This window comes from Schistocerca nitens, chromosome 5, assembly GCF_023898315.1.
Source record: "Schistocerca nitens isolate TAMUIC-IGC-003100 chromosome 5, iqSchNite1.1, whole genome shotgun sequence".
Lineage (NCBI taxonomy): Eukaryota > Metazoa > Arthropoda > Insecta > Orthoptera > Acrididae > Schistocerca > Schistocerca nitens.
Genome location: NC_064618.1, coordinates 16085807 through 17239239, shown reverse-complemented (window position 1 = coordinate 17239239; position 1153433 = coordinate 16085807). Strand labels below are relative to the sequence as shown.

Below are 1153433 nucleotides of genomic sequence, written 5' to 3'. Positions count from 1 at the left end.
GACGAGGCCCACGCCCCATGCGCCAGCTTACCGGCGCCTGCGGCTGCGTTAGATAGCCCGCACCTGTTCATCCATCGCTGTTGTCTTTCATGGTTTTCAGCGACTCACCGTCGACGCCCTCGGCTGGTCGGCCAGAGTCTCATGGCTGTGTCCAATTTCGGTTACTGTACATAGTGTTATGTTTGTCTACGGAAATGAGGTCAAAGTAAGAAGATGAATAGGAAAATTAAGAATGATTCTCATGAATTGTTGCTCACCAAACACAAGAGAGCGGTAGCCTACAGCTATGAGAAAAATATTTTTGAAAACTATATTTCTGGAAAAACAAAATTCAAGAATTTTTGACACTCACTTTCCATCCACCTTATTTTTTCTTTTGTTTGCAACAACGTAAGACAGTTACCACAGCAGCAGTGCCTTTATTGTCCCGTATTTCGAACCAGGATAAATACTGCACAATATTATTGCATATCTTTGTTGAATGGCCTATGTAGAACGTCAGTAATATTCATCATCTATGGGATGCACTAGTGATATGATTGTGAAATCCAAACGTCAAAAAGGCACTAAGCTTCACTATTATAGTGGTAGGCCTAAGGAAGACCGATAGGAACCATCCAAGTCTACTTTATAAAAGAACTCCCAGATATCGTTTTAGCTACTACAGAGGTCTTTCATTGAAGTTCATACAGAACAGAGACAGTATGAGCTGTCAGCAGCTTTTAGGATTTGGTATTCATATTCCTCTTACAGCGAAGCAGTAGCAGACTACTAGAACAAGTGGATCAAATCACTTAGTGTTAAAGTTAACACTAACATTTTTCTGTGGAGCAGTGGAAAGAGATTTTATGGGGTGAGAAAATTTTTGGCGCTACATGCAACTCAGATAGATGTTTATGTACCTGGTGTATACCTGGTTATTTTGATTTGACTGATTTTGGATTGACAATATCGAAATTCTGTCGAAAGTGTCAGATGTCTGCAATAATTTTGCAATTAGGACACAACTCATACCACAATCTCCAATAAAAAGGCATTTAAAGCACAATAAAAATACTGAAAATGCCATTACAAAAACGTTTCTCATTTTCAGTACTGAGGAATCACACACCTTGATGAAATAAATAACAGCGGCCCTTCTAATCAAAACATTTCTAATCAAAGCACTATGTTGAATCCTTGCCACAATGCATATGGTTTTTTGTGCAGTCACCCATCTTTATTGCAAGAAACACTGAAACCAAGTAAATCACAAAATTTTCAAAATGATTCTATCACCCTTCTTTGCAAAGAGTGATCGATAGATCTTTTAGTCTGTGATAAAATAATATCAAAAAGATAAGGGTGTAAAATTGACTTGTCCTTAAGAATTGTACATTAATTTGCTACTAACAAACATTGTCATTTCGTATTTGGGTAATTTCACTATGCCTACTTATTTCCATTAAGCCTTAACCATATTCAACTGTCCTAGCGTATAAGCTTCCAGTACCAGATGAATAAAACAGCAAAGTAAAAAACATCAGTTTACCAACATTTTAATCTATAATAACTGAAATCTTTAACGAACATATCAGAAGACTTTCATAAAATGCTAAGAAGCTATATGGCAAACTGTCTGAGTAAGCAAAGACATTACACTTTGAAGGCACATACTCCCAAAAATACACTTTTATGTCAGGTGATAGTAGAGATTAACATTATTTTCCATAATCCATTATTTTCACTTGTGATTTCTGCATTTATTTTAATAACTTTCAGTTTTCATCACAAAACATTTACTGTTTTACTGTTTGTAAAGTGTAATGTTGAAGTGCATATATACTGAGTTAGGTTGCTGAATATTTTAAATGTGATTGGAATGGAACTGAATGACATAATTTTTATGAGAGTAAAGAAATCGTGCTTTAAACTTTTCTTCATTGTACTGTCAGGTCTTGGTGGTAATACTGCACTATCTTTCTATGGTATGAATGCTTTCTATGGCTATTGCCAATTACATCTGTTCATCTCATTAAGTGTCCGCCCCGATAGCTGAATGGTCAGCGTGACGGACTGCCATCCTAACGGGGCCGGGTTCGATTCCCGGCTGGGTTGGGGATTTTCTCCGCTCAGGGACTAGGTATTGTGCGGTCTTTATAACATCGCCATCCGGCGCGTAGGTCGCCCTATGTGGCGTCGAATGTAATAAGACCTGCACCAAGGCGGCCGGACCTGCCCCGGCCAATAACGCCAAACGCTCATTTCCATTTTCCATCTCATTAAGTGGGACACTTTTTCAAGTATCAAGATACCTCATGTTCCTCCGGGATAGATCTTTAGCATATGTTATTTTGTGTACAGGTAAACAATTACTGCTCAAAAGCATTGCAGTGCTGATGTTCACAGGTGGATCCCAATCCATAGCCATATATGGCTCTGTAATTAGCTTGATGCTGGTGTACATTAATGCCAGGTAGCGACCATGAACTTAATCTTCTTTTTTCAATAATTTGGCGGTCTTCACAATTGCCCTTCCAGCTTTGTAATTGCCTATAATACAGAGAATGTTCGATCTCATTTTATTTCAAGTGAGTAACCCCAAGTCCCTTTAGCAGTATTAGTGTCTGCAGTGCACCTAAGTTGTAAAGCTGAAGACACAAAAACAAAATCTTAAAATTTAAATAAGTTTTCCTATTGGGTTACTGTAAGGAATACTATAATACAGCTTATTGATATATCCAGAATGGAGGATTTCCCACATGGGGAACATTTAATATGGCTGAAATAAATCCCCGGTACTTCTTCAAATACCTCTTACAGGTAAACAACAAAGGCACTCGTTGGTATATGAAAGCATGCCAAGCGTAAACGAACACAAAATCCCAAAGATTGCCGATCTTTTACAGAAGCTCGAAACTTAGTGCAGCCTTTAGTAATGCGAGATGCTTACAATAGTTTCCACAACGAAATTTTATCTCGAAACGTGGCAGAAAATCCAAAAATATTCTGGTTGTATGTTGAGCATGCTAGCGAAAAGACACAATCAATGCCTTCTCTGTGCGATAGCAATGGAAATATTATCAATGACAGCGTTGCTAAAGCAGTTACTAAACACAGCCTACCGAAATTCCATCACCAATGACGACGAAGTAAATATTCCAGAAAGCTGTCCGTCTGAAAATGCGGTCTGGAAAGTTCTCTGGAATTTCACTTCCGTTGTTGTTCCAGGGGGGATTCAGTCTTTGCGTTTAACAGATTGCAGGAGGCATTCATCAGTGACCCAGTTTTGGAGACTGGAGACTGTACATCATCGTCACCAGATGTATATCTTTGTGGACCACCAGTGACAAGATATAACAGGCCCGTATCCCTACCTACGGTGCGGAGGAGGAGGAATGAGGTATGGTATGGGCGAGGAAAGACTGTTTCTAGGGTGGTTAGTTCGTGACAGCTGCTAACAACTTAGAATTAGATATCATCGGAGTAGTGAAGCAACTTAAATCACTTAACAAAAAGCAAGACTTCCAAATCAAATTTTACACCAATTAGGTTTCTTTCGGAGTATGCTGATGGAATAGCTTCATGCTTAACAATCATATACAATGGCTCACTTGGCGTACGTAGACTGGAAAGTTGCACAGGTCACACTAATATTCAAGAAAGGCAGTAAGAGTAAATCACTAAATTACAGGCCCATATCATCAACGTCGATATGTAGCTCGATTCTGGAACATATATTGTGTTCGAACATTACGAATTACCTTGAAAAGAACGGTCTACTGACACAGTCAGCACGGAGTTAGAAAACATCGTTCTTGTGAAATACAACTAGCTCCTTACTCACACAAAGTGTTGAGTGATATTGAAAGGGATTTCAAATTGATTTCGTATTTCTATATTTCCAGAAGGTTTTCGACAAAATACCTCACAAGCGGATTGTAATCAAATTGTGTGCTTATGGAATATCATCTCAGTTATGGAAAGAACATTTATTGGAAAAAACACACGGAAAATATTCTGGGGAAGGTGAACCAAAGGCTACGTTTCATTGGCAGAACACTCAGATCTTAGAACACGCAACAGATCCACTAAAGAGACTGCCTACACTACACTTGTCTGTCCTCTTTTGGATTGCTGATGTGCCGTGTGCGATCCTTACCAGATAGGATTAACAGAGTACGTCGAGAAAGCTTATATTATTCAAATTAGGGGAGAGAGTGTCACGGACATGACACAGGATTTTGGGTGGAAATCATTAAAGAAAAGGAGTTTTTCGTAGTGGCAGGATCTTCTCATGAAATTTCAATCACCAACTTTTTCCTCTGAATCCGAAAATATTGTCTTGACGCCAATCTGTATAGAGCATAACGGACATTATAATAAAATAAAGGAAATCAGAGCATGCAAAGAAAAACATGCTGTTTGATAGTGGAATAATAGGAATTAGTGTGAAGGTCTTTTGATGAACCCTCTGCCATGCACTGAACTGTGTTTTTCAGAGTAGCCATGTAAATGTAGATGTTCACCTTTATTGCTTTGATTAACTTGTATTTATTTGGCCAAGACAATCACCTTGCCATCATCACTGCTGAAGTCTGTGGGAGTAGTTCCATAAACATTCCACTTAGGTGTTCTTGGCCTACATTGTCCCCTGGCATCATTCTTAATGAGAACAAGTGAAAATCTGTCCTCAGGAACCTGCTTCAACCGGTCTTTATCTCCTGTGCACAGCTGTAGAACAATCCGTCATCTTATGCAGTCCCTTCCGCTCTTAGTCACTACTGTCGTCACATTTTACTGGGAAAATTTTCCAGGTCATTATGTTCATTAGCGAGAAACACAGTTGTTCACATTTTTTATTTATTTACTTAAAATGACCAGATTAGAGCCTTTAGGCCTTCTCTTAAATCACATCAGGGTATCACAGACGCAATATTTTTTCGCGTCACAGTTACCAAAGAAATAACAATAATTTTAATATGATAAGTTGTAATGGAATAGCATAAACAGAATTACTAATGATCAGAAGGTAAGTAGAGAGAATGTAAATAAATAGTAATGAGTAAGGATTAAGGACTGACAGTACCACTACTCCTGCTTCTGCTACCACTGTTGTCATTATAATACTACTAATAATGATAATAATAATGACAGATACAAAAAATACTTATGGGTGTACAAACTTGATATTTTCTGACATAGCGACTTTTGGGGGAAGAAATTTAGGTAGACTGCACTAGCTAAGAGCATCGGGAAATGAGGAACATCTGGCTGGAAAGGAAAATGTACTGCAGTAATAAGTGTGTAGAGGGACAAAGATAGACACTACTGATGCTTCAGCAGGTATGTCAGTAACTCTCACTAAAATTAAAAGTTGTTATTCAGTTCTCTGTTATAAATGTTATGAAAGAAAACAGCACTCGTAAACAATGGGTCATAACACAGCACATGTACTGGGGAATGGGAAAAATCTTCGTCGCAAAAGATTGCACCAGCACAAAAGAGCGGTAGTTGCATGTATATACTCCTCGATATGCGGTAACAAACTAACCAGGCTAGAAACAGTCTTTCCTCGCCCATACCACGCCTCATCCCTCCTTCTCCTCACCGCAGGTAAGGATACATGCCTGTTCTATCTTGTCACTGATGGTCCACAAAGAGATTCATCTGGTGACAATGATATACTGTCTCCAGTCTCCAAAACTGAGTCACTGATAAACACCTCCTGCAATCTGTTAAATGTATTTCTCAGAAACACTGGATCCCCCTGGAACAACGAAATTGCAGAGAACTCTCCAGACCACGTTTTCAAACGGACAGCTGCTACCACTTCTGGGAGCCTCCAGTACCTGCCCCAGCAAATAGGAGTGGCAGCCCATAGCCGAAGGTCTAGGCGGTCAGGAAACGCTAACTATGCCAACGTACACAATAGGCTGCAACGACGGTTATCCACAGAACACAGTGAGATACATATAGGCTACCATGACTGCGAGCTGTTCCGTCTTAACTGCAGCTGCACGCCTTCCAGTTGGTGACCTGCATACCATCCCCACAAGCACTTGCCGTTCTACAAGGAAAACACTTCACTCTGACAATTGTATTTAACGTCAACGCATCTATTACAAGCGAGCATCTATTTAAAAAAGGAAACACCATCGCGAAGACAATAAATGTCCTTTTTCCACGAAAATAGGCAAAGTCCATTTTCTTTTACTTTTATTAGAAAACTCGATACAGTTTACATTCGACTGGAGGGTACAGTTCACATATCTCCTCCCCCCCCCCCCCCTGCCAATCATTATTTTGTGAGATCAATGACACGAAAAAAAAAAAAAAACTACAGCACTGCGGCCGATTATAGATGACCAAACTGCAGAATTCGATGCTACATATCTGACAGACGTATTAAGTTATAACACATCTCCTACACAAGCCCACACAGCGTAAAATAAAAAAAAGACACTTCCACTGTTTTGCTGCGACAACTACAAATCACTGCAGAATGTTCTTGATACTTCGAAACTGTCATCGGAGTAAAGAAAAAGCGAGAATATAAACGCCGAAAAAAATCCATCTATGTTAAGCGATTTCTTTCAGTTTGATGGACAAAATTATGTGGTTGAGAGCGTCCCTGGCGTTCAACTCATTGTCTGTAAATAAACTGTCATGCACATGTGTATTAAAAACACTTCAGACGCATGAAATAACATTACAGAATACAACATTTTACATCATTTGCTGACATGACGGAAAAAACAATCACTCTACTATGTTCGACAACAACAAGCTATAATTCAAGAGGACATTGTACACTACGGCAGGTCCCGTATTACCAGTGCATTGCTATTTTACGAAAAGTAAAAAACAAATCGTGAGAGCATGCCTGGTAATAGAACCTCCTAATGTCACCAAGTAGAGATTCCTATAAGATTCCACCAATACATCGAAAAACAAATACTGTGTGTGTGTGTCGACATCTGACAGTTTTTGCTCTTAACTCGCTCTAGCGACCTTAAGATTCCAGCAATAAATCGAAAACAAATACTGTATGTGTGCTGACATCTGACATTTTTTGCCTCAAAACTCGCCTCTAGCGACCTGCATGTAAAGTTTCCGTCAGCCACTAGACCATCATTGGCAGTAGCAGCACATTCTTGTGTTGTAGTTTTGTGAGCAATTTGGTTATCACAGAACAGCCTATTTCACGTAATGTAGTCACATTTCGGGAAAAACACTATCATTTATAGGTTCCACAACGAGCTATAATTCAAGTGGCGTCTACTTTATAATTAGAGGCTATGAACTATGAAATAACAGAGGACTTGTGGCAATGCATATGTTTAGACACACAATCGGTACGATAATAATAAAAAATCGTCACGATTCCATGAGAACACATGCAATCGAGTTCTGTTAGTTTTATGAGCGAAATCAATGCAGTTTGAGAGCATTCCACATCTTGAAATTACAAATTACCCTGCACGAGGGCATTACATTCTTTTCAGATGCATGAAACACTGATACAGATCAGCATCTATACAGTCACTTACCACATTCGAGAGAACTCCCCATCGTTATTTTGTAACATCCAGAGTGGGTAAATAAAAAATAAAAACTAGGAACTTTCTGCATCCAGACTTGTATCAGTCATAACAATTCTTGCGATATAACCTCCTACAAGATTTTACTGCACCACTCTCTTCTGATATATCGAAAAACAAATACTCTCTCCGTGTTGACATCGGGAATACTGCATATACACGTATTACTTCACTGGAACAGGTAGCCAGGAATCGAAGTCATTTGCACAGACCTGTGTTTAGGTTTGTTGCCTGTACTGGAGGAAGACCAGTCTCAAAGACCACCAATCGCAACGGAGGGTTCTTATGTTGTTCTTTCATAAGCTATTTAATACATTGTGTTTCACCTGTAACACATCCAAGCGGTGTATAGCTACAGATTTATACACCACCATACATTTTGTTTTTCTACTATGCCGTTGAGGTCTGTGTCAAGTGCTAAACTAACGCTAACACATCTTGATCCATTGGCTCTCACAGAAAGCTGGACATTGCATGGTATAAACTATGCTGCTTCCACAACACACAGTATGGTAGAAATGAAACACAAAGGCGATATTTGTTATTGGCAAAATGTGGAAGACATTGCATTATATGAAAACTCGAAGTATTATTGCAGCGTGGAACGTTTCCAAACACCCATACAGTTAATCTCATCTTCCACAGCTACATAGCTGATGTCTTGGTGTCTGTTTCGAAAGAGAGTTGTTTCCTATTTTTGCAGTTGTGTACATCATTACTGCTCTGGTGTTGACCATCGCCAGAAGGAGCTGTTCACATGTGCATGATAGTAGAAATAAAAAGAGGTGCTGTTATCCTATTGGTGAAATAAATGCACAGGGCATCGCAGCATATGGAAACATGATAAGTCCGGGGCACTGAGAAACACTTACAAACAACAAACAACTATCTTAAGGTGATGACCTCTAGACCTCTATATTTAATCCCATGTTTCTCAGTGACCAGTAGCAGATGTCCAGTGTTTCACCAAGACTCTCTCCATCTCAAACAAGTGGTGTCAGTCAGTTATTATGTGGTAGTCCGCCTCGATAGCTGAGTGGTCAGCATGACGGAATGCCATTCAAAGGGGCCCATGTTCGATTCCTGGCTGGGTTGGAGATTCTCTCCATTCAGGGACTGGGTGTTATGTTGTCTTCATCGTCATCATATCATCCTCATTGCATTGCCAGTCGCTGAAGTAGTGTCAACTCAAAAGACTTGCACCAGGTGACAGGCCTACCCGATGGGATGCCCTAGCCACACAGCATGTCATTTCATTTTTCATTATGTGTTAATCAACAGCATACCAGTATACGGATTGGATGTAAAAGACAACGCCGATACGGGACGATAAGCACCATCATTGATGGCATGATCAATTTAAGCAATTTTACCAGTTCTATAATTTCAATGCCAGCCAATGAGACAGCAGAATGCGTCCCAATTTCTGTATCATCGCTAAACCATCATTCCACTACCCTACGAGTACCATGATGCCAATGCAGATCGATGACTGTACAGTACATCCATTTGGTCATATACACCAAAGTATACCAGACAGCATCCTATTCTGATGCAGTTAGGTTATCTGTACTGTATATTTCTAGCCCATCGATCATAGTGCAGAATTTACAATTACTGGCCTTCTTTCCCTGTGTGGAGGGGAGTCAAGTGTTCTCGCATTCATGGGATAAAATCAGAGGTTGATAGATCCCCTGCATTGTCCTTGACCAACCTGCCCTACAACACAGGCGCGGATTAATCTGCAACTGCCCAGAAGTAGGAGGGTATCATAGCCACTACATTCCAGGTCTCATCAAGGAACAGAGCGAGCTTTGTCCATAACTGCTGTTTACTGAAGACTGTTCCACACCTATCTTACTCCGAGTGCACAAGATCTCTCCAGATGCCTGCCTTATTGACGTATAGTAGACGTGAGAGTGTTGTGGTGATATAACAGATGGTTAAGAAGAAATGTCTGGTTTATACATGATGGAGCTGCAGGTGATGGAGTTTGAAACACTTTATGTAAATCAATGGTGCTATCAACTCTGGAGTAATATGCCAGTGTCTAGAGTCAGTACCATGCAGGTACCAGCACGAGAGAAATGATTGTTGAGCATAAACACACACTCCTATGGCTACACAGTTCTGCACGTAAAAACATGGTACTGTTAGTGCCATATGGTTTCCAAAGTATTAGTCATGCACAGTGCAACGCTCTTAATACTCTAATCAAGGACATATATGTCAAACATCTGAAGTACAACCACCTTGCAAGTTTTCTACCCCAGACATTACAATGATAAAACTACTCCCTTCTCGTGTCCCAGGAAACGACCAAACTGTTCCTCACTACGAAGGCATCATTGGTGTATATCCTTTGCTCAAGCTGCTTATAAACCAAACAGAATGAAGTCAGGAGGCTGTGTTCTGTCATTGATGGATTTTATATGTCTTTTAAAGTCGGAAGTGTACATACCCTCAATCACATTTCCTGTGTCAGTCGTGCTTAGTATTAGTTTTGACAGTATGCATCACTAGGAAATAGAGCGAGGAAAAAATTACATGAATATTTTCAGTAGTTGATACTCTGAGTTATCACCCACACCCTGCTGCGCGAAAATGCACACAATGAAACAGCGACTTCTTACGAGGAATAAGCACCACAGTCAATAGCCATAAGAGATGTAACAGGCTTATTGTTGTTTACAGTAGCATCACCGCGGCCCTGGTAGCATTCCTCTTGGACACAGAAGTCTTGATCTGATGTTAGGTAGTTTGTACTCATGTGTAGGATAATACAGCAATTTCGTCCTATTACCATGTCTCTATAGTGCACCCTCCTCACACCATTAAGGCTGATCTATGTTGCATCAGTCCACTCTCCTATAGAACATGGGGAACGGCTGAAGCTAACAAACACATTCTTCTCCTTAACACTGCTTGTGAGAAGCAGCCGTAATTCGGTAACAGCTATATTCAACTGCATGTGTGGGAACACAGTCCTGGTTTGGGATACATACGTCTCGCTTGCTTTAATGTAGCGCTTATGTGTAATACTTACATCGCCTTCATTGAAGTGTGTGTTATGAAAACCCACGTAGTTTGCAGGGGGAGGGTTAAAACTGTATGCAGACAGAGCATCATTTTAAGCTTTTCTTCGTCTTTTGTGTAGGGGTTCTTGCAACCCACCTCAATTCCCACCATTTCATGGTAGTTGTTCTCTAATTTTGTGTATTCTCAGTCAGTTCACATACTTTTGCAATTTTTCCGCTATTTCACACACTCCGTCGTATTTCCCATCAATTTTACGTATTGCCCGTCAATTTGTCGTAATTGTAGCAGGTTTCCCTCGATTTTTATCGATTTTATTTCATTTTTTACGTTTTTTCGATACTTTTCCGTATGTGTATGGTCATATTGCTGGCATACCCATGCGTTGTTTGATTTTGTATGAGGATATTTGGTTGTCTTATACACCAAGCTACTATAAAATCCTAAGAATTCCCCTCTTCCCGGTTATCTCGATTTTTATCGATTTTATGTCATTTTTTACGTTTTTTCGATACTTTTCCGTATGTGTATGGTCATATTGCTGGCATACCCATGCGTTGTTTGATTTTGTATGAGGATATTTGGTTGTCTTATACACCAAGCTACTATAAAATCCTAAGAATTCCCCTCTTCCTGGTTATCTAAATGCATGCATTTTGGGTAGGAAGATCATGAAAATTATAACAACACTGACTTCATACCTAGATTATGCTCACCGAGTGGTGGAGAATGGAAACTCAAAGTCTGGAAACAATTCCGTGTACTGCTGTGACACATCAGAGGGCTTGTCTGCAGACTCATGCAGCGATGAACCTGATTGAAACTCAAAGTCTACATGTCCATTTGACTTCCACTCTACCATGTAGGAATCTGCAACAGGCAGTTGATAAGTGTAGAGAACTACCTATCACGAAGTCTCGATTTCAACCACTTCTACATCATTTTCGATAATGCTACAGCCCTGTATAGAGCAAAAAACTCTTCGAAAACGATTCTGTGGGTGATGTAAGCACAATTCAATTCCTTCCGGTAAAGAGCGTTACATCTTCAATGCAAGTTGTATTACCGATGTTTTGTAACAATATTTTTTTGATTCTCCAGTAATAATAACAAAACCAAGGCATCCTGCTGTGCCTATCACACCTCTTAAGGGTACTACGACGATGGAACATGATCATCCCAATTCCGCTGTGTTGTGTGCTATATGTCTGTTGGATATGCCAGAGGCCGTGCCACAGTGGTAACACTGGTTCCCGTCAGATCACCGAAGTTGACCACTGTAGGGCTGAGCTAGCACTTGGATAGGTGACCATCTGGTCTGTCGAGCACTGTTGGCAAGTTGGGTCCACTCAGCCCTTGTGAGGCAAATTGAGGTGCTACTTGATTGAGAAGTAGTGGCTCCTGTCTCATAAACTGACAAACTGACAAACTGAAAAACTGAGCGCCAGGAGAGTGGTGTGCTGACCATGTGCCCTTCCATATCTGCATCCAGTGATGCCTGTGGGTTGAGGACGACAGGGCGGCTGGTCGGTACCGTTGGGCCTTAATGGCATATTCGGGCAGAGTTTTGTAGAGTTGGATGGAGGGAGACAGCCCTTCATAAGTATTATTCTAATGTACAAGATAGAACACCACATTAGTCAGTTGGTATAAGACAGTACTCAAATGCACGCAGTCACTCACACTCATATATTTTACAGATGCAGTCCATTTGCTCTATTTCCAGAGCCAGTCCTTTATGCTATCCCAGATGTACCGCATTGCAGATCTTCCTCTGGACACCGTTACGGATACAATGCATGGTGAACACAGGTGCCGACTCCATGGGGCCTGAGGGGGCCCGAGCCAAGTGAAAAATTCGTTATTATTAGTTATATTATTATTAGTTAATTATTACTTATATTATTAGTTATTATTATTTTATTAGTTATATTATGCTTTATAAAATCACAAAATTATGTTGGAATTTTTTATTTTCCTTGTTTGACGATAGTTACCTTTTGAAAGACATTCAGTAATGAGTTAAAACAAATAATTATTACGTTAGTAAGCAGGTTAACTGAAAGCGAGTGGTGTGAATTATGATAGTGCTACGGCGCTGCGGGCACACACAATTTGTCCCGGTGCGCGAACCTTCGGGTAAAGTCTGGCGCCGGCGGGCCAGCGCTGCGGTCACGGTGACGTCAAAAGGACTGGAGCAGAAGCACCTGGAACCCTCTGCCTTGCGTGGCCTTGAAGATTCGTGACATTACGACGCCGTGGCTATATAAAGCCCACGCTGCTGTCGGTCATTCAGTGTGGATAGTTTCGTTCAGTGCATGCTGCAGACGTGTTAAGTGTTCCGACATTAGTGTCTAGTGGACTATTTTATATGACTATATTTTATTCGTTTACTTTAGTCTCTTAGTGTATTGTGAACTAGGTTTGCAATGGATAAATTTGTTACCAAAAAGCCGCGCTTAGAAGCTGATGATACTGCAAGTCAACCTCCAACAATTATTGTGTCATCAGCTACTTCGTCGTCTTCAGGCGAGAACCGTTCACAGCCGAAACATGGACAATCCGGTAAGGGAAGATCATATCAGAAGCTCCGGTTGCTCATATATACACGGCTAGAATAGGAAGCATCTACCGAAAAAGTTTTTTGCAAAACCTGCAAAGAGGCAGATGTCGGCAAGGACTATCAATTAGAGGGCACGAAGATATAAACTCAAATTTTTTTTCAATTGTTGAACTCCAAAAGAATGACATACCTCAGTTTAAAGATTGGTTAGGGCATTCTGGGTGTAAGTGGACGTCCCACGATATTAAAACGAGATCATTGATCTACTAGGAAAGTTTGTGTTGAGAAAGGTATTGGATTCAATTAAAAAAACTGAACATTTTTCTATTATGATTGATGAAACACGTGAGTCTTCGATTCACGAACAAGTGTCATTTTGTATTCGTACTGTTGATGATTCCTTAATCATCAATGAAAACTTTATTGGCTTATACGAGACCCCCAACACTGAATCACAAACTCTGTTTAGTATTTTAAAAGACTTTTTTGCTCGTCTTGATTTGTCAGTGAATAACTTAAGAGGACAGTGCATTGAATATGAGAGGTAAGTTCAAAGGACTAAAAAATTTAGCTTCGGATATACAACCAAAAGCACTTTATGTGCACTGCACTGCTCACAGTTTAGACTTAGCAGCTGTAGAGTCACCGCCATCTTACGTCTATGAGGGAAATTATGGCTTTAACCAAGGACTTAATAAACACCGTAAGGGAATCCAACAAAAGGGTAGGACTTTTCAGAAGAATGCACTGTGAGGGCGCCAGCGACCAAGCTTGTCTACGACCCCTTTGCCAGACTCGGTGGACTATGCAAGCTTCTAGTATCTTGAGAATATAGAAAAACTTTGAAGAACTTCTAGAGTTTTTTGAAACATTTTCTGCAGAGGACAAAACAGAAGCAAGTGACAAATGTGAAGGCTACCTTGAGTCAATGTTAAAATTCAAGACATATTTGTATGCCTTTATTGCCACGCAATGAACCAAGTACAGGATGTCAATGAAAAAATTCAATGCCCTCATCTAAGTGTTGCTGATCTGGAAAAAAATATATGATAGCTTGTTCTGTATATTGAATGGAAGCCGTGATAGATCTAAACACTTTTGGGAATTGTGTTTAAAAGAAAAACCTTCACAAGTTGATAAAAATTTCCCTTCCTCGGAACTGAAGTGTACCAAAGAAGTATGAAAAGGACGATGCCAGCTCACTTCACACTTTCAAAACCCCAAAGGAATACTACAAAGCTATTTACATTGAAGTTTGAGAAACGGTGCAGTCTTGCATTACTGAGCAATTTTCTTCAACTGGACTGACATAGGTAATTGCAGTTGAACAAGAGTGCTTCCTTTTAGCAAAGAGAGGCGAAACAAATGTGGAAAAATCAACTGAGTTTTTCAAAAATGACCTAGACATTGAGAGACTGTGCTTACACATGAATATGTTAGCCGATATTGCTAATAAAAAACAACGGTCTTAAAAAACATGCGTGATGTAAGAAAGTACATTACGCAAGAGCCTGCAGTTGGAGAAATGTTATGTGAAGTAGTGAAGTGCATTAAGCTTCTCCAAGTAGTTCCAATCACGACAGCAACAGCAGAACGGTCATTTAGCGCCCTTAGACGTCTGAAGTCATATCTCCGATCAACAGTTGGACAGAAGCGATTGAACAACTTGGCTGTTCTTCATGCCCGCCGAGATGTTTTGGATGAATTGGATATCTGACCAGTCATCAACGACTTCATATTCAGTAAACCAGTCAGACGGTCGACATTTCTAAAGACACTGTAGCCCTAATAATGGCATTTAGAGCAATATTAAAAATCTTTATAAAATAGAGAATTAAATACATACATAATGTTAAATTTTCAGTTTCGAAATATTAGTACTAGTTTAGTACTGTATTAATATAATTCTATGGTACTGCATTAGCTATTTTCAACTACTTCAGCATTTTTTAAGTGTAAGACCCAATTAAAACCCACTATTTACATACTTTTTGACTGAAAGTATTAGACATACTGTATTAACTTTATTAACTGTATTAAAACATTAACTTTGAGATATTGTTTTTATTTAATGAACCCTGAACCTTATTCAAAGTAAGCTTAAATTAGCTATTTCACTTATTAATCAAAGTGCTATTACAGTGCGACAGCAATATTTTATGTATTATTCTTTTAATGATATTTTAGGATTTATTTAAATATAATTTCAGTCTTTTCAGAGCCTTATATTCACTGCTCTGTAATAGTCTGTAAGCATGTTTATTAATGCTACCCCATCACCATGGAAGATGAGATTAACTTTGTAGGTCATAACCTTTGGACAGCTGTTTGGTAACACTCCACAATGCTTCAAACTCTTCCAGTTTGCATATGCTGTGATGCCTCCCACATTTTTGTCAATAAGAAAAATCCCCTCTGTGTTTTATTTCTACCATCCTGCCTGTTTGGGGGCAGAATAGCATACACCACGCAACGTCCGACTTTCTGTAAGAGCCAGTGGATCAAAATGTGTTAATGTTAGTTTAGCGCCTGACACAGACCTCGCAGTTACGGTAGAAAAAGAATGTGTATGGCAGTGCACAAACCTATAGTCATGTGTCACAGCTGAAAAACAATCTATTAGTTTGGTTTGGTTTGGTTTTTTGGGGAAGGAGACCAGACAGCGTGGTCATCGGTCTCTTCGGATTAGGGACGGATGGGGAAGGAATTCGGCCGTGCCCTTTCAGAGGAACCATCCCGGCATTTGCCTGGAGTGATTTAGGGAAATCACGGAAAACCTAAATCAGGATGGCCGGACGCGGGATTGAACCGGCGTCCTCCCGAATGCGAGTCCAGTGTCTAACCACTGCGTCACCTCGCTCGGTCAAACAATCTATTAAACTGCTTATGAATGAACAACACAGGTATCCTCTGTTGTCACTGATAGTCACATGCAGATGGTGTTTTTGTTTTTGCTATATATCAGAAGAACAGATGTGGTAAAATCTGATAGAAGGTTCTATTACAAGGAGTGATACAACTGGTTAAAGTCTGGATGCAGATAGTTCGTAATGGTTTTTTTTTTTTTTTACCTACTCTGAATGTTACAAAATAACAATGAGAAGTGCTCTCGAATATAATAAATGACTATATAAATGCTGATCAGTATCAGTATTTCATAAATCTAAAATGAATGTCGTCGTATCCTGCACCTCGTCTAATATAGGGTGCGTACGGAGCTGTTTTCCTGGGTAGCTACACAACAGTTCAAGCAAATCTTATTAATGGAGTCTATTACAGTAAGTTGAACTGACAATACTTTGCATATTTACAAGGATGGGTCGCAAGCAAATGGCGAGATGCAAATGATCAATGTCATTCGATACACACAATTTCCATGAAAGCAAATAATACAGTTCACAAATCACAGCTAAAGCGTTTGGATGATGGCTCGTCTTCTAGTGTGGCCGCAGCTAGGGAGAGCGGCGCTGGTATTCTCTGCGTATGGGGGCCGCTCCTGTCGTGGTGTCGTCCTAGTTAGCGTACTATTGGCTGACGTCGTCTCACAGCCCTCTCTCCTGCAACGTTCCAGGCCGACGTGCCGGCGCTTGTTACATCGGAACAAATTTAATTCCCTCATGCATGACAATTTGTAATTTGAAGAGCAGAATGCCTTCAAACTACACCGATTTCGATCGTAAAACTAACAGAAACAGATTGCATCTATTCTCATGGAATCATGGCAGTTTTTATTGTTGTCGTAACGATTGTGAGTCTAAAAACATGCATTACCGCAAATCCTGTGTTATACTTCATAAGCTCTCATTATAAAGTAACCATTACTTGAATTATAGCTCACTGTGGAACCTATAAATAATAGTGTTTTCCCCAACACGTGAGGAGATTGTGTGAAGCCGTCTGTTCTGTGATAACCAAATTGATTACGAAATTACAGCACAATAATCTGCTGCTATTGCGAATGATGCTCTGGTGGCTGACAGAAACTTTATACGCAGGTCGCTAGAGGTGCAAAAACTGTCAGATGTCAGCACACTTACAGTAATTGTTTTCGAAGTGCTGGTGGAATCTTATAGGGTTCCCTACTCACAGACATTAGGAGTTTCTATTACAAGGCATGCTCTCACGATTTGTTTTTTACTTTTAGTAAACGACAGGGCGATATAGCAATGCACTGGTAATACGGGACCTGCCGTAGTGTACAACAGAACAATGTCCACTTGAATTGTAGCTTGTTTTTGCCGAACGTTGTTTTTTTCTGACATGACAGCAATGATGTGAAAGGCTGTATTCGATAATATTATGTGACGTGTTTTTAATACACATGTGCGTGACAGTTTATTTACAGACAATGATTTGAATGCTGAGGACACACTCAACCATATAATTTTGTCCGTCAAACTGAAAGAAATTGCTCAACATAGATGGCTTTTTTTTCGGCGTTTAATTTCTCGCTTTTTCTTTACTCCGATGACAGTTTCGAAATAACGAGGACATTCTGCAGTGATCGGTAGCTGTCGCAGCAAAACAGTGGAAGTGTTATTTTTTTTTATTTTACGCTGTGTGGGCTTGTGTAGGAGATGTGTTATAACTTAATATATCTGACGGATATGTAGCACCGAACTTTGCAATTTGCTCATCTGTAATCAACGGCAGTGCTGCAGTATTTTTTTTTCGTGTCATTGATCTCTCAAAATAATGGGAGGCAGAGGGAGAGAGATATGCGAACTGCACCCTCTAGTCGAACGCAAAAACTATACCGATTTTGCTCAGAAAACTAAAAGAAAATAGACAGTGCCTATTTTCGTGGAAACAGGACATTTATCATCCTCGCGATAGTGTTTTCTTTTTTTAACAGATGCTCGCTTATAAGAGGTGCACTGACGCTCAATACAATTGTGACAGTGAATCATTTTCCGCCGGCCGGAGTGGCCGAGCGGTTATAGGCGCTACAGTCTGGAACTGCGCGACAGCTACGGTCGCAGGCTCGAATCCTGCCTCGGGCATGGATGTATGTGTTGTCCTTAGGTTAGTTAGGTTTAAGTAGTTCTAAGTTCTAGGGGACTGATGACCTCAGAAGTTAAGTCCCATAGCGTTCAGAGCCATTTGAACCATTTTTGATGAGGGGTGATAAGGGGAGGTAAGCTTGACTAAGTCAGTTAGTTCGTGACCTCAGCTGTATGCTTACAATTAATACACTTATTAACCTTCTCTCTGTCCAATACCAGCATCTTGTCAGTTGAACACAATTCCCGCCAAAACTAAGGTTAGTACCTTCGACTCCAGCCTTTTTCCCGCCAGCTTGTAGGTGAAGGGATCATACTATGTAGACGGAGTACGACTGCCACTAGTTCCGAGTGCTATTGTGAAATTTTTTCCCATCACGATAACACCAGTTGTATGACACCCTCAATTTTTGAGCCATTGTGTAATTTTAGGTACTCCTTTTATAGTACCACGTATATAGTTCAGTAATTAGAACCAATCTTTATGATTAATTTCGTAATCAGACCTAATCTTTACTTCAGTCCCCCAACCAAAATAAATAAAGCACATTAACTTAACCCTTCTCTCCTGCATCTGGATAATTTCCATGTGTTAGGGAGAGGGGGAGGGGTGCACTTCCGCTTTCTGCCCAGAAGGACTACAGCTCGAATGCCAAAAAGGGCACCGCCATTTTGAATTTCAAGGCCAATTCCACGATAGGGGGTGGCATGGGATGTTGGCACAGGTTTGAGACAAATAAATTCCCGCCATTTTTGAATTTCCCAACAAAATTCGAAATTCCTGTCAACAGGGTAGGTGGGAGGTGGTGGGGGAGAGAAGGGGGAGGAGCTGGGGACCCATGTGCTGGGTTGGGGAAAACTCAACGTCGTCTAGGGGTGGGGTGGGGGTAATTAATTGATCAATTTAATTAATTTGAATACCAGTTTGATATAAAAAGTGCACCCATACTGCCATTATCCCACTACTAGTAATTCCTTGTTATTTAGATTACCAAAACCTATCTATTTATCCTGTTTGTTGGAACAACAGTACATGGAGTGAATTTAAGACGAAATATGAGTGGATAGTGTGTAGGGAAGACAAATTGTGTTGCTCATTGTGTAAAGATGTGCAGAACACTGGAGTGAGTAGATCACAGGGAGTGCATATTTCTAAAGAATGGAATGCCTCGCAAAGTGGCCACGTGGTTTGATGGTTTGATGTGCAATGTCATGGATTGCATGGCCTCTCCCGCCGGAGGTTCGAGTCCTCCCTCGGGCGTGGCTGTGTGTGTTGTTCTTAGCATAAGTTAGTTTAAGTAGCGTGTAACTCTAGGGACCAATGACCTCATCAGTTTGGTCCCTTAGGAATTCAAACACATTTGAACATTCTAAACAATTTCGGTGGGTCCAGTTTGTGGAAGTAAACAAGCTCAGTTAACATCATTGCGAAAAAAAATTCATAAACATAGGGACTCCGAAGCCCACAGCATGCAGACACTGAAAAGAAAGACAAGACAGTGTTCTAGGAAAATCTTGTAGTTGAACAGCAGAAAGACATTTTTGAAAATACAAGAAAAGTGTTTTGGGATAGCATATTTTGTTGCAAAAAATAATAAACCATATTTAGACTTTCAGAGTTTGTGGATCTGCAAATTCAAAATGGTCTCCTAGTGGTCAAAACATTGCATAGTTAAAACATCATAGACTGCATTGCGGACACTTTGAGGAAGCAGCTCTGTTCTTCCAAAATATCTAAGAATTCCAAGGTCTCTGTACTCATTTATGAGTCTATATCTGTTGCTTCACAGTTACTTTTGATAGTGTGTTTAAGGTCTGAAATCAGTGATGGTTGTGTGAATACCTTCTTCTTAGATATTATTGAACTTAAAGGAACAGATGCAGAAACAGTAGAAGCAGAGTTTCTAAAATGCCTCTTGAAGCATGGTTTTTCTTCAAGTTAATGATTGGAGCTTGCAGTGATGGGGCTAGTGTGATATTAGCACCAATTCAGGTATTTAGAACGACTTAAGAACAAGTACAACAAACTATTCAAATGGCATTGTTTGTGCCACCTAATTGATTTAGGGATTGCCAATGCATTCAAAGAGGTTCCTGATCCGAATCATATAATTCTTTTTAACGAGCTGTATGCGTTGTATCACCAGTCTCCAAAGAACCAGCGTGAACTGTCAGCTGTTGCACAAGGGTCAAGCGCAGAACTTAAGAAGATATCTAAAGTAATCTCAGTGCATTGGTTGGCCACAAGCTTTACAGCATTGCAAGCAGTAGGGAAGTCCTACCAGGCTCTGAATGCTCATTTCAATAGATGTTCGAATGACATGAATAGAAAACAATGTAAGGGAAGAGTTTGAGGAATTGCAGAAAACATTATCAAGCCCTAAGTTCGTGAGCAACATTGCTGTGTTTCCTAATGTTCTTGAAGAGATTAGTCTCCTCTCACAGTACCTCCAAAAGGACAGTGTTAATATTTCCTCATCATATATGGCAACTTCAAGGTCAATAACAACCACTGAACAACTGACGGAAATACCAGGTGCTTGCTTGAAGGAAGCAGAGAAAACTATTTCAGAAGGGTGCTTCAAAGATGTTCCATTGGTTCCCAGAAAAGAATCGAGCAGAATAACCACGCAAATTAAAGGAAACGGTTCTGACAGAACTTTAGCGACAATTTGAGGCAAAGGCCAATTTCGAATGATAACGCAAGATTCAAATCCTTCATGGAAGAGGTAGAGTTTTGGATGGTAAAAAAGGGCCCTATGATATTGTGAGCCCATGGCTAGAAGGGGAAGAAAATCTAAGGAAAGTGTGTGACCATTTTCTTCTTTCTCATCCAAATCTACGAGACGGCTTCAGAGATTATACAGACAACAGTGGTGAGAACATTTCTGAAAACGTGAAACTAGTTTTTGTTTGTGTTGATATACTCCCTGTGAGCACATCGGACTGTGAAAGAGGCTTCAGCACAATGAACTTAGTTATGACAACACTGCCGAATTCGTTTGCCACCTCTCAGCGTTAATGTTTGTTTCAATTGTGGAGCCTCTGCTACATCTCTGGAAACCCAAGGATTACATCAACGTATGGATCAAAACTCATAGGCATGCTGAGGACAATCTATGCAAGAAGGCTAATCTATATACGTAGCAGTCTGACTGATACTCCGGCATACGGCATTTTCTTTTTTCTTTAGGTGAGCCCACCCACTATTGTTGTTACGAATGCAGCACTAGTTATGAGATACCATACGTGATGGAATACAGTATTGGCTTTAAGTAACTTGGCGCAACAAAGTTTATTAATGGCAAAAGCAATCTTCATAAGGGATGTTTTTGATCAGTTTTGTGTGGGGGAATGCTGAAAATTAAAACGCCGTTTATTTGCTAGCAAAAATATATACATACAAACGTTTACCTTATCCATTTTTCCCTACACAGAAAATAACTTCATAAACAGGTGTTTTTTCTCTTTCAATAAAGCTGACATTTTCACTTAATAAAAGGTTATTTAATGAAAATTGTTTATAAATTAATATTCTCTTTTACTCACAATGTTGGCATCAGTTCTGTTACGTTATTGTGAGGGCCAGTTCGCATTGGCCGGCACTTCACGTCTCGTCAAAACATTCTGCAATGCATTTCAAATGGCGAAATCCACACTGGCCGTCCCCTCACATCACCTCATGTTACAGCACTGTCAAGGTACCTCGAAAAGAAAGTTTGGACAGCTGACATCATCTGCCCAAGGTTCATTATTTATTTACCTATTTACTTATTTATTTATTATTAGTCCTGAAGATCACATATTTTGTACAGTAAAAGCACATCAGGATATAGGACAAGACAACTAAAATTTATGGTAGGATGGTGTATGAGACAGGACGTTGTGGGTGTACATACATCACAAAGCAGAATACATATAAGAGGTGTAGACAAAACACGAAGGTATGAGATACAATGTGGCCCCCAAGCTCATTTCTTCCCAATACAGGGTCATACACAGATCTCCATTTTTCGTTTCATCGTGGTTTTCATGTTACACCTTGGGATGATGGTGCTGTGACATGAAAGTGCTGTGTCAGCCAGGGTGAATTGGCTTAAAGCTCAAACCATTTTTCACTGTCAGATGCCTGGTGTCACTTATCAAGAAAACTCGACAGAAAAAATATCCAAGTTGTAATAGAACATTTGCAATCTGTCGTGAAAACAAAGCATAATAATAAAATAAAGACTAAGAGGATGCAAAAGTGCGAAATTCACTTCTGTAACATGAATGAGTGGGGGCGAAAATGGGATAATATCCGATGTTAATATACTATAGTTTCCCACACCACCATCAACCTCAAAACTTTCTTCCTGAGAATCCTTGAATGTGCCGTCCCTTTCCATTCCTTTCTTGCCCACTCAGTACCGTTGACGGCCTGTGTCAATATCGCCATTTAAAATATATTGTTTATTATTCTGACGTGACGTTTCGTCTAGCTCTGTTCCGTCAAGTGTGAATCGGCCTTAATTCGCAATGTTCTATTCACATTAATCACTTCACGGATCGGGTAGAAGCACTCTGCTGTTTGCACAATACATATATTCCAGCAAAACATTAAAACAAACCAGAATGTCAGAGGTTTCACCAGCGTCGAGAGACTAAGTTGTCAATCTCATGTTAATGCGTAATAATTCGATGACTAGATCAGCAATTTAGCATTAGAATGGAATGGCCTACCTGGTTCGTCACTCGAAAACGTATCATCTATTCCAGAATTATTTAGGATTTTGGGTGAACAGAAACAGGGTGAAAGAAAAAAGAATCTTTTTTCCAAACAAAATAAAAATAAATATCGTGTACTTTTCCATGAATACAGAAGATAATAGCAAACACCTGATTCTTTAAAGAGTCAAACAGCTAATTAAAAACAGCTTCAATGTCTGATTACTTTACAAATGAGTTTACGTGTTAAATATTTGCCTTCAAGCAAGTAAATGAGCAAAAGTTTAAGGAAGGTTTGAAATTACACTTAAATTTTGTTGTAAGTCACAAAATGCTCTCATAACGAAACACTGGAGAAATAGAAACTGGGTAATTTGCGCTCCATTTTAAGGAAAAGTTAGTTTTTCACGTATCTAAATGTTTATGACCACATATTTTCTGAAATATGCATCGTACAATGGTATAATTTTGCAGCTACATTCAGTGACACATGTAGACATTGTTGGCAAAGCGTGTTTACCAACAAAGTTAGTACTGAAGGAGTAATAAACTACCACGTTTGTGTCACTCGCCGTCCAAGGCTGGATGGATTTCGTCAAAGTTACAAGAATTATATGGACAAATAATATGTAAAAATACAAATATTACTGTATACTATTATAAATACTTTACTGTAGATACGACGGTTGGAACTTAAATAGTGGCAACTATTTATTCACAACCGATACAAAAGAGTTACATGTTTGCACAGAGCCTACTGTGTTGATGGTGCGAATGGAGCGGTCTAATGTTATGGTGATTCTCGTATGCGGCTGTGATGGTGTTATCCTAACGCATTACGTACCTCCACGGCAGACCGTGAATGCACATTATTACTGTTCATTTTTGGAGCATCACCTGAGACCAGTTTTACGAAAGAAGCGGCGACACTTTCTGCGCAACCCACCCATCACTTTGCACGACAATGCGCGAGCGCATACAGCGAAAGCTGTGGCTGCTGTGTTCGTTCGATGGGACTGGGAAATACTGCACCATCCACCATTCTCCCCGGACTTAAGTCCTTGTGACTTTGATTTGATCCCGAAGATGAAGGAACCACTTCGTGGCATTCGCTTCAGAACTGTTCCAGAGATTCTACAGGCAGCAGACCGCTCCATTCCCACCATCAATAGAACAGGCTCTGCTAACGGCATACTACGCCTTCCACATCGCTGGCAACGGGTTCTACACACCGCTGGTGACTACTTTGAAGGACAGTAACAGATGCAAACATGTATCTCTTTTGTATCGGTTTTGAATAAATAATTGCCACTATTTAAGTTCCAACCCTCGTATACTGAATCTGGTATTGACGTTTGCGTTCTCTGAACGAGCTGAAAATAACAGTTCTGATTTCCTCAACCAAATAGCCAACGACATAGCGATACAAAAGGTTACGGTTCAAATGCAAGTAGGAAACAATTCAACGAAATTAAAACAAATTTGTACAGTGACACAATATGTACAAATACGTTTCAGCTAAACAAAAACACGCCGTTACTGTGATATACGCACCAGACGCAAATAGCAAATAATCGAATGAAACTTAAATAAATCAAATGTTACGATGTATATAGTCCAAACAATCTTGCAGACATCACAAATGAAAATTTTGCAAAAACTTCAGAGACAGCTTTCCAAGAAGTACACGGGAAAATCAAAAGAAACGTACATTTTGGAAATGAAGCAAAAACGTTTGAGAGTACTGAAGGGAAAAAACGTGTTGTGACTGTAGCTCAAGGACACAAACATCTGTACAAGAGTGCACTACTAAGAACCTATTGGAATGTAGGCTCATTACCTCAGAATTATGTTACACATGGAAATGTCAGATCTAAAAGGAGGATCAAAAACAATAGTTGGTATAAGAGAATGACCCATATTCCTGTGAAATAAGAGCAACTAACTTTAAAGGGATCACAAACTGCACAAAATGTCACTCCCATAGTCATAAGCAGTGCCCATGTACAGTGTCTTAGAATTCAATTGTGTGTGTTATCATTTTCTACAGAAGATGTGAAGTCAGATAACTGTATCTGTGTGAACATTAGTTATCAGCACAAGAAGCTGAGTACTACAACTGCATTGAATACCTAAATCTGGTAAGTGCTTGGTACAGAACAGCTGATTCCTTTGCTGGTTATTTACCACGCCAATGTCACAGAAATTGACTTCAATTTGGACCTAGATTTAGAATTGGCTTCTTCGGAATTATTAGATCGTAATGTAATTGTCGTATCAGTACTCAATTTTCCAAATGGCAACTTCGAAAATTTTCTCATACAAATGCAATCTCGCCTGTGCTACTTACTGTGCTTCGAAGCAGAAATTACATTGTTTGGTGGTTTCAGTGATCACTTTGGTAAAGATAGTACTAAGGAGAGAGAATTTATGAACCTTTTGGAGGAAACCATTTACTAAGCAGAGGCGATGCCTGCCTTGACACTGTGATTACAAATCTAAATACTTGGGACTATGCCGGCCGGAGTGGCCGAGCGATTCTAGGCAGTTCAGTCTGGAACCGCGTGACCGCTACGGTCGCAGGTTCGAACCCTGCCTCTGGCATGGATGTGTGTGATGTCCTCAGGTTAGTTAGGTTTAAGTAGTTCTAAGTTCTAGAGGACTGATGACCTCAGCTGTTAAGTCCCATAGTGCTCAAAGCCATTTGAACCGTTTGAATTTGGGACTATGAGATGACTTCAGTTGACCCAATGCTCTCTGACCAGGATCACTGATCATGGAAATGTATACATCTGTTTCCTGGCATTCTAATTAGATCATAAAGGGTCATAATCAAGGAAACATTAGGTGCTTTTCAGACAGCACTGTCTGCAGTAGAGTAGCTGCCTGGATTACAGGAAACGGCAGTAATTGACGCATTTAAAGAGTTATTTCAGACCATCACAACCAAATTTCACTATACTGAAGACCAGAAAATGTACTGTGAACATAACACTGCACAGGAAAAAGTATACTAGTGAACTGAAAAAATAAAAATGCATTGTGCTGCTACTACATGATCACTTCAAAACAGCGACAGATGCCAGTGCAAGGGAAATGTTTCACAGCGAATATTTACTGGCAAAAATACTTTTTAGAAACGATGTAGAAGAAGCCAAAGAGAAAAGCAATTACCTCTATTTCTTCATATCTCCTGAACTATGAGTCATACAATGATATAATTTTTCAGATACACTTAGTGGTACATGAGGATACTGTGCGAACAGAGTTAGCAGTAAAGAAGTGTGGTATGCGTACTGTAAGACTTTCGGTACACACCCCATCAGGTTATTTGACTTGTGGCTCTAACGAATTAGGCGAGTGTCAGCAATATGTCTCATGGTCTTATTGTGGCGTGTTTATCTTCTGCATTTAGGTCAGACGATAGAAACGCCACTTACACGTTTAGAGTAGCAGATTGACGGTGACCAACTTTAAACAGAACTTGATTAATTTTCACACACATTTATTAAAATAATAAAAAGCATAGACATTACGTAACTTGATTCTGGATGCTGTTTATGATTGACAATCTGAAGTTCCTTTGGTCTTGGTGCGTTAATCTTATTCTCTCATATCTCTGATACTTGACAAAGTGCCTATACATTTCTCTTCATGGCTATGTACAGGAATATGATAATCTTATTAGGTGCAGACTGAAACTTGACTATAGGCTGGTATAGACAAATGCAGACTGGTACAGACTGGTGCAGACAAATGCAGACTCATACAGACTAATGCAGACTGACTAACCAGAGGTCTGTACACTCGTTATAATACCTCGCGCGTTCAGGTATCACTGCGCGTGTGTGATCCGCGAGGAGAAAAGGTTCTACGTTAGCAGCAATCTCATTGGCTGCGTTACATATTAATACGCGGATCGGCGGAAGCAGAATTTGGTCCGTCTCTAAGGCAGCGCCATCTCATAGTGCGGAGACCGACGAGTGCTGCGCCTGCGCTGTTGTGCTTAGCGGGGCGCACTCAAGTGGGAAAGTTGTGTATGTGCTGACTATGCGGAACTATGTACACAACAAGAAGCAATAAATTAAAACGTCATGCCTGATGATGCCGTTTTACAGTATGATCGGGGGAAATGTGGTAAGCGATAAACTTTTTTCCTGTCATTATTTCGCGGTGGGGAGGGGGTGTCAATGAGACAAAGTTTCAGAAAGATTTGAAATTATGTCTAAGGTTAGTTTGAAGTCGCTAATATGTGCTCTCATTCTCAAATACTGGCTGAATAATGTCAGAGCATTTGCGCACCATCAGTTCTGTTGACTGAGACAAACACAGAGTTTCCAACTTTAAACCTTGCCTTCTTGTGTTGAATTTTTAACGTAAGATTATGCCTGTTATTAAGTATATTGTGGCGGAATTTTTAAGTTTGGGCAATAATTACGCGAAGTACTGAAAACAATTTTTATATCTGATGATGGTATCTGTTCTTTCAGACATGTCCGAAAGAACAGATACCATCGGTGACCATGCAGCTCATTAGAATGAAATTAATACAATTAAATGAATACCCTTAGCTGCATACAGGCGTTGATATACGTCAACAGGGACAGTTGAAAATCTGTGCCCCGACCGGGACTCGAACCCGGGACCTCCTGCTTACATGGCAGACGCTCTATCCATCTGAGCCACCGAGGACACAGAGGATAGTGTGACTGCAGAGATTTATCTCTGGTACGCCTCCCGTGAGACCCACATTCCCAACTTATTGTCCTGCACTATATTCGTAGTGCCCCTGCCCATTACACTCATTGCTCGCGACTTTACCGATTCCCGTAAGAGTTTAGGCTCACCGGCCATTTGGCCATCTTCTGTGCAGATGCACACACATTGCCCAAACTCTTATGGGAATCGGTAAAGCCGCGAGTAATGAGTGTAATGGGCAGAGACACTACGAATATAGTGCGGGACAATAAGTTGGGAATGTGGGTCTCATGGGAGGCATGCCAGAGATAAGCCCCTGCAGTTGCACTATCCTCTGTGACCTCGGTGGCTCAGATGGGGCCGGCATGGTGGCTCAGCGTGTTCGGTCAGAGAGCAGGCTGGTCTCTGTAATAAAAAAACTGAGTGAAGAGATCAACAACGAACTTCAACGGATGTCATGTGACGTCCGCTACGATGAAACACAACGAACAACAAGGAACAAACTGGAAAAAAAAGATGGATAGAGCGTCTGCCATGTAGGCAGGAGATCCCGGGTTCGAGTCCCGGTCGGGGCATACATTTTCAACTGTTCCCGTTGACCTATATCAACGCCTGTATGCAGCTAAGGGTATTCATTTAATTGCATTGATTTCATTGTAAAACCAATTTTTGTTGCTTCCTGTTAGGCGTTAAGGCCCCTGTAAGCGATCAAACGTTTTGTCAAACCTAATTATTCTTGCCAAATATTTAATCATGTGCTGTTCGACGTATTTGTCGGGTATCGATCGTGTTTGACGAGTTTGTGATTCACGGTAAGTTTTGGCGGAAGTTGCCTGTGTCATGTTCCGCCGCAAACGTTTAATGAAAAATTGTTTTATTACAATTTATCTCACTGTATGGCGAGTTTCCACAACTATGGAAACTACGATCAAGTATGAAAACAGAATACCACAGAGCGTTACCAAAATGGTAGAGGAATCGCATCTTTCCCAACCATATTTTACATATGAAGAAGTTATGAACAAAATACAAACATCAAAAAAAGTTTTGCATCACCTCAGTTCAGAGAGTTCCGGAACCTGTACAGAAAATTGGAATAGAGATCAACATAATCATTAATTCCGCCCTTTTTATTGCTCATGAAAACTACACATTGCATGTTGTACCACCGTACAGCGAGACCTCCAGAGGTGGTGGTCCAGATTGCTGTACACATCCAGTACCTCTAATACCCAGTAGTACGTCCTCTTGCATTATTGCATGCCTGTATTCGTTGTAGCATACTTTCCACAAGTTCATCAAGGCACTGTTCATCCACATTGTACCACTCTTCAACGGCGATTCAGCATAGATCCCTCAGAGTGGTTGGTGGGTCACGTCGTCCATAAACAGCCCTTTTCAGTCTATCACAGGCATGTTCGATAACGTTCGTGTCTGGAAAACATGCTGGCCACTCTAGTCGAGCGATGTCGTTATTATGAAGGAAATCATTTACAAGATGTGCACGAAGGGGGGGGGGGGGGGGGGCGAATTGTCGTCCATGAAGAGAAATGCGTTGCCGATATTCTGCCGATATGGTTGCACTATCGGTCTGAGGATGGCATTCACATAGCGTACAGCCGTTACGGCGCCTTCCATGACCACCAGCGGCGTACGTCGGCCCCATATAATACCACCCCAAAACAACAGGGAACCTCCACCTTGTTGCACTCGCTCCACGGTGTGTATAAGGCGTTTAGCCTGACCGGGTTGCCACCAAACACGTCTCCGACGATTGTCTGGTTGAAGGCATACGCGACACTCATCGGTGAAGAGAACATGATGCCAATCCTGAGCGGTCCATTCGGCATGTCGTTGGGCACATCTGAACCGCGCTGCATGGTGTGGTTGCCATGGACGTCGGGAGTGACGTTGCGCATCATGCAGCCTATTGCGCACAGTTTGAGTCGTAACACGACGTCCTGTGGCTGCACGGAAAGCATTATTCAAAATGGTGGCGTTGCTTTCAGGGTTCCACCAGGCTATAATCTGTAGGTAGTAGAGACGGGCAAAGTCGTTCATCCTTGGGAACTAGTTCGCTGGTGATCGCTCTTTTTTTGGGAACCGTTCATTTTTACTCGTTCACCGTTCATTGTGTTTGGTGTATGATTTTCATGAAAAATTGAAAATTATTAGCATAGGTGTCTGAAGTTGGAAGGCGTCAAGAGGGGGCTCTTGCCTCCCCCCTGGGGTACAGAGTTTTTATTCATAACAGTATTCTCACACACATGTAATTTTCGTGGCTCTGCAAAACATCTCATTTAGCCAACTGTAGCGTTATGTGGCTGATCGCAGTGAAATAATATAAGGTGGCGCACGAAAAACTGGCCCCGAGTACAAACTGCTCGCCAATTACGCACGATTTATTGACCGCTACGACCAGAATAGATAAATATGTAATAATAAGGCAGTGAAGAAATAACAAATAAGCTAATGCAAATAACTTCGAAATAACAGATGACGATTGGTAAGCGACAATGAGCAGCCTGCTACTCGGGGCCGATTTTTCGTGCGCCACCCTGTACCACTGAAATAATATCGTAGGAGTTATCACATTCTCTTTACAAAATGTGACACCATGCACTTGATTACGAAGCGCGGGCTTCATTTGGTTTTAAGTCGGTCTGCCTTCCATAACAATGAACATGCTGTTTTACCGTGGATCAAAAAAAGACGGAAAATGGCAAATCTTGTGCGCCATGCCGACGTCCTTTGAATGTGTAATAACAAAAAAATCCTGCCTTTTTACAAGTATTTCTTCTGCTGTTTATCAAAATAGTGAAGTAAGCTGATACGCCATTTTGTTACCTGAAAAGATGTATGTATTACATGCCACGTAACTTTTATGTAATTTTCGTAATTATAGAATACATTTTAACTAGCGGTCGTGGACGCTGAATAGAATATGAAAGTTAAAAAAAAAGTTTTGAAACAGATCTAGAATGGACGCGTGAAACGAACGAAACGAACAACTCGATACTGAACTAACTATGAGCAGTCGGCAGTGGAACTGCAACGAGTGGCCACGCGAAAGACGAGTCCGGCGGAGCGAGACCGAGACAGGGGGGAAAGGGACCGACGCTGGAACGAGACCGGCCGACATGTCATTCGGGAACGAGACCGACCGTTTCCCGTTCACGAGAACTATAAGTAGAAAGCCGCGACCGATGTGAACCATGAAAGACCGTTCCTTAGAATTCTTTCCTCGCTCGTTCCGTTCATCTTGAAGAACGGTTTCTTTGGACCCGTTAGTTCACGAACGACCCATCTCTAATAGGTAGCGGTCATCCACTGCAGTAGCAGCCCTTGGGCGGCCTGAGCGAGGCATGTCATCGACAGTTCCTGTCTCTCTGCACCTCCTCTATGCCCGAACAACATCGCTTTGGTTCACTCCTAGACGCCTGGACACTCCCCTTGTTGAGAGCCCTTCCTGGCACAAAGTAGCAATGCGAACGCGATCGAACCGAGGTATTGACCGTCTAGGCATAGTTGAACTACAGACAACACGAGCCGTGTACCTCCTTCCTGCTGGAATGACTGGAACTGATCGGCTGTCGGACGCACTCCATCTAATAGGCGCTGCTGATGTATGCTTGTTTACATCTTTGGGTAGGTTTAGTGACACCTCTGAACAATCAGAAGGACTGTGTCATACAATATCCACAGTCATCGTCTATCTTCGGGAGTTCTGGGAACCGGGGTGATGCAAAACTTTTTTTGATGTGTATATTTTACGCATACACTAACACGCAAGAGGAAGTGGAATGAAATAAAAGAAATCGAAGTTCTCCTGTTCTTCACTGCACGGTGTGGACTATATGTTCCCAAGTTGTGGTATTTTAATGAACTGTCATTAGAGGATCAAGTAGAAGAGAATATACCGGGTGATCAAAAAGTCAGTATACATTTGAAAACTTAATAAACCACGGAATAATGTAGATAGAGAGGTAAAAATTGACACACATGCTTGGTATGACATTGGGGTTTTATTAGGACCAAAAAAAAAGTATTGCTAGACGCGTGAAAGATCTCTTGCGCGCGTCGTGTGGTGATGATCGTGCGCTCAGCCGCCACTTTCGCCATGCTTGGCCTCCCAGGTCCCCAGACCTCAGTCCGTGCAATTAATGGCTTTGGGGTTACCTGTATCGTGTATCGTGATCGACCGACATCTCTAGGGATGCTGAAAGACAACATCCGACGCCAATGCCTCACCATAACTCCGGACATTTTTACAATGCTGTTCACAACATTATTCCTCGACTACAGCTATTGTTGAGGAATGATGGTGGACATATTGAGCATTTCCTGTAAAGAACATCATCTTTCGTTTGTCTTACATTGTTATGCTAATTATTGCTGTTCTGGCCAGATGAAGCGCCATCTGTCGGACATTTTTTGAACTTCTGTACTTTTTTGGTTCTAATAAAACCCCATGTCATTCCAAGCATGTGTGTCAATTTGTACCTCTATATCTACATGATTCCGTGATTTATTCAGTTTTCAGATTTATACTGTCTTTTTGATCACCTGGTATTTTTGCATACTTGTGTCTTCTTTTTCAATGTGAGGGCGAAGTATCACTAAAACATTTCCATTAACTGGTTTTCAGGTGTATATTGTTGTCACTGTAAATTATTCCCTGGACCAGCATCTTGTTTGCTTCTTTAAGCACAGTGCCAGGGTCAATGTTGTCGTGGTCTTCAATCGGATTAATACAGCTCTCCATGCTACTAGAAATGCTTTATCTGCATTTGTAGCCATTCCCACTAATGCAAAAATACAGCACATACATAAAGGATAAGAATTCATGGTATTTGTACAGGCTTGTTTCGATACATCCTTGGCTGGATAAGAGCGAACTTGGCAGACAAGTTTGCTCTTTTAGGAAAGCCTAAACAAGTTTTTAAAAGTTTCATTGTCCATTCAAAAGCGTTGTAATCAATGGGTTCCGAGCAGCAGCGGCTCGTGAGTATACTGGGTGTTTGCAAATTTTTAGATTCAGATAAATTTGTGAGAGAGAAATTAATAGCATCTGCTGTATAACAGTTATTCTTATCAGCATATTTATACGACCACAGCCACTGCCAATAACATCATTAATAATAATCATAAACCCCGTGGAGGCCCGGGAAAAGAATAGGCCTCTGGTATGTTCTGCCAGTCGTAAAAGGCGACGAATAGAACAAACCACTAATAGGGCTAACCCCCCTTTTAGTGTGATTAGTTGGTTCGGGACAGAACTAATTAACCCTCGGACAAGCGCTGTCATGGTCGGGGCCGACGCTTGAACCCTATGCCCGTCCACAATGGTAACGACACTGCTAGCCACACGGAAAATGATTTAATTCCAAATAGAGGTGTTTTGCAGGACATGTTTCCTGCAACCACTCTAGAAGGAAAACAAAGACAGAGGATGAGATGGTCAGATGAAGTTAACCAACGCCTCATGTTCTGTTATTACCAAGCAACAAACTTAGGAACCAACACAACTGGATACAGATCACAAGCATACACAACATTTATTACCAGATACCCAGAATTAAAATTTTTAACAGAACAATGACTAGCTGATCAGATCCGTGTAATAATCAAAAATAACAGGATACCCCAGTCAGAATTAGAAAACATCAAACAAAAAGTACAACAAATACTGGAACAAAATAATGTGCAATCAGAAGAAGAAGAAAATACAGTAATGGACTCAAACATCCCAGAGCAAACAAACAAAGAACAACATGCATCAATTAAATGATCAGAGGAAAACGAAATCTTAAGACAGCCACCAGAACAAGCACAAATAGAACACGAAGTGACACACATGTTAGATATAGAAAAAAATTTCAGCTGACATATATAGAATACAAAGACACAAATACAGACATTAGACCATTCTTGCATAGACCACCAAATAACCCACAAGTCGAAACAACAATAACTATCAACACAATCATACACAATAAAATAAATGAAAATACAACTATGGAAGAGTTACAACTACTGGTTTATATAGGAGCACTCACTACACTAAATATACACACTAGGCAGAGATCAGAACAAACCAACACACAGAAGAAACCCACAAAACCAGCATGGCAACACAGGCTACAGATCAGAATAGAAAAACTGAGAAAAGCCATTGGACAGCTAACACAATTTATAAGAAATGAAATATCAGACAAAAAACGAAAAAGGTTAGGTAAAATCTCACAACAAGAAGTGATAGAGCAATTAGATGAAAAGAAGCAGAAATTACAAGCATTGGCCAAACGACTTAGAAGATACAAAAAAGTGAAAATAGAAGGAAACAAAACCAAACATTCAAAACAAACCAAAAGAAATTTTACCACACAATAGATAACACACACATTAAAATAGACAATCCAGCAAACATAACAGACATGGAACACTTCTGGAGCAACATATGGTCAAACCCAGTACAACATAAGAGACACACCGAGCGAGGTGGCGCAGTGGTTAGACACTGGACTCACATTCGGAAGGACGACGGTTCAATCCCGCGTCCGGCCATCCTGATTTAGGTTTTCCGTGATTTCCCTAAATCACTCCAGGCAAATGCTGGGATGGTTCCTCTGAAAGGGCACGGCCGACTTCCTTCCCCATCCTTCCCTAATCCGATGAGACCGATGACCAAGCTGTCTGGTCTTCCCCAAACCAACCAACCAACATAAGAGACATGCACGGTGGATACAAGCAGAAACAGACACATACAAGATGATACCACAAATGCCTGAAGTGATAATTTTGCAACATGAAGTCACCCAAGCAATTAATTCTACTCACAACTGGAAAGCCCTTGGAAATGATAAAATAGCAAATTTCTGGTTAAAGAAGTTCACCTCAACACATTCACATCTAACTAAATTATTTAACAGTTACATTGCAGACCCATACACATTCCCTGATACACTTACACATGGAATAACTTATCTGAAACCTAAAGATCAAGCAGACACGGCGAACCCAGCTAAATATCGCCCCATAACATGCCTACCAACAATATACAAAATATTAACTTCAATCATTAAACAGAAATTAATGACACATACAACACAGAACAAAATTATAAATGAAGAACAAAAAGGCTGTTGCAAAGGAGCACGAGGATGTAAAGAGCAACTGATAATAGATGCAGAGGTGACATATCAAGCTAAAACTAAACAAAGGTCGCTACACTACGCATACATTGATTACCAAAAAGCTTTTGATAGTGTACCCCACTCATGGTTACTACAAATATTGGAAATATACAAAGTAGATCCTAAATTGATACGGTTCCTAAACATAGTAATGAAAAATTGGAAAACCACACTTAATATCCAAACAAATTCAAATAATATCACATCACAGCCAATACAGATTAAGCGTGGAATATACCAAGGAGACTCATTAAGTCCTTTCTGGTTCTGCCTTGCTCTGAACCCACTATCCAACATGCTAAATAATACAAATTATGGATATAATATTACTGGAACATACCAACACAAAATCACATATTTGCTATACATGGATGATCTAAAACTACTGGCAGCAACAAATCAACAACTCAACCAATTACTAAAGATAACAGAAGTATTCAGCAATGATATAGGGTCATTCCATATCAAATCACCCAATAAAAAATAAATTTTACACCCACCTCCTTAGATTTTCATGAAATTTGGCTCAAATGGTTCTAATACCATCCTGACAACACCAGCAATTTGTTTTTGCTGTATCTCTTAGAGTTTTTTTAATAAATTTTTAAAGTTTTTATGTTTTGCATTTTCCGAACCTTCGGAAATGGTAAATTTAATTTGTATTCAAAACTTTAAAATTGCTTATCTTAAAAACTCTTTTACATAAGATCATGAATTTTTGCAGCAAGTTTATTTATTATACATATTTGAAGATAAAAATGATACTATTAAAATATATTTATATTTTCTATGAAAAAATATATATATGTATTTTTTCTTTTTTTTAATGGATGTTATGTTTTATAAGTATTGCAATATCTAGAGTCTCAGGCCTGATAGAATGCTCAAATTTGTTTTAATTTACTCTTAAACATATAGGCTACTTGATAAAACAAAAATAATGATGGCTTTTTAACATGTTTATTAATTATAGTATATTACATTAGAATTATGTACAAAGATAGTGTACTTACGACACTTATGTATAACCCAACTGATTGCTTGAAACATTGAATTTTTTGAGTAACTTTGTCTTTTTAATAAACATTAATGCTGATTCAAACTGTTTTTCCACTTCATCCAAGAGCTTTCAGTTCTTTTGATACAGTCTTTTTTGAAGTAATACATTCTTCCAGTGCCGCTTGATTGAGGTGCGTCTACTAAACCGACTATGTGCTCCAAAGGCACTATGCAAGAATCTTCTCTTTCAGGCCAACAAAATGATGCAACTGGTACTGAAAGATGTAGAAATAGAATTTCTGCATCTTCTTCATCATTGAATACTGTTTTTACCAGTCCAAAGTACCAGTTACCATCATAATTTGCAGCCACATAGCTATTTATGGATGGTTCAACACGAACCAAATCAGAAGAAGAATGGAAAGAAAAGACTAAGGAGGGTTTTACACTATCTGCAGTCCTTCTAATTTCAAGGTTGTTTGTTGGAAGTGGTTTGAAGTTCCAAAAACTTTTTGTTCCAGGAATGGTTCAGGTTGCTGAAAAATGTTTTTCTAGTTTTAACCATAGCAAATCAGCTTCTTTTTTGTCAATAAAGTGAAAATGAATGTTTTCAATATTTTTTTCACAAAACTTGTACACATCGATTGCTGTCATTATTTGTTCTTCGTCTGAAAGCTGTAGACTGACTTTCCTTAAAATTCTTTTAATAGTTCCTCTAGGCCATTACAAATTGACTTCCCATGACTTGTTGCAAAAAAAGAGTGTTGGGCCTTCAAATTAAAGTCTCTCAAGTGTTCAGTCAAATTTTTAAAACTGCTTCTATTTTTGTACTGCCCAGCATAACCATCTGTAAAGTAGTGAATCGAGTCAATGTCAGTATGATGTAATGACAGCCACTTTGTAATTTCTTTTTGTACAAAGTTAACAAAACCAGTGTCATGTTCTTGGTCATCATTAATAAAACAGTGGTTAGAAACAAAAACATTGTTTTCCTCATTTCTTAGAAAAACTCCAACTGGGTGTAGAGTACAACCACCTCTATTCCAGTGGTAACTTTGGATCTCATTTTGTATAACAAAGGAATAATTTTCACTGAAATCCATCACAATAATTGCTGTTTTGGGTGGTGGGTCTTCTTTTAATCTTTTAAAGGCTACTGATTGGGATTTTGCTATAAACGAGTGTGGGGTGAGCTTTTCCAGTGACCTAACCAATAAAGAAATGTAGTCTTCAACACTGATAGACTGTTTGATCATTTCTGCCCTGTCTGTGTTAACCCACTGACTGATTACAATTTCTTCTTCTAAATCATTATCTTCACTTAGTTTTTCAGTTAAGTACTCAGTTAGTGCAGTATTTGCAGGACAGCTGTCGCAATGATGTAGAATGCAGTTTTGTTTTCCGTGTTGCACACAAGCATCTTAATTAGGTCTTTATAAGATTCTTCAATTTTCACAGCATCCAGTAATAGTTAAACATTCTGGTGGATACTGCATACACATACAGTGTGTGTGCCTGAAGCACCAGCAAGGATACACCATTTAGGTCTCAAGAAAGAAAATTTTGAAAATCCTACTTCTACCTTGGGATTCTCCCATTTGAAAGAATAATAGAGTTCTCTCAAGTTACACAAAATGAGTCTTTTTTGCATGTACACATTTTTATGAACACTTACTTTGTCTTTTGTTCCAGGTAGCACTCTGGAACTTTCATCCTTTTCATAAAAATCTGTTACAAGTCTTACTGTATTTTCAGAAAGAGTTTTACCTTTTTTTGGACCAGGAGTTTCCAAAATACCATTTCCAGATTTTAGCTTTCTAGCTTGTCGCACCATGTACTCACATTAAATTCTTTCATCACTTTATTTCGACTCCAAGAATCTGGAGCCAAGGTCAGAATCTGGATTTTTCTAGACCTCCCAACAGATGAAATCTTCTCTTTCATAAGAGAAATCATTACATCAAAATCCTTTGCTTTCTCAACCACACTTGTATCTTCTTCGTCATCATCAGAACTTGGTGCATCATATTTTAATGCTTTTGAAACCACCTTTTTTGCAGTCTTTTCAATACTGCTAACCTTCATTTTAAAATAAGACCCTTTACTTTGTTCTGACAAGCCATGAAGCTTCATCGGTGTTAAACCTAAATTATCAAGAGCAATGTCTGTTTGTACAAGGGATTCATTTCTGGATTCCAATGATTCTAATTCAACCATGACTTCATCATCTGTTTCACTTTCATTGACTTCAACTCTTTAATTTTTCCTCACAAAAGTTATGGCATGTTGAGCAAAGCTTTTGTCCGGATTTTATCCTAATATTTTTTGTCAGTAATTGTTTAGAAAGGTCCCAGCCTTCACTTCAAAGATTTTTTGATGGGCTTTTTGTGTTTTTTTAGTGGGTCTACACATGTTGTTCGATACTTTTGAAAAACATTTAAAAAGTAGTTGCTGTGGTGTGAACATATATTCTTAAATTCACACAGATTAATTCCAGATCGTAAGTGGATAAAATCTTTTTCTTCCTCACTCAATTCAGATACCGGTTGTCACTTTTTTGAAGGTGTGTAGGTTGTTTGGAAACAGTCAGATTTTTTTTAAATAACCCTGTGCTACAGGTTTGAATATCTGACATACTGATTTCACTTTTGGTCTGATTACTGTTCTGGTTACTTTTATAGGATATTGGAAAAGAATCTCTGTAAACTAAGTAACACACTACTTACTGAAAGTTCGAATAAACTTAATAAAATACTATCCAAGCACTATTTAACACTGTAATAATGTTTTACTTTAAAACACAGGATAACAAAACAAAATCCAAGCGTACATTGTTACTCCAAGAAGACAAAAACTTATTATTGGTGTCTAAGTCATGTGTTACTTTTTATTTTTAAAATATAATTAATATTATTTTAAAAATTAGATAACTATTAAACAGGTTAAAAAGCCAACATAATTTTTCTTTTATCTAATAGCCTATACAATTAAGAGTATTTTAAAACAAATTTAAGCTGTCTATCAGGTCTAAGACTCTAGATATTGCAGTTTTTGTAAAACTATACATCTGTTAGCTAAAAAAAATAAAAAACTTGTAAATTTTTTTTCATTTGGAAGATTTTAATATATCTTTATGGTAATTTTTTAACATTTAGATATAATACACAAACTTATTCCAATATTTCATACTGATATCTTGAGTATTCTTTAATATACCAATTTTTGCGGTTGTGAGGACACGTTTAAGTTACGATTTCCGACTGCTGAAACAACGCCAAATCTAAAAACTTTAAAAATTTATTAAAAAAACTATAAGAGATAGAGCAAAATAAATTTTACAAGTACTTTCAGGATGATAAAAGAAGTAATTGTACCAAGTTTCATCAAAATCTGACATGGTTGGTGTCAAGGCCTGGGTGACTTGACATGGAATGACCCTATAAATATGGCTTTTGGAACAGACAAATGTAAGAAAAATAGCATAGTCAAGGGAAAACACACTAAACAAGAAGATTACATATTGGATAATCACAGCAACTGCATAGAAACGATGGAAAAAACAGATGCCTATAAATATCTAGGATACAGACAAAAAATAGGAATAGATAAAATAAATATTAAAGAAGAACTAAAAGAAAAATATAGACAAAGACTAACAAACATGCTGAAAACAGAATTGACAGCAAGAAACAAGACACAAGCTATAAATAAATACTTATGCTATGCCAATATTGACCTACTCATTTGGAGTAGTGAAATGGAGTAACACAGACCTAGAAGCACTCAATACACTTACACGATCACAATGCCACAAATATAGAATACATCACATACTTTCAGCAACAGAAATATTCACATTAAGCAGAAAGGAAGGAGGAAGGAGATTTATTGACATAAAAAACCTACATTATGGACAGGTAGACAATTAAGAAATTTCTTTATAGAACGAGCAGAAACTAGCAAAATACAAAAAGCAATAACTCATATAAATACATCGGCTACATCATTGCAATTTCATAACCACTTCTACAACTCTTTAGATCATATAACATCAACAGATACGAAGATAGTAAATTGGAAAAAGAAAACACTACATGGCAAGCACTCGTATCATCTAACACAGCCACACATCGATCAAGACGCATCCAACACATGGCTAAGAAAAGGCAATATATACAGTGAGATGGAAGGATTCATGTTTGCAATACAGAATCAAACAATAAACACCAGATATTACAGCAAGTGTATTATTAAAGATCCCAATACCACAACAGATAAATGCAGACTTTGCAAACAACAAACAGAAACACTAGATCACATCACAAGCGGATGTACAATACTAGCAAATACTGATTACTGTTCTGGTTACTTTTATAGGATATTGGAAAAGAATCTCTGTAAACTAAGTAACACAGTACTTACTGAAAGTTCGAATAAACTTCACTCCAGAAGACATGACAATGCAGCAAAAATAATACATCAACAACTTGCCATACAACATAAACTAATAAAACAACACGTTCCCACATACAAGTATGCACCACAAAATGTACTGGAGAATGATGAATACAAATTATACTGGAACAGAACCATTATAACAGATAAAACAACGCCACATAACAAACCTAACATCATGCTCACCAATAAAAAGAAGAAATTAACACAACTAATCGAAATATCCATACCCAATATAACAAATATACAGAAGAGCACAGGAGAAAAAATTGAAAAATACATCCAACTGGCTGAGGAAGTCAAGGCCATGTGGCATCAGGATAAAGTTGACATTATACCAATTATACTATCAACTACAGGAGTCATACCACACAATATCCACCAGTACATCAACGCAATACAGCTACATCCAAACGTATATATACAACTACAGAAATCTGTAATTATTGATACATGTTCAATTTCCAAAAAAAGTTCCTAAATGCAATGTAACATATACCGTACAGTTAAAAGGAAGTCACACTTGATCAAGGTCAGCGTCACTTTCTATTTCTAACCAGACATAACGTCTGAGAAAGGAAAGAAATAATGATGATAATAATAATAATAATAATAATAATAATATGCTTATCTGACAAGCGAAGTTATTGTTTTGTGGAATTTTGTTATTTTGTACATCATTAAGTACAGTTTAGAGCAAAAACGAGACAATGTGTAAGCTTTCGCAACTCTCCATTTGGCATTTTTGTGTAAGTGGTAGTTTTCGTGCTTTTCCATTTTTTCGGAGAAATGTACAAGATTCCTAAGAGATTCTTGTTAAATGTTCACTTGTTGTCACGCTTATTTGATATCGTCACTCTCTCAATCGTAGGATCTGTTCTCGTAGGCCCTATATCCTTTGCGGGTAACTTTTCCTGGTAGTTTACGTTTCTGTTCCCAAAATGAGATTTTCAGTGTGCAGCAGAGTGTGCAGTGACTTGAAACTTCATGGCAAATTAAAGCTGTGTGCCGGACTGAGATTCGAACTCGAGACTTTTGCCTTTACCAGGCAAGTGCTCTAGCGACTGAGCTACTGAAGCACGACTTACGACCCGTCCTCTCAGCTTTACTTTTCTGTTAGAATTTAAAATAGATTCAACGTAGTTAATGTTTACACTGCGCACGAAAGCCGATTCCAGCCCAGTAAACAACCAACTCTAAACGCAAAGTGTTGTTTGTGGAAATGATTAAACTCAAGCCAATTGGCTAGAATACAAATGAGGCGCACCCATAAGACCCTAAAGCACACCGCCGTAAATCCCACATTTCAGTGAATATCAGAGAAACCAGTGCTACAACTCTTTGTAAATTTTCATATACGTAATGTGGGCCTACAGCACAGATAAACCTGACTCGCCATAGAATCAGTAAATTTCACGAGCATGAATAAATACTACAGTCTCACAATCGACGGTCATGTGTTTTAGGTCCTTATGACTCTCAGCGTCTTCAATGGTTTACTATATGATAAAGTTCATAACTCATTCAGAAACTCACAAAATAGGTTTACTGTAAGTACAACTTTAACAAATACTAACGTCCAATCTAATTTCGGTACAGTATATAGTGAGCGAATTAGCATATCCGAGGAGTGCGCTATCATATACCGAACGAACGGGGATAAACGTCTGCCACAGTATCCCACCATCTGGCGGCACTGACGGAAACTTCTAGATGAGTGGCAAGGACTAGCTGTGAAGTCGTGAACCGAGCACGTTGTTTACAACTCTGTATGTATTTGCCCGTAAGGCAATTACATCACGCGAGTTGCGCATGAGCAAAAGGTCATTACAATGTGCACAATTGGAGGTGTGTTCGTAACTCTGTTGCCGAATTTCACTGAGTCTAAAGGACAACTAGTGCGATACATGTAAGTGCCGTTATATTTCAGCATCTATCTTACGTTTAACACCGTTCGAAGAAAAATAACGAATAGCCGGCCGCTGGTGGCCGAGCGGTTCTGGCGCTACAGTCTGGAACCGCGCGACCGCTACGGTCGCAGGTTCGAATCCTGCCTCGGGCATGGATGTGTGTGTTGTCCTTAGGTTAGTTAGGTTTAAGTAGTTCTAAGTTCTAGGGGACTTATGACCTCAGCAGTTGAGTCCCATAGTGCTCACAGCCATTTGAACCATTTTTGAAAAATAACGAATAAATCCGCAAGGTGTCGAAACGTTAACGTGCCCTTACAAAGCAGCCGCCACTGGTTCCGAGAGTAATATTTCCTTTGGCAGATTTTCATCTAAATTTTTTTCTAAATCTTTCATTTTGAGCCATTCCCTGGAACACAGTCTTTTCTTCTTGAAACATAGTGCCACAGTCAATATCAGCACTGCCTAGTCTGTGTCTAAGATCGTTCTCACTACTGGGACTAGAATAAGGCCCAGGTCATAGCAATCTATAAAAAAGGGTAGAAAATCGGATGCACACAATTACCGGCCATTTCACTGACATCGATTTGTTGTAGAATCATGGAATATATTTTGTGTTGAGACATAATTACATCTCTAGACTCTGAGAAGCTCATCTGCAGAAACCAACACGGTTTTAGGAAACAGCGGTCATGCGAGACACAGCTGGCTCTCTTTGTGCATGATACACAACAGGCTCTAGATACCGGCTCCAAGGTTGATGCCATATTTCTCGACTTTCGAAAGGCGTTCGACTCAGTTCCGCACTGTCGCTTGCTCCAGAAAGTGCGCGCTTATTGTCTATCCGATGACATAAGCGGTTGGATAGAAAGTTTTCTAACAGACAGGGAGCATTATGTCGTCCTGAACGGGGTGACTTCAACAGACACAAGCGAAACTTCAGGTGTGCCCCAGGGCAACATAATAAGTCCGCTGCTTTTTACGATTTACATAAACGATCTGGTTGATGGTATTGACAGCGGCATTATACTATTTGCCGATGATGCTGTAGTCTACAGGAAAGTAGTATCACACGAAAGTTGTGAACAAATCAATGAGGATTTGCAAAAAATAAATGCGTGGTGTAATGACTCTCAATATTACTAAGTGTAGCCTACTGCATAAAACAAGTCGAAAATCCCCATTAATGTACGAGCACAAAATAAATGCCCAGTCTTTGGAAGCGGTAACATCCCTCAAGTATCTGGGTGCGACCATTCGAAACGATCTCAAATGGAATGATCAGATTACACAAGTAACGGGTGAGGCAAACTCTAGATTGCGGTTTATTGGTAGAATCCTGAAGCGATGCAGTCCTTCAACAAAGGAAATAGCTTAAAATACGTTAGTTCGTCCAAATGGTTCAAATGGCTCTAAGCACTATGGGACTTACATCTGAGGTCATCAGTCCCCTAGACTTAGAACTACTTAAACCTAACTAACCTAAGGACCTCACGCACATCCATGCCCAAGGCAGGATTCTAACCTGCGACCGTAGCAGCAGCGCGGTTGCGGACTGATGCGCCTAGAACCGCTCGGCCACAACGACCGGCTTAGCTCGTCCAGTCTTAAAGAGTATTGTTCGTCTGTAAGGGACCCTTCCCATTGGGGTCTGATTCCAGAGACTGAGAAGGTCCAAAGAAGAACGGCAAGATTCGTGACTGGAAAATTTATGCATCGCAAGAGCGTTACAAATCTCAAAGTTTGAAGTGGGTTACACTTGCAGATAGACGCGCTAAGCGGAAGGGGCTGCTCGCTAAATTCCAAAATCCGATCTTCACGGAGGATGTAGAGCCTATACTACCACCAACTTTCAAATCGCGCAATGATCACCATTCAAAGATAAGGGAAATTAGAGCTCGTACTGAGACATTCAGACAGTCGTTTTAACCTCGCGCGATCCACGAGTGAAACAGAGGGGGGGGGGGGGGAATATGACTTTGGCGCGAATTGTGCCCTTCGCCACACACCGCTTTTGATGGCTATCGGAGTATGTATGTAGGCCTAGATGTAGATTGATGCTACAGTAGTAGGTAAAGGTATGACTCGTTTTACTGCTTGACTGATTGATTAGAGAGGTATTTAGGAAGCAATAATATTCTGTGCGTCATATTGTTCTATTTGTGGAAAATTAAACATAACAATAAATGGAATTTAATAGGCCGACATCAGCAGTAATTATTTGGTTTCCCACTAGCGTTCATCGAAAGAATATTAACTGCATTCCATCGACAAGTTATGTAAACATCACTGTTTTCTCGAAAGAATGTAGTATTTTACTAGCACTTTTAGTATCGGGGGTAATTTAGTGAGACTGTTGTTTACAAGTTAGAAGCAAAGGTGTCTTTAGTGTAAGCCACAAGTCCTCTATTATCCAGGATATGAAATATACACACATTAAGGAATTAACTGCTTTACGTGTTCAAGAAGAATCGGCAAGCATCTGCCTAAAAGTATGGGCGCAGACGTAATGGGAAGTGAAGTGCGAAAATCTCCAAGATTTGCTGCCGACACATCGTGTATTACCTAGATGCGAAATCTTTGGCTGTATCACAAAAACATCCAATACTTACAGGAATAGGATATCAGACGGCAGATTTTGTAACCAGAAATTTTGTGTTGATCACAACTAACGATACTTCCAAAGATCACATTGCCACTTGAAGGAAAACGACAAGGAATATTAACGTCTGCAAGAAATTTATATTCTATTGTCCCATTTGTTACTCGTGTTTTCTTTGATGTTCTGTTATTGATAACAAATGCAGTAACGGTCGACATTTTTCAGACGTTTCAATTGTATGTTCAGTCGACTTTAAGACTATACAAGGTCTTAAACTTACACTAAATTTTGAAAAACGTAATGCTGTTGTAAATGGAACATTAATCGCACAAAATTATCATAGTTCATATTGGAGTTGTGACAACCTGTTCCACCATACAGCAGACGTACCTTTGCAGTATCAGATTGTAGAAAGTCGAAGCAATTAATAAAATAATGATTAGTAGCAAATTCGGCATGAAATCACAAAACTATATTGGTATTCATTGCGAAACTAGTAAAAGGTCCTCCCCTTAAAAAAAAAATTAGAACCTAGATACGCCCTTAAACCACACGAATTATTAAGCCACTTGTACGCTTTATAACTGCAATAAATTAGTTCACTAAATGTGTGCACTCCATAGGCGAATCAATAATGGCATTGTTTACGCGTCGTAAATACATCAATTTGGTTGAATGACAAACTGAAATCAAACAAATAAAATTTCTGACTTTAGGTCTATGACCACGGTACCATATATATATCAATTGTAAACACAGTATACAAAAATATAAGCACTTCATCGAATACAGGGTTAATTTTCCACCAAATATGTTATTGACCCTATAAAAGTGGCCAAAACTACACATAAAACAGGAGTTCTTCTCAACTGAAAAATTCCTGAACTCTCTAAAACCATTGCATGCTCGACACTCGGCGCGGTGGCTGATTGGAGCGACCGTAAAGGTATTTCCCATTGCCAGTAGCTCCCGTCAGCCACCGCGCCGAGTGTCAACTTTGTTTTCCCGAGTAATACACAGTGCCTTTAATCTTTCACAATCAGTAACTGAAACTGCAAACAATAATGAGACATAAGCCCCATCATGCTCTTTATTTATTTATTTATTTATTTCTTACACCATGGCAATATCCCATGAATTTATCACTTCCCATACCTTCACTTGGCATATGCAGTACTATATGGAGCTTTCTATGGTATCACCACCAAGGATTTAAGAAAATCTCGTGATAACTTAAAACAACTACAACTGAGTACAAATCATAACCTCTTCTACTTAAAAATTACCTTACTAGTTACTTTCTGCTGGAATCACGATTTCTTCGTTTTAGTTTTTAGGGGATAAGTAGGTCAAACGACAAGGGCTAGTAGAAATCCTTGGGTAACACAAGAGATATTGAATTTAACTGATGAAAGGAGAAAATATAAAAATGTAGCAGACGAAAAGGAATACAAACGTCTCAAAAATGGGATTGACAGGAAGTGCAAAATGGGTAAGTGGGTATGGCTAGAGGACAAATGTAAGGACATGGAGCATAGGGGTAAGATAGATGCTGCCACAGGAAAATTAAAGAGACCTTTGGAGAAAAGAAAACCACCTGTATGAATATCAAGAGCTAATGGAAAACCAGTCCTATGCAAAGAAAGGAAAGCAGAAAGATGGAAGGAGTATACAGAGGGTCTATACAAGGGCAATGTACTTGAGAGCAATGTTATGGAATTGAAGGAGGACGTAGATGAAGATGAGGTGGGAGATATGATATGCACGAAGAATTCAACACAGCACTGAAAGACTTAAGTTGAAATAAGGCCCCGAAAGTAGACTACATTCCGTTAGAATTACTGATAGCCTTGGGAGAACCAGCCATGACAAAACTCTACCATCTGGTGAGCACGGTGTGTGAGACAGGTGAAATACCCTCAGATTTCAAGAAGAATATAATAAGTCCAATCCCAAAGAAAGCAGGCACTGACAGGTGCAAAAATTACCGAACTATCAGTCATGGCTGCAAAATACTAACACGAATTCTTCACATACAAATGGAAAAACTGGTAGAGGCCGACCTTGGTGATGGTCAGTTTGGATTCTGTAGAAATGCTGGAACACGTGAGGCAATACTGACCCTACGACTTATCTTAGAAGACGGGTTACGGAAAGGCAAACCTATGTTTCTAGCATTTGTAGACCAAGAGAAAGCTTATGACAATGTTGACTGGAATACTCCCTTTCAAATTCTGAAGGTGGCAGGGGTAAAATACAGGGCAGTTACAAGAGTCGAGGGGCATGAAAGGGAAGCAGTGGTTGCATAGGAAGTGAGACTGTGTTGTAGCCTATCCCCAATGTTATTCAATTTGTATATTGAGCAAGCAGTAAAGGAAACAAGAAAAATATGGAGTAGGAATTAAAATCCATGGAGAACAAATAAAACCTTGAGGTTCACACATGACATTGCAATTCTGTCAAGAGACAGCAAAGGACTTGGAAGAACAGTTGAACAGAATGGATTGCATCCCAAGGAGGATATAAGATGATCATCAACAAAAGCAAAACAAGGATAATGGAATGTAGTCAAATTAAATCGGGTGATGCTGAGGGAATTAGATTAGGAAATGAGACACTTAAAGCAGTAAAGGAGTTTTGCTATTTGGGGAGCAAAATAACTGATGATGTTCGAAGTGGAGAGGATATAAAATGTAGACTGGTGATGGCAATGAAAGGATTTCTGAAGAAGTGAAATTTGTTAACATCGAGTATATATTTAAATGTCAGGAAGTCTTTTCTGAAAGTAATTGTATTGAGTGTACCCATGTATGTAAGTGAAACATGGTAAATAAACAGTGTAGATAAGAAAGGAATAGAAGCTTTTGAAATGTGGTGCTACAGAAGAATGCTGAACATTAGATGGGTAGATTACATAACTAATGAGGAGGTACTGAATAGAATTGTGAGAAGAGGAATTTGTGGCACAACTTGACTAGAAGAAGGGATCAGTTGGTAGAACACATTCTGGTGCATGAAGGTATCTCCAATTTAGTACTGGAGGAAAGTGTGGAGGGTAAAAATCATAGAGGGAGGCCAAGAGATGAATATGCTGAACAGATTCAGTAGGATGTAGGTTCCATTAGTTACTCAGAGATGAAGATACTTGCACAAGATAGAGTAGCATGCAGAGTAACGTGAAACCAGTTTCTGCACTGAAGACAGCAACAACAGTTTGAAACCTGTAAACACAAGCCAAATGAATGCACAGTCTGCATCAACCACAGATGCCACTAGTGTACCTACTACTGAAATAAATGAATATTACTCAGTTCTGCTGTTAACACAGTAAGTACCAAAACATTCTCTCTTCCTATTCTTCAGTTACACAACTACCACTGCATAAAACTCTTGCATGTGAATATACCAATTTCTGATTATTGCATTATAATTTAGGTAAAATTTAGAGACTTTATCATTAAAATCAAAGTTCTGTCTGTTGCGGAACTGGCCTGTGTTGTACAGTGAACTGTTCTGCAGGGTGTCATATATGAAGTTACGCTCAGTGTTTGTGGTATTTAGTTCAAGTACTACATCTAAATCCATGCTCTACAAACTGATGTGAAGTGCTTGGCAGAGAGTAGTTCCCACTGTCTCCTACATAATTAGTATTTCTTCTCATTCCATTAACATATGAAATATGGGAAGAATAATTGCTTTCCTGCTGCTGTGTTTGCTGTAATTAGTCTTATTTTGTCCTCACACTTCCTACAGGCTGGTTTGTATGTGGGCTTTAAAGGAACAGCTGGTGTATATCTGTAAATGTTTATCAGTTCTGATTTTTTAGCATTAACATCAATTTCATTCCCCGTTAAGACCTATTTTCTGTGGGTCCCACATACATAAGCAATATTCTAGGATGGACTGCAAAAATGTTATGTAACCAATCTCCTTTGTAGACACATGGCAGTTTCCTAATATCCTACCAATGAACTGAAGTGGACCACCTGGTTTCCCTGTGCCTGGGCCTGTATGACCCTTCAATTTCATATCCCCGCAAATTGTTACATGTTACGAGTTGAGTGAGGAACACAAATATTTACTTCTAGGTGGGAGGTGTAGAGAAATGTGGCTCAAATTTACAAGTTTACTGAGCCCTGGGTAGGTAACAAATGTAAGAGAACAGTTGACAATGGGACAAGGTATTCGTTGTATACAGTCCTTCTGAACAAATTTCTATAGAAACAGTGATTACTGCATAATAGGAGTGAAACAGATTATAGAGCCTTAGACAGATGCTTAGTGAAACATGTTTGGCTGTCAAAAGGGCCATAAGTGACGCCCCCAATGACTACTTTACCAGAATCTCATCGAAACATTTATCACAGAACTCAAAGAAATTCTGATTATGTGAAAACATTGTCAGTGGCAAGATAGCTAGTGCCCAGACATTCATGGATGACACATAGCAAAACTCAGGATAGGAAAGCAAAAGCAAAAGTACTGAACTCAGTTCTCAAATCTTCATTTAGAAAGGCAGATGCTGAAGTACCACCACTGCAAACACAAGTGATCTACAAATTAGTGTCAGAGGCACTGAGAAAGATCTGAAATTGCCAAATTAAACAAGGCTCTAAAACCTGATGGTATCCCTGTCAGACTCTATGCAAAATTTGCAGCAGTGTTAGCTCCCATTTGATCCTTAATATACTGTATATCCCTTGAACAAAAAGCAATGTCTATTCAATGGAAGAAAGCACAGGTGACACCCATGAATAGAAAGCATGCCAGAAGTTGACCAAAAAAAAAAAAAACCTACTCTGTCCTGTCCATCCTTCCTGCCACTGGGTACAGTTTTTTGTTCAAGGTAATTATAATATTTAATAGGGATTTCACTGAGCTACAGAACTCTGATCAATTTTATTACTTTCAGACATTTCTCAATACCATGGATACTATATTAGTCATTTCTGCAGTGGTGTGAGAAACTGGGCAATACTGGATTTTCCTATACAAAGAAAAATTTGAAATCATAGTTCAGCATTAGAAACTGCAGCCCAAGTTGAAGGGAAATACAAGAAACATTATATTTGGTACAGTAATGTACTGAGTAGATTGAGTGATCAAACAGAAGGGCGCACACTTCTCATATGGAGCAGTACATTCAAACAGTTTTGGTTTGTGATAGTTTTACCTTGTCAAATTTCTCCTTAGGCAGAGTGGGAAGCATACGAGATGCGATAACTGAAAATGTTTCTGTATTCTGTGTAAGAATGAGTGTGACTCATTAAATCTGCTTTGTCAACCTTACATTGGAAAGTTAGGTGGCTGTGACTCAGTATGCGAACACTGCAATCATAAGAATGAAAGGTATCCAATGGCACAAAAGGATTGCAATGTGAAGTATAATAATTTTAGCAGCATTCTATTTTAAGAAGTATTCTTCTTTGCACACATTTTCTAAACAATTTTGCATTTCCTATTTTATTACTTTTCCTACAGCTTCAACAGTTTCTAGTGAAGTGTCATTGTGTCTATGCGTTTTCCCTGTCTTCGTAACTCTAATGACTTTGTAGCCTTCCAGAACGTCCCTGTCAGGCATATCTGATTCATCTCATTAACTACTCAAACATTTAACATCTTTGGAGCATGGATAGACATCTTTATTCAATAATGATTCTTTCATATATATATATACAGGGTGAGTCACCTAACATTACCACTGGATATATTTCGTAAACCACATCACATACTGACGAATCGATTCCACAGACCGAACATGAGGAGAGGGGCTAGTGTAATTGGTTAATACAAACCATAAAAAAATGTACGAAAGTATGTTTTTTAACACAAACCTACGTTTTTTTAAATGGAACCCCGTTAGTTTTGTTAGCACATCTGAACATATAAACAAATACGTAATCAGTGCCGTTTGTTGCATTGTAAAATGTTAATTACATCCGGAGATATTGTAACCTAAACTTGACGCTTGAGTACCACTCTTCCACTGTTCGATCGTGTGTATCGCAGAGCACCGAATTACGTAGGGATCCAAAGGGAACGGTGATGGACCTTAGGTACAGAAGAGACTGGAACGGCACATTACGTCCACATGCTAACACCTTGTTATTGGTCTTTTTCACTGACGCACATGTACATTACCATGAGGGGTGAGGTACACGTACACACGTGATTTCCGTTTTCAATTACGGAGTGGAATAGAGTGTGTCCCGACATGTCAGGCCAATAGATGTTCAATGTGGTGGCCATCATTTCCTGCACACAATTGCAATCTCTAGCGTAATGAATGTCATACACGCCGCAGTACATCTGGTGTAACGTCACCGCAGGCTTCCACAATACGTTGTTTCATATCCTCTGGGGTTGTAGGCACATCACAGTACACATTCTCCTTTAACGTAGCCCACAGAAAGAAGTCCAGAGGTGTAAGATCAGGAGAACAGGCTGGTCAATTTATGCGTCCTGCACGTCCTATGAAACGCCCGTCGAACATCCTGTCAAGGGTCAGCCTAGTGTTAGTTGCGAAATGTGCAGGTGCACCATCATGCTGATGCCACATACGTCGACACGTTTCCAGTGGGACATTTTCGAGCAACGTTGGCAGATCATTCTGTAGCAACGCGATGTATGTTGCAGCTGTTTGGACCCCTGCAATGAAGTGACGACCAATGAGGTGGTCGCCAATGATTCCGCACCATACATTTACAGTCCACGGTCGCTGTCGCTCTACCTGTCTGAGCCAGCGAGGATTGTCCACCGACCAGTAATGCATGTTCCGTAGATTCACTGCCCCGTGGTTTGTGAAACCCGCTTCATCGGTAAACACGTAGAACTGCAACGCATTCTCTGTTAATGCCCATTGACAGAATTGCACTCGATGATTAAAGTCATCACCATGTAATTGCTGATGTAGCGACACATGAAACAGGTGAAAGCGGTGACGATGCAGTATGCGCGTGGCACTACTTTGACTCAGCCCACCGGCTCTCGCAATGTCCCGTGTACTCATGTGTGGGTTTATGGCAACAGCAGCTAACACACCAACTGCACCCGCTTCTCCTGTGATGGGCCTGTTACGGACCCGTTTACGTGCTACGACCATATCTGTTGCATACAGTTGGCGGTAGATGTTTTGCAATGTGCGGCACGTTGGATGCTCTCTGTCCGGGTACCGTTCTGCATACACCCTGCAGGCTTCAGCTGCATTTCGTCGACACTCGCCACAGATGAGTATCATCTCCGCCTTTTCAGAGATCGAATACACCATGATCACAGTTCCTACAACACTACACTATCACAGACGTCTGGTAACAGGGTGTACTACAGTTGGTCTGCATGCGGAGACGAATGCAGAATAACAATAGCAGCTTAGCGCTACATGCGGACACTGCGACAGCTAGACCAAACCACAACAGTGCACTACTGCCACACTCGTAAACATGGTCGTCATCGTAAACATGTCCCTGCAGATGCTGCTTGCCGACCGTGGCCCGTGTTTGTTACAACACGCAACTGAACGTTGGAGGTTTCAAGCGTCAACTTTAGGTTACAATATCTCCGGATGTAATTAACATTTTACAATGCAACAAACGGCACTGATTACGTATTTGTTTATATGTTCAGATGTGCTAACAAAACTATCGTGGTTCCATTTAAAAAAACGTAGGTTTGTGTTAAAAAACATACTTCCGTGCATTTTTGTATGGTTTGTATCAAACAATTACACTAGCCCCTCACCTCACGTTTGGTCTGTGGAATCGGTTTGTCAGTATTTGATGTGGTTTACGAAATATATCCAGCGGTAACGTTAGGTGACTCACCCTGTGTGTGTATATATATATATATATATATATATATATATATATATATATATATATATAAAGATGATGTGACTTACCGAACGAAAGTGCTGGCAGGTCGACAGACACACAAACAAACACAAACATACACACAAAATTCAAGCTTTCGCAACAAACTGTTGCTTCATCGGGAAAGAGGAAAGGAGAGGGAAAGATGAAAGGATGTGGGTTTTAAGGGAGACAGTAAGGAGTCATTCCAATCCCGGGAGCGGAAAGACTTACCTTGGGGGAAAAAAGGACAGGTGTACACTCGCACACACACACATCCATCCGCACATATATATATATATATATATATGTATATGTGTGTGTGTGTGTGTGTGGATGGATATGTGTGTGTGTGCGAGTGTATACCCGTCCTTTTTTCCCCCTAAGGTAAGTCTTTCCGCTCCCGGGATTGGAATGACTCCTTACCCTCTCCCTTAAAACCCACATCCTGTCATCTTTCCCTCTCCTTCCCTCTTTCCTGACGAAGCAACCGTTGGTTGCGAAAGCTAGAATTTTGTGTGTATGTTTGTGTTTGTTTGTGTGTCTGTCGACCTGCCAGCACTTTCATTTGGTAAGTCACATCATCTTTGTTTTTAGATATATTTTTCCTACATAGAATGTTTGTGTGTGTGTGTGTGTGAGAGAGAGATGCTGGCATTCAGCAATGCTTAAATTTTTGCATATATGACTCAGGTATACATCCTCATCTTAAATAAATAATCAATTTACATTTTCATGTCCTGGATGATGAGTGTTTCTTTCTAGCATTGTACGTAGCTTTTATTTCAAAGAACATTTGAAAATGGAGTAAGATCATCCCAACACCTCCTGAGGATGGACTTTGGTCTGGAATATTCAGTTAGAGAAACACATTCATAATGTAGTCATGTTTGTTAGAAGCTGGTATCAGTCACACTGTATTTTCTGAAATGTATGTGTCCTACAAACCTCCTGTACAATTACATTACTTTCATTTTTATTTCTATTTTGTCCTAGCCAAGTTAATGTGTTATGGATGAACTTTTTGTTGTTGGCTAATATATTCACTGGGATTTCTGCTATTATATTACTGCTCACCAAAAATGTCCATTAGTACTGGTGCTACATTCATATTAAAATCCATTTCAATCTTATGCTGAAGTTCACTGTCATTCATCAACTTGCTTAACTCTTCATATGTTGTCACAGACTTGAAATGATTTCCCATCTTTTGTTCAATAGCAAAACCTCCCAGGTATAAAGTTGACTAGACTGCCACTTTTGCCACGACTTGAGTGTGCTGTGCCATGCAGTGCTTGTGTAATACTAACATTTTGGTTGCAAGGTTGCAGGGTGCCAAGAGCTGTCACCCCCACCTGAGGAATTTGTTCTTAACAAGGTGCCTTGCTACATTGTTTTGGTATCAACTCTGTCATAAGTCAGAATTACAGCTTGTCTTCAGATTTAAATTAAGTTTCACATAATTTAAAGTTTTTCTGATCAGTGCATCCGATTTATCTTTGTCAATGTTTTAATTAATTAACAGTAATTACAATGTAGTCTTTTAAGTAACACTGTTTATCAGAATTGAAGTATTTGGCCTCTTGCTTCGACTGAAATACCTTAATTGCTTCAAAAAGTTATGGAGAAGTCCAGAAGACACCCAGGTTTCAGATATGCAGTCAGTTCCACAATAAAGTTTACGCAATAATTTTAAATGTAACGTCCACAGCGACATCTCTGGTAGTGGCCTCGAATCTGTAATCAATGCACTTTTGCATCATGTACAGATAAATATTGTGAGAAACTTCCTGGGAGTTGAATCTTTTGTTTTGTCGATTGCAGTTTGCCTTGTGATGTTTCATATATTTTGCACTCATTGTAGTGTTCCTTGTAAATCATCTGAAGGGACTAAAGCTTTCATTTGGAGCTGCTGCTAAAATTCTTAGAAAGTTGTGAAGTCAGTCAAATGATATTTGGAGGTTGGAAAAGTGGATGATTTACTGGAGAGAGGGCTAAGATTCCCACCTATAATCAGTAATGGGGGCAAGTGAATTAACTATTAGGTACTTGTGCCATTACAACAACATTTATTTTCATGTAAACATTACGACGTACAGTTTCTTTGGGAATTGACTGTCTAATATAATACTGCTACATGAAACCAGCCTTTGGACTGAAGACCACAACAACGTGTAATAGTAAAACAGATTTTACACTATTAAACATTTCCAGGAACAGATATAAACTCATACCATGATCAATTTTTTATGAAGTGCAAATTAAAACTGCAGAAATTTCAGAAAGGTAAGAAATTAAGGATATGAGACCTGCATAAAATGAAAGATTCAGAGGTTGTTAAGAGTTTCAAATGGAGCATTAGGCAATGATTAACGGAAACTGTGAAGTAATACGAGGGTGGTTGGAAAAGCTCTCAGAATCACCATGAGAGGTCAGCACTAGTGCAACAAGTTGTTCATGTGATATTCATTGGACTGTTGCCTGTTCACATGTGCCACATCAAAACACTTGGAATAGAACTGTGGTGGTGATGTGGCTCTGTTGTTGTTCTCACATAGTGATTTGCAAAGACGGGAAAAAATAATCGAGATTCAAGCAGTGATCAAATACTTCGCAAAGAAAGGTATGAAAGCAAAGGACATTCATGCCCATTTCCAGAATACATTGCTCCTTCATATTCAACTGTTGCCAAGTGGGCAAATGAATTTAAATTTGTTCGAGAGAGCTTACCTGATGACCCATGCAGTGCTCGGCCAAGATGTGTCACTACTCCAAAAAACATTGCAAACGTTCACAAAATCATCATGGAGGATCACCGACTGAAAGTGCATGAAATTGCTCACGCTTACCAGATGTCATCTGAAGAATTAGAAATGAAAAAATTATCTGCACGATGGATGCCACAGCTCTTGACACTGGATCAAAAATGCATGAGAATGGATAAATTGCAACAATGTTTAGCCCGCTTTAGGAGAAACGAACAAGATTTTTTGCACCACTTTGTGACCACAGATGAAACTTGGGTGCACTATCATACCCCAGACACAAAACAACAGTCAAAGCAGTAGAAACATGCTGATTCTCTGCCACCAAAGAAAGCAAAGACAATTCCTTTGGTGGGAAAGGCCATGGTATCAGTGGTCTGGGAAGTGAAGGGGATTCTGTTTGTAGATTATCTCTCCAATGGGCAAATAATTACTGGAGAATATTATGCTAACTCCCTGGACACACTGCAACAAAAGATAAGTGAAAAAAGGCCAGGTATAGCAAGGAAGACCAGTTTGATGCAACTTTCCATGCTAGTCTATCCTTCAGAACCATTGCCATTCACATCCAGTTGAACCTGCTTACCAAATTCAAGCCTCTACACTTTTTATCTCATCCCCTCACTTCCTTCTATTACCAAACTGACAATTCCTTTGTGTGTCATGATGTGTCCTGTCCTATTCCTCTTAAGGTCATCGAAATTACTGATTATTTTACCCATATTATAGGTGCAAAAAATTCAAAGAATGGAGTTCTAAAGAAATGATCATTGCATAAATCACTCTAAATCTGATTGGAAAGAAGCTCTCTTTTTGCAAACAGATGGAGCAATTCCTTGGCACTGCAAAGGATAAGGATAAGCCGGTTGTGTTCAATAACTAAGTAGCAGCCACTGGATTTTTCCTAAAAATATTATAAAAAAGTACCTTGCAAATCATTCTGACTGAGTTAGAGAAACTTCAAGTGGCTTCTCTTTTCGCACAGGCCTACAACTATGCAGCAAATAGCACTGAAAGAGATTAGTGGCTTCCGTAAGACTAGAATTTCTCCTTTCTCAATATAAACATTTATAGACACAGAGTAATCAACAAGCAATGCTAACAATGAATCAGAGGAAAACAACCGTTCCAATAGGAACAACCTCCTGAGCAAACAGCATCAGACAACACTAACCAAAAAACTCTTCTCACAGTGACTGAATCCAGTCATCCAGCTGTTAGTCACAAAGATATCAGGAAGTTCCTGGTGTTACCGACTTAACTGGTGGGACAAAACGTGATTCAGCATCTAAGCACAGGCTCGTTACATAAGAATGAGATTATGGAACAGAAGGAAAGCAAGTCAACATGCAAACTCTTATGACTAGTGATACTGATACAGTCATACTGTATCTTATACAAAAAATACAAAAATCCAGCTGTTGTTCTCTCTTTATCAGTATATATACAAATACTCATCTATCTAAATTGTCATGTCCCCTTACAAACAAAAAGTGTAGGCAGGAACAGAAAACCCTCCAACTTGATCACTCTATGAATCATCGGGTCCTCCCAAAGGAAAAGATAACTAACTCTCTATTAGCAAAACTGAACTAGGCAGCAGAGAAGAATTTAAGAAATTCTTTAGTTCATATAGAAAGATATTTAGGAATAAAATACAAGCAAATACGTGTGGCAAATCATTAATACGAACACTGCTAGAGAAAACAATAAACAAGTGACGTTAATCTAAAAGTAAAAGGAAAATCGTTCTTCAGAAAAAAAAAGAACAGCAGACAAATTCAGCTACACAAAAAACCGTTGAAAACCTGAATGACTACCTCAAGAATAACTGTCTCCTAACATTAGTGGCAAATTTATGCCCCAATAATTTATTCTTAATGTAATCATCAAAAACAGGTCTAGAAACAATAATTCAGAGTAAAAAGCAAGAAAGCGTTACAGAGATGGTCAACAAACTTAACTGGCAGACACTGCAAGAGAGGCATTGTGCATCACAGTGAGATTTACTATTGAAATTTCAAGAGGGCACTTTCTGGGAAGAGTCAGACAACATGTTACTTCCCCCACATACCTCTCATGTAATGACCATGAGGAGAAAATTTGAAAAATCAGAGCCACTACATAAGCTTACTGACTATGGTTCTTACCATGTGCTACTCTGCCACACACCATTAGGTGGCTTGCGGAGTATGATATAGATGTAAATGTAAATGAAAACGCGATTTTTTGTGTGCAATATGTAACTAGAAATAAGACTACATGCAGTTTTCCTAAAAATAACAATGAGATGCAATAATTAGTAGATATTTGATGAATTTCATATTTAAATGACGTACGCATTTGCACTGAAAAAAAAAGAGATGACCTGAAATGAAACTGAAACCAGCCATTTATAGTCTCCAACTCTGCAGATTTTTTCCATTTTTATGTAATTCACGCTTCACAGACATTATAGAACATGTACTACTTCTTAAAAATTTGTATCGGCCAGAAATCCCAAGAATCCTACATGACAGGTGAGCATTCCACCAGGGAACTACACAGCTTCGAGAAGACTGACTTAACTTTAGGGTATTAAAGACAGTCAGAAAATTCAAAGTCAAATTTCTCAAGAATTTTTTAAGAGTTCGATTGAACTGCTTTGAGATATTGATACATGATTTCTGAACTTCACATACCATAAAAAAATTATGAAAATCCAACTACTGCTTAGTCTCCTCGTGAGATGATGAAGCATGGAACAAAATGTTAGCTTCAAATAGGAAAGACAGCAGATATTACAAATAAACTTGTTACTAGGTCTAAAATATTAATCAGGGTACCCTTAAACGAAACTCTTGCAAGAAAAAGTACCTTGTAACAGCCTTCAAACGAGTCTGAAGATTACATTTCCTATGTGTCAACATACACAGATTGTAATGAGCAGGTGGAGTGTCATATCTGTGGAACGTGGATCACAAATAATACCAAAGAAAAGAAATAGTGTAAATGAACTTCTTGTTTCAATTGGTGTCGAGAGGTCTGTAAATGCAACTTCATCAGAAAAGCATTGTGTTTGTATTTTCACTGGTATGTAGATAATGGTTAATATTTCGAATTACCTCCTTTAATAAGTACAATGAAGTAGTTATGATATACAGGTTTGGACAAAAATAGGGAAAAGCAACACATTACCATGCCTAATATGATGTAGATAACCCATTGGCATTCAAAACAGATTACAGTTATCTTGGAATGGATAAATACAGGTCCTGTATGGTTTTCAGGGAAAACTTTTACCATTCTTCCTGCAAAACACGACAAGTTCAAACAGTTATGATGGAGATGGATAGCAATCACACACCCATCTTTCCAAAGTAGACAACAGGGGCCTAGTAATATTAAGACCTGGTGACCAATGGTCAGCGGCAATTGTCACAATTTATCCTCGTGCTCAGAAAAAGCAGTCCTGCATGATGTGAGCTCTGTGAAGAGGGCCCCGTTATCTACAAACATAGCATCTCTCATGGATAACAATAATTGTACCCTGGGATGGACCTGATCAGCCAAAATGGTAGCACAATGCTTGGCAGTAGTATGATATAGCTGGCAAGATCACTGAACCTCAGCTATGTCACTCTTGGGATGTAAACTCTACCAGAATTTGAAAACAGTGCAAAGCAAGACTCACCCAACCAAATGACTTTCTTCCATTGCTCTGTAGTCCAAGTTTTGTGGCATCAGCACCACATTTTCCTGTAATAGGCATTTTCATCACTGAAAAGTGGTTTTGAAATTCCAGCTTGTCTTGCCATTTCTTTTTCATGTTGTTTTGGTGCTGATAGGGTTCATGAGTGTGGCATTCAGGTCTGCAGTGACTTCTGTAGCTGTCCTCCTCTCATTTTTTGTCACAATTCTCTTGAATGACTGACTGTCACAATCACTCAACACACATTTTCATCCACTTTGTGACTTTGCAGATGATATTTTTCCGCTTTCCCTGTATGCGGTATAAATCTTTGATCAAGTGTCTCTTGAACACCAAATACATCTGCTCCCTTGATTACAGAAGCATCCACCGTATCAGCACCAACAATTTTCCCACATTGGAATTCAGTTAGCTCTGACAAAGCACTCCCAGCTACACAGAACACTGTTCTGGACACAACTGATACTTGCAATGTATTGAATACATTGCACAGGTGCTGTTCATGGTCAAATACAACAGTGCAACCTGCAGGCTCTGCATTTATATTCAAGCATGCATTTCTCATGGTATTTCCATATTTTTGTCCAATTTCTGTAATGTTTCCTAGATCAAGTAAGGAAAGCTAAACGTATGAGTCAGTATTTTATGTCTGTAATCTAATCAAAGGCAAACATAGAGTAGTTTATAGGGGGTGAAGGGAGAGGGGTACTAGACCTTAGGGTTACGGAGTGTTTTTAGTACTTTGGAAGATGAAAGGAGAATAAGAAGCCATACTGCAAGAAACATCCAGTTCTGGCTGTTAAAAACCTTTGTAATACTGACTTTTAAATCATTTTCTTGAAAGAAAAACACTTGAATAAAGTTTCTTCCCCTTTCCCTGCGAGCTTGGGGGGCAAGGGGAGGCAAGGCCTCACTTCATCCCTGGGCATGAGCACCTTTTACCCTAATAACCATCTAAAATTGAAAGAAATATAAGAATCTTATTGAACAAATAAATATTACAATATAACCAAACAATTGGAGTAACGGTTACTCAAACACAAAAACTAGTAATGACAGTTGCTAAACACACTTGCTCAAAAACTGTCATTTTGAAACAATTCATGATGCAAAAATTGCACTGAATATGTGGCTTTCAATGTTTACATGTATAGTGCTTCATTTCATTGCAGTTCCTTCTTTAAATTTCTCTGGGCCTGAATGGTCTGGGAATATACTGTACTGCCTCTTGTAGACTCACAAGATTACAAGGGCTGCTATGTGAAACATTTGCTTCGAGACCAGAATAAGAATTAACTTTTGATCAAGTGGCAAAGATAATTTGATTTCCTCACAATCTACCCAGTCAACAATTAAAAGCTGTCTTCAACCTGAAGGCAGAATCACTGGAAAAAAAATAAATCCTTAATTGAATCACTAATAAGCTTGATCTGGAACAGGATGATAATGATTTTTATGAGATGCTTGGAAACAAAGAATGAAATTGTCCTCACACTGAAGTGTGGCCACAGAATAGTCTCAAGGAGAGAAGTTACCACTAACCAGTGCTACTCATGGCAAAGCATCCAGAAACATACAATCTTTTCGTTTGTTGGATGTGCAGAACAGTTCAAAAATTTGGCTGCCTTGCAACATGATATACACTACAGTATTGTTCTCCAGATAGCCTCCACATTGTTGCAACAAACTGACTCCACCTGCAAGCACAATTTTCCCCATAAATGTATCTTCCAAGTCTTCTGGCAATGGTGATACATGCTTCCAGTCTGATATGGAACGAATGCTGTTAGCATTGCGGTGGAGATGCCCAAGCAGGCTGCAGTTTATGTCATTGCATATAATTGGGTGTAGTTGATATGTCTTTGTAGACAGTGTCTTTCAGCTTTCCCCACAGAAAAAAGTATACAGGCATCAAACCTGTGGAAGAGGCCAGCCAAGGTACAGGTCCCCTGCATACAATCTTACAATTTCGAAGCAATTCATGATGACACGCTGTAGTACTTCGTGTGCTATGGGCTGGACAGCCATTGTGTTTGTACAGCAGGTGCCTAATAATCTGCAGAGGAACATCTTCTAGCAACCATTGAAGACAGACAGTTAGGAGGGTGTGATACTTGTCCACATTCAGTGTTCCATCTGTGAAACAAGGGCCTATGATCTGATGGCTCACTATCCCAAACCAAATGTTTACACTCCATACATACTGACGTTCCACCAGACGAAAGCAAAGGGGATTGTCAACAGACCAGTTGTCTAGCCACGGCTGGTAAATGTGGCTTCCTCTCTAAACAAGATACACCTGGAGTATCCTCTGTTAATGGCCATCTACCGAAGTTAACACAATTCTCATAATCGTTTCCATGCAGCTTTTGATGGGCGAGAGACGTGATAGGTATGGAAGCTACATTGATGGAGAATGTGTAGGATACTTGCCTGACTTGTGCCACTTCCTCATGCAACTAACAGGAGGATCAAATGCAATAGCAGCAAAAATGTTAATTTCCCCCTCTTCTGTTGTCATTTGTTTCCTTCTGTTAGGTTGACTACGTATTACATTACCACTTCCACGTAACTGGTTGGAGAGGTTGATAACTGCCAAGATGGTTGACACCTATTGGGATATCGTTCTGCATACAACGTACAAGAATGAACTGCTTTCTTCCTACACTCTCCATGCACCTTGGGCATACTGGCTTTTTCTGCATTGGTAAATCCCACTGTCCATACACGACCTACTGCTTGGACTGTCAAACACTGACTGACTAGCCACAAAGCACTCACGGAACACACAAGCACGCTGCAAGCAAACATAACATCGTATCTAGCAACTACACAGGTTGAATGGCACAAACAAGTGTTGGTATAGGAACTACTCAAAACACGATATCTCATAGACGACTCTCACTACAATCCTGCAACAAATATCACCAACATTCTAATTTACCCTAGTTTTAGTTTGTTAATGTCAAAGGCAATGTTCCATTTAAAAAAGTGTATGTTTGCACAAAAATACACTTTATAAGTATTATTACAATCTGTTTATTCACTAAAAATACAAGTCCCTCAGTACCAATCCATTCTATGAAAACCACACATCCACAACACCTTCCATTTCCGCGATATTTCCATTGCAAGTTTTAGGTGATTGACTCTGTAAATGAACATCAACTCCTCAGAGCAGACAGATCGATGTAGAGAAGGAAATTTTTGCAACTACATAGTCTGCAGGCCACAGTATGATGTATGATGGAGAACATCATGTACCAATACTAGTCAATTTCTTGCTGCACTTCCAAACTGAGTGAGAGAAAAAACAAGAGTCTATAAGCATCCGTACAAGTGCTTCTTTCTCTAATCTTGTCTTCGAGAACCCTTATGCGCAACATACATTGTTAGCAGTTGAATCTTTCTGCAATCAACTGCAGATGCCTATTCTTTAAATTCTCTCAATGGTGTTTCACAAAAAGAATGTAGTCTTCCTTCCAGGGGTTCCCAATGATTTCACGAAGCATCTGTGCAACAATAGTGAGTTGACTGAATCTATCAATAACAAATATAGCCTACACTTCTGAATTACTTCGATCTCCTCCTCTAATATGAACAGATGGTGCCTCAAACACTCTAGCAGTACCAACAAATGGTTTGCACAAGTGGTCCATATGCGGTCTCTTTAGATGAGCAACACTTTTCTACAACTATTCCAATACATAAAACTCCATCATTTGCCTTCCCTATTACCATTCTTACACAGTCATTCCATTCCATTCCATGTTGTTTTGCTACTTTACACCTAGATAAGTAATCGACGTGACCTTAATTAACAAGCACACACGGATACTGTGTTCAAACAGTATAGCATTGTTTTTCCTCCTCATTTGCATTAACATACATTTCTCTACATTTCGAGCAAATTATCACTTGTCACATCAAATAATTCTGTCTAAGTCATTTTGTATCATAGTCCTCAACAAAACTATACTACCGTATTTTATGGACTATAGGAAGCACCTTTTCTCCAAAAATATTGCCTCCAAAATTCAGGTGCATCTTATACTCGAAATTAATACAAAAATGTTCAGTGTTTCATTTAAAATTCCCGCCAGTATTAAAAATGGCCATACATTTGATTCTGTGGGAAACTATCTATATTTAGCAACACTGGATTCAACTGGCAGCAGCAGTGCACCGATGAGATGAACACGAGTTGTGGGGATTCACAAGATTGCTAACACTGTCTCCCTCCCACCTGGACATAATAAATCCAAAACACTGTCTAGCTTATGACACGTCACTGCCGTCACCGGTGCCAGGGAACTTTAATTGAAAGTGATTTGTTTTATCGGTAACAGTACAATATTTTTGTTAATAGCTAGTTTCTTAATGGAAAAAAATAAAAGGTATTCATATGACATGAGCTATAAATTGAAAGTAATAGCATATGCAGAAGAACATGGAAACAGAGCAGCACTTCAGACCTCTACCAACAGAAAAAATCATCAGCAATTGGTGGGCTAGTAAAGAATTGAAAAAAATTAAGACTAAATGTGCAAATAGAGGACTGAATACAAACTGACCTAAACTAAAAGATGACATATTGAAATGGGTTCTCGGACACAGCATGGCACTGGAATTAATACAAAAATGATTCAAATACATGATCATAAGCTAGTGCTACAGTGGAACTTAACAGACTAAGGATTGGTGCCACTGGTTTATGAAGCATCATGAACTTAGCATGCAAACCAAAATATTTCAGAAAATACCACACAGTACGAAGAGAAAATATTATCTTTCCAGTACTTTATTATTCAACATCAAAAGAAAACTGGTGTGAAACTAACACAAATAGCAAACATGAATGAAACTCCTCTGACATTTGATATGCTGAATGACAAACTGTTGACATGACAGGTGCTAAAACTATAGCTATAAAAATTGGACATGGAAAAATACACAAACTGTTGTCTTTCATGTTGTGCTAATGGTACTAACTTAACCCAATGATGACCATTTTCAAGCACAAAATGATGCCAAAACTTTCTGAAATACTGCCAAGTGGTGGTGGTGGTGGTGGTGGTGGTGGTTGTTGTCATACATGACAAGGATTGGATGGATGATGCTGGTATGAAATTACTGATTAACTGAGTGTGGGAGAGAAGGAAAGATGCTTTATTGAAGAAGAGTTCACTTCTTGTTCTGGATCACTTAAGTAATAATTTGAAAAATTGTGAAAGAGAAAAAGTATTATGGAAAGGGTAGCTGCTACCCACCATACACTGAAGATGCTGAGTTGTGGATAGGCACAATACCCAGCCTTTTTACTTCACTCATTTTCCGCTAACCCCCTATCCTTCATCTTTACTCCTGGCTTTACCTAGCTGCCATACGCTGCCCTACACTTGTACCCCTCCCCAACCCAGCCTGCTCCTTATTTCACCCAGTTGCCTATCCCAGCATGTGCTGCTGCTCGTAGTCTGGCTTCAGCTGCCAGAGACTGTGATCGTGTGTGTGTGTGCGCATTTTTCAACAAATGCCTTTTCGGCCGAAACCTCATTTTGTGACAGTCTTTTTGTTGTGTGTATCTGCGACTCAGCACCTCTGCTATATAAAAGTAGCAATTATCCTTTTCACAATATTGTTACATTCCATACTGTATTTTCCATTGTGGAAGAGAAACTGAGACAGGGAAACAAATAGCTTGCTGTTATTCTGGGAGCTTACTTCATAACTGCAACGTCTTCATGTCTTGATAAATAAACCATTTAAAGTATATATGAGAGAGGAGTGGAACAACTGGATGATGGATGAAACCCAACATGAATTCACATTGAAGGGAGCTTTAAAATGACCTACAATGAAACCAGTGTGTCAGTGGATAAAACTGTTGTGGTCTAGAGTGTGAAGATATTGTTGCAAACTCTTTTCAAGAGTTACAGCATAAGTAATGCTCTCAAATTGTCTTGTTTTCTGCTACAAAAACAACTAAGGTCATATATGCCCACCTCCATACTGTGAAACACAGAGACAAAAAAGGAGTCAAAAGCAACTACACTTTAAGCCCAAACGATGTAAGGAAAGGCAGCTAAGAACGGAGGCTTTCTCTTGGAGAAAGGCCATAAAATATGCCATAAAGACAACAAAAGTCCTGAACTGAGAATTAAATGTCCTTTGCCATATTGATATAACAAATAAAAAATAAACTGTGTTCGACATTCCATGCGTCGTTTGCTGAAACAGCCAATAATGCAGACAGCAAACATAAAATAGAACGTAGGTCATTAAAAAAAGGGGCAATCAGTTAGGAAATGGAAAACCATCAAAGTGCCCAATACACAACCTAGCTAAAATGATCTCCTCGTGCCAAGAGGGCCGAGAGGTGGTCAGCCAAGCCGCTGCTGTTCCCATGGAGGGTAGACCAATGGTGATGCTAAAGTGACACCAACTGCTGATGCATGACAACACAGAGATCATCAAAGGGAATGGAAGAACCAGCGGGCTGAGGTACAAGGCCTGCAGTCTTGGCAGTAGCATCAGCGACCTTGTTGCCTTTCAGATCGACGTGACCAGGGACCCACATAAACATCACACTGGCTCCATCAAGAGTGAGCATGTGAAAGCTTTCCCGGACTAAGGGATGGATGGTGTACAGTACACAGGGGACAGTATCACAGCAGATGAAAATTGGAAAGCCTGTGTCCCTGAATGTACTGCGTGGCCTGATAGAGACCGAAGAGCTCTACTGTAAATACTGAGCAGTGTTTCAGAACTCATACCAAAAATCGTTGGTGCTGATAACGAAGGCACATCCAACACCGCAGTCAGTCCGAGGGCCATCAGCGTACAGAAAGGTACTTTTGCGAAGTTCCGACAAGGTGTCAGAAAAGGCGGAACCCACGCGTACCTTGAAAACTTGGTATTTTAAAAATTCCTGAAGGAAACGGGGCATATGGCCTCGGAAGCCTCACATATAGACAGTATGGAGGATACCAGTCCTCCAGCAGATGTCGGAGGCTTTTTACAAATCAACAAACATGGCAACAGTCTGGTATTTCCACAGAAAACCATTCATGACATGTCTGTTGGTCCACCATCACGTGGTAAGTAATTTTCAACATCAATAAAATTCACTGACAGCCATATACTTTACGGCATTTTATTATGAAATCAACCAGTTTAGGCATTTCATTTTGTCATCTTCAGGGCCCATATGCTTCAATTCAAATAAACAAATTTGTTGTATAGTGCCATAAATCACTGGATATCATTAATTCCAATCATTATACAATTGCTTCATATGACGTCTTCATATGGTGCTATACAACAAGTTCGTTTATTTTGATAGAAGTAGATGAGGCCTGAAGATGACAAAATGAAACACCAAAACTGGCTGCTTTCAGAATAAAATAAAATATCTTAAAAGTATACGGCTGTCAGCGAATTTCATTGACATTGAAAATTCATGACATGGGTTGACAAAGTGAAAAGATGGTAACTGCAATACGGTGCACTCTACATCCACACTGTGCACTGGTTAGTAAATTGCAAGACTCAAGCGACTATAGCAGCTGAGCATAAATCATACATTCCATCACCTTAAAAACACAGCTGGTGAAACAGGGCAACAGCTAGATGGAAAGTTTGTCCTTACCGGGCTTATATATGGGTATAACAGTAGCTTCACACCAGCATCTAAGAAACATGTCCTCTGCCTAATGCGATTGTAGGTATGAAGGAGGAAGTACTTGACTGCCTGAGAAAGGTTCTGCTACATCTGAATGAACATCATCTGGCCCTGGGGTGGAAGACCAGGTTGGAGTGAGGGGATGATCTCTCTCCCTCATAGTAGAGGCGGCACTGTAGTATCCATGATAATGAGAAGAGAAGGATATTGCCCAAGCCACCTCCAGACGTTTCCTATGGAAGAAGACAGGGTGATAGTGGATGGAGCTCGAAATTTCAGCAAAATAGCGGCCCAAGGTTTCGTAGGAAGCAATAGGGGCCACTATGACATTTGCTATGGTCACACCATAAATTGGGGAATGGACCTTGATCCCAGGGAGCCGTCGGAGGTTGGCCCACATGATGGAAGAGGAAGTGGAACTCTGAAAATAGTTAGTAAATGAAATTCAGCTACCTTTTTTTCTATTCTGAAGAACGCAACCAAACTGTACATGCAACTCTTTATAACAAATGCAGTTTGACATTGTAGTATAATGGTTTAAAACAAAGAGAGTACATCTCCGCACGTGAATTGCATCATGGCACACCTCAGTCTGCCAAGGAACTGAAACACAGCACGGTAAAGATGAAGTGCAAGGAATGGAACATTCTGCAGCCCTAAGAACTATAATGTTGGTAAGATATTCCACCTGGTCATCATAAATGGGGAAAAGTCGTTTGTCAAAGGTTGCCAGGGAGCAGTAAAGCCTCCAGTCAGACTTAGAAAGCTGCCATTTCAGTTTGCACATATGTGGAGGAGGCAGCAAACAAATAGCACACGGGAAATGGTCAATCGAGTACGTGTCATAGAAAAAGGGACCACTTGAGACGTGCAAGCTGGGCAGTGCATAATGAGTGGTCCAAATAGGAATAGGTGTGTGTGTGTGTGTGTGTGTGTGTGTGTGTGTGTGTGTGTGTGGAGCAGATTGAGGTCAGCCAAGAGGGCACCTCCCTGACAGGGTCTGGGAGAAGCCCAAAGAGGGGTGAGGGAGTTGCCCAATAAGCTGGAGGAAGTCTCCCCCAGTAACACCGAATGACAGACGGATGTAAACGATACAAAGAGAAAAGGGGACGGAAGGAAAGAAGGAAGGAAGGAAGGAAGATGCTGACTGCAAAAGCTTGCACCCGGGTGTTGAGGGGAAGTGTGACTATGGACGTCATCCCGGATGAGCAGCGTGATTCCCCCATGAGAGGGAATGCCACCTTTGGGGGTTGGGGGGAGGGTAGGAGGTCGAAACAGACAGGAAAGAAATGTGAGAGGTCAAGGCAGTCGTGAATAGAAATGAGAGAGGTCAAAGTGGTTGTGAGGATGCAATTTTCTTTCATGGAGGCAGAGAACAAGTGGACTCTGCAATACCAAGAGCAGCCGTAATTCCTCCTTATTGGATCTAACACTGGGTATGTTCCATTGGAGGACAGTCAATACAAGGAAAGGGGAGCAAGGAAAAAATGAAAGGGTGTCACCTCGGCAGCCACCAAGACCAGCCTTCAAAGACACTCTGCTACAGGGTGCAGGGGCTGGAAGATCCTGCTCCACAAGGACTACAGAAGCATCTGCTTTCTTCCTCAGTCGATCTGCGAGTCCAGGGCAGATAAACAATTGATGGTGTGCACCAGCGACACAGAGGTTGGCCGGGTGAGGATATCATGTGGCAACACTGTTGAGGATCTCAAGAGTTGTCAAAGAAGACCATTTGCCTTTGTTTGATTTCTTGGAGTCTTTGTGGTTGGCAGATGATTCAATTTTTTTTTTTTTTTTTTTTGGCTGGAGGGATGTAAAAAGCCTTCATGCAAGTCTGTCTTCTGTCCTTTTGAGCCTTCTGGTTGTGCAGCAGATAATTTCGCTGCATGATGCGAAAATTTAGTGACTTGTTGTACAGCTGCAGGAGACAGGGACACTACTGTGACAGTGGCTGATTTTACAACCACGTTCTGAATTTGAGGTCGCACGTCTGCGTGGACATGTCCTTCATGAAGCGAGAGGTAGCAAAAACAGTACTGTAAGCACCAGATAGTAAAACGCAGGGTTTCCAAAAAGTGAACAACTTGCAACCAACAGGATAAGGCACTTTTTCCTTCGCCCAGATCTCCTGGATGGCCCACTCATCAAGATGCATGGGACAATCTTGGGAGGAGGCTGCATGGTCACCAATGCAACTGATACAGCAGGCAGGAGGTGGACAATCCCGCTCATGAGCATCCCTACCACAGGTTACACATTTGGCTAGGTATCAACAGGACATTCGAGTGTAGTTGTAACAATGTCACTGGTACTAACGCATCAGATTCGGAATGTACGGTATGACCATGATAACTTCATAGCTTGCGTTGATCTTGGAGGGAAGGACTGCCCCATCAAACATGAGAAAAAGAGTGCATGTAGGCACTGAGGATGCATCTACCTTCATCACCCAACAGATTGCAATGACGACCTGATCAGAGAGGTACGTTTGGATTTATGCCCCAGTCACACAACCGAGTAGCATAGTGTAAACAACACCACATGAAGAATTCAGCATGCGATGGGCCTCAACATGAGCAGGATAGCCATGGAGGGGCAAAGTTGCAAGTGGCTGTGCTTAAGAATCACAAGTAGTCTCCAAAAGCAAAGTACCACTGCATAAAAGAGAGCAGGATTTCAAAGGGCTGATAATTGCACCAACACTTTAGTGAATAATAAACGGATTTACCATAGCATAGGACTAACCGTCTCCACTATGCGAAACCATGAGGAATTGAGGTGTAGCTGGAGGGTCTTTTGATTCATAAGCCCCATTCTGTTTACATTTGGTAGACACAGACTGAGGAGATGTTTGGCTCACAGCAAGAATATTCCCCATGATTGCCAGCGTCTGTGATGGTGCGCTCCTTCCAATTGGGGGTTCCCCCCTCAGAGGGGGCTTACCTGCCTTAGGTGATTGTTCATGCGTCCCAAACCTGACAGAGGGATCATATGGTAAATTGGGAAGGTAGGGCCGTACCTATCGACCCAAGCCCGCGAATTACTCAGTCACCTGTTATGCGTCGGAATGTGGGCTAGCCTTCAGGAGCACACGAAGAGGAAAAAGAAAGAGAAAACTCACATGGCGAAGTGGAGGAAGGATAAGTGGAGGGAGTGTTCCAATGTCAGGCTACTGAAATTGCAGAACACATTTCCAAAATCATCCCACATGTGTTCCCACGGGAGGGGAAAAATAGCAGAAGGATAGACCTGAAGCCTGGAAAGGAAAAGATGCTGCAAGCGCTGGGGACCTGTCGGGCGTGGCCTCTCGATGGCAGTGATGACCATTCTCCTATACGAAGAGGATAATGGCGACAACGAAGAAGAAGAAGAAGAAGAAGTTCAAATGATGATTTTCAGTGATTTTAAAGGTCAGTTCGGTTTTATAAACAGATTATTTTTAGTCTGGCTTTGCAATCTAACAATAAAAATAATGAAAATGTTTTTAATTGCTTTAAAATTAAGGTGCATTTTACAGCCTGTAGTGTCACAGTCCGTAAAATACAGTACATATTACAGTGTCATCATCAATCAATTGCAGATTGCTGTACATCATATCCATCTGCTGATGTATGTAGAGAACAAGAGTGGTCCTGTCAAAATTCCCTGACGCACTCCCCACTATACCTTTGTCTCTAATGAACACACTGTCGAGGACAATGTATTGGGTACTGTTACTTAAGAAGTCTCTCATATTTGGAAACCTCTTCCATATGCTCATACCTTCATTAACAGTCAACAGTGGGGCACCATGTCAAATGCTTTATGGAAATCTTTGAATATGGAATCTGCCTGTTGCCCTTCATCCATAGTTTGCAAGACATTGTACAAGAAAAGAGCCACTGACTTTCGCAACAGCTATGCCTTCTAAATCTGGACTGCTTGTGGGCTGAAGCTTTTGTCTTCAGGAAATTTATTGTATTCGAGAATTCTGCAGAATACTGATGTTAAGCATATGGGTCTGTAATTCTGCAGTAAATAAATGAAATACAGACGCTCCCCTGTAGCTGAAAAGAGACTTATTTGAAAGAAAGAATTTTAATAATACATCCCTCACTTGGGAAGAAGGTAACAGGAAATTTAGACAGAAATGTCCCAGAAGGAAGGGATCTGAGAGGATGTTCAATCCGATACAGTGTTAACAGCTACTAACAAAGCATGTATTCTGGAAAGTTAGTGAAGTAAACTAATTCCTGTAAACAGGTAACTAGTATGATGAAACTACTATTTTCATTTTTCTTTGTGGCAGAATATCTTGGAATGAAGTACAGAAAGCAGCGTAATGTCTCTGACAACTGGAGCGTTACAGGGATTCACTTAAACCTGCAAATATATGCTGCATTGCTGCTATGCATGTGCGTCCGTGTTACCTGTACAGCACACTTCATGACACAGCTAATAGTGAATAATGGGTGTCAAATTTTGTCATGTTTACCATTTTTTCATTTCATATTCTGAAATATTATCTGAAACGAACAACTTCATGGAGTGAGTATGTGATATGCTGATGCTAGTTAAAAGTGCCATCCAAAATGATTCCCCCTCCCCCAATTACACATATTACAGCTACCAACGAAATGTCACTGTGAAAAGTCTTGGGACACTGGAAAGACACTAACAGTTGCTGTCACAGTTCATCAATACCAAAGGAAGAGATCTCAAGACTTCATGACAAATTGACAGGAACATACAGAAGACTGGGAAGTATTGATTGACGCTTAGCATGCTGCTGATGTAAAGTTATAGTGATTGCAGGCAGTAGGAACATGTGGCTGATGTAATATTACATCACGCCGGCTGAAAAGTTATTCATCAGTATCAAACATAGGTTTGTGACTCCCATAAACAACTGAGGTCTGCAGACTTCATAGCTTCTACTGTGACCACCAAATAGCAGTAGCAGCATCACTGAAAAAATTTGTAATTTTTTTGAACCTTTGTTATGGTCTCTTGGTTTGTGTGTGTTAGCTGATGTCCGAGTTCTCTGTTTTGTGTGCAAAATGAGAACAGGAGGAGATTTGAAGCAAATGATACACAAAGTCCTTAACAAGTTTACAGAAGTTTTTACAGTCATTCAGATTACACGTCATCTGAAAATAGTAGTTCTAGATGAATTACTGTACACACTAATTTTATTTTCACTGATTATGTTACGAATGATTCTCCTGCACATATATGAGTAAATCCTAGCATGTATGTCCAGTGAACCTATTTTTTATTATATATATATATATATATGTGTGTGTGTCTGTATATGTGTGGATGGATGGATATGTGCGTGTGTATACCTGTCCTTTTCCCCCCCTAAGGTAAGTCTTTCCGCTCCCGGGATTGGAATGACTCCTTACCCTCTCCCTTAAAACCCACATCCTTTCGTCTTTCCCTCTCCTTCCTGATGAGGCAACAGTTTGTTGTGAAAGCTTGAATTTTGTGTGTGTGTTTGTGTTTGTTTGTGTGTCTATCGACCTGCCAGCGCTTTCGTTCAGTAAGTCACATCATCTTTGTTTTTAGATATATTATTCCCACGTGGAATGTTTCCCTATATATATATATATATATATATATATATATATATATATATATATATCTAAAAAGAAAGATGATGAGACTTACCAAACAAAAGCGCTGGCAGGTCGATAGACACACAAACAAACACAAATATACACACAAAATTCAAGCTTTCGCAACAAACTGTTGCCTCATCAGGAAAGAGGGAAGGAGAAGGAAAGACGAAAGGATGTGGGTTTTAAGGGGGAGGGTAAGGAGTCATTCCAATCCCGGGAGCGGAAAGACTTACCTTAGGGGGAAAAAAGGACAGGTATACACTCGCACACACACACACATATCCATCCACACATACAGACACAAGCAGACATATATATATATATATATATATATATATATATATATATATATATATATATATATATATATATATATATATAAAATAGAGGGAAACATCCACGTGGGAAAAATATATCCAAAAACAAAGATGATGTAACTTACCGAATGAAAGCGCTGGCAGGTCGATAGACACACAAACAAACACAAACACACAGACAAAATTCAAGCTTTCGCAACAAACTGTTGCCTCATCAGGAAAGAGGGAAGGAGAGGGAAAGACGAAAGGATGTGGGTTTTAAAGGAGAGGGTAAGGAGTCATTCCAATCCTGGGAGCGGAAAGACTTACCTTAGGGGGAAAAAAGGACAGGTATACACTCGCACACACACATATCCATCCACACATATACAGACACAAGCAGACATATTTAAAGACCAAATATGTCTGCTTATGTCTGTATATGTGTGGATGGATATGTGTGTGTGTGTGTGCGAGTGTATACCTGTCCTTTTTTCCCCCTAAGGTAAGTCTTTCCGCTCCCGGGACTGGAATGACTCCTTACCCTCTCCCTTAAAACCCACATCCTTTCGTCTTTCCCTCTCCTTCCCTCTTTCCTGATGAGGCAACAGTTTGTTGCGAAACATTCCAGGTGGGAAAAATATATCTAAAAACAAAGATGATGTGACTTACCGAACGAAAGCGCTGGCAGGTCGATAGACACACAAACAAACACAAACACACACACAAAATTCAAGCTTTCGCAACCAACGGTTGCTTCATCAGGAAAGAGGGAAGGAGAGGGAAAGACGAAAGGATGTGGGTTTTAAGGGAGAGGGTAAGGAGTCATTCCAATCCCGGGAGCGGAAAGACTTACCTTAGGGGGAAAAAAGGACAGGTATACACACACACACACACACACACACACACACACACACACACACACACACACACACACATATATATATATCCATCCGCACATACACAGACACAAGCAGACATTTTCTTCAGACATCTTCTGCTTGTGTCTGTGTATGTGCGGATGGATATGTGTGTGTGTGCGCGCGAGTGTATACCTGTCCTTTTTTCCCCCTAAGGTTAGTCTTTCCGCTCCTGGGATTGGAATGAGTCCTTACCCTCTCCCTTAAAACCCACATCCTTTCATTTTTCCCTCTCCTTCCCTCTTTCCTGATGAAACAACCGTTGGTTGCGAAAGCTTGAATTTTGTGTGTATGTTTGTGTTTGTTTGTGTGTATATCGACCTGCCAGCGCTTTCGTTTGGTAAGTTACATCATCTTTGTTTTTAGATACATTTTTCCAACATGGAATGTTTGTTTCCGTCTATATATATACATAAGTTTGAAATTTGTATGTGTGTTTGTGTGTTTTTTATTGTGTCTATCAACATACCAGCACGAAAGGGTTTTAAGGGAGAGGGTAAGGAGTCATTCCAATCCCGGGAGCGGAAAGACTTACCTTAGGAGGAAAAAAAGGACAGATATACACTCACACACACAAAACATATCCATCCGGACATATACAGACACAGATAAATCCCCATTGTAGCTGGTTATCAAGCCCCCACAGAACGTATCAACAACTTCAACCCATTACATGCAGTCTCCCATCCTTCATCAAAGACACCAACCAATTTCTCAAACACCTGGAATCCTTACCCAATCTGTTACCCCTATAACCATCCTTGTAACCATTGATGCCACTTCCAAATACACAAATATCCCACACGTCCAGGGCCTTGCTGCGATGGAGCACTTCCTTTCACGCCGATCACCCACTACCCTACATAAAACCTCTTTCCTCATTACGTTAGCCAGCTTCATCCTAACCCACAACTTCTTCACTTTTGAAGGTCAGACGTACCAACAATTAAAGGGAATAGTAATGGGTACCAGGATGGCTGCCTCGTACGCCAACCTATTTATGGGTCACTTAGAGAAAGCCTTCTTGGTTACCCAAGCCTGCCAACCCAAAGTTTGGTACAGATTTATTGATGACATCTTCATGATCTGGACTCACAGTGAATGAAAACTCCAGAATTTCCTCTCCATACTCAACCCTTTTGGTTCCATCAGATTCACCTGGTCCTGCTCCAAATCCCATGCCACTTTCCTCGACGCTGACCTCCATCTGTCCAATGGCCAGCTTCACACATCCGTCCACATCAAACCCACTAACAAGCAACAGTACCTCCATTATAACAGCTGCAACCCATTCCATATCAAACGGTCCCTTCCCTACAGCTTAGGTCTTCCTGGCAAAAGAATCTGCTCCAGTCCGGAATCCCTGAACCATTACACCAATAACCTGAAAACAGCTTTCGCATCCAGCAACTACCCTCCCGACCTGGTACAGAAGCAAATAGCAGTAGAGCCACTTCCTCATCCCCTCAAACCCAGAACCTCCCATAGAAGAACCACAAAAGTGCCCCACTTGTGACAGGATACTTTCCGGGACTGGATCAGACTCTGAATGTAGCTCTCCAGCAGGGATACGACTTCCTCAAATCCTGCCCTGAAATGAGAGCCATCCTTCATGAAATCCTCCCCACTCCACCAAGAGTGTCTTTCCGCCGTCCACCTAACCTTCGTAACCTCTTGGTTCATCCCTATGAAATACCCAAACCACCTTCCCTACCATCTGGCTCCTACCCTTGTAACTGCCCCCAGTGTAAAACCTGTCCCATGCACCCTCCCACCACCACCTACTCCAGTCCTGTAACTCGGAAGCTGTACATGATCAAAGGCAGAGCCATGTGTGAAAGCACCCATGTTATTTGCCTACTGACGTGCCTACACTGTGAAGCCTTCCATGTGGGAATGACCAGCAACAAACTGTCCATTCGCATGAACGGACACAGGCAGACAGTGTTTGTTGGTAATGAGGATCACCCTGTGACTAAACATGCCTTGGAGCACAGCCAGCACATCTTGGCACAGTGTTACACCGTCCGGGTTATCTGGATACTTCCCACTGACACCAACCTATCAGAACTCCGGAGATGGGAACTTGCCCTTCAATATATTCTCTCTTCCCGTTACCCACCAGGCCTCAACCTCCGCTAATTTCAAGTTGCCGCCCCTCGTACCTCACCTGTCATTCAACAACATCTTTGCCTCTGTACTTCTGCCTAGACTGACATCTATGCCCAACCTCTGTGCATTTACATATGTCTGCCTGTGTGTGTGCGTGTACGTGCGTGCGTGTATATCTGTCCTTTTTTTCCCCCTAAGGTAAGTCTTTCAGTTCCAGGGTTCTCCTTCCCTCTTTCCTGATGAAGCAACCTTGGGTTGCGAAAGCTTGAAATTTGTGTGTGTGTGTGTGTGTGTGTGTGTGTGTGTGTGTGTGTGTGTGTGTGTGGTTTTTTTTATTTTTTATTTTTTATTATTATTATTATTGTGTCTATCAACATACCAGCACTTTCTCATTTGGTAAGTTACTGCATCTTTGTTTTTTATATATATTTTTCCCACGTGGAATGTTTCCCTCTATTTTATATATATATATCCCAAGTCATACCACAGTGTTCACTATGGATGCTAAATTTTCCTTTGGATCTTGTGCATTTCTTTGTGATGTAGAAAGAAGGTAAAAGAAATGTAAGCAGGAAGATCACATTTGTTTATGTATTTGAATACTAGAATTCCCTTTCAATTTTCAATAAATACTATTAAGAACCTTCATCCATGTTATCAGATTTAACACTAGCAATACCAAAACGTGTATTTAACATATAAATAACAATAAATGTAAAAACGTTTTGAATTACCTACTATATATTTATATGTACAAGTTACAATTTAAAAAAGTTGCTAATCTACCGTTAATGGCACATATCTACAAGAGTAGCAATGGAAGTGTTAAAGGCATATTTTTGGAAGGGAGTTCCGTTTCTTCTATGATTTAATTGTTTTCTTGGATAAACCTACAGAAACACGACACTATTAACAAAATTATGCAACAAAATATATGTACCACCAAGGCAAAATGTTGGAATGACAAATTTAGATTTGAAACTTGCCACAAGTGAAAGTAAGAAAAGGAACAGGTACAAGCAGAACCTCTAAAAAGAATATTTGATACCACAGCATATATTCTGAGAATAGTGGAGGAACAAGTTTTTTTGTGACAACAGGTTAGGCAATGAAGCAAAACTATAAATACTCCCACAATTTGCTTTTCCCCCCAGATAGAAGCTGCAGTTTATTTTGGGGAGGAAAAAAAAAAAAATGTAAGGTTTTGATCCCAAGGAAAATGGAACACACACTTTTCAAACTCAGAAGTGATGGATATGGTCCACAAAGCTAATCTTAAATTGAATATTTAATAAAACCACCACAAACCTTAGGCATGTTAGGCATATTTTAAGTGCCTGAAATGGTATAACAAATGAATTTTAGAAAATTTGTCAAAGGAGGTTTTACTCCATTTGTGAATAAGTATTGACTACTTTTGCAAATCAGAATTTAATATAACCTAAAAACTTTAATTTTTGTAGTTAGCCCGTGGTGTGCAAATCAATGGTAGGTGGGTTAACTTTGTATTTATCAGACAAAAAGATGGTCAGTGTCTGCAAATTGCAGAGTAACAGACAACTTCAAAAATATTTCTCACTTAAATATGTGCCTCTACTGAGAAATTTTCTTAATATATTAATGTAGACGCCATGTACATTTAATCTAAATATATTTGTTTGGGATTACTGTCAACAATGTAGTCAAAGAACCTGAGTAGTGTCTCAGTCACTAGCACTTATGGCATTTAATTTGATGTTTAAGAAAAACTTTTTCTAAACTGAGTTGACAAACGTCACATGACAGCAAAATGCACACAAACAGGCAGTAGTAGTATCACATACACAAGCTACAAAAGGGCAGTGAACTGACAGACGTCATTTGTACTCAAGTGATATTGTCGCAGAAGAAGCCGAGTAGCACAGTCACCGTGATGTAGTGGTTATGATTATACTAGACTATTGCATGGAGGGTAGCGAGTTCAAAACTCACATGAACTGTAAAATTTTACACACACACGATGCAGTGGCTCCCATCAGGCCACGACAGACCTGCCGTTTACGTGGCGAGAAACCTGAGTTCGAGCCATATTCAACAGATCGCAATCTATCCGAGGCAGAAGAAGAAGAGGGCGTCACAATGACAGCAACTGTGTGCCAACACACGAAACATGCTTCCAGGTTCTCTGGTGACAATGGCCAAGACCCAAACAAGTGGCTGAAGGTATAAGAGCGTATAGTCAAATTTAACAAATGGGATGACACCGTGTGTTCGGCTAACGTATTTTTCTACTTGGAGGGCACTGCCAAGCAATGGTATGAGAACGAGGACAAGTTCACAAGCTGGGAAGTATTCCAGGTGGAACTGCGCAAGTATTTCGGTGAAACACAACGGCAGAAGCACATGGCTGAAGATAAATTTAAGTGCAGGGCACAGTGTCCAGGAGAAACTACAGCATCCTACGTCTTGGAGCTGCGTAAAATAGTGCATCCTCGAATGAAAGAGGAAGATAAGGTTGCACATCTCATGAAGGGTGTTGATGAGGACATGTATCAAGCCCTACTCCTGAAGGAGGTTTCGACAGCAGACGACGTCATAAAATGGTGCCAGTATATCGAGACAATGCATCAAAAAAGAATTAATTACACGCAAGAAATTTGAACAGCTTCCAAACATCGTACTGATGTCTGTGATGTAGGAAGGAACTGATTTCATAAGTATTCTTCGTCAGATAGTGAGCAAGGAAATTCAGAAGGCAGTTGGATTGCACAGCAAGCAAAAAACCGAGGCACTTCAAGAAGTCATAAGGGAGGAAGTGGAACAGACATTGAACCCAATCTCTCGTCCTTCATTTCTCTTTAAAATGGTGAAAAAGTCGAGACCCAGGCGAAGTTACGTTCCAACAATGCCGCATGAGGAACCTGTCTGGCACCAAGGAAGACTGACATCTGGTGGACCCATGATAACCAACCAGTATGTTTCCACTGCGGACGACCAGGACATGTGGTGCGCTATTGTAGATAAAGGCGGCAGATATTTGATGACGCCTGCGCCAGAAGACAGCAGACCGATCTTAGCTGACGCCAACTCCGGGACGATGACAATGAACAAGATGTTGGTGCTGGACGTCATAGGTCACCATCGCCGCAAGCTAGCCGCTTGGAGAGGACGCTCCCCAACACACCGATTAAGGTCTACATCACCGTTTAGAAGCTCCAGCCGATCACCTAGCCGCCGCAACCTGGAAAACTAAAGGGTGCGACCTTCCTTGGAGGTGAGGCCGCCAAAGAAAAAAAATCCTCCACTGTCGATCACTACAGAAACAATTGGAAACTACGTCGATATCCTCATGGATGGCTGACCAGCCCAAGCTCTTTGGGAATCTGGAACATCATATTCAGTCATTACGGAGAAGTACCGTCGCCAGTTGCAGAAAACCGTGTTCGTCGACAGCAAAACATCTCTGCTGAAGATGGCTAATGGGAAATATGTAAAACCTACAGGAACATGTGTCATTCGTGTGGGTATCAGCGGCCATACACAGCCCTTAGAATTTATCGTCTTACAAGAGTGTAGTCATGACGCATGACGTCATTCTGGGATGGGACTTTTTTGAAAGCTTCTCAGGCAATTATAGACTGTGGTTATTGGAAGATTATGCTAGCCAAGATGAGATACTGTGGACAGGAAGATGCGCATCCGAGTGGAGACCAGGGCTTAATTTCGGCCGGAACGCGTTCTCAGAGACCCCTCTTTTTTCTTTTACCTGTTCAGCACGGGAGATTCGAAATAGTACACATGTATTAAATCACAACGTAACTATAATTTGCCGCTGCGCCAGCACAAGTGAACGTGACAATGGGTCGCCAAATGTGCGTATGGAGCAAGCATGACTTAAGTTGGCAGCCTTTCGAGCCGATACGTCTTTTTGTCCACGGCACTCTTGACCTTTCAATCTTTATCTGCCCACACCCTTGTTGCAACATGGTTGACGCTATACAATAGAGGGGAGCTCCCACTGGGAGCAAATTTGAACTGCCAATGCAGAACGGAGGTGTATATGTTTGACCCTAAGTCAGTCTGCCCCAGCATAGTTCTCGAACGAAAGTTCCAATTTTATTGCCGTTTTTTTATTTGAAAGCTGGTTTAATCGGGTCAGTTCTTAGCTATATTTCTGAACGTCTGTCCAGCCATTTAAATTTCATCAGCTATATGAAGTAAAAATGTTTTCCGCCAGCATGCCCTCTTGAAATACGTTACATAGTCCATAAGAACCACGTCACGTTACGTAGTACCAGAATGTAGATCTCAAGATGATGTACCTAAATAAAAGATTACGGTTGAACGAAGTCGCCTGTTTCAGCACCTACAAAGCAGAAAAAGCGTGTTTGTGACTCAACTGTGAAAGACAAACATATGCTCTCGCCGACTTTTTGTGGTTCTTTTTGAGGTCTACAATTCATTACTAAATCAATTGCTCTAATAGTTTAAGCAGCGTACTGCAGGAGAACACGACGGCAGCCCACTTTCTTGCGACTTGAGATACAATTATAGCCACAGCTTATTTCTTGTGCTACCTGAAGTAGCTAAATATATACTAATAGATAGTAAATGAATATATCTGAGAGTTAAAGAAAGAAACATGTAAATCGCATAAGTGGTTCTCGAGTTATATTTGCCTCTCTGTATGTCTGTCTGTGAATTCAGTCTTTGTAGTCCACGATTCAGACAGGTCGTGTCTACGGCTTTTTTCAATTTGAATCAGTTTACCTTGTTAGCCATCGCTGCCTCACAGAGAAGCCAACAAACAATCCAACAGGCACTTTCGGAATTCACAGTCAATAATATTACTCACTCACTATGTACGTCAGTCGCTTGCAGTTCAGTTGTTCTGCTCAGAATCGACAGCATTGTTTCGGTTTGTTCGTAGTGTTTATTTACGTATTATGACTGAGTGGACACTTGAGTTTAGTAGTTATGTATACCTCTACAAAAATTAGTGACTTCTTTAATCCTAAAAGACAAAAAAGTTACTGAGAGTAATGAAAACCGCAGTTTAGTTGTAGAATCCACGACTTCTACTGTGGCTGGAGAAGAAGATGTAAACGACAAAGCAGACGATCTTTCTCCTACGTCGTCGCTAAATAAAAATTTCTGTAAGATGGTGGATATGAATATGGACAAAACATCTATAGACAGTAATGATATTTGTAATGACGAAAAGCCAGATTGTTAGTCGGTTTAGTGACAAAATCCAGACTAACGAAGAAAAACATCACATTCAGAAATCAGTTGCTTCCATGGTAAAAGAGCAACAATTTATTACTGAGCGTGTATTTCTCATAGCTTATAAGCAAGCAAAGTTAAATAGACCGTTTTATGAGTTTGAGACAGAAATTGATCTCCAAATTAAAAATGGTTTGGATATGGACCGAATACTACATTCAAATGTTGCTTGCTCTAATATAGTGCTTCATATTTCTGACCAGATGACGTCAGATCTAATAAATAATTTAATAAAGAGTGACTCCAAATTATCACTTCTTTTGGATGGCGCTACTTCTCTTACAAACAAAACCGCTTTGGTTGTATACTTTAGAACCTTGTTAAAAGGAATGGTAAACCCCGTGACAATTTTTGATGCTTTTTGAGCTAAATGACAACAGCATCTGGTACCCTGAAAGAATTTTTAAAGCAGTTAGAATCACTAGGTCTAGGCTATGACTTTTTGAAAGACCATTTAATCACTGTGACTTGCGACAACTATCATGTTAGGAAAATAGTCTGGCCTCGCAAAGCAGGAGATGGAAATGTTTCCAAACTTATTCATCTGGCATTGTTTGAATCATCGTTTAGAACTCGTTAGAAGAAGTGGCAGGAATTCATCACTTTAAAATATTCATGGATAAAGTTATAAACATCTTCAGCTGCTCTCCGAAAAACAGCATGGAGCTGGCAGTTGTTGCTAAAGGTTTGGAGCAAGAAATTTTAAAAATCGGTCGTGTGCTTGACACTTGTTGGGTGACCTCCAGTTTATTGGCAGTAAAAGCTGTATGAAAAGATTACAGGGCTCTGTACAATCATATTTTAGAAGCATCAGAGGACACAAAACGGGACCCAAGACAACGGTCTACCTATATAAAGGGCTTTGTAATACATTGTCATCTACATCTTTCATCTCCAACATAGCTGTGATGTATGATGCCTTAGACGAGTTGGTCGATCTATCCCTACAGCTTCAAAGATCAAGTGTAAACCTTGTTCAAGCTCACAACGACATTACACTTTCAATAAAATTGTTTGAAAGTCGGCTTTATGCAATGGGCAACATGCAACTGTAGCTAACATTGCACTGGCACATATGAACTTTCAATGCCTCCATCTTTCTGAAAGAACAAATATTTCTAAGATTTCTGATAAACAGTTTTATCGCAGCTTAGCAAATAATTTGTCATCCAGGCTCTTATCAACAGTGAATGCATCTGAAAGCTATGATGTTGTAATGAATGACATGGTCATTCATCCCAAATTCTGGCCTAAAAACATGATCACTTACGGAGAAAATGAGATTTTTTGAATGTGTGAAAGATTTAAGATTAATAGCTCTCATGAAACAATGAAGTTGGAAATAAAGTAATTTTAACAGAGCTATAATGGAACTCAAGAAGCTTTGATATTTTTGTAAAATATTTGCCAAAGATGGATGATTGTTATTAGTGCGACCTTGAATGAAATGGTCGACTTCGCTGTGAAGCTGATTTTAATTTAATTGCAGGTTTATTTTTGTAATAATTCTCTCCCAATGTCAAATGCGTTGATTGCAGCAAATGTGTTAGCATTTATAACGAGTCTCTTTGTTTGTGTTTTAATAAATAATCAGTTTGCAGCGGCTCCTCATGAAATGTTTTTCTCAGTTAAAAGAGAGTATGGGCATATAGCAAAGAACAAATCTGTCATGACGAGTTTATCATTTTCTGATTATTATTACGTAATGTATAGCGTCACAGAATTTCCCAGTTTAAGGGTTAGTTCTGAATAAAATTGGGCAATTTTTTTATCAGATCTCTCTTTAATTGCTGTTGCTAACAAAATCCCACAATCCTTGAGTTTTCATAATTGTTTTCCAGCAATTTCTGTATATATTTGAGTAAATTATTTTTGTGTGAATCTGTGCTATAGACAGAGAAAGCATTTCTTTGGTTATGCTGACCGCGGGAAGCAAGATATTGAAATATTTAAATTATACGGCATTTTCCACAACTATTGTTTTCGTTTAGACACAATACCCGTTGGCGCCTATTTTATGGTCAGGCTTATTGTCACTTAACTGCATTACAGTTTTGTTATAGTAGTAGTTTTATTTAAACTAATTTCTGTGTTTACAATAATGTATATTCAATAGCGCAAGCAGAACAAAAGGTAATGTTTATTGAGCGATTTGGTAGACAGTACTGACAATAGTTGAATACAATGTTTTGGCGTCGCACAGTGCCACAACAGCAGTTAGGCCTACACTCCGTATAGATTCAGTATTACTTTCCAAATTACAATGCTTTTCAAGTTTCACTGGCATTTTCAAGCGTGCTTCATGTTTTAGTTTGATTACAGAGAAATAATCAGTAGATGCAGAAAGAAGGGATGGAAATGAGTTTTTGAGGTAAGAAAAAAAGGCCTCTCCACACGACACCACCGAGAATCGGTTCTCTGCGCGCCCGAGCATTCAAAAGGCACGGATCACCATGCCACCACTGTGGCAACGTGTGCTGCTGTTCCTGTGAGCAGTTTTAATGCTGCCACGACCAGCTATGATGCTGACGCCATTTTTACTACTATGCTGAAGTTACGTGTCGATTGTTCATATGCGGCGACCCGCTGTTTGGCCCGGTCTTCGGCACCACGGCAGACGAGTTGTGTCACGGCCGCCAAAAATTACGAACAACAATTGTGGTTTTTCAGTTCAATTTTTACACGTAGTCTCATGTTAATTGAATTGTAAAGATCTTTTTCTTTGGCTAGTAACATAGAAACTACTTAATTATTTTATGAGTGTAAAAGTAAGTCATAGATATTTTTTATTCTATTAGTTACATTTTACATTTAGAAGCGAATTTATTTATTACCTGCATAAATAAAACTTGTGATTTCTTTTTCTCTCACTATCGTGAAAGTTTCAAATGACAAAATCTGACTGAAGAACATTACATATAGTCTTTCCCCATGGAAGTGTAACATGATGTGGGGAGAAGAGAGGAGGAAGACTACAGCAGCCTCAGGGTGAGGTGGGGAGAATATTTTATCTTTATCTTGCAACTCAGGCGCGACGCAACGATCAGCTGCTATGGTACAAAATGCACACGGAATTAACGTTTTGTGAAGACGTGGGAAATTTGAATTGTACGAGACCCAGAAAGAACAGGAATATCTTCATCGTCACTAACCGCTAAATGCCTTGTTGATTAATACGGAACACACGTTCATAGAGCAGGTACAAAGCAACTGTTTGAACGCTGCGGCTGGCAGCATTTGAAAACATGTCATAGTCACGAAGACTACCGACTTCTGCCAATACGTATGCAGGGTGTATACATGGACAAGGGAAAAAAAATTCCCGGATTTCTCGGTTGAAAATACACTTTCTCCCGGGTGAAAATACATTTCCCCGCGTTTGTGAGATTCCTCGGCACTGTAAAACTTAGTCTTTTGAATGTTTTATGGTTTTATAAGCTGACGTAGAATTTCCCGGCACTTTAGAAAACGAAACTCCGTCATGGGGAGGGGGGGTCACGTTTTGGAAAGATCTTTGATGTGCAGCAGCAACATGTACGCTGCATATTTTCGTGCTAGGAAGATATAAATTCGAATTCCACCAAACACCGCATGCTACTTTCCAAGGCATTGATATCTAGATTGCGACGCGCTTATGTAAGCCAGTCATAGTTCATGCAGGGTGTGTACGACCCGGGAGATCCGGGAATTTTCTCATCCGGGAGAAAACTGGGAAAAACCCAGGAAATTTTTATAATTCCCGGAATATTTCATTGTTTTAGTTTTCTATTAAATTTTTGTAATTTTGACTGGTAAGAACCGATGCTCTAACAAAGGATATTACTGTATCCTGATACTGCAGATTAACATTTCAACAATAAAACAAACGAGAGAGAAAAAAAGAAAATAACTTAAATTGCAAAGGAAATGCGCCATGTACGACGACGACACACAGTGCTCATGCAAGCATGTGCCAACAGCAGAATGTGTCAAAGGCTTTAGGAAGACTACGCAGTGCTTCATAACAACAAATTGCCTCCGATGAGCATGGAAGTCACAACTGTTTACATTTGATTCGTTTTAGCAGTTACGAGCGGGCTCATGCGCATGCCCAGTTGAGTCGCGTTTGAGTAGTAGATTCCCCCATCTTCTAGCTACAGGAATGTGGCTGTTGGCTGTGCAAGCTGTCGCAGCAAGCAGCTAGATGCTACCGGGAAAAGGGGGTGCCAAATTCATATTCTAGGGGGAAAAAAAACTTGTTTCACAACGCGCTTAGGACAAAAGGGGACGGGGCTATACGAGCTGAGCGGAGTAAAGCCGAACAGATGAATGCCAATTGTTGTCTGATTATGTGGTTGATTGGGTTTTCGAATGATCAGCGTTGGTATAATTAACATAGATTAACTACCAGAATGGAAATAAACGACTAACAGGAATAACAGGTGAGGAAGGTTACATATTATCTTCTCAGTGTATCCAAGAAAAAGAAATTTTGACAGTAAATTTTTGGCGCGATCGCTACACTAGTAAGGACCAGTTGTACAGTCCCCGGCTAGCTGCTGCTTAAGCTCTATTCAGGAAGTAACGCGGAAAACGTGTTGTACCAACATGTAACAACGCCTAACAGGAGAATAATCGCGGGATAACTAAACCTGTGATTCTGGCAGGGTTAGTGAATTTAATCGGCGAACAAATTTTGACAATGGCAGGAATAGCTGTAGAATTGGTGATGACAAGATTGATTGTTAGAACGAGGAAGGTGAAGAAACGGGGACATCATACAAATTATGGAAGAATAAGATGATTCCAAATTTATATAAAAATTTCATATTACGAAGTAGTATTACTACTTTTCGATCTCATGCTTGTATGAATGAAATGTGAAACTATTTCCTAACAAAGCTTTTTGCTTGTTGTAGGCCTAATAGGCATTTGATATTCGTACTTCATGAATTATATTGTCTTGTTATAAAAATGGCCATTTGTGCCAAAAGAGTCTCGATTATTTAGTGTGTGCTGCAATATTAGAAAGGCCTGTTTAATCTAGCAGACAATGATAAAAGAGACGTAATCAGCTCGATAAAGCACACCAGACTTGGGTATTATTTGTATTAACAGCTTTTTCAGTATTAGATAACGACATTTCAATTTTTCATGTAGCAGAACGTCTGACGAACTTCGATGAGGTAATAGATTCTTTCGCAGAAAGGAAAACACGCCATATAAAGCTGTAGCATGATTAGAGAGAAAAAATGCTAGGAGCTAAGGATTGAAGAAATGTGTACTTTCTTGCTCGCCTCATGTCTTTATTGGTTTTATGTATCCTATATTTAATTTGTCACACAAAACAGGAAGTTATTAGGTAATAGGCAATAAAGAGTGCAAATTTTCTGAAGAGTACTTTTTCTCCCGATTACAAATAATCCCATTCGCTATAAATTGCGAGTTTTTTTTTTAAAGAGGGTCAAGGCTGTCAAACTGGCTGACTGGGAGCAGGAGAGGCACTACAGGACATTTCAATTTCCACTGTCCTGAATATATATTGATGGCACCCATTACAAAATATACACGTTTCAATACCACAGAGCGAAATACAGTGACGTGCAATAGAAGAATTCTGTAAGAAGAAGCGTGGCACTGCACTTTGCAACACTTAAGGCCAAACTACATGTCTTAACATTTCCTCGAAAACATATGTTTTATGTTTCCGGCTTTTGAAAAAGACGTGCGCTACAAGATGAACATATTTTTGAAAATTCGATTTTTTTTTAGTATTGACCCGGTTAGCAAATATCGTAGATCCGGTGCCGATGCGCAGAGCAGTCTGAGTTATAGTGGGTATTCACCACGTCACCCCTGTTTACATTTAGTGATTTTGCAGTTTCTTCTTCAAATGAAAACAAAACGGATATCTGTGGCCGGGAGCTATAAAGTGCATTACAATACATTCACATAATTACGGAAGGCTAAAATATGTTATTAGTTTCAGATTTTATTTTATTTCCACATTTCTGACAGTCAAGCCCGTTTAATTTCACACTGTTGGCTAGTTTCAACTGTTCGCTGCATTTCAAGTGCACGTTTTCCATCTTCTAGCTCGAATGGCACTATGCCATAATAAAGAACTAAACATGAGATACTACAGTACTGGTACTCAAGAACATTTACATCCGAATCTGGACATACGAATGTGCACTTTAAGCCCAATTATACATTTTAGTATGGTTTACGAAATTCCGATGAAGTGTCCTCTGATGTCTTGTTTCTTTTGTGACATAGTGAAAGATCTTATAATGTTTCACAAGTACGAACATACGGGCTTCCTGTGTCATCGCAGCTGCGCGAGAGCGATGGCGCCTGTTATCCGGCGCTCTCTGGCAACTGCTGAAACGAATCAGTTTTCTAACAGGTCACGGGAAAACATTGTGGATGGTGGTTTGGTTTCAAAGTAAATTTCCTTTTACACAAGATGAACTATATGCGAGAATGTACGATCAATTTCTTAAATCACAGAGCTTTTGACTCTCAATTAAAAATCAACTCTGAGGACGACCATCTAGAAGAATTTCGAGCCCAGAAGATCAGACATTTACGGCGCTATTAAAAATTTTCCTGGGACATGTGTGTTATATTTTAAAGTATAACACGCGCAAAAAAGATATGTGTAAGCTTAGCTTCTCTTGCAGCTTATTAATCTTAGAGACTACGATTATAAGTGAAACCTCCGTTTTTCTTGTAGCAACACTGTTGTTGTTGTTGTTGTTGTTGTTGTTGGGTGGTCTTCAGTCCAGAGACTGGTTTGATGCAACTCTCCATGCTACTCTATCCAGTGCAAGCTACTTTATCTCCCAGTACGTACTGCAACCTACATCCTTCTAAATCTGCTTAGTGTATTCATGTCTTGGACTCCCTCTACGATTTTTACCCTCCACGCTGCCCTCCAATACTAAATTGGTGATCCCTTGATGCCTCAGAACATGTCCTACCAACAGATCCCTTCTTCTAGTTAAGTTGTGTCACAAACTCCTCCCCAATTCTATTCAATACCTCATTAGTTATGTGATCTACCCATCTAATCTTCAGCATTCTTCTGTAGCACCATATTTCGAAAGCTTCTATTCTCTTCTTGTCTGAACTATTTATCATCCATGTTTCACTTCCATACATGGCTACACTCCGTACAAATACTTTCAGAAACGACTTCCTGACACTTAAATCTACACTCGATGTTAACAAATTTCTCTTCTTCAGAAATGTTTTCCTTGCCATTGCCAATCTACATTTTATATCCTCCCTACTTCGACCATCATCAGTTATTTTGCTCGCCAAATAGCAAAACTCCTTTACTACTTTAAGTGCAACACTAAGCAGATTAATTTAAACCATCAACTTTACTTATTTGGTTGTTCGTGCTACCTAAGAGTGATCTTGCTATTGGCTGACTACATCACGTGTCCTATGCTGTCATCAGTTGACGAGATGACATGACAGGGTGTATACAAGGAAAAAAAAAATTTCCCTGATTTTCCGGTTAAAAATACACTTTCTGCCAGGTGAAATCACACTTCTTCCGTGTTAAGTGACAGTATATTTTCCGTACAAAACTGATCAATCCTTTGAATGGTTATGGGTTTATACACGGGCGTTGAATTTCCCAGCACTTTAGAAAACAAAACTCAGGGAAAAGGACACGTTTTGGAAATATCCTTGACATGCAGCAACATGTACGCTGTGTATTTTCGTATTACGAAAGTATACATTGTAATTCCAACAAACACCGCATGTTACTTTCCGAATCATTGAAATCGAGATTGCGATGCGCTTTTGTAAGCCAGTCACGTGATCTCGCCAGCCGATGACAGCGGATATTCAGAGCATAGGACACGTGATGCAGTCAGCCAACCATAACTTCACCGTTAAGTAGCACGAACACACAAACAGAGAAAGTTAATAGTTTAAATTAATATACATAGTGTTGCTACAAGAAAAGAAAAGCTTTCACATATAATATTGGTCTCTAGAGTTAATAAAGCTTCAAGAGAAGCTAAGCTTTCGCATATAAAGTTTTCGCGCAAAATACACTTTAAGATACATCACACAAATGTGGCAGTAAAATTTTTAATAATCACATAAATGTCTGATCTTCAGGGTTCGAAATTCTGAATGGCACGTCATCAAAAAGAGTTGAGTTTTAAATGAGAGTCAAACGCTGTGTGATTTAAGAAATTCATGGTACATTCTTGCACATAGTTCAACTTATGTAAAAGGATATTTACTTTGAAAGTAACACTTTTTAAACCACCATTCGCAATATTTTCCCGCGACCTGTTAGAAATAGGTTTCAGCAGTTGCCAGGGAGCGCAGATTCAGGTGACACCGCGCTTGCACAGCTACCATGGCGTAGGAAGCCCGTATGTACGTACGTGTAAAACACTGAAAGATCATACATTTATGTCATAAAAGAAACAAAACAGAGGATACTCCAAGAGCATCGGAATTTCGTGAAATATACTAAAATGCATAGTTAAAGTGCACATTCGTGTGTTCAGATTACCAATGAAGTAGACCTCGACCTGATATTAAGCTTTTCAGTGTGGTTTTCGGGATGTAAATTTTCTTGGAGCACCAGTATCATGTTTGGTTCTTTATTATGACAATGTCATACGTGTTGGAAGATGAAAACGTGCACTTGAAATGCAGCGAACAGTTGAAACTAGCCAGTACTATGGAATTGAACATTTCGTTTCAAATACATTGACTGCCTCTGCGGAAAAGGTTAGTAAAAGTCAAATTTCTTTAGCACACAGACAAAAATAACTTCACTGTTCAGCAAAGTGATTAATGCTTGACTGTCAGAAAGGTGGAAATAAAACCTGAAAACAATAACATAATTTAGCCTTCCGTAATCATGGGAACGTAATTCATTTGATAGCTCCCGGCCACAGAAATCCATTTTGTATTCATTTGATGTGAGAGTAATAAATGAAGACGAAACAGCAAAATCACTAAACGTAAACACAGGTGACGTGGAGACTACCCACCTCCCACAACTCAGACTGCACTGTGCATCAGCCCCGGATCTACGATATTTCCGAACTGGGGCAATACTAGATAGTGGCGCCCAGCCACACATCCGTAGCCAGAAGCGGGAGAAGGTACTACCCATACGCGACAACTGCGCATGCACAAGAGAGCGCCCGCAACTGCTCAAACGAATCTAATGTCAACAGCTTTCACGTCATGCTCATTATAGTTATGAATCACTGCATAGTCTTTCTAAAGCCTTTGACACACATTGCTGTTGGCAGACCCTTGTATGATCACTGTTTTGTTGTTGTATATGGCGGATTTCCTTTGCGACCTAAGTTTTATTTTCGTTTATTCTTCCTCTTGTTAATGTTTTGTTGCTGCAGTATTATCCTGCAGACGCGGGATACAGTAATATCCTTTGTTGGAGTACTGGTTCTTACCAGTCAAAATCACAAAAATTTAACTGAAAACTACAACAACGAAACATTCCCGGAGTTCTACAAAATTCCCAGGTTGTTCCCAGATCGTATACACCCTGGTATGAAGCAGAACTATGAAGCTAAGTGACACTGGTACGGTGGCAGCTGTTTATATTGGAAACTTATGGTGTTATGTTTTTGGTAAGATATTATGGTTTAAAAAAGTGAATTTCAAAACACTATTTTCTAAAAAATGATTTCTCATTGTAAGTAAGTGTTTCTCTCTCTGGCCGTGGGGGAAGTGGTAGAAGGGGGTGTGTTCCAGCACTTAAGAACTGGTGGAGACTGTGCTGGATGAAGTGATCATTCCTGCCGTCAGCACTAGAAAGGTAACTGTCCTGTGTCATGCCATGCATCAACCCATGGATGTTTTAGTGGAATGTAAGAGAAGCATACCACTGAAGAATAACTTGGTCATCCCTGCCTCTGTCGTCTTGTTTTAAGAACAGATTCGGTGAATTGTGGATAGTTAACTGTCGCCGAGAACCGCAGATCCTTCCAAGATACATGTGCATAGCAAACGCTGAGCTGTTAATTGCATAACAGCTGAGTGTCATAGAAACCTCCCATGCTGAGTCTGAGGGCAAAATTTGCGCTACCGCTACGAGACAAGATCTTCGAGCTCGACTATCACCAGACCTCACTTAGGAACAACAGAAGAAGCTACTTGCCATTTTTCAAGAGTTCCCTGAATGCTTCAATCCACAGGTGAAGAGCAAATTAGACAAATCATGGTGAAGCACCAGATTAGCACTGGAGACCATCAACCAATAAACCAGACAGCATACCGTGTGTCAGCAACGGAAAGTTGAATAATTTGCAATGAGGTAGAGAAAATGATAATGAATGGCATCATTCAGCGTTCGCAGAGCCCATGGTCGTCACCAGCGGTTGCCGTCAGGAAGAAGGATGGCAGTTGGCACTTTTGTGTCGACTTCAGGAATGTTAATAAGATAACTATAAAGGATGTTTACCCTCTACCATGAACTTACAATCAATAGATTGTCTCAAGGGTGCTAAGTTTTTCTCAACCATGGACATGTACTTGGGATACTGACAAATCGAAGTAGATGAGGCTGATCGTGAGAAAACTGCATTCGTCACCCCTGAGGGCCTGTATGAGTTTAAGGTTATGCTGTTTGGTTTGTGTAATGCACTATTTGATAACACACAAAGACTGAGGGCTATTCTTATGTGTTTCCAACAACCTGGACTGAAAGTTAATCCAAAAAAGTGTCTCTCTGGAGCAAAAGAAATCAAAATACTTGGGCATCTTGTGTCGTCGTAACTGCCGTCTGCTTCACGTCTGCTGTGCAGCGAGCTACCTTAATTTACGTATTAACTGTATTTTTCTTACTTGTCACTTCTCCTTCCGTGTGTTTTTGCTTTTAGGAAGCTTTAATTGCCGAGTGCTAGTAATAGTGTTCCATAGATTTCGCATTTGTTTTGAATACACTGTGCCAGTAGTACTAGTGTGTTTTCAATACAGTCCAGAGACAGGTAGTGCTATTTTCATTGTTTTCTACAAGAAGTGGCTAGCAATCACAGTTTAGTCATCAGCCGCCTTTAGTGAATTAGCAGTCTAGTTAAAAGTTGATTAACTCTCTATAGTAAATTGATCCCTTAGGATGGATAGGATGTGTGACTGCTGTGTACGGACGCAGGAGGAGCTGGCCACTGTTCACGAACAGCTGAGCGTGTTGATGGCCACGGTCAGCCGTCTTCAGGCTGCTGCCTCCGAGTGTAGCGGCAGTGGGGAGTCTGGTGCATCGCATGGTACACCCCAGGTGTTACATGCTTCACCCACTGTCCCTGCTGTCGAGACCTCTTCGCGGGTACCGGGCGCGGTTGGGCCACCCTCTCCCCCACGGTTCAGCGGCGTTCGCGGCGCACGAGGCGGAGGGTAAATGTGGAGGCTGGCCGTGTGGCATCGCCCGCTCTGCCTGTGAGTGGACATGTGGCTGCGCCTTCAGCAAGGTCCGAGCAGGCACACGAGGGGAGGGGTTTATTAGTTATTGGGAGCTCCAACGTTAGGCGGGTGATGGAGCCCCCTTAGGGAAATGGCGGAAAGGTCGGGGAAGAACGCCAGTGTTCACTGTCTGCTTGCCAGGGGGTCTCATCCAAGATGTGGAGGAGGCCCTGCCAGCGGTAATAGAGAGCACTGGGTGCACCCGACCACAAATTGTTGCTCAGAATGACTCCTGCCGTCTGGGTTCAGAGGTCATCCTCAGTTCGTACAGGTGGTTGGCGGAATTGGTGAAGGCAGAAAGCCTCGCTCGCGGGGTGGAATCTGAGCTAACTATTTGTAGTATCGTTCCCAGAACCGATCGCGGTCCTCTGGTTTGGAGCCGAGTGGAAGGCTTAAACTAGAGGTTCAGACGATTCTGCGGAGATCTGGGGTGCTATCGGGTGGAGAAATGTAGGGTCCCCCTGAATAGGTCAGGCGTGTACTACATGCCGGAAGCGGCTACAAGGGTAGCGGAGTACGTGTAGAGTGCACACGGGGGTCTTTTAGGTTAGAGAATTCCCTCTCTAGGCCTGACAAGACACCTCCTGAGACGCGGCAAAGTCGGAGTAGGCAAAATGCAACAGGGAATAACAATATTAATGTGCTAATAGTAAACTGCAGGAGCGTCTATAGAAAGGTCTCAGAACTGCTCTCATTAATAAACGGTCACAACGCCCAAATAGTACTAGGGACAGATGAAGGGGGAGGCGTGTTTATAGCGATAAGAAGTGCAATAGTATCGAAGGAAATTGACGGAGATCCGAAATGTGAAATGATCTGGGTGAAGGTCACGGTTAAAGCAAGCTCAGACATGGTAATTGGATGTCTCTATAGGCCCCCTGGCTCAGCAGCTATTGTGGCTGAGCACCTGAAGGATAATTTGGAAAATATTTCCAGTAGATTTCCCCACCATGTTATAGTTCTGGGTTGTTGTTGTTGTGGTCTTCAGTCCTGAGACTGGTTTGATGCAGCTCTCCATGCTACTCTATCCTGTGCAAGCTTCTTCATCTCCCAGTACCTACTGCAACCTACATCCTTCTGAATCTGCTTAGTGTATTCATCTCTTGGTCTCCCTCTACGATTTTTACCCTCCACGCTGCCCTCCAATGCTAAATTTGTGATCCCTTGATGCCTCAAAACATGTCCTACCAACCGATCCCTTCTTCTAGTCAAGTTGTGCCACAAACTTCTCTTCTCCCCAATCCTATTCAATACCTCCTCATTAGTTACGTGATCTACCCACCTTATCTTCAGCATTCTTCTGTAGCACCACATTTCGAAAGCTTCTATTCTCTTCTTGTCCAAACTGGTTATCGTCCATGTTTCACTTCCATACATGGCTACACTCCATACAAATACTTTCAGAAACGACTTCCTGACACTTAAATCTATACTCGATGTTAACAAATTTCTCTTCTTCAGAAACGATTTCCTTGCCATTGCCAGTCTACATTTTATATCCTCTCTACTTCGACCATCATCAGTTATTTTACTCCCTAAATAGCAAAACTCCTTTACTACTTTAAGTGTCTCATTTCCTAATCTAATCCCCTCAGCATCACCCGATTTAATTTGACTACATTCCATTATCCTCGTTTTGCTTTTGTTGATGTTCATCTTATATCCTCCTTTCAAGACACTGTCCATTCCGTTCAACTGCTCTTCCAAGTCCTTTGCTGTGTCTGACAGAATTACAATGTCATCGGCGAACCTCAAAGTTTTTACTTCTTCTCCATGAATTTTAATACCTACTCCGAATTTTTCTTTTGTTTCCTTTACTGCTTGCTCAATATACAGATTGAATAACATCGGGGAGAGGCTACAACCCTGTCTCACTCCTTTCCCAACCACTGCTTCCCTTTCATTCCCCTCGACTCTTATAACTGCCATCTGGTTTCTGTACAAATTGTAAATAGCCTTTCGCTCCCTGTATTTTACTCCTGCCACCTTCAGAATTTGAAAGAGAGTATTCCAGTTAACGTTGTCAAAAGCTTTCTCTAAGTCTACAAATGCTAGAAACGTAGGTTTGCCTTTTCTTAATCTTTCTTCTAAGATAAGTCGTAAGGTTAGTATTGCCTCACGTGTTCCAACATTTCTACGGAATCCAAACTGATCTTCCCCGAGGTCCGCTTCTACCAGTTTTTCCATTCGTCTGTAAAGAATTCGCGTTAGTATTTTGCAGCTGTGACTTATTAAACTGATAGTTCGGTAATTTTCACATCTGTCAACACCTGCTTTCTTTGGTATTGGAATTATTATATTCTTCTTGAAGTCTGTGGGTATTTCGCCAGTCTCATACATCTTGCTCACCAGACGGTAGAGTTTTGTCATGACTGGCTCTCCCAAGGCCATCAGTAGTTCTAATGGAATGTTGTCTACTCCCGGGGCCTTGTTTCGACTCAGGTCTTTCAGTGCTATGTCAAACTCTTCACGCAGTATCTTATCTCCCATTTCATCTTCATCTACATCCTCTTCCACTTCCATAATACTGTCCTCAAGTACATCGCCCTTGTATAAACCCTCTATATACTCTTTCCACCTTTCTGCCTTCCCTTCTTTGCTTAGAACTGGGTTGCCATCTGAGCTCTTGATATTCATACAAGTGGCTCTCTTCTCTCCAAAGGTCTCTTTAATTTTCCTGTAGGCAGTATCTATCTTACCCCTAGTGAGACAAGCCTCTACATCCTTACATTTGTCCTCTAGCCATCCCTGCTTAGCCATTTTGCACTTTCTGTCGATCTCATTTTTGAGACGTTTGTATTCCCTTTGGCCTGCTTCATTTACTGCATTTTTATATTTTCTCCTTTCATCAATTAAATTCAATATTTCTTCTGTTACCCAAGGATTTCTATTAGCCCTCGTCTTTTTACCTACTTGATCGTCTGCTGCCTTCACTACTTCATCCCTCAGAGCTACCCATTCTTCTTCTACTGTATTTCTTTCCCCCATTCCTGTCAATTGTTCCCTTATGCTCTCCCTGAAACTCTCTACAACCTCTGGTTCTTTCAGTTTATCCAGGTCCCATCTCCTTAAATTCCCACCTTTTTGCAGTTTCTTCAGTTTCAATCTGCAGTTCATAACCAATAGATTGTGGTCAGAATCCACATCTGCCCCTGGAAATGTCTTACAATTTAAAACCTGGTTCCTAAATCTCTGTCTTACCATTATATAATCTATCTGATACCTATTAGTATCTCCAGGATTCTTCCAGGTATACAACCTTCTTTTATGATTCTTGAACCAAGTGTTAGCTATGATTAAGTTATGCTCTGTGCAAAATTCTACAAGGCGGCTTCCTCTTTCATTTCTTCCCCCCAATCCATATTCACCTACTATGTTTCCTTCTCTCCCTTTTCCTACTGACGAATTCCAGTCACCCATGACTATTAAATTTTCATCTCCCTACACTACCTGAATAATTTCTTTTATCTCGTCATACATTTCATCAATTTCTTCATCATCTGCAGAGCTAGTTGGCATATAAATTTGTACTACTGTAGTAGGCATGGGCTTTGTGTCTATCTTGGCCACAATAATGCGTTCACTATGCTGTTTGTAGTAGCTAACCCGCACTCCTATTTTTTTATTCATTATTAAACCTACTCCTGCATTACCCCTATTTAATTTTGTATTTATAACCCTGTAATCACCTGACCAAAAGTCTTGTTCCTCCTGCCACCGAACTTCACTAATTCCCACTATATCTAACTTTAACCTATCCATTTCCCTTTTTAAATTTTCTAACCTACCTGCCCGATTAAGGGATCTGACATTCCACGCTCCGATCCGTAGAATGCCAGTTTTCTTTCTCCTGATAACGACGTCCTCTTGAGTAGTCCCCGCCCGGAGATCCGAATGGGGGACTATTTTACCTCCGGAATATTTTACCCAAGAGGACGCCATCATCATTTAATCATACAGTAAAGCTGCATGTCCTGTTCTGGGTGGAGATTTTAATTTGCCGGATATAGACTGGGAGGCTCAAATGTTCAAAACGGGTGGCAGGGACAAAGAATCCAGTGAAATTTTTTTAAGTGCTTTATCTGAAAACTACCTTGAGCAGTTAAACAGAGAACCGACTCGTGGCGATAACATATTAAACCTTCTGGTGACTGACAGACCCGAACTATTTGAAACAGTTAATGCAGAACAGGGAATCAGCGATCATAAAGCGGTTACGGCATCGATGATTTCAGCCGTAAATAGAAATATTAAAAAGGTAGGAAAATTTTTCTGTTTAGCAAAAGTGACAAAAAGCAGATTACAGAGTACCTGACGGCTCAACACAAAAGTTTTGTCTCAAGTACAGATAGTGCTGAGGATCAGTGGACAAAGTTCAAAACCATCGTACAATATGCGTTAGATGAGTATGTGCCAAGCAAGATCGTAAGAGATGGAAAAGAGCCACCATGGTAAAACAACAGAGTTAGAAAACTGCTGTGGAAGCAAAGGGAACTTCACAGCAAACATAAACATAGCCGAAGCCTTGCAGACAAACAAAAATTACGCGAAGCGAAATGTAGTGTGAGGAGGGCTATGTGAGAGGCGTTCAATGAATTCGAAAGTAAAGTTCTATGTACTGACTTGGCAGAAATATCCTAAGAAATTTTGGTCTTATGTCAAAGCGGTAGGTGGATCAAAACAAAATGTCCAGACACTCTGTGACCAAAATGGTACTGAAACCGAGGATGACAGACTAAAGGCCGAAATACTAAATGTGTTTTTCCAAAGCTGTTTCACAGAGGAAGACTGCACTGTAGTTCCTTCTCTAGATTGTCGAACAGATGACAAAATGGTAGATATCGAAATATACGACAGAGGGATAGAGAAAATCGCTCAAAAGAGGAAAGGCCGCTGGACCTGATGTGATACGAGTTGGATTTTACACAGAGTACGCGAAGGAACTTGTGCCCCTTCTTGCAGCGGTGTACCGTAGGTCTCTAGAAGAGCGTAGCGCTCCAAAGGATGGGAAAAGGGCACAGGTCATCCCCGTTTTCAAGAAGGGACGTCGAACAGATGTGCAGAACTATAGACCTATATCTCTAACATTGATCAGTTGTAGAATTTTGGAACACGTATTATGTTAGAGTACAATGACTTTTCTGGAGACTAGAAATCTACTCTGTAGGAATCAGCATGGGTTTCGAAAAAGACGGTCTTGTGAAACCCAGCTCACGCTATTCGTCCACGAGACTCAGAGGGCCATTGACACGGGTTCACAGGTAGATGCTGTGTTTCTTGACTTCCGCAAGGCGTTCGATACAGTTCCCCACAGTCGTTTAATGAACAAAGTAAGAGCATATGGACTATCAGAACAATTGTGTGATTGGATTGAGGAGTTCCTAGATAACAGAACACAGCATGTCATTCTCAATGGAGAGAAGTCTTCCGAAGTAAGAGTGATTTCAGGTGTGCCGCAGGGGAGTGTCATAGAACCGTTGCTATTCACAATATACATAAATGACCTTGTGGATGACATCGGAAGTTCACTGAGGCCTCTTTGCAGATGATGCTGTGGTGTATCGAGACGTTGTAACAATGGAAAATTGTAATGAAATGCAGGATGATCTGCAGCAAATTGACGCATGGTGCAGGGAATGGCAATTTAATCTCAATGTAGACAAGTGTAATGTGCTGCGAATACATAGAAAGATAAGATACCTTATCATTTAGCTACAAAATAGCAGGTCAGCAACTGGAAGCAGTTAATTCCATAAATTATCTGGGAGTACGCGTTAGGAGTGATTTAAAATGGAATGATCATATATAGTTGATTGTCGGTAAAGCAGATGCCAGACAGATTCATTGGAAGAATCCTAAGGAAATGCAATCTGAAAACAAAGGAAGTAGGTTACAGTACGCTTGTTCGATCCGTACCAGACAGGGTTTATAGAAGACAGAGAAGATCCAACAGAGAGCAGCGCCCTTCGTTACAGGATCATTTAGTAATCGAAAAGTGTTACGGAGATGATAGATAAACTCCAGTGGAAGACTCTGCAGGAGAGACGCTCAATAGCTCGATACGGGCTTTTGTTCAAGTTTCGAGAACATACCTTCACCGAAGAGTCAAGCAGTATATTGCTCCCTCCTACGTATATCTCGCGAAGAGACCAGGAGGATAAAATCAGAGGATTAAAGCCCACACAGAAGCATACCGACAATCCTTCTTTCCACGAACAATACGAGACTGGAATGGAAGGGAGAACCGATAGAGGTACTCAGGGTACCCTCCACCACACACCGTCAGGTGGCTTGCTGAGTATGGATGTAGAATTAGATGTAGAAACGAACGTGTGTGGCCAGACCCAGAAAAGGTGAGATCTACAACGGAATTTCCAATTCCTAAAAGTATTAGAGATGTGAGAAGCTTCCTCGGATTATGTTCTTATTACCATTGTTATATCAAAATACAGGGTGATTCAAAAAGAATACCACAACTTTAGGAATTTAAAACTCTGCAACGACAAAAGGCAGAGCTAAGTACTATCTGTTGGCGAATTAAAGGAGCTATAAAGTTTCATTTAGTTGTACATTTGTTCGCTTGAGGCGCTGTTGACTAGGCGTCAGCGTCAGTTGATGCTAAGATGGCGACCGCTCAACAGAAAGCTTTTTGTGTTGTTGAGTACGGCAGAAGTGAATCGACGACAGTTGTTCAGCGTGCATTTCGAACGAAGTATGGTGTTAAACCTCCTGATAGGTGGTGTATTAAATGTTGGTATAAACAGTTTACAGAGAATGGGTGTTTGTGCAAAGGGAAAAGTTCTGGACGGCCGAGAATGAGTGATGAAAATGTAGCACGCATCCAGCAAGCATTTGTTCGCAGCCCAGGAAAATCGACTCGCAGAGCTAGCAGAGAGCTGCAAATTCCACAATCAACTGTATGGAGAGTCCTACGAAAAAGGTTAGTTATGAAACCTTATCGTCTGAAATTGGTTCAAGCACTGTCTGCAGCTGATAAGATTAAAAGAATCTATTTCTGTGATTTTATCCTTGCTCAAATGGAAACAGATGAATCTTTCGTTTCAAAGAGTGTGTTTAGTGATGAAGCAACTTTCCACACTAACGGGAAAGTCAACCGTCACAATGTCTGTATATGGGGCACTGAGAATCCGCGGGGAAACAACTCAGTATGAACGTGACTCGCATAAGGTGAACGTTTTCTGTGCGATTTCAGCCAATAAAGCTTTTGGTCCCTTTTTCTTCGAAGGTGCTACTGTAACTGGACTACAGTATCTGGAGATGTTAGAGAATTGGCCGTTCCCTCAGCTCGAACAAGAAGCACAATAATTCATATTTCAGCAGGATGGAGCGCCACCACATTGGCACTTATCTGTCCGTAACTACCTGAACGTCAACTACCCGAGGCGATGGATCGGCTGCCAGGCAGCCCGTGACAGAGCACTTCATCACTGGCCTCCAAGAAGCCCTGATCTTACCCCCTGCAATTTTTTCTTATGGGGGTATGTTAAGGATATGGTGTTTCGGCCACCTCTCCCAGCCACCATTGATGATTTGAAACGAGAAATAACAGCAGCTATCCAAACTGTTACGCCTGATATGCTACAGAGAGTGTGGAACGAGTTGGAGTATCGGGTTGATATTGCTCGTGTGTCTGGAGGGGGCCATATTGAACATCTCTGAACTTGTTTTTGAGTGAAAAAAAAAACCTTTTTAAATACTCTTTGTAATGATGTATAACAGAAGGTTATATTATGTTTCTTTCATTAAATACACATTTTTAAAGTTGTATTCTTTTTGAATCACCCTGTACTTTTCTTTTGTATCAAAGCCAGGCTATTCCAAGAGTTGTTAAAAGCCAATGCTAAATTTATCTGGGGGTGGTGCTCAACAAGATTCTTTCGATGTGCTGCGAAAAGCTCTTATGACTGACCCTCTACTTGGTCTGTATGATAAGAGCATCTACAGAACTACACAGATGCCAGTGGGTATGGGATCGGTGTTGTTCCGGTGCAAATTTCAGATGGAAAACAGAAGGTTACAGCCTATGCTTCTAGGACACTTGCGAAAGCCGAGAGAAACTACTCAACTACAGAAAGAAAATGTCTTGCTGTGATCTGGGCCATGTGCAAATGTTGACAGTATCTCTATGGAAGGCCATTCACAGTTGTTACAGACCATCATTCACTTTGGTGGTTGACAGGTCTTAAGGATCCAACAGGACAACTTGCCAGATGGGCACTACATCTTCAAGAGTATGACATTATTATGCTTGAATTAAACCAGTCAGAGGATGTGAAAGGAAAATGTAAGGTAGTTAATGGATTACTTTGCAAGAAAAACTTTGATCCATTTGGAAAGAGGTGGCTACCAGTGATTCCTAAACATGCGCTTAGATGTTCTACAGAGATTTATTAAAACTTACTATAGGATCCGCAAGAGATTTTTCTGGCCAGGTTTATTTAGGAGTGTCCATCACTGTGTGTCACACTGTCTAGAGTGCCAGAGGAGAAAGGCAGCTCCTCAGAAACCACCCGGTCGAGTCATACCAATTCCCATGTTTTGGTATTGACCTTCTCGGACGATTTCCAATGTCTTGTAGTGGCAATAGGTGGATTATTAAGTGCACTGATTATCTGACATGCTAGGCCATTATAAAAGCCATGAAAACAGCTGAAGCATTCGAGGTAGCCAAATTCATCATGGAAGACATTCTATTAAAACATGGTGCCCCAAGGTCGTTAATTATGGATCGAGGGAAAGTTTTTCAATCTAATCCCGTGACAGAGATAAACCGTCGGTGCAACACTACTCATCACATGACGACTGCCTACCATCCGCAAATTAACGGGCTTACTGAACGCCGTAAGAAGACCTTGGCCGACGTGTCGTCAATGTTGGGCAGAGCAACTGGGATGAGATGCTACCTTTCGTGACGTTGCCTAACAACACAGCCAAACAAGACACCACGGTATTTACACCATTTTTTCCTGGTGCATGGGTGTGAAGAGACTACAACGATGGACACAGTGTTTCTGTTACATCCTGATGATGTGGACGATAACTACATGGGCCAGCTGAGGAAGCTCGGCAGTTAGCTCAACTCCGCCTGCTGCAGGCTCAAGAAAACGATCGCCAAGGGTATTACGCGAGCCGCTGCCCTGTTGTCTACCAGCCCTGTGACCTCGTCTGGATCTTCACTCATGTTCGGAAGGTTGGTCTCTCCGAGAAGCTCCTCAGGTGCTACTCTGGACCTTACAAGGTTGTAAGACAGTTGTCTGATGTTACTTATGAAGTTGAAGATTTCGACCCCAACACAGGACAACGAAAGATCAGAGATATGGTCAATGTCCTTCGAATAGAGCCCTATAAGGATCCTCCAACCCAGGGTAAAATCGAAGCTCCAGCGACAGGCAGAAAGGTGAAGGAAGTTCTAAGATCACCGCCAGGGGAAACATCAGTCATCGTGAGTCGGAGTATTCAGGACCAATGACTTGTTCCCGGACTAGGAGGACGTAACAGCAAGACGCTGTTCTCTTAACGAGAGAGCAATGTTGCAGAAGAAGCTGAGTAGCACAGTCACTGTGGTGTAGGGGTTGTGATACTAGATTGTTGGATGGAGGGTCGGGAGTTCAAAACTCACCTGAACTGTAACATTTTAATTTCTATATTCAGTTCGAGTACATTCATCCACAAATGTCAAGAATCACTGTACTAAAATGTTCTGTAACTGTATATATACCATATGTGTTCTGACCGGAGGAAGTTCACTCTGTGCTCATAAATGTGCAAGTGCTGAATAAACCTTCGTAAAGTGAAGTTAGTATTTGTCATTTATTTAATTCTACGTGCCAATATGTGAAACAGATTCCAATGTGATAATGGCTGCATCACAGGACATTACATTTTGGAAGTTGTTAGGGAGTTCAACATTTCGAGATCCACAGTGTCAGAAGTGCATCAAGAACACCAAATTTCAGGCATTACCTCTCAACACAAACAACAAAGTGGTTGACAACCTTCACTTAACTATGGAGGGCAGCAGCACCCGCGTGAGTTGTCGGCACCAACAGATACACACCAATTCATGAAATAACTACAGAAATCAATGTCGGTTGTACAACAAGTAATAATCAAGAGGATTTCTCAAATGTACATCCTGGCACAGGCATTAAAATTCAGTACATCACACAATGGAAAACAGTTTACATAAAACTTGACAAGTGGGAAAATGGAGATAGCAAAACTAAAGACGTTATGTCCAGTCAGTTTCGTTGGAGATTAAGCTTGGATTTGACTACAGTGTGTAAGGGATTCGTTAATGCCCTTTAAAAGCAACAATCTTAGTACTTTGATTAAAGTACCTGGTTCCTGTCGAGGATATTAATAGGGGGGATTTCACAAGGCAAGGCCTACACCTCAATAGGAAAGGGAAGGGTAAACTGGCAGGGTTGTTAGCGAAATCCATAAAGGGATAAAGGGGGGAGGGGGGGGGGGGAGGGAATAGTGTTCATGGATGTACCTCTTTTTGACTAATATCAGTGTCCAATGAGAAGTTCAAGAAGGCACGTGCTAAAGAGGTCCAAAACTCACAAAATTCTCACAAAAGTAAACTAAAAAATAATTTCACCATTTTTCACCTAAATATTCCGGGATTGAAGAATAAAGTAGATGAGCTCCTGGTTTGTTTAGATTACATTGAATCTGATAATGTAATAGATATACTATGTCTAAGCAACACATTGTGTCTGATATGGAAAAGGTAAGTAACAGTGGTTATAAACTAGCTGCACATATGAGTAGATAGAATAAGGTGGGAGGAGGAGTTGCCATATACAGGGTGAGTCACCTAACGTTACCGCTGGATATATTTCGTAAACCACATCAAATACTGATGAACCGATTCCACAGACCGAACGTGAGGAGAGTGGCTAGTGCAATTGTTTAATACAAGCCATACAAAAATGCACAGAAGTATGTTTTTTAACACAAACCTATGTTTTTTAAATGGTACCACGTTAGTTTTGTTAGCACATCTGAACATATAAACAAATACGTGATCAGTGCCGTTTGTTGCATTGTAAAATGTTAATTACATAAGGAGATATTGTAACCTACAGTTGACACTTGAAACCTCCAACGTTCAGTTGCGTGTTGTAACAAACACGGGCCACGGTCGGCGAGCAGCATCTGCAGGGACATGTTTACGATGACGACCGTGTTTACGAGTGTAGCTGTAGTGCACTGTTGTGGTTGGGTCTAGCTGTCGCAGTGGCCGCATGTAGCGCTTGCTGCTATTGTTATCCTGCATTCGTCTCCGCACGCAGACCAACTGTAGTACACCCTGTTACCAGACGTCTGTGAGAGTGTAGTGTTGTAGGAACTGTGACCATGGTGTATTCGAACTCTGAAAAGGTGGAGATGATACTCATCTATGGCGAGTGTCGACAAAATGCAGCTGAAGCCTGCAGGGTGTATGCAGAACTGTACCCGGACAGAGAGCATCCAACGCAAATTGCAAAACATCTACCGCCAACTGTATGCAACAGGTATGGTCGTAGCACGCAAACGGGTCCGTAACAGGCCCGTCACAGGAGAAGGGGGTGCAGTTGGTGTGTTAGCTACTGTTGCCATGAACCCACACATGAGTACACGGGACATTGCGAGAGCCGGTGGACTGAGTCAAAGTAGTGTCATGCGCATACTGCATCGTCACCGCTTTCACCCGTTTCATGTGTCGCTACATCAGCAATTACATGGCGATGACTTTAATCATCGAGTGCAATTCTGTCAATGGGCATTGACAAGAGTGTGTTGCAGTTCTACCTGTTTACCGATGAAACGGGTTTCACAAACCATGGGGCAGTGAATCTACGGAACATGCATTACTGGTCGGTGGACAATCCTCGCTGGCTCAGACAGGTAGAGCGACAGCGACTGTGGACTGTAAATGTATGGTGCGGAATCATTGGCGACCACCTCATTGGTCGTCACTTCATTGCAGGGGTCCAAACAGCTGCAACATACATCGCGTTGCTACAGAATGATCTGACAACATTGCTCGAAAATGTCCCACTGGAAACAAGTCGACGTATGTGGTATCAGCATGATGGTGCACCTGCACGTTCCGCAATTAACAGTAGGCTGACCCTTGACAGGATGTTCGACGGGCGTTTCATAGGACGTGGAGGACATATAAATTGGCCAGCCCGTTCTCCTGATCTTACACCCCTGGACTTCTTTCTGTGGGGTATGTTAAAGGAGAATGTGTACCGTGATGTGCCTACAACCCCAGACGATATGAAACAACATATTGTGGCAGCCTGCGGCGACATTACACCAGAGATTGCAATTGTGTGCAGCAAATGATGGCCACCACATAGAACATCTATTGGCCTGACATGTCGGGACACACTCTATTCCACTCCGTAACTGAAAACGGAAACCATGTGTGTACGTGTACCTCACCCCTCATGGTAATGTACATGTGCGTCAGTGAAAAAGACCAATAAAAAGGTGTTGGCATGTGGACGTAATGTGCTGTTCCAGTCTCTTCTGTACCTAAGGTCCATCACCGTTCCCTTTGGATCCCTACGTAATTCGGTGCTCTCCGATACACACTATCGAACAGCAGAGGAGTGGTACTCAAGCGTCAACTTTAGATTACAATATCTCCGGATGTAATTAACATTTTACAATGCAACAAATGGCACTGATCATGTATTTGTTTATATGTTCAGATGTGCTAACAAAACTAACGTGGTTCCATTTTAAAAAAACGTAGGTTTGTTTTAAAAAACATACTTCCGTGCATTTTTTTATGGTTTGCATTAACCAATTACACTAGCCCCTCTCCTCACGTTCGGTCTATGGAATCGATTCGTCAGTATTTGATGTGGTTTACGAAATATATCCAGCGGTAATGTTAGGTGACTCACCCTGTATATGTCAAAAGTTATCACTGTGTAGAATGCTTTGATACAAAATTTTTTTGTCTAGAGCAACATATAGAGGCATGTGCCTGTCAACTTAAACTTAAGGAGGGCTCTTTTATAATTGTAACAGTATATAGGTCCCCTTCAGGAAACTTTCATTTATTCCTGGAAAACTTGGATGCCTTGTTGTGCTATCTGTCAGATAAGGGGAAAGCAAATTATTATTTGTGGGGACTTCAATGTTGATTCACTGAAAGAATGTAATAGGAAGAATGACCTGGAAGTCTTGCTCGGTTCTTTCAATTTGACATCTGTCAATTTTCCTACTCTGATAGTAAAGGACAGCAGCACATTGATAGATAAAACTTTTATAAACTAAGATAGGTTTAAAAACAAATTCTTGTCCTGTTGTGAATGGCCTTTTTGATCATGATGTTCAGGTAGTTACAGTATATGACATGGCTCCATTCAGTAATTCAAAACTACCCGCCAAAGTTGTGCGTTCAATTAATGACTCAAGAATTAGAAATTTCCGAGAAAACTTCAGCAGTTAGACTGGGCTGAGGTGTACAAGGAAACCAACGCTAATTTAAAATATAACTTATTTCATGATACACTTTTAAGAGAAAGAACAAAAGCTCACATGGAATTGATGGCATTTCCAGCAGGATAATAAAAGCTTGTTCCCAAGAGATAAGTGAGATTCTTAGCCACTACCCTAGCTCTCTGGAGCAGGGTATTTTCCCAGATAGACTGAAGTATGCCATTGTTAAACCACTGCATAAAAAAAGAGGATACGTCTGATGTCAACAACTACCGCCCAATCTCTCTTCTGACTACCTTATCCAAAATTCTTGAAAAGTAATGCATTGTAGAGTAGCTTCACACCTTTGTAAAAATAAAATTTTAACAAAATGTCAGCTTGATTTCCAGATGGGTTTTTCAATGGAAAATGCTATATATACTTCCACTAATGAAATATTAAATGCTCTGAGTAACTGGAAATCACCCATTGGGATTTTTTGTGATCTATCAAAGGCTTTTGATTGTGTAAATCATGGAATACTTCTAGATAAGCTCAAGTACTGTGGTATGAATGGTACTGTGCTCAAATGGTTTCAATCTTACCTAACTGGAAGAGTGCAGGAAGTTGAAATAACCAGTTCACATAATATGCAAAAAACTGGTGATTTCTCAAACTGGGGAACAATAATGGGGTGCCGCAAGGCTCCGTCTTGGGTCCTCTGCTGTTCTTAACACTTACCATGTGGCTGCCATAATATTACATCGCGGGCGGGAACGAAGAAAATGCAGCCGCCGTAATATGACGTCCCGCCGCATTCCACACTGTTTTAGTGTTTCAAATGCATTGTTAGCATTCCCGCTACAACCTGTAGCTCCTGTAATGCTTGTAGTTTATCATATTAGCGCTAGATCACAGCACCTAGTGAGGTAATGCGATATATCCGTATATATTTTCGAACGAGTTCAGATGTGTTTTTCACGCGTATGTTACATGTTCTGTGGTGTTCTGTCGTTTGTTTACCGTTGATTTTGGCGCTAGTATTTTGGCTTTAGCTTGTTTATCTTCTTTTCTACTCACAATGGCGAGTGATCATGACGCAAAACTTCGAAAAATGATTGAAGAAGTACTTGCTGAACCTACTGATTATGATTTTTCGGATTTCGATAGTGACAGTGATTACGAAATGCCGGAAAATAACGATAGTCCAGGTAAGTCTAACATCTTACTAAATCGATGCAGAACAAGACAGTTCAGGTTGCAATTTGTTCTGTTACGTTCTGTATTATTTCACACACAGATTTGTCGTCAGATGAAGGTGAGCCACCGCCTGTGTTCCCCCCACTCACCATTGAAAGAGGCCAAGATTGAGTGACATTTCACAGGATGACTGGACTATAGTGTATCAAACACGAAACATTTTGTTATTTCGGGGTCTCATGGTGTGCTAAATAATGTAGGACTGTCAGTCTAGTGAATATTTATATTTTTTTCCTCATTTTATAAATGACAGGGTTATTTCAATTATAAAGGAACAAACAAACATATATGCTAGACAGAAGCTGGTCACACAGAGCACAAAACAAATTAGGGCCCAATTCTAGATTCAAGCAGTGGAGGACGCTAACAATTGCTGAAACAAAGACGTTTCTGGCTATTATCCTTCACATGTCAATCAGCGAGAGGCCAAGTATGGCCAGTCACTGGTGTAGTGACCCAGTGGTTAGCTGCAATTTTTGCCCCAATATTATGCCAAGGCACAGATTTCTGACTATTTTGTCTATGTTCGACATAAATGACAATTCAAAGCAAAAAAAGAAAGGTGAAGTAGACTTTGATGCCTTTCATAAGGTCAGGCCTCTTCTGGATGATTTGGTAAGGAATTTCAAAGAAAGTTATCAGCCAGGTGAAGCGCTAACCATTGATGAAGGTATGTGTCCTTTTAGAGGGCGTGTAGGTTTCAAAGTTTACATGGCTAATAAGCCAAACAAATATGGCATTAAGCTATACATTCTTGCAGAATCCAAAATTGGGTAAATATACAACTTTGCAGTTTACCACGGAAGGGATGATAAACTGGACAACAGTGCTTCTGCAGTGGTAAAGCGATTGCTCGGCTCACTCCAAGGTAAGGGCGACACTGTATATGTTGAAAGGTTTTACACCAGTGTTCAGCTAGCCGAAGAACTGGCTAGAGCCAACACTGGTCTTGTAGGGACTGTAATGCCAAACAGAAAAGGATTGCCCAAGGATCTCAAAGAGGGTAAACTCAAAAAGGGTGAACAAATATTTCGCCGCAAGAACAATGTGCTAGCATTGCGATGGAAAGACAAGAGGGATGTGTGGATGATAAGTACCAGGCACACATCCTCAATGTTGCCTGCTGCTACAAGAGAAGGCAATGAGAAGTTGAAACCAGTGGCAGTGCTGGATTACAACAAACAAAGATGGTTTGGACCTTTTCGATCAGCGTCTTTCATATGGAGCACATGATCACAAAACATGAAGTGGTGGAGAAAGCTTGCCTTCCACTGTATAATTATGGCAGTTTCCAATGGTTGTATTTTGCACAATTGCATCAATGAGAAGAAACTGAGCACTCCGAAGTTTATAGAGGAGGTCTGCACTGCATTAGTGTTACAGAGAGGAGAGAGAATTGAGGATTCTCATGGATCTGCAACGATTGCTCGATTGTCGCAGAAACATTTTCCGAACCGTGTGGAAATGGCAGAAGAGGAGAAGAAAACACAAGGACGTTGTGTAGTGGAAAACTAAAGAACATTACTGGGAAAACTGGGAGGGAAGATACTTATGAGTGCAGAGAGTGTAATGTAGGTTTGTGTGTTACCCCGTGCTTCAAGCTTTATCACACTGTGATTCACTACGCAAAATAGCTTATGTGTATGTAGCTATGCTTTATGTGCAAATGGTATAACAAATGTCTTTTCAGTGTCAAATGATCACTTTCCAAAATTTATTTCTTCTTTAAATTGAATAAAGTAGTAAAAATAAATTGACAAAAATTTATTTTCACAAAATCGAGGAGAAATCCGCGTCACTTCTTGGAAACAGTATATGCCCGATACACATGACTGTTAACCCATGTAAAGTTGAAACATTAAAGTTTTAAACCATACCTGTAGTTTTTATGTATCTAACTAAACGTCCTTTACATCTAAAAACACAGATGTGACTTACCGAACGAAAGTGCTGGCAGGTCGATAGACACACAAACATACACACGAAATTCAAGCTTTCGCAACAAACTGTTGCCTCATCAAGAAAGAGGCAACAGTTTGTTGCAAAAGCTTGAATTTCATGTGTATGTTTGTGTTTGTTTGTGTGTCTATCGACCTGCCAGCACTTTCGTTCGGTAAGTCACATCATCTGTGTTTTTAGATATATTTTTCCCACGTGGAATGTTTCCCTCTATTATAAACGTCCTTTACAGCTATTTAAAGTCTGTTGAAAATAGAAAAAAATCAGCCAGCACACAGGGAGTGGCATGCAGTTAAGGGCTCAGCATTGTAAGTGTTAATATATTAATGACTTGCTATTCTATATTCATGAAGATGCAGAGCTGGTTCTTTATGCCGATGATACAAGTATAGCTATAACACCCAACAGACAAGAATTAACTGATGAATTGTAAACGATGTTTTTCAGAAAACCATTAAGTGGTTCTCTACAAATGGGCTCTCATTAAACTTTTACAAAACACAATATATACAGTTCCACACAGTAAATGGAATGACACCATTAATAAATATAAACTTCAATCAGAAATCAGTAGCTAAGGTAGAATATTCAAAATTTCTAGGTGTATGCATTGATGAGGAGTTGCACTGAGGGGAGGGGGGGCACGGACTGAAGATCTGCTGAAAAGTGAGTTCAGCTACTTATGCTATTAGGGCCATTGCAAATTTTGGCAATATACATTCCAGTAAATTAGCTTACCACGCCTATTTTCATTCTCTGCTTTCATGTGGCATCATTTTCTGGGGTAACTCATCATTGAGTAAAAGAGTGTTCATTGCACAGAAGTGTGTAATCAAATAATTGCTGGAGCTCATCCAAGATCATCCTGCAGACATTTAAAGAGCTAAAGATCTTCACTGTAGCCTCACAATATATATATTCACTTATGAAATTTGTTATTAACAACCCGAATGAATTCGAAAGTAATAGCAGTGTACAAGGCTACAACACTAGGAGGAAAGATGATCTTCACTACTCAAGGTTAAATCTAACTTTGGCTCAGAAGGGGGTAAATTATGCTGCCACAAAAGTCTTTGATCACTTACCTAATAGCATCAAAAGTCTGACAGATAGCCACATAATATTTAAAAGGAAATTAAAAGAATTTCTTAATGGCAACTCCTCCTACTCATTAGATGAATTTTTGGATATAGTAAGTGGGTAATTTCCCCAACCCCCACAAAAAAATTATTTTTAAGTGTCATGTAATATATCTTGTATAGACGCCTTTTATTAACCCGACATGTTCCACATCATTACGAAGTGTCATATTCATGATCTATAGAACAAGTACTAATCTAATCTAAAAGAAACTACAAAAACCCTACATACTTATCAATAGATAAGTATTGAGCTGTGCTATCTTGAATAAAGAGTTCAGTGTATCAGCTAATGCATCACCTGACACAGTATTTCACAAATGGAATGCAATAGGGGTACACACATTAAAAGTGTGTATTAGGCTTTTTTTTTTATATAGCATCCAAGTACTCTATAATAATGACACCAAGAACACTTCTGAACTGTCAACCTGGATTCATCAACAATGAAACTTTTTGTGAACTTCAATCACAATAAGATTTGCAAGATAATAATTAAATCACAACAAATGACAAAACTAGTAGGTCAAAAATAAAAGTTCCAACAAAAAAATAAAAATTATGTAATTTTTGATGAAAACACCACTAAACAAATTATATGAGTTTTTATTATCACTTGAATGTACACTTAAATGTATCAGGTTTATGCTGGAGGGTCATCTCCTTTGGTTGTCCTTGTGTAGATGACCTGGGCATGGTGCTTTATAACCTGCTTTATCAGACCTGGAAAAAAAAAATTGACAAGATTGTTATATCACAAAACTACTACAAAAATGTGTATTTTTACTGCACACTGAAAGGCAAGTGAACATTTCCAGGAAACCTATCACTACCCAGAAAATAAAGTTCTTCATTGCCAGTTGTGACAGTATCAGTTTCATGAATATTAGAATCTACTACCATCAAAAAAAATTTTCCATTTCTTTTTTTTTAAATATTATGACTGACTTCACTGATCACTGTCAGCTGCTATGACAATTCTTTGTATCAGTTTCAACTGTTAGAAATTAGAAATTTATATAATTTTATAGATTTCTGCAAAAATTACTACATACTACATGTGTCGTGTGATTCACATATTACTTGGTTATGTTCAAGAGAAGTTTAATTTATAATCTATACTTTTAAAGTTTATGACTTTGCAACTACAGAAGTTATGCTAGTTAGCTTCTATTGATATAACTTAGACAGAAATCAATGGAGATAGATAAAGTCTCTGACTTCTTTATAAACAAATAAAACTGTTTAGGTGCTTTCAGTTGAGTTTCACGTATGCTACAATTACATCTTAACAGCTGTAGTTCTAGACGTCTCACACAGAATACTATTATTGGCACACTGGATCCTCTGTGCAATGTTTAAATTTTTGTGGGAAGGAAAATATATTCACATATATGTACCCAGCAAACTTCATGTAATTATAATAAGAATGAAGTTTCCCTGATCTACTAATTGTAGAAAATTATCTCGGGCAAAATAATGTCTGATGTGAAATACCCAACATTACAACAACATAACTGATACACATCTTTATGAGCGAAAGAAACAATGCTGAGCTCGACTGCAGCCTACTATTTAAGACAGTCAAAATGAAAACATACAAGCATGAAGATACCAAATTCCGTAATAAACAGTGAAGCATTGCTGATAAGCTGAGGGGAAGAGTACTATGCAACATGTCCGTAATGATGAACCGAGAGACTGGCACACGGACAAAGCCTATTGTTCCACTGGTCAGGTATCCATAACTTAACATATTAGTAACATATACGTTGGTTGCTTGGTTTAAAAGAGGGGGAAGGGACCAAAGTGTAAGGTCATCGGTCCCTTGGTCCTAATAAAACAATGCCACAAGTGTGAAAATAAAATGGACGAAACATATAACAAAAAGGAAAGAAAGGAAAAACCACAAGAAAGAAAGAAAGGCAACAAGCACTAAAAGGAATAAAAGAGGACAAGAAAACACCAGAGACACGCTAGAAACAGAAGGGTAAAACAAGAAGGGAGACTGCAGTGGCTGGCCGACCACGAGAACAAAAACGAAACGCCAGCCACTCTGCAACACATTAAAATTTCCACCCTAAAAGCACTAGGGTGGAGGACACACAGGGACAAAGGACACGCGCTAAAACCTACATGGAAGTAATAAACCCACTAACGGATAAAATGTAAAACTAAAGCTGCTGCCGAGGCATCTTTGCCCAACGCCGAAGGTAGGGAGCTGGGAAAGTTAAAAGTCCACCAAAGAGAGGCTAAAAGTGGGCAGTCCAGCAAGAGGTGGACGACAGATGTGGATCCTCATGACGTTGTAGGTAATCATGTGTTAGCCATGTATGGCCAATGCGAAGCCAGCAGAGGATAACAGATTCCCTGTGAGAGGACCGCATGGTAGACTTCCACACATTCGTCGTCTCCTTAATAAGACGCAGCTTGTTGTGTGTACTGTTATGCCATTCCGTCTCCTAAAGCCTGAAAACTGTGGCGTAAGACAGAACACAAGTCAGCTTCGGAGATGCCAATCTCCAGAAGCGGTTTCCGCGTCACCTGTTGGGCCAGCCTGTCACCAAGTTTGTTGCCTGGGATTCAGATGTGTCCTGGGGTCCACAAAAACCACGGGTCTGACATGGCTGCTTGTCCTGTTCCAGAGGTTGCCCCTCAGTCTGCAAGATCCGGGCGGTCGCAGAGGGTGGGCTTACTGGTAGTTGGGAGCTCCAACGTCAGGCGCGTAATGGGGCCCCTTAGGGATATGGCAGAAAGAGAGGGGAAGGAAACCAATGTGCACTCCGTGTGCATACCGGGAGGAGTCATTCCAGATGTGGAAAGGGTCCTTCCGGATGCCATGAAGGGTACAGGGAGCACCCATCTGCAGGTGGTCGCTCATGTCGGCACCAATGATGTGTGTCACTATGGATCGGAGGAAATCCTCTCTGGCTTCCAGCGGCTATCTGATTTGGTGAAGACTGCCAGTCTCGCTAGCGGGATGAAAGCAGAGCTCACCATCTGCAGCATCGTCGACAGGACAGACTGCGGACCTTTGGTACAGAGCCGAGTGGAGGGTCTGAATCAGAGGCTGAGACGGTTCTGCGACCATGTGGGCTGCAGATTCCTCGACTTGCGCCATAGGGTGGTGGGGTTTCGGGTTCCGCTGGATAGGTCAGCTGGATAGGTCAGGATTCCACTACACGCAACAAGCGGCTACACGGGTAGCAGGGGTTGTATGGTGTGGGCTGGACGGTTTTTTAGGTTAGATGGCCTTGGGCAAGTACAGAAAGGGCAACAGCCTCAACGGCTGCGGGGCAAAGTCAGGACATGCGGGGACCAAGCAGCAATCGGTATTGTAATTGTCAACTGTCGAAGCTGCGTTGGTAAAGTACCGGAACTTCAAGCGCTGATAGAAAGCACCGAAGCTGAAATCGTTATAGGTACAGAAAGCTGGCTGAAGCCAGAGAAATTCTGCCGAAATTTTTACAAAGGTACAGACGGTGTTTAGAAAGGATAGATTGTATGCAACCGGTGGTGGAGTGTTCGTCGCTGTTAGTAGTAGTTTATCCTGTAGTGAAGTAGAAGTGGATAGTTCCTGTGAATTATTATGGGTGGAGGTTACACTCAACAACCGAGGTAGGTTAATAATTGGCTCCTTTTACCGACCTCCCGACTCAGCAGCATTAGTGGCAGAGCAACTGAGAGAAAATTTGGAATACATTTCACATAAATTTTCTCAGCATGTTATAGTCTTAGGTGGAGATTTCAATTTACCAGATATAGACTGGGACACTCATATGTTTAGGACGGGTGGTAGGGACAGAGCATCGAGTGACATTATACTGAGTGCACTATCCGAAAATTACCTCGAGCAATTAACAGAGAACCGACTTGTGGAGATAACATCTTGGACCTACTGATAACAAACAGACCCGAACTTTTCGACTCTGTATGTGCAGAACAGGGAATCAGTGATCATAAGGCCGTTGCAGCATCCCTGAATATGGAAGTTTATAGGAATATAAAATAAAGGAAGGAAGGTTTATCTGTTTCGCAAGAGTAATAGAAGGCAGATTTCAGACTACCTAACAGATCAAAACGAAAATATCTGTTCCGACACTGACAATGTTGAGTGTTTATGGAAAAAGTTCAAGGCAATCGTAAAATGCGTTTTAGATAGGTACGTGCCAAGTAAAACTGTGAGGGACGGGAAAAACCCACCGTGGTACAACAACAAAGTTAGGAAACTACTGCGAAAGCAAAGAGAGCTTCACTCAAAGTTTAAACGCAGCCAAAACCTCTCAGACAAACAGAAGCTAAACGATGTCAAAGTTAGCGTAAGGAGGGCTATGCGTGAAGCATTCAGTGAATTCGAAAGTAAAATTCTATGCACCGACTTGACAGAAAATCCTAGGAAGTTCTGGTCTTACGTTAAATCAGTAAGTGGCTCGAAACAGCATATCCAGACACTCCGGGATGATGATGGCATTGAAACAGAGGATGACACGCATAAAGCTGAAATACTAAACACCTTTTTCCAAAGCTGTTTCACAGAGGAAGACCGCACTGCAGTTCCTTCTCTAAATCTTCGCACAAACGAAAAAATGGCTGACATCGAAATAAGTGCCCAAGGAATAGAAAAGCAACTGGAATCACTCAACAGAGGAAAGTCCACTGGACCTGACGGGATACCAATTCGATTCTACACAGAGTACGCGAAAGAACTTGCCCCCCTTCTAACAGCCGTGTACCGCAAGTCTCTAGAGGAACAGAGGGTTCCAAATGATCGGAAAAGAGCACAAGTAGTCCCAGTCTTCAAGAAGGGTCATCGAGCAGATGCGCATAACTATAGAACTATATCTCTGACGTCAATCTGTTGTAGAATTTTAGAACATGTTTTTTGCTCGAGTATCATGTCGTTTTTGGGAACCCAGAATCTACTATGTAGGAATCAACATGGATTCCGGAAACAGCGATCGTGTGAGACCCAACTCGCTTTATTTGTTCATGAGACCCAGAAAATATTAGATACAGGCTCCCAGGTAGATGCTATTTTTCTTGACTTCCGGAAGGCGTTCGATACAGTTCCGCACTGTCGCCTGATAAAGTAAGAGCCTACAGAATATCAGACCAGTTGTGTGGCTGGATTGAAGAGTTTTTAGCAAACAGAACGCAGCATGTTGTTATCAATGGAGAGACGTCTACAGACGTTAAAGTAACCCCTGGCGTGCCACAGGGGAGTGTTATGGGACCATTGCTTTTCACAATATATATAAATGACCTAGTAGATAGTGTCTGAAGTTCCATGCGGCTTTTCGCGGATGATGCTGTAGCATTAGCAGCATTAGAAAATTGTAGCGAAATGCAGGAAGATCTGCAGCGGATAGGCACTTGGTGCAGGGAGTGGCAACTGTCCCTTAACATAGACAGATGTAATGTATTGCGAATACATAGAAAGAAGGATCCTTTATTGTATGATTATATGATAGCGGAACAAACACTGGAAGCAGTTACTTCTGTAAAATCTCTGGGAGTATGTGTGCGGAACAATTTGAAGTGGAATGATCATATAAAATTAAATTGTTGGTAAGGCGGGTACCAGGTTGAGATTCATTGGGAGAGTGCTTAGAAAATGTAGTCCATCAAAAAAGGAGGTGGCTTACAAAACACTCGTTCGACCTATACTCTAGTATTGCTCATCAGTGTGGGATCCGTACCAGATCGGGTTGACGGAGGAGGTAGAGAAGATCCAAAGAAGAGTGGCGCGTTTCGTCACAGGGTTATTCGGTTACCGTGATAGCATTACGGAGATGTTTAATAAACTCAAGTGGCAGACTGCAAGAGAGGCGCTCTGCATCGCGGTGTAGCTTGCTCGCCAGGTTTCGAGCGGGTGCGTTTCTGGATGAGGTATCAAATATATTGCTTTCCCCTACCTATACCTCCAGAGGAGATCACGAATGTAAAATTAGAGAGATTATAGCGTGCACGGAGGCTTTCAGACAGTCGTTCTTCCCGCGAACCATATGCGACGAACAGGAAAGGGAGGTAATGACAAGTGGCACATATAGTGCCCTCCACCACACACCGTTGGGTGGCTTGTGGAGTATAAATGTAGATGTAGATGGATGCTACCAGAGAATGGCAAGGGTAGCACTGGTCAATAACTTTTAGGCTGCTCAATGAGTCAGTACACAGGAGAAATGACACGCCAGGGCATCAGTGGATGTGCTGAAGAGTATGAGATATGGCTGCCAGCTCTGCAGTGAAAGTAGTGCAACCATCTGGCAAGGAGTGTCATTCAATATGTCCTTAATGAACATACGCAAAGCCTACATGACCATCAGCCATTGGTGTAAACCACGTAAGAGTCCCAAACACGTTAAGAATCGGGTGGAAGTGACTGGAGAGCGGCAAAGTTAACCAAGCCCTTAGGGCCATGCAAAAGGTTCAGACGAAGCTGCAGCCGAGGCGTACACCATGGAGACATTTGTGAATGGACTGCAAGTAGAGGTGGTAAAGGGAAGGACTCCAGTTTGGAGAGAAGGGACCACACGCAAACCACAATCATTAGCCTCGAACTGGGCCGCCGATGCGAGAGATGGACAGCCGCAGACAGGAAAAGAAGGCGGTAATTCAGATGCTCTGGAGAACTACGAATGTGTGCAACGTAACTGGCGAGCAGTTGTGCACGTCTGGTCTGCAATTGAGGGACCCAAGTCTCCACCAGTAACGCTGGTCACCAGACTCGTCTTAAAAGCTCCTGTCACTAGTCAAACCCTGCAGTGGTGCACAGGGTCAAGTAAATGCAACACTGAGGGCTCTGTTGAACCATAAATCACACTCCAATAGTCAACTCAGCTCTGTAGAGCTGCAGCAGTGTAGAGTGATCTGCACCCCAATTAGTGTTGCTCAGGCGATGGAGGGCATTGAGGTGCCGCCAGCATTTTTGCTTAAGCTGATGAAGATGAGTGAGTCAAGTCAATCAAGCATCAAAAACCAGTCCTAGGAATTGATATGTCTCCACTACAGTGAGTAGATGGTCGGTAAAGTTCTGGCTCCGGATGAATGGTAAGACACCTACAGAAGTGCATGACACATGACTTTGCATCTGAAAACTGGAAGCTGTGGGCTAGCGCCCTTGACCACATCTTGTGGATACCTCCCCGTAGGTGCCACTCAGCAACACCAGTACTGGAGTAGCAATACGTAATGCAGAAGTCATCTGCATACAAAGAAGGTGAGACCGAGGGTCCGACAGCTGCTGCTCGACAGTTAATGGCCACTAAAAATAGACACTCAATACATATCCCTGCGGGACTCCATTCTCCTGGATATGGACGGAACTATGGGAGTCACCAACTTGGACACGTTAAGTACAGAGCGACAGTAAGTTTTGGACAAAAATCAAGAGCGGGCCCCAGAGACCCCACTCATACAATGTGGCAAGGATATGATGATGTCAGGTTGTGTCGTATGCTTTACACAAGTCAAAAATGACAGCAACCAGGTGTTGGCATCTGGAAAAGGCTTTTCAGATGGCAGACTCTAGGGACACAATATTATCAGTGATAGAGCGACCCTGGCAGAAGCCGCCCTGACATGGAGCCAGTAGGCCACGTGACTCCAGGACCCCAACTCAACCACTGACATACCCATACGTTCCAGCAGCTTACAAAGATCGTTGGTGAGGCTGACGGGATGATAGCTACCCACATCAAGCAGGCTTTTACTGGGTTTGTGCACTGGAATGGTGGTGCTCTTCCGCCATTGCGATAGACGCCATCGCACCACATCCAGTTGAAGATGACAAGGATATGTCGCGTGTAGTCAGATGAGAGATGTTTAACCATCTGACCATGGATCCAATCTGGCCCAGGAGCTGTGTCGGGGCAATGTGCAAGGGCACTGACGAGCTCCCACTCTGTATATGGGACGTTATAGGATTCACTGTGGCATGTAATGAATGAGAGGACTTTTCCTTCCTGCCACCTTTTGATAGTGCGAAAGGCTGAGGGTTAATTCTCCGACGCAGAGGCTTGAACATAGTACTCAGCAACTGCGTTTCCGTCGGTAGATAGCACGCCATAGATGGTAACACCGAGAACACGTGTTCGGTTCTGGTACCCAAAAAGACGTTTGCCCAGACTTGGAAAGGTGATGTAGGACAGCCAATGGTCGAGACATATCTCTCCCAACACTCCTGCTTCCATCGTTTGATAAGTTGGCGAACGCAAGCACGGAGCCATTTAAAGGCTATGAGGTACACCAGGGAAGTGTGCCGCTTATGCCGCTGCAGAGCTTGCCGATGCTCCTTAATTGCTTCAGCGACTTCCGGCAACCACCTTACACTGGAGGCACCCTAAAGAGCGAGGGATCACATTTTCTGCTGCAGAAACAGTTTTGGTAGTCACCTGCTCAACCATGACATCTGACAAGAAGTTGGGGAAATGGTCACTACCACACAGGTCGTCATGTGCTCTCCAGTGGATAGATGGGAGAAGTCCTGTGCTGCAAATTGATAAACCAATGGCTGAGTAACTACCATGAGCCACACTGAAATGTGTGGCGGCCCCAGTATTTAAGAGGCAGAGGTCGAATTGCGACAGTAAAGTTTCGACATCTCTGCCTCTGCCAGTAAGCACAGTGCCACCCCACAAGGGGTTATGGGCATTACAATCTCCCAAAAGTAGGAAAGGTTTAGGGAGTTGATCAAACAGTGCAGCTAATACATTCAGGGGCACTGCAACATCTGGATGAAGATATACAGACAGTTATACAAAATTGTTGAGGCTTTCGTGGCCACTTGTTGACAAACTGCCTATTGGCTTCTGTCTCGGGTTCTTCGGCCGACGTTCATCTAATGATTTTTCTGACGTTTCGCCAGCACGAGTGGCTGGCATTATCAAAGTTTCACCCTCCATTGCCGGCAATGGAGGGTGAAACTTTGATAATGCCAGCCACTCGTGCTGGCGAAACGTCAGAAAAATCATTAGATGAACGTCGGCCGAAGAACCCGAGACAGAAGCCAATAGGCAGTTTGTCATACAGACAGTTATTTCCTGTGTCATCCTTATTCTGACAGCCACAGCTTCAAGAGGGTTTGAAGGGGCACAGTGTCACTACAGACTACGGTACCTGTAATATCCCTTATACCCTTGGAGGTTAGGGATCCACATTGCTGGGAACCAGGTTTCCTGGAGGGCAATGTAAATAGCAGGTGTAAAGCCTTTAACAGTTGCCATAGCTCAGCCAGGCAGTGAAAAAAACCACCACAATTCCACTGGAGGATGACATCATGAGACTGGGATAGCATGGAACATACAATGAGACAGTTTATGCCTCAGTCACCTGCTGCCACCGACTTTTTGCTTGAGCAGTCTACATCCATTGTGTCTGAGATTCCAGCAAGATCTAGGTCCTCAGCAGACACCAGAATCTCCACCCCATCCTCAGACGCAGAGCTTGTAGACAGCGGTGGTGTGGGTTCCATCGCAATTTCCTTGATCTTAGGGGTCTTCTTTTTGGATTTCTCTTGCTGCTCCTTGGGTTTCCCTGGCCGGGAGGACTTCACTGGCTCACACTCCGGGACTGAGGGTGAGAGTGAAGCCCTACGACCAGCTGCTTTTGAGATTTTCAGACACTCTTGAGGGTCATCTTTCCCACTAGTGTCATCTCTCCCACAAAGAGAAACGTCAGAATGGAGTGACCCCAAGAGATCCCTTCCCAGCGAGAGAGGAGGAAGAAGACTTACGCATCTCCGGCTTAGAAGTGGGGACGGACTTCCCCGATAGTTGGGGGGAGGGGAGGGGGGGTTGCTCCTGAAGTGGGTGCGAGAGCAACAGGGAGGGAAATGCCACCCCCCCACCCACCACCAACAGGGCAGATATAGTCTTCCGGCTCTGAGAGGCAACTGGGGTTGGCGGAGCGGATGGTGCCAAAACTGTAGTGGCGGCGTAAGACAATGTCAAACGTACAGGTTGCAGGCATTCAAATTCTCTCTTAGCCTCAGTGTAGCTCAGTTTTTCAGGGTCTTGTACTCCCTAATTTTCCTTTCTTTCTGGAGAATCCTGCAGTCTGGCGAGCAAGGCGAATGGTGCCCTCTGCAGTTGACACAGATGGGAGGTGGGGCACATGGAGTATTGGCATGTGACGGACATCCACAATCTCAGAATTTGATACTGGAAGTACAGTGAAGAGACATATTGCCAAACTTCCAACACTTAAGGCGCCGCATCGGGGGAGGGATGTAGGGCTTTACATCACACCGGTAGACCATCACCTTGAACTTCTCGAGCAATGTATCATCCTTGAAGGACACGATAAAGGCACCAGTGGCAACCTTATTATACCTCTGTGGAAACGCCACACAAATTGTAAACCTTGCCACTCAAAATTGGCACGCAGCTCATTGACTGCAAAAGAAGGTCCCTGTGAAATATGATACCCTCTACCGCATTTAAGCCTCTTATGGGGTGTGATGGTTACAGAAACATCCCCCAGCTTGTCACAACAGGGTGTATACGTGGACAAGGAAAAAAATTCCCCGATTTCCCGGTTAAAAATATACTTTTTCCATGTTAAGTGACAGTATACTCTTCCTCGGCACTGTAAAACTCATCAATTCTTAGAATGTTTATGGCTTTATATACCGACGTAGAATTTCCCGGCACTTTAGGAAACTAAATTCAGGGGGAAAAAAACACGTTTTGAAAGACCTTTGATATGCAGCAACATGTACGCAGGTATAAATTTGAATTCCACCAAACACCGCATGTCACTTTCCAAAGCACTGAAATCGAGATTGGGATGCGCTTTTGTAAGCCATTCATAGCTCATGTTACGTGATCTCGCCAGCTGACAGCATAGGACGCATGATGTAGTCAGCCAATAGCAAGATCAAGCAGCGCGGACACACAAATAAGTAAAGTTAATGGTTTAAATTAATGTACATAGCATTCACATATAATATTGGCGTCTAAGATTAATAAGCTGGAAGAGAAGCTAAGCTTCCACATATAATGTTTATCTTTTTTGCACATGTTACACTTCAAGATACATCACACTAACGCGCAAGTAAAATTTTAATAACAACGTAAATGTCTGATCTGGGCTTGAAATTCTTCTAAATGGTCGTCCTCCAAGAGTTGATATTTAAATGAGAATCAAACGCTTTGTGATTTAAGAAATTCATCGTACATTCTTGCACATAGTGCATCTTGCGTAAAAGGAAATTTGGTTTGAATGTAACACTTTTCATACCACCATCCGCAATATTTTCCTGCGACCTGTTAGAAATAGGTATGTTTCAGCAGTCGGAAGAGTGCCAGATAATAGGCGTCACCACACTTATGCCAGATAATAGGCATCACCACGCTTACGCAGCTACGATGACGCAGGAAGCCCATATGTTTGTACATGTAAAACATTGAAAGATCTTCCATTATGTCATAAAAGAAACAAGACATCAGAGAATACTTCAAGATCATCGGAATTTCGTGAACCATACTAAAATGCATAATTCGGCTTAAAATGCACATTCATATGTCCAGATTCGTAAGTAAATTTTCTTGGAGTACCAGTACTGTATTATCCATGTTTGGCTCTTTATTATAACATATTGCCATACGTGCACTTGAAATGCAGCGAAAAGTTGAAACTAGCCAATAGTGTGAAATTCAACACTTCGTTTCAAATAAAGCAGAAATGATTAATGAAAGCCAAATCTCTTTAGCAAACTGACAGAAATAACTTCATTGTTCTGCAAGGCGATTGATGCTTGACTGCGAGGAAGGTGCAAATAATTTCTAAAACTAATACCATATTTTAGCCTTCCGTAATTATGCAAACGTATTTTAATTCATTTGATAATTCCCGGCCGCAAAAATCAGTTTGTTATCATTTAACGTGAGAGCAATAAACGAAGAGGAAACAACCAAATCACTGAACGTAAACACAGGTCACGTGGAGACGACCCATCTTTCCGCCACAACTCAGACTGCTCTGGGCATCAGCGCCAGGTTTACTGTATTTCCTAACCGGGGCAATATTAAGTAGTGGCGTCCAGCCATACTTCTGTAACCAGAAGCGAAAGAAGGTACTACTCATATGCGACTCAACTGCGCATGCGCAAGAGCCCGCCCACAACTGCTCAAACGAATCTAATTTAAACAGTTGTCACGTCATTCTCATAGGAGGCAATTTGTTGTTATGACGCATTGCAGTCTTCCTAAAGCCTTGGACACACTTTGCTGTTGGCAGACGCTTGTATGAGCACTGTGTTTTGTTGTTGTATACGGCGCATTTCCTTTGCAACTTTTATTTTCGTCTTTTCTCCTCTCGTTCATGTTTTGTTGCTGCAGTATTATTCTGCAATAGCGGGATACAGTAATGTCCTTTGTTAAGAGTATTGGTTCTTACCAGTCAAAAATCACAAAAATTTAACTGAAAACTGAAACAACAAAAAATTTCCGGAATTCTAAACAATTCCTGGGTTTTTCCCGGTTTTCTCCCGGATGAAAAAATTCCCGGGTTTTTCCCGGATCTCCCAGTTGTCCCGGGTTGTATACACCCGGCACAAGTGAGTAACATCTGTGACTGGGCAGAGGATGCTGTTTTGATCAAGACTGACCCAGATCTCATTTTGGACAATCCCTCCACCTCCCCAAACTTGTCCTCTAAATGTTCAACAAAAAACTGAGGGTTCATCGTCATGAAAGATTCCCCATCAGCTCTCGAACATACAAGGTACCGCGGTGAATACGATCCGCTGCCATCCTTAGCCTGACGTTCCTCCCATGGTGTGGCCAGGGAGGGGAACGATTTAGGGTCATACTTCTGTGCACTGAATTGAGCTCGTGATCGCTTAGAGACTGCTGGTGGTTCACCACCAGCAAGTGATGATGAACTAAACTACATCGCGTGTCATCTGCCCTGATGCCACCCACTCCGACCAGGGGCCCTCCCCACAGGCACCACCCAGCCACAGCAAAGGCCACCTGGCAGGATGACCATTGTCGGGAGTCCCCGATGCCCAAGGGAGATGGGCATCTACCCCTTGGCATACATGGAGAGTTAATGGCGCAGGCATTAGCAGAGAAATCCGTGTAGTCAGTGGGGCTACAACCAACAGGGTACATGGCGGCCCCACCACAACGGGCTGGCTACCATGCTGGATATCGGATGCAAATAAGTCCGTGGTCACTGCCAATGGACAAAGATGTCGAACCCTAGAGGGGACCATCACAAAGGCCGAAATGTGTGAGACTCCTTTTAGCCGCAACTTACGACAGGCAGGAATACCTCGGGGCCTCTTCATAACCCCAGACCTGCTGGGGGGGGGGGGGGGGGGGGATGTTATACGGGACCCATTATGAATTTAACTGTTTTGTTATGCATTCCACTTCAGTAGTACTGTTGTCCTGCAGTAACGGAATGAACAATATTGGGTAACATAAAAGGAATAATAGTATTGGAATAGCATTATTGGTTGAAACATTAAGCCATGTAACGTTATAGCAGCAACAACATTAATTCTGGTACATAAAGAATGCAGTGTGTTAACACAAAATGAGTAACATTATTGGCCTCAATAATGTTACTATCCTGTGGAAAAGGGAGAATGGTAACAACATTACTTGGGACCTGTAACGAATTAATATTTTTTTATGTTCCACCTGGGTTGAACACTGTTGAAAACCTAAACAACAACAATTTTAAGGAAATTTCTGATCTTCTTATAGTTACATTATAACGGGAGTGACTAGTGGCAAAATCTTTCTACTGTTTGTTCATATTTAGATAACTAGTATTGTAATGAACTTAAAATTGTTTTATTTGATGTTAAGAACAATTTGTTGTAAATTTGGAGGATGTTGTGAAAAACTGAGCCTTTTCTAGGATATTGACTTAGAATATTGTTTTGAAAATATCAAATTTTGAAACAGTAAATATATTTGAAAATTTTTATTTAAATAAAGATGCTATTTTATTAAACTGAATTACAAAAGAAACCTTCCACGCAAGTCATAATCAATATGGTACAAACACTGAAAATGTTTCAAACTTTTATTTCCTCAAGAACTAACATTGCAATACAAACTGGATCATATCAACCATTATTGTAATCTCTTTTGCTACTAAAAAGCAAAAGGTTGTTCTGGTTTTGTCAACTTTACACAACCGAAACAAACTGGATGATGAAACTGGTAAGCAGATTCAAATTATGGATTACAGTGCCACGAAAGGGGGTGTGGACACAGATGACCTTGTGCATTCAAGCATTTCATCTTCTAGAACTAAAAGATGGCCAATGACAATTTTCTTCAGATATCTGGATATTGTCGGAATAAACTCCATGCAAATTTACCAGATGTACAAGCCCTTGGAATCCTTAGTGAGGCAGATATATCTTTCAGACCTGCCATGGAACTAATGAGTGAAAATTTGAGAGAATGAGTAAAAATCCCTAAGATTTGAGCATTTTTCTTGGTGTCTAACGTGAAGAAGAAAGAAGATGATGAAATCAGCCTGAGTTGACCATTTTGCTATATTTGTGGTTCAAGAAAAAACATAACAGTGTAACTCTTGTAACAACAGTGTTTACCAAAAAAACTGAGTTCCTACTTGTAGTAATTACCGTAATAAGGTGGCTGACACAGACGAAGTCTGATAATTTTGTTAAAAGTTTTTATTTTTCCTTTCATTGCTTGTAATTTTTAAATTGTGTTCCTTATCTACCTATTTTGTTGTAATCTACCTAATTCTTAGACTTTATTGCAGTAGGATATTTTATAGTATTTACAAATTTATGATGTGAAAATCACTTTTTATGCATTGGCCAATTATTCTATATGTGAATGTCTTTAAAATGAGAATATTACCAGTTCAGGTAATTTTAGATCAATAATTGAGTAAAACAGATGAAAAAACAGCAATGCGGAAAATAACTGTCACACGCCTGTCCATACCAAGGTAGGGGGTGCACCCTGATGAAAGTTTAGGAACAATAGCAGCAGACCAACCAGATGTTAAATGAACAGCTGCTGGCGCTAGAAAACTGAAAAACAGTTTACTGAGGTTTCAGCTAATTTTAATTTGTAGCTTACTTCCCAAGTAGTACATTTAATTCTAATGAACTGATACACTGCTTCAACGGAATTTTTATTTTGACAATGATAACTGCACTTTATCTCTTAAATTATTTGAAACTGCATATTTATAAAGCAGATTCTTTCTTTGAAAGTTATAATTTGGCAATTAAAAACATTCTATTACTCCCACATGACATACTCAATTTGAATTCAAACGATTCTGCAAAGGAGGATGGCTGATTGCATCTGATATGCACCCTACATAACTGGAGTGTAAAATTAAACGCTTCTCGCTATGCTTACTCAAACCAGCAGTTGGCCATTCACTCAAGTTATCTTCAAATAACATTTCCAAAATTGACACCAAAGTGAACATTTGACTCTTGTAAAGAAGAAGCCATATCCTTCGGAGTATAGGAATGACAGGCCAACTACATTCATGAGTATTTTTAATGAATGTTATGATGAAAGATTTATTTGTAGCAAACCTAAAGGTGTAAACTAGTCTGGAAGGTGATAGCTTGATTGGGAGATGGTATAACCAACATACAGGGTGATCAATCCTCAATGCAACAGCTTTCGTGGCATGCGGCTGCTGTGCCTGCAGCATGAGTAACAGGAGGTCCACAGCAAAAACTGTACTATCCGTTGCATCAGTTATTTCTTACATACAGAACAAACATTTAAAAAGAAAAGTAAATTGCTCAAGTATCTTTCTTCAAGCATTTCCGACATGCTTCGGAAATTGTTCATAACATTCTGCAGTTCCCTCTGAGAAATGGCAGCAATTTCTTGTCAGTTTTAAGTTCATTTTAAGTGTGTGGATTTGATTTGTACACTTTCTCTTTTAATGCCACAAGAGGAATGGAATAGAATGGAGGAGGCCATAGGTTGTGCATGGTAACCATCCTAAAACGCGCCATGAATTTCCAGTAATGGTATGTTGGCTTCACATGCTGTCACAGTTCTGCTGAAGTCATAAAAGCTTGTTCTCTCCCCATGACTGAAAAAAAAAGCCACAAAATGTTGTCCACATATGTCTGAAATGTTAACTGTTTCCTGGAGGGAAAAATAATTATTCCCTCACCACTAATAGCACACCACTTTTTTTACCATGTGAAAGTGATTCATTCTTATGTTAGGTTTCTCAGAACTACAATGACAGTTATTTTGTGATTTAACGTCTTCACTTACGTGGAACCACGATTTGTCGAAAAAGAAAATTAGGCTAGGGCCATTTCTCTGTCACACATACTATTCAAAATCCATTCGCTAAACTGCATCATTTTCACAGAGTCACCCAGTTACTGCACTGCTGTTATTTTACATGTCTTCTAACTTTAGTGACTTTGTAGCCATTTCAACAGAGCCACAGGGAATTTCCAGATGAGAAAGAAATCAACTGATTTCTAGGAAACCTTTCCAGAGCATGTCCAATGTTATCCAGAGTTTCTTCTGAGTACTGCATTTCCTGCAAAGGACACTTCCTGGTTCACAAAATTTATTTATCAATCTATGTATTGTACCCCAATTAGGAACTTTAACATCATGAAATACCCATTGAAATACTCTCCTTACTGCATGCGCAGATTTTGTATGCACATATGAATCATACACGAATACTCTTTGGTGAATAGAATATTTGTGTTTCACCATTCTACTTTTGAACACTTTCACTCAATACAGAGTATTGTGTCGCCTGACAAGTGCTACACGTGCAAACAAAGGCCTCGCAATGGAGGGGAACACTCACTCCGCTGGGATTGATCACTTTCTATAATGGCATGAATTTTTTTAAAAAACATACTTTATAATCACTTATATTTACACCACAATGGAAAATCCAGTATGGAATGTAATATTTACATCCCCACTGAAAACACAGATTTTTCCCACAGTAGTCTGATATTTACAAGTTTTTAACCAGTTTGAATATGTTTGTAACTGTATGTCACGTACCACAAACATTACAGTATCCTGATGAATAGTAGCATGGTTGACAGAATACTGATAAAATCTTACTGGCTGCATCATATAGTTAAATACTCACAAAATCAATTCGATATTGATTTTGGTAACATACAGGCACTTAGGTCACAATTTCAGCCATAAATTTACAACTTATAGAGCTATACTATAACTAGAGGTCTGCACGGATGCGGATATCCGCGATATTTGTTACTTGGCGGATAAAATCGCGACGGGTATCTGTGTGTTTCATCTGCGGATAATGAGCAAAGCATCTGCCCAGTACGTATGTTGCAATGTTAGTTGAAAACTTCAAGTCTGTTGACATTCTTGGAATCTTGCAGGGCCCTGGTAGAGTGGATGTCTGTTGTCCTCAGCCCCTGGCTACGAGCAACGTAACTCTACCCAAGAGACCTGTGCCTAATCAGTTTCCGCGACCGTGTCTTGTGTGGCCTGTGAAGTGCTCTCTGTGGGGCAAACCTGCCCACTGTCTACCAGACAGGTGCCCGTTGCAATTTTCTGTTCTTTCTTTTACAGAATTTGAATCAGAAGCAAGCAGAAGATGAAAATATTTAATCTGAAGCCTGTGAGTTTTTATTGTAATATTTATAGTAAAGAATTTCCACGACATATTGTTAGTATTTCTACAATTCCCAACAAGAACAGTTACCGTATTTACTCGAACCTAAACCGCACTCGAATCTAAGCCGCACCTGAAAAATGAGGCTCGAAATAAAGGAAAAAAAAAAATTCCCGAATCTAAGCCGCACCTGAAATTTGAGACTCGAAATTCAAGGGGAGAGAAAAGTTTTAGGCCGCACCTTCAAATCAAAACAAAGTTCGTCCATTGTAATATAAGACACAATTTAGGTCGAATGAATGACGATACAGCTACAGTAGTTTGGTTCGAGTCTTAAGCTTAGCAGTAAAGCTTTACCAGGTAGCCATTGCTATGCGTCAGGCGCTCTGTCCGTATTTATACAGGTACCCTTCCTTTTTCACATGCTTCGTCTGGTTTGAATCGATTTCTTATTTTGCTTTGATCTGATAAGTGCTGTTTTCTTTGTTATAGGTGTTTACGTCACTATAAGCTGAAAATGCATTACTGTACTGTGTCATGCATTGTTTGTCACATTGTGTTTACGGCCTGTCGCCGCTCGCGGCATGGCTTGCTTTTGCGCGCGCTACCGCTGCTTACAATAAAAAAAAAAAAAAAGAGTGGAATCGTCTCATCAGCGAAACAATGGCAAGAGACTGCTATTTGTTGTTACTTACACTGCTGCTTTCTTTGATAATGATCAACAAGAACCAAATAATAGGCTGCCTATGATAGAACATGTTCTGAACGAGAGTTAGGCGAAAATTTTTGCGGCCGCTTCTTTAGTACATCAAATTCTGCACAGAAATTAGAGTCATCTTAGATTTAAAAATCTAGTCAGTTGCCTTGCTTCATTTCTGACTGTATCACTATCAGGCATAAGAATAATACGAATATAAACATGACACATTACGTATATTCTTCCGCGTTTGCTGTTGCCTCACTCTAGTTTCGTAGTTTATTAGGCAGACAGGATTTAAATGAGATAGCAGCAAACACGAAAGAATGCATGGCAAAATGTTTATATTAGTATTATTCTTATGGTGAAGAGAATACTACATATGATTCATATTTCATCAGGTTCCTATTAGCAACCATCTCTTCCCACAGGTAGGAAAAAATTCAGAAAGTAGATTTGGCCATTTCTGCTACATTCGAAGATGAACAATACGGAATTTGTATTTACTTTGTTGGATAATGTAATAAAATGCAGTGGTCGAAACTCAGGGCGGAGAAAAAAAGCTCGTCTTCCATCTTTTTTTTTAATTTATTTACTGACGCAGAGGTTTTAGCACCAGTATTTATCTTTGTGCCTACAAAGCATGCCTGTGTAGCGCTACATATATTCGACGGCAGAAGTTAGTTGTGGCGGCACCTACCAACATTTATCAGAACTTCCGCTTGCTTTGCACTCGATTCTAAGCCGCAGGCGGTTTTTTGGATTACGAAAACCGGAAAAAAAGTGTGGCTTAGATTTGAGTAAATACGGTAAGTAGCATTAGGTAAAAGAAGGAAATATTTAACAAGCAATTTATTTTGTTGCAATTTTCATATTAAAGAGCTCAATTTTTAAGTTTTTACTCTTTGCAACAAGAATATTTAACAGCTAACACGTCAATATTATTAAACTAGGTAATGATGATGTCATAAGTGCCTACCTAAATTTTAGCGTGCACTACAGTAACATTTGCAGCCGCCGAGCACTATCGCTTTTTGTGAACAGTGAAAAAGCCCGGCCGGAGTGGTGGCACGGCGGGCCTAGTAATTAATTGTAAGTGGGACTTCAAACTACGGCTCACGACCACCAACAAGCTGTGACTGTGATAGCCCGTGGAAGATTATTCTGATCACATTGAAAACCTACAAAATATTCAAATCATCCAAAATAATGTGTCTTAATTTACCAGCCAATTAGTAAAGATAAGGGCTGAAATTCGTAACAAAATTGAACATTTTAACTGTAACTCGGTATTGCTTAACAGGGAAAAGTGCCTAACATTTAAAGTTATGGGACAGTGGTTTTTATATGGACATCTTAAAATCATTTGCAGTTCCATTAAACTCTGAAAAAATTATTTTTTAACACTGAAAGTATTAACTGCAAAATCTACTGCAAATTTTGTCTTAGTAATTTAGACTAATATTGAGGATGTTTTAAAGTGTGAATAACTTTGTTTAGTTGAGAATGAAACAGAAATTTCATTTATCGCTAGGTCTTAATTCGATAAATCGGCCAAAAGGTGAGGTTCGAGATTTCAATCTTATTTTTAGCTAAAGCTAAATGAATTCCTAATTTCTAAAACCACTGATTTTGTTGTCACTCTTCGGAACATGAGTTATTTCTTCCAGACAACGTCAATTATTGCTGGCAGTTTAACTTTTTCATAGGTGCGCCAGCGTTTTGCAGTGTAGGCCTAATACTGTAAATATTTTCACCTGGAAATGACGAGGACTGAACGCGTAAGCTACAATATAATCAACAGCTGACATGAATGGCTTCAAAATTTGACACATCCAAGCAGTGAGTCCAAAAAACCGTCGGTAAATAATGCAATGTGCTAGTAACAGTTTAAAACCATCATCATTTTCAGCTGCCTTGGCACAAGAGCAGCGAAATATAATTGTTTCTATACACGTATTTTCATCATTTAATACTATTACATTGAATTTTATTTTTTTAAATAGCGTTTCCAATCTCACGAGATCCGAGCCGCTACTGTGTGTGCTCCGGAGCGCCAATGCTTTCCTGTTTGGAATGGTCTGTTTCAGAGTAGGTATAGAGCATTTCCTGTGATTTAAGAAGTCAAAAGTAGTTAAGTTGGGGCAGAAATGGCACCCTAACAATAACTATGTCATTACATACCATAATTCTAAGTACTACTGTCTATTACTATTAATTACTCATTCAAAACTTAAATATATGCGAATGCAGATAAGGAACGTGCGGATGCGGATTAATTGCTGTGGATGCGGTGCGGATTGCACTTTTCTTATCCGCACAGACCTCTAACTATAACCATATGGTATCAGGCATGGAGGACCTTGTGTATCACCATCAGTTCACCCTTTCTTGTCCAGTCGCAAATTGCACACAGGAAGAATGACTGTTGGTATGCCCCTTGTGAGCTCTAAACAATAAGCTTACTTTCATTCACTTCTCACGAGATACTTTGAGGAGGAAGCAATGTATTGGTTGACTATTCTTAAAAAGTACACTGGACAAAAATTATTAAACCATGAACATATAAACAATAAATGTATAAATTACATTCCAAATTCACCATATATGACGCGTGCGCGTTTTTTGAGTATATTATTTGATGGGTCTCAGAGTAAACTGAAATCAAAGTTTTAATTTTTTTCGATAAACCCCATCATGAAAATAATTTTTTTCTCTGAAAATATGTTTTTTGACAATGTGTATTGCACATAGTACTGTTGCCAGCAGCATTCCCTAAAAATTAAAAAACATTACATTCCTTTATGCATTAGTTTAGATTTCATTGCAAGTATGGCAGAGGTCTGCACATTACTGTAAAATTGCATGGCACTTTTAACATGATATTTTGAGAAAACGTCTGGCACTAAAAGGGTTAATGGCCGGAAGCTTTATTTGTGACAAGTCTTTATAGTGCGTACCTGCAACTCACCGTCTCCGCTACATGGTGAGTAAGTAACTTTCCTTTTCAATATTGTTGCATTCCATCCTGGATTTTCCATTGTTTGACATCACATCAATCAACACTCAACTGTGACTAAGCACATTCACAGTTTGCAAAATTAACTATAGGATTATTTTATGTTAAACAGCTACTGCAGACAGTTTAGAAGATGTTTCAAAGCCCCTGGGCATTGGAGAAGAACACTTTAAGCCTAGGTGGCAGTGAGGCATCTTGCAGCTCCCCCGTTTCAAGTTGCCATGGAACCACAAGCAGGAGGCCACCTTTCAACTATGGATATTACATTCGTAGCAGAAAATTTGGCATTTATACACACAATTCCTGTAATTAGCCCACATTAAAAAATAATCAATAGTAACTATTTATGTGTGTGGTCATGCCAAATCAATATCAGCTGGCATCAGGTACCAATAAATAAATTTGAATTATACGTAGACTACATATTATTGCAATCTGGAGCAAATTGCGAAAATAACAGCTTGCAACTGATTTTGGTTACTGTCAAAGTCTGCGACAAGAGGTACGCATGACAATTTGTTACAAGAGGTATGACATGCTGAGTTGTTAAGGGCTATGCCAGGCAAACAGGTCTGAAGTTCATTGGTGAGATTTATTATACATTATCTCTCACACTGAAGAACCTTCACACACTGCCTTTTTGTCATATTACTCTATTTCCTTATCAGTCTTATTTGGTAAGAGTTCCAGAGCAATAAGTAATCCACATACCCTACCAAAGTACGACAACTTGCATGTCTCGGATACGAATAGCTGTACCACATGTGGAATCACAGTGGAAGGCTACCTGTGGAGAGGCCTGACAAATCTGCAGTTGCTGATGATGGGCAACAGCCAGGATGACTGATTCCAGGGGGCTAATCAAACTTACATTTCCCTGAGAATTCCACGTATGGAGAGCAAGATGGCAACAAGAAGTTCCTGACAAAGAGAAGGGAGGAGAGGGGAGGGGCAATCTCACAATAACTTTTCTTTCCTCTTGGTTGAGATAGTTTGACCACAGTTTTTAACATTGGTAATTAATATGGAACAATATTCACATAATTAAAATATTTCAAAATATTAAGTATTTTAAAATTTTGACATATAAAACTAAACATAATTAAATTCCAATGCTAGGTTAAAAAGAGAATTCCCAATATTCTCCTAAGTTTTCCAATGTAAAATGTAATTCCCAGAAAAAGATTTTTCAGAAGAATCATCAACCTGTATTTGTCATTTTAACATATAGCCAATAAGGCCTTCCTACATTAGTACAGCACATGGCAGAAAGTAAAGGGAAGCTACAGCCACTATATTTCCCGAGAAAATGTAGCTTAATGATGATGGGCCGCCTCTCAGGTAAAATAATCCACAGGTCAAATAGTTCCCCCATTTATATCTCCAGACAGGGAAGATAACATTTGGAAAAACAAAAAGTGTCGGGTGTACAGAATGTTAGATCCCTTTACCAGGTAGGTAGGTTGGAGAATTTAACAAGGAAAATGGACAGCCTGAAGTGAAATACAGAGGAATTAGCGGAGTCCAGTTACAAGAAGTGCTCTGCTTCTGATCAGGCCTACACGGTTATAAACACAATTCCAACAATGAGAGTGCACACGACGTAACTTGGTGGGTGACGGAGACTGCTGTGTAGACAGTAGTTAGTAATGTAGGGGACCCATCGGTTGGAATGTAGTCAGACTGTTCATTAGCTGCACTCCATTCGGTAGTCAGCTACTGACTGACAGTTATGTATGCATACAGGAAAGGTGGCAAGAGCAGCAATTTACACCTTTGTGAGGAACACAGAGCCATCAAACTGTGCACCTTAAAATACAGGGCTTTATGAAATATGTAACATGGAAAAATAATAACACAACATAAATGGATGAAAAGTGACAACAATAATAGATCTGCACTGTGTCATTTCCTCCATAAATGCAAGAGTAATTGGCAAAAACTACGGTGCATTTATTTATCTTTCCCATTCAAACTCTGAAAATATGTTCATCTTGGGATGTCTTGCAAAATAAAATTTAAAAAGGAGAACACAAATACAGTGAAAAATATGTATTTACTGACACATCCTGCATCAGCAGTGCCTTTTGACCATCCTCAAATACAATAAATAAAATATTGTGGCTATTATGCTGTGGTCAAATGGATTTCATATAAAAAACAAATGTTTGAGGACATTTCTGGGGAGGGCATTTTCAAGGGGTGATCGGAGCTTTGTTGAGTGTCTGATTCACACCCTGGCTCTAGTGCAACTGGCCACTGCCGGTTGATGTTGTCCATTGTTGCTTCCATGATGGAAGACACTGCATCTTCAGCACAGGGACCCAGATGTCATTCAATTTCATGCCCTCCTCCTTCCTATTGAAATTCCTAGGGTGTTTAACAATCTCTATGGCCTCTATGTATAGCATGTCACAGCTGCCAGTAGTTTAGTCCTATCAAAATGAATGTGTGTTCCCTCACATTTTTGTCTTGTTCCAAAGCAGTGTTATTCCGAAATTTTTGAGAATTAAGTGCCTATGCAGCTCAGCTGAGGTGCAGTTGATTATCAATTGACAGAAGAGGTCTAATGAGAGCAGATTTAACTGACCTGCCATGACCTGGACAGCAAGGATTGCAAATCAAAGTCTCTACATTACTATCAGTAAGAAATTCTGTAGTGGCAACTACAATAGAAGTGAGACTATTGCACAAGACTATTAGGAAGTGTATGTTTACAGCATCTAGCAGACAGATGAAGAAATTTGATAATTTTCAGCCTAATCTGATAATCTGCCATTTAGAAATTTCCCGCATAGTTATCAATTTATCCAGACATTTATCTGATGAGAGATACATGCTTGCTAGGGGTGGAAATTATGCTACTTGTCGGCAAATTGTACTCAGAGGAAATAACAAGCAGTGCAGAAGCAGGTATTCTTAGTGTGGACACACAAATCCATATAAAAGCTGTAAGTGTATTGGTGGACACCAAACGTGTAAAAAGAAATTTAAGTGTGGGTCAGAGTAATGCCTTAAAACACCTAAATGATGACATCACTTATTCTCCTTACGCAACAGTTGTTCTGAATCTGACCGACTATCATAGTAAGATTAATGACTTACTAGACTCACAGACCTGTAGAAAATTTAGTACAGACCACACTGACAAATTTCTTATGACTTCTATGAGGTTAGTAAAAAAAGTCGTACTGAACATTGAGAAAAATTTGAACATTTTTATAGCTGTGGACCAATCTGATTCAAACATCAAAAATTTGGCACATTTTATCAGTAAATTAAACAGCACAGTGGTCCAGACAGAGGAAATATTAAGTTAGTTTTGATGTTGTATCACTATATACTACGGTTGCACTCAATGAGGTGTTGCAACCGCTTAATGAGATTTTTCTTCCCGATATTGCATAACTTTTTAAATGTTGCCTCGCAAACATATATTTCAAGTGGAACAAGAGTTCTATGAACAGACTGGGAGCCCCTTAACCTCATTTATAACTAATTTCTTTGTGGAAAAATTTCAGAAGCATGCACTGGAAACTGCAGTAATGTAGTACTAAGCAGTTCTGACACAGGCAAAATCATCAATACTCTCACTGTCTAACTCACATAAATCAATCATGAAAATTAATTATGAGAGGTTCCATTACAGAGTCTTTACCTGTTTCCTTTTTAAAATCTTCTACCTGTAGTGTTTCTCTATGTCTATCGCAGATGGTTACTTTGTTCACTGCTTCATGTGTGGATCTTTAGGCATCAGCAATCCAGAAGGTGCTGTTTCTTCATGTGATATGGCTTTAACTTGCACCCATACCAGCTCAATAGGATTGTAGTGGCAGCGATATGTTGGTATCATGATTACTCGGTGACAATGCTGTACTCCTAGATAATCATCTTACAAGTGCAGTATTTGAGCTTGTATCCATTTACGAGCACAAGTAACTCTGCTCTTGTTTGTAATGCAGTGTGAAGAATTCCATACAACAGCCATGAAATAATTTCATCCTTTCTGACATTTGAAGTAGGAGCCTTATTCATTTGCACGAAGTACATGCCTGCACTGTCCATTACAATAATACAACTCTCCACTGGGTACGGAAGTAGCTGTTGTACAAACCACCACTTTGAGATAGCATTAAGTCATTTCAGAGAGGCAGTCATCTGAATGCTTTGACTTTGATGCTTTAAATATTAATTTACCTTTTGGTATTAAGCCTGTCTGCATGAACAGCATGTAGCACAGTAAGGCACCTCCCTTTGCCCGCACAAACCTTCAGGCCTCCGAGATCCTCATTTCTCTTCCAGCACATTGATCTCCAACACTCTCGGTTCACAAGTTTCATCAGAGTAATAAATGTTATTTTCCAGCTTGTTTTATCTCTTGCGTTTTTCTCAAGAACACAGTTCTTGCTGCTACAATGTCATTTCTCTTCAGTCACTGGTCCTTCTGTATTTGAATCCCATTTCTCTTAATGTTCTGAGCAAAGCATATTTGCTTCCATTGAAACTGTCGGCTTCTTTAAAATACGAACATAATTTATCTACTGTAGGATTTCACCTATTTTGCACCGTAATACATTCTCTCTGAAATCATTGAGCTCACTTGTGAATTTCTATTTCAGCACTTACCTGGCAACTTAAAAATAGGTGATCCGTTCTTCAGCAGAAGTGTTTGCTTCACCTGCAATCTGACTAAACAGTTCCCAACCTGATGTTGCAGCACTCAGCTGTTCATTCATGGCACTTGGCAAGACCGGGAGACAGTTTGTTACCAGACTTGGATGGCACTTTTAAATCTCATCCAAAGAACTGACACATGAAAGACTATCTCCCTCCTTTGTGTAATACAGGGTGAGATCTGCTTTTGCCACTCATTGATCAGGTTGCTTCAAAATAACTTTCAAAATGACACCACATAGAGTGCTAAAACCAATCACAAACTTGCTCCGCACGGAACAAAGGAACTCTGTTGCATGCTATGGCTGACTGGCTGCTATTTGTCAGCAGGTCACATGACATATCCATACTTCTGCAAATCCAAATCTTACCCACCAAGTCAGGTAACGAACACCAATGCAGGCATAGCTCCAATAAAGTAACAATGTGGGTGTAAGCTACTATAGGCAACAGTGAATATTTTAACCAAAGTGAAAATGAACCCAACACTCACAGCCACAGAACAATTTTATATGCTAACTATAAGAGTTGGCAAAAAAAGGTCCCTGGTAGATGCACTGGGCTTGGCATTAGTATTTCAGCTGTCTACCTCAACTAATTGCATAATACTATTTTCTATACACCTATGTTGTCACAGCTCTACTTATAACTACCCTTTTTGCTTGCTGGAGTCTGCTTCAAAGCTGAAAGCTGGCAACAATGCTGCTGGTTATCAAGGATCATCTTTCATCAACTCTACTATAGCTCCCTCCAGGGATGAAGAAATTGGAACACTGCATTATGATTTAAAAAATTATTCAGATGTTTAAGGGAGGCAAAAATTAATTGTGCTGGGAGCCCATAAATCAATAGTGGGAAAAAGATGAGAAGGAAAAATAGCAAGACATGAAATGGGGAAAAGGAATGAGAGAGGAAGCTACTTGGTAGAATTTTGTACAGAGCATAATTTAATCATTTGAAACAGTTTAAGAACCATGAAAGGATGTTGTACACATGGATCAGACCTGGAGAAACCAAATGTTTCAGATGCATTATAAAATGGTACAACAGATTTCAAAACCAGATTTTACACTGCTAAACATTTCTAGAAGTCCTCAAATCAGATGGGAAGAGAATTTGATTAGGAAGCAATACCAAAATTAGACAAGTTTTTCTATTTCAAGCAAAATAACCGAGTATGACTAAAATAAAGATGATATAACACAGATGCTTCAAATTGCAGCAAGAAAAGTCCTGAAAAGGAAACTGTTTCAAAACACGCACACGCACACACAGTGACACACAGACAGAGAGAGAAAACCACCACCTACTCCACCACTGGACCGATTTCAAGCAAACTTTGTATACATATTGCTTACTGTCAGGCAACAATTGCTCCGGGGGAAAGAAACACTTCTAATAGTTCAAGAGAGACGATTTAGTAAACAACGAGATGTGAAAAACTGCATTATCATGCATGATGTTTGAATGTAATACTTCTGTGCTACTAACTATGTTCATAATAAATTTCACAGGCTGTATCCCGAAGTGCTGTTGAATGCTCCTACAAAACTATATCATGGTACCACATACAGTTCAGCATATATGAAAAATATTGAGATGTGTGAAAAACTGCTGCATTGTGCACGACGTTTAACTTATTACTTCTTTCCTACTAACTCAATTCGCAATACAGGTTGCTTACAGTATCTAAATATGCCACTGAATATACCTTCAAAATTATACCACTGTATGAAACATGCATCAGGAGATGTGACATCAAACACAGAGATCGTGAAAACCTGGCACATCATGCGTGATGTTTAAATGTATTACTTCTTTGCTGCTAACTCCATTTGCAGCACACTTCACTGACAGTCTCCACTGATGTCACTGAATGTACATACATAAATAGATCATTGTGTGACACACAGTTCAAGAGATGTGATAAACACTGAGATAAATGAAAAATCCTGCACCAATGCAATAAGTTTTAATACATCTATTCTTTACAACTACGACACCCCTACAGTCAGTCAACTTAAAGAAATCCCAGATACCTGGCAGAATTTCAGACAGCTTTCAACTGCGGAGCACGAACGACTGTCGGCGAAAATGATAGCCAGCTATAGAGCTATGAAGGAGTGTTGCCATAAAGATGTACAAAGTCATGTTGCAGACATGCAAGGCAGCTGCTTCCTGAGTGCAGAAACTTGTCTGGGATCAAATTTCTTAATTTGGATAATGGAAAATCCAGAATGGAATGCAACAATATTATGAAAAGGAAAATTGCTATTCACCATATAGCAGAGATGCTGAGGCACAGGACCGCCCCAAATAAAGCTTTCAGCCATTAAGGCCTTCGTCAACAACACACACACACACACACACACACACACACACACACACACACACACACACACTGAAGCCTCAGGCAACTGTGGTGTGTGTGGCTTCAACTATCAGATTGCAGTCATGTGTGCGAGTTGCGTTGGTGTGTTTTTTTAAGGGCGCGAAACTGCTATGGTCATTAGCGCCCGGTCCGTGACTTAGGAAACAGTAAAAAACCGAAAATGGAACCCAGCAGCAATGGGAACGAAAGTCATAAAATTGGAGAAACTAAAAGCAGAAGGAAGGCTTAAAAATCCACTACAGAAAGGGGTTGGTTGTCCCCAAAAAAAGCTTCAAATGACTGACGTCAGTTCACTGGCACTAATAAACTCGAGAACACGATCGGCCGAGCGCGTGTCATCTGCTAAAATGGACGATGTATCAGGCGACAGCTGTAGACGGGCGCGTAACGGAGTAAAATAGGGGCGCTCAATTAAAAGGTGTCTTACCATCCACAGCTGAGAGCAGTGGGGACAGAGTGGGGGAGGATCACCGCTTAAAAGATGTCGATGGCTAAAAAGATAGTGCCCTATCCGGAGTCTAGTTACAATTACCTCCTCCCGGCGACGCGTTCGGGAGGAAGAGATCCAAGCACAAGGAAGAGCTTTCACGTCCCGCAATTTATTATGGGGAAGTGTCGACCAATGTGCGTGCCATAAAAAACCAACACGACGACATAAAACGCTCCGTAGATCGGCGAAGGGAATCGATTGAATAGCTGGCCGAAGAAGAGAGACGGCAGCCTTGGCTGCTATATCGGCCGCCTCATTTCCACAGATACCAACGTGTCCCGGGAGCCAGAGGAACGCCACCGAGATGCCCCCCAGGTGGAGCAAGTGCAGACAGTCCTGAATCCGGTGGACCAGAGGGTGCACAGGGTAAAGAGCTTGGAGACTGAGGAGAGAGCTGAGAGAATCCGAGCAGATAACATACTGTATCCGCTGATGGCGGCGGATGTAGTGGACAGCCTGGAGAACAGCGTAAAGCTCCGCAGTATAAACCGAACACTGGTCGGGAAGCCGAAAGTGATTTGGGGTGTCGCCAACAATATAGGCACTCCCTACACCTAACGATGTTTTCGAGCCATCGGTGTAAATAAATGTGGCTTCCGTCATTTGTGCACATAGAGCAGCAAATGCCCGACGATAAACAAGTGAAGGGGTACCATCCTTGGGAAATCGACAAAGGTCACGGAGCAGGCAGATCCGGGGACGGAGCCAAGGCGGTGCTGTACCCCAAGTTGTCAAGAAGGTTTTAGGAAAGCGGAAGGAAAGAGAATGGAGCAGTTGACGGAAGCGGACTCCCGGTGGTAGTAGGGAGGAAGGGTGGCCTGCATACCCTACATCCAACGAGGCGTCGAAAAAAATGTCATGGGCCGGATTAGCAGGCATGGAAGACAGATGGCTAGCATAACGACTCAGAAGGACTGCTCGCCGATTGGACAGCGGAGGTTCAGCAGTCTCAGCATAAAGGCTTTCCACAGGGCTGGTGTAAAAAGCTCCAGACACTAAACGTAATCCACGGTGGTGGATAGAGTCGAGACGCCGAAGAATAGACGGCCGAGCAGAGGAGTAGACTATGCTTCCATAGTCCAATTTCGAGCGCACTAAGGCGCGATAGAGGCGGAGAAGGAACACTCGGTCCGCTCCCCAGGAGGTACCATTCAGGACACGGAGGGTGTTGAGGGATCGCAGACAGCGAGCCGAAAGATAGGAAACGTGGGAGGACCAGCACAGTTTTCTGTCAAACATACAACCCAAGAATTTAGCGACATCTGAAAACGGAAGGTTGGCAGGTCCTAGATGTAAGGAGGGTGGAAGAAACTCCTTACGTCGCCAAAAATTAACACAAACGGTCTTACTGGGAGAAAAACGGAAGCCGGTTTCGATGCTCCAAGAGTGGAGGCGATCGAGACATCCTTGAAGACGTCGTTCAAGAAGGCTGGTCCGTTGAGAGCTGTAGTAGATCGCAAAATCGTCCACAAAGAGGGAGCCCGAGACATCAGGAAGGAGACAATCCATAATTGGATTTATGGCAATGGCAAACAGTACAACACTCAGCACGGAGCCCTGGGGTACCCCGTTTTCTTGGGAGAAGGTACGGGAGAGAGTAGTGTTCACCCGCACCCTAAATGTGCGCTCTGCCATAAATTCGCGAAGAAAAAGGGGCAGCCGACCTCGAAAGCCCCAAGAGAACAGTGTGCGGAGGATGCCTGTCCTCCGACAGGTATCGTATGCTCTCTCCAGATCAAAAAATATTGCTATCGTTTGGCGTTTCCGGAGAAAATTGTTCATGATATAAGTGGAGAGAGCAACAAGATGGTCAATTGCAGAACGATGCTTTCGGAATCCACAATGGGCAGGTGTTAAAAAGACTGCGGGATTCCAGCCACCAAACTAAACGGTAATTCACCATACGCTCCAAAACCTTACAGACACTACTCGTGAGAGAAATGGGGCGATAGCTAGAGGGGAGATGTTTGTCCATTCCAGGTTTCGGAACAGGAACGACGATAGCTTCCCGCCATCGTCTGGGAAAAGTACTGTCGGTCCAAATTCGATTATAAAGGCGAAGGAGGTAACGCAGACTATGGGTTGATAAATGCAGCAACATTTGGACGTGGATACCATCCGGTCCTGGGGCGGAGGAGCGAGAAGAAGAGAGTGCATGTTGGAGTTCCCGCATGGAGAAAACAGTATTGTAGCTTTCGCGATTTTGAGAGGAGAAAGCAAGATGTCGCACTTCCACTGCACGTTTCTTCGGGAGAAACGCTGACGGGTAATTTGAAGAGCTCGAAATCTCAGCAAAGTGCTGACCCAATGAGTTAGAAATTGCGACGGGGTCCACTAATGTAAATGTATCATGCACGACAGTGAGCCCAGAGACCGGGAAGAAACTAGGCGCGCCTGAGAACCGTCGAAGCAGACTCCAAACTTCCGAGGAGGGAGTGAAGGTGTTAAATGAGCTAATAAAGAATTTCCAGCTTGCTTTCTTGCTATCGCGGATGACACGATGGCATCGCGCACGGAACTGCTTATAGCGGATACAGTTGGCGAAAGTAGGATGGTGGCGGAAAACGCAAAGAGCACGTCGCCGCTCACGTACTGCGTCAAGGCATGCCTCGTCCCACCAAGGAACTGGGGGGCACCGGGGCAATTCGGAGGTGCGTGGTATTGAACGTTCTGCAGCTGTAAGAATAACGTCGGTAATATGTGTGAACTCATCGTCGACGCTGGGAAAGTGACGGTCATCGAATGTCGCTAGAGACGAAAAGTGTCCAATCGGCTTGGACAAACTTCCAGCGTCGCGGGTGCTTGAGGCTCCAGTCTAAGGACACATGGAAAGTTGTCACTCGAGTGTGTATCATCAAGGGCAAACCATTCTAAGCGCCGAGCTAGCGGAACAGTACCGACCGCAACGTCCAAATGAGATAAATTTGTCGTGGAGGCAGACAAAAATGTGGGGACCCCAGTGTTGAGGCAAACTAGATCCGCTTGGTGGAAGACGTCTAGCAATAGTGAGCCACGTGGACAAGGATGTGGAGATCCCCAAAGCGGGTGGTGGGCATTGAAGTCCCCAACCAGCAAAGGGGGGTGGAAGCTGACCAAGAATATGAAGGAGATCAGCTCGTGCCATTGGTGTGGACGATGGAATGTATACAGTACAAAGAGAGAACGTGTATCCAGAAAGGGAAAGACGGATGGCGACAGCTTGGAAGGAAGTGTTTAAGTGGATTGGGTGATAATGGAGAGCATCATGGAGAAGAATCGTGAGTCCTCCATGGGCTGGAGTGACTTCAACAGTGGGGAGATCATATAGGACGGACTGAAATTGAGGGAGAACAAAGTAGTCATGGGGACGCGGCTTTGTTTCCAGAAGACAGAAGATGACCGGCAAGTAGGATCTTAAGAGGATCGACAATTCATCCCGATTGGCTCGAATGCCGCTGATATTCCAGTGGATAATGGACATAGGGTGAACAGAAAATGGAGGAATGTGACCAAAGTTGCTGTCAACTCAACGACTGCTCAGAGTTTGCAACCGACAGCATGGAACGGCATTCAGCCGAAGGCAGAAGATCCTGATCCATAGGTTGTTCAGGAGCAGCTCCTGCGACCAGAGATTGGCCGGTTGATCGGCCGCCAGCAGTGCGCCTTGGCGACACAGAAGACGGCCGAGGGCGATTTCCGCCAGGTGGTCCTGTAGATGGGACACACCTTGGCGGAGGAGATGAACTGGGTTTCTTTGTAGCCTTCTTGGAAATATGATGTTTAGAAGAAGGAGGAACCGATGGTTGTGAAGTTGGGGTATGTAAAAAATCTTCACAAGTATGCTCTTTTTTCGAATTCTTGGTGTCTGACTTTTGGGCTCGAGATTTAGCAGAACCCGATGAAGGGTGAGCCATAGAGTGGGCAGGCGAAAGTGGTGAGGTTGAACGGGCAATCTTTGTGCTGGCCGATCTGACGATCGTGGCACTAAAGGTGAGGTCACAAGTCTGCGTGGCCGCCTCCTTTGTTGGCCGAGGAGAAGCAAGGACAGTGCTGTATTTTCCTGTCTGAGGCACGGTGGGCTGTCGACTGGCAAATAATTTTCGAGCAGCAAAGGTCGACACCTTTTCCTTCACTCTGATTTCCTGGATGAGCTTTTCGTCCTTAAAAACGGAGCAATCACGAGAGGAAGCAGCGTGGTCACCCATACAGTTGATGCAGCGAGGGGATGGAGGGGGACAAGCACCCTCATGGGCATCCTTGCCACACGTAACACATTTGGCCGGATTGGAACAGGACTGGCTGGTGTAATTGAACCGCTGACACCAATAGCAACGCGTAGGGTTTGGGACGTAAGGGCGAACGGAAATTATCTCATAGCCTGCTTTGATTTTCGATGGGAGTTGAACTTTGTCAAATGTCAAGAAGACAGTGCGGGTTGGAATGATGTTCGTGTCAACCCTTTTCATAGCTATGAACAGCAGTTACACCCTGGTCAGACAGGTAGTGCTGAATTTCGTCAGACAATGCATCGAGGGAGCGTGTATAAACGACTCCACGCGAGGAATTTAAAGTGTGGTGCGCTTCAACCCGGACAGGGAAGGTGTGGATCAGTGAAGTACGCAGCAATTTGTGTGCCCGGAGGGCACTGACTGTCTCTAACAACAAGGTGCCATTCCGTAATCTGGAACAAGACTTTACAGGACCTGCAATTGCGGTAACACCTTTCTGAATAATGAAAGGGTTGACCTTCGTCAAACCGAGAAACAACAAGGAACTGTGGCAATGATGGAAGAACTGTCTGTGGCTGAGACTCAGTGAACTTAACGCTTGTGAGCAGACATAGTGGAAGGTGAGGAAACCATTGCGGAAGAATCCCCCCGGCGTCTCCGATGGCGCACTCCTCCCTTGTGGGGGCCCTCTCTGAGGGCACTCCCGCCTTAGGTGATTGTTCACACCTCATGTCACACCTCCCGACAAACGGACGGAGGGACCAATCGGCACTTTCGGAAGGTATCAGCTCGGGTAATCACCCCTCCCTGGGCCTGGCCGTTACCAGGGGGTACGGCCGTGTCCTACCTGTCTACCCGGGGCGGTGAATTACGCATTACCCCGTCACCGGCTACGCACAAAAATGCGTGGGTCGGCCTTCAGACACGCACAGGGAGGAAGAAAGAGAAAGGGAAAAACAAAGAAAGAGGAAGGAAAGAGGAGAGGTCTCGAACGCCGCAGCGGAGAAAAGGGTAAAGAGAAGAGGTAAGGAAAAGAGAAGGACAAAGGAAGGATGAAGACATACACAAGCAGAGAAGGCGAAGAATGCGGTACATTTACGAGTGTCTGTCTCCGGATGTAGGCACAAACCATACTCCCCCTAAACCATACTCCCAGAGGGGGAGAAAGGGAAGGAAAGAGCCAGAGGTGAGGGGAGGAGGGGCGAAGATGGGGGAGAGGGAAGGATGCAGAAAAGGAAGGTATGCAGCCCAGAAAGGAAGGAGGGCCACATTAGCTCGGGGTCCCGTGCTTGCTACGCACGTGTGTGTGTGTGTGTGTGTGTGTGTGTGTGTGTGTGTGTGTGTGCGCGCGCGCGCACGCGCTCTATTGTTGACAAAGGCCTTAATGACTGAAAGCTTTATTTGTGACAGTCTTTTTGTTGTTCCTATCTGCAACCCATCACCTCCGCTATATGGTGAGTAGCAGCTTTCTGTTCCGTAATTTCAAAGGTGTTTTCACAAACGCACATACATGAAATTTTTTTGATACTTCACAACAAAAAGTTTATTCTTTTGTTTTGTTTAATAAAACTTTGGCAAAATGAATATCTGGACAATGCTAGGCTTGTCAGCTAATTGAATATAAAGTTTTATGAATTCTTTCCTGAAAGTATGTCTGGAGTGTAGCCTTGTAGGGAGAAGTGAGATGTGAATGATAAAAAACACAAAATGCAACATCACAGAAGAATGCTGAAAGATGGGTAAAATTAAAACTATTGAAAAGGATTGAAGTGAAAAGGAAAAAGGAAGAAGTGAAATTTAAGGCACAACCTAACCTATGTTTCAGTAGTTTTGCACGTATCAAGAGGCTTGCACAGCACAGACTAGCATGGAGAGCTCCCTTTAACCAGTCTTAAGAATGAAAACCACAACTGGTCAAACAAGGGTTTCGTCTGCTATTTCCTCTGTGGGTGAACTATACTTTCTGAGGACTTTTACGGAGTAACAGTCTCTAGCATCCACTTGAGCATTTGAGTCTATCGCAGTGTAATTGGCACAGTATTTCTCTACTAAGTCTGGGACTGTAACAAATATTTTACACGCACACATTGGGGCCAAAACTGAAAAGTTGTCAGCTATGCAGTTCAGCACCCAAGCAGTAAAAGTGATATTATAAAGGGACAATTCTCAAAGTGTGAATATAGTAACATAACCAAGAAACTAGCACTAACGTTTATTAATGATCTTATTTTCTTTCTACTGGCCAATAAACAATGAAAATGATCTATCTTGTTAAGTCAATCTTTTACTAGTTGTTGAATGACAAACCAGCCCCTTTGTTTCAATGTCATAACGAGTTTCAGGCTACCATGCCCATCTTCATATTGCTAATATTTTGAATTACAAGGTGTTTTGAACAACAGCTTATCTGTCTCAATATTCAATTAATCTTTTTAAAATATTTTATTCGTATCCACAAACATACTCTGTATTGTTTTTTATGACTGTACTGCTCGCCAAATTCTGCTACTAGTGCTTTGTGATGGAATTCAAGCCACACTGGAATACTTATTCCATGTTAAAAAACATTAAGTGAAAAAATTAATTTTGCATATCTTACAGTCTGATATCTTCTCTCCATAAACAACAATTTCTTTTCCTTATTCGTCATAGTTACTGCACCACACCAAATTAAATAAAACATTGTACCATATTCCAAAAAGTTTACAGAGGTAAAAACACACAGCATCAACTGTGCATATGGCTGATTTTAGCTCATACCCTGCCGTATATGAAATGCATGTAAGACACCAAACTTGTTTTAATTTTTTTGTTGAAAATATTTCAGTGTTCAGTTATTGGTTGTTATATCGGACTAATGGTCACTTGGGACACATTTCCACCTCTGAGCATTGCAAATCATGTCCTAACAAGTCATACTTCATACATGGTTCAAGGTATCGGAATGAGGTTTTTTGCAAATGATAGCATGCAAAGAGACGCAAACATTGTATGATAAACATCCACAATTTATTACCAGATATGAAAGTAACTTGCCTGCAGCAGTGAGAGGTTGGTGCAATAGGACACAAAGACATCAACAGCGCTTCAGTAAAAGAGGCAGTACATTAAAAAAGTCTTTAGCACCTGGGAAGCAGCAGAGCACGAGGTAACTCTTCCACTGCAGTTAAAGGATTAAAAAGACCACTGCTCATGAGATTTTAGCAAAATTCAGTACACATTCTGTAAAATTGCTCGTTTTTTTAAAGACAAGTTAATATAGAAAAATCACAGACTAGTTCTGCCAAAAAAGCTTAAGCCTAAAACAGATGGCACTGGTCAAATTTACGAAAAGAAAAATCGGGAACCAATGTAGAGGCTTGGAAATACACCAACAAATGAAACAGCAGAAAAATTGCCAATACTGTACATAACCTGTAAATGTCTCAAAAGAAGTACTCCCCACTCAAATAAAACCAAAAGCACTTTGCTTTTTTTTTTAAACCACCTCTTACTGCAATCAGAACTGCTATCTGGTAGAGCATGAGCACAAGGACATCTCAAACAGAAAGAAAGGCTACGGCAAGAAGGTGGTAGGAAACCCACCCAAACAAGTGAAGTGAAGCAGATTCTCAGTCGGCAACTAATGGTAATATGCAATTAACTGCAAGTTTCAATACCACTAGAGTGGAGAGCAGTTACGAAGGTGGGCGAGGGTCAAATGCGCAGAAATGCGGAAGTGTACCACGTGGCTCACAGCCTGTTTATTTCAGTCATTGTGTTCCGTGCTGAGTGCTGACTGCATTCATAGTGTTCACTATGAGTGACGGTATGCAACCATGCCAAGTGCTACACAAACAGGCAAGAGGAATAGTGTTCCACGTGTGAAAATACTTTAAGAGACAAACTTCTGCTGAATTCACACTAGCACAAGGTGCGGGTCGCACCATTGCCAGATGCCAGGAGCAGACAGCTGAAGCCTGTGGTGCTGCTTTGAAGATCGTTCAGAGAATATCCAGCAAAGCTAAGACGTCAATGCAAACCTACAGCTCAGCTGTTTTCAAATTACCAGGGAAGCAACACAACCACAAAAAACAAGTGAATGAACTAGACGATTTCGCAAAAAATGTTTTTCAGCGCATAGTGTTCAGCAGGTATGCTGAAGGCGAGTATCCAACAGCGGAGAAACTAGTTTTGCGTATGAAAGAAGTTCATTTTAATGGTAGCAAATGGACCATGTTGAGGATACTGAAAAACATGGGGTTCGGCTATCAGAAAACAAACAATAGTAGGAAATTATTAATGGAATGAAGTGATATTGTAGCTGCAAGGACTGTTTTTGATAACAATGCAGAAGACCAGAGAAGATGGCGCATCTCAAATTTATTACTTAGATGAAACTTTTGTTAATTAGAACCACACAAGAGCTCTGTGCTGGAAAATGAGTGATGGGTACAGTGGATTAGAAGTTCCTGTTTGTAAGGGTAAGAGAATTATAGTGCTTTATGTCGGATCAAGAAATCTGGCTTTATTTCCCAGAGTAAGCCGATTTTTAAGGCGTCTACAGCTAAGAATTCTGAAGATTACCACTCTGAAATGTACAGTGCCTTCAAAAGGAGGTTTACACAACTATTATTGCCAAATATTCTGGAGTCTTCAGTTATTGTCATCGACAATGTGAGCATCCACTCAGTGCAAGTGAACACAGCTCCAAATACGAACTCCAAAAAGGCACATATTATTGCATGGCTGTCATCTAACAGAGTACCTCATAACTCGTCGCATACCAGAGCAGAATTGCTGGTTCTTGTCAATCAACACAAGCCTGCATACAGAGTTTATGAGATAGGCGAAATTGTAAAGCAGTATAGACACCGTATCGTTAGATTACCCCCATACCATTGCCATTACAATCCTATCGAGCTGGTAGGGGCTCAGGTGAAAGCATATATTGTAGAAATTCAAAGCTGCAGATGTTGAGAGACTTACATATGAGTCAATTGACAGCATCTCAACATCTGTATGAGCAGCTTGCATAAGACATGCAGAAAAACTGCAAGATGAAGATTACAACAGGGAAATTGGCAGGGACATTGTTATGGAACCTTTCATCATAAATCCTGCCGAATCTGATTTATCTACTTCGGACAGCAAAGACGACGGCGCGAATTTCTTGCTGTGAAGTATTGAAGTACCAATTACTGTTACTTATGGCTGTGTGACTGTGCCTGCAGCAGCATAAAAAATTATTAGTAGCTCAAGTTTCATCTTAGTTCTTACAAATCTGCAAACAGGGTAAGTTTTGCACATATACCTTGTTACCACATGCAGTGGTTTTCCTTTTCTTGTTTTTCTTTACAGCTGTTTTACTTTCAAAGTCTGTCGTCTTGAATCATAAAGAACTTAATGTACAGAAATTATTTATCTCAATATTTCATACGACTGGGAATGTTGTAATTGAGTTAAACATTAATTAATTCTATGTGGAAGGTTGCGTGTGCACAAGTGTAAGGATTCTCGTTACTAAGAATTCAGTTCTTCAAGTTCACTGTGTAATGATGTTTACGCTAGAGCACCGTCAGTTGCCTCAGTGTGTGAGCTGACGGAAGGAAATTGGCAGCGTCACAACGTATCTTCCCCCTTTCTCTGCGCAGAACATGCGACGCACCTGCCTTTGTAGCTGCTCTCCATTCTAGTTGGCTTTGGCCAATAATGTCATCAATGATTGACTGAATGCCTTTGTTCATGCAGTAATTATTCTAATCATATCCTCAAAATCCCTGTATGAGTGATAAGTAGGGGATCGTTTTATATACCTAGAGTGATCATTTAGAGCTGGTTCCTGAATCTTTGTTAATAGGCTTTCTAAAGATAATTTACATCTACCTACAAGAGTCTGCCATTTCAGTTCCATCAGTATCTATGTGACACACTCCCATGGATTAGACAAACCAGTGACCATTTGTGCTGCCCTTCTCTGGAATGTTCAATATCCCCTGCTAGTGCTACCCGGTACAGGTGCCACATACTCTAGCAATATTGTAGGATGGGTTGCACAAGTGATAAGCAATCTCCCTTGTAGAATGACTGCACTTCCACAGTATTCTACCAATAAACCAAAGTCTACCATCTGCTTCACCCACAACTGAAATCGGTGTAATCATTCCATTTCATACCCCTACACAGTGTTACACCCAGGAAGTTGTGCAAGTTGGCAGATTCCAATAGTGACTCACTGATATTACGGTCATAGGATACGTTTTTCATTTTGTGAAGTGCAATAGCGACATTGTTCTCCATGAAATGGTGTTACATTTCGGTCTATGCCAATTCTATCTGATTTAGATCCCAGTTTTAGGGCAGTTGACTCACTACTTTGTGGCTGCTCTCAGCAATTTTATCCACAACATACACTTTCACAGCTGGTTTCTTTTCCTTTATTGTAGATAACAAATCAGCCTTCCCCTTTGAGTCATTGCAGTTTATTTTCCCATCTTGCAACCACTCTCACATCGTAATCCTGAAATCATGTTTATGAAGCATTCTGTCAGACTTCCTGCTGTGGTATGGCACATTATCCCTACAATCATAGAACTGAATATTACGAACGACCATATCTGCAATCCCCCCCCAGTTTCATCAAATTCAAGAAGTTCCCAAGTTAGTAAAAACAATTTCTTGCATAAAACTTCCTAGCAAATTAAAACTGTGCGCCACATCAGGTTCCCAGGTTCGAGTCTCAGCCCAACACAGTTCTAAAGTGCAAGGAAGTTTGAAAGCAGTGCACACTCCACTATGGGGGGAGAATTCATTCTAGTTTCTTGCATCTTCTACTTGTCAAATTTGTATTTTCGTTAAGTTCTGCTCAAACTTCCAGAAGCTGTTTGTGTTCAGTACCAGTGCGAAAGTACCGTTGTGAAAAGGAGAACGGCACAAAGACAAATGGGCCAAAACAAATGTGTCATTGGAAACCCCCCCCCCCACACACACACACAACTGGCATTATCAGTCTAAGAACTGCAAGATGTGTTCACTAATCAATTTGTTTCACTAGAAGTCACAAGTAGAACAGTGGTACAAGCATCTTTAAATTTTAGCTGATTTTTTAATACTACCATAAACATAAATACATTACATTTGTGATAGTAATAGTAAGTACTGCTGGCAAATATCGAAGGTTTCCTTTTATTGAATCCTTTTTATACAATAGACAAGAATTCGAAATTTTCATACTACATCCTCAACGTTTTTAACTTAAGTGGAGTTCTCTAACTGTAGTTATGTGAATAGTGTCACTTGGTAACAACGGGGACTCGTCTGGTTTACAAGATTAATTGCACTTCTGTAACAAGTACTTGCAGCGAGTTCCTGACAAACTTGCTCCACTGACTTCACGAAGCAAGCTTGAGCAAGTTTTTGTTCTTATGTAAACACCTCAGGAAATGCTTACAGAAGTTACTTGCTATTAGATGCAAGCCTTTTGTAATACTTCACATCTAGGGGCAGCTTGACAATGGCAGCGCTCTGAGAATATCTTTCAGGTAGTGTCGATTTTCTCTGCTTCTATCAGCACTAGCGAAATAGTCAAGTTATTGTTGCCAAACAGTAGGTGCCTGCGTAACAACTGAGTCGATCAATATTATTAAATCACAGAAGAAGGTAGGCAGGTAAGTATCAGTATATTAGAAGTGCTACTATTATTAATGAACACTGATCCACCTACCTTCTCCCATAATTTAATTAAAAACATAGATTCACTTATAATGTCCATCAAACTATTTTCTTTCTCATGGGTTCTCCAGTCTTGTCCTGTTTGACTGCTTACTCATGTTCAGTTCCCATCACTCACCGCACATACAATTACCAACTGCAACACGCAATAGGAAAGCCACAGACACCATAACCAAACTTTTATCCTAGGACTGAGCTATATAGGTGAACTGGAAAGTGTGATACCAGCTTTGTGTGTGTGTGTGTGTGTGTGTGTGTGTGTGTGTGTGTGTGTGTGTAATTTCACTGGGTTTAGTCAGCACTGGTTATCGTGAAATTTGAGGGTGCTATAACCAATGTTTTAGCCGCCATGTTAGATATACTCAAAATAGGTGTTTTCGACATGATGTCATGGGTCAAAGCAGATAGGCGATCTGTCTCCAGTAACCCCAAAATCATCTTGCCACAAAACTAAAAAATACAGCTGACCACCCCCCCTCCTGAAGCAGCAGCTCCCAAACCCCCTAGAACTGTGTCCCACCCCCAAATATACATTTTTTAAACACAGTTCAATATTTCTAACAACCCTGCATGCCCCTACAGTCCTACTTAATGAACTTCACTGCAAAGCAAGGACCAATCAACCACAGGGGAAGTAAGATATGTAACAACACTATAGATTAACAGAATGGCTGGAACAGTATTGCTTTCTCAAGCATGTCATTTTAAATAAACCACCAGATGTTTTCAGAAGCACCTCCACAGGCATTCACAAGATCAACTGCATATCATCACAAATACATCAATCCACAATATACAGCAACCTCACAAAGTTTTGCAGTAAATTTGTGGTCACTGCCATATTTACCATCCTCTCCCACAACATGCTGATACTTGTCTCCACTCTAATCCACAACCAAATAACACTGTAGTCTATTACCATCAGCAAAAGACACATGTAAACTGAAGTTGAAACATAACACTGCCACACATCACAACTGTAAGTGTCCTCTACCTACATACACACACACACACACACACACACACACACACACACACACACACACACACACACACAGTCTCAAGAACTCACCTTTCTGAAGCAGTTCATCCAAGGCGCGCCTAGCCAAAGATCCTCGTACTTTTAACCTTTCACTAACAACAGAAGGTGTGATAAGTTTGTAAGCAGGTACTTCTTTCAACAGTTTTTCGTATGTTGCCTTGTCAAAGAGCACCTGGTTGTTCAGCTTATCACGAACTTTTCCTTTTGACCACTTCTGCAATAAACATGGGAATATGTTAGAGCTACTAAATACCTCTGAACATCTGAACAAAAGAAATTACTCACTCAGACTCATTAAATCAGCTTTTGCCATCACAGCATTCTGGAGTTAGTGAATTCATCACATATGTAGACATGAATGAAAATTCTACCACCACATAAAAGTATGACTTTTGGGCACTTAAAACACTAAATGTTATATATGTTAACTTGTGCGAATGTGTGTGCCACTAGTAGTATCACACTATCAGTTTACCTGTATATACATGACAACTATAACTTTGAGGATTAAATTGCAAAATTAATACACACTTAAAACAGCGAATTAATACAATAACAGACATTACATTTTCTTTCTTACAAATCCAGTGCCACTTCAGAACTAACTTTTGTCAGTAGAACACATTACGACCAATATTTTTTAGAAATGATAAGCACCAGAGTGCAGCTTTTCAAACTGCACACAGAATCCCCCATTCCGAAGTTAATACAACAAAAATTGTCTTTGCTTTGAAAATGAGAATGAAAGCTGCATAAGTAATAAAATGGAGAACAATGGGATCACAAAAGTTCTGAATAAATGATATCTGCTTTAAAGGGGGTGCTACATGAAAATCAACCAAAACTGAAACACCTCAAGGTTATTTGTAGTGCATTGCTTAACATTAGGAGACGGCAGCTAACCTATTTACAAACCTTCTTCTTAGCTTTGCCTCCAGATCCTCCTTCCTTTTTTTTCTGGGTTTTCTGAGGTTGCTTTGAAGAACCCCCTTTTGAATCCTTTTTGGGCGGCTATAACATAAAAATTAGTATTACACCACTCACATTCGTCACAGTAAGTTAAAATAATTGCACCCATTTCAAAGGTAAGATTTACGCTCATTTTATCCGATTTACAAAATACTACACAACATCTGATTGATTCAATTAGTGTAATTCAGTTCCATAAAATTCTGGTAGATTACAACCTACTTAACAATCATAACGCATAATTAAAACGCTCCACACGAGAGCATAGTTCCAGCAGTTCGGTCCATGTGGCCACGTTAACATCAAATTTAACCTCATCACAAATGCATTTGGAAAAAAACTATAACTAAAGACTTATCTCGGCATCTACATCGGCACATTAACTCAATAAATAAACCCAAATAACAAATACGTTTCAATCTATATTTTAAACACAAAAACTCAAATCATCTCACACTCACCATGGCTGCAACACGAACAGGAACAGGAAACACTAGCAAAGCAACGAACCTGGGTTTACATCAGTGGAACAAAGTCATAGAACATCTTACCCAGCCAAGTGGAGTATGTTTCTAACTGCATTGGAAAAAAGCTATGAAATCGGAATTCTCTCAACCCGTATATTCCACCAGAAAATAAGGATTCGAATTCATATGACAAGCGATAATTTGAGTACGTAAGGACAGCGTACTTTGCCTTTTTTCAATCTGTTTTAAGGTATGGGTTAATACTCTGAGGAAACAGCAGAAAAATAAATGAAATTATGGTGATCCAGAAGAAAGCAACCAGAGTAATGGCTAAGGTAGATAATAGGGCACATTGTAAACCATTGTTCATTAAATATATAATTTTAACAGTTATTAATTTATATATTCTTGACAGCGTTAACTACATACTTGCTGAACTACCTAAAGAAAGTGTAACAAATCAAAGGCATGACTACTATACAAGAAACTGTACGTCTTTCCTGTTGGCACAAAATAGATTAGCTAAAACTGACAATAGTCACAAGTATATGGCAATTAAAATATATAACAAATTGTCTAAGAATGCGTCAATCAAGCTTGACAAATTATTTAAAGAAAATGTACATAACTTCTTGTTAACTAATCCATTCTAGTCATTAGAAGAATTTTTAGAAATGCCCAATGTCAACTTAAATATGTAAAAATTTATTTTGTAAACTTAATAGGCTAAGTGAACTGACGAGGTCTATTGCATTTAATAATGCTGAATGACCAATACAGAATCTGAATCTTCTACAATAGCACTGGGTATAATCTAAGAAATATAGCAAAGAGCAAATGAAGTGAGCATTAGAAACACCAGTACGAGGAACGTCGAGTAATGATCGATTCATGTTTGACGAAAACCAATACCAAATAAAAGTGCGACATCGCCACAGACCTTCGACAGCAAGGAACAAAGTGTCAACGTCATTCTTTCAGGGAAGAACTTTTAAGCGTAGGTGGGAGACCTAATTCGACTTCTGCTATAAAGACAGATTCACACTAAAAGTCAACGGACTGTTACGTCATGTCACAGTCACGTTAAGGTGTATTCACAATATATGTCACATCACGTCAATACACTTACGCACACTTAAGAACGGTTAAAGTGAAGTTATGACATGACATTGGTGATACAGAAAGTGAGAGTATAGAATTGGCCTTGAGGAACTAACTATGATAATGTTTATTAATGGTCAAAGCACAATCGAAAGTTCTTCATCTATTTTATGTGGTAAGTTTGCTAAGATATAAATCAACATTTCAAAATATCGATATTCATTTGCTATCGAAAATTTACATATACAAACTCTTCACACAGTCGTTATAAAGGAATTTATAGAGCCTTTTTAGTTTATGCATTATCTTTTTTCCTTACGTAATTAAAAACGTAATATACAACTATATTTTTCTAGTTCGTTAGAACTGACTTTTTTACTTAATGAGTTTACTTAATGAAACTTGTTTTATCAACTTATGTTCTTATTTAGTCGCAATGTAGGCTTCTTCTCTGTTCACTTATTGTATAATCTAAATGCTTTGAGGCTTCAAATATCTGAACTCGCTTGTGGAAGAGCTCCCAACGGGAAAAAATGTGAAAGTCCTTGTGGACCATACAAAATATAGTTTGTCGTGTAAGCAATCAGCAGTGACAGCTGCGGTGGAAGAGGACAACAGCACGTGAAATCCCTAACTTTCGATACCTTACAGATTTATTGATTATTTTTCTTTGAATGCTGTTAAACGTAAGATAGTCGCTGTAATCTGAATGATACAGCACTTATATCTACAGTGCTACTGCTTCTTTATACTCTGTGAAATTTGGCAACAGGTTCGTGAACATACCTCCAGTTGTGCACATTTTATGGAGCTTTTCGCATCCTCAACGCGCGAGACTTAATTGCCTTGCGGGCCAAATACATAGGATTTTGATAAATATCCGTCCACGACGTGCAAAATTAGCCCTTGCCACTCAACCAGAAGTTTTCGTCAGTGCCACCAGGTGGTAGCATGCTGTGGCAGACTTCTATCCCTGTTCACTCGGCATAAACGTCGCTCGATGGTAACACACTCCTCAGATATGCTAACTCACTCACTAATCACTATATACTGTAGTGAAATCAGATCAAACGTCAGTATATGTTAAAGCTGTACTGACAGTAAACTTATTTTGTGAGTTTCTGAATGAGTTACAGTATATTAAATTATGAACTTTATCATACAGTAATCGTTGGGAGACACTGGGAATCAAAAGGGATTAAAGCACATCTCCATCGATTGTGAGACTTTAATATTTGTTCATTGTTGTTGTTGTTGTTGTTGTTGTGGTCTTCAGTCCTGAGACTGATTTGATGCAGCTCTCCATGCTACTCTATCCTGTGCAAGCTTCTTCATTTCCCAGTACGTACTGCAGCCTACATCCTTCTGAATCTACTTAGTGTATTCATCTCTTGGTATCCCTCTACGATTTTTACACTCCACTCTGCCCTCCAATACTAAATTGCTGATCCCTTGATGCCTCAGAACATGTCCTACCAACCGATCCCTTCTTCTAGTCAAGTTGTGCCACAAACTCCTCTTCTCCCCAATTATTCAGTACCTCCTCATTAGTTATGTGATCTATCCATCTAATCTTCAGCATTCTTCTGTAGCACCACATTTCGAAAGCTTCTATTCTCTTCTTGTCTAAACTATTTATTGTCCATGTTTCACTTCCATACATGCCTACACCCCATACAAATACTTTCAGAAACGACTTCCTGACATTTAAATCTATACTTGATGTTAACAAATTTCTCTTCTTCAGAAACGCTTTCCTTGCCATTGCCAGTCTACATTTTATATCCTCTCTACTTCGACCATCATCAGTTATTTTGCTCCCAAAATAGCAAAACTCTTTACTTCTTTAAGTGTCTCATTTCCCAATCTAATTCCCTCAGCATCACCTGACTTAATTCGACTACATTCCATTATCCTCGTTTTGCTTTTGTTGATGTTCATGTTATATCCTCCTTTCAAGACACTGTCCATTCCGTTTAACTGCTCTTCCAAGTCCTTTGCTGTCTCTGACAGAATTACAATGTCATCGGTGAACCTTAAAGTTTTTATTTCTTATCCATGGATTTTAATACCTACTCCGAATTTTTCTTTTGTTTCTTTTACTGCTTGCTCAGTATACAGATTGAACAACATTGGGGAGAGGCTACAACCCTGTTTTATTTATATTTTATATTTATTTTATATTTTATATTTATTTATATTTATATTTATTCATGCTTCTGAAATCTGTTGATCTTATGGTGAGCCAGGTTTTTCTGTGCTGTAGGCCCACACTGCATAAATGAAAATTCATGAAAAGCTGTTTCACTGGTTTCTTTGACATTCACTTAAATGTAGGATTAAAAGCGATGTGCTTTAGGCTCAGCGCCTCATTTATATTCTAATCAAGTGGTCATGTTGGTATGCATTACTACTTGAGTTTAATCATCTCCACAAGTGGCACTATGTGTTTCGAATTGGTTGTTTACTGCACAGGAATCGGCTCTTGTGTGCAGTGTAAAAATTAACTATGTTGAATCTGTTTTAAATTCTAACAGAAAAGTAAAGCTGTGAGGACTGGTCATAAGTCGTGCTTCGATAGCTCCGTTGCTAGAGCACTTGCCCGTGAATCGCAAAGGTCCTGATTTAGAGTCTCAGTCCATCAGACAGCTTTAATCTGTTAGGAAGTTTCATATCGGCGCACACTCCACTGCACATTGAAAATCTCATTCTGAAAACACAAACGTAAATTACCAGGAAAAGTTAACTGCAAAGGAACTATGGCCTCCGAGAACAGATTCTTTGACTGAGAGAGGATGCAATCAAATAAGCGTGACTGCAGGTGAACATTTATCAAGGGTACAGTCAGCACAAATTGTTGTGTGGGTGCAGTATAAAAGTATCTGATTTTCAGGCTGGAAGTAAATTCATGAACTAATACATCTCTTAGGGACCTTGTACATTCGTCCAAAAAAATGGAAAAATATAAAAACTCCTACTTACACAAAAATGCGAAATGGAGAGTTGAAAATGTGTACACATTATTTCATTAGTTCCTTAAACCATACTTAATTATGCACAAAACGACAAAATTCCTCCAAAAAAATTCCTTCGTTTGTCAGATACGTAATGCATATTATTATTATTATTATTATTATTATTATTATTATTATTATTATTATTATTATTATTATTATTGCTACTATTATTATTTATTTATTTATTTATTATTCATAGGGGCCATCTAGGACCACATTAAGTATTGTTGCACTTAGCACTGAGACTGGCTTTTTTCTGAGCCAACATTTCCCTCATTCATTGTCATTGTGAGTGGGCCTAATTGCACTCTTCTGTCCAAAGGACACAACGTCTATTTTTTTTTAATTGCTCGTCTCAGGTTATTCTGTTTGTCACTATCTTTTTTCGGAAAAGAACTATCTCAAAAGGATATTTGGGTTTGATATGTTGCTTCTGGAGGTCTTCTTTGATGATTTTAAGCTGTGGCATCATAGTTTTTGGTTTTGAATAATAAAAGAGAAATATACTTTTGATTAACCTATTTCTGTCCATTCGTTTGAGGTGACCATAAAGTCGTGCCCATCTTTCACGGATTGTACCTGTAATTTTTTCTATTTTACTGTAGACTTCCTTGTTGGATTTGTTTTGATGGATGCCATTCTTGTACTTGGATCCTAGGATTTTTCTAATGATTTTGCGCTCTTTTTTCTCCAGTTCTTCAGGGAGGTCTTTTATCAGCATTTAGGGATAATGTTTTGGCCAGATAAAAAACTACTGGCCTCAGAACTGTTTCGTAGTGACGTATCTTGGTGTTCTGGGAAAAGGATTTCTTGTTGTAGACTGTGCGGGATGTTTGGTAACCTGTTTCTGGTCTTCATATCCGTTCCATAAGTTCTTCCTTGTCCAGTCCATTTTCCATGCTGATCTCACCCAGTTACTTGTATTTGTCTACCTTGGTGATGTCCCAATATTTCGTACAGCGTTTTGGTGGGGCATCTTTAGTGTTAGTTATGACTTCCGTTTCCTTAAATGATATTTGCAGGCCAGTTTGTTCACCGATTTCTTTTAACATTTCGATTTGAACTCTAGTGGTGTCTATGTCGTTCGACAGAATGTCAATGTCATCGGCAAAAGCCAAGCAATCTATCTCGATCACCTTCTATTTGGTTCCAATTCATAATGGGCTATAGTTGTCTTCCATTAATCTTTCACTCCAGGTTCTGATGATCTTTTAAGGACGCATTTGAAAAGCATTGCAGACAGGCCATCGCCTTGCCTGACCCATGTTTTGACATCAAAGGAGTCCGAGAGGCACCCGAGGAACTTTACGTTGGATTTTGTATCTGTTGGGGTAGCTCTAATGCCTGCAGTTTAAGGTCGACTCCAAACTCATTTAGGATGTTCAGCAGGACCTCCCAGTCTATGGAGTCGTATGCCTTCTGATGTCGACGAAGACTGACACATAATGTTTGGACCTTAGAGAATAATATCTGATTATTGTTTTGAGGTTGTGGATCTGTTTAGCTGTTGAGCGACTTTTTATGAAGCCCTCTAGATATTCACCTATTTGATGTGCGACTTGGGCTTCTAAGCGCTCCATAATGGCGAGTGAGAGAATTTTATAGGTTACGAGTAGCAGGTATATTCCTCAGTAGTCGTTAATGTCATACATGCTGCCTTTCTTGTGCAAGAGATAGATCAGGGCCGTTTTTCAATCTTTGGGCAGTGTTTCCTCATTCCAAATTTTTTCTCTTTGTTTTTGTAAGATTTCGAGTGATTTCCTTCGGGCGGATTTGCACAGTTCTGCTACGACTTCGTCTTCTCCAGGTGCTTTGTTGTTTTGAGATGGGCGATGCGCTTGATTTCGTCTTTGTCAGGTGGTCTGGACTCTGGGCACTGGAGCAGTGGTTCTTTGGTCTCAGTGAGGTTTGGGGGTTTATCACAGTTCAGTAGGTCTCGAAAGTAGTCTAGTAGACTCTGACAATTTTCTTCATTTGAAGTCGCCACTGTACTGTCCTTACGCTGAAAGCATAGTGACGACGGTTTGTAACCAGTCAGTTTGTGTTTGAAAGCTCTGTAGTACTCCCTGGTTTCATTCTTCCTAAAAGTTTGTTCTATCTTTTCAATGAGTGATTTTTTGTGCGTTTCTCAGTTCTGATTGCCCTGGCTGTTTGGGCACACTGGATTTTGTAGGTTTCCCAGTCAGTTTCCAATTTAGTTGCGTAGTATTGTTTCCATGCACTGAGCCTTTCCTTGAGGATTATTATATATCATTATTAATGTGTTATTGGCAGTGGCTGCAGTTGCATAAATTTGTTGATAAGTATAACTGTTATACAGCAGATGCTATTAATTTCGCGCTCACAAATTCATATGAATCTAAAAATTTGTGAACATCTAAGATGTATACTCATGAGCCACCACTGGCAACCAGCGAAAAAATGACACTGAAAATGTAGGACATTGTACCAGCGCTGTGAACGTGAACCAATATCTGGTGATTAAGAACCCCCTAATCACACGACTGTCGCTGTCTGAGGTGAAGAGACTTGAAAAACTATTTTGCACCAAAGAGTCGGGCAACTGCATGCCATCACAGCTGTTGTGCTGATTATGTATATTGGCAATCAACGCAGTAAGCGACGACATTCTGCCAAACCTTTGGATATCACGCCTACCGCCTGACGCACAGAAGATTTTAATTGTGTGGCCTGGCGATCTAGATGCACTAGCGCAAACCGCCGGTAGAATATCTGAAATGTATCCATTTGTGTGTGTTGCAGCAGTTAGCCCACACCTGCAGACAGACAGCAACTTTGCTGCACTACAAGGTCAGATCATCAAACTTACCACAGAAGTCTCTGCACTGCAGACTCAGAACAAGAGTCATTATCACTCACTCAGGAAATGTAGCTGCTCACCTTCAGCTACAAAAGTACACTATGTGATCAAATGTATCCAGAGACCCCCAAAAACATACGTTTTTCATATTAGGTGCATTGTGCTCCCACCTACTCGCAAGTACTCCATATCAGCTACCTCAGTAGTCATTAGACATCGTCAGAGAGCAGAATGGGGCGCTCCGCAGAACTCACGGACTTCGAACGTGGTCAGGTGATTGGATGTCACTTGTGTCATACGCCTGTATGCGAGATTTCCACTCTCCTAAACGTCCCTAGGTCCACTGTCTCCGATGTGGTAGTGAAGTAGAAACGTGAAGGACACGTACAGCACAAAACTATACAGGCTGAACTCGTCTGTTGACTGACAGAGACCGCCGACAGTTGAAGAGGGTCGTAATGTGTAATAGGCAGACAGCTATCCAGACCATCACACAGGAATTCCAAACTGCATCAGGATCCACTACATGTACTACGACAGTTATGCAGGAGGTGATAAAATGGACTTCATGGTTGAGCAGCTACTCATAAGGCACACATCACGCCGGTAAACACCAAACCGTGCATCTCTTGATGTAAGAAGCGACGACACTGGGCGACTGAACAGCGGAAAAACATTGTGTAGAGTGACGAATCACGGTGCACAATATGGCGATCCAATGGCAAGGTGTGGGTACGGCGAATGCCTGATGAACGTCATCTGCAAGCGTGTGTAGTGCCAATAGTAATATTCAGAGGCGGTGGTGTCATGGTGTGGTCGTGTTTTTCATGGAGGGGGCTTGTACCCCTTGTTGTTTTGCGTGGCACTATCGCAGCACAGGCCTATATTGTGTTTTAAGCACTTTCTTGCTTCTCACTGTTGAAGAGCAATTCGGGGATGGATATTGCATCTTTCAACACGATCGAGCACCTGTTCAAACCGCACGGCCTGTGGCGGAGTGCTTACATAACAAAAACATCCCTGTAATGGACAGGCCTGCACCGTCCTGACCTGAATCCTATAGAACACCTTTGGGATGTTTTGGAACGCCGACTTCGTGCCAGGCCTCACCGACCGACATCGATACCTGTACTCAGTTCAGCACTCTGTGAAGAATGGGCTGACATTCCCCAAGAAACCTTCCAGCACCTGACTGAACGTATGCCTACGAGAGAGGAAGCTGTCATCAAGGCTAAGGGTGGGCCAACACCATACTGAATTCCAGCATTACCGATAGAGGGCGCCACGAACTTATAAGTCATTCTCAGCCAGGTGTCCAGATACTTTTGATCACATAGTGTATGTTGGTACCATCGCCGATTTGTGTCTGCGGCACGGAAGTGTAGCCCACCTTGAGATCAGGGAAACACAACAGCAGCTGAGTGATGACAGCAATTGACACTCTGAACGACAACCATCGACTGTTTATCACAGGCCAAGATACGAAATTACAGTTCTCAGTAGGCACAGGTGGACATATACCAGTTTACACATCCGCCCCTCTGCCACCTCGTAAACATGATGGTTACCATATCTTTGCAGTAAGTGACTCTACAATAGCTACATATGGTTGTATCACATTAGTGTTAAACCTAGGCATACGACACAAGCTTGAGTGGCAGTTTGTGGGAGACATCACACAGCCTATACTGGGAACAGATTTTCTATCATTTTATGGACTTGCGACCTACCTCGGGCATCAATACCTGCTGGGCACTAGCAATAACTTAACTAGTAGAGGACTAATATGTCATATGAAAGATGCTGGCGTCCAGGTGATAATTGGAGCTTCTCTTTTTATCGAACTTTTGAAGCAGTTCACTGACATCAAGTGTCAAGTTCCCATGCTACTCCCATGCAGCATTCCACGCATTAAATTTTGGTCATACTAGTGCCAAGTCTTCATGATCGATCACATCGCTTAACACCACAGAATGAAATTGGTTAAACAGGAATTGACATCTATGCTAGTGCACGGGATCTGCCTCTGTCAAGTTGAGCATCTCCCCTCCATGTGGTACCGAAAAAGAACATCAGATGGCGTCCCTGTGGAAACTATCGACAGTTAAACGTAAGAACGATTTCAGTCCAGTATCCTATACCACACATCGAAAATTTCACGTCCAGTATATACGGTAAGAGCGTATTTTCTCGATACAGCTTCTTACCAGATACCTGCATGCCTTTTTAGCTATGTAACGCTGCTCAGACGTTCCAAAGATTTATGGACGACGTTACATGCGACTTGGATTATTGGTGTGTGTATATATAGACAATGTTTTAGTCATGTCACATTCAGAAGTCAAGCATCTGTCACGCTTGCAACAACTGTTTACCTATCTACGCGAGCATGGCCTCATTAGTAATCAGTCCAAATGTGTCTTTGGGACAGCAGATGTTCAATTTCTTGGCTATATCATTAATTATCAAGGAATTCGACCATCACAAGAGAAGGTAGATGCAATACTTGACTTTCGTGATCTACAGCAATCGAGGAACTATGACACTCCCTTAATGTCATGAACTTGTGTCGTCATTTCGCCTGTAGCCACACCCTCCTAGCTGCATGACTGAACAAATTCATACAAGATAAACCAAGACTACAGAATAAACTTCAGTGGAATCCAGAAGCTGAAACGGCATTTTCTGGTCTGAAGACTACCATCGCTGAAGCAAAACTCTTGGAGCACCCAGTACCACAGGAACAACATGCACTGATGCATCTGCCTCTACAATCGGTGCTGCGCTACAACAACGTGTGAATGGACGCTGGCAATCAGTAACCTTCTTCAGCAAAAAGTCATCCCGTCACAGCAAACTAGATCACAATATGACAGTGAGTTGCATGCATCCATCAATAAGTTGTGACAGATGTTGGAGGGATAGCAGTTTGTTTTGGTAACAGATCACAAGCCACTAATATACTCGACAGTGCACAGAGAAAGCTTCACCACGACAGTTTTGACTCCTTAATTTCATCTGGCAATTTACTACCAGAATCATCTATGTTGACAGTGAACTGACTGTGCCAGCTGATACATTCTCGCACATAGAATCTATTTCTGAAGCAACTGACGTTTGAAACTCTCATGGTGGCACAACAACTGGACAATGAATTACATGATTTGTTGACACAGCCATCAGGCATGCAACTCACCTGCGTCACGCTACCACCATCAGCCCAGCTACACTCCTGGAAATGGAAAAAAGAACACATTGACACCGGTGTGTCAGACGCACCATACTTGCTCCGGACACTGCGAGAGGGCTGTACAAGCAATGATCACACGCACGGCAAAGCGGACACACCAGGAACCGCGGTGTTGGCCGTCGAATGGCGCTAGCTGCGCAGCATTTGTGCACCGCCGCCGTCAGTGTCAGCCAGTTTGCCGTGGCATACGGAGCTCCATCGCAGTCTTTAACACTGGTAGCATGCCGCGACAGCTTGGACGTGAACCGTATGTGCAGTTGACGGACTTTGAGCGAGGGCGTATAGTGGGCATGCGGGAGGCCGGGTGGACGTACCGCCGAATTGCTCAACACGTGGGGCGTGAGGTCTCCACAGTACATCGATGTTGTCGCCAGTGGTCGGCGGAAGGTGCACGTGCCCGTCGACCTGGGACCGGACCGCAGCGACGCACGGATGCACGCCAAGTCCGTAGGATCCTACGCAGTGCCGTAGGGGACCGCACCGCCACTTCCCAGCAAATTAGGGACACTGTTGCTCCTGGGGTATCGGCGAGGACCATTCGCAACCGTCTCCATGAAGCTGGGCTACGGTCCCGCACACCGTTAGGCCGTCTTCCGCTCACGCCCCAACATCGTGCAGCCCGCCTCCAGTGGTGTCGCGACAGGCGTGAATGGAGGGACGAATGGAGACGTGTCGTCTTCAGCGATGAGAGTCGCTTCTGCCTTGGTGCCAATGATGGTCGTATGCGTGTTTGGCGCCGTGCAGGTGAGCGCCACAATCAGGACTGCATACGACCGAGGCAAACAGGGCCAACACCCGGCATCATGGTGTGGGGAGCGATCTCCTACACTGGCCGTACACCACTGGTGATCGTCGAGGGGTACTGAATAGTGCACGGTACATCCAAACCATCATCGAACCCATCGTTCTACCATTCCTAGACCGGCAAGGGAACTTGCTGTTCCAACAGGACAATGCACGTCCGCATGTATCCCGTGCCACCCAACGTGCTCTAGAAGGTGTAAGTCAACTACCCTGGCCAGCAAGATCTCCGGATCTATCCCCCATTGAGCATGTTTGGGACTGGATGAAGCGTCGTCTCACGCGGTCTGCACGTCCAGCACGAACGCTGGTCCAACTGAGGCGCCAGGTGGAAATGGCATGGCAAGCCGTTCCACAGGACTACATCCAGCATCTCTACGATCGTCTCCATGGGAGAATAGCAGCCTGCATTGCTGCGAAAGGTGGATATACACCGTACTAGTGCCGACATTGTGCATGCTCTGTTGCCTGTGTCTATGTGCCTGTGGTTCTGTCAGTGTGATCATGTGATGTATCTGACCCCAGGAATGTGTCAATAAAGTTTCCCCTTCCTGGGACAATGAATTCACGGTGTTCTTATTTCAATTTCCAGGAGTGTATATTGTGACGGCCAGTAACAGACCACTACCATTCATGACTGCCAAGTAATGCCAACAGGCAATCGCCTGACTGCACAACATATCGCAGCCAGGCTGTAGAACCACAACAACTGGAGCAAAGCGAGTCTTCATCTGACCGCATGTGGGACAGGAATTGTAATCAATCTGTAGGAAAATGCGTGGCCTGTGAAACGCAATAAAATTAGTAGACATGTGAGGACACTCTGAGAAGCTTCATTCCTCTGAATCTATGATTCGAACAAGTCCATATAGATCTCATAGGACCTCTCCCGCCATTGGAAGGAAGCACTTACTGTCTCACAGTTATAGACCATTACACACGCTCGTCTGAAGTACCCCCCCCCCCATCCCAAACCGATATAACCGTGGAAACTGTCGCAACTGTATCCTTTCGTGGGTCGATCGCCCATTTCGATGTACCCTGTGGACCATAACTAACTGACTAGGGGAGACAGTTGGAATACTATCTCCCCAAAGCAGTCGCCATCTTACTTGGCATGAAACAATCAGTGCTACACTGCCCCCACCAGCGGCAAACGGTTTAGTTGAGGGTACACACTGCCAAGTCCAAGTGTCGCCGAGATGCCACGATTAGCGATGGTGGACAGAGACACTATCTATCGTTCTCTTAGGTCCAAACACGTCCCTGAAAGAATATCTTCAAGAAACTACTGCAGAGCTTCTGTGTGTTCAACCTATATGGTTTCCTGGCAAGTTCTTCACCAGTGTACACAATGAATCCATTGAATAATCAGAGTTTATTAATCTGCACACAGATATATGACAGCTATGTCCAGTGGTGCCAAGGGATCAACCAAACTGCTGTCCAGTTGTGTTGAGAGGGCGATGTTATTGTAATTAGATTTTCATCCGACACACTGCAGCCACCTTATTATGGGCCATACCATGTATTTAGCAGGCATGACAAAACATTAACTTCAACGAAATGGGCACACCAACAGCTATCAATGTCGACAGACTTGAGCCAGCCTTTCGCGTAACCACCAGAAACCACTGCAGATCGTGACCTAGCTGCACACACCGCACACATGACAACCATATCTGCTGCTCCACCACACACTATGGAGCAGCCGTGACGATTGTCAGAGCCCATCACCAGGAAACCAGCAGCAATCAGTACATGACTTGTTGTCACCCGATACAGATGACGTGTCAACTTCAACGAGAAATATCAGTGCACAAAGGCTGTGGGTGGGGGAAGGGGGGGAGCAGGGTAGTAGCAAAGTTATTACGGTATATTGATAATTTTTATTTTTTGGACTGTCTGACTACAACTGACTCATTCAGTTGTAGTCAGGCGGTCCAAAAAGTAAGTATTATCAATGTACCGTAATATTACATGCAGCTGAGGAAGACAGGACTACAAAAGTTGAAGGTGTTAGTAGCAAAGTGTACACAATCTAGTGTACTGTGAGTGTGCATGGCGTAGTACTGCTCGCAAGTGAAGGTTCTGTGCGAGATCATCTTTGGCACAGCTTATGATCTATGTTTGCTCTTTGATTTTCCTGATATATTATTCTGTTGTTTTGTTCATTCTATCACTTGAATGTAATTTAGTGTTATGGGTTATTTTAAAGCTAATAAAGCGAGATTTGCCAACCTGCAACATTACAATATGCTAGCAGAAAATGCCAAAAAAATGGTTCAAATGGCTCTGAGCACTATGGGACTTAACTTCTGAGTCATCAGCCCCCTAGACCTTGGAACTACTTAAACATAACTAACCTAAGGACATCACACATCCATGCCTGAGGCAGGATTCGAACCTGCGACCATAGCGGTCGCGCAGTTCCAGACTGTAGCACCTAGGACTGCTCGGCCACTCCAACCAGCAGAGAATGACAGCTACAGTCCTAGTGGCCTGGCAGTTGATCTTTGAATACGAGAAAATCTGGCGCGAAACACGGTATTTCTAATTCAAAGCATGAGATTTACTAAAATATTTCTCATTTATACTTTATGAGTGGGCCTAGTAGTCTAGTAGCAAAGTGCATGTCTGGAACTTTTTTTGTGAAATTGAGAAGTAATATAACAGATATAACTCAATCACAAACTAAGAAACTCTTCTTTTAGCTGTGGGTCACTGTCATGTAAAATTTTATGAATGCATCGTGGTCATATTTTGACTATGAAGTTATTTATTTGGGATTAGCACACTATAAGAATTTGAATCTTTCATGCTAGTTGGCATGTTCTTCATTATAAACAGCTATGTTTGAAATTATATTTTGTGCTTGATTATATGAGTCCACTGGACTTACTCTTGTACTGAAGATGATCACTCTGTAATTCAAATCAGTATGCAGTAATAAAAAAATGGTTTCAAATTTATACTACCAAGACTGGAGCTGCCCTTGTTTGCAGTACTTGATGTGTGGTGGTGGTGCACAATGTTCCTAATGGAATACAATCTCAAAAAACGTAAGTAGTGCATAAAATGTTGTAGTCACTTAGTGAAATTAAGCTAATGGGACAACCGCTGGAATTTGGGGGTTCTAGGTGGGGAGTACTATGATAAGACTAATATTATTCCGAGACATTCCAAAAAAAAATGCACACAAATTCCTCCAAAATAAGCTGAACAAAATAATATGAGAAACACACAACTACAATAGAATATTTCACTAGAGCTGTATAGCTCAAACAAAGACAGCGATGCCAGACAGACTGAACAAAACCATAATAATTAGTATCACAAATTTCGCTTGTCCTACATAGATATCTCAAAAAAGGATACTGACATGAGACACCTCTGCAAAACCATAATTATCATATGGCAAATTTTATTTGACCCATATAGCTTAGACAAGTCAGAAATACTGAATGTCACTCTCTGCCCCAATCAAAACTGCCTTAATACAAATTTGAAAACCCTCATTTCAAAGAAATTTCCTTTCTGTTTACAAACTACAATCTCATACTGAATTAAAAAGATTAGAAAAATATACTTACCAATCATAGACAACTCAAAATTACTTAAGGGCGACCAAAAAACATACTACAAACCACACACATACACACATACACACACACACACACACACACACACATGCAAACACACACACACACATATATATATATAAATGTAGTGTAAACAATGAGATTAATGTTGAAGTAAAATATGATTATAAATTAACAAGAAAAACAACAAACACTCATCATTCAGGCTAAAAGGCAACAAACTGCAACCAAAAACCAATAGCTCAAAGTCTACCATGAATATATTACTCACATTCTGCTTTATTTTGACATGCATCTATAGTATTGGGTGGAATGAGGGACTACATATTTGTTTTATACAAAAAAGAAGCTGGTTTCATTTCATAGTGTTCTGTAGTCTTATGTATATTTATTCTTGATTACATATCCTTGAGTGAATGGCTCAGTTTAAATATGGTTTAAGTACATTTTTCATATTCTACTTTATTTTAGTTTCAGTCTTCCATACTTTCTTGCATTTAATGGAGAATTCTATGTCAGCAGCTTTTGACGGAATTCATATTCAACTTTATCACATTTTGTCAGAGAATGCATATGTATTTCAGCTGTGAATGACATTGCTTGTTATCACTGAGTATGCTTTGTAGTCTTGGTGACTAGTGCATTCTTCCTTGTGTATGCTAAAAATGCAACAGTTGTTAGACCAATGTTTTCACACATCGTTAACAGATACTACAAACAATACGTTTTAACAGAAATCAAGGTCCTACAGTCATCCTACAACTACAATGAAAGTTTAAAAGCAAATGATACACACTCTCACACTAGAGTGTTCTGTATACCCAGAGTTTTCTAAATGCAGTAACATTCATTATGGTGGAATAACATGGAGTTCCCCATTAAATGCAATAAAAAAGAAGCTAACTAAAAAAAAGCAGAATATGCTGTCGAGCACCTGTAAACCATATGCATATGATGAAAAACGTACTTACAACACATGTAAATCAAGCGGTTCATGTATGCATTCATAAGCAGGCAAAATGTACATGAATCCACAGTGCACTGTGCGATGGAAACAGCTTGTTTTTACTATAACACGAAAACAAATATGGAAGTCTTTATATCACCCAATAAGAAACCAAGAAGATTCATTGATAAACTTGCAGTGTGCCCAGTGGGCTGGCAGCAAACCAAGGTTCTGTTACTGAAAGTCACTAAATGAGTTTCATCCACCTGGTTTACTCTTTATAATTTGGCCTATGCAAACATGTTTATTTTGGTATTGAATATTGAGGTTAATAAAGTGCTATAATTTCATTCAGTCATCCGCCAGTGTTATTTTGTATACCCATTTTTATGGGTCACGCTGGTGGCTCATGACAAGCCTATGGATTTTCGTGTGAAATCACAACACAAAGACAACGCCTATTTGCATTCCACTGAACTATCACATGAAAACAAAACAGACAACTCTATTTCTTTCCTCGTATGGCAACTGGCTGGCTGGGTCACACGAAAAGAATTCCATTTTTTCCTGTGCTACACTTAATAAATGGATTTCTGTATGCTGACACCCTCCCATCATATAATGTTGGGCCACGTGGACACAATTTTTGCGATGATGCTACTCTATATTATTGGTCAGCTACACTGCTTCAGTTTCAATCAGACCATCCACAGACTCAGTTTGCTATTGCGGAGACTATTCTGGCTGCCCGTGATGTCGTCCATGGTGCCTCAAAGTTTTCCGCATTGTGAGGCAATGTTGGTGATGATGTATTTCTCATCAGTGACACTATTGAATCACCTCCAGTCACATGGATATTTGACACAACAAATGTGGCCTAACTACAATGTTCACCTAAACTGCTGGAGCAACAAATAAAAGAGGTGACTTATTCAGCAATGCTTGATGGCAGAACATCTTCCCAGTTCTACAGGCATATATGTGAATTAGTAGACACTAATATCTGATGATGCATTATGGGCTACATACTCAAATAAATTAGTTCCTCAGATATAAGTTTCCTTGATTTTGCTTGAGGGTGATACGCAAGAGGACAAACTGCAACTGACGGACTGGATTTTTGCGCTTCCATGATGACGACATTCCTGCAAGGTTAAAAAGGTTCAAATGGCTCTAAGCACTATGGGACTCAACATCTGAGGTCATCAGTCCCCTAGACTTAGAACTACTTAAACCTAAGTAACCTAAGAACATCACACACATCCATGCCCGAGGCATGATTCAAACCTGCAACCATTGCAGCAGCGCAGTTCCAGACTGAAGTGCCTAGAACCGCTCGACCACAGCGGCCGGCATTTCTGCAGGGGTACCAACAGCGATTTGCAGTGGTGTCAGCCATTAAACCCCACGGTGATTGCAGTGGTGTCAACCATTAACCCCATGATGATAGGCAGGTGACGTGAGCCCAATGTATACAGAGTGGCATGGCGGTATGTAAACAACAGCCATCTCACAGGAAACTTAGCTAACAGCTGTTGTCAGAGAACTATCCGTCGACAGGCAAGAGACCACACTTACAAAACAGCCGACGGAGGGCATGTTGTGGTTACGTTCTCGTTTCAGAGCCAGTCCGCGAAAACACTTTACACCTTGCCCAAACTCAAATGCCAGTCGTGGTTACCACTTGGCGTAACAGGTCAGGGTAGAATTCGAGAATGCCAATGTCTGAAGTGGGTGAGCCATAACATTTTTGCATGGTTTTCCAAGAACAGTTGCAAATTATATGAGTAGGGAAACAAAGTGATCATGGGTGCATTTAGTTAGTGCAGGTTGCCTACATCAGGTGCAGGTGTGCACTCTGGGGCAAACCTATTGTTCTCCTTTGATTGACAGGTACGTAACTTATTTTTCTCCTTTGATTGGCAGGTACTTAACCTATTGTTCTGCTAAAAGGATCCTTCCTTCTGATTAACAGGTACTTAACCTATTGCTCCCCCACCTCCTACCACTCCCCTCCCTCCTGAGGAAACCTCACCCCTCACTGCTACAGCTACACTTTCAGGTCTGAGTTATTGGAATGGCCCCTCTCACTCTTATCTATTTGATTGACTACTTAATTAAATTGATCGATTAATTAAGTTCTCCCAATTGGTAAAAACCCCTCTCTTGCCACCCCCTCCCAGAAATTGGCAGTAAAAAGACTCAGTTGATCGGTCATTTGGAGGGAATTAATGTAGTGTATGGAATATTGTTTACACACTTAAGGCAATGTATAGAATATTGATTAGTTATTTATGGCAGTGTATGGAATATAGTTTATTTATTATATAGTTAATGAATTTGTAAGCAAATCTATTGCAGTGTATGGAATATTATTTAAACAATTTAGGCAATGTGTGGTATATTGTTTATTTAAACAATTTATGGGGTTCAAGGTAGTGTATGGAGTATAAGAAAATTGGTAGCTCTGCAGTGGAGAGGAAGGATCTCATAACACGAAATTCATGGGTATATTGTTTATTTATAAAAGATTTAGTTTGTGTGGGGTTGGATTTCTCTTGCTCATCATTCTCTGCTGTTTGGAAAGATGTAGGTCTTGTAAGAAGCAATTACATGTGGCAAACATGTTGCATAACCTAATGTTCGGCCTTGTACTCTGGGTGACTTAACCTAATGTTTGGCTCTTTGTCAGCACTTAGCCATTGTTCTATTAAGTGGTTTTCCTTGTTACCCCCATTTCCTTAAACTATTGTTCCGCCTTTGATACCAAATTAAATAGTTATGTTCTTCCACGATTTTCTGGTACACTTTTCGAATTTCACATGCCTTTGAACGCCATTTCTTGCGTATTCTTCTTTGCCATGCACCCCCTTAAACTATTGTACTCTGTTTTACTTAAAATTATGCAAATTAACCTAGTGATCTGCACTTAACCTGCTGTTCTGCTCTATGTCACCCACTCACACACACCCTCCCCTTAATTATTGTACCACTAACACCACGTTGATATAAAAATTTGTGCAAATTAATTAAATCGATATCTTTCACATGCATGGGCTTGTTTTTTCCTATTGGTCAGTGTAATCTATGGAATTTAGTTTAAGCAAAAGATTGGAAGTAAAAAACACATCCCACCATCCGATGCCCGACACTGACGCCGCCAACTCTGCATGAGCTCCCAGGAGTCGGGGTGCACCAGCGGCCCCACGAAGTGACGACGCGGTGGTCAGCTGCCGAGCCACACACAGGTGTCTGTTCGGGTCCTGCAAGCATGAGGCAGTGGCATCCCTTTCATACTTGACACCTGAGAAATTCCTGTTGAAATACGAGTTCACCTGGGCACCATTGCTGGGGCAATGATGCAGATCTGCGGGTCCAGCATTATAGAAATCTGTTCCAATGCCTCCCAGTATAGCACAGCCTGCTTTCTCCCTAGTGTTTCTAACGGAACATGTGAGCTGCATGTAGCCGTGCACATGTGCTTACCTGCCCAGCGTGGCTGATGCATTGCCACAAAATGCGCGCATGGTGACTCACCATCTAAGAGGTTCTCAATGTTATACTGATGTTATATGTCTATGTAAAATAAGAGCCAAGTCGACCTCTCGGAAACTGTATAGTGTCGCCAGAAATAGTTAACAGTCGCTTTTGTGAGAGCTTTCGTGATGTCTTAGCTTGCCTGCATCGAAATTCTTGCCCTAACAGAACCTGTTTACGAGAAAATAGCGCAGAATAACGCCGAATGCTTTCATGCTCACAGTCCTAAAGTGGCACCCATCCATTACATGTTACCCTTAGTGCTTTCAACATATGCAAGCATTCTCACCACTATGTAGAGATTCCTATGTCCTGGCACAAAGAATGTCTTGTGAATGAATGGAGCATTATGATTGGCTACTATTGAATTTACCTGCCGAATTACTGATGCCGCCGGTGTGGAAGCACCATCCGCCTTTTTTTCTTTCTGCAGACGAAACTTTCAGCGGCAAAAAAAACTATTTTGTACAGATCACCACACTGCACCGACAAAGTGGCCTACAGAATGTCAAATACAGAAAGACTCTTACTGAATTACACCGCTCTGCCACTGAGGGCTGGAACTTAAATATTAGAGCGTGAAACCAATCTCCAACCAGGCAATATATCATCGCATACCATAGCGACATAGTAAACACACAATATGTATACTTACAATTAAATGTTACAATTGCTGTCTCAGTTGAATGATATTCGGCAGTGAGCAAAGTATCGGAAATACACTGTGGTGACGGCTGTGGCTCTGGAAATAGAAATATCTGTACCATTCTTATGACTTGACATGCTCTCCCCTTTGCTGTCACAGTATTCCACGTCAAATTCATACCTTCCCTACGACTGGACATAGTCATTTCCTTTGCATGTGTCGGAACACAAACACATACTTTATAAGCCTGATGCTCAAGGTGAACCTATCACACACCGCCTACTACTAAGTTTAATGCTTCATTAATAACTGATTGCAGGTGATACGAAATAATACTGGCCGAGAATCAATGATGGGTAGTCATGTCTCATAAGTTTTCTTGCAAGTTGTACCACTGTGATTTAGAAAGAGAGGTGTAATCGTCTTACAAACCACCAGACGTTAAAAAACACAAACATATTATCATCACAAGCAGTCTTGGTTTTACAAGTGCGTACAAGTATCCATGTTAAAATCTAAACTATCTTTATAAATCTACATATGGCGTTAGCTCTGAATGAAGTGATTTTTTTCTAGACAAATACCGTGACAGTGATAGCCAGAGTGTATAGTATCAGACCAACACGTCGCTGACGGTCAGCCTCGTAATAAAATTACCGAATTTTGAAAGTGATTCGGCTAAGGAGCATGATATGAAACCGAAATTTGCAACTCCCTCATGCCGCCGCTAGATATTTCTCCAGTATTTGTAACACATTCTGTCTCGATGCCATGTCAGAGGTTAGGTGACATATCGACTGTGTTATAGTTGATGATTGATTGAGAAGGATCACAAACAGTAGTAGATGGTGTACTGATTGTGATCGTAAGAAATGTACGCTAGTTTTTCAAATCTCTAGTGCTACGCTTTCAGTAGAAATGATGTCTGGGATTTGGAATCAAGTCTTTCCATTCAACACATACCTGCATTGGATCCTATGGAGGAGTCCTTTAATGATTGCAGCCACTAGTGATTCATATTTCTGGCACTCTCACATCTCGAAACGAATCACATTTCTCGAACCTATCCGCTACAGTAAAATTCCAACGTGGTTTTAGGTAGTCCCTATGCATCTTGCAACTGCCCCTCAGACTCTGCGCTACCATCCCCGCAGCTTTGTGCGTGTGATACTTCCAATGTAAGTCGGAACTGAGTAGAGTCGGAGAAAGCTATATCTACTACCTTCTGCAACCCATGTAGAAACAGGCTGAGCTGAGTTACTGGGATGGGACAGTGTTTTGACGTTTCGATGGAAACCGGAACTGGGAGAAAGACGACAATTTTGCTACTGTACTGTGATGCGTTCCCCAAACTGCATACAAGTAATACAGATCTGCGTCCCTCAGGGCCCATTCATGCCTAACACCCCAACATGCTATCTTCGTTATTCTGTAACATCCAACAGAGAAAAGTACGAACTATAAAAGCTCCACTAACTTCATCTAATAGAGAACTCTATAAGATTTTTACTGCATCTCTCTCCTCCCATATATCGAAAACAAATACCTCATGTGTGCCGACATCGAGCACATGTGACGATCCTATTAAGTATACAGGTATTGATCAACTGTACAGACCACTTCAAAGATTCACCGCCTGTACTGTAGGGGGATGATCGTGTCCCACAGACTACGCTGTAAGTCGCAAGAGACGCCCCCTGTGACCCTGTGTCGTTGTTTGAAACGTTTTTTTGCTGCTGTAACACGCTTTATACACTGCTATACATTTTGTTTTTCCGCCACGATTTCGAGGTCTGTGTCAGGTTCTAAAGTGAAATCAACACGTTCTGATCCATTGCCTCTCGCAGAAAACTAGACGTCGCAAGGTGAAAATCATGTTGTTAGTGCTGCTACCATAACACACCACACACACTGGATGATTTTAAATAAAAGACAGTTGCAACATAATGAAACTGGAAGAGTTTAGCGGCATTGTGAAGAGCAGTCCGAAGATAAATGACAATGAATGAATTTAAACTCATCTGTCACAGTGACGAAATAGGTGATGGCTCTGCATTCTGTTTCAACTTATTCCTTATATTGCAGTTATGTACGCGATCACTGTTTCGGTTCTGGCTATCCCCAGAAGGTGTTGCCCCTCCACCAAAACTCTTTCTCCAACTCAAACAAGTGATGGCAGTCAATCATTATGTGGTAACCAACAGCATCCCAGTGGACAGATGGGAGAGAAAAGACGCCGTCGATGTGCTGTGATAACAAGCATCACAGTTCACAGCGCGAACAATTTTAGCAATTTTGCAGTCATTTCAGCACCGACCAGTGATGCGACAGCATGTTTCCCAATTTCACTATCATAGCTACACCGCCCCTTCTCTACTTTGTGAGTATCATTGGAAATGTAGATAGATGACTGTGCAGTAAATCCATTCATTGTTAATTTTCGAACATATACATGGTCAAAGTATATCAGACAGTGCTCTACATATTTTTAACACTTAGAGCATAGTGATTAATTTACGATCTATCTCTATACGGATGGGAGTCACAGAGCATTCTCGCAGTCTTAGGACAAAATTAGAGGCTGAAAGACCCCCTCGCACTGTCCCTGATCAGCCTGCCGTGCAGCACCATTACCGATGTAATCTGTAGCTGACCAGAAGTAGACTTCTACATTCCACGTCTCGTGAATGAATGGAGCTTGCCGAGTCCTCGCCCGTCCAAGTGCACAAAATTTCTCCAGTCGCGCTCACGTCGAGGAGGTTAGCACCCCTTATCGGTGTATAGTAACAGATTTGAAAGTGTTGTGATGTAATAGCAGATCGTTAAGAAGAACACGAAACGGACGATTTTTATGCATGATGGAGCTCCAGACAGATGTATTTTAGTAGCATTTTATGTTAATTACGTTAACAATTTTAAAGTATTGTTCTGGTCTCTGGGATCAGTTCCAGGAGGGTATTGGTAAGAGAGAACATAAACACATGCAGTTCTCAGGCTACACAGTTCCGCACTTAAAACGGGCTATAATGGTAGATCGCTTGAGTTTTGGACCTATCAGTCATGTGGAATGCAGCGCTATTAATATTCCAATGCAAGAAATATATCTCCACCCCATGACATAATCCTTCTTGCAGGTTTCTCTATGATAAAGTATGGTAATTTGCATAGCGTCCATTGTTCACATCCGATCACGGTTCGGAAATTATACTATGCTCGCATCAGTCCTATATAAAATGATCGTTAGTAAAGGAGAATACCTCCTACAAGGAAACAGATAAACGCATAGCAGTGGCGTCTGACATGTGAAATTACTCGTCATGCCGCCACTAACTCTGTAAACAGGGCCTCTGTCAAGCAGATGTATACATGGGGACTGCAGTGTCTCACAAACACCTATCGCTAACTTAGAATCATTTTAGTTATGAAACTGAAGCCTCGATTTTATATCCAAGATGCGACAAAGGAATGGAGTACATGGCATAAATCTTTGTTCGTTTAGAAGAATGTGTTGGAACAGGATGGTCACGTTTCATCACACATGAGATGGGAGTCCTCTAATGATGGAGAGGTTTGCTGTTAACGATCGCAAGGAGACAGTGCTCTAAGTCAAATACAGAACACGTGATTGTATATGAGTCAAACGCAGGCTATGTCACGCGACTGATGCATCCTGACAGAACAACGGAAAAAATGGTCAAATGATCTGAGCCAACATCTCCCCCCATCTCTAGAATGTACCGTCAGTCTACCATTAAATCGTACCTCGTTACAGCTCCATCTCAATCGATAACCCAATCCACTCTCTCTTATCCTTTAACGCAGATGCATGTACGTTTAGAGGCAGATGATTCTCTGTTTTCCTTAAAAGCGTCAAATACAGTAGTCAACTCGCGTGTATCACTGTTACCTCAATAGACATAGAGTAGAATTCTGCCTCGACGGAAAAAAGTAACTGTTTCCCTGGTCCCCTTTGCTTCCATATCGACATTTTCTCGGATTCCTCTTTCTGTCTCGTACTTGCCCCCATATACAAGTATTGTTCTGCGCCAAACAGAAGACACGTAATTACTTCCTCAACTTCTCCGCATTACAGCGTATTTCCCCTCAATTCATATAAATTTTCCATTATTTTTCGCAATTATATCGATTTTTTATGTCACTTCTACCCACGCGATCATGGCAGAACCTGTCGTTCCGTGTTCTAAAACTGTAAATGTAGTACAGCTGCCAACACATAGCGCAAATTCACTATTTTTTCTGATCGGGAGGCGTAGTATAGCACTGTACTCGACTGCATCCAGTCGCCTCCAACCACATATTCCACGTTTGCAGTGCATTTGCTCTGTTTTCTGTATTTCTGTGTATGTGCATGTGTCGTGGATGGCTCCCAGGACCTGCAGTAGATCCAAGTTAGCTATCGAGTGTGGATCCACCGCACATTATATCCAGAGCAATTTTGGATGCAAATCCACAATATGCCACTTCCGGGATAGGATTTGAAGGTGGATCCGCCATACACAATGTATGGAGGGATGTTGGGATACAGATCCACAATATATCACATACGAGTTTGCATTCAAGTGTGGATCTGCCACACACTATATATCCAGACCAATGTTCAGAGGTGGATGCACAACACATCACATCTGGGATAGGGCTTGAAGGTGGACCAACCACACATTACATTCGAAGATGTGTTCTGTTTTCGATGTTAGGTCCACCAGCGGGAGGACTGGGTCCTGGGAGCGAAAGTGGTATGATATTCTGGCAAACCGTGCGAAATTACATACGTTCTTGTAATCCCAGATTCAGGAGATGTGTGTAGAAAACAGGCATGCAAGCAGGTCTGGACCAGAAACAGTAATGCATTTGTGCCAAGACGAAACGAGCCCATCTTTGCACAACAGTTCTGAGAGTGACTTCGGTCCACTGAGGGCACTCTGGTCATGTGTAAGGGAGTGAATGACCGCCCAACCTTAGTGCAGCGAGAGTATACCTACGGTGCATGAGCTTATGCTGTCGGTCTTTGCAGCACATGTATGAGTGTCTGGCGGCCAATAACTATACAAATGATGTAAAAGGGGACATTTTTGTTCAGCACAGGGTATGTATTGTATGGTTACTACATCGCCATGATACGAGGTGATATATTTCCGGGTTGAAGACTGGTTTCACGTTCTAATATTCAACCTTCAGCCCTCAGTGGCAGAGCAGTGTAACTGAGTAGGGGTCTTTCCATATTTGACGATCTGAAGGCCACTTCGTCGGTGCAATATGGTGATCTGTATAAAATAGTTTTTTTTGCCGCTAAAAGTCTCGTCTGCAGAAAGAAAAAAAAGGCGGATGGTGCTTCCACACCGGCGGCATCAATAATTCGGCGGTTAAATTCAATAGTAGCCAATCATAATGCTCCATTCATTCACAAGACAATCTTTGTGTTCTCTACATAGTGGTGAGAACGTTTGCATATGTTAAAAGCAGTAAGAGTAACATGTGATAGATGGGTGCCACTTTAGGACCGTGAGCAAGAATGCATTCGGTGTTATTCTGCGCTATTTTCTCGTAAACAGGTTCTGTTAGGGCAAGAATTTCGATGCAGGCAAGCTAAGACATCACGAAAGCTCTCACAAAAGCGACCGTTAACTATTTCTGGCGACACTATACAATTTCCGAGAGGTCGACTTGGCTCTTATTTTTTTGGCTCTTTATTTTGTGGCAATGCATCAGCCACGCTGGGCAGGTAAGCACACGTGCACAGCAGGATGCAGCTCGCATGTTCCGTTAGAAACGCTAGGGAGAAAGCAGGCTGTGCTATTCTGGGAAGCATTGGAACAGATTTCTATAATGCTGGACTCGCAGGTCTGCATCATCGCCCCAGCAATGGTGCCCAGGTGAACTCGTATATAAACAGGAATTTCTCAGGTGTCAAGTATGAAAGGGATGCCACCGCCCCATGCTTCCGGGACCCGAACAGACACCTGTGCGTGACTCGGCAGCTAACGGCCGCGTCGTCACTTCGTGGAGAGTCAGCGGCGTTGGCGTCGGGCGTCGGGTGGGGAGTGTGTTTTTTATTAGTGATCTTTTGTTTAAACTATATTCCAATGATTTCATCGACCATTATGATGCTTCAAATTAAAAAAAAACTACCATATGCATTTGAAGAATATCAGTTTAATTAATTTGCACAAATTTTATATCAATGTGGTCTTAGTGGTACAGTAATTAAGGGGAGGGTGTGCGTGAATGGGTGACATACAGCGGGACAGCAGGTTCAGTGCAGTACACTAGGTTAATTTGCATAATTTTAAGTGAAAAGCAGTACCATACTTTAAGGGGGTGGGTGACAAAGAAGAATGCGCCAGAAATGGCGTTAAAAAGCATGTGAAATTCAAAAAGTGAACCACAAAATGGTGGGAGGATATAACTAATAACTTAATTTGGTATCAAAGGCGGAACAATAGTTTAAGAAAATGGGGGTGACAACGAAAACTACTTAATAGAACAATAGGTTAAGTGTCCACAAAGGGCCGATCATTAGGTTAAGCCACCAAGAGTACAAGGCCGAACATTAGGTTGTACAACAGGTTTGGCACATGAAATTGCTTCTTACAAGGTCTGTATTTTTCCAAACAGCAGAGAATGATGAGCAAGAGAAATCCAAGCCCTCACAAACTACATCTTTTATAAATAAACAATATAGCCATGAATTTCAAGTTATGAGATCCTTCCTCTCCACTGCAGAGCTACCAATTTCCGTATACTCCATACACTGCCTTGAACCCCATAAATTGTTTAAATGAACAATATTCCACACATTGCCTAATTTGTTTAAATAATATTCCATACACTGCAATCGATTTGCTTACAAATTCTTTAACTAAATAATAAATAAACTATATTCCATACACTGCCATAAATAACTAATCAATATTCTATACATTGTCTTAAGTGTGTAATCAATATTCCATACACTACATTAATTCCCTCCAAATGACCGATCAACTGAGTCTTTTTACTGCCAATTTCTGGGAGGGGGTGGCAAGAGAGGGGTTTTTACCAATTGGGAGAGCTTAATTAATTGATCAATTTAATTAAGTAGTCAATCAAATAGATAAGAGTGAGAGGGGCCATTCCAATAACTCAGACCTGAAAGTGTACCTGTAGCAGTGAGGGGTGAGGTTTCCTCAGGAGGGAGGGGAGTGGGAGGAGGTGGGGGAACAATAGGTTAAGTACCTGTTAATCAGAAGGAAGGATCCTTTTAGCAGAACAATAGGTTAAGGACCTGCCAATCAAAGGAGAAAAATAAGTTACGTACCTGTCAATCAAAGGAGAACAATAGGTTTGCCCCAGAGTGCACACCTGCACTTGATGTAGGCAACCTGCACTAACTAAATGGGCTCACACGAAGTTTGCCCTGCTACTTACAAAGTGCACTTGTTGGAGGAGTACAACGAGATGCTATTGTCTATCCCAGTCATTGATTTAGACACACAGCAAGCCTGTGTGGGGGGCCCTACATGACACTGTGTGTGCCATACTGAACTGTGACACATGCACCATCCCAGATCAATCTGGTGTTACTACAAGCACAGAGTGCTGATGTGGATGCAAAGATGCTGTTTTGCCTGTGCTCTACTGCTTTTCACTTCAGCTTATAATTTAACAGCTAGTGGTTCAAAGCGCTTAAATACCAGTATAGAAGCGTCAGTGGACATTTATTGGTGTGTTGCATTAGAGATTGAAAATGCATCAAGAAGTGTTAACGTGCTGTTTACAGAACTGGAATGGAATGAAGTGTGTCATGCAGAACATTACATTAATGAACTGATGACCTCTGAGTATTCTCCATCTCTGGACATTTAGTGTGTGGGTCTAATGCTTTCTGTAACATCACTGCATGATGGCATGACACTCATGGTGATATGTGGTGATCGATCCATTTATCTGTAACACTCCACCATTACAAACTTCTTTGGTCTACAGACAGTGCTATCCCTTGAGCAGGAAAGACTGAACCATGGGCTGCCTTGTTTTCAAACTGTGTATAAGGACATTCTGAACTATCTCCGTATGTGTAGGGCCTGAGTTCTTTGGGGTAAGAGACCAAACAGTGAGGTCATTGGTCTCATCAGATTAGGGAAGGATGGGGAAGGAAGTTGGCTGTGCCCTTTGAACGGAACCATCCTGTCATTTGCCTGGAGCAATTTAGGGAAATCACAGAAAACCTAAATCAGGACACAGGATTGAACCGTCATCCTCCTGAATGTGAGTCCAGTGTGCTAGCCACTGTGCTACCTTGCTCGGTCCATATGTATAGTGTGCGTGCAGATGATGTAGAACAGTATATCAATAAAGTGAAAAAAGGAGAAGCTAAAGAAACTCCCATCAGTTTGAGAGAAATACATGCTGAACGTACTGCAAACAAGAAACAGTTATTCAGGAAATACTGTACAAAATGAACCAGTACTTTTTGTTGTTGTTGATATAATGCAGTCTATGTATCATTGCTGAAATATAAATAAAATAGATATAATCGCAAATCTTTGTGGTTCCTCCTATTCAACTACCTTGTCATTATATAATGTAAGATGTGGCGATTGTAGTTCACTTGGTAAGATGGTAGTGGCTACATATATTATTATTATTATTTCTTTACTTTCTCAGACGTTAAGTCTGGTTAAGAATGGAAAGTGACGCGGACCTTGATCAAGCGTCACTTCCTATTAACTGTACGGTATGTGTTATATTGCATTTAGGAACTTTCGGGTAATTGAACATGTATCAATAATTACGGATTTCTGTAGTTGTATATATACATTTGGATTTAGCTGTATTGCATTGATGTACTGGTGGATATTGTGTGGTATGACTCCTGTAGTTGATAGTATAATTGGTATGATATCAACTTTATCCTGATGCCACATGTCTTTGACTTCCTCAGCCAGTTGGATGTATTTTTCAATTTTTTCTCCTGTTTTCTTTTGTATATTTGTTGTATTGGGTATGGATATTTCGATTAGGTGTGTTAATTTCTTCTTTTTATTGGTGAGTATGATATCAGGTTTGTTATGTGGCGTTGTTTTATCTGTTATAATGGTTCTGTTCCAGTATAATTTGTATTCATCATTCTCCAGTACATTTTGTGGTGCATACTTGTATGTAGGAACTTGTTGTTTTAAAAGTTTATGTTGTAAGGCAAGCTGTTGATGTATTATTTTTGTGACATTGTCATGTCTTCTGGGGTATTCTGTATTTGCTAGTATTGTACATCCGCTTGTGATGTGATCTACTGTTTCTATTTGTTGTTTACAAAGTCTGCATTTATCTGTTGTGGTATTAGGATCTTTAATAATATGCTTGCTGTAATACCTGGTGTTTATTGTTTGATCCTGTATTGCAATCATGAATCCTTCTGTCTCACTGTATATATTGCCTTTTCTTAGCCATGTGTTGGATGTGTCTTGATCGATGTGTGGCTGTGTTAGATGATACGGGTGCTTGCCATGAAGTGTTTTCTTTTTCCAATTTACTTTCTTCGTATCTGTTGATGTTATGTGATCTAAAGGGTTATAGAAGTGGTTATGAAATTGCAGTGGTGTAGCCGATGTATTTATATGAGTGATTGCCTTGTGTATTTTGCTAGTTTCTGCTCGTTCTAGAAAGAAGTTTCTTAAATTGTCTACCTGTCCATAATGTAGGTTTTTTATGTCGATAAATCCCCTTCCTCCTTCCTTTCTGCTTAATGTGAATCTTTCTGTTGCTGAATGTATGTGATGTATTCTATATTTGTGGCATTGTGATCGTGTATATGTATTGAGTGCTTCTAGGTCTATGTTACTCCATTTCACTACTCCAAATGAGTAGGTCAATATTGGTATGGCATAAGTATTTATAGCTTGTGTCTTGTTTCTTGCTGTCAATTCTGTTTTCAGTATTTTTGTTAGTCTTTGTCTATATTTTTCTTTTAGTTCTTCTTTAATATTTGTATTATCTATTCCTATTTTTTGTCTGTATCCTAGATATTTGTAGGCATCCGTTTTTTCCATCGCTTCTATGCAGTCGCTGTGGTTATCCAATATGTCATCTTCTTGTTAAGTGTGTTTTCCCTTGACTATGCTATTTTTCTTACATTTGTCTGTTCCAAAAGCCATACTTATATCATTGCTGAATCCTTCTGTTATCTTTAGTAATTGGTTGAGTTGTTGATTTGTTGCTGCCAGCAGTTTTAGATCATCCATGTATAGCAAATGTGTGATTTTGTGTGGGTATGTTCCAGTAATATTGTATCCATAATTTGTATTATTTAGCATGTTGGATAGCGGGTTCAGAGCAAGGCAGAACCAGAAAGGACTTAATGAGTCTCCTTGGTATATTCCACGCTTAATCTGTATTGGCTGTGATGTGATATTATTTGAATTTGTTTGGATATTAAGTGTGATTTTCCAATTTTTCATTACTATGTTTAGGAACTGTATCAATTTAGGATCTACTTTGTATATTTCCAATATTTGTAGTAACCATGAGTGGGGTACACTATCAAAAGCTTTTTGGTAATCAATGTATGCGTAGTGTAGCGACCTTTGTTTAGTTTTAGCTTGATATCTCACCTCTGCATCTATTATGAGTTGCTCTTTACATCCTCGTGCTCCTTTGCAACAGCCTTTTTGTTCTTCATTTATAATTTTGTTCTGTGTTGTATGTGTCATTAATTTCTGTTTAATGACTGAAGTTAATATTTTGTATATTGTTGGTAGGCATGTTATGGGGCGATATTTAGCTGGGTCCGCTGTGTCTGCTTGATCTTTAGGTTTCAGATAAGTTATTCCATGTGTAAGTGTATCAGGGAATGTGTATGGGTCTGCAATGTAACTGTTAAATAATTTAGTTAGATGTGAATGTGTTGAGGTGAACTTCTTTAACCAGAAATTTGCTATTTTATCATTTCCAGGGGCTTTCCAATTGTGAGTAGAATTAATTGCTTGGGTGACTTCATGTTGCAAAATTATCGCTTCAGGCATTTGTGGTATCATCTTGTATGTTCTCGCGTCCATCGGCCATCGTAATTTAATACATATATTATTATTGTTATTATTATTATTTGATTGTTGCCGACTTACGTGGTGGGCCTTAATAAAAATGATATTCCACTTAATTTTGATTTTACGATTAAATGCTTTCCTGAAGTTCTCCTTTTTACCAACATTAATTTCAAATTATTCGTTACGTTAATGAATGTTAGACTCGCTGCATCTTAAAACATGAGCATATAAGTTGTACAATGTAATAAACTTTTCATATTAATTTTCTCGGCTAGTCAGTTCACCTTAAAGCATAAGATCTTTAGTTATTAATTACAATTGCGGCCCACACACGCGCGAGAGTATTTTTCTTACCTCCGTTAACCATTGTATTGTAGTCAGAGTCCTGGCTCTGGGTCTCGGCTATGGTACTGAAAATAAGAATCTTAAAGCTAAGTATTTTCTGCAACGTCGGGCGGCTGTGGAGAAAAATTAATACTATGTTAATAGCGGGCGAGTTTTCCGCTTCCGCTAATTTTTCATAAGTTAATATCGCCTCGTAATGGCGTCGTTGGCTGCATCGGCTGCTGCAATTGTTGTACTGTAAATTACTTGAATGCAGGTTAATTCAAGGAAGGCGGACATGAAATCGGGATCACCTCTTACAAATTAAAAGTGCACAATAATATTAAATCAGTATATTATATGCTTAACTCATATAAATATGCTTACATTTGCCAGCACTCGCAAGATGTCCCTCTAAACACATTCAAGACAAAAAAGGAAGTCCAGACGACTAAAAATTAACAAAAGAGCGTATCTTGTCGTCTCTTTAGATCATTTTGTCATAAATTATTTCTTTGCATTTGAAACTTGGACAGAGAGATTATTATTTTACGGCTACATGATAAAAATATATTATTCAATTTATAAATACTGTTTTTTAAGTCTTTTCATTATATAGCACTGGGGACGCTATATTGCCCCCCAAAATGTTTATGTCATAAAAAATGTTCGTGTTTTTTGACATAAATATTTCCTCTTTCATGTCCACAGTGTCCACACGCAGATTTTTCTTTCACAGTTTACATATGTCACATCGTATGTTGTAATTACTCAGGTGTGTTGCACACGAAGTGTAATACAGATGAAGTTATCTACGTAACAATATAATATACAATTGGTTACGTATACAGTCATGTACAAAAGGACATACAATTTGTTTTATTTTGGCTGCTTCTTCTTAGGGTTGCAACTTTTGCAGTGTTCAAGGTATACAATCACTAGTTAGTCTGTAGAACTTGAAGTCCCAGGGGTGTCAACTGTTCGCTCCCCATTTGGCGCGGCCGTAGGGAAACCTGGGGAAAACCTCGGCGGAGCGACAGACTAACTGCTTGGGTCACTTTCACTTAAACGTTTCTGGGATGTCATTGGAGTACAGGATGTGCATACATTACAAATAATGTTTTGTTGCACTACGCAAAGAAATGAGGTCATTGTAACAATTGATTGTGGTGTCGTTGATGATCTACGCCGCGGCGTTTAGCTCGCGACGGCGTCGGTTGGTGTGTTCGGTGCTCGGCGGTCGCGGCGGCTGCGGAGAGGTCAACGCCCGCTCGACGCCAGCGTGTCTCTCGCCGTCGCGGAACGTTAGAATCAGCTGATCGGCTGCACCGTTGGCGATGCGCTTCTGTCTCGCCCGGGCGTAGCGGAGTGGGATGATATTGGCCCCCCGCTCTTGTTGGCAGGAGTCAGCTCTGCTACGCATCTCCGACGTAGTACATGAAACATACACACAACCAACGTAATATTTGTTTCCCGCTGCAGATGGTTACGCTAGTGGGAAAGAAGCATTTATTAGTGTGGCAGTTGTTGTTAAGCTTTCGCCAGTTTCCGAGTGTCAAGCCAGCACTGTCTTGCAGAATACATGACATGGATCTTCTCCCGTGAATGCAGTTTTGATGGAATACTGTTTCCATTACACGTCAGTTTTTGTCTTGACAAAATTATTTGTTTTCGCCGCACTCGCAGGCACTAGTGAGTGTCCCAATACGAGCTTAGCACAAACATTCGCCGTTTCTGCGGTCGCTGTTTTGCAACAGTCCACGCATCGCATTCCAATCTCGCATTGTTGTACTCACTGAAACTACAGTCTGTCCCAAAAAATATTTACTGTGGGTTCACTTCACGTTAACAGTTCACATTTATAAGCAAATTCACAGTTTTTCGTGCGTAATATTGGCGTTTGGCGTCCTTACCGCTGTTGAACGTTCAATACTAGCACTTCACTGTCCATATCACAGTTTCACTTTCACAGTTTTTCACACTGCTTAAAGTAACTGTATCGATTACTTCACAAACACTAATGTATTTCATTCAGTCTGAACTGGATTTTGGCTCGTGCTGGATTTTACCAGTCTCTCGCACTAATTATCTCTTTTCATTTTCCACTTAGAGTCGTACTTGCCTTCAGATTTTTTGACTATACAATCGTATTTCCGTCTCATCTGAGGTAAGTCCCCATGTCATGTCTGCCCATTCATTGCGTACTTGCCCTCCAGAGCCAGGCTCGACTTTACAAAACTTTGCCTCTCGCATTTTTGTACACATTTTATAATCTAGGCTTAGCGTGCAAGTTCCTAGATTAATGTTAGATTTGTGACTTTTGTTTACACTACAAATTCGTCCAAATCTCTGCCTTAGCATATGGCAATATATTTTAACAGTGCTTAGCGGTAGTCGCGTTTACTGATTTGCTTTGTACCTTGTCCACAACACATGAGGTACCTTGGGTGATGTACACCCTGCACTGATATTGTTAAGTAAATTATGATTGAGCATATTTCAAGATCGGTATAGACAGAAATACATGAAACGACATATACACTATAATATTGAATTTCATAAGTTGCATTACTACTACAGTTCAAAAATATTCATGACACACTAATGAAAAATTCTTTGATCATTACATGCTGTTGAACTTTTTTTTAAAATATTTTTTAAAGCATTTTTTTTAAATGAAATTTGTAAAATATTCTTAAACCTACATTCATTTTTTTTTGTAATTACTTTAAACTTACTGTTATTCCTTAACATCTGCAAAATTGAATCGCACTAATCTTGTGCGCCTCATTGTCTTTTAATGTTACCCTAAAATCTGAACATTTACACACAGAAAAAAAATACACTATACACTTAACCTAATACTCATATATGTAAACGTTACTCTACTGAGCGAAAGTCTTTTTATTTTTCTTTGTTTCTTTCGTAATTGCCTCCTTCTTTGACCACGGGATGGTGTAGTTTGCGTGACAGACAGTAACGTGAGGTACCACTTCGGTGTTATAGGTGTAGCCCTCGATAACATCGGGTTTTTCCGAAAACACATTCTCCTAATCTGTAAGTAGCTGAGTCAATTCGTTTTGTTGTACTTCAGTCAAATGTTCTGACTCCCTAACTTTCATGGCTATCAGTTTCCTTTTTTCCTCTTTGTCTTCAGTAATAAAATCTTTAAAATATACTTGTCTTGTACTTAAGTCAGAATATAAATTCATTACCTGTATTCCTTCGAATCTCGACTGAAAGCTCCGGCAATATTTACCGTGCACTCCCCGTGTCCTCAACAACGGCAAAACTACACGTGTACCCTCATTCATAAGGCTTACTTCCCCGCACAAGAGGTCGATTTTTGCGTCCCTCTGGCGTAAAAATTCTATCCCCAGGATGCAAGCAACACCTAATCCCTTAACTACTAGGAACGAGCTTTTCATTGCTTCATTTCCTACCATAAACTCGACTTGCACCTGGTGCCTTATGATATGAGATTGTGCACCTATTGCACCTGTTACACGACAATTCTTCTCTGGCAATACTGGTATTCTATTATTTTGACTCAAGTACTTGTAAAAATTGGCACTCATGACATTGGTTGACGCACCGGTATCGACTATTATGTGTACTGGTGCTCCATACATATCTGCTTGCAATATAGCCTGCACAACACTTTTGTCGGTTCGGTTACAAAAAAATGGTTCAAATGGCTCTGAGCACTATGGGACTCAACTGCTGAGGTCATTAGTCCCCTAGAACTTAGAACTAGTTAAACCTAACTAACCTAAGGACATCACAAACATCCATGCCCGAGGCAGGATTCGAACCTGCGACCGTAGCGGTCTTGCGGTTCCAGACTGCAGCGCCTTTAACCGCACGGCCACTTCGGCCGGCGGTTCGGTTACATTTCTGCGGTATGTCTACAAGTTCCTTTTCTATTTTTGTTCCTTCATTGTATCTCAGCATACAAAGTTTATGGCTGTTATCCGTGAATGTGCCCTCACTACACCATCCTGCAGCCAACAACGGAGAGCGTATTGTGGCTGTCTTTAGTTTAACGGATGAGCATTAGTGGGTTGACAGTTGTCTGTCACTTCCACTAACCTCACATTGTGGTTCTGGTTGTTGTTGTTGCTACTGTTGGATTGGCCACCCTGCCTCCCCGATGGTGTAATTTGATATTGTGTATGGCTCTGGTTTTGCGGTGGTCGGTTGTAACTCCCTGACATGTTCTGTAACGGACCTGGGTTGGCGTTCCATTGTGGCGCTGCGTTTTGTTGCCACTGTGGTGTTGGTTCATTACAACCACGCCACTGGTTTCGGTTGTTCCGCCATTGCGGATTGCCGTTACCATTATATCCATTACTCATGCGTCCATCATGATGTCTCTTTCGATTTTGATGATTATAACTGTTGCCGTTACAACCATTGCCATTGTTTGTACCTCGATTCTGTTGCCGGTGCTCTTGCTTATTTCCGTTGTTGCTACCGTTACTGTGGCTGCTATTGTAATCGGCTTTTTGTTGATTACAGCCTGCATGGTTCCACTTGTTTTCGGTTTTCATATCTTCGATCAATAAGTCAACAGAATCCACTATTTCCATGAATTGTTCTATATCGTATTCCGGCACATTGATGAAATATCTTTTAATTTCACTGGGCAACTTCATTTTTATCAATCTGATTATGTCACGATCGGACATTGCCTCGTCCCAGTACCTGGTTTTGTTTATATACTTTTCGAAATATTTGCGTAACGTTCCCATCTTAGGATTGTACATTTCTGGACTGTACAACTCCTTTCGTAGTCTTTCTTGGACGCTATCGGACCAGAATTTTTGCAAGAAAGCACCTTCAAACTGTTGCATCGTTAGACATTTTTCGGACACGTCGGTGGCCCACAGTGCCGCGTCACCTTGAATAAAGGAGACCACGAACTGTATTCTTTGTCTTTCCATCCATGTCCTGGGAAACACATTCCTGAAGCTTTTAATAAATACCACAGGGTGGACATTTCGTTTTTCGCTATTGAAGGGTTGGAATGTCCTGTGTTTATTACATTGTCCTCTTTTTTGCACATCTGATTGCTACATTCTGGGACATTCATTACTTCGTGATGTGCGCAGCACGGTATCGCATGTTGTTCGTGCTCATAATTCGCATTAGGTTGCGGTTGCGCACTCGCATCCTGCCTACCGTCAGCGTTATTATAGTAATCAGTACGCGGAGTCGGATTCATTATCTGTCCGCCACTGTTTACATTGCTTTCCAATGCAGAGAGTCTCCGCGCGACCTCCTGTTGCCAATTTGGCAACTCCACTGTCACACGGGACTTGATCTGTGTTAATTCGGCATTTAGTGCGGCAGCGCTAGCGTCAATATTTACACTCGCGGCCGCAGTCGCTTGTTCTACAGCTGTTTTTACGTCGCTTTCAATCTTTGCAGATATCTCGCGATCCTTTACTTCTAGCCATTCATTTAATTCTTTTTCTACTTTTTGAGCTTGCACTTCCAAATATGCGTCAATACTTTTCCGTGCATCTATCTTCACATTATCTACGTGGTTGATTAAAGTCTGGACATTATCTTCAAGCCTAGCCTGCGATATCTGTAGTTTTTGCATCTCGCCGACTAAGCTTTGCACAAGATCGGGTATTTCTTTGCACGCGTCCCGCATCTCGGCAAGTTCGCTTTGTATACGGTCTAGTTTCGCTTCGCTGCGCTGCTCTTGCTCACTGAGCTTTTGCGTAAATTCTTTCCCTTGGTCATGTAGCATTTGCGTTAATTTTTTCTCCTGCTCATGTAGCATCTGAGCCAGTTTTTGATCTCTCTCCCTATCTCTTTCTTCTAACCTTCGCAGAAATTCTGCAAATGGGTCTGCAATTGGTGAGCATACTGGTGTCCCGCTTAATCTAGCACTCGATTGGCCCCCCTGCCCAGGCAGTGGAGTTGTTACTCTATTCCCATTCTGCTGTGGAGCGTCATTCACCGTCCACAGATCCTCGCCCCCCGCTCCGGAAATTATGTTATCCGAGGCGGTGGCTTGGGATTCGTTTGCGTATTGCAAATGACCCTCACTTTCCATATTAACAAAGTTTTGTTCGTCTGGTACGGATGCTTTAGCTTGTCCTATCTTACCCATAATAAATTCACTTTAAGCCACTGACGAATCTTTAACACCGATAAACACACGAATAATTATCCCCTCCAAAAATAAACATATAAATACACAAAACGAATAATTATCCCCTCCAAAAACAAACACATAAATACACAAAACACCGAAGGTATCTCATGTGCACATGGGTTCGATATTCCGCACAGAGCTACACAGGATGCTTGCACAATAGGCCTTACCTTACTTATTTTTCTTTCTCGCAATCCTTTTTCTTTTCTACACTTTTTTCTCTCCAGATCTCCTCAGGGTGTGGTTTTGTTGTTGTACATGTAAAAGAATTCATACAAGCATTAATATTTTACAACATTTACACACATACATAATTACATTCATTACAATAGAGTCAGATTTCGTAAATTTCGTATTTTCTTTAATCGGGCCCCAAAGTTGCGGCGCCAATCTCGCGTCCGTCGGCCGTCGTAATTTAATATATATATTATTATTATTTGATTGTTGCCGACTTACGTGGTGGGCCTTAATAAAAATGATATTCCATTTAATTTTGATTTTACGATTAAATGCTTTCCTGAAGTTCTCCTTTTTACCAACATTAATTTCAAATTATTCGTTACGTTAATGAATGTTAGACTCGCTGCATCTTAAAACATGAGCATATAAGTTGTACAATGTAATAAACTTTTCATATTAATTTCCTCGGCTAGTCAGTTCACCTTAAAGCATAAGATCTTTAGTTATTAATTACAATTGCGGCCCACACACGCGCGAGAGTATTTTTCTTACCTCCGTTAACCATTGTATTGTAGTCAGAGTCCTAGCTCTGGGTCTCGGCTATGGTACTGAAAATAAGAATCTTAAAGCTAAGTATTTTCTGCAACGTCGGGCGGCTGTGGAGAAAAATTAATACTATGTTAATAGCGGGCGAGTTTTCCGCTTCCGCTAATTTTTCATAAGTTAATATCACCACGTAATGGCGTCGTTGGCTGCATCGGCCGCTGCGATTGTTGAACTGTAAATTACTTGAATGCAGGTTAATTCAAGGAAGGCGGACATGAAATCGGGATCACCTCTTACAAATTAAAAGTGCACAATAATATTAAATCAGTATATTATATGCTTAACTCATACAAATATGCTTACATTTGCCAGCACTCGCAAGATGTCCCTCTAAACACATTCAAGACAAAAAAGGAAGTCCAGACGACTAAAAATTAACAAAAGAGCGTATCTTGTCGTCTCTTTAGATCATTTTGTCATAAATTATTTCTTTGCATTTGAAACTCGGACAGAGAGATTATTATTTTACGGCTACATGATAAAAATATATTACTCAATTTATAAGTACTGTTTTTTAAGTCATTTCATAATATAGCACTGGGGACGCTATAATGTGTCTGTTTCTGCTTGTATCCACCGTGCATGCCTGTTATGTTGTACCGGGTTTGACCATATGTTGCTCCAGAAGTGTTCCATGTCTGTTATGTTTGGTGGATTGTTTATTTTAATGTGTGTGTTATCTATTGTCTGGTAAAATTTTTTTTTTGGTTTGTGTTGAATGTTTGGTTTTGTTTCCTTCTATTTTAACTTTTTTGTATCTTCTGAGTCGTTTGGCTAATGCTTGTAATTTCTGCTTCTTTTCGTCTAATTGCTCTGTCGCTTCTTGTTGTGAGATTTTACCTAACCTTTTTCGTTTTTTTTCCGAGATTTCATTTCTTATAAATTGTGTAAGCTGTTCGATGTCTTTTCTCAGTTTTTCTATTTTGATCTGTAGCCTTTGTTGCCATGCTGGTTTTGTGGGTTTCTTCTGTGTGTTGGTTGGTTCTCATCTCTGCCTAGTGTGTATATTTAGTGTAGTGAGTGCTCCTCTATAAACCAGTAGTTGTAACTCTTCCATAGTTGTGTTTTCATTTATTTTGTTGTGTATGATTGTGTTGATAGTTTTTATTGTTGTTTCGACTTGTGGGTTATTTGGTGGTCTATGCAAGAATGGTCTAATGTCTGTATTTGTGTCTTTGTATTCTATACATGTTAGCTGAAATTTTTCTTCTATATCTAACATCTGTGTCACTTCGTGTTCTATTTGTGCTTGTTCTGGTGGCTGTCTTAAGATTTCGTTTTCCTCTGATTGTTTAATTGGTGCATGTTGTTCTTTGTTTGTTTGCTCTGGGATGTTTGAGTCCATTACTGTATTTTCTTCTTCTTCTGATTGCACATTATTTTGTTCCAGTATTTGTTGTACTTGTTGTTTGATGTTTTCTAATTCTGACTGGGGTATCCTGTTATTTTTGATTATTACACGGATCTGATCAGCTAGTCGTTGTTCTGTTAAAAATTTTAATTCTGGGTATCTGGTAATAAATATTGTGTATACTTGTGATCTGTATCCAGTTGTGTTGGTTCCTAGGTTTGTTGCTTGGTAATAACAGAACATGAGGTGTCGATTAACTTCATCTGACCATCTCATCCTCTGTCTTTGTTTTCCTTCTAGGATGGTTGCAGGAAGCATATCCTGCAAAACACCTCTATTTGGATTTAAATCATTTTCCAGTTGGCTAGCAATGTCGTTACCATTGTGGGCGGGCATAGGGTTCAAGCGTCGTCCCTGACCATGACGGCGCTTGTCCGAGGCTTCTTTAGTTCTGTCCTGAACCAACTAATCACACTAAAAGGGGGGTTAGCCCTATTAGTGGTTTGTTCTTTTCGTCGCCTTTTACAACTGGCAGAACATACCGGAGGCCTATTCTTTTCCCGGGCCTCCACGGTCTAGCGTTAAAAGGTTTTTTTTTTTTTTTGCCTTTTCCCATTTAACCAAATATAACATTGATGGTGATAATTTATGGCAATGTTTGCCGACAAGATAAAGAATGCAACCTTTAACACTAGATTGCGTACTCACGGCAGTTCTCCTTGGCCGTTTTTTGGTACGACTTGGAAAGAGAGAAAAGTTAATGAATGATCGACGATGCGTCGGTTCTCGATCGTGTTCAGGAGACGTACAGATTGATTGCGTGAAAATAGTTTCTCAAATGACCTCTTAACCCGGATTGCTTTCACGCAATCAGACTCTTCAATGAAATTACCTAAGGGACCTATTTGAATAATAATAAAAAATGCAAAACAGTGAAATTTTTGTAAAAAAAGTTGTCAGATCGGAAACTGAACACATTAATGGTCCCCCAAATACAATCGAGACACCGGGATAAAGAGCGAACCTGTAACAAAGTTCATTTAAACATAAACATTATTTGTGGTTAATTTAAAGAAAAGAATAAGCATAGATTTTCTGTACAGTGAAGCATCAATATATTCTTAAAGAACAAAGGCGTTAAACTATAAACATTAACAAATTTACAATGTATACAAAACTTACATTTTTATGTTTTCTCATACATGGAGCAGTCCAACAATCGCTGCTTTTGTGTGTGTGATATTTTGTAAAAATTAAATGTCCTGGCGTGCGCATAAGTATTTTTTATCGTCACAAGGTTTACAAAAGCGTCTTCTTTCTTGATGATAACGTGGTTTTTCACACTAAACGAAATATAACTTGTAGCGGTGCTACACAACACGTCTTAACAAGTCGGCGACCAAACATCAAAGGTAATGAAGTACATGTTCACATATCGGCGACCAGAAGTACAACTAACTATAAACACTCTAGAATTTTCTAACAAATGATAAATTGTTGTTTCTTCTGTTTCGCAGCTTCTTGCTATCAAGCGCTGCGGCAATGATTTTAAATATCTGCGCCCAGCGAGTCATAGTGTACCTTTTAAACGCTGGCCGCGCGTCTTGGTATAGGCGCACGTTATAAACAGATTTCATTTCTTTACTCTCGCGTTGTCATGCTTAGTATCATTACAAACTACAGCTCGGTGGCTATCCTTTTCTCATATGCAAAATGTCTGAAATCCAATAATATCACATTGCTTCCCGCGTGAGGAGCGATGACTCCGTCAGGATCATCGCGACTCACGCGTAGTCGTGATATTGCTTTCGTGAATCAAGTTAGTATTACTTGCAAAAATTCGTTACAATAGATTTTACACACTACATCAGGAAAAGTGGTTAACATGCAGAGTATCAGGTAAGTATATTCGTACGACTGAAATTGATAGTAATTTGTGCATAGGGTAACTACATGACAATTGAACTGTGCTCTTTCTAATGTATTGTACAAGGATAACAAATGTTCATTTCTCGGTAAAAGATAATGAAATTAAGATAAAGATACACACACATAGATACATTATACATGGCATAATAAATATTAAAAAATAACAAAGAACTAAATTACTTGACTTCGCAGTAAGTCTGGGTGCTGTGTGCACTCGTGCAAAAAATATGTTACAAAAAATTGACGTTCTTTTTTTACAATGACATATTACAGGAATATTTTTGTCGTTGTTTCGTCGAAGATTTCTTGCAGTAAATATGTAGCACTTTACTTATTTGTGGCTTTCATGACCTGCAAAAAAAATGTTTCACTACACTTGGGTAGGTATGAGTTGCACTGGGAGTGGTAGAACGTCGAGTACAAATGATAGCACTGCACTTGGGTGGGAAAATTGATTACACTTTCACAATGGAGGAAAAGTTGGGCACCACTTTCACTGTGGAAGTTGGAGTAGTTGTCGGGGTGTGATGTTGCGTTGGAAATACGTCGTGGGTCAGGAACTGGAAGATTGGTTCTGCAACATGTTGAGCCGTATGGTGGCGGTCTCTATTTCACTTGACACATGTCCGTGCTTCCATTTATGTTTTCGGACATGAAAAATACAGAAAAAAATCTGTATTAGAATGTGCTTACTTACTAATAACTTAGTCTAAAAGAAAATTGGATTAGGTAAGGATAACAATTGTTTATGTACATAGGGTCTCATTCTCTTAGGAACGCTTAGTTCTCACATTTATCTATTTTTCTGGTTTTATTTGATTCGACACGTTTTCGTCATTACTCGGCCTGGTCAGTAAATTCGGTAGCAATTGCCAAAATCGTGCTTAAGACTCTTCCCATTAGTGTCTTTATAATTTCACGAGGTACATGAGTGCTTAATTCATTGCTTTATCATATTTTATTTTGAATGAATTTCAAACACATTTGGCATCCGCGCTCGTTGTGCAAAGAAAAATTGATTGTTGAGCGCTCAGCGTACACAGTGTTACGTCCGTTGGTCACAATCACGTGATAATAACTTGACAGTTCCACAACGCTAGCAGCAGTATTCTGCGAGAAGCAGAGCGTTTGGTGTCTACTAGCCGTGGTGTGAGTTTTTACACAATTTTTCATCGACTCTGGACTACGGAAGCAGCCAGATGCGGCGACTCCCGCAGCTGTTTCGAAGCATGTGTCCTTGGAAAGGCGTACAATACCGTTTGTGGTAAGTACAACACTTATTCACTTTCACTCTTCGACTTTCTACATCGTGGTTTCGTGGTACAGGTACTTATAGCATTACTTCACATGCGGTGTTTCACACGTGTCCTTGGAGTTATCACCTTTTCAGTTCACACGTTATTATTAATTCGTGTTCACATTTATTTGGTCGTCATGTTAAGGTTCACACGCACCACTTTTATACGAGTCCATTAATTACTTGTCTATAGTCGGTTCACACGCAGCAGCATATACGTATCCATTTATTACTGACTGCATTATTACTACAAAGTACAGTTAACATTTAGTATACATATCATGTCTAAAAATTATTTACAAAGAAATATTTAGTCTGTGTGCCTACAAGGCCTGACGAAAAGCGTGTCTCTTGTTCGTAGTTTGTGCTTCCAAGGCACTTTAGATTTACACTTTGTTCGAAATCTTGCTATTCTTTTCTTTTTACAACAGTTACTCTTTTCTCTCAAGTTCAGCTCTTTTATTTTCTCTCTATTACGTCGTTAGTTTGAAGACATAGTCAATGTGGCTTCGTTTACGTGATGAAGAGTTCGTGTTCAAACTACCATTAGGGAAATTGGGAAGCTTGGTGTTCCCTACCGTGCAATTGCACATAACAAATCTTAATTGAACTCCCAATTTGCGGAGAATAAGCATAGCCCGTCGACAACCAATGTGTCACGACTATCCATTCGTATAGCCTGTATGTACCAATCATGCAACCAGCTCGTAAAATTCACTTCTCTACTGGATAAGGTAGGATGGTAAGGATACTGGTTAGAGGAAAACACAAAAGACTTCTATGGAGTGAAGAGATTTGAAGACAGTGTTAATGACGTATGAGATGATGAGCTTAACATAAATTATTATCACCTTAGTTTTTCATGACAAATAGTATAATTAAATCGATACAGTAGTTTCAGTGTCGTCTGATCCAGCTCTCTAAACAATTTTCTATACATATCTAAAATTACTTAAACCATGCATTAGCAGTGAACTGTGTCTGTTAACTATCTTCTGTTCCATGTATCGTAAAATTGGTTTCCTAAAAAAAATCGTCGTATCTCGAGGACCTGAAATGGATATTTCTAGTACTAAATTAGTTTATTTATAAATGATCTTTGTAGGTATTTCAGCTGCACTGTGCCGTAAAATTGTTATGAGCGTATACGGTTTTCTCCGTATTATAATAAAATAATTGAGTTGCGCACTTCTTTCCTGCTACCTGGATCGTTATTGACTTACTTGATTCTTATATGCTAAGCTGCTGCTTTTTGCCTGCTGCGTTTCATAGGTGGTCCCATAAAATTTGTTGTCACACACTCCTTATGCATAACATAACATTTACCTCATTAGAGTAAGCGACCTTAATAATTTTTTTTTTTACCTACTAGCAATCATTCTGGTCTGAATGATCATTTTAATTTATTTCATTCAAGAGGAGAGAGCTTTGCTATACTTAAAACTAGTAGCAGGTGGCACTTAGCACGTCCCTACTATAATATTTACTTGTCAGCTCTTTCGGCTGTGGCCGTTCATGGCTCAATTAACTTAAAACTAACTTACATCTAAGGCAAATCTTGCTCTCCTACAATAAATGTGTTTTACTTAAGGTGCTCATATAAATTACTTATCTTGTTGTGGCAGGTCAACAGGGTGTTAGTCCTGTGCATTACTCTTACATATGTTGGTACACATAGTATGACAACTTATAGTGTGTGTATATTTTATTTTAGCAGCTTAAATTACACATATTTTCAATGGTTGACTCTGTATTTCTTCAAGTCCGCGTGATGAAACAATCCTTTTATTCGTCCAGATAGAGGGTCAGCTAATAGATAGCAACCAATGTGCGGCTTCCTTAATGTAATATATGGTCCTTCATACAAGTGCTGCCACTTGCGATTCTTATGATGAATCGGAGATGGTTTGAAGTGGGTCTTTAACAGCACTCGTTCATTTATACGATACGATAAGACTTTGCTAATGTGTTTGTCATGCGCCTTTTTTCTAAGGTTGGCATGAGTGGTTAAAGATATGAGAGCTTGTCTTAACTTGTCGTCTAATGTTATTTCAGGGTGTTGTAATTTCGGTCCGCAGCTTCTCCGTGGAGGCATAAAGAAGCTACTAATGGTTTTCCGACTGGGGTGGAGCTGAAATGTCAGTTATTTTTACTTGATTAGTATTTTGCGAACTACCAGGTCGAAAGTTTTGCGTTCGTATCCCATACGACTTGTGCATCACTTGATTGCGTATTATTTGATATCGTGTTTGGTGTTTGGTTCGCCTGCGTGTAGAAAATGGTCGGATTTCCTTGGCTATTATGACCGGCGGTGTCAGGAAAAGCATCCGACGAATTGTCCTGACTATTGTTCCTGAACTGTTGGTTGGGTTGGTGAGAAAATGTCGCATTTTTCGGCTGTGAAAAATTTATTTGCTGAGAGAGAGTGAAGTTACTCGGCTGACTGTACTGTTGTGGTCCGTTATAATTGTTCCATTTCTTTCCCTTGTGACGATTTCCATTATTTGTCTTGTTGTTCTGGTACTGGTAATTACCGTTGTGATTTATCGGTGAATTACCGTATTGTTGCTGTGTGTTTTGATGAATCGGATTGTATCTATTCTGGTGTGGATATTTGTTATATTGTTTTCCATTACGTCGGTTGAAACTGTTATGATTGCCGTAAGGCGGAGCGTTTGGTTGTCCCGTGTTATGTTGGTACGACATTCCATTGACGCAATTTGTTATGTGCTGCTGCGGAGCGGGCGGTCCATTATTATAATTATTCCGCGCGCTCGCACGCACATCCTCATAGATCATATCCAAATTGTCAAGAACAGAAAGAAAGGCTTCTAGGTCTTCTTCACTCACATTAACTAGTTTCTCTCTTATTGACACAGGGAGTTTTGACTTTAAGATCATGATTACATCTTTGGTTGAAATGGGCGTGTCCCAATACTGAATTTTACGTAGATATTTGTCAAAATAACGTCTCAAACCTCCTCCTTTGGTGTTGAAAGGTTCGGCGTTGTAAACCTCCTTTCGGAGTCTTTGTTGTATACCTGAACTCCAGAATTTATTCAAAAAATGCTTTTCAAAATCTGCATAGGTGTGACATTTGTCTATTATTTCTGTACCCCAAATTGATCCTTCACCGTGTACATAACCTAAGATGAACTGTATCCGCTGCCTGTCGTTCCATGATTCTGGAAACGCGCCTGTGAATGATTTTAGAAATACCATTGGATGTATATTTCGTTTTTCAGGTATAAAAGGCTGAAAAACTCTGTGTTTTAGCACACTCTCGTCTCGCATTAGTTCAACGAGTGTTAGTTGATCGGCATGACTACGTGACGTAGAAGTTTCGCCACGCGTATTGTTTACTGTTGGTGAGAATTGTACATGACACTCGGGATATTGACGATTATCGTGTTCTGGCGGTAGCGAATACTCACTTTGATTGTCACCTTGCAATTCCGTAACTTGTCGTTTCAGTTGATCTATATCATTGCTTAGCTGACGTTTCCATTCCGGAAGATCGTGGCTAAATGCTCGTCTGATTTCACCTAATTCACTGGTTAAAGTGTCACCAGAAGTACCGGGAGCGGTTAAGATTTCTGCTGTAGCAGATTTAACCGTACCCTTTAGTTCAGCGTGTACCTTGCTGACAATGTACTGTTCTTTGGATTGCATCCACTCTTCAAATTCCCTATTAAGTGTATTGCTTATACCGGTGTTGACATCTGCGATCTTTTTGTCAATATTGACATCGGATATTTGCTGAGCAAGGTCTTCGACTCGCTCGCCAACGTAATTGACACTTTCTGTCAATTGGCTTACTCTCTTTGAAACATCACTGTAATGTTTCAACGAGTCACTCGCAGTTGATTTACACACATCTATTTGGGCCTGCATATCTATGAACTTGCTACCAATATTGGTCTCGGCGGATTCCACCATCGAAAGAACACTATCAATTTTTGCGTGTACGCTTGCGTTTAGCTCGCTTGCGTAAGCAGTGGTAATGGCTTTAATTTTTTCCTCCATGGTGTCATTCGAATTTTTGATTTGTGCTTGGATGTCGGTAATAACAGAATTTATATTGTTCATTCGCACTTGAGTGTCCTCTATCCTTGATTCTAAACTGTTGAACCTGCTGTCACTTTGATTTGCTAACTGACTGATTTGCGTTCCAAGATTACCCATGTGAGCTTCAATGTTATCACTCTTGTTTGTAAGCTGTGCCATTCGAGTGTCAAGATTACCCATGTTTGCTTCAAAACTGGTTTTCATATCAGCAAACAATTGTAGTATATCTGACAGCGAGCATTCACGTGACTGCGACGCGGTCTGTGGCGCCGACAGCTCACGTGTCGCTTCGTCGTCAGTTGTTCCCTCACCACGAGATTCAGGTTTGTTTACACCCTCGCGCGGTCTAAGTTGCCTTGGTTGCTCATCAGCCATCGTAAATTTAAAGTAGTTACACTGCACGAGCTAGAAAAGATATTTTTTTTTTAATTATGATTTTCACTTGTCAGGTGCACCAAGGATTTCGCGTCCTGATTTCTCAGATATTGCGTGCGCGTTATAAACAATTGAAACTCTGACACACGAAAATGCCAATATGGCAACGGGAGTGATAAAATAAATGAAAAACACTTATAGAGCACTGTAACTGGCACAGATAGCGGACATTGTGATTCACAAAAATGCACAACAATGGAAATTCTTGCTAACTATTTCTAACTATTGTAAGCGAAATGATGTGATAGAGGCGGATCTAATAGCAAAAGAAAACAGAAATTTTGAAATTAAATTGCTTGAGAAAAAGGAAAAAGCGTAGAGAGTGAATGTCACGAGCCGAGTGAATGATCGGTACGCAAAGCGTCAAACGTAATGAAAAATCGTACTCACATTAGTTGTCTTGCGCGCTGCTATTTATTGCTGTTGTGGATTCTTACTGCGATTTTCTGCATATGCGTCCTTTTTTTATCACTGTTTTAGGCTTCCAATTTTCTCCAGATGGTAGCATGAAAATAAAAAGAACAAATTAGTTTTTTTTAGTCAAGTCCCTGTTCGGGCGCCACATCTAGCGTTAAAAGGTTTTTCGGCTTTTCACATTTAACCAAATACGACATTGATGGTGATAATTTATGGCAATATTTGCCGACAAGATAAAGAATGCAACCTTTAACACTAGATTGCGTACTCACGGCAGTTCTCCTTGGCCGTTTTTTGGTACGACTTGGAAAGAGAGAAAAATTTATGAATGATCGACGATGCGTCGGTTCTCGATCGTGTTCAGGAGACGTACAGATTGATTGCGTGAAAATAGTTTCTCAAATGACCTCTTAACCCGGATTGCTTTCACGCAATCAGACTCTTCAATGAAATTACCTAAGGGACCTATTTGAATAATAATAAAAAAATGCAAAACAGTGAAATTTTGTAAAAAAAGTTGTCAGATCGGAAACTGAACACATTAATGGTCCCCCAAATACAATCGAGACACCGGGATAAAGGGCGAACCTGTAACAAAGTTCATTTAAACATAAACATTATTACAAAATTGTTGAGGCTTTCGTGGCCACTTGTTGACAAACTGCCTATTGGCTTCTGTCTCGGGTTCTTCGGCCGACGTTCATCTAATGATATTTCTGACGTTTCGCCAGCACGAGTGGCTGGCATTGTCAAAGCTTCACCCTCCATTGCCGGTGGTGAACTGGAGCCGAGCTCGCGGCCGCAGACTATATGTACCTGCCGCGCCAACGTCCGAGGGCTTCTCCGCGGTCATTTCCGGTGCGGTTCTCCTCTTGCTACCTGCGACGGTCGTTCGCTGCAGTACGGGAAGCCAGGATCCGTTTACCTTAAGGCTTTCGCGAACAGTTTGAACAAGAAAGAGGAAAGCCTTAAGGTAAACGGATCCTGGCTTCCCGTACTGCAGCGAACGACCGTCGCAGGTAGCAAGAGGAGAACCGCACCGGAAATGACCGCGGAGAAGCCCTCGGACGTTGGCGCGGCAGGTACATATAGTCTGCGGCCGCGAGCTCGGCTCCAGTTCACCACCGGCAATGGAGGGTGAAGCTTTGACAATGCCAGCCACTCGTGCTGGCGAAACGTCAGAAATATCATTAGATGAACGTCGGCCGAAGAACCCGAGACAGAAGCCAATAGGCAGTTTATAAACATTATTTGTGGTTAATTTAAAGAAAAGAATAAGCATAGATTTTCTGTACAGTGAAGCATCAATATATTCTTAAAGAACAAAGGCGTTAAACTATAAACATTAACAAATTTACAATGTATACAAAACTTACATTTTTATGTTTTTCTCATACATGGAGCAGTCCAACAATCGCTGCTTTTGTGTGTGTGATATTTTGTAAAAATTAAATGTCCTGGCGTGCGCATAAGTATTTTTTATCGTCACAAGGTTTACAAAAGCGTCTTCTTTCTTGATGATAACGTGGTTTTTCACACTAAACGAAATATAACTTGTAGCGGTGCTACACAACACGTCTTAACAAGTCGGCGACCAAACATCAAAGGTAATGAAGTACATGTTCACATATCGGCGACCAGAAGTACAACTAACTATAAACACTCTAGAATTTTCTAACAAATGATAAATTGTTGTTTCTTCTGTTTCGCAGCTTCTTGCTATCAAGCGCTGCGGCAATGATTTTAAATATCTGCGCCCAGCGAGTCATAGTGTACCTTTTAAACGCTGGCCGCGCGTCTTGGTATAGGCGCACGTTATAAACAGATTTCATTTCTTTACTCTCGCGTTGTCATGCTTAGTATCATTACAAACTACAGCTCGGTGGCTATCCTTTTCTCATATGCAAAATGTCTGAAATCCAATAATATCACAACGGGGATTATTATTATTATTATTATTATTATTATTTCTTTCCTTTCTCAGACGTTATGTCTGGTTAAAAATGGAAAGTGACGCGGACCTTGACCAAGCATGACTTCCTTTGAATTGAACGGTATATGTTACACTGCATTTAGTAACTTTCAGGTAATTGAACTAGTATCAATAATTACAGATTTCTGTAGTTCTATAAATACATATGGATGTAGCTGTATTGCGTTGATGTACTGGTGGATATTATGTGGTATGACTCCTGTAGTTGATAATATAATTGGTATAATGTCAACTTTATCCTGATGCTACATGTCCTTGACTTCCTCAGCCAGTTGGATGTATTTTTCAATTTTTTCTCCTGTTATCTTCTGTGTATTTGTTGTATTGGGTATGGATATTTCGATTAGTTGTGTTAATTTCTTCTTTTTATTGGTGAGTATATTGTCAGTTTTGTTATGTGGTGTTGTTTTATCTGTTATAATGGTTGAGTTCCAGTATAATTTGAATTCATCATTTTCCAGTACATTTTGTGGTGCATACTTGTATGTGGGAACGTGTTGTTCTATTAGTTTATGTTGTATGGCAAGTTGTTGATGTATTATTTTTGCTGCATTGTCATGTCTTCTGGAGTATTCTGTATTTGCTAGTATTGTACATCCGCTTGTGATGTGATCTAGTGTTTCTATTTGTTGTTTGCAAAGTCTGCATTTATCTGTTGTGGTATTGGGATCTTTAATAATACGCTTGCTGTAATATCTGGTGTTTATTGTTTGATCCTGTATTGCAAACATGAATCCTTCCGTCTCACTGTATATATTGCCTTTTCTTAGCCATGTGTTGTATGCGTTTTGATTGATGTGTCGCTGTGTTAGACAATACGGGTGCTTGCCATGTAGTGTTTTCTTTTTCCAATTTACTTTCTTCGTATCTGTTGATGTTATATAATCTAAAGGGTTGTAGAAGTGGTTATGAAATTACAGTGGTGTAGCCGAAGTATTTATATGAGTGATTGCTTTGTGTATTTTGCTAGTTTCTGCTCGTTCTATAAAGAATTTTTTAAAACTGGTTACCTGTCTATAATGTAGGCTTTTTTATGTCGATAAATCCCCTTCCTCCTACCTTTCTGCTTAATGTGAATCTTTCTGTTGCTGAAGGTATGTGATGTATTCTATATTTGTGGCATTGTGATCGTGTAAGTGTATTGAGTGCTTCTAGGTCTGTGTTACTCCATTTCACTACTCCAAATGAGTAGGTCAATATTGATATAGCATAAGTATTTATAGCTTTTGTCTTGTTTCTTGCTGTCAATTCTGTTTTCAGTATTTTTGTTATTATTGTTATTATTATTATTATTATTATTATTATTACAAGTGTTCATTTATTCAATAAAAGCCCGTTGCACACCAGAACCTGACATAGTCGGTATCATGGCTGGGTGGGTAAAGCATCAGGACTTTGTTGTCAGTGACTGGCCCTGTGAAGATGCAAAAGAAGAAGAAGAATCGAATAGTCCTTCCTGATAATATATTAGCAATTACTGTAGGTCTATCCAATTGTGGCAAGACTAATGTCCTCATGACGCTGCTAACTCATGTAGATGTAGTCCAATTTGTAGATGTTGTGTATTTTCAGAACACTTTTTCAGCCCAAGTATCAGCATTTACTGGAGATACTGCATGGTGTAAAAAGGCGTTACATACACTACATTCAGTAAGAACAGTGATATTCCCCAATCTGAAAAAGTAAAGCCAAACACTTCGTTCATATTTGACGACGTTGCTGTAGAAAACCAAGATTAAATTAAAAAATATTTCTGTTTCGGTTATCATATGGATTCTGATGTATTTTATCTAAGCCAAACTTATTCTAGGATCCCAAATCAGTTGGTTAGGGATAATACAAATCTAATTATAGCCTTTAAACAAGACAGTCTGAATTTAAAACACATTTACCAGGCACTTGTAGGATCTGATATGTTGTTCAGTGATTTTATAAAAATATGTGCCGATTGCAGAAACCATTCACAGTATGGATTTTTCGTTATTGATAAAGCAAGAAAACTGAATTATGGTAGGTGCAGGCGAAACTTCCAAGAGTTTCTGCATATATAGCCCCATAAGAGAGGTAAGTACATCAGTATACGCTGCACCATGGACAAATTCACGCACATATCTAGCTCTCAACCCAAGAGAATGGGTGTACATAGATAGAATATTCGCTTGTACATGAATACGAAAATTCTGGCTATCATGCATGAAGTTGTAGGTATTCGCAAGTAGCTAGAGATATATTACCGGAGTCTTCTGAGAATGATCAATGCATTAAATGAATTAGTTAATGAAATTAATAAGCAGATAATGGACTTAACTGAAAAAGTGGAGGCTATTGAGGGGAATATAGATGTTGGGGGCCTTGTTGTTGAGAAAGTGGATCAGGCACATAATAAGAGGAGGAAGAGTGGAAAGCCTCACGATGCAGAGACGTCTGATAAGTATATACCGAGATGCCAGAGAAGCAGAACGTCATTTAGGCGCGGAAAGCTGTTCAAGAGAAATTATGGTTGCTAAGGTTAGGACATATGAATTGACAGCAAACACTAAGAGAGACTTTCAGGCCCGTTACTGAATCTCTCAGGTAGCTCTCAGCAAAAACAAAACCACACGATAACGATGGTGTTGCCATTGACGAATTCATTATCCGTCACGCCCCTGGTCAGACAGATAGGACATTTTGTGTCAGCAGGAGAAGACTGTATATGCTGGGTATGCAGCCTATAAATGTAACTGATGACACAATACAGATTGGTAATAGGCGGTTTGAGAGAACATATGGCTTAATGATTCTTATTTTCCTAAGACCCACGAAAAAACCAGTATAATAATCAGTTAATGACGGGGAAATGTACTGTGAAGTACTGCATTTGACTAACGTACATAAGATTGCAAAAAGCCTGAACAACAAGAAATATAAAACCATTATTAAAACCAATATTTGATGGTGAAAACAACAACAACAGCAGTTGCATCAGTACCGATGGCGTTGACATTTAGCATAATGCAGTCAACAATCGAATCCTGCAGTATATATATTATGACGACCCCAGAAAGCTAATAGATCGACTACGTCTGCTCATGGCATCAGCTGCTGAAGGTAATACATCTTATTCGAATGAGGTTGTTTCAATAATCTCTGAGCATAGAGAGAGAACTGCACAAACCAGCACTCAAAACATACTCTCGTAGGCATATTATGATTAAAGGTTTGGATGACTTATGGCAGGCTGATCTTGTAGATATGAGGGAATATTCACATGAGAATAAGGGATTCAAGTATATTTTAATGATTCTTCATACATACTCCAAATTTGCCTGGGCAATACCTGTTAAAACAAAAACAGATAGAAATGTCGCGAATGTGTTTCAGCGTTTGCTGCAGACAACCTCCAAACCGGTATTTCAAGACCTTGATGCAGCGGTACTGAATACATCACTACCCAACATTCACTCACCTGGAAGTAAGTGTCGTGGAGCGTCTGAGCAGAACAATAAGAGGTTGACTGTTGATGCGTTTTAACCTTCGTGTCTCATAAAAATGGACAGATATACTCCCAAAAATAATTGCTCAGTATAATTGAAACAAACATGTTGTTGTTGTTGTGGTATTCAGTCCAGAGACTGGTTTGTTGCAGCTCTCCATGCTACTCTATCCTGTCGAAGCTGCTTCATCACCCAGTACCTACTGCAACCTACATCATTCTGAATCTGTTTAGTGTATTCATCTCTTGGTCTCCCTCTACAATTGTTACCCTCCACCCTAAATTGGTGATCCCTTGATGCCTCAGAACATGTCCTACCAACAAATCCCTTCTTCTAGTCAAGTAGTGCTACAAATTTCTCTAATCCCCAATTCTATTCAGTACCTCCTCATTAGTTATGTGATCTACCCATCTAATCTTCAGCATTCATCTGTAGCACCACATTTCGAAAGCTTCTATTCTCTTCTTGTCCAAACTATTTATTGCCCATGTTTCACTTCCATACATGGCTACACTCCATACAAATACTTTCAGAAACGGCTCCTGACACTTAAATCTATACTAGATGTTAACAAATTTCTCTACTTCATTAACGCTTTCCTTGTCATTGCCAGTCTACATTTTATATCTTCACTATTTCGACCATCATCAGTTATTTTGGTCCCCAAATAGCAAAACTCATTTACTACTTTAAGCATCTCATTTCCTAATCTAATTCTCTAAGCATCACCCGATTTAATTCGACTACATTCCATAATCCTCGTTTTGCTTTTGTTGATGTTCATAGCACAATAAAAATGAGACCAATCGACATTCGTGATAATGGACTCATGGATATGGTGTACTATTGCATTAAAATGCTTGATCCACGCAGACAGAAATTTGGTGTAGGTGATTTGGTACATATCTCAAAACACAAGACAGCATTTGAGAAATCATACTACCGACCTGGTCACCAGAGATATTTACAGTTTCAAAGGTGCAAAGAACGAATCCTAGAGCTTATATATTGAAGGATATTAAAGGTGAAGAAATTTCAGGTTGCTTCTACACCGAGGAAATGCAGAAGAGCTCTGAACTGGATGCGTTTCTTGTGGAGAGAGTCATAACATGTCGGGATAAAATAGCACCAATTAAATGGCTTGGTTTTCCTGCAGCACAAAACAGCTGTAATGACGCTGGTGATTTGCTATATAATGGGGTGCATAGAGCATAACCAGCACAGTAGCATAACATGCGTGCTAGGAGACGCATTAGAGGACATGGTGGTATTTTAGACAAATTACCAGTGCAGTTATACACTCCAGAATATAACTACATCTACATCTACATTTATACTCCGCAAGCCACCCAACGGTCCGTGGCGGAGGGCACTTTACGTGCCACTGTCATTACCTCTCTTTTCTGTTCCAGTCGCGTATGGTTCGCAGGAAGAACGACTGCCGGAAACCCTCCCTGCGCGCTCGAATCTCTCTAATTTTACATTCGTGCTCTCCTCAGGAGGTATAAGTAGGGGGAAGCAATATATTCGCTACCTCAACCAGAAACGCACCCTCTCGAAACCTGGACAACAAGCTACACCGCGATGCAGGTGCCACTCTTGCAGAGTCTGCCACTTGAGTTTGCTAAACATCTCCGTAACGCTATCACGCTTACCAAATAACACTGTGACGAAACGCGCCGCTCTTCTTTGGATCTTCTCTATCTCCTCTGTCAACCTGACCTGGTACGGATCCCACACTGATGAGCATTACTCAAGTATAGGTCGAACGAGTGTTTTGTAAGCCACCTCCTTTGTTGATGCACTATCTTTTCTAAGGACTCTCCCAATGAACCTGGCACCAACCTTACCAACAATTAATTTTATATGATCATTCCACTTCAAATTGTTCCGCACGCATACTCCCAGATATTTTACAGAAGTAACTGCTACCAGTGTTTGTTCCGCTATCATATAATCATACAATAAAGGATCCTTCTTTCTATGTATTCGCAATTCATTACATTTGTCTATGTTAAGGGTCAGTTGCCACTCCCAGCACCAAGTGCCTATCTGCTGCAGATCTTCCTGCATTTCACTGCAATTTTCTAATGCTGCAACTTCTCTGTATACTACAGCATCATCTGCGAAAAGCCGTATGGAACTTTCGATACTACCTACTAGGTCATTTATATATATTGTGAAAAGCAATGATCCCATAACACCCCCTGTGGCACGCCAGAGGTTACTTTAACGTCTGTAGACGTCTCTCCATTGATAACAACATGCTGTGTTCTGTTTGCTAAAAACTCTTCAATCGAGCCACACAGCTGGTCTGATATTCCGTAGGCTCTACTTTGTTTATCAGGCGATAGTGTGGAACTGTATCGAACGCCTTCCGGAAGTCAAGGAAAATGGCATCTACCTGGGAGCCTGTATCTAATATTTTCAGGGTCTCATGAACAAATAAAGCGAGTTGGGTCTCACACGATTGCTGTTTCCGGAATCCATATTGATTGCTACAGAGTAGATTCTGGGTTTCCAGAAATGACGATACGCGAGCAAAAAACATGTTCTAAAATTCTACTGTGGATGGAACGAAGCTTCAGAATCGCTAGGCACGAGGTGATGAGGAGGTTAATCTGCTCGACGTAGCGTGTATGGAACACGACATTGCATACACTGCAAATAAAGATCTCCAAAGTCGTCATATTGTTGATAGGATTTTAGCTGATAAGACTGAGGCGATACACAGAAGAAAGGCTGTTGATATAGGCCAACGCATTGCACCATTTGTAGTTGATAAAACCATTCGTAGAAAAATTAAGTTGGATTTAATAGTGATGAATTTCAAGCGAATTATGAATGCTGCACGTCATGCGCTAAAGAAGACAATGAGAAAGAAGAAGAAGGGGTGTTTAAAAAACTGTATCCTGACAGCGGTGTTGCAGCTAAAAGTGCTCTGAAGCAGAAGGGAGCGGGAAGAAGAAGAGGATCGGTTAAAGTACCTCGTGTCCTACCAACACTCAAGATGTCAAGTGGTTTTCTTCCATTCCTGATCCCATCCCTCTCCACTGTCTCAGCAGTGGGTTCACTGGCTAGTCGTGCTGTGGCTATTGCCAGAACAGTCAAGAACACGCAACTCCCAAGCACAGTTAGAAGAATCAAGAAAACATAACCGCATGATGGAAGCAGCGACCATCGGAAAAGGACTATACCTGAAACCATACAGGAAAGGGCTTGGTCTATTCATAAATTTAAAAAGTTCATTAGCAGTCCTACCAGGTCGGCCACTTACAAATACTGATCTTCTTAAGTTTGTTAGAAAAAAATTCAACATTCCAAGATTCAGTGGTGTGTTTATGAGAGATACTTTATCGAAGATTATGTGGAAAACTGGTGAATATGGTATTGTGAATTTAGGTGTTGCTGGAGGTCCTGGAATGCACTGGGTGCCATATGTTACGAAAAATTCGTATACGGTCTACTACCTCGACCCATTAGGTGACCCAAACCCGCCAGTGTAATTACGACAATACTTCACTCGCAGAGGACGTGTTTTCTACCATTTTCGGCGCTATCAAGACCTTAATACACACTTCTGCGGGTTAGCTGTACATCATGTTTCTCTTGACGTTTACAAAGAAGAAGAAGAAGAATATACAAGGAAGAGCTTTAAACATTCCTTCATCAGTTGATGTTCAGATGCAATGTCATACACCTTGACTTTAAAAGAATGATCATCTGTTTTAAGTGCAAATTACTTCCCATCAATTGGTTTGAAAATTGGTGAATTGAGTATTGCATTGATTGGACTAGAGTTGTACAACAGCATCCCAGAAATCACCGAGACGCCGCGACAGTCAGGCGCACGCTCGTACAAGTGAGAACTGAGAACTGACAAATTAACTCTATGAACGGTGTTATATCATTAATAATGCCACGGAGGACTGGTACCAAATATCTGTGTATGCGTGACGAGCGTAAGAACTTTCGTTCGATCATTTGGCTTCTGCATCATTAACCATCACCCGAATTGCGTCGGTTACGCGTACGCTCGTCCAAGTGATATTGTGGATAGATAATCATCAAGAATGTTAATTGGGATAAGCAGTTATGACTTAGAATGTAAACAGTGCAACCTGTGATTACTTATCGTCTCAGACTATAGATGGTCATACCAGACGTAGGACAGTGTTGTACTTAACATTGGGTGGCTCCCCTAAACCCGCTTGCATATTTAGATACATAATTTCAGGCAAGCCAGCAGCAGTGTGGAGCAGAACAGTACGACCGCCGCAGGAATACCTGGTACGTGGTGTGGACAGGGAGCACGGTCAAGAAGCGGTAATCGAGAAACCAGTTAAAGGGACTCCCCACCATTTGTACCCATGGGCGTGTTACATGGCGATGTGTTGCAGGACTTGCAATTTTAGGATAAGAAGTGCTGTATAATGAATTTGGTTCAAATGGCTCTGAGCACTGTAGGACTCAACTGCTGTGGTCATAAGTCCCCTAGAACTTAGAATTACTTAAACCTAACTAACCTAAGGACAGCACACAACACCCAGCCATCACGAGGCAGAGAAAATCCCTGACCCCGCCGGGAATCGAACCCGGGAACCCAGGCGTGGGAAGCGAGAACGCTACCGCACGTCCACGAGATGCGGGCAATGAATTTGGAGTGTGAACTATTTCTCTATAAACAGTGACTGTTAATTTGGATTGTTGAGTGACGTCACGCGAGCTGTAGAATGTGTACACCAAAGAACTTGTGACACAGTGAATACACTCGTCCGATTAGTGACAGTGCAAAGAACTGCTGCTGTGAAGTCAACATTCTCCATACTTACAACGATGCTAGTGGCACCTATTTGCGAAAGTGAGCACTTATTTGACAGCCATTACAGTAGACGATGCTAGTGGCACCTATGAGTAGAAGTGAAAACTTTTAGGCAGCTATCACCGTATACGACGTGAGCGTCGCCTAGGAGCGACGCTGCAAATATTACTACGCTATGCAGAGAGGGTGCAGTGCTTACAGCGGCACGGCATCACAATGTTACATCACACAACTGAAGCAATGGGAGTAATTAACTGGCAGTGCAGATTCCGTTCTATAATTACGTAATTACAAATAGTGACAGTTAATATACTTCTGTTTCACTAAATTAGGAGACTATTCTTACTTTGCCAATCTACATTAAAGTAAATGTCACTGCCAGACCCTGCTTACATGTTGTTGTTGTTGTGGTCTTCAGTCCTGAGACTGGTTTGATGCAGCTCTCCATGCTACTCTATCCCGTGCAAGCTTCTTCATCTCCCAGTACCTACTGCAACCTACATCCTTCTGAATCTGCTTAGTGTATTGATCTCTTGGTCTCCCTCTACGATTTTTACCCTCCACGCTGCCCTCCAATGCTAAATTTGTGATCCCTTGATGCCTCAAAACATGTCCTACCAACCGATCCCTTCTTCTAGTCAAGTTGTGCCACAAACTTCTCTTCTCCCCAATCCTATTCAATACCTCCTCATTAGTTACGTGATCTACCCACCTTATCTTCAGCATTCTTCTGTAGCACCACATTTCGAAAGCTTCTATTCTCTTCTTGTCCAAACTGGTTATCGTCCATGTTTCACTTCCATACATGGCTACACTCCATACAAATACTTTCAGAAACGACTTCCTGACACTTAAATCTATACTCGATGTTAACAAATTTCTCTTCTTCAGAAACGCTTTCCTTCCCATTGCCAGTCTACATTTTATATCCTCTCTACTTCGACCATCATCAGTTATTTTACTCCCTAAATAGCAAAACTCCTTTACTACTTTAAGTGTCTCATTTCCTAATCTAATCCCCTCAGCATCACCCGATTTAATCTGACTACATTCCATTATCCTCGTTTTGCTTTTGTTGATGTTCATCTTATATCCTCCTTTCAAGACACTGTCCATTCCGTTCAACTGCTCTTCCAAGTCCTTTTCTGTCTCTGACAGAATTACAATGTCATCGGCGAACCTCAAAGTTTTTATTTCTTCTTCCTGGATTTTAATACCTACTCCAAATTTTTCTTTTGTTTTTCAATCTGTATATTTAGCAAGCATTAATTGCTCAATATACAGATTGAAAAACATCGGGGAGAGGCAACAACCCTGTCTCACTCCCTTCCCAACCACTGCTTCCCTTTCATGCCCCTCGACTCTTATAACTGCCATCTCGTTTCTGTACAAATTGTAAATAGCCTTTCGCTCCCTTTATTTTACCCCTGCGACCTTTAGAATTTGAAAGAGAGTATTCCAGTCAACATTGTCAAAAGCTTTCTCTAAATCTACAAATGCTAGAAACGTAGGTTTGCCTTTTCTTAATCTTTCTTCTAAGATAAGTCGTAAGGTTAGTATTGCCTCACGTGTTCCAACATTTCTACGGAATCCAAACTGATCTTCCCCGAGGTCCGCTTCTACCAGTTTTTCCATTCGTCTGTAAAGAATTCGCGTTAGTATTTTGCAGCTGTGACTTATGAAACTGATAGTTCGGTAATTTTCACATCTGTCAACACCTGCTTTCTTTGGTATTGGAATTATTATATTCTTCTTGAAGTCTGTGGGTATTTCGCCTGTCTCATACATCTTGCTCACCAGATGGTAGAGTTTTGTCATGACTGGCTCTCCCAAGGCCATCAGTAGTTCTAATGGAATGTTGTCTACTCCTGGGGCCTTGTTTCGACTCAGGTCTTTCAGTGCTCTGTCAAACTCTTCACACAGTATCTTATCTCCCATTTCATCTTCATCTACATCCTCTTCCATTTCCATAATACTGTCCTCAAGTACATCGCCCTTGTATAAACCCTCTATATACTCCTTCCACCTTTCTGCCTTCCCTTCTTTGCTTAGAACTGGGTTGCCATCTGAGCTCTTGATATTCATACAAATGGTTCTCTTCTCTCCAAAGGTCTCTTTAATTTTCCTGTAGGCAGTATCTATCTTACCCCTAGTGAGACAAGCCTCTACATCCTTACATTTGTCCTCTAGCCATCCCTGCTTAGCCATTTTGCACTTCCTGTCGATCTCATTTTTGAGAAGTTTGTATTCCCTTTTGCCTGCTTCATTTACTGCATTTTTATATTTTCTCCTTTCATCAATTAAATTCAATATTTCTTCTGTTACCAAAGGATTTCTATTAGCCCTCGTCTTTTTACCTACTTGATCGTCTGCTGCCTTCACTACTTCATCCCTCAGAGCTACCCATTCTTCTTCTACTGTATTTCTTTCCCCCATTCCTGTCAATTGTTCCCTTATGCTCTCCCTGAAACTCTCTACAACCTCTGGTTCTCTTCAGTTTATCCAGGTCCCATCTCCTTAAATTCCCACCTTTTTGCAGTTTCTTCGGTTTCAATCTGCAGTTCATAACCAATAGTTTGTGGTCAGAATCCACATCTGCCCCTGGAAATGTCTTACAATTTAAAACCTGGTTCCTAAATCTCTGTCTTACCATTATATAATCTATCTGATACCTATTAGTATCTCCAGGATTCTTCCAGGTATACAACCTTCTTTTATGATTCTTGAACCAAGTGTTAGCTATGATTAAGTTATGCTCTGTGCAAAATTCTACAAGGCGGCTTCCTCTTTCATTTCTTCCCCCCACTCCATATTCACCTACTATGTTTCCTTCTCTCCCTTTTCCTACTGACGAATTCCAGTCACCCATGACTATTAAATTTTCGTCTCCCTTCACTACCTGAATAATTTCTTTTATCTCGTCATACATTTCATCAATTTCTTCATCATCTGCAGAGCTAGTTGGCATATAAACTTGTACTACTGTAGTAGGCATGGGCTTTGTGTCTATCTTGGCCACAATAATGCGTTCACTATGCTGTTTGTAGTAGCTAACCTGCACTCCTATTTTTTTATTCATTATTAAACCTACTCCTGCATTACCCCTATTTGATTTTGTATTTATAACCCTGTAATCACCTGACCAAAAGTCTTGTTCCTCCTGCCACCGAACTTCACTAATTCCCACTATATCTAACTTTAACCTATCCATTTCCCTTTTTAAATTTTCTAACCTACCTGCCCGATTAAGGGATCTGACATTCCACGCTCCGATCCGTAGAATGCCAGTTTTCTTTCTCCTGATAACGACGTCCTCTTGAGTAGTCCCCGCCCGGAGATCCGAATGGGGGACTATTTTACCTCCGGAATATTTTACCCAAGAGGACGCCATCATCATTTAATCATACAGTAAAGCTGCATGTCCTCGGGAAAAATTACGGCTGTAGTTTCCCCTTGCTTTCAGCCGTTCGCAGTACCAGCACAGCAAGGCCGTTTTGGTTAATGTTACAAGGCCAGATCAGTCAATCATCCAGACTGTTGCCCCTGTAACTACTGAAAAGGCTGCTGCCCCTCTTCAGGAACCACATGTTTGTCTGCTTACATAGTAGCCTAATTTTTTAACAACAGTTAATACGAGTGCAGAACTGTATTTACGTTAACTTACACTTCATTCTTTTTCTTCTGTTTCATGATGTTGTATGTTACGTGTGCTTCTGAGCACGAATTACAGCATTGAACGCACTTGACGATGTAGTTTGGTTTTGGTTGTTACCATCCATTCCGTGCTACGATTGTTATTGTGATTTGTTTATTTCTTGCTTGGGTTAGTTAGTTGGTTGTGTGTTGCATTGATCAATCCCATGGTACGGTAGCTGTTATGATGTGGCACATGTCAAGTGCACATATGAAACAAAATTTTTTAATGTGTGTATATATATATATATATATATATATATATATATATATATATATATATATATATATATATATTACAGAGTTAAAGATTAATATGTCTATTATTTATCCCATTACCTTAAATGGCACAAAATGCATGTACTATGTTTATAGATTTATTTATTTCTATTCAAGAATTCATCTATGGTATAGAAGGAGATGTCAAGGAGATATGATTTCAATTTATTTTTGAAGCTATTAGTGCTGTCTATCAGACACCTTATTTCATCTGGTAATTTGTGTAAATTTTTATAGCAGCATATTTTACCCCTTTCTGTGCCAAATATAGGTTTAGCAAAGGATAATGTAAGTCTTTCTTTTTTCTGGTATTATAATCATGAATATCATTGTTGTTTTTAAACTGGTTCGTGTTGTTGAGAACAAATTTCATTAGTGAGTAGATGTATTGTGAGGCTGTTGTAAGAATTCACAATCTTTTAAAAAGATGCCTACAAGATGTGTGACTATGAACTGCACACATTATTCTAACCACCTTCTTTTGAGTGGTGAATACTTTTTGTCTAAATGTTGAGTTACCCCAAAATATTAGTCTATATACATCAGAAAGTGAAAGTATGCAATGTTTGTTAGCTTACTAATTTCTATAGCCTCAAAATTGGCAACTATTCTGATCGCAAAAGTTGCTGAACCTAGTCGCTTTAGGAGATCCAAAATATGAGTTTTCCAATTAAGATTCTCATCTATATGTACACCCAAAAACTTAGTATGCGCTACCCTGTCTACTGACTTCTGTGATGTGTTATATTTATTGAAGGAACTGTACTTTTTGCAGCAGAAAATTGGATATACTGTGTTTTTTCGAAGTTTAGAGCAAGCCCATTTGCAGATAACCAATTAATGACTTTTCCAAAGACCTTATTTGTATAATTTTCAATTGGACTTTCTTTTACTGGATTATTAATGGTGCTTGTATTATCAGCAAACAGTGTCAGTTCAGATTCCTGTTTCAGATAGGAAGGGCAGTCGTTCACATATATCAAGAACAGAAGGTGACCCATGATTGAACCCTGTGGAACACCTAATGTAATTTCACTCCAGTTAGATGAAGTGGCAAACGTATTTAAATCACTTGATCCATATAGGGAAACGTTTTGCTTCCTGTTCTGTAGGTATGACTTAAACTAGTCATATGCTATTCCATTTATAACATAGAATTGTAATTTATGTAACATAATGTCATGGTTCACACAATCAAATGCTTTGGATGAATCACAGAAAATTCCTATTGGTGACATTTTACTATTTAAAGACTCTATCATGTGGACAGTGAAATTGTATATAGCTGTCTCAGTGGAACAGCATTTTTGAAATCCGATCTGTGATTTACTAAGTATCCCATTACTGTTGAGATGGCTAACCACTCTTGAGTACATTACTTTCTCAAAGATTTTTGTGAATGCTGTAGGCAAAGATACTGGCTGACAATTATTGACATCTGTGGTTTCCCCTTATTGTAGAGAGACCTGACAATAGCATATTTTAACCTGTCTGGGAAAATACCTTGAATTAGTGATGCATTACATATGTGACTCAGAATATCAGCTGTAATTGCTCCACATTGTTTTAATATCTTATTAGAGATGTCGTCTACTCCAACACAACATTTATTTTTCAGAGATTTAATAATTTTATTTCTTTCACAAGAGGTTGTTTGGTGAAATTTAATCTGACAAAATTTTTTCAAAACAGACTCTTCCATGCACTGCCTAACTTTTTCATTTGAACTGTTCTCACCAATTTTTTCTCCTACACTTAAGAAATTATTGTTAAATACATTAGCTACTTGTATACTGTTGGTTAGGATGGCCCCATTCTCTTTAACAGTAATACTACCTACCCCAGTGGTTACTTTTCCTGCCTCCCTTCTTACAACATTCCATATTGATTTGATTTTATTGCCGGAGTTGTTAATGTCTTCTCTATCATACATATTTCTTGATTTCCTTACAACTTTTCTCAGTGTGTTACAATAACTTTTATAGTGTAAAACTACTTCTGGATCTTTACTAGTTCTTGCTGTCTCATACAGTTTTCTTTTTCTTTCTGAAGACACTTTAATACCTGTAGTAATCCAAGGTTTCTTTGAAAAGTGTGTGGTGTTACACTTAGTAATTTTCTTTGGGAAATAATGTTCAAAGAGGGATATAAATTTGTCAAGAAATATGTAGCACTTATCATTAGCATTTGGCTCATTATATACATCTCCCCAATTAACATTTCTTTCTCTGAAGTGCTGTACATATACCGGGTTGAGCGACCTCACACTTTTACTTAATGGTTTCTGAACTGTATACCCTGTTATGTTTCGTAAGTTAATCAGTTGTGCATCATGATCTGACAATCCATTTACCACAGGGAAAGCAGGTGTTTGTTTTATATTCTCTTCCTGTGCAAATACATTACCTGTTAGAGTACTACTGTCTTGAGTTATATGTGTAGGGAAATTGACCGCTGATTCTAAGTTATATGTTGTTAATAACACTTCTAGTTCACTTTTCCTATCAGAATTATTTAGAAAGTTCACATTGAAATCACCACAGATTAATAACTTCTTGTTTTTGTCTGACAGACAGCATAATAGGGAGTCAAACTTTTTTATGACCAGCTCCCAGTCTCCTAATGGATACCTGTACACTGTTGCTAATATCAATACTACATTATCTAGCTGAAGCTCACACACACAAACCTCAAAGTGCTGATCAACACAAAATTCGCTTACTTCTACAGTTTTGCATTTATACCTTTGTTTTGTGAAAATGACAACTCCTCCTTTATCCATCCTAGATCTACAAGTGTAAGATGCTAAATTATACCCACTTTGACTGACACTATCCATGCCCACAGTTACATAGTGTTCAGACAGACAGAGTATGTCAATCTCATTCTTATTTTTGAGGTAATTTAAACACACTAATAGCTCATCTACTTTATATTTTATTCCCCTGATATTTTGATGATGATGATGCCCTTAGCTTTACCCCTATTAACTGTACGTGAAGTTTCTGTTATTCTATTTATCTTGATTGTCATCTGTCTGGACTTTGGCTTTAACCTAAAAAACCTTCTGCCTGGAACCATTAAACACAGGGATCACCCCTTGTGTGACTGTGGACCCCCTAACAGTTTCTGCTAATAGAGAAGCTAACTTACTTTTCCCCATCCTATTCAGATGCAGGCCATGTGTAGTGTATCCCCACCTACCAATTGCAGTTATTGGAACAACACTTATGTGATTTTTCTGTCCTATCTTCGGAACCTACACTGCCATGGAAGAGCCTAATTTTCTACCCTGGTTTCCTCGATGCTACATTCGCCCAAACGAAACCATAACTTACAGTCTACACAGAACACCCCCTCTTTCAAAATTCTACGGCAACCACCACATTTGTCACACATGGTTTGATAGACAAACTTAACACAAAAGCAGAGAATAAGTTGGCACAAGACCACAGTAGTTTCGTAACCTGTGGCCTACTAATCCATAAATAAACACTAATGTAAACAAACTTTTAAACTTACTTCTGAAAGTATTAACTACATAAACTCTGTATGACTGGCACGAATTAATTTGAGTTCGAAGCGATAACTCAAGTCAAAAAGGAAAATCTACACTCCCATGAAATATACACCTAAAAAACGTAAATAAAACTAACGACTACCGGCCTTTTATGAATTACTTCCTTTTCGATCTAAATACGGTCAGAAAAACGAAACCTTCAATAGATAGCCTACAGAAGAAGTATATACACTAGTCTATAATGTAATACTAACTAAATTAGCACTTTTTCAATATGAATCACTTAACTTAGCGAGAGCTTCGTATACGCGCGTCTGCCTACCTCCAGAGAGCTTGGTTCAATATGGCAAATAATAAGGTTGGTGCAGCTGCACTAGACAGGGATGTGAAAACAGATTCTTTAGGTGAAAGTAATCAGATGGAGACGAAAACAGCAGCAAGTAGTAGAGAAATGTCCAAGGATTCCGGTATAGGTGACAGTAGTTTATCAACAGAGATAGGAAGTCGAATGCAGTGTCGTCACCAATCATGGAGACGCCCAAACGAGACGAGTGTAAACTTTGATCTGATCTATCTATAGCTGACATGTTCAAAACATTATTGCATGATAATAAACAATCAAAGGAAGATATTAAGCGATCAGCAGAGCAGATAAACGAACGACTCAGTAAAAAAGATAGACAAGACTAATGAGGCTCTAAGGAAGCTGGCTGAGTCAAGTCATTAAAGGATAGATGCACTTACCATTCGGATTGAGGAGAACATTGCAGGCAGTGCTAAATGTTTTGAATGGGTATAATCGGATGTCAAAGAAGTGAAGGAAGAACTTACTAATATGGCTGAGGTTTACGATGAGTATTTCGAACAACTGAATATCAGCTGTTGTGCTAAATCAGGATGCTTATGCATGGCGAATGGAATAGGTGTATAGTGAGGTAGGAAAGACTAAGGAGCAGGTCGGTCAGCAGGTGGAGACCAGGTGAAATCGCTAATTACGTAATGGAAGCATTGCAGGAGGTAGCTTAAATGGTATACAAAATGATGAGGTCTTTCTTGGTATAGGGAATTTTAAGAACTCTGAACCAAATGGAAGATGGCATCCCAGAGATTTCCTAGATCAATTTAAGGGCGTGTTACATGAATTATGGGATGAGCAGAGAAAGGTACTCTTTGTTGCTGCAAGATTGGAAGGTGAAGCTGGTACCTGGGGTATGAGAATAGGACATAAGTGTACAACCTTTGCTGAATTTGAAAAGAAATTTTTGCAGAAACATTGGTTATGATGAAAGCAAAATGAGGTACGTAACAGTCTATACCAAGGTAGACGGTTTGAGGGAGGGCGAGACCAGAAATGAAAGAAAATTTGTCACGATCAAGATTATTATGAGAGGAACATGTATTTAGGTGAACCAATGACGACAGAAGCAATAGTGTCCCTGATCATAAGTAAACAACCAACTAGAGTTCAGGATACGTTGCTAGCAGTCCATAGAGATGACAAAGAGGCTATGAAGTCGGCCTCAGGACAATTAGACGTATGAGTCACGAGGAACAGGAGTAGGAGAAGATAATAGAAGAGTGAACCCAATACAGATATCCATTCAAACCATGACAATAAACATAGTGGATGCCATTGGAGTAATAATAACGACAGGAGACATGATAGTGGTTTCTGTGGCCGTGGTGGTCACAGAGGCGACCATGGCGGATACAGATATCAGAACTCAAGGCACGATGCATCAGATGGCCAGGCGCGAAACTGGAAACATAGCAAGTGGAAAGAGTATATAACGTATTTTGAAGATGTAATCAACAGCATACATCATGCCACGAGGGCAAACACCATGTGGAAAACTTAAACTATGCAATAGTGAGCAAGATTAATGACTGACTGATACATTGTGACATGCGTGAATCGGTATACATGTCAGCTGCTATTTTCCTTAAGTACAAACATTCATTTCTGATTATTTTAAGTTTTTATGAGGACACTCTAATTGAGTGAGATTTAACTGGGATGTGCTACTGCCATATGCAATTTTATATATATTTTTTTTCTTTTCACTTTCTGTCTGTTCGATCTAGATTATATGTATTACATTTCTTCTGGCCCTTACAGTGATATGGTTTGAGTGATTACTAGTGTCTGTAGGTTGTGCTATCCGAAAGGTTTTTAATTTAAAAATTTCTTACTACTCATGCTTAGTGATTGCTATTATTTTTGTACCATTCACTTAGTAACTAAATTTGACATAGAGGAGATCCATAGACTCTTTTGTTATGAGCCTTTGTGTTTATCATGTCATAAACAACATTGTAATGTCTACTGTAGTAGTAACAGACTATGAGTAAGTTGAAGAGGCATTGCTTGGACAACACTGAGAGCGTCATTAAACTGTTTCATGAACGCCAATGGACGGATTACCGCGACGCGAGAGTGGTCAGCAGATGACTATACTGCACATCTGCCGGTCCGCTGCATCAATGTTGCAGTCACTCCCCACCCTCTTTCAGTGCAAAGAATGCTCCCTTGTTACGCAGTGTTGTGAGCAGTGAAATAATTTTTTTGCTGGATTATTGACGGCCTAGTGTTGATGGAGGTTCTCTAGTTTATGCCTAATAGTGTCACCAGTGATACTGTCTACCAAGAGTAGCAGAAAACGCGTGTGTTTTTCTACTATTTTCTTTTATCTCTTTCTTTTAGGCACCTGTCTATCATATCTAACCTTTTGTATATGTAAACTTTTCTATTTCAGGGGCAATACTTTTGTGTCTTATTGTATTAGCTCTTCGTTGATCCACTTGAGGCGTAGCACCATATACCGATCCTGCCTTGGAGGTGGTTAAGTATATGTCTCAGAGTTGGATAGTGACAGATGGTGACACGAGACTGGACGCGCACGTAGTTTATGTATCAGCTGATAGAGGTTAATATTGGATAGGGGGACTGTGATTGTAGTTTCGATTGTGCCCACTAGAGTGCACTAAAGTAATAGAATGTTTTTCATAAACTGTTCTAGTATTTTCATAAAGTGTTATTATGTCTTTTTGTATATGTAAAATGGTATAAACGTGTTTTAGCAGTATGAATGATGCGTGAGTGTGGTTTGATGTTTGTTTGTTGTTGTAGTCTTCAGTCATGAGACTGGTTTGATGCAGCTCTCCATGCTACTCTATCCTGTGCAAGCTTCTTCATCTCCCAGTACCTACTGCAACCTACATCCTTCTGAATCTGCTTAGTGTATTGATCTCTTGGTCTCCCTCTACGATTTTTACCCTCCACGCTGCCCTCCAATGCTAAATTTGTGATCCCTTGATGCCTCAAAACATGTCCTACCAACCGATCCCTTCTTCTAGTCAAGTTGTGCCACAAACTTCTCTTCTCCCCAATCCTATTCAATACCTCCTCATTAGTTACGTGATCTACCCACCTTATCTTCAGCATTCTTCTGTAGCACCACATTTCGAAAGCTTCTATTCTCTTCTTGTCCAAACTGGTTATCGTCCATGTTTCACTTCCATACATGGCTACACTCCATACAAATACTTTCAGAAACGACTTCCTGACACTTAAATCTATACTCGATGTTAACAAATTTCTCTTCTTCAGAAACGATTTCCTTGCTATTGCCAGTCTACATTTTATATCCTCTCTACTTCGACCATCATCAGTTATTTTACTCCCTAAATAGCAAAACTCCTTTACTACTTTAAGTGTCTCACTTCCTAATTTAATCCCCTCAGCGTCACCCGATTTAATTAGACTACATTCCATTATCCTCGTTTTGCTTTTGTTGATGTTCATCTTATATCCTCCTTTCAAGACACTGTCCATTCCGTTCAACTGCTCTTCCAAGTCTTTTGCTGTCTCTGACAGAATTACAATGTCATCGGCGAACCTCAAAGTTTTTACTTCTTCTCCATGAATTTTAATACCTACTCCGAATTTTTCTTTTGTTTCCTTTACTGCTTGCTCAATATACAGATTGAATAACATCGGGGAGAGGCTACAACCCTGTCTCACTCCTTTCCCAACCACTGCTTCCCTTTCATGCCCCTCGACTCTTATAACTGCCATCTCGTTTCTGTACAAATTGTAAATAGCCTTTCGCTCCCTGTATTTTACCCCTGCCACCTTCAGAATTTGAAAGAGAGTATTCCAGTTAACGTTGTCAAAAGCTTTCTCTAAGTCTACAAATGCTAGAAACGTAGGTTTGCCTTTTCTTAATCTTTTTTCTAAGATAAGTCGTAAGGTTAGTATTGCCTCACGTGTTCCAACATTTCTACGGAATCCAAACTGATCTTCCCCGAGGTCCGCTTCTACCAGTTTTTCCATTCGTCTGTAAAGAATTCGCGTTAGTATTTTGCAGCTGTGACTTATTAAACTGATAGTTCGGTAATTTTCACATCTGTCAACACCTGCTTTCTTTGGTATTGGAATTATTATATTCTTCTTGAAGTCTGTGGGTATTTCGCCTGTCTCATACATCTTGCTCACCAGATGGTAGAGTTTTGTCATGACTGGCTCTCCCAAGGCCATCAGTAGTTCTAATGGAATGTTGTCTACTCCTGGGGCCTTGTTTCGACTCAGGTCTTTCAGTGCTCTGTCAAACTCTTCACGCAGTATCTTATCTCCCATTTCATCTTCATCTACATCCTCTTCCATTTCCATAATACTGTCCTCAAGTATATCGCCCTTGTATAAACCCTCTATATACTCCTTCCACCTTTCTGCCTTCCCTTCTTTGCTTAGAACTGGGTTGCCATCTGAGCTCTTGATATTCATACAAGTGGTTCTCTTCTCTCCAAAGGTCTCTTTAATTTTCCTGTAGGCAGTATCTATCTTACCCCTAGTGAGACAAGCCTCTACATCCTTACATTTGTCCACTAGCCATCCCTGCTTAGCCATTTTGCACTTCCTGTCGATCTCATTTTTGAGACGTTTGTATTCCTTTTTGCCTGCTTCATTTACTGCATTTTTATATTTTCTCCTTTCATCAATTAAATTCAATATTTCTTCTGTTACCCAAGGATTTCTATTAGCCCTCGTCTTTTTACCTACTTGATCCTCTGATGCCTTCACTACTTCATCCCTCAGAGCTACCCATTCTTCTTTTACTGTATTTCTTTCCCCCATTCCTGTCAATTGTTCCCTTACGCTCTCCCTGAAACTCTGTACAACCTCTGGTTCTTTCAGTTTATCCAGGTCCCATCTCCTTAAATTCCCACCTTTTTGCAGTTTCTTCAGTTTCAATCTGCAGTTCATAACCAATAGATTGTGGTCAGAAACCACATCTGCCCCTGGAAATGTCTTACAATTTAAAACCTGGTTCCTAAATCTCTGTCTTACCATTATATAATCTATCTGATACCTATTAGTATCTCCAGGATTCTTCCAGGTATACAACCTTCTTTTATGATTCTTGAACCAAGTGTTAGCTATGATTAAGTTATGCTCTGTGCAAAATTCTACAAGGCGGCTTCCTCTTTCATTTCTTCCCCCCAATCCATATTCACCTACTATGTTTCCTTCTCTCCCTTTTCCTACTGACGAATTCCAGTCACCCATGACTATTAAATTTTCGTCTCCCTTCACTACCTGAATAATTTCTTTTATCTCGTCATACATTTCATCAATTTCTTCATCATCTGCAGAGCTAGTTGGCATATAAACTTGTACTACTGTAGTAGGCATGGGCTTTGTGTCTATCTTGGCCACAATAATGCGTTCACTATGCTGTTTGTAGTAGCTAACCCGCACTCCTATTTTTTTATTCATTATTAAACCTACTCCTGCATTACCCCTATTTGATTTTGTATTTATAACCCTGTAATCACCTGACCAAAAGTCTTGTTCCTCCTGCCACCAAACTTCACTAATTCCCACTATATCTAACTTTAACCTATCCATTTCCCTTTTTAAATTTTCTAACCTACCTGCCCGATTAAGGGATCTGACATTCCACGCTCCGATCCGTAGAATGCCAGTTTTCTTTCTCCTGATAACGACGTCCTCTTGAGTAGTCCCCGCCCGGAGATCCGAATGGGGGACTATTTTACCTCCGGAATATTTTACCCAAGAGGACGCCATCATCATTTAATCATACAGTAAAGCTGCATGTCCTCGGGAAAAATTACAGCTGTAGTTTCCCCTTGCTTGCAGCCGATCGCAGTACCAGCACAGCAAGGCCGTTTTGGTTAATGTTACAAGGCCAGATCAGTCAATCATCCAGACTGTTGCCCCTGCAACTACTGAAAAGGCTGCTGCCCCTCTTCAGGAACCACATGTTTGTCTGGCCTCTCAACAGATACCCCTCCGTTGTGGTAGCACCTACGGTACGGCCATCTGTATCGCTGAGGCACGCAAGCCTCCCCACCAACGGCAAGGTCCATGGTTCATGGGGGAAGGGTTTGATGTTAATATGAAGATAATTGTTTAACGAGTTATGTATTAGGATTTAGTGTGGGAACATTTCGAAGAAGTATGGATATGAACAAAGGGGATTTTTGTAGAATAGATTTGTAAAGTAAGTTTATGGTAAAGGGAAAGTTAATTCAGGTATAAATAACAATAGTAAATAACTTTATGCATAAGCAAAACTTCAGCATATTCGATAATTACGTCGGTAAAAAGTGCAATCGTTAGGTTTACTATTTTGCGATTGGTTATTGATGAACAGCGCAGATTGACACGGGAGAATGTTGTTTTGCTATTGGCTGTTGAGTAAACTGACCAATGGTAAAGCAATATTCTTCGCGCACCTTTCTCTGCTGGTAGAGAAGACTTAGAGTATTCTAGAGAAAACGAAGCTCGTTTTGTCTGATATTACTACCTTCCCCTTACAGTCCCAGTCTGGTTACTATTAACACATACAAAAGGTTTTGCCAGCAGGCTGAAACTACTACTTCTCATCTGGTATTTAGTTTGACGGATTCTGTAATTTGGTATCATTTCTTACATTTACTCCTCTCTGCTGTTGCCTTTGCACAACATCATTCGATCGATAATCGTGCACCTGCTCCCCATTACTTCGACTATCATTTGCAGGATAGCGCCACCTCCCGGCATCTCTGCCCCTACCATTTCAACGGTACACGCCAATTCTGTTAATGTTTACATTATGTCGCAGTCCTGCATCAATTGGTGGTCTGACATTACGATTTGCATGTTCCTCCACATTCAATAACTTCTCAACCCTCTCCAAATGACTAATGAACTTATGTACATCATCCCTCAGTGCTGCAATAAGTTTGTTCCGCCAGTGCATAGCCAGTTTAGCTTCCAAACCCATAACAATATGCTCTGGCTCGATTTTGTTGTTTAAGTATGACAAATTAGTCATCCACTTTAACGCAAACTTTTTTACGCTTACCCTTCTGGGATTAAACTTTTCCCCAGCCTAGAAGTTATTTAATAACTCCATCTGTTTTGCTTACCCCAATATTCTTTCAAAAATGCCTTTTTAAATTTATCCAAAGTATAGTACCGTTCAGTAGCAACAACCCCCCAAGTTCTGGCCTCTCCTAAGAATTTTGACGTAATAAAACCTATTTTTGTTTGTCTGACCACAAACTAGGTAACACACCTTCAAAATCATTCCAAAATTCTTTTGGATGCACATTTACTGTTGGATCAAAACGTAAAAACTGTGTGTTAGTGACATATGAAATTTCAGATGATTCTACCACAAAACTATACCCACTACTGTTATTTCCATGTTTGAGGTTAGTTTCAACTTGGCATAGTCTACTTGTAACCTGCCCCTCGCTTATCGACCTTAATGACAGTGAAAAATTAAGCCATGTGTACCTAATGGAAATTTGGGAAAAGCAATCGTCACTGAAATTAATTTGTCGGTAAAGAGGGAGGAAAGGGTTACATCTAAATGTAAGGAAAAATGAAAATGAAATTGGTGAAAATTAATTTTGAGAAAAGGGTAAAATTAACAAAGAAAGTAAATGGGCTGTCATTATGTTAACAATTAATTGGCGTTAATTAGATATTTGAGATTTGGGGGAAATTACGGTCGCCAGTCCTATGGACAATTACTATAGTAACTGAAAAAGAAAGGTTATTAGACATATAATTAGCACTAGAAGCGTGGCAACTGAAGATTGACACGTGTAGTGTGAAAACTGAAAGTTTGTCAGAAGTAATAAATTTCGCTACACTCTGACTTAATTTAGCAAAAGAATTAATAAAACCGGATAATTGAAAGTTAATTTAGTGACTGAAATTAATAGTGAGCTTTGTTTCTGAAGCACATCGAAATTCAGTAAAATACGGTTAGTCTTGTGGAATCTCAACAATCATTTCAAAAGCTACTTAAATCTACGCAATTTAGAAACAAGAGATTTAACTTTGAACTTGAATTAAATGATTCTGAACAATTAGCAATAGTAAAATTTAGTACGTACCAAGCTGAGCTGCAGTCACAGGTAAGCTAAAATACGGTAACAAAACTCACACTCTTAATTTGTGCTTGTGTAATCTAAATATTGTAGCCAGCTATGAAGACCTTAACTGAACTTTGAAATTAAAGCAGTGAAATCGAATGATATTACTTTAATTCTGGCGTTTGTATTTCAACGACACTCGAGTTCATTCCGGAAAAGGAAGGGATCCTGCTTGGTAATGCAATTGGGACAATGAGCAACAAAGGTTCATGCTACGTTGCTGTAATTTAGTGAGAAAAATTTAACAGTTTGAAAAGCTGAGGTCTGCCATACAGTTCTAAAACTTTACGTGCTACCAGTCTTCCTTGTTGGTTGATGGAAGGTTTGAAGTCGTCGATCAGGGTTTAGAGGATTTTTTGGATAGGCATAAACAAGATAAGCACTGTTTTGTAGACGAGAGGGATGGTGTATTAGTGGAAGACGTGACACAATACGATTGCAAGAAAGTGGTTAGCAACCAAGTTGAAGCTGAGTCATGTTCTGAGGAAGGAGAAGGTACAGAGGCTGCAGAATTACAGGCAATTAGTGATGCCAGTGTGGAGGAAATATTAGCGTCTATAAATGACGACATTTGTGAGGCTATTAGGGAGAAGCAGGAGGATGGTGACCAAAGTGGGGGTCGACTAATTAATAGTGGAGAAAGGGAAGAGAGAGAGGCTATAGTGGAAAAAGGAGAAGCGCCAGAAGGGAGTTTTGAGTTGTCACTAGTGGACAGAATACTTAGTATTGGGGAGAAAAGTAGTGAAGGTGCTTCTGCAAAAATCTGTGTAATTTCCGGAAACAGGCAAGGCTTCGATAGAAGAGAGGTTGTGAACGACTTGTTGGAGGAGGGTGCTGATACTTGCAAGGAAAGGAAGTATTGAGTAAACCAATAATTAGTCTGCAAGTGTGTGATGAAAAGGTACAGTGTTTAGCAGATACAGGTAGTGATTTATCTGCTGTGAGTAAAGGTTGGTTAGAATCATTGCAAAAAGGGAATGATCTTGTAATTATGCCAGTAATGGGGGTACAGATTATTGTAGCTACTAGAAAAGTGAAAAAACCTGTTAAGACATGAAGTTCTGTTGCCAGTGAAAATAAATGGGGTAGAAATATTCCATAACTTCCTTATAATACCTGATCTGCGTATAAAAATGCTGATTGGAGTAGATTTCTTTAACTATTACAAAGGGAGATTAAATTTTAAAGAAAGTTTGATAATTTATGAAATAAATGGGAAAGATGTGGTTGTGCCATTTTTTCGAAAAGACTATGTGATCAATGAAGAAATAGCCAGTATACCAGTTAGGTATTGCAGAAGGACAAAGGATTTAGGGGACTTCAATGAGTATGGAGATGATGTGGGAGTGGACCCTGAGGCAGATGTGATTTAAGCTTGGAGGCCTCAGAGGGCATTGCAACCTATGCAATGCTAGGTGTTTGACGAACACCAGGTGCTCAAGTTACTGGCAATGCTATTTCATTTTCTTTTCGCATTGCCAGTCTTCCTCTTCTAATCATTCTGAGCTGAATCTATCTTTTGTAATATTCTTCTCTATCTGGAAAGGTGTGTTTGTAGGTGTAAGATGGATTCATGGGATTAACATGAAGTAAGTTTTATGGTGAGAGAGATGGGGGTCATTTTGTGATTGAAGACTGAGTGACATGTACAAATATGAGAGTAACCGGACATGACAAGGGCAGTTAGTAAAGGAGATTTAGGTGATGAACATTTTTTACGAGTGGAGTATGAATGAATGTGGAGAATATATGTATATTTTGTAAATATAATTCTTGATTTCTGTTACATAGTGGTGAAACTATGAGGAAGAGGTGATGAAAAGAGATACCACATAAAAAGTGGTAACTATGTACTATAAAAATGTTTGTAAATAATTGCTTTATACGAAATTTGTTTTTTACCATTAAATATTTTCAAGTTGATTGAAAGTTAAACAGAAAAAATTAATATAGCCTTTGCTTGCAATAGCAACTAGTTCTTTTAGATTCATTAAGTTTTTGGAAAAGAAGTAAATTTTAGAAAAGATTTTCGAATAGATTTGATCTTGCTGATTTGAGTAAGCAATACTCTAGTAATTTACTTTCATTTGAATTCCAGTTAAACTAAATGTTAAAAAATCCAAATAATCTCCTACACTATAAGTAATTGTATATTAGGCTGTATATAAAGAAACCATGGAGGGACCAATAAGTGGAGAATGTAGGTCTGTTATGGGCGCTACAATACAGGGTGCCATACTTAAGACTCACGGAAAAATGTGTGATAAAGAGGCGATAGTTATGTGCAGATTTTTTAAAAGGTAGGACAAAATACTATTATTAAATAGTAGAACACCAACTGCAGTACCTGAAAAAAGTCATTCAAAAAGTAATTGTAAAAAGGTATTAAAAAAGTTAGGAATGTTTTCAAGTAACTGGATTATTATAAAAGAAATTAAAGATTTTAGACTAGGTTAGTTATAGACTACCAAGTCCGAAATAAGAGATTTGTGATTTTAGTTTATGAGAATGAGAATATTTTTTGTGAAATATTTTGTAATTTTTAGTCAGGATCGATATTAGTATAAATTTAAAATATTTTGGAATAAAATTTTATAATCACAGGGAGTGTGAAGCGTAGCGCCATATACCGATACTGCCTTGGAGGTGGTTAAGTGGGAGATGTGTCTCAGAGTTGGATAGTGACAGATGGTGATGCGAGACTGGACGTACACGTAGTTTATGTATCAACTGATAGAGGTTAATATTGGATAGGGGGACTGTGATTGTAGTTTCGATTGTGCCCACTAGAGTGCACTAAAGTAATAGAATGTGTTTCATAAACTGTTCTAGTATTTTCATAAAGTGTTATTATGTCTTTTTGTGTATGTAGTATGAATGATGTGTGAGTGTGGTTTGAGGTAAATATGAAGATAATTGTTTAACGAGTTATGTATTAGGATTTAGTGTGGGAACATTTCGAAGAAGTATGGATATGAACAAAGGGGATTTTTGTAGAATAGATTTGTAAAGTAAATTTATGGTAAAGGGAAAGTTAATTCAGGTATAAATAACAATAGTAAATAACTTTATGCATAAGCAAAACTTCAGCATATTCGATAATTACGTCGGTAAAAAGTGCAGTCGTTAGGTTTACTATTTTGCGATTGGTTATTGATGAACAGCGCAGATTGACACGGGAGAATGTTGTTTTGCTATTGGCTGTTGAGTAAACTGACCAATGGTAAAGCAATATTCTTCGCGCGCCTTTCTCTGCTGGTAGAGAAGACTTAGTGTATTCTAGAGAAGAGTGGGAGCGTAGCCATGAAACAGTTCGGATGTGTGTAGTAGTAGTTCCGATGGAAACGCTAAGTTGCCGGATCTAGCAGTGTTTCATACATCAAAAGTGTGGTAAAGTGACAGAATAATTATTCCGATGGGCGTGTAGAAATTTCGGAGTTTTTAAGTGAATTTTGTGAAGAGAAAACACATAAATTCTGCTTGGTGTATTGAGCAGGTCGGTGGCTAAAAAAACTGTGACTGCATTTGGTACCGACTTACTTAATATTTGGCGAGAATTCTCAATCAAAAACAATCAGTAATTTTATAGCTATTACGTTTTCGGGAAAAGCAACACCATAAACTTGCTAACGTGAGTGAAAGGGATTATGAGTGACTGTGTTAAGACTAGCACAGGCTTGGCAGTGATACTTGTTCACCTAAGTTTCAGAATATATTAATTAAGGACAAAATTTCCAGCCTTTCATTTCGCGTGAAAATTTTCTCCCGAAACGTAGATTAGTGACTTTAATTGTAGCCTGGTTCATGTTTAAGTACAGTAGGTTTCGCTTGGCTTCCGTACTGATGATATACTGAGACAATGTTCACCGGTAGGTGCAGGTAGGTCGTAAAGGGACGGAAAGATCCGCGCCGCTGCACAATCTATTGTAACTGTTTTGCTATACAGGTTGCACTGTAGGTAGGGTTCTTTTATTATGTAAAATTTTGCGTATTTTACAACTGTCCTTCGTGTTTCCATGATTGTGAGTAACTTAGGTCTGGTCCACAATGTGGCAGTGGGTCTATACCCGTGATTTGGGGCAGTATACCCCCTCTCCCCTCACACCATCTCTTTAACCCCCTGCAGGAGGAAATTATCTAGATTTCGATATTCTCTTCGACAATTCGAAAACTTTTTTCATGCGGAAATGTAAGCGGATTGTCATATCGCTGGCTTAGTTGTAGAGTATAATGCGGGCAGAGCGTTTGCAGAGTCGAGCATGGGACACGGGGCTGTTATGTTGTGCTGTGCATAGTTCTACATGTGAAAGGCATTGTTATGGATGTTGGAGTCTTGTTACAAGTGCTGTTACGGTGAAGATGGACCACCCTGTACATACAGGGTGTTTCACTAAATGTGTTTGCCTCTGTAAGTTACGAAGTAATAGGCGACGGAAATATTTATTGTGGTAGCTCACCATAAGAAACGTTACACTGTCTGTGAAGCTATGAACGTAGTTTATTGTGTTATTATCCAAAGAGTTACAGCAAAAATATACATTTTTTTAAATGGAGCAATAGTTGTTTCTATCGTGCACTGGAGTCGGTAACACCAGTTGTGTATACATCAATGTAAATTACATTCCTATCACTTTTAGTTCGGGAGCTGCATTCATTCAAAGTTTCAGGGGCAGATATGATACACTGTACGTAATACATGACTGTGTGGTGGGTGGTGGATGTTCTGGCGGTGGGAAGTTGATTTAAATGAGATGTTCAAATGTGTGTCTCTGTTCCTGAATGCACAATTCAGTGCGCCTTCTAAAGGATCTGTGGACGAGATGTAACATCGCCAGTGTCACGGAGCAACATGCGTCCTCGATGCGCCATTTTAGATCATTTGGGGTTGTGGCTCAGTGACATAAACACGAGCCTTTAGATACCCCCCACAAAAAGAAATCTAATGGTGTTAAATCGAGCGACCTTGTGGGCCATGAATGAGAACCATGGCCCCCCAACCATCTTCCTGCAGACCTGTTGTTTAGTTCATCCACAACAGCCCGCGCAGAATAGGATGGGTGACCATTGTGCTGTATCCACATACGGACTCTCGTGTGTAGACACCCAAACTGTCGACTATAAATGCATGATATGACTTACCTGTCAGTGTACCTGGGAAATAGTGTGGACCGATGATTTCATCCCCAAGCATACCACACCATACATTAATAGACCACCTACATTGACAGTCGACAGGTCGTACCCACCGAGGATTGTCTGTGGCCCAGTTGTGCACGTTATGGCGATTCACTGCACCATAATTTGTGAACGTGGACTCATCAGCGAACGTAACACCTTGTAAAGACTCCAACGTGAAATTACGCATGGCCCATTCACAGAATTTAACTCTCGCACAGAAATCGTTTCCATGCAGCTCCTGGGTCAGTGACAGGCAGTACAGGTGAAACCTGTGGCTGTGTACTATATGCCACACAGATCTGAGACTGACACCAGCGACTGCAGCAATGGCTCGTAAACTGACATGAGGAATTTGGTGTATTGCAGCTAAAACAAAGACCTCCATCTCCTCACTTCTTGCTGTTCTTCATCTGTTACTGCAGCGCACTTCCAAGCTGCCTGTTTTCCGAAGTTGTTGTTTAGCACGTAAGAATGTAATGTCTGCCAGAGCTCTTCGCCTAGGATATCTCACGGCGTATGCCATGGCTGCTTCAGTGGCATCATGTTGGCACTCACCGAGCATCAGCAACTTGTCAACGTACTCGTGTATGCCATCTTCATCCGATGTCATTAACTGTGGTATATTGAGCCCCATTTGTTTGTGAGGCTCGAACTGTCGGGTATACGGCCGTGCACGGCGACAGTTGGCAGTCTAACAGCGCATTGAGGAAGTTTCTCACTCCGCGACACTGGCGATGTTACAACCCGGCTGCACCACATTTAGAAGGCGCATTGCGTTTGCGCAGTGTGTGTAGTATCTGCCCCTGAAATTTTGAAGGGTTGTAACTATGAAACTAAAAGTGATAGGAATGTAATTTAAATTTATGTTACACAGCTGGTGTTACTGATTCCAGTGCATGATAGAAACAACTATTGTTCCATTTAAAATTTGTGTCTTTTTACTGTAACTCTTTGGATAGTAACACAATAAATTATGTCCATAGCTCCGCAGACAGTGTAACTTTTCTTATGGTGACCTACCACAATAAATATTTCCGTCACCTATTACTTCGTAACTTACAGAGGCAAACTCATTTTGTGAAACACCCTGTATGTATATATCAGCTCACGCAAACATAATTCAGTTCTTGAGAGTACAATATAGTATTCTTGATGTACGATTTGACTCTGCTATTCCAATGCGGAGGTACTTTTAGCTTATACGTTACAACAGTAACACTGGTCGAGAATATTATTTACAATTTTTTTCAGTAGCACAGGAATTTGTTTTATAAAAATACCCTAAAAACTAATGCAGAGACACTTTCTTTATTAAAAATAAATACCACAGTCCCAATAGCATAGCTTTTACAATAATTCTGATGGACTGTGTACTCTTACAATCTAATTTTAACAGCCCCAATAGCAAAGGTTTTAACAATAACATTAATTCCGATGGACTTTATACACTTAAAAACTTATCTGTCTTGGATGGCTAGTGCCAGGTGAAAAACTTAAAAACTATTCTATTTACAAGACACACAGGGTGCGTAGATACATGTTTACAGGCTGCATGTACATTATGTGTGAATAAATAAATATACAAATATCTTTATTTGCTGTTTATGCTTTTTTAACTTTTTAAAACTTTTTCTTTCACACAAATGGTGTGCATATGTATGCGTTTTTTTCTTTTACTTTTTGCCTTTTCCTTTCTGCATATGGTCTGTGTGTGTACAACTACATAGTACACACAAATATTTACATAACACACGTGTGCGCGCGCGCCCACACACACACACACACACACACACACACACACACACACACATAAATTTAATTACACTATTATAAAAGGGTCATACTACTGCTCTGGAGATTCTCTCTCTCTCTCTCTCTCTCTCTCTCTCTCTCTATCTCTCTCTCTCAATCAGAGTCCCCCACCCCTTCTCTCGCTACAAGTGAGTAGTGTGAATACGGGAGAGTTTAAGTCCCATCAAGACAAATGACCTGTTTATCGGCATTAGGCGACAGGCCGATTTTAGACTGCAGCACAGTGTACACCTCATATCCTCTCGATCAAATATTAATTTGCTGCAGCATATGCAGCGGCTGCGGTGCAGCACAGTGGACACCAATGTACAGGCACTGCAAATATTCTTCATTAGAGATGGCTCTCGATGCTATACGATGCACACCCTTAGCCCGCTTCTAGGTGACACCTTCCAAGTTGCGATATACGTACATTTTTTATCACAGACCTATAAACTCCACAATCGGCAATCCATTCGCCTCGTCCTTCATTAGGCCGATAACCTTCTTGTTCTGTGGAAAAATATGGTAAGGATTATCGGCCGTGTATGAGACGTATCGAATTCATTACTGTTGTACCTCATTACTTCATACGGATCACAGCTCTTCATCGAATAGATGGAGCTATCTGTATCCATGTAAAGTAATTTAGGACCTGTGAAATGAGTTTTCGTAAACTCATAATGAAAGCAGCACATGAAGAGTTTGGATAGGTGTAATATGCACATTCCCACATAAATAGTTTTTGTAAACTCTACTGCAGTCTTCGCCATCTGCACAACAACAAAGTTCTTATTGGATATGGTGATCCACATAAAATTTGGTCTGGCAATGTATTTTCTTACGCCATAACGCCTATCCCATTCGGTTCTAATCAAAATGTCACGTCGCTCCCCCAAATTTTCCATTGTTTTACCAAAAATTGAATTATTCATTAATTTGTAAAAATCTTCCTCAAAGTCAACGTCGCAGATGCTCTCTGTCCCATATTCAGATCAGTATACTCCTACAACCAGGGGGCTGCTTGAACGAGATAGTCCATGTAATTCTACCCTCTCCATCCTCAAGCTGGGACACTGCTGCAGATAACGATAATGAAAAACATATGTCTACTTAATCCACAGCGTTGTCATTGGTTTTGGCATGGAGCCTCCCCACAGAACTACTTGCTCTGGACACAGCAGTAAATCGAGGGGCAAACTAGTAGGGGATGTGAGTTCTGCCTCCACTACGTGTCCTGCATTAGAATCAATACAATTTTGTATGCCGCCGCATATGGCACGTGTCTTTCCATAAAGATGGTATGCGAGGCTGGGGGATCACCGTCACAGGAGCGAGGAGGCATTCAAAGTCGGCATACACTACAAATGGGCACTGCTCCTGGTGGTGATCATTCTTATACTTTATGAATTTGTTTTCCTCAGTAGGCATAATAATATGTATGTGCTCCTTGGAAGCACAGTCTACAAGATGCGCCTCTAATAATTTGTCTAAGAAAAAGTAATTCAGGCGTCCTAAGCAAATATGCTGTGTACCCTTATATTTATTATCTGGGAGGCGAGAAGAAGGAACATAACTTTGATTCAAACACAGTGATAATTATCACCTTCAGAGAAGGGCAGTGTGTTTACATGGAACTCACAATCACCAGCAAACTTTGACAAATGAAGGGGGATTGTCCAACTTAAAATTTAGGTATGTTCTGGATCTTGACAGGGAACTCGATACCATCAGAGTTACAACAATCATGAATGTCAAGGTATCTACCAAATAGGGATGTGCCCTCTGGATTTTGTTTAGTATTTCTTTCCAAACCAGAACTGACCACGCAAAACAAGCCTGATGGGTTTTATTTTGGATATTAATACGCGCCTGCTTATTAACTATATCTTTAGGTAGCTTGATATAGTTAGACCCTCCATTTACTGTATCACAGAGATGTGTATGGATGTCCAGGTGCAGTATTTGGCTCAGTACTTTAGCTGACTCTCCCATTTCCATATTGGAAAACAGAGCCAGTATAGCACTCAAAGTGGATTTACGAAACCACTCGGCGATTGACGTGCTCTGCATTACCACGCCCCCCTAAGATAATGATGAATTGTCTTTTCAATACCAGAATCAACACTGGAGGGTGCGACAGTTTGATGCAGAGCACCGCACTGCATTTAATGGCGGGATACTGGGGTTCATTGACTACCTTGAGGCGATCCTTTCCCATGACAGGAAGGCATGCCTTAGTAAACGAACAGGGTCTCGATACCCTCCTGCTGGATTCTCAATCCTTATGAACGAGATTCGTTTCTCCAAAGCGTCTGCAATCACCGAGTATTCTAACTGCGGTATGGGGTCACTGACCTAATGTCCTCCACGAAAAGGATAGGAGAGGGAACTGTCACTAGCCATAGGATCTTTGCTATTGCTAATACTATAACTACTAGTTGATGAAGCTGATTGCAGTGATGTGTTGAGGGGTATGTGCTGTACCTCGCGAGATCGGCGAGGACATGACGACGGCGGAGGAGGAGATGCTGCGGAATCGGGTTGCTGCGAGCAGCCTGGTTGCTGCAGCCCTAACCCACTAGCCTCAGGGAGGGCAGTCCATGAACGCCAGTTCGGTGCTATGGTGGAGGTGCGGGCGGCGGCGTCGGCGGCTTCCTGCGCAGTGACTAACGGCGCTCTTCCGGCGAAGCACGCCGTATAGGACCTCATTTCGATGTTATAGTCTTAGCCGCCCCAGTACCCGAACCATGGCGTATTGTGAGAATTAATCCCATGATGCAGCCACTGTAGAAAAAAGAGGAAAAGTTAAGTACAACGTTCTAGACATCGCCTGATGTTGCTGCTGCTGCAGGGAAAGAATGAATACTGCTTATTTGTAAGCAGAGTGAGTATATATTACCTACTTCTCTCTGACTCCTTGGCATCTCACCCATTTCCTCACGACAATGAAGTTCTCTCCCTCTCCTCCACCCACTGCGGTATTTCCTCCTTGTTGTATTCTCGTACCCACTGTAGAGTCCTGTACCATAGCGATCAAGGGAGAGGATGTTATTTGGTGGCCGGAATCCTCTTCTACATCACAACTGCACATATGTATTAACAGGATTCTTTAATTACTTAAAGAGATAGCTGCTACTTAACTTTAACAGCGTCCATGTGTTGTGGTACAAGCTCTTCAATATTAGTCCACGTTGGTCTCATTGCTGGTTAAGTACAAGCCCCGCTATGCGACGAATGACAGACACGAAAATGGAGTTGTAGTGTTTGTGACTGAGCTAGTGACTGAGTGACTGCGCTAGGGACTGAGTTTGGAAATACTGACCTCATTAAAAACGATTTGGTAGTGAACAGACCATTCTTTAAATTTTTCATTAAATCTCGATCTAATTTCTTTAATCTCAAATAAATGCTATTTAGATGGCTCAGCCTCTTTTTCTTGCTCAAATAGTTTGCTACCGAATGGCTAAATTTGATGTAGTCTCACTATTTTTCTTGTCTCTGTGGTCGAAGTCTTTCAATAACATCATCATCAAATCTACATCTACATTTATACTCCGCAAGCCACCCAACGGTGTGTGGCAGAGGGCACTTTACACGCCACTGTCATTACTTCCCGTTCCTGTTCCAGTCACATATGATCCGTGGGAAGAACGACTGCTGGAAAGCCTCCCTGCGCGCTCGAATCTCTCTAATTTTACATTCGTGATCTCCTCAGGAGGTATAAGTAGGGGGAAGTAATACATTCAATACCTCATACAGAAACGCAACCTCTCAGAACCTGGACAGCAAGCTACACCGCGATGCAGAGCTCCTCTCTTGCAGAGTCTGCCACTTGAGTTTGCTAAACATCCCCATAACGCTATCACGCTTACCAAATAACACTGTGACGAAACGCGCCGCTCTTCTTTGGATCTTCTCTACCTCCTCTGTCAACCTGACCTGGTACGCATCCCACACTGATGAGCAATACTCAAATATAGGTCAAACGAGTGTTTTGTAAGCCACCTCCTTTGTGGATGGACTACATTTTCTAAGGACTCTCCCAATGAATCTCAACCTGGCACCTGCCTTACCAACAATTAATGTTATGTGATCATTCCATCCTAATATTTGGACACTGCAACTTTAAGAAGAAATAAAGGTCACTGCCTCGAATTTCTCAAACAAAATGATATTTCATGTACAGAGTGCTGTAGAGTTTTAATTTATCTACTATATTTTTATTCTAAATAAATGGAGACAATTCTATAGACATCAAGTTCATCCATGTTGAATATTTTTGAATTTATTCAAGAGAAGAAGTATGAATTAAGTTTAGGAACATGGTTTGAAGATATATGGTTTCCATTCTTTAACAAAATAGATATTTTGATTACGAATGATATTTTATGCTTTATTAAACTTGGAGTTTGAGTGGCCAGCATCACATCAACTGAAAAATTGACACAATATAAGAAGAATTTTATGGAATCTTTAAATACATATAATTTATATTATATTGAAATAAAACAATATTATCTGTTAGCTTTAGAATACAAATATATTCAAAATGAAATTAAAAATATAACACCAGATAATTTATGTACAAAAAATGGATTTTATTGTCGGTTAGAAACTTTAAAGAACTTGTAATGAGTTTGAGAACCAAAGTAGCTAAAGAAATTAAAGATTATATATTGCTCTTCAAGAAATATTTCGAGATTATGCCGACTGTGTAAAAGAATATAAATTTATTCAATCTCAAAAAATTATTGAACAACAATCTACAGAAATACAAACAAAACATCAAGAACTAAAGGAAAAGGAAAACGAATGCCTTCACTTAAAATATGTACTATTTGATGTCGTAGAGATGAAGAAAGAACAAATTATATACATTGCCACATCAAAACAGTATGCCAAGAAATATTATTTTAATGTTGCTGGTGTATTATCTCAAAATCATCTTTCAGCAAGATTATCCAGTTATAATAGTGGATCACGTGAAGATGATAAAATTTTTTACATCAGGAAATATACATGTACAGATTACAAATTAGTAGTGAATATGCTTAACACTTATTTCTGTATACGCAGAGTAGACAAAAGAAAAGAAATATACAACATGCACTTCAACAGTCTGACTTACTTTGTTGATACATTATGTGACCAGTCCAACGATATTGTTGATGAAATAAATGAGAAGAGAAAAAATCTTTATGACGAAATTATGAACGTGCCTACAATAGAATTTTAATGTATCTACTATATTTTTATTCTAAATTGTCGCAGAAGAAATCGAGTAGTGCAGCAGCCCTAGTGCAGTGGTTAGGATACTAGATTGTTGCATGGAGGGTCGTGAGTTCAAAACTCACCTGAACCGAAACATTTTAATTTCTATCTCCGGTTGGAGTACATTCTAGAAGTATCCACAAATGGCAAGAATCATTGTACTGGAATGTTCTGTAGCTGTATATGTACCATATGTGTTCTGGCCAGAGACAGTTTGCGTCACACTCTTGTATGTCCAAGTGATGAATAAATCTTCGTTAAGTGAAGTTAGTGTTCGTCATTTATCTGCTTACACCCTCCTCTACGTGTCATTATTCTGGTGGAGGCGCTGGGTATTGGAACTTGTGATACCGCACATTATCGACGACACAGAGCTCCCATCAGGCCCTGACAGACCCGCAGTTTACGTGGCGAGAAACACGAGTTCGAGCCATTTTCAACAGATCGCAATCAATCGGAGACAGAAGAAGAAGAGGACGTCACGATGACAGCAACTGTGTTCAACTACATGAGACATCCTTCAGGGTTCTCTGGTGACAATGGCCAGGTTCCAAGCAAGTGGCTGAAGGTAATGAGCGTATAGTCAAATTTTACAAATGGGATGACTCAGTATGTTTGGCTAACGTATTTTTTTATTTGGAGGACCTGCCCAGCAATGGTATGAGAACGAGGACAGGTTCACAAGCTGGGAAGTATTCCAGGCACAACTGCTCAAGTATTTCGGCGACACACAACGACAGAAGTGCAAGGCTGAAGATAAATTAAAGTGCAGGGCACAGCGTCCAGGAGAAACGTCAGCGTCCTATGTTCAAAACGTCTTGGAGCCGTGTAAAATAGTGCATCCTCGAATGAAAGAGGAAGATAAGGTTGCACATCTCATGAAGGGTGTTGCTGAGGACATGTATCAAGCCCTACTCCTGAAGGAGGTTTCGACGGCAGACGACTTCATAAAATGATGCCAGTATATCGAGACAATGCATCAAAAAAGCTTGCAAGAAGTTTGAACAGCTTCCAAATGTCATATCAATGTCTGTGATGGAGGAAGAAACTAATTTTACAAGTGGTCTTCGTCAGGTAGTGAGAGAGGAAGTTCAGAAGGTACTTGGATTGCACAGAGAACAAAAAACCGAGACACTTCAAGAGGTCATAAGGGAGGAAGTGGAACAAACATTGAACCCAATCTCTAATCCTTCATTTCCCTCTAAAATGGTTAAAAAGTCGAGATCCAGGTGAAGTTACGATCCGACAATGCCGCATCAGGAAACTTTTTGGGCACCAAGGAAGACTGACGTCTGGAGAACCCAGGATAACCAACCAGTATGTTTCCACTGCAGACGACCGGGACATGTGGGGCGCTATTGTCGAGAAAGGCCGCGGATATTTGATGACGCCTGCGCCAGAAGACGGCAGACCGATCTTAGCCGACGCCAATTCTGGGACGATGAAGATGAACACGAAGATGTGGGTGCACGACGTCATACCTAGCCGCTGGAGAGGACGCTCCCCAACACGCCAATCAAGGTCTCCATCGCCGTTTAGAAGCTCCAGCCGAACACCTAGCCGCCGCTACCTGGAAAACTAAAGGGTGCATCCTTCCTTGGAGGTGAGGCCGCTGAAGAGAAAAATCCTCCACCGTCGGTCACTACAAAAACGATAGGAAACTACGTCGATATCCTCATGAATGGCCGATCAGCCCAAGCTCTTTGGGAATCTGGAACATCATATTCAGTCATTACGGAGAAGTACCGTCGCCAGTTGCAGAAAACCGTGTTCGTCGACAGCAAAACATCTCTGCTGAAGATGGCTAATGGGAAATATGCAAACCTACAGGAAGATGTGTCATTCGTGTGTTCATAAGTGGTCATACACAGCTCTTAGAATTCATCGTCTTACAAGAGTGTAGTCATGTAGTCATTCTCGGATGGGATTTTTTGAAAGCTTCTCAAGCAATTATAGATTGTGGTCACTCAAAGATTGTGCTAGACAAGATGAGATACTGTGGACAGGAAGATGCGGATCCATGTGTGTGGAGACTATGTGTGCTGGATGAAGTGATCATTCCTGCAGTCAGCGCTAGAAAGGTAGCTGTCATGTGTCATGTCATGCATCAACCCATGGATCTCGTAGTGGAAAGTAAAAGAAGCATACCACTGAAGAATAACTTGTTCATCCCTGCTTCTGTCGTCTCGTTTAAGAACGAATTCGGTGGATTGTGGATAGTTAACTGTCGCCGAGAACTGCAGATCCTTGCAAGACGCATGTGCGTAGCAAATGCTGAGCCATTAATTGCAGAACAGCTGAGCATCATAGAATCCTCCCATGCCGAGTCAGTGGGCGAATTTAGCGCTACCACTACGAGACAACATCTTCGAGCACGAGTATCACCAGATCTCATTAAGGAACAATAGAAGAAGCCACCTTCCATTCTTCAAGAGTTCCCTGAATGCTTCAATCCACAGGTGAAGAGCAAAGTATGGTGAAGCACCAGATTAGCACTGGAGACCATCAACCAATAAGCCAGAGAGCATACTGTGTGTCAGCAACGGAACGTCGAAAAATTCTCGACGAGGTAGAGAAAATGATGAAGAATGACACCATTCAGCGTTCGCAGAGCCCATGGTCGTCACCAGTGTTTCTCGTTAGGAAGAAGGATGGCAGTTGGCGCTTTTGTGATGATTACGGGAAGCTTAATAAGATAACTAAAAAGGACGTTTACCCTCTTCCACGAATTGAGGATACACTAGATTGTCTGAAGGGGGCTAACTTTTCTCAACCATGGAGATGTATGCAGGATACTGGCAAATCGAAGTAGATGAGGCTGATCGCGAGAAAACAGCATTCATCACCCCTGAGGACCTGTATGAGTTTAAGGTAATGCCGTTTGGTTTGTGTAATGCACCAACAACTTTTGAACGAATGGTGGATAATTTTCTAAGGCACCTGAAGTGGACGATGTCTCTTTGTTATTTAGATGACACTATAGTGTTCTCAGAGACATTTGATGAACACAGAAAAAGACTGAGGGCCATTCTTAAGTGTCTCCAACAAGCCAGACTGAAACTTAATCCAAGAAAGTGTTTCTTTGGAGGAAAAGAAATCAAAATACTTGGGCACCTTGTGTCAAACGAAGGTGTGCGGCCAGATCCAGAAAATATGAGAGCTATAACGGAATTTCCTATTCCCATAAGTATTAGAGATGTGAGAAACTTCCTCGGATTGTGTTCTTATTACCATCGTTTTATCAAAGACTTTTGTATCAAAGCCAGGCTACTCCAAGAGTTGTTAAAAGCCAATGCTAAATTTATCTGGGGTGGTAGTCAACAAGATTCTTCCGATGTGCTGCGAAAAGCTCTGACCACTGACCCTGTACTTGGTGTGTATGATGAGAGAGCACCTACAGAGATGCCAGTGGGTATGGGATCGGTGCTGTCCTGGAGCAACTTTCGGATAGAAAAGAGTAGATTTTAGCCAATGCTTCTCGGGCACTTACAAAAGCCGAGAGAAACTACTCAACTGCAGAAAGAGAATGTCTTGCTGTGATCTGGGCCATGTGCAAATTTCGACAGTATCTCTATGGAAGGCCATGCATAGTTGTTACAGACCATCATTCACTTTGTTGGTTGACAGGTCTTAAGGATCCAACAGGACGACTAGCCAGGTGGGCACTACGTCTTCAAGAGTATGACATTACAAATGTGGGAGAAAACACCAAGATGCTGACTGTGTCTCAAGAAATCCTGTGCAAGACCATCAGGACATTGATGAAGATAGTCACTGTCTCGCTGCACTCCAGGATCTCTCTGCTGAGCAGAAGAAGGACGCCAAGATATCTCAAATTATGGTTGCCTGAAAGGACAGTTTAAGGTGGTTAATGGATTTCTTTGCAAGAAAAACTTTGATCCGTTAGGAAAGAGGTGGTTACCAGTGATTCCTAAACACGTGTGCTTAGATGTTCTACAGAAATTCCATGACACACCTGAGCTGGACATTTAGGTTTATTAAGACACAGGATCCGCAAGAGATTTTTCTGGCCAGGTTTATTTTGGAGTGTCCGTCACTATGAGTCGCACTGTCGAGAGTGCCAGAGGAGAAAGGCAGTTCCTCAGAAACCACCTGGCCGAGTCATACCAATTCCACCAGCCGAAACGCTTTTTCAGCGTGTTGGGATTGCCCTCCTTGGCCGATTTCCAACGTCTGCTAGTGGCAATAGACGGATTATTGTTTGCACTGATTATCTGACGCCCTATGCCATTACAAAAGCTGTGAAAACAGACGAAACATTCGTGGAAGCCAAATTCATAATACAAGAAATTGTATTAAAACACGATGCCCCAAGGTCATTGTTATGGATCGAGGGAAAGTTTTTTAATCGAATCCTGTGACAGAGATAAACCGTCGGTGCAACATTATTCATCACTGCATACCATCCGCAATCTAACAGGCTTCCTGAACGCCTTAATAAGACCTTGGCCGACATGCTATCAATGTTGTTCGTCAATGTTGAGCAGAACAACTGGGATGAGTTGCTACCTTTCGTGAGGTTTGCCCACAACACTGTCAAACAAGACAACACAGGATTTACGCCATTTTCCTGGTGCATTGGCTTGAGGCGACGACGACGATGGACACTGTGTTTCCGTTACATCCTGATGACGTGGACAAAACTACATCGGCCAGGTGTTAACCAGAGCTGAGGAAGCTCAGTAGTTAGCTCGACTCCACACGCTGCAGGCTCAAGAAAACGATCGCCGAAGGTATGATATGAGCCACCGCCCAGTTGTCTACAAGCCTGGTGACCTCATCTGGATCTTCACTCCTGTTCAGACGGTTGGTCGCCCTGAGGAAGCTCCTTAGGCACTACGTTGGACATTATAAGGTTGTAAGACAGTTATCTGATGGTAATTATGAAGTTGAAGATTTTGACTCTGACACAAGACGACGAAAGATCAGAGATACGGTTCACGTCCTTCGAATGAAGCCCTGTAAGGATGCTGGAACTGAGGGTAAATTCGAAGCTCCAGCGACAGGCAACAAGCGGAAAGATACTGAAGAATGTAGCAGCAAGGGAAGTTCTAAGAAGATCACCTCAGGGCGAACATCAGTCATCGGGAGTATGCAGGACTGATGACTTGTTTTTAGAGAATGGGTTACACATGTCTTACCATCAGTTAGAAAATATGGTCAATATAAACTGCAAAATAAAATCAATTATTTAGAAAATAAAGTTAAAAGTATGAGAAACAGTAATATAATTATGTTAAATGTCGCAAGAGATACAGTTCAAGAGAAAAATGATATTATTGACAATCATACAACTCCTCCAACCATTAATCGAGATAAGCATAGTGAATTTATTTTAATCAAGAAAAATCATATGTCGGAATATCCATATTATGTTATAAGAACCGAAAATTGTTCTGATTCAATTAATTACAAGCAGATTATCCAGAAATGGAAATAACTTTGACAATCAGAAATCCAAACTCAATAAATTTGTATAATTTATATGAGAAAGATTACCAATAATTTCTCGAGGAAATCATTTTGATACAAGCTTAAATGAAGGTATTCTTACAAGAGAGATAATGGATATTATAATAGATAATTAAATAATTATTGACTTCAGCTGATATGAGCGGGTCTACTCACTGAAAATTTTAACTTTTTTGCACAGAATTATAGAGTGGGAGAATTCTCCCTCCAGAGAAATCTGATTATACTCGTGAAGAATTAAATGTCACTTATGATTTATAAAATAACATCATTTTTATTTACCCAACTATTACGTGAATGATCAAAACCCAACCATTAACATAAATTTTATCTCCTTTCTTTCTCAAAACTTTCCCAGTGAGATAAACTGGAAAATTCGTTGCTGCAGTTCTTGCTCATGATTGGAATATAATGAATAACACCTTCAATTCCAAAAATTTCTGTTGACCAATTGGCAGTATATCCTTTTTAAAAAGGTCTTTAAGTTTACTAATTCTCACTTTATCTCCTTTTTTAAATATTGGAGATGCTAGAAGCGTCTCCCAGATGGGCCTCAAATTTTTTTCATTAACTTCTCAAAATTTTAAACATGGCTGCAGCAGCAACTGTTAAAATTCTTCACAATAAAGGATGACAGCCAAAAACAGTTGCAGGATAGAATTTGTTATTAAAATTCTTGACCAAGGTTTCGGTACATATAAATATACCTTCATGAGAAGTAAAAATTTCTAAAATTACATCATGCAATGGAGAATAATAAAACAATTATGCCAAAGGCGTCGTCAGTAATTTTTTGTTTATTGTCATATTTCTTCATCAATTCTTTAAAGTCTTTATTGTAGAATTCTTTGCCATTATCTGTTTGTAATTTTTTTGGATTTCATGCGATGGATATTTTTTGAAAAGCATGAACTATATTCTTGCCTGTTTTATCTTTAACTGGGATAGCACAAGAAAATTTAGAACAGACATCAATAACAGTCAATAAATATTTATATCCTTGATTTGACTTCGAAATTCCTTTCAATTTGCCGGAATCCATTTCGACTAGATCTGTGTCATATCATGAATACCTAGAGAAATTACATTTCTTCATTTAAAATTTTTCTCATCGGTTTATGTAATTCATTTATGATTCCTTCATGAATAAATTTTTTGACGAATTTACTCTTTTTTCTTTTACATACTGTGCAAAGACCTTAAATTCTCTGTTGTCCATTTTTAATGGTGAGTCTGTGAGGATTATGAATCTAAGTAAATTTTTTACACTTCAAACAGTAGATGTGATTATGATTATCCATTAACAAAGAATAAAAATTTAATAATATTTAAACTATGTCACCATATATAATTAACATTACATCAACTGGAACAGTTTTAACACATTCTTTTAATCTTATGGTTAGAAAATTTGATTTGTTTATGATAATTGATCATACTTTAAATCTTTGTTTATGTTCTTACCAACAACAATAATTCCTTTAAGCCTGAAAGCATATTCAAAATTGTGTATTTTTTTGTTTCCCTCCAGTCATAAAAGTAAAGTCAATAAATAGTTTATCACATACTTTTTCCTTAAGAGTACTTAAATCATTTAAATATGAAGTTAAATCTGTTTTTGAGAAATAATCTGAACAAGTTTTTCTGTTTCCTTTTTTGTAAAGTAATTAGTTAGATCAGTTTTACTGACATAATTGTTCAACTGTGTTAGAATACTTGTATATTCAGGTTTTGTGACAACATCTGATAACTCTTTCTGTAAATAATGTCTGTTCACTACATGCTTTGCATCAACTGGGTCATTTACATTCACAATTCTTCTACCTTTAACAATATAACCTTTAGTTACTTTAAAAGTAGCATTAAATTCTTTATAAAATTGTTTAATTAGATTATTTAGTTTTGTACCAGTTAATGATTTAAAATGTTTTATTTGTAATTGAAAATCTTCAAATTTTGAATTTAATTCATTATTAACTTTTGATTGAAAATTTAAATAGTTATTGATCTTATTTCCAAAAATGTCCATTTATTAAACTCAAAATATCGTTAAACTTGTAATTATCCGAGAGCAATTGTAACGCAAATACTTAGAAGTGACCACATATTACTTCATTAAAACTTTGTGCCCTCTCAGTATTGTAGTAAGGATCTTTTTCCCCAAATAATTAACTTGTTTAATTGGTATATTTCCGCCCAATGAATCAAATACCAGTTTTATATTTTTATTCTTATAATAACAAATACAATGAGAAACAACATGGTCAGATGTATCTGAATTAACTATTCCAGATTCATATTCTCTAGGATGATTCGATAATTCATCAATCATGAAAATGCCACAAAAATATTTAATTTTTAATTGTTTAACTAATTTTTCTATATCGAAATTACTTAATGCATTAGGATAGAAATCGATTATTTTTTTGAAATTTTTTTTAGATTGTGCATTTTTCATTGCCATTGCTTATGCATTTTCTCTTCTGCCAGTTCTGTATCAGCTTTTTCCTTGTTTATTACTGCATTTGCAATTGCTACTGATCCACCAGTAAGTGAACCAATAGTTGCTAGATATGTTAATGCGGCCAAAAGTAATGGTAAAAATCCACCTTTGTGTTTTGTTAATCCAGTTCCTTCTTTCTTTTCTGTTAGATATTCAATAGTCATTTGCACAACTGGAATACCTAGTGTAATGAGTAAATTACCGCCAGTTTTTTCCTCTTTTTTGGGCATCAGTTAAAAATTGTTCAATAGTATTTAATTGATCATTATTCAGTTTAAATGTAATTAATTTTGGTTTAGGTTTGCTTCTAGGAAGCAAAGTATGGTCAATTGAAAAGTTATTCCTTTATATAGATTAAAAAGTTTATAAGGATTAATACTTTTTTACACTCCTCAACCATTGTCATCCACGCCTGCACCCATTCCCAATTTTCTCTTTCTATATATAATTCCTCGAACTGCAGTCACTGCTAATTTTTCTCCTAATGGAGCATCACTTGCATGCATTCTTTCATTAGCAACTAATTGAAGTTCTTTATCTGCTTGATGTCTTTTTTTTAATCTTTATTATCTCTCTAGGCTTATTATGTTTTTCGCAATCTTCATCTAATGGATTAATTTCTTGATTTCCTCTAGCTAATCTTTCTTCAAGTTCAGTGAACGGTCTGCAGTAGATGGATCTCAGGCATTGGTATATTATTTAAAACCCAATTGACTAATCCTTTTCCACATTTTTCACTTTTCGAAAGTTTATGAGGAAGATTATTCAAAATTCTGATTAAATATGGTATTCTTTTTGGACTGTTGATGATAAAATCACTCAATTTATTTGTCAACATCTGCATTAGTCCCACTTTCTCATTGCGATAATTTTTTTCCAGCTAATTCTTCCCCATGTATCACAGCTAATCTATCAATTTACTGATGGACATCATTCATCCAGACATATTTTTTTACTAAGCCTTCACCAACTTTTCCTCCTTTAGTTTACAACAAATCATCTAAATTTTTTTGGCTCAGTGCTGGAAAAACATCACAACAATTTCCTTTATTATTTTACTAAGCCTTCACCAACTTTTCCTCCTTCAGTTTGCAAGAAATCATCTAAATTTTTTGTCTCAGTGCACGAAAAACGTCATCAACAACTTCCTCCATCAAATGTTTGTATTTTTTTCCTTTACTCGGTTTATTTTATTTTAATTGTTATAAGAATATAATGCTCCGGAATTTTATAATATATCTCTATAGTTTGATAAATCAGAACCTATAAATTATTTATTCATATCTTCTATAGTTATCTATTTTTTGTTAAAAGATTCATTAATCCATTTGTACCTTCATATGTCCTATCACCAATAGTTAATTTACCTCCACCAAATTTTACTGGTAATTTACCAACGAATTTAAATGAAACAACACGTCTTAATCAAAAAATTTTATATTCACTGTGATTAATATATTCTAACATTCTTTCACTTGTCTCTATTTTTTAACAAGTTTATCCTTTTTTCTCTTCTTCCTGCTTCATTAATAAGTCTGGTATTTCTGATTCATTTAAAGTACAGTCCAGTTGTGGACTTTGATATTGTTGAATTGGTGGTATATCATTGAGGATTCAGTGTCCTTATAAATGGTGGAAAAATTAAATTCTACAGTCTTTCCTGATTACATTGATATGTATATTATAGGGTTTCAATTGAAATATTTCCTATATAAACAAAATTTTTAATGTTACAGTCATGTTTGCCACCACCCTCTTTTATTTCTGGTACAGAAACCAATTTTATTTCGAAAAGAACTGTGAAATATCTGTTCCCAGCGATTATATGCATGATACATTGTATATGTTGGTAACAGTGCAGCTTTCTAGAGTCTGCAAATGATCATCTTTGCTAGTATTTACTTTTATTTCACTGAAGCAGTTTGTTCATGTGTTACCGAATGATTGTTGCCCAAGTGCTATGTATATTTGTGGAAGTACATACCCTTCCGTGTACAATAAATACGAACTATGCCACGGATCAATAAAAAGAAATTCTGTGGTAACCAGTTCACAAAAAAGCAAGCCACACTGTTGAACATAACCAATGTATCAGTTCTTCATGGAAGAAACTCGCACATGGTATGCCTCCAAATGGTTCAAATTTTCTTGTTATCAATGATGCTGTTTGTACTGGATTTGTTGTTGTTGATGGGGGCGTCTTATATTCTTTGAGAAAGGAAGTGACGAAATGTAAACAATGTGATGGTATAGGCTGTCTGGAAATATCTGAACAACAAAGTAGCAGAAAGGCTTTAGTGTCAAAATTAGTTGTTATGCGTATATCCTGCAATAAATCTACCCCGATAATGACTTGGAACATTGTACATAATTCACAGGATTTCAATTTGAAGTTAGTGTATGCAATGTGTGCAATAGGAAAACGGAAAAAACGGCTGCTCAAATGTTTTTTGGTATGATAGACCTTCCTCCTCCTCCCAGTAGGTTCACCAAGTACATAAAAATATTTTCAGGTGCCTTGACAGTTGTGTCTGAAGCATCTATGAAACATGCAGTAGAAGATACTGTAAATAAGAGTCGAACCAGCGACATTGCTGTTGCACTTGATGGGAAATGGCAACATGAAGGACATCGTCCCTTAAATAGTGTTGTAAGTGCTACATCTCTGGAGAATGGAAAAGTTGTTGATGTTGAGTGGTTATCTAAGTACTGACACACCTGCCATAGTAACACTGAAGGACATATTAACCATCAGTGTTCTAAGAATTATGATAGTTACAGTGGAGACATGGAGTGTGATGGAGCTCTAAAAATATCTCAGAGGTCGGTGCCTGTTTATTAACGTTACATATATAAAGTACCTAGGCAATGGGGACTTTAAAGCTTTCATTAAAATTAATGTGTTCAATGTTTATGTTGATACCTTGGCAACAAAACTGGAGTGTTGTGGACATGTACAAAAGAGGATGGGTGCTAGATTGAAGAAGCTACAAAGAGAAACGAAACGAAAGTTCTTGTCTGATGGAAAATCTCTGCCTGGCAGAGTCAGATTGACAGAAACTGAAAAAGACATTATTATGGACTGGCCATTAGACGAACTTCATCTATGAATGATGTTACAGCAATGAGAAAATCTGTATGGGCCACCTGCTCTCACACATTGTCCACAGATGACCAGCCTGTTCGTGGACTTAGCCCTAATGGAGCAGATTCTTGGTGTGGTTACCAAGAAGCAAAAGAAAGTGGTCAAATATACCATCATAAGCATTCTCTTCCTGTGCCTGTTATGAATGAAATAAAACCAATTTTTAGAGACCTGAGTGACCATGCTTTCCTTAGTAAATGTGTTCATGGGGTTACTCAGATTACAATATGAAAGTTTCAACCATTGCATATGGGAAAGATTACCCAAGAATGTTTTTGTAGGACTAAATGCAATAACAATTGGTGTACTGGATGAAGTGACATGTTTCAGTGATGGTGTGATAGGAAGATTGGAAGTTCTGAGAAATTTAGGCATACAATGCGGCTCTAATGTGGAAGATCAACTGCTTGTGTGTGACAGACAACAGGTACATGAAGTTGAAAGATTCGCTCTTCAAGTTGCCAAAGAAGCAAGAAGTGTTAAAAGGAATGCCAAGAGGAAGCATGAAGATGAAGAAACACTACAGGAAGAAGACATTGCTTCATGAGTGTTCTGAGGCACAGTTTAATTGGACTCATATTTTCATTCACAAATTCCGACAAGCTGTATTTTTTCAGAATTCAGGTAAAAATATTTCCTAAAGTTTATAAAGCATTGCTCTAATTTTTTTCTGTAACTAGCAATAGTCCATACTTATGTAGTAGACCTAAGTGTTATTGCAGAATCAAATAAATTATAGAAAGAATAACATTTAGCAAGGAAAAAATTTAAAATGTAAGATGTGATATTTTTTATCGTTGTAATGTAAATAATAGGTGAAGTTAAATAGGTCTAGTACCTCAGCCATCATTTCATGCATATCTGGTAAAAATTTGGTCTTCTTCAAATGTATAACATTGGATTAAATGGTACCTCAATTTGAGGTAGCATGTTGGAAAAAAATTGTATTAGTTTTTTTGTAAATTTTTAATAACTCTAAACAGGTCCAGAAATATTCAAAATACTTCTAATTTGTTTAGAAAGTGAGCTGTGTTACATGATATCAACAAAAAATCTGTGAAACATATACTTTATAAACAGTGCCTGAAAGAAATAAGTGTTGATTTTTACATAATATTGAGCCAGAAAAGTACCCAGATCCTCAAATTCTTCTACCTGATAATGAGAATAAGGAACCATTTGCTTTTCAACTTCGCTATTTTTCTTCAATAGCTTTCAGTTCATTATCACCAAATCCTTCAATACCTTGCTTAACTTTTTCAATTGCATCGATAACCAGTTGATCTTCTTTTTTATATTTTTCATACTCTGTTCTTGGTTGTTTCTTTCATTTTTAAACTCTTCTGTTAACTGTTCATTTACTCTTATATTTCGCCTAACTTTTTTTAACAACTTTTTCATCATATTTTGCGAATATTTATTAGAGATGAAAAACATTAATTAAATATTTTTAACGTTTATGTTTGACATTTATGTTGTTATGAAATGTTGTATTTTATTTCTGAACTTTCCATTTCTCGCTTTTCTTGTCATGTCTATCACAAAAAATCCAAATTGATCATTCCAACATTTACTGTACTTTCTTAAAATCATTAAACTTTAAATCGCCACTAACAAACCCATGATAAATATGATTTAATTTTTTGTAATCTTGTCTAATGAAATTTAAAAAATAAGCTTATCTCTGACTAATTGGTTGGTTATTTTTGAATATGTCTGAGCTAAATACGAACAGTCTAGTCCTTTGTGTTTTCCTCTAGTAAAATATTCTCTGACTATGTCTTGATTTTCAAGAATGAATTCATCAAATATTACTGCTGAATTTTATTGACATTGATCTAATGGAATAATTTCTTCATTATTTTCAATAAAAGTAGTAATTTTTTGTTACACTTATCACCAATTTTTCCACATCTATTTATAAATTCGCGATATTTTGGTTGATTTAAACTATTTGAAAAAATGTACACATGATTAATTTTATTCCAGTTCAACCATCCAGGTTCTAGAATACAATTATCGATCATTAATGTTGTTTTCCTGCAGCCACTTGGTCCTATGATTCATATCAAATAGGATTTGGTAAATGTTAACATGTTTATTTTATTATTTCTTCTCTGGAATTCTAATTTTTTGTTCCAATCAGTATTCATTTAATTAAATAAAAATTTTAATAGTAAATGAGCAGATTGTTTCAACTGAGTGACAAGTCATCTGTTCTCAAAAAGAGACTGACTGTACCTATATGAGACAGCTTTAGTAATGTTGCACTGGTTGGTTTTTATTCAAATTCTTTAACTCCAAATATTACATCTAAAAGTAATAAACTATATTGTGATGGAGAGACAATAGAACTTCCAACTGGTCAGTATAGTACTCACATTAAAGCAGACAAAGTTTTAAATAGAGTTGTCATTGAGAGTGATATAAAATTATATATGGATAGTATTGGAAGTGTGCTTGGTTTTAGTAACCAGATTGTAGAGGCTAATGAAAAGACTGTTGCTAACAATGTTCCTAAAATTATTCCAATTTAAATTAATAAATATAAATTTTAATTTGGCTGATGGTATGTTTCTAAAGTGTACTGATCATTTTCATGGACAAATTAATACTATTTCTTCATTCAAGCCTAATGCAGAATTTGGTGGACCAATAGTTCATGAACCACATTAGCCTCTACATTTTTCTATTTTTGAACCTATCCAAAATTTAGAAAAAACAATAACTGATGAAAATGACAATTTGATTGATTTCAATGGCACTTATGTAACAGTTGTTTTAGAAATGTCATAATAAATTTTATTCTTACTAAGTCATGAACAAAATCGAGATTTGTCAGTTTTACACATTCCCTGTGAATGACAGTACTAAAAATGTCCCCAATAAGAACACAGAGATTAATATAAATATTGGAGATGGATGGGTTAATGTATGAGTTTTAGTACTATTGTAGCTGATGATACACATTATCCATCATATGATGGAAAATCCAATAAAAAATTAGTTGGCAAATATGTGACAATGTTGTTCGAGGTGAGCACTATAAAGAAAGGAAACAATATTTTACCTAGAATAGAACATCCATTCATTTCTTCGTATGTCCATATGAGATTAACTTCGACTATAGCCTGTGAGTTAACTATAGAACATCATATCCTTAATAATGGTAAGATAAAAAGTAAGAAAAAAGAAGTACTTTTTCCACTAGATTTGTTTGGTGGAGTTTTCAGAGATTATAAAGAAGTGATGTGAGAAAGAGATTTAACAGTAATTTTTATTTGGAGTTCAAATGCTGGACATGCTATTCGTAGATGGGCTGATAAAACGATGCTGGAATTGAAATAGAAGATACACTTCCAAAAGAAGGTAAAACTGTAGTAGAATCTATGGAAATTCGTGTTCCTGTCGTAAAGTATGAACCAGAATATTCACTAGAGCTAGAAGAAAAAAGATTAAAAAATCTAAAAATTGCAATTTTTTTCTTTGAATCACAAACAGTTGAAATAGACAGATTAGAGGGAATAAGAAATTTTGAACTATATATTACTAATTATTAAACTTCTTCAGAATTTGATATGCCTTACTTTATTTTCGTTTTTTTTTCAAACTAATCGATAAAATAATCAACTAATTGATTCTTCTTCATTCGATCATGTTAAATTACAAAATATCTGTGTGGAAAATGGAAGAAGTGAAATTCTTTCTCAAGAATTTTGGAATCTTGATCCACCAAATAATTATCTGAAAGCATAAGATGCTTTCCTCGATTTTAATCGTCACTAGATTGAATGACAATGTCAATGTAAATCCCTTCAGTTTTATTGAAAATTATCCCATTTTTGCTATAAATATGTCTAGGAGAATGAATGTGTTAGCCACACAGAAACCTACAATGAAATTAGTTGGCACTTTTGATGATAAAATTCCGAAAGATACAGTTGCGTAGTTAGTCATTCATGGTAATAAAAATTTAACATATGATGCTCAGTATAGAATTTTGAGTGAAAATTTTTAATATAATCATTTTTTATTCTATATAAATGGATAATTTACTGAAGAAGCTAAATTATGCAAGCAATTGTAATGTGTTTAAAAAGATTAGAGAGCTAGAAGTAAATGAATTGCATTACACTGTGGGCTCTGAATATTTAGTACTAGATATGGAGAGAAAATTTGTATGGAGCTTGATAATAAATTTAAAATATTTTGCCAGATAGGTTTAATAAAATAATAACAAACTGGGACTTTCAATTTTTTAAAGGTGGTGATATTAAACTGCAGTACAAAGAAATGAAGAAATCTAAAAATAAAGATTACGAATTTTACGATCTAGAGTTCATTGTTTGATTAAATTCTTATTGATTTAATTTTTTATATCTTATCTTATTTTTTATATTTTATTTTTGTGGATGGGTTGGGTTTGCTCAGTAAATTATCCTCAAGTGCACCCAACCTGCCCAATTACTACTGGTACATTTTTCCTATGCAGGCGATGCAATGGAGCTGCGATCTGAGTAGCATTCGGTGTGAACTGAATGTAGTACATCAACTTTCCTAGTACGGACTGCAGTTCAGACACATTGCGAGGAGCAGGCAGTTCACTGATTGCAAGCAAATGGGATTGGAGGGGATGCACACTGTAACTGTTTATCACATGGCCTAAGTACTGTAGTTGAGTTTGAAAAAAGCCATACTTTTCGAGACGACCATTGAGTCCTGCTTCTGATAACACTCGAAAAAGAGTACGCAAATTGGCAATGTGTTCCTCTGATGTACGAAGAGAGACGTCAATATCGTCAAGGTAGTTTGAACAAAATGGCACATTGCAGTCAGCTGTTCCGAGTAACGTTGAAAAATGGCGGATGCGGAAGCACTGCCGAAGGGCAGATGCCAATACTTGAACAGTTCTGAGTGTGTGTTTACAACAAACACTTTCTGTGATTCTTCATGCAATGGAATTTGGAAGCCAAATCTATCTTAGAAAAGTAATGTCGTGCACTAAGCATGTCCATGAGTTCCTCAGGGCGAGGTAACGGATAAGTGTCAACTACTGTCTGTGGGTTCGCTGTCGACTTGAAGTCAACACAAGTGCGAATGCGACCAGAAGACTTAGGCAACAAAACGAGAGGATTTGCCCATTCAGTAGCTTGAATGGGAGCAACTGTATCTTTATCTTGTAATTTTTTCAATTCACTGGCTACTTTGCCTCTTAAAGCAATTGGGATGGGGCAGGCCCGGAAAAACTAAGGCTGTGCATTGCCTTTCAATGTAACATGCGCTACAAAGTTATTAGCTTTCCCATTTCCTCAGAAAATAGTTCAGAAAATTCTTTAAGCAAAATGGCGACACTGTCTTTTGGTGCAAAAGCCGCTACTGAAAGTACATTGTATTCGATGCTAAGGCCAAACAAAACAAAGGCATCTAAATCGAATATATTCTCATTGTCTCTTGATTTCAACACATTAAAATTCACCGTCCTGGTGCGTTACTTGTAAGTGCAGGCAGACTACACTGTCCAAGCACTGGAATTTCCTGTCCATTGTGAGCAGTGAGGAGCTTGCTAGATTTAGAAAGGCGTGGTGAGCGTAACCGTTTGTACGTGGTGCTATTAAGCAAAGTTACTGAGCCACCTGAGTTCACACGACGGCCAGCAATGCGTAATGAGACAAATAGTTTGTTAGAACGTCGTTGCACAGCACTAGGGAGAGAAGGAGGCACAACCTTCGTCTTACTTTTGTCAGAACCCATTGTAGGTTTGGAGAAAACAGCGTTCACTGCATGTGCACGAGCCTGTTTTTTCTGGGAGAGGGCAAAATTGGCGTTTTTGTGGCGTTGCAAGCAGACTACTTGGACATGGCCTTTTTTTTTCACACGTGTAATACACTGCGTTACGTGATAGGCACACCTGTATTTTATGGCAATCAAAACCTCTAGGGAAAGTCTTCACTAATTTCACAGGTCTGTTTACGTGTCCACGCGGCCGTCCGCGCGGCTGCGTACGAGCTCGTTGCCGTGGCTGCTTGGGGCGGTCGCGAGCAAGGGCCGACTCGACCCATCAAATCGAGGCCTAGTCAAACTTACCGGCCGCTGTGGCAACCGGATCATATTGCTCTAAGATTTGCAATTCTTGAGTAAGTGATGGATCAGAGAACTTTGAGAACTGTTCCCGTAATCTGTTTCCTGGTAATTGAATGTTACTTCATCCCTAATCATTAAATCACTGTAAAAGTTGCCACAACTACACCTAAATTTACACTTCCTAGTCATACCTGCTAATTCTGTGTGCCACTGGCGGTACGTCTGTTCCGGCTTTTTCTGCAAGCGGAAGAACTGATATCTAGCTGAAGCAACTTGAACTTGCTGGTCATAGTATTTAGTTAATGCAGCGATTACTTTGTCATAGCTGAGTTCGTTGGAAGACACGGGTGGGAATAGCTTTTGTATTTACCTGAACGCTGGGGATCCCGCAGTCGAAAGAAAGTATTGTAGCCGTACAGTACCTTCAACACGATGAACCTGATACTGTGCTTGGAACTGAGTCAGGTATTGGTATGCTGGTCGGCGGCACTTCTTGCGCCAGTTGGTTGGTTGTGCGGCCGACGCAGCTTCTGCAGCTAGTAGTTGTTGTACCGTCGTCAGTAGGGTAGCAATTTGTTGGTTCTGAAACTGAAAAACTTGTGTTAGATCCATGTCATTGGCCGTCTGCGACTGAGGTGCGGGGCTAGGGGGTGGAGGGGGTGGGTAGCCATGATTTACACAAATACTGAAAAGAGAAATTTGATTAGTTCTCCTCCTGGAATACATACAAGAACAAACAACAACAAATTAGCAGACACGATGACCCCTAAAAGCTAAAACGCAAGAGCATCAAGCAAAATCTTCGGCCAAGTTGATTAACTTCGATCGGCGCTGACTTATCCTCGTCGCCACTGCTGTATTCTCGTCGCCACTGTAGAATCTTGTACCATAGGGATCCAGGGAGAGGATGTTGTTTGGTAGCTGGTATCCTCTTTCTATAACACAACTGCACACATGTATTAACAGGATTCTTTATTTACCTAAACAAACAGCTGCTACTTTACTGTACCAGCGTCCATGTGCTGTGGTACAAGCTCTTCAATATTAGTCCACGAAAGCCTCACTGCTGGTGAATGCGATAAATGAGAGACACCGAACTGGAGTCCGAGTTGGCACGTCAGTGACTCGGCCAGTGACTGTGACCGAGACTGTGCGCTAGTGACTGGGGCTGAGCCCTCTGGTCTGCGGCGGTCGTCTAAATACAGGCTGTACATAAAGTCTGGGAACACTTTCATTTATTTATTGCATAAGAAATAAACATTGTACAGATGTCATTCATATTGCATTTTGAAGGGAAACTGAAAGTTTGTTTTACAAACATTCGATGTGCGAACCATGAGTGGCCCGGCATATGTCAATGTGGTAATCGAATTCTTGCCATACCCATCCCAGCATTGCATCGTCGACTGTGGTAGTCGCTTCCCGTATACTCTCCTGGAGCTCTGCAACACCACGTGCCAGAGGCGGTACATACAGCAGATCTTTAATGTGTCCCCACAGAAAAAAGTCACACTGAGTCAGATCTGGTGATCGGGGAGGCCATTTTATGAAACAGCTGTGCCCACAGCTGAACTCACCGTGTTTGCGACTAGTGCTGACTATCAGCAAATTACCAAACTACGCTGTGGCGGTATACATGAAAAAAAACTTTCAGGGTTTCTCTTCAAAATGACATCTGTATGCTATCTGTACAATGTTTGGTTCTTGTGCAATGAGTATTTGAAAGTGTTACCGGACTTTGTGTATTTTCAGACAAGAGGGCGTTGGCGGCGTGTTGCTTGTGAGTCTCTCTCTGGCCTCTCTCCAGGTAGGCACCCTTGACCTAGCGCCTACTATCGATGTTCCTGCTACCTCTTTGCCATCCGGTGTGGCGGCGACAGCTTATGTGTGCACAGTCCTCACCTGAACTGCGGAGGGCTCGTCGATTCGTCTCCCCTATATCCCCTACAACATAATGAACTAAGAATAATAAATATATACACATGCAACAACTACAAGAAACAAAAATATATTTATCTTTTTAGAATAGACACTCACATGAGATCTGCGATGGCTCCTACATATCTCCAGCACATACCACTCCCTGTACCCCTCCTTCATCTTCCAGGAAATCATCTACAACAACAACAAAGAATATAAACCATATTACATATACGATTGAATTTTATTGATTATACACAGTACTATGAAGATGAAAAAAAATTAATGGATATATATAATCAAACAATACGAAACTCTTAGTGAGATAAAAAAAAAGTAACGTTTATCGATTTTGATCAGGGAAATCATCTACAACATATTATGTAAATGATGAATATATATATATATATATATATATATATATATATATACTAACAATGACATTGATGCCACTGTTGGACCTCTGCCTGCAGCTCTTCCACAATTTGGTGTGTTTATCCTGAAGCAACAAGCAAAAATATTGACAACCAAATCTGAACTTGGTTTTGTGAAACTTTACAGAAATGTACGTTGCGAAATCCGACATCATGCTATGCAATCAAATATATGCTTATCTGGTAACTCCCATTACCTCGGGCGTTTGCCACTACTGGCGTTGAATTTTACCGCTTGTTACCGCTGATCGCTTCATTTCTTTTTCAAATAAAGCGGTAGCACATACACTCACATGAGCCAAAACAACATAGTCGAGCTGACCTCACCGCGGACCATAGCAGAAAGAGAGATACTGCACCATGACTAGGATTCGTATAACCTCCACTCCCTGCACCGCCATTTTACACAGGGAGTCAATAGGAGTGCGACATTTTACGCCATTTGCAAATAAGTGCTTGTTTGAGCTTGGGTGACAAGTTGGTGCTGGTCTCGCAGGCTGCAGTTTTCGTTCGTTCCTGGATCTGGTTGGAGAAGCCCTGCCTTCGATCTGCACAGAACTCTGTGGTGAGTTGCGGCCGATGGCGAATGCGCTGCCGTTTTGCGAGTCCCCAGTTACGACCGTACATCATGTAGCAAACTACTGTGATACTGTATTTAACACAATTTTGCAGGATCGTATCGAGAGTTTCGACGCTGTGTATTTGCGCTTATATATTTTAGCGATCTATTTTTTTTTCTAGTGTATTTTGCCCTAATGTATTTCCATTCCAAGTGTACCTGGAAAGACAGCGCAGTGTTTTGTTTAAAGCAACATTTGCAAATGTATTGAGACGTTAAGTACTTTACCTAGATTGTTTGCTACTGGTTTTGAGTAGTGGAGGAAGACAGAGTGGTTTCACAAGTGTGCCGCAACTTTTTTAGAGCCAGTGGCGGTGTACATCGCAAAATTGACGCAAGCTACCGTGCAGCGATCACTTTGAAAGTGTGCTTAGCGCCACGGTCAGTTGGATTTTGTGGCTCCTGAAGCAGCTCGTGGTCAAAGACAAGTGCATTTCCTGCAAAAGCGCGCTAAGTGTCTCAAGGACGGTGTCTGAAGCGTGTCGCCAACTTTTATTTTAGAGTATGTGTTCAAGTGTGGCGGTGGAGGTATTCCTTGGAATTATTTAAATATTCTCACGTCATCCGCTCTCTCTCTCTCTCTGTCTCTCTCTGTGCAGTGGTACATTTAATTCCCGTGGATATCGTCAAGTTATGTATGCGACGATGTTCCGCAACATCAGACGTAATAATTTCCGAAGCTGTTCGCGCAGTGCAACACAAGGAAGAGCGTCAGAAGGACCCGGGCAGTTTAGAGTCCATGGCTGAATCGATTCTCAGACTGACATTTGCGTTGGAAGAACGGAGTTCTCGCGTGTGTCGGTATTCACAGGCGTTTACCGGGAAACGTTGTTTTGTTTGCGGTTCCGTCCGACCGCGACCGACAGTGCGTGCAGGCCCAGCAGGACACGAAGAGAAACGGAGAAAGAGCACGAGTTTCGGCAGGAATTTCTCAGCTAATTTTGTTCCAGGATTAGCATGACACCCGGTCTGTCAGTGGAGCGACCGCGCTTTGCAGAACCCTCAGTGAGCTGTGTGTGCCTTGGGTGCAAGCCGGCAGACAGGGGACAGCGGAAGGCGTAGGTTCGCAGTCGAAGGATTTTTAACAGGGTAATTACGTGTGTTGTGGAAATAGAACCAGATGCATACGAAGTTTTAAAACGGTCTGGAAAAACATAAATACACTTAAACCTGAAGTAAAGACGAGTTCAATGATCGACTTCAACCAGAAAGGATTTTTAGGACGGCTACTGGGTTTCACAAAAGCACAAGTCTTGAAGAAGGATCCTAATAAATTCTACAGATCCGACCAGTCAGCAGATATACTCCTTGTCAGTACCATCAGAGTGTAACATCACAGCAAAGTCTTATCTCAACAACAGACTGATTCATACAATTTACGGATTCTCCCATCAGTGGGAACAGGGTATTATATCGTAGAGACCCCTACCAACGCTATTTACCTCATAGCAACAGTTCAGGCTTTGGACTATGTGGAACTGCATATTGTGGACCAGAATAGTCAACTTGTCAATTTCCGCGGTGAGGACATCATTGTGTGGCTACATTTAAACTGGAACCAGCATGCAGACATGCAGAGACCTAGAAGCTGTGGCCGTGAGTTTCAACCATTCAGGGACCGCAGCAGCCCCCGCTTTGTCAATGAAGAGAGGATGGGCGTAAAGTATAAAACCGAAGTACACAACACACAGAGCGGCACTTCACAACAGAACAGTAAGGTGATAACACGTCAAACTACGAGTTTCTTACATCAGTGGGTCTGAAGCTGTGCAATGACTTCGTTCAGTATAACTAGTCTGGTACAATACGACAAGAGTACTACACGCAAGGAATACTTCTTGCATAAACCTTATGCATCGACCACATTAACTGTAACTATGAAATTATGTTTGTCATCCAACACCAGGACGCTTTAACACTCCCATGCAAGAGATTCATATATCTTGATGGATCATTTACGAAATGAGGTAGTACTGCTACCGTGGCCCCGAATCTTATACACAATGCTTTAGCATTCCTGTTTCATGAGATACGATATGAACTTAACAGGGTCGAGATTGACCATATACACAATGCAGTCATACGACCAACTCTTTGCTTCTCCCACGGATTTGAATGATCTAGAAAATGCTGAATGGTTCACTGATGAGCCAGCGGGTAGAACAGCTGAAGAGTACAAGAGATTTACTGCATGTATAAGTTTAATATTGCTTATGGGATACTTTGAGAACAGGTGACGAATTGTTCTGAATGCTAAACAGGAAGTTATTCTGGTACAGAGCGCGAGGAATAACAACTCATACGTTCAAGGAGCTCACAAGGAGAGCAAGATCACAATCATTTAAATAATATCGAAAATGCCACACATCACAGTATCGGATGAACAGCGTTTGAAGCTTTTAAAAGTTTTGAATGCCGGTGTATTCTTTCCATTACCTTTACGTTCATAGGAGGTTTTCAAGTACCCAGTGCTACCGACTGCAAGCAGAGAAACGTGGTTTATGCAAACCTCCTCTCAGCTGTAAATGCCCAGGTTCGCCATACTTCCGTTTCAGACCCATAGAAGAGGGAATATAGAAAATTATTCTACCAAATTTGATAATTGTAAGTTAACTGATAACAGAGTCTACCTGAACACTGAATTCTACCCATATGAGAATTTAAACCTGCAGTGGGATGATAATGTATACAGTCTAGCATATGACACGTATACAAAAGGTACTGTACTTCATACTATAAGAGGAGGGATATCTACCCAGTCCACAAAAAATCAAGGAGCTGCCACCAGTAATAGTGATAGGTTGCTCGAAACAGAATGAGATAATTAAATCCTGACCTTTAGATGTACGAACTGAATTTGAATCTTTGGTAAATATCATGGAACACACTGCAGTGTATTCTCTAGTTCTACATGGCCGTGTGATCAACTGCTGCCCGCTCACTCTGTATAAATGAACAAGTGCTGTGCCATACCCAGAGCATTCCAAAATGGTATCTCACAGTGTAAATATCATTGCAGAGGCTCAGGGTTTCTATGATGATGTGCATAGACAGTTCATATTTAGAGCTGTTGCATTCAAGGCGTACACGGAAGGTGCTGGAATAATAAAGACATTCTCAGCAAACAATGTATCACCGAGGTCTTTCGAGGATGTAAAGTGTGCTATGACATGGTCTGACACTCCATTCCGTTTCACATTCGTCAGACATCAGCAAAAACACCCTGTGAGTGCATTAGCGTCATTAGAATCGATAACAGGGGTTAGGAGTGAACCCTTATTCTATGACAGAGCACATCGGTGTTACCTGTTAAATTTGTTTAATTTTTCTGTTGTTGTCAAAGAAGCACACAAGTTTACATAGATTGTGACATGACAATTTCAGGACAGTTGTCAAGATAACGTATTACGTCCTGTTTAGGAGAAAGAACACTGAACACTACAATATCAGTTTTAAACAGAAGGTTCTCTACAAGATTTTTCTTACTTCTAGATAACGAAGCACTCTCTGAGTTGATCAATATTACGAAAAATCATCCGATTCCTGTTCTAAGTTCGGTACTTTTCAGGATGCCAATCAAGTCTACAGAGGATGGTTAGTTTTTGTGACAAGATGAGTAAAAGGTTGCTCATTTTCGCAGTGGATACAAGCTGGTGGTCCAAAAAATTTTCGGCTCTGCCAGCGGCATTGACCTTTAGCTGCGACGTGCTGTCGGCTGCATGGTTGCTCTCGCTCTCTGAAAATCCTTTAAAAATCTAATCAAAATCTTTACTGATTTTATGAGCTGAAACTGTCCTACGTTTCTCGTTAGGCGAGAAAACATGCATTCATCCCTAGTCTGGAAATCATGGCGATATACAGGTGCAAAAATGGAGCAATCTGTATACTTCAGAGCCCTCTCAGTTCTCACAAGAATAATTACCTACGTGGCTGTTTCTTTTCTCTGCTATCAGAGCTCAACGACTCTTCAGCTAATTTCTAGCCGAATATTAGCCAAAGTGAACGCAGTGTTCACTCAAAAATTTGTCATTTGGTGTCGTATAGAGAGTGATGCTCCCTGTTCTACACTTGACGTTGGTTCAGAGGAAGTCCCTGAAGTTTTCGGTATTGTGTCTTTCGTAAGAAACTGTCCCCCACCTGTGTCCTTTCGTGCTCCACGTCACGGCTTTTTCAGACCAACGGGAGCGTTCCTTTCATCTTATGGAAGCTACCCCCGCGAACTGCAAAGAGCCTACCTGTAAACTGAGTCGAAATATCGCCCCTTTTACTCCTTTCGAGTTTATTTCAGCCAATCGGACATTTTGTGCCCGCCGTTGACATCTAAAAGTTACACGCTTACATCACGAGCTTACCACGGGCCTTTCATGTGATCATATGTGTCTCTGGCTTGTTTGTATTCTTCTCAATGCAGGTTTCTAAAGAATTTCTCCATCGCAGGCAACGCTGGGCCGCTACCTGCTCCCCTGGCTGTATTGCCCAGCATGTTCGTTGTTTGTCTCGCTACGGCCCTTTTCTCATTGACATGAAGGATTTGGGTTTGGTGTGTTAGTACCGTCAAATCAAGTGTCATCCCTTTGCATTACATACTGTACATTTTGATAGGCAAGTCTGCTCACTATTGCCAAAGTGTGTCAGGTGACATATCTATCTATTTGTTAGAATATATAAAATCCCATGTAAGGAGTGAAATTAACATTCATTCAAGCTGCCACCTCACAACGGAAAAGTGTGAAGTGGTTAACACATTTCTACTGTGGAATTCACTGGGATGATTCTGGGATACCCTATAAAGATATGGTGACTTTGCTTTGATTATTTGACCACACGGATACCATCATCTATGAGAAGGGGAAGGAGAAGATCTCATGGTTGCGTCGAATCTTCAAGTTTGCCTCTATTCAAGTCCTGGAATTCTACTCTCCATTGGCTCAAGAAGAAGAAGATGTATGAAAATAGTGTTGCGGTGTCTGCATTTGAAAATGTAAAATAAGTTTTAAGTTGGATGAGATATAAATGAACTTTTACCTCAGAACCTGTGTATGATTTCTCTTCACCCTGTTCCTGCTTCGATAGTGTACAGATGTTTTTCAAGTACAGGAGATATAATCTTAGGTGTGTGCTACATACCTTTGGAAGCAGACACGTCTTTGGAAGTAGATACAGTCAAGTGCCTCCTGCTCTCATAAACTAATTCGTGCTGCACAATAGGTGTAATCCTCTACAGCCATACTATATATTTTGTTACCTATCATCTTAATCTTCACCTCCTTAAGAGTACTCGTCTTAAGAAAAACTAATGTCATTTGTGTAATGTACATTAATGTATACACAATGCAATAGGGGAAAGCTTTTTTTGTAAGTAATAACAAAGACGATGGTATCGAATTTTTTCATTTACTTAATTCACACAGATACGATTTCATTTTTGAGATATTGTTCAGTTCTTGAGATATAATTCACTTATTGAGGTACAGTTCAGTTCTTCAGACACAATTTGACTCTTTTTTTTCTTTTCTTTTTTTTTTAAGCAGAGGTACTTCTAAATTACAAGCTACAACAGTAACACTGGTTGAGAATATTTTTTTATAAATCTATTTTAAAACCTAATGCAAGGATACATTTTTTACTATTACAACTAAATTCCACGGTCCCAATAGCATAGGTTGAACATTAATTTCTGATGGACTGTGTACACTTAGAAATTAATCAGTCTAGGAGAGGTAGTGGAAGGTGAAACTTTAAACTATATATATATGTTTGTTTATGCTTTTCTTCCCGTTTTTAAACTTTTTAACTTTTTTATTTTTTTAACATTTTTTACACACATGGTGGACTGCAGTTATGTGTGTGCTATGCATTTGTGTTAGTGTGTGTCTGTCATCTATTTTTCACGAAGGCCTTGCTGGCTGAAAGCTTATTTGTGACAGTCTTTTTGTTGTGCCTATCTGCAATCAGCATCTCCACTATATGGTGAGTGGCAACTTTCCTTTATATATATATATATAATGAAAAGGAAAGTTGAGGTGGCCCTGCTTTTAGGGTTGATATAAAAGCTAATGATAGCAAACACAGATGCACCTGAACCCATAATGGGTGGCTTTCTGGTCAGTGTCTGTTCCCCATGTTAGGGGCGACTGCAGCTATTGCTCCAGTAACTAACAATCCCTGGTTCTAATAACCCAGTGGAAACATTGGACAAACAATTATAAGCTATCATGATTCGTGAATGTAATAATAATATTACCCCAGCAACCAGCAACTGGGTCTTCAGAGTCTGTGGGACCTGGGCAGCCATGAGACCGAGAAAGTTGGAGTTCTCTGGCAGACCTCTATCCAAAACTATCACGTATATAGGCACATTTAATATCAACACTCTAATTCAAGCGGAAAAATTACACAACCTAGTACAGGAGTTAAATCGACAAAAAATTCAGATTTTAGCACTTGTTAACAGATGAAGACACAGTAGATTATGGAATGGGGATGGCTTTTGTCATACATAAAAATATAACAGACTCTATAAGAGATGTGTGTCTCATAAGCAACTCCCTTATGACAATGTGCATGCAGTGCACTAACAAGAAATATACTGTCGTTAATGTTCGTGTTCCCCCAACATTGCTAACAGAAAGAATCCACAGACTGTGGAGAAATTCTGGACCAGTCTTGAGAAACTAATGGCTAAAATTCCAAAGCAGGATATCAAAATCTTATTGGGTGATTTCAATGTTCAGATAGGCAAAGAAAAACAATACCGGGAAACTGTAGAAAAACATCATGCCCATAAATTCACCAACAAAAATGTAAAAAGACTTATCGAACTATGTCAACAAAAATCATGTTAACATCATCCCCAAAAAACCAAAACACCTGGAGAGCCCCAAAAAAGAGCTCAGTGAATATCAGACTGATCATGTTACCATCTTATCCTCTACAAAAGGACGACACACAAGTCCATGGAGGTGCAAACATAGATTCAGACCACTCTCTAACACAGATAAACAGGAAATTTACGCCATAGAGAGTTCACCGCAACAAAGTGCACCAACAGAAATTTGACGCCAGAAGAATCAAAGAATCTGAGCTTGGAGAAGTACTGGAAAAAGTCCAGGCAGATACTTGAGTAAAATTTCGCAGTAAAATAATCCAGAAGGCTAAAATTGTAGTCTCCCTGAAGAAAAACACAAAACATGCATTGTGGGATACAGAGTGTGATAAAGCTGTGGAAGAACAAAAAAGACTTTTCTTAACTACAACAGAAAGAAAACACTGGAAAATCTTCAATACCTTTATGAAACTAGGGAACAAGTGGCGAAAATCATTACGCAGACCAAAATAAAATACCTGAAAAACCAACTGAGCTAAACTGAAGAATACTTTCGCAACTAAAATGCACAAGATTTTTTAGAACTTCTGCAGAAAAAATTCGCGGATACAGCGCACAAAATTTATGTTTCAAAAAATCTGACATAATACTTACACTCACTAACCAGGAAAACTGCGAGGAACTGGTACATTATTTTTCAACATTCCTTAACTGTCCGTAACCACCTTCGACATTCTGCAAAGAAAGACCTAATTACACATGCCCTGAGTCATCCCTACCGACACAAGAAGAAATTCACAAACAGATTGTTAAATTAAAAAACAATAGAAGATCTGGTGAAGCTGCTGGAAACCTATACAGACGGGAAAAGTCAAGGATGTCAAGAATTTCCTGTTCAGCTTTTGCTGACGACTTAGTCTTACTAGCGGATGGCGAGATAACAGCAATCGAATAGGTAGAAAACCTTAAAGAATGTGCAGAGAATGTTGGTCTGCAATTAATGTCTTTCCTAAAGTCTGAGTTCATTGGCACAAAAACTGACATCCAAGACCTGACTACAAGATATGGTCGTATCAATAGAGTTCCGTATTTTAAATATTTAGGTGAAGTCCTTGAACCTACAGGGAGAGAGAAAATAGAACAAAACATTCCCTTCCAACAACTAAAGAACTATGGAAGAACCTACAAGCTGTTCAATAAAAAATGCTTGTCCAAAAACACTAAATTTAGGCACTATAATACAGTATTAAAACCTGGAGCCTTGTATGCCAGTGAAACCCTGACAGTTCACATAAAAGATGATCTACAAAACTTATTAAAGTAAGAGCATAAAATCATCAGAAAGATACTTGGGCCAAAGAAAACAGAGGAGGGCTATAGACTACAATCTCGTCAAACAACTGATAAATTGTCCAAGCTTACAGCAGACATCAGGAAAACTCGATTAAATATTATGGGCACATCTCTAGGCTTCCCAAATCAAGACTTACGCACAAAATTCTTAAATACATGGAAAGACTTCAAACTATACCCTGGTTACAAAAGGTCAAAAAGGCTCTACAAAAAGCTCAGGTAAATGATTCAGATATTTTGGACAGAAAGGTATTTAAGCAAAAATTTGACAGATAGGAAGTTAAGTCAGAGAACGAAGCTCTGAAGAAAGGAACAAAATGGACAGAGGAAGCGAGGAGAGCCTATGCTGAAAAAATGAGTGCGGTTTGGAAAAAAAGGAAAAAGAATCAAGAAACTTTGTGTGATCCAACAGGGTCTAATCGCATATATAAATATTTACACAACACACACACACACACACACACACACAATTACTTACACTATGTTAAAAGGATTATACTACTCTGCAGACTCTCTGTCTCTCTCTGCCTCTCTCTCTCTCTCACACACACACACACACACTTACTCAGTCACTCAATTTCTCCCTCTCACTCAGAGTACCCCTCTCTTCTCTTGTTCCTCCTCCAATGTGCGATGTGCATCAGTTTTTGATTGCTATCTACAAACTTCGTATCGGCAACCCATTCGCTTCGCCTTTCATAAGGCCGATAACTTTCTTGTTCTGTGGGACAATACCACAAGGATTATCGGCCATGTATGAGAACGTGTCGAATTCATTATCATGGTACCTTATTAATTCATGTGGATCACAGTTCTTCACCCAATAGTTGAAGATATCTGTATCCATAAAAAGTAAGTTAGGATCTGCGAAATGAGTTTTCGCAAACTCATAACGAGAGCAGTACACATGGAGTTTGGACATGCCTAGTATGCACCAGGGCCGTGCATCGCGCCACATTCACCAGCCCGAGCCCAACTGTGGCCGACCGCTCCGTCCTATTACCCTCACTGCAGTCAGACGAGCCCAAGTGTACCGAAACGGAGTGCACGAGCCGCGGAGGCCCGCAGATTGTCCGGTACCCGGTCGAGTCCGGGATCAGTGCAACTGGGAAACAGGCAGTGCCGGGAACGTGGAGCTGCTTTCCAAATCGTCAGCATTCCTTTGAGAATAGTGAAAGTTTGATGTGCTTTACAAATAAAAATAACGCGTAATATAACATAACACAATATAACATAACATTACACAGTATAACATAACACATTATAACATAACACAATATAACACAAAAAAGTATGCATTGTGATATGGAAGCAACTGAAATCGAAACAAATGGTTTAATAGCCCTAATCCTTTTATAATGCCTTACATTTAACTTGTACTCAATCCAAAGAACTCATGAAGCTTTTGCACAATGGGTAGTCTGATATCCAATATTAAAGCATTTAACACTTCTCTGTTAATCTAGAAGTTTTTCATTAAGGAATTGACTGGCTCAACCTTTCCTGCAAGTCGTTGAGGAGGAGCCACCTCCTTTGCATGTGACATAACTCTGAAATCAGGAACCACAGAAGGTAAAGACAGTTTCAAATTACTTTTGCTGTGAATTTTGTTTCTGGATTTATTTTTTATACATGTACAAAAAGGAAAAGTCTTTAAGCGCAGGTATGAGGACGAAACAGGTAATAGACTTTATTTGATAGCTTTGGAAACTCCGCCTTTAACCTTAACCAGAAACTTGTTGGTGATAAAGATTTATTTTTTGTAACTTAGTCACTGGAAGTTTCCAGTAGTTGATTGTTTCAATTTACACATTATGTGGATTCCAAAATTTTTGTCTTTTCCAACCATTTGTGAATCCAGTTGTCATTATTACATAGATCAGGGAAATAGTGTCTGAAATTTTTCCGAGTCTCTTAAAATGTTCCTTAAGTTTATTCTTGATATTTTCATTCGAAATAAGATGAATTTCTAGTAGGAAATAGTGAAAGGTATCGAAGCCCTCAATTTGATTGGAATTCAGACATTTCCCAAACGGCAAGACTTTTAATGAACGATTTATATGATCTCGCACATTACACAGGTTTTTGTTTGGTCTGTGAAATAATAAACTTCAAGTGTTGATTTTCCACAATATTTCTGTCAAATAAGCTTCAGCCAGAAGCCAGACTTTGCATAGGGAAAGGTGTACCTGGTGATAAAAAGATAAACGTCATACAATGTGAGAACAGTTCTGCTGTGATGTAATCATCTTACCTCCATGTTAGCCAATAAAAACTTAAATACTGAGGTTAGCATTACAAAATTCTGTTAATTAGTAGGATTACCAGTGATAAAATCAACTATTTTCACATCGTAAGGAAAAGTGATTTTTCACTTGCACTTAACAATGAACTGATTTAATAATTACAACAAAAGGTGGAGATTTGAGTAACAATATTTTTGCCAATGTTACAGCCATCAATTATTTTCATCTAAGACCAGAGGTGAAGTACTGTGTCAGAAAATACTGTGCGAAGTAAAAATCTGCTTGGAAACTGGCAACCAAGTTTTCGTTTCGTGTCCACAACAATGTGACCCCTAGGACCCTGTTCTGTATCTTTCCGCCATTTTACCGATCGGTTCGGTACTCTAGCACAACGAACGGTCTTGCTTTCGAAGGAGAGCCCCAAAATTATTCTGTAAGCATTTCGGAAACGATGCCGAACAGTCCTAGGGAACCGAAACGCTGTTGTCAGTTCTTCTCGGGCCAACCAATCAACAGCAATATGCCTCAGATCCGCGCATGCGCACTGCAGCGCCACAGCAGCACGAATCCGAAGCGGCTAGCAGCTGACACAGACACGCTATTCTTCACAGTACCAAAAACTTTCGTTAGAGCACATAATACTGTTCAAATTTCGCTGACCATGTGCTTCCATGAAATCATGATAGGGATAGAATATTGACTGTCTTCTGGAAACTATAATAAATGTCACATTAAGTCATTTTATTCTCATTCGCATCGATGCCTTGTTTTGGTTTTTACATTTCGGAATATGAGTTTGAAATAGAGTGTAGTACCACATTGTACAAATACATGTATAGAAACATCCGAAAAATTCGTCATTTTTTCTATTTACCATCGTTCCTTAGTTGCTTCAAAATTCATGGAGATACGTTCCTTCTGTGCAACTAATTTGAAGGCACATTCTTTATTGCTTCTTTTATTCTTGAAGACTTTACACAAATAACAGAAGCGAAACGCGTATGGCAATGAATAAACTGCTTTCAGCTAGTTGCATAGAAGGGAACACATCTCCATGAACCCGAAAAATTGTTTAAGATAGTGTCAAAGAATAAGAACATGCATAGAATGTGGTTGTACCCCGCTCTTAGAGACCCAAATGATGAAGTAGCCTACTTCCCTACATGATATATCAACGATCTGGTTCATAAAAACAAAATTTAAAAAAGTCTTTTCGAGAGCGTTGCGGCGTGGCACGTTACTTTTTTACCGCCCTACCAGTGTTCAGCAATGTTCGTTTGTCTAGCTAAAAGCTGTAGTAGAAAATACTATACTGCAGGTCGCAACATACATAGAATTGCCCGTTAAACGGGATGTGGCTAGTACTGAAATAAAAGTTTAAACTTGGCAATGTGTATTTTTACGATAAAGATGACAGTCAATACTGCCAAGTCCGTACTAAGTGGCTACACAATATAAAGTTCCCACGCACACCACAATCACACACGTAGTCAGTTTAAGGTATTTACACCCGTTACCGAAGTTAATAGAGTTCACTGGATCGTTTAGTTATGAAAATGCTCGCTCAAATGTTGTGCACTCTGCTCTACTCGTAATACCTGTTCCAGTCTTAGATCGCACAACACGCCACGCGGTTTTAACTAACAGTCAAAAGCAACAATTTTGATATTCCGTCCGAAATTCCACACGACTTCCACTATACCGGTGACTTAAATACGCTTTGTACTACTTCGTGAACTCGTAATTAGCATTTTTCCGCGATTTTATAGTACTTTCGTCGAAGCTGCTTTCGTATGAGATGTTACTAGTTCGAACCCTCAGCCCCGACTTGCTTGGATCACACCAAATGCTTTGTTCCCCGCATAGATTGACGTGAGCCTGCAATTTTCTGATTGGCTGATATCACAAACAGCCAATCAGGTTGCAGTATTATCCCGTGCTAGCCCACGCTTTACTTCACTGACCAATCATAGTAAAACATCTCTTTCTATGGCAACTGCTAAATAAATAAATTTAGAAAAGAATCAAATATAAAATTACTCCTTCTGAAATTACCAATTAATTTGTGTTCTATTCACGAGTTATTAGTACCATAAACTGACTGCTCATTTAATTATAGTAAATTCCCTGTATAGTTTAACTGGTAATACGTGCATAAACAAAACAATTTTCATTTACTTCTGTTCTTCACTCACACTGCTAATTACTACACATATAAAACAATTATAATTATGCAAATACGTTAAATATATATCAAACATAACTTTACAACATTATTTTGACTACGACTGCTAGCACTGTCCGTCAACTGCTGACCTCTGCCGCCTACTAGTACAGCTCTGTAACTCAGGTCCATGTCAGCTGGTGATATCTGTCGATGACTCATGCTTATAACGATATCGTCCTAACAAGTGACAGGAGCGATGCGAAGGTGCTACGCCAAAGACCTTGTAAAAAATAACTAGACTCACTGATGGCGCTGCAGTCGCGGGATAATTTGAACCTTCGGCTGGACGCCATTATAGTGGTGGTAGTCTGATGTGTTGTGTAGTACTGTTGTTTATGAAGACCCTGATTCAACGTTGCATATTTGTTGGGGCGTACATACAATATTTGTTAGTCGTAATTCTACTGTCTGTACGTTCCAATCAAAAGAAGTACAATGGTGAAGAGTTGTGCAGCGATTAATTGTACAAATAAATTCGAGAAAGGAACGAATATTACATTTCACAGGTATGGGATATTTTAAGTTGTTTTGTATGTCAGTGCACTTGCTTAGTAAATGTTTTTGTAACACGGTATTAGCATAATGTCTGTGCATATATTTGCAGGTTTCCTTTCTCAAAACCACAGCTGTTAAAAAACTGGTTACACGCTGTCAGGAGGCAAGATTTCCGACCGACAGAATACCATTTTATATGTTCCGATCATTTTGAAGAAAGCTGTTTCCTTGAAAATTACGTAAATCGCAGAAAGCTGAAAGATGATGCTGTTCCATCCATCTTTCGTTTTCCAGACCATATACAGGAGAAGATAAATTTTTCTTTGTGAACCACATTTTATTTTAACTATAAAAGTTGAGTTGCAAGCAACACGAAATTTGAGTTAGCAGGCTTTTTATCGTTATAAAATGCAACTGAGTGTGTGTAATTGTAATCTGATTTTACAACTTCTCTCGATGGAACAGTTGTTGACTTTTATTTATTATATGAAAAAACCACACATATAAACAGAAGTGTACATCTTCGAAAGTAAATATTGTGACTAATGCGATACTGGATACCTGCCTGAAGTCTTGTTTGTTGTAGCTGGCTGATAGGTAGTGTTTTCATGGTCTAGGTTAGGTTGAAACTTGATAATTTGGTCGTGAGTTGCCAAAGCACTACGCCATATATAACGCACTTTTCGTCATAAAACCTAAAGCAAGGTAGAGTCAGAAAATATCTATTAACATAGTGGGCAAATCTTCGAGTATTTTGATGCATTTTGCATACATCTATCGTAAATGAACTACGAAAAATGCTAGGGGTCCAGTGCATAACTTTTAGCTACGGCAGATTCCATGTACTACGTAACATAAATTCATAAACAGTGACTAATTGCTGTTTGTTCATAAATTAAAAACTATATTGTAGTAACGTATTTAAATGAGGCATTATGTTTGTGACCTAACTCTAGGGAAGGCATTTTATAACCAAAAGCGATGTATAAACATTTGAAATCCGCGCGTCAGTTTACCACTCTAACGGCCGCCGGCCAGCTATTCAATTTGTCCGCTCTTCACAGTCGACCACTCGTGCGGTTGTGGGGGCCTGCGCTACGCCTCAGCGTGTGGCGAGCGCAGCTATAGACATTCGTTGCAGTTTATAACATGCATCTGATGAATCAAAATGTTTCATGTATGGTGGCATAGTCTGAGAATATTGTGGCGGGAATCTTCCATCTCTGTCTACTATTATTAAGGATTCGATCGCAGATAAATACCTGTGACAAGCTATAGTATAAAGACGATTGCTGCTAGTTTCATTCGCAGCAATTTAAGCTGTATTCTAAGATTCCTGTCTGACCACACACTTGGAAATCGCTATGTATTCAGAAGAAAATGGTGAATTATTTGTGACAAGAAAAAGTATAACTGTCACTGTCAGTTCTTTCACGCACAAAAATTCCATCTTTCATTGCTTAAAGATATGGAATTCACGAAATCGAAAATGCTTAACTTCGTCGACAACGAAGCCTCAGATTGTGCTGCAAACACAAAGAAGAGAAAAATGCGAAACTTTGACCTTTGTTACAGCAGTTCGTTGCCTTACCCACTGAGTTCCCATAACTCGCACATCTGCACTGCTTTATGCTGTATAATACCAGTGAAGGGAGATGCAGGCTGACTTCGTTGCCGAGTGGTGCGGACGTAAGCCATAAATGCATGAAATTTTGGAAGGTTTCCTCTATCAAGTTTCACAAAATTCCCTCGCAATGTTACTTAAAAGTTTTAAATGCGTTTCGATTATTAATAAGTAAACCATTTGCGGAAAAAAGTACGCGAACTCACTAATAATTTCAGCTAACATTCATGTGATATACGTAAGCAGAGCCGACCTTTTGAATTTTAATGTTTTTTTAGAACCTTAATTACATAAAAATAACAGGTATTTTGTGAGAATATTAACCGAAACTGTTTTTTTATGTTATAATCATTCACAGTAACAACAATGCAAACCATATTTCTAACAAAGGAAAATAGTATAATATGAACTCACTTTCCATCCGGACACAACCTGGTGATCCTTCAGTAACACAGTCACTAAATCCGACGCTAAAACCGCTCAGTATGTTTAAAATAATAAATACTAGGTGTAAATAAACCACACCGTACTGAATGATATGGCCAGACTGAAATCAAAAACCTCTGAGTACAGTTGTCGAAAACTGGGCAGCAGGACAGATCGGTAACAGCTCTCATAGCCTTACCGAATAGGCACTTCAGATAAAGAGCCGAAAATGACGTCACTACTGAGGCTAAGCTACTGCACTGATCGCTGTGAACGATACAGAATAGGGCCTCTGCCAGGCGCGCGAATTGACGAGCTGCCGAGCCCCACAGGCGCCCGGGCGAACTCGGGCTGGTTGTGGAGGGGGGGGGGGGGGGCAGCACTGGGCGCTCTCCATTGTTCTCCATTGTTCTCACGGCTAGCCTGGCCGACGTTGCAGCGCTAGTGGAGTCTCATCCAGCAGCCAAGGCGTAGGTCCCGAGCGGACTGGACAGCCTTGGTGCGCGCCTCTGGTATGCACATCCCCACATAAATAGGTTCTGTCAGCTCTACTGCAGTCTTCGCCATCTCCACAGTAACGAAGTTCTTATTGAATATGGTCACTTGCTTAAAATTTTGTCTGGCAATGCATTTTCTTAAGTCATAACGCCCACTACAGTCAGTTCTAATCAAAATTTTAGGTCTTTCCCTCAAGTTCTCCATTGTTTTGCCAGAAATTGAATTACTTATTCGTGTATAAAAATCTTTCTCGAAGTCATGTGTTGCAGAAGCTCTCTGCCTGGTATTCAAATCAATATACTGCTTCAGCCAGGAGTATAGCCCGAGTGATTCTAACTGGCTCCATCCTCAAGCTGAGATGCTGCTGGAGATTTCGATAATGAATAACGTGTGTTCGCTTATACCCACCCCAGCATTGTCATCAGTTTTGGGATTGAGCCTCACCGTGGAACTAACTGCTGTGGACACAGCGGAAAATCTGTGTGCGCATTATGCAGGCTAATAACGTATGTGAGTTCTGCCGTTACCAAGTGCCCTAAATCAGATTTAGCCACTATACCCCCTCCCCCCCCCCAACACGATTTCTGGATCCAATTCCTTGCATTCGTTCTTTGGGCAACCATAAAAACTCACCAATCGGCATTGATTGCTGTATGGTGTGCCCTTATAAGTTATTTACATCCAGGTACATTATGTAACTCGAATCAAGGGATGGATTGAACCTGTCACCCATTCGTGGGTTATTTGACCTCGTTTGCCTAAGGATACATTGACAAAGTCCCTCATGGATCCCTCGCTCAAATAAATGAAGCATGTCAGCATCAGTCAATAATTTGATGCTGCACTTCGTTTTCTTGAGCAGTGCGTCCCAAGACACCCAAGGTGCCATGTAGTAATAGCCAGGATGCAGAGAATATGTGGTCATTCATGGACTCTGGAATTTCTCGAAAACGTCCGCAAGAAAGCGCGTGTCAATGTAAGGCTGCGTTTACTCTCCTAAAGTGAAAATACTGAATTTCTGCCAGACATTCACGGAATGCTCAAACTCAGCGTCTGTTATGGCATCGCCTGTAAGCTCGCTGAAGAGTGCAGTTATGTAGGGCAATGTGGTTTCGTTGAGTTTCGTCATACACTCCTGGAAATGGAAAAAAGAACACATTGACACCGGTGTGTCAGACCCACCATACTTGCTCCGGACACTGCGAGAGGGCTGTACAAGCAATGATCACACGCACGGCACAGCGGACACACCAGGAACCGCGGTGTTGGCCGTCGAATGGCGCTAGCTGCGCAGCATTTGTGCACCGCCGCCGTCAGTGTCAGCCAGTTTGCCGTGGCATACGGAGCTCCATCGCAGTCTTTATCACTGGTAGCATGCCGCGACAGCGTGGACGTGAACCGTATGTGCAGTTGATGGACTTTGAGCGAGGGCATATAGTGGGCATGCGGGAGGCCGGGTGGACGTACCGCCGAATTGCTCAACACGTGGGGCGTGAGGTCTCCACAGTACATCGATGTTGTCGCCAGTGGTCGGCGGAAGGTGCACGTGCCCGTCGACCTGGGACCGGACCGCAGCGACGCACGGATGCACGCCAAGACCGTAGGATCCTACGCAGTGCCGTAGGGGACCGCACCGCCACTTCCCAGCAAATTATGGACACTGTTGCTCCTGGGGTATCGGCGAGGACCATTCGCAACCGTCTCCATGAAGCTGGGCTACGGTCCCGCACACCGTTAGGCCGTCTTCCGCTCACGCCCCAACATTGTGCAGCCCGCCTCCAGTGGTGTCGCGACAGGCGTGAATGGAGGGACGAATGGAGACGTGTCGTCTTCAGCGATGAGAGTCGCTTCTGCCTTGGTGCCAATGATGGTCGTATGCGTGTTTGGCGCCGTGCAGGTGAGCGCCACAATCAGGACTGCATACGACCGAGGCACACAGGGCCAACACCCGGCATCATGGTGTGGGGAGCGATCTCCTACACTGGTCGTACACCACTGGTGATCGTCGAGGGGACACTGAATAGTGCACGGTACATCCAAACCGTCATCGAACCCATCGTTCTACCATTCCTAGACCGGCAAGGGAACTTGCTGTTCCAACAGGACAATGCACGTCCGCATGTATCCCGTGCCACCCAACGTGCTCTAGAAGGTGTAAGTCAACTACCCTGGCCAGCACGATCTCCGGATCTGTCCCCCATTGAGCATGTTTGGGACTGGATGAAGCGTCGTCTCACGCGGTCTGCACGTCCAGCACGAACGCTGGTCCAACTGAGGCGCCAGGTGGAAATGGCATGGCAAGCCGTTCCACAGGACTACATCCAGCATCTCTACGATCGTCTCCATGGGAGGATAGCAGCCTGCATTGCTGCGAAAGGTGGATATACACTGTACTAGTGCCAACATTGTGCATGCTCTGTTGCCTGTGTCTATGTGCCTGTGGTTCTGTCAGTGTGATCATGTGATGTATCTGACCCCAGGAATGTGTCAATAAAGTTTCCCCTTCCTGGGACAATGAATTCACGGTGTTCTTATTTCAATTTCCAGGAGTGTACTATCAAGATATTTGTGTGTGAAAACCCCTTCCTAGTCACAAGTTGAAACTTTACCTTGTCTTAAAACAAGTCTAAGATAGCTGCCGCCTCGGTTGTGGCTTGATGTCTGCTGTGTGTTGGGATGTAGTTTTCATGTGGTAGAAGTGGATTTCAACAACTGGAGTTTGTTCCCACAAGTGCTGGAAGTGATGTTCGTCATGGTGCGCAATATTTGAAACAGGAATCAGGTGCGAATTAGATAATCCAAGCGATAACAGATTTCAATTGCGAGTGGTAGCACCAGTGTCGAGGGAACGTTGGCCTACTGCAGTGTTTGGGGCGAGCCGGCTTGTGCTATGTCACACAAGTGGTAAGTGGATCAGTTAAGAGGACTAGGAGATAATTTAATGATGAAATCCAATCCACCCCCAGAAATAAAAATAAAAATTAAATCAATAAAAATAAATGTAAAAATTTACTCATATAATGAACTCTAGATAGTGAAATTTGGTATCACTATTTTTATTTCTCTTCAAGTTACTCATATAATGAACTCCAGATAGTGAAATTTTCTATCATTATTTTTATTTCTCTTCATTCCTTAACATCTTAGCTTTAATATTACCTCCTTCAAAAACCTGAAAATTTTTCATCTGTATAAATATGACTAATGGTGACATGAGTTTAAATTGATAGAAATAAAAAGCCAAGAGGGAACCAAGTTGAATGCAATGGTTGCAAGCAATATTTTAAAGCGTCTTTAATTATAGAGCATTTAAGAAATCCAGACCATACTGACAGTACTATGTACTAAAGCACATTGATAAATAAGAAGAATACATAATGAGATTTAATAGTTATAATGAAACTGATATATAAATATGGGAGAAAACAGAAAACTCAGATTTTCTTTTTTATGACTTTAAAAAGTAGGGAATTATAATACACCAATAAATAATTTATCAAAAATAATACAAAATAATACTAAGGCCTATTGATGTTTTAATACTTTCTCACTCAGTAATTAGAGATGTAGACAGTGGAGAGTACAATAAAAAAATCAACTAACAAATTTATACCACTGGTACAACAGATGTGGTATAGATTTTATTCTTACATTAGAAAGTACAAAAAAATTTTAATTTATTAAAATTTATTAAATAATAAAGAATGTTTAGTATCCATAAGGCATTATATCATAGAACTACTCTTTCATCATACTGAATTGAGAATTCTTACTTAACCTGTTTGTTGAATAGATTTTTGGTATTACCGTCTCTTGTGATCTGGCTGTATTTTAATTGTATCTTTTCCCTCACTTCACTCTCAAATTATTATAGAACTGTCTTTCAGGTACTGAACATTCTTATAATTTAATGTGAATGCATTTACCTTCACCTCCATTTTTTATGATTTCTCTCATAATTATAACGTTGTGGGCCAGTTGAAGCCCAATTTGTGATCCAGTTATTTACTAATTCATCAGTTCATTCACCTAACATGCAACTTCTTTTAATAGAGTTTCACCATTTTCAATATGTACTATACTATCTGTATCCAAATATATGACAGATTCTCCTAGTTTACCTAACATATGATACAAGCTAAGCCTTGCATTTGATGTAGTGAATGCAGCTATAAAAATATTTATAGCTGTATTATTTTCCACATAATAATCCTTAAAACTGAACTTCATCTGAACCATATTGTCATTAATAAAATTAATATCTATATTATCTAATCGATCATCCAATAGTGTCTCATAGAATTGTTATAACTCTATTAAATATTCTGTTTGACTAATATTTGCCTTTGCCCAAATTTCCATCATAATTAATTAAGATGTGTCATGGCAACAGCTCATTTTCCTGGATTTTCCATTATTCTATTAGGATCTAAGTCAATATCGAAATTCTCTTTAACTGTTTTGATATGCTCTTTATCAGTTTCAGAATCATGTGGACTGGTTTCTAATTTTATTTTCACAAAATCTTTCACATAATTTTAAACAACATATTACATTTATTTTAAAATCCCATACTTCATAGAAATGAAGTCCCATGCTTCTTGACAGACGATAGGGGAGCGATATAGGAGACCCGTGCCACCGTAACAGGCAAGGTCCTAATGGAAGTGGTTCTCTGTTGCCTTCCTCAGACCATTATGGGGATGAATGATGATGATGAAGACGACACAACAACACCCAGTCATCTCAGAGCAGGTAAAATCCCTGACCCTGCCAGGAATCGAACCTGGGACCCTGTGCTGGGGAAGCGAGAACGCTACTGCGAGTCCACAAGTGGTGGACCCATACTTCATAGACATCTAAAATTTGATATCCTTTTTCTACAGCTTACTTCACTTCTTCAGTTTTCAAGTTCCAATAAAACTTCTTTCCAGATCATTGTAATTGCATTTATTTATTTTTTCTTAAGCACATTTGACACACTAAGGATACAACAGTTTTTCATTTATTCTTACTGGTAGAACAGGTACTTTACATTTTATTAAACCTTACCAATTTTTAGAATAATATCTTGACCTGTATACATTTCTCGTATGTTATTCAGGATAAAACTCAGAACATTGCTCATTAGGATAAATGCTGCATATGTCAATATATATTATGTTTGTTCGAACACCAACTACTTTAGCTCTTAATTTTATTGCATTTGTTTAACCACCATAAAAAGCATCTCTTTGAGTCTATGGTTTGAGAACTTCTGGTAGCTGTTTTATTCTTTTAAGTTTGTTATACTCTGGGGAGATAAGCCAATCACATTCCCACATCTCGTTAAATTATATCCTGCATTTTGTATTTCTACACTTCTGGTAAAAGTCTTTTGATAAAACTTATCAATTGTTTCTTTATTTTTATTGTTAATCGTCTCACTTCTAAAACATTTTTACAACCATGCAAAAAACAACTTTGGTATTAATCAACAGTATTACTTTCTACATCAAATCCATCTACTTTTGCCCTGGATATTTTTACTTCTCCACCATTAAGAGCATGCGATTTATTATTATTGTTTAAACTGTTTAACCAGCCTATGGATTCTCCTCTATAATTTTCTTTTTTTATCCAATACAGCGGTTGTATTTTCAGGTAACTATTTACAGTTGTCAGTAGCCATATAAACACCAGAAATTGTGAAATAACAGAATGGATCAATATTAGCTATCTCTAGAAATAGTTTTCTTAATTCCAAATAACCCCTTCTTAATACATCTACATTAGAATTACAGTAATCATTAATTTCTTTCTTCATATTCAATTCATAATTTTCTTTAACTCTGGAGCTATAGCATTTGAGAAATGCTTCTCTATCTTTCGTTTTCATAGTGTCAACACAATAATATCGGGGATTGGGAATTGACCGTATGTAATTTTCATTTTCTGGTGTACTGAATAAATCTAGAAAGTATCCTTTTTTTCTATTTCTTCAAATAAAATGTTTTTGGAAAACTACAAAGTGGACCTTGTACAAAATTACTTCTATCTGTAATTTTTAAACCTAATTGTTTTATCTTCAATAACATTAGCTTAGTTCCTGTGTATATGGTATATGGCGTTATTGCATTTTCATCACAGTGCTTCAATTTAAATTGTAAATCATATCGAATAGGATAGTGAGCTACGAATGTATTATTCTTTTTTTAGATACCATCCACTTAAGAATTTATCATTTGTCTTAAATTTATAAACAGTATCTCCATTAAAATTGTGAGCTATTATGAGATTCGGAATAGGTATACATGTCTCTTATTGAGCTTCATATCAAACTACATGTATGTTTCTGTATAGGTAGAATTCTCTCTCATCGGGAATTCTTCTTCACTACACTCAAACGGCTTACCACCAACTATTTTACCACATTTTCTGTGTTGGAATATATAATAATCTTGAAATTCTCCATTAATATAATAACCATCTTTATTTCAATTTCGACAACCTTTGACTATAAAATCCTGACCAAATTTTCTTTTCAAATACTACCTTTTTGCAATCTGCATTGCTTGTATCATTTATGATTTTCTATTTTCTCTTCTTGATTACAGTTTCTACATAGTTCATAACCACATTTACATTCTTCCAATCTCAAACAATTTTCACATTCTTTACATTTATAAGCTGTATCACAGCCTCTTGGTGATTTTTTAAGCATTCTTCATTATAACACTATCTATTGCAGTTTTCACAGTATATCTTGTTTTCTGCACTTTTGTGTTGTGGACCATCGCATAGTGTACAGATCTTTCTTTCTGTTTTGCTATTATGTTTATCTTTGTTGTTATGTGGCTTATTACATTTATAACAAAAATATACTGATCCCAAGAAAGGCTTCATACTGTTAATTACAACCGAATGATTGTGATATTTAAACATATATATCATTATTTATTTCTGAGGACCATTAAAGATAGCTGAATTGAAATTCTTAGGATATTTGAACATCCAACAACTCTTCACATTTTTAATATCATGTAAAGTAAAGCCTTCTTCGTTATATCCACCCCACTGATTACATAATATTTCCATTGACTCTTTTTGTATTTTGTATTTATCTCCTCTAATTTTCTTAATCTCGTTTGTAATTAGCTTTCTAACTAAAATATTATTTGTGTGGTATGATAATGTCAGTATTATTCCTCTAGAACAACACACTTTATCACTAACATCAATTCTAGTAACACATTTTTTTAGTCTTTTTGTCTTCAGATAAATCTATTATTTTCTTATCTTTACTACCTCTGGCCCCCCAAGAACCATGGACCTTCCCATTGGTGGGGAGGCTTGCGTGCCTCAACGATACAGATAGCCACACCATAGGTGCAACCACAATGGAGGGGTATCTGTTGAGAGGCCAGACAAACGTGTGGTTCCTGAAGAGGGGCAGCAGCCTTTTCATTAGTTGCAGGGGCAACAGTCTGGATGATTGACTGATCTGGCCTTGTAACACCAACCAAAACGACCTTGCTGTGCTTGTACTGCGAACAGGTGAAAGGAAGGGGAAACTACAGCCGTAGGTTTTCCCGAGGGCATGCAGCTTTCTCTATGGTTAAATGATGATGATGTCCTCTTGGCTAAAATATACCAGAGCTAAAATAGTGCCCCATTCGGATCTCCGGTTGGGGACTACTCAGGAGGACGTCGTTATCAGGAGAAAGAGAACTGGCATTCTATGCATCGGAGTGTGGAATGTCAGATCCCTTAATCGGGCAGGTAGGTTAGAAAATTTAAAAAGGGAAATGTATAGGTTAAATTTAGATATAGTAGGAATTAGTGAAGTTCGGTGGCGGGAGGAACAAGACTTTTGGGCAGGTGAATACAGGGTTATAAATACAAAATCAAATAGGGGTAATGCAGGAATAGGTTTAATAATGAATAAAAAATAGGAGTGCGGGTAAGCTACTCCAAACAGCATAGTGAACGCATTATTGTGGCCAAGATAGACACGAAGCCCACGAGTACTACAGTAGTACATGTTTATATGCCAACTAGCTCTGCAGATGACGAAGAAATTGAAGAAATGTATGATGAAGTAAGCGAAATTATTCAGATAGTGAAAGGAGACGAAAATTTAATAGTCATGGGTGACTGGCATTCGGTAATAGGAAAAGGGAGAGAACGAAACGTAGTAGGTGAATATGGATTGGAGCTTAGAAATGAAAGAGGAAACCGCCTGGTAGAATTTTGCTCAGAGCACAACTTAATCATAGCTAACACTAGGTTCAAGAATCATAAAAGAAGGCTGTATACATGGAAGAAGCCTGGAGATACTGACAGGTTTCAGATAGATTATATAATGGTAAGACAGAGATTTAGAAACCAGGTCTTAAATTGTAAGACACTTCCAGGGGCAGATGTGGACTCTGACCACAATCTATTGGTTATGAACTGTAGATGAAAACTGAAGAAACTGAGAAAAGTTGGGAATTTTAGGTGATGGGACCTAGATAAACTGACAAAACCAGAGGTTATACAGAGTTTCAGGGGGATCATAAGGGAACAATTGACAGGAATGGGGGAAAGAAATACAGTAGAAGACGAATGGGTAGCTTTGAGAGATGAAATATTGAAGGCAGCAGAGGATCAAGTAGGTAAAAAGACGAGGGCTAGTAGAAATCCTTGGGTAACAGAAGACATACTGAATTTAATTGATGAAAGGAGAAAATATAAAAATGCAGTAAATGAAGCAGGCAAAAAGGAATACAAACGTCTCAAAACTGAGATCGATAGGAAGTGCAAAATGGCTAAGCAGGCATGGCTAGAGGGCAAATCTAAGGATGTAGAGGCTTATCTCACTAGGGGTAAGATAGATACTGCCTACAGGAAAATTAGAGAGACCGTTGGAGAAAAGAGAACCACTTGTATGAATATCAAGAGCTCAGATGGAAACCCAGTTCTAAGCAAAGAAGGGAAAGCAGAAAGGTGGAAGGAGTATATAGAGGGTCTATAGAAGGGCAATGTACTTGAGGAGAATATTATGGAAATGGAAGACGATGTAGATCAAGATGAAATGAGAGAAACGATACTGTGTGAAGAGTTTGACAGAGCACTGAAAGACCTGAGTCGAAACAAGGACCTGGGAGTAGACAACATTCCATTAGAACTACTGACAGCCTTGGGAGAGCCATTCCTAACAAAACTCTACCATCTGGTGAGCAAAGATGTATGAGACAGGCGAAATACCCTCAGACTTCAAGAAAAATATAATAATTCCAATCCCAAAGAAAGCAGGTGTTGACATATGTGAAAATTACCGAAGTATCAGTTTAATAAGTTATGGTTGCAAAATACTAACGCGAATTCTTTACAGACGAATGGAAAAACTGGTAGAAGCCTACCTTAGGGAAGATCAGTGTGGATTCAGTAACAAGGTTGGAACACGTGAGGCAATAGTGACCCTAAGTCTTATCTTAGAAGCTAGGTTAACGAAAGGCAAACCTACGTTTCTAGCATTTGTAGACTTAGACAAAGCTTTTGACAATGTTGACTGGAATACTCTCTTTCAAATTCTGAAGGCGGCAGGGGTAAAATACAGGGAGAGAAAGGCTATTTACAATTTGTACAGAAACCAGATGGCAGTTATAAGAGTCGAGGGCATGAAAGGGAAGCAATGGTTGGAGTGAGACAGGGTTGTAGCCTCTCCTCGATGTTATTCAATCTGTATACTGAGCAAGCAATAAAGGAAACAAAAGAAAAATTCGGAGTAGGTATTAAAATCCATGGAGAAGAAATAAAAATTTAAGGTTCGCCGATGACATTGTAATTCTGTCAGAGACAGGAAAGGACTTGGAACAGCAGTTGAATGGAATGGACAGTGTCTTGAAAGGAGTATATAAGATGACCATCAACAAAAGCAAAACGAGGATAATCGAATGTACTCGAATTAAGTTGGGTGATGCTGAGGGAATTAGATTAGGAAATGAGACACTTGAAGTAGTAAAGGAGTTTTGCTATTTGGTGAGCAAAATAACTGATGATGGTCGAAGTAGAGAGGATATAAAATGTAGACTGGCAATGACAAGGAAAGCGTTTCTGAAGAAGAAAAATTTGTTAACATCAAGTATAGATTTAGGTGTCAGGAAGTCGTTTCTGAAAGTATTTGTATGGAGTGTAGGCATGTATGGAAGTGAAACATGGACGATAACTAGTTTGGACAAGAAGAGAATAGAAGCTTTCGAAATGTGGTGCTACAGAAGAATGCTGAAGATTAGATGGGTAGATCATATAACTAATGAGGAGGTATTGAATAGGATTGGGGAGAAGAGTAATTTGTGGCACAACTTGACTAGAAGAAGGGATCGGTTGGTAGGAAATGTTCTGAGGCATCAAGGGATCACCAATTTAGTATTGGAGGGCAGCGTGGAGGGTAGAAATCGTAGAGGGAGTCCAAGAGATGAATACACTAAGCAGATTCAGAAGGATGTAGGTTCCAGTAGGTACTGGAAGATGAAGAAGCTTGCACGGAATAGAGTTGCATGGAGAGCTGCATCATACCAGTCTTAGGACTGAAGACCACAACAACAACAACATTATAATAATAATGAATACGGATCTTACATCTACTAGATAGTTTGCTTTTAGATGTAGGATTCACGGAAAACAATCAAAATGTTTAAAGTATTGATAATTTATACATTTCTTGGTGGAATTATGATCTGTATAACTTTTCATTAAAACAATAGTTTAGAATGTTCATCTTTGGAAACCCCTTTTAAATGCTTCTTGCAATCTTCAGATGAAAAACACTACGTGATCAATTGTATCCGGGCACCTGACTGAAAATAACCTACAAGTTAGAGGCATGCTCCATGGGTAATGGTGGAATTTAACATGGTATTGGCCCACTCTTAGCCTTGATGACAGCTTCCACTCTCGCAGGCAAACGTTCAAGCATGTCCTGGAAGGTGTTTTGGGGAATCGCAGCCCATTCTTCGCGGATTGCTGAACTGAGGAGAGATGTCGATGTCTGTCGGTAATGCCTGGCACGAAGTTGGCGGTCCAAAACATCCCAAAGGTGTTCTAAAGGATTCAGGTCAGGACTCTATGCAGGCTACTCCATTACAGGGATGTTATTGTTGTGCAAGCACTCCGCCACAGGCCGTGCATTATGAACAGGTGCTCGATAGTATTGAAAGATGCAATCGCCTTAGCCAAATTTTTCCCTATCTGAATAATTTCTTTTATCTCATCATACATTTCAATTTATTCGTCATAGGCAGAGCTAGTTGACATATAAACTTGTACTACTGTAGTACTCGTGGGCTTCGTGTCTATCTTGGCCACAATAATGTGTTCACTATGCTGTTTGGAGTAGCTTACCCACACTCCTATTTTTTAATCATTATTAAACTTACTCCTGTATTACCCCTATTTGATTTTGTATTTATGACCCTGTATTCACCTGACCAAAAGTCTTGTTCTTCCTGCCACCGAACTTCGCTAATTCCCACTATATCTAACTTTAGCCTATACATTTCCCTTTATAAATTTTCTAACCTATCTACCCGATTAAGGGATCTGACATTCCAAGCTCCGAACTGTAGATCGCCAGTTTTCTTTCTCCTGATAACAACGTTCTCCTGAGTAGTCCCCACCCAGAGATCTGAATGGGGGACTATTTCACCTCCAGAATATCTTACCCAAGAGGATGTCATCATTTAACCATACAGAAAGCTGCATGCCCTCAGGAAAAATTACGGCTGTAGTTTCCCCTTGCTTTCAACCGTTCGCAGTACCAGCACATCAAGTCCATTTTGACTAGTGTTACAAGGCCACACGGTCAATCATCCAGACTGTTGCCCCTGCAACTACTGTAAAGGCTGCTGCCCCTCTTCAGAAACCACACGTTTGTCTTGCCTCTCAACAGATACCCCTCAGTTGTGGTTGCACCTATGGTACCGCTATCTGTATCGCTGAGGCACGCAAGCCTCCCCACCAACGGCACGGTCTACGGTTCATGGGGGTTTTACTTTTTATCTTACCATTATTAAGAATATGACATTCCATGATTGACTCATGAGCTAGAGTCACACAAGTACAGATGAATGGATGTTCCATTCTAGACAAAATACTGTTCCCTTTCTTTATAGTGATGACCTCGAACAGTGACACTTTTTTGAATTCCTTTTTTACAAATCTAATAAAAGTTATTTCTAATAAATGGTGAGTCTAAACACTCTAGAATTAAATGAAATGGGAGCTAGAGCAAAACAATTAGGAGTCAAAAGTTATTCAAAACAGCAACTTATTGAACTTATTAACAATAACAGTAAAAATATTAACAATAACAGTTATAATAACAATCAGCTGAATTATCTAAAAGCTAGAGAAAAACACCTTATGTGTAAAAAATTAAATTTTGAATAATTATATGAGTTTTATTTAACAAATGAAACACAGAGATATACTTGTTGCTTATATTAGAAAGGAAAATCCATTTACTGAATGTGTATGGAAACTGTTAGTTTCGAAATGTAAAATATACCCGCAAAATTTTTGACGAAATTTTATGATAAATTTGATTGGAGGTATGTACTAAGAAGTCGTGAAATATCTGACGATTTTATAAGAGAATTTCAAGGTAAAGTAAATTGGGATGATATATTTGTGTTTGGAAAGAATTAACTGAAGATTTTATAAGATAGTTTTAGCATGAAGCAATATCGGATTCTACTACATTAAATCAAAAATTATCACAAGATTTAATGAGAGAATTTCAAGATAAATTGAGTTGGAATGATATAACACATAAACATGTATTGTCTGAAGAATTTATTAGAGGTTCCAAGATAAAGTAAATTGGCTAAGAAATATCATGTAATCAAAAATTAGTTGAAGACTTTATGAGAGATTTTCGAGAAATATTAGATTTTGAATAGATATCAGCTGATCAAAAACTGTCCAAATATTTTATGAGAGAATTTCAAAATAAACTAAACTGGGATAATATATCATATGCACAAGAACTGTCTCAAGTTTTTATGAGAGAATTTCAGTGTAAATTAAATTGCGAAGGTATATCAGGTGAAGTAGAAACATGAAAGGACACATAGAGCACAAAAGCGTACAGACCAACCTCGTCTGTTGACTGACAGACACTGCTGATAGTTGAAGAGGGTCATAATGCGTAATAAGCAGACATCTATCCAGATCTCTACACAGGAATTCCAAACAGCATCAGGACCCACTGCAATGTGACAGTTAGGTGGGGGGTGAGAAAACTTGGAAAGAAGGATATAAGATGAACATCACCAAAAGCAAAACGAGGATAATGGAATGTAGTCGAGTTAACTCAGGTGATGCTGAGGGAATTAGATTAGGGAATGAGACACTTAAAGTAGTAAAGGAGTTTTGCTATTTGGGGAACATAACAACTGATGATGGTCGAAGTAGATATGATATAAAATGTAGACTGGCAATGACAAGGAAAGCGTTTCTGAAGAAGAGTAATTTGTTAACATCGAGTATAGATTTAAGTGTTAGTAAGTCGGCTCTGAGAGTATTTGTACGGAGTGTAGCCATGTATGGAAGTGAAACATGGATGATAAATAGTTCAGACAAGAAGAGAATAGAAGCTTTCGAAATGTGGTACTACAGAAGAATGCTGAAGATTAGATAGGTAGATCACATAACTAATGAGGAGGTATTGAATAGAATTGGGGAGAAGAGGAGTTTGTGGCACAACTTGACTAGAAGAAGGGATCGGTTGGTAAGACATGTTCGGAGGCATCACGGAATCAACAATTTAGTATTGGAGGGCAGCGTGGAGGGTAACAGTCATAGAAGGAGACCAAGAGACCCCTGTGACAACCTTACTGACATATGCAACAAGAGCCGCTACATTACTGTTACAACACTGGCTAATAATTAAAGCATCCTTGTTCCAAATATTGTAATAAACATGCTACGTGAACTTGATAACCCAGAACAAACAAAAAAACACACTAACTATTCTAAACACATACGTTAATGAAATACAATTACACTTGCTGTCCCTTCAGGAATAAAACATATAAAAAAATGTACACAGTTACAAATACCTTATTCCCTGCCTTGCGAGTCACACAGAATCATTTCATTCTGTGATTTTCTTGGGGTCAAAAGGTTGCTGATAGTTTTCCTAGAAACACTGTCTCGGTGTCAAAGCTCTCCTATGGTTACCCGGACGAAAGTCTTTAGGTCACTCAAATCGGCATTTTGAACATGCACTGAACAGTAAAGTGTATCTCACATTAAACACAAATGTCATAGTCACTCTCAGAGTACCATCCACACGAATCTGGTCGTCCAGAAATGGCTCTGCAATTACTATTATCCACAGTCCTGCCCTTTCAGTTCATGGTGTAATTAAGTCTTTAAGTTCCAACAAACAGCACTTATTCCTGCACCAATTAAAGAAATGTCTGCTACTACAAATGCAAATGTCAATGTTCCACTTTAGTTTCTTGTGTTCATACAATAATTAGTCACCAAACAACAACTGTCCTCTTTAAGTATACCAAGCGTCCCACATGCATTTTACAAATCACACTTAACAAGTCACTGCCAAAAGTTTATGGATCCCACCGTTCAGCGGTCAAGACAAAACAAAACAATCGTCCTGTCTGCTAACGACAAAATCTTTTCCACCACTCACAATGTGGAAACACCAGTCCTTCACTTTCCACCTTATTGAGACATACGAGCAGTCATCTTGTTTCACGGCTCCACAGCCCAGTACTAGTTAATAGTTGCAGTTAAAAAATGCCCGCCGGAGTCTGCCGCACATCGTTCATTCTGCCGTCGCGCCGCCGCCGCGCGATCCGTTGAGCAGAAAAAACCACCTGCTGTTGCCTCCGCGGGATACTGTCTCCAGTCGTAAGGGTGGCGGAACTTATGAATGGAGAGTGGTAGGTGCGTGTCGCCCCAGGCCGTTGACCTGCTGTAGCGGGCGCATGGAGTGTACCTCGACTGGCAGTGGAATGGGGAGCGCAGGGGCTCTGTCGCCTCTCCCATGGCGACGTCAGTTTGGCCTTCTTCATTTTTATGTAGGTACGGGCGCGTTCTGAGTGGGCACCTCAGCGCTACGACACCCAATTAGTCAGACCCTTCGCGCATCTCGCAACATCACAGACAAAACGATATTCTTACAGTATTTAAATATTCATTGATTACCTGTATGATCTCTTAGATACATTGGTAATAAAAGAATCTTTGTTCTAAAAAACATAAAATCATACACCCTAGTTTTCTACACATACATTAACATTTATCCCTTTTCTATATACATCCCACACTTGTGCTGCTGATTGTACCTGTCGTCCCTCATACCAAACATGAAAGTGCTGAAAAAAAGATAATAAGAAACAATCTACACAGCTCATAATTACAATATCAAACTGTAGACTACTTTAACATCCTATCACAGTGAACATATTAGAAACTGTTGATTCTAAAACTACTATATACAACACACCTTTGTGCTAGTGACAGAGTGAAATAAATACCCATTGAAAGTGTTCTAACAAAAAAATAAGAAACAATTTATACAGCTCACAATTACAATATCAAATAGTAGACTGCTTTAAGATCCTATCACAGTGAACATATTAGAAACTGTTTATTCTAAAACTACAATATACAACGCACCTTTGTGCTTGTGACAGACTGAAATTAATACCCCTTGAAAGTGTTCTAATAAAAAAATAAGAAACAATCTATACAGTTCAGAATTACCTACCACATAATGTTAAATAGTAAACTACTTTAACATCCTAACACAATAAACTGATGGCTCTAAATCTACAACATACAATGCACCTTTGTGCTTGTGACAGACAGAAATTAGTATCTCTTTACATATTTTACCTTTTATTATATATAACAACGTTTTTTAGGGCATGTATGTACCATCCACACGATGTCATATCCTGACCTGCCATCGAGGTTCCCCCAAATCAAACAACAAAGCACAATAATGTTTTAGTTATGGATCGGTAGAATCCCCTTTACAGGAGTGTGCGCATTGATTACACTACTCTATGACTCTCACTCAGCTGACACCACATTTTCCTTCTCATTCAATCCATTAATACACCAACAGAATAGATCTAGAAGTCAGCTAACCTTAACACTACCACGCTCACGACAACATACCATACCTTTGCTCCCTTATACTCAACCACATAACACATGAAGTTGTTTCGGAGATAGCATTCCAGTCTCCGAATTCGTCCTTTCACTCTGGCATCTCTCTCCATCGGCTTACCTCTGCATTCACTTTACCGATTATTTATCCTGCTAAATATCAACTTAGAATTGCGACATTTCATCTAAGAGCAAAAAATACACAAATTATTCATCCCGCAAAATAACTGTACACATTCTTGGTACCGTTTTGATTAGTTATACTGGTACCAGGCTTCAACAACAACAACAAAAATTATTTTTGTTATATTGCATATGTTATGGTAAGAATTAGATTTACACTTATGTTACATCTTACGTCAGTATTCCACAACGTTCACCATCTGGAGCTCATACTCCCTTTATGTCCTTTCACGTTGTGCAGTTGTCCTCATCTCGTCATTCGTATTTTGGCTCTCCGTCCGTCCGTTACTCCATCATTTCCTGGTGGGTGGAGGGGATTGGATGCATTCGAGTTCAGTGCTATACTATGCCGCCCAACGAGAAAAATGGTACATTTGCGCTAGGTGTTGGCAGCTGTACTACATTTATAAGCAATTTTAGAACTCGGAACCAGAAGTGGTGTCATGTGGTATGGGTAGAAATGACATAAAATCGACATAATTACAAAAAATTATGGAAAATACGTATAAATTGAGGGAAAATACACCGAAATGCGAGGAAATTGAGGACATATTTGCATGTCTTCTGGTTGGCACAGAACAATTCTTGTACATGGACACGAGTAGGCGACAGCAAGAGGAATCCAAGAAAACATTGATATGGAACCGCCAGGAACCACGGAAACAGTCACTTTTTTCCGTTAAGGCAACATAGTACTCTAGGTCTATTCAGGCTGACAGAGAGTGGATGGAGTGACCGTTTGAGATGGAGCTGTAACGAGGTGCTATTTAATGGTAGACTGATGATGCATTCTAGGGAGGGGGGGGGGGGGGAGAAGTTGCTGCAGGGCATTTGACTATTTTTTCCATTGTTCTGCTGGAATGCATCAGTTGTGTGACATAGCATGCGTTCGACTTGTATACAAATGGGTGTTCTGTGTGTGGTTTAGAGCACTGTCTACTTGCGATCGTTAACAGCAAACCCCTCGGTCAGCAGAGGACTTCCATTTCATGTGTGATGAAACGTGACCATCCTATTTCGACACATTCCTCCACACGAACGAAGATTTACGTGACGTTCTCCACTCCCCTGTCGCATCTTGGGTGTAAAATCGAGACTTCAGTTTCGTAACTAAGGTGATTCTAAGTTAGCAACTGGTGTCTCTGAGGCACTGCTATCTCCATGTATACATCTGCTATACAAATTTTACAGAGTTAGTCGTGGCATGACGCGTCATTTCACATGTCAAACGCCTCTCCTATGCGTTTATCTGTTTCCTTGCAAGAGGTATTTTCCATTAGTAACGATCATTTTATATAGGACTGATGCGGGCATAGTATAATTTCTGGACCGTGATCGGATGTGAACAGTGGACGCTATACATCTATGGAAAGCTATATTGTCCATGTATCACACAGAATCGATGTTTTAAGGAAGTAGTTTTTTTTTTCATTTTACAGTTTGTTACCATTGTTTATCGTAGAGAACCCTGCAAGAAGGATGTACGTCATGCGCTGGAAATACACTCCTGGAAATGGAAAAAAGAACACATTGACACCGGTGTGTCAGACCCACCATACTTGCTCCGGACACTGCGAGAGGGCTGTACAAGCAATGATCACACGCACGGCACAGCGGACACACCAGGAACCGCGGTGTTGGCCGTCGAATGGCGCTAGCTGCGCAGCATTTGTGCACCGCCGCCGTCAGTGTCAGCCAGTTTGCCGTGGCATACGGAGCTCCATCGCAGTCTTTAACACTGGTAGCATGCCGCGACAGCGTGGACATGAACCGTATGTGCAGTTGACGGACTTTGAGCGAGGGCGTATAGTGGGCATGCGGGAGGCCGGGTGGACGTACCGCCGAATTGCTCAACACGTGGGGCGTGAGGTCTCCACAGTACATCGATGTTGTCGCCAGTGGTCGGCGGAAGGTGCACGTGCCCGTCGACCTGGGACCGGACCGCAGCGACGCACGGATGCACGCCAAGACCGTAGGATCCTACGCAGTGTCGTAGGGGACCGCACCGCCACTTCCCAGCAAATTAGGGACACTGTTGCTCCTGGGGTATCGGCGAGGACCATTCGCAACCGTCTCCAAGAAGCTGGGCTACGGTCCCGCACACCGTTAGGCCGTCTTCCGCTCACGCCCCAACATCGTGCAGCCCGCCTCCAGTGGTGTCGCGACAGGCGTGAATGGAGGGACGAATGGAGACGTGTCGTCTTCAGCGATGAGAGTCGCTTCTGCCTTGGTGCCAATGATGGTCGTATGCGTGTTTGGCGCCGTGCAGGTGAGCGCCACAATCAGGACTGCATACGACCGAGGCACACAGGGTCAACACCCGGCATCATGGTGTGGGGAGCGATCTCCTACACTGGTCGTACACCACTGGTGATCGTCGAGGGGACACTGAATAGTGCACGGTACATCCAAACCGTCATCGAACCCATCGTTCTACCATTCCTAGACCGGCAAGGGAACTTGCTGTTCCAACAGGACAATGCACGTCCGCATGTATCCCGTGCCACCCAACGTGCTCTAGAAGGTGTAAGTCAACTACCCTGGCCAGCACGATCTCCGGATCTGTCCCCCATTGAGCATGTTTGGGACTGGATGAAGCGTCGTCTCACGCGGTCTGCACGTCCAGCACGAACGCTGGTCCAACTGAGGCGCCAGGTGGAAATGGCATGGCAAGCCGTTCCACAGGACTACATCCAGCATCTCTACGATCGTCTCCATGGGAGAATAGCAGCCTGCATTGCTGCGAAAGGTGGATATACACTGTACTAGTGCCGACATTGTGCATGCTCTGTTGCCTGTGTCTATGTGCCTGTGGTTCTGTCAGTGTGATCATGTGATGTATCTGACCCCAGGAATGTGTCAATAAAGTTTCCCCTTCTTGGGACAATGAATTCACGGTGTTCTTATTTCAATTTCCAGGAGTGTATATTTCTTACATTGGAATACATTACTGGCCATTATATTGCTACACCACGAAGATGACGTGCTGCAGACGCGAAATTTAACCGACAGGAAGAAGATGCTGTGATATGCAAAAAAATTAGCTTTTCCGATCATTCAGACCAGGTTGGCGCCGGTGGCGACACCTACAACGTGCTGACAAGAGGAAAGTTTCCAACCGATTTCTCATACACAAACAGCAGTTGACCGGCGTTGCCTGGTGAAACGTTGTTGGGATGCCTCTTGTAAGGAGGAGAAATGCGTACCATCACGTTTCCGACTTTGATAAAGGTCGGATTGTAGCCTATGGCGATTGCGGTTTATCGTGTCGCGACATTGCTGCTCGCGTTGGTCGAGATCCATTGACTGTTGGCAGAATAAGAAATCAGTGGGTTCAGGAGGGTAATACGTAACGCCGTGCTGGATCCCAACGGCCTCGTATCACTAGCAGTGGAGATGACAGGCATTTTATCCGCATGGCTGTAACGGATCGTGCTGCCACGTCTCGATCCCTGAGTCAACAGAGGGGGACGTTTGCAAGACAACAACCGTCTGCACGAACAGTTCGACGACGTTTGCAGCAGCTCGGAGACCATGGCTGCGGTTACCCTTGACGCTGCATCACAGACAGGAGGGCCTGCGATGGTGTACTCAACGACGAACCTGGTGGCACGAATGGCAAAACGTCTTTTTTTCGGATGAATCCAGGTTCTGTTTACAGCATCATGATGGTCGCATCCATGTTTGGCGACATCGCGGTGAACTCACATTGCAAGCGTGTAATCGTCATCGCCATACTGGCCTATTACCCGGCGTGATGGTATGGGGTGCCATTGGTTACACGTCTCGGTCACGTCTTGTTCGCATTGACGGCACTTTGAACAGTGGACGTTACATTTCAGATTTGTTACGACCCGTGGCTCCACCCTTCATTCGATCTCTGCGAAACCCTACATTTCAGCAGGATAATGCACGACCACATGATGCAGGTCCTGTACGGGCCTTCCTGGACACACAAAATGTTCGACTGCTGCCCTGGCCAGCATATTCTCAAGATCTCTCACCAGTTGAAAACGTCTGGTCAATGGTGGCCGAGCAACTGGCTCGTCACAATACGCCAGTCACTACTCTTGATGAACTGTGGTATCGTGTTGAAGCTGCATGGCCAGCTGTACCTGTACTCGCCATGCAAGCTCTGTTTGACTCAACGCTCAGGCGTATCAAGGCCGTTCTTACGGCCAGAGGTGGTTGTTCTGGGTACTGATTTCTCAGGATCTATGCAACCAAATTGCGTGAAAATGTAATCACATGTCAGTTCTAGTATAATATATTTGTCCAATGAATACCCGTTTATCATCTGCATTTCTTCTTGGTGTAGCAATTTTAATGGCCAGTAGTGTATTAACAGCGTTGCATTGCACACGACTAATAGGTCGGAAACTGCAGCTATCTAACAATATAGCCTGTTTTAAGTGCAGAGCCATGTAGCCTTAGGAGTGCGTGTATTTGGATTCTCTGTTACCAATACATTCCTGGTGCTGATCCCAGAGACCAGAACAATACTTTCGAATTGATAGTGTAGTTGGTTTATATAAAATACTTCGCTGTCTGGAGCTTCATCATGCATGAAAGAAACCCGTTTCTTGTTCTTTTTAACCGTCTGCTATTACATCACAACTCTTTCAAATCTGTTACTGTACATCGGTAAGGGGTGCTAAGCTCCTCGACATGCGCAGATCTGGAAAAATATTGTGCACCTGGATGGAAGCGGCAAGCTCCATTCATTCATGAGATGCAAAATGTAGCTGTCTACTTCTGGGCAGCTGCAGATTAAATCGGTAACGGTGCTGCAGGGCAGGTTGGTCAAAGACAGTGCGACGGGATCTTTCAGTCTCTAACTTTATGCTAAGAATGCGAGGATTCCCTGTGACTCCCACCTGCATAGACAAAGATTGTAAATTACGCACTATGCTTGAGTTGCTGGAAATATGTAGATTGCTGTCTAGTATAATTTGATGATGTATATGTTCGAGAATTAACAATGAATGGACGTACTTCACAGTCATCTATCTATATTCGCAATAGTACTTGCAAAGTAGAGGGAGGTGCGGTTTAGCAATGATACTGAAATTGGGAAGCAAGCTGTCGCATCATTGGTCGGTGGTGAAATTACAGTAAAATTGCTATAATTGTTCGCACTATCAACTATGATGCTTATTATTACAGTACATCGACAGTGTCTTTTCCATCTCATCCATCCGCTGGTACACTGTTTATTACCACATAATGATTGACTGACATCAATTGTTTGAGATGGAGGAAGAGTCTTGGTGGAGGGGCAACACCCTCTGGGGATGGCTAGCACCAAAACAGTGATCACGTACATGACTGCAATATGAGATATCAGTCGAAATGGAACACTGAGCCATCAGCTATTCTGTCACTGTGACAGAGGAGTTTAGAGGCCGTCAATCACCTTTGAACAGCAGTTTGGAAACACTCCACAACGCCGCAAAACTCTTCCAGTTTCCTTTTGTTGTGACTGTATTTTATTTAAAATCATCCAGTGTGTGTGTGTGTGTGTGTGTGTGTTATGGCAACAGCAGCAACAATATGATTTACGCTATGTGACGTCTAGTTTTCTGTGAGAGGCGGCAATGGAACAGAACGTTTTAATGTCAGTTTAGAACCTGACACAGACCTCGAACTTGTGGTGGAAAAAATAAAATGTATGACAGTGTGCAAAGCCTGTTACAGCAGAAAAAAAACACTGTTACAAACAAAGACACGGGGGGGGGGGGGGGGGGGGGCTCTCTTGCGACTGATACTACAGTCTGTGGGATACGGTTATCCTCCGGCTGGTCTGTGCAGTGGCTCAACACCTGTGTGTATATTTAATAGGATTGCCACATGTGCTCGATGCCAGCATGCAGACGGTATTTGTTTTCGATATGTGGGAAGACACATCTGTGGTAAAAATCTTATCAAGTTCTCCATCGGATGCAGTTAGTGGAGCTTTTATAGTTCGTAATTTTTCTCTGTTGGAATGACGATGATAGAATTTTGGGGTGATAGACGTGAATGGACCCTGAGAGACACAGATCCGCTTCGGACTGCAGTACCTGTCTTCCTAATTTTCCCGATAAGAAACACCACCATAACTAGAATGAGATTTTCACTCTGCAGCGGAGTGTGCGCTGATATGAAACTTCCTGACAGATTAAAACTGTGTGCCCTACCGAGACTCGAACTCGGGACCTTTGCCTTTCGCGTGCAAGTGCTCTACCATCTGAGCTACCGAATCACGACTCACGCCCGGTACTCACAGCTTTACTTCTGCCAGTATCTCGTCTCCTACCTTCCAAACTTTACAGAAGCTCTCCTGCGAACCTTGCAGAACTAGCACTCCTGAAAGAAAGGATACAGCGGAGACAAGGCTTAGCCACAGCCTGCAGAGTGAAAATCTCATTCTGGAAACATCCCCCAGGCTGTGGCTAAGCCATGTCTCCGCTGTATCCTTTCTTTCAGGAGTGCTAGTTCTGCAAGGTTCGCAGGAGAGCTTCTGTAAAGTTTGGAAGGTAGGAGACGAGATACTGGCAGAAGTAAAGCTGTGAGTACCGGCCGTGAGTCGTGCTTCGGTAGCTCAGATGGTAGAGCACTTGCCCGCGAAAGGCAAAGGTCCCGAGTTCGAGTCTCGGTCGGGCACACAGTTTTAATCTGTCAGGAAGTTTCACCACCATAACTGTTCGTACTGTCTTTATACTACCTTGTGTTGCAGGAGCGCTAACCTTACGCATCGTACATGGTTGGCGGAGCTATGACAACATGCTCCCATTTCCATGGATGGTCAAAAGATGGTCCTGTCGCACTAACTCAGCTTTGCCTGTTTCTACGTGGGTTGCAGAATGTGGTAGAGATACCTATCTCTGACTTCCACTAAGTTCAGACTTAAATTGGAATGAATACATGCTCACAGCTGCATGGATGACAGAGCAGTTGCAAGATGCATAGGGACTGCCTTTTTAAAACCATATTGTAATTTTACTGTAACAGACAGTTTCGAAAAAGGTGACTCGTTTCGAGATATGAGAGCGCCAGAAATATGATTCGCTAGTGGATGTAATCATTAAAGGACTTCTCCATAGGATCCAACACAGGTATGTGCTTGAATGGAAATACTTTATTCCAAATCGCAGACAGCATTTCTACTGGAAAGCGTAACACTAGAGATCTTAAAAGCTAGTGTAAATTTCTTACGACCTCAATCAACACACCATCTACTGTATGTGATCATTTTTAAGCAACCATCACCTATAACGCAGTGGATACATCGCAGAACCTCTGATGTGGCATCAAGACAAAATGTGTTACAAATACTGGAGAAATATCTAGCGGCGGCGTGAGGGAGTTGTAAATATCGGTTTCATACCACGTTCCTTAGCTGAATCACTTTCAAAATTCGGTAATTTTATTACAAGGTTGCACCATTAGTGACGTCTAGCCACACTGCTGGTCTGATACTACACACTCCGGCGATCACCGTCTATATTCAGTGTCACGGCATCTGTCTGGAAAAAATCACTTCAGAGCTACTACAACAACAAAAACGGCAGTTAACTATTTCTGTGACACTTTACAACTGTTGAGAAGGGTTGATACGTAATCAATGGGCTATCCCATTAGGATCGCTAGGAAGAATTATACCCTGTGTTATTCTGGGAAGCATTGCAAAAGATTTCTATAGCGCGTCCAGCGAGAGACTTGGCTGTCATTTACCTTTTAGTTGTGCCTGTTACGGTGCGCCGAAAGTAAACATCTCACTGGATGCGCAGGTATGAAAGCTATGTGTCATCGAGTCAGCAATGGTGCCTAGTTAAAAACGTGTTTCGACAGCAATTTCTCAGGTGTTATGTATGAAAGGGATGCTGCCCCCTCATGCTTGTGAGACCCTAATGGACACCTGCATATGAGTCAGCATCTGACGGCCATGTCATCACTTTGTGGGGACCACCCCAACTCCTGGCAGTGTGAGCAGTGCCGTTCTGTGCGGTTCAGTGGACATGGGGCGGCGGGTGGTGTGTGCTTTGTGATAGAAACGTTTTTAACATTCTAATTATGTGTGATAAGTGTTTTGTGATGGTATTCCTTGTGCTATCGGAATAAAAGAAGGGCAATCGATTTAATTACTTCTTACAAGACCTGCATCTTTCCAAACAACAGTGAATGATGAGTAAGAGAAAGCCAACCCCCACAAACTGAATTTTTTATAAATAAACAATGTACCCTTGAATTTCCCTTTATGAGATGCTGACTCTCCACTGTAGATGTGCTAATGTCCAGGTGGAGGAAGGGAGGGGGGGAGATTGGAGGGGGGAAGGGGTGTTGGGTGGGGTCATCAATTTCCTGAAAAATTCTTTAAATAAATAAGTAAACTATATTCCATATACTGCCTTGAATTCCGTAAATTGTTTAAATAAAAAATATTCCACACATTGTCTAAATTGCTTAAACAATATTCCATACACTGCAATCGATTTCCTGACGAATTCTTTAACTAAATAAATAAACTATATTCCATACATTGCCATAAATAATTAAACAATATTCCATGTACTGTCTAAATTGTTTAAACAGTATTCCACACACTGCAATCGAATTCCCTCCAAATGGCAGATCAACTGGGTCATTTTCCCCCCAGTTTCCTAGAGGGGGGGTTACCAGTGGGGGAGGGGTTAATAAATTGATCAATTTAATTAAGTAGTCAATCAAATTGATAAGAGTGAGAGGGGCTATTCCAATAAGTCAGGCCTGAAAGTGTACTTGTAGCAGCGAGGGGGATGGGTGGGTTTGATGTTTCCTGAGGCGTGGGGGCAGGGGGAGGAGCAGGGATAACAATATGTTAATGACCTGTCAATCAAAGGAGAACAATAGCTATGCCCCTGAGTGCATACCTACCCCTGATGTAGGCAACCCACAGTAACAAAACGTGCTGATGCCTCTGTTACCAAATTACTACTTACATCTGGTGACAAATAGGAACACGGTGCTGCGAGGGCAGCGAAGTGCCCTGGTAAGGTTATCAGAAGCTTTCAACACCACGTCAGTGGTGTCACTCTGTGTGATAATTGGAACCTTCCCTGTCGACTTAACCATTCGGTTTCAGGTTACAATATACTGGTTGAGGAGGGGGAGACAGGATAAGGTAATCCAGATTACAGGACACGACTTCTCTGAGAAGCGCTATCTCGTTAAATTGGGGGTGGATATCTGGCAAAGGCAGTGGGAGTTAAGTGATAAAGGCCGTAGGGTATAGCTTTCTTCCCAGACTTCAGAGGACATCTGAGACAGCCATATCAATCCCAACCGAGGTATGGTTCACTTTCTGACAGATCGCAGCCCCTACCCTGCGCATTTACACAGCATAGGCCGCAGCCGGAGCGCTACTTGTACATGTGGGGAACATGTATCTCCAGAATACAACCTTTTTACTGTCACCAATACAGAGCAGCACACCACCAGCATGACAACAACATGATACGGACAGTAAGAGACAAACACGAGTGGGATATAATAAATAAAATCCCTGATGATGTCTCAAGAACTTTACATGATGAATACCGAAAGACACGGCCGTATAACAATACAATGCAACACAAACGAAGCATGTACGACTGCTGGCGTTAGGAACTTGCTTATTCTGTATAAGAAATGATAGTAAATAATAACAGTGATGCTGTAACTGCTGTTTGGTAATATTTACTGACAAATGCAACCTAACGATAGATTGCGTACTTATGGCTGTCCTGTGTGGCCGTTTTTTAGTACGACTTAAAAAGAGAGAGACATTGTTAATTGATCACCGATGCGTCGGTTCTCTATTGTGTTCAGGAGACGTACGGATTGATTACGCGAAGGTGTTTTCTTAATTGACCTTTTGACCCAGATTGCCTTCACGCAATCAGAATCTTCGATGAAAATACCTAAGGGACCTATTTGAATATAAAAATGGAAATGAGAGCAAATTAGTGGAATTTCTTAAGAGAAAGATTAACAGATCGGAAACTGAACACATTAGTGGTCTCCCAAATACAATCCAGACACCGCGATAAAGAGCGAACCTGTAACAAAGCTCATATACAATTTGAACATCATTTTTGGTTAGTGAAAGAAAAGAATAAGAAGAAAATTACTGCATCGTAAAATATTAATATATTTTGAACAAATTGGCTTTAAACTTCTAGACATTGACAAATACACAATAAATGCATGAGTTACGTCTGACATTTATTTTGTACATGGCGCAGTCCAATAATCGCTCCTTTGTCAGTCCGTTCCTTCTTAAAAATTAAATGTCCTTGCGTGTGCGTAAATACATTGTATCCTCACCCGAGTTACCGAAATGTTTGTTCGTCGTTTCACAGAGGTAGTTTTTACACAAAATAAAAATACGACTTGTAGCAATGCTATATAGTACGTCTTAACATGTCGGCCACCAAAAGTACAAGGGATAATGAAGCCTATAGAAGATTTCTTAACAAAAGATAGATTGTTCTTTCTTCTGTTTCGCAGCTTCTTGCTATCAAGTGCTGCGGCAATGATTTTAAATATCTGCGCCCAGTGGGTCATAGTGTTTATTTAGAGTATTTAAACGCTCAACGTGCGTCTTGGTATAGGCGCACATTACAAAAAAAAAAAAAAAAAAGTTTCATCTCTTTACTCTCGCGCTGTGATGCTTAGCATCTTTACGACCTACAGCTCGTTGGCTGTCCTTCTCTTTTATGAGAAATATCTCATATGCAAAGTATGTGAAATCCAATAATATTACAGACTGCAGTTCCAATTCGTACACCAACACAGTCAGCAGTGCTGAGACACACACTCAGTGAAACAGCAGACGCTTTCAGCAACACGTACCGCAGACAACCTTACACAACAACTAGAATAACTTAACTATATTAGAATTAACACTGTAATCCTGTTCTAGCTTAAGTATAAATAGCAGGCATACCCAACCCGTGGTCCTCATACAGCTGTCGGGATGTAACATCTGTAACTGAACACTTACAAGGGGAGGCCGCCAATTGTGAAATTCAGATTCGATTCATACTGCGCATAATAAAAGCTCATAGCCAGAGGTGTAATGTGGCAAAGCACCAAGATGCACTTCTCAGCCGTTGTCGAGAAAATCTGGATTCTCTTTAATTTTTCTTTCGCAAGCCTGGATTGACTATGCAAAACAAGTCTGACCCTTTTTTTTTACATTAATAAATGCCGTCTTATGAGCTATATCTTTAGGAAGCTCTATACAGCTAGACCCTCCAACTACCAGATCTAGAAATGTATATGGAGGTCCAAGTGTAGTATTCGGCTGAGTACTACACTTGACCTTCTCACTTCCATTCTAGAAATTCGGCCCAGTATAGCTCTTAAGGTGGATTTATGAAACCATTGGGTGATTGATGTGCTCCGTGTCATCACGCCATTTTCCCCCCAAAGATAATGAAGACTTCTCTCTTCAACGCCAGAATCCACTTTGAGGCAAGGTCTATATAGGGAAGGTCTGGACACCAATGTTCCTTATGGAGCCGCCATTTTGGGGCTAGAGCAGACGACCCAGTGTTATGTCGCCAGGGAAGAGAGCGGTTGCTTTCGTAAATTATTATCGTTCCGAAAAGAGTTTATCTGTCCTTTGTGTCGGAAATTATATATTTAAGTTTAAAAATAAAATGCTGACTATGTGTAAGTTCAATATTGTTCATTTCGTTTGAGTAAAACGGTATGCCTTCATAAGTGTCTGTATCTGCTCAATGTAAACACTTGACGCGGAAATCTGATGCAGTATTATTACAATCAAGCCGTGACTGTCACGTCGGCTACAGAAGTCGCTGGACAAATAGTTACATATGTTGTGCATTATTACTGGTGCTACCTTTATACAGAGAATATTGTGTAGGCATGGGAATATGAAAACAGCACCATTTGCAAAAGATTAGTTTTGAGGATATTAAAAATATGGAGTTTAATTTAGCGTTCATGACATTTATATCTGTACTGTATTCTGAGTGAACAAATGAGTCAGAGAAACTGTGTAATGTATCACAAGAAAATCACTAGTAACTCATTACCTGCGAAGTTGACCCATTCAATGTGCCTAGAAACAAGAAATGTATTGAAAATAATGCTAGCAGGCGAAACAAAGCTGGCCAGAATTAACAATCAAGAAAATTTCAATAATTTAGAAATATTTACTTTGATAATGAGGGAATGAGTATTATGTACATCCTAAAACTGGAAGAGTTTTTTTGTAAACTCAGATTTACACAGAATTTACACACAATCCTAAATAACACTATGATATCAGATTTACATTTCCTGGAAATCAGTAATGTAACTGCTGTTGTGTAACACTTTTAGTTTTAACAGTTGATCAGATAAAAATCCATTCGTTATGGCAAACTGATATGTTGTCTATCAGTGCACATCATTACCAGTTCACAATAACCCAATACTAGTTACTTGAGCAGTATTTTCAACAGTGAATGGTTTACCAAGTTCACGCAATACACGATAAATATAGTTACTTCTCGAAAATAATTTTCACATCACTGTGAACACAGTTCCTCTTTACAGAAAGTAAGAGACAATTTCAGTGGAAGGACAGAATAAAGGTCAAAGTGTCTTGTGCCAGGATATTTTAGAAAAAACAGTAACAGAAATGGACCATCAAAAGCAGAACCAGTGGATTTTCTTTGACAGGTATTACTAATCCACCAGTAGACATCAGTTTTGCCAACACAACTGTTAGAGATATTGCAAAAATCGTTAGGTCACCGAAAAGCAGTAACTTTTCTGGCTACGTTTCAGCCAGAGCAAGTGTATGAGAAACATGCTTACTTGATAGCAGTCTCCTTTAACTTTACGTACCAACCAGCTATGTTTCAAATCTGGAAATAGCTGAGCCTCGATGTACTATACTATATTGTACTGTGACATTACTGTCATATCAATTACAGAAAAATTATGATTATGGCCAAAAGTTTCAGTCATAAGAAGAAGAAACAGATGAAACAAATCAGTTTTCTGAAGGCAACTGCTACAAACAAAATATGTTCAATTGCAAAAAAATGAAAATTTGAGATCTGTTGATGGTTTGCTTAGCACAAAAAAGGAAATGTTCAGGTAGAACATAACGTTCTATTTACAGTAGCAAAACATTATTTCTGATCATCAGCACTCGTTTGCATAAACGAACTTTTACTGGCATAGTTTTTGATTTACTAGTGAAATGCATGTTTAAGTCTTTGGAAAAAATGTGTAGTCCCACAGAGAAAAAAGTCTTTAAAATCATGCTCAGGACAAAAAGAACCACTGACACATTCAATACATCTGCGACACATGATAAGCAAATGGCACATTCTCAACAGTTCGTAACTGCATTTTTGGAAGACCTCTTCACCATGGCATATAACATTAAATGCAGGCTCTATTGGATGCATCAGTGTCCCTTGATTCACTATTGATGTCCACTCATAGGGAAAGTTCTCTGAAGGTTGTGGAGAATACTCTATTGATTCAATACATGTGTCGGATGTAACTGACTTTGAAGTTCTGATAAGTTTATGCACCACCCACCCAGACAAGTAATACAGTCCTGCTAGCTGAACAGTGTTAATACTTACAGTGTCTGATGTTTGAGGCTCTAATTCAGTCTCAGCTTCTGGCTGTTTTGATTTGGAAAAAAGTGGAGGTAGTACTCATCATCCACTTTATATGATGATGACTATGGTATATGTGAATACTGTGGAATGCTTATCATCCTGATTATATGTCTTAGTTTTACTTGTGTAGGATGAATATCACCAGTTTCACGGACCTGGGAAAAGAAACTTTCTACAGAGTCTGTGGACATCCTACTAGTTAGTAGATAATCAGTTAACTGCTTGGAAGATAGTTCCTCAAACAATTCCATAGCAGTTGTAGTAGATAGCTGAAGCCCAGCTTGTATTGGTTTCCACTGTTTCTTGCTGCTTAAAATGTAAACCACTTCAGCATCTGTCTCAAATGCATCATCCTATTTGCATTGTTGTTAAAGAGTGATTCTGCTTTATTTCTACTTACCATTATTTCATACCACTTGTGGCGACTACCGACTCTACGAGTGAGATATCTCCGCCATAGCATTGTGCGCCGCCATATTGCTTGCCATTCTGTTGTGTGCTGCTGACTGTATAAGACGTTGTAAATCTTCTCGCATAATAAAGTCGTATTAATGCATGTTGGTGTGTTATTCAGTGATCGCCGCCGCTCCGCACATCAGGAATAACCACATTGGTGACCCCGATCTGTTTTAGTTCAATTCGCGAGTGCTATTAACAGTGATTTGTATTGTGCTACGAACAATGTTTCAACAACCGTTCAGTCCCTGTGATGCGACTTCTCAGACGCAGTTTTTCAAAGTGGAAAATGAATCCATTCTGGAAATCACGCCGCAGTTTCAGTGCCAAAGTGAACTCCGCTGTCAACCGGATTTTTACCTACGTGGCCCCGAGATAAACTCAACGGTTCCCGCTTGGCTGCCGCAGCACGTTCCCGCGCCTACGGCTGCCTCACGACCGTCGGACTGCATTCTGCTTATCGACGCCCCAGCACCTGCCGTTCCTGCTCATCTGCTGCACCCACACATGACGCCTGCTCCACAGCCGCAGACTACGCAACTCTCCACGGACATCTTACAACCGCTCAGGTATGATGCAGCCGCGTCTCCCGCGCCGCGCGCCATCCCGGCTCCTGTTCGTTTTCCGCACGTTTTCCCGACGGTATCGTCCGTCCCTGCCGCGTCGGTATCAACCGCGCCCGCTACACTCCCGAACCCGTTGTTAACAGCTCCGGCATGCCTACCGCCCGCGGCGGCACCGAACGCCCTCCCGCGCCGGCCCACAACGTTTTATCGACTTCCGCGCCGGGTTCTTTCGCTTGGCAAACACCGGTCGCGTGCTCACCAGTCCGAACTGCACCTGCTTCCACGGTACTGGAGAGTCTTCCGCACCCAACCGTGCCCCCTCCAGCCGGGGCCCCAGCAACTGTACCTGCCTACACTATGCAACCGAACTCACATGTCAAGACTGAACTCTCTTCTTGCACTCCTGCTGCTTGTAAATCGTGTGGTTTTGTCCCTAATAACCGGATTAGTACAGCTACTGTGTGCCAGTCTCCTGGTGCCTACAATCCCGATTTGGCACCACTCTACACTGCTGCACCGTCTGCACCTCCAAGTAGTGTATTCGCTGCACCGACCGTTCCTCAGTACCTCGCGCCTAGCAGATTCTCGAAACTGCCAGCCCTACAAACGGAGAACCCTAAGACATGGTTTGCATTAGTGCGTGCTAGACGACGGAGCCCAATTTGTGTGCCTTCTTAGTCACTTGCACGATCACACAGATCTTATTAGTGACCTGCTGCTTTCGCCTCCCATGCAGAATAAGTACGAATTTGCTAAAGCTTGTATCATTGAACGCGTATCCCATCCCCCTGCTGAGTCGATCCAACGCATCATCCATGGGGAACATATCGACGACCGTACCCAATCACAGCTGTGGCGCCACTTACGCGCCCTTGTGGACACAGACTTTCTACCAGACGTCGCACTTTGGACAATTTGGCTGCTTAAACTTCCTTCCGAGCTACAACTGCAGTTATTGTCCCATGTCTCAGAGCCCCTCGAAGCACGCCTGCGCATCGCTGACCGTGCCTATAGCATCATTCGACACCGGTACCTCCAGCATTCGAGTCCGGCATCTGCCGCCCCCACACATTATGCAGTAACTGAAGCCAAGCCTGGCCGCGGCAGGACACGCGCCACACTGTCAGCGCAAGCAACGGCCCCGCCACCCCGTGGTCGCCCGACTGCACCACCTACTTTTACGTTGCAGCCCCAAAGGTCATCGGAGACGGCAGAGCGAGCACCTGAGTACACTCCGGCCGCGCAGCTGTCCGCCTCACCGCCCAGCCATGCTCCTGCACCGCAAGCTGGCTCTCCTTATTGCTGGTTCCACGCTAAATTTGGTGATGCGGCTCGCAACTGCAAGCACCCGTGCGCTTTCCCAAACGCTTATGGTGGGCACGTCTAGGCGCCACGTCCCGCCACGCTGCCTCACGGCGCCTACCGGCATCTCGTCCGATGCCTGCTGCACTGCCTTCCACTTCGCGCCTCTTCGTCGAGGACACCAACACCGAACTTCGTTTTCTAGTGGACACTGAGCCGAAATTAGTGTTATCCCACCCTCCCTCGCCCCTAACATAGATCCCTTATGTACACCGCCACTGATAGCTGCTAACAATTCCCTGATTCCGGTGCTAGGTTCCTCACATCTCCTGCTTAAATTTGCCCCAGATCAGGTTTTCCCCTGGACATTTTACGTTGCGGAAGTTGATGCACCTGTACTGGGCCTCGATTTTCTTCATCACTATGCCCTCTCCCCTAATCTGCAAGCCGGCTGTCTGAGTCACGTCTCCGGTTCGAGTGTTCCTGGTGCATCACAACATTCTCCCCCTCAGCCCGAAGTTCCTACTGACTCGTCACACTCTGCCCTTCCAGAGTGTATGTCACTTGCTGCAAACCTTTCTTCTGCTCTCTCAGCTTTCTTGCGCAAGCGTTCAGACGTCGATGCATTGCGACTCAGAATGTCGACCTGTGTGTTCGCATTGACGAAGTCCATGCACAACTGTTGCAGACACAAGAGCAGCTTCTACAACTCCGCACATCCACTCTTGCAATCGTGGACAAGCCTCCACAGCCTGGTCATTGTGCCGCAGCTGTGATCCCATTAACGGTTTGGCCAGCCTCTGCCCCTACCCCCCCTGCCCCTACCCCCCCTGCCCCTTCCACCCCTGCCCCTACCCCCTCTGCTTCTCCCACGTTTTTGCGTGCGATTGCCAATGGCACGTGCCACAGAATAAACACAACTGAAGGACCCCCTGTGCGGCATAAGGCGCACCGCCTAAACACGCAGAAACTTCGCCACGCTAAAGACATTGTTAAAGATCTTTTGGATTCCAACATTCTCCGTCAATCTGATAGTAACTGGTCGTCACCAATCCATCTCGTGCCGAAGAAGGACGGTACTTTCGCCTCTGTGGTGACTACCGTGCTCTTAACGCACGCACTACCATCGTTAACTACCCTATCCCCCACATTCAAGATTTCACCCAGATGTTGCATGGTTCCCAGATCTTCTCCGTTCTCGATTGTAGCAAAGCATATCATCAGATTCCCATGTTCCCCGACGACATCCCCAAGACAGCCATAATCACTCCATTTGGCCTCTTTGAGTACTGTTCCATGCCATATGGTCTCAAAAACGCCGCACAGACATGGCAACGCTTCATCGATGCTCTGTTGTTTGACCTCCCTTTCGCCTATGCCTACTTAGACGGTATTCTGATTTTCTCTCCCTCACCTGAGGAACACACTCTCCATCTTTCCAGAGTGCTTGCACTGCTCGCTGCTAATGGAGTGGAGATCAACCACGAGAAGTCTCAGCTTAGCAGTCCTGAGGTCACCTTCTTAGGTCACACAGTCACGGCCAAGGGTGTCTGCCCTACCTCCTCTCGGGTTGAACTCATACTTAGCCTCCCTTCCCCAGAGGACTTCGCTGAACTTCGCCGTTTTCTAGGCATGGTGAACTTCTACAGGCGCCACCTGCCTCATGCTGTGTCTATCCAGATCCCTCTGACCGACGCTCTGGCGGGTAAGGATACTAAAGGCAAACGCAAACTCATTTGGACACTGGAGATGGCCGATTCATTCATAAATCTCAAAACCGCCCTCTCTAAAGCTGTCACACTCGCTCACCCCGCTCCCGACGCACCAATTTCTATTACAGCTGATGCGAGCGACACTGCAATTGGTGCGGTCCTTCAGCAACATGTATTGGATACCCCCCAACCCCTCCGTGTCTTCTCCAAGAAATTAATGAAATCCCAGTCCAAATGGTCCACTTTCGACCATGAACTCCTCGCCCTGTACGAGGCGGTCAAATATTTCAGAGCCGATGTCGAGGGTCGCCCGTTCACGATTTATACAGATCACAGACCCTTGGCAGATGCAATCCGTAACCCCTCACGCGATCTCCCCCCACGACACTTCCGCCATATGGATTTCATATCCCAATATTCCACTGATGCACAATATATCCAAGGCGCTGACAATGTAGTCGCTGACTACCTGTCTCGCGTCAACATCATCACTACCCCACTTGACCTTACCGACCTGGCCCGCCGGCAAACCGAAGACACTGATATTCGTGCCTTGCAACAAGACACAACCTCTTCCCTCAAACTGGAACAACGTGCATTCCCCGGCACCACAGAACTAGTCTGCTGTGATGTTTCCACTGGTAGCCCCCGCCCTCTCGTACCCGCAGCTCTCCGCCACTCTGTTTTTGATGCACTCCACAACCTAGCTCACCCAGGCATCAAAGCGTCCACCAGATTGGTCACGGAAAGGTACGTCTGGCCCGGTGTTAAACATGATTGTAGGATGTGGGCCCGTGCCTGCATACCATGTCAGAGAGCTAAAGTGGGCCGCCATACACTTCCTCCACCAGGCACTTTCGACATACCTAAAGGACGTCTGTGACATGCCCATATTGATATTGTAGGTCCCCTCCCTCCTTCCAAGGGCTTTCGATATATCCTGTCCGTTATTGATAGGGTCACTAGATGGGTCGAGGCAGTCCCTTTGGAAGATATTTCGGCTGAGTCTGTGGCTCGGGCCTTTATTGCTACTTGGATTTCCCGATTCGGAAGCCCTACCTCACTGACCACCGACCAAGGTAGGCAGTTTGAATCGCAGCTGTTCGCCTACCTCTGTTTGTACTGTGGCGTCGCAAAGTTCCACACAACTGCTTATCACCCCTAGGCCAATGGACTTGTGGAGCGCTGGCACCGCACGCTTAAAGCCACACTTATGTGCCACAGTGGCCAGTGGTCTGAATCTCTCCCCTGGGTTATGCTAGGCCTCCACACTGCATACAAAGAGGACTTGCAAGCCTCCCTCGCCGAGATCCTTTACGGGGAGCCTCTGGTTTTACCAGCCGAATTCGTCGAGGATACGCCACTACCAAGGTCTTCCGAGCTCCCAGCACTCGTCGATAGCGTGTGAGGGCTCATCGCGCTCATCAAACCTCCCTTGCCATCTGCCCACTGTAGGCCTTGTGTGTTCGTGCATAAGGAGCTGGCCACATGTGAATTTATCATGTTACGTGACGACACAGTACGGACAACCCTGCAGCCTCCCTACACTGGTCCGTTTAAAGTCCTGTCCCGAGGCCCTTCCACATTGTTGATACTTAACAACGGCAAACCAGTAACTGTTTCACTCCACCGGGTGAAACCTGCGTGGACCTTGCAGGACCACTCAGCAAGTGACCCCGACGTACACAACGCCTGCCCTCCTTCCCAGGAACCCCATCATGATTTGGACGGGCCTACCACCCCTCGCCCCCTTCCTCCCCCCTTGCAGCCTACATCACGGGCCGGACGACCCGTGGTTCCACCCCGTTGGCACAGGGATTATGTCCTAGCTTCAGTCGAGCTTGCTACACCTACCCCCAAGTGTTGTGCGTGTGATTTCACCATGGACAAGTGCTTTTGTGACCATCAAGTGTCCCACCCCCACCGGACTGGCACAGGACTTGGCGCACCACCGTGCTCCGCACTGCAAGGGGGGGGGGGGGGGGCTCTGTGGCGACTATCGACTCTACGAGTGAGATATCTCCGCCATAGTAGGCTCTCTGACCCATGTGGACTTATTGTGCGCCGCCATTTTGCTTGCCATTCTGTTGTGTGCTGCTGACTGTATAAGACGTTGTAAATATTCTCGGATAATAAAGTCGTATTAATGCATGTTGGTGTGTTATTCAATGATAGCCGCCGCTCCGCACATCAGGAATAACCACACACTTATTAACATTATTAATAAACCAGCTTGTTGTTACAGCTTCCTTTGAAAGAAGCCCTACTAATGCAGAAAACTGTAAAGCTGAAGCCACATTATCATTCAACAAATTCATGGCCACTGGAACTCCCATATTTTCAGATGTACCCAGATTAATCTCTGTAGCTGACAAATTTGGAACAGGTACAGGTCCACCCTCCCCTTGAAGTTTGACTTAAGATTCTACATGCTTCAGTGAAACTGTGTTGTGACTCAGTTTATTTGCTTTTACTTTGGCCACAGACAATATTATGTTTTGTGACAGCAAACAATTTCTAATGATCCTTAAAAAGTGAGGCACATCTGCAGCAAAATATAAGCTCTCATCACACAGGCATGTGAGCTTAATTTTACAGTTCACCTGACCACGAATTGAATGAATTCTTAGAATTCCCCACATGCCAACATTGATAGCAGCCATGTCACTTGAAATACACTTCACTATTGCATCTTGAGTATACAAACATTCAGTTGCCTTCTTGAGGGTGTTCCAAAGTTTGTTTGCGTTTGTAGAGTTCCCAGTTCAAAAAAATGCCGCAACCTGCTTCCAATACACTGTTAAACCTCGCACCACAAAAACTAAGGCATGGCTGGCAAGCTACGCCTCTGATGAACTGCTTAACTCTTCACTAACAAATCCTACATTCTTTATAAACCTTTGTTACATTCAATAAATGGCTGTAAGAACATTTCATCCAATCAAACGTCCCGAGTTCGAGTGTCGGTCCAGGACACAGTTTTAATCTTCCAGGAAGTTTCATATCAGCACACACTCTGCTGCAGAGTGAAAATCTCATTCTGGAAAGTACACACAGTTTTCCTTGCACATCTTTAGACTGCAGCTTCCCACTTAACCACTGAATAATATCATGCTGAATACCAGGTGCAAATTTGCAAGCTTCAATCCTCCTCCTCAGGGTCCTTGCTGATGGCACTGGGTAGTTGGTTCCTCAGATATTCAAAACCCTTTGTACCAACAGCACATTTCACTTTTAGGGCAAATCTTATTGTTTCATTTGACCGTTTTTAAGGGTTTGACTCAGAAACGTTTTCCAAGTACTGCATCTGGTCTGGGTGTAAAAATGTGCTAAGCTTGCTCTCCATTGGAGCAATCTGCTCATCCACTTTCTTCAGCTGCGGAGAGAGAAGAATATTTTATATGGGTCTACCATCAAAACATATGTAAATGATAATTATTATAACACCTTTCTCACTAGTATTAATTATTAATTTATTAATGATTTATTAATGATTAATGTATTAATGATAAAAGTGACATCACTATAAAGACTCACATCTGCTTTCAGTCTCTTGTTTTGCAACTGCAAGCTTACAACAGTATCTTCATCTGTACTGCATACTTCCTGATTCTGTTCATGTATTTCTTCCTCAACCGCTTCAGTAGCAGGAAATATAAATGCAAATCTCCATTATTTCACGGCTAAAAATGTTTAAATAAAGACAAAAGTTGAAACATCCTTTTCAGTAACCATCTTGCCAGCATTGCACCTTTAAACAAACACTGGTATGCACTGAACTATGAAACCAAGTTCTTGAACCCCAACATTGCATTTGCAGCTACAGTACTGGCATAACACAATCAGTGTGTCAGTTGCGACAATTGCTATCTCCTGATTTACGATTTATTCTTAATATGGAAGATTTCATGACCACATTACACAGTAACAAACTGTACAAACCCACGTTGTTGACAGAATGCATGCCTGCATAGTATTGCGAATCAACACAAGCTGCAGTAGGCCCAAAGCATCGTTGTAAACAGAAATGCTTCATATAAATTTATAAGCGTCTACAATTTAATTCTGGGCACAATTTGCTCGCCACTAATTTGGTCCCTTCATAAACCAGCAACATTTCAGGTTACACAAGTGATGGCAACTGATCATAGATTGGAAAGTTACGTTCATAAATCTAAAATAAAGTAAACAACTGCGTTCTGTCGGAAACATGGTTACATATGAAAACAGAAAAACGTTGATGAGTATCTAACCTTCATTGACATCTGATTTAATTACTGTCCTTGCTTTGGGATGTTTCCATTTAGAAGAAGCTAGTCTAGGTGGATTTGGGAGGTCAAATTTCGTTGGAATAGCATTCCGTTTTAGCAGTCTTCTTCTATCAGCTGTCCTTAACTAGAACTGTGAATCCTCAAAGTGAAGCTTTAAAAAAATTGTAAACATATAAATTATACAGAAAACGTAGGATATTTCAGCTGGAATTCTTTTATCGGTAATTCGCTTACCTCTGTTGTTGGCTTCCATTTATCTCTCCTACAGTTCTGTAAGTATTTAGCTCTCCGATCTTTGTCTGTAGGAAACCAGAATAATCTGTCTGATCCCTTTAAGCGACCTGGTGCTACAGTTCGGTGCAGCACTGTACCCAGTACAAAAACAATCTGCTACAGTTGTGTTATAGGATAAACCCAAAATGGCCGCGATCGCACAGGATCATGGTAGCGTGACCAGACCTGTCCTGTATAGACCTTGCTTTGAGGGGGTGCGACAGTTTGATGCAGAACACTGCACTCCATTTAATGGCGGGATACTGCATATCATTGACTACCCTGAGGAGATTTGCTCCTCAAAGACGTCTGCAATCACCGAGTATTCTTACTGGTGTATGGCGTCACTGATGTGATGTATTCATAAAAAGGATGAGAGAGGGAACTGTCGCTAGTCACAAGATCATCTCTGTTATTAATACTATAACTACTAGATGACGAAGCTGCTTGCAGGGAGGTGTTGAGGGGTACGTGTCGTACCCTGGGAGATCAGCGAGGACGAGATGGTGTCGGAGGAGGAGACCCTGCAGTATCTGGCCAGTGCAAGCAACCTAGTTGCTGCAGCCCTGACCTACTTGCCAGAGGGAGGGTGACCCATGGACACCAGAGCGATACTGGGGCTGCACTAGGGGCGGCGGTGGGGGCAGAAGCGGCGGCGGCGGCGGCGGCTGCTGGTTCCTAACCAGCCCCACTTTGATGAAGCAGGCTTCGTCTCCCCCAGTACCCAAGTGACAGCGTATTGCATGAAATGTTCCCTTGGCGTTGCCGCTATAGAAGAGAAGGAATGCAAAGAAAGGAGGAGCACTGCTTATCTGTAAGCAGAGTGACTATCTATTATATATTTCGCTCTGGATCCTCGGCATCACCCTCATGTCCTCACACCGACGAAGCTCTCCGTCCAACGCCTCCACCCGTGGTGGCATTTCGTCCTCGCCTGAATTGAAGACCTGTCTGTCCAGCTCCCCTACACTACCTGCAACGTAATGATCTACTAATAAAAACTTACAAGAAATTAGTGGAAAAAAATATACACTTACAGGAGATCTGCAATGTCTCTGACACATTCCCTCCCCGTTCAGAATACGTGACATATTTCATGTATATGATGGAATTTCCATCAAGCAGCAACACATTACATATACACAGCACTATGAACAAGAAGAAATGTGTGTATACTACTTACAGTGCTCCTGCTGCTGTTACTGGCTCTCAGCAACCAGCTCATCAGTTATCCGCTGGGCATTTACTGAAACAAAACGAAATTCGTAGTGAACAAAAAGAAGTAATGTTTTATCGATTTTGATCCTTGAAATAATCTACAACACCAACATATTATGTAGACGAAATTTTTAGAAAGAAATTACGCATACACAGTACTACAATGAAAAAAGAACAATAGAGATATATAAAAAAAGAAGTAAAGTTTACTGATTTTGATCTTCGAAATTCTTAGAAATAAATTACGTATACAGGACACAACGGTAAAAAAATAATTGATATACAGGGTGTCCCAGCTATCTTGTCCACCCAAAATATCTCTGGAACAATAACAGCTATTGGAAAACGACTTTCACCGGTATCAGTGTAGGGCTGGGGCCCATGAATGTACATACTTGGAAACATTCTAAAACGAAAGCATATGTGCTTTTTAACACAAACTTAAGTTTTTTTAAATGGACCTCCTATATTTTTTCTTCAGCAATCCATAGCATGACAAAGCACATACACAATGGCGTTGATTGCATCGCAATATTCCCATTACATCCCGAGATACTGAGACGCGAAGTTGACGCTTGAAACACTCGACATGCGCTGCTAGCGCACGTCCTGAGGCTCAGGCGTGAACGCCATGCTTCCCGTAATCGCGATGTGATTGCCATGTGTAATCACACCTCCATACTTATCAAGAGGTCCGAAACGAAAAATACGGTCTGCTGCCATCAACTCTCATAAGCACATAATGGTTTCCCTCTTGCACGTTTTACGTATCTACGTACACAATATGAACCAGTACCGATCGGTGTACACCCGTCAGGTTGTCTTATTTATCCTGCACACCCAAAATAACGTTTATCTAATGCGTTATATGACCCATTGTGCCTGTCGCGCAGGGCCTGGCTCTACCTAGTCAAGTGTCCAACGTAGTTCCCACTACTGCACAGTTACCACTTCGCCTTGTTTATGATTTGCGAGCCATGCAAACTCCTGCACTCCACCACCCTCCGAGCATCCCATTTGTTGTTGCTTTGGCGTGCAGTACACCGCTTGCCAGTGTAGTCGTGCATCAGAGTAATCTAGTGACGGCACGGAGGTAGTACACATTGTGAATAAACGTTGTGTTGTGGAACTTATACTGTACAGTATAATGTACACACATGAAGATATGGTAGAAATGCTGCTGATCTATGGAGAATGTACGTTGACGGGAAATACGTTATAAGATTGCTTGTTTGTTAATAGTACTGTTAGCGAACATTATGATTATTAAGTTAATATGTCTGTTTTCTACCCTCCTCTACATACCTGTACTGTACCCTGTTGTAGGTGGACGAAATGCTGTTCAGGCAGAACGACTGTACAGAAGACGATTCCCTGACAAGCCATCGCCTTCGCGCCGGATGTTTGGTCGTCTCTCATCTCGTCTACGTGAAACGGGAAGCTTAAATCCAAGACCTCGACATTGTCCTAGAACACGCACAGATGAACGTGCTGAAGTTGCTGTGCTCGCTACCATAGCTGTGAATCCTCAAATCAGCACACGTCAAATTGAAAGTGAAGTTGGTGTGTCGAAATCAGGTGCACAGCGTATTCTTAAACGTCATAAATTTCATCCTTACCATGTTCATTTACACCAGGATCTTCATGGAAATGACTTCCGCAATAGGGTAACATTTTGTCGGTGGGCTCAGCAAAAACTTCTGACTAATCCAAATTTTTTTGCAGATGTTCTCTTTACCGACGAGGCATCATTCTCCAGCAAAGGAATTGTCAATATGAGGAATATGCATTATTGGTCCGCAGACAATCCAAAATGGCTCCGTCAGGTAGAGCATCCAAAATGGCAGACAATACTCCAGATTTATAAGACACAATCTTCCTGTTCTCTTGGACACCGTACCTCTGAACCGGAGAATGGTCATGTGGTATCAGCATGACGAATGCCCTGCACATAACGCCTTACGAGCACGACGACTTCTGAACCGTAAGTTCTTTGGTAGGTGGATTGGACGAGGTGGCCCAGTTAGGTGGCCTGCCCGATCTCCGGACCTTACACCACTGGATTATTTTCTTTGGGGAGCAGTGAAGGATACTGTTTACCAACATGAACCAACAACACCAGAGGACATGAAGCAACGCATTATTGATGCTTGTACAGCCATCAAAGAGGAAACAGTAGCACGAAGTAGGGCAGCCTTCATCCGAAGAGTGACCCTATGTATGCAAGCCAATGGGCATCACTTTGTGCGTGAGATGTGAACGCTATGTTTAGTATGTAGTGCTGGTATCACAGTGGAAGTTTCTACAAAGGCCATTTTACCCAGTGATGTTAAGAAACATTTGTTTGCAACAATTTGTCATTTAACGCATTAGATAAACATAACATTGATAATTATGTGATAATAAAACTAATTGGTTAAACATGTTTACATTCGTCTTCTATGTCCTACCTGAACTTCCCAAATCAAAACATTTTTACCTAAACAACGGTAAAACTTTTAGTCCACTTGCTCGTTTCACTAAAACCATGAACATGAATTTTACTATTACGAGTGAATGATTAACTGTCACGTGCGCTAGATCTACAGTAAAGTAAAGTTTTAACATTGAACGGCATTACCTTTTTAGTAACGGATTAACGATAAGCGAAGTTAACTTTGTGACTAACGTTGCGGTACACAGATATGTTACAGAACCGCATCACCCTTAGCCTGTGGGATGAATACCTGCTGGAAGGTACGACGTTAATGCAGGATGGCAGCAGACCGTATTATTGGTTCCGGACCTCTCGATAAGTATGGAAGTGTGATTACACATGTCAATCACATCGCGATTACGGGCAGCATGGGGTTCACGCCTGAGCCTCAGGACGTGCGCTAGCAGCGCATGTCGGGTGTTTCAGCGTCAACTTCGCGTCTTAATATCTCGGGATGTAATGGGAATATTGCGATGCAATCAATGCCATTGTGTATGTGCTTTGTCATGCTATGGATTTCTGAAGAAAAAATATAGGAGGTCCATTTAAAAAAAACATAAGTTTGTGTTAAAAAGCACAAATGCTTTCGTTTTAGAATGTTTCTAAATATGTACATTCATGGGCCTCAGCCCTACATTGATACCGGTGAAAGTCGTTTTCCAATAGCTGTTATTGTTCCAGAGATATTTTGGGTGGACAAGATAGCTGGGACACCCTGTATACGAAATTCTTAGTGAAAAAGTAACATTTATCGATTTTGATTATGTACAGCAGCAAATACTCACTGCCTGACCACTAAATAATAGCAACATATTACATATACGAATATATATATATATATATATATATATATATAGTAATTAAAAAAGCTTCATAGCATGTGTGTTCAGATATGGGCGTTAATTTGTTTCTTGCTGTTTCAGCGTACATCCACCAAATGTTGAAAGAGTTAGAGGAGAAGACCAACAGCGTCAGCAGCAGCAGCAGTGTCATCGTAAGTAGTATATATGTATACATATGCGTATAAATAGGGTGAAGCGAGATTCGTGCACTTGGGCTTCGCAGCGTGACTCCTCACATGCCAGCTATAAGAAAATGTCACTCACAAAATTTCGTCCGACGAGTATATCTCGCAGAAAAAGGAAGTTAAAGAGTGGCAATCTGGCAACACTGTAACCACATGTATGGTAAGTATCTCTGTCAGCACGTATTACTTATGCTGTACAGTTGGTGCAGTGGGCAAAGTTTTTGGTTAGCATGCAGGAGATCAAAGGTTCGATCCTGGGTTGGGGCACTTTTTTTTTATTTGCTAATTTCCTACTGTAATGTGCACCATTTATTAGGTCAGATGTATACTAAATTTACAACATTTTGTAACGCTGAACACAACAAATACGTGATTAGACAAATAAGAAGTAGACAGTTGAAACAAATGACAGATCATAGGACAGAATAACCAGAAAAGCAATATGAATTTTGAGATACTAAAGATAATAGCACAGTACAACAACACAGCATCTACTTGTCATTTATACCACATGTAATATAAGCGCTCAGATGTCGCACATTAGCAACCATTGTCCATATTAATGACCCAATGACCTTCACAACAGAATACGGTGTCAGAACAACAGATGCTCAGAGCGACCTCGCTGCACGTCCAAACGTCGCGCAACTCGTTGGATCATACAGCTTTGGACCCTTCGTAGCAAAGCTGTGTCACAGTTACAATAGCAGCATGAACACGTGCTACCAATTCTTCAACATTTGTTGGCAGAGTAGAGTACACGTGCTCCTTCAGGTGTCCCCACAGGAAGAAATCCAGGGGATTTAGTTCAGGCGAATGCAGTGACCATACAACTGGACCTCCACATCCGAGCCATTTCCCTGGAAATGTTCTGTCCAAATAGTATCGCACATTAATTCCAGAGTGTGGAGGTGCACCATCACGTTGGAACCATATCCTCTGCCGAACATGTAGTGGTACATCTTCCAGCGCATCAGGCAGATAGTTTGAGAGGAGTGCATGATACCTTCATGCAGCCAACCGGTCAGGCAACATGAAGGGTCCCAAACATCTGTCGCCCAATATTCCAGCCCAGGCGTCGCCACCATAGCGAACTTCATATCCACGGTCACGAGTGACGTACGGGTTAACCTCACACCAGTGGTGGGCATTGTGCATATTGAAGACACCCTCGTGAGTGAATGCTGCTTCATCCAACCATATTACGGTGTTCATGAAGTCATCATTGGCTTCCTGTTGCTATTGGAACCATTCACAGAATTGCATCCACTGATGGCGATCTGCAAGATGCAAGTGTTGCACGAAAGCAGCACATTAATGAGCGTGTGTTGTGAGACACACAGCTGCCTTGCTACACTACGTGTACTTCGCTGAGGTTCTTGGTGTATGACCTCCAGAATAGCTTCCTCAGTAGCTGGAGCATGGCGAGACCGCGATGATGGAAGGGGAGAACCTGATTCGCAAAGGTGCTGCTCCAGACGAGCAAACACATTATTATCTGGGTAGCGCCGACAGGTATATCCAGCAGCATATTCGTGACTAGCAACAACAGCCTGGTTATCAGATGCACCAAGGACCAGAAGCATAATCACACATTCACTGTTTGTGTATGCCATACGTCTGCCACAGTGGTTTAGATGTTTACAATGAGAAAATTCGATACGTATACACATGCACATTGGAGTCTGTCACAGGCACGTTACTCTGCCCATAACTAGTCCCTGTCAGGTGGACAGCGCTTTCAGTATAAACACGCCGTCAGTCCTGCTCGTTGTTCCACCTAACGCACATTACCCCCCTGACAGATATTGTTCTGCATGATTTATCCCAACACCGGTAATTGTGAAATGCTCGGTTTCGAATTACACCATTTCCCTAACGGTAACAGACGTGAAGTTTCCACAATCTCATCGGTAGAATAATAATAATAATGCGTTTAGATACATACTAAATAGCATGTGGTGACCAGACTCAGTGTTGAAAGGCATAATTAGTGGGATCATTGTGATAACACCTCCAAATAGTAACCGAGTTTGGACATTAATCGAAAATCATGTTTGCTAGTCCTAATGGTAACGTAAGGCCCTAACAAAAAGTGATGGGCCTGAACGAGGGAAGAATAACAATTGGTACTAATCTATGGGACCACTGGCGGATGGTACAAAGAAAACAGGTTTCGCATCTGTGAGAATAAATTCACGCCCACAACATGTAAAGGGCTCTTTCCAACACTGACCAGTCTTCCATTTCTACGATTGTAGTATGTAACTGCAAATGTTTTCTAGAGGATCCACTGCAATCACTGTTGAAGATTAAGATGACAGATACCGTACCACCTGGACTCCATTTACCAAATAAAAAACATATGCCTCAAGCCAGGATAGAACCATTGCATATTAAACCAAAACTCTAGCCACTGCACCAACTGTACAGCGCAACTAACATATGCTGACAGAGATAGTTACCATACATGTGGTTACAGTGTTGCCAGATTGCCTCTCTTTAACGTCCTTTTTCTGCCACATGTACTTGCCGGACGAAATTTTCTGAGAGACATTTTTTTTTTTACTGCTGGCATGTGAGGAGTCGCACTGTGAAGCCCGAGTGCGCGAATTACGCTTACGACGACATTGCTGTTGCTGCTGCTGGTCCTCTGCCCATAACATAACTCTTTCACGATTCAATGGATGTATGCTGAACAGCAAGAAAAAAATTAATGCCTAAAAGTGAATACACGTGCTACAAAACTTTTTTTACTTTCGAAATCTGAGCACACAGTGATTTGATACTATGAAACTTTTTTGCAAAAATATACACTGCAAAATCCGACCTCATGCTACGAAATTACGTTTACCTCGTAATTCCTATTGGCGTTTGCCACAACTAGCATCGCCACTGCCGTCTGATGCCACTGATTGCTTCATTTTTTTCCCTTCAATTACACCGGTCGCGCGCGCTCACTCTCTCACACACACACACACACACACACACACACACACAACACACGAGCGAGTACCAACACACTTGAGCTGACCCCGCCATGGACGATAGCAGAATGGAAGCGACTGCACAACGACGAGGGTTTATATAACCTCTGCACCCTCCACCCATCATTTCACCCAGGGAGCCGCCAATAGGAGTGCGGCATTCCCCTCCCCCCACCGCCCCCTGCCACAAAGTGCAGATGAGTGCTGGTCTAAGCATGCAGGACAAGTTGGTGTTGGCCTGGTAGCCACAGAATTCACGCGCATCTGAAAATACCCATTTGTTCCACTGATCTGTTCTTTGTGCTGGATGCACTCTTCGATCCTACCAGAAAGCCCGCTTCCGGTCGCCGGTTTACTCTGTGACGAGCTGTAGCCACTGATCAATGCGTCGCTTCGCAGTGCACGAGGTGGCTGGTTGTGTGGCCGCCTTTGTTACAGTGGTCACAGGCCCCCCGAGCGGGCGTAGTGTGGTTTCTTGGACACCTGCGCACGGTGTTCCTGTCAGACGGCGGATAGCACATGCTTTGCGAGCAAAAGATTACGTGTGATGAGTGTTCTAAACGGTATTCCTTGACCAGAGTAAAAGCAAAAAGCGATAGAATGAATTACTTCTTTCCGATGCAGTTTACAAGACCAGCATCTTCCCAAACAGCAGAGAATGATGAGTAAGAGATAGTAATCAGTCGATCAAATTGACAGAGTGGGAGGGAGCTATTCGAATTATTCAGGCCTGAAAGGGTACTTGTATCAAGGGGGAGTGGGGAGGGTTGGAGTTTTCCAGAGAGGTGGGGGAGGGGTGAAGGGAGGTTTCCCAGTAGGACAGAGTATCCCCAGGGGCTCATAATCTACTTAGCAGAACAGTAGGTTAAGGACCTGTCAGTCAAAAGAAAGCCATAGGTTTGACCCTGAATGTGTACTTGCCCATGATGTAGGCAACTGGCACTAACAAAACACCCTGATGCTGCTGCTGCCCCACTACCACTAGTGGTGTCTAGCGACAGCTCACTGGACAGCAGGATAGAGGTCTGTTGTTTTCAAAGCTGTTTCCGCCTCAGTACCAGTGACAGCCGTGTGTTGATTATGAGGGAGGTTGAGGGCCTGCAACCAACCTGTCCGTGTGCTAGACACACTAGAACTACACCTGCAGTTATGGTCTGGGGTGTGATTTCGTATGGCAGCAGGACAGTCTCATTGTCATCCTGTGCACCCTGACTGCAAATCCGTACAGCAATCTGATTCGACCTCTTATGCTGCCATTCGTGAACAGCATTCCAGGGGGTGTTTTCCAACAGGATAACTATCGCCCACAAACCGCTGTTGCAACCCCACATGTACTACAGAGTTTCAACACGTTGCCTTGGCCTGTGTGATCACAAGATCCATCTGCAGTTGGGCACATATGGGATATCGTTGGACGACAACTCTATTGTTAGCCACAAACAGCATTAACCATCCCTGTACTGACCAACTAACTGCAACAGGCATGGAACTCGATCCCACAAATTGACGTCTGATACTTGTACAACACAATGCATGCATGTTTCCCTGCATGCACTCAACATTCTGACGGTTCTACTGGTTAGTTCAAATTTTCACTGTCTTACCTCTCGCTTACATTAACCTATGATCTTTTAACGTAACAGTTAAATACGTTGCCTAACCAATGTATTCTCGAAATTTCACTACTCCAAATTAATTATTTTTTGGTGCTGCGATTTTTTTCCATCAGTTTACATAGTAAATAGATTCATGAGCATGTTCAGCACCTAAGGGAAATTCTTTGTAGGTTAAGGGAGACAAGACTTACCGTTAATCCTCAAAAGGGTGTATTTGCTTGTTCTATCATGAAGATTTTAGGCCATATAGATTCTGGCAAAGGAATACCATCAATCCGGAAAATCTCCTCAACCAAGAAATATGAAGCAAGTAGCCAGATTCGTCTGGTTGGTAAATTTCTTTCGAAAATGTATCTGTGGGTTCATGGATAAGGCAGTACCTCACAGTCAACTTAGATGTCGACGGTGCTGAGCCACTGTCATGCTGTTTTCTTTGAAAGGACTCACCGCCATTCGACTGTACATTACTGTATTTTCCTTCTGTACGGTCTAGGTATCAGATTTCACGCCATTATCAAGCATAATGTTCTTAGACCATTATCATTTTGCTGTCTACTGTGCAGGATACCAGCGCATTATAGTACAAGCACTTCATGTCGGGTAAAATGAGCTCAAAACAGGTAAACATAAAACTAGCACATGTATTTAACGTGTAACTATTAAAGTGCCTTCAAATAATGAAGACTCTACCTTCCAGCTTATACAGAAGAAAAATACAGTAATATTCAGTCAAATGGCGGTTCTTTTAAAAAGAAATTAGGGAGAAGAAGTGCAGGTTTGAGTGGGGTCCTAACCTGAAAACTTCGTTTGTCGTGTTAAAGGAAACCTTGTAGTCAGCACCAGTACTAGCCTTGCCAGGAGATTATCTTGCATCAGTCCTGCTGCAAGAACAGGAAGAGGGCGAAAAAGTAATTGCCTATGCTTCCAGGGGTTTGAATGGTTTACAGAAACATTATTCGATCTACTAATTAGAAGCGTTGGCGGTATTATTCAGGATGGAGAAATTGAGGTACTACATTGAGCACAGGTGGCGAGGCCCCACAATACTGATCGCATAGCCCGATGGGCAACGTGAATATTTACATTCGAGCTTAAGGTGAAAAATATATGAGTATCAGAAAATTTTGTTGCAAATGGTTTAAACCGAATGTTCACGGAAGATGAAAGAAAGCGAGGAAATTAAGAACAGGAGGATGATCTGACGGCAATACTGGCCTCTATCCTAACAAAAATACCGTAGTTATTTCGCAACATTAAGGAATTTCAGGACGCTGTGAAAGTCTAAAGGAATTAAATTGAGTCTACTAAGAGGAGAGAATGTTATGACCTATATCTTGAAGGAAGGAGTGATACGTAGAGAGGTGAGACATGAGGGTGACCTGAAGACAGTTGTGCCTCACAAATTGATTCCATTACTATCTAAATACACTACTGGCCATTAAAATTGCTACACCACGAAGATGACGTGCCACAGACGCGAAATTTAACCGACAGGAAGAAGATGCTGTGACATGCAAATGATTAGCTTTTCAGAGCGTTCACACAAGGTTGGCGCCGGTGGTGACACCTACAACGTGCTGACAAGAGGAAAGTTTCCAACCGATTTCTCATACACAAACAGCAGTTGACCAGCGTTGCCTGGTGAAACGTTGTTGGGATGTCTCGTGTAAGGAGGAGAAATGCGTACCATCACGTTTCCGACTTTGATAAAGGTCGGATTGTAGCCTATGGCGATTGCGGTTTATCGTATCGCGACATTGCTGCTCGCGTTGGTCGAGATCCATTGACTGTTGGCAGAATAAGAAATCAGTGAGATCAGGAGAGTAATACGTAACGCCGTGCTGGATCCCAACGGCCTCCCCTAGTTATGTGCAGTGGAGATGACAGGCATCTTATCCGCATGGCTGTAACGGATCGTGCTGCCACGTCTCGATCCCTGAGTCAACAGATGGGGACGTTTGCAAGACAACAACCATCTGCACGAACAGTTCTACGACGTTTGCAGCAGCACGGAGAACATGGCTGCGGTTACCCTTGATGCTGCATCACAGACAGGAGCGCCTGCGATGGTGTACTCGGCGACGAACCTGGGTGCACGAATGGCAAAACGTCTTTTTTTCGGATGAATCCAGGTTCTGTTTACAGCATCATGATGGTCGCATCCATGTTTGGCGACATCGTGGTGAACGCACATTCGAAGCGTGTATTCGTCATCGCCATACTGGCGTATCACCCGGCGTGATGGTATGGGGTGCCATTGGTTACACGTCTCGGTCACGTCTTAGTCGCACTGACGGCACTTTGAACAGTGGACGTTACATTTCAGATGTGTTACGACTCGTGGCTCTACCCTTCATTCGATCCCTGCGAAACTCTACATTTCAGCAGGATAATGCACGACCGCATGTTGCAGGTCTTGTACGGGCCTTTCTGGACACAGAAAATGTTCGACTGCTGCCCTGGCCAGCACATTCTCCAGATCACTCACCAATTGAAAACGTCTGGTCAATGGTGGCCGAGCAACTGGCTCGTCACAATACGCCAGTCACTACTCTTGATGAACTGTGGTATCGTGTTGAAGCTACATGGGCAGGTGCATCTGTACACGCCACCCAAGCTGTGTTTGACTCAATGCCCAGGCGTATCAAGGCCGTGATTATGGCCAAAGGTGGTTGTTCTGGGTACTGATTTCTCAGGATCTATGCACCCAAATTGCGTGAACTGTAATCACATGTCAGTTCTAGTATGATATATTTGTCCAATGAATACCCGTTTATCATCTGCATTCCTTCTTGGTGTAGCAATTTTAATGGCCAGTAGTGTATTTGCGGTGGGCATTTGGGGGTATATAAAATAAGAGGAAGGATAAGAGAAAGGATCAGGTATCGATAAGGACGTTCGAAAGGGAATATGCTACTGTGAAGAATGTGTGATGAGAAAACCCAACCAAGATACTAGGGATGGATACTTAGCTTCCAAGACAGTAGACAGATCTTCCATTTCACGTATATTGATTTTGTCGACCATCTACCTCGATCCAAAGCCCGCAATAAATTCATTTTTGTGTGTATGGATGCGTTTACCAGGTTTGCAAGGTTTTTATTCAATACAGGAACAACTACACAAGTCGTTATTCAGAAGTTGCAAGGTATATTTTGCACCTTTTATCCCCCACAGTCAATAGTTACTGAGAATGCGAAGGCATTCACAGAATATCAGTTCTGTCTTGGGACGGGTATACGACACTTCACCACTACACCACATTACCCCACTCCTTCATATGCCGAAATGACTAACAGGAATCTTCGGTACGCCCTTGTAGCATATCATGTTAAAGACCAAAGTGAAGGGGATCGCTCGCTTCCTTAGCTGACCTTGGCATTTAGCACTGCACGTCACGAGAGTCATCAGTACTCACTCGGTAACTTGCTCCTTGGTTACTGAACTGCTACTCCATTGTACAATTTAAAGTCCACTGAGGACTTGTTGCCTGAAAGAAAATACACTCCTGGAAATGGAAAAAAGAACACATTGACACCGGTGTGTCAGACCCACCATACTTGCTCCGGACACTGCGAGAGGGCTGTACAAGCAATGAGCACACGCACGGCACAGCGGACACACCAGGAACCGCGGTGTTGGCCGTCGAATGGCGCTAGCTGCGCAGCATTTGTGCACCGCCGCCGCCAGTGTCAGCCAGTTTGCCGTGGCATACGGAGCTCCATCGCAGTCTTTAACACTGGTAGCATGCCGCGACAGCGTGGACGTGAACCGTATGTGCAGTTGACGGACTTTGAGCGAGGGCGTATAGTGGGCATGCGGGAGGCCGGGTGGACGTACCGCCGAATTGCTCAACACGTGGGGCGTGAGGTCTCCACAGTACATCGATGTTGTCGCCAGTGGTCGGCGGAAGGTGCACGTGCCCGTCGACCTGGGACCGGACCGCAGCGACGCACGGATGCACGCCAAGACCGTAGGATCCTACGCAGTGCCGTAGGGGACCGCACCGCCACTTCCCAGCAAATTAGGGACACTGTTGCTCCTGGGGTATCGGCGAGGACCATTCGCAACCGTCTCCATGAAGCTGGGCTACGGTCCCGCACACCGTTAGGCCGTCTTCCGCTCACGCCCCAACATCGTGCAGCCCGCCTCCAGTGGTGTCGCGACAGGCGTGAATGGAGGGACGAATGGAGACGTGTCGTCTTCAGCGATGAGAGTCGCAACTGCCTTGGTGCCAATGATGGTCGTATGCGTGTTTGGCGCCGTGCAGGTGAGCGCCACAAGCAGGACTGCATACGACCGAGGCACACAGGGCCAACACCCGGCATCATGGTGTGGGGAGCGATCTCCTACACTGGCCGTACACCACTGGTGATCGTCGAGGGGACACTGAATAGTGCACGGTACATCCAAACCGTCATCGAACCCATCGTTCTACCATTCCTAGACCGGCAAGGGAACTTGCTGTTCCAACAGGACAATGCACGTCCGCATGTATCCCGTGCCACCCAACGTGCTCTAGAAGGTGTAAGTCAACTACCCTGGCCAGCAAGATCTCCGGATCTGTCCCCCATTGAGCATGTTTGGGACTGGATGAAGCGTCGTCTCACGCGGTCTGCACGTCCAGCACGAACATTTGTCCAACTGAGGCGCCAGGTGGAAATGGCATGGCAAGCCGTTCCACAGGACTACATCCAGCATCTCTACGATCGTCTCCATGGGAGAATAGCAGCCTGCATTGCTGCGAAAGGTGGATATACACTGTACTAGTGCCGACATTGTGCATGCTCTGTTGCCTGTGTCTATGTGCCTGTGGTTCTGTCAGTGTGATCATGTGATGTATCTGACCCCAGGAATGTGTCAATAAAGTTTCCCCTTCCTGGGACAATGAATTCACGGTGTTCTTATTTCAATTTCCAGGAGTGTATGTTCAGCAGGGGATTGCAAAATGGAGGAGAGTGAAGAAGAAAATACAGAAGGCACATAGGAGGAAAGCTACACTGTATAATCAGAGACGGCGGCCAATCAGTTACGGACTTGAGGATCACAGTATTTGTCCAGATTTTCCAAGCTGTGAGTAAGACTTTGGAAAAAATTACCAAAATATTGTTGACCAGATTCCATGAGCCTTTTGAAATTAAAAAATTTCTGACACCACTCACCATCCATCTGAAGGAGCTTATGACAGAGAAGGAAATCACGGCGCATCTGACTCAGATAAAACTGGGCCCCCAGAGAGCTGATACCTGAGTTCCTCAGGCATGTTGCCTAATAGTAGGGGAGTGCGTGTGCCGTGTTCAACACTATAGACATGTTGGCTACACTCTCTGCCGATGCTGAGACGACCTTTCTGACTGAAGCGGTGCTTTGCCTGTGCCGGCGTAGCACGAGGAGGAGGAAGGAGACACCGATTCGTGCAACGCCAGTGCGGGGGGACTCGTTCACTCGGCTCTAGGCAGAAAGCGCTGTGCACTGTCTTAATGGATGTCATCATTGTGTATATTGGTTCAAATGGCTCGGAGCACTATGGGGCTTAACATCTGAGGTTATCAGTCCCCTAGAACTGAGAACTACTTAAACCTAACTAAGGACATCACACACATCCTTGCCCAAGGCAGGATTCGAACCTGCGACAGTAGCGGTCGCGCGGTTCCATACTGAAGTGCCTAGAACGGCTCGGCTTGGCCAGTGTATATTGGTCACGAGTGTACTGAGCACTGAAGTTTGTGAACGAATAATACGTGAGGAAATTGTCTTCCGTACTGTGTTGCAAACTTACAAGGGGAGGCCGCCAATTGTGAAATTCAGATTCGATTCATACTGCGCATAATAACAGCTCATGGCCAGAGGTGTAATGTGGCAAAGCACCAAGATGCACTTCTCAGCCGTTGTCGAGAAAATACACAGTTAAAAGAAACCGCTGCGGAGAAATACTCTTTACGATTAATAATTTCCTACAACGTCGTGGCGCAGCGGTAAGCGCTCGGGTTCGTAATCCGAAGATCGCCGGATCGAATCTCACGTCATCCAGCTTTTTTTTATTATTTGTTTTTTGAAATACAAATGTATACACACACACACACACACAAAGGCTGTCCTGGTAACACGACACGACATGAACAAGGTGACGCATTCGTATACGGCACAATATTCAATCACGATGTCTGGACGAGTCTTGCCACTTGTTTTCGTATGCCTCCAAGAGTCCACAGGTACATTTGGATCCAGAGTGCAGAAGACAGTCGACGAGTACGCCAAGAAGTATACCAAATCTGGTAAACTAACAACGGGTTTGTTCATGGACTTCTTGCGTAATGCTTTGCAACCATATGTACAAAAGAAAGAATTTCTCCTTCTGATCGACTCTTGGGGTTGGCAAACGAACCCGGCATATACGATGAGATGCCAGGAAGATAAGAAGTTACCAACGTGCACTATAAAAGTCATTCCTCCAAAGTGCACTCCTCTCTTCCAACCGTGTGACGTGTATTTTTACCGGCAGGCAAAAAATTTGATCAAGCGCCTTCAAAATTGTGCTTTTTTAATCGAGCGAAACCGTGACATCAACTCCAGAGACGATTGTATAAAAATCCAATCCATCGTCCACCATTTGTCTTCTCCGATTTTTGCCGATATGATACGATACGCGTGGTATGCATCAAACCTGACGATCGATGGAACAATTTTTCAGAATGTCAATCAGGTGTGTTTTCCAACAGATAATTTAAAAAACAATTGTTCTTGTAAAAACGCATCGTTTATCAGATGCGCTCGATGTGCTGTTTTCTGCTTTCCATGTTTCTATGATAACTATCACTCTGGTTCGTGCGATACTCCAGCTACTTCTGGTCACTAATTGTTAATTATGTGCGAGTGTATACCGAACTTTTCAATAAATTGTATCCACTTGAATATTATTTGTGATACTGTGTTTTACTTCAAGTATTATTTTTCCACGACAAACGACTTTCAACAACTTATTATATGCTTAATTGTTGCAACTGATTGCCGGGAATTATATATATATATATATATATATATATATATATATATATATATATATATATATACGAGGGCAGTTCAATAAGTAATGCAACACATTTTTTTTCTCGGCCAATTTTGGTTGAAAAAACCGGAAATTTCTTGTGAAATATTTTCAAACATTCCCGCTTCGTCTCGTATAGTTTCATTGACTTCCGACAGGTGGCAGCGCTGTACGGAGCTGTTAAAATGGCGTCTGTAACGGATGTGCGTTGCAAACAATGGGCAGTGATCGAGTTTCTTTTGGCGGAAAACCAGGGCATCTCAGATATTCATAGGCGCTTGCAGAATGTCTACGGTGATCTGGCAGTGGACAAAAGCACGGTGAGTCGTTGGGCAAAGCGTGTGTCATCATCGCCGCAAGGTCAAGCGAGACTGTCTGATCTCCCGCGTGCGGGCCGGCCGTGTACAGCTGTGACTCCTGCAATGGCGGAGCGTGCGAACACACTCGTTCGAGATGATCGACGGATCACCATCAAACAACTCAGTGCTCAACTTGACATCTCTGTTGGTAGCGCTGTCACAATTGTTCACCAGTTGGGATATTCAAAGGTTTGTTCCCGCTGGGTCCCTCGTTGTCTAACCGAACACCATAAAGAGCAAAGGAGAACCATCTGTGCGGAATTGCTTGCTCGTCATGTGGCTGAGGGTGACAATTTCTTGTCAAAGATTGTTACAGGCGATGAAACATGGGTTCATCACTTCGAACCTGAAACAAAACGGCAATCAATGGAGTGGCGCCACACCCACTCCCCTACCAAGAAAAAGTTTAAAGCCATACCCTCAGCCGGTAAAGTCACGGTTACAGTCTTCTGGGACGCTGAAGGGGTTATTCTGTTCGATGTCCTTCCCCATGGTCAAACGATCAACTCTGAAGTGTATTGTGCTACTCTTCAGAAATTCAAGAAACGACTTCAGCGTGTTCGTAGGCACAAAAATCAGAACGAACTTCTCCTTCTTCATGACAACGCAAGACCTCACACAAGTCTTCGCACCCGAGAGGAGCTCACAAAACTTCAGTGGACTGTTCTTCCTCATGCACCCTACAGCCCCGATCTCGCACCGTCGGATTTCCATATGTTTGGCCCAATGAAGGACGCAATCCGTGGGAGGCACTACGCGGATGATGAAGAAGTTATTGATGCAGTACGACGTTGGCTCCGACATCGACCAGTGGAATGGTACCGTGCAGGCATACAGGCCCTCATTTCAAGGTAGCGTAAGGCCGTAGCATTGAATGGAGATTACGTTGAAAAATAGTGTTGTGTAGCTAAAAGATTGGGGAATAACCTGGTGTATTTCAATGCTGAATAAAACAACCCCTGTTTCAGAAAAAAAATGTGTTGCATTACTTATTGAACTGCCCTCGTATATATATATGTGTGTGTGTGTGTGTATGTGTGTGTACACACATTTGAAATACAAAAAAAATAATAAAAAAAATTGCATGCCGCGAGATTCGATCCGGCGACCTTCGGATTACAAACCCGAGCGCTTACCGCTGCGCCACAATGCTGTAGGAAATTATTAATCGTAGAGAGTATTTCACCGAACGGTTTCTTTTATCTTTTAACTGTATTTTCTCGACAACGGCTGAGAAGTGCATCTTGGTGCTTTGCCACATTACACCTCTGGCCATGAGCTGTTATTACGCGCAGTATGAATCGAATCTGAATTTCACAATTGGCGGCCTCCCCTTGTTAGTGTTTTTAGGTACTGCATAATGATCGTTGTGTCTCATGTTATGGCTTCCTGCTATCAAGTGCTGTAAGGGAGCTGCTAGATTTGGTGCCCCAAACGAGACTTTGACGTACACTTGGACTGCAGACGATTCTTTTATTTGTTGTGCAGTAGTCATAACCAATCCCGTCGTCTGTTGCTAATCTTAGTCAAACAGATATACACTGTGTGAACTACTATTTGCATATGTCCGTTAAGATCACCTTCATTACTGTGGCATTTTATTCCCTGTTTATTTAGCGGTAGCCATAGCCAGTATTTCATTAAAAACATGGACAATGTTTCTACTTGATTCTGTTGATTTATGTTAAGCTTGCTCTGGGTGCATACATTAGCGAAATACTGTAGTGTCTTTTATAGTACTGCATTGTTTCAAATTTACTATGAGATAATTTGTATTCTGTATAAAGGACATGGAAGCCGATCAGACGAGTATTTGTATGTAACGAATGGCACCTGGAAATTTCAAAAGGGAAGGAAGCGTTTCTGACAATTGGGGTTGGTAATAAGAATTTATAAAGTTGATCTAGCTGCCAGATAAAGTAGGCAGAATTTGCTCAATATACGATTATACCCATTGCTGGTTAGTGTTCTGAGTCCAAATGGTGTAAGATACCGACGGTTAAAATCTATTTTTTGTACCACTGCCTATGTTTATAGTGGGGTTCTTCTTTTAAAATCGCAACCTCGGTAGAATCATCAACTGTGTAGTTACGTTACCCAAAGATTGGAACTTGTGAATATTCTGGTGTTTGTAGTGTAATTTCAATTCAGACGACTTGCTTGATTCTCTTGTGAATAACTGTTTATTGAATTCAATTTATTTTTAATTAGGCCAACTTCTTTACTGTTGAACCAATAATTGTTTAAAAAGTGGTTTAACAATCTTTAACTACTGCTCGTTTGAATATTTATCACATTCCAGGATAATTATTTCATTTTGTGAGACGTGTGATGACAAAAGGCAAGTGTCCCGTAGAAGAAAGAATTGTAATTTGCTGAGCTGTGACATTTTTCATAAATCTGTTTTATGTAGTGAATCTGTCACTCATTCTATTATTTCCACCGTTTCCTAATTTATGGGCCCCAATGCTTCTGCAGACAATGAACACGAAGGCGTAACTAAACGCATCCTAGCTGCGACATTGGATCCAGAAGAGCACCAACGCAAGACAGCCCCTTCTGATGGAGACACACATCGTTTAAATCGCTCAGACCAGCACTAAGACCAGACATACAAATGGACTCGCAAACCATCCACACACTACACAGACGGGTGACCAGAGTGAGCAGTCTGTAAAAATAACGACAGACGCACTAGAAAAACGGGATATGACATGACGAAAAGTTGTTGCGTCTCAGACTTGAGTGTTGTGTCTCAAACAAGTCTTAGGGAAGAAGGGAGATGTCTATTGACCTAAGTGAGAGAGAGTCTGGACTCGAATATGTTGTTAAAATTCACTTATTACGAAAGATTAGGCTGCGAAGAAGTACTAGAATGACGAACACTATGAGTGTCTTATAACTTTTGACTCTGTTCAGAAAACGGTATCAACTCCTAGTATACGAGGTCTGTTAGAAAAGTATTTGATCTTTTTTTGTGAACGCCTGATGGATTTGAATCCAGCGCGCTTACGTGAGCCTTCGAGCGCGTGTGTGAATCTTTCCCCGCCTGTCGATACGGTGAGTTGCTGGCAGGCAGCAGCTGGGCGAAGCGGAGTGTCGCAGCGCTCGCGCCCGTTCCTCACTGCGAGGGAGCTGACGCAGCGACTGGAGCAGCGCTGCCGCATCAGGTGTTGCCAGAGTCTGGCCGACAGCCAGGTGGAGACCATTCGGAAGATTCAGACGGCTCTCCGTGACGATGCTGGGGGCACCTCGGAGATTAAGGAGCGATACAACCAGTTTAAAGACGGCTGCACATCGGAGGAGACGAGCCACGCTCCAGTCGGCCCACAATATGCCCAAATGATCGGCTCATTACGAAAGTGAACGCTGTGCTGACGCGGAACCGTCGTGTGACTGTAGAGAAATTGCAGAATATGTGGGAATCAGCACTTTTTTGGCACAATCCATCGTGACCGAAGATATGGCCACGAAATTGGTGGCAAAGCTGCAGACGACCGAGCAAAAGCAACTAACAGGACTTGCTGGACTCTACAAACAGTGACCCTGACTTCGTTAACGCCATAATCGCTGGTGCACGGATACGGCCCAGAAATCAAATCCCAGTCTTCACAGTGGAAGCATTCCTTGTCACCGAGACCAAAGAGCGTCAGTGTCACCCAAAGAGCGTCACCCACGACACGACACCAGAAGTTCTAGCTAAACGATTAGGATTCCATCAGCTGCGCTTCAATTACTGCAGGTAACTCTGTGTAGCCACGCCTGGCTGCTCTCTTCGACTGCTCCTATTGATACTACTCCCGACATCCTACTCTGGCTGCAGTAGGCCCCTCGAAGCGTCCTGCTTCCGAGTTTTATTCAGTTTTCCTCTCCACCTCCGCCAGTACGTGGCCATATGCCTATATGCGACTATCGCCACCACGGTGCCTCGCGTCAGTGTTTTCACCCGATGCGTTTAGGAGCCTCTGACGCGTTGACCGTTTCCTGTGGGTACTGCAAAGTAGCCGATACTCCAAGCCAGGACACTTTCTATCGGGGGGCTACTCGTACGTTCGTAGCAAACAGCATACATAGGATAACAGTTTCCATAGCAGACCAGCAAAGCGGGTGGGGAGCGAGCACTTGACAACGATGATTGCACTCAACCAGATGCTGCACACCACAAAAGACAAACCACAAAATCAGACATCCACCAAACAGAAACGAAGAAGAAACTGATTGAAAACCACAAAGCTCAGAAACAGAACTAGTAGGCACTCATTAAATCCAACAAAACTGCTTCTATGACTATGAGACACTAGAGGAGACCTTGTGTATTAACAGACTGGAACAGCGCTCAGCATTTTATAAGACACAAAATGCGATGCACATGAAAGGGAGTGATCAATCGGACCGAACGATCGTAAAAGGTTGAAAATCTTCCGACTGATCCTCGTGTACTGCTTGAACACATAGGGAGACTGTGGGCGTGGAGATCGGAAGGGTTCAACCTGGACAGAGTGTTCACAGACCCTGTGACAGTGCATGGCCGCGTAGTCTTCAATCCACCCAGTAGGGGCATGAAATGCCTTGCTTCCATCGAGCATCCGTGGCGCAGTTATAACTAAACGCTATGCGCAGTACTGCCAACAATGCGGAGCTGGAAAAGGTCACGGACGAAGAGCCGAAAGCTGCAATCATATTACTCAATAGGCAATGGGCTGTGAAAAAGATGTCACAACTATACTCTCATCAATAATTACAGTACAAATATGTAAAGGAAACGGTGCATGGATAATTTCGTCAATTTTTCCTGACGAGATCCACCCCTCTGGAGAAAGGATAGTGAGAACTGCACAGCACACCCAACGTAACAAATTAAACACCACTGCCTGTATGAACGCATTTTCAACGCTATGGCCCTAGTGATGAACAGATACACGGTAACGCTACGTTAATGACAAGATACACGTGAAGAAACTATACATAGTTAACAGGTATGTCGACCCTATACATAAAGCAGCAGGGCTGGAACAAAATCAAACACTGACATCACAATAGCAAATACAAAATCCATCGGGGTTCATCACGTCATTTGGGGCTACACATCGTAATCGATAAGACTGCCACACAGAGGACACAAGAAACAAACAACAAGCGGATTCTGTTCATTACAGCAGACTGGCAGAAATTACAGCACTTTCTAGCAACGCACGACCTTTCACGGATTTAAGAAAGTACTGACTGAAAGATAAATGAGTGACGGAGATAGACTGACGGACATCTTGCAGGAGGCGCACGATAAAGCAATCCCAACAGAACAGATAAGAGTGAGAGGAAAATATCCTTGTTGGTTAATTGATGTGGGGCAGTGGACGAAATAACGAGGCCCTCGGTCCCATCGGATCAGGGAAGGATGGAGAAATGCTGTGCCCTTTCAAAGAAACGATCTCGGCATTCGCCTCGAGCGATTTACGGAAGTCACAGAAAACCTAAATCAATATGGCCGTACCCAGGATTGAACAGTCGCCTCCCGAATGCGAGCCCAGTGTGCTAACAACTACGCCACCTCGCTCGGTAGAAATACCCTGGTCGAACGAGCTTAGCATACCAATCACAATTACTACCAAAAGGCAGTGACAGCTAGAAAGAGAGAAATACCGTTGGAACAGTTTAGGGAGGCTAAGCGACAATACGACTTGCTACTGCAAAGACGCGCTGTTGGGACGGGCTAACACAATTAAGCGACAACTTATGGGGACTTTGTGCACACTGATGACCAAGAGGATGAAAACACCATTTGTGGTAGCCACAGGATTTTGAACCTCCACACAAGGATGGAGAAGTACTGCGAAATTTCTGTTTTACAGGCTCCTTCCTGATGACAACCAGAATACAGGTGATCCATACAACTTAAGAGGTCTATTATAAACAGAATGCACAGTACGAAAACTCGTCTATACAGACAGATCCGCGGTCTTTGTACGCCCAGGGGAAACATTTTATCAGACGTTGCACATCGTACAACAACTGAAATCAAAAAGATTACAATTGGTATTTCCCTGAATACAGCACTGCATCGGTAGAGGCCGCCTTCAGAAGTGTTGCCACTTGTCATGACTCTGCCTTGAGTAAATTCGGCTGTGGCTAATTTTGTGCATATGAAGTCTACACGGTAACGCGTTGTTAGCTGCAACAACCGGAAGGTGTGCTTCGTTGGTACTGCACATTTGCGCCTAGATAAACTCACGCTGCAGTGTTCTTCACGCCAGCGTAGAAGTGCGCACCAAAACAGCTAAGTGAAAAATCCATGCAAAATGCATGTTTATTTATACATTAAATCCGACTACAGCGTTATCCTTTGTGTGAAACTACGTGTACAAGATTCGTGTCATAATCTGAAGTTCTAGATTCGTATATTTAACTATTCACATAGATTCTGCATAATCTTTCGCTGATTGTATCAATACCCGTTTGTATTGTGATAAATTGCGAAATTTCGAACATTCGTGAGTGCTGTGATAAACTTGTACTGTTATTGCCAAACTTAAACTTAATTGTGCTCTTTTAAAATTTTTGAGAATAGTAGATCCATCGTAGTTCAAAATAATCGTTCTCTAATTTTATTGTATAATTACATGAGAAATACACTCCTGGAAATGGAAAAAAGAACACATTGACACCGGTGTGTCAGACCCACCATACTTGCTCCGGACACTGCGAGAGGGCTGTACAAGCAATGATCACACGCACGGCACAGCGGACACACCAGGAACCGCGGTGTTGGCCGTCGAATGGCGCTAGCTCGCAGCATTTGTTTGCCGTGGCATACGGAGCTCCATCGCAGTCTTTAACACTGGTAGCATGCCGCGACAGCGTGGACGTGAACCGTATGTGCAGTTGACGGACTTTGAGCGAGGGCGTATAGTGGGCATGCGGGAGGCCGGGTGGACGTACCGCCGAATTGCTCAACACGTGGGGCGTGAGGTCTCCACAGTACATCGATGTTGTCGCCAGTGGTCGGCGGAAGGTGCACGTGCCCGTCGACCTGGGACCGGACCGCAGCGACGCACGGATGCACGCCAAGACCGTAGGATCCTACGCAGTGCCGTAGGGGACCGCACCGCCACTTCCCAGCAAATTATGGACACTGTTGCTCCTGGGGTATCGGCGAGGACCATTCGCAACCGTCTCCATGAAGCTGGGCTACGGTCCCGCACACCGTTAGGCCGTCTTCCGCTCACGCCCCAACATCGTGCAGCCCGCCTCCAGTGGTGTCGCGACAGGCGTGAATGGAGGGACGAATGGAGACGTGTCGTCTTCAGCGATGAGAGCCGCAACTGCCTTGGTGCCAATGATGGTCGTATGCGTGTTTGGCGCCGTGCAGGTGAGCGCCACAAGCAGGACTGCATACGACCGAGGCACACAGGGCCAACACCCGGCATCATGGTGTGGGGAGCGATCTCCTACACTGGCCGTACACCACTGGTGATCGTCGAGGGGACACTGAATAGTGCACGGTACATCCAAACCGTCATCGAACCCATCGTTCTACCATTCCTAGACCGGCAAGGGAACTTGCTGTTCCAACAGGACAATGCACGTCCGCATGTATCCCGTGCCACCCAACGTGCTCTAGAAGGTGTAAGTCAACTACCCTGGCCAGCAAGATCTCCGGATCTGTCCCCCATTGAGCATGTTTGGGACTGGATGAAGCGTCGTCTCACGCGATCTGCACGTCCAGCACGAACATTTGTCCAACTGAGGCGCCAGGTGGAAATGGCATGGCAAGCCGTTCCACAGGACTACATCCAGCATCTCTACGATCGTCTCCATGGGAGAATAGCAGCCTGCATTGCTGCGAAAGGTGGATATACACTGTACTAGTGCCGACATTGTGCATGCTCTGTTGCCTGTGTCTATGTGCCTGTGGTTCTGTCAGTGTGATCATGTGATGTATCTGACCCCAGGAATGTGTCAATAAAGTTTCCCCTTCCTGGGACAATGAATTCACGGTGTTCTTATTTCAATTTCCAGGAGTGTAGTTTTTTTTGAGAATTTTCAGACGCTTACAAAACTATATTTCCGTAAGTTACTAGTACAAGTGTTTTCAATATGTAACTTATTTCACGGCAAGTCAGCGTTTGTGGTTCACAGTTACTGCCAAAGAATACATCACTCCTGAATTTCAATATATATCAACGCAAATAAACATGCGTTTTTGAGAATTTTGGAAGCTACTATTATCCTTTGCATAATCTAGAAGTAATTTGTAGTAAATCGGCGTTTGTAATTTAGCTACTGTAGCAGATACTGTAACATATTCTGTTAATCTAGTTTTGCCTTAAAGAGGAGCAGCCCATTATATTATACACATTCACCGCAAATTAACTCTTTTTTCCAGTTTGTTACCAATTGTAGGTAACCTGAAAACGCTTTAGAAAATTAGTATTTTTTACCAAATGCCTTTGCGTTGCCTCAATACAAATCTCATTTTGTGTATTTGCTTCAATTCTTATAGGAAATTAGCAACTTTTTAGCTCAGCAGATTAAAAGATAATCAATGAGCTTAATTTAAGGTTATTTGTTCACTACCCCGTAATACATTGCACCAGCCTCACTCTCAGTGGTATCCTTGAACATGGGATGAATTGATTGACGTTCGTAAGCAGCTGGAAATCACTCTGATTGCTGTCAAACGATTGGCAGCTGCTGTGAATCGGTGTGTTGGAAGAGATGTTGAGAGTCGTGTACCTGAGATACCTATACTGCAGATGCCTCAAGTACGGTTTTCTCCTGTGGATCCTGTCTTCTCTACAGGACGTACAGGATCTCTCATTACTCGTCCTCTTGACTGTAAGTGGTGCGTCAATGGTAGATCTAGGCGTCCTGTACAGGGTGGATGGGGACTAGGGAGGACTCAGGGTGTTGCACCGATCCCCTAACAATCAAATTTGAGGTGTTCAAATAACTTACGGGTTTGCTGCCGGATGACGTCGTCGAACACCGCCGATATTTCGACAGGAGCACACCCTGCCATTCTCAAGGCACAAATGCAAGGAAGAAAAAATGTGTATTATTTGCATTTGTGCCTTGAGAATGGCAGGGTGTGCTCCTGTCAAAATATCGGCGGTGTTCGACGACGTCACCCGGCAGCAAACCCGTAAGTTATTTGAACATTCGATTCGCAGAGGAAAACTGAAGGTCTCAAATTTGAGGTGCTGTCTTTCACTGAAACTGAACGGAACCAGTGGGACTCACTTCACTTGGTTTGAGGAAACCTGTTTTGTCTGAATTCAAGAGGAGGCAAATTCAAAAGCCTAGGGTATATTAATCATCGGCAGTTCAAATTTATGATGCTTCCCTTAGCCAAATGTCAACAATGAACAGAAAGGACACCAAGTGCACTCAGTGTGTATGCCTGGGGCCCTCACTCAACATACTGAAGAGGCTATGCCAGCAGCCGTTAAGGGAACAGGGCGCAACCAACTGAGGTCACACTTGGGTCATTCTAGTGACTGGCAGGAAGGTTGCGAATGGCGTTTCAACGAAGCTCGCAATTTGCAGCATTGTTGCCAGAACTGATGATGGCCTTTTGGTTCTGAGGTGAGAGTAAGGATTGAACAAGAGACTTTAGAGGTTCTGTGACAAGCTAAGCTGCAACTTCCTGGACTTGTGCCATAGGACTGAGAACTGTAGGATCCCCCTAAATGAGTCAGGTGTGCACACTACACGTCAGAGGCTGTCACTCAGGCAGCAGACTGTGTGTGGGATGCTCATAAGGTTTCTTTTAGATTAGGCGACTCTCTGTTCAATCCAGATAATGATAGCTGTAGCAGACCCAGAAATATCAGTGTAAGTCCACTAAAATCTCAATGATTAACTGTTGAAGCATTTGCATCAAAGTGCTCCTAAAAACAGTGAAGCTTAAATAATGCAAGGTACAGAACGATGGTTGAACCCTGAAATTGATAGCAGTGAGATTTTTGGGAAAATCTGAGTTTATATCGAAAGGATAGGAAAATGAGAAATGGAGGTGGTGTATTTGTCGCAGTAGACAAAAAACTCTAATCCACAGAGGCAGAAATTGAACCTGTATATGAGATTGTTTGGGCAAGACTACTGAGTGGTGGGCATAAATCGCCCACTAGACTCACCTCCTGATGTAACCGAAAACTTCAGAGAAAACCTCAGTTCACTTGGGCGTAGGTTCCGCAATCATACTGTAATCTACAGCAGAGACTTTAATCGTTCAACAGTCAACTGGGAAAATTACAGCTTTGTCAGTGGTGGGCCTGATAAGACATCCGGCGAAACATTATTAAATGTTTTCTCTGAAAACCACCTAGAACAGATGACGAGAATATGTTGGATCTAATGGCAACAAATAGACCTGACCTTTTCGAGGACGTCCACATCAAAACTAGCATCAGTGACCACGACACAGTTGTGGCAACAATGATTACCCAAGTACAAAGGACAACTAAAACAAGCAGTAAGATGTACACGGTTAGAAAACTAGATAAAAAATCAATAGTGTCATATATCAATGAGAAACTTGAAGCTTTCAGTATAGGGCAGGAGGATGTAGAGGAACTACGGCTGAAGATTGATAGAATATTTTATCATGCACTGGATAGGGATCTACATCTACATCTACATTTATACTCCGCAAGCCACCCAACGGTGTGTGGCGGAGGGACCCAGCAGAACAGTTCATAATTGGACAGAACCTCTATGGTAAAGAAAGGTCTAATGAAACAGAGATTACTCTGTAATAGGTGTAAAATAAAGCATATGGCCACAGATAGAGAGATGCTGAAAGAAATGCATTTGGCTGTCAAGAGTGCAATGCGTGATGCCTTCAATGATTACTGTAGCAGAATATTGTCAAAAAATGTTTCACAAAACACAAAGAAATTCTGATAGTATGTAAAGGCTGTTATTGTTTCCAAAGTTAGTGTCCAGTCCCTAGCGAGTAACACAGGAATTAAAACGGAGAGGACAGCAAAAAAAGCTGAAACGCTCAGCTCCATTTTCAAATGTTCTTTTACAAAGGAAAACTCATGATAATTGCCTCAATTTAATCCTTGTACTACTGAAATGATGTATGCAATAAATTGTCAGTGGTATTGAGGACCAGCTGAAATCGTTGAAACTGAGAAAAGCTCCAGGACCCGTTGGAATCACTATCAGATTCTATACTGAATTTGCGGTTGAGTTAGCCCCTCTTCTAAAAGTAATCTATCGTAGATCCCTCCAACAAAAAACGTGCTCAGTTCTTGGAAAAAAGCACAGACCACACCTGTCTACAAAAAGGGTAGTAGAAGTGATCTGCAAAACTACCATCCAGTGTCCTTGACATCGATTTGTTGTAGAATCTTAGAACTTCTCAGCTCAAATATAATGTGCTATCTTGCACAGTATCACCTCCTCAGTGGCAACAAGCATGAATTCTGAAAACATCGATCTTGTGAAATACGACTCACACTTTTCACGTATGACACACTGAAAGCTTTGGATCAAGGCATTCACGTAGGTGCAGTATTTCTTGATTTCCGAAAAGCACTTGACTCAGTACTGCACCAGTTCTTATTGTTAAAAGATAGATCATACGGGGTATCAAGTGATATTTCTGACTGGATTGAGGACTTTTTGGTAGAGAGGACACAGCATGTCAGACATAGAAGCAACTACAGGTGTGCGCCAAGGGAGTGTGTTGGGACTCTTGATGTTCATATTGTATATCAATGACCTTGTAGACAATAATAACGGCAAGCTCATAGTTTTTGCGGGTGATACAGTTATGTATGATGAAGTACTGTCTGGAAGAATCTGCATAAATATTCAGTCGGGTCTTGATAAGATTTCAAAGTGGTTCAAAAATTGGCAACTTGCTTTAAATGTACTGAAATGTAAAATACTATTGCAGGTCGAAAAAGAAAGGCAAAGTAGACGGGAATATTATCAAATGGGAAAGAGCAAATACAGGGCAAAAACTTTTGAATTCACAAATTGAGAACAAACATAGTCACATTAACCACTCAAAAGAAATAGCTAACTTTGTAAATGTGTACCTAAACAGTATTGCTAAGAAATTACAACAAAACTTTCCAGACATGTTGTCTTACCCACCCAGAACCACCCCCAAACTCAATAGCACTCTTATCTAGCAACTGAGAAAGTGGTTGTACAAGATAAACATCAATTAAAAAATAAAAAATCAACTGGTCTAGCTGAATTCCCAGATTGTGTCCTTAAAAATGTGCAAATTCCATAAAAGCTCCATAAATAAAAATAATGAATCATTCAAATCTGTCTGTTTTCCTGAGCACCTAAAACAAGTGAAAGTAATACCCATACTTAAAAATGGTAATGCTGAACATGTAGTAACCACATAAAAATCCGTCTACGGTCCACCATTTGCAAAATTATTAAAAAAGTAATGAAAAATAGGTTAATGCAGTATTTAAATAGTATTAACCTTCTTTGCTAAGAACAACTTCCAGGCCCAAAAGAGGTACAGAATCAGCTATTGCACAGCTTACAAAGCTCATTCGTGAGGCACAGGATAAAGGTGATCATGTGAATGGAATTTTCTTGGACTTATCAAAGGCATTTGATACAGTGGACCACATAATTTTATTACATAAATTAGAGTTACAAGGAATAAGAGATGTGGATAAGAAGTGATTTAAGTCCTACCTAGAAAACAAGATGCAGTATGTTGAGATTTCACATACATCAGAAGGATTTCTAGTAAAACACTTGTCAGATCCCTAAAGTAGTATATTAGGTCCAATCCTTTTTCTTATTTACATTAATGATTTTCTGCAGAGTATCGGATGTGGGGAAAATACTATATTCTGCTGACAACAACATAGTGACCACAGCCAAACCTCCAACACAGTTGACAGGAAAGGTTAATGCAGTCCTCAAAGATGTTCACAAGTGGTCACTGACAAATAAAGTAACTTTAAATGTGAAGAAAACTTATTGTATGTACTTCCAGTTGAATAAAAGATACAATGATGGTAAATTAATAATTAATGATGATGTCTTAGAATGTGTAATGGATACCAAATGTTTTGGGTGGAAGGCTGATTGTCAGTTGAATTGAACTGAACATGTACAAGATTTAACAAAGAGACTATCTTCGGTATGTTATACTCTATGAATACTTGCGCCAATGTGCAATTTTCATGCCTCAAAATGACATATTTTAGATACATACACTCAATCTGCAGTTATGGAACCATGTTTTGGGGAACAAGTGATGGGAATATTCAGCCTGTCTTCAAGGTACAGAAAAGCGCTGTACAGATAATAACAAATACCAGCAATAGGGCCCATTGTACTTATTTATTTTAAAAAAAACTAGACATCCAGACTGTCCCATGTGAATACATTTTCCAGACTGTAATGTATGCAAGGAAAAATATTCATCTGTATGCTACAAACAGCTCAATATATGAACATGAAACTAGATCCAGCCACTACTTATACCTAAACAGGAAAAACAAGTCCAAAACACAGAACAGTATGCTATATAATGGCCTAAAACTATACAACAGGCTGCCACAGGAAACAAAAGGTGTAAACCAACTTCACATATTTAGCCAAAATCTAAAAATTTATTTATTAAGGAAAATTTGTTATAAGGCAAACGAGTATTTAGAATAAATGAAGATAGCTACTTAGTAGACACAGATACCACATAGGCCTGTATAAAGCGACAGTATATGGCGTAAGTAATAGATACGGAGCCCATGCCTACCACAGTAGTACAAGTTTATATGCCAACTAGCTCTGCAGATGATGCAGAGATTGATGAAATGTATTATGAGATAAAAGAAATTATTCGGATAGTGAAGGGAGACGAAAATTTAATAGTCATGGATGACTGGAACTCGATAGTACGAAAAGGAAGAGAAGGAAACGTAGTAGGTGAATATGGAATGAGAGTAAGGAATGAAAGAGGAAGCTGCCTGGTAGACTTTTACACAGAGCATAACTTAATCGTAGCTAACAATTGGTTCAAGAATCATGAAAGTAGGTTGTATACATGGAAGAAGCCTGGAGATACTTAAAGGTCTCAGATAGATTATATAATGGTAAGACAGAGAGTCAGGAAGCAGGTTTTAAATTGTAAGACATTTCCATGGGCAGATGTGGACTCTGACCACAATCTATTGGTTATGAACTGTAGATAAAAACTGAAGAAACTGCAAAAAGGTGGGAATTTGAAGAGATAGGACCTGGATAAACTGACTAAACCAGAGGTTGTACAGAGTTTCAGTGAGAGCATTAGGGAACAATTGACAAGAATTGGGGAAAGAAATACAGTAGAAGAAGAATGGGTAGCTCTGAGGGATGAAGTAGTGAAGGCAGCACAGGATCAAGCAGGTAAAAAGACGAGGGCTAATAGAAAGCCTTGGGGAACAGAAGAGATATTGAATTTAATTGATGAAAGGAGAAAATACAAAAATGCTATAAATAAGCAGGCAAAAAGGAATACAAACGTCTCAAAAATGAGACCGATAGGAAGTGCAAAATGGCTAAGCAGGTATGGCTAGAGGACGAATGTAAGGATATAGAGGTGCATGTCACTAGGAGTAAGATAGATACTGCCTACAGGAAAATTAAAGGAACATTTGGAGAAAAGAGAACCACTTGCATGAATATCAAAACCTCAGATGGAAACCCAGTTCTAAGCAAAGAAGGGAAAGCAGAAATGTATTTCTTTATTTGTATTTCTTTGTTGGTCCTGTAAATCGTGTTTAGGTACATATTTTGCACAAACGATATAGGGCAAGTCAGGTTGGTACAGTATATAAATCATCATACACATTGTTATTTTGAAAGGATAAATAATTAAAAATTATTCAATACATGCTGAATATTGATGACAAATTTAATATAATAAAATAAAATGATATACTTATTAAGAATATTTTAGCAATTACACTACACTTTTCTGGTACTCTAAAAACTCAGAAACAGAATAGAAGCAGTTGTCAAGCAAGTACTCTTTTAGTTTCACTTAAAAGTTTTGTAAATTTTGCATATGTTTCAAACAGGATGGCATGTGATTGTACAGCATTATGCCAGTATGATACATTCCTCTCTTACAAATGTTTGTTCTTACTGTATTGACATGCAAGTAATGCCTCTGCCTAGTATCATGAGGGTGGTAATCACAGTTGTACTTGAAGATATTTCCATCTTTTAAAATACTTCCTTTTGTGAAATTTAATATTTCATATATATATATATATATATATATATATATATATATATATATATATATATATATATATATAAGCAAGGAAGAGGCAGTATACAGAGATTTTTACATATTGGTCTACAGGAGTCTCTGTACTTAGCATGGTTTATTATTCTAACAATCTTTTTCTGTAGCCTAAATGTTTTGTTTGTATCTAAGGAGTTCCCCCAAAATATAATGCCATACATCAGCAGTGACTGAATACCGCCATGGTACATTGTAATCACAGATGCACGGCTCGTATTTTGTGCAAGGATTCTTACTCCATAAGTAAGTGTGTTTAGCTTTTTATTTACATGGTTAAGATGTGTCTCCCATTTTAGGTTTTGCTGTATATGTATACCTAAAAATTTTGTGTTGCTCACAGATCAGACAGTTTTTCCATCAATTTTAAAAATTGGTCTTCCAGGATGTAGTTTCTGTGACTTGTAGAAATTGACTGTCACTGTTTTTTCATTATTTATTATTAGCTTGTTTGTTCTGAATCATTGTGTCAAATTTTGTATTATACCTGTAGCTGATTTTTGTAGGCTTTCCTCATCACGTGATTTGATTAGGATATTTGTGTCATCTGCAAAAAGTACTGTTGTCCCTTTAGTTATTTTTTCTGACAAATTATTAACATAAAGAATGAAAAGAATTGGCCCAAGGACTGACCCTTGAGGAACTCCATATGTAATGTTTTGTGCATTACTGTAAAAATTACAATTTTTTTGGTTTTTATGTCTTTGTATTTTATTTGAGTTATCTGTTGACGGTCATGAAGGTAGGAATGTATCCACTTGTTTGGCAGGCCTCGTATTCCATAATTACCTAGCTTCTGCAACAGAGTATTGTGATCAATTATATCGAAGGCTTTACTAAAGTCAAGAAATATGCCAGACACATGTTGCATATTAGCTACTGCAGTTAGACTTTCATTTAAGAAGGTATAAATAGCTGACTGTGTTGATCTGCCAGTTCTGAATCCGTGTTGCACATCACTTATTATGTTTTCTTTATTTAGAAAGGCTGTCAGCCTTCTAAGAAATAGTTTTTCAAGAATTTTACCAAAGCCTTACAATACTGATTCAGGTCTATAGTTTGCAGCTTCATGTTTGTCCCCTTTCTTAAACAGTGGTGTCACTTTTGCCATTTTCAAATTTTTCGGGAATATACACTCACGAATGATGAATTGAAAATATCCGTTAGTGGTTCTATGATAGATGTTACACTTGCTTTGATGATAATATCTGGTATTTCATCAGTACCTGCTGAATACTTATTGGGTAACCTTTTTATAATGGCAGATAATTTCTCAGGTGTTGTTGGAGACATGAATAGGGTTCTTGTAAGAATTTTTGTATCTGACTGGAGTGTATTGCTGTCTGGTTGTGAGGTGTAATGATTGGTAATCAGGTGGTGTGCAACATTAGAAAAGTAGTTGTTAAATTTACTAGCCACTACTGTGGGGTTGATTATTTTATTGTTGTTTTCATGAAGTTCTATATTTTTGTGGGCTAATGATGTAGTACCTGTTTCTCTTTTTATGATACTCCAGGTTGCTTTAGTCTTATTCCTGGAATTTTTTATTTGTTTATCATTTTCCATTTTCTTTTCTTTTGTTATAACTTGTCTAAGTATTTGTTTATATTGCTTAAAGTAGTTGATAAATACAGGATTTGTGGTTTGCTTTGAGTATTCATATAAGTTCCTTTTAATCTGGCATGATATTTTTATTCCTGTTGTGATCCATTTATTTGGTTTGTGCACAGAATTTATAAGTGACATTTGTTTAGGAAAGGCTATTTCAAAAAAATGTTTGTATGTGGCCATAAATTTATCAAACTTGACATCTGTGCTGTTTGAACCATAAACATCAGTCCAGATTTCTCTCCTCAAGAGAGAAAAAAAGTAATCTATATTTTCATTATTAAACTTTCTCACAATAGTTCTAGTTTTCTGGACTTTCGTGTTTCCTGGAATGGTGATTGTTAGTATTTGGGCATTGTGATCACTAAAACCAGTGTTTGCAGTCTGTGTGTTGCAGATATATTTATCTGTGTTTACAAACACCTGATCTATGGTTGTTGCAGAAGTAGTGGTTATACGAGTTGGGTTGGTTACAGTTGGTTTTAGGTTAAAGGACTTCAGTAAGTCTTTGATTTCATTTTTATATTTACTGGGTTTGGAGAAATCAACATTGAAATCTCCACATATGATACTATTTTTTTAAGGGTGTTGAAGTCCTCTAACATCTCTTCCATATGATTATAAAAAACTTTTTTATCGTCATCTGGTGACGTATATACACTGATGATTACAGAATTGCTAGTTGGCAGTTCTACTATTGAGATTTCTATGTCTCTTTCTTTAGATAAGCTGTCAAATTTGGTTATGTTCGTGAAGTCTATATCTTCTCAAACATATATGCAACTACCACCATTCCTGAGTACTTCTCTACAAAATGTGGCAGCTAATTTAAACTGAGGTAGGTATACTAATTCTATCATGTCTTTATTTAGCCAGTGCTCAGTAAAGCATAAAACAGAAATATCACTCATATCATTTAACAATATTTGTGTTTCATTCACTTTATTGGAAAGAGACTGAACATTATGATGGAATAATTTAAAGTATGAAGCAGGGACTATATTGTGTCTTGCTTGACCACTTACCTCTTTTTTACGTCTACTATTGTTAGCTGTAAAAAATCCTCCTTGATTTGAGGTGTGGGTGGTGTCTTCTTGCTAGCTGGTTCCCTGGGTTCTGGGCCCTGCCTTTTGTGTGCTGTGGTGCTTCTAATGGTAATCCACTTGACAAGTAGCATTTGTTTCATTTTAGGCACTTGTATTACACTGGTTTTCACATTGTATTTATTTTGGTGAAAAACTGATTTCTTCAGGTAGACTGGTCGATTCAGAGATACATGCATCTGGTCTGTACGATTGTTAATTTTAATTAATGAAGACAGTCTGTTGCATACTTGCTCCTTCCCCTGTCTGTTCAAGTGGAATCCGTGATATGTGAATTTTTCACGAGACAGTCTTTCCATTTCAAAGTTTATGGATATTCTACTTTTGTTGCAAGATTTTGAACAGTTCACTGTTTACACTAAATGATGATTAACCATGTCAATGTGGAAAGAGTATACAGAGGGTCTATACAAAGGCGATGTTCTTGAGGACAATATTATGGAAATGGAAGAGAATGTAGACAAAGATCAAATAGGAGATATGATACTGTGTGAAGAGTTTGACAGAGCACTAGAGAATGTAAACGAAAATGAAATAGGAAATATGATACTGTGTGAAGAGTTTGACAGAACACTGAAAGACCTGAGTCGAAACAAGGCCCAGGAGTAGACAACATTCCATTAGAACTACTGACAGCCTTGGGAGAGCCAGGCCTAACAAAACTCTACCATCTATTGAATGATGTATGAGACAGGCGAAATACCCTCTAACTTCAAGAAGAATATAATAATTCCAATCCCAAAGAAAGCAGGTGTTGACAGATGTGAAAATTACCGAACTATCAGTTTAATAAGTCATGGCTACAAAATACTAACGCGAATTCTTTACAGACGAATGGAAAAACTGATAGAAGCTGACCTCAGGGAAGATCAGTTTGGATTCCGCAGAAATGTTGAAACACGTGAGACAATACTGACCCTCCGACTTATCTTAGAAAATAGATTAAGGAAATGCAAACCTACGTTTCTAGCATTTGTAGACTTAGAGAAAGCTTTTGACAATGTTGACTGGAATAATCTCTTTCAAATTCTGAAGGTGGCAAGGGTAAAATACAGGGAGCAAAAGGCTATTTACAATTTGTACAGAAACCAGGTGGCAGTTATAAGAGTTGAGGGCATGAAAGGGAAGCAGTGGTTGGGAAAGGAGTGAGACAGGGTTCTAGCCTCTCCCCGATGTTATTCAATCTGTATATTGAGCAAGCAGTAAAGGAAACAAAAGAAAAATTGGGAGTAGGTATTAAAATCCAGGGAGAAGAAATAAAAACTTTGAGGTTTGCCGATGACATTGAAATTCTGTCAGAGGCAGCAAAGGACTTAGAAGAGCAGTTGAACGGAATGGATAGTGTCTTGAAAGGAGGATATAAGATGAACATCAACAAAAGCAAAACGAGGATAATGGAATGTAGTCGAATTAAATTGGGTGATGCTGCGGGAATTAGTTTAGGAAATGAGACACTTAAAGTAGTAAAGGAGTTTTGCTATTTGGGGAGCAAAATAACTGATGATGGTCAAAGTAGAGAGGATATAAAATGTAGACTGGCAATGGCAAGGAAAGCGTTTCTGAAGAAGAGAAATTTGTAAACATCGAGTATAGAGCAAAGTGTCAAGAAGTCGTTCCTGAAAGTATTTGTATGTAGTGTAGCCATGTATGGAAGTGAAATGTGGATGATAAATAGTTTAGACAAGAAGATAATAGAAGCTTTCGAAATGTGATGCTACAGAAGAATGCTGAAGATTAGATGGGTGGATCACATAACCAATGAGGAGGTACTGAATAGAACTGGAGAGAAGAGAAATTTGTGGCACAACTTGACTAGCAGAAGGGATTGGTTGGTAGTGTATATTCTGAGGCATCAAGGGATCACCAATTTAGTATTGGAGGGCAGCGTGAAGGGTAAAAATCGTAGAGGGACACCAAGAGATGAATACACTGAACAGATTCAGAAGGATGTAGGTTGCAGTAAGTGCTGGGAGATGAAGGAGCTTGCACAGGATAGAGTAGCATGGAGAGCTGCATCAAACCAGTCTCTGGACTGAAGACCACAACAACAACATGGCGTAATTATAAATATTGTAAGAACTGACCTATAAAAATTGTAACAAAATGAATTTTAAACATTGTAAGAACCCATGTATGTTTTAGTTCATGAGACAAAATTGACGACATCTGTAGAATCTGTACTGTTATACAGATGAATAAACATATCAATCAATCAATATGAAGAGTAATGGTGCTTTTTTGCCAGTGTCATAGCTCAGATTCCACTTTACCTACGTTTCTTCAGTAATGGGATAAGAAGTGATAGCCAACAGTATTTTTTAAAAGTTTTTTGTTGTACTTATCCATATTGTAGTATCTCTGCTCTATTTAATTACGTTACAGTGACACTGTAGGAAGGGCCGAAGAGTCACGAAAATAACACATTTGGAACTAGGAAATTGTTACACTAAATACAGTAAGAGATTTGGATCACTTTCTTGCACATTATTATTCACAATTTTTATTTATTTATCCTGCTGTTTTTTATAGCCAAGTAAAATATCTATAACATTACTTCAACAACTCGTCAGGAAAGTAATACCATACACTATGTACAAAATAAATAAAAAATACCAGATCAATGGTCGAATTCGGAAGTGACAAAAGGAGTAAGAGCCAATAATATATACTTTCGTTTTCATTTGCACAGATTCACATTGCCGAATCGTTACAGTGACAATGTATATAGGAAACTCTCTCATGCAGAACTACTTAAATACAAATCCGGGAATAAGAACCAACATAAATTGGAGGAAATTAATCATACTTTCGCGATCAAGTTTATCTGCATCTTAACATAGCACAAAAAATGTATACACTGACTGGCAGTTTACACAGACACATTTACAAATTTATGTAGCACTTGCCTCATAAACACATGGCTATAAGATCACAGAAATTATCTGTACAATACAAGGCTTTATAATATGGTGTCTCTATATTTTTCAACATATGAAATGCCTCATATCAATATGACATTTACAATTATACCTTTCTTGTACACACCTACGAAAAGCAACATGTCCTCCACTCACTCAGTCCTCTTCACACCCACAGCAATGACAATATTGCACTACTGTTACTAAAGCTAACATGTACATAAAAGTATATAAACCAAGAGGAATATGTGCAGTATTCAAGTTTTGCTGTTATTGCACATTTTAGACCTGCAGTATCATGCCGAAATCACGTGACTAGCCTGGTTTGACGTTGTGAACATGTGTAATAGACAACTCCACACACACACACACACACACACACACACACACACAGCATTGACCGACCCTGATACAGAGTTGGAAAAAGGAAAAAATCGTGCAGAAGATATATACAACATGTGATCAAAAGTATCCGGACACCTGGCTGAAAATGACCTACAAGTTCGTGGCGCTCTCCATCGGTAATGCTAGAATTCAATATGGTGTTGGGCCAGCCTTATCCTTGATGGCAACTTCCAATCTTGCAGTCATATGTTCAGTCAGGTGCTGGAAGGTTTCTTGGGGAATGGCAGCCCAATCTTCACTAAGTGCTGCACTGAGGAGAGGTATCAATGTTGGTCGGTGAGGCTGGCACGAAGTCGGCGTCCCAAAAATATTCCAAATGTGTTCTATAGGAATCAGGTCAGGACTGTGCAGGATAGTCCATTACAGTGATGTTATTGTCGTGTAACCACTCCGCCACAGTCTGTGCATTATGAACAGGTGATCGATCGTGTGAAAGATGCAGTCGCCATCCCTGAATTGCTCTTCAACAGTGGGAAGCAAGAAGGTGCTTAAAATATCAGTGTAGGTCTGTGCTGTGATGATGCTATGCAAAACAAAAAGGGTGCAAGCCTCCTCCATGAAAAACACGACCACAGCATAACACCACCGCCTCCGAATTTTACTGTTGGCACTGCACACACTGTCAGATGACGTTCGCTGGGCATTTGCCACACCCATATCAAGCCATCGGATCGCCGCATTGTGTACCGTGATTCGTCACTCCACACAATATTTTTCCACTGTTCAATTGTCCAAAGTTCACACTCCTTACACCAAGCGAGGCGTCGTCTGGCATTTACCGGCGTGATGTGTGGTTCATGAGCAGCCGCTCGACCATGAAATTCAATGTTCTCACCTCCCACCTAACTGTCATAGTACTTGCAGTGGATGCTGAGGCAGTTTGGAATTACTGTGTGATGGTCTGGATAGATGTTTGCGTATTACACATTACGACCATCTTCAACTGTCGGCAGTCTCTTGTCAGTCAACAGACGAGGTCGGCCTGTACGCTTTTGTGCTGTATGTGTCCCTTCACGTTTCTACTTCAGTATCATAAACAGTGGACCTAAGGATGTTTAGGAGAGTGGAAATCTCGCGTACAGACGTATGACACAAGTGACACCCAATCACTTGACTACGTTCGAAGTCTGTGAGATCCGCGGAGCGCCCTATTCTGCTCCCTGACGATGTCTAATTACTGCTGAGGTGGCTGATATGGAGTATCTGGCAGTAGGTGGCGCTGCACCTAGTATGAGAAACGTACGTTTTTGGGGGTGTTCTGATATTTTTGATCACATAGTGCTATGTTGTATAATAAATGCAGAAAATAAAATAAAAAACGTGTGGTAAAAACGAGTCAACTTTATGAGAACCAATTCAATTATGAACAAAGAAGCGTTTTCTGTGAGGGCGAACATATCTATTAAGGTGAAATTCAACGAAAATGTTACAACCCCGCAGGAGTTTCGATCAAAAGTTAATTAAAATCTGGTTACAAATTTTCTAATGTTGGTATCGTTTGAGGCAGTCATCGTTTTAACATGGCCCAGGTGGTGATGGATTTTGGCATCTGACGTTTACTTAGGAAACGGGGAAATAGTGTTCACCGTTAGAGATTATGAAAAACCAGCGAAATGGGCCGTGTTAATGAAAACAGAAGCCAAAATTCGTGTCCTGCTTCGTGAAGTGGTATGTTTTCTTTTTTTAAAGAAAAGAATCGTGGACTCTAACAGTATGTGATTGAGTTAAAGAAATAGCGGCTTTTTGGTTATGTGACAGGCTGTGAAGAATAATCCTGCGTTGTGGTAAGATGCGTTGTGCAAGGAGTTTATTGCTTGCCGGCGTTTTGCATGCCAAGGCCGATCAGCCTCAGTGACATCGAACACGTGGAACAGAGGGCAGATTAATTGTAACGAAAGTTGTTTATGTGCCATGTCAGCAGTTGGTTCTTAGAACGGTTCTATGTCAGTGCATAATAGCAGCGGTAGTGTGCATTGTGGTTGCGACACATTATTTATCGTCATAAATCCAGAAGCAAATAACTCTGTGACAATGACTGTGCAAATGAAAAAAAATTTAACACGGATTACCAGTGTGTGGAGTCAGTCTGTTTCTGCAGTACGGACTTATCCAATAGCCCTAAATAAATGAGAATATTATTATTATTATTATTATTATTATTATTATTATTATTATTATGTGTTTTGTATAAGGAGACGTCGGGTTTTTCTTGTGCTGCCTGTGAAATATGTGTATTTCAACCTGTTCCGTTGTAAAACTATCCAACTAATGAACTTGTAGATCGTGGGTGGGGTAAGGTATTTGAATGAAAAACCTGCAGTGCCGAACTCATATTCAGATTATGACGATTTTAATGAACTCTTTCCATATAATCCAGCGGTTTTTAAAATTAGGCCTACTATTTTTTCCAGTTGTCGAATGCTTTGTAACGTTTATTTAGAGTATCAGTTGATTGACAAATTTTGTATTTAGTCAGCTTAATCCATTGCCTTAAAATATTCAACCTATACTTCAAAATTTCAAACAAAAATCGGGCAAACATGATAGTGATTTTGTTCGCACACTTGCCTGGGTTTTAAAGTTATTAAAACCTATTCTTTAAATCACGTGACAACAGTACAGAAATGTAAAACACGTTATAGGATACTTACAAGAATTTACATTCAGCTGTAGTTTTATATTTAGGTAGGCATGATAAAAAGTATTCCCCACCATTTACATAGCTGGTCTTCTACATTTTATAATTATTTCTGAAACATGTCATATTGCTCCACAGGTTCTTAGACGCTTTGCCAGTTACGTACCTGAGGGTGAAGGGCGTTTTTCAGCAGCTGTTTCTCGTATTTCTCAGCTGGCCTTTATTTCTTGTGTTATGTGGACATCTGCATTGTTTTTGTGATCTAAGCCTATGCTATTTTGGTAGTGAAGCTTTTACTCTATATGTGTATAGATGGAAATGTCAGTGTTTTTAGATTTTGGAATGCACTTCTGCATGAGACACTTTTTTTATTCATAGTGGTTCTTTTTGGTCTCTTGTCTCCAATACTCTTCATTTTGCATTCATACTGTTGCATCTTTCTTCCTCACAGTAGCTCCATACTGTAAGTATGGTTCAAAACGGGCATGGTAGACCTACACTGTACATATAAGCTTTTTGTTGGCATAATGTGCAAGTGGTTTCATAATAAATAATATGGTGCTTAATTTACAGCAGACACTGTCTACATGTTGTCTCCATTGGAGTTCATTGTCTAACAAAGTGCTCAAAAAATTTACACAGGTAACTTCTTCCAGTTTTGTTTCATCTGTAGATATGGAGTGTGCAATTTATCTTGACCATCTCAAATAACTTTTTTCTCTAGGAAAAAAGTGTAAAGCAAATGTTTAGCTATGAAGGGGACATTAAGTGGCATGGTTGCCATTCTTATAACTGTATTTGTTATGATGCTGCAACCTTATTACTTAAGAGTACTGCAGTACTGTACTACAGGTACACATATTGTAAACAAGAAAACTATATTACAGTTACTATTCTGCTAACAAATATTCTCCATGGATAAGTAGCATTTCTACCTTCTCTTTGTTGGTATACATTATACTCTCAACCTGAAAATAATTGACTGAACTCTTGGTGTGTTCATTTTCCTTGTTGTTCCATTCCCTGCTGCCAACTTAGAGTTATGGTAACTGCACTGTGTGCTTAGTAGGGCCTACTGAAGAGTTAGTCAGTTTTGTGGTACTTGTTTTAATAGTGTCATGTTTATGAGAATGGTGTACTGTGATATGTTTCTGATTAATTCTTGAGGAGAGACTAGTTAAAATATAGGGTGCTATTCAAACACTACTTACTACACTTCATATCTTCATAACTAACAATGTTACAAGAAAGTTAATGATGCTGGTTAATGTCTCCCTGATAGCTACACATCATTTGCTTGATAGATTTTTTGTTTTTCTTCTGAGTGATTACGTATTTGGTCCATCCTTTATACATTTTTCTTTATTAGTGTAAATGATGAATATCGTCTTTTTTATACTTATAATTGCAGTTCTCTGAGCCACTGCTCCATGTTATTTTTTTAGAGTAAATGGGCTACTTTTAAGAATTTCCAGATTTTTTTCCATATGATTAATAGTGTCATGTCATCAATGTACAGTGATTTTATTTCCTTCTCGCTCATTTTGATATTGCTTCAAGAACCAGCGTTAAGTGATGAATCTAGGAATATAACACAGCCCCTTACATACCTTACATATTGCTCCGACAGGGGGTGTGAGAACGAGATGAGTCTAATTACAGCACGCACAGAAGCTTAGGCCATGATTTGTCAATCTGTCCATATGTGTGACCCAAGTTTCAGTAGAAATATTCATCTTTGAATTTTGAAAAGGGTGGATTGATGAGTTTCCCCAGTGAAAACAAGAGCATTTCATATAGTATACTATTTTGAACATCCTTCCTTTGCAAAACTGGATTTTCTGCATTGATTGCTCTGAAGACAAAATATAAATCACAACTAAATGCTGAAAAAGAATTCATGTCAACCTTCCTTCAAAAGACTTTACCCTGCACTCCAGACCCTAAGGAGTCGCTGGTAATTGCGAAACCGGTTTTTAATTTGGTACTGAAAAGTTACTAGTTAAGTACATTGTGCAGTGCTGATACAGTCCCATTTATAAGCATATTATGTTAGTGTAAATGTGAATTTTAATTTTTTATTGTGTTGGAATTATTTTTCTTTTCTTTCGGTAAATTTATCAATTTTTTTCTTTTTGATAAGCTCAAACCACCTTCCACATGGTGGTGCACCGCACAGGTTGAGAATTGCTGATTTAAGCGATAACTCTCCCCACACTTCATATGTAAAAGGAACAGTAAACATTTGCAGAGTATGAATGTAGGTTTTGTATAAAGAGGGTGAACAACAGTAGACTTGCCAAAGATCCCCTGAGACATACTATATTTAAATTTCAGATTTGCATTAAGAACTTATTGTTACTGGTTTTTGTTGCCAATATACAGATTTTATCTGTTGTGCTGCATATCCACATATGCCATAACTCTCCAGATTTCAAGTATACCTGTGTGGATGACTGTGTCAGAAGCTTTAGTCAAATCCAGAAATACAGCAGATAGCCTACATTTGTTCCTTTGTCTAATGAATCTGTAAGATTCTGTCGGGTTAGTGACACCTGTTCCTGCAGATTTCCCTTTTCTGTTTTGGTAGTATTTTTTTGTGCTGGAATCAGAATGTTATCTTCCTGTAGGAATTTAATTGATCTTCTGTGCATAAGCATCTCTAAGAAACCAGACATTAAAGGTTTGGAATTACTTTACTTCATCTTGTGAATGTTACAGTTTCTGTTTCCATGCTTTCGCAGAAGGAAAATAAACAAACCCACTGAAGATAGCACAAAAAGTGCTAAAACATATCTGGGTGAAAACAAAACTACAAAGGTGTCTTGCATAAGGCAGAATTCCACTCAAATTGCTTTGCTTATTTTTATTTTAATGCAAATAGCTAAGTCTCCTAGGAATGAGCAGCTTTCTGTATCAAAAAAGTGCTTCCGCACACTCACCTTCTACATGCTCCCCAAAATCCACAAACCTAACAATCCTGGGTGTCCCATAGTGGCTGGTTACAGTGCCCCCACTGAAAGAATCACGGCCCTTGTTGACGAACACCTGCAACCAATTGTCCAAAACCTAGCCTCCCACCCTAAAGATACTAACCACTTCTTGCACCGGCTCTCCACCGTTCCCACACCCTTACCTCCCAGGTCGCTACTCATCACTGTAGACACAACCTCCTTATACACCAACATCCCTCATGCGATTGAACACTACCCCTCCCAATGCCCTGCAGATTCCAAACTCACCACTTCATTCCTCATTCACCTAACCAACTACATCCCAACCCGTAACTACTTCACCTTTGAAGGGAAGGTACACAAACAAATTTGTGGCACAGCCATGGCCACCCACATGGCACCCTCCTATGCCAACCTCTTCATGGGCTACCTAGAGGAAACTTTCCTAGCTTCCCCAAACCCATGGTCTGGTTCAGGTTTATTTATGACAGCTTTATAATCTGGACCCAAACCTAGGACACCTTATCTTCATTTCTCCACGATCTCAACACCTTCCTTCCTAACCACTTCCCCTGGTCCTCCTCCAGCCATCTTGCCACCCACCTAGATGTCAATCTCCTCCTCTCAGATGGCTCCATTCACACCTCAGTCCCCATCAGCCAACAACAGTACCTGCACTTTGCAGCTGCCACCCCTTCCACACCAAAGAATCCCTCCCATACAGCCTGGCCACACATGGCAAATGCATCTGCAGTGATGAGAACTCTCACGCCGATTATGCTGAAGGCCTCACAAAGACCTTCACAGACAAGCAATTACCCCCCCCCCCCCCCCCGACCTAATACACACACAGATCTCCCATGCCACACGTGATCCTCACACCCATCCCAAGAACCAGCCACAAAGAAGCCCCTCCCTTGTCACCCAGTAGCCCCTGGGACTGGAATGACCAAACCATGTTTTTCGTTAGGGCTTTGATTATCTATCATCATGCTCTGAAATATGGGATACCCGACCAGAGATACTTCCATCCCCTCCCAAAGTGGTGTTCCACTGCCCATCCCACAACATCCTAGTCCATCCCTATGGAACTCCCACACCCAATCCCCTGTCACAGGGATCGTACCCTTGTGGGAGACCGAGATGCGAGACCTGCCCTATCCACTCACCCAGCACCACCTACTCCAGTCCCATCACAGGCTTATCCTACCTCATCAGAGGCCAGGCCACCTGTGAAAGCAGCCATGTTATATACCAGCTTTCCTGCAACCGCTGCACAGCATTTTACAATGGTACGATAACCAATCGGCTGTCAAGCAGAATGAACGGCCACCATCAAACTATCGCCAAAAACAAAGCAGATGGAAATATTAGTGTTTCTGCAACACTAATATATATGCTCAACTAATATATATGCTCAACTATGCCGACAATGTACATGAGGAGTACAGTGATGACGATGACTAACTGACAACCTCAGCTGCCGATTGGTGTTGTTGATAGACCTCGATGTGGACAGCTGAAAATGTGTGCCCCGACCGGGACTCGAACCCGGGATCCTGCTTACATGGCAGACGCTCTATCCATCTGAGACACCGAGGACACAGACGAATAGGGCGACAGCAGGGATTTATCCCTTGCACGCTTCCCGTGAGACTCACATTCCCAACTTACCACAATTCTACATATGTATTGTACCTTATAGACATTTGCCCAACCACTCATTACCCGCGCACGCTTTGGCGATTCCCGTAAGAGTTTGGGCAACCTGTGCGCATTCGCACAGACGAAGGTCAATGGCTGGGTAGCCTTTAACTGTATATACGAAGACAGTAACTTGTTCTCGAGGTATATCAACAACACCTGTCGGCAGCTGAGGTTATCAGTTAGTCATCGTTTATTCCAGGGAAAAGCTGCACGGTCATCAACAGTAACTGTTCTTTCGAGAACAATTTACTGTCTTCGTATGTACAGTGATGACAATACATGCTTCACAAGAGAAAGAGAGATTGAAACATGTGTTGAGCCATGTAGTTTGTCATTATTGTTGGACAGGGAGCCACAAATCCTGTGTCCATTGAAGTGTAATGAAGGACAATTGTTGTCCAGGGAGTGAGTACTAAACATAATTGTGTACATGGAAGATCATACACAGCATAGTGCAAAAACTATTATGACCAGATTTAGAATAAGTACACAGCATTATGACTGTAGCGCGTAAGAAAGACTACAGACACTCAACGAAGGTCAAGGTGCACCTGTTACAAGAACTGATGTTTGCACATTTCAAGGATGCTCGATACAATTTAGAATGTGCGTGATAGTGCCCTCCTACATGTTGTTGTTGTGGTCTTCAGTCCTGACACTGGTATGATGCAGCTCTCCATGCTAATCTATCCTGTGCAAGCTCCTTCATCTCCCAGTACCTACTGCAACCTACATCCTTCTGAATCTGCTTAGTGTATTAATCTCTTGGTCTCCCTCTACGATTTTTACCCTCCACGCTGCCCTCCAATGCTAAATTTGTGATCCCTTGATGCCTCAAAACATGTCCTACCAACCGGTCCCTTCTTTTTGTCAAGTTGTGCCACAAACTTCTCTTCTCCCCAATTCTATTCAATACCTCCTCATTAGTTATGTGATCTACCCATCTAATCTTCAGCATTCTTCTGTAGCACCACATTTCGAAAGCTATTCTCTTCTTGTCCAAACTATTTATTGTCCATGTTTCACTTCCATACATGGCTACACTCCATACAAATACTTTCAGAAACAACTTCCTGACACTTAAATCTATGCTCGATGTTAACAAATTTCTCTTCTTCAGAAACGATTTCCTTGCCATTGCCAGTCTACATTTTATATCCTCTCTACTTCGACCATCATCAGTTATTTTGCTCCCCAAATAGCAAAACTCCTTTACTACTTTAAGTATCTCATTTCCTAATCTAATTCCCTCAGCATCACCCTACTTAATTAGACTACATTCCATTATCCTTGTTTTGCTTTTGTTGACGTTCATCTATATCCTCCTTTCAAGACACTGTCCATTCCATTCAACTGCTCTTCCAAGTCCTTTTCTGTCTCTGACAGAATTACAATGTCATCGGCGAACCTCAAAGTTTTTATTTCTTCTTCCTGGATTTTAATACCTACTCCAAATTTTTCTTTTGTTTTTCAATCTATATTTAGCAAGCATTAATTGCTCAATATACAGATTGAAAAACATCGGGGAGAGGCTACAACCCTGTCTCACTCCCTTCCCAACCACTGCTTCCCTTTCATGCCCCTCGACTCTTATAACTGCCATCTGGTTTCTGTACAAATTGTAAATAGCCTTTCGCTCCCTTTATTTTACCCCTGCGACCTTTAGAATTTGAAAGAGAGTATTCCAGTCAACATTGTCAAAAGCTTTCTCTAAATCTACAAATGCTAGAAACATAGGTTTGCCTTTCCTTAATCTTTCTTCTAAGATAAGTCGTAAGGTCAGTATTGCCTCACGTGTTCCAACATTTCTACGGAATCCAAACTGATTTTCCCCGAGGTCGGCTTCTATCAGTTTTTCCATTCGTCTGTACAGAATTCGCGTTAGTATTTTGCAGCTGTGATACTACCTGTGCGACATGCCAATCGTTCAAGGCATCTCAAGTGTAAGGGGTTATCAAACATTTTTACCCGCACCGCCATCCCTACCGAACAGGTCGAGAAGAAAGCGAAACTGATAGTTCGGTAATTTTCACATCTGTCAACATCTGCTTTCTTTGGGATTGGAATTATTATATTCTTTTTGAAGTCTGTGGGTATTTCGCCTGTCTCATACATCTTGCTCACCAGATGGTAGAGTTTTGACAGGACTGGCTCTCCCAAGGCCGTCAGTAGTTCTAATGGAATGTTGTCTACTCCCGGGGCCTTGTTTTGACTCTGGTCTTCCAGTGCTCTGTCAAACTCTTCACGCAGTATCGTATCTCCCATTTCATCTTCATCTACATCCTCTTCCATTTCCATAATATTGTCCTCAAGTACATCGCCCTTGTATAGACCCTCTATATACTCCTTCCACCTTTCTGCTTTCCCCTCTTTACTTAGAACTGGGTTTCCATCTGAGGTCTTGATATTCATACAAGTGGCTCTCTTTTCTCCAAAGGTCTCTTTCATTTTCCTGTAGGCTGTATCTATCTTACCCTAGTGAGATAAGCTTCCACATCCTTACATTTGTCCTCTAGCCATCTCTGCTTAGCCATTCTGCACTTCCTGTCGATCTCATATTTGAGACATTTGTATTCCTTTTTGCCTGCTTCATTTACTGCATTTTTATATTTTCTCCTTTCATCAATTCAATTCAATATTTTTTCTGTTACCTAAGGATTTCTATTAGCCCTCGTCTTTTTACCTAATTGATCCTCTGCTGCCTTCACTACTTCATCCCTCAGAGCTACCCATTCGTCTTCTACTGTATTTCTTTCCCCCATTCCTGTCAGTTGTTCCCTTATGCTGTCCCTGAAACTCTGTACAACCTCTGGTTTAGTCAGTTTATCCAGGTCCCATCTCCTTAAATTCCCAGCTTTTTGCAATTTCTTCAGTTTTAATCTACAGTTCATAACCAATAGATTGTGGCCAGAGTCCACATCTGCCCCTGGAAATGGCCTACAATTTAAAACCTGGTTCCTAAATCTCTGTCTTACCATTATATAATCTATCTGATACCATACCTGATGATGGTCGAAGTAGAGAGGATATAAAATGTAGACTGGCAATGGCAAGGAAATCGTTTCTGAAGAAGAGAAATTTGTTAACATCGGGTGCAGATTTAAGTGTCAGGAAGTCGTTTCTGAAAGTATTTGTATGGAGTGTAGCCATGTATGGAAGTGAAACATGGACGATAACTAATTTGGACAAGAAGAGAATAGAAGCTTTCGAAATGTGGTGCTACAGAAGAATGCTGAAGATAAGGTGGGTAGATCACGTAACTAATGAGGAGGTATTGAATAGGATTGGGGAGAAGAGAAGTTTGTGGCACAACTTGACCAGAAGAACGGATCGGTTGGTAGGACATGTTTTGAGGCATCAAGGGATCACAAATTTAGCATTGGAGGGCAGTGTGGAGGGTAAAAATCGTAGAGGTAGACCAAGAGATGAATACACTAAGCAGATTCAGAAGGATGTAGGCTGCAGTAGGTACAGGGAGATGAAGAAGATTGCACAGGATAGAGTAGCATGGAGAGCTGCATCAAACCAGTCTCAGGACTGAAGACCGCAACAATAACACCACCTTTTAGTATCTCCAGGATTCCTCCTATTACGATTCTTGAACCAAGTGTTAGCTATGGTTAAGTTACGCTCTGTGCAAAATTCTAACAGACGGATTCCTCTTTCATTTCTTAGCCCCAATCCATATTCACCTACTACGTTTCCTTCTCTCCCTTTTCCTACTACTGAATTCCAGTCACCCATGACTATTAAATTTTCGTATCCCTTCACTACCTGAATAATTTCTTTTATCTCATCATACATTTCTTCAATTTCTTTGTCATCTGCAGAGCTGTTGTTGTTGTTGTTGTTGTGGTCTTCAGTCCTGAGACTGGTTTGATGCAGCTCTCCATGCTACTCTATCCTGTGCAAGCTTCTTCATCTCCCAGTACCTACTGCAACGCTAATTGGCATATAAACTTGTACTACTGTAGTAGGCATGGGCTTCGTGTCTATCTTGGCCACTATAATACGTTCACTATGCTGTTTGTAGTATCTTACCCTCACTCCTATTTTTTTTATTCATTATTAAACCTACTCCTGCATTACCCCTATTTGATTTTGTATTTATAACCCTGTATTATATAATGGTAAGACAGAGATTTAGGAACCAGGTTTTAAATTGTAAGACATTTCCAGGGGCAGATGTGGATTCTGACCACAATCTATTGGTTATGAACTGCAGATTGAAACTGAAGAAACTGCAAAAAGGTGGGAATTTAAGGAGATGGGACCTGGATAAACTGAAAGAACCAGAGGTTGTAGAGTGTTTCAGGGAGAGCATAAGGGAACAATTGACAGGAATGGGGGAAAGAAATACAGTAGAAGAAGAATGGGTAGCTCTGAGGGATGAAGTAGTGAAGGCAGCAGAGGATCAATTAGGTAAAAAGACGAGGGCTAATAGAAATCCTTGGGTAACAGAAGAAATATTGAATTGAATTGATGAAAGGAGAAAATATAAAAATGCAGTAAATGAAGCAGGCAAAAAGGAATACAAACGTCTCAAAAATGAGATCGACAGGAAGTTCAAAATGGCTAAGCAGGCATGGCTAGAGGACAAATGTAAGGATGTGGAGGCTTGTCTCACTAGGGGTAAGATAGATACTGCCTACAGGAAAATTAAAGTGACCTTTGGAGAGAAGAGAACCACTTGTATGAATATAAAGAGCTCAGATGGCAACCCAGTTCTAAGCAAAGAAGGGAAGGCAGAAGGGTGGAAGGAGTATATAGAGGGTTTATACAAGGGCGATGTACTTGAGGACAATATTATGGAAATGGAAGAGGATGTAGATGAAGATGAATTGGGAGATAAGATACTGCGTGAAGAGTTTGACAGAGCACTGAAAGACCTGTGTCGAAACAAGGCCCCGGGAGTAGACAACATTCCATTAGAACTACTGATGGCCTTGGGAGAGCCAGTCATGACAAAACTCTACCATCTGGTGAGCAAGATGTATGAGACAGGCGAAATACCCACAGACTTCAAGAAGAATATAATAATTCCGATCCCAAAGAAAGCAGGTGTTGACAGATGTGAAAATTACCGAACTATCAGTTTAATAAGTCACAGCTGCAAAATACTAACGCGAATTCTTTACAGACAAATGGAAAAACTGGTAGAAGCGGACCTCGGGGAAGATCAGTTTGGATTCCGTAGAAATGTTGGAACACGTGAGGCAATACTAACCTTATGACTTATCTTAGAAGAAAGATTAAGAAAAGGCAAACCTACGTTTCTAGCATTTGTAGACTCAGAGAAAGCTTTTGACAACGTTAACTGGAATACTCTCTTTCAAATTCTGAAGGTCGCAGGGGTAAAATGCAAGGAGCGAAAGGCTATTTACAATTTGTACAGAAACCAGATGGCAGTTATATGAGTCGAGGGGCATGAAAGGGAAGCAGTGGTTGGGAAAGGAGTGAGACAGGGTTGTAGCCTCTCCCCGATGTTATTCAATCTGTATATTGAGCAAGCAGTGAAGGAAACAAAAGAAAAATTCGGATTAGGTATTAAAGTCCATGGAGAAGAAATAAAAACATTGAGGTTCGCCAATGACATTGTAATTCTGTCAGAGACAGCAAAGGACTTGGAACAGCAGTTGAACGGAATGGACAGTGTCTTGAAAGGAGGATATAAGATGAACATCAACAAAAGCAAAACGAGGATAATGGAATGTAGTCAAATTAAATCGGGTGATGCTGAGGGGATTAGATTAGGAAATGAGACACCTAAAGTAGTAAAGGAGTTTTGCTATTTAGGGAGTAAAATAACTGATGATGGTCGAAGTAGAGAGGATATAAAATGTAGACTGGCAATGGCAAGGAAATCGTTTCTGAAGAAGAGAAATTTGTTAACATCGAGTATAGATTTAAGTGTCAGGAAGTCATTTCTGAAAGTATTTGTATGGAGTGTAGCCATGTATGGAAGTGAAACATGGACAATAAATAGTTTGGACAAGAAGAGAATAGAAGCTTTCGAAGTGTGGTGCTACAGAAGAATGCTGAAGATAAGGTGGGTAGATCACGTAACTAATGAGGCGGTATTGAATACGATTGGGGAGAAGAGAAGTTTGCGGCACAACTTGACTAGAAGAAGGGATCGGTTGGTAGGACACGTTTTGAGGCATCAAGGGATCACAAATTTAGCATTGGAGGGCAGTGTGGAGGGTAAAAATCGTAGAGGGAGACCAAGAGATCAATACACTAAGCAGATTCAGAAAGATGTAGGTTGCAGTAGGTACTGGGAGATGAAGAAGCTTGCACAGGATAGAGTAGCATGGAGAGCTGCATCAAACCAGTCTGAGGACTGAAGACCACAACAACAACAACAACAACAACAACAACAACCACCCTGTATTCACCTGACCAGAAGTCTTGTTCCTCCTGCCACCGAACTTCACTAATTCCCACTATATCTAACTTTAACCTATCCATTTCCTTTTTTAAATTTTCTAACCTACCTGCCCGATTAAGGGATCTGACATTCCACACTCCGATCCGTAGAATGCCAGTTTTCTTTCTCCTGATAATGACGTCCTCTTGAGTAGTGCCCGCTCGGAGATCCGAATGGGGGACTATTTTACCTCCGGAATATTTTACCCAAGAGGACGCCGTCATCATTTAACCATACACTAAAGGTGCATGCCCTCGGGAAAAATTACGGCTGTTGTTTCCTCTTGCTTTCAGCCGTTCGCAGTACCACAACAGCAAGGCCGTTTTGGTTAATGTTACAAGGCCAGATCAGTCAATCATCCAGACTGTTGCCCCTGCAACTACTGAAAAGGCTGCTGCCCCTCTTCAAGAACCACTTGTTTGTCTGGCTTCTCAACAGATACCCCTCCGTTGTGGTTGCACCTACTGTATCGTTGAGGCACGCAAGCCTCCCCACCAACGGCAAGGTCCATGGTTCCTCCTACATAATGCGCATGAAATAGGCTATGGTGATTTCAAAAAGCAGCAGATGGTTGCGTAACTTCAAACAGTGGTATAGAATTGGAGGACATACGATAAAGAAATTTCCAACGAGGGTGAGCTTGACGATTCACAGCAAACTGTGGAATCTACCTGAAAATTTGCGGATAAGATAAAAAACGTAGCCCACTGTTGAGTAAGGAATTTGTCAACTTCAGCCAGTGGGGACTTGAAGAGGAAACGTATATGGAAGGAACTCTGGAAATCAAAGGCACCAAGAGAGTGGTATCAAGATAAACGAACATTAATGCTTTAACACATTCATATACAATTGCGCTGACTGTTAATCTGGATGATTAACTGGGTAGAGAGTTATTTATTATGCTGTGAGAGGTTGGAGGTGCTCTGCCCCCCCCCCCCCCCCCCCCCCCCTATGATTTTTGTCATGTGCATGATCTTGTAAGGACAGTAGGGAATATTTATGTCGTAGCAAGCAAGAGTGGGAAAGCAGGCATAAGAGAACCACAACTGTGGAGTGAGCACTGCTTTTGGCCAATAGCTGGTCAAAATAACATGCTTTGGCTTGTCCTGGTGTGCCTATAAAACTCATACTCCTTTAGAGCAAACTGTCTCTCCTGAAAAGTGTGTGACATTGCAAGTCATACCACCTGGAGCTAATGTTCAAATTCAGTCTTTGTTGTTGTTGTTTTCCATTCCTATGAAGCATATCACACTACCTGCAGCTACGCCTTGCTGGGTAGTCAGTTTCACAACAAGCGTTATAACAGTGTGTTTCGCATTCAGTTGCATGCCATCTTCAATATTATTCCAAGAGTATATGCATTCATTAAGAATGGGTGCCTAACTGAACGTTTATAACTCTCAAGGTATTCTGCTTCAATATTGATGCTGTGAACCTTTGTGATCACTGTGGTGTGCTATTTATTTGGTGTTCATGGTGCGAGTTAATGGTTTGTTTTGAATGTATGTCAACGATGTCCGTTTTGTGAAGTGAAGATTGATCTCTACACCTGTCAGACACTCACTTTTTCGCCCTGCTGATGCACATGGTGAGTCATTAGCAGTTGATATTTTTCATGTCATAGTTGTTAACGCAACACTTTCAAATGAGCCTTACTAAAAATTGAATTTGTGATCTCGCACTCAGGGGGTTCTTTGTGACTATTTTCTGAGTTTCTATTTTATCACTGGTTCCAGAAACATTGAGTGAGATTGTTGCTCATGTGTTCTAGGATGTACTGGTTTCCTGTCCCTTTCAAGTTAAAATTTTACAGCATCTGTGGAATTTTTGTTCATGATAGTAGCAATTTTTATTCCATCTGTAGGGTAGTGTCTGCAGTTTTCATTGTCTTAATATTTCTGTTATTTGCACTCTTTTTACTACCATTTTCAGTGTTAATTATGTCACATGCTGTTTAACTTTCCTGTTTTGAATTTGTTATGGCTCTGTTTATTAAATGGCCTTTGCTTCTCTCATTGCCTACTTCCTTTTCTAATACTGTTTGTCAAATAGCCTGTAGTCTAGACATAAGGTCGATTATTTGTTTTGTAGATGATTAACTATGGTGAACATGCTTCTTCCAACAAAGTTAAGTTAAATATTTTTGTCATTCCAGGAATGAAGAACCACATTTGGAAACTTAACCTACAAGTACAACATGTTACCTGTAACACACAAGGATGCTTCCAGATCTCTGGGATCCCGACTGAAAGAGAAGGTCAGCGGATGGGCAAGGCTGATATTTTCAGACCGTAACTCAAGAAATCTTTTTCTCTTTTTATTGCTAAATCTTTCATTTGCATTCGTGGAATTAGCTTACGGAATATGGACCAACAGTTTAGGTCTCATATCGGATTCGTTTCACATGTTTTTTGACTGCACAGGCCTTCTAGCAGGTCTTGCTGCTTCAGTAATTACGAGGTGGCGAGCAAATGATAAATTTTCCTATGGTTATGTAAGAGCAGAAGTTTTGGCTGGCTTTGTGAATGGCTTGTTTTTGCTCTTCATTGCATTCTTTATTATGTCGGAAGCTGTTGAGAGAGCAATTGAACCGCCAGAAGTTAAGCATGAAAGGCTATTTGTAGTATCTGTTCTGGGACTTGTTGTCAATCTTGTTGGGATTTATGCATTCCAACATGGTCATGGGCATTCTCATGGAGGCAGTAGTGGCCATGGACATTCCCATGGCAATCATGGCCATACACATTCTCATTCTCATGGAAGTCATTCACATAGTCATGACCCTGAGTTGAGTGGCAGCAATTCTCAAATAATGAAAGGAGTATTTTTGCATATTTTAGCTGATACTTTAGGGAGTGTTGGAGTAATTATATCGGCCATCCTGATGCAGATGTTTGGATGGATGATAGCTGATCCTATATGTTCGATGTTCATAGCCATTCTAATTGCATTAAGTGTTTTGGCACTGATAAAGGATAATGTGTTAATATTAATGCAGAGACAGCCAGTAGCTTTGGATCATGTACTTCCTCAGTGTTATCAGAAAGTCAGTCAATTGGCTGGAGTTTACAGTGTGCAAGAACCACATTTTTGGACGTTGTGCAGTGATGTTTATGTAGGTGCTTTGAAACTGGAGGTTTCTAAGGCAGCAGATCCAAAATATATTGTGAGCCACACACACATGATATTTGCATCTGTTGGTGTCAGGCAGTTGTATGTACAATTGGACTATGCTTCTATGTGATTCAGACAATATAAGAATTGTGTAGGTACCATGTGGTTGTTTCGTTAATGGTTGTACTGTTGGTTATGTTCCAGTTGGAAGGCAGTTGAAGAGCCTTGCAACTGATACAAATTTTATTTGTTGACAGTATTATTGTTGTGTAGGTATATTTTATTCTTTAAAAATGATCCCATAATTTAATGCCTACACTTGCATTTAAAATCAGTGATTACCTGTTTGTATAAACAGAATGTTTTGTTCTGATAATATTAGTAGAGATACTCAGTGAAATTTTTATAATGAGAGAATGAAGAAGGCTGATGAAAATAGTGCCTCTTGTTGATTAAATTGATAACTGTAGCATTCAACATAGATATTGCACAAATACTGTGCTATCTGTGAACTGTGATTGAATCGTCTGTATTCCACCTGGAAATACCATAACTTACACTTAAAAATTTATGATATTAGATTATGTATTTTGCTGTTAATTGTTAAGCTCTTGAACAAGATGAGCTTTAATAAGTTTCTCCTGTCAGTTTGTGCATTCCAAGTGGAAAATTGCAGTTGTGTTGCAAGCAAAAAGCTGTGAAATAAACTGTTTGTTGTGAATTTATATTGTCACCTTTGTTGTTCAGTAACATTGTCTTCCTCTCTCTTTCAAGTAATTGTGCTGAAACTTTTAATTTCTGGTACTTGTTAAGTCTCTCTCTCTCTCTCTCTCTCTCTCTCTCTCTCTCTCTCTCTCTCTCTCTCTGTCTCTCTCTCTTGTTTGATATATTTTCTTGTAATCTCAGTTGTGACTGGGTCACTGCAAGATAAAAAAAAGCCTATCTTAGTAGTGAAATAGATTTTCCTGGTGTAACTTAATCATGCCATTGTTAAATGGGTTGACTTAAATGAGCATGTTAAAGCATTGCACACACAACACAAATGTGTGACTGTTAATAAAAAGGCAATATAATGTAAAGGATAGTTACTACTCACTATAGCGGAGATGCTGAGTCTCAGAAAGGCACAACAAAAAAACTGTCGGAAACTTAGCTTTCAGGCAACAAGGCCTTTGTCGAAAGTAGACAGCTTATACACACAGTCACACAAATGCAACTCATGCCCACATGACCACAGTCTCTGGCAGTTAGAACCAGACTGCGAGCAGTGGGGCTTTATGGGAGAGGCAGCTGGATGGGGTAAGGAGGAGGCTTGAGAGGAGAGGAGAGGGGTAGGGATAGCAGGGTAGGGGTTGGGGATGGTAAAGTGCTGCTGGGAGCAGGCAGGGACGAGATGGAGAGTGTGTTAGTTATGTGCAGTTGGGAGGGCCTCAGTCTAATCTCCGGCTGCACCCAACTGCCACACACTCCATCTCATCCTTGCACGCTCCCAGCAGCACTTCACTGTCCCCTGCTCTCTCTCTCTCTCTCTCTCTCTCTCTCTCTCCTCCTCCTCCTCCTCCTCCTCCTCCTCCCCTCCCCAGCCTCCTCCTTACCCACCACCCAGTTGCCTGTCCCATAGTGCCCTGCTGCTTGCAGTCTGACTCTAACTGCCAGAGACTGTAATGTTCTCTCTGTGTGTGTGTGTGTGTGTGCGTGCGTGCGTGCGTGCGCGTGTGCGTGTGGGCGCGCGCGCTTTTGACAAGGAAATTGTTGGCTTAAACATACCTTTCCATCAGTCTTTTTGTTGTGCCTTTCTACATTTCAGCATCTCCACCATATGGTGAGTAGCAACTATCCTTTTCATTATATTGTTACATTCCATTCTAGATTTTCCATTGTTTGATTTTGTTAATAAAAAGAAATATTTATATAGCACTGTTTTGTTTGTTTTCTCTTCTTGTTTTTCACTATATTAAGATCAATTGCATTATGGTTTGATTGGGACCATCTTTGTGGACCATTAATTAGCAGTGTGTTTGGTGGGATGATGTGAGTTTTGAATTTAAAGTTCAGTTCTTATTTTTTACTTCATTTCTTGTAAATAAGTGAATATGCAATACTTCAGCATTTGTTAAGTTTTGGGCACTTAAAGGATTTTCATCTCGCCATCTTTAATGGTCACGGAACATAGCATATTCCAATATTAATTTTCATTTTAAATTGCTGCCAGCTGGCCTATTGGGTGCCAGGAAAGAGGGGTGCAGGGGAAACAGCTCCCCTCTTTTTCACAGAACAACATTGTATTCAGTGTCCACTGCAGTGCAGTGGCATGTTGTTTTATTCAGTAGCTAAGGTTGCCAGAAGGCAGTAACATTCCTTGCCGGCCTGAAATTATGTGACTTCTGCCACTTCATTCTGCCCAGAAAATTGCCAAGCTAAATTGTGCATATCATAAGTAAAATTTATACCAACTAATCTGTAAACAAATGTATTCATTGTGACAGTAATGAATGTACTTTAATATTTTGTATGTTTACAATAATTAAAACAGTATAATAGATTTTTTAAATTTTGGGATAAAATTAAATTAGTTATATCAGCCGTGAAAGTAAACATTACTTCCATAACAGCAGACGCAGAATGTGACCAGTAATGTGGGTACAGCAATTTTGCTGTGTCCCCGTGAAAAATCTTTAAAAAATGAGTTTACTTGAAAGCAGGAAGACAGGCATTCACAGTTGCATGCAGAAAGTACACAAATTGCTGAGGCTGTATACAAAAAGATTTAAGAAATAAAGCGTGGCAACAAAGCTTCTCCTCTCACCTATTTTCTCCCTCATTCCACTTCTTGAACTTATATATGTATGAGAGAGAGAGAGAGAGGGAGAGAGAGACTTGGCCCACTGTTCATATAACATTGGAAAGAGCCCACAGAGGAAACTTAAAGAAGTGGAATGAGGGAGGAAAATAGGTGAGAGGAGAAGTTCGTTGCCGCACTGTATTTCTTAAATCATTTTGTATACAGCCTCAGCAATTTGTGTACTTTCTGCATGCAACTGTGAATGCCTGTCTTTCTGCTTTCAAGTGAACTCATGTTTTAAAAATATTTCATGGGGACACAGTAAAATTGCTGTACCCCCATTATCGGTCTCATTTTGCTACTGCTGTTACAGAAGTAATGTTTACTTTCACGGCTGATATAACTAGATAACAATTGCTGTTTCTTAATTGAAGAGTTTATTTCCTTGTCTCCCTGATTCAGAATTCCATCTCTGATGGCATTGATGTTAGTGACTGGATTCTTCTTCCTTGCCATGAAATTGTGGTGAGGGCTGGTTCTAATGTCTTAATAAGAATATTTTACAAAAAGTTCTCACTAATCTTATCAGTAATCTGGAATGTGGATAGGTATTAAGATAATTAAGCACATTAAATGTATATCCTCAATAAGGATCTGTTTCACTTACAAAATCGCTTTATTTGTTGGAAAATATATATGTTTGATGGTAGGTGGAGGGGGAGAGAAAGGAATGGTGGCATAGAACTAAACAAGTTATTTTAGGATGTATGTAATACATTATTGGGCTTTTGGAGAATTGCATTAGGTAAAATCTTCTGTTAAGCAGGCAAAGGGTGCCCTCTTATGCTTTTTTTTTTTTTTTGTATAGTACTGCTGTCCACTATCTCCTTTGCCATCGGAGGTCTACATGCTTGTTTGAAGAAATCTAAAGTTTCTCTACCATTTCATCACTGGATTTTGTACATGGGATAGCGATGGTTGGTGGTTCATTGTGAACATGATGTGAGACACATCCTGTGTATTCTCACTATTGTTTTGTATTTGGGCCAGTTTCTTTGTTACTGTTTGACTGTTAATATCTTAAGTTTGTGTGGTACATTTATGAGAAATATTTAGAGTAATAATATGTATGCTGATGATTTAAGGTTAGCAGAAATATTCTCCATACTCCCATTTTGTTACTAAATGAACTGGCAGTGTTTAAGGTGGATGACCACATTTGCGAGGAGTAGAGTTTGAATCTCTGTGCAGTCATCTGTAGCCAGTTTTGCAGTGGCTTTCATATTGGCTGCTTGGAAAAGGACATGTTTATTTTCTTTCCAAACCAGGGCTGACAATTTTTCAAAATTTTTAGGTAGGTTAGCTGAGTGGCTTGGTTCCAGGATCCTGTGGTCTCAAGTGCTCATCAATTAGTAATTTCATCTTAGTATAAGCTGGCATTCCTTTGGGTACCACAGCAGATGGATGTTGATATTAGAGAAAGATCCCTCAGACACTCCCTTTGTTCTCACAGTTATATTTCACAACATATTAATTACCTGATGAAACAAGTATTTGGCAGATTATGCCTGTCATCACCTGCGATTTGCATACATAATAATCTATGATGATTCAACAACTTGATCCGAGTGTCAAGTGGAGACTTGTAAAAGTAGGTCATAATAGTATTCCAGAAGTAACTAATCACTGTCATATCTGGTGCTGTACTGATAATGTACCTGGACCATTGCAACAAGTACATTATAGCTAAATCAATGTACATCTGCATCTACATCTACATTGATGCTCCAGAATCCACCATTTTTGCCAGTTGGTGGGGTACCCTGTATCAGTATTAGTCATTTACTGTCCTGTTCCACTCACAAATGGAGCGAGTGAAAAACAACTGTCTATATGCCCCGATATGAGCCCTAATTTCTCATATCCTATCTTCCCGGTCCCTATGTGCAATGTATATTGAAGGGAGTAGAATTCTGCAGTAAATGTCAAATGCCTGTGGTTCTCTAAATTTTCTCTGTAGTGTTCCGCAAAAAGTGTGTCACCTTCCCTCCAGCGATTCCCGATAGTGTTCCAGAAGCATCTCCGTAAAACTTGCATGTTGTTCGAACCCACCTGTAACAAATCTAGCAGCCCGCCTACGAATTGCTTTGCTTTGCTTTCTTTCTTTCTTTAATCCCACCTGTTACGGATCCCAAACACTCCGGCAGTACTTAGGAATAGGTCACACTAGCGTCCTATATGTGGTCATCCTTTACAGACAAACCCCACTTTCCCAGAATTCTCCCAATAAACTAAAGCCGACAATTCACCTTCCCTACCACAATCCCCACGCGCTCGTTCCGTTTCGTATCACTTTGCAGTGTTACGCCCAGATATTTAAATGACGGGACTATGTCGAGCAGGATACTACTGGTGCTTTAGCTGAACATTACGAGTTTCTTTTTCGTACACGTCCGCATCAACTTAAATTTTATGATTATAATAGAGGGAAAGATTCCACGTAGGAAAAATATATCTAAAAACAAAGATGATGTGACTTACCAAATGAAAGTGCTGGCAGGTCGACAGACAAACAAACAAACACAAACATACACATAAAATTCAAGCTTTCGCAACAAACTGTTGCCTCATCAGGAAAGAGGGAAGGAGAGGGAAAGACGAAAGGATGTGGGTTTTAAGGGAGAGGGTAAGGAGTCATTCCAATCCCGGGAGCGGAAAGACTTACCTTAGGGGGAAAAAAGGACGGGCACACACACACACACACACACACACACACACACACACACACACACACACATATATATATATATATATATATACAGAGACAAGCAGACATATTTAAAGACAAAGAGTTTGGGCAGAGATGTCAGTCGAGGCAGAAATGCAGAGGCAAAGATGTTGTTGAATGACAGGTATGAGTGGCGGCAACTTGAAATTAGCGGAGATTGAGGCCTGGTGGGTAACGGGAAGAGAGGATGTATTGAAGAGCAATATATCTCAATATATCTTCAATATATCCTCTCTTCCTGTTACCCACCAGGCCTCAATCTCCGCTAATTTCAAGTTGCCGCCACTCATACCTGTCATTCAACAACATCTTTGCCTCTGCACTTCTGCCTCGACTGACATCTCTGCCCAAACTCTTTGTCTTTAAATATGTCTGCTTGTCTCTCTCTCTGTGTGTGTGTGTGTGTGTGTGTGTGTGTGTGTGTGTGTGTGTGTGTGTGTGTGCGAGTGTATACCCGTCCTTTTTTCCCCCTAAGGTAAGTCTTTCCGCTCCCGGAATTGGAATGACTCCTTACCCTCTCCCTTAAAACCCACATCCTTTCGTCTTTCCCTCTCCTTCCCTCTTTCCTGATGAGGCAACAGTTTGTTGCGAAAGCTTGAATTTTGTGTGTGTGTTTGTGTTAGTTTGTGTGTCTGTCGACCTGCCAGCACTTTCATTTGGTAAGTCACATCATCTTTGTTTTTAGATATATCAACTTAAATTTTTACGCATTTAGAGCTAGCTGCCACCGTGCCGTCTAGAAATTTTGTCAGTCATCTCGTATCCTCCTACAGTCACCCAGCTCGCACACCGTACCGTACACCACGGCATTATCGGCAAACACCCGATCGCCGTCCTCTGTCATTTACGTACGTAGAAAATAAGAGTGGTCCTATCACTTTTCCTCGGGGCACTCCCGACGGTACCCTCGTCTCCGACGAATATTCACCGTCGAGGGCGACGTACGTGTGTCGAGCCGAGAGTGCCGGCACCGAATGTCGAAACGACATATACCTGTTGTCAGGGCTCGGTTAATTTATAAATAAACCTTCTCACTGGTTGTCTGCACAGAAGACTGCAAATATTCAACTTGTTGATAATTCTTCTTATGTCTTTTATGAGAGCTTAACATCCACTATAACCAGGCATCAACAGCTCTGATTTATAGGAAGTCTTCTACTTTGCCTTTAATCATACATTTTGGACAACCTCTCAGTACGTCAGTACTTACATTATTGTTATAGTCTTCTGGTTGTTGGTATGCCTTGACTCCACGGTACACACACGAGATTCTTTGCCACTTCTGACGATTCCTTTGCATGACGTGATGCCGAGTACAGCTGTAATATTCTTGGTACAGAACGGAGCTGATGTGGAATAACTCAGACAAACAATAAAACGTATGAAACGAGACTTGCTCCGTAATAAATCCTCTTACATAATAATTAAACTATTAAGTTTGGGATGATTTTTCTGGATAAACAAACAGACAGATCTTTTGTTAATAAAACTTGTTCATTTGTATTCACAGTTAGTAAGAGATTTCACCCTCAGTAAAATAAAGTTCTTTCTAAAAACTTTGGCTACAAAACGTCTGGAAAATCTTGTACCGTCACACTACTAACAGAGAATTGGCTCTCAGAATCCATCTGTATGCACTGTATTAATAAAAATACATTGGAAGGCTAGAAACATAATAGCTTTAATTTTGAAATAGGCTCCTGTTTTCGCAGTTTTATAACTACTTACTGTCTGCTTGTCCAGATTATTGATTTCATTAACACAAACCGGAAAAAAAGTAGAAATAAATCTGAGAAACTCCATTCGTAAAATAAATAAAGGAAACGTTATCGTACCTCAAAATTACACTGTGCTTCGTAAAATTGAAAGCAAAAAGGGTATATTTATTTTTCCGTAAATAATGATAAAATTTCATTTGTAGTGACTGTTGGAAAAATTTTTGCCATGACCAGGACTTGAACCTGGGTTTCCTGCTTTTTGTGGCCAGTGTCCTTTCGTTTAGGCTGTTTAATCACTCTTTGTGGCCTAAGCTAGGTTATCAAAGTCACTCGATGCTTCCTGCTGTGTGCCAACATTTATTTATATGTAAAATCAAACAATGGAAAATCCAGGATGGAATGTAATAGTAATATGAAAAGGATAGTTGCAACTTACCATATAGAGGAGATGCTGAGTTGCAGATAGGCACAAAAAAAAGAGAGTATCACAAAATTAGCTTACAGCCAAGTAGGCCTTTGTCAAAAATAGAAACGTGCCTCCCTCCCCCCTTATAAGTAAGTGGTTTCCCATCACACGGATAAGGACTGCTTTCAAAATGCAGGAAATCCAGGCTACTGGCACATATTTTCAGTTATCAGTTCAGAGCATTTCAGCACAAGTACTGTGTTAAGTAACTGTTGCAATGTAAATATTCAATTTGGAGATTGATGTCCTCTACTTACACAGAAGTTGTGCATGGTTTTAAATAGTGAACAGCTTTTTTGTTTCGAAATGCATGTAATCATTCCTGTCTATGATATGAAGTACATGGCTTTGAAATGTGAAAACACTTGGTGTGAAAAATTGGTTGTCAATTGTCACCACTAAATGCTCTTATTTCTGAGCATTGTTAGTTTTATATGCTTCTCCTCTGACTCTGGATTTGCTGTAATTTTTTATGTCCTCCAGCTAGAATCGAGAGTTTTGTGGAACATCAGTCACCAACTTTACTCCTGTTCTTGTTTATTTTCTTAGATATTAATAAAATGTTTGTGTGTACAGTGGTGAAGAAATGTACACTGAAGTTATTGATATAAAAGTGTGTGTGTGTGTGTGTGTGTGTGTGTGTGTGTGTGTGTGTGTGTGTGTGTGTGTAGTTTCCTGTCCTTTTCTGCAATTTTTTTTTTATTTTTTTGCATGAAATTGTTTATTTCTGCTTTTGTAACAGACATGAAATGTATGTGCTATACCTACTGTCCTCAACATTAGCAATCATTATGGAATCTGCTTACTGATTCACAGCAGTTCGGCAGAGTTGTTAGATGATTTTGCAGCCAGTACAGCGATAGGTTCTTTAGACTTAAATGTTCTTTTCCCTACCAATTGATAGCTATTGAAAGTTTGTTTTTTTAAATAAGTAAATGTTCTGCATTTTGGTACAATGGTATCAGCTACAGTTCTTCTGTATGTAACATTTGACTGCTGACAAAAATCCCAGTACTGGCAAAAGAAACATTTAAGACAAAAAATATTAATCCTAGCTTTCAGAACTCAATGTTAATTCATCAAGGAGGAAAGAGGGCTGGTTAGGGAAGATTGATAAAGGGCCATTCATCTTGTGTCCACTCATCCTTACAGCAGGTGAGTCCTGCCCAATGCTTTGCATAAGTGACAAAATTCAGCAATCAGGGGAAGTACTAACATAGAGTTCTGAATCCTAGGATTACTATTTTGTGCTATAAATCTTGCTGTTCAGCCTTTTTGTCTTATTGTACCATTTGTTAGTTTTCTGCTGTTTGATTCAGATATTTCATATTTGACATGACAATGTCTCTCCACTCTTTGTCTTATTTTTTAATTTTGTAGCCTTATGTGTGAGAGGAATAATATGATATGTCAGTAATTCTGGGCTCCCACACACTGCATCAGATTGACATAAAAATCAGTAGAAGTTTTTGTGCCCTGAAACCAGTACCAGAGCCCTGCCACATGGGTGTGAAGCCAAAGACGGATAGTTGTTTATTTTCTTTTATTGACTGTTGTGTTTATAGTAGATTTTAGCCAGTTTACTTTACCTCTGATGAAAATTTGGAAGCTTGAAACACACGTATTTAAGTACTAAGCTCTCAATTAATAAAATTCTGTTTTAAGAATCAAAATTTACAATGATATTCTGTTAATACATATTGCAGTAAGCAAAAACCCAAATCTTTGTAAAGCTACTACTGATTGGGAAATATTTATGTAGTGCAAGAATTGGGGCATATTATTCATTAATATTATTCCTTTACAGTACCAGCAACATATATGCTTTATAAATGAAATGAGTGATGAGATTTGTAAATAGTTGAATTTCTGGAATTCCAACTATTACCTGCCTTATATTTGTGGACTATTTCTTGAAAGACATAAAAGAAAAGACATGTGATCCAAATCTGTAACAAGTATTCAAAGACAAAATGGAATTATTGTTCTAAGTTGTGTTGTGATTGTTTGGGTCACAATTAATCTGAAGTGTAGAACAGTGAAAAGGGTAAAAGTGCAACCGGGGGAAATAAGAACTGCAAAGCTCTGGAAGTGTCTTCTACAAAATGCTTGGTTTTCAACAGTAAACTGTATTCTTTATTAGGAGTTCTTATAGACTAAATATTGATGGAATCTTGCTATTCTGTTGCAGTAGACTATATAAGTATTGAGAGATGTGAATTCTGTTTCTTAGTATCCTTTGTTTTTTGTATTGTGGGGCTCCATTTTACACAATTGCTTTGTGCTTGTTTGTTCAGAATAGTTATTCAATAAAGATTTTGTGACCATCTGGCAATAAGCAGAAAGGACTGATTACCACCTGTTTTACCTGTACTTTTTTTGGTAAGTTTGTTACGTGTTCAAATTGCCTTTTATGTCAGAATGTGTTCTTTTTAACTTTTATTTGCAGTAAATGAATAATCATTGACATAAGGGAAGCACACAAAAATGTCAGCTGTAATTTCATGAAGGCAAGGTTGTACAAAAAGGGCTTAAAATCTTCAATCTTTGTTGTGTAGATTTTATGCACTATTTTTGCACATTTATGTTGTTTAAGACAAGTGCAATTGTAATTTGGCTGATTTTGTGGGAAAATATATATAATTTGTAAGAAGGTGAAGGTATTGTGACCATTATTTGATGTGCAGTGATTAATTATGTTGCTCAGCAGTATGATAACATATGTAAATATACTGTAAAACATCATACCATACATCCAGTGTGTGTTGTACATGTTGGAAAAATTATGCTGTACAGAGAATTGTTGTGTGCAATAGAATCTTCCTGACTTGATTATGGACTAGTTAATTGCTTTATTCAATTCCGATAAAAAAGAAATGTTTAATTCAGGGACCATAGAATATTTTCTTCTGCTACATGTGTTTCATTCAGTGTTGTTCAGGAACAACCATTTACCCTGAAGGCCTAGGTACATCTTGATTCACTTGAATAACTACCTACTTTAGTTCATACTGGAATGTACTAAATACCTATAGGTACTCTTGTTAATTTTTTCAAATAAAAAGTATTATAACAAAATTAAAGTGTGTTTATAATATTTATGACATTGTAGATACTATGTAGATTTAATATTTATCACAAGGTATTAACGTCCCTTGCATTTCTTTCAAATCTTCAAATATGTACGTATTCAGTAAATTGATTGGCACTTTGTTTTGCCCCCCTTGGTGTTGAATGTGTCGGATAGAAATTATTACAAAGTATATAAGAATTGCTTTAACTAAAAACTTTGTGTGAAATGGGTTGCAGCTACATATCAGAACAAAAGGAGAATGAATGCTTTTTCATAGTGAGACACACACACACACACACACACACACACACACACACACACACACAATTACTATTATTATTATTATTATTATTATTATTATTAAAAGAAAAACCATTCCTTATGCCTGGATGTGCTAAAGAAGTCAGGGGGTAATGAATCTGACTACTGGGTTCAGACATAAAGGTACTGAAACTTGCAAGCTTTTGTAGCCAGTGACGCCTCGTCTTGGCAGAAGGGCTGAAGGGGAAGGAATAAGAGTAAAGGAAAAGGACTGGTGATGTATAGGGAATGGAGAGAGTTCTGAAAAGTCACCCAGAACTCCAGATCAGGGGAGATATACCTGATGTCTTTCCTTATCATTGTATCCTGTAAGTCTCCCTTGATCTGGGGTTCTGGGTGACTTTTCCAAAATCTCCCCATTTCCCTCACCAGTCCTTTTCCTTCACCCCTCTCCTTTTCCCTCCACACCCTCTGCCAGAAGAAGGAACCAGTGACTCATAAAGCTTGCAGATTTCAGTGCCTTTATATGTGAGTTCTGCTGCTGCCACTTGGTGAATAGGTTTTTTATCTGTCTAATTACATTATACTTAGCAATTTTTATTTATGTTCTCTGGATTTAAATTGAAAATTTGAGTGAGTTAGAAAAATGTGGTATGTCTTAATCATTTACAGATATAAGATGTTTTGTAATGTGGTTGATTATAGTGACATGCTTAATGCTTGCATGGTATTTGACTACATATTATATTGCTGTGTTCAGATGATTATTGTACACTTTGATACACATCTTTATCACTACCAGGTGTACCGGTAAGAAATGAGCATGTTTTTTTGTGAAAATGAAACACTAATTTTGAATTGAAAAGTAAAAACATTTTATTCAAAGTACTGACCAATGCTTTCTATACATTTTGACCACCCTTCTGGCAATTTGTGGACACCACGCCAATAGAAATGTTATCAGACACCCAATTTTCGACTTCTTCCTAGGAATCGGTGTTCCTCAGCCAATGCGTGTCCCATTGATGAAAACAAATGCTAGTCGGAAGGGGCCAAGTCTGGTGAATACAGCGGGTGGGGTAGCAGCTCCCAGCCAAGTGTTTTGACTGTATCCTGAACCAGTTTTGCTTTGTGAGCAGGTGCATTGTCGTGTAAAAAAATTACTTTGCCATGTCTTCTGGCCCATTCTGGTCTTTCTTCGATCAATGCATAGTTCAAATTGATCATTTGTTGTCTGTAGCGATTAGTATTCACAGTTTCACCGGGTTTTAGAAGCTCATGATACACCACACCTTTCTGATCCAGCCAAACACAGAGCATTGTCTTCTTGCCGAATCGATCTGGTTTTGCAGTCGATGTTGATGGTTGTCCCGGATTAACCCATGATTTTTCCCGTTTAGGATTCTTAAAATAAATCCATTTTTCATCGCTAGTAACAATATAATGCAAAACTGATTTTCTTTCGTGTCTTTGAAGCAAAATTTGGCAAATGGTTTTTCGGTTTTCCATCTGTCTTTCATTCAATTCATGTGGCACCCATTTTCCACACTTTTGGATCTTTCCCATAGCTTTCAAACGGTCAGAAATTGTTTGTTGTGCAACATTTAGCATTGCTGCTATTTGCTTCTGACTCAAAGTATCATCTTCATCCAATATTGCTTGCAATTTGGTGTCTTCGAACTTTTTTGGTGGTCTTCCACATTCTTCACTTCTTACATCAAAATCATTATTTCTGAACTGTTGAAACCATCTTTTGCATGTTGCTTCTGATAGAGCCTGATCACCATATGCCTCGACAAGTATTTGATGCGACTCTGCAGCACTTTTTTTCAAATGAAAACAAAAAATTAATGCTTTCCGTAAATCATCACTTTCTGGTACAAAATTCGACATTGCTAACACGATGAAAACATATGATGTTGTTTGTTCCATGACTTGATGTATACTAAATATCTTTGACAGATGTCATACCAGCCAAACAAAAAAAAAAAAAAAAAAAAAAATTAAGGCTCGTTCACAACAAATGTTCCCTATTGACACATTTGTATCTTAATGCTCATTTCATACTGGTACACCTGGTATGCCTACTTCTGCTGGATAGATATGAAATGCCAATGTACTTCATCATGAGAGGACAGTAAGAAATTCCTAACCACATTCTGTTGCTTAACACACAAAGCAGGAAATCTCTAAAACATGACACACGGGTTGTTTTTGTGTGTGTGTGTGTGTGTGTGTGTACTGTCATTTGACATTACAGTCAAGTCTTAAGCTTTTTTTGGGCTGCAATATGGTGAAAATGATGGCTGTATGGCCCCGCATTTGCACATTCTATTGATTTCCTGCTTAACTGCTTCACGTTTTGTCCCCGGTATAGGGTAAGACATAACACAAAATGTTTCGTGAGGGTAGGCATTAAGTTTATGTTCATAATCTTTGATTACTGCTGGATTCTTATACAAACATTTGTATATTTAAAAAGTTTGTCAGAAAGCTCTTGTCGTTGTGTAGCATCTAGAATATTTGCTTCATTCAATTTTTGTTCTACTAATTCCTGGTTAACTTCAGTGTCGGTCTCGTGTTCGTCGTCACATTTGTTCACAAAATACACCGTGGGATATGAATACTGTACAGCGACATGGAGTTCTGGGTTTACTTTGTCATACCTCTCCAGTGTGGTAATCAGGCTGATACAAAATCTTTGGTCCTTCACAAAGAAACGGCACTTACCATTACCTATGTCTATTTGAGTTTTGTAGGTTCTAAATATGTCCATACCTATCAAGCAGTTGACAGTAACTTTGTCTAATATTAAAAAATTACACTGCACAGAAAGTTGTTCAACGTGCACAGTGATAAGAGCTTGGTGTTTTACTAACTTGGTTTTGCCGCCGGTAGCGGATTGTACTTTGCAGTTTTGTACTGGCAGAACAGGAAATTTGTTCCGTCTTTTTAATTCAGTGAAAAATGCTTCAGACATTAAATTAGTCGTGGGCCCTGTATCAGGTATTAACTGTGTGTCTATACCAAAAATTTTCACTCTGATTACTGCTTGCACTTGTTCTTCCCGAGCATTTTTCACCGATTTTAGTTCATGTTGGTATAGATCGTCCTTTGTCTCCTTGTTCATCGAATCGTATGAAACATGTTTGAAAATTTGATTTGCCCCCATCGCTTACAAGGTCTGTAGTATGATGCTCAACTACGACCGATTGGGGTTTTCCTGCGGTGTAGTCTGATCTACTTCGGTACACGGGATAACTTCTGTCAGTTGTACTGAGTGATTGTTTCTCCAGTGTGTATCATTTCCAGTTCGCGACATTCTTTCTCGTTGTGGAATGGCTGTTGTGGAATGTTGCCATATTGCGATTTTTCTGCGCAAAGGTTGGCTGCGGTACGGCGTGTTCTACGTTATTGTTGTTGCTGCGCGCCGGCCACTGGCACGGTTGACTGTTTTTATTTACACGCGGTGCGTAATTTTTAGAGGAGGGATGTATATTAGCTTGTGAATGGTAATCATTCCTGTTATACGGAAAGTTTTGTTTAAATCTTTTGTTCCTACCATTTCCATTCCCATACCCATTACCACGGTTAATGTATTCTTGCTTTGCTGTGTGTTCGTGCCTGGCTTTTTCTAGTGACCATTCAAGTTACGTTGTTGTGGTGTTTGGCTGTCTGACGCCGTATTTGTTACTGCTTTCACTTCATATATTAAGTCGATCGAATCTAAAATGGATGGAAAATATTCTGTGTCGTGCTCAGGTGTAGTAATTAATTTTTCACGAATGTGTGATGGCAAACGACCTTTTAAAATTTTCAAAACAACAACATGAGAAATAGGATTTGTCCAATAACGTGTTTTATTGAGATTTCTCAAAATACCCTCGCAAGCTACCATATTTGCTATTAAAAGGGGCAGGGTTAAAAACCTCTCGCGTCAGTCTCTCCTGTACGGCTTCTGTCCAGTATTTGTCATGAAATGCCTGTTCAAATTGTAAGTACGTGGCACAACGCTCGGCTACCACGGTCGCCCACAAAAGTACATTGCCTTGCGTGTACCCAACAACAAACCTTACATTTTGCGCTCCCGTCTAATTTCTAGGAAACATGTCGAAAAGCACCAATAAATACAACAGAATTCATCTTCTTACCTTCACTCATAAATGTTGGAAATTAACGGTGTCTTAATAGACCTTCGTCAGCAAATATAGTGGACAAGCTGTTTGCACTTTGTGTTGTGTTTACATAACTGACATAATTGTTTACCTTTCTCGTAGTTACTGGTTCTGGTGTCATGCAACGTAAACTTACACTTTGTGGTCTGTCATAACTATTGGCATTGCCGGCCGGGGTGGCCTAGCGGTTCTAGGCGTTACAGTCTGGTACCGCGCGACAGATACGGTCGCAGGTTCGAATCCTGCCTGGGGCGTTGATGTGTGTGATGTCCTTAGGTTAGTTAGTTTTAGGTAGTTCTAAGTTCTAGGGGATGGATGACCTCAGAAGTTAAGTCGCATAGTGCTCTGAGCCATTTGAACCATATTGGCATTGTTTGTAGGGTTTGCAATGATCTGTGTGCATATATTACTTTGGTTTGCTGTGCCTGGCACTTTGTTTATGTGTACAGCTTACGTCTCTGTATCAGTTTCACCTAAGATGTTGCGTATACTGTGCTCTGTAGCCTGCAAATTGGTGTTCACTTTGTCGATAATGTCATTTTCCTTTTGTTGATAACCCTTTCAACTTCATCATTGATTAATTTACATTCATTCACTACCTTTTCCGCTGTGGTACTGGTTTTGTCTATAGTACCTGCTTCAGCAAATTACGTCCGATAAATTTTCTTTAATTTTCTCTCTTTCCTTTTTGGCACAGACTGATTCGATTTCAAGTGATACTATTTTTAAAGTGAGTTCATCAGTTTGGTATATTTTCGTAATCCTTGTGCAGTTTGTTTACTACGGTAGAGATTTATTGATCCAATTTCATCTACAGCTGCACAATGTGCACGAGATATTTGGATTTTTTGTTAATATTAACAGTTTTACATATAATATACATAATGTACATAATAACACACATTAATATATCAATTAATGATGGATACTTAAATAAATGTTGTTACGCTATATACAGAGAGATAAAATACAAATGTTCTTCTGAATGAGACTAAATTGGGTACACACACAAAAATTTAGTTTTGTAGGTATTCATTTACTGTGTAAAAGCAGTGATCAACCAAGTAAGACTTCAGTTTGGATTTGAAGTGGCCAATGTTTTGTATGTGTTTAATGGGATCTGGTAAGGCATTGTATAGTTTGATTCTAGGATGGATAAGGCTGTTTTGAAATAACTTTGTGTTGGGGCTTTGGACATGTACATCCAATTTTTGTCTTGTATCATAGCTGTGTGTTGTGTGTTTTTGAGTGATGAGTGGTCTTTCTGTATGCAAGTTTTACTTTAAATACATTATATTTTCAAGTATATATATGGAAGGAAGTTGCAGAATCATCCTTTTTTGAAACAATGGTCTACATGATTTGCGATTATCTACCCCTTCCATTATTCTTATATATATTTTTTTAATTTTGAATGTTTTGATGGCATCTCCAGAATTTCCCCAGAACATAATCCCATACTGGAGGCGAGAGTGTACAACTGCATAATATACACACTGTAGGGTGTTGTAGCTGGTACAACTTTTTAATGTACGCAGCACAAAACAAGATATTTAATTTTTTGTTCATTTGCTCAATATGTGCTTTCCATTTCAAGTTGTCTTGTAGATGAAGTCCAAGAAATTTGGTACAGGCTGTTTTGGCAATTGTCTTTCCGTATAGCTCTAGATTGGGTGATATCAAATTTTTTGTTTGTAATGTGTGTATATCCATAGCTACAGTTTTTTCAGTGTTTATTATTGAGTCATTGTCATCAAAGTGGCATCCTTTGTTTTTTTACAAGAGTTTCTTCTGAGTTTCCTGTAATTAGAACACTCGTATTATCAGCAAATTGAAATATTTTACTGCTGTCATTGCTTAGGTTTAGGTCATTTACATAGAGTAAGAACAGAACAGGACCCATTACTGATCCTTGTGGCACTCCATATTTAACAGTCAGTAGCTTGGAATTACATTTCATAATGACATTGTCCCTTTCTTGATCTATTTCCACATATTGTTCCCTGTTCTTGACATAAGAGCTGAGCCAGTTGTTAGCTGTTTCCCTAATGCCAAGAGTTTTTAGCTTGTGTAGCAATTTGTCATGATTTATGGTCTCAAATGCCTTTGACAAATCTAAAAATATGCCCATGGTACGTTTTTTGTTGCCTAATGCTATTAGTGCATCTAATAGAAAGGAGTGAACTGCAGATTCGGTTGAGTGATTTGCTCTAAATCCATGTTGAGATTCTAACAGAATCCCATTTACCTCTAAGAAGTCTGTTGGCCTCTTATTGAAAATCCTTTCTAATATTTTTCAGAAAACAGACAGAAGCGCCAATGGTCTGTCGTTGGAAATATCACCTTCGTTTCCTTTCTTGTATAATGGCTTTACTTTTGCTATTTTCAAACATGAAGGACAAAGTGCCTGTAGCAAAAGATAGGTTACATAGGTGGGTTAAAGGCTCAGTAATCAAGTCCCCACACTTCTTTATAATGAAATCAGTTATATCATTTACACCTGCAGAGTGTTTCATTTTGAGACTTTTTTATTGTAACCTGTACTTCTTCTACATTTGTTGGGTACAGAAACATTGATCTGCTTGAGACTTTTTCCCCTGTTTCTGTGTGCTGTTTTCTATTAGAAGTCTGTTGTAGTAGTTTCTCCGTTACATTTATAAAATATTTATTAAACATATTAGCTACTTCCTGTGGGTTATTAATGTTTCCCAAGCCAGCCTTTATACTATATTATTAACTCTACTTTTTTAAGATTTGGTTTCTTTTTTTACAACTTGCCAGATTGCTTTGGTTCTGTTTGAAGCACCTTCTATGTATTTGTCATTGTCTCATTTCTTTGCCTCCTTTGTTATTTTATTTAAGATAGATTTATATTTTTTAAAGTAACTATCAAACTCCTGAGTTGTGTTGTAGCTTCTTGCAATATTGTGAAGGTACCATTTTCTAGGACACAAGATTTCCTTAAACCACTAGTAATCCACTTGTTGCTTTTAGTGGTTTGCGTTGTTTTGGCTTTCAATCGAAAAGCAAAATCAAAATAATATTTAAAAATATTCATGAATGTCTGAAACTTATCAGAAATATTTTCTGTACTATACACTATCTCCCATGATTCTTGTTGGAGAGAATTCTGGATGTTTGTACTGCAGTATTACTGAAAGTTCTGCCCATGTGTGTAGTCTTCCTCATATAATTGTAGGATGGAATAGTGTTTACACAAAAGCTTATAGCCTGTGCATGATGGTCTGCCAGTCCAGCTTTAATTACAACTGATTTATATTTTGTTTTGGAGCTTATTATTACTTGGTCTATACAAGGGCGATGTACTTGAGGACAATATTATGGAAATGGAAGAGGATGTAGAAGAAGATGAAACGGGAGATACGATACTGCGTGAAGAGTTTGACAGAGCACTGAAAGACCTGAGTCGAAACAAGGCCCCAGGAGTAGACAACATTAGATTGGAACTACTGACAGCCTTGGCAGAGCCAGTCCTGACAAAACTCTACCATCTGGTGAGCAAGATGTGCGAGACAGGCGAAATACCCTCAGACTTCAAGAAGAATATAATAATTGCAATCCCAAAGAAAGCAGGTGTTGACAGATGTGAAAATTACCGAACTATCAGTTTAATAAGCCACGGCTGCAAAATACTAATGCGTATTCTTTACAGACAAATGGAAAAACTGATAGAATTTGACCTCGGCAAATATCAGTTTGGATTCCGCAGAAATGTTGGAACACGTAAGGCAAACCTACATTTCTAGCATCTGTAGACTTAGAGAAAACTTTTGACAATGTTGACTGGAATACTCTCTTTAAAATTCTGAAGGTGGCAGGGGTAAAATACAGGGAGCGAAAGGCTATTTACAATTTGTACAGAAACCAGATGGCAGTTATAATGGTCGAGGGGCATGAAAGGGAAGCAGTGGTTGGGAAGGGATTGAGACACGGTTGTAGCCTGTCCCCGATGTTATTCAATCTGTATATTGAGCAAGCAGTGAAGGAAACAAAAGAAAAATTCGGAGTAGGTATTAAAGTCCATGGAGAAGAAATAAAAACATTGAGGTTCGCCGATGACATTGTAATTCTGTCAGAGACAGCAAAGGACTTGGAACAGCAGTTGAACGGAATGGACAGTGTCTTGAAAGTAGGGTATAAGATGAACATCAACAAAAGCAAAACGAGGATAATGGAATGTAGTCGAATTAAGTCGGGTGATGCTGAGGGAATTAGATTAGGAAATGAGTCACTTAATGTAGTAAAGGAGTTTTGCTATTTGGGGAGCAAACTAACTGATGATGGTCGAAGTAGAGAGGATATAAAATGTAGACTGGCAATGGCAAGGAAAGCGTTTCTGAAGAAGAGAAATTTGTAAACATCGAGTATAGATTTAAGTGTCAGGAAGTCGTTTCTGAAAGTATTTGTATGGAAACATGGACGATAAATAGTTTGGACAAGAAGAGAATAGAAGCTTTCGAAATGTGGTGCTACAGAAGAATGCTGAAGATTAGATGGGTAGATCACATAACTAATGAGGAGGTATTGAATAGAATTTGGGAGAAAAGGAGTTTGTGGCACAACTTGACAAGAAGAAGGGACCGGTTGGTAGGACATGTTCTGAGGCATCAAGGGATCACAAATTTAGCATTGGAGGGCAGCGTGGAGGGTAAAAACCGTAGAGGGAGACCAAGAGATGAATACACTAAGCAGATTCAGAAGGATGTAGGTTAAGTACTGGGAGATGAAGAAGCTTGCACAGGATAGAGTAGCATGGAGAGCTGCATCGAACCAGTCTCAGGACTGAAGAAGACGACGACAACAACAACAACAACGTGGTACTGCTAGAATGATTCATTTCACGTGTAGGGGAGTGGATTGTAATCTCCAAATTATTGGCTGTTAATATGTTCCTCAGCTTAGATTTTCAATTGCTTCGCTTATTAAAGTCTACATTTAGGTCTCCACATAAAAGAACTGTTTTTCGATTTGTTGCTACTTTATTTAGTAAAGTATCAAGCTGATTATTGAATTTTTTTAGTTGGGTATCGAGAGATCTATATAAACATATTTCAGTTAATTTGAATGCTGGAATTTCTATGCCTGATATTTCAAAATATTTCTCAGTGTTTAAGGATTCATCATTGTCTACTTGTAAACTTATTTCTACAAATTTGTGCTGCTAACACATAATCTATTTTCACTGTCTTTAACTCATTTTCTTTCAGCTAATGTTCAGTTGAGCACAGTATATTAACGTTTCTAAATTCACTTGATCGCAAGATTTCAAGCTCTCTTACTTTATTCCTTAGTGACTGTATATTCTGATGAAGAAGAGTGACCTGGAGAGATTTTAGGTTTGTTCTGATTGTACTTGGTTGACCACTTACCCTTATTCCTGAATTTAAATTATGTGAGAAATCTTCATTCTCATCTATAAGCGTGAGTTGGTTTTTTCCATTGGTCATAAGAAAATGTCCTGATGGTGAAAAGGGGCAGTTCTCTGTCTCTCTGGACCTTTTACTTGTGTGATCGATGTTGAGGTGGTTTCTGTTTTTGCTGCAACGACTGCTATTGGAGGTGGTGTTGATAGGTGCACTGTTGTTGTTGTTGTTGTTGTTGTTGTTGTGGTCTTCAGTCCTGAGATTCGTTTGATGCAGCTCTCCATGCTACTCTATCCTGTGCAAGCTTCTTCATCCCCCAGTACCTACTGCAGCCTACATCCTTCTGAATTTGCTTAGTGTATTCATCTCTTGGTCTCCCTCTACGATTTTTACCCTGCACGCTGCCCTCCAATACTAAATTGGTGATCCCTCCATGTCTCAGAACATGTCCTACCAACCGATCCCTTCTTCTAGTCAAGTTGTGCCACAAGCTCCTCTTCTTCTCAATTCTATTCAATACCTCCTCATTAGTTATGTGATCTACCCATCTAATCTTCAGCATTCTTCTGTAGCACCACATTTCGAAAGCTTCTATTCTCTTCTTGTCCAAACTATTTATCGTCCATGTTTCCATACAAATACTTTCAGAAACGACTTCCTGACACTTAAATCTATACTCGATGTTTACAAATTTCTCTTCTTCAGAAACGCTTTCCTTGCCATTGCCAGTCTACATTTTATATCCTCTCTACTTCGACCATCATCAGTTAGTTTGCTCCACAAATAGCAAAACTCCTTTACTACATTAAGTGACTCATTTCCTAATCTAATTCCCTCAGCATCACCCGACTTAATTCGACTACATTCCATTATCCTCGTTTTGCTTTTGTTGATGTTCATCTTATACCCTACTTTCAAGACACTGTCCATTCCATTCAACTGCTCTTCCAAGTCCTTTGCTGTCTCTGACAGAAATACAATGTCATCGGCGAACCTCAAAGTTTTTATTTCTTCTCCATGGGTTTTAATACCTACTCCAAAATTTTCTTTTGTTTCCTTTATTGCTTGCTCAGTATACAGATTGAATAACATCATGCCAGCCAGAGTAGCCGAGCAGTTCTAGGAGCGCAGTCCGGAACCGTGTGACCGCTACGGTCGCAGGTTCGAATCCTGCCTCGGGCATGGATGTGTGTGGTGTCCTTAGGTTAGTTAGGTTTAAGTAGTTCTAAGTTCTAGGGGACTTATGACCACAGCAGTTGAGTCCCATAGTGCTCAGAGCCATTTGAACCTTTCATCAATTAAATTCAATATTTCTTCTGTTACCCAAGGGTTTCTACTAGCCCTCGTTTCTTACCTATTTGATCCTCTGATGACTTCACTTTTTCATCCCTCAAAGCTACCCATTTTTCTTCTACTGTATTTCTTTCCCCTGTTCCTGTCAATTGTTCCCTTATGCCCTCCCTGAAACTCTGTAAAACCTCTGGTTCTTTCAGTTTATCCAGGTCCTATCTGCTTAAATTCCCACCTTTTTGCAGTTTCTTCAGTTTTCATCTACAGTTCATAACCAATCGATTGTGGTCAGAGTCCACATCTGCCCCTGGAAATGTCTTACAATTTAAAACCTGGTTCCTAAATTTCTGTCTTACCATTATATAATCTATCTGATAACTTTTAGTATCTCCAGGGTTCTTCCATGTATACAATCTTCTTTCATGATTTTTGAACCAAGTGTTAGCTATGATTAAGTTACGCTCTGTGCAAAATTCTACCAGGCGGCTTCCTCTTTCATTTCTTAGCCCCAATCCATATTCACCTACTATTTTCCTTCTCTCCCTCTTCCTACTCTCGAATTCCAGTCACCCACGACTATTATATTTTCGTATCCCTTCACTACCTGAATAATTTCTTTTATCTCATCATACATTTCATTAATTTCTTCGTTGTCTGCAGAGCTAGTGGGCATATAAACTTGCACTACTGTAGTAGGCATGGGCTTCATGTCTATCTTGGCCACAATAGTGCATGTACTATGCTGTTTGTAGTAGCTTACACGCTCTCCTATTTTTTTATTCATTATTAAACCTACTCCTGCATTACCCCTATTTGATTTTGTATTTATAACCCTGTATTCACCTGACCAGAAGTCTTGTTCCTCCTGCCGCCGAACTTCAGAAATTCCCACTATATCTAAATTTAACCTATCCATTTCCCTTTTTAAATTTTCTAACCTACCTGCCCGATTAAGGGATCTGACATTCCACGCTCCGACCTGTAGAACGCCAGTTTTCTTTCTTCTGATAACGACGTCCCCTTGACTAGTCCCCGCCCAGAGATCCGAATGGGGAACTATTTTACCTCCGGAATATTTTACCCAAGAGGACGCCATCATCATTTAATCATACAGTAAAGGTGCATGCCCTCTGGTAAAATTATGACTGTAATTTCCCCTTGCTTTCAGCCGTTTGCAGTACCAGAACAGCAAGGCCATCTTGGTTAGTGTTACAAGGCAAGATCTCTCAATCATCCAGACTGTTGCCCCTGCAACTACTGAAAAGGCTGCTGCCCTCTTCAGGAACCACATGTTTGTCTGGCCTCTCAACAGATACCCCTCAGTTGTGGTTGCACCTACGGTACGGCTATCTGTATCGTTCAGGCACGCAAGCCTCCCCACCAATGGCAAGGTCCATGATTCATGGGGGGAGTATATGTGCACTAGTTATCCTAATTTGGTGTCGAGGCTTTTTGGGAATAAAAAATCTTGTAGATGACATGGTCGCCTTATATTTCTTCTCACTGGAATTGCTGAACTTCCTCCTGTTGCTGGGGTGGTAGTAGTTGATTGTTGGTGTTCACTGATGCATGTAAAATTAGATGTCCTTGGTGATACTTCTGAGACTGGATCTGCTGATGTCCTTAGTGGGTCACTTGTAGGTACTGCTTCTGGTTTCCAGTGCCTAGTTCTTCTTGTTGTATCTTGAATATCTTCGGGTGTGGAACTTGGTTCTGTTGCTTTTTTTGGGTTGGATGCTTTTGCCGGTATCACAGCTTGGTTTAGTCGATGGTAGTTTTGTTTCGCTGTGTCTTCTTTGAGAGATGAAGGTGTAGTACAGTTCTTTTTTGCGCCTCCTCGTTTATCTTTCATAACTATCGAGTTGGATAAGTCCGTTTCTGCTGCTGATTTTTCTTGTGTTTTCGTTGTCATATTTGCTGAAAGGTCGTCACATTGCATGTATGTTAGAGCCGGTATTTGCAGATTGGCACCTACTGCCAGTTGTAAATGTCTACCTAATTTCTCTTTGCCTTCCATTCGCAAGTGAAGTCCATGCTTTGTATAATTATATAATCGCTTCTACTGAGGAATGTATTGACGTCCACTACCATTACATGCTCATAATTTTTTGCTGTCGTCATTGAGAATTCGTTTGCAGCGTAGATTCTGTTGTTCAGTTTTGGTACATCGTATCTGTACGGAATTGTGCACAAGATAACTTCTGTGTGGATTGTCTTCTGAAGAGAATCTGTTAAGGCATATTTGAAATCCTGAAATTTCTTTAGAATGTCGTTTGTCCCACCTAGAATGATGACACTGTCATTTTTCGTATATTCTTTCGTCTTCCCGTCTATGTTACAAAGCACGTCCTTTAACTGTGCGTTAGGTTTTGTTACAGAAGAGATGTAGTGTTTTTGATTTTGAGAACTGTTCATAATTTTTGCACAGTTACGACCATGACTGTCAGAAAGAATTAATACGTTCTGTCTCTTGTTATCACTGTGTATTTCTTGGGACACTGGTCGATTGCTTTTTTTACAGTTTTCATTTGTACTAACGCTATTGGTTTTGTCAGGGCACTTCATAACACAAGCAGTTGTGTCCTTCGCTGTAGTATTTTTGCTTCTCATCCATTCATGCTGCTTTTCTTTCTCACTATTTACAGTTTTTGTCGGTTTTGTTTTGATTGGTGCACTCGATTTCAGATAACCTAACAGTTCGGTATTTTCATTTCGAAGTTTCGTTAAATCATCCTTTAAAGTGTTAATCGCTGTTTGCATGCTTATGATACACTCTTTTAAATGTTCAATATCTGTTACACATTCGTTACATGGAATATTTTCACTTTCAACGGCTGTATTTCCATGTGGTATTACATTGCGCACATCACACTCGTGAGCCATTTCATTTGACTTCATATGCGTACCAGTAGTTCAATATTTCTAGACCGAATTTCCGGATACTTGAGTTATAATATCACGCACAATGCATTTACGATTGCAGTATTCACTGATTTTTACGTATGTCGTACATTTTTTCGTTCAATTTACGTTTATATTTGTAGAGCTAACACACTCGCAGTTTACAATTTCTGCCATGTCTGTAATTTCCTTTACTGTGGACGTTAACTGTGTTTGTGTAGTTTCCAGGTTTGTGTGTCTTTCATAGCTTTTATTTGCTGCTATACTGTATCGTTATGTTCGTTAAGAGTGTGCGGAAAGTACAGGTTGTTTTAGCTGTTTTTCCATGCATTTAAAATTTACACTATCTCCTCGGGAAAATTCTTTGCCAAACCACTGATCTGTTGTGTGACTGTATCCTGAAAATCTTGTAAAACTTGTTTTTGCTCTTGTTTTATGTTGTTTGTGTCTTGTGTGACTATGGTAAGATTTTGTGACAGACTTTCAAATTTTGTATTTATGTATGCACGCACATTGGTGTTTATATTTTTTATTTCTGCACGCAAACTGGTGTTTGTATTTTGTATGTCTGCACGCAAATTGGTGTAATTGGTGTTCATACTATCCAGTTTTGAAAGTATTACGGCAAGTGCGTTATTTTGGTTGCTATTTAATGTTCTTTGCTTGTTGACTACTGTACTCCGCAACATCTATGGTCATCAGTCCCCTAGAACTTAGAACTACTTAAACCTAACTAACCTAAAGACATCACACAACACCCAGTCATCACGAGGCAGAGAAAATCCCTGACCCCGCCGGGAATCGAACCTGGGAACAAATCAATATTTGAACTTCGTGTGATGGGTGACGGTAAAGTGTCGTCAACAGTCATGCTCTTTCTGTTTTCCTGTGTGAACAGAATGTTGCTCGCAGAGATACGTGATGTAGTCTCATCTATTGTCATCAACGTGGCCTCAAAGTTAGAACTCTGGGCAAGCTCACTAAAGTGCGCGTCATTTATGTTGGCGGCCGAGATTAGGTTGGTTCTGCGCATCTGATGTCACAAAACACAGTCAGCCAATGAACAGAGAACGACGTTGCCAGAACTCTACTGCAGTGCAGAGCATGGACGAGTGTCTTCAGTTTTAGAAACGTTCAGTCGTAAATAAAGTAAATAGAACAAAAGCAGTGTCTTGATAGCAGACTTTCTTTTATAGAAAGTTTGGAAAAAGCATTCTTTATACCAATTGCTTCATATTATATTACTTAATTAAACCAAACAAGCAATAAGATTCCTAATTCAGGCGATAGCAAGGAAAGGTGTTTGTATCAATCTCACGAACTGCTTTTTCGCAATAAATAACAGCGGTAATTGTTTATTTCCTATTGTACTTCGACGAAGCGTGAGTAATTCATAGTCATACCAACAGTGTTTGTCAGTATTGCGTGTGTTTCGTAGCTGGACGAGCTGCGTTAGCGTAACGGTCAAGGCGTCAGAGGGCTAGCTGCCCTCTGTAATAAAAAAACTGAGTTGATGGATCAACAACGAACTGAAATGGGTGTCTTTCGACATCCGCCCCGAGCAGATACAACGAACAAATGAGATTAAAAAAAAAAAAAAAAAAAAAGGCGTCGGGTTTCTATGCGAAAGGTTATGAGTTCAAAGCTTATGCGGTGCTTAATATTTTGATTATTTAAAATCAATATCGAAGTGTCTTACTTAACGAATTATATTCGTTTGAATGCAATTTTTTGAAATTTCTAGTGCTTTGTCTCTTCATTAACCCTTTCGCTGCTGCAGACACGTGCTCCCCGCATTCCGCGCTGTGCGCTATTTTGTCATCACTGCACTGCTCGCCTGTGCAGACACATTGTGTTCCCACTGCTTTGACACACTTATCAATCGATTTCAGAAAAACTATTTGGCCCAAAAAATTTATTTTTACACGTCTTCTTGACTGATACCTTCCTCACATAAATGACTTAATTTTGTTTCGATGTTCAACGCAGTTATTATGCAGCATTAAATATAGTAAACCATTTCACGAAATTTTGAAGAGTTTGCAGAGGAAAAGTCCATAGAGTATACTTTCCGTATGGCCGATTTTAGTTGCCACAATGTTGAGAATGAAATGTGGACAAGATACCTAAATAAGATTTTTGGACCAAATAGTTTTTGTGGAACCGAATGATAAGAGTGTCAAAGCAGTCGGAATACGATGTGTCTGCAGAGGCGAGCAGTGCAGTGACAAAATCGCGCACAGCGCGGAATGCAGGGAGCACGTCTTTGTAGCAGCGAAAGGGTTAATGCGGCCGTGGTGGCTTTACTTCATGAACTGCGCGCTACCCCCTAAACGTAAGCTTGCCAACTATGCTATATGCTATACTAGTGGTGGGCAGGAAATCGCGTATCTGTTAGAAATCACAGTGATTGAGAAGTCACAGATATCACAATAACTACTTTACAAAATCTAACTGTGATTTCAGTCACAGTTAGCAGTCGCAAGTAGCATTTCACATTCAACGCCGTGAGCCATCTGTTGGCCGAATTCCATACTCCTTTCTGCGATTTCAGTGACAAGTCTCGGCTAGAAGTTGCAAGTAGCGACTAAAAAGCGCAGTTAGCACTGCCATCTGTTGAGCAAAGTTCATACTACGCTATTCGCTACCGAGTCAAATTACGATTTCCGTGACAAATCGCAAGAGTCGCAAGTAGCAACTAAAATGCGCAGTTAACATACTTTTCCTAGTGCCATCTGTTGACCGACGTACGTACTTCGTTATGAGAGCCTTGTGCCTCACGAGATCTGTGTGCTGTGTGTGCATATGAAGGGCTTATTTCAATAGTGGCACAAGTCCATTTTTGTTCATTTTGAGATACAGAGTCGTAAAGTTAAGTGAGCGCTGAAAAATCTGCAGTTGAGATACCAGAAATATTCAAGCATATGGCTTCTTGCTAGAGATGAACCTTTATTTATGTTTGTTTGGATCATTAATTTCAGAAGCATTATAGACAGAAAAGTGGAGGTAATGGACTTGTACCACTATTGAAATAAGCCCTTCATATTATATGATGACATGCACATTCAGCATCAGTTATGGTTGGTCAAATACTGCTGTGACTCTAAATGTATTATATTAATAAGAAGCAATATTGCCTTTTTCTCCTGAAAATATCAAGTAACGTAACAAATGTGTTTGATTCTGCTTCCAATATGACAGTTTTGGTTAATACTCCACATGCCTACAGGACTTTGCAATGTTAACACAGCACAACTCAGACATCTGTATAAGTGCAGTGAAATGAAAACAGTATTATTGAGTCATATGAATGCCTCACTTTTGTTCCGACACAGTTTAAGACTCGGGAGAAAAGTTTTACACCTGGTGTTCTACATGGAAACTTCACACACAAGAACTTTTTGCCGACACTACTACCACCTACATAAGTAAGCTTTTCCTGTGTTACTTTCAAGTAATGCACTTAAGCTATTCCTGATTTAACTGGAAGATCTGTACTTCCCACTTTCATATCAACAGCCTCAAAATGCACATTGTAGACTTCGGGATATGTTACAGATCAGTGCCACACCAAGATTGTGGAGAAAGGGGGGGGGGGGGGGGGCATGTCACTCTCCAACAAGTGTTTACCAATAAGTAAGTGGCGGAAAATTACGGGTATTGGACGGTTTAACATGTGGAAAATGAGATTTTTATTATTCACTCACTGTATATAACATTTATTATTCCTTTAAAATCGCACAACAACTTCAATAAAACACAGTTTAATCACTCAAACACTTATTTCACAATTATTTCACTTTTAAACTGCAAATCCTCTACGAGCTGTCTTGAATCTTCACGAGTCTCTCTCAATAGCCTTGATGTGGACGATACGTACAGCAACCAGTAATCAGTCAGAACTGCGTCTGCAAAAACACAAGGATTATTAAACAATTTTTGCTGTCACTAATTACTAGCAATATAATTGCCAGAGTAGATTGCTAATATTTGCTATAATGAATATCACATTTGCAAGAACGATCTCACTGAAGTAACTAAGTCCATCGAAACGCTTAGAAACTAACCTCTCGTCTGACGAAAACGGTCTAAAGACGCAGTGACAATTTCTTCAGAATCTGTTGACAATGATATTTTGAGTTATCACTTTACTGAGTGACTGAAATGTAGTTCAGGTACCTGTGAACATAACAATATGTTAGAATTCTTTTTCTAAACACGAACTATTACGGTACTGTACGGCTACTTACATATTAATTACACTATTAATATTTTCACAGTTGTTTCTTTAATACAAAATTAAAGCCAACGGAAGAAAAAACGTAAAACATACTTACCAATGACAGGTTTGTTGAGATGCAATTTTCTGTGTGGGCAGATGTAACTTTTTCATACGGTGGTAAGTCGCAGGAGTTGCAGAAATCGCAGGAGTCACAGAAATCGCAGAAGTAGCAGAAATAGCAGTGGCGGAGGGATACACGACCTATGTTCCTTAACTGCGACTCTTAACTGCGACAAATCACAGTTAAGAATAACAGATACTGAAAAGTAGCATTCACAGAAATCACTGATATCGGAAAATCGCAGTTTAGCCCATCACTAGCTATACTATGGCGCTGCTTCTATTGGCACGTGCGTCGTGTGCAACTGGCAACGCAGCATTCTCCCGCGTCTGGGCGGGCATGCGCGAGCCGCCAAGATAAAAGAATTGAACTATAGCACTTGTCATTTAGGTCATGTTCATCTCTGAACTATTAAATACGTCTAATTGTGGAAGACATGGCTGATACTTCAGATGTTCTTTCCTGCAATTCTACACCATCTTGGCTTATTACGTTTTCGCCATTGTTAATAATGGAAACTGATTTTTTGGGCCATATTTGACTGAATATTAAAATTAAAACTTTTGGAAAACAGAAAATTGAAATATATTATTTTGTGAATTTAAACATACGATTTACGTGTCGTCAGGCGTAATTTATCTACTTGTATGACGCACGAAATGTTGTAACACAAAAAACTCCGAACTTTTCTCTCGTTACTCGTTACGAAAAATGTCTGAAAATATTCACTACAATGCATTTAGGAACGGAAATTAAGGAGAGTTATATGTAATTATTAAGCAGGAGGCTTTACCAAGCATAGCTAACCAAGCGGTTGCGTAGCGGTCCTACCTTTACTGCGGTTCCAAAATGTTGCGTAAATTCCGGTTCCTTTTTGGATTGGTTTTCTTCACAAGAATTTTTGGTTCTGGTTATTTTGCTCCCAGTCGTGATGTTGCACATGGAAATTTAAAAAAATAATTAGTACATGCAAAAAATTTTCTACAATGTCGTAAATAATGTTGCATAATTTACACAACTGGTTTCATAGCCTTTTCAATGTCATGTCACCAGGTCGCCAGTTGTGCAAATTTTTTTAGTAATAATAAAAGGCCGGCCGAAGTGGCCGTGCGGTTAAAGGCGCTGCAGTCTGGAACCGCAAGACCGCTACGGTCGCAGGTTCGAATCCTGCCTCGGGCATGGATGTTTGTGATGTCCTTAGGTTAGTTAGGTTTAACTAGTTCTAAGTTCTAGGGGACTAATGACCTCAGCAGTTGAGTCCCATAGTGCTCAGAGCCATTTGAACCATAATAATAAAAATACCTAAATAAGGAAGTTAATTTTTGTGTAACCAGAAGTCAATTATCTTGTTTTACAATTAATGTCCAAATTCCGTAACTTTATATCTTCTCTCATTTGAGTCGGTATTAAGTTGAACTTACTTCCATGTTGTCGAGATCTAAACACTTCTGTTACGTGCCTCTTCTTCGGCGCCGCAAAAATTCTCAATCTTGACCGTGCAGGTAATGTAATTTTCATTTATCGGACTTATTCCTCTAATACAGGCAGCAGGTGTGACATGACATTTTTGTGGTGCGCGGGAGAAAATAAAACAGCTTCATATTTTTGCACTGAGAGAAATTATTATTCAGACACCGTGAAACCTACTACTCGCGTCTCGTATCTAAACAAGTCGTCGTTCCACGAGAACTCAAGACATACGGTGACAAAAAATTGAATGAGGTCCTTATAATTTGTTCTCGCCTTCCGGCGTAGCAAAATACATCTCTTGCGGGCGCTTACAGCGGTTATCCTTGGCTTTTCCTACGTACCAATACACTTACCATAAAAAAATTGTTCTTGTAAATTATTTCTGCAGATCAGAATATAGAGGTGGAGGAGTAGCAATATTTACCCAAACAGCAGAGAATTATGATAGTAGTATGAATGATACGTACAAAACCTTACCAAAATGCAAAGAAAAAGATTTTGAAATTACAGGTATGGTCTACAATGAGTTAAGAGTATTCTGTGTGTACCGATCACCAAGTGGCAATATAAATTCTTTCCTCAAAAAAATTTCCATTCTACTAGAAAAAAACAAAATGAAAGATTGTGTAATATGTGGTTATTTTAACATTGATATGGGAAGAGAGACGCAGAGAAAGCAAAAATTTGAGGAGCTGCTACTACAATACAACACGAAGGCTACTGTTATGGAACTAATAAGAGTGACTGTGGAAACTGAGTCAATTATTGACAATATTATCACTAATATAGATAGCAATGCATATACAACAAAGGTTCTGCAAACAGGAATTTCTGATCATTTTCGACAGCTTTGAGAAGTATATGGAAATCTGAACTCAAAAAAGGATGATAAAAGTGTAGAAAGAGCTGTTAGGCTTATCAGCCAACAAAATATCAGCATCTTCAAAGTGATGTTAAGAAAAGAACAATGGACGGACACACTTCAAGCCCAGGGAACAGATGAAAAATGCAATGTTTTCCAAGACACCCATAACATATTACTTCAATTTAGCATTTCAAAAAACCAAGAGGAAAAGAAAAAATGTACCAAAAAAGCAGTGGATCACAAAGGAAATAATAGAACAGAGTGCTACCTTAAGAGAAATGAAACAGAGAGAAAATATTGAAACCTACCGGCAGCACCAGAAGAAATACAGGCAGTTGATATGACAAGAAAAAGCAAAATCAATTAATGAGACTATTTCAAAATAAAAAAATTAAATGAGAGCAGCTTGGAATATAATTAAGTCTGAGAGGGGCAAGAAAAAATAAAGAAAAGAAATGAAATAGAAACTATGACAGTAAATTACAAAATCATCACAGATAAAACAAAAATTGCCAACATCCTGAATAATAACTACACAGAGGCAATGGAAAAACTAAAGCATGGGTATAATAGCCAAGGAATGCACCAAACTATTGTGACAGATAAGCCAAGCCACTCAATATTCCTGAAACCAGTGACTGAAAAGGAACTGACAAATGTTATGAAAAAGGTAAAAGCTGCTGGACATGATGAAGCGTCAAACTACCTAATCAAGCAGACGGCTGCAGAAATAATTACGCCACTAATGGATATTGCCAACTGCTCTTTCCAAGAATGGGAATTTCCAGGTAAACGCAAATTAGTTAAAATAGTACCTGTGTACAAAAAGGGAAAGGATGACGACCCTAACAACTACAGGCCAGTATGGTATCTTTGGTATCAGGCTTCTCCAAATTTTAGAAATTCTCATGGTAAACAGACTAACTACTTATTTGGAAAAACATAATGTAATAACTCCAGCACAGCACTGATATCAGAAAGGGAAATCAACGGAAACAGCAATTGAATCATTAAAAGAATCAATCGTACAGGCCATGGACAACAAGATGGTAGTGTCTGGAGTTTTTCTTGATCTATCCAAAGCATTTGATACAGTTGATCATACAGTCCTAGTAAAGAAACTAGAGAATACTGGTATTTGTGGACATGCAGCAAAGTGTATAACATCATATCCAAGTAACAGGAGGCCATTAATAACTTATACAGATCAGAAGTTAGAAGCATTAAGTATGATGTACCTCAAGGATCTGTAATGGGGCCTGTTCTCTTCAATTTATTTGTGAATAATATACAAACATGTGAAAATGAAATCAAAATACTTTATGCAGATGATATGACTGTGCTAAATGTTTCCAACAATTTGGAGGCACTTGGGCAAAATACATTCATATCAGTCAGTAGTACAGTACAATGCCTCTCTGAAAACGAGTTAATTATTAATCTTTAAAAAAAAAAAAAACTATATACATAAACAAAAAGAAGACCATATGGAAGGACTGGAAGAAGTAGCTTCAGTTAAGTTTTTGGGCATTACAATAGACAGTGAGCTAAATTGGAAACTGCAGATAAATACAGTTTCCAGTAAGCTTAGCTCAGCGATATTTATAATGAAACAACTGGCTCAGTATACTCACCGAGACCTCTTGTGCACTGTCTGTCATGGACTTTTTGAACCATACGTGCAATATGGAATCACAATATGCGGGAACTCAACTATCACAGGAATGAAGAGAATATTCACATTACAGAAGCAAGCTATTCAAATTATATTGAAAAAGAAACTAAAAGAATAGTGTAAAAGTTGTTTCAAAAAACTAAATATTCTAATGTTTCCATCATTTTATATATTCAAGACCATTGTGAGTGCATTACGTGAAGACACAAAACTGAAGACTAATGAGACTGTCATACACACAACACAAGGAACAGAAAACAACTGCGGTGCATTCCACATAGACTTAAGATTTTTGAAATAGGACCCAAATACTTTGGCATCAAGTTAATACAAGCAATGTCAAGGGAATTACAAGAGCTCAAAACTGAGAAAATGTTCCCCACAACTCTAAACAAGTTTCTGATACACGGAGAATTTTGTAGTGTAGCTGACTACATTAGGAAACAGTGATCAAAAGTTCATCCTGTGGGTGTTAAACCCCTGCATCATAAAAAGAACTAGCAACAGGAATCACTGATAGAGAAATTAACTATAATTAGGAACCACTAATGTATAATATAAGCTAATTATGTCTCAGAAAATTATTATTTTTTTTGTATGTATCATGTATCACAAGTCATTTGGTACCGTGTAATATTATGAATATACTGCATCATAAGTCACTGTGTATATAATATATATCACACACACACTGTGAAAGCTCCTACATATATTTAATGTGTAAGCTATTTTATATATTTTTACATTTCATATTTTTGCAAGCCTATTGACCTGTCTTTGTTACAAGTACACAGCTGTACAAAAGGTAATTTACGGGACCAATAAAAATCACAATCACCCTCGGTCGTTGAATCTGGTGTACCTTATGGGAATTACGCTGGGCTCCGTACCATTCGCATTCTTTATGTGCCACCACTTAATATCAAACAGTGACTCCTCATTTTGCAATAAGCCTGTTGAATAATATCCATGCTGCAGACAGTTGCTTACTTTACTGTTGTGCAAAACCAATCAGTGGAAAGAGTTTTCAACAATAGACTGAGCAGTGAGGCCCCGTAGAGATGCATGTAGTTGATTTCACGTCAAGGTAGGGGCACGTGTCCAACTTGTTTTTGTAAGAGGCTCAGAATTAATTACACTTGAACAGCTTTAATAAGGAATACACTCCAGGTTTTAACTTTACTGTTTTATTATATTCTAGTGGGGTAGCAAGGTTTTAATACAGTGTACACTGATGGTTCAAAGCATGAGGATACCCTTGGCTGATAAGTTGTTTTCCTCCTGAACTTTTCTTTGGACATCCCAATGAGTATCTTGTTTTTGGCACAGAATTGCAGCTGACCCTAAATGTAGTGGAGCATGAGGTGTCATGAAAGTAAAAAGTTTCTCATCTGCTCTGATTCCTTAAATGCCCTACAAGCACTGGAGCGAACGTACACAGCAGAGAAAAGAGAAACAGATGCAGGACACACTTGTCCTCCTTTGACAGCAGCAGTAACATGCATCGTTCTGCTGGGTGCCACAGCATGTAGGATTTTGTAAAAATGAGAAAGCAGGCTGTCATTCTTACAGTTGAGTCATAAAGATATGCAATTTTTGGAGAGGTGGTTTACAGGGGGGGGGGGGGGGGGAAGGGGGGAGGATGCTGTGATAAGCTGCAATTGGTGTAGCCAACTGTCCAGCCGTGACCTAAAACATACTGGTCTGTGGTGCTGGATGCCCACTATGGCTGTGAGGCACAAATTGCTGTATGACATATTTTAACTGACAAGGGGAGTGCACCTATTGTCATCTCAGATTCAGTCCTAATTTATTGTGTATGCAGGGCTTGGCCAGAAATGAAAGTGACAGGAGTGGAGTGACCCATTTATGGTAGTGTAACTTGCAGGTTGTACTTGGTGCAGGGGGAAGAATACAGAATGGTAATCAGAGTGTTGTGACCCAATGTGAAAACCTGTTTTTGTTTTATTTATTTACATCACCTATAATGCAAGTACAACGAACTAACAATCAGTATATTCTATTCGTTAAGATTTTCATGAAAGGCATGAAATGGAAAGGCACAGGAAAATTTGGAATTGTAAGTAAATTTCTAGGAAGCGATTGTAAGGCATCATGAGAACTTTGTGTATAAAATTAGATCATTTTATTATTTTATAGTTGATGATTTACATATGTTGGGGTGGTATTCATATTGAAAAAAAAGTTGCTTGAAGGTCAAAATGAAACTAATGGAAGTACTGTACATTTTAAACCTAAAGCACTAAAGAGAGGGAAAATGTTACATTACTATTAAACATTGTAAATTTTAATACTATAAATTTTATTCAAAGAAAGTCATAATTTACAGATTATGCACTAGTTAATTATAATTAGTAGATCTCCAGTGGTACGTTTCAGACAAAATAAATGCAAAATGCAACGTTTTGCAACCTATAATGACAATTTTACTGCTCTAACTGTTATGGGAAAAGATGCTATGCGCTAGTTACAAATTATTATGACTCCAAAAGTATTTTACTCACAAAATGAGTAGAGTGTTGTCTGCTTTCTTCCATGGTCACTCAGAGATTTTGCATCGTATTCCTCATTTGATGCACTTCAATATCAGTGTCTACATCACTGCCGTCTGTACACACAAAATTATCTTGATTAAGAAAATCTCCCTCTTCACTAAATTCTCCATTACCTTTATCAGGTTCTTGAAGCAAATCACCCAGTATGTTAGGGTCAGAATCAATCTCAGCACCACCCATAGTGTGTGAATTTCTTTATCAAAAGTCGAGATTAGCACTGAAGAGGACCAATGTGATACAAGCTATCACTCTTCAAACTGTGACTGCTCAATATTTCATATACAGTGCCAGACTGATATAAATTCTAAATGATGAAAGAAGTATGCTGACTATTAGAAAAAAGGCACACAATTACTAAACATTTGTAGTATTTACAACAAGAGCACCAGTGCCAGCGAACTGCTGGCGTCAGACAATAAATAAGTCAGCCATTGAAAACAACTATGTTGCTCAAACAGTCCATGGGTGTACTGCCAGTACATAGTGTCCAACAGGCACAATATTTCAGGATCAGACAGGTCACCATCATCAGGTGTGTTGACGAACTGAGCTCCTGAGGGCAGACAGCCATCTTAAATACCCTCCCTTTTACAGAACAGAAACTGCATGCTCAGTCAGCTCAATGTTCGTGAGATTCATGACTGTCTTGCATGGGGCCTCCAGCCATGGTTTGTCAGAGAGATGAGAGAAGTTAGGTACCAGATTTCCTCAGGCCTACTTATGTGCAGAATTGGCAGTCACCCAGGTAACACCATCAATCCAGTCCCAGGTCCCAGAATGAAAATGATTGGCTAGTTGTAAATGTAGTTTAAGTAGTTCCTGGGAGTTGTACTCAAGGCTGAGGCAGGTACAGTGCACCCTCTCACAAAGCAAGGTGAGGCTAGCATGCTTCTTAATTCTCTTAGCTGCTGCAGAATTGATGTGATGTGTGGCCTTGGCAAAGTTTGGCACAATCTGATCGGCATGACATCTCTTCAGAAAAGCAAGAGCACTCAGCAAACGGCTCCTTAGGTAGCGTAGCTTGTCAAATTTCTTCATGCTGCGATACATTCTAACGGTTTCTGATGATACAAGACAGTGTGGTACTGGGGTGCAAGACTCACATGTCTCTTGCAGTTGACTTACATATTGTGTGCAGCCGATCTTCTTCTCGGGTCAGATGGCTGCATCGATCTTCACAAACTCTTCTCCCCAAAGACTATACCTGGTTAAAGGAATTTCAAAATGACTTCTTTTCTACCTTGAAATCAATCTGTGCTCTCAGGATACTTTTTGTTCAACTCTGTTATATTTTCATGTCCACAATAAAACAACTTCACAAGTTTCACATAATCGTTCAACTCTTGCAAGTCAACCCCATCTTGCACCATTAGATACTAACAGATACAATTACCATATGTTTGGTTTAATAACCCCTATAAAACCAGTTCTTGATTCTAGCAAGTCCAACACCAGAAAATCAAATGTAAGTGTCTTTAGTTCAATACACAATTCATTTGTTCACAACAAATACAGTCGTTACACCATCAAGGAATAAAGCGTGCTTGCTCCTTGTACTGGACATTCAGCTTCTATGTCGCGAGTGGCAAACACTTGTCCATGCCAATCAACAGTCACTATTGCAGTATTCTCCCGATACACGTCCATACTGCACACACAGAAACTGGCGGTGAGGTAGACACATCTCCACTCTCTCACACTCGTGCTTAAAATATCGGGTGTTAGAGGCAGTGGAAAGCGGAGTGTCTCTAGTACTTACACCAAAATTCTCAAGAGAGTACATCATCTCCTCCCCATAGAGGTATATGATGTGATTCTTCAGTTTCTCCTGGTGTATTTCTTGCTCAAACAGTGGTGGAGAACAAGACTAGGGCTCTTCTCAAGTATGTGGATTTGCCAGAGGGTGTTGTGAAGAAAATGATATCTCAAGGACCTGTACTGCCAAGACTTTATGGACTCCCTGAAGTCCACAAAGAAGAGGTGCTGTTACGCCCAATTGTCAGCAATATTAGGGCACCTAAATATTTGTTGGCCAAATACCTGGCAGAATTACTAAGCCCTTATGTGGGTAAATGCCCTCATCATGTACATAATTCTGTGGATTTTGTAAAACGTCTCGACAATTTCAAGCTGAAAGACTCGGATATCCTGGTGAGTTTTGACGTTGTTTCATTATTCACCAGGGTGCCCCTTCAAAGAGCCAATTGAGCTCCTCTTCAAAGAGCCAATTGAGATTATTGCACAGAAATTTGACAAGAAGACGACCGACCTTTTCAGGCACAATCTGACCTCCATGTATTTTCTCTTTAATGGAGGATACTATGAACAAACAGAAGGAGTTGCAATGGGGATCCTACTCTCGCCTGTGGTCGCGAATTTCTATATGGAGTACTTCGAGGATGAAGCTTTGGCATCATTCAAATGGAAACCTACTTGTTTTCTCCGTTATGTGGATGACACAGTTGTGATCTGGCCCCATGGAAGAGACAAGCTCCTAGACTTTCTTACACACCTTAACTTCATATATCCGAACATCAAATTCAGTATGGAGACCGAAGCAGAAGGAAGATTACCATTCCTGGACATCATGATCAAAAGAAGAGCGAATGGCACCCAAGTCCATGGAGTATACAGGAAGAAAATGCACACCGACCTGTATTTGCATGAAGATAGCTGCGACCACCCTTTGAAGAGGAATGGGGTGCTAAAATACTGGCGCACAGGGCGCGCACCATCTCTGACGTAGTGTCTGCCCCATGAACTGGAACACCTCAAAACTGTATTCCAGAAAAACGGGTACTCGGAATGGCAGATCAGACGTACCCTCTGCCCCACCTCTACAGTACAGCATGTGGAGACGGAAGAAGTCACAGAGGATAAGAGAGCTGCTGCCTGTATACCGTACACTGGTGCACTATCGGCGAAAATAGGATGAATATTGAGGAAACACCAAGCAGGAACTGTCTTTTGCACACCCAATAAAACACAAACATTTTTGGGAAGTGTCAAAGGCCGACACATACCAGATTCCGTGTCAGTGTGGGAAGACTTATATTGGACAGACAGTGTGCACCATCGAAGATTGTTGCCGAGTACATCAGAGGCACACTCGACTTGCGTACCCCAACAAGTCGGCGGTCGCAGAGCACTGTTTGTCCGAAAATCACAAAATGGACTACCAACATACCAGGGTCTTGACACAGACATCTAAATATGGGGACAGCGTCATTAGAGAGGCTATCGAAATTTGTACCAGACATGGACTCATCAACTAAGATTGTGGCTGTAACCTCAGCAAGGCATGGGAACCAGCATCGAGTCTAATTAAAAGACGCTCAGCAAAGAAAACAAACAAGTGATCAGGGCGGACGAAGCAATTACACCGACGGCACCACAGATGCCAACACCAGCGTCTCAGCAACCGCCAGCCTGTGGCCACAGAGAGAACACCTCGCATGGTGAGGGGATTTAAGATGGCCGGCCGCCCTTTAAGTGAGCACCTCAGTCCATCAGTGCACCTTACGATGGCGACATGTCTGATCACCAAAATATTGTGCCTGCTGCACACTATGGACCGGCGGTACACCCATGGACTGTTTGAGCAAGAAATATGCTAGGAGAAACTGAAGAATCACAATAACTATGTTATCTGTGAATGTATTCATGAGCACATCTTGCTAATGCACACAGACTGGCAGGAACCACTTAGAGATACCAACTGCAATTGTAAATGTTCTGAGGGTTTAGTAATTTAAGATTAATTACAATGACTTCTTCAAAATTGATTTGCAGAGTCCTTGTCGAAGCTGTAAGTACAATTGTTGCTTGGAAGTTATTTGCAATTGCAGATTTCCTTTCCCTTTCCTCTTCATGTGTTTCACAAAAAATATTAATAAATGCAACATATTGAGCACTATTTCAGTTTATTTACAGTGTAATTAAAAAATGAAAATAAAAAACAAAATGTTAAGGCATAGGGACTCAACACTCAGATTACCATTCTGTACTCCTTCGTCAGTGCCAACCACTGTCTGCATACTGCACTAACATAAATGGCTTGTCTCGCACAACCTGCCCCCATTTGCTTTTTTTCTCCTAAATGCTTGGCAAACTGGAGCTTCCGCTTCAGTCACATTCGTTTCTGGCCATGTCCTGTACATCTCAAAATGTGGAAGAAATTGGTGACGGAAAGTAGGTGCAGTCCCCTTATGAATGAGTTTAATATTTTGCTGAGGGTCAAAAGCAAACTGATGTGAAAACATGCCCTCTACTTTAGCTGATGACGACATGAGCATGGTAAAATTCTGTTCCTTCCTTTGCAATTTAGGAATGCTGTTGATTAGAGGTAGGTCACACTACCACTTTTATTTCCGAGACATAACCAAAATTTTGTATTCTGAACTTTTTCATGCTGTTCACCATGTTTCTCCTTTTTTGTGGTGTGTCGTTATTCTTTGACCACTATATATAGCTATTTGTTCAAGCAGTGTGCTCTTAACAACTAAAATATTGTAGCTTCATTATGTGTTTCCTCCTCTTTGGCTTGTGTACCTGCATGTTCCAACCTAACGAAGTATATGTTTAAAACCAACTTCTATTCATGATGTTTATCAGTGTGAATAAGTTTGGAATACAATATTGTGCTTACGGTATGTGTCAGAAATAAAAGTGGTAGTGCAGCCTCCAGTCCAGACAAGAGGAAACAGGGACCACAGGAAAATGTAAGTAATTACTTATTTACATAAAAAATTCAAAGTGAACTGTTTGATAATCTAAAAATAACAAAACTGTACCGTTATAGATCCCACTTAATATGCCTTTAAGCAAGGAAAAGGTGAAACGTGTCTGGGAAAAATAAATTAAATTGCAGCAAGAAAAGGTGGTTTTTGTATCTCTGTGCTGCTGCAGAGTATGTCCACGCAAACAAACTTGCTTTCATGATCTGCCTATGTGGCTTCATCATCATTCCACAAAAAGAAAATAGTCATTCAACAGGAGCAGAACTTGGTAAAAAAAAGTATTATATTTAAGGAAAAAATTTGTTTTTCCACAGCTGGATATCTGGTCAGGGAATCTAAACTATTGTCATTATCTTTTAAATATTGTTTCCAGAGCTGCTGCAGTGAGTCTTTGTTTTTAACCAGAATGTTGCAAGTTCTTCCCATCTTCTTCTTGCTCCACCTTTTACACTTCTGAAATAAACCTCAATGCTTTTTTTTTTTTAATGGTGCAAGTGGGAATGTGGCACACTTTGTACACATGTAAAGAATAGCTGTCTTTATGCTACCAAGGGAAACAGGTATGAGAAAAATTGCAGTTTACTCTTAATTCAGCATCAAACAAACTTATATTATTTGAACTAAACCACTGTTTAATTGAACACCAATAAAATAAACTTACATTATATCACTCTGTTACTGCATCGAAGCGTTGTCCCACATCAATGACCCACTTGAAGCACTAAACCTCTCTGTTGCATCAGACCCCAGCCAACCACTTTTTTGATTACCAGTTGGTAGAGCACTTGCCCGCGAAAGGCAAAGGTCCCGAGTTCGAGTCTCGGTCGGGCACACAGTTTTAATCTGCCAGGAAGTTTCATGGAGCAGATTCGTTTGCCACGAAGACCTAGGCTGTAGGGAAGGGACCGTTTGATGTGGAATGGGTGTTCCACATCAAACGGTCCCTTCCCTACAGCCTAGGTCTTCGTGGCAAACGAATCTGCTCCAGTCCGGAATCCCTGAAGCATTACACCAACAACCTGACAACAGCTTTCGCATCCCGCAACTACCCTCCCGACCTGGTACAGAAGCAAGTAATCAGAGCCACTTCCTCATCCTCTCAAACCCAGAACCTCCCACAGAAGAACCACAAAAGTGCCCCACTTGTGACAGGATACTTTCCGGGATTGGATCAGATTCTGAATGTGGCTCTCCAGCAGGGATACGACTTCCTCAAATCCTGCCCTGAAATGAGATCCATCCTTCATGAAATCCTCCCCACTCCACCAAGAGTGTCTTTCCGCCGTCCACCTAACCTTCGTAACCTCTTAGTTCATCCCTATGAAATCCCCACACCACCTTCCCTACCCTCTGGCTCCTACCCTTGTAACCGCCCCTGGTGTAAAACCTGTCCCATGCACCCTCCCACCACCACCTACTCCAGTCCTGTAACCCGGAAGGTGTACACGATCAAAGGCAGAGCCACGTGTGAAAGCACCCACGTGATCTACCAACTGACCTGCCTACACTGTGACGCATTCTATGTGGGAATGACCAGCAACAAACTGTCCATTCGCATGAATGGACACAGGCAGACAGTGTTTGTTGGTAATGAGGATCACCCTGTGGCTAAACATGCCTTGGTGCACGGGCAGCACATCTTGGCGCAGTGTTACACCGTCCGGGTTATCTGGATACTTCCCACTAACACCAACCTGTCCGAGCTCCAGAGATGGGAACTTGCTCTTCAGTATATCCTCTCTTCCCGTTATCCACCAGGCCTCAATCTCCGCTAATTTCAAGTTGCCGCCACTCACACCTCACCTGTCATTCAACAACATCTTTGCCTCTGCACTTCTGCCTCGACTGACATCTCTGCCCAAACTCTTTGTCTTTAAATATGTCTGCTTGTGTCTGTATGTGTGGATGGATATGTGTGTGTGTGCGAGTGTATACCTGTCCTTTTTTCCCCCTAAGGTAAGTCTTTCCGCTCCCGGGATTGGAATGACTCCTTACCCTCTCCCTTAAAACCCACATCCTTTCGTCTTTCCCTCTCCTTCCCTCTTTCCTGATGAGGCAACAGTTTGTTGCGAAAGCTTGAATTTTGTGTGTATATTTGTGTTTGTTTGTGTGTCTATCGACCTGCCAGCGCTTTTGTTTGGTAAGTCTCATCATCTTTCTTTTTATATATATATATATATATATATATATATATATATATATATATATATATATATATATATATATATATAACAGAGGGAAACATTATAATATCTGTGTGTGTGTGTGTGTGCGCGCGCGCGCGCGCGTGCCCTTTTTCCCCCTAAGGTAAGTCTTTCCGCTCCCGGGATTGGAATGACTCCTTACCCTCTCCCTTAAAACCCACATACTTTCGTCTTTCCCTCTCCTTCCCTCTTTCCAGATGAACCAACTGTGGGTTGCGAAAGCCTGAAATTTGTGTGTGTGTGTGTGTGTGTGTGTGTGTGTTATTGTGTCTATCTACCAGCACTTTCTCGTTTGGTAAGTCACACCTTTTTTTTAATATATTTTTCCCATGTGGAATGTTTCTTTACAACAAAATTATCACACACCACTTTAAATATGAGCTATATCTCTTTCACTTTTTCCTGTACCCTTCATTACCTGTTCAGCTACTTTATCCTAACAGTGTACTCCCTTAAACCACCTGCAAGCCAGAGCTAAAGTTTTAAATTCAAATGTTACACAATCAAGCCAGTGAGCCATTACAACCAAAATAGTTCTCTTGGACGATGACTGAATACTAAATCAACCTTTTTCAAAGCTCCTTTTGTATTCTCTACACATTCTGTGTATTGTTCTACAATTTTATTACGTGTTTTCCAACTGATAATTTAAGGTGGGACTGATACGATTAGTATAGATAGTCTTTACCAACCATCAGTAATTTCGGCACTATTTATGTACTAAAAGTGTTTATCCAGGACCATTTATTGTGAAGTATAAGGACTGAGTGTGTATGGTATAACTGTCTATTGTTAATGTCTAACTTCTTTCATTCCACATCCCTGACAGTTCTACTTCTTGACAAAATCTACAGAACACGGCGAATGAATCCTCAATAAGGGCACAACAGAAGCTAGTCTAACCTAGTGATTGAGGACACTATTCAGATACTCTAGTCTCTTGCATAAGTCCCATTTGTGGCTGGTTAGTTAGTGTGTACTTGAAGAGTGAAGCATAACATAGTCAGAACACTAAGTACTACAGTAAAATGAAATTAAAATTATGAAGTATGACATGAATTTTTGTAACCTTGAGTAATCTGAAAAAGAAGTAGTAAAGGAAAGGAAAGTTGTGGAAAACCTGATCCTTGTGTGTTATACATTTCTCATCTATCAGGTAAGAATTTTACCATTTCAAACATCTGAATGTTATTTACTGAATCGAAATTACATGTAGCAAATATTTCTTAACATAGTGGAGCAGTGGATGGTTAAATTTCTTTTAATACCTATCTGCATAACATGATGCAATTACTAAACTGAAATACTGCATGATGTGTACTGGATAACATCTTTATAACAAAATAAGAGACTGTAAAATTCAAAAATTGCTTTACTTTCACATTAATGTGGTACATCACATTCCAGTGATCTCATATTACTTTGTGACTTTAAAAATATGATCTGAAAAACTGGTAGGAAATCAAACCAAATCTTATATAAATATCTCACTTATTTCTGGACAAAGGAGCACAATGTTGAGGCATCAATATTAAAACAAAACTATATCATAAAGATTTTTTTAAAAAAATATACATAAAACACAACATACACAATAGAACAATTATATTCTGTTACAAACAGTAGTATGGTCAGTTCCAGTAACTTGTCTGTACTTAAAAAGGGAAAGGAATGATGTTCTGGAGTAAGTACATTTATAGCACTAAGAAATATACATGTCAGTTGAAAATTATATTGAAGCAGGAATAAACTACCTCATCACATTATGGTCAATAGTATCCAGTCATTGAAGGTAATCTTCAACAATGTTAATATATAGAACATGGATTAAAAATTACATTATTCAATTTCTGTATAAATTTAAGCACCTTTGTAAACACTACAACCACTCCCATACAGTTATATAAATGTTCTTATTTGTGATCATGTACAAATTTAATCCAATCATATACACAAACTTCTTAATGTAATATCAATTCAGGTTCATAAGTCTTGTGTGGAACTTTTTCCCTTGTGGGTCTTGCACAAGTGATTACTATTTTCTCCCTGATCCACCCTGTAAAAATATGAAGAATCAAGTTGAATACTTGTAAATAAAGGGGAGAAACTGGAACACACAATAAATACACTCAACAACGAAAGAGAAATTGTGGACACCCACCAAAGCTACAGTACATTTAACTTGTGCATTATACAACGTACCATAAATTAGAGAAAGATTGCTTTAGTGGTACTTGACAATATTCCTAAGACTGAACATAAGCTTTGAAAGAGTAGTTGTACTCTACCTGATCAAGTTCTCTGTTGCAAATAAAGGAAGAAACATCAATCTTCTTGACATGTCATATTGGGAAATGACCCATAATACAGCAATAAACCACTATCTAGTGGGGATTTCTAGTTTGTTGATTCACAGTAACAGGAATGAGGAACTGCTGTAGTACATTTGAGATAACATCTATCCAGACAGTAAAGAAAGAATGGGCACTAAAAGTAGAATGTGTTAGTTCTGCAAGAAACCTCACAATGCTGTCGGGTTCATTTCATGATTATTCTCCATTTTACTATATGTGTATTTGTTCTCTTGGAAATGTGCTTCCCAGGGAGGAGAACATTGCAGTTGTTTTTATGTTTGGTAAGAGAGATATGGACTTTCTATATGCACCAGAAGGAAGTAAGATCTCTGGAAATGTTATTTCCTTTATTCATACTCATCTTATCTGTCTATAAACGCAACGAAAAGCTGTAAAAACCTCATGCCTAGCTTGATTAGCCTGTTAATTCAGCGAAATTTATATAATTTGTGTAGAACCTGCAATAAGCTCTGTGGTATTAACAAAAATTATAAAAGGCAAGGAAAGCTGGTTATACTTCAACTTGGCCTTCTCCAGAGCTCCAACCTTTCAGTAGAAGAAAGGACAGCCATACAGAGGCTCTAAACACATCCTGACCCAATCATCCTACCTGGAAACAAGGTTCCACCACTGTTGTTATGAATCGCAGTGACTACCTGGTGCAAGGCCTCTGCCAATTATCTGACTCCTCTACCTATAAACTCTGCCAGATTGATACCATCCCATAAGTCCAACACAACCACCCATCCCTGCTTAAAGCCTTAGGACCTTCCCAGAACCTTGTCCCTGAATCCATTTACCTCCTCACCTGTACGACACGGTGCACACCCACCTTCCACATGGATCCCCAAAATCCACAAACTCAACAACCCTGGACACCCCATTGTAGCTGGTTATTGTGCCCCCACTGAAAGAATTTCGGCTCTCAGTGACCAAAACCTACAACCAATTGCCCCTAATCTAGTCTCCCATATCTTCCTTAATCGACTTCTCTCCCATCTGCTTCACCTGGTCCTCCTCAGTCTTGTGTGCCACCTTTCTGGACGTTGACCAAAACCTCTGATGGCTCCATCCACACCTCTGTCCACATTAAACCCACTATCCAGCTGTCATCTCTTCTGCATCAAAAAGTCCCTCCCATACAGCCTGGCCACCCAGGGACGGCATATCTGCAGTGACAAGAACTTCCTTGCCCAGTATGCCAAGGATCTCACATAGTCTGCAAACAGATCTCCCATGCCATTTCCCATCACACCCCCAATCCTCCCAAGAACTATCTCGTCTTGAGATGAGGGAACATCCTACCCAACATACCTTCCCATGCTTCCTGAAGTTATACTCCATCTCCCACTCCACCTCCACAATATATTTGCCACTCCCAATGCCAACCCCTTGTCACAGAGATCATATCCGTGTGGAACACAGATCCTACTCCATCCAACCACCCAGAACTTCAGATTCCAGTCCTGTCACAGGCTTATCTTACCCCATAAGAGGCGAAGCCACCTGTGAAAATAGCAGTGTCGTATAATCTCTGCTGCAATCATTGCACAGTTTTTTTTATTTTGGTAAGACCACAAACCAGTTGTCCACCAGGATGAATGGGCATTGAAAAACTGTGCCCCAGAGAAAAGTAGACCACCCTGTGGCACAAAATGCTCGATTTCAAATGACTGCTTCACTACCCAAGCCATGTGGATCCTTCACTATCCAAACCATCTGGATCCTCCCCTCCACCAACAGCTTTTGTGAACTGCTCAATGCATTCTCTGCTCCTGAAATTATCCCGGCCTCAAAATGTAGTAACCACTGACCCCACACCCTCCACCCAACAGATTCCATCCCTTCTGTCCTATCACCTCCTCCTTATTCTCATCTACCACCCTACGCCAATGAACCGCCCATCCTTCCCGTTCCTTTCCTTTCTTGCTCTCCATTCCTTCCTACCCCTCCCCCACCCCCCCCCCCCCACCCCATCTCATTGCCCCACAGCCTCCTGATGCTGCACCTGTTGGCAGTCTAGACCCTGTATTCTCTACCAGACAGCACTCTTCTCTCCCCACACACATACCCTGCTGTCCCTTCCCCTTCTTCTGTTCTATGTGACAATTGCACGACAGTCCAAGCTGCCGGAGACGACAGTCACGAGAGTTCCGACGTGAGGGTTGGTTAGAGAGAGAGAGAGAGAGAGAGAGAGAGAGAGAGAGAGAGAGAGAGTGTGTGTGTGTGTGTGTGTGTGTGTGTGTTCCTTGAAGGCTTTGGTTGAAAGCTGATGTGAAAGTGTCTTTTCGTTGTGCTGGTCTGCAACTTAATGAGTTATATTTATGGTAAGTAGCGATCTATCTTTTACTTATATTGTTGATATTCTAACAGTGACAATCTTAAGACGTGATTATGCTGTATTCAACTTCTGTCCAGTCTTGAGAACTACCTGTCAGTGTCACAAACACATAAAAACACAATGGTATGATTTTGTTATAAAATGATGATGCATGTTGAAGAAATGGCTACGTCCAGTTCGAATGATCAATATGATTCATATTTTCATTAAAAATAACTACAGGAAAAAAGTGAGACTGGGGATTTCTTAGCACAAACAGAAATAGACATCTTGCAGGAAAAACCAAATAGAGTGCCTGCTTCATGCTCATATATTATATCTCTGATCGAATATGATAGAGAAACATTAAGTACTACCTCCAACTACAACTATCAACCAAGCTGTGAAGCTGTGTTTCTAAAAAACTAATACAGAAGGAACTGAGCAAAGAAGTGGCAAAGCTTTCTGTAATACTTTTGTTCACTGTTTAGTTCTGCATGCCATTAGAAATTGTTTCACATATGCAACAGCTACAATAGTGTGCAACCAAACAGAAAGAAGCTAAATACTCTAACCAGCTAAATCTGTTTCTATTTCTGTTACATATTAATTTATTGCTCAACTCTGCAAGAAAACCTAAGAAGTGGCAAATAACGCAACATAACAACATAACACAGTGCCAAAAGTACTACATTAATATATACAATTCTGTTACAAGATGGAACCTGATCCATACCTTCTTCCTTTTACTCTTCAGTTTTCGTTCTTTGTGTTCAGGTAAAGGCTGAGAATTTGTGGTTAGTGTCTGAAAGTTAGCATAAACATTTTGATTGTTTGTTGCAAACCAGTGAAACACTTTAAAAGCTAGTTAGATGAGGTTAGTGTACACACACACACACACACACACACACACACACACACACACAGAGAGAGAGAGAGAGAGAGAGAGAGAGAGAGAGAGAGAGAGAGAGAGAGAGACAGAGAGAGAGAGACCTGCCTCCTTTGGAAAAGCTAAAATCGGGGAACCACAAATGGAATTGTACTGCATACTATAAAATTATCCATCGTATTACTCTCTGGAATCTTCTATGATGATCATAACATGATGTCCATTCTGGTAGAGAATAAAGCTCTTATAATTCTATTTTCATGATTAACACTAAAATGTTTTATTCTCAAGAAGTTACAAGACAATTTGTAGATCTTACAAGTCAGTGCCATTTGATTGTTAAAATTAGCAAGTGTTTAAATGCTCAGAGCAATGATCAAGATAAATACACAAATTTCTGGAGGTACTGCACTCCCTGTATTTCTAATGCTCATTTTACACAAGTGACTTTCTTTTCTCAACTGACTTTGTGGCAAGTGAATTGGCTGCAGTGCCCTAGTATATTATCCCTATACTGAGACTGACTTGACATGAGTGATCATTTGTGTTGTCATGCTGGCATCATAATTGGATGTGTGTCAAATGCTGTCTGCTGTGCATTGTGACACTCCTTATTTTTAGTATTACAAATGATCTATATCAAACACTGGAAACTCCAGAATGGAATGCAACACTATTATGAGAAGGAAAGTTGCTACTCACCATACAACGGAGATGCTGAGTCGCAGATAGGCACAACAAAAAGACTCTCACAATTATAGATTTCGGCCTTCGTCAACAATAGACAGACATACGTGTTTGCTCCACCCCCCCACACGACGTATGTGTGTGTGTGTGTGTGTGTATGTGTGTGTGTGATGGCGCGTGCACACACACGCGTGCATGTCTGTTTGTTGTAAATGATCTATATCTACAGACACACTTTGCAAGCCACCGTACATTGTATGGTGGAGGATACCACATATCACTACTTGTCATTTCCTTTCCTGTTACAGTGGGTATCAATGGAACAGAAGAGATAGATTTTATTAATGATGAAAGCACAAGTCATAATGAATGTTCATGACAAAAGTAATATATTACTTATCCACAACATAGTTCTTGCTTACTTTAACCTTGATGTCTTGTTTTCTTTAAGTGCCAAGTAATTCGTTCAACAGAATTAACTTTTTCACTGTTGAAGCAATATTATTTGAAAACTTGTTTTTATATGTTTATGTTGTTAGATATGCTCAGTGTATGCCTTTCTGTTCAGAAATGGAAATTATAAATCATTGTTTGCTTGCAGATGTTTGGTGTCAGAGGCCACTCACAGGAAAAACATAACCAATAAAATATAGATTAAGAAGATGAAAAAGCACAAAATCCATTAACATAATGTGAGTGAGCACAGTCAGTATGATTTAACTTCCAATATTGGCAGAATACCCTCTCGTGAGACGGTCAGCAGGTGGCTCATGATGTATACCATTGGGAGTAGTCTATCTAGATACAGGAGTCTCTTGTGTAAATATGGCTTTAGAGCTTAATATTTGTCGATCTTTTCACTGGAAGACCATCTCACTTTTGACGTGCCCTCCACATTAAATAATAAAGTGTTATAGAGTGCAGAGTGTCTAATAGGAAGGAGAACACTATGGCAGCTTTAACCTTGCACATCCTAACTCAGCACTATTACAAGGAAGAAACAAAATGTGCCTTCATAAATAAATTTCTTTCACATATTTAACAACTCTTTGCAGAAAATTTATTACCACTGTAATACAGCTGCCTCTTCTTTCTCCCTTGATTTTGTAAACTCACAACTTGTATTAAACAGACTACCACCCCTACCTTTACATATTAATGTTTGGATGACTTGGGTATGTTTCCATCACCAAAAACCCAGACCTTGTTCAGAACTCTATTGAGTATGTAATAGCAAAGTTCTGATTACACTTTGAACTTTTTGTAGAGAACGAACTACAACCAAATGACAAGGCTGGTATACCTTACTGGATGTGGCATTAAAAATACACTAAAACCACCATTTTACACTCTTCAGTAGACTGCCGCAAAAAAAAAAAAAGGGTCAAATGCAGGAAAGTGCAAAACATGGGAAAGCATAGAAAAAACAACATGCCAAAATGAATAAATTACTCTTACTGTCATTCTCTTTATATTGTTCAAAATAAGAAATTAAAACAAATTAAATTTGGCTATTTGAAGAAATCTGAAACAATTGTTTTAACAGCAATTAGCTCTACTTGTCTGTCCACAGCATAAAAAGCATCAATTGCAAAGGCAGTGATCAACTGCTGACACACACACACACACACACACACACACACACACACACACACACACACACACACACACACATGGTTTTCCCTCTTGAATGTGTCCGATAGTAGAAATAAAAAACAGAAGGCAAAGTTTTTTGTGAAACCACACTAAAGATATTTTTGTTGTAATATGAGACCTGTTATTGATAATCATTATAATAAATATGGTAAATAAAACTAGAAACACAATATTGGTTAAAAAAACTAAAGTTGGCAGTCTTCTTAAACAGAGAACAACAGGAACAAAATCTACAGCTTGCTGCTGACAAGGTCGCTTGGTTCAGGGATGTCCTGGGCGAGAACAAGGGCAGAAATTATTGTCATGTCACAGAGCATCTTGAGGAGGAATGTTTACGTCTGACATCAGGTTATATTAACCGAAGATTGCACGGAAATAACGACAATTAATGAAAGCCTATTACAGAGACAGCAGTTTTCAAAAGCGGTGTTTATTTGTATAAATGTCTGTGAAATTAAACTAAAGCTATTGTGATACAACAAAATGAGCAAAAGGAAGGTTGCTACTAGAGTGACTATCATCACATCATGATTATCATTAAGGCAGTGACTTAACACACTTTCCCACAGTTACAAACACTGAACCTATAATACTGGCAGCCGTGACACAACACGCCAATAATGAAAATCTTGCACACTGCACTAATGCTACCTTACGGCAAGAATACAATGCATTGTTCCATAAAAACATGGGAGAACTGCCGGATATCAGTAACTTCCTGCCACGATATTTCGGCGCAGAGTCTTCTGGCCATCTTCAGGTGAATGCCACTGTGTAGTACTGGCGAGTACGTGGTGAGCTCTGCTATTTAAAGCCTTCTGAGGTGACATTGCGCATGCGCTGCTCAGCGTGCGCGTTCATAACGGCTCCGTGCGCTGCGCCTCGCGCCCTCCACTTTGAAAGCCTGGCGTATCGGTGTCAGGTCAATTTCCATCTTTATGCAGATAACTATGTCGACTACGAAGTTTCTCTATAACAGGATTCCAAGCAGAGTTCAGCTGATAACCGCTATCTCGATTGATGAGAGTCTCGTTGTCAGACAATCTTATTTCCACAGCTTCATTGATAATCGAGCTCCAAAAGTTTGATGTATGGGCCAAAATTTTTGTGTCGTCGTAATTCATGGAATGGTCTGTGGAAATACAATGTTCGGCGATTGCGGACTTGGTGGGTTGGAGAAGGCGAGTAAGCCGTTGGTGTTCCACAATGCGTTCCTGCACAGTTCGTGTTGTTTGCCCCATATATGATTTGCCGCATTCACACGGAATTTTGTAAACACCTGGTTTACGCAGGCCTAGGTCGTCTTTAACGGATCCCACCAGTGATGAAATTTTGGAAGGAGGGCGAAAGACGACTCTCACTTGATACTTTCTCAATATTCTGCCTATCTGTGAAGAAATATTCCCAATAAATGGTAGATAAACAGTCGACCTGAAGGCCTCTTCCTCTTCCTTGTTCCATCGTTTGTAGGTCTTCATCACTCTGTTCACTTGCCTAGGTGAAAAGCCATTCTTCAAAAATACTGTTTGCAGGTGTTCCAGTTCCGCTTGAAGACTGTCGGCGTCAGAGATAGTATGGGCATGGTGGACCAAGGTTTTGAGAACGCCCATTGTTTGTGCTGGATGGTGGCAACTAGTAGCTTGTAGATACAGGTCTGTATGAGTGGGCTTTCTGTACATTGACTGACCAAGTGTGCCATCACTCTTCCGTCGCACCAAGACGTCTAAAAATGGCAGACAACCATCTCTCTCTATCTCCATGGTAAACTTTATGTTTCCATGTATGGAGTTCATGTGACGTAGAAATTCTTGGAGACGGTCCAGACCATGAGGCCACACTATAAAAGTGTCGTCAACGTACCGCCAAAATACTCTCGGTTTAAAAGTGGCAGAGTCGAGTGCTCTCTACTCAAAATCCTCCATAAAAAGATTGGCCACCAGGGGAGACAAAGGACTCCCCATGGCAACACCATCAGATTGTTCGTAAAATTCGTTGTTAAATATAAAATATGTAGAGGAGAGAGTGTGCTCAAACAACGCTGTAATGTCTGCACCAAACTTATTGCCAATGAGGTGTAGTGAGTCCACCAGAGGCACCTTTGTGAACAGTGAAACCACATCAAAACTGACCAATAAATCACTACTTTGCAGTTGTAGTGACTGAAGTCGACTGATAAAATCACCAGAATTCTTTATGTGATGGGCACACTTGCCTATCATTGGTTTGAGCAAAGATGCCAAGAATTTTGCTAGGTCGTAGGTGGCTGCTCCAATGTTACTCACAATTGGACGTAATGGCACATTTTCCTTGTGGATCTTAGGCAGTCCATACAGCCTAGGTGGAACTGAACTGTTTGGTTTCAGTCTCTTGATGACCTCCTCCTGTAGAGAACTATTTGATAAAAATTCTGCTGTTTTTCGCACTACTCGACTCGTGGGATCCTTATCGATTTTGCGATACGTTGAATCACATAATAAAACATTGATCTTATTAATATAGTCATCCCTTGGTATGAGGACAGTAGCGTTTCCTTTGTCAGATTTTAGGACTACTGTATCCACATCTGCTCGTAAGTTACGAGGGCTATCCTCTCCACGAGCGAGATGTTATTCTTCATTGGTGCACCCCTGGTCAATACACGGCAAGACTCTCGACGAACTTCCTCCGCTTCATCTGTATCAAGATGGCGTACAGCTTCTTCAATGGCACTGATGAAATCCACTAGTGGCGGTGAAACAGTTGTGGGAGCAAAATTCAGTCCTTTTGCTAGCACAGACACAGTCGCGTCATCTAAAGTTTTCTCTGTCAGATTAACAACAGATCGTCGAGTTGGAACTTCCTGCTGCATCTGTTTAGAAAGTCTGTCAATCTTGGCAGTTTGCTTCGTCACAGCTTTATCATGGCTCCAGTTTGCTTTAGCCCATGTCACACCATCCACCCAGTCCCACGACAGAGAAGATAGTTTTGCTGCCAATTCCAAATGTATGTGGAACATGTCCTTTGACACAGAATCCAATTCACGCCGAGTAAAACGAATCCTTTCTCTCACCAAAGCCATGCTTGCTTTACGTTTGATGTTTGCAGCAGTGGTATTTATGAAATGCACAATTTTGGCAAATGTTGGAATAATGCCCTTGTCTCTGCAACTTAATAAGAATATCAACAAGCTCAGCAGCCTCGCTCTTCTTTCACGTAACTTGTCGAATCTTTGAATACATTCCATCACTTCCTCCCCGTAGAGTTGCTTGATGTGATGTTTCAAGCTTTCCCGGCATACTATTGTTCCATAAAAACACGGGAGAACTGCCGGATATCAGTAACTTCCTGCCACGATATTTCGGCGCAGAGTCTTCTGGCCATCTTCAGGTGAATGGCATTCACCTGAAGATGGCCATAAGACTCTGCGCCGAAATATCGTGGCAGGAAGTTACTGATATCCGGCAGTTCTCCCGTGTTTTTATGGAACAATCAGTACGCCGGGAAAGCTTTAAACATCACATACAATGCATTTTTTGTATAAATCTGCATAAAAATCAATATTGAAAGTCATGATAATGTCAAAGAAAACTTAAAACACAGAATTGTTAATGACGGGAAACTATTGTATAGAGAGAATAGGACCTGCGTCAGGACCAGCAAAAATGAATGGAAAACGTAAAATGCAGGTACATACAAACAGGGTTTTACTGTACATCAGTTTATGAAATAATGACCTTCATTCCCTGGTACTGCAACGAGGTACAAATAATGATACAATTCCTCAGAGTGGCATATATTGCTCATTTAAGAATATTTTGGCATACTCCTTGCCAGCAGGCTTGCCTCAGCATTCCTCTGACAACTGACTATGGCAAAAAAGGCTGCATATCCTAAGCTCTCAGCACTTATAAAAATAAGCAAAACACACACACACACACACACACACACACACATATACACGTGCCTAGCAATATTACCAGTCTCGTGTATGTGCCTGTGAAGTAATCAGTGTCTTGACTATATGGAGAGTTTCTATCTCTATTTCTTGTATTATTTATTCAAATACTAGTTCAATAGTTACTAATTTTTATTGCTTAGGTGCAGGACAAACTTATTTTGGTAATGAGAAAAACCATCTTTATAATTTGCACCATGTTCTCCAAACTACGTTCAATACTAAATGTGCCGTACAAGGTATGCAGACTTTTTGCCCAGCATTAAAAATTTGCAGTCAATATGGCAAGCATTTTTTGTAGGATCCACCAGGAGAAATTTATGTTAAGACTGTCCTGTTTGGTATAAAGCAGGCTAGAATGTCCTAATATAAGTGAACCTCTTGAAATGTCAGTTAATTTATACCTTTAGTACAGTGTTTTTAATTTTCTTCTTATTAATATTGTGTAAATAATTATACTAACCTCAGTAGACACAGTATCACTTGCTGGTCCATTACTTGATGAAGAATATTTTTCACTAATTCCCTGGAATGAAATTTTCACATATCAGTTTGTGTTTAATAGGCACTGCAAGAAAATTAAACATCTTAAAGAAAAATTAATTTGTATTACTTAGCTACAGGCAACACTTCTTTTAAATTTTATAAATTAATTATCTGAGACACAAGAAAGACAATATTTTCATTTTCATATTGGCAAAAAGTTATCATAGACTGACTTTTGCGAGAACATGATGAAAAGCTATTCTCCTGGCACAGAGATTGCCCTGATGTCTACCAAATTTTGTTTTGTGATGTTGACGCATTTTGTGCAGTTACTTCACTCTATTATAAACTTAGTTTGGTTTAGTAGTTTTGTAACTGCCTTTTTAAAATAGTCATTTTTAATTCAAATAGATAAACTAAAATACCATGTACTCATAAAATTCTTTGATCTAGATGATTTATCACTAATGGAAATCATTTCCACAAGGTAATGATGCTTTATAATGAGTTTGCAACTTTATTCTATACAGTTAAGAACCAGGTGGCTGGATCAAAGTGTGGCCGTATTTCTCTTTAAGAAGATCTTTATGGAGAATACCTCTCAATATTTCATGGTCACAAGTGTATGGATTAGTGAATTTATTAGAAACATTCGGAAGCTGTTCATAAACGAAAGTGAACACTTTTTTCTTAGCAGATTTTGGACAGTTCAGAAGAGATTTCAACTGATATTGTGTACCAATTTTTAACTGACAGAGAAAAAACAATCAACCACTGTAAACGTAATCAGAGACGAGGATACAAACTAATGACACTATATCAAAAACAGTTTGTCACACACATCTACATCCATTAAAAAGGAGTAATTGCTTAGAAACGTAATGAGAGGTAAATTTTTTCCTCTGCCCATGAATGTAAATCCACATCTTGTACCAGCATATTTATTCCTAATCACTGAGATTCCTCTCTTTAGCAACTCCAAATACACCTATTGCATTTCAGTTTCGTGCAAATAGTAGAGTGATTAATATGGAATCAATATCCAGCACAATTTTTCTTACATTAAGTTTCTCTGTCTTCTGTTTAAGATCTGCTACAATTTCATGTTCATGAAATGAGAAATCCTTTGCAGTCTTTGATAAACTTCTTGCATCAAGCAACTCTCTCGACAGTTCTTCTCGTCTCTGTCTTTCAGCCTCTAGTTCAGTTTCAAGCCAAGATTTTTCCTGGAACAAAAATTAAGACAATACAGTAGAAGGGGAATGAGAATGTGTGTGTGTGTGTGTGTGTGTGTGTGTAGCCAGTACCTGTTGCAATTTTTCTACTGCTGCTTTTAAATGTTCAGTTTCCTGAAGAGTGGTATGTAAGCTATTGTAATCACTGTATGCTGCATCCAGTGCTGAGCTTAGTTTTAGCTTTTCTTCTTGCTCCTTTTCCAGTTTCTCTTGGAAATCCTTTAACTTTGTCTGCATCTAAAATAAAATAAATGACAGTTATTTATAAAACTCTAGCCTGAATGACTGCAATAATCCAAAGGCAGATACTTCAACTGACATAAGTTGCACTTAGGTCAATAAAACTCAACTTCAGATGGTGGCCCGGCTAGTATTTTAATAGGACAAGTTTTCTCTGTCATCCACTTTCATTTAACTAACTCTTTGCAATATTTTTGTCCTATATGCCCTTAAATTGTACCACAATATTATTTGTGAACAAATGCACTATTTTACCCATACACTATATTTGTTCCCCACAAAACTTTTTTCTTGTCGGTGCTTTTCATCTGACTCATTTTTTCATGGAGGTAGAAGGAGACTGCCAAAACTTGCAGCAAGAACTTTAAACAGTTCTTGTAGAGTATGTGAATAAACCTGCAAGATCTCTCTTCAATTAACATTACTGCAGCAATTACAAAATAGTTACAAATCTTTTTCACTTCAATACTGGTAAATACTGGGTTCAATAATGAATAGAAAAAATAGGAACGCAGATAAGCTACTACGACAGCACAGTGAACGCATTATTGTAGCCAAGATAGACACAAAATCCACGCCTACCACAGTAGTGCAAGTTTATATGCCAACTAGCTCAGCAGATGATGAGGAGATTGAAGAAATGTATGATGTGATAAAAGAAATTATTCAGATAGTTAATGGAGATGAAAATTTAGTAGTCCTGGGGGACTAGTATGCGACTGCAGGAAAATAAGAGAAGGAAAAGTAGTAGGGGAATATGGACTGGGGGTAAGGAATGAAAGGGGAAACCGCCTGGCAGAATTTTACACAGAGGGTAACTGAATCATAGCTAACACTTGGTTTAAGAATCATGAAAGAAGGCTGTATACATGGAAGAGGCCTGGAGACACTGGAACGTTTCAGGAGATTTAGAAACCACGTTTTAAACTGTAAATCATTTCCAGGGGCAGATGTGGACTCTGACTGCAATTAATTTACAAACAAAAAAAAGGTAGGAATTTTAGGAGATGGGACATGGATAAACTGAAAGAACTAGAGGATATAGAGTGTTTGCGAGTATCAGACAACCATTGACAAGAACAGGGGAAAGAAATACAGTAGAAGAAAAATGGGAAACTCTGAGAGATGAAATTATGATGACAGCAGAGGAGCAAGTTGGTAAAAAGACGAGGCTAGTAGAAATCCTTGGGCAACAGAAGAGATACTAAATTTTATTGATGAAATGAGAAAACATAAAAATGCAGTAAATGAAGCAGGAGCAAAGGATCATAAATGTCTCAATACTGAGACTGACAAGAAGTGCAAAATGGCTAAGCAGGGATGGCTAAAGGACAAATGTAAGGATGTAGAAGCATATATCACTAGGAGGTAAGATAGATACTGCCTACAGGAAAATTAAAGACCTTTGGAGAAGAGAGACCCACCTGTATGAATATCAAGAGCTCAGATGGAAAACCCACCCTAAGCAAAGAAGGGAAAGCAGAAAGGTGTAAGGAGTATATAGAGGGTCCACAGTGATGTACTTGAGGGCAGTATTTTGGAAATGGAAAAGGACATAGATAAAGATGAAATGGGAGATATGATCCTGTGTGAAAAATTTGGCAGAGCACTGAAAGACTAAGTCGAAACAAGGCCCCAGGAGTAGACAAAATTCCATCAGAACTACTGATAGCCTTGGGAGAGCCAGTCATGACAAAACTCTTCCATCTGGTCAGCAAGATGTACGAGACAGGTGAAATATCCTCAGACTTCAAGAAGAATACAATAATTCCAATCCCAAGGAAAATAGGTGTTGACAGGTGTGAAAATTACCGAACTATCAGTTTAATAAGTCATGCTTGCAAAATACTAATATGAATTATTTACAAATGAATGGAAGAACTGGTAGAAACAGACCTCGAGGAAGGTTAGTTTGCATTCCGTAGAAATGTTGGTACATGTGAGGCAATACTGACCCTATGACTTACAAGGTTAAGGCAAGGCAAACCCATGTTTCTAGCATTTGTAGACTTAGAGAAAGCTTTTGACAATGTTGACTGGAATACTCCATTTCAGATTCTGAAGGTGGCAGGGGTAAAATACAGGGAGCGAAAGGCTATTTACAATTTGTACAGAAACCAGATGGCAGTTACAAGAGTCGAAGGGGCATGAAAGGGAAGCAGTGGTTGGGAAGGGAGTGAGACAGGGTTGTAGCCTATCCCTGATGTTATTCAATCTGTATACTGAGCAAGCAGTAAAGGAAACAAAAGAAAAGTTCGGAGTAGGTATTAAAATCAATGGAGAAGAAATAAAAACTTTGAGGTTTGCTGATGACATCGTAATTAAGTCAGAGACAGCAAAGGACCTGGAAGAGCAGCTGAATGGAATGGACAGTGTCTTCAAAGGAGGATATAAGATGAGCAATAAAAACAATATGAGGATAATGGAATGTAGTCTAATTAAATCGGGTGATGCTGAGGGAATTAGATTAGAAAATGAGGCACTTAAGTAGATGAGTTTTGCTATTTGGGGAGCAAAATAACTGATGATGGTCGAAGTAGAGAGGATATAAAATGTAGACTGGAAATGGCAAGGAAAGCGCTTATGAAGAAGAGAAATTTGTTAACATTGAGTATAGATTTAAATGACAGGAAGTCTTTTCCGAGAGTATTATTACTGAGTGTAGCCATATATGGATGTGAAACATGGACGATAAACAGTTTGGAGAAGAGAATTTTTGAAATGTGGAGCTACAGACGAATGCTAAAGATTAGATGGGTAGATCATGTAACTAATGAGGAGGTACTGAATAGAATTGGGGAGAAGAGGAATTTGTTGCACAACTTGACAAGAAGGGGTCAGTTGGTGGTACACATTCTGAGGCATCAAGGGACCACCAATTTAGTACTGGAGGGCAGCATGGATGGTAAAACTCGTAGAGGGAGAACAAGAGTTGAATAAGCTAAGCAGATTCAGAAGGATGCAAGTTGCAGTAGTTATTTGGACATGAAGAGGCTTGCACAGGAAAGAATACCATGGGGAGCTCCATCAAACCAGTCTCTGGACTGAAGACGATGATGACGCCGCCGCCGCTGCCGAACAAAAGAGAACAAGAAAACAACAGAGACGCTAGAAACAGAAAAGAGTAAAACATGAAAGCAGAGTACAGTGGCTGGCCAACCACGAGAATAAAAAGGGAAAGCCAGCCACTCTGCAATACATTAAAACCTCCACCCTAAAAGCACTAGGGTGGAGGACACAGAGTGACAAAGGACATGCGCTAAAACCTACATGGAAGTATAAAACCCACTCTCATGGACAAAACGTAAAACTGAAGCTGCCGTGGAGGCACTGTCGCCCAACACCGAAGGCAGGGTGCTGGGAAAGTTAGAAGTCTGCCGCAGAGTGGCTTAAAGTGGTAAGTCCAGCAAGAGGTGGACGACTGTCATTTGGGAGCCACAGCGACACTGAGGTGGGTCCTCGCGACGGGGTTGGTAACCATGCATTAGCCTCATATGGCCAATGTGGAGCCGGCAGAGGACAACTGATTCCCTGCGATAGGCCTGCATGGAAGAGTTCCACACATTGATAGTCTCCTTAATGACACACAGTTTGTTGTGCATGCTGTTATGCCATTCTGTCTCCCAAAGCTGAAGAAACCTGCGGTATAAGACAAAACACAGGTCAGCTTCGGAGATGCCTATCTCCAGAAGCAGTTTCCGCTTCGCCAGTTAGGCCAGCCTGTCAGCAAGTTCGTTTCCGGGGATTCCGACGTATCCCGGGGTCCACACAAACACCACAGAATGGCTGGACTGTTCCAGGGCATAGATGGACTCCTGAATGGACACTACCAGAGGGTGGCGAGGGTAGCACTGGTCGATAGCTTGTAGGCTACTCAATGAGTCAGCACACAGGAGAAATGACTCGCCAGGACATGAGCAGATGTATTCAAGAGCACAAGATATGACCGACAGATCTGCAGTGAAAACACTGCAGCCAACTGGCAAGGAGTGCTGCTCAGTATGTCCTCCATGAACATATGCTAAGCCTATATAACCATCAGCCATTGAGCAGTTGGTGTAAATCACTTCAGAGCCCCGGAACACGTCACGAGTCGAGAGGAAGTGAAGCTGAGAGTGGTGGGGTTAACGGAGTCCTTAGGGCCATGCAAAAAGTCCAGGTGAAGCTGCGGTCGAGGCGTACACCGTGGAGGCATACATGAACGGACTGCAAGTAGAGGTGGTAAAGGGAAGGACTCCAGTTCGGAGAGAAGGGACCGCACACGAACAGCAATCGTTAGCCCAGATCTGGGCCGCCGATGCGGGAGATTAACTGCCGCGGACGGAAAAAGGAGACTGTAATTCGGATGCTCAGGGAAACTATGAATGTTTGCTGCATAACTGGTGAGCAGTTGCGCATGTCTCATCTGCAGTGGAGGGACACCAGCCTCCACCAGTACGCTGGTCTCCTGACTCGTCCTAAAAGCTCCTGTCGCTAATCACACCCCACAGTGGTGCACAGGGTTGAATAAATGCAATGCTGTAAGCGCTGTCAAACCATAAACCACACTCCCATAGTCAATTCAGGATTGGACAAGGGCTCTGTAGAGGGAGCCAAATCAATCAAGTGTCGAAAACCAGTTCTAGGAATTGATATGTCTCCACTACAGTGAGAGGATCATCATTAAGGTACAGTGCGCACTACAGATGAGCAGTACAACGCCGACAGAAGTGCATGACACACGTCTTTGTGGCTGAAAACTGGAAGCTGTGGGCCAGAGCCCATGACTGCACCTTGTGGATGGCTCCCTAGAGGCACCGCTCAGCACCAACAGTACTGGAGCAGCAGTATGAAATGCTGAAGTCGTCTGCATACAGAGAAGGTGAGACGGAGGGCCCAACAGCTGCTGCTAGACCATTAATGGCCACTAAAAATAGAGAGAGACTCAATAGAGAGTCCTGCGGGGCTCCATTCTCCTGGATGTGGATAGAACTATGGGAGTCACCAACTTGGACACGGGAGGTACGGAGCATCACGAAGTTTTGGTTAAAAATCATGAGTGGTCCCCAGAGACCCAACTCATACAATGTGGCAAGGATATGATGTCACTAAGTCGTGTCTTATGCTTTACGTAAGTCAAAAAAGGCGGCAATCAGGTGCCATCTGGAAAAGGCTGCTCGGATGGCACACTCGATGGACACAAGATTATCAATGGTAGAGGAGGAGGAGGAAATTACTGTTTAACATCCCGTCGACAACGAGGTCATTAGAGATGGAGCACAAGCTCGGATTAGGGAAGGATGGGGAAGGAAATCGGCCGTGCCCTTTCTAAGGAACCATCCCGGCATTTGTCTGAAGTGATTTACGGAAATCACATTAATGGTAGAGTGACCCTGGCGGATGCCACACTGACATGGAGCCAGCAGGCCATGTGACTCCAGGACCCAACGCAACCCCCGACATACCACACATTCCAGCAGCTTACAAAGAATGTTTGTGAGGCTGATAGCTATCCACATCAAGCAGGTTTTTACCGGGTTTGAGCACCGGCGATCTGGCCCAGGAGCTGTGTCGGGGCAATGTGCAAGGGCACTGAGAAGCTCCCACTCTGTAAATGGGGCGTTATAGGATTCACTGCAGCATGTAGTGGATGACAGGATATTCCCTTCCAGCCTCCGTTTGAGTGTGCAAAAAGGCTCGTGGGTAATTCTCTGATGCAGAGGCTCGAGCAAAGTTCTCAGCAAAGTGCTCAGCAATCGCGTTTGTGTCAGTGCATAATTCGCCATTTATGGTAACACCGGGGACAGCTGTTGGGACCTGGTACCCGAAAAGATGTTTAATCTTTGCTCAGACTTAGGAAGGTGACGTGTGGCACCCAACGGTGCAGACGTATCGCTCCCAACACTCCTTCTTCCATTGTTTGATAAGGTAGTGAATACCCCCACGGAACCGTTTAAAGGCTATGAGATGCTCCATGGAAGGGTGCCGCTTATGCCACTGTAGAGCTCGCCGATGCTCCTTAATTGCTTCAGCGACTTCTGGCGACCACCAAGGGACTGCCTTATGCCTTGGGCACCCTAAAGAGCGAGGGATTGCTTTTTCTGCTGCAGAAACAATTGCGCTAGTCACCTGCTCAACCATCACATCGATGTTACCGTGTGGGGGAGATTCAGCTGTGACAGCAGAGGTGAAAGTTCCCCAGGCTGCCTTTTTCAAAGTCCATCTGGGCAGGCATCCACGTGCCTGACACTGGGGCAGTGAAAGGAAGATGGGGAAGTGATCACTACCACACAGGTCGTCATGTGCTCTCCAGTGGATAGGTGGGAGAAGCCCTGGGCTGCAAATTGATAAATCAATGGCCGAGTAACTACCATGAGCCACACTGAAATGTGTGGCAGCCCCAGTATTTAAGAAGCACAGGTCGAATGCGACAGTAAAGTTTCGACATCTCTGCCTCTGCCAGTAATCATGGTATCACCCCACAAGGGGTTATGGGCAATAAAATCTCCCAGAAGTAGATAAGGTTTAGGTAGTTGATCAATCAGTGCAGCTGATACATTCAGGGGTACTGCACCATCTGGAGAAAGATATACATTGCAGACATTGAGAGACTGGGAAGGCTTGGAACATTCAATAAGGCAGTTTATGCCGCAGTGTCACCTGCTGTCACCGATTTATTGCCTGGGCAGTTTATATCCATTGTGTCCGAGGGTCTGGCAAGATCTAGGTCCTCAGCGTACACCAAAATCTCCACCCCATCCTCAGCTGCAGAGCTTGTAGGTAGCGGTGATGTGGGTGCCACTGCAATTTCCTTGGTCTTAGGGGTTTTCTTTTTTATTTCTCTCACTGCTCGTTGGGTTTCCCTGGCTGGGAGGAGTTCATTGGCTCAGTCTCCAGGACTAGGGATGAGCTTGAAGCCCTACGTCCAGCTGCTTTTGGGCTCTTCAGCCACTGGCGGGTGTCGTCTTTCCCACTAGAAGAAACCGGGGAAGGAAGTGACCCAAGGGACCCCATCCTAGCGAGGGAAGCCGAAGATGACTTATGCCTCTCCGCAACCTGATTATCCTTCAGACCCCGGTGGACATGCCAGATGAAATGTACACCTCGCTGCTCTAAATTGGTGTGCAGCTCATCGTCACTCCGAAAGAAGGTCCCTGTGAAATATGACACCCTGGATCATATTTAAGTTCTTATGGGGTGTGATGGTTACAGAAACATCCCCCAGCTTGTCACAAGTGAGTATCTCCTGTGACTGGGCAGAGGATGCTGTTTTGATCAAGACTGACCTAGATCTCATTTTGGACAAGCCCTCCACCTCCCTGAACTTGTCCTCTAAATGCTCAGCAAAAAGCTGAGGCTTCATCGTCATGAAAGATTCCCCATCACCTCTCAAACATAAAAGGTACCAGGGTGAATAAGATCCACTGCCATCCTTAGCCTAACGTTCCTCCCAAGGTGTGGCCAGGGAGGGGAATGATTTGGGTCGTACTTCTGTGCGTTGAATTGAGCTTGTGAATGCTCAGAGACTGGTGGTTCACCACTATCAAGAGATGATGGACTACACTTCATCCCGTGTCATCCACCCTGATGCCACCCACTCTGACCAGGGGCCCTCCCCACGGGCGCCACCCAGCCACAGCAAAGGCCACTTGGTGGGATGGCCATTGCTGTGAGTCCCGATGCCCCAGGGGGATCGGCATCTACCCCTTGGCATATGTGGGAAGTTAATGATGCAGATGTCAGCAGAGCGATCTCTGTGTGGTCAGGGGGCTACAACGAACAGGGTACATGGCGGCCCCACTACAACGGACTGGCTACTGTGCTGGATATCAGGTGCAATGAAGTCCATAGTCATTGTCGACCCAGAAATCGACACTGCATAGTGTACGGCTGAAAATGCCCCAAGGAAGGTGTCCTTGCAAAAGAGATGGAGAATGGGCAGGACTGCAATGCGACGACGAGAAAGTGGGCTAAAGATCTCAATGCACGATGGACATGATGCACCTTGAAAGGTGTACGTCCCCAATTGGTTCCCTCTTCGGGAAAATTTTGAAGAATGGAGGTCAAACCATAAAGGGGACCATCACATAAAGGCCGAAACATGTGAAACTCCCTTTTAGTCGCCTCGTACGACAGGCAGGAATACCTCGGGTCTATTCTAACCCCCAGACCCACACAGTGAGGGGGAGGGGGGGGGGGGACAGGCAAAGGAATGGTGTACATGAACATGTGATCACAATCACACTTTTTTTATGTAACATTGTAATTGGGAAATGGTGTGATGGAGCACATCTTCATAAATTTTTGAGAAAAGGCTAAGGTATGGAACAAAAGAATGGTCTATGGCGGTGCTTGTTCCATTATGACAACACAGTCATTCAGAGGGTGGTCAAAGAGGATAAGCATTTTCCAAGAAGCCAAGATGAAACAGTTCAGTATCCAACTAATTAATGGCCCCATACTTAACTTTGCACTTCACTATGAATGACAACATTTGCGTAATTTACAAACATTTCTTTCAACACTGCAAAATAATCATTTACTACTAGAAGAAATGACTTTGAAGTAAAATTTTGAATAGTTCTACTCTTCTATAATTTGTGCACCAAGAGTATGTATATTGCAACTTTAGAAAATAAGCTACACATTTTGTAGATAAATGGAGAAAATTTGAACCCAACCTCCCAATCATTGATTATTTTCTGACATCTTGTAACAAGATACATTTTTATTAAAAGACATGTTCATTACACTATGAGCTGCCCTAGAATTGTTTTATTTGCCAAAACTGGTTTTCAGGTTTATAATCCATCAGATATATAAAGTAACGTGTAGAGATTACAATAAATTTTATAATGGGCAAACAGGAAGAAAGTTCAAAAGCAGATTTAGAGAACATACTAATCTTAGTAAAGCCAATTCCTCAGCATTCAAGTGCTCATTTAAGAGAGAACAAGCATACTGCTAATGGCACAAAAAAAATTTCTCCACAAAGCAGAAAAAGGTAGTTTATTAAATATTGTAGAAGAAATTGAAATATACACACACACATGACAAAACAACCAGACAGCATACTTTATGAACAAACAGAGTTACAGAATAGTATGTATATACAAAATTTCAACAGTTTTAAATGAACAATTTTAGTTTGGAGTCTGTGTCAAGCATGGAAGAATTGTCTAATTTGATGTGATATGTTGGATTAATTTTCAATCTTATACCTTTTGTATATTCTACCTTCATATGAAAATTGTCAAAAATTGTAATTTACTTAATTATTTGACTGTGTGTAACAGATATATACAAAGTCACTATGTGGTCGAAAGCATCTGGACACCTGGCTGAAAATGACTTACAAGTTAGTGTCGCCTTCCATCGGTAATGTCGGAATTCAATATGGTGTTGGCCCACCCTTAGCCTTGATGACAGCTTCCACTCTCGCAGGCATACGTTCAGTCAGGTGCTAGAAAGTTTTTTGGGAAATGGCAGCCCATTTTTCACAGAGTGCTGTACTGAGGAGAGGTATCTATGTTGGTCAGTGAGGCCTAGCACGAAGTCGGCGATCCAAAACATCCCTGAGGTGTTCTGTAGGATTCAGGTCAGGACTCTGTGCAGGTCAGTCCATTACAGAGGTGGTGGTGTTGTGTAACCACTCCACCACAGACCGCACATTATGAACAGATGCTATCACCATCTCCGAATTGCTCTTCAAAAGTGGGAAGTAAGAAGGTGCTTAAACATCAATGTAGGCCTGTGCTGTGATATTGCCACACAAAAAAGCAAGAGGTACAAGCCCCCTCCATGAAAAACACAAGCACACCGTAACACTACCACCTCCGAATTTTACTGTTAGCACTAAACAAGCTGGCAGATGATATTCACCGGGCATACACCATACCCACACCCTGCCATCGGATCGCCACATTGTGTACCGTGATTCATCACTCCACAAAATGGTTTTCCACTGTTCAATCGTCCAATGTTTACACTCCTTATACCAAGTGAGGCATTTTTTGGCATTTATTGGCATGATGTGTGGCCTATGAGCAGCCGCTTGACCATGAAATCCAAGTTTTCTCACCTCCTGCATAACTGTCATAGAACTTGCAGTGGGTCCTGATGCAGTCTGGAATTCCTGTGTGATGGTCTGGATGGATATCTGCCTATTACATGTTACAACCCTCTTCAACTGTCGACGGTCTGTCAGTCAACAGACGAGGTCAGCCTGTGTGCTTTTGTGCTGTATGTGTCCCTTCACGTTTCCACTTCACTATCACATCAGTAACAGCGGACTAGGGCTGTTTAGGAGTGTGGAAATGTCGCATACAGACATACGACACTAGTGACACCCAATCACCTGTCCACGTTCAAAGACCGTGAATTCTGCAGAGCACCCCATTTTGCTCTCTCACGGTGCTTAATGACTACTAAGGTCACTGATATGGAGTACCTGGCAGTAGGTGGCAGCACAATGCACCTAATATGAAAAACTTATGTTTTTTGGGGTGTCCCGATACTTTTGATCATGTAGTGTATGTTCTTAGAAATAACAAAAGACAACTAATGTAGACTCCTTGTCCTGTCAGTTCCATGTTTATGCTACATGACAATTATGTCAAACATTATCAAGAATATAATAAAATGGAACACCTATAGCCATCCTTACAATGTTGTTTATTGTATGGCTACCAGATTTGGTGCTCCAGTGCTCCATTGTCAGGTATTAACTGACACTGAGGGTGTTAACTCCAGTTGTATACACAATTCATCAGTGGCCACCACCTAAGAACTGGTTTTTGCGGACTACCGGTAAGAAAGATGCTGTGTCTGGTAGGAGACTATGGTCATCTGTGCAAGTTGTGTTTGCGTGCGTGTGCGTGTCTCTGTGACTTAGCTTCTCTGCTATATGGTGTGTAGCAACTATCCTTTTCATGAAATTGTTACATTCCATCCTGGATTTTCCAATGTTTGTTTATTTTGTAGAAATCAATGCACATACAGTTGTTTGTTCCTCTATATCAAATGCCACTGATGATGGGTTATAAACCAGAAAACCAGTTTTGGTAAATAAAACAATTTAGTGCAACTCATTGTGCATTGAAGATGTCTTTTAGCAAATGTATGAAAGCTGCGGAGCACCAAGCTTTCAAGAGTTTTAGAAGAGTAAATGTTTCTTCTATCTCTTGTTAATTTTCTTGTAATTTAGCTGTCTTAGAAACAGCTGTTGCCACAGTAATAGGTAACTGCACTGACATATAATGGCTCCATGACCAAAATTTTTATTGAATCTATAAACACTTGTCAAAAGTTTCTAATATTCCTTTCCTTGTGTTCTCTATGATTCGTATCTCCATTATTCTTTTGTTATCCATGTAAGATATTTTCAATACATAATTCTGCATCATTTCATTGTGTAGCTTATTTACACTCAACTATACACATTATTTGAACCATGAACATTTTTAGGTAATCTATATGAATGACTCTGCTGCAATCTGATTAAAATGTGTACAACATTTAGTCTTTTTCAGTTCATTGTTCATCACAGTTTTAAGATTTGTACCTTGTCGATGTGCTGTTTAGTACTTCTGTTAAGTTAATTCAACCGCTGTTCACCAAAAATTTAGTTATATCACAATACAGTTGTTTCCATTACCCACCCAACAGATAAAATAATTTTTTACATTAACTGCGTTTCAGATGAAAAGTAGGTTTTTTTTATGACCCTTATGAAATGAAACCCAATGGTGCCAGAATTAATATACAACTTACGTCTACAGCAAAAACAATGCAACACTACTACACTTACGAAAATCTAAGAACAGGAAGAAAAGATATTAAAGTTTTGGACTAGGCAACTTGATACTTACGAACATGTGAGGACAATACAACGTAAGCTTGGGGTTTTGAATGCATAAACACTGAGAATCACACAAAGTAGTGTTCGCTTTTAATATCTGTCACACATAACTTCACACTGTGAGCACTTCCTTATCATTAATGTTGTTGTTGTTGTGGTCTTCAGTCCTGAGACTGGTTTGATGCAGCTCTCCATGCTACTCTATCCTGTGCAAGCTTCTTCGTCTCCCAGTACTTATTGCAACCTACATCCTTCTGAATCTGCTTAGTGTATTCATCTCTTGGTCTCCCTCTACGATTTTTACCCTCCACGCTGCCCTCCAATGCTAAATTTGTGATCCCTTGATGCCTCAAAACATGTCCTACCAACCGGTCCCTTCTTTTTGTCAAGTTGTGCCACAAACTTCTCTTCTCCCCAATTCTATTCAATACCTCCTCATTAGTTATGTGATCTACCCATCTAATCTTCAGCATTCTTCTGTAGCACCACATTTCGAAAGCTTCTATTCTCTTCTTGTCCAAACTATTTATCGTCCATGTTTCACTTCCATACATGGCAACACTCCATACAAATACTTTCAGAAACGACTTCCTGACACTTAAATCTATACTCGATGTTAACAAATTTCTCTTCTTCAGAAACGCTTTCCTTGCTATTGCCAGGCTACATTTTATATCCTCTCTGCTTCGACCATCATCTGTTATTTTTCTCCCCAAATAGCAAAACTCATTTACTACTTTAAGTGTCTCATTTCCTAATCTAATTCCCTCAGCATCACCTGATTTAATTTGACTACATTCCATTAGCCTCGTTTTGCTTTTGTTGGTGGTCATCTTATATCCTCCTTTCAAGACACTGTCCATTCCGTTCAACTGCTCTTCCAAGTCTTTTGCTGTCTCTGACAGAATTACAATGTCATCGGCGAACCTCAAAGTTTTTATTTCTTCTCCATGAACTTTAATACCTACTCCGAATTTTTCTTTTGTTTCCTTTACTGCTTACTCAATATACAGATTGAATAACTTCGGGGAGAGGCTACAACCCTGTCTCACTCCTTTCCCAACCACTGCTTCCCTTTCATGCCCCTCGACTCATATAACTGCCATCTGGTTTCTGTACAAATTGTAAATAGCCTTTCGCTCCTTGTATTTTACCCCTGCCACCTTCAGAATTTGAAAGAGAGTATTCCAGTTAACATTGTCAAAAGCTTTCTCTAAGTCTACAAATGCTAGAAACGTAGGTTTGCCTTTTCTTAATCTTTCTTCTAAGATAAGTCGTAAGGTTAGTATTGCCTCACGTGTTCCAACATTTCTACGGAATCCAAACTGATCTTCCCCGAGGTCCGCTTCTACCAGTTTTTCCATTCGTCTGTAAAGAATTCGCGTTAGTATTTTGCAGCTGTGACTTATTAAACTGATAGTTCGGTAATTTTCACATCTGTCAACACCTGCTTTCTTTGGGATTGGAATTATTATATTCTTTTTGAAGTCTGAGGGTATTTCGCCTGTCTCATACATCTTGCTCACCAGATGGTAGAGTTTTGTCATGACTGGCTCTCCCAAGGCCATTAGTAGTTCTAATGGAATGTTGTCTACTCCCGGGGCCTTAATTCGACTCAGGTCTTTCAGTGCTCTGTCAAACTCTTCACGCAGTATCTTATCTCCTATTTCGTCTTCATCTACATCCTCTTCCATTTCCATAATATTCTCCTCAAGTACATCGCCCTTGTATAAACCCTCTATATACTCCTTCCACCTTACTGCCTTCCCTTCTTTGCTTAGAATTGGGTTTCCATCTGAGCTCTTGATATTCATACAAGTAATTCTCTTCTCTCCAAAGGTCTCTTTAATTTTCCTGTAGGCTGTATCTATCTTACCCCTCGTGAGATAAGCCTCCACATCCTTACATTTGTCCTCTAGCCATCCCTGCTTAGCCATTTTGCACTTCCTGTCGATCTCATTTTTGAGACGTTTGTATTCCTTTCTGCCTGCTTCATTTACTGCATTTTTATATTTTCTCCTTTCCCCAATTAAATTCAATATTTCTTCTGTTACCCAAGGATTTCTATTAGGCCTCGTCTTTTTACCTACTTGATCCTCTGCTGCCTTCACTACTTCATCTCTCAGAGCTACCCACTATTCTTCTACTGTATTTATTTCCCCCATTCCTGTCAATTGTTCCCTTATGCTCTCCCTGAAACTCTATACAACCTTTGGTTTAGTCAGTTTGTCCAGGTCCCATCTCCTTAAATTACCACCTTTTTGTAGTTTCTTCAGTTTTAATCTACAGTTCATAACCAATAGATTGTGGTCAGAGTCCACATCTGCCCCTGGAAGTGTCTTACAATTTAAAACCTGGTTCCTAAATCTGTCTTACCATTATATAATCTATCTGATACCTTTTAGTATCTCCAGGATTCTGCCATGTATACAACCTCCTTTTATGATTCTTGAACCAAGTGTTAGCTATGATTAAGTTATGCTCTGTGCAAAATTCAACCAGACGGCTTTCTCTTTCATTTCTTAGGCCCAATCCATATTCACCTACTATATTTCCTTCTCTCACTTTTCCTACTGTCAAATTCCAGTCACCCATGACTATATTAAATTTTCGTCTCCCTTCACTACCTGAATAATTTCCTTTATCTCATCATACATTTCTTCAATTTCTTTGTCATCTGCAGAGCTAGTTGGCATATAAACTTGTACTACTGTAGTAGGCATGGGCTTTGTGTCTATCTTGGCCACAATAATGCGTTCACTATGCTGTTTGTAGTAGCTAACCCGCACTCCTATTTTTTTATTCATTATTAAACCTACTCCTGCATTACCCCTATTTGATTTTGTATTTATAACCCTGTATTCACCTGACCAGAAGTCTTGTTCCTCCTGCCACCGAACTTCACTAATTCCCACTATATCTAACTTTAACCTATCCATTTCCCGTTTTAAATTTTCTAACCTACCTGCCCGATAAAGGGATCTGACATTCCACGCTCCGATCCATAGAATGCCAGTTTCCTTTCTCCTGATATCGACGTCCTCCTGAGTAGTCCCTGCCCAGAGATCCGAATGGGGGACTATTTTACCTCCGGAGTATTTTACCCAAGAGGACGCCATCATCATCATTTAACCATACAGTAAAGGTGCATGCCCTCGGGAAAAATTACGGCTGTAGTTTCCCCTTGCTTTCAGCTGTTCACAGTACCACAACAGCAAGGCCGTTTTGGTTAATGTTACAAGGCCACATCAGTCAATCATCCAGACTGTTGCCCCTGCAACTATTGAAAAGGCTGCTGCCTCTCTTCAGGAACCACACGTTTGTTTGGCCTCTCAACAGATACCCCTCCGTTGTGGTTGCACCTACGGTACGGCCATCTGTATCGCTGAGGCACGCAAGCCTCCCCACCAACGGCAAGGTCCATGGTTCAGGGCGAGGGGGGGGGGGGGGGTAATCATTAATAAGAGTTACATATAAGAAAGTAAACATAGCATTAAAAACAGAACTTTATGTACACAACTTACATGAAACAACAGATACAGGCACAGACTTACCAGGAGAGAGATCGCTGAGACTGCATACTAATCAGCCCATGTGTTGAATAAAATGAAAGGTGGTAGGCAAACAGAAAGAAAAAATAATTATAACCTACAAACTGAAAGCAACACTAGCAATAGTTATCAGCACTTGTTTTCAGAAATTTAAAAATTTCATTTATTAGTGCAGGACATGCATGTAACAAAACACTTACAGTGGAGGGAAGCTACCTACAAATATGCAAACAAAACTGTAGACGGAGAAAGTACAATAGCAAACAATACACTGACCACACCATAAACCTTCCGCATATTTAAAACAGAGTAATTCTAAGTTAGAGTCTTCATTTAACTGCAGCCTGAAGAGAAATATTCTTTAAATGAATTGGATAGCAGTAAAATATTAATATTCAGTATCATAGCATACTGTAATTTCCTTCCACGAAGGCCTCTCGCCACCAGTATGGATGTTCTGTATGAATATCTGAATGTGATTAAAAAGTTACTGTAATTAAATAATAAGAATCCTCTAGATTTATCAAGGGTAAAATTTCTGCAGGTGTCAGAGGATTCCACCAAATAAACATAGTTTCTTTTTCAGATTTAGTAGAAGTGTAGTTAATAGCATACTAAAACTTGTAAGAATTAGGCATGCAATTGAACAGTGAGACTTCAGAAAGGTTTCTTTGATTTGCCTCCACTGAGTTTTATGGTGAGTAGTCATCTGTACACAGTTAATTAAGTGTCCCATATTCTCATAGTATGGATCAAGCCTAGAGAAAAAGCCCTATAAATATATGTTTGGAAACAAATAATTGTTGAAATAGGGGCCATTCTATCCTATGATAGCCATCCATTTGTTGACACTACAGAGGAGGAGGAGGAGGAGGAGGAGGAGGAGGAGGAGGACAGGGAGTGAGTGGACCCACAGCACGTGTGTGCTCTCTGAGGAACTCCATTTCATAAATAATGTGTTCCTGTTCTTACTTACGTGGAAATCCAATGTTCAAACTATCCGCTATATAGCAACTGGTTACCATTACTTATCCCACTGTTTATATTGCACCTACGTTTTTCAGCACGATTCATGTGTGCACTCTGGAGGAACATCGTGTCAGATACTGGAGAGAGAATGAGGACAAAACTCACAATGTCATGAAATTTAACCACACAGCCTACAAAGAAAATTAACGAGGGCAGTGGTAAAAATCATTTGCAAGAGCTGCAGATTCTTATGTTTCCAGGCAGGCAAATTTACTGAAATGGTATGACATTTGGATGGGTATCTCGTCATCTTTCCCAGAACAACATCACACCATTTTGCTGAACTCCCCAAGATGGAAACCTGACAATTATACACTTGTTCAACTCACCAGGGAAGATGACAATACGAATCTTTTTCATCAAATAAAATAATGTTCTTATTATTGTTTTAAATACAGTCCAGAGGTAGGCCACGAAGAGTTACTGTTAAACAAAAGGCCTCAATCTCCTACAGAGCTTTAACCAACCCAAAAGCATTATGACAACTTCAGACAGAGCTTAATTTTAAAGCTCAAAGCTGCATGTGGCCATATCAGTTATAATTGTAATGACATTTTCCTTGTCTCCTCCTTTACAGCAAACATTACAGGCAGTCTGGGTGATGGAAATTATAAAATGCAGAAGTTATAGCAGGTACCACACAAATGATGCACAACATACCCAGTGCAGATTGCAGCCAAGTTAAGCAAGACCAATACATGCAACAACATCAATCCACTGAACCAACATCCAAGCATACCTCACTAATGATCACTGGAAGAGATTTTTCAATACAGCTAAAGGCAAACTCCACGCCACATACCTCACGTGCAGCCTGCAGGAGAAGAGAAAAAGACATGCAACTCTATTTCGAGAGAAATACGAACACACTGAGTTTAATAATGCTGTGTGTCACTGTTATAATTAATAATTCAACATTATTGATAAGTCCATGAAGAATTTAATTTGCAAAACATAATGGTAAATACTTAGAGCTCACCCATCTACTGACAGTTTTATTTTTGTTGCTTCTCCTTCCTTTTGGTCTTTAAACCAAGCTGAAATTTATGATATGCATATGATCAGTGATGTGACAAATCCTTATTACATAATTCTTTTTTAAGCTGTGTGTGAGCTTGACATGGTAAAGTGCTGCCAGAGGCAGAGGTGGGGCAGACGCAGCATCTGCACTCTGCCTTAGGCTGAGGGCACTTCTGGTAGCACTACATTTAACTCCTATCCTTTTCCATTTGTGAAAGTACAACATATGTCACACTGTTGTTAAGTTTAATGAAACAATATGTATCAACTGTTTGTGTCATACAATTTCACTCTGCAGTGGAGTGTGTACTGGTATGAAAGTTCCTGCCACAAAGTTTCACATTGTCATTGTCGTATGTATACTCCCATCAGTCACAGCATATGGTATTCACCATGATATAACTAGCATTAATAACAGTTCTTATATTTTACTGACACAAAACAGCTGCCATTGAACTGTTAATTATACAATTTTCTCTAATTTCATGGACTTATGAATACTGCTGTTTAATGTGCTAATATGGTAGGTTCAATAGTTACTTGTTCACTTACAAAAAGAATGTGATTGCAAACAAAAACAAATAGAATTAAAATGAGGAGTTAAGGTGGTCATGCACAACAATGAGAACAAATACTTTACACCATTTACAAAGTTCAAAAAAATTACATACAGGGAAAAAATTGTGACATGCCTTTCTAATGCCAGTTATCAACTCTCTGATTCAATGACAACCCACAAATATTTACATAATTATAATACAATACTGATAATAAACACTAACAGTTGACAATAAAAGAAATGCAACTGCAATCTACAGTGATTGGACAAAATAGAACCGTCCTTACAAAGTGAAAATGATTGATTTTCCTTCAGCTACACAATATATGGGATGTTTCATTATTAATACAATTATATTTCTTCTATATTCATATTATTGACTTTGCATGACAGTTTATGCTTGAATGCAGTAAAACTGTAAGTGTGAAGTTCTCAAAATGGCAGAATGTTCGTTCTGTGTTTAGTCGTGCTTACTGCCAATGGAATGACATGCTATTTACTATACTCTAGCAAAAATATATTATTATTATTATTCTTTACTTTCTCAGACGTTAAGTCTGGTTAAAAATTAAAAGTGACGCGGACCTTGATCAGGCGTCACTTCCTTTTAACTGTATGGTATGTGTTATATTGCATTTAGGAACTTTCGGGTAATTTAACATGTATCAATAATTACGGATTTCTGTAGTTGTATATATATGTTTGGATGTAGCTGTATTGCATTGATGTACTGGTGGATATTGTGTGGTATGACTCCTGTAGTTGATAGTATAATTGGTATGATGTCAACTTTATCCTGATGCCACATGTCTTTGACTTCCTCGGCCAGTTGGATGTATTTTTCAATTTTTTCTCCTGTTTTCTTTTGTATATTTGTTGTATTGGGTATGGATATTTCGATTAGTTGTGTTAATTTCTTCTTTTTATTGGTGAGTATGATGTCAGGTTTGTTATGTGGCGTTGTTTTATCTGTTATAATGGTTCTGTTCCAGTATAATTTGTATTCATCATTCTCCAGTACATTTTGTGGTGCATACTTGTATGTAGGAACTTGTTGTTTTAAAAGTTTATGTTGTAAGGCAAGCTGTTGATGTATTATTTTTGCGACATTGTCATGTCTTCTGGGGTATTCTGTATTTGCTAGTATTGTACATCCGCTTGTGATGTGATCTACTGTTTCTATTTGTTGTTTACAAAGTCTGCATTTATCTGTTGTGGTATTGGGATCTTTAATAATATGCTTGCTGTAATACCTGGTGTTTATTGTTTGATCCTGTATTGCAATCATGAATCCTTCTGTCTCACTGTATATATTGCCTTTTCTTAGCCATGTGTTGGATGCGTCTTGATCGATGTGTGGCTGTGTTAGATGATACGGGTGCTTGCCATGAAGTGTTTTCTTTTTCCAATTTACTTTCTTCGTATCTGTTGATGTTATGTGGTCTAAAGGGTTGTAGAGGTGGTTATGAAATTGTAGTGGTGTAGCCGATGTATTTATATGAGTGATTGCTTTGTGTATTTTGCTAGTTTCTGCTCGTTCTATAAAGAATTTTCTTAAATTGTCTACCTGTCCATAATGTAGGTTTTTTATATCGATAAATCCCCTTCCTCCTTCCTTTCTGCTTAATGTGAATCTTTCTGTTGCTGAATGTATGTGATGTATTCTATATTTATGGCATTGTGATCGTGTAAGTGTATTGAGTGCTTCTAGGTCTGTGTTACTCCATTTCACTACTCCAAATGAGTAGGTCAATATTGGTATAGCATAAGTATTTATAGCTTTGGTCTTGTTTCTTGCTGTCAATTCTGTTTTCAGTATTTTTGTTAGTCTTTGTCTATATTTTTCTTTTAGTTCTTCTTTAATATTTGTATTATCTATTCCTATTTTTTGTCTGTATCCTAGATATTTATAGGCATCCGTTTTTTCCATCGCTTCTATGCAGTCGCTGTGGTTATCCAATATGTAATCTTCTTGTTTAGTGTGTTTTCCCTTGACTATGCTATTTTTCTTACATTTGTCTGTTCCAAAAGCCATACTTATATCATTGCTGAATACTTCTGTTATCTTTAGTAATTGGTTGAGTTGTTGATTTGTTGCTGCCAGTAGTTTTAGATCATCCATGTATAGCAAATGTGTGATTTTGTGTGGGTATGTTCCAGTAATATTGTATCCATAATTTGTATTATTTAGCATGTTGGATAGTGGGTTCAGAGCAAGGCAGAACCAGAAAGGACTTAATGAGTCTCCTTGGTATATTCCACGCTTAATCTGTATTGGCTGTGATGTGATATTATTTGAATTTGTTTGGATATTAAGTGTGGTTTTCCAATTTTTCATTACTATGTTTAGGAACTGTATCAATTTAGGATCTACTTTGTATATTTCCAATATTTGTAGTAACCATGAGTGGGGTACACTATCAAAAGCTTTTTGGTAATCAATGTATGCGTAGTGTAGCGACCTTTGTTTAGTTTTAGCTTGATATGTCACCTCTGCATCTATTATCAGTTGCTCTTTACATCCTCGTGCTCCTTTGCAACAGCCTTTTTGTTCTTCATTTATAATTTTGTTCTGTGTTGTATGTGTCATTAATTTCTGTTTAATGATTGAAGTTAATATTTTGTATATTGTTGGTAGGCATGTTATGGGGCGATATTTAGCTGGGTTCGCTGTGTCTGCTTGATCTTTAGGTTTCAGATAAGTTATTCCATGTGTAAGTGTATCAGGGAATGTGTATGGGTCTGCAATGTAACTGTTAAATAATTTAGTTAGATGTGAATGTGTTGAGGTGAACTTCTTTAACCAGAAATTTGCTATTTTATCATTTCCAAGGGCTTTCCAGTTGTGAGTAGAATTAATTGCTTGGGTGACTTCATGTTGCAAAATTATCACTTCAGGCATTTGTGGTATCATCTTGTATGTGTCTGTTTCTGCTTGTATCCACCGTGCATGCCTGTTATGTTGTACCGGGTTAGACCATATGCTGCTCCAGAAGTGTTCCATGTCTGTTATGTTTGGTGGATTGTCTATTTTAATGTGTGTGTTATCTATTGTCTGGTAAAATTTCTTTTGGTTTGTGTTGAATGTTTGGTTTTGTTTCCTTCTATTTTCACTTTTTTTGTATCTTCTGAGTCGTTTGGCTAATGCTTGTAATTTCTGCTTCTTTTCGTCTAATTGCTCTGTCGCTTCTTGTTGTGAGATTTTACCTAACCTTTTTCGTTTTTTTTCCTAGATTTCATTTCTTATAAATTGTGTTAGCTGTCCGATGTCTTTTCTCAGTTTTTCTATTCTGATCTGTAGCCTGTGTTGCCATGCTGGTTTTGTGGGTTTCTTCTGTGTGTTGGTTGGTTCTGATCTCTGTCTAGTGTGTATATTTAGTGTAGTGAGTGCTCCTATATAAACCAGTAGTTGTAACTCTTCCATAGTTGTGTTTTCATTTATTTTGTTGTGTATGATTGTGTTGATAGTTTTTATTGTTGTTTCGACTTGTGGGTTATTTGGTGGTCTATGCAAGAATGGTCTTATGTCTGTATTTGTGTCTTTGTATTCTATATATGTCAGCTGAAATTTTTCTTCTATATCTAACATGTGTGTCACTTCGTGTTCTATTTGTGCTTGTTCTGGTGGCTGCCTTAAGATTTCGTTTTTCTCTGATTGTTTAATTGGTGCGTGTTGTTCTTTGTTTGTTTGCTCTGGGATGTTTGTGTCCATTACTGTATTTTCTTCTTCTTCTGATTGCACATTATTTTGTTCCAGTATTTGTTGTACTTGTTGTTTGATGTTTTCTAATTCTGACTGGGGTATCCTGTTATTTTTGATTATTACACGGATCTGATCAGCTAGTCTTTGTTCTGTTAAAAATTTTAATTCTGGGTATCTGGTAATAAATGTTGTGTATACTTGTGATCTGTATCCAGTTGTGTTGGTTCCTAGGTTTGTTGCTTGGTAATAACAGAACATGAGGTGTCGATTAACTTCATCTGACCATCTCATCCTCTGTCTTTGTTTTCCTTCTAGGGTGGTTGCAGGAAGCATATCCTGCAAAACACCTCTATTTGGATTTAAATCATTTTCCAGTTGGCTAGCAGTGTCGTTACCATTGTGGGCGGGCATAGGGTTCAAGCGTCGTCCCCGACCATGACGGCGCTTGTCCGAGGCTTCTTTAGTTCTGTCCTGAACCAACTAATCACACTAAAGGGGGGTTAGCCCTATTAGTGGTTTGTTCTTTTCGTCGCCTTTTACGACTGGCAGAACATACCGGAGGCCTATTCTTTTCCCGGGCCTCCACGGGTATTATTATTATTATTATTATTATGAAATTGCATATGAAGGACAGAAGCCAGTTATCGAAAATACATGTAATAATAAATGAAAAGCACCAGTTTGCTTTTGTTCTACAATATTATTTTTATTGCTAACCGGTTTTCGGCTTTCAAGGCCATCTTCAGACATTTACTGAGTATTATCACCAAAGAAGTTAAATGTTAGCAGATAACATTGGAAGAGAAGTAACATACCTAGAGTGAAGTAGAAACATACAGGGAGTAACATCTTTGCAATGAAATAGTAAAAACTGAACAGTACATAAAAACAATGGAGTTGACAGGAAATCCTTTAGCACAAAATAGGAATAGCATGCCTACATAACAGTTTCTATTAATAAACAAAGCTAATGAAATAAGATAAAATTAGTACTAGACAAGGCTGCATCAAGAGGTATGAAACATGGAGAGTGATACACAACCAATTAAAAAAGAAGAGACAGTTGTCAATGTAAATACAGAGTACACGAGGAACTTAAACAAATTGATATTGTAAATGTCTGAAGATGGCCTTGTAAGCCGAAAACCGGTTAGCAATAAAAATAATATTGTAGAACAAAAGCAAACTGGTGCTTTTCATTTATTATTATAATGTTGTTCTACCAAGAACCGACGGAAGATTCTGTTAATATGATAAAATGTGCCACAACAGCACAATTATCCGTCTTTTATAGTAGATTACTGAGACAAAAAGCTAAATCAACACAACAAATTTGGTTTAACAAACAGTGTTTGCAACGCAAAATTACGCCAAAATACATCTCGAAAAAGTCAAGAGGAATGTCTGCCGCAGCAAACAAAGCCGTTGACGTCGCAAGATACACGTGGATAAAGGAAGAAATGGTATCGTGTTCGTGACAACGTGTGTACACATCTAAAAGTGGTACATATGGCTATCACATCTAAGTTACACCCGTGTGAGTTCGATGTTTTCAATCGAGAAGTTCGTCAAAGTGTAAGTGATCTTATTCATGATGTATTTTTGCGGCAGAACAAGAAATTATCTATGTTTAGGAAGGTGAGTGAACCTCTAACCTCAAACTGTAAACAAAATTTTTCGCAACGTGTAATTAACTTATTGAACTTGGTTCTGTCCCCAAAGGAACAAAAAGTGCTTGAAAAAGGTTTTAAATATGCTCCTCCCCACCCTCCATCAGAAAAACAACTGGATGTTATGAAAGTTGATATTGAATATGCCTTAACGAAAGACACCACTGCAAAATATATAGTTGCCAATGCACTAAAGAACGAAACCAAATTCATGTGTAACATCCCACGGTCTATTGCCTTTCACACCCTCAAGTCCTTAAAACAGAAATTACAACACCAAGGTATCGTTGCCACAAAATCTGATAAAGGCAACAGTATTGTGCTTTTGAACAAATGTGATTATGTGGATAAAGTTAATGATTTTCTGAATAACACAGGCTTCCAAGTCCTTCCGAAAGACCCTACTAAATTGTTCAAAGAGGATGTTAAATATGCAATCATTTCATGCAAAAGCATATTCTCTGAATTTGAAGTAAAACTGTTAACTAATATGAACCCAGTGCCTCCTAGAATGTACGGGCTTCCTAAACTGCATAAACAAGATGTGCCTATTCGTCCAGTTATATCATCATTCACTGCTCCATCTTCCAAACTAGCCAGTAAACTTGATGTCCTAATTAACAGCAAGACTAAATTCGAACCAAAGCATGGTATTTCAAACTCTGTGGACCTGGTAAACAAGTTAAAAGGTATATCTGTCTCACACAGTGATAAATTAGTATCCTTTGATGTCAGCAGTTGGTTTTCTAACATACCAGTAGTAGAATGTATTGACATTCTGACAGAGCTGATGCACAAGTCTAATGTCAATCCTGTGGAATTGAATAACTTGAGACTGGCCACACAGACCTGCCTTGTACAGAACTATTTCCAGTTCCAAGGCACTCTTTATAAACAATTAGATGGCTTAGCTATGGGTTCCCCTCTTAGTCCACCGTTGGCTGTAATATTTATGGACCATTTTGAACAAAATTTTCTAAAAACAGAACCTTTGAGTGCAAACATCAAATACTGGTTTAGATATGTAGATGATGTCCTGTGTATGTGGACTGGTACTACAAGACAACTCAACACATTCTTGAAAAACCTAAACAGTCATAAAAATATCCAGTTCACTATGGAAATTGGCAACAAATCCATAAACTTCTTAGATCTCACCATTGACATCAGTACACACACACATTGTTTCAAAATTTACACAACAACAACAACTACAGACACAGTAATACCTTCTTGCTCACAACACCCCATAGCTCACAAACATGCAGCTTTCCACTCAATGGTACACCGTCTCGTATCTATCCCCATGTTCAGAGATGATTTTAAAGCAGAGTTAGATACAATAAAATTTATTGCCTCAGCCAAAAGCTACAATCCAGTTCTTATTGACCACATCTTGCACAGGAAACAAAAACAGAAAATTATACCCCTCCTCTATGCCCCACCTGCTTCCCCATCCACTTTCTGCAAAAAATGGTGTACTCTACCATTTCTAGGTCAGGTATCACAGACTATAGCCAAAGCACTGAAATCCTGCAAGTATAGGGTTTCCTACTATGTCAGGAACACTACAGCCCAGTGTGTTTTTAATAGCAAAGACAAGATCCAGTTATTAGCCAACAGTGGGGTATACAAAATCACCTGTTCTGATTGTGACAAATTTTACATTGGTCAGTCAGGCAGAGACATATCAACTAGGCTGGCTGAACATGAACGCAGCTGGAGGTTGCAGAATTCAGACTCTGCATTTGCTGAGCATGTACTGAGTGAGGGTCACAACTACCAGCCAGTGTCCCATGTACTTCACTTAGCAAACAAAGGCCATAAACTCAACCTGCTGGAAGCCCTGGAAATTAACAAACATCTTGCTCACAGTCCAGATCTCATCCTAAATGACCAGACACAACTCAACACTTCCCCTCTCCTAAACTTCATATAATCATCTTTGTTGTTCATTACTTCCCACACTCTCTCTTCCTACGTATTCCCATTTTCCTGTAGTCATTAAGTTGTTTTATTTGTTGCAGTTGTCTTTGTATTTCACATATGCTGTAGTTTCAATAGTTAAGGGTTTACTTTTAACTTGTACTTGTATTACTGTCCATGTTTAACTCCCCTTGTAGTTGTCTCATCAAATACTGTTCATATTTTACTTTGCTCATTTATTTAATGTAAGCTGGTATTCAGCCACTGCTTTGATTATAGTGTTAATGTTAAAATGCAGTACCACCACTCTCTCAAACTGTTGGTTCCCTCAAACACCTCAATTTTCCTGCATTTACTAATTTCTGTTTATCTTATTGATATTGTTTAAGTTCCTCGTGTACTCTGTATTTACATTGACAACTGTCTCTTCTTTTTTAATTGGTTGTGTATCACTCTCCATGTTTCATACCTCTTGATGCAGCCTTGTCTAGTACTAATTTTTTCTTATTTCATTAGTTTTGTTTATTAATAGGAACTGTTATGTAGGCACGCTATTCCTATTTTGTGCTAAAGGTTTTCCTGTCAACTCCATTGTTATTTATGTACTGTTCAGTTTTTACTATTTCATTGCAAAGATGTTACTCACTGTATGTTTCTACTTCACTCTAGATGTGTTACTTCTCTTCCAATGTTGTCTGCTAACATTTAACTTCTTTGGTGATAATAGTCAGTAAATGTCTGAAGATGGCCTTGTAAGCCGAAAACCGGTTAGCAATAAAAATAATATTGTAGAACAAAAGCAAACTGGTGCTTTTCATTTATTATTATAATGTTGTTCTACCAAGAACCGATGGAAGATTCCGTTAATATGAAAATACATGTAGTGTAATCTAAAAACCAAGATTAGTTTTGAGGACCAATTAACAGACTATTTAAAAGAATTACAGAAGTACACTAATAAAAGTCACAGTTACAGAAGAATGTTGCCACTAAGATGAGATCTGACCAAGTACAGAGTGGACAGAGACGTTTAAGCATTCTTGCTGCACTACGTATGCAAATGAAATTTAAAGAAACCCTAACATCTGGTACAACTGTATGTGCACTTCACAGTTATTTGTAGACTGCAGTTGTAGTGTGCTGGGGTAATCATCAGGACAAAGCACCTAATACTGTTAACACACGAAGTTAAAAACTCGTGTTCTGTGCAGAACTTTGGTAGTTGGCTTGTTCTGTTTTTAATTTTAGGAGTGTGTTTCTAATTTTATGCAATCATGTTCACTACAAGATTACATTTCCCAACAATAACGTCATTGTAAAGCTGTACACACACAATACCAGATTTAGCGCCAAACAAGTTTTATTCTGAAACTTCCTGGCAGATTAAAACTGTGTGCCCAACCGAGACTCGAACTCGGGACCTTTGCCTTTCGCCTTTCGCTGCAGAGTGAAAATCTCATTCTGGAAACATCCCCCAGGCTGTGGCTAAGCCATGTCTCCGCTATATCCTTTCCTTCAGGAGTGCTAGTTCTGCAAGGTTCGCAGGAGAGCTTCTGTAAAGTTTGGAAGGTAGGAGACGAGGTACTGGCAGAAGTAAAGCTGTGAGTACCGGGCGTGAGTCGTGCTTCGGTAGCTCAGTTGGTAGAGCACTTGCCCGCAAAAGGCAAAGGTCCCGAGTTCGAGTCTCGGTCGGGCACACAGTTTTAATCTGCCAGGAAGTTTCATATCAGCGCACACTCCGCTGCAGAGTGAAAATCTCATTCTGGAAGTTTTATTCTGCTTCCACACGAAAAGATTAACAATAATACTGAATTAAATACATACAGTACAGTCTCATAACTATAGAACACATCAATATACAGTCACGTAGGTGAGCATACAATAAACAAGCAAAAATAACTGAGCCCGAAGGCTCAGTATGCTGTCTATCCAGGTTGCGAGGGTCACCTCTCTACGCTAGGTTAGCTGTGGAGGCATTTCTACTGTGCACTCTTTGATTATGCATGCTCACACTGTAAGGTTACAACATTTATTCCCCCTTGGGGAAAAGTGTTCACTGTGGCGAAGCCCGTATCTTCACCAACAGGTGACAACTGCTGAAACAGGTGTCATGTGCTGACACAGGAGAATACGGTCTGAAATGGCACGAGCACAGACAGGCTTGGTTCCACTGCCATGCAAGAGGCCGTAAGGGAGCACTTGCGGTGAAGGTGCCACAGGAGCTGAACAAGGCACGGTCCTCACCGTGAGGGCTAGCGCAGACGATGGAGGTGCCCACGAGCCGGGAGCGCTCTCTGATGCGTGGTTGGCCAAGTGAAGATGGAGCTGGTCACAATGTCGTGTCCACGCCATCGGAGGCGATGACCTCAGCTGTGACGGATGACCACTGGTATCCACCTGGGGCCTGGCCAAACCCATGGGCCTAGACAGCACAGCCCAGATGGAATCATTGTGAAGTGGGGGCCAGTGAGTGACTGGGTGTCAGCCAGAGGAGATGAAGCTGTGTAGAGGGCTGGTGGCCATGAAACAGCTCCAACACGCTATGGTCACTAGTGGAGTTAACCTATATGAACTTGAGAACCTATGGAGGGGTTCCTCAGGAGAAGATTGAGTGACATATGTTTTCGTCTGGATTTCGAATGTGTGGACCAGCCGCTCCTCCTCTCCATTGGTCTGAGGATGTAAAGGAGGGGTGCCACTCTGTACAAAAAGCCTCAAAATCTTGGACTGAGAGTTGTCATCCATCACAAGCATATATGGCAATACTTCTAACAGAAAAATCATTGAGAACGTCACAACTGTAGTCCCCGTGGATGTCGATGGGTAACGAACCACTTACAGAAATGTTGAGAAAGTGTCAACTACTAGAAGCCAAAGTACGTTAAGAAACAAACTCTCAAAATCAGAATGAATACACTCCCATGGTCCGGAGGAGGAGGGTGTGAGGGGGGGTGGCGGGGGGGGTGGGTAGATAGGAGGGTGGGGGGCAGGGCTGCACATGTAAAGAGACACCAGTGGTGCCACTTGATGGATGGCGCACTATGCACATGTGTGATCTCGTTTTTAATATCCAGCCAAAACACGTGGTGGCAGGCCAGAAATTGAGCACAAAAAGACCCCCAACGGTCTAGATGGAGAAAGCGCAAGACGGCCTGCTGCAATGTGGGTGGGATCACAACCCTGGGTGTTGACTTCTCAGTAGCCAACAGTAAAACACAATCAGGAACTGAGAGGTGGTGGCAAAGAGCATAATAATTACGCAATGGATCCGATGCTCAGCCATGCTGGACATGCTAGACATACTGAACAACCTGACAGCAGACAAGATTGGCATTACAGCTGTTGAAATCACAGAACTGATAAAGGGAAAAACATCCACTGTGTTTTGGGCAGTTACGTCTAAATGGAAACACAACAGTTCATCATGATCGAATGCTGTTTCAGGGTCATTCCGCAATCAAGAAAGAGCATCTGCATTATTGTTGTGCTGTGAGTCGTATAATAATTTCATAATTATAGTGTGACAAAAACAGAGCCCAGCATTGCAAGTGATGGGTTGCTTTGTCTGGCGAAGATGCTGAAGGACTGAAAAGAGAAACCAGAGGTTTATCATCAGCAATCGAAAAACTTAGAACCATGTAGGAAAACATGACATTTTTGGAGATGCTTCTATTGCAGGAAGTGCTGTTGCACCTGAGAGAGATTTTGGAAACTGATGCAAAAGGGCGTTCGAAACTGACCGCACATTTGTATGCGAGATTGGCCCTAAGGCCATACTGGGAGGTATTTATGGTCAAAACAAGATCTTGGCTTGGCTGGAAAGTTATCAATAAAGGTGCCAAGTGTAAATTTGGCTATAATAAGGTGTAAGCATACTCACAGGAGGACAACCAGTAAAAAGGGAAATTTTTATGTAAGAGTGGCTGGGCCAATGTGACTGCACCAGGAAGAAATTTATAGTAGTGGGTAATCTTTCCGAGAAATGCTTGCAACCCTTTCACCCTGGTAGGATGTAGAAAACTGTAATGGCATCAACATGGTCGTGTAAAGGCCTGACACCAGCATGTGAGATTTCAGAACTGAGATAGACTACAGACTGCTGAAAAAAAAAAAAAAAAAAAAAAAAAAAAAAAAAAAAAAAAAAAAAAAAAACTGTGATTTGTCCAAGTTACCTGTCAAACTGGCAGCCCGTAGCACTGTGAATAAGGCATAGAGGGTCCACAAATGTTTATATGTTGAGGAACCTGAGACCACAATATCATCCAAGTAGTTAATGCACACCAGCACAAATGCCACGAGTTGCTCCAAAAATTGTTGGAAAATGGCAGGGGCATAAGCCATACCCAATGGCAGGTGCTGGTATTGATATAACCTGAAGGAGGTATTCACTGCAAGGACACACTGAGAATCATCATCTAGAGAGAGCTGTAAGTAGTCTTCTGACAAGTCTATTTGGAAACATATTAGCATTTGGAAAAGCATGCTAAGAGTTCATCCAGACGGGGTAAGGGATGGCATCAACAATAGACTGTGAATTTAGGAACACTTTAAAATCACCATAGAGCCAAAGATTGCCATGAGATTTTTTGACAATTACCAACGGAGTAGACTACTCACTAGACTAGACATGTGGTAACACCCAAGGCATAAGTCGATATAGTTTTAATTTGACTTGCTCCCAAAAAACCTATTGGGACTGGGCAGGCATGGGAAAAATGGTGGCACCCTGTCAATTTCATTGTGATGTGAGCCTTGAAATAGGTAGCACACCCTAAACCTTCCGAAAACAAAGAGGAATATTGTAAGCAAAGTGTGTTAAGACTGAATCCGATCGAAATAGAGAACCCAAACAGTTTGAAAGCTTCAATCCCAAATAAGTTTTCACTGTTCCCATCACCCACTACCAGAAAGGTTAAAGGCTGAACAATTGCTTTATATGCGGTGAAAGTAGGAAACTTTCCAAATATAGGTATTTGTGTCTGTTTTAGCTCCCCAATCAACAATGCCAGTGATCCAAGATGAACATAGGTCTGAGGATTTAATAAAGTCATTGCAGCACCCATGTTCACTTGCATTTTTAACATCTTTTCCATCATATATACTTCAATGTGGAGTTTGTCTGGGGCTACCATCACTTGGGAAATACTGTCCACATTCACGTTTGCGTCTACTGAAAGAAACTGAGAGGTGCACTCAGATGCAATATGTCCAGCCCCCCCCCCCCCCCCCCCCCCCGCCTCTTAAACACACAAACCCGAGTGGTTGCATGTTGTCCAAGGGCTGGGGCATACAGCCTGCTCATGTTGAACAAAACAATATGGGCATGATGGCAGACGAGCATGCAATGGTTGTGACGTTGACTGCTGCTGCTGCTGCTGCTGCTGCTGCTGCTGCTGCCCCATGCGGTATGGAGGCTGTAGTTGCACACCTGTGATGTCTTCCCTGTGAGTTAACCGACAGTGACTGTAGAGGAGAAGAAGTAAGTAACGGTGGCTACTTCACATCACGCTTCTATCTTATTTCCTGCTGCCCTAGATACTTCAAAAGACTGAGCAATGTTCAGAACATCTGTGAGAGAAGGAGCTTCACTCTGAAAGCATGTTCATAAAATTCCCTACCAGGGATATGGTGTCTTGCAGCATCATGAACCATCCTATCAGCATACAAGTCCCAATGGCCCTCAGTAACAAACTGGCAATGATGGGTAAGCCCACAAAGTTCCACTGACTGAGCTCTATACGACTGCTATGGCCACTTTTGATGACAGTAGAACTCAACACAAGCAACTACAATGCGAGTACATCTGCAATAATAATTACAGAGCAACTGACACTGTCTGTTAACAAAGAGACTGGCAGACGCAGGAAGAGGAGCTGGCTGGTACAAAAGGTGGTAAATACGAGGAGAAATTATGACAAAAATAAAGATTTACAAAAGTTGGTGTTGGCAACTCACAAAGCTCAAAAATGTTGCCAAATGTGTTTTTCATACGCATCCCAATGTTTCACAGAATCGTCATTCAGAGAAAAAGGCGTGGTTGTGCCAACTGCAGTGGAAGCTGGTGCATAAACAAGGCTGCCAAATTGTTTAGTGCCACAGCGAGAGCTCACTGTTGTTGAAGAAGAGATTGAAGAAATATTTCACTGAAATGTTGGTTGTGTAGTGAACAAAAAACATGGAGTAGAATACCACACTTGTCATCAAGCATGTTGAAACATTGCACAAACACAATGTCAGAAGTAACACCAATCAAGTTTTAATTGTGCTTCCACATTAAGAGAGTCACAATAACTTTGAATAAAGTATACAACAGTACAGAGTCTCTTAACTATAGAAAGCATCAATATACAATAAGCAAGTGAACATAAGCGAGGCAGAGGGCTAGTGTGAATACGCATAGCACTTCTTGTGCTGTCTCTCCAGGTTGAAAGTACGACTTCTCCAGACTAGCTGTAGAGGCACTCAAACAGCGCGCTGTTTGATTGTGCCCACTCACGCCATAGGATTACAAGAAACTTGATTTTAAGATGATCCTGAGGAAGTTAAATTCTTTCCCCAAATGAACACACCTTTTTTTCAACCTAACCAGCAGCAACTTTCCTGCTCCATAATTCTCATCTGCCTTTAATAATTTGTGAAGAATGAATCCCAATACTAGCAAGGACTTTTCTAGATGTATAAAACAATTTCAGAGGTTATTAGGGGATTGTCTTTCAAAAAATGTCAATACTTTGGTGATAAGGAATTGCTCTTTCTATCATGAAAGCATTTTCATTTCGTCCTATTTCTGCATATTTCAACTGATAACAACATGAAAATTAAAACAGGCAAGCAATGGAGAAATGGACCATTTTTTTTTACTATTAATTAATTTTACTTTTCTCCCACTGACAATACAAACAACAATGCACACAGTGAATGCCTGTGTATTTTGCAGGAAGTTCTACTTAACTTTCTCTATTTTCTGTGTGCTACTCAATATCTCATTTTTGGCAAGCAGGCTATGATTACTATGAAATACAATTAAATAACTATTGTGCAGTAAACAACTGACACTATGTGCGGGAATAACATATTATGAATGGATATATGCAAAAATTTTAACCCTCTAGAAAAGAAAGCTAACTCTTCTCTCACGAAAATATTGAATCAGAAGCTTTAAAAAAAAAATGGGGACGACATTACGTATGATTAATGTAGCTTATGTGAAGATCCTAAATTTTTATCGGTTACTGCACTATTTAAACCCTGCTAAAAGAACATTTAAGTAGGAAAAGGGATGATGATGATGAAGAAAGAGGACAATGATATTGACTGTGAGGATGATTGTTCGTTTTGTAGTCTGCCATTTCTGCAGCAAAAGTTGTTTTTTCCCCTGTCACCCTCCTTCTTCATAATGACTATACCAGTGACAAGCTGGATTCCAGATTTACTCCAAAACCAATAGCTTTTTCGCTATTCTCCATTTTCCCCTGGACATTTCAAAATGATAACTTTTTAAACTTCTGTTACACAGTCCAATTCCTTTCAGTGTTTAACAAGGCTAAAAGCGCACAGAGTACAGAAGTGGATAATCACCCTGTACTAAGCTTGACTGTTTTAATTGTTCATTGACAGAATGAGAGAGAGAGAGAGAGAAAAGAGAGAGAGAGAGAGAGAGAGAGAGAGAGAGAGAATTCCCGACATTGCAAAAATTCATGAAATTAAATTTGAGATGGTACCTCTTCTGGTCTGGAAGCATTTTCCTTGAATGCTAGTAACCTATCTCGTTCTTCACGAAGTTGGTCCAATTCAGTTTCTTTCTGCTGAATCTGCTGTCTCCACCGTGCTTCTTCTTGTTCTACATGCTTTTGAAGTTTGTTAAGCATTCCTTCCTATCAACAACAAGCAAAACATTGCAACAATTACAGAAGTATTGGAAATATTATGGGATGAAAATAAGGAAATATTAGCAATACAACACAACACAGCTGAAAATTGTGTCCAATGTACACTGATATTTACCACAAATGGAATACCAAGAAGGGTAGTACACATGGCTAGCATGCAAATTATATCACAGGTTAGATATACAATAACACAAAAAATGGTGATTACATAACTGCACATATTTGAAGATTGCTCATGGTCTGAAGTCTTAAGTGCTGTTTTAGAACTTCAAAATTGGTGCATGGAATAAAATAGGGTCGAATTATGTTTATGGGTCCAAAACAGTAGTTGGTGGAGACCCACAAATAACAAGTTGTCAACTGTCCCCAGCATGTTCAACGGATAACATCTTGAGTAAACATGCAGTCCAGGAAAGCAGTGGTTTCAGTGATACTTTGAAGAATACTCAAACCAACTCTCTGAGGCTGAGCAATGTCGTCCTTAAATTTGAGATGTTGAATTATCTAAAGGGTGAACAGCACCTAAGGCTTAAAAATCTCCACTATTTAGCAGTTGTCTTTCAGATTCCTATCGTTATTGTAAAGCTACATCCAACAATACTGCAAAAGTCATCACCCTTGGCATATTCTCACTATGTTTAATGATACGAGCTACCAGGCTGCACCTTAGAAATGTTTGGCCATGCCATTAAACAGTTTGAAACCAAACTTGCATATGCACATAAATGCCAACTTTCGAGCACTTATGTTGCTGTGGTAGATTGCGATCTTTACCTACGGTGAAAGTGGCTCCCAAAACAATAACTCTTGTACACAACTTTTAAGACAGTACCTTGCTACACAAAGACAAAACTCCTGTACCTACAGCCACTTACAGGAAGTTGGCATTGCACCAAGAAACTGCATTGCTGAATGTTATCCTATAGGGCTCAGATTAGAAACTCCTATGAACCCTTACAGAGATCCAATCTCCCCAAGATGCATTTTTCAGTCCTGTATATGCAAGCAACTTTTGTGCCTAGCTTTGCACACTGCTGAATCACATTATTATGAGCATCTAATAATATCCATGTCATCATTTCCAGTATATGCAGCACGTAAATGAATTGGGAGTCAATTAATTGGGTGTTGATAGAGCTCAATGGGAGTCTGAAGCAACCCTCCCTATAATACTCCTTTAAGTTGTTGTAAGGTGAATTGCAGAATATTCATGAAGTGCACATAACAGCACGCATCGTTCATGTTGAGGAGACAGAAAAGACACCCAAGTTAACTCATCAAGAGCACTGAAGGAAAAGCCATAGGCTGCACTTAAAGTATCTAGGGGGTGGCAGAACATGGTCAGTCTACTTGTCAACGGTACTCAAATCTTGAGGAAGAAACCTATATGCAAGTTTTCCTGCTTCTAGAAATCATCCCTTCTGCAATATAAAATACTGTGTCCCTTGTTCATAAAGTTCTACAAAGCAGAAATGTGTGTGTGTGTGTGTGTGTGTGTGTGTGTGTGTGTGTGTGTGTGTGTGTGTGAACATTAACATACATGAACTATGAACTACAATTACCTTACTGTCCTTCGAAATAGTCACCTCCCAAAACTTTGCACCACTGAGCTCTACGTTACATGTCCCGGAAACTTTGTATGAAGTCTTCCTTTAGGATGGCATTCAAAAGTTGCGTCACGTTTGGTTGGATGTCAGGAATATCGTAAAATCTCTTTCCTTTCAAAGTGAGCTTGAGTCAAGGGAATAGGAAGAAGTCTGGAGGATTGAGATCTGGGGAGTATGGTGGATATTCAAGTTGCACCATCCCCTTTTTAGCCAGAAACTGTTTGACGATATTGGCTGTGTGTGGGCAAGAGTTGTCGTGAAGAAAAACCAGGAACCTTGTTGTAGTACTGGGGTCCTATCCTGCGTGGAACGGGTCAAAATTTCAACATACCGAGCAGCGTACGACGTCGTTCCCTCAGGTAGAAATTCCTTGTGGACAATGCCTTAGCCTATCAAAAAAGGTGGTGAGCATTGTTTTGATGCGTGATTTTTTGGCTCTGACCTTGTTTCGTTGAGGTGATGTCTGAGAACACCATTCCATGCTTTGCCATTTTGTTTCAGGGTCATACTGGAAACACCAGGTTTCATCCTCAGTTCAAGAAATTGGGTGTCGCATCCACCATTTTGACAGAATGCTGTGAAACCTCTAAATGTGCCTGCTTCTGACGGTCAGTCAAGTGATGTGGCACAAGATGACAACACATTTCCCTCTTCCCTGACTCCTGGGTAAGGATTTGTCGCTTGGATTCACAGTTTATTTGCATTTCATCCTGGTCGTTTGTGATTAATGTACTCACTAACTCAATGTTTTTGTCACTGACAGCGATTGCCAATCATCCACTTCGGGGATTGTCAGAAATACTTTCCCGGCCTCCTTGAAAATGGGCGAATCACTCGTACACACACTTCATGGACAGTGCTCGATCCCCATAAACACATACCAGCATTGCAAGCTTTTCTTTCAGTGCCTTGCCAAGCTTAAAACAAAATTTTAAATTGATCCTTTGCTTGTTCATGGCCCTGTTCTCAGTTCAGAACTAGCGCACTAAACAAGCACTTCATCTAACAGGTCTAACACATGATGCTAAACTGAACTACGGTGGGGGGGGGGGGGGGGCAGTTGTCAACACTGGCCACTACGCAGGTGCAGCATTGTGAGTCGCCAGTGTTGCCTGATCGACTGTTCAGACTTCATTTACTGAACTTTATTGTCAAAGGTTGTATTTTCCAAGACAGTGTTTTTAATTGTGCCTCTCTGCCACCTAATGCATGCTAAATATGGTGAGTATAATACTGTTCTAATTCATATTGTTATTCTGTTTCAGATTTTTGATTGATTACAAATTCTGTGACAGTCACTAATGAGGACTCCGTTTTTTATCCTTCACAACATGTATTTCCCAGACATACAAGTAATCAGAAATGAACCACAAAAGTATTGAATGATATGCACATAATCCAAATAATTCACTACAGTTTTTGTAACACTTTAATACCAATTAATTAAGGCAATATTGAAAAAAAAAGAAGACATTGTCACTAGTATATCCTACCAACGTCACAGCCATCTTCGAGACTATTTCTATTTGGCAAAGTGAATGATTATTTATACTAAAGAAAGATGGGACAAGCTCATTAATATGAATATAAATTTGACTGTTTTCAGCATCTGTAACATACTACTAAATTCAGATACACACAGATAATTGTTGTAAATGATCTCAAATGGAATTAGCAATGAAATCAGTTCCAAGGTAAAATGATTTATGTTGCAAAGGTCAGTACTAATGATGCCAAAAGTGTCCATGAAACCATGGACCTAAAAATGGGAACACTTTCACAATTATGGATGGCATAGAGGCAGCAAGGCTTAATATATCTGCAGGGGACTTCCAATCGCTTGCTGAGCCCATGCCATGTGGAGTTTCTGAACTATACTGGGCAAAAGGGGGGTCTGACATGATGTTAGGAGGTATCCCATGACCTTTGTCACCTCAGTGTATACGTGATGTGATAGTGATCACTACTTGCTAGCAGCCTCAGATAACAGAACGGCTTCTGTCTTTCCACTATATATCTTTAGTTTAAGGACAATAAGACAAAACAAGAGAAATGGTACCCCCATGAAGGACATATTACAATGTAATGAAGAGTAACTTTATGAGCTAGTAAATGGGTTTACATACTGACACACACGGGTACTGACAGAAACATGAGAAGTTTTATGTGAGATGATGTGTGTAGATGCACACTTGTGCACCTTTTCTCTTATTCATGATATCATACTAGCAACAGGCCTGTAAACTCCGACTTAAAAGTATTTAACACCAGAACTAAAAATAAAATTAAAATTACACAACATAAATTACGCAACGTAACCAAGAAAAAAAGTGATCAACTGTGATTATTGTCGTCCCTGGAATAAGTTTACAAACTTACTGTATCATCAATTATGTTCTTGTAATGAGACACAAGGGCTGTCAATTGTGAGTTTTGTTTTTCTAATTCTATGAACATCGATGAATGGTTCCTCGATCCAAAATCGGGACCTAGATCTTGCTTTTGTGACTGTAATTTGGAAATAAGATTGTGTGCTTCCTTTTCAAACTTTTCTACCCATTTCTCATGCACCTGTAACAAATAAAATATAGCTGAATCCCAAATAAAAAGAAGAGTGTAGTACACAGCCATTAGAAAAAATAAAAATCTGTTACATGCAAGCACAAACTAATGTAAACTGCTGAATGAGATTAATAATTACAAAGATACCAAATGCTATTTTAAGAAAAGAATGACAAAAAATAAACATGCACATACTGAAACCGCACAAAATTAAAAATAACAATCTGTGTTGCAAAATTAATCTGACATCTTTCTGTAGAAGATATACTTCTTACATATGCAGTAAAAAGGATGAACATTGTGCATCAACTATAAGCATGATATAAAAACTCAAAGAAAAGAATTACAGGGACTCAAACATGTATATTGTGAGGATAAACTAAAAATTGTACAAAATGCTGCAAATCATGAGGACTGTTCAAACGAAACAAATGCAAGTCTCAAAATCTTCCTCATCACATAACTGTTTATCTCATTTGGAAAAAGATAATTACTATACAAAGCACTGTCTCAACCATACGTGAAAATCAAACAGTGGTGAGCACAGAGACTCAATGTTTTAAAATTTTTGCATGTCTAAAATGAATGTTTTCATATATATATTGATCTAGTTCTATCAACTGACCTTGTAGATTATTTTCTATGCATGAGTAGAACAATGTGTGATTAAGCACTTATTTGTGAGTATCCAACATGTTGGTAATGGCATATCAGTGACAGTCCCCTTAAACACTGAATGGTACCAAGTTCTGAATGGTGGGGAAAGTAAAACAGTTTACAACTTAGCAACATCTCTACACTTCTTTCAGACATACTTATTCCTACCCTTTAATCATCCTTTTCCCTAAATATTTCTGAAGTGTGTGTTCGTATAGGATCACATTCTATGTTAACTCACCTAGGCCTCCCTGCTCAGCCATCACGGACTTCAATGAAATTTTATGCGAACATTTGCATATGTCCCTGACGAAAAATAGGAAAGTTTAACATTCGTTGAACCAATACTGGCCAAGATGTAGTCAATTGGTTGCCTCCAGGTGCAACTTCGTGCAGAGTGAGTGTGAATTTCCAGTGATGGCGCTGTTATATCTCGGGCAATATTGTGTTGCTACATGGGTACTCTTTAGATTAATAACAAGAAGAATTTTACAAGCCATATTCAACCAGAAAATTTTAGGTGAAATCACTTGAAAATACTGACACCCAAAAAAATTTCAAAGTTTAGCTTCTTATATATCAAGAACTAAAGGTGTGTTGAACGTGAACTTTGATACATAGTAACTTAACAATACAAGGTTCTCAGATACAAAGTTTCAGTAAAATGCCACTTTCTAATACTGAATAAGTCACGTGGAAAGTCAATGATTTTGTAGGGGGAAGGGACCATGTTCTATAAAACTTCCCCACCTGAGGTTATTAAAAAGTCAATTTTAACCACAAAAAAATTAAATAAAATGCATTTCATTATCCAACATAGGCTAACAATGCTATTAGTTTGAATCAAAGTTGAGCACAAAAACTGCAGCATGAAAAAAAAGTAAATTTCGTATTCTTATATGTCATAGAATAAACACATGCTGAACATGAAACTTAATACACAATGGCTCAGTAGCACATGGATGTGGAATACAAAATTTCATTCACATACTATTTTCCAGTAGTATACAAATTTGTCAAAAAGATGATTTTGTGGAAAGGTAAAAATATTGTATATTTGACACTTCATTTAAAACTACAATTTTCTATTAAAGCTTCAAAAACTAGTGTCATTCAAAATGTGTTTTAACCCCCCCCCCCCCCCCCCCACACACACACACACACAGAAAGTGAGTTCAATTTCTAACAAGGGCTAACAACGCTACATAAATTGAGGCAAAGTAGCTACAAAAATTGCATTGCGGATAAAGTTTAACTTTCGCTGTTTTATATCTTATTGATTAAAGGCATGATAAACATGAAAGTTTGGATGTGACAACTTAGCAACATGAAGTTATCCAATATGAGATGTCATTCACACACTGCTTCCTAAATTTGTATTAAATCAGTTCAGTCATGATTGTTGTAAAAATTACAAAATAGATCACATTCAATTGTATTTTAGAAAATCTGTTTTCCATATCTGATTTCAAACTTACCACACTTGGAAAGAGCATGTTTTCAAGCATTCAGAAAACTGCTTTTGACTTTCCAATGTGTGCTTAGAATAGCTGAAGGTGACCGACAAGTTTGAAGGAACGTACCATGGCAACATGCTATCTTGCAGCCACCTGTTTGTATTCTGTTGCATGTGGTTTTTATTTTTAAACTGACAATACGTTACAATACATTTTTGGTGACTGGTGACACTGTCACTACCAGTTTGAGAACATGAACCATCAACCCCATTGCCACAGGGATCACGCCCGATAGCTACAATACCAGCTGTGGTTGGACTACTTCATCCAGGTCCCCAAGCCTTTAATTTGGTTTCATAATTTAGGTCTCAAGGTCTTGTGGTAGTACCTGTCTGCTTCCAAAGCCATGTGGTAAAGCACCCTATCTCCCACTCTCAAATCTATATGAGTATTTCACAATGGCAGCAAGCAAAAAGTAATATCAATTTAAAACTACTCAACATTGCACTTTACATTTCGTGAAACTCTTGAGCCACTTTCTTCCGTTCATTTTCTGAAATTGATAATGTTGGCCAGGCAACGGTATCGAAGGAACAGAGAAGGTGGAAATGAGGTGGTGTTCTAGTACCCAATAAGTATCCTGTCTTTTTGGCCAATAAAATGAATGAGCCAGGCCTTGGGTATGCATAAATTTTATCAGTGCTTCATTTTGTTCTGATGATATGTCAATTACGTTGTAATGTTGAGAAGTTTAAAATAAAAACAGCGCGCGCATGGCTGCCCCCCCCCCCCCCCCCACACCTGTGCACCCCAGCCAGCAGAATGTACGTGCACAGGTGTGTGTGTGAGTGTGTGTGTGTGTGTGTGTGTGTGTGTGTGTGTGTGGGCGTGCGCGCCAAGCTAATCACAGGATTTCTTCCAGGGGCTAGCAAAGTTTCTGTTCTCTTGTGTGTGAGTGTGTGTGTGTGTGTGTGTGTGTGTGTGTGTGTGTGTGTGCCCGTTATTGAATCAGTGCTTTGCTACTTGGTAAGCAATCTCATTTACTTCTAAATATTTACAATCTGCCACAACTTCCCTTACTGTCTTCATATTATTATTTCAGCCAGAATTTCCATTATTAGGCAACCTACAAAAGTACATACATTATGCTAGCTTCTGGAATTAATAGTTCCTTTCTTGGAGATGAGATAGGTACAGATTGTGGGAGGTTATCACTTTGAATCCTGGGTCCTTCACAACATGTTTGTCACATAATTCCACATATCTTGTGTCTCTCTTAAGTACTCATGGTTACATGCTTATTTGCAAATCTGGATACATTTTTTGGAGGTAGAAAGATTCTTCTTTAATCTAACTACAAAATAAAGTAAATTTCTGAAAATTTAGCACATAAATTTTATTTAAATTTCAATACATGCCGAGTTAAGAACATTCCATATAGATTCGTGTTACTGTAATTAACAAAAATTTGTTCCTGTATGGCAAAATGTGAAACACACTGAATGAAAATAAATAAGAAAAAGACTAAAGTGATGGTGAGTGGCGCCCTGAACTACAATGAACCCATACGAATAACAATAAAGGGAGAGAAACTAGGGCAGGTTACAGAATTTAACTACTTAGGTAGCAAAATAACAGCAGATGGAAGGAGCAAAAGTGACATTAAAAACAGAATACAACTTGCCAAAATAGCATTCAATGGAAAAAGAAACTTACTGACGAGTAGAAATGTTAGTTTAGACGTAAGAAAGAGAGTCATGAAAACCTATGTGTGGAGTACAGCCCTTTACGGATGTGAAACTTGGACTAGTGGAAAAGAAGAAAAGAGAAGATTAGAGGCATTCGAAATGTGGTGCTACCGGAGAATGGAAAAAATCAGCTGGCGAGACAAGGCTACAAACGAAGATGTCCTCAGAAGAGTGAAAGAAAACAGATCTCTTTGGCGAAATATACAGAAAAGAAGAATAACCTTCATAGGTCACATTTTACGGCATAACAATTTCATTAAGAGAATATTAGAAGGAATCATTGAAGGAAGAACTCGCCGAGGACGACCTAGATTAAGCTACATTCAACAAGTAATAAATGACATCGGGTGCCAGACCTATGCAGATATGAAGAAGAAAGTTGACAAAAGAACGGAATGGCGTGCTGCTGCCAACCAACCTGTGGGTTGATAACCGAAGAAGAAGAAGAAGAAGAAGACTGACATGCACAGTTGAGCCTACTGTTAGGGCAACACCATATTGTTTCTTTCCTTGAAGACTTTCCACTGGGCAGCTTTGTTTTGTGTGCAAACTCTAGATACTCTTGTGTGATGTACCTTCTTTCCTGAGGAGGGAATTTTGTCAGCCTTTCTAGAAGTCTGGGATGTAGTAGTATGTTTTGCTTTCCGAACCCCTCACCTAATTGAAGAAGAAAATTTTCCAAATAGCAACCTTTGCCCCAGTTATTTCTAGTTTTTCAGAAGAACACACCTACCAGTTAGCTTCAACTTCAATGCCATTTATTGTTGATTCCGGGGAAAAAAAAAAAAAAAAAAGGACTGCTGCTGTCATCCCCTTCTGCCACATCTCCATTTTCTTCTTTGAATTCAGTCAATGATGGTTGCTCATTTCATTTCATGTGGTCCATCCTAATTCTGCCTCTGAAGATTTTGCAACACTAGAACATTTTCTCTTGCGTGGCAGCTATAAAGGTGTCACTACATATCAAGTACTATCTTCATTATTAGGAAGTATATTATGCACTGTTAGAGGTGGTCTAAAAACACAATTAAATATAGCTTGCGTAACAGATTTCTCAAATAAAATGACATAAAAAAATGGAATGATAGTAATAAAATAATGCTATTTTCATACCTGGGTTTGATTCAGAAGCAAAATCTGCTGTATTCGTTTCCAAAAATGCCCCTTTTGGAAGGAGTGTCTTCAAACAGTCAATTGATTTGCTTCTCGATCTCAATACTTGTCAAAAACTTAAGACATTTTTATCAAAAAACCCACTCCTAGCACAACAAGAAATGCACAAAAACTGCAGTGTCACATGTTGGTGCACAATTTCATCCAAGTGAGGATTGTCCCAGAGAACATACAAATAATTTCATAAAAACCTACATAATGGCAGCACCAAACAGAGGTCAGTTCGCAATGCAAGAAACCGAAAAAGAACCTGTGAGAACAGTGAAAACAGTAGAAGATAAACAATGTTCAGGCACAGGGCACTCACAGTGTGCCTGCCACATCAGTCATTCTCGAGCTCAGAATTCAGTGTTAAAAAGGAAGACTGAATTACTTACACCCCAGGATGAAAGAGATGCACCTGTTGTTGTAAGGGTGAGGAAGAGGAAGGTCTAAGAGGCCTTCCTTCCCTTTTTAACTTTCCCCTCCTCTGCTTCCTGAAGGAGGACTTCTTAATTCCAAAAGTTACGACAGAGTCTGTACTTTCATGTGTGTATATGGGAGTACTGATTTTTAACTTTCACTGTGGAACACATCTGCTGAAAACTAAATTTTTATCTTTGGCTAAAATGCTTTTAATTGCTTTTCCCAATTCTTTTGTCATCACAGCATTTACTTTCCTCCACAATACACCCCAAAGGGTAACTCATTCCGTGTATAACACACTAGTGATGGTTCAGTTTCACTGAAAAGTGTTGAACCAGACTCCATCCTAATACATATATCAGAACTACTACCTGTCTCCCACACCTGTAGCTGACCCGCTCATCACGTGTATCTGTTTTTTCTGATTTAAGTTTCAAACATTTTCACACACTGATCTATCTATCTATCTATCTATCTATCTATGTCCGAATCCCGCTCCAGCTACTGCCGGGTCTGGGTGGTGATGAGTCCTCTCCATTTGGCTCGGTCCTCCCACCACTTTTCTTCCTCCTCTTGCTGCCAGGTCACACCTCTCCCTTCTACAGATATTCTCACTCCCATTTTCCACCGTGTTCTTGGGTGCCCTCTAGGTCTTTTCCCATCCATATTTAGTTCTTCCATAATTTTGGGGAGTCTCTGCCCATGCACCCTTTTAACATGCCCATACCATCTTAATCTTTTTTTTTTCTCTCTCTCATACTTTCTTGTTTAAGGTCCTTTCTAATCTCTACATTCCTTACTCTGTCCATTCTTGTTTTTCCCTTAACTGCTTCTGAGAAATTTCATTTCCCCTGCTTGCAGTCTGCTCCAGTCCCTTTCTGTCATTGTCCATGTTTCTCCACCATAGGTGACAATAGGGAAGGAATAATTCTTATAAATAAGGAGTTTTGCTTTTTCTGAAACTTCCATATTACAAATCAGGTGTTTTATTGTTTGGTAGAAATTGCCTCCCTTCTGTAACCTGCTATTAATTTCGTTAGTTATTCTTCCATCCCTAGAAATTTCACTCCCTAAATAAATAACTTTCTATCATTTTGAGGGGTTCTCCATTCAAGGTAATATTTCCGCTGATCCCTTTCTCTCTTCCAAATACCATTACTTCACTCTCATCTTTATTTATTTTTAATCCATATCTTTTCATTACTTCCTTCCACGCATCAAGCTGTAACTGTACATCTACCTCTTTATCACCCCATATTACCATATGATCTGCAAAAATCATCTTTTTGTCTTTTTCTTATACTATATCTTTAACTGCCCTGTTCATTCCCTCCATCATAACATTAAAAAGTGCAGGAGATAGAATACTTCCTTGCTTAAGTACTTGTCTTATTTCGAAGCATTCAGAGTTCCCCAATGGTGTTCTAATTCTACAATTGTGTCCTCTGTACATTGTCTTTATTACATTAATGTAACCATCTTCTATATCTATCATCTTCATTTCTTCCCAGAGACTTTACCTGTTAACTGAGTCATATGCCTTTTCTATAACTATAAAAACCATTATCACCCCTTTGTTATACTCCCAACTTCTTTCTATCAGTTGACGGATAGAAAATATCAGGTCGATACTGCTTCTTCCTTTCCTAAACGCATGCTGTTCTTCACTCAACTCCTTTTCTCTTTTCACTTATTCAATTTAGTAAAATTCTTTCAAAAATCTTGGCTGTATGACTCATAAGGGTTATTCCTCTGTCGTTTTTACAACGTCTTTTATTGCCTTTCTTGAAGATGGGAACAATGTCTCCTTTTCTCCAATAATCAGGTATTGTACTATTTCTCCACACGCTTGATAGTACTCTATACAGCCCCTGCATTCCCACTGGACATGCTGCTCTTAACATGTCCACTGATACTTCATCAGGTCCTGGGGCTTTCCCTCGATTCATCTTCTTCACAGCTTTTTCCATTTCTTCCCGTGTAATTTGTCCTAATTTTGCTTCCCAACTTCTCTCAATTTCTCCATTATTTGTTGTTTCCTCATGTACCTGCTCCTCAGCATTTAACAGTTTCTTAAAATGTTCTTTCCAGAGATCTTTTATATTCCCTGGATCTTCAATCACGGTACCGTCCTCTGTTTCCATCTTTACTGGTACTTCAGAAGCCTTCCTTTTATTTTTCACCATTTTATGGAACATTTTCTTACTGCTCTTCACATCTTCAAGTTTTTTTTTGTAAACTCTTCCCATGCCTTTTCTTTGCTGTTTCCACTATTTCTTTGCACTTTTTCTTTTCCTCTATATATTTTTTATGGTCTTCGTCATTTTTAGTTTTCCACCACTTTCTCCATGCTCCATTTTTTCTTCTAACTGCTTGGATTGTGGTATCATCCCACCAACTTATCTGTCTTACTTTTTCATTTCCAGATGTTCTACCACATACTTTTTGTGCTGCTCTGACTAAAGTGTCTTTGAATAAACTCCTTTCTTTTTCTACATTGCAGAAAACTTCTTTTGGAAATTTTTGTGTAATTAATTCTCTGTACTTCTCAGCACATTCACTCTCCTTCAGTTTCCAATCCCGTATCCTCATCACTTTCTTCTGTTTTCTATTTTTCACACACTGATTCAATTTCCATTGTCCCACCAGTAATCTACGGTCTCCATCTGCACTCACACTTGGAATTACCTTCACATTTGTTACTTTCTCTTCCCATTCCCTATCTACTGTAATATAATCAATTACACTCTTGATTCTTCCATCCCAACTGTATCTGGTGATAACATGACCTTCCTCTCTTCATAAACCAGCTGTTTGCGATTTTCATTCCATTCCTCTGGCACAAATCCAGGAGTCTTTCCCCTTCTTCATTTCTGCCTCCATATCCAAAACATCCCAATACTTGCTCAAATCCCTTTCTGTCTTTGCCTACCTGTGCATTAAAATCTCCCATCACTATATTAGCACTCTCTATATGGTTTTCTAACACATTTTCAAGTCCATCTTCTTTTCTTCGCTACATCCCACTTGAGGTGCATAAATCTGGATTACTTTTAGTGTTTCTTGGAATCTCAGGTTTAAGATTATGATCCTGTCTGATATATATCTCACATTTTCAATACAGCTTTGTACGTTCTTATTCACCATCACTGCCACACCATTCCTTCCAGACTTGTTATTCCCACTCCAGTACAGTTTTCCTCCTCCTCTGAAATTCTTCTCACCTTTTCCCTTCCACTTTGTTTCGCTTAATCCCAATATATCTAACTTTCTCTCTGTTAGTACCTCTGTCATTTCTTCCATTTTTCCATTGAGGGTTAATACATTAAGGGTGCCAATATTTAGGTTATTTTTTAGTCCAGTTGTTTTCATCTTCTTGTACTGATGAATATCATCAGGTCTCCCTTCATTTGCACCAGTACTTGAAGAAGCAGTGGGGTCAAATCCCGAGTGGTTCGTTCTGAGGCTTGTCTGCGTTTTGAAAGCAATATATGAAGACTTTTCTACTAGCTTGCTAGGCCTAACACAAGAAAGGATTTTCCATTGGGGTTGTCTCCCTTAGCCTTTGGAGTTTCTCCTCCACCACAAAGCAGTGGTTCCCTTATCATTTAATCCCCAGAAAGGAGGGTTGCCTCATCTGCCATCTACACCGTTGTGAAGTCTTCCTTCTCTGCCGTCGCTGCCATTAAGGTCTTCACCTGTAACCCTGGGCATGGGTTCTGTGTTATATCCCACAGGATTGGGTCCCTGCCTAACTCAGCCATCCTAGCACTCCGGCCTACTGAAGTGTAGGATGCCCACCCCTGCGACGTGGACGCGCCAGACAGGAATTACCCCAGTGGAGGAATAGGGAAGGGGACCCTATCTTCCTGGAGCCGGGTTAATGATTGTGTATGGTGCCACAATCACACTGATATATTAGCAAAACACTTCTCTAGGCCATTCTCAAGTAGTAAAGTGACAAATGTAACCGAACAGCACAAATACGATATTGCAGTACCTGTGCCATTCAGAAGTATGATGCGACAATTCTTTCATTGTCACCATTCCATTATACAGCTTACTGTCATCTGTATTTGTAACTGCGAATACTTTTCAATATTTTGTAATGGTTACAATCATCACAGTGCTGTTCCTTTGAACATGCACGCACATTCGAAGGAATGTTGCATCATACTTCTGAATGACACAGGCACTGCAATATCATATTTATCTGCTGACACTGGGCTGGTGGAAATTAACATGTCTCCCCTGTAGTGGAATATACATATTGGACATACGACTGCAGGCTGTACACAAACAATTAAACAACATACAGAAGTTAGGGTCCTGCTGCGAGTCATACTCAGATAGCCTAACACTACGGTTATCGCTCGCAATAAGTGGGAAATCTGGGATCAAGTCCTGGTCTGGCACAATTTTTTACTGTCATCATTCCATTATACAGCTGATAGTTGTCCATATTTGCAACTGTGAATACATTTTGTGTATGAAACTGCATCAATGTTATTACTGTATAAGCACATCCCTGTCATACAATGAACATGCAAACAGCTACACAAAGTGGAGCAGCACATGTGAAAAATTAAAGGCAACTATCAGCTGTAACCAATGGTCATCAGTATAAATGTGTACTGCATCCGAACATACTGTGTCTCGGTGGCAAAGTGCCAGATTACAAATACAGAGGTCACAGGTGCCATCTCCAGTCAGGCATAGGTATTAATGTGTCACTTATTATTTATTTCACACATTTGGCAATATCAATGTACAAAATAGCGAGCTGCATCGTGGTTTGGAATGCACGTCACATTGTAGGCCTCCTATGACTGGCTAGGTAAGTCATTTCATAGATCAGAGGACAGCAACAGCATACCGACTCTACCAGTACCCTGCCTAGTAAAACACTGTGGTGGTCGAACTGACCTTTGAGTTGATAACAGCTTTATTACTTTTTTCCTTATCCAAAGATACGCATGACACGAATTATGGTAAAATAAGTTAAAACTGTTTACCAATATACAAAGTCTGTTTTTACTAAAACTGAAGGAATGGGGAATGTAGAGAAAACACAATCTATACAGATACGTTGTTTTATATTTTCAAGCTGTACTGTATTGATCCCATGCCCCTGGCAGAGCTGCCAAAGCCACGACACCTTACATTAAACTGATATACTATTCACAATTTTAAACACTGCTGACAGCAGCAACAGAAAATAAATTTTCAATGTGTAAAGTATACAGCCAACTGGTTGCATAGGTTTAATGTAGAAACCTTGATCAGACTTCAATGCCACTTGTGGTATTTTCGTCAGAAGGAAGCCACACAAATTATATGACGTTAAAATCGTAAACTTAAGTGATGAGCTAAGGAGCTCAAGTCAAACCGTAGAAAATATGGAATTAAGTCCTCCACGGAAACAGTATTATTTGACTTTCTTCTGAAGATGATACTCGTAGTGGTATTGAAACCTGGTCAAGGTCTTTATATTGGACTTTTTCACCCAGTTGGTTGTATAATTTGCCTCAAAATTCACTGCCTCAGCAAAAAAGTGAAGCACTCAGAAGGCACGGTTAGATATCAATGTAACAGTGTACATGTACAAACTATAAGGGAGGGGGAAATGATTTATAGTTACAATTTACTGCGACACGTGGAATAGTCACCATGGTGCATTAGTGTTATTACCAGGTGTTTAAGGGTACAGGAGTAGTGAGAACAGTGTAAGATGTCAAGTGATCACTGTGAAGACCTGGCAATCCATGTGCTTGGGTGAGAAGCTGATATCAGTGCCTGGCAGAGTTTGAAAGAGGGCTGGCTCATTGTGGGTCTCCATTTGGCCATCTGGTCAAATCATGCAATATCCAGATTTATGAGGCATTCGGATGTGACAGTGTAACGATGTTTGACTGCATGGGAACACAAGGGCAGTATACTTGTCGTCCAGATTTCTATCGACAAGGATCATTGTATTGTGCATTGAGTGTATTGTTACCACTTCTCATCTGCATCTGTCGTTTGAGAACAAGTAATTTACTCCCTGCAACATTCTGTGTCATCCTACACCAATGGTCAGAGACTTAGGCAGCCATGCTAGGGAATTACCAAAAAATGGTTCAAATGGTTCTAAGCACTATGGGAATTAACATCTGAGGTCATCAGTCCCCTAGACTTAGAACTACTTAAACCTAACAAACCTAAGGACATCACACATAACCATGCCCGAGGCAGGATTCGAACCTGCGACCGTAGCAGCAGCATGGTTCTGGACTGAAACGCCTAGAACCACTCGGCCACAGCAGCTGGCTAGGGAATTACCAGCCAACACATAGCTTACTGTCAGCACCACAGCACAATTGACTGCATATGGAGTGATACTGTGGCTAGGAAGCATAAGCAGCTGAAGAATGGCATTGCACTGTGGTCAGCAACTAATTGTGATTCTGCACTAGCCCGGATATGCATTGTTGGCCAACATGGTGGCGACATGGGTTGGTTGGTTGGATGCTTGAAGGGACCAGATTACTAGGTCAACAGCCCCTTTTTCCTTGAACAGACAAGCAGGTCTATATGACTGTAGATCAGAGATAGCCTACCACACAAAACACAGAAATAAAATCCCAATGTCCGCAAAGATGAGGTAAAGGACAAAAAGAAGAAAGGGAGACAGAGGAAGAAAAGCAAGAAAGGTGCCAGGTGCCCATCTAGGGACCAGCCAGAAGCCCCGCCAAATACCAGAGGTACTCTATTGCCTTGGAAAGACTAGCAACACAGATAGGGCACGCAAGAGCTAGGAGGTAGGGGGGCAGAAGGTTGGTTGGTGGGTTGATTGGTTTGTTTGGGGTATAAAGGGACCAAACTACAGGGTCATCAGTCCCTTTTACCTCATGCAAACAAAGCTCAAGAAGAGCAAGCAGCCCTCCCTTAAAGAGAGTGGTAAAAGTGTGCTTCACAAATAAAACATAAAACTAAGTCAGCCACTGGGGCATCGTCTCCTAACATAAGTGGTAGCGAGTCAGGGAGATTAAGAGTCCGCCACATGGTAGCTAGGTTGGGTCAGTCTAACAACATGTGGACAACTACCAAATGGGAGCCACGACAATGTGGCATGGATCCTCTTGACAGAGGAGATGACCACGAGTCAGCCAAGTATGGCTGATGGAGCCCACAGGGGACAGTAGAATCCTTGCGAGAAACCTGCATGGAGGGTTTCCACGGATTCATAGTCTCTTTTATCACTCATAGTTAGTTTGGTGAAGCAAGAGTGAGCCATCCCATATTCCAGGCACCTAAAACTTGACAGTGTAATACCGATCAGAAGTATGTTTCCTGAATACTGATCACAAGAGTCAGTTTACTGGTAGTCAGTTTTTTGGCCAGGCTATCAGCGAGTCCATTCTCTGGGATCCCAATGTGGCCAGACGAAGGTCATGGAGCATCCACATAGTTCAAGGAAATCCTGGACAGCAATGACCAAGGGATGGCAAGGGTAGCATTGGTGGAGAGCTTGCAAACTGCTCAAGGACTCACTGCAGGTGAGAAATAACTCACCATTGCAGAAACGGGTATGCCCAAGACCACAAGAGATGGCTACCAACTCTGCAGTGAAAACACTACAACCATCTGGTAAGGAAAGCAGTTCAGTATGTCCAGCATGGGTATAAGCAAAGCCTACATGGCCAGCAACTATCAAGCTTTCAGTGTAGATGACTTCAACCTTGGGATGCACAAAGGATGGAGAAAACTTGGTGGCACAGGGCCTTGGGATGAATCGAATCAAAGATCTTGTGCTAGGTCAAAGCAAAGCTAAGGCCAAGGAATGCACCATGGGAGGTGTGTGAAAGTGGATCCGGAGGAGAGGTGGAAGCAGAAACAACTGAAATTCAGAGAGAGGATAGTCCCGAATGTGGATTGTGATCGTAATCCCTTATCAGGACGGTCACTGCAGGAGATGGATTACCATGTTTGGAAAGAGAAGACAAGACGTGACGAATGAAGCTGGGATAATTTTAATACCCCTCTTGTTTTGCCATCTGCCTCCATAAATTTGTTTTGTTACTTTCAACTATTTACCATTAGCATATGTGAATATAATCTGCATTTTCATAAAAGTGAAAGGTTGGCCCTCAGTTTTAAAGTATATAACACCAGATCTAATTTTGTGCTTAGTTTAATGTTCTAATTTATTTTGACCATTACTAGTTAGTATCTTCTGTTATAGGGTGAAATCAGTAATTGTTTCGTAACTTAAACTCTATTATTGACATATAAACAAATATAAATTCTTTACTAATTATAAACATTTGGAAAACAAAATGCTAGTATTCTTAAAGTATCTATGTGGTTCTAGTCAGAAACATGTTAGCAAAACCAGCCCTTCATTGTTTCAAAGTAATTCACAGTTTTGTCAAAAGTATTGTTTGCATAATGATATTTGTTAATTGCATCATTTAAACAAATAATTTGGCCTATCCCCTGTAGTAGACAAAACTGTTAAAAAGATGGAATTTTTTGATGTATTCAGGTAATTTAATGAGTTAAGTTTTAATTGTAATTTCTGTAATTTTAACTTCAAATAATGTGTAGTTTCAGTACTTATTATTGTTATGATATATAGGGGCTCGATTTTTGGTCACAAGACCGTCAGTCCAAGGCGATTTTCAGACAAGGAACCTGTATTGCTTAGAAGGACAACAATGTATCAATGTATGTGTTACACCAATAGGTCGTGTGTTATAGCAATGACAGTCACTGTTCAATTTATTTGAAGGACTGTGAACTATCTGGTTATGTTTTTACTGCTCGCAGATGTTCAACAGAAAACTACTGGAGCAGTATGTGGAGGTTCGCCTGGAAACTATTAATGAGGCTTATGAAAAATTTAAACAATAGTGCACTGGCCATACATATATATAAGTGTGTATTATTGGGGTGTCGTGCAAAGTGAAAGTAAATTATGGTGAAACACAAATGTGTACCTGTCGGCTACAGTATTTACAGTAGTTAGTGTCCAAATTGTAAACCCCATTTTACAGCCAGTGTAGCAACACAGTACATAGACACTGAGGACAACAAACGAAGAAATAAATAAAGCAGGCTGAACTGCTACATGTGGTGCCCTTGCGAGTGAGGAATATTGTACGTAACCACAATAAACTAGAACTCACGAAAATTTGACAGTGAACTGTGAACTCGAGTCATTTTAAATGGAAGAGGTGATACAGCCAATCAGCGAGTGGGTTCTATGGAAGCAGCCATCGAGTACATGAGCAGCCAATTAGCATGCAGGTGGACACAGCTGACCAGAGATAAACAGGACGCCTCACCGAGAGACTTACAACTTGCCACAGCTGTACAGCAGCAGACGATGGACTGAGATAACCACAACAGCAGCAGCAGCAGCAGCAGCAGCAGCAGCAGGGCAGCAGCCGGCAAGTGATTAAAAAACAATGTAATTCATTGAAAAAGCTGTTTTGTATTAAGTGATACATAATGAGTGACCTTAACGAACAAGACAGTGTGACTGAGAACAAAGCTGTAGAGGTTAAGTTTTTAAATGAGCAGAAAGACTTAAGTGTGACTGGTTCGGCAGGCGCTAATAGTTATAAATCACACATGAATGTAACTTCGAAGGATGGGGACGAAAGCAGGGAGCGAAATGGATGGAAACTGTTTTGAAGTGGATGAGGTTGTTAAGGTTGAGGAGGAAGAATCTAGAAGCAAAAGTCAATAACAGAAAAAGTTTATCACATACAGAGAAGTGGAAGCAACGTTAAGGCGAATTTTGAGTATTACCAATAGGATGGCAAGTAGTATGAATAGGATGGAAAATAGTATGAAGAAAATAGTACCTAATACGAGTGAGAAATTAACATCAAGTAGTAAATGTGCAGGGGGGGGGGGGAGAGAGAGAGAGAGAGAGAGAGAGAGAGAGAGAGAGAGAGAGAGAAACTTTGTGATGACAGTAGTAGGAAGGTGAACCTTTTCGAGAAACAATGTGCTGAAAACAGGGTGAAACTTGAGAACCGAATCGATCGCATTAAAAATGATTCAGAAACTGAGATAGAAACCAAGTGTGCAGTAGTGGTAGAGGAAAAACTGGACAAAGTAAACGAAATTGTACATTCATAATTGACTGAAATGGAGAAAAAGGTGGAAGAGGTACCAAATCTAAAGCATAGTGTAAGCGAGAGTGTGTGAGTCTGACTGTAGTTGTAATGATGATAGCAGTGACAAATCCAGTAGCGATGAGAATGGGATATTTGAATCTATAATTAATAAAGATGGCGATGTGTTAAGTAAAGAAAGAGAAAAGGAGGCTACCATGTTAGACCTAATGAAGGATTACATTTTGAGAGTGGTACTGAGGAAGAGGACCCTGCTATATGTCATTTGACTGGGTCTGATAATCATCATGATAGTTTGTCCAGAGAAAAGACTGAGGATTTGCTGTATGAAGAAGATCACATGGTAAGTAAAAAGGAAGTGTGTCAATCTGTAATAACAGTAAGTGTACAAGGTATACAGGGTACCGTATTTACTCGAATCTAAGCCGCACTCGAATCTAAGCCGCACTCGAATCTAAGCCGCACCTGAAATTTGAGACTCAAAATTCAAGGTGAGTCCAAGTTGGTCCATTGCAACGTGAAACACAATTGAGGTCGAATGGTTGAAGATACAGCTACAGTAGTTTGGTTCGAGTCTTAAGCTTGACAGTTAAGCTTTAGCAAGTAGCCATTGCTGTGTCAGGCGCTTCCTTTTTCGCGTGCTTCGTCTGGTTTGAATAGATTGCTTATTTTGCTTTGATCTGATAAGCGTCGTTCTCTTTGTTATAGGAGTTTATGTCACTCTAAGCTGAAAATGCATTATTGTACTGTGTCGTGCATTGTTTGTCGCATTCTGATAATGAGTGTTCACGACCTGTTGCCGCTCGCGGCATGGCTTGCTTATGTGCGCGCTACCGCGGCTTACAATAAAAAAAGAGAGGAATTGTCTCATAACTGAAACAATGGCATGATACTGCTATTTGTTGTTACTTACACTGCTGCTTTCTTTGATAATGATCAACAAGAACCAAATAATAGACTGCGTATGATAGAAGATGTTCTGAACAAGAGTTTAGCGAAAATTTTCCTCCGTTTGAAAATCTTTGCAGATGCCTCTTTAGTACATTACATTCTGCACAGAAATTAGAGTCATCTTATATTTAACAATCTAGTCAGTTGCCATGCTTCGTTTCTGACTGTATCACTATTCAACATAAGAATAATACAAATATAAACATGACATGATATGTATATTCTTCCGCGTTTGCTGTTGTCTCACTCTAGTTTCATAGTTTATTAGACAGACAGGATTTAAATGAGATAGCAGCAAACACGAAAGAATACATGGCATAATGTTTACATTCTTCTACCTTTTCTTCTAATTTATTTACTGACGCAGAGGTTTTGGTGCCAGTATTTATCTTTGTGCTTGCAAAGCATACCTGCGTTGCGCTACATGTATTTGATGGCAGAAGTTAGTTGTGGCGACACCTACCAACATTTTTCAGAACTTCCGCTTACTTTGCACTCGATTCTAAGCCGCAGGCGGTTTTTTGGATTACAAAAACCGGAAAAAAAGTGCGGCTTAGATTCGAGTAAATACGGTAAGTGTTTACTGGACAGCGGCAGTGATCTGAATGGTATTTCACAGACATTTTTTGACTCTATTAAGAACACAGAGGGTATAGTGGTGATGCATTTGTCTGGAACTAAAATTATTGGTGCTACTGGTAAGCTATTAAAGAATGTGAAACAAGAGATACTGTTAACTGTGAAATTGGCAGGACAGTTGTTGAGGTACAATTTGTTGGTGATTCAAAATCTGAGCACTGATGTAGTATATAGAACTAATTTCTTGTGCAGTTAGCAAGTAGGGGGGTTTACAATCCGTGTTATATTCATTATGTGGCGATAATGCTTACCCCAGCTGTCTGTCTCAATTTTCATGTTTCCTGAGGCAGCCAAACTCCTCCTATCCTATCTGTAGTTTACAAGTAAATCAGAAACACTATCTTCTACTTTCATGTGATTTTGTCCAATAGGATTCTTAAGTATATAAATACTTTAGAAAAAGTTTATCTGTGTGTGTGTGTGTGTGTGTGTGTGTGTGTGTGTGTGTGTTGTGTTAGTTATAAGTAATGCAATCATAAGAGGGAGGAAGAAAGTAAATTGGTACCATGGTGTCACAGAAAGAGGTAAGGCAAACAGACAATGAAAGGTGTAAGCATGTGTGGAGGACAATTAACATCTGAAGTAATCAGATCACTGGTGCAGCAGCAGAGGCAATATGTAGTAAAAAATCATCTTCAACAAGATATTAATATTAATTGTGGTATAATAGAAGTGTTTATGTTCTGCGCAGTCAGTATATGGAAATACCTATAGAAGTGTGTCATGGTACAGCCTTTTCTAACAGTAAGGAATTCCAACTTTAAACATGGTTGCCTGGAGTAATGTGTGGAAAGAATAAGCACAGTGAAGTAATAGTTCTTCTGAATGATAATTTTGGCTGATCAGTAAGGAGCGTTACGTTCGCCTTAGCATAAGGATCTGTTACTGTGGAGTGTTTCAGTAGAGGCAGTTTTACATTAGATAAGCAGAGCAGGTGTTTATTAGATAATGAAACAATAATGACATAATAAAATAGTGAATAATGTTAGGGTATTAATGGTTAGAGAGCCTGTCTCTGCTGTAGGGAAATTTTTTAAGAATGCACTCCACTAGCTAACAAGGTAAGAAATGTAAGTGTAACAATGAAGCTGACAGACATGATTAATGAAAAAGGTAACTGTATACAAACAATTGTGGTGTAACTGTTGTTAACTAGTCAACATTGGGTACTGTTTATATTGTGCAGTTCATGACACTGCAGCAGGGAATGGGAGCTTAACATAAACAGCTATGTTTTTGTGGGGCACAAATAATACAATGTTGCAACATTGGATCTACACGTTATCTGAAAACTTCTGTGTGTGCAATGAGTTTATGAGCCTAAAGTGGTAGTACTGGAAAAAAGAACAATAAGTTTGCTGATTGCCTAATAACTGTGTTGCTAGACTGATGTGAATATTCTGACAGGTCAACTATTTGGTCAACATTTTGTGATTTTGTGAAAAGTTAATTATCTGGTTGAATAAGAGTGGAGCTCAGAGTTGAGTACAGAAGTGGGACAGTGATTTAGTACAACTTCTATCCTCTTAATTTTGATCTGAATAGTAATTAAGCTATGTAATGGTGACTCTATTCTTTTTGCATAATGATTTGTAAATCTATGCTACTATACATCTTGAGTTATTACAGGAGGTAATGCAAATCTAGAGTTTTTGCTAATTTGCAAATGGGAGAGAAATAAATGTCTTTCAAGTTTAAGCAGTTTCAGATAGTTATGACTTTGTGTAATGTTTTGGTAGTGTAATGTGCACTTGATTTTAAAATTTTTCTAGTCACCACCTTTTATACTATAGTCAATTTTAGTGCCAATTATTGCAATGTTATGAGAACTATGCAATGTATTTATTTATGATGTAATGTCTATTGTTTGCCATTAGTGTTAAACTTTTTTTTAGACTTAAGCTAGAAGTGTACTAAAATAGGGTACTTTGTTTGATTTTTTCATGTAATGTAGCGGAGGAGAACTACCTCCAAGGGAACTGAAAGCAGTGCATTTCCTTTCTAACTGCCACTTGGACCTGAACGTTTGTAAAAGCTCATTAACAAAGTGAAAGTGCTTGTGAAAATTACTAAACACTGAGCAAGTGAAATTTTTTGTCTAAACGTGAACTGCAATCCTCAGTGTAATTTAACTTGTTGCTACCCATGAGGATTAATTTTTTGTTTAGCAAGACAGGACTTGTACAAAGTAATATGTATTTTAAAATTTAATCTTCACTTAACAAAATGGCTTCACTTATGATGAAGATGCAAAATTTTGTTAAAAGTATAACTTGTGGATCTTTTGTGACATTGTACAATAAATGTATGGCCAGTTCACTTAAGTGTAAATCTGAAGAAACAGGTCATGTGTTAAAGCAATGACAGTAACTGTTCAATTTATTTGAAGGGCTGTGAACTATGTGGTTATGTTTTTACTGCTTGTAATGTTCAACAGAAAATATTGTAGCAGTATGTGGAGCTTCACCTGAAAACCATTAATGAGGCTTATGAAAAGTTTAAACAATAGTGCAATGGCCATACATACACAACTGTGTATTGGGGAGTTGTGCAAAGTGAAAGTAAACTACGGTGAAACGCAAATGTGTACCTGTTGGATACAGTATTTACAGTAGTCAGTGTCCATATTACAAACCCCATTTTTCAGCCATTGTAGCAACGCAGTACGTTGACACGGAGGACGACAAGCAAAGAAATAAATAACGCAGGCCGAACCGCTACAAATAGTTTGGATGATTAGGAGAGCTGCAAACATGGCTATCATAACTGACAAGTTGTTGTTGGCACCTGATCTGCAATGGAGGAATCCCAGTCTCTATGAGTAAGATGTTTACAGGGTTAGTTCAAAATGCTCCTGTCGCAAGTTGAACCCGACAGTGGCATATCAGATCAAGTATCTGCAATACTGAAGGTGATGCCAAATCATATGCCGGATTTCCATCACCAAGGTGGGATTTTATCAGGGCTTTTTAAAACTGCAGAAGGGTAGTATAATCTGCACCCCAGCTGGTGTTAATCGGGCAGCGAGTGTATTAAGGTTCAGCCAGCACTTTCATTTAAGCTGGTGTATCCGTCTCAACCGAGAATCGGAGACTAGACCTAAAATGTCTCCACCACAATGAGTAGTTTGTCATTGAGGTAAACTTCTGGTTACGAGTGTTTGGTACAATGTTGATAGAAGTGCACAACTCAACTCTTGGCAGCCGAAAACTGAAAGCCACGGTTGAGGGACCACGCATGTGCCTTTCATACTAGAGGAGGAATAATAGAGGCGAAAGTCGTCAGCATACGAGGAGGGTGATACTGAGGACCCCACAGCTGCTGCTATACACCACTGATGGCTACTAGAAAGAGAGGGACACTCAGTAGAGGGCAATGCAGGACCCTATTCTCTTGGATATGGGGGATACTATAGGAAGCACCAACTCAAACCCAGAACATACAGTGCGACAGGGAGTTCTGGATGAAAATCAGGAGCAGATCCTAGAGACCCCACTCATGTAAGGTAACAAGAAGTGGTGTCACCATGTGGTATCGTAAGCCTTTTGTAGGTTGAAAAAGACAGCTATAAGGTGTTTACGTCAGGGAAAATTTGTTCGGATGGCAGACTCCAGGTAAACCAGATTATCAGTAGTGGAACACGTACAGCGAAAACCGCCGTGGGACGGAGCCAGAAGACCCCGAACTCGAGGAGCCGACACGTGCAATCGAGCACCTACAGAGAACATTGGTGAGACTTACTGGGTGATAACTGTCCATCTCTAGAGGGTGCTTACTCCGTTTCTGTACTGGGAGACTGATGCTTTCCTGCGATTGCGATGGGAATTGCCCTCGCTTCTGATGCGGCTAAAGATGGCACAGACATGGAGGTGCAATTCACTGGTACGTGCTTCATCATTTGGTTGTGGATGCTGTCTGGCTGTGGGGCTGTATCGGGACAATGGGCTTGGACATAGATGAATTCCCACTCACTGAATGGCACGTAGTAATAGATAATTGCTTTCGCTCCAACCACTGATTTAGAATACGAAATGCAGGTTGATAATTCTCAGATGCTGGCACTTGAGCACAGTGCAAATCAAAAAGTTCAGCGACGGTGTCTCGGTCGATGTAGACAATGCCGTTCTGAGGTAATACCAGATACACCTGCAGGTGTCTTGTATCCGTAGAGATGTTTGATCTTAGCCCAAACCTGTGAAGGAGAGGTATACGATCCGATAGTTGAGACATACCACTCCCAGCATTCTCACTTCCATCTTTTTATAAGGTTGTGGACTCAGGCACAGAGCCACTTAAAGGCAATGAGGTCCTCCATCAATGGGTGCCACTTATGATGTTGGGGAAACTGCCTGCAATCTCGAATGGCCTCTGTGATTTCCAAGGACCATTAAGGTATCATCTTTCATTGGGGCAGGCCTGAGGAACAGGAGAGCACTAAATTAGCTGCCAAAAGAATGGCTGTAGTTGTATTCTGGACTGCCTTATCGATATATTTATGCGACAGGGAGCCAAGTTCGACACAAAAGCATCCCATTCGGCACTGTTGAGAGCCCATCTGAGCAGGCATCAGGAGAGTGACACTGAGGAACGGACAGGAAGATCAGGATGTGGTCACTACCACACCAGTCATCGTGGACCCTCCAGTGGATGGATGGGAAACGACAAGGGCTGCAAATTGAAAGGTCTATGGTGGAGAAGGTTCTGTACACCACACCAATATTCAAGAGGCAAAGGTCAAGTTGTGCCAGTAAATTTTTGAGGTCTTCACCATGGCCAGTGACCATAATTCCAGACCACAAAGGATTGTGGATGTTGAAATCACCCAAGATTAGAAAAGGTGAGGGGAGCTAAGAGACCAATGCAAATAGTATGTTTTGAGACACTTCACCATTGGGAGGGAGGTAAATATGGCAAATGATAATATCCTGAAACGCATTAATGCCCTTACCCGAACAGCCACAGCCTCCAAAGATGTATTAATAGGCATGAATTCACTATATAGTGTGTCTAGATCATATGTGCAAGTTCTGCCCACCACCCTGTCATAGGCAGCACAATTCTTATAACATCCCCAGCATCCATTAATGGCTGGAAACCAAGTCTCCTGCAAGGCAGAGGAGGAGGCAGGAGATGTGCTTAAAAGATATCATAGCTCAGCCAGGTAGTGAAAAAAACTGCTACAATTCCACTGCAGAATAATTTTGTCCATGTGCAGTGATGCCAAGGGGGCAGGTTATGCCTTAGAGTCACCCACTGCCACTGGTTGAGGGGTTCCACAGTGTGTTGCAAACTGGAGCCTCAGGGGCCACCAGAATCTCTGGCTCGATCACAGGAGTGAACAGGCAGAGTCTGGTGGCATGGGGCCAACCGGAATGTCCTTCGAGGACTTTTTCTTGCCTTTTCCCTCCTTAGAGGATTTCAATAATTGCGAGGGCTTCTCCGAATTAGTTTCATGTGTAAAGAGAATGATTGCAAAGCCCTGTGAGCAGCAGCCTGTGGATCCTTCAGCTACTTGCTGGTGTCCAGTGGTAGACTGACAGAAATCTTGTAAGAAAATGTGCAGAGGGACCCCTTCCTGGTAATAGAAGCCAGAGAAAGGTGATTTGTCTCTAGCTGGGAGGTGGGGACCAATTTCCCTGATGGGTGGGATGCCACTGATCCCACAGTACGCGCGCGCGTGTGCGTGTGCGTGTGCATGAGGGGAGCCCCCGAACACTTCAAGGACAGGCCACGATTGAACAGCCATGAGGGCCCACTATAGGAGATGTAACAGGCAGGAGTACTGATGCCAAAGGGGGTGACGACGTCATAGCTGTAGCATATGACATTGTCTGACAGACTGGATGCAACCACTCAAACTACTACTTGGTCTCTTGGTAACTGAGTTTGTTTAGTCTTGTATTTTCTTTCCTCTGGAAAACAGTGCAATATAGTGAGGAAGGAGAATGATGCTTTCTACAGTTGACACAGATGAGTGGAGGTGCACAGGGAGCGTTCACATGCAGCACTCATCCACAATCTCTACAGGTGGGGGCTAGCATTGTAATGCTAAGACATGTGCCCAAATTTCAAGCACTTGAAGCATCGCACGACACAGACACATATTCATATATGGTTTCACATCCCACTGGTATACTGTCACCTTGACTTTTCAGGCAATGAATCACTCTCAAAGGCCAAGATGCAGGCAGCAGTAGCACCCCTTGGGCCCTGTATGTACACAATGGACAAAGTGTACACTCAGTCACTCCAAGTTAGCATGTAGCTCATCATCAGACCGTAACAGCAGGTCTCTGTTGAAAAATGTGCCCATAACTAAATTTAGACTGTTATGGGGAGCGATAGTCACCGGTGTGTCACCCAGCTCGTTACACACGAGCAGTGCCTGTAATGGCAGAACTAACACACTTTTCATTTCGGAGATGGCTGCCACTAGCCCTGTGTTCCTGCCACCGTGTAGCCAGGGAAGGGAACATTTTAGGGTTGTATCTCTCTGCACTGAAAGAGGACTGTCATTTCATAGGGACTGTCGGGACCGTACGGCCACCAGTGGGAGATAACTTCATCCGCTTCATTTGCACCTGATCGACGAAGGTGCCACCCACTCCCAATGGGGGTGTCCCCACGGGCACTACCTGGCCAGTAATCTGTCACTCAGAATCCCCATCCCCCAGTCACGACAAGCACGGAGAAATTTCAGCTCAGGCATTAACAGTGTGATCCTGTGTGCAAGAACTTTATGACACTTCCCCCCTCCCCCTACAACATAATTGCTGCTGTGCTGGGATTTGAGTGTGTTACTGCATTAAAGGGAAGGCACAAAGATGAGGGCACACACCACATTGGGTGACCTTACCTGCATGAGCTGCATTTCTGGAAAATTTTGAAAATTGGTGGCAGGTCAAACCCAACAATGTGGACCACGCGTTTATTTGATGGAAAGCTGTGGAATATGCTGGAAATGGAAACTTGAAGCTCAATCATAAGCCAGGTCCGAGCACGGTCAGCACCGAGAAAAACTTCTATTGGAGAGGCAGAGAGAGAAAGGGATAGTAGAAGTATAAGCATGCAGCACAGAGAGGAAGCAATGCTGCAAAGGCTGGGGCCCTGTGGGAGCCAAACATGTACTCACAAAAGAGTTGCGAGCCCATGGATAGACATGACCTGTATATTGGCACCATTCTTCAATGTTTTGTGGAGGCACAGTGGTGTTACTCCCAGTGTCAGCTGGTACTGACTGAGGGAACTCTAATGGCAGAAAAGTTTGTCACAGACTGATATCTCCACATGTTACCTTTCACTTAACATTATCACTGCACCATTTTTCAACAGGACAATGCTCTTTCACACATGACACACGATTGTGAAGAGAGACTTCTGTGGCCACCAAGATCTTTAGACCTGACCCCTACAGAATGTGTGGAAACAGCTCTGAAGTGAATTCCACCCCAGTGCCAGTATCCAGAATATCCAGCACCAGTTAACAGTATTTACCCGCTCACCCGAGGAGCCAAATCAGTTCACACACCAAGGCCGTAGGGGGGCGACGGCAAGCTGATAAGTGGGCTCCTACACCGAGTTATTTGTAAATTTGACTTTTGTAATCATCGAAATAACATCACATACCATATCAACAAATGAAGTTTCCACAATGAGATTTTCACTCTGCAGCGGAGTGTGCGCTGATATGAAACTTCCTGGCAGATTAAAACTGTGTGCCCGACCGAGACTCGAACTCGGGACCTTTGCCTTTTGCGGGCAAGTGCTCTACCATCTGAGCTACCGAAGCACGACTCAGCCCGGTCCTTGCAGGAGAGCTTCTGTAAAGTTTGGAAGGTAGGAGACGAGATACTAGCAGAAGTAAAGCTGTGAGGACCGGGCGTGAGTCGTGCTTCGGTAGCTCAGATGGTAGAGCACTTGCCCGCGAAAGGCAAAGGTCCTGAGTTTGAGTCTCTGTCGGGTACACAGTTTTAATCTGCCAGGAAGTTTCAAATTGAAGTTTCATTACACACAATATATTTTGTTGTTTACACTATACTACGAGACCTGTTCTGTATGTCGATAAATTTTTATACAACACTAGGTTTGATACCAATTCTGAATTAGTTTATTCCTTCATTTCTTTCAGTTTTTAAAAAAAGAGGTGGTTAGGAAAACTTTAGATTATTTGTGTGTTTCTAGTTACTGCTCTCCCTCAGACAAATTTCAGTTCCTAAGAGTAAGGTCTATAATTTGCACTCAAGAGAAAATATAAAAGAGATTACACAAACTTGCTGATTAAAATTTAATACGACGTTATGTACACTCTCTCTCCATTTCTTTTCCATTCCTTGCACAATATATCTGTATTGCTCTGCTTACTCGACTGTGACAGTTTCCATTTCCTCTTAAATTCTATTTTCTCTCTACCATTTTGTGTTACATAATCAATTTATAATACAATTTGACAAACCGGTCATCTGCCATTAATGCATTCCCTTTTCTGTCAGCTTCTATTAATCTCTCTCTCTCTCTCTCTCTTTTTTCTTTCTTTTTGTTTTTGCCTAGTGTAATTCTGATACTTTCTACCATCAAATCTTCATAACACATTATTGCCTAATACTCAATTATGCTCCAATTAGTATTACACAAAAAAGCAAAGAAGAAAAAAACAAACAAATTATTACTCAAGATATGGGGAAGACGGTGAGTGACCACTGTTGTCTCCAGGCACTGAGACCTTTTTAACTTTTTTTTTAATCCGCCTATCTGCCACTCAATGCCTTATATAAGTGTTTAGTAGCACTCTATCGATTTCATATCTCTCTAATTACAACCCTGATTTTCCACAGTATGAAAGGATAGGGAAAAATATTATCGAAGTGTTGAAGTGCAGTCCTGTATGGCTATGACAACTGGATACTATTGAAAACAAGACATAGAATGTTTAGAAGTAATGGGAACACAGCTTCCGTGAAGGCTAATGATAACCAGCTTGGTAACATAAAAAAATAAATAAATAAAATAAAACGAAGATGTTTTGAAAGAGATCAATGAACAAAGAAACCTCATCACAACTATTCAAAAAGTGAAATCTAAACACCTAGCATTTATTTCAAAATGATATGTTTTTAATAAACAGAATGGATGGAAAATATTCGGAAGAGGGTGCCAAGAGGATGGCAAGGAAGACAAGTGTAGAAGTTCTAGAGGGAGAAACTATCTGTCAAAATCATCAGCAAATTAGGAGGGGGTCTACACTGTGGATTTAGCTTCTCTAATTCTTACACTAATGTCTTTGTATTCTTCTGATTAACACACTCTCATATTCTTAATGCCTTTACAGTCTAGGTTCACATTCAACTATTATTACTTATGTTAATCACCTCTGCACGCCAATAAATATTTTTTGTTGCAGTGAATCTTATACATTTAATCGCGTCCTCTAAAAATAATTGCACTGTTGCATACACTGATCAGCCAGAACATTATGACCACCAACCTAAAAGCTGGTGTGTCCACTGTTGACACATAACAGTGGCGACACATCATGGCACGGAAGCAATGAGGCCTTGTTAGGTAGCTAGAAGGAGGCTACACGACATCAGCACACCCAAGTCACGTAATTCCTGTAAATTCCAAAGGGCGGGGAGGTGAGTGAGCTCTGACACCACGTTCATCCACATCCCAGACGTGTTTGATCAGGTACAGATCTGGCTAGTTGTGGGGACAGTACATCAATTGACCCACTCCATCACACTCCTGGCTTTGTACATAGCACATTGTCTTGATGAAAAGTGCCACTGCCATCAGGAAACATGCCTATCATGAAGGAGTGTACACAGTCTGCAACCTGTGTACAATACACTTTGGCCATCACGGTGCCTTCCACAAGCTCCACTGGATCCATGGATGCCTACGTGACTGTTCCCTAGAGCATAATGCACCCATTGTCAGCTTGTCTGCATCCCACAGTACAGGAGTCAAGGAGCCGTTGCCCTAGAAGATAACAGATTCGCACCCTCCCATCAGAATGATTTGTCACACCACACGACACTCTCCCACGGTGCTAATGTCCAGTGTCGATTGCCACATGCCCATTTCAGTCTCAGTTGCCAATGTCATGGTGCTAACATTGGCACATGCACGGCTCGGCAGCTGCAGAGGCCCATCGTTAGGGGTGTTCGGTACACTGTGTTCAGACACACTTGTACTCTGCCCAGCTTTAAAGTATGATGTTAGGTGTGTCGAAGACACCACAACACTGTTTGAACAACCAGCAAGTCGAGCAGTTTCCGAAAGGCTCATGCAGAGCCTCCAGGCCATCACAATGTGCACTCAAATCTGGCTCTGATAGATCACATGCCTTCCCCATTCTACACACAGACTGATACTACATGCACCATGTGGGTGTCTGACTAGTAATCATTACTCACCACATGACACTGGTACCACCTGTAGGGTTTATATGGACGATAAGTCAGTGGTCATAATGTTCTGGCTGATCACTGTGTGTCTCTCCCAACTTCCTCATTCTACACTACTACATTTAGGAATTACATTTCTACTTTTATCATACTGTTTATCCGCCAATACTAGTAATTTCAACCTGCCAGAACATCATAACAATTACCTTTCCCACTTTCTGTCCACATATTTGCAAATGCAAACTACCGATTTTGGACCGTTTGCCTTACTTTCTTTATAACATAGCTAGCTTGCCTTGAACACTGACTGGTAATGATTTGTTGAATCAACTGTAGGGCTTTCCTGGATATTGGACCTCTTCAGGCCCTTATAATCCCTTCATAACTTTACTACCCTCACTTCCTCTCACCTACGTCCTCCCTTTACCACTCTGCAAAAGGTTTTTGGATTGTGTGTTTTCAAATTGTTTCCTTTTCATATCAGTAATTTAAAATTTGAACTGAAAGTTCCTACAGGTGTATCTGAGGATGACGTATTCTGTCTCCTTCAATCACAATAGTTGTTTTCTTTTCAAAACCGAATCCCCTGAAAAATGTTACCTAGAAGCTTACCAGCTGTACTAAAGGTACTAGGAGCAAAGTATCAAGCTTCATTTATGTGAGCTGACAACAACTCTTCTGTCAGAAACTGCCTGGAATACGATGCCTTCAGATTCCATATTCACATCCAGAGACATAGCTTACGCAACTAACTGAGTGCACGGCTGCCGAAAATGTAAGAGAACTGATTACTTAACATGAAGAACAAACATTGAAATAATACACCAGTAAATGATATCACAACAAATAAATCATATTACATGCTTGACACTATTTTAGAAAAGGAAGCAGGCAACAACTACAACACAATGGAAAAGAAATTATTTTCACCTTTCTACAATCAAGATTGTGAGTTTTTCCATCTCCTGTACGACCTTATTGGAAACGATGTACAGACATATTTTGAGCAGCAGAAGTGATAAATGCAAAAGTTTGTGAACTCTAATGAGTTCTAATACTTGATTATATTTTATATGTATTTGGGAAGCAGAGAAATTTGCAGTATCAGTCTCCTCATTTATGTGTCAAGTCTCTCTCTCTTGTGCATATAATCACAGCTCTATCTTACAGAGGAAGCTCTGTACAAAATTTAACAACAGTACTCCAGACAATACAGCCCAGGCTTTTCCTTCTCTCTCCTTTTTGAAAATTTGGTTTAGCACTGTCCATAGACCTCGCCAAGATGATGCAGCTTGCACAGCTCAACCACACAGACAGCTGCCACAATGGAGGTGTATGTATAGACAGGCCAGATAGGCCTTTTCAGTGGTTGCAAGGCAACAGTCTGGTCTCTTAACATCTGCCTGCATGTCCTCGCTATGCTGGTACTGCAAACAGGTGAAAGTGAGGGGATACATTGGCCCATTTTTTTTCTGAGGGCATGTATAGCTTAATGGGTCCTTCTGAATAAACTATTCCAGAAGTGAAACTGTCCAACACAGGGCTCCAGCCACAGAGGATACTGCTGTCACAAGAAACAAAACTGGCGTTATATGGTTCAGAATATGGAATGGTAAATCCCTTAAAACCAGATAGGTAGGTTAGAGAATTCGACAAGGGAAGTGCATACGGCAAATTTAGATTTACTGGAAACTAGTGATGGCAGGAAGAATGATTATTACATCACATTTTTTTTATTTTATTTGAGAGAATACACCATTTTTTGGCTGTATATTTCTGTATATTTCCTGTGTACAATGAAGATTTTGGCTTTCATGCCATTATCAATTACAGTATCTTAGATTGCTGTGTACCATGACAGATGACATATTATTAGGGCTAGTTTTGTGTTTACTTGCTTTGGGCTGGGTTTCACAGATACAGTGTGCTTATATGACAATATGCCACATTCCTACAAGACATTTATTTTGTACGATTTACAGCATGTTAAGCAAATTTGGAGAACTGTGTAAACATCAGCCTGCACAGTACACAGTAGAACACATTAATAGTTCAAATGGCTCTGAGCACTATAGGACTTAACTTCTGAGGTCATCAGTCCCCTAGAACGTAGAACTACTTAAACCTAACTAGCCTAAGGACATCACACACATCCATGCCCGAGACAGGATTCGAACCTGCGACCATAGCAGTCACGTGGTTCCAGACTGTAGCGCTTAGAACCGCTCGGCCACCCCGGCCGGCACACATTAATGGTCTGAAATCACTGTACTGAATAATGGTGTGAAAGCTGAGATCTAGCTTGTACATGAGAAATATAGAGAAATATTTGGTCAAATGGCAGTGTATTCCTTCAAAAAATACTGTACTACTGTAGCTCGACACCACTGAAAACTTTTTCATTCGATTGTCAGGTGACCTGCAGTTGTGCAAAACAAAGATTAGGCCAAAAGCTAGATAAATATACATGTAACAAATGATATGAACAAAATGTCTGATCAGGTGAACATCCACACCTGAGGAACATATTTACAGAATAAAAATCCACTTCAGTTGCCACAGAAACTTGAGTGGATTTTTATTTTATAAAGTATATGACACACACACACACACTGAAAATTTATCAACAGTCTTCTTAATTAATTCTCACAAACCTGTGACCATATTACAACTCAAGAAGTGTAATCATCTTACCTAACATTAAAGGCACATTCTGGTATATGTGAAGCACACATTGATGACATTTTCCTAATCTAGATAAAGGGTTAGGGCACCCTATCCACATTTTCCAGAACAACACTTTCTCCCCCATATGCACTTCACCTGGTCCTCGTCAGTCCAACAAGTCACTTTCAAAGTCAACCACCTCTGTGATGGTCTGTCCACATCAAAGCTACCAACCACCAATTCCCCTACTTTGACAGCTGCCGACCATTCCACACTGACAGATCTGTTTATACAGCCTAGCTACCCACAGATGTCTCAACTGAAGTTGTGAGCAGCCCTCTCCAAATGTGCTGAATCTTTCGCCAAGGTCTTCACAGAGTGAAATTACTCTCCCCACCTTGCCCGGAAACTGATCTCCTACACTTTGTCTCCACAGTCACTTACCATCCTTCAAATACACACTGACTGCCACTAAGGAGCACACAAACTGGTGCCATGTAAGACTGGAGCAACCGAATCATATTCTCCATATACTTTCAACTACCTCAGTCATTCACTGAAACGAGAAAAAATGGCCCCCCTCCCCCCACTCCTGAAACATTATTTTGCCACCCACATAACTTATGCAACATCCTTGTCCATCTTCATTCCACCTCTGGTGGCCAAAACATGGCTGGACCAATCAGATGCTGTGCATGCTGTCTGATATGATGTATTAGACTTCAACAACTGCTTCACAGTCTGTGACATCTGGATTCTTCCCAAAAACATCAGCTATTCTGAATTGTGCAGGTGGAAACTCTCCCTGCAACATATACTTCATTCCTGTAGTCCCCTCTCTTCCACCTGCCTCATCCCTTTCCCTGCTCTCACTACAGCCCCACACACACCTTCTATCCCCTGCGGCATGTGGCGGGGACAGCACAGTGCCAAGCACCCCACCATTTTGTCCCTATAACATCCCTGCACACTCCCACAGAAAGCTCTACAGCAGCTCCCCACCCTAATCCGCCATCCTTCCCCTCCCCCTCTCCTCCCTACGCCTCTCCTTTACCGCCACTAAGGCTCACCGTAGTCAGGCCTCTGTGCCTGGAGATGACAGTAGCAGTGTTCATGAGAGCTACAAATATGTGAGAGTGTGAGTTTTGTCTTAATCTAACAAAGGACTTAGTATGACTCCTGATGACCTCTAGCAGTCTTCTTTCAATTTGCTTGTCTGCTACTCAACACCTCCTCTATGTGGTGAGTAGCAATTTGTTCTATTTCATAGTGTTTTCCTACATCCAAGGTTTATTTATAACTGTCTGAAAATATATGACATAAAAGTAACAATCAAAGGATAGTTGCTACTCACCATACTGCTGATAGGCACAACAAAGAGACAGTCACAAAATGAGCTTCTGGCCAACAAGGCCTTTGACAAAGATAGATGACACGAACGCGCGCGTGTCTGCACCTACCCCCCCACATGCAAAAAACCACAGTCTCTGGCAGCTGAATCCAGTGATTCTAAATTTTCTATTGTTTAATAACACAAAAGATATTATTCAGGCAGTTAAGGGAGATGAAAATTTCACTGTGGTGGGGGACTGGAATTCATTAGCAGGAAAAGGAAGTGGAGGAAAAATAGTAGGAGCACATGGATTGGGGGACAAGTGTGAAAGGGGGAAGCCACCTGATAGAATTATGCACCGGGCATAATGTAATCACTGCAAACACTGTTTAAGAATCATGTAAGCAATGTTGAATACATGAATAGACCTGAAGATACCAATAGGTTTCAGGTTACACAATGGTATGGCAGATTTCAGAAAGATTTCTCACTCAAAAAAATTCCCAGGGATAGATGTGGAATCCCACCATAATTTATCATTATGAGCTGCAGATTAAAACTGAAGAAAGTGCAGAAAAATGGAAAATTAAGGAAATAGGACCAAGATCAACTGAAATAACCACACAACAACGAGTATTTCAAAGGGAGCATTGGGCAACTAGTGAAGGAAAAAGGGAAAAGAAAGACAACAGAAGATGAATGGGTAATAGAGATTAAACAGTTAAGGCAACATAGGATCAGACAGGCAGAAAGATGCAGCCCAATAGAAATTTTCTGATGGCACACAAGATACTGTGTTTAAACAGTAGAAAAATCTAGGGTGGAACAATGACAATATGGATAGGACAAATTGCTTCTCGCCATTTAGAGGAAGAACTGAGTGGCAGACAGGCACATTAAAAGAAAGAGACTACTAGGCATCAGGCACAGAAGAAACACTCCTACTGCCTAGGAGTGGGGGGGGGGGGGGACTCTGATGTGGCAGTGACCTATGCTGGGATGGGTAGCGGGGTACATAAAGAGGCCTGTGGTGGGGAGAGGCAAGGATAGCAGGGTAGGGGTGGGGGAAGATGCTAGTGCCACCTATGACAATGTGCGGCATGTGGCGGGGACAGGACAGTGGGCTGCTAGGTGCAACTGTGCTGGGGTGCAGGAGAGGAGCAGTATGTGCACAGAGAAACCAAGATTTGAATACAGTAAGGAGGTTCAAACAGAAGTGGGTCGCAGTAGTTGTGTGGAGGTGAAGAGGATCACGAGGACAGAGTAGCGTGGAGAGCTGCGTCATACCAGTCTTTGGACTGGAGACAACAACAACATTCAAGGTAGCACTCCAACTCATGCCTAAATCAGAAACCTACATGCTTTGTACACTAGCTGTACAGTGAATGAATTGGTGGAGATTTTGGAGTGTATTCCTTCTAATTCTACAATGTCGTTAGGAAGGAGAGATGAGAACATACATACAGTGTGTGAGAGACAAGAATAAGCTTAAGTACAAAGCAATGGACTGTGAAAACAAGTTCATAAAAACTGTGCCCCCCCCCCCCTCTCTCTCTCTCTCTCTCTCTCTCTCTCTCTCTCTCTCTCTCTCACACACACACACACACACACACACACACACACACACACACACACACACACACACACACACACACACACTCACACACAGTATTCTGTTAATAACACATATGACTTATTACTGGTTTTGATGATACATAATGACCAACCTCAGACCTAAAAAGTAAAATAAAATATCAGCAAGTCTCATATAGTAAATATTAAAATGTTACACACATTGCGTATGGGGTATTTTATGAACACACTAAGAACTTGAGCTCTACGGTCTTCATCCGCAACAATCTGCTAAAACACTGAGCTACCCACTAAAATTACAATACCATAAAAGTTGCACATGGCAAACATAAAACTGGCATGAAGTTGCTACATGCTTGGATACGCATTTGAGTGCAACACAAGGTAGTAGTTACACCATCTACATTCAGTATATACAGAATGATTATGCAACAGGTTTCTCATTCAGAAATTGCACTTTAATGTTGTTCGGTTGTGAGACCATGTTACACTTTAAGTGAGGAGGACAAATGTCTAACAGTGCACATGGGAATTTGACACCAACAGGATTATGGCCCATCAAGACTGACATTTATCGTACCACAATATCACCACTAGCATCATTTGGGATCCTCTGGCTGAGGGGCAAAAATGGGATCTACGGGTTTAGGAGGACTGTACTTCTTACCATGCAGGATCTCTATGTCTCCTCATGACTGAAGCCTGAGAGGACAGATGCTGTTTTCTCAGCCACACAGGATTTTAGAACTGTATCTTGTACCATTGAATTGAGAAATGGGCTCGTTCGCAGGGAGATGAGTGCCAGCATGGATGGTGCGATGACGTCTCTAGCATCACGGACTGTTGGCACCGCAAACAAGATCATTGCTTCCATCGACAAGGTAGTGGAGATAGGACACTGACACAACGAGACTGGACACAGTAATGGCAACACATCATCTTTTTGGATGGATCCAGTTCTGAGTAAGGAATCATGATGGATGTGGTCATGTATGCAGGCTCTGAGGAGAATGAACGTTGCCCGATCACACCCGCCACTGTTGTACAGTCTCGGCACACAGTGTGGCAGTACGAGGTGCCTCTGGATATATCATATGATCATGTCCAGTTTCCATAGCCTGCAGTTTGGAATTCGGATGGCAGCTATTACATCACTGTCATGCTGAGACCAGTAGCCGTAGGATATCCCCGAGGACTCTGACATTATCTTCTGTCCTCACCTACCTCAATACATAGGGTACTTGACTGGTGCACTGCCCAGCACATTTTTCAGATTTTCCTTCCAACAAAAACATCTGGTTGTGTTTTGCTGATAGACTGACACACCACTGCTTTCCGACAACAGAAGCTTTCTGATAATTGAAATTGAGTGGAAGCAATGTGGAACAAAGTATTTACACCTGTCATCAAAGTTCAGTTCAAATCTATGGCCAGCCAGCTACCAAATTTCACAACCCGTTTATCCTCAGATCACCTACAGTTCCTTGTGCTGTACTGTGTACACGCAACATTTTTTATCCTTCCTGGTGACACAGTTTTAATGGTTGGCAGTGTACCTATGTTTCTAGTGCGATTTGAGAATTCTGCATAGTTTAAGAAAGTTAACAACACACATTGACGTCCCATCCACCTGTGACTCTCCACGTTTACGACAGCCTCACTAAATGTGACACAACTCCAACAGTGCACGCCCCATTTACAGGTAGCATGGCTGTGTGGGGACAGGACTTCTAGGTAGAACACGGGAAAAACACCCTGTATGCTCTCTAAAAAAGGAACATATTCTCAACGATTCAGGAACAGCTAATTCACGTCAGTCACAACTCATGTAATGTTGTTGTTGTCGTGGTCTTCAGTACAGAGACTGGTTTAATGCAGCTCTCCATGCTACTCTATCCTGTACAAGCTGCTTCATCTCCCAGTACCTACTGCAGCCTACATCCTCCTGAATCTGCTTAGTGTATTCATCTCTTGGTCTCCCTCTACGATTTTTACCCTCCACGCTGCCCTCCAATACTAAATTGGTGATCCCTTGATGCCTCAGAACATGTCCTACCAACCAATCCCTTCTTCTAGTCAAGTTGTGCCACAAATTCCTCTTCTCACCAATTCTATTCAATACCTCCTCATTAGTTATGTGATCTACCCACCTAATCTTCAGCATTCTTCTGTAGCACCACATTTTGAAAGCTTCTATTCTCTTTTTGTCCAAACTATTTATCGTCCATGTTTCACTTCCATACATGGCTACACTATACAAACACTTTCGGAAATGACTTCTTGACACTTAAATCTATACTCGATGTTAACAAATTTCTCTTCTTCAGAAACGCTTTCCTAGCCATTGCTACTCTACATTTTATAGCCTCTCTACTTCGATCATCATCAGTTATTTTGCTCTTCAAATAGCAAAACTCCTTTACTACTTTAAGTGTCTCATTTCCTAATCTAATACCCTCAGCATCACCCAACTTAATTCGACTATATTCCATTATCCTCCCTTTGCTTTTGTTGATGTTCATCTTATATCCTCCTTTCAAGACACTATCCAATCCGTTCAACTGCTCTTCCAAGTCCTTTGCTGTCTGACAGAATTACAATGTCATCGGCGAACCTCAAAGTTTTTATTTCTTCTCCATGGATTTTAATACCTACTCCGAATTTTTCTTTTGTTTCCTTCACTGCTTGCTCAATATACAGATTGAATAACATCGGGGAGAGGCTACAACCCTGTCTCACTTCCTTCCCAACCACTGTTTCCCTTTCGTCTCCCTGGACTCCTTATAACTGTCATCTGGTTTCTGTACAAATTGTAAATAGCCTTTCGCTTCTTTTATTTTACCCCTGCCACCTTCAGAATTTGAAAGAGAGTATTCCAGTTAACGTTGTCAAAAGCTTTCTCTAAGTCTACAAATGCTAGAAACGTAGGTTTGCCTTTTCTTAATCTAGCTTCTAAGATAAGCCGTAGGGTCAGTATTGCCTCACGTGTTCTGATATTTCTACGGAATCCAAACTAATCTTCCCCGACGTCGGCTTCTACCAGTTTTTCCATTCGTCTGTAAAGAATTCGTGTTAGTATTTTGCAGCTGTGACTTATTAAACTGATAGTTCGGTAATTTTCACATCTGTCAACACCTGCTTTCTTTGGGATTGGAATTATTATATTCTTCTTGAAGTCTGAGGGTATTTCGCCTGTCTCATATATCTTGGTCACCAGATGGTAGAGTTTTGTCAGGACTGGCTCTCCCAGGGCTGTCAGTAGTTCTAATGGAATGTTTTCTACTCCCAGGGCCTTGTTTCGACTCAGGTCTTTCAGTGCTCTATCAAACTCTTCACACAGTATCACATCTCCCATTTCATCTTCATCTACATCATCTTCCATTTCCATAATATTGCCCTCAAGAACATCACCCTTGTATAGACCCTCTATACACTCCTTCCACCTTTCTGCTTTCTGCTTTCCCTTCTTTGCTTAGAACTGGGTTTCCATTTGAGCTCCTGATATTCATACAAGTGGTTATCTTTTCTCCAAAGGTCTCTCTAATTTTCCTGTAGGCAGTATCTATCTTACCCCCTAGTGAGATAAGGCTCTACATCCTTACATTTGTCCTCTAGCCATCCCTGATTAGCCATTTTGCACTTCCTGCCGATCTCATATTTGAGACATTTGTATTCCTTTTTGTCTGCTTCATTTACTGCATTTTTGTATTTTCTCCTTTCATCAATTAAATTCAATATTTCTTCAGTTACCCAAGGATTTCTATTAGCCCTTGTCTTTTTACCTACTTGATCCTCTGCTGCCTTCACTACTTCATCCCTCGGAGCTAACCATTCCTCTTCTACTGTACTTCTTTCCCCCATTCCTGTCAATTGTTCCCTTATGCTCTCCCTGAAACTCTGTACAACCTCTGGTTTAGTCAGTTTATCCAGGCCCCATCTCCCTAAATTACCACCTTTTTTTGTAGTTTCTTCAGTTTTAATCTACAGTTCATAACCAATAGATTGTGGTCAGAGTCCACATCTGCCCCTGGAAATGTCTTACAATTTAAAACCTGGTTCCTAAATCTCTGTCTCACTATTATATAATATATCTGAAATCTGTCGATATCTCTAGGCTTCTTCCATGTATACAACCTTCTTTTATGATTCTTGAACCAAGTGTTAGCTATGATTAATTTATGCTCTGTGCAAAATTCTACCAGGCGGCTTCCTCTTTCACTTCTTACCCCCAATCCATATTCACCTACAATGTGTCCTCCTCTTCCTTTTCCTACTATCTATCGAATTCCAGTCACCCATGACTATTAAATTTCCGTCTCCCTTCATTATCTGAATAATTCCTTTTATTTCATCATACATTTCTTCAATTTCTTCGTCATCTGCAGAGTTAGTTGGCATATAAACTTGTACTTCTGTAGTAGGCCTGGGCTTTGTGTCTATTTTGGCCACAATAAGGTGTTTACTATGCTGTTTGTAGTAGCTTACCCGCACTCCTATTTTTTTTTTATTCATTATTAAACCTACTCCTGCATTACCCCTATTTGATTTTGTATTTATAACCCTGTATTCACCTGACCAAAAGTCTTGTTCCTCCTGCCAACGAAATTCGCTAATTCCCACTATATCTAACTTTAACCTATCCATTTCCCTTTTTAAATTTTCTAACCTACCTGCCCGATTAAGGGATCTGACATTCCACGCTCTGATCCATAGAACGCCAGTTTTCTTTCTCCTGATAATGACGTCCTCTTGAGTAGTCCCTGCCCGGAGATACGAATGGGGGACTATTTTACCTCCGGAATATTTTACCCAAGAGGACGTCATCATCATTTAACCATACAGTATAGCTGCATGCCCTCGGTAAAAATGTGATGTATGAATATCAATGTTTACTCACCAAAAATTAGAAGGTGTGTGTGTGTGTGTGTGTGTGTGTGTGTGTGTGTGTGTGTGTGTTTTATACTCTAGCTCATCAAAGGATAACTTCAAAAGCTAGCAAGTTCTCTTTATTATGCATATGTATATCAACAACTCAACATCTGCTTTTCAGCGAGTGTTCTCCTTTAAAGAATTTACATTCCACTAGAACTTTCGTACAACAAATATCAATGTTTACTTCTCAAAACTAGGCTAACTTTGGGACTAGCAAGTCACCACACTACCATTTAGGGTGAGCCCACAGCTAAATGAAGGCACCATGGATGTTCCTGACCTCACAAAATGACCACAGTTGGTCTTATTAGGTTTTTAACTCTGAACATAATTTTTATCGTCTCAGTCAAATACCCATAAACTTTTCTGCCATTTAGTACAATGCATTTATGTGCTCTCCTTTCTTCCACTTTCTCATATAATGCATTCCTCTCCTCCAACCCCATCTTCCTCCCACCCTATTTCCCACCTCTCTAAGTCAGCACATGTCTGCAATATGAACTGATTTTAGTAACATGCTATGTACCAACAGACTCTGTTACCATGAATTTTATACTGATATGCCAGAATTTTTCTATTGTATAGCTACAGGCTGAATATTTTTATCTCAAAAATTCTCGTCAGTTATCAACTGTGAACACTCAGTCAGGCGTTATTAGGCTGTCAAAATTCTGTAAATAGTTTAACCTATTGTTTATCTATTTTAACAAGTAATTATCATTCTTTTATTTTACTTTTTTAAATCTGAAGGAGATTACGCTCAGAACTAGTCATCAATTATTTTTGTCAAGCAACAGACTGTTAAACTTTTCATATGAATATTGTGTGTGTGTGTGTGTGTGTATTTCCATCTCAGTATTTGGAAAACATACATGGTGGTGAAGTACATCCTGAATATTGATACTTTTCAGGGAGAGACAGCTGCACATTATATTTATCGTTCTTAATTGCTGTAGTAGCATCCAACCTACAGTGAAGTGAAGGCTCTTCTTCGTAAAGGCAAATGTTATTTGAGCTAGAAAATAATTATTATGTGAAACAAATACTAACAAAGAGATAGAGGGGCTGGCCAGTACTTACCTCAGCTCAGTACAGCCGATAAAAACACAAAAAACAGAACCAAAAATTTACGTCCCTAGCTTTCGGAACAAATGTTCCTTCATCAGGGAGGACAGAGGGGAAAGAAAGGGAAGAAGGGAAAGTAGATTCAGTTATTCACAACCCAGGTTATGAAGCAACAGGGAAAGGAAAAAAGGGGGGGTAGCAAGGATGGAGGCATGGTTGTCAGAGGGAAGCCAAAGATATTCTACTGTAAGTACTGTGCCAGCTTCAAACCAAAGAGGATGCATACAGAAGTAAAGAGGTATATAGTATAAAGATAAACACAACTATGTAGGATGAAAAGATGCGTGAATGGCTAAAGAGGAAAGGGAAAGAGGAGAAGACTGAAGAGTAAATGGGAGTGAGGTTGTTTAACATAGGTTCAGTCCAGGGGGATGGCGGGATGAAAGGATGTGTTGGAGTGCAAGTTCCCATCTCTGCAGTTCAGAGGGACTGGTGTTGGGTGGGAGAAGCCAAATGGCACATACAGTGTAGCAGGTTCCTAGGTCCCTAGAATTATGCTGGAGGGCATGCTCCGCTACTGGGTATTGGACATCTCCTAGGCGGACAGTTCGTCTGTGTCCCTTCATGCGCTCAGCCAGTTTAGTTGTTGTCATACCGATGTAAAAGGCTCTGCAGTGCAGGCATGTCAGTTGATAAATGACGTGTAGTTTCACACGTGGCCCTGCCTTGAATTGTGTATGTTTTACCAGTAGCGGGGCTGGAGTAGGTGGTTGTGGGGGGATGCATGGGGCAGGTTTTGCAGCGGAGTCGGTTACAGGGGTAGAAACCGCTGGGTAGAGAAGGTAGTCTGGGAATATTGTAGGGTTTAACAAGGATGTTACGGAGGTTAGGGGGGCGACGAAAGGCAACTCTGGGTGGTGTGGGGAGAATTTTGTCAAGGGATGATCTCATTCCAGGGGTTGACTTGAGAAAGTCATATCCCTGGCGGAGTAATTTGTTGATGTTTTCGAGGCCAGGATAATATTGGGTGACAAGGGGGATGCTTCTGTGTGGTCTGGGGATAGGAACATTGTTGTTGGACGGGGAGGAATGTATTGCTCGGGAGATCTGTTTGTGGACAAGGTCTGCAGGATAGTTGCGGGAGAGGAAAGCACTGGTTAGGTTATTGGTGTAATTGTTGAGGGATTCGTCACTGGAGCAGATACGTTTGCCACGAATCCCTAGGCTGTAGGGAAGGGAGCGTTTGATGTGGAATGGATGGAAGCTATCAAAGTGAAGGTACTGTTGTTTGTTTGTGGGTTTGATATGGACACAGGTGTGGATGTGAGCTTCAACAAGATGAAGGTCAACATCCAGGAAGGTGGCTTGGGTTTTGGAGAAGGACCAGGTGAGCTGAGGTAAGTACTGGCCAGCCCCTCTATCTCTGTTAGTATTTGTTTCACATGTTTATATGAGATTTTCCATTAATCATTTAAAATAATTATTATAAAATGTAGTGTGGCATTTATGGTTTTAAATGTTAATGGAGAGAAACTGTAATAAAATCTGATGTGTATTTTTTACAGTAATATAAGTAGAAAACTTTGGTAATATTTCTACACAAGAAAACATGGTAAAATGCAATCCATACTTTTGAATATAGGCATTGTTACCATGCCACCACCCACTACAATGTAGCTACATCGGCAGGTGTTATAAAAACCTGTACAACAATGACAAACTGCAAACAACCATGAAGAAATGAATGGAATGGTGGTTTGAGTGGTCCGTGTTGTAAAGTTTAGGTATAAATTCAATAAATATAATGGGCAACTGGTTTTATCATCTAACTAACTTGATAACAAGCCGCCAGTTGCCTCTGAGAAACTGGATATTGTCAACTGGCTAAAAACAAACAAACAAATGACCAAATGACTGTAAAGGGACAGAATTATTAATAATAATGAAAGCTTGAGAGAACGAATGTGCAGTGAAAATTAACCATGATTAACGCATTATTTTGTACATTTTAATATAACTTCTAGTTACTCGAAGGACAGTAGTGAAATTGATTCATTGTCAGATTTAAGTGGTGTGCCTCTGTCCATGGCATGACCCACTGTCTAAAGTATTGTTTTCAAATGTTTCCTTCTTTTTGCTTTATTAGGTAATTTTTTATTTTGCAGTGCCAAGTGTGTATGGTGGAATACATTTCTTATGGGTGTAATTCATCATTAACTCTGTAACTACGATATCTATATATGCAGCACTGTCACTATTACTACAGCTGTCAACACCATCAACATCCCAGATCTTGCCATTAATGGCAGAAGGTGACATCATCAGTCTGTAAGACAAAACAGTCTGCAGAGCATGCACAACTGTAGGTTACACGAATTTGCAGAATAGTGCATTTGAGCCAGCAACACTATCCTTTTGCCATTATCAGTTATTTTAATTGGGTCACAGCTTTCGAGCATTTAGTCTTTCTCCAGCTTTAACTGTGTACATACTTGCAAATAATGTGTTTGTGAGTGGCCAACGAGCAGCCACGGGTAAAAATTATTGTAGCTTGCTTCACCTGAAGTTCTGTGAGCCATGTTACTCGCAAGTGCATACATTGTTGTGAACACATAACAGTGTCATCCACAGAGAGCCAGAGTACCCTTTCCGCTTTCCAAATAGACCAGCAGCAGGTGGTTTGTGTTGAGTGGCCTATACACCACACGTGGGAAATGGGCCCATGCCTTGTCTTTTTTAGCATTATACTTTTGTAGTAATAAGAGAATGGTATGTCTTCAAAAGACAGCCAATCAATGTTTATAAAAGATTTGATCTTGTTCAGATTAATAAGAGTATTTCTAATTACTCTGCTACTGCTAGATAATTAGTCTTTTCCTTTGTGAGAAACCACGTATCAGTTTCAGAAAGTTATTAAAGTATGTTATATTACCTCATCACCATCTATTTTTATGCTGGGAAAAATTCGTTGGAGAAGCAACCTAGTTGTTGTTTGCTGCTGCAGACGTATCTCAGAGGCCATTTCCTGAAACAGGTTTATCATTATAAATTAAACCTAAGGCTGAAGTTCGAATTATTAAACATAAATTACTACTTTTCATCAGCAACTGCACTCTAAAAAAGCAACAACATTTGTGTTGCAACACCTTAATTCTTGTCCTGAACCTCTGTCATACATAATTGAAAGACAGTATGATTTAATACAAAAATCACAACTGAAACTTCCCTGATTTTTGAAGACTTCACCATCAAATAATACAATGCAAATCACTACACACCTTTTAAGGAATTCCTGCAATGTCTACATGTCTCAATACATTTTTAAGGTGCTATCACTAATATATAAACTGCTACAATGTAATAATTTACTTGTACAGCTTATATACATAAAAACCATCACCATTAGTGTTGGAAGCATCTCAATGACAACTGAAGTACATGCTGTCCATGAAACAGATTACTGATATATTTAACTTGTGACTATGAAACACACTACACAAATGTTGCAGTTTGAAAGCTACTACGTAAAGAAAGAGTACATGCCTCATGCAAACTATACATGCGAACAATTCAATTTAGCAACTGATCACAAACAAATCATGCTAAATGAAACCACTTACATTGTCTAGATTTTGTGAGTCTTTCACTTTCGATTGCAGGGATTTTTCCATTGCTGAGAGGGCTTCCATTGCTTTCCAGTTCTTTTTTCGTAACTCCTACGATGACAAAAGGACAGCATATTAGGAGAATCCATAGGAATATAAAAATATCACTATAAACTTGTTAATTTGGTGACTGGACATCATTCCGCAGAAGGTCAATTAAATTTTGATTTTCTGAAGAAATGTAAGTAGAAAAATGAAAAGGGGCCATGGAAAGTGTTCGAGATCATTTTTAATACATATTAATTAAGTGAATTTATGGCTCTTTTTGGGTGGGATTTTGGAATGAATTTATAAGATAAATTGAAAATGACCTTTTTCATGACCAAATGTTGAGTACCTACTATGGATTCTCCTTTAGTTATACCTATGAAGTTAGTAGCAAGGCATGCAACAAGAAATAAACATTGAAAAAATCTAAGTAGTTTTAAATTTTTAGCTATAATACCACAGTTGTCATGCAATAACCTGGAAAGTAAAATAATGAATACACTAGGACCAACTGAAATGAGTAAGAGTGTTTTCACAGACACCAAAGACTACACCAATTTACCACAGAGATTTCAAAGTCTCTCCCCACAGGTCAGCACATCAAGTTGGCACCCAACTTTGAGCAATACACATTTCCTTTCAAATTTCTTGGTAGATTTGCTATAGTTCTAGAGTTCTCTGTATAAAATTTGAGTAGTTCTGCAGAATTTTGTGAAAAAACAATACTGCTTGACAAAAAGTCAAAATTGGGAACTAACAAATTTGAAAATAAATAAAAAAAATGAAACAAAAAATAAATGATTAAATGATCACAATTCTGAACAGCCCCCTAAGAGTACTACAGAAAGCCCAAGTGCCTTTTTTTCTGTAGATAAAATTTTATGAGATAAATGCAATAGTGGGGGACCCTTTTTCACTACTTGTTAAGTTTGTACACGACTTTCGAGAAATACACATTTTTTTTCCAGTTCTTGGCAGACAGGCTATGTTTCTACAGTTCACTGTACTAAATTTGAATAGTTCTGTAGAATTTCACAAGATAGAAGGATTGATATATTGGTATGTGTGCAAGACAGCAAGGTTTCAACACCCGCATGAAAACAGTCTGAGCCGAGAGTCGGTAAAATACACTACACATGAGTGTAAAACGGCACAGAAACTAAAAGTACCAAAATGCAGAAAGCTAAGTGTGTATCCACATGGAAGCATGAAATGACATATCATTCCAATATTAAAACATTAATTAAACATGAAGGAAGTGGTAGGAGGAGTCAAAACAATATAGCAGATGGATGTGGCTGGCTGGGGGGGAAAAAAAGAAGAAGAAGAAGAAGAAGAAGAAGAAGACCATTATGGATATGGATAGCTGAGGAGCTAAGAAGAAGAAGAAGACGACGACCATTATGGATATGGATAGCTGAGGAGCTATTATTAGAGATGGCCATATTAATTCATCTTTGGGAACTAGTTCACTGGTGATTATTCATTTTTCAGAGCTGTTCATTTTTACTTGTTTACCATGTGTGTTATATGGATTTAAGATAAATTTCCAGAAAAAATATTGAGTACACACAAATATTACTTCTGTATCTAAAAACAAAGATGCTGAAACTTACCAAAAGAAAGCATTGGTATGTTGATAGAGACAATAAAAAACACACAAACACACAAACACACACACACACACACACACACACACACACACACACACATATTTCAAGCTTTTGCAACCCAAGGTTGCTTCGTCAGGAAAGAGGGAATGAGAGGGAAAGACGAAAGGATGTGGGTTTTAAGGGAGAGGGTAAGGAGTCATTCCAATCCCGGGAGCGGAAAGACTTACCTTAGGGGGGAAAAAAGGACAGGTATACACTCGCACACACACTCATATCCTTCCGCACATATACAGACACAGGCAGACACATGTAAATGCAAAGAGGTTGGGCAGAGATGTCAGTCGAGGCGGAAGTCAGAGGCAAAGATGTTGTTGAATGACAGGTGAGGTACAAGCGGCGGCAACTTGAAATTAGCGGAGGTTGGGGCCTGGTGGGTAACGGGAAGAGAGAATATATTGAAGGGCAAGTTCCCATCTCTGGAGTTCTGATAGGTTCGTGTCAGTGGGAAGTGTCCAGATAACCCGGACGGTGTAACACTGTGCCAAGATGTGCTGGCTGTGCACCAAGGCATGTTTAGCCACAGGGTGATACTCATTACCAAAAACCACAGTCTGCCTGTGTCCGTTCATGCCGGTCATTCCCACATAGAAGGAGGGTGCTTTCACACGTGGCTCTGCCTTTGATCGGGTTACAGGACTACAGTAGGTGGAGGTGGGAGGGTGCATGGGACAGGTCTTACACAGGGGGCGATTACAAGGGTAGGAGCCAGAGGGTAGGGAAGGTGGTTTGGGGATTTCATAGGGATGAACCAAGAGGTTATGAAGGTTAGGTGGACGGCGGAAAGACACTCTTGGTGGAGTGGGGAGGATTTCATGAAGGATGGCTCTGATTTCAGGGCAGGATTTGAGGAAGTCAAATCCCTGCTGGAGAGCCACATCCAGAGTCTGATTCAGTCCCGGAAAGTATCGTGTCACAAGTGGGGCACTTTTGCTTCACACATGTGTCCACATCAAACCCACCAACAAGCAACAGTGCCTCCATTTTGACAGCTGCCACCCATTCCATATCAAACAGTCGCTTCCCTACAGCTTAGGTCTTCATGGCGAATGAATCTGCTCCAGTCCTGAATCCCTGAACCATTACACGAATAACCTGAAAACAGCTTTCACATTCCGCAACTACCCTCCCGACCTGATACAGAAGCAAATAGCTAGAGCCACTTCCTCATCCCCTCAAACCCAGAGCCTCCCACAGAAGAACCCCAAAACTGCCCCACTTGTGACAGGATACTTCCCAGCTTCAACTGTGAGTTGATTCTGGGGGAGACTATTTTGGATAAAACAGTAGTTTTTTGAACATAATCCATTATTTATTTTTCACAGCCACAGTCCTAATGGAACTGAGACACATTGTGTATGAGGGAAACAAATAGAGTACAATATTATAGAATGAGATGAAGCACACGGAGGTGAGATATGAGATACAATACTGCTATAAGAATTTGACGGAGCACTGAAAGACTCAAATTGAAGTGGAAGTGCCTGGCATATGGACAATGGAAGAAATGTGGGTTTTAAGGAGCTAATGTAGGAATTTTGTGTGTGACCATTTTGTAAACAGCCAAATACATCTGACAATGCTGGAGTACATTGCAATTGCATTTACCATGTAGCAGCACTTGTAGTGTATGCACAAGTCACATTATTTCTGAGCGCTCAGCAGCACATTGAACTCAGCACACTCAACATCGACATTCAAAAGCATGGTCCATGTGCCGAAGGCTTAAGTGTTAGGAAGTCTTTTCTGGAAGTATCTGTCTGCAGTGAAGCTTTGTATGGAAGTGAAACGTGGCCAATACACTGTTCAGACAAGAGGAGAGTAGAAGCACTTGAAATCTCTTGCTACAGAAAAATGCTTAACATTAGATGGGTAGATCAAGTACCTAATGGGGAGGTATTTAATCTGACTGGGCAAGAAAGTAATTTATGACACAGCTTGACACAAAGAAGGTATTGATTAATAGGATATATGCTGAGGCATCAAGGAATCCTCAGTTTGGTAATGGAAGATAGTGTGGGAGGAGAAACTTCTAAGGGAGACCATTGCTTGGCTACATTTAGCAATTAGTTACGCAGATATGAAGAGGCTCACACAGGATAAACTATAGTGGAGAGTTGCATCAAATCAGTCTTTGAACATCAACTTTAGTTTCAAAAAAATGTGTATGTATTTATTTCAAGCACACTGTTAGAACTGAACCACGCTGAAACTGTAAATTAATTTCTTTGTTTAATGTGGCAGCATAAATAATATTTTTACCCCCTTAAACCCCTTTTCAGACTAAAAAGAAAAGATTGATACAACAGTGCTACTAAACATACAATATCAGAAATTGAAATTTTTAATTATTTATATTGTTTTATCACTCTCAGGCAGTTTTAACTCTAGATATCACATCTGTAGGTGGTAGCTGGGAAAATGGTTGTCAGCAGCTACTGGCTGTTTAATCGTACGAGGGAAATTAAACACCTCCAGCAGACTGAAAAAACTGGAGAGAAAACAGACAGCAAATCCAGCTATGATAACCCTGGGAAGCAAGTAGTGGTTAAAATACATGGTTTCAAAATGGAATAAGTTCAGCACGAACAGAAGTAATGAAAAATGACCCAGCTATTTTAAGAACTAAGATTGAGTACACTGAATATACAGACATTTGGAGGGAAGGTGGAGTAAGTGGTGAACTTAATGAATATCTCTACAAAGTTATGAAAACACTCGTTGCCCTTGCAAAAGTCCAATCACACGTCCTGTTTCTAAAATATTATTTGGCATGTAGTATCCCATTTAAAGGGCTTACAACTAAAACTGATCTCTGAAGCTGTCAATCATATTACCCCAAGAACCTTCATGTTTTCCAATTCCATTAGTCCTCGACATCACCCATCTGGTCCTCCATAATAATATAATCCAACCTCAAACCATACGTGAAAGCCTCTACTCCTTTTGCAAAATCCTTTTACTCTGTAGCCACAATTTCCTGAATGCCATCACTGCAATAGAAACTCTCCAATTGGAACAGCATACCTGAGGAAAAGTGCTCCAGCTACTCCTGTCTTATGTCTGTGTGGGATAATCTACAGCTGAGATAAAGCCTATCACTATGATCCAATGCCTCATCAACCCCTCACAGCTTCCCGACTGTGCCTTGCTGACTCATTCCGCCTTCCACATTTCCAAAAACTTCCTCCACCTTGGTCCTCAACACCAATATCATAACACTATTGTCAATGTTCCTGCCAAAACACTGATCCTTATAGAAGTTTCAGTACTTTCTAAAGACATCACATTTAGCCCCAAACCGAAGTTTAACCATGCTGGACTTGAAAACAAGCTCATTTCCATTGCTCATTCTCTGCAGTGGAAAAATTTCTTCAACACACATTCCAGTGACAATAGCCAGCCACAGCTCCATACACAACATTGTTTAAAATAGGTCCAACCTCCTCCCTTTCCACTCAGCCACCACCTGGCAATCTTTCAGGAATTCCGTACTTCTAACCTGGCCTTTCCTAAATCCCTTCCCAGTGAGTCCAGCTCCTGTGGAATGCATAGCTGCCCATAACCTGAAAACCAATCCAGATTATATCATTGTTTCCAAAGACGAAGGCTCCACCACAGTGGTCACGAGTCACAGTCCGAAGAACCTGTCCCGCAAATCCAACATGAGCTCTAGCAACTCTTCAAGACCTTAGGTCTGTCCCTAAACCTGACACCTTAATCCATCTCCCCCTGAGCACCAGGAACTGCCACATCCTCCTACCTTCTTGCTACTCCTCAAACCTAACCCCATAGGTCCCCCTGTTGATTATCCCATTGTGGCTGGTCACAATGTTCCCACAGGTTTTGTCTGTTTGTTTTTCTTTTAGCAAGCACAAACAACTGGGGTCACACGTGCCCAAGTCAAAACTACAGAACACAAAGACAGAGAGCAGACTGACCTAAGAGAAGACATCTAAAAACAAGGACGTGAAGAAAGAAACCATACAGAAACAGAGGTCCACAACTAAAAATTAAATGGCCTTCGCCATATTGCTCAGAATGATAAAAAATAAAATGCACTCGACAGCCTGCGCATCGTTTGCTAAAACAGCCGATGACTCAGACAGCAAACCCAAGTGGGAACGTAAATGGTTTAAAAAAAAAAGAAAAAAAGAAAGGGCATTCCATCAGAAAGTGGCAGACAGTTAAAACTTGGGTGCAATGTGTACAAAGTGGTGGGGGAGCACCACTTAACACATGATGGTGCCTAAAAAGGCGGTGCCCAATACGAACCTAGTTAAAATGACCTCCTCCCCGCGGGAAGGCTGAGAGGAGGTCATCCAAGCCGATGTGAGAGGCTTAATAAGCCAAAGCTTAGCTACAAACAGGCGTTGATGTACTTCATTGGGGACATGTTGAAAATGTGTGCCCCGACCGGGACTCGAACCCGGGATCTCCTGCTTACATGGCAGACGCTCTATCCATCTGAGCCACCGCGGGCACAGATGATAGTGCGTCTGCAGGGACTTATCCCTAGCACGCTCCCCGTGAGATCCACATTCCCAACATGTCCACACCACTACATTCGTAGTGCGCCTAATAGATCTTTGCCCATCATACTCATTACTCGTGGCAGATTAATCTACCAAGTCCCGTACGAGTTCGGGCATAGCGTGTGCGTTCGCACAAGAAGGTCAATGGCCGGGAAGCCATGACCTGCATGGTCATCCAGGGTAACTGTTCTTTCAGGAAAAGATACTACCGTCATATATAGTTAAAATATGGCTTCCCGGCCATTGACCTTCTTGTGCGAACGCACACGCTATGCCCGAACTCGTACGGGACTTGGTAGATTAATCTGCCACGACTAATGAGTATGATGGGCAAAGATCTATTAGGCGCACTACGAATGTAGTGGTGTGGACATGTTGGGAATGTGGATCTCACGGGGAGCGTGCTAGGGATAAGTCCCTGCAGACGCACTATCATCTGTGCCCGCGGTGGCTCAGATGGACAGAGCGTCTGCCATGTAAGCAGGAGATCCCGGGTTTGAGTCCCGGTCGGGGCACACATTTTCAACATGTCCCCAATGAAGTACATCAATGCCTGTTTGTAGCTAGGGTGTCCATTTAATTATCAAGCCAAAGCTTATTCCCATCAAGGGAGGACCAATGGCAATGCCAAAGTGACACCACCTCCTGAAAGACGGCAACACAGAGATCACTGGAAGGAATATAGGAACTAGTGGGCTGCAGCCTTGGCAGCAGCCTCGTTTCCTGGCAGACCGACATGACCAGGAACCCACATGAACATCACAGTGGCTCCATCAAGAGTGAGCAAGTGACAGCTTTCCTGCACCCGTTGCACTAAGGGGTGGAGGGTGTAAAGCACACATAGACTTTGAAGGGTGCCAAGAGAGTCTGAGCAGATGACAAAACCGAAAAGCCTGTGTCGCCGGATGTACTCCGTGGCCCGATACAGGGCGAAGAGCTTGGCTGTAAATACCGTCAGTGTGCCAGAAGCTGATATCAAAAAAACTTTGGCACCAATGATGAAGGCACACCCGACGCCACTGTCAATCCGAGAGCCATCAGTGTACACAAAGGAACTATTGCAAAGTTCCATGTGAAGGTAGTGAAACTGAAGGCAATAGACCGAGGCTTGGGGTAGTGTCCTTAGGAAGCGAATGAAGGCAAAGATTAAAGCCAAGGTGGTGAAGGGTTCACACCCACCAGGAAAGATGCAGATAGTGTGAAGTTAAGCTGCCGGAGCAAGTGCCGAAAGTGGACTCCAGGAGGTAACAGCGAAGACGGACACGCCCCTTTCTGGCGATCAAAGGAATCATCGAAGAAGGAGATATAGGTGCGTGGCCAGGCACGGCAGACAAATGCCATGCATACCTGCTGAGGAGAAAGTCATGGCGGTAGGACAGTGGTAGTTCAGTAGCTTTAGCGTACAGACTCTCAACCAGGCAAGTATAAAAGGTGCAAGTGGCCAAACAGATGCCACGATGGTGGATAGTGTTGAGACGGCATGAAAAGGATGGACCTGCAGATGCATAAACAAAGCACCCATAGTCTAGTTTCGAAGAAAGTACCAATGAGGACATGTTGGACAATGAGGGACTGCGTATAGCTGGCTGACAGGTAAGACACATGGGAGGACCAAGAGTGTTTTCTATCGAGCATGAGCCCCAGGAATTTCACAGTTTCAACAACGCCCAAGATGTAAAGATGGTGGGAGAAACCAACTGCGCCACCAGAAATTCATACAGATGGTTTTGTCAGTGGAAAAATGAAGACGTCGCTCAGTGAGACAGGTCCATCGAGAACTGCAATAGATGGAAATATCGTCAACAAAAAGGGAGCCGGAGATGCACAGCAGGAGACAGGGCATTATAAGGTTAATGGCAATAGCAAAGAGGACAATGCTCAGGACGGAACCACATGTGTAAAAAGTACAGAGGATACCAGTTCTTCAGCAGGTGTCGTAGGCCTTCTCCAAATCGAAAAACATGGCACAGTCTGGGATTTCCGCAGAAAACCATTCATGGCATGGGTTGTCAAAGTGATGAGATGCTCAACTGCAGAACAGCGCGCACAAAATCCACACTGTGCAGTCGTTAGTAAACTGTGAGACTCTAGCCACCAGACCAGCTGGGCACGAATCATATGTTCCATCACCTTGCAAACACAGTTAGAGAGAGAAATGGGGCGGTACCTAGAAGGAAAGTTTCTGTCCTTACCAGCCTTAGGTATGGGTATGACTGTGGCTTCACGCCAACATCTACGAAATGTGCCCTCTGCCCAGATGCATTTGTACGTGTTAAGGACAAAGTGCTTGCCCACAAGAGAAAGGCGCTGCAACATCTGAATGTGAACAGCGTCTGGCCCTGGGGCGGAGGATCGGGATGAACTGAGAGCAAGATCTATCTCCCTCATAGTGAAGGCGGCATTGCAGCACTCACGATTCTGAGAAGAAAAGGGTATAGCCTGAGCCGCCTCCACTCATTTCCAATGGAGGAAGGCAGGGTCATAGTGGGAAGAGCTCAAAATTTCCACAAAATGGTGCCCCAAGGTGTTGGAGATAGCAATAGGGTCCACGATGACATTGTCTGCTACTGTCAGGCCGGAAATTTGTGAATGGATCAGAGAGCCATCGGAGGTTGACCCACACGACAGAGAAGGATGGAGCTGTTAAAAGAACTAGTGAATGAAATCCAGCTAGCTTTTTTGCTATTCCACAGAATGCCATGACACTCTGCATGCACCTGTTTATAACGAATGCAGTTTGCCATCGTAGGATGACAATTAAAAATGTGGAGAGCATATCTCCGCAAGCAAATTGTGTCACGGCATGCCTCAGTCCACCAAGGGACTGGGACACGACGTGGTAAAGAGGAAGTGCGAGGAATGGAACGTTTGTGAGATATTCCACCTGGTCATGACAATGGGAGAAAATCTGTTCTTTGAAGGCCACCAGGGAGGAGTAAAGCTGCCAGTCAGCCTTAGTAAGCTGCCATTTCGTTGTGCACACAGGTGAGTAGGAGTCAGCAAACAGATAGGACATGGGAAATGGTCACTTGAGTAGCTGTCAGGAAGAATGGACCACTTAAGATGATGAGCAAGCTGGGCAGTGCAGAAAGATAGTTCCAAATGGGACTAGGTATGTGAGGAGTCAGAAAGAAATGTGGGAACTTCAGTGTTAAGGAAGAAGAGGTTGAGCTGATTAAGAAGATCAGCCAAGAGGGCACCTCTCTGACAAGTTCTAGGAAACCCCCAAAGGGGATGGAGTGCATCAAAGCCACCGAGTAGCAGAAATGGAGGAGGTAGCTGCCCAATAAGCTGAAGGATATCTGCCCTGCTGACATCAAATGACGGAGGGACATAAATGATACAGTGGCATAAAGTCAGGTGAGGAAGGAAAAGACAAATTGCAACAGCTTGTGATGGGTAGTCAGGGAGATGGGCTGACTATGAACATCATGCCATATTTAGCAGCCTGATGCCCCAACGGGTGAAGGTCAAAACAAATCAGGAAGAAATGTGAAATCTCACAGCGGTCATGAGGACCCAACTTCGTTTCCTGAAGGCAGAGTACAAGGGGAAGTTGTGATGCTACAAGCAGCCATAAATCCTTTTTGTGGGATTGAAGGCCACGAACATTCCATTGGAGGAGAGTCATTATAAGGAAGAAAGGAAAGGATGGCAGCCAAGTGACAGCCAACAAAGATTCGCTGCTAACAGGGCACAGAAGCAGAAGGATCCTACTCCAAGTGATCCACAGAAGCATCAGCTTGCTTGTGGTGTTGCTCTGTGGAGTCCTAAGCAGAAAACCGGTTGGTGGTGCTCACCAGCAACTGGGAGGCCGGCTGGGCTAAGGTATCATGTGGCGACACTGTCGAAGAGGACCTTCGAGAAGTCAAAGGAGAAGACTGTTTCCCTTTGCTGGACTTCCTTGAGCCTTTCCAGTTAGCAGAGGAAGACTCTGATGTTTGTTGGCTGGAGGGACATAGAAGTCTCCAAGGGGGTACTCTTCCTGTCCTTTCCGGCCTACCGGTTGTGTAGCTGGTGGCTTGGCCCCTTGAGGTGTGAGTTTGATGCTTGTTGCACAGCTGGACGAGGGGATGGCAATGCTACCTTGACACTGGGCGATTTCATAACCTCAGAGCTGAATTTGAGGTCGCATGTCTGTGTGGCCATCTTCTTCATGGAGCGAGGGGTTACAAGAACAGAACTATAGTGCCAGATGGGAGGGGTAAGGCACTTTTTCATTTATCAGGATCTCTGGGACAGCCCACTCATCAAGGTACATGAGACAATCCTGAGAGGTGGTGGCATGGCCGCCACTGAAGTTGATACAGCGGGGAGAAGTAGGAGGACAATCGCCCTTGGGCGCATTCCTACCACAGGTTACACATTTGACTGGGTGTTGACAAGACGTTCTAGTGTGGTTGAAACGATGACACTGGAAGCAGTGCATAAGGTTCAGAACATACAGTCGAACTGTGATAATTTCATAGCCTGCTTTGATGTTGGATGGAAGTACCACTCTATCAAAGGTGAGGAAAAGAGTGCGGGTGGGCACCACGGAGGAATCTACCTTTTTCATTACATGATGGACAGCAATGATACCCTGATCAGATATGTCTGATTGGATTTCGGCCTTGGTCAGACATTCGAGCAACCTAGCGTAAATAACACCATGGCAAGAATTCAGAGTTCTACGGGCCTCAACAGGAACAGAATAGCCGTGAAGCGAGGCGGCAAGCAGTTGTTGTGCTTGAGAATCAGAAGTAGTCTCCAAAGGCAAAGTTCCACTGTGTAAACAAGCACACAATTTCACAGGACTGGCATTTGCATCAACACCTTTCTGAATAATAAACAGATTTACAAAAGTGGTTCTCTGAATCGTTAGCCTCATTTCGTTTACATTTTGTAGAGGTTGACTGTAAAGATGATTGGCTCATTGCAAGAATAGCCCCCATGAGTGCCAGCATATCCAATGGCATGCTGCTTCCAACTGGGGGCCCCCTTCATAAGGAGCCGAACCCACCTCAGGTGACTGTTCACACCTCCCAAACATATGACAGAGGGACCAATTGGCAATTTGGGAAGATAGCAGCTCAGACAATCACCCCTCCCTGGACCTGGCCTGTACCAGGGGGTGTGTGCGAATCCTACCTGTCGACCCAGGGCTGGCAGTTACGCGTTATCCAGTAACCTGTTTCACATCAGACACGTGGGCCGGCCGTCAGGAGCGCATAGGGAGGAAGAAGAAAAAGAGGAACCTCAAACACCAAAGTGGAGGAACGAGATGAGAAGGGAAATAAAGAAAGGAAAAGGGAACGAAAAACAATGGTGAGGCTGTTCTTATGTCAGCGACTGACAAAGTGGAACTTTCCCAGTAACACTCCAGACATGTTCCTCAATAGAGGGGAAAAAGAATATCAAGAGGATAGACATAGAGCACAGAAGGGAAAAGATGTTGGAAAGGCTGGGACTCTGTGGCAGCCAAGCTCCCTGGGGGCCACAGGCTTTGCTGACCAATACCTCCGAACTATTGTCCATAACCTCCCATCCTATGTTCAAGACACTGTTCACTTCCTTCACTCCTCCTCCACAATTCCTATACTGTTAGCACCAGACTCCTTATCAATCACTACAGATGCGACATCCTTGTACACCAACTTTCCCCATGATAATACCTTTCCCAATATCCTACTGGCACCAAAACCACCACCTCTTGCCTAAACCTTCAAGCCAACCACATACTGAACCACAATTATGTCACTATCAAAGGCCAAATCTATAAACAAATTCGTGGAATTGCCATGGCACCAACCTATGCCAACATATTTTTGAATCATCTGGTGGAATCCTTCCTACCTAATCAACACCTAAAACTGCTTGTCTGGCTCAGGGTCACTGATGACATTTTCATGATCTTTACCCATAGCAGTCGTGACCATTGCTCTTTCCCCCGTAACCTCAGTTCCTATTCCCAACTCCGCTTCACTTGGTCATTCTCAACTAAACGAGCCACCTTGCTAGATGTCTATCTCCCTCTCTCAGCTGCCTCCATGAATATGTCTGCTCATATCAATTGCACCAACCACCAACAGTACTTCCACTTCAACAGCTGTCACCCATTGCATGTCAAAAACTGTCTCCCTTACATCCTCTTCACCCTTGGACATCATATCTGCAGTGGAAAGAAGGTGGTGTTGAACTATATTGATAACCTCAGTAAAGCCTTTACTGAAAGAAAATTTCCTACCCAGCTCACCCATAAAAAATCTCCCATGCCATCTCCTCCTCTGACACCAATAACCTTGTTAACTAGCCACTGATCAGCTCTCTCTGACAACTCAATATCACCCTCACTATGAAAACCTGAATCACATACTTCACCAGGGCTTCAACTGCCACTCCCCCTGACCCAAGATGAGGGATCTCCTACCCAAATCCTACACACACCATCATATGAAGTAAAGTGTGTATCAAAAACAATCATCAAATTTAAAAAAAATCATAACTACTATGTCATTTGAAATGTGTGTGTGTGTGTGTGTGTGTGTGTGTGTGTGTGTGTGAACAATGTACTGTTATAAAGGGCCAACTCTGGAGTTTTAGATGGTTTGCACTAGATAACAGCAGTGTGTGCCCACTTCAGGTCTAGTAAAAATGGTGTTGGGTCAAAAGAAGGTGTTTTGTATTCTATGTTTTGAGCAGTGTAGGTCAGCAATAACTGTTCAGTGTGACTTTCATACTTGGAATGGCACAGATCTTCCTACAGCACAGAGCATTAGATGATGACATGAACAATTCTGAGAAACAGGTTGTTTGTGTAAAGGCAAATCGACAGGCCATCCCTCAGTGTCTTACACAGACACCGAACGCATCCGCCGTAGTTTCACAAGGAGTCCGCAGAAATCTGTTCGCTGCACAGATCGGCGTGCCCCTGATGTCCATCTGGCCCATGTTGCTTCGACATTTACATATGAAACCAACAAAATTCAGATACTGCAAACTCTTCATGAAGGTGACAAACACAACAATGTGTGGAGTTCTATGATTTCATTCTTGGCAAAATGGAGAATGAGAGTTTTCTTTCACGCTTAGTGTTTAATGACGAGGCAACATTCCATTTAAATGGAAAGATGAACTATCATAATGTGAGAATACAGTGTATGGAACAACCACATGAAGTTGTACAAAATGAGGGGGATTCTCCAAAATTTAATGTGTGTTGTGCAGTTTCACGGGAAAAGGTGTACGGTCCATTTCGCTTTGCCGGGAACATTGTTACAATAAAGCACATATCTCAATATGCTTGGGAACACAGTAGGAGACTGATTTGAATGACTTCAGTTACCAACAGGATGGGGCACCACCACACTGGCATCTGGAAGTGTGGGAAATTTTAAATCGAAGGACGGATCGGTTGCACTGGACCAAATGATTCACTCTTACATTACTGGCCTCCAAGGTCACCAGATATGACCGTAGGAGATTCATTCTTGCGAGGGTTTATAAAAGGCTCTGTATATGTGCCTCTGTTACCAGCAACAGTGAATGAACTAAGACATCGCATAACAGTGGCTGTGGAAGCTGTAACTCATGATATGCTCGCTGCAGTGTGGGAACAATTTGAACACCGCACTGACATATGCAGTGTATCTCAAGGGGGGGCGAACACCTATGGAAAGATATAAAAAGAAACTTTTTGAGTTTCCCGTTCATCAAAAAACAAACTTCATTGTTTATGTTTCTTAGTTTCAGGAATATAGTCTGGCTAAATCTGATGATTCTCTTTGATACACCCTTTAGTGTTCCACCACCCACCCTACCTACAGAATATCCTAGTCCATCCCTATTGCAATCCTGCACCCCATGGCTAATTCATCTATGATCAACCCAGGCACAAGACCAATCACATACAATCCACCTGCCTCCCCCCCCCCCCCCCCCACACACACACACCTCCACCACTGCCACCTCCTCCTCCTCCTCCTCCTCCTGTCCAATCACAGAAGTCTCCTACCAATAACAGATAGGGCTACATGTGAACGCATTCACCAGCTTCACTACGATTACTGTACAGCAATCTATGTGGTCAAAACCACACAGGTGGGAATTCTCACTCCATCATATCCTATAATCTCACAGTTTCCCTTGCCTGAATCTCCATTAGCACCACTTTATCTTACCTTTTCCCTTCTCTCTTCTGTCCACACCCCCTCCTTCCCTCTCCAGATGACTTACAGCCTTCTCCTCCCATCTTCATACCTTCCCATGCGGGCATTCCCCCTCACGGAACTCAGTATTGACCCACTAGAAACCACACGAACTGCACACAGACAGAAAATCAACTCTCAGAAGTTCACAACCAAAAACCCAACGGAAAAGAATCTGAAACTGAAAAACTCATGGACACAAGAAAGAAGACAGGTCCATAATGAAACAAGAAAGCTAAGAGGACCAGTAACAATTAATGGATCTGCGTGCTGCTCGGTGGCAAAACAAATAAATAATAATAATAATAATTTATGTAGAAGTGGTAAATGTGTCTTCTTTCTGGCTTTGGCTTCTGGTTGACATTTTGAAAGAATAATGTATATGGGCAGAAAAAATGAATTGGTAATGTTAAAATATCAAGCAGGACCAGCCAAATGCTACACACTGTGTAAAAGTGCGGAAGTGTGGCATAGATGCACACATCTCAGACAGTAGGCAAATTGGAACAGCGACATCTGTGACTAGACACATATACCAAATGAGTGGTGATTGTTCCACTTCCTTGTTTACACAGTACCAGTCTAGCTTTTCTCTGGTGACTGCAACCTTACGTGAGACATACTGAGAAATTGTGAGTATTTCAAAAAAAAAGCAAAGAACGGGAGATTGGCATTCTCAGTCATTTAAACACAACTGGGAACTGCAATTCTTCTTTACAGCAGCAGGAGATAGCTCACAGCATTTGCAGTGCAGCCAACTAATATACAGGCAGAGCAAGTTTGCCACTGAAAGACACTACAACTCATTTCATAAAAACAGATCTAGCATACTGTACAGAGAAGAACGTCTCACTGATGGTGTAGAATTTGTATGTCCCGTGAATGTTAGCAGGTTTTAAGCAATCGGCCTTTCCAAACAAACAGTGACATAAGTGTTATGGTCAGTGATGTGCACAAGCAGTTAATAAATAAGGCTAATGACTTTGCTGCTTTCTCTGTAGCATTGAATGAAGCAACAGATGTTACAGATACAGCTCTGGTAGTGATATATACACAAGATGATGTTAACACTCTGCCTTTAACAGAGAACGTTTTAGACTTTGCGACTTTGAAAGGCACTACGGCACGTGCAGACCAACTCAAAGCTGTTGAGCAAGCAGCTGATGGTGTCGGGATCACTGTAATCGCTTAATCTCAGTGACCGTGGATGGAGCATCAGCAATGCAAGGTTATCAGATACGACTCATAGCACTGATGTGTAAAAAGCTAGGATGCACAGAAGAGACACTTTGTGGAATTTACTGTAGTCTATATCAACAGGCACTTTGTGCAAAATCAGTAATGTTAGAAAACATCAAGCAAATTGTTGTGCATACTGTAAACTATCCGAAAACACATGGTTTTACACATCACTAATTTCAGCAGTTCTTGGAGGAATTACGAGAGGTGTATGGCGACATACCTTACTACAGTATACCGAAGTACGCTGACTCAGTCGAGGTGACATACTGAAAAAACCTTTTTATTTATGTTTGGCCATAGTTTCTTGCATTTCTTACATGAGAAGTGAACTGAAACTGGAAGTCCCTTGCTGGATATAAGACATCACATTTCTCAAGGACATTATGTCTCGCATAAACTGCCTGAACATCAGCTTGCAAGGCGAAAATAATTTAATTTCTTATGTCAGTTGGAAAAAGTAAATGTTTTTCAAAGCAAGCTTGTTCTGTGGTAGATCCAATTAATGTCTGAAAACACTGCACATTTACCTACCCTTGGTTGGCCCACAAGATTGTTAGATTTTGAAAATACATGTCAATAATTGTAAAAATTAAGGAGGAATTTTGAGTATGATTTAGAGATGTTACAAGTGTGTCTCCTATCATTTGTTGATTCCCACAGTTGTTTTCAGCATCAGTTGAAGATGCTCCAAATCATCTACAACTGGAACTGATTGGCCTGCAGTGCCATACACAGCTGAAGGACAAGTTCTCTGCAGTACAGAGTACAAAAAGAATTCTACAAAACCTTTCCACAAGCTGCAAGAGTTACATCCATGTTCACATCTACTTATGTGTGTGAAAAAGATTTTTGTCCATAATGGAAATGAATAAATCAAGGTTTCACTCGAGTATTAGTGACTGAAATCTTCATCACTGCTTGTGTTTATCAATGTGCCACGCTTTTATACCTGACATTAACTTTATTGTTTCTCATCACCAATGATAAACATGTTGTGGATTTCTTTCTTTTCCTAATTTAAAATTACTATGCCTCATCCTGCTCCATATTACGTATGTGAACATTGTTATCTGAAAAATTTGTATTAAACCGGTTGCTCACATACTTTAAAAACCCTTTAATTACTGAAAGACACATTTGAAACCCTTACCTTACCTTACATGGGTGTAAAACCAATCCAGCATATTTATGCACCATTTGTTTTTATCTTTCGTTCTAGAACCGTACATTTGTTGATAGGGCACTGGTATTACATGATACCTTCCCACGATTGCATTGTGCACTGAAAAAAAGCTGCGATTGCACCAGGTACAGTGTATTCCAGCTACTGGGTAAAGTGAAGCGGTGACATCTGTGCTCAGACACGTAAAGTAAATGAGCAGCGACAGTTTCGTTTCCCTGTTTACACGTATGGTAAGTGTGTGGTGATATCTGTGCTTAGAGATATGAACTATATGAGCAGTGCTGCTTTTGCTTTCCTGTTTGTGTGTCCATTAAGTGTGCACACTGTGACCAGGATGTTGCACATGTGCAGCGGCCCCGATATTAAGGAATTCCATGTGTCAGTGTGACTACAGTTTAATCTGATTATTTTTACTTCAATGAGAATAATTTATTGTTCTGTCTTTTGAATTATTAATGAATGTGTAATGACACGTTACCCTTTGTTTTAACAGACTGCACAAGCAAATTGAAATTTTATATTTTATGTATTTCTTTTAAGCCTGGAAGCAATAGTGTGTCCTCTATTACAAAAACTAGAGAAGAGCTAACTAGAGAAGAGCTATCTAAAATAGTAAGTATTAATCACAAAGAGTTTAAGATGCTGATATATTCTTTTCAGAACCATTCAACATAATACATTTTTGGCTGTGAGGAAAAATTTCATGAGTTCAGTCATATCGTTGCTCTGTGGCTGAACATATGAAGAAAAGTGTAGTAGCAGCAGCCGAGCTGAGAGGGTGCGCCGTAGCAGCAGCACCACTTGTCTGATAAACAGTAAATTAATTTAGTCTTTTTTGTTCACATGCTTCTGCAAAGAAGTGAACTATAGTGTGTATTTTACTGTATAGACTAGTGGTTAGAAAATTAATTGTAGTTTTTGTTTCTGGATAAGTCATAAATATCCTTGTGTAGGGTGGCTTCCTAGTGTAAATTTCCCCGTTGCCAGAAACTCCGGCATGCCAAAAAGTTTTAATTTTGTGCTAGTAGACAGCATACAGTTTAGATCAGTGCATTCTAGTCTGAATATTTATCTCGTTAACAGGATTTCTAATAACAGGTATCTGTGCATAAACCAACCTCAGTAGAGAATTTTATTTCTGTTTAATAGCCTGTGGTTTCAGAGTACAGTGAGAAATCTGCACAGCAACTTTTAGTGTTGCTTTATTCTCCTTTGGTATATTTTTTATACATTTCAAACTCAGTAGTGCCATTTGAGACCTTATATCTATTTTATACACAGTTCGATATGACTAGGGACTGTGTTTGTTGTGAGCCGACACAAGGAGAGCTGGCTGTTGTCCATAAACAGCTGGAAGCTGCATTGGCTACCGTTGACGCACTTCTAGTTGCGGTGATGTCGGGGGCACCAGTGCCGAGGTCCAACACCTTCGGTGCCACTGCAATCCCCTGGTGATCTGCACATCACTGCAGCTTCTGATACGCAACACCTGACTGGTCCATCCTCACTTCAGAGTGGGTGGCAGACAGTGGTGGGTTTGTGTGTCACTGGGTGGAAGGCAAAAGAGGGAGCAAGCTGTGCTGCTGGTTCCCTACGTCTTAGCGATAGGTATGAAGTACTACCCAGTGACTATGATAACTCTTAGCCAGCATGGGATACCTCTCCTGTTGGGCCGGCAGTCGATTTTCCTACCCAGTCTGGACAAGTATAGAGGTTGGGTATGCTAGTCATTGGGAGCTTCTATGTTAGGCTGATGATGGAGCCCCTCAGAGAGATAGCAGGCAAAGTGGGAGAGAATTCCAGTGTGCATTCAATATATTTGCCAGGACATATTGTAACGAATGATGCCTGCCGCTTGGGTTCTGAGGCCACCCACGGCTCCTTTCGGTGGCTGGCTGATTTGGTGAAGGGAACTGGCAAGTCACGCGGTGTGCAGGCTAAGCTGTCTATTTGTAGCACATTACCCAGGGTTAACCGCAGTCCTCTGGTCTGGAGCAGAGTGGAAGGTCTAAACCAGAGGCTCAGCCAACTCAGTGATGGTATCGGATGAGAATTTCTCGACCTCCTCTATCAGGTGCAGAATTGTAGGGTTCCCCTTAATAGGTCAGGCGTGCACTACATGGAGGAAGTGGCTACTAGGGTAGCAGAGTACGTGTGGCATACACATGGGGCTTTTTTAGGTCAGAGAACCCTTCCCTTGCGATCAAACGCGATCTGCCTGTTAAAACAGTTACAGTGACCTCAGAGAATCTTGCTCCTTGCAGATCAGAGATAGAAAGATCAATATGATTTTTGTAAACTGCAGGAGCATCCAAGGAAAGGTCACAGAATTAGTATTGCTTACTGAAGGTATAATGCCCAGAAAGCTGGTTGAAATAAGACATTAATGACAACAAAATCCTAAGTTCAGATCAGAATGTTTATCATAAGGATAGGTTAGTCACCAATGGTGGCGGCATGTTTATTGCCATAATTTTTTTTTATAAAATCTAGCAAGGTTATCATGGATGCTGAGTGCGAATTAATTTGGGTGAAATTGAGTATAAAAGAATGATCAAAAATGGTGTCAGATGCTTTTATAGACCACCTGGGTCAGGATCTAGGTTGTAGAGCACTTCAGACAGAATTTGCAGAATATCACTAGTAATTCTCCTGATCATGTCATTGTAATAGGGGGTGACTTCGACTTACCAGGTATAAATTGGGAAAGTTATGCCATCAAAACTGATGCCAGAGACAGGGATTCGTGTGGCACTGTTCTGGATGTCTTGTACAAGCAGATAGAGAACCAACTTGTCAGGGTAATGTCTTAGACCTCCTGACCTGAACTAATTGAATCAGTTAATGCAGAGGAAAGTATAAGTGATCATAAGGCTGTGACAGCATCTATGACAACGGGTCCTACAAGGAATGTTAAGAAAGGTAGGAAGATATATTTGCTCAGCAAGAGTGACAGGATATAAATTTCTGAATATCTCAGCAGTCATCATCAAATATTCGGTGATAAGGACCAAGATGTGGAGAAAAAAAGAAAAAAAATTCAGAGGCATCGTTCAATATGCCCCAGACAAGTATGTTCCGAGTAAGGTTTTAAGGGATGGGGTTTCACACCCATGTCATAAGAGCGCAACGTGAGCAAAGAGCACTTAATCTCAAATTCAAGAGAAGTAAAAACCAAGGTGAGTAATAAAAGCTGAACGAATTGAGAATGAGCGTAAGAAGAGCAATGAGAGAAGCATTCAATGATTTTGAAAGTAAGACATCCAATCAGTGACCACACTGGTACCAAAACGGAAGATAATGGAGAGAAGGATGAAATACTGAGTTTGGTCTTTCAAAGTTGTTTCACTGCAGAAAATCTTAACACTGTCCCTCCTTTCAATCATTGTACGAACGTCGAAATGGCAGACATTGAGATAACCGTTCGTGTAACTGAGAAGCAGCTACAATCGCTTAGTAATGGAAAGGTGTCAGGACCAGATGAGATACCTATAAGATTCTATGAAGATTATGCGAAAGAACTTTCTCCCCTTCTAGCAGTAATTTATCGTAGATCACCTGAGCAACAAAAGGAACCTAACGACTGGAAAAAAGCGAGAGTCATTCCTGTATTTAAGAAAGACCGTAAGACAGATCCACACAAGTATAGACCTATATCGTTGTCATCAATTTGTTGGAGAATTATGGAATGTTTCATGCTCAAGAATTATGATATGATTGGAAAAGGAGCATCTGTAGAACAACCAACATTAATTCCACAAACGGCACTCAGGTTGATGCTGTGTTCCTTGATTTCAGTAAGGTATTTGACACTGTCCCACATTGCCATGTAATGAAAAAAGTACAAGCTTACGGAGTATCGGAGCAGATATAATTGCTTCATAAGCAACAATGTAGGAAAAGACAGATTGACACACACACACACACACACACACACACACACACACACACACACACACACACACACACACGCACCACACACACCAAGCAAGCACATCTCATGCACACACGACTGGTAATGCCAGCATGTCGGGCTGGAATTGCTCATGAAGTCAGGTAAGCTAAAATTATTGTGTCTGATACATTTGTATAAAATGTAATCCTTAGCTGTTACAACTCAAACAGCTAAGGATTGTGTTTTATACAGCACTATCTTTGTATAATTTTAGTTCATCTGTGTTTATGGAGCAATTGTATAAACATCTGATTGGAGTTGATTTGAAGATCATATATACATGACTCATCATTGTACAAGCTTTCCCTCCTGTGAAGATGGTTCTCTCACTGAAACCGGTAGAGGATATAGGTGTATTTGTACAGATGATGGCTCAGACATGTGGAAAGGTAGTTGTGCAGAGCAGGTCCAACTGAAGTACAAAACTGATAAACAACTTTTCAGCTTTAACGAACATGAAACATTCAGATAAAAAGATACGATAAAGAAACAGGAAGTCAGTAAGGAAGTACCTTTTTTTCCTCTCCTGTGTTTGTGCTTATCTCCTCATGAAGTAGTCTCAGCTACTGAGTGCTAATATTTTCACCCGCTGTGTCAAATTATTCTTCATTCATCCTCATTAATCAGTAATTGTTAAGTAAATGGTTTGAAATTTTCACTTTTTCCACAGGCTTATAGCATGTAATGACACTTCACACGAAAAGTTACAGAACAGTAGGCATATTCTGCAACTTTTGTGTTGTAGACATAGAGCATACACAATAACATCCACACAACAGTTTGTGGTCTTTAAGAGCACCAATGAAAATGATCCACAGATCTTATTGTCTTCCTCCCATGCACTGATATATCTGCTTTTTTTTCATTACTGTTTAACTTTTGGCCTCTTTTTAATAAAAATTAATTATTTAAAAATCTTCATAATTACTGAATACGTGGTAAAAGTTTCTTATTTGAACAAACTTCAAGAGAGGGTATCTACAGTTAGAACATTTCTTTTTGGAAAATAGCTTTTACAACACAGCTTCTAATGACTGCTACGTTTGCTAAAACCATTCCATGAACATGACAGTGGATTTTCACCAAAACAAACTGATAATGCTGGTGCCCACCAAAAACAAAAAGTGTCAGCTAAACACTGATGATCATTTCATGCATCTATTTGTTTTAATAAAACATTGTGTGTAGAGTACTTACATCATTTTTACTTCTTTGATGTTCTAATTCATCTTTCAGTCTACTAACATCTGTTTTAAAATTAATAATTTCTAGATTTAACTTTTCCAGAAGTGAAGTTTTTTCTTTTAATTCACTGCTCAATTTAATGAGTTCTATGTTTTGGTATGATCTGAAACAAACAAATTATTAAAAGTTAAAATATTATTCATACGCGACTTGAATTTGAATCTAAAACACCAGTGTCTGTAATGTTCATCATTGGACTAAGTAACACAAAAGTGTTAAGTCTTCAACTCACTCAGATGACAGTTGTACAGCTCTTAGTCCAAATATCACCGAACTCTACAATACCAAGTTGTGTTTTCAAAATTACAATAATCAACCTGAACACCACTGAGATATAAGAACAAAACATTAAGCAGTGTGCATTTGGTTTCCAGTTGTTATTATCTTTAGCACTGAATTACATATGAACAACAACTTCACTGGAAACAAGTAGAGATGCATCCCCCTTCATAAACTGGAATCTGCAGTTTTTATTTGGTTTCTGTCGTTCTTTTTTCTTTTTCAAAACATAAGATGTCCAATACTGTACATTTCATTCTTTCCTAATCTACTAAACATATGTCCAACCAGCAAATGAGATACAAAATGTCAGTGGCCAATCACACCGAATGGGGAAATAAAAGATTAAAAATTGCAAATATTCTGTTTTTCTTGGAAGATCTCTGTTGCTGATGATCACTGAAACAATGGACTCCAAACACAAGCTTTTGAACAGCCATTGAAAAGAGTGGCACAATAGATAGCAACCGTTCCTTGGGTTATAATAGAAAACTATTTCTGTAGAGTCAGTGTGTGTGTGTGTGTGTGTGTGTGTGTGTGTGTGTGTGTGTGTGTGCGTACTTTTTTAAATTTATTTTTCTTAAGGCCACTCAATGATGTGGTTATCAGTGCAAATGCTCTAGCAGAAGGTTTTGCAATAATGTACAGAGCTTTCTGGGAGTATGTTGCAAATGCTGATAATCCAAATTAGGTATTCTTGTGCTGCTTCGAAGTTAAAGCTACAGGGTTCCCTCAATGTATACATTTACATATTGCTTGGAGATGGTAAACAATGGGAATGCACTGCCTAGGTAAGGCTCATGCCTCAGCAGTGAGCAGCCAGCCAGCTCATGGTGAGGAGTGATAAGGGAAGGGTACGGAAGCAAAGGGGAGGGGAATCAGAATCAGAACCAAACAGCTTGGCACGAGAAACAATTTTCGATAAGTCTATTCTATGGCCACTAATGTTAGTTCTTTGGAAACATCTACTTCGATATCTACGGATTCACTGCAGATAGCACGGTCACATTATCTGATGAAGTAGTTTTGAAAACATTTTCCAAGAAATGTGTCGTGAGCAGCTAGATCGACAGCCCACACACAATGGAAATAGTTTGGATCACATTGTTACAAACGGCCCTGACATTATCAACACTGATAGCAATGTCATCAAAGTGATGGATATGAAAGTTAATAAATCCAGCAAGGAGGCTAGGAGAGTATTTTCACAAAAAGAAAAGTTCTAAGCATCCTACTTAGACAATGAATGGAAATCATTTATCTTCAGTATGACAAATATAAATGAATTATAGGCAAAGTTTAAATTGAATGTAAATCATGCTCTGGGGAAGTATGTGCCAAGGAAGTGGATTAAGGATGGTAAAGACCCACCATGGTTCAATGATAAAATATGGAATATGCTGAGGAAGCAAAGGCTGTTAAAAAAGAACAGGCAAATAACAACAGGCAAAAGTTAGTAGAAATTCGTGCACGAGTAAAAAGATTGATGCACGAAACATACATCTTCCACTATCAAACTGTAGGAAGTGATTTCTGCAAGAACCTGAAAAAATCACGGTCCTACACAAAATCGGTAAGCAGATCGATGGCTTGCATACAGTCGATTGTTGGGCTGCCAAGGGAGGGGACAGCAGAAGAAAAGTTTTAAATTTAATATTTAAGAAATCATTCATGCCAGAGGATCATACAAACACAGTCATTCGACCATCACACAATAACAGGCATAGAGAAAAAGTTGAACAATTAAGTTGCCATATGTGGATGGAATCCCAGTTCAGTTTTATAGAGAGGACTCTGCGGCATTGGCTCTTAATTATCTTGTATTTATTGCAAATCTCTCACCCTGTGCAAAGTTCCAAACAACAGGAAAAAGGCACTAGTGACTGTATAAATGAAAGGTAAAAGGAGACCTACAAAATTACAAATCAATCTCCCTAACATCAGTTTGCTGCAGAATACATGAACATGTCCTCAGCTCAAATATAAAAATATTCGAGACAGAAAAGTTTCTGGCTATAAATCAGCACAGATTAGAAAGCACTGCTCGTGTGAATCTCAGCTAGGTTCCCAGATATGTGAGTGGCTCTCTTCAGAAATAGAATCCAGTATGTTGTCTTTGATGGTGAGTGTTCATCGAAAACAAGGGAATTGCCAGAAGTATACCAAGGAAGTGTGACAGGACTGCTATTATTTTCTATATACATAAATGATCCAGTGGCCAAGGTGAGCATCGTCATTGAGAATTGTATGTCCCCCTTAATGGGTCAGGTGTGCAATAGATACCAGAGCCAGCTACACACTGTGTGTGAAATGCACACAGGAGTTCCTTTAAATTAGGTGACTCTCCATCCACTCCATATAACAAGTATCTGTAGGAAACATGGCGGTGTCAATGTAAAAAAACCCACAGGTGAGGTGGTTAGCTGCCAAAATACTCGACATAAAAGTTTTCTGGGCATGGTACCATGTCGTAATGTTTAAAACTACCCCTTTTAAAACTACTACTGCTGCATAAAAACTAATGTTTTGGCCACGGTTGCAGTGGCCTTCTTCTGGGTCTACTGGTGCATTCTAGCTATGCAGTGTCCCTTATATTTTGTTTTTACTGTTCATTGCACATGCCATTATGTCACAATGTTAAAACATAGTTTGTTTCATTGGTCACTTAAAGAAGAAGAAGGAACTTTATTTTAATAGGTTATAGAGGAGGAGGGAGAACGTAACCTCTGTTGTCTATTGGCTGTTGTGTTATGTGGCACGATTGGTGGTCACCGTCGAATGAGAAGTTGGCTGCTGTTTACAAAATGCTAGACGTCCTTCAGGAGCATGTCCCGCCAGACATATGTGACCTGGTTGAGTTGTGCCCAACTTCAATGTACTTCAAATGGCAAGGAAAATACTACAAGCAGACAGACAGCGTAGCAATGGGGTCTCCCCTATCTCCACTGGCAGCTGACATATTCGTGGAAGCCTTCGAAGCAATGGCCCTCGGTTCAGCTCCTTTATGCCCACGTTGCTGGTTCAGAAATGTGGACGACATGTTCGCTATAGTACGTCGTGGTGAAATGGAGCTACAAAAGTTTCACGAATATTTGAACAACATACACGGGAAGATACAGTTCACACTCGAATTAGAGAAGAATGGTGCAATTCCACTTCTAGACGTCGAAGTATGCAGGACAGCAGAGGGCACACTGGGGCACAGAGTATATTGCAAGCCTACACATACAGACAGGTATCTGCACGCCCAATCCTACCAGCACCCAGCGCAAAACAACTCGGTCATCTGTTCTTTGGCAATCCGTGTGCAGCACCTAAGTGATACTCAAAGCAACACCAGAGCTTAAAAGGCTATGCACAACGTTTTTATCCAATGGCTACAGCTGTAAGTCGATTGACACAGCCTTGTCGATGAAACCAAGTAAGAAATACAAGCAAGAAATAGACAAACTGCAGCCAACATTGCGCTTACCTTACATGAACAATGTTACTGACTGAATAGGCAAACACCTTCACCAGGTGTGGGTGCAGCCTGTCTTTTATAGTAGTCGTAGGATCCAGGAAGTGCTAGGCTCCACTAAGGACAAGGTAGATGCATTAGACATTGCAGGCGTGTACAAGGTGGAATGCAAATGTGGAGGGACATACATCAGCGAGACTGGCAGGCCAATAGCAATGCACATTTGTGAACACAAGTGTTACATTCGTCTAGGGCAACACAGCAAATCTGCAGTGGCAGAACATTAGCGAGATTGTGGAAAATAAATAAAATTCAGCAAAGCCTGTGTGTTGGCCAAGCAGCCAGTTATGATGGAACGCAACATCAGAGAGGCCGTCGAAATACTGAAACGTCCTAATAACATGAATAGAGAGGATGGACTCAGGCTTGCCCCATCTTGGCTGCTAGGAATCAGAGCCCAAGAGATGGCTCTGTCAACACGAGGCATGAGAACTACCGGCGAGTAACTGCCGCCGTGTGGCTGACGTCTAGCATTTGGTAAACAGCAGCCAGCTTCTCATTCGACGGTGACCACCGTTCATGGCACATAACACAACAGCCAATAGACAACAGAGGTTAGGTTCTCCCTCCTCCTCCTCCTCCTCTATAACCTATTAAAAAAACTTCCTTCTTCTTCCTTAAGTGACCAATGAAACAAACTATCTTTTAACATTGTGTCATAATGGCATGTGCAATGAACAGTAAAAACAAAATATAAGGGACACTGCATACCTAGTATGCACCAATAGATCCAGAAGAGGGCCGCCGCAACTTTGGCCAAAATGTTGGTTTTTATCCAGAAAAAGTAGTTTTATACATTATGACACGGTACCATACTCAGACAACTTTTCTGTCGACTGACTGGGTGCGGAAGCCTACACAATTATATTGCCAAAATATTCACAATGATGCACCAGAGCTTACAGCGCTCCTGAAAAGCAGTGAAGCTCATGTAATATTATGTAGAGCAAGCTGGTTGAAACATGAAATTGATAGTAGTGAGATTTTTGGGGAAAATTTAAGTGTACATCAAAAAGATAGGCACATGGGAAATGGTGTAGTTGTTGCATTAGACAAGAAACTTAAATCCACTGAGTTAGAAACTGAAGCTGCATATTCAGTTTTATAGAGAGGACTCTGGGGCATTGGCCCCTTACTTATCTTGTATTTATTGCAAATCTCTCACCCTGTGCAAAGTTCCAAGTTGTTAAGCAAGCAAGTTGTTAAGCTAACTATATAAAATATCACTAGTGTCATATCTCAATGAGGAACTTGAAATTATCAGCACAGAGCAGGAGCATGTAAGGCACCTACAGCTCAAGTTTAAAAGAATAGTTGATCAAGCACCTGGATAGGTACGTACCCAGTACAACAGTTCATAATGGGAGGGAACCTAGATGGTATACAATCAATGTAAAGAAACTTCTAAAGAAACAGATTACTGCACAACAGGTGTAAAAGCATAGGGCTACAGATAGAGAGATGTTGAATGAAATGTGTGTGGTTGTCAAGAGTGGAATGAGGGCAGCCTGCAATGCCTACTGTTGCAGAACATTGTCAGATGAACTATCACAAAACCCAAAGAAATTCTGCTCATATGTATAGGTTGTTAGTGGCACCAAAGTTAATGTCCAGTCCCTAGCGAATGAGAAGGAACTCAAATTAAGGGTAGAAAAGCAAAAGCCCTTCAAATGTTCGTTTACAAACAATAGCTTATGAGTATTTCCCCAGTTTGATCCTTGTACTACTGAAAAGATGAACGATATAAATATAAACTAAAATCATTACAACTGAACAAAGTTACTGGACCAGTGGAATCCCTATAAGATTCTATACTGAATTTGCGGCTGAGTTAGCCCCTCTTCCAGCTATAATCAATCACAGATTCCTCGGGGAGGGGAGGAAACCACGTCCAATATTGGAAAAAAACTGTCTGCAAAAATGGTACTAGAAGTGAATCACAAAAACTGCCATCCAATATCCTTGACATTGATTTGTTGTAGAATCTTAGAACATGTTCTGAGCTCAAAGGTAGTGAGATATCTTGAATACAACGACCACCCTCAATGCCAACCAGTATGGATTCCGAAAACATCTACCATGTAAAACCCAACTTGCATTTTTCTCACATGACATACTGCAAGCTTTGAATCAAGGCAGTCAGGAAGATATAAGTATGTCTTTATTTTCAAAAAGCATTATACTCAGCACCACACTTGTGCTTACTGTCAAAAGTACAATCATATGAGGTATCAAGTGAAATTTGTGGCTGGATTGAGGACTTTTGCGCAGGGAGGACACAGCATGTTATCTTGGATGGAGAGTAATTGTCAAATGTAGAGGTAACTTCGGATGTGCCCATGTAAGTGTGTTGGGAACCTTGCTGTTCTTGTCATATATTAATGACGCTGCAGGCAATACTAACAGTACTGTCACGATTTTTGTAGACGATGCAGTTATCTAGAATGAAGTATGATCTGAAAGAAGCTGCATAAATATTCAATCTGGTCTTCGTAATATTTCAGAGTAGTGCAGAGATTAGCAGTTTACTTTAAATGTTCTGAAACCTAAAATTTTGCACTTCATGAAACGAAAGCATGTAGTATCCTACGACTATAATATTGCTGAATCACCATTAAAATTTACCAATTCATACAAATATCTGTGTGTAACAACTCATAGTGATATGAAATGGAATGATCACATACGCTCAATTGTGGGCAAAGCAGGTGGTAGACTTCAGTATATTGGTAAAATACTGGGGATGTACACTCAGTCTAAAAAAGAGATTGCTCACAAATCACTTGTGCAGTTGGTCTTATAACATAGACCGAGTGTGTCAGATCCATACCAAATATGATTAACAGGAGATATTGAACGCATACAGAGAAGGGCAACTCAAATGGTCACAGATTTGGTTGATCCATCAGATAATGCCACAGAGATACTAAAGAAACTTAACTGTAAGACAGACGTAAACTATCCTGAGAAAATCTATTAATGAAGTTTCATGAACTTGATTTAAATGATGACTCTAGGAATATACTACAACCCCCTACTTATCGCTCACATACAGATAGTAGTAGTAGTAGTAGTAGTAGTAGTAGTAGTAGCAGCAGTAGCTTTATTCATCCATAGATTTTTTACAAAGATATACGACATGTCAAAGTATTTACAAATTTAATAGAGGGAAACATTCCACGTGGGAAAAATATATCTAAAAACAAAAATTCTGTAACTTACCAAAAGAAAGCGTTGGTACATTGATAGAAACAATAACAAATACAAACACACACACAAATTTCAAGCTTTCGCAACCCACGGTTGCTTCATCAGGAAAGAGAGAAGGAAAGGGAAAGACAAAAGGATGTAGGTTTTAAGGGAGAGGGTAAGGAGTCATTCCAATCCCAGGAGCGTAAAGACTTACCTTAGGGGGAAAAAAGGACAGGTATACACTCGCGCACACTCACACATATACATCCGCACATATACAGACACAGGCAGACATATGTAAATGCAAAGAGATTGGGCAGAGATGTCAGTCGCGGCAGATGTACAGAGGCAAAGATGTTGTTTAATGACAGGTGAGGTATGAGTGGCAGCAACTTGAAATTAGTGGAGGTTGAGGCCTGGTGGGTAAACGGGAAGAGAGAATATATTGAAGGGCAAGTTCCCATCTCCGGAGTTCCTAATAGGTTGGTTGCAGTGGGAAGTATCCAGATAACCCGGGTGGTGTAACACTGTGCCAAGATGTGCTGGCCGTGCACCAAGGCATGTTTAGCCACAGGGTGATCCTCATTACCAACAAACACTGTCTGCCTGTGTCCGTTCATGCCTTCGCCCTAGCCAGATTATGCTCCCATATTTTATTTACTCAGGCTTGTCTGACATTTGGCATTATCGCCAAAGGCCTCACACTTAAAAGTTCCCATCTCTGGCTGTAACCCTTCTTTCCATCAATCCCTATATCAGTTACAAACTGAACAGTCCATAGCCCTCACCAGCCTAATCCTTCACCTACACATCAACTCAGCCAATGAACACACCCCTAATCAAAGTCCTCAATCTTTCCTCTCCCACATCCACACCGGCTGTTCAGAGCATCCTCCTACAGGCCAACCACAAATTAGAACAGCATGCCACCCTCCACCTCAAAAAACTATCCAATCTCATGGTTTCCCACCTCCAGAAAGGCAACTCACTCACCCTCCACAACCTTTCCAACAAACATCAACCTCCTCTCATTGAACACAGATCCTGTCTCTTCCATCTACTCAATCTCCCACTTCCAGCTCCACTCCCCCCAAAACCTCAAAATTCTATTCAACACAATCTGGAACGACAACACCCCAATACAGTAGTTAACCTTTCCTCCAAACCTCTCTCCCAATCCAAAACCTCTGTCCTATCCAAAGGCCTCACCTTCAGCCCTACTCCCAGATTCAACCAAACAGCCCCCTTCGAGTATTTACTGTCCTACACTCGTAGTCTCTGCTGGAAATATCACTTTGCCACGAAGCAAAATAATCCTAATCCTACTCCTAATGATCCAACTCCCCTAGACACTATGCAAATTGAACCCTGCCTGGAACAGTTCCGTCCTCTGTCACAGCAGGACCCTCCTCCTCTTCCTCAAAATCACCCTCTCCAAACCTTCCAGGAATTTCTCACTTCCAGCCTTGCCTCTCAATCTTTCTTGGAAAACTTAATCCTACTCCCAACATGACCACATCTGAAGCCCAGGCTATCCGTGATCTGAAAGCTGACTGATCCATCGTTATTCTTCCGGCTGACAAGGGTTCCACGACCGTGGTACTTGATTGTCGGGAGTATGTGGCTGAGGGACTGCGTCAGCTTTCAGACAACACTACATACAAAGTTTGCCAAGGTAATCCCATTCCTGATGTCCAGGCAGAGCTTCAAGGAATCCTCAGAACCTTAGGCCCCATACAAAACCTTTCACCTGACTCCATCAACCTCCTGACCCCACCGAAACTGCGTACCCCTACCTCCTACCCGTTGTTGTTGTTGTTGTTGTCTACTTCCTAAAATTCACAAACCCAAACGTCCCGGCCACCCCATTGTAGCTGGTTACCAAGCCCCCACAGAACGTATCTCTGCCTACGTAGATCAACACATTCAACCCATTACATGCAGTCTCCCATCCTTCATCAAAGGCACCAACCACTTTCTCGAACGCCTGGAATCCTTACCCAATCTGTTACCCCCAGAAACCATCCTTGTAACCATTGAAGCCACTTCCTTATATACAAATATCCCACATGTCCAGTGCCTCACTGCGATGGAGCACTTCCTTTCACGCCGATCACCTGCTACCCTACCTAAAACCTCTTCATCCTAACGCACAACTTCTTCACTTTTGAAGGCCAGGCATACTGACAATTACAGGGAACAGCCATTGGTACCAGGATGGCACCCTCGTATGCCAACCTATTTACGGGTCGCTTAGAGGAAGCCTTCTTGGTTACCCAAGCCTGCCAACCCAAAGTTTGGTACAGATTTATTGACGACATCTTCATGATCTGAACTCACAGTGAAGAAGAACTCCAGAATTTCCTCTCCAACCTCAACTCTTTTGGTTCCATCAGATTCACCTGGTCCTACTCCAAATCCCATGCCACTTTCCTCGACGTTGACCTCCATCTGTCCAATGGCCAGCTTCACACATCCGTCCACATCAAACCCTCTAACACGCAACAGTACCTCCATTATGACAGCTACCACCCATTCCATATCAAACAGTGCCTTCCCTACAGCTTAGGTCTTCGTGGCAAACGAATCTGCTCCAGTCCTGAGTCCCTGAACCATTACACCAATAACCTGAAAACAGCTTTCGCATCTCGCAACTACCTTCCCGACCTGGTACAGAAGCAAATACCTACAGCCACTTCCTCATCCCCTCAAACCCAGAACCTCCCACAGAAGAACCCCAAAAGTGCCGCACTTGTGACAGGATACTTTCTGGGACTGGATCAGACTCTGAATGTGGCTCTCCAGCAGGGATATGACTTCCTCAAATCCTGCCTGAAATTAGATCCATCCTTCATGAAATCCTCCCCACTCCACCAAGAGTGTCTTTCCACCGTCCACCTAACCTTCGTAACCTCTTGGTTCACCCCTATGAAATCCCCAAACCACCTTCCCTACCCTCTGGCTCCTACCCTTGTAACCGCCCCCTGCGTAAGACCTGTCCCATGCACCCTCCCACCACCACCTACTCCAGTCCTGTAACCTGGAAGGTGTACACGATCACGTGTGAAAGCACCCTCCTTCTATGTGGGAATGACCGGCAATAAACTGTCCATTCACATGAACGGACACAGGCAGACTGTGGTTTTTGGTAATGAGGATCACCCTGTGGCTAAACATGCCTTTGTGCACAGCCAGCACATCTTGGCACAGTGTTACACCGTCCGGGTTATCTGGATACTTCCCACTGCAACCAACCTATCAGAACTCCAGAGATGGGAACTTGCCCTTCAATATATTCTCTCTTCCCGTTACCCACCAGGCCTCAACCTCCACTAATTTCAAGTTGCTGCTGCGTGTACCTCACCTGTCATTCAACAACATCTTTGCCTCTGTACTTCCGCCTCGACTGATATCTCTGCCCAATCTCTTTGCATTTACATGTGTCTGTATATGTGCGGATGGATATGAGTGTGTGTGCGAGTGTATACCTGTCCTTTTTTCCCCCTAAGGTAAGTCTTTCCGCTCCCGGGATTGGAATGACTCCTTACCCTCTCCCTTAAAACCCACATCTTTTTGTCTTTCCCTTTCCTTCCCTCTTTCCTGATGAAGCAACCTTGGGTGGTGAAAGCATGAAATTTGTGTGTGTGTGTGTGTGTGTGTGTGTGTGTGTGGGACTGAAGACCACAACAACAACAACAACAACAACAACACATAAAATGTATTGCATAACAGGTACTTTTTAGCTGCCTTTTTAAATAAGTGTATTTTTGCAATTTCTTTAATCTCTTTTGGTAATTTATTGTACAGTTTTATTCTGTTTTATGTTTATTTTTTCTTGGTAAATTTAAGTTGAGTCTATCTCTAGTTGCATGGTCATGGACAGAGCTGTCTGTGCAGTAATTACCAATGTTATTTTTGATGGGTACAACTGACTGGTAAATGTATTCCTATAGAGCAGTTAAAATCTCCAGTGTTCTGAACAGATCTTTACAATGAGCTCGACTAGTATTTTTGGTTACTATTCTTATGGCTCTTTTCTGGAGTTTGAAAATTGTGTTCATATTTTGTGCATTTGTTCCTCATAAAAGAATGCCTTAGCTAAGAATTGAGTGTACATACGAATAATATTTAACTAAAAGACACTTCAAGATACACACTGATGATAGGATTCTAAGGGCATAACATGCTGAAGACATCCTGTTTGCAAGTACCTTTGTGTGCTCACACCACTTCAACTGAGAATCAATATTCATTCCAAGAAATTTTGCATTTGTTACACAGTCTACAGAGGTGCCATCTTCATTTAATTTAACATTGTCATTTTTTTCTCTTCAAACTGAAATTCATGGCATTAGTTTTCTTTATGTTCATTGTCACTTTATTACTTATTGACCAATCATAAACTTCCTTGAAAGTTTCATTTGCTTTCTCGGCAAGGAGTTCTCTTGTTTTCTCAGTGACTATAATACTGCTGTCATGAGCAAAGAGGATTTTTCACCATGAGTAACACTACTGGGAAGGTCATTAATGTATGTCAGGAACAGTATTGGTCCTCATATGCTACCTTGCGGAACCCCTATATTAACGTATTTTGGTTCTGATAAGTGTTCTACTAAATGTTTAGATCTATTTGAAGTACATGTTATCTCTAATCTTTGTACACTATCTGTTAGGTATGATCGAAACCAGTCATTAGCTACCCCTCTTATTCCTAATGCTTCTAATTTATTTAATAGAATCTTGTGGTCGACTGTATCAAACGCCTTACAAGGGAACCTCTCCATCGCACCCCCCTCAGATTTAGTTATAAGTTGGCACAGAGGATAGGCCATGAAAAACTGAACACAGATCAATCGAGAAAACAGGAAGTAGTTGTGTGGAACTATGAAAAAATAAGCAAAATATACAAACTGAATTGTCTATTTGCAATATATGCAATATCATGGAAAGCTTGAGCTCAGTAGCGCCATGGTCCTGTGGTTAGCGTGAGCAGCTGCGGAATGAAAGGTCCTTGGTTCAAGTCTACCCTCACGTGAAAAATTTAATTTTTTATTTTCAGATAATTATTGTCTGTCACCAGTGTTGTATAGAATATATCAGACGTGTTTTCCTATGGAGGAATCGGTTGACTTATGACCTTGCGATCAAATGTTTTCGGTTCGCATGGGAGAAGCACGTCCTTTCGTCTACTAATCGCACGGTCTTTCGGTGCGGTCGCAAAACACAGACACTAAACTAAACTTATTACAGTGAACAGAGACATCAATGAACGAACGGACAGATCATAACTTTGCGAAAATAAAGAAAGTAAAATTTTCCTCGGGGTAAGATTTGAACCAAGAACCTCTTGATTCGCAGCTGCTCACGCTAACCACGAGACCACGGCGCTCCTGAGCTCACAGTGTCCTTGATGTTGCTTATCTTACGCATGGACTACTCAGTTTGTATATTTTGCTTATTTTTTTCATAGTTCCACACAACTTCTTCCTGTTTTCTCAATTGATCTGTGTTCAGTTTTTCAAGGCCTATCCACTGTGCCAACTTATGACTAAATCTGAGGGGGGTGCGATGGAGAGGTTCCCTTGTTAGAAAGATCCAAAAATATGCCTCTGACACACTCATCTTTATCAAGAGCATCAAGTACAACTTTTGTGAATTCTACTATGACTCACTCCGTATTTTTACCACTTCAGAAACCAAACTGTGATTCACTTAAAAGATTGTATTTAGTCAGGTAATTCACTAATCTGTCTTTCATTATTGCTTCTATTATTTTTGAGAATGCTGACATCAGGGAAATAGGCTTTTAATTTTTATGGCTTGTAATTTTGTATGTCTTCTGAATTACCTTTCTTAAGCAAAGATACAACTCTTGCCTGTTTTAACTGCTCTGCAAATGTCCCTGATGTGAAGGATTCATTTATTATATTTGTTAAGGGGCCTTGTATAATCCCTATGCATTGTGTCAGTACTCACAATGGTACTTCATCTAAGCATACTGACTTTTTATTTTTTAGTTTTTGAATTGTTTTACCGACTTCATTCTCTGTGGTTGAAAGTAACATCATTGTATTTAGTGCAACATTATTTACAGGTGTTAAATTTGTTGGGGGGAATTTTTGCTGTAACTTTTCTGCAATACTTTAAAACTGGTCATTTACATAGTTTGCTAAGTGCTGTGGATCATTTATTACTTTATCCTCCTCCCTTAGCAGTATGTTATTCTGCGTTTTTTTTGCCTCTCTCCGTTTCATTTTTTCTAACATCCCAGACTGCTTTGCTTTTATTCTCTGCATTAATATTATTTTGTCATTAAAGGACTTTTTTGCAGCAATCAGCACCTTCTATAGATCTTTTTGTATCTATGATAGAAATTTAAGAATTCTGGATCACTGCGAATCTTTTTCATGGAACTGAAGTGTTTAAGTGTTTGGGAGGACTTCTTAATACCTGCTGTTATCCATCTGTTCTTGTGAGATGTTGATACAGACATGCATACTTTTGGAAATGCCTTTTCATAGTTCAATTTAAACAATGTGGAGAATTTAGAGAATTTCATATTCACATTGGTTTCCTTATACACTTCATCCCAGCTTTGTTTTTCTAGTTCTTTTGAAAAATCTTTTATTTTGATTTCTGATGGATGTCGTTTGTAGGCTTGTAGTTTAGGGAATGATTTGATGCCTGACTTTACTGTTGTTATTTGACAGAGATGGTCTGATAGTCCGAGATCTTTTACAGCTACATCACATTTATCCCTGTCCATATTTGTGGCAACATGGTCAATTACTGATAAAGTTGTTGTGTTAAACCTTGTTGCCCTATTGACCAATAGGGACATGCCAAAGCTTTGAAGAATGTTTATGAAGGTGCTGCTGGGTTCATTTACGATGTTAGTGTTGATGTTAATGTCTCCACACAGAATTATGTTGACCTTTGTACTTGAGACTTTATCTAGAACTTCTGTTAACTTATTGTAAAAAGTGTCCACACTACCACTGGGAGATCTATACGCACACAAAATGATTAATTTCTTGGTGATACCAAGCCCTGTTAATTCAATAGCTGATATTTCAAAGTGTTTCTGTTCACTTACAGTACTGAGGCCAGGTGTTGATTTGAACTGTGTTCCTTTTCTGATATAAATGCATGATCCTCCACCCCTTGAAGGAGTTCTGAAGTAAGAGTTTGCCTTTTTATACAATGATATTACTACACGTTGGATTTCTGTCTCTCTACACCAGTGCTCAGTAATACAAATTACTGTACAAGTCAAAGATTGGAGCTCAACTTCTAATAGTTGTATTTTATTTTTTATTGATTGAATGTTTTGATGGAGGATTGTTAAGTATGTGAAATGCCCTATGTTACTCTTTCCAAAGGTTTGTTTTTCTTTGTGACATCTGGTATATGTGATATTGGAGGTGTTAAAATCTGTCTTTTGAGTGATTGTTTCAGTATTTTTTAAAGTGCTGGAGATACTCTTTAGGCAGGGTAACCTGTTGTCTGGATTTATCCTAAAAAAAAGACCTACTTTTCCTACCTATGACAACAGGTATTTGACCATGTGTGGCCCGAGATCCACCCCCCTATACTTTCATGAATCAGCTGTACCAATCTTCCCTTCCCAGTCCTGTTTAGGTGTACGCTATGTCTAGCGAAACCACATCTGTTGATAGTCCCGACGGGCACCAGAGAAACACGACCAAACGTTGGCTGTCCTCAGAGCCATCCCTAACCCCACATTGATTCGCCTCACAGCTCCATGAAGGTGTAGTCGATCATGATGCTGAAAGAGAGATCATGAATATAAGATCAGAATAATTACAGCATGCACAGAGGGACACAATCAATCATTCTTCCCATATAACATACGTGAATGAAACAGGAAGAAACCCTTATAGCTGGTACAATGAGACGTACCCTCTGCCGTGCACTTCATGATGGTTTACAGAATATAGGTGTAGGTGTAGATGTAGATGAGTGGCTGTAGGAGCAAACAAGATGACTAAGACAAAATTTCTAACTGGTGTGATTAACGGCAGCTTGCTCTAAATGTGGGAAAATGTAAGTTAATGTAGAGCTGTAAGAAAAACATGAATCAAGGGATACAGTAACATTTTAACATTTGCTCTAAGGTTTCAGACTAGGAAAAAGCTGTATATCTCTGGTCCTCAATCTCACAGATTATTGAGGACATCTATGAAACACAAAAACTTACAGGATTAGTTTTTATTGAGCTGACAGCTGCTTATAAAATTGTCAACCATCTTGCTTTGCCATAGCTCTATGGGATGATAAAAGATTATAGCTTCAACAAACTTATTCAAAACTTACTCCAAAACAGGATTTTTTATGTGGACTTTTGAGATCTGTATAATTGGTGGAAGTGCCAAACAAATGACTTACCACATGGATGGATTCTTTCAACAGTGGTGTTTACATCCATACCAATGACCAAGCACTTCTGGTGAACACCAGGAGTTTTCTTTATGCTGATGTTCTGGCACTAGTTAGTCAAGGGAAATCTTTTGAAGATGTTGAAACTCATCTGACAGACACATTGAGGGAGCTAAGTGCCTATTATTCAAACAATCAGCTTTGCCCAAACCCAGCTAAAATACAACTGTGTGCCTCTCATAGCAAACACAGACATGCTGCATATGTGGCACCACATGGCAAAGGATATAATTAGTAAATAAAACCCATCTGAAATCTGGGAGTCACTCTGAGCCATACTCTGACCTACAAGCAGCAATGCTAGAATATGAAAATTTGCGAGATCATTGGTAGCATGTGGGGTTCTCTACCACAAACCTTGAGAATGATGACACTAGCTATACAGTGCAGCAGAGTATGTGTGCCAGTCTGGTACAAACACACCCATCCAAACCTAAAGCACAATGTGCTAAACAAAACACGTAGGCTTATTACAAGTTGTCTGAAATGTATGTCACTTTTAAGGGTCTACCAACTTGCTTGCATAGTACCACCAGACATCTGTCTGGAAGTAGCTCCCAATGCACAGAGAGTAAGTCAGGCTCATCAGGAAAACTATGCACTACATGGCCACATTCCAGCAGCCCCAAGATCGAGGTGCAAGTAGTAGTTTCCTGAAGACCACTTCATTCTTGCAAATAGCTACAGCTACAACAAGAAAACAACTGCAGATTTCTTGACTTGAAAATAACTCTACCTGGACTTCCCTTCTGGAAACCCTCCCACCTGGGCACAACAGAACTGGATTGTATGGAAGTAATTTAACTGTCTTCATTCTGGAATTGAAAGATATAGGAGCAACTTCCAGAAATGGCTCTTCTCTGTCAGTGCCACCAGCTGTAACAGCAGAGAACCACAGACCGTGGAGGATATACTGAATTGTCAACTAAGCCCAGAATCTTGCACAAAAGATGATATGCTTCCAGTACTATGTGCAGCTGTAGCTGGAAGGCTTCGGTTAACAGTAGTGTAGCTTGCTAGCTCTGTCTTTCATTTGTTTGTATTGGTTTATCTTGCATTGTATTTGTTTCTGACTCAAACGAAATAAGTAGGCAATACAAATACCCAAGGTTTGAATACAGCATTAGTACTGTGCTGATTGAGGCACAGACTCATTAATTAAATATCTAAGCATTATGTTGGAAATTGATATTAAATGGATCAAGCACATAAGGCTGATAGTTGGGAGGGTGAAGGAATGATTTCAGTTCATTGGGAGGAGACTGCAGCTTATCTGTGAAGGAGACCACATATAGAACACTATGGGACCCATTCAAGAGTACTGCTCAACTGCCTGGGATCCCCACCATGTCGGATTAAAGGAAGATGTCGACAGAGTTCCGAGATGGGCTGCTATGTTTATTACTGGTAGTTCAATCTACACAAGATTATTGTGGAGATGCTTTATGAACTCAGATGGGAAACCCTGGAGGGATGATGACATTATTCTTCAGAAACACTACTGGGAAAGTTTCGAGAACTAGCATTTGAAGCTGACTGCAGAATGATTCCACTGCTGCCAACACATATTTCACTTAAGGATCACAAAGATAAGAGAGATTAGGGCTTGTATGGAGGCATATAGATAGTCTTCTTTCCCTCACTCCAGTAGCAAATGGAACAGGATAGGAAATGACTAGTAGCGGTACAAGATACCCTCCGCCAAGCACCATTCGGTGGCTTACAGAGTATGTATGGAGATGCAAATCACCCCTCCTGATTTCTGGAGGGGAATTATTATGGGGTCCTTCCATGAATCTGTATCTGGGACCTAAGAGCATACACAGGAGAGAAGATCAATCAGACTCTATACAGCTGTCTCAACGTGTTGTCTTACTAGGAATATAGTGCAGCCCATGCATACGGATCCCATTGACAAAATTAGATAATTATGGTGCACACAAAATGGCACATAAGCAGACATTTTCCCTTTACTCCATATATGAATGTAACAGAAATAAGCAATAATATGTTGTGCAATGGAAAATATTCTCTGTTATCCACTTCACAGTGGTTTTTTTATTGTGCAAGTGCAGATATAGACAAAAATTGGATTAGGTGAACAGCAATATTATGTTTTTACCAGTAATCTATGCCAGGTAGACACTCATATTTCCATGAAAGAAAGAATATTTGCGGACCGCATCAAGTGAATAAATTAAATACCAAAGAGAATTAGTATTCTTCAAAGTTTAGCATCGGCTCTCATTTCATCTTGACTTACTTTAGCTTATTTTACACACCTAGTTTTGAAGGACCTAAGCTGCAAATATCCATAGCCCTGTAACATGTCAGTACATGGTACATGAAATTAACATCACACAAGTTAATAATATATAAAATGTACATGAATCCTTTTGAATCCTTTGCAGATGACAAACTGATAACGCTGGAAATTTCTTAACCCCCCCCCCCCTCCCCCGAGTAATGCACTAATACAATAGGAGTGAGCAATGAGGAAATTTTTCAGTTTAGATTTAAAACCACGTGGTTTATTGCCAAGGTTATTTATTTCTTGTGATAGCTTACTAAATATGGATACATCAGAATACTACACACCTTTCTGTACAAAAACAGTCAAGGAGATGTGATCCAAAGGCAGATGGGATTTCTATTTACTATTAACTGGATGAAAGCTGCTGAAGCACAGTGTTATGTGCTGCTAATGCTATGTGCAAGTGATAACGATTTTTAATTATTATCTTTGGTACAATCACTGACGTGTTTTCTCTTTGTTTTTTATACATTTTATTCTGTTGTTGAATGTGCTATTTAACAAAGTTGTATGAGTTACAGTTTAGTTTTTATGATCAAGTTAATTATCTAGCCGTACAACAATCAGTGACCCTAATGTGACCTCCAACAGTCAATGACATGAAACTTGATTATCACCAATGCTTCGTATCGTGTTGTGTTGCACTAAGTACGAACATCCGCATCAACTGCATCATGCAACTTCTGTGTCCCAGTTCACCATAACTCCACAATGTCAGATCTACCTCTAACTTTAGGCACATCTACTGGCACAGTAATTAATTATGTGACAGTAAAGCTGCAACCGTTTTGGTGACAGAATCCTCTGCTGTGGTTTGTGCAACTAGAAAGTAAGCTTGTACTAGGACACATAACTGCAGACAACGTGAGGTACAGTTACAGAGTCACTTCAATCAACAAATATATGGGCACAGAAGTGCAAGACATTTTGGTGTCAACAACAACCACTGATAGTTACATAACCATCAAGAACATCCTGACTACTGCCTCATGCAGTCTCAGGCAAAGAGACTGTAGAAACTACTTCACATAGAAGAGCTAGGCAATTGCACCCCATCGCAGCTACTACACCAACTGCATACATTAGCAAGCAACAGTCAGTGAAAATGTGCTGTGGAATATTTGGTTATTGTATCTGCCACACGACTCACAGAAGGTACTTACAGTGTGTGCAAGCGATCTAGATGCACTCGTGCAAGCCATGACGGAAATGTATCTGTTCATGTGTGTCACAACAATTTGCCCACAGCATCTCTCATGTAACACCCTCGCCGTGTTACAAGTAAAGGTTATCGAGCTCACCACACAAGTTGCTACACTACGGACCCAGACTACCAGTCGCCAATCTCTTTATCACCACTTGCCAGGAAAGCACAGCTGCTCACCTCCATCAGGAACAGTTTGCTGATACCACCGACAGTGTGGTTCCAAGGTGCAGACATGTGGCCTGCCATACGGACGCAGCAGGAAGTTGGTGATGACTGTCACTGACTCACCAGAAGGCAGGTGTTGACAGTTTGTAATGGATGACACAAAGTTACAGTTTTTGGTAGACGCGGGTGCTGCTGTGTCAGTCTATCCATTTGCCCATCTGCCCCATCTCAACTGAGATAAATGCTACCTTTTTGCTGCCAGTGGTTCTACAATTGCAGGGTATAGTTGTATCATATTAGTTCTGAACTTATGCCTACAGTGCAAATTTGAATGGCAGTTCGTTGTAGTGTATGTGGTGCAACCCATTTTCAGAGTGCACTTTTAATCATTTCATGGACTCCTTAACTCCTTCGCCAACACCTTTTGGCACTACCACCAACCTAGCATGCCAAGCTAGAGAGCACTGTATGGAAGACATGGCTGTACAGATGATTATTTGTGATTGTCCACTGACAGGAGCTCCTCAGACAGTTCCCAGAGATCACATGCCAGACTCCCATGCTAGCACCTGTGCATTACTTGACAGTGCACTATATTTTGCCAACACCTGGACCACCACTCCATGCGTGACTGGGCTGCTTGTCACCCCAGAAACCGAAAATACTTAAATAGGAATTCTCGTAAATGCTTGCACAAGGTATCAGCCACCCATCAAGCACTATACGTGGTTCCAATAAAGACTAGTGGATGGAGTACATGTGGCGATCAGGCAGCTCAATGCCAGAATCATTCTAGATTGATACCCAGTACCACATATCGAAGATCTTATGTTTGATGTCCACAGTAAGCACATCTTTTCTAAGTTGGACTAAATTCGTGAATTCTACCAAATACCTGTGACACCAAACAACATCGCTAAGACACCGTTTGGATTACTTGAATGTACCTGAATGCCTTTTGGATCTTGTAATGCTGATCAAACATTTCAATGGTTCACGGATGAAGTCTCACAACAGATTTCTGTTATGATTTTTATCAATGACATCCAGGTCACGTCAAACTCAAGAGGCACAACACCTGTCACACTTACGACAGATCTCCACTCGTCTATGTGCACATGGCCTGCTTTTTTCAACCCTTCAAAATGCGTCTTTGGAGCAGCTGAAGTACAGTTCCTACACTATACTATAAATGTACAAGGCATGTGGGCACCACAGGAGAAAGAAGAAGCTATCCTTTTCCACAGCCTACAACAGTTAAAGAATTACCACGATTTCTCAGTGTAACCAGTTTTTACCATCGGTTTGTTTGCAGTCATGCCCTCCAAGCTGTACCACAGAATAAATCCTTGCACGATCCACCAAAGCCAAAGACAAACTCCAGTGCAATAGTGAGGTTGAGTTGGCTTTTATCAAAATGAAAATTGCCATCACAAAAGCTACATGGTTAGCGCACCCAGTTCTGCAGCTGCCTCTCATCCTCGTGGTCAGCGCATCTGCCACTGCAATCTGTGCTGCACTGCAACAGCAAATGGATGAGCAGTGGCAGCCCTTAGCCTTTTTCAGTAAAATATTACTGCCATCTCAGGAGAACTGGTTCACTGATGATTGCAAACTGTATGTTGCCTATGCTGTTATTAAAAATTTTTGTTACATGGTGGAGGGACAGCAGCTCACTCTCACCACAAGCCACAAAAATATGTATTATGCCAGTGTCCTAAGAAAGTGTCACCTCGTCAGCTGTGACATCTCTACTATACATCTGACAGTTCACCACCAATATTGTTCACGTCGATGGAGAACTGAACGTGCCAGCTGATGCTCTATCTAGGATTGAAGCAATCACTAATGCAGTTGACTTTGAAGCTCTCGCTGCCACCCGACAATCAGATAGTGAGCTACGGAGCATACAACTCTGCTGTATTACACTGCCACTGTCAACTGCACTGCTGTATTGGGACACTGCCACTAACAAACCACGACTATTTGTGACTGTTGACTTTCGCCAACAGGCAATTGCCTCTTTATGTAACGTGTCACACCCTGGAGTACGAGCCACTACCAACACAGTGAAGCGAGCTTTTGTCTGGCCACACACGCACAAAGATTGCATGCAATATATGTGACAATGTGTGGCCTGTCAACCAAATAAAGTTAGCCGGAACATTAGGTCACTTTGTGGCGCATTTCTTCCTGCGAATAATATATTTAAATGTGTCCACCTAGACATCTAGGACACCTCCCACCATCAGAAGGATACATCTACTGCCTTACAACTGATCATTTTACACGCTGGCCTGAGGCATTCTCAGTTCCCGACATTACTGCCAAAACAATCGCAACTGTGTTCTTCTGAACATGGATCGTCCATTCTGGTGTGCCTACACGAATTGCAACAAACCAGCGAAGACAATTTGAGTCTACCTGCTTCAAGTGTTCACTGCCCTACTGGGTATGAAGCGGATTAGAGCTACAACTTACCACCTGGCAGCAAATGGTTCAGTTGGACGCACACACCACATACTGAAAGTCCCGCTACAATGTTATGACTCACAGCGGTGAACTAAGACAGCACCCATCATCCTACTATGATTCTGCATCACTGAAAGAAGAACTGAAAGCCACAACTACAGAACTTGTTTATGGCCAGTCAATACAACTACCAGGCATTTTCTTTGCCAATGTGCCCGATTTGATGCAAAAGCTGGATACACAAATCTGGCAACTATACCTCTATGTTTCAAGGGATCAGCAGACCCGATGAACTTTTGTTTTTGGCAAGCAGCGGGAGTACCACTACATTTTTGTATAGCATGATGCAGTATGTATACCATTGCAGTCACCCTGCGACTGGCCTCACTGTGTCATCAGTAGGGAGGACAAGGCATACAAAGTTTATGTGGTGGGTATGCCACCCGTCATCACCAGTGCCAGGTTTATACCAGCTTTCTGTGCACCCTACATTGGTACAGACTCACCTGCACACAACATGGAATGGACTCTACAAACACTCCAGCTGCTACATCACCCGTTGCAGATCAACCAGAATAGATGTTGGTGGCAACTTCTAATGTACCGTCAGCAGCCCATGCATGATCTGTTGTTACCTGGTCTGGACGACACATCCGATTCAGCAGAAAATATTCGTGACACTAACAGAGGAGTGGTGAAGTACAATGTTATGTGCAGTATCCTGGTGCAGTCATTGACTTGTGTGTTCTCTTTGTTTTTATATATATGTTTTATTCTGTTGTTGACTGTGTTATTTAATGATGCATCCGCGATCTAAACACTGGCACCTTCTGGATTATGTGATAGTACGGAAAAAAGATCTTGGTGACGTACTGGTCACACGTGCAATGAGAGGCGCTCAGGGATGGACAGACCATCGACTCGTGTGGTCCAAATTGAAGATAACTTTGAAGGCACCACGCCGACCTTCACACAAAATACCAACAAAATTGTCCTGCAAAATCTTGGCCAGTATTGAGATAAATAACACTATGAGAGCAAAACTGGATGAAAAATTTGGTGTAGATGGCCTTTTGATATCTGAATCTGCCCCTGTAGATGAACAGTGCAGTGCATACACTAGCAGACTGTGTGGCTGTGCTTCAGAAGTCTTGGGAAAGCCTCAGAAGAAGCACCAGGACTGGTTTGACGACTCAGATCCAGAGATCAGAAAGCTAATTAATGATTTCAGAACCTCTCTTCGCACCCCTGATGATAACAAGCATAGAGCAGCGCATTACAATCTGAAAGTGAAGGTACGTGCTCTCAAAGACAGTTGGTGAGCAAATAAAGCAAATGAAATAAAGTTATATGCCGACACACACCAAATGGGCAGATTCTTTGAGTCCCTGAAAACTATCTTTGGTCCAAGAGTTGGGAAGATAGCACCAGCCTATAACAAAGATAAAAGTTGTCGGCTGACGCAACAGAGTGACATCCTGTCTCGGTGGGCGGAACATTTTAATGACGTTCTTAATCCCGACCATCAGACAACCGATATTCCATACATAGAAGCACTTTAAGACCTGCCAGTTGAGGAACAACTTGCGGATGCCCCTTCCTACGATGAATTCATTTCAGCACTGGCTAAGCTGAAAAATGACAAAACAGCAGGATTAGATAACTTGCCATCAGAGCTATATAAATATGGGGGGCCAAACATCAAGAAACCATTGTTTGCTCTGATCTTAAGGATTTGGGAGTATGAAATGATTCCACAAGACTGGAAAGATGCTTGTATTTCCAAGATCTATAAAGGCAAGGGTGACATATCAGACTGCAGCTCCCACAGGGGCATTTCTCTTCTCTCAGCAGCAGGAAAAGTCCTTGCCCACATAATTAACACCCGGTTAACACACTTTGCAGAAAAACTGCTACCAGAGACCCAGTGTGGCTTTTGCCCAAACAGAGGCACAGTGGATGCCATATTTGTTGTCAAACAAATGCAAGAGAAAAGCTTAGCACAACATCAGCCTTTGTTCATGTGCTTTGTAGACCTGGAAAAAGCTTTTGATCGTGTCCCACGGGAAGCTCTCTGGATCATACTAAAGAAAACTGGGTGCCCTGACAAAATTGTCAGTTTGATTCGGCAGTTTCATGAAAACATGATGGCAAAAATCTGCCATGAGGACAAGCTCTCAGAACAGTTTCCCGTGACATGTGGTGTAAAACAAGGCTGTGTTCTGGCTCCAACACTCTTCTCAGTTTACTTCGCAGTTGTTCTGAGAGTCGCGACCAAAGCCTGTAGTAATCAAATTAGTCTCGACACAAGGACAGACAAAAGTGTCTTCAACATCTCTCGCCTCAGAACAAAAAGTCGCGTAACCAAACTATCCATCTTAGAGATTCTCTAGGCGGATGATGTATGCATGATGGCTAATTCTTGCGAAACTCTTCAGACTTACATAAATCTGCTAAATGCCTCCTGCAGAAGATTTGGCTTAGCCATTAGCATCACTAAGACGGAAGTTCTCAAACAGCCACTTAGAGGTCTTAATGCAGATGACTCCAGTATTGAGATAAATAACAAACCCTTGCAAAATGTGTCAAATTTCAAATACCTGGGAAGCCAAATTAGAAGTGACAACCGCCTGACAACGGAAATCGCAGCGCGTATAGCCAGCGCAGCCTCAGCCTTCGGTAAGCTTAATGACCGAGTATGGAAATCACATGATCTCAAACTACAAACAAAAATTGCAGTCTACAAAGCAGTAGTATTATCCACCTTACTCTATGCCTCGGAAACCTGGTGCTGTTACAAAGCTGACATTAAGAAGCTAGATAAATTTCATCTTCGATGTCTGCGATCAATTCTGCGCATCAAATGGGAAGACCGTGTCCCAAACACGGAGATTTTGTGCCGCGTGAAACTGGCTGGTATTGAAGCTTTAATAATGAAACATCAAATGAGATGGAGTGGTCACATAGTACGCATGGATGACAGTAGGCTACCTAAAGCGGTGTTCTACTCGCAGCTCTCGTGCGGGAAGAGGAGGAAAGGTGGTCAACACCTGCGATATAAAGACACCATTAAATGCCACCTTGCAGCCTGTGGCATTCCAAGCAACCGTTGGGAGGAGCTAGCATTGCGCCGATCGGAGTGGCGATCAACTGTACATAAGACCATCGAACAATTCGAGCAAAAGCGTCTAATGAACCTGGATGCTAAAAGAGAGCTCCGAAAATCTCAGCTCAAGCCTGTCTACACGTATACTTACAACTCTACTGGTCAACTTCACTGTGCTTCATGCAACAGGATATTCAAAGCGAAATTCGGATTCGCGAGCCACATCCGAGCCTACCACAACAAGGACAGAGAAGACTGACAGAGTCGCTGTCGCCGGACACGGCGAGGAGGACATCATCATCATCTATTTAATGGAGTCGTACGAGTTATGGTTTAGTTTTTATGTTGCAATGAAGTTAATTATATATATAACAGTGCTAATTACTGGAAATAAGTTTGAATTGTTAATTTAATGTATATTGAGAGGCCAATAGCACAATCCCACACTCTTCAACAGGGGTCAACAAGAGGTTTGCAAATGTACACCACACATTGCTTGGACTACCCACTTCTGAGCCAAAAATGTCATTTGTGAATGCGGGACAGTTATCACAGAATATAATGCCAATGTCATAATCTAATGAGATTAAGCAAAGCAGATTACTTTTCAAGTTGAACTGTCACTTATTGCAAGTACTTTTCTAATGGTTAATATAGCAAGATTCAATTTTTGAACAAGATACTAAACATGGGCATTCCCTGTGAGCTTATGATGTATATTCGAATGTCTAGGTATTTTGATTGTTTAGATTCACTAACCATATGGATATTCTGTGTTATCAAAATATCAGTTACAGTTGAAGTGTGTGCTAGAAATTGTAAACAGCAAGTCTTCTATGATTTAGCATCAATTTATTTTCTATAAGCCATAAACTTATGTCTTTAACTGCAGTATTTGATGCACTGCCTATGTTGTGCTCAACATCCTTCACTACCAAGTTGGTGTCAACAGCAAACAGAAATATTTCATAATCACTTGTCATATTAAAAGGCTTTTATCATTTATACATATAAGAAACACAGACTGCACATCACTGCTGTTCTCATTACTGTGGAAAATGACCTTTCTGCTGCCATCTTGAAGTATAAGCTGAACCAATTGTGAGCTACAATTCTTATTTCATAATGGCCCAACTTCTGCAGTAATATTTTGTGACCCTTTTCTGTTCTGAAATAAGAAATTATTCTACAAGGGCATTTTTTATAGGAAAGCCAAATTTCACTTTTTAAATAGTCTTTATAAACTATAATTTTACAATGCAGGTCATCATACAATAACTCTGCAATAAGTGGAGTGTTCAGCATCATACTTACTCTGGTTCTTTATTTAGCTCTTCAGCTTTGCTCACAGACTGCTTCTCTTCAATGCAGCCATTATCGCCGTTTTCCCGACCTTCAGCAGCTGGTCTTTCTGTCATGGCAGTCACATGTGCTGCAAGTGACTCATTTTCCTCTCTGAGCTGTTCTACTTCTTTCTGCAGCGCCACGAAATTTGAAAACTTTGAAAAAAATTAAATTTAGTGTTAAATAATACAATAAAATTGTCAATTTTGATTATTCAAGTGACAGCTTAGCTCACTAGTCAACTGACAAAAGACTGGCCAATAACTGAGGGAAGCTTTATATTATAACAACTTTTTTTAACATCAACTGAATTTTCTGTCAGTGTTCAGCAGAACATGACAATAATATTAAACTGAAAATACTTTCCTAATGTAAGTTATATTAATTTGGCCACAATGGCTTATTACGTCCATGTCAGGTGAATATCTGCTGTCACATACTTCCATTACAACCCAAATGTGCTAATTGTTCCAACAATCAATCTTAGCCTCTTCAGAAACAATACGTTAAAGCACTTAATAAATAAAAAGTTTCTGTTAACAATGTTATTTATTCTCAAAAAATAATTCAGCCTGTGCCATCTGGACACAGATTATTTAACTCTTAACTACTGTGATGCCGATGACGGGTGTGAGGCCCAATAAATAAGTTTTAAACATATCTAACTACGCAACTGATGTTGAAACTTCTGGTCACCTTTAAGTTCCTGGCTATATAATTACTATCTAGGTCTCATGCAACAGTTTGTTCACAAGTTCTGCTTCTTATTTAGTTTCCACATCACTAAGCATTTATAATGATGACTGTCCAAGAAAATACTTTTTATTGATGTCTTGCACATAACAATCAGCTCATACATATCAGAATTTTATTGTTTTGTTAAACTCTGAACTGCTAAATTTCAGTCATGTTAAGCTTATCTATCACAGGTGCTACAGGACACAGTGAGTGTATATTAAACGAAGCATAACTACAAATAGCTTTAACCAGTCATTTATTAAGTATTACATTACTTTTATGAAGTAGTTTTTGAACCGTATCAGTAAACTCAATAACACAATTTAAATTTATCAATGAAAGACTTTCAACATTAACCTTCAACTCAACAAACAAACTGTATACCATAGTAAATACACATGCACCAACAAATGAGAAAAACAGAACATGAAAAGAACGAACAGATTTTTTTTTGGCAGGAACTGTCAAACACCTTAGACCAGATTTCATCCAAAAACAAAATAATATTGCTGGAGACTTTAATGCTCAAATCCATAGCTGGCAAATTCCTTGCACATAAAAGAACCAATGCAAATGGAGAAAGACTTATTAGTTTATGCAAAGAACATGACATGGTTAACAATCTACATGGGTATCCCTGAATCCAGTTTGTGGGGAGAGACAACTAAACCATGTTGCTATAAGCAGACAGTCTACATCAGAGATGCTCAATGTAGAAGTTTTAAGAGTGCAGGTTTAGATTCAGATCACTATCTATCAATAATTAAATTCAAAATTAGGCCAATATATAAAAGAAAGAGTCAATATCAACCTGACACGTTTGCACTCAGAAATTAACTAAGGAAGATAATTTCAGGACTCTTTTGGAAAAGGGAACACTTAAAACATGGGAACAACTTCAAAATGACATAGTACAGACAGCAGAAGAAACCATTCTCCTTACCAAAACAGGGAAACATGCCTGGTGGAATGATGACTGTGACAAACAAACCCTAACAAGACAACGTGCTTGGAACATATGGAATGCAAATAAAAATAAGAACGCACTAAAAGAAGCCCGGAAGCAAGCATCAAAAGGCCTTAAAAAGATCAAAGTACAATACATGAAAGACCAACTAGCAACAATAGACTCCAACTTCAAACAGAACAATGCTAGGGACCTTTAAAAAACTTTCAAAAGTAGCTTAAAGAAATACAGTCCAAAGAAATGATTCAACTGACAGAAATACACTGCTTGATACCTTGAAAGAATTGGGACTCGATACTAAAACAACTGAAATAATTAAAAGTAATTTTGACAAATACAAAATGAAAAGTAAAATTTATGGGAGAGCTCTCAAAATCGTTTGAAATAAAGTCAGGTGTGTGACAGGGAGATGTTTTGCCACCTCTGCTTTTCAATTGTGTGTTAGAGAAGGTAGATCAAGAATTGAGGAAGGCCATAAATACTAAAGGGATTCAACTAGGAAGGAATCCAAACAAGACCACTGTTGACTGTTTAGCCTTCGCAGATGACATAGCATTGATTACAGATTCGCTAGATAATGACCAAAAACAAACAAGAGAACTGCAAAAAGAAGCAGCCAAAGTAGGACTACAAATATTCTTTGAAAAAAAAACAAAGTTAATGGCAAACATCTGTGATGCTCCTCAAAATATTGCATTTGACAACAATACAATACAGAAAACAGATTCCTTTAAATACCTAGGAGAATGGATTACATACAATGCAAAAGAAAAGACAGCTATAGAAACTAGAGAGCACAAAATGGATAGTGTGTTTCATATGACCAAAAATGTTTATAACAAAAAATCCTTGTCCTGGAACACGAAATTAAGACACTATCAAACAGTGGCCAGACCTGAAGCTCTGTATGTGGCAGAAACACTTAATCTAACAAGAAATGGAGAGCTTGAGAAACTAGAGAAAGTCGAAAGAAGAATTTTAAGGAAAATACTGGGAGCTAAAAGAAGCAATAATGCTGAATACAGGTTAAGACCAAACAAAGAGCTATACTTGGAAACTGAAAAACTAACTGATGTAATGAGGAAAAGAAGACTACAGTTTTTTGGGCATATATTCAGAATGGATAACAACAGACTAACCAAGCGGATATTCACATTACTCAACAGCTTCAAATCCAAGCCCGCATGGTTCATAGAGACTGGAAAGGACACGGAAAACAGTGGAATTACAACAGACACAATAGAAAACAGAACACATTTCAGAAGGAAGTTCAAGAGACAGAATTTCAGATTTCAGGAGAGAAAGAAAACAACTAGATGAAACTGGAATCAAGAAGAAGGGGAACAACACTAAGAGGATGAAGGAAATTTGGAAACTAAGGAGATCTAATACAATGAAGAGTAGCCAAAGTTGATTCATCGTACCCTTCAAATGGGTTATGTCGAAAGAAGAAGAAGAAGAACCGTATCAGTCACCTTCAGATGAGACTTACATAAATTGCTGTTGGTTTGTCATGACACACACACACACACACACACACACTACTTTACAAAGTAAATGGCAAAGGAAGCTGGAATTTTAACACCAGTAACTGCTACACATACATAAATTTCTACATGCCTCACCTGAAATGGATCAATAACTGGTTCATAGAAAGCTAGTAACATTCCATAGGTGATAGGTCATTCAATACTTGTTGATTCCAACTAAACCAAATGCAGCAAACACACATTTTCACCTCTTTTGTGACTTATTTGAATAATTAACTGGTTGGCTGGCTAGTTGGGGTTAAGGACCCAAACAGCAAGGTCATCAGTTTCTCATTCGTGTGACAGTCTATACAGAGTTAGTGACACCCGATAGCAATCTGGTCGAATGGAGATAGTTTGGCTGGTCTGCAACCCAAAAGGCCAGAGATCAGACGAGGGCCTCCCTCCAAGACTTATCTGCAGTAGAAGGAACTTCCCTGTGCCTGACTCACTCCCATCCAGGACAATGTGTAGGGCAAGACCGTAATGAAATAAACAATCCCTTCAAGTCGCATAAAGAGGAGATCAGTAATAACAAAAGTGAAAAGGCTAAATGCATAATCAACAGGGGTATGACCAAAAATTACAAAACAAGTTGCAAGAAATAATCATGCCAATAATTTGATTGACACAGTCAAGAGGTACCACGGTGCAGCGTGCAGCAGGAGATGTCCATCCCACAACTGTCTGACCCCAAACCGGATATAGTTAAAGTATTGGAGGTATGAATTAAGCAACACCTTCAGTCACAATTTTTTCATGTTTTATTAACTACATGATGCATTTCGGACACTGTGGGTCCATTGTCAGGTGTAATTTGTCTTAATACATGTTTTATTTCTTCTCCAGAATGATGTGAAATGCATATTTCTGTCATTAAAAGATTTACTGTTAGGTTATGAGTTTTGTAAGTCGAACACGGAAAATATGTGCAAAATAGTGGAAAATGAACAATGTAAACTTACCAAATCATCTATGGAAAGCATTTTTAACGTTTTAGTGCCAGCAAACATTCATTCTGTGGCTGATGTGGTAAGTTCATTTTCCTCTATTTTGCACATATTTTCTGCTTTCGACTTACGAAATTCATAACCTAACATTAAACCTTTTTGTGACAGGACTATCCATTTCGCCTCATTCAGGAGAAAAATAAAACATGTATTAAGACAAATTACACCTGACGATGGACCCAAAGGGTCTGAAATGCATCGTGTAGTTAATAAAACATGAAAAAGTTGTAACTGAAGGTGTTGTTTAATTCATACTGTCAATGTTTTGAATACAGTCACTTTCAAAGCTGCAAAATATGGAGAAAATTAAAATAAAAAAAAATACGACCACACTCGGCGAGAGCAAAAACAGCATCTTGAATACTGCGCACCAAAGGGTCCCGAGAAAAACACTGGTCAAGTGCTTGCAATCCACTGAGGGAGTCACTGCATATGACAAATGACTCCCCAGGGCAGGAGGAAAGGCGAGCGAGTGCACGATAAAGAGCAACCAGCTCCGCAGTGAAAACACTGCTCTCACAAGGCAGGGAATGCTGCTCAACGTAGTTGCCGTGGATGAAAGCAAACCCAGTGCGTCCATCGACCACAGAACCACCAGTGTAGACTACATCTGCATCGCGAAATGAGGCAAGGAGAGCCAGGAATTTTTGATGAAGACTGGCAGGTGGAATGGAGGACTTGGAGTCGCAGGACAAATCCAAGCAAAGCCGCAAGTGAGGGAGGGACCAAGGAGGGGTAGAAGAAGAGGGCCGTAAGGATGGAGGAAGGGGAAAGGACTCGAATGATGAGAGAAGGGAATGAACGTGGACCGCGATCAGGAGACCCAACATAGGCCGCCGTCATGGGGAGGGGAGTGTAGAAAATGGAAAAAGGAGCCTGCGGTTTGGGTAGTCGGACGAGGCATGGACGTGGGAGATGTAAGACGCAAGCAACTGTTGTCTGTGGAATCGTAGGGGAGGGATTCCAGCTTCTACAAGAAGGCTAGTCACCAGACTAGTGTGGAAGGCACCTGCCGCCAGTCCGACACCACAATGGAGAATAGGGTCGAGGATCTGCAACGCTGAAGGTGCTGCTGAGTCATACACCACGCTCCCATAGTCGAGACGGGACTGGACTAAGACCTTATAGAGCTGTAGGAGGGTTGTTTGCGCAGCCCCCCAAACTGTGTGGACGAGGCAGCAAAGGATGATGAGGTGCCGCCAGCACCGTTATTTAAGCTCTCGAAGATGAGGTGTCCAAGTGAGCTGAGTATCAAACAGCATGCCAAGGACGCGATGCGTCTCCTCAATATGAAGGAGTTCATTGGCAAGGTAGAGCTCTGGATGGAGGTGGACCGTGCGACGATCACAGAAATGCACCACTCGGGTCTTGGAGGCTGAGAACTGAAAGCCATGGTTGGATGCCCAAAAATGTGCCTTACAGATAGCTCCCTGCAGCTGCCGTTCAGCGACACTGATGCTTGGGGAACTGTAATAAAGACAAAAGTCATCGGCATATAGAGAGGAACAGACCGATGAGCCCACCGCAGCCGCAAGACCATTAATCGCCACCAAAAAGATGGGAACACTGAGAACTGAGCCATGCGGGACACCGTTCTCCTGAATATGAGCAGAGCTAAAATATGTGCCAACCCGAACCCGAAAGAAGCGATTGGAGAGGAAATTCCATAGAAAAATCAGAAGTGGACCCCGTAAGCCCCATTCGTGCAGCATAGCAAGGATATGATGGTGCCAGGTGGTATCGTACGCCTTCTGAAGATCAAAGAAAACAGCAGCTAGATGTCCTCGCCGAGTAAAAGCTGTACGAATAGTCGACTCTAGCGAGACTAAATTGTTGATCGCTGAGCAGCCCTGACGGAAGGCCCCCTGTTGATGGGCTAGGAGGCCCCAAGCTTTGATGATCCACATGAGCTGCCGACTCACCATCCGTTCCAGGAGTTTGCACATAACGTTGGTAAGGCTGATAGGGTGATAGCAACCAACCACCAGTGGATCTGCACCAGGTTTCAGCACCGGGATGGTAACGTTATCCTGTCAATGAGTTGGGAAAACACCCTCCATCCAGATGCGGTTAAACAGGGCGAGTAATTCACCCTGACAGTGCGCCAAGAGATGGCGAAGAAACTGGTTGCGAATTTGGTCTAGACCTGGAGAGGTATCGGGGCAAGCTGTAAGGGCACTTTGGAACTCCCATTCACTAAACAGGGCGTTGTATCGTTCCCAACGGTGCGTGCAAAACGACAACTGCGTACGCTCAGCCTGCTCTTTAATGGCGCGGAATTCTGCGCTGTAGCCTGCTGTCGCGGAAATACGAGCAAAGTACTCTGCCAGATGATCGGCGATGGCAATTGGGTCAGTACAAAGTGTACCCCGAAGAGAGAGGCAAGGGACAGATGCATGAGGGTGAAAGCCAAAAATGTGCCAAACCTGCGAGCACAACTGAGATGGGGAGGTGTGAGAACCTAAGGTGGCAATATATCGTTCCCAGCAGTCCTGTTTGCTCCGCCAGATTAACCGCCGAGCCCGGGCCTGCAGCCGTTTAAAGGCAACCAGATTCTCTAGGGAAGGATGACGCTGGTGTCGCAGGGATCGCCGACGGTCCCGGATAGCTTCTGCAATCTTTGGTGTCCACCAAAGGGACTGACTTACACCTTAGGGTACTTGACGAACAGGGGACAGTTGCCTCGCAGCAGAAACAATGGCCATAGTGACCTCGTCCACAGCCAAATCAATGTCACCAGGTTGCGGAGCAATGGCCATAGTAGCTGAGGTGTAGGCTGCCCAATCAGCACTACGAAGAGACCATCGTGGGAGCTGGTCAGGGTGTTGGGATTGAAAAAGAGAAACCAGGATAGGAAAGCGGTCGCTACAACAGAGGTCGTCGTGGACCCTCCAACTGAGGTGTGGAGGAAGACCTGGGCTACTAAGAGTATGTGCCATGAGTCAAGCTAAAATATGTGGGAGCACCAGTGTTAAGGAGGCAAATGTCCTGCTGTGCCAAGAGAGCCTCAACGTTCCTACCCTGGCCGGAGATCTGGGCATTTAAGTCCCCCAAAAGGAGGAATGGCGGGGGGAGCTGGGCAAACAAGGCCAGCTAGGTCAGCAAGAGGGACAACCTCATCCGGGGGAAGGTAGAGGGAACTGATGGTAAGTTCCACTCCTGCCCGGATTCTAACAGCCACAGCCTCAAAGAGCTGTGTGAAGTGGCAATGGGGCACTAGGAACAGTAGCAAGAACATAAACACAGACACCGCCAGACACCCTGTTGTATTCTACATGGTTCTTATAGTAACCCCGGTAGCCACAGAGGGAGGGGATCCGCTGAACAGGAAACCAGCTTTCCTGTAGGGCCAGACAAGCGGCAGGGAAGCGGCACAAAAGCTGTTTCAACTCAGCAAGGTGGTGGAAAAAAACCATGGCAATTCCAATGAAGGATAATGGTATCCGACTGTGAAGACATGAAAGAACCTGGGAAGGGGGATAGGTTATGCCTTAGAAGCGCTCGCCGCCACCGATTGCTAAGTAGCCTGATTAACTTCCACAGGAGCTGCGGGTCAAGCAACATCTAGCTCCTGAGGGGACGCTAGATGCTCCACATCATCTTCAGGTGCAGTGGTGAACTCCTTTTCTGTCTCTATGTCCTCCTCCTTTTGCTTTTTCTTCTTTTTGGTAGGGTCCCGTTTGTCCCTCGGTTTATCAGGCTGGGTGGGCTTTTCCCACCCAGTCTCATGGACTGAGGAAGACCTGGAAGCCCTATGGCCCTCAGGTGGTGGCTTTTTCAGCCACTGGCTGACATCTGGAGGGGCAGTAACCGTGGAAGGGAGGGCACCAAGTGATCCGTTCCGTGCGAGGGGAGCCGGAGGAGGCGGGCACTTCTCCGATGCAGATGTGGGGACTCAAGTCCCCAAAGGAGGAGGGGTTGTTACTCCCGATGTTGATAACATGGGAGCAATGGAAGAGGGTGTTCCCCCAACTACCTGGGGGGCAGGAATAGACGGCCGGGCTGGAGGGCCCACAAAAAGCGGCTGAGCTTGGGGGCTCGTCGCCAGGGACGGCGACATTGAAGCTGCTGCAGCAAACGTTGATGAAATGCGCACAGGGTGAAGTCAGTCGTACTTGCGTTTAGCCTCTGTGTAAGTGGGCCTGTCCTTGGTCTTATACACCACAATCTTCCGTTCTTTTTGATAAACCACGCAGTCTGACGAGAAAGGTGAATGTTTCTGTCCACAGTTTACACAAACAGGGGGCGGCAAACACGGGACGTTGGGGTGGGAGGCACGTCCACAATCCCGACAGGTAGGGTTGGCGTCACATCTCTATGACACATGCCCAAACCCCCAAAGCAGCGCATGGGAGGAGAGACGTAAGGCTTAACACCACATCGATATATCACCACCCTGACCTTCTCGGGCAGGGTGTCTCCCTCGAAAGCCAAGATGGAGCCGCCGGTGGGGACTCTACCATCTTTAGGTCCCCTGATGACACGTCATACAAAGTGGACACCGTGGCGTTCCAGATTTGCACAAAGCTCGTCGTCAGACTGCAACAACAGTTCACAAAGAAAAATTAGTCCCTCAACCATATTGAGGCTCTTATGAGGAATGGGGACTGCAACATCAGCGAGCTTGTCACAAGCAAGCAATGCCTGTGACTGTGCTGGGGATGCTGTCTGTATGAGGATTGCTCCAGACCTCATTTTAGACAGGCCTTCAACTTCTCCGAACTTGTCCAAAAATTTTTCCACAAAAAACTGAGGCTTTGTGGTCAGAAAAGAGTCCCCATCTGTTCAGCTGCAAACCAGAAATCGAGGAGAATATGTCTCACCAGGTAATTTAGATCGCTGTTCCTCCCCTGGTGTGGACAGGGAAGGGAACGATTGGAGGTCATACTGTAAACCATTGATCTTTCCTTTCTTAGAGACTCGTGCTTGCACACTATTTGTATTTCGTTTCATGGTGGTCCCACGAGCAGCTAGAGGAAGGAATGTCCACCCAGACAGAGCCGCACTTGCTTGGGTAAGCCTAATACAACCGGGGGGCGGCAGATTTCCCAGAGGTCACCCGTCAGCAACTGTTGTACCTCAACAGCCATGCGTCTCCTCGGCGTGCAGCACACCTTGAGATTGAGGTTTTTTTTTTATAGAGGTTTATACCAATCTCGCGACCCAGGCAGTTAAGCCAATATCCCCAGGCTCTGTACCGTACAACGTTCCACTGTCTTGCCTTACGGTGGTCGTTTAAGCACACTCAGAGCTTACGGTATGGAGGACTGGTGGCGCTTCCCAGTCCCCAGCTCAGGGACCCCGGGGTCGCCAAGCCTGTACCCAGCAACTTAATGCTGACCCCCCCTGAGGGAATTTATTTATAAGTCAACAACAGAATTTAAGTTACAAAACAATTACTAATTACACCATATAACAAAAGATATTAACTAGGAATAGTCAAAATAAACCAGGAAATTAATTACATACACAAAACTGAGTACAAAATTAGATCTGGTGTTATATTCTTTTTTGAAAATGCAAATTATACTTGTCTATGTTAATGGTAATTAGTTAAAAGTAAAAAAAAAAAAAATGAATTTTAAGGAGGCACATGGCAAAAAAGAGGGGGGGGGGGTAAAAATATCTCAGCTGGGGGGGGGGGGGGGGTTAAAATATCTCAGCTTGCTTTGACACAGGTCCTGCGAGTCTCAGTCTGGCACACAGTTTTAATCTGCCAAGAAGTTTCACAGCAGCACACGCTCCACTGCAGAGTGAAAATTTCATTCTGGGTTGTGAGGTTTTCATCAAGAACTGATGCACAGGTAGAAACACCACCACAAAGGGTATTATCTGGGATCAGGAGGCACATGCTGCTGAGGACGAGTGAGAAAGTGATTCCAGTATTCCTTCTTACTGCAGTTATACAGATAGTGAGACTGCATAGAGTTGCTTAAAAGTGAAGAAGGCAATCCGCAAATATTGGTGCCTAAGATTTAGCGCACCTATGCGCTGTATGCGTATGTGCACGTGCGTTCATGTAGCGTACGTGCACGTGCGTTCGTGTATCTGATGGGTGCCCAATGGCAAGGTCATCAGCGCCCTTACACTTATGAGAACAAACGAATGTGGAGATGAACTAAAAGTGTTGTGCATGCATGCACTCGAAATGACCACAGTCACTCTGTAACAGATGCACTCTCACATGCACTAAAATCAATCAGAAGGAAAGAGAGTTAATCAAGAAATTAAAACACAGAGAAAACAAAACACAGAAGAACTAAAAGATAAGCACAGGGACATACGACTGGCTGACCATTTACAAAAACTAGGGTGAGTCAGTCACCATTTGACACATTAAGAACATCTTGTTAAAAACAATGGACAATTCACAAAACTTTAAAACCCTAACCACATTCGTTTTATCATTACATAAAATAGACAGCAGATCCATGGCATATCAGCCACAGTCCACTGGTCGGCAAATAAAATGCAGTCCAATAAAATGTGGTGCACCGTGATCTGCACGCCAGAAGCACCACATATTGGAGGGTCCTCTCACTGGAGTAAGAATCCACGTTTCATAGGGCTGTGGCCTATGTGAAGATGAGTAAGAAGGACCTCGTCTCAAACGTGGCTAGAAGGAAGTTCTCCACGGCTGAGTTGTGGGCTTGATGACACAGTGCTTGTTATCTGTCACTGCCAGCCTCTCATCTTTCCATCAACACATGACTTTGTACAACAACAGTGAGGTGATAGCATGCAGGAGGATAGCACACAGAAATACCAGAGGATCACGACACGCCTCCTTGGCTGCTCGATCTGCCATTTCATTCTCTGCAATTTTAATGTGCCCAGGTACTCAGCAGAATGACCTCTCATTCCCCATTTGTAGTTGCAGTAGGGCATCCGGAATATTCTGGGCTACTGTACCTGCTGGGTACAAATGTTGGAGAGAGTAAAGGGTGCTCAGATAATCTGAGCAGATGAGAAATCTAACACTGGGAGAATGTCCCACCTGCTCCAGTGCTTGCAAGATTGCATATAGTTCTGTGTCAAAGACAGTAAATTTTGGAGACAGACTGTCCTTGAGGACACGATCTGGGAAAATGACAGAGCAACCACCAGAGCCCCCTGCTTAGACCCATCTGTAAAAACAGCTACAGGGTTGTGGTACTCAGATAAAATATCAGAGAATATTGCATTAAAAATGGAAGCAGGAGTGCTATCTCCCCTGTACTGCACCAAATCTAAAATCACTGTGGGCCTCTCCAGCAACCTGGGTGGCACACGGTCAAAACCCTGGATTTGGGGTCATAGTGGCACCACATTGAGTGACTCCAGCACATGCTGCACGTGGATCCCAAACACCATCGTGGCTCATGGACAGGTGTTCCAGAGGTGGACAAGAAACAGTATGTTGTGTGGGTGAATATGGAGCTGCAATGAACTTACAGGCGTGGCACACCATGAGAAGCTGGCACCGGATGGTAAGTGGCGGTTTCCCCTCCTCAGCACAAATGATAGGTATGGGACTGGTCTGATAAGCACCCATGGCCAAATGAATTCCCTCATGATGGACAGTGTCAATGATGCACAAGTAAGAGGGCCTCGCTGACCCATACACCGTGCAACCATAGTCCAGCTGCGAATGCACAAAAGCCCGATAAAACTGAAGGAGACATACCCTGCCTGCTCCCCAAGACCTGTGGCAAAGGCACTTTATGATGTTCAGTGCGTTCAGGGTTCTGGCTTTCAGGTCTTGCAGGTGTGGTAACCACGACAATCGGTAGTCAAAAATGAGGCCCAGAAACCGCACTGGGTCTCTAAAATGTGGGATGGTGTCCCCACATTCAAGGCAGGCAAATTAAAAAGATGAATGAGAATGATTAAAATGAACACACAAAGTTATCTGCAGAAAACTGGAAACCCATCTTTGCAGCCCACTCCTCTAACTGCAGCACTGTAACTTACAACTGATGGTTCGCCATTGCAACTCAGGAGGAGGAACAGAAAACAGCACAATCATCGAAAAATAAGGAGCACTGTACAGGACTCCTTACCATAGATGTGATACTGTAGATGGCTATGGCGAAGAGGGTAACACTTAAAACGCTGCCCTGAGAACACCAATCTCACGCTCAAATTGATAAGACAACGTGTCACCAACTCAGGTCCTAAAAACTGCTGAGGCAGGAAAGACCATATGAAGCTGGGGAGTTGGCCACGAAAGCCTCATTGATGCAGTTGTGTGAGAATACAGTGTCTCCAAGTAGTATCGTATTCCTTGCTTATATTGAAGAATATGTCAATACAGTGATGCTGAAGGATGAAAGCCTGCTTGAATAGCCGCCTCTAGGAGGGTCAGATTGTCGACAGTGGACCAAAATCTTCGGAATGCACACTGAGAATGGTTAAGGAATTGCCTGGTCTCTAACAACCAGACCAGACGACGGTCAACCATTTGTTCCACGGTCTTCCCTACACAGCTCGTTAAGGTGATACTCTGGTAACTACTGGGACATGTGCAGTCTCTTCCTGGTTTGAGGAGAGGGATCATAATTGCCTCCCACCAACAGTTAGGGAAGTTGCCTGTCTGCCATATTAGATAAAAACATTTGAGGAGGATGTCCCTTGATGCTGCTGGCAATTGTCAAAGCATGCAGCACTGGATTTGGTCACTACTGAGTGCAGTGTGACGAACCTCAGTCAGTGCTGATTCTAGCTCCCACATGGAGAAAGGGGAGTTGTAGGTCTCAGAACTGTTGGACCTGAAATCCAACTTTTCCCTCTAAACAGGCGCACAATAGTGACAAAATGCCGGATCCTGGCTTGCAGTGGCGGTAGTTTGTGCAAAATGTTCGGCCAGCATCTGAACAATGTCTCTGAGTACTGTTTGGAAGTGCCCCTGTTTCAGCACTGCTGTTATTGGTAAACAGCTGCATTGGCTTCCAATACTTTCACAGAAGAAGTGGAACAATTGATGTAGTCCAGGAACACTTGCCATGACATTGTCTTACTCTCCCTAATGATGCAGTGAGTCTTGGCCCTCGTGACTCGAAAGGCCCTGCTGTCGATTGGCATTTAAAATGTCGAAGAGCCACATGTCTTTCCTGGACCATGGAACAGCACTCATCTGGCCACCAAGGTACTGGTTGCCTCCTAAGATGACCTGAGGACTGTGGGATGGACAGGCCAATGGTGCGATGGATTACTCATGTGATGTGGTCCAGCCACCCTCGGATGCTGTTACAGTGTTCGAACACAGCCAGCTGGCTGAAATGCATCCAGTTAGCCCTGACGACCATCCATTTTGGGGGTTTAACTCCAGGTGGTGAGCCATTTAGTAGGTGAAGGAGGATTGGGAAATGGTGACTGGAATGAAGGTTGTCAATGACCTCCCACTGAACAGAGTCAGCGAGGGCGGGAGAACAGAAAGAGAAGTCGATGGCTGAGAACGACCCAGTAACAGTAAATAAATGTGTATGAGTACCTGTGTTGAGGATGCACAGCTTGTGAGACATCATGAGGCCCTCCAAAACCCAACCCCGAGGGCAAGTACTGGTCGGGCACCACAGGACATGAGGGGCATTGAAGTCTCCCAGGAGGAGGAACGGTCATAGGAGTTGTGCGATAAGATCTGTGAGAGCCTCAGAGTCTTGTGCATCTTGCAGAGGTAAATGCAGTGAGCAAACAGTGATCATTCGACACACATGAATTTGAACTGCAGCTGCTTGGCCCTTTCCCCCAATAGGTCATCCTTGTGGTATAGCGTATATCCATCCCTGTAGCACAGGGGCACCTGTATCTTTAAAATGCATTTATTGTAAGCAAAAGCACAAGGGACGTGCCTGTGCTAGGAGTTTCAGTTCCTCCACATGAGACCTGAACTCATTTTATGTTCCACTGTAGTATGGAAGCCATGTCATCAGTGTGGTTTTAATTTACTTTCTTTGCACCGGGGAGGTGTCGCACTTTAAGAGCGAGGGGGATTGGAAGGGCTGCCTGGATCCAAGGCATCTAACTCCACGATATCCTCCTCATCAGTCAGACGGCAAAGAATGACGTCTGACAGAGCTCAGGACAGCTTTTGACCCAAATGTCATGAGCCATTTCCTGCATCCTGTCAGTTTGAGGATGAAGGGGAAAGGGGGCGTTGAGAGGCACTCTGCTTTCCTTGTACCTTCTGGATGCTCGCTGTGGAACTGTTGCTGGTCTTTCTTGGTGTAGCTGCATGGATTGCTTTGTCCTTACTCTTTTACCCTTGACATGTACACGTGCAAGTACAGGTACTTGTGGTGGATACAAACATACTACACATTGTCTGTGTCAAAGCGTCCACCTTGGGAACAGGTTTCTGCACCTTGGATGAATATGAGGTGGCAAAGACAAGGGGGTTTCATTACCATATAGTTTTTTTTAGCTTCGGCATATGGGATTCACTTGGTCACTTATCTCCTGTATTTTGCGTTCTTCATCAAAAACAGGGCAGTCTCAGCTCCAGACTGGGTGGTTCCCAGAGCAGCTGATGCAGATCGCTGGAGACAGGTAGACAGTCCCAGCATCATGAGCAGCTTTTCTGCAGTTCCCACAGATCACTTCACCTCCACAACTCATGGGTGTATGGCCAAAATGCTAGCATTTATAGCACCGCATAGGGTATGGAACGTAAGGCCGAACATGAAGTTGAAGGAACCCCGCAATAAGACGTTTAGGTGGTGTCGGAGAATTGAATGTGACAATGAAAGTGGTAATCTTTTCAGTTGCTCCACTATTCTTGTGCATTCATTGCTCCACATTGACTATTCCCTGGGATGCCCATTCTTGTGTCCATGTCCATGTCCATGTCCATGTCCATGATACCTCTGCATGTGACAACAGTCTTACTGGAGTTGAGGAAGGTCTACCTGCTTTGACCTGTTAGTTTTGACCAACAATGAGCCATTATGCAATTGTTTTATAGATTTTAACGTTCCACCAAGGCCTTCCAAACCCTTATGGATATAAAAGGGGGACACTTTCAAATGTCCCCTCTTTCCTCTTTATCACCAAAAACATGTTGTTATTCATGACTCCATGAGCCCTGTTACTGCAGTCCAAAGTACTCTTATCAGGAGGACTAGCCTCTCTCATTCTTTTGAATAAATGGGTATGAATACTCCCAGGCAGTATACCATTCCTGCTGGGAGGAGAAGGTGGCGATTTCGAGGGTTCCATCTCAGTCCCACAAGCAGCTAGGGAAACAAGGGTCCACTCAGACAGAGCCCCATGTGCCTGAGTAAGCCTTATACAACTGAGGTGTGGCAAGTCGCTCAAAGGTTGCCTGCTAATGACTGTTCCACCTCAACAGCCATGCATCCCATCAGAATACAGCACACCTTGAGATTGAGAAGTTTTTTATTGAGGTTTATCCTGTTGTCATGATCCGGGCGGTCATGCCAAGATCCCCGTTCCCTGAGACACACAACATTCCACCACCGTACGGCACAGTGGTCGGTGAGGCATGCCCAGAGCTTACAGTGACAGGGGATTGGTGGCACTTACCAGTCCCCAGTTCAGGAAATCTGGGGTCACCAAGCCCGTACCCAGCAAATCAATGCTGAGCCCGTGAGGGCCTGAGAAGCTGCGGGACCCCACAACAATAGTGCATGTGTGTGTCGTTCACGGTACCAGCTGCCAGTGAAGGGGCCTGTAGAAAATAGGACAGCAGTTCCAGTGGTGGAGGTGATTGCAATGGAAGATGTCTCTGACAATATCGTCGAAACAATCTGATACTGATAAGATGAAGGTAATGGCAGGTTGATACAACTGCCAGTTTGCTCTTTGGAAAGCCCAATATGGCAATTGTTCCATCAGCTGGTGACAAGGAAGTGACAGGATCACCAGAACATGACAGCTGTCACAAATATTGCCCTAGGATGACCACTGCAGCAAGGCCTCGGAATTGAAGGAAGAGACCATTAGGTCATTGGAGGGGGAGTGTTTATTGCAGTTGACAAAAAATTGTTTCTACTGAAGTCAAAGTTGAGTGTGACAGTGAAGTTATCTGGTCACATATAACAGGTCTAAGTGAAACTAAGCTAATTGCTGGATGATTCTACCAGCCACCCAATTCTGCTGTGACAGTTCTAGAGTCGTTCAAAGAATGTCTATTATGGTCAGCAGCAAGTAAATACCCACATAATGTCTTACTAGTTGGAGGCAACTTTAAATCACTGACTATCTAGCTACAAACAGGCCGGACCTTACTGCCAATGTCAGTAAAGAAACAGGAATTAGTGATCATGATGTCATTATAGCAACTATGGTTATGATGGTTAATAAATCAGTTAAGAAGGCTACGAGAGTGCTTCTACTAGAAAGAGCAGATAAGCAGTCATTAGCACCTCACTGAGTTCTAGTTAGAGGAATTACGGGAAAAGTTTAAGCACATTGTAAAAGCGTGGTCTGAAGAATTATCTGCCTAGTAATTGGATGAAGGATGGGAAAAGACCCACCATGGTTTATTAGATTCAGATAACATCAAGGAAACAGAGGCTGATGCACTCCTGGTTCAAAGGAGAATGCAAAAATGATTACAAGCAAATGTTACTAGAGGTACATGTGTCCGTGAAAAGATCTATGGGTGAAGCACACAACTACTACCATCGTCATATCTTTGCAAAAGATCTGGCAGAGAACCCGAGACAATTCTGGTCCTATGTAAAATCACTAAGTGGGCCTCAGGCTCCCATCCAGTCACTTGTTGACCAGTTGGGTGTGGCAGTTGAAGATAGCAAAATGAAAGCCCAAGTTTCAAATTTAACATTCAAAAAATCATTCACATAGGAGAATCATACAAGCATACCATCGTTTGACCATCGAACAGGCTCCCATATGGACGACATAGTAATACGAATTCCTGGTGTAGAGAAACAATTGAAGAAGCTAAAACAAATAAGTCTCCAGGTCCACATGGAATCCTAATTTGGGTTTTCAAAGAGTACACTATGGCACTGGCCCCTTTTATTGTGAATCTCTATCCCAGCACCGAGTCTCAAGTGATTGGAGAGAAGCTCAGGTGACTCCTGTGTATAAGACGGGCAAAAGAATGGGCCCACACAATTACAGACCTGTATCCTTAACACTGGTTTGCTGCAGAATCCTTGTACATATTCTTAGTTCAAATACAATAAATCCTCTTGGGACCAAGAAGCCAGCCAAGAAACCAGCATGGTTTCAGAAACCATCACAAGTGTGAAACTCAACTTACCCATTCCATATTTCTAGATTTCCAAAAACTGTTTGACATGTTGCCCCACTGCAGGCTCTTAAAGAAGGTATGAGCATATGGAATAGGTTCACTGATATGTGAGTGGCTCAAAGACGGCAAGTGTTCATCAGAAATATCATCAGGAGTGCCCCAGGGAAGTGTGACAGGACTGTTATTATTCCCTATATACATAAATGATCTGGCAGAAAGGATGTGCAGCAAATCTGCAGTTGTGTTTGCTGATGATGCTGTGGTGTACAGTAAGGTGTTGAAGTTGAGTGACTCTAGGTGGATACAAGATGACTTAAACTAAATTTCTACTGGGTGTAGGAAAATTTAAGTTAATGCAGATGAGTAGGAAAAACAAACCTGTAAAGTTTGCATATAGCATTCGTAGTGTCCTGTTTGACATCGTCACATCATTTAAACATCTGGGCATAACACTACAAAGTGATATGAAATGGAACAAGCATGTGAGGGTAGTGGTAGAAGAGATGAATAAACGACTTCAGTTTATTGAGAGAATTCTAGGAAAGTGTCATTCTCATCTGGAGACCACATATAGAACGACAGTGAAACCTATTCTTGAGTATTGCTTGAGTGTTTGGGGTCTGTATCACGCCAGATTAAAGGAAGACATAGGAGATATTTAGAGGTGGGCTGATAGATTTGTTACTGGTAGGTTCAAACAACATGCAAATGTTACAGAGATGCTTCGAATGCAGATGGGAATCCCTGGAGAAAAGACGACATTCTTTACACTATTGAGAAAAGTTAGGGAACCAGATGTTGAAGCTGATTGCAGAACAATTCTGTTCCCTCCAACATACTTTGTGTGCAAGACCACGAAGACAAGGTACAAGAAATTGGTGCTCATATGGAGGCTTATAGACAATTATTTTCAGTCATTCTATTTGCGAGTGGAAGAGGAAAGCAAATTGACTAGTATTGGTATGGGGTCCTTCTGCCAGGTGCCTTAAGGTGGACTGCAGATTATCAATGTAGATCTAGATGTCAACAGATATAAAGGTGCCAGGGAGAGCAATAGCGACTAGGGGCACTGGAATTGAGAAGACACAGACCACAAGCATCAAGAAGTTGGTAAACCAGGACACCTATACCAGGCGATGGAGAGTAATCCACGGCACGGTGGCCTGCATTGAAATCTACGAGGAGGTGAAGGTAGGAAGAAGGGACAGGCAAGGTGGAGGGCAGGGACAGTGGCCAATTCTAGGTGCCTAAATGCCCTGTCTGGGGGTAAATATATGTTGTAAATAGTAATCACTACAGTTGTTTGCACTCACGTTACAACCTACTCCACTGTGGTGCAGAGAGGAAATCACAAACAACATTGGTGCAAACCAATGTAGAGACCTCTCATGAGGCTCTCTCAGGGCCAGTTAGGTTCCGACAGCAGGTACGATAACTTCTGAGGGTTGGAGAGTAACAAACAGGAGGAAATTGGTGGTTGTAATTATAACAGGTGACAATAACATTCATTGCAGTTCCACTGAATTAACACTTCTAAGAGCATTCTGGCTAGGTGTGAAAGGTCTGAGTGGACAGGACACATCACTTGCCTGTTACCGGAACAATATCGACGAACACAGGTTCTGGGTCCAACGGCTCAAGACTACTACTTTTTATTCTTAGCTACATAAAAGGGTCATGACTTTTGGAAGCTATTCTCCACTGTGAGTGTAGGAACTGAGGAGGAGCGAGCAGTGTCGAGACCCTCCGGTCGTGGCTCCTCCAGCCACTGGCTGGTTGTATGTCTCGTCGTGTCTGCAAAAAATTTCCATAAAGTGAGCACTTTCGCCAGTAGACAATGTAGTTTGACGCTGCTTCTCCAATTGAGTGTGAGGAGTTGAAGTCCCCAAAGAGAGTGCTGCAGGGATCACATGTTGAAACCACTTATCTCTTTCCTGAACCAATTCAACTTATGTAACTACCAGAGGTCAACGTCAAGGTAATAATGGGAATAAGTACTCGAGGTACTGCCGATGACCTGGGAATAGAAATGGCAAAGTTTGATATCATTAGGATGGCATATAAGTGACTGCAGGCTTAAAAATATGACAGGCAACTGGAGACATTAAGCTCCCACATATTATGTTCTACAAATAAGGCAGCACACTCTGGGACCAAGGAGGGGTTAGGTAGGTGATCATATCAGCAATTGACACAGGATGGTGGGTGCTCACATGAGTATTTTTCCATGAAGCGCCCGACCACAGTCTTCACAAACGCAGTTATTTGTACAATGGGTAGACTTCTGTCCAGAGTTACGGCATTTAATAGACTGCAACGGGGCTGAGAAATACAACTTCACATCACAATGGTATACAATTACAGGGTGTTTCAAAAAGAATTCACACATTTCAAATTCATATATTTATTAAACTTTAAGATATACGAATATGAAACTTTAATTCCATATTTACAAACCTATCAAGTTCACATTACAGATGTTCAATATGTCCTCCATCAGTGATACAAACAATATCACATTGATACTCAAATTCCTCCGATACTCAGGCAAGCATGTCCTTCGTCACTGATGTTATGGCAGGTTCTTCAACTCTTCCAGGTTCTGGGGGAGTGGTGGTACACAAACGTTCCCTTTAACGAAACCCCACAAGAAGTAGTCAGAGGGTGTCAAATCTGGTGACCGAGGAGCTCAGCTCAGACACACTAAGTCGCTGGCTCCTTGACGGCCAATGCAAAGGTTCAGTAGATTTCATTTAGATATTCACGCACTTGGCAATTCCAGTGAGAGGGTACCTTGTCTTCTTGAAAAATGAAGTTGTCTTCATGTAGCCTCGGAAACAACCACTTTTGTAACATAGAGAGATATTGCTGACCATTAACCGTGTTTGCATCAAAGAAGAATGGGCCATAAACAAATGATCGGGATATAGCACAAAACACACTGACTTTGGGCGGATCTCATATGTTCAATGGCTGCATGTGGGTTCCGTAGGCCCCAAATTTGAACATTGTGTTTGTTTACCTGACCACTAACGTGGAAAGTCACTGCATCACTGAACACGATGCATTGTGCAAAAGTGTTATTATTGTCAATAGCATCAAGAATCTCATTACAAAATGCCACACGTTTGCATTTGTCATCAGGGCGCAGATGTGTACCTGAATTAATCTTCATTATTTCAAATAATGGCTAACAATAAACAATAATAAATGACCAGCAGCTGCAGAATACCCACAATTGTATAATACACTCACCTGAGTCTGCAAAGCACCATTTTCTTCTTGTAACCTCTGGGCTTCAAGTCTTGCATCATTCAGTGATACCAGCTGCTCTGCAAGTTTTTCATTCTCACTTCTTAATTTGTTTACTTCATTGCTGATTTCCATGAGTGATGCATATTTGGTGTTTAGACACTCATAACTCTCCTTCGCTTTATTGTTTTCATACTGTAACTCTACTTCTCGCTGTTGTGCATGCTGGAGACGACGTTCCAATTCAGCATTGATTACTCTGGTTTCCTGTTATCAAACATGACGAGTGAAACAAAACACACAAGACAATTGTGTATAAATAAGGCAAGGACATAAAACATGGAATATTTACTACACAACTATCACAAAACCTTAAAACTACTCCATTACGGGTATCTTTGCAGGCCAGCACATACACAATACTGCAGTTATGTGAGAGAACTGTTGACCAATGCTGAACTCCAGAAGGTGAAACATTTGTGCCAAAAGCCACTTACAAAAACAGACCGCACCATCCTAGATTTTCGTGCTCGAGGAGGAGGAAAGGGGCAACGGGAGGAAGGAGGAGCAGGTCACTCAAACCTTAAGGTGAGAGGAACCCCCTGTCATTGGAAAGGGGGACAAAGTAGGGTGCAAGGGCAGGGAGCAGATCACAGAGAGCAGGAGATCAAAGGTAGTATGTTACGAAGCACTGTCAGCTTCAGTCCAGAGAAAAGGATAAAAAAATTGATTAATAGGAAGAAGCTGAGAAATGAATAATGCAATTAAGGATAAGAGGGAGAGCGAAGTGGAGATGGGGCAAATGTGGAAAAGTGAAGGGAAATAGTTAAAACAAAATAAGTAAATAAAATGTAATGAAAAGATGATTATATGATGAAAGGAAAGTTCCTATCTCACGACTCTAGATTTTGGGGAAACTGTTATTGGGGGAAGGGGGTGGGGGTGGGGGTGGGGGTGGAGAGATATAGATGGCTCTCATGATGTACAGGCATGAACTAGAGAAAGTAGTAACCTTGGTAATGTTGTGTGGACTAGAGAAAGTAATAACCTTGGTAAAGTTGTGTGTTATGACACTGGAGACCTAAGTAGATCTGTAGGGTAACTGAGGGGATGGAAGGTCTAAGAGATGGTTTATGTTGAGAAATTAAGTGGTGGAGCAGATACATCTGCTATGGATACCTAGTCTCTAGGGAAGGCAGCATTCAATGTTGAATGGCCAGCAACTGTCAAACTGTAGATACTGTTGCTTTCCGATCGGTTTTATATGGGCTGAATATCAGATGTAGGTCTCAGTGACGTAAAGGTCAATGCTGAGGAAGAGAACTGTGGATTCAGAACAGGACCAGGTACATTTGAGTTCAGGAAAGGAGTTAAAAGTCCTTCCTATTGTTACTGGTTTAAAGTTAATATAATCGCGACGTGGTGAGTTTTGCCTGCGTGAGCGAGATAGTTAGTCCTTGACTTAGCTTTGCTCCGTGCCGCGTGAAAAGTAAGAAAATCGGAATGTGAGAGGACTTTGTTAAGAGACAGGAAAACAAGAGGACATGTAGAAAGTGTGTGCAATGAAACAGTCAATGTTAGCCGCCATATTGTATAATTTGTGTTTTTTGAGATTCACAAGTGATATGTTATGTTAATGTGGAGTGTAGCAATGGCCTGAATACAGTCTATTGTATTTCAAAGGTAATTGTGCATATTTAATTTTGATCAAAGGATTCTGTGATGAACTAAAATGTACAACAAGCTTGTATAGGACTTCGAACATTTGGTGGTCGATGTTTGCTGTAGAACCTGCTTCAATAACACATCAAAAGCATAGAGAAAATTTTCTCCTAAAAAGAACTCATTTCACTCTAAGACAATCATCGAATGACCAAATGCGAATTTCAGTGTTCCAATTTGAGAAGATCCTATAGAAGTTTTCTTTCTCTTACGTTTCAAGAATTTTACAGGCAACCGTCGGAGTCGGCAGCTGTTCCTCCACCACACGCTGTGGGTATCGTCAATGCAGCTAGGGATATTGTCCTTCACAGACATACAAATGGAGACATTACACACACACTAGTCCAATAACAACAAGTTTAATATTACCAGCTTAAAACATTAATTTCTTTTTCTGAGCAGTAATATTATAAAAATGGCAATCGTGACAGGACCTACAAGGAGTGAAACATAGACACTGTCAAATATTTCGTGACCAAAAACAAATTAATACATTATCATTGAGTTATATGTACTGATGGTATCTATTGTGATTTGTAGTGATAAACGTGTATTTTATGTTATGTACATGTACTAATGTTGTGCTTTGTATAATTTCATGTACAAATGATGGAATCATTCTATATGAGCTACATCCGTCATCAGGCAGCCATGACAACACAGGTCCATCACATATGAACTTCATGCTGTTCTACTCTATAGTAAAGGCAAGCACAAAAATGACATGCTAACTCATTGCACACATTAGTCTCGTCTTTGTAGAGAATGACTGGGTTACGAATATTTGTAGATTTAGTTATTAGATTTTTTTTAGTATATATTAGTGATATATGTTTTTTGTTGTTGATGTGTTCACAATTGTGGAGAGATATTCTGGGGTATACTATCTGACGTGTATTTCTGTGAGAGTAAAGTAATTAAAAGAATAGTAAACAACTGAATTCTTATGGTTAAAACCAGATCACAGTTTAAAATGCAGAGGGAATAGGAATTGAATGTGCAGCCCAGTGGTGATGAACAAAATCCAGGGCAAATGGTAGATGCTGGCCAAGGAGAAACCAAAGATCCCATGGCTGAGCTCTTCAATCAAATGAAACTTTTGATGAATACTGTAGCTAGTTTAGCTGCAGAACAGTCTCACATGTCTGCTACAGAAGCAAATATATCAACAGCAGTTGAAAATTTAGCTTCGGAACAGTCTCGCATGACTGTTACTCAGACGAAACAGATTGCTGAGCAAGCGAATATGTCAGCTGCGCAGGTGGCTATTTCTGCAAATACAGAAACTATAGCTGTGGAACAGGCAAATACAGTGGCTAAAGTAACAAATCTGACTGCTACTGTGAGCAATTTAGTTACAGAACAGGCAGAATTAGCCAAGAAAGTAAAGGGTATAACAAATAAAGTGAACAAACCGCTCACAAAGGAAGATTTTGTTAAAGTATTAGCTGATATGAGTACTTTGACAATGAACATACAGAAATCAGGAGAGAAATAAACAGTATGAAGCAAACACATGAACAATTTAAAAAAAAAAAAAAAATAAAATAAAATAAAATAAAATAAAATAAAATAAAAATAAATAAATAAATAAATAGAATAAAATAAATGGAGTAAACAGTGAAATTGGAAACATGCGGAGGAGATAACAAACCGTAGAAATACAGGTACAAACCCTGGCCTCAACAGTACAGAAATTAACGTCTGGATATGAAGGGTGAATGGAACAAATTTTCCAAGAAAAAACTTAGCAGTTTAAGCAACAATCAGACAATTGCGTAGTGGATAAAGAACAGTAGGTGATACTATCTGTTAATAAAGGTATCAAGGAACTGGTAGAGAATGTAGTGAGTGAAGGCCTTCCATTACCTCGCCAAATAGATCAAGAGTTGAAGGAAGTTTGCGGGCATACAGGAACCGATTCCAAAGATGGAAAGGAGAAGTTGCACAAAATTTGTATACATGCACTTAAAGGAAGAAAAAATGTTAAAGCATAGGCAATTCCAAATATTTTTTCCAGAAAAGAAGACATCAAATCCTGTCGTATTTATCAGACAATTCAGAGGAGTGCTACCACGAGCTTGGTCTGATCAACTGAAAATCAAATATGTATCAGGATGCATCCAAGGCGATGGTAGTCTGTGGGTGACTGACATAATAGACAAGTGCCACACCTACGAAGAATTTGAGAAGCCATTCCTCAATAGATATTGGTCAAGAGGCATTCAGGAGAGATTGAAGAAGGAAGTACATAACCCGGAACCCTTCTCTTACCGAAAAGGGAACTTAAGGAAATACTTCGAAAAATATTTGAATAAAGCAAGATATTGGGATCAACCAATAGATCACAAAAGTTGTGCCTATCGCGACTCAGCATCTCCGCTATATGGTGAGTAGCAACTTTCCTTCATGGTATTGTTACATTCCATCCTGGATTTTCCATTGTTTAATAGATCACAAAAGTGTCATAATGATCATCAAAGCTCAGCTTCTGATAGAGATCAGGGAAAAACTGCTGCATATTTCTGAAGACAATTAGGAAGAATTCATGTCTGCAGTAGATTCAATTGATTTGCTACAGGAGGAACAAAGAGGAAGAAATAATTACAATATATCTTGTCAAATGGAAAATATGTGGATATGTTGTAACAGTATTAACAGAAGAATTAATGAAAGACAAATGTATAATTTTCATCGAACCAATATGAATAATGGTTACAACAATGAAGCAAACTGTAAGGAACAGCAGAATAACAGAAGAAATTATGAGCCAAACAGAAACAGAGGCAATCTGAAAGGAGGTCCAATCCTGTATATAATGACCATAGAAATCAAGGGCAAAGTAATCCAACTATATACGAGGCGAGCCCAAGGCCAACAAATAATCAGTCCTGGAAAGAACAACCACCAAGTCATAGTTGAAACAACTGATGACAACTACGGACCGGCTAGACAGTGCAATTTAAACTGAATCTGACTGGATTATTCCCCTGAGGTTCAGTCAATGAAAGAGTAATAGGAGCCAAGCAGTCACCTGTAAACTGTTTTAGATACAACGATGGAATGAGGATCATTGAGGAGTTAATGGAAGACATAAATCCTGGGGAACAAGTTTCTAATAAGTGCAAATACCAGCGATCCATGCCGAAATATTAGACATACCTATCAAAGTAATCTTGATTACCGGAGCTTCGATAAATGTGATCTCTAACAATTTATTTAAACGGCTATCCCAGAAGACTGAGTTACTGACATTGCTGATATGTAACTGTAAGGTCATTGGAGTCTTAGGTACCTGCTCGCAACCAGTCTGGATACAAACTTTGCTAGATGTAAGAATAGGAAATACAGCGATAAGATGCATGTTCTCAGTAATTGAAAAATTGATAGAAGATTGTATCATCGGATTAGGGACTGTGAGGGAGAAGGACTTAAAAATAGACTTCTTGCCCGGTAAAGTCAGTTTTTGTGGTAATGGGGAAATGGCACAAGTTGATCTGATCAGGGAAGAGGAGCATTGGAAATCACTGTCCTGGGCACGGTATTAAGCTCATTGGAAAAGGAAGGAGATGTAAACGTACAGAAGAGGTAAGGGAAAGCAAGATACTTGGAATAGCAGAACAAGTGGAAGAAAAGGCAAAGTAAGCTAATGGATTGGAAAACGAACAAAATAATCAGTTGATAGAGGTTTTGGAGAAATATATCCAGGTTTTTGAAGAAAGGGCAGGAATTATTAAGGGGTTTAAGTGCCATTTGGAGGTGTTTCCTCATGAGACATATTGTAATAAATCATATCCAATTCCATGGAGATTGAAGAAATCAGTATGTGAAGAAATGAACAGGATAACAACTTGGGACCTGATAGAACCATGTGTCAGTCCATATTGCAATCCGCTGTTAGTTGTACCCAAACCAGGCGGAAAAGTAGGAGTGGTGTTGGATGCAAGAGTCATCAATACAATTATTATTGTACCGGTGAGAACTCACCCAGAAAATATAGACGAACTCATTCAGAAGTTTCATGGAGCTAATTACTTTACCAGTATTGACCTCCAGATTCATATTGGCAGATCAAACTGGATGAACCATCAACACAATATACAGCCTCCATATATGCCGGAAGAAGTTATCAGTTTAAAGTATTGCCTTTCGGTTTGAATGTGAGTGCAGGGGTTTTTATAATGGCATTAGATGCAGTATTAGTACCAGAACAAAGAATTCAGCTCATCCTGTTTGTCAATGACATCTTAATTGCTACCGCAACATGATAACAGCACATCTGCTTATTAGAGAGATTACTTGAATCTTTTAGGAGATCTGGAATAATAGCAAACCTGCAAAAGTCTCACTTCGGGATGAATAAGATAAAATTTTTGGGTCATTTCATTGATGACAAAGTAATTTTGCCAGACAGTGCCAAGATAAGCACTATTAAGAATTTTCCTATGCCTAGGGATTTAAAAAAACAACTTAAGGCGTTTTTGGTTTAGCCTCATTTTTTCAATGGTTCATGGAGGACCAAGTCATGAATGCACAGCCATTAGTAAAATTTTTAAGAAAGAATGTTTCTTTGCAATGGACAAATGACTGTCAATATGCATTTGAGAAAATCAAATACGCTCTGGTAAATGCAAAATTGTTGCATCATCCATACATGGACTTAGATTTTTGCCTGATTACAAATTCTTCAAATGTTGGATTAGGATCTAGTCTTTTCCAAATTCAGACAGTTAATGGGCAACCTATGTTCTGCCCTATAGTTTTTGCAAGCAGAGTATTGTCGAGTTGTGGAAGGGCATACACCACAACTGAGCTGGAAGCATTAAGCTGTAGTTTGGGCTTTCAAGAAGTTCCAATATTATTTATATGAGGCACAAACAATAGTCTATTGTTGTCACTAAGCCCTCAGCTTCTTGCAAATGTGCAAGGTGCTCACACCGAGATTATTACAGTGGACAAGGAAGATACAGGAGTGTCGATTTCACGTATGATATATTAAAGGAAAAACTGCAGATGCCCTATCTAGGCTGCCAGAAGGATGAGGTCAGGAAGAACAATTAGGTGAGCGCAGAGAAGAATTTACTACCATACTAATGAAAGAGCCAAAGGCAAGGTATTATTTGGAATTATGCCAGGGGGATGGAGAAGTTACAGAAAAAGGATATATGCTGCTGTGGTGTCCAACAGAAAGTGGAACAACCTGGATATTCCAACCTGAAAGGCTATTTTAAGGTGATAAAGGGAGTTTTATTGTATCGGAGGAATACAAAAGGAGATAATTGGTGAGTATTCCTGAAAGATATGAAGTCAAGTTGATACAATATACACATCTGGCTTGGGGCTACTTTGGAGTGATTAAGTGTGCCAATAAGCTACGAACATATTGCTACTTTCCTAATTTGCGATGGAAAGTACAGAAAGTCATTAGAATGTGTGCAATATGTCAAAAAATGAAACCTAATAATAAAGGTAGCAGGGGTTTCCTCCATTCTATATTACTGGAGAAACGACTAGCTTTGGTATCCACAGATGTCTGCAGGGCATTACCTAGAGTGTGAGAAGGATGTAGATACACTGTAGGCTTCTTGGATGTATTTACAAAACAAGAAGTATTCTTAGGAGCAAGAAAGGAAGCAGCCTGAACAATTAAGATGGACCAGAAGACAGAAGATGAAGCAGGAACTGGACGAGATTGAAACCAACTTCAGGAAACACAACAGCAGACACTATTTCGAGAAATTCAAAAAGAGTCTGATTTGATACAAGAGTAGAGAACTGTTTATAAGAGATAAGAAAGGAGACCTGGCTGTTAGTGTGAAGGAGAACTGTAGGATTTTTGCAGAGTCTACCTGCTGAACTGAGAACCCACTGAAGACGAGCTGAAACTGGGGACTGACACAGAAGAGAGAGAGAGAGCCACGACCTCCAACCAGGGATGAAGTCACACATGCCATAAGCGATCTAAAGAATAATAGGGCAACTGGAGAAGATGGTATAGCAGCCAAGATGATAAAGTGGGGAGGCAACATAGCAATAGACAACATGACCAACATAATCCACCAGATCTGAAGAACAAAGAAGTTGCCAGAAGGCTGGAAGAATAGAAGGCTGGAAGAATGCAATTGTATTACCAATACATTAGAAGGGGGACAAGAGAGATGCAAACAAGTAGAGAGGAATAGCACTACTAGAGGTCAGATACAAGGTGCTGTCAAAACTATTGCTCAAGAGAGTAGAAGAACAGGTAGAAAGTACCGTTGGCAACTACCAAGTGGAGCAGAGGAACACTGTCAGAAAAATTTGAGGTCAAGACTGGTGTCAAACAGGGAGATGGATTGTCACCATTGTTGTTCAATATAGCACAGGACAAAGTGATCAGGCAGTGGAGAGCAATAAACGAAGAAATGGGAATACCAAAGACTCATGTGGGAGACGAAAAGGACAACAGGGCTCAAGTGGACTGCCTAGCCTTTGCAGACGACATAGCAATAGTAAGTGAGGCGGAAGAAGACGCAAAGACACAATTCAACAACTTTTGTAAGTTAGCCGAAAAGATGGGACTGAGGATCGCCTGCAGCAAGACAAAGACATTAAATACCACTGCAGGCTGGGAAACACCAGAAAGCACTGTGCAAATGGTGGACAATTTAAATACCTGGGAGAATTTATAACAGGAAGGAACAGGAGAAAGGAGGGAATAACAGAGAGGATAAACAAGATGAGGTCAGCCTTCTGTGTGATGAGAGGGAGATATACAATAAAAAGAATATATCCACAGAGGCAGAGATAAGTCACAACAAGGCAACTGTGAGGAATGCAGTATTATATGCTGCTGAGATGATGACACTAGGAAGAAATGGGGCAGAGAAGAACTGAGAAAAATACTAGGTCCCAAAAGAGGTGAAGAGAGATGGATGCAAAGACCTAGGGAAGAACTGTACCGGAATGTGAGAACAACATCCGGGGAAATCAGACTCAAAAGGACAAGGTTTGCTGGACATGTAATTAGGATGAGTATGGACAGAATTATGAAGAGAGTGTGGGAAACAACAGGGAGGACAAGAGGAAAGACAGGAACCAAGTGGGTTGTTGAACTTCGGAAGGACTGGTTGGAATTGGGGATCAAGGTACAATGAAAGGACGACAGAAGAATGCAGGTAAAGATTAGAGTGTCACCAGTGGAGCCGACAGGAGAAAAAGATACTGAAGATCTCAGAAGAAGAGCAGGAGAGAAGAAGAGAAAGAACAAAGAGGTTCTGGGAGAAGAAGAGGAAAATGCAGTCCACGAAGGGGCTACCCGTGGTCCTACAGAGGCCATAATGGAAGAAGAAGACGTGAAGTTATATCTGATGAAAACCTCTACGAGTAAAACCATCTTAAGGAAATTATTGCTGGAATATATACCACAAGTAGGGAAATCACAAGCTATTATATCAGATAATGACAGTAATTTTACCTCATATACCTGGAGGAATGCATTGGAACAAAAAAAAAAAAAATGGCTCTGAGCACTATGGGACTCAACTGCTGAGGTCATTAGTCCCCTAGAACTTAGAACTAGTTAAACCTAACTAACCTAAGGACATCACAAACATCCATGCCCGAGGCAGGATTCGAACCTGCGACCGTAGCGGTCTTGCGGTTCCAGACTGCAGCGCCTTTAACCGCACGGCCACTTCGGCCGGCACATGCATTGGAACAAAATGGAATTAAACAAATACTAATATCAAGATACAAGTGAGCCCGATTGAGAGGGTGTTCCATGAGCTAAATCGATTTATGAGGACATATTGTCCGAGTTGTCAAACACAGTGGATAGAATATGTGCAAGAGTTTAAAGACATTGTAAATAATTTACCGCATACTTCAACGAATTTCACTTCAGAGGAACTGATGTTTCAAAAGGAAGAAAGGAATGAGTGGGTGCCACATGATAAGCCCACTTGGGAAGAAAAGATTAAGTTGGCTTTAGTGATATGGCTGAAAAGGCCAGAAAGAGAAAGGTATAATATGACAATAAGTTAAAGAAAGTACAAACTTTTGCTGTAGGGGATAGAGTGTTGTTACGCACTCGTCCACAGGCATCTTTACTGAAGAAGAGGAACAAGAGATGGCAATGGTTATTTGTTGGGCTGTCAGAAATAATATGGATTCCACATTCTGCGGCATATCTATTGGCGTACCGGAGAAGGTGAAGGGACTATCCTCACCATGACGTTAAAAAGTTATTAAGGAGATTTTATTTCATTGAATTTTTAGGTGTAGGTAGATTTAGTTAGATAAGTGAGTGCATTGATATCTGTTCTCAGCAGAACCACATGAGAGCTGATGCTGATTGTATACTGTTATGTGTATATGAATAACTTTTGTGTTTATTTCCAGAATGAATTTTAATTTTGTATGTGTTCATGTTCTCAATTAAGTATAAAGAGTAATGTAGTTCATGAGTTATAGTGTCTGTACTTACTGGAAGCAAGTATTTTGATGGGAAATCAGTCTAACTAGCTCTGGACATTGAAATACGCGCACTTGTGTGAGAAGTATGCTAAGGCAGAAAAATTTTTCTGGCAATATTAGACAAAGAGCAGGGGTGTGCATGTCATCCTGTGGTTGGCTTTACTACAATTAGGTGGACCTTTGCTACATCACCAAATTTTCAGTGTCATGTGACAGGTAAACTAATAGTGGCTGAGCTACGTTAGATTCAGATGCTCACGAAATTACAATGTATTAGTGGTTAAATGTTTGTATTACTTGAGCAAATGGACTTCCAGTGAAGCAAGCTAAGTATTATGACATTGTAAATAAGGGAATATATGACTGATTAAATTATTTATGAAGTTATCGAAATATAAGTGCAGTGTAATTGTGCGTTCCCATGGACAACCGGTGACTGTTGATAGGGTACATGCACCGTAATTAGGAACATTATGAGAATTCATATCTTATTGAGACTGATCCATGGTGTAATTCAATGAAAAGAGGATTAAAACCAGGGTCATTTAACAGAAGTGTTAGAAATGTGAAAGAATGGTGAAAAGTGAACAAAGAAAAACTCAATCCAAATCTATCGTGCCAGTGCAGAAACATGTTAGCATACAAATCTACTAACAACTTCAGGGCCAAGAAGATATTCAGAGTAAGGGGTCAAAATGCACAGACTTTTCATGCTGTTTCATGTTCACCACATCCTACTCCTGATCCCGATATGAGCCCGTAACCGCCTGGTCCACCACGAGAGACAACCTGATCCATCGACTACACATCCTGGTCACAGTCGTGGGGAGAGTGTCACCATTAGAGACAGCCCACCCTGCAGCATCCAGCTTCCCTCTGAGATCGACTGATGTCACCCAGCTTTTCTGCAATAACTAATTGTGAAAAAACTGAACAAGAAGATTGTGATTTAAATTCAAAAATTTCAGTCCAAAGTACAAAAATGCAAAATGGGATTTGGAAACCAGGATGGCTGACCTCACTCCTGGTTTTCCATGGTTTCCTGTGGAGGCTTTGTCCAAATGGGGATGTCCAAAATCTGGAAAGGCCATGGCCCTACCAGTCGCCTATTGTTAATGGTATTTGGTAAGCACAGTCCAGCCTGAAGTAAGGATAGTTGCATAAAGCTAGTACAGAGTGGGTTCACGAAAAGTTGTAAACAAAATTTCGCTCCCACGGCGGGGCCATATAACATCCCTTGGCCCGCACTAGCTGATCAGTTCAACAACCTTCCTATTGTTATTGGTTTAATGTTAATATATTATTGCGAGGTGGTATGTTTTGCCTGAGCGAGCGATACAGTTATTCCTTCACTTAGCATTGTTCCGTGCCAAGCGAAGAAAAGTAAGAGAATCGGAATGTGAGAGGACCTTGTTACGAGACAGGATAACGAGAGGATGTGGATGAAGTGTATGTGTGCAATGAAACAGTCATTGTTAGCCGACATATTGCAAAATTTGTGTTTTTTGAGATTCACAGGCGATATGTAGTGTTACTGTAGAGTTTAGTAATGACCAGAATACAGTCTATTGCATTTCAAAGATAATTGAGTATATTTAATTTTGATCAAAGGATTCTGTGATGAACTATTGTGTACTACAAGCTTGTATAGGACTTTGAACATTTTGGAGGTTGATGTTTGCTGTAGAACCTGCTTTAATAACACATCAAAAGCATAGAGAAATTTCTCTCAGCTAAAAGGAACTCATTTCACTCACAGACAATCATCGAATGACCACATGCGAACTGCAGTGTTCCAATCTGAGACGATCCTATAGCTTCTCCACCACAAGAGTAGCTTGTCTGCATGTACAAAATTACGTAAGCTGTGGGAGTCATCGACACTGCTAGGGATATTGTATTTCACAGACATACAAACAGACCCACTACACACACTAGTTCAATAACAAAGAGTTTAATATTACCAGCTTAATACATTAATTTCTTCTTCTGAGCAGTAATATTGTAGTACCAAGTGAAAGGGCCCTAGTTTCTACATCTCAAGAAGTGCCTCTTCCGTACAGCCCCTGAGACTGGCACATGAAGCAGTTATGGGCCAGGTGAAGTCAGCTAGCATGACAATAAATGAGGTCTTAGGAAGGCTTCCAGGTGATTGATGGGAGAGGCACCACGTGTATGTGGGATACTGGTGTAAAGTAGGATCCTGTAAGGATCGTGAACATAAAATTAGATTAAGTACAGCATGCAAGAAGTATTTAAGCAGTCATTCTTCCCACATTCCATATGCGACTGGAATGGGAAGAAACTTTAATGGCCTAATCTGTTATCATGTTAGGTAGCCTCTACTATACATTTCCCACCAGTTTTCAGAGTGTGTGTATAGACGTAGGTGTAGATGGAGGAGGAGGGTTATAGGTGGGAAGAGAATGGATCCAAAAAGTGGTTTTATGTAGGATGGAGGGTCCTGTGCAACGGTACAGATGTGCTCATCAACCAGGGATGAGATGCATTCTGTGGATGCACAAAGCCACCTACTATGAGAGAGCTCAGATAATGGTGGTTGTGAATTTAGCCTATTGGCTGTTTTGTTTTTGTTTGGGTTAGGTTTAGGGTGCAAAAACAACTAGGATCGTAAGCGCCCAGGTCAGAACTGCAGAACATGAAAACAAAGAAAAGAGTTAATAATGACTACATGTTAGTCCCAATCGACAGAAGAGAGGACAGCAAAAACAGGGACATGGAGAAAGGTCTATAAAATACACTAGAGGTCTGTAAAATACACTGTAGTCCTGAACTAAACATTAAAAATTCTTTGCCATATTGCTACGCTGGATATAAGGTAAAACGAAGTCGACAGACCATGCGTCATTCGCTAAAACGGCCGATAGCTCAGATGGCAAATGTAAATGAGAAAGTAAGTGGTTAAAAGAAGGGCATTCCATCAGGAAATTGCAAACCGTCAGAGGTTGAGGTAAATGAGCACATAGTGCTGGGGAGCACCATTTAACAAATGGTGATGGTTAAAAAGACAATGCCCAACACGCAACCTAAGTGCAATTATCTCCTCGCTGTGAGAGGGCCAAGAGGTGGTCATCCAAGCCATTGGGAGAGGCTTAATAACCTGGAGCTTGTGCCAATGACGGCAGGACCAGTCGTGATGCCGAAGTGACACACCTGCTGACAGACGGCAACAGAGAGGTTATCAGAGGGAATGGAAGAACTAGCGGGCTGCGATACGAGGACTGCAGCCTTGGCAGCAGTGTCATCTGCCTCATTTCCTGCCAGATGGACATGACTTGGAACCCACAGAAGTTAGTGTGTGACAACATTCCTGAACCTGTTGCAGTAGGGGATGGATGACATAGAACACACAGAGACTTTGAAGGGCACAGAGAGTCAGGGCAGATGGTGCAATTGGAAACCCTGTTTCATTGGATGTACTGCATGGCCTGATACAAGGCAAAGAGCTCTGCTGTAAATACTGAGCAATATTCGGGAAGCGATACCGAAAAACATTGGTGCCAACAATGAAGGCACATCTGACACCACAGTCAGTCTGAGAGCCATCAGTGTACACAAATGTACTATCACGAAGTTTGTGAAAGTGAAGGCAATAGAGTGAGGCTGGAGCAGTGTCCTTAGGAAGTGAATGAAGGCCAAGATGAACACAGGCCACCACATGAAGTCAAGGTGGAGAATGTTTCACACCCATCAAGAAAGTGACAGGTAGCATCAAGTTCAACTGTCAGAGCATGAGCCGAAAGTAAACTCTAGGAGGTAACAGAGAAGAGAGATGTGCCCCATACAGGCGATCAAAGGAGTCACTGAAGGAGAAGACGTAGGATGGGTGGCCACACATGGCAGACGAACAGCATGCACATGACTCTTCAAGGTTTCCCGGTGGACATGTTGTAAATAGTCTTCATGGTTTCCCCGCTGGATGACAATGTGCAAATTCCACAATATTTCCTCAGAGCAACTGTTCAACATCTTCAGGTGGTTCAAGTTTGCTGATGGCTAGGTACCACTAATGGTATCCACATGTCGATGCCCCGTTTCTAGAACACACACGCAAAGAATGCACAGGTGTGGAAATCACGCATGCGCGATGATTTGCATATAGATAGTGCCATACTCAAACGCCCTCTGCAGAAAATCACAGAGCGGGTCTCCTGCGCGTGCACTGTATGCTGTGTTTACTAGTAGTGTGGTCAGACGTTACTCACTAAGAAACTATACTAGAACAATGTTATGTCAGGTATGTTATCGAAGAATCTTTATTTGCTCGTCGTGATTTAATAGAATCCAATGCAGGGTTTCAGGTTGTGCTCAGTTGAAATCCTGCATTCCTGTTCATGAGTTTATTGCCTCTACGGATGTGTATTGCTTCCTTAATGACGCAATCCCAGAAAGATGAGGCTGGGGATAAAACTTCTGTCTTTTCATAAATCATGCAATGTCCCGTGTTCAGACAGTGTTCTGCAATTGCCAACTTTTCCAGTTGACGTAGGCATGTACGACGCTGATGTTCATCGCAGCGTTCTTGTACTGTGCGACATGTCTGGCCTATATGCTGCCCCACATTGACAAGGAATCTTGTACAAACCACATTTCCTCAGGCCAAGATCATCCTTAACTGAACCCAACAGGTTCCTCAATTTTGCAGATGGTTGAAAAACACACTTAATGCCATATCTTCCAAAGACTCTTCCGATTCCATGGCACCAAAATACAACAAAAAGGCCAAAGTGGTGGGTGTCTTCATATCTTCATTCTGCTCCATAGGTTGAACTCACTTGGGTCTAAGTGCAACATGTATGTCTCTCTCAGAATAACTGTTTTGTTGGAACACTGTCTTCAAATGTAGTATTTCACTCAACAGGCTTCCAGGATCAGATACCACATGCACTACTCTATTAACTAATGTACGTAAGGCATTGCTGCACTGTGCAGGATGATGGCAGCTCGTGGCCAGCAGATATAGATCCGTGTGCATTGGCTTGCTGCAGATGCTGTGGCCCAAGGTTCCATCTGCTTTCCTTCATACGAAAACATCAAGAAAAGGCAAAGTACCATCTTTTTTCACTTCCACTGTGAAGTACATATTCAGATGGAGTAGATTTAAATGCTGAAGAAATGTAGGTAGGGTATCAAGTCCATGTGGCCACACCATAAATGTATCATCCACATACCACAGAAAATAAGGGGGCTTGAGGGTGGCTGACTGTAGTGCTTTTTCTTCAAAGTCCTCCATAAAATATTTGGCCACCACAGGAGACAGAGGGCTTCCCATGGCAACACGGTCCACTTGTTCAAAATATTGGTCATGAAATACGAAGTATGTTGACATAAGAAAGTGTTTAAATGATGCCACTATGTCCTCCTCAAAATTGTTGCTAATAAGCTCTAAAGTGTCCTGCAAGGGCACCTTTGCAAATAAGGACACAACATTGAAACTTACTAAGTGATAGGGTGATTGCAATCTAAGAGTTTTCAGGCGACCTATAAAATCTTCAGAGTTTCGAATATGATAGTCGCACCTGCCTATGATAGGTCCCAATAGTGATGTCAGATATCTTGCACCAAATTAAGTAGCTGCTCCTATGTTACTTACACTGGGATGGAGAGACACCCGATTCTTATGGATCTTGGTATGCCATAGCGTCTAGCAAGAAATGCAGACTGTTGATGCAAACCCTTAGCGACTTTTGCTGGAATCTAGCTCTTTCTCATGAGTTCTGGATCCTACCCATCTAATGAATCATGGACCTTGCCGTTGGTGGGGAGGCTTGCGTGCCTCAGCGATACAGATAGCCGTACCGTAGGTACAACCACAACGGAGGGGTATCTGTTGAGAGGCCAAACAAACGTGTGGTTCCTGAAGAGGGGCAGCAGCCTTTTCAGTAGTTGCAAGGGCAACAGTCTGGATGATGGACTGATCTGGCCTTGTAACAATAACCAAAACGGCCTTGCTGTGCTGGTACTGCGAACGGCTGAGAGCAAGGGGAAACTACGGCCGTAACTTTTCCCGAGGGCATGCAGCTTTACTGTATGATTAAATGATGATGGCGTCCTCTTGGGTAAAATATTCCGGAGGTAAAATAGTCCCCCATTCGGATCTCCGGGCGGGGACTACTCAAGAGGATGTCGTTATCAGGAGAAAGAAAGCTGGCATTCTACGGATCGGAGCGTGGAATGTCAGGTCCCTTAATCGGGCAGGTAGGTTAGAAAATTTGAAAAGGGAAATGGATAGGTTAAATTTAGATATAGTGGGAATTAGTGAAGTTCGGTGGCAGGAGGAACAAGACTTCTGGTCAGGTGACTACAGGGTTATAAACACAAAGTCAAATAGGGGTAATGCAGGAGTAGGTTTAATAATGAATAGGAAAATAGGAACGCGGGTAAGCTACTACAAACAGCTCAGTGAACGCATTATTGTGGCCAAGATAGATACAAAGCCCATGCCTACTACAGTAGTACAAGTTTATATGCCAACTAGCTCTGCAGATGAAGAAATTGATGAAATGTATGACGAGATAAAAGAAATTATTCAGATAGTGAAGGGAGACGAAAATTTAATAGTCATGGGTGACTGGAATTCGAGTGTAGGAAAAGGGAGAGAAGGAAACGTAGTAGGTGAATATGGATTGGGGCTAAGAAATGAAAGAGGAAGCCGTCTGGTAGAATTCTGCACAGAGTACAACTTAATCATAGCTAACACTTGGTTTAAGAATCATGATAGAAGGTTGTATACATGGAAGAACCCTGGAGATACTAAAAGGTATCAGATAGATTATATAATGGTAAGACAGAGATTTAGGAACCAGGTTTTAAATTGTAAGACATTTCCAGGGGCAGATGTGGACTCTGACCACAATCTATTGGTTATGACCTGTAGATTAAAACTGAAGAAACTGCAAAAAGGTGGTAATTTAAGGAGATGGGACCTGGATAAACTGAAAGAACCAGAGGTTGTACAGAGTTTCAGGGAGAGCATAAGGGAACAATTGACAGGAATGGGGGAAAGAAATACAGTAGAAGAAGAATGGGTAGCTTTGAGGGATGAAGTAGTGAAGGCAGCAGAAGATCAAGTAGGTAAAAAGACGAGGGCTAGTAGAAATCCTTGGGTAACAGAAGAAATACTGAATTTAATTGATGAAAGGAGAAAATATAAAAATGCAGTAAATGAAGCAGGCAAAAAGGAATACAAACGTCTCAAAAATGAGATCGACAGGAAGTGCAAAATGGCTAAGCAGGGATGGCTAGAGGACAAATGTAAGGATGTAGAGGCTTACCTTACTAGGGGTAAGATAGATACTTCCTACAGGAAAATTAAAGAGACATTTGGAGATAAGAGAACCACTTGTATGAACATCAAGAGCTCAGATGGAAACCCAGTTCTAAGCAAAGAAGGGAAAGCAGAAAGGTGGAAGGAGTATATAGAGGGTCTATACAAGGGCGATGTACTTGAGGACAATATTATGGAAATGGAAGAGGATGTAGATGAAGATGAAATGGGAGATACGGTACTGCGTGAAGAGTTTGACAGAGCACTGAAAGACCTGAGTCGAAACAAGGCCCCCGGAGTAGACAACATTCCATTGGAACTACTGGCGGCCTTGGGAGAGCCAGTCCTGACAAAACTCTACCATCTGGTGAGCAAGATGTATGAAACAGGCGAAATACCCTCAGACTTCAAGAAGAATATAATAATTCCAATCCCAAAGAAAGCAGGTGTTGACAGATGTGAGAATTACCGAACAATCAGTTTAATAAGCCACAGCTGCAAAATACTAACACGAATTCTTTACAGACGAATGGAAAAACTAGTAGAAGCCGACCTCGGGGAAGATCAGTTTGGATTCCGTAGAAATACTGGAACACGTGAGGCAATACTGACCTTACGACTTATCTTAGAAGAAAGATTAAGGAAAGGCAAACCTACGTTTCTAGCATTTGTAGACTTAGAGAAAGCTTTTGACAATGTTAACTGGAATACTCTCTTTCAAATTCTGAAGGTGGCAGGGGTAAAATACAGGGAGCGAAAGGCTATTTACAATTTGTACAGAAACCAGATGGCAGTTATAAGAGTCGAGGGACATGAAAGGGAAGCAGTGGTTGGGAAGGGAGTAAGACAGGGTTGTAGCCTCTCCCCGATGTTATTCAATCTGTATATTGAGCAAGCAGTAAAGGAAACAAAAGAAAAATTCGGAGTAGGTATTAAAATCCATGGAGAAGAAATAAAAACTTTGAGGTTCGCCGATGACATTGTAATTCTGTCAGAGACAGCAAAGGACTTGGAAGAGCAGTTGAACGGAATGGATGGTGTCTTGAAGGGAGGATATAAGATGAACATCAACAAAAGCAAAACGAGGATAATGGAATGTAGTCGAATTAAGTCGGGTGATGTTGAGGGTATTAGATTAGGAAATGAGACACTTAAAGTAGTAAAGGAGTTTTGCTATTTGGGGAGCAAAATAACTGATGATGGTCGAAGTAGAGAGGATATAAAATGTAGACTGGCAATGGCAAGGAAAGCGTTTCTGAAGAAGAGAAATTTGTTAACATCGAGTATAGATTTAAGTGTCAGGAAGTCATTTCTGAAAGTATTTGTATGGAGTGTAGCCATGTATGGAAGTGAAACATGGACGGTAAATAGTTTGGACAAGAAGAGAATAGAAGCTTTCGAAATGTGGTGCTACAGAAGAATGCTGAAGATTAGATGGGTAGATCACATAACTAATGAGGAGGTACTGAATAGGATTGGGGAGAAGAGGAGTTTGTGGCACAACTTGACCAGAAGAAGGGATCGGTTGGTAGGACATGTTCTGAGGCATCAAGGGATCACCAATTTAGTATTGGAGGGCAGCGTGGAGGGTAAAAATCGTAGGGGGAGACCAAGAGATGAATACACTAAGCAGATTCAGAAGGATGTAGGTTGCAGTAGGTACTGGGAGATGAAGAAGCTTGCACAGGATAGAGTAGCATGGAGAGCTGCATCAAACCAGTCTCAGGACTGAAGACCACAACAACAACACATGCAATATCATCGAGCAGTCTGTATCTCTTGCTACTATATTCTGTGCATGACAGAAGCACAGTAGCATTTCCTTTGTCACCAGGTAAGATGACGATGTCTTGGTCTCCTCTCAATTTTCATATAGCATTTCTTTCAGCTGAGGTGATGTTAAAATTGGACTCATTAGGTGAAGCTCGAATCAATATGTGGCATGTGTCATGCCTAATCTCTTCGGCACCTACAGGAAGTTTCGAAACATCCTGCTCTACTCCACTAATCACATCTCAGATGGGAATGGTCCCCATTGTAGGGCCAAAATTCAGACCCTTCTCTAGCACTGAAACTGCAGCAACGTCCAAAGTCTCTTCCATGAGATTAAACAAGGTACATCTTCTTGGCAAGTCATCTTGCATTCACGCTTCGAGTCCATCGTATTTTATCACTCAACAAACCTCAGCTTGTTGTTCAGTCCAATCAAACAGTGTCCAAGTAGTGCTGTCAACCCCGTTCCAGGATACCGCTGAAAGTTTTGCTGAAATCTTCAGATGGCATGATAGTAATTGTCTGGACACCAAGCACAATTCCTGACACATATAGTGCACCCTTTCTCTCACAAATGCCGCATTCACACATTGTTTTATTCTAATGGCAGTAGCAGAATTTATACAATGATTAAATTTAGCAACCGTAGGAATGGTTTGCTTGCTTGGTTGGTTGGTTTAAAAAGAGGACAGAACGGACCAAACTATGAGGTCATCGGTCCCTCGTTCCTAATAAAACAATGCCATAAGTGTGAGAAGAAAACAGATGAAACATAAAACACAAAACGGAAAGAAAGGAAAAGCCACAAGAACAAAGGGAAGGCAACGAACACTAAAAGGAACAAAAGAGGACAAGAAAACCACAGAACCATGCTAGAAACAGAAGGGAGTAAAACATGAAAGCAGATTATAGTGGCTGGCCAACCACAAGAATAAACCCAGCCACTCTGCAATACATTAAAACCTCCACCCTAAAAGCACTTGGGTGGAGGACACAGAGGGACAAAGGACATGCGCTAAAACCTACATAGAAGTATAAAACCCACTCTCACGGATAAAACATAAAACTAAAGCTGCTGTGGAGGCGTTGTCACCCAACACTGAAGGCAGGGAGCTGGGAAAATTAAAAGTGTCCCACAGAGCGGCTAAAAGGGGGCAATCCAGCAAGAGGTGGACGACTATCATTTGGAAGCCACAGCGACACTGAGGTGGGTCCTCGCGACAAGAGTAGGTAACCATGCGTTAGCCACGTATGCCCAATGCGGAGCTGGCAGAGGACAACTGATTCCCTGCAAGAAGCCTGCACGCCTTCCACACATTCATAGTTTCCTTAATGATACGCAGTTTGTTCTGTGTGTTGTTATGTGATTCCATCTCACAAAGCCGGAAAACCCTGCGGTATAAGACAGAACGCAAGTAAGCTTCAGAGATGCCTATCTCCAGAAGCAGTTTCCGCGTCGCCTGTTGGGCCAACCTGTCGGCAAGTTCAATGCTGGGAATTCCAACATGTCCTGGGGTCCACAAAAACATCATGGAACGGCAGGACTGTTCCAAGGCATAGATGGACTCCTAAATGGACACTACCAGAGGGTGGCGACGGTAGCACTGGTCGATAGCTTGTAGGCTGCTCAATGAGTCAGTACACAGGAGAAATGACTTGCCAGGGCATGAGCAGACGTACTCAAGAGCATGAGATATGGCTACCAGCTCTGCAGTGAAAACACTGCAGCCAACTGGCAAGGGGTGCTGCTCAATATGTCCTCCATGAACATATGTGAAGCCTATGTGATCATCAGCCATTGAGCCGTCGGTGTAAACCACTTCAGAGCCCCGGAACACGTCAAGAATCTAGAGGAAATAACAGCGGATAGCGGCGGGGTTAACGGAGTCCTTAGGGCCATGCAAAAGGTCAAAACGAAGCTGCGGTTGAGGCATACACCATGCAGGCGTATGTGAATGGACCGCAAGTAGAGGTGGTAGAGGGAAGGACTCCAGTTTGGAGATAAGGGACCACACGCGAACTGCAAGTGTTAGCCCCGATCTGGGCCGCCAATGCGGGAGATGGACTGCCACGGGCAGGAAAGGGAGACGGTAATTCGGAAAGGGAGACGGTAATTCGGATGCTCAGGGGAACAATGAATGAGTGCTACGTAACTGGTGTGCAGTTGCACACATCTGATCTTCAATGGAGGGACACCAGCCACCACCAGTATGTTGGTCACCACACTCGTCTTAAAAGCTCCTGTCGCTAATCGCACCCCACAGTGGTGCACAGGGATGAGTAAATGCAATGCTGAACACACTGCCGAACCATGAACCACACTCTCATAGTCTATTCGGGATTGGACAAGGGCTCTGTAGAGCTGCAGCAGCGTACAGCGATCTGCACCCAAATTGGTGTTGCTCAGGCAGCGGAGGGCATTGAGGTGCTGCCAGCACTTCTGCTAAAGCTGACGAAGATGAGGGAGCCAAGTCAATCGAGCATCGAAAACCAGTCCTAGGAACTGATAGGTCTCCTCTACAGTGAGTGCATCGTCATTAATGTAAAGCGTGGGTTCTGGATGAAAGGTACGATGCCGACAGATGGGCATGACACACAACTTAGCGGCTGAAAACTGGAAGCCGTGGGCTAGAGCTGTAGCGGGCCTTTGAATTTTGCCGCGCTACACTCGTTCCCTCAGACATAAATTATACCGTCGCAGCGGTATGAGCGCTCGACGGCAGAGAAAATACTAAAACTGTAAATTTTTTTTTTCAATCCGTTTCTCTATTGTGTCTCGAGAGGGGAAGCTTAATGCAGACGTGATCTGATGAAGACGTAAAAAACTTATTAGCTAGTCTTGATCTGATTTTAATGTGTAGACATATTGTGGAAGTTGTTATGACATTTGGAGGAGGGAAGCAACGTAAAATAAATTGTATTTAATATCAAGACGGTTTTGTATACATTACAAATTCCTGGACAATGAAACTTATTGCAAGATTTCGGAGCAGACTTTTCACGCAGAAATGAAGGAGGAGATTTTTGAAGACCTGGACACTGCACCAAAGAAGACATATTAACATGTTAAAGAATGAACTCTTATCTACGCCATTTCTCCCTGTTAGTCACATTTGTTATTCTCTGTCTTTTTTCAAATAATTTTTGTAGTGGAAATTGGTTTGACTTTTGCTCATAAAAGCCACAAGAACCACCCCAACAATAGCTTTTCCAAATCACGAAGTCCGATAACTTTTCTGTAATACGAAGTCCGATTTGTATTCCTTTCTTTCCCTATTTTCACGGTCATTTACGATTTTAAAACCCACTTTTATTCACGATTTCTTCCCACATTTTTTTTTTCTTTTCTTCTCTTTTTCTCTTTTATTAACCACTACAGAGCCCATGACTGCGCCTTGTGGATGGCTCCCTGGAGGTGCCACTCAGCAACAACAGTGCTGGAACAGCAGTATGAAATGCAAAAGTCGTCTGCATACAGAGGAGGTGAGACCGAGGGCCCGACAGCTGCTGCTAGACCATTAATGACCACTAAAAATAGAGAGACACTCAATACAGAGCCCTGCGGGACTCCATGCTCCTGGATATGGATGAAACTATGGGAGTCCCTAACTTGGTCATGGAAAGTACGGAGCAACAGGAAGTTTTGCGATAAAAATCAGGAGTGGTCCCCGGAGACCCCACTCATAGAATGTGGCAAGGATATGTTGTCGCCAAGTCATGTTGTATGCTTTACGTAAGTCAAAAAAGACGGTAATCAAGTGTTGCTGTCTAGAAAAGGCTGTTTGGATGGCTGACTTGATGGACACAAAATTATAAGTAGTAGAGCGAACCTGGCGGAAGCTGCCCTGACATGGTGCCAGCATGCTACGTGACTCCAGGACCCAACCCAACCACCCACACACCATACGTTCCAGCAGCTTACAAAGAACATTGGTGAGGCTGATGGGCCGATAGTTATCCACATCAAGCAGGTTTTTACCGGGTTTGAGCACCGGAATGATGGTGCTCTCCCGCCATTGTGATGGAAAGTCGCCATCGCACCAGAGGCGGTTGAAGATGACAAGAAGATGTCGCTTGTAGTCAGACGAGAGATGTTTAATCATCTGGCTGTGGATGCAATCAGGCCCAGGAACTGTGTCGAGGCAATGTGCAAGGGCACTGATGAGCTCCCACTCTGTAAATGGGACATTATAGGATTCACTGCAGCGTGTAGTGATTGAGAGGACGTTTCCTTCCAGCCGCCGTTTGAGTGTGCGAAAGGCTGGGGAATAATTCTCCGATGCAGAGGCTCACGCAAAGTGCTCAGCAATCGCGTTTGCATCGGTACATAACTCGGCATTTGTGTTAACACAGGGGACAGCTGTTGGTGCCTGGTACCCAGAAAGACTTTTGATCTTTGCCCACACTTGAGAAGGTAACTTGTAGCACCCAATGGTGGAGACGTATCTCTACCAACACTCCTTCTTCCGCTGTTTGATAAGGTAGCAAACACGGGCACAGAGCTGTTTAAAAGCTATGAGTTGCTTCAGGGAAGGGTGCCGCTTATGTCGCTGTAGAGCTCGCTGACGCTCCTTATTTGCATCAGCGACTTCCGGCAACTACCAAGAGACTGCCTAACACCTTGGGCACCCTAACGAGTGATGGATCGCATTTTCTGTCACAGAAACAATTGTGCTAGTCACCTGCTCAACAATCACATCGATGTTACCGTTTTGGGGAGATTCAGCGGTGACAGCAGAGGTGAAAGTTCCCCAGTCCGCCTCGTTCAAAGCCCATCTGGGCAGGTGCCCATGTACCTGACGCTGGGGCAGTGACAGGAAGATGGGGAAGTGGTCACTACCATACAGGTCATCATGCGCTCTCCAGTGCATAGATGGGAGAAGTCCTGGGCTGCAAATTGATGAATCAATGGCCAAGTAACTACCATGAGCCACACTGAAATGTGTGGCGGCCCTTGTATGTAAGAGGCAGAGGTCAAATTGCGACAGTAAATTTTCGACATCTCTGCCTCGGCCAGTAAGTGTGGTACGACCCCACAATGGGTTATGGGAATTAAAACCTCCCAGAAGTAGGAAAGGTTTAAGGAGTTGATCAATCAGTGCAGCTAATACACTCAGGGGTAAAGCACCATCTGAAGGAAGATATACATTGCAGATAGTTATTTCCTCCGTCATCCTTCATCCTTAGTCTGACAGCCACAGCTGCAAGAGGGGTTTGAAGGGGCACATGTTCACTACAGACCTAGTTTAGGACATAAACAGAAACTCCACCTGACACTCAATTATAGTTGCTACGGTTCCTATAATATCCCTTATAGCCACGGAGGCCAGGGGTCCGCATTGCTGGGAACCAGGTTTCCTGGAGGGCAATGCAGATACCGGGTGTGAAGCGTAACAGTTGCCGTAGCTCAGCCAGCCACTTAAAAAACCGCCGAAATTCTACTGGAGGACGACATCGTGAGACTTGGTAGGCATGGAACATTCTAAGAGGCAGTTTACCCCTCACAGTCAGCTGCTGCCACCGATTTATTGCCTGAGCAGTCTATATCAATTGTGTCTGAGGGTCTGGCGAGATCTAGGTCCTCAGCAGACGCCAAAATCTCAACCCCATTCTCACCCGCAGGGCTTGTAGGTAGCGGTGGTGTGTGTGCCACTGCAATTTGCTTGGTATTAGGGGTTTTCTTTTTGGATTTCTCTTGCTGCTCCTTGGGATTCCCTGGCTGGGAGGACTTCTCTGGTTCAGTCTCCGGGACTGAGGATGAGCGTGATGCCCCATCACCAGCTGCTTTTGAGCTCTTTAGCCACTGGCAGGTGTTGTAGCACCATAGCTCTAATGCTCTACTGATGCAAAGTAGTGTATCTGTCATTCTTTGTCCCATTTGGAGGGAACAAAACTTACTGTATGTAATTGTAATTTCTGTGTGAATAATTTTTTGTAGAAATGTCAATATGTGCAAATGTTCTGTTTTATTTAATGTATTTGGTTACTGTTATGTAAACTGCTGATCCTCACTTAGGGTTCTCAGTTAGTTTGTATGTAAAAGGTAGAGTGGTTCCCCTTGGGAACGGAACTGTGTAGTGCGCGCAAATTGTGGTTGGCCTAGGTACAAAAGGTGGAACAACAGTCAGTCGGAGACGAGCTACGAAACTGTGAACTGCCATGCAAAAGTTGCATAGTGCTGGTTCCGAGAGAGGTGTTTTCTACTACTTTCCAATGCCTCGGATGGATGGATAAATAGCTGGAACTATTCTGGAATTTGTATCTATCATCACCACCAAGAAATGACAGAGTCCAGCAATTCTGCCTGCAATTCCACCTACCAACATGCAGTTGCCACCACATTGCGCAATCATTGCATCGGAATGCTATAATGATGTACAGTGAAGGATCAGCTTAATGGATGTGTTATTGTGCTCAAATATAAGGTAATTTATATCTGAATTTATGTACCTACCTTGATTTTTCTCCTCATCATAACACCTCTCAGGCTCCTCTCCGTTTGAACTAAAGTGATTACCGAGTGTCCCTACTGAAATAACAATAAATCCCAGTGTTTTGCTAATCGATGCCTCTTGAACATAGTAAAAAGAAAGTTAAAGTTAATGTAGCTTTCTGGAAATAATTTTCCCAGTAAAACTGCTTATTAATGTGCTGATGCCAACTTCAAAATTAAAAGTTCTTAAGATTGAGGCTTATAAAGTTTTGCTTGGTGAATGATCACATTACTGCCTGTTGTAAATCGCAGAAGGTGAGTCAGTATCTTACACATATGTTAATTTTGTCTCTCAATGTAGTAAAAGTGGAAAACTGCAGTTGTGAAAAGTTATATACTCAGGTTTGCTAAGTGTGTGTCTCTCTTGTGTATTGGAAGTGCATATTAATAATATAACAGGATCCACAGTGTCTATTGTGTTAATCCTGGGTAACAAGTAATGGGAAGACTACTAATTATGAAAACTATAATTTCTTTATTCAAATGATAGTGAGAAGCAACCTGTTAGTGGATTCCAATTAACTTTCATTTTAAATAGTAAAGTATTTAACCGAGAGAGACTTAACCTATATCCAATTAATGATTCTGCAGTGAATAGTAATAATAACGTTATAAAGACCATTCAGTTTGTATAAGCCCTGAAAGTGATAGTGTTTTTCTGTACCTGTTATAATTTTGCAAATAGTTTGTGCTGCTCTGACTGTTAGTTTCAAACTTACCATAAACATATGTATGTGTCAGAGTTCACTGCACTCGCGTGTGACAAAGTATAGGGTGTATTTATCCATCAAAGTTACTAATAACTACTTTCTTAAATGAGAACGTTAATCTTTCTCTTGCCTAATTAGGCTGGCGACCGTTTTCCATTATCAGTTAAACAGTGCAGATAGGCAAAATTTTGTTTGTTACTGTTCAAACATTTACGTAATTCTGACTTTCATTTCCGATAAGCCACCTCCGTTAGGTACAACACGGTCAACATAACAAAATTCCTCTCAGAGGGTAACACTGCTCTGTTGCTATATACCATAACTACTTTAACAAAATAGTTTTATTTCACAACCTGTTTCCAGTTTTAAGGTTATGGTACAGTAGCGAGCAGACAGGAGTGTTATAGTGTCTTCTTTCCCACTAGCAGAAACCTGGGAAGGGAGTGACCCAAGGGACCCCTTCCTAGAGAGAGAAGCCGAAGAAGACTTCGCTTCTCCGGCTTAGAAGAGGGGATGGACATCCCCGATGGTTGAGGGGGTGTTGCTCCCGAGATAGGTGATGCAAGAGCAATAGGGAGGCAAATGCCCCCCACCATCATGTGGGCAGGTGTAGTCTTCTGGCTTTGAGAGGTGACCTACAAAAAACTGAGGTTTGATCGTCATAAAAGATTCCCCATCCGCTCTCGAACATACAAGGTACCGGGACGAATAAGATCCGCTGCCATCCTTAGCCTGACATTCCTGCCATGGTGTGGCCCGGGAGGGGAACAATTTGGTGTCGTACTTCTGTGCGTTGAATTGAGCTTGTGATGGCTTAGAGACTGCTGGTGTTTCACCACCAGCAAGAGATGATGGATTACGCTTCATCGCGTGTCATCTGCCCTGCTACCACCTACTCTGACCAGGGGCCCTCCTCACGGGCGCCACCCAGCCGCAGCAAAGGCCACCTGGCACGATGGCCATTGCCGGGAGTCCCGATGCCCCAGGGGGATGGACATCTACCCCTTGGCATACGTGGGGAGTTAACAGCGCAGGCATCAGCAGAGCGATCCCTGTGTGGTCATGAGGCTACAACCGACAGTGTACAGGGTGGCCCCAGCACAATGGACTGGCTACAGTGCTGTATATCAGGTGCAAAGAAATCCATGGTCATTGTCGATGCAGAAATCGACACTGCATAGTGCACGGTGGAAAAAGCACCCAGGAAGGTGTCCTCGCCCTAGAGATGGAGAATTGGCACGACTGCAATGCTAGGACAAGAAAATGAGCTAAAGATCTCAAGGCTCCATGGACACGATGCATCTTGTAAGGCGCACGTCCCCAATTGGCTCGCTCTTCGGGAAAATTTTGAAGATTGGAGGCCAAACCCTACAGGTGACCGACACAAAGTCCGAAACATGTGAAACTCCTTTTAGTCACCTCATACGACAGGCAGGAATACCTCGAGCCTATTCTAAACCCTGGACCCGCAGGGGGGGAATGGTTTGCTTGTCGCGGGGTATCAGTAAAAAATGCAAGGCTGCTTAAAATTCTACCTCTCGAGACGTAACTTGTCAAACTCTCATATGTTCTTCGCCATCTCCATCGTCTTTTATGAAAAGACAGAAGTTTTATCCCCTGCATCATCTTTCTGGAGTTGCATCATTACGGAAGCTATACACATCCCTACAGCCGATAATCTCATGAATAGGAATGTGGGATTTTAACTGAGCACAGCATGCAACCTTACATTGGCTGCTATTATATCACGACGAGAAAAATCAAGATTTTTTTATAACAGACCAGTCATAATATTGGTCTTGTACGGATTTTTAGTGAGTAACATCTGGCCACAGTGTTAGTAAACACAGCGTACGCGCACGAGAGCTGACCGCTCTGCAATTTTCGACACAGGGTGTTTAGGTATAGCACTGTCCATCTACAAATCACTGCGCATGTGTAATTTTTGCAACTGTGCATTCTTCGTGCGCTTGTTCTAGAAATGGGGTGTTGACATGTAGATACCGTCAGTTGTACCTAGCCACCAGCAAGGTTGAACAAACCTGTGAAGACTATTTAAAACAGCACGTATATCTTCTGAGGAGAAAGTTACTGCAGTAGGTAAGGGGTAGTTTGGCAGCTTCTGCATACATACTCTCAACCGGCTTAGCGTAAAAGGTGCCAGTGGCCTAACGAATGCCACGATGGTGGATAGTATTGCGACGGTGTAAGAGGGATGGACACGCGGATGCATAAATGAAACATCCACAGTCTAGATTAGAACAAATAGAGGAAGGTGGTTTGATCTGCACCCCAGAAGTACCACTGAGGACATGTAGAACATCAAGGGACAGCACACAGTGGGCTTCCACATAAGACACGTGGGATAGTTTCCTACGAAGCATTAGCCTCAGGAAATTTGTAGTTTCAACAAATGGATGAGCAACAGGCCCAAGATGTAAAGACAGTGGAAGAAACCAATTGCACCACCAGAAATTCATACAAATGGTTGTGGTCAGTGGAAAAGCGAAAGCCATTGTCGATGCTCCACGAGTAAAGACGATCAAGACATCGCTGAATATGCTGCTCAATGAGGCAAATCCATGGAGATCTGCTATAGATGGCAAAATCGTCAACTAGAAGGGACCAGGAGATGCCCAGCGGGAGACAGGCCATTATAGGGTTAATGGCGACAGCAAAGAGGATGGCGCTAAGGACGGAACCTTGAGGCACATTGTTTTACTGTATAAAGATGTGTGATAAGGCAGAACTCATGTGTACCTTGAAAACTCGGCCTTTTAAAAATTCTTGAAGGAAATGGGGCATGTGGCCACAGAAGGCCCACGTGTAGACAGTACAGAGGACATCAGTCCTCCAGCAGGTGGCGTAGGCTCTCTCCAAATCTAAAGACACGACCACAGTCTGGTATTTCCACAGAAAACCATTTATGACATGTGTGGACAAAGTGTTGACATGGTCAACTGCAGAATGGTGTGCTCAAAATCCACACTGTGCAATGGTTAGTAAATTGTGAGACTCGAGCCACCATACCAGCTGGGCATGAATCATACGTTCCATCACCTTGCAAACACATCTGGTGAGAGAAGTGGGGTGGTAGCTAGACAGAAGGCATCACTCCCTACTAGGCTTAGGTACGAGTATGACAGTGGCTTCATGCCAGCATCTGGGAAATGTGCCCTATGCCCAGATGCGGTTGTACGTATGAAGGAGAAAGTGCCTGTCCATAAGAGAAAAGTGCTGCAACATCCGAATGTGAACATCATTTGTCCCTGGGGCGGAGGATCAGGATGAAGTGAGAGCACGATCTAGCTCCCTTACGATTCTGAGAAGAGAAGGGTATCACTCGAGCCTAGATCCCAGAGAGCCTTCGGAGGTTGGCCCACATGATGAAAGAGGAAGTGGAATGGTTAAAAGAACTAGTAAATGAAATCTAGCTAGCTTTTTTTGCTATCCCGAAGAATGTGACGACACTGTACACACAACTACTTATAATGAATGCAGTTTGCCAATGTAGGATGACAGTTAAAAACAAGGAGAGGATGTCGCCCCGGGCGACTTGCTTCGTGGCATGTCTCAGTCCACCGAGGGACCGGGATACGGCATGGTAAAGAGGAAGTGCAAGGAATGGAATGTTCTGTGGCAGTAAGAGTAATGCCTGTAAGATATTCTACCTGCTTATCACAACTGGGGAAATGTTTGCCAAAGGTCGCCAGGAAGGAGTAAAGTCTCCAGTCTGCCTTAGAAAGCTGCCAGTTGGCTGTGCACATAGGTGGGGTAGGAGACACCAAATAGGTAACGCACAGGAAATAGTAGCTCGAATATGTGCCAGAGAGAACGGGCCACTCAAGATGACGGGCAAGCCGGGCAGTGCAGAAGGATAGGTCCAAATGGGAATAGATGTGCGTGGAATCTGAAAGGAACATGGGTGCTCCTGTGTTAAGGCAGATAAGGTTAAGCTGATTCAGATGGTCAGCCGAGATGGCACCTCTCGACAGGTTCTGGGAGATCCTTGAAGGGGACGGTGCACATTAAAGTCGTCTAGCAGCAGAGAGGGGTGAGGTAGCCGCACAATAAGCTGGAGGAAGTCTGCCCTGATGACATCCAATGAAGGAGGGATGTAAATGGTACAAAGGGAAAAGTCAAGTGAGGAAGGAAAATATGGACCACAACAGCTTGAAGCTGGTAGTCGGGGAGATGGGTTGACAATGATCATCATCCCTGGATGAGCAGCATGACTCCCCCATGAGGTAAAATGTCATCCTTGGGGTGTGCAGTGGTGATGGGGGGGGGGGGGGGGGCAAGGGGGGAGGGTGAGGGAAGGTCAAAGCGGACCATGAAGAAATGCAAGAGCTCAAAGCAATCACGAGAACGTAATTTTGTTTTCCTAGAGGCAGAGTACAAGCAGATGCTGCGATTCTAAGAACAGTACTGTAGGTGTCAGATGGTGGAACTAGCCAACAACTTGCAAGCTACAGGGTAAGGCACTTTTTCCTTCACTGATCTCTTGGACGGCCCACTTATCGAGATAAATGGGACAGCCTCGGGAGGAGGCAGCACGGTCGCCATTGCAGTCGATACAGCGGGAAGAAGAAGGTGGACAACTGCCCTTGTGAGCATTTGGCTGGGTGTCGAAAGGTATTTTGAGTGCGGTTGTAATGATGACACTGGTAGCAGCGCATCGAGTTTGGAAAGTACAGTCATAGAGCGATACATTCGTAGCCTGCTTTGATCTTGGGCAGAAGCACCACTCTATCAAAAGTGAGAAAAAGAGTGTGCGTGGGCACTAAGGATGCATCTACTTTTTTATTCACCTGATGGATTGCAATGACATACTGATCAGAGATGTACATTTCGACTTCTGCCTCAATCAGACCGTTGAATAGCCTAGTGTGAATAGCAACACGGGAAGAATTCAGCACACGACGGGCCTCGACACGAACAGGATAGCCGTGGAGGAGGGAAGGTGCAAGCACTTGTTGTGCTGGAGAATCAGAAATAGTCTCCAAAAGCAAAGTGCCATTTCATAAAAGAGAGCAGGATTTCACAGGACCAGCAACTGAATCAGCACCTTTCTGAATAATGAATGAATTTACCAAAGCACAGGACTTACTGTCTTCAGCAAGTGAAACCACGAGGAACCGTGGTGCAGCTGGGAGGTTTTTTTTTTTTATTTTTTTTTTTTGAATCGTTAGCCTCATTTTGTTTACATTTTGTAGAGGTTGATTGTGAAGATGATTGGCTCATTGCAAAAAATCACCCATGATTGCCAGCGTCTCCAATGGCGCGGTCCTTCCAACTGGGGGCCCCCTTCATAAGGAGGCGAGCCCACCTTAGGTGACTGTTCCCACCTCAGGTCACAGTTCCCAAACATATGACAGAGGGACCAATTGGCAATTTAGGAAGGTAGCAGCTCAGGCAATCACTCCTCCCCACACCTGACTTTTACCAGGGGGTACCTGCAAACGTTAACCTGTCAATCTGGGGCTGGGAATTAGTCAACATGGGGCTGGGAATTACACATTACCCAGTCACCTGTTACACGTCAGATGTGTGGGATGGCGTTCAGGAGTGCTCAGGGAGGAAGAAGAAAAGGAGGAACCCCAAACACTGAAGTAGAGGAAGGATAGGACGAGAGGAACGAAAAAAAGAAAGAAGGAACAGAAGACAGTGGAGAGACTGTTCTGACATCAGCAATTGAATATGCAGAACACCCCAGATATGTTCCCCAAGGGTGGGGAAAAAGAATAGCAAGAGGATAGCACAAAAGGGAAAAGATGCTGCAAAAGCTGCAAGAAAAAGAATAGCAAGAGGATAGCACAAAAGGGAAAAGATGCTGCAAGAGCTGGGACCCTGAGGTAGCCAAGCATAAACCCACCAAAGAGCGGCTAGCCTCCAGGGGGCCCTATTGGCTGTACCAGTACTTCACCTCCTGTAATTAAGTACTGGCTGGCAATTCTGCCAGAATTCTATAGTTTTCTTGAGGGAGTTTTCCTTTTCATACAACACTGTACTTAACATTGTAATCCTTGACGTAGAAAACACTTTCTGTCCACAGGCTCTGAAGAGTCCATAGGTACCGACTGACTGCAGGGTCATCCTTGCCAATGGCATCACTGGATATGGTATAGACAAGTGACGGAAGTCAGCATGCTGTTGTCAGTTTTCATGACCTGGAGCCACTACTACTAAATTGAGTAGCACCTCAACTGGACTTACAACACTTGAGTGCACCCTGTTCCTGTCTTTGCACTGAGGAAAAAAATCACTGGCAGCACTTAACAAAATAATGCTCTCACTGAAGGTGTGATACCACTACATTCAGTGTTAATTGTACCACGAAGAACTGCGTATTAGTATCAGCAGTCTGATCAAAAATGTTGCATACCACAGTACAGGGTATTTCAAAAAGAATATACGCATTACAAAGTATTATTTTGTCAAAACTATCAATCGCTGCATCTCGGATCGACTATTGGGGAAACGAATACATAGTCTAGTTTATACTAATAACCGGTAGATGTCAGCTGTCTTCTGTTTTGCTCGCTAACCACCATATGTTTAAAATGGTTACTCCGCAGCAGAAATCTTTTCGTGTTCTCAAGTTTGCGAAGTGCAATTCGGTGATTACAGTGCAAAGACAGTTCAAGTTGAGGTACCAAACTGATCCTCAGAGTTGGTGAACATTCGCAGATGGTATTGACAGTTTATATATACAGAATGTAAAGGAAAGAGTCCTGGCCGCCATCGTGTTCCTGAAGAAAATGTTGCATGAATTCAAACTGCTGCCCATCATAGTCCTTCAAAATCAACTCCTCATGCAAGTCGGGACTTACAACTGCCTACAACAACAATTTGGCGTGTTTTGAGACATCGGTCAGTTATGAAGCTGTACAAGTCACAGCTGCTACAAGCTTTGCGTCCTGATGCCAAACGCAAACATGCAGCATTTTGTAACGAGATTCTTGATGCTGCTGACAATAATAACACTTTCACACAATGCATCATGTTCAGCGATGTAGTACCTTTCTACGTTAGTAGTTAGGTAAACAATCACAGTGTTCGAATTTGGGGCCTACAGAACCGACATGCAGCCATTGAACATACACGAGATTCGCCCAAAGTCAGTGTGTTTTGTGCGATATCCTGATCATCTGTTTACGGCCCATTCTTCTTTGATGTAAATATGATTAACAGTCAGCAGTATCTCGCTATGTTACAAAAGTGGTTGTTTCTGAGGCTGTATGAAGATAACCTCATTTTTCGCTAAAATGGGGCATCCCCTCACTGGAGTCGCCAAATGCGTGAATATCTGAATGAAACTCTACCAAACCGTTGCATTTGACGTCAAGGAGCGGGCGTCTTAGTGTGTCTCACCTGGGGCTCCACAGCCACAGGATTTGACACCCTTTGATTTTTTCCTGTGGGGTTTTGTTAAAGACAACATTTACGTACCACCACTGCCACAGAACCTGCAAAAGTTGAACAACCGGTTCTGTACTGCCATAACATCAGTGGCAAAGGTCATGATTGCCTAAGTATGGGAGGAATTTGAGTATCGATGCAATATTGTTCATGTCACTGAAGGAGGATATACTGAACATCTGTAATGTTAACTTGTGAGGTTAGAAAATATTTGTGTAAAGTTTCATATTCATATGTCTTAAAGTTTAATAAATATATGCATTTGAAATATGAATATTCTTTTTGAAACACCCCCTATTTAGTATTTAGGCACCCTGCCTGAGACGAGACCTAGGATTTTTGTGAACCATAAATTTTTTATCAACAATATAGTTCTTGTTCTCTACATCGGAATATTGTAAGCACCTTGATAATGAATATCACACAATTGTTCTGAATTTTGTCAGATTCTTGCCCTCTCCACCAAATCTGTACTACATTTTCTCCCTTAATTATAGATTTCTGTAGTTGTATATATACATTTGGATTTAGCTGTATTGCATTGATGTACTGGTGGATATTGTGTGGTATGACTCCTGTAGTTGATAGTATAATTGGTATAATGTCAACTTTATCCTGATGCCACATGTCCTTGACTTCCTCAGCCAGTTGGATGTATTTATCAATTTTTTCCTGTTTTCTTCTGTATATTTGTTGTATTGGGTATGGATATTTCGATTCGTTGTGTTAATTTCTTCTTTTTATTGGTGAGTATGATGTCAGGTTTGTTATATGGTCTTGTTTTATCTGTTATAATGGTTCTGTTCCAGTATAATTTGTATTCATCATTCTCCAGTACATTTTGTGGTGCATACTTGTATGTGGGAACGTGTTGTTTTGTAAGTTTATGTTGTAAGGCAAGCTGCTGATGTATTATTTTTGCTACATTCTCATGTCTTCTGAGATATTCTGTATTTGCTAGTATTGTACATCCGCTTGTGATGTGATCTACTGTTTCTATTTGTTGTTTACAAAGTCTGCATTTATCTGTTGTGGTATTGGGATCTTTAATAATATGCTTGCTGTAATACCTGGTGTTTATTGTTTGATCCTGTATTGCAATCATGAGTCCGTCTCACTGTATATATTGCCTTTTCTTAGCCATGTGTTGGATGCGTCTTGATCGATGTGTGGCTGTGTTAGACGACACGGGTGCTTGCCATGTAGTGTTTTCTTTTTCCAATTTACTTTCTTCATATCTGTTGATGTTATGTGATCTAAAGGGTTGTAGAAGTGGTTATGAAATTGCAGTGGTGTAGCCGATGTATTTATACGAGTGACTGCTTTGTGTATTTTGCTAGTTTCTGCTCGTTCTAGAAAGAATTTTCTTAAATTGTCTACCTGTCCATAATGTAGGTTTTTTATGTTGATAAATCCCCTTCCTCCTTCCTTTCTGCTTAATGTGAATCTTCCTGTAGCTGAATGCATATGATGTATTCCATATTTGTGGCATTGTGATGGTGTAAGTGTATTGAGTGCTTCTAGGTCTGTGTTACTCCATTTCACTACTCCAAATGAGTAGGTCAATATTGGTATAGCATAAGTATTTATAGCTTTTGTCTTGTTTCTTGCTGTCAATTCTGTTTTCAGTATTTTTGTTAGTTTTTGTCTATATTTTTCTTTTAGTTCTTCTTTAATATTTGTATTATCTATTCCTATTTTTTGTCTGTATTCTAAATATTTATAGGCATCTGTTTTTTCCATCGCTTCTATGCAGTCGCTGTGGTTATCCAATATGTAATCTACTTGTTTAGTGTGTTTTCCCTTGACTATGCTATTTTCTTACATTTGTCTGTTCCAAAAGCCATATTTATATCATTGCTGAATACTTCTGTTATCTTTAGTAATTGGTTGAGTTGTTGATTTGTTGCTGCCAGTAGTTTTAGATCATCCGTGTATAGCAAATGTGTGATTTTGTGTTGGTATGTTCCACTAATATTGTATTCATAATTTGTAATATTTAGCATGTTGGATACTGTGTTCAGAACAAGGCAGAACCAGAAAGGACTTAATGGGTCTCCTTGGTGTATTCCACGCTTAATCTGTATTGGCTGCGATGTGATATTATTTGAATTTGTTTGGATATTAAGTGTGGTTTTCCAATTTTTCATTACTATGTTTAGGAACTGTATCAATTTAGGGTCTACTTTGTATATTTCCAATATTTGTAGTAACCATGAGTGGGGTTCACTATCAAAAGCATTTTGGTAATCAATGTATGCATAGTGTAGCGACCTTTGTTTAGTTTTAGCTTGATATGTCACCTCTGCATCTATTATCAGTTTCTCTTTACATCCTCGTGCTCCTTTGCAACAGGCTTTTGGTTCTTCATTTATGATTTTGTTCTGAGTTGTATGTGTCATTAATTTCTGTGTAATGACTGAAGTTAATATTTTGTATATTGTTGGTAGGCATGTTATGGGGTGATATTTAGCTGGGTTTGCTGTGTCTGCTTGATCTTTAGGTTTCAGATAAGTTATTCCATGTGTAAGTCTATCAGGGAATGTGTATGGGTCTGCAATGTAACTGTTAAATAATTTAGTTAGTTGTGAATGTGTTGAGGTGAACTTCTTTAGCCAGAAATTTGCTATTTTATCTTTTCCAGGGGCTTTCCAATTGTGAGTGGAATTAATAGCTTGGGTGACTTCATGTTGCAAACTTATCACTTCAGGCATTTGTGGTATCATCTTGTATGTGTCTGTATCTGCTTGTATCCACCGTGCATGCCTGTTATGTTGTACAGGGTTTGACCATATGTTGCTCCAGAAGTGTTCCATGTCTGTTATGTTTGGTGGATTGTCTATTTTAATGTGTGTGTTATCTATTGTCTTGTAAAATTTCTTTTGGTTTGTGTTGAATGTTTGGTTTTGTTTCCTTCTATTTTCACTTTTTTGTATCTCCTAAGTCATTTGGCCAATGCTTGTAATTTCTGCTTCTTTTCATCTATTGCTCTATCGCTTCTTGTTGTGATATTTTACCTAACCTGTTTCGTTTTTTTTTTCTGACATTTCATTTCTTATAAATTGTGTTAGCTGTCCGATGTCTTTTCTCAGTTTCTCTATTCTGATCTGTAGCCTATGTTGCCATGCTGGTTTTGTGGGTTTCTTCTGTGTGTTGGTTTGTTCTGATCTCTGCCTAGTGTGTATATTTAGTGTAGTGAGTGCTTCTATATAAACCAGTAGTTGTAACTCTTCCATAGTTGTATTTTCATTTATTTTATTGTGTACGATTGTGTTGATAGTTATTGTTGTTTCGACTTGTGGGTTATTTGGTGGTCTATGCAAGAATGGTCTTATGTCTGTATTCTATATATTTCAGCTGAAATTTTTTTCTATATCTGACATGTGTGTCACTTCGTGTTCTATTTGTGCTTGTTCTGCTGGCTGTCTTAAGATTTCATTTTCCTCTGATCGTTTAATTGATGCATGTTATTCTTTGTTTGTTTGCTCTGGGATGTTTGAGTCCATTACTGTATTTTCTTCTTCTTCTTCTGATTGCACATTATTTTGTTCCAATATTTGTTGTACTTGTTGTTTGATGTTTTCTAATTCTGACTGGGGTATCCTGTTATTTTTTATTATTTCACGGACTTGATTGGCTAGTCGTCGTTCTGTTAAAAATTTTAATTCTGGGTATCTGGTAATAAATGTTGTGTATACTTGTGATCTGTATCCAGTTGTGTTGGTTCCCAAGTTTGTTGCTTGGTAATAACAGAACATGATGTGTCTGTTAACTTCATCTGACCATCTCATCCTCTGTCTTTGTTTTCCTTCTAGAGTGGTTGCAGAAAGCATATCCTGCAAAACACCTCTATTTGGATTTAAATCATTTTCCGTGTGGCTAGCAGTGTCGTTACCACTGTGGACGGGCATAGGGTTCAAGCGTCATCCACGACCATGACAGGGCTTGTCCGAGGCTTCATTAGTTCTGTCCTGAACCAACTAATCACATTAAAAGGGGGGTTAGCCCTATTAGTGGTTTGTTCTTTTCGTTGCCTTTTACGACTGGCAGAACATACTGAAGGCCTATTCTTTTCCCGGGCCTCCACGGGGTTTATTATTATTATTATTTCTTTACTTTCTCAGACATTAAGTCTGGTTAAGAATGGAAAGTGACGCAGACCTTGATCAAGCGTCACTTCCTATTAACTGTACGGTATGTGTTATATTGCATTTAGGAACATTCGGGTAATTGAACATGTATCAATAATTACGGATTTCTGTAGTTGTATATATGTGTTTGGATGTAGCTGTATTGCATTGATGTACTGGTGGATATTGTGTGGTATGACTCCTGTAGTTGATAGTATAATTGGTATGATGTCAACTTTATCCTGATGCCATATGTCTTTGACTTCCTCAGCCAGTTGGATGTATTTTTCAGTTTTTTCTCCTGTTTTCTATTGTATATTTGTTGTATTGGGTATGGATATTTCGATTAGTTGTGTTAATTTCTTCTTTTTATTGGTGAGTATGATGTCAGGTTTGTTATGTGGCGTTGTTTTATCTGTTATAATGGTTCTGTTCCAGTATAATTTGTATTCATCATTCTCCAGTACATTTTGTGGTGCATACTTGTATGTAGGAACTTGTTGTTTTAAAAGTTTATGTTGTAAGGCAAGCTGTTGATGAATTATTTTTGCGACATTGTCATGTCTTCTGGGGTATTCTGTATTTGCTAGTATTGTACATCCGCTTGTGATGTGATCTACTGTTTCTATTTGTTGTTTACAAAGTCTGCATTTATCTGTTGTGGTATTGGGATCTTTAATAATATGCTTGCTGTAATACCTGGTGTTTATTGTTTGATCCTGTATTGCAATCATGAATCCTTCTGTCTCACTGTATATATTGCCTTTTCTTAGCCATGTGTTGGATGCGTCTTGATCGATGTGTGGCTGTGTTAGATGATACGGGTGCTTGCCATGAAGTGTTTTCTTTTTCCAATTTACTTTCTTCGTATCTGTTGATGTTATGTGATCTAAAGGGTTGTAGAAGTGGTTATGAAATTGCAGTGGTGTAGCCGATGTATTTATATGAGTGATTGCTTTGTGTATTTTGCTAGTTTCTGCTCGTTCTAGAAAGAATTTTCTTAAATTGTCTACCTGTCCATAATGTAGGTTTTTTATGTTGATAAATCCCCTTCCTCCTTCCTTTCTGCTTAATGTGAATCTTTCTGTTGCTGAATGTATGTGATGTATTCTATATTTGTGGCATTGTGATCGTGTAAGTGTATTGAGTACTTCTAGGTCTGTGTTACTCCATTTCACTACTCCAAATGAGTAGGTCAATATTGGTATGGCGTAAGTATTTATAGCTGTGGTCTTGTTTCTTGCCGTCAATTCTGTTTCCAGTATTTTTGTTAGTCTTTGTCTATATTTTTCTTTTAGTTCTTCATTAATATTTGTATTATCTATTCCTATTTTTTGTCTGTATCCTAGATATTTACAGGCATCCGTTTTTCCATCGCTTCTATGCAGTCGCTGTGGTTATCCAATATGTAATCTTCTTGTTTAGTGTGTTTTCCCTTGACTATGCTATTTTTCTTACATTTGTCTGTTCCAAAAGCCATATTTATATCATTGCTGAATACTTCTGTTATCTTTAGTAATTGGTTGAGTTGTTGATTTGTTGCTGCCAGTAGTTTCAGATCATCCATGTATAGCAAATGTGTGATTTTGTGTGGGTATGTTCCAGTAATATTGTATCCATAATTTAAAAACAAAGATGATGAGACTTACCAAACGAAAGTGCTAGCACGTCGATAGACACACAAACAAACACAAACATACACACAAAATTCAAGCTTTCGCAACAAACTGTTGCCTCATCAGGAAAGAGGGAAGGAGAGGGAAAGACGAAAGGATGTGGGTTTTAAGGGAGAGGGTAAGGAGTCATTCCAATCCCGGGAGCGGAAAGACTTACCTTAGGGGGAAAAAAGGATGGGTATACACTCGCGCGCACACACACACATATATCCATCCACACATATACAGACACAAGCAGACATATTTAAAGACAAAGAGTTTGGGCAGAGATGTCAGTCGAGGCTGAAGTGCAGAGGCAAAGATGTTGTTGAATGACAGGTGAGGTATGAGTGGCAGCAACTTGAAATTAGCGGAGATTGAGGCCTGGTGGATAACGGGAAGAGAGGATATATTGAAGAGCAAGTTCCCATCTCCGGAGTTCGGATAGGTTGGTGTTAGTGGGAAGTATCCAGATAACCCGGACGGTGTAACACTGCGCCAAGATGTGCTGCCCGTGCACCAAGGCATGTTTAGCCACAGGGTGATCCTCATTACCAACAAACACTGTCTGCCTGTGTCCATTCATGCGAATGGACAGTTTGTTGCTGGTCATTCCCACATAGAATGCATCACAGTGTAGGCAGGTCAGTTGGTAGATCACGTGGGTGCTTTCACACGTGGCTCTGCCTTTGATCGTGTACACCTTCCGGGTTACAGGACTGGAGTAGGTGGTGGTGGGAGGGTGCAAGGGACAGGTTTTACACCGGGGGCGGTTACAAGGGTAGGAGCCAGAGGGTAGGGAAGGTGGTTTGGGGATTTCATAGGGATGAACTAAGAGGTTACGAAGGTTAGGTGGACGGCGGAAAGACACTCTTGGTGGAGTGGGGAGGATTTCATGAAGGATGGATCTCATTTCAGGGCAGGATTTGAGGAAGTCGTATCCCTGCTGGAGAGCCACATTCAGAATCTGATCCAGTCCCGGAAAGTATCCTGTCACAAGTGGGGCACTTTTGTGGTTCTTCTGTGGGAGGTTCTGGGTTTGAGAGGATGAGGAAGTGGCTTTGGTTATTTGCTTCTGTACCAGGTCGGGAGGGTAGTTGCGGGATGCGAAAGCTGTTGTCAGGTTGTTGGTGTAATGCCTCAGGGATTCCGGACTGGAGCAGATTCGTTTGCCACGAAGACCTAGGCTGTAGGGAAGGGACCGTTTGATGTGAAATGGGTGGCAGCTGTCGTAATGGAGGTACTGCTGCTTGTTGGTGGGTTTGATGTGGATGGACGTGTGAAGCTGGCCATTGGACAGGTGGAGGTCAACATCAAGGAAAGTGACATGGGATTTGGAGTAGGACCAGGTGAATCTGATGGAACCAAAGGAGTTGAGGTCGGAGAGGAAATTCTGGAGTTCTTCTTCACTGTGAGTCCAGATCATGAAGATGTCATCAATAAATCTGTACCAAACTTTGGGTTGGCAGGCTTGGGTCACCAAGAAGGCTTCCTCTAAGCGACCCATGAATAGGTTGGCGTATGAGGGGGCCATCCTGGTACCCATGGCTGTTCCCTTTAATTGTTGGTATGTCTGGCCTTCAAAAATGAAGAAGTTGTGGGTCAGGATGAAGCTGGCTAAGGTAATGAGGAAAGAGGTTTTAGGTAGGGTGGCAGGTGATTGGCGTGAAAGGAAGTGCTCCATCGCAGCGAGGCCCTGGACGTGCGGGATATTTGTGTATATTCCCCGGAAACCATCCTTGTAACCATAACGCCGGAAACCATCCTTGTAACCATCAACCCAATCATCCCGGCCGCCCCATTGTAGCTGGTTACCAAGCCCCCACAGAACATATCTCCGCCTACGTAGATCAACACCTTCAACCCATTACATGCAGTCTCCCATCCTTCATCAAAGACACCAACCACTTCCTCGAACGCCTGGAATCCTTACCCAATCCGTTACCCCCGGAAACCATCCTTGTAACCATTCACTTCCTTAAACACCAATATTCCGCACGTCCAGGGCCTCGCTGCGATGGAGCACTTCCTTTCACGCCAATCACCTGCCACCCTACCTAAAACCTCTTTCCTCATTACCTTAGCCAGCTTCATCCTGACCCACAACTTCTTCACTCTTGAAGGCCAGACATACCAACAATTAAAGGGAACAGCCATGGGTACCAGGATGGCTCCCTCATACGCCAACCTATTCATGGGTCGCTTAGAGGAAGCCTTCTTGGTGACCCAAGCCTGCCAACCCAAAGTTTGGTACAGATTTATTGATGACATCCTCATGATCTGGACTCACAGTGAAGAAGAACTCCAGAATTTCCTCTCTGACCTCAACTCCTTTGGTTCCATCAGATTCACCTGGTCCTACTCCAAATCCCATGCCACTTTCCTTGATGTTGACCTCCACCTGTCCAATGGCCAGCTTCACATGTCCATCCACATCAAACCCACCAACAAGCAGCAGTACCTCCATTACGACAGCTGCCACCCATTTCACATCAAACGGTCCCTTCCCTACAGCCTAGGTCTTCGTGGCAAACGAATCTGCTCCAGTCCGGAATCCCTGAAGCATTACACCAACAACCTGACAACAGTTTTCGCATCCCGCAACTACCCTCCCGACCTGGTACAGAAGCAAATAACCAAAGCCACTTCCTCATCCTCTCAAACCCAGAACCTCCCACAGAAGAACCACAATAGTGCCCCACTTGTGACAGGATACTTTCCGGGACTGGATCAGATTCTGAATGTGGCTCTCCAGCAGGGATACGACTTCCTCAAATCCTGCCCTGAAATGAGATCCATCCTTCATGAAATCCTCCCCACTCCACCAAGAGTGTCTTTCTGCCGTCCACCTAATCTTCGTAACCTCTTAGTTCATCCCTATGAAATCCCCAAACCACCTTCCCTACCCTCTGGCTCCTACCCTTGTAACCGCCCCCGGTGTAAAACCTGTCCCTTGCACCCTCCCACCACCACCTACTCCAGTCCTGTAACCCGGAAGGTGTACACGATCAAAGGCAGAGCCACGTGTGAAAGCACCCACGTGATCTACCAACTGACCTGCCTACACTATGATGCATTCTATGTGGGAATGACCAGCAACAAACTGTCCATTCGCATGAATGGACACAGGCAGACAGTGTTTGTTGGTAATGAGGATCACCCTGTGGCTAAACATGCCTTGGTGCACGGGCAGCACATCTTGGCGCAGTGTTACACCGTCCGGGTTATCTGGATAATTCCCACTAACACCAACCTATCCGAACTCCGGAGATGGGAACTTGCTCTTCAATATATCCTCTCTTCCCGTTATCCACCAGGCGTCAATCTCCGCTAATTTCAAGTTGCCGCCACTCATACCTCACCTGTCATTCAACAACATCTTTGCCTCTGCACTTCTGCCTCGACTGACATCTCTGCCCAAACTCTTTGTCTTTAAATATGTCTGCTTGTGTCTGTATATGTGTGGATGGATATATGTGCGCGCGCGCGCGAGTGTATACCCGTCCTTTTTTCCCCCTAAGGTAAGTCTTTCCGCTCCCGGGATTGGAATGACTCCTTACCCTCTCCCTTAAAACCCACATCCTTTCGTCTTTCCCTCTCCTTCCCTCTTTCCTGATGAGGCAACAGTTTGTTGCGAAAGCTTGAATTTTGTGTGTATGTTTGTGTTTGTTTGTGTGTCTATCGACGTGCTAGCGCTTTCGTTTGGTAAGTCTCATCATCTTTGTTTTTAGATATATTTTTCCCACGTGGAATGTTTCCCTCTATTAATTTGTATCCATAATTTGTATTATTTAGCATTTTGGATAGTGGGTTCAGAGCAAGACAGAACCAGAAAGGACTTAATGAGTCTCCTTGGTATATTCCACGCTTAATCTGTATTGGCTGTGATGTGATATTATTATTATTATTATTATTTCTTTACTTTCTCAGACGTTAAGTCTGGTTGAGAATGGAAAGTGACGCGGACCTTGATCAAGCGTCACTTCCTATTAACTGTACGGTATGTGTTATATTGCATTTAGGAACTTTCGGGTAATTGAACATGTATCAATAATTACGGATTTCTGTAGTTGTATATATGTGTGGTATGACTCCTGTAGTTGATACTATAATTGGTATGATGTCAACTTTATCCTGATGCCAAATGTCCTTGACTTCCTCAGCCAGTTGGATGTATTTTTCAATTTTTTCTCCTGTTTTCTTTTGTATATTTGTTGTATTGGGTATGGATATTTCGATTAGTTGTGTTAATTTCTTCTTTTTATTGGTGAGTATGATGTCAGGTTTGTTATGTGGCGTTGTTTTATCTGTTATAATGGTTCTGTTCCAGTATAATTTGTATTCATCATTCTCCAGTACATTTTGTGGTGCATACTTGTATGTAGGAACTTGTTGTTTTAAAAGTTTATGTTGTAAGGCAAGCTGTTGATGTATTATTTTTGCGACATTGTCATGTCTTCTGGGGTATTCTGTATTTGCTAGTATTGTACATCCGCTTGTGATGTGATCTACTGTTTCTATTTGTTGTTTACAAAGTCTGCATTTATCTGTTGTGGTATTGGGATCTTTAATAATATGCTTGCTGTAATACCTGGTGTTTATTGTTTGATCCTGTATTGCAATCATGAATCCTTCTGTCTCACTGTATATATTGCCTTTTCTTAGCCATGTGTTGGATGCGTCTTGATCGATGTGTGGCTGTGTTAGATGATACGGGTGCTTGCCATGAAGTGTTTTCTTTTTCCAATTTACTTTCTTCGTATCTGTTGATGTTATGTGGTCTAAAGGGTTGTAGAGGTGGTTATGAAATTGTAGTGGTGTAGCCGATGTATTTATATGAGTGATTGCTTTGTGTATTTTGCTAGTTTCTGCTCGTTCTAGAAAGAATTTTCTTAAATTGTCTACCTGTCCATAATGTAGGTTTTTTATATCGATAAATCCCCTTCCTCCTTCCTTTCTGCTTAATGTGAATCTTTCTGTTGCTGAATGTATGTGATGTATTCTATATTTATGGCATTGTGATCGTGTAAGTGTATTGAGTGCTTCTAGGTCTGTGTTACTCCATTTCACTACTCCAAATGAGTAGGTCAATATTGGTATGGCATAAGTATTTATAGCTTTGGTCTTGTTTCTTGCTGTCAATTCTGTTTTCAGTATTTTTGTTAGTCTTTGTCTATATTTTTCTTTTAGTTCTTCTTTAATATTTGTATTATCTATTCCTATTTTTTGTCTGTATCCTAGATATTTATAGGCATCCGTTTTTTCCATCGCTTCTATGCAGTCGCTGTGGTTATCCAATATGTAATCTTCTTGTTTAGTGTGTTTTCCCTTGACTATGCTATTTTTCTTACATTTGTCTGTTCCAAAAGCCATACTTATATCATTGCTGAATACTTCTGTTATCTTTAGTAATTGGTTGAGTTGTTGATTTGTTGCTGCCAGTAGTTTTAGATCATCCATGTATAGCAAATGTGTGATTTTGTGTGGGTATGTTCCAGTAATATTGTATCCATAATTTGTATTATTTAGCATGTTGGATAGAGGGTTCAGAGCAAGGCAGAACCAGAAAGGACTTAATGAGTCTCCTTGGTATATTCCACGCTTAATCTGTATTGGCTGTGATGTGATATTATTTGAATTTGTTTGGATATTAAGTGTGGTTTTCCAATTTTTCATTATTATTATTATTATTATTATTTCCTCTATTCATTCCTACTCTACCTTCTGTATTTCTTTGATGCTTCTATCCAGTCACACACTACCATATTCTCTAAATCCGATAATGTAGAAGAGCCTTTCAGGTACATGGAAGGTGTATAGTATTGAGGCTACTTCTGTAAATCCTGCCTAATTTTTACAACAGGCTGTTACAGACTATTGCACCAGAGTTAAATTCATGCTGAACCCTAGATAGAGATGCAAAGTCTGCATGGAAATTTTTATTTCTTGTACTGTTACTATAAATTGCACGTTAACAGAATCTTCCGTCGGTTCTTGGTAGAACAACATTATAATAAATGAAAAGCACCAATATTTTAGAACAAAAGCAAACTGGTGCTTTTCATTTATTGTAAATTGCACAGTTTATCATAATTCACCCTTGCTATTAACCACAAATAGTGTCAGGGAACACATGCATTGGCATTTAGGTCTACGAATCCCTAGAGGTCAATGAGAAAGCCAGTGCAGAGTGTCTGGTTACCAACTTTACACCACATTCTTATTGCACACTTCTGCAAAGTAACTTTTTGATCTTGGTTGCACTGCTCGTGAATATTGCATGGTGCCATCAGTAAAAATTCGATGGTAGATTGGGAACAGGACTGCCACGAATGGCTGCAAATGGCCTCCAAGTAGCCGAACATAACCGTTTCCAGATAATGATCCGTTCAGCTGGTCCAGAGGATCAAGTCCATTCTACGTAAACACAGCCCACACGATTATGAAGTCACCACCAGCTTGCACGGTGCCTTGTTGACAACGTGGGTCCATGACTTCGTGGGGTCTGTGCCATGTTCTAACCCTACTATCAGCTCTTACCAACTGAAATCGGGTCTCAAATGTCCAGGCCGCAGTTTTCCAGTCTCCTGGCATACAACCAATATGGTCAGGAGCACAGGAGAGTCGCTGCAGGCTAAGTCGTGGTGTCAGCGTCAGTCATCTGCTGTCTTAGCCCATTAATACCAAATTTCACTGCACAGTCCTAAGAGATATGTTTGTCATATGTCTCACACTGATTTCTGCTGTGATTTCACACAGTGCTGTTTGTCTATTAGCACTGACTCTACGAGAATGGTGCTGCTCTCCATCATTAAGTGGAGTGCGTCAACCACTGCGTCGTCTGCAGTTAGAGGTAAGGCCTGAAATTTGGTATTCTCAGCACACTCTTTACACTGTAGATCTCCGAGTATTGAATTCCCTTATGATTTCCAAAATGGAACGTCCCATGCTTCTACATCCAGCTGCCATTCCACCTTCAAAGTCTGTTAATTCCTGTCATGCGGCCCTAATGACGTCTGAATCCTTCTCACTTTAATACCCAAGTACAAATGAAGCTCTCCCAAGGCAGTGCCCTTTTATACCTTGTGGAGGTGATACTACCACTGTTGCGAGTATGCTAGCAGTTCTATCGGCAGTGCTTATATGCTCAATACTCCTCTGTCTTTTTAGATACACATCAACACTAAGATTTCGCTAGTTTTCTGTTTTCAACATTTTTGCAAAACTGATCATTAACTTTTGTTCTAGACTGACTAACCACAATGTTTACATGACTACAGTGATTATGACTGTGATTTTTAACAAGACTTAATTATATGGTTATTAGTCTTTCAATCCTCACATGTTGTTTTAAGACAGGTGCATCTCCAGCAGTAAGAATACCACAATTGTGTATTATATCCAGCAGAATGGTTAAATAAACTGATAAAATTTAATTTCTATAATAGTAAAATTAAGATTGTGGTGCAGAAAAGTTAAGATTGTGAGGTACTATGTGTAGTTTGTACCTATTACGTTCAAGACTAGGTATAAAGAGAAATTTTTATTGGATGACTGACTGACTTTTGGCTGCACACATTACCTTCAATCTTTTACATCAGCAGCCAGAGTTTGCAATCAAGTGACTAAGCAAATGTCCACTGAAACACAGCTCCCCAAAGAGAACTCAAAAATTTTGCTGTCAGGTGAATATGAATGTTGTTGTTGTTGTTGTTGTTGTTGTGGTCTTCAGTCCTGAGACTGGTTTGATGCAGCTCTCCATGCTACTCTATCCTGTGCAAGCTTCTTCATCTCCCAGTACCTAATGCAACCTACATCCTTCTGAATTTGCTTAGTGTATTCATCTCTTGGTCTCCCTCTACGATTTTTACCCTCCACGCTGCCCTCCAATGCTAAATTTGTGATCCCTTGATGCCTCAAAACATGTCCTACCAACCGATCCCTTCTTCTAGTCAAGTTGTGCCACAAACTTCTCTTCTCCCCCATTCCTATTCAATACTTCCTCATTAGCTATGTGATCTACCCATCTAATCTTCAGCATTCTTCTGTAGCACCACATTTCGAAAGCTTCTATTCTCTTCTTGTCTAAACTATTTATCATCCATGTTTCACTTCCATACATGGCTACACTCCATACAAATACTTTCAGAAATGACTTCCTGACACTTAAATCTATACTCGATGTTAACAAATTTCTCTTCTTCAGAAACGCTTTCCTTGCCATTGCCAGTCTACATTTTATATTTTCTCTACTTCGACCATCAACCAGTTATTTTTCTCCCCAAATAGCAAAACTCCCTTACTACTTTAAGTGTCTCATTTCCTAATCTAATTCCCTCAGCATCACCCGTCTTAATTCGACTACATTCCATTATCCTCGTTTTGTTGATGTTCATCTTATACCCTCCTTTCAACACACTATCCATTCCATTCAACTGCTCTTCCAAGTCCTTTGCTGTCTCTGACAGAATTACAATGTCATCGGCGAACCTCAAAGTTTTTATTTGTTCTCCATGGTTTTTAATACCTACTCCGAATTTTTCTTTTGCTTCCTTCACTGCTTGCTCAATATATAGATTGAATAACATCGGGGAGAGGCTACAACCCTGTCTCTCTCCCTTCCCAACCATATTCATTTGAATATGAATAAGTCCCTTGAAACACAGCTCCAGTTGGCCTTTGTTCCATTACATTAATTTCCTAAAATAAATACTATTCCTAAGAGCTATGCACCGTTTTTTGACAGTGAAGATATCACCACTCTAATAAAGCATGTAAATATTTACAACTTGTGGTACTAACCTCTCCCAGAACTACAGAAGCAAAAATTTTTATAAAAGAACATATTGCATATTAGTTACTTTAGTTGTAGAAACATCTATAAATGTATTTTTTTATCTGCTGTTTCTCATCTCGAATTCTAATGTAATTGAGTAGAATGTTGCAAGCATTTATTCATGTCCATCCACAATAATGTATCATCTAATGTAATTGAGTAGAATGTTGCAAGCATTTATTCATGTCCATCCACAATAATGTATCATCTTACATTATTCTCCACTTCTGATTTCAAATATGAAGTATAAATTCCATCTTATTGTAGGATATGGACACAAATTAATTGCCTCCCTTTTATAATGTGTAGTGTGAGCTGCAGATGACTGTCACTGTCGAGGGAATATTTTGTATAAATTCGCAGCATTCTGTATGTGGATGAATAAAATCACACAGAAGTCCAACACTATGCCAGCAACAATTGCTAGTAATTAGTTTTTGTATCCTGCAGTGTTTGAAACTATGCTCAACCTGTATGGGTTCTCAGATTGTGATTGCGGCACTGATGCAATTCAATAACTCATTTATTTCTGTATGAAGAGGTATCAGTGTCACTAGCATTTCAAAAACACTTTTGCATTTTTAGTTTTATTTCGCTCGCACTAGTGTATAGTCTAAAAGTAAGCTACACATCATCATACTATTTCAATACTAGATTTACAAATCAAGTGCACATGCTTGACAAATAGTTTGATTTCAGAATGACCATTACGAACTTTGAAAAGGTAAGTAGTTTATTAAGAAGCTACAATGTTACACTATTAGTGTGCAAAAATAAATAAATGTTTTTTTAACCACATACTTTCTTCAAAAGAGGCTCTGGAGAACATTGAAGGAATTCAAGCATACAGTGCATTCAGAGACTATATGAAGGGCTTATTTCAATAGTGGTACAAGTCCATTTTTGTTCATTTTGAGATACAGAGACCTAAAGTTAAATGAGTGCTGAAAAATCTGCAGTTGAGATACTAGAAATATTCAAGTATGTATCTTATTACTAGAGATGAACCTTCCTTTCTGTTTGTTTGGATCATTAATTTCATAAGCATTATAGGCAGAAAAGTGGAGGTAATGGACTTTTACTACTATTGAAATAAGCCCTTCATATCTCCCTAGCTGTATGAGCTGGTCTGATAAAGGGCAAAAAGCTCTACCTTAAAAACTGAGCACTGGTCTAAAATACTCTCTGTTATCAACAAGTGCATGTCCTACACCACTGTCACCCTTAGGGCCATCAATATAAAGAAAGATCCTCTCCCTGAGCTGTGTGCGAAGCTCCAGAAATGTCGTGGGACTGATTGATGGTGGAGTACTGTTCTACAGGAGTGATGTAAGTTCAAGATGGATACTGTCATCTGTACCAAACTGAGGTGAGGGGTTCAAGAGCTCTCACCCCTCAGAAATGCATCAGGCAACTAGCACAAGACAACACTTTCGAAGTGTAATACAAAAGGAAACTCTGGAAGGCAGCAAAAAAGCAGAACTTGTTTGAAATTGACAGTTGAGGGATTTATCAAAAATGGGGGCATGTGTTGCTGGACATAAAAGAGTACAACTGCCGTCAGTAGACAGGTGGGGCCTATGAAACTGCAGTGTTCTCAGTCATTTACTGACTGCCTCTGTTTTATGTTGGGACCAAAGTGTCTATCTCAAGTGGTCAAATAACCTGAAGAGAAGGGTATGGTTCACAGCTTGAACCCTTGTTGTGTCTTGTACTGCTTCATCAGATCCTGTGAAAATTTATATTCAATATGACCACTGAGGGAAAAAAAAACTTATCTGTAGTAGCTTGCCTATGAAACGAAAGTGCATTATGGGCTCAATCTCTCTCAATGATTCTTGTCTAGCAAATTTGGAAAGAGGTGAAGATGGAGCCGTGAGATTGATGAACAATTTCTTCATCACAAATGGACATTTCATATTTCATTACTTGGTGAGAGCTACACGAAAGATTGGAAGGAAGAGTGTACGATATATGACCCATGCACGAAATATTTCCCATTACTGTAGTTTCCTTGCTTGCTGACTGTGTTAGTAACATGCGTTATTAGCAAGTTCCTTCTTGTGAGTGTATTATCATGAGTGTGGTGAGTTTTACTTTCTTGCGAATAATCGCAGCATATGAATTCGGCGTGGAACTTATCAGGCAAAATATCTAAATGTGTGGTTATGATGAAAATGAAGGAACTTGGTGCACCAATACCCAATCTAAACATCAATCAAGAACGAAAGTATGTAAATCCAGGCAAGGATATATGTGCACTTTTAACACAGCAATGTACAATGCCGCTGAGTGGTCACGAAGTGAAAAATGCATTTTTCTGTTCCATCTTTCTTATGACAAATAGTAGTGATAGTATCAGACTGAGAATGGTATTGCACACTTAGAAAATTTTCATGCAAAGGTGAAAAAACATAATTCCAGTGAAAAACAATTAAATGATTCTATTGAATTTTCAGTGATAGGGAAAATGGACATTATGTGCCAGTTAGATAGTGCTTACCATCTTTATATAGACACATATAATGAATACATTTTGGAAAACCAGTATATACTAAGTAAATTGATGACTGCAAAATTCTGTGGCAAATTCAGCTTGTCCTAAGGGGCCATGTTAAAACATAAATTCTAAGAACCCAGGAATTTTTCAAGGTCTAACGAATCTGATGCCAGAACTTAATGGTGTCTTGAAGCAGCAAATTGAAATATTCGACCTCCGGGAGGGGATTACGTCAACATCAAATACAAAATTCTGCACGGGGATGAGAAGGAAAGGAGAAACAGAAGAGGAAGAGGGAAGAGAAGTTAATGATTGGAACATAGCTAGTGTTTACACTATTACAGGCTGGTGAGATGGAAAATAAACAAGAAATCATGAAGAATACACTAGATACATTAGATATGCACGAAGTGAAATGGGAGAGTAAGGGAGAGTGGAAAGCACAAATTGTTTACACAGGCAGAGAGAAGAGTGGCAGCTAAGGTGTCACAATTATGATAGGAAAATGGCTGATGAAAAATGTATTGAAAGTGGAGCACATAGATGAAAGACTGATGATGGGATTAGGTGGTGACAAGAAGGATGCCATTTTAATATGAATATACATTCCAACAAGTCAACACACTGATGAGGAAGCAGAGGAATATTACGGAAGGACTGAAGAAATTATGGCGAAAGAAAAAGAGAGATGTCTGCATCCTTGTAATGGAGGATTTGAATACAGTGGTAGTAGAGAGAAAAGAAGAAGGGTATGGGTGGAAGATTTCCATTGGAAAATAAGTACAACAGGGGTGAAAAGCTGATAAATTTTTGCAGAGGAAAATCACTTGTGATTGAAAACACATTATTCGAACATTACAGAAGACTAAGACATCCATACCTTATGATAACAGATACCAAATTTATTATATCGTAACGCAGTATACCTACAAAAACTGTCCAAGAAATGCCAGACTATACCAAAGAGCAGACATTGATCCAGACCAAAACTTGGCGAAGGCAGACTTGCAAATAAGGTTCAAGAGAGTGAGAGGAGGAAAACCAAAAGATAAATTTGAACTAGAAAAATCAAAGAAGGTAAGGATGCAGAGTTGAAAAATACATTTCTGTCAAAATGGGACAGAGGGCCCAATGAAGATAGCATAAATGAGAATGGAGGAGAATGAGACAAAAGATGTATGGGACAGGCTAAATACCCTCAGACATCAAGAGAATATAAGAATTTCAATCCCAAAGAAAGCAGATGCTGACAGATGTGAAAATTACCGAAATATCAGTTTAATAAGTCACGGCTGCAAAATACTAACGCGAATTCTTTACAGACGAATGGAAAAACTGGTAGAAGCCGACCTCGGGGAAGATCAGTTTGGATTCCGTAGAAATGTTGGAACATGTGAGGCCATACTAACCCTACGACTTATCTTAGAAGATAGATTAAGGAAAGGCAAACCTACGTTTCTAGCATTTGTAGACTTAGAGAAAGCTTTTGACAATGTTGACTGGAATACTCTCTTTCAAATTCTGAAGGTGGCAGGGGTAAAATACAGGGAGCGTAAGGCTGTTTACAATTTGTACAGAAACCAGATGACAGTTATAAGAGTTGAGGGGTATGAAAGGGAAGCAGTGGTTGGGAAGGTAGTGAGACAGGGTTGTAGCCTATCCCCGATGTTATTCAACCTGTATATTGAGCAAGCAGTAAAGGAAACCAAAGAAAAATTCGGAGTAATGGATAGTGTCTTGAAAGGAGGATATAAGATGAACATCAACAAAAGCAAAACGAGGATAATGGAACGTAGTCGAATTAAGACGGGTGATGCTGAGGGAATTAGATTAGGAAATGAGTCACTTAATGTAGTAAAGGAGTTTTGCTATTTGGGGAGCAAAATAACTGATGATGGTCGAAGTAGAGAGGATATAAAATGTAGACTGGCAATGGGAAGGAAAGCGGTTCTGAAGAAGAGAAATTTTTTAACATCGAGTATAGATTTAAGTGTCAGGAAGTCGTTTCTGAAAGTATTTGTATGGAGTGTAGCCATGTATGGAAGTGAAACATGGACGATAAATAGTTTAGACAAGAAGAGAATAGAATCTTTCAAAATGTGTTGCTACAGAATAATGCTGAAGATTAGATGGGTAGATCCCATAACTAATGAGGTGGTGTTGAATAGGATTGGGGAGAAGAGAAGCTTGTGGCACAACTTGACTAGAAGAAGGGATCGGTTGGTAGGACATGTTCTGAGGCATCAAGGGATCACCAATTTAGTATTGGAGGGCAGCGTGGAGGGTAAAAATCGTAGAGGGAGACCAAGGGATGAATACACCAAGCAGATTCAGAAGGATGTAGGTTGCAGTAGGTACTGGGAGATGAAGAAGCTTGCACAGGATAGAGTAGCATGGAGAGCTGCATCAAACCAGTTTCAGGACTGAAGACCACAACAACAACAACAACAACCAGCAGAGTTGTTTAAGAGAAGTTGGAGAATTGGTATGAAAGAATTAACTTACCTATGCAACAAGATATGTAAAAAAGGTGACTGGCCAGATGACTCATTCTCAGCAGTTATGATACTGATTGAGAGCAAAAGCAATACCAAGAAATGTGAGGATTTTAGAACCATGAGTTTCATTTCTCATGCACAAACAGTTCTACTAACAGGGATAAATAGAAGACTCCACAGAAGACTGGAGAAAGTATTGCAGGATTGATTTAGAAGATGAGAAGATACAGGAGATGCAATAGGACTGTTGAGAAAAGGTGTGTGATACATCGAAAGAGGAAGAGGAATTTATACTTTTTTAATTGACTTCGAGAAAGCCTTTATGTGGAATAAATTAATGGGCATTCTAAAGAATGGAGTCAACTGGAGAGTCAGAATTAAGAATCCGTACAACAGAAAATATAAGTACAGATTGGGAAAGAGATGACAGACGAGGGCACAATTTGAATGGGACAGAAGCAAGGCTGCCGTCTCTCCCCAATACTGGCCAACATATATTTGGAGTATATTATACAGAAATGTTTGAAATGAAAAGGAAGAGTGCAGATTGGTGGTAGGAGGATAGAATTTATTTGATTTGTGGAGGATATGGTGTTATTGGCAGAGTGTGAAAAAACTGTGACCAGACACTGACTTTTTAGGCTTTCCCAACTGATCTGTTGCAAATACACTTCTTGGGTTTGCCTATGAATTGTATTGTGTAAATCACATAATATTTCATCAATTCAACTGCTTGACATCTTCAGGTGGTGGTAGTTGCTGCTGTCACTGCTGCAAGGCACGACTGACGATAATCGTGCAGCAGTGTAGAAATTTATCAGACCAGGAGCAGGCAATACATGTGTATGGGATGATGCTCACACTTATAGGAAAGCAGCGCTCCCAGTCCCCCTGCTGGGAGCTGCAGAAAGGCCTTATGCACGTGCACCGTGGGCAATGACTGTGCTGCTGGATGATCCTGTGGTTAAAAGCTGAATTAAATCTTAGCAGTGCGTTGCGTCGTGTTTTGAGTCTTAAGTTCTTGTCTTCCTTGTTTTGATCCAATGGCAGCCAGTGCTGGATTCCAGGTGGCAGTTAATGGACCAAAATGTTAAAAGAATTAAATAAGATCTGTGAGGAATTTGAAAAAAAAAAAAAAAAAAAAAAAAAAAAAAAAAGAATGGTGATATTGTATTGTACGTTAATTGGGGGGGCCTAGAAACGACTGAGGCGCTCCATCCCCACCCCAGCCACAGTGGTCCACCCCCCCCCCCCTTCCCCTACTACCGCAGTCCACTTCACCCCTCTGCCGCCCCACACCGAACCACTCTTTCAGGATTATTGTGCAGTTCGGCCCCCGCGGTTTAGAGAACATCATTCCTGTGAAACACAACTAGCTCTTTATTCACAAGAAGTGTTGAATGCTATTGACAAGGGATTTCAGACTGATTCCGTATTTCTGGATTTCCGGAAGGCTTTTGACAATATACCACACAAGCGTCTTGTAGTGAAACTGCGTGCTTATGGAATATCGTCTCAGTTATGTGATTGGATTTGTGACTTTCTTGTCAGAGAGGTCACAGTTCGTAGTATTTGATGGAAAGTCATAGAGTACAACAGAAGTGATTTCTGGCATTTCCCAAGGTAGTGTTATAGGCCCTTTGCTACTCCTTATCTAAATAAACAATTTGGGAGACAATCTGAGCAGCCGTCTTAGGTTGTTTGCAGATGATGCTGTCGTTTATTGAATAATAAAGTCATCAGAAGATCAAAACAAATTGCAAAACGATTTAGAAAAGATATCGGAATGGTGCAAAAATTGGCAGTTGACCCTAAATAATGAAAAGTGTGAAGTCATCCACATGAGTGCTAAAAGGAATTCATTAAACTTCGGTTACACGATAAATCAGTCTAATCTAATAGCCATAAATTCAACTACATACCTAGGTATTAAAATGACGAACAACTTAATTTGGAAGGAACACAGAAAATGTCGTAGGTGGAGGCTAACCAAAGACTGCGTTTTATTGGCAGCACACTTAGAAAATGTAACACATCTACTAAGGAGACTGCCTACACTACGCTTGTCTGTCCTTTTTTAGAATATTGCTGCGTGGTGTGGGATCCTTACCAGATACGACTGGCGGAGTACATCAAAGAAGTTCAAAGAAGGGCAGCACGTTTTGTATTATTGCAAAATATGGGAGAGAGTGTTACAGAAATGATACAGGATTTGAGCTGGATATCACTACAACAAAGGCATTTTTCATTGTGATGAAATCTTCTTATGAAATTCCAATCACCAACTTTCTCCTCAGAATGCAAAAATATTTTGTCGACACCGACCTACATAGGGAGAAACAATTGCCACAATAAAATAAGGGAAATCAGAGCTCGTACAGAAAGATAAGGATGTTTGTTCTTTCCCCACACTACACGAGACTCGAATAATAGAGAATTGTTAAGGTGGTTCGATGCACCCTCTGCCAGGCACTTAAATGTGATTTGCAGAGTGTCGATGTAGATGTAGAATATCAACCTTCCCAATGACAACAGAAGAGGCAAAACGCTGCTTCTCTATGTTGAAGTGAGCGAAAACACTCATAACTAATATGAAGAATGAATCAGCCAACTTTCAGTGAAATGGTCACAGACTATTTTGCAGTGCAGAAAGGGAGAAGCCAATTTCATCTATAAAACAATTAATTAAGGTACTGTAAGTAAAGTGCATTAATAGGTTACAAGAAGCAATTCCTTTGTTGTATGTATCAATTTAGCTCACCATCATCACTGTTTTGTCAAGGAAACTCATAAATGCTGCTATTTGAGCACACAAAATATTAAATGTCTGAAGTTTAGCAATGAAAACACCAAAACCATTAAGTATGCAGTGAAGTTAACATACACTACATTAAAGATCTCGCCAAAACACATCTTTTAGTAAGATTTGTAATGGTCAAGTGCTGGGGTATGTGAGATTGGGGGATAAATAAGCTACCTATAAATTTTATCTTGGAGTTTTTTTTGATGTTGTGTAATAGTTTTGTAGTTGATTATAAAACAGAAGATACCATATGTAAACAGTCCAGATAGAATGTGGTTTGTCATCCCCCCCTCCTGCCCCTAATATCTTGGTTGAGGTGACAAGACTGAACTGTAGCATAGCCCAAGGTCTAGATTACTTCCGATCGGGGTCATCATCTTCCACAATATGGAAACCATGAGCCATGCACCAATCCATTCAACTTAAAGAGGAATAATTTAAGAAATCTCAGACAGACATACAGACAGAACAGAAAACAATAAACAAAGATCTCCATGGAGTTCAATTCAGTCCATGTACCAACATTCTCACATATTGATGAAGTGGTAAAATATCTCTGCAGTGAGCAACAGAAACTGAGAAATGGCAGAAAATCCCACAATAATGTAACAGGGGAATTTAATGCGCAAGTAGAACAAAAAAAGAATGACAATTCTTTAGTGTGAATGGCACCAGAAACAATGCACCATACATTAATAGAATTTGTTAACAACAACAACAACAACAACAATAACAACAACAACAACAACAAATGACTGACTTAGCACATTCTTCTAGAAGAACTTTAAGAATAAAAAATTAATACAAAGTTAGCAAAAAGTAAATTCTTATCAGGAAATAAGGAAAGCAGATAGTGAAAATTTAAATAATAACAGACGGGTATATCAAAATAAATTACACGAAAGTTCAGCATCTTAGAAAACAGTTTAAATAGAGGGTGGAGGAGACCAAAACTTATGTTGAATAGACAATACTACATTTCATCAGTTAAGATGACAGGTATTACCGAGCCTAGCAGTGAAAAACTGTATAAATGTTTGAATATTTCTTTAAATAATTTTATTGTTATTGAAGCAGATCAGGAACACAGCAAATCATCAAGAGACTGTGATTATGGCTAGAGGAGAAGTAATCCAAAAGAGGAAGACAGTCACCGAACATTCAGCAATACTGTAATTATTCCCCCTTGCACGAACATGCCAGTCACCCTAATGACTCGTCAAGCCTCTGTATTATAACATACAATATATTCACTGAAATAAGCGTTATCCACATAGGAGTACAAAGCATATTAATTACACAGCCTTTCAAGGTGAATATAACACAATCATCTTGGGGTTTAAGCTGGTTATTTTTTCCCATTCCGTGTTTGCTTTAACAATACGTATGTTTCTGGATAGGAGACCGCCTTTAGCAAAACACAATTTTGTTTTTTTAACCCAAACATGTTTCACTGCAGTTGCAGCATCTTCAGTGGACTTATTTTTTATAGAGCTCGCTCGGAAATGCCTGGCAGGGCATCGAAATAATCATCTTGGGATTGAAGCTATTTTTTTTCCTCCATGTTTGCTTTAACAATATGTATGTTTTTGGATAGGGTCCGCCTTTAGCAAAACACATTTTTTTTTTTAACCCAAACACGCTTCACTGCAGTTGCAGCATCTTCAGTAGGCTTTTATTTTACGTAGAGCTTGCTCGGAATTGCCTGGCAGGGCGTCAAAATAATCATCTTGGTGTTGAAGCTCTTTTTTTTTCCCCTCCATGTTTGTTTTAACAATACATATGTTTTTGGGTAGGGACAGTTTGCACATCAAGAACAAAATTGTGTGACAGAGCAATAAATATGAACTGGCAGTTTGTCCGAGATTGTGGAAAAGCTTTCCATTCAGTTTTACATAAATCTGTAGTAACAACCCATGAGAAGCAAGAAGCTTAGTATACTGAAACATCTATTCATTGACAATGCTGCAGGTAATATACTTCCATGCACTGGGAAATTGAAAGTACCTGAATGACCCTCCACTGTACAGTCTGTACAGATGAATTCTAACAACTAAACAAATATCTTAGTATAGCAAATGTGAAAGTAGGACTGAAAATCAATTGCAGTAGGACTAAACTACTGTATAATCAACACATTGAAAAGAAAATTATACTGACATATAAAGCAGAAACATAGTTAAAAAAATGTTTTAAAGTTCTTGACCGATCTGCTTCAAGTCTTAACAAAATACTCCAATAAAGATTCAAATGGACATAGGCTATATTTTTTTTAAACAACAATGTACAGGTTTTCTATTAAAACCTACTGCAGGAAGAAAATGCCATGCTGTACTGTGAAAATGTTTGGATTTGTTTTCTTCCTTGCAGTTGTTTTTAACTGAAAACTGGTATATTAAGAAGTTATATTTACAGCTTATCAGCTTACAGTGAGTATGCTACTAAGTGAACTGAATTGTCCACTGAAACTACACAATGTAATGTCACTGATGCAACTATTCTCACAAATCCAGCAGCTGAACAGGTCTCTCTCTTATGCTGTATAGCGATGATCCCAAATGATATACGCATTCTCAGACACTAAAATACATTGGAAATGATTTACGGTCAGAGTGTTTTTCGCACAGTCAGTTATATGATGCCAGTTCAGAAGCTGATGGTTGAGAAACCTTGTTCATACTCTTACCACATAGTATCCAAAACATGATAATTGTTGTAAATTCAGATGTCTTGTGACAGCCAGAGCGAGAGCACCAGCAGCAGCGAGTACTGTTTGTATAAAGCGTTTATTTTGCATTTTGTTTACGACCTTCCACTAAGGAAGGGATTCTATTTGTGTTTATCTGCTCTGCATAGAAACTAACAGTTCTTGATCGTTAGGAGAGAAATTTATTTTGTACTTATTTGCTGCGCTTAGCTTTTAAATAGTTTTTCTGGGAAAACCTAGCGTAGTTTTCGCGTCTCGTATTTCAGTGAGTGTTTCTTGATTATCAGAGTAGCTCATCAGAAGATTATCTTGGGAATTTGTCACCGTATAGAGTAGGGTAAACATAGTCATGTGTAGGGACTGTGGTTGTTGTGAGCGGACGCAAGGAGAATTGGCCACTCTTCGGGGGCAGGTGGAGGCTTTGTCTGTTAGGCTCATCGAGCTCGAGGCACAGGCGTCGGCTCGTAGTGGCGTTGGGGCAACTGTGGTGAGACCTATGCCTACTTCGGTGGCCTTGGAATCACATGGAACCCCTGATGTCGCTGCGTCTTCCGGCAGTGAGCATCTTACCGGTCAGCCATCACTCCAGGGTGAATGGCGGACAGTGGTGGGCTCGCGCGTGCCTGGCCGAAAGGCGAAGGTGGGATCTGGCCGCGTGGCAGCTGCCTTACCCGTTTCCAACAGGTACGGGGTGCTTCCTAGTGGTGATGACATCGTTTCCGAGCCACCACAGGATGCCTCGCCTGTTGGGCCAGTGGCCGATTCTCCGGCAAGGTCCCGACAGTCACAGAGGGCGGGCCTATTAGTTATAGGGAGCTCCAACGTTAGGCGGGTTATGGAGCCCCTCAGGAAAATAGCGGGTAGGTCGGGGAAGAATGCCAGTGTGCACTCTGTGTGCTTGCCGGGGGGTCTCGTCCGTAATGTGGAGGAGGCCCTTCCGGCAGCTATTGAACGCACTGGGTGTGACCGGCTGCAGATAGTAGCACATGTCGGAACGAATGACGCCTGCCGCTTGGGTTCTGAGGCCATCCTTGGTTCCTTCCGGCGGCTGGCTGATTTGGTGAAGACAACCAGCATCGCACGCGGAGTGCAAGCTGAGCTTAATATCTGCAGCATAGTGCCCAGAGTCGATCGCGGTCCTCTGGTTTGGAGCCGTGTGGAGGGTCTAAACCAGAGGCTCAGACGACTCTGCGACTATAATGGTTGCAAATTCATCGACCTCCGTTATTGGGTGGAGAACTGTAGGGCCCCCCTAGACAGGTCAGGCGTGCACTACACACCGGAAGCAGCTACTAGGGTAGCAGAGTACGTGTGGCGTGCACACGGGGGTTTTTTAGGTTAGAGGGACCCCCCCTTGGGCGAAACGATAAAATACCTGACGGCTTACCAGAGAGAACATCAGCATCGTTGATAAAGAACGTCCGTACTCAGAGACCAAAAACAGGAAAAGTTAACGTAATATTGGTAAACTGCAGGAGTATCCAGGGCAAGGTTCCTGAATTAGTATCGCTTATTGAAGGAAATAGTGCGCATATAGTATTAGGAACGGAAAGTTGGTTAAAACTGGAAGTGAACAGTAACGAAATCCTAGACACAGAATGGAATATATACCGCAAGGATAGGATAAAAGCCAATGGTGGAGGAGTATTTATAGCAGTAAAGAATTCAATAATATCCAGTGAAGTTATTAGCGAATGCGAATGTGAAATAATCTGGGTTAAGTTAAGTATCAAAGGTGGGTCAAATATGATAGTCGGATGCTTCTATAGACCACCTGCATCAGCAAGCGTAGTAGTTGAGCGCCTCAGAGAGAACCTGCAGAACGTCGTGAAGAAGTTTCGTGATCGTACTATTGTAATAGGGGGAGACTTCAATCTACCAGGTATAGAATGGGATAGTCACACAATCAGAACTGGAGCCAGGGACAGAGACTCTTGTGACATTATCCTGACTGCCTTGTCCGAGAATTACTTCGAGCAGATAGTTAGAGAACCAACTCGTGAAGCTAACGTTTTAGACCTCATAGCAACAAATAGACCAGAACTTTTCGACTCCGTGAATGTAGAAGAGGGTATCAGTGATCATAAGTCAGTGGTTGCATCAATGACTACAAGTGTAATAAGAAATGCCAAGAAAGGAAGGAAAATATATTTGCTTAACAAGAGTGATAGCGCACAAATCACAGAATATCTGAGTGACCACCATCAAACGTTCATTTCTGAGGAAGAGGATGTGGAACAAAAATGGAAAAAATTCAGAAACATCGTCCAGTACGCCTTAGATAAGTTCGTACCGACTAAGGTCCAAAGCGAGGGGAAAGATCCACCGTGGTATAACAATCATGTACGAAAGGTACTACGGAAACAAAGAAAGCTTCATCATAGGTTTAAGAGTAGTCGAAACATAGCTGATAAGGAAAAGCTGAACGAAGCGAAAAAGAGCGTAAAGAGAGCAATGAGAGAAGCATTCAACGAATTCGAACATAAAACATTGGCAAACAATCTAAACAAGAACCCTAAAAAGTTTTGGTCATATGTAAAATCGGTAAGCGGATCTAAATCCCCTATTCAGTCACTCGTTGACCACGATGGCACCGAAACAGAGGACGACCGAAGAAAGGCAGAAATACTGAATCCAGTGTTCCGAAACTGTTTCACTGCGGAAAATCGTAACACGGTCCCTGACTTCAGCCGTCGCACGGACGCCAAAATGGAAAATATTGAAATAAACGATATCGGAATTGAAAAACAACTGCTATCACTTAGTAGCGGAAAAGCATCCGGACCAGACGAGATACCCGTAAGATTCTACAGTGATTATGCTAAAGAACTTGCCCCCTTTCTATCAGCAATTTATCGTAGATCTCTGGAAGAATGTAAAGTACCTAGCGACTGGAAGAAAGCGCAGGTCGTTCCCATTTTCAAGAAGGGTCATAAATCAGATGCGAATAATTATAGGCCTATTTCGCTTACGTCAATCTGTTGTAGAATAATGGAACATGTTTTATGTTCTCGTATTATGACGTTCTTAGATAATACAAATCTCCTTCATCATAACCAACATGGATTCCGCAAACAGAGATCATGTGAAACTCAGCTCGCCCAATTTGTCCAAGAAATTCACAGTGCCGTAGACACTGGCGAGCAGATTGATGCCGTATTCCTGGACTTCAGGAAGGCATTTGATACGGTTCCGCCCTTACGTTTAGTGAAAAAAATACAAGCTTACGGAATATCGGACCAGGTTTGTGATTGGATTCAGGATTTCCTAGAAGAAAGAACACAACATGTCATTCTTAACGGTTCAAAATCTGCAGATGTAGAGGTAATTTCGGGAGTACCGCAAGGAAGCGTGATAGGACCTTTATTGTTTACAATATACATAAATGACTTAGTTGACAACATCGGTAGCTCCGTGAGGCTATTTGCAGATGACACGGTTGTCTACAAGAAAGTAGCAACATCAGAAGACTCGTACGTACTCCAGGAAGACCTGCAGAGGATTAATGAATGGTGCGACAGCTGGCAGCTTTCCCTAAACGTAGATAAATGTAATATAATGCGCATACATAGGGGCAGAAATCCATTCCAGTACGATTATGCCATAGGTGGTAAATCATTGGAAGTGGTAACGACCGTAAAATACTTAGGAGTTACTATCCGGAGCGATCTGAAGTGGAATGATCACATAAAACAAATAGTGGGAAAAGCAGGCGCCAGGTTGAGATTCATAGGAAAAATTCTAAGAAAATGTGACTCATCGACGAAAGAAGTAGCTTACAAAACGCTTGTTTGTCCGATTCTTGAGTATTGCTCATCAGTATGGGACCCTTACCAGGTTGGATTAATAGAAGAGATAGACATGATCCAGCGAAAAGCAGCGCGATTCGTCATGGGGACATTTAGTCAGCGCGAGAGCGTTACGGAGATGCTGAACAAGCTCCAGTGGCGGACACTTCAAGAAAGGCGTTACGCAATACGGAGAGGTTTATTATCGAAATTACGAGAGAGCACATTCCGGGAAGAGATGGGCAACCTATTACTACCGCCCACATATATCTCGCGTAATGATCACAACGAAAAGATCCGAGAAATTAGAGCAAATACGGAGACTTACAAGCAGTCGTTCTTCCCACGCACAATTCATGAATGGAACAGGGAAGGGGGGATCAGATAGTGGTACAATAAGTACCCTCCGCCACACACCGTAAGGTGGCTCGCGGAGTATAGATGTAGATGTAGATGTAGATGTACATTATATGTTGTACAAAAAGCTAAAAAAAAGCATTTAAAACAATAAAAACCAAAAACAAACACAAAGGAGACTTCATCCATTTGTGTTTGATTTATAATAATTTCGCGTTCCATAACTTCAAAGTTTGCAAAGTTTCAACGAGTAACAAATAATTATGTCCTGACAATTCCAAGGGATACCCCAGATTAGGATTTATATCAAATTCCCAGACATATTAGCAACTGAAAAGCTTTGCTGGGTTCTTTAGTTAATGATGAAATTAGAGAAACAGTTTAGTTTATGTATTTAGTGCAGCTAAATGAACAAGAAGAGAAAAATACAATACTGAAATGGCCTGGAAAACTACAAAATTTCCAAAACTCGAACAAAAGCTTACCAGCTGTGTGTATTATCAGTTTCAATTTTTTTGAGTTCTAGTATGAGAAACATTCAATGGCAGAGTTGCTCAGTGGGCAATGGCACGATGCATGCTGAGAATTTTCAGAAGAGGCAGGAGAAAAAACAAGCTGATCACTGAAAAAAATTAAGTTGAAAATGCCATGCCAGTTGTGAACAGGCTCATGGTTGGTAGGTGGACCAATCAAATTCTTTACTGGACTCAGAGATGATCAGGAAGTGTCTGGAAGCAAGGTGCATGATGACAAAGCATGCAGGGGTGACGTGTGTGTCCAGGTGGGAACCATAGTGCACTAAGTAGAGTGGAGGTGGCCTTTTATCTGTAAGTGGATGCAAATGGCTGATGAAGGACCTGAGCAAATGTTGGTTTGCTTGTAGAGGAGAAGGAATTGCACCATTTCTTACATGACTGATGAATTCATGTTTCTGCTACTGCACATAATTGAAGGTGCTTTTGGGTAACTAAGTGTAGCAATTTTCATTCGCACGTAATTGAATAGGACTGATATTCTTCCAATCTCTGAAACATTTGGGTTTATTGGTTTGCACATTTCCACTGTTACAAGGGCACTATCATCCCTGAACTGAAGAGATAATTGACAGATCTGCAGTAATGAACAGTTTCAGCAATTTTTTATCAAACTGGTGTGTCACCAACATATATTCAGAGATGGTCAACTCTATAAGATTTAGTTTCGTTAATACTATATGTACTGTATAGTCTGAGCTCTTACATGTAAGGATTCAGCCGTGACCCCAAAAAAATTTCTTGCCGAGATTTGTGCAGTGTGAGCACATGCAGCCAGCGACACTAACTTGATTGTCATTCATCTGATCATGAAAATATGAACCCAATGTTCTTCCCTGCCACATACTGGAGCTTGTGAATGACATTAACACAGTTTTCATCTTTTCGCAATGCAAATCAGTTTTTGTTGTCATAACAACCTCACAATCGTATTTTTAAAATAGTAGTCTTAACTCCAAGACGCAGCATGTGTTAGCCTAATGTGAATTCAGTCTTACTTATATTACCTTTCTACCACTCACCAAATATTTACTAAGAAAAAGAGAGAACCCATACCTCAAGCTGGCAACTGATCTCTTGAGAATGATCAGCTGCCTCTTTGAAATGGGCCAGCTGCTGTTCGAGGTGAAGTACTTGTCCTTCAGAACATGCTATCCTATCCATAAGCATCTTATTTTCAGCAATTTTTTCTTCATGCTGAGCCTGAAACTCTGCATTAACATTTGCTGCCTCCTGCAGCTGCGCATGGAGCTGTGCAATCTGTGATTTGTAGGCTGTTTCGGACTGTAAAAAGGAGGAACAAAATAAAAGAATCAGAAAGAGAAACAAACTCGACAATTAACTATCACATGTCACAGATGTAAACCAAGGTCATCAATATAAACAAATACAGCTGTTTCACATAATTCCTCTGCAACATGTTATTAAGATATGGGTTCAAGCTATTACTGATAATATGCTACTCAGTTACTGAGTGCCTCAGCTCTCTAAAGCCGCAGATCAATGACAACTCATAGTAAATGTGTATGCAAACAACAGGCACTGTAGACATCTGAAAACCTCAATTTTCTATCAACCAATAAAATTCATTCCTTCAGAAATCACTCTTGCAGCAAATAACATTCTTTTTTCAGAATGGGGTGGCGGCTTTCAGAACAAGTTGTACTCTTCTTTGCTGAATTGTGAGGTCCTACAATGTACACCGCCTCAAGCAAAAACTATGTTCTGCCAGCTTCATATAGGCATGATGAGAAAAACTGGTACAAATCTGAGTGTAATTAATTCTTCTTGTTTATTCATCTAGTCTGTGTAACAAGTGAAGGGTGGTGAGATAAACTTACCTCAAAATGTATGGCGAATTACTTCAAAACCTTACCCTTGTTAAGAGATTTCTGATATCCTATACAGTAATGTAACACAGTGGGTTTTGGCAGGAATATATTCTTATTCTCAATAAAGGAATGAATAAATTCATCCTTACCAAGTGACCGCAGTTAAATGAGATCTTAAAATTATCGTATTGATAGCTCCCTTAGTCTGCAGAAGAATTAATGGTGCAACTTTACTAATATTAAGAATTAAAGTCACCAAGAATATTTAAGATGAAAAGATATCAAACAGATCCTGGACCTGAACAGCAATGAAGTTATAGTATGTGGTGCCCCCCCCCCCTCCCACCACTGGCTCCTCCAAAATAAACATCAGGCGTAGTTTTTGAAATTCAGTTCAGAAAATGTATTCATAGAAATTTTAAAATCTTATTCATAAGTAAACAGCTTTTAAGCACAAACAACAACAAAAATTAATTAATACTACACCTCTTGTTGCTGCTCTGTCAAACGGCTGATGTGCATTTCGTACTGCTGATGCTGATTCAGTAATTGATCCTGTACACTTTGAGACTTTGCTTGTTCTTCCTGCAGCTTTCTCACTGTTAATCGCTCCTCGTTTAACTTCGACTGTAGCTGTAAAATGTACAACATAATTAGTGAAATATTTTTCAGGAAAATAGGAAGATTAATATTGAAAATTTGTAGATTTAAAAGTTCAAAATGCTACTAATTCATTGGAAAAAAAGTTCTTTATCAAACAGGGCAACCCAAAACTGGATGGAGAAAGACAAATTACGATGTAACCAAGACAAATGTAAGGAAGCAATGTAGTTACACAATGAAGGTGAAGACAAAGCTGAACTTTAGTTATGACTGAATTATGTGGAAAGCAAAAAATAAGCACTGGTGGTGGAAAAAGAACAGTGAGGAAGCCATAGGGCACCTGCAGAGACTGGAGTAACGAGAATGCAGAAGAATGGGAGATTTTTCTGGGAGTGATGATGAAAGCGGCCAGAAATAAAAGATGAACTAGAACAAAGGATGAAGCAGGAACTGGCCGAGATGAAGGACAAATTTTGGAAAAACAACTGTAGTTTTTTTTTTCTTTTTTTTTTAGTAAATTTAGAAACAGCCTACAGGTTACAGGAACAAAGACCTGTTTCATAAGACATAAGAAAGGATAACTGGTTATTATTGCAAAGAGAAACTGTAGGATACTTGTAGAGCACTTTTACGATCTGCTTAACTGTGAACCTCCAACCATGAATAAGGCCTCACAGGTCATTAGCAACCTAAAGAATAATTAGACGTCTGGAGAAGATGGGATAACAGTCAAGATGATAATGGGGAGCAACAAGAAAGCAAACAACATGACCAAGCTTGAAACTTCTTGGCAGATTAAAACTGTGTGCTGGACCGAGACTGGAACTTGGGACCTTTCCCTTTCGTGGGCAAGTGCTCTACCGACTGAGCTACCCAATCATGACTCATGACTTGTCCTCACAGCTTTACTTCCACCAGTACCTCATTTACACCTTCCAGATCTGAAGGAGAGCTTCTGTGAAGTTTGGAAGGTAGGAGATTAGGTATTGGTGGAAGTAAACCTGTGAGGACAGGTCGTGACTTGTGCTTGGGTAGCTCAGTCAGTAGAGCACTTGCATGTGAAATTTAAAGGTCCCAAGTTCGAGTCTGGGTCTAGGTCTAGCACACATATTTAATATGCAAGGAAGTTTCATATTAGCACACACTCCACTGCAGAGTGAAAACTTTATTCTGGCTGTCCATGTTTACTTGCAAGGCATTGGGGACAAGGAAGCTATTTGAAGGATGGAGCAACATTAAAATAGTGCTAATACAGTACATAAGAAAGGGACAAGAAGTATATACAAAAAACCTTTAAGGAATATTACCACTAAAGGTCAAATGTAACATGCTTCTGAATTCATCATGAAGAGTGCAGGAAAACAGAAAATACTCTTGGAGACTATCAGACAGACTTTAGGAACAGATGAAGATGTACAGAACAGACCTGTATCCACAAACATCTGACAGAATGCAGGGTCTTAAAGAACATAGAGATCTTAGTAACCTTCACGCAATTCATGCAGCCATCTGACTTCGACAAAAAGGTTCTTGAAATGATCCTGAAGAACAGATATGTAAACTCTGATGTACAGAAAGAAAAGGGCAAGATTCAGACGAGCACTACTGAAAGAGTGTCCAATGGAGAGCTGGAGTGTCGCAGATTTCTTTGAGCATAACACTGAACATGATGATCAGGCATTGGAAAGAAATAAACAGGAAATGGGAATACCAAAAGACACATCTGGAGGACAAAAAGGTTGACAGTAATATTGAGTGAGATGGAAGAGAATACAAAGAAACAACTTGACAACCTAAGGTAACCAGAAGTGGTGGATTTATCATCATCTCCCACTAGACAAAGAAAATGAATACCACTGGTGATCAGGACACCCCAGATGGCATCATGAAAGAGGAGGACAAATTTAAATACCTGGGAGAATATATAGAAGGAAGAGATAACAGCAAGTCACTTTTGTGATCTTTCTTTGCTTGTTTATACATTTGACATTATGAAGTAACATGTTTTAATTTAATGCAATGTAAGTTATATTACACAAATGATCATAAATTCACTTCCTATGTTTGTATCAGATTATTGTTTTCTATATTCCTGCTTGAGTAACAAGTGTCATTTCATGCTCATCAGTTAACATTTTTTTTAATGAAATTTCTTGATGTTTCTTATTACTGACAACAGTGTCTTTGTAAGATCTATTGATGCAATTTTACTATTGCTCTACTCTTTTGTATGTAATTTCTTCTGTACTAGCAGATTATAAGTTGCTTTTTTGTACTTTGAACTAATTTAGAAGTACTTGCAAATCAAAATATTCTATTACACAATCTGAACTGTGTCAAATAATATCAACCATACTGTTTGTTTTCCTGTTGAGTAGCACTGCTAGACCATGTTAGTTTTCCGCTATGTACATGAGCGCTAAGTGGTGTCACTTGCTTGTAGATAGGTTTCATGCATAGTGTTTCAGTGGCATTTACACTCTTTGATCTATCATGAGGCTTAGTACAAAACTACATGCTAATTAAAACTGTTTTCATTTGTACCAAAGCATTCTGTGAGGTCATAAACATAAGATAGTCTTGCAGCATAACAATAGTTATTTGTAACTAATGTATATTTGTAATTACATCAAAATTCAGGACGCTTGAAGTTGTTCAACAAATGTAAATGGCACGGAAGAACTATTTCTTAACAGCAACTGAGCTGCTGGTTTACATATATCTTGAATATCAAAGTATCAACAGCTGTGGCAGCACAGTTTTTAATTTTTAATCCTATTAATGTTGGAAATCATGACATTTATCTATTGCTCCATCATACAGCTGACAAATAAAAGTGAGGTGGACAAATAAGGTTTAACATATGATGTATATATTTTGTTCACACATTATAAAAGACTGGTACTAGTCCTAGCTACAGTTTGTGAACTAGGGATGTAACTAAGTGTATGATAATTAATGGTATTAGATACTAAATCAATCAGAAATAATTTTCTTACATCAATTAATACAGCTGAAGACCAAGTTATTTTTTTCTATAATGATCAGCTGAATTTTTTTGCGTTTTTCACCAACATGGACGAAATCCTAAGATTACGTTACTTTAGGTATAATTAAATATGTTTCTTCAGTGTCCGAGTTACTTATTTATCACACCGACGCTGAATTGCTTCCAAGCTAGCACAAATCCAACATATGAGAATTCTCATGTTTATTATCTCTCTTCCAACCTTCTGGAATCCAACAGATTGACAAGATGCCATTATTTTATCATTCTACCACAGTGAAAACATTATTACATCAGAAAAGACCTTGCAGCAACATCAGTTCTCTACTTTATTACAAATGAACCCGAGCAAATGTAGTTTGATAAGAAGAAACTATTCACTACTAAAAAAATTCAACAATTTCAATCCTGCAAAAAACAGAAGTTCACATTTAATTCTTCACTATACTGAAACAGAAACAGGTATTAAAAAAGAATCTAACACACATTCAAAGAAAACTAAAAATGCAGGGCATTGTACATACCTGCTGGAGTTGTTGCGACATCTGCTGCTTTTCTGCAACAGCTGTGTCGTGTGTGTGCTGCAAACGTGCAGCTAGTGCCTGGGACTCATTCTGCTTGGCTACCAAAGCCTCCTCCAGCTGCCTGCAGCTGTGGTTAAGTCGTGAACGTTCTGCATTATATTCAGAACGCACCTCCTTAAGTTTATTCTGGAATGCTAAGGAAGCCTCCTGCTCTTCAGCAAGGGCTTTTTCCTTCTCTGCTAGCTGTTTTTTCAATTTGACTACAGGATCTTGCCTTCCCTGCGAACAAAAATATTTGACATCACTGATGCCTGTGGGAGGATTAAGGGAAAGAGTCTTAACACATTTTCAGCTACACAGATAATAAGGTCATAAGTTAGTCATTTTACACTCCAGTCATAATATCTCATTATAAATTGAGGTTGCACTACAGTCAGTTCAAGAGAAACTCCCAAAATCTTATGACAATCCAGAAGTTTTGAAACTATCTAGCTTTCTCTTTCGAGTTTCACTGTGGTACATTGTTTTAATCTGCCATAAAGTTTCAATAACTTGACCCACATGTGGGATTTGTGTTGGAATCAAGCCGGCCGCGGTGGTCTAGCGGTTCTGGCGCTGCAGTCCGGAACCGCGGGACTGCTACGGTCGCAGGTTCGAATCCTGCCTCGGGCATGGGTGTGTGTGATGTCCTTAGGTTAGTTAGGTTTAAGTAGTTCTAAGTTCTAGGGGACTTATGACCTAAGATGTTGAGTCCCATAGTGCTCAGAGCCTGTACCTGTACCTGTTGGAATCAATCATTGATCTAACTGTTCAATGTACACTAATAATTAGTACACTTTTAAATCTTTTTAATTTATTCACAATATTATATTTATTCTTCGTAAGATTTCAAATGGAACACTGGTAGGTTACGCAACAGCGCTTATGAAAAATAAGGATTCAACAAAATGCATGATGATACTATTAATACGGTCGTGAACACCTGAATTACCAGTATTATTTTAATACTTGTTCTATTGCAGACATATATTAGGACAATTAATGTGAGACCATGAAGGAAGAGAGAGCAAATTCATAGGAATTATAAAAGAAATTACATATAATGACTTCTGAGTATTGGATTTCAACTTTTTCCTTCTACATTACATTTTACCCTGAATCATCATCTTATTTTGTAGAAAACTTGGTGTCTTTCCAATAAAAGTATACAAATCCTATGATAAGTTACAGTATATATTATCTTCATCTTCACTTATTTCAGTACATTAGCTTGAACTCCTTATTTTAAGAAAAATCTGAAGACAATGTCTTCCTTAATACAGAGTGACTTGGCCTTTGACATGAATACTTACAAAATAAAGAACTGAAACACTGTTTCAGTAGGTTGTTTTATCTAAAACATCTATTCTGATTTCATTGTTTACAGGTATTCCAGCACGTGCATGCCTTTAGTACTACGAATCATTTAACATATTCCCACACTCTCGCGTTGTTGAAGTATTCATCACTTCACAATATACAAGGCTGCATTATGTATACCACTTTGACAAGTTTTTTGGACAACATGGTTGTGGAGATGAAGCAGCGATTAGTATGATTAATCAATTTCCTGCCATTATGTAACAGGAGTGACCCCACCAGCAGTCGACCAATGGTGTAAATGCCCAGAAGATGACCCCTACGTTGGGTTGAAACTGCATGGCGGTATAATAATAATAAAAGCGATTAAAACTGTTTCTGAATAATTGACTTTGAGAAGTAGTATTTACAAGAAATCTGAAGAGAGAGTGCCTTACTTCTAGCATAATTCTGTGAAGGCAATTGAAAGACGTCTGTATGTTTTATCTTTGGTATGTCACACCAGTGCAGAAAAAAGGTGGTGAGCTTGTCATGCAAAGTCTACACCACTGCACATTCTTATGCAACATGCATTGCTGTTCCCATCTTTGCCAGATAGAGATTGTAAAAAGAAATCTTAACAATACAATCAGCGCTACCTGTTGGTATAAGTGTTGAAGACATTGCTTTGTTTTATTGTCTATCTATCTTCTCAACTGTGTATTTAGACATTTGTGCAATTTACAATACACATCATTACATCTCTCCATAAACATACACCATCTCAAACAGGATGTCCGTAATTAAGTTGCATTTCAAAATACTGTAGAAAGAGAACCATTGCCCAGAATGATGTCAAATTTGAACACAGTATTACTGATGCAGGAGGAAATGTCATGGAACAAAAAAGAAAAAACAATTAATGAAAATTTGGCCAGTAGATGGCCCTGTTTAACCCTTAACTACTATCGACCGTCTCTCAGACCGCCAGTAATTTGTGTGTCGAGATAGTTCTCACACCCCTGCAAAGCCAAATGGACTCTTCCATGTACCTCCCTATTGGCTGTCAAGCTACATGTGCCAGCATTCTTGCATTGTTGCTGCTCTTTGTTTCGTAATTATTAGCCTTGAGAGGTCTCACAGACGTACCATAGTGTTTGCGTGACGCGTTTTTATTGCATGCTACTGTTTCTCCATGGCGGGGAAAGCTGGGCCTTCTGTGCAACGTGTGTTATGTCAGACAGATGTCTTCACGTGCAAGATGAGCCTCAGACACTGAAAGAAGAATTCGAAATTCGAAAAACGTGCACCTTTCGCCCTCCTCGTCTGAAAAGGAAAACAAGGTAACCATGTCAACAGCGTGGTGTTCCGATTTGTTTGGAGTGTTCCAGGAAGGTCTGCGTGAAGTGTTTGCAGGTGTAAATTGACTGAAGTATGATTCAGTGTCACATGAGAACAAGTATTTAGTTTTTACTTTTAATTTTAGAAGTAAAATGGTGGCAAAGTTTTTCTATTCATAGACTTATGGACTAAAATATTCACTCTACATTGCAAAGTGACTCGTAAACTGAAAGATGACTTCGCACACAATTTATCGTAAGTCATGTCGTATTTTTCCACCTAGTTATATTGCCAATTTGTAATATAATGCCTCTGATGAAAATCTGTGTGTGAGTAGAGAGCTAACTATTTGCTGTTATTTTCGTAACTCATAAAATAAAAATATACTCCAGATTTCTCTTTGATTTAATTGTCGAAGTGTTTAAAATACCGCAGTGTTTAAAAAAAATCAAATTTCTACAAAAGCCGCTTCTTAGAAGTGTGATGAATGACTGGAAGTCAAGAAACTATATATATTCAGCAAAATTCTGGTTTGATATATAAAATAGAAAAATGCGGTCTGTGAGACCCCTCCATAGTAAAAGTAATTGTGATCCTGTGAATGACCGTAGTAGTTAAGGGTTAGGTATACAATATGTACACCAATTGAGTCTGCACAAAGCTGTTCCTCAGTTTGCATTTGAGACATCCAACATAACTGCCTCCGTGAAGGAGCACGCTGCTTGTAAAGCTCTTTTACAAGAACAGTTACAGTGCATCAGTAGCTCTGCAGAAGTTCTGGACACTCAAAGGTATGAAAAAAGGCACCAGTCTGATGTTTGCTACAGATCTGGAGAAAATGGTTCTGAAGTGCAATGGGGTTGGTTGGTTTAATGATTAAAGAGGCCAAACTAGAGATCATAAGTCCCTCCTACCTGGAACAGGCAAGTCAACAAAACTACACACCAAACAAAGGCCTAGTGTGTGAACCCAAGGAAAGAAAACTTCAAGGTCTACTCGAAGGTCAACAAAGGTTAGAGAAAGGAAAAAGGAAGAAGGGTGGAGAGGCACCCATCCTAACAATACACAGAAAAGACTAGTGACACCACCGACATGATGAGAGAAACACAAGAAAACAGAGGAAGAACACCATGTCAAATAGAACACATGAGACGGGAGAAGAAGAGCAAAAGAGCAGGTACAGCAAGGGCTGGGGCAGATCACCAAGCCCAGACAGCCACTGCCCGTTCAGAGTAGAGGAGGCAACAGTGCATCCTGCCAACCCCTTAATGAGCCAACAAAGCTGAAACAGCCTACCTTACAAAACCCCTTCACAAACAAACTGTAAAACCAGGTCAACTGCTGAGGCATCATCCCCTAACACCTATAAGTTCAAGTAACATGCAGAGGACATTGGTTAAACTGACTGGACTACAGCTGTCAAACTGAAGAGCTGGTTTACCAGATTTTGAACTGGAGTAACGACACTTTCCCGACGCTGGGAAGGGAACTTCTCCTCTTTTCAGAGATGGTTAAAAAGGGCAAGCATATGATGTTGGTTAGCCACTGACATGTGCTGAAGCATCTGGCTGTGCACCCAGTATGGTCCATCAGCCATGTTGGGGCAGAGAGTAAGGGCACTGGCGAATTCCCACTCACTAAACATTACACTTGATAGATAACTTCTTTATAGACCAAGATAAGTTTAACCAGATAAATGCTCAGCCTGTTGAGAATGGTCTTTCTGATCATGGTGCACAGCTAGTTACAATATATGACATAGCTCCATTCAGCAATACTAAACAGTCCTCCAAAGTGGTACGTTCAGTCAACGATTTAACAATTGCAAATTTCAGGGAAAGCCTACAGCAGTTAGACTGGGATGAGGTGTACCGTGAACCTGATGCCAATTTAAAATATAATTTATTTCATGACATTTTTGTAAATGCATTTGAAAACTGCTTCCCCAAGAAAATAGTTAAATATACTCGTAAGAAACCTTGTAAGAAACCATGGCTTACTAAGGGTATAAAAATATCTTGTAACCGCAAAAGGGAAATGTATCTGACAGCAAGAAAGAGTAGTGACCCAGAAACTATCAAAAATTATAAAAACTACTGTGTTATATTAAGAAAAGTTATTAAAAAATCCAGGAGTATGTGTATCATGTCTGAAATCAGCAACTCTGATAATAAAATTAAAACAATTTGGAATATTATTAAAAGAGAAACAGGTCAACCAAGAGCAGAGGAAGACAGTATTACCATCAAATTGAATGAAAACTTTACGAACAAAAAGTCAGAAGTTGAAAATATTTTTAATAATCATTTTCTAAATGTTGTGGATATAGTAGGATCCAGGTGTTCATTAGAAGATGCTAGGCTGTTAATGGAAGAGGCCATACCTATGCAATTTGATACAATTGAAATCTCACCCACTTCTCCCTTTGAAATTAGGAAAATAATAAACTTGCTTAAAAGCAAAAACTCACATGGAATTGATGGCATTTCCAGCAAAATACTAAAAGCTTGTTCTCAACAGATAAGTAAGATTCTCAGCCACCTGTGTAATAGCTCTCTGGAACAGGGCATTTTCCCTGATAGACTGAAATATGCTATTGTTATACCTTTGCATAAAAAGGGGGATAGATCTGATGTCAACAATTACCGTCCAATCTCCCTTCTAACAGCTTTATCCAAAATTTTTGAGAAAGTAATGTATTCAAGAGTAGCTTCGCATATCTGTAAAAATGAAGTACTAACAAAATGTCAGTTTGGTTTTCAGAAAGGTTTTTCAACAGAAAATGCCATATATGCTTTCACCAGTAAAATTTTGAATGATCTGAATAACCGAACACCACCCATTGGGATTTTTTGTGATCTCTCAAAGGCTTTTGATTGTGTAAATCATGAAATTCTGCTAGACAAGCTCAAGTATTGTGGCATGAGTGGGACAGTGCACAAATGGTTTAATTCGTACCTAACTGGAAGAGTGCAGAAAGTTGAAATAAGTAGTTCTTGTAACATGCAAAGATCAGCACATTCCTCAAACTGGGGAACTATCAAGAATGGGGTTCCACAAGGGTCAGTCTTGGGTCCTTTGTTGTTCTTATTATATATTAATGACTTGCCATTCTATATTCATGAAGAGGCAAAGTTAGTTCTCTTTGCTGATGATACAAGTATAGTAATCACACCTGACAAACAAGAATTAACTGATGAAATTGTCAATACTGTCTTTCAGAAAATTACTAAGTGGTTCCTTGTAAACGGACTCTCACTGAATTTTGATAAGACACAGTACATACAGTTCCGTACAGTGAATGGTATGACGCCATTAATAAATATAGACCTTAATCAGAAGCATATAGCTAAGGTAGAATATTCCAAATTTTTAGGTGTGTCCATTGATGAGAGATTAAATTGGAAGAAACACATTGATGATCTGCTGAAACGTTTGAGTTCAGCTACTTATGCAATAAGGGTCATTGCAAATTTTGGTGATAAACATCTTAGTAAATTAGCTTACTACGCCTATTTTCACTCATTGCTTTCATATGGCATCATATTTTGGGGTAATTCATCACTGAGGAATAAAGTATTTATTGCACAAAAGCGTGTAATCAGAATAATAGCTGGAGTCCACCCAAGATCATCCTGCAGACATTTATTTAAGGATCTAGGGATATTCACAGTAGCTTCTCAGTATATATACTCTCTTATGAAATTTGTTATTAACAACCAAACCCAATTCAAAAGTAATAGCAGTGTGCATAACTACAATACTAGGAGAAAGGATGATCTTCACTATTCAAGATTAAATCTAACTTTGGCACAGAAAGGGGTGAATTATACTGGCACTAAAGTCTTTGGTCACTTACCAAATAGTATCAAAAGTCTGACAGATAACCAACAAGTATTTAAGAAGAAATTAAAAGAATTTCTGAATGACAACTCCTTCTACTCCATAGAGGAATTTTTAGATATAAATTAAGAAAAAAAAGAAAAAAATATTAAAAAAATAAAAATAAAAAATAAAGAAAAACAAAAAACACAAAAAATAAAGTTGTTATATTAACTTAAGTATGTTGTTAAATTAACCTAATTATGTCATGTATTGGAAAATTCGACTCGTTCCACATCATTACGAAATATCGTATTCATGATCCATGGAACTAGTATTAATCTAATCTAATCTAATCTAATCTGTAGGATGAGGGCAGCCAAAAAAGCACCTAATCTTTGCCCATACCTACAAAGAAGGAGTGTGCTGCCTTATGGCAATGACATATCATTCACAACAAATCAGTTTCTGGTGCTTAATAGATAAAGGGCCCAGGCACAAAGCTGTTTAAAGGCCAAGAGGTGGTTGAGAGAGTGATGCCATTTGTAGCATTGGAGGGCATGATGATGGACCGTAACAGCCACACCACTTTTGGGGGTTAACCAAAGAGCTGTCTTCCATTTGGGAGATCCCAAGGTTGATGGCACTGTGAAGCAGCTGTCGAAAGGATGAAACACTGTATGGTCTCATCAGTGTTGTTGTTTGGTGGAGCAATTTCCATGGCAGCCAGGAACATACATCCCAATCTGCATCAGTAAAGACACATATGGCAGCAGTAAAGACGCATCTGGGAGGGCGTCCAGGTGAGTGACACCAGAGAAAAGATGACAATCGGAAAAGATTGCTGTCTTTCAAATTGTCATGAACACCCTATTGAACGAAGAGGAGTAACCCAGGCTACAGATGGAAAGATCAGTCACTGACACAGTGCTGAGTACCGCGCTTAAGTGTCTGGGGCCTCCAGAGTTTAGAAGGCAACAGGTCTTCAACAGTCCTGACCCAGTCAGTAATTGCAGTACCATCTCACAGAGGTTAAGAGGGTTATAGGCATTAAAATCCCAAGGAGAAGCAAGAGGGGGGGGGGGTGTTTAAGGAAGGCAAGATGAGCAGGAAGAATAGGAAGCCGGTAGGGGGGTGAGATAAAGATTGCAGATCATTACTACAGGGTCTAAATGGACCCGAACAAACACCGCTTCCAGCGCAGTTTGAATAGGAACCCAGATACAAACAATACCAACAGACATCACCGGATACTCTGGCAGAAGGCTTGAAAACACTGAAGCGTTAATGAGTGAGTATCCACAAAAAGAGATTCCTGCAATACAATACAAGCTACAGAGTAGAGAGGAAGAAGAGACTGCAATTCTGGAAGGTGACAAGGCCATTACTGTTCCGTTTGAGTGTAGTACAAGAAACTGGATGGACGTCGAATGGTCCAGAATCAGTCATTGTGCCAAATTAGTGTCCATTACCAGTAAGTACAGAGTGACACCAATGAGTGCAAGATCGGACCCTGATTGAGAGGGTGGCGGGCCTCGTCCCAAGACGTACGCATCTTCTTCATATCCTTCTCCTCCTCCGCATCCTCAAGGTAAGAGGAAGTGTGGTCAGCAAGAAAGCAAGTCACATCAGTATCAAGATCCAAAAGAGAACAAGTAGCCTTCAGGACCACAGAGCACAAGTCCCGCACTTAACTTGAAGTAATAGGTTTCCTGTCCTGGAGACGATGCGAGGGAAGCTGCTAGAGGAAGCCCCATCTCCAGTGTGTGCCAGAGGATGGGGGTTTCTTCTCTGGCCGAGGAGAAGGTGGACTCCATGAGGGGAAAGAATGGGAAATGCCAGGGAGTAGGAGAGGGAAGGGGAACAGGTTGGAGATAAGGAGGAAAGAGGAAGAGGAAAGGACCAAAGAGAAGAAAAGGTAGACACTAAAGATACTGGGTAAAGATGGTCAAATTTCTGTGGGCCTCAAAGTAGGAGAGACAGTAAAGAGTTTTGAATTCCTGAATCTTCCTTTCCTTTTTATAGATGGGGCAGTCCAGCAAGCGAGGGAAATGTGGACCAGAACAATTTACACACTTTGGTGGTGGGGTGTAAGGACACCCCACATGGACAGGGTGGCTGCAGTCACTGCAAATAGGATTCACCTCATCACAATGTGACCAAAACAGAGATACCAGAAACAGCACATGGGAGGTGGGATATACAGCTTCACATCACAACAGTGATGTCCCCCTCAAAAGCCAGGATGAAAGCACCAGTATCAATGTGATTGTCCTTAAGACGTCTCTGGACTTACCACACAAAATGAATGCTGCTCTGTGCCAGATTTCCTCATCTGATTGTAGGAGGAGGTTCCTACGGGAGATAATGGCTTTAGTCATTTTAATGACTGGTGAGGAGGGATGCTTACTGAAATGTCTCCTAAGCACTTGCAAGCACGACAAGAAGCCAAATGACTGGCAGAAGAGATTTTCATCAGTAGGGAAACAGTTTGCGTCTTACTAAGTGAGTGAACTTCACCAAACTTATCTGCAAAATGTTTTACACAAAAGAGCGGTTTGTTAGCAATGAAATTCTCCTCATCTGTTCTGGAACAAACCAAGTAATAGGGCGTGACCCCCCCCTTGCAGGGTGTGGACAGAAACGAGAAGGCCAAGGAAGCAAAAAGTAGGAGTAGAGAGAAGACTGATCGTGTCTGAAAAGACGAACACGGAACAGGTGTCAAAAGTACGGAGCTGAACAAGCTTCATGTGCAGAGCATTAGTCCTGGTACCACTCACTCCAATCAGGAGCTCACACTGTGGGTGCCAACCAGCCGCAGCAAGGGCCACCTAGCACAGTGATCATAGCCAGGAGTTCCGTAGCTGAAAAAAGACGTGACCATTCCTAGGCATACACAAGTTGGTGTCAGCTCAGGTGTTAGAACTGTGAGCCTTGTGTTGTCATTTGGATCATCCACATGAGTACATAATAGCCAGACCACATGGAATGGCTACACATGGTGACGACCTAGTGGGGAAGTAAAGGGGGCAGGAGTGGGGAGCAGAGGAACCCCGCTGGCGGTGGTTAGGGGAGTTCTTCCCCACATGGCTCTCACTACGGAAACAATTTAAAAAGGGACGTCAAACCCCAAAGCAGGGGGAGTGAGGTGGGATTTTTTTTTCATGAAGTTTCCCCCTGTGTCAATAATATGCTGTTCAAATTTGACCTCATTCTGAGCAGTGGCCCTCTTTCTACAGTGTTTTGAAACTGAGAGTTTAATTATGAATTTAATTATGAACACCCTGTATTTTTTACAACCATGGATACAGAGATGCTATCTGAGCAGAATGTTGATTCACAGTAAATATGTGTAAATGTATCCAGAAATTTCAACAGAATATTTATTATCCATCAGTATAAAAAAGGAATTCTTCCAATGATTAACAGTTTCTATTTACTCATATCTCTGTTTAGATGTTCCACTGGGACAGAAGTTGGGCTATTCAATAAGTGTATTTTATGGCATGGTATGTCTTCAGATTGTTGAATACTGATACACACTCACCTCAATCCATTCTGAGCTTGCAGCACCTGAACCTTGTTTGTTGAGGAGCAGTTCAATCATTCCTTGAACTTCAGTCCTTGACAGCTCTGCTTTACGTAACAATGACATCAGAAGACTAACATTTACAGTTTCATTTTCCCCATCTGCAACAAACCAGTGTTGTAAGGAAAAAATGCAAATGAATACAGTTTCAACACAACTTTCTATGAAGAAAAATGTTTCATCAATCTGACTGCATAAAAGAGTGCACGGACACACAGAAAAGGTGGGAGGGGGAGGGGGAAGGGGAGGGGGAGGAGGAGGGGGAACGGGAGAAGGGAGTTCTGAAAAATATGGCTGAACGACACAAAGTAAAAAGTAAGATATTATTCCAGTGCATACTCTTAAATAACATAACTGAGCAGACCGTAGAAGCATTTGTGCCTTCATCTTCGGATAGTGATTCAGTGAAGCTTCAAGAAACATTCCAAGTGACAAGAGAGACAGCACATGAAGATACTGCTGTGCATTTGGGATGATAATGCAAAATAACTGTAGTTCCAGAACTTATGAATTACATTCATACAACATAGGAGATAATAAACCATAATGAATCAGTTCTGAAATTCCTTTATGGAGCAATATATTTGTAACCATGGCAGCAGAAATGTATTTTACATTCTCACTGTCTTCCCTTATCAGATAAGTCTGTCACAATTTTTGTAGTAATGCTTTCTATCTTTTCTCCCATGAGGAATTCATACCTTGCAATAAAAGGAGGGGGAAGAAGTCCATGATGGATTTTATAAACTGACTGTGCAGTCCCCTATACGAGGTGTGGCTAGAAAAAAACCGGACTAGTACTGGTGAAACAATAAAACGAATGCAATAAGGCTGAAAGTCGCGTGGCCTGTCACGTGACTCTCGCTCCGCCTACTGCTCTCAGTCTACTGCACTCAGTCTGCCCGTGGCGTCTGTTTTAAGTAGTTGACGTTTTGTCTGTGCGTCGGAAAATGTTGAGTGTACAGAAAGAACAGCGTGTTAACATCAAATTTTGTTTCAAACTAGGAAAATCTGCAAGTGAAACGTTTGTAATGTTACAACAAGTGTACGGCGATGATTGTTTATCGCGAACACAAGTGTTTGAGTGGTTTAAACGATTTAAAGATGGCCGCGAAGACACCAGTGATGACACTCGCACTGGCAGACCATTGTCAGCAAAAACTGATGCAAACATTGAAAAAAATCGGTAAACTTGTTCGACATTTTCCTTGTCAACTCCTGTTAACTCAGACACTGCTCTGATTGTTAGACGGCGATCTTGTCGAACAAGACCACAGACTTTACAACTCATAACCTGCTATCAAAACAAGGGTCATTATCAGCACAGAACCCTGTGCAACTCCATTCTCCTATATTTGGACAGCACTACACGATGTCCCAACTCAGACACAAAACAATGAAATAGAAAATTCTGTATAAAAATTGGGAAGGAGTGTCGAATACCACTTGTACTGAGTAGTAAGGGTGTGTTAATACCATGAGATGTTACAGGTCTTCTTTAAGTAATAGAATAGTGGTGAAGTGATGGCAACAGGCAAAAGCTATCCTTATAGCAGACTCCAATAGATCAGCTGCAGACTACTGCCTGGACAGCAATAAAATCCCCTACATCATCAGAGTGCCAGAAAATATTTCTCTCTCTGTTTCACAGTTTATGCTAATCCCATTTTATGGTTTCAAACATGACAAGCACTTGGCCTTCCTGGATTTAGTAGTATGTACAATAAAGAGTGATATATAGGCTTTCAGATAGTACTTCTTTACAGATAACTGCATCATCTGCATGAATCCTAAGGTTGCTATTAATATTGCCTGCAGAGTCCTTAATATACAACAAGAACAGCAAGGTAGAAGACCTTCCATTTTGGCTCACGAATTAGTGCAAAGATATTGAGAAAACTGTTTGTGAAGACAGTGGACGAATGTTGAAAGTGGATGAAATTTATGTGATGTTTCCACAACTCTCCAGAACACACTTACATGATACACACTGGGATATCCGAAACTGTGCATAAGATGGGTCCCAAAACAGTTGATACATCAGCAGAAGAAAAATTGCACTGGTGAGTTACTTGAGTGACGTTCATTGGAGGGCGAGGATTTTCTGAGCTCTTCTGTGAGTGGAGATAAAATTTGAGTAGCTCATTAGATGCTCGAGACAAAAAGATGGTAATCACAGTGGCATCACACCAATTCCCCAATTGCCAAAAATTCGAAACCACAATTTCAGGGATAAAAATCATGGTTTCATTGTTTTGGGACCCAAAAGGCATAATTTTTGTCAAATTTCTGCCACAGAGAACATTGCCATGCACAACGATGCTGTGGGACCCTAAAAAAAAATCTCTAAAGAAGCTTTAAAAATAAAAGGTAGAATCCTGATGAGAGTACTAGTTAGAGGACAACACACATCCTCACACAGCTTGAGCAACTGAGGCACTTTTTTGACTCGTTTGGTTGGGATATTTTGAACCACTCTGTATTCACTTGACTTGGCCTCATCAGATTATAATAGTTTCACCTCCTTGAAGGAACATATGAATGGACTTAAATTTTCAACAGATGAACAGGTGCAAAAAATTGTTGTGAATTGGGGGAAGGAGCTAGTGGAAGAGTTCTTTGAGGAGGGCATAAAGTAACTTGTGCCACAGCTTATCACATGCATTGGATAGGATTGCAAACAAGGTGAAAAGGTCAACAAATGTATCAACAAATCTTTTAATTTTTTTTCAGTGTACTTTTTCTAAAAAAAGTGTAAAAATCTAGTACACTTACTTTCTGAACATGCCTCCTAACAGCCCACACATGGTAATGGCTGCTGTTGTGACACTGCCTATATGTACAGGCTACATGCACCAATTTATTTTAGTTTATTTTTCTGGCTGGACGAATGGTGTCTAAGCACATTTTAGGAAGACATTGTTACATGGATAGTAACCATGAATTTTTACTATATTAGTATTTTTATCTTTACCACTTTTATAAGATTCTTGTGGAAAAATTTTCCATTATTAGGGCTTGCTTCTTTGAAATGTGTGAATTTTAGTGCATTTGCTTTGTGAAAGGTTTTCGAGTCTACATTTTAGCTGTGATAAATAAGACATTACTATAAAACACAAAAATCAAATTTTATACTGTCGTACAAAAGCAAGAATCAGATACACAGATAAGAGCCAAATACAGGCAGCATATAAGAGATTCTTGAGGAGAGTGAAGAGCTGTACTAGAGGAGATCTACTTAGAACTGAAAATATCTATGACGAGTCGATTGCACAGCCTATTAATGAGGAGCTAACTGAATGCTGAGGTAGGTGGAAATAACCTGTGAATACCAATGGGATGAAAGACTATCCAAGAAAATCCTGAACTACAAACTGAAATGGAGGACAGACCTAGGTCAACCTAGGAAACGAAGGATATATACCTGAGAAGACACAAGAGGTAGATGCCTAAGTTCCCACAGCCCCCAAAGCTGGCATTCAGTGGTCTTATTTCACAATACCTCTTCTGCTCGGTTATGTAAGCACGATAATATTGATTCTAGAAATACGAGTACAGATGTCGGATTTTTAGTGCTCCAGTCAGTTCCCGCACCATGTAAATAGGCTACTGCTTTTGAGACGAGATTGGGTTGTCTGGCTTGTACTTGCTCTTTAATATATTGACAATGTGGACAAGATAATTGTGTGTAGAGTAAGAGGAAATAAGAAGTATTAAATTGGGCACCGAATTATTAATTCCTTTCTTTAATCGACAATATGCAAATTTTATCTTTACAAGATGGAGAGCAATTCATAAATGGTTCTATATTTAACTTGCTCTCGCTCTCACATTTAACATAGCACAATTGCCTAGAATGCAATAACAACATTTACAGAATGTTTCAATCTATACCAATAGTAAATATGTAAACCTGTCTTATTTGTCTTATGAAGACCCTAATCTCCAAAACTGCTAGACAAATATTAGTGGAGTTTTTGCAGGTAACTTGGGCATAATTTGGGGCAAACTTGGGCATAATTTGGGGCACACACAGACTTTAGTTCATCAGAATTGGATCACAGAGAAAAACAAGATATCATGATTTAAAGTTTTAAGAAAACTTTGTCTGCTTGCCCGCATTTCAACTTGGTACACACATCACTGTTTTACAAACAATCACTGTAAGTGTAACAAACACCAAACTATGAAACTAGTGGGGGCGATGACACGGGAATGCTCACATTTTATTCACCCATATTTGAGAACGAGAGCACTTAGTAACTCGCAACAAACTTTCCACATAAATTTAAGCTTTTTCGAAACTTTTTCTTGTCTACTCCCGCGATACGATGATGCATCGGGCATGACATTTTAATTTACTTCTCCTTTGGTATACTGATAGTATTTGCAATGTATTTTGCAGATAGTAATGAATGTACCTGTATATCTACATATGATGCCAAAAACACTGAATGCGTGAAAAACTGCTGCATCACATTAAAATTTATTATTACTAGCCCGCCCGATTGATTTCGATTGCATTTGATAAGAACATAGCTCGAACCTCGAGGAAGAAGACTGGCTACTTTACAAAGTAATGACTACAATGCTTACACAGTCTTCCACATGTTTATTCCATACTTCCACACTATTTGTTACATAATGTACGTGATGTATCATGTACAGCTACTATGCACACTACCCAGTACTTGAGAATGAGAGACTTGCAACAAACTTTACACACAATTTTAATTCTTGACGAAACTTTCTGTCACTGAGAAACCCCAAAATGATGAATGTAAAAAAGTTTACTGCTTACTACATTTTCGCTGTTCATGTACAGTCCCATCAGGCAAGACGTTTAAGTTTATTGCTCCTTTGCTACTGACTCTTCGCAACACACTTAGCAGACAGTATTCACATATGCTGCTATATGCACCAAAACTTGTATCACTGTACGAAACACAACCTTTTAACTAGTTAATTTGGTAACAGCTATGTTTACTCTAGTTTTTATGGCAAAGGCTCTAATACACAATCAACAGCTGGTTACAAAGCATTGATTAATTCTGAATGTGAGGTAAGGTTCAAATGGCTATGAGCACTATGGGACTTAACAGCTGAGGTCATCAGTCGCCTAGAACTTAGAACTACTTAAACATAACCAACCTAAGGGCATCGCACACGTCCATGCCCGAAGCAGGATTCGAACCTGCGACCGTAGCGGTCGCGCGTTTCCAGACTGAAGCGCCAAGAACCGCTTGGCCACAACGGTCAGCAATCTCGTCTTCTCTTCAACTTTAAGTGTGACGTAAGAAAGAAGAAGATAGCAATTCTATGTTTGTGACGGATGGTTCCTCTCTCCACACCAATTTTACACGGAAGTATCTAGGTCGAAAGGACTCGGCAGTAGTCCTAGAATAGTTTTGTCCTCCGCCTCTAGTGTTTGAGAAAAACCGGTAAACTAGGAATCACGGTGGCCGAGTTTTGATCCTCTAACGACACCGCTGTGGCCGGCCGGTTGCCTAGGTACCACCCCACCTACTGCTGACAACGAGCTTTGCATGAGGCAGCCACGCTGCCGGCTGTCACCCTCCCAGCAACTGGCAAGTCTTGCTGCACTGCGCGGCATACTAATTCAACTTTTTTCCACGAGTAGGCCTACTGTATTTATTTATTACAAACCAATGTTTGACTTTTTAGACAGGTCATCGTCAGCTATCAGCGGACAAAAAGCAAGTACTCGAGGAAACGAAACATTGGATACCGAGGATATTAATAAGTAATACGCATTAAGTGTAACCACGAGGAGCAAGAAACCTAGCGTGGCGAAACCGTTTGCCCAGACACGGCAGTCAAATCAGGCAGCTGACACCGTCACTATCAACACATCCGTCTCCATGTCACGCGCTAATCACGATCGCATGATTGATTAAACTTTGAAATAACGGCTTCCGTTGCACATCCCAAATGGCCTCGTTGCTCGCTTGTGACTCACGAAAATCTATTTAGTGACAGATGTGAGCAACGATTTGTTGCTCCAGAATCAAAGGAATAGCAAAGTTCGTCAGTCATGAGTCATGACGCATTCCGCTGGAGTGCAAGTGACTGGCGGAGCGGAATGAGTATCGCGTCAGTCACGTTTATGGCGGCCATTGCTGTCAAAATATTCGACAGCTATTATGAAGTCACTAGCCATTACTTGTGGAGCTTTCCTTTGCTATGTGATAGACCCCCAACCTGGACCGAGCAATATATCACATTACTCGATAACCCAACAAAATGGGTCTTTATTGGCAGGGGAGTTTAAAAGTCGCACTGCACTTGTGTGTGGCGACGACGGGGTTCTCTCCCGAGGCTACGCTCTAGGCGCTGAAGGCAAGGCCCTGCGACAGCTCGTCTCAGTTCAGAAACCCGACACTCTGCACCCTCATCCAATTACAGAACAACACTCGAGCTCTCCGACATTCCATCTGCCTCATCATTTTACGCAGAAGCGTCACACTACTTGCTGACGACAGCTGATATTACGACGATTTGTACTTTCTTACACGTTTTGAAATTCTGAAGGTAACGGAGATAAAATGCTTCAACCTTTTACAAAAAACTACATTGCAGTTATAAAAAGGAAGGGAGGATGATTAGGGTTTACCGTCCTGTCTAAATAGAGATTATTAGAGGTAACATAAGATCGTATTCTTTCAAAGATGGGGAACGAAATTTGCCGTGCCCTTCAAAGGAACCATCGTGGCATTTCGGTTTAGAGGAATGCACGGAAAACTAAAATCGGGATGGTGAGACTCGGATCTGAATCACCGTCCTCCAGAATGCGAGTCCAATGTGCTAACCACTGAGCCAGCTCGGTCGGTACAGTTATGGTGCGGAGGATTACGAAAGGGACGCTGTGACTGGGGAGAGAGAGACAGGGTTGTAGCCTATCTCAAATGTTATTCAATCTGTACATTGAGGAAGCAGTAAAGGAAACTGACGAGAAATTTGGAAAAAAGGATTAAGAATGAAAAAGAAGAAATAAAAAGTTCGCTTTGCCGATGACATTTTAACTGTCTAAGGTGTCAAGGCACTCTAAGAGCAGATGGACAGTGGCTTGGAAAGAGGTCATAAGACGAACATCGACAAAAGCGAAAAAAGGATAATGAAATGTAGTCTAATTAAATAACGCGATGCTGAGATAATTAGATGAGGACATGAGACCCGAAGTAATAAAGTTATTTGGACAAAAAAACTGACGATGACCGAAGAACGGAGGATCTGAAATACAAGGAAGGCTTTTCTGAAAAAAGTGAAATCTGTTAACACGTAACATAAATTTACGTGTTAGGACCCCTTTTCTCAAAGCGTTTTTCTGGAGTGCAGTCTTTTATGGACGTGAAATATGGACTACACACAGTTACGACGAGAAGACAATAGAAGCTTTTGAAATATTGTGCTACTGAAGAATGCTAAAGATCGGACGAGTAGATCGAAAAATTAGTAAGGTGGTACTGGATCGAATTTAAGAGAACAGAACCTTATGGCACAATTTGACTAAAAGACTGACACGACATCCTGGAGTACGAAGGAATCGTCAGCTTGGTAACGGAGGGAAGCGTACTGTAGACGCATACGATACGCAGGTTCAAATGGACGCAGGTTGCACTGGTTATTTAAGAGGCAAAGAGGCTTGTGCAGAATCGGGTAGCGGGCAGAGCTAAATCAAACCAGTCTTTGGAGTAAAGATGAGAACCAGTCAAGTATATTTTTGCCCCACTTTGCCACGTTTGTAGAATCTGCTTTACGAGAGAAACATCTGCACGCTGAATTTCAAAACTTCCCATCTGCTGTAACTACTATCTCGGGAAGCGTTCTGTCATCGTGTAACCCACGCTGCCTCTCAAAATCATCTCTAGGGATGAAAGACGCACGTTAGAAAATATGCTCCTATACCAGATCTACAACCGAGTCGAAACTGTCAACAGAAAAACAGTCAGCAAATGCAGCGTTTTCGTTGTGGGCTACTCTTTTCGAATCTCAACGAATTTTAATATCCAGCACTTCGCCCAGGTTTTACATTCATATGCATGTATCGGAGATGAAGAACAAATCTAGACATACGGAAAAAAGTTTCAACACCAAGGAGGAGTTGTGCGATAAACAAAAGTTGGTAAGCGTACTTCTACACCTGAAAGACTGTACCTATTCAAATTTCGTGCCAGTTGCAGAGTGGATCTAGTAGCGCCACTATGGGGATCAGTTATGCTTTAAATACACGCTGTAACGGTCGTGAACGTTGGTTACCTTTGAGACTGGACGTGGTTTGTTATGATAGTCAATAATGCCTTTAAGGCGACAAAGACGCCATTATCGGGGCCTCACTAAGTTTGAACGATGTCGTGTAATAGGGATTCGAGAAGCTGATATTGCAGAAAGACTTGACAGGAATGTGGCCACTGGTTATTTTTGTCTACGCCGGTCGCGGTGGTCTAGCGGTTCTGGCGCTGCAGTCCGGAACCGCGGGACTGCTACGGTCGCAGGTTCGAATCCTGCCTCGGGCATGGATGTGTGTGATGTCCCTAGGTTAGTTAGGTTTAAGTAGTTCTAAGTTCTAGGGGACTTATAACCTAAGATGTTGAGTCCCATAGTGCTCAGAGCCATTTTTTTGTCTACCTCATGCACATAAATAACACGACAGAATATAATTCACGAAGTACCAACATGAAATGCCTATTAGGCCCACTACAAGCAAAAAGTTTTATTAAATGAAACAACAAGTTTACTGTTACCAGTCAACGTTTTATTTTATTTTTTCCACGACGCGTTTCGAAGGTTTAAACCTCCATCATCGGGTGGATTTACATTAGTTAGTATTACATACGTGTGTATGTTGTGTTGCGATTTTGGAGTAACTTGTGGACTGCGTAGTGGAGAAACAAGACACTATTTCAGAATATGGTTTTGGATAACTTTTGACAAAAAATTAAACTGATATCTAATGGTAAACTTTAATAAGTAAACTAGAGTACCTCCAGTGGTCACAGGTTCCTGTGAACCTGTACAAATTATATAGGTTCCTGTGACCACTGGAGGTACTCTAGTTTACTTATTAAAGTTTACCATTAGATATCAGTTTAATTTTTTGTCAAAAGTTATCCAAAACCATATTCTGAAATAGTGTCTTGTTTCTCCACTAGGCAGTCCACAAGTTCCTCCAAAATCGTAACACAACATACACACGTATGTAATACTAACTAATGTAAATCCACCCGATGATGGAGGTTTAAACCTTCGAAACGCGTCGTGGAAAAAATAAAATAAAACGGTGACTGGTAACAGTAAACTTGTTGTTTCATTTAATGTCAGTAACAGTCACGGTAAAGCCTAACCTAAAAATGTTCGCATTTAAAAAAAAAAAGTTTTCTGTTAGGAAATAGTTTCACATCTCATTCACACCATCCGGAGTCTCAAGCACGAGATCGAAAAGTAGTAGTACAAATTTGGAATTATCATATTCTTCTATATAATTTGTATGATGTCCCCGTTTCTTCTCCTCCCTTGTTCTAACAATCAATGTTGGCGTCATTAATTCTGTAACTATTCCTGCCACTGTCAAAACTTAATTCTCCGGTTAACTTCACTAACACTGCCAGACTCGCCGGTTTAATTATTCCGCGATTATTCTCTGGTTACGCGTTATTACGCGTTCGTACAACGCGTTTTCCCGTGCTATACCGAGAATTGAACTTCAGTGGCTGGTAACAGGGGACTTAGTAGGGTAGCGATCTGGCAAAAATTTTGTCAGTATTTCATTTTCTTAGATACCTAAAGGATTACATATTATCGTTCGTACCTGTTATCCGTTCATTTCCACTCTGGTAGCCTGACTCTATAATCGTTAATAATTGTAAAAACGCCGGTCTCTCGCACATCCAACAACATAAATTGCGATTGGTTCAGCCGCTCCGTTCTATACGGCTCAACTCGTATGGCCCAGTCCCCATTTGTCTGCAGGAAAGTTTTTTTTTTTATTTCTGAATGCGATGGGAATTCCCCTGACAGAAACATCGCGTACATTATGCACAAAAAAATCTACTTATGATTCGCTCGGAAATCAACTTAGAATGTGTTCGAAAACGAACAGGGATGCATTTCAGAATCGTATGAAAAATCCATATACCAACGTGCGCTGGATGCTAGGCGCTTGCGCCACATGAAACACGTTTTTTTTCTTCTTCTTCAAGAATATGAATAATTTGAGGCCTTCTGAAATTGCCCCCCCCTCCTCCCCCTTGATGCGGGCCTGACGGTCGCCAGAAGTCTGGGCTCCAGACGGCCACGTGCCACTACCGAGAGGGAACATCGGCGTTATGGCTTTGGCGCATCGTACCGTATCTGCAGCAGAAATCTGAGCACTGACAACGAACTGTTATCAATCGGTTACATCAACGCCAGCTCCGAGACAGACGCCTCGTTGCGTGCATTCCACTGAACCCAAACCACCGCCATTTGCGATTTCACTGGTGTTCAAGCGAGAGCTCATTGGAGGGCAGGGTGGAAATCTAGTTCTGCTTCGGTGGCCATGACGGCCGTTTGTTGATTAGGAGGCCAGTTAAGAGCCTGCAACCAACCTGTCTGTGTGCCAAACACACTGGACCTACACCTGGAGTTTAGTAAGGGTTACGATTTCGTATGACAGCAGAAGCAATCTCGTTGTTATCCCATGGAACCTGACTGCAAACCTGTAAGTCAATCAGGTGATCCGAGCTTTTGTGCTATCATTCACGAACAGCATTCCAAGGGGTGCTTTCCAACAGCATAACGCTAGCCCACATACCGCTGTTTTAACCCAGCACGGTCTACAAAGTGTTGACATGTAGCGTTGGGCTGCTCGATTATCAGATCTGTCTCCAACGGAGTACATACAGTATATCACAGGACAAATTCAGCGTCACCCACAACCAGCATTAAATGGTTCAAATGGCTCTGAGCACTATGGGACTTAACTTCTGAGATCATCATCAGTCCCCTAGAACTTAGAACTACTTAATCCTAACTAACCTAAGGACATCACACACATCCATGCCCGAGGCAGGATTCGAACCTGCGACCGTAGCGGTCGCGCGGTTCCAGACTGTAGCGCCTAGAACCGATCGGCCACCCCGGCCGGCAACTAGCATTAACTGTCCCTGTATTGATTGACCAAGTGCAACGCTTATGGAACTGCCATCTGTACAACACAATGCATTTAACATTCTGGAGCTTTACACCGGTTATCAATGTAGATCGGCATTTCACAGTTGCAATCGCTCATCTCGCGCTTACATTAACCTCTGATCTAGGGATGTTAATTACTTAAATTTGTTGCTTAAATAAATGAAGTCAAGTTTCACTACTCAACATTTTTTTGGTGTTGCGACTTTTCCTCTTTTATACTTTTAACAAGTATAACCTGCGGCAAATCTTGACATGCAGCACCAAGATCAGGCTGTAGATCAAACAATACCATACACAGAAAAATTAGGTTTTTGTAGTCAGTCACGCGAGACGTATACCTTCATGGTCCTCATTTAAAATGTGCGTTGTAGTAATGAATAAGTTTTGAATTTCGAAGTATGAAGACTGGATTATACATCGCACTAAAATGAAACTATCGGCAGTTATTAATTACTAAAGTCTTCATATGCATACAACACGGTTACGTAATTTTTCAATCGAATGAAATCAAACACACCCTTATGGGTTTGTTTCACTTTTTCAAATGAAGATTCATGAAATTTGGTTCTCTATGTTTAATACATTTTTGGGTCCAGCAAAGAGATAAATTCAAATTGATGCGATGCAATGATTCAAACCGTTCTTCAATTTGCGCAACTATATTGTCAAAAATATCGCAATACACACACTTTCTTAATATGGATCTAAATTACAACGTTCCCGTTTAACGTGAGTTCCTGAGGTTCAATATTTATATTTACCTTTTGGTAACTTGAATCTTTTATGAACAATACAGAATATCTACGTGTCTCGACTGAAGGATATTTAAAAGTACGTCTGTGGAGTAAATAATTCTTCTGAATGTCAATAACAAAAAGGTTGTATCAAGACTAGTCAGAAACTTAAAAAATCTTTGAGCTGCAATTTGTGTTTCATTGTTGCAATTTGAACTTTCATCCAATGTGTTGAATTCTTTCAACAAATGAGATTCAGTGAACTTTTGCTGTGTGAACCAAACGGGATGAAAATTCCACTGTGCTGAGGCATTATTTTCACTGTAAATTCATGTAGAACATGTATTCTTTTTTGAGGATTTATGGAAAAATGAATCCTAACCTGTTAATGTCTGAAGAAGAAGAAGAAGAAGAAGAAGAAGAAGGGAAAAAAACCCACACATTTTGCATCCTTTAAGGCAAGAAACGGACTAAGGTAGAATTAGATTTAAGTTGTGGCTGAAACAATGAATAAAATAGAGCCTTTGGATATAGCTCTTTAACATCAGGTTTAAGTCCACCCGAATGGCCATTCATTACAGCCACACAGTCAAATGTTGGAGCAACTTAAGACTTAGATAAAATTCGTCAACAAACTTGACCACACACTGAAGGAACACATTGGCTGATGTATCTGCACTTGCAGCAGTAGATGAGACGAATCTTACGAACCTCCCAGTTTCAGAATTGATGTACCTTAGAGTATTTGAGAGTCGCGAAGAATTAATTAATCTGATGTTTCGTCTGATACAAAAGGACCATTGTTGATTGTGTAATTCCTTCCTTAATTCTTCTGGAAGTACCTCACTGACTGCAAGTACGTCATTTTGAATTCTGTTTGAAATTCCGCGAAATACTGTGGAGGTCTCAAGATGATTACTTAGTGTTGCATTATATCCTTATTGAGGGAATCTTGTCCCTCCTCATGTCCGCGAAACGGAAGCTCGTGAACACCAATGACACATACAACGTCAATAAGCTCTTCAGTACTTGTCTATTTTTTTGTTGCAGACTAATTATGATGTGTAATATTAGTGCATAACTATGTACTCTGCTGAATGTCTATATGCGTAGTGCCGAAATCTTTCAGTTCAGCAAGGAGGGGGAAAAAAAAAGTGAGACTGCGATTTCTCGTGTTCCTCTAAGGCATTGTGTAAATTGGTAAAGTATTATATTCAGTGTTTGACGATAATCTTCCTTTTGCGAACAATGAACGTGACCAGCGAAACACTCTGACGTTTCGATCACCCTGCGAACCATTCTCTTTTAATATGCTAAGACGTGTGAACATGTCTAACACTCTAACGTGTTCTTCACTTTTGTTTTTTGTGAGCTTCCTTGAGATAAGCAATTCTGGACAGGGTCTACCAGACTGCACAAATTCCATATTTTCGTTTAGGCTCTTTAACTAAACGGTCTTTGCAACAATCGCTTTATTACGCTCTCCGACTCCATCACACTGCAAACAGAAAATAAGTAGAATGTACTTGTTGATCGTATTGTAATCGACAAATAACACAATGAAACAAAATGAACACTATACTTACATTATGCAGATACTTTAAGTCTCGAACAACCGAAAACCAGAATTCTAGTTCACACTTCCATCTGAAACCAACTGGGCACCGGAAGACTAAAGCTTCTTCCCGTGTCGCTGATCATCGTGCGTGCCTGTGCTCGACCAGGCATATGGCACGAATAGCGGTTCTCATATCAGCGGTGTTCCATTGCAGAAACGCGAATTACCGAAGGAACTATGTTTCCAGAAAACAGGCGAATGATTAATAGTAAAATTTGAGTTGTAAATAATAAATCTGCGAAGACTATTTGCAACATAACTGCCGGGACAGCTTGAAGAGTCAGAAAATTTGAGTTCTTTTTCACTTTTAATTTACAAAATTCGTATGGGTAAGCGGTGCTTACCTACCATAATCAGAACGCACGCCCTGCTCTTACACGCTTTTCATCTACACTGATGTAATACAAACTCATTTCGAGTCCCAGTTCATGTAAACATTTACTGTTTTGTGATTGAAGATGTTTCCCCCTCCAAATCAGTAGTCGAAAATTTTATTCGACAAAATAAACGCCTGTTATTCTGCCAAATACGACAGATTCCAATATAGTATGCGAGAGAACGCTAACTTCTAGACTGTTGACAACAAACCAGTAATTTTCATTTGTCACGCACATGACTTCTGTAGTTTACTTCCGCAAGTAAACCTCATTACAGCTGACACACCATTAAGCGAAATAGTCTTAATTCACTGTGTGTCTTGTTTTAGATGGTGTGGATGCCGTATTTACTGCGAAAGAGTCAAGCGAAATACGTCTGAACGTTTTTTGTCGCCTACCGTTGCTTTGGTGACTAAATCGTCCAATACTAAACAGTGTTTAAAAAAGTAATTTACAGTTTGAAAAATTCATATAAATTTATTGAAAGAAAATGTAGAGCTGGGTTTAGTGTTATTTTGTATGGAAACACATCAAGGTTTTTTTTTTTTACCTTAAACTATAGTAGTTGTATGTGGCTTCCGTTGGTTATCCTGCACACATCCCATCGGGAGTCAATTTCTTTCCAAACTCGCTGTAGCATTGCAGGTGTATCTTGCTCAGTGGCGGAGTAAATTCTTGCTCTAAGTTCAGATAACGAAGCCGGCGCAGGATGTACAAACACGATGTCCTTGACGAATCCCCATAAATAAAAAAAAAATTGAGTGGTGTCAGGTCTGGGGAACGTGGGGGGGGGGGGGGGGGGGCATGCAATTGGCGAATCACGGCCAATCCTATGACCTGGAAAACGCTCACGCACAAAATCCCGGACATCAGCCAGGTGCACCATCTTGCATGAAGTAAACAATTCGTTCTTGGTCATCCTCATCGATACGTGGTATCAAAAACCGTTATAACATACCCCACTGATGGTTATCTCATGGAAAAAGACGGGCCATACACTTTGTTCCTGCTCAATGGACAAAAAACGTTCAGTTTAGGGCTATCACGAACATGTTGCAATATTTGAAATAGATTTTCACTGCCCCAAATCTTACAGTTGTGTGTGTTAAGCTTGCCACTTAAGTGGAAAGTCAAGTCGTCAGAAAAGATGACTTTATCCAAGAAATGTTTATCTTCATGTAATCGATTTAACATATCCACATGGAAGTTCTTGCGAGCAATTTTATCAGTGTCTCATCGATTGTACGATCGCCAATCAGTACGGTTTCAAATGCAAACGGTTTCTCAACACACGCCAACCGTCGTATGTGGGATTTGCAGTTCAAGAGATGCACGCCGGGTCGATTTCGTAGTGCTCTTGATAAAATGTTGTCTCACTGGCTCAAAGGCGTCATCAGATGTTCTTGGACGACCTGATTATTTCCCATGCCTTACAGAACACCCTGTTTCTACAAAATATTTATGCCACTCATGAATTCCATAACTACTAGGAGTATCTTCAACGCACTTGATACGGAAATTACGCTGAACTGTTGTGTCGACTTCGACTTTTCAAACGAAAACACACTGCTAGCACGCTCGTGTCCAGTGAAGGCAACTGCCGTTAGCGCTCCTAACAGTACGATTCGGCACTAGCGAACTACGTGAGACAGAACAGCTGACACTACAATCACCTATGCACGTACTACGAATTAATTTATATGAATTTTCGAAGTTGTAAAGTACTTTTTGAAACAATCTGTACCTTGGCGGGAAACAATTGGTTCGGTCTCCACGCATATCAAGCACACGCTGAGATTTACAAATAACACGACGTCGTTGGAACATATTTACTGCGGATACTCGTGGCATGTATGGAGACAATACTATATGACAAACATTGCACGGAATTTACAAGAAAAAAGGATGAAAACGAAATTGAAATTTAATGGCCCTTTCTCGACGAAGAGACATAGATTGCAGAAGGAACAATCCTGGAATTCTGCTCACCTGGTTTAGGATTGATACCAAAGAGTCAAATCTGGATTGCTGGGCGGGGCTTCTGCCGAACTGACTAGAGCCTTAACCAACAGAACTTTACGACCTCTTTCTTCAGAACGCAGGGCTACATAACTGCTGAGGTCATCACTCCCCTAGAACTTAGAACTACTTAAACCTAACTAACCTAAGGACATCACACACATCCATGCCCGAAGCAGGATTCGAAGCTGCGATTGTAGCGGACGCGCACTTGCAGACTGAAGTACATTTAATGTAAAGCTAATCAGTAATTCATCGAGCACAAATATTACGATACATTGTTCACGATCATAATAATAATAAAAAAATCTCATAAATGGATTTTTTTTCAACAGTGCTTTGAGCTTGTGAATTATCCTACATGTGCGAGCTTAAACCGTTACGTAATTTGCTGGCGTAAGAAACGTACTGGGCTCAAAGCTTAGGAAAACTGCTGAGTTTGCGTCCCCGCACGATAAGAAGCGACCTCCAAGAATTATATTCGTAAAGACAGGCGCTCATCAGCTAAAAAAGCTCGGTTGAACTGCAAACTCTTCAAAGTCTATGAAGTACACAAAACTGTTGAACGGTTACTTTTTCTGCATTTCTTTCAGTTTTACCGCGTGCTCCACACAAGACTCGACTACTCGCGGCAAGAGAAGAGTGAGCGGCCCGGACTTTTTGTTCCTGTTCCTAGTCTCGCCTGCCACGAGTGGCCGTTTTCCTATGCATATCAGCGCCAAAATTACAAGTGTTTTCAGGTGCCAGATTGCAGAGTAGACAGCTCTGACTGGTGAAACTGACAAGGAGAGGCCACGACGTTTGGAGCGTGGATTTACTGCAAACTTCGTACAATCGTAGTAATCCAGGAGAACAACAAAATGTGTAAGCAGTAGCGCGTACTTCTCAGGCGTTATTGAGAAAATCGCAAGATAATTTCGGTTGTCAAATATATACCTGTGCGTGGCCAATTTCACCATGTAGCGGCTGCAGCCGAGTGGTGCCGGCACGGTAGCTCAGCGTGTTGGATCAGAGCGTTAGCTACCCTTTATAATAAAAACACTGAGCGAACGGATCAGCGATAAAACTGAACGGCTGTCATGGACGTCCGCCCTGAACAAATTCAACGAACATTATTGAACAAATTTTTTTTTTAAAAAAAGTGTTTGGCGTTGAAGCTAATGGATCGAGTACCGTTCGTCAGTTTTTTTAATTTTCAACACAGTCAAAAATGGTTCAAATGGCTCTGAGCACTATGGGACTCAACTGCTGTGGTCATTAGTCCCCTAGAACTTAGAACTACTTAAACCTAACTAACCTAAGGACATCACACACATCCATGCCCGAGGCAGGATTCGAACCTGCGACCGTAGCAGTCGCACGGTTCCTGACTGCGCGCCTAGAACCGTGAGACCACCGCGGCCGGCGTTTCAACACAGTCATTTTCTTTATTATTTATACTACAGTTGATATAATGGGGAAAATACGTGTAATCGGATGAAATTTTATTACATTTACAATGTTATTTGGCAGTCTGCTAATTTTTATTATCACAAATAATGTAATATTCATAACTATCGACTACTAAACGACCAAATGCATACAGTCATACTGAAAATGTATGCTTGTCCGTGATTTGAGAAATCCCTTATACCTGGAAGGAGCCCGAAACGACTTGTTACCTCCAAGTCTTGACCAGCACAGACGGCTTTCGAAAGATGTACAATTAATCGTCGCTTTCGACATTACGAGTACAAGTTGCAGGATGGTATTTTTAGTAAAAACATGGAAAACAAAGTTAAACGACACCAGCTCCATTGAATAAATGCTATGTTTCCGCATACGCAAGGTCTTTTGACGTTTTCTGTGGAAAAACAAACCTTGTTAACATTTTCAAAAACCTCTCTTTCAGACGATAGTTTGGAAGCAAACCATGCATAACGCAGTATTTCCTTAAAAAATCGGCGCTGATAATTGGTTATGCAGTATCAAGTGTATTTTAATAGCGTCTTCCGAGAAGCAATTTCTCTTTCGATTAAATACGAACAGTTTTGAAGAGACGGACAAGCATAAATTTTTAGTATCACTTTATGCGTTTGGTCGTTTACTAGTCGATAGTTATAAATATTATATTATTTGTGATAATAAAAATTAGTAGACTGCCAAATAATATTGTAAATTTAATAAAATTCATCCGATTACACGTATTTTTCCCATTATATCAATAATTGTAATATAAATAATAAAGAAAATGGCAGTGTCGAAAATAAAAAAAAACTGACGAACGGAACTAGATCCAGCGGCTTGAACGCAAACCACTAAAAAACATTTTATCCTAAATTGTTCGCTGAATCTGTTCGGGGCAGACGTCCGATGACACCCATTCACTTTGTTCGTTCATCCGTTCGCTCGATTTATTTATTAGAAAGGGAAGCTAACGCTCTGACCGAACACGCTGAGGTAACGTGCCGTCACCACTCGGCTGCAGTCGCTTCATGGTTAAAATGGCCACGCACAGATGTATATTCGACGACCAAAATTATTTTGCGATTTTCGCTGTAACGCTTGAGTACGCGCTACTGCTTACACATTTTGTTGTCCTCATGGAGTACTACGAGTGTACGAAGTTTACAATAAATCCGCGTTCCAAACGTCGTGGCCTCCCCTTGTGAGATTAGGAGAGTCCGTTCTCATTAGAAAAAATCGATATGTAGTTCTCATTGCTTCTTTTTCTTTGTCCAGGTATTGTAAAACATAAAAATCTTTCTGCTTTTAGATATTTCGTCTCTAGTGGAAGAACACTAGTAGGCAAAATATCAGGCCAATCGAGTAGGCTTCGTAGTGCGTCACGAAAACAATGCAAACTACAGATTAGGGAGTGAGTGCGGCGAAAATAGGTGAACTCGTTACACTAGCAGACGAAGGCTCGTCACTATAACTGCACACTCCGCACAGTCAATTCATTACTGACGCCACCGGTCCACTCACGGCGTGGCAGGCAGATGCTTTACATGCAATCACACGACGTTCACCCAGAACTACTAGTGTGGCAAGAAAGTCGCATTTATGAGAAATACCTGCGACACTCTCTCTCTCTCTCTCTCTCTCTCTCTCTCTCTCTCTCTCTCTCTCTCTCGCTTAACGCAACAGGACAGGGAGTGTGGCTAATACGAGTACACAATGTGGCTTGCAGGGTACAGCTGTAGACGCAGTGAACGAGGATCACGGAATGTGGAAGGACATACGGCCGAGTCGCGTCAGAAACAGCAGCCATCACCGAGCTAGCGGCGGCTCTGTGCCTGGCACGCTGAGAATAACGGAACGGAAAGGCGCTCGGCCCTGTGTGACGTGGCCGGCCGCATCCCACTGCCCGAGAGAAACGTGGCCGGCCACGACTTGCACCGTTTCGAAAGCGGGTCGCTTACTGGGTAATTCCACGGTTCTCTCGTGAGCGCGCAGCTATCAGCCTGTTATAGAAGAGCTCCGGCGATACTCTGCCTATCACGAGCTCCTCTTTATAACAGCACAGTCCGACCGTTCACAATTAAAGAGCATATAGTGAGCTGAAACCTCATGTTCGTGACGTCTATAAACCACTTCGGCCACACAAGATATGTCGCAAACATTAAACGCAAGTGAACAGGGGTCCCACGCTTTACACTATTGTCGATGAGAACTAAGGCACTACCGTATGGAGTATCTTCGCAGGTATGCCACTAGCTCGATGGATATTTGACAGACAGAGCACCCTGCTTTATATTGGACAGTGAACATCCCACACAAATTAACAAAGTCGGGTATACAGGATCATCGTCAACATTTCTAGATTTAAGCGGTATAAATGGGATGAACAGATTAGTTGGAAGGGTTCTGGAAATCCAATTCATTATGTAAAGGACACAGCGTACAAGAGAGTCTAGTGCTAGCAATTCTGCAACACTGATGCAGCGTTTGGTGTTTATCGAGTAGGACCGAGAGTAGATGTCGAATAAATTCAGACACGAGCTACTAGCACACTACCGGGCAATCTTTCGAAGAATGGCGATATTGATGTTGTGAAACCTGGTTTAGTAGATTTTGCCCTTCTGAAGAGAATTTTTAATAGTACATACATCGAATTCCAATTCCAAAGAAAGCAGCTGCTGTCAGGTGTGTATGTTACCGAACTATGAGTTTAATACGTCACGGTTGCAAAATACTGGCGCGAATTCTTCACAGAATGGAAAAACTGGTAGAAGCCGATGTCGGGGAAGACCAATTTTGGATTCCGGAGACATGTAGTAACACGCTGATCAATATCGACGCTACGTCTTATCTTAGAAGATAGGTTAAGGAAAGGCAAACCTGCATTTATAGCATTTGTGGACTTACAGAAAGCTTTTGACAATGTCGACTCTTTTTGAAATGCCGAAGGTAGCAGGGGTAAAATACAGGTAGCGAAAGGCTATTTACAACTTGTAGAAAGCAGATGGCAATTGTAAGAGTTGCGGGGCATGAAAGGATAGCAGTGGTTGAGAAGGGCGTGAGACAGGGTTGTAGCCTATCCCCGACGTTATTCAATTTGTACACTGAACTGGCAGTAAAGCAAACCGAAGAAAAATTTGGTGTAGGAATTTAAGTTTAGGGAGACGAAATAAAATCTTTGAGGTTTGTCGATGAAACTGTAATTCTGCCACAGACAGCAAAGACTTGGAAGAGCAGTTGAACAGGATGGACTTTGTCTCGAACGGAGGATTATATGATGAACAGCAACAAAAGCAAAACAAGGGTAATGGAATGTAGTCGATTTAAATCAAGTGATGCTAAGGAAATCATATTAGGAAACAAGACATTTAAAGTAGTACATGAATTTTGCTATTTGGCCAGCAAAATAAGTTATGATGGCCGAAAATAGGGAGGATATAAAACGTAGACTTGGCAATGGCAAGACAAGCAATTCAAGAAGAGAAATTCGTTAACATCGAATATAGATTGTGGGGAAGTATTTTCTGAAAGTAGCCATGGATGGAAGTGAAACATGGACGATAAACAGTTTGGATTAAGAGAGAACAGAAGCTTTCGAAATGTGATGCTACAAAATAATGTTGAAGATTAGATGGGTAGATCACGTAACTAATCAGGAATACTGAATAGAACTGGAGAAACAAGAAACTTGCAGCATAACTCGACCAAAAAGAGGTGTTGGTTGATGGGACATCAAGAAATCGCCGATTTAGTATTGGACGGAAGTGTGGGAGGTAAAAATGGTAGAGGGACCAAGAGACGACCACAGTAAGCAGATTTAGAAAGATGTAGGTTGCAGTAGCTATTCAGAGATGAAGAGGCTCGCATAGGATAGAGCAGGACGACGACGATGACGACGACTACGACAATCGACACTCGCTTTTTACAGTGTCTGATCATGTCAAAGGGTATGATACTGATACTATGTCACTCTGCAATGCCTATGATCATGTTAAAGGGTGTGACCTTGATACTCTACCATTCTGCAGTACGTATGAGCGAAATACCTTTCAAATAGTGATGCGTTGCCACATTTTAAAGCCGGCCGCGGTGGCCGTGCGGTTCTAGGCGCTACAGTCCGGAACCGCGGGACTGCTACGGTCGCAGGTTCGAATCCTGCCTCGGGCATGGATGTGTGTGGTGTCCTTAGGTTAGTTAGGTTTAAGTAGTTCTAAGTTCTAGGGGACTGATGACCTAAGATGTTAAGTCCCATAGTGCTCAGAGCCATTTGAACCATTTGAACCACATTTTAATATTTTTTAAGGAGAACTGTCACTTGTCCATTACATGAATCTTTGGGATACGTATTATCATTCATAATGAGGCAGGTATTAATGACAGTGATGAGTCATCTTGTCTTTTGATTACATATCTTATTTTCAATGTTAATTTGACCTTACCAATCAACACAAAACGGCCATACCCAACGTCAACATTGTTTAATCCGGACGCAAATGTGACCGGTTCTATGCCTGGGGATAATCGTTTATGATCAAAGTGATAGCTAAATAGACGTTCACAGCTGACTATTTTCAACATGATACACTAAGGGCCAGTATAATATTAATGAGTAACATCAAAAACCTCACGGTTAGAGTTATTCTGCTTACTACTGAATTCATTTTCACATCATCCCATGAGAGAAATTTCTGTTTATGAAAACAAATCTCTTCAGCCAGCTTCTGAAGTATATTTGACAGCATAACAAGTGACGGCAACTCGAATTTGAATTGCTCGCCATGTTACGCAGAGCCAATCACATTAAGAGTGTACAGTACTGGACACAAAAGTAAAGGACGCTTTTGATTGTTAGTTTAACTGAGGCAGTTACCCCTCATTGAAACTCAGCACGAACCCTCTAGAAAATGAGAAAATCTACCCGGTGTCATTTCCAGGGTTCCTGACGCGGCAAAATTACTTTAACACATTGACTGCCACGTGAGCCATCGGTGGTTCACAGTTACACGGGTTGTGACGCCACGTGAACCATATTTGGTTCACGTATACATTGTATTGTGGGCAGCGTGAGCCATAACTGGCTCACATGTAGAGCTGTGTTTAAGAGGCCTCGTGAGCCTTATAGGTCTTACAGATAATGCGTTTCAACTATGGGTTTAAAAGCGGTGGCTTCACTGAACACTCTTATTCGTAGTACAAAATATTTTTAAAATTGGTAGCCATGGTGATTCCTAACTTCGGCTTACGGTTAAATGGCACAGAAAGATCGTTTTTGAAATCCTTTTTGGATCATGTTTGTAAATATTCAAGTGCTGTACAACTTGGCAAACAAAGGATCAAAGTCTCGCATACAAATAATTCCTTTCAGGTGGCGCTTGACTACTGCTATTGAATGTCAAAGATCCACAGCCACGAGCAACACTACAACCGTTCCACGAAGGTAACAGCCATTGCCTTGTGACAGTTGAGGGACCAAAGCAGAGCAGTCAAAGACGACGTTCGGGCTGTTATAAACACCTGTGAAGAACAGAAGAAAGAAAGGATGCTGCTAAGAAAGTGAAGAGGGTGTGCACTAAATGCAATAAATGTGACAGTTTTATGTGCAGCGAGTGTTTTAGTGACATTGACAATGCTGAGCTGAAGAAATAGAATATTCTAAAATCTTTATTCATGAACATTATCAGACCAAGTAAAACAAATTGTAAATAATATTATATGTAGCCAATATAATCAAATAAACGAAGTGTTTGAATCACTACTTGAAAAAAACAATTTTTTATACCTATGTGGTTTTAAATCGTGTGAGCCAGATGTGACTCATGTGGCCACATATTATAATTGTGTTAAAATGTTGTTGGGCTACGTGAGCCATATATGGTTCAAGCCTGTTATCAACCCACATTAGCCATAAATTGACATTTTATCAAGCAAGCTAATTCTACAAGTTCAAAATAAGAAATCTGATGCAAAAAATCAATATGGCTTCTGAAGTAAAATTCGTGATTTCAGTGTGGCATAGCAACGCATGGTCCAAATTTCACCATAGCAGTCAATGTGTTAAGGTGAGTGGAGACAAGAGTGGAATAAAAGTAGGAAATACCTGAATATTGCAGCACTTGGAACAGTGACTTCGCAATTCGGTGGAGTAGTCGACAGTGCTAAACACGCACTACAAGGATTCGATTGGAAACCCATTTTTCCGAAATTTTCTTTTCTTGTTCTACGTCAACCTGTTTAATCTATGGAAAATACGAAGTTAACAGAGCGGACAGTTTACAGCTCTTAAGATTTTCTCTCCTTTCGAAAGGGCACAACAAGGGGTTTCTTTACCCCTTAATATCCAGTCCAGAAGGCCTCTCTCTTCAATGGTCATCTGCATCCTGTGAGGAAGGCAGTCTATGAGTAATACGCGTGACTTCCTATTATCCATTCCTTCCAGGGAGATAGGGCCAGTTTTTTCGTATCGTCGGCTTCGTTTCGTGTCTGACCAAACGCTTTCGGTGGGACTGAGTTCTCGAGCCACAGGTCATTCGAGAACTCTCATTTTGTTCTGCAAACGACTGCTGCACCATAGCTGACATGTGTATTGAAGATTTATCCTTCTGGACATATATATATATATATAGATATATAGGCTAGACACTACCAGAGCTACATACTCTTCCTACACCATTATTCGCTTTGTAAAGATCTGGTTCGTCGGAAAATATTGCATCCGCCAGAGACAATAGATACTTACATCATATAACATGACCTTAGGAACGATAAATAATAACGTGAACCTTTTTCTAACAAACATTCACAAAACGCTAAGAACAATTGTGTGTTGTAAATGTAATACATATTTTATTTATGAACAATTATTATTTGTAATTAGCATAATCATCAAATAATAACTATCTGTTAAAAATGATGTATCAGAGTTTATAACGATATGTTTACGTATTGTGTATACATAAACATACAGTTATAAATGTCCCCGTTCGTAATCGCTAATTATAACAATATGTTTACTTTTGTGCTGTAACATATAGCTATAATCAGCGGTGAAAATATATTTGCTAACGCCGACCGTGTGCGGCTGTTTCTTGTTGGATCGTCTTATCAGTCGGAAGTTGCATTGCCTATTCAAAATATAATTATTTTTGGATAGCTCAACATGAATTTCCTAAGTGACCGTAGTTTATCATGCATTTACTAGTAGAATATGGCGCGGAGAAAATAATTCGCCGCATGCAGCTTCCGTCCGATTGCGACGAAAGAATTCGTGACTGTGACCTCTCTATTTGGCAGAAACATAAAGAAAATTAAATAACTTCATGAAGGAGTGAGACATAGATTCTATACTAAATAAATAGTCCACACACCAGTTCCAGTTGACTCTGAATTTATGGCAATTAATAAATAGACTTACACTGCAATGAAGGATTTAACATGGATGCCGTTTTGACTGGCATTTCTCTTCTCGTAATGAAAATAATTCCTTTGACGTTTTCACAAACACGTCGCACATTAAATCTACTGCTATGCAGTATTGCACTTTTACTTTACACTAAAATAATATTATTTCTAACAACAATAATAATACGCCGGCAAGACATGCGCATACGACACAAGTTACAAGAGACAAGAGAAAAAATGAGTAACTGAGTAACCGTTAATCGACAATAACTCGTACATGAACCATGGACCTTGCCGTTGGTACTGTGAACAGCTGAAAGCAAGGGGAAACTACAGCCGTAATTTTTCCCGAGGGCATGCACCTTTACTGTATGATTAAATGATGGCGTCCTCTTGGGTAAAATATTCCGGAGGTAAAATAGTCCCCCATTCGGATTTCCGGGCGGGGACTACTCAAGAGGACGTCGTTATCAGGAGAAAGAAAACTGGCGTTCTACGGATCGGAGCGTGGAATGTCAGATCCCTTAATCGGGCAGGTATGTTAGAAAATTTAAAAAGGGAAATGGATAGGTTAAAGTTAGATATAGTGGGAATTAGTGAAGTTCGGTGACAGGAGGAACAAGACTTTTGGTCAGGTGATTACAGGGTTATAAATACAAAATCAAATAGGGGTAACGCAGGAGTAGGTTTAATAATGAATAAAAAAATAGGAGTGCGGGTTAGCTACTACAAACAGCATAGTGAACGCATTATTGTGGCCAAGATAGACACAAAGCCCATGCCTACTACAGTAGTACAAGTTTATATGCCAACTAGCTCTGCAGATGAAGAAATTGATGAAATGTATGACGAGATAAAAGAAATTATTCAGGTAGTGAAGGGAGACGAAAATTTAATAGTCATGGGTGACTGGAATTCGTCAGTAGGAAAAGGGAGAGAAGGAAACATAGTAGGTGAATATGGATTGGGGGGAAGAAATGGAAGAGGAAGCCGCCTTGTAGAATTTTGCACAGAGCATAACTTAATCATAGCTAACACTTGGTTCAAGAATCATAAAAGAAGGTTGTATACCTGGAAGAATCCTGGAGATACTAATAGGTATCAGATAGATTATATAATGGTAAGACAGAGATTTAGGAACCAGGTTTTAAATTGTAAGACATTTCCAGGGGCAGATGTGGATTCTGACCACAATCTATTGGTTATGAACTGCAGATTGAAACTGAAGAAACTGCAAAAAGGTGAGAATTTAAGGAGATGGGACCTGGATAAACTGAAAGAACCAGAGGTTGTAGAGAGTTTCAGGGAGAGCATAAGGGAACAATTGACAGGAATGGGGGAAAGAAGTACAGTAGAAGAAGAATGGGTAGCTCTGAGGGATGAAGTAGTGAAGGCAGCAGAGGATCAAGTAGGTGAAAAGACAAGGGCTAAAAGAAATCCTTGGGTAACAGAAGAAATATTGAATTTAATTGATGAAAGGAGAAAATATAAAAATGCAGTAAATGAAGCAGGCAAAAGGGAATACAAACGTCTCAAAAATGAGATCGACAGAAAGTGCAAAATGGCTAAGCAGGGATGGCTAGAGCAAAAATTTAAGGATGTAGAGCCTTGTCTCATTAGGGGTAAGAGAGATACTGCCTACAGGAAAATTAAAGAGACCTTTGGAGAGAAGAGAACCACTTGTATGAATATCAAGAGCTCAGATGGCAACCCAGTTCTAAGCAAAGAAGGGAAGGCAGATAGGTGGAAGGAGTATATAGAGGGTTTATACAAGGGCGATGTACTTGAGGACAGTATTACGGAAATGGAAGAGGATGTAGATGAAGACGAAATGGGAGATAAGATACTGCGTGAAGAGTTTGACAGAGCACTGAAAGACCTGCGTCGAAACAAGGCCCCGGGAGTAGACAACATTCCATTAGAACTACTAATGGCCTTGGGAGAGCCAGTCATGACAAAACTCTACCATCTGGTGAGCAAGATGTATGAGACAGGCGAAATACCCACAGACTTCAAGAAGAAGATAATAATTCCAATCCCAAAGAAAGCAGGTGTTGACAGATGTGAAAATTACCGAACTATCAGTTTTATAAGTCACAGCTGCAAAATACTAACGCGAATTCTTTACAGACGAATGGAAAAACTGGTAGAAGCGGACCTCGGGGAAGATCAGTTTGGATTCCGTAGAAATGTTGGAACACGCGAGGCAATACTAACCTTACGACTTATCTTAGAAGAAAGATTAAGAAAAGGCAAACCTACATTTCTAGCATTTGTAGACTTAGAGAAAGCTTTTGACAACGTTAACTGGAATACTCTCTTTCAAATTCTAAAGGTGGCAGGGGTAAAATACAAGGAGCGAAAGGCTATTTACAATTTGTACAGAAACCAGATGGCAGTTATAAGAGTCGAGGGGCATGAAAGGGAAGCAGTGGTTGGGAAAGGAGTGAGACAGGGTTGTAGCCTCTCCCCGATGTTATTCAATCTGTATATTGAGTAAGCAGTTAAGGAAACAAAAGAAAAATTCGGAGTAGGTATTAAAATTCATGGAGAAGAAGTAAAAACTTTGAGGTTCGCCGATGACATTGTAATTCTGTCAGAGACAGCAAAAGACTTGGAAGAGCAGTTGAACGGAATGGACAGTGTCTTGAAAGGAGGATATAAGATGAACATCAACAAAAGCAAAACGAGGATAATGGAATGTAGTCAAATTAAATCGGGTGATGCTGAGGGGATTAGATTAGGAAATGAGACACTTAAAGTAGTAAAGGAGTTTTGCTATTTAGGGAGTAAAATAACTGATGATGGTCAAAGTAGAGAGGATATAAAATGTAGACTGGCAATGGCAAGGAAAGCGTTTCTGAAGAAGAGAAATTTGTTAACATCGAGTATAGATTTAAGTGTCAGGAAGTCGTTTCTGAAAGTATTTGTATGGAGTGTAGCCATGTATGGAAGTGAAACATGGACGATAACCAGTTTGGACAAGAAGACAATAGAAGCTTTCGAAATGTGGTGCTACAGAAGAATGCTGAAGATAAGGTGGGTAGATCACGTAACTAATGAGGAGGTATTGAATAGGATTGGGGAGAAGAGAAGTTTGTGGCACAACTTGACTAGAAGAAGGGATCGGTTGGTAGGACATGTTTTGAGGCATTAAGGGATCACAAATTTAGCATTGGAGGGCAGCGTGGAGGGTAAAAATCGTAGAGGGAGACCAAGAGATCAATACACTAAGCAGATTCAGAAGGATGTAGGTTGCAGTAGGTACTAGGAGATGAAGAAGCTTACACAGGATAGAGTAGCATGGAGAGCTGCATCAAACCAGTCTCAGGACTGAAGACCACAACAACAACAACAACAACATCTCGTACATCAAAAGAATGTGTAAAAGTATTCTTCTTCTGTCCGTTTCTCGCGCCGCGGTTTTTCTAAGTCAGTAACTCACTGCATCTCTGACGGCGCTTCGACAATAAACACGTTACGTCACATGTCTTTCACCTTTTACATTCTCGCAACATTATTTGCTAACTGTAGCTGTTGCCGAACTAATGCTCGATTAGTGAATGATTTAAAATGGTAAGGCAATCTGTTAAAAATGATGTATCTGAGAGTTACAGTTTAATAATATCTGAGGTCATGTTAATTTTTCGCTTTTAAAAGAGCGCCATTACAGATTTCCCTTTTTCTTCTGTTTGCTTTCGAAGTTAACAGTCAAACTATATATACGAGGCCTGTTCAGAAAGTAAGCTCCGATTGATTGCCAAATTGAAACCACAGTGAACATCAGAAATGTTTTACTTGTAACAATTAGCTACACCTTTCAGCTACTTCTCTACGTAGTCGCCGTTCTGACTTAGACTTTTGTCATAGCGTTGTACCAACTTTTCAATAGCCTCATCATAGAAGGCAGCCGCCAGTGCTTTCCGCCAATTCTCCACGCTGGCCTACACCTCGTTGTCTGTGTCAAAATGTTGTCTTCAAAGACAGCGGTTCATGTGACCAGAGATGAAACTCAGGGGGAGACAATTGCGGACTGTATTGTGGGTAATCTCACATTTCCATTTGAAAACGATGCAGGAGCATCTTCATTGCCCCTGCAGAATGCGGCTGAGAATTGTCTTGAAGAAGAAACAGCACGACAGTTATGTAATGTTAGCTGCATAGCTTCAGGCGAAATTTCTCACCAGGCCCTCGTACTTGGCGGCAGACACTATTTTCTAGACATCTTTACGCACTCACTGCGAGCTCAGAAATGAGAAGAGCGACGTGATGCTAACTGGGGTTATACTAGAGACACTACCCAACACATCTGTGCAAAGCTTTATCGGATTTTCATAGTCGTTTCCATTTCGCGACCGATCGGAGCTTACTTTCTGAACGCCCCTCGTATATATATATATATATATATATATATATATATATATATATATATATATATATATGTGTGTGTGTGTGTGTGTGTGTGTGTTTTAATGTTTTGGTATATGATTACAGAGCATTTGTTTTAACTCTTTAGGTACTGTGAATACCCTTCCATGTCAAATTCATTCAGATTTTTCAGCATTTATCATTTTTAGGTGTTCGAGCATCATCACTGACGAGCTGCAGACGCTGCCATGAGGAGGCAAATACGAATTTAAACTAACCGTGCAAAAGGCGCACGACCTGCAACGATTTCAATTGTTTCATTTTCAGAACAGCAGAGATGAGCAGTAAAATATATAAACATTTTCTTACTGAATTTCGTCTTAAAGCACAACTTGAGACTTGGCCTGGAAACGAGGGCACTTATAACATTTTTGTACACAGTGAAGAGTTTTGCTATATAAACTCAATGAAAGCATTAACTAATATAACAGTAACTTATTTCATTCTGAGTCAATATTACTACAGAAGCTAAACTAAGTTCTACGCAGGCCAACGCGAATCTTGATGTCTCTCTCCACCTTACGTAAAAATTGTAATACGTAATATTCAAGATGCAATATAACTTAGCTCAGCCGGCAAATTATAATATTCATTATGAACTGCATTACTGTGGCCAAACAAAATTAGACAGAAATTGTTTCGTCACGATTTTTAAAGACAATTTGCAACAACAATTAACAGTTTTCATATCTCACTTTATAGAAAAATATTTAAACGGACAGACGGCGTACTCAGCAAACGGTAATCGGTGGAGTCGATGACGAACATGGAAGCTCATATGGATGGCCACACGTTTGCTCTGTAGTCTATCGAACTGTGTCCGACTAACAGAGGAAAAGCAGTAATATGTTCCAGCTAGACTACTCTCGAAGGAGGAGTTTGCCGTGATGTGTATACAAGCTCATTGTCCTGGACTAGTTTTCTTACACGCTAACGTCCAGATCAAACACGCCTACTGGACTCTCAAGAATCACGATATCGTTTAATTCATCGTTGCGCAGTAGGCCGTACAGAGCCCCAATCTTCGACGCCATCAAATTCCCTGTCCCTACAAGACGTATTTGTCGTGGAATCGCGTAGTGTCATTGGCTACTATAAGACTGCTTGTGAGACGATTGGTTGGTGGGTTGGTTGGCTGGCTGGCTGGCTGGTTTGGTGGAGTGGACCAAACAGCGAGGTCATCAGTCCGATCGGATTAGGGAAAAATGAGGAAGGAAGTCGGCGGTGCTCTTTCAAAAGAACCATCTCGGTATTTATTTACCTGAAGCGATTTAGGGAAACCACGGAAAATCTAAATCCGGATGACAGGGCGACAGCTTGAACCGGAGTTCAGAGTGCTAACTACTGCGCCACCTCGCTCGGTTGTGCGACGACGGACAAGGCTCGCTTGCCAGTCTGTGCTGAGATAACGTCCAACGTGATAAATTACAGCTGTGTGTCGTCCCTCTGCACGTAAGGTGATCCTACAAGGAAGTTAAGCAGTTTACTCTCCCTGAATGTGTCCAATACGAGATTTAGGTCGTTAGGCCTTAGTGTCAGAAAATATCCGAGATCAATACTCATAACGTTTGAGTGCTTTATCGTTCCGAACAGCGATTAGAGCACTTATCGACCAGTACGTCGTGTGTTCAAATCCCAGCGCTCACTTAAAAATTTTTCAGGTCTATAATTAATAGTACTTAATCCCATATAGATGTGTTCTCACGTGTATTATCCAAGTCTCTTTTCTGTTGTCTATTACGCAAAAGAAATGAACACGCGTCAATGTGTATTTTATTCAACAAGCATGTTGCAGAAGGTGTGTGTGTGTGTGTGTGTGTGTGTGTGTGTGTGTGTGTGTGTGTTCAGAATGCGTTCTGACATTTATCCACCGACGCAATGTCACGTCGATGTTCAGGAAGAGACTGCCTGCATAGTAACAAAAACTTAATTGTTCCACAGTTATCTATCGGCCCTAGTGATATGAACCCTTTACAAGAGCTAATTTTATTTTAAGGCGCATTGAAATTTGTGAGCGGTGTGGTGTATCCTCCATTTAATAGCATTCAGTAACTACAATAATAATAAAATAATAATAATATCATCAGCGAGTGTGCCGCTGCTGTTGTACAGACAACGTTCCGCTTTTCATGATGTCCACCTTATTTTCACTTGACAGAATTATTTCTTCTTCTTCTTCTTCTTCTTCTTCTTCTTCTTGTATTATTATTATTTCTTTCTTTTCTCACACGTTATGTCTGATCAAAAATGGAAAGTGACGAGGACCTTGATCAAGCGAGACTTCCTTTTAACTGTACGGTATATGTTATATTGCATTTAGGAACTTTCGGGTAATTGAACATGTATCAATAATGAACCATGGACCTTGTCGTTGGTGGGGAGGCTTGCGTGCCTCGGCGATACAGATGGCCGTACCGTAGGTGCAACCACAACGGAGGGGTATCTGTTGAGAGGCCAGACAAACATGTGGTTCCTGAAGAGGGGCAGCAGCCTTTTCAGTAGTTGCAGGGGCAACAGTCTGGATGATTGACTGATATGGCCTTGTAACATTAACCAAAACGAACTTGCTGTGCTGATCCTGCAAATGTCTGAAAGCAAGGTGAAACTACAACCGTAATTTTTCCCCCGAGGACATGCAGCTTTACTGTATGATTAAATGATGATGGCGTCCTCTTGGGTAAAATATTCCGGAGGTAAAATAGTCCCCCATTCGGATTTCCGGGCGGGGACTACTCAAGAGGACGTCGTTATCAGGAGAAAGAAAACTGGCGTTCTACGGATCGGAGCGTGGAATGTCAGATCCCTTAATCGGGCAGGTAGGTTAGAAAATTTAAAAAGGGAAATGGATAGGTTAAAGTTAGATATAGTGGGAATTAGTGAAGTTCGGTGACAGGAGGAACAAGACTTTTGGTCAGGTGATTACAGGGTTATAAATACGAAATGAAATAAGGGGTAATGCAGGAGTAGGTTTAATAATGAATAAAAAAAATAGGAGTGCAGGTTAGCTACTACAAACAGCATAGTGAACGCATTATTGTGGCCAAGATACACACAAAGCCCATGCCTACAACAGTAGTACAAGTTTATATGCCAACTAGCTCTGCAGATGACAAAGACATTGATGAAATGTATGACGAGATAAAAGAAATTATTCAGGTAGTGAAGGGAGACGAAAATTTAATAGTCATGGGTGACTGGAATTCGACAGTAGGAAAAGGGAGAGAAGGAAACATAGTAGGTGAATATGGATTGGGGAGAAGAAATGAAAGAGGAAGCCGCCTTGTAGAATTTTGCACAGAGCATAATTTAATCATAGCTAATACTTGGTTCAAGAATCATAAAAGACGGTTGTATACATGGAAGAATCCTGGAGATACTAAAAGGTATCAGATAGATTATATAATGGTAAGACAGATTTAGGAACCAGGTTTTACAAGACATTTCCAGGGGCAGATGTGGATTCTGACCACAATCTATTGGTTATGAACTGCAGATTGAAACTGAAGAAACTGCAAAAAGGTGGGAATTTAAGGAGATGGGACCTGGATAAACTGAAAAAACCAGAGGTTGTTGAGAGTTTCAGGGAGAGCATAAGGGAACAATTGACAGGAATGGGGGAAAGAAATACAGTAGAAGAAGAATGGGTAGCTCTGAGGGATGAAGTAGTGAAGGCAGCAGACGATCAAGTAGGTAAAAAGACGAGGGCTAATAGAAATCCTTGGGTAACAGAAGAAATATTGAATTTAATTGATGAAAGGAGAAAATATAAAAATGCAGTAAATGAAGCAGGCAAAAAGGAATACAAACGTCACAAAAATGAGATCAACAGGAAGTGCAAAATAGCTAAGCAGGGATGGATAGAGGACACATGTAACGATGTAGAGGCGTGTATCATTAACGGTAAGATAGATACCGCCTACAGGAAAATTAAAGAGACATTTGGAGAAAACGGAACCACTTGTATGAATATCAAGAACTCAGGTGGAAACCCAGTTCTAGGCAAAGAAGGGAAAGCAGAAAGGTGGAAGGAGTGTATAGAGGGTCTAAACAAGGGTGATGTACTTGAGGACAATATTATGGAAATGGAAGAGTTTTTTTTTTTTTGTTTGGGTTTAAGGGCGCTCAACTACTGAGGTCATTAGCGCCCAGTCACAGTTGTTAGAGCACAAGGGATCTAGTAAAACTCAAGGGGGACACCAGAAAGACCTGACAAAGATGCAGATAAAATAAATAAAAAGGTTAGATGTCTTTGGACAAGCCAGTCAAAGTTATAAAACGCAGAACACGAGCAGCTGCTCGAGCGTCATCAGCTAAAATATCCGGTAAGGTAGACGGCAGGGACAGGACAACACGAAATTGACTAAAACGGGGACACGACAATAAAACATGGCGCACTGTTAAGGCCTGTCCACAAGGGCACTGCGGGGCTGGGTCACCGGAGAGCAGGTAGCGGTGGCTAAACCGGCAATGCCCAATTCTCAACCTGGTCAGAAGGACCTCCTCGCGCCGAGATTGTCGGGAGGATGTTGTCCAAGGAGTTGGGAGCGGTTTTACTGCCCGGAGCTTGTTTCCTTGGAGGGATGACCAAGCATCCCACCACAACGACACAAGCCTCTTACATACATCCCCCCGAACGTCCGATGACGGGACACAATGGGAGGCTGGCCGAGGCAGGAGGACTGCAGCCTTGGCTGCAGCATCCGCAGCCTCATTCCCAGGCACTCCTACATGTCCGGGAACCCACAGAAAGCTGACAGAACCACCATTATCAGCGAAAGAATGGAGGGACTGCTGTATCCGTTGAATCAAGGGATGGACCGGATAGGGAGCTCCAAGGCTCTGAAGAGCACTGAGTGAGTCAGAGCAGAGTACATACGATGAATGGCGGTGGCGGCGGGCATACTGAACGGCCTGATGGAGAGCAAAAAGCTCGGCCGTAAAGCTGGAACATTGGTCGAGGAGCCGGTATTTGAAGGTGGCGGCCCCGACGACAAAGGCACAGCCGACACCATCGTCAGTTTTGGAGCCATCGGTGTAAATAAAGGTGTGTCCGGCAAGTCGAGCACGAAGTTCGACAAACCGTGAGCAATACACTACAGCCGGAGTACCCTCCTTCGGGAGTGAGCTGAGGTCGAGATAAAGATGAACCGGAGCCTGGAGCCAAGGTGGTGTCGGGCTCTCACCCTCTCTAAAGGTGGTAGGGAGGGCAAAATCCAATTGTCGAAGCAAGCGACGGAAGCGGACTCCGGGGGGCAGCAGGGCAGACACATACAACCCGTACTGACGATCGAGAGAATCGGCGAAGAAGGACTGGTAAGAGGGGTGGTCGGGCATAGACAACAGCCGGCAGGCATACCGACACAGCAGTACGTCGCGCCGGTAGGTCAACGGTAACTCGGCAGCTTCAGCATAAAGACTCTCGACAGGACTAGTGTAGAAGGCTCCGGTCGCAAGACGTAACCCCCGATGGTGGATGGAGTTGAGCCGGCGTAAGAGGGATGGCCGAGCGGACGAGTAGACAAAGCTCCCATAATCCAGCTTCGATCGGACTATGGACCGATACAAGCGAAGCAGGACAGTGCGATCCGCTCCCCAAGATGAACCACTAAGAACTCTGAGGACATTAAGGGAACGTGTACAACGGGCCGCCAAATAAGTGACATGAGGAGACCAACACAGTTTCCTGTCCAACGTGAGCCCTAGAAACTTAGTTGTGTCCACGAATGGGAGAACTACGGGACAGAGATGTAAGGATGGCGGAAGGAACGCTTTATATCGCCAAAAGTTAATACAAACCGTCTTCTCTTCAGAGAACCGGAAGCCATTTGCCACGCTCCATGAGTATAGGCTGTCGAGACAACGCTGAAGGCAGCGCTCCAGGAGGCATGTTCTCTGGGCACTGCAGTAGATCGCGAAGTCATCGACAAAGAGAGAGCCTGAGACATTAGGTGGAATGCAATCCATAATTGGATTGATCGCGATGGCAAAAAGGGCTACGCTCAAGACGGAGCCCTGAGGCACTCCGTTCTCCTGGAGGAAGACGTCGGACAATACGGAACCCACACGTACCCTAAACGTTCGATCCGTTAAAAAGGAATCAATAAAAAGGGGCAGGCGACCGCGTAGGCCCCACCTGTGCATAGTGCGGAGGATACCTCCCCTCCAACAGGTATCATAAGCCTTTTCCAAGTCGAAGAACACTGCTACCGTTTGGCGCCTTCGCAAAAAGTTGTTCATGATGAATGTCGACAAGGTCACAAGGTGGTCAACAGCGGAGCGGCGGCGACGAAAGCCGCATTGGACATTAGTAAGTAGTCGTCGAGATTCAAGAATCCAGACTAACCGAGCATTAACCATGCGCTCCATCACCTTACAGACACAGCTTGTAAGAGAAATGGGGCGGTAACTAGAAGGAAGGTGTCTATCCTTCCCGGGTTTGGGTATAGGAACAACAACGGCGTCACGCCAACGCATGGGGACTTTACCTTCGGTCCAGACGCGATTGTAGGTACGAAGAAGGAAGCTTTTGCCCGCCGGAGAAAGGTGTGCCAGCATCTGAACGTGAATGGCATCTGGCCCCGGAGCAGAGGACCGGGACAGTGCAAGCGCACATTCGAGTTCCCGCATAGTAAAGGGGGCATTATAAGTTTCCAGATTCAGCGAGTGGAAGGAAGGTCGCCGAGCCTCTTCTGCCTCTTTCCTGGGAAGGAAGGCAGGATGGTAATGGGCGGAGCTTGAAACCTCCGCGAAAAAGCGGCCAAAGGCGTTGGAGACAGCCACAGGATCAACAAGGACCTCATTACCTGAGGTCAGGCCAGGTACCGAGGAGTGAGCCTTAATGCCCGACAGCCGGCGCAGGCTACCCCAAACGACGGAAGAGGGAGTAAAACTGTTGAAGGAGCTGGTGAAAGAGGCCCAACAAGCTTTTTTGCTGTCTTTGATGACTCGACGGCATTGCGCTCGGAGTCGTTTGTATTCAATACAATTCGCCAACGTAGGATGGCGGCGAAAGGTGCGTAAAGCACGTCGCCGAGCACGGATAGCGTCCCTACAAGCCTCGTTCCACCAGGGGACGGAAACGCGACGTGAAGAAAAAGTTGTACGAGGAATGGAACGTTCGGCAGCATTGATGATAACGGCCGTGAGGTATTCGACCTGACTGTCACAACTAGGAAAATCGTGGTCCGGAAAGGTCGCCAGGGAGGAGTAAAGTTCCCAGTCAGCTTTCAGTATGTTCCAGCTCGAAGGACGTGGGGATGGGGTGTGGTGCAGGAGACGAACGACACAGGGGAAGTGGTCGCTCGAATAGGTGTCAGAAAGGACATACCACTCGAACCGACGGGCAAGAGTGGTAGAACAGATCGAGAGGTCCAAGTGGGAGTAGGTATGAGTAGAGTCCGAGAGGAAAGTCGGGGCGCCGGTATTGAGGCAGACAAGATTGAGATGGTTGAAGACATCCGCCAAGAGTGAGCCTCTTTGACAGGATGCAGGAGAGCCCCAAAGGGGATGATGGGCATTGAAGTCGCCAAACAATAAGAACGGCGGGGGGGAGCTGAACGATCAGGTGCTTCATGTCAGCCCGACTAACAACAGATGACGGTGGAGTGTAGATGGTAGAAACTGAAAATGTAAAAGCAGAAAGAGTAATGCGGACAGCTATTGCTTGGAGTGGGGTGGTCAAGGGGATAGGATGGTAATATACATCGTCCCGAACGAGCAACATGACCCCACCATGAGCTGGGATACCATCCACAGGGGTGAGGTCATACCGCTCCCAGGTATAGTGGGTAAAGGCAATACGGTCAGTCGGGCGCAACTTGGTTTCCTGGAGACCAAGGACGAGCGGACAGTGCAGGCGGAGGAGCAGTTGTAATTCCTCCCGATTAGATCGAATACCTCTTATGTTCCAGTGTAACAAGGCCATCGCTAGTCAAAAAAGAGGGGGAAGAGCTGGTCACCTCGACGGCCGCGGAGGGCCAGGTTTCGAGGGAACAACGCTACAACCGGCGGGAGGCGGATCCTGTTCCATCGAGTCGTCACCAGCTGCAGCCGCTGTCCCGGTTTGTGTAGGAGGGGCAGCATCATTTGCCGACGAGAGGCCAGCTGAGCGCCTGGCAGCAGAGCGTCCCGGCGAAACTGAGGATGGCCGGGAGCAGCGATTCACCGATGGAGCGTCAGACGAAACGCGCCGGGGTGGAGAGGGGGATAGAGACTTCTTCTTGGAGGCCTTCTTGGAAGTCCGAGGAGGCACAGGGATGGTGGGCTGGACTCGAAGAAGGTCCTCACGGGCGGGGTCCGTTTTGGAACGCCGGACCTCAGAAGCTGGGGTCCGGAACGTTTCCCCGATGGACGCCTGAGAAGAGGATCTCTTCTCAGGTGGCGGGGGGGGGGAGGGGGGGAGGGGTTAGGAGGAGGAAGGGTGGCCCCTGGAGCAGAGGGGGCGGGGGCCACGGGGGAGGAGGATTTGGAAGGGAGGGATTTGGGAGGCGGAGGCGGAGCCCCCTGATGGGCGGAGGAGGCGTAGGGGGGACAGGATAGGGATGAGGATACAGCGGAAGGAGTGGACACAACTGAGGCAAAAGAAGTAGTCAATGGCACGGGATGGAGACGGTCATACTTCTTCTTGGCCTCAGTATAGGAGAGCCGATCCAAAGTTTTGATTTCTTGTATCTTCTTCTCCTTCTGATAGGCAGGGCAGTCTGAGGATCTAGGCGAGTGGACGCCAGGACAATTAATGCACCGAGGTGGTGGGGTGCATGTATGTTCCTCACGAAGAGGGCGGCCACAATCGCCACAAAGGGGCTCAGCCTCACACCGTGACGACATGTTCCCGAAAGCGCAAACACCGAAAACAGCGCATAGGAGGCGGGACGTAAGGTCGCACGTCGCACCGGTAGCACATCACCTTTACCTTCTCCGGGAGAACGTCCCCCTCGGAGGCGAGGATAAAGGGCCCGGTGTCGATGCGACGGTCTTTGGGGCTGCGCTGGACTCGCCGGACGAAATGCACGCCTCAGCGCTCCAGGTTGGCCCTGAGCTCCTCATCAGATTGCAGCAGGAGGTCCCGATGAAAAATAACCCCCTGCGTCCTATTCAGTGCCAGATGCGGAACAATGGACACTGGGATGTCCCCTAGTCGGTCGCACGCCTGGAGCGCCGCCGACTGTGTGGCGGAGGTGGTCTTTATAAGAACAGACCCCGAATGCATTTTACTAAGAGCCTCGATTTCCACGAAGATGTCCTCGATGTGCTGAACAAAGAACATGGGCTTGGAGGTGGCGAACGTCCCCCCATCGGTCCGAGGACAGACCAAATAGCGGGGGAAGTACTTTGCCCCAAGCCGGCGGGCCTGTCCTTCCTCCCAGGGAGTGGCCAAGGGGGAAAGGGCAGGAGAACCAGAAACGGTACCTTTTCTTTTGAAAGACTCGGCCGCAGAGCGACCTGATACGTGTTGACGTTTCATCTGCGAAACGTCCGCCCCGATACCACCCACTCCGACCAGGGGCTCTCCCCACGGGCGCCACCCAGCCGCAGCAAGGGCCACCTGGCAGGATGACCATTGCCGGGAGTCCTGATGCCCCAAGGAGACGGGCATCTACTCCTTGGCCGACGTGGGGAGGGTGCAGCTCAGGTATCGGCAGTATGATCCCTGTGTTGTCAGGGGGCTACAACCTAGAGGGTACATGACGACCCCACCACAACGGGCTGGCTACCGTGCTGGATTTCTGGTGCCATGGAAAGTCCATCATGATCGCTGGTGCAGATGGAGATGCACTATGGGCGTAACTTTGACAACCCATCAGGCGTTTAGGCCCAATTGGAGGAATAGTGGGTATGGTTACAACACCGGTGCAATACTGAGTGCCAAGGTCTGAGAGCACTTAGGACCAATGGTACACCACGTAAGGTGTCCTTCCCCGAAAGGCTCGTACTTCAGAAGAATTTTGAAAAATGTAGGTCAAACCCCAAGGGGGACCATCACATGAAAGGCCGAAACGGTTGAAACTCCTTTTAGTCGCCTCTTACGACAGGCAGGAATACATCGGGCCTATTCTTACCCCGGACCCGCAGGGGGGGAAATGGAAGAGGATGTAGATGAAGACGAAATGGGAGATAAGATACTGCGAGAAGAGTTTGACAGAGCACTGAAAGACCTGAGTCGAAACAACGCCCCAGGAGTAGACAACATTCCATTAGAACTACTGATGGCCTTGGGAGAGCCAATCATGACAAAACTCTACCATCTGGTGAGCAAGATGTATGAGACAGGCGAAATACCCTCAGACTTCAAGAAGAAGATAATAATTCCAATCCCAAAGGAAGCAGGTGTTGACAGATGTGAAAATTACCGAACTATCAGTTTAATAAGTCACAGCTGCAAAATACTAACGCGAATTCTTTACAGACGAATGGAAAAACTGTTAGAAGCGGACCTCGGGGAAGATCAGTTTGGATTCCGTAGAAATGTTGGAACACGTGAGGCAATACTGACCTTACGACTTATCTTAGAAGAAAGATTAAGAAAAGGCAAACCTACGTTTCTATCGTTTCTGGACTTAGAGAAAGCTTTTTACAATGTTAACTGGAATACTCTCTTTCAAATGCTGAAGGTGGCAGGGGTAAAATACAGGGAGCGAAAGGCTATTTACAATTTGTACAGAAACCAGATGGCAGTTATAAGAGTCGAGGGGCATGAAAGGGAAGCAGTGGTTGGGAAGGGAGTGAGACAGGGTTGTAGCCTCTCCCCGATGTTATTCAATCTGTATATTGAGTAAGCAATAAAGGAAACAGAAGAAAATTTCGGAGTAGGTATTAAAATCCATGGAGAAGAAATAAAAACTTTGAGGTTCGCGGATGACATTGTAATTCTGTCAGAGACAGCAAAGGACTTGGAAGAGCAGTTGAACAGATTGGATAGTGTCTTGAAAGGAGGATATAAGATGAACATCAAGAAAAGCAAAACGAGGATAATGGAATGTAGTCAAATTGAATCGGGGGATGCTGAGGGAATTAGATTAGGAAATGAGTCACTTAATGTAGTAAAGGAGTTTTGCTATTTGGGGTGCAAAATAACTGATGATGGTCGAAGTAGAGAGGATATAAAATGTAGACTGGCAATGGCAAGGAAATCGTTTCTGAAGAAGAGAAATTTGTTAACATCGAGTATAGATTTAATTGTCAGGAAGTAGTTTCAGAAAGTAGTTGTATGGAGTGTAGCCATGTATGGAAATGAAACATGGACGGTAACTAGTTTGGACAAGAAGGGAATAGAAGCTTTCGAAATGTGGTGCTACACAAGAATGCTGAAGATAAGGTGGGTAGATCACGTAACTAATGAGGAGGTATTGAATAGGATTGGGGAGACGTTTGTGGCACATCTTGACTAGAAGAAGGGATCGGTTGGTACGACATGTTTTGAGGCATCAAGGGATCACAAATTTAGCATTCGATGGCAGCGTGGAGGGTAAAAACCGTAGAGGGAGACCAAGAGATGAATACACTAAGCAGATTCAGAAGGATGTAGGTTGCAGTAGGTACTGGGAGATGAAGAAGGTTGCACAGGATAGAGTAGCATGGAGAGCTGCATCAAACCAGTCTCAGACTGAAGACCACAACAACAACAACAACATCAATAATTACGGATTTCTGTAGTTGTATATATAAGTTTGGATGTAGCTATATTGCATTGATGTACTGGTGGATATTGTGTGGTATGACTCCTGTAGTTGATAGTATAATTGGTATAATGTCAACTTTATCCTGATGCCACATGTCCTTGACTTCCTCAGCCAGTTGGATGTATTTATCAATTTTTTCCTGTTTTCTTCTGTATATTTGTTGTATTGGGTATGGATATTTCGATTCGTTGTGTTAATTTCTTCTTTTTATTGGTGAGTATGATGTCAGGTTTGTTATATGGTCTTGTTTTATCTGTTATAATGGTTCTGTTCCAGTATAATTTGTATTCATCATTCTCCAGTACATTTTGTGGTGCATACTTGTATGTGGGAACGTGTTGTTTTGTAAGTTTATGTTGTAAGGCAAGCTGTTGATCTATTATTTTTGCTACATTCTCATGTCTTCTGAGATATTCTGTATTTGCTAGTATTGTACATTCGCTTGCGATGTGATCTACTGTTTCTATTTGTTGTTTCCAAAGTCTGCATTTATCTGTTGTGGTATTGGGATCTTTAATAATATGCTTGCTGTAATACCTGGTGTTTATTGTTTGATCCTGTATTGCAATCATGAGTCCGTCTCACTGTATATATTGCCTTTTCTTAGCCATGTGTTGGATGCGTCTTGATCGATGTGTGGCTGTGTTAGACGACACGGGTGCTTGCCACGTAGTGTTTTCTTTTTCCAATTTACTTTCTTCATATCTGTTGATGTTATGTGATCTAAAGGGTTGTTACTTTCTTCATATCTGTTGATGTTATGTGATCTAAAGGGTTGTAGAAGTAGTTATGAAATTGCAGTGGTGTAGCCGATGTATTTATATGAGTGACTGCTTTGTGTATTTTGCTAGTTTCTGCTCGTTCTAGAAAGAATTTTCTTAAATTGTCGACCTGTCCATAATGTAGTTTTTTATGTTGATAAATCCCCTTCCTCCTTCCTTTCTGCTTAATGTGAATCTTCCTGTAACTGAATGTATGTGATGTATTCTATATTTGTGGCATTGTGATCGTGTAAGTGTATTGAGTGCTTCTAGGTATGTGTTACTCCATTTCACTACTCCAAATGAGTAGGTCAATATTGGTATAGCATAAGTATTTATAGCTGTGGTCTTGTTTCTTGCTGTCAATTCTGTTTTCAGTATTTTTGTTAGTTTTTGTCTATATTTTTCTTTTAGTTCTTCTTTAATATTTGTATTATCTATTCCTATTTTTTGTCTGTATCCTAGATATTTATAGGCATCTGTTTTTTCCATCGCTTCTCTGCAGTCGCTGTGGTTATCCAATATGTAATCTACTTGTTTGTTGTGTTTTACCTTGACTATGCTATTTTTCTTACATTTGTCTGTTCCAAAAGCCATATTTATATCATTGCTGAATACTTCTGTTATCTTTAGTAATTGGTTGAGTTGTTGATTTGTTGCTGCCAGTAGTTTTAGATCATCCATGTATAGCAAATGTTTGATTTTGTGTGGGTATGTTCCAGTAATATTGTATCCATAATTTGTATTATTTACCATGTTGGATACTGGATTCCGAACAAGGCAGAACCAGAAAGGACTTAATGAGTCTCCTTGGTGTATTCCACGCTTAATCTGTATTGGCTGTGATGTGATATTATTTGAATTTGTTTGGATATTAAGTGTGGTTTTCCAATTTTTCATTACTATGTTTAGGAACTGTATCAATTTAGGGTCTACTTTGTATATTTCCAATATTTGTAGTAACCATGAGTGGGGTTCACTATCAAAAGCATTTTGGTAATCAATGTATGCATAGTGTAGCGACCTTTGTTTAGTTTTAGCTTGATATGTCACCTCTGCATCTATTATCAGTTGCTCTTTACATCCTCGTGCTCCTTTGCAACAGCCGTTTTGTTCTTCATTTATAATTTTGTTCTGTGTTGTATGTGTCATTAATTTCTGTGTAATGACTGAAGTTAATATTTTGTATATTGTTGGTAGGCATGTTATGGGGCGATATTTAGCTGGGTTTACTGTGTCTGCTTGATCTTTAGGTTTCAGATAAGTTATTCCATGTGTAAGTCTATCAGGGAATGTGTATGGGTCTGCAATGTAACTGTTAAATAATTTAGTTAGTTGTGAATGTGTTGAGGTGCATTTCTTTAGCCAGGAATTTGCTATCTTATCTTTTCCAGGGGCTTTCTTATTGTGAGTACAATTAATAGCTTGGGTGACTTCATGTTGCAAAATTATCACTTCAGGCATTTGTGGTATCATCTTGTATGTGTCTGTTTCTGCTTGTATCCATCGTGCATGCCTGTTATGTTGTACCGGGTTTGACCATATGTTGCTCCAGAAGTGTTCCATGTCTGTTATGTTTGGTGGATTGTCTATTTTAATGTGTGTGTTATCTATTGTCTGGTAAAATTTCTTTTGGTTTGTGATGAATGTTTGGTTTTGTTTCCTTCTATTTTCACTTTTTTGTATCTCCTAAGTCGTTTGGCCAATGCTTGTAATTTCTGCTTCTTTTCATCTAATTGCTCTATCGCTTCTTGTTGTGAGATTTTACCTAACCTGTTTCTTTTTTTTTCTGACTTTTCATTTCTTATAAATTGTGTTAGCTGTCCGATGTCTTTTCTCAGTTTTTCTATTCTGACCTGTAGCCTGTGTTGCCATGCTGGTTTTGTGGGTTTCTTCTGTGTGTTGGTTTGTTCTGATCTCTGCCTAGTGTGTATATTTAGTGTAGTGAGTGCTCCTATATAAACCAGTAGTTGTAACTCTTCCATAGTTGTATTTTCATTTATTTTGTTGTTTAAGATTGTGTTGATAGTTATTGTTGTTTCGACTTGTGGGTTATTTGGTGGTCTATGCAAGAATGGTCTATTGTCTGTATTTGTGTCTTTGTATTCTATATATGTCAGCTGAAATTTTTCTTCTATATCTAACATGTGCGTCACCTCGTGTTCTATTTGTGCTTGTTCTGCTGGCTGTCTTAAGATTTCGTTTTCCTCTGATCGTTTAATTGATGCATGTTGTTCTTTGTTTGTTTGCTCTGGGATGTTTGAGTCAATTACTGTATTATTTTCTTCTTCTGATTGCACAGTATTTTGTTCCAGTATTTGTTGTACTTGTTGTTTGATGTTTTCTAATTCTGACTGGGGTATCCTGTTATTTTTGATTATTACACGGATCTGATCAGCTAGTCATTGTTCTGTTAAAAATTTTAATTCTGGGTATCTGGTAATAAATATTGTATATACTTGTGATCTGTATCCAGTTGTGTTGGGTCCTAAGTTTGTTGCTTGGTAATAACAGAACATGATGTGTCGGTTAACTTCATCTGACCATCTCATCCTCTGTCTTCGTTTTCCTTCTAGAGTGGTTGCAGAAAGCATATCCTGCAAATCACCTCTATTTGGATTTAAATCATTTTCCGTGTGGCTAGCAGTGTCGTTACCATTGTGGACGGGCATAGGGTTCAAGCGTTGTCCCCGACCATGACAGCGCTTGTCCGAGGCTTCATTAGTTCTGTCCTGGACCAACTAATCACATTAAAAGGGGGGTTAAACCTATTAGTGGTTTGTTCTTTTCGTCACCTTTTACGACTGGCAGAACATACCGGAGGCCTATTCTTTTCCCGGGCCTCCACGGGGTTTATTATTATTATTATTATTATTATTATTATTACTTTCAGAAGCCAGAGATAGTCCATGATGTGGGTGCCTAAACAGCAGATGATGCTGATTTACAGCCTAAAAATAGTCACATATACTGTGGGAATCAATGTGCATATTGTCGGTATATGTGGATGCTTACCGTATACTGAGAGACTCTTCTAGCAATGGAAAAAAATGAAAAAAGAAAGCTGCAGTTTGTTACGGAATAGAACCTCTGGCCCTTTACATAGAAAGCATACAGACTACTCCGTGTATTGTGGCTCGTAGCAGCCTGTTATTTGCAGCAACGTTTGTGTGTCTTATTGGAATATTTCTAGAACACAAAACAAGGCCATTTTGGCGTAATATTTCTAATAATAATTTCTCTTCGGCATGTTTTAAACGTAATCCGGCAAAATGGTATGCTGCATTTAATTCGCATCAGTGCTGCACAGGACTTCGACTCTCGCTACGATTTTCTGCCGTTACATTTTGTGCCGTTAGGTGTACATTGTCGAGCTGAGGCAATCTCAGCGACACTGTAGGTAACTGAACAGTTACGTAGCTTGTAATTATCTAATTTAAAGGATAGAAGAGGGGCCACCTTTTTATTTTAGCAGCTGGAGTCTAATACAAACACAGTATGAATCCAGACAGAACGTAACCTCTTAATAGGATTACTCCATGTCATTTTGATTTCCACTTCTTACCACACTTGCCCGCTGTATACTTAACAAAATCTTAATGATACTTGTGTGTCCTTTAGACCAATCTTTTAACTCTCTCGATTTGTTTCTTTCATATACAAAATGTTTTTATTTACGAACATTGTGATGCTGGATGAACGTCGGAAGGCACGATTAGATATTTATAGTCAGTTCAAAACGAAATCATTCGACTGATGCGAACTCGCGCATAAACCTGCACCTGGATGGTCTGACGAATTCATGAAAATTTATGCACCGACTCGATCGGTTTTAACCTTATCTGTATCTTCAATTGTTTTGTGGCGATTCCTTAAAGGTGGCAGTATCGAAACATTCCGCCGAAAAGTCTGATACCGCGACTTCATAGTAGATTTTCTACTATGCGACTTCCGAATACTGCGTCTAGTTTTGGTAATTTTGGCAGTGTTGTCAATGAAAGAGCACTGCTCCGCTTTGCTCGTAGCATTTACGAATATGATTTTAGTATTCACTGCGTATCAATTGCACTGCTGTCAATTTCTGGTGGGTAATGCACCTCTGGTCCATTTAGGGGGACCCTGCAGTTCTCAACCCTACGGCCCAAGTCTAGGAAGTCACAACCTAGCGTATAATATAACTTTCGAAGCCTCTGGTTGAAGCCGTCTATTTGGCTGAGAAGCGGAGTCCCGATCAGTTCCGACGAGAATGCTGAAGCTCTTGTTGAAACTGTTCGGACCCCAGACGACAGGTGCGCGCAACTGCTGCCAGCCATACTGAACGAGCTCTCTCATGCCTTCCCGTTGAGCGCGCTGCGACCTGTGCATACGGCCCGTGTCTCCACGCGGTATACGCGATCGCAGAGCGCTACAGCGGCAGTTACCGGTGTCTGGCTCGCAAATCTCACTATTTACGTAAATGACGGACGCAGCTGTACTCGCACATTTCCTCCACTGTCCATATGGTAGTCGTGTCGTCCTGTCTGCAGTATATGCAAATAAAAACTTCGACAACTCTGAACATGTTATAAGGCAGAAAAGAAAGTACCATGTCCAGTCAATAAAGACATCGGCTTAAAGAGATCCATTACACATAGTGCGATACAAATTTACAATAGTTCTCCACATAAGGTAAAAATTATTTCATCATTCTCACATTTCATCATTCTTACTTTATTACCGTTCCTATTCAGCACCAAAATCTTTACAATATGTGAAATACAAAACTTAAAACAAGAAAGTTGAAAATACCTTTCTAGAAGTAGCATAAGCTGTCTTGTAGATCAAGCCAATCTAAAACTCATTCCTCAACAAGAGCGCACCTATATTTACATAACCTCAAATATTATAGAAAAAACTTTTATTTAACTCCTAAAGTATCAGAACCTATAAGAAAACGCAAAGGCTAGTAAAAAACAAAAACGTATGCAGTGACACGCGAACCAGCAACATATCAGCCGATACCTTAAAATTTACGACTCTACACATAGCGCTATACGCACCGTAACTGTTACATGGCCATACTTTGCATCTTCGCTGAAAGCTTTTAATGATAACTATGTTATTAACTGACATTTAATTGTAACAAAGTGTAACAAAAACATTGCATTTCTTACGGATCATCGGTGCACTACTAACATGAAATGGCGTACTTTCACAATATGCATATTACAATAATTCTTTAACCACTAATACGACGTTTCTCCTCATTTTATTGTAACAAATCATACAATTAACGACGGGTTTTCGAGAGATTCTCAATTTGCTGATGCTTGGAAACAGCATATATACGTATGGGCTTCAACTGAAAGCCAATATGGCATCCCACGAGGGAGAGGGAGAGAGAGATGACATTCTTTGATCTCTCTGGTCAACGGTCAAACGCACGTTCACAGTATCTGACATGCTACATACTGCTCTGTACGTTTGGAAAGACTATCCAACGTGCTTTTTCTACAGAGCCCACGAGAAAGACAGGCAGCGGCGAGTATGCCATGTTCGTAGGCCTAGCTCGCTCGCTCAATCCAACAGACAAACTGCGCTTCTAGGCTTCTTAAATCGAACTTGGGTACTTACGTAAAACCAGAATTGCATCTTCTACTGGAATCCTCTACTATGGTGTCCTGTTGTTTATCAGTCTTACAAGGATCGGAAATCCTATAGGTCTATTAATAATTTGTTAAGACTGTACTGGGTGCATTAAAATAAAAATCGTGCCAAAATGATTATCGGTTGCATGAGGCACTAGCGGTCTGCCTTTCTCATGGGCCTCGTTTTTTCACGCTGTGATGTCAAACTCGCCACGCTCAACCTCCACGCTAGAGTGCAGGGTCCGTGTGCCGACGGCATAAGATGTTTCCCTTAGCTCTTGCCTCACCTGTCTAGGGCCCTAGACGTACGACTGGCAAGCTACTCTGTCAAGTGGAAGAGCAGTGACAGGTCCCGTACTTCTAGCAGAGAAGGTATCCTAAGGTATCTTCTGTATCTGGTGCTGGTAGACTGGAGGTCTGGGCATACGTACTGGTCCAGCACAACAGCCTACAAGAAGGCTCCAGGCTAGGAGTAGCGATCCAACACATACTTATCATGTATATCACACCAAGTTACACTCGTCATTTTGTTACCTATCACTCCTAGATGAAGGAAGATAAGGGCTTAAAATCCCGTCGACGGCAAGACCATCAGACGGAGTGGCAGCTCTGAGTGGGGAAGAAGGAGAAGGAAATCGACCGTGTCATTTTCAAGCTATTTTCTTACGTGATGTACGGAAACCACCTTAGTCTGGGTGGCCGGATGAGGCCCTCCCAAATACGTGCTTGTATGAATACTATGACGAAAAGCTGCTTCCTCGCAAAACTCACGTTTGTGCAGTCTCTGTTTTCTTCTTCTATGATCCTTATTTGACGGTATTTGATGTGTGTGTAGGCGAGAAGTCAAAATGGGGACAGTAGACTGAGTGTTACATTTTTACAGAAGCTTCACCACCATAGCTGCAACACGGCAATGCACTGAGTCTGTTAAAGCATGTTATAACATATTCCGGCCTCAGATCACACAAATAGTATTACTGCTAGTTTCAACTAATTACTGTGTCATCAGATGATACGAACAACTGGACAGGCCTGCACTGAAAATACTGCCTCAGCTGTAAGAGATTTGGGTAAGATCAAGCTATAAGACAGCTGCAACGTAATGAGAACAGGGAAGTAGACGCTACCGACAGTAACTGACAAACTTTGCTACATATAATGCAAAATCAGTTGCAAAATTTTGGAACCAGCCACCTCGATATGGGCGGAGAGGAGTCAAAAGACCGTAACAGTAACGGGAAAACAAAATGCTTACATGCAATTGCTGCTGCCTAACATTTATGAAAGTACTATGCACATAATGCCAATTTCCTCACACTGAAGTCAAGCAGGTGAGCAGCCTGCAGATACTATTTAACTTATTATCCATTTAGATGCTGCTCAATACCAAAAGTACTGGAGAGTCTAGGAAACGTCAAACCAGAATGGTCAACGGCATAGGATGGAGAAGACCAAACGGAAACCACTCAATCTCTCTTCCCTCGCAGCAATGATAGCGGGCATTGCACAATGCGGAGGTAAACTAGGCTCCAGTTCACATCTCTAGCTGGCGACAGGGATACAGCGTGAAGGAAGTAAAAGGTATGTTACGAAAAGAACTTGAAATGTAACATCTCTCAATACTGGTGGAAAGCTTAAGAACGAAAGAGGCGTGTAAAAATGGCGGACATACTACGCGTGGGCGAAATTAAATGGCCTGAGAAATGAGACTTAGACCGCTAACTTCAAAATTACAGACTGTGTAGAAAAAGCAAGTGTAGCATTAGAGCTATGTGCAATACAGTGGTGCAACATTTATGGTGAGAACAGAGAATGGACCACTTGACACAGTAATGCTAAGGACGACGAGTACTTTATTATTCCATAAAACAAATGCTTGTTTACGTGGACGGAAAGAAAAAAAAATATGGTTCAAATGGCTCTAAGCACTATGGGACTTAACATCTGAGGTCCTCAGTCCCCTAGAACTTAGAACTACTTAAACTTAACTAACCTAAGGACATCACACACATCCATGACCGAGTCAGGATTTGAACCTGCGACCGTAGCAGCAGCGCGGTTCCGGACTGAAGCGCCTAGAACCGCTCGGCAACAACGACGGGCTGGAGGGAAAGACGATAATGCAGTGGGCCGGTATGGTATTCGTGTAAGAAATTTTAGACAAGTGCGTCAAATAAACTTTCGCAAATTTGAAGGTCTAGTAAGTTAATACACTTTGCTCCAACAGCCCAAAAGAAGACGTTACTCCAGGACTGCAACAAAGCACGATACCAAAGTCGCGGAAACCAAGTCTACAACGTGAAAGTTACTTTATTGAAATTTGTGTGTCATGATGTAACGTCCGTTTGTAACAGCGAGGGGCCTATAATGACAGTTGATACTGCACTACTACTCTGTTAGCAGCGGAAAGGAAGTGGTTTTTGAATGGGAACCGCAAACGTTTGATGACAAGGCGACAAGTCAACCGAACCCTCCGCCGGAAAACACGTCTGATATGTATTACCCAGCATTACTGACAGTACGTGTCGTCTGATTGGAATCTCTTCTCGACGCACACAATTTGTACCACTAATAAGTGAGTGAGATATGCCTCTTTGTCTGATATAATTGTTCGTATGAATTTGATCATTCCCAAGGAAATGATTAAAACATAATGGTATGCCACATAAGTAGCAGTTTCACAATCACCCAGTTTCTCTGTGCTCTGTCAAAACACATGGTTTAACTTTTTTGAAGTTGCGTTCCGTTTTGGAAGTCTTGACTCTCTAATTCCTTTGTTGTAACTTAGTTCAAACCAGTTTATTGGCTGTTTTCATTTCTGTGAGGCCTCTATGTGGTATCTCGCCTGCTCGCACTATTCATTACATTTACTTGCGACTGTAACGTATTCTACCACATGATCCATATTCTATAACCAATATATACTATGATAACTGCCACGACTACAGAAAGATGACAAACATTTTAATGACCGGATGAACAGCTCATAACGTTGTGAAAAAAAAGAAAAAAAAGTGGCACGAGGGTGTTTTGAACACGGCTCACCCGTCTGGCAGTCCAACATCATGACCACTTGGTTGGTTGGTTGGTTGTTTTAAAGGCGGGAGAAGGGACCAAAATAAGAGGTCATCGACCCCTTGTTCCTAATAAAACAATGCCACAAGTGTGAGAAGAACACGGACGAAACGTATACCACAAAAGGGAAAGAAAGGAAGGCAACAAACACTAAAAGGAACAAAAGAGAATAAGAAAACAGACACGCTAGACACAGAAGAGAGTAAAACATGAAAGCAGATTACAGTGGCTGGCCAACCACGAGAATAAAAAGGGAAAGCCAGCCACTCTGCAACACATTAAAACCTCCGAAGGGACACAGGACGATAAAGGACGTGCGCTAAAACCTACATAGAAGTATAAAACCCACTCTCACGAAAGCTGCTGTGGAGGCATTGTCGCCAAACAACGAAGTAAGGGTGCTGGGAAAATTAAACGTCTGCCGCAGAGCGGCTAAAGGTGGGCAGTCCAGCAAGAGGTGGACGACAGTCAATTGGGAGCCACAGCGACACTGAGGTGAGTCCTCGCAACGGAGTAGGTAACCATGCGTTAGCCACGTATGGTCAATGGAAAGCCGGTAGAGGACAACCGATTCCCTGCAAGAGGCCTGCATGGAAGACTTCCACACATTCATAGTCTCCTTAGTGACACGCAGTTTGTTGTGCGTACTGTTATACTATTCCGTCTCCCAAAGCCGGAAAATACTGAGGTGTAAGACAGAACGCAGATCAGCTTCGGAGACGCCTATTTCCAGAAGCGGTTTCCGCGTCACCTGTTTCGCCAGCCAGTCGGCAAGGTCGTTGCCGGGGATTCCAACGTGTCCTGGGGTCCACACCAACACCACGGAACGGCGGGACTGTTCCAGGGCATAGATGGACTCCTGAATGGACACTACCAGAGGGTGGCGACGGTAGCGCTGGTCGATAGCATGTAGGCTGCTCAATGAGTCAGTACACAGGAGAAATGACTCGCCAGGGCATGAGCAGACGTACTCAAGAGCATGAGATATGGCCGCCAGCTCTGCAGTGAAAACACTGCAGCCAACTGGCAAGCAGTGCTGCTCAAGATGTCCTCTATGAACATAATATGCGAAGCCTACGTGACCATCAGAGATTGAGCCGTCGGTGTAAACCGCTTCATAGCCACGGAACACGGCAAGAATCGAGAGTAAGTGACAATGGAGAGTGGCGGGGTTAACGGAGTCCTTAGGGCCATGCAAAAGGTCCAGACGAAGCTGCGGCCGAGGCGTACACCATGGAGGCGTACGTGAACGGACCGCAAGTGAATGAAATGATCGTATGGCTTTGTTGGCCGGGAGGCCCCATGCGGGGAAGTTCGGCCGCCGAAGGGACCGCACGCGAACCGCTATCGTTAGCCACGATCTGGGCCGCCGATGCGGGAGATGGACTGCCGCGGGCGGGAGAAGGAGACGGTAATACGGATGCTCAGGGGAACTATGAATGTGTGCCGCGTAACTGGCGAGCAGTTGCGCACATCTGGTCTGCACTGGAAGGACACCAGCCTCGTCCTAAAAGTTCCTGTCGCTAATCTTACCCCACAGTGGTGCACAGGGTCGAGTAAATGCAATGCTGAAGGCGCTGCCGAACCATAGGCGCTGCCGAACCATAAACCACACTCCCATAGTCAATTCTGGATTGGACAAGGGCTCTCTAGAGCTGCATCAGTGTACAACGATATGCACCCCAATTGGTGTTGCTCAGGAAACGGAGGGCATTGAGGTGCTGCCCGCACTTCTGCTTAAGCTGACGAAGATGAGGGAGCCAAGTCAATCGAGCGTCGAAAACCAGTCCTAGGAATTGATTCCACTGCAGTGACTGGATCGTCATTAAGGTAACGTGTGGGTTCCGGATGAACGATGCGACGCCGACAAGTGGATGACACACGACTTTGCGGCTGAAAACTGGAAGCCGTGGGCTAGAGCCCATGACTGCGCCTTGTGTAATGGCTCCCTGGAGGCGCCACTCAGCAACAACAGTACTGGAGCAGCAATTCGAAATGCAGAAGTCGTCTGCATAAAGAGAAGGTGTGACCGAGGGACCGACAGCTGCTGCTAGACCGTTAATGGCCAATAAAAATGGAGATACACTGAATACAGAGCTCTGCTGGACTCCATTCTCCTGGATGTGTATGGAACTATGGGAGTCGCTGACTTGCACATGGGAAGCACTGAGCGACAGGAAGTTTTGGATAAAAATCGGAAGTGGTCCCCGGAGACCCCACTCATACAATGTGGCACGGATATGATGTCGCCAAGTCGTGTCGCATGCTTTACGTAAGTAAAAAAAAGACGGCAATCAGGTGCTTCCACCTGGAAAATGCTGTTCGGATGGCAGACTCTATGGACACAAGATTATCAGTGGTAGAGCGACCCTGGCGGCGCCCTGACATGGAGCCAGCAAGCCACGTGACTCTCGGACCCGACCCAACCCAACCGCCGACATACAATTCGTTCCAGCAGCTTACAAAGAACGTTGGTGAGGCTGATGGGCCGATAGCTATCCACGTCAAGCGGGTTTTTACCGGGTTTGAGCACCGGAATGATGGTGCTCACAAGCCTTTGCGATGGAAAGACGTCATCGCACCAGAGGCGGTTGAAGATGGGAAGATGTCGCTTGTAGTCAGACGAGAGATGTTTAATCTTCTGGCTGTGGATGTAATCAGGCCTAGGAACTGTGTCGAGGCAATGTGCAAGGGCACTGATGAGCTCCCACTCTGTAAATGGGACATTATAGGATTCACTGCAGCGTGTAGTGATTGAGAGGACGTTTCCTTCCAGCCGCCGTTTGAGTGTGCGAAAGGCTGGGGAATAATTCTCCGACGCAGAGGCTCGAGCAAAGTGCTCGGCAATCGCGTTTGCGTCGGTACATAACTCGGCATTTGTGTTAACACCGGGGACAGCTGTTGGGGCCTGGTATCCGAAAAGACGTTTCATCTTTGCCAAGACTTGGGAAGATGACGTGTGGCACCCAATGGTGGAGACTTATCTCTCCCAACACTCCTCCTTCCGTTGTTTGGTAAGGTAACAAAGCCGTGGTAAAAAAAATTGCTGTTTTGAAGAGCGCGCCGCAGCGCGTTGTGTAAAGCAGTCGCCCTCCGTTCCTGGCGGTGGCGTCGCTGTGGCAATCGCAGCTTTGGTGTCTCCCTCTGGTGGGAAACGGGAAAGGTTGCCTGTTCATGTGCATATAAGGGCGCTATGAGCTCGCATGTTGGTCAGTCTGCGGTCAGTCTCTCGTCCCCAGCTTGCTAGTCTATCTCTCGTCCGAATTTGTGGGGCAGTTAGTGTGTCTCTCGTCCGGAGTGTTAGTATGTCTTTCGTTCGAATAAATCTTTAAGGCCAGATAAATGAATCTTTCCATTCCGCCAGTCAGAGAACTCAGCGAGCGGTCGCCCGGTCGGGGCTTAGTTCCTGCATCTGAGTCTGCGCGTTAGGCCGCCAGTCTGCTCGAGTTGCTCAGGCAATGGTCATTGGCGGTTGGATCGATCGGTTGGTCGGTCGCGTACTAAGACACAAGATGACTTGTCCGCTTTGAGCGTCGGCGCATGTGAGGTAGCCACTTGTCCAGTGGGCCGCGCCGTATAGCGAGCGACGCGAGAGCAACAGGAGACAACCCACGACATCGGTCTGGCCGGTGCGAGCCGCGACGGCGTGAGACGGGAGATCGGCGCGCCTTCCTGCGTCCGTTGAAGCGGCTGGCAGCGGACGGTTCGGAAGAGCGTTTTGAGGGTGCTGCGCCAGGTATTCTCCTGAAATCGCAGTTTATTAGAAGTTAAGTGATTGGTGATATGTTGTTTCATTTACTTGTTAGATTCTACTTGTTTTCTTGGTGAGGTCACCGGCCGCTTTGTTTTGGGGTCGTCCCACCATTCTTCTCCGTTTGCCCATCCGCGGGAAGGTGGTAATTTATGAATTGGGTGGTCTGTTTTTCCCTTGTGGAGTAGAGGCGGGTTAGAGCAACCTGCGGTTCGGGTTGTTCGGTAATCTCCCTATCAATCTGCCGTACGTTACTAGCTGCGTCTGTCAGGTTTGCCGGATTCGGTGTGTTAACGAATTTATTGCTTGGTGTGTAACGGCCTAATTCCTGAAATATGTTTTTATCTTGCCTATCATCTTGAGAGGCGGTATGTTAACTCGTTTGGCCAACCTTGTATAATTTTATATAAGATTGCATTTCATAGGCTTTTATTTAAATGGTCATTTTAGTACATAAAGTTGCCACCATCCACCGTAAGACTTTTCTTAGAAGTTAGAATCAAGTTGCACCTTCGGTGGCAAGTTCATCTTTTAGTGTTTTGTACCATTTCCATCCCTCCTACGGAGTGCATAGTTTTTGTGCTTGTGTGAATTGTTAAAACTTTTAGTTTAAAGTATCTGGTGTGTTGCATATTTGCACCAGTGTAATCTTTCAGAGGTTGTTGTGAGTGGTCGCGACTACGGCCGTGTCAAAAGGGAGCGGCAAGGTTCTCAGCCCGAAAGCTCATACACGGAAAAATTTGTTTCTTTCTGCCTCTGAATAAATTGTAACTTGATATTTAGAGCGTGCTTCCTGCTTATAATTTTAAATCTGTTTCTAAAAAAAAAATAGCTTTTAGGAATAAAATTCCCATTTGTTGAAAGCAATTTGATTATGATTTCATCAGTTACTCCCTGGCAACTACTTCCACACTCACATAGTGTGATTAGATGTGTTAATGTTCTTGGTGAATCGCTAGTAAATAAATTTTTAAGAATATTCTTTGAAATTATTCCACGGTTCAGTAGCGAACACGGGTGCTGAGCCGTTTAAATGCTATGAGGTGCTCCAGGGAAGGGTGCCACTTATGGCGCTGTAGAGCTCGCCGACGCGCTTTAATTGCTTGAGCGACATCCGGCGACCACCAAGGGACTGCCTTAAGCCTGGGGCACCCTAAAGAGCGAGGGATCGCGTTTTCTGCCGCAGAAACAATTGTGCAAATCACCTGCTGTATGAGACAGGTGAAAAGATGTATGAGACAGGTGAAATACCCTCAGACTTCAAGAAGAATATAATAATTCCAATCTCAAAGAAAGCAGGTGCTGACAGATGTGAAAATTACCGAATAATCAGTTTAATAAGTCACGGATGCAAAATACTGACGAATTATTTACAGACTAATGGAAAAACTGGTAGCAGCCGACCTTGGGGAACATCAGTTCGGATTCCGTAGAAAGGTTCGAACATGTGAGGCAACACTGGCCTTACGACTTATCTTAGAAGCTAGATTAAGGAAAGGCAAACCTACGTTTCCAGCATTTGTAGACTTGGAGAAAGCTTTTGACAATGTTGACTGGAATACTCTCTTTCAAATTCTGAAGGTGACAGGGGTAAAGTACAGGGAGCGAAACGCTATTTACAATTTGTACAGAAACCAGATGGCAGTTATAAGAGTCGAGGGGCATGAAAGGGAAGCAGTGGTTGGGAAGGGAGTGAGACAGGGTTGTAGCCTCTCCCCGATGTTATTCAATCTGTATATTGAGCAAGCAATGAAGGAAACAAAAGAAAAATTCGGAGTAGGTATTAAAATCCATGGAGAAGAAATAAAAACTTTGAAGTTCGCCGATGACATTGTAATTCTGTCAGAGACAGCAAAGGACTTGGAGGAGCAGTTGAACGGATTGGATAGTGTCTTGAAAGGAGGATATAAGATGAACACCAACAAAAGCAAAACGAGGATAATGGAATGTAGTCGAATTAAGTCAGGTGATGCTGAGGGAATTAGATTAGGAAATGAGACACTTAAATTAGTAAAGGAGTTTTGCTATTTGGGGAGCAAAGTAACTGATGATGGTCGAAGTAGAGAGGATATAAAATGTAGACTGGCAGTGACAAGGAAAGCGTTTCTGAAGAAGATAAATTTGTTAACATCGAGTATAGATTTAAGTGTCAGGAAGTCGTTTCTGAAAGTATTTGTATGGAGTGTAGCCATGTATGGAAGTGAAACATGGACGATAACTAGTTTGGACAAGAAGAGAATAGAAGCTTTCGAAATGTGGTGCTACAGAAGAATGCTGAAGATTAGATAGGTAGATAACATAACTAATGAGGAAGTATTGAATAGGAATGGGGAGAAGAGAAGTTTGTGGCACAACTTGACTAGAAGAAGGGATCGGTTGATAAGACATGTTCTGAAGCATCAAGGGATCACCAATTTAGTATTGGAAGGCAGCGTGGAGGGTAAAAATCGTAGAGGGAGACCAAGAGATGAATACACCAAGCAGATCCAGCAGGATGTAGGTACTGGGAGATGAAGAGGCTTGCACAGGATAGAGTAGCATGGAGAGCTGCATCAAACCAGTCTCAGGACTGAAGTCAACAACAACAACAAGTCACCTGCTCAACCATCACATCGATGTTACCGTGTGGGGGAGATTCAGCAGTGACAGCAGAGGTGAAAGTTCCCCAGTCCGCCTTGTTCAAAACCCATCTACACAGGCGTCCGTGTGCCTGACGCTGGGGCCGTGACAGGAAGAAGGGGAAGAGGTCACTAGCACACAGGTCGTCATGTGATATCCAGTGGATAGATGGGGGAAGTCCTGGGCTGCAAACTGATAAATCAATGGCCGAGTAACTACCATGAGCCACACTGAAATGTGTGGCGGCCCTAGTATTTAAGAGGCAGAGATCGAACTGCGACAGTAAATTTTCGACATCTCTGCCTCGGCCAGTAAGCATGGAACCACCCCAAAAGGGGTTATGGGCATTAAAATCTCCCTGAAGTAGGAAAGGTTTAGGGAGTTGATCAATGAGTGCAGCTAATTCAATCAGGAGTACTGCACCATCTGGAGGAAGATATACATTGCAGAAGGTTATTTGCTTCGTCGTCCTTATTCTGACAGCCACAGCTTTAAGAGGGGTTTGAAGGGGGCATGTGTAGCCTTCCGGCTCTGAGAGGTGACTGGGTTGGTGGAGCTGGTGGTGCCAGAACTGTTCTAGCTGCGGCATAAGGCGATGTCAAATTTTCTCTTAGCTTCAGTGTAGGTCAGTCGGTCCAGGGTCTTGTACTCCATGATTTCCCTTTCTTTTTGGAGAATCCTGCCGTCAGTCAGGCGAGCAAGGCGAATGGTGCTCTCCGCAGTTGACGCAGATGGGAGGCGGGGCACATGGGAGTATTGGGATGTGATGGGCATCCGCAATCTCGGCATGTGACGCTAGAAGTACAGTGGGAAGACATGTGGCTGAACTTCCAGCACTTAAAGCACCGCATCGGGTGAGGGATTTAGGGCTTTACATCACACCAGTAGACCATCACCTTGACCTTCTCGGGCAATATCACCTTCAAACGCCATGGTGAAGGCACCGGTGGCAACCTGATTATCCTTCGGAGCCCGGTTGCCTACGCCGGACGAAATGTACACCTCACCGCTCTAAATTGGCGGGCAGCTCATCTTCGGACTGCAAAATAAGGTCTCTGTGAAACAAGATACCCTGGACCATATTTAAGCTCTTATGGGGCGTGATGGTTACAGAAACACCCCCCCCCCCCCCCCCAGCTTTTCACAAGCGAATAACTCCCGTGACTGGGCAGAGGATGCTGTTTTGATCAAGACTGACCCAGATCTCATTTGGACAAGCCCTCCATCTCCCCGAACGTGTCCTCTAAATGATCAACAAAAAACTGAGGCTTCATCGTCATGAAAGATTCCCCGTCAGCTCTCGAATATACAAGGTACCGGGCAAATAGGATGCGCTGCCATCCTTAGCCTGACGTTCCTCCAATGGTGTGGGGTTGTACTTCTGTGTGTTGAATTCAGCTCGTGATCGCTTAGAGACTGCTTGTGTTTCACCACCAGCATGAGATGATGGACTACACCTCTTCGCGTGTCATCCGCCCTGATGCCACCCACTCTGACCAGCAGCAAAGGACACCTGGCAGGATAGTCATTGCTGGGAGTCCCGATGCCCCAGGGGGATGGGCATCTACCTCTTGGCATACGTGGGGGAGTTATCAGTGCACTCATCAGCAGATCGATCCCTGTGTGGTCAGGGGTCTACAACCAACAGGGTACATGGTGGCCCCACCACAACGCACTGGCTACAGTGCAAGTCGTCGAAGTGGCGTCAAATCGAAAGACTTGCACCCGGCGAACCGTCTACCCGACGGGAGGCCCTAGTCACACGACGTTTTAATCGATAAAAGAAATACAGCGTTATTCTCGATGATGGATCCATTTTCAAAAATTCGTATGTATTCAAGTACAAATCTAAAATGAACAAGCTTTATGCCAACGAAAACAGGAAGTTTCAAAGCTTTTGGCTGGCGGCGGCGGGCGAGCGGTGATGCTTTCTGAAGCGGCAATAGAGCCGACATTCCGTTTCACTTTCAGTTGTGAGTGAGATGGCGGCAGCATTTGGCGTTAGTTTAAGCAATTAAAACAGACTGTGAGTGTGTGAAAATAAGGTGACACCATTTTTGGAAGCCGAATCTGGGAATAAACCCCACTCCCAGATTTCAGGGAAAGGAAGAAATATGCTACAGTCACATGAATTTAGTTCAAGAAATTTATTAAGACGTTGGTCAGATGGTTTAAGTGAACTTATATCGTTTATGTCCCCCTCAGATTAAAGTTTGCTTAAAGTATTTCTTATAACGTGTGCACTAATCTGGTTTCTCGTTTTTCTGTCATATATATATATAGGGTTAGTCACCTAACGTTACCGCTGGAAATATTTCGTAAACCACATCAAATACTGACGAACCGATTCCACAGACAGAACGTGAGGAGAGGCGCCAGTGTAATTTTTTAATAAAAACCATACAGAAATGCACGGAAGTGTTTAACACAAACCTACGTTTTTTTAAAATGGAACCACGTTAGTTTTGTTCCCACATCTGAACATATAAACAAATACATAATCAGTGGGGTTTGTTGCATTGTAAAATGTTAATTACATCCGGAGATATTGTAACCTAAACTTGACGCTCGAAACCTCCGACGTTCAGTTGCGTGTTGTAACAAACACGGGCCACGGTCGGCGAGCAGCATCTGCAGGGACATGTTTACGATGACGACCGTGTTTACGAGTGTGGCTATAGTGCACTGTTGTGGTTTGGTCTAGCTGTCGCAGTGTCCGCATGTAGCGCTTGCTGCTATTGTTATTCTGCATTCGTCTCCCCACGCAGACCAACTGTAGTACACCGTGTTACCAGACGTCTGTGATAGTGTAGTGTTATAGGAACTGTGACCATGGTGTATTCGATCTCTGAAAAGGTGGAGATGATACTCATCTATGGCGAGTGTCGACGAAATGCAGCTGAAGCCTGCAGGGTGTATGCAGAACGGTACCCGGACAGTGAGCAACCAACGTGCCGCACATTGCAAAACATCTTCCGCCAACTGTATGCAACAGGTATGGTCGTAGCACGCAAACGGGTCCGTAACAGGCCCGTCACAGGAGAGGCGGGTGCAATTGGTGTGTTCGCCGCTGTTGCCATGAACCCACACATGAGTACACGGGACATTGCGAGAGCCGGTGGGCTGAGTCAAAGTAGTGTCATGCGCATACTGCATCGTCACCGCTTTCACCCGTTTCATGTGTCGCTACATCAGCAATTACATGGTGATGACTTTAATCATCGAGTGCAATTCTGTCAATGAGCATAAACAGAGAATGCGTTGCAGTTCTACCTGTTTAACGATGAAGCGGCATTCACAAACCACGGGGCAGTGAACATGCATTACTGGTCCGTGGACAATCCTCGCTGGCTCAGACAGATAGAGCGACAGCGACCGTGGACTGTAAATGTATGGTGTGGAATCATTGGCGACCACCTCATTGGTCCTCACTTCATTGCAGGGGCCCAAACAGCTGCAACATACATCGCATTTCTACAGAATGATCTGCCAACGTTGCTCGAAAATGTCCCACTGGAAACGCGTCGACGTATGTGGTATCAGCATGATGGTGCACCTGCACATCCGCAATTAACACTAGGCTGACCCTTGACAGGATGTTCGACGGGCGTTTCATAGGACGTGGAGGACGCATAAACTGCCCAGCCCGTTCTTCTGATCTTACACATCTGGACTTCTTTCTGTGGGGTACGTTAAAGGAGAATGTGTACCGTGATGTGCCTACAACCCCAGAGGATATGAAACAACGTATTGTGGCAGCCTGCGGCGACATTACACCAGATGTACTGCGGCGTGTACGACATTCATTACACCAGAGATTGCAATTGTGTGCAGCAAATGATGGCCACATTGAACATCTATTGGCCTGACATGTCGGGACACACTATTCCACTCCGTAATTGAAAACGGAAACCACGTGTGTACGTGTACCTCACCCCTCATGGTAATGTACATGTGCGTCAGTGAAAATGACCAATAAAAAGGTGTTAGCATGTGGACGTAATGTGCTGTTCCAGTCTCTTCTGTACTTAAGGTCCATCACCGTTCCCTTTGGATCCCAACGTAATTCGGTGCTCTCCGATACACACGATCGAACAGCGGAGGAGTGGTACTCAAGCGTCAACTTTAGGTTACAATATCTCCGGATGTAATTAACATTTTACCATGCAACAAACGGCACTGATTACGTATTTGTTTATATGTTCAGATGTGCTAACAAAACTAACAGGGTTCCATTAAAAAAACCTAGGTTTGTGTTAAACATACTTCCGTACATTTTTGTATGGTTTGTATTAACCAATTACACTAGCCCCTCTCCTCACGTTCGGTCTGTGGAATCGATTCGTCAGTATTTGATGTGGTTTACGAAATATATCCAGCGGTAATGTTAGGCGACTCACCCAGTATATATATATATATATATATATATATATATATATATATACATACAGAGAAGCCCCCTTGCAAACTATGATATGGGCGTCCTTGGGAGCATTTTATACAGTAACTACTCACTACTCTGATACAACAGTGTTCTATAATTGTTATTCTTTATTAAAGTTACACTGAAATAAGTAACAGGCATCAAATGACGATATAACAAATGTAATATAAAACATAAGACACATTCACAGTTACTGTATAATAATGATGCACCAAAATATTAAAAGTTAATAAAACGTTTGCTTAGATAACTACACATAATTTTTAAAAATTCAATAGTTCATGCCCTCGTATCTCTGTGATGAATGAATTTTATTTAATAAATGTTTTCTTTCTTTTGAGTTTCAAAAATCATAGAATTCTGAACAACTGTATTTCAGATTAATTTTAACCGTCAGATATGATTTAAAGTCTCTATCTTCATTTGAGTTTTCACAGATGCCCTTATATTATTCATTGTACCTGGAAGACACAACGCAAATTCCACAGCCTTTGAAATATTCTCATGAGGAATTTGTTTCGATGTGAAGTGCCGAAGCATCTGTACCCAACGCATAACAGTGTCAGTATTTTCTACGCTCCATTTGTCAATTTTCAGAGTAGTGACAAATTCCTGCATATTAAGACACACTCGAAATAATTCATTGTCATTGATGTTACAGTTTGGCAATACGTTTATGAGAGATTCGTGGCATTTTTGGACCTCAGCCCATGTTGATACATCGTTTAAAAGAACCCATTTGAAGTCCGAAAAGGCATTAAAATGATCTATCTACCGCTCAATGTATTGTGCACTGCAATCATAAAATTCACACATGGTTTCAGTGAACTTAGTATCGTTTATGTCCCCCTCAGATTCAAGTTTGCTTAAAGCGGGTAGATGGTCTGCCATTGGCATAAGATGTTGTGATATTGTGTAAATCTTTAGAATAGGGGCTAATCCAGCTTCACCAACTACAGGGATAAGGGACTAAAGCAATTTAGTAATCTCTATCAAGAAGGCACAGTATGTGATGAATATGAAGACAGCTTCTAGACGGCGGACAATAGGAGGAGGAAAAATTCTGGAGGAAGAAAATTTCAATTTCTAGGAGACTGGATCAAAATTGGCCTGACAGGAAGATAGTCTATGGGAATAACCAAAAAGAAAAATGTGAATTCAGCCTTCGCACTTTTAGTAAACATCTGCAATAAGAAAACTCATTCGACCAACGAAAAACTGAGCCATTACTAGACAGTGTTCTGCCTTGAAGTCTTTTGTGTAGCAAAGAGCCTGAACCTCATACGAACGGCATTACAGCATTACTTAAGAAGACAGATCTTTGAGAATCAAGGATTCTCAAGCGGACATTGGACCTCCAAGAAAAGGAGACTAAACTATAAAGAAGACGAGCGAACCTAGGACTGTACACCAAGATAGAGAGAATCTTAGACACTGTCAGAAAGAGGGCCATTTCTTCGGAATTTATGCTTATAATGGCAGGGGAAGGTTGGCACATTAGATAATGCAATTTCTTCTGAACAAGAGGATCAAAGTATGTTGGATCCAAGAGGAACGAAGGAATCTGTAAGAAGTGAGACTACAGAAAGAGAGAGATACAACAGGGTGACTTTCAAATTAAAAGCTCAGGTTATCTGAGGTTTCCTGGACGGAATTAAACCCAGGGAAAAATCATCACGGCAGGAAAGCGAAGAAGGTTGCGGAATATGACAATGAATGAATAATGGACAAGAATAAACAAGGATTACTGAATTTACGTGCTCCTCAAGATAGTAGAATCCATCCTGTAAAATTCAGGTCACAGCTCCGTTACCACGGATAGCCTCTCAGCTTGTTCAGTCGTGGTAACTGGTGTGACAAGGCAGCGCGAAGTGCCTTACTCTTTTTGTCTAAAATATGGCACAATGAAACACGAAAAATTAACGTCTTTCTAGAGTTGGACCGGTGTGGTATAGTAAACTATTACAATGAAGTTGCATAACATTGTTTCAAACGAGGCGATAACTTATGTAACGACCTACGAGAAAGAGTTTGGAAAGAAAAAGAAAACGTTGCACAAAACATTTAGGAAAGTCTTATATGTCTACCAATACAGCAAATTTTACTTTTTTATCTCGTGATGTTGATAAATTTTACTGTTAAAGAGGAAGTAATTGTAAACTGTCGAAGCTGCATTGGTAAAGTACCGGAACTTCAAGCGCTGATAGAAAGCACCGAAGCTGAAATCGTTATAGGTACAGAAAGCTGGCTGAAGCCAGAGACAAATTCTGCCGAAATTTTTACAAAGGCACAGACGGTGTTTAGAAAGGATAGATCGCATGCAACCGATGGTGGCGTGTTTGTCGCTGTTAGTAGTAGTTTATCCTGTAGTGAAGTAGAAGTGGATAGTTCCTGTGAATTATTATGGGTGGAGGTTACACTCAACAACCGAGCTAGGTTAATAGTTGGCTCCTTTTACCGACCTCCCGACTCAGCAGCATTAGTGGCAGAGCAACTGAGAGAAAATTTGGAATACATTTCACATAAATTTTCTCAGCATGTTATAGTCTTAGGTGGAGATTTCAATTTACCAGATATAGACTGGGACACTCAGATGTTAGGACGGGTGGTAGAGACAGAGCATGGAGTGACATTATACTTAGTGCACTATCCGAAAATTACCTCGAGCAATTAAACAGAGAACCGACTCATGGAGATAACATCTTGGATCTACTGATAACAAACAGACCCGAACTTTTCGACTCTGTATGTGCAGAACAGGGAATCAGTGATCATAAGGCCGTTGCAGCATCCCTGAATATGGAAGTTTATAGGAATATAAAATAAAGGAAGGAAGGTTTATCTGTTTAGCAAGAGTAGTAGAAGGCAGATTTCAGACTACCTAACAGATCAAACCGAAAATTTCTGTTCCGACAATGACAATGTTGAGTGTTTATGGAAAAAGTTCAAGGCAATCGTAAAATGCGTTTTAGACAGGTACGTGCCGAGTAAAACTGTGAGGGACGGGAAAAACCCAACGTGGTTCAGCAACAAAGTTAGGAAACTACTGCGAAAGCAAAGAGAGCTTCACTCAAAGTTTAAACGCAGCCAAAACCTCTCAGACAAACAGAAGCTAAACGATGTCAAAGTTAGCGTAAGGAGGGCTATGCGTGAAGCGTTCAGTGAATTCGAAAGTAAAATTCTATGTACCGACTTGACAGAAAATCCTAGGAAGTTCTGGTCTTACGTTAAATCAGTAAGTGGCTCGAAACAGCATGTCCAGACACTCTGGGATGATGATGGCATTGAAACAGAGGATGACACGCGTAAAGCTGAAATACTAAACACCTTTTTCCAAAGCTGTTTCACAGAGGAAGACCGCACTGCAGTTCCTTCTCTAAATCCTCGCACAAACGGAAAAAATGGCTGACATCGAAATAAGTGTCCAAGGAATAGAAAAGCAACTGAAATCACTCAACAGAGGGAAGTCCACTGGACCTGACGGGATACCAATTCGACTCTACACAGAGTACGCGAAAGAACTTGCCCCCCTTCTAACAGCCGTGTACCGCAAGTCTCTAGAGGAGCGGAAGGTTCCAAATGATTGGAAAAGAGCACAGGTAGTCCCAGTCTTCAAGAAGGGTCGTCGAGCAGATGCGCAAAACTAGAGACCTATATCTCTGACGTCGATCTGTTGTAGAATTTTAGAACATGTTTTTTGCTCGAGTATCATGTCGTTTTTGGAAACCCAGAATCTACTCTGTAGGAATCAACATGGATTCCGTAAACAGTGATCGTGTGAGACCCAACTCGTTTTATTTGTTCACGAGACCCAGAAAATATTAGATACCGGCTCCCAGGTAGATGCTATTTTTCTTGACTTCCGGAAGGCGTTCGATACAGTTCCGCACTGTCGCCTGATAAACAAAGTAAGAGCCTACGGAATATCAGACCAGCTGTGTGGCTGGATTGAAGAGTTTTTAGCAAACAGAACACAGCATGTTGTTCTCAATGGAGAGACGTCTACAGACTATAAAGTAACCTCTGGCGTGCCACAGGGGAGTGTTATGGGACCATTGCTTTTCACAATATATATAAATGACCTAGTAGATAGTGTCAGAAGTTCCATGCGGCTTTTCGCGGATGATGCTGTAGTATACAGAGAAGTTGCAGCATTAGAAAATTGTAGCGAAATGCAGGAAGATCTGCAGCGGATAGGCACTTGGTGCAGGGAGTGGCAACTGACCCTTAACATAGACAAATGTAATGTATTGCGAATACATAGAAAGAAGGATCCTTTATTGTATGATTATATGATAGCGGAACAAACACTGGTAGCAGTTACTTCTGTAAAATATCTGGGAGTATGCGTGCGGAACGATTTGAAGTGGAATGATCACATAAAATTAATTGTTGGTAAGGCGGGTACCAGGTTGAGATTCATTGGGAGAGTCCTTAGAAAATGTAGTCCATCAACAAAGGAGGTGGCTTACAAAACACTCGTTCGACCTATACTCGAGTATTGCTCATCAGTGTGGGATCCGTACCAGATCGGGTTGACGGAGCAGATAGAGAAGATCCAAAGAAGAGCGGCGCGTTTCGTCACAGGGTTATTTGGTAAGCGTGATAGCGTTACGGAGATGTTTAGCAAACTCAAGTGGCAGACTCTGCAAGAGGCGCTCTGCATCGCGGTGTAGCTTGCTGTCCAGGTTTCGAGAGGGTGCGTTTCTGGATGAGGTATCGAATATATTGCTTCCCCCTACTTATACCTCCAGAAGAGATCACGAATGTAAAATTAGAGAGATTCGAGCGCGCACGGAGGCTTTCAGACAGTCGTTCTTCCCGCGAACCATACGCGACTGGAACAGGAAAGGGAGGTAATGACAGTGGTACGTAAAGTGCCCTCCGCCACACACCGTTGGGTGGCTTGCGGAGTATAAATGTAGATGTACTGTGGGCTTCTCTCCATAGTAGATGCTGCAAAAACATACTAGCACTATTCAGAATCTATATTTTTTTCATCACGTGTGGCGGTTACAATGTATCGCCCTAGTGAGGGAGGACTACGGATCCAACCATGAAATACGACAAAGTCGTCTGCGTATGTGTGTGGTGTGACAGCCGACAGAAACGGAGATAGATAAAAAGCCGACTGAGTGCCTGGACGATAAGGATATGGCAGTGTAACTCAGCATGGTGCCTACTCGCCCTGAAGCTGTCGTAGCCTAGATCCACATTTCCCGGACAACTAATCTCCCTAAACAACTATTGGATTAATATTGGAACGTGTAAGGATGACTAACGTCTTGGATGACGAAAATTCATATTGATGGTTCCCTTGGCGGAAAAATTGTATACATGAATCTTACGATACGTTAATTTACGTATCTTAAGTCCCTTAGGATTTACATATCTATGAAGGAGCTTAAGAACTAACAAGCCTAAGAATAATTTTTTTCGAAAAGCACGCAGAAAACCTACGTTCTGATGTGGGGATCAAAATTTTTTAAATACGTCCGCTCTGACTGTTGAAAGAGCTGCACTAACTTGTGAATATTAGCCTTTCCATTGACGCCATTTACGTTACGGAAATACTCAATTGTTGGAGAATATGGGGGAATATTAATGAAGAGTAGAGCTGCAGCGTTTTGTTACTAATTTCTCTGCAGTCTATAAATGAGACAGTAACGTAAAACAAAATGACATTAAGAAAAAAACGCTTTATCAACTAGAAAAGTTACATATACTTCGTCGACAGATGCTATGTAATGGAGAGAAGATGTAATGTTTAACAATCCGTCGCATCACCACCATTAGAGACTAGGTACCATCTCCGGCGAGAAATTGTCTGCGAGGGAAGTAAGATAGGCCGTGTTTTCAAAGAAAGAACGTCAGCAATAACTTGGAAACGAGGGTAATGCCTGAACCGTGGCTCCGGACGCGGACAGGTTACCGGAAGCAATCCGAGAATCTTCGGTTCACTGGTCTGATACTCACAAAGTCGGAAACTAAAAACTAAACCTATGAGCAGCTTCGATGAAACAATCTAAAGTGTGGAGGGGAAGTTTATGCAGCTGCTCCGAAGTATAAGCGACACGGGAACGCCAAATACAAGTAAAATGCGAAGCACTTATGATGGCTTTTCATTTAAATTTTATATATTTCAGTCTCACATTACACAAACATTAACGGTTTCAGCTTATCAGCAAGTCATCACATGGTCTAGGAAATTAAATTACAAGTTAAAGTAACTCCAATACACAACACACATTTTAATACGCTGCGTAGCAGCTCTTTCAAGAAGAGTTGAACAGCCACGTCAGGAGAGATGCTTACGCTGTAGAAGTATCTGCGCTCTGGGAGTTGAACTGAAGGTCACATTTGACTTCCTAACAGTACCAAGTTGGTACTCTTAAATCGCCATTGTAAGATTAAAGCATTCACCACATAAAAGTGACAGGTACTCTTGACGTGAAAACAAGTAAAAATTGCTAAACTAATTTCTTTTTAAACAGGCCATCTGATGCAGTCAGCGACACCTCTGTGTGATCTAAGACTGAAAAATATAACGAATGTATTTTAAAGGATGGCCACCTCGTTCCCCATAGACAGCATTCGCCCAGCTAGCCTACAGCTTTCACGTTCCTGATAACAACCGAATAAGTCACGTACATTTTGTACACGCAACGAATTATAACCTGAGCGTAGGCACCAGAGGTAGAAGATCACAACAACAATTACTTTAAAGTCGATATCTCGAGCTTTAAAAACACTGTCCGTGTCGCGAAAGGTGTCAAAATGTATACAATTATCAAACTTGCCAATGCATCTCCTAAGCCTCAAAAATTATTTCGTAACTACGTACCATTCGAAGCGGTCTCTTGATTCGAACTGTATAAAAACAGTTCACGTAAAGCGTCATTCACTGAGCAGTGATAAACCTGTTCAAATATCTAACGAAAACTTACGAAGATTCGAGAATGCCTTCGAAACTACTTTCAATATCCGATGAGTTCTTCGGTATGATCTTGACTGGCGGTCTGTATCTAATTGGTAGCTTCAGACAGAAAACAGGAAAAAAAAAAAAAAAAAAAGACGCAGCGTTGAGGCTAGTTGGTGCATCAAATTTTCCGAGTCGACTGTTGCACGACTTAATATATCGTATCCTACAGGAAACTACACACAAAATGATAGAAACTAGATAATAGTCGAGATAGGACCAAATATTTTTCTCCCGACCATGGCTCTGAGCACTATGGGGCAACTTCTGAGGTCATTAGTTGCCTAGACTTAGAACTACCTAAACCGAACTAACCTAAGGACATCACACACATCCATGTCCGAGGCAGGATTCGAACCTGCGACCGTAGCAGTAGCGCGGTTCCTGACTCAAGATCCTGGAATCGTCCGGCCACAACGGCCGGCTTCCGACCATGTTTGGTGTTTAAATAAACCACGCAAGCCACGCTACTGCGCATGGTGGAGAATACTTCCTCCAATATTACCGATCTTGTGTCCCACTCCACTGGCATAATGAGCCAGAGAAAATATCTGCATGTGCCATAATCTTATTGTCAGCAGAATTTTCGCACAAACTTTCGCGAGTCTCAGTTTACCCAACAGGGTTTCGCGACGACCACGCCGTCTCTCATCCAGTTATTCTCATTTTTAGCAGCGCGTCTTTGAATTCGTTTGATGTCTACAGCCGTGCCTGGTTCATGAGGATTCAAAACGCCGGAGCCATACTGGTCTCTCTAGCGTGTGGTATCCCATTTCAGTTGCATATTCAGCCACAATCCTTCCAAGAAATTAAGTCTTGCATTCTCTTCCGTAATACTGTCCCATTTCATATAGCTGTCCACACCGATAGCAGAATGGTCAGTGTGACGGACTGCTGTCCTAACGGACCCGGGTTCGATTCCCGGCTGGTCGTGGATTTTCTCCACTCAGGGACTGGGTGTTGCGTTATTTCATCCCCATCCGGCGCGCAGGTCGCACAATGTGGCGTCGAATGTAATAAGACGTGCACCAAGGCGGCCGGATCTGTCCCGTAAGGGGCCTCCCGGCCAATGGCGCCAAACGCTCATTTCCATTTCATATAGCTTCCTAGTATTACTCCTAAATACGATGTAACGTGCCCAAGATATTCAACATTAATCTTGTAAACAGACACTATCGAGTTTTCACTCTTTGTTAGAAACATATTTTACTGCTTTTATTCAAACTTGATGAGAGCTGCCATACGTTATACAAATAGGAAATTCTGTCCAAGGTTTTCAGGATTTCCAACTAACAATCGTCCAACGACGACCCTTTCCTGTAGACAACTGTACTGTGCTGCTGATCCTGTCCGGTTAATAGTTTGAGTATATTCAACACATAAGGGTCGCATTATACTCCCTTTTGGGCGCACGCTTTGTTACTTCAGTTCCTGTTCAACTTTGACACGTCTAATAACGTACTGCATACTATTACTCAAATATTCCAGCACCCAACCACATATCTGCAAAGATACTTTGTATGGTCACATCTTCGTTAGTTGTTCACAGCGTGGTACGGAAATTCAGAAAGACGCAATCTACTTGTCCAGTGGTATCTATTGTTTGCGGGGTACCGTGTACGAGTAAGGAAAGCTGTCTCTCTCCTAAATCCGCGCTCATTCTTAGAGAAAAGCTGGTCTTCCTCGACGAACGTCATTATTTTCGATTTTAGAATACTCTCTCTGTTTCTGCAACAGCGGGACGTCATGGATACTGGTCTGTAATTCTGTGCATCCGTTCATTTACCCTGTTTTGTAAAACGGAGAGACCCGCGCGCTCTTTCAGAGACGGTGGACTACCCGCTTCGCAAGAGATTATCGATAGGTATGAGCCAAGGTAGGTAGGGCTTCCTGGGTAGCGTAATGAGTAAAAAGCCAGTGAGGGCCCGGTGTGCGTAGCTCGCGTTAGGTAGTCAATACTAACGATACTTGCATCGATATCTCTCATTACTCAATCTGTGCACCGGTATGGTGATATAGTACCACCACTAAAATATTTTTTCAAATTCGGAATTCTACTTTTCTGATTTCTGCCTGCGAAATTCAGTTTTTCACACTAGATGGAACCACGAGAGATTGAATTGCAAATTTGGATTCGTTAACTGACTTCGCGGTAGCTACGCCAAAAACTAGTTTCGTTATCACCGAAAAATCCAAGGCCGAATGCCTTGGAGGTTCCTCAAATAGGTCAAGTCCCCCTCCGACAGAGCCATACCGGAGTCTATAAAGACCTCTTACGTCGAACGGACTATATATTTTTTTCTCAAACTTGATTTGATAGTGCGTACAGTGAATGGTGCAGGCTATGAACGGAGGTTATCACTGAAACAACCGGTTTTCGATTTTTGAGGGTTTTTCAACGCCAGTTTAACTGGAGTGTAAAAGCCGCCCAAAATAACCGGTTTCTGAAATAAGCGATTTTCGGTTTTTATCCCTGTAATAAACATACAAATCGAACAAAGATCGAAAAATGTTGACTCCCTCAGTTTCAAGATGGAATCAAAATATTACATTACATAGATAAATGAAAGCAGTTTGACGTTTTTTATTGTGAAATTCGTCTTATTCATGAGGTATTTTTGCGGCAGAACAGAAAATTAACCTCAAATTGCAACGAAAGTTTTCAAAACGTGTAATTAACCTATCGAACTTTGTTATGTCGCCAAATGAACAAAAAGTGCTTGAGAAAGGTTTTTAATATGCTCCTTCTTACCCTCCATCAGAAAAACAACTGAAAGTTATGAAAGTAGATATTTAAAATGCTCTAATGAAAGACACCACTGCAAAGTATTTACTTTCCAATACAGAAAAGAAAGAAACCACATTTGAGGGTGAGATCCCACAGGCTATTGAGTTTCATACACACAAGTCCTTAAAACGAAATTACGGCAAGAAGACATCATTGCCACAAAATCTGTACTTTTGAACAAACGTGATTATGTTCATAAAGTCAATGATTTTCTGAATATCACATGCTTCCAAGTCCTTCCTAATGACACTACTAAATTATTCAAGGACAATGTTGAATGTGCAATCAATTCATACAAAAGCATATTCTCTGATTTTGAAGCAAAACTTTTAACTAATATGAACACAGTACCTCCTAGAATTCATGGGCGTCCTAAACTGGACAAACCAGATGTTGCTGTTCGTCCAGTTGTATCATCATTCACTGCTCTATCTTACAAACCAGCGAGTAAACTGGACACCTTAAGAGCAAGACTAAATTCAAACCAAAGCATGGTACTTCAAACTCTGTGGACCTTGTAATAAGATAAAAGATATGTCCGTCTCACACAGCGATAAATCAGGATCCTTTGATGTCTGCAGTTTGTTTTCAAACATACCAGTTGGGTTGGGTTGTTTTGGGGGAAGAGACCAAACAACGAGGTCATCGGTCTCATCGGATTAGGGAAGGAAGTTGGCCGTGCCCTTTGAAAGGAACCATCCCAGCATTTGCCTGGAGCGATTTAGGCAAATCACGGAAAACCTAATCAGCATGGCCGGACGCGGGATTGAACCGTCGTCCTCCCGAATGCGAGTCCAGTGTGCTACCACTGCGCCAACTCGCTCGGTCAAAACATACCAGTAGTGGAATGCATTGATATTCTGACAGTTGATGTACAAGTCTAATGTCAATCCTGTGGAACTGAATGACTTGAGATTGGCCACCCAGACATGCTTGGCACAGAACTATTTCTAGTTCCAAGGGACTCTTTAAAAACAATTAGATGGCTTAACTATGGGTTTCTCTATTAGGCTACTGTTGGCAGAAATATTTATGGACCATTTTGAACAACATTTTCTGAAAAACGAACCTTTGAGTGCAAATATCGAATACTGGTTTAGATATGTAGATGATGTCCCGTGTACGTGGAATGGTACTATAAGACAACAACACGTTTTTGAAAAATCTTAACAGTCAACATAAAAATATTCAGTTCACAATGGTGATTGGCAACAAATCCATAAACTTCTTAGATCTCACCACTGACGTCAGTACACAGACACATTCTTTCGAAATTTATAGAAAAATTACAACTACAGACACAGTAATCCTCCTTGCTCACAACACCCCACAGCTGACAAACATGCAGCTTTGCACACAATTGTTAAGGTTTTCTTTTAACTGGTACCTGTATGACTTTCCTTGTTTAATACCTCTTGAAGTTGTCTCATCAAGTATTGTGTTTATTTTATTTGGTTCCTTTATTTAATGCGAACTGTTACATAGACACAGTTTTGAGTACAACGTTAATGTTATTGCTGTTCGATCCTTTTGTATTTGTGTATTGTTCAGCCCCTTTTTTACCTTTTAAAATGCAGTACCACCACACTCGCAAAGATCGCATTTACTGTTTGTTATCTTACACTCCTCCATTTTCCTGCATCTATTCATTTCCGTTTATCTAATTGATATTGGTTAAGTTCCTTATATATCCTGTAGTTACATTGATAATCCTTTATTCTTTTAATTGGTTTGTGTATCACTCTCCATGTTTTACACCTCCTGAAGTAGCCTTGTCAGTACTTGTTTTATTTTATTGGTTTTGTTTATTAATATAAACTTAGATAGGCTTACTGTTCTTGTTTTGTGTCTGAGTTCTTCCCGTTTACTCAGTTTTTATTTATTTACTTCTTACATTGTTTTACCACCACATTGTCAAAAATGTTATTTACTGCACATTTCTGCTTAATCTTGACGGGTAACTTCTCTTCCAATGTTGTTTACTAATATTGTAACTTCTTTGGGACAACAGAAGTAAATGTCTGAAGGTGGCCTTGTAAGCCGAAAACCCGTTAACACAATAAAAGTAATACTGCAGAACAAAAGCAAACTAGCGCTTTTTATTTATTAAAAGGAAATGTAGTCCGTCCACCATTCACTGCTTTTCTCGAAAAGTAATACGTGATTGAATAACCAAGGTTCTCCTATTGATTCCAATTTCTTGAAACGCCGATTAAAAATCATACCACTATTTGGGCATTATGAATAGTCAGTTCTAAGCTGTGAAAACTGAGATCGGAAAAGTCTATTTTTGTGTTAACTTGTCCGTTTGCAAGAGCTGCATGCAGATAACAAGGCATATAATTTAGACACAGGCAACAGCTACTTTCTATTTTTATAATAACCTATGAATTGTTAAGTTTTCTCCTTCTCCCGTTCATAATCTTTTAAAGGAAATAGAGCATTACACTTTGCTGATAACCACACTTCGTAAAGTATGCTGCCGTTCTGTAATAAAACTAACGTTCGACAACAACAGCGACACACTACTATATAGACCAGATAGGGCAAGTCTCGCACACTGCATGTACATGCGTACCATACAATACGCCACTCCACATGGTAACAGGTACATTATTGTCTTAGCAACGCTGTACCAATCCTTACGTCACGTATTCGTTGCTCGTTTCTGTCAGCACTGTTATTAAAACAGCACCGGTCGCGTTTCCTACCTTGTATAATAACGCAATATTTCAGAGGAATGGGAGTTTTACAAACAGAAATTTTTTGTTTTTTAAAAAAGTTTATCTAAAAACCAAAAATTTTAACACTGCTGCTATGCATAATACATATTTCGGCTTTTTACCCGGTATCAGCAAAAAATGAAAAGCACCTGTTATAATCGAGATCACAAAATACCGGTTATTCAGAATTAAAATACCTCTATCAATTTTAACCGCACAATTTTTGCCAGCCTAGTGCAGGCGCTGGGCTTCCCACGAGTACCCGAGTTCCTAGGCCGCCACGACCTGAAACTAACGCGTTTACGGCGAGGGTGGAGACAGGCAGACACCAAGTTCATCACTGGACAATAGCAGTGGGAAGTCCAGAGGCACCACTACCTCACACATAACTCGGTCCACACGTCACGCGGCACTCTAAGGCTGACAGCACGGAGAAAGGTCGCCTGGAATTATGAACTTTGGTTAGCCTACCATTGATGGAGAGTTAAGATTAATTCGAAAACCACACGAGGTGATGCATCCAGTGTGACAGCAGAGAAATGTTGTCAAGTAACATTTTTCCTACATATAATTACTTGTCTCGTTGCGACCTATCGGCTGGCTCGCCCTGTACAGAGTTAACATTGATAAAATCGACAAACTGCAGGGACGGATGGAGGAAAAAATGTCCTCTGAACATGTGCCCGGAAATGGACGGTGTGCGTGCATCGACAAAAAAACCGTTCCGGAACAAAACGCAGGGCTGCATCGCATCCAAGTCACAACATATGTTCAAAGTGGCCTCCTTGGGACGCAATGCGCGCGTTCACACGCCGCATCATGGACGGCCGCACCCTGTCGCACTCTCCGACGACGCTCCGAACAGCGTCACCGACGTCGCGAACATGCTGTTAAAGGGCCTGCACAACAGGAAATGGTTCAGCATACACAACGCTTTTCAGATGTCCCCAGAGGTAAAAATCTGGGAGTTTAAGTCCGGTGATATAGCAGGCCATGCTACAGAGCCTCCGCGTCCTATCGAACGTCCGGAAAGACACCGCTGAGGTGTCGGCGAACTGTAACGCGGACGTGGGGTCGTGCTCCGTCATGCAGATACCACATAATCTGTCGTATTGCCAAAGGCACATTCTCTAGCAGGCCAGGCAGAGTATTCTGCGGAACTCCAGGTACTTTCCTGCGTTGTGAAATAATAACCAGTCCACGTACGTGGTCCCCAAGAATTCCTCTCCACGTATTGATGCTGAACCGATGCAGCCTCAACCATTCCCTAATGGTTGACTTAGCCTTCAGATGACGATTACGCAGGTTTATGATGCCAGTTATGGTAAAAGTGCCTTCATCGGTAAGGAAAACTGATGGCAAAAACCCCATTATTGTGGTTGTCTGGTGCTAAGACCACCGACAAAATCCTTCCCGTAGAGGTAAATCCGCTGCTGATAATCCTTGCTCTTGTTGCAGGTGATAGGGATAGTGGCGGTTGTCATGCTTACATCATGTTGGCGCGCCGCTTGCCTGAAGCCTGAACTAGGGTTCATCTCAATATCAAGTAGAACCTGGTCCTCCAAATCTGGTGTACGCACAATCCGCCACCTCCTTGCACATTCGTCTGTCTGCAAGCACCCATGATCAAACAAACGCCTAAAATGGGCTTGAAATGTTGTATGTTGTGGTCGGTGTCTGTGGGAGTACTTGTTTTGGTATAGCAGCACAGTCTCTCGACCGTTTCCATCTGTTTGGCCGTACACAAACGTCATTTTGGCTTGTTCCCAACATGAATATTTGACAATTCTGCTGTTTACAGTACGCTGCATCAATCACACAGCCTGAAACACACAAGTTACACATAGCACGTGATCAGAAGAGACTTTTCATTCGTCGGCACCATCTGCTGGGGCAACGTTATATATATCCGAAGGACATTTCTTCCTCCATTTCCAGTCACGAATTCGTCTCTGCAGTTCGTCGGTTTTATTAATATTCATCCAGTCTCTGCAGTTTGTCGGTTTTGTTAATATTCACACAGTATATCTTTATTTATGAGATACAGAACACACTGTATGCCTTTGTACTTCGACGTGAGATTCGTTAAGTAAGCATACCAAATAATGCAGGCTGGTCCAACATCTTGCATTAACTCTAATTCCTTCGTAATTTTCTTACATGATGTTAACAAGTTATTCTCAGCGCTCACAAGGTTGCAAGGCCTGCCCTCAGTATGGACGTAATGAAACAGGGGAGGCAGCGGAGGTTTGATTGCTGAAACTAACTTCTAATCTAATCAAAAATAGACCAGACAAAAAATTTAAAAGCTAGTGTGTACTGCGAAACAAAATTATTTGAGCTGCAGCAAGGGGAGGTGTAGTATGATAAGGGGTAGATTTTGCTTCATACGAAAGATATTTACGATGGATGAAATGGGACGATTCTGCTCATGTGCGCTTGTGCCACCATCTTCCTGGGTGAAGTGTTCCAATTCGACTAATGAGGTTACATTACCAGTTTTACAAGCTCTACAATTAAGTCTCTGATTAAATTGCCCGTTTGACGAAACTATGGATGATGGGAAAGTAAACCAGACTTCGTGCAACCCACAATATAATAAAAACTACATGTCTCAGGCTAGGAGACCGGACAGACCAACACAATGAAATCCCAATCAAGGCCTTGCGAAGACATTTAAAAAACGGGCATACATACAAACTAAAGAGCGTTCGAACTGTGCCATGCATGAGCCACATAGTGTGGCGAATTGCTAGCGACACTCTGGCCCATATTTCAGCCAACGCGAGGTTAAGTAAAGTACCGTAGGTGCAATCACAACGGAGAAAACTGTTGAGAGGGGCAGCAGCCTTTTCAGTAGTTGCAGGGGCAACAGTCTGGATGATTGACTGATCTGGCCTTGTAACATTAACCAAAACGGCCTTCCTGTGCTGGTACTGCAAACAGCTGAAAGCAAGGGGAAACTACAGCCGTAATTTTTCCCGAGGGCATGCAGCTTTACTGTATCATGATGGCGCCCTCTTGGGTAAAATATTCAGCAGATAAAATAGTCCCCCATTCGGATCTCCGGGCGGGGACTACTCAGGAGAAAGAAAACTGGCGTTATACGGATCGGATCGTGGAATGTCAGACCCCTTAATCGGGCAGGTAGGTTAGAGAACTTAAAAAAAGAAATGGATACGTTAAAGATAGATATAGTAGGACATAGTGAAGCTCGGTAGCAGAAGGAACAAGATTTCTGGTCACGTGAATACAGGGTTATTAATACAAAATCAAATAGGGTAATGCAGGAGTAGGGTTAATAATGAATAAAAAATAGGTGCGCGGGTCAGCTATTTCGAAAAACATAGAGAACGCATTATTGTAGCCAAAATAGACGCGAAGTCCACGCCCACCACAGTAGTACAAGTTTATATGGCAACTAGCTCCGCAGGTTACGAAGAGATTGAAGAAATGTATCATGAGATAAAAGAAATTATTAAGATAGTGAAGGGAGACGAAAATTTAACAGCCATGGGGACTGGAATTCGATAGTAGAAAAAGTAGTACGTGAATGCAGAATGGGGGTAAGGAATGAAAGAGGAAGCCGCCTGGTAGAATTTTTGCACAGAGCCTAACTTAATCATGGCTAACCCTTGATTTACGAATCATGAGGGAAGGTTGTATACGTGCAAGAGGCCTGGAGATACTGGAAAGTTTCAAATAGATTATATAATGGTAAGACACAGATTTAGGAACCAGGTTTTAAATTGTAAGACAATTCCAGGTTCAGATGTGGACTTTATCCCAATCTATTGGTTATGAACTGCAAAAATGTGGGAATTTAAGGAGACGGGACCTGGGTGCACCGAAAGAAACGAAGATTGTAGAGTGTTTCAGAGAGAGCATTACGGAACGATTGACAAGAACAAGGGAAAGAGATACAGTAGAAGAAGAATGGGTAGCTTTGAGAGATGAAATAGTGAAGGCAGCAGAGGATCAAGTAGATAAAAAGACGAGGCCTATTAGAAAGAGATATTTAATTTAATTTATGAAAGGAGAAAATATAAAATGCAGTAACTGCAGCAAGCAAAAAGGAATACAAGCGTCTCAAAACTGAGATTGACAGGAAGATCAAAATGGCTAAGCAAAGATGGCTAGAGGACAAATGTAAGGATGTTGAGGCATATCATTAGGGGTAAGATAGATGCTGCCTACAAGAAAATTAAGGAGACCTTTTGAGAAAAGAGAACCATTTGTATGAATATCAAAAGCTCAGATGGAAAACCAGTTCTAAGCAAAGAAGGGAAAGTAGAAAGGTAGAAGGAGTATATAGAGGATCTATGCAAGGGCGATGTACTTGAGGGCAATATTATGGAAATGGAAGAGGACGTACGTGAAGATGAATTAGGAGATACGATATTGCGTGAAGAATTCGACAGAGCACTAAAAGACCTAAGTCGAAACAAGGCCCCGGGAGTAGACAACATTCCATTGGAACTAATGATAGCCTTGGCAGAGCCAGCCCAGACAAAACTATACCACCTGGAGAGCAAGATGTATTGGACAGGCGAACTGCACTCAGACTTCAAGAAGAATATAGTAATTCCAATCCCAAAGAAAGCTGGTGTTGACAGGTGTGAAATTTACCGAACTATCAGGTTAATAAGTCACGGCTGCAGAAAACTGACACGAATTCTTTACAGACGAATGGAAAAACTGGTAGCAGCCGACCTTGGGGAACATCAGTTCGGATTCCGTAGAAAGGTTGGGATATGTGAGGCAACACTGGCCCTAAGACTTATCTTAGAAGATAGATTAAGGAAAGGCAAACCTACGTTTCTAGCATTTGTAGACTTAGAAAAAGCTTTTGACAATGTTGACTGGAATATTCTCGTTCAAATTGAAGGTTGCATGGGTCAAACGCAAGGAGTGTAAGGCTATTTACAATCTGTACAGAAACCAGTGGGGGGTTATAAGAGTCGAGGCGCATGAAAGGAAAGCAGTAGTTGGGAAGGGTATGAGACGGGGTAGCCTATCCCTGTGTTAATCACTATGTATATTGAGCAAGCAGTAAAGGAAACAAAAGAAAAATTTGGAGTAGGGATTAAAATTCATGGAGAAGAAATAATTTTGCGGTTTGCCGATGACATCGTAATTCTGTTAGAGACAGCAAAGGACGTGGAAGAGCAGCTGACCGGAATGGACAGTGTCTTGAAAGGAGGATATAAGATGAACAACAACAAAAGCAAAACGAGGATAATGGAATGTAGTCTAATTAAATGAGGTGATGCTGAGGGAATTGGATTAGGAAATGAGACACTTGCAGAAGCAGATGAGTTTTGTCATTTGAGGATCAAAATAACTGATGATGGTCGAAGTAGAGAGGATATAAAATGTAGACTGGCTATAGCAAGGAAAGCGTATTTGTATGGAGTGTAGCCATGTATGGATGTGAATTACAGACAAGTAGTTTAGACAAGAACACAATAGAAGCTCTCGAAAAATGGTCTACAAAAAATGCCAAAGATTAGATGGGTAGATCATGTAATTGATGAGGAGGTACTGAATAGAATTGGAGAGAAGAGTAATTTGTGGCACAACTTGACCAGAAGAAGGGATCGGTCGGTAGGACATGTTCTGAGGCATCAAGGGATCACCAATTTAGTATTAGAGGGCAGCAATGAGGGTAAAAATCGTAGAGGAATACCAAGAGAAGAATACACTAAACACATTCAGAAAGATGTAGCGTGCCATAGGTACTTGGAGATGAAGTTGACACACGATAGATTAGCATGAAGAGTTGCATCAAACCAGACTCTGGACTGAAGACCACAACAACAACAAAAACGACAACAATACGCCGCATCAGCCCTATCTGTCCTCATGGAAAAAAGAAAAAAAAAAACAACAACGAACGTCAGTCTGACGGCTGCCATGAGAAGAAACTATTGTATCCGGCTATTATGAAATATCCTCTCTAGTATGTACTATACGGAGCACTACACCTCGCAACAGTTCTTTTTATTATTATTATTATTATTATTATTATTTCTTTACTTTCTCAGACGTTAAGTCTGGTTAAGAATGGAAAGTGACGCGGACCTTGATCAAGCGTCACTTCCTATTAACTGTACGGTATGTGTTATATTGCATTTAGGAACTTTCGGGTAATTGAACATGTATCAATAATTACGGATTTCTGTAGTTGTATATATATGTTTGGATGTAGCTGTATTGCATTGATGTACTGGTGGATATTGTGTGGTATGACTCCTGTAGTTGATAGTATAATTGGTATGATGTCAACTTTATCCTGATGCCATATGTCTTTGACTTCCTCAGCCAGTTGGATGTATTTTTCAATTTTTTCTCTTGTTTTCTTTTGTATATTTGTTGTATTGGGCATGGATATTTCGATTAGTTGTGTTAATTTCTTCTTTTTATTGGTGAGTATGATGTCAGGTTTGTTATATGGTATTGTTTTATCTATTATAATGGTTCTGTTCCAGTATAATTTGTATTCATCATTCTCCAGTACATTTTGTGGTGCATACTTGTATGTGGGAACGTGTTGTTTTGTAAGTTTATGTTGTAAGGCAAGCTGTTGATGTATTATTTTTGCGACATTGTCATGTCTTCTGGGGTATTCTGTATTTGCTAGTATTGTACATCCGCTTGTAATGTGATCTACTGTTTCTATTTGTTGTTTACAAAGTCTGCATTTATCTGTTGTGGTATTGGGATCTTTAATAATATGCTTGCTGTAATACCTGGTGTTTATTGAAACTTCCTGGCAGATTAAAACTGTGTGCCCGACCGAGACTCGAACTCGGGACCTTTGCCTTTCGCGGGCAAGTGCTCTACCAACTGAGCTACCGAAGCACGACTCACGCCCGGTACTCACAGCTTTACTTCTGCCACTTGCCCGCGAAAGGCAAAGGTCCCGAGTTCGAGTCTCGGTCGGGCACACAGTTTTAATCTGCCAGGAAGTTTCATATCAGCGCACACTCCGCTGCAGAGTGAAAATCTCATTCTGGTGTTTATTGTTTGATCCTGTATTGCAATCATGAATCCTTCTGTCTCACTGTATATATTGCCTTTTCTTAGCCATGTGTTGGATGCGTCTTGATCGATGTGTGGCTGTGTTAGATGATACGGGTGCTTGCCATGAAGTGTTTTCTTTTTCCAATTTACTTTCTTCGTATCTGTTGATGTTATGTGGTCTAAAGGGTTGTAGAGGTGGTTATGAAATTGTAGTGGTGTAGCCGATGTATTTATATGAGTGATTGCTTTGTGTATTTTGCTAGTTTCTGCTCGTTCTATAAAGAATTTTCTTAAATTGTCTACCTGTCCATAATGTAGGTTTTTTATATCGATAAATCCCCTTCCTCCTTCCTTTCTGCTTAATGTGAATCTTTCTGTTGCTGAATGTATGTGATGTATTCTATATTTGTGGCATTGTGAGCGTGTAACTGTATTGAGTGCTTCTAGGTCTGTGTTACACCATTTCACTACTCCAAATGAGTAGGTCAATATTGGTATGGCATAAGTATTTATAGCTTTGGTCTTGTTTCTTGCTGTCAATTCTGTTTTCAGTATTTTTGTTAGTCTTTGTCTCTATTTTTCTTTTAGTTCTTCTTTAATATTTGTATTATCTATTCCTATTTTTTGTCTGTATCCTAGATATTTATAGGCATCCGTGTTTTCCATCGATTCTATGCAGTCACTGTGGTTATCCAATATGTAATCTTCTTGTTTAGTGTGTTTTCCCTTGACTATGCTATTTTTCTTACATTTGTCTGTTCCAAAAGCCATACTTATATCATTGCTGAATACTTCTGTTATCTTTAGTAATTGGTTGAGTTGTTGATTTGTTGCTGCCAGTAGTTTTAGATCATCCATGTATAGCAAATGTGTGATTTTGTGTGGGTATGTTCCAGTAATATTGTATCCATAATTTGTATTATTTAGCATGTTGGATAGTGGGTTTAGAGCAAGGCAGAACCAGAAAGGACTTAATGAGTCTCCTTGGTATATTCCACGCTTAATCTGTATTGGCTGTGATGTGATATTATTTGAATTTGTTTGGATATTAAGTGTGGTTTTCCAATTTTTCATTACTATGTTTAGGAACTGTATCAATTTAGGATCTACTTTGTATATTTCCAATATTTGTAGTAACCATGAGTGGGGTACACTATTAAAAGCTTTTTGGTAATCAATGTATGCGTAGTGTAGCGACCTTTGTTTAGTTTTAGCTTGATATGTCACCTCTGCATCTATTATCAGTTGCTCTTTACATCCTCGTGCTCCTTTGCAACAGCCTTTTTGTTCTTCGTTTATAATTTTGTTCTGTGTTGTATGTGTCATTAATTTCTGTTTAATGATTGAAGTTAATATTTTGTATATTGTTGGTAGGCATGTTATGGGGCGATATTTAGCTGGGTTCGCTGTGTCTGCTTGATCTTTAGGTTTCAGATAAGTTATTCCATGTGTAAGTCTATCAGGGAATGTGTATGGGTCTGCAATGTAACTGTTAAATAATTTAGTTAGATGTGAATGTGTTGAGGTGAACTTCTTTAACCAGAAATTTGCTATTTTATCATTTCCAGCAGCTTTCCAATTGTGAGTAGAATTAATTGCTTGGGTGACTTCATGTTGCAAAATTATCACTTCAGGCATTTGTGGTATCATCTTGTATGTGTCTGTTTCTGCTTGTATCCACCGTGCATGCCTGTTATGTTGTACCGGGTTAGACCATATGTTGCTCCAGAAGTGTTCCATGTCTGTTATGTTTGGTGGATTGTTTATTTTAATGTGTGTGTTATCTATTGTCTGGTAAAATTTCTTTTGGTTTGTGTTGAATGTTTGGTTTTGTTTCCTTCTATTTTCACTTTTTTTGTATCTTCTGAGTCGTTTGGCTAATGCTTGTAATTTCTGCTTCTTTTCGTCTAATTGCTCTGTCGCTTCTTGTTGTGAGATTTTACCTAACCTTTTTCGTTTTTTTTCCGAGATTTCATTTCTTATAAATTGTGTTAGCTGTCCGATGTCTTTTCTCAGTTTTTCTATTCTGATCTGTAGCCTGTGTTGCCATGCTGGTTTTGTGGGTTTCTTCTGTGTGTTGGTTGGTTCTGATCTCTGTCTAGTGTGTATATTTAGTGTAGTGAGTGCTCCTATATAAACCAGTAGTTGTAACTCTTCCATAGTTGTGTTTTCATTTATTTTGTTGTGTATGATTGTGTTGATAGTTTTTATTGTTGTTTCGACTTGTGGGTTATTTGGTGGTCTATGCAAGAATGGTCTCATGTCTGTATTTGTGTCTTTGTATTCTATATATGTCAGCTGAAATTTTTCTTCTATATCTAACATGTGTGTCACTTCGTGTTCTATTTGTGCTTGTTCTGGTGGCTGTCTTAAGATTTCGTTTTCCTCTGATTGTTTAATTGGTGCGTGTTGTTCTTTGTTTGTTTGCTCTGGGATGTTTGTGTCCATTACTGTATTTTCTTCTTCTTCTGATTGCACATTATTTTGTTCCAGTATTTGTTGTACTTGTTGTTTGATGTTTTCTAATTCTGACGGGTATCCTGTTATTTTTGATTATTACACTGATCTGATCAGCTAGTCGTTGTTCTGTTAAAAATTTTAATTCTGGGTATCTGGTAATAAATGTTGTGTATACTTGTGATCTGTATCCAGTTGTGTTGGTTCCTAGGTTTGTTGCTTGGTAATAACAGAACATGAGGTGTCGATTATTATTATTATTATTATTATTATTATTATTATTATTATTATTATTATTATGGCTTTAGGGCGCAAAACAGCTATGGTCATAAACGCCCATTCTGTGGCTCAGTTTGGTTCGGTTTTGTTCTGCTTTAGGGCGCAGAAAACAATTGGGGTCATACGCGGCCAAGTCGAAACTACAGAACACGAAGACAGAGGAGTTAAAAAGTTAAAAGTCCCAAGACATAAGAGAGACAGCTAAAAAACATGGACCTGGAGAAAGAGCTAAAAAGACACCGTACAGAAACGGACGGCCAAAACTAAAAATTAAATGGGCTTCGCCAAATTGCTGTGGCGGACGACTCGCGCTTCTTTTGCTAAATCGGCCGATTACTCAGACAGCAAACCCAAGCGGAACGTAATCGCTTAAAAAAATGGGCATTCCGTCAGAAAGTGGCGGACAGTTAAAACTTGGGCGCAATGTGTACGAAGTGGTGTGGCAGTGTCGCTTATCAAATGACGATGGCTAGAAATGCAGTGCCCAATACGCAGCCTAGTTAAAATGACCTCCTCCCGGCGGAGGAGCCGAGAGGTCGTCAAAGCCGCTGGGAGAGGCTTAGTAAGTCGGCGCTTATACCCGTGAAGAGAGGACCACTGGCGATGCCAAAGGGACACCACCTCCTGACAGACGACAACACAGATCATCGGAGGAAATACGGGAACTAGAGGGCTGAGGTATAAGGACTGCAGCCTTGGCAGCAGCGTCAGCTGACTCGTTTCCTGGTAGATCGACATGACCAGGAATCCACAGAAACATCACAGTGGTTCAACCAAGAGTAAGCAAGTGTCAGGTTTTCAGGACCCGTTGCACTAAGGGGTGGGCGGTGTACAGCGCACATAGACTCTGAAGGGTGCCGAGTGAGTCTTGAGCAGAGGACACATTTGAAAAGGCTGTGTCGCCGGATGTACTCTGTGGCCTGATACACGGCGAAGGGCTCGGCTGTAAATACTGAGCAGTGTGCCAGAAGCAGATATCGAAAGACACGGGTGCCAATGACTAATACCCACCCGACCCCACAGTCAGTCTGAGAGCCATCAGTATATATAAAGGTACTATCGCGAAGTTCCATGCGAAGGTCGTGAAACTGAAAGAGAGAGAGAGCGAGGCTGGAGTAGTGTCCTTAGGAAGCGAATGAAGGCCAAGGTTAACATGGGCCGCTTCACGTAGCCAACATGGTGAAGTTGCAGGTAGAGTGAAGTTAAGCCGCCGTTGCAAGTGCCGAATGCGGACTCCAGGACGTAACAGAGAGGAGTGACGTGCCCCGTAACGGCGATCAAAGGAATCATTGAAGGAGGAGGCATAGGATGGGTGGCCACACATGGCAGATAAACGGCATGCATACCTGTTATGGAGAAAGTCACATGGTAGTTCAGCAGCTTCAGCACACACACTGTCACTGGGCTAGTGTAAAAGGCGCCAGTGGCCAAGCGGATGCCACGATGTTTTTTTTTTGTGGTTTTAGGGCGCACAACTACAATGGTCATTAGCGCCCAGACTAAATTAGGAATGCACCGCGAGGCACAAGGTTACAACAGCAACGAAGTTGATAAAACGAAGAACGCGAACAGCTGCTCCGGGATCATCCGCTAAAATGGCATCCAGAGTACATGGCAGGCCAAGATCAACGCGCAGTTTAGTAAAAGTCGGACAGGACGTTAAAATGTGGCGTACCGTCAGTAATTGGCCACATGAGCAGAACGGCGCCGGCGCAGCCATCAGCAGATGGCGATGGCTGAACCGGCAGTGTCCAATTCGTAACCGGGCCAAAACGACCTCCTACCGCCGAGAAGGACGTGAAGAGGTCGTCGAAGACTCGGGGAGAGGTTTCAAGGCCCAAAGCTTGTGTCCGTAAGTGCAGCCCAATCGGCATGCCACAGTGATAAAATGCGCTGACAAATGACCCTGCTACAACCTGATGAAGGGACACAACAAGAAGCTGTCCGAGGCTGGAGGACCGCAGCCTTGGCCGCAGCATCCGCAGCTTCGTTCCCAGGGATACCGACATGGCCAGGAACCCACATAAAGGTAACCGGAGAACCGTCGTCCACCAGCTGCTGAAGAGAGCGTTGGATCCGGTGCACGAAAGGGTGAACCGGATGCGGATCACTGAGGCTCTGGATGGCGCTCAGGGAATCGGAGCAGATGACATAAGCAGAATGTCGGTGGCGGCAGATGTAAAGAACAGCCTGGTAGAGGGCAAATAGCTCAGCTATGAAGACTGAACAACGGGCATGGAGCCGGTATTTGAAACTGTGTGCCCCGACAATAAAAGAACACCCGACACCGTCATTGGTCTTAGAGCCATCTGTATAAATGAAGGTCATATAAATCAACTTCGAACGAAGTTCGACAAAACGGGAGCGGTATACCGAACCGGGGGGTAACCTCCTTTGGGAGCGAGCTGAGGTCAAGGTGAACGCGAACCTGAGCCTGGAGCCAAGTTGGCGTTTGGCTCTCGCCCACTCGAAAGGTTGCAGGGAGTGAAAAATCAAGGCGCTGAAGGAGGCGACGAAAGCGGACTCCAGGGGGTAGCAGGGCAGAGACATACAACCGGTATTGACGGTCGACAGAGTGGTCAAAAAAGGAACGATAAGACGGGTGGTAGGGCATTGACAACAGCCGACAGGCATACCGACAAAGCAGTGGATCGCGCCGGTAGGTTAGTGGCAATTCACCGGCTTCGGCATGAAGACTATCGACGGGACTAGTATAAAACGCTCCGCTCGCAAGACGTAAACCCCGATGTTGAATGGAGTTGAGGCGGCGTAAGATGGACGGCCGTGCAGAGGAGTATACGAAGCTCCCATAATCCAGCTTGGAGCGGACGATCGATCGATATAGGCGAAGTAGGTCGGTTCGATCCGCTCCCCAAGACATACTACTGAGAACACGGAGGACATTTAGAGAACGGGTACAACGGGCAGCCAAATACGACACATGTGGAGACACGCTAAGTTTCCTGTCAAATGTACGACCTAAAAATTTTGTTGTCTCCACGAATGGGAGAGCAACGGGACCGAGTCTTAGGGACGGTGGGAGAAACTCTTTGTAGCACCAGAAGTTAATACAGACCGTCTCCTCGGCAGAAAAACGGAAGCCATTGGCGACACTCCAAGAGTAAAGACGGTCAAGACAACGCTGAAGACAGCGCTCCAGGAAACATGTATGCTGCGCGCTGCAATAGATGGTAAAATCGTCTACGAAAAGGGAGCCTGATACATCAGCTGGGAGGCAATCCATTATTGGATTGATCGCTATGGCGAAGAGAGCGACGCTCAAAACTGAGCCCTGTGGCACCCCATTCTCCTGGCAAAAGGCGTCAGACAGGACAGAACCCACACATACCGTGAACTTTCGATCCATTAAAAATGCACGAATAGAGGCACGAGGAGAGGCGAGGACAGTACTGTATTTCCCCGCTGAGAGCAGCGTGGGCTTCCTACTAGCAAACAGCTTGCGAGCAGCCGAGGTGGACACTTTCTCTTTGACCCGAATTTCCTGTATACAGCCTTCTTCCTTGTAGATGGAACAGTCGCGGGAGGACGCTGCATGGTCACCCTGACAGTTCAAGCAACGAGGAGACTGAGGTGGACAGTCACCCTCATGGGCATCCCTGCCACAAGTGACACATTTAGACGCATGAGAACAAGACTGGCGAGTGTGATTAAAACGCTGACACTGGTAGCAGCGCGTAGGTGTCGGGACATAGGGACGAACAGAAATAACCTCGTAGCCCGCTTCGATGCGCGGCGGCAGCTGAACACTATCAAAGGTCAAGGAAAGTGTCCGGGTCGGTACAAGGTCATTGTTGACCTTTTTCATGACCCTATGGACAGCCCTCACGCCTTGCTCAGCGAGGAAAGACAATCTCCTCGTCAGTCAATCCCTCGAGTGTTCTAGTATATACCACACCATGCGACGCGACGAATTCAAAGTGCGGTGAGCCTCCACCCGGACAGGGAATGTGTACAGGGGTGTGGCCCGAAGCAGTTTTTGTGCCTGAAAGGCGCTCTCAGTTTCTAGCAACAAGGTACCGTTACGCATCCTGGTACAAGACTTGACAGATCCGGCTATGGCATCTACGCCCTTCTGGATAACGAAAGGGTTGACAGATGAAAAATCCTTTCCATCCTCAGATCGAGAAACTATGAGGAACTTTGGAGCAGGCGGTAGTACTTTTGTCACTGGTGTGTGGTCAAGTTTCCGGTTTTGGGCAGAAGTCGAGAGTGAAGAAGAAGAGAAATCCATTGCGGAGGAATCCCCCATTATTGCCAGCGTCTCCGGTGGCGTGCTCCTTCCTTGTGGGGACCCTTTCAGAGGGAACTCCCGCCTTAGGTGAATGTTTACACCTCAGGGAGGAAAGAAGAAGAGGAAAAAAACAGGGAGATAGGGAGAGAAAGGACAGACTGTCTCAAATGCCGAGGCGGAGACCAGAGGGTGGAGAAGAAGGCAAGGTCAAGAAGGCTAGGGAAAAAGTAAGGAAGACAGAGGCAGAAGGACAAAGAAAGGAACCAAACAAAGGAAGGAAGAAACAAGAATAAGTGAAAAATCAAAACGACCACAAATAGAAGTCGTGGAACCGTCCGTCTCCGGACGCAGGCGCAAACTACCCCCTTGACGGGGAGGGACTCCTTTTAGTCGCCTCTTACGATAGGCAGGAATACCTCGGGCCTATTCTAACCCCCGGACCCGCATGGGAGGGGCGGGGGGGGGGGATGCCACGATGATGGATAGTGTTGAGACTGTAAGAGGGATGGACGTGCAGCTCCACCCTAGTCGAGTTTTGAATGGACAAGGGACGGTTACGAATGGAGGAGGATGGTTGGACTGGCACATTAGGAGTACTTCCTAGCACATGGAGGGCATGTAGGACGACTTTGAGGAACCACGTGCAGTAGGCTGCCAGTTAAGACATACGCGGGGGTGGAGGGGGGGAGAGTTTCCTATCGAGCATGAGCCCTAGGAATTTCGTAGTGTCAACGAACGGAAGGGCAACAGGCCTAAGATGTAGAGATGGTGGGAGAAACCAAATGCGTCGCCAGAAATTCAAACTGACGGTTTTGTCAGTGGAAAAGCAAAAGCCATTGTCGATGTTCCAGGAGTAAAAACGATCAAGACATCGCTGAAGATGCCGCTCAGTCAGACAGGTCCGTGGAGAACTGCAACAGATGGCAAAATCTGTCAGCAAAAAGGGAGCCCCAGATGCCCGGCGAGAGACAGGCCATTATAGGGTTATGGCGATAGCAAAAAAGGACGACGCTCAGGACGGAACCCTAGGCACACCGTTTTTCTGGATAAAGTTGTCCGACAAGGCAGAACCCACAAGCAACTTGGAAACTCTGTCTTCTAAAAATTCCTGAAGGAAACAGGGCAGGTGGCCACGGAAGCCCAACGGATAGAGTACGGAGGATACCAGTTCTCCAGCAGGTGTCACAGGCCTTCACCAAATCGAATAACACGGCCACAGTCTGATACTTCTGCAGGAAACCATTCATAACATGGGCTGACAAAGTGATTAGATGGTCAACTGCAGAACGCCGCGCTCGAAACCCATACTGTGCATTCGTCAGTAAATTGCGAGACCAGAGCCATCATACCAGCCAGGCATGAATCATACGTTCCATCACATATTTTGCGGCGTGTAGTGCGGCTGTAGTGGTTATAAAGTTAAGTACAGACTGTGCACTGTTATACAGTTATTAAATTTAACAGTTTTCAGAGGTGTTTCGTGCTGTTTATGGTGAAATAACGATTTAATAAATTTTTGGAAACGTTCGCTCACTGTGTTTTTTAGAGTTTTCTGTACGTTGAAGTCTTTTAGTAAACTTCGTGCTTTAGTTTTCATCTGACGTTTCTTATTTTTTCTGGCAAAATACTTTAGTAAAATTTTTATTCAGTGTTTGAACTTCGTTGAGTGCTCCAGTGGCCGTTTGAATTTTTGGTTTTAGCTAGTAATTTTGTGAAGTTTCGTTGATATTGGTATTAGCTGTGGTGTAGTAGTATTAATACAAGTAGTTGCTTTCTTAGTAGACAGAATTTCGAGCCCGGTTTTGGTAGTTCTATAAGTAGTTCTACTGGTGTAACTGAACTTTGGTAAAGTAGACGTATAGTTTTTTTTCAGTAACTGTAAAATTTTGCCATGAGTGAGAAGTGTGGGCTCTGTCGTAGGTTGCAAGTAGTGGGTTAGGGTGTGGGATTAGTTCAATGTGGGGGCGCCAGTGGATATTCTAGCGAGACCCTCTCCTGGGAATGCAGATGGTTCAGATGGCTCTGAGCACTAAGGGACTTAACTTCTGAGGTCCTCAGTCCCCTAGAACTTAGAACTACTCAAACCTAACGAACCTAAGGACATCACACACATCCATGCCCAAGGCAGGATTCGAGCCTGCAACCGTAGAGGCAGGATTCGAACTTGCAACCATAGTAGTACCGGTTCCAGACTGTAGCGCCTAGAACCGCTCGACCACTCCAGCCGGCTAGGAATGCAGAATCTGTAGTAGAAGTAAGTTGATAGAGGAGCAGGAGTGTAAGATCTGTGCCCTTCAGGTGCAGTTACAACGCGCAAAGGAGGAACTAGATAGAGTGAGGAGGGTGAAGGGTGGTGGGGAATGGGAACTGACAGCTGGCAAGAAGGCAGCTAGGAAGAGGAGGTACTCTGACAGTTATACTTTCCATATATGCAATAAATTTGACCAACTGTCAGAGCTGAGTGGAGAGGAACCTCGTGTAGGTGTAGATGTAGGGAACATGCAGCAGTCCTCAGCAGTTAGGAGGTATAGTTCAGCTGCAAAGTCTAACAGAAAGAAGTTTCTGCTGCTAGATAGTTCGAACGGTAGAGGTGTGGACTAGTAGTTGCAGGAAGTATTGGGGAGTGAGTACCAGGTCACCAGCATTGTGAAGCCTAGTGCAGGGTTGGCTCAAGTGACTGACAGCACAGCGGGGTTATGTAGGAATTTTACGAAGGAAGATCAGGTAGTGATAGTGCATGGAGCATGGAACAGTCTTGATAGGGACAGGGAATATGATGTAGGTGGTGACCTGGCAAAGATAGTTACTCAAACTGGTGGCACTAATGACCATTTCGTGCGTCATGATCGGCCACGGTCATCGTCGATGCAGAAATCGACAATGCATAGTGCGTGGTGGAAAATGCACCCAGGAAGGTGTCCTCACCCAAGAGCTGGAGAATGGGCAGGACTGCAATGCCACAACAAGAAAGTGGGCTAAAGATCTCAATGCATGATGGACACGATGCATCTTTGAAGGTGCCCTTCCCCAATTGGCCCGCTATTTGGGAAAATTTTGAAGAATGGAGGTCAAACCCGACAGGGGACCATCACATAAAGGCTGAAACCGGGGAAACTCCTTTTAGTCGCCTTTTGCGACAGGCAGGAATACGTCGGGCCTATTCTAACCCCCAGACCCGCAGGGGGAAAGGAGTAGCCGATCTCGAAAGCCCCAAGACATCAGTTTGCAGAGGATGCCTGAACTCCAACACGTATGTCCGCTCCAGAACTTTTAGATATGTAATTGTTCTGATTTTCCCCATCTGTGGTTAGACACCAGTATGCTTTGAGAAGTGAGGAAAATAATGTCTCATTCCAGCAGGTAATATAAACTAAGCATATTCTGTGTTTCCATTCATGATCAGAATACAAAAAAAGCGCCACAACAGTTTAAATATTCAATACAGCTATCGATTTCCTGACACAATCTTTAAATAAACAACATTTCATACACCACATTGTATCCTGTAAACTGTTTAAATAGTGTTCCATACACTGCTGTCAATTTCCAAATAAATTCTTTAACTAAATGAATAAAATATATTCCAAACACAGCCTTTTATCACCAATTGTTTAAGTAAACAATATTCCACACATTGTCGAAATTGTTTAAACAACATTCCCTACACTAAAATCGATATCCCGCCAAACAGCGATCAACAGTCTTTTTCCCCATCAATTGCAAGGTGGTCGAGAGGAGGGGGGCTGGGGGTTTCCCAGAAGGGGATGGGTTAATTGATAGATTAAATCAATTAGTCAGTCAAATTGATATCAAAAGAGTGCTTGTATTGGCGAGGGGATGTCCCAGAAGTGGGGGAGGGGGAGGGGTGGGGGATTCCTTGGAAAACCCATTAACCATACAATAGGATAAGGACCTGTCAATCAAAAGGATTGATTATCCCCAAGGGGTCATAATCCTCTTAGCAGAATAATAGGTCTGCCCCTGAATATAGGTAACCCGCACTAACAAACTGTCCTGATGCCCCTGTTGCCCCATTACTGGCTGTCTTCACATGGTATGTACAAGTGTATGATGGTCAATAGCTATAGGCAGGATGCAGAAGTGATGGTTTCGTATGGAGCAGGATACGAATTGTGTTTACTACATCAATATGGTGTGTTGTGATATAGCCTGGTTGCAGATTGGTTTCACACCCCTCAACAGGAGCAGAGCACTGCAACTGAATAAGTTTTTCTGTTTTTCATAATCTGTAGACCACTTTTGCAGGGTTTACCTGTCAGTGCAATATGGCTACCGTGTGTTTTTTTCCTTCAATCTGTACAAAATAGTTTTCCGCTGAATGTCTGATCTGCAGAAAACTGCGGACAGAGCTCTCGCATCAGTAGCAGCTGCAGTTTGACAGGTTTCACACCGAAAAATTCAAGCTTTCCTTCGCATTATAGCAGAGCAGTGTAATTGAGGAAGTGTCTTTGGTGATAATTTTCGTATTTTATTATCTGTAAGCCAATTTTGCAAGGTTTAACTGTCAGTTCAATATGAGTGCTGTATGGTGTTTTCGTGTCTACAAAATACTTTTGCCTCTCATCTGCAGAAAATCGTGGACGGTGCTCCCACACCAGCAGCTGCAGCAGTTTGGTGGGTAGCCAATGAGAATGCTCTATCCACAGGACATTCTTTGTGGGGGGCATAGGAGCCTATACTGGCTCGAACAAGACAGGAGAGAGGTATCTGGGGAAAGTTCTGTGATGTCGAAGAGTAAAATGATTTCTTCTTTGTTCGAGTGTGTAGAGACATGCCCAAGCAGACCATCCACACCTGACAGGATGCTGTCCCTCATCCACCATTGTGGCTTTAGAACATCTCCAGACCATCTGCTGTAAAACATCGAAAATCCCAGTCCTTTTACTCATCTGTAGGACGGTGCTTCGAATTATGTTTGTGTAATTATTCTGATTTTCCCATCCGAGCTTAGACACTGGTGTGTGCTTTGAGAAGAGAGGAAAATAACATTCCTGACTCCAGCAGCAGCAAATATAAAAATAAGCCAACTCACCATTTCAGAAAGCTGATGAAAACCAGAACAGCTGTAGGACTAAGAAATCTCTCTCTCTCTCTCTCTCTCTCTCTCTCTCTCTCTCTCTCTCTCTCTCTCTCGCTGTGTGTGTGTGTGTGTGTGTGTGTGTGTGTGTGTGTGTGTGTGTGTGTGTGTGTGTGCGTGCAGTGGCACATTTAGTTCCTGTGACATCTTCAAGATACATATATGACAACATTGTGCAACACCAAACGTAATGTAATAACTGAAGCAATTCATGCACACAAAACAGTATCCGTGTGCTGGGGATAGAAAGTAGGAAGGAAGGAAGGCTGGAGTATTTCCAATGTCACAACTGCAGCTACCGCTTGGCCATGCCTTAAGCTGGCGCAGACACACTTGGGGCTGGGAGCCCTGCACAAGGTCTCCCTTTCAGCAGAGTGCATGCACTGGAGTGAATGTCTTAGCTCTTGCACTTTGGAAGTCTGAGTGGACTATTATCAAATGATCTACAGTTAGAGCACACACATTTATCAGCATCAGTTGCAAAGCATAAATTAGCCCCATCCTGCTGCATCTTCATTATTTCATTAAATGCATTTATCTTCACCAAATGTCATTGCTATCGACACAGTCCTCAGATGCATGGTTACAGATATTATTCGAGGTGCATTCAAGTTCTAAGGCCTCCGATTTTTTTTTCTAATTAACTACTCACCCGAAATTGATGAAACTGGCGTTACTTCTCGACGTAATCGCCCTGCAGACGTACACATTTTTCACAACACTGACGCCATGATTCCATGGGAGCGGCGAAGGCTCCTTTAGGAGTCTGTTTTGACCACTGCAAAATCGCTGAGGCAATAGCAGCACGGCTGGTGAATGTGCGGCCACGGAGAGTGTCTTTCATTGTTGGAAAAAGCCAAAAGTCACTAGGAGCCAGGTCAGATGAGTAGGGAGCATGAGGAATCACTTCAAAGTTGTTATCACGAAGAAACTGATGCGTAACGTTAGCTCTATGTGCGGGTGCGTTGTCTTGGTGAAACAGCACACTCGCAGCCCTTCCCGGACGTTTTTGTTGCAGTGCAGGAAGAGATTTGTTTTTCAAAACATTTTCGTAGGATGCACCTGTTACCGTAGTGCCCTCTGGAACGCAATGGGTAAGGATTACGACCTCGCTGTCCCAGAACATGGACATCATTTTTTCCGCACTGGCGGTTACCCAAAATTTTTTTGGTGGCGGTGAATCTGTGTGCTTCCATTGAGCTGACTGGCGCTTTGTTTCTGGATTGAAAAATGGCATCCACGTCTCATCCATTGTCACAACCGACGAAAAGAACGTCCCATTCATGCTGTCGTTGCGCGTCAAGATTGCTTGGCAACATGCCACACGGGCAGCCATGTGGTCGTCCGTCAGCATTCGTGGCACCCACCTGGATGACACTTTTCGCATTTTCAGGTCGTCATGCAGGATTCTGTGCACAGAACCCACAGAAATGCCAACTCTGGAGGCGATCTGTTCAACAGACATTCGGCGATCCCCCAAAATATTTCTCTACTTTGTCGATCATGTCGTCAGACCGGCTTGTGAGAGCCCGAGGTTGTTTCGGTTTGTTGTCAGAAGATATTCTGCCGTCATTAAACTGTCGCACCCACGAACGCACTTTCAACACATCCATAACTCCATCACCACATGTCTCCTTCAACTGTCAATGAATTTCAATTGGTTTCACACCACGCAAATTCAGAAAACGAATGATTGCACGTTGTTCAAGTAAGGAAAACGTCGCCATTTTAAGTATTTAAAACAGTTGTCATTCTCGCCGCTCGCGATAAAATTCCATCTGCCGTACTGTGCTACCATCTCTGGGACGTATTGACAATGAACATGGCCTCATTTTAGAACAATGCGCATGTTTCTATCTCTTTCCAGTCCGGAGAAAAAAAATCAGAGGCCTTAGAACTTGAATGCAGCTTGTACTCCTCCTCCAGTAGAGGCATCTCTGCAATTGAAAACAGTGAACAATTCCTCACAGTCCATCCAGCAGCTGGACACAGCCTGAGCCGCCATCCTGTATTATGTACAGGAGGGGAGAGGACGACAGCATCCTCTGGTGGTGGTGCTGTGAACTAGGTCCGACTCCAGACTTCATGGTGAACACAATGGATGTAGCTACTGCCTATGACGACTGAGGGATAGGGGGAGGGGTGGGGGGGGGGCGTGAGGGAGGTGGCGAGAGGGATAGGGTGGTTAAGGTGGCGAGAGGGATAGGGTGGGGGAGGTGGCGAGAGGGATAGGGTGAGGGAGGTGGCGAGAGGGATAGCGTGGGGGAGGTGGCGAGAGGGATAGGGTGGGGGGGTGGCGAGAGGGATAGGGTGGGGGGGGTGGCGAGAGGGATAGGGTGGGGGGGGGTGGCGAGAGGGATAGGGTGGGGGGGGGTGGCGAGACGGGTAGGGGGAGGGGGTGCTTCCTTGGAACACCCCTTAACTGAACAATAGGTTAAGGACCTGTCAAAGTGGCAGATTTTCCGCATGGGGGTCGTAATACTTTTAGCAGAACGGTTGGTTTGCTCCTGAATGTAGGAAACTCGAACTAGCACATTGTTCTGCTGCCCCTATTGTTCCACTACTGCTTACATGCTTAATGCCAAATATTTTAAACATCAATTTATTTGTAATCTGTAGTTTCTAGTAGTTTTATAGATAGAAGTTCAATAGTTTTGCGTTTTATTGTTTAAAGAATCTGGTGTTTACTGGTAGCCGTGCTGCGCATCCACCACCATTAACTACTAGTAGCCAATAAGATTCATTCTCCTTCCACGTCGCTAGCCGCGAGATACGAACTGGACTGCAGGAATCTCTCACCCTGTAGCAGTATTTTGCGACAATGCCATTTCATTAACAATGTGACCGAATTATTCACTCAGATGTAGATGTTGCTTTCTTGTAGCAGCTTAGCCGTGAATGTTTATCTGTAAACATTTTAGCGTAACTTCCAAATGAAAACGTCAGCTGACGGCAATAAATGTGAAGTTCCGTACGGGCAATGTAATTATATTGTGTGCCTATGCAGTATCGTTTTAGTCTTGCGACTGGTTTCGTGATTTCCTGTCAGAAAGTTCACTGTATGTAGGAACCGACGGAATATCATCGAGTAAAACAGATAAGTGATTGGCGTTTCCAAGGAAGCGTTTTAGGCGCTCCTCTATTCCTGATCTAATAAACGATTTAGGAGACAATCTGAGCAGTTTTCCTAGACTGCTTGCTGATGCTGCTGCGATTTACCGTCTTATAACTTCATGAGAGATTGAAACAAATCTGAAAACGATTTTGATAAGTCGTCTTTATGGTGAGAACTGACTAAATAATGAAAAGTTTGACGTAATGCACATGAGTACTAAAATGAATCCGATAAATTCGGTTTATAGGATAAAACACACGATTCTAAAGGACGTAAAGTCAACTAAATACTTACGGATTACAATTACGAGTAACTTGAAATGCAGCTATCGCATGGATAATGTGTGGAAAGCAAACTAAAGACAGCGATTTATTGGTAGAACACTTAGAAAATACAACATGTCTACTAAAGAGACTACTTACACAAAGCTCTTTCCGCCCTCTTCTGGAGTATTGCTGTCAGGCGTTGGATCCATATCAGATAGCACTGATAGAAAAAGTTCAAAGAAGGGCAGCTTCTTTTGTATTTTTGCGAAATAGGGGAGAGACTGCCACGGATATAATACGCGAATCGGGAATGCAATCATCAAAACAAATGCGTTTTTCGTTTTCGTAAGATTTTCTCATGAAATTTCAGTTGCTAACTTTCTCCCCAGAATGTGAAAATACTTTGTTGGCGCCCACGTACATAGACAGGAATGATCATAATAAGTATTCTTGTTTCCCATGCGGTGTTCGAGAGTAGAACGATAGAGACACAGCTTGAAGGTTGTTCTATGAACGCTGTCAGGTATTTAATTGTGAATGGCAGAGTAATCATGTAGATGTAGATGCTTCGCAAGCAGTCGAGAAGGTTTATGTCCCGCATTTACATCTTCTTCAAATGTGAATCTGAAAGCGAGACTTCTATTTTTGTCATTTTGGAGACTCAAGAACGAACTGCAGAAGCACGTGTCGGCAAGAGAACCGTAAAGAGAATAGTAGGAAAATTAGTTTTTGTATCCCCTGAAAATGATCGAAATCTCAAGAAACCTGTAACACAAATAGATGGTTTTGACAACGGTGTTTTAAAACGCTTCTTGTTTAAAATGTATACAAGAAGGGATGTTTTTGTTGTTGTGGTCTTCAGTCCTGAGACTGGTTTGATGCAGCTCTCCATGCTACTCTATCCTGTGCAAGCTCCTTCATCTCCCAATACCTACTGCAACGTACATCCTTCTGAATCTGCTTAGTGTATTCATCTCGGTCTCCCTCTACAATTTTTACCCTCCACGCTGCCCTCCAATGCTAAATTTGTGATCCCTTGATGCCTCAAAACATGTCCTACCAACCGATCCCTTCTTCTAGTCAAGTTGTGCCACAAACTTCTCTTCTCCCCAATCCTATTCAATACCTCCTCATTAGTTATGTGATCTACCCACCTGATCTTCAGCATTCTTCTGCAGCACCACATTTCGAAAGCTTCTATTCTCTTCTTGTCCAAACTGGTTATCGTCCATGTTCCACTTCCATACATGGCTACACTCCATACAAATACTTTCAGAAACGACTTCCTGACACTTAAATCTATCCTAGATGTTAACAAATTTCTCTTCTTCAGAAACACTTTTCTTGCCATTGCCAGTCTACATTTTATATCCTCTCTACTTCGACCATCATCAGTTATTTTACTCCCTAAACAGCAAAACTCCTTTACTACTTTAAGTGTCTCATTTCCTAATCTAATCCCCTCAGCATCACCCGATTTAATTTGACTACATTCCATTATCCTCGTTTTGCTTTTGTTGATGTACATCTTATATCCTCCTTTCAAGACACTGTCCATTCCGTTCAACTGCTCTTCCAAGTCCTTTGCTGTCTCTGACAGAATTACAATGTCATCGGCGAACCTCAAAGTTTTTAGTTCTTCTCCATGAATTTTAATACCTACTCCGAATTTTTCTTTTGTTTCCTTTACTGCTTGCTCAATATACAGATTGAATAACATCGGGGAGAGGCTACAATCCTGTCTCACTCCTTTCCCAACCACTGCTTCCCTTTCATGCCCCTCGACTCTTATAACTGCCATCTGGTTTCTGTACAAATTGTAAATAGCCTTTCGCTCCTTGTATTTTACTCCTGCCACCTTCAGAATTTGAAAGAGAGTATTCCAGTTAACGTTGTCAAAAGCTTTCTCTAAGTCTACAAATGCTAGAAACGTAGGTTTGCCTTTTCTTAATCTTTCTTCTAAGATAAGTCGTAAGGTTAGTATTGCCTCACGTGTTCGAACATTTCTACGGAATCCAAACTGATCTTCCCCGAGGTCCGCTTCTAACAGTTTTTCCATTCGTCTGTAAAGAATTCGCGTTAGTATTTTGCAGCTGTGACTTATTAAACTGATAGTTCGGTAATTTTCACATCTGTCAACACCTGCTTTCTTTGGGATTGGAATTATTATATTCTTCTTGAAGTCTGTGGGTATTTCGCCTGTCTCATACATCTTGCTCACCAGATGGTAGAGTTTTGTCATGACTGGCTCTCCCAAGGCCATCAGTAGTTCTAATGGAATGTTGTCTACTCCCGGGGCCTTGTTTCGACTCAGGTCTTTCAGTGCTCTGTCAAACTCTTCACGCAGTATCTTATCTCCCATTTCATCTTCATCTACATCCTCTTCCATTTCCGTAATACTGTCCTCAAGTACATCGCCCTTGTATAAACCCTCTATATACTCCTTCCACCATCTGCTTTCCCTTCTTTGCTTAGAACTGGGTTGCCATCTGAGCTCTTGATATTCATACAAGTGGTTCTCTTCTCTCCAAAGGTCTCTTTAATTTTTCTGTAGGCAGTATCTATCTTACCCCTAGTGAGACAAGCCTCTACATCCTTACATTTGTCCTCTAGCCATCCCTGCTTAGCCATTTTGCACTTCCTGTCGATCACATTTTTGAGACGTTTGTATTCCTTTTTGCCTGCTTCATTTACTGCATTTTTATATTTTCTCCTTTCATCAATTAAATTCAATATTTCTTGTTACCCAAGGATTTCTATGAGCCCTCGACTTTTTACCTACTTGATCGTCTGCTGCCTCACTACTTCATCCCTCAAAGCTACCCATTCGTCTTCTACTGTATTTCTTTCCCCCATTCCTGTCGATTGTTCCCTTATGCTCTCCCTGAAACTTTCTACAACCTCTGGTTCTTTCAGTTTATCCAAGTCCCATCTCCTTAAATTCCCACCTTTCTGCAGTTTCTTCAATTTCAATTTGCAGTTCATAACCAATAGATTGTGGTCAGAATCCACATCTGCTCCTGGAAATGTCTTGCAATTTAAAACCTGGTTCCTAAATCTGTCTTACCATTATACAATCTATCTGATACCTTTTAGTATCTCCAGGATTCTTCCATGTATACAACCTTCTTTTATGATTCTTGAACCAAGTGTTAGCTATGATTAAGTTATGCTCTGTGCAAAATTCTACAAGGCGGCTTCCTCTTTCATTTCTTCTCCCCAATCCATATTCACCTACTATGTTTCCTTCTCTCCCTTTTCCTACTGTCGAATTCCAGTCACCCATGACTATTAAATTTTCGTCCCCCTTCACTACCTGAATAATTTCTTTTATCTCGTCATACATTTCATCAATTTCTTCATCATCTGCAGAGCTAGTTGGCATATAAACTTGCACTACTGTAGTAGGCATGGGCTTTGTGTGTATCTTGGCCACAATAATGCGTTCACTATGCTGTTTGTAGTAGCTAACCCGCACTCCTATTTTTTTATTCATTATTAAACCTACTCCTGCATTACCTCTATTTGATTTTGTATTTATAACCCTGTAGTCACCTGACCAAAAGTCTTGTTCCTCCTGCCACCGAACTTCACTAATTCCCACTATATCTAACTTTAACCTATCTATTTCCCTTTTTTAATTTTCTAACCTACCTGCCCGATTAAGGGATCTGACATTCCACGCTCCGATCCGTAGAACGCCAGTTTTCTTTCTCCTGATAACGACGTCCTCTTGAGTCGTCCCCGCCCGCAGATCCGAATGGGGGACTATTTTACCTCCGGAATATTTTACCCAAGAGGGCGCTATCATGATACAGTAAAGCTGCATGCCCTCGGGAAAAATTACGGCTGTAGTTTCCCCTTGCTTTCAGCCGTTCGCAGTACCAGCACAGCAAGGCCGTTTTGGTTAATGTTACAAGGCCAGATCAGTCAATCATCCAGACTGTTGCCCCTGCAACTACTGAAAAGGCTGCTGCCCCTCTTCAGGAACCACATGTTTGTCTGGCCTCTCAACAGATACCCCTCCGTTGTGGTTGCACCTACGGTACGGCCATCTGTATCGCTGAGGCACGCAAGCCTCCCCACCAACAACAAGGTCCATGGTTCATGGGGGAAGACAAGAAGGGATAACTCACATAAAATAAAACCTGTTACAATTATGCCTTAGCAAATTGGCTTCAAAAGTAGCGCTTCATCATGTAAATAATTTTACAATACAATGGTTTTAAACATTTTAAGAAGGGAGTTTTGGAAATAAGTGACATAGAAGCAGCACGAAGCACATATTTTATAAAGATACATGATGCAAGAGAATCAGGTAATTCTCCAGTGCGTTACCTTGATGAAACGTGTAAATCTTTCCATGAATACCTGCTGGAAAATGAGTGGTGGCACTGGCGGTTTCACATTCCGTTAGGAATGTTCTCTGATAACTTAAATGCTGGCTGGCTCTTCTGATTTAGTTTCTGAGAGTGAACTTGCATTTAGGCGTAAAAAGTAGTAGTGACTACCATTCGGAAAATGAACGCTGTCACTTTCAAGAAGTGATTCACTGAACAATTCTCGCCATACCTAGCTTCGAAGTTGGTCGTTGTAATTACTGTGCTAGTAATCAATCATCTCTTACAGAGAAATGAAGTACGAGCGCCAGGAAAGGGGATATTGTGCTCTTACTGAAAAATAAAAAATATTCCGGAGCCAGACTCGCGCTGAACTCCAGCAGCTCGTTATTTTATAAAAGTCACGCGACAGAATGTACAAATCTGACTTTCTTGCATGCAAATGTGGTCACACAGTTTTGCGTTTACCCACGCAATGTTAAGGACTATTAAAATCAGACTACCGGAAGTATTCCGCACAAATTTCATACACACTATACTCCATAAGTTTAGATTATCGCATGTAGTGCGTACCTATCACAAAGCGGTAGCTTTAGTTTTGAGTTTTATTTTGAAAATATTTGCGATTCATTTCGTTCAACCCTTCCCCTTCCACGAAATTAACGTCAGATGCCACACCAGCTTATATCACGGAGTAGGCTTTTATGTGCCTTAGACCTTAAGCATCCGACGCAATTAAAGCTTTCCAAAACTTTCCGTGGAGAAGTACTGTGTTTTGAAAAGACACACGGGAGATAGGACGTGCTAAGAAACTCGTTTCATATGATTTTTTGTGTTAAGTGGCTTTAAATAATCCAGGAGACCTCTCTCTCCCTCCCGAGCCCAAACGCCCCTCCACCCCCTCCGCCCACCCCGCACTAAAGGCATACCAGCAAGCTTTGTGAAAGAAGCGACGACGCAAATTACACATCAAACATCGGAAACATTAATTCCATTCTCCCAGAATCTACTTACTTGTCAGTTATAAGTATAACTTTCCGTTTCATATCTTACGAGATGGCTATTTTACTAGCTTCCTGTGATTATTGGAATCTTCCCTGTGAGACGAAGTCCTTAGTTACAGAATTATCTGCAAATTCCCACCATTAAGATAAACAATGAGTCGCCAACAATTATTTTCACATACTTCGCGCCAGCGACTATATCAGTGCATAGCGTTCGACATAGTAACTGGTCACAGGACGTGGCATGCAGCAGCAAAAAATTCGGGTGAACCATCACCTACTTACAGGCTATTTTTCTTATTTCCATTAGCTCTAGTCAGTTAATATGGTTAAAAATGCTTCCACGGGAGAACAGTAGAGTTCATGACACATGATAGATAACGGATAGTCACGTCCATTCGTTCTCGTTATCAGCACACAGTTCACTCGACTATGTGATGTATTAACAATTAACCACGCTTAGTTCGTACTTGGGTTTCCGTGAAACGTATGCCTTGGAGAACTACGCAGTCGAATTTCTGCGATGGATACATATATTTTTGTATACGTCGTGAAGTGTTTTATGTCAAGAGAAAAATGAGAACACTGCCGGTGCACGCCAACTCTTGCCGCATTTTTTTTATGTATCTTCAGTTTATGTCTTAACGGAACGTTTATTTTAAACTACACAGTAGCTGCTCAGGTCATTTAGTGGGGAGTTGTTTACTTCTTGTATATGCAAGAGATTATTAACGGATTTCACAGTCAGAAAAAAAGATCCCTATTAGCACGAAGTGCTCTATCAACATACATCGACGTCAAGTAAGTTATTACTCGATAGGCGTCTTTAAACAAACTGCACCACGTCAAGTTAATTTTTATCACCGTTTATTAAGAGCGAGCCAACTGACCTGCAGTTGTCCTTGACCGTGACGCGTGTGTGTGTGTGTGTGTGATACCAACTCGCGGCTCGCCTCGGTGGCTTCGCACGCGCCGCCTGCTGTTGCTGACCAGTGCAACCGACGTGTCTGTGTAATAAAATAAGAGCAGCTGATAACCTTAGCCAAAATCGGGGGCTTGAGCGATATGAACGGTAGGAAAAAAATGGGAAAAATTAATGCTCAAAAACTTTTTCCGAGTGAAATGAAACACAAGGAAACCAACAGCATTAAATGCTGATTAGCTCAAAATAGTTACTTGAAACGGAGACGAATTTAATTTCACCCAATTTGTTTTGCTCTGCTCTATTTACTTCCGAAGCCATTTCAATTAAGGAGTGTTCTAACAACAGATTGTGATCCGCTCTTTCTTTGAGATTTTGTGTTTTACGACAATGTGAACTCCGTGTAGTCAACAGTGCAAATGAAAGACATCCCAGCTAACACTGTGTTTCCACTGACTACAGACCATCTGAAGTAGTTCGATTATCTAGTGTGAATCCTATTTGATGCCATTTCGACATCTGAGAAAGATGACATAAAATGACTAGAAAAATACATACAACCTGGTCCCCGAGCAGAGAAAATCATCTGGTAGAGAATCGAACCTGGGACTCCGTGATCTGGAGGCAGTGACACTAACTGCTAAACCGAGAGCTGTAGATTGACTGAAAGTAATGAATACATTTCTGTCACGATGTTTAGAACAATGTAGACTTATTACATCATCAATTAAGAGCTTCCTAATGCAGGTTAAATTCAATGGTACTTCAAGTCACAGGGTGTCTTCTATTTGTAACCTTCCAGAATTCCTGGGAATCTGGTAAGAAGACAGCTTTAATGTACACTACCATTCCATATTAGATGTAACTGCTTGACTTTTAAATTAAAGTTGGAAAGGCAAAGCCAACAATAACAAGGTCAAATATGCATGAGACTTGTGGAATATTTTGCGTGCATCTTCACAGTGATGATTAGGCATTCTATTACATCTCTTGCAGGACAACAATTCTGCAAGATTTTACGAAGTCACCGAGGTCGTCAGAGCCGAGCACAAGCTCACTTTCGGGAAAGTGGAGCAGAAAACTAGGAATTCCCCTTAATGATTTAGGTAAATCACAGACTACCGCGATTTGAGTTTTAAATTAATTCCACCATTTTAATATGTTGACACTGCTATGATAACAAAAATACTCCAAACGAACTTCCACAGGAATTCATGTCACTAGACAGCTGAAGTAGCAACAAACAAAAATTACAAAATAAATTATACTCACTCATCTGTTGCAATGTTGCCAACTCACTCTTTTTCTTCTTTCTGGCAGCTGGAGTGCCAACAGGGGGAGCAGGTATCTCTGGCTGAGTGGCTTGAGTTCCTACTTTTTCATTTCTGAGGGAAGCTTCTTTAATTTCTCTCTCTTTCTCTAATTTGTTTGCATGTGACTGCTTGTCCTCTGTCTTTACAGCAGGAAGTGCTTTTGTCTCCAGTTTGTTTGATTGTTGTTTCTCATTAACTGACGATACCTTTGAATCATTTACAACTGCTTTGCTTCCTTTGTCACCTGATTCTTCAATTTTGTTTTGCTTTGGTTTATCATCATTTCGGTTTATGGATTTTTCATTTTTGACAACCTGCTTTTCAGATTTTGTTACTTGTTTCTTTTCTTCCATTTTAATAGGTGCTTTTTCACTTGCCTTTTCCAACTTTAATGGTGATGCTTTATTTGATTTATTCTGTTCACTGCCATCTTTTGAGTCAGTCACACTGTTGTCACGTTTTTTCTTTTCTGCTCCCTGAGACCCAAGTTTACCACAATTTCCTGTTGTGACAGCCTTTACCGACACTGCTGTTACTTTTGAAGTCTCTGCACTAGCGGATTCACGCCCATGTGGTAAATTTTTCTTCTCTGCACTCTCTCTCAAATCTTCTCGCTGTAAAACAAGATTAAATAAATGTTTCTACAGACCAGAATTGTATTACAAATGATCACATCTTCCTATGGTTACTCAACATGTAGGCACATAAAAAATTTAAATATCCACGTTTGCAGTTTAACACGTGTACCACTATGGTCCCATTGTGAATCTGATGAACCCTTTTCTCTCTTCCTCAGTAAATTAGCAGTAAGTGGCTAATATAGTACACACAATAATGACTAATACAGTGAGTTAAATGTGACTAATAGATGTGTATTTTCCCAGATAGAATGGTACCGTACCTATGATAAAAATTCTTCACGGTCTATTCAATTTGTTAATATGATTGTTAATTATATCATCACTATTGCATTTTGTTATACCTCAGAACGAGATTCTCATAGTCTTACAGTACAGATTTTAGAGGACATGACTACCAGACAATTTTTTCTTGCTTTAGTTTATATTACCACCTCTCAAAATATAGGAAGTAAAGAGCTTATTGTGGTATCATCCAAAGATCACAGCACCACACCTAAGTTGGGCAACTCATATCAATATTACAGATGTTAGCAATGGCTTGCTACAATACGCAATGACAAATGGGAGAGGCTGAAGATGACATGCCCTCTCTCTCAATACAGCAGTGCCCTTGCGTGGAGGTCAATATAGAGCTGAGCATAGAACCACTCTGCCCCACTTCATGACCCCAACTGATGAAGTCATCAGCAAATAGGATTAAAGCATTGTTCAAGGCTCTCAGTTGGAAATGTACTTTTATAAATGTTGAATATTTTACTTCAAGAGATGAGCTTGTTAATTAGTACATCAAGTAATACTTCAATATTCAATAACAGTTGTAAATTATAAAGCACTCAAATGGCAATGGATAGTATCAAGTTAAGCAAATCTAACATTCATATAATAAAGTGAACTAATATTTCGTATGTTGTAGTTCCGATGAGGCATCTCCCAGTTACGGCTGGGCAATTGCTTTGTCTGGTCATAAAACTTGCAGTAGAAGAAATGTGTTTCACTGTTTCACAGTATTGAAGATGCAGTGCTCATGGTTCTTGAGGTACACATTTAAAGCCCATGTTTACTACATTCCTCCCCCCCCCCCCCCCCCCCCCACGGAGTTGGTCCAAACTACCACCTCTTAAAGTTTGTTGGAGTTCTGGTTCACCGTATATGTCCTATGGGGCTTTACACAATTGTCCTCTGACACACTAAATGGCAAAATCTGAAGCAAGCACACAGCTTACAGTAACAGTCCTGGCAACACTGACCGCCTCTCAATCAAAATTATACAATGCCCAAACTAACCCACTGTAGTGGTATTTATTATACCAGCCATAAAGGATTTGTAATTTATGGGGCTCTACATTTGTTGTGCACTACATATATGACGAGCAGTCATACGTATATCTTTAATGGGCAGTAACCTATGATTTGAGAAAAGCTCTGGTCTTGGACCAAATCAAGAGCTTCAGATTACTTTGAGTCAGATTGTGAAATGTGTCTGGGAGGAACAAACAGTAGAGTACTACTCAAAAAACACCACTGTTTGTTTAGACAGTTTATCTGGGCCACAGACTTAACTTACTATGTGTAATCAACATTATGGGACCCTGCGAGTATTGCTGGATCCATCACACCTGTCAATTTTCTGCTTAAATCATGAACAGTGCTGATTCCTCATACTTTTTCCCCTTTAAGCAATCCAGGTAGGCCTACATGAAGCTAATGAATTTTCTACTTTTACAAGTGTGAATGTGGGAAATGACTGTCCAATTAGTAGATACACATGTTATTTATGTTACTTTAGAGTTAAAGTGCATACATCCCAGTGGTATGTTGCCTACACACAACTGTAGTTTAATAATTTTGAAGCACGTTTGTAATAATTGGCAGGATTGCAGCTAATAACTGTTTATGGTGCTGAATTAAGTAATGGAATAGTCCTCCAAAGCTCTAAAATGACACACAATTATAATCCAATATAAAAGTTAGTGCTAATATCACAATAAACTTAAGATCAATAGTAATACAGGACAGACTTCATGAAACACAAACTGTATAAAATGCCAATAAAAAGTATCAATCACTTAAGTAAAAATTTTAACTAAATGAACATATAAATAATGCAGATTCTCAAAACATGCAGTTAATATGTGAAACAAAATGGTCTACCACACTGCACAACAAAACATCAAGCAGCTATTATGAAATCTCACTACTCTTATATGACATGAATTATTATTAATCAGAAAGCCTCTAGGAGATTAAATGATTGAATATATTCAAGTATGCAAAAGATCAGCATTAATAGTGTTGAGTGAAACATTACACCTCCACTGTGGACATCCACTGAAAAATATAGAGAGAACTCACATATTCATCTCACTCTAAAAACAAAGGAATAGGATAGCACACAATGCCAATCAATACACTGAGTCTGCACACATCAACATGCACATCAGAAAACGATACAAGTTCCAATGCCGGGGATGGAAATCTGCCACCTCCCTTTCAAAGGAATCATTTCAGCATTTGCCTAAGTGATTTAGGATAGGCCACTACGACACTGTCCCTTAGTTAGCTCGGAGGCAGCAGGCACAGCTGCTCACTAGGCTGACCTATTAAACACATTCTGTGCAAGCAGTAATCACCCTTGTCCATGTGTGCACAGCCAGTGTAGAAATGCTGAACAGGCTCCAGTCTGGTTGCCTGCACACCAGCCTCTTACACACACCTGCCCACCACTGGGCACTCAAGCTGGAATAGTCTAATTGAGGGTGACCTGAATCTACGTGGGCAGATGAGGATATGAACCGCCACCCTATCAAATGCAAGTCCAGTGTGCTATCAACTGGTCCACCTCCCTCAATGTGAATAATATGGGATGTACTATAAATACCACAGTGTAAATGGTAAATTTCAGCAAAAATTTAACCAACTTCCTGGCAAATTAATACTGTGTGCTGGACAGAGACTCGAACTCAGGACCTTCACCTTTCGTGGGCAAGTGTTCTACCATCTGAGCTACCCAAGCACAACTCACGACCCGTTCTCACAGCTTCAATTCTGCCAGTACCTTGTTTCCTACCTTCATTGTGTGAACAAATGAAGCTGTTATACACTCTGAATGTCCAGTTGGGATATGGTGTACAACACTAGCAGCATGCATCACAATGTGTGAAAGATGGCTCTTAAGAAGGTAAAGCTGATAGAATCCCCATCCGATACAATACCTCAATTCACAGTGGAGCCAAGATTCAAGAGATCATTTCCTACATTTCCCGATTAAAATATGTAGTGACGTACCTTTACTATTAGACTAGCTCTAATGGGTCGACAGAAACGTCCGATCCCATGCGTCGGCTTTGACCCGTGACGTAAGGGTGTTGTCGTGTGTGACGTCATGGAGTTTGGTTTGAGTGTGGCTGTCTCCAGTTCTGTTTTATCTTATTTTATTTACTTTTCTGATCTGTTCGTTCTATCTCTTGAGATTTTTTTTTAAATTTAAAAACACTTATTACTTATTTTAATTATCTGTTTCCTCCAATTTCTGTTTTAGTTTATTATATTTATCTTTCTGATCTGTTCGTTCTAACCCCTGAGATTTTTTTTTTAAAAAGACAAAAAACACTAATCAGCTACTGAAGCATCTTTATCTTCTATAGGTTGCGGGGGTTACGACCCCTGGGGAGGTGGGTGGGTATTCATGCATGGATGTCTTCACTTACACGTTGTAGCTATGCAAGGTGTCTAAATTTGTTTATATTTAGTTTGCCCCCCACCCAAAACACCCTATTTCCCGCGCTTGTCCCGTTAGTGTCATTAGGCTTCTTGTGGAAAGTGTGTGTGTTTGTTTTTGTTTCCGCCATATTTGTGACGTCATGGGTCAAAGCAGACGGGCGGGATCGGATGCTTCCGTATTTCCGCTCTAATACTATTCCAATAGGATTCACATTACTATGAACAAGACAATCACTAACTAGCTCTTTGCACTCATATTTACCTTTACCTATTAAGTGTTAATTTATTTAAGTTGTGGGTAACCAATTAGCTGAGTAATATCTTGCTAGATAAAAAATGCACCAAATAGTATGCAAGGGGCCAAATAATAATCTATTAAGAACCTTCAATATCGTGAAATTTGTAAGGTATATGAAAAATATCCAAATTCTGTTGAATATACACTCCTGGAAATGGAAAAAAGAACACATTGACACCGGTGTGTCAGACCCACCATACTTGCTCCGGACACTGCGAGAGGGCTGTACAAGCAATGATCACACGCACGGCACAGCGGACACACCAGGAACCGCGGTGTTGGCCGTCGAATGGCGCTAGCTGCGCAGCATTTGTGCACCGCCGCCGTCAGTGTCAGCCAGTTTGCCGTGGCATACGGAGCTCCATCGCAGTCTTTAACACTGGTAGCATGCCGCGACAGCGTGGACGTGAACCGTATGTGCAGTTGACGGACTATGAGCGAGGGCGTATAATGGGCATGCGGGAGGCCGGGTGGACGTACCGCCGAATTGCTCAACACGTGGGGCTTGAGGTCTCCACAGTACATCGATGTTGTCGCCAGTGGTCGGCGGAAGGTGCACGTGCCCGTCAACCTGGGACCGGACTGCAGTGACGCACGGATGCACGCCAAGACCGTAGGATCCTACGCAGTGCCGTAGGGGACCGCACCGCCACTTCCCAGCAAATTAGGGACACTGTTGCTCCTGGGGTATCGGCGAGGACCGTTCGCAACCGTCTCCATGAAGCTGGGCTACGGTCCCACACACCGTTAGGCCGTCTTCCGCTCACGCCCCAACATCGTGCAGCCCGCCTCCAGTGGTGTCGCGACAGGCGTGAATGGAGGGAAGAATGGAGACGTGTCGTCTTCAGCGATGAGAGTCGCTTTGCCTTGGTGCCAATGATGGTCGTATGCGTGTTTGGCGCCGTGCAGGTGAGCGCCACAATCAGGACTGCATACGACCGAGGCACACAGGGCCAACACCCGGCATCATGGTGTGGGGAACGATCTCCTACACTGGCCGTACACCACTGGTGATCGTCGAGGGGACACTGAATAGTGCACGGTACATCCAAACCGTCATCGAACCCATCGTTCTACCATTCTTAGACTGGCAAGGGAACTTGCTGTTCCAACAGGACAATGCACGTCCGCATGTATCCCGTGCCACCCAACGTGCTCTAGAAGGTGTAAGTCAACTACCCTGGCCAGCAAGATCTCCGGATCTGTCCCCCATTGAGCATGTTTGGGACTGGATGAAGCGTCGTCTCACGCGGTCTGCACGTCCAGCACGAACGCTGGTCCAACTGAGGCGCCAGGTGGAAATGGCATGGCAAGCCGTTCCACAGGACTACATCCAGCATCTCTACGATCGTCTCCATGGGAGAATAGCAGCCTGCATTGCTGCGAAAGGTGGATATACACTGTACTAGTGCCGACATTGTGCATGCTCTGTTGCCTGTGTCTATGTGCCTGTGGTTCTGTCAGTGTGATCATGTGATGTATCTGACCCCAGGAATGTGTCAAAGTTTCCCCTTCCTGGGACAATGAATTCACGGTGTTCTTATTTCAATTTCCAGGAGTGTATTTGTCCATTGTGCATTACCAAGCATGGACAGTGCAGAAGCTAGGGCCAAATATTTTTTTCCAAAATGATATAACCAGGAAGCACTACAATGTGCATTTCACCCTTCCCTCAGCAGGTACTCACTAGTAGACAGAATAAAGAAGGAAAGAAGACTACTGTTTAACATCCTGTTGACAACACCACCAGGGACAGAGCGTAAGTTCAGATTAAGGGAGGCAGTGAGCTGTGCCCTCTGAAAGCAACAATCATAGAATTTGCCTCAAGTGATTTAGGGAAATCACAGAAAACCTAAATCTGGATGGATGGGAGTTTGAACTGTTGTCACTCTGAATGTTAGTCTACTGTGCTGACCACTGGGTCTCACTTTTTATATTACATGGAATAGTCAGAGGTTATTTGAAAATACCACGGTTGACCCCACCTATAAGGAGAAAGGAACTGAAAATAACAGACCAAAATATTATTCCTTCACCCTGCAGCACTTGCTCGTTGCATAAGTGGTGTAACCCCCCCCCCCCTCAAACACACACACTGATACAATAGTGACATATAGGGGTATCCTGCTGTGAATCTGACATGTGTTCGTAGCACTGAGTGGTGCTCACACTCTGTTGATAAACACTACAAATTTGTACTACATTGTGAGATGGCTCTCCTTCCACAAAACAAGAGCCATTTTTCATAAAGGTAAAAGCAATGTGATTGGAAAAGCTAAACACAACCCCACCATGCCAGATACTATTAAATGCAGTGATAGCCCATCACCTATCAACATATTTTTAAACAGAGCAGAATAGTTATTAACAGAACCAAGACATGCAAGCATTGACACACAGCAAAATTAACAACAAAAGGCTGAGGGATGTCATAAGTCATCAAATAGTTTTTAGTGACTCACACTTCTTTTGAGTTTAAGCAGGAGATCATCTTTTGGAAGAATTTCTTCAAAATGATTTTGAGTGACTGGTTCTACAGTTACATCAGCTACGACTGTAGGCTCAGTCTTATTCAGTAATATTGGTTTCACTTTCACCTTTTTCTTCTTTTTACTATCATCCTGCAAATACAGTACATCTGGCTATGTCATGTTTATACCCACATCCCAAGCAAGAGACACTATGAGACAAACAAAAGCAAGAATTTCTGTAAGACATTTGAGATGTGACTGTTTTTATGACTATGCTATAAAACAAGTCTCCTGAGGAATTAAGAAGTTCCATCAGCAAGAGCCTACCACAAACAATTGGCCAAATGATTACCAGAAGGAGCATGCAGTTTAACAGTATGAGTACAAGTAAAATGATTCCTGTACCACAGTACACATCTCCCCGGGCTCTCATACAATATGCAAACTATTGTAGTCGAAAGAGATGAGAATTGTATACATTGAAGATATTGCTAACCGTAATTGGCAAAAGTTACTTAATGTTTGGAACAGAAAACTTTGACAAATATTTTCTGAATCACTAATGTACAAAGCACCTGAGTCAACATTAACTAAAGCATGTGAACAATATCAATGATTAACAGAAACACCAAAACCCTACTAGTAGAGCAACAAATGGGGTCTTTTGCCACAGTAGTGAATTACACTTAAAATAGTCCACATTCAATATTTGTTACCTGAGCTTGAAAAAGTTAACTGCAAATGATTTTTAACATGCTCAGTGTTTCCAGATTGTTTTTGGAAAAAGACCTTGTTGCCTTATTTGTAGTACACCTGAGCACTAAGCATTTTATGGCACTAGCAATCCTCAAAACTAAAATTCACGAGCTTGACAGCCCTGCGTACACAGACATATTCTTCACAAAAAAAAGCAACTAAAATCCTATTATGGTCATCTCCCTCTCAATGATTCTATAAACTTGTCCGGCGTGCAAACAAGGGTAAAGCACTTTGTCGTTTAGCAATCACAAAAGAAGTCTTACCTGCGTTACCTCCTCGTTTACTACTTCGGCTTCTGGCTTCCCAAATTCGACGTGTACTTTCTGAGATGGCGAAGAAAATTTTATCTGGGCTTCAGAATGCGCAGTCTTCTCCCGTTCAGCAGTTTTTTCTTTTACCTTTTTAACAGCTTTCTTTTGCTTTTTCTCTTTGTTTTTGTCTTTGGTACTACCGCCCAAAAGCAGTTTCTCTTCTGGCATATTTCTCTGTTCTGCTATTGCCTCTTCATAGGTTTTTTCTTTCATTGTGAAAACAGTCACTACATACACAACTATTGCAGACAAGATTGCCACACCAAAACATATAGCAGCGGAGTATAAATCCATTTTTGGCTCCTGATTGGCAATATTAACTTCAGTGTTATACTGTGAAATGTACTGTTTTAACTATCAGCTGGGGATACCCTCTTTCTCCCTTGTCAGCTTCCTCCTTACAACTGATGTTCGACTTACAAGACTCACCACGTCTTCGAAAGTACGGAAACCAATTTCTGCAGTACAACTTGCAGACGGCGATGGTTTATCAGGAAAATGTATAATCTGTTCTGGACTTGGTTTGTAAACACGGCGCAACTATCACATATGATCTAACCTCACTTCTCTACGATTACGACGACGCGAATGAATGTGTACCTCTAACGCTAAAATTAAAGGTATACGCGTAAAAGCAAAAGACACGCCTATCCGAATTGTAATCAACCAGCTGATTGGTAGACTTGTGAGGAAAGAAATGCCACGTCCTGAAGCGTCTCACCCAATCAAAAACGTCATTAGAAACATAACCAACGATAGTATTTCCAGGGTTAATACAAAGATATAAGAGAAACGTTGCTAGAAGGAGAGTCAGATAAAATAAGTGAAATTGATTTACAGAAACGATATACACTGAAAGTAATTTTTGTGTGTTTGAGCGTGTGTGATCAAGTCTTTTATGACTAATTTAAGGCGCTAGATCTAACATGTAAAAGAAGTTTCTATAGTTAAATACGTGTCAGATATCTGAAAGAATTAGTTATACTTAAAGGTATAGGACGATAAGCTATTGACTATCTGTCAGAAATATTATTGCTACTTTTTATACAATAACATAGTATAAGAAATAATAAAATAGAAATATTACAATATGAAATGCTTTGATTACACTCTGTTACTCGCTACGAAACACATCCTTTGAACACAGAAGGCTCTAATAAAAAAAACACTAGAGACTGCTTTCCTAGGAATTTTGACTGAAATAATGAAGTTCGATACATCATAACTAAGCGGTGAGATTAGTATCGAAGAAGTTCGATTGTTGGTCCGCCATTATTCTTTGGTAGTGCTGTACTCTGTAGTACTAATACGTTGCACTGCAAATCAAGAAGAATTGAAGATTCCGAAGATCTTTGCTCAACATGGAGTGATTGTAGTTGAGTATATTGGATAATGTTTATAAGCGTTTGTTTTGGTTTGAAATGTCGGTATCTTGTGCCTTGAATTCTTGCGTAGCTCATGAAGGCAACCACGACACGTTGGAACTACACTTTTTCCCGTTCCCGGAGGACGCAGAAATGTATGTCTCGAACTGGAAGATTTGTGTTTAAGTGGATTTTGTAGGTTATGGTATCAAATGTTGACATGCAGTAATTTCCCACAAATGATTATTTCTTTGCAGATGTGAACTGTGGATTAAGAAATGCAACAGATTTGACTTGCTTGGCAAACCGTATAGCGAAATTCACCGTACGCTATACCTATGTGAAAGACATTTCAGTGAAGACGCATTTGAATCGCCTAATGTTCTAAAACCTACCGCTGAACCAAGTGTTCTTATTGAAGACATTACGTCTACTCTAAATCTCGATAAACCTGGGTAAGACAAGTGTGGCGCCATTATCATAGTACATTCCTTTTATTATTATTATTATTATTATTATTATTATTATTATTATGTGTCAACAGCTTTCCGAAACGACACGCTACATTGCAAGTACACAAATAACAGTAATGGCGTACTAGAGCGGGAAATTTTGTGCACATTTTTAAACAGTAGCAAATGTTAGCTAAATATTTTATTACTCGTCCACGCCGCCCTAATTCTAGTAGAGATAGTATTCTGATTGTCAAATTTTATTGCCTGAAATTTACACATTAGCCATGCCAGTCAGTTGGTGAAAGCTATTGCATAAAAAGTTTTATAAATGTTTTAAAGAGTAAATATTACTCTTTCATGACTGCTGTTCATAATCTGCTTTCGTAGATTCAGGTCGTAATTTCTGTGTCTTGTCATACTGGTGGGTCTCATTTTTCCACGTTTTCTGAATATCTTCGCGAGTGAAGCTCAGTATAATCTTTATTATTTGTTTTAGAGATTGTTACATTGTATATGTCAGTTTACGATTTTGTTACACAGGTTTGTTTATTTATGAGATTAATATGGTACTTCATAAAGTTGATTAATGTGTGTTAATGGTGATGCTTTAATTGTTGGTGATGCAGGAACACAATGGGCCCTGAAGTAGTAGTTATTCCTTATACCATCTCTGCCAGTGAAGAGGAAATTGTGGAATATGGAGGAGGGGAAATCAAAGAAGAAGAACAGGAAGTGTAAGGCATAATTTGTTTTAGATGATCTGATATTCGATTTCGTCTTGCTTGTATGTTATATATTATCCTACTGCAGCTTATTTTTTTATTTAACAACCCCCCCTCCTCCGTTTCCCCTGAGTAGGCCATCTGTGGATCATGTTCCAATTTCAGTTGTTCAGTCTTTTTTTCTTTACTACAGTTTTTTTTAATCTTGGTATTTTTATTCCTAGATTATTTTGCTGTGGTATTCTGTACGCTACATCAAAAATAAAAGAAGTAGGGGCTATCCCTTCATGAGGAATAGGATTTTATTCCCTGTACAGCTGTGTAGGTCCAGATTTACCACACATTTGTTAAATCAGTTATTGATGGTTCATCTGAAGAGGTCTGTACTACTGTCCTTCCCCAACCATGCATTATCCATCTTGGGATTAGTCACTAATGACATTGTCATTGTCAAGCTGTTAATCATGATCTTGCTCCCTTTTTTTGCTCTTCTAAAACCTAACACTGGTAAAATAAAAAAGATTTGCATAGAAAGTATCTAAATATTCATAACAATAGTAACCTGCTATTGTGTCTACTTGTTACGCTTGTGTTGCAACAATCGTCAGCAAATATCATTGAAATATTTTGATGGTCTTGTTGGAAAGCTTATTATGCTTAGGTGTGGTACACTTGATTACAGTGCAATATATTCACAGTTTAGGCTTGTAATAACACTTTGTTGCATAGAAAATAGTAATTCATATGCAAGTGTTTGGAAACAAAATGTTTTTGAAATTTGGGATGATGCTTGGTGACTATGAAGACATTACTTTTTTAATTTATTGTATGTCTAAATAGTATGACCACAGAATGTCAGGAAGTATAACAGTAACAGCATAACATATTTTTAAACTTGTTCAAATTATCTGAATTTGTAGAAGTTATTGGATTTTCTAGATAATGTAGTCTATGCCAGTGAAGTGTAAAGTACCATTTCATTACTGTCACTGTCTTCCATATTAAAGATTTGATTGTAAATCTCAGTTTGTGCTAACTTCTGTAGCTTATTGGACTTTAAATTTGCCAGTTTACCATCAGTTAAATCACCTATTTTTATTAAGATAATATTACGATAAGGGTGTCCGTAATGTGTCCCATTATGTTATATTGTCACCAAATATTATGGACAGAAGCACTACGTAGAACACTTCTAAATGAACAAGCACTTCCCAAACAGACTAATCATTCTTGGCAGCTGGTACTTCCTGAGGAGTGGATTGGACCACCATCCTCCATTTGTACCAATCCATTGCCTGTTCTACACTGGACTATGAGTGTTTTGTTTATTCATCTACATTTCTGTCAATTTTATGACATCTTAACACAATCCACCATCATAGAATACATTTTGCCACTGGCGTCTTTCATAATAGTCCGGTTGAGTGTGTCTATGAAGAAGCTGCCACTGTCATACTGGTGTGATGTTCTCCTCAGTAGATGTGATGCCATTTTTCTGCCCTCTTTTTCAGTGACTTCCTTGACTGCCAGTATGGGGTGCGCCCTTCTTCTGTTAACCTTCCGAAGTTCACTTTCAGCTACTGCTCTGGCAGCTTAACTTGTTGCCTGCCATGTTCCCTATGGGTGTGAACCTCTCACCACCTTGGCTTCATGCAGCAGTCTGTGTTTGTGTTCCTTACACTTCATTTGCTTCCCAAAGTACTCTGAATGCAATCTATCACTAGAAGTTTCTTGACCATTGGACGTAACTTAGCAATAGCACCTTTGTGTACACTGATGGCTCTAAAACTGACTCTGGTGTCGGATGTGCCTTTGTCATTGGCACTTACCATTTTCGGTTTTAGCTTCCAGGATACAGCTCAATATTTGCAGTTAGCTCTTCACTCGCCATCTGGCCACCCTTTACTCTGATTCTCTCTGTGCCCTTCAGTACCTCTGTGTGCTGTACACACGCCATCCATCCCTTAGTGCAGTGGGTCCAAGAAAGCTTCCACTTGATCACTGTTGAGGGAGCCATTATGATGTTCATGTGGGTTCCTAGTCACATCTGCCTGATGGGCAGTGAGGCTGCTGCCAAGGCTACAGTTCTCCTATGTCAGCCTGCTAGCTCTTCCATTCCTTCTACTGATCTGTGTTGCCATCTATCAGCAGATGGTGCCACTTTGGCATTGCCACTGGTCTTCTTTTCATGAGAAGAATCTCTGGGGAATTATACCTCTCTCAATGGCTTGGTTGACCACCTCGTAGTCATCTCACCATGAGGTTGCCTATTGGGCACTGTCATTTTAGCCATCGCTGTTTGTCAAGTGGCGATCCCTCAACATTTTGTGCTCATTGTCGTCAACCTTTGACAGTTCACCATTTCCTGACCCAAATGCCCCATTTTTAGCCCCTTAGATTCCTGTGGTTGTTTGTATCTGAGTTACTGGCTGTTTTAGCGAATGAAGTGTAGCATGTCGCTACATTTTACTTTTTATCCATCATTCGGTATGGCAAAGAACATTTAATCTTTGGTTCAGTATCTCCACTATCTCTAAGGCATATTTTGTGGACCTTTCTCCAAGAGGAAGTCCTCGTTTTTAGCTCTCTTTCCTTCTAGTGATTGGGCTTAACGTGTAGTTGCTTTTAACTTCTTTCTCTTGTTACTGTTCTAACATTATAAGATGGGCACTTATGACCTCAGTTATTTTTGCACCCTACAAAAACTATCTTGCCAATTGTCAGTACAAATGATGCCCTAGATTTGGACGGACTGGGAGCTATGCATTTTGACATGAATCTTTTATTGCTTTAGTAGTATGCAGAATTGCTTGTACATATGGTTGCAGACACACAAATGTCTGTATTGTATGTCTTTAATTATATGTCAGTGAGATGAGTTGGTCTATAATTTCTGTTATTGCAGAGCAAAATGACACTCCAATTGACATAGGATGTTCAGATTCCTCTCTCTCATCCAAATAATGTTTTAATGAAGAATGACACTACCTGTATGTTGTCACTATGTTTGAGATCATTATGACACATTGTAATACGAGAAGGCACTACCTGTTCGTTATAGAAGTTCCAGTGAAATTGTCTGATTCTTCTTGAAGCAACTAAGGTTCAAGCATTATTGCCTTACCTGATAAAGCATTTTAAATGCAGTAATACCCTGGACTATCGTGACATGTGAGACCAAGCTATTACTGTGTAAGTTGAAGTTGGGGTCCAATTTTCCATATAAATACATATAAATTATGTTCAATTAGGACCAGAGACTGTAAAAATGTCACATAGGACGGTGTTTCTGCCCATAGAGGCAGAGCGACAGGGAAGCTTGGAGCAGATGAGGTCTGTGCATGCATGCCAACAGAGTGCGGTCGTTGCCGAACTGTGCTGCTGCAGGTGACAATTAGGTTTGTTTGCCTTCGGTACATTGTAGTATAGAATCAAATCTATGAGGGAATAATACGTTTTAAAACTGATTTCGATCAGTCACCGATAGAAGAGAAATCTTACTTCACGTCTTTGAGGTTGTGTCCACTGCTTCACAGCAATCGTCTGTTTGAAGTTGGAACAGCTGACAGTTATTTGAAGGCGTCAGGTACAATATTTCTTAAAATGATGATTGTCTAACGACAAGATCATTGAAAATGGTTGCAATAATTGTCAGTTATTGTGACTTGGACTGTTGTAAGATGATGTAACTTACCAAACAAAAGCGTTGGCATGTTGATAGACACATAAACAAACACAAACACACACACAAAATTCAAGCTTTCGCAACCAACGGTTGCTTTGTCAGGAAAGAGGGAAGGAGAGGGAAAAACACACACACACACACACACACACACCAGCAGATGTGTGTGTGTGTGTGTGTGTGTGTGTGTGTGTGTGTGTGTGTGTGTGTGCACCTGTCCTTTTTGCCCCCTAAGGTAAGCCTTTCTGCTCCCGGGATTGGAATGACTCCTTACCCTCTCCCATAAAACCCACATCCTTTAGTCTTTCCCTCTTTCCTGATAAAGCAACCGTGGGTTGGGAAAGCTTGAATTTTGTGTGTGTGTTATATATAAGAATTAATGGTAGCAAAGACAAGTGCAATAGACTATCATAAAAAAAAAGTAAAAATTGTCAGTGTGTTATATTTTTCGGTGTCAACAGGCATTATGAGTTTAAAGTAATTTGTTCAACATTACAGTGGGAGAATGCATTTATGATCCATTGAACAAGCAAACAATTAACTATCTTCTTTGAATAACTCAACAGGTTGCTGACCGATAACGTTGAAAACTACCAGTATCTTGAGAGGTAATCCTCCTTTTCATTTTAAGGCATTTTCCAGTTTGTACCTTGAAAATGACAGGGGTTTACTTGTTGAAATTTGGAGTTTTATCTGGCCACATAGTTAGAGCATAGAACATGCCGGGAAAAGCTTAACGTCTCCTTGAGCAATATGTTGAATGTTAAAGTTCGAATACTTCATAAGCTACATATTCCTAATCAATAAAAGCTAGTAAGTCCTCGTCAACTATGTATGCAGTTGATATATTGACAAAAAACAATAATTTGCATGGCCCTAAGAACTGCGTTAACCCCGCCGCTCTCCGCTATCACTTACTCTTGATTCTTGACATGTTCCGGGGCTCTGAAGTGGTTTACACCATCTCAATGGCTGATGGTCATGTAGGCTTCGCATATGTTTATGGAGGACATATTAAGCAGCACTCATTGCCAGTTGCCTGCAGTGTTTTCACTGCAGAGCTGTCGGGCATATCTCGTGCTCTTGAGTATATCCGCACATCCCCCTGCGGGTCTGAGGTAAGAATAGGCCCGAGGTATTCCTGCCTGTCGTAAGAGGTGACTAAAAGGAGTCCCTCGCCCTCAAGGGGGTAGTTTGCGCCTGCGTCTGGAGACGGACGGTTCAACGACTTGCGTTTGTGGTCATGTTGGTTTTCCGCTTCTGGTTTCTTCCTTCCTTTGTTTGTTTCCTTTCTTTGTCCTTCTCCCTCTATCACTGTCTTCCTTACTTTTTACCTTGCCTTCTTCTGCTTTCCTTCTTGTCCACCCTATGGTCTCCGCCTCGGTGTTTGAGGCAGTCTGTCCTTTCTGTTCCTCCCCCCCCCCCCTTTTTTTTTTCTTTTTTTCCCCCTATTCTTCTTTACTCCCTGTGCGAGCCTGAAGGCCGAACCATGCGTTCGCACGCGTAGCCGGTGATGGGGTAAAGCGTAATTCCCCGCCCTGGTTAGACAAGTAGGGCCCGTGCATACCTCCTGGTAAAGGCCAGGCCCGGGGAGGGGTGATTGCCCGAGCTGACACATTCCGACCATGCGGATTGGTCCCTCCATCCATTTCTCGGGAGGTGTGACCTGAGGTGTAAATATTCACCTAAGGCGGGAGTGCCCTCTGAGAGGGTCCCCACAAGGAAGGAGCGCGCCATCGGAGACGCTGGCAATCATGGGGGATTCATCCGCAATGGATTTCTCTCTCGATTTCTGCCCAAAAACGGAAACTTGACCAGCCACCAGTAACAAAAGTACTACCGCCTGCCCCAAAGTTCCTCCTAGTTTCTAGATCTGAGGACGGAAAGGATTTTTCATCTGTCAACCCTTTCGTTATTCAGAAGGGCATAGATGCCATAGCCGGACCTGCCAAGTCTTGTACCAGGATGCATAACGGTACTTTGTTGTTGGAAACTGAGAGCGCCTTTCAGGCTCAAAAACTCCTTTGGGCCACACTCCTGTACACGTTGCCTGTCTGGGTGGAGGCTCACTGCACTTTGAATTCGTCGCGTCGCATGGTGTGGTATCTACTAGATCACTCGACGGATTGACTGACGAGGAGATTCAGTCTTTCCTCGCTGAGCAGGGCGTGACGGCTGTGCATAGGGTCATGAAAAAGGTCGACAATGACCTTGTACCGACCTGGACACTTTTCTTGACCTTTGATAGTGTTCAGATGCTGTCGCGCATCAAAGCGGCGACCTGGACACTTTTCTTGACCTTTAATAGCATTCAGCTGCTGTCGCGCATCAAAGCAGGCTATGAGGTTATTTCTGTTCGCCCCTATGTCCAGACACCTACGCACTGCTACCAGTGGCAGCGTTTTAACCACACCCGCCAGTTTTGTTCTAATGTGGCTAAAATTCATCACTTGTGGCAGGGACGCCCATGAGGGTGACTGTCCACCTCCGTCTCCTCGTTGCTTGAACTGTCAGGGTGACCATGCAGAGTCCTCTCGCGACTGTCCCATCTACAAGGATGAATGCTGTATACAGGAAATTCGGGTCAAAGAGAAAGTGTCCACCTCGACTGCTCGCAAGCTTTTTGCTAGTAGGAAGCCCACACTGCTCCCAGTGGGGAAATACAGTACCGCCCTCGCCTCTCCTCGACCTACCAGGGTGGTATCGACGCAGACATGCGATCTGACCTTTAGCGCTACGGTTGTCCGTTCGGCCAGTGCTAAGATCGCCCGGTCAACGTCTCCTCTTCCTTCCCTCACCCCTAAGACACAAGCACCTTCATCAGCATCTGCTAAGACTAAGACCCAGAAGTCAGATGCACGGGCCTTCAAGAAGGAACCGTCCCGTGAAGACTTCTTATGTACCCCGAACTCCCTGCCATCGACCAGTACTTCGACTAAACGACCTTTCAAGAAGGTTCATAGAAAGAAAGGTTCTCCTTCTCTGCCACGGTGTGTTTGTTCTCCTGCGCCACCCAGCGGTCGTCACCCGAGTCCGTCATCCGTTTCACCTGGCCGCACCGCTGGTAGCCGAACATCTGGCCGCTCACTGGCGGAGGAAGATCCCCCTCCCGACAATGTTAACATGGTGGCTGACAAACCTATTGAAAAAATGGACGATGATTCTCTGCCTATTGATAGCGGCAGCAGTGCTCGCTTGAAGCCAGGCCCTCCACGGCCTTCGAGGTGACCCCTTCTTGCTTCTCCTTTTTCTGTTTCTTCACCCGATGGCACTTCTTCATTGGAATATTCGCGGCATTTGCTCCAACCTAGAGGACTTAAGTTGCTGCTACGCTTGCACTGTTCGCTCGTCGTAGCCCTCCAGGAAACGAAGCTATGCCAATGCGATTGTATTGACTTGGCACACTATACCTCTATGCGTTTTGACCTACCCCCTGTGGCAGGTAACCTGGCTTATGGAGGGGTTACGTTGGTTGTCCGGGATGATTTCTACTACGATCCCATCACATTGCACACCGATCTGCAGACAGTTGCCATCCGAATTACGCTTCCCCACTTTTACATTTTCCATTTGTACTGTTTACACTCCATCGTCGTCTGCCGTTACCAGGGCATACATGATGCAAATTATTGCTCAGCTACCTGCACCATTTTTGTTGACTGGAGACTTCAATGCCCACCATCCCCTTTGGGGCTCTCCAGCGTCCTGCCAGAGAGGCTCCCTGTTAGCAGACCTTTTCAACCAACTCAATCTTGTCTGCCTCAATACTGGCACCCCTACTTTTCTTTCGGACACAACTCACACCTATTCCCATTTAGACCTCTCTCTATATACTACCCAACATGCAGGTCGGTTTGAGTGGTATGCACTTTCTGATACATATTCAAGCGACCACTTCCTTTGTGTTATCCATCTCCTGCATCATACCCCATCTCCATGCTCAACTAGTTGGAACATCTCCAAAGCAGACTTGGGGCTCTTCTCTTCCAGGGCGACATTTCAGGGTCAAAACTTCGCAAGCTGCAATAGTCAGGTCACACACCTCATGGAAGTCATTCTCACTGCTGCTGAATATTTCATCCCTCATACTACTTCTTCACGTCGCGTACTGGTCCCCTGGTGGACCGCAACATGTAGAGACGCACCTTTAAACGCCACCCTACGATGGTGAATTGTATTCATTGTAAATGATTACATGCACAGTGTCGTTGTGTTATTAAAGAAAGAAAGCCAGCTGGGTTGCTTTCGCAAGCTCCTTCAACAGTTTTACTCCTCCTGTTGTCTGGGGTAGTCTGCGCCGGCTATCTGGCACTAAGGTCCACTCACCAGTTTCTGGCTTGCGGGTCGCGAATGACGTCTTTGTGGCCTCTGAGGATGTCTCCAATGCCTTCGGCCGCTTTTTTCGCAGAGGTTTCGAGCTCCGCTCATTACCACCCTCCCTTTCTCCCCCGAAAACGGGCAGAGGAGGCTAGGCCACCTAACTTCCGCTCCTCGAATCGTGAAAGTTATAATGCCCCATTCACCATGCGGGAACTCGAAAATGCACTTGCTGGTCACGGTCCTCTGCTCCAGGGCCTGACTCTATTCATATTCAGATGCTGAAGAACCTTTTTCCTGCGGGTAAAGGTTTTCTTCTTCGTACTTATAATTGCATCGGGATTGAGGGTCATGTTCCCACATTCTGGTGCGAATCTGTTGCTGTCCTCTCATTTGGTTTGGCTGCTCGAATCTCGACACCTACTTACCAATGTACAATGTGGATTTTGTAGGCGCAGCTCTGCTGTTGACCATCTGGTTACCTTGTCAACCTTCATTATGAGTAATTTCTTGTGGAAGCGCCAGACAGTGGCTGTGTTCTTTGATTTGGAGGAGGCTTACGACACCTGTTGGAGGGCGGGCATTCTCCGCACCATGCATACATGGGGCCTTCGCGGTCACCTCCCTCTTTTTATTCGTGCATTTTTAATGGATCGAAAGTTCACGGTATGTGTGGGTTCTGTCCTGTCTGACTCCTTTTGCCAGGAGAATGGGGTGCCACAGGGCTCAGTTTTGAGTGTCGCTCTCTTCGCCATAGCGATCAATCCAATAATGGATTGCCTCCCAGCTGATGTATCAGGCTCCCTTTTCGTGAACGATTTTACCATGTAGTACAGCGTACATGTTTCCTGGAGCGCTGTCTTCAGCGTTGTCTTGACTGTCTTTACTCTTGGAGTGTCGCCAATGGCTTCAGTTTTTCTGCCGAGAAGACGGTCTGTATTAACTTCTGGCGCTACAAAGAGTTTCTCCCACCGTACTTACATCTCGGTCCCGTTGCTCTCCCATTGATGGAGACAACAAAATTTTCAGGTCTTACATTTGACAGGAAACTTATCGTGTCTCCACATGTTTCATATTTGGCTGCCTGTTGTATCCATTCCCTATATGTCCTCCGTGTTCTTAGCGGTACGTCGTGGGGAGCGGATCGAACCTTCCTACTTCGCCTATATCGGTCAATCGTCCGCTCAAAGCTGGATTATGAGAGCTTTGTGTACTCCTCTGAACGGCCTTCCTTCTTACGCCGCCTCAACTCTATTCAACATCGGGAGTTACGTCTTGCGATTGGAGCGTTCTATACTAGTTCCATCGAGAGTCTTCATGCTGAAGCCGGTGAATTGCCACTCACCTACCGGTGCAATATACTGCTTTGACAGTATGCCTGTCGGCTATTATCAATGACCGACCACCCGTCTTATCGTTCCTTTTTTGACGACTCTGTCGACCGTCAATACCGGTTGTATGTATCTGCCCTGCTATCCCCTGGAGTTCACTTTCGTCGCCTCCTTCAGCAACTTGATTTTCAACTCCCTGCAACCTTTAGAGTGGGCGAGAGCCTAATGCCACCTTGGCTCCAGGCTCAGGATCGCGTTCACCTTGACCTCAGCTTGTTCCCAAAGGAGGTTACCCCCGGTTCGGTATACCGCTCCCGTACGACAAGAAAACAATTCTTCCTGTGGTTTCTGCAGCAACAATACTTTCATTTACCATTTTCTGTACAATTTTCTTGCTGACAAGTGCTTCTGCAGTTCATTCTTGAGTCTTCAAAATGTCAAAAATAGAAGTCTCACTTTCAGATTCACATCTGAAGAAGTTATAAATGTGAGACATTATACCTTCCCGGCTGCTTGTGAAGCATCTACATACACATGATTACTCTGCATTACACAATAAAATGCCTGGCAGAGCATTCATAGAACCACCTTCAAAGCTATCTCTCTACTCTCGAACAGCGTGTGGGAAACAAGAACACTTTAACCTTTCCATACTAGGTCTAATTTCACTTATTTTATTATTTCCTCTCTATGTAGGTCGACGCCAACAAATTTCACACTCTGAGGAGAAAGTTGGTGACTGAAGTTTTATGAGAAGATCATGGCGCAACGGAAAAATGGCTTTGTTTTGATGATTGCCACCCTAATTCGCGTTTTGTATCCGTTTTTATCTCTCCCCATTTTGTGATAATACAAAATGAGCTGCCCTTCTTTGAGCTTTTTCAGTCGATCCATCTGCTGTGGATCTGACACCGGACAGTAGTACTCTGGAAGAGGTGGGGAAAAGTGTGGTTTAAATAGTCCCTTTAGTAGGCCTGTTGCATTTTCTTGTGTTCTACCAAGAAATTGCAGTCTTTGGTGTGGCTTCCACATGACATTATTCATGTGATCGTTGCAGTTAAAGTTATTCATGATTTTATTTAGTTGAATTTACAGCCTTTAGATTTGTGTGTCTTATCGTGTAAACAGAAATTTACCGGATTCCTTTTAGTACTCATGTGGATGACTTCAGACTTTTCATTATTTAGAATCAATTGCCAATTTTCTCACCATCAGAAATCTTGTCAAAATCACTTTGTAATTTGTTTTAATGACCTGATGATTTTATAAGATGGTAAATCACAGCATCATCTGCAAACATTCTGCATGGCCTGCTTAGATTGTCTCCTAAATCATTTATAAGATCAATAACAGTAGAAGGCCTAGAACACTTCCTTACAAATGCCAGATATCACTTCTGATGTAGTCGGAACCTTTCTGTCGATTACTATACACTGTAACCTTTATGAGAGGAAATCATGAACCCAATCGCACAACTAAGACTATTCTCCATAGGCATGCAATTTAATTAAAGTTGCTTGTGAGGAACTTCACGTTTATTGCCGTCATCTGACATATTCATTTGGAAATCACACTAAAACATTTACAGATACAATTTCACAACTTTACTGCGACAAGAAAATAACATTGACATTTGAATGACTAATTCAGTCGCTCTCTGAAAGAAACTGCATTGTTGCAAAATATGGCAACAGTGAAGCATGCGAGAGAGACGTTCGTGCAGTCTAGTTTGTAACTTGCGGCTAATCACTCAGAGAAAGAGTGAATGTTATTGGCTGCTAGCAGTTAATGGTGGCGGATGCGCAGAACTGCTGAAAATAGGGCAGCTTTTCTACATGATATGAACTTCAGAAGGAAATTTTTTTAATAAACTATTCAAATATATGACAAATTGTATTACAGCATAGTATTATGCATTGCAAAGTTATAGTGATGTAAAAGACCTCAGATAGTGTCGCCTGATGAGTCAAATTTTTGTTGTTCTCACACAATATTTCCTCATAGGATGCAAAAAAATTTATTTCCCCCGTTTTGTAGTAAAAATGTGCATTTCATTGGAGTTGTATTTTATCTAATATTTGTAACGGTTTTCAAATTGAACTGAAGCTGTCTGACAAATTTGCAACCATCATTTGATCATCTGATTAAACTAGGTCCAAAGAATCATATTGTTCATTTTTTCTGCCTTGCTTATGCAGTTCTGTAAGCTCATCTACTCTCAGGTCTTGATTTTGTGGGTCTAGCAGGTCTTGAACGTCATCATCTCTAAACTTAATTGTTTGGCAAGACTAGCCACTTCTTTAATCACTTATTCAGTTTGATTAAAAATAAATCCTGGGTTTCAGTGGTTAAAAAATTGACACAGTTTTTTCCAAGCACCATTTAAATTTTTCTGTGAAATTTCACTCCATGATTGTCCAATAATTCTTGTGGCACCAAAACATTGAATTACTTCCAGAAGTTATTAACAGAGAGTTTGTTGTTTTGTCTCATAGTTTCACATAGATGCGCAAATGATAATCTCATGTAGTAATGTTTTAGTGATTCCGTGGTCCATTAGTTGAAGCTTGAAGCAAGCTGATTGTATTTGGGTGCAAAAATAACTGTTTTCATGCACATGGGTTGAAATTAGAGTAACAGGTGGATGACCTGATGTGTTTTGATTAATAGTATCACTTTAAATGGGATTTGTTTTAATTTGCAATAATTTTTCACTTCAGGTATGAAGTGCTGATCAAACCAAACTTTAGCATTCAGCTTCCGAATCAATGGCAACCCAGCATTAGATGTATTTTTAAAGCTCTTGGATTTTCTGAACGGTAGACTTGGAGAGGTTTTAATTTACAATCACCAGCTGTATTTGTGCCAACTATCACTGTCAGGCCATCTTTGGTGCCTTTAAAACCTTCCTCTTCACATGCAATAAAAGTTCTTTTAGGCGCCTTCTTCCAGAACAGACCAGCCAATATGATTTGGCTGGTACAGCCACTTTCTATCATTGCGATGAGTTTCTCTGGATAGAGCAACACAGTCTCTTTATCAGTGCTTGTTGCCTCTCCAGTTTATGTGATGCTATGTTTGTTACAAGTTTTGAGTCTGCTAAATCAGTTGTTACTAGCTTTATACATTACAGTTTGGCATCCTCTCCAGTTACTTCTTACAGTCTCCAGAATATCAGCTTAGCTTGACAGCAGACCGTGTTCTGATCAACATGACAATTTTTCACTCTTACTTGATTATCACACTGTAAATTTTAACATTGTTTCCATGTGAGTTATAATACTAGGACATTTATGAATGATACTTGAATTCAAAGATTGAGCATTTTTCGCAGCTTCAAAAATGTTTTCTGTACCTTTTATTGTCCTGACTGCTGACTATGGTAGATCACACTCCTTTGCTAAGTCTTAAGTTTTAATTTTTACATTGAAGTCTTTGATAATATTAAGTTCACATTCCAAAGATAATGATATTTCTTTCCTGTTTGATGCAAATGAATCAGTTCTGCTTCATTTGGGTGACATAGTTAGAATGTATCAATGAAGCCAGAATGGATCAATGAAGCCAATTCCATGTATAAAATGGTCTCCATGAAACATGTCCAAAACTGTCATAAGCTGAATACGGTGTGGACAGACTGTGAGGAAATAGGGGTGTGCAGCACTCAAACAGATGAATTGTGTAACTCCAGATTTGCATAAAATGGAGTAGCATAAGTCGGGACATTTCTGTACCAATAGTATGGTAAAAGTAGGCTACAGAGTCCATGGCTGTTCTGTTGTATGCTACTGTTAGTAACATTTTGCATGATGAGTGATGGGATGTGAATACGCTTGACAAATCGTGAGTCAGATGCAATTTAGTTTGCTTCATAAGTGAAGTTAGTGGGTATTTTGTTTGAACTGATTCGTTAAGTCCCACCTCAACCACTACCTTACAAGGGAACCTCCACATCGCACCCCCCTCAGATTTAGTTATAAGTCTGCACAGTGGATAGACCTTGAAAAACTGAACACAGATCAATCGAGAAAACAGGAAGAAGTTGTGTGGAACTATGAAAAACATAAGCAAAATATACAAACGAAGTAGTCCATGCGCAAGATAAGCAACATCAAGGGTAATGTGAGCGCAGGAGCGCCGTGGTCCCATGGTTAGCGCGAGCAGCTGCGGAACGAAAGGTCCTTGGTTCAAGTCTTCCCTCGAGTGAAAAGTTTCCTTTCTTTATTTTCGCAAAGTTATGATCTGTCCGTTCGTTCATTGACGTCTTTGTTCACTGTAATATGTTTAGTGTCTGTGTTTTGCGACCGCACCGCTAAACCGTGCGATTATTAGACGAAAGGACGTGCCTCTCCAATGGGAACCGAAAACATTTCATCGCAATGTCATAGGTCAACTGATTCCTCCACAGGAAAACACGTCTGATATATTCTATACGACACTGGTGACGGCATGTGCGTCACATGACAGGAATACGTTGTCGACCCACCTAACTTGTACACTTGGCGAATGGGTAAAAAGATTCTTCTACCTTGCCTAATTTAGGTTTTCTTGTGGATGTGATAATCACTCCCAAAAAAGTGATGAAAACATAAGAGTTTGTCTCACAAACTGCAACAAATGTATGAATGTAACTGCCAGCCAGGGAGTCTCTTTAGCAGGAATACTCACTCTTCCGTGTGCTGTAGTCGACTGATGTCGTGTGCTTAAGTATTGCGTCCCCATACTACGGCGCAGTTACCTCGCATCGGACAGACGGACGGGCAGATAATAATTGTCTGAAAATAAAAAATTTAAATTTTCACATGAGGGAAGCCTTGAACCAAGGACCTAATACTCCGCAGCTTCTCACTCTAAGCACGGGACTACGGCGCTCCTCTACCCACAGAGTCCTTGATGTTGCTTATCTTGTGCATGAACTACTTCGTTTGTATATTTTGCTTATTTTTTTCATAGTTCTATACAACTTCTTGCTGTTATCTCGATTGGTCTGTGTTCAGTTTATCAAGGCCTATACACTGTGCCGACTTATAACTAAATCTGAGGGGGGGTGCGATGGGGAGGTTCCCTTGTTAGAAATAATGACATTAAAAAAAGAAAAGAAGCAGCCAAATTGTTGGATTGACAGATTCTCATTGACTGTTAGCAATGATAACAAATTGCCAGTGGCAGCACACAGTGCAAGAGCTGTGAAGTATGTGAGTGTACTTTAGCTCCGTACTTCTGTTGTGGACAGTGAGTTGACTTCAGGTGCAGCTAAGATTTCTTTATACCTGTGTTTCCAGGATGCTTTGTTAGCTCAAATTCTGCGATACAGAAAGTGTAAGCTGCTATCTTTGGTGAACTGAATCACTGAGTTAATCTTTTTCATATTCTAGTAGGAGAGACAGTGTACCTTTCTTGCCATGATGTCACTTTACAAATGTGTGATCTACAGAAGCTGGGTCAGATAGTTGGATCTTTAGTGGCTGTTCTTGCAGCTCTGTTGTTCACTTTTTCTCCATCAAGAAATCCCCTTCCCCGACTGCATGTAAGAGGCTACTGATCTCCAAAAAACCTTAATTTTGGTCAGGTTCTGATTCTTGTTTGTGGTTCAGACTTGATGCCAATTCAGAGCCGTTTACAAAGGTCAGAGAGTACTTAAAATGCCAAGAATCAGGAAAGTAGGTAAATACTGTTCTTATGTTTCACAAAACTGGGGAATGTTTTGCATTTGGTTGTTAATGTGCTTTAAAGTAAGATAAGGTAAGAATTTGTTAATAGATGTACAAAGAGGATCCACAGCCTCCAGGTGCTTAATAAACATGAACATTGTCTGTAGTGGGTTGTAATGCGATGTTTATTTAATCATGCGATTAGCTAGTTTTGACTAAGCGTTATTGTCAAGCACCTGTAAAACTAACTTGGAAGAGCACAACATTGTCTGCATACATCACCATGTACAAATAAAACGTTGCACACCTCACATTAAAATAAAAGATTACTGTACAAATTTCTGCCTTCATTTGTAACATGTGTATTTCATGGCATTTTCAGATCACTCCTAATTACAAGTAAAAAGTAGCATATTCTGTCATTTTACAAAAGGATCCGCACTTGTTGTCACAGCTACATACACTATTCATCCAAAGACTTTGACTCTCAACAGCACATATTACAGGCATGTTATGTATATTGCTGGTCAGCCAGATTTAGTCGAAGTCTAGTGTAAAAGCAGTCAGTGACTAAAGAATACATTAAGGGCATACATATGGACATAAACTATTGTATGCAGTACATGAAATGTCACTGGACAGACTATATTACTTTAAACGTCATATTAGCAAAAATATATATGAGGCACGTACAAAATTACACAAATAGTAGAAATAGAATACTCCATCTGTCAGGTATAATACTGCCTTATATCATAAGTCATCAGTGTCCGGACGCTATTTCTAGACACACAGAAGCCGGACCTGACTCTATGTACAGACAGATAACCCACAGTTTTTTTTATTTTAAGTGACAACCAATATGCAATGCATGAAAAGATGGAAACCACATGTCACCTGCTTTATGAAATGTATGAACCAGTATTTGGAACATTAAGGACTCCGTGTATGATAGTATCATAATGTAAAATGCATTAAAAAAAAACAATGGTATTGATTCAATATAAAGAGAAATAGTGTGGTAAATAACTGTAAAAAGGAGGAGAAAGGAACTGTTATGTAGCCACGTAAAGTAAGCATAACACCAAAATATAAAATATGTAAAAATCAATATCATACTCTTGTAGGAGGAGCAGTTTGTTACAATATGTAATGAACATTCACTACATCATATGTTATTGCATATCAGGGGATCCCAAAACATTGTTCTCACAATCATATACATGTCTCTAATATTGAGCAAATACTTGGTGACACACCCCATTTTTTGATGAGAGACATATGGTAACGTATAGCAAACTTAGGAAGAATTAGATATAAATTAACGTATATTTGTCCAGTAATGGATGAGCTAAGGCAAACTATTTTATTAAAAATAAGCATGATGTCAGTTGATAAAAATGACAAATGCAGGGAGGGGCAGCAAACAACACTTGCAATATGAAGTGAAGGAACCATTGCTGTGTACACAATGAAATGGAGACATTACAAGTATACTGTTGTCTTGATATAACATACGTTTTAAGCTCATACATCTACTTAGAAAACCCTTTGGGAGCTGTTCAGTGTAAATCCAAATTGTCAGAAAAGCTGTAAAAGTGAAACCAATTACGCACAACAAAGAGAGACAGCAACGAGTTGGAGAAACAGCAGCATCGAAATAGAATGTACAGAGTCTAATATAACACATTTTTAAAATTCTGCAGGAAATGGAAATTTATATCGCTTTTAGTAATAATCCAGAATGTGTTCTAAATGAAGAAATGGAGTGAAAAAGCAGGAAATTCATTCAGATTTTTAAAAATGTGTTATATTAGATTCTGTGTATTGTATTCTGATGGTACTTTTTCATTTTAATGCAACCTCTGACCCTCTGCTGTTTGTTGTGCGTAATGCGTTTAATTTTTACGGCTCTTGTGTTTGACAATTTGCATTTACATTAAATGGCACCCAAAGGGTTTTTATAGTTGTTTTATAAGCATATAACATAGGTTATATCAAGACAACCATCTACTTGTAATGTGTCTCTTCTATTGAGGCACTCAGTAATGGCTTCTTCACTTAACATTGCAATTGTTGTTCACTGCCCCTCCCGACATTTGTTTAGATTGACACAATGTTTATTCTTAATAAATAGTCTGTCTTAGCTCATCCATTACTTGATGTACATACATAAAATTATACCTATTCCTTCCTTAGTTCTGCTATAGGCTACCATATGTCACTCCTCAAAGAATGTGATGTGTTACCATGTGTTTGCAAAATATTAGAGACATGTATGTAATTGTGAGAACATTGTTTTGGAATCCCTAGATATCCAATAATGTGTGATACAGTGATTGTTCAATACAGATTGGCCCCCTGTGGGTCCAGGGGTTTGAGTAGGCCCGAGGTGTTCCTGCCTGTCATAAGAGGCAACTAAAAGGAGTCTCACACGTTTCGGCCTTTGTGTGATGGTCCCCTGTCGGGTTTGCCCTCCATCATCCTAAATTTTCCTGAAGAGTGAGCCAATTGGGGAAGGGCACCTTACATGGTGCATAGTGTCCATCGTGCATTCAGATCTTTAGCCCACTTTCTTGTCGTCACATTGCAGTCCCGCTCATTCTCCATCTCTTGGGCGAGGACACCTTCCTGAGTGCGTTTCCCACCATGCACTATGCAGTGTCACTTTCTGTGCTGACAATGACCATGGACTTCTTAGCACCTAATATCAGGGTCATTCCATATCAAATCACCCAATAAAAAATAAATTTTACACCCAGCTCCTTATATTTTCATGAAATTTGGCTCAAATGGTTCTAATACCATCCTGACAACACCTGCAAATTTTTTTTTGCTGTATCTCTTATAGTATTTTTCAATAAATTTTTAAAGTTTTTATGTTTTGCGTTTCCCAAAACTTCGGAAATGCTGAATTTAATTTGTATTCAAAACTTTAAAATTGCTTATCTTAAAACTCTTTTAGATAACATCATGAATTTTTGCAGAAAGTTTATTTATTATACATATTTGAAGATAAAAATAATACTATTAAAATATATTAATATTTTCTATGAAAAAATTATAATTATATATATATATCTAAAAACAGAGATGATGTGACTTACTAAACGAAAGCGCTGGCAGGTCGATAGACAAACAAACTAACACAAACATACACACACAATTCTAGTTTTCGCAACCCACGGTTGCTTCGTCAGGAAAGAGGCAAGGAGAGGGAAAGACGAAAGGATGTGGGTTTTAAGGGAGAGGGTAAGGAGTCATTCCAATCCCGGGAGCGGAAAGACTTACCTTAGGGGGAAAAAAGGACAGGTATACGCTCACACACACACACACACACACACACACACATCCATCCACACATATACAGACACAAGCGGACATATTCAAAGACAAAGAGTTTGGGCAGAGATGTCAGTCGAGGCGGAAGTGCAGAGGCAAAGATGTTGTTGAATGACAGGTGAGGTATGAGTGGCAGCAACTTGAAATTAGCGGAGATTGAGGCCTGGTGGGTAACAGGAAGAGAGGATATATTGAAGAGCAAGTTCCCATCTCCGGAGTTCGGATAGGTTGGTGTTAGTGGGAAGTATCCAGATAACCCGAACGGTGTAACACTGTGCCAAGATGTGCTGGCCATGTACCAAGGCATGTTTAGCCACAGGGTGATCCTCATTACCAACAAACACTTTCTGCCTGTGTCCATTCATGCGAATGGGCAGTTTGTTGCTGGTCATTCCCACATAGAAAGCTTCACAGTGTAGGCAGGTCAGTTGGTAAATCACGTGGGTGCTTTCACACGTGGCTCTGCCTTTGATCGTGTACACCTTCCAGGTTACAGGACTGGAGTAGGTGGTGGTGGGAGGGTGCATGGGACAGGTTTTACACCGGGGGCGGTTACAAGGGTAGGAGCCAGAGGGTAGGGAAGGTGGTTTGGGGATTTCATAGGGATGAACTAAGAGGCTACACTCTTGGTGGAGTGGGGAGGATTTCATGAAGGATGGATCTCATTTCATGGCAGGATTTGAGGAAGTCGTATCCCTGCTGGAGAGCCACATTCAGAGTCTGGTCCAGTCCCGGAAAGTATCCTGTCACAAGTGGGGCACTTTTGTGGTTCTTCTGTGGGGGATTCTGGGTTCGAGGGGATGAGGAAGTGGCTCTGGTTATTTGCTTCTGTACCAGGTCGGGAGGGTTGTTGTGGGATGCGAAAGCTGTTGTCAGGTTGTTGGTGTAATGCTTCAGGGATTTCGGACTGGAGCAGATTCGTTTGCCACGAAGACCTAAGCTGTAGGGAAGGCACCATTTGATATGGAATGGGTGGCAGCTGTCATAATGGAGGTACTGTTGCTTGTCAGTGGGTTTGATGTGGACAGATGTGTGAAGCTGGCCATTGGACAGATGGAGGTCAACGTCAAGGAAAGTGGCGTGGGATTTGGAGTAGGACCAGGTGAATCTGATGGAACCAAAGGAGTTGAGGTTGGAGAGGAAATTCTGGAGTTCTTCTTCACTGTGAGTCCAGATCATAAAGATGTCATCAATAAATCTGTACCAAAGTTTGGGTTGGCAGGCCTGGGTAACCAAGAAGGCTTCCACTAAGTGACCCATGAATAGGTTGGCGTACGAGGGGGCCATCCTGGTACCCATGGCTGTTCCCATTGTTGGTATGTCTGGCCTTCAAAAGTGAAGAAGTTGTGGGTCAGGCAGTGAGGAAAGAGGTTTTAGATAGGGTGGCGGGTGATCGGCGTGAAAGGAAGTGCTCCATCGCAGCGAGGCCCTGGACGTGCGGAATACTTGTGTATAAGGAAGTGGCATCAATGGTTACAAGGATCGTTTCCAGGGGTAACAGATCGGGTAAGGATTCCAGGCGTTCGAGAAAGTGGTTGGTCTCTTTGATGAAGGATGGGAGACTGCATGTAATGGGTTGAAGATGTTGATCTACGTGGGCAGAGATACGTTCTGTGGGGGCCTGGTAACCAGCTACAATGGGGCGGCCGGGATGATTGGGTTTGTGAATTTTAGGAAGAAGGTAGAAGGTAGGGATGCGGGGTGTCGGTGGGGTCAGGAGGTTGATGGAGTCAGGTGAAAGGTTTTGCAGGGGGCCTAAGGTTCTGAGGATACATTGAAGCTCTGCCTGGACATCAGGAATGGGATTACCTTGGCAAACTTTGTATGTGGTGTTGTCTGAAAGCTGATGCAGTCCCTCAGCCACATACTCCCGACGATCAAGTACCACGGTCATGGAACCCTTGACCGCCGGAAGAATGACGATGGATCGGTCAGCCTTCAGATCACGGAAAGCCTGGGCTTCAGCAGTGTTGATGTTGGGAGTAGGATTAAGGTTTTTTAAGAAGGATTGAGAGGCAAGGCTGGAAGTCAGAAATTCCTGGAAGGTTTGGAGAGGGTGATTTTGAGGAAGAGGAGGTGGGTCCCGCTGTGACGGAGGACGAAATTGTTCCAGGCAGGGTTCACTTTTGATAGTGTATTGGGGAGTTGGATCATTAGGAGTAGGATTAGGATCATTTTCCTTCGTGGCAAAGTGATATTTCCAGCAGAGAGTATGAGTGTAGGACAGTAAATCTTTGACGAGGGCTGTTTGGTTGAATCTGGGAGTGGAGCTGAAGGTGAGGCCTTTGTATAGGACAGAGGTTTTGGATTGGGAGAGAGGTTTGGAGGAAAGGTTAACTACTGTATTAGGGTGTTGTGGTTCCAGATTGTGTTGATTGGAATTTTGAGGTTTTGGAGGGAGTGGAGCTGGAAGTGGGAGATTGAGTAGATGGGAGAGACTGGGTTGGTGTGCAATGAGAGGAGGTTGAGGTTTGCTGGAAAGGATGAGTGAGTTGCCTTTCCGGAGGTGGGAAACCAGGAGATTGGATAGTTTTTTGAGGTGGAGGGTGGCATTCTGTTCTAATTTGCGGTTGGCCTGTAGGAGGATGCTCTGAATAGCCGGTGTGGATGTGGGAGAGGAAAGATTGAGGACTTTTATTAAGGATAGGAGTTGATGGGTGTGTTCATTGGCTGAGTTGATGTGTAGGGGAAGGATTAGGTGGGTGAGGGCTGTGGATTGTTCAGTTTGGAACTGGTATAGGGACTGATGGAAAGAAGGGTTGCAGCCAGAGATGGGAACTTTAAGTGAGAGGCCTTTGGGGGTAATGCCAAATGTCAGACAAGCCTGAGAAAATGGAATATGGGAGCGTAATCTGGCTAGGGCGAAGGCATGTTTGCGGAGGGAATGTAAATAAAACCTAATGGCGTCGTTGTGGGGGTGTTGTGAGGGTGACCTAGGCTGTATGGAAGGGACCGTTTGATGTGGAATGGGTGGCAACTTCTTCACTTTTGAAGACGAGAAATACCAACAATTAAAGGGAACAGCCATGGGTACCAGGATGGCCCCTTCGTACGCCAACCTATTCATGGGTCACTTAGAGGAAGCCTTCTTGGTTACCCAGGCCTGCCAACCCAAAGTTTGGTACAGATTTATTGATGACATCTTCATGATCTGGACTCACAGTGAAGAAGAACTCCAGAATTTCCTCTCCAGCCTCAACTCCTTTGATTCCATCAGATTCACCTGGTCCTACTCCAAATCCCACGCCACTTCCCTTGATGTTGACCTCCACCTGTCCAATGGCCAGCTTCACACTTCCGTCCACATTAAACCCACCAACAAGCAACAGTACCTCCATTATGACAGCTGCCACCCATTCCACATCAAACGGTCCCTTCCCTACAGCCTAGGTCTTCGTGGCAAACGATTCTGCTCCAGTCCAGAATCCCTGAACCATTACACCAACCACCTGAAAACGGCTTTCGCATCCCGCAACTACCCTCCCGACCTGGTACAGAAGCATATAACCAGAGCCACTTCCTCATCACCTCGAACCCAGAACCTCCCACAAAAGAACCACAAAAGTGCCCCACTTGTGACAGGATACTTTCCGGGACTGGATCAGACTCTGAATGTGGCTCTCCAGCAGGGATACGACTTCCTCAAATCCTGCCCTGAAATGAGATCCATTCTTCATGAAATCCTCCCCACTCCACCAAGAGTGTCTTTCCGCCGTCCAACTAACCTTCGTAACCTCTTAGTTCATCCCTATGAAATCCCCAAACCACCTTCCCTACCCTCTGGCTCCTACCCTTGTAACCGCCCCCGGTGTAAAACCTGTCCCATGCACCCTCCCACCACCACCTACTCCAGTCCTGTAACCTGGAAGGTGTACACGATCAAAGGCAGAGCCACGTGTGAAAGCACCCACGTGATTTACCAACTGACCTGCCTACACTGTGAAGCTTTCTATGTGGGAATGACCAGCAACAAACTGTCCATTCGCATGAATGGACACAGGCAGACAGTGTTTGTTGGTAATGAGGATCACCCTGTGGCTAAACATGCCTTGGTGCATGGCCAGTACATCTTGGCACAGTGTTACACCATTCGGGTTATCTGGATACTTCCCACTAACACCAACCTGTCAGAACCTCGGAGATGGGAACTTGCCCTTCAGTATATCCTCTCTTCTCGTTACCCGCCAGGCCTCAACTTCTGCTAATTTCAAGTTGCCGCCGCTCATATCTCACCTCTCTTTCAACAACATCTTTGCCTCTGTACTTCTGCCTCGACTGACATCTCTGCCGAATCTCTTTGCCTTTACAAATGTCTGCTTGTGTCTGTGTATGTGTGGATGGATATGTGTGTGTGTGTGCGAGTGTATACCCGTCCTTTTTTCCCCCCTAAGGTAAGTCTTTCCGCTCCCGGGATTGGAATGACTCCTTACCCTCTCCCTTAAAACCCACATCCTTTCGTCTTTCCCTCTCCTTGCCTCTATCCTGACGAAGCAACCGTGGGTTGCGAAAGCTAGAATTTTGTGTGTATGATTGTGTTTGTTTGTGTGTCTATCGACCTGCCAGCGCTTTCGTATGGTAAGTCACATCATCTTTGTTTTTAGATATATTTTTCCTGCGTGGAATGTTTCCCTCTTTACAGATGTTTTGTTTTATAAGAATTGCAATATCTAGAGTCTCAGACCTGATAGAATGCTCAAATTTGTTTTAATTTACTTTTAAACATATAGGCTACTTGATAAAACAAAAATAATGACGGATTTTTAACATGTTTATTAATTATAGTAGATTACATTAGAATTATGTACAAAGATAGTGTACTTACGACACTTTTGTATAACCCAACTGATTGCTTGAAACATTGAATTTTTTGAGTAATTTTGTCTTTTTAATAAACATTAATGCTGATTCAAACTGTTTTTTCATTTCATCCAAGAGCTTTCAGTTCTTTTGAGTCTTTTTTGAAGTAATACATTGTTCCAGTGCCGCTTGATTGAGGTGCGTCTACTACACAGACTATGTGCTCCAAAGGCACTATGCAAGAATCTTCTCTTTCAGGCCAATAAAATGATGCAGCTAGTCCTGAAGGATGTAGAAATAGAATTTCTGCATCTTCTTCATCATTGAATATTTTTTTTACCAGTCCAAAGTACCACTTACCATAATAATTTGCAGCCACATAGCTATTTATGGATGGTTCAACACGAACCCAAACAGAAGAAGAATGGAAAGAAAAGACTAAGGAGGGTTTTACACTATCTGTAGTCCTTCTAATTTCAACGTTGTTTGTTGGAAGTGGTTTGAAGTTATGAAAACTTCTTGTTCCAGAAATGGTTCGGGTTGCTGAAAAACGTTTTTCTAGTTTTAACCGTAGCAAATCAGCTTCTTTTTTGTCAGTAAAGTGAAAATGAAAGTTTTCAATATTTTTTTCACAAAACTTGTACACATCGATTGCTGTCATTATTTGTTCTTCGTCTGAAAGCTGTAGACTGACTTTCCTTAAAATTCTTTTAATAGTTCCTCCTAGGCCATCACAAATTGACTTCCCATGACTTGTTGCAAAAAAAAGAGTGTTGGGACTTCAAATTAAAGTCTCTCAAGTGTTCAGTCAAATTTTTAAAACTGTTTCTATTTTTGTACTGCCCAGCACAACCATCTGTAAAGTAGTGAACTGAGTCAATGTCAGTATGATGTAATGACAACCACTTTGTAATTTCTTTTTGTACAAAGTTAACAAAACCAGTGTCATGTTCTTGGTCGTCACTAATAAAACAGTGGTTGGAAACAAAAACATTGTTTTCCTCATTTCTTAGAAAAACTCCAACTGGGTGTAGAGTACAACCACCTCTATTCCAGTGGTAACTTTGGATGTCATTTTGTATAACAAAGGAATAATTTTCACTGAAATCCATCACAATAATTGCTGTTTTGGGTGGTGGGTCTTCTTTTAATCTTTTAAAGGCTGCTGATTGGGATTTTGCTATAAACGAGTGTGGGGTGAGCTTTTCCAGTGACCTAACCAATAAAGAAATGTAGTCTTCAACACTGATAGACTGTTTGATCATTTCTGCCCTGTCTGTGTTAACCCACTGACTGATTACAATTTCTTCTTCTAAATCATAATCTTCACTTAGTTTTTCAGTTAAGTACTCAGTTAGTGCAGTATTTACAGGACAGCTGTCGCAATGATGTAGCATGCAGTTTTGGTTTTCCGTGTTGCACACAAGCATCTTAATTAGGTCTTTATAAGATTCTTCAATTTTCACAGCGCCCAGTAATAGTTTAACGTACTGGTGGGTACTGTATACACATACAGTGTGTGTGCCTGCAGCACCAGCAAGGATACACCATTTAGGTCTCTAGAAACAAAATTTTGAAAATCCTACTTCTACCTTGGGGTTCTCCCATTTGAAAGAATAATAGAGTTCTCTCAAGTTACACAAAATGAGTCTTTTTTGCATGTACACATTTTTTTGAACACTTACTTTGTCTTTTGTTCCAGGTAGCACTCTGGAACTTCCATCCTTTTCATAAAAATCTGTTACAAGTCTTACTGTATTTTCAGAAAGAGTTTTACCTTTTTTTGGACCAGGAGTTTCCAAAATACCTTTTTCAGATTTTAGCTTTCTAGCTTGTCGCACCATGTACTCACTTACATTAAATTCTTTCATCACTTTATTTCAACTCCAAGAATCTGGAGCCAAGGTCAGAATCTGGATTTTTCTAGACCTCCCAACAGATGAAATTTTCTCTTTCATAAGAGAAACCATTACATCAAAATCCTTTGCTTTCTCAACCACACTTGTATCTTCTTCGTCATCATCAGAACTTGGTGCATCATATTTTAATGCTTTTGAAACCGCCTTTTTTGCAGTCTTTTCAATACTGCTAACCTTCCTTTTAAAATAAGACCCTTTACTTTGTTCTGACAAGCCATGAAGCTTCATCAGTGTTAAACCTAAATTATCAAGAGCAATGTTTGTTTGTACGAGGGATTCATTTCTGGATTCCAATGATTCTAATTCAACCATGACTTCATCATCTGTTTCACTTTCATTGACTTCAACTCTTAATTTTTCCTCACAAAAGTTACGGCATGTTGAGCAAAGCTTTTGTCCAGGTTTTATGCTAATATTTTTTGTCAGTAATTGTGTAGAAAAATCCAAGCCTACACTTCAACGATTTTTTGATGGGCTTTTTGTGTTTTTTTTAGTGGGTCTACACATGTTGTTTGATACTTATCAAAAACATTTAAAAAGTAGTAGCTGTGGTGTGAACATATATTCTTAAAGTCACACAGATTAATTCCAGATCGTAAGTGGATCAAATCTTTTTCTTCCTCACTCAATTCAGATACCAGTTGTAACTTTTTTGAAGGTGTGTAGATTGTTTGGAAACAGTCAGATTTTTTAAATAAATCTGACATACTGATTTCACTTTGGTCTGATTACTGTTCTGGTTACTTTTATAGGATATTGGAAAAGAATCTCTGTAAACTAAGTAACAGTACTTACTGAAAGTTCGAATAAACTTAATAAAATACTGTCCAAGCACTATTTAACACTAATAATTTTTTTACTTCAAAACACAGGAGTAACAAAACAAAATCCAAGCGTACATTGTTACTCCAAGAAGACAAAAACTTATTTTCGGTGTCTAAGTCACTTGGTACTTTTTATTTTTAAAATATAATTAATATTATTTTAAAAATTAGATAACTATTAAACAGGTTAAAAAGCCAACATAATTTTTCGTTTATCTAATAGCCTATACAATTAAGAGTATTTTAAAACAAATTTGAGCTTTCTATCAAGTCTGAGACTCTAGATATTGCAGTTTTTGTAAAACTAAACGTCCGTTACCTAAAAAAAAATAAAAAAACTTGTAAATTTTTTTCATTTGGAAGATTTTAATATATCTTTATGGTATTTTTTAACATTTAGATATAATACACAAACTTATTCCAGAATTTCATACTGATATCTTGAGTATTCTTTAATATACAAATTTTTTTAGATGTGAGGACACGTTTAAGTTAAGATTTCCGACTGCTGAAACAACGCCAAATCTAAAAACTTCATAAAAAAAAGCTATAAGAGATAGAGCAAAAAATTTTACAAGTGCTTTCAGGATGATAAAAGAAGTAATTGTACTAAGTTTCATCAAAATCTGACATGGTTGGTGTCAAGGCCTGGGTGACTTGACATGGAATGACCCATCAAGCACGGTAGCCAGTCCATTGTGGAGGGGCTGCCTTGTACCCTGTTTGTTGTCGCCCCCTGACAACACAGGGATTGCTGTGCTGATGCCTGCACCGTTAACTCCCCACGTATGCCATGGAGTAGATGCCCACCTTCCTGGGACATCAGGACTCCTGGCAATGGCCATGCTGTCAGGTGGCCCTTGCTGAGGCTGGGTGGCACCCGCCGGGAGGGCCCCTGGTCAGAGTGGGTGGCGTCAGGGTGGATGACATGCCATGAAGTGTAGTACATCATCTCTTGTTGGTGGTCTGCCACTAGCAGTCTCTAAGCGGGCAAAATCTAACTTCAATGCTAAGAAATATGACCCCAGATCGCGCCCCCCCCCCCCCCCCCCCCCCCCCTGCGGGTCCGGGGTAAGAATCGGCCCGAGGTATTCCTGCCTGTCGTAAGAGGCGACTAAAAGGAGTTTCAACCGTTTCGGCCTTCCATGTGATGGTCCCCCTTGGGGTTTGACCTCCATTTTTCAAAGTTCTACAGAAGTACGAGCCTTTTGGGGAAGGACGCCTTACGTGGTGTACCACTGGTCCTCAGTGCACTAAGACCTTGGCACTCAGCATTGTAACGGTGTTGTAACCATACCCACTATTCCTCAAATAGGGCCTCAACGCCTGATGGGTTGTACAAGTTACGCCCATAGTGCGTCCCCATCTGCACCTACAATCATGATGGACTTTCCATGGCACCCGAAATACAGCATGGTAGCCAGCCCGTTGTGGTGGGGTCGTCATGTACCCTCTAGGTTGTAGCCCCCTGACAACACAGGGATCGTACTGCCGATACCTGAGCTGCACCCTCCCCACGTCGGCCAAGGAGTAGATGCCCATCTCCTTGGGGCATCAGGACTCCTGGCAACGGTCATCCTGCCAGGTGGCCCTTGCTGAGGCTGGGTAGCGCCCGTGGGGAGAGCCCCTGGTCGGAGTGGGTGGTATCAGGGTGGACGTTTCGCAGATGAAACGTCAACATGTATCAGGTCGCTCTGCGGCAGAGTCTTTTAAAAAGAAAGGTACTGTCTCTGTCTCTGGTTCTGGTTCTCCTGCCCTTTCCCCCTTGGCCACTCCCTGGGAGGAAGGACAGGCCCGCCGGCTTGGGGCAAAGTACTTCCCCCGCTATTTGGTCTGTCCTCGGACCGATGGGGGGACGTTCGCCACCTCCAAGCCCATGTTCTTTGTTCAGCACATCGAGGACATCTTCGTGGAAATCGAGGCTCTTAGTAAAATGCATTCGGGGTCTGTTCTTATAAAGACCACCTCCGCCACACAGTCGGCGGCGCTCCAGGCGTGCGACCGACTAGGGGACATCCCAGTGTCCATTGTTCCGCATCTGGCACTGAATAGGACGCAGGGGGTTATTTTTCATCGGGACCTCCTGCTGCAATCTGATGAGGAGCTCAGGGCCAACCTGGAGCGCTGAGGCGTGCATTTCGTCCGGCGAGTCCAGCGCAGCCCCAAAGACCGTCCATCGACACCGGGGCCTTTATCCTCGCCTCCGAGGGGGACGTTCTCCCGGTGAAGGTAAAGGTGATGTGCTACCGGTGCGACGTGCGACCTTACGTCCCGCCTCCTATGCGCTGTTTTCGGTGTTTGCGCTTTCGGGAACATGTCGTCACGGTGTGAGGCTGAGCCCCTTTGTGGCGATTGTGGACGTCCTCTTCGTGAGAAACATACGTGCACCCCACCACCTCGTTGCGTTAATTGTCCTGGCATCCACTCGCCTAGATCCTTCGACTGCCCCGCGTATCAGAAGGAGAAGAAGATTCAAGAACTCAAAACTTTGGATCGTCTCTCTTATTCTGAGGCCAGGAAGAAGTATGACCGCCTCCATCCCGTGACGTTGACCACTTCGTTTGCCTCAGTCGTGTCCACTCCTTCCACAGTATCCTCACCCCTATCCTGTCCCCCCTCCACCTCCTCCCCCCATCCAGGGTCTATGCCTCCGCCTCCCAAATCCCTCCCTTCCAAATCCTCCTCCCCCGCGGCCCCTGCCCCCTCTGCTCCAGGGGCCACCCTTCCTCCTCCTAACCCCTCCCCCCCTCCCCCCCCCCCGCCACCTGAGAAGAGATCCTCTTCTCAGGCGTCCATCGGGGAAACGTTCCGGACCCCAGCTTCTGAGGTCCGGCGTTCCAAAACGGACCCCGCCCGTGAGGACCTTCTTCGAGTCCAGCCCACCATCCCTGTGCCTCCTCGGACTTCCAAGAAGGCCTCCAAGAAGAAGTCTCTATCCCCCTCTCCACCCCGGCGCGTTTCGTCTGACGCTCCATCGGTGAATCGCTGCTCCCGGCCATCCTCAGTTTCGCCGGGACGCTCTGCTGCCAGGCGCTCAGCTGGCCTCTCGTCGGCAAATGATGCTGCCCCTCCTACACAAACCGGGACAGCGGCTGCAGCTGGTGACGACTCGATGGAACAGGATCCGCCTCCCGCCGGTTGTAGCGTTGTTCCCTCGAAACCTGGCCCTCCGCGGCCGTCGAGGTGACCAGCTCTTCCCCCGTCTCGTTCCCCCTCTTTTTTGACTAGCGATGGCCTTGTTACATTGGAACATACGAGGTATTCGATCTAATCGGGAGGAATTACAACTGCTCCTCCGCCTGCATTGTCCGCTTGTCCTTGGTCTCCAGGAAACCAAGTTGCGCCGAACTGACCATATTGCCTTTACCCACTATACCTCGGAGCGGTATGACCTCACCCCTGTGGATGGTATCCCAGCTCATGGTGGGGTCATGTTGCTCATTCAGGACGATGTCTATTACCATCCCATCCCATTGACCACCCCACTCCAAGCAATAGCTGTCCGTATCAATCTTTCTGCTTTTACTTTTTCAGTTTGTACCATCTACACTCCATCGTCATCCGCAGTTAGTCGTGCTGACATGATGCACCTGATTGTTCAGCTTCCTCCGCCGTTTTTATTGTTTGGCGACTTCAATGCCCATCATCCTCTTTGGGGCTCTCCTGCATCCTGTCAAAGAGGCTCACTCTTGGCGGATGTCTTCAACCATCTCAATCTTGTCTGCCTCTCGGACTCTACTCATACCTACTCCCACTTGGACCTCTCGATCTGTTCTACCACTCTTGCCCGTTGGTTCAAGTGGTATGTCCTTTCTGACACCTATTAGAGCGACCACTTCCCCTGTGTCGTTCGTCTCCTGCACCACACCCCATCCCCACGTCCTTCGAGCTGGAACATACCGAAAGCTGGCTGGGGACTGTACTCCTCCCTGGCGACCTTTCCAGACCACGATTTTCTCAGTTGTGACAGTCAGGTCGAATACCTCATGGCTGTTATCGTCAATGCTGCCGAACGTTCCATTCCTCATACTACCTCTTCACGTGGCGTTTCCGTCCCCTGGTGGAATGAGGCTTGTAGAGACGCTATCCGTGCTCGACGACGTGCTTTACGCACCTTTCGCCGCCATCCTACGTTGGCGAATTGTATTGGATACAAACGACTCCGAGTGCAATGCCGTAGAGTCATCAAAGACAGCAAAAAAGCTTGTTGGGCCTCTTTCACCAGCTCCTTTAACAGTTTTACTCCCTCTTCTGTCGTTTGGGGTGGCCTGCGCCGGCTGTCTGGCATTAAGGCCCACTCCTCGGTACCTGGCCTGACCTCGGGTAATGAGGTCGTTGTTGATCCTGTGGCTGTCTCCAACGCCTTCGGCCGCTTTTTCGCGGAGATTTCAAGCTCCGCCCATTACCACCCTGCCTTCCTTCCCAGGAAAGAGGGAGAAGAGGCTCGGCGACCTTCCTTCCACTCGTTGAATCTGGAAACTTATAATGCCCCCTTTACTATGTGGGAACTCGAATGTGCGCTTGCACTGTCCCGGTCCTCTGCTCTGGGGCCAGATGCCATTCACGTTCAGATGCTGGCACACCTTTCTCCGGCGGGCAAACGCTTCCTTCCTCGTACCTACAATCGCGTCTGGACCGAAGGTCAGGTCCCCATGCGTTGGCGTGACGCCGTCGTTGTTCCTATACGCAAACCCGAGAAGGATAGACACCTTCCTTCTAGTTACCGCCCCATTTCTCTTACAAGCTGTGTCTGTAAGGTGATGGAGCGCATGGTTAATGCTCGGTTAGTCTGGATTCTTGAATCTCGACGGCTACTTACCAATGTCCAATGCGGCTTTCGTCGCCGCCGCTCTGCTGTTGACCACCTTGTGACCTTATCGACATTCATCATGAACAACTTTTTGCGAAGGCGCCAAACGGTAGCAGTGTTCTTCGATTTGGAGAAGGCTTATGATACCTGTTGGAGAGGAGGTATCCTCCGCACTATGCACAGGTGGGGCCTACGCAGTTGCCTGCCCCTTTTTATTGATTCCTTTTTAACAGATCGAAAGTTTAGGGTACGTGTGGGTTCCGTATTGTCCGACGTCTTCCTCCAGGAGAACGGAGTGCCTCAGGGCTCCGTCTTGAGCGTAGCCCTTTTTGCCATCGCGATCAATCCAATTATGGATTGCATTCCACCTAATGTCTCAGGCTCTTTCTTTGTCGATGACTTCGCGATCTACTGCAGTGCCCAGAGAACATGCCTCCTGGAGTGCTGCCTTCAGTGTTGTCTAGACAGCCTATACTCATGGAGCGTGGCAAATGGCTTCCGGTTCTCTGAAGAGAAGACGGTTTGTATCAACTTTTGGCGATATAAAGCGTTCCTTCCGCCATCGTTACATCTCGGTCCCGTTGTTCTCCCATTTGTGGAGACAACTAAGTTTCTAGGGCTCACATTGGACGGGAAACTTTGTTGGTCTCCGCATGTCTCTTATTTGGCGGCCCGTTGTACACGTTCCCTTAATGTCCTCCGAGTTCTTAGTGGTTCATCTTGGGGAGCGGATCGCACTGTCCTGCTTCGCTTGTATCGGTCCATAGTCCGATCGAAGCTGGATTATGGGAGCTTCGTCTACTCGTCTGCTCGGTCATCCCTCTTACGCCGTCTCAACTCCATCCACCATCGGGGGTTACTTCTTGTGACCGGAGCCTTCTACACTAGTCCCGTCGAGAGTCTTTATGCTGAAGCTGCCGAATTACCATTGACCTACCGGCGCGTCGTACTGCTGTGTCGGTATGCCTGCCAGCTGTTGTCAATGCTCGACCACCCCTCTTATCAGTCCTTCTTCACCGATTCTCTCGACCGTCAGTACGGGTTGTATGTGTCTGCCCTGCTGCCCCCTGGAGTCCGCTTCCGTCGCCTGCTTCGACAATTGGATTTTGCCCTCCCTACCACCTTCAGAGAGGGTGAGAGCCCGACACCACCTTGGCTCCAGGCTCCAGTTCATATTTATCTCGACCTCAGCTCACTCCCGAAGGAGGGTACTCTGGCTGCAGTGTATTGCTCACGGTTTGTCGAACTTCATGCTCGACTTGCCGGTCACACCTTTATTTCCACCGATGGCTCCAAAACTGACAATGGTGTCGGCTGTGCCTTTGTCGTCGGGGCCGCCACCTTTAAATACCGGCTCCTCGATCAATGTTCCAGCTTTACGGCAGAGCTTTTTGCTCTCCATCAGGCCGTTCAGTATGCCCACCGCCACCGCCATTCATCGTATGTACTCTGCTCTGATTCACTCGGTGCTCTTCAGAGCCTTGGAGCTCCCTATCCGGTCCATCCCTTGGTGCAACGGATCCAGCAGTCCCTCCATTCTTTCGCTGATAATGGTGGTTCTGTCAGCTTTCTGTGGGTTCCCGGACATGTAGGAGTGCCTGGGAATGAGGCTGCGGATGCTGCAGCCAAGGCTGCAGTCCTCCTGCCTCGGCCAGCCTCCCACTGTGTCCCGTCATCGGACGTTCGGGGGGATGTATGTAAGAGGCTTGTGTCGTTGTGGTGGGATGCTTGGTCATCCCTCCAAGGAAACAAGCTCCGGGCAGTAAAACCGCTCCCAACTCCTTGGACAACATCCTCCCGACAATCTCGGCGCGAGGAGGTCCTTCTGACCAGGTTGAGAATTGGGCATTGCCGGTTTAGCCACCGCTACCTGCTCTCCGGTGACCCAGCCCCGCAGTGCCCTTGTGGACAGGCCTTAACAGTGCGCCATGTTTTATTGTCGTGTCCCCGTTTTAGTCAATTTCGTGTTGTCCTGTCCCTGCCGTCTACCTTACCGGATATTTTAGCTGATGACGCTCGAGCAGCTGCTCGTGTTCTGCGTTTTATAACTTTGACTGGCTTGTCCAAAGACATCTAACCTTTTTATTTATTTTATCTGCATCTTTGTCAGGTCTTTCTGGTGTCCCCCTTGAGTTTTACTAGATCCCTTGTGCTCTAACAACTGTGACTGGGCGCTAATGACCTCAGTAGTTGAGCGCCCTTAACCCCCCCCCCCCCCAAAAAAAAAAAAAAAAAAAAAAAGAGAGAGAGAGAGAGAGAGAGAGAGAGAGAGAGAGAGAGAGAGAAAAGATCATTCCCCTCCCTGGCCACGCCATGGGAGGAACGCCAGGCTAAGGATGGCTGTGAAGCTTATTTGCTCCAGTATCTCCTATGTCTGAGAGTGTATGGGGAATCTTTCATGTCCATGAAGCCTCAGATTTTAGTGGAGCATTTGGAGGACAAGTTTGGGGAGTTGGAGAGCTTGTCCAAAATGTGCTCTGGATCATTCTTTATAAAAACAGCATCCTCTGCTCAGTTATGGGCATTACTCACTTGTGACTAGTTGGGAGGTGTTTCTGTTATCATCACGCCCCATAAGAGCTTAAATATGGTCCAAGGTATTATATTTCACATGGACCATCTTATGCAGTTTGACAGTGAGCTGCTCACCAATTTAGAGCGGCGAGGTGTTCATTTTGTCCGGCACCTCTATCGGAGTCAGAGTGATAATCAGGTTGCCACCGTTGCCTTCATCTTGGCCTTCGAGGGTGACACATTGCCCGAGAAGATGAAGGTGATGGTCTACCTCTTTGACGTTACGCCGTATATGGTGCTTTAAGTGCTGGAAGTTCGGCCATATGTCTTCCAGCTGTACTTTCAGCGTCACATGTGGAGATTGTGGACGTCCATCACATCCCAATACTCCATGCGTCCCACCTTCCATTTGTGTCAACTGCGGAGAGCACCATTCGCCTTACTCGCCTGACTCTAGGATTCTCCAGAAAGAAAGGAAAATCGTGCAGTACAAGACCCTGGACATACTGACTTACACCGAGTCTAACAGAAAATTTGAACACCGTCATCCTGTGCATATGACATCGGCTTACACCGCCGCTACAACAGTTCTGGCACCATCAGCTCCGCCAACCCAGATCACCTCTCAGAGCTGAAAGACTACACCTGCCCCCTTGATGGTGGGGGCATTTCCCTCCCTGTTGCTCTTGCACCACCTACTTCGGGAGCAACACCCCCTGCCGCTCCCCTCCAACCATTGGGGATATCAGTCCCCACTTATGAGCTGGAGAAGTGTAACTCTTCTTTGGCTCCTCTTGTTAGGAAGGTATCCCTTGGGTCACTCCCTTTCCAGGTTTCTGCTAGTGGGAAACATGATGCCCACCAGTGGCTGAAGAGCCCAAAAGCATCTGGTCATAGGGCTTCACACTTATCCTCAGTCCTGGAGACTGAATCAGTGAAGTCCTCCCAGCCAGGGAAACCTAATGAGCAGTGAGAGAAATCCAAAAAGAAGGTCCACAAGACCAAGGGAATTGCAGTTGCACCCACACCACCACTACCTACAAGCTCTGTGTCTGCGGATAAGGTGGAGATTTTGCTGTTCGCTGAGGACTTAGATCTCGCCGGACCCTCAGTCACAATGGGGTCATTCCATGTCAAGTGGCCTAAATTTAGACAAGCTACCTGCTCGACTATCTCCAATTTTGATGAAATTTTTACAGGACGTACATATAGACCTTAAATGAAGCACTGCCAAATTACAGTTTCATAAGTGGTCTTGTGGGGCCACTAGCCACCTTTTCGTAAAAGCTCGTTTTTTGACATTGCGCGCCACGCGCGATTAACCGAGCGGTCTAAGACGCTGCAGTCATGGACTGTGCGGCTGGCCCCGATGAAGGTTCGAGTCCTCCCTTGGGCATGGGTGTGTGTGTTTGTCCTTAGGATAATTTAGGTTAAGTAGTGTGTAAGCTTAGGGACTGATGGCCTTAGCATTTAAGTGCCATAAGATTTCGCACACATTAAATTTGACATTGCGACTGAAATGAATAAATGATCAACTATGTTTTACCATTTTTCAGGATCTAAGAGACCTGTCGTGCTGAAACTTTGTGATTCTGTTCAACTTTTTGGGTACCATAGCTTAGTTGTAGTACAAAAGGTCAAACCGTGGTAAATTCATCATAGTGTGCTATCAAAGTGGCCCATAAATCTTGTCGTACCAAATAAACTTACATTTATGTTACATTAAGAAATACATGTACCAGTCATACTCTTTATGGTTCCCAAGTCAAATATTTCAGTTCTTATTAATTCATTTGCTGAAATTTGTTACTAAATAGCAATTACAGTTGATTCTAACAAGCTATAATGTCGGCCCATTCTTGTTGCTGATGGAGCTGAAATGACAGAAATAATGTGTTGGTTTGGAATCCAACAAGCATCCTGCCTAGCTGGCCGATAAAAGAGTGTGCAGGTCCATTGGGGTGCATGAAACTGACTAAAACATCATTTTCTTCTTCTGAAACTTCAGATGCATTACCAATCCCCCATTTTCCATCATATATACAGGCAATGTATTGGTCCGGTTGTGAGGCTGTAATATTTCTGAATGAAACTGTTGCTTGACTTTGGTCAACATTTGCCACAAACAAATTTGTATCATTGGATACTCTTGTAATACAAACTTTTATTCCATTTACCGTATTTACTCGAATCTAAGCCACATTTTTTTTCCCAGTTTTTGTAATCCAAAAACCTGCCTGCGGCTTAGAATCGAGTGCAAAGTAAGCGGAAGTTCTGAAAAATGTTGGTAGGTGCCGCCACAACTAACTTCTGCCGTCGAATATATGTAGCACTACACAGGCATGCTTTGCAGGCACAAAGATAAATACTGGCACCAAAACCTCTGCGTCAGTTAATAAATTAAAAGAAAAGGTAGAAGAATGTAAACATTATGCCATGTATTCTTTCGTGTTTGCTGCTATCTCATTTAAATCCTGTCTGCCTACGAAACTAGAGTGAGACAACAGCAAACGCGGAAGAATATACATATCATGTCATGTTTATTTTCGTATTATTCTTATGCTGAATAGTGATACAGTCAGAAATGAAGCACGGGAACTGACTAGATTTTTACATCTGAGATGACTAATTTGTGTGCAGAATGTAATGTACTAAAGAGGCGTCTGCAAAGATTTTCAAACGGAGAAAAATTTTCACTAAACTCTCGTTCAGAACATCTTCTATCATACGCAGTCTATTATTTGGTTTTTGTTGATCATTATCAAAGAAAGCAGCAGTGTAAGTAGCAACAAATAGCAGTCTTGTTATTGTTTCACTTATGAGACAATTCCTCTCTCTCCTTTTTATTGTAAGCCGCGGTAGCGCACACAAAAGCAAGCCATGCCGCGAGCGGCGACAGGTCGTAAGCACTCAATATCAGAATGCGACAAACAATGCACAACACATTAAAATAATGCAGTTTCAGCTTAGAGTGACACGTAAACACCTATAACAAAGAGAACGACACTTATCAGATCAAAGCAAAATAAGCATCGATTCAAACCAAACGAAGCACGTGAAAAAGGAAGGGTACCCGTACAAATAAGGATGGAGCGCCTGACACATAGCAATGGCTACTTGGTAAAGCTTAACTGTTAAGCTTAAGACTCGAACCAAACTACTGTAGCTGTATCTTCATCTAATCGACCAAAATTGTGTCTCATGTTACAGTGGACCAACTTTGTTTCGATTTGGAGGTGTGGTCTGAAACTTTTCTCTCCCCTTGAATTTTGAGTCTCAAATTTCAGGTGCGGCTTAGATTCGGGAAAAATTTTTTTCCTTTATTTCGAGTCTCATTTTTCAGGTGCGGCTTAGATTCAAGTAAATACGGTAATAGAACAAAATGATGATTCTCTCTTGTTTCTGATACTGTGAAGCCATTTTTGAACTTTGCTTCCTACTCGGTTCTTAATGTTTCAGTTTCTTCTTTAGAAACAAAAATGGATTCCTCTGATATTCTTTTTACAGTATTTAAACAAATCAGTCGGTGTCAATATCTGGTCCTCAGCTGGTATTTGAAGGCTTGCTCTTGCTGCCAGGCACTTTACAGTTCCTCCAATTCCATCACATGGAGATTCTCCATGGCTTGTAGCAAAAAAGTTCAATTCAGCTGAGGATTCAAAAGTCATTTTGATGGTGGCAGAGATTCAGAAAATTTTTGAAGTTTATGTACTGCTCTGCTGACCCATCACTGAAGTAGTAAATGTGTGTGATTTTTCCAAGGAGACACTTTAGATCTTCTGTTAATTTCACTAGAAAAGCATGTACAGCAATTGCATCATCTTTTGCTTATTATACAGTGGCTGATGCTGCTGATGTCAAAGTTATTTCTGAAGTGCACAACAAATGGGGTGTAAAGTTGCGTGGCTGTTATTCCAGTGAAAACCTTGAGCTGCATCCTGGACAATGAAGCAATAATTTTTGGCAAAGTCCATTAATATGATCAGTTCAGTTGGCTTACAGCTTTCTTTTATGCATTTTAGATGCTTGCTCTGGTGCTTTGCAACACGATGATGAGTGGAAAGTTTGTCAATTTTTGAATTCAATAAAATCCTCATTGTTAATCTGCTTGATTTCTAATGTATCTCTGTCATTTTCCACCCACTGTTTGAACTCAATGGTATCATCTGGATCACTGTCTTCAAAATTACTTTCTAAAAACTGTCCCAGTAGTTCTTTTCCCAGACAGATTTCACAGCGATGAAGCATTCAGTCTTTGGATTCCAAATCACACACTGTTTTAGCAATCAGACTCTTATAATCTTCTTTAATGGGAGTGCTTGCAAATGGGAGTGCTTGCAAATATCAGTTCCACATTTTGGTGTAAAGTGCAAACACAGACTAGTGGGTTCCTGCAGCACCCACAGTGATGCACCATTTTGGCCTCAAATCGCAAAATTTGGAAAATCCAATTTCAGGCCCATGCTGAAGTCGATATGCAGCAATCATTTCATTCAAATTATTTAGAAGAAGGTATTTTTGCATCGAAACTTTCTTTCCTTCTATTCTAACTGATACACAGTCTTTTTTTATGTGGACAATTTCGGCTAAATTCTTCATTCTGAAAAAATGTTACGCCTCTTTGTTTTATGGCATCTGGAATCTTCATGACACACTTGTTCTTTGGCAGAGCTAATACACCATTTTCTACCTGTGACTTCCTAGCTGCTTGTACCATCCTCCCCAAAACACCAAATTCTTGCATTGTCTCCTTTGTAGTCATACTTATGTCAGTATTTGCAATTTTTCAGGCTGCCTTGACAATTGCAACTTCTTTCAATTCTTTAATCAGCTGCTCATAATCTTCACAATCAGGACATGTCTTGATTGTACTAGGTGTTTGAAGATCTTTTGCAGTGAATCCTCCAGCAGCAGCAATGTTATTTGCAATTGCCTCTTAAGCTTCACTTATTTTTCGTTTTGCGTAACCTTTCACACCTGTTTTTTATACTCTCTGAAATTTTAGAGGGGAGACCCCAAAAGAAGTTAGCCTTCAATTGATTGATACTTCTGGATGTGCTTCATCTTTTGACTGGTTTGAAGTTGACTGTGATTTTTCTGCTTTCTTTGCTAAAAGTTTTCTGCAAGTTGGACAAATCTTCTGACCAGGTTTCACATTGCTTTTAGTCATGGCTTGCAATTGTTTTGCTGTTTCCACATTGACAATCCGTAAACCCTTTTTAACACAGTGGTTCTTTGCACCAGAAGGATTACAACAATATCTCTGTAGAAAGTCATATTTGTCCACAAGTATTGCTTTGTGATGAAAGCATATTTGTGCATTTTCAGTAGGACATATCTCTCTTCTTTAGTTTATTAATTCCTGTTGCTCTACTGAAAATTCTTTGATTGGAATGAAGTCTTGTTGATGTGTGTGTGTGTGTGTGTGTGTGTGTGTGTGTTTTCAGATAACATGCAGAATTATCTGCAAGGCCACTGACACATGGTACTGAAACCTCGTTGATATCCATTACACTACAATTAAATTTATGCTTCCAATTGCCACTTGTTTCAATATTAGAAAAAGTAGAAGTGGTGTATATTTCCAACTGAAAAATATTAAACAATCATAGATAATGGGAACTTCCTTGAGAATACAACAAAAAAATTAAATAACCAGATAAACATTTCTAAAGCGTCACCCCGCACTTTGAAATAATTTTTACTTACCGAAAAAAGATGTTTATCCAGTAATGACTACACACTCTGAAAACACTTCACTACACAACAGTGTGCCTCAGACTGATTGTTTAAGCATGTTACCAAACTCCATTGCTGTCACTAACCCTCGTTGACACTAAACTGGTCTTTCTCCAAAATAAAAACAACTTTTTCTGATCAGACGAGGAGAGCTCAGATGTCTCAGTTATTACTTGAGCAATCTGGATGCCACTTGACGAGCTTTATGGCGTGCTGACAGGTTGCAGATAACCAAAGTATCAGCTTCAGAAAGTTAATCTTTCAGTAGATACAAGGCAATAAAGTACAGCCAAAATTTGGTACAAGATGATCTATGAGCCACTTTGATAGCACACTATGATGAATTTACCATAGTTTGACCTTTCGTACTACAACTAAGCTATTGTACCCAAAAAGTTGAACAGGATCACAAAGTTTCAGCATGACACCTCTTAGATCCTGAACAATGGTAAAAAATAGTTGGATCATTTATTCATTTCAGTTGCAATGTCAAAAAACGAGCCTTTACGAAAAGGTGGCTAGTGGTCGCACCATACTACTTACGAAGCTGTAATTTGGCAGAGCTTCATCTTGTAAAAATTTCATCGAAATTGGAGCTGGATGAGTGGGGATCCTTAGGCCACTTGACATGCTCAGGCAGAAAGTCGGTGGCAGCAGGTGACCCTGAGGCGTAAACTGCCTCACTGAGTGTTCAATGCCTTCCCAGTCTCACGATGATGTCCTCCTCTAGTGGAATTGCGGCAGTTTTTTCCACTGCCTGGCTGAGCTACGGCAACTGTTAAGCTTTACACCTGCTTTCTGCATTGCCCTCCAGGAAACTTGGTTCCTGGCTATGCGGACCCCTGCCTTCCGTGGCTATAAGGGGTACTACAGGAACCATACCGACTATAATCGAGTGTCAGGTGGAGTTTGCGTTTATGTCTTAAACTCGGTCTGTAGTGAACATGTGCCCCTTCGAACCCCTCTTGAAGCTTTGGCTGTCAGAATAAGGATGACGCATGAAATAACTTTATGCAATGTATATTTTCCTTCAGATGGTGCAGTACTCCTGATTGTATTAGCTGCACTCATTGATCAACTCCCTAAATCTTTCCTACTTCTGGGAGATTTTAATGCCCATAACCCCTTGTGGGGTGGTACCATGTTTACTGGTCGAGGCACAGATGTCGAAATTTTACTGTCACAATTCGACCTCTGCCTCTTAAATACCGGGGCCGCCACACATTTCAGTGTGGCTCATGGTAGCTACTCAGCCATTGATTTATCAATTTGCAGCCCAGGACTTCTCCCATCTATCCCCTGGAGAGCACATGATGACCTGTGTGGTAGTCACCACTTCCCCATCTTCCTCTCACTCCCCCAGCATCAGGCACATGGACGCCTGCCCAGATGGGCTTTGAACAAGGCGGACTGGGGAACTTTCACCTCTGTTATCACCGCTGAATCTCCCCCACACAGCACCATTGATGTAATGGTTGCGCAGGTGACTAGCACAATTGATTCTGCGGCAGAAAACACAATCCCCTACATCTACATGTACGTACATACTCCACAATTCACCATACGCTGCATGGTGGAGGGTACCTCGTACCACAACTAGCGTCTTCCCTCCCTGTTCCATTCCCAAACAGAATGAGGGAAAAATGACTGCCTATATGCCTCTGTACGAGCCCTAATCTCTCTTATCTTTGTGGTCTTTCCGCGAAATGTAAGTTGGCGGCAGTAAAATTGTACTGCAGTCAGCCTCAAATGCTGGTTCTCTAAATTTCCTGAGTAGCAATTCATGAAAAGAACACCTCCTTTCCTCCAGAGACTCACACCCAAGTTCCTGAAGCACTTCTGTAACACTTGCGTGATGATCAAACCTACCAGTAACAAATCTGGCAGCCCGCCTCTGAATTGCTTCTACATCCTCCCTCACTCCAACGTGGTAGGGATCCCAAACATTCGAGCAGTACTCAAGAATAGGTCGTATTAGTGTTTTATAAGCGGTCTCCTTTACAGACGAACCACATCTTCCCAAAATTCTGCCAATGAACCGAAGACTACTATCTGCCTTCCCCACAACTGCCATTACATGCTTGTCCCACTTCATATCGCTCTGCCATGTTACGCCCAAATATTTAATCGATGTGACTACTACTACACTACTAATGGAGTATTCAAACATTACGGGATTCTTTTTCCTATTCATCTGCATTAATTTCCATTTATCTGTATTTAGAGTTAGCTGCCATTCTTTACACCAATCACAAATCCTGTCCAAGTCATCTTGTATCCTCCTACAGTCACTCAACGACGACACCTTCCCGTACGCCACAGCATCATCAGCAAAAAGCTGCACATTGCTATCCACCCTATCCAAAAGATCATTTATGTAGATAGAAAACAGCGGACTTACCACACTTCCCTGGGGCACTCCAGATTATACCCTCACCTCCGATGAACACTCACCATCGAGGGCAACATGCCCAAGGCATAAGGCAGTCCCTTGGTGGTTGCTGGAAGACGCTGAAGCAATTAAGGAGCTTCAGCGAGCTCTTCAGCAGCATAAGTGGCTCCCTTCCCTGGAGCACATCATAGCCTTTAAATGGCTCTGTGCCCGTGTTTGCTACCTTATCAAACAATGGAAGAAGGAGTGTTGGGAGAGATATGTCTCCACCGTTGGGTGCCACACGTCTCCTTCCAAAGTCTGGGCAAAGATCAAACATCTTTTCAGGTACCAGGCCCCAACAGCTGTCCCCGGTGTTAACATAAATGGCAAGTTATGTACCGACGCAAACGCGATTGCTGAGCACTTTGCTCGAGCCTCTGCGTCAGAGAATTACCCCCCCAGCCTTTTGCACACACAAACAGTGGCTGGAAGGGAACGTCCTGTCATTCACTATACGCTGCAGTGAATCCTATAACACCCCATTTACAGAGTAGGAGCTACTCAGTGCCCTTGCACATTACCCTGACACAGCTCTTGGGCCTGATCGCATTCACAGCCAGATGATTAAACATCTCTCATCTGACTACAAGTGACAGCTTCTTGTCATCTTCAGCCGGCTCTGGTGCGATGGCATCTTTCCATCGCAGTGACGGGAGAGCATCATCATTCCGGTGCTCAAACCCAGTAAAAACCCACTTGATGTGGATAGCTGTCCTTCCATCAGACTCACTGAAGTTCTTTGCAAGCTGCTGGAACGTATGGTATGTCGGTGGTTGGGTTTGGTCCTGGAGTCACGTGGCTTGCTGGCTCCATGTCAGGGTGGCTTCTGCCAGGGTCGCTCTACCACTGATAATCTTGTGTCCATTGAGTCAGCCATCTGAACAGCATTTTCCAGGTGGAAGCACCTGATTGCCGTCTTTTTTGACTTCGATAAAGCATACGAGATGAATTGGCGACATAATATCCTTGCCACATTGTATGAGTGGGGTCTCTGGGGACCACTCCCGATTTATATCCAAAACTTCCTGTTGCTCCGTACTTTCTGTGTCAAAGTTGGTAACTCCCATAGTTCCATCTATATCCAGGAGAACGGAGTCCCGCAGTGCTCTGTATTGAATGTGTCTCTAGTATTAGTGGCCATTAACGGTCTAGCAGCATCTGTCGGGCCCTCCGTCTCACCTTCTCTGTAAGCAGACGACTTCTGCTTTTCGTACTGCTGCTCCAGTACTGATGTTGCTTAGCGGCGTCTCCAGGGAGCCATCTACAAGGCACAATCATGGGCTCTAGCCCACGGCTTCCAGTTTTTGGTCCCAAAGTCATGTGTTATGCACTACTGCTAGCATCGTACCATTCATCCAGAACCAGAACTTTACCATAATGACGATCCACTCACTGTAGTGGAGACGTATTAATTCCTAGGACTGGTTTTCGATGCTCGATTGACTTTGCTCCCTCATCTTCGTCAGCTTAAGCAGAAGTGCTGGGAGTAACTCAGTGCCCTCCATTGCCTGAGCAACACCAATTGGGGTGCAATTGGCTCTACGCTGCTGCAGCTTTACAGAGCCCTTGTCCAATCCCGAATTGACTATGGGAGTGTGGTTTATGGTTCGGCAGCGCCTTCAGCATTGCATTTACACAACCCTGTGCACCACTGCGGGGTTCGATTAGGGACATAAGCTTTTAGGACGAGTCTGGTGACCAGCATGCTGTTGGAGGCTGGTGTCCCTCCAGTGCAGACCAGAAGTGCGCAACTGCTCACCAGTTCCGCGGCACACATTCATAGTTCACCTGAGCATCCGAATTACCATCACCTATTCCCGCCCGTGGCAGTCCATCTACTGCATCAGCGGCCTAAATTGGGGCTAACGATTGCGGTTTGTGTGCGGTCCCTGTTCTCCGAACTGGATTCCTTCCCTTTAATACTTCTATGTGCGGTCCATTCATGTACGCCTCCGTGGTGTACGCCTCGGCTGCATCTTCGTGTGGACCTTTTTCATGGCCCTAAGGACCCCATTAACCCCGCCGCTCTCTGCTGTCACTTCCTCTCAATTCTTGACGTGTTCCGGGGCTCTGAAGCGATTTACACCAACGGCTCAATGGCTGATGGTCACGTAGGCTTCACATATGTTCATAGAGGATGTATTGAGCAGCACTCCTTGCCAGTTGGATGCAGTGTTTTCACTGCAGAGCTGGCGGCCATAGTTCATACTCTTGAGTACATTCGCTCATGCCCTCGCAAGTCATTTCTCCTGTGTACTGACTCATTGAGCAGCGTACAAGCTATCGATCAGTGCTACCCTCGCCACCCTCTGGTGGTGTCCATTCAGGAGTCCATCTGTGCCCTGGAACAGTCTCGCCGTTCTGTTACCTACTCCGTCGCGAGGACCGACCTCAGTGTCGCTGTGGCTCCCAATTGACAGTCGTCCACCTCTTGCTGGACTGCCCACATTTAGCCGCTCTGCGGAAGACTTTTAACTTTCCCAGCGCCCTGCCTTCGGTGTTGGGCGACAGTGCCTCCACAGCAGCTTTAGTTTTATGTTTTATCCGTGAGAGTGGTTTTTATACTTCTATGTAGGTTTTAGCACATGTCCTTTGTCCCTCTGTGTTGCAGAGTGGCTGGTTTTCCCTTTTATTCTCGTGGTTGGCCAGCCTCTGTAATCTGCTTTCATGTTTTACTCTCTTCTGTTTCTAGTGTGTTTCTGTTGTTTTCTTGTCCTCTTTTGTTCCTTTTAGCATTTGATGTCTTCCCTTCGTTCTTGTGGCTTTTCCTTTCTTTCAGTTTTGTGTTATATGTTTCGTACATTTTATTCTCACACTTGTGGCACTGTTTTGTTAGGAACAAGGGACTGATGACCTCATAATTTGGTCCCTTCTCCCGCCTTTAAACCAACGAACCAACCAACTTGATGACCTGTGTGGTAGTGACCACTGCCTCATTTTCCTGTCACTGTCCCAGTGTCAGACCCAGATGGGCTTTAAACAAAGCAGACTGGGAAACTTTCACCTCTGCTGCCACCGTAGAATCTCCCACACACGGTAACATCAATGTGATGGTTGAGCAGGTGACTACAACAATTATTTCTGTTTCAGAAAACTCGATCCTTTGCTCTTTAGGTTGCCCCGGCGAAAGGCAGTCACTTGGTGGTCACCGGAAGTCGCTGAAGGAATTTAGGAGTGTCGGCGAATCTCTATAGTGGCATAAGCGGCACCCTTCTCTGGAGCACCAACTTATCAAACGATGGAAGCAGGAGTGTTGGGAGAGATATGTCTCCACCATTGGGTGCCATATGTCACCTTCCCAAGTCTGGGCAATGATCAAACGTGTTTTCCGGTACCAGACCCCTACAAGTGTTCCTGGTGTTAACATAAATGGTGTGTTATCTACTGACGCAAATGCGATAGCCGAGCACTTTGCTGAGCACTATGCTCGAGCCTCAGCGTCAGAGAATTATCCTCATCCTTTCGCACTCTCAAACGGCGGCTATAAGGGAAAGTCCTCTCTTTGACTACGTGCCAACATTAAATCGTATAATGCCCCATTTACAGAGTGGGAACTCCTCAGTGCCCTTGCACATTGCACCGAAACAGCTCCTGGGCCAGATTGGATCCACAGTTAGATGATTAAACATCTCTCATCTGACTTCAAGCAACATCTCCTTGTCATCGTCAACTGGATGTGGTGCGATGGCGTCTTTCCATCACAACGGCAGGAGAGCACCATCATTTTGCTGCTCAAACCTGGTAAAAACCTGCTTTATGTGGATAGCTATCGGCCCATCAGCCTCACCCACGTTCTTTGTAAGCTACTGGAACGTGTGGTGTGTCGGCGATTGGGTCGGGCACCGGAGTCACGTGACCTACTGGCTCCATGTCAGGACAACTTTTTCCAGGGTTGCTCTACCACTGATAATTTTGTGTCCCTTGAATTTTCCATCTGAACAGCCTTTCCCAGACGCCAACACCGGTTGCCATCTTTTTTGATTTATGGAATGGGTATGACACCACCTGGCAACATCATATCCTTGCCACATTATATGAGTGGGGTCTCTGGGGCCCTATCCCGATTTTTATCCAATACTTCCTGTCGCTCCGTATTTTTCGTGTCCAAGTTGGTGCCTCCCATAGTTCCATCCATATCCAGGAGAATGGGGTCATGTAGGGGTCTGTATTTTTAGTGGCCATTAATGGTCTAGCAGCAGCTGTAGGGCTGTCTGTCTCACCTTCTCTGTTGGCAGACAGACTTCTACATTTCGTACTGTTCCACCAATACTGGTGTTGCTGAGCGGCGCCTACAGGGAGCCATCCACAAGGCGCATTCATGGGCTTTAGCCTACGGTTTCCAGCTTTCAGCCCCAAAGTCATGTGTTATGCACTACTGTCAGCATCGTACCATTCATCCAGAATCAGATCTTTACCATAATGATGATCCACTCACTGTAGAGGAGACATATTGATTCTTAGGACTGGTTTTTGATGCTCTATTGATTCGGCTTCCGCACCTTCGTCAGCTTCAGCGGAAGTTCTGGGAGAACCTCAATGCCCTCCGTTGCCTGAGCAACCACCAAATGGTGGTGCAGATTGCTCTACGTTGCTTCAGCTCTACAGAGCCCTTATTCAATCCTGCCTTGACTATGGGAGTCTGGTTTATGGTTCGGCGGTGACCTCAGTGTAGCATTTACCTGATTTACCTGACCCAGTGCACCACTGTGGCGCTTGCCTAGTGACAGGAGCTTTTAGGACGAGTTCGGTGACCGGCGTGCTTGTGGAGGTCAGAGTCCTTCCATTGCTGGTTAGACGTGCACAACTGCTGGCCAGTTACATTGCACATGTGCGTAATTCTCCTGCGCATCTGAATCACCGTCTCCTTTTCCCACCTGTGGTGGTCCATCTCCCGCGTCGGCGGCCCAGGTCAGGGCTGCCAATTGCAGTTTGTGTCTGATCCCTTCTTTCCGAACTGGAGTCGTTGCCTGTATCACCTATATTAGAGGTCCATTCACATACACCTCCATGGTGTACACTTAGGGCGCCAGGACGTTTCACATGGCTCTCTGCTGCCACTTCCTATCGATTCTTGACCTGTACCCAGGCCATGAAGTGGTTTACACCGACGGCTCGATGGCTAATACTCACGTTAGCTTCTTGTATGTCCATGGAGATCATATTGAATAGCATTCCTTGCCCGATGGCTGCTGTGTTTTCACTGCCGATCTGGTGGCTATATCTCGTGCTCTTGAACACAACCATTCATGCACTGTGTAGTGACTCCTTGAGCAGCCTAAAAGCTATCGGCTTCTCTGCAACTGATCTGTGTTCGGTACTACACCACAAGGTTTTGCAGCTTTGGGAGATGAAGTGGCATAACCTCAGCATGCACAGCAAACTGTGACACACGGCTACTTCCTGCGCGATGGTGACCCACCTCACTGTCGGTGCGGCGCCCGGCTGACAGTGGGCCATATCTTGGTGAGCTGTCCTTTGGCTGCCCTGTGATGGACTCTTCAGTTACCGGACTCGTTGCTATTAATTTTAGCTGACAATGTCTCATCGCCTAATTTAGTTTTACGGTTTATGTGTGATGGTGGGTTTTATCATTCTGTGTAAGTTTTGGTGCATGTTCTTTGTCCCTTTGTGTTCTCCACTCTAATGCTTTTAGGGTGAATGTTTTAATGTGTCGCAGAGTGGCTGGCTTTTTCTTTTTATTCTCATGGTCGGCCAGCCACAGTCATCTGCTGTCTTGTTTTTACCCCTTCTACCTGTTTCTTGCTTCTCTCTGTGGTTTTGTTTTTCTGTTTTGTCCATGGTAGTGTTGGTTGTCCTTCTGTCGTTCTTCTGGTTCTTCCTTTCTCCTGTTATTGTGCTGTACATCTCCTTTCTTTTCTTCTGTCCCTTGTGTAATTATTTTGCCGGGAACGAGGGACTGATGACCTCGCAGTCTGGTTCCTTCCTCTCCCTCTTTTAAACCGACCAACCAGCTAATCAATACATATTGTGACAGGCTGCTGCTCCTATAAAAGTATGATATTGATTTTTACACATTTTATATTTTGGTGTTATGGTTACTTTATGTGGCTACATAACGGTTCCTTTCTCCTCTTTTTATAGTTATTTACCACATTATTCCTCTTTATTTTGAATCGGTCCCATTGTTTTTTAAAATGTATTTTATATTGAGATACTATCATACATGTAGTCCTTTATGTTCCAAATACTGGTTCATACATTTTATAATGCAAGTGACAGATGGTTTCCACCTTTCCATATATTGTATATTGGTTGTTACTTGAAATAAAATAAAAAAAGCACTTGTGGGATTTCAGTCTGTAGTTAGTCAGGTCTGGCATGTGTAGCTTTCAGACACAGATGATTTAAGATATAAGGCACTTGTTATTCCTGACATGCCAGCAATTGGTAGAGTATTCTATTTCTATGATTTGTGGAATTTTGTACGTACCTCGTATATTTTTGTTAATATGATGAATAAAATAATGTAGTTTGTCCAGTGATATGCCATGTACTGTATACAGGCCATTTATATGCCCTTAATGTATTCTGGGTCACCGACTGTTTTTGTACACGATATCAACGAAGTCGGGCACACCAGTAAATTGTGTAACATGCCTATGATGTGTCTTATTAGGTCTTAAATCTTAATATGAATATATATCTGTGACAACAAATTACCAGCTGCTGTCAGTTACCATGTGGTTGTACATAGAGCAAAGAATATGATCTTTAAAGGCATCACTGTAGTGTGGATCCTTTTGTAAAATGACATAATGTGGCCACTTTTTACTTGTAATTAAGAGTGATTTGAAAATGACGTGAAATACAGATGTTAGAAATGTAAGTAAGAAATTTGTGGAGTAATGTTGCATATTAATGTGAGGTGTGCAAAGTGTTATTTATACATGGTGATGTATGCAGACAGCGTAGTACTTTGCCATGTTGTTCGTACAGGTACTTGACAGTCATCACTTACCAGGAAAGTACTTGGGCTCGAACAAACACAAATACACCAAATTCGTGTGAGAAATAATGTAAAAGTCTCTTATTGCACTAGTGATAGTCCCGCATCTGCAAAACTCTGCAGTCGTCCGTTAGAGGCCTCTGCGTGTGCCATGCTGAATTGCACACTGACCTGCCAGTACGCCAGTCGGGACCAGTAGGGACGGTGCAGTGTGCCTCTGAAGTTGTGTTTTGTGACATTATTTGTGTATTGAAGCATCAGATGGCTCGGCGATAGGTAATCAATCCTGCTAATGTATTGCTATTGGTTGAGATGAAGTTACGAAGAACCCTTCTTCGTGAAGATGGTATTGGTATAGAAGACGAATCATTCACATGTTTTCTGGTATCTATTGTAGTGCAGAAATATGAGCATAAGTTAGACAGATGCTGTTGTAACACTAACACATAATGGTGATGATAGGGATGATGATGACGAACAACTCGTTGCAAACGGTAGTGCTATGGCAAGTGCGGGAAGAGGCGATGGAAGCAGTGACAGTGAATACCAACCGTCTCCCAAGAAGAAAGTTACAGTTGTAAGTATCATCATGGCATTTGGTGACAACACAATGGAGAACATGTACGATGATTATTACGTAACAGGTTTCGACACATACGACAAGCTTCTGAAAAGATACCCTAAACTGAAGTCCCAAAGCAATATTAAAAACATACTGGATTACGTGGCAAAGAAAAGAGAAGGAAATACAATTTTCAAAGGAAATCGTACACTGCTGTTAAAGACCATCAAGGAGTGTGTAATGGCGAAATTCGATGAAGCACGAGAATGCGGTTCCGCCGTTCATTATTGGCATTTACAACATTGGGCATTGGACGTAGCCAGAAATCTCGGGTGTACAAACTTTACAGCTTCACTAGGATTTATTACTAATGTGAAAAAGGAGTTTAGGATAACATCACGCCATATCACTATGCTCCAAGCACGAAAAGATAAGGATGATGAAGAAGAGCTGATTGAAAGAGCTCAAACGTTTGTTGCTGACGTCAATGAGCATATCACGAGAGAAACCCTAGATATTAGTTCTGTATGGAACTGTGATCAGTCAGTTCAACTATGAACTTTCTTGTGACAGAACACTATCCATGAAAGGGGAGAGAAACACTGTCGATATTTGCTTCCAAGAATCCAGTGGAAAGTTTGGACCCCGCGTGTCAAGGGAAATAGAAACGCGGTGCCCGCCAAATGTCGTCGTCGATGCAAGTGTGAGGAAGACGTTTTTTCTGTCAGTTTTGAATCCAGATTTGTCCAGAAAGTCATTAGTACTTTGTGACTCCTGGTCTGGGCATAAGGATGAACGAGTACTACTGGAAGCATCTGGTGGAAAATCATTCCGCCTAAAACTACAAAAATGCGCAACCTCTGGATGTGTATTTCTTCAGGCAATATAAAATATATGCCTAGAGAATAACAGACTTAATTAAACTACGCTACAGTAATATGCAGCCGAAATTGCATGAAAGATTCTTTATCATGAATATGCATTCTGTCATTTACAATCAGTTATCTGCGGGAGTATACAGACCAATGCTTCGTTACGCTTGGCAGAACGCTGGCTACGATATTGGTGAACACGTGAACAACTTCAAAAGTGTCATTGATGTGGCGTTCAACACTGATATTATAGAATGTACAAATATGCCATGCAATCAACTTGCATTTCTTCACTGTGTGTTTTGCAGTCATTCGTATTGCTCGGAGCATTTTATTGACATTCCGCATTTACATTTATAGTTAAGATTGCTGCATTGCGTATGGCATCTACAATTACATCTACAGTGATATCTAGAGCATGACTGCAGAGTTTTGCAGAAAAACGACACCCACCAGCACATTCAGAGGTACATAATGGTCCTGTAACCAAACATTCATACAGATCTGTTTGTTTGACCCCAAGTACTTTACTGGTTAGTCAAAATTAGCTAATTACATGTTTAAATAAACATTGCATTACAGCCTACTATGGACCATGTTTATGTTTATTACAACTGCTTTCAGTGAATAATCATTGAACTCGGAAATCAACCCACAATTAGCTGAATGATTAAGAAAAGGGGCTTCCAATGTACAAGCTTATGTCAAGGTACTACACAAAAATTTTTAAAATTTTTAGACCAAAAGCTTGTGTGTATCTTTTTTTTTCTTTTTCTTTTTAAAGAGATTTTTTTTTTAAAAAAAAAAAGGTGCTCAATCTACCCTTAAAAATTTTTTGTGCTTTTAGAACTTTTTCAAGAGCGAAAAAATGTTGGTAAGACAAATAAAGTGTAAATCCATCTGCCCAGTCAATTTCAGTTCAGTACTAAAGATTGAAACAAACCTGAGATAGTGTGCCAGTGTTAAAATGTGCTTGAAACCCAAAACCTAGTTGAATCAGTTGGTACAAGAGATAATGTTACAAAAGCTGAAGATGGATCAGCTTTGCAAGTTGTGAATAGTAAGTTTTCATTGAACTTATTATCAGAAATATTCCAGCACAATAAAAAGACATTTTCATGAAACGTAAACTTATGATTTTTCAATACTATTCCTTTAAAATGTGAATCATTTTTAAGAAAGTTTCAGACTGCTTATCCATTTGCTCCTGATTGCATTTCAGATTTGCTAAGTTTGGATTGCGATGTGAATCATGCTACTGACAAAGTAACTGAAAATTGCCATTTAAAGTACGAATTGTTAAAGATGTATCATTGTTTGAGCCTAATATAATATTAAACCAACCACAGCAAGGAAAACTGATTGAACATATTACTAGAATTATTTTTCGCTGGTGATAGATAGGGGTAACGCAGGAGTAGGTTACCTAATGAATTAAAAAATAGGAGTGCAGATAAGCTGCTACAAACAGCATAGTGAACGCATTATTGTGGCCAAGATAGACATGAAGCCCATGCCTACTACAGTAGTACAAGTTTATATGCCAACTAGCTCTGCAGATGATAAAGAAATTGATGAAATATACGATGAGATTAAAGAAATTATTCAGGTCGTGAAGGGAGACAAAAACTTACTAGTCATGGGTGACAGGAATTCGGTAGTAGGAAAAGGGAGAGAAGGAAACGTAGTAGGTGAATATGGATTGGGGGTAAGAAATGAAAGAGGAAGCCGCCTGGTAGAATTTTGCACAGAGCACAACTTAATCATAGCTAACACTTGGTTCAAGAATCATATAAGAAGAATGTATACATGGAAGAAGCCTGGAGATACTGACAGGTTTAAATAGATTATATAATGGTAAGACAGAGATTTATGAACCAGGTTTTAAGTTGTAAAACATTTCCAGGGGCAGATGTGGACTCTGATCACAATCTATTGGTTATGAACTGTAGATTAAAACTGAAGAAAATGCAAAAAGGTGGGAATTTAAGAAGATTGGACATGGATAAACTGGCAGAACCAGAGGTTGTAGAGAGTTTCAGGGAGAGCATAAAGGAACAATTTACAGGAATGGGAGAAAGAAATACAGTAGAAGAAGAATGGGTAGCTTTGAGAATGAAATAGTGAAGGCAGCAGAGGATCAAGTAGGTAAAAAGACAAGGGCTACTAGAAATCCTTGGGTAACAGAAGAAATATTGAATTTAATTGATGAAAGGAGAAAATATTCCTAAAAACGCAGTAAATGGAGCAGGCAAGAATGTATACAAACTTCTCAAAAATGAGATCGACAGGAAGTGCAAAACGGCCTAGCAGGGATGGCTAGAGGACAAATGTAAGGATTTAGAGGCTTATCTCACAAGGGGTAAGATAGATACTGCTTACAGGAAGTTTAAAGAGACCTTTGGAGAAAAGAGAGCCACTTTATGTATATCAAGAGCTCAGGTGGAAACCCAGTTAGCAAAGAAGGGAAAGCATGAAGGTGGAAGGAGTGTATAGAGGGTCTATACAAGGGCGATATACTTGAGGACAATATTATGGAAATGGAAGACGATGTAGATGAAGATGAACTGGGAGATAAGATACTGCGTGAAGAGTTTGACAGAGCACTGAAAGACCTGAGTCGAAACAAGGCCCCAGGAGTGGACATAATTCCATTAGAACTACTGACAGCCTTGGGAGAGCCAATCCTGTCAAAACTCTACCATCTGGGGAGCAAGATATGAGACAGGCGAAATACCCTCAGACTTCAAGAAGAATATATTAATTCCAATCCCAAAGAAAGCAGATGTTGACAGCTGCGAAAATTACTGAACTATCAGTTTAATAAGTCATGGCTGCAAAATATAGACGCGAATTCTTTACAGACTGATGGAAAAACTAGTTGAACCCGACCTTGGGGAAGATCAGTTTCGATTCTGTAGAAATATGGGAACACGTGAGGCAATACTGACCTTACGACTTATCTTAGAAGCTAGATTAAGAAAAGGCAAACCTACGTTTCTGGCATTTGTAGACTTAGAGAAAGCTTTTGACAACTTTAACTGGAATACTCTCTTTCAAATTCTGAAGGTGGCTGGGGTAAAATACAGGGAGTGAAAGATTATTTACAATTTGTACAGAAACCAGACGGCAGTAACAAGAGTTGAGGGGCATGAAAAGGAAGCAGTGGTTGGGAAGGGAGTGAGACAGGGTTGTACCCAATCTCTGATGGTATTCAATCTGTATATTGAGCAAGCAGTGAAGGAAACAAAAGAAAAATTCGGAGTAGGTATTGAAATCCATGGAGATAACGACATTGTAATTCTGTCAGAGACAGCAAAGGACTTGGAAGAGCAGTTGAACGGAATGGACAGTGTCTTGAAAGGAGGATATAAGATGAACATCAACAAAAGCAAAACGAGGATAATGGAATGTAGTAGAATGAAGTCGGGTGATGCTGAGGGAATTAGATTAGGAAATGAGACACTTAATGTAGTAAACGAGTTTTGTTATTTGGGGAGAAAAATAACAGATGACGGTCGAAGCAGAGAGGATATAAAATGTAGCCTGGCAATGGCAAGGAAACCGTTTCTGAAGAGAAATTTGTTAACATCGAGTATAGATTTAAGTGTCAGGAAGTCGTTTCTGAAAGTATTTGTGTGGAGTGTAGCCATGTATGGAAGTGAAACATGGACGATCAATAGTTTAGACAAGAAGAGAATAGAAGCTTTCGAAATCTGGTGCTACAGAAGAATGCTGAAGATTAGATGGGTAGATCACATAACTAATGAGGAGGTATTGAATAGGATTGGGGAGAAAAGAAGTTTGTGGCACAACTTGACTAGAAGAAGGGATCGGTTGGTAGGACATGTTCCGAGGCATCAAGAGATCACCAATTTAACTTTGGAGGGCAGCGTGGAGGGTAAAAATCGTAGAGGGAGAGAAAGAGATGAATACACTAAGCATATCCAGAATAATGTAGGTTGCAGTAGGTACTGGGAGATGAAGAAGCTTGCACAGGATAGAGTAGCATGAGAGTTGCATCAAACCAGTCTCAGGACTGAAGACAACAACAACAACAACAACAACAATAGATGTGACATTGTTACTGAAAAAACTGAAGCCTAGTAGAGTAGCATTTGCCGTGAAACACCCACCACTTTAGTCTATATCTTGATCAACATAATAAAAATGATTGCTGGTCGAGCATAGAAGGGGTGATATTGATGGTTTACGTGTATAATATTCTTCTCGGGTGTGCAGCCGGATCATAATGTCATCTTGACACAATATTTCAGCGATCCATCTGGCTGCCATCTTCAGGTGAGAGTGCTGGTACACGATCTCGCAGAACTTCCGTCGAGATCGTGTACCAGCACTCTCACCTGATGATGGTGGCCAGATGGACCGCTGAAATATTGTGTCAAGATGATGTTATGATCCGGCTGCGCACCCGAGAAGAATATTATCAATCATTACGCCGGGAAAGCCTTCGTTGTTTACATTTGTTGCGCACACAATATGGTTGCGGCAATGTCAGCGGATGATTTCCATTGGGGTGGTACATTCCCAGCGCCACCTGTTAAAAGGATGGTAGTAGTCTCATCACATTTCTGTGCTCTTTCTTGGCTAGTTTAGGGAGGGAATGCGGTTTATGATAACTTGCTAATGGAAACAATGAGCTGTGTATCATGTTATGAATTAATCAGGTTGGTTTTATTATTTATTCTGACTGTTTGACAAAATCAAATTTAACTGAGGCATAGCCTTCTGTGCTTCGCTTTTTAGGAGACATTGGCAACTTGCTACAAAATTGTAATAAGAAAATGCCGCTTATATTGGAAGTTTGAGTATGTATTGAGCTCAAAAGCAACACAATGTCCAGAATATGAAGACAGTTGAACTGTTTAAAAAATCTCGTCTTCCTCAATTTTCTGACACCCAGATCAGAATATCAGTACTATGCACTTTCCTTGTGACAGATTTGTAATAACCTCTTACTTTAGTTATCATGTTGTCCTGAAGATTTGTAACATGCAGTATTATACTGAATTCTCTTTATGCCCTTTTATTGTCATTCTGAACCACAAAAACAAAATTTACTGAATATATCCCTTTTTCACATTAATTTTAAATTCTTTGTGGACTACATCTGTTCTGTTTGGATTTCATGTAGCAATAAAATAACAAAATTTGTTTAGAGAGATTTCTATAGTATGGGGTTGTCTGTTACAGTGCGGAAATAGAAACACGTTATGAAATAGCAGAAGGTGATGTGTATATTGAACCATTGGGGGAAAACACTTCTGAACAAGGGTAAGTATAATTAATTCTGATCACAGGAAATCATGATTTATAACTTTATTTAAATTGTGATATTTTACTAGAGATATATAAAAGAGGAAATATGTGAAATGTGTTATTTAGTGTAGACACACTTTCAGAATTGTTGCTACTACTGTGTAGCTGCTGTTACATATTAGTAACATTTCATTACTTACATAATTGACGAAGACTTTGCTATGTATTCTTATACATATTTTATAGTTTTATATTCTGGGCAGTGGTTTAGTGTGGGTATCTGCCACCCAGTGTGAACCCTAAATTTTCTGTCCCCCCCCCCCCTTCCATTTTCGCAGCTGAGCAAAAATAATAGAGAACTTTGATAATGTGTAACAGTATTTGTATTTGATTGAAGCTTATCAAAAGAAGATAGACACATTCTCATTTATTTTCCCTACATAATTTTTTGGGTCTGTTCTACACTTTCTGTTATGCTGAATAAATTATTTTAGCAGATTATTTACATGACCTTTTTGTGTGAGTTGTCTGTAAAAGCAAAGAAAATTTCATATATTTAAGACAGTCCTGGGAATGAAAGCATATACACTCATCGACTGAGAAGTAAGTAATTCGTAACAATTTTGAGGATGTGCAGAATGGGCTTTCATAGCAGTAAATTATGATATTCTCATTTGAGTTTGGAAAGTACTTTCATGTGTATTTATTCTATAATAATTCCTTGTCAATGGTAGCTCAGCAGGCATTTCCACTGCCCATTAAACGATGGACAGGCACACTCCATATATCAGCTTATCATTAGAGGACAGGGCGAATTTAGTGAAACCAGGATTTGTTGGGTTCATGAGTATTCCCTGAGTCACAAGAGCTTACCTTGAGGTATAAACTTTTCAACTTTTTGTAACACTGTATCAAGAATAACGAGTGGTTATTCCTGGAAGCAACACCTAGGAGGAAACTGCTAGTAGCAGGGAGGATACGGGGTGGGTCCTGAAATTTTGCGGCCTGACTACATCTTTAAGTGTTTTTTTTTACAGTCACACTTTATTTACATAATCACCCTTTATTTCAATAGACTTTACACATCTGTGAATTAACAACCTTGTGCCTTTCAGAAAGTAATCCGATTCTTTATCGGCAAAATATAGTTTGGAGAAAAGATAAGTCACCTGGAGCTAGATCTGTACCATAGGATGAATGGTCAATCTCCTGGAAGCCACTTTCCTTTACAGAAATCTTCGCAGTTGCCTCTGTGTGCACTGGCGCATTGTTGTGGACAGATGAACACCATGTGACAACCTTCCTCTCCTCTTCAGTTTGAAGGAATCATGTTATTTGTACAGGAGTGAATTCTCGTATTGACACTCACAGTGGTGTTTCTCTCTTTGAAATAAACTTAAGATAATTCCTCTGGAATCCCAGAAGATTGTTGCCATGACTTTTTCTGTGGGCGTAGTGACCTTAGTCTTTTTTGGTGGAGCTTCACTGGTTTACACCATTCAAGAGCTTCTATTTTGGGCAGAGGATCATATAAGGAACCATAGTTTCATCCTCTCTCAACAGTGGATTCCAGTACGTGTTTCTGGTTGCCACGGCAAAGTTCCAACAACTGGGTGCAGCAAATTATGAGCTGCTGCTCCTGCACTGCATGGAGAAGACTGGGCACCCATCTTGCACTGACATTTTTCATGTTCAAATCATCATGCATGACCTGAAATTTGGTTGTTTCAGTTAACCCTAACATTGCTGCAAGTTTCCTTGAGGTTCAACAGCCTGTCACTCAGAAGTTCACTTTCAGCAACAGCGATGCTTTCCTCAGTCACCACTTCAACAGGTTGACCAACACGTGGATCATCAGCAATGCTTTCTCCATCTAGACGAAACTGTTTTTACCATTCCTTAACTGTGGAGTTTAAAGGGGAAGCCTCACCATTAACACCATCCAAGCAGATTTTGATTTCAGCTGGTGCAAGCCCTTCTTTTGTCAGGAACTTAATCAGTGCAATTGTATCCATTGCAGCACACAACGTATTACTCATACAAGTGTCGTCATTCGACTGAGGCCAGTAGCGGGCTGCAATTTGTGTGCGCATCAACTGAACTTCATGGTTGTGTTCAAGGTCAGGCTGGAAACATATGTAACTGATCTTGTTGTACCGGTAGCAGAAGAGAGGAATGAGCTGTTGGGAATGTTTATATGGGGGTGGAAGCCTGTCAGTCTGTTACCATAGCACTTATTGGCTGGAACATTTAATTTGAATTGTATGACCTCCAGAGCAGAGACTTACATGACTTAATAGTCTACAACGTAGGTAGATATCCCCCTGGGGTGCAGATTTCTTGACAGCTTTGGTTTTCGAGGGTGAGTGCGTATGTATTAAATAACACACGACTGTAATCTTATGGTGGCAGACATGTGTTAGGCTGTAGAGCTAATAGTGGGTTGAAAAAGGCTTTCAATATAGAGAATGGACTCGTCTATAAGTAGGGCTAAAAACAGTGGCGATCATCTACCGAATTAAAGTGAATCATCAAGTTTTTCTAGAACTGTCTATGAAAAATAATTTAGAGGTGCATCTTGCATCACTCTTCCATCACTCCCATGCCACCTGGAGCACAGGGACAAGGGCAGCGGACATTATCGTGGACATCACAAAAACAAGAGACGAACATCGCAATTTCATTACATTTTAGATTCAGTCCAGGTATCTTGTCAAAAAGAGAACAACAAATTCAAATAAAGCTGCATTATTGACATCAGAGTTAAGAACAACATATCTATAAGTACCTAATGACTTTTGTTTATTGTTTGTAACACCTTTCTGTTTTATAGAAACAATCTGTTAAAGCCCCCTCATACATGCTAGTGATTTTCCTTGCAGTCAGTTACTTTCCTTGACCCTACCACTCACAAGTGATTAACAAGCTGTTTCAAATTCAGTGTGCTTTGAAGTCCTACCATGGAAAATGAACTGCTGTGTTCAGGAGCCGTGACACTGGCATGATTTCATTGAAAATGCCCTGAAAATATTTCTCTTTTTATGTAAAATTTTAACCAAAGGACGAATATTAATATTATGTTGTGTTAGGAAGTGGGAAGGGTTTACATAGTGCAGCGAAAAATTTAAGAAGGGCTTGAACATATAAATATATCTGAATGCAACTTTATGTTCATAGCTTCAGATTTCCTGGCAAAATGTGTATTTGCGTTCTCCTTTATAGAGAGGGCATGTGATATGAGATATAGGGCTTCACTTTGTAAACACTAGAATTTATTCACAAATCAACTTGAAAGATGAGAATCACTCTAAACATATTGAGGATCAGCGTGAAGTCTCAAAGTTCAGGGAAGTATTACTTTTGCGTGTAACAGTTGTAAAATGCATGCAAAGAAATGGAAGGCAAAAAATCTCTCATACTCTGTCACTGTTTCAAATGGATTCACAATAAAGTGTCTGTCTTAAACTGAAATTATATTGTACGCATTATTTGCAACACAAATTCTTTTAAGTTATTGGTGAATGTTAATTTTTATATCTTGGCTGATGGCCAAAATAACTACATTTGTTAACTTTAACCTAGACATTGTTGATCTTAAATAATTTTTTATCGGTTTTGACTTAGAGAAGTTTCTCTCACAACTGGCATTACTTACAGCAGCTGTGGGGAATATTCTGAGCATTATAAAAGCATGTTACCTTCTTCAAGTTTGGACTCATAAGTAAACTATAACAAACACACTAGGCCGGACTTAATAGATTGTTTCTTACAATTTGTTGTACCTACGAAGCCTTATATACACACTCACTGCAGCTTTCTCTCTTCTAGTCATCAATGCCCAATGTCATTGCAGGCCTTAGGAAGGCATACTTTTTGGCCAAATTCTGAAACTACTGGAACCTCTTACGGATTTCAACAATTACTTTATCTAATGAAGGAAACACTTTTTGTTTTAAATCGTTCTCGTGCAATAAGCCGACATCTCTACTTCGGTCACCACAAATATCACCTCCTAATTCAACTTGGAAGTTTAATAGAAACGTCAAATTCTTTGCACAAGTTTTATATGTAACTGAAAGCCTTTTCTACAGACTCCTCATTTATCTTCAAATAGTGCCTGTAATGCTTTTATTTTCTCAACACACTAATGTTCATTAAGTCCCTCTGTAAATTACTTTGGGTCCATTTCATTTCACGCAGTACTGGTTCCCAGAGACCCAAGATACAAACTTTGTTTTTAATGTTATCCAGTCATCTTTGCTCCGCTACCTATTGTGCTGCAACAAATCTTTTGAGACCTCTTGAAACTCTTGCCTATAACAGCAAACAGAAACTGCCATCCCTGAGTTTACATGAGAAAGAAAGCATAACAGTGTTCCATTGTACCCAAGAAAGTCAATGAATTCACCTCTACCAACAAATTGGGCCTCGAGCAACAAATTTGCCTTACTATTAAAGTATTTTACCTGTTGCTGCACACCTGCCACTCTTCCAACCATGTTGGCAGCGTTATTGAAAGCTTGTCCTCTTCAGTTCATAAAGTGAAGTCCATCACCATTGGGCTACTTAGTATTCTCTCACAAATATCTTTGGCTGTTTTGTTTTTCATTTCATTGAAATCTGTAAAAGATTCCACTACTCGTGCATCCCAATTCCCAATCAAAACATATCGTAGTATAGTAATACTTTCATTCCTTAGCCCCATTCCATATTAACCTACTACGTTTCCTTCTCTTCCTTTTCCCACTATCGAATTCCAGTCACCTATGACTATTAAATTTTCGTCTCCCTGCACTATCTGAATATTTTCTTTTATCTCATGATACATTTCATCAATCTCTTCATCATCTGCGGAGCTAGACGGCATATAAACTTGTACTATTGCGGTAGGCATGGGCTTCGCATCTATCTTGGCCACAATAATGCGTTCACTATGCTGTTTGTAGTGGCTTACCCGCATTACTATATTTAATTCATTATTAAACCTACTCCTGCATTACCCCTATTTGATTTTGTATTTATAACCCTGTATTCACCTGACCAGAAATCTTGTTCCTCCTGCCATCGAACATGACTAATTCCCACTATATCTATCTTAACCTATCAATTTCCCTTTTTAATTTTCTAACCTAACTGTCTGAGTAAGTGATCTGACATTCCGTGCTCCAACCCGTAGAATGCCACTTTTCTTTCTCTTGGTAACAACGTCTTCCTGAGTAGTCCCCGCCTGGAGATCCAAATGGGGGACTATTTTACCTCCAGAATATTTTACCCAAGAGGACGACATCATCATTTAACCGTACAGTAAAGCTGCATGCTCTCGGGAAAAATTATGGTTGTAGTTTCCCCTTGCTTTCAGACATTTGCAGGACCAGCACAGCAAGTTCGTGTTGGTTAGTGTTACAAGGCCAGATTAGTCAATCATCCAGACTGTTGCCCCTGCAACTACTGAAAAGGCTGCTGCCCCTCTTTGGGAACCACATGCTTGTCTGGCCTCTCAACAGATACCCCTCCATTGTGGTTGCACCTACGTTACGGCTACCTGTATCGATAGTAAATTCCAGATGTTCATGACTCATGAGTAACCTATTTTCTGTTCTCATCTTTTGTACTACCTTTCCTTAGTAGGTACTATTCTTACTATTTTTTGTAGCTTGGAGGAACTCTGGGTAAAGAACGTGTTCTTTTGACACTCATTTATTTCTACAACACTTATAATGGTAGTTGTTCATAGAATTTATACTTTCCAGAATAATTTCTATAAAATTTGTGACTTTTGTCACGATACTGTCCCCTTCTCCTAGGTTCAGCACCTTTACCTTGTTTGTGGGTTGACCTTATGAGACCACTTCCTCTTTTCATTCTGGTAGGTACGTCCCTTATACTTAGGCACCTGTTTTTCGCAAAGCGCGAAATCGTGAAATTTTCTTGAAATTTTACCCATTTTGCTGAAAACACGAAACTATTTATTTTTAAGCCAAATCGCAAAATAATTGACAAAACTTTGTAAAATCTTGTCATTTGAACTTAACTGCGGAAATTCGATTGGAGTTATGGTAATACTATCCGGATATTGATTGTACACCATTTCGCTATATATAATATATCGAGTATTCCAAAGATATTCTACAATGGTCTGGCTATGTATTCAGTATTGCCTGTTGGAAATCGTTGTGGATCGCTGGTGCATTGAGTGTGGTATTTTGTGTTTTGTTTTCGTGTTACAGATGATTAATATGGTAGTGACAGTCTTCGACCGAGAAAAGGAATTTTCGTCAGAAGGATTTTATGTTTTCGACAAAAGTAGGAAGATACTTGTGTGCAAATACTGCAATGTGGGTATTGAGTGGCAGAGGAAGGACACGTGCCTGAAATACATTAATAACAGTTCTTCCCATAAGAAGAACAAGAAGAAGGCGCTAACAACTAGTGGTATAAAAAGACAAGCTACGCTCACGGAAGTCACTGCAGCGGCAAAACGAGCAAAAATGATAAAGAATCATTCATTTTATCGACTACTCGAGCTTTCATTGAGGCTAACATTCCGATGGAAAAAGTTGATTATCCGAAGCTGGGAGAATGGATCAACAAATACATACCAGTAACAATTTGTCCATTTTATTTGAACTGTTGAGCTCCGTGGCCATGGATAATGATATTTCACTATAAAAATACAGCAACCAGCCACTTTTTAATGCGTTTTATTTATGCCAATATGCATTTCGGGTTTGTGCCCATCTTCAGCTGGCAAATTACATGTATCTTCAGTTCCTACAGTGGTACAATCTCGACAGCAGTTTGGATGCACCAGCTGGCATTCTCCTCTACTTGTTTTTTGTTGGCTATTCTTCTTTTTTGCAACAACACACACTTTTTGTCACGTATTTTACACAGGTGCACTGCGTTATCCGCCATGTTTTTTATTTTTTATTTTATTTATTTTTTGACTCCAGGCCATGTTGGGATTCCTGGCAACGAACTTGCCAATCGACTGGCTAAATTAGCTACTACCAGGCCACCTCTTGTTATTGGCTTTCCGGAAATAGATCTTCGCTCGGCATTACGTCGACAGGTTTTGGGCCTTTGGGATGCAGAATGGCGCACTCTTTCTTCGCCAAACGAGCTCAGGGTGATTAAGAATTCTGCAACTCCGTGGCGGTACTCCTTACGGGCCTCTTGTAAGGCCTGTGTCGTCCTATGCCGGTTCCACATCAGCTGTACTTGGCTGAATCACGGTTATCTCCTCCGTCGTGAGGACCCTCCTCTCTGTCGTTGTGGACCGATGTTGACTGTGGCTCACATCTTATCGGGCTGTCCCAACTTAGCCGCCCTGTGACAGACTTTTTGCTTTCCAGGCTCACTACCCCTGGTGGTGGCTGACACTGCCTGAGTGGCGGATCTCGTTTTACATTTTATTCATGATTATTAAAGGGAGGGCTTTCCACCTTATCGGTGAGTGGAGGAGATGGCAGGCCCTCTTGCTCTCACCCTTTGCCCCGATTGGATTGGCTTTAGCCGGGCTTGGTGGTTCACCTCAGCCCTCTGCTGGTTCACCCCAGCCCTCCGCCTTCCCACTCCTTTCCTTCTGGGGGCTGTTATGTCTTCAGCGTCTCTCTTGTCTCCTGTGCTTCTTCCTTCACGCCACTGTCATTAGTCACTTTCCTTCCCTCACCTCTTCTTCTGTCCTTTTCCTTCCTTCCCTGTCAATAGTTTATCATTTTATGGACCTTGTAGTTCCCTCTTCAAATATGGGATTTTATTGGTTTTAGTTACTCCAAGGTCGGAGGGACTGATAACCGCATAGTTTGGTCCCTTCTCCAACCAACCAACCAATATGGGTTCAGCGATTGCTCACGCTTGACCAAAATTGGAATCTTGTGAAGTGTTGCAAGGATGTTTTGCAGCTGTTCAGGAAGAATATACAAGACTTTTAAGTGTTGTTTCGTCGCTGTGGATGAAACATGGCTACATTACTATACTCCTGAGACCAAACAACAATCTAAACAATGGGTTACCAAGGGAGAATCTGCACCAAAATAGACGAAGACCATTCCTTTGGCCGGAAAGGTTATGGCAACTGTCTTTTGCGATTCGCAAGGAATAATCCTCATAGACTATCTGGAAAATGGTAAAACTATTACAGGTGCATATTATTCATCATTATTGGACCGTTTGAAAACTGAGCTGCAAGAAAAACGCCGGCAATTGGACTGAAAAAAAAAGTCCTCCATCACAACACTGCACCAGTACACACCTCAGCAGTTGTGGTCGCAGAATTATTGGAAATAGGATTCCAACTCGTTTCACATCCCCCCTGTTCTTCAGACTTGGCTCCCTCGGACTACTATCTGTTTCCCAATTTGAAGAAATGGCTGGCGGGACACAGATTTTATTCAAACGAGGAGTTGATTGCAGCAACTAATAGCTATTTTGCAGACTTGGACAATTCCTATTATTTGGAAGGGATCAACAAATTAGAACAGCATTGGACGAAGTGTATAAGTCTAAAAGGAGACTATGTCAAAAAATAAAAAAGGTTTACCCAAAACACGTAAGTAGTTTTTATTTTTGCATGGACTTTTCATATGCGCCCTCAGGTAGTCAATATAATGACAGATTGATAATATTATTGAATTGTGAGGCTCCCTTTTGAGGAATTATGGGAAACCACGGTACTCTGTTGTTGACAGCTGGTTTTAAGTGACTGAACTTCTAATATAAGCATAACCTCACAATATGTATTGTATCCAAGTTGACAGCAGTCAACAACTTGTGGCAGAACTATTCATTACGCTTGCTTTGTTAACAGCGACCAAAGCTAACCTCTACAAGCAAACTCAAGAGAGAAATCAGTGCCAACAGCAAACTATGGAACTCTCTTCACACTGTCTTCAGGAGCTGACACGTTACATGTTACAGGCCACATAGGCATGGCACATCAGTCGTCACTTTGTATGCGTCACAGCATTCATCCAGTCCATTTCATTAACATTTTCCAGACCCTGAATAGTTAATTTCTCAACTCCACTTACAGTTTTTTTTTTAAATTATTTTCTTTAGCAGTGTATCCTCTCGCTTGCACCCAAATAAGTTCAATAGCGTTAAAGAGGCAGTGTAGGTGGTAGTCTTATGACTCTGTGTCCATATTTATAGACGACCCCGTCAATAACATAGGTTGGAAACTGTGGCTTGTGAAGTGACAAGAGTTCTAATAATTCTGCTTTATTCAGTGAGTCGTCCGCAGTAACTCTTGTGTTGTCATAACCACTGAATAATGTCTCCCGTTCAAGAGAACAGGGGTGGAGACTTATCCTAACTGAATGGTGTGTGGCATTGTCAATAATAATTACTGATGGATTTTCTAAACTTGGTAATATCTGTTAGAAACAATTTAAAAATGTTTCCTAACTGCTGTTTTTGTGGATCTGAAAAGTATTTGACAGCCGTGGTAGGTACCAGCATGGAAAACAATAATTCTACCACTTTTTCCTGTGGGGAGTGCCATACCTTCTCCTTTGTTGTCACTCCTACCTTTTGTAACAGTATGATCTACATTCACCCATGTTTCATCAATCCAGACAATGTCCTAGAAGTTAATATCTTCCATTTCATGCAAAAATCTGCATCTCGTTCCATCAACATTTTATGGCCTGAAATATTCTTGTTGAAGTGTCAACTTTCAGGTAATTTAAAATGGTCTAAAACAGGCATTGCTGCTTGAATATGTAGTGTCAAGACTAATTATGGAGATGTCCACTTCCTATTCAGTCTGTACAAATGAGGATCAACTTCTTTGCACGTGTTTTTCTTCTCCTCATTCACTACCATTATTGTTGAGTCACATTTTGCATGTGCTGTTCGAATGTAAATTGTGCACAATAAGAGCGAGGATTGGGGAGAAGAGAAGTTTGTGGCACAACTTGACTAGAAGAAGGGATCGGTTGGTAGGACATGTTTTAAGGCATCAAGGGATCACAAATTTAGCATTGGAGGGCAGCGTGGAGGGTAAAAATCGTAGAGGGAGACCAAGAGATCAATACACTAAGCAGATTCAGAAGGATGTAGGTTGCAGTAGGTACTGGGAGATGAAGAAGCTTGCACAGGATAGAGTAACATGGAGAGCTGCATCAAACCAGTCTCAGGACTGAAGACCACAACAACAACAAGAGCGATAGGTATTTCCTGATGACCGGAGACTGTGTGGTGCTGGGGTGCGAGACTCTGACGTCTCTCGTGGGTGATTTACGTATTGTGTGCAGCCAATTTTCTTCTCAGGACAGATGGCTGCATTGATCTTCACAATGCTTCTTCTCCGAAGATTTCATGCTGGTTAGGGAAATGTTACTGAACTACTTCTCCACTTTTGAAATGATTTCATACTCTCAAAATACTTTCATATCAACTTCGCTACATTTTCTTCTTCACAATAAAACAACTACAAAAGTTTCACATGCTCTTTCAAGTCTCGTAAATCAACCTCGTCTGGAAAACCTTAGTACTTAGTACATATGTCATTACAGTCTCTTTTTGGTTGTAATAACTCTTGTCAAAACAGTTCCTGCTCCTTGCAAGTCAAACAATAGAGTATATAAGTCTCTAGATAAAACATATTTCATTTGTTCCCAACAGTCACTACTATTTCACTGCCAAAGAGTAGCCCTTGATTACTCCTAGTACTGGACATACAACTTCCAAGGCGTGCGGGACCACTACTTGTCAGCGCCGATAGATCGCCACAACGTAACACCTGCCCGTCCTGCACACGCATAAACCGTGGCGCAGTAGACACATTTCCACTCGCACACTCATCCTTAAAATATAGTGTGTTCGAGTTGGTGAAATATGAGTGTCTCTAGAATTCACCCCGAAGATCTCGAGGCACTACATTTCCCTCCGCTTAGCTCGAACAGGCGATATTTTATACACGTTCATTATGTACATCAAGATTGTATTCACATAACACTAATTTACATTTCAATCAGTTTATATAACACTTTTTTCAAGCAATCATGTACTTAATACATAGCTCATCCTTTCCTTTTTGTTTCAATCATAGTTATCTGAGCATTGCATTTAATAATGAAGTTAGGACTTTCGTACATATGACGCGATAATTTTAACCTCCAATCACAGACTCCAGATGTCATAGACACTTAATTATGTCATTCTTTACTCTACTCCTCTGTACCGTTTTTTATTTAGTACATATTAATCTCATTAACTACCATTTCCCGTAGTCTGGAGGAACTCCAGGCAAGTGAAAAGGTTCTTTCTGACACTTATAAAACTTGACAATGCTAGTGGAATTGAGACTTCAAACTTACCAGAATAATCTCTACAAAATGTGTGACTTTTGTCATGATACTGCCCTTTTCCTTTTAGGCACAGTACCTATACCTTACTTATGGGTTGATCCTATAGATAGCCTTTCTCCTGCCGTTCTGGTAGGTACGCCCCTTTTTTATTCCTATATTCTATGGTACAGGTCAATCCCCTTCTTGGTGCCCCTGCCCAGTATAGGTCAGCCTCTCTTTGGTCTGCCTATCTGCCCATTTCTTCAGTCACTAGAAACTGGATGTGCCCCTCTTATCATTCGTGAGTAGGCCCCATGGTTCGTTGCCGTAGTATACATCTTTATGTATATTGTCGCTAAATATTACCTACCAAAATTCACACTTCTCTTTTACTTCTTGGTACCTTATTTGATCCCCTACAGTCCTCCACTACTTTTCAACTTCTACGCTTTCAGTAGACCTCATATATAATTCACTATACCATACCTTTGGTTATTCTAGACTTGTCCCACTACCTACAAATCATCAGAGCAAATACTCGACTGACATTCCTAAATAATGATCACCATTAGTTCTTCCCTGGCTTATGCTCATTAGTTCTTCCTTACTTTCTACTCTCTTTCATTTCTCACACTTCCTTGTGAGATATAGGAAATATATAAGAAGTGACAAAAGAAAGGGGAAAAAAAGACGATGCAGAACCGTCATATATCAACCATACAATATGTGCATCTACCTAGATGTACATACATCTTTATTCTCCTACAACCCTTGTCGGTTCTGACATCACTTTAGGTTTCTAGCCCGCAATTTTCATGTTTGTGTCGACGTGTAATTTTGTGTGTAGGTCGATGTGTGTTCGTGCAGCCTGGTTCTTCGGCCTACTTATTTGAAATAAGTTGAAGTTGGAGGTTATAGGAAACCACAGAGAATGAGGACTTCAGCAATAGAAGTATATGTATATGGAAAGAGGGAAAGATAGATCAGTACTCATATGAGAAGTAAGAAAGGAAAAAATGGAAACGGTTGCTAAGATCGAAGAAATGAAGGAATATAGCCCCAAAGACAGGAAACCCTTCCAACCCCCTTCCCCAGGATCCATACTTTGCCGGTACTGGAGTGAGTAGCTGGAGGAGGTATGATGATAAATGTCTCCTACAGAATGGACATTTTCACCTTCACCTTTGAAGTCCCCGAAGAAAGAATATTAGTAACCCCTATGGAACGGCAAATGGTGAAGAATCAGTCACACTTGTCTGCAAGGGTTGTCAGAAAGGTGTGTGTGTGTGTGTGTGTGTGTGTGTGTGTGTGTGTGTGTGTGTGTGTGTAGTGTTAGTTATTTTTGTACCTACACCCTCCCCGTTTACATCACATCTCATAAAAGGTATAAAATATTCTATACTAAATAGAAAATTATACACTATAACATAAACTGGTCTCTTAAATTAATCACAATTTTGTAGTCATATTCGGTCACTTAAATACTAACATGATAGGATAGTTTTAAGAGCTTATTAATAGATTACAGAATAGTCGAAGATTTGAAGGAAATTCAGTGTAGGAAAGCTAATGTGGAAGTGACACCGAAAACAACTCGGGAACTGACAGTCGTCACTCCGCCCATTAACACGGAATGTTAACGTCTCTGGGGAACAGACCTGACTCCACCCGGATCCCATGGATCTGACATTAACCACACTCGATTACTTATGGACCAATACTTCTCGTTAAATTCTGTGTGAAAGCCTCCCCACAACAACAAAATTACCATGTTACTAGTAAGCACGGCATGTGTAAAGTTATTCTATGTTCTAATCTGTCCTGGACAAGTTTGAACTCTTTCAACAAATCGTCCATGCCTGTCTTAGTATCATTAAGTTCCAAAGCTAAATGAGACAGAACATTGTCTAGATTTACCCTCTTGGCAAATTTTTGGTCGATTATTTCCTCTAACTGTTCCTCCAGACAGCTTATATTTATGATGTCTGAGGTTGCTAGCTTTTCTTGAAAATTTCTCTCCATGTCATCGACTCAAGTGTTGACACCTGCAATTTGCGCTTGACCAAAAGACATTAGCTTATCTTGTTTCTCAATAGTATCCTTCCGGGTGTGCAACCTCTGATTTACAGCAGTGAAGGTAACATTGCATACGCTTTGAAATAATCTTAATTTTTCAACAAGTTCCTTTTCTACATTATTACATTTTTCTTCAAATGTCGAATTCTAATTTTTAGTTAAATCTTGAAGTTGTGCATCCTGTCTCTGGTTAAATTCAGTAAATAGTTGATTGACATAAGTATTTAAAGAACTGGATAGTTCACTCTTAAAATCTACCTTCAGATTCTCGACTTTATTATTCAGAGTGTCAAATTCAGTCTTTAGCAAACTTATATTTGTTGCTTGCTGTTTAAGATTTCATTTTGGCTACTTAAAACCTCACTCTGAGCTTCTAATTTGATGTTCAGTTGTATATTTACTGTATCTAACTTAAGACTTGGAGCACTCAAATTTTCATTCAATTCCTTTTTAAGGAAACACTCAGTTCCTGTCTTAACGAAGCATTTTGAGCATTTAGTTCTTGTCGTCTTAAAGAAGCTGAATCTGCTCTCTGTTCTTGTCTCTGGTTGTCTAATTTAAGGCTTAGTGCTTTAATTAAATTTGCTACCTCAGTCCAGTATCGCATTTCCTTTGTTACAGTCATTGCCAGGGTTGCTCTGAAGTTTGTTGCTGTTCTTGATCCATATGTTAAGGATCTTAGACCTACTGATCCTCTAAAGAAAATTCACCATTGAATACTATAACTATAATAACAGTTTATCATGCAATCGTCCACTCAACTTTACCAAAAAATTATTGTTTTTCGCTCACCTGGCATAAAGTTTTAGGCTGCGTCGGTGAGCAGGTGTAGAATCGGCACTGATGAATAGCACAGGCGCCAGCAGCATCAAACGTTGGTTATGACGTCGGTGTGGGTGAGCAGACGCAAAGTCAGCAACGGAGAATGGCAATCGTTGCAGTCAGCAAAGGTGGTGGGTTACTGCGACGACGACGGCTCAGTCGACGTATGTGTGAGGACTGCTTACTTCCCCACACCAATCTTCTTAGTTGTACTATCCTCTGCATCTTCCTTTGTCTGGTGCTTATTAACTTTTTCACCCCCCCCCCCCCCCCTTTTTTTTTTGTAAGGCACAATCTAATTCTGCATAACAGTTGCCTTGTCTTGTTACTCTCGGTTGCTATGGAAACTCAATATCTTCTTATCTCGATTTCTGTCATAAGATTCCCACTTTCTTCGGGTCCTGTCACTTGGGTTGCCACATTCTAACGTTTTCCTGACGACTGGAGTCTGTGTGGTGCTGGGGTGCAAGACTCGCACGTCTCTGGTGGGTTATTTACGAGTTGTGTGCAGCCGATCTTCTTCTCAGGACAGATGGCTGCACCGATCTTCACAATGCTTCTTGTCCGAAGATTTCGTGCGGTTAGGGAAATGTTACTGAACTCCTTCTTTACTTTTGAAATGATTTCTTACTCTCAGAATACTTCCATATCAACTTCACTATATTTTCTAAAAACAAAGATGATGTGACTTACTGAACGAAAGCGCTGGCAGGTCGATAGACACACAAACAAACACAAACACACACACACAATTCAAGCTTTCGCAATAAACTGTTGCCTCATCAGGAAAGAGGGAAGGAGAGGGAAAGACGAAAGGATGTGGGTTTTAAGGGAGAGGGTAAGGAGTCATTCCAATCCCGGGAGCGGAAAGACTTACCTTAGGGGGAAAAAAGGATGGGTATACACTCGCACACACACACACATATCCATCCACACATATACAGACATAAGCAGACATATTTAAAGTCTTTAAATATACCCATCCTTTTTTCCCCTAAGGTAAGTCTTTCCGCTCCCGGGATTGGAATGACTCCTTAACCTCTCCCTTAAAACCCACATCCTTTCGTCTTTCCCTCTCCTTCCCTCTTTCCTGATGAGGCAACAGTTTGTTGCGAAAGCTTGAATTTTGTGTGTGTGTTTGTGTTTGTTTGTGTGTCTATCGACCTGCCAGCGCTTTCGTTCGGTAAGTCACATCATCTTTGTTTTTAGATATATTTTTCCCACGTGGAATGTTTCCCTCTATTATATTGATATCACTATATTTTCTTCTTCACAATAAGACAACTACACAAGTTTCACATGCTCTTTCAAGTCTATTAAATCAACCCCACTTAACATATATCATAACCCTTGTCAAAACAGTTCTTGATCCTAGCAAGTCAAACAACAGAATATAAAAGTGTCTAGATAAAACGTATTTCATTTGTTCCCAACAGTCAATACTATTTCATTTCACTGCAAAAGAGAAGCCCTTGATTACTTCTTGTGCTGGAAATACGGCTTCCAAAGTGTGCACAGCCACCACTTATCAGCACCGATAGACGGCTGCAACTTTAGTCTTCTCATAACACCCGCCCGTCCTGCACACGCATAAACTATGGCACAGTAGACACATTTCCACTCTCATCCTTAAAATATTGTGTGTTCGAGACGGTGAAATATGAGTGTCTCTAGAATTTACCCCAAAATTCTCAAGGCACTACAGTATTAAGTTTTAATTATCGCTTTAAAAATATTAAATGGCTTCACCCTTCGGTGTGACAGAGGCCTCTGTTGGAGAAGTATGCATTTTGGCTGTTCAGGAAATGTCGCCTGAAAAAAATCTCTCTATCATTCTGTAAATGCATATGATTGAATGATTTTGGATCTGTGGAAAGAGGGAGGGGTCACTGTGTAACCATGTTAGGGGAATATGGGAGAATTAAGCAAAACTTGATAGCCCAAACAAGAAGCATATATGACCAACCTGTACAGAATGAGCTAGGGTAAAGACTCCCTCGGACAGCTTCCTACAACACTTCATTTTAACAGCCTCTGGTAATGTCGCAGAAGATTTTAGTGGTATGCTTCTGTGGCAGTTTGACAGTGTTGAGCATAATCTGTTAGCACCACACCACTGGAGTCCAAAAAACCACTTAGCATCACGATACTAGATGATAGTTCAGTCCTTGCCTTTTTGAGGAACATATCCTCTTCTTGCTTTTTTCTTTTGTCTTGTCATCGTGATACACCTATCACTGTGAGCAGTTACACTGTAGTGGGAAGAACCTTTGTCATGCTCAAAATGCTGTGCAAGTGTTGAAAGCTGATCCGTGACTGATTATCACTTTTTTTACTCTGGTGATATGCTGGTTTTAGAGCGTTAGACTCCACTTATCTTGCAATACTCGGTTCTTTGTAGAGAAATGGTCTGCCACTTTGTTCATCATCTTTTGTACATACTTGACTGTGTGTAGTGTAACAGTACATTATCTACATCTACGTTTATACCGGTATGGTGTGAGACACAGGCTTGGAAGCCAAAAGTGAAATGGAGCAGCTCTAGGTTTAATAAGAATCTAGATCTGATTATTATCTTTCTCACCCTAATTGGCATATTTTATGAATCAATAAAATCGAAACATCTGGAACCACTATAATTTTCCCTCTTGTCTCTTGGCGAGTGCTCGCACTGAGCCAGGTGGCTCAGTGAATGAGATGCTAGATTCTCATTAGGGAGGAGTGGGTTTGTGCTCATCTAGGTCAACACGTAACTTCGAATATGCCCCAACAAGTTTCCTTTCCATCTCCCTGGCATCAGACAAAGTGCCTAGTCTCTTACAATCTCTTGTCAACAGGACACTACACTCAGATGTTTGTTTCTTTCTGCCTCTGTACAGTCTAACATACTGCTACGGATTACGGATTTTGGTAAGCTAATTCCACTAGGGTATTTCAGATGAATACACTCCTGGTATCACCATTCCCAAGACATATGGGGGAAGAAAGGTGTCATTGTCCAGTTTATTTCATCTGCATGGTCTTAGCAACTGCTCAGAAACAAATAACTTGTTCAGTGTTGGTAATTGCTTCCTGCTTCCTTAACAGTTGTCATTGGCTACGAGAAATAACAATTGTCATCACCTATGAATAATCAGTTCCTAAATTAGATGCCAAACGAGCAGTGGTGAATGATGGGGAATGCTTTTGCAAAACACTGCACTGTTATCAGATCACGTAAATTCTTTTAATTAAACACCAGAGGAGTCATACGCGTATGTGCAGTCAGTAGAAGTGTGTGTACTTCATTCTCTGTTGGCAAATGGAGAGTAGAATGTAACACAAAAATTTAGACAGTTAAAATATAATTATAGAAGTTGTGTACCAGTATGCTACTGTATTGCATGTGTGATAAGAAAAATGTTGGGACATGTGAGTACATGTCGTCGTCCTTTGTTTAATTCAATTAATAATGTCACTGGAAGCTTTGCGCAGTAGTATACCTTATTAAAATTGAGTTAGAGTCTCAGCATCACAACTTCATATTTCAGCTCCACATCTCATTGTGTATTTTTCTCACCGTATATGGTCCCTGTCTCCTCAAGAACCATGGACCTTGCCGTTGGTGGGGAGGCTTGTGTGCCTCATCGATACAGATAGCCGTACCGTAGGTGCAACCACAACGGAGGGATATCTGTTGAGAAGCCAGACAAACGTGTGGTTCCTAAAGAGGGGCAGCAGCCTTTTCAGTAGTTGCAGGGGCAACAGTCTGGATGATTGACTGATCTGGCCTTGTAACACTAATCAAAACGGCCTTGCTGTGGTGGTCGTGCAAACGGTTCAAAGCAAGTGGAAACTACAGCCATAATTTTTCCCAAGGGCATGCAGCATTACTGTATGGTTAAATGATGATGGTGTCCTCTTGGGTGAAATATTCTGGAGGTAAAATAGTCTCCCATTCGGATCTCCAGGCATGGACTACTCAGGAGGAAGTTGTTACCAGGAGAAAGAAAAGTAGCGTTCTACGGGTCGGAACGTGGAATGTCAGATCCCTTAATCGGGCAGGTAGGCTAGAAAATTTAAAAAGGGAAATGGATAGGTTAAAGTTAGATATAGTGGGAATTAGTGAAGTTCGGTGGCAGGAGCAACAAGACTTTTGGTCATGTGAATACAGGGTTATAAATACAAAATCAAATAGAGGCAATGCAGGAGTAGGTTTAATAATGAATAAAAAAATAGTAATGTGGGTAAGCCACTACAAACTGCATAGTGAACGCATTATTGTGGCCAAGATAGATACGAAGCCCAAGCCTACCACAGTAGTAAAAGTTTGTATGCCGACTAGCTCTGCAAATGACTAAGAGATTGATGAAATGTATCATGAGATAAAAGAAATTATTCAGATAGTGAAGGGAGACAAAAATTTAATAGTCATGGGTGACTGGAATTCAATAGTAGGAAAAGGAAGAGAAGGAAACATAGTAGGTGAATATGGAATTTGGGTAAGGAATAAAAGTGGAAGCCGCCTGGTAGAATTTTGTTCAAAGCTAACATTTGGTTTAAGAGTCATGAAAGAAGGCAGTATACGTGGAAGAGGCCTGGTGACACTGGATCATTTCAGATAGATTATATAATGGTAAGACAGATTTAGGAACCAGGTTTTAAATTGTAAGACATTTCCAGGGGCAGATGTGGACTCTGACCCCAATCTATTGGTTATGAACGGTAGATTAAAACTAAAGAAGCTGCAAAAAGTTGGGAATTTAAGGAGATGGGACCTGGATAAACTGACAGAACCAGAGGTTGTAGAGTGTTTCAGGGACAGCATTAGGGAACAATTGACAAGAATGGGGGAAAGAAGTACAGTAGAAGAAGAATGGGTAGCTTTGAGGGATGAAATAGTGAAGGCAGCAGAGGATCAAATAGGTAAAAAGATGAGAGCTACTAGAAATCCTTGGGTAGCAGAAGAGATACTGAATTTAATTGATGAAAGGAGAAAATGCAAAAATGCAGTCACTGAAGCAGGCAAAAATGAATACAAACGTCTCAAAAATGAGATCGACTGGAAGTGCAAAATGGCTAAGCAGGAATGGCTAGAAGACAAATGGAAGGATGTAGAGGCATGTATCATTAGGAATAAGATAAATCCTGCATACAGGAAAATTAAAGAGACTTTTGGAGAAAACGGAACCACTTGTATGAATATCAAGAACTCAGGTGGAAACCCAGTTCTAAGCAAAGAAGAGAAAGCAGAAAGGTGGAAGGAGTGTATAGAGGGTCTAAACAAGGGTGATGTACTTCAGGATAATACTATGGAAATGGAAGAGGATGTTGATGAAGATGAAATGGGAGATACGATACTGCGTGAAGAGTTTGACAGAGCACAGAAAGACCTGAGTCGAAACAAGGTCCCGGGAGTAAACAACATTCCATTAGAACTACTGACAGCCTTGGGAGAGCCAGTCCTGACAAAACTCTACCATCTGGTGACCAAGATAAATGAGACAGGCGAAATACCCTCAGACTTCAAGAAGAATATAATAATTCCAATCCCAAAGAAAGCATGTGTTGATAGATGTGAAAATTACAGAACTATCAGTTTAATAAGTCACAGCTGCAAATTCTGTACATACGAATGGAAAAACTGCTAGAAGCCAACTTCGGGGGAGATCAGTTTGGATTCCGTAGAAATGTTGGAACACCTGAGGCAGTACTGACCTTACGACTTATCGTAGAAGAAAGATTAAGGAAGGGCAAATCTACATTTGTAGCATTAATAGACTTACAGAAAGCTTTTGACAATGTTGACTGGAATAATCTCTTTCAAATTGTAAAGGTGGCAGAAACCAGATGGCAGTTAAGAGTCTAGGGGCACGAAAGGGAAGCAGTGGTTGGGAAGGGAGTGAGATAGGGTTGTAGCCTCTCCCTGATGTTATTCAGTCTGTATATTGAGCAAGCAGTAAAGGAAACAAAAGAAATGTATTAAAATCCATGGAGAAGAATTAAAAACTTTGAGGTTCGCTGATGACATTGTGATTCTGTCAGACACAGCAGATGACCTGGAAGAGCAGTTGAATGGAATGGACAGTGTTCTGAAAGGAGGATATAAGATGAACATCAACAAAAGCAAATTGACAATAATGGAATGTAGTCGAATTAAAATTGGGTGATGCTGAGGGAATTAGATTAGGAAATAAGGGACTTAAGTTTTGCTATTTGGGGAGGAAAATAACTGATGATGGTCGAACTAGAAAGGATATAAAATGTAGTCAGGCAATGGCAAGGAAAGTGTTTCTGAAGAAGAGACTGGTTTGATGCAGCTCTTCATTCTACTATATCATGTGCAACCTTCTTCATATCCGAGTACCTACTGCAACCTGCATCCTTCTGAATATTCTTAGTGTATTCATCTCTTGCTCTCCCTCTACAATTTTTACCCTCCACGCTGCCCTCCAATGCTACATTTGTGATCCCTTGATGCCTCAGAATATGCCCTACCAACTGATCCCTTCTTCTAGTCAAGTTGTGCCACAAATTCCTCTTCTCCCCAATTCTATTCAATACCTCCTCATTAGTTATGTAATCTACCCATCTAATCTTCAGCATTCTTCTGTAGCACCACATTTCGAAAGCTTCAATTCTCTTCTTGTTCAAACTATTGATCATCCATGTTCCACTTCCATACATGGCTACACTCCATACAAATACTTTCCGAAACGACTTCCTGACACTTAAATCTGTACTTGTCATTAACAAATTTCTCTTCTTCAGAAACTCTTTCCTTCCCATTGCCAGTCTACATTTTATATCCTCTCTACTTCGACCATCATCAGTTATTTTGCTCCCCAAATAGCAAAACTCCTTTACTACTTTAAGTGACTCATTTCCTAATCTAATTCCCTCAGCATCACCCGACTTAATTTGACTACACTCCATTATTCTCATTTTGCTTTTGTTGATGTTCATCTTATATCCTCCTTTCAAGACACTGACCATTCCATTCAACTGCTCTTCCAAGTCCTTTGCTGTCTCTGACAGAATCACAATGTCATCAGCGAACCTCAGATTTAATTCTTTTCCATGAATTTTAGTAACTTTCTTTTGTTTCCTTTACTGCTTGCTCAATATACAGATTGAATAACATTGGGGAGAGAGTACAACCCTGTCTCCACTCCCTTCCCAACCACTGCTTCCCTTTCGAGCCCCCGACTCTTTTAACTGCCATCTGGTTTCTGTACAAATAGCCTTTCGCTCTGTGTATTTTACTCCTGCCACCTCTAGAATTTGAAAGAGAGTATTCCAGTCAACATTGTCAAAAGCTTTCTGTAAGTCTACTAATGCTAGAAATGTAGATTTGCCTTTCCTTAATCTTTTGTCGAAGATAAATCGTAAGGTCAGTATTGCCTCACATGTTCCAACATTTCTACGGAATCCAAACTGATCTTGCCCGAGGTTGGCTTCTACCAGTTTTTCCATTCGTCTGTAAGGAATTTGCGTTAGTATTTTGCAGCTGTGGCTTATTACACTGATAGTTCAGGTAATTTTCACATCTATCAACACCTCCTTTCTTTGGGATTGGAATTATTATATTCTTCTTGAAGTCTGATGGTTTTTCGCCTGTCTCATACATCTTGCTCACCAAATGGTAGAGTCTTGTCAGGACTGGCTCTCCCAAGGCCATCAATAGTTCTAATGGAATGTTGTCTACTCCCGGGGCCTTGTTTCGACTCAGGTCTTTCAGTGCTCTGTCAAACTCTTCACACAGTATCATATCTCCCATTTCATATTCATCTACATACTCTTCCATTTCCATAATATTGTCCTCAAGTACATCGCCCTTGTTTAGACCCTCTATACACTCCTTCCACCTTTCTGCTTTCCCTTCTTTGCCTAGAACTGGGTTTCCACCTGAGTTCTTGATATTCATACAAGTGGTTCCGTTTTCTCCAAAGGTCTCTTTAATTTTCCTGTATGCAGTATCTATCTTACCGTTAACGATACATGCCTCTACATCGTTACATGTGTCCTCTATCCATCCCTGCTTAGCCATTTTGCACTTCCTGTCGATCTCATTTTTGTGACGTTTGTATTCCATTTTGCCTGCTTCATTTACTGCGTTTTTATATTTTCTCCTTTCATCAATTCAATTCAATATTTCTTCTGTTACCCAAGGATTTCTACTAGCCCTCGTCTTTTTACCTACTTGATCCTCTGATGCCTTCACTGTTTCATCCCTCAAAGCTACCCATTCTTCTTCTACTGTATTTATTTCCCCCATTCCTGTCAATTGTTCCCTTATGCTCTCCCTGAAACTCTATACAACCTTTGGTTTAGTCAGTTTGTCCAGGTCCCATCTCCTTAAATTACCACCTTTTGGTAGTTTCTTCAGTTTTAATCTACAGTTCATAACCAATAGATTGTGGTCAGAGTCCACATCTGCCCCTGGAAGTGTCTTACAATTTAAAACTGGGTTCCTAAATCTGTCTTACCATTATATAATCTATCTGATACCTTTTAGTATCTCCAGGATTCTGCCATGTATACAACCTCCTTTTATGATTCTTGAACCAAGTGTTAGCTATGATTAAGTTGTGCTCTGTGCAAAATTCAACCAGACGGCTTTCTCTTTCATTCTTAGGCCCAATCCATATTCACCTACTATGTTTCCTTCTCTCGCTTTTCCTACTGTCGAATTCCAGTCACCCATGACTATTAAATTTTCGTCTCCCTTCACTACCTGAATAATTTCCTTTATCTCATCATACATTTCTTCAATTTCTTTGTCATCTGCAGAGCTAGTTGGCATATAAACTTGTACTACTGTAGTAGGCATGGGCTTTGTGTCTACCTTGGCCACAATAATGTGTTCACTATGCTGTTTGTAGTGGCTTATCCACATTACTATTTTTTTTTATTCATTATTAAACGTACCCCTGCATTACCCCTATTTGATCTTGTATTTATAACTCTGTATTCACCTGACCAGAAGTCTTGTTCTTCCTGCCACTGAACTTAACTAATTCCCACTATATCTCACTTTAACCTATCCATTTCCCTTTTTAAATTTTTTAACCTACCTGCCCGATTAAGGGATCTGAGATGAATACACTACGTATATTCAGAAAGATGTAGGTTGCAGTAGGTACTGGGAGATGATGAAGCTTGCACAGGATAGAGTAGCATGGAGAGCTGCATCAAACCAGTCTCTGGACTGAAGAAGAAGAAGAAGAAGAAGATTGATATGTAGAAACAGGAAAAAGTCGTGTAATTTATGGCCGAATTCAGTGTTAATTTTTGCTTAACTGGGATTTTTCAGTTTTTTTTTAATTATAGATTTGGTCTCATTTTTTGCCAGCTGATTTTGTTATTATTTTTGCTGAGTTTGCTGCTATTTTTTGGCAGATTCAGTGAATGTTTGTTGCCAAATTAGGTTTTTTTTTCGTGCATTTCGGTGTTGTATTTTTCGCTTTTTTTCCCCTCTCCCTCAAGCTTTGGTGCTAATTTTTGTCAATTTCCATTTATTTTTTGCCAAAGTCAGTTTTTTTTATTTTATCAATTTTTTTTTCCCAAATTTGTTGCCCCGACCTCCCCTCTTCCCAGTTTCAGTGATACTTTTTTTTGTCAATTCGTGTGCTATTTTTGATGTCACCTGTAGTTTGCCACTCAGGAATTGAAGTGACATTTTAAAGTTTTACAGCAGCCTCATTCAGCCGCGAAGAGAAAAGAAGACACAATACAATTTCGTTTTAATAACTACCTTATGAGCATTGGCAAAGTATCATCCTTAGATTTATAACATTTTTTATGACAGATATCGGGAAATTTGATGATATTTCATTAAAATTGCAGATTTTCTGTTATTTTACAAAACTTGCTAATTTTGTGTTATCATTTTTTTTGTATATGGTTCTGTTCCTATCAATATGTATTAACAGGGACAGTAAAACATGAACCATTTGCCCCTGTGTCACATACCGCCTAGCTGCATGCTGTCTGTTATCACCGTGCAGCAGCACTACAGTCGTTGCTGTGGTTTGTTGTTCTTAGTGTTTTACTGTTCCTGTTACTACATATTGCTAAACTGAATGCCACACTACTCTAATTCAAACCGCTCTGGTGGATGGGCACATAAAATATCACATTAAAAATAATGTTGTTTGTAATCAGAAACCAACTTACGTTTTCCATTGGCACTGGTTGTCACATGAAATAATTGTTTGGGCTGACTCCAGTTACAGATTGCGAAACTGAAATTGTGACTATCTGCTGAAACACAGAGAGATTACACGTAATGATTCAAGTGACACCTCACGTACATGTGTGTGTGTGTGTGTGTGTGTGTGTGTGTGTAAAATCACATAACTTATTACTTGACCGTATAGTCACTTGACTACCTTTTTTGAAGTAAAAGCCCTGATCATGTAAATTACCTTAACAGAATGATCTGATCTGATACACGGACATCTGCTTTCACTTGTTTTGAGACTACATCTAGATAATAAACTAATTATTGCTGTGCTGTTTACAAGTGATATCCTTGATGATTATGTTTTAGTTTCATCACTTTGAAGTACATTTGTGGTGGTAGCCGTATTTGGATACATCTTGGATTTGATCAGTATGGTGTGCATGAAAATACTATTATTGTTGCAATATGAATAAAATTCTTTTGTGTTCTGATTGTGTCATGTCATATGTAACTGAATTTTCAGACTTAGTTAATTTTCATAATATATTGCAGTTTAGAACCCAGGAAAATTTTAATCATAACTTTCATACTTTTGACATAATTCATTCATATGCACTAAATTTTTAATTGAGTTGTTTGTCCCACAACTTCAGTTTTGTCTTCACTTTTCAGAGAACAACAAGAAAACCAATATGAAATAATTGATGAAAATGTCTTCGTCAGTCAAGAAACTGTGCAAGAGAATAACGAGACGTAAGTATCCTGTATATCATGGATGAGAATATCTTATTGAGAAGCTTTGTTTCACTTCGGTTGTTAAAATTTTTAAGGGTTTTATATTTCCCTTTTACTTTCTTAGCATCATTAATTCCATTGTATATTTTCACTGCAGTACATTCAATGTGAACATTAGTGACAAATTTAAATTGTGTGGCAATTGAGGTTGTCTGCTTCCAATGGAGCCATCTGATCACACTTCATGGTACATATCTGGACTACAGTATACAGCTACCTATTCTCCAGTACTCTTATTATTGGAAATTTCATGCAAAAATGTATTCAGTATCTGAGGTATGGGTGCAACACACAATAATTTTGAGGAAGGGGCAGCATTAGGGAAACAAACCACTATTTCTTACCAAAATGGTGTTCCTTCCCATTCCTTGCTACCATTTTCCTAAGGAGTACCATTATTCACCATATGGTTATGAATAATACACCTCTATTCTTTTGCATTTGCTTCCCCTTAACAGAGGGCACAGCAGGTTTCCCAAATGATGTGTCTCAGTGCCTCTGTTTCACTAGAATACAGCATCTCAGTAATTGTTGTTTAGTCGGACATGCATGATACCAGAGTTCTCCCTGATCTGTCTCCCCTGTACAAGGGCCCAAGAGCTACTACTGACACTTCACTTCAGTCAAGTGGATAAATGATTTTGATGTATCTGGTACTTCCTGTAGAGGAGGTTGTATCCACAGGAGCCGATGGTACTGGAGTTACCTCTGACACCTGATGCGCTTCACTTGGTACCCTTCCAAAAAGACACAATAACGGGGCAGTAGTCAAGGCAGTTTCTAGCTGCTCACAAACAACATACCCTGTGCCCAAGAGCAGCATTCACAGTTGGGTTGCATTGTGGCTGGTGCATTGTTATTGCCATTTTCTCATGGACCCATGTTTCCACATTTACAACTTTGTGCTAACAGAAGAATGTTGAGGACTTTCAACTATGTTCTACAAACGCTTGTCTTTTATATGCAATCTTGGGGACATGATTAATTGTGTGACATTATTATGTGGGCCTATAACATAAGAAAGTAGATTAAAACTGAAGAAACTGCAAAAAGGTGGGAATTTAAGGAGATGGGACCTGGATAAACTGACTAAACCAGAGGTTGTACAGAGTTTCAGGGAGAGTGTAAGGGAACAAATGACAGGAATAGGGGAAAGAAATACAGTAGAAGAAGAATGGGTAGCTTTGAGGGATGAAATAGTGAAGGCAGCAGAGGATCAAGTAAGTAAAAAGACGAGGGCTAGTAGAAATCCTTGGGTAACAGAAGAAATATTGAATTTAATTGATGAGAGGAGAACATATAAAAAAGCAGTAAATGAAGCAGGCAAAAAGGAATACAAACGTCTCAAAAATGAGATCGACAGGAAGGGCAAAATGGCTAAGCAGGGATGGCTAGAGGATAAATGTAAGGATGTAGAGGCTTATCTCTTGAGGGGTAAGATAGATACTGCCTACAGGAAAATTAAAGAGACCTTTGGAGACATGAGAACCACTTGTATGAATATCAAGAGCTCAGATGGAAACCCAGTTCTAAGCAAAGAAGAGAAAACAGAAAGGTGAAAGGAGTATATAGAGGGTCTATATAAGGGCGATGTACTTGAGGACAATATTATGGAAATGAAAGAGGATGTAGATGAAGATGAAATGGGAGATAAGATACTGCGTGAAGAGTTTGACAGAGCACTGAAAGACCTGAGTCGAAACAAGGCCCCGGGAGTAGACAACATTCCATTAGAACTACTGATGGCCTTGGGAGAGCCAGTCATGACAAAACTCTACCATCTGGTGAGCAAGATGTATGAGACAGGCGAAATACCCTAAGACTTCAAGAAGAATATAATAATTCCAATCCCAAAGAAAGCAGGTGTTGACAGGTGAGAAAATTACCGAACTATCAGTTATTAGTCACAGCTGCAAAATACTAACGCGAATTCTTTACAGACGAATGGAAAAACTAGTAGAAGCCGACCTAAGGGAAGTCCAGTTTGGATTCCGTAGAAATATTGGAACACGTGAGGCAATACTGACCCTACGACTTATCTTAGAAGCTAGATTAAGGAAAGGCAAATCTATGTTTCCAGCATTTGTAGACTTAGAGAAAGCTTTTGACAATGTTGACTGGAATACTCTCTTTCAAATTCTAAAGGTGGCAGGGGTAAAATACAGGGAGCGAAAGGCTGTTTACAAATTGGACAGAAACCAGATGGTAGTTATAAGAGTTGAGGGGCATGAAAGGGAAGCAGTGGTTGGGAAGTGAGTGAGATAGGGTTGTAGCCTATCCCCGATGTTATTCAATCTGTATATTGAGCAAGCAGTGAAGGAAACAAAAGAAAAATTTGGAGTAGGTATTGAAATCCATGGAGAAGAAATAAAAATTTTGAGGTTCGCCGATGACATTGTAATTCTGTCAGAGACAACAAAGGACTTGGAAGAGCAGTTGAACGGGTTGGATAGTATTTTGAAAGGAGGATATAAGATGAACATCAACAAAAGCAAAACGAGGATAATGGAATGTAGTCAAATTAAATTGGGTGATGCTGAGGGAATTAGATTAGGAAATGAGTAGTAAATGAGTTTTGCTATTTGGGGAGAAAAATAACAGATGATGGTCGAAGCAGAGAGGGTATAAAATGTAGTCTGGCAATGGCAAGGAAAGCGTTTCTGAAGAAGAGAAATTTGTTAACATCGAGTATAGATGTAAGTGTCAGGAAGTCGTTTCTGAAAGTATTTGTATGGAGTGTAGCCATGTATGGAAGTGAAACACGGACGATCAATAGTTTAGACAAGAAGAGAATAGAAGCTTTCGAAATGTGGTGCTACAGAAGAATGCTGAATGCTGAATGGGTAGATCACGTAACTAATGAGGAGGTGTTGAATAGGATTGGGGAGAAGAGAAGTTTGTGGCACGACTTGACTAGAAGAAGGGATTGGTTGGTAGTACATGTTCTGAGGCATCAAGGGATCACCAATTTAGTATTGGAGGGCAGCGTGGAGGGTAAAAATCGTAGAGGGAGACCAAGAGACGAATACACCAAGCAGATTCAGATGGATGTAGGTTGCAGTAGGTACTGTGAGATGAAGAAGGTTGCACAGGATAGAGTAGCATGGAGAGCTGCATCAAACCAGTCCCAGGACTGAAGACAACAACAACAACAACAACAACAACAACAACAACAACAACAACATAAGAAAGACTTCCAATAATTCAGTCACCTTCATTTTTACGGACACCACATAGAACTCCCTAGCATTGAGTATAGAAATATCAGGCAAAGAGTCTTGTGAACTATATATTGATTGAAAACAAAAATTACCCTTTATTCTGTTTTTGGCATTACTTTTTCAAAAGTTTACAAGGTGGACAACTTTGCTTCCGCCGTTTGCCGATAGGTGGCGACAACGGTAAGTATTGGTCGAAAGAAACAGATCGGAGAAATCAGGCAGTTAGCCTCGACCTCAGTCAACATAACCCATTCAAACATTAGTAGAGTTGTGTCTACATCATAAAGTTGTTCACGATTGAAAATGGCAGTTTACGAGCCTAATTCTTGTCATTTCCGTGGGGTGTTACTATTTTGTTTCAATATGAAGAAAACAGCGACTGAGCCTCATCGAATGCTCTCATGTATGGTAAGGACGCTATTAGTGAAAGAACGTGTCGTGAATGGTTTCATTGCTTCAGGAACGGTGATTTTAATGTTGTAGACTGACTTAGTGGTGGAAGAGAGAATGTTTTTGAAGATGCGGAATTGGAGATATTGTTGAGTGAAGACTCGTGTCAAACTCAAGAAGAATTGGCACGATAAGTGGGAGTGAAACAGCAAGCCATTTCAAAACATCTCAAGGGTATGGGCATGATTCAGAAAAAGGAACTTGGGTCCCGTGTGAACTGAAACTGAGAGGCGTTGAACGGCGTTTGTGTGTTTGTGAACAATTGCTTCAGAGGCAAAAAAGGAAGGGATTTTTGCATCGGATTGTGACTGGGGATGAAAAATGGGTTCATTACGATAACCCTAAATTCAAAAAACCATGGGGATATCTCGGCCATTCTTCCACGTCGACGGCCAAACCGAATATTTACGGCTCCAAGATCGTGCTTTGCATTTGGTGGGACCAGCTCGGCGTCATGTACTATGAGGTGTTAAAACGAAATGAAACAATCACAGATCCCCATTATTGAACGCAATTAATGTGTTTGAGCAGAGCATTAAAAGACAAATGGCCACAATACAGTGGAAGGCATGATAAAGTGATTTTGCAGCACGACAATGCTCGACCCCACATTCCAAAAGAGGTCAAAACGTACTTGGAAATGTTAAAATGGCAAGTCCTACCCCACCCTCCATATTCTCTAGACATTCTCCCTCCGACTATCGCCTGTTTAGATCAGTGGCTCATGCCCTGGCTGACTAATACCTCCGATCTCATCAAGAAGTCACAAATTGGATCGATTCATGGATCGCTTCAAAAGATGAACAATTTTTTCGACACAGGATTCGTAAACTGCCCGAAAGATGGTAGAAAATAGTGGCCAGTGATGGAAAATACTTTGAATGATACATGCGTAACCAATTTGTTTAATTAAAGCCTCAAATGTTGGGGAAAAAACAGCGGAAGTAAAGTTGTACACCTTATGTGTTGGCCACTCACGCGAGTTAGGGTACTTCATAAAAATAGGCCTTACTAGTTGTGTCTTCAAAGTTGACTTTTTTTGAAGTGGGGTTTGTTAAAGAAAAGAAAAAAAGAAAAACCAGGAATATTGCTTTTATGGGAGTTGCACTGGGATCAGTAGGTATGTTTGTTAAATGCAGGAATTCCTTAAAAGCAATTTCATTAGTACTGGGGTTTGCAGTAGTTTGTATGAGATTTGTACAAGTAATTTGGTGGCAGGCATGTAATGTACATGGTTAATTTGCATTTTTGCAGTTTTTAAGTTTGGTTCTTAACACAGAGAAGGAGGAAAAACCATAAATCTTTTGACAACATGGTTTTACTGATAGCTTGTAGAACCTAGACTCATCGGACATTTTTAGTTGCAAGGAGGAAGTGGTGATTAGTGAAACAGATGACAGATTTCTTACAAATAGCTCGGAGTACAGTGATGCTAGTGAATATCCACGGTCTGATGAGGGGGGGGGGGGGGGGGGTCGGTTGCAGATGCTCTTCATGCTCCTCACTGGGTATGCCCTCGATTTTGGGTTGATAACAGTTGTAATTTTATGATGTCACATTCTCTGTAGGTTCACTCGTCTATGGGATTTAAGCACCATCGAAATGAGGGAAATCTTGTGTACATTTTTGCCAATTTTCATGCTTCTAGGGTGTCATTACTGCCTTTTTGCTGTTTGTGCTGAGAAATATCAGGCCATTTTTAAAGTGAATCAGCGTCAATTCTAAGTGTAAAGGTGTGCCCATTTATTGCGTAAGGCAGCACAACCCAATGACTAAAATATCTAGTGTCATTTTAAATGATGGAGAATCCAGAGTGGAATATAACAGTATTATGAGAAGGAAGGTTGCCACTCACTATATAGCGGAGATGCTGAGTCGCAGATAGGCACAAAATGAGGCCTAAAGCTTTAATTGTGAAAGTCTTTTTGTTGCGCCTATCTGCGACTCAGAATCTCTGCTATATGGTGAGTGGCATCTTTCCTTCTTATAATGTAGTGTTAATTTAAAGCGTGTTTGTCACAGGTTACGTATTTTTCATAACAATTACATTTGTGGATAGATCTTAGGTATCAAAGATGTAATATTGCAAGTGCTGTGTATGGACAGGCATGGAGTTGATCAGTAGAAGCCACAAATCCAAGAGGATGAAACTGTGTCAATTAAATCTCCCTGCCCCATGATTCTGGCACATTTCAGAGAAACAACATGGAATATCCCACTTGGAGTTTGAAAGGGGTGTAAAGAGTTGAAAGTGGTTTGAAAGAGTGCAACAGTGAAAGGCATGTTTGTGAGCTGCTGTAACAGGCAGGATATTCTTCATATGAGATCCTTCAGGTAATTAAAGTTTTCAATTAACTTCTCAGTCAACTTAAGCCTTCAGTTTCAAATCTGGAGTGTAGCCTTATACGGAAGTAAAACTGGACAGTAAACAGTACAGAGACAGAAGAGAATAGAAACTTTTGAAATGTTTGTGGAAGAATTCTGAACGTAAGGCAAGTGGAATAAATAACTAATGAAGTACACAATTGAGTTGGGGAGAGAAGAAATTTATGGAACAGTATGAATAAAAGAAGTGATAGGGTAATCCCGAGAATAGTTACATTAATCTTGGAGGGAAGTGTGTGACGTGAACAGGGAAACAAAGGCTGTACTACAATAAGCAGGGTGGTGGTCTAACTGAAGACCATAACAACAGTATTCTTTCCACACGGATGTACTTTCACCACGGGAAATTAGTTGAAGTTGCTGAATTCAGTATTGGTATTGATGGTATTGAATGAACCTGAAAAAAAAAAATACCCCCATCTCTTTGCAACAAAGGACGGTTTTTGCCTTTATTTTTATTCACAAAACAAATTCATTCTAGTAATGGTTTGCTTCCAGCACTTATTTCAGTCAGTTCTTCACCTCCCTTATTGAAATGGTTATAACCTGTTAGAAAATAAGTTTCACTACAGAATGCTTTAACTGTTAAATTACATTCTTTTCAATAAATGAAACCAGTGTAAATGTGATAATACTTAAATTCCAATAAGATCCATTATTTAAATTGCACATTAGTCATACTAAATATAGATTTAAAAACCTGTTGTTTTAAACTTTCTATTATTTTTGCCTGTTTTAATTGCAGTTTATGTGATGTGTCTTTTTTGTTTATAATTTAAGAATTATGAATGATTTGCAAGTTTTCTATTGACAGAGCGGCTGACGATTCGAATATCAATAACTGCCTGGACATTCAGAAGTCGAATGTTGTGGGGATAATAGTCGAAGAAAATTCCTATGACAGAGATGATTGGCAACAAGGTCAAGATACAGCTCTTGCTAACATATTGTGTCGAATTTGTGCATCAGAAGAAATAGAACTAGTTCCAGTGTTTGGAGAGAAGGGTGAAGAGCTACAGTTAATAGAAAAGATAAAATGGCATCTTCCAATTGAGGTGAGCAACATGTAAGGTGTAGTTGCAGAAATGGTTGTTGTGGGGGCTACATGCAGGGTAAATTAGGATCAGTTACCGTATTCATCGAATTATAAAATGATTTTTTTCCCAAATTTGTCCTTCAAACAAAGTCGGGATCATCTTACATTCACAGGTTAAAGTACTGCTGTTGGAGTCCAATTCTATAAAAGATTAATGTAAGGGACATCTTACATTTTTGGCAATTGACGTAACCTGTGGATTTACTTGCTTTCAAGAATTTGGAAGGGTAGGAGGTGTACAGTGACACCAACTTGGCTAAAAACTAGGACAACAGTGATAGGGGAGTGGTGAGTGGGCAGTAAATATTGTAATGCTGCCAACTGTGGGAATGTATATCGTTATTGTGTTTAAACTGCAGTTTGCCTGAATCCATTTGTAGTTAGAATTGAACTGACTTTAAAATTGGACGAATACACAGAAGTAGAATACATTTCTGTAGAAGGCTGTAAAAACATAGTGGCCAGTGGTATACTTCAGTGTTTTTTGCAGCACTTTTGTCAATGGTGGCACGATGGGAATGAAAGGAGTGTGTCATCTGCTGGTTCTACACAGACATTGCAGCACCCTTTACACCTAAACTAACACAAGTGATTGCACAGTTGCAAACAGTGCACAGTGGATTCGCCAGTGATTTGACAAGAGAATGCAAAGGAATGAATGTCAAAGTGTGCACCATGTAGTATTGTTTTGGTGCTAATGTTGTCACAGTAAAGTTGCTTGACTTACATTCCGTACAGCATGATGGAGAGCATAACCTTACAACATGGTTTATTTTACATATGAGCATGCTGTCAGTCACAAAAGCAAAACAGTATAGATGCAGAAGAATGTGAAAGGTGTCTGAAGTGTTGTGCAGGTGTGAAATAAGCAGTGGTTTGGTTCTGATTAGTGATTTGCAGGTGCAACCATTGCTTGCTCTGTTTCCAGGGTGTTTATGGCCCGGGATATCCGGGGAAAACCCAAGAATTTTTTCATCCAGGAAAAACCCGGGAATTTTTTAGAATTCTGTGAATTTTTCATTGTTTTAGTTTTCAATTAAATTTTTGTAGGTTCGACGTGTGAGAACTGATGTCCTAATAAATAATTTTACTTTAGCCCACTACTGCTGAATAATAATGTAGCAATGAAACATAAATCAGAGACTAACACCAAAATAAAACTTCGGTTTGCAAAGAAAATAGTCTGCCGACACCAAAAAATTTCAAAGGCCTTAGGTCAAAGATAATGCAGTACGTCTTAATAACTAATATGCATTCAATGTGCGCGATGTCACAGTTGTTTACATTTCTAACAGATCACTGGAAAATATTACGAATAGTCATTTGAGAAGCGTTACTTTCAAAGTAAATTTCCACGCAAGATGAATTATGTAACTTGTAAAAATGTGCAGTGAATTTATTAAATCACAGATCATTTTAACTCTCATTCAAAACTTAACACTTTGAGGATCAGCCATATAAAAAATTTTGGGCCCAGAAGATAAGCTATTTATGCCATTATTTAAAATTTTACTGGCACATTTGTGTTTGATACGATTTAAAGTGTAACACATGCGAAAAAAGACCGAGCTTCAAGGTTAGTTTTCATATTTATTGTTATTATTTCATAGATTAAAAATTATGCAATTGATGGCAAAAAGTATAATTATCCTTCAAAAAGTGCATAATGAGTTATTGAGCAATGTCGCACGTAGTCGTCTTTTCTATAGTAAAGTCGAAGTGTTCTGGCATGCAGAGAGATATGTTGCAATAAGAGCAATACCAGTTCTCTTCTTTTCTACTTGTTTTGCCAGTGAATTGTATCTTCGCCTCCAAACAGCTGTAACGTTTGCTGTTACTTCTTTCTAAGTAATCCTATAAGTAGACAACAGAAGGCAGCACTAGTCAAACGACAGATAGTGGGACATCCATACCTTGGTCTCATACAAAATTAGTGTAGTTTTAGAGTGAAAACCTGTGTCAAGTGCAGCTACTACATTAGCCGCTATAAAATTTGCTTTCAGTAAGGACAAGTATATCTCTTACCTCTTTCATTCCTCAATTTTTCTGAGATATTATTTTTATTTAAATACAAAAACTTGCAGTTTAATCATTGTTAAGAGACCTTCAATTACTTTCTTTCGTTTCAGAATAATAAGAAATTTTTCCATAAAATATTTTGTGCATCTTTACAATCTTTTCTTTTCAGATTTTCGTGTTGCTAAATTTTACCTCGGGTTTTAATTTTAATACTTAATTTCTTAAATTTGGTTTATTTTTCAAACACTTTTGAATCACGAAAGTTATTGTTTGAAATGTATATTTAAACTTCTTTGGTAGTTATCAGTTTAAAATAAATAACTGTTTCATATTCATTTGTTTTAAAAACATTTTCTGAAAGAAACATTTTAATTATTATTAGACAATACAACAAATAATTTAGAGGTAAGTACCATAATTTAACAACAAACACTGTAATTTAGGAATTGACTTTGGAGAATAACTCACTTGGACCTGTGTGTGAGAGCATTGATTTGTTCTGTAATAGATTCTCGCTCTATCTGAGCGTTTTGAGTGGTCCCCTCAAGTTTTGCCTCCTTCTCTTTAAGCTGTCTTATTTCTGCGTCAGCAATCTTCCTTTTAGTCAGATCATCTTTTTTTCTGGACGACTCGTCATTTCGATTTTTGAAGTCTTCAGCATATTGATCTTGTGTGAGTTTCTTACAGTGTGTATAAGGAACTTTGTTATAGGTACTCTCTTGACTCTGCCGTGTGTTTTGACTGCGTCATACACCAATCTTCTGCTCACTACAGATTGTTCCCTCATACTCTCAAAGAGGCACTCTTTGTTCACCAAGAATCCTTGCTCCACAGCTACTTGCCCATGCGACAAAGTGAGCGCGATTGCTATTGCCTTCTGCAGCTCATGGCATGTTGTATTCTGGTTCATGAGACATTTCATCCAGAACCCATCCAGCCATTCCTTCCTTTTTGTTGAATGTTTAGAATTTTGTTCTGCAGTTCTTATTTACAACAGAAGCGTATTGCGCTTCTGCTTCATCAGTACCTCCACCGTCTATCTCCAAGTGCTCTCCACCAAAATATGTAGAAAGGAATGAAATCGTTTGGAACCAGCCTCCATGCACGCTGTGGCAGGATCAAAGCAGCTTACAGCTTTTGTCGGCCTAAAGTGTAGGGGAGATTCCTCCATCAACTTTGACACGAGCTCTTCTGTATTCCTGAATGAGATTTTCACTCTGCAGCGGAGTGTGCGCTGATATGAAACTTCCTGGCAGATTAAAATTGTGTGCCCGACCGAGACTCGAACTCGGGACCTTTGCAAAGGTCCCGAGTTCGAGTCTCGGTCGGGCACACAGTTTTAATCTGCCATGAAGTTTCTTCTATATTCGTTCCAGAACTTAGCGATTTCAAGGACTGTGAGAGACCTTCACTTCCTAAACTCATTTTTGATGGTGAACCTTATCTTAACGTGGTTCACACCTGAAAGATGGAATTCTTTGTTGGCGTTGTCTCCATTATCTCTGTCAAAGCAGAGTGGGGGAATGGTGCTAGCGGCCAATGGGATTAGAAATCCTTTAGAAAAGGTGTCAAGGTTCCAGGCAGTCTTGAAAAAGGCAGTTTTCAGACAGAGTAGCTTGGCCTTGAGGTGATCCTCCACTACCTTGTAGCTAGCAAATTTTGGTTTGTTTTTTTTCTTCCAGCTTCGTGACAAATATTCACAGAAATGGAAGCATTACTAGAGCTCACTCAGCAACCTCCACATTCTCCAGCCATCAGATCCTGCAAAACTTTAAGGGAAAAAGTCCAATTCCATTGTCGAGATATACATCCTTAAAAACATTGTATGAAGCATGTGAAAACTGAATTTTCATCCACTGTGTTTCCTGAATTGCGGACTTGAAGGCTCCATGAACAATGTGAAGCCCACACGTTCCGAAAAGGTTTTCATTGCTTCTCCGGGAATTATTTTCTTGAAGGACTCTAGTAGCTTACCTGCTGTTGAACTGCATAGAGAAGCTGATGCTTAGTAATGGGCGCACACTAGATTTTTTTTTTAAAATGCCCAATAATGCACTAAGATGTCCATCTAGATTCTTTTACACACCTTGTTCAAGGATTCATCACAACAAACAACAATCTGTGATGCATTTACAAGGTCAGCTTTAATTTCAGACACACTAACGGCAGCTGCTTTCATGACGTGCTTCTTGGATCTTGTCATGTGACTTGTAAGAGCAGATCTTCCCATAGTACGGATGTTAATGAGAGTCCCTGGACATAATCCACATTTAGCACTATAGAGCTACAATATAGCAGGTCATCAACTGGAAGCAGTTAATTCCATAAATTATCTGGGAGTAGGCATTAGGAGCGATTTAAAATGGAACGATCATATAAAGTTGATCGTCGGTAAAGCAGATGCCAGGCTGAGATTCATTGGAAGAATCCTGAGGAAATGCAATCCAAAAACAAAGGAAGTAGGTTCGCTCACTGCTTGAACATTGCTCACCATTGTGGGATACGTACCAGATAGGGTTGATAGAGGAGATAAAGAAGATCCAACGGAGAGCAGCGTGCTTCATTAAAGGATCATTTGGTAATCACAAAAGCATTACGGAGATGATAGATAAACTCCAGTGGAAGACTCTGCAGGAGAGACGCTCAGTAGCTCGGTACGGGGTTTTGTTGAGGTTGTAAATGTTTTCTTATATTTTTGTCAGAATATTTTTTGTGAATTGTAATTTGCCTTATTTTATGCTAATTTGCTTATATGTTTGAGAGTGACAGCATATTGATTAATATTAGTAGATGTGACGAATGATATCAGAGAGACTGGTTACAAGTGGAAGCTAGTGTGTTCTGTGAAATGTCTTTGACGCTGGAGTCGTCTTTGACCGTAGTCAGTCGGCAGTGAACACTCGGTGTGTGACGGTGGAACAATGTGCAGGTCCCCGTTATAATAATTTGCAAGTGACCAGCAAAAATGAGTTATTCTACTACTTTTTTATATAAATATCAAGAAGGAAGCACATTCGGAAAAATGGTATCTGAAGCACCAAAAATCAGGCAAACGCATTGAACCAGGACATTTCCGCAGCCGACAAAACAGCATTATGGAATCATACTTTCACTACACGACTGAAGCCAACACAAAAAAGTCAAATATCATCTTATAAACATCCACGGAAAAGTGAGTACTGTCATGAAATATGCTAAATTCATGTATATAAAAATAGTGAGCATATTTCACCATGAGGATGAAATCGGAGACATTAGAGCCCACACAGAGGCATACCGACAATCTTTCTTTCCACAAACAATGCGAGACTGGAATAGAAGGGAGAACCGATAGAGGTACTCAAAGTACCCTCCGCCACACACCGCCAGGTGGCTTACGGAGTATAGATGTAGATAGGTCTGGGGGTACTTTCTCCAACCAGTCCTTTAATGCTGGATCTGAAAGCCGGCTATCTTGAAAAATAATCGGCATGGCGCTGTCGCAGTGATTGTTGGTGGGCAACCTTTATTGGAGAGAGAGGAACGACAGATGTAAATAATGTTGCGCCTCATTATTATGCATAATGAAATAAGACACAATGAGTGTTACCTACCTGGTCAGTTAATAAAACTTGGCTCCACAGGTACGCAGAACTGAATTCAACAAGTGAGCCGAGCACACTGACTACTGACAGACTGATTGAAAAGAGAGAGAGGCTGGTGTGACAACATTGTCTCTGCCAAGCAACAATCAGTGTTAATTACAAAATTATTAGTAGCACTGAATTTGTTGACCCTTTAAGAAGCTATCAATGACAAGACCTAACAACCAATCTTACTCCAGTAATCTATTGCTTGTTTATAGCTAATTTTACATGTACAGTAGAGCACATCAGGTAAAAAGAAGAAAGATATTAAGGCCACCGCACTCATTGACCAAAGTTCTGAAGGCTTCGCCACCATTTCGTTCAAGCTCATTCCGTACCATGAGCCCCTCAGGGGGCTCAGCATTTAGTTGCTGGGTAGGGGCTTGGCGACCCCGGGGTCCCTGAGCTGAGGACTGGGAAGTGCCACCAGTCCTCGATACTGTAAGCTCTGAGCGTGCTTAAACGACCACCGTAAGGCGCGACAGTTGAACATTGTACAGTACAGAGCCCGGGGATCTTGGCTTAACTGCCTGAGTCGCGAGGATGGTATAAACCTCTGTAAAAAAAAAAAAAAAAAAAAAAAACACCTCAATCTCAAGGTGTGCTTGGTTGTTGAGGTAGAACAGTTGCTAGCGGGTGACCTCTGGGGAACCTGCCGCCCTCCGGTTGTATTAGGCTTACCCAGGCAAGTGGGGCTCTGTCTGGGTGGACATTCCCTCCCCTAGCTGCTTGTGGGACCACCATGAAACGAAATACGAATAGTGCGCAAGCACAAGTCTCTAAGAAAGGAAAGTTCAATGCTTTACAGTATGACCCCCAACCGTTCCCTTCCCTGTTGGCACCAGGGGATTAATGGCGGTCTAAATTACCTGGTGGGACGTATACTCCTCGATTTCTGGTTTGCAGCCGAACAGATGGGGACTCATTTCTGACCACAAAGTCTCAGTTTTTTGTGGAAAATTTAGAGGACATGTTCAGAGAAGGTGAGGGCCTGTCTAAAACGACGTCTGGAGCAGTCCTCATACAGACAGCATCCCCAGCACAGTCATGGGCATTGCTGGCTTGTGACAAGCTCGGTGTTGCTTCAGTCTCCATTACGCCTCATAAGAGCCTCAATATGGTTGAGGGACTTATTTTTCATTGTGACCTGTTGTTGCAGTCTGACGACGAGCTTCGTGCAAATCTGGTACGCCGCGGTGTCCACTTTGTACGATGTGTCTTCAGGGGATCTAAAGATCGTAGGGTCGCCACCGGCGCCTTCATCGTGGCTTTCGAGGGAGACACCCTGCTCGAGAAGGTCAAGGTGGTGATACATCGATGTGATGATGTTAAGCCTTGCGTCCCTCCTCCCATGCGCTGCTTTAAGTGCTGGAAGTTTGGGCATATGTCATAGAGATGTGACGCCAACCCTACCTGTCGGGATTGTGGACGTGCCTCCCACCCCAACGTCCCGTGTTTGCCGCCCCGTTTGTGGAAACTGTGGACAGAAACATTCACCTTGCTCGTCAGACTGCGTGGTTTATCAAAAAGAACGGAAGATTGTGGAGTATAAGACCTCAGACAGGCTCACTTACACAGAGGCTAAACGCAAGTACGACCGACTTCACCCGTCTGCATTTCATCGACGTTTGCTGCAGCAGCTTCGATGTCGCCGTCCCTGCCGACGATCCCCCCCCCCTCCCTCCCCCCCCCCCACTCCACCCGTGGACGAGGTCACTATGGCCATTGTTTCTGCTGCCGAGGCAACTGTCCCCTGTTCGTCAAGTACCCTAAGGCGTAAGCCAGTCCTTTGGTGGACACAGAGATTGCAGAAGCTATCCAGGACCGCTGGCAAGCCCTAAGACGACACCGGCGTCATCGTTCCATAGAGAATCTGGTTGCCTTTAAACGGCTGCGTGCCCAGGCTTGGCGGTTAATTCAGCGGAGCAAACAGGACTGCTGGGAACAATATGTTGCTGCCTTAGGTTCTCGCACCTCCCCATCTCAGGTGTGGTCGCGGGTTCAGCACATTTTTGGCTTTCGCCCTCATACGTCTGTCCCTTGCCTTTCTCTTCGGGGTACACTTTGTTCTGACCCAATGCTATCGCCAAACAGCTGGCAGAGTACTTCCCTTGTATTTCGGCGACAGCAGGGTACAGCGCAGAATTCCGTGCCATTAAAGAGCAAACTGAGCGTACGCAGTTGTCGTTTCGCACGGACTGTTGGCAACGATACAATGTCCCGTTTAGTGAATGGGAGTTCCAGAGTGCCCTTACAGCTTGCCCCGATACCTCTGCATGTCCAGACTGAATTCACAACCAGTTTCTTCGCCATCTCTTGGCGCACTGTCAGGGTGAATTACTCGCCCTGTTTAACCGCATCTGGACGGAGGGCGTTTTCCCAACTCGTTGGCAGGATAGTGTTACCATCCCGGTGCTGAAACCTGGTGCAGATCTGATGGTGGTTGATAGCTTTCACCCTATCAGCCTTACCAACATTACGTGCAAACTCTTGGAACGGATGGTGAGTCGGCGGCTCATGTGGATCCTCGAAGCTCGTGGCCTCCTAGCCCAACAACAGGGATGCTTCCGTCAGGGCCGCTCAGCGATCGCCAATTTAGTCTCACTAGAGTCGGCTATTTGTACAGCTTTTACTTGGCGAGAACATCTAGTTGCTGTTTTCTTTGATCTTCAGAAGGCGTACGATACCACCTGGCGCCATCATATCGTTTCTACGCTGCACGAATGGGGCTTACGGGGTCCACTTCTGATTTTTCTATGGAATTTCCTCTCCAATCGCTCCTTTCGGGTTAGAGTTGGCACACATTTTAGCTCTGCTCATATTCAGGAGAACGGTGTCCCGCAGGGCTCAGTTCTCAGTGTTCCCATCTTTTTGGTGGCGATTAATGGTCTTGCGGCTGCAGTGGGCTCATCGGTGTGTTCCTCTCTATATGCCAATGACTTTTGTCTTGATTACAGTTCCCCAAGCATCAGTGTCGCTGAACGGCAGCTGCAGGGAGCTATCTGTAAGGCACATTTTTGGGCATCCAACCATGGTTTTCAGTTCTTAGCCTCCAAGACCAGAGTGATGCATTTCTGTCATCGTCGCATGGGCCACCTCCATCCAGCGCTCTACCTTGCCAATCAACACCTTCGTATTGATGAGACGCATCGCTTCCTTGGCATGCTGTTTGATACTCAGCTCACTTGGACACCTCATCTTCGCGAGCTTAAGCAACGTTGCTGGCGGTACCTCAACATCCTTTGCTGCCTCAGCCACACTGTTTGGGGGGCTGCATGATCAACCCTCCTACAGCTCTATAAGGCCTTAGTCCAGTCCTGTCTCAACTACGGGAACGTGGTGTACGACTCAGCAGCACCTTCAATGTTGCAGATCCTCGACCCGATTCTCCATTGTGGCGTCGGACTGGCGACAGGTGCCTTCTGCACTAGTCCGGTGACTAGCCTTCTTGTAGAAGCTGGAATCCCTCCCCTACGATTCCCTAGATCGGGTCTCCTGATCGCGTCCGCGTTCATTCCCTTCTCTCGTCACTCGTGTCCTTTCCCCTTCCTCCATCTTTCCGGCCCTCTTCCTCTACCCCTCCTTGGTCCCTCCCTCGCTTGCGGCTTTGCTTGGATTTGCCCTGCGACTCCAAGTCCTCCCTTCCACTTGCCAGTCTTCAACAATTCCTGGCTCTTCTTGCCTCATTTCGCGATGCAGATGGTTCTGTGGTCGATGGACGTACTGAGTTTGCTTTCATACATGCGACTACGTTGATCAGCATTCCCTGCCTTGTGGGAGCAGTGTTTTCACTGCGAAGCTGGTTCCTCTTTATCGTGCACTCGCTCACCTTTCCTCCTGCCCTGGGGAGTCGTTTGTCATACGCAGTGACTCGCTGAGTGGATTGCAAGCACTCGACCAGTGTTTTTCTTGGGACCCTTTGGTGCGCGCTATTCAAGATGCTGTTTCTGCTCTCACTGAGTGTGGTCATTCAGCAATGTTTCGTGGACCCCGGGCCACATCAGCATTCCAGGAAACGAACGTGTCGATCGGTTGGCGAAGCAGGCCACCACTTCGCCACCCTTGGATCTTGGTCTCGTGGAAAGAGACCTCCGGTCAGCCCTACATCGCAAGGTCCGTGATGTCTGGAGCTCTGTGTGGTCTGTCTTGAACACGCCAAATAAGCTCCGCATGGTCAAGTCGTCCACGGCTGTATGGAACTCATCCTTGAGGGGCACACGTAGGGACTCAGTTGTTCTCTGCCGTCTCCGAATTGTACATATGCGGTTGACCCACAGCTGTCTCCTTCGTTGTGAGAACCCGCCCAAGTGTCGCTGTGATGCAGGGCTGGCGGTGGTCCATCTTCTAGTGGACTGCCCCCTTTTAGCCCTCTTGTGGCAGTCCTTTAATTTACCAGCTGCACTTCCTTTAATTCTAGGTGACGATGCCTCTATAGCTGACTCAGTTTTACGTTTTAATCGTGCATCTGGGTTTTATCACTCTCTCTAGTGTGGGTGCTCTTGCACGATTTCTCAGGCTACACCCACTCCAGCGACTTTTAATTGTGACGTGGATACCAAAATAGTGTCTTTTATGATAACGAGTTGTGTTGGTACCTTTATCAACGCTTTCCAGCTGGAGGTTCTTCATTTGTAGTTGAGAGAGGTTGACCTTTTACCTGATCAATCAACCACTGTAGTCTGTTTTACTCTAGTCAACTATTTGCTCTGCTCCTTTTAAGTGACCTCTATTTTCTGTTACTGCAGTGTTCATTTTAGCTCTGTACCCCTTGGTGTTCGCTCCCTCCCTCCAGGTGCAGAGGTTGCGCTTTTACTGTATCAGTCTTTTACAGGTATGTCTGTTTGGAACTGGGGACTGATGACCTCGATGTTTAGCCCCCATCAAAGCCCAAAACCAACCAACCAACCGTACCATGAGGCTTCTTCTTCTCCTCCTCCTCCTAACACACTCTCTCTCTCTCTCTCTCTCTCTCTCTCTCTCTCTCTCTCTCTCTGTGTGTGTGTGTGTGTGTGTGTGTGTGTGTGTGTGTGTGTGTGTGTGTGTGTGTGTTGCTATTTGTTACTTGCTCTCATCTCCCATCCACGATTTCTAATTTATGTAGTCTGCCTGTTACGAACGACTTGGCTTCCCAGTTACAGCCGAGGCGCTCTACTGTATGTAAAATTTCTGAAGTGCCTCAGGACTTCATAGACCTTCTGTTGTACATATATCAATTTTAATTTAAAGCCTAGATTCTGTATCCACATACATGATGATTTACTTGTAGAGGAATGATTTACCCGCTTAAGTTGAATATATGGTGTTACTTGACATCCAGTATGTTGATAGTGTTGCTTTTTACGTATCTGTCCATAGCTAAAAACATAACAAATGCTCTTCAGGTGTTATTGTTGTATTCATGTTATGTTTGCATGCTGTTCTTTGACTTACTTGCAAGCCCCGTCTCCATATTTTTCTACTAAGTCTGTAGTAAAGGAAACACTCTGGATGATAATTCAGTTTTTACATGCCTTGTAAAACCTATTTAAGGATTTCCATGCCAGAATAGCATTGTATATTTGGACCATGGAATTGGAACTGTTGCCCTTGAAGTTTTGCGTGATTTGATGACTGGAGAATGCAGATGTTGCAGAGTGCGCTCTGGTGACTGCTTCCGTATCTGTGAATGTTTGTTGCAAAGGTAGAGCACAAAACAACCCGAAATGTGCTAGCTGCACAGTAGTCAAAGATCATCTCAAGAACAAGCTACTTGGCCCAATAAATGTGTTTTTCAAGAATCTTGCTCCAGAGTTTTCTTCTTTAATTATTGATCAACTTTTGTGATGTTATTGTTTACTACTTCCCTGCCAGCTAGTATTTTCCTATAATACTGTCTCGATATCTTTTACATATACCAAGTTAAAATTTTTTTGGCATTGGGTGTATAAACAGTAATTGTTTTTTTTTCCTTTTTCCTTTTTTTCCTTTTTTTAACAGTGTCTGTATGATTATGGCATTTTACAGTACTCGGATTTTGAACATAAACAGGCACGTAGTGATGTTAGCTGCTGAAAGCTATGGCTCATTTTTCATGCAGTTGATTGCTGGCTCTGTCACTTCATCTCGCCTCGCCTCACCTCACCTCACCATCTCAGCTCCCAATGGTCTGTCTTCCCCCTTCATCCAGCCACGGGATCGCTTTGCATTGACCAGCTGACGCCGTGGTGACTGCTCCTATTCTGTCCCATCATTCATTGCCACTCCAGTTCCATTCAAGTAGAATGCAGAATGCTCACGATGATCCCTAGACCTTACTGTAAGTGCTCACAGCCTTATGTCAGTGGTTTTTTAAATATTTTACAGTGTATTTGGAGCTTTGAATAAAAACAATGTAAACGTTGTTGCATCACTCTTCAAGAAAACATGGCACCAACTACAGCTAAGTATAAATTTTACTTCGTAAAGGTTCTTCTAAATCGCTGCAGCCATGATCATGAAATAAAAATGAGATAAATTGTGTTGTTGGAAAATAGCTTATGGAAAGGTTACAGGTTTTATACTTCCAAGCACTTTAGGAGATGAAATCCAGCAAGAAACAACACGTTTTGGAAAGATCTTTTATTCGCATCGGCATTTGAACTGCACGTTTGCATAGTACAAAAGTAGAGGTATGAATTACACCAAATACAGCAGTCTTGTTTCCGAAGGTTCCTGTCTAACCATACTGTCAGAGAAAAAAACAGCAAAATATTGATCATGCTCAATACTATATGTGAAGGTTTAGCTTTTCGTGAAGCTATACTGTACTTACATTACTTTAACCCATTAACCTTTCCTCTTTGTATGGTTGTGCTACTTAACAGTGATGTTGCTATTGGCTGATTACATAAAGTGTCTTATGCTTTGAACGAGGCCCACGAGACAGACAGGCTGCGGCGCATACGTCACGAGGAAAGGCCTGACCTCGCTCATTTGCTTAACTCAGTGGGCAAAATGCCTTTCTAAATCTGTTAACTCGCAACTGGGTGCGTGCATACTAACGAGAATTGCATCCTCTACTGGAATCTGCTATTGTGAAGTCCTACTGATAACTATTTGTAAAACAAAATTTAAAATCAATTCTCAACATAAGTGGTATAACTGCTCGTTCATAGCATTTAGTCCCTTCTGTGTAACAGTTCTCATTTCATAGGTGATGCGGTGCCTGACGTAACTGATAATCATTTTGGCATCATTTTAATTGTATTGTGCCCCAGTACAGCGGTAACGAATTAGGCCCTATTAGTAGGCCTATGGACTTCCTATCATTGTGGGACTAATAACGGTAAGGTTCCATATCAGTGGATTCCAATAGAAGATGTAATACTCATTCATACATACACACCTAGTTAAGAGTTAATAGGTGTTGAAACACGTTTTGTTGAGTTGACCGAGCTCAGCCTACCTTCGTAACGTATGTGCCATTGCCTGTCTTTCTCATAGGCCTCATGCTCTGAATAACTGCCATCATTGGCTGGCGAGATCACATGACAGGAACTATGAGTGGCTGATGAAAGCGCATTGCTCAGTGCAATCTCTGTTTCAGTGCTCCGGAAGCTACCGTGCTGTAATTTGTGGAATTTGTGTATGTACTTTCGCAATACGAAAATAAACTGTGTATGTCTTGTCTCGCATCAAAGATCTTTCCAAACGCATTGTTTTTACTGGATTTCAGTTCCTTAACCCTTTAACTGCTTAGGACGTGTTAACGCACGTGCCTTTGTACCTGTCCCTGTGTGCTCTGAATGTGTTTGCACGCGCCACCAGTCCTTCTACCTGGTACTCTGAATGTGTCTACTCATGCCGGGAAGTCCTCTGCCAGTATAAGATCTTTATGATTCAGAGGACTGATAGCTCCGAGGGAAATTATACTGTTGCTTAACACGGATAAAATGTATTTTTACCTGCCTTTATAGGTAATTTCAGCTGGGAGAAAGTGTGTTTTTAACCGGAAAATACAGGAAGAAACCAGGACCTTCCTTCCCCCCCCCCTCCCTCCCCCTCACCCCCCTGCCGCCCCCCCCACCCCCCCCACACACGTATACACCCTGAATTCAAAACTTACATGATTTCCAGCTTCTTCTACCAGTAATTGACAAGAAGATTTTGGAGGAAGAATTATCAATTAATTATCAATTTGATAATAATCCATATCAGCAGAAGAGAGGCTGACACTAACACTCCTCTTATTATATATAGTGGTCAGAGTGAGTCTGTCTGATGTGAGTCACTGTTTCCAAGTTCATTAGCATTGAAATTAACCAATCAGGTTGTTGTGGGCACAAATTCAGTGGCCTTCCAGATACGGTTTCACCAAACATGTTCATTTGGTTACCTAGAACCAAACAAAAGAGAAATACAAAAAATAGTCATGGGACAGTAGTAATGATCAAACCCGAACCAAAGGCTGAGCAGTCTCGTGCGTCATCATCTACACTGTGAGAACAGCTGACACTAACTGTGTCTAGCGGGCCGCTTAATTTTGTGCACAGAATGGCCTGATTGGCTAACTTCAATGCTAATTGACTGGAAAATGGTGCAACATAAAATTTTTTTTCTTAACTGATATTTCTCAGCATAACCTACCTTGCAACGCCTATGAAAACTTTTCAGACTGTTTCTGAGCACCCTTTGCGTACTTATGTATACCCTTGTTATATACGAGGTGCGTGAAGTAATGACACTGATTTTTGTTTTTGCATGTTTTATTCCATTAATGTTACAATTTAACATTGTCCCTTCAAAGTACTTACCTTGGGAAACCTTACAGTGCTGGAGATAATTCTTCCACACTTCATAGCAATGCTGGAACTTGGATACTGGAGTAATCTTCAGCTGATCAGTTACAGCCATTTGAATCTTTTTCAGGGCCCCAAAGCAACATCCCGTGATGTGTGTCTTTAATTACAGAAAGAGAAAAAACTCACAAGGACCCAAGTAGGGGGATCAAGGAGGCTGAGGAGCCACAGGAATGTTTTTACTGTCCAAAACATGGTTACTTAAGTTACTGAAAAATAGAAACTTCAGGTTGGAATGTCAACAGTGTAGTAAAAAAAACGATTGCTACTTACCGTAAAGACGATAAGCTGCCGTAATTGCTGGTCATGTTCATGAGATTGCTTGCTTGTGTGAAGGCTGTGTCTTCTAATTGTGCCTGTCTCCAACTTATCGTGTCATATTTACAGTAAGTAGCAATCTATCTTTTTGTACATTATTGAAATTGTTGTGTGATGTGGTGCATTACCCTGATAAAACACCCAGTTGTTTTTGATAATGGGTCTCAAATTCATGATCCTTTTATGTAGTCCTTCAAGAACCTCTCATTTCCTGGTTATCAGAAAAGCATGTCGTCATGCATTTTACTTGATTTGTTGATTCTTGCTTTTTTTTTTTTTTTTTTTTTTTTTTAGCCTTGGAGAGTTTGGAGGGTGCCATTACATGCTCTGGTGTTTGATATACGGGTTGTATTCATGCCCAAGTCTCATTGCTGGTAATGACACATTGCAGAAATGGGGATAATTTTCAGCCATTTCCAAGAATTCAAGACAATTGTCCCTCCTCATGTTCTGTTGTTACTGCGTGAGGTTTCTTGGAACCACTTTTGAGCAGATTTTTCTCATCCACAATTCGTTGGTCAGTATCGGGTGGAATACAAACAAAACCTTCTTACTAAATAAGCACTATCGACAACCAGTCCAACACTGGCGAGGTCCAACACACACTGATTGTGTAATCACGTATTCACTTGTGTTCCATCCAAGTCCATTGTTACCAGTGTTGCCAGATTGAACACTGCACTATGAATCTCATTCCGTTATTTATGCATGTCCTGTTATATTTTTTCCACTGTACACATGTCCATTGTTTGTTCTTTACACCTTTCTTCCATAAAAAAAGATAGTTCACTTCTGTCGGCAATTTCAGCACTTCAGCAACTTCATGCCAAGCATTTTTTTAAATTAATATATTTTAGTTCTGGTGTTTTATGCTGTAGATGGTGCTGAAGTAATTAGAAAATTGAGACATTTAAAGTGGTAGATGAGTTTTGCTATTTGGGGAGCAAATAATTGATGATGATGGAAGTAGAGGAGATATGAAATGTAGACAGGCAATGGCAAGAAAAGTGTTTCTGAAGAAGAGAAATTTACTAACAATGAGTATAGATTTAAGTGTCAGTAAGTCTTTACTAAAAGCATCTGTTCAGAGTGCAACCATGTATGGAAGTGAAACATGGATGATAAACAGTTTAGACCAGAAGTGAAGAGAAGCTTTTGGAATGTGGTGCAACAGAAGAATGGTGAAGATTACATGGGTAGATCATGTAACTAATTGGTGAGAAAATAAATTTGTGATACAACCTGCCTAGAAGAAAGGAATGGTTGGTGGAGCTCATTCTGAAATGATCAAGGGATCACCAATTTAGCACTGGAGATAAGGGAGAATGGGTGGGGGGGGGGGGGTGGGGGGGGGGTTAAGAACAGTAGAGGGAGACAAAGAGGTGAATACAGTAAGCAGATTTAGATTGATGTAGGTTGTAGCAGTTATTCAGAGATGAAAAGGCTTGCACAGGATAGAGTAGCATGGAGAGCTGCATCAAACCAGTCTTAGGAGTGAAGATGACGACGACAGCAACAACAACAACATGCTGTGGATCTCCAGGATTCCACAAGGACCTGTGGAATTCTGCTCTTCAGTCAACTGCAATTAGTTGCCTTCCACCAGCTCAATTACTCACCTAAATCACATTCAATAATGACAATAGCTTATGCAAAAAAAAAAGAAAAAAGAAAAGAAACATAACTACTACAAAGCGAGTGCACTCGTTTTGTCATCAAAGCCAGTAGCAAATCGGATGACATGCAGGCTTTTATGATTCGCTGGACAACCAGCAGCCAGAAAAACACAACAGAACAACTGTGAATGTGACCCAAGCAAGACCAAATACTATCTGCAGATGAGTGCCGAACGTTCTCCTCGTTGTGTGTTTGCTTGTGTTCTTCTTGGTGTAAAGAAGATTTAAGAAAGCAGTTGACAGATGATGTGTTGCAAGCAAGAGCTGAAGGAATATTGACAAATTCTCATGTCATTATGGTTGCAAAATTGCAAAAAACTGGAAAAAAACTACTGTGTTCTCTGATCACACTGTATCCACAACCTCAGAAATCTTGATGTATTCTGAAGAAACAGCCAAATATTTCTGACAGTCAATTTTATAAAATCTTACAAATGAAAAAAAACGATGCCAGTGGTGGTGGTGGTGGTGGCAGCGGTTTGTTAAAAACAGTGATAGCACAGATAACTGACATAGATAGTAAGTAAAAAAGGAAGTGAAGATGAAAATTAATGTAAACCATTCCTTTTTATTTATTGTGTTTCCTCCTTGTGTTAACAAATGTAGAAAATTAATAAACAACATAAGTTTAGGATAGATAAAATATTAGCCTTTTTAGGCAGGTACGTCATATCAGTAGAACAGTTTGTAATATTGACTTGTCTGACTGTTAAAAGAAAAATTTTCTCAATGAGCCTGTTAGAGAAAGGGGGGGGGGGGGGAGGTAGCAGGTCATCTTATATTAGTATCATCTTATAGGTGGGTAAGTACGGAATATGTCATCTAGGGGACAAGCTACAAACAAAGCTATAATGGCATTAAGATTTGTAGTGCATTCAAATTATAACATTCTGCTGTGGTAGTGAAGTTGTCTTCATGTTTGTCATTGATGCAAATCTGTGCTGCAGTTACTGTGAAAACCAATGAATACAGAGCTGCTTATGGTGTGAATGTAGCTTCCACTCTGTACATGTCTAACAAAAGAAACGATAGTTTGTTAACATGAAAGAAACAATCCCCCCCCCTCTCCTCTCTCTCTCTCTCTCTCTCTCAACCCACTCCTTACCATTTCCATCTTCTCGCTTTGTGTTTCCTTCCTTCCATCCCTATATTTGAATATTCCTCTCTCTGTCCTGTACCTTTTTAATTAGAATTAATTGTTGTCCATATCTCTATTTTGAGACACAGATTCCCTGCCATTCCATTCCAACCTTAACCACTTTCATGGAGTTTCTATACTTAAAATGAACACTCAACAACTTCCATTCTGTGATACCCAGTGTTCTCTTAGTAAAAGTTAGTAGCTCACAAATCATGTTAGTAAAACTGTTACATTGTTTGTCACTAACTGTATATTTTATCTTTACCTTGTGCACATCAACTTCTGAGTGACTGTAACTTTTCTGTATCATTTCTTTGTTAGCTCTCAAATTGTGTAGGCAGTCTGAAAATATTGTAAACCATTTTCAGTAAGTTTTTTCATCTGTTGCTTGATTTATTACTTTTGAAAGCTATAATATTTATTTCTGTAATGTTGTTTGTACATTGTTGTTAATGATGACATTAGTAAAGTTATGTGATATATGAGTGAAAGATCTGAATGAATATCAGTACCCATTTACTCTCATAGAAGAATGGGAGCTCTTAAAATTGATGATTTCAGCAAAGTAAATGTTTTTCATTTATTTATAGACCAGTTAATCTCTGATAGTCCTACCCAGTGTGACAATGAACTGGCAATTTTTGAAGCTGTTGAGATGTTGGCATGTGCGAAAAGAAAAGTGCTTATTAAAAAGTTGATAATGTCTTCTAAAGAATTGCAAGAGACTTGGCATTTGATATTCAGTGGAGACGTGTAGGATGACTTACAAGCTTCTGATTGTTGTTAATTTCTTTCCAAGAGAAGTCTTCCCACCTGATATCCGATTATGTAACTCAAAGTGCAATTAATACTCTGTTGGTCATAATTTAAAGGAAAACAAGAAAGTGTAAAATATTGCTGACAGCATGCGCAAAGATTATTTTATTTGATGTATGGTAGTACAAACTGAACTGCAACTAACATACATAAATTGCATAGCTTTACAATATAAATAGAACTAAACAGCTAAATGTACAAATATCTAAACTTCCAATCCATACAAAGATTGCCTGTGTCACTTCAAAGAAATCTTTTAGATTTACAGGGTAAGCTCGTCTGTTTTTTAGTGTCTTTGATGGTCTGATGTTCATTGCCATAATCAAGTTGAGAAGAGGAAACCTTTCACCATCAGTGGAGCCTTTCTGTGTAGATGCCACAGACTATACGAATCCCGTTAATTATTTTCAAAGCGTGTCACGGTAATTCCATGCCAGCTGGTCTTGTGGCAGGTCTCATGAGGATCTGTTATTCCATGTTTCTGACCACTTCCTGCACATGTTGAAATCCACTGCCTGCTGCAATCTGCCAATCTGATAGATGACTGTCTGGATTTTAATAGAATCATTCTAAGTGTATACACACAAAGTGGATTGGGAACTGAGGAATGTTAATTAATCTTTCATACCCCTTGAGAAATGATGGGGTGGTGGTGGTGGTGGTGGTGGTGGTGGTGGTGGCCCAGTGAACTGGAGTGGATTTGATACAACCTGCAGTTGTCCTCATTGCTGCAGTTATTTGGAAATTTCACATGTGAACTGTTAAACTACTCTGGGGCTCAGTATTTGGCAGCAGAGTAGGAAAGCATTAAGGAAAAACATTGTAGTGTTATAGGCCTTGCACCCCATGAGGTACCACTTAGCTTCTGTATGATGTTAGCACAATCTCAGCATTGCTGCGGTGTTTTCTGAGTTTTTGTTATAGGACACGGTTCTATCGAGAGCTGCCCCCAGATATTTCGGAAAGTCTTGGTGATGGAATACTTGAGCATTAAAGACGACATGTAGCTTTGCACTGGCCATTCTTGTTAAGATGTAAGCAGCTAACTTGGGTCTTCATTGGATTTGGTGTTAATCTCCACTTGTTGAAATATTTGTGTATTGAACTTAGATCTGCAAGAGTATCTCTTCACTAGATTCAACACTTCTTTTTCTTTGATGAGTGACCAAAGCCAGATAATCTGCATAAATGAACTTCCTCGCCTTTGTTTCGGGGAAATCAGATATATGAAAGTTGAACAAAAGTGGAGTGGAAACTGAACCCTGGGGAAGATAATTATTAAGTTTCTTATGTCTGCTTAGTTGATCGCTGAGGACCACTCGGAAGTATCTCTAAGCTAAAGTGTTGTTCTTGAACTTAATTAAAATTTGGCATTGTATAACACCTTCTAGTTCGTGCAAAAGTCCTTATTTTAACATACAGTAGCAAAATCAGCTGCAAGATCAACAAAAGGTACTGATATTCTAAATCGACTTTGGAATTCAGCTTCTATGTGTGTTGTTAAGCTAACAAGGGGAGGCCACAACATAGGGATCACAGATTTACTTCAAACTTTGTACACCTTTAGTAGGTCATTAAAACAACATAATGGTCCTGTAGTAAGAGGCACTTCTCTGACAATTTAAAGAAAATCATAGGAAAAGTTTTGTGTGTCTATTATGTAACTGATGCACCTGTGCGTAGGTGCTAGACGTTAGAATTCTTGGTGGTCAAATGGTTAGCATTCAAGCTTCATAAGATGAACGTGTATGAGGCAACGGTTTGACTCCCACTCAAACCTTAATTTTTGTGGTACAGTGTTAACTCTGCAATATTAAAATAAAAAAAAAAAATGCACCTACACTATTTGTTCATGCTACATTATTGTCTCACCCCTGTGCAGGTTAACTGCCAAGTGGTGCCTGACTCTGTGTTTGCAGCTTGCAGTGTTGAGGCGCAAAGTAGTTCTGTGTACCTTACCTGATTGCAAGTATAAGGGATTTCACATATCATGACAGGCATAATTTTCAGGAAAACTCTATGCATTTCTTCATTTACTTGTCAGTGTTTATTATTATTCACATATGGTCCCAATAGGATGATGTGAGGTACAATTCATCAATGTCACTTTTGATGGTTGGCCTTCTTTTGTTTCCAAATTTGTTTCATCCTTTAAGTCTGTTTCTTTCATCAGACCATGGTGTTCCAGTCCATTTTCTAATTTCCCTCTGACCAACTTTGCAAACAAATATCTTTTGCGTGAATGTTTTTCTATCTGTAACATCAGCACGAGTTGTACCAGCCACTTTAAGGTCATCCTTAATTGTAGTGATCCAATTAATTGGCTCAGTTTTGGCCTTACTTCTGTTTTCGTAGGAATCTACTATTTTTGTTTTGTCAATTTATAGGTGCCATTCTTTTAATGTGCCCATAAAATTTAAGTCTTTGTCTTGTCATGTCACCATGTATGTCTGTGTATTCTTCTATTTTGTTATTGCATCTCAGTCTTTAATTTCTCCATCAGTAATTTTGGGGCCTAATACTTTTCTAATAATCTTTCTTTCTTGAATTTCTTCAATATCCCTCTTTCTATTTAAAATTAATAAAATAAAATAAGACATTCAAGTTTGATTACAGTGCTGTAATATCTAAGTTTACTGAATTTAGAAAGTGATTTTTTATTATAAATATTTTGTGTTATTCTGAATGTAGTTGCCATTTTTTGACATTGATCTTCATTTGCAGCTTTTTCCAGACCATTTTCTTGTATGACACACACACACACACACACACACACACACACACACACACACACACACACACCTAGTATTTAAACAGAGAAACCCTTTTTATTTTTCCATATTTTTTGTTCAAAAACTTGTTGTATATTCCATTCTTTCGGATGATATTTGTAGTCCTACTTTTCCGCAACTTCTTTAAGAATTTCAATTTGTTTTTGAGCTGTGGTAATATCCCTAGTTAAAATTGCCAGATCGTCTGCAAAGGCAAGGCTCTAATATTACGTCTAGCTAACTTTATTGAGTGTTCTACATTTTGACTCTACTTTTGCTGTCACCATTCTTTGATCACCTTTTCCAAAACACAGTGAAACAATAATGGGAAGAGTCCATCTCTCTGTCTTAACAGCAGTCTTTATATCAAATGGTTCAGTAATTTCTCGCGTGAATTTAACTGTAGAGTCAGTTAATGTTTCCGTAACCCGTGTTAGAGTTTTATTATCTAGCCTTTGCTTCTTTCAAATCTGGTAAAGAGTTTCATGATCAGCTGAGTCGTAGGCCTTTTTAAAATCCACAAGTGTACGTACAATATTGTTACCAAAAATCCATTGGCAAGGATTAATTTTAAATTAAGAATTTGTTCTAGACAGGATCTGTTTGGTCTAAAGTCTGCTTGATATTCAGCAATTTTATGTTCTAACTGTTCTTGGGCTCGATCAAGTAAACAGTGCGAGAGAATTTTGTATGACTGGGGGAAGAGAAATTCCTTGGTGAAGTATTAACATCAGTTCTATTTTCTTTTTTATGCAATGGATGTATTAGGGCAGTTTTCCAGTCCTCAGGTACTTTCTCAGTTTGCCAGATATGTCCTATTAGTTGAGTGATCTCTGTTATAGTGTTAGGGACAGCCGATTTTAGTAATTCCGTAATTATATCATCACCTCTGGATGCTTTATTGTTTTTAAGTCTCTTAATTTATTTAATGATTTCAATTTCATCAGTTTCTTAAGAGTTACAGTTGGTGTTATTAGTTTGCTGTGGATGGTATTTATTTGCTGGTCCTCAACAGTTTAATAGTTTTTCAAAATAATTAGCAAGTACTTTACAATTTTCCTCATTGTTAAGAGACAAACAGCCATTTTCAATTTTGAAGCAAAGACTTTGAGGTTGGTAACTAGTTAGTTTTGTTTTGAATGTTTTCTAAAGCTTTCATGTATTGTTCTTTTGGAAGTCTTTTTTGATATATAAAATTTGGAAATTTTTGTAATTTCTGTTAGTTTGTCAGATTAATTTGGGTGTTTCTTTTCTTAGATTTTCAGTTTTGTTACTATTCCAATTTTTGAATGTCTCATGCCTAGACTTAACTGCTGTTTCACAATCCGCTTTCCAGCAAGGGTGTTTTTGTTTCTTTCAGAGTGGAATTAAATTTGGTGCTGTTGTGATGAACTTTTTCTTTTACACTTTGCCAATTGTTGGATTGTTTTTTGTCAAGGGTGCTTATTAGAGTTGGGGTTATTTTAGCAGTGTCAAATTTTGGGATAACATTTTTAGTTTTGAATAGTTTTGAGGTTGAACTTTTACTTTTATTCACATTAAATAATGTTTAGAATCTATACTAGCCCCTTTCCTAACTTGAACATTTAAAATTTCTTTGTAGTTAGGGTATAAAATTGTTAGATGATCGATTTGAAATTCCTCAGTAAATGTATTGGGTGCCCGCCAACTTTTTTGTTTAGAACAATTCTTTTTAAAATGTGTTGACATGAATTTAAGGTTAAAATTTTTGCATGTTTCAACAAGTCTTTGGTCATTTTTGTTTGTCCATTTATAAGCAGGATATCCACCCGCCATTTTCTTACAATTTTTTCTCTTTACCTAATTGAGCATTAATATCACCCATTAAAATTTTAACATGGTTTGAGGGAATTTTCGAAATGATGCTTTCTAACATTTCCCAAGCTTCATTAACTTCTTCAGGTTTGTTACAGTTATCCTCGTTGACTGGCATATGGTCATTAATGAAAGTGTGTGCCTTATTTGCACATTCAAGAGAAATTGTCATTAGTCTATTATTAATGAGTTTTACCTCCATTATTGAATTAAAAATATTTTTGGAGACTGCAATGTAACTCCCAGATTTGGTGTATTATTAAGTATTCTTTTATCAGTTTTACTTTTAAAAAGACCATAATTTCTTAAATCCATGGTGTTCTTGTCTGTTTATTGAAGTGCCAAAATTAGAATCTTCTGTGTTTTTAATGTATCTTCAAATTTATGGTTGCAAAAGTGTTTGTATGTTAAGTGTCGCAAAAAAAAAAAAGAAAAAAAAAGTTTTGGTTTTAAGTTGGCCACAAGACTCTGACTTTCTCTGTTGAATCACACTGCATTTTAACCTGGCCACCCCAGAATCCGGAAGACCATTTGCGGCAGTAAGATTGGCGGTGGATTGACCATCTGGGGTATACAGTGATTATCAAATTGCTCCATGATGTTTGTACCTGAAATCAGGTGGAGTTGAGCAGACTCATTGTGTGAACTCAGAGTTATAAAACTGGAAGGGTTAGTTCCATAAACCCCCCCATGAACCATGGACCTTGCCATTGGTGGGGAGGCTTGCGTGCCACAGCGATACAGATAGCCGTACCGCAGGTACAACCACAACGGAGGGATATCTGTTGAGAGGCCAGACAAACGTGTGGTTCCTGAAGAGGGGCAGCAGCCTTTTCAGTAGTTGCAAGGGCAACAGTCTGGATGATTGACTGATCTGGCCTTGTAACAATAACCAAAACGGCCTTGCTGTGCTGGTACTGCGAACGGCTGAAAGCAAGGGGAAACTATGGCCGTAATTTTCCCCGAGGGCATGCAGGAAAAGAGATCCACTTGTATGAATATCAAGAGTTCAGACAGAAACCCAGTTCTAAGCAAAGAAGGGAAAGCAGAAAGGTGGAAGGAGTATACAGAGGGTCTATACAAGGGCGATGTACTTGAGGACAATATTACGGAAATGGAAGAGGATGTAGATGAAGATGAAATGGGAGATACGATACTGCGTGAAGAGTTTGAGAGAGCACTGAAAGACCTGAGTCGAAACAAGGCCCCCGGAGTAGACAACATTCCATTGGAACTACTGACGGCCTTGGGAGAGCCAGTCCTGACAAAACTCTACCATCTGGTGAGCAAGATGTATGAAACAGGCGAAATACCCTCAGACTTCAAGAAGAATATAATAATTCCAATCCCAAAGAAAGCAGGTGTTGACAGATGTGAGAATTACCGAAAAATCAGTTTAATAAACCACAGATGCAAAATACTAACACTAATTCTTTACAGACGAATGGAAAAACTAGTAGAAGCCGACCTCGGGGAAGATCAGTTTGGATTCCGTAGAAATACTGGAACACGTGGGGCAATACTGACCTTACGACTTATCTTAGAAGAAAGATTAAGGGAAGGCAAACCTACATTTCTAGCATTTGTAGATTTAGAGAAAGCTTTTGACAATGTTGACTGGAATACTCTCTTTCAAATTCTAAAGGTGGCAGGGGTAAAATACAAGGAGCGAAAGGCTATTTACTATTTGTACAGAAAGCAGATGGCAGTTATAAGAGTCGAGGGACATGAAAGGGAAGCAGTGGTTGGGAAGGGAGTAAGACAGGGTTGTAACCTCTCCCCGATGTTATTCAATCTGTATATTGAGCAAGCAGTAAAGGAAACAAAAGAAAAATTCGGAATAGGTATTAAAATCCATGGAGAAGAAATAAAAACCTTGAGGTTCGCCGATGACATTGTAATTCTGTCAGAGACAGCAAAGGACTTGGAAGAGCAGTTGAACGGAATGGATGGTGTCTTGAAGGGAGGATATAAGATGAACATCAACAAAAGTTAAACGAGGATAATGGAATGTAGTCGAATTAAGTCTGGTGATGTTGAGGGTATTAGATTAGGAAATGAGACACTTAAAGTAGTAAAGGAGTTTTGCTATTTGGGGAGCAAAATAACTGATGATGGTAGAAGTAGAGAGGATATAAAATGTAGACTGGCAATGGCAAGGAAAGCGTTTCTGAAGATGAGAAATTTGTTAACATCGAATGTAGATTTAAGTGTCAGGAAGTCATTTCTGAAAGTATTTGTATGGAGTGTAGCCATGTATGGAAGTGAAACATGGACGGTAAATAGTTTGGACAAGAAGAGAATAGAAGCTTTCAAAATGTGGTGCTACAGAAGAATGCTGAAGATTAGATGGGTAGATCATATAACTAATGAGGAGGTACTGAATAGGAATGGGGAGAAGAGGAGTTTGTGGCACAACTTGACCAGAAGAATGGATCGGTTGGTAGGACATGTTCTGAGGCATCAAGGGATCACCAATTTAGTATTGGAGGGCAGCGTGGAGGGTAAAAATCGTAGGGGGAGACCAATAGATAAATACACCAAGCAGATTCAGAAGGATGTAGGTTGCAGTAGGTACTGGGAGATGAAGAAGCTTGCACAGGATAGAGTAGCATGGAGAGTTGCATCAAACCAGTCTCATGACTGAAGACCACAACAACAACAACAGTTCCATAATATTAATTTCAGTCCCACTACTGGCGAACAGACACAGACCACTTCGCCGCTTGCTACAAGACAGATGCGAAGTGGAGTTGATTTTATTTTGCTTTGGTCTGGGACTGCTTATTCTGTATTTGCAGCTGTCCACCGTATCTGGTGGAATGTCCACTATTTGCCACCAGTGACCCGTCCAATACCCTAGACAACGTTGACTTCTTAGATTTTTAGTTACAAAATCTTGAAGTCTGGACTTGTTGATATGTATAAATATGTTTGTTGTAATAATTAAATTTAATTAAAACTAGTAAGTAGTCAAATAACATGAAATTCACTAAAACTTCATGCAAATACGTGTTTTTTAGATATAACCTCACAAATGTCATATAAATTAAATAACACAACCAGTAATGAAAAAAATGTGGATCAACAGTTGAGTTTGAGCGGGAGTCGAACTATTGCTTCATATACATTCATCTTGCAAACCTCGAATGGTAACCACTTGACCACCATGAACTCTAATGTCCAATCTAATGCACAGGTACATCAGCTACATAATGGATGCATAAAACTTCTCTTGCAATTTTCTCGGAGTTGCTAGAGTAGTCCATCTTACTACTTGCACATTATGTTGTTTTAACGGCCTACTATAGATGTATAAAGTTTGAAGTAAATCTTGTGATCCCAGTGCTGTGGCCTCACATTGTAAATTCTTGATCCTTCTGTTGAGTCCGAATCCTGCTTGCCCAATGAGATATAACTTCATGGATCTTTGGATCAGTCATGTTAAGGATGGGTCTTCCTAAAAGTTTGTAGCAGCAGCTTGGGAGGCCGATTGTACATTAGCTAACAGATTTGTTCACTGGTTAACCAGGTTTTGGTATCACTGTAAATTTTTTTATTATTTTATTTTATTTATTTTGGAAGGCTCTTGGAGTATTGCCCAATGGCATAGTATTGGTGAAGAAACTTGCAAGCCATTTGAGCCTTGTTTCCACATTTGAGGAGGAACTCTGGGTTTATGCCATCAAATCCTGGAGCTTTGCATTCATTTCTTTGAGTGCTCCATTTATCCTGTGTAAGGTGAAGTTTTTGGAATATTCTAATTTGTTGAGTACCTTCAACTTCAGGTTGCTAAACTCTTTCTTCACCATTCTTGCATGTGACTTATATAAGAGGATGCTCTGGAGAGTGTAATTTTTGTATTTGCCATCTGGTCTGGTACTAATTCAGGATATTGCCGGTAGGGGATTGACTTACTCCAACTTGCGTTTATTTGGTAATAAATATGCAATCAGTCGATTTTTTTACGATTTATTCAACCATGAATTTGTTTTCGAGTCACTTCAGGCTCATCATCAGATTGAGGCATTACAGAAACGTTATCTTGTGGACCAAGTGTAGCTAGATGCAGTGCTGGTGTTGAGTGCACTGCCTTGTGGCATTCACACCAGATTGCTTTATATAATGTGCATTATTACACTACGTACACAAATAAACACAGTATGTAGCTACACTTGGTTTTACAGAGTCGCAGTTCTTCATCCACAATGGATATACTGAAATTACTCATACTTTTCGTAAAGAGACTGCATGCCTCTGCTTGACCTCTTTAAAAAATCCAGACTATTTATTTTTTGTTCCCAGAATTCTTTGCCACCTTCATCAACATACTTCAGTAATTCCGTAGTGGTTTCACAGTCATTACTCTTCCGTGGAATGTATTCTTTCCGGAATCTTATCATAAGAAAAAGAAGCTGTTGGGACATCACTGGTAGGCTAAATTTATTTCGTACAACAGTAGATATATACATGAACTGTCAAAACACCTACAATGTTTAAGTTACACAGTCATTATTAAAAAAGAACACCTAACTTGATTATTTACATGGCATTCGAACAAACGTGCCATAAATTACTGGTGTTACTCATCATTTTTCACTGATGTCATCATTACTGGTATCCTTGGAGGAGTCTACATCAGAAACGACTTCATTACCTCTTTCCCATCATCCTTGGTGTTATTCCAGAGTACATAATCTTCACTGCCATCCAGAATATTTGAAATACAGAATTTCTTGAATGACTTTATGATTTTTGGTGCTTGAGAATTTTTCCAGGCAGCCAAAACCCAGTTTGTAGTATCGTAGGGTGCAGCACATTTAATTTTTTCCTGTTAGTCAGCTAATGGTTTGGTTCACAAAATCGTTTTTTGTGCTGTTCCTGAATGTAAACTTCGAAAGGTTTCTTTTAGACTCATGTCTGTGGGTTGTAACACGAAGAAGTCGTTCCATCAGGAATAATAACAAGGTCACTGACTAGGTTATGGATCTTCTTTGTTACATTGTGAGTGAGATGACCACGAAATGCATCAAGGCAAAGCATTGATGATAGTTTGGAAAGCCCGGCAGGATGGAGTTCCCATATATTTCATAGCCAGTCAGACATGAAAATTTGTTAGCCATCCCTTCTCTTTCAAACAATGACATCATCAGGGAACAGCTTTTCATCTTTAAAGGTCTTGGGGCTTGTTTTTCACTTGAAGACTAAGGAAAAGGGAAGTTTGTGCCCATCTGCTGTGATTGCCGGCATTACAGATATACGCTGCTTTTCGCGCCCCGATGTTTTGGTGGTAACTTCTTTTATCCCCTTCTCATCAGTTGTGCGATTGTATGGCATATTGTTTCATCTGTATTGCTTATTTGGCTGATTGAAAAATTATTCTCTTTCTGAATTGAAGTGTGATGACATATTGCTGACATTATTGAAGTTTTTTCTCAACACCATGGAGAAGTTTTTGACATATTGTGGAATGGCGACATTGAGATAAGTCAGCTGTTTCACGAAGTGCTCAACTCATCCATAAACTTAGGCCTCATTATAGTAAGAAGTGGAGTCACCTCTTTTGCTTTGTTTCTTTGTCACTATTCACATGTTGCCCATTCTTCGTCCTTTTCACTGACATATTCCAGAACTTTCACTTCAGTGTCAGGATGTCTTCCATTACGAGGACTAGGGAATTTCTTTGTAGTTGCTGTAGTTGCAAGTAAAGCCAATTTCTGTGTCTTCTTTAAACAAGCATTAGTCTCAGCTACATTGAACTCTCATCTCACCTTCCTGTTACCATATTTTTCAATGTAATTACTTTAGGCTTGAAAGTAGTATCGTCCAATGTTCTTCTGTGCTTGCCTTCCATTTCATGATTGTCTAGTATGAACTCACTATGCAGTAATAGGCCAACAATAATGTAACAAAGTTGAGAATTACAGCAATGGATTGTGACGTAAGGAATGATATCTAAATTTCAGTAATGTTGCCAGTGAATGAGGGATTATAGTTTTTGTTCAAATGCAGTGTACCATCGAATCTTATGTGCACCCCCAATTTTGAATACTGCACATAGTACAAAAAAGTACATGTTAGATTCATGTTAATACAGTAGATGTTGCATAACGATAATAGTACCATAATAATCATAGCTATTGGGGAGAAAAACTTGGTATCAGCAGTGAGTACAAGTTTTGAATTTTTCTCCAAACTTGTTGGACTTAAAAAGTTCCTTCCATTCTGCAATCAGTCGTGCAAGGCAGCAGCATCCTTTGCTGCACACAACTGTTGTTGCTGCATAGAAGTCAAACTTTGTCCTTTATAACAGTCTTAATTTGTTTTCTGTTGCATTTTATACAAAAACTTGTAGGAACTTTGACCACGTTCTGTACTTATTACTGTGAGACAGGATAAAATACATGTAACGAGTATTCCATACAATATGCGGGCTTTGTGTGCAAAGTGTTTTTACAGTAATTGAGTAGACATATAAAGAAGTTTCGAGGAAGTAGGTTGCTTTATCAAAGAGCTATTGAATACAAGAATAACTTAAACTAACCTCTTCTTTCCAGTAGTTCCTGGTGACTGATCATAATGAATTTTGCTAAACTTCACAATGTTATATGTGTTCACCAACCTTCTTCTTGTGTATGAAGCGGCTCTTTTCCGAAACTGTGCTAGTGGGTGGAATAGTTTATTCTGCTCTTTTTCTGCATCACAATTTTTTATGATGATAGCATCATTTTATAAATTTGGCTTGTTATACGTGATCTCCTTCCACAAAGGAGAGTGGTAAGAAGTGTCGATATCTTCCTCGATGGATCAAGAACTATCCCACCACTCAGTTTTAAGATGGTACAATACAGTAACAGATCACACAGCTTAATTCACAATTCCGTACAGCAAAGTAAAGCAGATACAACATGACTATGACTATGCCATCATACAAGTGTACACTATTTTAAGTTAAAATAGGTAAGGACAGGAAACAAGCGTATGTCTATTTTCATGCAGTTTTTAGACTTCCACAGATATTGAAATTTGTCCACCATACTGAAAGTTTTAGGTTATGCATTTAGTAAACGGATAAGTTGTTCAGCAACTAAGCTGTATGTGCTTCAAAATTAGTCTGCTGGTAAGTTTGTGAATAAGAGAAGACACTAGTGTGTCTTCATTACATCTGCTCTGTTTTATCTTCATTACAATAATATGGTATATATTTGCTGTTCTTTTAATCTTTATGCCTCTATATGCATGTGATGTGCAGTGACTAGATGGAGTTTTGAGGACTCTCACACTGGTAATCACCATTAGTATAACAACATCTGAAACAATTGTCGACGTAATATGAAGAGTTTCAGCATTCACAACTATCTCGAATTTATTGATTCTGTCACAGTAGCTGAATAGTTAATGTAGTAAGATTTTATGGGATGTATTGATCTGGACTGCAGGTTTGCCAGTAATTGAGATGTGTGTGTCACACAATAAAATTAAATTTCAAATGAATATATTGACTTCACTGAACCAGCAGTATGTGTCTACATGGAGACATGACAGAATGGCAGATCATGCTTGGACACACCCATGACCACACCTGAGTATTGGTGTGGACTGTCAGATGTGTTTACGAGGAATGGCGTACCACTCGGAGTCATGTACTATGTTATAACAACAGGGCTCGTGAAACTGTCCTATCTGAGAAGGACCACAAACAAATGTCAAAGCTCGTCAGGGACGATCTGTTTCAAGCCTTAAGGGAACTGCTGCTGTCGGCAGATGGGGATCCCTCTGTCAGTCAGTTTGAACAAATTGCAAAGTGGACTGCATCAAGTGGACATTTGGAGTTGGGCACCTCCTAAAAGCCAGCACGTAAAAGTTGCTCACCTTCCCCAACCCAGTTGGACAAACACTCAGACACCTAGTTGCACCTCCACTGGCCCACTTATTGGCCCAATCGCAGTTCTCCAGAAAATGTTCTGGGACTATTTGGCACAGCACGCAAAATAAAGCAAACGAAAATTACACAGTTTGGCAGTTCTGTGGGATCTTTGGCAGCTCTGTGGGATCTTTGGCGGCTCTGTGGGATCTTACCATTGGAAGGCATCTTGTGCCTGAAGCAGCTCATGGAATCTTCCTCATAGCAAGGAGACCATTAGTTTTGACTAATTTTTTGTCCATTGCACTTCACACTGTGTGTTATTTGAAAACTATACTGTACTCGCTTTCTGGAGATGAACAGTACACACTGAACCATATTTTACGGACTGTGATATGCACATTTTCCTTCGAAAAATCACCTCCAAAATTCGGGTGCATCTTATACTCAGAGTTAATAGAAAAGTATCCAATGTTTGATTTAAAATCCCTGTCAATCTTAAAAATGGCCATATACTGCGGGAAACTTCCTGGCAACACAGGATTCGGCTGGCAGCAGCAATGCACCGCTGTGACAAACGTGAGTTGTGGAGATTTACAAGCTTGGTAATGCTGTATCCCTTCCACCCCACTGTCACAAACCTAGAACACTGTTTAGCCCATAGTGCATCATTGCAGCCTTCTGTGCCAGTGAACTTGAATTGAAAGTGATATGTGTTATTGTTAGTAGCTAATTTTGTACTGAATAAAAATAAAAGGTATTCATATGATGCGGGATATAAATTGAAAGTAGTAGCATATGTTGAACAACATGGAAACTACCGGCTGAGCAGCATATCGTCGCTCCACCAACAGAAGAAACCATTTGCGACTGGGTGACTAGGGCTAGCAAAGAAGAACTGAAAAAGATGAGGAAGATTAAATGTGCAAATAGAGGACTGAATGCAAAATTGTCAAAAGTAGACGTTGACTTATTGAAATGGATTCAAGGATACTGTCAAAATAGCATTGGGATTAACAGAAAAATGATTCAAATACACGCTCGTAAGCTAGTGCTACTTTAGGGGTGGAGTTGGTTGATCCTACCGGTTTATGAATCATCATGGACTCAACATGTGAATCAAAACTAAAATGTCTCAGAAAATAACACAAGATATGAAGAGAAAATTGTATCTTTGTCACTTTATTATCCAACATCGAAAGAAATCCTCTGTCAATCTAATCCAAATAGCGAATATGGGCAAAACTCCTCTGACATTTCATGTGGCGAGTAACAGAAGTGTTGCCATGAAATATGCTAAAACTGTAACTATAAAAACAAGTGGACATTGAAATATGCTAACTATTTTTTATTTACTTAAATTTGGCATATTTCGTGACAGTACCTTTTCCGTGAAATGTTTACAAGATGATATTTGTCTTGGCTTCAGTTGTCTAGTGGAAGTATGATTCCACAATGCAGTTTCGTCAGCTGCAGAAATGACCTGGTTCAATGCGTTTGCCTCATTTTTGATGCTTCAAATACCATTTCTTCAAATGTGGTTTCTTCTTAAAGTTTATATAAAAAAAGTAGTAACATAATTCATTTTTTTCTGTTCACTTCCAAATTATTATGACGGCGACCTGCACATTGTTCTACCGTCAGCACACACCACGAGTTCACTGCTGACTGCCTACAGTCAAAGACGACTCCAGTGTCAAAGACATTTTACACAACACACGAGCTTCCACTTGTAACCAGTCTCTTTGATATTCTTCGTCACATTTACTAATAGTAATCAATATGCTTTCACTCTCAAAAAGATAAGTAAATTAGCATATAATAAGGCAAATTACAATAAATTCTGACAAAAATGTAAGAAAACATTTACAATTTGGTATCGACAAATCCGGTAGAAAATAACACATCTCTCAGATCCATTACAACTGCTCCCCAGGGCTTTTGTTGTTATGAACATATACAACAAAATCCCGACCACACTCAGTAATGGATCTGTATTATACAATTGGTACATTAATGATGCAATCTGATAACCTCTTCCAAATTTGGACTCTTTGAATCTGTGGACTTGTTACTGGCTGTTGTTGCAATGATACTTCCCCATCAATCTCATACACAAAAAATTCAAGTAAAGAAATTATTTAACATGACAAATATACATGGTATAAAACATACATGAGAAATATTCTAACATACAGCATACAGATTGAAAATAATAGTAAGGTAAAACTCATTTGCTAGAATAAGATATCTACAACCACTTCTTTGGGCACACTGTACCAACTGGTTCTCATAATTAAATTTTTTTCCCCATATTAACGTTAATTTCATTTTGCTTCCATATTGCACAATAAAAATGATACTGGACATATATAGAGTAGCGTTTTTTTCTATATATTTGCCTATTATATATTTTTTTTTACTTCTGATTTTTTTTAATTTTATATTTTTTTTAAGTCATGGTTTTTTCTTATTTTGTATATATTTTTTGCTTATGATTTTTCTTTTCGAAAGCGCTGGCAGGTTGATAGACACACAAATATACACACAAAATTCTAGCTTTCGCAACCAACGGTTGCTTCGTCAGGAAAGAGGGAAGGAGAGGGAAAGACGAAAGGATGTGGGTTTTAAGGGAGAGGGTAAGGAGTCATTCCAATCCCGGGAGCGGAAACACTTACCTTAGGGGGAAAAAAGGACGGGTATACACTCTCGCGCGCGCGCACACACACACACACACACACACACACACACACACACACACACATCCATCCACACATATACAGACACAAGCAGACATATTCAAAGACCAGTGTCTGCTTGTGTCTGTATATGTGTGGATGGATATGTGTGTGTGTGTGCGAGTGTATACCCGTCCTTTTTTCCCCCTAAGGTAAGTCTTTCCGCTCCCGGGATTGGAATGACTCCTTACCCTCTCCCTTAAAACCCACATCCTTTCGTCTTTCCCTCTCCTTCCCTCTTTCCTGATGAGGCAACAGTTTGTTGCGAAAGCTTGAATTTTGTGTGTATGTTTGTGTTTGTTTGTGTGTCTGTCGACCTGCCAGCACTTTCATTTGGTAAGTCACATCATCTTTGTTTTTAGGTATATTTTTCCTACGTGGAATGTTTCCCTCTATTATAACCATATTGTTAAATAATTTAGTTAGATGTGAATGTGTTGAGGTGAACTTCTTTAGCCAGAAATTTGCTATTTTATCTTTTCCAGGGGCTTTCCAATTGTGAGTAGAATTAATAGCTTGGGTGACTTCATGTTGCAAACTTATCACTTCAGGCATTTGTGGTATCATCTTGTGTGTCTGTTTCTGCTTGTATCCACCGTGCATGCCTGTTATGTTGTACCGGGTTTGACCATATGTTGCTCCAGAAGTGTTCCATGTCTGTTATGTTTGGTGGATTGTCTATTTTAATGTGTGTGTTATCTATCGTCTGGTAAAATTTCTTTTGGTTTGCATTGAATGTTTGGTTTTGTTTCCTTCTATTTTCACTTTTTTGTATCTCGTAAGTCATTTGGCCAATGCTTGTAATTTCTGCTTCTTCATCTAATTGCTCTATCACTTCTTGTTGTGAGATTTTACCTAACGTTTTTCGTTTTTTTTCTGACATTTCATTTCTTATAAATTGTGTTAGCTGTCCGACGTCCTTTCTCAGTTTTTCTATTCTGATCTGTAGCCTGTGTTGCCATGCTGGTTTTGTGGGTTTCTTCTGTGCGTTGGTTGGTTCTGATCCCTGCCTAGTGTGTATATTTAGTGTAGTGAGTGCTCCTATATACCGTATTTACTCGAATCTAAGCCGCACTTTTTTTCCGGTTTTTGTAATCCAAAAAACCGCCTTCGACTTAGAATCGAGTGCAAAGTAAGCGGAAGTTCTGAAAAATGTTGGTAGGTGCCGCCACAACTAACTTCTGCCGTCGGATATATGTAGCGCTACACAGGCATGCTTTGCTGGCACAAAGATAAATACTGGCGCCAAAACCTCTGCGTCAGTAAATAAATTTAAAAAAAGGTGGAAGACGAGCTTTTTCTCTCCGCCCCGAGTTTCGACCACTGAATTTTCATACATTATCCAACGAAGTAAATACAAATTCTGTGTTGTTCATCTTCGAATGTAGCAGCATTTCAATGTACTACGAAAATCCGACTGGCAAGACTATTTGGGATGTTTGTCAATATGGCCAACTCTACATTCTGAATTTTTTCCTACCTGTGAGAAGAGATGGTTGCTAATAGGAACTTTTATGAATTGCGAATCACATGCAGTATTCTCTTCAACATAAGAATAATACGAATATAAACTTTTTGCCATGTATTCTTTCGTGTTTGCTGCTATCTCATTTAAATCCTGTCTGCCTAATAACCTACGAAACTAGTGTGAGACAGCAGCAAATGCGGAAGAATATACCTATCGTCATGTTTATATTCGTATTATTCTTATGGCTAATAGTGATACAATCAGAAATGAAGCACGGCAATTGACTAGATTTTAAAATCTAAGATGACTAATTTCTGTGCAGAATGTAATGTACAAAAGAGGCGTCTGCAAAGATTTTTAAACGGAGAAAAATTTTAGCTAAACTCTCGTTCAGAACATCTATCATACGCAGTCTATTATTTGGTTCTTGTTGATCATTATCAAAGAAAGCAGCAGTGTAACAACAAATAGCAGTCTCTTGCCATTGTTTCGCTAATGAGACAATTCCTCTCTTTTTTTTTTATTGTAAGCGGCGGTAACGCGCACAAAAGCAAGCCATGCCACGAGCGGCGACAGGTCGTAAACACTTATTATCAGAATGTGACAAACAATGCATGACACAGTACAATAATGCATTTTCAGCCTAGAGTGACGTTAACACCTATAACAAAAAGAACGGCACTTATCAGATCAAAGAAAAATAAGCAATCGATTCAAACAAGACGAAGCACGCTTGATGCATAGCAATGGCTACCTGATAAAGCTTAACTGCTAAGCTTATGACTCGAACCAAACTACTGTAGCTGTATCGTCATTTATCCTACCTAAATTGTGTCTCATATTACAATAGACCAACTTTGTTTCGATTTGGAGGTGCGGCCTAAAACTTTTCTCTCCCCTTGAATTTTGAGTCTCAAATTTCAGGTGCGGCTTAGATCCGGTAAAATTTTTTCCTTGATTTCAAGTCACATTCTTCAGGTGCGGCTTAGATTCGAGTGCGGCTTAGATTCAAGTAAATACGGTAAACCAGTAGTTGTAACTCTTCCATAGTTGTGTTTTCATTTATTTTGTTGTGTATGATTGTGTTGATAGTTTTTATTGTTGTTTCGACTTGTGGGTTACTTGGCAGTCTATGCAAGAATGGTCTAATGTCTGTATTTGTGTCTTTGTATTCTATATATGTCAGCTGAAATTTTTCTTCTATATCTAACATGTGTGTCACTTCGTGTTCTATTTGTGCTTGTTCTGGTGGCTGTCGCAAGATTTCGTTTTCCTCTGATTGTTTAATTGGTGCGTGTTGTTCTTTGTTTGTTTGCTCTGGGATGTTTGAGTCCATTACTCTATTTTCTTCTTCTTCTGTTTGCACATTATTTTGTTCCAGTATTTGTTGTACTTATTGTTTGATGTTTTCTAATTCTGACTGGGGTCTCCTGTTATTTTTGATTATTACACGGATCTGATCAGCTAGTCGTTGTTCTGTTAAAATTTTTAATTCTGGATATCTGGTAATAAATGTTGTGTATACTTGTGATCTGTATTCAGTTGTGTTGGTTCCTAAGTTTGTTGCTTGGTAATAACAGAACATGAGGTGTTGATTAACTTCATCTGACCATCTCATCCTCTGCCTTTGTTTTCCTTCTAGGGTGGTTGTAGGAAGCATATCCTGCAAAACACCTCTATTTGGATTTAAATCATTTTCCAGTTGGCTAGCAGTGTCGTTACCATTGTGGGCAGTCATTATTATTTATTTATTTATTTATTTATTTATTTATTTATTTATTTTTAATGTACACTTCCCTCTCTACTACAATATTACTACAAGTCACATTCTTCTGATGAGTACTTTCGCTCCCCACAACATCAGTATAAAGAATAATAAATTGCTCATATATCATGAGGCTTTATCTAAAATTAGTTTTGAAACTTATGCCTTTGCATGCATGTCCTCAAATGCATGCCTTCACCCACAGGGAAGACTTAGCTTCCAAAAATTAGAAAAATTCAGAAATGCTCACTATGGAGACTTTTTTTTGTAAAAAAGTAAAAATAAATCTTTCTCTCATTCTATGTTACAACAGTGTTTTTTCATCAGTTTCAATTAACACGTGACTTCAAATTATTAATTTATACATGAAAATATACGTACTTGATGGTACAGGTAGTTTTTGTTCCAGCAAGCATATTCCAATGGAGGACTTTTGTTTTAGATGATAATAGGTTATTTAAATTTTTGAAATTACGATTTCTGTTTATACAGTTTCAAAGAGACAACATTCCTGAGATCAAATAATTTCTTTGACGTAGGGTACACCAAACGATAAGCATTACGGTGTGGATTTTCTATGAATTCAAAAGGCCCAATTTAGATATCAAACAATTTTTTAATTTCTGAAGTTAACATTTTTGATTTTTCATGAGATTTGACCAGAACAAGATCCCAAATTTTGAAAGTGGTTAATTTTACCCTATTGTTATGTCTTTTATTCCTCTTTTCCCCTTGTTTACTCATAGTTTTCCTGACAATATCTTCTCTCTCTTGCATAGTTAAAGGTGTTCTTTTAGCAAATTCAGTAAGTTCTGATATAAGATTTGGAGGTCTAATATTAAACATAATCTCATACGGTGAAAATCCTGTGGAACTATGTTGTAGGCTATTCATAATATCTTCAAATGTGCTCAAACCAGGTTGGATGTTTATGGCTACAATAGGTTCTACAAAGTCTCCCAGTTTCCCTCATATATCTTTCTGCTGGATTGGTGGATTGAGAATAAACAGATATAAGTATATGCTTCAATTTTGATCTTTCAATAAACTTTTTCCAAATTTCAGAGGTGAACGGTGAACCATTATCTGATAATATAGCTTTTGGTTTACCCACCTGTGCGAAATAATCTCTTTCAATTTTTATTATAATTTCATGGCTAGTAGCTTTTTTTCACTGGATATAGTTTAATTAATTTTGAAAATACATTTACCATAACAAATATGTAACAGTGACCACCTTTACTCTTTGGTAACATTCCATATAAGTCCACTGCGATAGGATCTAAAGGTTTTTTTCCGGAAATAATGTTTTGCATCTCTCCACCACGTCTTTGATTGCTCACTTTAACTCTCTGACATTTGTCACAGGTTACCAATTCTTTTCTGACCTTCTTTCCAATATTGTAAAAATAAACGTTTTCTTTAATCTTTTGAATGCACTTCTGTATCCCACAATGACCAAAACTTTCATGTATGTAAATGATCAGCTTTTCAGCATCTGCCTCTGGCCATCACAGTTTTCAATTATCAGAATCTACACCTGTTCTCTGAAATAAAATCCCCTTATGTAATTTGTAAAATTTATAAAGTTTCTCATACCCATTCTTGCCTAGACATTCTTTGATTAATTTCCAACTTTGATCCAAATTTTGATTTTTTCCTAATTTTGTTACACATAGCTCTAATTGTTTTCTCATTTTCCACCCCTTTCAGGTATCTAATTTTAAATTGCTTTTCCTCCTTTTTTTCAAAAATCTTCTTTCCTCCCCCAATTGGTAACCTTGAAAGTGAATCAGCTACTACATTCTCAGAACCTTTTATGTGCTTGATTTCAAAGTCAAACTGTTGCAGAAATATTGCCGATCTGGTCAATCTACTGTGGTATAATTTGCACTCTTGTAAGTAACTCAAAGCTTTGTGATCTGAAAATACTATGGTTTTATGTCCAATAAGGTAAATTCTAAATTTTGCTAAATCCCAATGAATTGCCAAAAGTTGCTTCTCTGTGACTGTATAATTTTTCTCATGCTTGAGCAACATTCTGGTTCCAAATGCTATGGTACAATGTATCTTAACTCCATTCTCTACTCTTTCTTGAAACAACTCTGCTCTAAGCCCATAATTACTGCTATTAGTGTTCAAACAAAATGGTAAATTAAAATCAGGTCTGTGTAATAAGTGTTGCTTCCTCAACTCTTGCTTAATTTGATCAAACTCTTCCTGACAACTTTTATCCCAAACCCAAATAGCGTTTTTCTTAAGTAACTGACTTAAACATGGTGCCTTCAGACTCTGATCACTTATATGTTTTCGGTAATAACCGCATAACCCAAAGAACGACTTTAATTGTTTTTTAGTCTTAGGAATAGGAATTTCTGAAATTGCTTCAATTTTTTCTGGATCTGTCAAAATTCCCTTGTCTGTGACAACATGACCCAAAAATTTTAATTCAGAAACTGCAAATTTACATTTCTCTAATTTCAATTTCATCCCCCCTTTTCTAAGTTTTTCACAAACTGACTTCAAAATCGAAAAATGTTCCTCCCAATTTTGCCCTGTAACCAAAATGTCATCTACATAAATTATCAGTTAAGATGCAAGTTCTTGCCCCAGTACATGATCCAAAGCTATTATAAATTCGGAAACAGAAGAATTTAACCCAAATGGCACAACACGATATTGGTAACTCTTACAATTGTACAAGAAAGCAGTATATTTTCTAGAATTAACTGAAAGTGGTACCTGATGAAAACCCGAGGTTAGATCCAAATTTGACATATATTTTATATCTGTAAATTTATACAGTAACTCATCAATATTTTCGGGATGGTCTGTATGTCTGAACAAAATTTTGTTTAAGTGTCTAGAGTCCAAAACCAATCTTACTCCACTATATTTTTTCGAAACTACTACTAGAGGATTATTATATGCACTGATACTCCTTTCTATTATATTACATCCTTCCATCTTTTTCAGCTCTTTCTCAACAGCAGGTCTTCTTGATATTGCAATACTGTATGGTTTTATGAAAAATGGTTCATGAGGTTTTACCTGAAGCTCACACTGATAACCCTTTACCCTACCAGGTATATCACTGAAAACATCACTGTATTCCCACAGCAGATTTTGTAACTGTTGTTTTTGCTCCCCAGATAAATTGTGTTTCTGAAATTTTCAAATTTACTAAATTCCCAAATTCAACGTCATCAGTATCAAATCTATGAATTTCAATATTCTCCAATCTATTTTCTTTTAGTAAATTGATACTGTTAAAATTTCCATTACTCTGATCACCAAGTGTGTTCACAAAATTTGTCTGAATGTATTCCCTTTCACTAGTTTCTATCAAAAGTTTTCTTCCAACCCAATCAAATGCTGTATTTACTTTTACTATCCAATTCATACCCAAAAGAAAATCTTCATTAAATTCCTGAATTACAAAACATCCATGTGTGAACAACTTGCCTTCAATTAAAAATGTCACTAAAGCCTGGATTTTTACCAATTTACTGCTCTTCCCAGTAGCACCTTTTATCTTTACCCCAACAACTGGCATTTCAACATAATCTTTCCCCGCTTTCAGTTTCTTGCTTAACCTTTCAGATATTCCCGAGGTCTCACTTCCTGTATCAATTAAACATTTACCAACCCATGACCCAATTTGAACTTTTATATAAGGACTGCAAAACTGATCACTTTTCTCAGAACCTGTATCCTCATGTAATAAATCACTTTCAATTTCCCCAAACCTATACTTATCAGAATCATATGGTATATCATTACATGTATTATTTGTCACAGTTATAAAATTTGCACAAGATACAAAATTGTCATTAGTACTCTCTATTATCTCAAATAGCCAAGAATTTTCATCCAAATCACATTTTTATACTATTGAAGTACTTATCCTTCAGCTTTTCAAAAATAAAATATCTCATCTTTTTCCACCACTCAGGACATATAGTTTCACATACATTAATAAGCATCTTCCTAAAGTTCTTGTCAAAATAAATAGTTTTACTGTTCAGCCATAGATTCATAAGAAATGTGTGTGTGTCATTAGTATCTGTAAATGTTTTGTCCGCAGCTCGTGGTCATGCGGTAGTGTTCTCGCTTCCCATGCCCGGGTTCCCGGGTTCGATATCCGGAGGGGTCAGGGATTTTCTCTGCCTCGTGATGACTGGGTGTTGTGTGATGTCCTTAGGTTAGTTAGGTTTAAGTAGTTCTAAGTTCTAGGGGACTGATGACCATAGATGTTAAGTCCCATAGTGCTCAGAGCCATTTTTGTAAATGTTTCACTTAGGCTAGAAGTTATACATGTGTCATCATTATTTGTGTAGTCAGATTCTTTACCAACAACATCAAAATTCACACTTTCACATACACCCTGCTTGCGAGCCTTATTAATCCTGGTAACATCCCTGGGCATTTCTATAATATTCTCACTATTTAATCCATTTTCAACCATGTGTATACCCAACTCCGTATTTAAACTAATGAAACTCCTTTCCTCAACATAATTATCAATACCATTACCATCATTATCAACTTTATCATCATCATCATCATCATCATAATACATATTCAGGTCATACACATTCAAATTATCCCCTAAAATATTATTTCCCCATTCTAAGGTTACCAGATCCCTTTCACAAATATTTTCATTCTCACAGCATGTATTCTCTCTTTCATTCACACATGTCTCTGAGCTACTACAAATTACATCATCTGACAAAGTGTTGTTCTTTTCTGCCCAAGTGTAAAACTCTGTTAAATTAAATGAATCACAATTACTTTTATCTACTGTATGTTCTTGTTTACTGAAAATTTTATCTTTATCAATATCATCATTATTTTCCTCTTGAAATTTTTTCAATAAGTAACAACTAATAACCTCATGTGATAGCTTAGGTTTGGAACTGCCATGTTTGGGTTTATGATAGTCACATCCATTGGTCCTTTCATCATGCTCACCTTCTGCCTCAACCTTGCGGACCTTCAAGGGGGCGTCTACTCGTTTTTTATTTCCTGAATTACAACTTGTTTCTGTTTGAACTGCTGATTGTGGTTCTGCCAATGTCTCTGATCAACATTTCTGTTACCATTCCTATGCCAAACATTGCCTGATTGTTGGTAGTTTCTATTGTACTGATCTCTATCAAAATTTCTGTGATTTTGATCCCTAAAATGTTCTCTATTTTGTTGATTATTTCCGCGAAAATCTTGTTCTTGTTTTGGATGAAAATTATGGTCCTTCTTTTGAAAATTGTTATATCCCCCCTGAATTTTGACCGACACCATGATGATGGTTTTGTTCCCTTTTTTGAAAGTTATCATTTCCCCAATTTTGACCATTACCTTTCTGAGTAAACCCACTGTGTGTTCTTGTTGTTACCCGATCCAACTTTTCTATATAATTGAGAAACTGCTCAACGTTACTATCAGGACAATGAACTAAACTCAATAGCATTGCTGATGGCAATCGTCTCTTTAAGGTATCTGTTTTGATAAAGTCATCCAAAGGTTTTGTTAAATGAATAAGTTTTTGAAGTTCACTTTTGCAAAATTGTTTCATGCTCCCATCTGATTCTCTATAGTTTCTCCCATTCAAAAATTCACTTTTGATTCTAGTTTGTTTAAGATCATCCCAAAAATTTTCCAGAAATTTTGATTCAAATTCTGAAAAGGTCATCCCCACAGTTACAATCTGGTTTGCCCAAGTCAAAGCTTCTCCTTCCAAGAATTTTTTCACAAATTTAATTTTCATATCATCTGGTGAGTGAGGTAAAAAACAATCCTTCCAATACTGTATAAAATCAACGGGATGTAAAGGTCCATCTACCGAAAAGTGCTTCACTGGAATATTAGATACAAGATTGCATGTGTTGACATTGTGATTTTTGCTTTGAAATTCAATGTCAAAACTTTCAATTTTTTCGCTGAGTTCTTTGACAGATTTTTTGTTTTCTAAATCATTGCATTCTACTTTTTTTTTCTAGAGTAACCAAACGATTGTCAGTTTTTTGTTATACATTTTTTACTAAAACTTTTGTGTTCTCCTCCAAATTTTTAATTTCCCCTTTTATCTCATTAAAATCAATTAAATTTCTTTCCCCATCTGCCAGTAACTCATTTTTTTACAGTATTAATTTCATCGCTCAATTTAGCATCAATTTCATTTACTTTTGCTTCCACAGATTCAATTTTTTCCTCAACTCTGTTCGAGAGATCACCCACTTGGGTATTGACTGCTTGGACTTGCAACAAAATATTATCAATTTCTTCATCCCAGTAAGTCTTATTGTCGTCAACTGATTGTTTAATTTCTTTCGTGAAATTTACAAGAAAACTTTTAAAATCAAACTGATCAGTTCTTTCTGTTTCATTTGACCTGTCCTGATTTTTGAAGTGTATTAAATTACTATTTTCTACTTTAGGCACAATACCCTCGAAAATCTCATAAGTCACTGTGAAGAAAAAAAAAATTTATACACAACAATACAAAATAAGATAAAAATATTGTTTTAACAAAATACGAGGGTTTCGTGACTTATCTGGAACACTCTTCTACTGTTGCAAATCCACGTTTTCCTTGTTGAACAAAATTCTTGAAATTTTTTCTTCTATCGAAAATTATATTTTTTGCCGAAACATTTCTTCTCCAAAACCTTTACTTCCCAATGAACACAAATAATGTAACACACATTCTGAAAACTGGTTTTAACACACAAAAATTTTCTTCTTCGTAGCACTGTTGAAGATCACATGAACACAATATCCCGGCTACAGTCCCCAGTTGAAATATGGTATCCCGGACGAGCCCCCAGTTGAAATATGCTCACTATTTTTGTATTTACTTAAATTTGGCATATTTTGTGACAGTACCTTTTCCGTGAAATGTTTACAAGATGATATTTGTCTTGGCTTCAGTTGTCTAGTGGAAGTATGATTCCACAATACAGTTTCGTCGGCTGCAGAAATGACCTGGTTCAATGCGTTTGCCTCATTTTTGGTACTTCAAATACCATTTCTTCGAATGTGGTTTCTTCTTAAAGTTTATATAAAAAAAGTAGTAACAATTCATTTTTTTCTGTTCACTTCCAAATTATTATGACGGCGAACTGCACATTGTTCTACCATCAACACACACCACGAGTTCACTGCCGACTGACTACAGTCAAAGACGACTCCAGTGTCAAAGACATTTTACACAACACACGAGCTTCCACTTGTAACCAGTCTCTTTGATATTCTTCGTCACATTTACTAATAGTAATCAATATGCTTTCACTCTCAAAAAGATAAGTAAATTAGCATATAATAAGGCAAATTACAATAAAAAATTCTGACAAAAATATAAGAAAACATTTACAATTTGGTATCGACAAATCCGGTAGAAAATAACACATCTCCCAGATCCATTACAACATGGAAAAGTACATTACACTGTTGTCTCTCATGTTGTGCTTACAGTACTAACTTAATCCAGTGATCATTTTCAAGTGCAAAACAATGCCAAAGCCTTCTGAAATACTGCCTGGTGTTAGTGTTCACATACAATACAAGGATTTGATGGATGAGGCTGGTGTGAAAGTGGAGGTTAATAGAGTGTGGGAGAGAAGACAAGGTCTCTATTGAAGAAGAGTTCTCTTGTGCAGAAAAGATGTAGTCATGGTTCAGGCTTATAATTAGAAAACTACTACGGAATGGGTTGATGGAGATGGAGATGAGGATGTTGGTCCATTTCCCATAAATATTTAGCAACTGTGATAGTAGGGGTCCTACACACCTCCCTGGCATTCTTGAAGATACCATTGTCTCTGATGAACACTGACTGTATAGGACAACATTGTGGGTTCTATTTCTTAAGATATCTTTGAACCATTCACAAATCTGAGAAACTATTTTTTATGCTTGTACCTTTGTTAAAAGTCTGCAGTGGGGCACTTTGTCAAATGTTTTTCATAAACCTATATGGACTCTACCTGTTGCCCTTCATCCATAGTTAACAGAACATCACGTAAGAAAAAAGCAAGCTGAGTTTCACATGATCAGCAGCTTATTTTTTCAATTCTTTCAGTTGCCTGTCTACGCCAGGGATGCCTATTACTGTGTCCTTGGCACTCCATTTGCTGCCTTCTACTGCGACACCAGGTTCTCAATAAGTGACTGGGTAGAAGCCTTTGACTTGCTTAGCAATTTTATATAGGACCAGAATTCGTAAAGTTCTCGGCAAGATCTTTTGTTATGGTGTGATGGTAGTAGTCATTGTATGCTTTACACATAGATCTTTTTACAGACTCGTGAATCTCTACTAACTTTTGCCTGTCATCATTTTTTCATTCTCTTTGAACTGAAAGTGCAACAGCCCGTGCTCACTCATCATTTTCTGAATTTCATTGTTAGACCACAGTGAATCTTTTCCATATTTAATAAACACATTTCCAAGTTAATCGATTAAGAAAATTTAAATTTATGTAAGGAAGAGTAACAACTTAATAACCAATATGTGGGAAAAGATAAAAATGTAGCAAAATGGGTGATTCAGAAGGGGATGATGTGATAAGATTGAAACTTGCAGAACTATACAGGGTGAAGCGAAATTCGCACACCCGGGCTTTGCAGCATGAATCCTCACATGGCAGCGATAAAAAAATGTCTGTCACAAAATTCCATCCTGTGAGTACATCCAGCAGAAAAAGGACTTAAAAGAGTGGCAATCTGGTAACATTGTAACCACGTATATGGTAACTTTTTCTATCGGTACATTTTCGTTGTACTGCTCAGTTGGTACAGTGAATAGAGTTTTGGGTTAGCATGCAGGAGGTCGAGGTTTCGATCCTGGGTTCGGGCGCATTTTTTTTATTTGCTAATTTCATTCTGACATTTCATACTGTAATATACACCGCTTCTTAGGTCACATTTATCCTAAATTTACAACATTTTGTAACGCTGAACATGACAAACACATGGTTAGACAAATAAGAAATAGACAGTTGACACAAACGACCTGTCACAGGACAGAATAACTACAAAAACAGTGTCAATTTAGAAATGATAAAGATGATAGCACAGTACTTGTTGTTTATACTACATGTAATGTGAGCACTAAGATGTCACACATTAGCAACCAGTGACAGTAAAAATGTCCATATTAATGGCCGCATGACCTCCACAACAGAATATGTTGTCCTCAGAACAACAGATGCTCTAAGCAACCTCCCTGTACATCCAAACACTGTGCAACCCGCCAGATCTTACAGCACTGGACCCTTCGCACAGTAACAAGAGTAGAATGAACATGAACTACCAATTCTTTCACATACGTTGGCGGAGTAAAGTACACATGCTCCTTCAGGTGCCCCCCAGAAAGAAATCCAGGGATTTACATCAGGTGAATGTGGTGACCATACAACCGGACCTCCACGTCAAAGCCGTTTCCCTGACAATGTTTTGTCACACATTAAATCCAGAGTGTGGAGGTGCACCATCATGTGGGGACCATATTCTCTGCCAAGCTTGTAGTGGAATATCTTCCAGCACATCAGGCAGAGAGTTTGAGAGGAATGCAGGATACCTTCATGCAGCCAACTGGTCAGGCAACATGTAGGGGACCGAACACCTGTCACCCAATATTCTGGCCCAGATGTTGGTACCAAAGCGAACTTGATATCCACAGTCGCAGGTGACGTGCGGGTTAACCTCGCACCAAAGGTAGGCATTGTGCATATTGAAGACACCCTCACGAGTGAATGATGCTTCATCTGACCATACATATCACTGTGTTCATGAAGTCATTGTTGGATTCCGGTTGGTGTTGGAAGCATTCACAGAATTGCGTCTGCTGATGGCAATCTGCAGGATGCAGGTGTTGCGTGAAAGCATAATAAGGGGTGCAGCCTCTGCTTGTGCAGTAAATTAATGACCATTCCTTGCGAGACACGCAGCTGCCTTGCTACACTAAGTGTGCTTCGCTGTTCTTGGTGTATCACCTCCAGAATAGCTTCCTCAGTAGCTGGAGTACGGCGAGTCTGTGTACGACCACTGTCACCTGACTCCCGAAGGCACAGCTCCAGATGACAAAACATGTTTTTATCTGGATGGTGTTGACAAGGATATCTACTAGCATGTTCACGAGGGGGAACACCAACCTGGTTATCAGATGCACCTAGGACCAGAAGCATATCCACATATTCATCTTTTTGTATGCCATACGTCTGCCACACTGGTTTCCAGGTATACAATTAGAAAACTCGATACGTGTACGCTTGTGCATTGGAGTCTGTCACAGTCGCATTACTCCATTCGCAACTAGTCCCCATCTGGTGGGCAGTGCATACAGTATAAACACATTGTCAGTCCTGCGCACTTTTCCTTCTAAAGTACATTACCCCTCTGACAGATACTGCTCTGCATGATTCATCCCAACACCGCTACTTGTGAAATGTTCGGTTTTGAATTACACTGTTTCACTAATGGTAATAGACATGATGTTTCCACAATCCCATCAGTAGAATAATAATAATAATAATAATAATAATAATAAGACGCATCCAACACATGGCTAAGAAAAGGCAATATATACAGTGAGACAGAAGGATTCATGATTGCAATACAGGATCAAACAATAAACACCAGGTATTACAGCAAGCATATTATTAAAGTTCCCAATACCACAACAGATAAATGCAGACTTTGTAAACAACAAATAGAAACAGTTGATCACATCACAAGCGGATGTACAATACTAGCAAATACAGAATACCCCAGAAGACATGACAATGTCGCAAAAATAATACATCAACAGCTTGCCTTACAACATAAACTTTTAAAACAACAAGTTCCTACATACAAGTATGCACCACAAAATGTACTGGAGAATGATGAATACAAATTATACTGGAACAGAACCATTATAACAGATAAAACAACGCCACATAACAAACCTGACATCATACTCACCAATAAAAAGAAGAAATTAACACAACTAATCGAAATATCCATACCCAATACAACAAATATACAAAAGAAAACAGGAGAAAAAATTGAAAAATACATCCAACTGGCTGAGGAAGTCAAAGACATGTGGCATCAGGATAAAGTTGACATCATACCAATTATAGTATCAGCTACAGGAGTCATACCACACAATATCCACCAGTACATCAATGCAATACAGCTACATCCAAACACATATATACAACTACAGAAATTCGTAATTATTGATACATGTTCAATTACCCGAAAGTTCCTAAATGCAATATAACACATACCGTACAGTTAATAGGAAGTGACGCTTGATCAAGGTCCGCGTCACTTTCCATTCTCAACCAGACTTAACGTCTGAGAAAGTAAAGAAATAATAATAATGCATCGAGGTACGTACTAAAAAGCAATGGTTACCAGACTCAGTGTTGAAAGGCATAATTAGTGGGACCGTAGTGATAACTCATGCAAATAGCAACTGATTTTCGACATTATTCACAAAACACTTTGCTAGTCCTACTGGTAGTGTAAGGCCCTAACGAAATGTAATGGACCTGAACAAGGCAAGAATAATAGTTGGAACTAATCCACAGTACCATTGGAGAAGGGACAAACAAAACAGGTTTTGCATCTGGTAGATGAAGTATTGTGAATAAATTCACGCTCACAAAGTGGAAAGGGCTTCTTTCAAAGCTGACAAATCCTCAATTTCTACAATTGTAGTATGTAAGTGCAAATGTTTTCTAGAAGACCCACTGCAATCGCTGTTGATGATTAATATGCCAGATACCGTACCACTTGGACTGCATTTACCAAATAAAAAACATATACTTCAACCCAGGATTGAACCATCAGCCTCCTGCATGCTAACCCAAAACTCTGTCCACTGCACGAACTGTGCAGCACAATTAGCATGTACTGACAGAGGTAGTTAGCATGTATGTGGTTACAGTGTTGCCAGTCTGCCACTCTTTAACTTCCTTTTTATGCCAGGTGTACTCACTGGATGCAGTTTTGTGAGAGACATTTTTTAACCCTGGCATGTGGAGAGTCACACTGCGAAGCCCAAGTGCATGGATATTGTTTCACCCTGTATATGGAATCTTCGCTTAAATAATACTAATTATTTTAGGCCTAGCTATAACATATTCAATTCACAAAGTATAAGAAATATTATAGAAAGGATGTAAAGAACTACAGGCCTCTCACACTCTTGTTCAGTTGTGTACAAAAATTTTACAAAAATTCTGGTGAAGCATCTAGGGAAAAAAAGGATGTTTAAACTTTAAGTAGTTCAGGGAACAATGTAACTTTGGAACAATGAGAATGATGTGAAACTTTCTGTCATTGTGATTTGTAACTGGTATTAACAGTATGTAGAGATGTGAAGACAAGCGAATGTAGATGATAATTGATGATTGCTGCTGCTGCTGCTGCTGCTGATGATGATGATGATGATGCACCAATCAAATTACATGATTGAAAATGCATTTTGCTGAGATAAAGATTATTAGCCACAATTCTCCACATTTAAATCAGTTCTTAAAGCAGTTTTAATACAGGTGGTCTGAACAAACTGGAGTAATGTACTGTTCAGCAGAAGACAAGATTACTATAGTTAAAAAGCACGTGGTACAGTTACATCAACTGTGTACCTAATCAGGAATAACTTACCTTCTTTTATTGAATGACAGCTCGAAGTGCACTACTTGGCTAATGTTGTTAAACTGTGAACACTCGACAGTGGCCTAAGGGCTTGTACTGCCTGTGTGAAAAATTTTTTAAAATGCAAATGGAGGTACCATTCAACCAAAGATAATGCCAACAAGTCTAGGTACTCTGTGTTCAGGAAAAAATGTTTGTCATAATTACAAATAATCAACTAGAAGTGCCTGCACTTAAAATGCAAATGTTCTGAATGTTCACTGTATCAGATCATTTCTTGTGTATCCCTAACAGCTCTCCACTGTTTTTACTTCTTGGAATTTACACTTTCTGGCAATTATTTTCTAATTTAGTCACTTTCACCTTTTATTGTTCCGTAAACTGTTGCACTGTACATCATGAACTTAGTACCTCAAATGTTTCTTGCATTTGTGGAATAAATATTAAATTTTTCCCATTACTGCATGGAGTGAAGTCATACTCCGCGTATACGTCTACATCTTGTTCTGTGGCACTTTCTTCTTGTGGTTACAAATCTATCAAACTAGTGTCTCCAAAAATAATCCATTTTTGATACTGTAATGTAACTGGATATATAAAAAATCTACTCACCAAGTGGCGGCAGGAGAACATACATATAGAGAAAGGTTTTACATATGCAAGCTTTTGGAGTCAGTGGCTCTTTCTTCCAGCAGAGGGTTTGAAGGTGAAGGAAGAGGAGTGAAGGAAAATGACTGGAGAGGTGTAGAAAAACGAGTAGAGTTCAGAAAGTCACACAGAACTCAGTTCAGGGGAGACTTGCCACACAGGATGAGAAAGAAAAGATTGTCTTTCCTGCCCCTTCCCCCTCAACCCTTCTGCCGGAAAAAGGAGCCACCAGCTGCAAAAGCTTGCATACATAAAACATTATTTTGTGTATGTTTTCTCCTGCCTCTGTCCGATGAGTAGATTTTTATCTATCCTATTACATTAAGCTATTGTCTTCATAATTTTTCACAGCCAAAAAGGTTTTTGGTCATGTTTTATTCAACAGTTACTTTATTTCAGTTACTCTGTCGATTTAATTACTAAATAGTCTAATTTCCATTGCTGTATCTACTTTCATTCTATAAGGTACAACTTCAAAGATGTACTATGCTTATTATACTTCTACAGATTTGTATATATTTACTGTTAATGTCTGTATTTAATGGTAGCGGACTGTGTATCAGACAGTGACAGTGGTGTTGTTGTAAATGGACATGTGTATCATGTAGCTACATAAGTAATGTTAATGTTTGTTGTTATGATGAATTAAGTAATAAGAAGGAGTGAAAAGAGATCTTTATCTCACTGTTAAAACACGTAGATGGTGTCCTCTGCAGGCACAGAAATGTATTCTGCAGAGTATCCATGTAATAGGCTGTAAATGTTATCACCATATTGTCATCATCCTTTTCTAGCTTAAAATATGGCGTTGTCTCCCAATATAAGGGTGAATTGTTAGGATTTATACTGAGTGTTCTGTCATCAATGACATATTTATTGAGGGGGGGGGGTCGGTAATGGAATATTAATAGGCAGTAGAAATAGCCACGTACGAGAATGAGACATTAGGAAAAAAGCTTCAGTTCATACTAAGAGATGTGTGGTTTCTTAAAAATCTGTATTGAATTTGACAGATGCTTATTATATTCAAAACAGTAGTAAATTATCATTTTTGCTGTCATATCTCGCAAAATATTTTTACTATAAGTAACTTGATGAAATTGGCAATAAATATCTAAAAAAATTCCCCTCCCCTCCTTCAAAGTCTTATAAATGAAGATCTAAAACGTTGTTCACACAGTTGCACAAAGATTGTCTGGTTCAATTCTCTATGCAGATTTGTAAGTTAAAAAGAGGGAGAGAATGAGAACAATGTCACAATTCAGTCACTTGCTGTGAAAATCAGTGTGACAGTTGGACGATATTTTGCACTAACTTGTAAGTACATTGTAATGTAAGACTCAGAGTTTAACTCTCTATGCTTGATTATCAGATTTCCAATAATATCCCCCGCACCTCTCTCTCTCTCTCTCTCTCTCTCTCTCTCTCTCTCGCGTAGATAATACTTAATCGAGTAAAAATGCTCTCAGGCTATGTAAAACATTAACAGTTATTGCAATACACCACATAAAACTTGAATGACTTTGCTCTCGGTGAAATGATATCAGAGCAAAGAATAATGTGGTACCAGAAGTTCTCCTGTTGAAGAACAGATAGAGAAAAGAAAAGACAGATACAGAAATTGGATAATATTGTTAATACAGAAGAATTATCACAGACTCTTGAGTCAGTGGCAGTATTTTAAGCAATAAACATTGGTAAAATGATACCTAAGTGGAACACCAGTAACGGCAGTTTCACAGGTGTCAGTCATTCCAAGTCAAACATATCCTTTGAGCAGTGTGTCTTGACAGTGTCAACCATACTTTCAAATTAGTGGTATACTCAATAAACTCGGCAAGACACATTATTTCATAATACAGTATGCCCCCACTGTCTAATCCATTAACTGATGATCTGGTATTGCCTCAACATTGAATCTTTAGTTGGAATGAGGTGCTTGATGTGTACCTCTGAGACACCTCAGTATGTTAACTTCATTTTGTTATGGTTGGCATTATTCTGAAAGCAATGTTTAGAGGCATTCATGTATGAAATTCTGTGTTCAGTTTTTGACAATATTACGAAAAGATGGATAGAGGAGACTTCAAGTTACAGACAGGCACAACGAAGAGACTGCTATACATTTAAGCTTTTGGCCAGGAGGCCTCCTTCCAACTGTATCCTTTCCCACAATTACTTTTCCTTTGAAGGCATCACCTTCAAGCAAATCTGTGGTACAGCCGTGGCCACCTGCATGACACCATCCTATGCCCATGGGCCATCTAGAGGACTCCTTCCTTACCACCGACCCCTCACTTGGTTCAGATTCATTGATTACATCTTTGCGATCTGGATCAAGGGTGAGGGAACCCTACCCACATTCCTCCTGAACCTCAACAGCTTCTCCCCCATTCGCTCACCTGGTCGTACTCAACCCAGTAAGCCACCTCCACCTCAAAGATGGCCATGTCAGTACCTCTGTCCGTACCATACGTACTAACCATCAGCAATACGTTCATTCAACAGCTGCCACCCTTTCCACACCAAGAAGTCACTTCACTACAGCGTAGCCACATCCATGGGTCTCACTGAGATCTTCACAGATTGAAATTACTATCCTAACTTAATACAGAAACAGGTCTTCCATGCTTTTTCTCTTCATTCACCAAGCTCATCCCACTTACGCACTGTCCGGCTACAAAAGAGCGCTCCCCTTGTGACTCAGTACTACCCAGGACTAGAATAACTAAATCTCATTCTGTGACTGTGTTTTGACTACCTCTAATACTGCCATGAAATGAGGAATATCCTTCCCACCCCTCCCATGATGGCATTCAATTACTCACCGAACCTATGCAATACTATTTTTCATTCTTACCTCAAACTTGCGGCCAACCTCTTGACACATAGCTCGTATCCCTGGAACAGACGTAGAGAGGCAACGTGTCTTCCATAAGAGCACCCACTGCCATCTACTCCAGTCCTATTTCAGGCATTTTCTACCTCATCATAGGCAGGGCTGTCTGTGAAACCAGGCATCTGATATACAAACTTAGCTGCAACCATTGTGTCACTTTGTATGTAGGGATGGTAGATAACAGGGTCTCTGTACGCATGAAAGACCACCGACAAACTGTGGCCAAAAGACAGCTGGTCCACCTAGTTGCTGAACATGCTGTCCAGTACAACAAGCTTCACTTCCATGAGTGCTTCACAGCTGGCACCATCCGGATCCTTCATACCAATACCAGATTTTCTAACCATGCAGGTCGGAACTCTCCCTGCAATATATCCTACATTTCTGTAACCCTGGGCTTCACACTGCACTAGTCTTATCCTTCACCAAAATAACCCCTTCTGTGCTTCCACTCCACCACAACACAGCATTATGACCCACCAATACACTCACAGTCTTTTTTTCCTCTTCTTCTTCTTCTTCTCCACCCCCCCCCCCCTCCTCCTCCTCCTCCTCCTCTCACGCAAACCTCACTACTGTACTGGCAGCCCTACCTGGTCCCCACCACATCTACGTATGCTCCCACAGCCAGCATTGTGTGTCCTCCCACCCTTACCCTGCTACCCCCCCCCCCCCCCCCCCCTCTTACTGCTCCAGTCTCATCCTGTCCTCCATCATCCATTTCAGATTGTCAGATTGCTTCTTCCATAAGGCACAGTTGCAGTCTGGCTTCAGCAACATGCGTCAGTGGTTTTGTGTGCGTGTGTGCGTGTGTGTGTGTGTGTGTGTGTGTGTGTGTAAGCAAGTAATCACTGTACTTATTACTTGACTGAGTGTGTAGAATGAAGGCTTTCACGACCAGGTGACATGGCTGTTGATATACTTTCCGGGATGTGAGGTCGTGGTCCAAGAACTTTTCTGCTCCTTACGTTTCGTCCAGAACTGCGCTGGACTTCCTCAGAGGCACTGCTCCGCTGAGTCTTGCCGACTTGACTGAGTGTGTTTTCTACTTCAGAAATAGGTCTTGTAAATGAAAGCTAAATGTGTGGCAGTCCTTTCATTGTGTTTGTCTGCGACTCATTATCTTCTCTGTTGTTCCATCTTGGGCTTTCAGTAGTGATCTTTCTTCTGTATATTGTGCTAGACTAACTTCTGTTGACATTTTTGTTTATTTACGTGACGTGTTGTAGAATTATGAATGCTTGTTCCAGTTATCTAATTATTTTTATACTTCTGATGCTTACAGACAGTAACATAACATGGACAGCTACTTAGTGGCTGCTAATATTATTCTTATAGTTCTTTTTCTGCCATTTACTTTTTTGTAACCATATAACTGCTTTCACTTCTCAAAAAACTTAGTTTGTTGTCTTCTTTTAATGTTATCCACTTTACTAGACTTAAGTGGTTATTAAACATCTGTGTATGCTTTAATTAAAGCATTCATATACACAATTTGTTCTCCCTTTCCAAGAACTAGGAATTTCAAGCGTGCAGGCTCTCATTTTCAGGTTTTTCCAAGCAGTAGTAAAGCAACATACAGAGAATTAGTTGGCTATGTCATTGACATATAAAAGTTTTTTAATGATGTAATTTCTTGGACAAAATCGGAAGATGAGAGCTCAATCTTGAAACACATTGTTGATGTAAGTGTATAACTATTTATGTGGTTGAAATTAAAATATATACGCCCACAGAAAGAAATCGCATCTCCAGAAAAATAATTAATGTAGTGTAATGAAATTTCAGGACTACATTTGTTAGGTAACATTCTTAAGTAATTAACATTGCAAGATCACAGGTTAATGTAAGCGTGAGATAAGCCATTGCAAATGTGAAATGTTTGTACAGTAATAACCGGTGTAAATGCCAGAATGTTGAGTACGAGCACACAAATGTACACGTATTGTGTAGTACGGAGTTCCGTGCCGGTTGCACTCGGTCGGTCAGTACGGGGATGATGCCGGAGGTTTTGTCTGACGATGTGCTTCGTTAGACAGATCTGATGATCGGAGAGATCGAGGCAAAAGTTGACACTCTGTAGAGCATTTTGGGTTACGACAGTGATACGTGGATGAGCCACCTCGAATGCTGTTCGTGAACGACAGCACAACAGGTCGAATCACCAGATTAATGTACAAATTTGTAGTCGGGCCACATGGAGATAACCTGGAGAGTGCTCCTGCTATCATAAGAAATAGCACCACATAGCTCCAGGCGTAGGTCCTGTGTGTAGCACGCAGAAATGGGGTTGCAGGCACTCGACTGGCCTTCTCTTAACCGATGCACGGCCATCTCTGGCACCGAGGCTGAACCGGCTTTCATTAGAAAACACGACAGACCTTCAACCTGCCCTCCACTGTACTCTCACTCGACACCACGGAAGTCACAAATAGCAGTGGTTTGGGGGCTGTGGAATGCACACTACAGAGCGTCTGGCCTTTAGATAACAAATTTGTAAGAGTTCACTGTGGTGCCAACTGCTGCTCAAGTTGCTGCTGCAGATGCAGTACAATGTGCCAGAGCTGTATGCCAAACACAATGCTCTTCCCTCTCAGTAATGCCATATAGCAGTCTTCTTGCCATCCATAACACCAATCCTCTTGTGACTATACAGTCTTGTGACCGCCGCTGCCAGCAGTCGTGTACATTGGGTACATTCCTGCCAAGTCTTCCTGTAATATTGCCAAAGGAACATCCAGCTTCTCATAGCCCTATCCCACGACCTCGTTCAAACTCGGTGAGTTGTTGTTAGTAGTGTATTTGTCACCTTAAAGGCATTCTTGACTAATGTCGACTAACCGTGACAAAACTCTTAAGGCCGTTACAGTGTGTATTTAAAGCAAACCTGATTTGCATCCTCGCAGTGGGACTACAAGTGACTGGTGTGACATTTGAATAGACGTATCATTCAGATGTAAAAACATACCTGCCAACTTTTGATTCATTTTGAATACATAAGAATGAAGAAACTTACATTGGCTAAGTCACACCTTGAAATTCCATATCTGACTGTCAGTCACTTGATCGACACACCTGTGGGTTTATGGAATTGCGACGAGTAATCAGTATTTGCACGGCAAGCGAAGCTGATTTGTAATACTGTGTGAGTTACGTAATACACTGGATGATGATAACCCCTCAGTGATAGCTTGTGAAGAGCAGATTGTTCTGTTCAACAGGAAATATGAATTAGGTGATAAAAAATATGATGATTGGAATATTTGCAGTATACTGCTTAATACAAATGTTTAAAAACATCTCTCATTGCAAAGAGGACATATTGAGCAGTGGAGAATTTCTTACTGCAACTACTGAACCTGCAGTTTTCATCAAGTGCTGACATAGTCTCTCTCTCTCTCTCTCTCTCTCTCTCTCTCTCTCTCTGCGTGTGCGCCTTGTCTCTATAGTGGGTAGATGGGTAGCTTGTGTCCAGAATTTTTTTTATTGTGGCATTAACATTTTTGAGATTTAGCACAAGTCTTACTCAGGCACTGCCTATGCTGGTGCACATATGACAATCAGATGTCTCAAAAGGGTGAACTTAATATATTGTTAGAAGAATTTAATCCCAACACTTAACTAACAAATGCTTGAAGTGAATAGGAGAAGGCAATGTAAATGAAGGAAAAGGAAACATAGAAATTGCTGAATGTGCATATTGCTACCCACCATAAAATGGAGATGTTGAATCACAGGCAGGCACAACAAAAAAGACTGCTAGACAAGTATGCATTGGCCAAAAGGCCTTCTCCTGATACACTGTCTTCTTGCAGAATATTACTTTTAGTCTTTCTTTGCATTTTTATAAAGCAGTAAATTCTCATCATACAAAAAGTTTTTTCCATTACTTAGTTGAAAGAAATTCTGCTGGATCTCTTTTCAAAGTATGTGTGAAGCCATTTGCAAAGTAAAGCATGTTCCATTATACAAAGTGGTGGCAGAAAACACACACAAAAGGAGGTTATAATTAGGCAAGCTTTCAGAGCCAGTTGCTTTTTCACGCAGAAGGATTGAAGTGGAAGGAAGACAGGGGAAGGAAAAGGACTGGAGAGGTGTAGGAAAAGGGATAGATTTCAGAGCAGTCTTCTGAACCAGGGGTCAGGGGAGACATAGCAGACAGGATGAGACGGAAAGACTGATTGTTAGGGACTGCACTGGACAAGATTTGAAACGCGAACTAGTTCTTGCGAACTGGTTCTTGCCACCCACCTGGCCTTACTTTACATTAATTTCTTGTATCTCAGCACCTCGTAACACTATCTACTACTTTCTTCGCTCTGTTTTAGTTTTCTACATCTTTCATTTTTTTACCTGTCTATCTTTCACCATCCCTGTTCCACTTCTGTCACATAAAATTCATTTAGCTTTTCACTCTCCATAACTCGTACACAATGTTTTAGCAGTAATCTCCGTCTTACACATTACCGTGTCTTCCACCTTTAAGCTCTCAGGTTTTCAAATTTCATCCGGTGCAGTCTCCAACAATCAGTCTTTTTTTCTCATCCTTTCCAATAAGTCTCCCCTGACCTGCAGTTCTGATGACTCTTCCAAAATCAACCCCTTTTCGTAGACATCTCCAGTCCTTTTCCTTCGTCCCTCTTCCTCCCTCTTCAAATCCTTTTGGCTGGAGAAGAAGCCACTGGCTCCGATAGTTTGCCTTGTTATAACCTTTTATGTGTATGTTCTGCTGCTGCTTGGCGGGTAGCTATAATGTGTATCCAGTTACATTATATTGTCAAAAACTGATTGTTTTCATTATACAAAGATATTTGTTATAAAATTTTGAGACAGAATTGCGTTCAGGAGATGAAATTTTTGTATATGTATGTTGAGAGTTCTAAAAAGTAAATCAAACTACCCTTGCTTTGTTTGATGCCTCCCCCTCGCATGTTTGTCTGCCCTGTACCTTGTGGATCCATGTCATCCTTAATTTGACCTCCTGATGGTAAATATTGGTCAGCAGTTGTCTCTGTTAGTTTTATCCTTTTGATACAAATCTGTTTGTTACATTACAAAACTAACAAAACATACTGCTAGCAATATGCTTTTATCTAACTCTACAACTCATTGCTTTGAACATAAAGGGAATTTTTGTACTTTAACATTACTGTTTCTATGATGATCTGTGTACCGTGTGGCCTCCCTGTCGTTTGACCAGTCCGTGACTGTACAGTGGACGTCATCATCATAGTACATTAGTTTTTTTATCATACTTCTACAGAAAACTGTTCAAGGTGAAGGTGCTATATGGAAGATGAAAACATTTATTTCAGAGCTGATCTGTGTGACAAAAAATCTGGACTTTTGTGCCACAAACAAGAGTAGGGTCACCTCTCCAGTGGTCCCTTGTATTTCGTTAATATTGTCCAGTAGTAATACGATAGCGGTCACCATTTGTAATAGATCTAGCATATGAAGGTATCATGTTCTGGGATGTGGCAAATGAACATAATGAGACTTTGTGAATTATCATTTTGATTTCATGGGACATTGTGTGTAAGCTAGTGTGGTACACTCCATGCACAATTTTTATGGTGATGTAGGCCTTCACAAGGAGTTTCGTACATAACAGTGTATGATACTTTCTGGCAGTGATTGTGCCCATTGCTAAAATTAGTGTTAATTGTGTTGGAATATGCGAGCCAGTTGCTACTTTAGTGCATACGTGACAATAAAAGACAGCTAAAATAACTGGGCACATGAATACCATTTAATACAAATGTCTAAAAAAAAAAAGTAATTTGCCACAAACAAAAGGGCCTGTGTGAACCAAAATGTCTCTCCTTTCTGTTAGTTGGACTTGGTGTTGTATGTTGCAGTGAATACAATATTGTATGTCCCTTTGTGATGAAGTCTGTGGTGTGTATAATGTGCAAGGCAAGTTTCTACTGAACAAAGATACAGAACTGGCAGCCACAAAACAAGTGTGCTATATTACCTCACATACTTTGGATGAGCCATGTGCTAGTTCAACCAATATCAGAAGAGCATTGTGTGTTTAGATGATATGTAAACAAACAATTTACACTTCTTTTATGACACTGTGTTTCAATACAGTTCTGAAGTAAATTGATTTGCCTGTAAAATGTTCATATCACCTAGTAATCAGAGCAGGTGTATCAAAATTAACTAGAAATAAAGCTGTGAAATGGAGGCTCAAAGATGTCCAGGTATCTTTCAAAGAGAATTTGTCATTATGTGGAACTTGCCCATAATACTAAGATTTCATTAATTTGGTTGTGATATTTAATTGTAATAACATACAGTCAGCATTAAATACCTGAATATAATTACTGGAACAAAGAGGAATATGTGGATGCCTTATGTCTTCATGTTCTAAGAATATTTTTAACATGGTAGATTGACACATTGTACTATTTCTCATAACAGTTTCTCATCCGATAGGTCAGAGAAGATGATAAACTTCCACTACAGATATGTATAACATGTATTGATAAATTAAACTCGTGTCATGAATTAGTCAGTTCTTGCTTGGAAGCTGATGCAAAGTTACGAAAATTATTCTGCATTGAAGATGAAGAATCCATTGAAGTAAGTATGTGTGTTTTTGTAGTATACCACGTTCCACCAAATACAGAATTGTTTGTCTAGAATGGCTGTTAAGTCCTCCAAAATTATAAGCTTTCTTTATATTAATTTTTTATTGAAAAGTCCATTCTGCCTTCCTGCATTTTTAATAAGTCATTAGTTAACAGGATAATTAATGCATAAGAGGAAAGTAGACTTTGCACGCTTGCGCATGCCTGCTCCCATTCTCGCACCTATCCACCCACTCACCGGTTTACACACACACACACACACACACACACACACACACACACACACACAGGTGTGCACGCACTACCATCCATCCAACCTGCACCAACTCCTTTTACCTTCCAGAAAATCACTGTGTCACTGTTGGGAACCACTAGATTCTTTTTAAGCCTTAGTTATATTAATCTGTTGCTGGACTTCTCTCTAAAAAAATGTTAAACTTCCAATAAAAGTTATAGCTGACACCATAATTAACTGTTTAGAACTGAGCTTTTTATTGCTTGTTGCTAACGTTTGGTTACAAATTTTTATTAGAAATTTTAAGATAGAAGCTGGAATGCAATCGCAGTAAAGTGGGAAGGGGGAGTGGGGGGGGGGGGGGGGGGGGCAGGAGGGAACCTTTCACCCATAGAAGACAAGTAGAAAAAAAATATATTTATATGAGAAACCACTGGTGACGCAGAGGTTATATTTTCCTATTCCTCTGACCAAAACAAGAATTGTTTGATTGTATACATGATACATTGAATTGCAGACAGGCACAACAAAGAGACTCTTACACATTAAGCTCTCATCCAAAGCATTCTTAAAAAAGAAAAGGATTCACAGAAGCAGATACACCACACGCACACGTGATCGCACTAGCTGGCGCTGTGTGTGTGTGTGTGTGTGTGTGTGTGTGTGTGTGCACGCGCATTTTCTTTTCTGAAGAAGGCGTTGACCGGAAGCTTAGTGTGTAACTGTCTTTTCATTATGCCGGTCTTCAACTCAGCATGTCATCTTTACAGTGAGTTGCAATCTATCCTTTCCTTAATTGGTGATATTCCAACTTGGACTTTTTATTGTTTAATTGTTTGTCTATGACTAACTAATGTAATCAGAACAAACAGTCCATTCTTAGCAAAAGAGTGAGTTTATGTTCAATGTAGTGACAGTTTTTACTTTCAGTAACTTTTCACTAGCACTGCCTTTGTCTACTTTTGGTTCCTTTGATTGATTAATTAATATTTCTGGGTGAACACAATTAGAAGAAAAGCATGTAGAAAAGAAGTCCTGTGGACTCGACTAAGGTTATTCTGTCTCTTGCTGACTGAACATTACTCTCAGACTGAGAGACTAATTCGGTGTGTGGGCCGTTGTCCTCAATTACAAAAATTTCATATACAATCCAAGCTGTGCCATAGCATATTATATTTTTTTTCCAGGAAAATAGCTACTGTCAAATCCATGCTCTCCACATATAGGGCCAACATAGTGAGTACAGTGAGTAGCATAAGACACTTCTGTGAATTTTGTGACAATTATTTGCAGTCCAGTAACAAAACTTGTTTTTTTTTTTTGTACAAAAGGATCTTTATATTTTCCAGTCTCTTTCACTGTTAACACCATTGTGTTAAGGAGTGCCTGAGAGTTATGGTTCAGCATTCCACTAGTACTTTCTGCAGAAATCCTGAGGGCTGTGAGGGTTGACTGGTATATGCCCCAACTGCCTCCACACTTCCCGATGTTTTTATACTCTTGTCAGATGTGTATATTTGATGAAGCACTCGTGTTTGAAACCCAGAGCAGGATGATGATTCATTCAGGTGTGGGAACATGTCAGCCACCTCTGAAGTGGCTCAGTAAGTGTCCGTGTTTCACAGTACCATATTACTTGGTGGAGAACATTCTGACAATGCAACCATTGTGAGTAATTGCTGGATTACTGTGACACAACCAACAAAAACTTATCAGGCCCCATCTATATCTCTCCATAGCTGTAGTAAATGTTAAGGTTATTTTTGCTGCAAAATTACCTAAATTCACATTTCAGTGGGGACAAATACATTTTCAAACTTTTTGGTTGCTGAATGAAGTGATGAGAAATTGATTGCACTAGTTGTTGCATTTTAATCCACTACAGTAAAAAGAAATTAACTTTTGTGGTATACAGTCCATTGAAACACCCGAGGGATGTAGACTAAGTTACTTATCAGAACCGAACATAATGAAGATCTCCTTTGTTACAACAGAATTGTTGAAGAAAATTCCCTGTTTATAACAACAAAAATAGTCAATTATTTATATTAATGTAAACTAATAGATAAAATGTCTACTCGCCAAGTGGCAGCAGGGGAACACACACAAAACGCTTTAATTTTTACAAGCTTTCAGAGCCAGTGGCTCCTTCTTCTGGCAGAAGAGTTGAAGGAGAATGGAGAGAGGTGAAGGGAAAGGACTAGAGACGTTTAGGGGAAGGGGCACTGTTCAGGAAAGTCACCCATAATCCCGGGTCAGGGGAGAATTACTGGACAGAATGAGAAGGGAAGGTTGAATGTTGGGGACTGAACTGGATGAGAGCTTAAGGTAGACAACAAGGTAATATGCAAGACAGAGATTACTACTACAACATCGTGAAGAGTGAAAAACTAAGTGCATTGCATATAACAGAGCTGGGAGGGGGGACGGCAAAAAATGGAAAAGTCAGAAAATGAAAGATGTAAGTAACTAATATTGAATGAAGAAAGTAGTAGTTACTGTGAAGAGATGCTGAGATGGAAGGAATTAACGTAAATTAAGCCTAGGTGGATAGTGAGAACCAAGGACATGTTGTAGTGCTAGTTCCCACCTGTGGCGTTCTGAGAAACTGGTCTCTGGGGGAAGAATCCAGATGGTGCATGTGATAAAATAGGCACTGAAGTAATGACTGTCTTGTTGTACAGCTTGCTTTGCTACAGGATATTTTGTGTTGCCTTTATAAACCCTCTGACTATGCCCATTAGTCTCGACTGATAACTTGGTGGTAGCAATGCTTGTAAAAGGCTGGAAAATGTGTCGTTCACAAGTGGCTCTCTCTTTGATAGTAATGTTTTGTCTGTTACAGGGTTACTATAGGTGGTCGTGGGAGGGAGCATAGGACAAATCTTGCAGCAGGGATGGTCACAGGGATAGGAGCCATAGGGTAGGGAGACAGGTGCAGAAGGAGCATAGGGCCTGACAAGGATATTGCGGAAATTGGAAGGGTGACGAAAAGCTATATTAGGTGTAGTGGGCAAAATATCAGAGAGAATGGATCTCATTTCAGGGCATGATTTCAGGAGGTCATGGGCTTGTCGGAGTAACTGATTAATATGTTAAAGACCAGGGTAATACTGGGTGACTAGAGATGTGTTCTGAAGTTGTTTTTTTGGTGGGATCAGCAGAACTGCTTTTGAGCTAGGCTATTGGGATAATTATGTCCAGCGAAAGCTGAAGTGAGAGTGGTGGTGTACTGCTGTAAAGAGTCTGCATCTGAACAAATACATTTGCAACAAATGCCATTGCTGTTTGGGAGGGAATGTTTGACATGGAAAGGATGGCAACTGTCATGTGTATATATATATATATATACCTGGCTGCAACCCTTCCTTCCATCAGTCCCTATACCAGTTCCAAACTGAACAATCCATTGCCCTCACCCACCTAATCCTTCACCTACACATCAACTCAGCCAATGAACACACCCGTCAACTCCTATCCTTAATAAAAGTCCTTAATCTTTCCTCTCCCACATCCACACCGGCTGTTCAGAGCATCCTCCTACAGGCCAACCGTAAATTAGAATAGCATGCCACCCTCCACCTCAAAAAACTATCCAATCTCCTGGTTTCCCACCTCCGGAAAGGCAACTCACTCACCCTTCACAACCTTTCCAGCAAACCTCAACCACCTCTCATTGCACACAAACCCAGTCTCTCCCATCTACTCAATCTCCCACTTCCAGCTCCACACCCTCCAAAACCTCAAAATTCCTTTCAACACAATCTGGAACCACAACACCCTAATTCAGTAGTTAACCTTTCCTCCAAACCTCTCTCCCAATCCGAAACCTCTGTCCTATCCAAAGGCCTCACCTTCAGCCCCACTCCCAGATTCAACCAAACAGCCCTCGTCAAAGATTTACTGTCCTACACCCGTACTCTCTGCTGGAAATATCACTTTGCCACGAAGAAAAATGATCCTAATCCTACTCCTAATGATCCAACTCCCCAAGACACCATCCAAATTGAACCCTGCCTGGAACAGTTCCGTCCTCCGTCACAGCGGGACCCACCTCCTCTTCCTCAAAATCACCCTCTCCAAACCTTCCAGGAATTTCTGACTTCCAGCCTTGCATCTCAATCCTTCTTAAAAAACCTTAGTCCTACACCCAACATCACCACTGCTGAAGCCCAGGCTATCCGTGATCTGAAGGCTGACCGATCCATCGTCATTCTTCCTGCGGACAAGTGTTCCACGACCGTGGTACTTGATCGTCGGGAGTATGTGGCTGAGGGACTGCGTCAGCTTTCAGACAACACCACATACAAAGTTTGCCAAGGTAACCCCATTCCCGATGTCCAGGCGGAGCTTCAAGGAATCCTCAGAACCTTAGGCCCCCTGCAAAACCTTTCACCTGACTCCATCAACCTCCTGACCCCACCGACACCCCGCACCCCAACCTTCTACCTTCTTCCTAAAATCCACAAACCCAATCATCCCGGCCGCCCCATTGTAGCTGGTTACCAAGCCCCCACAGAACGTATCTCTGCCTACGTAGATCAACACCTTCAACCCATTACATGCAGTCTCCCATCCTTCATCAAAGACACCAACCACTTCCTTGAACGCCTGGAATCCTTACCCAATCTGTTACCCCTGGAAACCATCCTTGTAACCATTGATGCCACTTCCTTATACACAAATATTCCGCACGTCCAGGGCCTCGCTGCGATGGAGCATTTCCTTTCACGCCGATCACCTGCCACCCTACCTAAAACCTCTTTCCTCATTACCTTAGCCAGCTTCATCCTGACCCACAACTTCTTCACTTTTGAAGGCCAGACATACCAACAATTAAAGGGAACAGCCATGGGTACCAGGATGGCCCCCTCGTACGCCAACCTATTCATGGGTCGCTTAGAGGAAGCCTTCTTGGTTACCCAGGTCTGCCAACCCAAAGTTTGGTACAGATTTATTGATGACATCTTCATGATCTGGACTCACAGTGAAGAAGAACTCCAGAATTTCCTCTCCAACCTCAACTCCTTTGGTTCCATCAGATTCACCTGGTCCTACTCCAAATCCCATGCCACTTTCCTTGACGTTGACCTCCACCTGTCCAATGGCCAACTTCACACGTCCGTCCACATCAAACCCACCAACAAGCAACAGTACCTCCATTATGACAGCTGCCACCCATTCCACATCAAACGGTCCCTTCCCTACAGCCTAGGTCTTCGTGGCAAACGAATCTGCTCCAGTCCGGAATCCCTGAACCATTACACCAACAACCTGACAACAGCTTTCGCATCCCGCAACTACCCTCCCGGCCTGGTACAGAAGCAAATAACCAGAGCCACTTCCTCATCCCCTCAAACCCAGAATCCCCCACAGAAGAACCACAAAAGTTCCCCACTTGTGACAGGATACTTTCCGGGACTGGACCAGACTCTGAATGTGGCTCTCCAGCAGGGATACGACTTCCTCAAATCCTGCCCTGAAATGAGATCCATCCTTCATGAAATCCTCCCCACTCCGCCAAGAGTGTCTTTCCGCCGTCCACCTAACCTTCGGAACCTGTTAGTTCATCCCTATGAAATCCCCAAACCACCTTCCCTACCCTCTGGCTCCTATCCTTGTAACCGCCCCCGGTGCAAAACCTGTCCCATGCACCCTCCCACCACCACCTACTCCAGTCCTGTAACCCGGAAGGTGTACACGATCAAAGGCAGAGCCACGTGTGAAAGCACCCACGTGATTTACCAACTGACCTGCCTACACTGTGATGCATTCTATGTGGGAATGACCAGCAACAAACTGTCCATTCGCATGAATGGACACAGGCAGACAGTGTTTGTTGGTAATGAGGATCACCCTGTGGCTAAACATGCCTTGGTGCACAGCCAGCACATCTTGGCACAGTGTTACACCGTCCGGGTTATCTGGATACTTCCCACCAACACCAACCTATCCGAACTCCGGAGATGGGAACTTGCCCTTCAGTATATCCTCTCTTCTCGTTATCCGCCAGGCCTCAATCTCCGCTAATTTCTAGTTGCCGCCACTCATACCTCACCTGTCTCTCGACAACTTCTTTGCCTCTACTCTTCCACCTCGACTGACATCTCTGCCCAAACTCTTTGTCTTTAAATATGTCTGCTTGTGTCTGTATGTGTGGATGGATATGTGTGTGTGTGCGAGTGTATACCTGTCCTTTTTTCCCCCTAAGGTAAGTCTTTCCGCTCCCGGGATTGGAATGACTCCTTACCCTCTCCCTTAAAACCCACATCCTTTCGTCTTTCCCTCTCCTTCCCTCTTTCCTGATGAGGCAACAGTTTGTTGCGAAAGCTTGAATTTTGTGTGTATATTTGTGTTTGTTTGTGTGTCTATCGACCTGCCAGCCCTTTTGTTTGGTAAGTCTCATCATCTTTCTTTATATATATATATATATATATATATATATATATATAACAGAGGGAAACATTCCACGTGGAAAAAATATATCTAAAAAGAAAGATGATGAGACTTACCAAACAAAAGCGCTGGCAGGTCGATAGACACACAAACAAACACAAATATACACACAAAATTCAAGCTTTCGCAACAAACTGTTGCCTCATCAGGAAAGAGGGAAGGAGAGGGAAAGACGAAAGGATGTGGGTTTTAAGGGAGAGGGTAAGGAGTCATTCCAATCCCGGGAGCGGAAAGACTTACCTTAGGGGGAAAAAAGGACAGGTATACACTCGCGCACACACACACACGTATCCATCCACACATACAGACAGACACAAGCAGACATCCTTTCGTCTTTCCCTCTCCTTCCCTCTTTCCTGATGAGGCAACAGTTTGTTGCGAAAGCTTGAATTTTGTGTGTATATTTGTGTTTGTTTGTGTGTCTATCGACCTGCCAGCGCTTTTGTTTGGTAAGTCTCATCATCTTTCTTTTTATATATATATATATATATATATATATATATATTACTGTTGTTAGTTAGTAGGTTTGATGTGGATGGAAGTGTGTAGCTAGCCTTCGGTGAGGATGAGATAAACATCAGGGAAAATGGCAGGGAATTCAGAATAGGATCATGTGAAATTTAATTGGGAGAAGGTATTAAGAGATTCCAGGAATTTTTAACAGGTCATTCTCAACGTGAGTCCATATGGCAAAGATGTCATCAATGTATGTAAACCAAACCGGGAGCTGAAGGCTTTTGGATCATCTACATACATTGTCACTAATCGACTATTTTCATTTTTATATTAGCCCTTGTAGCCATCATTCCTTCTTATGTAGTCCTCTTTTCCGTCTTAGTTGTTATCTGTCTTGTTCAAGCTATTGTCTGTTTTCTACATTTTATGCTAGTATTCCAATCGTTTATTTACCTGTGCCACCCGGATTTATCAACACTTTGCCTCTTTAAAATTTGACTGCTATTTTCTTTCCTAGCCTCCACTTACTCTGTTTACGCAGTTGTTTCACATTTTTGTGTGTTTGTTTTTCACCAAACCACTCTGATTGACTTTTACTACCATCTCCTACATTACTTTGTTTTCCAAGCAAAGTAGTTTACATTATCTCCTGTGACTTTCTCTTTCTGTTTGACCAGTTTTTAAAATTTTGTCTCCTTTCACGACTTTGGCTATTTCCCCACCCCCACCCCCTTGCCCGCCCTTGCCCCCCCCCCCCCCCACCCCTCCTACCACCTCCCATATCATTTTTTCAGATCATATAGACCACTCTTGTGGTGAGAAGTTCTTGTCTACTCATGCCTTTTGTTAACCATTGCCCGTTCTCACAATTTTCGTGCAAAATTTTCTGATTTTTCTGAATTTTTTTCCCTACTTTTCTTCCGTTTGTATCTTTTTCCACCCTCTGCCTCCCATTTATGCCACTCCCACCATTTCTATCACTCCAAACTGTCATCTCTTGTCATGGTGAATTCCATCAAATATTACATGTTATTTTCAAATACATGCCTCTGCACTGCCGAAATTAAGGTCCCAAATTCTGTTTCTGGAAACCTGCTTGTCCCTTGGAGTTACACCCAAAGGCCTGACTTTGAAAGTTCCTATTTCTGGATGTAATCCTACTCCACACCACCTGTTACAGTTTCAAATACAGCAGTCTTTTGCACATACCCGACTAATCTGTGACCATTTTGCCTCATTTGCCAATTTCCACTCCACTAGACTTCTCGCCTTCTACAAAATCTTGCAGTTATCTGCCCCTCATGTTTCTTTGGAGTGTATCATCTGCCAAGCCAACTTCAGACTGCAACAACTTGCCAGACTTAACCTCAAAAAGCTATCTCACCTTCTCTTAAAGTACCTCAACAATAATGTTCCCCTTCTTGTCCCACTGCAGCTTCCTAGACAGCCACACCATCAACCACCACTCCTCTTCTGCAAACCGAGCTTGGCCAGCCTCCTCAATATCCCACAGCCTTCACCATTGCCTAGCAGACCAGTACAGTGTTCTCAACCTCTCTACAACCCCCCCCCCCCTTTTGGTGAATTATGAATTATCTTTATTATCTAAGGGTATCACTTTCAGCCTTAAACCATGCTGCTTTCGTGAAGGACCTACTTTCTTTTACACTTAGTGTCAACTGGAAATATCACTTTGCAACCCAGTCCCAAAACCATTCAAGCAGCAAACCTGACACTGAACCCTGCCTTGAACAGTTCCGACCACGGTTCCAACTTGATCCACCACCACTACCTCAGAATCATCCCTTACAAATTTATAAAGAATTCCTCACATCCAGCATTGCTTCACAACCTTTCCTCAGGTCCCTACAAAATGGCCGTAACCTGTCCTCTGCAGATCTCCAGGCCCTATGTTCCCTGAAAGCTGATGACCCCATCATTATCCTCCCAGCATACAAAGTATCTACAACTGTGGTGCTTGACTTACAGGAGTATCCAGAATGAGATTTTCACTCTGCAGTGGAGTGTGCGCTGATATGAAACTTCCTGGCAGATTAAAACTGTGTGCCCGACCGAGACTCGAACCCGAGTTCGAGTCTCGGTCGGGCACACAGTTTTAATCTGCCAGGAAGTTTCTTACAGGAGTATGTTAGTGAAGGTCTATGCCAGCTGTCTGACACCTCCACATAAAGCATCTGCCATCAGTATCACATCCCTGTGATTCAAACTGACCTGCAGTGTCTCTTAAAAACCTCAGGCCCATCACAAGGGCTTACACCTCAATCCATAGAACTTCTTACCCCACCCAAACCATGCACTCCCACATTTTACCTTCTTCCTAAGATCCACAAACCCAACCATCCTGGCCATTCTGTAGTTACCAGCTTCAAAGCACCTACCGAACTTATACCTGCCTTAGTCGATCAATGTCTGCAAAGCATAGCACAAAGACTTCCCTGTTGTATTAAAGATACCAACCATTTCCTAGATTGTCTGAAATCTGTGTGTGTCCTACTCCCACTACACACCTTGCTCCTTCTATACCATCACCACTTATGTACATAGTCTGTCTGCTGCTAAACATTTCCTCAGTCAGTGCCCACCTGATTCCAAACCTATGACATCTTTCTTATGCACCTTCATCAACTTTATACTTACCAACAATTACTGCACTTTTGAGGGGTAGACATGGATGGCTACTTCCTACACCAACCTTTCCATGGGTCACTTGGAGGAAGCTTTCCTGGGATCCATTAGCCTTCAGCCCCTGGTTTGGTTTAGATACATTGATGACATCTTTGCCATATGGACTCATAGTGAGGCTGACCTGTTAAAATCCCTCTGTATACTTTCTCCCAGTTAAATTTAACATAGTCCTATTCCGAATCCCATACCATTTTCCTTGATGTTTATATCATCCTCACTGAAGACAAGCTTGACACTTCCATCCACATCAAACCTACTAACAAACTTGCCATCCTTTCCATGTCAAATGTTTCCTCTCATACAGCCTTGGCATTTGAGGCAAGTGTATTTGTTCAGATACTGAGTCTTTACAGCAGTACACCACCACTCTTACTTCAGCCTTTACTGGATGTAAATTATCCTAATAGCCTAGTTGTGCCTATCTGCGACTCACCATCTTCACTATATGGTGAGAAGCAAACTTTCCTTCTCTTAATAGCGTTACATTCCATCCTGGATTTTCCATTGTTTGATTTTAGCCTAGTTCAAAAGTAGATTTCCCAGGCCATCACATCCAATCCTCGTACTGCTGATGTGGTGTCACCGCCAGACACCACACTTGTTAGATGGTAGCCTTTAAATCGGCCGCGGACCGGTAGTATACGTCGGTCTCGCGTGTCGCCACTATCAGTGGTTGCAGACCGAGTGCTGCCACACGGCAGGTCTAGAGAGACTTCCTAGCACTCGCCCCAGTTGTACAACCGACTTTGCTAGCGATGGTTCACTGACAAAATACGCTCTCATTTGCCGAGACGATAGTTTAGAATAGTCTTCAGCTACATCATTTGCTACGACCTAGCAAGGCGCCATATTCAGTTACTATTGATATTGTAAATCATGTACCGTCAAGAGCGACGTTCATCATTAATGGGTTAAAGTTAAGTATTCCACCAGCTACGTCCGTTTTTCTAAATTCTAATTTCCTTGTCCTGTTCCAGACCTCATGCCAGTCTGCGTGAGCTAAAACGCGTGCATTTCGGCCTCCTCTAGTAACACGGTGTTGGCTCTCCTGCCAACCACAACAGCTGATCCCTCCAAAAAAACATCAGAGTAGACCACATTGTCACCCAGTATTATCCTGGTCTTGAATATATTAATCAGCTACTTTGACAAGGCCATGACTTCCTAAATTCATGCTCTGAAATGAGATCCATTCTGTCAGATTTTGCGCATCACACCTAGAATAGCTTTCTGTCGTCCTCGCAATCTCCACAATATCCTTGTCAGACCCTATGCTCCTTCTGCATACATCTCCATACCCAATGGTTCCTACCGCTGTGAGAGTCCTCGCTGCAAGTCTTGCCCTGTGCACCCTCCTGCCACCACCTATTTCTGCCCTGTAACAGGCAAAAAATATACTATCAAAGAGAGAGCCACCTGAGAAATGGCACATCATATACCAGCTTTTATGTAAACACTGTTTGGCCTTTTACATCAGCATGACTACCACCCAGCTATCAGTAAGGATGAATGGGTATAGGCAGAGGATGTATACAGACAACATAAAATATCCTGTTGCAGGGCATGCTGTACAAAATGACAGTCATTACCTCAGTGCCTGTTCCATCACACGCACCATCTGGATTCTTCCCCCCAGACACTAGTTTCTCATAACCCCGTAGGTGGAAAATAGCACTACAATATGTCCTCGTTTCTCGCCACCCACCTGGGCTTAATTTACGTTAATTCCTTTAGGCTCGGCATCTCTTCACTGTAGCCACTCCTTTCTTCATTCCATTTTAGTTTTCTGTATCTTTCATTTTATGACTTGTCTATTTTTTTGCCGTCCCACCTCTCTTAGATATAATGCACTTAGCTTTTCAGTCATCTTAATTTGCGCCCAATACTGTAGTAGTAATCTCTCTTGCATATTACCCTGTCTTCCACTTTTAAGCTCGCAGGTTTTTAAATCTCATCCGGTGCAGTCCCAAACAATCAATTGGTCTTTACGTGTCATCCATGCAGTAAGTCTCCCCTGACCCGCATTTCTGGCCGAGTTTCCTGAATTCTACCCCTTAAGTCGCTAAACCTCTCCAGTCCTTTTCCTTCACCCCTCTTCCTTTGTCTTCAACTCTTCTACCAGAAGAAGGAGCTCTGAAAGCTTGTAAAAGTTAAATCCTTTTGTGTTTGGGTTCTCTTGGCCCCTCTTGGTGAGTAGATTTTTTTAAATCTATTTGTTTATATTACATTATCAAAATTCCATGTTTGACATTGTTAGTCAGTTGACATAAAAATTATTTGTCACCATACTCAGATTTTTGAAGTATTGAAGTGATTCCTCTAAAGTGAATGTAGTTACAAATAAGCAAAATGTTTGGGTGTCATTACATAATTAGAGCCGAGTGGTTTCTTTTGTATTCTAATAAAGTAGCTGTAATACATTTATGTGAATTGTGGAATTTTTGATAACTTGGATATGTTTTTACTAGCCAGTGGCACTCCTCAGGGAAAAATATTTGCAAATTGGTCAAATCAGCCTTTATTTTCTGTTTTAATTTGTAGATGATGCCTGTTTTAATTACATGAATGGAGCAACTTGTCAATTGCACTGAACAGAACTCCTTAAGGTATTGAGGTTTTCATTTACTTTAACCTACATTATGTATATTTTAAAGTGATATTCTTTCTGAATCATCTCGTTCACATTGGTTATTCAATTCATAATTGGGAAGGTATTACATTGCTTCAAAAAGCTCTCCCAAATGTTCTTCAAAATGTTGTTGAAATATTATTGTTCAGATTTCATTTCCCATTTTTATACAATATCAGCAGAGATGGACATAAAATGGAATCTGATTTACTCAAATCCAGCATGCCGAATGGCAATAGGCAGCACCCTCTGATGGTTTAATGAAATTACAAAACTATCAAAGTTGAAGTTGGACAGAAGCTTGTTTTTATTTACATAGTGGCTGAAATTCCATGTAGTTTTGATGGTTTCATAATTTCATTGAATGGAAACATGAGTCACAAAAGTCTAACATCATTGGAAAAGTTGTTCAAAATAATCATTATCTGTTAGGTAAAAGTCTTGTTTTACTGGTTTGAAGAGACCAATGAATACAGATGGCAAGTATATATGGATGTGGAAAATTGTTAGTTTAATGTTCACCTACTGAGTGGCCAATATTTTTCTTAGTGTTTTTGATTATGCTTGTAAGTATTTTATCTCGCTCTACTGTTGACATCACAGTGAGTATATGAATAGCAACTGAGAAATTTGTAGGATCCATATTATAGTCAATGTTAACTTATTGTCTCCAGAATGAGATTTTCACTCTGCAGCGGAGTGTGCACTGATATGAAACTTCCTGGCAGATTAAAACTGTGTGCACTTGCCCGCGAAAGGCAAAGGTCCCGAGTTCGTGTCTCGGTCGGGCACACAGTTTTAACTTATTGTGTTTATCGAGAAAAATTTGAGCTGCTATTGACTTTTGCTGATATTCCGTAACCCTTTTTTTTCTGAAAATTACTCTATTCCATCGTAGTGTGGCGACACAACAAACTTACTATGGCTAATACACTGATTTGGGGGAGGGGGAAGATCGCAACACGAAGAAGTTGTGCAAAATACACGAAAGTTCATAGATGTGTTTCTACATCTGAAAAATAATGTTTATTGAAATTTCATGCCAGTCACACGAGACTGGTGCTAGCAGTGCCAGTATGAGGATGCAAATCAGGTTTGGTTTAAACACATACTGTAATGGTCATGAGCGTTAATTACCTTTGAGATTGGACATGGTGAGTTGGCATTAGTCAAAAATGCCTTTAGAGCAACAAAGACACCATTATCAGCACCTCACTGAGTTTGAACAAGGTTGTGTAATACAGCTATGAGAAGCTGGGCGTTCCTTCGGTTGTACTGCAGAGACTTGGCAGCAATGTACCCAATATACATGACTGCTGGCAGTGGTATTTGCAAAACGACTGGGCTCTAGACAGCAAGAGGACTTGGCTCCAAGTGGCCACATGGCAGTACCAAGACCATGGTGTTCATCATATGGCTCTGAGAAAAACACCAGGAACAGGGATCAGTAGAGAACAGATGTCACACATTTTGTCATTTTTGACAGAGATAAACTCAAGCTGCAGTGTTCTTCTGTGACACATTAGTGTAGAAGTTGGCACAGAAACAGCTAAGTAAAAATCCCTGCAATCTGCACATTTCTTTATATGTAAATTCTGACTTCGGAATTTTCCTTTGTGTGAGACCATGTGTGCAAGATTCGTGCGTTGATTTGAACTTCTAGATTTAAATTTTTGCTTTTCATGTCACTTCTGCATAATCTTTCATTTATGTATCAGTACCTGTTTGTATTATAGTATATTGTGAAATTTCAGACATTCGCAAGTGCCATGATTAATTCGTACTGTTGTTGTCAATTGTAGGCATAAACTTGTTTGTGCTTATTTACGATTTTTGAGAACAGTAGGCCTGTCCTCATTCGATAAAATTGTTTTCTAATTTAATGGTGTGATTACATGAAAAGTTTTTGAGGATTTTTGGATGCTTACAAAACTATATTTTTGTAACTTACTCGTATGAGTGTTTTAGATAACTTATTTCACAGCAAATCAGCATTTGTGATTTACAGTTACTGCCAAAGAATAGATCACTCTGAATTTCATTGTATATCAATGCAAGTAGATGTGCATTTTTGAGAATAATCTAAATTGTAGTAAATTGACGTTTGTGATTTAGTTACTGTAGCAGATATAGTAAATAACATATTGTGTTACATCTAGTTTTCATTTTGAGAGAAGTATATAATATCTACATATATCATCAATAACACTATTTTCAACATCATTAGTGACTTCAAAAAATTTGACAGCCTGTCCCCCCCCCCCCCCCCCCCCCACGCCCCCAATAGAAGTCTAATTTTTTGTACTTGCTTCAATTCTTATAGCGAATTAGTAATTTTGTAGCGCAATAGATTGAGTTGGTAACAGGCTTAATTTAAAGTTATTGGTTCACTGTGCTATAATACGTTGCACCAGCTAAAATGTAACCCAACTGAGAATGCTGTTCTCGAAAATAGGGTGAAGTGGTTCACATTCATAATCAAATGCAGATCTCCGTGAATACTGTCAAACGATCGGCAGCTGTTGCTAATTGGTGTATTGGAGGAGCTCCTGAGAGTTGTGTACCTGTGATAATGGTACCAAAGGTACCTAAAGTACTCTCTTCTCATGTGGATCGTGACTCCTCTGCAGAAAGTACAGAATCTGTCATTAACCGTCCGCTTGACTGTGAGTGGTGTTTCAATGGTAGGTCCAGGCGTCCTGTACAGAGTGGATGAGGATGAGGAAGGACTCAGGGTGTTATACTGATCCCCCTAACCGACAAGTTTGATGTGCTATGTACATCACCTGTTTTGGGGAAACATGTTTTGTTTGGTGACAAGAGAAGACAAACACAAAAGGGTAAGATCTATTACCCTACTGGCAATTAAAACTGCTACACCAAGAAGAAATGCAGATGATAAACGGGTATTCATTGGACAAATATATTATACTAGAACTGACATGTGACTAAATTTTCACACAATTTGGGTGCATAGATCCTGAGAAATCAGTACTCAGAACAACCACCTCTGGCCGTAATAATGGCCTTGAAACGCCTGGGCATTGAGTCAAACAGAGCTTGGATGGCATGTACAGGTACAGCTGCCCATGCAGCTTCAACACGGTACCACAGTTCATCAAGAGTAGTGATGGTGGTGGTGGTTCGTGTTTAACGTCCCGTCGACAACGAGGTCATTAGAGACAGAGCGCAAGCTCGGGTTAGGGAAGGAGTGGGAAGGAAATCGGCTGTGCCCTTTCAAAGGAGCCATCCCGGCATTTGCCTGAAACGATTTAGGGAAATCACGGAAAACCTAAATCAGGATGGCTGGAGACGGGATTGAACCGTCGTCCTCCCGAATGCGAGTCCAGTGTGCTAACCACTTTGCCACCTCGCTCGGTAAGAGTGGTGACTGGCATATTGTGACGAGCCAGTTGCTCGGCCACCATTGACCAGACGTTTTCAGTTGGTGAGAGATCTGGAGAATGTGCTGGCCAGGGCAGCAGTCAAACATTTTCTGTATCCAGAAAGGCCCGTACAGGACCTGCAACATGGCGTCGTGTGTTATCGTGCTGAAATGTAGGGTTTCTCAGAGATCGAAAGAAGGGTAGAGCCACAGGTCATAACACATCTGAAATGTAACGTCCACTATTCAAAGTGCCGTCAATGCGAACAAGAGCTGACCGAGACGTGTAACTAATGGCACCCCATGCTGGGTGATACGCCAGTATGGCGATGACGAATACACGCTTCCAATGTGCGTTCACCGCGATGTCGCCAAACACAGATGCGACCATCATGATGCTGTAAAAAGAACCTGAATTCATCCGAAAAAATGACTTTTCGCCATTCACGCACCCAGGTTCATCGTTGAGTATACCATTGCATGCGCTCCTGTCTCTGATGCGAGCTGATAGTCCATGCTGCAACAAACTTTGTCGTACTGTTCGTGCAAATGGTTGTTGTCTTGCAAACGTCCCCATCTGTTGACGCAGGGATCGAGACGTGGCTGCACGATCCGTTACAGCCATGTGAATAAGATGCCTGTCATCTCGACTGCTAGTGATACGAGGCCGTTGGGATCCAGCACGGCATTCCGTATTACACTCCTGAACCCACCAATTCCATTTTCTGCTAACAGTCATTGGATCTCGACCAACGCGAGCAGCAATGTCGGGATACGATAAACCACAGTCATGATAGGGTACAATCTGACCTTTATCAATGTCGGAAACTTGATTGTACGCATTTCTCCTCCTTACACGAGGAGGCATCACAACGACGTTTCACGAAGCAACGCCGGTCAACTGCTGTTTGTGTATGAGAAATTGGTTGGAAACATTCCTCAAGTCAGCACGTTGTAGGTGTTGCCACCGGCGTCAACCTTGTGTGAATGCTCTGAAAAGCTAATCATTTGCATATCACAACATCTTATATTTCGCGTCTGTAGCATGTCATCTTCGTGGTGTAGCAATTTTAATCGCCAGTATTGTAATTGTCAGCAGTTCAAACGAATGGAGAATGATAGTACTCCTTAGAGAAATGGCAGCAAGAGACAGGAAAGGATACCAGGTGCATTGAGTGTATATGCCTGGGGGCCTCATTCAACATGGTGAAGAGGCAGCTATTGAGGGAATAGGGTGCAAGTAACACAATTTGTGGTGCACATTCGAACAAATGGTACCAGTTATCTGGGCTCCGAGGTCATACTTGGATCATTCCGCTGAGCAGTTCTAGGCACTACAGTCTGGAACCGCGCAACCGCTACAGTCGCAGGTTCGAATCTTGCCTCGGGCATGGATGTGTGTGGTGTCTTTAGGTTAGTTAGGTTTAAGTAGTTCTAAGTTCTAGGGGACTGGTGACCTCAGAAGTTAAGTCCCATAGTGCTCAGAGCCATTTTTTTTTGATCATTCCAGCAACTGGTGCAGAAGGTTGAGAAGACCAGCCTTGCACGTGGAGTTTCAGTGGAGCTCAGAATTTGTGGCATTGTCACCAGAACTTGGTTTTGAGTCAGATAGCGAGAATGAACCAGAGACTTCAAGGGTTCCATGACAAGCTAGGTTTCGACTTCCTGTACTTACACCACAGGGTTGAGAACTATAGTGTCCCTCTAAATGGGTTAGGTATGCACCACACATCAAAAGTTGCTACCCATATATCTAAATGTGTATGGGGTGCACACAAGGAGTTTTTAGATGATTAGGCAACTCACCATCCATTCCTGGCAATGATAGCTACAGGAAACAGGGGTATCAATGTAAAATCAAAACAAGGGCCTCCCACAGCTGAGAGCATTAAAATCCTAGTGGTTAAGAGCTGAAGCATTCACAACAAAGTACCAGACTGCAACGTGCTCCTGAAAAGCAGTGAAGCTCATATAATGCTAGGTATGGAAAGCTAGTTCAAACCTGAAATTGATAGCAGTGATATTTTTATGGAAAATGTAAGTGTATATCATTACGTTTGTTATTGTCACTGTTGCATTTCGAAATCTTTTCTGTTGTCTTATTTTCTCTTTCTGTTTTTGCCAGTAGTTTCACTTTGTATTCACCTTCTCCTTTTTACCGTAATCTGCTATACAATTTTATCCCGCCTATATATACTTACATCTCTGCCCAAACCCTTTGTCTTTAAATATGTCTGCTGTGTCTGTATATGTGTGGATGGATATGTGCGTGTGTGCGAGTGTATACCTGTCCTTTTTTCCCCCAAGGTAAGTCTTTCCGCTCCCGGGATTGGAATGACTCCTTACCCTCTCCCTTAAAACCCACATCCTTTCATCTTTCCCTCTCCTTCCCCTCTTTCCTGATGAGGCAACAGTTTGTTGCGAAAGCTTGAATTTTGTGTGTGTGTTTGTGTGTCTATCGACCTGCCAGCGCTTTCGTTCGGTAAGTCACATCATCTTTGTTTTTAGATATATTTTTCCCACGTGGAATGTTTCCCTCTATTATATTGATATCAGTAATTTGAACCCAACAATTACGTTTGTTATTATCACTGTTGCATTTCGAAATCTTTTCTGTCGTCTTATTTTCTCTTTCTGTTTTTGCCAGTAGTTTCACTTTGTATTCACCTTCTCCTTTTTACCGTAATCTGCTATACAATTTTATCCCGCCTATATATACTTACATCTCTGCCCAAACCCTTTGTCTTTAAATATGTCTGCTTGTGTCTGTATATGTGTGGATGGATATGTGCGTGTGTGCGAGTGTATACCTGTCCTTTTTTCCCCCTAAGGTAAGTCTTTCCGCTCCCAGGATTGGAATGACTCCTTACCCTCTCCCTTAAAACCCACATCCTTTCGTCTTTCCCTCTCCTTCCCCTCTTTGCTGATGAGGCAACAGTTTGTTGCGAAAGCTTGAATTTTGTGTGTATTTTTGTGTTCGTTTGTGTGTCTCTCGGCCTGCCAGCACTTTCATTTGGTAAGTCACATCATCTTTGTTTTTAGATATATTTTTCCTACGTGGAATGTTTCCCTCTAATATATATATATATATATATATATATATATATATATATATATATATATATATATATATATACACACACACTTATTGCGAATGGACCCAGAAGGATAACGCAAAGCTTTCTGACGTCGTTTCTTCCATACTTCTTTCATTCGTTCTCCATGTTTTCTTTTTCTTTCTTCTGTCCATTTTGTTCCTGGTCTCTTTAGTGCTTCCTTCTCCGACAATACATTCCACTTTTCCACCTTATTTCTAAAAGTTTTTCTATCTTTGACATCTTTAAGTTCAATATTTGCTTTTTGTAAATCTAATTTTACTTGGCTAATCCATGGTGTTGTTGATTTGACTTTTTCTATGTAAGTGAGAATTCTGTTGGTGAGTCGTGTGGGGGGAAGTCTAGTGACATGTCCATAAAATTTTAATCTTCGCCTTCTTATGTCTGCTGCCAGGTTTGATATAGTTTCTGTGGTTCTTCTTGATTGTATCTGGTATCCTCCTTCTGTTAATTTTGGACCTAAAATCTTTCTCATAATTTTTCGTTCTTCTTTTAGTATTTTTTCTAAATCACATTTTGTGTGGAGTGTGAGCGTTTCACTAGCATATAGTGCTGCTGGCTTAATTACTGCGCAGTAGTGTCTGATTTTTGTGTTCGAGGAGATGCATTTTTTATTGTATATTTCATGTGTCATACCATATGCTCTCTTCATTTTCTGTTGTCTGATCTTCTGTGCAACTTTCTCTCCTCCTGTTGGCTCCAAAATTTCACCTAGGTATTTAAAATGTTTTACTCTATTTATTTTTCCATATTTTGTGTTCAAACTGTGTATATGGAATTTTCTTTTGAAACGAAATGTGTAAACCTACTTTATCCGCGCATTCCTTAAGGATCTCTATTTGTTTGGTGGCGATTTCTTCATCATCTGCAAGTATGGCCAAGTCGTCCGTGAATGCTAAACAAGATATCTCCACGTTGTCTTTGGTTCAACCAAGATGGATTGGTTTCCAGTAGGATTGATTTTTTAATTCTTTTTCCCATTCCTTAATGACTTTATCCAGGACTATATTAAACAAAAGTGGAGATAGCCCGTCACCTTGACGTACTCCAGTTTTTATGAGAAAAGGTTCAGAGATTTCTCCCCTGAATTTAACTTTAGATACAGTGTCTGTCAGTGATTCTTTGATAAGCCTTAGTGTTTTGGAGTCAAGTCCAAGTTCCTCTAAAATGTTAAACAAAGATTGCCGGTCAATTGAGTCATAGGCTTTCTTAAAATCTACAGATGTACAAATTATGGGGGCATTTCTAATTGCTTTGTGTTTTAATATTGTCTTTAAATTAAATATTTGTTCTATGCATGAGCGACCGGGGCGGAAGCCTGCTTGATAATCACCAATTTGGCATTCCAGCTGCTCTTGTGTTCTTTTCAGCAGGCATGTTGAGAGAATTTTGTAGGTGACTTGTAAAAGTGAGATCAGCACAGGGCAGGACCGTGTAGAGGAACTATGGCTCATGGTAAAAAAATAGTTGACCACATGCTGGATAGATATGTAGCCTGTAGGACAGTTTATAATGAGAGAGGTCCACCATGGTATACTGTCACTGTAAAGAAACACATAAAGAAAGAGGGACTACTGCATAATAGGTATAAAACAAAGTATATAGTCATAGATAGATGCTGAACGAAATATATTTGCCAATCAAGCTAGCTATGTGTGATGCCTTCAGTGGTGGAATATTATTAAATGATCTTTCACAAAACTCAAAGAAATTGTGGTCATATGTAAAGGCTGCTAGTGGCACCAAGTTAGTGTCCAATCCCTGGCGAATTAGACAGGAACTGGAGTTGAGGATAGCCAAGCACAAGCTGAAATGCGTAAATCTGTTTTCAGATGTTCCTTTAAAAAAGGATAGTTGCTACTCGCCATATTGTGGAGATGCTGAGTCGCAAGTAGATACAACAAAAACACTGTCAGAAAGTGAGCTACCAGCCAACAAGGCCTTGGTCAAAACTAGGCAAAAAACAAACACACACACACACACACACACACACACACACACACACAAAATTTGCGTGTGCGCACGCGCGAGCTTGTGTGTGTGTGTGTGTTTTTTTGATGAAGGCTGTAGCAACTACCGTTTTCATAATATTGTTACATTCCATTCTCGATTTTCCATTATCTGATTGTTCCTTTACAAAGGAAGACACAGGACAATTGCCCCAATGTACTCCACATAATGACATAACTATTAGTGTCAGTGGTTTTGAGAAACAGCTCAAATCATTAAATTTGAACAAGGTTCCAGGTTCTAATGGAACCCCTATCATATTATGTATAGAATTTGTGTCTTGAGTTAGCCCCTCTTCCATTTGTAATGTATCGCAGATCCCTCAAACGAATATCCATGCCCAGGAAGAAAGGACAAATTTCACCTGACTACAGGGTAAGAGAAGTGATCCATGAAAGTACCGACCACTTTGCTTGACATTGGTTTGTTGTAATATCTTGGAACATATTCTGAGCTCGAACGTAATGAAGTATCTAGAGAAGAATGATCTCTTCCCTGCCATCCAACATTTATTCTGAAAACATTGTTCATGTGAAATCCCACCAACACTTCATTTACATTACAAGGCAGTCAGATAGATGCAGTATTTCTTGATTTCTGAAAAGCGTTTGACTCGGAACTATACCTATGCTTATTGTTAAAGGATTGGTCGTGTGGAGTACCAAGTGAAATTCATGACTGGATTGAGGACTTTCTAATAGAGAGAATCCAGCATGTTATCTCGGATGGATAGTCATCATCAGATGCAGAAGTTACTTCGGGTGTTCCCCAGGGAAGTCTGTTGGGACCCTTGCTGTTCATCTTGTGTAATAATGACCTTGAGGACAATATTAATAGAACCTCAAACATTTCACAGATGTAGTTATGTGTAATGAAGTACTGTCTGAAAGAAGTTGTATGAATATTTAGTCAGATCTTTATAACATTTTCAAAGTTTTGCAAGATGTGCAACTTGCTTTAGATGTTCAGAAATGTACAATTTTACGCTTCATAAAATGAAAAAATGTGGTATCCTATGACTATAATATCAGCGACTCATAATGGAAATGTCAACTCGTACAAAGATCTGGGTATAACACTTTTTAGGAATTTGAAATGGAACGATCACATTGGCTCAGTTGTGGGTAAAGCAGATGGTAGACTTCACTTTATTGGTAGAATGCTGGGGAAGTGTAATCAATCTACAAACTGTATTCATTACAAAACGCTCATAGAAACCATTCTAGATTATTGCTCAACTGTACCAAATGGGACTAACAGGGGATATTGAACATACACAGATAAGGGCAGCATGAGTGGTCACAGGTTTGTGTGACACGTAAAAAGACTGTCAGAGAGGTGCTGGAGAAACTGAAGTGGCAGACTGTGGAAAACAGATGTAAACCATCCTGAGAAAGTCTGTAACAAAGTTCCCCGAATCGGCTTTAAATGATGATTCTGTGAAAATTCTGCAACCTCCTACGTAGCGCTCACTTTGCAATCGTGAGGACCAAATTGAAATAATTACAGCACGCACATAGGTGTTCAGTCACTCGTTCTTCCCATCCTCCATATTTGAATGGAATGGGAAGTAACGTTAATAACTGGTTCACTGGTATGTACCCTCTGCCATGCACTTCACAGTGGTTTGCAGAGTATAGCTGTAGATGAAGAAGGAGAAAATGAGAGCAGAGTTACCTCACAATCAGTGGTGACAACAGTCATGGCATTGCAGAACATGACCATGCACACAAGATGTGAATATGGCCCCAGATCAGAACGGTGCTGGAGGCCCATTTGCATACACACAGAGCGTGCACGTGAACGGAAAGAGCATGAGCAATGTATTGGGCTAGTAGTAATGCTGGGCACTTGACCATGTACCACAGAATTGCGAATTTTCCAAGGTAGTGTGTGTCGTGCTCTAGTTTACCTTTTTTGGGGTCAAAATATAAGGATAAATTGTTCCATAAAAACATCACATATAAGGATAAAGTTTACCTGCTGTAACAAAATTTAATATCATTATATTCACAGTGGGTGTTCCCAATAAGATACTGCTTCTTGCATGTATGAAACGGAATGCTGTGAATGTTAGGCAGCTTGCAGTGACCAGAGAGGGAGGGCTTTTAAACTACATTTCAGGAACATTTACTCACAAGGAAGGGGGAAGTTAAATATAATTCCACCTTCACAAAACTTCTCAAATCCAATGTCCACCTTCCATCAACACTTGGGGAACCCAAGGGCTTTACACCACATATCTGAAGGGGAAGAGACTCAACCTTTTTGAAAAGATTAAAATAGTTTAACATTCATACATTAAGAAGGATATGTTGCTTAATGATCACTTGAACCAGTAAAAATCAAGTCTTTACAAATCCATGTTTCCCATTTTTAAAGAAGACTTTTGAGTGTCTCTTGTTCTTTACAACCAATTCCATTGTTAAGTAAATGCATTTTATTGTATTTATTTATATTTTCATTGTTTCATTTTATTTTTGTTGTTTCATTTTAGCTTTATATTTATTGTCAGTCCTTTCATTTATTATTTCTTCCATGAATTTCATTTTTATTGTACTGCACTTGCGCCTGTGAGCCTTTCTGTTTATACCTCCATTCATAGTTTTCAATCTTATACATAGTGAACTACATATACTTGCATTTTTATTCTAATATGGTTTTACATTTGTTTGTTAATCTGTTCATTATTATTTTATTATTATTTTGCTGTTGTTGCACTGCACCCTCACTTAGAGTGGCGCATAGCGCTTGTCATTACCCCTAGCCCAACACTTTGCTTGTGCTCTTTTGATGCTCCGTGTGTACATGGCTCCAGTGCCAGTTTTGGTCTGGGATCATATTTGCAGCTTGTGCATGTGGTCTTATTCTGCACTACTATGACTGTTGTCATCAATGCTCATGAGGTAATTCTGCTTTCTCCCTGTTCCTGGTGTTTTTTCTCAGGTCTGTGTTTGTTCCATTTGATACTGTACCTGTGATTGACACATGCCTCGTGGCAGTAACATTAAAATTTTTTGGACAAGTTATCATATATAACTTTGCTGATGTAGTAGTCCAGAATAGGACCACCTTAGGTTAATTGTAATTTCGTCCTCTGTTTATATTTCCAGATAACCTGACGATTCCATTCACGGGAGAAACACATTGTTCTTGAGTTAATGAAGAACACTGTGCAATCTAAGACTGTTATTAATATTAACCTTTTTTCTCGTTTTGGCTTCTGATTCATTTGAAATATAGAAGTTAGTTGCACATTTCTAATGTTCTTTTTTAATGCAAGAATGAGTTAGTATCAGATAAGGAATTGAAAATAAAATGAGATTCCATTTGTAAGTTTCATAGGTATTAGTTGTCCTCCAGAAGCATGGTTATTTTCATAAGATTATCATATTGATGACTTAAGATGTGACAGATACAAAATACTCCATTGTGTGTGATCTATTAACTTTTCTCCCCTGTGTTCTAAGACGAGTATTATTTAGGAGGAAAGATTATAATAAATCATCTAAACTGAAATACTGTCACTGAAGAGTGAATTGCTACAGAATATAATTGTAATCTCTCTCTCTCTCTCTCTCTCTCTCTCTCTCTCTCTCTCTCTGTGTGTGTGTGTGTGTGTGTGTGTGTGTGTGTGTGTGTGTGTGTGTGTGGTTTCATTGTTATTTTGTACATCTTAGTTGCTTTTTCATCTTATTACCATATTTTCTAGTCACTGTGGCCTACCTTGTACGAAAAATTGTTTTGTAGTGTAATGTAATATGGTAGCCGAAGCCTTCCAGTTTACTGTTTATTTTTGGCTAACTTGTAACTTATTCACACCCTTCTTATTTGTTTATTTGTACAACCATCTCAGTCCCTTATTTACACAACCCCTAATGTCAGATTTGCCAAGTACTCATAGTTTTCTCTGTTAAATCACTCTTGCAGGAAGATGGAATAGAAACAGAGGACAGTCCAATTGTATTTCCTTAAACATGTAATTGGCGTTGTTGAAGTTAGTTTCTCTCCTTGCTTAAAACAAAAAAAAAATTGGTATAGAGCCATGACAGTGAATTAACAAAATGTGGTTTGCCCTTGAATATGTAAGCAGTGTGTTTTGTGTAGAAAGGGAAGAAGTGATATTTATGTATTAGATTCATGCAGCTTTGTTTTAAACATCATGCTGTGTTTTATTAAGAGACTGTGAAAAAATTGTAAAAGAGTAAATGACAATGGAAAAAATGGACAGAATAAATATGCTACTGGAACAGATTTGAACCTTGTTGGATGGGACAGAAATTATTTTCTATGACAGAGCAATGAATTCAAAGAGCAAAGGATTTATAGTGAGTTAATACCGCAGCAAGCCAAGACTATAAAAACTGAGAACAGCGATAAAGGGAGAATAGCTAAGATAAGGTTAATGTAAGTGTGTGGTGTAGAGTATTTAAGCACTTATAAAAAGGAAAAATGATGGAGGAAAAAGAGAATGTAAGTGACAAGCAGAGGAGAAATGAGAAGGAATAGGGAGTGCAGAATCAGTGACAACTTGATGCTTTTGTGAGGTACACTCAGGTGGCATAGTTGCTCACACAGGTTTTAACCGACAGTAGTCTGGGTTTGAGTCTAGGGCTGGCTTTTAACTGTTTTGAGGGAAGGAAATATTTTGTAAAGGAAGCAGAGGAGAACTGATACAAGTACAAAATATGTAGGAAAGTGAAAAATATATAAATAAAAAAGATGTGAGCCTGAGAGGAATACCAGTCATGAAGAAAGATGGATCAGGGAAATCTTAAATTTTCAGTATTTGTTGCTTATTAAAGATATTATTTGTTGCAAAAGTCTGTTACATTTTGAAACAGTGTAAGAGAGCACCTTTTAGATTTTCTCCACCTCTTACAATTTATGTTGTAGACTGCCCTTCATTGTTGAAAGTCAAAATATGATCATACAGAAAATGGAATGTATGCATAAGTGTTGGATGTTGTTGTAAAATGAACTTCCCATCATATATACACTGAACAAGCAAGACTATAGTACACTTTTTATTCCAGATACTTTTAATCAGCAGAGCTTAAGCACAATAATCACAGTTGAAAGTAATTATCTGCAGCAGAATTAGAGAGGAGTGTACAACAATTTTATATAGTATGTGGTTTGTCAATACTAAGCTGCCAGTGTAGTGTACAGGACAGTAAATACATAATATGAAGAGAATGCCAGCAGTAAGCTGCAGGTAAAGAAGTAGAAACAGCATCCTCTGACTGCCGCCTCCCCCCCCCCCCCACCCTCCTTCCCAGTCTCTCTCTCTCTCTCTCTCTCTCTCTCTCTCTCTCTCTCTCTCTCTGTCACTTCATTATGTGTAGTAAACTACAAACAATAATTTTTCTTTTCTTTTCTGTTTACAGAAAAGGAATGATATACTGCAGTCATTTTCCGGCATGGAAGCAGAGCACGTAGAAAGGAGAAATAGAAAGAAGTATGTAGTAGCTACATTATGGAAAGTGTTGATATATGTACAAAAAGCACTTGGTATCTTTTTATATGACATATTCCTGCTGCTTTGACAGATTCTAACTGTACTGCAGAGAATTGAGTTCTGTATTGTCAAATTTGGTATATACTTGATAACTTCGGTAGAGCTTGGAACTCTTTGCTGTCAAATATGGTGTAATTAATATCGTCTCATGATTTTTCTGTTGAGCAGACTTTAAGGAATCTGTTTCTTTGTTTGGCATCAATTTTGTTTCAGCCTCTTGGAAAGGACTGTATGATATAGTTTCTCAAGCAGTGATCCCATCTGACAGTAATTTTGAAACTGTGGTAAAGATAAATTTACAGTATTAGAAGCAGAAACTGGAATAGCTGCATTGGAATGTTTGTTAGTTATTACCCGGAACACTTAAACACAACTCTGGGAAAGGGTGATACGAATGGTAGAGCATAGTAAAATTTGAGGTGTCACGTGAAAATTCCACAAGAAATCTGCCTTTTATAAGCACTGCAAAGGGGAAATTGTACAAATTGCATTGGAGAAGGCTGGAAAGGCCAGATTTATTATAGGAATCGAACAGCAACAGAAATAAATCTGCAGCTTGTAAAACTAAATGTTTGGCAGTTGAAAATAGTAATGCAAAATGGGCACAGCAAGGAAATTATAAACATCAGGAAGAGAAGAGAAGTTAATCCACACACAGAGATGACAGTCACACAAATAGTGGCAGAAATAAATTTCTTTCCCTGTTGTTGATGGGCTACTTGTGCTTATTAATAATTATGCATTCCTTCCACAGTTCCGTAACTGGTTTGAACCTGCGTTAGTCAGTAGTGTGTTCCTGTATCAACTTATTTTTCAGAAAGAACTGCCCTTGAGGGAGAAATGTATTGCAGTTACAACACCTCATGAAACCTGATGTAATTAACTACTAACTTGAACTGACCTCTCAGTAAAACAGTATGCAACTCGAGTGGTTGTTTAATTTGCATTACTTCATTTTTCAGAATAATTGTGATTGTTATAAATTAAGAAGTTGAGTGCTCATTGTAGTCCCTCTCCTAAAACATAAAGCAAAGTGCTATATTTTTCTTCCCTCTTCCGATTCTTCGTCCAAGAACGTCAACATCACACATTGCTGTCCTGCTTCCCACTGCTTTATGTTCAATCCCATAATTTATAGGATATATGGTTGTTTTTTTTTGCTAATGTCAACAGTGATGGTAGTAGAGGATAGATACCCAAAATTTGTAACTGCTTTATTAAAGATTTGTTATCCATCCTCACATTTCATGTTCAGATTTGACAAAAACTTCTATGGGATATTATGTATTAGCTGATACATACAAATCTTGTAATTTGTAATTGCATCAGTGGCTTCATTAAGAGGTTTGGTTTGTACGCTTTGTAGAGACAGTGAAAGAGCAGACAATTGGTGAAACAAAGAATTCACCAGATTGGCCTGTTAATAGTTAATCTTAAACTGACTGTAAAGCAGACATACCATAGTTCATTTTCAAGACTGTATTTGAAAATCTGTAGACTCTTGTCTTCTAAACGAGAAAATTGCACTTATCTCTGCAGAATTGGAAGTTGCCAAGCAGCTTGAGTACTTGATAAAAGCATGCCACATTACAATCATCCATTGCACTTCCATTTCCATTTCTTCCTCTAAAACTTACATGTCAAGCATTGGTAGTCCAGTATTTGTCTTCTATGTATGTTGGTTTCTTAATGCAGAAAGAGCAGGATATATATATAGACCTGCCAGCGCTTTCGTTCGGTAAGTCACATCATCCTTATATATATAGGGAAACATTCCACGTGGGAAAAATATATCTAAAAACAAAGATGATGTGACTTACCGAACGAAAGCGCTGGCAGGTCGATAGACACACAAACACACACACAAAATTCAAGCTTTCGCAACAAACGGTTGCCTCATCAGGAAAGAGGGGAAGGAGAGGGAAAGACGAAAGGATGTGGGTTTTAAGGGAGAGGGTAAGGAGTCATTCCAATCCCGGGAGCGGAAAGACTTACCTTAAGGGGAAAAAAGGACAGGTATACACTCGCCCACACGCACATATCCATCCACACATATACAGACACAAGCAGACATATTTAAAGACAAAGAGTTTGGGCAGAGATGTCAGTCGAGGCGAAAGTGAAGAGGCAAAGATGATGTTGAATGACAGGTGAGGTATGAGTGGCGGCAACTTGAGATTAGCGGAGATTGAGGCCTGGTGGGTAACGGGAAGAGAGGATATATTGAAGAGCAAGTTCCCATCTCCGGAGTTTGGATAGGTTGGTGTTGGTGGGAAGTATCCAGATAACCCGGATGGTGTAACACTGTGCCAAGATGTGCTGGCCGTGCACCAAGGCATGTTTAGCCACAGGGTGATCCTCATTACCAACAAACACTGTCTGCCTGTGTCCATTCATGCGAATGGACAGTTTGTTGCTGGTCATTCCCACATAGAATGCATCACAGTGTAGGCAGGTCAGTTGGTAAATCACGTGGGTGCTTTCACATGTGGCTCTGCCTTTGATCGTGTACACCTTCCGGGTTACAGGACTGGAGTAGGTGGTGGTGGGAGGGTGCATGGGACAGGTTTTACACCAGGGGCGGTTACAAGGATAGGAGCCAGAGGGTAGGGAAGGTGGTTTGGGGATTTCATAGGGATGAACTAAGAGGTTACGAAGGTTAGGTGGACGGCGGAAAGACACTGTTGGTGGAGTGGGGAGGATTTCATGAAGGATGGATCTCATTTCAGGGCAGGATTTGAGGAAGTCATATCCCTGCTGGAGAGCCACATTCAGAGTCTGGTCCAGTCCCGGAAAGTATCCTGTCACAAGTGGGGCACTTTTGTGGTTCTTCTGTGGGGGATTCTGGGTTCGAGGGGATGAGGAAGTGGCTCTGGTTATTTGCTTCTGTACCAGGTCGGGAGGGTAGTTGCGAGATGCGAAAGCTGTTGTCAGGTTGTTGGTATAATGGTTCAGGGATTCCGGACTGGAGCAGATTCGTTTGCCACGAAGACCTAGGCTGTAGGGAAGGGACTGTTTGTTGTGGAATGGGTGGCAGCTGTCATAATGCAGGTACTGTTGCTTGTTGATGGGTTTGATGTGGACGGACGTGTGAAGCTGGCCATTGGACAGGTGGAGGTCAACGTCAAGGAAAGCGGCATGAGATTTGGAGTAGGACCAGGTGAATCTGATGGAACCAAAGGAATTGAGGTTGGAGAGGAAATTCTGAAGTTCTTCTTCACTGTGAGTCCAGATCATGAAGATGCCATCAATAAATCTGTACCAAACTTTGGGTTGGGAGGCCTGGGTAACCAAGAAGGCTTCCTCTAAGCGACCCATGAATAGGTTGGCATACGAAGTGGCCATCCTGGTACCCATGGCTGTTCCCTTTAATTGTTGGTATGTCTGGCCTTCAAAAGTGAAGAAGTTGTGGGTCAAGATGAAGCTGGCTAAGGTGATGAGGAAAGAGGTTTTAGGTAGGGTGGCAGGTGATCGGCGTGAAAGGAAGTGCTCCATCGCAGCGAGGCCCTGGACGTGCAGAATATTTGTGTATAAGGAAGTGGCATCAATGGTTACAAGGATGGTTTCCGGGGGTAACAGATTGGATAAAGATTCCAGGTGTTCGAGAAATTGGTTGGTGTCTTTGATGAAGGATGGGAGACTGCATGTAATGGGTTGAAGGTGTTGATCTACGTAGGCAGAGATACGTTCTGTGGGGGCTTGGTAACCAGCTACAATGGGGCGGCCGGGATGATTGGGTTTGTGGATTTTAGGAAGAAGGTAGAAGGTGTGGGTGCGGGGTGTCGGTGGGGTCAGGAGGTTGATGGAGTCAGGTGAAAGGTTTTGCAGGGGGCCTAAGGTTCTGAGGATTCCTTGAAGCTCTGCCTGGACATCAGGAATGGGATTACCTTGGCAAACTTTGTATGTGGTGTTGTCTGAAAGCTGACGCAGTCCCTCAGCCACATACTCCCGACGATCAAGTACCACGGTCGTGGAACCCTTGTCCGCCGGAAGAATGACGATGGATCGGTCAGCCTTCAGATCACGGATAGCCTGGCCTTCAGCAGTGGTGATGTTGGGAGTAGGATTAAGGTTTTTTAAGAAGGATTGAGATGCAAGGCTGGAAGTCAGAAATTCCTGGAAGGTTTGGAGAGGGTGATTTTGAGGAAGAGGAGGTGGGTCCCACTGCGACGGAGGATGGAACTGTTCCAGGCAGGGTTCAATTTGGATGGTGTTTTGGGGAGTTGTATCATTAGGAGTAGGATTAGGATCATTTTTCTTCGTGGCAAAGTGATATTTCCAGTAGAGAGTACGGGTGCAGGACAATAAATCTTTGACGAGGGCTGTTTGGTTGAATCTGGGAGTGGGGCTGAAGGTGAGGCCTTTGGATAGGACAGAGGTTTCGGATTGGGAGAGAGGTTTGGAGGAAAGGTTAACTACTGAATTGGGGTGTTGTGGTTCCAGGTTGTGTTGATTGGAATTTTGAGGTTTTGGAGGGAGTGGAGCTGGAAGTGGGAGATTGAGTAGATGGGAGAGACTGGGTTTGTGTGCAATGAGAGGAGGTTGAGGTTTGCTGGAAAGGTTGTGAAGGATGAGTGAGTTGCCTTTCCGGAGGTGGGAAACCAGGAGATTGGATAGTTTTTTGAGGTGGAGGGTGGCATGCTGTTCTAATTTACGGTTGGCCTGTAGGAGGATGCTCTGAACAGCCGGTGTGGATGTGTGAGAGGAAAGAAAGATTAAGGACTTTTATTAAGGATAGGAGTTGATGGGTGTGTTCATTGGCTGAGTTGATGTGTAGGTGAAGGGTTAGGTGGGTGAGGGCAATGGATTGTTCAGTTTGGAACTGGTATAGGGACTGATGGAAAGAAGGGTTGCAGCCAGAGATGGGAACTTTAAGTGTGAGGCCTTTGGGGGTTATGCCAAATGTCAGACAAGCCTGAGAAAATAAAATATGCTAGCGTAATCTGGCTAGGTTGAAGGCATGTTTGCGGAGGGAATGTAAATAAAACTTAATGGGGTCTTGGTTGGGATGTTGTGAGGGTGACATGGTATTAGAAGGTGGAAAGTGTAACATGAGGTTGAAATGAAAATGAAAGATAAAAATATATGGGGAGAGATAAAGGTGAACTAGAAAGCAACTGGAGATCTGGTATGGAAAAAGGCGAAAAAGTGTTGGTTAAGTTGATCCTGTGGTGAACATGGGTTGGTAGACAGCGATGTGCATAAAGGTTAGGTGGTTGTGTTAGCCCCATTTTCGTAATCTTTCACCACAACACAACTCCTTTTAATACATTTACACGTTTTTTCGAAATTTTCCCGAATTTCTCCGTCCTGTAACGTGTTTTAGCGGCAACACAACCACCTAACCTTTATGCACATCGCAGTCTACCAACCCAAGTTCACCACAGGATCAACTTAACCAACACTTTTTCGCCTTTTTCCATACCAGATCTCCAGTTGCTTTCTAGTTCACCTTTATCTCTCCCCATATATTTTTATCTTTCATTTTCATTTCAACCTCATGTTACACTTTCCGCCTTCTAATACCATGTCACCCTCACAACACCCCCACAACGACCCCATTAAGTTTTATTTACATTCCCTCCGCAAACATGCCTTCACCCTAGCCAGATTACGCTCGCATATTTTATTTTCTCAGGCTTGTCTGACATTTGGCATTACCCCCAAAGGCCTCACACTTAAAGTTCCCATCTCTGGCTGCAACCCTTCTTTCCATCAGTCCCTATACCAGTTCCAAACTGAACAATCCATTGCCCTCACCCACCTAATCCTTCACCTACACGTCAACTCAGCCAATGAACACACCCATCAACTCCTATCCTTAATAAAAGTCCTCAATCTTTCCTCTCCCACATCCACACCGGCTATTCAGAGCATCCTCCTACAGGCCAACCGCAAATTAGAACAGCATGCCACCCTTCACCTCAAAAAACTATCCAATCTCCTGGTTTCCCACCTCCGGAAAGGCAACTCACTCACCCTTCACAACCTTTCTAGCAAACCTCAACCACCTCTCATTGCACACAAACCCAGTCTCTCCCATCTACTCAATCTCCCACTTCCAGCTCCACTCCCTCCAAAACCTCAAAATTCCAACCAACACAATCTGGTACCACAACACCCTAATTCAGTAGTTAACCTTTCCTCCAAACCTCTCTCCCAATCCGAAACCTCTGTCCTATCCAAAGGCCTCACCTTCAGCCCCACTCCCAGATTCAACCAAACAGCCCTCGTCAAAGATTTACTGTCCTACACTCGTACTCTCTGCTGGAAGTATCACTTTGCCGCGAAGAAATATGATCCTAATCCTACCCCTAATGATACAACTCCCCAAGACACTATCCAAATTGAACCCTGCCTGGAACAGTTCCGTCCTCCGTCACAGCGGGATCCACCTCCTCTTCCTCAAAATCACCCTCTCCAAACCTTCCAGGAATTTCTGACTTCCTGCCTTGCTTCTCAATCCTTCTTAAAAACCTTAATCCTACTCCCAACATCACCACTGCTGAAGCCCAGGCTATCTGTGATCTGAAGGCTGACCAGTCCATCGATATTCTTCCGGCGGACAAGGGTTCCACAACCGTGGTACTGGATCATCGGGAGTATGTGGCTGAGGGACTGCGTCAGCTTTCAGACAACACCACATACAAAGTTTGCCAAGATAATCCCATTCCTGATGTCCAGGCAGAGCTTCAAGGAATCCTCAGAACCTTAGGCCCCCTGCAAAACCTTTCACCTGACTCCATCAACCTCCTGACCCCACCGACACCCCGCACCCCTACATTCTACCTTCTTCCTAAAATTCACAAACCTAATCATCCCGGCCGCCCCATTGTAGCTGGTTACCAAGCCCCCACAGAACGTATCTCTGCCTACGTAGATCAACATCTTCAACCCATTACATGCAGTCTCCCATCCTTCATCAAAGAGACCATCCACTTTCTCGAACGCCTGGAATCCTTACCCAATCTGTTACCCCTGGAAACGATCCTTGTAACCATTGATGCCACTTCCTTATACACAAGTATTCCGCACGTCCAGGGCCTCGCTGCGATGGAGCACTTCCTTTCACGCCGATCACCCAAACCCTATCTAAAACCTCTTTCCTCACTGCCTTAGCCAGCTTCGTCTTGACCCACAACTTCTTCACTTTTGAAGACCAGACATACCAACAATTAAAGGGAACAGCCATGGGTACCAGGATGGCCCCTTCGTATGCCAACCTATTCATGGGTCACTTAGAGGAAGCCTTCTTGGTTACCCAGGCCTGCCAAAGTTTGGTACAGATTTATTGATGACATCTTCATGATCTGGACTCACAGTGAAGAAGAACTCCAGAATTTCCTCTCCAACCTCAACTCCTTTGGTTCCATCAGATTCACCTGGTCCTACTCCAAATCCCATGCCACTTTCCTTGATGTTGATCTCCACCTGTCCAATGGCCAGCTTCACAATTCCGTCCACATCAAACCCACCAACAAGCAACAGTACCTCCATTACGACAGCTGCCACCCATTCCACATCAAACGGTCCCTTCCCTACAGCCTAGGTCTTCGTGGCAAACGAATCTGCTCCAGTCCGGAATCCCTGAAGCATTACACCAACAAGCTGACTACAGCTTTCACATCCTGCAACTACCCTCCCGACCTGGTACAGAAGCAAATAACCAGAGCCACTTCCTCATCCTCTCAAACCCAGAACCTCCCACAGAAGAACCACAAAAGTGCCCCACTTGTGACAGGATACTTTCCGGGACTGGATCAGATTCTGAATGTCTCTCTCCAGCATCGATACGACTTCCTCAAATCCTGCCCTGAAATGAGATCCATCCTTCATGAAATCCTCCCCACTCCACCAACAGTGTCTTTCCGCCATCCACCTAACCTTCGTAACCTGTTAGTTCATCCCTATGAAATCCCCAAACCACCTTCCCTACCCTCTGGCTCCTACCCTTGTAACCGCCCCCGGTGTATAACCTGTCCCATGCACCCTCCCACCACCACCTACTCCAGTCCTGTAACCCGGAAGGTGTACACGATCAAAGGCAGAGCCACGTGTGAAAGCACCCACGTGATCTACCAACTGACCTGCCTACACTGTGACGCATTCTATGTGGGAATGACCAGCAACAAACTGTCCATTCGCATGAATGGACACAGGCAGACAGTGTTTGTTGGTAATGAGGATCACCCTGTGGCTAAACATGTCTTGGTGCACGGCCAGCACATCTTGGCACAGTGTTACACCGTCCGGGTTATCTGGATACTTCCCACCAACACCAACCTATCCGAACTCCGGAGATGGGAACTTGCTCTTCAATATATCCTCTCTTCCTGTTACCCACCAGGCCTCAATCTCCACTAATTTCAAGTTGCCTCCACTCATACCTCACCTGTCATTCAACAACATCTTTGCCTCTGCACTTCTGCCTCGACTGACATCTCTGCCCAAACTCTTTGTCTTTAAATATGTCTGCTTGTGTCTGTATATGTGTGGATGGATGTGTGTGTGTGTGTGTGTGTGTGTGTGTGTGTGTGTGTGTGTGTGTGTGTGTGTGTGTGTGTGTGCGCGTGCGCGAGTATATACCCGTCCTTTTTTCCCCTTAAGGTAAGTCTTTCCGCTCCCGGGATTGGAATGACTCCTTACCCTCTCCCTTAAAACGCACATCCTTTCGTCTTTCCCTCTCCTTTCCTCTTTCCTGATGAGGCAACAGTTTGTTGCGAAAGCTTGAATTTTGTGTGTATGTTTGTGTTTGTTTGTGTGTCTGTCGACCTGCCACCACTTTCATTTGGTAAGTCACATCATCTTATATATATATAGTGTGTATGTTTTTTTATTTGTGTGGCAACTGGATATATAATCTCCAATTGCCACACAAATAAAAAACTTTTTATTTTTCCAAATAAAATTAAATATCTTTAATAACTTCATGATTTTCAGGCATGGATTCTTTCTCATGTTTCAGGAATTACAGTTACAGTACAACTGATGGAATTGAAGATGAACATCAGTTTGAGGAAGGAGATGGTGAAGAATCTGAAGACAGTTCAAGGCTTAAAATGAACCACGCATACCAAATAGTAGATTCTGCAGGAGAGACTGAAGATGGTGAAATGTTGCAGATGCATGTGACGACAGAATTGACCGAGTGTGACCCAGGGCTCAAGTCCAAAATAGCTGGTGCTATGAAAGACATAATGGTGAAAGATGATGGTCCACAATTCTTCAATAACGAAGAAGAGAATGCAATATGGAGATGTGATATGTGTGATTATGAAGCTTCCAAGAAATCAGTTTTAATTAATCACATCAGAAAAAGACATGCTGCTGGTGCTGTAGCGTGTAATTACTGTGAAAAATATTTTTTTGACGAAGAGTCAGCTAAGCTTCATGAAAGGACTCACTTGAAGTCAAAGGAGGATGAGTCGGAGCCACCTATGTACATGTGTGAATTCTGTGGGAAGTCATTCCGTGGACGAAAGTCATTAAAAGAACATCATTTAGCTAATCATAGTGAAGTGAAACCCTTTAAATGTGATCAGTGCGATAAAAACTACGGTTCATTAGCTAGCTTAGACATCCATAAAGCAACACACTCTACAGAGACTCCTTATCTTTGTGATTTGTGTGGCAAGAGTTTCAAGCACATAAATAACTTAAGAAGCCATAAACGTTGTCATATGGATGATTCGTATAAAAATAGGCAACTGTGTACAAAGTGTGGGAAAGGGTTTAGATCAAAGTTTCATCTGAATGAACATATGAATGTGCACAACGGAGTCCGTCCGTACAGTTGTGAGAAATGTGGTAAACGTTTTCATAAGAAGATACAGCTTCGGCAGCATGGCTCGGCTCACTTAGGTGAACAACCGTTCTCGTGTCATATTTGTGGAGTGAAGTTCAATCGCCGAGGTAATATGACCCAACACATTAAAAGACATGAACATGAAAGGAAATATACTTGCAGGGTATGCAATGAGTCGTTTCCCACATTGGGTGCTGTTCTTACTCATCGAAAATTGCATACTGATCTAGAAGTGGAGAAAAGTATACAGATGCAGGCCGGTGATGATCCAGAGCAGGCTGCCTTCAAATGTGTTATCTGTGGTAAACTTCTTGTCAAGAAGGAATCACTCGCAACGCACATGAGATCACATACAGGAGAAAAACTTTTTGAGTGTACAGTGTGTGGGAAAAAATTGTCTAATAAAGGTTCTTTAACTTACCACATGCGGTCTTTCCACACTGGTGAGCGTCCTCACACGTGCCAGTTCTGTGGCGAAGGGTTCCTTTCCAAGGAGGCGCGCCTTGTCCATGAACGAATACATACGGGAGAAAAGCCTTATAAATGTTCAGTTTGTGGTATGGCGTTCCGCTGCTCTAGCAACCTGTCACAGCATATAAAAGTCCATTCAGAGGAACGGCCACACCCCTGTCAGCATTGTGGAAAAGCATTTCAGAGGAAAGGCGCACTAGATGTGCATATGAGAACACACACAGGTGAACGACCGTTTACGTGTGATATATGTGGTAGAGGCTTTACACAGAAAAACGACATGCTTAAACATAGACGTATTCATACGCAGGAAAAGCCTTTCCGTTGTGATCAGTGCGGTCAGCTTTTTATGCAAAAACGGGACCTTACAAAACACCTGAGCCTTCACGCTCATAAGCAAGAAGTTGTTGAGGAGGAAGAGACCCCTACACAAACAGTTGTAATAACAACAGCTGATAATAATGTGATAACTTTTCCAGAAATACCAGTGAATGTACCTGTCATGGAAAATACTCAGGCAGTTATCTTGCATAGGTTTTAGGCTTAGTGAACTGCATTTGGATCTACAGTATTTGAGTCTAGATTTGTACACGTGTGCATTGGAGTCAGTGCGTATTTTTTAAGGAGAATGCTGAATTTTCAGCATCATTATTCAGTGGCCATTAAAATGTATTTTAAATACTTTCAGGAGTCATGTATTTGTTTCTAGGTTTACAATCCATATTTTAAGAATATGTACAGCTAATAAAATAGAATAGTTTGTAAGTTTTCATAAAACAGTGAGAGATCGTGATATTCTATAGTATTGTTGCACGTGTGGACCTTCATAATGTCATGTAGATTGTGAGACATGTACAGTTCAAATATTTTTTGCAAGTTTTCATAATATATTTCACTACATGGTCAGAAGTGAGTATGTATGTTATTTTTATTTTTGTAAAGCAGCTATATACTATTTGAAAACACCATGAGAAATTTTTTTACAATTGGCTTTATGTCAGTGGATAGCTGTGCTTGATTTTTTACACCATAAACATACTTGATTTGTTATCATTAAGTTGATTTCTCATTTCAAGATGTATGTGAAATTGATAATACCACTTAATATTATCTCTTTCTCAGCAGTTTATTATTATAATTATGTATTCACTTTATTGTATATTAAGGTTTTCCAAATTTGTGAACTCAAAGAAAACGTCACCTTTACAGAAAATTATTTTGATTTTATGTGGCTGGGAATATGTGAATTTTGGGTTTTTCCAGTAATATTATTTTGATGCAAGAAATATGATGATTGATAATCGTTATTGGGTTTTATAACTAGAGAACAATACTTTTTATCTGTGAATTACTTTTATTTCCCCAGAATCAGGATAAATCAATAGAAACGTGTAATTCTTAAAAGCGAATCTTCCTTTCAATCTGTGTTAAGTCAATTATATGTATATATTCTGCCCCCACAGAGTGACACACAGCATGATTTATTTCTTCAGTGTATAGTATATGGATCAGTTCCTTGTATCAAATTCTCTTTCTTTTGTCAACACATATTTTTGATTGATTGGTGACGAGAAATACTTCTAAATTTTCTTGTTGACAATACTTTTAGTTGTGCTTTGTGCACTTTTCAGTCGATACCTGTATGTTGGGTGTGATGTTGATATAGACTGCTGACATAAAGGACGAGAAATTACAAACGTAAATCCAAATACTTTTCGCAAAAGAATTAAAGGGTCACATTTTTGAAACCCCGTCGTGTTCCACAGTTGTGACACAGAAGTGTGAAATTAGGCTATGAGGTGCCTATAATCTCCCTATATAATGGTGCAAACGCCCTACAATGTCATCTTTGTACTTGGCAATGCTTTTTACATTGGCACGAAATCTCAACACAGTTCTGCTCACCACCACCATGTAGACATATCACACAATGCGAATCCCATTACAACCTCTCTTAACCACATCACCCCTTCTTTCGAAGCTTCTGCAATGGATGTCAGAAGTGTGACACCCAGTGAAATTGCACAATTTTCTTACGGTTGGCAGAGGAAAAAATTTCAGACATGCCACCACTCAGAACAGACGCGGAAAGGCCTCAGGAGGCGGCATAAAGGTTGTCAATGAACCCACCCCCTTCTCTTGAAGTTTCCATGTTACACATATTCACAGCTGAAAACCACAGTTGGCAGCCTGATGTACACCACCCTCCAGATGTTTCATCCCTATCGTGTGATCTAACCCCTCCAAAGTGTGACTGCAATTTTTGCGCTGATATGTAGGTTGGAACCACTAGGAACTGTTCTAAGTCATTTGATGAAATTGGAATGCGATGTGAAGCAGTGTAGGGCATTTATACTTTTTCATCTCTGCAATTCTGCTTCGTCCTGTCATGTAATTTGGGGGGGGGGGGGGGGGGCGCCTGTTGCTGCGACATTGACACTGGTGTGAATGAAACAGCACTGTGTCCCTCTAAGACCCCCAGTTTCGCATCACCCTTGGTGTCACCTGTGCTCCTTTGTGGAGCACTTTAAATTGCACTTGTACAGAGACACCCTTCGACCATGCATCTGCAAGCAGGCAACCCCTTAGATGCCACTCAGATTCTGCATCCCTCCAGGTAGCGCTAGCGCAGCGGCATAGTGCCACTCAGCTGAAGGGTATATAGGGGTTGCCTTTCTGCAGGCGCCTAGGAATTGGTCGAGGGTTCTCTCGTATAAATATAATTTGAAACTGCTCAAGAAAGGTGCGTGGGTTACAGCTAGAGTGCTGCCAAAAGGGAGAGGGAGGGGGGAGTTTTAGAGTGGCCTTTTGCCATTTTATTCATAGGCCTATCAGTGTGAGAGCCTTCCTCTTCCCACAGAAGAGTTGAGTATGCATAAACATCCATTGTGCTTGGAATCAAATTCACCTTATCGAGTGATTTTGCACCACCACTACAAGTTTTGATCAGAACACATTCAGTAGGGTTGCAGGCCCCTTAGACAAGGGCTGAATCGTCCAGGAGAAGGGGAGTGGGGGTATTGTCAGTGACAAAGGTTGTCAAGAACATTGTCGTTTTGCTCATCACGCTGTTAACTGACACTTTGGACTGGGAAATATGTGGCAATCAATGCCTCAAGGGAGACCCTTTTACTACCTCTTGAGGAGGCCTATTCGTGTTACTTCTGAGTAATGGTGTATCATCTATGGTGTCTCTGGAATGTTTTCCTCAGACACCCATTAGAAAAAGGTGTGATTTTTAAATGATGGTCATCACGGTTCTGACCTCCATTACACAGGCATCAAGAGAAGGAGTAAAATGTGGGGTATAGGGGGGATGAACTTCTCATCATTAGACACGTCACGAGTCATGTGCAAATTGTATTGAAATTTGGTGCCAGTATGACACCATTAACCCACATTAAACTTTCCATGAACTACTGAGCTCTGTATTTGCTCCCCCCCCCCTCTCCCACCCCCCTTCCACACCACACTTGCGCGCTTCTGTGCCAATAACTTAAGCTTTGCTGAAACGGAGGGTGGCGTCGCACTTTTGCACCAGTACAGACTAAGGTTGTAGGCACATTTGAGTCAAATTTCAAAATTCTGTATCACAATGGGAGAAAAGATGGGCTTTCAAAAAAGCGATCCCGTTATTCTTTTGCATAGTGTAGCATAGTGTATTTCCAGTATAACTTGACCTTAATTTATAGTCCAATAATACCTCCAGTGTTTTTATTCCATACATTGTAAGAGAGACAGCCATTTTTTAAAACATAAATGAAGTTCATTGTGCATGAAAGTCACATTAAGGGAAGGGATTGTTCTCTTGAGATGATAAGGACATGTTGACAGTACTGAGCTCTGTGAACAACTGTGCTAAATAACTACATGAAAAGCATCTTGCAGTAAGACTAATTATGGCATTTTTAGGTGATTTGCTTTAAATAGTGACACTTGTCTGAGGATTTTAAGACATTGCTCACAGAATTCAATGAGTACTAAACGTGGTGAGTCACATCTGTTGTATTTTCTGCAATATTCCAGAGATATGCAACAAACATCATTCTCATGGGCTGTGAAATATTTCCAAAACCACAACTTCCATTTTCATACACCCATAGTCTAATTAGGAGTCTATCTATCTGGATCCCGCTCCAGCTACTGCCGGCTCTGGATGCTGAAGAGTCCTCTCTATTTGGCTCGGTCCTCCCACTACTTTTCTTCCTCCACTTGCTGCCAGGTCACACCTCTCCTTTCCGCAGACATTCTCACTCCCATTTTCCACCGTGTTCTTGGGCGCCTTCTAGGTCTTTTCCCATCCATCTTTGGGTCTTTGTAATTTTGGGGAGTCTCTAATCAGGAGTACTTTATTTAAATGTTATCGAAATACTTAAATTTATTCTCAACAATAAATGGAAAAATGGGAACAGAAGCAAGTACTCTTAATATTTAGTAACTAGAAGCAGCTCAAAAGTGTAATTAAATTTTGATGTTGTTGTTGTTGTTGTTCTTGTTCTTGTTGTGGTCTTCAGTCCACAAACTGGTTTGATGAAGCTCTCCATGCTACTCTATCGTGTGCAAGGTTCTTCATTTCCCAGTACCTATTGCAACCTACATCATTCTGAATCTGTTTAGTGTATTCGTCTCTTGGTCTCCCTCGATGCTGCCCTCCAATACTAAATTGGTGATCCCTTGATGCCTCAGAACATGTCCTATCAACCGATCCCTTCTTCTAGTCAAGTTGTGGCACAAACTCCTCTTCTCCCCAATTCTGTTCAATACCTCCTCGTTAGTTATGTGATCTACCCATCTAATCTTAAGCATTCTTCTGTAGCACCACATTTTGAAAGCTTCTATTCTCTTCTTGTCCAAACTATTTGTCGTCCATGTTTCACTTCCATACATGGCTACACTCGATACAAATACTTTCAGAAGTGACTTCCTGACACTTAAATCTATACTCTATGTTAAAAAATTCCTCTTCTTCAGAAACGGTTTCCTTGCCATTGCCAGTCTACATTTTATATCCTCTCTACTTCGACCATCATCAGTTATTTTGCTCCCCAAATAGCAAAACTCATTTACTATTTTAAGTGTCTCATTTCCTAATTCCCTCAGCATCACCAGACTTAATTCGACTACGTTCCATTATCCTCATTTTGCTTTTGTTGATGTTCATCTCAATTCCTCCTTTCAAGACACTGTCCATTCCGTTCAACTGCTCCTCAAAGTCCTTTGCTGTCTCTGACAGAATTACAATGTCATTGGCTAACCTATTTCTTCTCCATGGATTTTAATACCTACTCTGAATTTTTCTTTCGTTTCCTTTACTGCTTGCTCAATATACAGATTGAATAACATTGGGGAGAGGCTAGAACCCTGTCTCACTCCCTTCCCAGCCACTGTTTCCCTTTCATGCCCCTTTACTCTTATAATTGCCATCTGGTTTCTGTACAAATTGTAAATAGCCTTTCGCTCCCTGTATTTTACCCCTGCCAACTTCAGAATTTGAAAGAGAGTATTCCAGTCAACATTGTCAAAAGCTTTCTCTAAGTCTACAAATGCCAGAAGTGTAGATTTGCCTTGTCCCAACATTTCTATGGAATCCAGACTGATCTTCCCTGAGGTTGGCTTCTACCAGTTATTGCATTCGTCTGTAAAGAATTCGTATTAGTATTTTGCAGCCATGGCTTATTAAACTGATAGGTAATTTTTACATCTACCAACACCTGCTTTCTTTGTGATTGGAATTATTATATTCTTCTTGAAGTCTGAGGGTATTTTGCCTGTCTCATACATCTTCCTCACCAGATGGTAGAGTTTTGTTAGGCGTGGCTCTCCCAAGGCTGTCAGTAGTTCTAATGGAATGTTGTCTACTCCCGGGGCCTTGTTTCTACTCAGGTCATTCAGTGCTCTGTCAAACACTTCATGCAGTATCATATCTCCTATTTCATCTTCATCTACATTCTCTTCCATTTCTATAATATTGTCCTCAAAAACATCGCCCTTGTATAGACCACTATATACTCCTTCCACCTGTCTGCTTTCCCTTCTTTGCTTAGAACTGGGTTTCTGTCTGAACTCTTGATATTCATACAAGTGGATCTCTTTTCCTCCAAAGGTCTCTTTAATTTTCCTGTAGGCAGTATCTATCTTACCCCTAATTATATATGCCTCTACATCCTTACTTTTGTCCTCTATCCATCCCTGCTTAGCCATTTTGCACTTTCTGTCGATCTCATTTCTGATACGTTTGTATTCCTTTTTGCCTGGTTCATTTGCTGCATTTTTATATTTTCTCCTTTCATCAGTTAAATTCAATCTCTCTTCTGTTACCCAAGGATTTCTTTTTACCTACTTGATCCTCTGCTGCCTTCACTATTTTGTCTCTCAAAGCTACCCATTCTTCTTCTACTGTATTTCTTTCCCCCGTTCTTGTTAGTCATTCCCTAATGCTGTCCCTGAAACACTCTACAACCTCTGGTTCTTTTAGTTTATCCAGGTCTCATATCCTCAAATTCCCACCTTTTTGCCGTTTCTTCAGTTTTAATCTACCGTTCATAACCAATAGATTGTGGTCAGAGTCCACATCCGCTGCTGGAAATGTCTTACAATTTAAAACCTGGTTCCTGAATCTCTGTCTTACCATTATATAATCTATCTGATACCTTCTAGTGTCTCCAGGCTTCTTCCATGTGTACAACCTTCTTTCATGATTCGTGAACCAAGTTATGCTCTGTGCAAAATTCTACCAGGCGGCCTCCTTTTTCATGTCTTCCCCCCAATCCATATTCACCTACTACATTTCCTTCTCTCCCTTTTCCTAATATCAAATTCCAGTCACCCACGACTATTAAATTTTCGCCTCCCTTCACTATCTGAATAATTTCTTTTATCTTGTCATACATTTCATCTAGTTGGAATATAAACTTGTACTACTGTGGTAGGCATGGGCTTCGTATCTATCTTGGCCGCAATAATGTGTTCACTATGCTGTTTTTAGTAGCTTACCCGCACTCCTATTTTTTTATTCAATATTAAACATACTCCTGCATTACCCCTATTTGATTTTGTATTTGTAACCCTGTATTCACCTGACCAGAAGTCTTGTTCCTACTGCCACCGAACTCCACTAATTCCCTCTATATCTAGCTTTAACCTATCCATTTCCCTTTTTAAATTTTCTAACCTACCTGCTCGATTAAGGGATCTGACATTCAACGCTCCGATCCGTAGAACGCCAGTTTTCTTTCTCCTGATAACAATGTCCTCCTGAGTAGTCTCCGCCCGGAGATCCGAATGGGCAAATATTTTACCTCCGGAACATTTTACCCAAGAGGACGCCATCATCATTTAACCATACAGTAAGCTGCATGCCCTCGGGAAAAATTACGGCTGTAGTTTCCCCTTGCTTTCAGCCATTTGCAGGACCAGCACAGCAAAACTGTTTTGGTTAGTGTTCCAAGGCCAGATCAGTCAATCATCCATACTGTTGCCCCTGCAACTACTGAAAAGAATTCTGCCCCTCTTCAGGAACCACACGTTTGTCTGTCCTCTCGACAGATACCCCTCCGTTGTGGTTGCACTTACGGTACGGCTATCTGTATCACTGAGGCACGCAAGCCCCCCGACCAACGGCAAGGTTCATGGTTCATTCGGGGGGGGGGGGGGGTGATTATATATTCAATTTTAATCGAATATTGAATGTGGTTATATATTCAATATTAATTCAGTTTAGAAGTGGCAGTCTCAAAGCAGAGATCACAAAGCTTCAACCGCCTAATCAATGCAGCAACTTGTTCCTATCATGAGTGATATTAATAAGTTTGTCTTATCATTGTTTAATCAGACTAAGATCAAATGGTGATTTTGCTCAAACATTTTTTACCATGGTTACATAAAGACAGCTGTTCTTTACATGTTTACAAAGTAAGCACCACACCGGCTCACATTATGAGAAATGCTGTGCCTGATCACAAGTTAATAAGTAGCAAATTGCGGCACAAGTACTGTCCTGATTCTCCATATAAGCTGCGCTGAGAGGTTGGTGCCTGGTGGACTGAAGACACTACATATCTGTAACCAAAACATTAAACTGCCATGTAGATCACTTTATAATTTGTTTTCAGAAATGATTCCTTGCTTATAGCAATCACTATAACTGTTACTTATGTAAGTTCATAAGTAATATTTTTAGTAACTTTGTACCTCAACATTTTGATAGATGTTTTGTCATGTGTAGTATTTCAGTTGACAAAAAGGAACATAGTTTTCTCCCAAAGATGATGAGGTCATTAGAGACAGAATACAACTTCTGTGTAGGAAGCAATTTGGCAATCACCTTTTCAAAGTTACTTGCATGTAGAAGGATGATGGGTCAGATCACTATCAGTGCTTTCCGTAAATCTCTTAATGCAACTTCAGTCTCTTTAACATCTTGGTCTACCCCATTTGATTATTTGCAGAAGTCTGTCTATGTCTTATTTAAGCATGCTTGTCATTAACAGGCATATAATGTGTCACTCACTCACAGTCAAAAACTCGGCTGCAGTGTATGAGAAACTGTCAATGTGAAACAGTCTTAATCTGTATTGATGGGTAGTATACTGTTTCCAGAATATCTTTGATTCTGCAGCATTGTGTGTGTATGTGGGGGGAGGGGGGGTTTGTAAGTTTTGAAATTTTCAGTTAGATTAAAACCAGGAATTGTCAGTAGATTTTCTGCCAAACATTTTATTCCCATTATTGATTGTTAAAAGGTTTTGTAGTTGTGCATTTCACTCCTTTCCAGCCAGAGTTCAGTTCCTTAGATAATTGTGTGTAACTCATTCTTCCAAGATAACTGATCTTTGTTCCTTTAGAACCTCAACACCTTCCCTCCTATCCACTTCACATGGTCCTCCTCAACCTAGCTTGCCACCTTCCTATATGTTATCCTCCTCCTCTCTGATGGAGCCATCTGCGTCTCTGTCCACATTAAACCCACCAACAATACCCACATTTTGACAGCTTTCATCCCTTTCACAGCCTAGTCATGGCGTATCCGCAGTGACAAAAACTCCATTGTTCAGTTTCACCAAGGCCTTCGCAGACAAGTGCTATCCCTGAGACCTAGTTTGCAAACACGATTTCCCGCGCCATTTCTCTTCACACCCACCAGTACTCCCACCACACCCAAGAACCAGCCACAAAGGAGTGTCCCCTTCATCACCCATTACTATCCTGGAGTGGAACAACTGAGCCACATCCTTTGGGGAGGGCTTTGTTACCTATCATCGTGCCCTGAAATGAGGGACTTGCTACCTGAGGTACGAGGGTGGTTTTGAAAAGTTCGTGGAACAGAATAGAAAAAAAGTACTTACATCATACAAACTTTTTTTTATTTTTCAATGTAGTCTCCTTGTAGAGTAATGCACTTGGTCCAACAATGTTCCAGTGCCTTGATCCCACCTCGAAATTGAGTTTCCTCCGGGCCTGAAAAATAGTTGTCAACTCTGGCTAGCAGTTCTTCGTTTGAAGTGAATCTTTATCCACCAAGAAAATTTTCAGTTTTGAGGAGAGGTGGAAGTGACGGAGCCATATCAGGTGAATAAGGCAGGTGTGGCAACAGTTCATGTAATTTTGCTGTGGGGACGGCACGTGTGCGAGCGCGCATCAGGGTTTGCGACACCCATCTTGCAGATAATTTTTTCATTTCTAATTCTTCAGTTAAACTGTGATATAGCCCTTCAGATGACATCTGGCAAGCATGAGCAATTTCATGTGCTTTCAATCGGCGATCCTCCATGAGCATTTTGTGCACGTTTGCAATGATTTCTGGAGTAGTGACACATCTTGGCTGACCACTTTGTGGATAATCATCTAAGCTCTTACACCCAAACTTAAATTCATTTGTCCACTTGACAACAGTTGAATATGAAGGAGAAGAGTCCCCTAGTGTGTTCTGGAAATCGGCATGAATGTCCTTTGCTTTCATACCTTTCTTTACGAAGTACTTAATCACTGCTCGAATCTCTCTCTCTCTCTCTCTCTCTCTCTCTCTCTCTCATTTTCAGTCATCGCAAATCACTACATGGGAACAACAACAAAGCCACGTCACTGCCACAGTTCCCTTCCAAGATCACTGACGTGGCATGTTTACAGGCAACAGTCCAATGAATATCACTTTAACAACTCGTTGTGCTAACGCTGACTTGTAATGGTGATTCCGAGAACTTTCCAAACCACCCATGTTCTTCCCACCCCTGCTAAAGTTGTGTTCCATCGCCCATCAAACCTCCACAGCATCCTAATTCCTCCTTATGAAACTCCCAATCCTAACCCCGTGCCACAAGGATCATTTCCTTGTGAAAGGTCCAGGTGCAAAACCTGCCCAATCCACTCACCCAGCACTTCCTATTCCTGTCCTGTCACATGTTTAGCCTACCCCATCAGGGGCTGGACCACCTGTGAAAGCAGCCATGTAATTTACCACCTCTGCTGCAATCAATGCACAGTTATATATATATCCCCATTCTTATCTCCTAGCCTGTTTATTTGCAGCTCTCTGCTAATGCACCTGCCCATCTTTCACTGCTCTTCCCCATTTTTGCTCCTTCCCTAGGCGTTCCTGCTCCACAATCCCTCGACACTGTGCCTGTTGGTAGTCTAGTCTCTGCATACTCCACCAGACACCGTTTGTCTTTCTCCCCAGCCAGACACTACTATCCCTTCCCCTTTCCTTCCAGATTACTGCTTGCATCCCATGTTGTAGTTGCATTCTGGCCCGAGATGCTGTAGTTGCCGATTTTGTGTGTGTGTGTGTGTGTGTGTGTGTGTGTGTGTGTGTGTGTGTGTTAGGTGTGGTTTTGTCTTTTACTGATGAAGGTTGTAGCCAAAAGCTCATGAAGTATCTACATTGTTGCCATTCTTCGTTTTAGTTTGTGTATAGTTTGAACACTGGATTCCTATGGATAAGTGTGACTTAATGTGCCTCTATCCATCATGATATGAGTCATTCCATGTCAAATGAACACAGGTTCTGATCTGACCACCTTCGATATTCATAAAATTCGTTGTGTTCATTGCACGTGACAAGAGAATGAAAAATACCTTACAGAATTTTATCACAAGTAAGACAAGAGTAATGGCCACTTGAAGTTCTAAAAGTATGCAGAAAATTTGACTAACACTGCTGACAATAACGGCTGTAACTTCTACTCTAATAAAGACGGAACAGTGAACCACGTAATTTTGGAAAGGTTGTGAAACAAGCTTTTCAATGATACGAAATTTTGTCATAGTCGAATAACGTACACGATCAAGGTAAATGACCTTGACCTTTGATTTTGAATGTCTCAAAATGTGCCAGCTTTAAAATTGATGGAAAAAAAGCTACATTCACTTCTTTGAGTTACTGTATGCAACATAGAAATCTAGTTGGGTTGTTAATGAGATTGATAGAAATTAATATGTATAGCAACGTGTTGCATTAATTCAAATAAATTGTATCCAGACTACAACAATATGAATGCTGGAATGGGATCAGGGAAGGGGCTAGATGGATAAGGACAATGGCTAATGAAGGATGAGACCAGGAGGGCTACGGGAACAATAGGATATATTGCAAGGAGAGTTCCCACCTGCGCAATTCAGAAAAGCTGGTGGTGTTAGCAAGAATCCAGGTGGGACAGGCGTTGAAATGAAGAACATTGTATTGGGTGGCATGTTCAGCAACAGAATGGTCCAGCTGTTTCTTGGACACAGTTTGTCGGTGGCGATTCATGCTCACAGATAGCTAGTTGGTTGTCATGCCCACATAGAATGCAGCACAGTGTTTGCAGCTTAGCTTATAGATCACACGACTGGTTTCACTGGTAGCCCTGCCTTTGATGGGGTAGGTGATGTTTGTGGTCGGACTTTAGAAGGTGGTGGTGGTGGGAGGATGTATGGAACAGGTTGTGCATGTAGGTCTGTTACAGGGATGTGATCCATGGGGCAAGGGTTTGGAGCAGGGTTTGTGTAATGGTGGACGAGGATATTGTGAACATTCAGTGGGAAAGGAAATATGACTATGAAAGGGTTGGGAAGGTTAGTGGGTACGACAGTTCTCATTTCAGGGCAGGACAAGAGGTAGTCAAAACCCTGGCACAGAATGTAATTCAGCACAACTTACACACAGATGACCACAATATCTGGCAGCTAAAGCCAGAATGCGAGCAGCAGCGCATGGTGGGAGAGACAGTCATGTGATAAGGAGGCTGGGTCAGGGAGGGGTGGGGGATGGATAACAGCATATGGGTGGAGGATGGCAAAGTGCTGCTTGTGAAAGTGGTCAGGGACAAGGTGGAGAGAGGTTGGAGCAGGTAAGTGCAGTTCCGGGTGGCATTGAGTCACAATGAAAATGCTCCTCTGTCGCTGGATGGTGGGACTTTGGGAGGTGACGGGTGACTCGAGAAATAAGACATGGAGGGTCTATTTTTGTGCAAGGTTGGGAGGGTAGTTATGATCTGTGAAGGCCTCAGTGGGACCCTGGGTGTATTTCAAGAGGGACTGCTCATCACTATCACTACAGACACAAGGCCACGATTGGCTAGGATGTATGGTAGAAACTTCTTGGTATGGAATGGGTGGCAACTGTCGAAGTGGAGGTACTGCTGTTGGTTGATAGGTTTGATTTGGGCAGAGGTACTGATGTAGCCATCTTTGAGGTGGAGGTCAACATCGAGAAACATGGCTTGTTGCATTGAATCTCATTCTCTCATTAATCATTTTACTCATTGCTCATTCATTCTTACATAGCTGAAACTTCAGACAGATGTCTCAATCCACAGTGATCTTTGGCCTTTCTTAATATGATGTGAAGAGTCAGGCTGGTAATCTTGGGTTGAGTAGGACCAGGTGAAACAAATGGGGGAGAAGGTGTCAAGGTTCTGGAGGAATGTGCATAGGGCTTCCTCATCCTCAGTCCAGATCTGTCATCAATGAATCTGAACCAGGTGAGCCTTCAAAGTAGAAGTAATTGTTGGTGAGGATGTAGTTGGTTATTGCAGCCAGAAAAGAGGTGGTTGGTTTGGAATCCTTTGGGCATTGGGAAGGTAGTGTTCAATAGTGGAAAGCCAAGAGCGTTAGGGATGTTAGTGGAAGGGAGGCGGCATCAATAGTGATGAGCAGTGCAGCATGTGGTAAATGGACTGGATCTGTGGAGAGTCAATGGAGGAAGTGGTTGGTATCTGTTATATAGGAGGGTAGGTTCCAGGTAATAGGTTGATGGTATTGGTCTATGAGAAAAGAGATTCTCTCAGTGGGGGCGCAGTAACCAGCCACAATGGTGTGTCTTGGATGGTTGGGTTTATGGACTTCAGGAAGCATGTAACAGGTAAGAGTGTGGGGACTGGTAGGGGTGAGGCGAGAGATGGACACTGGGGAGAGGTTCTGGGAGAGGCCTAAGGATTTGAGGAGAGACTGGAGATCCTGCTGGGATAACTGCAGGGTTTGTAGGTGGATGACGAGGTGTCAGAGTCCTTCTGCCAAGTAAACAAGTTGTTCAAAACAACTCTTTTTGAGCAGGTAGTATTGTAAGGTCAGAATCGGTTTTTAGATTATGGATTGTGGTTCTTTCTACGGATGTGAGGTTAGTTTGCATGTTGACATATTTGGGGAATGATGGTGAGGCAAGGATCAAGGTTAAGAATTTGTGGAAAGTTAGCAGAAGGTGATCTGGGGGAAGTGGGAGTGGATCGCAGCTGAATGCAGGAGTGAACTGAGTCAGGCAGCATTCAAAATTGGTCGTACGTTGAATCTGATTGTAGGGTTGGTGGCAGAAAAGTGTGTTCACTGTAGGGCCCAGGAGGAGGAGGAGGAGGAGGAGAGATCATCTTCAAACAAGTCCTGCACAATTGAATTTGGGTGTGGGGCAAAAAGTGACTATCATATAGCACAGTAAGTTGGTACAGTCAATAGCGCAGTAGCAAGCATTGGTAATATGCAAGGTCATACGATGACATCTGACCTTCAGTGATGCAAAACATGATATAACCATCGCAGTTGAACACATTCGTGAAAGTCTCCATACTGGGAAGCAACATATAACACTGTCTGTGCATCTTTTGGTGAAAGAAAATACATTCGTTTTCTTGCTGTTCTGAAATCAACCTTTTGAGAGTGTCTTTCTTGTCCACATATTAAGATGTCAGGTTTCTCAGGGTATGCATATGAAGAAGAAGGCCCATGAGGATGCATGAAGCTAATTGAAACCTCATGGGTATCTTCACTAGCATCCAAAACATATCCAAGCCAGCAGTGAGGTTTCTTACATGTATGCAACAAACCCTGTAATATCGGTGATGTAGGTGTCCTGTTCAGTCCTAGTCACAGATTCACTTCTGATGTGTGGTGAATTGGACGATACGTTCGTTTCGATATTGTAATGGCTACTGGTAACAACACAGTGTAACTTGTGGGTATCTGAAATTGCATGAATTTGTGCAAACCAGTCTTGAATGAGAGATTCTTCTTCATCATACTCACTGTTACTTGTATAATGAAAGTGACACACTGCAATGTTCTTGCAGCACGATTGAAACAACTCTCTGGGTGTCATTGTCTGAGAGCTAAAGATGCTCTGCAAACTGCCACAGGCAGCAAGTATCTTGACCAGCAGTATCCATCACACGATTCTTTGCCACATGATGTGTCAAAGAATTGTCACTCTACAGAGACACTGAAATTAGCCTGATGAAAAGTTATGATGGAAAAATTCTTGCGATTCTTATACTGGGCTGTAGCACCATATGAGAAGCAGTACACATACTTGGGTGTTCTACGGAAATGGATCTCATGAAGTTAACCAAGTGACCCTATCATGTTTAAGGCATTCTGATATCACAAAGGAAATGTGATCATTAGCACTGGTCTATGATAAACAACAAATGAATGAATGGTGGGTGGCCTGTGCATTGTTCCAGTGAAACCCCTGCAGGACAAATGCATAAATCTCTGCAAAATCACATATTACAATGTGTTCACTGTCACAAAGTGTCTCTTTGAGATGTAGAAATTCAGACTGTCGGGTATCTGTGAAGGACTGCAACAGAACCCTTTTAATGTGTCTGCAAGGTTATGCAATAACTTTTCCACAGATATACATACCTGGAGAGCTGATCTGTCTGTACGTGTCCACAATTTATATGTTACTTGATCAATTTTATTTTCATCAAACAACTACTGCAGGTGTGTTATGATAGAATGTGTGCTTGGGTAGTTTTCACATGTGGACAAAGCATTTTGGCTGCACAGGGTTACAGCAAATGATCTGAGCAAAACTGTGTTTGTAGGTGTAAGTTGGACAGTGTCTGTCATGTGTCTACTCTTGTAATCTAGAATCTGGAGCTTCACATTATTGTGACTACTAACACCCCCCCCCCCCCCCCCCACACACACACACACACACACTCACACTCACTCACTCACTCCCTGTGGGTATTGATTGCACCAGCCAAAACACAGTTCTTAGGGTCACAATTGGCAGATAAACTGCAGGAGCGTCTATAGAAAGGTCCCAGAACTGCTCTCATTAATAAACCGTCACAATGCCCACATAGTACTAGGGACTGGCTGAAACCAGACGTAAACAGTAATGAAATCCTAAACTCAGATTGGAATGTATACCGCAGAGACAGGCTGCACAGTGAAGGGGGAGGAGTGTTTATAGCGATAAGAAGTGCAATAGTATCGAAGGAAATTGATGGAGATTCGAAATGTGAAATAATTTGGGTGAAGGTCACTGTTAAAGCAGGCTCAGACATGGTAATTGGATGTCTCTATAGGCTCCCCGGCTCAGCAACTGTTGTGGCTGGGCACCTGAAGGATAATTTGGAAAATATTTTGAGTAGATTTCCCCACCATGTTATAGTTCTGGGTGGAGATTTTAATTTGCCAGATATAGACTGGGAGGCTCAAACATTCATAACGGGTGGCAGGGACAAAGAATCCAGTGAAATTTTTTAAACTGCTTTATCTGAAAACTACTTTGTGCAATTAAACAGAGAAGAGACTCGTGGCGATAACATATTAGACTTTCTGGTGACTGACAGAACCGAACTATTTGAAACAGTTAATGCAGAACAGGGAATCAGCGATCATAAAGCAGTTACTGCATCGATGATTTCAGTCGTAAACAGAAATATTAAAAAAGGTAGGAAGATTTTTCTGTGTAGCAAAAGTGATAAAAAGCAACTTTCAGACTACCTGATGGCTCAACACACAAGTTTTGTCTCAAGTACAGATAGTGTTGAGGATCAGTGGACAAAGTTCAAAACCATCGTACAATATGCGTTAGATGAGTATGTGCCAAGCAAGATCGTAAGAGACGGAAAAGAGCCACCGTGGTACAACAACCGAGTTAGAAAACTGCTGTGGAAGCAAAGGGAACTTCACAGCAAACATAAACATAGCCAAAGCTTTGCAGACAAACAAAAATTATGCGAAGCGAAATGTAGTGTGAGGAGGGCTATGCGAGAGGCGTTCAATGAATTCGAAAGTAAAGTTCTATGTACTGACTTGGCAGAAAATCCTAAAAAATTTTGGTCTTATGTCAAAGCGGTAGGTGGATCAAAACAAAATGTCCAGACACTCTGTGACCAAAATGGTACTGAAACAGAGGATGACAGACTAAAGGCTGAAATACTAAATGTCTTTTTCCGAAGCTGTTTCACAGAGGAAGACTGCACTGTAGTTCCTTCTCTAGATTGTCGCACAGATGACAAAATGGTAGATATCGAAATAGACAACAGAGGGATAGAGAAACAATTAAAATTGCTCAAAAGACGAAAGGCCGCTGGACCTGATGGGATACCATTTCGATTTTACACAGAGTACGCGAAGGAACTTGCCCCCCTTCTTGCAGCGGTGTACCGTAGCTCTCTAGAAGAGCGAAGCGTTCCAATGGATTGGAAAGAGGCACAGGTCATCCCCGTTTTCAAGAAGGGACGTCGAACAGATGTGCAGAACTATTGACCTATATCTCTAACGTCGATCAGTTGTAGAATTTTGGAACACGTGTTATGTTCGAGTATAATGACTTTTCTGGAGACTAGAAATCTACTCTGTAGGAATCAGCATGGGTTTCGAAAAAGACGGTCGTGTGAAACCCAGCTCGCACTATTCGTCCACAAGACTCAGAGGGCCATAGACACGGGTTCACAGGTAGATGCCGTGTTTCTTCACTTCCGCAAGGCGTTCGATACAGTTCCCCACGGTCGTTTAATGAACAAAGTAAGAGCATATGGACTATCAGACCAATTGTGTGATTGGATTGAGGAGTTCCTAGATAACGGAACGCAGCATGTCATTCTCAATGGAGAGAAGTCTTCCGAAGTAAGAGTGATTTGAGGTGTGCCGCAGGGGAGTGTCGTAGGACCGTTACTATTCACAATATACATAAATGACCTTGTGGATGACAACAAAAGTTCACTGAAGCTTTTTGCAGAGGATGCTGTGGTATATCGAGAGGTTGTAATAATGGAAAATTGTACTGAAATGCAGGAGGATCTGCAGCGAATTGATGCACGGTGCAGGGAATGGCAATTGAATCTCAATGTAGACAAGTGTAATGTGCTGCGAATACATAGGAAGAAAGATCCCTTATCATTTAGCTACAATATAGCAGGTCAGCAACTGGAAGCAGTTAATTCCATAAATTATCTGGGAGTACGCATTAGGAGTGATTTAAAATGGAATGATCATATAAAGTTGATCATCAGTAAAGCAGATGCCAGACTGAGATTCATTGGAAGAATCCTAAGGAAATGCAATCCGAAAACAAAGGAAGTATGTTACAGTCCGCTTGTTCGCCCACTGCTTGAATACTGCTCAGCAGTGTGGGATCCGTACCAGATAGGGTTGATAGAAGAGATAGAGAAGATCCAACAGAGAGCAGCGCGCTTTGTTACAGGATCATTTAGTAATCGCGAAAGCATTACGGAGATGATAGATAAACTCCAGTGGAAGACTCTGCAGGAGAGACGCTCAGTAGCTCGGTACGGGCTTTTGTTGAAGTTTCGAGAACATACCTTCACCGAAGAGTCAAGCAGTATATTGCTCCCTCCTACGTATATCTCGCGAAGAGACCATGAGGATAAAATCAGAGAGATTAGAGCCCACACAGAGGCATACCGACAATCCTTTCCGGAACAATATGAGACTGGAATAGAGGGGAGAACCGATAGAGGTACTCAAGGTACCCTCCGCCACACACCATCAGGTGGCTTGCAGAGTATGGATGTAGATGTAGATGTAGAATCCTATTTTCAGGCCTGGTTGTCCATCTTTGAATGCCTGATACAGTTCACACAGGTTTCCCAACCCTGGTTGTCTTTTTTTATGAATCCTGAAACCATTTTGCTTGACAGAAACAAGACTCTTCTTCCCAAGCAAACAGTGGCTTATATCATCACTGTTGTAGAATTATATGATACCTTTCACAATTAGTTCAATTAAGACATGTTTACATCTTGGTTTGGGAGTTGCTAAGATACCTCATTCTTTGATTAATTGTTTTGCTTTTCTCACTAAATAGTTAGGTGCTCCAAATTAATATTCAGTCCTTCGAATAACTTTTTGGAAGTAGTGTCAGAATTGAGATCTTCTCACTGCTTGTGGTGCTGGTACTGTATTTCACTTTCAATTGCATTATCATTTCAGATTCAACATTCCTTTCATAATTTGCATTTTCTCCCACTTTAGTTACATGTTTACTGTGGAATACCTCAGACACTTACTCGAACATTTTCTGAACATATGTCTTCTCTCTCATTCTCTCCTTTTTCACTGGGAATTAGCCAAGAGATACCAAACTGTCATTTAATGTGTCTAAAGGATTTTTTGGGGCTACAGATATGTCTTTCTTATCTGAGGAAGCCATGCAGGTTTGTGGTTTCCACTTGTTTCTATGTATTTGGGCCAGCCACAGGCCATTGTCCCAGAGTTCCACATTGCACTTTATGTGGATTTTTCGTATATATGTTGTGTCCATCTTCCCTGCATGGATTACAGATATACATTATTTTGTCAAACTCCATCTTCAAGGTAGAATTTTATAATTTCAACACACAACACATTTTGTGGCAACTATCTGTGTACATGTAGCAGCCAAACTGCCATCCAAAGTTTGATAAGTAGATATTGGCATGCCTATATTGTTACCCTTGTTGTGCATTGTTAGAACACTGCCAGTTTAACAATAAACATGTTTCTCAGTGCTTTGTGTCATATTGTTGGAGTCTGAATGTATTTTGCATTAATGCAACACGTTGCTGTACATATCAATTTACATCTCCTAATCCCATTGTGATCCAACTTAACTTTTTGCTGTATTGTATAGTGAAGAGGCAAACTTTTCTGTTGACTTTTTGCTGTATTGTATAGTGAAGAGGCAAACTTTTTTGTTAATTTCCAAGGGGACGTGTTTTGAGATATTCAAGGTCACTGATCTTAATTACGTACATTCTTTGGATATGACAAAATTGCATATAATTGAAAAGCTTGTTTCAAGACCTTTCCAAAATTACCTATTTATTTATTTACACGTCAAGTTCCGTAGGACCAAATTCAGAAGCAAATCTCCAAGGTTATGGAAAATGTCAGTACATGAAACTGCAACATAAAAGTAATAAGAGATAAAAATAAAATGTTTGTGAACCTGAAAAAAGTCAATCCATACATTTAAGTAAACACAGTCAACAATACAACAAGAATCAGCTTAATTTTTAAAGAAACTCCTTGACAGAATAGGAGTGACCCATGAGGAAACTTTTCAGTTTAGATTTGAAAGCGCGTGGATTACTGCTAAGATTTTTGATTTCGAGTGGTAGCTTATTGAAAATGGATGCATCAGTATACTGCACACCTTTCTGCACAAGAGTTAAGGAAGTCTGATCCAAATGCAGGTTTGATTTCTGCCGACACACACACACACACACACACACACACACACACAGACTTTTGAACAGGGGTCAATTAGAGGTTCTTGAACTTACACCACTTATTGCCCAAACCACCTGTTGCTGAGCCAAAAATATCCTATTGTTAAAATAAAAGTTACAGTTGTGTTTGTCAAATTTTCGACATACTTTTAGAACTTAGCGAGTGCCCATTACTTGCACAAAAATTGTGTAATTTCGTATATTTCTTTCTCTTGTGATCTGCAATGAATACATCAGGAAAACTGAAGAGGGTCAGGTTGAAAATTGCACTTTTCTGTGTTTATTTGAAAATAATTTCTCCCCCTTGTTAGTTATGTGTTCCATAGATCATTTGAACAATTTTCAAGAAAAAATTCGTCAGTGGAATAGAAGTAGTTCTCCTGAAGAAATGACATAAAGTTAGATATAAAATTGCTTTAGTACCTGTCAGACATTTTGTGTTATTGGGCAGATGATCAAAGATTTTTGTTGCTGCATATTGAACTCTTCCGTAAGCCATTGAGAGCTTTAATAATGGTCATTTTCCCCCCATTAGTATTATAGGTATGGACATCACTGTTCTTATTAAATTGCAGTGGATTATTTATGGTGAATTCGATTAGAAAATATGTGCATTGCGACAGTTCAGTTACAATGACTAGCTCCTACATGAAGCCCATAGGTGACCACGACAAATTATTCTTACAACCAGATTTTGCGCAATCAGTACTTTTTTTTATATGGTGAGTTACCCGAGAAAATTATTCCAGAAAATGTTATTGAGTGGAAATATGAAAAACATGTCAGGAAGTTGATTTGTTTGTTTTCCAGATTGGCAGTTACACGAAGAGCTAAAGTAGTGGAACTTAATTGTTTGAAAATTTGAGAAACTCAGTAATATACCTCCTCCAGTTCAGGTTTTTTTTTATATGTACCCTGAAAATTGGGGGGGGGGGGGGGCAATTCTACCATATTTACTAATTACTATTCATGTGCCACATAAATTGTTTGTACGGCACCATTTGGTGTAGTGTTTATAGTGTATTTTTTCAAAATGTGGGGACAGTCCATTTTCTGAGTACAACTTTATAACTCTTTGGAAAACATCATTTACCATCTCTTCTGTTGCTTTCTCTCTAATATTTATTATAACATTAGTATTGTCTGCAAAAAGTACCAGTTCTGCTTGTTGAATATTAAATCGAAGTTCACTCAGATACATAAGGAATAGGAGTGGACCCAAAATTAATCCTGTGGTACTCCCTGTCTGATTTGCCCCCCAGTCACTAAAATTTTCTACTGTTCCAACATTGTTTGAATGATCCATCACAACTTTTTGCATTTTATTTGTTAAGTATGATTCAAACCAGCTGTGCATAAAGCCACCAGTTCCATAAAACTTGAGTCAAATGTATCACTGAGGACATTATTATTAAGTTTCTATTTGAAATTTCGGCAACACCATATGAGCTTTTGTTTTTAGAACTTTTATAATTCTATTAATTTCATTGAAGGATGTTGGTGCTATTTCTAGATGCTTAATCTTTTGTGGAACAGCTTATATAACATATTATCTTTCTTCTTTAACTGATCCATTTAATCCTATTTTTGCTACTACATTTAGAAAGTGATTGTTAAAAGTACTTGCCATTTGTAAATTATCAGCCACAACATTGTCACTTAGTTTAATTGTTATGAGTGCTGTATTAAGCCCTAAGAATTGGCCTTTGGTTTTCTTTAGGCCTGAAAGTTTACCACTTAACAAATGGGCAAATTTAGAGAACACTAGCCAAATTAGTGTCCCTAAGCAAATCACATCTATGTTCATTAAGATGAGGTTGTTCAGCTGTTCTTGACCCATGGTGTTCCTTAATTCATTTAATGTTGGGTGGAGGGCAAGTTTTCAACTGCTGTTGGTGACCATCAAAGGCTTAGTAAATGTGTCTATTTCTACATTTGAGAAACACAATTCTAACAAAATTTCCTTTAAAAATTTATAAAACTGCAATACTAGTGGCTCTTGCATTTTGCTCTTGGTAGTCACAACCACATCTGTTTCGAGTAGCTCAGAAAGCAGAATCAGTTCGTCCCATAGGCTTTCTTCCAAATTGACTGGGTAAGCTCTGATGATAATTGGAGGTCTCTTTGAGATCTCTTCTGCTATTATAGACCATATGTTTAGCTAATACAAACAGTACATTATCTGTCACAACAAGAAACTTCTGAATTTCAGAATGTTTCCAGGTGTTTTATTTTCTCCAACTTTGTTGAGTGCAATAGAGACATTGAAATGGTGGTACTTCGTATTTTGCTTGCATTGTCTTGAAATCTGTTGCTTATATTCTTCACAGCCAGTCGGCAGTTTGGCTTTTACTTCAATATATGAAAACGTGTTACATGTTGCTTGGACATCCATGGGTAACAATGTATAAAGGGTGTCTCCCATGTTAAGGTCTTCATTAGGCGACTGCAGCAAAGTGATAGTCACTTGCAAGCGTTCTTGGATACTGTTCCAAGCAATGCTGTTATTCCCCTTTAAAGTGTATCCATCACTGAAATTGGTCCATAAGCCTGATTATGATGCTCTACCTTTTGATCCATTTTATTAAATGTGTCATCCAAAACTTGGTTGATAGTGGTAAAACCACATAAAAGGGTCTTTGTAGTAATTAAGAAAAAGGATATTTCTCTTCAACATATTCCAGTGCATTTGACAACGAAATTTGATGAATGTGTAAAGCAGGAAATGTATTCTGCATATTTATTTACCTTCTTAATTTATGCTTCTAAGCCACTATAGTTTCCACTGAGGTTGCAAGTATTGTAATATCTAACTTGATAGTTTTTTTACACCCAGGTTTGGAACCCACTAATGCACGTGACCCTTAGATGTTGCTAACTCTGGTTATGTGGCTACTCGGGCACTGGTTGCCATGGTATCTGATACACCAACTGCCTGTCATGTATTCTGTTTCACAATATCCCATACAGTTTCATTATTTGTAAGTAATGTCAGATCTTGACTTGCTCTGTCCTGTATATAAATGTCCCTCATCCTCTTAGATGAGATTTTAATTCCTTCAGTTATCCATGGCTCACTTGTTTTTTAATCTTATGGATAATTTTTGAGGAAAGCAGCTTTCAAATATTGACACAAATTTACTATCAAATAAATTGAATCCAACAGTAGCATCTCTTGTATAAAACATTCTCATACATCTTACCATGTCAGTCCTAAGGGCCCAGGTTAGATTCCTGGGTGGGTCGGAGATTTTCTCCGCTCAGGGACTGGGTGTTGTGTTGTGTTCTAATCATCATCATTTCATCCCCATAGACATGCAAGTTGCCAAGGTGGTGTCAAATCCAAAGACTTGCACCCGGCGAACCGTCTACCCAACGGGAGGCCCTAGTCACACGAGATTTTGATTTTTACGTCAGTTCAGTGTAAAACAATGAACTTTTGATGGTTACCTTCATCGTCTAAACTGCTGCTGTAGTGGTGTTGAAATTGCCATACTTCACGGTGAATCCCTTGAAGAGTTGTGGGCTACCAAAAGATGTCGTGAAAAATCTTAGAGCTCGTGGTCTAGTGGCTAGCGTTGCTACCTCTGGATCACAGAGTCCTGGGTTTGATTCCTGGCCGGGTTGGGGATTTTCTCTGTCCAAGGACTTGGTGTTTGTGTTGTCCTCATCATTTCATCATCATCATCATCATCATCATCATCATCATCATTTGTGGCAGTGGGTCGATTGGACTGTGAAAAAAATTGGACTTTGTACACTGGCATTGATGACCTGCAGGATAGCCAGATATTTAACTTAGTTGATGACTCTAATAATTAGCCACTAAGAACATCACATGATAAACTCTTGAATGTTCATTGAGAAAATTAGACAGATTAGAGTTGTCCCAAACATTATTTTACTCAGCCTGCATGTTGTGTGACTATTTACAGAATTTCCTCTGGAGGACTCATTGAAACTGTTGGCAGAGCATTTTCCTCTTGAAACTATAAAGTTGTTCAGACATCTTATGACATCCACCTACTTCATGAAAGGCAGTAAACTTCACAAAATGATGGATGGAATGACAGTGGGTTCTCCACTGTCTCCAGTAGTAGTGGCCAACTTTTTTATGTCACTTTTTGAGGAGTGCACATTAAATTTGGCTCCTGTTTGTCTGTTCTCTTATAACTATGTTGATGACATTTATAGCCTGTCACATGGTGTAGAAGCACCTGAGCACTTATGTGAACATATGAACAAATATTGAAGGGAAAGCAGAAAGGTGGAAGGAGTATATAGAGGGGCTATACAAGGGCGATGTACTTGAGGACAATATTATAGAAATGGAAGAGAATGTAGATGAAGATGAAATGGGAGATACGATACTGCGTGAAGAGTTTGACAGAGCACTGAAAGACCTGAGCCGAAACAAGGCCCCGGGAGTAGACAACATTCCGTTAGAACTACTGATGGCCTTGGGAGAGCGAGTCCTGACAAAACTCTACCATCTGGTGAGCAAGATGTACGAGACAGGTGAAGTACCCTCAGCCTTCAAGAAGAATATAATAATTCCAATCCCAAAAAAAGCAGGTGTTGACAGATGTGAAAATTACCAAACTATCAATTTAATAAGACACAGCTGCAAAATACTAACGCGAATTCTTTTCAGACGAATGGAAAAACTGGTAGAAGCCGACCTCGGGGAAGATCAGTTTGGATTCCATAGAAATATTGGAACATGTGAGGCAATACTGACCTTACGACTTATCTTAGAAGAAAGATTAAGGAAAGGCAAACATATGTTTCTAGCATTTGTAGACTTAGAGAAAGCTTTTGACAATGTTGACTGGAATACTCTCTTTCAAATTCTAAAGGTGGCAGGGGTAAAATACAGGGAGCGAAAGGCTATTTACAATTTGTACAGAAACCAGATGGCAATTATAAGAGTAAAGGGGCATGAAAGGGAAACAGTGGCTGGGAAGGGAGTGAGACAGGGTTGTAGCCTCTCCCCAGTGTTATTCAATCTGTATATTGAGCAAGCAGTAAAGGAAACAAAAGAAAAATTCGGAGTAGGTATTAAAATCCAGGAAGAAGAAATAAAAACTTTGAGGTTCGCCGATGACATTGTAATTCTGTCAGACAGCAAAGGACTTGGAACAGCAGTTGAATGGAATGGACAGTGTCTTGAAAGGAAGATATAAGATGAACATCAACAAAAGCAAAACGAGGATAATGGAATGTAGTCGAATTAAGTTGGGTGATGCTGAGGGAATTAGATTAGGAAATGAGACACTTAAAGTAGTAAATGAATTTTGCTATTTGGGGAGCAAAATAACTGATGATGGTCGAAGTAGAGAAGATATAAAATGTAGACTGGTAATGGCAAGGAAACTGTTTCTGAAGAAGAGAAATTTATCATCGGGTATATATTTAAGTGTTGGGAAGTCGTTTCTGAAAGTATTTGTATGGAGTGTAGCCATGTATGGAAGTGAAACATAGACAATAAATAGTTTAGATGGAAGAGAATAGAAGCTTTTAAAATGTGGTGCTACAGAAGAATGCTTAAGATTAGATGGGTAGATCACATAACTAACGAGGAGGTATTGAATAGAATTGGGGAGAAGAGGAGTTTGTGGCACAACTTGACGAGAAGAAGGGACCGGTTGGTAGGACATGTTCTGAGGCATCAAGGGATCACAAATTTAGCATTGGAGGGCAGCGTGGAGGGTAAAAATCGTAGAGGGAGACCAAGAGATGAATACACTAAGCAGATTCAGAAGGATGTAGGTTGCAGTAGGTACTGGGAGATGAAGAAACTTGCACAGTATAGGGTAGCATGGAGAGCTGCATCAAACCAATCTCAGGACTGAAGACCGCAACAACAACGACATGAACAGCATGCATCAAAATATCCAGTGCACTATCAAGACAGAGAAAGAAGGAAGGCTGCCATTTTTAGATGTTGGTCATCCAGTGTACTGCAAGCCAACGCACACAGACTTACGTCTTGACAACCAGAGTCATCATCTGCTCCAGAAGAGAGCACAGAGAAAAATGAGTTTCTTATGAGGCCCACATGGATTCAAAAATTAATCATCTGAAGTACAGATTCCGAAAGAACTGCTCTGGTTAACATGATATGAAGTCAGTGTTCTCCAAGAAAAGAAAATGTGAAAGTGTTGAACATTCGTTTGGTGAGCCACCGACTGTATACCTTACTTTCTGCGGCACTATATCCAGCAAAATAGGTAGAGTATAAGAACTATTTTCTTTCCTCCTAAGAAGTTAAAGGAAAGGTTATGACTATGCCCTTTAAAGGATAGTCTCGTCTCAGGATCCCTGTGATTTATATTATTTCTTGTCAGTAAAGAAGCAATTACATTAGTCAGTCCATCCATACTGTTTCTGACTGCTGTGCAGATCCTCGGCAGCATATTAAAAATCTAGTACTGGAGAAATATTCAGTTGCTGAGCACAGCCAATGCAGATAAACGGCAGAGATATTCGTCGCAATGTTTATGCCACAATGGCTACATTCTTGGACAAAGAAATATGATCAAATCAAAAATGGAAAATCCAAGATGGAACACTCCAGAAGAGAGCAGTTACAAATACATTGGAACACAGAGAAAAATGTGTTTCTGATGAGGCCCACGTGGTGTGTGTGTGAGCCACGTTTGTGTGCACGTGCGTGCACTCTTTTCTCTCTCTCTCTCTCTCTCTCTCTCTCTCTCTCTGTGTGTGTGTGTGTGTGTGTGTGTGTGTGTGTGTGTGTGTGTGTGTGTGTGTGTGTGTGTTGACAAAGGCCTTAGTGGCCAAAAGCTATAATTGTGAGAGTCTTTTTGTTGTGCCTATCTGCGACCCAGCATCTCCGCCCCAAGGGGTATGCACTGGATATACACCACAGTGGTTAGACCTAGGATTTCCTACAGGGCGTAGTGTGGTGGAAGAAGGTAGAACAGTGGGTTGCTGCTAAGAAGCTTGCTAAGGTGCAGAGATTGGCCTGCTTAGCCATAACGGGCAGAATTAGCAGCACACCAACCGCTGGAATGGAAGCCGTGCTGGATGTGCCTCCACTTCACCTTTGGGTCAAAACGGAGGAAGCAGCTGGGACACACAGATTTAAAACTGTCAAAAACTGGGTCTTATTCGGATATCCAAAATCACATACTAACATACTGAGTGAGTTAAATATAGGAATAGCTGGGGAAATGCCTGCCGACTATATAACAACTCCCAACTGCTTCAACAAGCCATACAACATAATAATTGGAAGTAGGGAGCAGTGGGAAAAAACAGTTTGACATCGTACGGGGGACATCGTTTGGTTCACCAATGGGTCGAAAACATACCAAGGCATTGGGGCAGGGGTGTACAGGGTTCAGACAAGACCGGAGAGCGCCATCTCTCTATGGAACTGGCCTCTGTATTCCAAGCTGAAATTACTGCAGTCAGGGCATGTGTGGAGGAGGATATGCGTAGGTGCTACAATGACCATAGCATCTACATCTATTCAGGCAGCCTTGAAATCATTGGCAGCTTCTCCAACGAGATCTAAGATTGTTGCAGATTGCCACAGGGCTCTTGTGGATCTAGGGGGAAGCAATAGGGTAAACCTAGTGTGATAGTAAAAGACACAGGATCTGTGGCAATGGTCAAGCCAATAGATTGACTAGGATGAGGGCATCAACTCCATTCATTGAACCAGAAGCTGTCCTGATAATCACCAAGGCTATGATCAAATTAGAACTGAGGAACTGGCTTAGGAAACAGCACGTAGGATATTGGATCAAGGTCCATAAACAAAAACATGGTAAGTTAATGATGCTCAAGCCCTGTTTTAAAAGAAGCTCTGTAATCCTGGGATTTAACAGGAAAGCAATCAAACTCATGACTGGATTGATGACTGGCCATGGGAACTTCAAAAAACGCCTACACACAATGGGTATAACGGAAGAGGACCCTAAATGTAGGATCTGTGATGAGGGTGAAGAAACTGCAGTTTTCAAATGCATGGCATTGGAGAGTAAAAGACACAGGATCTTCGGGACGACTAGACCTGAAGAAATTATGTCTAGCAAAAAACTGGTAGAGGCACTCCTTGCACCATTTAAGGGCACTGGTTGGCTTTACTAGATATACAGGGAGCGATACTGCACAATAAACCTAGTTTCGGTGATGGCAGTAGTGGGTCGGACCTAAGCTGTTTTAGCTTCCGTGTTAAAATCAATCAATCAGCATCTCCACTATATGGTAAATATGATCAAATATTTGTCAAATTTCTTTGACATGGTGCTATAAAGTGGTATTACACTTTTGTCATATTTTTCACCAAATTTAGAGATGTTGGACTACTATTACCTCCACTTATTATGTGCTGCAGTTGCTTGTACCACAATTGCATTGTGTATGCATTTGGAAGAAAACTGGCGGAAAAAAGGAAACAAACTTAGGTGAATCCACGGGTATTATGTCAAGATGATGAACGTGTTCAGCAAAATTTGTAAAGAGAGCTGCAAGTAGAGGATGTTAAGTCTTATACAAATTAGGAATAAATGGATGAGAGTGCATTTCAGTATTTGCTCAGTAAAATGGTTTCTCATATTATAAAACAAAAATACTAACTTGAGAGACACTGTATGTGCAGTAGGCTCACCATGACATGATTCTTGATACAAGAGAGGGCTACCCTAGTAGCACTTGAATACCACATTGCACATTAACCAAAAATAATTCCAGAAATATGTGAACGATTTATAAAGCCCTGAAGGGGGAATACCTGAAGGTAAGTAAATGTTTAGTACACTTTATGGGCAATTAGACATATTTTTATTTTTGAATAATAATTAATAAAATTAGTGTGCCAACAACTACAAAATTAATGAAGAGTATGAAATAGCTGAAGAGCTTTTTAACATTCAGCATACAGCGTTCAAAAACAGATGAAGTAAAATGGAGAGCTAAGGATTTTTTTATTATTATTATTTTAGAGTGTAACCACCTCCTGTATTTCAGCTTGTTGAAAAGCTGCCTGGATGTTTCCAGATGTAGAGATGGATCGCTGAAGCAGTGGTTGTGGATATGAAGTTGCCTGTAACCTATTCCACCTGCCCATCAGTACACAATTAATATCATACATTGTGCCCATTGCTCACCCCCCCCCCCCCCCCTCCCACACCATTTGGAGCAATGTTATTAAAAAAGATTTCCAACCATCATTGATCCCAACAATGAGGAGAGACATCAAATAGCTGTAGCGATGCCAGTGCTCCAAGCGGTTATACGTTTAACGTTGCAGTGAACAAAAGATGAACGACTTTTATGATTTGATCATATTTCTTTGATGAAAGGAGAGATTTAACAAAGTTCCCCATTACACTGTTAAATTTCATTGACATTAAAACATTGTATCCTGTTCTCATAGCTAATTCTCACTGATTTGTATGAACCTGCCTCATGGTTGTAAGGTACCACATCGTTTATTTCCATTAATTGTGCATCGTGACCAGAGGGTCCATTAACAGTTGGGAACACATTAATGGTTTCAATCTGAGCACTGCCTATAAAAATGTTGTCAGTGTCTTGCAATCTTGCGGCACATGACTTAAATTAGATAGCAACGCACAAACAATAATTCTACTCCATTGTACTGTCCATATCATTTAAGAGACCTAAATTGAAATTTCCACAGACTATTGACTGCTGCTTCTTATGCGACGGGTAACTCAACAATGCTTGTAGGTTTCTAATAAATAGCTGAAAGGTTCCTAGAGGGGATCTGTAGCCTGTTACAATTATCAGAGTAGTCTTCTACAGTACCAGCTCACAAGCACATGCTTTTAAGTTCTGATCAAACAAAAGCTATTTTAATGTTTTTGACTTTGTGTTCAACATTTACAGATCTTACCAAGGGTGGCTTTCATGCCTGAATGGTAAAGGTAGCTGTTCAGTATAGAGTATGTGCAACAACAACATACAGGTGTCTGTACAGAGACCAGACAAAAATGTCAAGAGGGACAGCAGCCTTCTCAGTAGTTACAGAGGCAACAGTCTGGAGTATTGATTGAACTCACCTTGTAACATCAGCCAACATGATGTGCTCTCTCTCCCTCCCCCCTCCCCCTCCCTCCCCCTCAACCTCCCCCCACCCCCTCTCACCCTCTCTCCCCCTCCCCCTCTCTCCCCCTCCCCCTCCCCCTCTCTCCCCCTCCTACTCTCTCCCCCCCTGCCCCCTCTCCCCCTCCCCCACTCTCCCCCCTCCCCCTCTCTCCAACCCTCCCCCTCTCCCACCTCCTTTCCTACGTGCCCCACCATAAAGAGTGGAGCTAATCTTGTACGAGGGTCCACAAATTCTGGTTTTATTTTTGATTTGGTTATATCATATATTTGAATTTCCTCTGGTACAAGATTAACTCCACCGTGTATGGTGGGGGACATAGGGAAGGATGTGGTGATTTCGACGCCCCTGCTGGTAAACGTCAACAACAGCTTGCTGCCTGGCTGCTATATAAAGTTTCTGTTCCCTTTATAGCATCTCCAAGAACTACGCTGGACTCCCTGATGGATGATATCAGCCACTTGTTAACAGTTCGTAAGGGTGAATCTGGAATACACCCTCAAGAGAAAAAAAAAAGAGATGTCAGAGACCTCCAGCTTTCCCAGCATGAGGAATAAATGGCAAAGTGAGGTTAGTCTGGAATTATGAAATCCAAAAACCTTCATTGCAGTAGCTAACCAATGTATCTGTCCCCAATATAAACACAGTTTCTGCTGTGCAGACAGATTTCGGGGTCACAGCCAATCATCAACAAATTTGTAGGAATTCAACAGCTGGCTGTGAGCCTGAAATTTGTTTAAACATTCTGTTCACGAGGAAAATTTTAAAATTCACAACAGTTTCTGCTTCTGACCCTTGTCAGTAAAATGGTAGAAACATGTATTCATTCTGTAATGACTTGCAGATCTTCTGACTTCTACAAACATAGTTTGTGGATAGCTCGGATAAAAATATAGGCCACCTGCATCTTACGGCTTATGGGAAAATCATGAATCTTTCCTTACCGGAACTGACGAATGCTATAATTTAATAGATCTTCTGCCAGGAAAACCAAAGTGGAGATAGAATTAAAAACCCCCAGAAAAGGCCAATTCCTTAGTAAACAGTGAAGTATCAAAATCCAAAAATATATAAGCCTATATTCCTTCTTTTGTTGTTCACAAACAGGGAGTAATAAGAAAATTTGATACAAATCTTGAAGAAACGGAGACTTTGGAAGTCATGTAATCTATATCCCCCATTACAGCAGGCATTAGGAGGCTTGCTAAGCATATGTGAAGGATAGTAAAGAGCAAACTGTGAAACTAGAGACCCACTGGTTGACATTCAACACTCAAACTTTACCAGGCACTGCGTGGTACTAGATCTCCTGTAGATCCTTGTGTGCCAACAGTCAGGCAGTGCCTTAAGTGCTGCCTTCAATATGGGCACATCAGCAAACAGTGTTGGTCTCAGAAGAGATGCAGCAGATGTAGTGGGTTTCATTCCATAGAAACCCATGCCACAGCCATTGCTACTTGTGCTCATTGTGGTGGTCAACACACATCCATGCATCATTCCTCAGGAAATAGTTACATTTAGTAGCATAGACTTTAGGGATGCATTGAACATTATTCATATATCATCCTTCACTTCCGTCACAGGAAGATGATATCAGTTCTATCATAGACTGATAGTTTCTGTTCAATCAATCAACAGCATGCTTGCAGCCGGTCGTCGTTCAATACTTCGCACGATATTTCAACTGGGCACATGCCAGTCATCTTCAGGTGAGCCGTCGCAGACTGGCGATAAAGTTCTCCGCTCCGCAATATATAGCGTACTGTAACTATTCTGTGCATGCGTCGAAAACTTGATAGTTGAACCAACACTGCCCGCCGGCAGCATCCTCGCTGGTGGAATAGCGGAACTCAGTCGCCCTCTGCGTTGCTGTTTGCCGCGGCCGTCGACGCACTCTGTCGCCTTCGATTTGAGCAAATCGTGGAGATGATGGGATTCCATGCACTGTCCAGCTGGTAGCCACTGTCACGGTTTAACAGATTCTCCGCCAGTCGTATTTCTACGGATTCTTTAATAATGGAGTCCCAGAAAGACGTTGCTATAGACAAAATCATTGTTTTGTCATACTCCATTGAATGTCCAGTAGAAATACAATGTTCAGCAATAGCGGACTTACTTGGCTGCAAAAGGCGAGTGTAACGTTGATGTTCAGTGCAGCGTTCTTTCACGGTGCGTGTGGTTTGACCTATGTAAGCCATACCCCTTTGGCACGGTATCTTGTAAATTCCGGCCTTTCGTAGTAACAGATTGTCCTTAACTGATCCCACAAGGTCCGCAATCTTTGATGGTGGGCGGAAAACCACTTTTACCTGAAATTTTCGGAGAACTTTATCGCCAGTCTGCGACGGCTCACCTGAAGATGACTGGCAGGTGCCCAGTTGAAATATCGTGCGAAGTATTGAACGACGACCGGCTGCAAGCCCGAAATTTGTTTGAACAGTCAATTCGCCGGGAAAATTTTAAAATTCACAACAGCATGCTAGATCATCAAAACAAAAAACTTTTCCTGCTGCTGCCCACGACATGTATACACGGTTATCAGCAATCAAATGGGATTAGTGCTAAACATGCTGATGAGCCCCTTCAGACAAACATTGCTAACTGACATAGCTGGCGAAAAGTGGAAGTAAGTGAACACTGTAATGTACACGACTGGTCTCAGTAATGAAACCTGCTATACCCCGTGCAATGTGCCATCACTCCTAAAATTGAGTCGTATGTGCATGATCCTCACAGGGCAACAACTTCACAAGTACCAAATCGATGATACAGTGTAGTTCACAATGAACTAATTGATAAGATAATAAATGTTATAGATTTTGTCATTCAGAATATTTAACAAAACAGTGCTATGAGAGATAACGATATCAGGCTTCTCATAACAGGTGTCAACTATCTCCCAGTGTTAATTATGAAGCCTATAAAATTTTTCAGTGGAATGCAAGCGTAGCTGACTAATAGTGAAAACTTACAAAGAGAACTGTTGATCAGTCAGCCTGATATAGTCCTGTTTTGTGAAACATGGCTCAAGTCTCAGCAGACTGTTTGCTTTAAAAATTATTTCTTAATAAGGGAGGACTGTCTCAATGGGAATGCTGGGATTGATATTTTAGTAAAAAATGCGTTGTCTCATAAAATATTCTCGCTCAGTTCAAGAAACAATGAAATTGAATTATTTGTGCAAATAAAATCTGCCCACAAAACCTTTACTTGTCTTGTGTATAAAGCTCCCGGTACAGAATTGTGGAAGATGACTTCAGACTCCTAATAAGCCAGTTTTGGTCTCAATTCCCATCACATTGCATGGGGAGAAGAAAAGACTGATGGGAACGGCAGGGCTGTGATGGATGTTATCAAAGACAGTAACCTAGGGATAGTCAATGATGGAGCTCCCACTATGGTATCTAGTATCCCTTCAGTAGAGGTTCTGCAATAAATATAATGCTTTTTGCCCCTTGAACTATCTAACTAGCACATTAAAATTGACCCAGTGGCATCAGATCACAATAGAATTTTTCATTAACGTAAACATTGAAACTAAACCAAATTTTATGCCAATAGTAAGTGGAAAATTGCAGAAGCCAGCTGGGGCAAATATAGGGACACTGAAAAAAAAAATTACCCTTGGAACTACAGAGAAAAACAATTGTGCATGGAAACAAATTCCTGAAAAAAACAAGAAAAAAAAATGGTTCAAATGGCTCTCAGCACTATGGGACTTAACATCTGTGGTCATCAGTCCCCTAGAACTTAGAACTACTTAAACCTAACTAACCTAAGGACATCACACACATCCCTGCCCGAGGCAGGATTCGAACCTGCGACCGTATCAGTCGCGCAGTTCCGGACTGAGCGCCTTAACCGCGAGACCACCGCGGCCGGCCAAAACAAGAAAGGGAAACTGGATTGAATTTTGTTCTTCAGTCAATAATGCACCCACTATGACTAACATTTGGAATAAAACAATGCTTTTAGAAACAGCTGTCTACTCTTCCTACTTCAACTTCCTGTATAGACTGGTGTCTTGATAGACTTGCTTTACCAACCATTCCATTCCAACTTTATGCGCCTCCAGTTGAAGATGATTTTCATTACGTCTTGGTTCATCCAGTATCTAAAGAAGAACTAAATGATACTTTTCAATCATCGTGTGACAGATGTTCTGGTATTTAGTCTATGCTTGAGAATCTACCCATGTAAGCAAAAGATTTGCTCTTGCTCATTTTTAATCAGTACTGGATGCAAAAGACCTATTGCAGACTCAGGCTATTATTTCGGTTCTGAAAAATTTGAAAGATCAAGATATCTCCTCCAACTATTGACCAATCGCATAGTTATAGATTAAATGTATTTGTAGTTGCAAATATGGACTACCGTAGATGTTTAATGGAGTGACGACAATTAAAATTTGTGCCGGACCATGAATCTAAGCCCAGATTTCCTGCTTATCGCAAGTGATTGCCCTACAATTTGGCTATCCAAGCATGACTCACAGCCAGACAAACTACCATATGTCGTCATCAATCATTCGTCTATATCCTGTATTCATACATCCATTATGAATGTTCCTGTACAGGGGAGACGTTTTACTTGAGAGTCATTTGTCTGGTGTCAGTGGATAAATACAATATTGTAGTACCTGTGTTGTTCAGAAATACGATGCTTGTGTGTCCGAAAGAACAGGCACTGCAGTGACTACAGCTATTATGAAATACGTTAAACATATTCACAGTTGCGAATATGGACTACCATCAGCTGTATAATGGAATGACACAAATAAAATTTTGTGCCAGATTGGGACATGAACCTGAATTTCCTGCTTATCGCAAGTGGTTGCCTTAACATTTGGATGTCCGAGCATGACTCATGGCCAGACACAAACTACAATATGTCGTCAGCCATGTGCCTAGATCCTGTACTTGTACGTCCATTATGTATATTCCTCTGCAGGGGAGACATTTTGCTTGAAAGTCACCTTGTCTTGTGTCAACGGATAAATGCATGCGTGTCCGAAGGTCTCAGCAGCCAGAGACTGTGGTCATGTCTGTGTGAGTTACGTTTGCATGAGTGTGTGTGCATATGTTCTCTATTTTTGAGGAAGCCCTTGTTGGCCAGAAACTCACTTTCTGACCATACTTTTGTTGTGTCTGTGTGTGACGCAGCATCTCTACTGTATGGTAGTAGTAACAATCCTTTTCATAATACTGTACAAATAAGTCATCATCAAACATAGCATCATTTCATACACCAGAAGTACTGAAGAAACATGCCAAACCCTTTGACAATGAAGAAGTTGTTATGGGATTGCTTTCTGGCAGCTAGTTAGTCTTTGTTTTCACATTTAAAAACAAGTCTGAGACAATATCAGTCATCAGAGACGTGCCTCTGTCAAGACGTACTATAACAGGAAAGGAGGAATTAATTGTGCAAAATATAAAAGGACATCTAATAACAGATTTGTTGTCCTGCTTGTGTTTCTCAATGCAGTTAGGTGAGCCTGTAGATGGCATCAGTTCATCTCAAGTATGATTTTTGAAAGATTGATATTTTCAAATTTCAATGTAAAAGAAGACAATACACAAGGAGAATTTTTACAATCTAGGCAAATCCATCATTTCTGAATGATTTTCCAATTCTGAAACTTGCATCTATTACTATTGATGGAGTGCCTTTAATGGTAGGCGAACAGAAAGGAAAATAATGAATCCTTCAGACCTTTCTTTAATTATCGTAGTATTGTGCATCGGCTATAGCCTTGTGGACATATTTTAAAAAGGGCACATGTCATGAGTATTGTCACAAAAATTGTGAATTCAGTTGGCTCACCATCATTGCAGGGAAGGAATTTTAGAGTGCTATTAGAAGAATTTGATAGTCAGTATGAAGAACTGCTACCGCACCACACCAAAATTTATTGGCTGAGTAGAGCTATGGTTCTAAACAGATTTAAGTAAGTTCTGCGAGCAATAATACTTTTCATGAATGAAGGTGAGGAAAATTACTCACAACTGCACGATTTGAACTGGTTGTTGGATCTGGAATTTGTAACTGATATGACAGTTAAATTAAATGGGTTAAACACAGAATTTCAAGGAAGAAACCAAACTATCAGAACTCTTCTGTCTTCTATAGTGTCTCATGCAAAAACTTGATCTTTGGGTAGCACTGTTACAGAAATTAAATGTGAAACACTTTCCTGAAATACAGTCATAAATGCCAGATCAACAAACATTATCAGATCAAGAAGCTTCAACAAACCCGACAGCACTGAAGACAGAGTTTGAAAACTGATTTTCAGATTTTAAGGTAATGGGACCTGTTATAGCTTTCATAGATAACCTTTCCAAATAGTGGCTGTGGAAGATATTTCAAATAAAATTAATATTCTTTTCACTTGTTGAGAGACTGAACTTGAAAATAATTAGATTTGAAAATGACATTTCCTTAAATTTAGAATACAAGGAAGTTAACTTTCGGAAATTAGTGAGTGTATAAACCTACCCTAACATTCTAAAAGTGGCATAGTATGTTTTATTATTTTTTGGATTAAATCATCTATGTGAGGCAGCATTTTCAACAATGAAAATAGTGAAATAAAGTGACTGGCCCTCATCTTTCTTGACTCTGACAAATTATTCACCAGAGTGTAATAAACGTGCCAATGATATCCAAAGCCAAGTGTCTCACTAAACTTTTTTCAGCATTTATAATGGTGTATATTTTAAGTTTTTCACATCTGTAATATCTTGAAAATTGAGTAGTAGGTCTACAACTTTTGATGGAGAAGAAATTACCTTTTATGTATTTTGTGTAATTGAAATGGTTAATTTTGGCTACAATGTTGTTTTGCTCTTAAACTATTTTTTCCTTTCTTCCAGTGTGCTTTCATCTATTCACTTTGTTTCTTCTTTCTGTCTTCAGATCAGTTTGAACCAGTCTTCTTAGCTACCCTGCCTTGGGATCCTTCCATTTTCAATACTTTTTCTGAAAAGGCTTCTCTGTTGTTTATGTCTTCTGTTAACATTCTGGAGGAACATGCATATATGTTAGAGAGGACGTCAAACACGAAAATTTAAAGTTCACTAACCAGCTAGGGGAAGAGCAAAACTTCGAAATTTCTGCTACAGAACTGACAAATTTAAATATAATTGTTATTTGCATATATAGAAGCCCAGATGGAAATGTAACTACTTTCATTGAAAATCTTGAGAAGGCACTTAACATTATAAAAATAGTTAGTAAAACAACCATCATATGTGGTGACTTTAATATAGATTTCAACAAGAACTCAAAAGACAGATTAAACCTTGAGGCCTTATTAAAAACCTACAACATACATACAACTATCAAATCCCCCATCAGAGCCACCAAATCATCAAGCAGTGCTATAGATCAGATACTAATAAATACAGATAAATATTTATACAAATCTGGAAATATGAATACAGGTTTCAGTGATCATTATGCACAGTTTATTGAATTCCCAGTAGACACTGCAGGAAATACTGAACAACAAATGACAAGAAAAGGTAGAAATTTTAGCAAGCACAACCTAGAACACTTCAGGCACTTACTGAAAAAAGAAACATGGAATGATATAGACAACTATGAGGACACATGTAAAAAGTTTGACATGTTCATGGAAATATTCTCCCATTATTTCAATATTTCTTTTCCAGTTAAAAACCAAACATTAAAAACTAAAAAAAAGAAATGTTACATGGCTGACGAAAGGCATTAAAATATCATGTGCTGAAAAGAGGAGACTTTATGAAATCTCAAAAACACAAAATGTTACAGAAGAATTTCTGGTGCATTTCAAGAATTATAAGAGTGTGCTTCACAAAGTCATAAAAGAATCTAAAAAAACAACAAATGATCACCATATAAAAATGGCCAGGAACAAAATGAAAGCCATGTGGAAGATAGTCAGAGAACAAGTAGGAAATGAGACCTCCCAAAATGTAAATCTCCAGGTAATCCAAGATGGCAAAAAAATTACAAATCCAGAAGAAGTAGCCAATGCTTTTAATACATACTTTGCAAATATTAGTGAAAAATTACTATCTGACATAAAATCTTCAAATAAAAATCCTGCTACAACACCATCCAATCAAAATAGAAACTGCAACTCCCTGTTTCTTACTCCAACCAACCCTAAGGAAATTATACTATCAATTAGAGAGTTAAAAACAAAATTTTCAACAGGTGTGGATGAGATTCCAGATTATGTCATTAAAAATGTGGGGGAACTCATTGCAATACCATTAGGCCACATTTTCAACAGCTCATTAACAAATGGAGTCTTTCCTTCCTGCTTAAAGACAGTGAAACTAAAACCACTGTTCAAAAAGGGTAAGAAAGAAGACATAGCCAATTATAGACCTATTGCTTTGCTATCTACATTTTCGAAAATACTAGAAAAAATTTTTCATAAGAGGTTGCTAGATTTTCTAGAAAAGTGCAAAATATTATCCACAACCCAACATGGCTTCTGGAAAGGCCAATCAACAGAAACAGCAATATATGAATTTCTGGGTGAAGTACTCGAAAAAATTGATAGTGGACAAAAAGTAACTGGCATATGCCTCGATCTGTCTAAGGCTTTTGACATCATAGACCACACTCTATTGCTGCAGAAGCTTGAAAGAATTGGTATCAGAGGTATGCCTAACAGCTGGCTTAGATCATATCTTACTGACCGCAAGCAAGTAGTAGAAATACATTTTCACAAAGAAAATAAATCAACAAGACACTATTCTGATTATAAAGCAGTAAAATATGGAGTACCGCAGGGCTCGGTACTGGGCCCCATCCTATTTTTGATATATATAAATGACCTAACATCAACCAACCAGTACCATAGCACTATCCAGTTTGCAGATGACACAAGCATATTAGTCAGCGGGGAGACTGCAGAGATACTACAGACAAGACTGTCTGAGGCATTAACAAATGTTGTAAACTGGTTCAACCAAAACAAACTAATAATAAATAAAAGCAAAACAGTAGCATTAAATTTTCATAATGTCAAGAGAAACATTGAAGAGGATATAAGAATTCAGATGTCAGACACGGATATTGCAAGTGTGCCTAATACAAAATTTCTGGGGGTCTGGCTACAGGATAATCTTAGATGGGAAGCTCACATTGACAACATATTAAAAAAGCTAAGTACCATGTGTTATTTAATGAGAGTGCTAGAAAACTGCTGTCATAAGGGCTGTCTAATGACAGTTTACTATTCTAATATACATTCTGTCCTAAAATATGGGATCACTTTTTGGGGTAACTCGCCATCCTGCCTAAAACTCTTCAGGATGCAAAAAAGAATAGTGAGAATCATGGCTGGAATAAAAAGGAACAAACCATGTAGACCATTATTTAAAAGGATGGGGATTCTTCCCCTTCCATGTATTTTCCTATTTGAAAGTGCAATGTTTATAAAGAAATATACAATAACAAATCCTAGTATCCTCCCCAAAAATGAAAATGTTCATCATCATAATACAAGACAGAAAACTGACTTTCATGTACTCCATACAAAAACCAGTTTGTGCCAAAAAGGAACATTACACCATGGAAAAATTATCTACAATAAATTGCCAAGAGAAATTAAAGTAAAGACTGATGTAAAAAATTTTAAAGCAGCATTAAAAGAATATCTGTTGACGCAATGCTTTTATAGTGTGGAAGAGTTCCTCCAAAATCCTCGAGAGTCTAAGTGATGATTATGCATATACTGTAACCATTAATATTGGCCTATAAATACATTCAGATGTAATTCTCAAGTTTCTAATGGGGTTCAAGTATAAGTTATACACCGACTTGCCCAGTATATGAAGTAAAATTCTGTGAATGTAATTCTCTAGTGTACATGTCAGTTCATAGTGTAGAAGAGTTCCTCAAAAATCCTTAGAGCTTAAGTGAGGACCATGCAAATACTTTAATCATTAATAGTGGCTTATACATGTATTCAGTTGTAAACTTCAAGTTTCTAATGTGGTTTAATTATAACTTACACATTGACTTGCCCAGTATATGAAGTGCTGTAAAATTTTGTGAACATAATTTGCTAGTTTCTAAAGTGTTTTAATTGTAAGATATACTTTGACCTGTCCAATATCTGATGTGCTGTACTGTACATGTAAGATTTACTGGACCAATAAATACAATACAATACAATACAAGATGCTGTAACTTATCAAACGAAAGTGTTGGTATGTTGATAGAGACAAAAAACACACAAAAACACACACACACACACACAAATTTCAAGCTTTCGCCACCCATGGGTGCTTCATCAGGAAAGAGGGAAGGAGAGGGAAAGACGAAAGGATGTGGGTTTTAAGGGAGAGGGTAAGGAGTCATTTCAATCCCGGGAGCGGAAAGACTTACCTTAGGGGGAAAAACGGACAGGTATACACTCGTGTGTGCGCACGCACGCACACGCGCACACACACACACACACACACACACACACACACACACACACACACACACACACACACACACACACACACACACACACACACACACACACACACACACACACACATATATATTACTTCATTGCCCCAGACTGTTATGGACTTTTTATCCCACAAATATTTGAAAAGATCATTAGTTAATCTACTATCTTGCATTTAAAATAAATGTCCAAAAAACATGAGTCATCTTTCTCTCATTATATTTTAAATATTTTCTATATTTTGATATATTTCAGCGTTACTTCATAATTTCCAACCTTGTACTGTGTTTAGTGATCCTAATATTTTCATTATAATTTGCCTTCTAGTAATACTAATTTATCTAAAGTACAGTTTAATGTAAGGCATTCACTTGCATATAGGCATTCTGGCTTCACTACTGGGTTGTAATGCCTTATTTTTGTATTTTTGGATAGGAACTTTTTATTGTAGAGGTCTTTGGTGATACCATATACTCTCCCCACTTTATGCAACCTTTCCTATATTGCATATTTTTCTAAAGTATTTTCTTGGAATATTCCCATAGATATTTGAATTTTTTACCCTCTCTATTTAGCCAATATTGCTTTCAGAAATTTTATAGCATCCTTAATATTTCTTAACAATTTTGTTTTTCTGAAGAAATTCTTAAGCCAGTTCTGCTGGCTGTTTCTTCCAGGAGATTTATTTGTGTTATAGTAGTTGCCACATTTTCAGAAAGTATAGCAAAATCATCTGCAAATGCATGACAGTTGATTTTTGATCTTTTTGCTTCCTCTTCGTAACCTTACCAGTGAAAGGTTCAATAAGTTTTTCATTTCAAATTATCACTGTTTTCTCTAGAGCACTATTAAAAAGAACTGGGGGTAAGCCACCACCTTACTGTACATCTGTTGTTACATTGAAAGACTGTGAACTTTGTCCCATAAATGTTACTTTACAGACTGTGAATGTTAGTATATAACAGATTAGGTTTGCCAGTTTAGACTTTATGCCAGATTCTCTGTCAACAGAATCAAGAGCCTATTTGAAATCCACAAACATAATTACAAAGATTTTTGAATTAAGTTATCTGTGGTGAATAACTGACTTGAGATTAAGTATTTGTTCTAAGCATTACCTTCCCTTCCTAAAACCACCTTGATATTCACCTGAATGAATGACTGTATAATGTTGTTTCTATTCTGCTTTATTCATTATGTATTTTTGTGACATAACAAATTATCTATGATTGGTAATGTAAATCACCTCTAACCCCAAATTGCAAACATAAGTTTCTCCAATGTGTAATTAATCTATCAGCTTTGCATCTGATGCCAAATGGTTTTAAATGTGCTCCTTCCCATCCTTCATAGGAAAAACAACTGGATTTTAAGGAAGATATTCAATATGGTCTAATGAAAGACTCCAGTGCAAAATATTCAGTTGCTAATGCACTAAAGAAAGAACCTAAAGTTAAGTTGAGTGTAAGACCCCACAGACTTGATTTTCACACTCTCAAAACCATAAAGCAGAAATTACATCAACAAGATATAACTGCCACAAAATCTTGTAAAGGCAACAGTGTCATACTTTTGAAGAAATATGACCATGTGGATAAAGTTGTGGCGATAACTACACACTGACACCGCAGTCAGCACATGCGATAATCACTCGCATCAAAGTTCGCCTGCGAGTCTGAAATAAAGACAGAAGAATGCCATCCTTGTGCCAAGCATTTTCGCCGCTAGGGGCACAGTGATTCACCTGTACGACGTGCCACATTTGCTCTTAGAACAGCAGAGAAACTACCTATTTTTACTCTTTTTTTGTTGGGATTATGTGACTCTTGTTGTTACAGTAATGCTTGTACGCAGCTACAAATGTGGAGAATTAATAAATCTCTGTTTGAAGTTCCATCTCGTCTTTGATTGTATGGAAGTTCAAGTGCAAGATTTTCTCACCAAGGTATACCTCTCATCAAAGCTAATGATTTCCCGAGTATCACATGCTTCCAAATCATTCCTAAAGGCCCTGCTAAATTATTCAATCAATTCATGCAAAAGCACATTCTCTGATTTTGAAGGAAAACTGTTAACTAATATGAACCCAGTGCCTCCTAGAACGTATGGGCTTCCTAAATTACTTAAACACGGTATTCCTATTCATCCAGTTCTGTCATCATTCACTATTCCATTTTAAAAATTAGCCAGTAAACTGGACACTTGAATTAAGTGCAAGACTAGATTCAAACCAAAGCGTGGTACATCAAACTCTGTGACCTTGTAAATAAGATAAAAGGTATATCTGTCTCACACAGTGATAAATTAGTATCCTTTGATGTCTGCAGTTTGTTTTCCAACATACCAGTAATGGAATGCGTTGATATTCTGACAGAGTTGATATACAGGTCTAATGGCAATCCTGCGGAATTACCAAATCTATGGATTCAATCATATTCGGAGTATCGCTCTCAGGTAACTGAAATTAAGTACAAGGAAGGAAATGAACTCCGGGTATGCCTTTCAGAACTATGTGGACTAAGTCATGGTGTTCCACAGGGCCCTTTCTTTTTTTGGTGTGCGTTAATGATTTCCCATTACACGTTAGGGATTTTGAACCAGTACCGTTTGCAGATGACACGCGTCTATTGATTGAAGGGAATAAAGAGTAAAATCTTACTGCATTTGCAAAAGATATTAGAAAAGGAGTGTCTGAATGGTTTATCAGAAACAGGCTAATAGTTAATCCCCAAAAAATGGTACTCATGAATTTCCACACCAATCAAAATAAAAATGCGGCACAACCGTAATGTGTATAGATAACCAAAACATTAGTGTTGTCAATGAAACTCAATTTCTTAAATGGAGCACTCATACCACATCCCTAAATTCAGAAGTAGCAAAAATGAGCTACGTAGTATGAATTCTTTGCAACAATACTAGTGCAGAAACAGTTTGGGCTGTATACTTTGCTCGTGTACATTCAGTACTGAAGTATGATGTTATTTTCTGGGGAAATGTACTCCAGGCAATAACAATTTTCAGGAAACAATAGGCAATTATAAGAATAATGAAACAAGTGAGCAGCAGAAAACCATACAAATCTTTCTTTAAAGATCTGAAGATCCTACCCCTTCCCTGCATTTATATACTGGGAGTAGTCACCCATGTCAAAAAAAGTATACTGAGAAAAGAAAACCTTTTTCCTCAAAACAAAGTGTCCATGATAAAATACAGTAACAGGTCAGACAGTGACGTACATGTAAATCACTGTAACACCACATTATGCCAGAAAGGTGTATATCAAGCAGGAACAAAACTATACAACAGATTACCAAGACATATAAAATCTCTTTCTGAACTACAGAGCTTTAAAAAGTCTGCACAACATACCTTCTGAATCTTATGCAAGAAAAAGTGTAATTTGTATATTTAATTGTAGAAATAAGTTATAAATATAGAGTATTTTTTTAAAAAGTTTGTAATTGTTAACTATATAGATCCAATTTGTTAAAAAAATTTAATAATATATGTTTGACACTTGAAAAACCATTAGATAAAAAGGTTTTCTGTCCAATATACTGTGTATTTTATGTGTACTGAAAAAGAGATTTATATGGACAAATATACAAAATAAAATGACTTGAGACTGGCCACATGCTTAGCACAAAACTACGGCCAGTTCCAAGGGACGATGTATAAACAAATAGATGGCTTACCCATGGGTTCCCCTTTTAGTCTATTGTTGGCTGAAGTATTCAAGCACAATTTTGAACATCATTTTCTAATTAAAAAAAAAATTTTGAGTGCAAATATTTAATATTGTTTTAGATATGTAGATGATGTGCTGTGTATGTAGACTGCCGATAAAAGACAACTCAACGCAATTTAACAAATCCTGAACAGTCAACATAAAAGATATTCAGTTCACAATGGAGATTGACAACAAAGCTATAAACTTCTTAGATCTCACCATTGACATCAGCAGACAGACAAATTGTTTAAAAATTTCTACAAAAACGACAACTACAGGCGTAGTAATGCCTTCTTGCCCACAATACCCCATAGCTCACAAACATGCAGCTTTCCCACGCAATGTATCTGTCAACATGTGCACAGATGATTTTAAAGCAGAGTTAGACACAATAAAATTTATTGCCTTAACCAATGGCTACAATCCAGCCTTGATTGACCACATCTTGCATAGGATATAAAAACTGACAATTATTCCCCTCCTCTATGCCCCATCTGCTGCCTGCAAGAATTAGTGTACATTACCATATCTAGGAGAGGTATCACAGATTGTAGCAAAAACCATGAAATACTGCAAATGTATGCTTTCCTACTATGTTAAGAACACCACAGCCCTGCGTATTTTCAAAAGAAAAGATAAGATCCAGTTATTAGTCAACAGTGGGGTATACAAAATTATCTGTTCTGATTGTAACAAGTTTTGCATTGGTCAGTGTGGCAGACACATAGCAACTAGGCTGACTGAACATGAATGCAGCTGAAGGTTTGCAGAATTATGACTCCACATTTGCTGAGCATGTATTGAGTCAGGGCCACAACTACCAGCCAGAGTCCCATGTTCTTTACTTAGCAAATAAAGGCCAAAAACTCAATCTGTTGGCGGCCCTGTCCACAGTCCAGATCTAATCTTAAGACATAGATGCAGCTTAATACTTCCCCTCTACTAAACTTCACATAATCCTCTCTGTTGTTCATTACTTCCCACACTGTCTGTTCTCCATTTTCCTGTATACATTGAGTTCTTTTATATTACTGAAATTGTCTATGTTGTAGATTGTAACTACATTTGTCAAGTCTTCCTTTAACTGGTACTTGTATTACTTTGTGTCTTTAATACCTCTTGAATTTGTCTCATCAAGTACTGTTTTTATTTTACTTGTTTTATTTGTTTAATGCAAACTGTTACATAGGCACAATTTTTAGTATAGTAGTAATGTTTTTCCTGTTTGCTTCATTTATAGTTGTATATGGTTTGACTTTTTAAAATACAGTACCACCAAACTCTCAAAGGTGGCATTTACTGTATGTTCCACCAGACGCCTCCATTTTCTTGCTTGTATTCATTTTCATTTCTCTTGTTGATATTGCTGAAGTTCCTCATATATTCTGTAGTTACATTGGTAATTCTTTCTTTTAATTGGTATGTGTCTCACTGTCCATGTTTTATACTTCCATAAGTAGCCTTGTCAAGTAATAACTTTATTTTATTTTATTGGTTTTGTTTATTAGTGTAAACTGTTATGTAGGATTGCTGTTCCAGTTTTGTGCTAGCATTTTTCCCTGTTTACTCTCTGTATATTTACATACTTTTCAACTTTTTACATTGCATTACCACCACATTGTCAAAGATGTTATCTACTGTACATTTCTGCTTCAGTCTAGATGTGTAACTTCTTTTTGAATGTCATTTACATACATTGTAACTTCTTTGGTGACAATAGTCAGTAAATGTTGGCCTTTTAAGCTAAAAACCGGTTAACACAGTAAAAGTAATAATGTAGAGCAATAGCAAATTAGCACTTTTCATTTATTAGCTTAATAAAATTGTGGAAAATACTTCATGTGCTACTGACAGTAAAGAGATTCATCTGTAATGTTTTACATCCTGTTTATTACGTTTTTTGTGAAGTGGATGTATCAAGGCAACTTTCCACTCCCCTGTTCTTTTTTCTGTTTTCCAGATTTCTTCAAAGAGTAAATTTAGCTCATTTCCTATATTACACAAGAATCACTTCAAAAGTTCAGCTGTAACAGAATCTTCAACCATCAGCTTTGATGTTTATGAGGGGTTTAATTATTTCTTAAATTTATTCTTTATTATTTATCCAAATTTCCATAATGTATGAGAATTCCGTTTATGACTTGGTTCAGGACAGCTCAGAAACTGATAAAAATATCTTGCTAGTATTTCACAATTTTCAGTATTGCTTAACCAAATTCTTGTGTTTCCATTTTTGAAAGATACATTTGGAGTTTGGTACCCCCGTTAATTTTTTCTTAAAAGTTTGTAAAAAATAACACCTGTGACTTTTATCGAAGTTTTTGTCCATTTCCAAAAGTTTCTCCTTTTCAAAGGCTCATTTGGTATTTCTGATTAACCTAGCTTTTTCCCTTCTTTGTTGTTTAAATTGATCCTGATCTTCAATTTTCTTTGAGTATTTCCATTTTCCCCATTTTCTAACTCTCTCTGCTATGGCTTTGTATCATGTTTCATTGCACCATATTTTCTTTTCATTTTTTATTGATCCAAATGTTTTGTGTGCAGCATTACTAATTACTTTGGATAATTATTGCCAGTTGCCATGTTTAATCACTTTAGTTTCATCATCTTAGTTTTAAACCGATACTTTTTGTTATAGTAAATCTGTTTGTACTGTACTTTATTAACCTTTGTGCCTTTCTTTGTTCTTTATTTGGTACAAGTTTCACTTTAATTTTAGAGAGGTAATGATCAGAATCAGATTCACCATTCCTTATTACTTTCACATTCAAAATTTCCGTTGCACTTTTTTGCACAATAGCCACATGACCTAACTGAAATTTTCCTAACATTGGTTCGGGAGATATCAGTTTTCTAAAGAAGGCTGACATTAATTTCAGGTGAGAGATTTGACACAAACTGATTAGCCTCATACCATCTGCATTGGTTCTTCTATGCGCTGGGTATTGTCCTACTATATTTCTAAATTTCTTTTCTCTGCCTATTTGTGCATTGACATTGTCTAACAGAAATATGATGATCATCTTTGGAATTTTTGATCTTTCAATTTCTAAAAGATTGCAGAATTCCTCTGTTTTTGTAGACTTTTCCTATTGTCTTCATTTCTTGGAGCATGTCAATTAAGGAGTGTGTGTGTATTGTTTTTTGCATTTAATTGTTAGGAAAGATACTCTCTCTGAGATAGATTTAAATTCTGTTACATTTTGTATTATACTTTTATGAACATAGGGAGCTGTATCCAACAATGGCATCTGATTCATAATTTTGATTGCTGGTCTGCCTTTGAAGATTCTGTAGCTATAAGTGTCAACTGCATTTTCATCGAAAAACATCGTTTCTTGAACTGCTAAAATGTGAGTTTTGTTTTTCTGTAAAAGTATTTCTAGTTCTTTTTGTTTACCAGTCTTGAGTATATAATTTACATTTAAAGTGCCTGGAATGAATTTCTTTCTGAATTTTATGTTAGAAGGATTCCAAGGTTGCTCCGATTCAACCTTTTGATTGTAGTTTTTGAGACAACTCAGAATACTTGATTCCAGTGTATTAAGGCAATGGTGGACTTCTCTCTTGGCTTACTAACTGGGGTAGTGCATTGATATTGCAGACTTTCCATACTGCAATTGAAATTGAATTACATACAAAGTAAGGAATTAAATTCCAAGATAAAATTGGATCGTTAGTCCAAAATTTGATTTTTTGTTCATGATTCACTCCACTAGGCTCTCTCCACCATTGGGAATTAAATCTGACTTCCTCTTCCATGTTCAAGACTGTTGGCCAGGTTCCACCTGTAACCCTAGGCAGTGGCCCTCACAGGGTACTAACATCCAGTGCCAGATGGACCCAGGTTTCTTAATGAGGTTGTTGCTCCTCCCCCTCCTCCTTCCCTGTCACTTGGTAGATGATTCTTGGGACCAGTAATAGCAGAGTTCCTTAAACCTTTATCAATTTTTAAGTCAGTAGATCTTTAAATGGACTAAATTGCATATAATAGATCTCAAGCCTAAAGAGGCTGAGCACCCCTGATCCAAATGATTATGGTTCCCCCATTCCCCAGATTTAAAGTCTCTGGACTTTTACTTGTGATGCTACCTTAAGAGAACATTATAAGAAACAGGCTGCACTTAGTGCAAGAACTAAACATTAACATAACAATGGAGCTTAACAACAGGAGTCACATTAACATGACAATTCAGTGTTAAACTGCTCTACAAAATGGTCTCAGACCTGGTAAAACAAGTTCATACATGCATTACTCAACAGGAAATCAATTTTGAGCATATGTTATAAACAATATGTTAGAGGTTATGAAATAAAATACTTGTAAAATATACGAGGGTCTGCTGAAAAGTAATGCCTCCAAATCATTTATAAGAAAACTGTCAACATAGTCACCCTGACAAGGACTTTTCCCAACAACAGACCAGTTTGTTGATACCATCACTATAAAAAGACTGACTCTGTTGATGGAGGCACAATGTCACCTCTGCTTGCATCGCTTCTGTAGTGGCAGCCAGTCCACAGTGACGGGTAGCCGAAAGGGCACACGTACACACACGCTGACTGGCGCGAAGTCTGGAATAGGATTCGTAATGAATGCAATAAAGAAAAGAACGTAGCTATGGAATATACTTAACTTTTAATCCTTATTTGTATACAGCATTCTTGATGATACAAGTGAGACTATCTTGAGATACATGCAATGTTACAAATGGCGCCTTGCTAGGTCATAGCCATTAACTTAGCTGAAGGCTATTCTAACTGTCTCTCGGCAAATGAGAGAAAGGCTTCGTCAGTGTAGTCGCTAGCAACGTCGTCGTACAACTGGGGCGAGTGCTAGTACGTCTCTCGAGACCTGCCTTGTGGTGGCGCTCGGTCTGTGATCCTGACAGTGGCGACACGCGGGTCCGACATGTACTAATGGACCGCGGCCGATTTAAGCTACCACCTAGCAAGTGTGGTGTCTGGCGGTGACACCACAGCTTCATTACTAGCAATGTGAAGTTATTGAAGGCGTTCTTTAAGTTTTGGAAACAGATGAAAATTGGATGAAGCAAAGTTGGAACATTATAGAGGATGATCAATGATAGTGAACCCAAATCATCAGATTTTTGCAGATGTCACATCAATCCTGTTTGGTCTGGTATCATCATGCTGAAGGAGAGCGTGCTCCATGTATGGTCAAAGTTGTCTGCAGACAGAAACTCGATTACAGCATACCATTTCTTATGCACAGACACAGTTGTGTTACACACCGTCATGTTACATGCTACAATTTGGAGCCATCTCTGACAGATGGTTGCAGCTTGTTTCAGCAAAGTAGGAAAATCAACCAAGTAATATGCATGATATGTAATACCTCAACTGATATTGACCACAGAATAAAAGATTTCTTTTCAGCCTAATGCTTCTTTGCTTAGGACTGGCTTACCATCTGAGTTTTTGATATTTGTACAGCTATTTCTCTTATCTCCAAAAATCTCTACTTTTACTAGAGGCAGCATCTATCCATCCCATAGTCATACATGCTTCTACAGCCATTATCCTCCTACCCTTTCCGATTTTGCACTTTTTCTCAATATCATTTTTAGACATCTATACTTTCTTTTGCCCATTTCATTTTGATTTTACTCCTTTCATCTATTAAATTCAACCCCTCTCACTTTATACAAGGATTTCTATTAGACCTTGTCGTTTCGCTGAGTTGATTCTCTGTACCCTTCAGTATTTCATCTCACAAAAGTACCCATTCATCTTCTGTTGTATTCTTTTCTACTATTTCTATCAATTGTTGCCTAGTACTACCTCTCAAGTTCTTAGAAATCTCTGTTTCTTTCAATTTATCTAGATCCCATCTCCTTAATTAACTACTTACCTACATCACATGTTTCAATGTGTAGTTCTTAAGCAATAAATTACAGTGAGACTCTACATCTACCCTGAACGTGTTTTCTAGTTTAAAATCTTGTGTTACCATATACCATATATAATCTACCTGAAACCTACAAGAGGCTCCAGGTGTCATCAGCATTTACAGCATTCTTTCATGAGTCTTAAACCAAGTGTTAGTGATGATTACATTAAGCACTGTGCAAAGTTTTCAGGGCTCTTCCTTCCATTTTTTTCCATATTCCATGTTGTCCTACTATTTTTCTTTATCTTTCTTTTCCTACTACTGAATTCCAGTCCCCCATCACAATTAAGTTTTCTTCTCTGTCAACTACTTGAATAATTTCTTTTATGTTGTCATAATATTTATTCTATATATTCTTCCCTTTGGGACTTGTAGCATATGAGCTTGTACTATGTTAGATGTTGACTTCCCTGCATTTCTATTTTTTATTCATTATGAAACTTACTCTTGCATTGCTCATTTATGAATTTGTATCTATCATCCTGTGCTCACCCAACAAGAGTTCTGCTCTTCTTGCCACCAAACTTAACTAACTCCCATTATAGCTTCAAACAATCAATTTCCATTTTTTAATTCTCTCCTCTACCTCTATGGTAAAGGGTTCTAACATTCCACACTCTGATCCATATAACACATTCTCCAGAGATCCAAATGGGGTACTGTTTTACCTCCAGGATATTTAACTCAGGTGGGTGCCATCATCGTTAGGCCATACAATAGAACTGCACATCTTGAGAAACTATGATGGCTGCAGTTTTCCCTTGCTTTCAGCTGTTTGCAGTACCAACCTAGTAAGACTATGTTGGCTAATGTTACGAGACCATATCTTAAGCCAATATGGGTTGCAATATACTTGTTTTCAATCTCACAGTCAGATTTGAGGTGAAATGGGATTTGAGGTCATCTGTCCAAGGCACGTGAGTAGCCACGTGCACGGGTCAAGATGGTGATGGGATAGAGCTAAGATTTTTTAGATGTCTGTAGTTAAGAGACAGTGCAAAATGATTTGGATGTCTGGCTAAGGAGGTAGATACAGTTTTAATAGGGAATGGAGACACTGAGTTCATTTTTAGTCTGTTTATATTGCTTCTTCATGTGTTTATGTGAACATTATGAAGAGCAGAGACACTGAATTGTCTCATGAGTACCTAGACCCACTTAACAGATGTGTAAAACAGAGATGGACTTGTACCTCATGCTAATATTAATCATTTACTAAAATAAATGACCACACTGGCAAAACACTGTATTAGGAATAGGTTGCACACAGGAATGTGTAACTATCATACTCCACTCCACGAATCATGTAAAGAAGCCAGTTTCTATTGCTCTTATGAATCCCTCAGGTTCAGTTGCAGATCACAATGGAAGTGACAAACAGGTACATGTACATACATTGGAGGATTTACGAGGCCCTTTTAGTGTACAAGATTAACTGAGTATAATTCTCACTCACATAGTTTCTACCATCAGCTGTTGATCATCCGAATCACTGGGGTCGAACTTTTATTGACACTGAGTGGCATCCGTGTACCGCAGTGGGCTCGTGTGCTTACAGATAATGCATGATTACAACACCTTTTGCCTCCAATTCACAACTGAAGTATGAAAGGAGCAGTTTGCTGCTGACCCTTTTTCAGAAGCCACGTGTCAGTCTTCCTTCCATTGTTGTTGCATCTACAGCACAGCTACCTGTATCATTGAGGTGCACTAGCCATCACCTCGGTGAGGTCCATGTTTCATAGGGGTTCTCGAGTATACCTATGATATATTAATCTGTTGATATCAAGACCCACCAAGCAAGTGATAAAATCTGCACAAAGTCAGTATTAACTTTCTGCATACAAAGATAAAAAAAAGTAACACAGTATATCAAGGAAGGTACCAGAGTACCCCAAAGCAAAATGTATAATTAGACAAGTGCAGAAATGAGGTAATCACATACAACAACACAGTAATGGGAAATGAAAAATCCTTTACAATAACAATATAATAAGAAAATATTTCACTTCAAGTATGTTGGTAACAAATTATGTAAATTAATACTTTTCTTCTGAATATTGTGCCTGTTGGTAATTACACACATTTCAGTTTGAATCAAAGCCATTTTTGCATACTTTTTCCATTTTCATAATTGCACGTTCACTGCACAGAAAATAGCAGCACTTGCCAAATTTTGTTTTTGTGTCACACTTCCAGTGTTTATTCCTAGTACATAGTTTGCAATATCCAACAATGGTAGTCCCTTCCAGAGGTTCCATTGAACTTGATTTCTGTTTCACTGGGCTTGCACCTTCACCGAACAATAATTCCTTCATCACTGTCCTTGTGTTTGGGCATCCCATTCAGCTTCTGCATTCTTTGCTTTATGTAAGGCTTTGTAAGTGCTTCTCTGAGATCTGACAAAAGGTTTTATCCTTCTGTCAAGTACAAGAGCCTTCCAGTCAGGATTGTCTTCCAAATAACATAGGCATATATGGCTGCTGTATCAGTTACGTTCAAGAATAACACCAGTGGCCATTGCTCGGTAATCCTATTGCGAGAATACTCTTTTATCAATTTGGCCATTGTATAAACAGAACATTTGGTTCTGTTGTAGTGTAGAATAATATCGGGTATCCACTCCTTTTCTGTGTTACAATTGTCATCATGATTAAAACTCAAAAGGATTACTGCCTTGTTCTTTTTAGGCACATTTGATACTAGAGTTAAATTTTCATTGAATGCAAACATGAGGGCATGCTGAAAAGCAATGCCTTGAAATTTTTTATGTGAATATTACTAAAGATTTTTAAATAAAACAAATGTTATTAACAATCTGCATCTTTGTTCTTCATGTCTACTTATTTATTTCTCAATGTGGTCACCCTGCGACGAACACATCTCTCCTTGGGAGAGACCAGTTTATTGATACTGCCACTGTGGAATGTTTGACTTTGTTGACAGTTTCAAACATCACTTCTGATTGCACAGCTTTGTCACAATCACAGGTGAAGTCCTTGCAGGTGTCTCCAAGGTTTGGAAATATGGGGTTAAGTTGGGATTAAATGATAACTAACTGACAACCTCAGCTGCCGACAGGTGTTGTTGATATACCTCGATGTGGACAGCTGAAAATGTGTGCCCCGACCAGGACTCGAACCCGGGATCTCCTGCTTACATGGCAGACGCTCTATCCATCTGAGCCACCGAGGACACAGATGAATAGCGTGACTGCAGGGACTTATCCCCTGCACGCTTCCCGTGAGACTCACATTCCCAACTGTCCACAATTCTACATACGTATTGTACCTTATAGACATTTGCCCACCCACTCATTACTTGCGCACGCTTTGGCGATTCCCGTAAGAGTTTGGGCAACCTGTGCGCTTTCGCACAGACCAAGGTCAATGGCTGGGTAGCCTTTAACTACATATATATGAAGACAGTAACTTGTTGTCGAAAGAACATTTATTGTTTATGACCGTGCAGCTTTTCCCTGGAATAAATGATGACTAACTGACAACCTCAGCTGCCAACAGGTGTTGTTGTTATACCTAGATGTGGAAAGCTGAAAATGTGTGCCCCGACCGGGACGGTCATCAACAGTAACTGTTCTTTCGAGAACAAGTTACTGTCTTCGTATATAAGTTGGGATTGCTTGGAGGATGACTGATGACAGTGAAAACAAGGTGTCAGATTGTTGCAATGTCGCAGTGCTTGTGTATGGTCTGGCACTGTCATGCAGAAGGGGAGGGTGCTCCATGTATGCCTGAACTATTTAAATTATGCACTAGTGGTACTGGTGAGGGCTGCTCGTATATAGACATGAAGAATAAAGATGTAGAATGTTAGTAACATTTGGTTTACTTAAAAAGCTTTAAGAGTTTTAACATAATAAATGGTAGGAATTACTTTTGAGCGTGTCCTCGTAGGTGAAAGCTGTGGTTGGAGTTCAGATATGATTTAGGCTTGTTTTTCCTAACAGTGCCAGTCAAAGTTAGTCCTTGTTTCAAGAGATCCAGTGCAAGTGGAACTATCATAGAAAAGTTGTCCATTGTAATACTGTAACCAGTTCCTAAAGGAGATGTAAAGTCCATTACAACTTGAGCACCTTGTTTCTTTTCTGTAGATTCTTCTTTTCGTACACATGCCTGAAATTTAAAGTGTCACAGAGGGCCCAGATTTTCGTGCCATATCTTGCTGGTTTTGACTTCATGTAGACTCTAAGCAGACATTTCCCACAAAGCTACCAATTGCTCATCCACTGTCAAATGACTACTTGCATAACAGTGGACACAAGGTGCCCATGCAGAAGTTGTAAATGATTCTATAAATGCACAAAAATTGTCCATTTGTCTCTGCTCCTCTCTTACGGTCATGTCATTGAATCTGATGTAACAATGAAATTCAGGGAACCTATTTCTCAAAAATGAAGCTGGTGACATTTTGCTTTGCAACTTGGTGCCCGTGTACCGTAACATATAAATTGGTTCTCTTTTACAGCTCCCATAGTTACAAAGAGCCCTATGAAACCAAACATTTCTGTTTTACTTCTTGGGATGCGCTTATATGATGTTAGAATGATTATTTGCATTCTGTAATGATAAACTGTCTCTGCTTTTTGGTTTGTGTGCTTCACAACTTTGTCCACTACTTTAGGTGCAATGAACAATATGAAAGTTTTCACAACTGAAGAGACACTACTGGAAGTCATTGGGAGATTGTTAGCTTAAGACAAAATATCCTGTTTCCGATGCCTGTTTGGTGGTTTGTGCATTGATTGCCATATCATTACATTTTTGCTATGCATCTGTGTCTACAGCATTTGAATCTCATCATTCACTTGTTTGTTGCCCCTTCCTTCAGCAATGTCTTCAACCATGCCTAATTCTTCCACATAGCCTTCTATTTCTGAATGCACAGGCTCCACATCACTAGTGCCTTGTTCTGATTCTGCTTCTTCTACTAACTAATTAATAATTTTAAGAATAATAATTATGATGGAAATTTGCTGGCACCACACACAAGGTGCAACAATAGTGAGTTTGCTCGGGAGCATCTGTCTCTGCTAGTTTACACTTAGGGGACACACACTCCAGACAGTTAGGTGTATGATTTTTCATATACACAAAAGATCTGTAACACATAGTGTTAGAGTATTAAATGGTATTTCTTCTAGCCTTGAAGTTATTTACTTCCTCTTCTGCTTTGAAAATAATGTTAGCATTCAGCCTGCTCTGCTTAAATTTCTTGCTTCTCCGAAGTATCACAGGTACTGGTGACACAGATAGATAGATAAGGTGAAACACAAAACTAATATGTGAAATTGGCTTATTACTGTAAGATTTAATATATTTCACATTATTAGTGAACTAAACAGACATTCATGTCCTCTTGCTGTCACGGACGGAAAAAGACGGACAGTACAAGATCAATTAACTCTCTGATAGGAATTTTCACAAACATAAGAAAGTGACTGTTCTTCATCTATTTTTGCTGTCTCCACAGCCTTGATTGCTTTGGGCATACCATGTTTTAATCTTTGCTGTAAACTATTTAGGTAAATTAATGGATAAAAATAAACAGAGAAAAATAAAACAAATACCTGTATAGGTAAAGCAGCATAAGTCCCAACACAAGTGCCCCCTACTGTGTACTGGCAGGATCCACACTTACTGGACAACACTATACAGTAGTAGTGCCCTTTATACATACAATCATAACATATTAAAATGTATTTGCAGTCATAACTTATATTGCATCTTTGGCCTGACTGGGCTTTAAAATATCTTTAATAGTGATCAAACTTATTTTAATGTATATCCTAAACCTGCCAGCTCTCTCTTATTTTACAGTTTTATCTACATATTCTGAAATTTTAATTTTCCAAGTCCATGCCATGACAAAGGGCATGTCCAAAATTAGTCAGTAGCTCCACTGTTGTGAAGTAACTGCTACACACCTCTTGCAGGGCTATGATCACACACGTTAAGTAATGTGTATTGCATGCACACCTTGTAAGTCCGTTGGTGCAACATGGCTAGGCGGTATAGGTTGTTTTCACAGGTTTTGGATAACAATGAATTTCACATTGGCAAAATGTCCATAGAGCTGCTCCATAGGATTCTGTGTATAGGTGAGTGTGTGATTGAGAGTTTCTGATGCTGCAATGTAAAGGCCCATCATTTCTGATCTTTGGCACTGGAACCATGTTGTGCACCATATATTTCAGTGTCCAAGGCCATCCTGTACATTCAGCATCATGTCAGGGTCTCACCAAGTTTCAGGTTAAGTCGATAAATGGAGCGAAGTCTAACATTCCTTACCACTACAAATGAACCAAAAACATTTGGCTCATTGTAAGCACCCGCACGTTCACTCACTATAACACACATTGATAATGGAATAGCTCCTCTTGATATTTGTTTTATCAATACATGTGATCAAAATTTTCCAGGCACCTAGTTGAAAATGACTTATAAGTTCATGGTACCCTCCATTGGTAATGCTGGAATTCAGTATAGTGTTGGCCTTGATGACAGCTTCCACTCTCGCAGGCATATGTTCAATCAGGAGCTGGAAGGTTTCTTGGGGAATGTCAGCCCATTCTTCACTGAGTGCTGCACTGAGGTGAGGCCTCGCATTAAGTCAGTGTTCCAAAACATCCCAAAGGTGTTCTGTAGGATTCAGGTCAGGACTCCATGCAGGCAAGTCCATTACAAGGGTGTTATTGTTGCGTAACCACACCACCACAGGTCGTGCATTATGAACAGGTGCTCTATCATGTTGAAAGATGCAATCACCATCACTGAATTGCTCTTCAACAGTGGGAACCAAGAAGGTTCTTAAAACATCAATGCAGGCCTGTGCTGTGATAGTGCCATACAAAACAACAAGGGGTGCAAGCCCCCTCCATGAAAAACATGACCACACCATAATGCCCCTGCCTCCAAATTTTACTGTTGGAACCACACACGCATGCAGATCAAGTTCACCAGGCATTCGCCATACGCACACCCTGCCATCACACTGTGTACCCTAATTTATCACTCCACACAATGTTTCTCCACTGTTCAGTCGTCCAGTATTTACACTCCTTACACCGAGCAAGGCATCGTCTGACATTTACCCGCGTGATTTGTTGCTTATGAGAGCCACTGAACTGTGAAAACCAAGTTTTCTCACCTCCTGCCTAACTACTGTATTATAGTGCTTGCAGTGGATCCTGATGCAGTTTGGAATTCCTGTGTGATGGTGTGGATAGATGTCTGCCTACAACCCTCTTCAACTGTCGGTGGTCTCTGTCAGTCAACAGACGAGGTCAGCCTGTACGCTTTTATGCTGTACGTGTTCCTTCACATTTCCACTTCACTGTCACATGAGTTTAGGAGTGTGGAAATCTCACGTACAGACGTATGACACAAGTGGCACCCAATCACTTGACCACGTTCGAAGTCCATGAGCTCTGTGGAGTGGCTCATGACATCATGAGGTTGCTGATATGGAGTACCTGGCAGTAGGTGGCAGCAAAATGCAGCTAATATGAAAAACATATGTTTTTTGGGGGTGTCCAGATACTTTTGATCACATAATGCAAAAATATCAAAAAATACGTAAAACCAAGTGAAACCACGTAAAAACATGGATAAATACATTAAAAACATACAGAAACATAGGTGAAAAGGAACAATGAGGCATGGGAGTGCGTGGGTGTTGCAATAAGTGAGGAGAGACAGAGGAGGAATGAGTTAGGTTGAGGATCAAACATTCGGTGGCTTGGGCAGGTGTGGAAAACAAAAGACTAAAGAACATCAGGATGAGGAATGAAGTGGGATCAGTAGGAATAAATATAATTATAACTATTGGAGAAAAGAATCTGGAGCATTAGATGCAGCATCAACAATGTGTCCAGTCATGAAGTCTATGTTGTGTGCAGATGATCATTGATACAGTGTGGCTCGGAAGTAGATGTGGTATGGCAGGTGGTGAATAAACGAGGAAAGAAGAGAAATAATGGACACTGTGAAGAGTAATGCTATAGAGAATAGTGACAAAGGAAAACATCACAGGGTTGTAGGATGGAAGAAAGCCTTTCGGCAAAAATCGAACAGTGGAAACTTCGGGTAGGAATATCAACAATTTAGGAAGAGACAGTTTGTTACTTACTGTAAAGAAGACACATCAAGTTAAGACAAGTACAATTCAAAGACACTTATGAAAAGTTTTAGACCCTGTCTTCATCAGCAAAAGGAAGACACCCACCAATCACACGCACAAGAAACCGTACCTCATGCACACATGACCACCAACTCCTGCATTTCAGGCTGGAATGCTACTTTTGTATTGGATGGAAGGGGCAGGGAAGGGGAAGGAATAGTAGTCTACAGGTGGGGGGAGAGACAAATGGTGTCTGGTGGAGTGTGCAGGGAGTAGACTGCCAACAGGAACAGCATCAGGAGGTTGTGGGTCAGGGTGGTGCAGAAAAAAGAGGATGGGAGATGAGAATGGGGAGGAGATGATAGGACAGAAGGGTGGAAACCGTTGTGTGGAGGCAGAAGATTGAGGCCAGAATAATTACAGGAGTGGAGAATGTGTTGTAAGGATAGCTCCCACCTGCACAGTTGAGAAATGCTGGTGTTGGAGGGAAGGATCCAGATGGCTCAGGTAGTGAACCAACCATTGAAGTCAAGTGTGTGATGTTCAGCTATATGTTGTGCCACAGGGTGATCTACTTTACTTCTGTCCACCAGGATGAATGGCCACTGCCATCTAGTACTACCAAGGCAAAAAGGGGTCAGACCATATACGCACATCAAAAAAAGTTTTGCATCACCCGGGTTCCCAGAACTCCTGAAGATAGATGTTCACTGGTGATGTGGTATCACAGACACAGTCCCTTTGACTGTTGAGAGATGTCACTAAATCCGCCCAAAGATGTAACCATGAATGAGCAACAGTGCCTAGACGGTCAACACCACGGTTCGATCACATCCGCATTGTTACACTGTGCCAGGAGGGACTCTCAACAAGGGAAGTGTCCAGATGTCTTCGAGTGAACCAAAGCAACGTTGTTCCGACATGGAGGAGATACAGGGAGACCCGTCCAGACTGAGTCTTCTTACTGTCTATGTTTTGAGCCTCTCCTGTGAGAGCAGTTTTACATTCCGATGCTTCACTTCAAGTTTACTGTATCCCTTGGACCTTCACTTTGACGATGAAACATAGAAATTGCTTCGGAATTATATACAAAATGCACAATGCCGACTTAAGTACAAGAAAACTGAGTCTTGTTACTGTCTATGTTTTGAGCCTCACCTCTGAGAGCAGTTTTAGATTCCGATGCTTCACCTCAGGTTTACTGTATCCCTTCGAAACACAGAAATTGTATCGGAATTAAATACAAGAGGCACAATGCCGACTTAAGAACAAGAAGACTGAGTCTTCTTACTGTCTATGTTTTGAGCCTTTCCCGTGAGAGCAGTTTAGATTCCGATGCTTCACTTCAGGTTTACTGTGTCGCTTGGATCTTCACTTTGACGATGAAACACAGAAATTGCATCGGAATTAAATACATAAGGCACAATGCCGACTTAAGAACAAGAAGACTAAGTCATATTACTGTCAATGCTTTGAGCCTTTCCTGTGAGACCAGTTTTAGATTCCGATGCTTCACTTCAGGTTTACTGTATCCCTTTTACCTTAACTTTGACGATGCATCACAGAAATTGCATCGGAATTAAATACAAAAGGCACAATGCCGACTTAGGTACAAGAAGACTGAGTCATATTATTGTTTATGTTTTGAGCCATTCCTGTGAGAGCCGTTTTAGATTCCGATGCTTCACTTCAGGTTTACTGTATCCCTTGGACCTTCACTTTGCCGATGAAACACAGAAATGACATCGGAATTAAATACAAAAGGCACAATGCCGACTTAAGTACAAGAAGACAGAGTCATCTTATTGTTTATGTTTTGAGCCTTTCCTGAGGGAGCAGTATTCGATTCCGATGCTTCGCTTCAAGTTTACTGTATCCCTTGGACCTTCATTTTGACGATGAAACACAGAAATTGCATCGGAATTAAATACAAAAGGCACAATGTCGACTTAAGTACAAGAAAACTGAGTCTTCTTACTGTCTATGTTTTGAGCCTCTCATGTAAGAGCAGTTTTAGATTACGATGCTTCACTTCAGGTTTACTGTATCCCTTGGACCTTCACTTTGACGATGAAACACAGAAATTACATCGGAATTAAATACAAAAGGCACAATATGACTTAAGTACGAGAAGACTGCGTCTTCTTACAGTCTATGCTTTGAGCCATTCCTGTGAGAGCAGTTTTAGATTCCGATGCATCACTTCAGGTTTACTGTATGCCTTGGACCATCACTTTGACGATGAAACACAGAAATGGCATCGGAATTAAATACAAAAGGCACAATGCCGACTTAAGTACAAGGAGATTGAGTCTTCTTAATGTCTACGTTTTGAGCGTTTCCTGTGAGACAAGTTTTAGATTCCGATGAGTCACTTCAGCTTTACTGTATCCCTTGGACCTTCACTTTGACGATACAACACAGAAATTGCATCGGAATTAAATACAAAATTGCACAATGCCGACTTAAGTACAAGAAGACTGAGTCTTCTTACTAACTATGTTTTGAGCCATTCCCGTGAGAGCAGTTTTAGATTCCGATGCTTCACTTCAGCTTTACTGTATCCCTTGGACCTTCACTTTGACGATACAACACAGAAATTGCATCTGAATTAAGTACAAAAGGCACAATGCCGACTTAAGTACAAGAAGACTGTGTCTTCTTACTGTCTATGATTTGAGCCTCTCCTGAGACAGAAGCTTTAGATTCCGATACTTCACTTCAGGTTTACTGTAACCCTTGGACCTTCACATTGACGATGAAACACAGAAATGGCATCGTAATTAGATACGAAAGGCACAATGCCAACTTAAGTACAAGAAGACTGAGTCATCTTGTTGTTTATGTTTTGAGCCTTTCCTGTGAGAGCAATATTAGATTCCGATGCTTCGCTTCAAATTTACTGTATCCCTTGGACCTTCACTTTCACGATGAAACACAGAAATTGCATCGGAATTAAAAACAAAAGGCACAATTTCGACTTAAGTATAAGAAGACTTCGTCTTCTTAATGTCTATGCTTTGAGGCTCTCCTGTAAGAGCAGTTTTAGATTCCGATGCTTCACTTGAGGTTTACTGTATCCCTTGGAATTTCACTTTGACGATGAAACGTAGAAATTGCATCGGAATTAAATACAAAAGGCACAATACCAACTTAAGTACAAGGAGATTGAGTCTTATTACTGTCTACGTTTTGAGAATTTCCTGTAAGAGCAGTTTTACATTCCGATGCATCATTTCAGGTTTACTATATCCCTTGGTTCTTCACTTTGCCGATGAAACACAGAAATGGCATCGGAATAAATACAAAAGGTACAATGCCGACTTAAGTACAAGAAGACTGAGTCATTTTATTGTTTATGCTTTGAGACTTTCCTGTGAGAGCAGTATTCGATTCCGATGCTTCGCTTCAGGTTTACTGTATCCCTTGGACTTTCACTTTGACGACGAAACACAGAAATTGCATCGGAATTAAATAGAAAAGGCAGAATGTCGACTTAGGCACAAGGAGACTGAGTGTTATTACTGTCTACGTTTTGAGCATTTCCTGTCAGAGCAGTTTTAGATTCCAATGTTTCACTTCAGGTTTACTGTATCCCTTGGACCTTCACTTTGACTAGACAACACAGAAATTGCATCGGAATTAAATACAAAAGGCACAATGCCGACTTAAGTACAAGAAGACTGAGTCTTCTTAGTATCTATAATTTGAGCCTCTCCTGAGATAGCAGTTTTAGATTCCGATGCTTCACATCAGTTTTACTGTAACCCTTGGACCTTCACATTGACGATGAAACACAGAAATTGCATCGGAATTAAAAACAAAAGGCAGAATATGACTTAAGTACAAGAAGACTGAGTCTTATTACTGTTTATGTTTTGAGCCATTCCTGTGAGAGCAGTTTTAGATTCCGATGCTTCACTTCAGGTTTACTGTTACCCTTGGACATTCACATTGAAGATGAAACACAGAAATTGCATCGGAATTAAAAACAAAAGGCAGAATGTGATTTAAGTACAAGAAGACTGAGTCTTCTTACTGACTATGTTTTGAGCCTCTCCGGTGAGAGCAGTTTTAGATTCCGATGCTTCACTTCAAGTTTACTGTATCCCTTGGACCTTCACTTTGACGATGAAACATAGAAATTGCTCCGGAATTATCTACAAAATCCACAATGCCGACTTAAGTACAAGAAAACTGAGTCTTTTTACTGTCTATGTTTTGAGCCTCACCTGTGAGAGCAGTTTTAGATTCCGATGCTTCACCTCAGGTTTACTGTATCCCTTCGAAACAGAGAAATTCTATCGGAATTAAATACAAAAGTCACACTGCCGACTTAAGTACAAGAAGACTGAGTTTTCTTACTGTCAATGTTTTGAGCTTTTCCTGTGAGACCAGTTTTAGATTCTGATGCTTCACTTCAGGATTACTGTATCCCTTTTACCTTCACTTTGACGATGCATCACAGAAATTGTTTCGGAATTAAATACAAGAGGCACAATGCCGACTTAAGAACAAGAACACTGAGTCTTCTTACAGTCTATGATTTGAGCCTTTCCCGTGAGAGCAGTTTTCGATTCCGAAGCTTCACTTCAGGTTTACTATATCCCTTGGACCTTCACTTTGCCGATGAAACACAGAAATGGCATCGGAATTAAATACAAAAGGCACAATGCCGACTTAAGTACAAGAAGACTGAGTCATCTTATTGTTTATGCTTTGAGCCTTTCCTGTGAGAGCAGTTTTAGATTCCGATGCTTCGCTTCAGGTTTACTGTAACCCTTGGACCTTCACATTGACGATGAAGCACAGAAATTGAATTGGAATCAAATACAAATGGCAGAATGTCGACTTAAGTACAAGAAGACTGAGTCTTCTTACTGTCTATGCTTTGAGCTTCTCCTGTAAGAGCAGTTTTAGATTCCGATGCTTCACTTCAGGTTTACTGTATCACTTTGACGCTGAAACACAGAAATAGCATTGGAATTAAATACAAAAGGCACAATGTCGACTTAAGTACAAGAAGACTGAGTCTTCTTACTGTCTATGATTTGAGCCTCTCCTGTAAGAGCAGTTTTAGATTCCGATGCTTCACTTCAGGTTTACTGTATCCCTTGGACCTTCACTTTGACGATGAAACACAGAAATAGCATCGGAATCAAATACAAAAGGCACAATGTCGTCTTAAGCACAAGAAGACTGAGTCTTCTTAGTGTCTATGCTTTGAGCTTCTCGTGTAAGAGCAGTTTTAGATTCCGATGCTTCACTTCAGGTTTACTGTATCCCTTGGACCTTCACTTTGACAATGAAACATAGAAATTGCATCGGAATTAAATACAAAAGGCACAATACCGACTTAAGTAAAAGGAGATTGAGTATTCTTACTGTCTACGTTTTGAGAATTTCCTGTGAGAGCAGTTTTAGATTCCAATGCATTACTTAAGGTTTACTGTATCCCTTGGAGCTTCACTTTGCCGATGATACACAGAAATGGCATCGGGATTAAATACAAAAGGCACAATGCCGACTTAAGTACAAGAAGACTGAGTCATCTTATTGTTTATGTTTTGAGCCTTTCCTGTGAGAGCAGTTTTACATTCCGATGCTTCGCTTCAGGTTTACTGTATCCCTTGTTCCGTCACTTTGACGATGAAACACAGAAATTGCAACGGAATTAAATACAAAAGGCACAATGTCGACTTAAGTACAAGGAGTCTGAGTCTTCTTACTGTCTATGCTTTGAGCCTCTCCTGTAAGAGCAGTTGTAGATTCCGATGCTTCACTTCAGGTTTACTGTATCCCTTGGACCTTCACTTTGACTAGACAACACAGAAATTGCATCGGAATTAAATACAAAAGGCACAATGCCGACTTAAGTACAAGAAGACTGAGTATTCTTAGTATCTATGATTTGAGCCTCTCCTGAGATAGCAGTTTTAGATTCCGATGCTTCACATGAGTTTTACTGTAACCCTTGGACCTTCACATTGACGATGAAACACAGAAATTGCATCGGAATTAAAAACAAAAGGCAGAGTGTGACTTAAGTACAAGAAGACTGAGTCTTATTACTGTTTATGTTTTGAGCCATTCCTGTGAGAGCAGTTTTAGATTCCGATGCTTCACTTCAGGTTTACTGTAACCCTTGGACCTTCACATTGAAGATGAAACACAGAAATTGCATCGGAATTAAAAACAAAAGGCAGAATGTGATTTAAGTACAAGAAGACTGAGTCTTCTTACTGGCTATGTTTTGAGCCTCTCCGGTGAGAGCAGTTTTACATTCCGATGCTTCACTTCGGGTTTACTTTTTCCCTTGGACCTTCACTTTGCCGATGAAACACAGAAATGGCATCGGAATTAAATACAAAAGGCACAATGCCGACTTAAGTACAAGAAGACTGAGTCATCTTATTGTTTATGCTTTGAGCCTTTCCTGTGAGAGCAGTTTTAGATTCCGATGCTTCGCTTCAGGTTTACTGTATCCCTTGGCCCTTCACATTGACGATGAAACACAGAAATTGAATTGGAATTAAATACAAATGGCAGAATGTCGACTTAAGTACAAGAAGACTGAGTCTTCTTACTGTCTATGCTTTGAGCTTCTCCTGTAAGAGCAGTTTTAGATTCCGATGCTTCGCTTCAGGTTTACTGTATCCCTTGGACCTTCACTTTGCCAATGAAACACAGAAATGGCATCGGAATTAAATACGAAAGGCACAATGCCAACTTAAGTACAAGAAGACTGAGTCATCTTGTTGTTTATGTTTTGAGCCTTTCCTGTGAGAGCAGTATTAGAATCCGATGCTTCGCTTCAAATTTACTGTATCCCTTCGACCTTCACTTTGACGATGAAACACAGAAATTGCATCGGAATTAAAAACAAAATGCACAATGTCGACTTAAGTATAAGAAGACTGCGTGTTCTTACTGTCTATGCTTTGAGCCTCTCCTGTAAGATCAGTTTTAGATTCCGATGCTTCACTTCAGGTTTACTGTATCCCTTGGACCTTCACTTTGACGATGAAACACAGAAATTGCATCGGAATTAAATACTAAAGGCACAATGAGACCTAAGTAAAAGAAGACTGAGTCTTCTTAAAGTCTATGATTTGAGACTCTCCTGTGAGAGCAGTTTTAGATTCTGATGTATCACTTCAGGTTTACTGTATCCTTTGGACTTTCACTTTGACGTTGAAACATAGAAATTGCATCGGAATTAAATGCAAAAGGCACAATACCGACTTAAGTGCAAGGAGATTGAGTCTTCTTACTGTTTACGTTTTGAGAATTTCCTGTGAGAGCAGTTTTAGATTCCGATGCTTCACTTCAGGTTTACTGTATCCCTTGGACATTCACTTTGCCGATGAAACACAGAAATTGCATCGGAATTAAATACAAAAGTCACAATGTCGACTTAAGTACAAGAAGACTGAGTCTTCTTACTGTCTATGATTTGAGCCTCTCCTGTAAGAGCAGTTATAGATTCCGATGCTTCACTTCAGGTTTACTGTATCCCTTGGACCTTCACCTTGACGATGAAACACAGAAATTGCATCGGAATTAAATACAAAAGGCACAATGTCGTCTTAAGCACAAGAAGACTGAGTCTTCTTACTGTCTATGCTTTGAGCCTCTCCTGTAAGAGCAGTTTTAGATTCCGATGCTTCGCTTCAGGTTTACTGTATCCCTTGGACCTTCACTTTCACGATTAAACACAGAAATTGAATTCGAATTAAAAACAAATGGCAGATTGTCGACTTAAGTACAAGAAGACTGAGTCTTCTTACTGTCTATGCTTTGAGCCTCTCGTGTAAGAGCAGTTTTAGATTCTGATGCTTCACTTCAGGTTAACTGTATCCCTTGGACCCTCACTTGACGCTGAAACACAGAAATTGCATCGGAATTAAATACAAAAGGCACAATGTCGACTTAAGTACAAGAAGACTGAGTCTTCTTACTGTCTATGATTTGAGCCTCTCCTGTAAGAGCAGTTTTAGATTCCGATGTTTCACTTCAGGTTTACTGTATCCCTTGGACCTTCACTTTGCCGATGAAACACAGGAATGGCATCGGAATTAAATACAAAATGCACAATGCCGACTTAACTACATGAAGACTGAGTCATCATATTGTTTATGCTCTGAGCCTTTCCTGTGAGAGCAGTTTTAGATTCCGATGCTTCACTTCAGGTTTAATTTATCCCTTGGACCTTCACTTTGCCGATGAAACACAGAAATTGCATCGGAATTAAATACTAAAGGCACAATGTGACCTAAGTACAAGAAGACTGAGTCTTCTTAAAGTCTATGATTTGAGTCTCTCCTGTGAGAGCAGTTTTAGATTCCGATGCTTCACTTCAGGTTTACTGTATCTCTTGGAATTTAACTTTGACGTTGAAACATAGAAATTGCATCGGAATTAAATGCAAAAGGCACAATACCGACTTAAGTACAAGGAGATTGAGTCTTCTTACTGTCTACGTTTTGAGAATTTCCTGTGAGAGCAGTTTTAGATTCCGATGCTTCACTTCAGGTTTACTGTATCCCTTGGTCATTCACTTTGACGCTGAAACACAGAAATTGCATCGGAATTAAATACAAAAGGCACAATGTCGACTTAACTACAAGAAGACTGAGTCATCTTATTGTTTATGCTTTGAGCCTTTCCTGTAAGAGCAGTTTTAGATTCCGATGCTTCACTTCAGGTTTACTGTATCCCTTGGACATTCACTTTGACGATGAAACACAGAAATTGCATCGGAATTAAATACAAAAGGCACAATGTCGACTTAAGTACAAGAAGACTGAGTCTTCTTACTGTCTATAGTTTGAGCCTCTCCTGTAAGAGCAGTTTTAGATTCCGATGCTTCACTTCAGGTTTACTGTATCCCTTGGACATTCACTTTGACGATGAAACACAGAAATTGCATCGGAATTAAATACAAAAGGCACAATGTCGTCTTAAGTATATCAAGACTGAGTCTTCTTACTGTCTATGCTTTGAGCCTCTCCTGTAAGAGCAATTTTAGATTCCGATGCTTCACTTCAGGTTTACTATATCCCTTGGACCTTCACTTTGCCGATGAAACACAGAAATGGCATCGGAAATAAATACAAAAGGCACAATGCCGACTTAAGTACAAGAAGACTGAGTCATCTTATTGTTTATGCTTTGAGCCTTTCCTGTGAGAGCAGTTTTAGATTCCGATGCTTCGCTTCAGGTTTACTGTAACCCTTGGACCTTCACATTGACGATGAAGCACAGAAATTGAATTGGAATCAAATACAAATGGCAGAATGTCGACTTAAGTACAAGAAGACTGAGTCTTCTTACTGTCTATGCTTTGAGCTTTTCCTGTAAGAGCAGTTTTAGATTCCGATGCTTCACTTCAGGTTTACTGTATCACTTTGACGCTGAAACACAGAAATAGCATTGGAATTAAATACAAAAGGCACAATGTCGACTTAAGTACAAGAAGACTGAGTCTTCTTACTGTCTATGATTTGAGCCTCTCCTGTAAGAGCAGTTTTAGATTCCGATGCTTCACTTCAGGTTTACTGTATCCCTTGGACCTTCACTTTGACGATGAAACACAGAAATAGCATCGGAATCAAATACAAAAGGCACAATGTCGTCTTAAGCACAAGAAGACTGAGTCTTCTTAGTGTCTATGCTTTGAGCTTCTCCTGTAAGAGCAGTTTTAGATTCCGATGCTTCACTTCAGGTTTACTGTATCCCTTGGACCTTCACGTTGACGATGAAACACAGAAATTGCATCGGAATTAAGTACAAAAGGCACAATATGACTTAAGTACGAGAAGACTGCGTCTTCTTACTGTCTATGCTTTGAGCCATTCCTGTGAGAGCAGTTTTAGATTCCGATGCTTCACTTCAGGTTTACTGTATCCCTTGGACCTTCACTCTGACAATGAAACATAGAAATTGCATCGGAATTAAATACAAAAGGCACAATACCGACTTAAGTACAAGGAGATTGAGTATTCTTACTGTCTACGTTTTGAGAATTTCCTGTGAGAGCAGTTTTAGATTCCAATGCATTACTTAAGGTTTACTGTATCCCTTGGACCTTCACTTTGCCGATGATACACAGAAATGGCATCGGGATTAAATACAAAAGGCACAATGCCGACTTAAGTACAAGAAGACTGAGTCATCTTATTGTTTATGTTTTGAGCCTTTCCTGTGAGAGCAGTTTTACATTCCGATGCTTCGCTTCAGGTTTACTGTATCCCTTGTTCCGTCACTTTGACGATGAAACACAGAAATTGCAACGGAATTAAATACAAAAGGCACAATGTCGACTTAAGTACAAGGAGTCTGAGTCTTCTTACTGTCTATGCTTTGAGCCTCTCCTGTAAGAGCAGTTTTAGATTCCGATGCTTCACTTCAGGTTTACTGTATCCCTTGGACCTTCACTTTGACTAGACAACACAGAAATTGCATCGGAATTAAATACAAAAGGCACAATGCCGACTTAAGTACAAGAAGACTGAGTATTCTTAGTATCTATGATTTGAGCCTCACCTGAGATAGCAGTTTTAGATTCCGATGCTTCACATGAGTTTTACTGTAACCCTTGGACCTTCACATTGACGATGAAACACAGAAATTGCATCGGAATTAAAAACAAAAGGCAGAGTGTGACTTAAGTACAAGAAGACTGAGTCTTATTACTGTTTATGTTTTGAGCCATTCCTGTGAGAGCAGTTTTAGATTCCGATGCTTCACTTCAGGTTTACTGTAACCCTTGGACCTTCACATTGAAGATGAAACACAGAAATTGCATCGGAATTAAAAACAAAAGGCAGAATGTGATTTAAGTACAAGAAGACTGAGTCTTCTTACTGGCTATGTTTTGAGCCTCTCCGGTGAGAGCAGTTTTACATTCCGATGCTTCACTTCGGGTTTACTTTTTCCCTTGGACCTTCACTTTGCCGATGAAACACAGAAATGGCATCGGAATTAAATACAAAAGGCACAATGCCGACTTAAGTACAAGAAGACTGAGTCATCTTATTGTTTATGCTTTGAGCCTTTCCTGTGAGAGCAGTTTTAGATTCCGATGCTTCGCTTCAGGTTTACTGTATCCCTTGGCCCTTCACATTGACGATGAAACACAGAAATTGAATTGGAATTAAATACAAATGGCAGAATGTCGACTTAAGTACAAGAAGACTGAGTCTTCTTACTGTCTATGCTTTGAGCTTCTCCTGTAAGAGCAGTTTTAGATTCCGATGCTTCGCTTCAGGTTTACTGTATCCCTTGGACCTTCACTTTGCCAATGAAACACAGAAATGGCATCGGAATTAAATACGAAAGGCACAATGCCAACTTAAGTACAAGAAGACTGAGTCATCTTGTTGTTTATGTTTTGAGCCTTTCCTGTGAGAGCAGTATTAGAATCCGATGCTTCGCTTCAAATTTACTGTATCCCTTCGACCTTCACTTTGACGATGAAACACAGAAATTGCATCGGAATTAAAAACAAAATGCACAATGTCGACTTAAGTATAAGAAGACTGCGTGTTCTTACTGTCTATGCTTTGAGCCTCTCCTGTAAGATCAGTTTTAGATTCCGATGCTTCACTTCAGGTTTACTGTATCCCTTGGACCTTCACTTTGACGATGAAACACAGAAATTGCATCGGAATTAAATACTAAAGGCACAATGAGACCTAAGTAAAAGAAGACTGAGTCTTCTTAAAGTCTATGATTTGAGACTCTCCTGTGAGAGCAGTTTTAGATTCTGATGTATCACTTCAGGTTTACTGTATCCTTTGAAATTTCACTTTGACGTTGAAACATAGAAATTGCATCGGAATTAAATGCAAAAGGCACAATACCGACTTAAGTGCAAGGAGATTGAGTCTTCTTACTGTTTACGTTTTGAGAATTTCCTGTGAGAGCAGTTTTAGATTCCGATGCTTCACTTCAGGTTTACTGTATCCCTTGGACATTCACTTTGCCGATGAAACACAGAAATTGCATCGGAATTAAATACAAAAGGCACAATGTCGTCTTAAGCACAAGAAGACTGAGTCTTCTTACTGTCTATGCTTTGAGCCTCTCCTGTAAGAGCAGTTTTAGATTCCGATGCTTCGCTTCAGGTTTACTGTATCCCTTGGACCTTCACTTTCACGATGAAACACAGAAATTGAATTCGAATTAAAAACAAATGGCAGATTGTCGACTTAAGTACAAGAAGACTGAGTCTTCTTACTGTCTATGCTTTGAGCCTCTCGTGTAAGAGCAGTTTTAGATTCTGATGCTTCACTTCAGGTTAACTGTATCCCTTGGACCCTCACTTGACGCTGAAACACAGAAATTGCATCGGAATTAAATACAAAAGGCACAATGTCGACTTAAGTACAAGAAGACTGAGTCTTCTTACTGTCTATGATTTGAGCCTCTCCTGTAAGAGCAGTTTTAGATTCCGATGTTTCACTTCAGGTTTACTGTATCCCTTGGACCTTCACTTTGCCGATGAAACACAGGAATGGCATCGGAATTAAATACAAAATGCACAATGCCGACTTAACTACATGAAGACTGAGTCATCATATTGTTTATGCTCTGAGCCTTTCCTGTGAGAGCAGTTTTAGATTCCGATGCTTCACTTCAGGTTTAATTTATCCCGTGGACCTTCACTTTGCCGATGAAACACAGAAATGGCATCGTAATTAAATACAAATCACAATGCCGACATAAGTACGAGAAGACTGCGTCTTCTTACTGTCTATGCTTTGAACCATTCCTGTTAGAGCAGTTTTAGATTCCGATGCTTCACTTGAGGTTTACTGTATCCCTTCGACCTTCACTTTGACGATGAAACACAGAAATTGCATCGGAATTAAATACAAATCACAATGCCGACTTAAGTACGAGAAGACTGCGTATTCTTAGTGTCTATGCTTTGAGCCATTCCTGTGAGAGCAGTTTTAGATTTCGATGCTTCACTTCAGGTTTACTATATCCCTTGGACCTTCACTTTGCCGATGAAACACAGAAATGGCATCGGAAATAAATACAAAAGGCACAATGCCGACTTAAGTACAAGGAGACTGAGTCTTCTTAAAGTCTATGATTTGAGTCTCTCCGGTGAGAACAGTTTTAGATTCCGATGCTTCACTTCAGGTTTACTGTATCCCTTGGAATTTCACATTGACGATGAAACATAGAAATTGCATCGGAATTAAATACAAAAGGCACAATACCGACTTAAGTACAAGGAGATTGAGTCTTCTTACTGTCTACGTATTGAGAATTTCCTGTGAGAGCAGTTTTAGATTCCGATGCTTCACTTCAGGTTTACTGTATCCCTTGGTCATTCACTTTGCCGATGAAACACAGAAATGGCATCGGAATTAAATACAAAATGCACAATGCCGACTTAAGTACAAGAAGACTGACTCATCTTATTGTTAATGTTTTGAGCCTTTCCTGTGAGAGCAGTTTTAGGTTCCGATGCTTCGCTTCAGGTTTACTGTATCCCTTGGACCTTCACTTTGACGATGAAACACAGAAATTGCGTCGGAATTAAGTACAAAAGGCACAATGTCGACTTAAGTACAAGAAGACTGCGACTTCTTACTGTCTATGCTTTGAGCCTCTCCTGTAAGAGCAGTTTTAGATTACGATGCTTCACTTCAGGTTAACTGTATCCCTTGGACCTTCACTTTGACGCTGAAACACAGAAATTGCATCGGAATTAAATACAAAAGGCACAATGTCGACTTAAGTACAAGAAGACTGAGTCTTCTTACTGTCTATAGTTTGAGCCACTCCTGTAAGAGCAGTTTTAGATTCCGATGCTTCACTTCAGGTTTACTGTATCCCTTGGACATTCACTTTGACGATGAAACACAGAAATTGCATCGGAATTAAATACAAAAGGCACAATGTCGTCTTAAGTATATCAAGACTGAGTCTTCTTACTGTCTATGCTTTGAGCCTCTCCTGTAAGAGCAATTTTAGATTCCGATGCTTCACTTCAGGTTTACTATATCCCTTGGACCTTCACTTTGCCGATGAAACACAGAAATGGCATCGGAAATAAATACAAAAGGCACAATGCCGACTTAAGTACAAGAAGACTGAGTCATCTTATTGTTTATGCTTTGAGCTTTTCCTGTGAGAGCAGTTTTAGATTCCGATGCTTCGCTTCAGGTTTACTGTATCCCTTGGACCTTCACTTTGACGATGAAACACAGAAATGGCATCGGAATTAAATATAAAAGGCACAATGCCGACTTATGTACAAGGAGATTGAGTCTTCTTACTGTCTACCTTTTGAGCGTTTCCTGTGAGAGCAGTTTTAGATTCCGACGCTTCACTTCAGGTTTACTGTATCCCTTGGACCTTCACATTGACGATGAAACACATAAATTGCATCGGAAGTAAATAGAAAAGGCAGAATGTGACGTAAGTACAAGAAGACTGAGTCGTCTTACTGTCTATGTTTTGAGCCTCCCCTGTGAGAGCAGTTTTAGATTCCGATGCTTCACTTCAGGTTTACTGTATCCCTTGGACCTTCACTTTGCCGAAGAAACACAGAAATGGCATCGTAATTAAATACGAAAGGCACAATGCAAACTTAAGTACAAGAAGACTGAGTCTACTTACTGTCTATGTTTTGAGCATCTCCTGTGAGAGCAGTTTTGGATTCCGATGCTTCACTTCAGGTTTACTGTATCCCTTGGACCTTCACTTTGACGATGAAACACAGAAATTGCATCGGAATTAAATACAAATCACAATTCCGACTTAAGTACGAGAAGACTGCGTCTTCTTACTATCTATGCTTTGAGCCATTGCTGTGAGAGCAGTTTTAGATTCCGATGCTTCACTTCAGGTTTACTGTATCCCTTGGACCTTCACTTTGCGATACAACACAGAAATTGCATCGGAATTAAATACAAAAGGCACAATGCCGACTTAAGTACAAGAACACTGAGTCTTCTTACTGTCTATGATTTGAGCCTTTCCTGAGACAGCAGTTTTAGATTCCGATGCTTCACTTCAGGTTTAAAGTAACCCTTGGACCTTCACATTGACGATGAAACACAGAAATTGCATCGGAATTAAATACAAAATGCAGAATGTGACGTAAGTACAAGAAGACAGAGTCTTCTTACTGTCCATGTTTTGAGCCTCCCCTGTGAGAGCAGTTTTAGATTCCGATGCTTCACTTCAGGTTTACTGTATCCCTTGGACCTTCACTTTGCCGATGAAACACAGATATGGCATCGTAATTAAATACGAAAGGCACAATGCAAACTTAAGTACAAGAAGACTGAGTCATCTTGTTGTTTATGTTTTGAGCCTTTCCTGTGAGAGCAGTATTACATTCCGATGCTTCGCTTCAAATTTACTCTATCCCTTGGACCTTCACTTTGCCGATGAAACACAGAAATTGCATCGGAATTAAATACAAATCACAATGTCGACTTAAGTACGAGAAGACTGCGTATTCTTACTGTCTATGCTTTGAGCCATTCCTGTGAGAGAAGTTTTAGATTCCGATGCTTTACTTCAGGTTTACTGTATCCCTTGGACCTTCACTTTGACGATGAAACACAGAAATGGCATCGTAATTAAATACGAAAGGCACAATGCCAACTTAAGAACAAGAAGACTGAGTCATCTTGTTGTTTATGTTTTGAGCCTCTCCTGTGAGAGCAGTATTAGATTCTGATGCTTCGCTTCAAATTTACTGTACCCCTTCGACCTTGACTTTGACGATGAAACACAGAAATTGCATCGGAATTGAAAACAAAAGGCACAATGTCGACTTAAGTATAAGAAGACTGCGTCTTCTTACTGTCTATGCTTTGAGCCTCTCCTGTAAGAACAGTTTTAGATTCCGATGCTTCACTTCAGGCTTACTGTATCCCTTGGACCTTCACTTTGACGATGAAACACAGAAATTGCATCGGAATTAAATACTAAAGGCGCAATGTGACCTAAGTACAAGGAGACTGAGTCTTCTTAAAGTCTATGATTTGAGTCTCTACTGTGAGAGCAGTTTTAGGTTCTGAGGCTCCACTTCAGGTTTACTGTATCCCTTGGAATTTCACTTTGACGCTGAAACATAGAAATTGCATCGGAATTAAATAAAAAAGGCACAATGCCGACTTAAGTACAAGGAGATTGAGTCTTCTTACTGTCTACGTATTGAGAATTTCCTGTGAGAGCAGTTTTAGATTCCGATGCATTACTTCAGGTTTACTGTATCCCTTGGACCTTCACTTTACTGATGAAACAGAGAAATGGCATCGGAATTAAATACAAAAGGCACAATGTCGTCTTAAGTACAACAAGACTGAGTCTTCTTACTGTCTATGCTTTGAGCCTCTCCTGCAAGAGCAGTTATAGATTCCGATGCTTCACTTCAGGTTTACTATATCCCTTGGTCCTTCACTTTGCCGATGAAACACAGAAATGGCATCGGAAATAAATACAAAAGGCACAATGCCGACTTAAGTACAAGAAGACTGAGTCATCTTGTAGTTTATGTTTTGAGCCTTTCCTGTGAGAGCAGTTTAAGATTCCGATGCTTCACTTCAGGTTTACTGTATCCCTTGGACCTTCACTCTGACGATGAAACACAGAAATTGAATTGGAATAAAATACAAAAGGCACAACGTCGTCTCAAGTACAAGAAGACTGAGTCTTCTTACTGTCTATGCTTTGAGCCTCTCCTGTAAGTGCAGTTTTAGATTCCGATGCTTCGCTTCAGGTTTACTGTATCCCTTGGACCTTCACTTTGCCGATGAAACACAGAAATGGCATCGGAATTAAATACAGAAGGCACAATGCCGACTTAAGTACAAGAAGACTGAGTCATCTTATTCTTTATGTTTTGAGCCCTTCCTGTGAGAGCAGTTTTAGATTCCGATGCTTCACTTCAGGTTTACTGTATCCCTTGGACCTTCACATTGACGATGAAACACAGAAATGGCATCGTAATTAAATACGAAAGGCACAATGCCAACTTAAGTACAAGAAGACCGAGTCATCTTGTTGTTTATGTTTTGAGCCCCTCCTGTGAGAGCAGTATTAGATTACGATGCTTCGCTTCAAATTTACTGTATCCGTTCGACCTTCACTTTCACGATGAAACACAGAAATTGCATCGGAATTAAATACTAAAGGCACAATGTGACCTAAGTACAAGAAGACTGAGTCTTCTTAAAGTCTATGATTGGAGTCTCTCCTGTGACAGCAGTTATAGATTCCGATGCTTCACTTCAGGTTTACTGTATCCCTTGGAATTTAACTTTGACGTTGAAACATAGAAATTGCATCGGAATTAAATACAAAAGGCACAATGTCGACTTAAGTACAAGAAGACTGAGTCTTCTTACTGTCTATGATTTGAGCCTCTCCTGTAAGAGCAGTTTTAGATTCCGATGTTTAACTTCAGGTTTACTGTATCCCTTGGACCTTCACTTTGCCGATGAAACACAGAAATGGCATCGGAATTAAATACAAAAGGCACAATGCCGACTTAACTACATGAAGACTGAGTCATCATATTGTTTATGCTCTGAGCCTTTCCTGTGAGAGCAGTTTTCGATTCCGATGCTTCACTTCAGGTTTAATTTATCCCTTGGACCTTCACTTTGCCGATGAAACACAGAAATGGCATCGTAATTAAATACAAATCACAATGCCGACTTAAGTACGAGAAGACTGCGTCTTCTTACTGTCTATGCTTTGAACCATTCCTGTTAGAGCAGTTTTAGATTCCGATGCTTCACTTGAGGTTTACTGTATCCCTTCGACCTTCACTTTGACGATGAAACACAGAAATTGCATCGGAATTAAATACAAATCACAATGCCGACTTAAGTACGAGAAGACTGCGTATTCTTAGTGTCTATGCTTTGAGCCATTCCTGTGAGAGCAGTTTTAGATTTCGATGCTTCACTTCAGGTTTACTGTATCCCTTGGACCTTCACTTTGACGATGAAACTCAGAAATGGCATCGGAATTAAATACAAAAGGCACAATGTCGTCTTAAGTATATCAAGACTGAGTCTTCTTACTGTCTATGCTTTGAGCCTCTCCTGTAAGAGCAATTTTAGATTCCGATGCTTCACTTCAGGTTTACTATATCCCTTGGACCTTCACTTTGCCGATGAAACACAGAAATGGCATCGGAAATCAATACAAAAGGCACAATACCGACTTAAGTACAAGGAGATTGAGTCTTCTTACTGTCTACGTTTTGAGAATTTCCTTTGAGAGCAGTTTTAGATTCCGATGCTTCACTTCAGGTTTACTGTATCCCTTGGACATTCACTTTGCCGATGAAACACAGAAATGGCATCGGAATTAAATACAAAAGGCACAATGCCGACTTAAGTACAAGAAGATTGACTCATCTTATTGTTAATGTTTTGAGCCTTTCCTGTGAGAGCAGTTTTAGGTTCCGATGCTTCGCTTCAGGTTTACTGTATCCCTTGGACCTTCACTTTGACGCTGAAACACAGAAATTGCATCGGAATTGATTACAAAAAGCACAATGTCGACTTAAGTACAAGAAGACTGAGTCTTCTTACTGTCTATGATTTGAGCCTCTCCTGTAAGAGCAGTTATAGATTCCGATGCTTCACTTCAGGTTTACTGTATCCCTTAGACCTTCGCTTTGACGATGAAACACAGAAACTGCATCGGAATTAAATACAAAAGGCACAATGTCGACTTAAGTACAAGAAGACTGAGTCTTCTTACTGTCTATAATTTGAGCCTCTCCTGTAAGAGCAGTTTTAGATTCCGATGCTTCACTTCAGGTTTACTGTATCCCTTGGACATTCACTTTGACGATGAAACACAGAAATTGCATCGGAATTAAATACAAAAGGCACAATGTCGTCTTAAGTACAACAAGACTGAGTCTTCTTACTGTCTATGCTTTGAGCCTCTCCTGTAAGAGCAATATTAGATTCCGATGCTTCACTTCAGGTTTACTGTATCCCTTGGACCTTCACATTGACGATGAAACACATAAATTGCATCGGAATTAAATAGAAAAGGCAGAATGTGACGTAAGTACAAGAAGACTGAGTCGTCTTACTGTCTATGTTTTGAGCCTCCCCTGTGAGAGCAGTTTTAGATTCCGATGCTTCAGTTCAGGTTTACTGTATCCGTTGGACCTTCACTTTGCCGATGAAACACAGAAATGGCATCGGAATTAAATACAAAAGGCACAATGTGACTTAAGTACAAGAAGACTGAGTCTTCTTACTGTCTATGTTTTGAGCCTCTCCCGTGAGAGCAGTTTTGGATCCCGATGCTTCACTTCAGGTTTACTGTATCCCTTGGACCTTCACTTTGACGATGAAACACAGATATTGCATCGGAATTAAATACAAATCACAATTCCGACTTAAGTACGAGAAGACTGTGTCTTCTTACTATCTATGCTTTGAGCCATTCCTGTAAGAACAGTTTTAGATTCCGATGCTTCACTTCAGGCTTACTGTGTCCCTTGGACCTTCACTTTGACGATGAAACACAGAAATTGCATCGGAATTAAATACTAAAGGCGCAATGTGACCTAAGTACAAGGAGACTGAGTCTTCTTAAAGTCTATGATTTGAGTCTCTACTGTGAGAGCAGTTTTAGATTCTGATGCTCCACTTCAGGTTTACTGTATCCCTTGGAATTTCACTTTGACGATGAAACATAGAAATTGCATCGGAATTAAATAAAAAAGGCACAATGCCGACTTAAGTACAAGGAGATTGAGTCTTCTTACTGTCTACGTATTGAGAATTTCCTGTGAGAGCAGTTTTAGATTCCGATGCTTCACTTCAGGTTTACTGTATCCCATGGACCTTCACTTTGACGATGAAACACAGAAATTGCATCGGAATTAATTACAAAAAGCACAATGTCGACTTAAGTACAAGAAGACTGAGTCTTCTTACTGTCTATGATTTGAGCCTCTCCTGTAAGAGCAGTTATAGATTCTGATGCTTCACTTCAGGTTTACTGTATCCCTTGGACCTTCACTTTGACGATGAAACACAGAAATTGCATCGGAATTAAATACAAAAGGCACAATGTCGACTTAAGTAAAAGAAGACTGAGTCTTCTTACTATCTATACTTTGAGCCATTCCTGTAAGAACAGTTTTAGATTCCGTTGCTTCACTTCAGCTTTACTGTATCCCTTGGAGCTTCACTTTGACGATACAACAGAGAAATTGCATCGGAATTAAATACAAACGGCACAATGCCGACTTAAGTACAAGAACACTGAGTCTTCTTACTGTCTATGATTTGAGCCTTTCCTGAGACAGCAGTTTTAGATTCCGATGCTACACTTCAGGTTTACTGTAACCCTTGGACCTTCACATTGACGATGAAACACAGAAATTGCATCGGAATTAAATACAAAATGCAGAATGTGACGTAAGTACAAGAAGACTGAGTCTTCTTACTGTCTATGATTTGAGCCTCTCCTGTAAGAGCAGTTATAGATTCCGATGCTTCACTTCAGGTTTACTGTATCCCTTGGAATTTAACTTTGACGTTGAAACATAGAAATTGCATCGGAATTAAATGCAAAAGGCACAATACCGACTTAAGTACAAGGAGATTGAGTCTTCTTACTGTCTACGTTTTGAGAATTTCCTGTGAGAGCAGTTTTAGATTCCGATGCTTCACTTCAGGTTTACTGTATCCCATGGACCTTCACTTTGACGCTGAAACACAGAAATTGCATCGGAATTAATTACAAAAAGCACAATGTCGACTTAAGTACAAGAAGACTGAGTCTTCTTACTGTCTATGATTTGAGCCTCTCCTGTAAGAGCAGTTATAGATTCTGATGCTTCACTTCAGGTTTACTGTATCCCTTGGACCTTCACTTTGACGATGAAACACAGAAATTGCATCGGAATTAAATACAAAAGGCACAATGTCGACTTAAGTAAAAGAAGACTGAGTCTTCTTACTGTCTATAATTTGAGCCTCTCCTGTAAGAGCAGTTTTAGATTCCGATGCTTCACTTCAGGTTTACTGTATCCCTTGGACATTCACTTTGACGATGAAACACAGAAATTGCATCGGAATTAAATACAAAAGGCACAATGTCGTCTTAAGTACAACAAGACTGAGTCTTCTTACTGTCTATGCTTTGAGCCTCTCCTGTAAGAGCAATATTAGATTCCGATGCTTCACTTCAGGTTTACTGTATCCCTTGGACCTTCACATTGACGATGAAACACATAAATAGCATCGGAATTAAATAGAAAAGGCAGAATGTGACGTAAGTACAAGAAGACTGAGTCGTCTTACTGTCTATGTTTTGAGCCTCCCCTGTGAGAGCAGTTTTAGATTCCGATGCTTCAGTTCAGGTTTACTGTATCCCTTGGACCTTCACTTTGCCGATGAAACACAGAAATGGCATCGGAATTAAATACAAAAGGCACAATGTGACTTAAGTACAAAAAGACTGAGGATTCTTACTGTCTATGTTTTGAGCCTCTCCTGTGAGAGCAGTTTTGGATCCCGATGCTTCACTTCAGGTTTACTGTATCCCTTGGACCTTCACTTTGACGATGAAACACAGATATTGCATCGGAATTAAATACAAATCACAATTCCGACTTAAGTACGAGAAGACTGTGTCTTCTTACTATCTATGCTTTGAGCCATTCCTGTGAGAGCAGTTTTAGATTCCGATGCTTCACTTCAGGTTTACTGTATCACTTGGACCTTCACTTTGACGATGAAACACAGAAATGGCATCGGAATTAAATACAAAAGGCACAATGCCGACTTAAGTACAAGAAGACTGAGTCATCTTGTTGTTTATGTTTTGAGCCTTTACTGTGAGAGCAGTATTACATTCCGATGCTTCGCTTCAAATTTACTGTATCCCTTGGTCCTTGACTTTGACGATGAAACACAGAAATTGCATCGGAATTGAAAACAAAAGGCACAATGTCGACTTAACTATAAGAAGACTCCGTCTTCTTACTGTCTATGCTTTGAGCCTCTCCTGTAAGAACAGTTTCAGATTCCGATGCTTCACTTCAGGCTTACTGTATCCCTTGGACCTTCACTTTGACGATGAAACACAGAAATTGCATCGGAATTAGATACTAAAGGCGCAATGTGACCTAAGTACAAGGAGACTGATTCTTCTTAAAGTCTATGATTTGAGTCTCTACTGTGAGAGCAGTTTTAGATTCTGATGCTCCACTTCAGGTTTACTGTATCCCTTGAAATTTCACTTTGACGATGAAACATAGAAATTGCATCGGAATTAAATAAAAAAGGCACAATGCCGACTTAAGTACAAGGAGATTGAGTCTTCTTACTGTCTACGTATTGAGAATTTCCTGTGAGAGCAGTTTTAGATTCCGATGCTTCACTTCAGCTTTACTGTATCCCTTGGACCTTCACTTTGACGATACAAAAGAGAAATTGCATCGGAATTAAATACAAACGGCACAATGCCGACTTAAGTACAAGAACACTGAGTCTTCTTACTGTCTATGATTTGAGCCTTTCCTGAGACAGCAGTTTTAGATTCCGATGCTTCACTTCAGGTTTACTGTAACGCTTGGACCTTCACATTGACGATGAAACACAGAAATTGCATCGGAATTAAATACAAAATGCAGAATGTGACGTAAGTACAAGAAGACTGAGTCTTCTTACGGTCCATGTTTTGAGCCTCCCCTGTGAGAGCAGTTTTAGATTCCGATGCTTCACTTCAGGTTTACTGTATCCCTTGGACCTTCACTTTGCCGATGAAACACAGAAATGGCATCGTAATTAAATACGAAGGCACAATGCAAACTTAAGTACAAGAAGACTGAGTCATCTTGTTGTTTATGTTTTGAGCCTTTACTGTGAGAGCAGTATTACATTCCGATGCTTCGCTTCAAATTTACTGTATCCCTTGGTCCTTGACTTTGACGATGAAACACAGAAATTGCATCGGAATTGAAAACAAAAGGCACAATGTCGACTTAAGTATAAGAAGACTGCGTCTTCTTACTGTCTATGCTTTGAGCCTCTCCTGTAAGAACAGTTTTAGATTCCGATGCTTCACTTCCGGCTTACTGTATCCCTTGGACCTTCACTTTGACGATGAAAAACAGAAATTGCATCGGAATTAAATACTAAAGGCGCAATGTGACCTAAGTACAAGGAGACTGAGTCTTCTTAAAGTCTATGATTTGAGTCTCTCCTGTGAGAGCAGTTTTAGATTCCGATGCTCCACTTCAGGTTTACTGTATCCCTTTTAATTTCACTTTGACGATGAAACATAGAAATTCAATCGGAATTAAATAAAAAAGGCACAATGCCGACTTAAGTACAAGGAGATTGAGTCTTCTTACTGTCTACGTATTGAGAATTTCCTGTGAGAGCAGTTTTAGATTCCGATGCATTACTTCAGGTTTACTGTATCCCTTGGACCTTCACTTTACTGATGAAACAGAGAAATGGCATCGGAATTAAATACAAAAGGCACAATGTCGTCTTAAGTACAACAAGACTGAGTCTTCTTACTGTCTATGCTTTGAGCCTCTCCTGCAAGAGCAGTTTTAGATTCCGATGCTTCGCTTCAGGTTTACTGTATCCCTTGGAACTACACTTTCACGGTGAAACACAGAAATTGCATCGGAATTAAATACAAAAGTCACAATGTGACTTAAGTACAAGAAGACTGAGTCTTCTTACTGTCTATGTTTTGAGCCTCTCCTGTGAGAGCAGTTTTAGATACCGATGCTTCACTTCAGGTTTACTGTATCCCTTGGAACATCACTTTGACGATGAAACATAGAAATTGCATCGGAATTAAATACAAAAGGTACAATGCCGAATTAAGTACAAGGAGATCGAGTCTTCTTAGTGTGTATGTTTTGAGACTTTTCCTGGGTCACCAGTTTTAGATTCCGATGCTTCACTTCAAATTAACTCTATTCCTTTGACCTTCACTTTGACGACGAAACACAGAAATTGCATCGGAATTAAATACAAAAGGAATAATGCCGATTTCAGTACAAAAGACTGAGTCTTTTTAGTGTCAATGTTTTGAGCCTTTCCTGTGAGAGCAGTTTTAGATTCCGATGCTTCACTTCAGGTTTACTGTATCACTTGGACCTTCACTATGACGATGAAACACACAAATGGCATCGGAATTAAATACAAAAGGCACAATGCCGACTTAAGTACAAGAAGACTGAGTCATCTTATTGTTTATGCTTTGAGCCTTTCCTGTGAGAGCAGTTTTAGATTCCGATGCTTCACTTCAGCTTTACTGTATCCCTTGGACCTTCACTTTGCGATACGACACAGAAATTGCATCGGAATTAAATACAAAAGGCACAATGCCGACTTAAGTACAAGTACACTGAGTCTTCTTACTGTCTATGATTTGAGCCTTTCCTGAGACAGCAGTTTTAGATTCCGATGCTTCACTTCAGGTTTACTGTAACCCTTGGACCTTCACATTGACGATGAAACACAGAAATTGCATCGGAATTAAATACAAAATGCAGAATGTGACGTAAGTACAAGAAGACTGAGTCTTCTTACTGTCCATGTTTTGAGCCTCCCCTGTGAGAGCAGTTTTAGATTCCGATGCTTCACTTCAGGTTTACTGTATCCCTTGGACCTTCACTTTGCCGATGAAACACAGAAATGGCATCGTAATTAAATACGAAAGGCACAATGCAAACTTAAGTACAAGAAGACTGAGTCATCTTGTTGTTTATGTTTTGAGCCTTTCCTGTGAGTGCAGTATTACATTCCGATGCTTCGCTTGAAATTTACTGTATCCCTTAGACCTTCACTTTGCCGATGAATCACAGAAATTGCATCGGAATTAAATACAAATCACAATGCCGACTTAAGTACGAGAAGACTGCGTATTCTTACTGTCTATGCTTTGAGCCATTCCTGTGAGAGCAGTTTTAGATTTCGATGCTTCACTTCAGGTTTACTGTATACCTTGGACCTTCACTTTGACGATGAAACACAGAAATGGCATCGTAATTAAATACGAATGGCACAATGCCAACTTAAGTACAAGAAGACTGAGTCATCTTGTTGTTTATGTTTTGAGCCTCTCCTGTGAGAGCAGTATTAGATTCCGTTGCTTCGCTTCAAATTTACTGTATCCCTTCGACCTTCACTTTCACGATGAAACACAGAAATTGCATCGGAATTAAATACTAAAGGCACAATGTGACCTAAGTACAAGAAGACTGAGTCTTCTTAAAGTCTATGATTTGAGTCTCTCCTGTGAGAGCAGTTTTAGATTCCGATGCTTCACTTCAGGTTTACTGTATCCCTTGGAATTTAACTTTGACGTTGAAACATAGAAATTGCATCGGAATTAAATGCAAAAGGCACAATACCGACTTTAGTACAAGGAGATTGACGTTTCTTACTGTCTACGTTTTGAGAATTTCCTGTGAGAGCAGTTTTAGATTCCGATGCTTCACTTCAGGTTTACTGTATCCCTTGGACATTCACTTTGCCGATGAAACACAGAAATGGCATCGGAATTAAATACAAAAGGCACAATGCCGACTTAAGTACAAGAAGATTGACTCATCTTATTGTTAATGTTTTGAGCCTTTCCTGTGAGAGCAGTTTTAGGTTCCGATGCTTCGCTTCAGGTTTACTGTATCCCTTGGACCTTCACTTTCACGATGAAACACAAAAATTGCGTCGGAATTAAATACAAAAGGCACAATGTCGACTTAAGTACAAGAAGACTGCGACTTCCTACTGTCTATGATTTGAGCCTCTCCTGTAAGAGCAGTTTTAGATTCCAATGCCTCACGTCAGGTTTACTGTATCCCATGGACCTTCACTTTGACGCTGAAACACAGAAATTGCTTCGGAATTAATTACAAAAAGCACAATGTCGACTTAAGTACAAGTAGACTGAGTCTTCTTACTGTCTATGATTTGAGCCTCTCCTGTAAGAGCAGTTATAGATTCCGATGCTTCACTTCAGGTTTACTGTATCCCTTGGACATTCACTTTGGCGATGAAACACAGAAATTGCATCGGAATTAAATACAAAAGGCACAATGTCGTCTTAAGTACAACAAGACTGAGTCTTCTTACTGTCTATGCTTTGAGCGTCTCCTGTAAGAGCAATTTTAGATTCCGATGCTTCACTTCAGGTTTACTATATCCCTTGGACCTACACTTTGCCGATGAAACAAAGAAATGGCATCGGAATTAAATACAAAAGGCACAATGTCGTCTTAAGTACAACAAGACTGAGTCTTCTTACTGTCTATGCTTTGAGCCTCTCCTGTAAGAGCAATTTTAGATTCCGATGCTTCACTTCAGGTTTACTGTATCCCTTCGACCTTCACATTGACGATGAAACACATAAATTGCATCGGAATTAAATAGAAAAGGCAGAATGTGACGTAAGTACAAGAAGACTGAGTCTTCTTACTGTCCATGTTTTGAGCCTCCCCTGTGAGAGCAGTTTTAGATTCCGATGCTTCACTTCAGGTTTACTGTATCCCTTGGACCTTCACTTTGACGATGAAACACAGAAATGGCATCGGAATTAAATACAAAAGGCACAATGCCGACTTAAGTACAAGAAGACTGAGTCATCTTATTATTTTTGTTTTGAGCCATTCCTGTCAAAGCAGTTTTAGATTCCGATGCTTCACTTCAGGTTTACTGCATCCCATTCACCTTCACTTTGATGATGCATCACAGAAATTGCATCGGTATGAAATACAAGAGGCACAATGCTGACTAAAGAACAAGAAGACTGAGTCTTCTTACTGTCTATGTTTTGAGGCATTCCCGTGAGAGCAGTTTTAGTTTCCGATGCTTCACTTCAGGTTTACTGTATCACTTGGACCTTCACTTTGACGATGAAACACAGAAATGGCATCGGAATTAAATACAAAAGGCACAATGCCGACTTAAGTACAAGAAGACTGAGTCATCCTATTGTTTATGATTTGAGCCTTTCTTGTGAGAGCACTTTTAGATTCCGATGCTTCACTTCAGCTTTACTGTATCCCTTGGACCTTCACTTTGACGATACAACACAGAAATTGCATCGGAATTAAATACAAAAGGCACAATGCCGACTTAAGTACAAGAACACTGAGTCTTCTTACTGTCTATGATTTGAGCCTTTCCTGAGACAGCAGTTTTAGATTCCGATGCTTCACTTCAGGTTTACTGTAAGCCGTGGACCTTCACATTGACGATGAAACACAGAAAATGCATCGGAATTAAATACAAAATGCAGAATGTGACGTAAGTACAAGAAGACTGAGTCTTCTTACTGTCCATGTTTTGAGCCTCCCCTGTGAGAGCAGTTTTATATTCCGATGCTTCACTTCAGGTTTACTGTATCCCTTGGACCTTCACTTTGCCGATGAAACACAGAAATGGCATCGTAATTAAATACGAAAGGCACAATGCAAACTTAAGTACAAGAAGACTGAGTCATCTTGTTGTTTATGTTTTGAGCCTTTCCTGTGAGAGCAGTATTACATTCCGATGCTTCGCTTCAAATTTACTGTATCCCTTGGACCTTGACTTTGACGATGAAACAAAGAAATTGCATCGGAATTGAAAACAAAAGGCACAATGTCGACTTAAGTATAAGAAGACTGCGTCTTCTTACTGTCTATGCTTTGAGCCTCTCCTGTAAGAACAGTTTTAGATTCCGATGCTTCACTTCAGGCTTACTGTATCCCTTGGACCTTCACTTTGACGATGAAACACAGAAATTGCATCGGAATTAAATACTAAAGGCGCAATGTGACCTAAGTACAAGGAGACTGAGTCTTCTTAAAGTCTATGATTTGAGTCTCTACTGTGAGAGCAGTTTTAGATTCCGATGCTCCACTTCAGGTTTACTGTATCCCTTGGAATTTCACTTTGACGATGAAACATAGAAATTGCATCGGAATTAAATAAAAAAGGCACAATGCCGACTTAAGTACAAGGAGATTGAGTCTTCTTACTGTCTACGTATTGAGAATTTCCTGTGAGAGCAGTTTTAGATTCCGATGCTTCACTTCAGCTTTACTGTATCCCTTGGACCTTCACTTTGACGATACAACAGAGAAATTGCATCGGAATTAAATACAATAGGCACAATGCCGACTTAAGTACAAGAACACTGAGTCTTCTTACTGTCTATGATTTGAGCCTTTCCTGAGACAGCAGTTTTAGATTCCGATGCTTCACTTCAGGTTTACTGTAACCCTTGGACCTTCACATTGACGATGAAACACAGAAATTGCATCGGAATTAAATACAAAATGCAGAATGTGACGTAAGTACAAGAAGACTGAGTCTTCTTACGGTCCATGTTTTGAGCCTCCCCTGTGAGAGCAGTTTTAGATTCCGATGCTTCACTTCAGGTTTACTGTATCCCTTGGACCTTCACTTTGCCGATGAAACACAGAAATTGCATCGTAATTAAATACGAAAAGCACAATGCAAACTTAAGTACAAGAAGACTGAGTCATCTTGTTGTTTATGTTTTGAGCCTTTCCTGTGAGAGCAGTATTACATTCCGATGCTTCGCTTCAAATTTACTGTATCACTTGGTCCTTGACTTTGACGATGAAACACAGAAATTGCATCGGAATTGAAATCAAAAGGCACAATGTCGACTTAAGTATAAGAAGACTGCGTCTTCTTACTGTCTATGCTTTGAGCCTCTCCTGTAAGAACAGTTTTAGATTCCGATGCTTCACTTCAGGCTTACTGTATCCCTTGGACCTTCACTTTGACGATGAAAAACAGAAATTGCATCGGAATTAAATACTAAAGGCGCAATGTGACCTAAGTACAAGGAGACTGAGTCTTCTTAAAGTCTATGATTTGAGTCTCTCCCGTGAGAGCAGTTTTAGATTCCGATGCTCCACTTCAGGTTTACTGTATCCCTTGGAATTTCACTTTGACGATGAAACATAGAAATTGAATCGGAATTAAATAAAAAAGGCACAATGCCGACTTAAGTACAAGGAGATTGAGTCTTCTTACTGTCTACGTATTGAGAATTTCCTGTGAGAGCAGTTTTAGATTCCGATGCATTACTTCAGGTTTACTGTATGCCTTGGACCTTCACTTTACTGATGAAACAGAGAAATGGCATCGGAATTAAATACAAAAGGCACAATGCCGTCTTAAGTACAAGAAGACTGAGTCTTCTTACTGTCTAAGTTTTGAGCCTCGCCTGTGAGAGCAGTTTTAGATTCCGATGCTTCACTTCAGGCTTACTGTATCCCTTGGACATTCACTTTGACGATGAAACACAGAAATTGTACCGGAATTAAATACTAAAGGCACAATGTGACCTAAGTACAAGGAGACTGAGTCTTCTTAAAGTCTATGATTTGAGTCTCTCCTCAGAGAGCAGTTTTAGATTCAGATGCTTCACTTCAGGTTTACTGTATCCCTTGGAATTTCACTTTGACGATGAAACATAGAAATTGCATCGGAATTAAATACAAAAGGCACAATACCGACTTAAGTACAAGGAGATTGAGTCTTCTTACTGTCTACGTATTGAGTATTTCCTGTGAGAGCAGTTTTATATTCCGATGCATTACTTCAGGTTTACTTTATCCCTTGGACCTTCACGTTGCCAATGAAACACAGAAATGGCATCGTAATTAAATACGAAAGGCACAATGCCAACTTAAGTACAAGAAGACTGAGTCATCTTGTTGTTTATGTTTTGAGCCTTTCCTGTGAGAGCAGTATTACATTCCGATGCTTCGCTTCAAATTTACTGTATCCCTTGGACCTTGACTTTGACGATGAAACACAGAAATTGCATCGGAATTGAAAACAAAAGGCACAATGTCGACTTAAGTATAAGAAGACTGCGTATTCTTACTGTCTATGCTTGGAGCCATTCCTGTGAGAGCAGTTTTAGATTTTGATGCTTCCCTTCAGGTTTACTGTATCCCTTGGACCTTCACTTTGACGATGAAACTCAGAAATGGCATCGGAATTAAATACAAAAGGCACAATGCCGACTTAAGTACAAGGAGATTGAGTCTTCTTACTGTCTACGATTTGAGCGTTTCCTGTGAGAGCAGTTTTGGATTCCGATGCTTCACTTCAGCTTTACTGTATCCCTTGGACCTTCACTTTGACGATACAACACAGAAATTGCAACGGAATTAAATACAAAAGGCACAATGTCGACTTAAGTACAAGAAGACTGCGTCTTCTTACTGTCTATGCTTTGAGCCTCTCCTGTAAGAACAGTTTTAGATTTCGATGCTTCACTTCAGGCTTACTGTATCCCTTGGAATTTCACTTTGACGTTGAAACATAGAAATTGCATCGGAATTAAATGCAAAAGGCACAATACCGACTTAAGTACAAGGAATTTGAGTCTTCTTACTGTCTTCGTTTTGAGAATTTCCTGTGAGAGCAGTTTTAGATTCCGATGCATTACTTCAGGTTTACTGTATCCCTTGGAATTTCACTTTGACGATGAAACATAGAAATTGAATCGGAATTAAATGAAAAAGGCACAATGCCGACTTAAGTACAAGGAGATTGAGTCTTCTTACTGTCTACGTATTGAGAATTTCCTGTGAGAGCAGTTTTAGATTCCGATGCATTACTTCAGGTTTACTGTATGCCTTGGACCTTCACTTTACTGATGAAACAGAGAAATGGCATCGGAATTAAATACAAAAGGCACAATGCCGTCTTAAGTACAAGAAGACTGAGTCTTCTTACTGTCTAAGTTTTGAGCCTCGCCTGTGAGAGCAGTTTTAGATTCCGATGCTTCACTTCAGGCTTACTGTATCCCTTGGACATTCACTTTGACGATGAAACACAGAAATTGTACCGGAATTAAATACTAAAGGCACAATGTGACCTAAGTACAAGGAGACTGAGTCTTCTTAAAGTCTATGATTTGAGTCTCTCCTGAGAGAGCAGTTTTAGATTCCGATGCTTCACTTCAGGTTTACTGTATCCCTTGGAATTTCACTTTGACGATGAAACATAGAAATTGCATCGGAATTAAATACAAAAGGCACAATACCGACTTAAGTACAAGGAGATTGAGTCTTCTTACTGTCTACGTATTGAGTATTTCCTGTGAGAGCAGTTTTATATTCCGATGCATTACTTCAGGTTTACTTTATCCCTTGGACCTTCACGTTGCCAATGAAACACAGAAATGGCATCGTAATTAAATACGAAAGGCACAATGCCAACTTAAGTACAAGAAGACTGAGTCATCTTGTTGTTTATGTTTTGAGCCTTTCCTGTGAGAGCAGTATTACATTCCGATGCTTCGCTTCAAATTTACTGTATCCCTTGGACCTTGACTTTGACGATGAAACACAGAAATTGCATCGGAATTGAAAACAAAAGGCACAATGTCGACTTAAGTATAAGAAGACTGGAGCCATTCCTGTGAGAGCAGTTTTAGATTTCGATGCTTCCCTTCAGGTTTACTGTATCCCTTGGACCTTCACTTTGACGATACAACACAGAAATTGCAACGGAATTAAATACAAAAGGCACAATGTCGACTTAAGTACAAGAAGACTGCGTCTTCTTACTGTCTATGCTTTGAGCCTCTCCTGTAAGAACAGTTTTAGATTTCGATGCTTCACTTCAGGTTAACTGTATCCCTTGGACCTTCACTTTGACGCTGAAACACAGAAATTGCATCGGAATTAAATACAAAAGGCACAATGTCGACTTAAGTACAAGAAGACTGAGTCTTCTTACTGTCTATGATTTGAGCCTCTCCCGTAAGAGCAGTTTTAGATTCCGATGCTTCACTTCAGGTTTACTGTATCCCTTGGACATTCACTTTGACGATGAAACACAGAAATTTCATCGGAATTAAATACAAAAGGCACAATGTCGTCTTAAGTACAACAAGACTGAGTCTTCTTACTGTCTATGCATTGAGCCTCTCCTGCAAGAGCAGTTTTAGATTCCGATGCTCCACTTCAGGTTTACTGTATCCCTTGGAATTTCACTTTGACGATGAAACATAGATATTGCATCGGAATTAAATAAAAAAGGCACAATGCCGACTTAAGTACAAGGAGATTGAGTCTTCTTACTGTCTACGTATTGAGAATTTCCTGTGAGAGCAGTTTTAGATTCCGATGCTTCACTTCAGCTTTACTGTATCCCTTGGACCTTCACTTTGACGATACAACAGAGAAATTGCATCGGAATTAAATACAATAGGCACAATGCCGACTTAAGTACAAGAACACTGAGTCTTCTTACTGTCTATGATTTGAGCCTTTCCTGAGACAGCAGTTTTAGATTCCGATGCTTCACTTCAGGTTTACTGTAACCCTTCGACCTTCACATTGACGATGAAACACAGAAATTGCATCGGAATTAAATACAAAATGCAGAATGTGACGTAAGTACAAGAAGACTGAGTCTTCTTACGGTCCATGTTTTGAGCCTCCCCTGTGAGAGCAGTTTTAGATTCCGATGCTTCACTTCAGGTTTACTGTATCCCTTGGACCTTCACTTTGCCGATGAAACACAGAAATTGCATCGTAATTAAATACGAAAAGCACAATGCAAACTTAAGTACAAGAAGACTGAGTCATCTTGTTGTTTATGTTTTGAGCCTTTCCTGTGAGAGCAGTATTACATTCCGATGCTTCGCTTCAAATTTACTGTATCCCTTGGTCCTTGACTTTGACGATGAAACACAGAAATTGCATCGGAATTGAAAACAAAAGGCACAATGTCGACTTAAGTATAAGAAGACTGCGTCTTCTTACTGTCTATGCTTTGAGCCTCTCCTGTAAGAACAGTTTTAGATTCCGATGCTTCACTTCAGGCTTACTGTATCCCTTGGACCTTCACTTTGACGATGAAAAACAGAAATTGCATCGGAATTAAATACTAAAGGCGCAATGTGACCTAAGTACAAGGGGACTGAGTCTTCTTAAAGTCTATGATTTGAGTCTCTCCCGTGAGAGCAGTTTTAGATTCCGATGCTCCACTTCAGGTTTACTGTATCCCTTGGAATTTCACTTTGACGATGAAACATAGAAATTGAATCGGAATTAAATAAAAAAGGCACAATGCCGACTTAAGTACAAGGAGATTGAGTCTTCTTACTGTCTACGTATTGAGTATTTCCTGTGAGAGCAGTTTTATATTCCGATGCATTACTTCAGGTTTACTTTATCCCTTGGACCTTCACGTTGCCAATGAAACACAGAAATGGCATCGTAATTAAATACGAAAGGCACAATGCCAACTTAAGTACAAGAAGACTGAGTCATCTTGTTGTTTATGTTTTGAGCCTTTCCTGTGAGAGCAGTATTACATTCCGATGCTTCGCTTCAAATTTACTGTATCCCTTGGACCTTGACTTTGACGATGAAACACAGAAATTGCATCGGAATTGAAAACAAAAGGCACAATGTCGACTTAAGTATAAGAAGACTGCGTATTCTTACTGTCTATGCTTGGAGCCATTCCTGTGAGAGCAGTTTTAGATTTCGATGCTTCCCTTCAGGTTTACTGTATCCCTTGGACCTTCACTTTGACGATGAAACTCAGAAATGGCATCGGAATTAAATACAAAAGGCACAATGCCGACTTAAGTACAAGGAGATTGAGTCTTCTTACTGTCTACGATTTGAGCGTTTCCTGTGAGAGCAGTTTTAGATTCCGATGCTTCACTTCAGCTTTACTGTATCCCTTGGACCTTCACTTTGACGATACAACACAGAAATTGCAACGGAATTAAATACAAAAGGCACAATGTCGACTTAAGTACAAGAAGACTGCGTCTTCTTACTGTCTATGCTTTGAGCCTCTCCTGTAAGAACAGTTTTAGATTTCGATGCTTCACTTCAGGTTAACTGTATCCCTTGGACCTTCACTTTGACGCTGAAACACAGAAATTGCATCGGAATTAAATACAAAAGGCACAATGTCGACTTAAGTACAAGAAGACTGAGTCTTCTTACTGTCTATGATTTGAGCCTCTCCCGTAAGAGCAGTTTTAGATTCCGATGCTTCACTTCAGGTTTACTGTATCCCTTGGACATTCACTTTGACGATGAAACACAGAAATTTCATCGGAATTAAATACAAAAGGCACAATGTCGTCTTAAGTACAACAAGACTGAGTCTTCTTACTGTCTATGCATTGAGCCTCTCCTGCAAGAGCAGTTTTAGATTCCGATGCTCCACTTCAGGTTTACTGTATCCCTTGGAATTTCACTTTGACGATGAAACATAGATATTGCATCGGAATTAAATAAAAAAGGCACAATGCCGACTTAAGTACAAGGAGATTGAGTCTTCTTACTGTCTACGTATTGAGAATTTCCTGTGAGAGCAGTTTTAGATTCCGATGCTTCACTTCAGCTTTACTGTATCCCTTGGACCTTCACTTTGACGATACAACAGAGAAATTGCATCGGAATTAAATACAATAGGCACAATGCCGACTTAAGTACAAGAACACTGAGTCTTCTTACTGTCTATGATTTGAGCCTTTCCTGAGACAGCAGTTTTAGATTCCGATGCTTCACTTCAGGTTTACTGTAACCCTTCGACCTTCACATTGACGATGAAACACAGAAATTGCATCGGAATTAAATACAAAATGCAGAATGTGACGTAAGTACAAGAAGACTGAGTCTTCTTACGGTCCATGTTTTGAGCCTCCCCTGTGAGAGCAGTTTTAGATTCCGATGCTTCACTTCAGGTTTACTGTATCCCTTGGACCTTCACTTTGCCGATGAAACACAGAAATTGCATCGTAATTAAATACGAAAAGCACAATGCAAACTTAAGTACAAGAAGACTGAGTCATCTTGTTGTTTATGTTTTGAGCCTTTCCTGTGAGAGCAGTATTACATTCCGATGCTTCGCTTCAAATTTACTGTATCCCTTGGTCCTTGACTTTGACGATGAAACACAGAAATTGCATCGGAATTGAAAACAAAAGGCACAATGTCGACTTAAGTATAAGAAGACTGCGTCTTCTTACTGTCTATGCTTTGAGCCTCTCCTGTAAGAACAGTTTTAGATTCCGATGCTTCACTTCAGGCTTACTGTATCCCTTGGACCTTCACTTTGACGATGAAAAACAGAAATTGCATCGGAATTAAATACTAAAGGCGCAATGTGACCTAAGTACAAGGGGACTGAGTCTTCTTAAAGTCTATGATTTGAGTCTCTCCCGTGAGAGCAGTTTTAGATTCCGATGCTCCACTTCAGGTTTACTGTATCCCTTGGAATTTCACTTTGACGATGAAACATAGAAATTGAATCGGAATTAAATAAAAAAGGCACAATGCCGACTTAAGTACAAGGAGATTGAGTCTTCTTACTGTCTACGTATTGAGTATTTCCTGTGAGAGCAGTTTTATATTCCGATGCATTACTTCAGGTTTACTTTATCCCTTGGACCTTCACGTTGCCAATGAAACACAGAAATGGCATCGTAATTAAATACGAAAGGCACAATGCCAACTTAAGTACAAGAAGACTGAGTCATCTTGTTGTTTATGTTTTGAGCCTTTCCTGTGAGAGCAGTATTACATTCCGATGCTTCGCTTCAAATTTACTGTATCCCTTGGACCTTGACTTTGACGATGAAACACAGAAATTGCATCGGAATTGAAAACAAAAGGCACAATGTCGACTTAAGTATAAGAAGACTGCGTATTCTTACTGTCTATGCTTGGAGCCATTCCTGTGAGAGCAGTTTTAGATTTCGATGCTTCCCTTCAGGTTTACTGTATCCCTTGGACCTTCACTTTGACGATGAAACTCAGAAATGGCATCGGAATTAAATACAAAAGGCACAATGCCGACTTAAGTACAAGGAGATTGAGTCTTCTTACTGTCTACGATTTGAGCGTTTCCTGTGAGAGCAGTTTTAGATTCCGATGCTTCACTTCAGCTTTACTGTATCCCTTGGACCTTCACTTTGACGATACAACACAGAAATTGCAACGGAATTAAATACAAAAGGCACAATGTCGACTTAAGTACAAGAAGACTGCGTCTTCTTACTGTCTATGCTTTGAGCCTCTCCTGTAAGAACAGTTTTAGATTTCGATGCTTCACTTCAGGCTTACTGTATCCCTTGGAATTTTACTTTGACGTTGAAACATAGAAATTGCATCGGAATTAAATGCAAAAGGCACAATACCGACTTAAGTACAAGGAATTTGAGTCTTCTTACTGTCTTCGTTTTGAGAATTTCCTGTGAGAGCAGTTTTAGATTCCGATGCATTACTTCAGGTTTACTGTATCCCTTGGACATTCACTCTTCGGATGAAACACAGAAATTGCATCGGAATTAAATACAAAAGGCACAATGTCGACTTAAGTCCAAGAAGACTGAGTCTTCTTACTGTCTATGATTTGAGCCTCTCCTGTAAGAGCAGTTTTAGATTCCGATGCTTCGCTTCAGGTTTACTGTATCCCTTGGACCTTCACTTTGAGGATGAGACACAGAAATTGAATTGGAAGTAAAAACAAATGGCAGAATGTCGACTTAAGTACAAGAAGACTGAGTCTTCTTACTGTCTATGCTGTGAGGCTCTCCTGTAAGAGCAGTTTTAGATTCCGATGCTTCACTTCAGGTTAACTGTATCCCTTGGACCTTCACTTTGACGCTGAAACACAGAAATTGCATGGGAATTAAATACAAAAGGCACAATGTCGACTTAAGTACAAGAAGACTGAGTCTTCTTACTGTCTATGATTTGAGCCTCTCCTGTAAGAGCAGTTTTAGATTCCGATGCTTCACTTCAGGTTTACTGTATCCCTTGGACATTCACTTTGACGATGAAACACAGAAATTTCATCGGAAATAAATACAAAAGGCACAATGTCGTCTTAAGTACAACAAGACTGAGTCTTCTTACTGTCTATGCTTTGAGCCTCTCCTGCAAGAGCAGTTTTAGATTCCGATGCTTCACTTCAGGTTTACTATATCCCTTGGACCTTCACTTTGCCGATGAAAGACAGAAATGGCATCGGAATTAAATACAAAAGGCACAATGTCGACTTAGGCACAAGGAGACTGAGTCTTAATACTGTCTACGTTTTGAGCCTTTCCTGTGAGAGCAGTTTTAGATTCCGATGCTTCACTTCAGGTTTACTGTATCCCTTGGACAGTCACTTTGACGATGAAACACAGAAATTTCATCGGAATTAAATACAAAAGGCACAATGTCGTCTTAAGTACAACAAGACTGAGTCTTCTTACTGTCTATGCTTTGACCTCTCCTGTAAGTGCAGTTTTAGATTCCGATGCTTCACTTCAGGTTTACTGTATCCCTTAGAGCTTCACTTTGACGATGAAACACAGAAATTGCATCGGAATTAAATACAAAAGACACAATGTCGACTTAGGCACAAGGAGACTGAGTCTTAATACTGTCTACGTTTTGAGCCTTTCCTGTGAGAGCAGTTTTAGATTCCGTTGCTTCACTTCAGGTTTACTGTATCCCTTGGACCTTCACATTGACGATGAAACACAGTAACTGCATCGGAATTAAAAACAAAATGCAGAATATGACTTTAGTACAAGAAGACTGAGTCTACTTACTGTCTATGTTTTGAGCCTCTCCTGTGAGAGCAGCTTTGGATTCCGATGCTTCACTTCAAGTTTACTGTATCCCTTGGACCTTCACTTTGACGATGAAACACAGAAATGGCATCGGAATTAAATACAAAACGCACAATGCCGACTTAAGTACAAGGAGATTGAGTCTTCTTACTGTCTACGTTTTGAGCGTTTCCTGTGAGAGCAGTTTTAGAATCTGATGCTTCACTTCAGGTTTACTGTATCCCTTGGACCTTCACTTTGAAGATGAAACACAGATATGGCATCGGAATTAAATACAAAAGGCACAATGCCGACTTAAGTACAAGAACACGAGTCTTCTTACTGTCTATGATTTGAGCCTTTCCTGAGACAGCAGTTTTAGATTCCGATGCTTCACTTCAGGTTTACTGTAACCCTTGGACCTTCACATTGATGATGAAACACAGAAATTGCATCGGAATTAAATACTAAATGCAGAATGTGACGTAAGTACAAGAAGACTGAGTCTTCTTACTGTCACTGTTTTGAGCCTCCCCTGTGAGAGCAGTTTTAGATTCCGATGCTTCACTTCAGGTTTACTGTATCCCTTGGACCTTCACTTTGACGATGAAACACAGAAATGGCATCGTAATTAAATACGAAAGGCACAATGCAAACTTATGTACAAGAAGACTGAGTCATCTTGTTGTTTATGTTTTGAGCCTTTCCTGTGAGAGCAGTATTACATTCCGATGCTTCGCTTCAAATTTACTGTATCCCTTGGACCTTGACTTTGACGATGAAACACAGAAATTGCATCGGAATTGAAAACAAAAGGCACAATGTCGACTTAAGTATAAGAAGACTGCGTCTTCTTACTGTCTATGCTTTGAGCCTCTCCTGTAAGAACAGTTTTAGATTCCGATGCTTCACTTCAGGCTTACTGTATCCCTTGGACCTTCACTTTGACGATGAAACACAGAAATTGCATCGGAATTAAATACTAAAGGCGCAATGTGACCTAAGTACTAGGAGACTGAGTCTTCTTAAAGTCTATGATTTGAGTCTCTACTGTGAGAGCAGTATTAGATTCCGATGCTCCACTTCAGGTTTACTGTATCCCTTGGAATTTCACTTTGACGATGAAACATAGAAATTGCATCGGAATTAAATAAAAAAGGCACAATGCCGACTTAAGTACAAGGAGATTGAGTCTACTTACTGTCTACGTATTGAGAATTTCCTGTGAGAGCAGTTTTAGATTCCGATGCATTACTTCAGGTTTACTGTATACCTTGGACCTTCACTTTACTGATGAAACAGAGAAATGGCATCGGAATTAAATACAAAAGGCACAATGCCGTCTTAAGTACAAGAAGACTGAGTCTTCTTACTGTCTATGTTTTGAGCCTCGCCTGTGAGAGCAGTTTTAGATTCCGATGCTTCACTTCAGGCTTACTGTATCCCTTGGACCTTCACTTTGACGATGAAACACAGAAATTGTACCGGAATTAAATACTAAAGGCACAATGTGACCTAAGTACAAGGAGACTGATTCTTCTTAAAGTCTATGATTTGAGTCTCTCCTGTGAGAGCAGTTTTAGATTCCGATGCTTCACTTCAGGTTTACTGTATCCCTTGGAATTTCACTTTGACGATGAAACATAGAAATTGCATCGGAATTAAATACAAAAGGCACAATACCGACTTAAGTACAAGGAGATTGAGTCTTCTTACTGTCTACGTATTGAGTATTTCCTGTGAGAGCAGTTTTATATTCCAATGCATTACTTCAGGTTTACTTTATCCCTTGGACCGTCACTTTGCCGATGAAACACAGAAATGGCATCGTAATTAATTACGAAAGGCACAATGCCAACTTAAGTACAAGAAGACTGAGTCATCTTGTTGTTTATGTTTTGAGCCTTTCCTGTGAGAGCAGTATTACATTCCGATGCTTCGCTTCAAATTTACTGTATCCCTTGGACCTTGACTTTGACGATGAAACACAGAAATTGCATCGGAATTGAAAACAAAAGGCACAATGTCGACTTAAGTATAAGAAGACTGCGTATTCTTACTGTCTATGCTTGGAGCCTTTCCTGTGAGAGCAGTTTTAGATTTCGATGCTTCCCTTCACGTTTACTGTATCCCTTGGACCTTCACTTTGACGATGAAACTCAGAAATGGCATCGGAATTAAATACAAAAGGCACAATGCCGACTTAAGTACAAGGAGATTGAGTCTTCTTGCTGTCTACGATTTGAGCGTTTCCTGTGAGAGCAGTTTTAGATTCCGATGCTTCACTTCAGCTTTACTGTATCCCTTGGACCTTCACTTTGACGATACAACACAGAAATTGCATCGGAATTAAATACAAAAGGCACAATGTCGACTTAAGTACAAGAAGACTGCGTCTTCTTACTGTCTATGATTTGAGCCTCTCCTGTAAGAACAGTTTTAGATTTCGATGCTTCACTTCAGGCTTACTGTATCCCTTGGAATTGCACTTTGACGTTGAAACATAGAAATTGCATCGGAATTAAATGCAAAAGGCACAATACCGACTTAAGTACAAGGAGATTGAGTCTTCTTACTGTCTTCGTTTTGAGAATTTCCTGTGAGAGCAGTTTTAGATTTCGATGCATTACTTCAGGTTTACTGTATCCCTTGGACATTCACTTTTCCGATGAAACACAGAAATGGCATCTGATTTAAATACAAAAGGCAAAATGCCGACTTAAGTACAAGAAGACTGACTCATCTTATTGTTTATGTTTTGAGCCTTTCCTGTGAGAGCAGTTTTAGGTTCCGATGCTTCGCTTCAGGTTTACTGTATCTCTTGGACCTTCACTTTGACAATGAAACACAGAAATTGCATCGGAATTAAATACAAAAGGCACAATGTCGACTTAAGTCCAAGAAGACTGAGTCTTCTTACTGTCTATGATTCTAGCCTCTCCTGTAAGAGCAGTTTTAGAATCCGATGCTTCGCTTCAGGTTTACTGTATCCCTTGGACCTTCACTTTGAGGATGAAACACAGAAATTGAATTGGAATTAAAAACAAATGGCAGAATGTCGACTTAAGTACAAGAAGACTGAGTCTTCTTACTGTCTATGCTTTGAGGCTCTCCTGTAAGAGCAGTTTTAGATCCCGATGCTTCACTTCAGGTTAACTGTATCCCTTGGACCTTCACTTTGACGCTGAAACACAGAAATTGCATCGGAATTAAATACAAAAGGCACAATGTCGACTTAAGTACAAGAAGACTGAGTCTTCTTACTGTCTATGATTTGAGCCTCTCCTGTAAGAGCAGTTTTAGATTCCGATGCTTCACTTCAGGTTTACTGTATCCCTTGGACATTCACTTTGACGATGATACACAGAAATTGCATCGGAATTAAATACAAAAGGCACAATGTCGTCTTAAGTACAACAAGACTGAGTCTTCTTACTGTCTATGCTTTGAGCCTCTCCTGCAAGAGCAGTTTTAGATTCCGATGCTTCACTTCAGGTTTACTATATCCCTTGGACCTTCACTTTGCCGATGAAACACAGAAATGGCATCGGAATTAAATACAAAAGGCACAATGCCGACTTAAGTACAAGAAGACTGAGTCATCTTATTGTTTATGCTTTGAGCCATTCCTGTGAGAGCAGTTTTAGATTCCGATGCTTCGCTTGAGGTTTACTGTATCCCTTGGACCTTCACTTTGACGATGAAACACAGAAATTGAATTGGAATTAAATACAAAAGGCACAATGTCGTCTCAAGTACAAGAAGACTGAGTCTTCTTACTGTCTATGCTTTGAGCCTCTCCTGTAAGTGCAGTTTTAGATTCCGATGCTTCGCTTCAGGTTTACTGTATCCCTTGGACCTTCACTTTGCCGATGAAACACAGAAATGGCATCGGAATTAAATACAAAATGCACAATGCCTACTTAAGTACAAGAAGACTGAGTCATCTTATTCTTTATGTTTTGAGCCTTTCCTGTGAGAGCAATATTAGATTCCGATGCTTCACTTCAGGTTTACTGTATCCCTTGGACCTTCACATTGACGATGAAACACAGAAATTGCATCGGAATTAAATACAAATGGCAGAAAGTGACGTAAGTACAAGAAGACTGAGTCTCCTTACTGTCTATGCATTGAGCCTCCCCTGTGTGAGCAGTTTTAGATTCCGATGCTTCACTTCAGGTTTACTGTATCCCTTGGAACTTCACTTTGACGATGAAACATAGAAATTACATCGGAATTAAATACAAAAGGCATAATACCGCCTTAAGTACAAGGAGATTGAGTCTTCTTAGTGTCTATGTTTTGAGACTTTCCTGTGTCACCAGTTTTAGATTCCGATGCTTCACTTCAGTTTAACTGTATCCCTTGGACCTTCACTTTGGCGATGGAACACAGGAATTGCATCGGAATGAAGTACAAAAGGCACAATGCCGACTTCAGTACTTCTTATTGTGTATATTTTGAGCCTTTCCCGTGAGAGCAGTTTTAGATTCCGATGCATCACTTCAGGTTTACTGTATCCCTTGGACCGTCACTTTGACGCTGAAACACAGAAATTGCATCGGAATTAAATACAAATCACAATGCCGACTTAAGTACGAGAACACTGAGTCTTCTTACTGTCTATGTTTTGCGCCATTCCTGTGAGAGCAGTTTTAGATTCCGATGCTTCACTTTAGGTTTACTGTATCCCTTGGACATTCTCTTTGCCGATGAAACAAAGAAATGGCATCGGAATTAAATACAAAAGGCACAATGCCGACTTAAGTGCAAGAAGACTTAGTCATCTTATTGTTTATGTTTTGAGCCATTCCTGTGAGAGCAGTTTTAGATTCTGATGCTTCACTTCAGGTTTACTGTATCCCATGGACGTTCACTTTGCCGATGAAACACAGAAATGGCATCGGAATTAAATACAAAGGCACAATGCCGACTTAAGTACAAGAAGACTGAGTCATCTTATTGTTTATGTTTCGAGCCTTTCCTGTGAGAGCAGTATTCGATTCCGATGCTTCGCTTCAGGTTTACTGTATCCCTTGGAACTTCACTTTCACGGTGAAACACAGAAATTGCATCGGAATTAAATACAAAAGTCACAATGTGACTTAAGTACAAGAAGACTGAGTCTTCTTACTGTCTATGTTTTGAGCCTCTCCTGTGAGAGCAGTTTTAGATTCCGATGCCACACTTCAGGTTTACTGTATCCCTTGGAACATCACTTTGACGATGAAACATAGAAATTGCATCGGAATTAAATACAAAAGGCACAATGCCGAATTAAGTACAAGGAGATCGAGTCTTCTTAGTGTGTATGTTTTGAGACTTTTCCTGGGTCACCAGTTTTAGATTCCGATGCTTCACTTCAGTTTAACTCTATTCCTTTGACCTTCACTTTGACGACGAAACACAGAAATTGGATCGGAATTAAATACAAAAGGAATAATGCCGATTTCAGTACAAAAGACTGAGTCTTCTTACTGTCTATGTTTTGAGCCTTTCCCGTGAGAGGAGTTTTCGATTCCGATGCTTCACTTCAGGTTTACTGTATCCCTTGTACCTTCACTTTAACGATGAATCACAGAAATTGCATCGGAATTAAATACAAAACACAATGCCGACTTAAGTACGAGAAGACTGAGTCTTTTGAGCCATTCCTGTGTGAGCTGCATTAGTTTCCGATGCTTCACTTCAGGTTTACTATATCCCTTGGACCTTCACTTTGACGATGAAACACAAAAATTGCATCGGAATTAAATACAAATCACAATGCCGACTTAAGTACAAGAAGACTGAGTCTTCTTACTGTTTTTGATTTGAGCATTTCCTGTGAGAGCAGTATTCGATTCCGATGCTTCACCTCAGGTTTACTATATCCCTTCGAAACACAGAAATTGCATCGGAATTAAATACTAAAGGCACAATGCCGACTTTAGTACAAGAAAACTGAGCTTCTTACTGTCTATGTTTTGAGCCTCTCCTGTGAGAGCAGTTTTAGATTCCGATGCTTGATCTCGGGTTTACCGTATCCCTTCGAAACACAGAAATTGTTCCGGAAAAAAATAAAAAAGTCACAATGCCGACTTAAGTACGAGAAGTCTGAGTCTTCTTACTGTCAATGTTTTGAGCCTTTCCTGTGAGACCAGTTTTAGATTCCGATGCTTCACTTCAGGTTACTGTATCCCTTTTACCTTCACGTTGACGATGAAACACAGAAATTGCAACGGAACTAAATACAAAAGGCACAGTGCCAACTTAAGTACAAGAAGACTGAGTCTTATTACTGTTTATGTTTGAGCCATTCCTGTGAGAGGAGTTTTAGATTCCGATGCTTCACTTGAGGTGGACCTTCACTTTGCCGATGAAAGACGGAAATTGCATCGGAATTAATTACAAAAGGCACAATGCCGACTTAAGTAGAAGAAGACTGAGTCATCTTATTGTTTTTGTTTTGAGCCTTTCCTGTGACAGGAGTATTCGATTCAGATGCTTCGCTTCAGGTTTACTGTATCCCTTAGAGCTTCACTTTGACGATGAAACACAGAAATTGCATCGGAATTAAATACAAGAGGCACAATGCAAACTTAAGAACAAGAAGACTGCGTCTTCTTACTGTCTACGATTTGAGCCTTTCCCGTGAGAGAATTTTCAGATTCCGGTGCTTCACTTCAGGTTTACGGTATACCTTGGACCTTCACATTGCCGATGAAACATAGAAATGGCATCGGAATTAAATACAAAAGGCATAATGCCATCATAAGTACAAGAAGTCTGAGTCATCTTGTTGTTTATGTTTTGAGCCTTTCCTGTGAGAGCAGTTATAGACTCCGATGCTTCACTTCAGGTTTACTGTAATCCTTGGACCGTCACATTGACGATGAAACACAGAAATTGCATCGGAATTAAATACAAAACGCACAATGCCGACTTAAGTACAAGGAGATTGAGTCTTCTTACTGTCTACGTTTTGAGCGTTTCCTGTGAGAACAGTTTTAGATTCTGATGCTTCACTTCAGGTTTACTGTATCCCTTGGAACTTCACTTTGACAATGAAACATAGAAATAGCATCGGAATGAAATACAAAAGGCACAATGCCGACTTAAGTACAAGAAAACTGAGCATTCTTATTGTCAATGTTTAGAGCCTCTCCTGTGAGAGCAGTTTTAGGTTCCGATGCTTCACCTCAGGTTTACCGTATCCCTTCGCAACACAGAAATTGCATCGGAATTAAATACAAAAGGCACAACTACAAGAAGACTGAGTCTTCTTACTGTCTATGCTTCGAGCCTTTCCTGTGAGACCAGTTTTAGATTCCGATGCTTCACTTCAGGTGTATTGTATCCCTTGGAACTTCACATTGACGATGAAACACAGAAATTGCATCGGAATTAAATACAAAAGGCACAATGCCGACTTAAGTACAAGAAGACTGAGCCTTATTACCGTCTATGTTTTGAGCCATTCCTGCGAGAGCAGTTTTAGATTCCGATGCTTCACTTCAGGTTTACTGTATCCCTTGGACCTTCACTTTGACGATGAAACACAGAAATTGCAACGGAATTAAATACTAAAGGCACAGTGCCAACTTAAGTACAAGAAGACTGAGTCTTGTTACTGTTTAGGTTTGAGCCATTCCTGTGAGATCAGTTTTAGATTCCGATGCTTCACTTCAGGTTTACTGTATCCCTTGGACCTTCACTTTGCCGATGAAACACAGAAATTACATCGGAATTAAATACAAAACGCACAATGCCGACTTAACTACAAGCAGACTGAGTCATCTTATTGTTCTTGTTTTGAGCCTTTCCTGTGAGAGGAATATTCGATTCAGATGCTTCGCTTCAGGTTTACTGTATCCCTTGGACCTTGACTTTGACGATGAAACACAGAAATTGCATCGGAATTGAAAACAAAAGGAACAATGTCGACTAAAGTATAAGAAGACTGCGTCTTCTTACTGTCTATGCTTTGAGCCTCTCCTGTAAGAACAGTTTTAGATTCCGATGCTTCACTTCAGGCTTACTGTATCCCTTGGACCTTCACTTTGACGATGAAACACAGAAATTGCATCGGAATTGAATACTAAAGGCGCAATGTGACCTAAGTACAAGGAGACTGAGTCTTCTTAAAGTCTATGATTTGAGTCTCTACTGTGAGAGCAGTTTCAGATACCGATGCTCCACTTCAGGTTTACTGTATCCCTTGGAATTTCACTTTGACGATGAAACATAGAAATTGCATCGGAATTAAATAAAAAAGGCACAATGACGACTTAAGTACAAGGAGATTGAGTCTTCTTACTGTCTACGTATTGAGAATTTCCTGTGAGAGCAGTTTTAGATTCCGATGCATTACTTCAGGTTTACTGTATACCTTGGACCTTCACTTTACTGATGAAACAGAGAAATGGCATCGGAATTAAATACAAAAGGCACAATGCCGTCTTAAGTACAAGAACACTGAGTCTTCTTACTGTCTATGATTTGAGCCTTTCCTGAGACAGCAGTTTTAGATTCCGATGCTTCACTTCAGGTTTACTGTAACCCTTGGACCTTCACATTGACGATGAAACAGAGAAATTGCATCGGAATTAAATACAAAATGCAGAATGTGACGTAAGTACAAGAAGACTGAGTCTTCTTACCGTCCATGTTTTGAGCGTCCCCTGTGATAGCAGTTTTAGATTCCGATGCTTCACTTCAGGTTTACTGTATCCCTTGGACCTTCACTTTGCCGATGAAACACAGAAATGGCATCGTAATTAAATACGAAAGGCACAATGCAAACTTAAGTACAAGAAGACAGAGTCATCTTGTTGATTATGTTTTGAGCCTTTCCTGTGAGAGCAGTATTACATTCCGATGCTTCGCTTCAAATTTACTGTATGCCTTGGACCTTGACTTTGACGATGAAACACAGAAATTGCATCGGAATTGAAAACAAAAGGCACAATGTCGACTTAAGTACAAGAATACTGCGTCTTCTTACTGTCTATGCTTTGAGCCTCTCCTGTAAGAACAGTTTTAGATTCCGATGCTTCACTTCAGGGTTACTGTATCTCTTGGACCTTCACTTTGACGATGAAAAACAGAAATTGCATCGGAATTAAATACTAAAGGCGCAATGTGACCTAGGTACAAGGAGACTGAGTCTTCTTAAAGTCTATGATTTGAGTCTCTACTGTGAGAGCAGTTTTAGATTCCGATGCTCCACTTCAGGTTTACTGTATCCCTTGGAATTTCACTTTGACGATGAATCATAGAAATTGCATCGGAATTAAATAAAAAAGGCACAATGCCGACTTAAGTACAAGGAGATTGAGTCTACTTACTGTCTACGTATTGAGAATTTCCTGTGAGAGCAGTTTTAGATTCCGATGCATTACTTCAGGTTTACTGTATCCCTTGGATATTCACTTTTCCGATGAAACACAGAAATGGCATCTGATTTAAATACAAAAGGCAAAATGCCGACTTAAGTACAAGAAGACTGACTCATCTTATTGTTTATGTTTTGAGCCTTTCCTGTGAGAGCAGTTTTAGGTTCGGATGCTTCGCTTCAGGTTTACTGTATCCCTTGGGCCTTCACTTTGACAATGAAACACAGAAATTGCATCGGAATTAAATAAAAAAGGCACAATGCCGAATTAAGTACAACGAGATTGAGTCTACTTACTGTCTACGTATTGAGAATTTCCTGTGAGAGCAGTTTTAGATTCCGATGCATTACTTCAGGTTTACTGTATCCCTTGGACATTCACTTTTCCGATGAAACACAGAAATGGCATCTGATTTAAATACAAAAGGCAAAATGCCGACTTAAGTACAAGAAGACTGACTCATCTTATTGTTTATGTTTTGAGCCTTTCCCGTGAGAGCAGTTTTAGATTCCGATGCTTCACTTCAGGTTTACTGTATCCCTTGGACCTTCACATTGACGATGAAACAGAGAAATTGCATCGGAATTAAATACAAAATGCAGAATGTGACGTAAGTACAAGAAGACTGAGTCTTCTTACCGTCCATGTTTTGAGCGTCCCCTGTGATAGCAGTTTTAGATTCCGATGCTTCACTTCAGGTTTACTGTATCCCTCGGACCTTCACTTTGACGATACAACACAGAAATTGCATCGGAATTAATAACAAAAGGAAGAATGTGATTTAAGTACAAGAAGACTGAGGCTTCTTACTGCTTATTTTTTGAGACTCTGCTGTGGCACAAAAGACACAATGTCAACTTAGGCACAAGGAGACTGAGTCTTAATACTGTCTACGTTTTGAGCGTTTCCTGTGAGAGCAGTTTTAGATTCTGATGCTTCACTTCAGGTTTACTGTATCCCTTGGACCTTCACTTTGACGATGAAACACAGAAATTGCATCGGAATTAAATACAAAAGACACAATGCCGACTTGAGTACAAGAAGACTGAGTCTTCTTACTGTCTATGTTTTGAGCCTCTCCTGAGAGACCAGTATTCGATTCCGATGCTTCAACTAAGGTTCACTATATCCCTTCGAAACACAGAAATTGCATCGGAATTAAATACAAAAGGCACAATGCCGACTTAAGTACAAGAAGACTGAGTCTTCTTACTGTCTATGATTTGAGCCTCTCCTGAGAGAGCAGTTTTAGATTCCGATGCTTCACTTCAGGTTTACTGTATCCCTTTTACCTTCACTTTGACGATGCATCACAGAAATTTCATCGGAATTAAATAGAAGAGGCTCAATGCAAACTTAAGAACAAGAAGAATGCGTCTTCTTACTGTCTATGTTTTGAGCCTTTCCCGTGAGAGAAGTTTCAGATTCCGGTGCTTCACTTCAAGTTTACTGTATACCTTTGACCTTCATTTTGACGATGAAACACAGAAATTGCATCGGAATTAAATACAAAAGGCACAATGCCGACTTAAGTACAAGAAAACTGAGCCCTCTTACTGTCCATGTTTTTAGCCTATCCTGTGAGAGCAGTTTTAGATTCCGATGCTTCACCTCAGGTTTACCGTAACCCATCGAAACACAGAAATTGCATCGGAATTAAATACAAAAGGCACAACTACAAGAAGACTGATTCTTCTTACTGTCTATGTTTTGAGCCTTTCCTGTGAGACCAGTTTTAGATTCCGATGCTTCACTTCAGGTTTACTGTATCCCTTGTACGTTCAATTTGACGATGAAACACAGAAATTGCATCGAAATTACATACAAAAGGCACAATGGCGACTTAAGTACAAGAAGACTGAGTCTTCTTACGGTCTATATTTTGAGCCGTTCTTGTGAGAGCAGTTTTAGATTCCGATGCTTCACTTCAGGTTTACTGTGTACCTTGGACCTTCACTTCGACGATGCAATACAGAAATTGCATCGGAATTAAATACAAAAGGCACAATGCCGACTTAAGTACAAGAAGACTAAATCTTCTACTTGTCTATGTTTTCAGCCTCTCCTGTGAGAGCAGTTTTAGATTCCGATGCTCCACTTCAGGTTAACTGCAGCATCGGAATTAAATACAAAAGGCACAGTGCCGACGTAAGTACAAGAAGACTGACTTTTCTTAGTGTCTATGATTTGAGCCTCTCCCGTGAGAGCAATTTTAGATTCTGATGCTTCACCTCAGGTTTACCGTATCCCTTCGAAACACAGAAATTGCATCGGAATTAAATACAAAAGGCACAATGCCAACTTAAGTACAAGAAGACTAAGTCATATTACTGTTTATGGTTTGAGCCATTCTTGTGAAAGCCGTTTTAGATGCCGATGCTTCACTTCAGGTTTACTGTATCTCTTGGACCTCCACTTTTACGATGAAAACAGAAATTGCACCGGAATTAAATACAACAGGCACAAAGCCGAATTAAGTACAAGAATACTGAATCTTCTTACTGTCTATGTTTTGAGCCTTTCCTGTGAGAGCAGTGTTAGATTCCGATGGTTCACTTCGGGATTACTGTAACCCTTGGACCTTCACTTTGACAATGAAACACAGAAATTGCATCGGAATTAAATACAAAGGGCACAATGCTGAATTAAGTACAAGAAGACTGAGTCATCTTATTGTTTGTGTTTAGAGCCTTTCCTGTGAGAGCAGTATTCGATTCCGATACTTCACTTCAGGTTTACTATATCCCTTGGACCTTCAGTTTGACGATGAAACACAGAAATTCCATCGGAATTAAATACTAAAGGCGCAATGTGACCTAAGTACAAGGAGACTGAGTCTTCTTAAAGTCTATGATTTGAGTCTCTACTGTGAGAGCAGTTTTAGATTCCGATGCTCCACTTCAGGTTTACTGTATCCCTTGGAATTTCACTTTGACGATGAAACATAGAAATTGCATCGGAATTAAATAAAAAAGGCACAATGCCGACTTAAGTACAAGGAGATTGAGTCTTCTTACTGTCTACGTATTGAGAATTTCCTGTGAGAGCAGTTTTAGATTCCGTTGCTTCACCTCAGGTTTACCGTAACCCTTCGAAACACAGAAATTGCATCGGAATTAAATACAAAAGGCACAACTACATGAAGACTGAGTCTTCTTACTGTCTATATTTTGAGCCTTTCCTGTGAGACCAGTTTTAGATTCCGATGCTTCACTTCAGGTTTACTGTAACCCTTGGACATTCAGATTGACGATGTTACACAGAAATTGCATCGGAATTAAATACAAAGGGCAGAATATGACTTAAGTACAACAATGGCGACTTAAGTACAAGAAGACTGAGTCTTCTTACGGTCTATGTTTTGAGCCTTTCCTGTGAGAGCAGTGTTAGATTCCGAGGCTTCACTTGAAGTTTACTGTATCCCTTGGACCCTCACTTTGACGATGAAACATAAAAATTGCTTCGGAATCATATACAAAAGAATAATGCCGACGTAAGTACAAGAAAACTGAGTCTTCTTACTGTGAATGTTTTGAGCCTCTCCTGTGAGAGCAGTTTTAGATTCCGATGCTTCACCTCAGGTTTACCGTATCCCTTCGAAACACAGAAATTGTACCGGAAAAAAATAAAAAAGGCACAATGCCGACTTAAGTACGAGAAGTCTGAGTCTTCTTACTGTCAATGTTTTGAGCCTTTCCTGTGAGACCAGTTTTAGATTCCGATGCTTCACTTCACGTTACTGTATCCTTTTACCTTCACTTTGAAGATGAAACACAGAAATTGCATCGGAATTAAATACAAAAGGCACAATGCCGACTTTAGAACAAGAAGACTGAGTCTTCTTACTGTCTATTCTTTGAGCCTTTCCCGTGAGAGCAGTTCTAGTTTCCGATGCTTCACTTCAGGCTTACTGTATCCCTTGGACCTTCACTTTGACGATGAAACACAGAAATTGCAACGGAATTAAATTCAAAAGGCACAGTGCCAACTTAAGTACAAGAAGACTGAGTCTTATTACTGTTTATGTTTGAGCCATTCCTGTGAGAGCAGTTTTAGATTCCGATGCTTCACTTCATGTTTACAGCATCCCTATGACGTTCACTTTGACGATGAAACACAGAAATTGCATCGGAATTGAATACAAAAGGCACAATGTCGACTTAGGCAAAAGGAGACTGAGTCTTATTACTGTCTACGTTTTGAGCCTTTCCTGTGAGAGCAGTTTTAGATTCCGTTGCTTCACTTCAGGTTTACTGTATCCCTTGGACCTTCACTTTGACGATACAGCACAGAAATTACATCGGAATTACAAACAAATGGCAGAATGTGACTTAAGTACAAGAAGACTGAGTCTTCTTACTGCCTATTTTTTGAGACTCTCCTGTAGCACAAAAGGCACAATGTCGACTTAGGCACAAGGAGACAGAGTCTTATTACTGTCTATGTTTTGAGCCTTTCCTGTGAGAGCAGTTTTAGATTCCGTTGCTTCACTTCAGGTTTACTGTATCCCTTGAACCTGCTCATTGACGATGAAACACAGCAACTGCATCGAAATTAAAAACAAAAGGCAGAATGTGACTTAAGTACAAGAAGACTGAGTCTTCTTACTGTCTATGTTTTGAGCCCAACCTGTGAGAGCAGTTTTAGATTCCGATGCTTGACCTCAGGTTTACTGTATCCCTTCGAAACACAGAAATTGTATCGGAATTAAATACAAAAGGCACACTGCCGACTTAAGTACAAGGAGATTGAGTCTTCTTACTGTCCACGTTTTTAGCGTTTCCTGTGAGAGCAGTTTTAGATTCCGATGCTTCACTTCAGGTTTACTGTATCCCTTGCACCTTCACTTTGCCGATGAAACACAGAAATGGCATCGAAATTAAATGCAAAAGGCACAATGCCGACTTAAGTACAAGGAGATTGAGTCTTCTTAGTGTCTACGTTTTGAGCGTTTCCTGTGAGAGCAGTTTTAGATTCCGATTCTTCACTTCAGGATTACTGTATCTCTTGGACCTTCACTTTGACGATGAAACACAGAAATTGCATCGGAATTAAATACACAAGGCACAATGCTGGCATAAGTAAAAAGGACTGAGTCTTCTTACTGTCTGTGTTTTGAGCCTCTACTGTGAGAGCAGTTTTAGACTCCAACACTTCACTTCAGGTTTACTGTATCTCTTGGACCTTCACTTTGACGATGAAACACAGAAATTGCATCGGAATTAAATACAAAATGCACAATGCCGGCTTAAGTACAAAAGACCGAGTCTTCTTACTGTCAATGATTTGAGCCTCTCCTGAGAGAGCAGTTTTAGATTCCGAAGCTTCACTTCAGGTTTACTGTAACCCTTGGACCTTCACATTGACGATGAAACACAGAAATTGCATCGGAATTAAATACAAAAGGCAGAATGTGACTTAAGTACAAGAAGACTGAGTCTTCTTACTGTCTATGCTTTGAGCCTTTCCTGTGAGACCAGTTTTCGATTTTCGATGCTTCATTTAAGATTTACTGTATCCCTTGGAACTTCACTTTGACGATGAAACATAGAAATTGCATCGGAATTTAATACAAAAGGCACAATGCCGACTTAAGTACAAGAAAACTGAGCAATCTTATTGTCAATATTTTGAGCCTCTCCTGTGAGAGCAGTTTTAGGTTCCGATGCTTCACGTCATGTTTACCGTATCCCTTCGAAACACAGAAATTGCATCGGAATTAAATACAAAAGGCACAACTACAAGAAGACTGAGTCTTCTTACTGTCTATTCTTTGAGCCTTTCCTGTGAGACCAGTTTTCGATTCCGATGCTTCACTTCAGGTTTACTGTATCCCTTGGAACTTCACTTTGACGATGAAACACAGAAATTGCATCGGAATTAAAAACAAAAGGCACAATGGCGACTTAAGTACAAGAAGACTGAGTCTTCTTACTGTCTATGTTATGAGCCTTTCCTGTGAGAGCAGTGTTGGATTCCGATGGTTCACTTCAGGCTTACTGTAACCCTTGGACCTTCACTATGACAATGAAACACAGAAATTGCATCGGAATTAAATACAAAGCCATTCCTGTGAAAGCAGTTTTCGATTCCGATGCTTCACTTCAGGTTTACTGTATCCCTTGGTCATTCTCTTTGCCGATGAAACAAAGAAATGGCATCGGAATTAAATACAAAAGGCACAATGCCGACTTAAGTGCAAGAAGACTTAGTCATCTTATTGTTTATGTTTTGAGCCATTCCTGTGAGAGCAGTTTTAGATTCCTATGCTTCACTTCAGGTTCACTGTAACCCTTGGACCTTCACATTGACGATGAAACACAGAAATTGCATCGGAATTTAATACAAAAGTCAGAATATGACTTAAGTACAAGACGACAGAGTCTTCTTACCGTCTATGTTTTGAGCGTCTCCTGTGAGAGCAGTTTTAGATTCCGATGCTTCACTTCAGATTTACTGTATCCCTTGGACCTTCACATTGACGATGAAACATAGAAGTTGCATCGGAATTAAATACAAAAGGCGCAATGTGACTTAAGTACAAGAAGACTGAGTCTTCTTACCGTCTATGTTTTGAGCCTCTCCTGTGAGAGCAGTTTTGATTCCGTTGCTTCACTTCAGGCTTACTGTATCCGTTGGAACTTCCCTTTGACGATGAAACATAGAAGTTGCATCGGAATTAAACACAAAAGGCACAATGCCGACTTAAGTACAAGGAGATTGAGTCTTCTTACTGTTTATGTTTTTGCGCCTTTCCTGTGAGAGCAGTTATAGGTTCCGATGCTTCACTTCAGGTTTACTGAATCCCTTGGACCTTCACTTTGACGATACAACACAGAAATTGCATCGGAACTAAATACAAAATGCACAGTGCCGATTTAAGTACAAGAAAACTGAGTCTTCTTACTGTCTACGATTTGAGCCTCTCCTGAGGGAGCAGTTTTAGATTCCTATGCTTCACTTCAGGTTTACTGGAACCCTTGGTCCTTCACATTTACGATGAAACACAGAAATTGCATCGGAATTAAATACAAAAGTCAGAATATGACTTAAGTACAAGACGACTGAGTCTTCTTACTGTCTATGTTTTGAGCCTCTCCTGTGAGAGCAGTTTTAGATTCCGATGCTTCACTTCGGGTTTACTGTATCCCTTGGACCTTCACATTGACGATGAAACACAGAAATTGCATCGGAATTAAAAACAAAAGGCACATTGGCGACCTAAGTACAAGAAGACTGAGTCTTCTTACCGTCTATGTTTTGAGCCTTTCCTGTGAGAGCAGTTTTAGATTCCGATGCTTCACTTCAGGTTTACTGTATCCCTTGACCTTCACTTTGACGATGAAACACACAAATGGCATTGGAATTAAATACAAAAGGCACAATGCCAACTTAAGTACAAGAAGACTGTCTTCTTACTGTCTATGTTTTGTGCCTTTCCTGTGAGAGCAGTGTTGGCTTCCGATGGCTAACTTCAGGTTTCCTGTAACCCTTGACCTTCACTATGACAATGAAACACAGAAATTGCATCGGAATTAAAAACAAAGGGCACAATGCCGAGTTAAGTACAAGAAGACTGAGTCATCTTATTGTTTATGTTTTGAGCCTTTCCTGTGAGAGCAGTATTCCATTCCGATGCTTCGCCTCATGTTTACTGTATCCCTTGGACCCTCAGTTTGACGATGAAACACAGAAATTGCATAGGAATTAAAAACAAAAGGCACAATGGCGACTTAAGTACAGGAAGACTAAGTCTTCTTACTGTCTATGTTTTAGTCTTTCCTGTGAGAGCAGTTTTAGATTCCGATGCTTCTTTTCAGGTTAACTGTATCCCTTGGATCTTCACTTTGACGATGAAACACAGAAATGGAATCGGAATTAAATACAAAGTGCACAATGTGACTTAAGTACAAGAAGACTGAGGATTCTTACTGGCTATGTTTTCAACCTCTCCTGTGAGAACAGTTTTAGATTCCGATGCTTCACTTCAGGTTTACTGGATCCCTTGGAACTTCACTTTGACGATGAAACATAGAAATTGCATCGGAATTAAATACAAAAGGCACAATGCCGACTTAAGTACAAGAAAACTGAGCATTCTTATTGTCAATGTTTTGAGCCTCTCCTGTGAGAGCAGTTTTAGGTTCCGATGCTTCACCTCAGGTTTACCGTATCGCTTCGAAACACAGAAATTGCATCGGAATTAAATACAAAAGGCACAACTACAAGAAGACTGAGTCTTCTTACTGTCTATGCTTTGAGCCTTTCCTGTGAGACCAGTTTACGATTCCGATGCTTCACTTCAGGTTTACTGTAATCCTTGGAACTTCACTTTAACGATGAAACACAGAAATTGCATAGGAATTAAAAACAAAAGGCACAATGACGACTTAAGTACAGGAAGACTAAGTCTTCTTACTGTCTATGTTTTAGTCTTTCCTGTGAGAGCAGTTTTAGATTCCGATGCTTCTTTTCAGGTTAACTGTATCCCTTGGATCTTCACTTTGACGATGAAACACAGAAATGGAATCGGAATTAAATACAAAGGGCACAATGCCGAGTTAAGTACAAGAAGACTGAGTCATCTTATTGTTTATGCTATGAGCCTTTCCTGTGAGAGCAGTATTCGATTCCGATGGTTCACTTCAGGTTTACTGTAACCCTTGGAACTTCACTATGACAATGAAACACAGAAATTGCATCGGAATTAAATACAAAGGGCACAATGCCGAGTTAAGTACAAGAAGACTGAGTCATCTTATTGTTTATGTATTGAGCCTTCCCTGTGAGAGCAGTTTTAGATTCCGATGCTTCACTTCAGGTTTACTGTATCCCTTGTAACACCACTTTGACGATGAAACATAGAATATGCATCGGAATTAAATACAAAAGGCACAATGCCGACTTAAGTACAAGGAGATTGAGTCTTCTTAGTGTGTATGTTTTGAGACTTTCCTGTGTCACCAGTTTTAGATTCCGATGCTTCACTTCAGTTTAACTCTATTCCTTGGACCTTCACTTTGACAACGAAACACAGAAATTGCATCGGAATTAAATACTAAAGGACCAATGCTGATTTCAGTACAAAAGACTGAGTCTTCTTACTGTTTATGATTTGAGCATTTCCTGTGAGAGCAGTATTAGATTCCGATGCTTCACCTCGGGTTTACAGCATCCCTTCGAAACACAGAAATTGTACCGGAAATAAATAAAAAAGGCACAATGCCGTCTTAAGTACGAGAAGAGTGAGTCTTCTTGCTGTCAATGTTTTGAGCCTTTCCTGTGAGACCAGTTTTAGATTCCGCTGCTTCACTTCAGGTTACTGTATCCCTTTTACCTTCACGTTGACGATGAAACATGGAAATTGCAACGGAATTAAATACAAAAGGCACAGTGCCAACTTAAGTAGAAGAAGACTGCGTCATCTTATTGTTTTTGTTTTGAGACTTTCGTGTGAGAGTAGTATTCGATTCAGATGCCTCGCTTCAGGTTTACTGTATCCCTTGGAGCTTCACTTTGACGATGAAACACAGAAATGGCATCGGAATTGAATACAAAAGGCACAATGCCGACATAAGCACAAGGAGATTGAGTCTTCTTACTGTCAACGTTTTGAGCGTTTCCTGTGAGAGCAGTTTTAGATTCCGATGCTTCACTTCAGGTTTACTGTACCCTTGGAACTTCACTTTGACGATGAAACACAGAAATTGCATCGGAATGAAATACAAAAGGTACAATGCCGACTTAAGTACAAGAAAACTGAGTCGTCTTACTGTCCATGTTTTGACCCTCTCCTGAGAGAGCAGTATTCGATTCCGATGCTTCACCTCAGGTTTACTATATCCCTTCGAAACACAGAAATTGCATCGGAATTAAATACAAAAGGCACAATGCCGACTTAAGTACAAGAAGACTGAGTCTTCTTACTGTCTATGATATGAGCCTCTCCTGAGAGAGCAGTTTTAGACTCCGATGCTTCACTTCAGGTTTACTGTGTCCCTTTTATCTTCACTTTGACGATGCATCACAGAATTGCATCGGAATTAAATACAAGAGGCACAATGCAAACTTAAGAACAAGAAGACTGCGTCTTCTTACTGTCTATGTTTTGAGCCTTTCCCGTGAGAGAAGTTTCAGATTCCGGTGCTTCACTTCAGGTTTACTGTATACATTGGACGTTCACTTTGACGATGAAACACAGAAATTGCATCGGAATTAAATACAAAAGGCACAATGCCGACATAAGTACAAGAAGACTGAGTCTTATTGCTGTCTATGTTTTGAGCCATTCCTGCGAGAGCAGTTTTAGATTCCGATGCTTCACTTCAGGTTTACTGTATCCCTTGGACCTTCATATTGACAATACAACACAGAAATTGCAACGGAATTAAATACAAAAGGCACAGTGCTAACTGAAGTACAAGAAGACTGAGTCTTATTACTGTCTATGTTTTGAGCCTCTCCTGTGAGAGCAGCTTTGGATTCCGATGCTTCACTTCAAGTTTACTGTATCCCTTGGACCTTCACTTTGACGATACAACACAGAAATTGCATCGGAATTAAATACAAAAGGCACAATGCCGACTTAAGTACAAGAAGACTGAGTCTTATTGCTGTCTATGTTTTGAGCCATTCCTGCGAGAGCAGTTTTAGATTCCGATGCTTCACTTCAGGTTTACTGTATCCCTTGGACCTTCATATACACAATACAACACAGAAATTGCATCGGAATTATATACAAAAGGCAGAATGTGATTTAAGTACAAGAAGACTGAGTCTTCTTACTGTCTATGATTTGAGCCTCTCCTGAGAGAGCAGTTTTAGACTCCGATGCTTCATTTCAGGTTTACTGTAACCCTTGGACCTTCATATTGTCGATGAAACACAGAAATTGCATCGGAATTAAATACAAAAGGCAGAATGTGACGTAAGTACAAGAAGACTGAGTCTTCTTACTGTATATGTTTTGAGTCTCCCCTGTCAGAGCAGTTTTAGATTATGATGCTTCACTTCAAGTTTACTGTATCCCTTGGACCTTCACTTTGATAATGAAACATAGAAATTGCTTCGGAATTATATACAAAATGCACAATGCCGACTTATGTACAAGAAAACTGAGTCGTCTTACTGTCTATGTTTTGAGCCTCTCCTGAGAGAGCAGTATTCGATTCCGATGCTTCACCTCAGGTTTACTATATCCCTTCGAAACACAGAAATTGCATCGTAATTAAATACAAAAGGCACAATGCTGACTTAAGTACAAGAAGACTGAGTCCTCTTACTGTCTATGATTTGAGCCTCACCTGAGTGATCAGTTTTAGATTCCGATGTTTCACTTCAGGTTTACTCTATCCCTTTTACCTTCACTTTGACGATGCATCACAGAAATTGCATCGGAATTAAATACAAGAGGCACAATGCAAACTTAAGAACAAGAAGACTGCGTCTTCTTACTATCTATGTTTTGAGCCTTTCCCGTGAGAGAAGTTTCAGATTCCGGTGCTTCACTTCAAGTTTACTGTATCCCTTGGACCTTCACTTTGACGATGAAACACAGAAAAGGCATCGGAATTAAATACAAAAGGCACAATGCCAACTTAAGTACAAGAAGACTGAGTCATCATGTTGTTTATGTTTTGAGCCTTTGCTGTGAGAGCAGTATTAGATTCCGATGCTTTACTTCAGGTTTACTGTATCCCTTGGACCTTCACTTTGACGATGAAACACAGAAATTGCATCGGAATTAAAAACAAATTGCACAATGTCGATTTAAGTATAAGAAGACTCGGTCTTCTTACTGTCTATGCTTTGAGCCTCTTCTGTAAGAACAGTTTTAGATTCCGATACGTTACTTCAGGTTTACTGTATCCCTTGGACCTTCACATTGACAATACAGCACAGAAATTGCATCAGAATTAAATGCAAAAGGCACAATGCCGACTTAAGTACAGGAAGACTGAGTCTTGTTACTGTCTATAATTTGAGCCTCTCCTGGGAGAGCAGTTTTAGATTCCGATGCTTAACATTAGGTTTACTGTAACCCTTGGACCTTCACATTGTCGTTGTAACAGAGAAATTACATCGGTATTATATACAAAAGGCAGAATGTGACATAAGTTCAAGAAGACCGAGTCTTATTACTGTCTATGTTTTGAGCCTTTCCTGTGAGAGCAGTTTTAGATCCCGATGCTTCACTTCAGGATTACTGTATCCCTTGGACCTTCACTTTGATGATGAAACACAGAAATTGCATCGGAATTAAATACACAAGGCACAATGTTGGCTTAAGTACAAAAGACTGAGTCTTCTTACTGTCAATGTTTTGAGCCTCTACTGTGAGTGCAGTATTAGACTCCAATGCTTCACTTCAGGTTTACTGTATCCCTTGGACCTTCACTTTGACGATGAAACACAGACATGTCATCGGAATTAAATACAAAAGTCAGAAGATGACTTATGTACAGGGCGACTGAGTCTTCTTACTGTCTATGTTTTGAGCCTCTCCTGTGACAGCAGTTTTAGATTCCGATGCATCACTTCAGGTTTACTGTATCCCTTGGACCTTCACATTGACGATGAAACATAGAAATTGAATCGGAATTAAATACAAAAGGCGCAACTACAAGAAGACTGAGTCCTCTTACTGTCTATGTTTTGAGCCTTTCCTGTGAGACCAGTTTTAGAGTCCGATGCTTCACTTCAGGTTTACTGTATCCCTTGTACCTTCAATTTTACGATTAAACACAGAAATTGCATCGGAATTACATACAAAAGGCACAATGGCGACTTAAGTACAAGAAGACTGAGTCTTCTTACGGTCTATATTTTGAGCCGTTCCTGTGAGAGCAGTTTTAGATTCCGATGCTTCACTTCAGGTTTACTGTGTACCTTGGACCTTCACTTTGACGATGCAATACAGAAATTACATCGGAATTAAATTCAAAAGGCACAATGCCAACTTAAGTACAAGAAGACTAAATCTTCTACTTGTCTATGTTTTCAGCCTCTACTGTGAGAGCAGTTTTAGATTCCGATGCTTCACATCAGGTTTACTGTGTCTCTTGGACCTTCACTTTTACGATGAAACACAGAAATTGCATCGGAATTAAATACAAAAGGCACAATGTCGACTTAAATACAAGAAGACTGAGTCATACTACTGTTTATGCTTTGAGCCATTCTTGTGAGAGCCGTTTTAGATTCCGATGCTTCACTTCATGTTTACTGTATCCCTTGGACCTTCACTTTGACGATGAAACAGAAATTGCATCGGAATTAAATACAAAAGGCACAATGTCGACTTAAGTATAAGAAGACTGCGTCTTCTTACTGTCTATGCTTTGAGCCTCTCCTGTTAGAGCAGTTTTAGATTCCGATGCTTCATTTCAGGTTTACAGCTACCCTTGGACCTTCACTTTGACAATGAAACACAGACATTGCATCGGAATGAAATACAACAGGCAAAATGCCGACTTAAGTACAAGAAGACTGAGTCTCCTTACTGTCTATGTTTTGAGCATTTCCCGTGAGAGCAGTTTTAGATTCCGATGCTTCACTTCAGGTTTACTGTAGCATCGGAATTAAATACAAAAGGCACAGTGCTGACGTAAGTACAAGAAGACTGACTTTTCTTAGTGTCTATGATTTGAGCCTCTCCCGTGAGAGCAATTTTTGATTCCGATGCTTCACCTCAGGTTTACCGTATCCCTTCGAATCACAGAAATGGCATCGTAATTAAATACAAAAGCCACAATGCCGACTTAAGTACAAGAAACTGAGTCTTCTTACTGTCTATGTTTTGAGCTTTTCCTGTGAAACCAGTTTTGATTCCGATGCTTCACTTCAGGTTCACTGTATCCCTTGGACGTTCACTTTGACGATGAATCACAGAAATTGCATCGGAATTAAATACAAGAGGCACAATGCCGACTTAAGTACAAGAAGATTGAGCATTCTTACTGTCTACGTTTTGAGCCCTTCCTGTGAGGGCAGTTTTAGATTCCGATGCTTCACTTCAGGTTTACTGTATCCCTTGGACTATTCACTTTTACGATGAAAACAGAAATTGCATCGGAATTAAATACAAAAGGCACAATGCCGACTTACGTTCAAGAAGACTGAGTCATATTACTGTTTATGCTTTGAGCCATTCTTGTGAGAACCGTTTTAGATTCCGATGCTTCACTTCAGGTTTACTGTATCTCTTGGACCTTCACTTTTACGATGAAAACAGAAATTGCATCGGAATTAAATACAAAAGGCACAAAGCCGACTTAAGTACAAGAATACTGAATCTTCTTACTGTCTATGTTTTGAGCCTTTCCTGCGAGAGCAGTGTTAGATTCCGATGGTTCACTTCAGGTTTACTGTAACCCTTCGACCTTCACATTGACGATGAAACACAGAAATTGCATCGGAATTAAATACAAAATGCACAATGCTGACTTAAGTACAAGAAGACTGAGTCTCCTTACTGTCTATGTTTTGAGCCTTTCCCGTGAGAGCAGTTTTAGATTCCGATGCTTCACTTCAGGTTTACTGTAGCATCGTAATTAAATACAAAAGGCACACTGCCGACGTAAGTACAAGAAGACCGACTTTTCTTAGTGTCTATGATTTGAGCCTCTCCCGTGAGAGCAATTTTAGATTCCGATGCTTCACCTCAGGTTTACCGTATCCCTTCGAAACACAGAAATTGCATCGGAATTAAATACAAAAGGCACAATGCCGACTTAAGTACACGAAGACTGAGTCTTCTTACTGTCTATGTTTTGAGCTTTTCCTGTGAGACCAGTTTTGATTCCGACGCTTCACTTCAGGTTTACTGTATCCCTTGGACCTTCACTTTGACGATGAAACACAGAAATTGCATCGGAATTAAATACAAAGGGCAAAATGCCGACTTAAGTAGAAGAAGACTGAGTCATCTTATTGGTTTTGTTTTTAGCCTTTCCTGTGAGAGGAGTATTCGATTCAGATGCCTCGCTTCAGGTTTAGTGTATCCCTTGGAGCTTCACTTTGACGATGAAACATTGAAATTACGTCGGAATTAAATACAAAATGCACAATGCCGACTTAAGTACAAGAAAACTGAGTCTTCTTACTGTCAATGTTTTGAGCCTCTCGTGTGAGAGCAGTTTTAGATTCCGATGCTTCACCTCAGGTTTACTGTATCCCCGCGAAACACAGAAAATGCATCGGAATTAGATACAAAAGGCACAACTACAAGAAGACTGAGTCTTCTTACTGTCTATGTTTTGAGCCTTTCCTATTAGACCAGTTTTAGATTCCGATGCTTCACTTCAGGTTTACTGTATCCCATGGACCTTCACTTTGACGATGAAACACAGAAATTGCATCGGAATTAAATACAAAAGGCACAATGGCGACTTAAGTTCAAGAAGACCGAGTCTTCTTACTGTTTATGTTTTGAGCCTTTCCTGTGAGAGCAGTTTTAGATCCCGATGCTTCACTTCAGGATTACTGTATCCCTTGGACCTTCACTTTGACGATGAAACAGAGAAATTGCATCGGAATTAAATACAAAAGGCACTATGCCGACTTAAGTACAAGAGGATTGAGTCTTATTACTGTCTATGTTTTGAGCCATTCCTGCGAGAGCAGTTTTAGATTCCGATGCTTCACTTCATGTTTACTGTATCCCTTGGACCTTCACTTTGACGATAAAACACAGGAATGGCATCGGAATTAAATACAAAAGGCACAATGCCAACTTAAGTACAAGAAGACTGAGTCTTCTTACTGTTTATGTTATGATCCTTTCCTGGGCGACCAGTTTCAGATTCCGATGCTTCACTTCAGATTTACTGTATCCCTTGGACCTTCACTTTGACGATGAAACACAGAAATGTTATCGGAATTAAATACAAAAGTCAGAATATGACTTATGTACAAGACGACTGAGTCTTCTTACTGTCTATGTTTTGAGCCTCTCCTGGGACAGCAGTTTTACATTCCGATGCTTCAGTTCAGGTTTACTGTATCCCTTGGACATTCACATTGACGATGAAACATAGAAATTGCATCGGAATTAAATACAAAAGTTTCAATGCCGACTTAAGTACAAGAAAACTGAACCTTCTTACTGTCCATGTTTTGAGCCTCTCCTGTGAGAGCAGTTTTAGATTCCGATGCTTCACCTCAGGTTTACCGTAACCCATCGAAACACAGAAATTTCATCGGAATTAAATAAAAAAGGCACAACTACAAGAAGACTGAGTCTTCTTACTGTCTATGTTTTGAGCCTTTCCTGTGAGACCGGTTTTAGAGTCCGATGCTTCACTTCAGGTTTACTGTATCCCTTGTACCTTCAGTTTGACGATGAAACACAGAAATTGCATCGGAATTACATACAAAAGGCACAATGGCGACTTAAGTACAAGAAGACTGAGTCTTCTTACGGTCTATATTTTGAGCCGTTCCTGTGGGAGCAGTTTTAGATTCCGATGCTTCACTTCAGGTTTACTGTGTACCTTGGACCTTCACTTTGACGATGCAATACAGAAATTGCATTAGAATTAAATACAAAAGTCACAATGCCAACGTAAGTACAACAAGACTAAATCTTCTACTTGTCTATGTTTTCAGCCTCTCCTGTGAGAGCAGTTTTAGATTCCGATGCTTCACTTCAGGTTTACTGTATCCCTTGGACCTTCACTTTGACGATGAAACACAGAAATTGCATCGGACTTAAATACAAAAGGCACAATGTCGACTTAAGTTTAAGAAGACTGCGTCTTCTTACTGTCTATGCTTTGAGCCTCTCCTGTAAGAGCAGTTTTAGATTCCGATGCTTCACTTCAGGTTTACTGTTACCCTTGGACCTTCACTTTGACAATGAAACACAGACAATGCATCGGAATTAAATAAATCAGGCAAAATGCCGACTTAAGTACAAGAAGACTGAGTCTCCTTACTGTCTATGTTTTGAGCGTTTCCCGTGAGAGCAGTTATAGATTCCGATGCTTCACTTCAGGTTTACTGTAGCATCGGAATTAAATACAAAAGGCACAGTGCCGACGTAAGTACAAGAAGATTGAGTCTTCTTACTGTCTATGTTTTGAGCTTTTCCTGTGGGACCAGTTTTGATTCCGATGCTTCACTTCAAGTTCACTGTATCTCTTGGACCTTCACTTTGACGATGAATCACAGAAATTGCATCGGAATTAAATACAAGAGGCACAATGCCGACTTAAATACAAGAAGATTGAGCCTTCTTACTGTCTACGTTTTGAGCCCTTCGTGTGAGAGCAGTTTTAGATTCCGATGCTTCACTTCAGGTTTACTGTATCCCTTGGACTATTCACTTTTACGATGAAAACAGAAATTGCATCGGAATTAAATACAAAAGGCACAATGCCGACTTAAGTACAAGAAGACTGAGTCATATTACTGTTTATGCTTTGAGCCATTCTTGTGAGAGCCGTTTTAGATTCCGATGCTTCACTTCAGGTTTACTGTATCTCTTGGACCTTCACTTTTACGATGAAAACAGAAATTGCATCGGAATTAAATACAAAGGGCACAAAGCCGACTTAAGTACAAGAATACTGAATCTTCTTACTGTCTATGTTTTGAGCCTTTCCTGCGAGAGCAGTGTTAGATTCCGATGGTTCACTTCAGGTTTACTGTAACCCTTGGACCTTCACTTTGACGATGAAACATAGAAATTGCATCGGAATTAAATACAAAATGCACAATGCCGACTTAAGTACAAGAAAACTGAGTCATCTTATTGTTTATGTTTTGAGCCTTTCTTTTGAGAGCAGTATTCGATTCCGGTGCTTCGCCTCAGGTTTACTGTAACACTTGGACCTTCACATTGACGATGAAACACAGAAATTGCATCGGAATTAAATACAAAAGGCACAATGCCGACTTAAGTACAAGAAGACTGAGTCTCCTTACTGTCTATGTTTTGAGCCTTTCCCGTGAGAGCAGTTTTAGATTCCGATGCTTCACTTCAGGTTTACTGTAGCATCGGAATTAAATACGAAAGGCACAGTGCCGACGTAAGTACAAGAAGACTGACTTTTCTTAATGTCTATGATATGAGCCTCTCCCATGAGATCAATTTTAGATTCCGATGCTTCACCTCAGGTTTACCGTATCCCTTCGAAACACAGAAATTGCATCGGAATTAAATACAAAAGGCACAATGCCGACTTAAGTACAAGAAGACTGAGTCTTCTTACTGTCTATGTTTTGAGCGTTTCCTGTGAGACCAGTTTTGATTCCGATGCTTCACTTCAGGTTCACTGTATCCCTTGGACCTTGACTTTGACGAAGAATCACAGAAATTGCACCTGAATTAAATACAAGAGGCACAATGCCGACTTAAGTACAAGAAGATTGAGCCTTGTTACTGTCTACGTTTTGAGCCCTTCCTGTGAGAGCAGTTTTAGATTCCGATGCTTCACTTCAGGTTTACTGTATCCCTTGGACTATTCACTTTTACGATGAAAACAGAAATTGCATCGGAATTAAATACAAGAGGCACAATGCCGACTTAAGTACAAGAAGATTGAGCCGTCTTACTGTCTATGTTTTGAGCCCTTCCTGTGAGAGCAGTTTTAGATTCCGATGCTTCACTGCAGGTTTACTGTATCCCTTGGACTATTCACTTTTACGATGAAAACAGAAATTGCATCGGAATTAAATACAAAAGGCACAAAGCCGACTTAAGTACAAGAATACTGAATCTTCTTACTGTCTATGTTTTGAGCCTCTCCTGTGAGAGCAGTTTTAGATTCTGATGTTTCACTTCAGGTTTACTGTATCCCTTGGACTACTCACTTTTACGATGAAAACAGAAATTGCATCGGAATTAAATACAAAAGGCACAATGCCGACATAAGTACAAGACGACTGAGTCATATTACTGTTTATGCTTTGAGCCATTCTTGTGAGAGCCGTTTTGATTCCTATGCTTCACTTCAGGGTTACTGTATCTCTTGCACCTTCACTTTTACGATGAAAACAGAAATTGCATCGGAATTAAATACAAAAGGCACAAAGCCGACTTAAGTACAATAATACTGAATCTTCTTACTGTCTATGTTTTGAGCCTTTCCTGTGGGAGCAGTGTTAGATTCCGATGGTTCACTTCAGGTTTACTGTAACCCTTGGACCTTCACTTTGACTATGAAACATAGAAATTGCATCGGAATTAAATACAAAATGTACAATGCCGACTTAAGTACAAGAAGACTGAGCCATCTTACTGTTTACGTTTTGAGCCTTTCTTGTGAGAGCAGTATTCGATTCCGATGCTTCCCCTCAGGTTTACTGTAACCCTTGGACCTTCACTTTAACAATGAAACACAGAAATTGCATCGGAATTAAATACAAAGGGCACAATGCTGAATTAAGTACAAGAAGACTGAGTCATCTTATTGTTTGTGTTTTGAGCCATTCCTGTGAGAGCGGTATTCGATTCCGATACTTCGCTTCAGGTTTCCTATATCCCTTGGACCTTCAGTTTGACGATGAAACACAGAAATTGCATCGGAATTAAATACAAATGGCACAATGTGACTTAAGTACAAGAAGACTGAGTCTTCCTACTGTCTACGTTTTGAGCCTTTCCTGTGAGAGCAGTATTCGATTCCGATAATTCGCTTCAGGTTTACTATATCCCTTGGACCTTCAGTTTGACGATGAAACACAGAAATTGCATCGGAATTAAATACAAAAGGCACAATGCCGACTTAAGTACAAGAAGACTGAGTCATATTACTGTTTATGCTTTGAGCCATTCTTGTGAAAGCCGTTTTAGATTCCGATGCTTCGCCTCAGGTTTACTGTATCCGTTGGACCTTCAGTATGACGATGAAACACAATAATTGTATCGGAATTAAATACAAAAAGCACAATGTCAACTTAAGTACAAGAAGACTGAGTCTTCTTACTGTCTATGTTTTGAGCCTCTCCTGTGAGAGCAGTTTTAGATTCCGATGCTTCACCTCAGGTTTACCGCATCCCTTCGAAACACAGAAATTATGCCGGAAATAAATAAAAAAGGCACAATGCCGACTTAAGTACGAGAAGACTGAGTCTTCTTACTGTCAATGTTTTGAGCCTTTCCTGTGAGACCAGTTTTAGATTCCGATGCTTCACTTCACGTTACTGTATCCCTTTTACCTTCACTTTGAAGATGAAACACAGAAATTGCATCGGAATTAAATACAAATGCACAATGCCGACTTTAGAACACGAAGACTGAGTCTTCTTATTGTCTATGTTTTGAGCCTTTCCCGTGAGAGCAGTTTTAGATTCCGATGCTTCACTTCAGGCTTACTGTAACCCTTGGACCTTCACTTTGACGATACAACACAGAAATTGCATCGGAATTACAAACAAAAGGCAGAATGTGACGTAAGTACAAGAAGACTGAGTCTTCTTACTGCCTATGTTTTGAGCTTTTCCTGTGAGACCAGTTTAGATTCCGATGCTTCACTTCAGGTTTACTGTATCTCTTGGACCTTCACTTTTACGATGAAAACAGAAATTGCATCGGAATTAAATACAAAAGGCACAAAGCCGACTTAAGTACAAGAATACTGAATCTTCTTACTGTCTATGTTTTGAGCCTTTCCTGTGAGAGCAGTGTTATATTCCAATGGTTCACTTCAGGTTTACTGTAACCCTTGGACCTTCACTTTGACGATGAAACATAGAAGTTGCATCGGAATTAAATACAAAATGCACAATGCCGACTTAAGTACAAGAAGACTGAGTCATCTTATTGTTTATGTTTTGAGCCTTTCTTGTGAGAGCAGTATTCGATTCCGATGCTTCGCCTCAGGTTTACTGTAACCCTTGGACCTTCAAATTGACGATGAAACACAGAAATTGCATGGGAATTAAATACAAAAGGCACAATGCCGACTTAAGTACAAGAAGACTGAGTCTCCTTACTGTCTATGTTTTGAGCCTTTCCCGTGAGAGCAGTTTCAGATTCCATGCTTCACTTCAGGTTTACTGTAGCATCGGAATTAAATACAAAAGGCACAGTGCCGACGTAAGTAGAAGAAGACTGACTTTTCTTAGTGTCTATGATTTGAGCGTCTCCCGTGAGAGCAATTTTAGATTCCGATGCTTCACCTCAGGTTTACCGTATCCCTTCGAAACACAGAAATTGCATCGGAATTAAATACAAGAGGCACAATGCCGACTGAAGTACAAGAAGATTGAGCCTTCTTACTGTCTACGTTTTGAGCCCTTCCTGTGAGAGCAGTTTTAGATTCCGATGCTTCACTTCAGGTTTACTGTATCCCTTGGATTATTCACTTTTACGATGAAAACAGAAATTGCTTCGGAATTAAATACAAAAGGCACAATGCCGACTTAAGTACAAGAAGACTGAGTCATATTACTGTTTATGCTTTGAGCCATTCTTGTGAAAGCCGTTTTAGATTCTGATGCTTCACTTCAGGTTTACTGTATCTCTTGGACCTCCACTTTTACGATGAAAACAGAAATTGCACCGGAATTAAATACAACAGGCACAATGCCGACTTAAGTACAAGAATACTGAATCTTCTTACTGTCTATGTTTTGAGTCTTTCCTGTGAGAGCAGTTTTAGATTCCGATGGTTCACTTCAGGATTACTGTAACCCTTGGACCTTCACTTTGACAATGAAACACAGAAATTGCATCGGAATTTAATACAAAGTGCACAATGCTGAATTAAGTACAAGAAGACTGAGTCATCTTATTGATTGTGTTTTGAGCCTTTCCTGTGAGAGCAGTATTCGATTCCGATGCTTCGCTTCAGGTTTACTGTATCCGTTGCACCTTCAGTTTGACGATGAAACACAATAATTGTATCGGAATTAAATACAAAAAGCACAATGTCATCTTAAGTACAAGAAGACTGAGTCTCCTTACTGTCTATGTTTTGAGCCTCTCCTGTGAGAGCAGTTTTAGATTCCGATGCTTCACCTCAGGTTTACCGTATCACTTCGAAACACAGAAATTATACCGGAATTAAATAAAAGAGGCACAATGCCGACTTAAGTACGAGAAGGCTGAGTCTTCTTACTGTCAATGTTTTGAGCCTTTCCTGTGAGACCAGTTTTAGATTCCGATGCTTCACTTCACGTTACTGTATCCCTTTTACCTTCACTTTGAAGATGAAACACAGAAATTGCATCGGAATTAAATACAAATGCACAATGCCGACTTTAGAACACGAAGACTGAGTCTTCTTATTGTCTATGTTTTGAGCCTTTCCCGTGAGAGCAGTTTTAGATTCCGATGCTTCACTTCAGGCTTACTGTAACCCTTGGACCTTCACTTTGACGATACAACACAGAAATTGCATCGGAATTACAAACAAAAGGCAGAATGTGACGTAAGTACAAGAAGACTGAGTCTTCTTACTGCCTATGTTTTGAGCTTCTCCTGTGAGACCAGTTTAGATTCCGATGCTTCACTTCAGGTTTACTGTATCTCTTGGACCTTCACTTTTACGATGAAAACAGAAATTGCATCGGAATTAAATACAAAAGGCACAAAGCCGACTTAAGTACAAGAATACTGAATCTTCTTACTGTCTATGTTTTGAGCCTTTCCTGTGAGAGCAGTGTTATATTCCAATGGTTCACTTCAGGTTTACTGTAACCCTTGGACCTTCACTTTGACGATGAAACATAGAAGTTGCATCGGAATTAAATACAAAATGCACAATGCCGACTTAAGTACAAGAAGACTGAGTCATCTTATTGTTTATGTTTTGAGCCTTTCTTGTGAGAGCAGTATTCGATTCCGATGCTTCGCCTCAGGTTTACTGTAACCCTTGGACCTTCAAATTGACGATGAAACACAGAAATTGCATGGGAATTAAATACAAAAGGCACAATGCCGACTTAAGTACAAGAAGACTGAGTCTCCTTACTGTCTATGTTTTGAGCCTTTCCCGTGAGAGCAGTTTCAGATTCCATGCTTCACTTCAGGTTTACTGTAGCATCGGAATTAAATACAAAAGGCACAGTGCCGACGTAAGTAGAAGAAGACTGACTTTTCTTAGTGTCTATGATTTGAGCGTCTCCCGTGAGAGCAATTTTAGATTCCGATGCTTCACCTCAGGTTTACCGTATCCCTTCGAAACACAGAAATTGCATCGGAATTAAATACAAGAGGCACAATGCCGACTTAAGTACAAGAAGATTGAGCCTTCTTACTGTCTACGTTTTGAGCCCTTCCTGTGAGAGCAGTTTTAGATTCCGATGCTTCACTTCAGGTTTACTGTATCCCTTGGATTATTCACTTTTACGATGAAAACAGAAATTGCTTCGGAATTAAATACAAAAGGCACAATGCCGACTTAAGTACAAGAAGACTGAGTCATATTACTGTTTATGCTTTGAGCCATTCTTGTGAAAGCCGTTTTAGATTCTGATGCTTCACTTCAGGTTTACTGTATCTCTTGGACCTCCACTTTTACGATGAAAACAGAAATTGCACCGGAATTAAATACAACAGGCACAATGCCGACTTAAGTACAAGAATACTGAATCTTCTTACTGTCTATGTTTTGAGTCTTTCCTGTGAGAGCAGTTTTAGATTCCGATGGTTCACTTCAGGATTACTGTAACCCTTGGACCTTCACTTTGACAATGAAACACAGAAATTGCATCGGAATTTAATACAAAGTGCACAATGCTGAATTAAGTACAAGAAGACTGAGTCATCTTATTGATTGTGTTTTGAGCCTTTCCTGTGAGAGCAGTATTCGATTCCGATGCTTCGCTTCAGGTTTACTGTATCCGTTGCACCTTCAGTTTGACGATGAAACACAATAATTGTATCGGAATTAAATACAAAAAGCACAATGTCATCTTAAGTACAAGAAGACTGAGTCTCCTTACTGTCTATGTTTTGAGCCTCTCCTGTGAGAGCAGTTTTAGATTCCGATGCTTCACCTCAGGTTTACCGTATCACTTCGAAACACAGAAATTATACCGGAATTAAATAAAAGAGGCACAATGCCGACTTAAGTACGAGAAGGCTGAGTCTTCTTACTGTCAATGTTTTGAGCCTTTCCTGTGAGACCAGTTTTAGATTCCGATGCTTCACTTCACGTTACTGTATCCCTTTTACCTTCACTTTGAAGATGAAACACAGAAATTGCATCGGAATTAAATACAAAAGGCACAATGCCTACTTTAGAACAAGAAGACTGAGTCTTCTTAATGTCTATGTTTTGAGCCTTTCCCGTGAGAGCAGTTTTAGATTCCGTTGCTTCACTTCAGGTTTACTGTATCCCTTGGACCTTCACTTTGACGATCCAACACAGAAATTGCATCGGAATTACAAACAAAAGGCAGAATGAGATTTAAGTACAAGAAGACTGAGTCTTCTTACTGCCTATGTTTTGAGCCTTTCCCGTGAGAGCAGTTTTAGATTCCGATGCTTCACTTCAGGTTTACTGTAGCATCGGAATTAAATACAAAAGGCACAGTGCCGACGTAAGTACAAGAAGACTGACTTTTCTTAGTGTCTATGATTTTAGCCTCTCCCGTGAGAGCAATTTTAGATTCCGATGCTTCACCTCAGGTTTACCGTATCACTTCGAAACACAGAAATTATACCGGAATTAAATACAAAAGGCACAATGCCGACTTAGATACAAGAAGACTGAATCTTCTTACTGTCTCTGTTTTGAGCCTTTCCTGCGAGAGCAGTGTTAGATTCTGATGGTTCACTTCAGGTTTACTGTAACCCTTGGACCTTCACTTTGATGATGAAACATAGAAATTGCATCGGAATTAAATACAAAATGCACAATGCCGACTTAAGTACACGAAGACTGAGTCTCCTTACTGTCTATGTTTTGAGCCTTTCCCGTGAGAGCCGTTTTAGATTCCGATGCTTCACTTCAGGTTTACTGTAGCATCGGAATTAAATACAAAAGGCACAGTGCCGACGTAAGTACAAGAAGACTGACTTTTCTTAGTGTCTATGATTTGAGCCTTTCCTGTGAGAGCAATTTTAGATTCCGATGCTTCACCTCAGGTTTACCGTATCCCTTCGAAACACAGAAATTGCATCGGAATTAATTACAAAAGGCACAATGCCGACTTAAGTACAAGAAGGCTGAGTCTTCTTACTGTCTATGTTTTGAGCTTCTCCTGTGAGAGCAGTTTTGATTCCGATGCTACACTTCAGGTTCACTGTATCCCTTGGACCTGCACTTTGACGATGAATCACAGAAATTGCATCGGAATTAAATACAAGAAGCACAATGCCGACTTAAGTACAAGAAGATTGAGCCTTCTTACTGTCTACGTTTTGAGCCCTTCCTGTGAGAGCAGTTTTAGATTCCAATGTTTCACTTCAGGTTTACTGTATCCCTTGGACTATTCACTTTTACGATGAAAACAGAAATTGCATCGGAATTAAATACAAAAGGCACAATGCCGACATAAGTACAAGACGACTGAGTCATATTACTGTTTATGCTTTGAGCCATTCTTGTGAGAGCCGTTTTTGATTCCTATGCTTCACTTCAGGGTTACTGTATCTCTTGGACCTTCACTTTTACGATGAAAACAGAAATTGCATCGGAATTAAATACAAAAGGCACAAAGCCGACTTAAGTACAATAATACTGAATCTTCTTACTGTCTATGTTTTGAGCCTTTCCTGTGGGAGCAGTATTAGATTCCGATGGTTCACTTCAGGTTTACTGTAACCCTTGGACCTTCACTTTGACTATGAAACATAGAAATTGCATCGGAATTAAATACAAAATGCACAATGCCGACTTAAGTACAAGAAGACTGAGCCATCTTACTGTTTACGTTTTGAGCCTTTCTTGTGAGAGCAGTATTCGATTCCGATGCTTCCCCTCAGGTTTACTGTAACCCTTGGACCTTCACTTTAACAATGAAACACAGAAATTGCATCGGAATTAAATACAAAGGGCACAATGCTGAATTAAGTACAAGAAGACTGAGTCATCTTATTGTTTGTGTATTGAGCCATTCCTGTGAGAGCGGTATTCGATTCCGGTACTTCGCTTCAGGTTTACTATATCCCTTGGACCTTCAGTTTGACGATGAAACACAGAAATTGCATCGGAATTAAATACAAATGGCACAATGTGACTTAAGTACAAGAAGACTGAGTCTTCTTACTGTCTATGTTTTGAGCCTCTCCTGTGAGAGCAGTTTTAGATTCCGATGCTTCACTTGAGGTTTACATTATCCCTTGGAATTTCACTTTGGCGATGAAACATAGAAATTGCATCGGAATTAAATACAAAAGGCACAATGCTGACGTAAGTACAAGGAGATTGAGTCTTCCTACTGTCTACGTTTTGAGCCTTTCCTGTGAGAGCAGTATTCGATTCCGATAATTCGCTTCAGGTTTACTATATCCCTTGGACCTTCAGTTTGACGATGAAACACAGAAATTGCATCGGAATTAAATACAAAAGGCACAATGCCGACTTAAGTACAAGAAGACTGAGTCATATTACTGTTTATGCTTTGAGCCATTCTTGTGAAAGCCGTTTTAGATTCCGATGCTTCGCCTCAGGTTTACTGTATCCGTTGGACCTTCAGTTTGACGATGAAACACAATAATTGTATCGGAATTAAATACAAAAATCACAATGTCAACTTAAGTATAAGAAGACTGAGTCTTCTTACTGTCTATGTTTTGAGCCTCTCCTGTGAGAGCAGTTTTAGATTCCGATGCTTCACCTCAGGTTTACCGCATCCCTTCGAAACACAGAAATTATGCCGGAAATAAATAAAAAAGGCACAATGCCGACTTATGTACGAGAAGACTGAGTCTTCTTACTGTCAATGTTTTGAGCCTTTCCTGTGAGACCAGTTTTAGATTCCGATGCTTCACTTCACGTTACTGTATCCCTTTTAACTTCACTTTGAAGATGAAACACAGAAATTGCATCGGAATTAAATACAAATGCACAATGCCGACTTTAGAACACGAAGACTGAGTCTTCTTATTGTCTATGCTTTGAGCCTTTCCCGTGAGAGCAGTTTTAGATTCCGATGCTTCACTTCAGGCTTACTGTAACCCTTGGACCTTCACTTTGACGATACAACACAGAAATTGCATCGGAATTACAAACAAAAGGCAGAATGTGACGTAAGTACAAGAAGACTGAGACTTCTTACTGCCTATGTTTTGAGCTTTTCCTGTGAGACCAGTTTAGATTCCGATGCTTCACTTCAGGTTTACTGTATCTCTTGGACCTTCACTTTTACGATGAAAACAGAAATTGCATCGGAATTAAATACAAAAGGCACAAAGCCGACTTAAGTACAAGAATACTGAATCCTCTTACTGTCTATGTTTTGAGCCTTTCCTGTGAGAGCAGTGTTAGATTCCAATGGTTCACTTCAGGTTTTTCTGTAACCCTTGGACCTTCACTTTGACGATGAAACATAGAAGTTGCATCGGAATTAAATACAAAATGCACAATGCCGACTTAAGTACAAGAAGACTGAGTCATCTTATTGATTATGTTTTGAGCCTTTCTTGTGAGAGCAGTATTCGATTCCGATGCTTCGCCTCAGGTTTACTGTAACCCTTGGACCTTCAAATTGACGATGAAACACAGAAATTGCATGGGAATTAAATACAAAAGGCACAATGCCGACTTAAGTACAAGAAGACTGAGTCTCCTTACTGTCTATGTTTTGAGCCTTTCCCGTGAGAGCAGTTTCAGATTCCGATGCTTCACTTCAGGTTTACTGTAGCATCGGAATTAAATACAAAAGGCACAGTGCCGACGTAAGTAGAAGAAGACTGACTTTTCTTAGTGTCTATGATTTGAGCGTCTCCCGTGAGAGCAATTTTAGATTCCGATGCTTCACCTCAGGTTTACCGTATCCCTTCGAAACACAGAAATTGCATCGGAATTAAATACAAGAGGCACAATGCCGACTTAAGTACAAGAAGATTGAGCCTTCTTACTGTCTACGTTTTGAGCCCTTCCTGTGAGAGCAGTTTTAGATTCCGATGCTTCACTTCAGGTTTACTGTATCCCTTGGATTATTCACTTTTACGATGAAAACAGAAATTGCTTCGGAATTAAATACAAAAGGCACAATGCCGACTTAAGTACAAGAAGACTGAGTCATATTACTGTTTATGCTTTGAGCCATTCTTGTGAAAGCCGTTTTAGATTCCGATGCTTCACTTCAGGTTTACTGTATCCCTTGGACCTCCACTTTTACGATGAAAACAGAAATTGCACCGGAATTAAATACAACAGGCACAATGCCGACTTAAGTACAAGAATACTGAATCTTCTTACTGTCTATGTTTTGAGTCTTTCCTGTGAGAGCAGTTTTAGATTCCGATGGTTCACTTCAGGATTACTGTAACCCTTGGACCTTCACTTTGACAATGAAACACAGAAATTGCATCGGAATTTAATACAAAGTGCACAATGCTGAATTAAGTACAAGAAGACTGAGTCATCTTATTGATTGTGTTTTGAGCCTTTCCTGTGAGAGCAGTATTCGATTCCGATGCTTCGCTTCGGGTTTACTGTATCCGTTGCACCTTCAGTTTGACGATGAAACACAATAATTGTATCGGAATTAAATACAAAAAGCACAATGTCAACTTAAGTACAAGAAGACTGAGTCTCCTTACTGTCTATGTTTTGAGCTTCTCCTGTGAGAGCAGTTTTAGATTCCGATACTTCACCTCAGGTTTACCGTATCACTTCGAAACACAGAAATTATACCGGAATTAAATAAAAAAGGCACAATGCCGACTTTAGAACAAGAAGACTGAGTCTTCTTAATGTCTATGTTTTGAGCCTTTCCCGTGAGAGCAGTTTTAGATTCCGTTGCTTCACTTCAGGTTTACTGTATCCCTTGGACCTTCACTTTGACGATCCAACACAGAAATTGCATCGGAATTACGAACAAAAGGCAGAATGAGATTTAACTACAAGAAGACTGAGTCTTCTTACTGCCTATGTTTTGAGCCTTTCCCGTGAGAGCAGTTTTAGATTCCGATGCTTCACTTCAGGTTTACTGTAGCATCGGAATTATATACAAAAGGCACAGTGCCGACGTAAGTACAAGAAGATTTTAGCCTCTCCCATGAGAGCAATTTTACATTCCGATGCTTCACCTCAGGTTTACCGTATCACTTCGAAACACAGAAATTATACCGGAATTAAATACAAAAGGCACAATGCCGACTTAGATACAAGAAGACTGAATCTTCTTACTGTCTATGTTTTGAGCCTTTCCTGCGAGAGCAGTGTTAGATTCTGATGGTTCACTTCAGGTTTACTGTAACCCTTGGACCTTCACTTTGACGATGAAACATAGAAATTGCATCGGAATTAAATACAAAATGCACAATGCCGACTTAAGTACAAGAAGACTGAGCCATCTTACTGTTTACGTTTTGAGCCTTTCCCGTGAGAGCAGTTTTAGATTCCGATGCTTCACTTGAGGTTTACTTTATCCCTTGGAATTTCACTTTGACGATGAAACATAGAAATTGCATCGGAATTAAATACAAAAGGCACAATGCTGACGTAAGTACAAGGAGATTGAGTCTTCCTACTGTCTACGTTTTGAGCCTTTCCTGTGAGAGCAGTATTCGATTCCGATAATTCGCTTCAGGTTTACTGTATCTCTAGGACCTCCACTTTTACGATGAAAACAGAAATTGCACCGGAATTAAATAAAACAGGCACAAAGCCGACTTAAGTACAAGAATACTGAATTTTCTTACTGTCTATATTTTGAGCCTTTCCTGTGAGAGCAGTTTTAGATTCCGATGGTTCACTTCAGGATTACTGTAACCCTCGGACCTTCACTTTGACAATGAAACACAGAAATTGCATCGGAATTAAATACAAAGTGCACAACGCTGAATTAAGTATAAGAAGACTGAGTCATCTTATTGTTTGTGTTTTGAGCCTTTCCTGTGATAGCAGTATTCGATTCCGATGCTTCGCTTCAGGTTTACTGTATCCGTTGCACCTTCAGTTTGACGATGAAACACAATAATTGTATCGGAATTAAATACAAAAAGCACAATGTCAACTTAAGTACAAGAAGACTGAGTCTCCTTACTGTCTATGTTTTGAGCCTCTCCTGTGAGAGCAGTTTTAGATTCCGATGCTTCACCTCAGGTTTACCGTATCACTTCGAAACACAGAAATTATACCGGAATTAAATAAAAAAGGCACAACGCCGAATTAAGTACGAGAGGACTGAGTCTTCTTACTGTCAATGTTTTGAGCCTTTCCTGTGAGACCAGTTTTGATTCCGATGCTTCACTTCAGGTTCACTGTATCCCTTGGACCTTCGCTTTGACGATGAATCACAGAAATTGCACCGGAATTAAATACAGGAGGCACAATGCCGACTTAAGTACAAGAAGATTGAGCCTTCTTACCGTCTACGTTTTGAGCCCTTCCTGTGAGAGCAGTTTTAGATTCCGATGCTTCACTTCAGGTTTACTTTATCCCTTGGACTATTCACTTTTACGTTAAAAACAGAAATTGCGTCGGAATTAAATACAAAAGGCACAATGCCGACTTAAGTACAAGAAGACTGAGTCATATTACTGTTTATGCTTTGAGCCATTCTTGTGAGAGCCGTTTTAGATTCCGATGCTTCACTTCAGGTTTACTGTATCTCTTGGACCTTCACTTTTACGATGAAAACAGAAATTACATCGGAATTAAATACAAAATGCACAAAGCTGACTTAAGTACAAGAATACTGAATCTTCTTACTGTCTATGTTTTGAGCCTTTCCTGTGAGAGCAGTGTTAGATTCCAATGGTTCACTTCAGGTTTACTGTAGCATCGGAATTAAATACAAAAGGCACAGTGCCGACGTAAGTACAAGAATACTGAATTTACTTAGTGTCTATGATTTGAGCGTCTCCCGTGAGAGCAATTTTAGATTCCGATGCTTCACCTCAGGTTTACCGTATCCCTTCGAAACACAGAAATTGCAACGGAATTAAATACAAGAGGCACAATGCCGACTTAAGTACAAGAAGACTGAGTCTTATTACTGTTTATGTTTGAGCCATTCCTGTGAGAGCAGTTTTAGATTCCGATGCTTCACTTCAGGTTTATAGCATCCCTTGGACCTTCACTTTGACGATGAAACACAGAAATTGCATCGGAGTTAAATACAAAAGGCACAATGTCGACTTAGGCACAGGGACACTGAGTCTTATTACTGTCTACGTTTTGAGCCTTTCCTGTGAGAGCAGTTTTAGACTCCGTTGCTTCACTTCAGGTTTACTGTATCCCTTGGACCTTCACTTTGACGATACAACACAGAAATTGCATCGGAATTACAAACAAAACGCAGAATGTGATTTAAGTACAAGAAGACTGAGTCTTCTTACTGCCTATGTTTTGAGCTTTTCCTGTGAGACCAGTTTTGATTCCGTTGCTTCACTTCAGGATCAATGTATCCCTTTGACCTTCAATTTGACGATGAATCACAGAAATTGCATCGGAATTAAATACAAGAGGCACAATGCCGACTTAAGTACAAGAAGATTGAGCCTTCTTACTGTCTACGTTTTGAGCCCTTCCTATGAGAGCAGTTTTAGATTCCGATGTTTCACTTCAGGTTTACTGTATCCCTTGAACTATTCACTTTTACGATGAAAACAGAAATTGCATCGGAATTAAATACAAAAGGCACAATGCCGACTTAAGTACAAGAAGACTGAGTCATATTACTGTTTATGCTTTGAGCCATTCTTGTGAGAGCCGTTTTAGATTCCGATGATTCACTTCAGGTTTACTGTATCTCTTGGACCTTCACTTTTACGATGAAAACAGAAATTACATCGGAATTAAATACAAAAGGCACAAAGCTGACTTAAGTACAAGAATACTGAATCTTCTTACTGTCTATGTTTTGAGCCTTTCCTGTGAGAGCAGTGTTAGATTCCGATGGTTCACTTCAGGTTTGCTGTAACCCTTGGACCTTCACTTTGACGATGAAACATAGAAATTGCATCGGAATTAAATACAAAATGCACAATGCCGACTTAAGTACAAGAAGACTGAGTCATCTTATTTGCCGGCCGCGGTGGTCTAGCGGTTCTGGCGCTGCAGTCCGGAACCGCGGGACTGCTACGGTCGCAGGTTCGAATCCTGCCTCGGGCATGGGTGTGTTATGTCCTTAGGTTAGTTAGGTTTAAGTAGTTCTAAGTTCTAGGGGACTTATGACCTAAGATGTTGAGTCCCATAGTGCTCAGAGCCATTTGAACCATTTCATCTTATTGTTTATGTTTTGAGCGTTTCTTGTGAGAGCAGTATTCGATTCCGATGCTTCGCCTCAGGTTTACTATAACCGTTGGACCTTCAAATTGACGATGAAACACAGAATTTGCATCGGAATTAAATACAAAAGGCACAATGCCAACATAAGTACAAGAAGACTGAGTCTCCTTACTGTCTATGTTTTGAGCCTTTCCTGTGAGAGCAGTTTTAGATTCCGATGCTTCACTTCAGGTTTACTGTAGCATCGGAATTAAATACAAAAGGCACAGTGCCAACGTAAGTACAAGAAGACTGATTTTTCTTAGTGTCTATGATTTGAGCCTCTCCCGTGAGAGCAATTTTAGATTCCGATGCTTCACCTCAGGTTTACCGTAACCCTTCGAAACACAGAAATTGCATCAGAATTAAATACAAGAGGCACAATGCCGACTTAAGTACAAGAAGATTGAGCCTTCTTACTGTCTACGTTTTGAGCACTTCCTGTGAGAGCAGTTTTAGATTCCGATGCTTCACTCAGGTTTACTGTATCCCTTGGACTATTCACTTTTACGATGAAAACAGAAATTGAATCGGAATTAAATACAAAAGGCACAATGCCGCCTTAAGTACAAGAAGACTGAGTGATATTACTATTTATGCTTTGAGCCATTCTTGTGAGATCCGTTTTGGATTCCGATGCTTCACTTCAGGTTTACTGTATCTCTTGCACCTTCACTTTTACGATGAAAACAGAAATTGCATCGGAATTAAATACAATAGGCACAATAGCGACTTAAGTTCAAGAAGACCGAGTCTTCTTACTGTCTATGTTTTGAGCCTTTCCTGTGAGAGCAGTTTTAGATCCCGATGCTTCATTTCAGGAATACTGTATCCCTTGGACCTTCACTTTGACGATGAAACACAGAAATTACATCGGAATTATATACAAAAGGCACAATGCCGACTTAAGTACAAGAGGACTGAGTCTTATTACTCTCTATGTTTTGAGCCATTTCTGCGAGAGCAGTTTTAGATTCCGATGCTTCACTTCAGGTTTACTGTATCTCTTGGACCTTCACTTTGACGATAAAACACAGAAATGTCATCGGAATTAAATACAAAAGTCAGAATATGACTTATGTACAACACGACTGAGTCTTCTTACTGTCTATGTTTTGAGCCTTCCCTGTGAGACCAGTTTTAGAATCCGTTGCTTCACTTCAGGTTTACTGTATCCCTTGTACCTTCAATTTGACGACGAAACACAGAAATTGCATTGGAATTACATACAAAAGGCACAATGGCGACTTAAGTACAAGAAGACTGAGTCTTCTTACGGTCTATATTTTGAGCCGTTCCTGTGAGAGCAGTTTTAGATTCCGATTCTTCACTTCAGGTTTACTGTGTACCTTGGACCTTCACTTTGACGATGCAATACAGAAATTACATCGGAATTAAATACAAAAGGCACAATGCCAACTTAAGTACAAGAAGACTAAATCTTCTACTTGTCTATGTTTTCAGCCTCTCCTGTGAGAGCAGTTGTAGATTCCGATGCTTCACTTCAGGTTTACTGTATCTCTTTGACCTTAACTTTTACGATGAAACACAGAAATTGCATCGGAATTAAATACAGAAGGCACAATGCCGACTTAAATCCAAGAAGACTGAGTCATACTACTGTTTATGCTTTGAGCCATTCTAGTGAGAGCCGTTTTAGATTCCGATGCTTCACTTCAGGTTTACTGTATCCCTTGGACCTTCACTTTGACGATGAAACACAGAAATTGCATCGGAATTAAATAGAAAAGGCACAATGTCGACTTAAGTTTAAGAAGACTGCGTCTTCTTACTGTCTATGCTTTGAGCCTCTCCTGTAAGAGCAGTTTTAGATTCCGATGCTTCACTTCAGGTTTACTGTTACCCTTGGACCTTCACTTTGACAATGAAACACAGACAATGCATCGGAATTAAATACAACAGGCAAAATGCCGACTTAAGTACAAGAAGACTGAGTGTCCTTACTGTCTACGTTTTGAGCTTTTCCTGTGAGACCAGTTTTGATTCCGATGCTTCACTTCAGGTTCACTGTATCCCTTGGACCTCACTTTGACGATGAATCACAGAAATTGCATCGGAATTAAATACAAGAGGCACAATGCCGACTTAAGTACAAGAAGATTGAGCCTTCTTACTATCTACGTTTTGAGCCCTTCCTGTGGGAGTAGTTTTAGATTCCGATGCCTCACTTCAGGTTTTCTGTATCCCTTGGACTAATCACTTTTACGATGAAAACAGAAATTGCATCGGAATTAAATACAAAAGGCACAAAGCCGACTTAAGTACAAGAATACTGAATCTTCTTACTGCCTATGTTTTGAGCCTTTCCTGTGAGAGCAGTGTTAGATTCCGATGCTTCACTTCAGGTTTACTGTAGCATCGGAATTAAATACAAAAGGCACAGTGCCGACGTAAGTAGAAGAAGACTGTCTTTTCTTAGTGTCTATGATTTGAGCCTCTCCCGTGAGAGCAATTTTAGATTCCGATGCTTCACCTCAGGTTTACCGTATCCCTTCGAAACACAGAAATTGCGTCGGAATTAAATACAAAAGGCTCAATGCCGACTTAAGTACAAGAAGACTGAGTCTTCTTACTGTCAATGTTTTGAGCCTTTCCTGTGAGACCAGTTTTAGATTCCGATGCTTCACTTCACGTTACTGTATCCCTTTTACCTTCACTTTGAAGATGAAACACAAAAATTGCATCGGAATTAAATACAAAAGGCACAATGCCGACCTTAGGACACGAAGACTGAGTCTTCTTATTGTCTATGTTTTGAGCCTTTCCCGTGAGAGCAGTTTTAGATCCCGATGCTTCACTTCAGGCTTACTGTATCCCTTGGACCTTCACTTTGACGATGGAACACAGAAATTGCATCGGAATTAAATTCAAAAGGCACAGTGCCAACTTAAGTACAAGTAGACTGAGTCTTATTACTGTTTATGTTTGAGCCATTCCTGTGAGAGCAGTTTTAGATTCCGATGCTTCACTTCAGGCTTACTGTAACCCTTGGACCTTCACTTTGACGATACAACACAGAAATTGCATCGGAATTACAAACAAAAGGGAGAATGTGACTTAAGTACAAGAAGTCTGAGTCTTCTTACTGCCTATGTTTTGAGCTTTTCCTGTGAGACCAGTTTTGATTCCGATGCTTCACTTCAGGTTCACTGTATCCCTTGGACCTTCACTTTGACGATGAATCAAAGAAATTGCACCGGAATTAAATACAAGAGGCACAATGCCGACTTAAGTACAAGAAGATTGAGCCTTCTTACTATCTACGTTTTGAGCCCTTCCTGTGAGTGCAGTTTTAGATTCCGATGCTTCACTTCAGGTTTACTGTATCCCTTGGACTATTCACTTTTACGTTAAAAACTGAAATTGCATTGGAATTAAATACAAAAGGCACAATGCCGACTTAAGTACAAGAGGACTGAGTCATATTACTGTTTATGCTTTGAGCCATTCTTGTGAGAGCCGTTTTAGATTCCGATGCTTCACTTCAGGTTTACTGTATCTCTTGGACCTTCACTTTTACGATGAAAACAGAAATTGCATCGAATTAAATACAAGAGGCACAAAGCCGACTTAAGCACAAGAATACTGAATCTTCTTACTGTCTATGTTTTGAGCCTTTCCTGTGAGAGCAGTGTTAGATTCCGATGCTTCACTTCAGGTTTACTGTAGCATCGGAATTAAATACAAAAGGCACAGTGCCGACGTAAGTAGAAGAAGACTGACTTTTCTTAGTGTCTATGATTTGAGCCTCTCCCGTGAGAGCAATTTTAGATTCCGATGCGTCACCTCAGGTTTACCGTATCCCTTCGAAACACAGAAATTGCATCGGAATTAAATACAAGAGGCACAATGCCGACTTAAGTACAAGAAGATTGAGCCTTCTTACTGTCTACGTTTTGAGCCCTTCCTGTGAGAGCAGTTTTAGATTCCGATGCTTCACTTCAGGTTTACTGTATCCCTTGGACTATTCACTTTTACGATGAAAACAGAAATTGCTTCGGAATTAAATACAAAAGGCACAATGCCGCCTTAAGTACAAGAAGACTGAGTCATATTACTGTTTATGCTTTGAGCCATTCTTGTGAGAGCCGTTTTAGATTCTGATGCTTCTCTTCAGGTTTACTGTATCTCTTGGACCTTCACTTTTACGATGAAAACAGAAATTGCATCGGAATTAAATACAAAAGGCACAAAGCCGACTTAAGTACAAGAATACTGAATCTTCTTACTGTCTATGTTTTGAGCCTTTCCTGTGAGAGCAGTGTTAGATTCCGATGTTTCACTTCAGGTTTACTGTAACCCTTGGACCTTCACTTTGACGATACAACACAGAAATTGCATGGGAATTAAATACAAAATGCACAATGCCGACTTAAGTACAAGAAGACTGAGTCATCTTATTGTTTATGTTTTGAGCCTTTCTTGTGAGAGCAGTATTCGATTCCGATGCTTCGCCTCAGGTTTACTATAACCCTTGGACCTTCACATTGACGATGAAACACAGAAATTGCATCGGAATTTAATACAAAAGTCAGAATATGACTTATGTACAAGACGACTGAGTCTTCTTACTGTCTATGTTTTGAGCCTCTCCTGTGAGAGCAGTTTTAGATTCCGATGCTTCACTTCAGGTTTACTGTATCCCTTGGACCTTCACATTGACGATGAAACATAGAAATTGCATCGGAAGTACATACAAAAGGCACCATGCCGACTTAAGTACAAGAAAACTGAGCATTCTTACTGTCCATGTTTTGAGCCTCTCCTGTGAGATGTTACATTATGTGATTGCCTTATCATTTTAAATCATTCATTAATCGAGCAGTCGCTCGGCAACAGCTACAGTTAGCAAATAATGTTGCGAAAATGTAAAAGGTGAACGACCTGTGATGTAACTTGTTATTGTCGAAGCGCCGTCAGAGATGCTGTGAGTTATTGACTTTGAAAACCGCGGCGCGAAAAACGGACAGAAGAAGAACATTTTTTACACATTTTGTTTAGATGTACGAGATATTCTCGATGAACAGTTACTCATTCTTCTCTTGTCTCCTGTAACTTGTGTCGGACGCGCATGTCTTGCCGCCGTATTATTATTGTCAAAATTAATATTGTTCTAGTGTAAAGTAAATGTGTAATACTAGAAGTGCCTAGCAGTAGATTTATTGTGCGACGTGTATGTGAAAACGTCAAAGGAATTGTTTTCATTAAGAGAAGTGCCAGTCAAAACGGCATCCATGTTAATCTCTTCATTGCAGTGTAAGTTCGTCTATTAATTGCCATAAATTCAGAGTTAAATGGAACTGGTGTATGGACTATTCATTTACTACAGAATCTATGTCTCACTTCTTCATGAAATTATTTAATTTTCTATATGTTTCTGCCAAATAGAGAGTTCACAGTCACGAATTCTTTCGTCGAGTTCGGACGGAAGTTGCATGCGGCGAAATATTTTCTCCGCGCCATATTCTATTGGTAAATGCATGATAAACTACGGTCCCTTAGGAAATTCATGTTGAGCTATCCAAAATAATTATATTTTGAATAGGCATTTACTCTCCTCTGCAATGCAACTTCCGACTGATCAGACGATCCAACAAGAAACAGCCGCAGACGGTCGGCGTTCGCAAATATGTTTCCACCGCTGATTATAGCTATATGTTACAGCACAAAAGTAACATATTGTTATAATTAGAGACTACGAACGGGAACATTTATAACTGTATGTTTATGTATACACTTTACGTAAACATATCGTTATAATTGGCGCCCGAACAGGGACCCGAATTAAAAAAAAAACTTAAAGGAATAAAAATTTATATAAGATACGCATAGTGGTAATATTTATAAATAATTGTAGCTAATCTTGTGCTTTTTATTTGTTACATGACATCAAACGCCATCCAATAAAATTTCCATTGAGCGAAAGAAACGAGATATTCAAAGAAAATTACGGAAGAGAGATGTGTTTTGGAACAGAATTTGTGCGAACATCTAGTTGCAACGCCCAAGGCAGTCATCAGTAACGTAAGTTAAAATTTCGTTAGCCGTAGCCAAGCTTCCTTAATTTCAGCCGACATTTATCAATTTGTGACGATCTTTAGTAGTTGCAGTAAAAATTTGCTTTGAATTCAGTAGATTGCATTTAGTAGATTAGTAATTTCTTCAAGTACTGTTTAAATTCCATTGTTGTGTATTGCATATCATTTGTTTTTAAATGTCCGCTGCCTGTTCACGGAGCTGACCGGCTTTAGTTTTCATTTATTTTGAACAGTGTGCAGCCATACTTTCTTTACGGTCCAGAATAGTCTCTTGTTCTCGTGACGTGCATCTCCCGACATTCCGATCTTGTGACGTAGCAGTGACAACCGACTCGCAACCGATAAATTACATCTCTGTCGACAGCTGACACCCGTAGCTCAAACGAACTTCATTGACTTACTGTTTGTAAATAAGTGAGCTATGGCAGACGATAAAATGTCATCGCTAGATTCAGATGAACAGAATGAAACGAGTGAAGTGTCGCGTCGCTTACGGTCCCGCACGATAATTAGTAGGGCTGAGACACCAATTGGATCAATTGTAGAAAGTGAAGTGGGAAATCTTACGGACTTTGGTGCCTCACACCATAATGTTACCGGTACTGAACTAGACAATGCCAACATAGTTTCTGCCACTTGTAGTCGTAGCCATATATCGGTTACAAGGGAGGCAGGTGAAAGCAATTCAGGGGTAGTGACAGACGATGTATTCAAACAGCTACTGAGTCAAATAAGTCAAATGATGCAGGACGGAAATAGCCAATTGAAAGAGGAAAATCGCCAAATGGTGAATTCCATTAAAAATGATTTGAAAGAGGAAAATCGCCAAATGGTGAATTCCATTAAAAATGATTTGAAAGACGAAAATAGACAAATGTTAGCCTCACTTGAAGATGATTTGAAATACGAAAATAGACAAATGTTAGCCTCACTTGAAGATAAACTTTCTACAGTAAGCGAAGAAATAAAAACTGTTAGAGAAAACGTAGCCAAAGAAGTAGCAAAGCAAGTTAAGGATGCTGTTTCTCAAATGCGAAGTGGAATAATTATCGAACTGAATGACACTTTAGCTACCATGCAAAGCGAGACAGCTGACATCCGAAACGCAACCAAGAATCTTGACTCCACCGTAACCACGGTTAATCACAGATTAGACAGAGTAACTACGCAGGTAGAAAAACTAACTGACGGAATGTCAAATTTGACTCTGGAAACGGAAACGAAAGTAAAGGAGAGGCTAGATAGTCACGAGAGAGAATTTAGAGAAAAGTATGAGGACTGGATTGCTGGAAAGGACAAATTTGTCGAAGATAAAATTAACAAAGACCTAGTAGAGACTGTGAAAGCAACCACTCTTGGTATCTTGTCAGCTCCTGGAAGCTCCGGAGATACCGTTATGTCTGAACTCGGTAGCATTAGGCGTACCCTTCAGCAAGAATTACCAAATTGGAAGCAAGAGGTAACGGAACAGCTAAATATCCTGAAGGCACAAGTGAGTAGTAGTTCCCGAATACAGAGACCGAATTATCCTAACTCTTTAGCCTCAGAGGAAGAAGATGAATTATTTCGGCAATTCCGAATACCTGTTGTATCTAATGAACACACTTCACCACCACATATTCCAGTTAGTCAACGAAACCAAGAATCTGACTCATTAGTAAAAATGATGAAGGAAGAAAGCATGATAAAGCATCGAGTTTTTCAAACCTTTAACCCGGAAAAACGAAATATCCACCCAATTGTCTTTCTTCGTGGATTCTCCGGCATTTTTCCAAATTCGTGGACTGATAGACAGCGTATCCAATTTGTTACCGGATATATAGGTGGCGAATCGGCAATATGGGGAACAGAAATGGTTGATAAGTGTCGAACATATGAGGAGTTTGAGCACTGTTTCCTCAGCAAATTTTGGAGCGAAGGTGTTCAGAAGCGCCTTCGTAAAGAAGTCTATAATGCAGAACAATTTGACCCCAGGAATAGTAGCCTGAGAATGTACTTCGAAAAATATCTTGGCAAAATTAGGTATTGGGATAACCCTATCAATAGTAAAGATGTAATTATGATTCTCAAGTCTAAATTACCCATTTCGATTCGTGAAAAGCTGATAGCCATACCAGATGATGATCCAGATACCTTTCTGTCGATATTAGATTCCCTAGACCTGATCTATGAGGACATGAGAGCTAACAAACCGCGGAATACTCCGCACAATTCTTGGCCACAACATTACGGCAGTAACGGCTATGAAAAGCCAGGGAACGATTCAAAAAATAGTAACGATTGGCAAAACGGAAATAAAGGCAATGGGTATCCGCACAAAAGGAATAGACATAATCAACACAACCGATTCAATCCCGTGTATAACACGACTGGTAACCAGTACGGCAATCAATCGTACAAGCAGAAGTTTGGAAACGGTTTCAGTCAAAAAGGTTGGCAACAGCAGAGCGGATCGCAATGGAATGCACCGTACTCGCGCAGCCAACACTCAGATTACGGGCAGCAACAAACAGCTGATAACGCCCACTCATACCAATACAACTCCGCGCCTAGTAAAAATCAAGCGCAGAGAAGGTACAGAAACACACAGTTTAACGGAAAACCACAGTGTGAAGGTGGATTTCACAGTAACAATTCCGGAAATCATAATAGTAATAAAAATCATCAGACCCCGCGAAGGCATTACAATCCCCCTGTATTTTTCGCAAACGTGGAAGACAGTAACACGTATTGGACACCAGAACAGACGCAGCAACATTTTGACACGAGGTTTGTGCATAACAGTAATTTTGTTCCTCAGTGTTCTCATAATGTCAGATTGGTCGAACTTTCTAATGATGAAGGCCAATCAAAACCACACAAACAGGAAAACTAAGTTCAGCATCTGAAAGCTCCCTAAGCGATGCTGTGAGACAGAATGGGGCTACCACTTCGACGGAGAGACTAACTATGACGTACTTGTACTGAAATAAGGTGTTAACTTATAAAGTAGGCGAAAAGGTCTTGCTAAAAACACACTTTAAACCATCGTTGCTCTTACACAAAAATCGAAAATGGCAAAGTCTTTTTGAGGGACCTTACGAGATCCTTCGTATACCGCACACAGGTTGTTATCTGATTTCTGATCCAGCAAATGGAAAAATAAAAGGGTTATACCATCACTCTGATCTTAAAAAGTATCATGCTACAGAATAAGTCAAAAGGAAAGCTTTATAATGGCAAGAGAAGGTTAGCCGCTAGTGACTAAGTGACAACTGATCTGACTTCGTTAAAAAAATGCTTAGAATAAATTACACGACAGTGAGTCTATCTTGCTATACAGCAGAGAATTTAAAATATGTTATCTTGAGCCATAATTTAAGTACAGACAAGCTGATAAATAATAAAAAACAAATTCTTGTTTAACAAAGAAAGTGATCAACTCCAAGAACTCTAGTTTTAAGATTTAGTTTTAAGGAGATAATATTTAAGAGAAAAAAATGAAATATAAAGCGAAGGATGTGCCTAACAAGCCGGCTTCTGCGATATGAAATGCTAAAGAAGTGAAAATAAAACATAGTATGTAAGAATTTTTTTTAAGTTCAAGGAGCAATGATCCAGAAACGAAATTTATTTCCGTCAAGGACAAGGGTCGCTTGACAATTATTGGTTCCTGATCCCACTAAAAAGGAAAACAAGTAACTAATTTCTAAGTCAGCTATGTCTAGATTAAGTTCCAATGTACATAGAAATCTGGAACAGGTTCATCTCTGCAATAAAATAACGTAATGTTTACGAAGCATGTAAGTTACTTGTAAGTACCAACATGACCACGAAAGCGCTATCCTTCAGCTAGATAAACAAAGTAGCATTAATTGTAATTGCAATACGCAGGACAGATACATTCAAAGCCATAAGTGAAATAAATACCAAGTATAAAAGCGTAAGTGGCAAGGACAAAGCAATGATGACTTAAGGTCATATATAGAGGCCAATGCAGTGTAGCGCAAGCAGGCGTCAAGGCGAGAATAAAATGACGATGAAACCGCCGGCAAAACAAAGTAGCTAGTTTGTAATTGGAGCGCGTACGCAGACGTACGGCGCAAAGGAAAATTAATCTCTAAGTCATAAGGAACAAGGAGTTGTTTGCTAGATTTCTTCTTCTATGTACTATTATATCTATGTCTTTCTTCTGAATTTGTGTAAATATCCTAACCCGCCTAAACCCGTCCCGTAGACTTGACGTCACAGATTGAGAAATGCGGTTGACGTGGAAGGCTGGTTTGGCATACGATTTTCAAAAGGAAACGCATGAACGAAATCGGGAAAAGCTAGTTTTGAAATGTCTTTATTTTTCCTTTTAAAGTCAATCCGAGACGCAAACCGAGATCGCGATAAGGAATTTGAATATTTTCTTGAATGGTGTTCTGTTCTCATGTGAGAGGGCGATCAAATGTGACTGATTGATCCTCACATCTAGTAAAAAGAGAATTTTTGTTGAAATGACAGTGATAACTTTAATGAATCTAATAAATAGAAAGAACGGTTGAAATGAATTAAAATAATAATAATTGCTAACAGATCGGAGAAACTAATGTATTGTGACTGTGAACTAAAAGCATAATTAGTCTTAGAGAAAGATGAGGAACAATGTAAAGCGAAATGTTAAAGATAGTTACCAACAAAGTAACAGAAATTGAAATGGACATGGTAATCGAAGCTCTCAATTAGCAAACTTCAAAGTGAGACAAACTATTTGATTATAAACTGTAAAAAATTGTGTACATAGTAGTGTATAAGTGAAGGCTTAAAATGGTGTGGAAGTCTGCCACAGAGACGAAGCAATGCATCGTTGTTGTAAGTAAGTGATGAAGATTAAAAGTGTTAAACGTGCAGATAGGCCGACGGACAATGATAGTCCGGTTGTGTAACCGAAGGCGGTGATGTGATTACGTGCAGTGCATCGGAAACCAAGTGTGTTAGCTGCTTTGCAAAGTGCGAGCGCTAGCCTACCTTAAAATCTTCAAAATCGGCTGGAAAATGTGGAGACAGGGATGGTTTCAATGGAGTCTCTGTCCCTGGTAATCTTCGTCCCTCCGCACCAGCTCAGCAAACCACAACACCATCGACGCAACGTGTTCACTGAACCGTGCGCGGAAAAGCTGAAGTACCGCGTGGAGGCTAGTGAGCGCCTCGAGTTGTGATTCAGCTCTAACAATCAGCCTGTGTCAACGTCCATCGACGCAACAAACGCGTTAAATTTAAAGTGATGTACTTGCACAGCACTCCCGCTGCAGTTCGACGAAACGGACTTTCCATGAAAGCCGCTCCCAAAATAAAAGACTCTTCTGAGTTCACAACTATGCTAATGTTATATCCCGTGAATGAAATGCGAACAGCCAAACCACACGCGAATAGTGACAAAGTCAAATTCCTATGAATCCCAAGTCCTAAAATAGATTTAAGCTTAGTTCTTAGACTAATGGGTATTTATATTTTTTGTTACATGTAACGTGTGTACGTAACGTGCGAGTGAGACTCGCCCGCCAGAGCTGATGAAAAGTTTTCTACTCGGAGACCGCAAAGTAGCGATCCAACTTCTCAAGGCATAAGCTTCACCTGGAGAAGAATCAAATTTTAACTTTCCTGTCAATACACAAACAATGAAAGCGTAAAAATTATAACAACTAGTGAGCAATGGAAAATGGACACGTGTGAGAAATTCCATGTGTGAGAAGTATATGTGTATAAAAATGGACACGTGTGAGAAATTCCATGTGTGAGAACTATGTGTGTATAAAAAGATGAATCCTATGTGTTTTCTTTCAGGAGCAAAGAGCCTATGAGCTCTGGACAATAACTTGAGGCCACAAAGATGGTCGGTATGAACTGTGTAAAAAAAAAGGACTGTAATGAGTATAATGTATAATGTCCATTGTAAACTTCGTAGATTTACTGTCTTAGTTTTTAAATTTTTTTGTGTATCTTTACCTTAAGAACTGACTTTGTCTATGAATGAGAGATCACCATATTTGTGTAATCCTAATAATCAAATGACAGGAATACTGTGTTTGATCAATGTAAATCTGTAAAGTACTCAATCCCATAATGTTAACGGCGACATGTGAATCTTGGTAATCTCCTTGATTTCCAAGATTCCCATGGAAGGCAATGTAACATTATGTGATTGCCTTATCATTTTAAATCATTCATTAATCGAGCAGTCGCTCGGCAACAGCTACAGTTAGCAAATAATGTTGCGAAAATGTAAAAGGTGAACGACCTGTGATGTAACTTGTTATTGTCGAAGCGCCGTCAGAGATGCTGTGAGTTATTGACTTTGAAAACCGCGGCGCGAAAAACGGACAGAAGAAGAACATTTTTTACACATTTTGTTTAGATGTACGAGATATTCTCGATGAACAGTTACTCATTCTTCTCTTGTCTCCTGTAACTTGTGTCGGACGCGCATGTCTTGCCGCCGTATTATTATTGTCAAAATTAATATTGTTCTAGTGTAAAGTAAATGTGTAATACTAGAAGTGCCTAGCAGTAGATTTATTGGGCGACGTGTATGTGAAAACGTCAAAGGAATTGTTTTCATTAAGAGAAGTGCCAGTCAAAACGGCATCCATGTTAATCTCTTCATTGCAGTGTAAGTTCGTCTATTAATTGCCATAAATTCAGAGTTAAATGGAACTGGTGTATGGACTATTCATTTACTACAGAATCTATGTCTCACTTCTTCATGAAATTATTTAATTTTCTATATGTTTCTGCCAAATAGAGAGTTCACAGTCACGAATTCTTTCGTCGAGTTCGGACGGAAGTTGCATGCGGCGAAATATTTTCTCCGCGCCATATTCTATTGGTAAATGCATGATAAACTACGGTCCCTTAGGAAACTCATGGTGAGCTATCCAAAATAATTATATTTTGAATAGGCATTTACTCTCCTCTGCAATGCAACTTCCGACTGATCAGACGATCCAACAAGAAACAGCCCCAGACGGTCGGCGTTCGCAAATATGTTTCCACCGCTGATTATAGCTATATGTTACAGCACAAAAGTAACATATTGTTATAATTAGAGACTACGAACGGGAACATTTATAACTGTATGTTTATGTATACACTTTACGTAAACATATCGTTATAGAGAGCAGTTTAGATTCCGATGCTTCACCTCAGGTTGACCGTAGCCCATCGAAACACAGAAATTGCATCGGAATTAAATACAAAAGGCACAACTACAAGAAGACTGAGTCTTTTTACTGTCTATGTTTTGAGCCTTTCCTGTGAGACCAGTTTTAGATTCCGATGCATCACTCCAGGTTTACTGTATCCCTTGTACCTTCAGTCTGACGATGAAACACAGAAATTGCATCGGAATTACACACAAAAGGCACAATGGCGACTTAAGTACAAGAAGACTGAGTCTTCTTACGGTCCATATTTTGAGCCGATCCTGTGAGAGCAGTTTTAGATTCCGATGCTTCACTTCAGGTTTACTGTGTACCTTGGACCTTCACTTTGACGATGCAATACAGAAATTGCATCGGAATTAAATACAAAAGGCACAATGCCGACTTAAGTACAAGAAGACTAAATCTTCTACTTGTCTATGTTTTCAGCCTCTCCTGTGAGAGCAGTTTTAGATTCCGATGCTTCACTTCAGGTTTACTGTATCTCTTGGACCTTCACTTTTACGATGAAACACAGAAATTGCATCGGAATTAAATACAAAAGGCACAATGCCGACTTAAATACAAGAAGACTGAGACGTACTACTGTTTATGCTTTGAGCTATTCTTGTGAGAGCCGTTTTAGATTCCGATGCTTCACTTCAGGTTTACTGTATCCCTTGGACCTTCAGTTTGAAGTTGAAACACAGAAATTGCGTCGGAATTAAATACAAAAGGTACAATGTCGACTTAAGTTTAAGAAGACTGCGTCTTCTTACTGTCTATGCTTTGAGCCTCTCCTGTAAGAGCAGTTTTAGATTCTGATGCTTCACTTCAGGTTTACTGTTACCCTTGGACCTTCACTTTGACGATGAAACACAGACATTGCATCGGAATTAAATACAACAGGCAAAATGCCGACTTAAGTACAAGAAGACTGAGTCATATTACTGTTTATGCTTTGAGCCATTCTTGTGAAAGCTGTTTTAGATTCCGATGCTTCACTTCAGGTTTACTGTATCTCTTGGACCTCCACTTTTACGATGAAAACAGAAATTGCACCGGAATTAAATACAACAGGCACAAAGCCGACCTAAGTACAAGAATACTGAATCTTCTTACTGTCTATGTTTTTAGCCTTTCCTGTAGAGCAGTTTTAGATTCCGATGGTTCACTTCAGGATTACTGTAACCCTTGGACCTTCACTTTGACAATGAAACACAGAAATTGCATCGGAATTAAATACAAAGGGCACAATGCTGAATTAAGTACAAGAAGACTGAGTCATCTTATTGTTTGTGTTTTGAGCCTTTCCTGTGAGAGCAGTATTCGATTCCGATACTTCGCTTCAGGTTTACTATATCCCTTGGACCTTCAGTTTGACGATGAAACACAGAAATTGCATCGGAATTAAATACAAAGGGCACAATGTGACTTAAGTACAAGAAGACTGAGTCTTCTTACTGTCTATGTTTTTAGCCTCTCCTGTGAGAGCAGTTTTAGATTCCGTTGCTTCACTTCAGGTATACTGTATCCCTTGGACCTTCACTTTGACCATACAACACAGAAATTGCATCGGAATTACAAACAGAAGGCAGAATGTGCCTTAGGAACAAGAAGACTGAGTCTTCTTACTGCCTATTTTTTGAGACTCTCCTGTAGCACAAAAGGCACAATGTCGACATAGGCACAAGGAGACTGAGTCTTATTACTGTCTACGTTTTGAGCATTTCCTGTGAGAGCAGTTTTAGATTCCGTTGCTTCACTTCAGGTTTACTGTATCCCTTGGACCTGCACATTGACGAAGAAACACAGTAACTGCATCGGAATTAAAAACAAAAGCCAGAATGTGAGTTAAATACAAGAAGACTGAGTTTTCTTACTGTCTATGTTTTGAGCCTCTCCTGTGAGAGCAGCTTTGGATTCCGATGCTTCACTTCAAGTTTACTCTATCCCTTGGACCTTCACTTTGACGATGAAACATAGAAATTGCTTCGGAATTATCTACAAAATGCAAAATGCCGAAATAAGTACAAGAAGACTGAGTCTTCTAACTGTCTATGTTTTGAGCCTAACCTGTGAGAGCAGTTTCGATTCCGATGCTTGACGTGAGGTTTACTGTATCCCTTCGAAACACAGAAATTGTATCGGAATTAAATTCAAAAGGCACAATGCCGACTTATGTACAAGGAGATTGAGTCTTCTTACCGTCCACGTTTTGAGCGTTTCCTTTGAGAGCAGTTTTAGATTCCGATGCTTCACTTCAGGTTTACTGTATCCCTTGGAACTTCACTTTGACGATGTAACACAAAAATGAAATCGAAATTAAATACAAAAGGCACAATGCCGACTTAAGTACAAGGAGATTGAGTCTTCTTACTGTCTACGTTTTGAGCGTTTCCTGTGAAAGCAGTTTTAGATTCTGATGCTTCACTTCAGGTTTACTATATCCCTTGGACCTTCACTTTGACGATGAAACACAGAAATGGCATCGGAATCAAATACAATAGGCACAAGGCAACTTAAGTACAAGAAGACTGAGTCATCTTGTTGTTTATGTTTTGAGCCTTTCCTGTGAGAGCAGTATTAGATTCCAATGCTTCGCTTCAAATTTACTGTATCCCTTGGACCTTCAATTTGACGATGAAACACAGAAATTGCATCGGAATTAAAAGCAAAAGGCACAATGTCGACTTAAGTATAAGGAGACTGGGTCTTCTTACTGTGCATGTTTGAGCCTCTCCTGTAAGAACAGTTTTAGATTCCGATGCTTTACTTCAGGTTTACTGTATCCCTTGGAACTTCACATTGACAATACAGCACAGAAATTGCATCAGAATTAAATACAAAAGGCACAATGCCGACTGAAGTACAAGAAGACTGAGTCCTGTTACTCTCTATGATTTGAGCCTCTCCTGAGAGAGCAGTTTTAGATTCCGATGCTTGACATCAGGTTTACTGTAACCCTTGGACCTTCACATTGTCGTTGTAACACAGAAATTGCATCGGAATTATATACAAAAGGCAGAATGTGACTTAAGTACAAGAAGACTGAGTCTTCTTACTGTCTATGTTTTGAGCCTCTCCTGTGAGAGCAGTTTTAGATTCCGATGCTTCACTTCAGGTTTACTGTATCCCTTGGACCTTCACTTTGAGGATGAAACACAGAAATGTCATCGGAATTAAATACAAAAGTCAGCATATGACTTATGTACAAGACGACTGAGTCTTCTTACTGTCTATGTTTTGATTCTCTCCTGTGAGGGCAGTTTTAGATTCCGATGCTTCACTTCAGGTTGACTGTATCCCTTGGACCTTCACATTGACGATGAAACATAGAAATTGCATCGGAATTAAACACAAAAGGCACATAATGCCGACTGAAGTACAACAAAACTGAGTCTTCTTACTGTCCATGTTTTGAGCCTCTCCTGTGAGAGCAGTTTTAGATTCCGATGCTTCACCTCAGGTTTACCGTAACCCATCGACACACAGAAATTGCATCGGAATTAAATACAAAAGGCACAACTACAAGAAGACTGAGTCTTCTTACTGTCTATGTTTTGAGCCTTTCCTGTGAGACCAGTTTTAGAGTTCGATGCTTCACTTCAGGTTTACTGTATCCCTTGTACCTTGAATTTGACGATGAAACACAGAAATTGCATCGGAATTACATACAAAATGCACAATGGCGACTTAAATACAAGACGACTGAGTCATACTACTGTTTATGCTTTTACCCATTCTTGTGAGAGCCGTTTTAGATTCCGATGGTTCAGTTCAGGTTTACTGTATCCCTTGGACCATCACCTTGACGATGAAACACAGAAATTGCATCGGAATTAAATACAAAAGGCACAATGTCGACTTAAGTTTAAGAAGACTGCGTCTTCTTACTGTCTATGCTTTGAGCCTCTCCTGTAAGAGCAGTTTTAGATTCTGATGCTTCACTTCAGGTTTACTGTTACCCTTGGACTTTCACTTTGACGATGAAACACAGACTTTGCATCGGAATTTAATACAACAGGCAAAATGCCGACTTAAGTACAAGAAGACTGAGTCTCCTTACTGTCGATGTTTTGAGCCTTTCCCGTGAGAGCAGTTTTAGATTACGATGCTTCACTTCAGGTTTACTGTAGCGTCGGAATTAAATACAAAATGCACAATGCCGACGTAAGTACAAGAAGACTGTCTTTTCTTAGTGTCTATGATTTGAGCCTCTCCCGTGAGAGCAATTTTAGATTCCGATGCTTCACTTCAGGTTTACTGTATCCCTTGGACTATTCAATTTTACGATGAAAACAGAAATTGCATCGGAATTAAATACAAAAGGCACAATGCCGACTTAAGTACAAGAAGACTGAGTCATATTACTGTTTATGCTTTGAGCCATTCTTGTGAGAGCCGTTTTAGATTCCGATGCTTCACTTCAGGTTTATTGTATCTCTTTGACCTTCACTTTTACGATGAAAACAGAAATTGCATCGGAATTAAATACAAAAGGCACAAAGCCGACTTAAGTACAAGAATACTGAATCTTCTTACTGTCTATGTTTTGAGCCTTTCCTGTGAGAGCAGTGTTAGATTCCGATGGTTCTCTTCAGGTTTACTGTAACCCTTGGACCTTCACATTGACGATACAACACAGAAATTGCATCGGAATTAAATACAAAATGCACAATGCCGACTTAAGTACAAGAAGACTGAGTCATCTTATTGTTTATGTTTTGATCCTTTCTTGTGAGAGCAGTATTCGATTCCGATGCTTCGCCTCAGGTTTACTGTAACCCTTGGACCTTCAAATTGACGATGAAACACAGAAATTGCAAGGGAATTCAATACAAAAGTCAGAATAAGACTTGTGTACAAGACGACTGAGGCTTCTTACTGACTACGTTTTGAGCCTCTCCTGTGAGAGCTGTTTTAGATTCCGATGCTTCACTTCAGGTTTACTGTATCCCTTAGACCTTCACATTGACGATGAAACATAGAAATTGCATCGGAATTAAATACAAAAGGCACAATTCCGACTTAAGTACAAGAAAACTGAGCCTTCTTACTGTCCATGTTTTGAGCCTGTCCTGTGAGAGCAGTTTTAGATTCCGATGCTTCACCTCAGGTTTACCGTAACCCATCGAAACACAGAAATTGCATCGGAATTAAATACAAAAGGCACAACTACAGGAAGACTGAGTCTTCTTACTGTCTATGTTTTCAGTCTTTCCTGGGAGACCAGTTTTAGATTCCGATGCTTCACTTCAGGTTTACTGTATCCCTTGTACCTTCAATTTGACGATGAAACACAGAAATTGCATCGGAATTACATACAAAAGGCACAATGGCGACTTAAGTACAAGAAGACTGAGTCTTCTTACGGTCTATATTTTGAGCCGTTCCTGTGTGAGCAGTTTTAGATTCCGATGCTTCACTTCAGGTTTACTGTGTACCTTGGACCTTCACATTGACGATGCAATACAGAAATTGCATCGGAATTAAATACAAAAGGCACAATGCCGACTTAAGTACAAGAAGACTAAATCTTCTACTTGTCTAAGATTTCAGCCTCTCCTGTGAGAGCAGTTTTAGATCCCGATGCTTCACTTCAGGTTTACTGTAACTCTTGGAACTTCACTTTTACGATGAAACACAGAAATTGCATCGGAATCAGATACGAAAGGCACAATGCCGACGTAAATACAGGAAGACTGAGTCATACTACTGTTTATGCTTTGAGCCATTCTTGTGAGAGCCGTTTTAGATTCCGATGCTTCACTTCAGGTTTACTGTATCCCTTGGACCTTCACTTTGTCGATGAAACACTGAAATTGCATCGGAATTAAATACAAAAGGCACAATGTCGACTTAAGTTTAAGAAGACTGCGTCTTCTTACTGTCTATGCTTTGAGCCTTTCCCGTGAGAGCAGTTTTAGATTCCGATGCTTCATTTCAGGTTTACTGTAGCATCGGAATTAAATACAAAAGGCACAGTGCCGACGTAAGTACAAGAAGACTGACTTTTCTTAGTGTCTATGATATGAGCCTCTCCCATGAGAGCAATTTTAGATTCCGATGCTTCACCTCAGGTTTACCGTATCCCTTCGAAACCCAGAAATTGCATCGGAATTAAATACAAAATGCACAATGCCGACTTAAGTACAAGAAGACTGAGTCTTCTTACTGTCTATGATTTGAGCCTCTCCTGAGAGAGCAGTTTTAGATTCCGGTGCTTCACTTCAGGTTTACTGTAACCCTTGGACCTTGATATTGACGATGAAACACAGAAATTGCATCGGAATTAAATACAAAAGGCAGAATGTGACGTAAGTACAAGTAGAGTGAGTCTTCTTACTGTCTATGTTTTGAGTCTCCCCTGTTAGAGCAGTTTTAGATTCTGATGCTTTACTTCAAGTTTACTGTATCCCTTGGACCTTCACTTTGATGATGAAACATAGAAATTGCTTCGGAATTAAATACAAGAGGCACAATGCCAACTTAAGAACAAGAAGACTGCGTCTTCTTACTGTCTATGTTTTGAGCCTTTCCCGTGATGGAAGTTTCAGATTCCGGGGCTTCACTTCAGGTTCACTATATACCTTGGACCTTCAATTTGACGATGAAACACAGAAATTGCATCGGAATTAAATACAAAGGCACAATGCCGACTTAAGTACAAGAACACTCAGTCTTGTTACTGTCTATGATTTGAGCCTCTCCTGCGAGAGCAGTTTTAGGTTCCGATGCTTCACCTCAGGTTTACCGTATCCCTTCGAAACACAGAAATTTCTTCGGAATTAAATACAAAAGGCACAACTACAAGAAGACTGAGTCTTCTTACTGTCTATGCTTTGAGCCTTTCCTGTGAGACCAGTGTTCGATTCCGATGCTTCACTTCAGGTATACTGTATCCCTTGGAACTTCACTTTGACGATGAAACACATAAATTGCATCGGAATTAAAAACAAAAGGCACAATGGCGACTTAAGTACAAGAAGACTGAGTCATCTTACTGTCTATGTTTTGAGCCTCTCCTGTGAGAGCAGTGTTAGATTCCGATGGTTCACTTCAGGTTTACTGTAATCCTTGGTCCTTCACTATGACAATGAAACACAGAAATTGCATCGCAATTAAATACAAAGGGCACAATGCCGAGTTAAGTACAAGAAGACTGAGTCATCTTATTGTTTATGTTTTGAGCCTTTCCTGTGTGAGCAGTATTCGATTCCGATGCTTCACCTCAGGTTTACTGTATCCCTTGCACCTTCAGTTTGACGATGAAACACAGAAATTGCATCGGAATTAAATACAAAAGTCAGAATATGACTTAAGTACAAGACGACTGAGTCTTCTTACTGTCTATGTTTTGAGCCTCTCCTGTTTGAGCAGTTTTAGATTCCGATGCTTCACTTCAGGTATACTGTATCTCTTGGACCTTCACATTGACGATGAAACATAGAAATTGCATCGGAATTAAATACAAAAGGCACAATGCCGACTTAAGTACAAGAAAACTGAGCCTTCTTACTGTCCATGTTTTGAGCCTCTCCTGTGAGAGCAGTTTTTGATTCCGATGCTTCACGTCAGGTTTACCGTAACTCTTTGAAACACAGAAATTGCATCGGAATTAAATACAAAAGGCACAACTAGAAGAAGACTGAGTCTTCTTACTGTCTATGTTTTGAGCCTTTCCTGTGAGACCAGTTTTAGATTCCGATGCTTCACTTCAGTTTTACTGTATCCCTTGGGCCTTCAATTTGACGATGAAACACAGATATTGCAACGGAATTACATACAAAAGGCACAATGGCGACTTAAGTATTAGAAGGCTGAGTCTTCTTACGGTCTATATTTTGAGCCGTTCCTGTGTGACCTGTTTTAGATTCCGATGCTTCACTTCAGGTTTACTGTGTACCTTGGACCTTCACTTTGACGATGCAACACAGAAATTGCATCAGGATTAAATACTAAAGGCACAATGCCGACTTAAGTACAAGAAGACTAAATCTTCTGCTGGTCTATATTTTCAGCCTCTCCTGTGAGAGCAGTTTTAGATTCCGATGCTTCACTTCAGGTTTACTGTATCTCTTGGACCTTCACTTTTACGATGAAACACAGAAATTGCTTCGGAATTAAATACAAAAGGCACAATGCCGACTTAAATACAAGAAGACTGAGTCATATTATTGTTTATGCTTTGAGGCATTCTTGTGGGAGCCGTTTTTGATTCCGATGCTTGACTTCAGGTTTACTGTATCCCTCACCTTCACATTGACGATGAAACATAGATATTGCATCGTAATTAAACACAAAAGGCACATTGCCGGCTTAAGTACAAGAAAACTGATCCTTCCTACTGTCCATGATTTGAGCCTCTCCTGTGAGAGCAGTTTTAGATTCCGTTGCTTCACCTCAGGTTTACCGTAACCCTTCGAAACACAGAAATTGCATCGGAATTAAATACAAAAAGCACAACTACAAGAAGACTGAGTCTTCTTACTGTCTATATTTTGAGCCTTTCCTGTGAGACCAGTTTTAGATTCCGGTGCTTCACTTCAGGTTTACTGTATCCCTTGGACCGTCAATTTGACGATGAAACACAGAAATTGCATCGGAATTACATACAAAATGCACAATGGCGACTTAAGTACAAGAAGACTGAGTCTTCTTACGCTCTATGTTTTGAGCCTTTGCTGTGAGAGCAGTTTTAGATTCCGATGCTTCACTTCAGGTTTACTGTATCCCTTGCACCTTCACATTGACGATGCAACACAGAAATTGCATCGAAATTAAATACAAAAGGCACAATGTGGACTTAAGTACAGGAAGACTATGTCTTCTGCTTGTCTATGTTTTCAGCCCCTCCTGTGAGAGCAGTTTCAGATTCCGATGCTTCACTTCAGGTGTACTGTATCTCTTGGACCTTCACTTTTACGATGAAACACAAAAATTGCATCGGAATTAAATACAAGAGGCACAATGCCGACTTAAGTACAAGAAGATTGAGTCTTCTTACTGTCTACGTTTTGAGCCCTTCCTGTGAGAGCAGTTTTAGATTCCGATGCTTCACTTCAGGTTTACTGTATCCCTTGGACTATTCACTTTTACGATGAAAACAGAAATTGTATCGGAATTTAATACAAAAGGCACAATGCCGACTTAAGTACAAGAAGACTGAGTCATATTACTGTTTATGCTTGGAGCCATTCTTGTGAATGCCGTTTTAGATTCCGATGCTTCACTTCAGATTTACTGTATCTCTTGGACCTTCACTTTTACGATGAAAACAGAAATTGCTTCGGAATTAAATACAAAAGGCGCAAAGCCGACTTAAGTACAAGAATACTTAAACTTCTTACTGTCTATGTTTTGAGCCTTTCCTGTGAGAGCAGTGTTGGATTCCGATGGTTCACTTCGGGATTACTGTAACCCTTGGACCTTCACTTTGACAATGAAACACAGAAATTGCATCGGAATTAAATACAAAAGTCAGAATATGACTTACGTACAAGACGACTGAGTCTTCTTACTGTCTATGTTTTGAGCCTCTCCTGTGAGAGCAGTTTTAGATTCCGATGCTTCACTTCAGGTTTACTGTATCCCTTGGACCTTCTCATTGACGATGAAACATAGAAGTTGCATCAGAATTAAATACAAAAGGCAGAATATGACTTAAGTACAAGACGACTGAGTCTTCTTACTGTCTATGTTTTGAGCCTTTCCTGTGAGACCAGTTTTAGATTCCGATGCTTCGCGTCAGGTTTACTGTAGCATCGGAATTAAATACAAAAGGCACAGTGCCGACTTAAGTACAAGAAGACCGACTTTTCTGAGTGTCTATGATTTGAGCCTCTCCTGTGAGAGCAATTTTAAATTCTGATGCTTCACCTCAGGTATACCGTATCCCTTCGAAACACAGAAATTGCATCGGAATTAAATACAAAAGGCACAATGCCGACTTAAGTACAAGCAGACGGAGTCTTCTTACTGTCTATGTTTTGAGCCTTTCCTGTGAGAGCAGTGTTAGATTCCGATGGTTCACTTCAGGATTACTGTAACCCTTGGACCTTCACTTTGACAATGAAACACAGAAATTGCATCGGAATTAAATACAAAGGGCACAATGCCGAGTTAAGTACAAGAAGACTGAGTCATCTTATTGTTTGTGCTTTGAGCCTTTCCTGTGAGAGCAGTATTCGATTCCGATGCTTCGCTTCAGGTTTACTATATCCCTTGGACCTTCAGTTTGACGATGAAGCACAGAAATTGCATCGGATTTAAATACAAAAGGCACAATGTGACTTAAATACAAGAAGACTGAGTCATCTAACTGTCTATGTTTTGAGCCTCTCCTGTGAGAGCAGTTTTAGATTCCGATGCTTCACTTTAGGTTTACTTTATCCCTTGGAACTTCACTTTGACGATGAAACATAGAAATTGCATCGAAATTAAATACAAAAGGCACAATGCCGACTTAAGTACAAGGCGATTGAGTCTTCCTACCGTCTACGTTTTGAGCCTTTCCTGTGAGAGCAGTTTTAGGTTCCGATGCTTCACTTCAGGTTTACTGAATCCCTTGGACCTTCACATTGACGATACAACACAGAAAGTGCGTCGGAATTGAATACAAAATGCACAATGCCGACTTAGGTACAAGAAGGCTGAGTCTTCTTACTGTCTATGTTTTGAATCTTTCCTGTAAGAGCAGTTTTAGATTCCGATGCATCACCTCAGGTTTACCGTAACCCTTCGAAACACAGAAATTGCATCGGAATTAAATACAAAAGGCACAACTACAAAAAGACTGAGTCTTCTTACTGTCTATATTTTGAGCCTTTCCTGTGAGACCAGTTTTAGATTTCGGTGCTTCACTTCAGGTTCACTGTATCCCTTGGACCTTCACATTGACGATGAAACATAGAAATTGCATCAGAATTAAATACAAAAGGCACAATGCCGACTTAAGTACTAGAAAACTGATCCTTCTTACTGTCCATGTTTTGAACCTCTCCTGTGAGAGCAGTTTTAGATTCCGATGCTTCACCTCAGGTTTACCGTAACGCTTCGGAACACAGAAATTGCATCGGAATTAAATACAAAAGGCACAACTACAAAAAGACTGAGTCTTCTTACTGTCTATATTTTGAGCCTTTCCTGTGAGACCAGTTTTAGATTTCGGTGCTTCACTTCAGGTTCACTGTATCCCTTGGACCTTCAATTTGACGATGACACACAGAAATTGCAACGGAATTACATACAAAAGGCACAATGGCGAATTAAGTACAAGAAGACTGAGTCACATTACTGTTTATGCTTTGAGCCATTCTTGTGTGTGCCGTTTTAGATTCCGATGCTTCACTTCAGGTTTACTGTATCCCTTGGACCTTCACTTTGCCGATGAAACACAGAAATTGCATCGGAATTAAATACAAAAGGCAGAATATGATTTAAGTACAAGACGACAGAGTCTTCTTACTGTCTATGGTTTGAGCCTTTTCTGTGAGAGCAGTTTCAGTTTCCGATGCTTCACTTCAGGCTTACTGTATCCCTTGGACCTTCACATTGACGATGAAACATAGAAATTGCATCAGAATTAAATACAAAAGGCACAATGCCGACTTAAGTACTAGAAAACTGATCCTTCTTACTGTCCATGTTTTGAACCTCTCCTGTGAGAGCAGTTTTAGATTCCGATGCTTAACCTCAAGTTTACCGTAACCCTTCGAAACACAGCAATTGCATCGGAATGAAATACAAAAGGCACAACTACAAGACGACTGAGTCTTCTTACTGTCTATATTTTGAGCCTTTCCCGTGAGACCAGTTTTAGATTTCGGTGCTTCACTTCAGGTTTACTGTATCCCTTGGACCTTCAATTTGACGATGACACACAGAAATTGCAACGGAATTACATACAAAAGGCACAATGGCGACTTAAGTACAAGAAGACTGAGTCACATTACTGTTTATGCTTTGAGCCATTCTTGTGTGTGCCGTTTTAGATTCCGATGCTTCACTTCACGTTTACTGTATCCCTTGGACCTTCACTTTGTCGATGAAACACAGAAATGGCATCGGAATTAAATACAAAAGGCACAATGCCGACTTAAGTACAAGAAGACTGAGTCTTCTTACTGTCTATGTTTTGAGCCTTTCCTGTGAGACCAGTTTTAGATTCCGATGCTTCACTTCAGGTTCACTGTATCCCTTGGACCTTCACTTTGACGATGAATCACAGAAATTGTATCGGAATTAAATAGAAGAGGCAGAATGCCGACTTAAGCACAAGAAGATTGAGTCTTCTTACTGTCTACGCTTTGAGCCCTTCCTGTGAGAGCAGTTTTAGATTCCGATGCTTCACTTCTGGTTTACTGTATGCCTTGGACCTTCACTTTTACTATGAAAACAGAAATTGCATCGGAATTAAATACAAAAGGCACAATGCTGACTTAAGTACAAGAAGACTGAGTCATATTACCGTTTATGGTTGGTTGGTTGGGTGGTTTCGGGGAAGGAGACCAGACTGCGAGGTCATCGGTCTCATCGGATTAGGGAAGGATGGGGAAGGAATTCGGCCGTGCCCTTTCAGAGGAACCATCCCGGCATTTGCCTGGAGTGATTTAGGGAAATCACGGAAAACCTAAATCAGGATGGCCGGACGCGGGATTGAACCGTCGTCCTCCCGAATGCGAGTCCAGTGTCTAACCACTGCGCCACCTCGCTCGGTACCGTTTATGCTTTGAGCCATTCTTGTGAGAGCCGTTTTAGATTCCGATGCTTCACTTCAGGTTTACTGTATCTCTTGGACCTTCACTTTTACGATGAAAACAGAAATTGCATCGGAATTAAATACAAAAGGCACAAAGCCGACTTAAGTACAAGAATACTGAATCTTCTTACTGTCTATGTTTTGAGCCTTTCCTGTGAGACCAGTTTTGATTCCGATGCATCACTTCAGGTTCACTGTATCCCTTGGACCTTCACTTTGACGATGAATCACAGAAATTTCATCGGAATTAAATGCAAGAGGCACAATGCCGACTTAAGTACAAGAAGACTGAGTCTTCTTACTGTCTATGTTTTGAGCCTTTCCTGTGAGACCAGTTTTAGATTCCGATGCTTCACTTCAGGTTCACTGTATCCCTTGGACCTTCACTTTGACGATGAATCACAGAAATTGTATCGGAATTAAATAGAAGAGGCACAATGCCGACTTAAGTACAAGAAGATTGAGTCTTCTTACTGTCTACGCTTTGAGCCCTTCCTGTGAGAGCAGTTTTAGATTCCGATGCTTCACTTCAGGTTTACTGCATCCCTTGGACCTTCACATTGACGATGAAACACAGAAATGGCATCGGAATTAAATACAACAGGCAGAATATGACTTAAGTACAAGACGACAGAGTCTTCTTACTGTCTATGGTTTGAGCCTTTCCTGTGAGAGCAGTTTTAGTTGCCGATGCTTCACTTCAGGTTTACTGTATCCCTTGGACCTTCACATTGACGATGAAACATAGAAATTGCATCAGAATTAAATACAAAAGGCACAATGCAGACTTAAGTACTAGAAAACTGATCCTTCTTACTGTCCATGTTTTGAACCTCTCCTGTGAGAGCAGTTTTAGATTCCGATGCTTCACCTCAGGTTTACCGTAACCCTTCGAAACACAGAAATTGCATCGGAATGAAATACAAAAGGCACAACTACAAGAAGACTGAGTCTTCTTACTGTCTATATTTTGAGCCTTTCCTGTGAGAGCAGTTTTAGATTTCGGTGCTTCACTTCAGGTTTACTGTATCCCTTGGACCTTCAATTTGACGATGACACACAGAAATTGCAACGGAATTACATACAAAACGCACAATGGCGACTTAAGTACAAGAAGACTGAGTCACATTACTGTTTATGCTTTGAGCCATTCTTGTGTGTGCCGTTTTAGATTCCGATGCTTCACTTCACGTTTACTGTATCCCTTGGACCTTCACTTTGCCGATGAAACACAGAAATGGCATCGGAATTAAATACAAAAGGCCCAATGCCGACTTAAGTACAAGAAGACTGAGTCATCTTATTGTTTATGTTTTGAGCCTTTCCTGTGAGAGCAGTATTCGATTCCGATTCGTCGCTTCAAATATACTGTATCCCTTGGTTCTTCACTTTGACGAAGAAACACACAAATGTCATCGGAATTAAATACAAAAGGCACAATGCCGACTTAAGTACAAGAAGACTGAGTCTTCTTACTGTCAATGTTTTGAGCCTTTCCTGTGAGACCAGTTTTAGATTCCGATGCTTCACTTCAGTTTCACTGTTTCCCTTGGACGTTCACTTTGACGATGAATCACAGAAATTGTATCGGAATTAAATACAAGAGTCACAATGCCGACTTAAGTACAAGAAGATTGAGTCTTGTTCCTGTCTACGCTTTGAGCCCTTCCTGTGAGAGCAGTTTTAGATTCCGATGCTTCACTTCTGGTTTACTGTATCACTTGGACCTTCACTTTTACTATGAAAACAGAAATTGCATCGGAGTTAAATACAAAAGACACAATGCTGACTTAAGTACAAGAAGACTGAGTCATATTACTGTTTATGCTTTGAGCCATTCTTATGAGAGCCGTTTTAGATTCCGATGCTTCACTTCAGGTTTACTGTATCCCTTGGATATTCACTTTGACGATGAAACACAGAAATGTCAGCGGAATTAAATACAAAAGGCACAATGCCGACTTAAGTACAAGGAGATTGAGTCTTCTTACTGCCTATGATTTGAGCCTTTCCTGTGAGAGCAGTTTTAGGTTCCGATGCTTCACTTCAGGTTTACTGAATCCCTTGGACCTTAACATTGACGATGAAACACAGAAACTGCATCGGAATTAAATACAAAAGTCAGAATATTACTTAAGTACAAGACGACGAGTCTTCTTACTGTCTATGTTTTGAGCCTCTCCTGTGAGAGCAGTTTTAGTTTCCAATGCTTCAGTTCAGGTTTACTGTATCCCTTGGACCTTCACATTGACCATGAAACATAGAAATTGCATCAGTATTAAATACAAAAGGAAGAATATGACTTAAGTACAAGACGACAGAGTCTTCTTACTGTCTATGTTTTGAGCCTCTCCTGTGAGACCAGTTTTAGATTCCGATGCTTCACTTCAGGTTTACTGTAGCTTCGGAATTAAATACAAAAGGCACAGTGCCGACTTAAGTACAAGAAGACTGACTTTTCTTAATGTCTATGATTTGAGCCTCTCCTGTGAGAGCAATTTTAGATTCCGATGCTTCACCTCAGGTTTACCGTATCCCTTCGAAACACAGAAATTGCATCGGGATTAAATACAAAAGGCACAACTACAAGAAGACTGAGTCTTTTTACTGTCTGTAATTTGAGCCTTTCCTGTGAGACCAGTTTTAGATTCCGGTGCTTCACTTCAGGTTTACTGTATCCCTTGGACCTTCAATTTGACGATTAAACACAGAAATTGCATCGGAATTACATACATCAGGCACAATGGCGACTTAAGTACAAGAAGACTGAGTCTTATAACGGTGTATGTTTTGAGCCTTTCCTGTGAGAGCAGTTTTAGATTCCGATGCTTCACTTCAGGTTTACTGTATCCCTTGGACCTTCACATTGACGATGCAACACAGAAATTGCATCGAAATTAAATACAAAAGGCACAATGCCGACTTAAGTACAAGAAGACTAAATCTTCAGCTTGTCTATGTTTTCGGCCTCTCCTGTGAGAGCAGTTGTAGATTCCGTTGCTTCACTTCAGGTTTACTGTATCCCTGGGAACTTCACTTTGACGATGAAATATAGAAATTGCATCGGAATTAAATACAAAAGGCACAATGCCGGCTTAAGTACAAGGAGATTGAGTTTTCTTACTGTCTATGTTTTGAGCCTTTCCTGAGAGAGCAGTTTTAGGTTCCGATGCTTCACTTCAGGTTTACTGAATCCCTTGGACCTTCACTTTGCCGATGCAACACAGAAATTGCATCGGAATTGAATACAAAATGCACAATGCCGACTTAAGTACAAGAAGTCTGAGTCTTCTTACTGTCTATGATTTGAGCCTCTCCTGAGAGAGCAGTTATAGATTCCTGTGCTTCTCTTCAGGTTTACTGTAACCCTTGGACCTTCACATTGACGATGAAACACAAAAATTGCATCGGAATTAAATACAAATGTCAGAATATGACTTAAGTACAAGAGGAATGAGTCTTCTTACTGTCTATGCTTTGAGCCTCTCCTATGAGAGCAGTTTTAGATTCCGATGCTTCACTTCAGGTTTACTGTATCACTTGGACCTTCACATTGACGATGAAACGTAGAAATTGCATCGGAATTAAATACAAAAGGCTGAATATGACTTAAGTACAAGACGACAGAGCCTTCTTGCTGTCTATGTTTTGAGCCTTTCCTGTGAGAGCAGTTTTAGTTTCCGATGCTTCACTTCAGGTTTACTGTATCCCTTGGACCTTCACATTGACGATGAAACATAGAAATTGCATCGGAATGAAATACAAAAGGCACAATGCCGACTTAAGTACGAGAGAATTGATCCTTCTTACTGTCCATGTTTTGAGTCTTTCCTGTGAGAGCAGTGTTAGATTCCGATGGTTCACTTCAGGATTACTGTAACCCTTGGACCTTCACTTTGACAATGAAACACAGAAATTGCATCGGAATTAAATACAAAGGGCACAATGCCGACTTCAGTACAAGAAGACTGAGCCTTCTTACTGTCCATGTTTTGAGCCTCTCCTGTGAGAGCAGTTTTAGATTCCGATGCTTCAACTCAGGTTTACCGTAACCCTTCGAAGCACAGAAATTGCATCGGAATTAAATACAAAAGGCACAACTACAAGAAGACTGAGTCTTCTTACTGTCTATGTTTTAAGCGTTTCACGTGAGAGCAGTTTTCGATTCCGATGTTTCACTTCAGGTTTACTGTAGCATCTGAATTAAATACAAAAGGCACAGTGCCGATTTAAGTACACGAAGACTGACTTTTCTTAGTGTCTATGAATTGAACCTCTCCTGTGAGAGCAATTTTAGATTCCGATGCTTCACCTGACGTTTACCGTATCCCTTCGAAACACAGAAATTTCATCGGAATTAAATACAAAATGCACAATGACGACTTAAGTACTAGAAGACTGAGTCTTCTTACTGTCTATGTTTTGAGCTTTTCCTTTGAGACCAGTTTTGATTCCGATGCTTCACTTCAGGTTCACTGTATCCCTTGGACCTTCACTTTGACGATGAATCACAGAAATTGCATCGGAATTAAATACAAGAGGCACAATGCCGACTTAAGTACAAGAAGATTGAGTCTTCTTACTGTCTACGTTTTGAGCCCTTCCTGTGAGTGCAGTTTCAGATTCCGATGTTTTACTTCAGGTTTACTGTATCCCTTGGACTATTCACTTTTACGATGAGAACAGAAATTGCATCGGAATTAAATACAAAAGGCACAATGCCGACTTAAGTACAAGAATACTGAATCTTCTTAATGTTTATGTTTTGAGCCTTTCCTGTGAGAGCAGTGTTAGATTCCGATGGATCACTTCAGGATTACTGTAATCCTTGGACCTTCACTTTGACAATGAAACACAGAAAATCCATCTGAATTAAATACAAAATGCACAATGCCGAGTAAAGTACAAGAAGACTGAGTCATCTTATTGTTTGTGTTTTGAGCCTTTCCTGTGAGAGCAGTATTCGATTCCGATGCTTCGCTTCAGGTTTACTGTATCCTTTGGACCTTCACATTGACGATGAAAAATAGAAATTGCAACGGAATTAAATACAAAAGGCACAATGCCGACTTAAGTACAAGAAAACTGATCCTTCTTACTGTCCATGTTTTGAGCCTCTCCTGTGACAGCAGTTTTAGATTCCGTTGCTTCACCTCAGGTTTACCGTAACACTTCGAAACACAGAAATTGCATCGGGATTAAATACAAGAGGCAGAATATGACTTAAGTACAAGACGACAGAGTCTTCTTACTGTCTATGTTTTGAGCCTTTCCTGTGAGAGCAGTTTTAGTTTCCGATGCTTCACCTCAGGTTTACTGTATCCTTTGGACCTTCACAATGACGATGAAAAATAGAAATTGCAACGGAATTAAATACAAAAGGCACAATGCCGACTTAAGTACAAGAAAACTGATCCTTCTTACTGTCCATGTTTTGAGCCTCTCCTGTGACAGCAGTTTTAGATTCCGTTGCTTCACCTCAGGTTTACCGTAACACTTCGAAACACAGAAATTGCATCGGGATTAAATACAAAAGGCAGAATATGACTTAAGTACAAGACGACAGAGTCTTCTTACTGTCTATGCTTTGAGCCTTTCCTGTGAGAGCAGTTTTTGTTTCCGATGCTTCACTTCAGGTTTGCTGGATCCTTTGGATCTTCACATTGACGACGAAACATAGAAATTGCATCGGAATTAAATACAAAAGGCGCAATGCCGATTTAAGTACAAGAAAACTGAGCGTTCTTATTTGTCAATGTTTTGAGCCTCTCCTGTGAGAGCAGTTTTAGATTCCGATGCTTCACCTCAGGTTTACCGTATCCCTTCGAAACACGGAAATTGCATCGGAATTAAATACAAAAGGCACAACTACAAGAAGAATGAGTCTTCTTACAGTCTATGTTTTGAGCCTTTCCTGTGAGACCAGTTTTAGATTCCGATGCTTCACTTCAGGTTTACTGTATCCCTTGGACCTTCACTTTGACGATGAAACACAGAAATTGCATCGGAATTAAATACAAAAGACACAATGTCGACTTAAGTATAAGAAGACTGCGTCTTCTTACTGTCTATGCTTTGAGCTTCTCCTGTAAGAGCAGTGTTAGATTCCGATGCTTCACTTGAGGTTTACTTTATCCCTTGGAACTTCACTTTGACGATGAAACATAGAAATTGCATCGGAATTAAATACATAAGGCTAAATGCCGACTTAAGTACAAGGAGATTGTGTCTTCCTACTGTCTACGTTTTGAGCCTTTCCTGTGAGGGCAGTTTTAGGTTCCGATTCTTCACTTCAGGTTTACTGAATCCCTTGGACCTTCACTTTGACAATACAACACAGAAATTGCGTCGGAATTAAATACAAAATGCACAATGCCGACTTAGGTACAAGAAGACTGAGTCTTCTTACTGTCTATGTTTTGAACCATTCCTGAGAGAGCAGTTTTAGATTCTGATGCTTCACTTCAGGTTTACTGTAACCCGTGGACCTTCACATTGACGATGAAACATAGAAATTGCATCGGAATTAAATACAAAAGGCACAATGCCGACTTAAGTACAAGAAATCTGATTCCTCTTACTGTCCATGTTTTTAGCCTCAGCTGTGAGAGCAGTTTTAGATCCCGTAGCTTCACCTCAGGTTTACCGTAACCCTTCGAAACACAGAAATTGCATCGGAATTAAATACAAAAGGCACAACTACAAGAAGACTGAGTCTTCTTACTGTCTATATTTTGAGCCTTTCCTGTGAGACCCGTTTTAGATTCCGATGCTTCACTTCAGGTTTACTGTATCCCTTGGACCTTCAATTTGACGATGAAACACAGAAATTGCATCGGAATTACATACAAAATTCACAATGGCGACTTAAGTACAAGAAGGCTGAGTCTTCTTACGGTCTATGTTTTGAGCCTTTCCTGTGAGAGCAAGATTCCGATGCTTCACTTCAGGTTTACTGTATCCCCTGGACCTTCACTTTGACGATTCAACACAGAAATTGCATCGAAATTAAATAGAAAATGCACAATGCCGACTTAAGTACAACAAGACTAAATCTTCAGCTTGTCTATGTTTTCAGCCTCTCGTGTGAGAGCAGTTTTAGATTCCGATGCTTCACTTCAGGTGCACTGTATCTCTTTTACCTTCACTTTTACGATGAAACACAGAAATGGCATCGGAATTAAATACAAAAGGCACAATGCCGACTTAAGTACAAGAAGATTGAGTCTTCTTACGGTCTACGTTTTGAGCCCTTCCTGTGAGAGCAGTTTTAGATTCCGATGCTTCACTTCTGGTTTACTGTATCCCTTGGACCTTCACTTTGACGATGAAACACGGAAATTGCATCGGAATTAAATACAAAAGTATAAGAAGACTGCGTCTTCTTACTGTCTATGCTTTGAGCTTCTCCTGTAAGAGCAGTTTTAGATTCCGATGCTTCACTTCAGGTTTACTGTAACCCTCGGACCTTCACATTGACGATGAAACACAGAAATTCCATCGGAATTAAATGCAAGAGGCAGAATGTGACTTAAGTACAAGAAGACTGAGTCTTCTTACCGTCTATGTTTTGAGCCTCCCCTGTGAGAACAGTTTTAGATTCCGATGCTTCACTTCAGGTTTACTGTATCCCTTGGAACTTCACTTTGACGATGAAACATAGAAATTGCATCGGAATTAAATACAAAAGGCGCAATGCCGATTTAAGCACAAGAAAACTGAGCCTTCTTATTGTCAATGTTTCAGCCTCTCCTGTGAGAGCAGTTTTAGGTTCCGATGCTTCACCTCAGGTTTACCGTATCCCTTCGAAACACAGAAATTGCATCGGAATTAAATACAAAAGGCACAACTACTAGAAGACTGAGTCTTCTTACTGTCTATGTTTTGAGCCTTTCCCGTGAGACCAGTTTTAGATTCCGATGCTTCACTTCAGGTTTACTGTATCCGTTGCACCTTCACTTTGACGATGAAACACAGAAATGGCATCGGAACTAAATACAAAAGGCACAATGCCAACTTAAGTACAAGAAGACTGAGTCTTCGTACTATGTATTGAGCCTTTCCTGTGAGACCAGTTTTAGATTACGATGCTTCACTTCAGGTTCACTGTATCCCTTGGACCTTCACTTTGACGATGAATCACAGAAATTGTATCGGAATTAAATACAAGAGGGACAATGCCGACTTAAGTACAAGAAGATTGAGTCTTCTTACTGTCTACGTTTTGAGCCCTTCCTGTGAGAGCAGTTTTAGATTCCGATGCTTCACTTCTGGTTTACTGTATCCCTTGGACCTTCACTTTTACTATGAAAACAGAAATTGCATCGGAATTAAATACAAAAGGCAAATGCTGACTTAAGTACGAGAAGACTGAGTCATATTACTGTTTATGCTTTGAGCCATTCTTGTGAGAGCCGTTTTAGATTCCGATGCTTCACTTCAGGTTTACTGTATCTCTTGGACCTTCACTTTTACGATGAAAACAGAAATTGCATCGGAATTAAATACAAGAGGCACAAAGCCGACTTAAGTATAAGAATGCTGAATCTTTTTACTGTCTATGTTTTGAGCCTTTCCTGTGAGAGCAGTGTTAGATTACGATTGTTCACTTCAGGTTTACTGTAACTCTTGGACCTTCACTTTGACAATGAAACACAGAAACTGAATCGGAATTAAATACAAAGGGAACAATGCCGACTTAAGTACAAGAAGACTGAGTCATCTTATTGTTTATGTTTTGAGCCTTTCCTGTGAGTGCATTATTCGATTCCGATGCTTCGCCTCAGGTTTACTGTATCCCTTGGACCTTCAGTTTGACGATGAAACACAGAAATTGCATCGGAATTAAATACAAAAGGCACAATGTGACTTAAGTACAAGAAGACTGAGTCTTCTTACTGTCTATGTTTTGAGCCTCTCCTGTGAGAGCAGTTTTAGATTCCGTTGCTTCACTTCAGGTATACTGTATCCCTTTGACCTTCACTATGACGATGAAACACAGAAATTGCATCGGAATTAAATACAAAATGCATAATGCCGACTTAAGTACAAAAAAACTGAGCCTTCTTATTGTCAATTTTTTCAGCCTCTCCTGTGAGAGCAATTTTAGGTTCCGATGCTTCACCTCAGGTTTACCGTATCCCTTCGAAACACAGAAATTGCATCGGAATTAAATACAAAAGGCACAACTACTAGAAGACTGAGTCTCCTTACTGTCTATGTTTTGAGCCTTTCCCGTGAGAGCAGTTTTAGATTCCGATGCTTCACTTCAGGTTTACTGTAGCATCGGAATTAAATATAAAAGGCACAGTGCCGACTCAAGTGCAAGAAGGCTGACTTTTCTTAGTGTCTATGATTTGAGCCTCTCCTGTGAGAGCAATTTTAGATTCCGATGCTTCACCTCATGTACCGTATCCCTTCGAAAAACAGAAATTGCATCGGAATTAAATTCAAAAGTCACAATGCCGACTTAAGTACAAGAAAACAGAGTCTTCTTACTGTCTCTGTTTTGAGCCTTTCCTGTGAGAGCAGTTTTACATCCCGATGCTTCACTTCAGGCTCACTGTAGGCATCGGACCTTCACTTAGACGATGAAACACAGAAATTGCATCGCAATTAAATAGAAAATGCACGATGCACACTTAAGTATAAGAAGACTGGGTCTTCTTACTGTCAATGCTTTGAGCCATTCTTGTGAGAGCCGTTTTAGATTCCGATGCTTCACTTCAGGTTTACTGTATCTCTTGGACCTTCACTTTTACGATGAAAACAGAAATTGCATCGGAATTAAATACAAGAGGCACAAAGCCGACTTAAGTACAAGAATACTGAATCATCTTACCGTCTATGTTTTGAGCCTTTCCTGTGAGAGCAGTGTTAGATTCCGATGGTTCCCTTCAAGTATACTGTAACCCTTGGAACTTCACTTTGACAATGAAACACAGAAATTGCATCGGAATTAAATATAAAGGGCACAATGCCGAGTTAAGTACAAGAAGACTGAGTCATCTTATTGTTTGTGTACTGAGCCTTACCTGCGAGAGCAGTATTCGATTCCGATGCTTCGCTTCAGGTTTACTGTATCCCTTGGACCTTCAGTTTGACGATGAAACACAGTAATTGCATCGGAATTAAATACAAAAGGCACAATGTGACTTAAGTACAAGAAGACTGAGTCTTCTTACTGTCTATGTTTTGAGCCTCTCCTGTGAGAGCAGTTTTAGATTCCGATGCTTCACTTGAGGTTTACTTTATCCCTTGCAACTTCACTTTGACGATGAAACATAGAAATTGCATCGGAATTAAATACAAAGGGCACAATGCCGACTTAAGTTCAAGGAGATTGAGTCTCCTACTGTCTACGTTTTCAACCTTCCCTGTGAGAGCAGTTTTAATTTCCGATGCTTCACTTCAGGTTTACTGAATCCCTTGGAACTTCACTTTGACGATACAACACAGAAATTGCGTCGGAATTAAATATAAAATGCACTATGTCGACTTAAGTACAAGAAGACTGACTCTTCTTACTGTCTATGGTTTGAGTCTTTCCTGTGAGAGCAGTTTTAGATTGTGATGCTTCACTTCAGGTTTACTGTATCCCTTGGATCTTCACATTGACGATGAAACATAGAAATTGCATCGGAATTAAATACAAAAGGCACAATGCCGACTTAAGTACAAGAAAACTGATCCATCTTACTGTCCATGTTTTGAGCCTCTCCTGTGAGAGCAGTTTTAGATTCCGTTGCTTCAACTCACGTTTACCATAACCCTTCGAAACAGAAATTGCATCGGAATTAAATCCGAAAGGCACAACTACAAGAAGACTGAGTCTTCTTACTGTCTATATCTTGAGCGTTTCCTGTGAGACCAGTTTTAGATTCCGATGCTTCACTTCAGGTTTACTGTATCCCTTGGACCTTCAATTTGACGATGAAACACAGAAATTGCATCGGAATTTCATACATAAGGCTCAATGGCGACTTAAGTACAAGAAGACTGAGTCTTCTTACGGTCTATGTTTTGAGCCTTTCCTGTGAGAGCAGTTTTAGATTCCGATGCTTCACTTCAGGTTTACTGTATCCCTTGGACCTTCACTTTGACGATGCAACACAGAAATTGCATCGAAATTAAATACAAAAGGCACAATTCCGACTTAAGTACAAGAATACTAAATCTTCAGTTTGTCTATGTTTTCAGCCTCTCCTGTGAGAGCAGTTTTAGATTCCGATGCTTCACTTCAGCTGTACTGTATCTCTTGGACCTTCACTTTTACGATGAAACACAGAAATTGCATCGGAATTAAATCCAAAAGGCAGAATGCCGACTTAAGTACAAGAAGACTGAGCCATATTACTGTTTATGCTTTGAGCCTCTCCTGTGAGAACAGTTTTAGATTCCGATGCTTCAGTTCAGGTTTACTGTATCCCTTGGAACTTCACTTTGACGATGAAACATAGAAATTGCATCAGAATTAAATACAAAAGGCGCAATGCACACTTAAGTACAAGAAAACTGAGCCTTCTTATTGTCAATGTTTTAAGCATCTTTTGTGAGAGCAGTTTTAGATTCCGATGCTTCACCTCAGGTTTACCGTATCCCTTCGAAACACAGAAATTGCATCGGAACTAAATACAAAAGGCACAACTACAAGAAGACTGAGTCTTCTTACTGTCTATGCTTTGAGCCTTTCCTGTGAGACCAGTTTTAGATTCCGATGCTTCTCTTCAGGTTCACTGTATCCCACGGACCTTCACTTCGATGATGAATCACAGAAATTGTATCGGAATTAAATACAAGAGGCACAATGCCGACTTAAGTACAAGAAGATTGAGTCTTCTTACTGTCTACGCTTTGAGCCCTTCCTGTGAGAGCAGATTTAGTTTCCGATGCTTCACTTCTGGTTTACTGTATCCCTCTGACCTTCACTTTTACTATGAAAACAGAAATTGCATCGGAATTAAATACACAAGGCACAATGCTGACTTAAGTACAAGAAGACTGAGTCATATTACTGTTTATGGTTTGAGCCATTCTTGTGAGAGCCGTTTTAGATTCGGATGCTTCACTTCAGGTTTACTGTATCTCTTGGACCTTCAGTTTTACGATGAAAACAGAAATTGCATCGGAATTAAATACAAAACGCACAAAGCCGACTTAAGTACAAGAATACTGCATCTTCTTACTGTCTATGTTTTGAGCCTTTCCTGTGAGATCAGTGTTAGATTCCGATGGTTCACTTCAGGTTTTTCTGTAAGCCTTGGACCTTCACTTTGACAATGAAACACAGAAACTGCATCGGAATTAAATACAAAGGGCACAATGCCGACTTAAGTACAAGAAGACTGAGTCATCTTATTGTTTATGTTTTGAGCCTTTCCTGTGAGAGCAGTATTCGATTCCGATGCTTCGCCTCAGGTTTACTGTATTCCTTGGACCTTTAGTTTGACGAAGAAACACAGAAATTGCATCGGAATTAAATACAAAAGGCACAATGTGACTTAAGTACAAGAAGACTGAGTCTTCTTACTGTCTATGTTTTGAGCCTCTCCTGTGAGAACAGTTTTAGATTCCGATGCATCACTTCACGTTTGCTGTATCCCTTGGAACTTCACTTTGACGAAGAAACATAGAAATTGCATCGGAATTAAATACGTAAGGCGCAATGCCGACTTAAGTACAAGATAACTGAGCCTTCTAATTGTCAATGTTTTGAGCCTCTCCTGTGAGAGCAGTATTAGATTCCGATGCTTCACTTGAGGTTTACTTTATCCCTTGCAACTTCACTTTGACGATGAAACATAGAAATTGCATCGGAATTAAATACAGAGGGCACAATGCCGACTTAAGTTCAAGGAGATTGAGTCTTCCTACTGTCTACGTTTTCAGCCTTTCCTGTGAGAGCAGTTTTAATTTCCGATGCTTCACTTCAGGTTTACTGAATCCCTTGGACCTTCACTTTATCGATACAACACAGAAATTGCGTCGGAATTAAATATAAAATGCACAATGCCGACTTAAGTACAAGAAGACTGAGTCTTCTTACTGTCTATGGTTTGAGTCTTTCCTGTGAGAGCAGTTTTAGTTTCCGATGCTTCACTTCAGGTTTACTGTATCCCTTGGATCTTCACATTGACGATGAAACATAGAAATTGCATCGGAATTAAATACAAAAGGCACAATGCCGACTTAAGTACAAGAAAACTGATCCATCTTACTGTCCATGTTTTGAGCCTCTCCTGTGAGAGCAGTTTTAGATTCCGTTGCTTCACCTCAGGTTTACCGTAACCCTTCGAAACACAGAAATTGCATCGGAATTAAATACAAAAGGCACAACTACAAGAAGACTGAGTCTTCTTACTGTCTATATCTTGAGCGTTTCCTGTGAGACCAGTTTTAGATTCCGATGCTTCACTTCAGGTTTACTGTATCCCTTGGACCTTCATTTTGACGATGAAACACAGAAATTGCATCGGAATTACATACATAAGGCACAATGGCGACTTAAGTACAAGAAGACTGAGTCTTCTTACGGTCTATGTTTTGAGCCTTTCCTGTGAGAGCAGTTTTAGATTCCGATGCATCACTTCAGGTGTACTGTATCTCTTGGACCTTCACTTTTACGATGAAACACAGAATTTGCATCGGAATTAAATACAAAAGGCACAATCCCGACTTAAGTACAAGAATACTAAATATTCAGTTTGTCTATGTTTTCAGCCTCTCCTGTGAGAGCAGTTTTAGATTCCGATGCTTCACTTCAGGTGTACTGTATCTCTTGGACCTTCACTTTTACGATGAAACACAGGAATTGCATCGGAATTAAATACAAAAGGCAGAATGCCGACTTAAATACAAGAAGACTGAGCCATATTACTGTTTATGCTTTGAGCCTCTCCTGTGAGAACAGTTTTAGATTCCGATGCTTCAGTTCAGATTTACTGTATCCCTTCGAACTTCACTTTGACGATGAAACAAAGAAATTGCATCGGAATTAAATACAAAAGGCGCAATGCACACATAAGTACAAGAAAACTCAGCCTTCTTATTGTCAATGTTTTGAGCATCTTTTGTGAGAGCAGTTTTAGATTCCGATGCTTCTCCTCAGGTTTACCGTATCCCTTCGAAACACAGAAATTGCATCGGAATTAAATACAAAAGGCACAACTACAAGAAGACTGAGTCTTCTTACTGTCTATGTTTTGAGCCATTCCTGTGAGAGCAGTATTCGATTCCGACGCTTCGCCTCAGGTTTACTGTATCCCTTGGACCTTCAGTTTGACGATGAAACACAGAAATTGCATCGGAATTAAATACAAAAGGCACAATGTGACTTAAGTACAAGAAGACTGAGTCTTCTTCCTGTCTATGTTTTGAGCCTCTCCTGTGAGAACAGTTTTAGATTTCGATGCATCACTTCACGTTTACTGTATCCCTTGGAACTTCACTTTGACGAAGAAACATAGAAATTGCATCGGAATTAAATACAAAAGGCGCAATGCCGACTTTAGTACAAGAAAACTGAGCCTTCTAATTGTCAATGTTTTGAGCCTCTCCTGTGAGAGCAGTTTTAGATTCCGATGCTTCACCTCTGGTTTACCGTATCCCTTCGAAACACAGAAATTGCATCGGAATTAAATACAAAAGGCACAACTACAAGAAGACTGAGTCTTATTACTGTTTATATTTTGAGCCTTTCCTGTGAGACCAGTTTTAGATTCCGATGCTTCACTTCAGCTTTACTGTTTCCCTTGGACCGTCACTTTGACGATGAAACACAGAAATGTCATCGGAATTAAATACAAAAGGCACAATGCCGACTTAAGTACAAGAAGACTGAGTCTTATTACTGTATATGTTTTGAGTCTTTCCTGTGAATGAATCACAGAAATTGTATCGGAATTAAATACAAGAGGCTCCATGCCGACTTAAGTACAAGAAGATTGAGTCTTCTTACTGTCTACGCTTTGAGCCCTTCCTGTGAGAGCAGTTTTAGATTCCGATGCTTCACTTCTGGTTTGCTGTATCCCTCTGACCATCACTTTTACTATGAAAACTGAAATTGCATCGGAATTAAATACAAAAGGCACAATGTGACTTAAGTACAAGAAGACCGAGTCTTCTTACTGTCTATGTTTTGAGCCTCTCCTGTGAGAGCAGTTTTAGATTCCTATGCTTCTCTTCAGATTTACTGTAACCCTTGGACCTTCACATTGACGATGAAACACAGTAACTGCATCGGAATTAAAAACAAAATGCAGAATATGACTTAAGTACAAGAAGACTGAGTCTACTTACTGTCTACATTTTGAGCGTTTCCTGTGAGAGCAGTTTTAGATTCTGATGCTTCGCTTCAGGTTTACTGTATCCCTCTGACCATCACTTTTACTATGAAAACTGAAATTGCATCGGAATTAAATACAAAAGGCACAATGTGACTTAAGTACAAGAAGACTGAGTCTTCTTACTGTCTATGTTTTGAGCCTCTCCTGTGAGAACAGTTTTAGATTTCGATGCATCACTTCACGTTTACTGTATCCCTTGGAACTTCACTTTGACGAAGAAACATATAAATTGCATCGGAATTAAATACAAAAGGCACAAAGCCGACTTAAGTACAAGAAGACTGAGTCTTATTACTGTATATGTTTTGAGTCTTTCCTGTGAATGAATCACAAAAATTGTATCGGAATTAAATACAAGAGGCTCCATGCCGACTTAAGTACAAGAAGATTGAGTCTTCTTACTGTCTACGCTTTGAGCCCTTCCTGTGAGAGCAGTTTTAGATTCCAATGCTTCACTTCTGGTTTACTGTATCCCTTGGACCTGCACTTTTACTACGAAAACAGCAATTAAATACAAAAGTCACAATGCTGACTTAAATACAAGAAGACTGAGTCATATTACTGTTTATGTTTTGAGCCATTCTTGTGAGAGCCGTTTTAGATTCCGATGCTTCACTTCAGGTTTACTGTACCTCTTGGACTTTCACTTTTACGATGAAAACAGAAATTGCATCGGAATTAAATACAAAAGGCACAAAACCGATTTAAGTACAAGAATACTGAATCTTCTTACTGTCTATGTTTTGAGCCTTTCCTGTGAGAGCAGTGTTAGATTCCGATGGTTCACATCAGGTTTACTGTAAACCTTGGACCTTCACTTTGACAATGAAACACAGAAACTGCATCGGAATTAAATACAAAGGGCACAATGCCGACTTAAGTACAAGAAGACTGAGTCATCTTATTATTTATGCTTTGAGCCTTTCCTGTGAGAGCAGTATTCGATTCCGATGCTTCGCCTCAGGTTTACTGTATCCCTTGGACCTTCAGTTTGACGATTAAACACAGAAATTGCATCGGAATTAAATACAAAAGGCACAATGTGACTTAAGTACAAGAAGACTGAGTCTTCTTACTGTCTATGTTTTGAGCCTCTCCTGTGAGAGCAGTTTTAGATTCCGTTGCTTCACTTCAGGTTTACTGTATCACTTGGAACTTCACTTTGACGATGAAACATAGAAATTACATCGGAATTAAATACAAATGGCACAACGCCGACTTAAGTACAAGGAGATTGAGTCTTCTTACTGTCTATTTTTTGAGCCTTTCCTGTGAGAGCAGATTTAGGTTACGATGCATCACTTCAGGTTTACTGAATCCCTTGGACCTTCACTTTGACGATACAACACAGAAATTGCATCGGAATTAAATACAAAATGCACAATGCCGACTTAAGTACAAGAAGACTGAGTCTTCTTACTGTCTATGATTTGAGCCTCTCCTGAGAGAGCAGTTTTAGATTCCTATGCTTCTCTTCAGATTTACTGTAACCCTTGGACCTTCACATTGACGATGAAAAACAGAAATTGCATCGGAATTAAAAACAAAAGTCAGAATATGACTTAAGTACAAGACGACTGAGTCTTCTTACTGTCTATGTTTTGAGCCTCTCCTGTGAGAGCAGTTTTAGATTCCGATGCTTCACTTCAGGGTTACTGTATCCCTTGGACCATCACCTTGACGATGAAACACAGAAATTGCATCGGAATTAAATACAAATGGCACAACGCCCACTTAAGTACAAGGAGATTCAGTCTTCTTACTGTCTATGCTTTGAGCCTCTCCTGTAAGAGCAGTTTTAGATTCCGATGCTTCACTTCAGGATTACTGTATTCCTTGGACCCTCACTTTGACAATACAACACAGAAATTGCGTCGGAATTAAATACAAAATGCACAATGCCGACTTAAGTACAAGAAGACTGAGTCTCCTTACTGTCTATATTTTGAGCCTTTCCCGTGAGAGCAGTTTTAGTTTCCGATGCTTCACTTCAGGTTTACTGTATCCCATGGACCTTCACTTTGACGACGAAACACAGAAATTGCATCGCAATTAAATACAAAAGGCACGATGCACACTTAAGTACAAGAAGACTGAGTCTAATTACTGTCAATGCTTTGAGCCATTCTTGTGAGAGCCGTTTTAGTTTCCGATGCTTCACTTCAGATTTACTGTATCTCTTGGACCTTCACTTTTACGATGAAAACAGGAATTGCATCGGAATTAAATACATAAGGCACAAAGCCGACTTAAGTACAAGAATACTGAATCTTCTTACTGTCTATGTTTTGAGCCTTTCCTGTGAGAGCAGTGTTAGATTCCGATGGTTCACTTCAGGTGTACTGTAACCCTTGGAACTTCACTTTGACAATGAAACACAGAAATTGCATCGGAATTAAATATATAGGGCACAATGCCGAGTTAAATACAACAAGACTGAGTCATCTTCTTGTTTGTGCTCTGAGCCTTTCCTGTGTGAGCAGTATTCTTTTCCGATGCTTCGCTTCAGGTTTACTGTGTACCTTGGACCTTCAGTTGGACGATGAAACACAGAAATTGCATCGGAATGAAATACAAAAGGCACAATGTGAGTTAAGTACAAGAAGACTGAGTTTTCTTACTGTCTATGTTTTGGGCCTCTCCTGTTAGAGCAGTTTTAGATTCCGATGCTTCACTTGCGGTTTACTTTATCGCTTGGAACTTCACTTTGACGATGAAACGTAGAAATTGCATCGGAATTAAATACTAAATGCACAATGCCGACTTGGGTACAAGAAGACTGAGTCTTCTTACTGTCTATGTTTTGAGCCTTTCCTGTGAGAGCAGTGTTAGATTCCGATGGTTCACATCAGGTTTACTGTAACCCTTGGACCTTCACATTGACGATGAAACACAGAAATTGAATCGGAATTAAATACAAAAGGCAGAATATGACTTAAGTACAAGACGACAGTGTCTTATTACTGTCTATGTTTTGAGCCTTTCCTGTGAGAGCAGTTTTAGTTTCCGATGCTTCACTTCAGGTTTACTGTATCCCTTGGACCTTCACATTGACGATGAAACATAGAAATTGCATCGGAATTAAATACAAAAGGCACAATGCCAACTTAAATACCAGAAAACTGATCCTTCTTAGTGTCCATGTTTTGAGCCTCTCCTGTGAGAGTAGTTTTAGATTCCGTTGCTTCACCTCAGGTTTACCATAACCCTTCGAAACACAGAAATTGCATCGGAATTAAATACAAAAAGCACAACTACAAGAAGACTGAGTCTTCTTACTGTCTATATTTTGAGCCTTTCCTGCGAGATCAGTTTTAGATTCCGATGCTTCACTTCATGTTTACTGTATCTCTTGGACCTTCAATTTGACGATGAAACACAGAAATTGCATCGGAATTACATACAAAAGGCACAATGCCGACTTAAGTACAAGAAAACTGATCCTTCTTACTGTCCATGTTTTGAGCCTCTCCTGTGAGGCCAGTTGTAGATTCCGATTCTTCACTTCAGGTTTACTGCAACCCTTGGACCTTCACTTTGACAATGAAACTTAGAAATTGCATCGGAATTAAATACAATGGACACAATGCCGAGTTAAGTACAAGAAGACTGAGTCATCTTATTGTTTGTGTTTTGAGCCTTTCCTGTGGGAGCAGTATTCGATTCCGATGCTTCGCTTCAGGTTTACTGTATCCCTTGGACCTTCAGTTTGACGATACAACACAGAAATTGCGTCGGAATTAAATATAAAATGCACAATGCCGACTTAAGTACAAGAAGACTGAGTCTTCTTACTGTCTATGGTTTTTAGCCTTTCCTGTGAGAGCAGTTTTAGTTTCCGATGCTTCACTTCAGGTTTACTGTATCCCTTGGACCTTCACATTGACGATGAAACATAGAAATTGCATCGGAATTAAATACAAAAGGCGCAATGCCCACTTAAGTACAAGAAAACTGACCCATCTTACTGTCCATGTTTTGAGCCTCTCCTGTGAGAGCAGTTTCAGATTCCGTTGCTTCACCTCACGTTTACCATAACCCTTCGAAACACAGAAATTGCAGTGGAAATAAATACGAAAGGCACAACTACAAGAAGACTGAGTCTTCTTACTGTCTATATCTTGAGCGTTTCCTGTGAGACCAGTTTTAGATTCCGATGCTTTACTTCAGGTTTACTGTATCCCTTGGACCTTCAATTTGACGATGAAACAGAGAAACTGCATCGGAATTTCATACATAAGGCACAACGGCGACTTAAGTACAAGAAGACTGAGTCTTCTTACGGTCTATGTTTTGAGCCTTTCCTGTGAGAGCAGTTTTAGATTCCGATGCTTCAGTTCAGGTTTACTGTATCCCTTGGAACTTCACTTTGACGATGAAACATAGAAATTGCATCGGAATTAAATACAAAAGGCGCAATGCCCACTTAAGTACAAGAAAACTGAGCCTTCTTATTGTCAATGTTTTGAGCATCTTTTGTGAGAGCAGTTTTAGATTCCGATGCTTCACCTCAGGTTTACCGTATCCCTTCGAAACACAGAAATTGCATCGGAATTAAATAAAAAAGGCACAACTACAAGAAGACTGAGTCTCCTTACTGTCTATGTTTTGAGCCTTTCCTGTGAGACCGTTTTAGATTCCGATGCTTCACTTCAGGTTCACTGTATCCCACGGACCTTCACTTCGACGATGAATCACAGAAATTGTATCGGATTTAAATACAAGAGGCACAATGCTGACTTAAGTAAAAGAAGACTGAGTCATATTACTGTTTATGGTTTGAGCCATTCTTGTGAGAGCCGTTTTAGATTCCGATGCTTCACTTCAGTTTCACTGTATCTCTTGGACCTTCAGTTTTACGATGAAAACAGAAATTGCATCGGAATTAAATACAAAACGCACAAAGCCGACTTAAGTACAAGAATACTGCATCCTCTTACTGTCTATGTTTTGAGCCTCTCCTGTGAGAGCAGTATTCGATTCCGATGCTTCGCCTCAGGTTTACTGTATCCCTTGGACCTTCAGTTTGACGATGAAACACAAAAAATTGCATCGGAATTAAATACAAAAGGCACAATGTGACTTAAGTACAAGAAGACTGAGTCTTCTTACTGTCTATGTTTTGAGCCTCTCCTGTGAGAACAGTTTTAGATTTCGATGCATCACTCCACGATTACTGTATCCCTACGAACTTCACTTTGACGATGAAATATAGAAATTGCATCGGAATTAAATACAAAAGGCGCAATGCCGACTTAAGTACAAGAAAACTGAGCCTTCTAATTGTCAATGTTTTGAGCCTCTCCTGTGAGAGCAGTTTTAGATTCCGATGCCTCACGTCTGGTTTACCGTATCCGTTCGAAACGCAGAAATTGCATCGGAATTAAATACAAAAGGCACAACTACAAGAGGACTGAGTCTACTTACTGTCTATGTTTTGAGCCTTTCCTGTGAGACCAGTTTCAGGTTCCGATGCTTCACTTCAGGTTTACTGTATCCCTTGGACCTTCACTTTGACGATGAAACACAGAAATTGCTTCGGAATTAAATACAAAAGGCACAATGCCGACTTAAGTACAAGAAGACTGAGTCTTCTTACTGTTTATATTTTTAGCCCTTCCTGTGAGAGCAGTTTTAGATTCCGATGCTTCACTTCTGGTTTACTGTATCCCTTGGACCTTCACTTTTACTACGAAAACAGAAATTAAATACAAAAGTCACAATGCTGACTTAAGTACAAGAAGACTGAGTCATATTACTGTTTATGCTTTGAGCCATTCTTGTGAGAGCCGTTTTAGATTCCGATGCTTCACTTCAGGGTTACTGTATCTCTTGGACCTTCACTTTTACGATGAAACACAGAAATTGAATCGGAATTAAATACAAATGGCACAACGCCCACTTAAGTACAAGGAGATTGAGTCTTCTTACTGTCTATGCTTTGAGCCTCTCCTGTAAGAGCAGTTTTAGATTCCGATGCTTCACTTCAGGTTTACTGTATCCCTTGGACCTTCACTTTGACGATGAAACACAGACATTGCATCGGAATTAAATACAACAGGCAAAATGCTAACTTAAGTACAAGAAGACTGAGTCTCCTTACTGTCTATATTTTGAGCCTTTCCCGTGAGAGCAGTTTTAGTTTCCGATGCTTCACCTCAGCTTTACTGTATCCTTTGGACCTTCACATTGACGACGAAACATAGAAATTGCATCGGAATTAAATACAAAAGGCGCAATGCCGATTTAAGTACAAGAAAACTGAGCGTTCTTATTTGTCAATGTTTTGAGCCTCTCCTGTGAGAGCAGTTTTAGATTCCGATGCTTCACGTCAGGTTTACCGTATCCCTTCGAAACACAGAAATTGCATCGGAATTAAATACAAAAGGCACAACTACAGGAAGACTGAGTCTTCTTACTGTCTGTGTTTTTAGCCTATCCTGTGAGACCAGTTTTAGATTCCGATGCTTCACTTCAGGTTTACTGTATCCCTTGGACCTTCACTTTGACGATGAAACACAGAAATTGCATCGGAATTAAATTCAAAAGACACACTGTCGACTTAAGTATTAGAAGACTGCGTCTTCTTAATGTCTATGCTTTGAGCTTCTCCTGTAAGAGCAGTTTTAGATTCCGATGCTTCACTTCAGGTTTACTGTAACCCTTGGACCTTCACTTTGACAATGAAACACAGAAATTGCATCGGAATTAAATACAAAGGACACAATGCCAAGTTAAGTACAAGAAGACTGAGTCATCTTATTGTTTGTGTTTTGAGCCTTTCCTGTGGGAGCAGTATTCGATTCCGATGCTTCGCTTCAGGTTTACTGTATCCCTTGGACCTTCAGTTTGACGATGAAACACAGAAATTGCATCGGAATGAAATACAAAAGGCACAATGTGACTTAAGTACAAGAAGACTGAGTCTTCTTACTGTCTATGTTTTGAGCCTCTCCTGTGAGAGCAGTTTTAGATTCCGATGCTTCACTTGAGGTTTACTTTATCCCTTGGAACATCACTTTGACGATGAAACATAGCAATTGCATCGGAATTAAATACATAAGGCACAATGCCGACTTAAGTACAAGGAGATTGAGTCTTCCTACTGTCTACGTTTTGAGCCTTTCCTGTGAGAGCAGTTTCAGGTTCCGATGCTTCACTTCAGGTTTACTGAATCCCTTGGAAGATCACTTTGACGATACAAGACAGAAATTGCGTCGGAATTAAATACAAAATGCACAATGCCGTCTTAGGTACAAGAAGACTGGGTCTTCCTACTGTCTATGTTTTGAACCATTCCTGAGAGAGCAGTTTTAGATTGTGATGCTTCACTTCAGGTTTACTGTAACCCTTGGACCTTCACATTGACGATGAAACATAGAAATTGCATCGGAATTAAATACAAAAGGCACATTGCCGACTTAAGTACAAGAAAACTGATCCTTCTTACTGTCCATGTTTTGAGCCTCTCCTGTCAGAGCAGTTTTAGATTCCGTTGCTTCATCTCAGGTTTACCGTAACCCTTCGAAACACAGAAATTGCATCGGAATTAAATCCAAAAGCACAACTTCAAGAAGACTGAGTCTTCTTACTGTCTATATTTTGAGCCTTTCCTGTGAGACCAGTTTTAGATTCCGATGCTTCACTTCAGAATTACTGTATCCCTTGGACCTTCAATTTGCCGATGAAACACAGAAATTGCATCGGAATTACATTCAAGAGGCACAATAGCGACTTAAGTAGAAGAAGGCTGAGTCCTCTAACGGTCTATGTTTTGAGCCTTTCCTGTGAGAGCAAGATTACGATGCTTCACTTCAGGTTTACTGTATACCTTGGACCTTCACTTTGACGATAATACACAGAAATTGCCTCGAAATTAAATACAAAAGGAACAATGCCGACTTAAGTACAAGAAGACTAAATCTTCAGCTTGTCTATGTTTTCTGCCTCTCCTGTGAGAGCAGTTTTAGATTCCGATGCTTCACTTCAGGTGCACTGTATCTCTTGGACCTTCACTTTTACGATGTAACACAGAAATGGGATCGGAATTAAATACAAAAGGCACAATGCCGACTTAAGTACAAGAAGACTGTGTCATCTTATTGTTTATGTTTTGAGCCTTTCCTGTGAGAGCAGTATTCGATTCCGATTCTTCGCTTCAAATATACTGTATCCCTTGGACCTTCACTTTGACGATGAAACACAGAAATTGCATCGGAATTAAATACAAAAGGCACAATGTCGACTTAAGTACAAGAAGACTGAGTCTTCTTACTGTCTATGCTTTGATCCTCTCCTGTAAGAGCAGTTTTAGATTCCGATGCTTCACTTCTGGTTTACTGTATCCCTCGGACCTTCACTTAGACGATGAAACACAGACATTGCATCGGAATTAAATACAAGAGGCAAAATGCCGACTTATGTACAAGAAGACTGAGTCTCCTTACTGTCTATGTTTTGAGCCTTTCCCATGAGAGCAGTTTTAGATTCCGATGCTACACTCCAGGTTTACTGTAGCATCGGAATTAGATACAAAAGGCACAGTGCCGACTTAAGTACAAGAAGACTGACTTTTCTTAGTGTCTATGATTTGAGCCTCTCCTGTGAGAGCAATTTTAGATTCCGATGCTTCACCTCAGGTTTACCCTATCCCTTCGAAACACAGAAATTGCATCTGAATTAAATTCAAAAGGCACAGTGTTGACTTAAGTACAAGAAGACTGAGTCTTCTTACTGTCTATGTTTTGAGCCTTTCCTGTGAGACCAGTTTTAGATTCCGATGCTTCACTTCAGGTTTACTGTATCCCTTGGACCTTCACTTTGACGATGAAACACAGAAATTACATTGGAATTAAATACAAATGGCACAATGGCGACTTAAGTACAAAAAGACTGAGTTTTCTTACTGTCTCTGTTTTGAGCCTTTCCTGTGAGAGCAGTTTTACATCCCGATGCTTCACTTCAGGCTCACTCTATTCCTTGGACCTTCACTTTGACAATGAAACACAGACATTGGGTCGCAAATAAATACAAAAGGCACGATGCACACTTAATTACAAGAAGACTGAGTCTTATTACTGCCAATGCTTTGAGCCATTCTTGTGAGAGCCGTTTTCGATTCCGATGTTTCACTTCAGGTTTACTGTATCTCTTTGACATTCACTTTTGCGATGAAAACAGAAATTGCATCGGAATTAAATACAAAGGGCACAAAGCCGACTTAAGTACAAGAATACTGAATCTTCTTACTGTTTATGTTTTGAGCCTTTCCTGTGAGAGCAGTGTTAGATTCCGATGGTTCACTTCAGGTTTACTGTAACTCTTGGGACTTCACTTTGACGATGAAACACAGAAATTACATCGGAATGCTATATAAAGGGCACAATGCCGAGTTAAGTACTAGAAGACTGAGTCGTTGTTTGTGTTCTGAGCCTTTCCTTTGAGAGCAGTATTCGTTTCCGATGCTTCACTTCAGGTTTACTGTAACCCTTGGACCATCACATTGACGATGAAGCACAGAAATTGCTTCGGAATTAAGTACAAAATGCAGAATGTAACTTAAGTACAAGAAGACTGAGTCTTCTTACTGTTTATGTTTTGAGCGTTTCCTGTGAGACCAGTTTTAGATTCCGATGCTTCACTTCAGCTTTACTGTATCCCTTGGACCTTCACTTTGACGATAAAACACAGAAATGTCATTGGAATTAAATACAAAAGGCACAATACCGACTTAAGTACAAGATGACTGGGTCTTATTACTGTCTATGTTTTGAGCCATTCCTGTGAGAGCAGTTTTAGATTCCGATGCTTCACTTCAGGTTTACTGTATCCCTTGGACCTTCACTTTGACGATGAAACACAGAAATGGCATCGGAATTAAATACAAAAGGCACAATGCCAACTTAAGTACAAGAAGACTGAGTCTTCTTACTGTTTATGTTTTGAGCCTTTCCTGTGAGACCAGTTTTACATTCCGATGCTTCACTTCAGCTTTACTGTATCCCTTGGACCTTCACTTTGACGATGAAACACAGAAATGTCATCGGAAACAAATACAAAAGGCACAATGACGACTTAAGTACAAGAAGGCTGAGTCTTCTTACTGTCCATGGTTTGAGCCTTTCCAGTGAGAGCAGTATTCGATTCCGATGCTTCGCCTCAGGTTTACTGTATCCCTCGGACCTTCAGTTTGACGATGAAACACAGAAATTGCATCGGAATTACATACAAAAGTCAGAATATGACTTAAGTACAAGACGACTGAGTCTTCTTACTGTCTATGTTTTGAGCATCTGCTGTGAGAGCAGTTTTAGATTCCGATGCTTCACTTCAGATTTACTGTATTCGTTGGACCTTCACATTGACGATGAAACATAGAAATTGCATCGGAATTAAATACAAAAGGCACAATGCCGACTTAAGTACAAGAAGACTAAATCTTCTGCTTGTCTATGTTTTCAGCCTCTCCTGTGAGAGCAGTTTTAGCTTCCGATGCTTCACTTCAGGTTTACAGAATCCCTTGGACCTTCACATTGACGATGAAACATAGCAATTGCATCGGAATTAAATACAAAAATCACAATGCCGACTTAAATACCAGATAACTGATCCTTCTTTGTGTCCATGTTTTGAGCCTCTCCTGTGAGAGCAGTTTTAGATTCCGTTGCTTCACCTCAGGTTTACCGTAACCCTTCGAAACACAGAAATTGTTTCGGAATTAAATACAAAATCACAACTACAAGAAAACTGAGTCTTCCTTCTGTCTATACTTTTAAGCCTTTTCTGTGAGACCAGTTTTCGATTCCGATGCTTCACTTCAGGTTTACGGTATCCCTTGGACCTCCAATTTGACGATGAAACACAGAAATTGCATCGGAATTACATACAAAAGACACAATGGCGACTTAAGTACAAGAAGACTGAGTCTTCTTACTGTCTATGTTTTGAGCCTTTCCTGTGAGATCAGTTTTAGATTAAGATGCTTCACTTCAGGTTCACTGTATCCCTTGGACATTCACTTTGACGATGCAACACAGAAATTGCATCGAAATTAAATACAAAAGGCACAATGCCGGCTTAAGTACAAGTAGACTAAATCTCCTGCTTGTCTATGTTTTCAGCCTCTCCTGTGAGAGCAGTTTTAGATTCCGATGCTTCACTTAAGGTTTACTGTACCTCTTGGACCTTCACTTTTACGGTGAAACACAGTAATGGCATCGGAATTAAATACAAAACTCACAATGCCGACTTAAGTACATGAAGACTGAGTTATCTTAATGTTTATGTTTTGAGCCTTTCCTGTGAGAGCAGTATTCGATTCCGATTCTTCATTTCAAATATACTGTATCCCTTGGACCTTCACTTTGACGATAAAACACAGAAATGTCATTGGAATTAAATACAAAAGGCACAATACCGACTTAAGTACAAGATGACTGAGTCTTATTACTGTCTATGTTGTGAGCCATTCCTGTGAGAGCAGTTTTAGATTCCGATGCTTCACTTTAGGTTTACTGTATCCCTTGGACCTTCACATTGACGATGAAACACAGAAATTGCATCGGAATTAAATACAAAAGGCAGAATATGACTTAAGTACAAGACGACAGTGTCTTCTTACTGTCTACGTTTTGAGCCTTTCCTGTGAGAGCAGTTTTAGTTTGCGATGCTTCACTTCAGGTTTACTGTATCCCTTGGACCTTCACATTGACGATGAAACATAGAAATTGCATCGGAATTAAATACAAAAGGCACAATGCCGACTTAAATACCAGAAAACTGATCCTTCTTAGTGTCCATGTTTAGAGCCTCTCCTGTGAGAGCAGTTTTAGATTCCGTTGCTTCACCTCAGGTTTACCGTAACCCTTCGATACACAGAAATTGCATCGGAATTAAATACAAAAAGCACAACTACAAGAAGACTGAGTCTTCTTACTGTCTATATTTTGAGCCTTTCCTGTGAGATCAGTTTTAGATTCCGATGCTTCACTTCAGGTTTACTGTATCTCTTGGACCTCAATTTGACGATGAAACACAGAAATTGCATCGGAATTACATACAAAAGGCACAATGGCGACTTAAGTACAAGAAGATTGAGTCTTCTTACTGTCTATGTTTTGAGCCTCTCCTGTGAGAGCAGTTTTAGATTCCGATGATTCACTTGAGGTTTACTTTATCCCTTAGAACTTTACTTTGACGATGAAACATAGAAATTGCATCGGAATTAAATACAAAATGCAGAATGCCGACTTAAGTACAAGGAGATTGTGTCTTCCTACTGTCTACGTTTTGAGCCTTTCCTGTGAGAGCAGTTTTAGGTTCCGATGCTTCACTTCAGGTTTACTGAATCCCTTGGACCTTCACTTTGACGATACAACGCAGAAATTGCGTCGGAATTAAATACAAAATGCACAATGCTGACTTAGGTACAAGAAGACTGAGTCTTCTTAGTGTCTATGTTTTGAACCTTTCCTGAGAGAGCAGTTTTAGATTTTGATGCTTCACTTCAGGTTTACTATAGCCCTTGGACCTTCACATTGACGATGAAACACAGAAATTGCATCGAAATTAAATACAAAAGGCAGAATATGTCTTAAGTACAAGACGACAGAGTCTTCTTACTGTCTATGTTTTGAGCCTTTCCTGTGAGAGCAGTTTTAGTTTCCGATTCTTCACCTCAGGTTTACTGTATCCTTTGGACCTTCACATTGACGATGAAAAATAGAAATTGCAACGGAATTAAATACAAAAGGCACAATGCCGACTTAAGTACAAGAAAACTGATCCTTCTTACTGTCCATGTTTTGAGCCTCTCCTGTGAGAGCAGTTTTAGATTCCGTTGCTTCACCTCAGGTTTACCGTAACCCTTCGAAACACAGAAATTGCATCGGAAATAAATACAAAAGGCAGATTATGACTTAAGTACAAGACGACAGAGTCTTCTTACTGTCTATGTTTTGAGCCTTTCCTGTGAGAGCAGTTTTAGTTTCCGATGCTTCACTTCAGGTATACTGTATCCTTTGGACCTTCACATTGACGACGAAATGTAGAAATTGCATCGGAATGAAATACAAAAGGCGCAGTGCCGATTTAAGTACAAGAAAACTGAGCGTTCTTATTTGTCAATGTTTTGAGCCTCTCGTGTCAGAGCAGTTTTAGATTCCGTTGCTTCACCTCAGGTTTACCGTAACCCTTCGAAACACAGAAATTGCATCGGAATTAAATGCAAAAGGCACAACTACAAGAAGACTGAGTCTTCTTACTGTCTATATTTTGAGCCTTTCCTGTGAGACCAGTTTTAGATTCCGATGCTTCACTTCAGGTTTACTGTATCCCTTGGACCTTCAATTTACCGATGAAACACAGAAATTGCATCGGAATTACATTCAAGAGGCACAATGGCGACTTAAGTACAAGAAGGCTGAGTCTTCTTACGGTCTATGTGTTGAGCCTTTCCTGTGTGAGCAGTTTTAGATTAAGATGCTTCACTTCAGGTTCACTGTATCCCTTGGACCTTCACTTTGACGATGCAACACAGAAATTGCATCGAAATTAAATACAAAAGGCACAATGCCGACTTAAGTACAAGTAGACTAAATCTCCTGCTTGTCTATGTTTTCAGCCTCTCCTGTGAGAGCAGTTTTAGATTCCGATGCTTCACTTAAGGTTTACTGTACCTCTTGGACCTTCACTTTTACGGTGAAACACAGAAATTGCATCGGAAATAAAAACAAAAGGCACAATGCCGACTCAAGTACAGGAAGACTGAGTCAAATTACTGTTTATGCTTTGAGCCATTCTTGTGAGAGCCGTTTTAGATTCCGATGCTTCACTTCAGGTTTACTGTATCCCTTGGACCTTCACATTGCCGATGAAACACAGTAATGGCATCGGAATTAAATACAAAACTCACAATGCCGACTTAAGTACATGAAGACTGAGTTATCTTAATGTTTATGTTTTGAGCCTTTCCTGTGAGAGCAGTATTCGATTCCGATTCTTCATTTCAAATATACTGTATCCCTTGGACCTTCATTTTGACGATGAAACACGCGAAACTGCATTAGAATTAAACACAAAAGGCACAATGTCGACTTAAGTATAAGAAGACTGAGTCTTCTTGCTGTCTATCTTTTGAGCCCTTCCTGTGAGAGCAGTTTTAGATTCCGTTGCTTCACTTCAGGTTTACTGTATCCCTTGGACCTTCACATTGACGATGAAACACAGAAATTGCATCGGAATTAAATACAAAAAGCAGAATAAGACTTAAGTACAAGACGACAGTGTCTTCTTACTGTCTATGTTTTGAGCCTTTCCTGTGCGAGCAGTTTTAGTTTGCGATGCTTCACTTCAGGTTTACTGTATCCCTTGGACCTTCACATTGACGATGAAACATAGAAATTGCATCGGAATTTAATACAAAAGGCACAATGGCGACTTAAATACCAGAAAACTGAACTTTCTTAGTGTCCATGTTTAGAGCCTCTCCTGTGAGAGCAGTTTTAGATTCCGTTGCTTCACCTCAGGTTTACCGTAACCCTTCGATACACAGAAATTGCATCGGAATTAAATACAAAAAGCACAACTACAAGAAGACTGAGTCTTCTTACTGTCTATATTTTGAGCCTTTCCTGTGAGATCAGTTTTAGATTCCGATGCTTCACTTCAGGTTTACTGTATCTCTTGGACCTCAATTTGACGATGAAACACAGAAATTGCATCGGAATTACATACAAAAGGCACAATGGCGACTTAAGTACAAGAAGATTGAGTCTTCTTACTGTCTATGTTTTGAGCCTCTCCTGTGAGAGCAGTTTTAGATTCCGATGATTCACTTGAGGTTTACTTTATCCCTTAGAACTTCACTTTGACGATGAAACATAGAAATTGCATCGGAATTAAATACAAAATGCAGAATGCCGACTTAAGTACAAGAAGACTAAATCTTCAGCTTGTCTATGTTTTCTGCCTTTCCTGTGAGAGCAGTATTCGATTCCGATTCTTCGCTTCAAATATACTGTATCCCGTGGACCTTCACTTTGACGATGAAACACGGAAATTGCATCGGAATTTAATACAAAAGGCACAATGTCGACTTAAGTATAAGAAGACTGCGTCTTCTTACTGTCTATGCTTTGAGCTTCTCCTGTAAGAGCAGTTTTAGATTCCGATGCTTCACTTCAGTTTTACTGTAACCCTTAAACCTTCACATTGACGAGGAAACACAGAAATTCCATCGGAATTAAATGCAAAAGGCAGAATGTGACTTAAGTACAAGAAGACTGAGTCTTCTTACTGTCTGTGTTTTGAGCCTCCCCTGTGAGAACAGTTTTAGATTCCGATGCTTCACTTCAGGTTTACTGTATCCCTTGGAACTTCACTTTGACGATGAAACATAGAAATTGCATCGGAATTAAATACAAAAGGCGCAATGCCGATTTAAGTACAAGAAAACTGAGCCTTCTTATTTACAATGTTTCAGCCTCTCCTGTGAGAGCAGTTTTAGGTTCCGATGCTTCACCTCAGGTTTACCGTATCCCTTCGAAACACAGAAATTGCATCGGAATTAAATACAAAAGGCACAAGTACTAGAAGACTGAGTCTTCTTACTGTCAATGTCTTGAGCCTTTCCCGTGAGACCAGTTTTAGATTCCGATGCTTCACTTTAGGTTAACTGTATCCCTTGGACCTTCACTTTGACGATCGAACACAGAAATGTCATCGGAATTAAATACAAAAGGCACAATGCTGACTTAAGTACAAGAAGACTGAATCATATTACTGTTTATGCTTTGAGCCATTCTTGTGAGAGCCGTTTTAGATTCCGATGCTTCACTTCAGGTTAACTGTATATCTTGGACCTTCACTTTTACGATGAAAACAGAAATTGCATCGGGATTAAATACAAGAGGCACAAAGCCGACTTAAGTACAAGAATACTGAATCTTCTTACTGTCTATGTTTTGAGCCTTTCCTGTGAGAGCAGTGTTAGATTCCGATGGTTCACTTCAGGTTTACTGTAACCCTTGGACCTTCACTTTGACAATGAAACACAGAAACTGCATCGGAATTAAATACAAAGGGCACAATGCCGACTTAAGTACAAGAAGACTGAGTCATCTTATTGTTTATGTTCTGAGCCTTTCCTGTGAGTGCATTATTCGATTCCGATGCTTCGCCTCAGGTTTACTGTATCCCTTGGACCTTCGGTTTGACGATGAAACACAGAAATTGCATCGGAATTAAATACAAAAGGCACAATGTGACATAAGTACAAGAAGACTGAGTCTTCTTACTGTCTATGTTTTGAGCCTCTCCTGTGAGAGCAGTTTTAGATTCCGTTGCTTCACTTCAGGTATACTGTATCCCTTGGACCTTCACTATGACGATGAAACACAGAAATTGCATCGGAATTAAATACAAAATGCACAATGCCGACTTAAGTACAAGAAAACTGAGCCCTCTTATTGTCAACGTTTCAGCCTCTCCTGTGAGAGCAATTCTAGGTTCCGATGCTTCACCTCAGGTTTACCGTATCCCTTCGAAACACAGAAATTGCATCGGAATTAAATACAAAAAGCACAACTACTAGAATACTGAGTCTTCTTACTGTCTATGTTTTGAGCCTTTCCTGTGAGACCAGTTTTAGATTCCGATGCTTCACTTCAGGTTTACTGTAGCATCGGAATTAAATATAAAAGGCACAGTGCCGACTTAAGTACAAGAAGACTGACTTTTCTTAGTGTCTATGATTTGAGCCTCTCCTGTGAGAGCAATTTTAGATTCCGATGCTTCACCTCATGTTTACCGTATCCCTTCGAAACACAGAAATTGCAACGGAATTAAAATCAAAAGGCACAATGCCGACTTAAGTCCAAAAAGACTGAGTCTTCTTACTGTCTATGTTATGAGCCTTTCCTGTGAGACCAGTTTTAGATTCCGATGCTTCCCTTCAGGTTTACTGTATCCCTTGGACCTTCACTTTGACGATAAAACACAGAAATTGCATCCAAATTAAATACAAAAGGCATAATGCCGACTTAAGTACAAGAAGACTAAGTCTTCTTACTGTGTCTGTTTTGAGCCTTTCCTGTGAGAGCAGTTTTACATCCCGATGCTTCACTTCAGGCTCACTGTATCCCTCGGACCTCCACTTTGACGATGAAACACAGAAATTGCATCGCAATTAAATAGAAAAGGCACGATGCACACTTAAGTACAAGAAGACTGAGTCTTATTACTGTCAATGCTTTGAGCCATTCTTCTGAGAGCCGTTTTAGATTCCGATGCTTCACTTCAGGTTTACTGTATCTCTTGGACCTTCACTTTTACGATGAAAAAAGAAATTGCATCGGAATTAAATACAAAAGGCACAAAGCCGACTTAAGTACAAGGAGATTGAGGCTTCTTACTGTCTACGTTTTGAGAATTTCCTGTGAGAGCAGTTTTAGATTCCGATGCTTTACTTCAGGTTTACTGTATCCCTTGGACCTTCACTTTGACGATGAGACACAGAAATTGCATCGGAATTAAATACAAAAGGCAGAATATGACTTAAGTACAAGACGACAGTGTCTTCTTACTGTCTATGTTTTGAGCCTTTCCTGTGAGAGCAGTTTTAGGTGCCGATGCTTCACTTCAGGTTTACTGAATCCCTTGGACATTCACTTTGACGATACAACGCAGAAATTGCGTCGGAATTAAATACAAAATGCACAATGCTGACTTAGGTACAAGAAGACTGAGTCTTCTTAGTGTCTATGTTTTGAACCTTTCCTGAGAGAGCAGTTTTAGATTTTGATGCTTCACTTGAGGTTTACTATAGCCCTTGGACCTTCACATTGACGATGAAACACAGAAATTGCATCGAAATTAAATACAAAAGGCAGAATATGTCTTAAGTACAAGACGACAGAGTCTTCTTACTGTCTATGTTTTGAGCCTTTCCTGTGAGAGCAGTTTTAGTTTCCGATGCTTCACCTCAGGTTTACTGTATCCTTTGGACCTTCACATTGACGATGAAAAATAGAAATTGCAACGGAATTAAATACAAAAGGCACAATGCCGACTTAAGTACAAGAAAACTGATCCTTCTTACTGTCCATGTTTTGAGCCTCTCCTGTGAGAGCAGTTTTAGATTCCGTTGCTTCACCTCAGGTTTACCGTAACCCTTCGAAACACAGAAATTGCATCGGAATTAAATACAAAAGGCAGAATATGACTTAAGTACAAGACGACAGAGTCTTCTTACTGTCTATGTTTTGAGCCTTTCCTGTGAGAGCAGTTTTAGTTTCCGATGCTTCACTTCAGGTATACTGTATCCTTTGGACCTTCACATTGACGACGAAATGTAGAAATTGCATCGGAATTAAATACAAAAGCCGCAATGCCGATTTAAGTACAAGAAAACTGAGCGTTCTTATTTGTCAATGTTTTGAGCCTCTCGTGTCAGAGCAGTTTTAGATTCCGTAGCTTCACCTCAGGTTTACCGTAACCCTTCGAAACACAGAAATTGCATCGGAATTAAATGCAAAAGGCACAACTACAAGAAGACTGAGTCTTCTTACTGTCTATATTTTGAGCCTTTCCTGTGAGACCAGTTTTAGATTCCGATGCTTCACTTCAGGTTAACTGTATCCCTTGGACCTTCAATTTGCCGATGAAACACAGAAATTGCATCGGAATTACATTCAAGAGGCACAATGGCGACTTAAGTACAAGAAGGCTGAGTCTTCTTACGGTCTGTGTGTTGAGCCTTTCCTGTGAGAGCAAGATTACGATGCTTCACTTCAGGTTTACTGTATCCCTTGGACCTTCACTTTGACGATGCAACACAGAAAATGCATCGAAATTAAATACAAAAGCACAATGCCGACTTAAGTACAAGAAGACTAAATCTTCAGCTTGTCTATGTTTTCTGCCTCTCCTGTGAGAGCAGTTTTAGATTCCGATGCTTCACTTCAGGTGCACTGTATCTCTTGGAACTTCACTTTTACGATGAAACACAGAAATGGCATCGGAATTAAATACAAAAGGCACAATGCCGACTTAAGTACAAGAAGACTGAGTCATCTTATTGTTTATGTTTTGAGCCTTTCCTGTGAGAGCAGTATTCGATTCCGATTCTTCGCTTCAAATATACTGTATCCCGTGGACCTTCACTTTGACGATGAAACACAGAAATTGCATCGGAATTAAATACAAAAGGCACAATGTCGACTTAAGTATAAGAAGACTGCGTCTTCTTACTGTCTATGCTTTGAGCTTCTCCTGTAAGAGCAGTTTTAGATTCCGATGCTTCACTTCAGGTTTACTGTAACCCTTAAACCTTCACATTGACGATGAAACACAGAAATTCCATCGGAATTAAATGCAAAAGGCAGAATGTGACTTAAGTACAAGAAGACTGAGTCTTCTTACTGTCTGTGTTTTGAGCCTACCCTGTGAGAACAGTTTTAGATTCCGATGCTTCACTTCAGGTTTACTGTATCCCTTGGAACTTCACTTTGACGATGAAACATAGAAATTGCATCGGAATTAAATACAAAAGGCGCAATGCCGATTTAAGTACAAGAAAACTGAGCCTTCTTATTGTCAATGTTTCAGCCTCTTCTGTGAGAGCAGTTTTAGGTTCCGATGCTTCACCTCAGGTTTACCGTATCCCTTCGAAACACAGAAATTGCATCGGAATTAAATACAAAAGGCACAAGTACTAGAAGACTGAGTCTTCTTACTGTCAATGTCTTGAGCCTTTCCCGTGAGACCAGTTTTAGATTCCGATGCTTCACTTTAGGTTAACTGTATCTCTTGGACCTTCACTTTGACGATGAAACACAGAAATGGCATCGGAACTAAATACAAAAGGCACAATGCCAACTTAAGTACAAGAAGACTGAGTCTTCTTACTGTTTATGTTTTGAGCCTTTCCTGTGAGACCAGTTTTAGATTCCGATGCTACACTTCAGCTTTACTGTATCCCTTGGACCTTCACTTTGACGATCAAACACAGAAATGTCATCGGAATTAAATACAAAAGGCACAATGCTGACTTAAGTACAAGAAGACTGAGTCATATTACTGTTTATGCTTTGAGCCATTCTTGTGAGAGCCGTTTTACATTCCGATGCTTCACTTCAGGTTTACTGTATCTCTTGGACCTTCACTTTTACGATGAAAACAGAAATTGCATCGGAATTAAATACAAGAGGCACAAAGCCGACTTAAGTACAAGAATACTTAATCTTCTTACTGTCTATGTTTTGAGCCTTTCCTGTGAGAGCAGTGTTAGATTCCGATGGTTCAACTCAGGTTTACTGTAACCCTTGGACCTTCACTTTGACAATGAAACACAGAAACTGCATCGGAATTAAATACAAAGGGCACAATGCCGACTTAAGTACAAGAAGACTGAGTCATCTTATTGTTTATGTTCTGAGCCTTTCCTGTGAGTGCATTATTCGATTCCGATGCTTCGCCTCAGGTTTACTGTATCCCTTGGACGTTCAGTTTGACGATGAAACACAGAAATTGCATCGGAATTAAATACAAAAGGCACAATGTGACTTAAGTACAAGAAGACTGAGTCTTCTTACTGTCTATGTTTTGAGCCTCTCCTGTGTGAGCAGTTTTAGATTCCGTTGCTTCACTTCAGGTATACTGTATCCCTTGGACCTTCACTATGACGATGAAACACAGAAATTGCATCGAAATTAAATACAAAATGCACAATGCCGACTTAAGTACAAGAAAACTGAGCCTTCTTATTGTCAACGTTTCAGCCTCTCCTGTGAGAGCAATTTTAGGTTCCGATGCTTCACCTCAGGTTTACCGTATCGCTTCGAAACACAGAAATTGCATCGGAATTAAATACAAAAAGCACAACTACTAGAATACTGAGTCTCCTTACCGTCTATGTTTTGAGCCTTTCCTGTGAGACCAGTTTTAGATTCCGATGCTTCCCTTCAGGTTTACTGTATCCCTTGGACCTTCACTTTGACGATAAAACACAGAAATTGCATCCAAATTAAATACAAAAGGCATAATGCCGACTTAAGTACAAGAAGACTAAGTCTTCTTACTGTCTCTGTTTTGAGCCTTTCCTGTGAGAGCAGTTTTACATCCCGATGCTTCACTTCAGGCTCACTGTATCCCTCGGACCTCCACTTTGACGATGAAACACAGAAATTGCATCGCAATTAAATAGAAAAGGCACGATGCACACTTAAGTACAAGAAGACAGAGTCTTCTTACTGTCAATGCTTTGAGCCATTCTTGTGAGAGCCGTTTTAGATTTCGATGCATCACTTCAGGTTTACTGTATCTCTTGGACCTTCATTTTTACGATGAAAACAGAAATTGCATCGGAATTAAATACAAAAGGCACAAAGCCGACTTAAGTACAAGAATACTGAATCTTCTTACTGTCTATATTTTGAGCCTTTTCTGTGAGAGCCGTGTCAGATTCCGATGGTTCCCTTCAGGTATATTGTAACCCTTGGAACTTCACTTTGACAATGAAACACAGAAATTGCATCGTTATTAAATATGAAGGGCACAATGCCGAGTTAAGTACAAGAAGACTGAGACATCTTATTGTTTGTGTTCTGAGCCTTTCCTGCGAGAGCAGTATTCGATTCCGATGCTTCGCTTCAGGTTTACTGTATCCCTTGGACCTTCAGTTTGACGATGAAACACAGAAATTGCATCGGAATTAAATACAAAAGGCACAATGTGACTTAAGTACAAGAAGACTGAGTTTTCTTACTGTCTATGATTTGAGCCTCTCCTGTGAGAGCAGTTTTAGATTCCCACGCTTCACTTGAGGTTTACTTTATGCCTTGGAACTTCACTTTGACGGTGAAACATAGAAATTGCATCGGAAATAAATGAAAAGGGCACAATTCGACTTAAGTTCAAGGAGATTGAGTCCTCCTACTGTCTACGTTTTCAGCCTTTCCTGTGAGAGCAGTTTTAATTTCCGATGCTTCACTTCAGGTTTACTGTATCCCTTGGACCTTCACATTGACGATGAAACATAGAAATTGCATCGGAATGAAATAGAAAAGGCACAATGCCGACTTAAGTACAAGAAAACTGATCCATCTTACTGT

General features: G+C 40.8%; 4 protein-coding genes and 3 non-coding genes across 21 annotated transcripts; 3 read left to right on the top strand and 4 right to left on the bottom strand.

Moving 5' to 3' along the window:
• Positions 1-27510: 27510 nt before the first annotated feature.
• Trnat-ugu (transfer RNA threonine (anticodon UGU)) lies at positions 27511-27584 on the bottom strand. The gene has a single exon. It is a non-coding gene; the product is annotated as a tRNA-Thr (tRNA).
• Positions 27585-110785: 83201 nt separating this feature from the next.
• Positions 110786-153541, bottom strand: LOC126259828 (40S ribosomal protein S25). The gene is made up of 4 exons (XM_049956871.1): positions 153481-153541; positions 152966-153061; positions 152081-152264; positions 110786-110922 (listed from the first exon to the last, which is right to left on the bottom strand). Exons 1-4 carry the CDS (start codon positions 153481-153483, stop codon positions 110843-110845), a joined length of 363 nt encoding a protein of 120 aa, XP_049812828.1. The 5' UTR covers positions 153484-153541; the 3' UTR covers positions 110786-110842.
• Positions 153542-353532: 199991 nt separating this feature from the next.
• On the top strand, positions 353533-369614 carry LOC126260096 (zinc transporter 7). Of its 7 annotated transcripts, none has more exons than XM_049957322.1 (3): positions 353533-353714; positions 355258-355326; positions 367931-369614. In XM_049957322.1, the coding sequence occupies exon 3, from the start codon at positions 367973-367975 to the stop codon at positions 369017-369019; it is 1047 nt and encodes a 348-aa protein (XP_049813279.1). In that variant the 5' UTR covers positions 353533-353714; positions 355258-355326; positions 367931-367972; the 3' UTR covers positions 369020-369614. The 7 variants fall into 7 exon arrangements, with proteins under 7 accessions (XP_049813279.1, XP_049813277.1, XP_049813281.1 ...); XM_049957324.1 differs by lacking the exon at positions 353533-353714 and adding an exon at positions 353768-354126; XM_049957323.1 differs by lacking the exon at positions 353533-353714 and adding an exon at positions 353768-354143 and having other exon boundaries at positions 355261-355326.
• A 43367-nt stretch (positions 369615-412981) lies between these two features.
• LOC126260094 (kinectin-like) lies at positions 412982-766725 on the bottom strand. 7 transcript variants are annotated; one of them, XM_049957309.1, is made up of 21 exons: positions 765962-766725; positions 764931-765089; positions 757769-758423; positions 654044-654186; positions 643996-644274; positions 640348-640494; positions 639086-639313; positions 574361-574624; positions 553610-553794; positions 527533-527683; positions 505532-505627; positions 504844-504936; positions 462573-462764; positions 458419-458571; positions 442559-442633; positions 440794-440820; positions 425233-425397; positions 424987-425151; positions 423903-423965; positions 417010-417078; positions 412983-413655 (listed from the first exon to the last, which is right to left on the bottom strand). In XM_049957309.1, the coding sequence occupies exons 1-21, from the start codon at positions 766301-766303 to the stop codon at positions 413635-413637; spliced, it is 3672 nt and encodes a 1223-aa protein (XP_049813266.1). In that variant the 5' UTR covers positions 766304-766725; the 3' UTR covers positions 412983-413634. The 7 variants fall into 7 exon arrangements, with proteins under 7 accessions (XP_049813270.1, XP_049813266.1, XP_049813267.1 ...); XM_049957313.1 differs by lacking the exon at positions 505532-505627 and having other exon boundaries at positions 412982-413655; XM_049957310.1 differs by lacking the exon at positions 440794-440820.
• Trnal-caa (transfer RNA leucine (anticodon CAA)) lies at positions 452320-452394 on the top strand. Its single transcript has one exon. It is a non-coding gene; the product is annotated as a tRNA-Leu (tRNA).
• Positions 511643-511717, bottom strand: Trnat-ugu (transfer RNA threonine (anticodon UGU)). Its single transcript has one exon. It is a non-coding gene; the product is annotated as a tRNA-Thr (tRNA).
• A 559-nt stretch (positions 766726-767284) lies between the features above and the next one.
• Positions 767285-953366, top strand: LOC126260095 (oocyte zinc finger protein XlCOF6-like). 3 transcript variants are annotated; one of them, XM_049957317.1, is made up of 9 exons: positions 767285-767528; positions 767631-767828; positions 768455-768562; positions 823526-823606; positions 848624-848704; positions 855617-855857; positions 915401-915547; positions 941939-942009; positions 951035-953365. In XM_049957317.1, the coding sequence occupies exons 1-9, from the start codon at positions 767431-767433 to the stop codon at positions 952884-952886; spliced, it is 2877 nt and encodes a 958-aa protein (XP_049813274.1). In that variant the 5' UTR covers positions 767285-767430; the 3' UTR covers positions 952887-953365. The 3 variants fall into 3 exon arrangements, with proteins under 3 accessions (XP_049813274.1, XP_049813275.1, XP_049813276.1); XM_049957318.1 differs by lacking the exon at positions 915401-915547; XM_049957319.1 differs by lacking the exons at positions 767285-767528; positions 767631-767828 and adding an exon at positions 818936-819020 and having other exon boundaries at positions 951035-953366.
• Positions 953367-1153433: the final 200067 nt, after the last annotated feature.

Coding starts and splice junctions, on each gene's coding strand:
- LOC126259828 (XM_049956871.1), bottom strand. Junction 152,265..152,965: donor GAGGCAAAGCTAAGAAGAAG/GTTTGTAAATAG, acceptor TGTTTATTGCAG/AAGTGGTCAAAAGGAAAAGT. Junction 110,923..152,080: donor GGATGAACTGCTTCAGAAAG/GTGAGTTCTTGA, acceptor TTTTTTTTCCAG/GTCTGATAAAGCAGGTTATA.
- LOC126260096 (XM_049957322.1), top strand. CDS start 367,973: ATGTTACCTGTAACACACAAGGATGCTTCCAGATCTCTGGGATCCCGA.
- LOC126260094 (XM_049957309.1), bottom strand. CDS start 766,303: ATGGATTTATACTCCGCTGCTATATGTTTTGGTGTGGCAATCTTGTCT. Junction 758,424..764,930: donor TGCTTAAACTCAAAAGAAGT/GTGAGTCACTAA, acceptor CTTGTTTTACAG/CGAGAAGATTTGAGAGAGAG. Junction 442,634..458,418: donor ATGCTTCCAGACCAGAAGAG/GTACCATCTCAA, acceptor CTTCTCCTGCAG/GCTGCACGTGAGGTATGTGG.
- LOC126260095 (XM_049957317.1), top strand. CDS start 767,431: ATGTCGGTATCTTGTGCCTTGAATTCTTGCGTAGCTCATGAAGGCAAC. Junction 767,529..767,630: donor TTCCCGGAGGACGCAGAAAT/GTATGTCTCGAA, acceptor ATTTCTTTGCAG/ATGTGAACTGTGGATTAAGA. Junction 855,858..915,400: donor AATGGCATCTTCCAATTGAG/GTGAGCAACATG, acceptor CTCATCCGATAG/GTCAGAGAAGATGATAAACT.